We start from the raw sequence: 1,153,433 nt of genomic DNA on the forward strand, positions 1-1,153,433 counted from the left end.
CGGCAAAAAAACGCGGCAAAAAACGCACGCGTTTTTGCCGCGATTTGGTGTGTTTTTTGCTGCGTTTTGCTGCGTTTTTGCTCACTGCGACTTTATGCGGTTTTTATCAGTGAACAAAAAAAAAAGTCTGATGCCATTTCCTTCTTCAATATGTTCTTCATTCTCCACTAGTGTATGCAGGAGAGCAGACAGCTGCAGAACTACAAGGCTCAGCATGCTCCATCCAGGACTGTATGCTGGAGGGAGAGTCAGGGGGAGCAGACCTACAAGGCTCAGCATCCTCCATCCAATAGTGTATGCAGGAGAGCAGATAGCAGCTGTCGAACTACAAGGCTCAGCATCCTCCTTCCAGGACTGTATGCAGGATTTCTTTGCCCCCCCCAAACAAAAAAAATGACGTGGGCTTCGCCATATTTTTGTATGCTAGCCGGGTAGAGCAGGCAGGTACAGGCTGCCCCCAACCCCCAGCTGCCTATTTGTACCCGGCTGGGAACCAAAAATATAGAGAAGCCCTTTTTTTTTTAATTATTTCATGAATTTCATGAAATAATTATAAAAAAAAAATGATGTGAGCTTCGCCTAATTTTTGTGTCCAGCCGGGTACAACTAGGCAGCTGGGGATTGGAATCTACAGTGCAGGGTGCCCATGCTTTCTGGGCACCACCGTTGCAAATTGCAGTCCGCAGCCACCCCAGAAAATGGCGCTTTCATAGAAGTGCCATCTTCTGGCGCTGTATCCAACTCTTCCAGCGGCCCTGATGCCGGGTGGCTCACTGGGTAATAATGGGGTTAGGGCTAGCTGTATATTATCAGCTGGCCCTAAGCCCGAAATTCATGGTGTCACGCCAATATTAGACATGGCCACCATGAATTTCTAGTAAAGATAAAAAAACCACAACACACAGAAAAATATTTTTATTAGAAATAAAACACAACACAATTAGTGACTCCATCTTTATTGAAATAAAGAACCCCCCCTCCGCAGTAATCCTGGGTCAAGGGTCCCGCGCCGTCCAATCCGGATCCAATATCATCTGATCGGTTTGCTGGAAGGCAAAGCGATCAGATGATGTGTCAGGATCAAGTGCCTGAATCACATCACACATCAGCTGATTGTATAAAAGCCGTTTATACAATCAGCAGATGCATCGGTGCAAAAAAAAAAAAAATACTCACTTATGTGCTGATTACCGGCAGCTCCTAGAGCGAGTCTGATCCCGTCCGATCGCTGCAGGAGCTGCCGGTAATCAGGGATGAAGTCTCCTGACGCATCCACTGATAGGTTAAACCGGCCGGCCGCTGGCGTCACCCCGAGACTTACGATCAGCTGACGCGTCAGGTGACTGCATCAGGTGATCCATCGCCAGGTCCTGCATCCTGCAGGCATATGTACCCGGGGAGACTGCACACACCCGGAGCGGCGGTACAGGGAGGAGATGGGAGCGGGCATGGCACCGGGAGTCTGCAGACAGGTGAGTATGACTTTTTTTTTTCTACTGTTCACTTTTGATTTCGCAGCCGCTTCCACCTCCTGCCCGTACATGACGCCGCACGGCAGCATACATGCACAGGACTGGAGGTGGAAGCGGCGGTGACGGTACCGGGAGGATTCACGCTTCTGTTTTTACTGACAGAAGGAATCCTCTTCCTGTACATGTCACTTTACTACCCACCTCCTGCGTTTATAGCTGCGTTTTTGGTCTTAGAAACGCACCAAACGCACCTATTTGCGTTTCTCATTGCGTCTTTCAAAATCCCATTGCACTCAATGGATGAAAAGCGCAGTGAAAAACGCGGGAGTAATTGACATGCTGCGCTTTTGTGGCACCACAAAAACGCAGCAGAAAAAAACGCTGTGTGCAGATGAAAACTCAGATGAAAACTCATAGACTTTGCTGGGGAAGCAAAGTCATGCAGTTTTCTGAGCAAAAACGCACCCGAAAACTGCACAAAAACGCTGCGAAAAACTCACTGTGTGAACTTACCCTAAGTCAGGGGTCTCAAACACATGGCTTGCGGGCCGTATGCGGCCCTTCAGGCTGCTTATTGTGGCCTGCAGGCACGTGGCCCCCTTGACCATCGCAGCCGATGCAGGGGCCGCAGCCGTCGCTGCTTTATTTCAGATAAATATTTTATTGTCACTGCGCAGTCAAACCCTCGCTGCACTATTCCAATGGCGACCGCTGGCCAATTAGAGGTAAGCAGCTGATGCGTATGACATCACCTGCTTGTCTCTGATTGGTCGACGGCTGCCTTTGGAATAGTACAGAGAGAGCGTGACACTGTGCGGCGGTGGCAAAACGTTCATTTGAATTTCAGATAAACCGCTGTAGCGGCCGCAATCGTCAAGAGGGCTTGTGCCTGCAGGCCACAGGAAGCAGGGAAAAGGACACTGAGGGAATGGAGGACAGGTGAGAAGAAAGTTTTGGTATGTGTATGTGTGTGTGTGTGTGTGTGTGTGTGTGTAGAATAACACAATAGGGGACCAGGATGGGACATTGCTGCAAGAAGAGGATCAGTAAAGGGGACATTACTACAAGAAGAGGACTTGCATGGGCACATTACTACAGGATGGGGACAATGAAGGGACACATTAGTAAACAAAGGACAAGGAGCGGCATATTACTACATTATGGGGTCAAAGAGGGGACACACTAATACAGGATGGGCACATTACTACAGGATGGGGACAAATCTGGGGCACATTAGTAAAAGGGGTCTAGGAGGGGGCACATTACTACAAGATGGGCATATTACTACAGTATGGAGTCAAGGAGGGGACACATTACTACTGGATAGGGTCAAGGAGGGGGCATATTAGTTAAAGTGAACAAGGCTGGGGCACATTACTACAGGATGGAGCAAGGATGGGGCACATTTGTCAAAAGGGGACAAGGATGGGCACATTACTACAGGATAGGCACATTACTACAGGATGGGGACAAGGATGGGTACATTACTGCAGAATGGGGACCAGTTTGGGTACATTACTTCAAGAAGGGGAGCACGATGAGGGACATTACTAAAAGATGTGGGCCAAAATTATTTTTTATATATATATATATATATATATATATATATATATATATATATATATATACAGTACAGACCAAAAGTTTGGACACACTTTCTCATCTCTAGAGCAACTGCTAAGAGGAGACTTTGAGCAACAGGCCTTCATGGTAAAATAGCTGCTAGGAAATCACTGCTAAGGACAGGCAACAAGCAGAAAAGACTTGTTTGGGCTAAAGAACACAAGGAATGGACATTAGACCAATGGAAATCTGTGCTTTGGTCTGATGAGTTTAAATTTGAGATCTTTGGATCCAACCACCGTGTCGTAGAAAAGGTGAACGGATGGACTCTACATGGCTGGTTCCCACCGTGAAGCATGGAGGAGGAGGTGTGATGGTGTGGGGGTGCTTTGCTGCTGACACTGTTGGGGATTTATTCAAAATTGAAGGCATACAGAACCAGCATGGCTACCACAGCATCTTGCAGCGGCGTGCTATTCCATTCGATTTGCGTTTAGTTGGACCATCATTTATTTTTCAACAGGACAATGACCCCAAACACACCTCAAGGCTGTGTAAGGGCTATTTGACTAAGAAGGAGAGTGATGGGGTGCTACGCCAGATGACCTGGTCTCCACAGTCACCAGACCTGAACCCAATTGAGATGGTTTGGGGTGAACTGGACCGCAGAGTGAAGGCTAAAGGGCCAACAAGTGCTAAGCATCTCTGGGAACTCCTTCAAGACTGTTGGAAAACCATTTCCGGTGACTACCTCTTGAAGCTCATCAGTAGAATGCCAAGAGTCTGCAAAGCAGTAATCAAAGAAAAAGGTGGCTACTTTGAAGAACCTAGAATATAAGACGTATTTTCAGTTGTTTCACACATTTTTAAGTATTTCATTCCACATGTTTTAATTCATAGTTTTGATTCCTTTAATGTGAATCTACAATCTTCAGAGTCCTGAAAATAAAGAAAACTCTTTGAATGAGAAGGTGTGTCCAAACTTTTGGTCTGTACTGTATATGTATATACAGTGCCTACAAGTAGTATTCAACCCCCTGCAGATTTAGCAGGTTTGATAAGATGCAAATAAGTTAGAGCCTGCAAACTTCAAACAAGAGCAGGATTTATTAACATGCATAAATCTTACAAACCAACACGTTATGTTGCTCAGTTAAATTTTAATAAATTTTCAACATAAAAGTGTGGGTCAATTATTATTCAACCCCTAGGTTTAATATTTTGTGGAATAACCCTTGTTTGCAATTACAGCTAATAATCGTCTTTTATAAGACCTGATCAGGCCGGCACAGGTCTCTGGAGTTATCTTGGCCCACTCCTCCATGCAGATCTTCTCCAAGTTATCTAGGTTCTTTGGGTGTCTCATGTGGACTTTAATCTTGAGCTCCTTCCACAAGTTTTCAATTGGGTTAAGGTCAGGAGACTGACTAGGGCACTGCAACACCTTGATTTTTTCCCTCTTGAACCAGGCCTTGGTTTTCTTGGCTGTGTGCTTTGGGTCGTTGTCTTGTTGGAAGATGAAATGATGACCCATCTTAAGATCCTTGATGGAGGAGTGGAGGTTCTTGGCCAAAATCTCCAGGTAGGCCGTGCTATCCATCTTCCCATGGATGCGGACCAGATGGCCAGGCCCCTTGGCTGAGAAATAGCCCCACAGCATGATGCTGCCACCACCATGCTTGACTGTAGGGATGGTATTCTTGGGGTCGTATGCAGTGCCATCCAGTCTCCAAACGTCACGTGTGTGGTTGGCACCAAAGAGCTCGATCTTGGTCTCATCAGACCAGAGAACCTTGAACCAGTCTGTCTCAGAGTCCTCCAAGTGATCATGAGCAAACTGTAGACGAGCCTTGACATGACGCTTTGAAAGTAAAGGTACCTTACGGGCTCGTCTGGAACGGAGACCATTGCGGTGGAGTACGTTACTTATGGTATTGACTGAAACCAATGTCCCCACTGCCATGAGATCTTCCTGGAGCTCCTTCCTTGTTGTCCTTGGGTTAGCCTTGACTCTTTGGACAAGCCTGGCCTCGGCACGGGTGGAAACTTTCAAAGGCTGTCCAGGCCGTGGAAGGCTAACAGTAGTTCCATAAGCCTTCCACTTCCGGATGATGCTCCCAACAGTGGAGACAGGTAGGCCCAACTCCTTGGAAAGGGTTTTGTACCCCTTGCCAGCCTTGTGACCCTCCACGATCTTGTCTCTGATGGCCTTGGAATGCTCCTTTGTCTTTCCCATGTTGACCAAGTATGAGTGCTGTTCACAAGTTTGTGGAGGGTCTTAATTAGTCAGAAAAGGCTGGAAAAAGAGATAATTAATCCAAACATGTGAAGCTCATTGTTCTTTGTGCCTGAAATACTTCTTAATACTTTAGGGGAACCAAACAGAATTCTGGTGGTTTGAGGGGTTGAATAATAAATGACCCTCTGAATAAACTTTTCACAATTTAAAAAAAAAAAAAAAAAGAAATAACATTCTTTTTTGCTGCAGTGCATTTCACACTTCCAGGCTGATCTACAGTCCAAATGTCACAATGCCAAGTTAATTCCGAATGTGTAAACCTGCTAAATCTGCAGGGGGTTGAATACTACTTGTAGGCACTGTATGTATATATATATATAATAGTCTTGCTCTGTGGCCGCTCGCTGTGAGTGTCAGATGTAGCAGTGCTGTAAACGTTGTGGGAGCTCGTGTGGATTACATCGGACCTTGAGGGTTGTGTTGGGTTTAAAAAAGTGGTGAAAGAGAGTGATTGATTTTTTTGCCTTTTATTTCAAATAAAGGATTTCTTTCTCTTACAGTTTAGTGATGGGGGTGTTTCATTGATGCCTGCTGTCATTAACTCCTTATTACCCCGATTGCCACCGCACCAGGGCATTCGGGATGAGCCTGGTAATGTCCCAGGACTGTCATATCTAATAGATGCGACAATTCCAGGCGGCCGCTGGCTGATAATTTTAGACTGGGGGCTCCCAATAATGTGGGCCTCCACAGTCTGAGAACAACAGCCCTCAGCTGTGTGGCTTTATCTTAACTGGGAATCAAAATTGTGGGGGGACCGCATGCCGTTTTTTTTTAAATTATTTATATATTGCACTGCACAACATAGACCCGCCTACTGGCAGCTGTGATTGGTTGAAGTCTGGCAGCTTTCACGCAGCGTGGGGTGTGTCTGACTGCAACCAATCATAGACGTCGGTGGGCGGGGGAAGCAGGGAATATGAGATGAGCCTAATGAGCGGGTGAAGTGAATATGAGATGAGTCTAATGAGCGGTAGGCACTTTCAGAAGCAGGAAAGGCCACAGGAGCAGTGTGATAGCTGCGCCGCGCCAGTGATCAGTGAGTATAAAGGAGAGAGGGAGAGACCGAGACCGACAAAAAGAGAGAGAGACCAAGAGTCCGAGACCGACAGAGAGAGAGAGAGAGACCGAGAGACCTGCGTTTTTGTTGACAAGAACAGATCCAAAATGCAACAAAATGCAGTGCAAACGCACAGCTAACATTTTAGTTGCGTTTTGACACACCTCATTCATTTCAATGGGTGGAAAATGCAACCAAAACGCAATGAAAAAGTGACGCGTTGCTTTTTTTTACACAACGATTTTAACAAATATTTGTCAAACAAAACCCTGTCTAAAAAAAAAAGCAACGTGCACATGGAAATTTCTGATTTATCATAGACTTTGCTGGGGAAGCAAAACACCTGCATTTTATCACTGACACGGTGCAGTTTAAAACGCAACCAAAACGCAAGAAAAAACGCAACGTGCGCACATGGCCTTACAGTTTCAGCAAAGTGGATGGGATTTATAGAAACCTACTGCCCACTGTGCTTCTTTTTTACTCAGTATAAACTGATCCATGGTGCGTTTTTCTAATCCACATGATTTCTTTTGTGGGTACCCCATTTTTTGTGCACATTTTCCCCATAGACTTGCAGTAGATACTGAAAATCTGCAGTATCATTTTTTTCCTCCCCTTTTTCCAAGAGCCGTAACGTTTTTATTTTTCCATCAACATAGCTGTATGAAGGCTTGTTTTTGCGGGATGAGTTGTACTTTTGAATCAAATCATTAATATTATCTTATAGTGTACTATAAAACAGGAAAAAAAAATCCAAGTGCAGTGAAATTGCAAAACAGTGCAATTCCACAATTTGTTTTTTTTTTGTTTTGTTTTTTTTTTCTTTAAATACCACTATCACCATATGGTAAAACTGACCTGGCAATATTATTCTCCAGGTCAGTACAGGTGTGCAGATATAAAGATATATTCTTTTATTTAATTAGTGAATGCAATTTCTGAAGTTTGTAAAAACAACCAAATCATTGTGGTGCCTCATTCCAAGACCCATAACATTTTCCTTTTTTCAGGATCTGGGGCTATGTGATGACTTATTTTTTGCATCCTGAGCTGATGTTTTTATTGATACCACTTTTGGTTAGATGTGATGTTTCGCTCACCTCTTATTGCATTTTATTGCAATATTGCTGCGACCAAACAAACATAATTCTGGTGTTTTGATTTTTTTTCCGTTACGCCTTTTATTGATAGGATTAATTTATTTTATATTTTTATAGATATGACATTTCTGAACTCGGAGATAACAAATGTATGCATTTTTTTGCTGTTTTATTTTCAGTGGGGCAAAAGGAGGGTGAATTGAACTTTTTTTTTCATATTTTTTAAAACTTTTTTTCTCACTTTTTATTGTATTTACTATTCCTCTATATTGAAGCTGTGATTATCTGATCACTCATGCTATATGGAGGGGTGCTTCAGCACTAGTCTGTACAGCAGAAATGCTGACCTCCTTTTCACAATTATGACAGACACAGGGGTCATCAACTGACCCCCGAATGTCAAGACAACTCATCAGAGCTCCGCAATCATGTCACGGGGCTGCCGATGGGAGCAGGGAATGGCGCATTAAATGACAACGCGTGATTTAACTTGTTAGCAGAGGGCGGATCTCCAATCTACTTTCAGCTGTTAGAGGCACATGTCAGCTGATCAAATCAGCAGGGAAAGATGTGGGATCACAAAGGCAGGGACACGACATTGGACTTACTAGTACGTCCAAAGCCATGAAAGGGTTAGGCATGGCATACCAACAAAAAACAAAAACTGCAATGTCAAAAACGTAATACAAACAAATGTAAAAATAACGCACAGAAAGACGTAATGAAAAAACAATAATAACCTAATTTAATTAATAAGTGCAGGATTGAAGCAGAAATTCTGCAATATGAAAAACCCACGAAAAGCTCATGGTGGGAACGTAGTTTTTTTTTTTTTTTAATTAGATAAATTTTTAATTTTCACCAAGTATACAAAACATGTGTTATATTTTCAGGAATAACGAGCAGAACTATAAACATCCCCTCCCCCCTCAGCGTACATATTACCGATATCAATATCAAAGATCTTACATTTTAACCCTTCAATAGCATATATTAGAATGCATAGAACTAACTATCTCTGCCCATAGTCCAACATCTCCCAACTCTAATATTTATCCATATTGCAACCACGGATTCCACAATCTATCAAAAAGTGCAAGTTGTTTCCTTTTCCCATATATGCTTCTCTCAATTCGAACAATATGATTAACATATGCGACAAATTCCCCTCTAGTCGGTGGGTCTCCCTGCATCCAGTGTTTCGCAATTACTTTCCTTGCCGCATACAGCAGTCTGGCTATCACTATTTTAAAATTGTTGTCTACTCTAATTTCTTCCACGTAACCTAAAAGACATACCAGGGGTTGTCTGGGAAGTTTACATCTATAAGCTCCTTCTATTCTATTAAGAACAGTTATCCAAAAGGGTGCCAACCTGGGGCACAATCACATCATGTGGAAAATGCCGGCACCTTCTCCATTACATCTAGGACAGTCGGAGTTACTCCTCAATCCCATTTTACACATAATTAGCGGGGATCTATATGCCCTATGCACCACGCAGAAGTGGGATAATCTTCCTGGTTCACTCATTGATAATTTTGGTATGTATTCCAAAACACTATCCCATACCTCATGATATATCAGTGATCCCGTCTATCTCTGCCTCCCATTTAGTCCTACTGTTTACAGGGTGATCAAGCAAATATGTATGCAGTAGGTCCCTATATATAGTAGATATGATTCCTCTTGTGGGTCCACTACTACACACATATTTCAGTACTAGGTCTGCCTGTACCAGCAATGATTGCGTAACCCCCTGAGCCACCACTGCATGCGCTAACCGTTTGTACTGGTACCACCCAAGTGGGGATATCCCAAACTCATCCTGTATTTGTGTAAACGATTTCAGACGTCCCTGGCTAAGAATTTGCCCCATATACTATATACCTTTACGTGCCCATTCCTTAATTTTGCCTATCTTGTATATCTCAGAGCAGTTTTCATTGTCCCACAACGGAGAAGAGAATTCAGTTATTGCTGTAATCCCTCTTATTTGCTTGATATTCCTCCAGATTCTATTCATCAGGCTAAGTGTGGGTCTCGTTTTTCCCTATTCTCCCAAATGATCCGTCCTCCAGTTCGAACACTAATGGTTTCCGATGCAGAACATGCCCTAACAGTCTGGATGCTGGGTCCACCACCCCTGAATCTGCCCATCCTTTGAAATGTTGACTCTGAGCTGCCAGATAATATATTCCCGGATTTGGTAGTGCTAGCCCCCCTCTCATCCTTCGGTCTCTGTAGCGTCTCGAGTTTAAGTCTGGCTTGTTTGTTCTTCCATATTAGAGTACGGAACATGGAATCAATCTCCTTAAAGTGACTGAGGGATCCTAACAGGAGAATTGTGCAACACATAGAGTATCTTGGGCATAAGCACCATTTTAATAAGATTAATCCGTCCTATTACTGATAAATAAAGCTTATTCCAAGCAGTTATCTTAAGCTGGTGTCACACACAGCGACAACGACAACGACGTCGCTGCTACGTCACCATTTTCTGTGAAGTTGCAGCGACGTCCCGTCGCTGTCGCTGTGTGTGACATCCAGCAACGACCTGGCCCCTGCTGTGAGGTCGCCGGTCGTTGCTGAATGTCCAGCTTCATTTTTTGGTCGTCACTCTCCCGCTGTGACACACACATCGCTGTGTGTGACAGCGAGAGAGCGACGAAATGAAGCGAGCAGGAGCCGGCACTGGCAGCTGCGGTAAGCTGTAACCAGCGTAAACATCGGGTAACCAAGGGAAGACCTTTCCCTGGTTACCCGATGTTTACGCTGGTTACCAGCCTCCGCTCTTGCTGCCAGTGCCGGCTCCTGCACTGTGACATGTGGCTGCAGTATGCATCGGGTAATTAACCCGATGTATACTGTAGCAAGGAGAGCAAGGAGCCAGCGCTAAGCAGTGCGCGCGGCTCCCTGCTCTCTGAACTGTGACATGTAGCTGCAGCACACATCGGGTTAATTAACCCGATGTGTGCTGCAGGAGAGCAAGGAGCCAGCGCTAAGCGCGGCTCCCTGCTCTCTGAACTGTGACATGTAGCTGCAGCACACATCGGGTTAATTAACCCGATGTGTGCTGCAGGAGAGCAAGGAGCCAGCGCTAAGCGCGGCTCCCTGCTCTCTGAACATGTAGCACAGCGACGTTATGATCGCTGCTTCTGCTGTGTTTGACAGCTAAGCAGCGATCATAACAGCGACTTACAAGGTCGCTGTTACGTCACCGAAAATGGTGACGTAACAGCGACGTCGTTGTCGCTGTCGTTTAGTGTGAACCCAGCTTTACTTTGCAGTTGCTTCAGCAAAGGGACAAGATTAATAGTAATGTAATTCCCATTTGGCATGGATACCTGAATGCCCAGATATCTAAACTGGTCTACAACCCGCAGTCTGTTGACATCATCACCCAGGAGCGATCTATCCACTCCCGCGTCCACCTGAAACAAATTCGATTTGGTTCAATTGATAGTCAGTCCAGAGATCCCCCCCGTACCGCTTGATCACCTGCATGGCACAGCTCAACGATGCCCCTGGGTCTCCCAGAAACAATAGAATATCATCTGCATAGAGGGCTATCTTCTCTTCTAGATGGATATATACAAATCCCTTTATGTCTCTGTTCTGCCGTATAGCAGCCGCCAGTGGTTCCACTGCAAGAGCAAAAAGGAGAGGCGAGAGCGGACATCCTTGGCGAGTACCCCTTTGTAGATCCACCGTGTGTGACAACATTCCATTAATCCTCACTTTAGCTACTGGTCTAGTATATAACAGCTGTATCCAGGATATAAAATTAGGGCCAAATCCCATATGTCTTATCACTCTCCACAGGTATCCCCATGCCACACTGTCAAATGCTTTATGAGCATCTAATGAAGCTATTACTCTCTGTCCAGGATTGTCCACCGGCAGTTGCATGTCAAGGTATATTTTTTGCCGTGGATCTATTAGGCATAAAACCCGAATGATCCTGGTGGATTAGGGTAGATATCACTTCTGTTAATCGATTAGAGAGTACTTTGGCCAAAATTTTTACATCCGTCATTAACAGTGAGATGGGCCTGTATGATTCGGGGAGGTTTGGATCCTTATCCTCTTTAGGTATTACTGTTATTATTGCCTCCCTGATAGACTCTGGCAGTGTCCCCCTCTTCCTTGCCTCCTCCAAGACACTCAGCAAATTGGGTAAGAGTATTTCTTCCAAAGATTTGTATACCTCCACCGGTAGACCATCTACCCCCGGGGCTTTTTCATTTGCCATGCCATGCAAAGCTCTCTATCTCCTCAAGTGTGATAGGGCCCTCTAGACTGTGTTTCTCTGTCTCTGTAATTTTGGGTAATGTCATTATACCTAAGAAAGCCTCTAGGTCGCTCTGTCTCATCTCCTCTCTAGTGGAATATAATTCCTCATATAAGGATGCAAACGAATCCAGAATATCTACCCCCTCCGTAACCAAATCTACCGTTGTGGTGCGAATGCAATTCACAAAGGATGATTGTCTCTGGGCTGCCGTCACCACCGACAACAGATGTCCCACCTTTTCTCCCTCTGCATAAAAGTTCTCTTTTTGAAAAGCCTGCTTCCTAGCTAGTTTCTCCAATAGCACCTTATTAACTTCTTCCTGAGCTGCTTTTAGCTTCTGCCTATTCTCTGGTGTGGGCTGTGTTACCATCTCTGCTTCTGCTCCCTTCAAGACCTCTAATCAATCAATTTCCCCCTGTCTACTACGAGACTTACACCGGCAAAAGTCTCTAAATAAAAGGCCTCTTAGGTATGCCTTCATGGCGTCCCAAACTACCAATGGATCCGCACTACCTGTATTCAGGGCAAAATATTCCAGAATCTCACTGGCTATACCGTCCATGTCAATACTTTTTACCCAAACCGGATGTAGCTTCCATTCTCTTGTTAGCCTCTCCCCTACTCCCCGTTTTTTAATAGATACCAGTATTGGACTATGATCCGATATTACTCTAGCCAAATATTCAACATTTGAAATTCCAGAATCCATCATTTCATTTCCCAAGGCCAGGTCTATACAGGAAAGTGTACCATGGGTCGCTGAGTGACAGGAAAAACAGGTCACCCCTAAATTCCTTATCCTCCAAACGTCTACCAACCCCAATTCTTGAATAAAGATACCAAATGCTGTCGCTCCGTCCCTCCTCGCCTCCCGTGAGTTTGTGCTCCTGGGGAACGTAGTTTAAGGAGGTTTATTTAACCCCTTCTGCCTGTACCATGTGATAAGAAATATCAAGTAAAGTCATGTCACTAGCCATGGTATTCATGTTAATGACTGATCTGCAAAAGAATAGTTTGTGAAAAGGTAATTGCAAGGGCTAAAAGTCTGTAACCATCCCCTGGCATTGCATTAAAATGTCCCTCTGACTAAAGGCCACGTCACACTAAGCAACATCGCTAGCAACATCGCTTCTGAGGCACGACTTTTGTGACGTAGCAGCGATGTTGCTAGTGATGTCGCTGTGTGTGACACCCAGCAACAACCTGGCCCCTGCTGTGAGGTCGCTGGTTGTTGCTGAATGTCCTGGACCATTTTTTAGTTGTTGCTCTCCCGCTGTGAAGCACACATCGCTGTGTGTGACAGCGACAGAGCAACAACTAAATGTGCAGGCAGCAGGAGCCGGCTTCTGCGGACGCTGGTAACCACGGTAAACAGCGGGTAACCAAGAAGCCCTTACCTTGGTTACCCGATATTTACCTTCGTTACCAGCGTCCGCCGCTCTCACGCTGTCAGTGCCGGCTCCCTGCTCTCTGCACACGTAGCTGGAGTACACATCTGGTAATTAACCCGATGTGTACTGTGGCTAGGAGTGCAGGGAACAGGGAGCTGGCACTGACAGCGTGAGAGCGGCGGACGCTGGTAACGAAGGTAAATATCGGGTAACCAAGGTAAGGGCTTCTTGGTTACCCGATGTTTACCGTGGTTACTAGCGTCCGCAGAAGCCGGCTCCCTGCTGCCTGTACACGTAGCAGAGTACACATCGGGTAATTAACCCGATGTGTACTGTGGCTAGGTGTGCAGGGAGCCAGCGCTAAGCGGTGCGCGCTGGTAACCAAGGTAAATATCGGGTTGATTACCCGATATTTACCTTAGTTACCAAGTGCAGCATGCTTCCACGCGTCGCTGCTGGCTGGGGGCTGGTCACTGGTTGCTGGTGAGATCTGCCTGTGTGACAGCTCACCAGCAACCCATGTAGCGACGCTCCAGCGATCCCTGCCAGGTCAGGTTGCTGGTGGGATCGCTGGAGTGTCGCTTAGTGTGACATCTCTCAGCGACCTCCTAGCAACTTACCAGCGATCCCTATCAGGTTGTATCGTTGTTGGGATCGCTGGTAAGTTGTTTAGTGTGACTGGGCCTTAAAGGCCACTTTACACACAGAGATAAATCTTTGGCAGATCTGTGGTTGCAGTGAAATTATGGACATATTGTTCCATTTGTATAGAGCCACAAACCTGGCACTGATTGTCCACAATTTCACTGCAACCACAGATCTGTCGCAGATTTATCTCTGTGTGTAAAGTGGCCTTTACACTAAGGGTACCGTCACACTTTAGCGACGCACCAGCGATCTGACCTGGTCGTGGAAGCGATGCTGCGCTTGCAGGGAGCCGGAATCTGGAAGCTGCGGACACTGGTAACCACGGTAAACATCGGGTATGGTTACCCGATCTTTACCTTGGGTACCAGCGCACACCGCTTAGTGCTGGCTCCCTGCACTCGTAGCCACAGTACACATTGGGATATTAAGCAAACCTTTGCTTATTTACCCGATGTGTAATCCGGCTACGTGTGCAGGGAGCAGGGAGTCGGCACTGGCAGCGTGAGAGCGGCGGACGCTAGTATTTAAGGCAGTGGGGGAAAGCGCGTCCACGAGATTATGGGCGGGCACTTGCGATGCAATCACAGCGCCGCCCATAATCTCGTGCTTGTGACACACGTCACCAGCGATCCTGGCGTGGGCGGCACCTCGGTCACAGTGGGCGGCGTCCTGATGGATGAAATGGAGCGTGGGGGGACGGCAACGGTCAGCAGAGAGCCCGCCCCCATGGACGATTTACAACATTTACATAGCAAAAGGTACAAGTTTATAAAGTATTTAATTTCGTTTAAAAGAGGCCACAAACAGTACAGGAACCTTGCTAGAATGCAGCCCAGGAGCTGCAGAGGGGGAAACTTTTAGGTTTCAAGATAAATTTCTGATGACAGGTTCCCTTTAACAGCGGGAGAGCAACAATAAAAAAATGAACCAGCAGTGTGTGCATCGAGCAGCGATCTCACAGCAGGGGCCAGATCGCTGCTCCGTGTCACACACAGCGAGATCGCTAATGAGGTCACTGCTGTGTCACAAAAAACGTGACTCAGCAGCGATATCGCTAGCGATCTCGCTATGTGAGAAGTACCCCTAAGAGAAATACCAGGTAGGTAAGTGTAAAATGAAAAAGGTCACTCATGCACTTATAGACTGAAAGAAGGATCTGGTTAACATAACTAAAGGTTCATTTGCTTGGATGTCATCCACTTTGACCTCTTAGATAACGGTGGTGTATAGGTTTGTTTGCAATAAATTTTCTGTGAATGTTTTTGCATAGTGATGGAAAGAAAACAAATCTCAAATGTTAGTCCTTCATTGCAACATAGGTAATTTGAGCCACTTGTATGGCACAAGTCAGAAGCGGGTGTATTAGGCTGGGTACAATATCCGGCTTTTTGCTGGTTTGACGGATGCGGCGCACGCCAGTACAGTGTATATGTGACGCCCTACACTATCAGGTCATCACAGGGTATTGTGCAATCTGCCCTTCTGCACAGTATCCACCCTCCTTGGTTACGGGTCCCGGTCCTTTGGTGTTGCTAACAGCTTAGCCAATCAAAATCCTAGGAAAAGGGAGAAAGAGACAGTGGAGCAAGAGATGTGAAGTGGAGCAGAGGAAGGAGAAGGAGGCAGACGTGACTCTCTGAGAGGGAGAGGTCACCGACCTGAAGCAGGGCTCCTGTAGTTACTAGGTGGCAGACGTTGGTCTGGGCCTGGTAGGAGCTGGAACCCCAATCGCAGGGGATTGTGTCAAGGGGCACGGACTGCCGAGGAGTGCAGCCGACGGCCTTGAGCTATCACCGGGCAGGGGCCAGGGCAGGACGGGGTACGTGGACCCTAGGCCGGAAAGTAGCTTCACGGTAATTTACCCGACGGGGGTGAAGACTCCAAGATTCATCCCCAACCCGCTCCAAAATCGGGGTACTAGCGCACCGATGGGGTAGGACTTTCCCAATACAGTCCAAAGAAATCCTACACGTGAACCCTGGGAGCAAGCTCACTCCGTTAGCCATACGGGTGAGCGGGACCCGAAAAGTTTCACACTTGAGGGTCCAAATAGAGACAAAAGTGCCAAGGAAAGGGCCACAGGCTAACAGCAACACCAAGGGCATGGACCCAAGCGTGCTCCCTACAAGCTGCAGTGGTGCTCAGAACTCTGGTTTACAAGCTGTCGGTGTTGTTGATCCTGGACTGAGTGAGTACACTGAAAAACCCTTTTCCTACCCCCAACGGCACCCCAAGCACCAACAATCCAACGGGCCCCAGGACACATATCCCCTACCCACGGAGGGGTTAAACATCCTGCTGCTACACCATCATCACCGGGCTCCCAAACAGCAGCGGTGGTCTATCACATTACCACGCACCATGGGTGGCGTCACAAACTTCCTAACCCCCTTGTACATACTCCCCCCCCTTCTTTTAATTTGAGTGTCAGCGCGGACCCCCCTCCCGCCCCGGAACCGGAGACCCCTCGAGCCACCGCGGCTCCGGATCCGAGCAGCTCGGCCACTGGCACGGGGGCGGTACACCTCGAAAAACCTGGTGTCACGAACAGGATACGAGCAGGACCCACTTACCTGGGTAACGTGCACCTTGAAAGCCGAAGACCGCGAATCAAGATTCTGTTTCCCACCAATTCTGCCATTTTCCACCATTTTTTCGCGCCAAAACCCTGTCTTCTCTGAGAAAGCGCGAAGCCTAAGCCCCGCCCCTCGTCTTCCTCGTGAGGCCGGAACCGAACGTTCCCAGAGGGCTACGGTCAGTGAGAGAGTGCTGCGAAAAGACCGAGGGGGCGGGCCACGATGTGTAACTAGCGGAAGTGGAGCAGGGATGCCAGGATTCTGTGACAACGTTCCTGGAAGCTGCAGTGGTAAGATGGCGAAACGAGACTGGTCCCCGGAGCAGCTGTGCAGGAGAATACGGACGTAGTTCCTATTCATTCTGAACCACTGGAGGGAAGAGATGAGGAGCCTGGTGGTGGCGGTGCGAGCCCGTGATATCGAAATCCCACGTGAAGAGAGGGTAAGCGGTTACCCAGTCCTTATTGATTGCCCAAATCCGGCCGCAGTGGCTGAGGGTTCCGGACCGTCCCCGATCGCGGTGAGCGCTCCACCACCAACTACCCCGTCCTCGGCAGACGCCAAGCTGCCCCCACCAACCCCGGCAGCGGAACCTTCAATGTATTTGCCAGAAGCTCCAGCTGCAGAGATCCAGACCGAGACCCTCATTCCAGCCACGGCAGCGGTCACCCAGACACCAACCAGACCAGACCCGGCCGCATCACTGGGTCTGTCCTCAGAGGCGGAGCACCTGGACCCTGCAACCCCGGCTGCGGAGCAATCGGTTCTTCAGTTTGCACCTACAGAAGCGGAAGCAAGATCTTTGCCTGTTCCGTTACCACGCGGCATCCCGACGGCTGTTGGGGCCGCCAGAGTTCAAGTAAAGCCAGAGCCAGATAGGGAGCTGAGGCCGGATGCTGATGCTTCCTACTGGGAACGACAACAGTAACAGCTACAGTCAGAAATTGCAACCCGAGATCGGCAACGACGGGAGCTTGCCGCCCGTGATCGAGAAGAAAAGGAGCAGATAAGGAGCGCTGCTTCCCGAGTAAAAGGGCCATGGTGCCGTGGCCTTGTGGATCGGTTTCACCCCGAGCAAGGATGGGGGTTTATCCGTGAAGCAGATCTCACAGCGGGGGTGTATGTGTCTCGACGAGATTTGGCACAGCACCTTTCCGTGGGGCCAGCCAGAGCGTAATCTTCAGCCTGAGGAGATGGTTACCTATACCCGGCATTGCGGAAAGCGGGGCTGGTGTGCCCTGGAGGTAACCAAACATGTAATGTTTGAGGAAGGGTATGTGTCGGGCTCAGTAGCACGTAGTCGCAAAGAAGCATGGCTATGGGACCCGACAATCTATTACTAGTGTTAAAAAGTGTTACAGTACCAGTAGTAGCGATGCCATAGAATTGTGAGGTATCGGTGTTTTCGTTTGTTATTTTCCTTAGTTTGTTATTTTCCATATAGAAAATGTTAGTAAATGAGTGCCTAATCAACGAGTTTTAATGAAAAGAGTGAAAATTACCAGATTTGCAATCAAATTGTTGACAAGTGTACAACCAGGACAAGGACTCTGTTTAAGTTTTATATATAAGTAAATATGGACCACGGTCACAGGACTGGCGTGACCAACACGAACTTGCGTTTTGTATAATAGTTGCACCTCCTGTGCCAACCAGAGTCGTCTAAAAGACAACACCCGGGACCTTAATCCGGTCACGGACCCACCATAGGTTTCCAGGGGGAACAGGTTGTTTAGGTGGCGGGTTATTGGGATCCGGGAAGTTGGGATTGGACTGTCGCAGGAAGGGGCTGCAATGGAGTAGGTTGACCCTCCGTTACCATAGAAACCGGTAGCGTCCCACGGTTGGGCGATGAACTCTTAACAATTTTAGTAAAGTATAATTGAATTGCCTCCCCTGTGAGGGATGGAAACTGTTAATAAAAATGTGTTAACCTGTTATATTTTCCTTTCTACAGTTAAAAGCAAAACAAAAATAAACCTCTGGTGTCCTGTAGCTCGCGGACGAGCTACGTTTAACCAAGGGGGAATGTGACGCCCTGGCCTATCAGGTCCTCACAGGGCATTGTGCAATCTGCCCTTCTGCACAGTATCCACCCTCCTTGGTTACGGGTCCCGGTCCTTTGGTGTTGCTAACAGCTTAGCCAATCAAAATCCTAGGAACACTTTACACTGTACCCACCAAACACACCATTGGGGGGCCTGAATGGAATAGGGCCGCCCACTTGGGGGCTTGGTAAGGGAAAGTGAGAAAGTGACAGTGGAGCAAGAGAAGTGAAGTGGAGCAGAGGAAGGAGAAGGAGGCAGAGGTGACTCTCTGAGAGGGAGAGGTCACCGGCCTCGAGCAGGGCTCCTGTAGTTACTAGGTGGCAGACGTTGGTCTGGGCCTGGTAGGAGCTGGAACCCCAGTCGCAGGGGATTGTGTCAAGGGGCACGGACTGCCGAGGAGGGCAGCCGGCGGCCTTGAGCTATCACCGGGCAGGGGCCAGGTCACGACAGGGTACATGGACCCTGGGCCGGAAAGTAGCTTCACGCGTTCTGGTAATTTACCCGACGGGGGTGAAGACTTCAAGATTCATCCCCAACCCGCTCCAAAATCGGGGTACTAGCGCACCGATGGGATAGGACTTTCCCAATACAGGCCAAAGAAATCCTACGCGTGAACCCTGAGATAAAGCTCACTCCGTTAGCCATACGGGTCAGCGGGACCCGAAGAGTTTCACACTTGAGGGTCCAAATAGAGACACAGGTGCCAATGAAAGGGCCACAGGCTAATAGCAACACTAAGGGCACGGACACAGGCGTGCTCCCTACAAGCTGCAGTGGTGCTCAGAACTCTGGTTTACAAGCTGTCGGTGTTGTTATTCCTGGACTGAGTTGAGTACTCTGAAAAACCCTTTTCCTACCCCCAACGGCACCCCAAGCACCAACAATCCAACGGGCCCGAGGACACAAACCCCCCCTACCCACGGAGGGGTTAAACATCCTGCTGTTACACCATCGTCACCGGGCTTCCCAACAGCAGCGGTGGTCCCTCACATTACCACGCACCATGGGTGGCATCACGAACTTCCTAACCCCCTTGTACATACCCCCCCTTCTTTTAATTTGAGTGTCCGTGCAGACCCCCCCCGGATCCGGAGAACCCTCGAGCCACCGCGGCTCCGGATCTGAGCGGCTCGGCCGCTGGCACGGGGGCGGTACATATACAGTACACTGGCAGCGCAACAAGCGCCGGTCACATGCTGTCATGTGACCAGAGCATGTAACCCGGAAGTTGCGGCGCTGCCACTGTACTGTATCATACTGTACTGGCGTGCGCCGCATCCGTAAAAATGGCGAAAAGCCGGATATGTGTCCCCGGCCTTAGGGACTCATGGTGGGAGCTGGCTCCATATTCGACAGATAATGGCTGTGTGTTAGGCCGAAGTCACACTTGAGTGTCACTTGTTGCATTACCTGTGCCAGACTGCCGTGCTCTGGACAGGAGCGTGCAGCTGCATAGAAAAACATGCAGCTGCAAGCTCCTGTCCAGAGAGCGGACGGCCATATCGGGTGATGTGACTCGATTATCACGCGAGTTACAGGCAACTGTGACTCCAGCCTTGATTTGCTTCTAACAATACCTTCTCCCTCGATTGTTAACCTGTTCAATCCTACTGTCACATTCTGACAACAGGATTTAACATGCGCTGGAATGGTGGCCTGCCATATTAAGCTATCATTGGCACGCCCATGATGTGATTATGTGGCATTGATTGGTTGGTATGACAGCAGGGGGACTGCTGAAGACCTCTATGCTTGTCATAGCAGCGTGTCTGTGACCGGGCTTTAAAGAAGACTGATTTTCACTATATGCAGCAATGTTATGTCATTGCTGTATGTAGCACAAGCGATCAGACTATTTCAGCTTCAAGTCGCCTAAGGAGACTAATAAGAACAATAAAAATGAAAAAAAAAATCTTTAAAAACAAATAAATTAAAAGTTCAAATCACTCCCCTTTTGCCCCATTAAAAATAAAAAATACACGTGTGGTATCGCCCATTCAGAAAAGTCCAATCTATCAAAAAATAAAAATAATTAACCTGATCAGTAAACACTGTAAATAAAAAAATTCAAGAACTCAAAAATTACGGTTTTTGGTTTCTGCAATAACAGAAAAAATATTGTAACAAGCAATCAAAATGTCATATCTATCACAAAATGGTTACAAAAGCATATCTAATGGCACTCAATAATATAGGGATGCACTAGCATTGCACTACTGCTTACTGCTATAAGAATATTACAAAAAGGAGAAAAATACATAGCTAATGTAAAAAATGATTAAAAAGATACCGTATATGCCAGGGGTCTCAAACTCGGCTGGGTGTATGGGCCGCACACAGGAAAAAAATAATTTGAGGGGCCGCATTCCTTTCAGGACAAAGTGACATTGGTAGTGGTACCATTTTTTCTTTCTATACACCCTTGAATCACTGTTTTTGAACATTTTTCATTTGTCCATTATAACAAATGTGTAGTGTGTGTGTGTATGTATATATATATATATATATATATCTACATACATACACACTTTTTTTTTTACATTTTTTCCCCTTTTTGTAAGTAATACAGTTTTACAATAACCACCGCATAGTAATTTTGGCCAACATGTTGTAGTAATGTGCCCCATCTTGTTTCCCATTCTGTAAAAATGTGCGCATCCTTGTCCCCTTGTAGCAATGTGCCCCAGCCTCAGCTAACACACACACACACACACCCCACCCTGTGCAGCCTCAGCTAACACACCCCCCCCCACCCTGTGCAGCCTCAGCTCACACACACACACCCCCCCCCCACCCTGTGCAGCCTCAGCTCACACACACACACCCCCCACCCTGTGCAGCCTCAGATCACACACACACACCCCCACCCTGTGCAGCCTCAGCTCACACACCCCCCCCCACCCTGTGCAGCCTCAGCTCACACACACATCCCCCCCACCCTGTGCAGCCTCAGCTCACACACACACACACACACCCCACCCTGTGCAGCCTCAGCTCACACACACACACACACACCCCCCACCCTGTGCAGCCTCAGCTCACACACACACACACACCCCCCACCCTGTGCAGCCTCAGCTCACACACACACCCACCACCCTGTGCAGCCTCAGCTCACACACACACACCCCCCACCCTGTGCAGCCTCAGCTCACCCCCCCCCCCACCCTGTGCAGCCTCAGCTCACACCACCACCCCCACCCTGTGCAGCCTCAGCTCACACCCCCACCCCCACCCTGTGCAGCCTCAGCTCACACCACCACCCCCAACCTGTGCAGCCTCAGCTCACACCACCACCCCCACCCTGTGCAGCCTCAGCTCACACCACCACCCCCACCCTGTGCAGCCTCAGCTAACACCACCACCCCCACCCTGTGCAGCCTCAGCTAACACCACCACCCCCACCCTGTGCAGCCTCAGCTAACACCACCACCCCCACCCTGTGCAGCCTCAGCTAACACCACCACCCCCACCCTGTGCAGCCTCAGCTAACACACACACACACACACACCACACACACACCCTGTGCAGCCTCAGCACACACACACACACACACCCACCACACACACACCCTGTGCAGCCTCAGCTCACACACACACACACACACACACCACACACACACACGAAAACATTCTTCTCACCTGCTGTCAGCGGCATGCAGGCACGTGGACTCGGTGAAGCCTCAGCTACCACACACACACACACACACACACAGTGCAGCCTCAGCCAGCAACAGAACCACACACACACGGCATGCCACACACACACTGCAGCCTCAGCCAGCAACACAGAACCCCACACACACACGAAAACATTCTTCTCACCTGCTGTCAGCAGCACGCAGGCACGTTGACCCGGTAATGATCACAGCTGCTGTCATCGCTGAACTTTCGGCCGGCGCGTGCAAAGCAGTTCTCACTGCACAACAGCCACTGGCCAATCACAGGCAATCATCTGAGGTCATATGCAGCAGGTGCTTGCCTCTGATTGGCAGGCGGCTGTTATTGCGTTCTGCAGTGAGAACTTCACTGTGCGCGGCAAAGACAAAACTGTAGGCTGAAATAAATAACTGGCAGCTGCGGCCCCTGCACCGGTCGCCATCTTTACCAGGTCCACGGGCCTGCGGGCCGCAAGAAGCAACCTGAAGGGCCGCATGCGGCCCGCGGGCCGCGTGTTTGAGACCCCTGGTATATGCAATGCTTATGGCTTCACCCAACCACTAACCATGGGTGGAAAAAAAGATTTTGTGTTATCATTCATATTCTCTGAAAAAGAGGCCAAGAAAGCAAAAAATCTGCCGGGGTATGTAAACGTTTGAGCACAACTGTACATCTCGTCCCGAAAAAACAAGCCCTCATATGTCTATGCGGTCAGAAGAATAAAAAAGTTATGGCTCTGTGAAGAAGGGAAGGAAAAATGAAAATGCAAAGATGAAGATTGGCAACATTGCGAAGGTGATAAAATGCTTCCATTTACTCCTTAGCTTAATTTCACACAGATGTCATCTTTGAAGAGAATCTTTCCTGAAGGTACATGATGTAATATTTATGCTTTATATTTCTGGTAAGAACAGAAACCTTGTGTAAAAGAAAGCAGCAGCCATCTTTGCCACTGAGCACTACTCAGTATAACATTATCATCATTGCAGTTTGACTTTCAGGTTTCTTTGCCTTATTCCCGACACAGTGGAGTGAAGTCATATTGGTTGACAAAATCGTTGTGCAGTGTAATACAGTCCTACTAATACGTCATTGTGATGATCACTGAGGGTCCCAGAAAGGGTATCACAACAATCAGGAAAGTCATTGCTTATCCTAACAATGTAATCTTATATGCTGCTGGGTAGACCCCTTTAAGGTGCTGTTTACAGTGATGTCAAGGCTTCTGTTACTATATGAAAAAAAAAATATGCTTGTGTCACCACTTTCCGAGAGTCGTAACATTTTCAGTTTTCAGGACATGGAGTAAAGGTCCCGTCACACACAACGAGATTGCTAACGAGATCGTTGCTGAGTCAACATTTCTGTGACACAGCAACGATCTCGCCAGCGATCTCGTTATGTATGACACCTACCAGCGATCAAGCCCCTGCTGTGAGATCACTAGTCGTTGCCGAATGGTCCAGACCATTTTCTTCAAAGGTGATGTCTTGCTGGGCAGGACGCATCGCTGTGTTTGACACCTACCAACGACCTCCTAACACGGACCCAACGCCCGCCGAGATCGTTATACAGGTCGCTGATCGTTACTGCGTCGTTGGTAAGGTCTGACTGTGTGACATCTCAACAGCGACCCCCCAGCGACTTACCAGCGATCCTTATCAGGTCGTATCGTTTTCGGGATCGCTGGTAAGTCGTTGTGTGTGACTGGGCATTTATGTTCGGACTTGTTTTTGCACTGAGACAATGTTTTTATTAATAAAATTTGGAACAGATACAATTTTGATCTCCTTTTATTACATTTTTTATTTATTTTATCGCTACACCATTTAATTATTGTATTAATTTTTTTTATAATTTGATAGATCAGATTTTTATGAATGCAATGATACCAAATATGTTTATTTGGATAAAGGGTGGAGATTTGAACTTAAAAATCTTTACAATAGGAAAAAAAAGATATAAAAGTTAAAATCTCCCCCCTTTTAACCCATTAAAAATTAATTTAAAGAAATCAAAATATATTTGGTATCACTACATACATAACAATCTGATCTATCAAAATATAAAATAAATTAATACAATTTTTTTAATTGCATTTGTTAGTCCCCTTAGGGGATTTGAACTTGGGATTGTCCGTTCGCTTGTGCTAAATACAGGAATACCACAGTATTGCTGTATATAGCAAAAATCACTTTCTCCTATGAACACCAGGCACAGTAGAAATACCATCATGACAGGCACAGGGGTCTTCAGCAGAACCTTGGCTGTCGTGGTAACCCATTGGCGTCCCACGATAGTGTCAGATGATTGCTGATGGGCAATTAGAATGGCATGCCCAAATGTTGACGCACTGGAAATGTTGCTGTCACAGATTGACAGTGGCACTTAAGAGGATAACAGCCACGGTCACAGCTCTCCTCCATGCATGTTTCTTAAGCGGGCTTTACACAAGATGATATCGCACAATCTATGTCGTTGGGGTCACGGTTTTCATGACGCACATCCGGCATACCGCACGACGTGGTTTCGTGTGACACCTCCTAGCGACGCAGTATCGCTCACAAACCGTGAGTCGTGTACTCGTCGCTAGGTTTCATAAAATTGTTTAATTAAAATGGCGCCGGTTGTTCATTGTTTCCGTGGCATCACACGTTGCTCCGTGTGACACCACGAGAACGATGAACAGCAGTTTTACCTGCCTCCCGCAGCACCCGACGGCTTAATGGAAGGAAGGAGGTGGGCGGGATGTTTACATCCCGCTCATCTTCGCCCCTCCGCTTCTATTGGCCGCCTGCCGTGTGACGTCGCTGTGACACCGAACGTCCCGCCCACTCCAGGAAGTGGACGTATGTCGCCCACAACGAGGTCGTCCGGAAGGTAAGTACGTGTGACGGGGGTTAAACGAGTTTGTGCGCCATGGGCAACTAATTGCCCGTGACGCAAAAACGACGTGGGTGGGTACGATCGATTGTGCTATCGCACAATCTATCGTCTCGTGTAAAGCAGGTTTTAGAGACAGATAATTGCTCAATAACACTTCTGAGCCGGTATTAAAGTCAAAGAGCCGGCTTATGGCGTAGCTGTACATCATACAGTGACAAGCAAAAGGGTAACAATTTTTGAACTTTTGACTTTCGGACTCCATATCTCATCATCCTCTACAGCTTTGCGTGTGAGACTGTCACGTCCGGGTAACTGGGCGAGAGTAAAGTGGGTCCACGTGCAAGATACCGTTCACTAATCCGGTGGAGCAGACCCGAGTGGCTACCAAGGCTTCACCACAACCACAGGAGGTGGAAGCAGACAGATCGCCAATAGGTAGCCGCCAGGAGGCAGCCCCTGGGTATCCCGGTACCTCAGCAGCTGGCGCCACAGAATGATGACTAAGAACCAGAATGGATCAGGCAGAAGCTGGTGCGGACTGAAGCAGATTGGTACCGGTGGTCATAGGCAGGTGGAGGTGCTAGTGGATATTGAGAACACAGTATGGACACTGGCGGCTTCACAGTGACTACTAGGCAGAATGGAGACAGAGTCACAAAACTGTACAAAGTGAGGGTAAGAGCACAGGGACTTCACAAATAGCACGGGCAGACAAGCGACAGGAACACATTGAACAAGCACCTCTCATAGAGGGAGGATGCATTATATACACTTTGTCCTAAGGCTGGGACCGAGAGACTCTTCCTTGTTAGGTCATGCTAGTCCTTTAAGAAATGGCAAAGCAGTGCAGCCGTGCCCTAAGCTTACTCCTGAGAGCCCTATTGCTCAAGTGCGGGCCTCTGGAGCCAGAAGACAGGCAAGGCGGTGTGGAGGAAGAGAAGGCAGCATGGGTGTGTCAGGGAGCGTCTTTGCCCCTGACACACAGAGAGCGTAAGCAGCGATGGGGGAACAGAGGAGACCCAGGGACTGAGCGGATGCTGCAGAAGCATGGGAGTTGAGCAGGGAAGAGCGTCGGCACTCCTGGGTTGGGAGCACCGACAATATGACAGAGACTACCATCATTTTGTAGATAGTCATCTTGGCTATTCCATACATAAATTTTACTTGCAACTATTTAGCATATGATTAGGTATGCAGATTATTTTCCTATTAGTGCATTGTTACCGTTTTGCTCCTGGTGTTCAAATTTTATTTTTCTTCCTGTATACTACAAATTACAATCTGTTCTTACATTCTTTAATAGTTTAGTGTTTTATTAGGTTGATTCCTAAGGGGAAAGTTTCACTGGTTTGAATCAAGGAGAAGCTATGAAGAAGATTTCTCAGAAAAGAGAATCGGCATCATCCAGTGCATTGATGGTGGTCTCTCTGCCAAGAAAATTGCTAAACTGCATCATGTGAGTGCCATGACAACTGGAAGAATACAAAGTGAAGTCTGACAATCCATTGAAAAGCCTAGAGATGGACATCCAGGCAATATATCGGAGTCAACAAGTGGGTTCATCACAAGGTCTATTAGTTCTGGCACGACAAACACTGCAGTTTGCTGGCTCGTATGCTTCGTAAGTAACATTGAGATCACAGATGTCCATGTAAGCACCATGCGATAGGGATGGTAGGGGTTAACGTAGAGGCGTAGGAAAATAACTCAGTCCAGACAGGGGAGTGCAGTTTGGTCGCTTTACTTACAGCTGGGTTCGCACCCTGGAGATGTGCTGGATCCCAGGTGCGCCCAAGTCCTGTGTCCCCTGTGCCAGCTTACCTGGTGCCACTTGCCCACCGATGCACTCGTGTGTGTGTGTATGTGAGTCCTCCCTGCCGTGGACCACTTGGAGATCCTCCTGGTGTATGAGTCCTGCCGTAGGCAGCTTGGACTATTTAAGGGAATATGTCCCGGTCCTCCCTTTGCTGCTTATGCCTCAGACATTAATGGTGGCAGATGAGTCCTGGAAACCCACCCGCCTGGCAGAGTTAACAGATAGCTTGCAATCCTGATCTGTTCTGGAATCTGCACCCCGTGCGTGCAAAGTACTGGGAGCCCTGGATTTCTACTCCCACAGGATTCCACTGTCCTTGGAGCTTGACCTCTCACTCTTCAGCTACTTTCTCCTCTGAGTGGCTGCTGTTTATACTCAGGTCTTGGTGGGGTCTTTGCTACTTTCACTGTGTCTCAAGATTCCTTGGTCTGCCTTGACACCTTTACTGACAACTCTCTCCTTCTTACTCCTCTGTTTCACCTACTTTCACATCACTCTCTCCAACCAACTAACTAACTCCTCCCGCTGTCTACCCACACTCCCCAGGCCACCCGATCCTCTCCCAGGTCTGATCTCTCCCTCCACAGTTGGCTGCCTGTTAGCTCACAGTGCCCAGGCCTGTCACCTGGTTCTATGGGAGTCTTCCGCCCTGGTTTTGGAGTGTATGTGTCCTGGTGTGCTGGTGTGTGTACTGACTGGCACAGTTATGCAGGACCCGAGCTGTTACAGTGATGTTACCTTGTTTTCTGACACCTGGTTACCGCAGGGGCGTCACAGTAGCGTGAACCTTGTGAGGTTGGAGTCTCTGGTCCTGTCCCCAATTCTCCCTTTGCTACTGAGTCTTTGGATTCTTTAGGGTCAGCAAGGTCCTTGATGGTCCCCTTGCTGTGCAGATGTTAACAGTTCGGCTTGAAGCGCTTTCCTTTCCTAGGGTCCTGTACCCCGTCGGTGAGTAGTTCCGGTCGTACTCCACCATACTCCACCGGCAACCACTTCTCCTGGGTAGCAGGTTACCGTTAACCCGAGTCAGGATGTCACTTTGCTTCCACCTTCACACTCCTACGTTCACTTCAGTTCTCTCTACTGATTTCCTGTGTTCTCTCTGTCCACAGTCTGCCCCTTCCCCTGGTCAACTAGTGGACTGGATTGGCTCCACCTCTAGGCGGCCATCCATTGGTCCCACCCTAGCTGGGTACCATTGTAAGGGGGAATGTCGGGGAAAACTGGGATTACCTGGGTTTTTGGTGTTACCATCACTAGTGTTCTGGGTCCCTAAGGGGGTAGGCCCTGCATCCTTGTGGGGATGCAGAACCTTGTAGCACCCTGATGGTCTCAGGGGCGCTACACATGTATGATGTGTGTATCTATGTGTCGCTGGGGTCACGCAAGTGTATTAAAAATCGGTCCCATTTTCATCCAAAAAACAAGTACAATTTTTTTCTCACTTATCATTCATGTACTATCCGTGTGTTGTCCTTGTGCAGTCCATTTTTTTCTCAGCAACTATTATTGATTTAGTGTCATTTACAGAACCATTGACCGTGTTCCGTGCTACAGAATTCTAATGTATCAGTAAAAAAAACGGATGTCACTGGAATGGTCCATGTGGTGTCCGTTCTTTTTTCCCCCATTGACTTGTATTGACAAGTATCGCATGATTTTGTCATCCACTGCCAGCTTGCTGACACTTTTTTCTCATCTAGAATCTGGTAAACCTGACCATCTGCTCAAACTCTGACTAACATTGATCAGGGTGCAATGCAAGATTTTCTCGCATTGCACTCATCTGATTCAAACGCTCATGTGAGCGAGGGTTCAGTCAGTGGATATGACTGTGCATATATTTATGACTATATTTTTGTGAATTTGTCTTCAAATGTGTATATGTACATATAACTGTATGAGTACACGTTTGTGTCTGCCTGTGTATGGGGCCCACTGAGACTCTTTTACCTACGGCCCACGAAAACCTGGATCCGGACCTGTATCTATTCCATCAGTATAACAGCGACATTATGGTCATACCTTTATTTACCTGCTGACAAGATCTCTTTAAGTGTAAACACCACAGCTTCTGAGGAACCTGAAATGTGAGTCAATAGTGCTAAGCTACTGCTTGGTAATATTTACTCATGTGTCTTGTTATGCATGTACCTTACATTAAAGCTGGGTTTACACGCTGCAACATCGCAAAGGACATCGCTGTTACGTCACCGGTTTTGTGACGTAACAGCGACCTCCCTAAGTCTCTGGTGAGTCGCTGGTGAGCTGTCAAACAGGCAAACCTGGCCAACAACGCAACAGCGATCCGGACATGCAGAGCGACCTAGCTGGTTGTTGGGGACGTTGATAAGCAGCTTTTTGAAAGGGAAGTTGCTAACAAAGTCGCTGCAAAGTCTTCACACACTGAAACTTTGTAGCGATGCATGCTGCACAGCGGGAAACAAAGGACCTATTAATGGTCCTGAACGATTTGTAGCGATCAGCAACTTCACAGCAGGGGCCAGGTCGCTGATGTGATTCACACACTGCAACATCGCAAACAACATCGCTATTGCATCACAAAACCGGTAACGTTACAGCGATGTCGTTTGAGATGTTGCAGTGTGTAAACCCAGCTTTATTCTACAGTTCTACTATGTTTGAATTTACTGACCTTCCCACCATTCTAATGTAATTTTTCTAGTAGTGCTTTATTTCTTGTGATACTGCTTATTGTCCCATTGAATGGATGTGAGTTATATCTGCATAACAATTAAGAGCCTGTTTTACATACAGTGCCTACAAGTAGTATTCAACCCCGTGCAGATTTAGCAGGTTTGATAAGATGCAAATAAGTTAAGGTCCAGTCACACTAAGCAACTTACCAGCGATCCCAACAACGATAGGGATCGCTGGTAAGTTGCTAGGAGGTTGCTGGTGAGCTGTCACACTGCGACGCTCCAGCGATCCCACCAGCAACCTGACCTGGCAGGGATCGCTGGAGCGTGGCTACACGAGTTGCTGGTGAGCTCACCAGCAACCAGTGACCAGCCCCCAGTCTCCTAGTTACAGCACACATCAGGTTAATTAACCCGATGTGTGCTGCAGCTAAATGTGCACAGAGCAGGGAGCAGCGCACACTGCTTAGTGCTGGCTCCTTGCTCTCCTAGTTACAGCACACATCGGGTTAATTGCCTGATGTGTGCTGCAGCTATCTGTGCACACAGCAGGAGCCGGCAGCACAGGCAGTGAGAGCGGAGGAGTCTGGTATCAAAGGTAAATATCGGGTAACCAAGGACAGGGCTTCTTGGTTACCCGATGTTTACATTAGTTACCAGCCTCAGCAGAAGCCGGCTCCTGCTCACTGCACATTAGTTGTTGCTGTCTCGCTGTCACACACAGCGATCTGTGCTTCACAGCAGGACAGCAACAACTAAAAAATGGCCCAGGACATTCAGCAACAACCAACGACCTCACAGCAGGGGCCAGGTTGTTGCTGGATGTCACACACAGCAACATCGCTAGCAACGTCACAAAAGTTGTTCGTTACCAGCGATGTTGCTAGCGATGTTGCTTAGTGTGACGGGGCCTTTAGAGCCTGCAAACTTCAAACAAGAGCAGGATTTATTAACAGATGCATAAATCTTACAAACCAACAAGTTATGTTGCTCAGTTAAATTTTAATAAATTTTCAACATAAAAGTGTGGGTCAATTATTATTCAACCCCTAGGTTTAATATTTTGTGGAATAACCCTTGTTTGCAATTACAGCTAATAATCGTCTTTTATAAGACCTGATCAGGCCGGCACAGGTTTCTGGAGTTATCTTGGCCCACTCCTCCATGCAGATCTTCTCCAAGTTATCTAGGTTCTTTGGGTGTCTCATGTGGACTTTAATCTTGAGCTCCTTCCACAAGTTTTCAGTTGGGTTAAGGTCAGGAGACTGACTAGGCCACTGCAACACCTTGATTTTTTCCCTCTTGAACCAGGCCTTGATTTTCTTGGCTGTGTGCTTTGGGTCGTTGTCTTGTTGGAAGATGAAATGACGACCCATCTTAAGATCCTTGATGGACGAGCGGAGGTTCTTGGCCAAAATCTCCAGGTAGGCCGTGCTATCCATCTTCCCATGGATGCGGACCAGATGGCCAGGCCCCTTGGCTGAGAAACAGCCCCACAGCATGATGCTGCCACCACCATGCTTGACTGTAGGGATGGTATTCTTGGGGTCGTATGCAGTGCCATCCAGTCTCCAAACGTCACGTGTGTGGTTGGCACCAAAGATCTCGATCTTGGTCTCATCAGACCAGAGAACCTTGAACCAGTCTGTCTCAGAGTCCTCCAAGTGATCATGAGCAAACTGTAGACGAGCCTTGACATGACGCTTTGAAAGTAAAGGTACCTTACGGGCTCGTCTGGAACGGAGACCATTGCGGTGGAGTACGTTACTTATGGTATTGACTGAAACCAATGTCCCCACTGCCATGAGATCTTCCCGGAGCTCCTTCCTTGTTGTCCTTGGGTCAGCCTTGACTCTCGGGACAAGCCTGGCCTTGGCACGGGTGGAAACTTTCAAAGGCTGTCCAGGCCGTGGAAGGCTAACAGTAGTTCCATAAGCCTTCCACTTCCCGATGATGCTCCCAACAGTGGAGACAGGTAGACCCAACTCCTTGGAAAGGGTTTTTTACCCCTTGCCAGCCTTGTGACCCTCCACGATCTTGTCTCTGATGGCCTTGGAATGCTCCTTTGTCTTTCCCATGTTGACCAAGTACGAGTGCTGTTCACAAGTTTGGGGAGGGTCTTAATTAGTCAGAAAAGGCTGGAAAAAGAGATAATTAATCCAAATATGTGAATTATAAATGACCCTCTGAATAAACTTTTCACAATTTAAAAAAAAAAAAAAAAAAAAAGAAATAACATTCTTTTTTGCTGCAGTGCATTTCACACTTCCGGGCTGATCTACAGTCCAAATGTCACAATGCCAAGTTAATTCCGAATGTGTAAACCTGCTAAATCTGCAGGGGGTTGAATACTACTTGTAGGCACTGTATATGTCTCTCCTGAGCTTCATACCACCTGGTTTAAAGACTTCACTTTGTACTTTACATTTCGGTCGGAAGCTCATTCCCATAGTATATTAGTAGCCTTTATAGTGCACTGATGTTTTTGAACTACTTAACATTAGGGATGGGCGAACCCAAACTATAAAGTTCAGGGTTCATACCGAACACATGATGTTTGTGCACACGACCCCGAACACGAGCTTTCTGGGACGTTCGTGTTACAGTTCGGGTCAGGGGCTGTAAAAAAAAAGCATGTTATTAAAAAATTATGATTATACTTACAGGTCCCACAACACGTCCTGTAGACTTCCGTATCCGTCCAATCAGTGCTGTGCCGCGCAGTAACCAGCACGGTGTTACAGGACCTTTCGTGATGTCATACCCATGTGACCAGTCACGTGTGAATGTGGTATTACTTAATTGGCTACAGACTGGTCACGTGAGTATTACGTCATCAAAGGTGCTGGTGCGCCGTAATGCGATTGTTGCATTGTATCACGGCGCACAATTTCTCGACAGCAGGGGGTCAGCTGCGTTTATTTCCATGCAGCTGAGGCGCTGCTATTGGGAGAGTGGGGTGATGCAATGCGAGACACAAGTGCAATCATCCCCTCACTGTCAGCCTCTGCTTCATCGCTCTGTCTGTCTGCTTCTCACTATGTATAGACACTGTCTGTGCACAGTGATGAAGCAGAGATGACATTGCTGTCCCAGTGGATTATGGTGGAGTAAGGATCTTTTAATAATAGGATTGAGTTTCTAATTTTTTTTGTTTTATTTCTAATAAAAAAAAATTCTCTGTTGTGTTTTTTTTTTACTGTTTCCTAGAAATTCATGGTGGCGATGTCTAATTTGGCGTGACACCATGAATTTCAGGCTTAGTATCATCTGAAAATACAAAGCTGGTATTAACCCCTTTATTACCCAGCATACCACTGCCACTAGGGCCACTGGACGAGCCGGGGAAAGCGCCTTGAAATGGCGCTAAGAAACAATGCGCCATTTACAGGGGCGGCTGTGGGTTATCGAAAATCCCAGCCCTCAGCTACCTGACTTTACCTGACTGGCGATCAAAATACGGCGGGAGCCCACGTATTTCTTGCAGACGTCATAGTCATGTGACCAGTCTGTAGCCAATGAGATAATACAGCATTCACACATGACTGGTCACATGGCTATAACATCACGGAAGGTCCTATCGTCAGCGGTGATTACTTGGCAGCACAGCGATGATCGGACTCGGCAGCAAAACGGCAGGAGACAGAGTCTGCAGGACGCGTCGTGGGACCTCTAAGTATAATGACAATGTTTATTATTAACGATATTCTTTATTTTACAGCCCCCTCCCGCCCCATCCCAATACTGTAAAGCCCAAGTTCGGTGTTCAGACGCAAGTTTGCGTTATCTCAGAACCCGAACTAGAACTTTACAAAATGTTCGGGCGAGTTTCCCGAACACGAACATCGGGGGGTTCGTCCATCACTACTTAAGATGTATTTAGATCATGATATTGTAGCACACTTTTTTTAATCTTAACTCTGTATCTTCTAAAGCCGAGTTCACATGTCCGGTAACCATCCCTTAGAACTGATCCTGTAGAGATCCGTTGGCAAAAAAGTTCTGCAAACACAACTTTTTTGTCCGTTGTTAAATAACTGATGTCTGCCACATCTATTTTATTAACATTGGAGTCTATGGAAGACGGATCTGTTAACGGATTGTTATTTAGCCATGCATTTGTAGCGCCCAGAGAAGGGGGTACTTGGTCCCGGGCGGTAACAAATGGGAATGTCACTCTGGTTGTCGTTGCCCGGTCCCGTGTTCTGGACCCCTTTTGTTAATGGGGGGGTATTTACAGGGGAGATAAGAATTTTTCTCATGTGACGCCACCTGCGGGTTGCGGTTAATGATGGAGAACCGCCGCTGCTCAATGTGGGTACTCCCAGGGGCAGTGGTAGTGGCAGCTGCGATGGTAGGCCCTCCGCAGGTAGGGCTGTGCCTGGGAGATGTAGTGGGGAAATAATGGAGACCACACCAAGTTATCTTTAACAGTCTTTACTCATTGTGGACCCAGGGGTTACTGGTTCAGGTCCCAGGAGGACCAGTGCTAATGTAGTGACCTAGGTTGCTCTGTCCCCAGCACACTCTGTAGATTGAGTCCTCATAGCGTGGAGCGTTTGGGGACCCCGACTGTCCCTTATGGGGTAGAGTCTCCTCCGTACGGCGGGCAGCGCGGACCCTGCGGGGAGGTAAGTGTCCGAACCCCGATCCTAGTTTACTGCTGTTACCCCTCGGATTATTTGGTTCGGTGAAGTCAGTGAAGGTGTACTCATTGGGCAGAAAAAAGGAGGGGAGCCAGCACTGCTTATGAATGGCATGCAACAATGAAGAAATAAAAAGTGTAATATTCACAAATTCATTCCTACTGTAACAATTCAATGAGATTTTTTGCAAATGATTGATCAATCATTTGAGCCCCCCTGCCCCGTCACGGCAAATCTCTATAGGGGGGTCCCTAACGCTATATTATAAATTATTATGTACCATAAGGTCTCATATAATGAGCAGGACCATATGAAAACACCACTTACCCGAGACATGTCTGAACCGCTCCCATGCTGCCAGGACTGACAACCGCGAATAAAGGCAGCCCAGGTGCCAGTGTGTGTGGCAGAACCACACACACCAGCACAATGTCAGGACTGGCCCTCACAGTGCCAGACCAGCAAACATGGATGAGGGCGGAACAAGGTTCAGGCAGGTGGTGTTTAAATAATGATGCCTTGGAGCAGGAGGCGGTGGCTGTGTGTGAACAAGCACCAAACTGAATTTTGATGGCGACAGAAGGAATTTGCAAACCACACTGGGCGTGCACGGCATGGTGGCGGTCAACCACCTGACCAGTAAATGAAAAAAGGAGGGGAGCTAGCACTGCTTATGAATGGCATGCAACAATGAAGAAATAAAAAGTGTAATATTCACAAATTCATTCCTACTGTAACAATTCAATGAGATTTTTTGCAAATGATTGATCAATGATTTGAGCCCCCCTGCTCCGTCACGGCAAATTTCTATAGGGGGGTCCCTAACGCTATATTATAAATTATTATGTACCATAAGGTCTCATATAATGAGCAGGACCATATGAAAACACCACTTACCCGAGACATGTCTGAACCGCTCCCATGCTGCCAGGACTGACTTTACCCTGCTCATCCCAATTGCCCTGGCATGGCGGCAGTTGCTTTAATAAGGGGTTAATAACAGCTCACAGCTGCCACTAAGCCCTAGATTTGTAATGGGAGGCGTCTCTGAGACCTCTACATTACTAAACTGTAAGTGAAAAGAAATAAACTGGGACTGTGGGAAACTCCATCTGGGATCGCAAATAAACTGAGTGACATCATCCCTCATTGTTCGACGCTGTCTTTACCTGAAGCTTACAGCAAATGGTCATTTACTATGCCTGTGTGCAGTCACTTCAGATGTAACAGAGCTGTAATCGTTGCACGACCTTGTGTGGATTACGTTGGACCTGGGTGTTTTGGGTTTTTTTTGTATTTTATGTCAAATAAAGGATTTTTTCGGTGTTTGTGTTTACTTTTTTTCACTTACACATTAGTAATGGGGGGGCTCATATACGCCTCATATTACTAATCTAGGGCTTAGTGGCAGCTGTGAGCTGTGACTTATATTGATGTCAATTCAACTTGGGCCTCCTGATGAACCATGAATGGAGAAACAAGTTGAGGCGAATGAGGCAACTGTATAGCACTGTTACGGCTTCCTATGCACAGACATCTACTATGACAACAACAGATATTAACCAAACCTGGACTTCCATCATTCCTCTTGTCCCTGGTATGTAAGATAAAGAAAGAAAAAAAGAGAGAAGTCTTTTATAAAGCTGAGCATTGGCCTCTGGATTCTTACTATCGAACTCTAACAAGTTTTGGCCTCTATCAGTATTTGCAGTCAATTTATCAAAAAAATCCCCCCACCATTGTTAGGTAGGGTGGAGCAGGAGTATGGCTACATTAGGTTAATATTAGTTCCTGTGCTCTGATACCTTCTATGCACCATCGTCCTTGGTTTGTGCACTGATTCTGTTTATGCCTGTTTATACTATTGGGTTGTGACATGTTTTTAAGTGAGGACATACATACCAGGATGAAGATATATATTTCCCGGATGGGGACATATAGTTAAAACCAGACGTTTACGAACACTATCTAAAAAGACACATATGAATGTTTCTGATAGGTTTATAGGCAACCTCTGAGTTAATTAGAGACACACCTGTGGATGTACAGTATTTTAATACACACCTGAAACACACTGCTTCTTTATGTAGCCTCTTGGAAAAGTCAAAAGAAATCAGTCAAGATCTCAGGAAGAGAATTGCTGATTTGCACAAGTCTGGTTCATCCTTGGATACAATTTCCAGATACTTTAAGGTGCCTTGTTCATCTATACCAGGGGTGGGGAACTTCCGACCCGCGGGCCGCATGCGTCCCGTGATGACCTTTTCTATGGCCCCTGGAAGATTCCTGAGGTGGCAGTGCTCGGGCCGCTGCTGCGGTCTTGCCAGGAGCTGGCCAATTAAATCCCCACATGCGCTGCTTGCGGGTACCAATGGGCTCTCTTTCCGGCCAGTGTCAGAGTGCTCAGGAATCAGGACATACTTTGTGGATGGGTTTAGCGCTCTGTGCTCCTGTCCCACAGCAGCTTCACCACTTCAAGCGGTGTGTACCCATCCTCCAGTGCTATGTGCCTTGCGCCCACCCTTCGGTGGTGTGTACCCGCTCTACGGTGCTATGTGCTACCTCCAGTGCTGTGTGCTGCTCCCAGTGCTGTGTATCACTCGCAGTGCTGTGTACCACCCCTAGTGATGCCTGTGCCTCCCTAGTGATGCCTGTGCCCCTGCTAGTGATGTCTGTGCCCCATAGTAATGTTTGTACCCCCTAGTGATGCTTGTAGCTGCCCAGTGATGCCTGTGACCCCCTAGTGCTCTCTGTGCCCCCCAGTGATGTTTGTGCCCCCTAGTGATGTCTGTTCTCCCCCCTAGTGTTTGTGCCCCCATAGTGAAGTTTATGCCCCTATAGTGATGTCTGCGCTCCCCTAGTGATGTCTGTGCCCACCCCTAGTGATGTCTGTGCCCTCTAGTAATGTTTGTGCCCAATAGTGATGCTTGTAGCTGCCCAGTGATGCCTGTGCCCCCTAGTGCGGTCTGTGCCGCCCTACTGATGTCTGTGCACCATAGTGATGTATGTGCCCCCTAGTGATGTCTGTGCTCCCCAGTGCTGTCTGTGCCCCACAGCCATGTTTGTGCCTCTCAGTGATGTCTGTGCTCCAGCCCCTCCTGTCATGTAAATGCCCCCAGCATTTCCTGTGATGTGTATGCCCCCAGCCCCTCTAATGATTTATGTGTCTCCTGTGATTTATATACAGCAGTCCCTGCGTCTGGTATTTGATGTATATGATTTACCAATCTTATCATCACAAAGAGTTGACTGCACTCCAGACCGACACAAACTTGGAAAAGCAGTTGTGAGAAGCAACATGATTAGTATCAGCAAACATCACAGCCGCACCAAAGAGAAGCAGCTCCAACCACCGCAATAGGGGTTAATTAATTGTTTGACCAAATATAGCAGAGTCATTTTCACATTGATCATTTTGTGCAGCCCCCGAAGGTTGGTAGAAATTTTCAAATGACCCTTGGCAGAAAATAGGTTCCCCTCCCCTGATCTATACAAACAATTATACGCAAGTACAAACAAGATGGTAATATCCAGCCATCATACCAGTCAGGAAGGAGATGGGTTCTGTGTACCAGAGATGAATGTGCTTTGGTCAGACATGTACATATCAATCCAAGAACAAAAGCAAAAGACCTTGTGAAGATGCTGGCGAAAGCTGGTAAGATTGTGTCATTATTCACAGTGAAACGAGCACTGAACATGGGCTGAAAGGCCACTCTGTCAGAAAGAAGCCGACCACTGCGCAACCAGCTCTGTCCTCACCTATTGTACCATCACCCATTCCCTGTAGACTGTGAGCCCTCGCGGGCAGGGTCCTCTCTCCTCCTATACCAGTCTGTCTTGTACTGTTAATGATTGTTGTACGTATACCCTCTTTCACTTGTAAAGCGCCATGGAATAAATGGCGCTATAATAATAAATAATAATAATAATAATAATAATTACTCCAAAAGAAACATAAAAAAAGATTAATGTTTGGAAATGCACAGAGGAACGAACAATGATCTTCATTTTTGGAGACATAAGCTGTGGTCTGAAGAAACAAAAATTGAACTGTTTGGCCATAATGACCACATTTACATTTGGAGGAAAAAGGTAGAAATTTTTTAATCCTATGCATACCATCCCAACTGTTAAACACGGAGTGGCAGCATCATGTTGTGGTGTTGTTTTGCTGCAGGAGGGGCTGGTGCATTTCACAAAATAGATGGCATCATGAGGAAGGAAGATCATGTGGCAATACTTAACCCCTTCAGCCCCGAAGCACTTTCCGTTTTTGCGTTTTTGTTTTTTGCTCCCCTTCTTCTGAGAGCCGTAACTTTTTTATTTTTCCATCAATCTTGCCATGTAAGGGCTTGTTTTTTGCGGAACGAGTTGTACTTTTAAATGAAACCATAAGTTTTACCATATAGTGTACTGGAAAACGGCAAAAATACTCCAAGTGCGGAAAAATTGCAAAAAAAAGTGTGATCGTACAATCGTTTTTGGGATATTTTATTCACTGTGTTCACTATATGGTAAAACTGATGTATCTATGTGATGCCTCGGGTCAATGCAAGTTTGTAGACACCAAACATGTATAGGTTTACTTGTGTCTAAGGGGTTAAAAAAAATTCACAAGCTTGTCCAAAAAAATGGTGCACGTTTTGCGCCATTTTCCAAAACCCGTAGCGTTCTCAATTTTCGAGCTCAGTGACGGCTTATTTTTTGCGTCTTGACCTGACGTTTTTAACGGTACCATTTTTGCGCAGATGCTACGTTTTGATCGCCTGTTATTGCATTTTGCGCAAAATTTGCGGCGACCAAAAAACGTAATTTTGGCGTTTGGAAATTTTTTGCCGCTACGCCATTTACTGATCAGATTAATTGATTTTATATTTTGATAGATCGGGCATTTCTGAACGTGGCGATACCAAATATGTGTATATTTTTAATTTTTTTAACCCTTTAATTTTCAATGGGGTGAAAGGGGGGTGAATTGAACTTTTAGGTTTTTTTATTTTTTTTAATTTTTTAAAACTTTTTTTTTTACTTTTTTATTTTATTTTACTAGTCCCCCTCGGGCGCTATAGCGATCAGCAATCCGATCGCTCTGCACTATCTGCAGATCTCAGCTGCAGAGCTGAGAACTGCAGATTTGGTGCTTTACTTTCAATGCCGGCTGTATTCCGGCATTGAGAGGAAGTGAGTCATGTTAGCTACAGGCATCATCACATGACCCTGTGCTACTATGGCAACCACCGAAAGTCACGTGATCATGTCACGTGACTTTCGGTGGGGGTGGGGTAAGTGACTGTCATGGCGGCGCGCATATACATATCGCTGCCAGATTTTGGCAGCGATATGTAAGGGGTTAATGGCCGCAGGTGGAAGCGATTGCACCCGCGGCTAGCAGACACACATGTCAGCTGTTGAAAACAGCTGATATGTGCACGGATTGCCGCCGCCTGCTCGCGGCAGGGGGCAGGGCTTAACGGCACACGATCCATGAGGTACCCAGTACGTCATGGGTCGTTAAGGGGTTAAGCAACATCTGAAGGCATCAGCCTGGAACTTTAAGCTTGGGTGGAAATGGATCTTCCAAATGGACAATGACCCAAAGCATACTGCCAAGCTGGTTACAAAGTGGCTTAAGGATAACAAATAGCACAACTAGAAGAAAAAGGCATGAATCGCACATCCCAAATTCATACTTTGATCTAAAATCCGCTAGGCAAAAGTTAAATACTAGAACATGAGTTTCTTAGTTTAACATTCTGATCAGACTGTATGAAGCCCACTGCCACGTCACGGCGAACCTCTGAGTGGGTCCCTAATCTATGCCTAGAAAATGCGGCACCGCGCGCCAACCACTGCAGCAGCGACAATACACCAACAGGGCAGGCAACCTGGTGCGTTATAACACCCATACTGCAAGACAGAGTCCCCATGACTCCAGGCCGCATCGCCCCATTGAAACAAAAACCACCACCACGGTGGCTTAAGGATAACAAAGTCAATGTTTTAGAGTGGCCATCACATAACCCTGATCTCAATCTTTTTGAAAATTTATGGACATAGCTGAAAAGGCAGGTGCGAACAAGGCGACCTACAAACATGGGTCAGTTACATCAGTTCTGTCAGGAGGAATGGGCCCAAATTCCTATCAACAATTGTGAGAAGCTTGTGGAAGATATCAAAACGTTTGACCCAAGTCATACAATTTAAGGGCAATAGAAACAAATACTAATGAAATGTATGAACATTTTTGACTTTGCAGAAAGTAATGAAAATGTCTTAAAACATTCTTTCTCTCATTATTCTGGCATTTGGCAAATGTAAATAATTTTAGTAATCCTATTTGACCTAAAACGGGAAAGTTTTATTCTGATTTCATGTCAGATACTGTAGCTATAAAAACATGCAGATGTGTCTTCTTAGATAGTGCATGTAATCTTCTGGTTTCAACTGTATATACCAGAGTGGGGGACATATAAACCAGTATGGGGCATATGATGGGAGATATTTATACCAGGATGAGAACAAATATACCAGCATGGGGGACATATATGCCAGGATGGGGCCTAGGATGGGGGACATATATACCAGAATATGAAACTTCTATACCAGAATAGGGGATATATATATATATATATATATATATATATATATATATATATGTATACACCAGGATGGAAGACATATATACTGGGATGGTAGACCTATATACCAGGATGCTAAACATATATATATATATATATATATATATATATATATATACTAGGATGGTGCCTAGGATGGGAGACATATATATCGGGATGGGAGACACATATATTAGTATAGGGACAAATATACCAGGATGGGGGACATATATACTAGGATAGGCCCAGGATTGAAGACATAAATGCCAGGGTAGGAGACTTATATACCAGGAGAGAGAACATATATACCATGACTGGGAAGATAGATATCAGGATGTGGCCTAGGATGAGGGACATATATGCCAGGATAGGCAACTTGTATACCAGAATGGGGACATGTATAGCATGATGGGGGACATATTTACCAGTAAATGGCCCAGGATGAGGAACATATTTACCAGGAAATGGCCCAGGATGGGGGACATAGTACCCCATGGGGGAAGTTATTACAGAATGAAGGGGGAGGGCAACTACTATCTCTTTATATACAGTGCCTTGCAAAAGTATTTGTCCCCTTTGAATTTTTCAACCTTTTCCCACATTTCAGGCTTCAAACATAAAGATAAAAATTTTCAATGTTATGGTGAAGAATCAACAACAAGTGGGACACAATTGTGAAGGTGAACGAAATTTATTGCTTATTTTAAACTTTTATAAAAAATAATAAACTGAAAAGTAGGGCGTGCAATATTATTCGGTCCCTTTAAGTTAATACTTTGTAGCGCCACCTTTTTCTGCGATTACAACTGCAAGTCGCTTGGGGTATGTCTCTATCAGTTTTGCACATCGAGAGACTGAAATTCTTGCCCAATCTTCATTTGCAAACAGCTCGAGCTCAGTGACGTTGGATGGTGAATGTTTGTGAATAGCAGATTTCAGCTCTTTCCACAGATTCTCGATTGGATTCAGGTCTGGACTTTGACTTGGCCATTCTAACACCTGATACGTTTATTTGTGAACCATTCCATTATAGATTTTGCTTTATGTTTGGGATCATTGTCTTGTTGAAAGACAAATCTCCGTCCCAGTCTCAGGTCTTTTGCAAACTCCAACAGGTTTTCTTCAATAATGGTCCTGTAATTGGCTCCATCCATCTTCCCATCAATTTTAATCATCTTCCCTGTCTCTGCTGAAGAAAAGGAGGCCCAAACCATGATGCTGCCACCATCTTGTTTGACAGTGGGGATGGTGTGTTCAGGGTGATGAGCTGTGTTGCTTTTACGCCAAACATATCGTTTGGCATTGTGCCCAAAAAGTTCAATTTTGGTTTCATCTGACCAGAGCACATTCTTCCACATGTTTGGTGTGTCTTCCAGGTGGCTTCTGGCAAACTTTAAATGACACTTTTTATGGATATCTTTGAGAAATGGCTTTCTTCTTGCCACTCTTCCATAAAGTTCATATTTGTGCAGTATACGACTGATTGTTGTCCTATGAACAGACTCTCCCACCTCAGCTGTAGTTCTCTGTAGTTCATCCAGAGTGATCAGGGGCCTCTTGGCTGCATCTCTGATTAGTCTTCTCCTTGTTTTAGATTACATTTTTGAGGGACGGCCAGGTATTGGTAGATTTGCAGTGGTATGATACTCCTTCCATTTCAATATGATCGCTTGCACAGTGCTTCTTGGGATATTTAAAGTTGTGGAAATCTTTTTGTAACCAAATCTGACTTTAAACTTCTCCACAACAGTATCACGGACCTGCCTGTTGTGTTCCTTAGTCTTCATGATGCTCTCTGTGCTTTAAACAGAACACTGAGATTATCACAGAGCAGGTGCATTTATACGGAGACTTGATTACACACAGGTGCCTTATATTTATCATCATCATCAGTCATTTAGGACAACATTGGATCATTCAGAGATCCTCAATGAACTTCTGGAGTGAATTTGCTGCACTAAAAGTAAAGGGGATGAATAATATTGCACGCCGCAATTTTCAGTTTATTCTTTCTTACAAAAGTTTAAAATAAGCAATACATTTTGTTCAACTTCACAATTGTGTCCCACTTGTTGTTGATTCTTAACCATAACATTAACATTTTTATCTTTATGTTTGAAGCCTGAAATATGGGAAAACGTTGAAAAATTCAAGGGGGCCGAATACTTTCGCAAGGCACTGTAATTTAGAATGCTTCAATGGCCCATACATCTAACTAACAAATTTTGCACTAGGGTCCATCAGTCTCTAGTTACGCCACTGGGCATGCACAAACTGTAACAGCATAATATGCACTCCAATATGGTGCTCCTTATCTCCTCAGCTTTGCACTGTGCCTGAAAATCAGGTGTTGATTACATATATGATTTTTTAGTTTCACAGCTCAAAGTTATAAAGTTCTGTGAAGCACCTGTGGGCAGGGCCGGATTAAGGTTGGTGGGGGCCCCTGGGCAGAAAATCTGGTGGGGGCCCCATAACGTTAACATTTTTAGCTATAACAGTAGAGCACGAACCGTAGCATTTAGATATAAATCCAATGAACATTTATCTTCTCCTGTTCTGCCACATTCAGATTTACAGTACTACAATACAGATACAGTCCAGGATAACTCACATCCGTCAGTTATACACAGAAAGTAGAGTTAGGCTATGTGCGCACGTTGCGTTTGTCTCTGCAGAAATTTCTGCAGCAATTTGAACAGCACACGTGCGCTTCAAATCGCTACAGAAAGAGTCCGTAATGAAAAGCCAATTTCATGCGCTCTGAGTGCAGCCCCTCCCATAGACAGAGCAGGGGCTGCATCCAAAGCACATGAAAGAAGTGACACGTCACTTCTTAGAACGCAGCACCTCAGGCAGCAGCCGAATCGCTACACTCTAATACGCCACGGGCGCACGGCTCCTGCATAATGTTCATAGATTGTGCTGGGGACGCAGGACGCATGCAGTTACGCTGCGGTGCAGATCGCAGCGTAACTGCATGTAAATACGCAACGTGCGTACAGAACCTTACTCACATATTTTTTATTGATCCCAATGTTAAGGCAGCCAGGGCCAGCTCCAGGTTTTTGTGGCCTCCGGGTGAAAGAGTCTCAGTGGACCCCATCCACACACAGACACGCTCATACACATACAGGCATACGTATATATACATATTTGAAGACAAATTCAGAAAAATACATATAAACAGACAAATATATGCACAGTCATACACACTGACATACATGCAGACACAGACGCATTAGGGCTCGTGCGCACGTTGCGTAATTCCATGCATTTATGCTGCGTATAGCACTGCAGTGTAAATGCATGCGTCCTGCATCCCCTATACAAGCTATGTAGATTGTGCATGATACGTGCGCACGTTGCTTTTATGAACGCAGCGATTTGGGTGCTAAAATGTTGACCCAAATCTGTGAGTTCATAAAATGAGCATGTCAATTATTCCGCGCGCTATGGATGCAGCTCCCCCTCTGTCTATGGTGGGGGAAGCAGCCATAGCGCATGAAATCGGCATTTTTTGTAAAGAAAAACTGCATCCATTACGCAGTGTTTCTGCAGCGATTTGACGCGCACATGTGCTGTCAAATCGCTGCAGAATATTCAGTAGTTACGTGCGCATGAGCCCTTACAGGTATTAATATGGGGAAATCGCCAGCAGCCTCACTCACCTCTCCCGCTTGTTTCCGTCCAGCTCCTTTAGGACATGTGGCTGTGTTTCACGATGGCTGTCACTAACAGACATGACTGCACACTGACAGCACTGCTGTATATACATCACAGGAGGGGCTGGGGGCTACAATATATACATTACAGGAGGGGCAGGGGGCATAGACGTTACTGGAGTGGCAAACAGCTCTGGTGGTGTACTCATTACTGGGATGGGTGACATAGCGCTCTGGGGGACCCATATAGTTCTGGGGGGCTGCACAGACTGCTTCTTACACACACAGCTCTGACACACGCACACACACAGCTCTGACACACACACACACACACACACAGCTCTGACACACACACACACAGCTCTGACACACACACACACACACAGCTCTGACACACACACAGCTCTGACACACACACACAGCTCTGACACACACACACACACACAGCTCTGACACACACACACACAGCTCTGACACACAGACACACAGCTCTGACACACACACAGCTCTGACACACACACACAGCTCTGACACACATACATACACACAGCTCTGACACACACACACAGCTCTGACACATACACACACACACAGCTCTGACACACACACACACACAACTCTGACACACACACACACACACACACACAGCTCGGACACACACACACACAGCTCTGACACACACACAGCTCTGACACACACAGCTCTGACACACACACATCTCTGACACACATACACACACACAGCTCTGACACATACACAGCTCTGACACACACAGCTCTGACACACACACAGCTCTGACACACACACAGCTCTGACACACACAAAGCACCCACCCATCACCCCCTACACACACACACACACAATGCATCCCCCTTTACCGCCTACACACACAATGCACCCCCCTTTACCCCTACACACACACACACACAATGCACCCCCCATCACCCCCTACACACACACACAAACACACACAATGCATCCCCCATCACCCCCTACACACACACACACAATGCACCCCCCATCACTCCTACACACACAATGCACCCATCACTCCCTACAAACACACACACACACACACAATGCACCCCCCATCACCCCCTACACACACACACACACACTCAAATACAATGCACCCACCATTCCTCCCCACACACACACAAATACAATGCACCCCCCAATACTCCCCCCACACAAAACACACATACAATGCACCCACCCATCACCCCCTACACACACACAATGCATCTCCCCATCACCCCCCCCACACACACACACACACACAACACACACACTCAAATACAATGCACCCACCATTCCTCCCTACACACACACAAATACAATGCACCCCCCCATCACCCCCTACACACACACACACACACAATGCACCCCCCTTTCCCGCCTACACACACACACAATGCACCCACATCACCCCCTACACACATACAATACACCCCCCTTTACCCCTACACACACACACACACACAATGCACCCCCCATCACCCCTACACACACAATGCACCCCCCTTTACCTCTACACACACACACAATGCACCCCCCATCACCCCCTACACACACACACAATGCATCCCCCATCACCCCTACACACACACACACACACAATGCACCCCCCATCACCCGCTACACACACACACACACAATGCACCCACCATTCCTCCCTACACACACACACACATACAATGCACCCCCCATTACTCCCCCCACACAAAACACACATACAATGCACCCACCCATCACCCCCTACACACACACATACACACACACACACAATGCACCCACCCATCACCCCTTACACACACACACACAATGCATCTCCCCATCACCCCCTACACACACAATGCATCTCCCCATCACCCCCTACACACACAATGCATCTCCCCATCACCCCCTACACACAATGCATCCCCCCATCACCCCCCCCACACACACACACACACCATGCACCCACCCATCACCTCTACACACACACACACACAATGCACCCCCCATTACCCCTCCCCCCATATACAATACAATGCAACCCTCATCACCCCCTACACACACAAATCACACTGCCCCATCCCTACACACTCCTGCCTCCCCCCCTCCCTCGGAATACAGTACTCCCCCTCTGCCTGTCACAAAGCTGTGTTCCACTTCCTTAACAGATGTTCCCCGTTATGTGTCCTCAGCCCCTCCCCACTCATCATCATTAATTAAACCTGTCTCTTCGGCTCCTTCATGGAGCGCTTACCATCTGATGTCCCCTGTGTGCCGGCGCCCGCAGCACTGTGATGACGTCAGCAAGGTGCTGATCTCATCACATTGCTGCACGTCGGGGGCGGGGCCCAGTCCCGGCGCGCTGTTCAAATGTATTTACGTCTGAAAGACGCAAATACATTTGAATAGGAAGAAGGAGGAAGCTGCGAGCACTGGCTCCGGCTCCGCTGCGCTCCTCTGCATTGTGTGCATGACGGGCACACAGCACACAGCAGAGCCGGCACAGCACAGCGCTGCCTCCTGCTCCTGCTGCAGCTAGTGTGTCGGGCCTGCATGCACACACTGCGGAGGAGCGTGGCTGCACATACAGCGGCCCATTACACCGTGCCCCTGCTTCTAGGAAGGGGGGGGCAGGTGCCCCCCGCCCTCGCTGGGTACGCCCATGACGGCCGCAGCACATAGCAGGGAGCTCATTGGCACACCTCTGACCCCGGAAGTGCAATCGCTGGTACTTCCGGGGTCATTCAGCGTCCTGTGCCCGCAGTTTGTTTTTGCGTCTTAAAGACGCAGATACAAATAAATGCCGGTGCACCCCCCCCCCCTCCGAAAACACAGCTGATTTATTAGACTGTCTTTACGGAGGGGGAGAGGGTGTGAAGAAAAAAAAAATGCTGACAAGTATGGCCCTGGTGGTGGGGGCCCCCTTAGAAGCTCTTTTGTTGGGGGCCCCTGGGCTGGAGCCCCGCTTGTCCCGCCTATAATCCGGCCCTGCCTGTGGGTAGAGTTCAGAGAGTAATTAACTATTCGTACTCGCTATACTCATAACAAGTACTGTCTACTACTCGTGTATTCGTTCCGAATAGCATGTGCAATGCAAGTCAATGGGGAAAAACTTGCAAAGTAATGAGTAACCCGAATGCCGTACTATTTGTGCGAGTAGCGGATAGTGCAGAATTCACACTTGGGGGTGAAAGAGTTAAACCGTAAGATCATAATGACACCCTGAAGTGTTGCCAGAGGACATCCTTGCAAGCCATCCGTGACCAGTGATCACTTTTTTTGACCATCAAAGGCAAACGCCAGACCTATGAATTTATTGTGTGTATGAATCTACAATGAATTAATTATTCTATTTCTATTCAATTTAAGCACAAAAATTACCAGGATTGTAAACAAACAAACTAAAACATATTTGTGTTTTTATTACGTCTTTCAGGAAAAAAAAATATTCCATATATTTTCTTATTCATAGATGATCCATAGAATTGCGCAGTAATGTGCATAAAATTTTTATTAAATTAAATTAAAACTAGTAAATTTCAAGCTCTTAAGCATTTCATTTAAGGCAAATACAGTATACCAAGTTATTTGTGATCATTTACCAATAAAATCAAATAAGGGTACCTGTTTTGTCTAACGATGGAGAAAAAGTAACAGAAACCAGTTTGTTTTCCTTTTTTAAATAAAAACTTTTTTTATATATATATATATATATATTTTGCAATCATCTATTAATCAAAATGCAGACCTATGAGATATGGCAAATGTACAATGAAATAAAGGCACGTGAAACATTGATTAAAATAAAATGAAAAGAAAACTTGTATAGCTGTATACATTGTACAATACTTTTCAATGTACAGAATAGTTATTGGCTAAACGGATGCAGACATTCAAAATAAGTTATTTCTAATACGAGCTGAGATGTTGAGATACCCTACGTAATGTCACAAAATTAGTAGTAGTAAACAAGCTTTAAGAAGAGCAAAAATGTACTAAGGAGATAGAAACCCAAAATGGAATCTGAAATGGCAAACAGTAAGAAGTGTTTTGTGCTTCAGACATCTTTCAGAATTGATCATTCATTTTTGTTCATGTAGAAGAAATAGAAAAAACATAATAATTAATTTCCAAGGACATCACGTCCGGCCGGGGAGAGGAGGTTCTATCATCTACCATATAACATGAGCATGTATTTCAATATTTCCTAAGAATGGCTTTGTCAGAACCAAGCCAATGAGTAAAAGAATCAAATCAGCTTTAGTTCTTGTCTTTTTTCATTTCTGAAATAATTTCCCTCAAAGCAGTTTTCATAGACAAGGACACCATATACACAATATACAGTATGTAAGTATGTTCACATAACAAGCCTATCGTTTAACATCCAAGAATACTTTGAAAAGAAATGTGGAGGCAGAACTTTTTTTTTTTTTCATAGTAAACAGGTCAAGTCCTTCACGAAAGAGTTTTTACAGCAATTTGTATGGTTAAGACTGCAGTGACTTGTTTAATATATTAGAAATCTTCGTAGCAAAATAACAACCTGAATGTGATGTGCCAACTGTATGTCACAACACTATTTCACCAAAAATATACAGAAATCAACATTCTTGTTACATGTGCATTAAATTATTGAAATGAATGAATGTGTATGCGCCATGTTGTCACAACTAGCAGCGGGTAAGGTCCAATGTTACTCATTTCCTTGGTAAAATTGCTAGCAGCTGTAACATCTTTATCTTGTAAACATGACCTTATAGATCTAGTTTGGACAGATATTTTTCTACCTTGATACAAAGTGCTTTAGACCGTACAATTAGAGAACAGTACCAGAAAAATGTGGGGCTCCCAATACAATATGTCTACTTCAATCTGGTGTCATTGACTTTCAAGGTGAGTGGGCATTTACACCAACCACTGTATACTGTATTCTATAGTTTATAGGATTAAAGATATAGGAATATCTTTTTTACGCTCCTAGCCTTCACGTAAAACATGCATGTTCATGCAACCAGGAGAGATTGGCTCAGAGAACTTCCATTCGGGTTCTTTCTAATTCTTGCACTGCTAATTGTAAGAGCTTTCAAAACAGTTCATGCAATGATATGAATGACTAAGGAAACTGTAAACCCCACAAAATATTATTTGTGTTTGACATGTGGAGGGCTAAGGGTTTCTGTACCATCCCTATTTTTGCTAATGCTTTGAGATGATCTTGCTATTCCAGTCCTCATAGAGTCAGATAACAATGTGGTTTCCACCGTAGGATCAGAGGCAGCATCGTATGTTTCCGTCTCTGTCTCTAGCTCTTCATCTGCAATAAAAAGTTTGGACTCTCTCCACTGTGGGTACGTGTCCTGGCTGCCTCTTGAGACGCTCGAGTCACTGCATGATAGCTGTTCATTTAGTTCTTCTGTAGATTGAATTAGATTTTGTATAGAAATTGATTTGCCAAAATCCTTGTGAGTGAATGGACCTGAAGACAATACACCACTATTTGTATCAAGACTTTTCCGCCTTACAAAATTTTTAGTTAAACTGGGTTGTGCAGGCTGTATGCTTTCTTTTGAAGCTACAAGGCAAGCGGTGACGTCACACACATCCTCTTTTGTGGTCATGGGAATTATGTGAATTGGTTCTGGTTTACAGATGTGTTTCAGTGGAGATACAGCTGGTATCTGTAATGTTGTTGGTGCTGTTGGCTTCGAGGGCTGGCTTATTTGGTTTGATATACTGTTTGTTACCACAGTTACAGGTCCGTCATTTACATTTGCTGACACTTGTGTTGCTTGGCTATCCAATGTAGGACTAAATCCATAATAGGCAGGTGCATTAAATTCATTTGGTGTCAGCACAAACTGTAACCCCCGGGGGATGTTGGCACTAGCTGATCTGGTTATGAATCCACTGTTCTGTGCAGAGTTTGACAAATCTTTGCTGTCTATTGGACTTTGATAATCGGAAGTTTGTTCACATTCAAATAGGGGCATCTGAAATGATGCCAATGTCAGTGCTGAGGCAGATCCCTTCTTTAAGACCTGTTGGTAGATATCAAGTAGGCTGTCCAATTTTGACTCAATTGACTGTACCTAGGAAAGAAATAAAAATATAAACATATCACATCAACCAGTTTTCAGAATTCTGAATCTTGGGCAAAATCTACTTTTATCAAATGCCTATATGAAAAGTGGCTCTTTTCAAACTACATTTTTTACTTCTGTTTAATGCATATTCCAGTAAAAAAATCCTGAAATTTAAACAGAAGGATATACACTACCAAAAGATAAACAAATGTGGTTCCTCTACTCTGCTGCTGGTATTCCAAGGGAAATTAGACTAGGATACTTGGTGGACTGAATGTGGTTTTTCTTATAAAGCATTTAGAAGTTATCCGACTTCTTCCTCAGGATACAATTACAGTAGAAACATAATTAAATTGTCACAGAATTAAAGGGGTTATCCAATACTAGGACAACCCCCTTCTTTTTCATCAAGTTTTCCCCAGTAAAATAAGTTGCCACAGAAACTCTTAAGGCCGCTTTACACGCAACGACATCGTTGCGTATGAAACGCACAAACGACCGTTAACGATCAAAATTGACACGTCGTTCTAATTAGAAATATCATTTCTGTTGCAGGACGCAGGTTGTTCGTCGTTCTTGTGGCAGCATACATCGCTACGTGTGACACCGCAGGAATGAGGAACAACCTCCTAACTGCGTCCGCCTGCAATGAGGAAGGAAGGAGGTGGGTGGGATGTTCGTCCCGCTCATCTCCGCCCCTCCGCTTCTATTGGGCGGCCACTTAGTGACGTTGCTGTGTCTCCGAACGAACTGCCCCCTTAGAAAGGAGGCGGTTTGCCGGCCACAGCGACGTCGCTAGGCAGGTAAGTATGTGTGACGGGTGTTAGCGATGTTGTGCGCCACGGGCAGCGATTTGCCCATGACGCACAACCGACGGGGTGGGTATACTCGCTAGCGATATCGATAGTGATATCGCAGCGTGTAAAGTGCCCTTTATACTCACCTTCACTACCGACGCTGGTACAGCAGTATCGGCACTCGCTCTTCAGGACCTCATTGGTGATGGCTACCTCACGCGAGCCCTGCGCCCAATTACTGCTGGCTTTACTGTCACCACCTAATTGGGCATAGGGTTTGCGTGACATAACAATTTCACATGCAAGTGCCGACATTGCTGTAACAGCGTCGGCAGCAAAAGTGAGTATAAGAGATTTTATTTTAATAGTTGAATGAAAAGAGGTTTTCTGAGTAGAAAAATAAAACACGTGGTGTGTCAGCAATACATCCATGGTTCGTTTCAATAATGCTGATGACAGAAAAGGAGAAAAAATAAAAAAAATAAAGGAAAATAAAAACTAATAATAAACTAATCAGAAACCGAGTATACCTCAAAAAGGAAAACATAAGAAAATAAAAAAAAGATGACAAACAATGTTAAAGGCAAATGAGAAAACAAAAGTGTAATATATAGCTGGCGAAATAAATATTGAACATGTCGTTAATTTTCTCAGTAAATATATTTCTAACTTTGCTATTGATGTGAATTTATCCCCAGATGTCAGTAACAACGCATCCAATTCAAAGAAATCAAACCATAGATGTCTATAAATACTTCAGGAAGCACCCAGAAATGGATAGAAACAAAGCACTGGAGAGTTCCGAAGTGGCCAGCAATGAGTCCAGATCTAAATCCCATTGAAAATCCGTGGAGAAATTTTAAAACTGCTGTTGGGGGAAGGCACCCTTCAAATATGAGAACCTGGAGCAGTTTGCAAAAAGAGAGTGGTCCAAAATTCCAGCTGAGAGGTATATGAAGCTTGTTGATGTTTATTGGAAGCGATTGATTGCAGTTATTTATTCCAAAGTGTGTGGATACAAATATTAAGTTGAGGGTGCCAACAATTTTGTCCTATCTATTTTTGGAGTTTTGTGTAACATTATATCTAGAGATGGGCGGACTCACAGATAACCAGGATCGGCAGGATCCTGTTCTCTTTTTTTTAAATCCTGATCTGGTTCGGAATCTGGCCTCCATATAAGTCTATGGGGATCAGAATCCGGAGATTAAACATGGTGGTAGAAGTGATAGGGGAATGGGAACAAGCACGCTGTACTTACCAAGGCTCCGGCGAGGCTGTACGCTGCTCCCATGCCTCGCATTCACTTCCTTGGCCGCTAAGTACTGCTCATGCATATGCACTGCTTTATCCGCCGACCGGCGCCTGTGATTGGTTACAGTCAGATGCGTCCCCACCCTGGGTGTCAGCATGTCAGCTGACTGCATCCAATCACAGGTGCCAGGACAGCTGTTGGGCAGAGAAAGCAGTGTAACTGAAGAAGCCCATACACTCTAGCATCTACCGTGAGCCTAGAATGTACAGGCTTATTCCAGGTTTGTAAGGATGACTCACTTGGTGGGCGTCGCGATGTTTCCTCTCATGCAACATAATCATGCAAGTGGGGCCTGTGCCCCCCTTGCACCCACCTATCTAGGGGTCTTACCCCCACACCCTCGCTTTTATTATAAATAACTCCATGCCCACAAGGACTTAGAAAAATATTTTTTTTTTCTTGCTGGAAATGTCAGATGGCATGTGATGGGGGCGTGTTGAAATCACGTCATACCTGGAAGGTGCCCGTACACTCTAGCATCTACTGTCAGTATCATGGTATAAAAATAAATAGCTCATGGCTACAGGCTGCAGCCCCAGTCCTGCACTTATCTTGGCTATGTATCAAAAGGATAGGAACCGCATGCAACTTTTTTTTAATTTATTTTTTTAATTATTTAAATAAATAATAAAAAAATCCTACGTGTGGTCCCCCAATTTTGACATCCAGCCAAGATAAAGTTCAGCACCTGGGGGCTGGTATTCTCAGGCTGGGGAGACACAGCCTAAAAATATCATCTTCCAGCCGCCTGGAATTGTCGCATTTATTGGATGCGGTGGCAATTGGGGTAATGTGTCATTTTTCATTACTAAACATAACTTAATTTATGGACATTTGTGGTTTGATTTCTTTGCGTGTGTTTATTGGATGGGTTGTTACCGACATCTCGTTATAAATTCATATAAATAGCACCTTTAGAAATAAATTTACTTACAATTTAGTGGGTGAACCACCAGTTTTCTATGTGTGAAGTGTGGTGAGCCACAGTGAGAGAGTATATACTTGACTTCTAATTGTATTTTTTATTTTCTGCTGTTTTATTGTTCTTTTCCTTCTTTATTGAAATGGACAATTGATATATCGTTGTCATGCCACGTTATTTTTCTGGTTTTGGGGCCTTTATCTGAAAGTATCTGACATTTAATTCTGTGACAATGTAACTATGTTTCTACCGTGGTTGTATACAGTAGAAGACGTTAGACAAATTTCAAAAGCATTAATAATAAAGCATTCAGTTCAGTATCGCGGTATTATTTCGCCTTGGAATATCACTCAACAGCGCAGAGGAACAACATTTGTTTCCCTTTTTGGCTCCTTATGGTTTTTGGTTCTTGTAACCCATGGGTCTATAGAGCTAATTCGCTAAAGTTCCATTTAGTGTTGTGTATCACATAACCCGTCCAGATGAACATATCCCTGTAATGGCCAGTACCCATTTATCTCAGATTAGACCACTAGAGGACAGCCATCATCCTTAGAACAAATTTTTAACCTTCTAATGACAGCCGCCATATACAAGGAAGGTTTGCGCTGTCACTATATGGACAAGAATTGAGCCCATTATGTAAAGCGCGGATGTCGGCTGCTTTACATAACTGGTACCCATTTTGATTGCATCAGTTTAACCTCATAAATGCTTGTGTCTAGCATGACAGCGACATTTAAAGAAATCAAAGAAAGTGTCATTTTGGAGCACACCGTCCCCTACATTTACTACATTTACTACATGTAAATATAATAAACTGAAAAATATGTTGTTAGAGGTAATGGTATCTCCCTTAGGGCTCGTGCGCACGTACGTGCTGAAATTTCTGCAGAGATTTGACAGCACATGTGCACTTCAAATCGCTGCAGAAACACTGCATAATGGATGCAGTGTTTCAGCAGATTACATGCCGATTTCATGCGCTCTGGCTGCTGCCCCCACCATAGACAGTGGGAGCAGCATCCAAAGCACCCAAATTAATTGACATGCTGCATTTTTGAACGCACGGATTTGGGTCAAAATTTTAGCATCCAAATTGCTGCATTCAAAAAAGCAACGTGCACACGTAGATTGTGCTGGGGAAGCAGGACACATGCATTTACGCTGCAGTGCTAAACACAGCGTAAATGCATGATATTACGCAACGTGTGCACGACCCTTATTTTCCAGAAGCCTAACTCCCAATTCATTTCTGAGGCTTTATGGAAATGTTCAGGAACTTCCTCACTACCCAAAACCCCCTGTCTGCAGTAATAAAAAAAGTAGCAGAAGATATGGGAGGAGGGGGTCCTGACCACAGTTTCTTTTTCTCCTTTTGTGAAGTTGCATACTGTGAAACAGAAGGAAGAGAAGTGGAGAGACATCTGACTGATGGTGATTGCTGAGAGTAGCACTATCTGATGAGTAGGCAGCAGGGAGCAATACCAAAGTAAGCATAATCTGCACAGCAGCAGAGCCCGCAACTCCATACATGCAATATAATTAACTGCACTCATATTCTTCGATGATTGAGGCTCCTCCAAGTTAGTGAAAGTCACATATACCAATCTTTCTTTCTCCATCTCATCTGTTTTTCCACATATAGATTTGCATGTAGAATGTAATAATAATAATAAGAATAATAATAATAATCATGGGTGAATCGAACAGCCGCACCGCGGCCCCTGAAAGGTAAGAGTATTGTGAGTGTCCAGTCCAGCGGACAGAGTCTACTGACCTAGCTGATCGACTGGCGTCCCACAAATTGATCCGCCGATCTTGACTAGTCATCAAAATTTAGCTTTCTTTATTAAATGTTGCAAATAAAATTGTGTATTAAAAAATGTACTGCTGATGTGTCACTCATAAATGAGCTGTCTGGTCTCATGTGAACAGTAGAGATGAGCGAACCGGTCCCGGTTCGGCTCGAGGCCGGTTCGCCGAACGGAGGTCCCGTTCGAGTTCGGCTCGTCGAACGTTCGACGAACCGAACTCGAACTGCATAGGAAACAATGGCAGGCAATCACAAACACAGAAAAACACCTAGAAAACACCCTCAAAGGTGTCCAAAAGGTGACAAACAACTCAAACACATGGGAAAGTGACAAGGACATATACTCATGCGAAAACAAAACAGCTGGACAAGGAAAAAGAGGAGGACACACAAATATATCAGTATATGCAAGGAAACATCGATTCCATTATTGTGCAACTTGAGCCCTGCTCATTTTAGGCTTCCAATCTTGATAAATTGCCTGAGCTCGCCACGTACGCCTTGGGGATCTTGTCGTGTCCTGCAGCCAGCGTTCTCTCGGAACCTGTCTTCAGTGCTGCTGGGGGTCTGCTGGCAGATAAGCACATGTGTCTGTCCACTGACAATGTGGACATGGCTCTCAGAGGACTTTTCTTCCCCTGGGTCAGCCAGGGGACGGGAAAGGCACGCGTATTTTTGAGAGTGCTTCATGCAAAGCATCTTTTTCATCTTGAAAATTGGGTCAATTGATGCCAGTCAAGTGGGGTGTGTGTGGCCCAATTAGTGGCAACGAGAGAGACTGTGGTTGGAGTCCCCTCGCTGTGTTTCTAAAAGAACCAAGATGAACAAGTCATGGCTCTCAGAGGACTTTTCTTCCCCTGGGTCAGCCAGGGGACGGGAAAGGCACGCGTATTTTTGAGAGTGCTTCATGGAAAGCATCTTTTTATTTTTCAAAAGGGGGCTCAACCGATGCCAGTCAAGTGGGGTGTGTGTGGCACAGTTAGTGTAAACGAGGGAGACTGTGGTTGGAGTCCCCTCGCTGTGTTTCTAAAAGAACCAAGATGAACAAGTCATGGCTCTCAGAGGACTTTTCTTCCCCTGGGTCAGCCAGGGGACGGGAAAGGCACGCGTATTTTTGAGAGTGCTTCATGCAAAGCATCTTTTTATTTTTCAAAAGGGGGCTCAACCGATGCCAGTCAAGTGGGGTGTGTGTGGCACAGTTAGTGTAAACGAGGGAGACTGTGGCTGGAGTCCCCTCGCTGTGTTTCTAAAAGAACCAAGATGAACAAGTCATGGCTCTCAGAGGACTTTTCTTCCCCTGGGTCAGCCAGGGGACGGGAAAGGCACGCGGATTTTTGAGAGTGCTTCATGCAAAGCATCTTTTTCTTTTTCAAAAGGGGGCTCAACCGATGCCAGTCAAGTGGGGTGTGTGTGGCACAGTTAGTGTAAACGAGGGAGACTGTGGTTGGAGTCCCCTCGCTGTGTTTCTAAAAGAACCAAGATGAACAAGTCATGGCTCTCAGAGGACTTTTCTTCCCCTGGGTCAGCCAGGGGACGGGAAAGGCACGTGTATTTTTGAGAGTGCTTCATGCAAAGCATCTTTTTCTTTTTCAAAAGGGGGCTCAACCGATGCCAGTCAAGTGGGGTGTGTGTGGCACAGTTAGTGTAAACGAGGGAGACTGTGGTTGGAGTCCCCTCGCTGTGTTTCTAAAAGAACCAAGATGAACAAGTCATGGCTCTCAGAGGACTTTTCTTCCCCTGGGTCAGCCAGGGGACGGGAAAGGCACGCGCATTTTTGAGAGTGCTTCATGCAAAGCATCTTTTTATTTTTCAAAAGGGGGCTCAACCGATGCCAGTCAAGTGGGGTGTGTGTGGCACAGTTAGTGTAAACGAGGGAGACTGTGGTTGGAGTCCCCTCGCTGTGTTTCTAAAAGAACCAAGATGAACAAGTCATGGCTCTCAGAGGACTTTTCTTCCCCTGGGTCAGCCAGGGGACGGGAAAGGCACGCGTATTTTTGAGAGTGCTTCATGCAAAGCATCTTTTTCTTTTTCAAAAGGGGGCTCAACCGATGCCAGTCAAGTGGGGTGTGTGTGGCACAGTTAGTGTAAACGAGGGAGACTGTGGTTGGAGTCCCCTCGCTGTGTTTTACATGCTTTTAGAAGGGCATGACATGGCTTGGAGGTTGACTTTCAGCATCTGCAAACTGTTAGCTACCAAAATGCTGCCTTTCCAACACCTGTGGTTATAGACAATGAGGAACATACTGATGAAGATGAGACGCAGATACCCGATTGGGATGACAACTTAAATATTCGGTCAGGGCAAGAAGAGGCTCGGTCTGAGGGGGAGGGGAGTGCAAACACAACAATTGATGATGAAGTTCTAGATCCCACTCACTGTCAACCCACAGTCAGACACTCGAGGCGGTCAACAGAGGCGGTGGAGGAGGATGCAACCGACGACGAAGTTACCTTGCGCCTTCCTGGACACAGTCGGAGCACTGGTAGCACGTCTACAACTGCATCCTCAGCCACCACTCTGCCTCTGAGCATTATTCGGGGTGGATCAACAGGTCGCATGTCCTCTAAGCCTTGCCTAGCCTGGTCCTTTTTTGACATAAAAAAAGATCGCCCAAATTATGTGATCTGTAACATTTGGCATGGTTCTCTTAGTAGAGGTCAAAACCTCAGCAGTTTGACAACTTCTTCCATGAATCGTCACATGAATAAATATCATATGGCCTGGTGGGAAACTCACCGTGCTGCAATGCGGCCTAGCGGAGCCAACCATCCACCGCCTGCCCCTTCCAGTGCATCCGCGCGCTCGTCATCTTCTAGGACTGTGGGGACAGCTGTCACACCTGTTTTTCCACCCACAACTTCCACCACTGTAACCGCAACAGGCAGTTTGCTTGGTAGGTCGTCAGTTGGTTTGGAAGGGGAAACAAGTGATTGTGTACAGCTCTCTCAAACATCGATAGCACCAACGTTGGATGAAGGCAACATCATGTCTCCGCCTGCACTTTCCTCACAAACCTGCATTTTTCCAGGGACACCCTACTCAACACCGTCTACACACAGCAGCCAGATCTCTGTCCCTCAGATGTGGTCAAATAAAAGGCCACTTCCTGCGACCCATGACAAAGCTAAGAGGTTGACTATCCCTCTGTAAGCTGTTGGCTACCGAAATGCTGCCTTTCCGCCTAGTGGACACACAGGATTTTAGAGACCTTATGTCTGTCGCTGTGCCCCAGTACCAGATGGCTAGTCGCCACTACTTCTCTAAGAAAGGTGTGCCCACGCTACACCAGCATGTCGCACACAACATCACCGCTTCCTTGAGAAACTCTGTGTGTGAACGGGTGCATTTCACCACCGATACTTGGACCAGTAAGCATGGACAGGGACGATACATGTCGCTGACTGGCCACTGGGTAACTATGGTGATAGATGGTGAAGGGTCTGCTGCACAAGTCTTGCCGTCCCCACGACTTGTGTGTCAATCCTCTGTCTGTCCAAGTTCCGCCACTGCTTCTGCATCCTCCACCTCATCTGGGTCCTCCACCTCCGCCCCAAGCCTGCCTGGTCAGGCCACCAGCGTTCTCACTGCGCAGAAGGAATCACGCACCCCTCATTACTATGCTGGCAGCAGAGCGCAACGGCATCAGGCGGTCTTTAGCTTGACATGTCTTGGGAATAAGAGTCACACAGCTGAGGAGTTGTGGTCAGCTCTGCGGTCCGAGTTTAATAAATGGTTGTCTCCACTCAACCTGCAGCCTGGTAAGGCCGTGTGCGACAATGCTGCAAACCTGGGTGCGGCCCTTCGCCTGGGCAAGGTGACACACGTACCTTGTATGGCTCACGTGTTGAACCTTGTCGTGCAGCAATTTTTAACACACTATCCCGGCCTAGATGGCCTTCTGAACAGGGCACGAAAACTGTCTGCTCACTTCCGCCGTTCAAGCGCCGCAGCTGAGCGACTTGCATCGCTCCAGAAGTCTTTCGGCCTGCCGGTTCATCGCCTGAAATGCGATGTGGCGACACGCTGGAATTCAACTCTCCACATGTTACAGCGACTGTGGCAGCACCGCCGTGCCCTGGTGCAATACGTCATGACGTATAGCCTGGGCCAACGAGATGCAGAGGTGGGGCAGATCACCCTGATGGAGTGGTCTCAGATCAAGGACCTATGCACCCTTCTGCACAGTTTCGACATGGCGACGAATATGTTTAGCGCTGACAATGCCATTATCAGCATGACGATTCCAGTCATTTACATGCTGGAGCACACGCTAAACACTATTCGGAGTCAGGGGGTGGGACAACAGGAAGGGGAGGAACTACAGGAGGATTCATATGCGCAAGACACAACAACATCACCAAGGTCCAGACGTTCATCATCACCAAGGCGCCAGGCATGGGACCATGGGGGACAGGGATCAACAAGGGCGCATAGTAGCAGGCGAGATGTTGAGGAAGGTGCAGGAGGACATGAAGATATGGAGGACGAACTGTCCATGGACATGGAAGACTCAGCAGATGAGGGGGACCTTGGTCAAATTTCAGTTGAAAGAGGTTGGGGAGAGATGTCAGAGGAAGAAAGAACGGTTAGCACCTCTATGCCACAAACACAGCGTGGACTTGGTCCGCATGGCTGTGCAAGACACATGAGTGCCTTCTTGTTGCACTACCTCCAACATGACCCTCGTATTGTCAAAATTAGAAGTGATGATGACTACTGGCTTGCCACACTATTAGATCCCCGGTACAAGTCCAAATTTTGTGACATAATTCCAGCCATAGAAAGGGACGCACTTATGCAGGAGTATCAGCAAAAGCTGTTACTCGATCTTAGATCCGCTTTTCCACCAAACAACCGTGCAGGTGCAGGGAGTGAATCTCCCAGTTGTAACTTGACAAACATGGGACGGTCTCGTCATCTTCAACAGTCTACACGTACCAGTAGGACCGTATCTGGTGCTGGTAACAGCAATTTTATGGAATCTTTTCATAATTTTTTTAGACCCTCCTTTGCAAGGCCACCAGAGACAACAAGTCTGACACATAGTCAACGGCTGGAGAGGATGATACAGGAGTATCTACAAATGAACATCGATGCCATGACTTTGCAAATAGAGCCTTGCTCATTTTGGGCTTCAAATCTAGAAAAATGGACAGAGCTATCCAGTTACGCCTTGGAGATTTTGTCGTGTCCAGCTGCCAGCGTTGTCTCTGAACGTGTCTTCAGTGCTGCTGGGTGTGTGCTGACAGATAAGCGCACGCGTCTGTCCAGTGACAATGTGGACAGACTGACGTTCATCAAAATGAACAAGTCATGGATCCAGAAGGAATTTACAACCCCTGTGTCATCCTGGGGAGAGTAAATGCTTGTGGATTTGGAATGTGCTTGATGCAAATCTAGCTGTGAAGTGTACAACTAGGGCACAACTGCTGCCACTGAATGGGTGGGTGTGTGTGGGGCACAATTTTTGGAAAAAAGGGAGGCTCCGCTTGGAGTAACCCTTGCTTACATTGTTTTTAAAAGGAGCCAAGATGACCAAGTCATGGTTCAGCAAAGACTTTATCTACCTACCCCGGTGTCATGCTGGGGACGGTTAATTATGGCGTATTTTTGAATGTGCTTGATGCAAATCAAAACATCCTGTTTGCAACTAGGGCACAAGTGCTGCCACTGATGGGGTGTCTGTGTGCCCAATTTTTGGAAAAAAGGGAGACTCCGCTTGGAGTAACCCTTGCTTGCTGTGTTTTTTAAAAATGATACAAGATGAACAGATCTGAAGGCAAGATGAAGGCAACATCATGTCTCCGCCTGCACTTTCCTCACAAACCTGCATTTTTCCAGGGACACCCTACTCAACACTGTCTACAGACAGCAGCCAGATCTCTGTCCCTCAGATGTGGTCAAATAAAAGGCCACTTCCTGCGACCCATGACAAAGCTAAGTGGTTGACTCTATCCCTCTGTAAGCTGTTGGCTACCGAAATGCTGCCTTTCCGCCTAGTGGACACACAGGATTTTAGAGACCTTATGTCTGTCGCTGTGCCCCACTACCAGATGCCCAATCACCACTGCTTCTCCAAGAAAAGCATGCCCGCGCTACACCAGCATGTAGCACACAACATCACCACTTCCTTGAGAAAATCTGTGTGCGACAGGGTGCATTTCAACACAGATACTTGGACCAGTAAGCATAGACAGGGTCATTACATGTCACTGACTGGGCACTGGCAAACTATGGTGAGAGATGGAGAAGGGTCTGCTGTACAAGTCTTGCCGTCCCCACGAGTTGTTTCAATCCTTCTTCTGTATGTAGAAGTTAATACACTGCTTCTGCCTCTTCAACCTCGTGTGGGTCCTCCACCTTGGCGCAAACCCTGTGTGGTCAGGCAACCCTTCCTTGTAACTGCGCACAAGGACTACCACACACCTCCTTACTATGCTGGCAGCAGAGCTCAATGCCATCAGGCGGTCAAAGGTTTACTTTGAAATGTATGGGAAATGTGAGTCACACCGCTATTCCAGAGAATAGTAGTCAGGCAGGGTCAAAACATTAATTGAGGAACAGGAACAGAATGGGACGGCCAGGACTTAATCAGAAAACAAGCAGAGGTGAAATGCGGATCGGCCAACAAGGTACATAAACAGCAAGCAGGAAAAGTAGTCAGGTAACAAGCACACAAAATCATAAAACTGAACTGGGGGTAAAATTAACCAGAGGTTCATAGCTATGTCTGGCAGTGGTCTGCAGACAGGATGTGCATAAAAAAGGGTGTGGTGTCTTCCCAATGGTTGTAGCTGAATGATGGTATTTCATCTGTGAGATACCCACCAGCTACATTCAGCCAGAGATTCTGCATCTGTCAAGGTAATGCAGCCCAGTGGGTGAGCATAACCTGCGTCCACCTGCGCCGCTGGCATCGACTCCTCTCCCATCATCAGCACTATTCATGAAAGGAACACGTTGTCACCTGGCGACCGGAGTACAAATTGACGGAGCGGACTCCGTTGGTGACTTAACAGCCGTGTGCGGCAATGATGCAAACCTGGCTGCGGGCCATCCTCAGGGCAATGTGACACACGTGCCTTGTATGGCTCACGTGTTGAACCGAATTCTCCAGCAATTTTTAAAACACCATCACGGCCTACATGGCCTTGTGCAGCGGGCACGCTCGCTATGTGCTCACTTCCATCGTGCGCACACAGCAGCTCAACAACTTTCATCACTCCGGAAGTCTTAGGGTCTGGCAGTTAAACGCCGGAAATGCGATGTTCCGACACGCAGGAATTGGAATCTGCACATGTTGCAGCGTGTGTGGCAGCACCGCAGAGCCCTGCTGAAATACGGTATGACATATAGCCTGGGATAACTTGATCAAGAGGTGGTGCAGATCACGCTGCTGGAGTGGTGTCAGATCAAGGACCTATGCACCCTGCTACACAGTTTACAAATGTCGACGAAGATGTTTAGCACTGGCAATGTCATTCTCAGCGTGACAATTCTGGTCATCTACATGATGGAGCACACTGTAATTATTATTCGGAGTCAGGTGTTGGGACAAGAGGAAGGGGAGGAAGTACAGGAGGAGTCATATGCGGAAGGGATAACAAGATCTACGAGGTCCAGATGGTCAGCGGCACCTATGCGGCATTCATGGTGAGGGAGAGGGATTAACAAGGGCGCATAGTATCAGCAAAAAGTGTTGATGAAAGTGCAGGAGCCTATGAAGAAATGGAGGACGAACTGGCGATGGGCATGGAAGACTCAGCAGATGAGTGAGAGCTTGCTCACATTTCGGTTGTGCGAGGTTGTGGGGAGAGGGCAGAGGAAGGATGCACGATTCTCACCTCTCTGCCACCAACACACCAAGGACTTGGTCCTCCTGGATGCACAAGACACATGAGTGCCTTCTTGCTGCACTACCTACATGACCCTCGAATTGTATGAATTTGAAGTAATCCTGAATACTGGGTTGCCACACTGTTAGATCCCCGGTACAAGACAAAATTTGGTGAACTAATTCCTGCCATAGAAATGGACGCACTTATACAGGAGTATCTGCAGAATGTGGTACGCAATCTTAGATCTACTTTTCCACTAAACACCAGTGCTGCACAGAGTGAATCTCAACGCTTTGTCATGGATAGGAGGAAATGGTCTTTTACTTGTCCACATCGGAGGGACCGAGGGATGGCTGCTGTGCTGAGATGGCGTTGAGTACGGTGTCCCTGCACAGTTGCACTTTTGGTCATATCCCAAAATGAGTTGAAAAAGGACAGATGCTGTTGGAAAGGGGAACAGGTGTGTTGGAAAGGGGAAAAAAGATTTGGTCCGTGGATTTGGTGGTTAAGCAACTGTAACATTTGCTGAAGAAACACCGTCTGTTACAGTGGGACTGGCAGATTTGGATAAAGTGGTATATAATCTGTGACCGCTATATAACGAAAATTAATAAGAAAAGAAAGAGAAAGGTATATATCCCCATCAGCAGTCAGTGTCCACCGTCCTCCCAGTTGGAAAAGGAGAGGTTGGCAACTGGAAGGTTTGGTGGAGGATACAGAGCTGTATGGCTATGAAACTAATAGTAGCCTGAACCGAGTTAGACACCATTCGGATCTGGAGACTGTGAGCCCTGTTAGCGTCACAGGGTCCACATGCCCACCCAGCCCAGGAACTCCCTGTTAACAACACAGGGGCCATTGAGTACGCTGACCGTGTGCGTAGGGGCACACCTGTGGACAGCAGGCGCATCAGCAGCAGCAGGCCTGTTAATGCCACTGGGCTGCACAAGCAGGACTGGTAGGACAGGAGCTGGTCTTAACCGTTCTGCGTTACCAACTGTGGTGGTGGCCTGCATCGACACCCTATCCCTGCCTACCTCTGGCCTAAAGCCGCAATGGGTTCAACACATGGAGGTGTGCTCTTTCGGAGCATAATAGAAGACTGCGCACCTCCTTGTTGGATCCCGCCCCTTTTATAACCTGGCTCCGCCCCAAACCAGGGTGAACCACAATGCACCTCCTGGAGACAAAAGTAGAGTGACCCGTCATGAGTGGCATAACTAGCGTCCTATTTGGAACCGCAACTTCAATGATGACCTCATGGCTGCCATGACCCAAACACCTCACCAGTCATCGTCTGACCATCAATAATGCGGTGACAAGTCATAGGTGTGGGCCTCTGCAAGCCATTTGGGAGTACACCTGATGCCCTGTGGTCTATATGGGACCCCCACATCAGGGTCAGGGCCAAAGAGTTAATTACCGGACCTAGTCTCTGATGCAGGAAGTGCCTGAGCATGCTCAGTAGCATGAAATACAGTCTCTGAAAAAAGACTATCAGCTTTAGCATGGTGTCTAGGCACAAAACAGGACTTAGACCCGGCACGGAATGCAAGCACCTGTGCAAAGAGGCTTTTCACACTTAGTGTGGGAGCATGCGCTGTATCCCGAAAAGAAGACTTAGCGTCAGGAATAACACAGTCAGGCTGAGCATACTCACTAGGCGAAACACTGTAATTATGCTGCAGCTGGGGTACATCGGCACACGCATGCGCACTAGCTGCCTCTCCACACTTAGACGTGGAGGGGAAATTGATCTTGGAGATGCTGTCTATGAACAGAAGGAAAAGCTAAAGGAAGCCTGACTTTCTATCCCTCCGAATTATGAAATGCAGCAATGAATTCCATGAGTTTGCTATAACATTAGCGTAGCAAAATGTGCATGAGGGTGTCATGTAGAGGTGCTAGAAATAGCTTGTCACCAGTGGGGCACTAATGGAATACAACAGCCAGTTCTATGATGCCACTAAATGGCAGTATTTTGTGCTATCATTATAGCTTATTAAAAACAGAGCAGGAGGGTGTCATGCAGAGGTGCTGCACATAGATTTGCAGTAGTGTGAATAGACAAAAGTACAATAGCCACGTTTAGGATGCCACTAGGTACACTGAGTGTTTGCTAGTATAATGGCTTAGTTTAAAAAAGTTGGAGTGTGCAATGCAGGCAGACGTGCTGCAAATATCTTTACAATAGTGTGAATAGACAAAAGTACAATAGCCACGTTTAGGATGCCACTAGGTACACTGACTGTTTGCTAGTATAATGGCTTAGTTTAAAAAAGTTTGAGTGTGCAATGCAGGCAGACGTGCTGCAAATATCTTTACAATAGTGTGAATAGACAAAAGTACAATAGCCACGTTTAGGATGACACTAGGTACACTGAGTGTTTGCTAGTATAATGGCTTAGTTAAAAAGAGTTGTAGTGTGCAATGCAGGCAGACGTGCTCTGCAAATGTCTTTGCACTAGTGGGACTATAGCAAAGTCCAATAGCCACGTATAGGATGCCACTAGGTACACTGAGTGTTTGCTAGTATAATGGCTTAGTTATAATGAGTTGGAGTGTGCAATGCAGGCAGACGCGCTCTGCAAACGTCTTTGCACTAGTGGGACTATAGCAAAGTCCAATAGCCACGTATAGGATGCCACTAGGTACACTGAGTGTTTGCTAGTATAATGGCTTAGTTATAATGAGTTGGAGTGTGCAATGCAGGCAGACGCGCTCTGCAAACGTCTTTGCACTAGTGGGACTATAGCAAAGTCCAATAGCCACGTATAGGATGCCACTAGGTACACTGAGTGTTTGCTAGTATAATGGCTTAGTTATAATGAGTTGGAGTGTGCAATGCAGGCAGACGCGCTCTGCAAACGTCTTTGCACTAGTGGGACTATAGCAAAGTCCAATAGCCACGTATAGGATGCCACTAGGTACACTGAGTGTTTGCTAGTATAATGGCTTAGTTATAATGAGTTGGAGTGTGCAATGCAGGCAGACGCGCTCTGCAAACGTCTTTGCACTAGTGGGACTATAGCAAAGTCCAATAGCCACGTATAGGATGCCACTAGGTACACTGAGTGTTTGCTAGTATAATGGCTTAGTTATAATGAGTTGGAGTGTGCAATGCAGGCAGACGCGCTCTGCAAACGTCTTTGCACTAGTGGAACTATAGCAAAGTCCAATAGCCACATATAGGATGCCACTAGGTACACTGAGTGTTTGCTAGTATAATGGCTTAGTTATAATGAGTTGGAGTGTGCAATGCAGGCAGACGCGCTCTGCAAATGTCTTTGCACTAGTGGGACTATAGCAAAGTCCAATAGCCACAGATAGGATGCCACTAGGTACACTGAGTGTTTGCTAGTATAATGGCTTAGTTATAATGAGTTGGAGTGTGCAATGCAGGCAGACGCGCTCTGCAAATGTCTTTGCACTAGTGGGACTATAGCAAAGTCCAATAGCCACGTATAGGATGCCACTAGGTACACTGAGTGTTTGCTAGTATAATGGCTTAGTTATAATGAGTTGGAGTGTGCAATGCAGGCAGACGCGCTCTGCAAATGTCTTTGCACTAGTGGGACTATAGCAAAGTCCAATAGCCACGTATAGGATGCCACTAGGTACACTGAGTGTTTGCTAGTATAATGGCTTAGTTATAATGAGTTGGAGTGTGCAATGCAGGCAGACGCGCTCTGCAAATGTCTTTGCACTAGTGGGACTATAGCAAAGTCCAATAGCCACGTATAGGATGCCACTAGGTACACTGAGTGTTTGCTAGTATAATGGCTTAGTTATAATGAGTTGGAGTGTGCAGAGGACAGGAGGGTACAGTGCCAGGATTGTGGGGTCTGGGTAGAGGAATGGAAGCCTGCCTTTCTATTCCCTCCTAATAGGGAAATGCAGGGAGGAAATCCCTGACCTTGGCTACACAGACGCTGTCGCTGTTTTCAAGACCTGTCACCTTAACTCTGACCCTGCCGGTTTGAGCCCTTAAAAGGACTGCTAGAAAGTGCTCTCCCTAAGCTGTCTAACGCTGTGTATGCAGCGCATACAGCTGTATCGGCGATAGGACTCAGGAGGACGGAGCTGCGACAGTGATGTCTGACACCAAAGACGCAGAAGAGATAATGGCGTCCTGGAGGAAAATGTCCGGTTTTATAATGCAGGGACATGTGACATGGACATCCTATCACACATGACGTTGCTTCTCTGGCTAAAAGTCCACTTAGCTGTGTGTGTGTCTGGGATTGGCTGACATGCTGGCCCGCCCCACTACACGCGCGCGCTTAGGGAAGGAAGACAAGGAAAAAAAAATGGCGATCGCCATTATAGAAACAGCAGTGATCTGAAGGCGCTGTTCACGCACACTATACACTGAAATGTCATAATAGTGTGATTCACAGAGTGACTTACACTATTACAGCGGAAACCAAGCTAGGATTTAGCTGTTTTTTTGCTGCTAGAACCGTTCTCGAACGTTTCTAGAACTATCGAGCTTTTGCAAAAAGCTCGAGTTCTAGTTCGATCTAGAACAGGCCCCAAAATCACTCGAGCCTAGAACTGGAGAACCTCGAACCACGAACCGCGCTCAACTCTAGTGAACAGGATTGTCTATTTTAGCCAACCCTTTTTCTAATACCTCATCAAAGAAACTGTTTTTCATAAGACAGGGGGATTAGTCCTAAGGAAGGGTCATATGAGCCAAGGGAGAATACTGATGCTCCTCTTCTCTTAAAGGGAAGGTGTCGTAAAAAAAAAAATTCAATAACTGAAAAAATATAAAGTATTAATGTTTTAATGTTTTGTTTAAATATAATTATTTGTTTTTAATTGAGCAAAATATAAAAAAAATTAAAAAGTTTGATATTTTCCACAGTTAAACACTAGGGGGAGCAGCTGCTGAATCCTACAGAAATCCCACTGTAGAAATAGCCTAGATTACAGTTGCAGTAAAGTGGGCAGAATCTGCTCTCCTGTGTGTGATGTCACCTCCCCCTACTAATCTGAGTGTTTACAAAGGATAAGGGAAGATGAAATGTAGGGACACAGTGCAGAGCCATTTTGTTGGTGACCACAAATGTCTAAAGTGTCACCAAGAACAGCAGGAGTATCACACACGACAGGATTAGATACACAGCTCAGCAGACAGTATCACACAATATAGGATTAGATAGACGGCTCAGCAGACAGTATCACACATGATAAGATTAGATACACGGCTCTGCAGACAGTATCACATAGGATTAGATACACGGCTCAGCAGACAGTATCACACAGGATAGGATTAGATACACAGCCCTGCAGACAGTATCATACAGGCTAGGATTAGATACACAGCCCTGCAGACAGTATCACACAGGATAAAATTAGATACACAACCCTGCATACAGTATCACACAGGATAGGATTAGATACACGGCTCAGCAGACAGTATCACACAGAATAGGATTAGATACACAGCTCAGCAGACAGTATCACACAGGAGAGGATTAGATACACGGCTCAGCAGACAGTATCACACAGGAGAGGATTAGATACACGGCTCAGCAGACAGTATCACACAGAATAGGATTAGATACACAGTTCAGCAGACAGTATCACACAGGAGAGGATTAGATACATGGCTCAGCAGACAGTATCACACAGGAGAGGATTAGATATACAGCTCAGCAGACAGTATCACACAGGATAAGATTAGATACACGGCTCAGCAGACAGTATCACACAGGAGAGGATTAGATACACGGCTCAGCAGACAGTATCACACAGGATAGGATTAGATACACGGCTCAGCAGACAGTATCACACAGGAGAGGATTAGATACATTGCTCAGCAGACAGTATCACACAGGAGAGGATCAGATACACGGCTCAGCAGACAGTATCACACAGGATAGGATTAAATACACGGCTCAGCAGACAGTATCATACAGGATAGGATTAGATACATGGCTCAGCAGACAGTATCACACAGGAGAGGATTAGATACACGGCTCAGCAGACAGTATCACACAGGAGAGGATTAGATACACAGCTCAGCAGACAGTATCACACAGGATAGGATTAGATACACGGCTCAGCAGACAGAATCACACAGGATAGGATTAGATACACGGCTCAGCAGACAGTATCACACAGGAGAGGATTAGATACACGGCTCAGCAGACAGTATCACACAGGATAGGTTTAGATACACAGCCCTGCATACAGTATCACCGGTTCACGCACAGGCCGACAGGTGGCAGGAGAAAGGGGGGGAGCAGGGGGTGTTTTTGGAGACGGTAGCAGCGGCGGTACTCACATACAGAGGCACACAAACACACAAACAGCAGCGGCGGGGGGCAGAGCAGGGGCTGGGTAGAGCGGAAGGAATGTCATTGGAGACGGTAACGGCGGGGGAAGGGGCACGCGGCGGGAGGGGGGTGTCATTGGAGACAGAAACGGCGAGGGTAGGTTAGGTAGCCCGTACTCACACATCCCGGCGGTTGACAAAGGTAAAGTAGAGCAAACAGCATAGCTGTGAGCTCCACAATGAAGGCACCGATCTCCTCCCTCTGCTGTGATCTGGACAGCCCAGGGGGCGCGTCCAGGTCACAGCAGACGCCTACTGGAACGTTACTGAATGGGGTCGGATCGAACCACTGTTCTCTATGCACAGGGGCTGCCATAAAGGAGTTAGTTACTGTCGTTACACACACAGCAAATCAAGCATGGCAGCCCCCAGTGCCTTGAGTAAAATTAGAATTAAATAAAAACTAAATAAGCGGAGATTTTAATTTTGTATTAAAAATACTTGATTTCATAATCACTATTTTTAATACAAAAATAAAAAACAGCGACACCTTCCCTTTAAGAGATTCCTGGAAAATGGGAATTTTCCATCTCCGGTCCATGCTCGGTCTCCAAGGGTCTGCGCACGCTGCATAGGCCTCCTGGGAATGTCCGTAGATTGTGAACACGGATACGCTCCTTGTCTTAAAGGGCCAGTACGCCCTGGCCTGGAAGTGCTTCCCAGCTTGACTTCAGGCAGGGGCGTAACGATTGCGATCGCAACCGGGCCCGGGGACACAGGGGGCCCGCCGGCCCCAGCGCTTGTTTCAGCTGGATGTGTGTTCAAGGGCACACATCCAGCTAAAATACATTGCAGGACAGAGAGTCAGTTGGTCGTTGCACTATGATTTGCTGGCCGTCGATTAAGGCTATTAATATTCACTGCTCCCAACGACCATAAACCAGGATATGGGGAGCAGAGAATATGGCGGCAGCTGACCACGCTGTAAGTGGGCACACACTGACGTCATGTTCTGCGCCGCTTACATGCTGGTCAGTTGCGACATGCCATCATTGGAGGAGAACATCGGGGAAGCGGGGGGAACGTAAGTATAATCATTTATTTATTTTTTACTGTGTGCAGCACCCGGGGGTACATTATGGACCAGAATGTGGCCAGGATGGGGACATAAACCAGGCAGGCTATTATGGGGCATGTACATCAGGATGGGGCCATTATGGGGACATGTATAAGAGGATGGGGCCATTATGATGACATGTATACCATGCTGGGGCTATTTTGGGGACATGTATACCAGGATGGGGCTATTATGGGGACATGTAAACCAGGATGGGGCCATTATGGGGACATGTATGAGAGCATGGGGCCATTATGGAGATATGTATACCAGGATGGGGGCATTATGGGGATATGTATTCCAGTATGGGGCCAGTATTGGGCCATTATTGGGACATCTATACCAGGATGGGTCCATCAATACCAGGATAAAGACATATATACCAGGATGGGACCATTATGGAGACATACTGTATATACCAGGATGGGGACATAGACCAGCATAGGTCCTGGATGTGCATATACTGTATACCAGGATGGGGCCATATATACCAGGATATAGCCATGGTGTCATAACCCAGAATGGGGGACATATTTACCAGAAAGTGGCTCAGGATAGGGAACATTAGTACAGAATGAGGGTCAGTACTACATAATTAAGGGGGAGGGGGGCAACTCATATGTCTTTATAGGATTTAGATCTCTACAATGCCCCATACATCTGACCAACATGTATGGGGCCCAGGCTCAAAATTTGCATCGGGGCCCATTGGACTCTATTTACCCCACTGGCTCAGGTATGTAAAGCACCTTCTCATTAAAAGAGGTGCCTAAGCAACGAGTTCTACATGTTGCTAGTTCTCAGGTTCATGTGCTGTTGCTGCTGTTATTGTGCTGTGTGCTATTGCTGATTCGTATCTGTGTTTCAGTGCATTAAAAGTCCGCTGCTGCATCTGTAACCATCCACGCCAGCCACTTCCACTATATCCATTACCGTTACTACAAGTATCCACACCGTCTGCCTACTACGATATCTGCTGCCACAAGTATCCATGTCGGCCACTGCTACTGCATCCATCCATTTTGTCAGTATCCACAACACTGGCTGCTCCTGCTTCTACAATCAGCTACTGGATGTCATCATGAACTTCTCATTGGCCTACCATCCACAGTCCAACGGCCAAGTGGAGCGGATGAATCAGATCCTGATGAACTTACTGCAGCACTTCATCAACGAGCACCATAGCGACTAGGTCAAGTTCCTTCCTTGGGCAGAATTCTCGTATAACAATCACGTGAGTGAATCCCTCACCAAATCTCCATATAGCATAGTGTATGGACAGAAACTAAAAATCTTGTTTCCCAGTGGTGTTCACCTCCGGCAATCCTGCAGTTGATTCCTTTGTCAAGATGTTCTCCGACATCTGGATTGAAACCAAGTCCTCCCTGGAGCAGTCTTCCGTCCGTATGAAGTGGCATGCAGACAAGAAACACCTAGATCTTTCTTTGTTCCAGCGCATAGAGAAGGTATGGCTCTCTTCCAGATACGTCCGCCTCCAGGTGCCTACCTGTAAGTTGGGTCCTGACTTCATCGATACCTTTGAGGTGTGCGAGTGGATTAACGAGGTGTCCTACAAGTTGAAGCTCCCAGCCTCCCTACGTATCTCCAACTCGTTCCATGTGTCCCTCCTCAAACCTGTCATCCTGATCCATTACTACAGGGATACAGACACCTTGCCTCCTCCGGTCAGTGATGAAGACAGCTTTGAGGTAAAAGCCATCCTTGCTGTGAAAAGGTCCCAAGCTAATAACTACTTCTTAGTGGACTAGAAGGGCTTTGGTCCTGAGGAGAGGTCATGTGAGCCAAGAGAGAATATTAATGGCCCACTTCTCCTTAAGAGATTCCTGCAAAAGAGGGGGCATAAGTGGGGGGGCACTGTAACGCCTATACTGGCGTCCACGTGCTCTCCTATTTCCCTCTCCGGCAGGGACATCAGCACTCTCACCTTCCTGGCCGGCCAGCAGTGGCTGCACATCCCTGATCCATGATTCTGTCTCCCAGGGCTTGCGCACGATGCACAGACCTCCTGGGAATGCCCGTAGGGTGCACACGCACTAGGGCCAGTACCTGAAACGGAAGAGCCTCTCAGCTCAGCTGAGAGGCTTCTGGTATTTAAGGCACCTCCCCTTAAGAGGGTGCCTGGTCAACGAGTTCCTCACGTTCCTAGTTCTCAGGTCCATTGTGCTGCTGCTCTTATTGTGCTGTGTGCTTGTTGCTGATTTGTATCTGTGTTTCAACGCCTACTACGATATCAACATCGGCTGTTGCTTCTACATCCAGTGACTGTGTATCCATGGCACCAGCTGCCGAGGTACCGTTGATCCCCTGGGGATGCACTTTGTCGGCTACCTACCGATGTATGTGCCTATCGCCACCTCCATTGGCTTTAGTGAAGACTTAGTGGCTGATCCAGTTCTTTCTGCCAGGTCAGTGATCGGTACCTTAGGTCCAGTGGATCCACTAACCCCGTGCTTGCCCCGTGCTCGCCTAGCAAGCATAACAGGGATTTGATAGAGGATCCATCGCTTAGGACACTATTGTGAGGTGGATGTGCATGACAGATAGAATATCAAAACTGAAATTCCAGAAGCTGGGACAAATCCTTAATAAACGTCTATTTTATTCTATTTCATTTTTCTAATGTAAAAATCCAAAGCCCTTATCACTGGCCTATGCGTTTCAAATAGACATATCCTTAATCATGTCAGGGATATGGATTCTTAATGTACATGGAATAAACCTAGACATTTTATAAGGATTTCTCTCTGCTGCTGAATTTTTGTTTTTCATATGTATTTGGTGCATCTGAGATCAGGATACTCGTACTCAGTTCCTGGTCCACAGTGACTAAGCTATGAACTGACCACTTCTTTTGCTTACATGATAGATAGTTTTTAGATGAATAACACTTATTCTTCGAGTCACATGCTTGATTTGATCAAGAGTATTTTGGTTCTCAGTTGGGAGTAAGGGCAGCTTTGCACGTTGCAACATCGCACGTGCGATGTCGGTGGGGTCAAATCGAAAGTGACGCACATCTGGCGTCACTTTCAACATCGTGTGTAAATTCTAGATGATACGATTAACGAGCGCAAAAGCGTCATTATCGTATCATCGGTGCCGGCTCCGACTTTTCCATAATTATGCTGTCACGACAGGTACGATGCTGTTCCTCGTTCCTGTGGCAGCACACATCGCTGTGTGTTACGCCGCAGGAGTGAGGAACATCACCTTACCTGCTGTCGGCGGCTCTACGGAAGGAAAGAGGTGGGCGGCATGTTTACATCCTGCTCATCTCCACCCCTCCGCCGCTATTGGCTGCCTGCCGTGTGACGTCGCTATGACGCCGCACGACCCGCCCCCTTAGGAAGGAGGCGGGTCGCCGGCCAGAGCAACGGTCGCAGGGCAGGTGAGTGCATGTGAAGCTGGCATAGTGATAATTTTCGCCACGCCAGCTATCACAAGATATCGTACCTGCGACGGGGGCGGGGACTATTGCGTGCGACATCGCAGCATCGGCTTGCGATGTCACAACATGCAAAGCCCACCTAAGTCACAGCCACCAAATTCTGGTGACTTAGCTCTCATACGTGAACAATAGGATCAGCCATGTAAAAATCCAACATAGTGGAGCATTCGTTTGTCTAGATCATATTGCTCTCATATTAGGTGGCAAGAACCTAGTGACAGATTCCCTTTAAACGACTGCTGATTGATTTTCATGAAGCTGATCAGCAGTCAACTAATAGCCACAGTCAGCTAGTCTACATGGAACCTTAAGGCCGCTTTACACGCTGCGATATCATGACCGATATCGCTAGCGTTGGGTACCCGCCCCCATCGGGTGTGCGACACGGGCAAATCGCTGCCCGTGGCACACAACATCGCGCTGACCCGTCACACTACTTACCTGCCCTGCGACGTCGCTGTGACCGGCAATCTGCCTCCTTTCTAAGGGGGCGGTTCGTTCAGCGTCACAGCAACGTGACAGCAGCGTCACTGAACCGCCACCCAATAGAAGCAGAGGGGCGGAGATGAGCGGGACGAACATCCCGCCCACCCCCTTCCTTCCGCATTGCGGGCGGGATGCAGGTAAGGAGAGGTTCCTCATTCCTGCGGTGTCACACAGAGCAATGTGTGCTGCCGCAGGAACGACGAACTACATCGTTACTGCAGCAGCAACGATATTCGAGAATGGACCCCCATGTCACCGATGAGCGATTTTGCATGTTTTTGCGACGATGCAAAATTGCTCATAGGTGTCACATGCAACGGCATTGCTAAAGCGACCGGATGTGCGTCACAAATTCCGTGACCCCAACGAGATCGCTTGAGCGATGTCGCAGCGTGTAAAGCGGCCTTTAGTCTAAAGTCCAGGAGCTCTCTTTAGCCCCAGAAAATTGTCCAAATTAATACACTGTAACAAAACTTCAGCTTCAGATTTCATCTTCTGAATGTGAAATCTATGGTATTCAACCACAAGTATATTAGGAATATTGCATTAATTTTGATAATAAAATACTTTACCTGTTTTTCCACTTTTACTACGCGGCCCAACATACTGAGGTCATCTCCTGCCTCAATTTCATGTACAGTTTTTTCACGACTTTTTTTATCTGTTGCTATTTGACCTTTGCCAAGAATCTGATCAACCCTGCACATGAAAAATAAAGCATAAAGTAATTCATTGAACCACAATAGAAGAGACAACAAATTTAAAGAGGATGTCCACTACTTGGTCAACCCCTACTCATTCCCCTTGTTTGCCCCCATAAAAATAAATAAAAATATACTCACCGCCGTTCCAGCGGTGTCTGAAGTTGCGTTTCTGGAACCCATTTGACATTGTTATTACTAACGGGCCCTGTGACCAATCAGCGCTCGGCGTCTGTCTCCCCACCTTCAGACATGTGAGCAGTAGGTGAGCACTACGCTGACTTCCTGCTCAAATGTCCGAATGCAGGGTGAAGGAAGCCGGCAATGATTGTTCATGGGGCTCGCGTGTCATAACAATGACACAAAGGCCTCGGGAACGCGACTTCAGACATCGCTAATTTGCAAATATGCAAATTTGTATACTTGCTGTCATTGCTGATTGGTCCCAGCCATTTTTCTCAATGGATTCTATTGACAAGCAGATGATACTCTAGTCAATAATTGGTATATGATCTAAGCATGCAGATCACATACTTGAGAAAGCTCGTCGACCACGCCAAGTTGTCAGAAGAACTTGAAAGGCTATACAAAGTCAAGAGGGTGGAGCCATTTTATAGAGAAGAGAAGCTTTCTCATCCTCCACCTGACTTAAATGATGACTTGCAAGCCAAGTATGCTGTCATCATCCAAAGCCACTTCTACTAGTATGCACAGTGAGTTGTACTGGCCTTAGCTTTATCTAAACAGACAATACCAAAATACACGAGAAGTCTCGTGCCATAATTAGCATATGGAAAAAGCCATATACAGAATGTGAATGGAACAACAAAAGGAAGAAATCTGTACAAAGACTTTGTAGTTGAAAATAGATACAAATTTTATTAAATAGAGAATACAAAAGACAAAGGTTATATTGATTAAAATTTGTAGAGACAGGTGATGATAACCACCAAATGGTACCCACATACCAACCTGGCACATATTACATATTTGAAGCAGTCAGAGAGCCAAAAAAGGCCAAAATGGATGGTCAGAAAATGATCAATCAGCATAGATACAAACAAACTGCTGCAGAAACCCTGTGCTAAAATTGTAATATAATTCTCTCAAAAAAAGCAAGTATAACTAATGGCGCAGGGTATCAACCCCCACTGTGCTGACCAACTACGATGTGCCCACCGCGTCATGCAAGATAAATACATGTGTGACGTTTAGTCAGCCTATGGGAACCCTGAGCCTGAACACCAAGGCTATCAGATACAGCAGTGGAGGTACCACTCAGAGGGCAGAATCGTACGTGCAAAACACAGAGGCAGCCATGTGATCAATCAGTATAACTGCAAAAAATCACTGACTGCTAAAGATATCCTGTGCCCACATTGTAATATAATCCCAACAGAACAATATGCAAATACAAGTATGGCTAATGCCACATGGTATCAAAGCACAAAGCAATATCGTACCTGAACTATGGTATGAGGGTAAGGAACCCCGACCTATAGGTTTCGTAATCCTTCTTCCGGAAGAAGGATTACGAAACCTATAGGTCGGGGTTCCTTACCCTCATACCATACCTCAGGTACGATATTGCTTTGTGCTTTGATACCATGTGCCATTAGCCATACTTGTATTTGCATATTGTTCTGTTGGGATTATATTACAATGTGGGCACAGGATATCTTTAGCAGTCAGTGATTTTTTGCAGTTATACTGATTGATCACATGGCTGCCTCTGTGTTTTGCACGTACGATTCTGCCCTCTGAGTGGTACCTCCACTGCTGTATCTGATAGCCTTGGTGTTCAGGCTCAGGGTTCCCATAGGCTGACTAAACGTCACACACGTATTTATCTTGCATGACGCGGTGGGCACATCGTAGTTGGTCAGCACAGTGGGGGTTGATGCCCTGCGCCATTAGTTATACTTGCTTTTTTTGAGAGAATTATATTACAAGTTTAGCACAGGGTTTCTGCAGCAGTTTGTTTGTATCTATGCTGATTGATCATTTTCTGACCATCCATTTTGGCCTTTTTTGGCTCTCTGACTGCTTCAAATATGTAATATGTGCCAGGTTGGTATGTGGGTACCATTTGGTGGTTATCATCACCTGTCTCTACAAATTTTAATCAATATAACCTTTGTCTTTTGTATTCTCTATTTAATAAAATTTGTATCTATTTTCAACTACAAAGTCTTTGTACAGATTTCTTCCTTTTGTTGTTCCATTAGCTTTATCTAAGTAGTGGCCATGTATCAGGTACTGTTTCCATTATGATGGATATTAGCCAACTTGATTTCTCTGGAGAATTGCTCGACCTCCTCAGCTTTATACATGATTGGGAATACAGTTCTTTTTATGTGTGGTCATGAATTACTGAACAGCACATATTCTAATATGTACTTGATAAGTAAACAATATGCTATTTTTATACAGTCAAAACTCCTTTTATGTTGAATGAATGCATGCATGTAGCTGAGCCTGAAAAATCATACAAAAACATTCCCTAAATCATTATTTAGTATGCAAAAGAATAGACAAAACGACAGCTGTATTGATATGAAAAAGCTTTTAAATGTTCATGTTTTTCTGATGTTATACACATATAACGAAACTCTTAAAGAAAAAAGAAAAACATGCTAATCACTAACCGTGTTTGGAGGCTTTTTATCCTGCATAGCATGTCTAAATGTCCAGCAGAATATTGCTCAATCACATCTTTTACATCATAAGGACGCAAAGTTTCCTTAAACTTCCTCTTCGCTACGTGGAACTTCATGATTCTGTAAAAAATGTTAAGGTTAAAAAACTTCCCTTGTAAATCACAGATGATTGAGAATTAGTAAAATACTCACACTTAGGGAAAACAACATATTTGGGAATCGAAAAATTGCCCCTTTTTTCTAGAGTCTTAGTGCAAAACAACATATCCTATACAACAAAACAAAGACACTCTCCACTTTTTTTGAAAAAAATGTTTCCATTGTCTTTATTTTTTCACAAAAACTGATTTTTTGTATAAATAGCATACAATCATAGACAAGACAAGATGAAGTATTGTTATTATGAAAAAGCAGCTTCCACGAAAACCCGGGATCAGGAAATTCACACATCTTATCTTTAAAGAGAATTGTACATAAACCACAGGATCAATCATAATCTCAATCTATATATTGCATTACAAAAGAAGTGAAAAATTAATTTAATAATGTAAAAATAAAACCCTTAGCATATCAAACAAATGGAATATTCACATCCGTTAGGTTCACTTCAGAGCTCTAAAACACTGAAAAATGATGAGTTATTTACATGGTGCCTGTGAACTGCTCCTAAGGTGCCTGTGAACTGCTTCTAAGGTGCCTGCACTTGAATGGTGCCAGTGCTTTAATTGAAAATGCAATAGCTGTAACCTGAATAGGACACTAGATGGCATCAGTGCTCCCAAGCTCACATTTAAATCCTTAAAGATAATATGCATTATGGAACAAGCACTGGAAGCAATACACCTAATGCTATCAACATCACTTAATCCATAGTATAATTAATTAGTAGTGTTTAAAGTTACCAGGTCGTTATCAAACATAGATTAAAGCACAAATGTTATATTGCACATTGCTCTGCTCTAAATTAAATGACTTCATCTCTGAGGAAGCCATTGCGAAACACACATCAGGGGACGCAATCCTGGGACTGGTGAGAGTGACGCTTTAGAGTTTAATTTGCAGCAGGCCAATGTGCAATAGAACATTTGTGTTTTAATCTTGGGAGCACTGATGCCATCTAGTGTCCTATTCAGGTTACAGCAATTGCATTTTCAACAAATGTTTTGTTATATAGCATGTGTAACATATTTGGTAATCTGACATAAGTATTTTATACATCAAGCCAATGGCATATGTGCACAGGTGTTTTCATGCTGATTAAATCTGTACCTTGATTGTAGAATTGTAGAAATCCAGTATGGAAATTGTATGCATATGAGCTACATGTGCTTCACAGTGAGACATTGCCTACCTTCTTATTCCCTGCCCGTTGCCTACCTTTTGTGTCCAACTGATATGTCACTCTTGTTTCAATTACCTACCAATCCCAGACTTGACACTTTTTCACTGCTGCTTATTTCCACACCGCTTTATTCCTTATATAGGGATGATGAGTATGCAGATCAATACACTGGGTCTAACTATGTAGTGAGTATGTACTGTACAGGCACTGATGACGCTTGCACAAGATGTCAGCCAGGAGAGGCAACTCACAGAAAGAAGAGTGATTTGTTTTTCTGTAGTGGTGTGGGGTGGTAGCCATGGGTGAGGGATTAACTCCGGAAGTCTATGGGAGCCCAGTATGTTACATGAAATACCTGATCCTAGCTGGGTGTATGCACTTGGTCGTGTGGGCTGGGTACCCATGCAGGTGCATACTGCCGCTGACGCCTGCTGGACTAGACTGGAGGATGACTCAAGGAGACCAGCAGTTCATTTCAAACAACTCTTTACTGTATAGTTCATTCTCTTTCACAATTTTACTTTCCGGATAGTGAGCACATATCTTCCAGCATGTTACAGTTTTACTCAGCGCTATCAGACACACGTCACTTCCCTCTGGGTTGTGTCTGATCTAACCGGTCCAGTGAGTCAGAGTGCATTTACATATGATTTTAATAATGAATTTCTCAGAAATTGCAAAACAAATGTCTACAATCAAGGTGTGGATTTAATCAGCATGAAAGCGCCTGTACATATTTGCCATTAGTCTGCGGTATTAAATCCCTGTGACAGGTTCCCATAAAGGGTTATTCCCAAAATACAGTGACTAAAATAATTATTTGATCCTTTGCTGATTTTGTAAGTTTTCCCACTGACAAAGACATGAACAGATAGAATAGCCAAAATAAAATCCAGAAAATCACATGGTATAAATTACAGTGTACAGTGTGTCCACCCATATCCTGTCCACCGCCATTAACTTGAGAATGGTGGCAGCGATAGGCATAGAAGTGGTGTCTAGGTATAGTAAAGTAGCCATGCGCTATGCAATGAAACCACCTATAGCCCCACCTGGTGGAAATCAACGGAGTTAGCATTTTTATCTCGAAAACGGAACGAGATAGAGAAAAAAAGTGAATTACAAAGTTGTAGGGCATCATTAATTCAATACGAATCGACACCTTAGAACGTGTAAAACTCAAACGGCTGCGGACGTGAAGCGATACCTCATGGAGACCTTCCTACAAGTCACTGGGTATGGTGGCTGCGTGGAGTGGCCTCCACGCTCACCTGACCTGACCCCATTGGACTTTTCTGTGAGGTCACATCAAACAGCAGGTGTATGCGACCCCTCCACCAACATTGCAGGACCTATGATGACGTATTACAGATGCTTGTGCAAACGTGTCACCTACCATATTGCACAACGTGCAGCAAGATACAGTATGCTGTTCAGAGTCCAGATGTACATTGCTGCTGATGGTGGCCACTTTGCGCATCAAAGTTAAATGAGCGCCATATGCGTGACCAGCGTTCAATGTTTTGGAGGGGGTCATGGGTTTCATATAATTTTTCTCTATTTCGTTCTGTTTTCGAGATAAAAATGCTAACTCCGTTGTTTTCCACCAGGTGGTGCTATAGGTGGTTTAATTGCATACCGCATGGCTTCTTTACTATACCTAGACACCACTTCTATGCCTATAGCTGCCGCCGTTCTCAAGTTAATGGCGGTGGGCAGGATATGGGTGGACACTCTGTATAAATTTATTTGCATTTTGCAGAGAGCAATACTTATTTGATCCCTCTGGCAAACAAGACTTAATATTTGGTGGCAAAACCCTTGTTGGCCACACAAAATATTCACACTTTGGGTACAATTTGGCCATTTTCAATTAGGGATGTACTCACTTTTTGTTGCCAGCGGTTAAGACATTAATGGCTGTGTTGTGTTATTTAGAGGGCACACCAAATTTACACTGTTATACAAGCTTTACACTGACTACATTATATTGTATTAAAGTGTTATATCTTCAGTGTTGCTGATGAAAAAGCATCTGTGTTTATAAAGTTTGTGAATATAATTTTTCTAGTTAGGTAATAAAGATATCACTGCTAGAAATCGTTTGTCATTTTTGGGCACAAAAGTTCTTACATAGATTTAAACTACCACAAGAGGGCAGCAGGCACAAAACAATGTCCTAACATTTATATTGTGCCTCGGAAAGTAAATGCAGCATGATTGGCAGCTAAATACATTCTCAATATACTTTTATTGAGAATCTATGTTATCCTAAAAGCCAAAAACACAGACACAGATAAGTACGACTCTTTTTCTAAGATGAAAGATGCAGTAGATTGGTAGGGTAGAGGCAGGACAGAGCCTCGGTGATTTTAAACACTTGTGAAGGAATGAGGTGGAGTAGGTCAAAACATTTTCGAGAAAGACAAGCGGACTTTGACAATAAACCCCTCCTTGGTGAACAAGTGACTGCAGAGTAAACTTCAGAAACTGTTCCAGTGAGACTGAACTCTTTGGCGGTTTTGCTGCATCCTGCTAGTGCATTAGTTCCTTGGCCTGGGCAAGTTATAACTCTTGCCCTCTATTTGCTGTAAAGAATTGCTGGATTTTTGAAGGAGATTTTATCCCTCTTTTTGTTGCTTTTTTAAATTTAGATATCAGTGTAGGGACCCATAAACATGAGGTCCCGTGAAGTGGGTTGTGGGCAACCGTATTTTGGCCATAATACCAACCAATACCTCATATATATTTTATATATGTTTTTTGCATATAACATTTTATACAGGATGCAGCCAGGCCCCTTAATATTAGGCCTTGTATATTGGAGTTCCTGTCCTTGGATAGTACTGGCGCAGCCTACCTGGTCGAGTAGTATGGGCATGACTAATAGGCTGCTAACCAGTTACTGTGCACCTACATGTGTAAACGGCGCCCTATACAAGCCACTTGTGTGCAATTTTATCATCCAGCAATCGCCCCCTCCATGAATTGGAAGTGTGTGAGTGATTTGCTTCTTTTGCACCTGTTATGCCTCCACCTTATTGGGGGTTTTGCTGCATCCTGCTAGTGCATTAATTCCTTGGCCTGGGCAGGTTATAAATGCTGCCCTCTATTTGCTGTAAGTAATTGCCGAATTTTTGGAAGAGATTTTATCCCTCTTTTTGTTGCTTTTAAATTTAGATATCAGTGTAAGGACCCACAAACATGAGGTGCCGTGAAGTGGGTTGTGGGCTACCGTATTTTGCCATAATACCAACCAATACATCATATATATTTTATTTATGTTTTTTGCAAATAACATTTTATACAGGATACAGCCAGGCCTCTTAATGTTAGGCTTTGTATATTGGAGTTCCTGTCCCTGTATGGTGCCCTTGGATAGTACTGGCGCAGCCTACCTGGTCGAGTAGTATGGGCATAACTAATAGGCTGATAACCAGTTACTGTGCACCTACATATGTAAACGGCACCCTATACAAGCCACTTGTGTGCAATTTTATCATCCAGCAATTGCCCCCTGCATGAATTGGAAGTGTGTGAGTGATTTGCTTCTTTTGCACCTGTTATGCCTCCACCTTTTTAGGAGTTTTGCTGCATCCTGCTAGTGCATTAGTTCCTTGGCCTGGGCAGGTTATAAATGCTGCCCTCTATTTGCTGTAAGTAATTGAAGTATTACTTGCCAGCCATTTAAATGGATGGGCCAAGACATGGATGGGCCAGGAGATGCTCAATGAGCGAGAGAGGCTCAGGTTCATGTAGGAGAGCCCTCAGCAGGCAACCTTCGCCTCTGATATTCATGTGCTGAAACTGGACATATGCACAGTGGCTTGGCATCAGTGGCATAACTACAGTCTGATGGGCCTCAATGCAGAGTTTGAGCCTGGACCCCCCATCCTGGACCACTTCTTGGTATATATGTCCACTATCATGGCCCCATTGAGGTAGATATATCCTCATCATTACCCTATCATGGTATATCTCCCCATCATGGACCCATCCTGGTCTATGACCCCCATCATGCCTATATCCTGGTATATATGGACCCATCCTGATATATGTCCCCATCCTGGTGTATGACCGTGATCATGCATATAGCCTGGTATATATGGTCCTACCCTAGTATATCTCCCCATCATGGCACCATCTTGTATGACCCCGATCATGGATATAGCTTGGTATATATGGCCCCACACTGGTATATATGTCCCATCATTGCCCATCCTGGTATATATGGCCCCCCTATCATGGCCCCATCCTGGTATATAGCCCCTCATCCTGGTATATAGCCTCCATCTTGGTATATAGCCCTCCACTGTGATATATAGCCACCCTATTCTCATATATAGGCCCCTCATTCTGGTATATAGCCCCCTTCATGCTATATAACCCACTCATCCTGGTATATAGCCCCCATCATGCTATATAGCCCACTCATCCTGGTATGTAGCCCCCACTGCTCTGTACACAGTAAAAAAAAAATAAACAATTGTACTATGTTCACTTTCATAATGAGGCATATGGAATTTTGCATAGATAGGTAGGATGGATGTATAGATAAATAGATGTACAGACAGATAGGATGTATACACAGACAGACAGTTTACACAGGCAGACAGTATACACAGAGAGATAGTATACACGGACAGTATACACAGACAGACAGTATACACAGACAGATACACAGACAGATAGTATACACAGACAGATATTATACACAGACAGTCAGATAGTATACACAGACAGACAGTATAGACAGACAGTATACACAGACAGATAGTATACACAGGCAGACAAATAGTATGCACAGACAGATAGTATACACATACAGACAGCTACATATTGCACACTATACAGGACACACATAAGTTATATATAACACATACAGACAGCACATAACACGATTCACATTATGCTCACCTCCTTCTTGGCCTCCTGGAGTTCCTAGGGTCTTTAGAAGCATCTTCTCCAGCCGCAGCAGTGCAAGCATCCCTCCCCCCTCTCTCTGTGTGGTGAAGACGGGAGCAGACAGGACACAGAGGAGGGGAAGGCGCCCTGTGCTGGAACCTGTGCACCGCAGGAGCAGCAAATGACAGTGAACTGCTGCTCCCTGTGGCGCCCCATCTGCTGTCTGCCGGAAGGGGCCCTGTGTGACTGGTGGCCATGGTACTCACTTACCCTGCACTCCCCTGGCATCCTCCTGCGACACTGGGAACTGACCAGCGTGTAAGTGGCACAGCGCATGACGTCAGTGTGATGTGCGGCCACTTACAGCAGTGTCAGCTATCAGCATATTCTCTGCTCCCCATGCCCAGGATCGTGTGCGTAGGGAGCAATAATCATGGCCTTAATGGGCGCCTTACACATTGCAGTACAGAGACCCGACAGATCTCTGTGCTGCGATGTATTTCAGCTGGATGCACAGCCTCCAATACACATCTATCTGAATCAGGGTCTGGGGCTGGCAGGCCTACTGCACCCCCAGGCCCGATCGTAGTGGTGACCTCTGCGACTGTGGTAGTTACGCCCCTCCTTGGCATTAAGCATGAAGTGATGAAATGTTTTCACGCAGACTTTCAAAACCTGTGTACATCCTTTTGGTTGTAAGTTTGACTTGTGACTACCTGACGTGCTGAAAATTCCCTATAAAAACACAAGCATGACAGAATATAATTTCCGGGCTGTAGTCTGTTCATCCAGAAAGCCAGGCAACCCTTCTCTTGGGGCACAGTCTGAGCGTATACATTGTCTCATTCAAGGGCACCAGCTTGCCGGGAAAATTGAAAATGTACAGGTACATCTCAATAAAATGGAATATCATCAAAAAGTTAATTTCAGTAATTCAATACAAAAAGGGAAATGCATATATTATATAGCGTTATTACAAACAAAGTGATCTATTTCAAGTGTTTATATCTGTTAATATTCATGATTATGGCTTACAGACAATGAAAACACAAAAGTCATTATCTCAGAAATTAGTATAATTACCACAAAACACCTGCAAAGGCTTCCTAAGCATTTAAAATTGTCCCTTAATCTGGTTCAGTAGGTTACACAATCATGGGGTAGACTGATGACTTGACAGATGTCCAGAAGGCAGTCATTGACACACTCCACAAGGAGGGTAAGCCAGAAAAGGTCTTTGCCAAAGAAGCTGGCTGTTCACAGAGTGCTGTATCCAAGCATATTACTGGAGAGTTGAGTGGAAGGAAAAAGTGTGGTAGCAAAAGGTGCACAAACAACCAGGATAACCACAGCCTTGATAGGATTGTTAAGAAGGCCATTCAAAAAGTTGGGTGAGATTCACAAGGAGTGGACTACTGCTGGAGTCAGTGCTTCAAGGGCCACCACACACAGATGTATCCAGGACATGGGCAACAACTGTCGCATTCCTTGTGTCGAGCCACTCATGACCAATAGACAATGCCAGAAACATCTTACCTGGGCCAAGTAGAAAAAGAACTGGACTGTTGCTCAGTGGGTCCAAGGGGTTGTTTTCAGATATATATAATATTCTAATTTTCTGAGATAATGACTTTTGGGTTTTCATTGGCTGTAAGCCATAATCATCAACATTAACAGAAATAAGCACTTGAAATGGATCATTCTGTGTGTAATGACTCTATATAATATGTTTCCCGTTTTGTATTGAATTACTGAAATAAACTTTTTGATGATATTATAATTTATTGAGAAGCCCTGGTACATTCATATTTGCTAAGCTTTTGCGCACTGCGGATGGTTGAGGAAAACATCACCTACTGGACTCACTAGAGCTGAGAATTGACTATAGTAATGAATAAAGTATTTTCAATGTATGGTGCATTTATATCAGTAGACCTTCAGAGCATGAGCTTTTGAAGGAATGGTTATTCCCTATTATCCCCAGTGTAAACGTGGATGGCTATAGGCCTGAACTTGACCACCAGGAATGGGTTGTTGGTGGCTAGAGGCTGGAACACTTGACAGTGAGCCTAAAGGTGGCTTTACACACTGCAACATCGCAAACGACATCGCTGTAACGTCACCGGTTTTGTGACGTAATAGCGACCTCCCCAACGACATTGCAGTGTGTGAAACACATCAGCGACCTGGCCCCTGCTGTGAAGTTGCTGATCGCTACAAATCGTTCAGGACCATTCTTTGGTCCTTTGTTTCCCACTGTGCAGCAAAGTTTCAGTGTGTAAAGGGGACTTAAAACACTGGAAACGAGTGATGTGTCACAATATCTGTCAATCACTATTCTCTGTCAGTCGGTCTCTCCCTCTCTGTCTCTATTCTCTCTCTGTCGGTCCGTCACTATCTCTGTCCCTCTCTCACAGTCTGTCGGCCATTTTCCCCTCCTCTCTCATACTCACCGATCCCCGATCCCCGGCGCGGCGCTGCACGGTGTTCACACTGCTGCGGCGGCTTTTCCTCTGTTGAAAAAGCCGGCCGCTCATTAAACAATTTTGTATTCCCTACTTTCCCTGCCCACAGGCGCCTATGATTGGTTGCAGTGAGACACGCCCCCACGCTGAGTGACAGGTGTCTCACTGCACCCAATCACAGCAGCCGGTGGGCGTGTCTATACTGTGCAGTGAAATAAATAATTAAATAATTAAAAAAACCGGCGTGCGGTCCCCCCCAATTTTAATACCAGCCAGATAAAGCCATACGGCTGAAGGCTGGTATTCTCAGGATGGAGAGCTCCACGTTATGGGGAGCCGCCCAGCCTAACAATATCAGTCAGCAGCCGCCCAGAATTGCCGCATACATTATATGCGACAGTTCTATGACTGTACCCGGCTCTTCCCGATTTGCCCTGGTGCGTTGGCAAATCGGGGTAATAAGGAGTTATTGGCAGCCCATAGCTGCCAATAAGTCCTAGATTAATCATGTCAGGCGTCTCCCCGAGATTCCTTCCATGATTAATCTGTAAATTACAGTAAATAAACACACACACCCGAAAAAATCCTTTATTAGAAATAAAAAACACAAACACATTCCCTCATCACCAATTTAATCAGCCCCAAAAAGCCCTCCATGTCCGGCGTAATCCATGGACCTCCAGCGACGCTTCCAGCTCAGCTGCATGGAGGTGACCGGAGCTGCAGAACACACCGCCGCTCCTGTCACCTCCACGCAGCTAATGAAGACAGCGGCGCAATCAGCTGAGCTGTCACTGGATCCAGCGGTGGATGCAGCGGTGGCCGCGGGTAACCTCAGTGACAGCTCAGCTGATCGCGCTACTCACCGCCGCTCCGGTCAGCTCCACGCAGCAACTGAGGTGAGTAGCGCGATCAGCTGAGCTGTCACTGAGGTTACCCGCGGCCACCGCTGCATCCACCGCTGGATCCAGGTAACCTCAGTGACAGCTCAGCTGATCGCGCTATTGTCTTCATTAGCTGCATGGAGCTGACAGGAGCGGCGGTGTATTCTGCTGCTCCTGTCACCTGCATACAGCAGAGCTGGAAGCGACGCTGGAGGTCCGTGGATTACGCCGGACATGGAGGGCTTTTTGGGGCTGATTAAATTGGTGATGAGGGAATGTGTTTGTGTTTGTTATTTCTAATAAAGGATTTTTCAGTTGTGTGTGTTTATTTACTGTAATTTACAGACTAATCATGGAAGGTATCTCGGGGAGACGCCTGACATGATTAATCTAGGACTTATTGGCAGCTACGGGCTGCCAATAACTCCTTATTACCCCGATTTGCCAACGCACCAGGGCAAATCGGGAAGAACCGGGTACAGTCCCAGAACAGTCGCATATAATGTATGCGGCAATTCTGGGCGGCTGCTGACTGATATTGTTAGGCTGGGGGGCTCCCCATAACGTGGAGCTCCCCATCCTGAGAATACCAGCCTTCAGCCGTATGGTTTTATCTGGCTGGTATTAAAATTGGGGGGGACCGCACGCCGTTTTTTTTAATTATTTAATTATTTATTTCACTGCACAGTATAGACACGCCCACCGGCTGCTGTGATTGGGTGCAGTGAGACACCTGTCACTCAGCGTGGGGTCGTGTCTCACTGCAACCAATCATAGTCGCCTGTGGGCGGGGAAAGTAGGGAATACAAAATTGTTTAATGAGCGGCCGGCTTTTTCAAAATAGTAAAAGCCGCCGCAGCAGTGTGAATGCCGTGCAGTGCCGCGCCGGGGATCGGTGAGTATGAGAGAGGAGGGGAAAATGACCGACAGACTGTGAGAGAGGGACAGAGATAGTGACGGACCGACAGAGAGAGAATAGAGACCGAGAGGGAGAGACCGACTGACAGAGAATAGTGATTGACAGATATTGTGACACATCACTCGTTTCCAGTGTTTGACTACCTAGGTCGTTCTGCAGGTCCAGATCGCTGTTGCGTCGTTGGCCAGGTTTGCCTGTTTGACAGCTCACCAGAGACTCACCAGAGACTTTGTAGCGATCCCGGCCAGGTTGGAATCGCTGGTGGGATCGCTGAAAGTCTCAGTGTGTAAAGGGGCCTTAAAGGGAAGCTTTTCAGTGGGTTCTTAAAGTGCTTAGTGAGATTAAGAAATTCACAAGTATCAGAGTGGTGTTCTTTTCATGCTGCTAATTTTTGGATGAATAGTGCTGCTTCTTTGAACTACATTTGCTGTCGTCAGTTAGCCTAAACTTTCTGATAAAAATACAGATGTTTTGTTCCTTTGTTCATGGAATTACCAAATATTTTCTTTTAAATAGAAGATCAATAATGTTGTTACTCAATGAGTGATTAAAACTTAAGTTCTGCTAGTGAGAATTGCTATATGGCTTTATAATGAAAATGTTCATTTACGTCACACCCTGGTTTAAATAAGTAGTTTCCCACTAATTGGATTCCACTAATTTAGATTAATATTATAGCCTTAACCTGGAAAGAAACATATTTGCCAGATCCATTTTTTTAATGTGACTTAGGTGTTGTCTCACATATTTTTATTCTAATTTGGATACAATGCCATTTTAACCAAGTTTAATCCCAATAAATGTTATTCGTGGTACAAAAAGTTGCTTTAACTTTTTTCTTTGAAGAATACTCAGCTTAGAGAGATCACTACTTTTCGGTGACCTTGCAGAATAAAGTGCTGAACACAAAAGGAATAACAATATTTCTGGATATTATATAAGTTGTATTCTACAATTTTAGGAGTTTTCATCTCTGCATGATCTAGTAACTATAGGATACAGCTATTTCTCTTTGTGTGCTCTGTCTCTTGCTTCAGTGTAGTAGGTGTAGTGGGTGTATTGCCTGCCCCGTCATAAAAATTGGAAAGGACTTTCAGAGCCATAATACGGGTAAAACATACTCAGTGAGGTCATTCATTAATTGCCGTACATCTGGGGTAATATACAAAGCCACTTGTTCATGTCTTGTCAAATACGTGGGAAAAACAAAACGAGAGCTACGGCGCAGAGTTGGAGAACATCTGCGGGATATAGCTAATAAACGAGATACCCCCTTGTCCAAGCACATTAACCAGGTACATGGCGGCGACACAAAGGGCCTCACGTTTATGGGCATTGACTCTGTCACCCGCCCTTTTCGGGGGGGGGGACTGGGACAAGAGCCTCCTACAACGTGAGACATTTTGAATCTACACTCTAAGGACTCAGGCCCCTATGGGCTTAAATGAGATCCTTACTTTCAGTTGCTTTCTGTGAAAGGGATAAAATAAGGCCAGATAGGGTGAGCCACCGTAGAGCGGGGGCGCCATGAAGTGACGGATAGGGCGCCGACCTCCGCAGTCAGGTAGGTTCAGATGACAGTTTGGACTAGGGTCAGTTGTATCTATGATACTGTCCATTTGGAGGATTGGCCTTCTATTTTAATAAAATTAATAACCCAAAAAAAATCTAATATCCCTTGATATAAATTCTCTTTGTTTTCTATTTACTTGTCCTTGTTCGTCAGGAACCTAACAAAAATACCAAATTCTTTATTCTGTATCCATTGAATTTGGATCAGTTGTTTTTCGGACGGGTTACTCCGTCCTTTTATCATCACCTAAACTAAGTAGAGAAAATAGCTATACCCCAAAAAGAAATACCTCTTTTTCCTTCTTCATTATTATACATCTAAACTCTCTTTTTTTTTATAAAGATTATGCTAAGGAAGGGACTCCAGGTATATACATAACTAAAAAGTTATGGTCATGATTCTATATATTGGGAAAACCACACTATTTTACAATACCATCTTTTATAAAATGATATATAATCCACATATAATTCCCTCCTAAGGGAACAAGCCTGACCGCTGACTATATAAAGACCTCTGTGTTTTTACATATACAAGTGTCCCCTTTTGCCTGTGAAACGAAGGACTGTGGGCGTGGCCTGAACGGAGGTCACATGACCGCGACTTCCCCTAATACTATTGGTCTATATGTTCCTCACTAGGAACTGGGCTTGGGGGCGCGGCTTAAACAATGACCATGTGACCGCGTCATTGTGATCAGTACCCAGCATGCATTTGACCAGGAACTGACCTGAGCATGTGACCGGGACTTATGACGTGGTGGTCACATGGCAGGTAAGAATGACGCGGTGCCCTGACTCGGCGGTCATGTGACTGTTGTCACATGGCGCGCGATCTTTAAAATGAGGCTATATAGGGCCGGAAATGAGAATACCGGCGTTTCCAGCATTTTATGTGGACTCCACAAGAAGCGTGGTCCCCGGACCCGGTGTGTTATGAAGTTCACACCTAGGGCAATATAGGTCCCATGCTCCTCTAATAAGGTAACATATGCTTATGATTTGGGGATATATATAGCAATGATTTTTCTCTACTTGAGCACCACTTAGACTGGGTATTAGCTCACTATGTCTTTTCTATACTACAGCCTCCATATAATACTTTCCCCTGATGAATCAATAAGAGGAAACGCGTTGGGAAGAAAAAAAAGGAGGGCATTGAGCATATTCTAGCTATTACCTTTGGGCTGAATTCACATTGAGCATCATGTCCCATTTAAGGTAATATCTATTAATTTTTTTCTGCCAGAGAGGATGGGTGAAATGTGATACCCTATTTCTGCCAGAGGTAAAACAGCAATTTGAGGTAAAAAACAGATATTGAGTGTAATTGCACTACCCTTTGGATAAAAATATTTGATAATGAGATACCATAGGAGTAATTGATATCTGACTTATATTTTTTTTTTTTCCAGTGAGGTTTTGAATATCTCCTGGAATTGAGTACCCAACTTGTCTGTGTCCGTCTAAATTTGTGTGATATCTTGCACGGGTGAATACTAGACCATGAGTCGTTTTTAATAGACTTAATTAAAAGCTAAATTTTAACTTTATTGCCATCTGCTGTACATTGCTCTGTCTCTTGCCATTCTAGTGTCTCCCCCTCCACTCTTCATAGAGTTTTATAGGTAGCAGGAGTAATTTGATCTTTAAAAAAACTTCACCCCTTACCGACCTCAAAACACAGTTTTATTATACGTTGCATGAGCCAACTCCATATCGAGCAGATGCTGGCTGTATTAAATAGCCGGAATCTGCCTCCAACAGCAATGATTAGAACTAGTTCTGATTTTGCTGCTGTTTAACTTTATTAATGATCTTGTGGATGGGATAGATAGTAAAGAGTCAGTCTTTGCTGATGATACCAAGCTATGTAGTATATTAAAAACTGACCTTGATAGTACAATATTACAAAAAGATCTCGATAAGATGTCAGTATGGGCAGATACTTGGCAAATGAGATTTAATGTTGATAAATGTAAAGTAATAGACTTAATATGTAGTAGACCGATAGCTGCATATACATTAAATGGAAGTAAACTCGGGACTACAGAACAGAAGGACTTGGGTATTCTCATTACAAATAAGCTGAGCAGCAGCACTCAATGTCAGGCAGCAGCTGCTAAAGCAAACTAGATTTTAGGGTGTATAAAAAGAGAAATTAGATCCCATGATCCAAACGTATTGTTACCTGTCTATAAATCACTTGTAAGGCCACATCTGGAATATGGGATCCAGTTTTGGGCTCCACATTTTAAAAAGGACATTCAGAAGTTTGAGTCAGTTCAAAGGCGGCTAACTAGACTACTACAAGGAATAGAAGGCCTCCCATATGATGACAGGTTGAAAAAGTTAGATATGTTTAGCTTAGAAAAAAGACGTCTCAGAGGAGATCTCATTTATATGTATAAATACATGTGTGGTCAATATAAAGGACTGGCACATGACTTATTTCTTCCAAAGAGAATACTAAGGACCAGGGATCATTCCCCGCTAGTGGAAGAAAAGAGATTCCGGCAGCTAAATAGGACGGGTTCTTTACAGTTAGAGCAGCCAGACTGAAGAATGCCCTACCATAAGAGGTAGTAATGGCAGATATTATAACAGCTTTTAAAAAAGGGCTGGATGATTTCCTCAGTACACACATCATTGTTGGTTATAAATGACTTAATGACAAAATGTATAATTGATGGAGGAAGGTTGAACTAGATGGACCTACGTCTTTTTTCTACCTATGTAACTATTTAGATGTCACTCACTGACAGCAGCATTTAAATAAAGCAAACTAGCTCCCATCAGCTTCCCATGATTATGGGGTACCGTTGAGTTACCATGGTAGCCGTGGACCTGCTGATATCCATCATGGCTGCATCTTGGTACTCCACATGCTGGGCTTCATAGGAAACCAAAATTTACACTATTTCACTATTTGCTGTGGGATAGCAGTGTATGTGATAGGCAATCAAACATCTCAAGTCCCATAATAGAAGTAAAAAAAAAATTAATTTTTTTAAAGAAGTCTTTAAGGAACTATATATATATATATATATATATATATACACACACACACACCGTATTTTTCGCTTTATAAGACGCACCTGATTATAAGATGCACCCCCAAATTTGGTGAAGGAAAAGAGAATTTTTTTTTAATAAATGGGGTCCGTCTTATAATGCCAGTGTCCGTCTAACAAATCATATAGGGTATATGTCCCTCATAGCTCCCCCACCTAAAATTAGCCCCCTTAATCTGGATATGGCCCCCTTATATTGAATATAGCCCCCTTGTGCTGGCACATGTCCCCCAGTGATGCCACATGTCCCCTATGGCTGGCACACGTCCCCTATGGCTGGAACATGGCCCCCTGTGGCTGGCACATGGCCCCCTGTGGCTGTCAACTGGCCGCTATTGCTGCCCATGGCCCCCTGTAGCTGGTACTCTGCCTCTATTGCTGCCCATGGCGCCCTGTGGCTGGCACACGGCCTCTATTGCTGCCCATGGCCCCCTGTGGCTGGCACATGGCCCCTATTGCTGCCCATGGCCCCCTGTGGCTGGCACACGGCCTCTATTGCTGCCTATGGCCCCCTGTGGCTGGCACATGGCCGCTATTGCTGTCCATGGCACCCTGTGGCTGGCACATGGCCTCTATTGCTGCCCATGGCCCCCTATGGCTGGAAAACTGCCCCTATTGCTGGCACACGTCCCCTATTGCTGGCACATGTCCCCTATGGCTGGCATACGGCCCCCTGTGGCTGGCACACTGCCCCCTGTGGCTGGCAACCGGCCCCTATTGCTGCCCATGGCCCCCTGTGGCTGGTACTCGGCCCCTATTGCTGCCCATGGCCCCCTGTGGCTGGCACACGGCCTCTATTGCTGCCCATGGCCCCCTGTAGCTGGCACATGGCCCCTATTGCTGCCCATGGCCCCCTGTGGCTGGCACACGGCCCCTATTGCTACCCATAGCCCCCTGTGGCTGGCACATGGCCGCTATTGCTGTCCATGGCCCCCTGTGGCTGGCACACGGCCCCTATTGCTGCCCATGGCCCCCGGTGACTGACACATGGCCGCTATTGCTGTCCATGGCCCCCTGTGGCTGGCACATGGCACCTATTGCTGCACATGGCCCCCTGTGGCTGGCACACGGCCCCTATTGCTGCCCATGGTCCCCTGTGGCTGGCAGATGGCACCTAGTGCTGCCCATGGCCCCCTGTGGCTGCCATACGGCCCCTATTGCTGCCCATGGCCCCCTGTGGATGGCACACATCACCCTGTGTTTGATATGGCCCCCATGTTGCTGCTTATAGTAAAATAAACTCTTTTCTTACCTTTTCCAGTGCTGTCCTCCCTCGTGTCCCTGTCCCTGTCCCTCCCTGTCCAAAAGTTTGGACACACCTTCTCATTCAAAGGGTTTTCTTTATTTTCATGACTGAAAATTGTAGATTCACATTGAAGGCATCAAAACTATGAATTAACACATGTGGAAATAAATACTTAACAAAAAAGTGTGAAACAACTGAAAATATGTCTTATATTCTAGGTTCTTCAAGTTAGCCACCTTTTGCTTTGATTACGGCTTTGCACACTCTTGGCATTCTCTTGATGAGCTTCAAGAGGTAGTTACCGGAAATGGTCTTCAACAGTCTTGAAGGAGTTCCCAGAGATGCTTAGCACTTGTTGGCCCTTTTGTCTTCACTCTGCGGTCCAGCTCACCCCAAACCATCTCGATTGGGTTCAGGTCTGGTGACTGTGGAGGCCAGGTCATCTGGCGTAGCACCCCATCACTCTCTTTCTTAGTTAAATAGCCCTTACACAGCCTGGAGGTGTGTTCTGGGTCATTGTCCTGTTGAAAAATAAATGATGGTCCAACTAAACGCAAACCGGATGGAATAGCATGCCACTGCATGATGCTGTGGTAGCCATGCTGGTTCAGTATGCCTTCAATTTTGAATAAGTCCCCAACAGTGTCACCAGCAAAGCAGCCCCACACCATCGCACCTCCATGCTTCACGGTGGGAACCAGGCATGTAGAATCCATCCATTCACCTTTTCTGCGTCGTACAAAGACACGGTGGTTGGATCCAAAGATCTCAAATTTGGACTCATCAGACCAAAGCACAGATTTCCACTGGTCTAATGTCCATTCCTTGTGTTCTTTAGCCCAAACAAGTCTCTTCTGCTTGTTGCCTGTCCTTAGCAGTGGTTTCCTAGCAGCTATTTTCCATGAAGGCCTGCTGCACAAAGTCTCCTCTTAACAGTTGTTCTAGAGATGTGTCTGCTGCTAGAACTCTGTGTGGCAGTGACCTAGTCTCTAATCTGAGCTGCTGTTAACCTGCAATCTGTGAGGCTGGTGACTCGGATAAACTTATCCTCTGCAGCAGAGGTGACTCATTGGTCTTCCTTTCCTGGGGCGGTCCTCATGTGAGCCAGTTTCTTTGTAGCGTTTGATGGTTTTTGCCACTGTACTTGGGGACACTTTCAAAGTTTTCCCAATTTTTTCGGACTGACTGACCTTAATTTCTTAAAGTAATGATAGCCACTCGTTTTTCTTTACTTAGCTGCTTTTTTCTTGCCATAATACAAATTCTAACAGTCTATTCAGTAGGACTATCAGCTATGTATCCACCAGACTTCTGCACAACACAACTGATGGTCCCAACCTATTAAACCTGACAGGGCACACCTGTTAAGTGAAAACCATTTCCGGTGACTACCTCTTGAAGCTCATCAAGAGAATGCCAAGAGTGTGCAAAGCAGTAATCAAAGCAAAAGGTGGCTACTTTGAAGAATCTAAAATATAAGACATATTTCCAGTTGTTTCACATTTTTTTGCTACGTATTTCATTTCACATGTGTTAATTCATAGTTTTGATGCCTTCAAAGTGAATCTACAATTTTCAGAGTCATGAAAATAAAGAAAACTCTTTGAATGAGAAGGTGTGTCCAAACTTTTGGTCTGTACTGTGTATATGTATGTATGTATATATATATATATATATATATATATATATATATATATATATATATGTGTATATATAAACATACATATATGTATACATATACACACACATCTCTGGCAAAAATTAAGAGACCACTGCAAAATTGTCAGTTTTTCAGATTTTTCTCTTTATAGATATATTTTTGAGTAAAATGTAAATTGTTCTTTTGTTCTATAAACTACTGACAACATGTTTCTGAATTTCCAAGCAATAAATTTTGTATTTATTTTCTGAAAATGAGAAATGGTCAAAATAACAAAAAATTGTATTGCTTTCAGACCTCAAATAATGCGAAGAAAACAAATTCATAATCATTTAGAAACAACAATACTAATAATGTTTAACTCAAGAAGAGTTCAGAAATCAATATTTTGGCGAAATAACCATGATTTTTAATCACAGCTTTCATGCATCATGGCATGCTTTCCACGGTGACCAGAAAAATGCCCACAGGAAAATTGCCCACATGAATATTGCCCACAGGAAAATTGCCCATATGGAAAATTGCCCACATGGAAAATTGCCCACATGGAAATTTGCCCACACGGAAAATTGCCCACATAGAAAGTTGCCCACACTGAAAATTGCCCACACGGAAAATTGCCCACATGGAAAATTGCCCACACAGAAAATTGCCAATTGCAGCATCAGAAAGTTTCAGATCTATGATATTTGAGGTGCAAGGTGAGGATGTTCACATGATATGTGAAAAATGTCCACAGAAAATTGCCAACAGACATGAATGCCCACTAGGATTGGGGACCATGTAACTCAGGATGGGAACATATATACCAGGATGGAGACAATGTGGATCATACATACCAGGATGAGGACCTTATATACCAGCATTGGGTCATATACACCAGGATGAGGACATATTCACCAGGATGATGGGCATATATACCAGGACGGAGGACATTACTACATAATGAAGGGGGAGAGGAGGCAGTTAATAAGTTAATAAGTCTTGATAGAAGTTAGAACACTACAAGGGCCCGTACATGTGAGAACATGTGTGAGTGGGGGGGGGGGCAAGTCCAAATTTCACACTGGGGCCCATTGGACTCTAGTTACACCACTGCGAAAACGTATCATACATTCCCAGCACGAACACAAGGTGGTACAAGCGACAGAGTCTCACCTCTCTGCTGTGCCTTTGGGGCTTTCAGGACCAGCTATGGCTACTTTCACAATTGCATTGTTTGGCATCCGTCACAATGCGTTGTGTGACGCATGTGACGGATGCGTTGTAAATAGTGTGATAATAAAGGCAACAGATTCCTGTGAAATAACACGTTGCGTTAGTTTTCTTGAGCCGAGAGAGAGAGAGCCCCCATCATCACCGCACACACACAGGCACTACCGCCCCCATCATCACTGCACACACACAGGCACTACCGCCCCCATCATCACTGAACACATGCAGGCACTACCGCCCCCATCATCACCGCACACACCCCAGCACTACCGCCCCCATCATCATCACACACACGCAGGCACTACCGCCCCCATCATCACCGCCCACACACAGGCACTACCGTCCCTATCATCAAAGCACACACCGTCACTACAGCCCCCAACATCACCGCACACAGCGGCACTACCGCCCCTATCATCACCGCACACACCACAGCACTACCGCCCCATCATCACCGCACACACCCCAGCACTACCGCCCCCATCATCACCACACACACGCAGGCACTAACGCACCCATCATCACTGCACACACCCCGGTACTACCACCCCCATCATCACCGCCACACACCCCGGCACTACCGCACCCATCATCACCGCACACACGCAGGCACTAACGCATCCATCATCACTGCACACACCCCGGCACTACCACCCCCATCATCACCGCCGCACACCCCGGCACTACCGCACCCATCATCACCGCACACACCGGCACTACCGCCCCCATCATCACCGCACACACGCAGGTACTACCGCCCCCATCATTAATGCACACACCAGCACTACCTCAGTGACATCCCCACTGACAGCGCGATTCACTTCAGTTGTTGTGTGGAGCTGACAGAGAGTGGTAATGGTCTGTGGCTGCTCCTGTCAGCTTCATGTAGCAGAGCTGAAAGTGCCATGGGACCTCTGTGGATCATGTCAGATCTGGAGGGGTATTTGGGGATTTTAATAAAGTGGTGAAAAAGGGTGTATTTTTGTCTTTTATTTCAAATAAAGGATATTTTTGGGTGTATGTGTTTATTTACTTTCACTTACAGGTTAATCATGGGGGGTTTCTCATAGACGCCTGCCATAATTAACCTAGGACTTAGTGGCAGCTATGGGCTGCAATTAACTCCTAATTACCCCGATTGCCACCGCACCAGGGCAATTTGGGATGAGCCGGGTAGAGTCCCGGGACTGTCGCATCTAATGGATGCGGCAATTTCGAGCGGCTGCTGGCTGATATTTTTAGGCTGGGGGGCTCCCCATAACGTGGGGCTCCCCATCCTGAGAATACCAGCCTTCAGCCGTGTGGCTTTACCTTGGCTGGTATCAAAATTGGGGGGGACCGCACGCCATTTTTTTAAAATTATTTATTTATTTATTGTACTGCATGATATAGACACGCCCACCGGCGGCTGTGATTGGTTGCAGTGAGACAGCTGTGACTCAGCGTCGGGGCGCATCTGACTGCAACCAATGATAGGCACCGGTGGGCGGGGGAAGCAGGGAATACGAGATGGAATAATGAGTGGCCGACATTTTCAAAAGAGAAGCCACCATAGCATGGTGACAGCTGTGCAGCGCCGCGCCCATGATTGGTGAGTTTGAGAGAGGGGGTGAGAGGGAGAGACCGACCGACAGAGAGCGATAGAGAGACCAGGAGTGATTTTAAACAATTTAGATCATTCTGCTGGACATGCTGAGCATGTGTGACGCCCTGGATTAGCCAGGTAGTCACAGGTAGGCCCTTGCACAAACACCTTCCCCTAAAATGGTACCAGCAGCCAACCTTAAAACCCTGAGTCACCCCTCTCAGGACTTGACATTCACACCCGGGAGGTGGAGCCAGGCAGTTGGCCACGGCCACCGAGGAGTTCGGAGAGCCTGAGGCGGGAAAAACAGAGAGTTCAGTGACAGGAATGGAGGAGAGTGGTAGCAAAGTGTGCACGTCTGTCAGGGATCTGGGTTGGAGCCCGGATACCCTGTGGCCAGGGGGCAGATGGTTGTGGCCGCCTACAGGAGCAGGGATTACAGCCGGTGGAACCGTAAGGAACCGGGACCGGGTAGTGACCCGCCGGTACCGAACCGGGGAACCGATTGGAAACCCGAGCACCAGGAGGGGTACTCAGACCCAGTACGAGGCCCAGAAGCCACTGGACTGAGTTGAATTCACTGATTGGGGTCTGGACTTTAGGTCCTTTCCCACCCAAGACCCGACTGAAGACAACAGCCCAACCAGAGGGATAGAAAGCCACCGCCCAGACATCGAGATCCCACGGGCCAGCGTCTTCGGGCAAACGGGCTCTACTGGCACACACAAAGCTGGGGAGCAGACTACTGTTGCTCAGGCATAGGAGTCACCATTCTACTAAAAGTGAGGTGCAGGAGAAAGGCAGAAACCACCAACCTGAAAAAAGGGGAGAAGCGCGGCCGGCTGTGGGCATCGTCCACCATCTTGTTTGGTTTACCAGAGACTCCAGTGTGTCTGTAACAGTGAGTACAACAGTTCCCTCGGGCCACGCACCGCATCGCACCAACAAGCCAGCACACATCCCCCCTCCTCAGCACCCTCAGGCCCCCGGGACCATCACACCCTACCCACGGAGGGGTCAACACCAAGCTGCGCAACACCATCCCCGGGAGCTTAGTCAATGGCAGCGGTGGTGTCCATCCATTCACCACAACCCGTGGGTGGCGTCACGAACTTAACCCCCAAAAACAACCGCGGCCTCGGCCGTGGACCTCCCCACCGAACACCACCCCTCCCATAGCGTCAGCATCCCTTCAGAGTGACGTGACCCCCGGGTCCGGGAGGAGCTCGAGCCACCCACCGATGAGCCCGGATCCGAGCGTCTCGGCAGCCGGCCAAGCCCCGGGGCGGTACATATGCTCAGTAGAATGTGATGGAATCCATCAGCGGATTCCGCTGCTTAGTGCATAGCGGCGGAATCCGCCACCATAGACGATTATTAGACACTTTGGCGGATTCCAATGGAATCCGCCAAGGTAAGTTGTTTTAACGACACCAAAAACGCTACATGCTGCGTTCCCTCCTCCCGGTGCTCAGTCAAAATAACGACTCAGATTCGGCCAGCGGATGAAACGCAGACACTGCGTTGTTAATATAAGTCTATGGAGAATAGCGCAGTCCGTTAACGGACTGCGCTATTTTCCATAGTGGCGGATTACGATGAACGCAAGTGTGAAAGTACCCTATCTCTGCCAGCAGCACCCTGCTTTTGGTGGGCTCCCCTGAGATTATAATGTATTAGATGTGACCTGCAGTCACATGTAACTCAACAGATAATACAGTGATACTTTTGTGAGTACAGATAGTAGTGATTGCTCCTCTTGATCACACTGCTGCTGGTTCTGCATGTGCTGCTGTTTTGGGCTGGTGGAAGGAGTAAGGCAGAATCAGTGAGATTAGAGCAGACTGTATCTATCTATTGCTGATAATGACAGACTGCTACAAACCACAGATCTTCAGCATTTTTGCAGTTTTGCACTAAGTCAACTGTAAATCACAAGTTGATGACCTATTATGTGAACATCCTCACCTTGCACCTCAAATATCATAGATCTGAAACTTTGTGATGCTGCAATTGGCGATTTTCTGTGTGGGCAATTTTCCATGTGGGCAATTTTCCGTGTGGGCAATTTTCAGTGTGGGCAATTTTCAGTGTGGGCAATTTTCCGTGTGGGCAATTTTCCACGTGGGCAATTTTCCATGTAGGCAATTTTCCTGTGGGCATTTTTCCTGTGGGCAATTTTCCTGTGGGCATTTTTCCTGTGGGCAATTTTCCTGTGGGCATTTTTCAGGGAACCGCTTTCCACTAGTCTTTCACACTACTATTGGGTGACCTTATGCCACTCCTGGTGGAAAAATTTAAGCAGTTCTTCTTTGTTTGATGGCTTGTAACTATACATCTTCCTCTTGATTAAATTCCAAAGTTTTTCAATAAGGTTCAGGTCTGGAGATTGGGCTGGCCATGACAGGGTTTTTATGTGGTGGTCCTTCATCCGCACATTGATTGACCTAGCTGTGTGGCATGGCGCATTGTCAAGCTGGAAAAAACAGTCCTCAGAGTTGGGGAACATTACGTTAGCAGAAGGAAGCAACTGTTTTTCCAGGATAACCTTGAATGGGGCTTGATTCATAAATTCTTCACAAAGCTTAATCTGCCCTTTAACCAGCCTTGCTGAAGCAGCCCCAGATCATCACCAATCCTCCACCAAATTTTACAGTGGGTGCAAGACACTGTGGCTGATGGGATTGTCATGGATTACGCCATACCTGGGTGTTTGGGGTTAATAAATTGGAGAAGCAGGATTTTTTTGTGTTTTATTTCAAATAAAGGATATTCAGTGTTTGTGTTAATTTATTTTCACTTACAGGATTAGTAATGGTGGGGTCTTATAGATGCTTCCCATTACTAGTCTAGGCTTAGTGGTAGCTGTGAGCTGTCATTAACCCCTTATGTTTACTCTGACTGCCACCAGGGCAATCGGGATGAGCCTGGTAAAGTGCCGGAATTGTCATATCTAATGGATGCGACAATTCTGGGCAGCTACAGGCTGCTATTTTTAGGCTAGAGGGGGCTCAATAACGAAGTGCCTGAGAATACCAGCACCCAGCTGTCAGGTTTATCATGGCTTTTTATGAAAATTGGGGGGGAACTCACACGCCATTTTTTTAAAATTATTTATTTAAATTATTTTTAAAAAAGCCGCATAGGGTCCAAGATAAGCACACGGCTAGGTGCTGCAGCCTGTATCTGTATGCTTTATCTGCACTGGATATCACAATATATGGAGGATCCTACTCCAACTTATTTATTTTTACACCATTATAGGGATACAGACAGCGTGTGTGATTCCAACCAATCACAGAGGCTATCACACAGGGTGGTTATCAATCTTACTGCAACCAATCACAGACATCGGGACTTATGGTGGGTAGGGGCAGCAGTGAATATGTACAGTTAGGTCCAGAAATATTTGGACAGTGACACAAGTTTTGTTATTTTAGCTGTTTACAAAAACATGTTCAGAAATACAATTATATATATAATATGGGCTGAAAGTGCACACTCCCAGCTGCAATATGAGAGTTTTCACATCCAAATCGGAGAAAGGGTTTAGGAATCATAGCTCTGTAATGCATAGCCTCCTCTTTTTCAAGGGACCAAAAGTAATTGGACAAGGGACTCTAAGGGCTGCAATTAACTCTGAAGGCGTCTCCCTCGTTAACCTGTAATCAATGAAGTAGTTAAAAGGTCTGGGGTTGATTACAGGTGTGTGGTTTTGCATTTGGAAGCTGTTGCTGTGACCAGACAACATGCGGTCTAAGGAACTCTCAATTGAGGTGAAGCAGAACATCCTGAGGCTGAAAAAAAAGAAAAAATCCATCAGAGAGATAGGAGACATGCTTGGAGTAGCAAAATCAACAGTCGGGTACATTCTGAGAAAAAAGGAATTGACTGGTAAGCTTGGGAACTCAAAAAGGCCTGGGCGTCCACGGATGACAACAGTGGTGGATGATCGCCGCATACTTTCTTTGGTGAAGAAGAACCCGTTCACAACATCAACTGAAGTCCAGAACACTCTCAGTGAAGTAGGTGTATCTGTCTCTAAGTCAACAGTAAAGTGAAGACTCCATGAAAGTAAATACAAAGGGTTCACATCTAGATGCAAACCATTCATCAATTCCAAAAATAGACAGGCCAGAGTTAAATTTGCTGAAAAACACCTCATGAAGCCAGCTCAGTTCTGGAAAAGTATTCTATGGACAGATGAGACAAAGATCAACCTGTACCAGAATGATGGGAAGAAAAAAGTTTGGAGAAGAAAGGGAACGGCACATGATCCAAGGCACACCACATCCTCTGTAAAACATGGTGCAGGCAACGTGATGGCATGGGCATGCATGGCTTTCAATGGCACTGGGTCACTTGTGTTTATTGATGACATAACAGCAGACAAGAGTAGCCGGATGAATTCTGAAGTGTACCGGGATATACTTTCAGCCCAGATTCAGCCAAATGCTGCAAAGTTGATCGGACGTCGCTTCATAGTACAGATGGACAATGACCCCAAGCATACAGCCAAAGCTACCCAGGAGTTCATGAGTGCAAAAAAGTGGAACATTCTGCAATGGCCAAGTCAATCACCAGATCTTAACCCAATTGAGCATGCATTTCACTTGCTCAAATCCAGACTTAAGACGGAAAGACCCACAAACAAGCAAGACCTGAAGGCTGCGGCTGTAAAGGCCTGGTAAAGCGTTAAGAAGGAGGAAACCCAGCGTTTGGTGATGTCCATGGGTTCCAGACTTAAGGCAGTGATTGCCTCCAAAGGATTCGCAACAAAATATTGAAAATAAAAATATTTTGTTTGGGTTTGGTTTATTTGTCCAATTACTTTTGACCTCCTAAAATGTGGAGTGTTTGTAAAGAAATGTGTACAATTCCTACAATTTCTATCAGATATTTTTGTTCAAACCTTCAAATTAAACGTTACAATCTGCACTTGAATTCTGTTGTAGAGGTTTCATTTCAAATCCAATGTGGTGGCATGCAGAGCCCAACTCGCAAAAATTGTGTCACTGTCCAAATATTTCTGGACCTAACTGTATAAGGATTACTGAGTGAACCCAAAAGTAGTGTTACAGCCACGCAGTAGACACTGCAATTATAATGTTTCTGCTTCATTCCTTATTTTCTTTCATTTTCCTTTATTTTTTTTTTAATTATCCGGGTGGCCAAACCTTCCCTGAGAGGTCCATGTTCAGGATCCGTGCATGGATACTATATATCCGGTACAGACCCCAAATTTTAAAGTTCGGATTCGCCAATCACTACTTCTGAATTAATACCTGACTGATGACAAACCATTTTTGTCTAACCAGTGCTCGGAGTTTATCACAATTTCTGTACTTTTGTTTGTCCACCTGATTTTTGAGATTTAAACCACAACTTCTCAATGGGCCAGAGATTTGGGAGTTTTCAGACCATGGACCCAAAATTTCAATGTTTTATTCATCGAGACTCTTAGTTATCACTTTTGCCTTGTGACACGGTGCACCATCATGCTAAAACAAGCATTGTTCATCACTGAATTGTTGCCCGATAGTTGGAAGACGTTGCTCTTGGAGGACGTTTAGATACCATTCTTTGATCATTCAATGTTCTTAGGCAACATTGTGAGTGATCCCATTCCATGTATGAAAAGCAATACCATGAATGGCTTCAAGATGTTTTCCTGTTGACATTAGAGTTGACTGGATCTTTTAAAATTCAAATTCGCTGACTTAGCCGAAAATTGAACTTAGCTCAAATCTTAATACTAGAAAGCTTGTAATTGCTTATAAAATACACCTGGGGGAGAATAGAGAGAGAGCCTTGATGATCATAAGAGCTAACATTTTACAGCCGAGAGAGAGGACCCCACTGACTATATAAATTTCATCTCTATTGCAGAAAGAGTGAGGACCTTGCTGACCATAAAAGTTTACACTCTACAGAAGAAAAAGAGAATGGCCTCCTCACTATAAGAGCTTACAAATCATTAATGAGTCAAGGTCTAGGGAATTATTCTATATACATAAGGCAAATTATTTCCCAATACAAAATATTTTATTAGATATATAAATAACACATACAAGTGATTGTCACACTAAGGACTGGACATTTTAGATAGTGTGGGTACCAATTTGTCCCAGAATATTATTAAGGCATATCATACATCCTATACTCCTTGGCCCTGGATACCAGGGATAAGGTAAGAATGCGTGTATATAACAAATTGATACAATTTAGATAGAAATACTGTAACATAGATAAAGACAAAGCGACCTAATAAGCAAATACGTAGGACTTAACTTATGACTGTAAAAATATATCCAGACAGGTACAATTTCACAGGAGGTAAAAAACTGCATCAGTATCTTTGGAGAGATTACAGTCCATCAATTGATCCATATGTCGTATTTGTATAGATGTCGCATATCCAAGTGAATCCACTATGTGAAACAGTAACCATCTATAATGGATGAAGTATGTCTCTGCCTCGACATGTTTCCCCAAGTGAATGGTTCATCAGGAGGCCAAACAAAATGAGAACTCCTGGACGAAGCATGCGTGTTGCGAAACGTGCATGAGTGTGAAGGGATGCCGCACCGCTCTTGGCATTGGACCGGCTGTCTGTTGGTAATACTGTTTGTGATTTAAATGATTACCTTTTTACTTCTATTTTTTACACATATGGATATTTGGTACTTGTTATATACCATTTTACAACAGACAATGTTCTTCCTCTGCCACATATAGTCGATTCAGACTGGATGTAACTATACAATTAAGATTATAAACTGTTAAATTATTATTGTGGGTGCTGGTTTCCCATATCAATACCATCCGTCAGTTGGGGTGGTCCATTCGGGTTTTATGTGTTGTATACCAAATTTTAATTAATAAAGGATTATTGATTTTTTGGAATTTGGCTTGCTTGTTGTCAATTGGTGTTGCTATTATAATTGCATGTAGCCTTCCATACTAGTTGTGGTATTGGTGTTGAATTCTTCCAGATGTCTCAAAGAGTTTGAAGGGGGTTCCATAAAAAATAACTTTAGCACAGTCCTCTGCTATGTAATCCTTGTTTTTCTTGAAAAGTTATTTTCTTTGCTAAAACCCCCTTCAAACTATTTGGGAAATCTAAAAGATTTATTGTTCTCAGAAGAAAAGTTGAGCACTACTATGAGTTTTGTGTCATGCCAACAGTAAAGCATCCTGAGACCATTCATGTGTGGGGTTGCTTTTCATCCAAGGGAGTGGGCTCTCTCATAATTTTACCCAAGAACACTGCCATAAATAAAGAATTCCATCTAAAGATACTCCAAGAGCAACTTCTCTCGACAATAAAGCAGCATGATGGCGCACCATGTCGTCTCAATGCAAAACTGATAACTAAGTGGTTTGGTGAACAAAATATAAAAATTTGGTGTCCATGCCCAGAAAACTCCCCAGATTTCAATTTAATTAAGACCCTTTGGTCAATCAATCTTAAAAAAGTAGGTGGACAAACAAAATTACAGAAAATTGTGAGAATTTCCAAGCACTGTATAAACGTGAATAAGTTGTCCTCAATCAGGGTTTGACCCAGAACCTGATATTCAGCATGCCAGGGCGCATTGAAGAAGTCTTGAGAAATAAAGGTCAACACTGTAAATATTAATTCTTTGAATAAACTCTATGTATTTATCAAATAAAGTTTAATAACAGATGAAATAGTTATAATTGTACTTCTGTAACCATAGAGCGTTATGACTAAAAGTTCGAAAAACACTGAAAATTTGTCAGTCTGAATACTGTTGGCCACAACTATACCGTAAGATATGTTCTGATAACAGCTGAAAGCTAGGTGGCAACAAATAAACAAAAAAGTGTTACTGCCATATCCAATTATTGGGTGACTAGGAAACAGGAATGACATAGTATCATAACGTCATGTCATGTCAGCATTGTATCATGTCTATTAATCTGAGTTGCTCACCAACCCTAATCTGAGTTTACATTTCATTTATTATTGTTTTTTTATGAGCCAATATTTTGAAGTTACTTGGAAAGGCAGATACATTTCTAATAAGTAATAATACGGTAACTTTTAACTGTAAATCTTGTCTTCACTTTCTACTAACCTGATTGCTCGGATGACTGTTTTCAGAGCTGGGGTTAAATCTTCTACTGATACATCGCAGTGACACCCTTTGTCATCATGTACTTCCTCTGTTCCAAGGTTGATGTCAGCTAAAAAGATAAAATCAGATACATCTAAGATGATATTCGCAAGAATTCCAAATCTCCAGCCTTTTAAGGAAAAGGCTGAAATAGACATGTCTGCTATATGGTTCAGTTGTACATAGTGCCTTCCTACTTAAATGCTGGTCAGTAGTAAAGATTTATTTTTTGATTATTGCTAATCTGTAAATGTCAGGATTTTTCCTGACTGATACATCTTGTTTCTCGGTGAACCCAACACTAGATCAACTCACCAACATCTCACTTGTGCTTATTTTATTTTCCTCATGTTATAGGTGCCCATATCCCTATGATAGCTGTCAGCCTAACGCTCGTTCACTATATACATTAGCTTGACAAAACTTTCGTGCATTTTCAGTGGGGCAAGAGGAGAAAGTCATTGTCAGACACCTGGTAGCAGCTTATCTCGTGTAAGAATCTCATTTGTCCTGGAAGGGTTATATAGAATGGTGGACCAATCCCACCAAAATTGGCAGGTTCAGCCCACTTTAATCCAATATGTATGGAGGCCTAAGTAATTGATTCAGTGATATACCACTAGTACCGGCAGACCATGCAGTCACTATGGGGCTCGTGAGTTGGGAGGGACTCCATCTGGCATTGCATGTTCAACCGTATCGGCATCCTGCATGCTGATACAGTTGAAAGCAATAATTTGAGAGCGAGCTGTCAGCTCCCTCCTCTATTATTTTCCTGTTTGTCTTTGCACAGCAGGCGTGATGACGTCACTTCATTGCACCCTACAACCTGCCGTAACCCTCAGTCTGATATAGCGCCGCACAACCAGCTCTACCGTAACCTACTGTATCCTCACCTATCCCTTGTAGACTGTGACCCTCACGGGCAGGGACCTCTATCCTCCTGTACCAGTCTGTGACTTGTATTGTTTATGATTATTGTACTTGTCCCTATTATATATACCCCTTTCACATGTAAAGCGCCATGGAATTGATGGCGCTATAATAATAAATAATAATAATAATAATTGCACCCATTGTGCAGAGCTTCAGGACACACATCAGAGAAGACTGAAGCAGGTGGGGAATGAGGAGAGGGGTTTTTTTAATCAGTAAGTACAGTATATCAGAAAAGTGAGTACACCCCATCACATTTTTCTAAATATTTTATCTTTTTATAGGACAACACTGAAAATATGACACTTTAATACAATGTAAAGTAGTCAGTCTACAGCTTGTATAAGTGTAAATTTGTTGTGCCCTCTAAATAACAACACAGCTATAAATGTCAAGACCGCTGGCAACAAAAGTGAGTACACATCAGAGCTTACATCAGAGCTTACACTCTATAGGTGAGAGAGAAAAGAAGTTGCTGACCATAAGAGCTTACACTCTACAGGAGAGAGATTACCCCCAAGACCATAAGAACTTACACTGTACAAGAGAGGACCCTGCTGACCATAAGAACTTTCACTCTACATTAGAGAGGACGAGAGGACCTTGCTGACCATAAGAGCTTACACTTGATAGGAAAGGGAGAGTACTCCACTAACCATAAGCGCTTACACTCTACAAACGAGAGACTTACTCAGTGACTATGGAGATGGAAAAAAACTCCCCCATACCAACTATGCTCCACTGGGAACTTCAATTCTGTGATGGCCCAGGTATTGACCACCACTTCACAAGGTATCATAATGCAGGGCATTATGAGAAGGCCCATGTGGCAACGCAAAATTACATAAACCCACCATCTGATGCCCAACAGTGTGGGAAATGATGCTAGCAAAGTTTTTTTTGTTAACCATGAAAAGAGTGAAGATGCATTTATATCATAATCAATAATGTAATATCCACAGGGTATACCATAAATGCAAATTCCATGACCTTCAGCTATTGGGTGAATGGGGTTTCATGAACTTTTACTGATTTAGGCCTAAAACACACTTCCGCATAAAAAACGTCCGTGTGACGCGGTCCGTTTTTCGGGTCCGTGTTCCGTTTTTTTGGGACGTTTCTCCGGTACGTATGGCATCCGTGTGATGGCGTATGCGAGCCGTGTGTACGTGTAAAATGTCCGTGTTTGTGTGTAAAATGCATGTGTATGTGTACGTAGAATGTCCGTGTGGAATGTCCGTTTGTGTGTTGCACAATGTCATTGATACATGTCGGCTGACAGCAAACAGAGTTGCGCGATGAGAATGAACTCGGGTGAACTTCACCCGACTTCATTGTCATGCCGCGGCTCTGTCTGTGTGCCGTGTACTGATTAGCAGTCACCTGTGAAGGATTCACCAGTGACCGCTAATCCCCCGAGTGACTGAAGTAAGCAGCCCTCTCTCATACTTACCGCTCCCCGATCACCAGCGCAGCGAGGAACAGCTGTGCAGAGAATACGCGGCAACAATTACTTTGAATATGGCGGCCGCTCATTAAGCAATCTCGTATTCCCTGCTTTCCCCGCCCACCGGCGCCTATGATTGGTTGCAGTCAGACACGCCCCCCACGCTGAGTGACAGCTGTCTCACTGCACCCAATCACAGCAGCCGGTGGGCGTGTCTATACTGTGTAGTAAAATAAATAAATAATTAAAAAAAACGGCGTGCGGTCCCCCCCCAATTTTAATACCAGCCAGGGTAAAGTCACACGACTGAAGGCTGGTATTCTCAGGATGGGGAGCCCCACGTTATGGGGAGCCCCCAGCCTAACAATATCAGTCAGCAGCCGCCCAGAATTGCCGCATACATTATATGCGACAGTTCTGGGACTGTACCCGGCTCTTCCCGATTTGCCCTGGTGCATTGGCATTCGGGGTAATAAGGAGTTTTTGGCAGCCCATAGCTGCCAATAAGTCCTAGATTAATCATGTCAGGCATCTCCCCGAGATACCTTCCATGATTAATCTGTAAATTACAGTAAATAAACACACACACCCGAACAATCCTTTATTAGAAAAAAAAACACTAACAAATTGCCTTGTTCACCAATTTTATAAGCCCGAAAAAGCCCTCCATGTAATCCAGGATGGTCCAGCGTCACATCCAGCTGTGCTGCATGAAGGTGACCGGAGCTGCAGAAGACACCGCTGCTCCTGTCAGATCCACGCAGCAACTGAGGTGAGTAGCGCGATCAGCTGAGCGGTCACTGAGGTTACTCGCGGCCAACGCTGAATACAGCTGCTCGCGCTATTCCCTTCATTAGCTGCCTGGAGCAGACAGGAGCGGCGTTTTTTTAATTATTTATTTATTTTACTGCACAGTATAGACACGCCCACCGGCTGCTGTGATTGGGTGCAGTGAGACAGCTGTCACTCAGCGTGGGGGGCGTGTCTAACTGTAACCAATCATAGGCGCCGGTGGGCGGGGAAAGCAGGGAATACGAGATTGATTAATGAGCGGCCGGCATATTCAAAGTAATTGTTGGCGCGTATTCTCTGCACAGCTGTTCCTCGCCGCGATGGTGATCGGGGAGCGGTATGAGTCGGGGGAAGAAAAAAACGAGCGCCAATGTAAGTATGACTGAGAACAGCAGAAAAAAAGGTAAGTATACTGAATTTAATTTAAAAAAAAAATAAAAATAAGATCGCTAGTGTAAAAACGCACATGCACGAAACGTGCTGAACATGGACATACTCCGTGTGCAGTCCGTGCAGGCACGGACCCATAGACTTTAGCGGTTCCGTGCCTGCGTGCTGCCGGCCAAAAACGGACATGTCGTCCGTGCAGAAAAGCGCACACACGTACTTATCACACGGACACACGTTCCGTGTGATTTTACGTGTGTGTGCTATCTACCATTGAATTACATGGGTCTCCGTGTGTACGTGTCTCCGGTACGTGCAAATACGTACCGCACACGTACAAAAAAAACGGATGTGTGTTGCGGGTCTTACAGAGATGGCATTCCTTATAGACTGCAGTGAACAATTAGCATGGCAAATGTATTTCTGTAGCTTGTACAGAGAAACAAGGCCAACTGTGTACCAAGTCAATTTGTGATGAACACTAGTGATGCGCAGTCCAGCTCTTTTTGGTGATCAGGCTCACATGGCTCCATTCACCAAAAAGAGATGGATCATTCAGCTCCTAAATCGATCCCTATTAAATATATAAATAGGTGAACACATATTTAAGGTTGTGTTAATTTGGCTAAAACCCCACCCATCTACTGTCAAAACACCGCCCACTTGCAACTGGCCAATTAAATTGTTGAGTGGACAGGGTTTTGTTCAGGTGGGCGGGATTTCATCTGCTGAACACCCTAAGTTTATGCCCAGTGAGAGTCATTAAGAGAATATAATGGGTCTTCCTGGGGTGCTGGCTGCTATCAATCACAGCAGGGAGTCGTCTCTTTGTGTCGGATCGGTCACGACTGACACATCACTAATGAACACTACTTCCATGAATCAGGGTACAAGGATCAATCAGTAGATGACATGAATCCCCCTTAATCTGCAGCAGAAAAGGTGTGTAATATAAATAATAATGCAACCTGTACTGTAAATTATTGAGCAAATGAGAACTCATTTTCGACTTCTGTGATCTAAATAAATGTTTTTGACCTACAGCCTGGTGCTTAGTGGTATATTGCTGTGTTTTTATATAATTTACAGCAGGGCTTTATTATTCCATATATTATCAATATATGGGCAACTATTTTTTTTTTCATTTTCTGTTGCATGACATTTTAGAACTTTTTCTATATATTTCTACATTGCTGATTCCAAATCTGACATCCATTTTTTGGTGCATGCTCTAGTTTTTTCTGGCAATTTTAATTCCTTTTAGTTACAGTTTATGGCTTGCATTAGTTTTTAAATTAGAGTTAAACACCCTCTTATAGTGTTTTTAGATTGAATCATGGCTTCCTCCAGTAGGCGTAAATGTAAGGCGCAATATTTCATCATTTGACACATGCATATATTGCCTATTTTCAAGTTCCCCTTGGCAATCAAGACAAGAATTGGGCTCCTCATATTGTGTGTCATAATTGTGAGCAAATGCTTCGTGACTGGACAAAAGGAGAACGCAAAGGAATGCCTTTTGGTATTCTCATGGTTTGGCATGAACCTAAGGACCACAGCAGTGACTGTTATTTCTGTCTGATCCATACAAAGGGCATCATCAAGAAAAAGTGGCATATGAGCGCATATCCTAATATTCCATCAGCAATACGACCTATCCCATACTCTGAGACACTCCCGGTTCCAGTTTTCAATGATTTTATTTCTTGTAAGGATGAAGAAAGTGAAAATGGTGATCAAATGTATTTTTATAAGAAGCATGAGGAAATGAATGTAGAATCTGAAGGTTTTTTTCTGATGCTAAGCACTTATTAACCCCTCAGCAGTTGACCTAACCCAAATTGAATGATTTAGTAAGAGATTTGGGGTCAGCTAAAGTATCCCATTTCAGGAAGCGTGAACACATTTTTCTGGACTTTTTTCTGAAGACAAACACTGTCATGATATCAGTAGTCTTCTAAGTCAGCTAGGTGTTACCACTTACAGTCCAACAGAATGGCTGCTATTTCTTGACAGCTCTAAATGGAGTTTTAAATGTGTTCTCCTACATAACGGTAATGTTTATGCAGCGGTTCCAATTGGTCATTCAACTCATCTGCGAGAAGATTCTAATGACATAAAAATTGTCCTCAACTTACTGAAATATGAGGAGCATAATTGGATCATTTATGTAAATCTTAAAATGGTAAATCTCCTGCTAGGACAACAGAGAGGTTTCACGAAGTATCCTTGTTTTCTGTGTTTGTGGGACAGCCAAGCTCGGGAGAAACACTGGACACAGAAGGAATGGCCAAAACATGAAGCTCTGGAAGTAGGGATGCAAAATATTGTGAATGAACTTGTAGTTGGTCGAGACAGGATGATTTTCCCCCAGTTTAGATCAAACTTTGTTTAATGAAGCAGTTTGTTCGGGCTTTGAATAGTAAAAGTGAATGCTTTCAACATATTATTTCCGCTTTTCCTGCCTTGTTTTTCGAGAAGATAAAAACAAGTGTATTCGATGGACCTCAAATTTGAACCCACATATGTAACAAAGAAATTGCCAAGAAGATGAATAAGGAGAAGAAAGCAGCATGGCAGTCTTTGTGGCAGTTATAAAGAACTTCCTTGGCAATAAAAAAGCAGAAAACTATAAACTTCTGGTTCAAAGGAAGGTCTTGGCTTTCTGCAACATTGGATATAACATGAGCGTTAAGATTTACTTCCTGAATCTTGATAAGTTTCCCGAAAATCTTAGAGCTGTTAGTGATGAGCAGGGAGAATGCTTTCATCAAGATCTGAAGACGATGAATGGGCGTTATCAGGGGCGATGGGACACAAATATGATGGCAGACTACTGCTGGAACATCAAATGAGATTGTCCTCAACAAGTACACAAACACAAGAGCTACAAACGTAAAGTTTTGCCTGAATAGAATTTAAATAGGTTTTGCGCAAATGTTATGATTAAAATAAGTGTTTTAATATGTTCTATTTCGACATTGTAGACAAATTCTGATGCAATCATATCTTTTAGTGTATTAGTGTATTTACTGTATTACATTATTACATTTTCACAAAGATGATGCCCAAGAAGACATTCTACTTCATTATGGTAAACTAAATATTAAAATTTGTACAATAAGATGAAAACATGAAATCTTGAATTGCAAAAAAACTGTAGCTTACAGAGAAAAACATCTCAGATTTGAGATCAGCACACTCAAATTAAGTAAGATTAAGTGTTTTTGTGGATGCAACAAAACTTTTGTTCCCCAGTGAATCGATCCCTTGTGTTGTAGAAGTGTCGGGAAGATTATTGGTTTGCATCTTTAAAAATATCTAAAGAAACTGGCAACTATTGTTGTGGCTATTGTCTCAAAATTAATCCAGCTATCCAAGTGTTTTCTTAAAAAAAAAAAAGAATGAGAAGCATATATTCTATGTAACATACTTTACATTTCGCTCTTGTTTTGTGTATTAAAAACAATTCCGTAATGCGCTGCTTGCTTTGGAAAAGGGCCCTATGTATTGAAGTTACTGCGTTATGAGAAATTCTCTTTTGAGCTTGTTATGCGGTTTTCCAGCATGCAATGCAGATAATTTATGCTACAATATTAAACAGCTTTATCCACAAGTAGATCAAGTTTTATTGCACCATTTTCTAGAATATGCATGCTGAATCAGAAGCAATGGAAATATGGCAAGTTTAGCAATGTGCTTATAGCTGAAGTACATTTATGTATTTTCCTTTGCTCCAAAAAGCTAAAAGGTTTACTAAATTAGATCTATGTGTAGGAGTAAAGTATGTTAAATCCTTATTTAATATTTCACATAATTTCGGCACAGTTAAAGGTTTATTTTCATCTTCTATCTTGATCTTGAGCACACCTCTCCCCAGCCTCCCACATTACGGCTTGACGGTGGACCGTGTGCCCCTGATGATTGACAGTGTGGACCATAGCATGATTGACCTCCTAGTCTGAACTGCAAGCAATTCTGATTATAGAACTGGCCAGCAGTCCACCCAGCCTCAGAGCAATATAGTTTGCAAGTGCATGTTCCCTTTCCAACAAATCTGGCCACCTATGATAGACTGCACCAGTGGCCATTAACCTAGACAACCAGAAGTAAATTGTACAAAAAAAACCCTTTGTTCTTAAGAGCGGAGAGGATTTTATTTAAGAGCTAAATTGCAAAGTTACAAGCAATTTTACTCATTTAACCCCTTACCACCGAAGCATGTTTATACCTTCTTGACCAGGCCAAAGTTTTCAGTTCTGACTGGTGTCACTCTATGCTTTAACATACCCCAGTGATTCTTAGACTGTTTTTAGTGACAAATTATACTTCATGTCAGTGGTAAAATTAGGTTTATATAATTTGTGTTTCTTTATAAAAAAAAAATTGGAACAAATTTTATGAAAATTTGGAAAAATTCGCAATTTTGTAAATTTTAATTTTTGAGCCCTTAAAACAGATAGTTATACTAGTAAAAATAACACTTCCCACATGTCTACTTTATATCAGCACAACTTTTTAAACTTTTTTTGTTAGACATTTAGAAGGGTTAAACATTTAGCAGCAAATTTTCATTTTTAGAACAAAATTTGCAAAACCTATTTTTAGGGTCCATTTCACATTTGAAGTGACTTTTAGAGGCCTATATGTAAAAAAAAACAAGCAAAACAAAAGTGACACCATTTTACAAAACTGGCTCCTTCAAAGTGTTCAAAACTGCATTCAGGAAGTTTATTAATCCTTCAGGTGCTTCACAGGAGTTAAATCAAAGTGGAAACAAAAAATAAAAAAACAAATTCCCAAAAAAAGTTGCTTTAGCTCTAAATTTTTCATTTTCACAAGGGTGAAAGAAGAAAATGGACAATACAATTTGTTATGTAATTTTTCCTGAGTAGGATGACAACCCATGTATGTTCGGAAATGACTGTTTAGGCACACGGCTTGGTTTGGAATGAAAGGAGAACTGTTTGAAATTTAGTGAGCTATTTTGGCTGGAATAGATAGCAAACATATGGTCTAAAAGGCCATCGTAGCTGACAGACAAGGATATCATTTTTTGACCTCCTACTTTCATGGCACCCATCGGCAGCCCGCGATCCCATCACGGAGGTGCTGATACAGTGGGAGAGAGAGCTCCCTTGACCACCTAACAATCTAAATGATGTGATCACTACTGCGGGTTTTAGAGGGTTAAAGAGCAGTACATCAGCTCGCACCTAAGCCAAGCGCTCGTAGATCGTGCAGGTACCGCTCAGGTGCCTGGATTATCGCCTGGATGAACTGGTATGTTTAGTTGCAAAAACACACAGCAAAATAGGATGTATCAGTATGTCCAGTGTCAGAAAGGGGTTCAAATGATGACCCTTCCTTTAATATTATAACTAAACAAATCACATGCTTGTATTCATATTATAAAATTTCAATGTTGGTACTCTATTTGCTTTAAATTACCTCTTTATCATCTATTAATCAATGGTCTTAATTCAAACCAAGTACATAAAACTCTTTAAAAAGTCACATCATTTTTCCACAATTACACATTTTGTCATTTTCATACCAGTTTCATTCAACTTTGTTAAATTGGGCAGAGCTGGGGAAGGACAAGTTCAGGCTTGCCTTATGTCACAAATGACTAGATTTTGACTGGAGTAAGATTTATGGCAAGGTGTACACGACCTTTTAGACGCACCTGAGTCAATGAGTGGTGTCTACGCCTCTTAATCAATCTTGCGTATCTCTCGCAGACATGCCCCCTCATCAAGACTGGCATGCACAACACTGGTCTTGATAAATCGTGACCAATGTTTGTGCCAGCTATTTCACTAGGTTATATTGTGGATTAATCCATGGGGTTCATTCGATTGGTGCCATCCAGGAGATCTTGTGCCTTTTTTGAACAGTTTTAAGAATCTTTTTTGGCTTGACATGAACAGGCTCATTTTGTGGAGAGTATTTCCACTCGAAGGCAGCATGCTGATGCACAACCTATTCAGAGACTATTCCATGTTGCATGGTCCAGAAGTCGTTGAAGAAAGGGAAAAATTGATATAGAAACATCTGGAACAGGCCTGCTCAACATACAGCCTACAGGCCACATGCAGCCAGCAAGAGGATTTGCTGCAGCACTTGGACGTGTCCGGCAGATGCCGCTCCCTTCTTCCTATATTCAAATGTATTTGCATCTTTTAGACATGGATACGTTTGGACACTGTGGCACTAGGACTGGTGCAGAGAAGTGCAGAGAGTTCCTGTCATCCCTGGCCCCGACGTGCAGCAGCCTAATGAGGTCAGTATGTTGCTGATGTGATCATGCTGCTGTTGGTGCTGCAGAAGGATCTAAGACAGCTGGCTCCTGTAAGCGCTCCATAAGGAGCTGAAGATTAAATGTATAATATTCAGGAGGGGGGGGTAGGATGATTGTCGTTACTTCGAAGCCACAATATGGGGAGATGGGATTGTGAAAGGGGGCATAGTATAGCAAGGGGCAGTGGGAATTTATGCAGAGGGGATAGTGTGAGGTGAATATTATAAATATGGACAGTTTAGGGGGATATTTTGGAGATGGGCAGTATGGGAGTGTTGATAGTATGGAGAGGCTCAGTATGGGGGCATTAGGGAGTTATAGAGAGGGGGGACCATTATGGAGAGGGGAAGTGTTGGGGGTACATTATAGACAGGAGCTGTGTGTGGGGGACATTATGGAGAGGAGCAGTCTGGGGGGTTTATTTAGAAGGTCACTGGAGAGGAGGAGGAAGATATTATGGAGAAGTTCAATGTGGAGTTGAGATAGTATGGAGAGAGGGAGTTTTGGGGGAATATTATAGAGAAGGGCTTTGTGGAGGGACATTGTAGAGAGAGTTATATGTGGGGGATATTTTGCATAAGAAGCACAATGATTGACAGATATTTTTTCAGGGGCCGAGCATAGGAGATATTTTTTTTATTGTAGTACAGTTGGAATAAATCTGTGAATTTTCCCTTTTTATATGATGCATGCCAATTTCAGATCGTGCTGGCTCCCCTCTCTCTCTGTTTGGTCGTAGTTATGCTACAAATTCTGGTGGCCGGTCACCACCATGCCATGCACGCCTGATTTTGGTTTGCTTTGTATTCCTCCTGTTGGTAGCTGTTCAGATTCAGTTGCCTCACCCTTTCCACAGGCATTGCTAATTAAGCACCATCTTGGATCTGGTCCGCCTTTATCAATGGTTGCTGTTTGGCACTGGGAGGATCAGTTCTGATATAGTCCTGGTATGGTGCAGAGCTTGCTCCACATCCTGGGACCTGGGCTGGTCTCTATCCACAAGTGCCTTTTTTGCAACATAGAAGCGGTTATATACAGGTTACAGGTATGTGTGCTGTATTATGGTTCTGCTTTTAACTTTATCTAGGAGGCCGCATGGCACATGAAATACAGAATGTAGAGTAGGACCCCCCCTATTGAGATTTGCCGTGACGTTGGCAGGGGTGGCTCAAAAAATTGATCAATTATTTGCTAAAAATCTCATTTTTTTATTGTAGTACAGTTGGAATAAATCTGTGAATTTTCACTTTTTATATGATGCATGCCAATTTCAGATCGTGCTGGCTCCCCTCTCTCTCTGTTTGGTCGTAGTTATGCTACAAATTCTGGTGGCCGGTCACCACCATGCCATGCACGCCTGATTTTGGTTTGCTTTGTATTCCTCCTGTTGGTAGCTGTTCAGATTCAGTTGCCTCACCCTTTCCACAGGCATTGCTAATTAAGCACCATCTTGGATCTGGTCCGCCTTTATCAATGGTTGCTGTTTGGCACTGGGAGGAGCAGTTCTGATATAGTCCTGGTATGGTGCAGAGCTTGCTCCACATGCTGGGACCTGGGCTGGTCTCTATCCACAAGTGCCTTTTTTGCAACATAGAAGCGGTTATATACAGGTTACAGGTATGTGTGCTGTATTATGGTTCTGCTTTTAACTTTATCTAGGAGGCCGCATGGCACATGAAATACAGAATGTAGAGTAGGACCCCCCTATTGAGATTTGCCGTGACGTTGGCAGGGGTGGCTCAAAAAATTGATCAATTATTTGCTAAAAATCTCATTTTTTTATTGTAGTACAGTTGGAATAAATCTGTGAATTTTCACTTTTTATATGATGCATGCCAATTTCAGATCGTGCTGGCTCCCCTCTCTCTCTGTTTGGTCGTAGTTATGCTACAAATTCTGGTGGCCGGTCACCACCATGCCATGCACGCCTGATTTTGGTTTGCTTTGTATTCCTCCTGTTGGTAGCTGTTCAGATTCAGTTGCCTCACCCTTTCCACAGGCATTGCTAATTAAGCACCATCTTGGATCTGGTCCGCCTTTATCAATGGTTGCTGTTTGGCACTGGGAGGATCAGTTCTGATATAGTCCTGGTATGGTGCAGAGCTTGCTCCACATGCTGGGACCTGGGCTGGTCTCTATCCACAAGTGCCTTTTTTGCAACATAGAAGCGGTTATATACAGGTTACAGGTATGTGTGCTGTATTATGGTTCTGCTTTTAACTTTATCTAGGAGGCCGCATGGCACATGAAATACAGAATGTAGAGTAGGACCCCCCTATTGAGATTTGCCGTGACGTTGGCAGGGGTGGCTCAAAAAATTGATCAATTATTTGCTAAAAATCTCATTTTTTTATTGTAGTACAGTTGGAATAAATCTGTGAATTTTCACTTTTTATATGATGCATGCCAATTTCAGATCGTGCTGGCTCCCCTCTCTCATTTTTATGGGGCAGTAAAATGATACTTTTATTTTTAAGGGCACCATGTCAAAGTGCTGCAAAATTGGAGAAGAGGGAAGTCTGCAGAGATGAGCATGAAATTTCATTATGGCATCTTTACCAAGTGGAGGCAAAAGGGACAGAAATTACTTCAATCAGTGAAGATGTAAATTGGCTGTAAATCTTTTGTGATACTGACTACATCCCATCAATACTGTGGTTCCTGTATGGTCTGTAGTCTGATGATAAGCAGTAATAACAACTCCCAGGATCTACTTATCATTGTTAAGACCATACTGGGAACTATAAGGTCAAGCAATACATGTACAGGGCTGATATGACATTACATTTGATCTCTGCACTATGCTTGGTGCTGTAAACATGTACTGACGGTGGTTCTGGAGCTCTACTAATGTACTAATGGTGGTTCTGATGCTGCATTCATATCCTGATGGTGGTTTTGGTGCTGTAATCTGGTACTGGTACTAAGGGTAGTTTTAGCACCACACTAATGTACCAACAATGGTTCTAATGCTGCATTCATGTACTGAAGGTAGTTCTAATACTGCATTCATGCACTGACTGTGGTTCTAGTGCTGCATTATGGTACTGATAGTGGTTTTGGCACCAAACTAATGTACTGATGATGGTTCTAATTTTGCATTTATGTACTGATGTTCTACACATGTAACAATCCAAAAAGTGCTTCATGGCTATGTTAAAACTTAATCTCATATCTGATTATTTTCAAGAGGAAGATTTGGTGAGTTTCTGCTCTAGCATGTGTTCACACTGATTCTTTTGGAGCAGAATCTCTCTAAAACCTCTTAAAATACTTAACACTTGGTTCTGGTAATGTATTAATGTACTGATGGTGGTTATGATGATGTATTCATGTACATACCCCTTTAACTTTTTTGTGGCCCTTGGAATTGATTCTGTATGGCAATTTGGCCCTTGGACCAAAGAATGCTGTGCAACCCTGATCTAGAATTATTAATATTTACAGATAAAAACTATATATCAGTTTATATTTCAATTGGTCAAAGACAGGTAGTGTTATACTTGTTGGATATATCAATCCATCATTTATAGGGTTTGGTTTTTCTTGTTTCTATTGTCAAATCAACACTTGAGGAAGCTAAAAAAAATCTCAAAAAATTCTTGTTTTTAAAGTGCCTAGTTCTTAGCACTTGGGTACTTTCAATTGCAATTCTATGATAAAATGTAATTAACATTTGAACAGAACTTGTTGTAGGTCATTCTGAAAATACTTAGCCAGCTGCAAATTAACTTACATTCTCTAAGATTTCCTACCAGCTCCATTAATGGAATACATGCAGTTTATAACAGAATTTTGCCTATTTCTCGATTTGACAGAGATGAGAGACCAGATGCTAGCCATTTAGGGCCATTTTAGACCATGTTATTTTAGTATAAGATACAACAACCATCTTTACAAGTGTTATTGTTGCTAACATGGGTTTTATTGTGTTAGCTGTATAAAAGCAAGGTTTATTCATTTGGGTGCTACATATCTATATTTTGTCATTTGCCCTAGCAATGCCTGTAATAAAATCATAGCTGTACTCAGATGGCATTGTTCTGTATAATGGAGCTTCTTTCCTGTAATTCGGTCTCTTTTTTGTCTCATAGGAACCTTTTTTGTATATGAGTTTATTTAGTAAGTGTCTATTTAGTAATTAGTCGCGTAAGAGTAGAAAAAATACGGGAACTATATTTTATATGGCATGGACGATTTATGTATGCCTTTGGCATCAGTGTTTTACCAGCATTGCCTTATTCAGTAATGTTTTTAAGTGTTTCTTGACAACACTCTTTGCAAGCAGTGGGACAATCACACTAGTCTAATCTTGCGTGTATTGGTGTCGTTTTAACAGTATTTAGGATACCATCTGTTTAGTATTTGAAATAGCTGCCTTTAACTTCTAATTTCTTTGTGTTTCTTGGCAATATATCTAAATGTAATCTCATAGGTATACAATGTAGCTGAAATGTCTCATCAGGAACAAAAAATGACTCGTTGAAGTCATAGCTGCAATCTAATACAATAAAAAAAACAAAAAAACAAAAAAATAAAACAATCCACGCAATGGAAATGATAGCGGTGAATCAAATCAGAATGCAAATGACTCCAAATCTTTGTTCTTTTTACCTACTGTATATTTCAGTGACGGATCTAAGCATAAAACACTACAGTAGAAAGCATCTGGCAGTGCAGATGAGAAATGCCACAGAGCAACAAGACTGAACAGAAAAAGGAACACACTGAAAAGGAACAGCAGCGCAGTAATTTAAGAAGATTAAGCCAGAATTTATGTTAACCATATAGTAACTGTGTGCATACTTTATTTTTTATTAACACAGATACTTATACTGAGATTTGAAAAAATGTTTTAACAGTAATTCAAACCTCAGAGGAAATTCTTTTTCTGTAAAAATAAAGATACCATATACTAGATGTGCAGCTGCCTTGTAGTGTGACATTTCCATGGTTTACATGAATTAGTGATTTAGTATAACAGAAATAAATTTTAAAGTCAGATGATGGTGAGCAAGTGGTGTTACGTGGAGGTGTCCATGCGGTGGATCCATGATGGAACCACGGGAACCGACACAGCAGTCAAAGAGGTCATATGGAGCTCAGATATAAAAGAAAAAAAATAACAGTTTAACAAAGAGCTGAGCAAATAAACTGATAATGGCTAAGAACACAATGGCAGAACAAAAAGTAAGGGGGAAAAAGGAGTGCAGGGCATGCCAGACAAATGCTGGTAGTGGGTGACTCCATTATCAGGGGAAAAATAGGGCAATCTGTCACACAGAGATTGTCAATCAGTGTGTTGTCTTCCTGATGCTCAAGTTCAATATAAAAAAAACTGTGGACAAGAGCGCAAATAGGGTTTTACCCCAATGAGGAAGGAGTAATAAATAAAATCACACTCACCTATAGAAGTTGTGCCCGTTACAACTCCTATAAACGCATGTACAGTCAGATCAAAAGCTGCAGTAGAAGACGGGTTTTCAAAGCCGCGCTATTGACCAGATCGGACCAATGATAGAATTAATGTTTCTTTATTTTCATGCACAGGTCAACGCGTTTCAGGAGTACTCAGCTCCCTTCATCAGGACAACAGGCAAAAAACATCAAATCTCAATGATGTTTTTTGCCTGTTGTCCTGATAAAGGGAGCTGAGTACTCCTGAAACGCGATGACTTTTGCATGAAAATAAAGAAACATTAATTCTATCATCTGTCCGATCTGGTCAATAGTGCGGCTTTGAAAACCCGTCTTCTACTGTTCTCTGTTATGGTGCTCGAGTTCAGCACATCGTTCATCGGGTTGAAAGATTACTCAGAGGGGCTGGTGAGGACCCAGTGGTCATGGTGCACATCAGTACAAATAACAAAGATAGAGGTAGGCGGAAGGTCCTTAAGATGATTTCAGGGAATTAGGCTGTAAGCTGAAGGCAAGGACCTAGAAAGTGGTGTTTTGTGAAATACTGCCTGTACCACGTGCCATGTCAGAGAGGCAGTGGGAGATTAGGGAGATAAATAAATGGCTCAAGAATTGGTGTAGGAAGGATAGTTTGGGGTTTCTGGAGAACTTGGCTAACCTTTCTGTTGGCTACAGGCTCTACGCCAGAGATAGGCTGCACCTTAGAATTAGTTAAATATAGGGGTCCCCATACAGCAGTATAACTGTTTAAACTGGGCTTAATTTAGCCCAAGCTGGTCCGTAAGACCATGGCACAGACTCAAACAAACATTTTTAAGCAAGAGAACAAGAGTCATAAAAGTGCAGAAAATAAGTGTAATTTTATTATTAATATAATTTTCTGTATATAAGTGCAACCAGCAAAACAAGAGGAGAAAAACACAAAGGGGTGTCAATCACATGAACAGGACAGCCAAAACAAGTAATACAGAGAAATGACCGGTCACAGTAACATGGCAATTGTGGGTGACAAGGACAATACAGGCAATAAATATATTATAAAGTGCAAGTGCATGAGCAATAGATATTTAACACATAAGCCCGTCCAGGCATCCCTAATGGATCAACAAAACCAGGTCAGATCAATGAATGGAGCAATTACTGAAACAAACTAAAGTGGCCAGTGCATTTAAAGTGGCCAGTGCATAGTCCTGAGAATGTGAGAAAGGAGCTTCCCCATACCCCACCAACGTACGTTTCGCCTATTTGGGATGGAGTGCCCAAATTCGGCTTCCTCAGGGAGGGAGAAGGCAGAGCCATGCTCGTTGTATCCAGGGTTTTTTTATATGTTGCGCCCGCTATACTTCCGCATACGTCACCTGCTAGAGTGAAGCGCACACGCGCCGGCGGCGTCATGGTGAATGCGCTTAGAATTAGTATTGTTGGAAAAAATATGATATGGGGGCGATAACTGAGACATGGCTGTATGAGGCCTATGACTGGGCTGTTCTTTATAGGGATATAGTCTGTTCAGGAATTACTGTACAAATTAGCAAAGGGGAGGTTTGTCTGTATATGTAAAATCGTCCTGAAAACCCACACTACGCTATAATATATGTGAGGCTAATGAAAATGTAGAGTCCCTATGGGTGGATATAAGGGGAGGGAAAAAGAATAATAAAATACTGATAGGTGGTTGTTTAAGTCTCCAAATATAATGGAAAAGCAGAAAATAGCCTCATAAAGAAATAGAGGAGGCAGCAAATCCGAGAGAAGTCATTGTTATGTGGGACTTTAACTACCCTATAATAAATTGGGGAGAAGAAACTGCAAGTCCAGCTAAGGAAATAGGATTTTGACAACAATGAAGGACAATAACTGCTTCAGGATTCAACAAGAAGGGGCACTGCTAGACCTTATATTAACCAAAGCTGTAAGGGATGCAATAAATGACAAAAAGAAACCGTTTTAGAGAATTAAAGCAAGAGGGTAATGAGGATGCCTTAAATACTTATAGAAAATTAATTAAATTCTGTAAAAAGCAAATCACGGCAGCAAAGATTGAGGCAGAAAGACTTATGGCCAGAGAAAGTAAAAATAATCCCAAAAAAATCTTCAACTACACAAACAGTAAGAAACTAAAAAATGATAGTGTCGACCCCCTTAAAAAAAAAAGTCTGGGTGTAATTGTGGAAGAGGATGAAGGAAAGGCCAATCTGCTAAACTCCTTTTTCTCTACAGTATTTATACAAGAAAATCCCATGACAGATTAGATGATCAGGGAGACTATAAATTCCCCATTAAATGTCACCTGCTTAATAGAGATGAGCGCACCGGCCGCGGTTCGGCTCGAGTTCGGTTCGCCGAACGGGCGTCTCGTTCGAGTTCGGTTCGGCGAACGTTCGACGAACCGAACTCGAACCGCATAGGAAACAATGGCAGGCAATCACAAACACATAAAAACACCTAGAAAACACCCTCAAAGGTGTCCAAAAGGGGACAAACAACTCACAACACAACACAAACACATGGGAAAGTAACAAGGACATATACTCATGCGAAAACAAAAGAGCTGGACAAGGAAAAAGAGGAGGAGACACAGATATAGGCATGGCACGCCCTTCTAAAATCATGTAAAACACTGCAAGGTGACTCAAAGCGGAGTCTCTCTTTTTTCCAAAAATTGGGCCACACACACACTCCATCAGTGGCAGCACTTGTGCCCCAGTTGTACACTTCACAGCTAGATTTGCATCAAGCACATTCAAAATACACAAGCATTTACTCTCCCCAGGATGACACAGGGGTAGTAAATTCCTTGTGGATCCATGACTTGTTCATTTTGATGAACGTTAGTCTGTCCACATTGTCATTGGACAGACGCGTGCGCTTATCTGTCAGCACACACCCAGCAGCACTGAAGACACGTTCAGAGACAACGCTGGCAGCTGGACACAACAAAATCTCCAAGGCGTAAGTGGAGAGCTCTGGCCATTTTTCAAGATTTGAAGCACAAAATGAGCAAGGCTCCATTTGCAAAGTCATGGCATCGATGTTCATTTGGTGATACTCCTGTATCATCCTCTCCAGCCGTTGACTATGTGTCAGACTTGTTGTCTCTGGTGGCCTTGCAAAGGAGAGTCTAAAAAAATTATGAAAAGATTCAATAAAATTGCTGTTACCAGCACCAGATACAGTGCTACTGGTACGGGTAGACTGTTGAAGATGACGAGACCGTTCCATGTTTGTCAAGTTACAACTGGGAGATTCACTCCCTGCACCTGCACGGTTGTTTGGTGGAAAAGCCGAGCTAAGATCGAGTAACAGCTTCTGCTGATACTCCTGCATACGTGCGTCCTTTTCTATGGCTGGAATTATGTCACAAAATTTGGACTTGTATCGGGGATCTAATAGTGTGGCAAGCCATTAGTCATCATCACTTCTAATTTTGACAATACGAGGGTCATGTTGGAGGTAGTGCAGCAAGAAGGCACTCATGTGTCTTGCGCAGCCATGCGGACCAAGTCCACGCTGTGTTTGTGGCATAGAGGTGCTAACCATTCTTTCTTCCTCTGACATCTCCCCCCAACCTCTTTCAACTGAAATTTGACCAAGGTCTCCCTCATCCGCTGAGTCTTTCATGTCCATGGACAGTTCGTCCTCCATTTCTTCATGTTCTCCTGCACCTTCCTCAACATTTCGCCTGCTACCATGCGCCATTGTTGATCCCTGTCCCCCATGGTCCCATGCCTGCCGCGTTGGTGATGATGAACGTCTGGACCTTGGTGATGTTGTTGTGTCTTGCGCATATGAATCCTCCTGTAGTTCCTCCCCTTCCTGTTGTCCCACCCCCTGACTCTGAATAGTGTTTAGCGTGTGCTCCAGCATGTAAATGACTGGAATTGTCATCCTGATAATGGCATTGTCAGCGCTAAACATATTCGTCGCCATGTCGAAACTGTGCAGAAGGGTGCATAGGTCCTTGATCTGAGACCACTCCATCAGGGTGATCTGCCCCACCTCTGCATCTCGTTGGCCCAGGCTATACGTCATGACGTATTGCACCAGGGCTCGGCGGTGCTGCCACAGTCGCTGTAACATGTGGAGAGTCGAATTCCAGCGTGTCGCCACATCGCATTTCAGGCGATGAACCGGCAGGCCGAAAGACTTCTGGAGCGATGCAAGTCGCTCAGCTGCGGCAGTTGAACGGCGGAAGTGAGCAGACAGTTTTCGTGCCCTGGTCAGTAGGCCATCTAGGCCGGGATAGTGTGTTAAAAAGTGCTGGACAACAAGGTTCAACACAAGAGCCATACAAGGCACGTGTGTCACCTTGCCTAGGCGAAGGGCCGCACCCAGGTTTGCAGCATTGTCGCACACGGCCTTACCAGGCTGCAGGTTGAGTGGAGACAACCATTTATTAAACTCAGTCTCCAGAACTGCCCACAACTCAGCCGCTGTGTGATTCCTATTTCCAAGACATGTCAAGCTAAAGACCGCCTGATGCCGTTGCGCTCTGCTGCCAGCATAGTAATGAGGGGTGAGTGATTCCTTCTGCACAGTGAGAACGCTGGTGGCCTGACCAGGCAGGCTTGGGGCGGAGGTGGAGGACCCAGATGAGGTGGAGGAGGCAGAAGCAGTGGCGGAACTTGGACAGACAGAGGATTGACACACAAGTCGTGGGGACGGCAAGACTTGTGCAGCAGACCCTTCACCATCTATCACCATATTTACCCAGTGCCCAGTCAGCGACATGTAACGTCCCTGTCCATGCTTACTGGTCCAAGTATCGGTGGTGAAATGCACCCGTTCACACACAGAGTTTCTCAAGGAAGCGGTGATGTTGTGAGCGACATGCTGGTGTAGCGCGGGCACACCTTTCTTAGAGAAGTAGTGGCGACTGGGCATCTGGTACTGGGGCACAGCGACAGACATAAGGTCTCTAAAATCCTGTGTGTCCACTAGGCGGAAAGGCAGCATTTCGGTAGCCAAGAGCTTAGAGGGAGAAAGTCAACCTCTTAGCTTTGTCATGGGTCGCAGGAAATGGCCTTTTATTTGTCCACATCTGAGGGACAGAGATCTGGCTGCTGTGTGTAGACGGTGTTGAGTAGGGTGTCCCTGGAAAAATGCAGGTTTGTGAGGAAAGTGCAGGCATAGACATGATGTTGCCTTCATCCAACGTTGGTGCTATCGATGTCTGAGAGAGCTGTACACACGCACTTGTTTCCCCTTCCAAACCAACTGACGACCTACCAAGCAAACTTCCTGTTGCGGTTACAGTGGTGGAAGTTGTGCGTGGAAAACCAGGTGTGACAGCTGTCCCCACAGTCCTAGAAGATGAAGAGCGCGTGGATGCACTGGAAGGGGCAGGCGGTGGATGGTTCGCTCCGCTAGGCCGCATTGCAGCACGGTGAGCTTCCCACTGGGACATATGATATTTATTCATGGGACGATTCATGGAAGAAGTTGTCAAACTGCTGAGGTTTTGCCCTCTACTAACAGAATCACGACAAATTTTACAGATCACATAATTTGGGCGATCTTTTGCTATGTCAAAAAAGGACCAGGCTAGGCTTAGAGGGCATGCGACCTGCTGATCCACCCCGACTAGTGCTCAGAGGCACAGTGGTGGCTGAGGATGCAGTTGTAGACGTTCTACCAGTACTCTGACTCTGTCCAGGAAGGCGCAAGTTAACTTCGTCGTCAGTTGCATCCTCCTCCACCGTCTCTGTTGACCTCCTCGAGGGCCTGACTGTGGGTTGACAGTAGGTGGGATCTAGAACTTCTTCATCAATTGTTGTGTTTGCACTCCCCTCACCCTCAGACCGAGCCTCTTCTTGCCCTGACCGAATATTTAAGTTGTCATCCCAATCTGGTATCTGTGTTTCATCGTCATCATCAGTATGTTCCTCATTGTCTATAACAACAGGTGTTACAGTTTGTGAAAAAGGGTCAACATTATGCTCAGAAACTTGGTCCTCACGGCCTGAATCAGAGTCATAAAGGTTCTGGGCATCACTGCAGACCATTTCCTGGTCTGTACTCACTGTAGCTTGGGAGCAGATCTCTGATTCCCAGGCTATAATGTGACTGAACAGCTCTGCAGACTCAGCCATCTCAGTTCCACCATACTGTGCAGGGCGGATGGAGACTTCAGAGCTGGGAGAAAGCAAGTTTGATTGGGATGACAACTCAGAGGACTGGTGTTTTTTGGATGCGGTAGTTGAGGTGGCGGAGAGGGCACTTGTTGGACCACTTGAGATCCATTCAAGCATTTTCCTTTTTTGGCCATCATCTACCTTTTTTCCAGTTGTTCGTGTCCGTAAAAAAGGGAGCACATCGGATTGTCCACGGTAAGTAGTAGACATCTTACTTTTGCTGGAAGATGGTCTATCTTCAGCAGATGTTAATGGAGCTTTGCCACCTTCCCCACGGACAAACCCTTTTTTTCCTTTTCCAACACGCCTCTTCCCCTTTCCACCAGCATCTGTCATTTTGCCACTCATTTTGATTGCGACAAGATTGTGCACTTAAAATGTGGTAGTAAAAATTGAGAGGTGGTGTAGATTGCAGCGGTGGTCTATCTTTATTAACAGCAGAATAAACAACAATAACTATCCCTGACAATGCAACTACGGCCCTTAAACTGGCAGCATAGTTTGCTAGTATAATGGCTTAGTAACAATGAGTTTGAGTGTGCAATGCAGAGGTGCTGCACATAGATTTGCACCACTGGGACACTAATGGAAGTCCAACAGCCTCTTTTAGGATGCCACTAAGTTTACTCAGTGTTTGCTAGTATAATGGCTTAGTAACAATGAGTTTGAGTGTGCAATGCAGAGGTGATGCACATAGATTTGCACCAGTGGGACACTAATGGAAGTCCAACAGCCACTTTTAGGATGCCACTAAGTTTACTCAGTGTATGCTAGTATAATGGCTTAGTAACAATGAGTTTGAGTGTGCAATGCAGAGGTGATGCACATAGTTTTGCACCAGTGGGACACTAATGGAAGTCCAACAGCCACTTTTAGGATGCCACTACGTTTACTCAGTGTTTGCTAGTATAATGGCTTAGTAACAATGAGCTTGTGTGTGCAAAGGGCAGGAGGGTACAGTGGCAGGGTTGTGGGTCTGGGTAGAGGAAAGGAAGCCTGCCTTTCTATCCCTCCTAATGGGGAAATGCAGCGAGGAAATCCCTGACCTTAGCTACACAGACGCTGTCATCTTGTGTAGCTGTTAAAATCTGTTTTCACGGACCTGACTGTCACCTATGGCTCTGACCCTGCCGGTATTAGCCCTTAAAAGGACTAATAGAAACTTCTATCCCTATTCTGTATAGCGCTGTGTATAGAGCGTACACAGCAGTATCGGAGACAGGAGCTACGTCAGCGGTGACTGAGACCAAGACGCAAAAGGCAGTTAATGGCGTGCTGGAGGAAAATGTCCGTTTTTATAATGCAGGGACATGTGACATGGACATCCTATCACACATGCCGTTGCTTCTCTGGCTAAAAGTCCACTTAGCTGTGTGTGTGTCTGGGATTGGCTGACATGCTGGCCCGCCCCACTACACGCGCGCGCTTAGGGAAGGAAGACAAGGAAAAAAAAAAAATGGCGATCGCCATTATCCATACAGCAGTGATCTGAATGCGCTGTTCCCGCACACTATACACTGAAATGTCATAATAGTGTGAGTCACAGAGTGACTTACACTATTACAGCGGAAAGCCAACTAGTAATTAGCTTGTCTTTTTGCTGCTAGAACCGTTCTCGAACGTATCTAGAACTATCAAGCTTTAGCAAAAAGCTCGAGTTCTAGTTCGATCTAGAACAGCCCCCAAAATCACTCGAGCCGCGAACTGGAGAACCGCGAACCGCGCTCAACTCTACTGCTTAACCCAGCAGGAAGTACAGAGCAGCCTCAAAATCACAGACGTAAACTAATCCACAGGCGCAGATGGCATATACCCCAAAGTACTGCAGGAATTAAGTACGGTGATAGACAGACCATTATTTTTAATAATCACAGATTCCAATATAACAGTGTCTGCATCACAGGACTTGCGCATTGCAAATGTGATGCCAATATTCCAAAAGGGGACAAAATCTGAGCCTGGAAATTATAGGCTAAGTTTAACTTTAACTCTACTGTGGTTAAAATCCTTGAGGGTTACCTAAGAAACGCTATCCTGTTATATCTCAAGAAGAAAAACCTCATGACCCAGTATCAACATGGCTTTATGAGGGATTGGTCCTGTCAAACTAATCTGATCAGCTTCTCTGAGGAAGTAAGTTCCAGACTGGACCAGGGAAATGGAGTGGATGTTGTCTATATAGTTTTTTCAAAGGCGTTTGATATAGTGCCACACAAAAGGTTGGTACATAAAATGAGAATATTGGGAATAGGGGAAAATATGTATAACTGGATTGAGAACTGACTCATAGGATAGGAAACAAATAGTGGTTATTAATGGAATATACTTGGACTGGATCACAGTTAACAGTGGGCTACCACAGGGGTCAGTATTGGGCCCCTCTTTTTTAACATATTTATTAATGACCTTGTAGGGGGCATAGAGAGTACAATTTCAATATTTACAGATGACACTAAACTCTGCAATGTAATCAATACAGAGGAGGATAATTTAATATTACAGAATTATTTATGTAAGCTGGAGGCTTGGGATCAGAAATGCCAATTGAAGTTTAATATGGATAAATGTAAGGTCATGCACTTGGGCAGAGGAAATAGAATTTATAATGATTTACTTAATTGTAAAACACTGAGTAAAACTGCCACTTAAAAAGACTTGGGTGTATGGGTTGACGGCAAACTCATCTTTACTGACCAATGTTGGGCAGCTGCTGAAAAGTATAATAAAATAGTGGTATGCATTAAAAGATGCACAGATGCTCATGAGAAGAACATAGTTTTACCCCTATACAAGTCACTAGTGCAGCCACACTTAGGGGTACTTTGCACACTACGACATTGCAAGCCGATGCTGCGATGCCGAGCACGATAGTCCCCTCCCCCGTCGCAGTTGCGATATCATTGTGATAGCTGCCGTAACGAATATTATCGCTATGGCAGCTTCACATACACTCACCTGCCGTGCGACGTCGCTCTGGCCGGCGACCCGCCTCCTTATTAAGGGGGCGGTTTGTGCGGCGTCACTGCGACGTCACACGGCAGGCGGCCAATATGAGCGGAGGGACGGAGATGAGCGGGACGTAAACATCCCGCCCACCTCCTTCCCTCCGCATTGCAGCCGGGACGCAGGTAGGAGATGTTCCTCGCTCCTGAGACTTCACACACAGCGATGTGTGCTGCCGCAGGAGCGAGGAACAACATCGGACCGTCGCGTCAGCGTAATTATGGAATTCGCCGACGCTACACTGATGATACAATTACGACGCTTTTGCGCTCGTTAATCATATCATCTAGGATTTACACACTACGATGTCGAGAGCGACGCAGGAAGTGTGTCACTTTCGACATGACCCCACCGACATCGCACCTGCGATGTCGTAGTGTGCAAAGTACCCCTTAGAATACTGTGTACAATTTTGGTCTCTGGTGTATAAGAACGACACAGCTGAACTATAGCTTTTGCACCTAGCAGCAACCAAGGTTTTTAAAGAAATGGGGGGAATGCAATACCAAGACAAGTTATTAAACTTGGGGTTATTCAGTTTGGAAAAGTGAAGGCTTAGGGCTGATCTTATTACAATGTACAAATATGAGGGGACAGTACAGAGACCTTTCTAATGATCTTTTTACTCTTAGGCCTGTGAAGGAGACAAGGCAACACTATGTCTAGTCTAGAGAAAAGGTTTAATCATAATCACAGATGCAGATTCTTTACTATAAGAGCAGTGAGGCTATGGAACACACTGCCACATAATGTTGTAATGGCTGATTGATTATTAAAATTTAAGAGAGGCCTGGATGCCTTTCTTGAAAAATATTTTATTACTGATTATGTGCACTAGATACTGTGATTGGGCGTTGATCCAGGGAACTAGTCTGATTGCCATATGTAGAGAATTTTCTCCCCTAATTTGGAGCTTACTGTCTGCCCCATGGGGTTTTGGCCTTCCTCTGGATCAACATGTTAGGTTATGGGTTGAACTTAATGGACTTAAGTATACCTTCAATCTTGAAAACTATGAAACCTGAGACGAAACAGCTGGAAATCGCTGGAGAACGGGTAACAGGAATGCTCACAGAAGGAATCAGGTGACAGGCAGACAGGTGGCAAGATGACTGGAGACAGGCAGCAGAGTTACTGATAGGTGGACACAGGATGACTGGAGATCGCTGGTAGGCTGGTAGCAGAGATGACTGAAACTGCTGGCAGACAATCAACAGACAGACGTCTTATAGGAGTGACATGGAAGTTAGACAATCACTGAAAAGAAGGTCCAAAACCCAGGGCAGATTACAGACAGGACTCCAATGTTAACAGCAGCCATGATGCTAAGAAGCAAACAAAGTCCAGCTCAGTCCTTCAGACCTAAAAAGGCAAGTCTCCATAAGTCAATCAATACAGGGCCCAGGTGATTGTCCTCCAGGCCCTTAAATAGGCCTAAGCAGTTTATGCTATGGAAAGGCACCAGTCTAACTGCAAAGTCTGACATGGAACAGACCCAAAACAGGGACAGGACCGTAACAAATAACTGGCATACTTTCCTATCTACTGGTAACAATTCAAAACTATGGTTCTAGGTGTGATTGCTGCATCGGACATTTGTAAATTCCACCAAACTTCATTGAAAGTTAAAACTGGACCATAAACTTACCCTTAAATGTAGAGAAAAACAGCCCATAGACAGTTGGCTTACGTGTTTTGAAAGAGTAGAAACTTTAACCCTTATGCCTTGGTGAAAAATCTCACATCCAGCCAAGCAGTATTCTACTAGGCAAGAACTCCAAAATATCTGTTTGCATATAGTGGTGTTTTTCTCTTGGACCCTAAACTTGTCCTTAAATACAGAACATAAAAGCCCATTCAGAGTCAGCTTACTTCTTGTAAATAGAAAATTTACATATCTGTTTTTCCTGGGAGAAGTGCCTGATCTATAAGATTCCTTAATACAGTTTGGAGATCTATTTAAAGGGGTTGTCCTGTACTTTATATTAATGGACTATCCTTAGGAGAGCTCATCAATATCAGATTGACACACAAAATCACAGCTAATCAGCTGTTCCCGGATCTAGTGGCTGGATACAATCAGCTGGGGAGTTGCACACCTCTGTATCCTGTATATTAGCTTTGGTCAGGTACTGCCCATCCTCGCTTACTCAATTGAATAGGGATAGACCTGCAGTACCCCACTGCAGCCACTATGCAGTTGACAGATTTGTGTAGTTCCTATTTGCAACTGTTCATTTCCTGCCCCTGCTGACTTCGAGAAGGTTTGGCTGAATATCTTAATCACGGGTGTGTCAAACTTGACAGACAGTCCTGTGGTGTCCAGCTGTAGAAGGTCGCAGCATTTGGCTACACAAACTGCTCCCTGACATTCTCTTCTTCTTTGCTTGGGGTTTATCCCTTTTGCTTTAGGACCCTGCGGATTTCCTCACTTTTCAGTTTTCACTCATCACCACTTCCCTTGGTGTCCTTAAATAGTCTTATTCCCCCTTGGTTTTTGCTGGTGATAAAGTTAAAAACCTATACAGGCCTTGGATCGAGTCGGCTTGTATGCATATGAAGAAACATTATTATTCATTGCTGTATCTCTCCCTGAGGTGTCCTGGAAATACGTTTTTCATGTGCTTTCCCTTGTGTGTGCTCCGTGTGTCTTCTTTAGAGCTTAGTGGGGTTGACTAAGTAGTCATCCATCTGTTACCTACTAAAGGCCCAGTTCTAGGGTCAATCAGGGTCAGATATCCTGCTCGGCGCATAAGTGCGGAACATAACTATAGTGGTCAGTGGAGCTAGGTGCCAGCGAAGGTTTGATCAGGGGTCACCATTTCCCCCTTCTGTAGACACAGAATTTACCTTCCGTTCCCTGTTGCTATATGTGTGGTACGTCCGCATACCTAGCGTGACAGGTCAACATTAACTTATACAGCATGGATATAGCATAACTTCCTCCAATAGGTTATGAGAACTGTTATGCCTGTTAAAAGTATTCAGATAAAAAATATACATGCTCTAGAGAGGAAAGAAAAAAGTAATTTTAACTCTAGTGAGTGGAGTAGGCTATATGGCAAGTGACACCCGACTTCTGCACCACAAAGGTCAGAATAATTCTAGTATTGTATGAAGAATTATAATTGAATACATAATTTGAGATATCATTGAAAAGACTTTGATTAAATAAAGTTATATAGATATTAAAACAATATAAATTAATAATTAAAAATAATTATAAAATGTAATTAAAATGTATTTAATATAGGTTATATTGTCATGTTAAAAATGATATTTTTTTGACTATCAATGAAAAAATAAAAATTCAAATATTCCACTTTTCACGTTGGATATAAAAAATATTGGAGAGTTTGGCTAATAGTGCTTATTAAATAATTAATGGGGGAGCAATCCCCTCCCTTCACATCCCCATAGAAGTGATTCATGCTGGCTATACAAATGATGAAAAAAAAATAATGTATTTCCCATTATTTTTCTTTTCATTTAGCTGTCATAATAGCAATATTTGGGTTAAACATCCTTAGTTGTCAGAAACGGCAAAATTGAGCTATCACAGCTACTATTACGATCGATATTTACAAAGGAAAAGTAGCTCAGCACTATACAAAAAAAGAGGAATACCCCACAATAGCTTTAAACAAGGAATAAAAAGAGTAGAAATGGAGTAGGATGTCTAACTAATAACGGCATTATTACATCTCTGCCTGTCGGCTGCACAGTGCTCAAAATTACGGCAGTGTGACCTCCGAATCATTTTTAAGAAAAAAAAAAACAGATTTTTGTTCTCAAGCTTTTCGACAATCAGTATGAAATACGAATCCATTGTATGTAATTTTTCTTCTTTATTGCTTTTTCTTTCTTCCTCCTCTGAACATTATCAAAAAGAGGCCACGATTATATGTAGATTATAATACATGTTAAATATAGTTTATAGAACAAATCTCTGCACTTTGAAGAAAATGCAATGTATTGTATCTCTTTTTGATAAAGATATTTATCTTTTACAGTTTATTCAGTGATATCCAGTGAGATCTAAAGACAAAGACACTTCAAGCGATAAATAATAGTCAGGAAAATCAAGATACTACAGAGAGTTTGTCCAGAAAGAATGACAAGTTCTATTTCGGGAGTTTACTCTTTAACTCCTTCACCCCCGGGCAATTTTCCGTTTTTTGTTTTTTTTTGCTTCCCTTTTTCCAAGACCTGTAACTTTTTTATTTTTTTCGTCAATCTTGCCACATAAAGGCTTGTTAGTTGCGAGATGAGTCGCACTTTTAAATGAAACCATACATTTTACCATACAGTGTACTGAAAAACGGCAAAAATATTCCAAGTGTGGAAAAATTGCAAAAAAAGTGCAATTGCATGATGGTTTTTGGGATATTTTATTCACCATGTTCACTACATGGTAAAACTGATGTGTCTGTGTGATGCCTCAGGTCGGTATGAATTTGTAGACACCAAACATGTGTAGGTTTACTTTTATCTAAGGAGTTAAAAAAAATTCAGGCGTTTATCCCAAAAAAGTGGCGCACTTTTTGTGCCCTTTCCGCAACCCATAGTGTTCTTTTTTTTTGGGATCTGGGGATCAGTGATGGCTTATTTTTTGCGTCTTGAGCTGACATTTTTAACCATACCATATTTGTGCAGATGCTATGTTTTGATCGCCTATTATTGCATTTTGCTCCAAATTTGCGACGACCAAAAAAATGTAATTTTGGCATTTGGAATTTCTTTGCTGCTACGCTGTTTACCGATCAGGTTAATTGATTTGATATTTTGATAGGTTGGGTGTTTCTGAACCCTGCAATACCAAATGTGTGTATATTTTTATTTTTTTAACCTTTTCATTTTCAATGGGCCGAATTAGGTTTTTTTTATTTCTTTTTTCTTTTTTAAAATTTTTTTAACTTTTTTATTTTATTTTACTAGTTCGCCTAGGGGACTTTAAGGATCAGAAGTCTGATTGCTCATTGATTTCTCTTGATCAGAGCTGCACAGCTCAGACCAGGAGAAATGCTCATCTCTTGTAACAGCCACCGCTCAGCTGACTGTTGCAGGAAGTGAGTAAAAATAGCATAGGATTCATCACATGACCCTGTGCTACCATGGCAACCATCAGCTCCCCGTGATCACGTCATGGGGCTTCCGATGGCAGCGGTTAAGTGCGCATTACCCGCACCAGGTATTTAAATCGCGCTTTCACATTTTGACAGCGCAATTTAAGGAGTTAACAGGGGCGGGTGGATCGCAGATCCACCTGCATCTGCAACACACATATGTCAGCTGTTCAAGTCAGCTGACATGTGCGTGCATCACTGCAGGCTCACCGCAACAGCCGGCAGTGATCATCCCTTCATGATTTAGGAACGTATGGGCACGTCCTCGGTCATGAAGGGGTAATCATAACTGCAGCATTTTGTTTCAGTGCTGGAATGGTGCTTTGAATTTAAGCCCCCTGTCATATGCACATTGCAACCATCAGACAGGAGTCATACTGGATGAAGTGTATATTTGACCCAGAAAGTTAACCTCAGTGAGATATTGCTGTAGCAGCCTAGTTGCTCAGCTAACTCAGCTGAGGGAGTTGACCTAATCACAGCCACATAAAAGGCTGAAGAAATCATTCAGTAAGGGGGAGACAGCCTGAGGTGTAACATTCTGTGTTGTGAGCTGGATATGGGCTAAAATGTGACTGGAGATACAAGCCCTGGTAGCATGAGTCAGGGATAATCTATGTTAGTAAGCGCCCAAACAGGCAAGTGTTTATTGTTTTGTATTGCATGTTGCTTTGTAATTCTCTGGCTGCAAATATAAGCCTCGTATTTACTTTATATGCACTGGTTTTCCCCTATATTGCCCCCAGCGTGTTACCGCATCTTCCAGCAGCTTCACCTTTTACCGACACTGCTCTGATCCTGCGGCGCCATGTTGTGAGAGTAACTTCTGACCAGCCGGAAGTCAGAATTTATGTCACAAGGTCTCAATGCAACTCAATGAGAGCCAGAATTAAAACAGAATGAGGCTCTCATAGACTTGTATTGAGTTGTTACCTCCGGTGCGCTACTAGAAACACTGGAAGATGCTGACAAGTCACAAATCACTGTAGCCCACCGGAGACATGGTGATAGAAGGTGCAGCCGCCAGAAGGTAAGTAACAGGCAGGTTTCAGGGGACTTACAATTAAAGCACCACTTCAGTGATGCAATTAATAAAATGCTAGAGCGGTCCTTTAAGCAGTGGAGGGTACAGTACAAAACAAAGTATATGGGCCCTTTGCAGTCCAATAGTTCGGTCTATGACAAAAGTTGTTTGCTGCTTTGGAGGTAGGAGTGGCCCCATTTATCGCTTGGGCCCCTGTGTGGCTGCATAGGTGCAACAACGGTATTTCTGCCCCTGCTGTTTAAGTAGGTCTGATACCTAAATATACTGGCATATGCATGGTGCATATACTGTATATTACATGAACAATTCAGTACTTCCATTAACCAAAATTGCAAAGGAATATTCTGTTTGACAAATAAGAGCTACAAAAGAAAACAGGAAAACACATAGTAATGAGCATCCCCTCCCGACTATGAAAGTGATCGCTCATCTGCTTTATGCAGATAAAAGTGAGTGTCACGGGTGTGTCACGTGTGACAGACAGTTATGTGGTTTTTGGCTACAGAATGCAATGTTTGGCTGCTCAATGCTCCGTGACTTTCTATTGTTCTTGCTGTCAGTAGTGATTGTAATAGGTAGCTTTCCTGCTTGAATTTCATCTCTCTCCCTTTTGGACCCAGCAGGAGCTCGCCTTCCACCCAGCTGCTGATCATGAGTATTTTCATACTTCCTTCTTCCCTGGGCTGGGGCTAGTGATATTATTCAGTTCATGCTAGCTCTGCTTGCAAGCAGGTGGCTTGCTCTCATCTGTAGTATCGTTGCTGAAGCTTGCTGAACTCCTGCCTGTATCATCTGTGATAAGTACTGTAGTTTAGGCTTTTCCCCCTTTCCCACTGGGTGACAATCTTGTGTCTTCCTTTAGCATTTAGTGAGGTTAACAAAGAGCTCATCACACCCATTCCTATTTAGGGTCTAGCAGTAGGGATACCTAGGGTCAGGTGTTGGCTCGGCGCATAGGTACGCACCTATCTAGTGGGGTGTGGGACCCAAGTGACCAGCTGTAGGTTTGGTCAGGGGTCACCATCTCCCCCTTTCCTAGACACAGGGGTCTCCTTACTTTACCTTTTGCAGTCTGCTTGCTACTTCCTCGTACCTAACGTGACAGTGAGGTTCCCCAACCTGATTGTGCCTGGTGAAGCAAGATATGAATGGAGAGATTGCCATGAAAGCATGCTTGGCTTTTTATATGAGACCAAAAGAAATTGGTGTTGTAAGATGTGCACTTGTTTGCCCTCCCCTTAGGTCATTCCCTTCTATCATGGGCAGAATAAAGGGTTGACTGATCGCCATTCTGCAGATAAAAGTGGGTCCCAGAATTGGTATCCACACCTATGAGACATTATGGCATTATTGTAAAGTGTAGGTAATGAACATTTGTAAGTTGGGAAGAAGGGCTCATTTACTGAAGAATATTCGAGTACACAGTCTGATGCGGCTGCTGGTGCGTTGAATAAGGTATTAGTTTGCCCGTGAGTTCGGGTCTACTCATTATTTCACCAGCTGATTAGCAAACCTTTCTGTTTGGGTATCCAATGGCCTGCTTTTGGGATCTTGTGTTCTAAATGTCCCTCTCAGAGATTCACAGTGTTCTTTAAGGGTTTGATAGCGGCAATCAGATAATATACCGTATTTTTCAGATTATAAGACGCACTTTTCCTCTCAAAAATTTGGAAGGAAAATGAGAGGTGCGTCTTAAAATGTGAATGTAGCTTGCCAGTAGGAATAGAATGCGCGCTGTGCTGGCTGTGGTGGGGCCTGTGTGAAGCAGGGTGGTGCGGCGGGTGAGATGCTCTGTCGGTGGTGCGGGCTTCAAATAATGGTGCCCAATCTCATCTGCGCATGCTCCGCGTCCAGCTCATTGATCTCCCAGCGGAGGACTTAAGGAAAATGGCACCTGGAGGTGGCGTGTGCATAGATGAGATTTCGGCTTGTTGAGCTGCTGTTGAAAGCTTGGGAGGACTTGAAACATTCAGGTAGTGAAGCCTGAAATAAAGAAATGGAATTGCAAAGAAAGCACTGGGACTTTTTTTTGTACTACTTTGGATCTTTTTCCACATGCACAACGTTAATAGGGGTGGAGTGCTGATCATCTCTCACAATTTGTCAGTTTAAACAGGCTAATAAACTATGTGCACATAGCAATCTGGCCCGTATTGCATATTGTTGTTATATATAGCACCTTCTATTATTACATAGCATCTCTTGTTAAATATAGCACCGTCTCTTTTTACATAGCATCTCCTGTTATATATACCACCCTTTCTTATCACATATGTCACGCTCCCCGGGTCCTCTGCTCCGCTCCCCGGGTCCTCTGCTCCGCTCCCCGGGTCCTCTGCTCCGCTCCCCGGCTCACCTGCCACGCTCCCCGCTCCCCAGCCTCCAGTACCCACGCTTCCCAGGCCTCCTGGTCCCCGCTCCAGGCGCCCGTCGGCTTCCCAGTCCCTGGCCGGCTCTGCTGCGTCCTCCTCTCAGCTTCCTGCCCTGGCTTCTGGCACCCGGGCCGCGCGCATGCGCATTAGGGCGCGCGCGCGGTCACTGACCCTTTCTTAAAGGGCCAGTGTCCACTGACAAGAAATGATGCATACAGGTACAGGGTATAAAGGGGGTTAATGTCCAAGGGAGCGGGGCCTGTTCTTCGTGTTTTCCCAAGCTAGGAGTCAGGTCTCCTTGTGTTCTGTGAGATACTTACCTCTCTGTCTTCTAGAGCCGATCCTGCATCGCCATCCGGTCCTGCTGTATCTCGAACCCCGAACGCTGCCCATCTGCCATCCTGACAGTCCGTACCATCTCGGTTCCCTGCGGTGACCCGTCATCTCGCTCCAACGGTTCCGGACCCCGCCTGACATCATCACGGCTTCCGAACCTGAGCTCCGTCACCCGGACCACCATCAGTGACCTCGTGGTCCCAGGGACTTCTCCATTGTGTTCCAGTGCACGGACTGTCCTGCTACCTAAAGTGCTCCGGCTACCGGACTCCTTTCCCTCATCGGGGAGTTCGGCCCAGTGGATCCACCTCCCGGGTCTGCCCGTCCATCTAGCCCTAACAACATAGCATCACTTGTTGTTATACAGTGTGTCCACCCATATCCTGTCCACTGCCATTAACGTGAGAACGGCGGCAGCTATAGGCATAGAAGTGGTGTCTAGGTATAGTAAAGTATCCATGCGCTAAGCAATGAAACCACCTATAGCGCCACCTGGTGGAAAACAACGGAGTTAGCATTTTTATCTCGAAAACGGAACGAGATAGAGAAATAAAGTAAATTCAAACATTTTAGGCCATCATCAATTCAATACGAATCGACACCTTGCATACAGAAGTGCTATGATATGAAACCCATGAACCCCCAAAACATTGAGTGCTGGTTATGCATATGGCGCTCATTTAACTTTGATGCTCAAAGTGGCCACTGTCAGCTGCAATATACATCTGGACTCTGGACAGCATACTGTATCTTGCTGCACGTTGTGCAATATGGTAGGCGACACGTTTGCACAAGCATCTGTGATATGTTGTCTTAGGTCCTGCAATGTTGGTGGAGGGGTCGCATACACCTGCTGTTTGATGTGACCTCACAGAAAGAAGTCCAATGGGGTCAGCTCAGGTGAGCGTGGAGGCCACTCCACGCAGCCACCATACCCAATGACTTGTAGGAAGGTCTCCATGAGGTATCGCTTCACGTCCGCAGCCTTGTGAGTTTTACACTCTCTAATCATAGCATTTATGTATGCAAGGTGTCGATTCGTATTGATCTCTTATTACTCAGCATTCCCTGTTGTTATATATAGCACCTTCTCTTATTTCATAGAATCCTCTGTTATATATAACACCCTCCTTAATTACATTCCCTTTTGTTATTTATAGCTCGATACCTTATTATATAGCATCCTCTTGTTATATACTGTATAATACTGCTGTTTTTTTATTAGATTGTATCCTCTATTATGTCTATTATGAATAGCATTCTTTTATGAATAGACTGCTGTACATAAGGGAAAAATATTTGTGCTGTCTTTTATTTTTCAACTGGCCAACACGGTACCAAAACCTTTTTATTTTGCAAATATACATGTGCACCAGAGCAACTGTGTGTCAAGCCTGCTTTACACCTTTTAATTCTGCATACCATATCGTATGCGATGTGACACGCCCCCATCGTATGTGCGACACGTTCAATTTGTTGACCGTGTCACACAAACGAATAATTGCTGTCACATGTACTTACCCTTCCATACGACCTCGATGTGGGCGGCGAACATCCACTTCCTGGAGTGGGAGGGACGTTCGGCGTCACAGCGATGTCACGCGGCAGCCGGCCAATAGAAGCGGAGGGGCGGAGATGAGCGGGACGTAAACATCCCGCTCACCTCCTTCCTTCCGCATTGCCGGTGGGACGCAGGTATGATCTCTTCATCGTTCCCGGGGGGTCCCACACACTGCGATGTGTGTTGCCTCGACGTGTATGCGATGAATGGTTTTACGTTCAATCGCACGTAGCTGTCACATGCTACAACAACACTAACGATGCCGGATGTGTGTCACTTACGACGTGACCCCACTGACACATCGTTAGATTTGTTGTAGTGTGTAAAGCCCGCTTTAATCACATGACCTATTACATGATCTCAAAAGGGAATAATGTGACATCACGTGATACATCGGGTGCTGGAGCACCTACACGCTCTAAAACTGCACGGGGTCCTAGCTACTCTTAATTTGCTCCTCTTAGTTGCTCTTCTTGAATGTTTCTATTTAGAGCTCATATGTCTTGAGTAAGTATTGATAGATTTTGTGAATTTGTGAATAGAGTATAAAACTTCATGTATATATTCACATTATAGTTTTAGTAATGCAAACACTCTTACTATCGGTCACCGGTTTCGGCTGTGAGCTTTTCAATCTGAGGGAAGGCCTAAATCTTGTTCTGTCATTGAAGCTCCAGCTCTTTTGTACTTTTGTTGGACTTGTTTCTGAGGCCATATCAGTGCTCGGGGAACGTCGATCTCCAACAGATGTTTGTCTTCCTTTTATACTTTGACCTCTTGGGCTTGCCATACGAACTCTCTCCTTGAAGCTCAATTTCTGGCTGTAAATGGGAATTATAGTTATTAAAATTTTAGGTCAGATCCATCTAATACTTTCTGACGTAAACAATAGATAAGCTTTGCTTATAATTAAAAAAAAACAAACAACAAAAAAACAACTTATGATCATACACGCTTGATATATCTTGTAGCCACTTCATAAAACAAAGAAGAATGTAATTAGCAAAACTTTAGTCCAAACCGGAAGCTTAAACAGACACTTTATAATGAAAGAAACTTGAAAACAGATTCTGTTATGGCTCACAATGCAGAAAAAAGTAGATTGAATATCACAGGTAATATAAGTAAACATGCAAGTTAGTTCACAGCAAGCAAATTGTCCATTTACTGAAAACACGTCCTCATGCATGTGCACGTCTTAACTATGCAGACAGTGAAAATAATTTACATGTCACATTTCCTATCCGATGACTATACAACTGGGCTCATAACATTATTTAAAATATTTATATACTTCCCAAATACACAAGGCAGTACTATAAGGAAATTACTTATCAGATTTTGTTAAGGTGTACTTAACCATTAGAACCTAATATATAGTTACATTAGTTACATAGGTTGAAAAAAGACCTAGGTCCATCTAGTTCAACCCTTCTCCATCAATTCTACATTTTGTCACTAAATCATTTATAGCCAACAATGTTTTGTGTACTGAGGAAATCATCGAGCCCTTTTTTAAAAGCTGTTATAGTATCTGCCATTACTACCTCTTGTGGTAGGGCATTCCACAGTCTGACTGCTCTAACTGTAAAGAACCCTTTCCTATTTAGCTGCCGGAATCGCTTTTCTTCCACTCGCAGTGAATGCCCCCTGGTCCTTAGTATTGTCTTTGGAAGGAATAAGTCATGTGCCAGTCCTTTATATTGACCACACATGTATTTATACATATAAATGAGATCTCCTCTGAGACGTCTTTTTCCTAATAATTAGACAATTTTCTTGTGTCATATGAGATTCGCAAGGATTTTATATTGGTGGCCTTTACTTTGAATAGTCCATCCAAGAATAATTGGTGGGGATCCAACTATCAGGGCCCCAACAGACCAGCAAAGCAAAAATGCAGTCGGAAGTGTTAGAAAACCATGGCCTCTTATAAAGGATTTGTTTTCTACTTTATTACTTATACTCAATGAGTCCATAGTGCTGTAAGAAAACAAACTATTTATGTTCACTTCCCATACTGGTGCCGATCCTCCACACTTTGTATTAAGTCCTCCGATCGTTTGCTAGATTGAATATATGGTGAGGTACATCACATGACCACTGCAGCCAATCAGCGGATACAAATCACAATAACATGAATATAGACTTCACTGTCAAATACTACAAACATAGTGACTGGCATTCCAGACTTTGCTGTGCCGGGTACTGAAAGAAAAGTAATAGAAGCAGTTGCTGAGCTCCAGTAGGTGCTGCTGCTTCTTAGCTCTGCTGATCTCTGAGGCTTCCAAGAATGAGAACCTTTCCCCAATTCACCAATACTACAGATAGGCTATTCGTGTAAATATTTAGGAAAAAAACCTTTTAAGTCCACCCAGATAATGAATATTGCATGGAAGATAAGTATTAGTACATCTTTCAAATCACTTTTAAATGCAATGGTGCATCATTGCAGTGACTATCATATTAAGGGTATGTGCGCACGTTGCTTTTTACCTGCTTTTTACCTGCTTTTTTGCTGCTTTTTCTTCTGCGCTGTTTAATGCCAAAATGGATGTGTTCTTCTATTCAAGCAAAGTCTATGGGAATTTGGGTTTCTTGTTCACACTATGTTGTTCAAAATGCTGCCTTTTTGTGGCAGAACTTTGGTCAAAAACTCAGCTTTTCAAAGAAGCAACATGTCAATTGTTTTTGCCATTTGGGTTTTGCACTGCAAAGCTGAGTTTTTGACCAAAGTTCTGCCACAAAAAGGCAGCATTTTGAACAACATAGTGTGAACAAGAAACCCAAATTCCCATAGACTTTGCTTGAATAGAAGAACACATCCATTTTGGCATTAAACAGCGCAATAAGAAAAGCAAACCTGCCACCTGGCAGGGAGATGTAGCCTAAATCCTAAATATGATATGTTGTATAGCAAGGATTTAAAATATAACTTTTAATAAATATAATGATAAAATAAATCAACGTGCAAAGTGAAGTATAATAAAAGGAAGGATCTCACCCAGTTCTTCTCCTGAGGGATCCACACCACTGTATAATCCAAGGCGGGCGGACACCAGACCAATGACGTAAAGCAGGGGATAAACAGTACAGTTACATTACCCCTGTCGTGCCCCTGCAATAGCTTCCGCCCTTACAAGGGCAGCACCCAAGTCAGGATAACTACCCCAATAAATACACAAAACCCCTCCCAACGCGTTTCCCTCTCCGTGTGACCGGAGAGTTCCTCAGGGGAGAAAAAGAAGGTAAAGCCTGCAGTGGCAGGTCAATACATTACACTACTTGCTTTCAGTCAGTGTGTTCACACACCGCTTTAAGTGTATGTGCTAATGGCCAGTGGGAAACGCGTTGGGAGGGGTTTTGTGTATTTATTGGGGTAGTTATCCTGACTTGGGTGCTGCCCTTGTAAGGGCGGAAGCTATTGCAGGGGCACGACAGGGGTAATGTAACTGTACTGTTTATCCCCTGCTTTACGTCATTGGTCTGGTGTCCGCCCGCCTTGGATTATACAGTGGTGTGGATCCCTCAGGAGAAGAACTGGGTGAGATCCTTCCTTTTATTATACTTCACTTTGCACGTTGATTTATTTTATCATTATATTTATTAAAAGTTATATTTTAAATCCTTGCTATACAACACATTAAACAGCGCAGAAGAAAAAGCAGCAAAAAAGCAGGTAAAAAGCAGGTAAAAAGCAACGTGCGCACATACCCTAAAGGGAATCTGTCAGCAGGTTTTGCTATCTCATCTGAAAGCAGCATGATGTAGGCAAGGAGATTCTGAATCCAACCATGTATCACTTAGATTACTGTCTGCAGCCGTTCTGACACATTATGAATTTTTAGGTTTAGTCATGTAGCTAAGCCCAGGGAGCTGCCCCACCTCTCAGTAGAGATTGTACATTGACATTGAGGTGTCAATCAGAGAAGGAGAGGTGTTGTTCTTCTGTTCTTTTCTAGTCTTGTAATGATAAGGGTCCTGCTGCTTAAACAAACATTGCAAATAAACAAAAGACCTGACTGTGACAAAACAGGCATGCCTGAACTTTCTGTGTTAAGGGCACTTTACACACAGCAATATCGCTAACGAAATGTCGTTGGGGTCACGGAATTCGTTACGCACATCCGGCCTCATTAGCGACGTCGTTGCATGTGAAACACAGGAATGACCGTTAACGATCAAAAATACTCACCATATTGTTGATCGTTATTGAGGAACACTCACAGACCGCACGTCCAGCACCAGTGTGGAAACGGCCTCTGATGATTCCGGTCCTACCGGTGATATTGTACATAAACGGCCTGGTATCTCTTACTGGTTAACATCACTAATTTGCCGCTACTGATATATGATCAGAATATGGACCCCACAACAGTCCGGCTGTGATATGTGAGGCAGGGGAAGGTGATTCTTTTGTACAATTAACGCTAGGTCCAGGAACCTGCTATTAACCCCCTGGGGTGATATCTCCATTGACACAGCATGTGACACATGCACTCCCTACATCTACATAATAGTCCTTGGTTTACATTTTACTAACAGCAAGATCATACAAACTTCATAACAGTACATATCATAATTGACGCATTGTCCTCCGCTGTTTAATCCTTGGCTCACGCCTTGATGTGATTGCATACTGTCATACTAACAGTGATAAAGTCCAGTCTGACAAAGGCCTACAGCCGAAACGTCGACTTATTTGGACGAATCATTTTTCATAATTTACAGCACAATTTGATCAATAAAAAGAAATTTGCATATGAACAGTCGAATGATTTTCTTCTTTTGGGAGTAATAGTGTGCCGGGGTATTCTCTATATTTGTCTGTATTTTTTTCCCCTGAGCACCTATATATCGATGAGGCAGAGCTTCTCTCCAATTACTGCATACAATAAGGCAGCTACAATGGGGAACTGTGGGTTGTTTTTTTCCTTGGTTTCTCTTTGTCTCATGGCCAGTGTGAACATGGTCTCACAAGTTCCATGTATACCATCTCATACGCCGGCTCACTTTTTTGTTTTTATGTAGTTTTTTTTGTATTCAGTACAAACAGGGAGTGGCCCCCTTCTCAGCGAGCTGGACATTTCATTCTGTGAATCCCCCTGACTGTGTGTGTCCTGTTGGGACCCGGTCGCTCTCAGCCCTTAGCCACATTGAGGCCTATTTTAGACCCATGGTAAGGTTTTAATATTAGAGAGTGTAGGTACTATCCCAACTGGGTACACCTTGACGTTTGGTGGGATAGCTTTATGCTTTTTTTGATCAAAAACAGTGTTTACTAAGTACCCTATGTTTATATGCACTATGCTTTTATTTAGTTACAGCAGGGTATGTTTTCACAATTTTTTTTTTTTCCTTGGTTTCTCTATTCTCTATATTTCTCTGTATTTTTTTCCCCTGAGCACCTATATATCGGTGACGCAGAGCTTCTCTCCAATTACTGCATACAATAAGGCAGCTACAATGGGGAACTGTGGGTTGTTTTTTGTGGCGCCCCTTAGGCTTCAGACGCCACAGGGCACAGCACCTAATTTTAGGTGCTGTGCTCATCCTGAATTCCTGGGTGATCAATGTCAGTTCTACACATCATCACATCACATCACATCTCAACACACGCCATCTTGAACCGCAGCCTTTGTGTCGCCTACTTCTTTCCGCGCCCGGTCACTCCTGCACCTCATCAACATCCACCATAGACTTTCCCAACGGTTGCCCCGGGGTCCTGCTCTACCTGTGGGGAGCAAGAAACACCTCAGCTGCCACAACATCAGCCCCAGAGGTCCTATCCAGCAGCGGCGGCTACAAAGCCGCAATCCACAGGTGGCGTCACGAATTTTACTAAGCATTAACTACAACTCCCATCATCATCTCCCTCAATACCGCCATTTTAATTGACTCCGCCAGGGTCACGGAGTCGGGCCCCGCCACCGCTGACTACCCCGGACTAGTCCGGCCCGACACTGAGTCACCTAAAGCCCTGGGGCGGGTGAGTCATTTTGGCGTCACGAACAGGATGATCGTGCCCGGTACCACCGGGTACTGTGTGCCTCAGAACTGTGTTTAATAGACTGTTTTTTATTGTGTGGAAACTGAAGTCGCCATTAATTTACCACAGAAATTGAACTGCGTCATATGTGACAGAAATTAAACTACGTCATACAGTGAGCAGTTGAAAAAGAGCGCAAAAATAAGCCCCGCCCCCTCCGTGCTCTGCTGAGTGTTGAAAAATGGCGCGCGCTAAGAGACTGGACTTTTGAAAATTGAGACTGTGGCGGCCAGAAAAAGTAATCACCAAGATGTACTGGGTAGTGGGTGGAGGAATGCCACCCTTAGCGGGCTGGGTAACGACATGGCGCCAGCCAGCTATATTCACCCCAACTCTGCCCCCGGAAGGGAGGAGATTCATTCAGAACACCGAAGGGTCGACTGATGGTGAGCGCTCCACAGCAGAGATGATGAGCGGTAACCGGGACGACCTGAAAGGCGGCATGGCGGAGCGCAATCTCTCTGAAACACCGGGAGGTGCCCTGGAGTTAAGACCGGTCCCAGGCCTGAGCTTCCTGGCTGAAGAGGTGAAGCGGCTGGAGCAGCGGTTGTTAAAGCTCAAGACTGGAGCCGAGCAGCGAGCAGCTGAATAGGCGACCGAACGGGGCGTGCGCCAGTGAACCAGGCGGCGTCCAGCGTCACAGAAAGTGAGATACCTTCAGTTGCTGCCACGGAGTCCGGTAAGGAGGTAATCACAACCACCAGGCAGAGCCCAGACAACCTAGTGGGGCCCCTTCCCAGTCCTCCCGCTCGAGCACCCGCTGCAGCATGGCCCTGTTTCTCCTGGGATGCATTACCAGTCAGAGAAAGTGGGATGACCGTCCCCATGCAACCTATTCTGACAGCCACAGAGATCTTCTGCACATGACAGCTGACCCAATACCGGTCAGAAAGAGAATGGCGGAGGGCTCAGCAAAAAGAAAAAGAGGCAGAAAACTTGGCAGCAAAACAAAAGCTAGGTAAGACCAGAGGAGCTGCTCGTGGCCCGGTGAGACAGGGTCAAAGAGACATTTTCGTGTCCCGAAGAGATATTGAGGCCCATTTGCAGAGAGGTTACCAAGGACGGGACGTACACCTGGGTGATAGAGTGGAGTACACCCGGCAAATGGGTGCACGCGGATGGTTCGCTCTGCACGCCCATATTCACCAGGAAGATGTAACACCAGTAGTACATTCCCACAGCAGTCCCGCAGCAAGCTCCCAAAACCAGGGAACTCAGACATTGCTGACTACAGCATACCTGGTATCTGGAGCTGTGCCAGAACAGGATCGCAACCTGTAAGACACTGGGATCCCAATATGTATATAGCCCCTTTCTAGTCCCTATGTTCTTTGTGAAGACATCACCCTGACTTTCCCTTAGCCCCTTGTTCTTTTTGAAGACGTCACCCTAATTCTTTCTCCTGTATATGTTTGTATTTCAGTAAAGATGGACGACCGGTCCACTGAACTTTAGGTGGCCGGAATTTAGATATAAAAAGTTTTGAAGTATATTGCTACTAATTTGTTTGGTTTTTTTTAGAATGATAAAAAGTTGATGGACATGTGGGCCACAGGACTATGTGTGGCCAGGACGCCACCTTGTATATAGTTGCACCAGTTGTGCTCCCTACCAGAATTAAGATAGGAGCATGCTGCAATAAAAAAAATGTTCAAATGTTATGCAAGGTTCAAGAAAGTGCCTCCCATAAAGGGATGAAAGTTTTATTGTTTATAGCATATTTAAAATGCGGTATGAATGTTTTGTTTTATTTTGCAGCCCATGGACGTGCTGGGATTTACCATGGGGAAGTGTGACGCCCCTGAGGCTTCAGACGCCACAGGGCACAGCACCTGATTTTAGGTGCTGTGCTCATCCTGAATTCCTGGGTGATCAGTGTCGGTTCTACACATCATCACATCTCAACACACGCCAGCTGTTGGGGCACACCCCAGATGGGACAGGGTTTAAGGCAGGTAGTCCATCGATGCTACGAAACAGCAACCAGTATACCTGGTTATGGAGCCTTAAGTCCCATTCACTGTCCTGTAGGGATGGGGCCTGGCAGAGGGAGTGTGGGAGGAGTCAGTAGGTAAAGTGAGCGGAACTAGTTTTGAAAAGTGAACAGTTGACAGTTGACACCAGTCGAGTCCAGTGAGGGAGTCCAGTCAGTCGGTCTGAGGAGAAGTAGGGGGACAGCTGACAATCCCCATCCAATTCCAGTCAGAGCTCACTAGTGACTTTGGTAAAAAGAGGAGTGCGGTCGCTGGGGAGTGAAGTGTGATTACTCACACTTCACATTTCCCAACGGTTGCCCCGGGGTCCTCCTCTACCTGTGGGGAGCAAGAAACACCTCAGCTGCCACAACATCAGCCCCGGAGGTCCCATCCAGCAGTGGCGGTTACAAAGCCGCAATCCACAGGTGGCGTCACGAATTTTACTAAACATTAACTACAACTCCCATCATCATCTCTTCCAATACCGCCATTTTAATTGACTCCGCCAGGGTCTAGGAGTCGGGCCCCGTCACCGCTGACTACCTCGGCCTAGTCCGGCCCGACACTGAGTCACCTAACGCCTTGGGCGGGCGAGTCATCTGCATCGGAGAATCCCTTATTGTTACAAGGGTTGATAAGCTAATGACAAAGATTCCACTGATAGAAGCTACTGGAGTCAGTGGGGATACTTGGCAGTAGATGTTCAATTTCCATTTAGTTCTACCATGATGAATTTAAGGGTATATTCACACTGAGGTTTTAGAAGCAATCTAATGGAAAAATAGGAATGACTCAGGCATCACCAAATCCAAGTGGAGAGATGAGTGGTAGATTCACAAAAAGGGGACTTCTTTATTAGGTGATGAAAAAACATGTTTACAGACAGACCAGATCAACATGTATAAAAAAATAGAAAATTTCAGCTCAGCCACAGGAGATTTCTTTATCCGCATCCTGTATCAGTAGATGGTGCAAGGAGGTCGGCTCCGTGCTGAAAGAAGCAGAATTCCAGTAGCACAAAAAATAGCAGTTCCAGCATCACGTATCATAAATAAAAAAACACTTTATTTCTTCATATTAAAAGCCAACAAACATGTTGGTAGGACATCCAAAAAATTGTAAATTGCGCGTCTTATGCACTTCGAACCACTGGAGTGGTTCCTAATCATACATTTTTGGATGTCCTACCAAAAACATGTTTGTTGGCTTTTAATATGAAATTGTTTTTTTTATTTACGAGACTTGACCCTGGAACTACTATTTATTCTGCTACAGATCAACATGTTTATCTGACAAAGAGCGATGAAGTAGATGGAAGAAAAGTGTTCATCCACGCTGCCAGAAGAAGATCACTGAAAATCAATAGAGATTCAATGTCCAAGGAGTATAATGCAACGGCATACACCATTCAATATTCCAAGGTGCTTTATTTCATGGTGAAGTGCAGATAAAAATAGCGGGAAGAGAACTAGGTGCAGGCCCCTTAAAGACGGACGACGGACGTTTCGTACCTCTTAGTGCTTCGACGGGTCCCATTCACTAAGAGGTGCGAAACGGCCAAGAGCATTTATAACACGCCCCTATCATGTAACAGAATGGAGCCCATACAGTCTAGCATCTGCAAAGGCCATACAGGTAGATGGGGCAGGAATAGATTGCAAAATTTGACCCACATATTAGCTATTCGGCAGCTGCTGACAATCAAAAAGCTGCACATTTCTGTAATTTTACTCGCCTGTATTTCAGAAAGTATACATCAGATCTTAAAACTAAAGGTATGTAGAGAATCAGCATCCTAGTGCCAGTATAGCACTGGATTTAGTTTATATAGGAAAATCCTGATGATTGGTGCGCTGTAATATGACTATGATTAGAAACTAGGTCTGAGCGGATCCGGACTGTAAAAGTCTGGATCCGCGCGAGTTCAAAGATGGCCGGGTGATGGACCCAGGCCCGTAATTCCGCGTGCATGATCCGGATTCAGGAATTAAAGGTAAAATAAACAAAACAAGAAATAAGCGAGAGTTTCATACTTGCCCAGACTTGGTGTCATGGTGGCAAACTGCTTCCGGGTCGCGCATTCACTTCCTGTACTGTGCAATAGGCTCATCGCATACACACAGCTTTCCGTGTTTTCCCCGCCCACCGGCCGTCCTCTCATCTGTGATTGGTTGCAGGCAGGTGTGCACCCAGCCTGTGACAGCGTCTGCCTGCAGTCATCAGCTCAGTCAATGTCTACAGCCACAGCCTGTGGTCGTGCTATATGGCCGCTAGCTGTGGGATGTAGCAGAGCTGAAGCGGCATGGGACCTCGTGTGGATTTCGCTGGCCCTGAACGGTGTTTGGGTTTAATAAAATGGTGAAGGAGGGTGCGTTTTGTACTTTATTCTAAATAAAGGATTTTTTCTCTGTGTTTGTACTTATTTACTTTTATGTACAAGTTAATGATGGAGGTATCTCATAGACGCCTGTGCCATCACAAACCTAGAGTTTAGTAGCAGCTGTGCGCTGTTATTATCCCCTTATTATCCTGATTGCCACCGCTACAGGGTACCGGGAAAAGCTGGTAAAGCACCGGGATTGTCACATCTAATAGATGCAGCAATATTGCGCAGCTGCGAGCTGAGAATACCAACCCCCAGCTGGCTTCATCTTGGCTGGGGATCAAAATTAGGGGGACCGCACATCAGTTTTTTTATTTTTTTTTTAATTATTTATTTACATAAAGAAAAAAAAGCCGCATGCGGTTTCTCTTAGGCTGGAGTCACACTTGTGAGGGACTCACACGAGTCATCGCATCACCGGCACAGCCGCGCACACTCTGACAGGAGCGTGCATGTGTTTCTAGGTACGTGCACGCTCATGTTCAGAGAGAGGCAGGCCATGCCAGGTGATGTCATGCCAGACTTGTGCAAGACTTGTGCAAGACTGACATTGCATCACCGGCAAAGCCACACACTCTGACAGGAGTGTGCATATGTTTCTAGGTACATGCACGCTCATGTTCAGAGAGCGGCAGGCCATTCCGGATGATGTCATGCCAAATTCGCACGAGTCTGACATTGCATCACTGACACAGCTGCGCACACTTCTGACTGGAGCGTGAATGTGTTTCTAGGTACATGCATGCTCATGTTCAGAAAGCGGCAGGCCATGCCAGATGATGCCATGCCAGACTTGCATGAGTCTGACATTGCAAAACTGGCACAGTCGCACACTCTTACAGGAGCATACATGTGTTTCTAGGTACATGCACGCTCATGTTCAGAGAACGGCAGACCGTGCTGGGTGATGTTATGCCAGACTCACGCGAGTCTGACATCGCATCACTGGCACAGCTGCACACTTTGACAGGAGTGGGCTGCATGTGTTTGTCTACATGCACGCTCACCATGCTGACCCGCAGACACTTGCACTACTTTCTCCAGCCATACTGGCACCTGTGATTTGTTGCAGTCAGCTGACACGCTGACATTAAGGGCGAGGGCGCGTCTAACTGCAACCAATTACACGTGCCAGTGGGCGGGGAAAACCGTGAATACTGAATTGTCGGCTCCAGAAGAGAAAAGCGTGACCCGGAAGGAGTTTGCCGCCATGACACAGCCTGGGTGAGTATACCGTGCGCGCTCGTACACTCCTATCCCTTCCACCAACATTTTTAATCTACGGATTCTGGTCCCCAGTGATTTATATGGGCACTGGATTCCGGAGCGGATCATGTTTTTTTTCTATTGAACAGTGATCCGTGCAGCTTTATTAGAAACTAAATGGAACAATGCTTTCATGTATGATCTTGAAATAAATGAGCCTCCTAATAAAAAAAAACAACTAAAAAACTGATTTTAAAAAACAAGATACTTAAGCCATTTTAATTTTTTTTAGAGGAGAAACTTCTAAAAACATCCCATACAGTACTTTGCCTAAAGTATAATGGCTTTAAAATGAAAAATAAAAGTATCCCTATATTGCTTCATTCCTACAATATACAGTTAGGTCCAGAAATATTTGGACAGTGACACAATTTTCGCGAGTTGGGCTCTGCATGTCACCACATTGGATTTGAAATGAAACCTCTACAACGGAATTCAAGTGCAGATTGTAACGTTTAATTTGAAGGTTTGAACAAAAATATCTGATAGAAATTGTAGGAATTGTACACATTTCTTTACAAACACTCCACATTTTAGGAGGTCAAAAGTAATTGGACAAATAAACCAAACCCAAACAAAATATTTTTATTTTCAATATTTTGTTGCGAATCCTTTGGAGGCAATCACTGCCTTAAGTCTGGAACCCATGGACATCACCAAACGCTGGGTTTCCTCCTTCTTAATGCTTTGCCAGGCCTTTACAGCCGCAGCCTTCAGGTCTTGCTTGTTTGTGGGTCTTTCCGTCTTAAGTCTGGATTTGAGCAAGTGAAATGCATGCTCAATTGGGTTAAGATCTGGTGATTGACTTGGCCATTGCAGAATGTTCCACTTTTTTGCACTCATGAACTCCTGGGTAGCTTTGGCTGTATGCTTGGGGTCATTGTCCATCTGTACTATGAAGCGCCGTCCGATCAACTTTGCGGCATTTGGCTGAATCTGGGCTGAAAGTAAATCCCGGTACACTTCAGAATTCATCCGGCTACTCTTGTCTGCTGTTATGTCATCAATAAACACAAGTGACCCAGTGCCATTGAAAGCCATGCATGCCCATGCCATCACGTTGCCTCCACCATGTTTTACAGAGGATGTGGTGTGCCTTGGATCATGTGCCGTTCCCTTTCTTCTCCAAACTTTTTTCTTCCCATCATTCTGGTACAGGTTGATCTTTGTCTCATCTGTCCATAGAATACTTTTCCAGAACTGAGCTGGCTTCATGAGGTGTTTTTCAGCAAATTTAACTCTGGCCTGTCTATTTTTGGAATTGATCAATGGTTTGCATCTAGATGTGAGCCCTTTGTATTTACTTTCATGGAGTCTTCTCTTTACTGTTGACTGTTGACTTAGAGACAGATACACCTACTTCACTGAGAGTGTTCTGGACTTCAGTTGATGTTGTGAACGGGTTCTTCTTCACCAAAGAAAGTATGCGGCGATCATCCACCACTGTTGTCATCCGTGGACGCCCAGGCCTTTTTGAGTTCCCAAGCTCACCAGTCAATTCCTTTTTTCTCAGAATGTACCAGACTGTTGATTTTGCTACTCCAAGCATGTCTGCTATCTCTCTGATGGATTTTTTCTTTTTTTTTCAGCCTCAGGATGTTCTGCTTCACTTCAATTGAGTGTTCCTTAGACCGCATGTTGTCTGGTCACAGCAACAGCTTCCAAATGCAAAACCACACACCTGTAATCAACCCCAGACCTTTTAACTACTTCATTGATTACAGGTTAACGAGGGAGACGCCTTCAGAGTTAATTGCAGCCCTTAGAGTCCCTTGTCCAATTACTTTTGGTCCCTTGAAAAAGAGGAGGCTATGCCTTACAGAGCTATGATTCCTAAACCCTTTCTCCGATTTGGATGTGAAAACTCTCATATTGCAGCTGGGAGTGTGCACTTTCAGCCCATATTATATATATAATTGTATTTCTGAACATGTTTTTGTAAACAGCTAAAATAACAAAACTTGTGTCACTGTCCAAATATTTCTGGCCCTGACTGTAGCAGCATAGACTTTTTTTGGTCCATAATGACACCATCACTGTCTCTCATGCTACTGTATTATTTAGGGAGGCATATGATCTGGGCATTATTTCCTTTTCTATAAGAGCCAAGTGATGTTTTCATACCTTATTTTTGTTGTTTGTAAAAGAGCAAATTTAGGAATGAGTTGGAAATGTTACTTTGTATTGGGTTTTGGGAAATGAATGTGACTCCTGTTAAATACATTTGTTTTTACATCAGCTAGGATCCTAGTAAAATATAGTTTGTTATTATGGCAAAAATTTCAGACAAGTGACGACTCAATGATTCTTAGACTGGAGAAGAATGAATATAGAAATCTAATTCCTTTATGGAGTTTTAAGCTATTTGTGCCTGATCATTATCCCATACCATTATCATTAGAGCTATTTGCATGAAATATGGTGATTATGTTTAACTCCATAGTTAACTCCACAGTCTGCTTATTTTGCAGTTTTTCTCCTGCTGTACAGTATATTACCAAACCGCATATATGTGTAATATTTCTAATTTAGATTTCATTAAATACCTAGTCACAAATTGCAGGGTTTTTTATTATGGTTTTGCTGCAAGTCCCAGGTGTTTTGGTTATTTTTTTCTGCAATTGCATTATAAGAAACTAAGGGGTACTTCTCACATAGCGAGATCACTGCTGAGTCACGGTTTTTGTGATGCAGCAGTGATCTCATTAGTGATCTCGCTGTGTGTGACACTGAGCAGCGATCTGGCCCCTGCTGTGAGATCGCTGCCAGGGAGCCGGCATCTGGCAGCCTGCGGTAAGCTGTAACCAAGGTAAACATCGGGTAACCAAGGTGGTTACCCGATATTTACCTTAGTTACTAGCGTCCGCCGCTCTCACGCTGCCAGTGCCGACTCCCTGCTCACGTAGCCGGATTATACATCGGGTAAATAAGCAAAGGTTTGCTTATTAACCCGATGTGTACTGTGGCTACGAGTGCAGGGAGCCAGCGCTAAGCGGTGTGCGCTGGTAACCAAGGTAAATATCGGGTAACCATACCTGATGTTTACTGTGGTTCCCAGTGTCCGCAGCTTCCAAACGCCAGCTCCCTGCAAGCGCAGCATCGCTTCAACGTCACTGCTGGCTGGGGGCTGGTCACTGGTCGCTGGTGAGATCTGCCTGTTTGACAGCTCACCAGCGACCATGTAGCGACGCACCAGCGATCCTGACCAGGTCAGATCGTTGGTGGGATCGCTGGTGCGTCGCTAAAGTGTGACGGTACCCTAACATCCATTACTAGCAGGTCAGAGATGATTATCACAATAAGGATCTCCTATTAGTTTATAAAACTATTGTCACAGCAATCAAAAAAATTCAGCTTTAAAGGGAATCTGTCAGGTAATTTTCTAGTACAATACTGTTATCTTTAAATAGGGCATAATCAGCTCTAACAGGATCAGTAAGTTTTATTGATGTACCTTTGCCTGTTATCTTGTAAGCTCTGGGGAATTGAGTGACATAGTAACTAGTCAAGCATATGTATATACAAACTGCATATTCACTGCTCCCCCATCCCACCTCTTAGTGCTGGCATCAGTGATAGTAAATCGGAACTGAATTTGCACTGCTGCCACCACCCATCCTTCATCTCACCTATCAGCAGTGATAGTGAATGCACAGGGAGGTGGGTGGGGGGAGCAGTGCATATGCAAATTGTATATACATACACTTGAGTACCTGTCACAAGACACTGAATTCTCAAGAGCGTACAACAAGATAACAGTAGAAGTTAAAGCAATAAATGTTACTGATCCTAAAAGGTCTGCTTAAGCACTATTAAAAGATAACAGTGGTATTGTACTAAAAATAAAATATGCATTTGTTTTCAAAATAAACAGGACAAACACTCACATTCTGTAAGTCTGAGATTGACTGAAGCTGTAAGGTGATTAAAAGAGGTTTCTATGATGACTCTCTCTGTCAGGCCACTGTAGCCAATCACAGTTTTCAGCAGCCTTATTGACATCTGGATTGCAAACATTATCTCAGGAGTTAGCACAGACAACTGGCATGGCATTTTTTTTAGATCCAAGAGATAATGGAAGGTGAGTGTGCCTACATTAGCTATTTTGAAAACCTCAATCTAAAAAAAAAATTGATAGTTGTGCAATCCTTTTAAGTTCTTTGAAAATACATTTAATGTCCCCTAGTATCTGCAATCTAATATATTTCTTCATGATGTCCAAAAGAACATTTTACACATCTACCTTTAGCTTTCAATATTACAAGCTGACTTCACACATACACATTTTATGGTCAGCGTTGGGACCATCATTTCAGCACAGGCAGCTGGTCTTCTGACCCTAACAAACACCTTAAAAATGTGGTTGCGAGAAGCTGGCCTTAGTGATCCCTATTAGTTAATATAATAGTGATCTAGAAACTGAAAATTAGTCACTTCCCAATTTCATGAAAAGGATGTCTTAATGTTATAAGGAACCAGTGGGTAAGGTACTATCTTAAAGAGATTCTGTCAGCACAATTTTGTAAAGGAAAGACTTCGGTGTAACGGCTCTGTAATGATTTGCTGTTTTTCTTGACTCAGCATTTGAAGTTTTCTTGAAATTAGATTTTGGTGCATAAGGGCTGGACTGTACACTTGATCTTCTCCTCCCTGTCCTTGATTCCCCAGCCCCTGTCCTTGCCTCCGCTCTTTGAATACAGTAAAAGCTGGAGAAAAAGAGAAGCACAATATGGTCTTATCCTGGTAAACAGAGGAAGAAAACAGTAGGATAAGGCTCACCTACAAAAGGTACTGTCACACATAACGAGATCGCTAGCGAGATCGCAGCTGAGTCACAGTTTCTGTGACGCAGTAGCGATCCCATTAGCGATCTTGTTATGTGTGACACCTACCAGCGATCAGGCCCCTGCTGTGAGATCTCTAGTCATTGCAGAATGGTCCAGGCAATTTTCTTCAAAGGCGATGTCCTGCTGGGCAGGACACATCACTGTGTTTGACACTATGTGACAGGGTCACAGTGACAGGGTCACAGTGACTGCTGAGATCGTTATACAGGTCGCTACTGCGACCTGTATTGTTCCTGCATCGCTGGTAAGATGTGACTGTGTAACATCTCACCTGCGACCTTCCAGCGACTTACCTGCGATCTCTATCAGGTCGCATCGTTTTCGGGATCGCTGGTAAGTCGTTGTGTGTGACTGGGCCTTAAGTCACAACTACTGTATCACAGATAAGAAAAATGTCTGCTGCAAGCCCATGTAGACATAATAAAAAGTAAGTGGAAAGGAAGGGGTTAATACCACTCTTCTGCCGGAAAATCCAAAAGTTGATTTAAAAACCTGATGTTTATTCAGTCTACATGTTTCAGAGATCAAGGGGTACTTTGCACGCAGCGACCTCGCTAGCCAATTGTAGCGATGCCGAGCGTGATAGTCCCCGCCCCCGTCGCAGATGTGATATCTTGTGATAGCTGCCGTAACAAACATTATCGCTACGGCAGCTGCACACGCACTTACCTGCCCTGCGACATCGCTCTGGTCGGCGACCCGCCTCCTTCCTAAGGGGGCGGGTCGTGCGGCGACACAGCGACGTCACACGGCAGGCGGCCAATAGAAGCGGAGGGGCGGAGATGAGCGAGATGTAAACATCCCACCCACCGCCTTCCTTCCTCATTGCAGGCGGAACGCAGGTAAGGAGATGTTCCTCGCTCCTGCGGCTTCATACACAGCGATGTGTGCTGCTGCAGGAACGAGGAACAACATCGTACCTGTCGCTGCAGCGAAATTATGGAAATGACCGACACTACACAGATCATCGTTTTTCGACGCTTTTGCGATAGTTTATCGGTGCTTCTAGGCTTTACACGTTGCAACGTCGTTACCAGCGCCGGATGTGCGTCACTTTCTATTTGACCCCGACGAGATCGCAGTAGCGATGTTGCAACGTGCAAAGTACCCCCAAGTCTCATTCATCAGGGCAAGCAAATCACATTGTATACAAGTTACAAAATCAGATTAAAAAAAGGCGGTCAGGGGTGCGGCAGTGCGGCATTAGTCCCTTCCTTTCCACTTACTTGGTATCCACTCTTTGAATGACAGGTTACTGATGATATTTCAATCAGAGTACACAGGTCATTCACAGACCAGAGGCAGGTAAAGGAGTCGGGGAATCATAGACAGGGAGGAGTAGAATCAGTGTCCAGTTCAGCTCCTGTGCACCAAAATCTAATTAGAAGAAAACTTCAAATGCTGAGTAAAGAAGAACAATAAAGCAGATTTATTCACCAAAGGTATTAATTTAATCAGTATTACAGAATAATTACAGCCATGTGCTTACTTTACATTACAAAATTGTGCTGACATGTTTTCTTTCAGTAGACTATATCCAATTTGGAGGTTAAATTTAACAGGGCTGTTTGAAAGATATGGTCAAACCTTGTGCTTTTACGGGTTTTTTTTACCCGCTTTTTTGTTCCCGCACGTTTTTGTCATAAAAAACACAGTATTTTTCTATCAAAACAAAAAGAATGACGTTTCTGAAATCCTTCCTTGCCATTTCAAATCTTCAGCATGGTAATTCTTTCAGCATTTTTCATTCCTATTGATTGGGAAAAAGGTGCATAAAAAATTAATACAAAATAAACTCCAAAGTGCATATTTTCTGTATGCAGCATTTTCCTGCCAAGACACATGTTTTTGATGCAGAAATGTCTGCAGCCAATATTGTGGGCACATACCCTAAGGGGTATGAATGGCTAAGGGAATAACTGCTAAAGACGGGAATCGCTTAGCTGCATTGTTTCCGATACTCCTTGATTAATATTACCATCTCATTCATCAGTGGCTGAGAAGACAATACCTCTTAAACTGATGAAACAGGCAGAGAATTACAGTATAGTGACCTATAAACAATTTTTCTATTTCAACATTTTAGTAAAATGATACAAAGCTTTGTGTGCTAGTGTGTATAAGAGAGGCTTATGTGACAGATGAAAATACAGTATAAACTAATAACTTAAAATATAAAGCCTAGATGTATTAAGACTCTTCCATCTATGGGATTCAGTATTTACAATTTTATTTGCTTTATGGAGAAAACTGAATAGTCGAAAAGATGATGGATATTGGAAATGCTGATTGTATATACATAACAGACTTTAACAAGACTATGAATTTCTTTAGGTCGATCAAAGTAAACATATTTCCAAGGTATTAGAAATCCAATAAAATATAAAGCTTATTCAGGCAGAGTGTGAAAGCATAAGCGGATGCTACGGCCACACTGGGGCCTTGGAGATTTCTTCTCCGTTAGGGTATGTGCGCACGTTGCTTTTTACCTGCTTTTTACCTGCTTTTTTGCTGCTTTTTCTTCTGCGCTGTTTAATGCCAAAATGGATGTGTTCTTCTATTCAAGCAAAGTCTATGGGAATTTGGGTTTCTTGTTCACACTATGTTGTTCAAAATGCTGCCTTTTTGAGGCAGAACTTTGGTCAAAAACTCAGCTTTTCAAAGAAGCAACATGTCAATTGTTTTTGCCATTTGGGTTTTGCACTGCAAAGCTGAGTTTTTGTCCAAAGTTCTGCCACAAAAAGGCAGCAGTTTGAACAACATAGTGTGAACAAGAAACCCAAATTCCCATAGACTTTGCTTGAATAGAAGAACACATCCATTTTGGCATTAAACAGCGCAGAAGAAAAAGCAGCAAAAAAGCAGGTAAAAAGCAACGTGCGCACATACCCTTAGTCAGTAAGGTAGAATACTGCAAAATACCCACACATATTGAGAAGAGTGGAGTTAAAAACACCCAAAACTTCCATAGGTCAATCAGATACTTTTTAAGCTCAAACTTTAAATATCCATTATTAAACTGTGTAATATCAGCTTTGTTTTCAACTTTTGCTGGAGTGGAAGTGACTACTTCTCCATTATAATCTCACCTACATGATACCCGCTAAGTAGCAGATGCACAATTGTCTTCAAGCAGGCCTCTTCTGCAACCTACCATGAGAACACTGATGGCACTTTCTAACAGACAAATGTGAACAGGTGCAAACTGAACATGAAATATATTCTAATGCCGGCGTTACACGCGTCGATTTATCGTGCGTTCGCACCCACCCCCGTCGTTTGTGCATCACGGGCAATTAGTTGCCCGTGGCGCATAAAGTCGTGAACCCCCGTCACACGCACTTACCTCCCGGACGACCTCGCTGTGGGCGGTGAACATCCTCTTCCTGAAGGGGGACGGACGTTTGGCGTCACAGCGACGTCACACAGCGGCCGGCCAATTGAAGCGGAGGGGCGGAGATAAGCGGGACGTAACATCCTGCCCACCTCCTTCCTTCTGCATTGCTGGCAGGACGCAGGTAAACTGTGTGCATCGTTCCCGTGGTATCACACGGAGCGATGTGTGCTGCCACGGGAATGACGAACAACTGGCGCGCAGAAGGAGAACCGACTTTTTGAAAATGAACGACGTGTCAACGAGCAACGATAAGGTGAGTATTTTTGCTCGTTCACAGTCGTTCCTAGGTGTCACACGGTACGATATATCAAACAGTGCCGATATATCGTACCGTGTGATGCCGGCATAACAAATAAACAGCTGCACTCTAAGACCCCAAAGATATGCAAACACTGAATACAATAATTTGAATATGCATTACTGTTAAGGAAATAAATAAAAAAAATTGAGACAGTGCATAAAAAAGGTCAGTTTTATGTGAGCCCAGCAGCCAGCGTCAAGACGTATCTTGTTCTTCTTGGTCCCTACCTTAATGTCTTTACTCGGGCTGAAAAGCTTACAATTTCATAGGTGGGCAAGAACCTGCTAATTGAAAATTAAACATTACCTTAACCTGGTGGGAAGAGATGTAAGTCAGAAGGCATGACCCTATAATCTAAAATGAGAAAACTGACGGAACTTACTAAGAAGGTATAACCCTATAATCTAAACTGAGAACACTGATGGCACTTCCTAGATGGTCTTCAAGCAGGCCTCTGCTGCAGCCTACCAACATGCTCAGAATCTGGCCAGCTATTATCATAGAACTTGTATATTAAAGATGTTACTGATATTTTGCATTATTCTGTGTACAAATCCCATAGTGGGTCATGACAACCTATGATTGAGCCAGCAGAATGGGCAGCGTGAATCTTCTGATCTGTGAGTACCCTGTGGTTAAGATTTTAGGGTTGACATGGCCACCTCTTCTCTAGACCCATGCTGGATTTTCAGCTTTTGTCTTGTGCATCGCATATTTTACTTTCATATTAAACAATTCTTCCAATGTATAAACATATCTGGTTAAAAATAATAATTTTTACTGACTACATGCATTACACATGCACTTTTAGATAAATATATCACATGCAAAGTTTACATGAAAAATATTCTGCATGCTGCAATTATTATTAACAAAGGAGAACATTCAAATATATTTGATTTTAGTTCTGTGAATTTATTACACTGGTACCAAATGTAAGCTTATATCAAACAAGTTAAAATATCAAACTTTTATTTAAAAGGATTTTATTTCCAAGCTAATAGCTGATTGAGAAAACACATGCAAAATTTTTTCACACTTTTCAATCTCCCCCTGAAGTCATGTATTTAGAGTTATAGTAAGTCATCATTTTTATTAACTCTTATTTTAAAACTAGTCAAAAGGTAGGAATAGATGTGGTAATTAAGTCAAATTCTTGCCTACACAGGATTTCACAGAAGGTAATTTTGCAGGTACGTAAATACTTCTAAATTGAGAATACCAGTAAACTGTTCCATGCACAGTTTTCTTTTTAAAGAGTAACTAAACTTTCATGTTTTTAATAATTTTAGCCGGCATAGGAAATTATGAAATGTTTCAAATCACTTTATTATAGGATTGGTCTTCATTCCTGGAAAAAAGTTGTATATATATATAAGTTACTTCTCAATCCTTGCTTTACCCTAATCTTTTACATCAGCTGGGTTAATCAGAATATACTCAATTGGAATATAGATGATGGCAGTGAAATGGTCAGAACTAGAGTTGAGCGAACCCGATGTTTGGTGTTCGGGTTTCGAGCCAAACACCGAATTTTTAAAAAATAACGGAGTTCTGGTTTGGAGTTGGGATGCTTTACATATGCTGACCATTGGCGTGAGCATTGCTGTGCTCGGGTACATTCTGTGCTCAGCCCGGTGCGAGCCACTTGCAGTGTTTGAATGGTTTGCACTGGGGGTAAGAACAGCATGATCACATGTAGTGTGCAAAAACAAAAAAAAGAAAATGGAAAACCCTCACCTATCCACCCCGGGAGATGATCTGCTTATGGCTGACTGTATGTGGACGGAGACTGTCAATCAGTGACTTCCATTGGGGTTCGGGCCAAGTTCGAACCAGTGGTGGTACGGTTCAGTTGCCTTTTCCAAATCAAACTTCCACGGGTTCACTCATCTCTAGTCAGAACATTTCTTCTCTTCAGTATTCAATTATCATAACAATTTCCTGCAGTAGGTTTATCCCCAGAGATTAAAGGCCCCGTCACACTAAGCAACATCGCTAGCAACATCGCTGCTAACGAACAACTTTTGTGACGTAGCAGCGATGTTGCTAGTGATGTCGCTGTGTGTGACATCCAGCAACAACCTGGCCCCTGCTGTGAGGTCGTTGGTTGTTGCTGAATGTCCTGGGCCATTTTTTAGTTGTTGCTGTCACGCTGTGAAGCACAGATCGCTGTGTGTGACAGCGAGACAGCAACAACTAAATGTGCAGGCAGCAGTAGCCGGCTTCTGCGGAGGCTGGTAACCACGGTAAACATTGGGTAACCAAGAAGCCCTGTCCTTGGTTACCCGATATTTACCTTTGTTACCAGCCTCCGCCGCTCTCACTGTCAGTGCCGGCTCCTGCTCTGTGCACATGTAGCTGCAGGACACATCGGGTTAATTAACCCAATGTGTGCTGTAGCTAGGAGAGCAGGGAGCCAGCGCTAAGCGGTGTGCGCTGCTCCCTGCTCTGTGCAGCTGCACCCTGTACTCTATACCCTATATATGTACCCTGTGCAGCTGCACCCAGTGTGCGCTGCTCCCTGCTCTGTGCACATTTAGCTGTAGCACACATCGGGTAATTAACCCGATGTGTGCTGTAACTAGGAGAGCAGGGAGCCAGCGCTCAGTGTGCGCTGCTCCCTGCTCTCTGCACGTGTAGCTGCGTGCGCTGGTAACCAAGGTAAATATCGGGTTGGTTACCCGATATTTACCTTAGTTACCAAGCGCAGCATCTTCCACGCGGCGCTGGGGGCTGGTCACTGGTTGCTGGTGAGCTCACCAGCAACTCGTGTAGCCACGCTCCAGCGATCCCTGCCAGGTCAGGTTGCTGGTGGGATTGCTGGAGCGTCGCAGTGTGACATCTCACCAGCAACCTCCTAGCAACTTACCAGCGATCCCTATCGTTGTTGGGATCGCTGGTAAGTTGTTTAGTGTGACTGGACCTTAAGACACAGGAGTTGAGCTGACCCTTTCACTGTCATCAGCTGTTCTCAAATGAGTATGTTCTGATATCAGTGCAGGTAAAGGCAGGTAAATAGGACAAAAGCAAGGGTTTGGAAGCTACTAACATGAACATTTTTTATACAGGAAAGAAGACAAATTCCTTACTAAAGTGATTACCAAAGTTTCATACCTATCCATACTGGACACAATTCAGAAAAATAAAAAGTTTAGTTACTCTTAGATAAATGTAAACTTGTGCTACAGAAAAAAATCCTTGGTTATATGGAAACTTTTAAGGAACTGTAGTCTATTGTCAGTCTGACTACCTTAGCTTAATTTGACAACATTATATGGAGAGAATTCCATGTTAAAGCTTTAGCTTAACTCTTTTTTGGTTATTTGTATCATCTGAAGAAAAAATAATTGAAATGCTAATAAATGAAACCATTTGAAAATTATTCTGGCAATGTTAGGCAGCTATAGCAGCCAACCTTTACTGCAGGCAGAAATGTAGTTTATGGGCCGATAAAGGTCTCCATTTAAAGGGAACCTGATGCACGATGGCCACTGATTGGGCAGCATGTATCACACCCTGGTTGTATCATCTCAGCCAAGTAGGTTAAACTAAGAAACACTACAGCGTTTAGAAAGTAAAAACTTTAATAGCCGGCCCGGGACCGAGCAGAGTAGTTAGACAGCTTCTCCGCACCTGCTGCCCTGGATTGACATGTCTCTGCCAATACCCACATGTAGCCAGAGACCAGTCAGTCACTGTCAGCGGGTGGGGGGAAGCTGTCGTTAACTTGATTGTCCATCTACTTTGCCGTGTGGCACGGTTCCTGGCTGGCTATTTTAGTATGTTGTTCTTTGAAACGCCACACCGTTTCAGAATCAATCACATCGGGCTTAGTTCATATAGTCATTGCCTGAAACATGTCATGTTCCCTTAAGGTTGTATAACATATACGCATTGTATGTGGGACCGTTTTATGTTATCGGATGATTGATATTTTCAATTCCTCTTATAGTCTTTCTTTCGCATACTTGTAGTTGTAGATTTAGCATCACTTTAAGCATTATTTATTGTTTGTTTTTTTTAAATCTTACCATAAAGTTATCTGTGGAAGGAATAGAAAGCAGAAAACCAGCAAAGACAAGCAAATTGTAAATGTAGGCAATAAAAGTATACAGGACAAAGAGGGCAAATAAGAGGAAAACACTACTGAATAGCTTTAAAAACCATATTTGATCAGATAAGAAGGGCTGGATGTGCCACAGAGTGTATATATGAATAAGAAAAGTCTTGAAATAAATATGTTACATATGAATTATGAAGAAGATAATCCAGCTGGGTGCAAACGGATTTCTTTATTCATGCATGAGAGGATAGTGCACAACAAACGTTAACGCATTTCTGGCTTAACACCCTTAGTCATAGCTAATGGTTATGACTAAGGGCGTTGATCTAGAAATGCGTTAACGTTTGTTGTGCACTATCCTCTCATGCACGAATAAAGAAAACCGTTTTCACCCAGCTGGATTATCTTCTTCATTGTTTGCATTGCGGCCGGGGCAGGGCCGACATCCGAGTCTGGGCAGCGGTCAGGTCAGGTGGCGGTGAGCTGGATCCCCAAACATATGAATTATATCTAAGAGCTTAAATGGGTTCTCTTGATTTAAATCCATCTCTAATGAATTGACAGAACATCATCTTTTTGGCTCTGATTGATTTATAGCCACATACACCTTGTTGGTCTTCTCCCAACTGTTGGCAGCTCTACACACTATTGTAAACTTACCACTAAAGTCAAAATCATAAACTTGGTAACTATGAGGCAATTCTTTTATACAAGATCCACATTATATTTATATAGACCCTTTCATTGTTAGTATTCAGTGTGGTTCAATAGTACTTGTCATATCTTAGAGTGGCACTCGAACTTGTCATGATGGGGGACATGAGGTTCCATCAATCAAATTTCCCAAATTACAATATTTCTTCTCTTCTCATTAGTGTTATTACCATAATTGTTTATTTTTCATATACAAATTCATATATACACAAGATCTACTAATACACATACTCAGCACACGGCTGCTTAGCATATTGCAACAGGCCTATCCTGTGTTTTATCTTTCTGGACACCAGTCAGTTTAATTATACCATCTGTTCAGCATCCGTTTTAGCTACTAATAAGAGGTTTTGTGTTTCATTATGAGGAACACAAGGGTGATTCAGTTTAGACAAGGCCACATATTCGGTTATTCATTCGAATATCAAATTCTATTTTTAATGGTAAGTGGTAACAACATCCTGCCGGCGTACAATACGTCATTACAGGCAGCAAGCAGCAGTGAATCTTGCAAGCAGTTTGATAGTACCACAAAAAAATATAAAGTCACAGCAAGGATTAGGCAAAAACAGATTAGATTACAAAGCACAGGAAGAGGAAGTCACCCATCATGCACCTTCTCTCAGCTGGCATTCTCAGATATCATATGAGCAGACAGGATGCGGAATACCTAGGGTTCCGAGAGCTGTACATCCTGAAGAGCTTCTGCTTATTACTACAAAGCTTACTAGGAGTGAGGGGAAATAGAGCATCAGATTACTAAGCATGGCACTCAGGACATGTGTTAGGCCTCATTATGTAGTTATTACAGTTTATTAAAGATAAGCAGACAAGCAGAGACACCAATATTCACAAATAAAACCATCAGAAACAGCAAATAAATTAGGAGATTGTAATGTCCTGTGTTTTATGGTCAAATTGTGTAATTGGTTCTACATTTCTTTAGCATCAGCTGTTGAGCGAGTAAAGGGCTGAAGCAACACAATTAAGGCAATAATCACAAAGTGGGTAGATCTTTATGTGCACCTTTATACATACAGAGATGACAAAAGATGGTATTAGTGGGAGTTTAGGAGCTGAGACCTCCACCAACCATTAGAATGGTTCTCATCAGCCTCTCATGACTTCATTTGGGAAAGATATATAAAGACATTACAACTCAACCAAGGCTGATGGAAGCCAAATGACCAAGACACGACCTTATAGAGGTTGCACTCGAACCCCATCCAAAACTATCTGCTAAAACAGGGCTTATCAGAATTTTTCTACTGATGCCTCATCAGACAGATCAAAATAATACTTCAGACTACTAGACAGACCAAGGTAATGCCTGGGCCTACCTGACAGACCAAGGTAATGCCTGTGCCTACCAGATGGACCAAGGTAATGCCTGGGCCTAACAGACAGACCAAGGTAATACCGAGGCCTACCAGACAAACCATGGTAATGCCTGTGTCTTCCTGACAGACCAAGGTAATGCCTGGGCCTACCAGATAGGCCAAGAGAATGCCTGCACCTACTAAACAGACCAAGGTAATGCATTGGCTTACCAGACAGACCAAGGTAATACCTGGACTTACCAGACAAACTATGGTGTTGTCTGGGCCTGCCTGACAGACCAAAGTAATGCTTTGACCTACCTGACAGACCAAAGTAATGCCTGGTCCTACCAGACAGAGCACGGTAATGCCTGGGCCTACCATACAGACCAAAGTAAAGTCTCGGCTTACCTGATAGAGCAAGGTCATGCCTGAGCCTACCAGGCAGAACAAGGTAATGGCTGGGCCTACCAGACAGACCACGTTAATGCCTAAGCCCACAAGACAGACCAAGGTAATGCCTAAGCCTACCAGAAAGATCAAGGTAATGCCTGGACCTACCAAACATACCAAGTTAATGCCTAGGCTTAACGACAGACCAAGGTAATGCGTGGACCTCACCAACTATAATGGAAGTACAATTTATATTATAAATTATTCATCACTTTTCTTTATTTTGTCCTTTTAAAATGTAGAGGATGAATGAATTATCTTGATAAACTAGAGATTACTGCTGTCATGTGCAGCACTTTTATGATAAAACTGCCTCCCCAGCTGAAGCTCACCAACAAATAGCTGGCACCTCACTGGTGAGACCAGACTAGGAAATCATTGTTCTAAAATGTCATTTAGAGCATAAAACTATGGAAATGCACATTTAATTTTAAGTGGACTTCACATAATGTTGATCTGGTGTGGTCACAGCATGCATTTTTCTTTATAACATCAGGGATCTAAGTGGGTACGGTAAGTGCAATGGAAATGGAAAGATTTAAATGTAGTCTGAATTTTCTGATCTGATTTCAGGAAAAGGAAACTCTCCTATTGTGCATATAGCCATGCAGGAAAACTACTAAAAAATCAAGATAGCCATAAAAACATTTACACCTTTAAAATAGTTGAATAAACTGGAATCTTGGAAAATGTTGCATCTGTAGTGATCCATACTGTTACATACACCATACTGTTAGATGGGTATGAAAATTGTACTATCTTATGATAGGGAATTCCTAACACATTTTATGTATATTTATTTTCTTTATTGCATTGACATTGTATATTGTTAATAAAAATGTACTTATTCAACAAACTTTGAGTCTTATACCATGTTAAGTGAAAGAGTCATTCAGTTTATGTACTATTGCTCAAATACATCAACGACAAATCAAAACAGGCTTTAAAGGTTATATTCCTCTGAATAGTTATTTTAGGTTTTACATTTCAGTATTACTAGAGGTGAGCAAATCCATTTCTAGTGGTCATGTCAGTATTCTGTGGTCACCGGAGAGGAAACCTGTGAAACCTTTCCAACCTGCAGGCATCTTCGGCGTATCTTTAGGTTGTAGGTGTGGTGCAATTATACATGAGTGCATTACGCCACAACAGTGATGTTATGCTAAGCTTACAAATCTGGAGAGGTTCGCGGGCGGTATGTACAGTTCCCATCCAGTGCCACAGAATAGTGAAGTGGCCACTGGACCAGGGCATTTTGAATTGATTTGATGATCTCTATTTTTTGCAAATAGTTGTTATAAAAATGTTTGGCTTGTAGGACGTGTATATAATATACAGTATAACAATGCAGGCTAATAGATCCAATTCTGTCATCATTCCTTTGAACAGTCTCTTGGATGGCTCTTTCTGTAGGCTTCCTCCAACCCTTTCTGAAGCGAATGTAAACTCAAATCTATAACCGGTGGCTACCACCAGAATTTTCCAATGGAAAAAAGACAATATTATTGAGCATCCCTCATTGTACTGTGTCACATGTAGGTTATGCAAGCCAATCAGAAACAGAACAGAAGAAAATGTTTAATGAGAACCAATGGCAGATCTCATTTATTTGTAAAACTGCAGTAGTAAAAAGTGTTCAAATGCCCTTTAAAAAGAACCATTGTCTTATAAATATGACTACATTTACTGGTTTAATGGAATAAAAGCCAACTTTAATTACTAAACATTTCCCCCCAAGCTCTTTGCAGAGTATCCAGACAGAAAACTGTTTGCAATATTTTTTTTTTGGTTTGCTAATGCCGGCGTCACACGGGACGATCTATCGTGCAATCGCACGAGCGATCGTACCCGCCCCTATTGTTTGTGCGTCACGGGCAATTAGTTGCCCATGGCGCACAAAGTTGTTAACTCCCCTTCACATGTACTTACCTCCCGGGCGACGTCGCTGTGGGCGGCGAACATCCTCTTTCTGAAGGGGGAGGGACGTTCGGCGTCACAGCGACGGCAGCCGGCCAATAGAAGCGGAGGGGCAGAGATGAGCAGGACGTAAACATCCTGCCCACCTCTTTCCTTCCGCATTGCCGGCAAGACGCAGGTAAGCTGTGTTCGTCGTTCCTGAGGTGTCACACGGAGCGATGTGTGCTGCCACGGGAACGATGAACAACCGGAGCACAGAAGGAGGACCGACATTTTAAAAATGAACGACGTGTCAACGAGCAACGATAAGGTGATTATTTTTGCTCGTTCAGTCGTTCGGAGGTGTCACACGGTACGATATCTCTGACAATGCCGGATGTGCGTCACTAACGACGTGACCCCGACGACATACCACCCGATATATCGTACCGTGTGACGCCGGCATTAGTATCTTACAGTTGCAATATTTCATTTTTTTGTGCAGTTTGTCAACTCTTACCAGACTCCTAGGGACGAAAAACAAGCCTGTGTACCTGAAAAGGCAGGCTATCGTGGCCACTTCAGTACATGTAGTTAAATGTCTCGAAATATGAGTTAGTGCTCGGTTTGACTTGCGCATAGCTTCCGTTTTAGAGAGCATCGGAAACAATATGCTGATGACCCTCTGTTGCGAGTGTCAGCCGAGGGTCATAGGACTCTGATGCAATCTTGCAATCGGATCACATCTGCGGAGAAGAGGGAGGGAACACTTTCTCCCCATCTCCTCTGCTGAATGTCTCTGCGTACATCGCACTGCAATTGGATGACATGCGAGTGCAGTGCGATGTTTCACATGCACCCATAGACTTATATGGGTGCATGTGAGCCAAGACTCGCTGCCAAACACAGCATGCTGCAATTCATTTCTCATGCTGACATGGCATGAGAACTCAATCGCAGATGGACACTGCCCCATAGTTTTGCACTGATGCGAATGCAATCCGATGTTTTATCAGATTGCACTCGTCCATGCAAAACGCAAGTGGAACCAAGGCCTTACCATGTAAACTAACACATCAATCACTATATACTGACAAAAATTCAAAAAATCATGGATTTGGTTGTAATTGTGCTAGAGTTTGAAGTAATAAATAAAATAAAACAGGAAAGGTTTTCTAATGTGTAGTTTCCATGAAAAGATAGAGAATTTCTACTGTTTACACCTGTTTTTGATTAGTTACAAAAAAAAGTCTCTGGTGTGGCTGAAAGTAAAAAAAAATGATTTCTTGATTGTGGAATTCTTTTTGGAATTTTTGGCTAAAAGGACTAATAAAAATAGATGAAAGAAAAAAAGTAGAATATATTTTCTTTTATGTTCTTGATTTTTGTGTATTTCCCTCCCCAAACAGTTGTCATATACAGTAGGTGAACTGCAATAATGCGGACTTAGAAAAAGATGGTTAATTCTTTTTAAACATAATAGCGTTTCTGTAATTGCCCGGTTCGCTGTAACTGTTAAGTAGGAATTCACAGAAAACAGACAAATGATGGCCATAATCACAGAATAAGATGGGTAGTGCAGCCGATAAAATGTTACCTAAGAGTTGGCTGAGGAAAGGAGGTGGGAGTAAGAATAAAATGTGAATTATTAAGTTCAGACTGATTTGTTTTTTTAGTAAACTTTGTTTTTCCCGTTACATTACTTCGATTTTATGCAGACAAATTAAAAGACGTAACGAGGCTCTAGACAGAAGAACAATTATAAATATCTTCTGGTGTTTATTCAGTGATATTTACTAATGATCAAGAAAACATTAAATGAGTTAACAAACAATAACTACCGCCACCAGACATCATTAGAACTTAGAGGCCCACTAGTTTATGACAAAAATCAGATAGCAAGATAATGAGAAAACAACTTATGAGGCTGAAATACCACATTTTACTCTAATCAGCTAATCTTTTCTTTGATTTATTTTTTTCCTAACTTTTCAAAATTGTTAAAGTATGACTCCAGTGTTTTTTTTTCTTTGTTTCATCATTGTAATGGTGCTTTAAATCTAAGGGGCCCTTTGCACACTACGACATCGCAAGCCGATGCTGCGATGCCATGCGCAATAGTCCCCGCCCCCGTCGCAGCTGCAATATCATGGTGATAGCTGGCATAGCGAACATTATCGCTACGCCAGCTTCACATGCACTCACCTGCCCTGCGCCGTCGCTCTGGCCGGCGACCCACCTCCTTATTAAGGGGGCGGGTCGTGCGGCGTCATAGCGACGTCATAGCGACGTCACACGGCAGGCGGCCAATAGAAGCGGAGGGGCGGAGATGAGCGGGACGTAAACATCCCGCCCACCTCCTTCCTTCCGCATAGCCAGCGTGAGCCGCAGGACGCAGGTAGATGTTCCTCGCTCCTGCGGCTTCACACACAGCGATGTGTGCTGCCGCTGGAATGAGGAACAACATCGTAACATCGGTCATTTCCAAATCATGGAAATGCCCGACGCTACACCGATGATACGATTACAACGCTTTTGCACTCGTTAATTGTATCAAAAACGCTTTACACACTACGATATCGACAGCGAGGCCGGATGTGCGTCGCTTTCGATTTGACCCCACCGACATCGCACCTGTGATGTAGTAGTGTGCAAAGTGCCCCTAAGTCCCTTGCCCCCTGTATTATGCTCACACTCCAGCGTCTTCACCTGCTATCCACGCTGCTCCCATTGGTCTTCTCCAGTTTGTAACTTGTTGGCTGCTCCAGTGTTTTATGGAGCACACTCTTCAATTCAAGCCTATGAGAGCTTGTTCTGGCTCTCATAGACTTGCACTGAGTGCTTGTGATGTAACTTCTGACTTTCGGCCAGTCAGATGTTGAAGTCACAAGATTTCGCAGCAGGACCGAAACGACGCCAAAAGAAGGTGAAGACGCTGGATGGTGAGTATAAGACTGGGAGCAGGGGACTTAGGTTAAAAAACAACAAAAAAAAAACCCAAAAAAAACAAAAACGCTGCAGTGCTGCTTTAATACCTATTTTTTATTCAGTCATTACTCATTCCTTTTTGGGGATCCGCACACATGTCAGCTGATTTGTACAGCTGACAAGTATGCCTTGCAGGCACGAGTGGAATCGTTATCCACCCGTACCTGTTAACCTCTTAAATGACGCTGTCAAAATATAACCGCGTCATTTTAATGGCGATTGCGGTAGATCTGTACTCACTGCCCACCACCAGAAGTCACGTTACGTGATCACATGGATTCAATGGTTGTCATGGTAGCACAGGTTCATGTGATGAATCATGTAGCTCACATGGCTCAGGTCCTGTAACCAACAGCTGAGTACTGCAGGTTACAAGAGATGATCATTTCTCCTGATCTGAGCGGTGCTCCTCTGATTGGAAGAAAAGAATGAGCGCTCAGACTGCTTATTGTTATAGCACCCTAGGGGGAACTAGAAAAATGAAAAAAAGGTAAAAAAAAGTTTTGAAAAATAAAAAAACCTAAAAGTTCAAATCACTCCCCTTTTTCCCCATTGAAAATTAAAGGGTTAAAAAAATGTAAAAATATACACATATTTGGTATTGCCACGTTCAGAAATGCCCAATCTATCAAAATATAAAATTAATGAATCTGATCGGTACACAGCGAGTGGCAAAAAATTCCAAACACCAAAATTACATGTTTTGGTCTCCGGAAATTTTGCACAAAATGTAATAACAGGCGATCAAAACAACGCATCGGCGCAAAAATAATACCATACCAGCTCGAGATGCAAAAAATAAGTCATCACTGAGCTATATAACCTGAAAAATGAAAATGCTACAAGTTACAGAATATGGCGCACGTTTTTTGGAGAAATTTCTGATATTTTTTTAAATCCCTTAGCTCATGGGTGGGGAACCTCCGGCCAGCAGGCCGCATACGGCTTGCAATTACTTTTTCGGCAGCCCCCGGGCAGATTCCAAGGGACCGCAGTGGTGGGGCGGCAGCCGCATCTTGCTGGTTGCTGGCCCTTTAAAACCCCGGACAGTGCGGTCAATGCTGCAATTCCAATACTGAAGGACTATGTCCCCATGCTGACACTGGCTAGCGTGAGGATGTACCTACTTTTTATGCGGGGCAGACGTGAGGTGTGCTTTAATCCAAAAGAAGAGGAGCAACTGCCCCATCATCTCCCAGGTCCTACTGTGCCTGCAGCCCTCTCTGTCCCCGCCAGCAGCAGCACCCTCTGTCCCCACCAGCAGCAGCACCCTCTGTCCCCGCCAGAAGCAGTGCCCTTTGTCCCCGCTGGCAGCAGCGGTCTCTGTCTCCGCCAGCAGCAGTGGTCTCTGTCCCCGCCGGCAGCAGCGGTCACTGTGCCTCCAGTGTCCCCCAGGTCTGTCTGTCTGCCTCTAGCCTCCACTAGGTCTGTCTGTTCCTCCAGCCTCCCCCAAGTCTGTCTGTCTGCCTCCAGCCTCCGCTAGGTCTGTCTGTGCTCCCAGCCTCCCCTAGGTGTGTCTGTCTGCCTCTGGCCTCCCCCAGGTTTGTCTGTTTGCCTTCAGCCTCCCCAGATGTGTCTGTCTGCCTTCAGCCTCCCCCAGGTGTGTCTGTCTCCAGCCTCCGCCAGGTCTGTCTGCCTCCAGCCTCCGCCAGGTATGTCTGCCTTCAGCCTCCCCCAGGTGTGTCTGTCTGTCTCCAGCCTCCCCAGATATGTCTGTCTGCCTTCAGCCTCACCCAGGTGTGTCTGTCTCCAGCCTCCGCCAGGTCTGTCTGCCTCCAGCCTCCGCCAGGTCTGTCTGTCTCCAGCCTCCACCAGGTATGTCTGTCTCCAGCCTCCCCCAGGTGTGTCTGTCCGCCTCCAGCCTCCCCCAGGTGTGTCTGTCTGTCTGTTCCCCCAGCCTCTCCAGGGTCTGTCTGTGCCCCCAGCCTCCCCCAGGTCTGTCTGTCTGTGCCCCCAGCCTCCCCAGGGTCTGTCTGTGCCCCCCAGTCTCTCTCATCGCTCACTGTGCTCCCAGCGTCCCCCTGCCCTCAGCATCCCCCAGGGCTGTCAGTGCCCCAGTATCCCCCTGGCTGGCTGTTCCCCAGCTATGTTTGTCCCCCCAGCAATGTTTGTACCCCCCAGATATGTCTATGCACCCCAGTGATGTATATACCCCCAGTGATGTATATACCCCCAGTGATGTATATAGCCCCAGTGATGTATATACCCCGTGATGTATATAGCCCCAGTGATGTATATAGTCCCAGTGATGTCTGTGCCGACCAGTAATGTATATGCTCCGCTCCTTCACTAGTGATGTATATTCCTCCCAGCCCTCCCCTGCAATGTTTATGCCCCCCAGCTATGTCTGTGCTCCCCATCAATGATGTATATACCCCCAGTGATGTATGTACCCCCCAGTGATGTCTATGCAAAAAGCCACGTTTGTGCCCTGCAGCTTTGCTAGTGATGAATAGTCCTCCCAGCCCTCCCCAGTGATGTATTTGCCCTAAGCATCTCCTTTGATGTCTATGCCCCCATTCTCCCTAGTCATGTCTATGTCCCCCAGCCTCCCAGTGATCTATATTCCTCCCAACCCTCCCCTAAGATGTATATGCCCCCATCCCCTCCTGTGATGTATATACAGCAGTCACAGCCAACTCAAACCTGGAAAAGCAGTTGTGAGAAGAAACAAGATCAATATCACTTAGGCCCATTTCACACATCCAGCTTTTCGCTGGATTGCCGGAGGCGGCACACTCCAGTACAGTGTAATACAGTACAATGGCATCGCGGCAACCTACGGTCACATGCTTTCATGTGACCGGAGCATGTGACCAGAACTTGCCGCAATGCTATTGTACAGTATTAACACTGTACTGGAGTGAAATGCCGGATGCGTGAAATGGCCCTTAACATCATGGCCGCACCTAAGATAAACATCTCAAGCCGCCACAGTGAGTTAATTGTTTGACCAAATATAGCAGGGTAATTTTCAAGTTGATAGTTTTGTGCAGCCCCCAAATTGTGGTAGAAATTTCTAAATGGTGCCCGGCAGAAAAAAGGTTCCCCACCCTTGCCTTGGATAAAAGTAAACCTATACATGTTCTGTATCTACGAACTCGCATTGACCGGAGGCATCACACCAACACATCAGTTTTACCATATAGTGAACACAATGAATAAAATATCTCAAACAGAATCATGCAATTGCACTTATTTTTCAATTTTTCCGCATTTGGATTTTTTTTGCTGTTTTCCAGTACAGTATATGGTAAAACTCATGGTTTCATTTAAAAGTACAAATCGTTCTGCAAAAAACAAGACCCACATGACTATATTGACATAAAAATAAAAAAGTTACAGCACTCGGGAGAAGGGTGGCGAAAAAAAAAGGAAAGCGCAAAAATCGGCTGGTCATGAAGGGGTTAATTTATCTCCTATCTTCTTAGATTTTTAGGATACAGCCCGTACCAATTCACAAATTATACCTTAAGCTAGTTTCACACTTGCGTTGAACGGCATCCGTTGCATTGCGTTGTGTGACGGATGCAACAGATGTGTTGCATATAGTGGCACAACGGATGCAACGGATCGTACAAAACAACGGAATCTGTCTTTTTTTTTTCTTTACAGTTTTACCGGTGGCAGACTATTGTGAACGATCAGCTGATCACCCGGCTGCCGGGCAATCAGCTGATCGCTCTCAAAAGCCGGCTGTCGGGTGATCAGCTGATCGCTCACAGCAGCCGGTCGCCGGGTGATTAGCTGATCGCTCACATCAGCCGGTCGCCAGGTGATCAGCTGATCGCTCACAGCAGCCGGCCGCTGGGTGATCAGCTGATCGTTCGGCCACCGAGAATGTATGCGGGGGGGTGGAGTGCGTGGGGCGGAGCCGAGCAGGACCATGGCACTGAGGACGTCAGTGCCGCGGGGACTGCATGGCTGAGGACAGGTGAATGTGTGTGTGTGTGTGTGTGTGTGTGCGTGCGCATGTGTGTGTGCGTGTGCGTCTGTGTGTGTGTGTGTGTACATGCAGAGTGGAGTGTGGGAGTGGGTGGAGCCGAGCGAGGAAGCTCACTGCACACGTAGCCAGAGTAAATATCGGGTAACTAAGCAAAGCACTTTGCTTGGTTACCTGATATTTACCTTGGTTACCAGCGTACACCGCTTAGCGCTGGCTCCTAGCACACGTAACCAGGGTAAATATCAGGTTACTAAGCAAAGCGCTTTGCTTACTAACCCGATATGTACCCTGGTTACGTGTGCAGGGAGCCAGAGAGAGCATGTGCAACGAAATCCAGCTCATAAAACGTAACATGCTGCGTTACTTCCGCCCTGCGGAAGCAACGCAGCATCGGCCAGCGGAAGCAACGCAGGTACTTCACTTGCAATCCGTCGTCCATGCAAGTCTATGGGAAGCAGCGGAATCCGTTAACGGATTCCGCTGTTTTCCAAAACGGTGGATTGCAACTGAAAGACAACAATGCAAGTGTGAAACTAGCCTTAAACTAAGGAGGGAACAACAAATCTCTCAATTTCTATATATGCATTTTCTGACACATCTGCCTTTATATATTTATTTTTTTTTGTTTTAGTATTGGATCTTTCTTTGTCTATTTGAATAATCTTCTAATGTCTTCTAACGTTCATACTATGAACAATAGAGAATAAATAGAGTCGTCTTGACAGTTACAATGTTAGAAGCCTAAATTGAAATTTACTAGTCCTGCTAACGATGTGATACTGATAAATGCATACTTCAGCAAGATGGATAAGTGATTACAGTCAGAGAAAATGACTTGGAAGTAGAAATGAGGCAGGAGAAAATACCCAACTGACTTCAATTATTTTCAAAGAACAAAACTCCCCAAAAAATCAGATAAACTAAATGAGATGGAAAAACTTTAGCCCTTGCTAAAGAAAGTAAATTATCTGTTGCAAACAATGAAAAACACTGTGAACTCGTCATACTCAAATTCTAAATGAAGCTTAATCAAAAACTTATCTTTAGACTTTAAAAATATAATTTGTAGACCCTACTGTCTATAAGGAAGTGTCATAAACGTATTGTAGATGCTAGACGTAATGGCTAGAACACCAGACAAGTTGTGATCAAATATAAATCTAAAATGATAAAATTAGAAAATGCAGCAAATAAAAAACCAAACTCATCTGCAAGCTACAGAAAGGGATAGAAAACATCATTCTAACAAAAGAAATAAGGATATGGAACCTAGAAAAATGTAAAGATAATATGGTTTTTCAAGAGGATATGTGGTATCAAGAGAAGTACAGCATGGACTGCTTAATGAAAAGTGAGATTAAAAAGTCAATGATGGAAAACCCAACAGACCTCTACAGGGAAGACATAAATTATCAAAATAGTTTAATATTAGTTAATAAAAACCCTTCTGTGTTACAAGACATAGTCCGATCTAAGAGACTATTGTAGAACACCAAATCCTCAGGAATAGACAGCAAAGATAGAACCAAAGTGATGTCTATTAGGAGGATTACTTAGATGGTGTATACCAAATGTGATGATGGTACGTTATAAAAATAAGCAATTAAGAATAAAATATACTTAGTATTAAATCTTTTAAAATTATGCAGGAGCATAAATAACCAAACTAGTGCAAAAAAAATGCAATCAACTCAAAACTCCCTACTGGAGGTTGAAGCATAGACAAGCCAACCCATTATAGCCTGCTACTGCAGGTCTCATATTGCTCCCCTGAGGAATCCACGTTATTGTGGAAGAAACGCGTAAGGAGGGTTTATGTTATTTGGGGTAATCTATTCCTACACTTGGGGGCTGCCCTTGTTAGGGCGGTAGTTTTGCATGGCATGACAAGGTATAATTCTATATTATCTGTTCTGCAGCTTCCATCCAGAGGACTTGGATGGAAAATCTCAGCTACATACTGGATGAGATCAAACCTTTTTATCTATATGTATTTGTAATTTGTTTTGTGTTGATTGCACTTTTTTGCACTAGTTCGACCCTTCGAAGCAAGAGCATCTAAAATTCCATGAAAAATTCAATGCATTTCATCCTACCATAAACTTCACATTGGACAACTCAAAAACAGAAATCAACTTTTTGGATAGCACCACAAAAATTCAAAATGGCTCAATACAGACATCGGTGTATCGGAACATCGAAGGGTCTGGGAATACAAATTTATTACAATGTTTAATTCTGTCCACACAGGACTCAATCTGTCAGGGGGATTTATGACCCACCACAAAATCTGAGGAGTCTGCTTCAGAGACTGAGGGCACCAGACCTCTGATCCTACATGGATATTGGGACAATAAAACTTTCACACCACTAATCAAAGCTAATTAAGGATTCACTTTCTAAGCTTAGTATTTGTTTATTTAAATGCCCTTTTATTATGCCATCCCTCTGCACTGTTTGTGTATATATTTGTGTTTCTTCAGATATTTTGTCATACCATGCCCGATAAAGGGAATTGAGATGTCTCGAAAGCTTGCTTTGTAACATCCTATTTTATTTTATTTTAGTTAGCCATTAAAAGGTATCACACCTACATCTACAAAATTATATATTTTTTTCTCTTACTGAGAGCAATGAATCTTTTTTCAACTGGCTAAAACGGTACCAAAACTTTTTTTTTGGGGGACAAAAATGCTACATCTTTGTTGTAAAAAGAGATGCGCATGTGAACATACCCTAAGGAATACCTGTTCTTCCATTTGGTTTTACACTAGTAGAGATTGCCTTTATAAAGTCACTTGATCCCTTCTAATGAGTTAGTTGTATTGTATTCCAGAATGGTTTTCATTGTTGAAGATATGTACACCTATAATTTTTTTTTCCTGTTTTTTATAAAGTCCCGTCGGGACGTTATAAAAAACAGGAAAAAAAAAATTATAGGTGTACATATCTTCAACAATGAAAACCATTCTGAAATACAATACAACTGACTCATTAGAGGGGATCAAGTGACTTTATAATCCAAAACAAAAAAAATAAGACTTAAAAATTAAAATTTATTTTTATACAAATTCAAAATTATGTTCCAGTAAAAAAAAAAAAAAAAATTAATACGGAAAGAAAACATATAAAGAAATAGTTGTTGATGCATACTAGATTTTTGAAAACGACAAGTTCTGTAAAACAAGATGAAAGTCAAAAGTGAAGGTTTGTTTATGTTTGTGGGAAAAGAAATGTACTAAACATGGCATTTTTATTTTTATGAGAGACCAAACATTTTGAAAATGCATTAAAATTGTAACTTAGGAGCATGATTGAAATCTCCAGATTACAGGAGGAACTTTAAGAGATTTTTTTTATATGCCTGGGACATTATATAAAGAATACTGATGCTCATGAGGATTGAAATCAAGTGAAAAAGTGAAATTGAAATATCAAAAACAGGTCAGTCTTGCCCAAAAGGCTTGAAGTGGCTCTTCATGGGCGTGAAAGGTAATAAGTAATATATATATATATATATATATAAAAAGAAGTGTCTTTCGACTTTGAGGATCGTAAAAAAATTTGTAAACATTAACATAGCAAATTGTTTTTTTCTATCATTCTTAATTTAGTCCACAAAATTGTCATACTAGTATGTAAAATATTTACATAATCTCGATGTTACAGATAATCTAACCATATAGTAGCGACCAAACGTTTTTGCATTTTTTGCAGTTTTGCATTTTTTTTTTAAGTGTGATTACTTCTGTCTGCTTGTTGTGTTGCCATTTTCCTGCTGATGAATTGAAAGTGCATGAAGTCGTCATCATATAAAACTTTCATTTTAGCCAAATGTTTTTGAATATAGATATGGTCATTTAACTCATTCAGCCCCCAGCAATTTTCCATTTTTTGTTTTCTTTTTTTTCCTCCGCTTCTTCAAAGAGCCATAACTTTTTTATTTTTCCTTCAGTATAGCCATATGAAGGCTTGTTTTTTACTGGACATGTTGTACTTTTGAATGACATGATTAATTTTACCATGTACTGAAAGACGGGAAAAAAAATTCCAAGTGTGGTGTAATTGCAAAAAAAGTGCAATTGCACAATTGTTTTTTGGGGGGTTTATTTACCATGTTCATTATACGGTAAAACTGACCAGGCAATATCATTTCTCAGGTCAGTAACAAGGATGTGGATATCAAACATGTATAGTTTTAGTTTTATCTAAGTGGTGAAAAAAAATTTAGAAGTTTGTAAAAAAAAAAAAAAAAAAAAAAAAAAGGCACAGTGCTTTTGTCACCATTTTCCAAGACCTATAGCATTCTCATTTTTCAGGATTAGGGGTTCAGTGATGGCTTACTTTTTGAGTCTTGAGCTGGTGTTTTTAATCATAGAATTTTTTGGGTAGATGCAATGTTTTAGTGCAATGTTTCAGTGACCCAAATAAAACATAATTTTGTTGTTTTGGATATTTTTCTCACCAAGCACTTTACTGATCAGATTAATTGATTTTATATTTTGATAGATTGGGCATTCTGAATGCAGTGATACCAAATGCGTGTTTATTTTTTATTATAGTTTTATTTTCAATGGGGCCAAAGGGGGGGGGGGTGATTTGAACATTTATTGTTTTTTATTTTTTAGTATTGAAAACTTTTTTTTTTTACATAATTTATTGATTTAATTATTCCCTTTAGGGGATTTTATTCCTGCAGGATCTTATTGCTTGTGCTGATCAGAGTGATGCCGACATTCAAAGGAAGTGAGTCATAACAGCGACAGGGGTAATCATCTGACATGGGCCCACCAGAGCACATTGGATTGCACTGTTAGATTTAGTGTGATCTAAGGGGATAACAGGCACGGGTGGATCTCTGTTCCACCTGCGCCTGTTATCCTCACATGTCTACTGATCAGATCAGCAGACATTTGCAGGGATAAATGTGGACTCATCACGGTAGCCTGTGATAATGAGGAAGGTGACCTAGGACGTATATATACGTACGATGTAGTGAAGGGGTTAATTAAAGAAATCTGACTGCCAAAAGTTTTGCATTTACTATTTATTGATCACAACATAGAGAGTAATTAACTGTTTACAATGACATAACTTAGTATTTTGTAGCAAAACCTCTTGCTTAAATTACGGCACTACACCGATGGGTCACTAGGGTATTCAAAACATCTTGAGGGATGTTAAATAATTCCATTTGCAAACCTTGCCCCAACTTGTCACCCTAACTCATTCCAAAGGCGCTCTATAGGGTGTAATTCAGGTGATTGCCTTTTGCAATGGCCAAACCAAACATTTTTATTTGCTAACCAATTTTTTACTAAATTGGATATGTGCTTAGGATCATTGTCTTGCTGGAATTTCCTGCCCTGGCCTACTTTGGCTTTACCCTGTGGCAGCATTACATTCTCTCAAATATCCCTGTACATGGTAGGATTCATATTTCTTTCAATTTTTTGCAGAGGGCCAATGGCTGATGCAGAAAAGCAGCCTCAAACCATGACATTGCCACCATCATGTTTCACTGTAGGTCTTTGGTACCTTGCATCATTACGTTTTCCAATTTGGCGGTATGCATAGGGCTTGCCATCACTACCAAACAGATTGAACTTGGACTAACCCGATCACAACACCTTAGCCAATTTAAAGAGACAGATTGGTCTGTGTTCTAAGGCAAGCTCAAGTTGGCCTTCCGGTTATTTGGAGGGATGAAAGGCTTCTTGACTGGAACTTGTGCATTCAAGCCTAGTGCTCTTAGACCTTGCACCACAGATTGGCAACTCATTTTTACCCCATATTCGTCCTTCATTTCATGCAAAATCTGTACAGTAGTTTTATGGGCATCAGATACTGACTTTTTCTTAGTAATGTGATCAACTTTGGAGGAAGTATTCTGTGGTTGTCCACTTCTAGGTTTGTCAGCTATCTTCTTTTTCTCCTTATTATATGTGACACTTGACTCTGAGAACAATTGAATTGCATAGCTACCTCTTTTTGGCTTTTGTCTGCCTTCACTCTCAGAATAATAAGCTTCCTGACATCTGGTGATAAAATTGACTTTGATTTTGTTATATTTTATCCAAATAACACACAAGCACACAAAAAAATAAAAAGGGAAAACAAAATATGCAAAACAATTGGCCCAGCAAATGTGGAAAGCGAACACATAAAGGAATAAAATAATGTCAAACACAATTTTCATCCTTAGAGCTGACAACCAATTGCTTCCGGTTTACTAAAATCATCAGGCAAATGGCATCACAACAACCAGACAGAAGTAATCACACTTTTTAAAAAAATAAAAAACTTTTGGTCGCTACTGTATATTGAGCACCCGTACTCATCCAGAACTACTTTAGACTACACATTAACACATGTTGTTTTTGATTTGATCAAAGGCACTCATTATTGGGACCACTGTCTCTTCCTTGAGTGAGATTATCATGCTCAATATTTTCTTTCTTCAGCGCTCTATTGGGAGACCCAGACGATTGTTTTAGTTTTGACGATTGGGGTATAGCTACTGCCCTCTGGAGGCCACACAAAGCACTACATTAAAAGTGCAAGGCCCCTCCCCCTCTGGCTATACCCCCCCCGTGGTATCACGGGTTCTCCAGTTTTAGCTTTGTGTGCGAAGGAGGTCAGACATTCCATGCATAGCTCCACAGATTTTAGTCAGCAGTAGCTGCTGACTATTTCGGATGGAAGAAAAGAGGACACATATAGTGTCCCCAGCATGCTCCCTTCTCACCCCTGGATGGTGTTGTAAGGTTGAGGTACCTATTGCTGGTACAGGGCTGGAGCCTGACATGCTGTTTTTCCTTCCACATCCCCTTGTAGGGCTCTGTGGAAGTGGGATCCTGCCGGCCTCTCAGCTCTGATGCCGGGCTCCATCCACAGACCCATTAGAACCTGATGGATTCGGAGCAGGAGTACGATCAGGGACAGGGCCCTGCATCTTACAGGTACTCTGTGTCCCCGGCAGGCACAGACACACTCCGGGCTGGCTGGGTGTTATAGTGGAGTTGGTGTCCCTACAGATTACTGGGGGATTGTTTGTGTTTGGGAACGCAGCGCCGACCCCCTCTGGACCGGGCGGCGCTGCTGTGACTTGTGGTGCGCCGGGGATCCGCCGTCCGCGCTTTTACGGCGGCGGCGGTTATAACTTTAGTCCCCGGCTTTTTGGGCCTAGGACGCCGGCAGCTCCGTTTCGTTCCCGCCCCCACCCTGTCATTCAGGGTAGGGGAGAGACGCTGTTCGCAAGCAGCGACGAGGGCTGGAGCCTGATTTACATGCTCCAGCCCTCACACTATGCACAGAGGGAAGCAGGCTTCCCGCTCTTGGCCAGGAACGCCCAGGGCCCGCCCCCCTTCCTCTCTCGAGACGCCGGCAGCCATTACATGCATGCCTGGCTGGAGGAAGGACGCAAGGCTCTGGGAGACCTGGACTAGGGGCTATCTGGCGACCACACACCCGCTTTTTAAGCGGGCGGTAAGCGATTTTTCTGTGCTGGTCCCTCTAGTGCCTCACTGTGTATCGGTGTACTGTACAGTTATATAGATATTGTATTTCTTGCACTGTGAGGTGCGCTTCTGGCTGCATATCCCAGATCGCTCTGTGGAAGCAGCAACATGTCATCCTCAAAACGCAAGGCGGCCAAGGCAAAAAGGGCTGTGTATACTGCGTGTGCTGCATGTGGGGCTAATCTACCAGCAGGCTCTGATGACCCCCATTGTGTGCAATGCTCCGACCCGGTGCTGCTTCGCCAGCTGGAGTCAGGAGAGGTGGCGACCCAGGCTGAGACGCTTGTAAGTTCTGCCCCGGTGACAGGGACGGACTTTGCAGTTTTTGCAGATAATATGTCTGTATCTATGGCAAAAATCCTTGAGACCTTGCAATCTATGCATGGGGCTCAGTCTCTGGGCACGGTGAGGCCTCTGTCCTCAGGTCCCCCTTACTTGGAATGTATCCAGCCCACAGGGGGGTCCCCGGCTTCACAGGCCGAGGATTATGACTCAGATGATGGTCCCAGCCACCCTAAGCGAGCTCGCTGGGAAAGACCCTCGACGTCTTCACACTGCTCAGGGTCTCAGCGCAATCAGTCTCCCTGTGATGTGTCTGATGAGAGTGATCAGGAATCCACTCCTGGAACCCCTCTCAACCTGGATACCCCGGATGGGGATGCCATGGTAGACGACCTTATCTCAGCCATCAATAGGCTGTTGGATATTTCTCCCCCAGCCCCTTCAGCAGAAGAGGCGGCTGCGGAGCAGGAAAAGTTTCGTTTCCTTTATCCCAAGCGTAAACTGAGTGCTTTGTTAGATCACTCTGACTTCAGAGAATCAATCCAGAAGCACGACGCTCACCCAGAAAGGCGTTTCTCTAAACGATCTAAAGATACGCGTTTCCCTTTCCCCCCTGAGGTGGTCAAGCGCTGGACACAGTGTCCAAAGGTGGACCCCCCGATTTCCAAACTTGCAGCTAGATCCATAGTTGCAGTGGAGGATGGCGCTTCACTTAAAGATGCCAATGACAGACAGATGGACCTTTGGTTAAAATCTGTCTATGAAGCTATAGGCGCGTCGTTTGCTCCGGCATTCGCAGCCGTATGGGCACTCCAGGCTATTTCAGCTGGCTTAGCAAAAGTGGATGCTATCATGCATCCAGCAGTGCCGCAAGTGGCGCACCTTACCACGCAGATGTCGGCGTTTGCGTCTTACGCTATCAATGCGGTCCTAGAATCTACCAGTCGCACCTCAATGGCGTCCGCCAATTCGGTTGTTTTGCGCAGAGCCTTGTGGTTAAAGGACTGGAAAGCAGATGCTGGTTCCAAAAAATGTTTAACCAGTTTGCCTTTGTCTAGAGAGAGACTGTTTGGCGAGCCATTGGCTGACATCATTAAACAGTCCAAGGGTAAAGACTCCTCTTTACCACAACCCAGAACACCCAAACCTCAGCAGAAAAAGTGGCAGCAGAGGTTTCAGTCCTTTCGAGGTTCGGGCAAGACACCATTTACCTCGTCCAAAGGGACTCAGAGGACGCAAAGAAACTCAGATTCGTGGCGGACTCACACACGCCCCAAGAAAGCAAATGGAGGTACCGCTTCCAAAGCGGCTACCTCATGACTTCCAGCCCCCCCCCTCCGCATCGCCGGTCGGGGGCAGGCTCTCCCGCTTTTCCGGCATTTGGATGTCACAGGTCAAAGACCGGTGGGTGACGGACATTTTGTCTCGCGGGTACAGAATCGAGTTCAATTCTCGTCCTCCAGCTCGGTTCTTCAGAACCTCCCCACGGCCAGACCGAGCAGATGCTCTGCTGCAGGCGGTGGATTCCCTAAAAGCGGAAGGAGTGGTTATCCCAGTCCCTCCTCAGGAACAAGGGCAAGGGTTTTACTCCAATCTCTTTGTGGTTCCAAAAAAGGACGGCTCGTTCCGTCCTGTTCTGGACCTAAAACGGCTCAACAAACATGTGCACGCCAGGAGGTTCCGGATGGAAACCCTCCGCTCTGTCATTGCCTCAATGTCCAGAGGAGACTTCCTTGCCTCAATAGACATCAAGGATGCTTATCTCCACGTGCCAATTGCTACAGAACATCAACGTTTTCTACGTTTTGTGATAGGAGACGACCATTTTCAGTTCGTAGCTCTTCCATTTGGTCTGGCGACAGCCCCACGGGTCTTCACCAAGGTCATGGCGGCGGTGGTAGCAGTCTTGCACTCTCAGGGTCACTCGGTGATTCCTTACCTAGACGACTTATTGGTCAAAGCTCCCTCTCAGGAGGCATGCCAACTCAGTCTGAATGCTACGCTGGAGACTCTACAGTCTTTCGGATGGATCATCAACTTTCCAAAGTCGATCCTATCACCGACTCAGTCACTAACGTATCTTGGCATGGAGTTTCATACTCTAGCAGCGATAGTGAAGCTTCCGCTGGACAAGCAGCGGTCACTACAGACAGGGGTGCAATCTCTCCTGCAGGGCCAGTTGCATCCCTTGCGGCGCCTCATGCATTTCCTAGGGAAGATGGTGGCAGCCATGGAAGCAGTTCCCTTTGCGCAGTTTCATCTGCGCCCACTTCAATGGGACATTCTCCGCCAATGGGACGGGAAGTCAACGTCCCTGGACAGGAAAGTCTCGCTTTCCCAGACGGCCAAAGACTCTCTACAATGGTGGCTCCTTCCCACATCATTGTCTCAGGGAAGATCCTTCCTGCCCCCATCCTGGGCAGTAGTCACGACAGATGCGAGTCTGTCAGGGTGGGGAGCAGTATTTCTCCACCACAGGGCTCAGGGGACGTGGACTCCGCAGGAGTCCACCCTTCAGATCAATGTTCTGGAGATCAGAGCAGTGTATCTTGCTCTACTGGCCTTCCAACAGTGGCTGGAAGGAAAGCAGATCCGAATCCAATCGGACAACTCCACAGCGGTGGCATACATCAACCACCAAGGAGGGACGCGCAGTCGGCAAGCCTTCCAAGAAGTCCGGCGCATTCTAATGTGGGTGGAGGACAGAGCATCCACCATATCCGCGGTTCACATCCCAGGCGTAGAAAACTGGGAAGCAGACTTCCTCAGTCGCCAGGGCATGGACGCAGGGGAATGGTCCCTTCACCCGGACGTGTTTCAGGAAATCTGTCGCCGCTGGGGAGTGCCGGACGTCGACCTAATGGCATCCCGGCACAACAACAAGGTCCCGGCATTCATGGCGAGGTCGCGCGATCAAAGAGCTCTGGCGGCAGACGCCTTGGTTCAAGATTGGTCGCAGTTTCAGCTCCCATACGTGTTTCCGCCTCTGGCGCTCTTGCCCAGAGTGCTACGCAAGATCAGATCCGAGTGCAGCCGCGTCATACTCGTCGCTCCAGACTGGCCGAGGAGGTCGTGGTATCCGGATCTGTGGCATCTCACGATCGGTCGACCGTGGTCACTGCCAGACCGACCAGACTTACTGTCCCAAGGGCCGTTTTTCCATCAGAATTCTGCGGCCCTGAACCTGACTGTGTGGCCATTGAGTCCTGGATCCTAGCATCTGCTGGATTATCTCAGGGAGTCATTGCCACAATGAGACAAGCTAGAAAGTCGAATTCGGCTAAGATCTACCACAGAACGTGGAAGATTTTCTTGTCCTGGTGCTCTGCTCAGGGAGTGTCTCCCTGGCCATTTGCATTGCCCAAGTTTCTTTCCTTCCTGCAATCGGGGTTAGAAAAGGGCTTGTCGCTCAGTTCCCTTAAAGGGCAAGTTTCGGCACTATCCGTGTTTTTTCAGAAGCGTCTAGCACGTCTTCCTAAGGTGCGCACGTTCTTGCAGGGGGTCTGTCATATTGTGCCCCCGTACAAGCGACCGTTAGATCCATGGGATCTGAACAGGGTACTAGTTGCTCTCCAGAAGCCGCCCTTCGAGCCTCTGAAGGAAGTTTCCTTTTCTCGGCTGTCGCAGAAAGTGGCGTTTCTTGTTGCAATCACATCGCTTCGGCGAGTGTCTGAGCTGGCAGCTCTGTCATCTAAGGCTCCCTTCCTGGTGTTCCACCAGGACAAGGTTGTGCTGCGCCCCATTCCGGAGTTTCTCCCTAAGGTCGTATCCTCTTTTCATCTTAATCAGGATATTTCCTTGCCTTCTTTTTGCCCTCATCCGGTTCACCGGTATGAAAAGGCCTTACGTTTGCTAGATCTGGTGAGAGCACTCAGAATCTACATTTCCCGCACGGCGCCCATACGCCGTGCCGATGCACTTTTCGTCCTTGTCGCTGGTCCGCGCAAGGGGTTGCAGGCTTCTAAAGCCACCCTGGCTCGATGGATCAAAGAACCAATTCTAGAGGCCTACCGTTCTGCGGGGCTTCCGGTTCCTTCGGGGCTAAAAGCCCACTCCACCAGAGCCGTGGGTGCGTCCTGGGCATTACGTCACCAGGCTTCGGCTCAACAGGTGTGCCAGGCAGCTACCTGGTCCAGTCTGCACACTTTCACCAAGCATTATCAGGTGCATACCTATGCTTCGGCGGATGCCAGCTTAGGTAGAAGAGTCCTGCAGGCGGCAGTGACACCCCCGTAGGGGAGGGCTGTTTTGCAGCTCTAACATGAGGTATTTATTTACCCACCCAGGGACAGCTTTTGGACGTCCCAATCGTCTGGGTCTCCCAATAGAGCGCTGAAGAAGAAGGGAATTTTGTTACTTACCGTAAATTCCTTTTCTTCTAGCTCTTATTGGGAGACCCAGCACCCGCCCTGTTGTCCTTCGGGATGTTTTTTTGTTGTTTGCGGGTACACATGTTGTTCATGTTGAACGGTTTTTCAGTTCTCCGATGTTATTCGGAGTTAATTTGTTTAAACCAGTTATTGGCTTCCTCCTTCTTGCTTTGGCACTAAAACTGGAGAACCCGTGATACCACGGGGGGGGTATAGCCAGAGGGGGAGGGGCCTTGCACTTTTAATGTAGTGCTTTGTGTGGCCTCCAGAGGGCAGTAGCTATACCCCAATCGTCAAAACTAAAACAATCGTCTGGGTCTCCCAATAAGAGCTAGAAGAAAAGGAATTTACGGTAAGTAACAAAATTCCCTTCTTATGTATGTTTTGTTTTTTTGATTATTTTGTTATATGTCATAGGCTCCCTGGACATTACACTTTAAGCTGGTTGTACCAGCAGTCCAGTGAGCTTTGGGTTACTAGCTTGATTAAAAGCTTTTAATATAACTAGATTAAAAGTTACATTTTATGCCTCTTAAATTTGCTTTAATAATCTATTTCTAAGTGGTATCCCTCTTTGGAGGATTGCTGTAATCATTGATTTGATCAAAGGAAATAATTATAGATTTGTCTCTTTATTATCAACTTCGTTTTTTGGGTAAGAAAAATTAAAAATTACATCAATACAGCTGCAATTGGCTGTCTTGAGCAGTGTCATAAACTTAAAATGGTGGGGCAGTGTTGAACTCTTCCTGTGTACAGGCAAGGCCCCTTTACACACTGAGACTTTCAGCGATCCCACCAGCGATTCCAACCTGGCCGGGATCGCTACAAAGTCTCTGGTGAGTCTCTGGTGAGCTGTCAAACAGGCAAACCTGGCCAACGACGCAACAGCGATCCGGACCTGCAGAACGACCTAGCTAGTCAAACACTGGAAACGAGTGATGTGTCACAATATCTGCCAATCACTATTCTCTGTCAGTCGGTCTCTTCCTCTCGGTCTCTATTCTCTCTCTGTTGGTCCGTCACTATCTCTGTCCCTCTCTCACAGTCTGTGACACACAGTGACAGCTCAGGCGATCGCGCGGCTGTCTTCATTAGCTGCGTGGAGCTGACAGGAGCGGCGGTGTCTTCTGCTGCTCCTGTCACCTGCATGCAGGAGAGCTGGATGCGACGCTGGAGGTCCGTGGATTACGCCGGACAAGGAGGGCTTTTTGGGGCTTATTAAATTGGTGATGAGGGAATTTGTTTGTGTTTTTTATTTCTAATAAAGGATTTTTTCGTGTGTGTGTGTTTATTTACTGTAATTTACAGATTAATCATGGAAGGTTTCTCGGGGAGACGCCTGACATGATTAATCTAGGACTTATTGGCAGCTATGGGCTGCCAATAACTCCTTATTACCCCAAATTGCCAACGCACCAGGGCAAATCGGGAAGAGCCGGGTACAGTCCCAGAACTGTCGCATATAATGTATGCGGCAATTCTGGGCGGCTGCTGACTGATATTGCTAGGCTGGGGGGCTCCCCATAACGTGGAGCTCCCCATCCTGAGAATACCAGCCTTCAGCCGTATGGCTTTATCTGGCTGGTATTAAAATTGGGGGGGACCGCACGCCGTTTTTTTTTAATTATTTAATTATTTATTTCACTGCACAGTATAGACCCGCCCACCGGCTGCTGTGATTGGGTGCAGTGAGACACCTGTCACTCAGCGTGGGGGCGTGTCTCACTGCAACCAATCATAGGCGCCTGTGGGCGGGGAAAGTAGGGAATACGAAATTGTTTAATGAGCGGCCGGCTTTTTCAAAAGAGGAAAAGCCGCCGCAGCAGTGTGAATGCCGTGCAGCGCCGCGCCGAGGATCGGGGATCGGTGAGTATGAGAGAGGAGGGGAAAATGACCGACAGACTGTGAGAGAGGGACAGAGATAGTGACGGACCGACAGAGAGAGAATAGAGACCGAGAGGGAGAGACCGACTGACAGAGAATAGTGATTGACAGATATTGTGACACACCACTCGTTTCCAGTGCTTTAAGTCCCCTTTACACACTGAGACTTTGCTGCACAGCAGGAAACAAAGGACCAAAGAATGGTCCTGAACGATTTGTAGCGATCAGCAACTTCACAGCAGGGGCCAGGTCGCTGATGTGTTTCACACACTGCAATGTCGCTGGGGAGGTCGCTATTACGTCACAAAACCGGTGACATTACAGCGATGTCGTTTGAGATGTTGCAGTGTGTAAAGCCACCTTAAGTCCTAATGGCTATTATAGGGGAATGGGGGACACTAGATCCTTGTGATTAGTGGGGTCACAGTGTTTTTTCAGTTTTTAGATTTTTCTTTTTTTATTATTTTACAATTATTAGACAGTGAGGGGTATACTCCATTTACTCTGTGGTAAAACTCAAAACCTCCAAAGATGTTTAGGTTAGAGGGTTTTAGCCCTTTCAAGAAAGCTGGAATGCATTGCTCAACTCCAGGCAGATTTTTTTTTAAAAGTTTCCAACAACTGAAATATAAATTCCTTCACCCACACAAGTACTTTTCCCAATATCTTCAAATACACCAAGCTTGGTCTAAACCAGGGGTCTCAAACTTGGCTGGGTGTATGGGCCGCACATATAAAAAAAATAATTTGGGGGGCTGCATTGATTGCAAGACAAAGTAAAATTTTTAGTACCATATTTTTTTTCTCTACACCTTTGGATCATTGTTTTTGATAATTTTTTGCCTGTTTATTATAACAAATGTGCACTTTTTTGGTTTAAATGTATATATAAAAACATTTTTGATGGTAAAAAAAATGTCATGCTTTTTTTTACATTTTATCCCTTTCTTGTAATTAATATAGTTTTACAATTTAACACCCTATAGTAATTTTCCCCAACATCTTTTTGTAATGTCCCACATCCTGTTCCCCTTCTTGAAGTAATGTACCCATCCTTGTCCCCATCCTGTAGTAATGTGCCCATCCTTGTCCCCATCCTGTAGTAATGTGCCCATCCTGTGGTAATGTGCCCATCTTTGTCCTCATCTGTAGTAATGTACCCATCCTTGTCCCCTTTTTGAAATATACCCCTTCCTTGGCCCCATCCTATAGTAATGTGCCCCAGCCTTGTCACCTTTAACTAATCTGCCCCGTCCTTGTCCCCATCCTGTAGTAATATGCCCCATCCTTGTCCCTATCCTGTAGTAATGTGCCCATCCTGTAGTAATGTGGCCAATCCTTGTATCCATCCTGTAGAAATGTGCCCATCCTGTAGTAATGTGTATCATCTTTGTTCCCATCCTGGTAGTAATGTGTCCATCCTGTTGTAATGTGCCCATACTGTGGTAATGTGCCCATCCTTGTCCCCTTTTACAAATGTGTCCCATCCTTGTCTCCGTCCTGTCGTAATGTGCCCATCCTTCTCCCCTTTCACAAATGTGCCCCCTTCTTGACCCCATCCTGTAGTAATGTGCCCCAGCCTTGTCCCCTTTAACTAATGTGCCCCATCCTTGTCCCCATCCAGTAGTAATGTGCCATATCCTTGTCCCAATCCTGTAGTAAAGTGCCCATCTTGTAGTAATGTGCCTATCCTTGTCCCCTTTTACAAATGTGCCCCATCCTTGTCCCCATCTTGTTGTAATGTGCCCATCCTTGTCCCCTTTTAGATATGTGCCCCATCCTTGTCCCCATCCAGTAGTAATGTGCCCCAGCCTTGTCCCCTTTAGCTAATGTGCCCCATTATTGTCACCATCCTGTAGTAATGTGCCAATCATTTAGTAACGTGACCCAGCCTTGTCCTCTTTAACTTATGTCCCATCCTTGTGGATGCGGCCCACGTGTTTTTGACTTCTGGTCTAAGCAGACTAAGATGGCACAGCTCAAAATACACAGTCATTTACTATTTACCATGGATTCAAACCAGAGTTGCATAACAGGAGCTATTTCTAGATTTTATAGGTTATTGCTGGCACCATTCATCTCAAGCCATCCATAAAAAAATAAAATAAAGCTGAGAGAAGGACATTTGTGTAATTAATCCTGAACACTGGGACTTGATTTTCTCAGTCCCACAATTGTCCACCAGTGAATCTCAGGGGTCACAATTGTACTTATTACACCAGGTCTATAGAACCTCTAAATTTCTTTACAAAATAGAAGTGAGAGCAGATACTGTATGTCCAGGATGTGGAATTGGACCAGCTGATATCTTACACATGTTCTGGTCATGTAGTTCACTAAGGAACTTTTGGAAACAAACTATAAACTAAATAAATAATGTATTTAATATAGAAATTGCTATTATTATTATTTATTATTATAGCGCCATTTATTCCATGGCGCTTTACAAGTGAAAGAGGGTATATGTACAACAATCATTAACAGTACAAAACAGACTGGTATAGGAGGAGAGAGGACCCTGCCCGCGAGGGCTCACAGTCTACAGGGAATGGGTGATGGTACAATAGGTGAGGACAGAGCTGGTTGTGCAGTGGTGTACTGGACTGAGGGCTATTGTAGGTTGTAGGCTTGTTGGAAGAGGTGGGTCTTGAGGTTCCTCTTGAAGCCTTCCACGGTAGGGGAGAGTCTGATATACTGAGGTAGAGCGTTCCAGAGTATGGGGGAGGCACGGGAGAAATCTTGTACGCGATTGTGGGAAGAGGAGATAAGAGAGGAGTAGAGAAGGAGATCTTGTGAGGATCTGAGGTTGCGTGCAGGTAGGTACTGGGAGACTAGGTCACAGATGTAAGGAGGAGACAGAATGTGGATGGCTTTGTATGTCAAGGCTAATGTTTTGAATTGGAGTCATTGGGCGATGGGAAGCCAGTGGAGGGATTGGCAGAGTGGCAAGGCTGGGGAATAGCGAGGGGAGAGGTGGATTAAGCGGGCCGCAGAGTTTAGGATAGATTGGAGGGGTGCAAGAGTGTTGGAAGGGAGGCCAGAGAGCAGAAGGTTGCAGTAGTTGAGGCGGGAGATGATGAGGGCATGCACTAATGTTTTTGCTGATTCTTGGTTAAGGAAAGCACGGATCCGGGAGATATTTTTGAGTAGTAGTCTGCATGAGGTCAAGAGGGCTTGGATGTGCGGCTTCAAGGATAGAGCAGAGCCGAGGGTTACTCCAAGGCAATGAGCTTGTGAGACTGGGGAGAGTGAGCAACCATCAAGTTTGATGAAAAGGCTTGTTGGAGGAGATGAGTGAGGAGGAGGAAAGACAATGAACTCTGTTTTGTCCAGATTAAGCATTAGGAATCGCGTAGAGAAGGATGAAATAGCAGACAGACATTGTTGAATTTTGGTTAGTAGAGAGGTAATGTCAGGTCCAGAGAGGTAGATCTGTGTGTCATCGGCATAGAGATGATACTGAAAGCCGTGGGACTCTATGAGCTGTCCCAGGCCGAAGGTGTAGATGGAGAACAGCAGGGGTCCAAGAACTGAGCCTTGGGGGACACCGACAGATAGGGGGCGAGATGAGGAAGTGGTGTGAGAATGGAAGATGCTGAAAGTTCGGTCGGTTAGGTATGAGGATATCCAAGATAGGGCCACGTCTGTGATGCCCAGAGATGAGAGAATCTGTAATAGGAGGGAATGGTCTACTGTGTCGAAGGCAGGGGACAGGTCCAGGAGGAGGAGGCTAGAGTAGTGTCGCTTGGCTTTGGCGGTTAGTAGATCATTGGTGACTTTGGTTAGGGCAGTTTCAGTAGAGTGATATATATACAAAAAGAATGGAAGTCTTTCATTTTGTCAAGATAACCACATACCCCATAGTCAGAATCAATAAACAATCATAAGCACCAATGTGCAGATAAAAAGTATGTTTTTAATTGATCAGACAAGAATATATAATACGGGGCATGCATAGTACAATGGGTATACAGATAGGTTTTAAAGACAACGAGGGTGAATAGTTCCCCATATGCGGCTGCATGCAATAATGTGCTAAAAATAAATATCAATAGCTCTCTGGTGTGGTAAGTGCTGGGAAATAGGGTTGGTAAATACCCCCAGGTAAAAAACCCGGGAGGGGTTTACCACAGAATGAGTCAACGTACCACCTACAGGTGAATACAGAATAAGCACGGCACAAAACCAGAGACCACCAAGGAGCTTACCAACATAACATAGAAGAGCATGCAGGCACACATGGGGATAGTCCCAACACGTGTTTCTTGTGATGACTTCTTCAGGGGACTGTGGACAACAGGGAGAGGAGTGAGCTTAATATACCTGCCGTGATGATATGGAATTAGCAGCACATGTCGCAGTTCCATGGGGCAGGGAGGCGCAGCGTCAGTGTGGGCGGCTACTCCAGCATCGCCAGGGTTAGTGAAACTCCCTTAGTGACGTCCCAAGGGTTCTTATGTATTTTAGGCAATAAGTAGAACGTGGGCGTCACTGGCAACCTCGGAAGGAGACCATCATAGATCTTTTTAGTGATAGTGCCCGACGCGAGAGAATTTTCGAGTATGAGAGTCAACTGAGTTAAGAAGGCATTAGTCGGATTCGAGGGGAGCATCTGGTAAAAATCAGCGTTCCTCAGTTGCCTATACACCTCGCGCTCATACATGGTGGTAGGCCAAATTACCACGTTACCCCCCTTATCCGCTGGTTTTATCACTACCCCTTCCAGCTTCTTCAATTCAATTCTTCAATTCGTCAAGAGCCCGTTGATGTTTTACCGAAAGATTTTTAGATGGGTTACTCTTGGAAAGTGATTTCAGATCTCCCATGACTAAGTCATGGAAGATCTGGACCTGGTGTTGATCGCTTTTTTCTGAGTCTTTTTAATCCTTATAAAAATATTTTTATGCTTTTTTAATTTCACTCCTCTGTGTCCCTTTTTTCACAGTTCACTCCCCTCACTGCTCAAATACCCTTGCCGGACCTCTCTATACCATAGTTGAAGTCATTGTTCTACTATATAGAATAACGAATATGAATAAGAGAAAGGAAAATGGAACCAAAAAACTATCTGGGATCATCATCTTATTGAATTTACCTATCATTATTCAGCTTATGTTAATATTCTTTGGTAATTTGTACTATGATGCGATGTACCTGATTTAATATATGTATTTTAGCTACTGTTGTGGTTTTACATTTTTGTACATCTATTAACGATTCACTATTTATATTAACTGGCTATGATACTTTTAGTCTGCTTTTGTACTAGTATTATATGTATTATAGTCACTGTTACGGCTGTATAATGATTTACTATCTTTATCTACTATGTATGATGTTCCCCATTTGGATGTCCATTAGCGTTATCTGCCGTTACCTCTGCCAGGACTCAATATGGTATTGGCGATCGTACTTCCTGGTTGCGGGATTGCGCATGTGCAGTGGGTACGGCTCTCCTTCTGGCGTCCCCTGGGCTAACTGACGTCACTAAGGGAGTTTCCCTAACCCTGACGATGCTGGAGTAGCCGCCCACACTGACGCTGCGCCTCCCTGCCCCATGGAACTGCGACATGTGCTGCTAATTCTATATCATCACGGCAGGTATATTAGGCTCACTCCTCTCCCTGTTGTCCACAGTTCCCTGAAGAAGTCATCACACGAAACATGTGTTGGGACTTTCCCCATGTGTGCCTGCATGCTCTTCTACATTAAGTTGGTAAGCTCCTTGCTGGTCTCTGATTTTGTGCCGTGCTTATTCTGTATTCACCTGTAGGTGGTACGTTGACTCATTCTGTGGTATACCCCTCCCGGGATGTTTACCTGGGGGTATTTACGAACCCTATTTCCCAGCACTTACCACAACAGAGAGCTATTGATATTTATTTTTAGCACGTTATTGCATGCAGCCGCATATGGGGAACTATTCACTAGAGATGAGCGAACCGGTCCCGGTTCGGCTCGAGGTCGGTTCGCCGAACGGAGGTCCCGTTCGAGTTCGGCTCGTCGAACTTTCGACGAACCGAACTCGAACTGCATAGGAAACAATGGCAGGCAATCACAAACACAGAAAAAACACCTAGAAAACACCCTCAAAGGTGTCCAAAAGGTGACAAACAACTCACAACACAACACAAACACATGGGAAAGTGACAAGGACATATACTCATGCGAAAACAAAAGAGCTGGACAAGGAAAAAGAGGATGACACACAGATATAGGCATGGCACGCCCTTCTAAAATCATGTAAAACACCGCAAGGTGACTCCAAGCGGAGTCTCCCTTTTTTTACAAAAATTGGGCCCCACACACACCCACCCCTTCAGTGGCAGCAGTTGTGCCCCAGTTGTACAATTCACAGCTAGATTTGCATCAAGCACATTCAAAAATACGCCATAATTAACCGTCCCCAGGATGACACCGGGGTAGGTAGCAAAGTCTTTGCTGAACCATGACTTGTTCATCTTGGCTTCTTTTAAAAACAATGTAAGCAAGGGTTACTCCAAGCGAAGTCTCCCTTTTTTCCAACAATTGTGCCCCACACACACCCACCCATTCAGTGGCAGCACTTGTGCCCTAGTTGTACACTTCACAGCTAGATTTGCATCAAGCACATTCAAAAATACGCTATTCTTAACCGTCCCCAGGATGACACCGGGGTAGGTAGCAAAGTCTTTCCTGATCCCAGCTCTGTTCATCTTGGCTTCTTTTAAAAACACAGCAAGCAAGGGTTACTCCAAGCGGAGTCTCCTTTTTTAACAAAAATTGGGCCCCACACACACCCACCCCTTCAGTGGCAGCAGTTGTGCCCCAGTTGTACAATTCACAGCTAGATTTGCATCAAGCACATTCAAAAATACGCCATAATTAACCGTCCCCAGGATGACACCGGGGTAGGTAGCAAAGTCTTTGCTGAACCATGACTTGTTCATCTTGGCTTCTTTTAAAAACAATGTAAGCAAGGGTTACTCCAAGCGAAGTCTCCCTTTTTTCCAAAAATTGTGCCCCACACACACCCACCCATTCAGTGGCAGCACTTGTGCCCTAGTTGTACACTTCACAGCTAGATTTGCATCAAGCACATTCAAAAATACGCTATTCTTAACCGTCCCCAGGATGACACCGGGGTAGGTAGCAAAGTCTTTCCTGATCCCAGCTCTGTTCATCTTGGGTTCTTTTAAAAACACAGCAAGCAAGGGTTACTCCAAGCGGAGTCTCCCTTTTTTACAAAAATTGGGCCCCACACACACCCACCCCTTCAGTGGCAGCAGTTGTGCCCCAGTTGTACAATTCACAGCTAGATTTGCATCAAGCACATTCAAAAATACGCCATAATTAACCGTCCCCAGGATGACACCGGGGTAGGTAGCAAAGTCTTTGCTGAACCATGACTTGTTCATCTTGGCTTCTTTTAAAAACAATGTAAGCAAGGGTTACTCCAAGCGAAGTCTCCCTTTTTTCCAAAAATTGTGCCCCACACACACCCACCCATTCAGTGGCAGCACTTGTGCCCTAGTTGTACACTTCACAGCTAGATTTGCATCAAGCACATTCAAAAATACGCTATTCTTAACCGTCCCCAGGATGACACCGGGGTAGGTAGCAAAGTCTTTCCTGATCCCAGCTTTGTTCATCTTGGCTACTTTTAAAAACACAGCAAGCAAGGGTTACTCCAAGCGGAGTCTCCCTTTTTTACAAAAATTGGGCCCCACACACACCCACCCCTTCAGTGGCAGCAGTTGTGCCCCAGTTGTACAATTCACAGCTAGATTTGCATCAAGCACATTTAAAAATACGCCATTCTTATCCGTCCCCAGGATGACACCGGGGTAGGTAGCAAAGTCTTTGCTGAACCATGACTTGTTCATCTTGGCTTCTTTTAAAAACAATGTAAGCAAGGGTTACTCCAAGCGAAGTCTCCCTTTTTTCCAAAAATTGTGCCCCACACACACCCACCCATTCAGTGGCAGCACTTGTGCCCTAGTTGTACACTTCACAGCTAGATTTGCATCAAGCACATTCCAAATCCACAAGCATTTACTCTCCCCAGGATGACACAGGGGTTGTAAATTCCTTCTGGATCCATGACTTGTTCATTTTGATGAACGTCAGTCTGTCCACATTGTCACTGGACAGACGCGTGCGCTTATCTGTCAGCACACACCCAGCAGCACTGAAGACACGTTCAGAGACAACGCTGGCAGCTGGACACGACAAAATCTCCAAGGCGTAACTGGATAGCTCTGGCCATTTTTCTAGATTTGAAGCCCAAAATGAGCAAGGCTCCATTTGCAAAGTCATGGCATCGATGTTCATTTGTAGATACTCCTGTATCATCCTCTCCAGCCGTTGACTATGTGTCAGACTTGTTGTCTCTGGTGGCCTTGCAAAGGAGGGTCTAAAAAAATTATGAAAAGATTCCATAAAATTGCTGTTACCAGCACCAGATACGGTCCTACTGGTACGTGTAGACTGTTGAAGATGACGAGACCGTCCCATGTTTGTCAAGTTACAACTGGGAGATTCACTCCCTGCACCTGCACGGTTGTTTGGTGGAAAAGCGGATCTAAGATCGAGTAACAGCTTCTGCTGATACTCCTGCATACGTGCGTCCCTTTCTATGGCTGGAATTTTGTCACAAAATTTGGACTTGTACCGGGGATCTAATAGTGTGGCAAGCCAGTAGTCATCATCACTTCTAATTTTGACAATACGAGGGTCATGTTGGAGGTAGTGCAACAAGAAGGCACTCATGTGTCTTGCGCAGCCATGCGGACCAAGTCCACGCTGTGTTTGTGGCATAGAGGTGCTAACCATTCTTTCTTCCTCTGACATCTCCCCCCAACCTCTTTCAACTGAAATTTGACCAAGGTCTCCCTCATCTGCTGAGTCTTCCATGTCCATGGACAGTTCGTCCTCCATTTCTTCATGTCCTCCTGCACCTTCCTCAACATCTCACCTGCTACCATGCGCCCTTGTTGATCCCTGTCCCCCATGCTCCCATGCCTGGCGCCTTGGTGATGATGAACGTCTGGACCTTGGTGATGTTGTTGTGTCTTGCGCATATGAATCCTCCTGTAGTTCATCCCCTTCCTGTTGTCCCACCCCCTGACTCCGAATAGTGTTTAGCGTGTGCTCCAGCATGTAAATGACTGGAATCGTCATGCTGATAATGGCATTGTCAGCGCTAAACATATTCGTCGCCATGTCGAAACTGTGCAGAAGGGTGCATAGGTCCTTGATCTGAGACCACTCCATCAGGGTGATCTGCCCCACTTCTGCATCTCGTTGGCCCAGGCTATACGTCATGACGTATTGCACCAGGGCACGGCGGTGCTGCCACAGTCGCTATAACATGTGGAGAGTTGAATTCCAGCGTGTCGCCACATCGCATTTCAGGCGATGAACCGGCAGGCCGAAAGACTTCTGGAGCGATGCAAGTCGCTCAGCTGCGGCGCTTGAACGGCGGAAGTGAGCAGACAGTTTTCGTGCCCTGTTCAGAAGGCCATCTAGGCTGGGATAGTGTGTTAAAAATTGCTGCACGACAAGGTTCAACACGTGAGCCATACAAGGTACGTGTATCACCTTGCCCAGGCGAAGGGCCGCACCCAGGTTTGCAGCATTATCGCACACGGCCTTAGCAGGCTGCAGGTTGAGTGGAGACAACCATTTATTAAACTCGGACCGCAGAGCTGACCACAACTCCTCAGCTGTGTGACTCTTATTCCCAAGACATGTCAAGCTAAAGACCGCCTGATGCCGTTGCGCTCTGCTGCCAGCATAGTAATGAGGGGTGCGTGATTCCTTCTGCGCAGTGAGAACGCTGGTGGCCTGACCAGGCAGGCTTGGGGCGGAGGTGGAGGACCCAGATGAGGTGGAGGATGCAGAAGCAGTGGCGGAACTTGGACAGACAGAGGATTGACACACAAGTCGTGGGGACGGCAAGACTTGTGCAGCAGACCCTTCACCATCTATCACCATAGTTACCCAGTGCCCAGTGAGCGACATGTAACGTCCCTGTCCATGCTTACTGGTCCAAGTATCGGTGGTGAAATGCACCCGTTCACACACAGAGTTTCTCAAGGAAGCGGTGATGTTGTGTGCGACATGCTGGTGTAGCGCGGGCACACCTTTCTTAGAGAAGTAGTGGCGACTAGGCATCTGGTACTGGGGCACAGCGACAGACATAAGGTCTCTAAAATCCTGTGTGTCCACTAGGCGGAAAGGAAGCATTTCTGTAGCCAACAGCTTACAGAGGGATAGAGTCAACCTCTTAGCTTTGTCATGGGTCGCAGGAAGTGGCCTTTTATTTGACCACATCTGAGGGACAGAGATCTGGCTGCTGTGTGTAGACGGTGTTGAGTAGGGTGTCCCTGGAAAAATGCAGGTTTGTGAGGAAAGTGCAGGCGGAGACATGATGTTGCCTTCATCCAACATTGGTGCTATCGATGTCTGAGAGAGCTGTACACACTCACTTGTTTCCCCCTTCCAAACCAACTGACGACCTACCAAGCAAACTGCCTGTTGCGGTTACAGTGGTGGAAGTTGTGGGTGGAAAAACAGGTGTGACAGCTGTCCCCACAGTCCTAGAAGATGACGAGCGCGCGGATGCACTGGAAGGGGCAGGCGGTGGATGGTTCGCTCCGCTAGGCCGCATTGCAGCACGGTGAGCTTCCCACCGGGCCATATGATATTTATTCATGTGACGATTCATGGAAGAAGTTGTCAAACTGCTGAGGTTTTGACCTCTACTAAGAGAACCATGACAAATTTTACAGATCACATAATTTGGGCGATCTTTTTCTATGTCAAAAAAGGACCAGGCTAGGCAAGGCTTAGAGGCCATGCGACCTGTTGATCCACCCCGAATAATGCTCAGAGGCAGAGTGGTGGCTGAGGATGCAGTTGTAGACGTGCTACTAGTACTCCGACTCTGTCCAGGAAGGCGCAAGGTAACTTCGTCATCAGTTGCATCCTCCTCCACCACCTCTGTTGACCTCCTTGAGTGCCTGACTGTGGGTTGACAGTAGGTGGGATCTAGAACTTCATCATCAATTGTTGTGTTTGCACTCCCCTCCCCCTCAGACTGAGCCTCTTCTTGCCCTGACCGAATATTTAAGTTGTCATCCCAATCGGGTATCTGAGTCTCATCTTCATCAGTATGTTCCTCATTGTCTATAACCACAGGTGTTACAGTTTGTGACAAAGGGTCAACATTATGCTCAGAAACGTGGTCCTCACGGCCTGAATCAGAGTCACAAAGGTTCTGGGCATCACTGCAGACCATTTCCTGTTCTGTACTCACTGTAGCTTGGGAGCAGACCTCTGATTCCCAGGCTATAGTGTGACTGAACAGCTCTGCAGACTCAGCCATCTCAGTTCCACCATACTGTGCAGGGCTGATGGAGACTTCAGAGCTGGGAGAAAGCAAGTTTGATTGGGATGACAACTCAGAGGACTGGTGTTTTTTGGATGCGGTATCCATTCAAGCATTTTCCTTTTTTGGCCATCATCTACCTTTGTTCCTGTTGTTAGTGTCCATAAAAAAGGGAGCAGATCGGATTGTCCACGGTAAGTAGTAGACATCTTACTTTTGCTGGTAGATGGTCTATCTTCAGCAGATGATAATGGAGCTTTGCCACCTTCCCCACGGACAAAACCTTTTTTGCCTTTTCCACCACGCCTCTTCCCCTTTCCACCAGCATCTGTCATTTTGCCACTCATGTTGATTGCGACAAGATTGTGGACTGAAAATGTGGTAGTAAAAATTGAGAGGTGGTGTAGATTGCAGTGGTGGTCTAGCTTTATTAACAGCAGAATAATAAAGAATAAATATCCCTGACAATGCAACTACGGCCCTTAAACTGGCAGAAAAAATTGCTAGTATAATGGCTTAGTTATAATGAGTTGTAGTGTGCAATGCAGGCAGAGGTGCTGCAAATGTCTTTCCACTAGTGGGACTATTCAAAGTCCAATAGCCACGTTTAGGATGCCACTAGGTACACTGAGTGTTTGCTAGAATAATGGCTTAGTTATAATGAGTTGGAGTGTGCAATGCAGGCAGAGGTGCTGCAAATGTCTTTGCACTAGTGGGACTATAGCAAAGTCCAATAGCCAAGTTTAGGATGCCACTAGGTACACTGAGTGTTTGCTAGTATAATGGCTTAGTTATAATGAGTTGGAGTGTGCAATGCAGGCAGAGGTGCTGCAAATGTCTTTGCACTAGTGGGACTATAGCAAAGTCCAATAGCCACGTTTAGGATGCCACTAGGTACACTGAGTGTTTGCTAGTATAATGGCTTAGTTATAATGAGTTGGAGTGTGCAATGCAGGCAGAGGTGCTGCAAATGTCTTTGCACTAGTGGGACTATAGCAAAGTCCAATTGCCACGTTTAGGATGCCACTAGGTACACTGAGTGTTTGCTAGTATAATGGCTTAGTTATAATGAGTTGGAGTGTGCAATGCAGGCAGAGGTGCTGCAAATGTCTTTGCACTAGTGGGACTATAGCAAAATCCAATAGCCACGTTTAGGATGCCACTAGGTACACTGAGTGTTTGCTAGTATAATGGCTTAGTTATAATGAGTTGGAGTGTGCAATGCAGGCAGAGGTGCTGCAAATGTCTTTGCACTAGTGGGACTATAGCAAAGTCCAATTGCCACGTTTAGGATGCCACTAGGTACACTGAGTGTTTGCTAGTATAATGGCTTAGTTATAATGAGTTGTAGTGTGCAATGCAGGCAGAGGTGCTGCAAATGTCTTTGCACTAGTGGGACTATAGCAAAGTCCAATAGCCACGTTTAGGATGCCACTAGGTACACTGAGTGTTTGCTAGTATAATGGCTTAGTTATAATGAGTTGGAGTGTGCAATGCAGGCAGAGGTGCTGCAAATGTCTTTGCACTAGTGGGACTATAGCAAAATCCAATAGCCACGTTTAGGATGCCACTAGGTACACTGAGTGTTTGCTAGTATAATGGCTTAGTTATAATGAGTTGGAGTGTGCAATGCAGGCAGAGGTGCTGCAAATGTCTTTGCACTAGTGGGACTATAGCAAAGTCCAATAGCCACGTTTAGGATGCCACTAGGTACACTGAGTGTTTGCTAGTATAATGGCTTAGTTATAATGAGTTGGAGTGTGCAATGCAGGCAGAGGTGCTGCAAATGTCTTTGCACTAGTGGGACTATAGCAAAGTCCAATAGCCACCTTTAGGATGCCACTAGGTACACTGAGTGTTTGCTAGTATAATGGCTTAGTTATAATTAGTTGGAGTGTGCAATGCAGGCAGAGGTGCTGCAAATGTCTTTGCACTAGTGGGACTATAGCAAAGTCCAATAGCCACGTTTAGGATGCCACTAGGTACACTGAGTGTTTGCTAGTATAATGGCTTAGTTATAATGAGTTGGAGTGTGCAATGCAGGCAGAGGTGCTGCAAATGTCTTTGCACTAGTGGAACTATAGCAAAGTCTAATAGCCACGTTTAGGATGCCACTAGGTACACTGAGTGTTTGCTAGTATAATGGCTTAGTTATAATGAGTTGGAGTGTGCAATGCAGGCAGAGGTGCTGCAAATGTCTTTGCACTAGTGGGACTATAGCAAAGTCCAATAGCCACGTTTAGGATGCCACTAGGTACACTGAGTGTTTGCTAGTATAATGGCTTAGTTATAATGAGTTGGAGTGTGCAATGCAGGCAGAGGTGCTGCAAATGTCTTTGCACTAGTGGGACTATAGCAAAGTCCAATAGCCACGTTTAGGATGCCACTAGGTACACTGAGTGTTTGCTAGTATAATGGCTTAGTTATAATGAGTTGTAGTGTGCAATGCAGGCAGAGGTGCTGCAAATGTCTTTGCACTAGTGGGACTATAGCAAAGTCCAATAGCCACGTTTAGGATGCCACTAGGTACACTGAGTGTTTGCTAGTATAATGGCTTAGTTATAATGAGTTGGAGTGTGCAATGCAGGCAGAGGTGCTGAAAATGTCTTTGCACTAGTGGGACTATAGCAAAGTCCAATAGCCACGTTTAGGATGCCACTAGGTACACTGAGTGTTTGCTAGTATAATGGCTTAGTTATAATGAGTTGGAGTGTGCAATGCAGGCAGAGGTGCTGCAAATGTCTTTGCACTAGTGGGACTATAGCAAAGTCCAATAGCCACGTTTAGGATGCCACTAGGTACACTGAGTGTTTGCTAGTATAATGGCTTAGTTATAATGATTTGTAGTGTGCAATGCAGGCAGAGGTGCTGCAAATGTCTTTGCACTAGTGGGACTATAGCAAAGTCCAATAGCCACGTTTAGGATGCCACTAGGTACACTGAGTGTTTGCTAGTATAATGGCTTAGTTATAATGAGTTGGAGTGTGCAATGCAGGCAGAGGTGCTGCAAATGTCTTTGCACTAGTGGGACTATAGCAAAGTCCAATAGCCACGTTTAGGATGCCACTAGGTACACTGAGTGATTGCTAGTATAATGGCTTAGTTATAATGAGTTGGAGTGTGCAATGCAGGCAGAGGTGCTGCAAATGTCTTTGCACTAGTGGGACTATAGCAAAGTCCAATAGCCACGTTTAGGATGCCACTAGGTACACTGAGTGTTTGCTAGTATAATGGCTTAGTTATAATGAGTTGGAGTGTGCAATGCAGGCAGAGGTGCTGCAAATGTCTTTGCACTAGTGGGACTATAGCAAAATCCAATAGCCACGTTTAGGATGCCACTAGGTACACTGAGTGTTTGCTAGTATAATGGCTTAGTTATAATGAGTTGGAGTGTGCAATGCAGGCAGAGGTGCTGCAAATGTCTTTGCACTAGTGGGACTATAGCAAAGTCCAATAGCCACGTTTAGGATGCCACTAGGTACACTGAGTGTTTGCTAGTATAATGGCTTAGTTATAATGAGTTGGAGTGTGCAATGCAGGCAGAGGTGCTGCAAATGTCTTTGCACTAGTGGGACTATAGCAAAGTCCAATAGCGACGTTTAGGATGCCACTAGATACACTGAGTGTTTGCTAGTATAATGGCTTAGTTATAATGATTTGTAGTGTGCAATGCAGGCAGAGGTGCTGCAAATGTCTTTGCACTAGTGGGACTATAGCAAAGTCCAATAGCCACGTTTAGGATGCCACTAGGTACACTGAGTGTTTGCTAGTATAATGGCTTAGTTATAATGAGTTGTAGTGTGCAATGCAGGCAGAGGTGCTGCAAATGTCTTTGCACTAGTGGGACTATAGCAAAGTCCAATAGCCACGTTTAGGATGCCACTAGGTACACTGAGTGTTTGCTAGTATAATGGCTTAGTTATAATGAGTTGGAGTGTGCAATCCAGGCAGAGGTGCTGCAAATGTCTTTGCACTAGTGGAACTATAGCAAAGTCCAATAGCCACGTTTAGGATGCCACTAGGTACACTGAGTGTTTGCTAGTATAATGGCTTAGTTATAATGAGTTGGAGTGTGCAATGCAGGCAGAGGTGCTGCAAATGTCTTTGCACTAGTGGAACTATAGCAAAGTCCAATAGCCACGTTTAGGATGCCACTAGGTACACTGAGTGTTTGCTAGTATAATGGCTTAGTTATAATGAGTTGTAGTGTGCAATGCAGGCAGAGGTGCTGCAAATGTCTTTGCACTAGTGGGACTATAGCAAAGTCCAATAGCCACGTTTAGGATGCCACTAGGTACACTGAGTGTTTGCTAGTATAATGGCTTAGTTATAATGAGTTGGAGTGTGCAATGCAGGCAGAGGTGCTGCAAATGTCTTTTCACTAGTGGGACTATAGCAAAGTCCAATAGCCACGTTTAGGATGCCACTAGGTACACTGAGTGTTTGCTAGTATAATGGCTTAGTTATAATGAGTTGTAGTGTGCAATGCAGGCAGACGTGCTGCAAATGTCTTTGCACTAGTGGGACTATAGCAAAGTCCAATAGCCACGTTTAGGATGCCACTAGGTACACTGAGTGTTTGCTAGTATAATGGCTTAGTTATAATGAGTTGGAGTGTGCAATGCAGGCAGAGGTGCTGCAAATGTCTTTGCACTAGTGGGACTATAGCAAAGTCCAATAGCCACGTTTAGGATGCCACTAGGTACACTGAGTGTTTGCTAGTATAATGGCTTAGTTATAATGAGTTGGAGTGTGCAATGCAGGCAGAGGTGCTGCAAATGTCTTTGCACTAGTGGGACTATAGCAAAGTCCAATAGCCACGTTTAGGATGCCACTAGGTACACTGAGTGTTTGCTAGTATAATGGCTTAGTTATAATGAGTTGGAGTGTGCAATGCAGGCAGAGGTGCTGCAAATGTCTTTGCACTAGTGGGACTATAGCAAAGTCCAATAGCCACGTTTAGGATGCCACTAGGTACACTGAGTGTTTGCTAGTATAATGGCTTAGTTATAATGAGTTGGAGTGTGCAATGCAGGCAGAGGTGCTGCAAATGTCTTTGCACTAGTGGGACTATAGCAAAGTCCAATAGCCACGTTTAGGATGCCACTAGGTACACTGAGTGTTTGCTAGTATAATGGCTTAGTTATAATGAGTTGGAGTGTGCAATGCAGGCAGAGGTGCTGCAAATGTCTTTGCACTAGTGGGACTATAGCAAAGTCCAATAGCCACGTTTAGGATGCCACTAGGTACACTGAGTGTTTGCTAGTATAATGGCTTAGTTATAATGAGTTGGAGTGTGCAATGCAGGCAGAGGTGCTGCAAATGTCTTTGCACTAGTGGGACTATAGCAAAGTCCAATAGCCACCTTTAGGATGCCACTAGGTACACTGAGTGTTTGCTAGTACAATGGCTTAGTTATAATGAGTTGGAGTGTGCAATGCAGGCAGAGGTGCTGCAAATGTCTTTGCACTAGTGGGACTATAGCAAAGTCCAATAGCCACATTTAGGATGCCACTAGGTACACTGAGTGTTTGCTAGTATAATGGCTTAGTTATAATGAGTTGTAGTGTGCAATGCAGGCAGATGTGCTGCAAATGTCTTTGCACTAGTGGGACTATAGCAAAGTCCAATAGCCACGTTTAGGATGCCACTAGGTACACTGAGTTTTTGCTAGTATAATGGCTTAGTTATAATGAGTTGGAGTGTGCAATGCAGGCAGAGGTGCTGCAAATGTCTTTGCACTAGTGGGACTATAGCAAAGTCCAATAGCCACATTTAGGATGCCACTAGGTACACTGAGTGTTTGCTAGTATAATGGCTTAGTTATAATGAGTTGGAGTGAGCAATGCAGGCAGAGGTGCTGCAAATGTCTTTGCACTAGTGGGACTATAGCAAAGTCCAATAGCCACGTTTAGGATGCCACTAGGTACACTGAGTGTTTGCTAGTATAATGGCTTAGTTATAATGAGTTGCAGTGTGCAATGCAGGCAGAGGTGCTGCAAATGTCTTTGCACTAGTGGGACTATAGCAAAGTCCAATAGCCACGTTTAGGATGCCACTAGGTACACTGAGTGTTTGCTAGTATAATGGCTTAGTTATAATGAGTTGGAGTGTGCAATGCAGGCAGAGGTGCTGCAAATGTCTTTGCAGTAGTGGGACTATAGCAAAGTCCAATAGCCACGTTTAGGATTCCACTAGGTACACTGAGTGTTTGCTAGTATAATGGCTTAGTTATAATGAGTTGGAGTGTGCAATGCAGGCAGAGGTGCTGCAAATGTCTTTTCACTAGTGGGACTATAGCAAAGTCCAATAGCCACGTTTAGGATGCCACTAGGTACACTGAGTGTTTGCTAGTATAATGGCTTAGTTATAATGAGTTGGAGTGTGCAATGCAGGCAGAGGTGCTGCAAATGTCTTTGCACTAGTGGGACTATAGCAAAGTCCAATAGCCACGTTTAGGATGCCACTAGGTACACTGAGTGTTTGCTAGTATAATGGCTTAGTTATAATGAGTTGGAGTGTGCAATGCAGGCAGAGGTGCTGCAAATGTCTTTGCACTAGTGGGACTATAGCAAAGTCCAATAGCCACGTTTAGGATGCCACTAGGTACACTGAGTGTTTGCTAGTATAATGGCTTAGTTATAATGAGTTGTAGTGTGCAATGCAGGCAGAGGTGCTGCAAATGTCTTTGCACTAGTGGGACTATAGCAAAGTCCAATAGCCACGTTTAGGATGCCACTAGGTACACTGAGTGTTTGCTAGTATAATGGCTTAGTTATAATGAGTTGGAGTGTGCAATGCAGGCAGAGGTGCTGCAAATGTCTTTGCACTAGTGGGACTATAGCAAAATCCAATAGCCACGTTTAGGATGCCACTAGGTACACTGAGTGTTTGCTAGTATAATGGCTTAGTTATAATGAGTTGGAGTGTGCAATGCAGGCAGAGGTGCTGCAAATGTCTTTGCACTAGTGGGACTATAGCAAAGTCCAATAGCCACGTTTAGGATGCCACTAGGTACACTGAGTGTTTGCTAGTTGTGAGGTATCAACCGGCTGTATTACAAAGGGCCGGTATGTTTTGCAGAAGCGTGGGTGCTCTGCAATGTGAAGCTGGCTGGGACCTGTGGTTCTACAGGATTGCATTACATGCAGAGCCATGGAAGGGTGTGTGATGCTGATTACACACTCCTTACCACCTGTGGGTGTGGCTCCAGGGGTTAAAGCAATCCTGTCTCTGAACCTGGGGGAGTGTGAGAGCAGAGCCGAGAGTTCTGCATGGAGAGTGTCGAGGGCAGTCTAGGGAGAGACTGGCTCTAGACTTCCAGTGTGTGTGCTGGAGATGGAGAGAGCAGAAGCAGGGTGTTTTGCACTCCTCCGGAGACCTTCTTCTAAAGGAAGGGGCTTTTAGGTCCATGTGTAAAGCCATGTGGCTGGAGCCAGGGGGAACCTGGAAAGGACACTAGCCACCTTAAGAGGAAGGTAACTGGGATTGGACCTGGGGTCTGGATACTGACAAGGGTCAGTGACACATGGGTGGCAGTCCAAAAGTGTGTGGACTTTATATTATGTGTTGGTCTTTGAGGAGAAAGCCAACGAACGGCATCTTTATGTTATGTGACCTGATATGGTTTATGGACCTGTTAATAAACCAGATGGTCTGTTAAAGAGACCAATTACTCTGGCGTGCTTTAATCCCGCTACCTGATGTGTGGCCCACATACACTTGGGGCCCACATTGTCACATTATGGTGGAGAATGCGGGCAAATGGCCTGGTTGCTAGGGGCAACGCAGCCTGGTTGCTAAGGGCAATGCAGCCTGGTTGCTAAGGGCAACGGCCTAGGACATATTCCTGTGGATACGGACTGCTTGCGGTGGATCGGCGGGTCCACGAAAATTTTTTTGAAGCGGTTTGCGGTGGATCGGCGGGTCCACGAAAATTGTCTGCGCACTCAAGCAGCTGGCGGTGGATCGGCGGGTCCACGAACAGGGACAGCGCTCTCAAGCACCTGGCGGTGAATCAGCAGGTCGTTGGGGACCTGTGCTGCAGTGGCGAGAGTCAAGCGACTGGAGGTTCCAGGCCAGCCGGAATTGCGAGGCCCTGCTTGGTGAGCAGTGATACACCACAGGCTGGAGATCCTGGTTGTACGGGCGGTACAACCCGGAAAGGTTAGTGGTTCTCTAACCCCCCCCCCTGTCTTTGACCACCGGGTATTACCCATTGGAGCGCCCCTCCTGTTCCTCTTTTCGTTGCAGCATGGAGGAGCTCCTGAACCAGCTGCTGCAGAGCCAGCAGCACCAACAGCATGTGCCTGGAGGTCCAGTGACAGCAGTGGGGGCTAAAAGCCAAAAAGAGGGAATGGTCCCTGCAGACGTTGTGGAGGAGCTGTACCAGTTCCTGGTGCAGGGACAGCAGGAGCTGTCAGTGTGCAGCGATGTGGCAGCCATGGACCAGTTTGAGCGTTCCCTTTGGGGGCCGGTATGGACACTGGGTGCCCAGGGAGATAAGGGCGAACGGTGTGAACTGGGGGCTAAGGACGTTGCATGGAAACCCCAAAAGGGGGCGGAGTCCCAAAAAGGGGTGGTTGCCCAAAAGGGGGCGGAGTCCCAAAAAGGGGTGGTTGCCCAAAAGGGGGCGGAGTCCCAAAAAGGGGTGGTTGCCCAAAAGGGGGCGGAGTCCCAAAAAGGGGTGGTTGCCCAAAAGGGGGCGGAGTCCCAAAAAGGGGTGGTTGCCCAAAAGGGGGCGCTGTCCCAGAACGGGGTGGTTGCCCAAAAGGGGGCGGAGTCCCGGAACGGGGTAGTTACCCAACAGGGGGCGGAGCCTCAGAAAGCGATGGTGACCCACATGGGGGTGGAGCATTTACAAGCCAAACAGGTAGACTATAGCAAGGGGCAATGGGGTTCGCCTTACATATGTCCTACCTGCGGTATAGGCTATCCATCCAGTATGAGGCCACAGAAGTGCTCCGTGGACTTGAATGGGCTACGTGTGTCTGGTCTGCTAGACCCGGGGAGCCGGTTGACCTTAGTTAGACCCATGCCTGATCTCCATGTGATGGTGGGTAGGACGATAGAAGGAAGTTGTGTGCATGGGACCACTAAAGTATATCCTCTGGCCAGGGTGATGATTCAAACGGCCAAACGTTTGGGACGCCCTGATGTGGGTGTAGCGCCAGGTCTGTTATATCCAGTTATCATAGGACGGGACTTTGAGCTCTTTCAGGATTTATGGAAGACAGAGGCCGGGACCGATTGCAGAGGAATGAGTCGGCCCTCGCCTAAGAAAGCCTCTTTTCCGTATGAGGTTATACAGATTCCCTGTGGGATATTGGGGTGCAATGAGGAGATGGTACCTCCACATAAGGACTGTCAAGAGTTAGGGGTGACCATGACGTCTCCAAAAGGAAGTGACAGTGTGACCACTACAGTTATAGTAGCTCCAGAAAAGGGGGCAGATATCTGGTTAAGTGGGGACATGATAGTCCAGGATACCAGGGGGAGCGATGATGACTCCAGTAAAGACACTGACTCTAGTAAGGTGACAAACGAGTACAGTGTGGTACAGATGGGCGAGAAGGGCAAAACTTCCTCCCGACGCCGAAGACGTAATAAGCGCCGAGAGGGGGCACAGTGTAGGCCGTCTGAGGGTGCAGAGAAAGTGACATGCCTGATTAATAAAGACATGGTGCTAATAACACCTGCTACGGTGGAGTCAGACGGTGATATCCTACAAAAGACTGAGGAATCAGAGATTGAACTGACACATTGTGACGACAGAAATCAGCGCGCTGCAAGTGCAGAGAAGGAGCCAACCAAGGACGTAATGGTGGTGGTCCCTATGATTTCAAAGTGTGAAGTTGATAGTCTGTCAGGCGAGAATGGTATAGGAAATGGAATCCTAGAGAGTGTGGGGGAAGGAATAATCCCCAACAGTCGTGGTGAGCAGACTGGTGAACTACCAAGTGCTGGGGTGGATGACAGCGAATTTAGCCCCAAATCTCTAAAAGGAACAGAGTGCCATGTTGAAGGGTGTGACACCCAGGCTGAGGGTGACACTGCAGAGACCCCAGAGGAAGTGGAAGATAATGCAGTGAAGAACCAAGAAACAGCTGGCGCTGAAGTGAAGAGAGCCTCTGAGGAGGTGAAGCCTGGACCAGAGGTCTCATCCAGGACTGGGAGCCTGCCTGACCTGCTTGGTAAAACCATGATGGAGGATATAGAGAAGGTCGTGGGTAAGAAGAGTAAGAAACCCAAATGTTCTGAAGCTGAGGTGGAAGAAGCCTCAGAAATAGTGTGTCATAGACCAGAGAGGTCCGCAAGTGAAGACTCATTCAAGAGGATGAGCAAAGACCATCTGCAACAAGAGATACTTCTTAGGCAGGCTACTGAGAGTCGAGTAAGGGAGCTGGAGAAAGAAGTGGCTGAGCTCCGAAGTCGCTTGGCAGAGTACCAGTCCAAGTCCCAGGGAGACTTGGAGCAGATGGAGCAGCGAGTGTCACTCCTGACCAAACTTGTTGAAGCAGGGGAGGCCCAAAGAGAGCTAACTCTGGAAGCTAAACTTGACAAGCATGTGGCAGGGATGAATGAGACTTCTGTAGTCAAGTGCATGGTGGATATACCTGAGGACTTAAGAGAAGCGTGTGCCACCGGGTGCATGCATGACGAATTTAAGAGAGCTGTGGAAGCGTGTGAGGTCTACTGTACCCCAGGGGCTGAACAGTTAGTGATATTGTCTACCAGTAAAATTACTGGGCAGCGGGTGGCTATTCTAAAGGACATGCACTTCAGATGTGTTCGTATGAAGTGGCAGGCCCAACTGCAAAAGGAAGAAGCCACTAGACAGCTAGAGTATAAAAGGAAAGCGCAGAGTCTGGCGGAAGATATTGTCCAAGTACCCCGGGCTCTGGTGGGGAGAGTCATTGGAAAAACCGGACGAGTCATGCAAGACATGGTGAATAAGTCGGGATTGGTGAGATTAAGAATCCCTGCTGCTAATGAGAGCAAGATACCCAGGGAAGCTGGTATGGTTCCGTTTGTCTGTGTCGGGACTGTAGAGAGTCTTGGAACCATTCGAAGCCTTATTGAATATCGGGTACACCATGTACGTGACATGGAGCGGTTGTGGCAAGAAAACCTGAAAATTAAGGAGCAGCTTCGCCAACTGTGTGGGGGACAGCAGCCGTCTTCCACCCGTTGTTCAGGGGAAAGAAGTGGAAGATGGCGTGTCGGTCCAGTAGTTCAGACGCGCGATAAAAGGAATCGCCGACAGAGTGGTAACCTACGATGTATGGTAGATAGTGGCCGCTATGAGCTTAGAGTTCCCGACAGTAGCCTTGGGGGTACTCGAGAAAGCCTAGGTTCGGACAAGACTGTAGGTTTGACTGGGGACATGTCTCTCTACTACGGTGACCCTGGGAGGGGGTCAGGGAGAGAACGGTCTGGAAATGGGACGTCCTTTAACCCTAGGTTGACCAGACGGGGTTTGGTGACAGGGTCGGGCGATGCCTCAGGGACTACTGCTCTTGGACGGCCCTCTCGACTGGTGGGGCATGGCAGCGGGGATGCCCTGTCTCGCGGCCCCAGGTCATTGGCAAGTGTTCTCCCCTACGGGTTTGAACAGAGGGGGAGGGTATGTGAGGTATCAACCGGCTGTATTACAAAGGGCCGGTATGTTTTGCAGAAGCGTGGGTGCTCTGCAATGTGAAGCTGGCTGGGACCTGTGGTTCTACAGGATTGCATTACATGCAGAGCCATGGAAGGGTGTGTGATGCTGATTACACACTCCTTACCACCTGTGGGTGTGGCTCCAGGGGTTAAAGCAATCCTGTCTCTGAACCTGGGGGAGTGTGAGAGCAGAGCCGAGAGTTCTGCATGGAGAGTGTCGAGGGCAGTCTAGGGAGAGACTGGCTCTAGACTTCCAGTGTGTGTGCTGGAGATGGAGAGAGCAGAAGCAGGGTGTTTTGCACTCCTCCGGAGACCTTCTTCTGAAGGAAGGGGCTTTTAGGTCCATGTGTAAAGCCATGTGGCTGGAGCCAGGGGGAACCTGGAAAGGACACTAGCCACCTTAAGAGGAAGGTAACTGGGATTGGACCTGGGGTCTGGATACTGACAAGGGTCAGTGACACATGGGTGGCAGTCCAAAAGTGTGTGGACTTTATATTATGTGTTGGTCTTTGAGGAGAAAGCCAACGAACGGCATCTTTATGTTATGTGACCTGATATGGTTTATGGACCTGTTAATAAACCAGATGGTCTGTTAAAGAGACCAATTACTCTGGCGTGCTTTAATCCCGCTACCTGATGTGTGGCCCACATACACTTGGGGCCCACATTGTCACATAGTATAATGGCTTAGTTATAATGAGTTGGAGTGTGCAATGCAGGCAGAGGTGCTGCAAATGTCTTTGCACTAGTGGAACTATAGCAAAGTCTAATAGCCACGTTTAGGATGCCACTAGGTACACTGAGTGTTTGCTAGTATAATGGCTTAGTTATAATGAGTTGTAGTGTGCAATGCAGGCAGAGGTGCTGCAAATGTCTTTGCACTAGTGGGACTATAGCAAAGTCCAATAGCCACGTTTAGGATGCCACTAGGTACACTGAGTGTTTGTGTTACGGTTGCTGCGAGCACTGGAGACTATGTCCAGATTTCTTGCTACTGCACATGTGCGAGCGCTGGAGACTAAGTCCAGATTTCTTGCTACTGCACATGTGCGAGCGCCGGAGACTAAGTCCAATCTTGGAGCCATTGCACATGTGCGGGTGACATCATCGCTGACACGAGGTCACATGTCTCTGACACCTTCTATGCCGATTGGTCGCTGGTCATGTGCTTGTGACGTCTTGCTCGGTGATAGGCCAGCATGACGTCACTCCTGTCGTTCTGGCAGCGGATTGGCTCTGGTGTCCTCCATCTTGGATGAGGCACAGAGTCTATATAAGACCCTGACACACGCCGCATGGTGCTCAGTCCTCTTGGTTCATGCATATGAGTAGACGCTCTGTGCGCGTTCCTCTAGGCATTCCTCTGTCTATGCTAGGTGAGCGCTACCGGCAGGGTAGCGTTCTTATACCTTACAGCTTCGGCTGCTGTCCGTATCCTTACCTCTTAGGGGAGCGGACATAGGCAGGTGCCTGAGGCACATGGTCTGGCTGGGCCTTGTTATTCTACTCGTAGATGGACGTTGCCGCTAGGGTAACGTTCCTTATACTGCATCTGGCAGTTGTTCGTATCCTCGCACACTAGGGGAGCGAACAGAGGTAGGAGCTTTGTGCGGCTTACGCTGCTGTTCGTCTCTTTTGCACCACTAGAAGAGCGGACCTAGGTAGGTGCCATTTCGCACACATTGCCTTGTCTCTGTGATTATTAACAGAGATCATTCAACACACCCTCCAAGTAAGGGAGGAATTGCTTTACTTACTTATTATATCCTTCTGTGAGTTAACAGAGGTATTGCACTCTGCCATAGTCTGCAGCAAAGTCTTTGCACGGTGGACCCTGACTGTCTGATACTCCTTTCGGTTATTATCAGACATCCCCCCGTAACAGTTTGCTAGTATAATGGCTTAGTTATAATGAGTTGGAGTGTGCAATGCAGGCAGAGGTGCTGCAAATGTCTTTGCACTAGTGGGACTATAGCAAAGTCCAATAGCCACGTTTAGGATGCCACTAGGTACACTGAGTGTTTGCTAGTATAATGGCTTAGTTATAATGAGTTGGAGTGTGCAATGCAGGCAGAGGTGCTGCAAATGTCTTTGCACTAGTGGGACTATAGCAAAGTCCAATAGCCACGTTTAGGATGCCATTAGGTACACTGAGTGTTTGCTAGTATAATGGCTTAGTTATAATGAGTTGGAGTGTGCAGAGGACAGGAGGGTACAGTGCCAGGATTGTGGGGCTCTGGGTAGAGGAAAGGAAGCCTGCCTTTCTATTCTCTCCTAATAGGGAAATGCAGGGAGGAAATCCCTGACCTTTGCTACACAGACGCTGTCGCTGTTTTCAGGACCTGTCACCTATGGCTCTGACCCTACCGGTTTGAGCCCTTAAAAGGACTGATAGAAAGTGCTATCCCTATGCTGTCCAGCGCTGTGTATGGAGCGCATACAGCTGTATCGGCGACAGGACTCAGGACGGAGCTGCGACAGTGATGTCTGACACCAAAGGCGCAGAAGAGATAATGGCGTCCTGGAGGAAAATGTCCGGTTTTATAATGCAGGGACATGTGACATGGACATCCTATCACACATGCCGTTGCTTCTCTGGCTAAAAGTCCACTTAGCTGTGTGTGTGTCTGGGATTGGCTGACATTCTGGCCCGCCCCACTACACGCGCGCGCTTAGGGAAGGAAGACAAGGAAAAAAAAAAAAAAATGGCGATCGCCATTATAGAAACAGCAGTGATCTGAAGGCGCTGTTCCCGCACACTATACACTGAAATGTCATAATAGTGTGATTCACAGAGTGACTTACACTATTACAGCGGAAACCAAGCTAGGAATTAGCTGTTTTTTTGCTGCTAGAACCGTTCTCGAACGTTTCTAGAACTATCGAGCTTTTGCAAAAAGCTCGAGTTCTAGTTCGATCTAGAACAGGCCCCAAAATCACTCGAGCCTAGAACTGGAGAACCTCGAACCGCGAACCGCGCTCAACTCTACTATTCACCCTCGTTGTCTTTGAAACCTATCTGTATATCCATTGTACTATGCATGCCCCGTATTATATATTCTTGTCTGATCAATTAAAAATATACTTTTTATCTGCACATTGGTGCTTATGATTGTTTATTGATTCTGACTATGGGGTATGTGGTTATCTTGACAAAATGAAAGACTTCCATTCCTTTTGTATATACAGTGCCTACAAGTAGTATTCAACCCCCTGTAGATTTAGCAGGTTTACACATTCGGAATTAACTTGGCATTGTGACATTTGTACTGTAGATCAGCCTGGAAGTGTGAAATGCACTGCAGCAAAAAAGAATGTTATTTCTTTTTTTATTTTTTTTTTTAAATTGTGAAAAGTTTATTCAGAGGGTCATTTATTATTCAAGCCCTCAAACCACAAGAATTCTGTTTGGTTCCCCTAAAGTATTAAGAAGTATTTCAGGCACAAAGAACAATGAGCTTCACATGTTTGGATTAATTATCTCTTTTTCAGGTCTTTCCTGACTAATTAAGACCCTCCCCAAACTTGTGAACAGCACTCATACTTGGTCAACATGGGAAAGACAAAGGAGCATTCCAAGGCCATCAGAGACAAGATCGTGGAGGGTCACAAGGCTGGCAAGGGGTATAAAACCCTTTTCAAGGAGTTGGGCCTACCTGTCTCCACTGTTGGGAGCATCATCCGGAAGTGGAAGGCTTATGGAACTACTGTTAGCCTTCCACAACCTGGACAGCCTTTGAAAGTTTCCACCCGTGCCGAGGCCAGGCTTGTCCGAAGAGTCAAGGCTAACCCAAGGACAACAAGGAAGGAGCTCCGGGAACATCTCATGGCAGTGGGGACATTGGTTTCAGTCAATATCATAAGTAACGTACTCCACCGCAATGGTCTCCGTTCCAGACGAGCCCGTAAGGTACCTTTACTTTCAAAGCGTCATGTCAAGGCTCGTCTACAGTTTGCTCATGATCACTTGGAGGACTCTGAGACAGACTGGTTCAAGGTTCTCTGGTCTGATGAGACCAAGATCGAGATCTTTGGTGCCAACCACACACGTGATGTTTGGAGACTGGATGGCACTGCATACGATCCCAAGAATACCATCCCTACAGTCAAGCATGGTGGTGGCAGCATCATGCTGTGGGGCTGTTTCTCAGCCAAGGGGCCTGGCCATCTGGTCCGCATCCATGGGAAGATGGATAGCACGGCCTACCTGGAGATTTTGGCCAAGAACCTCCGCTCCTCCATCAAGGATCTTAAGATGGGTCGTCATTTCATCTTCCAACAAGACAACGACCCAAAGCACGCAGCCAAGAAAACCAAGGCCTGGTTCAAGAGGGAAAAAATCAAGGTGTTGCAGTGGCCTAGTCAGTCTCCTGACCTTAACCCAATTGAAAACTTGTGGAAGGAGTTCAAGATTAAAGTCCACATGAGACACCCAAAGAACCTAGATAACTTGGAGAAGATCTGCATGGAGGAGTGGGCCAAGATAACTCCAGAGACCTGTGCCGGCCTGATCAGGTCTTATAAAAGACGATTATTAGCTGTAATTGCAAACAAGGGTTATTCCACAAAATATTAAACCTAGGGGTTGAATAATAATTGACCCACACTTTTATGTTGAAAATTTATTAAAATTTAACTGAGCAACATAACTTGTTGGTTTGTAAGATTTATGCATCTGTTAATAAATCCTGCTCTTGTTTGAAGTTTGCAGGCTCTAACTTATTTGCATCTTATCAAACCTGCTAAATCTGCAGGGGGTTGAATACTACGTGTAGGCACTGTATATATGTCCCCTGAAGTTGTTGCCTTTCACTATTATTGAAATCCAGTTGTAGTGTTCTGTGTTTTTCAGTAGAGTGATGTGGTCGGAAGCCAGATTGTAGCCAGTCAAAGAGGGAGCAGGAGGAGAAGTATGAGGACAATTCAAGATGACCATACTGTTCCAGTAGTTTTGAGGCATAGGGGAGAAGGGACATGGGGTGATAGTTTGACACAGAGGATGGGTAAAGGGAGAGCTTTTTGAGGATGGGTGTAATGGAGGCATGTTTGAAGCATGAGGGGAATATACCACTTGTTAGTGATAGGTTGAAGAGATGGGTTAGGGCTGGGATGAGGACTGTGGTGATGTTGGGGATGAGGTGCGATGGGAGCGGGTCCAGTGCACAGGTGGTTAGATGTGATCTTGAGAGTAGAGTGGAAAGATTGTTTTCTGTCATGGTGGAGAAGCTGGATTTGGAGGAAGAGGGCTGAGTAGCTATGATGAGGGGCTGTGGTGATTGTTGGCCAAAGCTTGCTCTGATGTTGTCAATCTTCTGCTTGAAGAAAGAGGCAAAGTCTTCAGCTGAGATGAGAGGAGAGGGAGGTGGTGCTGGAGGACGGAGCAGAGAATTGAGAGTGTTGAATAGCTGTTTAGGGTTGTGAGAGAGAGAAGATATGAGGGATGAGAAGTAGGTTTGTTTTGCAGCAGTGAGTGTGGACTTGAAGGTGGTGAGGGAGTCTTTATATTCAATGAAGTGCTTAGTGGAATGAGACTTCTTCCATCTGCGCTCAGCAATTCTGGAAGCCCGTCTCAGTTCTTTAGTCTGACTCGTGTGCCAGGGTTGCCTGTTGATTTTGCGGGCTTTGGTGTGTGTGAGGGGGGCAGCTGATTCGACAGCTGCAGAGATTGTAGTGTTGTATAAAGTTGCAGCAGCATCTGCATTGTGTAAAAATGCAATATCTGTGAGAGGGAGAAGGGACTGAGAAAGTGCGTGTAAATCAAGGTGTTTGATATTTCTGCGAGGGTGTAAAAGTTTGTGGAGGGGGGGTTGTGTACTTGGAGAAGAGAGGGAGGAGAATGTGAGTAGGTTGTGGTCAGACAGGGGTAGAGGCGAGTTAGAGAGGTTAGATAGGGAACATAGGCGAGTGAAGATGAGGTCCAGCGTGTGGCCATCTTTGTGAGTAGCTGCAGAGGACCATTGGGTGAGACCGAAGGAGGAAGTGAGTGTTAGACGTTTGGAGACAGATGAGTGGGAAGTGTCAATGGGGATGTTGAAATCACCCATGATGATGGTGGGGATGTCGGTGGAAAGGAAGTGTAGTAGCCAGGTGGTGAAATTATCAAAAAAGGCAGTGGCTGGCCCTGGGGGGCGGTAAATGACAGCCAGTTGAAGGATGGAGGGGGAGTAGATACGTACGGAGTGCACCTCAAAAAAGGGAAGAGTAACAGAGGGTGGTAGTGGAACTGGTGTAAAGGAGCATTGGTCGGACAGGAGAAAACCAACTCCTCCACCATGCTTGTTACTGGGTCGGGGGGGGGGGTGAGAAAGTTGAAGACCGCCATAAGAAAGTGCAGCAGGAGAGGCTGTGTCAGAGGGGGTGAGCCAGGTTTCTGTGATGGCAAGAATGGAAAGTTTATTAGTGATGAAAAGATCATGAATGTAGGAAAGTTTGTTGCAGACAGAGCGAGCGTTCCATAGTGCTCCTGTTAGTGAGACTGGGGGTGCGGGTGTTGGGTGGATGGGTATGAGTTTAGAGAGGTTGCGGAAATTTTTGATAGGCTGTGGATGAGGGTTTGAAATGACAATAGGGATGTGGTGAGGAGGACCAGGATTGGGGGAGATATCTCCAGCAAGAGGAGAAGCAGTGAAAGTGTTAGTAGGTGGGAGCAGGAGAGGCCATGAGATGGTCGTGTGTGTCTGGAGACACTGGGTGAAATGTGGAGGAAAATATGTGAGGGGAAGGTGAGATGGGTGGGGAGGATGGGAGGAGAGATGAAACGTTCATTACTGGGTTTAGGGATCAGAGGGGGCAGTAGAAAGTGAAGTATTATAGGGGTGAAAGAGAAGAAAAATACAAACATTGTTTTCCATGATTATGACTATGTTTCCAGTTACCTTCCGGTCACTTCCGGCCCAATTCTGGCCTAATTCAATGCATCATACTTATATGGTGCATACTTGTCTTGGTACAGACGAAAAGTCTTGTGCAGACTTTTTAGTTGCCCCAATATATACATATACAAGTGCAATCAGCTGTGAAGGGGTGGGGTGCAGAAAGGACATCTTGATCATTCAATCAAAGAAGCCAGATGCAGCCTCACATAGGCAGAGTAAACAAAGGTCATAAAAGGAAGGTGGGGAACAGAGGGGGAAGAGGTCACAGGAGAAGTTGGAGCATGCCAGAGAGATATTGAAGCAAAGAGAGAACCGGTCAGATATTTTGGGAAAGTAGAGTGGATGGTTTAACATACCAGGTATTAGCACACACAGTTGAGCAAAGGGGAGATCAGTTCAGTTCATGGGAAAGTAGAGTGGATGGTTTAACATACCAGGTATTAGCACACACAGTTGAGCAAAGGGGAGATCAGTTCAGTTCATGGGAAAGTAGAGTGGATGGTTTAACATACCAGGTATTAGCACACACAGTAGAGCAAAGGGGAGATCAGTTCAGTTCATGGGAAAGTAGAGTGGATGGTTTAACATACCAGGTATTAGCACACACAGTAGAGCAAAGGGGAGATCAGTTCAGTTCATGGGAAAGTAGAGTGGATGGTTTAACATACCAGGTATTAGCACACACAGTAGAGCAAAGGGGAGATCAGTTCAGTTCATGGGAAAGTAGAGTGGATGGTTTAACATACTTGTATTGGTGCATACAAAAAGTCTATGCAACCCATGGTGTGTGTTCTGAGATATGTAACAGAAGATGTAAATGAAAGATTAGCTATTAAAAGGGCATTATATCAAATTAGAAAAATTATAGCGTCACACTGGTAGATAGTTACCCTCCTAGGCTAACAGAAGTTATTGAGAGAATGGATCTTCTGGGTTTTTTTTAGAGGGAGTCTACACAAAACTAAAGGCCATGAATAATGTGATAAGATATGGGGAAGATAGAGAGCCTATCATGGTGTATCTATTTTGTTACTATTGGGCTGGGGTCACATGAGCACTACTGCGAATGCATCGAATGACACTCAGCTCCCGCTCTGCTGGAGTGTAAGCCAAGTGTCATGAAACTGTGATGCGATCATGCAATTGCAGCACAGCCGTGGAGGAGAAGGGGGGGCTGCAGAGGAGAGGGATGGACTAATCTCCCTATTGCCTCCACTGTCAGCTGTTGCGTATATCGCACTGCACTCCTCTGTAATGCAAGTGCAATGTGATGTTTCTATCGCACCCATACACTTGTATGGGTGCGGGAGAAATCAAATCGATTGTTTTCGATTCGTTTTTTTTTTGTATGTGACACAAACACTGTATGTTACACATACACATATGTATACATTCAATGTGAATCTACAATTCTACAATTTTCAGTCCTGAAAATAAAGAAAGTTATTTGAATGAGAAGGTGTGTCCAAACTTTTGGTCTGTACTGTGTGTATATATATATATATATATATATATATATATATATATATATATACACACTGCATATACACAGTATATAAAAAATCTATAATTATTTTATTTTTTTTAAACAAAACATAGTACAACTTGATGATACAGAAAATTACATCAATTACATCAATGCTCAGAACTGTTACCACATAGTTATCAGCACATTAACAATACAAGGGAATAAAAATGGGAAGCCAGCATATTATTTTTTGCGCTGATGAGTATCACTGTACCCTACTATCTATTTGCAAGTTAGGGTCCATCTGCATACTACACCAGATATTTACCCAGGTAATGACCCTAAAGGTAATAAAGCAGGAGAGAAGCAAAGTCCTGCACCACCGCAGATTACCTGCAATATCGCTTGCGGTACCGCCTGTGCCTGTGCTCGGGTGGAGAGCCTGGAGGGTCCGACAATCCAAAAACGGGGTGCTGGTCATAAGGCAAAGTCCATTGATGAAGCGTGAGAGTAGAAAGAGACCGCACTCAATCCGCTGTGAAGGATTTCTTTATTCAAACACGTGCAGAGTGGAGGGCTGGAGACACACTGTGAGCTGGCTCCTCAAGAATGGACGACAGCTGTTTCGCCCAAATTGGGCTTCCACAGGTCCACATGTGGAGCCACGGCTACACCCCTTTTAAAGGAGTGCTCACAGATTGCCCCAGACCACATAAAAACAAATAGGAGATTTGTGTATGCATATAAAATACATGTATCCATTTCCATGCATGAATTTACAACAAATTTTAAACATGTAAAAGAACACACTTGAATAAAATGAAGCAATGGGTGACAGACAGGCAGAACTGTCATAGGAACACAGATAGATCCACACAATCGTTTAAACCTTGCGGGCCCTGTGCCCCATAATTAATAATTAACCTAGCCTCCTCTTGTAGCAACAATTTGTGCAGGTCGCCCCCCTTCAAAGGGAGGGAGACCTTTTTGAGGCCGGCAAAACGCAAAACGTCGGGGTCACCATCATGACAATCCTGGATATGGGAAATTAATCTGGGAGAACCTTTCCCTGATGTTATTGAACTATAATGTTCCCTGAATCGCACATATAAGCATCTTATAGTCTTGCCTATGTAGAACCTGCCACAAGGGCAGAGCACCACATAGACCACAAACTTAGTTTTACATGAGATGAATTGATGGACAGTGTGCAAGTGCGGGCCGACTTGTACGGAGCGACCTTTTAAATGCTGGCTGCAAAAACGACACTGACCGCACCGGTAATTCCCTGGTGGGCAGCATTTGTCTAGCCAAGTTGTCGAATTGGTAAGTCTGTTCCTCACAAGTTTGTCCCGCAAATTGCCGCATCGTCTGAACGATACCAAAGGGTTGGACATTGTCCTGTCAGATAAAGTCGGATCATTCTTCAAAATATGCCAATTTCTGCAAAGAGCAGTTCTAATGGCATGCTCCAGAGGTCCAAATTTAAAATTAAAGACAAACCTACCCAAATTGTCAACACATTTTCTGGTGCGGTTTTTACGGACAGACGTGGCGCCGTCTGATCTAGCTCTCTCACAGGCCGAATCAATCAGTTTTTTTGGGTAGCCTCTTTGATGTAATCTAATCTTCAACTCCTGAGATTGTTGAAAAAAAGATTCCTCTGAACTGTTTGCTCTACGTACTCTCAGGAATTGACTGTAGGGCAAACCCGTCTTAATGTGGAGGGGGTGGGCACTTTGATAATGAAGAAGGGAGTTTGATGCCGTCGGCTTTCTGAACAACCTTGTACAAATATCGCCCTCCTTGACAGAAACCTCAATATCTAAAAAATTGAGAGTATCGCCACCATATGAGGAAGTAAAGGACATATTCATGGTGTTACAGGTGTTAAGATAGGACACGAAATCAGCAAAAAGGACCTCAGTGCCAGCCCACACTATGAATATGTCGTCCACATACCTCAAAAAATGGCGAATATATGTGGACGACATATTCATAGTGTGGGCTGGCACTGAGGTCCTTTTTGCTGATTTCGTGTCCTATCTTAACACCTGTAACACCATGAATATGTCCTTTACTTCCTCATATGGTGGCGATACTCTCAATTTTTTAGATATTGAGGTTTCTGTCAAGGAGGGCGATATTTGTACAAGGTTGTTCAGAAAGCCGACGGCATCAAACTCCCTTCTTCATTATCAAAGTGCCCACCCCCTCCACATTAAGACGGGTTTGCCCTACAGTCAATTCCTGAGAGTACGTAGAGCAAACAGTTCAGAGGAATCTTTTTTTCAACAATCTCAGGAGTTGAAGATTAGATTACATCAAAGAGGCTACCCAAAAAAACTGATTGATTCGGCCTGTGAGAGAGCTAGATCAGACGGCGCCACGTCTGTCCGTAAAAACCGCACCAGAAAATGTGTTGACAATTTGGGTAGGTTTGTCTTTAATTTTAAATTTGGACCTCTGGAGCATGCCATTAGAACTGCTCTTTGCAGAAATTGGCATATTTTGAAGAATGATCCGGCTTTATCTGACAGGACAATGTCCAACCCTTTGGTATCGTTCAGACGATGCGGCAATTTGCGGGACAAACTTGTGAGGAACAGACTTACCAATTCGACAACTTGGCTAGACAAATGCTGCCCACCAGGGAATTACCGGTGCGGTCAGTGTCGTTTTTGCAGCCAGCATTTAAAAGGTCGCTCCGTACAAGTCGGCCCGCACTTGCACACTGTCCATCAATTCATCTCATGTAAAACTAAGTTTGTGGTCTATGTGGTGCTCTGCCCTTGTGGCAGGTTCTACATAGGCAAGACTATAAGATGCTTATATGTGCGATTCAGGGAACATTATAGTTCAATAACATCAGGGAAAGGTTCTCCCAGATTAATTTCCCATATCCAGGATTGTCATGATGGTGACCCCGACGTTTTGCGTTTTGCCGGCCTCAAAAAGGTCTCCCTCCCTTTGAAGGGGGGCGACCTGCACAAATTGTTGCTACAAGAGGAGGCTAGGTTAATTATTAATTATGGGGCACAGGGCCCGCAAGGTTTAAACGATCGTGTGGATCTATCTGTGTTCCTATGATAGTTCTGCCTGTCTGTCACCCTTTGCTTCATTTTATTCAGGTGTGTTCTTTTACATGTTTGATATCCATGTTCCTATGACAGTTCTGCCTGTCTGTCACCCATTGCTTCATTTTATTCAAGTGTGTTCTTTTACATGTTTAAAATTTGTTGTAAATTCATGCATGGAAATGGATACATGTATTTTATATGCATACACAAATCTCCTATTTGTTTTTATGTGGTCTGGGGCAATCTGTGAGCACTCCTTTAAAAGGGGTGTAGCCGTGGCTCCACATGTGGACCTGTGGAAGCCCAATTTGGGCGAAACAGCTGTCGTCCATTCTTGAGGAGCCAGCTCACAGTGTGTCTCCAGCCCTCCACTCTGCACGTGTTTGAATAAAGAAATCCTTCACAGCGGATTGAGTGCGGTCTCTTTCTACTCTCACACTTCATCAATGGACTTTGTCTTATGACCAGCACCCCGTTTTTGGATTGTCGGACCATCCAGGCTCTCCACCCGAGCACAGGCACAGGCGGTACCGCAAGCGATATTGCAGGTAATCTGCGGTGGTGCAGGACTTTGCTTCTCTCCTGCTTTATTACCTTTAGGGTCATTACCTGGGTAAATATCTGGTGTAGTATGCAGATGGACCCTAACTTGCAAATAGATAGTGGGGTACAGTGATACTCATCAGCGCAAAAAATAATATGCTGGCTTCCCATTTTTATTCCCTTGTATTGTTAATGTGCTGATAACTATGTGGTAACAGTTCTGAGCATTGATGTAATTGATGTAATTTTCTGTATCATCAAGTTGTACTATGTTTTGTTTAAAAAAAATAAAATAATTATAGATTTTTTATATACTGTATATATACTGTGTATATGCAGTGTGTGTGTATATATATATATATATATATATACACACACACAGTACAGACCAAAAGTTTGGACACACCTTCTCATTCAAATAACTTTCTTTATTTTCAGGACTGAAAATTGTAGAATTGTAGATTCACATTGAATGTATACATATGTGTATGTGTAACATACAGTGTTTGTGTCACATACTGTGTGTATGTAGCATCCATTTATAAATCACAGATGCATTGATAAGAGTTGGATTGTTTATGGCAAAACAAAGATCATTGTTCTCAGCAGCACATCACCTGTTGCAAACTGCAGATGTCTTGCTGATAACATGAAACTATATGGGGACAGATTGATCTACTAGTGATCGTTCTGTGATCACCAGTCTCCTTCCGCCTGTGTAAAGAGGCCAAGAAACAAGCAAAGGATTTGAATATTGTCTGTCGCGCTCATTTATCAGTCTGAACTCAGCGCATGTACAGTAATACAACCAAAATGATTGAGTGTCATGGTGCAATATGTGAGCATTTAAGGCCCCACTTTAAACTTTTGCCAAGGGCTCCACTTTGTCAAAATCCAGCCCTGCCTATGCTGAGCACTTACGTTGTGGAATCCGTGTAAATCCCCAAAAAATGTTATTCAGATAAAACCCCAGATGGAACCACTCTCTAAACTCAGACAGATGGAAACACTTTGGACTCCGTTTGGTGTCTATTCTGGTGGTATCCATCTTTTCAGGTGTGCACAGAACTGAGGTTGTCCACACTTGTGCACTAAAAAGATGCTCAAAATGATGGGAGTAAAATGACAAGACCAATTTATTTTTAGGATCAACATGGTTACAATACCAGACATATTGCTTTTTTCTGATTTTTTTACTTTTACACACTAAAAACTATATTTCACAAAAGATATTTTGTTTTTTGCTATATTCAGAAAGCTGTAACTTTTTAACTTTTTTGCCAAATGAGCCATATTGGAGCTTGTTTTTTGTGGGACCGTTTGTGGTTTTCATTTTAGCCTTTTTTTTATGACTTTTTGATCACTTTTTCCATTACATTTTTTTGTGTGTTAGTATGATGAAAAGAGACATTTTTGGCTTTTTTTTATCATTTGTTTTACGGTGTTGGATGTAAGCAATAAATAACATGACAGATTAATAGTTTGGGTCATTCTGGATGCGGAACTATCAATTATGTGTACTTTTTGTGTTAACTTTTGTTTTAACACAAAGGCTGTATTTTTAGTGGGGAACAGGTTTTTGTGATTAATGTGTGCTTTTTCTCTGTGTTTTTAAAAAACTTTTTTAAATATTTTATTTTCCTTTTTTTAGTTTTTCACTTAGTCCCACTGTGAGACATGAATATTTTTTAGTTTAATAACTGTTCTCATGTATTGCAACACTCTTGTACTGCAGTACATGAGACCTATTAGTGATTCACTGGCTGTGCCTATTGGACTCAACTCATAGCAGGCTCTAACAGGCCACCGTACCCTGGATTCATCAAATGACCATACGGTACTGTGACAACGATCAACACCTACGATTACGATTGTGGATGGATGATCCTGCCTAAGGGGGTCTTTTAACCAGGTTATACCTTCTTAGATACCGCTGTCGCAATTGACAGCAGTATTTAAGGGCTTTATCGGCCCCAATCGGTTACAAAACCGCTGGTGTCAGCTTTCATGTGTAGTTTTTCACCAACTGGATTTGTGACCATGGGAGGACACTATTTACTTATTTCCAATTACCATTTTAAAATGGTGATGAGGGAATAAAGCCTTTTAATGACCACCATTATTTATACAGACTATGGTAATTGATGTTTTTAAAACTATCTATATAAAATCATTCAGTGTGCACAGAATGCCATTGTTCTACACTGAGCAATACCTTTTTTAAATAGGATCATGCACTGTTGATTTTAAAGTTGGCTGAAAAATTATTTCACATGATGGATAAGAATTTTGTTTTTTTTCATTTGGTGATCAACAACCTTTTTACACTGCAAGATTGTCATACATTAAATTCTGGAAAAAAAATTGTAAAATATATTACATTTAAGTTTCAATTAATTTAAATTTAAAGTCATTTCCCCTGTTATGTAATTGTTATAGTTTGATAGTATGAAAATTAGCAAGTTTGCAATTGACTTGTTTTTTCTATCTGAAGTCATTCTCCTGCTATGAGAGCTTTTGTATTATATTGATTACAGCTAATTGCCAACGAGACTAACCACTAGTGTCTGGCTAAACATGTCTAATAGATTTACTCCGAGCTGGGGAGTTAACTCATGAGATCCCATACAAATTTCTTTAGCCTATAAATTTTTTTAGAGCAGTTTGACATTGCTGCTCACCAATTCCCCTTGGCTCACCTCCTTCCTGCCAGTCCTGCAAAATCAGAAATCTTAGGTCTACAGAAGGACAATACTACTCAGCCAGGAGTAGTGCCCCGGCAATAAGCAGGTGAGGAGGCTAGGGAGCGCTGCACTCCTGAAGACACATGTTGAGACTAAAGGCCACTTTACATGTTGCGATATCGTGACCGATATCGCTAGCATGCGTACCCGCCCCCATCGGTTGGGCGACACGGGCAAATCGCTGCCCGTGGCACACAACATCGCGTGGACCCGTCACACTACTTACCTGCCTAGCGACGTCGCTGTGACTGGCGAACCGCCTCCTTTCTAAGGGGATGGTTCATTCAGCGTCACAGCAACGTCACAGCAGCGTCACTGAACCGCCGCCCAATAGAAGCGGAGGGGCGGAGATGAGCGGGACGTAACCTTCTTCCTTCCTCATTGCGGGCGGGCGCAGGTAAGGAGAGGTTCGAGAGGTTCAGCAACGAGGAACTACATCGCTAGCTGCAGCAGCGATAATCGTGAAGAGGGGGGCATGTCACCCATGAGCGATTTTGAACGTTTTTGCGACGATTCAAAATCGCTCATAGGTGTCACACGCAACGACATCGCTAAAGCGGTCGGATGTGTGTCACAAATTCCGTGACCCCAACGAGATCGCTTGAGCGATGTCGCAGCGTGTAAAGCGGCCTTAATCCTTTCACTTATTCATTGAACAATGTATAAAATACAAATGCAGAAAATGTACCTGTATTAATATGTAGTATTGATACCCATTTGATTTTCATACACTAATTTATTAGTTAACCTTGCCTTCTACAATATATACTTATTAGACTTAATGCCTTTACAACAGACATCTCAGACAGTTTGACGAAGCTTAGTCACAAATTATAGGTCACAATAAACAGCTCCCTACAATCTGTTAATGCATTTATAGGGAATTGAACTTCTTGTAAACCAACATTTACATCGGCAGAATATCATAGGAAAAATATCAATAATTACTAACTATACTTTAACCCATTATTTACTTAGGAAATGCTGCATGTGACTGGACACATATATGAAGAGTTACAATGGCAACTATTATGACTTCCAACTTGTATAAAAGCCTTATCATATTTCTTGAAAACTTGTAGATAAACACTGCATAGACTGTTTCAGTTATTTAATGAGTTTTTGAGAATATCATGCAGGGGCTACAAGGCAACGTTAAGGGGTTGTCCAGTCTAAAATGATAAGTCTGAAGTCACTCTGTTTCTGAAGTGGGAAAGATTGTCACATGACCGCAAATGTGACTATGCATGACCCTGGCCAGAACCTGACAAGTGGAAGCAGCCTCACTCTATACAAGTGTATGGAACAAGGCTGCACAAAATAGACAGCCATACCTACTAGTGGGACTTGCCCACTCCATACACTTATATAGAGTGAGGCTGTGCCCACTAGTTGGGTTCTGGCCAGGAACATCCATAATACACAATTATGGTTATGTGCCGTCATTACTGGCTCAGAAACCGGTGAATCCTTGCAGCGTACATAGAGTGACTGCAGACTGATCATTTTAGACTGGAAAACCCCTTTAAGAGGGCACTGTTTTACACCAAACTGCATAAATCAAGAGTACAAAAGAATATCAGAAACTTTGTAATATATCATAATATATCTTTTAGACATAACTGCCTATTTCGGGCCATAACATCTCACCCTAATGTCTCTCAACTGATCATTCAGTCTCAAAAATAGCAATTTCTTCCTGGAGAGGCAAAAGGCACACAGAATCTCTTCTGAAGGCTATAGTAAGTGTTTCTCACCACAGTGGTGTATTCACAGCTACACTGCTCAGTATAGCTGTATAATGTCCTAAAGCTTCCGGGGGTTGGCTACGGAGAGAAAGAGGAGCTAGATCTCTTCTTCTGTATGTGTGCAGTGTATGGGTGCCATCACAGCAGCTAGTGTTTACCCAGGGAAGATAGACAATTAGAGAAATAGAGTCTGCAGAAGGGAAAATGAGGGTGAAGCCATATAGAAGTCATCTAAAGGTCAGAGATAGTGCTATTCCTCACGTTTCACATCTGAAAGCTTATTCAGGTCATATGACAGGCACACTTTAAAAGTCACACACAAGGCATATAAAAAATATGGATGTACTACAACTTTTACTAATGTTTACAGAGAAAAAAGGCTCATGTCACCATATAAAGAATTTGGTGATATCGACAGGTTCACTTTTTGCTTTAGGTTGATTCTATTGTGACGTGGAATTTCTGAATTATTGACATTTGATAGACAGGACCTTCATTTTTATTGTTACTATGCACATCCAATAAAATGTAATATAAGTCAATGAAGAATAAATTGTATACATACAAACCTTCCAGATGTCTCTCCTTGTTCTTTCCTTCATGTGTTAGTTAATGAAAAAGAATGAAAAAGAATGTAATTAAGCAAACTGTATTTCTATTAAGTTATATAAACAGTGCATAGGATCATAGAAAATGCAATTGTTATTGATTATGGGACACACAACATACAATTTGCTTTAGCTTAAACAGCACAAAGCTCGGAAGCAAACACGTCACGTTTCCCCACAGTCCTTCTCCATGCAGCATGCTCAGTACATATCACAGCACACTGGCAAAGCACTCAATGAGGCAAATGCATTGCTGACACATACTTTACAGAAAGCTGTAGACTTTAATAAGAATAATAGTATCTGCAGTGATGAAGTAGATTAAAGTCAATTAATAGTTGTCTCTCGTGGAACAATTTGGAAAATAAACGTATGTGGTTTATATTTTTGCATCTATTGAAAATATAGTCTTTTTTAAGCACATGTACGGTATATATATAATTGTGCTTGTCCAAAAATGGTAATGTACTTTCCCCAGACCTAATATTCCTAGGCTCCAAATTAATGTCTCAAAATATTCTATTAAAGAGTTTGTTCATGTTTAAATATTAATATTTAAGGAAAATCAGCATTGTTTAACTCCTGCCACTCTGGTGCTGCCTCCTCACTGCTCCCGCAGTGTTTATTGACATGACCTCAATAGTGATGCCCTGTCTACAGCATGTGACCGCTGCAGATAATCACTGGGCTCAACGGTTTTCTGCCATCTACATTAGGGCTTTCACACATTTGTGCAATTTGGTCTGATGTTGGACTGACCGCACGTCTCCCGACCCAAGAGTGACATCTTCATAGAAATATATGAAGCTGTCATGCTTGGGTCAGGAGAGCTGTGCGGCCAGTCCATGCATTGCGATCCAACATGGACCAAAGTTGTGAAAGAGCCCTAAGGGTTACTTTGCACACTGCGACATCGCTAGCCGATTGTAGCGATGCCGAGCGCAATAGTCCCCGTCCCCGTCGCACATGCGATCTCTTGTGATAGCTGCCGTAGCGAACATTATCGCTACGGCAGCTTCACACGCACTTACCTGCACCCTGGCCGGCGACCCGCCTCCTTCCTAAGGGGGCGGGTCGTGCGGCGTCACAGCAATGTCACACGGCAGGCGGCCAATAGAAGCGGAGGGGCGGAGATGAGCGGGACATAAACATCTCGCCCACCTCCTTCCTTCCTCATTGCAGGCGGGAAGCAGGTAAGGAGATGTTCCTCGCTTCTGCGGCTTCATACACAGCGATGTGTGCTGCCGCAGGAACAAGGAACAACATCGTACCTGTCGCTGCAGCGAAATTATGGAAATGACCGACACTACACCGATCATTAAATTTCGACGCTTTTGCGATCGTTAAATGTAGCAAAAAGGATTTACATACTCCGATCTCGACAATGATGCCGGATGTGCGTCACTTTCGATTTGACCCCAACGATATCGCAGCTGCAATGTCGTAGTGTGCAAAGTACCCCTTAATGTTGCTACTGAGTCTAGTGATTGGCTGCAGTGGTCACATGTTGCAGAGGGGACTTCACAACTGTTGCCATGTCGTCATAGATTGCGCAGCACTGGAGTTGCAGTCAGGAGATAAGACTAATTTTGTTATTTTTACACAAAGCCTGACTGTGCAGCATTAAATATAAATGTGGACAACCCTTCCCTTAGGACCAGTCACCACTCCTGACATGTCTGTTTTAAAAAACACATGAATTCTCCATGAAAATATGTTTTTTCCACAACTCTGCATTGTGCCATAACATTCTCAATAAATTGGCAACTAGATATTACCACACCCTCTTGTCAAATGAGGGTGTCTATACACAGACTCAAACTGTCAGTACTAATTGAGACAGTGTTGAAGTGTGCAGAGACCAAACCCCAACTGATAACACCCAGCTGTCAATTTATTCATATGTTTTTGTGAGGATAAACAGTGAGAATACCAAAAACATTTCATAAAATAGTCATATCAGGAGAGGGGATAGGTCATCTTTAAATAATAATAACATATTATTTCATAAAACAGTTGTACAAGTAAAGATAAGAAACATTGTAATATTTCTTACTAAACAAAAATGTCTTTCTTTCTCCCATCAGTCACTCCTTTTTCCTGCACTGATTATTCACTTAAAAAAATGCTCAAATCCATTTATAAATCTGTCTGCAAAGAGTGGTCAAACTATACTCCCTGCCTGTAAAGCTCTGCAAAGAAAGGAAGGGAGAAAAAGTTGGAGGAAACAAAAGCAGAAAGCCACAAAAATAGTGATGGGCGGACCGAAGATCAGCAGATTATAAAAACAAACCCCCACCCCTGATTCGGGCTTGGAATTGATACTGGATATCTGGTAGGTTGCCGGTCCCTATATAAGTCTATGGGGACCCGACTCAGGAGCTTAAATATGGTGTTAGAAGGAATAGAAGGATTAAAGCAAGCGCTTTATACTTACCTGTCTTGGGCGGCTGTAACTCTACTTCCAAACCACTCACTCTACTTTCAGGGTTGCTCATTATCTTCATGCGTATGCATTGCTTTCCTCACCCACCGGCAGTCCCATTGTCTCTGATTGGTTGCAGTCAGACAGAGCCCCAAGCCTGTGTGACAGGGTGTCTGACTTCAACCAATCAGATGGGCTGTGTGTGTACGTCTCTGTTGCTGTAAAATTAAATAAATAGATAGGCAAAGTGTCCCCCCATATTATGATACCCAGCACAGATTAAGCAGACGGCTACAGGCTGTAGTCCTCAGCCATGTGCTTATCTTGGCTGTGTATAAAATAAGAGGAACCGCATGCAGCCTTTTAAAAAAATTATTTAAAAAATTATTTTAAACAGCATGCAGTTCCCGCTCAATTTTTATACCCAGCCATGATAAAGCTGACAGCTGGGAGTTGGTATTCTCAGGATCAGGAGGCCCATGGTTATTGGGGCCCCCCAGCCTAAAAATAGCAGCTGCCTTGATTGTCACATCCATTAGATGCGACAATCCCTGAACTTTACCCGGCTCATACCAATTGCCCTGGTGCGGTGGCAATCGGGGTAATTACAGTTTATTAACAGCTTACAGCTGCCACAAAGCCCTTGATTAGTAATGTGATGCGTCAATGAGACTCCGTTCATTACTAATCTGTAAGTGAGAAGAAATAAACACAGACACTGAAAAAATCCTTTATTTGGAATAAAATAAAAAAAAAACATCTTTCACCTCTTTATTAACCCCCAAAATACCCGGGTAAGATGTAATCCACACAAAATCCCACGATGATTCTAGCTCTGCTACATTACTGAAGACACAGTAAGCGGCCACAGAATGTGACCATCCGCTGTAAGCTTTAGGCAAAGACTAAGCCACAGCAATGAGCGGTGATGTCACTCAGGTTATTTGCAGTCATAGTTGGAGGATCCCACAGTTGTCCATCTGTGATCACATGTAACCTGACCTCAGGTGACCTCATTGAACTGAGTGACCTTACCTCAGGTGAGGTCACTGAGGTCACCTGACTGCAAATAACCTGAGTCATGTCACTGCTCATCACTGCGGCTCATTCTCTGCCTGAAGCTCACAATGGGTGGTTTTATGACCAAGCACTGTCACGTCAGATGTAGCAGAGGTGGAATCATTGTGGGATGTCATATGAATTACATTTGATCTGGGTTTTTTGGAGGTTAATGAAGGGATGAAAGAGGGTGGTTTTTGGTATTTTATTTCAAATAAATTATATTTTTGTTTATTTCTTTTCACTTTTCACAGATTAGTACTGGTGGGGAGGTCTCAGACTTTCCCCATTACTAATCTAGGGCTTAGTGGCAGCTGTGAACTGTTATTAACCCCTTATTACCCAGACTGCCACTGCACCAGTGCAATTGGGATGAGCCAGGTAAAGTTCTGGGATTGTTGCATCTAATGGATGTGACAATCCTGGGCGGCTGCTATTTTTAGGCTGGGTTGGCCCCAATAACCACGGCCTCCCCAGCATGAGAATACCAGCTCCCAGCTCTCGGCTTGATCATGACTGGGTAGCAAAGTTGGGGAGGACTGCATGACGAGTTTAAAAAATTGTTTATTTAAATCATTTTTAAAAAAGCCACATGCGGTTCTTCTTATTTTGATACACAGCCAAGAAAGATAAGCACATGCCTGGAAGCTGCAGCTTGTAGCCACATGCTTTATCTGTGCTGGGTATCATAATACGGGGGGACACTTTGCCAATTTTTTTATTTATTTTTACATCAATCTAGACACACACAGTCTGTGATTAGTTGCCGTCAGATTCGCTGTCACATAGCCTAGGGGTGCGTCTTACTGCAACCGATCAGAGATGCTCGGACTGCCGGTGGTCAGGGGAGCAGGGCATATTCATGAAGATAATGAGCAGCCCCAGAAGTAGAGTGAGTGGCCTTGAAGCAGAGTTACAGCCACACAAAGTCTAGTAAGTATAAAGCGCTTGTTTTATTCTTATTTTCTTTGCTGCTTTTTTTTTTTTTTTATTACCCAGATGGCTGGATCCGGATGGTTACTCTGAGTTCCCTGAGAACTCCAGGCCTGGGGTCGGTCCTCGTGTTCTTTTGAGCCCGGGAGGATTCAGAGTTTTACAATCTGGGTCTGCCCATCATTACATAAGAGAAAAATGCTGTGGCTTCTAGTGCAGAGAGATAACTGCTAAAATAATAGCTCATATAACAACCAGAAATACTGCTTCCTTATATACACACACATAACAGCTTATTCTGAAAAGTCACCAAAAAATATTTACACTTAAACCTACATTAAATGACTATACTTCAGAGAACTGTATAACTCTCATTTAGATTAGGCTAATAAGTCAGTTAAATTATAGGTGCCCTATTACACATCTGTAACAGACCCATAATACTGATGTGTTTATGAGGCCTTAAAAAAGCACCTACTCAAAGCAGTTACAAATGGCTGTAATTAATATTGCTACAGAAATATATCATCTAGATACAATCTTTTGGTACGGTTTTTATTAAAACTACAGATGAAAAAAAATGCCAGGCTCACACTGTGATATATACAGTGCCTTGCGAAAGTATTGGGCTCCCTTGAATTTTTCAACCTTTTCCCACATTTCAGGCTTCAAACATAAAGATAAAAATTGTAATGTTATGGTGATGAATCAACAAGTGGGACACAATTGTGAGGCTGAATAAAATTTATTGCTTATTTTAAACTTTTTAAAAAAAATAGATAACTGAAAATTGGGGCGTGCAATATTATTCGTCCCCTTTAAGTTAATACTTTGTAGCGCCACCTTTTGCTGCGATTACAGCGGCAAGTCGCTTGGGGTATGTATCTATCAGTTTTGCACATCGACAGACTGAAATTCTTGCCCATTCTTCATTTGCAAACTGCTCGAGCTGAGTGAGGTTGGATGGTGAATGTTTGTGAACAGCAGTTTTCAGCTCTTTCCACAAGATCTCGATTGGATTCTGGTCTGGACTTTGACTTGACCATTCTAACACCTGGATACGTTTATTTGTGAACCATTCCATTGTAGATTTTGTTTTATGTTTGGGATCATTGTCTTGTTTGAAGACAAATCGCCGTCACAGTCTCAGGTCTTTTGCAGACTCCAACAGGTTTTCTTCAAGAATGGTCCTGTATTCGGCTCCATCCATCTTCCCATCAATTTTAACCACCTGTCCCTGCTGAAGAAAAGCAGACCCAAACCATGATGCTGCCACCACCATGTTTGACAGTGGTGATGGTGTGTTCAGGGTGATGAGCTGTGTTGCTTTTATGCCAATCATATCGTTTGGGATTGTTCCCAAATAGTTTGATTTTGCTTTCATCTGACTAGAGCACCTTCTTCCACATGTTTGGTGTGTCTCCCAGGTGCCTTGTGGCAAACTTTAAACAACACTTTTTATGGATGTCTTTGAGAAATGGCTTTCTTCTTGCCACTCTTCCATAAAGGCCAGATTTGTGCAGTGTACGACCCATGGACAGCTCTCCCACCTCAGCTGTAGATCTCTGCAGTTCATCAAGAGTGATCATGGGCCTCTTGGCTGCATCTCTGATCAGTCTTCTCCTTGTTTGAGATGAAAGTTTGGATGGACGGCCGGTTCTTGGTAGATCTGCAGTGGTATGATACACCTTCCATTTCAATATGATCGTTTGCACAGTGCTTCTTGAGATGTTTAAAGTTTTGGAAATCTTTTTGTAACCAAATCCGACTTTAAACTTCTCCACAACAGTATCACAGACCTGCCTGTTGTGTTCCTTGGTCTTCATGATGCTATCTGCATGTTAAACAGAACACTGAGACTATCACAGAGCAGGTACATTTATACGGAGACTTGATTACACACAGGTGGCTTATATTTATCATCATCAGTCATTTAGGACAACATTGGCTCATTCAGAGATCCTCAATGAACTTCTGGAGTGAGTTTGCTGCACTGAAAGTAAAGTGGACGAACAATATTGCACGCCCTAATTTTCAGTTATGTATTTTTTAAAAAGTTTAAATTAAGCAATACATTTCATTCAACTTCAGAATTGTGTCTCACTTCTTGATTCTTCACCATTAAAATTTTTATCTTTATGCTTGAAGCCTGAAATGTGTGAAAAGGTTGAAGAAAAATGCAAGGGGGCCGAATACCTTTGCAAGGCACTGTATATGTGTGTATATATATATATATATATATACACACACACACACACACACACAGTAAATACCAAAAGTTTTGGACACACGTTCTCATTAAAAGAGGTTTCTTTATTTTCATGACTCTGAAAATTGTAGATTCACATTGAAGGCATCAAAACTATGAATTAACGCATGTGGAATGAAATACTTAATTTCAGTTGTTTCACACTTTTTTGTTATGTCTTATATTCTAGGTTCTTCAAAGCAGCCACCTTTTGCTTTGATTACTGCTTTGCACACTCTTGGCATTCTCTTGATGAGCTTCAAGAGGTAGTCACCGGAAATGGTCTTCCAACAGTCTTGAAGGAGTTCCCAGAGATGCTTAGCACTTGTTGGCCCTTTTGCCTTTACTCTGCGGTCCAGCTCACCCTAAGCCATCTTGATTGGGTTCATGTCTGGTGACTATGGAGGCCCGGTCATCTGGCGTAGCACCCCATCACTCTCCTTCTTAGTCAAATAGCCCTTACAGAGCCTGGATGTGTGTTTGGGGTCATTGTTCTGTTAAAAAATGCAAGATGATGTGGTACCCATGCTGGTTCAGTATGCCTTCAATTTTGAATAAATCCCCAACAGTGTCAGCAGCAAAGCACCCCATACCATTACACCTTCTCCTGTATGTTTCACGGTGGGAACCAGGCATGTAGAGTCCATCCGTTCACCTTTTCTGTGTCACACAAAGACATGGTGGTTGGATCTAAAGATCTCAAATTTGGACTCATCAGATCAAAGCACAGATTTCCACTGGTATAATGTCCATTCCTTGTGTTCTTTAGTCCAAACATGTCTCTTCTGCTTGTTGCCTGTCATTAGCAGTGATTTCCTAGCACCTTTTTTACAATGAAGGCCTGTTGCACAAAGTCTCCTCTTAACAGTTGTTCTACAGATGTGTCTGCTGCTAGAACTCTGTGTGGCATTGACCTGGTCTCTAATCTGAGCTGCTGTTAACCTGCAAGGCTGTCACTGAGGCTGGTGACTCGGATAAACTTATCCTCTGCAGCAGAGGTGACTCTTGGTCTTACTTTCCTGGGGCAGCCCTCATGTGAGCCAGTTTCTGTGTAGCGTTTCATGGTTTTTTCCACTGTACTTGGGGACACTTTCAAACTTTTCTCAATTTTTCGGACTGACTGACCTTCATTTCTTAAAGTAATGATGGCCACTCGTTTTTCTTTACTTAGCTGCTTTTTTCTTGCCATAATACAAATTCTAACAGTCTATTCAGTAGGACTATCAGCTATGTGTCCACCAGACTTCTGCACAACACAACTGATGGTCCCAACCCCATTTATAAGGCAAGAAATCCCACTTATTAAACCTGACAGGGCACACCTGTGAAGTGAAAACCATTTCCGGTGACTACCTCTTGAAGCTCATCAAGAGAATGTCAAGAGTGCGCAAAGCAGTAATCAAAGCAAAAGGTGGCTACTTTGAAGAACCTAGAATATAAGACATATTTTCAGTTGTTTCACACTTTTTTGTTAAGTATTTCATAGTTTTGATGCCTTCAGTGTGAATCTACAATTTTCAGAGTTATGAAAATAAAGAAAACTTTTTGAATGAGAAGTTGTTACCAAATGTTTGGTAAGTACTGTATATATATATATATATATATATATATATATATATATATAAGTACGGCCACCACCAAGGCCTGTTTCACAGCATCTTAGAATGATATAACAATTCTCCAATCCCCTTTGCAGATCCCCAAGAATAACTTTTATTATACCCTCATACGGCATGGTCCGATCTGATGAGTGTCTCTGATGTTTATGTGTTGCCTCCTCTGTTCCTACAATGGCCATCCTCCAACTTTCTTCATGTGTATGACACCTCTTAGGTCATCCACATAGTGTCGCCCAATGGCGGTTTTGCACAAGTGCACGCCTCTCTGCCCTGATTAAATCAGAGCAAAGTACTGTAGTGTTCATGTTCAGGAAAAGCCAAAGAGCACTGATGACCCATTAGTAAAGCCATTGCATGCTCACTACAGTTTGGTTTGCAATTGGGGGACACTGTGTAGATAACATAGGACACAGCATCCACATGAAGCAAGCTGGAGAACGGCCATTGTAGGAAGAGAAAAGGGGCCAGAAGTGCCCCTCAGATTGTACTACTCTATATGGGGTATAATAAATGCTCTATTTTGGATCTGCAGAGGGGATTGGGGACATTTTTTTTTACTTCATTCTAGTATGCTATAAAAGAGGTCTTCATGGTGGTAGTTGTACTTTCAATGGAAAAATCTTGGTAAAAAGTTCCCTTTAAAGCCATTAAAAAAAAATAGCAATAATATCAAAATTAAAGAAGTGTGTTGAGAACTTTATATTTTCATATGGACCAGTGTCAGATATTATGACCAGTAATTTTATCTTTAAATGCTTGAAATCAAACACCTGAAGAATGCAAACTAAATCTTATGTGTTAAGTAAGAGGGGTTATCTGTTATTTTGTAAAAAACAGTTGGCAATGTAAAAAAACAAAAAAGGCAGTGGTCATATACTGGCTGCACGTAAACAAAACTTGGAGAACCAAGAAGGTTCAGCGCTGGATCTACAGGGCAAAGACTAGGTGAGCGCTGACTTCCTTTTCTGCTACATTGTCAGCTGGTTTTTTTTTTTTAAATATTTGTATGCAGGATAACCGCTTTCACATAAAAAGCAATCTTGATGCACATGTTGAGTATGAATCTTGGATTGCTCCTAACAACAGCAATTCTGTTAGATTTCGATAAAATGCCCAAAAGAAAATAAGGAACTATAACAAAATTTTTTGAAATCCTATACATATATATATTTCTCTCTCAAAAAAAACTCTTCCTCTTCTGAGAGCCTTAAAATTACCGAAATCTTGTGCTTCCCTGCCAGCTAAATGATGGAAGGACTGGTGGATAAAGTAAACTATTGTCATTACAAGACAAACCTCTATTTGAAACTCTGCATTTTAACCAAAATTGATTATTACCATAAAAATGTGTCACATCTCCAAAATTCCTACTGCAATATGTTATTACTCCGAAAGGTCCTAAAATCTAACTGAGACATCCACGCAAAGGCCAGCTCCACTGTAGCTCATTCATTTTAACAGCAATCCAGGATAGAGCCAACGTAAGGCAATATCTGCTTCAGATGGAGTCCCCTTGATGAGGTGTGACTGTACATGAGGTGGCCATGATCTATCATAGGAGGCAACAGTTGAATATTTCTTGTTTATTAAAATTGATTCTGTGCAACACTCTAAACTTTAAAACCTAAGATAGAAACAAAATAAGTACATACCCTTCTATAAATAATAAGTAATAGTACATAGAATAACATAGTGCATTTAGTACATACTGTTTTTGATTAAAAAGCACAAAGCCATCCCACTGCGATAAGGTGCACCCCAATCGGGATGGTTCCTAATCCTTGAATATTAAAACCTCATGTTGTGTAAAATAACATCAATTTAGATGGGGGCAGAGAGGGACCAGAGTCCAACTGCATAGACACCCTACTATGGGAAGCTACATAAAGAAATAGCCAGCTCATGGAGAGGGGGGACACACTCCTGTTTGTACATAGCACAAAAGAACAGGGCAAAACCAAAGACATGAGCCGGAGAATAAGTTGGTATACATGCCCTGCATTATGGTCATTCACAGACAAAACCTAAGATAGAAACAAATAAGCATATATTTTGCTGTAATAAAATAAGTGAAAAGTAATAGCACATATAAATAACATAAGGTACTTAGTACACATTGTTTTTGATAGAGAAAAGTGTAAAGCCATCCCACCGCAATAAGGTTTACCCCAATCGGGATGGCCCTTAATCCTCTAGTATTAAAATCTCACCTTGTGTCAAACAACATCAATAAAGAAGGGGTCAGAGAGGGACTGGGGACCAACTGCACTGACACCCTACCATGGAAGCTACATAAAGGAAAAATCCAGCTCTTGGAGAGAGTGGCCATGCTCCTGTTTGTATATAGCACAAAAAACAACTACCTTATGTTATTTATATGTACTATTAGTTTTTACTTATTTTTTTACAACACCGTATGCTTTTATTTTGCTTCTATCTTATGTTTTGTCTGTGAAAAGGCCACAGTGTGGACATACTTTTATGCAGGACATGTATTACAACTTATACTCTGGCTCATGTCTTTCGTTTTGTCTTGTTCTTTTTTACTATGTACACACAGGCATGTGGCCATCCTCCCTTTAACCTGGATATTGTCACGGGTGACAGTCATGTGGTTCCTAGCAATAGAAGGTCACAGCATTTGGCTGCACAAATACTCCCTGACTTTCTATTGTTTCTGTTGTTATTATTCATTGTGTTAGCTTTCCTGCTGGGTTTTCATTGCTTCCCCTTTAGGACCCAGGGGAGCTCTCCTTCTGTCCAACTGCTGATAATCAGTATTCCTCTTGTGCTTAAATACTCCCATCTTTCCTGGGCTTGTGCTGGTGCTATTGTTCAGTTCAGTCAAGCTCTGGTTGCAAGCAGGTGGCTTGTAGTCATCTGTGGTATCATTGCTGAACTTCAACCTGAGTCATGTGTGGATAAGAAGTTCATGTATTTTCCCCCGTGTGTCCTCCTTGTGTTTTCTCTAGTGTTTAGTGGGGTTGACGAAGAGCTCATCCCACCCTTATTTTGGGTCCAGCACTAGAGATTCCTAGGGTCTAGTATCTGGCTAAGCACATATGTGCGTACCCTGTGTAAGGTGGTGAGGGACCACAGAGACCAGTGGTAGGTTTGGTCAGGGGTCACCATCTTCCAATTCCCTAGACACAGGGCTTCCCTTCCCTTTCGTCATTCGCTTGGTACTTCCCCGTTCCTAACATGACAGATATTGCCTTCATGTAGCTTCCCATAGTGGGGTGACTGTGCAGTTGGGCCCCGGTCTCTATCCAATCTACATAGATATTGTTTGACAAAGGAGGAGGTTTTAATATTAGAGGATTACCGACTGTCCTGATTGAAGTAGACCTTGTTGTGGTGTTATGGCTTTATGCTTTTTTTTTTAATCAAAATCAGTGTGTAATAAGTACCCTATGTTATTTATACTGAATGAAAATATAAACACAACACTTTTTTTTGCTCCCAATTTTCATGAGCTGAACTCAAAGACCTATGACTTTTCCTATGTAAACAAAAGTCCTTTTTCTCTCGAGTATTGTTCACAAATTTGTCTAAATGTGTGTGAGCACTTCACCTTTGCCAAGATAAGCCATCCACCTCACAGGTGGGGCATATCAAGATTCTGATTAGACAGCATGATAATTGTAAAGGTGTGCCTTAGGCTGGCCACAATAAAAGGCCAGTCTAAAATGTGCAGTTTTACAGTGTTGGAGGAGTTCGGGGGAGCAGAAAACCAGTGAGCATCTGGTGTCAGCACAATTTGCCTTACGCAGTGCAACACATCTCCTTCACATAGAGTTGATCAGGCTGTTGATTGTGGCCTGTGAAATGTTGGTCCATTCCTCTTCAATAGCTGCGAAGTTGCTGGATATTGGCAGGAACTTGAACACGCTGTTGTATAAGCCGATACAAAGCATTCCAAACATGCTCAATGAGCAACATCTCCACTGAGTATGCTGTCCATGCAAGAAGTCGGATGTTTTAGGCCACTAGGAATTATGTATAGATCCTTGCAACTTGGGGCTGTGCATTGTCATGCTGCAACTTGAGGTGATGGTCGTGGATGAATGTCACAACAATGGGCATCAGGATCTCCTCATGGTATCGCTGTGCATTCAAAATGGCATTGATAAAATGCAGCTATGTTCATTGTCTATAACATATGCCTGCCTGTACCATAACCCCACCGCCACCATGGGCCACTCAATTCACATCATTGACATCAGCAAACCACTCGCCCACACGATGCCATTCACTCAGTCTGGCAGATGCCCTATAAAGTGAAACGCGGATTCAACTGTGAAGAGAACACCTCTCCAGCATGCCAGATGCCCACTAAAGCCGGTTAGACAACAAATTGCAGTCAGGTGGAGACTCCGATGAGGATGATGAGCAGCAGATGAGTTTCCCTGAGATTGTTTATGATGGTTTGTGCAGAAATTCTTTGGTTATACAGACTGATTGTTGCAACAGCTGTCTGGGTGGATGGTCTCTGACAATCTTGGAGGTGAAGATGCTGGAGGTAGAGGTCCTGGACCTGTGTGGTTACACGTGGTCTGCGGTTGTGAGGCCGGGTGGATGTCTTGCCAAATTCTTTGAAACGCCTTTGGAGACCGCTTTTTGGTAAAGAAATGAACATTCAATTCATGGACAATAGCTCTGCAAGACATTCTTGCAGTCCGCATCTCACACGTTTTGAGAGAGCATTGGCATCTGTGGCATTGTGCTGTGTGATAAAACTGCACATTCTAGAGTGGCCTTTTATTGTGTCAAATCAAAGGCACACCTGTGTAATAATCATGCTGTCTAATCAGCATCTTGATATGACACACCTGTGAGATGGATGGATTATCTCTGCAAAGGAAAAGTGCTCACTAACATCTGTGTACTGTCCACATTTTACTGTTTAATGGATAGCTGAGAATTTTGTTTCTTCATAAGACTTTGTAAAGCTAACACATAAGCCAAAATGGGATGAGAAGAGTGGAAAATAACCCTTTTTAGGTATAATAAAACCCATGGAACCCTTTTTAGGTATGATAAAACCCATGGAAACCTTTTTAGGTATGATAAAACCCATGGAACCCTTTTTAGGTATGATAAAACCCATGGAACCCTTTTTAGGTATGATAAAACCCATGGAAACCTTTTTAGGTATGATAAAAAAAACCAGAAATGTGAAACCACCTTCATGGAGAAGAGGTTACTATATTTCTAGTGGTCTATGGTTGTGGTTAATTAACCTGGCAGTCTAGTGTGGTGGTCTTTGCGTTCACAATATACATGTGGCTTATAAAAAAAAGATCTTTCTGCTCAGGTTAGAGTCCTATTTTGATTTTTCATGGGACTCTATTACCCTATATCCATTATATCAAAAGCACATCCAATCTTTAAGAATAATTCTACATGGATGGGATTTGTTTTTAGACAGGTCAACAAATTCTTCCGAGAACTATGTGGGATGTGTAGCATCTATGCAAATTCTGCCAAATAGTTAATTAAATCTGTATGAATTACAAACATAGAAGACTTGGATCTGTGTCTGGCAGAAAAAGCTGTGACAAAAATAGGCTGCTGTCTTTCCTGTTATTGAAGAAAGGTCAGCGTGTACTAATTTAGAAAACTGATATTCAGAGTGATGAAGCATAGAACGCAGAAATGACAAATGCATTGTTGGACAGATTTTTCTTTACGATTACATATAATTATGATCATATTATTAGTGCTACTAATTACATTACTACATATTGTTCTCACTATTAATAGCCATGAATAATTGATTGAATTTCTGGAGCTTTGGATTTGTAATGTTGCCCATCGCTAAAAGTGTCTCCAATCCTACAAACACAGGGAAATGAGTAGAAAAGGAAACCCCTTGCTCCTCCGCAAAATTGTGAAACAAAACTTAGGGATGTTCAGTGTTAGCTATTCCTTATTTCTGCCTACTCTCTACATTTCTGGCCACCATGGCAGATTCCCTAATTGAACAGTTAGAATCCTACCATTCTTTCATCTCTTACTACAAAAGAAGGGCCATTGTTCATATTTTTTCAAATATATTTTTCTTTTTATTATATTCTTTGTCCCAATTGCTAATTATTTCATGCTGGTTTCTTTAACCCTTAAGGCCCATGACAGATGTTCATCATGGAGGATGTCAGGGACTTTTGAGCCGGCCCAGAGGCAGAGCCCACTCCACAGAGGGCAGATGCCGACTATATTATATATATTATGTAGCTGGCATCTGCCTTTAAGAGCAACGATTGGCTGTTAACCTCAATTGTTGACAGCGGCAGCTAAAGGGAGTCTGCCAGCCCAGAATGACTGTTCAAACCAAGTAGAACTGCTCAGAACACCATGGCATAGCGAAAAATGTACGTTCACTTTCCCATCTGTTTGTTTTCCTTCTATCTCCATATTCCCCTCTTTGATTAACAGCTCTGACCTCATAGAGCCAAAAAAGGGTGGAGATAGTAGAAACGCAAGCAGGTCAAAATCGGCGCTTAGTTTGGTCACGTCATAATGCACCAAGCACCTGTACTTGGTTTGAACAGTCATTCTGACAGAGTTCCTTTAAGTGCCACACACATTAGTTCAGCTTCCCTGCCACACAAGCACAGCAAGCCAATGGATTGCTATGACAGCCAGGGGCCGGCTGAACGTCCTGTGCCTGTCATGTGATCTCCTCTGACGTAAAGCCTATGGTTGGGCATCATAGAAGAAAGTGATATTTTTCCACAAAACAATTGCAATAAGAAGCGATTATAACATCTTATCTACCCCAACATATAGTGCCTTAACCAAGTATTCATACCCCATGAACTTTCCGCAATTTTTTACCCACATACCTAAAATGTATTTTATTGGGATTTTATGTGATATACCAACACTAAGTAGCAAGTGTTTATGAAGTGTAAAGGAAATGATGCATAGTTTTTTTTAACTAATTTAATCTGAAAATTGTGATGTGCATTTGTATTTCATCAAACAGGCTAGAATTCCACTAAAATATAGACTGTCCACTATATTTACATTGATGGCCTATTCTTAGGATAGGTCATAAATGTCTAATCGGCCAAAGTCTGACACCCGGCACCCCTGCTGATCAGCTGTTTTCGGTGCTGGCAGCTGGGAGTGCTCAGTTTCGGAGGTGTCCCATATTCTGGTAGTGGTACTGCACATCTGCCACCTATTGATTTGAATGGGAGGCAGATGTGCAGTTCCGCAGCCTATATCAGTTAATGGGGCAGCTCCAGAAACTGAGCATTTTCGGCCGCCTGCTGCTGGCACCGACAACAGTTGATTGACTGGAGTGCAAAGTGTTGTTGGACCCAGCCGATCAGACATTGATTACCTATCCTAAAAATAACCCATCTATGTAAAAGTATTGGACATCCTCTTTAATAAGTTGTATTGATCTTACTGATTACCTGCTACTTCATTATTTTCCCTGTTCCCTACCCCTTCTTTGCCTTGTGGTTCCTCTCAACAACTAGTACATGACCCAACAGCCACTCACATAGATCACCAGTGATTGTTTTGAGAGTGACTAAGTAGCAGAGACTGGCAGGGAACCCAGGAACTGTTGGAGTGGGAGATTGGTTTATTCATTCTGGAACCGTTTTAAAAAATATTGACATGGGGTTTTCTGGTTTCCAAAAATCCCTGTCCCCAGATGCTGTTAGTTTCAAAAACAAACTATGCTTTACTAACCCTTTCAAGGTCCAGTGCTGTCTGTTACTTTAAGGCCATGTGCGCACGTTGCATTTGCGATGTAACCTGCACTGTCATTGACAAAATGCATGCCTTTTGCTTACCCAGTAAAGTCTATGAGAAGTAAAAAAATTCCACGCACGTTCCTTTTTATTTAACAGTGTTTTGTTTGACAAATATTTGTCAAAATCGGTGCCTAAAAAAAAAGCAGCATGTCACTTCTTCATTGCGTTTTGGTTGCATTTTCCATTCATTGAAATTAATGAGTTGTGTCAAAACGCAACCAAAATGTTTCGCTGTGCATTTGCACTGTCTTTTGATTGCGTTTTGGATGCATTTTTGTCAATAAAAACGCAGGACACCAACTTTTCTCTATTTTCTGTCTCTCTCACTCGCGCTCGCTCCCTGTCTCTCTCCGCTTCATACTCATCGCTTAACGGCGCGACTGTCACATTGCTCCGACGGCCTCTCCTGCTTCTGAAAGTGTCGGCTGCTCATTAGGCTCATCTCATATTCACTTCACCTGCTCATTAGGCTCATCTCATATTCACTGCTTTCCCCGCCCACCGACGCAGTCAGACATGCCCCCACGCTGAGTGACAGCTGTCAGACTGCAACCAATCGCAGCCACAGGTGGGCGGGTCAATATCGTACAGTACGATAAATAAATAATTAAAAAAAAACGGCATGCTGCCCCCCCAAATTTTGATACCCAGCCAAGATAAAGCCTCACAGCTTGGGGCTGGTATTCTTAGACTGGGGAGACCCACGTTATTGGGAGGCCCCCAGCCTAAAAATATCAGCCAGCAGCTGGCCGAAATTGCAGCATCCATTTGATGCGACAGTCCTGGGACTTTACCTGCCTCTTCCCGATTGCCCTGGTGTGGTGGCAATTGGGGTAATGAGTTAGTGGCTGCTGTGGGCTGCCATTAAGTTCTAGCTTAGTGATGGCAGGTGTCTATGAGACACACCCCATCACTAATCTGTAAGTAAAAGTAAATAAACACAAACACCGAAAAATCCTTTATTTGAAATAAAATACAAAAAAGCCACCCTCTTTCACCACTTGACTAACCCCCCAAACACCCCTCCAGGTCCGACGTAATCCACACAAGGTCCCAAGATGCTTCCAGCACTGTTACATCTGACACTCAGAGCGAGCGCCATAGAACAGGACTGCTCGCTGTGAGCTCTACACAGCAACTGAAGTGAGTTGCGCTATCAGCGGTGACATCACTCAGGTTAGCCACTGCCACAGCTGGAGTCCTCCACCTGTGACAGCAAATCACCAGAGTGACTGAAGTGAGTCAGCTGTGCCGTCATTAAGGTGATTTCCGGTCACAGCTGGAGTCCTTCACCTGTGACAGCAAATCAGGCTGTGACACAGAGACAGTGAGAATGAACTCGGGTGAACCTTTGATGTCACAGCTGCGGGCCCCGCACTACTACCTGTGTCGTGGCACTGACGTCAGAGATTCACCCAAGTTCATTCTCATCGCACGGCTCTGTCTCTGTCTGTTATCAGTGGGCAGTCATGCTCTACAGTACTGCAGTGACAGGACAGGGATGTAGCAGAGCTGAATCGGTGTGGGACCTCGTGTGGATTACTTCGGACCTGCAGGGGTGTTTAGGGGGTTAATAAAGTGTTTTTTGTATTTTATTCCAAATAAAGGATTTTAGGGGTGTATGTGTTTTATTTACTTTCACTTACAGATTAGTGATGGGGGCGGGGTCTCATAGATGACTGCCATCACTAATCTAGGACTTAGTGGCTGCTGTGGGCTGCCATTAACTCCTTATTACCCAGATTGTCATTGCACCAGGGCAAAGGCAAGAGCTGGGTCCACCACCAGAATTGGCGCATCTTAGGGATATGTCACTTCTGGGATGGCTGTGGGCTGCTATTGTTAGGCTGGAAAGGGCAAAATAATGATGGGCCTTCCAACCCTAATAATAGTAGCCCCCAGCTTTCTGCTGCACTTTAGTTGGTTTTATAAAAATGGAGGGACCCCACTTAATTTTTTTTTCTATCTCTTTCTTTTATCTATCTATCTATCGCTCTATCTATCAATTATCCTATCCAATCATATTTTATTTCTCCTTTAAAAAACGCACAGACAAAAACGCATCGAAAAAGCATAAAAAACGCATGCGCTTTTACCGCTTTTTTTGTCAAACACAGTTGTCAAGTCTGCCAGAGGGTGCATTTTTTTGTCAAATTAAGAACGCAGCATGCAGACATACCCTAACGGTGTGTGTTATTGTCTGCAACGTTGATGTCACCTTGTCAGTGCTGAAGCCAATAACTGAGCTCAGCAGCTGTGCCCAAGTAGACGGTACAAGCTGCTCAGAGCTGCTAAGAACACTGATTGGCTGGAGAGCTGGCTAGATAAAGTCTGATGAAGACAATAAGAGACACTAAGATGAGTAAAAATGTAACAGTTTTTATAAAAAAACAAAAAAAACCTGCACCCGGGGACAGAGGTTTTCTAAAATTAGAAAACCCTTCTAAGTTATCTGACATTTACAAAATGCTTCTGATAGCACTTTAACAGAAAAAGTAATTCAGCAACTAACAAAATGGGATTTTAATTTGGAGCCTGGAGATTTTAGTCTGGTTCCTTAGCATACATTAAAATTTAGGACTGTCATGAAAAAAAAAGTCAAGAGACAAACTAACATAAATACTAGTGTTCTAGAAGTTAAACAGACATCACGAACAACACCAGCTGCCATATTTGTACCTACTTTGTAGGGCTGCAGGTATGCAAGGCCTTCAAATGAGGCTTCCAGGTAGCAATGGAAACCGATTTCTCATCAGCCGCATAACTACGCCATACACACTACGTGCAGGATATATAATAAAAAAAAAAAGGAAAACAAGGCAGAAGGGAGCGGGGGATAAAACAAAATTGAAAAGCAGATTAGTAAACCAGTACAAGTCATGGCTTTATTCATCATTCATAGCATTGATACATGCCTGAGAGGTGGAAGAATACTTTCATAATATCGCCAGGTGGCTGTCAGGTATGTTCGACTGGAATCAGTAGAATAAAACCGCCACGTAGCCTGGTATGAGGAAAAAATAAGAAGCACAAGGGAACCAACAAAACATGAAATAAAGGAAGAACCAAGTCCGGTAAGGAGTATTAATACTTCACTCACAGCAACTGCACTACCTGCTTGTTATCTAAATGGTGTATAGGGAGGTGATACCTAGATACGTGGAAGAAAGTCACTATTGAATCCTAAAAAGGATCTTATTTTTAAAATCCAAGGATCCATTTTATCAGTACCATTTACTATGTACTGTTTAATCAGTAATATAGTGTATGATGATAAAGATAAGTGATAACGTGCACAGATTAAGCCAATCTTTATCTAATGCCAAGCAGGGTACTGTGATGCCTAATTTGTCCAGTATTTGCTTTATAAAATGTGGTTCCATTACGTTACTGATAAATAGTGAATAAGTTCCAATAGAAAAAATTATTTATATGTATGTATATATATATATATATATATATATATATATATATACACACACATACTGTGTATATATATGTATATATATATATATATATATATATATATATATATATATATATATATATACACACACATATTTTCTATATACAAATATATATATATATATCTATATATATACTGCTCAAAGACATAAAGGGAACAAAGGGAACCCCAAAATACAAAATCCTTGTTTAAGTTTATATTTTTGAGCGGTATATATTTACATATTAATGGAAAATTAATGGACCAAAGTAATTGCCCAAATGCTTTTGTGAGGCACATTTGCAGAAGCCCATGTAGCTTGAGAGCCGATGGGTGATGTGATCACATAAGGTCAAAATTAGTAACTACATAATAAACCCATTATCAGTATTACCCTGCACAGAGGAATAACTATCGAGGACAATTTATGAAAAATGAAAAGAAAACCACAAACAAATATTAATAAAGCAAAAAGAGCTGGAATGACAAAAAATGCAATAGGGTCTTATCAGAGTGACGAACAGGGAGACAATGAGGAACGATGCTCACCTGGTCAGGTTGTGAAGGCGCAACCCCTTGTTGATCATATATGAGCAAGGCTTCTGTAAAACCACATTATAAAATGTAGCCAACAAAAAATGGAAGTGAGTGAGTTAAATTCTGCACTATGAAAGATCTAATGATGAAACAGGAGTCAGGCCGTGCTGAAATGTGATTTCATTTGTCAACAAGTTTTGAAGAAAATCTTCATTATGACAAATCATAATGATGCATTTGTTTTACATGTGCGGGTATAAAGCAAATAAGGTAAAAATATAACTATTATTATTATTGAATTATTCATGTTTTTTTTTTCATTTATGATTATTTTATGATGTTTTTAGCCCACATTTTTTATGTTTGTATGTGATTATGCGTCAATCTGATCATATGACCATAGTGGCGCATTGATGGGTGCACTTTTTGAATATTGTATGTACTTATACCCTCAAGTGTAAACCAAACGCATTATTATGGTTTTTCCTGATGAAATATCAAAAAATTTTTAATATACCAGAAAAATGAAATGTAAGTACCTACTCACAATTCCAATTCAAATTGTTAGTTTCAATAGGGCATTGATCACAGAATATATCCAATGCAAAGCCCTTGCCCCATGGGAAAGGATAAAGATTCAGAAAATGAAGACACCACGAACCATAGGAAAAGAGGAACTACCACTTCCCTAGGAGTCAAACTATTTATCTCTAGCCCTACCTATCATGTGGGGGTTGGCGCCATAAAAAAGGAGACGGTGTGTGGGCGCCCCCACTCGGCCGACGTCTGACCCTCCTAACTAGCAAAACCCTACATCACCACTAAATAAAGGGTGCAAATGAAAGCTCCTCATTCAGACCATTAGGGGAGAGGGTCTTTAAGACCCTTTAAAGACCCTCTCCCCTAATGGTCTGAATGAGGAGCTTTCATTTGCACCCTTTATTTAGTGGTGATGTAGGGTTTTGCTAGTTAGGAGGGTCAGACGTCGGCCGAGTGGGGGCGCCCACACACCGTCTCCTTTTTTATGGCGCCAACCCCCACATGATAGGTAGGGCTAGAGATAAATAGTTTGACTCCTAGGGAAGTGGTAGTTCCTCTTTTCGTATGGTTCGTGGTGTCTTCATTTTCTGAATCTTTATCCTTTCCCATGGGGCGAGGGCTTTGCATTGGATATATTCTGTGATCAATGCCCTATTGAAACTAACAATTTGAATTGGAATTGTGAGTAGGTACTTATATTTCATTTTTCTGGTATATTAATTTTTTTTTATATTTCTGATGTCTTCTGCTTAAATTGGCTGCTATGAGTTTTTCCTGATGAAGTCTATTCTCTTTGAAACACGTTGACAAAACTTCAACACAGCTTGAATCTTGTTTTTAATCATTGGATCTTCAGCAGTGCAGAATTTAAACCGCTCATTTTCATTTTTGTTTGCTAAACAAATATTAATGACACCTACTGGTGAAGATAGTGCCAGTCAACAAGAGTACACACTCTATGTGTAGGCATCATTAACATTTATACTTATTTATCATTATTCATGAATTGTTCACTATTAATATTTCTCATAATGGGTTTATTTATGACAGCCTAATGATGGTTCCACACATCCGTGATTCATGGTCAGTACTTTTGCTCACAATATATATATAAAATATATATATATATAATGAGGTTGTCAAATTTTGGTGTGGAGACTCACGGTCTGTCTGTACATCATGATCTAGTGATTGAGTGAGTCACTGTTATTAATTCCCAACAATGGGCAGCATGGTGGCTCAGTGGTTAGCTTGGTAGCCTAGTAGTGGAGGGGTCAAATCCTGCCAAGTACAACATCTGCATGGAACTTGTATTTTCTCCAGGTATTTGCATTGGTTCCAGGTAGTCCAGTCTCTCCTGCACTCCAAGGACATACTGATAAGGAATTTAGATTGTGAGCCCCAATGTGAACAGTGATAATGGCTATAAAGAGCGGTGGGATTTATTGTGCTATATAAGAGAGTAAAATTAATAACCTACATTGGACAAGTATTGTGCATGCTCATTTCTCGATAATCAGCCTATCTAAATAGGCTGTCACTCATCATACAAAAGGGCAAAATACTCCTTTGTCGGGTACAATTATTTTAAAGAGTGCGTAATTATCATCACTCTCAGCAGACCGGCATCCTCCTGTCAAGAACAATGATTTTCTTTCTGCACAGATTGATCTAACTTTTACATCTGCATATATGTCAATAATTTAAATTATAATTTAACAAACTTTGGCCATTCTTTCTGGGGGGTTTTATGTGTCGGCAAAAAGCATAGGAACATGGTAAAAAATCTTATCCACTTTGCTCATACTATAATATATTATGGAATTTCCTCTTTAATAATCTAGATTGAAAAATCTTCATAACCCCATTGTGATTAAACCTTTAGCCCTCCCTCATACATCTGTGTTTCCAGTACTTGTTGTCGTTTCAGGTTTTTTTTCACGAGTACATCACGTACCCATTATAATCCATGGTGCTTTTCACATGTCCGTGATTTTAAATGGACTGTGTGTCCATGTAAACTCCTAAAGACATGTCTGGGTTTTTTTCTGGCAGCACGGGTGACAAGGGCTAATATAAATCTATAGCTGCGTGTAAAACACATACCGCATAAACGTGTCATCAGTGTGCTTTATATACACTCCCTGACAGAAATTCTGTCGCTTATCCATGTTATGTAAACAAAAGCTTATAACCTGACTTTAAATTCATCCATTGGCTTTATAAATTACTCTTTTGTAAGCTGAAAACCTCCCAGATTTGTTTTAGGTTATAAAAATAAAGTTGCTGCAAAGCTGAAATATTGATCATTTAATGAACACAGAAAAGTCAGATTTTGGCAAGACAAAACTTTTGTCGCCTTGTCATATAATGCACCCAATCCTAGTTTACATCCTCACCTGTGCTTACTAAATGGTCGGTTAATTAGTTGGTGTGTATAAAAAGAAACCCAGCACCCCAGACTTTCACTTGAACTGCAACTTAACCTCTGACAACAAGCCAAAAATCCACCCTTGACCAAAGCCTTGATTATCAAGAGGCTGAAGACCAGATCCACTGCAGAGGTGGCTGGCACCTTTTAATGTGCCTCAGCGTCAAGTACAAAGAATTAAAAAAAGATTTGAAGAGACTGGAAATGTTTTTGACAAACCCAGGTCCGGCATACCCCGCAAGCCAACTGCTCAGGAGGAACGTTTGTTGGTTAGAAAATCCAAAGCCAGCCCCTCTTCCACTGCAGCAGAGCTCCAACAGGCCTGGTCACCTCAAGTCCCTGTGTTAACTAAAACAGTTTGTAGGATTCTGTCTCGAAATGGCCTCCGTGGTCGAATCAGTGCTCAGAAGCCAGCACTAAATAAAAGGCAATTAAAAAAAAGTGTGGCTTTTGCCAAGTTCCACAGCCTGCTAAATAGATGGACGCTGGAAAAGTGTCACAAAGTGGATTTCTCTGATGAATCTTCAGTTGAATTACACCACTGCCACCGCATTTACTGCAGGAGACCTACTTGAGCCCGTATGGATCCAAAATATACCCAAAAAACTGTTAAGTTTGGTGGTGGAAAGATGATGGTCTGGTGTTACATATAGTATGGGAGTGTGCGAAACATTTGCAAGATGGAAGGCAATATCAATAGCCTAAAATATCAAGAAGTATTAGCTACCTCTTACATTCCCAATCATAAAAGGGGTCAAGTTCTGCAGCAGGATGGTGCTCCATCTCATACATCCAGCTCTACAACAAAGTTCCTCCTGGCAAAGACGATCAAGATGCTCAAGACTGGCCAGCTCAGTCACCAGACATGAACATCATTGAGCATGTTTGGGGTAGGATGAAAGAGGAAGCTTGGAAGACAAAACCAAAGAATCTAGATGACCTCTGGGAGGTATGTACGATTGCATTCTTTGCTATTCCTGATGACTTCATCAATAAATTGTATGAATCATTGTTGACTTGCATGGATGCAGTCCTCCAAGCTCATGGAAATCACACAAAATATGAAATATGGCTCTAATAGCACCACAACATAATTTACCGATGTTATGCAACATATCTTTGTATTAGAAGTTAATTATTTGTTTGGATTTCACATTACTTTTTGTGGGCGACAAAACTTTTGTCTTGCCAAAATCTGACCTTTCTGTTTTCATTAAATGATCAATATTTCAGCTTTGCAGCAACTTTATTTTCATAACCTAAACCAAATTTGGGAGGGTTTCAGCTTTCAAAAAAGTGATTTATAAAACCAATGGATGAATTTAAAGTCAAGTTAAGCTTTTATTTACATAACATGGATAAGCGACAGAATTTCTGTCAGGTAGTGTATTTAACATTGAAAAGTACAAGAGAAGCTTTGTCATTTAGTTATTTATTTAGCCATTTGTGAAAAACACAGATGGCACACAGATGACATGGGAAAAATTGACACATTGATGACACACTGATCCAAAACACTGATACCATTTTCTCATGTACCTGTTTAAACATGAACGTGTGAAGAATGCTTTAAAGTGGTTCTCCAGTGAAAGCAAGTTACTGCCTATACGTATTTGTAATTTATTTTTTGATCATTATCTCCCGCCTAGACTATTGCAACCTCCTGCTCTGTAGCTCCCATCTAATAGTCTCACACCCCTACAATCTATTTAAACTATGCTGCACGACTAATCCACCTACCCCCCGCTACTCCCCAATCTCTCCTCTCTGACAATCCCTTCACTGGCTTGCCATTGCTCAATGACTCCAGTTCAAAACCCTAAACATGATGTACAAAGCCACACACAACCTGTCTCCTCCATACATCTGTGACCTGGTCTCTTGGGACTTACCTGAACGTAACCTTTGATCCTCACAAGATCTCCTTCTCTACTTCCCTCACATCTCCTCTTCCCACAATCGCATACAAGATTTTTCCCGTGCCTCCCCCATACCCTGGAATGCTCTGCCACAGCATATCAGACTCTCGCCTACCTTGACAAGCTTCAAAAGGAACCTGAAGACCCACCTCTTCCAACAAGCCTACAAGCTGCAGTAACTCTCAGTCCGCTATGGTGCCGCACGACCATCTCTGTCCTCACCTACTTTATTCTCACCTATCCCCTGTAGACTGAGGCCAGGGGCCTTTCTCCTCCTGTACCAGTCTGTGCCTTGTATTGTTTATGTTTACTGTACTTGTCTCCATTATGTATACCCCTTTTCACATGTAAAGTGCCATGGAATAAATAGAGCTATAATAATAAATAATAATAATAATCCATGGGGGATCCAATCACTGGGACCTGTGCAGATTGGCAGAACAGAGAATTTTTATACTTGGCAGGTACTTTTATCCTCGTTAGAAAGGAACAGCAGTACACATGTTTGACTACCAATCCATTCATTCTCTATAGTACTGCCGACAAAAGTGTAGAGCAGTGATTGGAAGCCCCATAGCCCATTCTGATAGGGGTAAAAACTCCTTGATTAGCCAATTGGTGCAATTCCAGTAGAAAGATCAATAACAATTGTGCGATTCACATGATCAATAACAATCATTTAGATAAATAACTTGTTTTCAGTAGAGAACCCCTCAAAACTTCAATCTGATAAATTCAAGATGCTACTGTCCGCACCATAAATATTTACTGACATTTACTATGTAAAATGTGAAAGAATTTTGATGGACATTCTACGCACCTCATTTTTAATGTTTCAGACAGTTTTAAGTCAATTTGACAAAGGGTGTGGATTTCTGAGGGTTGTAGCTTAGAATAAAGGTACCGTCACACTAAGCGACGCTCCAGCGATCCCACCAGCAACCTGACCTGGCAGGGATCGCTGGAACGTTGCTACACGGGTTGCTGGTGAGCTGTCAAACAGGCAGATCACACCAGCAACCAGTGACCAGCCCCCAGCCAGCAGCGACGCGTGGAAGCGATGCTGCGCTTGGTAACTAAGGTAAATATTGGGTAACCAACCCGATATTTACCTTGGTTACCAGCGCACACCGCTTAGCGCTGGCTCCCTGCACTCCTAGCCAGAGTACACATCGGGTTAATTACCCGATGTGTAGTCTGGCTATGTGTGCAGGGAGCAGGGAGCCGGCACTGACAGCGTGAGAGCGGCGGACGCTGGTAACGAAGGTAAATATCGGGTAACCAAGGAAAGGGCTTCTTGGTTACCCGATATTTACATTGGTTACCAGCATCTGCAGAAGCCGGCTCCCTGCTCACTGCACATTCAGTTGTTGCTCTCTCGCTGTCACACACAGCGATGTGTGCTTCACAGCGGGAGAGCAACAACTAAAAAATTGTCCAGGACATTCAGCAACAACTAGCGACCTCACAGCAGGGGCCAGGTTGTTGCTGGATGTCATCGCTGTTGCGTCACAAAAGTCGTGCCTCAGCAGCGATGTTGCTAGTGATGTTGCTTAGTGAGACGTGGCCTTAAGATGCACAACTAGTTATGTACAAAAAATAAACAAACTGGTCTTAAGTAAACCAATCAAACAGTGGTATAAACACCATAGTGTCTAAAGATGCACCAAAGTTATCATTCAACATGAGAGTCTATATTAATTTTTGTGCCATTAGTCTAATTCTAAGCTTTTTAAATTTAAGAAAATATTGAAGAAAATGTGTCCCAATATGTGCTGTAAGCTTTATGTTGCACAAAATACCTACTGAGCCATACAGAATAGTATCAGATGCCAGGAGCTGATAACCTCTGATATTAGATTTAATAGGAATTATTTTTAAAAAGGGAATCTGTTTGCAGGTTTTTAGTTCATCATCTGATGTAGGCAAGAAGATTCTGAATCCAATGATGTATAACTTAGATTACTGGATGTAATGGTTCAAACACAGAGTTTTTAGATTTTGCAATGCAGCAGAGCTGAGAATCTGCCCCCGCCCATACCAGGCTCTCTATGTACAATATCTATATAGAGTTAGGGGCTAATAAGAGGGTGAGGGGGTGTGATCAGACCAGAGTAGTTTGGGCAATGATAATTCCAGGTGATAAAACCTTCACGATAAGTCAAACAACAGCACAGCAGGTTAATAAGTGACACATCATTGAACTCTGAGTGTTAGCCTCCTGCTGTCTCCAGATTACATAGCAAAGAACTGCTGACATTTTCCCTTTAATCTGGTAATTATAGGCTAAATCAATATTTCCTTAAATTTGACAGAATTCATAATGCTTATAAATAGTGCTTATAACTTGTCTAATTTTAATCCTCTTTCAGAAAACATTTTCCTTTAAAGTAGAAAAACAATCTGCGCTTTACTTACCAAGCCCAGGTCCAGGGCGGAGTCTTTGCTGCTCCCAATGTCTGTTGTCTGTGGTGCTGATGTCACGCTGACGGCCATACAGACAAAACCTGAGCACATCCACTCTGCCGATGTACATGGTATGAGCCACTCAGTGTCGCTGAGGTCAATGATTAGCTGCAGCGCCGTCAATGTTACATCAACTCAACAAACAACAGACACTGAACCTGAGCAGGGTAAGTAAAGCACAGTCTGTTTTTTTACTACTAATAGAGCTCACAGAAAAAACTTTCCCAAAATAGAACACCTTTAAAGAGAACCTGACATCTGATCCATGCTATTCTGACAAGCGGGTCCTTGGTGGTTTCCCTCTGGTCCAGAACAAGGTCCTAACAATGTGTTAATCATTCACACACTGGCACATAACGAGATCACATGTCCAAATTAATTAACCCACATGTATGAATGGGATCGAATCCTATTTATATGTTCATAGCACATGATTAAGAATAGTTCTCATCTGAAACGCTTTGGTTTTTTATGGATTTTTGTACAGGACACTTGATGTCTGAATTTTAACCCTTTTTTATTAAATTATTTTTTCTGCACATCGCAGTGATGGATTTTTTTTTGTTTGCTATAATGAAGTAATGCAATTTGTCAATATACTGTGTGCTTCAAATCAAAGCTTTCAAGATCTCTGCTTGTCAGTAAATGGAAACCTTTTTCTAGATTTCCAGAAACTGTGGAAGCAAGCAAATTAAACTGCAGGCTGATATATTTTCCTGGCAGAATTGTTCTTTAGTATTTGATGAAAAACTGGAAACAATAAAGGAATTTCTGTAACTAAGCTGCTTATCAAGCTAATGTATGGCGAGGTGCAGAAGAATAAGATTTGCCCAAGACCAGTTTCGATTTCATGGAAATGTTTAAGATGAATTAACAATACCCGAATAAATATTGTACAAAAAGTAACAGGTTCTCATTGGAATCTTTTAGCTATACAGTAGATATTCAAAACATTACCAGGCTATCATTAGACGTTTTTGTTTGCTTTTATTTTTTTAATGCTTTTGTTGATTTGTTTACTTTGAACATTATTTTTCCTTTTTAAATACTACATCTACAGACTTGTTACTGGAAACTATATGGCAGGGGTTGGGAACCTTTTTGGCTGAGAGAGCCATGAACACCACATATTTTAAATGTAATTCCATGAGAGCCATACTCACCAGGGGGAGCGGTGGTGGTGGAACAGCCGAGAAGGTCCTAGGAGGCAGGGTAGGCGATGCTGCGGGCACAGAGGAGGGGTGTCGCAGCTCAAGAGGATCAGTGTATGGACAGTCACGGATACTGTCATGACAATGGGCGCCATTGATCATCTAACGGGCTGCTTTGAATCTCACGCAGTTGATGAGATTGACTTCAAGAAAATGGTTGCGGTGCGTGCACAGATTAACACAATGGACTTCAAGAAAATAGCTGAAGAGTCCTATCTGTGCATGCGCTACTTCCGGGGCATTTTCTTGAAGTCTATCTCGTCAACTGTCAGAGATTCAAAGCAGCCTACAGTCCACCGGCTACTGCGGACTCGCTGCCGCAACACCCCACGAGTCCACAGTATCGTCAACAATAGGCCATATGCAGTTTGTAAGACACACTCCCATTTTCCCTCCAGTTTGGGGGGGGAAAAAGTACATCTTTCAAACCGGAAAATATGTTTTTTTTTTATTAAGTATTTGTCTGCAAGACAGATGCAGCCATTAAAGGAGCCACATCTGACTCACATGCCATAGGTTCCCGACTCCTGCTACATGGTGGGATACAAATGGTCTGGATGGCTGGAAAAATAATTACATGTTTTATAGTTTTATATCAGGATAATGTTATTTTGCTTTAATTATGTTATTATTTAAATATTGATGTTAATCCACTCCATTAATAAGACAAGTCCATAGATTTGCATCTTAAAGTATTTGCTATCATTAGTAACTATGTTTGTTTTCTAAAAATGTTGTTAATGTACCATGCAAACCATTTATTATCCAGATTACAGTTCAATACCATTTGAGCTATTAAGAAAGAAATCATTTAGTAGTCTACAATAATATTGGAAGTAAACATTTATAATTAGACAAAAAAAAAGTTTAGTTTTTTTTACACTTCACCAATCGTTCTTTGTCATTTCTGTTTGCTTTGGGCTATATAAATTTGTGCTTCTAGCTCCAGTGGTTGTAATTTTATATCCAGTGATTTTAGGGTATGTGATCTGGGTACATGGGAAAGAACCAAGCTTCTCTTATCTGGCAATGTATTTAGACACAGAGCCAGGGGAACAAACTAAATCTTTTATGCAGGGGATTGGCTTTATCTAAACAGCCTATAATCCTATGCCCTGACGGGGGTGTTGTTTATTTAACTAGATCATAGCTCTTGAATCTGGTAGACTAGTGGTGTCAATCAAACTAAATAAATGCATTTAATGGATACTACAAATTGCAGCGAAAATGAGCATTTACAGGGTACATATTATTACGTTATCATGTATGCCACTGATAACATACTGGTTATATCCAACTTATTAATTCATTGATTTTAAGTTGCAGGTATCTATGTTTATGCAACAACTACAGAGCATGAAAAATCTAGAAATGTATCCTTGGACGTAACTAAAATAAAGAATATGGTTATTAATTTCTATTCTATAATTTTTTTAATTCTTCATTGGTGTCTGGGAAAGCTTTGATTAAATACCATATGGAATAATGCAACTCTGAACTAATTGGTCTCCCTCTCAAAACTACCATGAAGGTGGCAGCTAGGACGATATTACTGCCTAACCACTACACTAATACCGCCACCATGTGTCAGTCTTTACACTGGTTGCCCATCTGTTACAGAATCCAATATGGATCACTCTTGCATGCAAAGCTCTTCTCAGCTCTGCACCACCCTACATCTCCTCCCTCATCTCTGTCTATCACCCTAACTATCCTCTTCGTTCCACTAATGACCTAAGACTAACATCCCCTATAATCTAAACCACCCACTCCCGTGTCCAGTACTTCTCTTGTGCTGCATCAATTTTGTGGAATGAGCTACCCTAGACAATCTGATTAATTCCTAGTATCCACAGTTTCCAGTGTGCACTAAAACACATTTCTTCAGATTGGCTTATCACTTCACCTCACTCATCTAACTATCTATTCTCTTTTTAACACACACTGTAGCTTTCTGTACCTGTACTTGTACAGATACTGGCTACTGCCAACTGGTTGATAACTATGACTATTGATAACTGGTTTTTGCAGCGTTATTTGAATGCCCATATTTATTATACTGACTGCTGGACTTTACATGACAAGCACTTTATTTTTACCCTTTACCTTTTGTGTTACCCCTATTTCCTCAAAGATTGGAAGCTAGCGAGTAGGGCCCTCACTCCTCTTGTTATACATTGAACTATGTGTTACTCTGTGACGTCTTATTTTGTCTGTACAAGTACCCTCTGAAGTGTAAAGTGCTGAAGAATATGTTGGCGCTAAAAAATAAAAGTCATTATAATTAATATGGTCAATGTAAAATTATATGTTGACTAGATTTTAGCAATAATATGGGCATTTGATAAAATGGTCATACTGAATGTAGTATGTGAACAAAGGGGATGAATGAGTATTTCATGGCCAATTTAGTTATCTCACAAACTCATCAAATATTTCCTGTAAATCGCCAGCTTAAGATTTAAAAATGGTAAATATTCAATTGATCTTGTGATAATGGTTGTTTAATAAGCTGGTGAGTGTGTTTCATTTACGCCAAATATATAATTGTGTCTAGTCACAGCTATTATAGGGAATCTGTCAGCAGATTTTTCCTATGTAAGCTGAAGCCAGCATGCTTTAGGGGTTAACACATAGAATTCAGTGATGCCTGTCTTGTCAATGTCCAAGCTGTTGTTTATGTGCTATGTTTGTTTAAGCAGCAGGACTTCTCATTGCTGGGACTGCAATATCACATGCACAACAGTCTGACATGCCCCCTCCTCTGATTGACCCCTCACTGTGAATGTACAATCTCTACAGCGAGTCTGGTGTCGATGGGGACAGCTCTTTCAGCACTTCTACGTGACTAAATTAAAAAATTCCGATTGTGTCAGAATGACTTCACTCAGTAATGTAAGTGACACATCGTTGGATTCATAATCTCCTTCCTTACATCATGCTGCTCTCAGATGAGGCAGCAAAAACCTGCTCGCAGATTCCCTTTAAGCATCAGGTAGCACAAGCTCATAGAAGGTGACCTCTAACGTCCAAAACAGAACTGATCCTGAATGTTTCTGCTTTCAATTCCCTCTCATATGTGCCAAACTAACCGGGGAACTGTGTCAAAATGGGCAGAGCTGGGATGGAGCCTGGGTGAGGTGGCGTGACAACACCCACGAAATTTATCAATAGCTGCACCGTTTTTTATGCCAGAAATGTTATTTCGGTAGCATTTCTGTCGAGATCCACAGTGATCCACTCCACCAAGGTGTATCGAATTCATTAAGATGCGTAGACCTCTTAATGAATTTGATAAATCCAACTTCAAAAACACTCCTTCATTAAGATTGGCATGTACAATGCAGGTCTTAAATTGGTGGTCTGAAACTAACATTGATTTTAATAATAAATGTCTATTTATTGTAATAATCTAATCACTTTTCTAATAGACTTCAGTTAAAAAATTCCTACCATTCCATCAGTAATCTATTTAACTGTTTTGTTTTATGTTTTTGTTTAATTTTTACTGTTTTCATTTTGATGGCATTTCTTTTGAGAATCCTTAGTGCATAATGGGATACTCAAATGGGACATCATCAGGGTGAATCTGCTGCTGTTCCCACCCTAACATGAAGCATGAGAGAAATGTTTGTTTCAGGGATTGGGATTGTCCCTGCTCTCCTGAGCATGTGTCGGTTGTCAATTCTGATGTACTATCAGTACAATATCATTCGTCACTGTGCGATATTCCTTTTCAATGCACAGTGACAGTGCACTCCTCACCGGCTCTAATGAAAAGTGGCAGGCCGACAAGAAAGTGCACTGTCATTGCACATTGTAAGGAGACAATACAATGACAGAGACCAGCCCCACTCCCCCAAATAAGTTTCAGGGGCCAGGACTGGTCTCTGCTCATCACATTCTAAACATATTTACAAGGATGACTTTGTTTTTAAAAAAAAAATGACTATTTTTCATTCAGAATAAATCACTTTATCATTATTACTCGAAAGTACAATTGTCAAAATATACTATTTTCAAAATATGTAACATAATATAAATTGATGCTATTGCCTGATATATTTTCTTAAATCTTGCTTTTAGTAAAGGTGCTTTTGATCTTTAATTGGGTTTTCAACTTATTAAACTCTAATTGATGAGCCATGTAGTCGTGATGTCATAGCTGCAACCAGTAAATCGAGACTGGAGCATCAGTGGAGAGCTGGTTCTCGACTGAGTGAAAGTTGGGTAGAATTTTATTTATTATTTTAATAAAGGGATGGCCATAAAAGACCAAAAAGTTATAAGAGGTCATAACCATTGAAATGTTTACTTTGTGCAATTCCTGCCTAACATTTCATCATAACTACTGTGCTATATATGATGAAAACTGGTCATATACTTCTAATCTCCCTGACAATTACTGTTTATAGGATACCAGTGTGTGCTCTGAACCAATACTGTGACCAGTTACAGGAATTGTGATGGGTGACAAGCCTTCCCTTTTCTGTGCATTACAGATCCGTGTAATTCAGTTATTTCTTGTCAGACTCATATTTGACTTTTCTTGAAGTCCATATTTTAGATGGGTTCTGTATGATGACAAAAGAGCAATGCCATTTTCTCCTTTGTCCTCTATACCGTGTGTCCACCCATATCCTGTCCACCGCCATTAACTTGAGAAACGGCGACAGCTATAGGCATAGAAGTGGTGTCTAGGTTTAGTAAAGTAGGCATGCGCTATGCAATGAAACCACCTATAGGCCACTTGGTGGAAACCAACGGAGTTAGCATTTTTATCTCGAAAATGGAATAAGATAGAGAAAAAAGTGAATTACAAAGTTGTAGGGCATCATCAATTCAATACAAATCGACATCTTGCATACAGAAATGCTATGATTAGAACGTGTAAAACTCCCAAGGCTGCGGACGTGAATTGATATCTCATGGAGACCTTCCTACAAGTCATTGGGTATGGTGGCTGTGTGGAGTGGCCTCCATGCTCACCTGACCTGACCCCATTGGACTTTCTTCTGTGAGGTCACATCAAACAGCAGGTGTATGCGACCCTTCCACCAATATTGCAGAACTTACAACGTCGTATCACAGATGCTTATGCAAACATGTCACCTACCATTTTACACAACGTGCAGCAAATACAGTATGCTGCCCAGAGTCCAGATGTGCATTGCAGCTGATGGTGGCCACTTTGAGCATCAAAGTTAAATGAGCGCCATATGTGTGACCAGCATTCAATGTTTTGGGGGTTCATGAGTTTCATATCATAGCATTTCTGTATGCAAGGTGTCTACTAATAACTCCGTTGTTTTCCACCAGGTGGCGCTATAGGTGGTTTCATTGTGTAGTGCATGGCTACTGTGTTTTTCCAAAAATAAGCCCTCCCCCAAAATAAGCTCTAGCAGGGATTTTCAGCATTTTTGGAGCAAGGCTTAAATCTAAACCCTCCCTCGAAAATAAGCCCTAGTCGTGGTTCAGTAATGAAGTGTCCATGCAGCTAAAAAAGATAAAGATACTGCAGGACACTTCATTATAGACAGCGGCACCCTGCAATCACTCACCCGATGTTGAGCGGCAGGACCTGCCGTGATCGCACCACTGCACACATCAGCTCTCACCCACACACATCAGCTCTCACCCGCACACATCAGCTCTCACTCGCACACATCAGCTCTCACTCGCAAACATCAGCTCTCACTCGCAAACATCAGCTCTCACTCGCACACATCAGCTCTCATTCGCACACATCAGCTCTCATTCGCACACATCAGCTCTCATTCGCACACATCAGCTCTCATTCGCACACATCAGCTCTCACTCGCATACATCAGCTCTCACTCGCACACATCAGCTCACACCCGCACACATCAGCTCTCACACACAAACATCCGATCTCACACAAACACAATCAGATCACACATACAAACATCCGATCTCACACACACAAACATCGGATCACACACACATTGCATCACACACTTACTGACCACATCCAGCGACACCGATTTCTTCGGGCCGGCAGAATACTGAGAGGCTGTGCAGTGCAGCGCAAGGACCTGCGGCCAGACACGTGACTTCCTCCTATCATTCCTTTTGGCCAGAAGTATTCGGTAAGGCTGGATTGTGTGTCAGCGTGTGTGTGTGTGTATCAGCATGTGTCAGCGTCAGTCAACAGCAGGGGAGGACGGCGTGCAGCAACCACCAGAGATCACAGGAAGGACCTGGGAGCCACGCAGACGTCCGGGTCTGGTAAGTATGAGTCTCCTGGTAAGGGGGGGGGGGGAATCTGCTTTTTTGGGGGGGTAAACTTACCCCCAACCATGCTTCTCCAAAATTAAGACCTCCTCCAAAAATAAGCCCTAGTGCTTTTTTTGGGGGGTAAAAAAAGTATAAGACAGTGTCTTATTTTTGGAAAAACACGGTACTTTAATATATCTAAACACCACTTCTATGCCCATAGCTGCTGCCGTTCTCAAGTTAATGGCGGTGGACAGGATGTGGGTGGACACACTGTATACATAAACGATTTAACTGAAGCAATCTATAATATGGAGCAGAGTGAATATTAAAGGGTTTTCTGTATACTCCACGTAACCTCTGCTGGATGTGACATCTAAAAACCAGAACAAGATCCTACCTCCCATTAAAACTATTAATTTATTGGATATATCTAAAACCCAAGAAAAAAATATACTCAATAATTCAGGGAATTTACTTGACCAACATATACTCTATGTAATCAAAGATATAGATTGGGGACATAAGAGTTAAAAAGGTTGTCTACTACTTGGACATTGGTGGCTTATCCTTAGGATAGGCAATCAATATCTGATTGGTTGGGGTATCACTCCCGACACCTCCGCCAATCAGCTGTTCTTGGTGACAGCGGCTGAAACTGCTCAGTTATGGAGCTACACAGCACAGATCTGTCAGTGGCTGTAGCTGGGAACCGGGCATCCACCCTCTATTCAAATAAATAAGGGGCAAACATGCAGCTCCATTCTGTCGATGGAACTGCACATTAACCAGACATTGCTCACCTATCCTAAGGGGTACTTTATACGCTGCGACATCGCTAGCATCGGCTAGCGATATCCAGCGCGATAGTACCCGCCCCCGTCGCACATGCGATATGTGTTGATTGCTGCCATAGCGAACATTATCGCTACGGCAGCGTCACGCGCACATACCTGCTTGGCGACGTCGCTGTGACTGCCAAACAATCCCTCCTTCAAGGGGGAGGTGCATTCGGCGTCACAGCGACGTCACCGCGACGTTACTAATCGGCCGGCCAATAGAAGCGGAAGGGTGGAGATGAGCGGGACATAACATCCCGCCCACCTTCTCCCTTCCGCATTGCCGTCGGGATGCAGGTAAGGAGATGTTTGTCGCTCCTGCGGGTTAACACACAGCGATGTGTGGACCTGCAGGAACGACAAACAACATCGTACCTGCGGTCGATCTGACATTATGGAAATGAACGACGTTACACAGATCAGCGATATTGTACGCTTCTGTGCTCGTTCATCATCGCACCTAGGATTTACACGTTGCGATGTCGCTACCGGCGCCGGATGTGCGTCACTAACGACGTGACCCCGACGATATAGTGGTAGCGATGTCGCAACGTGTAAAGGATACACCATCAATGTTAAATTAGTGGACAATCTCTTTAAATTGTATAGTATAAATTAGGGTAGGTGAGGGAATGACAGTATGAATATTGTGGACAATACCACAGCACTTTACCCTATAAATCACTAATACAAAACCCTACCTAGCTGTGAAGGTCAACACACTATATACCGTAGTAGATGATAATGGTGCCCCCGCTCAACAGAGTCTGTGGCCTACCTGCCATAAATGATACTATACAATTTACCTCTTGTGTCCCTAATCTATATCTTTGATTGCATAGAGTATATGTTGGTCAAGTAAATTGTCAGAATTATTGAGAATATTTTTGACTTGGGTTTTAACTATATTCACAACTTCATTGCTTTGGTTTTTGATAATTGACCCTCTAAGAGCATATCTAATGTTGCCTTTAGTTCTCTGAACATGGCACTTACTAATATATATTGGATCTTCTCCTTTGTGAAAAAAAATTCTTACAATAAAGTGGACAAAACAGCAATTTACACATTGAGTTTTTGATGCAGAGAAAAAAAAATCAAAGACAAGAGTGCATTTGGAAGAAATAAAAATATATAAAGGAATATTCACACATACCGGAGCAGATTTGTCAAAATTTGCCAATAATTCTGTGACTAAAAATCAGCTTTCTGTGCATGGTGTTTCCAGTATATCTACAGTGTGTGCATGGAAGTTCAGAAGTTGGATAGGACTAGCGCTATATTGTCTGAAACATATATGTCAGGGTGACTGTACCCTAAACTTTTATTATCCTAATACTGTAATGCTGAATACAAAAGAGAGGAGATGCTGACGCCTCCTGGAAATGAAAGAGGTTTTTCCACTGAATACATTTATCACCTCTCTACAGAATAGGTGATAAATTGGAAGGTCACTGGGTGTCCAGTGTGACTACTGCTTCATTAACTTCTATGGGACTGATGGAATGGTTATATCTATCAGTTCTATAGAAGTGAATGGAGCAGTAATAAAACAAATGCACTACTGCTCACATGACACAGATTAATGTGGGACTCCCATTTTCAGGATTGACGACCAGACCCCAAGATCATACCTTTATGGAAAGGGGATTTAGTGGGAAACTCTCTTAAGATTTGTTTGGTGCATATTTATAAACAAGAATAAAACATCATCTTGTGCACATTCAATGAACAATAAAGATCATTTCACTTAGAATTATTTAAAGTTTAAAATTATTTAAACAAAATTAAGAGAAAAATACTTTTAAGATACTAATGCATCACGAAGATTTTAGCGCTGCACATAAATAATAGCATCTTAGTGACAGCAAGAAAAGGAGGCAAAAAGTAAAAAATACATATTTACACATTTTTAAAGAGGACCCGTCACCAAGTTAAAAGTCGGCGGTTTTTGCTTTTGTATTATTTCTGCTGCTCCTCTAAGTAACTTTTATTTAGTCTGCCATATGGTTCTATAGATATGTGCTCTTTTTATTTAGTGCTAGTTTGTATGGTCTTTACAAAGAAGCATTGCTCGCAGGGTAGTAATACAAAGCAGCATAAAGACTCCAAGGAACCCTGTGAGCCCCACCATTTTGTAAAGACAATATATATTCGCACTAAATAAAATTTAATGTTATGGGGAAGAATCAACAACAAGTGGGACACAATTGTGAAGTCGAATACTTTCGCAAGGCACTGTATCTCTGGATTCATATTGCAAACAAAAAAAAATAATAAACAAAATCGGAGATACTTGGGAAAGGAGTGGAAATAAAACAAGTTCAAAACTGCCCACTTTTGACTCTGGTCACATGTCCTCTTTAAGGAGGGAGGGGGAGACAAGGGGGCTGAGCTTTTCCTGCTTTCGATATTTTAGTAGTTAATACAAACAGTAAGTGGATAGGTAAATAGAAGTTAGAGTAGTATGAATGAGTTCTTGCTCACAAGAGCATATACCATGGCCGAATGTTATTCGAGGTGTTATCGGATAGTACTTGGACCAATGTTATATTTATAAGCAGTGCAGTTCTGTGATTCTTTTTTCATGCTGATTCGGCATCAGAAAAGAATTGCAACATGTTGCGAGTGCTTCCATAAATCAGATCACGCACACCCATACAAGTCTATGGGTGCTTGTGAAACATCCGAGTGCAGTCCAATATATGCCGACACAGACAATGGAGAAGATGGAAAGAATAATCTCTCCATGTTCTTTGCGCCTGTTCCCCGATTCTTGCATGTAAGAAAATCAGATCACAGTAAGATGACACTCAGTTGGCATTCATAGCAGAGTTTGAGCTGTCATTTCCAAATTGCATCAGATTCTCTCGCTTGAGAACATCAATGGAGGCTGTACGCCAGTGTGACCCTGGCCTTAGAGTTATTGTGGCCACCCCAGCATTAGAGATGTTTTTACCATTTATGGAGTGTGCTATTTTATCCAAGGCAAGTCCCTAAGAACAAGATGTAATGGTAAATTGTTGAGCTTGATGTGTTATAGCCAACTGTGGCAAACCCACCTTATTGGTGAATATTTTTGACCATTCATATTGTGCAATTTACTGTAAGATGTGAATTGACATCTTCTAATAAGTGTCAGTCCACTGGCAAATGTTTCCAGACCAATGAAAATGTATTTATTAAAAATAGTTTGTTATACATGTAACACCAATATTTTAGTAATCTTTTGTTGTAATTTTTATTGTGCAATTATACTTTAGACATTTTTATATCACTATGAATCTTTACAATATGCAAAGACAATGAGGCATATCTATGAAGTTAAATGTCCTAGCATTCTGGTGGAATTTGCGCCCAAAATGTTTTTATTGATGAGCACCATATCTATGATGTGTTTTCGACATTTTGAACAACTTATGTAACTAGGGAGCAAGCCACTGCTGAAAGGATGTGGCTTATCAGGACAGCGGAGTGACTTAACACACGACACCATGAGCAACTATTGTAAAGCAACTAATAAGTGATGTAAACTTAGACTAGACAGTCTTAAAATTGGGCAGATTTATCAAACATCACTTTGATAACATTTGGCAAATTTTATGACTGTCTAATTTACACTGACTAAGAAATAGACAGTTATGATTGATATGCCCCAATGTATATAAATGCAGTACTGTATATACATGTTCTAGTATTGATTAAGACATATCTGAAATCTCACCTGAATTAAACTAGCTGCAGGATTTCTCCTTTTTTCAAAGTGCTTCTGTCGATGTTGTTCCTGAACTTTTAAGGCAAATCCTGAACCAAGAATTCCCTGAAAGGTACAGAATTTTTAGCATTTATAAGAATCTTCACAGTAGAAGTGGCTTCTTCTATGCTTGTCAGAGGATTACTAATGTTTTTTTCTGTGACAAGTAGAAAAGAAAGCAATTTTCAATATCTGACATACAAAATAGCTGCAATCATTTGGTCACCCATATCATTGGGGAACTTGGTTTTGGGACTGAGCACGTGTGACCATCAACACTAAAGATATTAGGCATATTTTCTGAGAAGAAAGACCACCATTGAGCCACAAAATGCATGTAAAAACTGTAGAGTGTCACGGGGCGGTAGTCGTGGTCAAAGGATTGACTCCAAATGCCTCGGCACGCTACATGAAACACTCAGTCCAGGCTGGGTGTGTGGATTTGTGCTTTGTCAGCCATGTGTTCATGTAGGTCGCATGCTGCCACTGTTCTTCGCTGGCCAGCTCAGGAGAACATCAGTCCAACTTATACAACATTTCCTTACTTAATGGTTCCGAGAGTTCTTCAGTTACAACTTCACACAGGAAATAGCAGGCACATAACTTCCAATACATTCTAATTTTACAGCACATCATCAGACATATATTCAGCTCCCACTGGGTTTATTTCAATGTTGCTGGCCCTGTAAATACCAGCACAACCCAGCCTAACACAACATTACAATTTGTGACAGTCATCCTTTCTTCTAGCGGGTCCAATTCTAGTTTCTTAATGTTCCACTCGTGACCAGAGTAAATCCTTATGCTCCCACACGCTCGGGGACAATCCACTCGGGTAGTTGATTACGTTCACATCAGTGAAGATAATCCGGTGCCTTGACAGTAAAGGGGCATGGCCGTTAGTCTATACTCTGACCCTCAAACAAACAGCCCTAGACTGGAGGAGCCGGTCTCTAGCCCTTTCGTTGTTCTCGTTTGATGCTTAAACCAAAAATCGAGGATCACGTTATCTCCATTTTGGTGTCTCTTCTACCTCCTGCGGTAAGTCACTTAATGCATATGGCCTCTACAGCCTGTAGACTTACTAAACAGTAGGTCTTAACTCCACTTCTCCTCAGTGATGAACTGTCTCCTTTCCCTATATACTAACTACTCCCATGGTGGCTTAGTCCCAACACTTAACTTTTACTGACCGTATAGTTTGACAACTTCATAAACAAGTACTATGCAACAGATTACCACATACAATACTCACTATACCTTACATTACATATCACATTGTCAACATTACATATCACAAGTTACACATTACAAGTCACATGACCAAACATTCTCAAAAGATGCAGGACACTTTTCACATTACACGACACAACAATAAAATGATGCAATTGGTATTTTCTTGAGCAGGGATGCGACAGCTATAGTCCATGAAGACTATAGTGATCATGGAGCTTTTTCCAATTCCAATGAAATTGTGCTTTGCTCCATATAACAGAGAAATTTAATATAATGGAGCAATCACATAAACCCTTAGAAAATTGACAGGCACAGTATTCTTTTATCCCTTTTATCTGCTTCAGCAATGTCTCCCTCTGTCGCCAAGTGCAGTCATATTATGTCACAGCCAATATCACTGGCTGGTATGTCAGGGACTTGTAGTGTTGCTCAGCCAGACAGGATGAATTTGTATGTTGTCCAGCAGCTCAGCAGTTATAATCAGCTGCCTGCTGTGTCCAATGGGGCAGAACCGCATCCTACTTAAACTCCCTAACAAATTTGTGCTTGGTTTACTCCCTGAAGTGCTGTGCTATTGTTGTATTTATCCCGTTTTTTACCTAGCTTGTAATCATGTCTTTGTCTGTCTCCATGATCCAATGGATCTGACCTTAGCTTGTCTAACTTTGATTTTGACTGTTCTCATGTTATCTGACCCAGGCTATTCCTCAGACTATGTTATTGCCTTCTGATTCTGCCCCTTATGTTACTGACCCAACTACTTTGACTATCCTTGCTTCAGGCTTGCTTTTCTGACTTGCAAATACTTTATGGATGCAACCCAAGGGTCCCGGTTGTAAGTCTGGATCCTTGCGTGAAGGCGAAGATTCCTTTAGCATCTGCTAAGCAAAGTGGCTAGTGCCAAGTGTGTTTGAGGTTGCCTTTCTGAGCTGACAACATAAGACAGGCTTTACAAGCATTGCGTTGTACCTCAAAGTCTTTTAATGTGCTAATGATTTGTACTATCAAAACAAGAAAGATTTCCACAATGTTTGCTGTTGCCTTCAATCAAACAATAATTTTAATAAGTGACTGACAGAAATTGGAAATTAAATTTTAGAGGCCAAAATAAAAATAAATATGTAGTTCTGTATCTTTTTTAAGAACTTAAATATTATCACACACTTACTCCCTTCTAGAAGCTTCAAGAAATCTGCTGCCATGTAAAATTACCTTCTTCCTGCTTAATTGACTGACTTTTCCCAGTTTAACTCTGGTACTATGTTCTAACTTCCATTTTCAATTAAATTGGTCTCAAATAAGCAAAATAAACTATAATGTTGTATCTTGTGGCCTCATTAAATAAAAACATTTCAAACAATCATTGATTAAAAAATATATTCAATATTGGAGGTCTCTGTTGGACAAAGGCTAACATGAGTGAGAAATCACCAGCCATCTGAAAGACATATATTTACTTCATTGATTAGTACACAAGGGTTATTTTTTTTTTTTAGAAACAAACAAACATTCATTGTATTTTATGAAAAGAGTATAAGAATAACAAAGAAAATATTGTTTTATAAACTGTAAAAGGATAAATATTATAGTGTATGATAGCTGTAGTGGTCTTATGTATTCCATATGTGCCATAATAAATGGCCAAGGAGCTACTAATTTAAAGGGTTATCTAATTAATGTCTTTTGAGGAATTTCTAATATAAATACATACAACTTCCTTTGTATTTAGCATAGTGTAATCATCTTCAGGTATCAGTAGTCGTCCTTGGTCCTTGCAGTTCCGCTACTGCCTTGACTGATTGGCTCATTTCAACTGTTAAAACAGTATTTATCTCTCCTTATGTTACGACCGCAACCAGAAATAGGTCTGGCTTTGCAATTGAAATGAACCAATTAGCCAGCCCCCATCACACGCACAGAAGTCTTAAGGCCCAGTCATACTAAACAACTTACCAGCGATCCCAACAACGATACAACCTGATAGGGATCGCTGGTAAGTTGCTAGGAGGTCGCTGGTGAGATGTCACACTAAGCGATGCTCCAGCGCTCCCACCAGCAACCTGACCTGGCAGGGATCGCTGGAGCGTTGCTGGTGAGCTGTCACACAGGCAGATCTCACCAACAACCAGTGACCAGCCCCCAGCGCCGCGTGGAAGCGATGCTGCGCTTGGTAACTAAGGTAAATATCGGGTAACCAACCCGATATTTACCTTGGTTACCAGCGCACACCGCTTAGCGCTGACTCCCTGCACACCTAGCCACAGTACATATCGGGTTAATTACCCGATGTGTACTCTGCTACGTGTGCAGGCAGCAGGAGCCGGCTTCTGTGGACGCTGGTAACCACAGTAAACATTGGGTAACCAAGAAGCCCTTACCTTGGTTACCCGATATTTACCTTCGTTACCAGCGTCCGCTCTCACACTGCCAGTGCCGGCTCCTTGTTCCCTGCACTCCTAGCCACAGTACACATCGGGTTAATTACCCGATGTGTACTGTGGCTACGTGTGCACAGAGCAGGGAGCCAGCACTGGCAGTGTGAGAGCGGACGCTGGTAACGAAGGTAAATATCGGGTAACCAAGGTAAGGGCTTCTTGGTTAACCGATGTTTACCGTGGTTACCAGCGTCCGCAGAAGCCGGCTCCTGCTGCCTGCACATTTAGTTGTTGCTCTGTCGCTGTCACACACTGCGATGTGTGCTTCACAGCAGGAGAGCAACAACTAAAAAATGGCCCAGGACATTCAGCAACAACCAACGACCTCACAGCAGGGGCCAGGTTCTTGCTGGATGTCACACACAGCAACATCGCTAGCAACATCGCTGCTACGTCACAAAAGTTGTTCATTAGCAGCGATGTTGCTAGCGATGTTGTTTAGTGTGACGGGGCCTTTATAAATAATTTTATTGACTTGGACAACCTCTGTAAAGTGATTAATTTAGTAGAACAACCCTTTCCAAGCCCTTGCATTACTTTAAACATATCGACATCTTAAACTGCCCCATTTCGAGCCAGACCAGATTAAACACCAGCTCGTTCAATGTGTAGTGGCCATTAGTGAGAACTGAAGGTTAGCTTCTACAGGATATACAGTTGAAACCAGAAGTTTCCATCCACTATCTAAAAAGACAAATCTGCATATTTTTCTCACTATCTGACATGAACTCAGAATAAATCTTTCCTGTTTTAGGTTTTAGGGTTTTAGGAACCAAAATAATTTATATTTGCCAAATGCCAGAATAATGATGGAGAGAGAATGTTTAATGCATTTTTATTTCTTTCTGCAAAGTCAAAAGTTTACATACAATAATAGTACTATGCCTTTAAACAATATAGGACAGCCAATATGATGATGTTATGTCTTTGGAAGCTTTTGATAGGTTTATTGGCAACATCTGAGTTAATTAGACACACATCTGTGGATGTATTGTCATGCACACCTGAAACACACTGCTTCTTTGTGTAGCATCATGGGAAAGTCAAAAGAAATCAGCCAAGATCTCAGGAAGAGAATTGTGGACTTGCACAAGTCTTGTTCATCCTTGGGTGCAATTTCCAGATACCTGAAGGTGCCTTGTTCATCTGTACAAACAATTATACACAAGTACAAACAAGATGGGAATGTCCACCCATACTGCTCAGGAAGAAAATGAGTTCTTTGTACCAGAGATGAATGTGCTTTAGTCAGACATGTGCATAACAGCCCAAGAGCAAAAGACCTTATGAAGATTCTGGCAATAGCTGGTAAGATTGTATCATTATCCAGAGTGAAACTAGTACTGTATCAACATGGGCTGAAAGGCCAATCTGCTGGGAGAAGCTATTACTTCAAAAGAAACATAAAAAAGCCAATGTTTGCAAACGCACAAAGGAAAAAAGATCTTAATTTTTGGAGACATGTCCTGTGGTCTGACTAAATTAAAATTTGAACTGTTTGGACATAATTACCATCATTTATATTTGGAGGAAAAAGGGAGAAGCTTTGAAGCCTAAGAATACCATCCCAAACATGGGGGTGGCAGCATCATGTTGTGAGATTGTTTTACTGCAGGAGGGACTGGTGCACTTCATAAAATAGATGGCATCATTAGGGAAGAAGACTATGTGGCAATACTGAAGCAACATCTCATGACATCAGCCAGGAACATAAAGCTTAGAGGTAAATGGATCTTACAAATGGACAATGACCAGAAGCATACTGCCAAAGGGGTTACAAACTGGCTTAAGGATAACAAAGTCAATGTTTTGGTGCGGCCATCACAAAACCCTGATCGCAAACCTATTGAAAATTCATGGGCAAAGCTGAAAAGGCAGGCTCAAGCAAGGTGACCTACAAACATGGCTCAGTTACATCAGTTCTGTCAGGATGAATGGGCCCAAATTCCTACCAACTATTGTGAGAAGCTTGTGGAAGGGTATCCAAAACATTTGACCCAAGTCATACAGTTTAAGAGCAATGGTACAGATACTAATGAAATGTATGTAAACTTTAGACTTTACAGAAAGTAATAAAAATGCCTTAAAACATTCCTCTATAATTATTCTGGCATTTGGCAAATATAAATAATTTTGGTTCCTAATTGACATAAAATGGGAAAGGTTTATTCTGATTTCATGTCAGAGAGTGAGAAAAACATTCATATGTGTCTTTTTAGATAGTGTATGTAAACTTCTGGTTTCAACTGTATTATCAATAAGATGCATTGACAAACCTATTCAGTAGCCCCTGATGCTTCCAAAGATTGCCTTCCAAGACTGCATGCAGGGCTTGCTCATTTCTAATGCAGGCTAAGAGCAAACAAAATCTTTATACCAGATATGATTATCTGAACTGCATATCATTTTTTATCTAAGTTCTGTGCGTAATACTCACAGCAGGTAGTGCAAAGAAGGAAATACCAAGAAGAGCAAAGCCAGCTGAAAGAAGCCTTCCAAGCCATGTATGAGGAGTTTTGTCACCATAGCCGATGGTTGTCAGTGTTATCTGTAATACACACACACGTAATGCATTAAGAAAATATGAAGCACACAATGATTATATAGCACCAGATGTGCTGAAAGTCATTTACAAAGCTGTGATCAGCAGATGTAGCTGTAATGTCGATTTTTGGGTCTTTTTACATCCATAGTGTGATCTAATTTATTTTGAATGTGGATTTTGCATTGCAATAATGTGCATACAGTTGTGAGGTGATCAAATAAAGAAAAATGAAATATTCCAAATGCAACAAAAATTCTGACATAATTGGTGCAAAATAAAATCAGTTTCTTGACTTGTACCATATTCATGGGTTTTAAACAGTTTCTGAGCCTTGTCGATATTGCCTTGCTGATATAGTGGAGGTGACCATAAATGGGTCAACATTTTGGCCCACATTTCTGGCAGATATAAAAGGTGGGTTTACACGCTACGATATCGCTAAAGCGATCTGGTTGGGGTCACGGAATTTGTGACGCACATCTGGCCGCTTTAGCGATGTCGTTGTGTGTGACACCTATGAGCGATTTTGAATCATCGCAAAAACGTTCAAAATCGCTCATCGGTGACATGCTCCCCTATTCCTAATTATCGTTGCTGCTGCAGTAATGATGTTGTTTGTTGTTCCTGCGGCAGGACACATCGCTATGTGTGACGCCGCTGGAACGACAAACATCTCCTTACCTGCGTCCACGGGAAAAGGAGGAAGGAAGGAGGTGGGCAGCATGTTCCGGCTGCTCATCTCCTCCCCTACTATTCTATTGGGCAGCGGTTCAGTGACGCTGCTGTGACGTCGCTGTGACGCTGAACGAACCGCCCCCTTAGAAAGGAGGCGGTTCACCGGTCACAGCGACGTCGCTGCACAGGTATGTGTGTGTGACGCTGCTGTAGCGATAATGTTCGCTACGGCAGCGATCACCACATATCGTGCCACCGATGGGGGCGGGTGCTATCGCACGCAACATCGCTAGCAGATGCTAGCGATGTTGCAGCGTGTAAAGCACCCCTTAGTCAACAAATAGGTGGTGTAAACTTAGAACAGACAATCTAAAGATTCAACAAAAATATCAGACAAGATGAATGAATAATAAACCTAGAACATTGGACTATATTGGTAAATATGCCTAATATACTTCAAGAAAGAAAAAGAATATACCCACAGAGGGATCACCAAAAAACAATTGTAAAAATAGAAAATCTTTATTACAAATAGGAAGACATATGGAACTCCATACTGGGAGTGAACACACAATGAACAATTAAAAACATTTAAAACATACACAGATCCCCTAAGCCAAAGCACATATGGGATAAATACTAGATAGATAAATATTGTACCACACCCTTAACAACCAACAATCTTATGGCTTGCTATATCATATACATAATGATGTTAGTCATGAAAAAATGATATACCTTATATCAGCAACACAATAATCAAGGTTGACAGCACTTATAGGCACAAAAAAAAACAAAAAAAAACTTCATAGACATGTGAAGGAATTGTATAGCATCTATAATACAAAGGCAATTCCTATGGATCTTTCAGACCATAGGGACATATAGACAGGAACCCTGAATAAGGCTTGGCTGTATTCGATAAGATGTGTAAGCGAGGTTCAGCATACCACTCCTGCACCGAAAATGATAGTAATATACTTATTTTTAGAAAAAATTGGGACATAACTGAATGTTTCCTAGATACATTCTAAATAAAATGGATAACATTATTTCATATAACACAATACTGGTGCAATAAGAACAAACTTTCTACCCACATGTTTTTTATCCTTTTTTTGTTTTATTGAGTTTGTACATCAGAAGCCCGCAGTAACTGGGTGGAGGCAACCTAGGATGTACATACAGCTCTCGCAAAAATTAAGAGACCACTTCCAAATTTTCAGTTTTTCTGATTTTTCTCTTTATAGGTATATTTTTGAGTAAAATGTAAATTGTTCTTTCTTTCTATAAACTACTGGCAACATGTCTCTGAATTTCCAAGCAATACATTTTGTATTTATTTTCTGATAATGAGAAATAGTCAAAATCACAAAGAAATGCATTGCTTTCAGACCTCAAATAATGCAAAGAAAACAAGTTCATAATCATTTAGTAGCAACAATACTAATGTTTAACTCGGGAAGAGTTCAGAAATCATTATTTTGTGGAATAATCATAATCACAACTTTCATGCGTCTTGGTACGCTTTCCACCCGTCTTTCACACTGCTTTTGGGTGACCTTATACCACTCCTGGCGCAAAAATGTAAGCAGCTCTTTGTTTGATGGCTTGTGACTATCCAATTTCCACTTGACTACATTCCAGAGGTTTTCAATGAAGTTCAGGTCTGGAGATTGGGCTGACCATGACAGGGTTTTGATGTGGTGGTCCTTCATCTACATATTGATTGACCTAGCTGTGTGGCATGGCGCATTGTCCTGCTGGAAAAAAACAGTCCTCAGAGTTGGGGAACATTGCCTGAGCAGAAGGAAGCAATTGTTGTTCCAGGCTAACCTTGTATGCGGCTTGATTCATACGTCCTTCGCAAACATGTTTGTTGAATTTTCTTTGCCTAATTTTCAGCTTTACCCAACACCTGGTCGTCTAATGGTTAGACAGAGACCTGGAGAGGCGTACAAGCCACAGTGTTTTGCACAGACTGTGAAATTCGGTGAAGGATTGATGATCTGGGGATGCTTCAGCATGGCTGGAATTGGGCAGGTTAATCTTTGCAAAGGACATATGAATCAAGCTGCATACAAGGTTATCCTGGAAAAACAGTTGCTTCCTTCTGCTCAGGCAATATTCCCCAACTCTGAGGACTGTTTTTCCAGCAGGACAATGTTCCATGCCACACAGTTTTTTTTCAGAAAATAAATACAAATTTTTTTGCTTGGAAATTCGGAGACATGTTGTCAGTAGTTTATAGAATAAAAGAACAATTTACATTTTATTCAAAAATATAACTATAAAGATAAAAATCAGCAAAATTGAAAATTTAGAAGTGGTCTCTAAATTTTTGCCAGAGCTGTACACGTCCTAAGTCGTGAAGGGGTTAAAATTGTCTAACAATCCTGTGACTTTCCTACCTGTACGACTTTTTATTCATAATATAAACAAAATATATAAGGCCATAACAAATATTAAGGCTAAGGATTCATATACAGTTAGGTCCAGAAATATTTGGACAGTGACACAAGTTTTGTTATTTTAGCTGTTTACAAAAACATGTTCAGAAATACAATTATATATATAATATGGTCTGAAAGGGCACACTCCCAGCTGCAATATGAGAGTTTTCACATCCAAATCGGAGAAAGGGTTTAGGAATCATAGCTCTGTAATGCATAGCCTCCTCTTTTTCAAGGGACCAAAAGTAATTGGACAAGGGACTCTAAGGGCTGCAATTAACTCTTAAGGCGTCTCCCTCGTTAACCTGTAATCAATGAAGTAGTTAAAAGGTCTGGGGTTGATTACAGGTGTGTGGTTTTGCATTTGGAAGCTGTTGCTGTGACCAGACAACATGCGGTCTAAGGAACTCTCAATTGAGGTGAAGCAGAACATCTTGAGGCTGAAAAAAAAGAAAAAATCCATCAGAGAGATAGCAGACATGCTTGGAGTAACAAAATCAACAGTCGGGTACATTCTGAGAAAAAAGGAATTGACTGGTGAGCTTGGGAACTCAAAAAGGCCTGGGCGTCCACGGATGACAACAGTGGTGGATGATCACCGCATACTTTCTTTGGTGAAGAAGAACCCGTTCACAACATCAACTGAAGTCCAGAACACTCTCAGTGAAGTAGGTGTATCTGTCTCTAAGTCAACAGTAAAGAGAAGACTCCATGAAAGTAAATACAAAGGGTTCACATCTAGATGCAAACCATTCATCAATTCCAAAAATAGACAGGCCAGAGTTAAATTTGCTGAAAAACACCTCATGAAGCCAGCTCAGTTCTGGAAAAGTATTCTATGGACAGATGAGACCAAGATCAACCTGTACCAGAATGATGGGAAGAAAAAAGTTTGGAGAAGAAAGGGAACGGCACATGATCCAAGGCACACCACATCCTCTGTAAAACATGGTGGAGGCAACGTGATGGCATGGGCATGCATGGCTTTCAATGGCACTGGGTCACTTGTGTTTATTGATGACATAACAGCAGACAAGAGTAGCCAGATGAATTCTGAAGTGTACCGGGATATACTTTCAGCCCAGATTCAGCCAAATGCCGCAAAGTTGATCGGACGGCGCTTCATAGTACAGATGGACAATGACCCCAAGCATACAGCCAAAGCTACCCAGGAGTTCATGAGTGCAAAAAAGTGGAACATTCTGCAATGGCCAAGTCAATCACCAGATCTTAACCCAATTGAGCATGCATTTCACTTGCTCAAATCCAGACTTAAGACGGAAAGACCCACAAACAAGCAAGACCTGAAGGCTGCGGCTGTAAAGGCCTGGCAAAGCATTAAGAAGGAGGAAACCCAGCGTTTGGTGATGTCCATGGGTTCCAGACTTAAGGCAGTGATTGCCTCCAAAGGATTCGCAACAAAATATTGAAAATAAAAAAAATTTTTTTGGGTTTGGTTTATTTGTCCAATTACTTTTGACCTCCTAAAATGTGGAGTGTTTGTAAAGAAATGTGTACAATTCCTACAATTTCTATCAGATATTCTTGTTCAAACCTTCAAATTAAACGTTACAATCTGCACTTGAATTCTGTTGTAGAGGTTTCATTTCAAATCCAATGTGGTGGCATGCAGAGCCCAACTCGCGAAAATTGTGTCACTGTCCAAATATTTCTGGACCTAACTGTAGTTATGATATTGATAATGTACAAACAAACTTCCAAGTAGATTATAGAACTGGAGGACATGAAGTGTCAGTACCAGAGAAAAAGGAAATTAAATTGCAAGAAATCTGAAAATGTTTATTAATACATAGAAAATATACATCAAAAATACGCATCTCCTAGAAATAGCTGCTGCTACAGTGAAACATGCATTGGGGCATCCCCCCTCCTTCTCTTCTACTTGTAGGTAATACTGACCTCATCTTATGCTGCTTAGTAAGGTTTATGATACCTGTGTATATATACTGAATACTTTTACTTGATTACTTGCATCTTGGTCAGTTCATTACCTTTACAGTGGTCTTAATCACTCCGCCCCCTCTTGAGTTAATGGAATAGACCAAAATCATTTGTATACAGTAATTTCTGACCATATTTTCATGTCCTGGGTCTATCCTTTAGAGGTAGCATTGAGTAGGTATGTTGACACTTTTTTTATACAGTTATGGTGGAGAGGTGGATGTATATTCTCATAACATAACCAACACCATGGTCATATGCTGTACCCCCAAAATCTTGACCGTCTTCTTGCTATAATATGTTTACATCATTTATACTGTATATTTTTTATGTATATTTTCTATGTATTAATACAATTTTCAGATTTTTTGCGATTTTATTTCCTTTTTTTTCTGGTACTGACACTTCATGTCCCCCAGTTCTATAATATATTATAGACTTTTTTTTCATGTTGTTGCGATTTCAATGTTGAGGCGTGTATGTAGTAGTATTTGCCACTGCAGATTTTCCCGTCAGAACATACCTTTATGAAACTAAGTTAGGCCATGTTCCCAAATGTGGAAACAATGCCTTTTTCCTATATGTTTTCCACAGGGGTTCGCTTCAGAATTGGATTGGTATCCTACTGTTTATTGCATGTTTGTTTCATTTTATATAATTTTCCTTTTTTGATGTTCTTGTTAGTGCACAAAAACTGCAATTATCACTTAAAAATTGCAAGTGTGATTTTACATGCTGTTTTTTTCCAAGCTCCAAATAAAGGTCTATGGTGAAAATATGCAAGAAAAAATGCGCAGTTCTGAGGCATCTTTATATGCACAGAAGGTATGTGTTTTCATACACTCACTTTAATTATGAAATGCCGTGGATTTTCTGCACAAAAATGCAAGGAAAAAAAATATTTCCTAAAGAAATATGCCTGAGAACCATGAGACAAAATGGCATGGTTTTCCAGAAAGCTACCATGGGGTGATATGGTTTTGGTAGCGCTACTTGTACAAGTGAAGCAGATGGATTTAATGTCCCTCACCTGTACAAAATCTATCTGCCCTACACCATGCTGCTGTGTACGGCTAAAAAGCCAATTAACTATGCTAATATATACAAGCACGTCAATTCCAATTAGCAGTAGCACGTCTTCGAACCTTCCATGGCTTATTTTGGCAAAATAATCAGCATGACTGTAAAGCCCATTAAGAAAAACATGTTTACATTTAGCAGCAATTCCTATTAGTAAGTAGGAAAGAACTACAATGGGGTTGGGTCGAAGGCTGAACACAGCTGTACTTGCCAGAAATTGATCTTCAATAATGAGCGTTCACTCAGCTGTCTTAAGATATACTAAGGTGTACAATTGTGAAGACGGCAATTTGATCTGATTGCTTCATATGGTAAGCCACTTGGTACTTGTTTATTCCTTTCACAGTATTTTTTTGGGGCTGTCTGGTATTTTCTAAGAATAGCTACTTGATTACAAACATTTTTTTGTGCATTCGCTCTGACAGTAAGATAATAGACACTGCCATTCAGATAGTTCAGCCATTTTTAAGTTGCACTGTACTTAGGTTAGTTTAACTAATAATTATTTAGTGTCACACTCAGCACTTGGCCTTTTGCGGTTACACATGACCTGGTGAAGTTTTCAAACTGACTGCTAATGGCGGCATAAGCAATTTTACCTCTAGCAACAATCTATTTGAAATCTGTACCAATTTGCGGTAAAATACACGTCAGCGCAGTCAGGATCGGACCGGGGCACTGGGGGATACCCCGGTAGGCCCTGGGTCTTCATTGGGCCCCTGTGTCTTATTTAGTGTGTTGCAGGTGCACAGGGCCACGGAGTCATCTGTTTCTCAGGACCAGTGTTATGTGCGGGCAGACTGGGAAGCTGATCCAGGGCCCCCATGCTCTCCACAAGGCCCCCCAGTCTTTCAATCAAACTGCAGCGATAGTACAAGTTCAGTAGTATTGCAGCAGTTTCCGGGGTTGAAGAATGACCTTTGGTGACATCACAGTCATGTGACTTGCCAAAGGTCTTGCACTGCGCGATCCAGGCCTGTACATATGTGGTGCACAGGTCCTGGAGACAGCGCCTCCATTCAAATGTAGTGCACGTCACTCAGACGTGTGTACATTTAAACAGTGCGGCCGGTGAAGGGACTGAGGCAGAGGAGAGCTCCTCTCAGCCCTGCACCGACATGCAGCGCCCATCATCATACTGCCGCCGGGGCCGCGGATGCAGATATGAATAGGATGCGCAGGGCTGCAGAGAAGAGGTAAGCGCTCCATTAGGAGCCGAAGATGACATAAAATAATTTGAGATCAGGGGGCCATGGTCAGGGAGGAGCGGTATTACTTTACAAGTGACATTATGGGCGGTGGGGGACTTTATGTGGTAATAAGGAACAAATAGGGACATAGTGGGGCAGTGGAGGACTTAATAGGGCACATTATGGAAAATTGGGACATTATGGGGCATTATGAAGTATATTTGGACATTATAGGTTAGTGGAGGATATTATAGAGTAAATTGGTACATTGTGGGCCAATGAGGGACATTGTGGAGCAAACTGGGACAGTAAGAGAAAATGGGGGATATTATGAAACAAACTGGTACATTATGGCGCAGTGGGGGACATTATAGAATAAATAGAGCCATTATGGGATAACAAGGGCCATTATGGGGAAATGGGGGACAATATGAGGCAATGAGGGACATTATGGAGCAAATTGATTAGGGTCATTATGAGGCAATTAGGAAGGGGATTGTGAAAGGCAGCATAGTATAATGAGGAAATAAGGAGTGACTTTATGGGGGAGATATTATAGAAAGGGCAAGTTTTGAGGGGGCATTATGGAAAGGGGCACTTTATGGGGCTATTTTAGAGAGAAGCAGCATGTGGGGGGATATTTTGCGCAGGAAGCAATTAACAGCCCCTTCTGATTCCTCTTGTTTCCCCAGACATTATTAAATAAAGGGGGGCAGGAGGGGAGACATTTTTAAATAAATGGGGCCAGGATGAGGGACTTTATAAAACAAATGGGGCCAGAATGAGGGACATACATTATTGGTTTATGGTGGCATGTGGGCACATAATTACTGTATGGTCAAATTAGGAGGCATTATTACTGATTAAATATAGGTTAATTTTGAGGAACTGTCTTAAATAGGGGAAACAAAAGTCTGACGTAGTGTAGAAATTGGGGAAAAAGTGTGGAATGTGCTCTTTGTGATCAACTATAGGTGACTGTGTGTTATTTTCTGCAGAGGCGCATTATGGCAGGAGGAAGTGATAGTGGTCAGTGCTGGATGAAGAGGAAAAGCAATGAATAACTTCAGCTAGGGACATCACTGGTAAGTCAGTGTATTACATGTACACTCGCTATGCACAGAGCTCCTGTGTATAATGTCACTGGTGATAATATTAGTGTTATTGGTATTGTGTTTTTTGTTCATAATTATTATTGTAGTATTGTTCGTCACTGTGTGGTAGTAATATGTTGTCTGGTCACGGTTTGGTGGTATTTGTCTCTTGTATGTGGTATTATTTGGTCATTATGTGGTCTGGTCATGGTGTTGCGGTATTTCTCACTTGTATGTGGTAATATTTGGTTACCATGTGGTATAATTATGGTGTGGCGGTATTTCTCCCTTGTATGTGATTGTATTCTATCACTATGGAGTGGAAATATGTGATCTGGTCACTGTGTGGTGGTATTTCTCCCTTGTATGTGGTTGAATTCGGTCCCCTTGTAGTGGTAATATGTGGTCTGGTCATGGTGTGGCGGTATTTCTCCCTTGTATGTGGTTGTATTGGGTCACTATGTGGTGGTAATATGTTGTCTGGTCACGGTGTGGTGGTATCTCTCCCTTGTATATGGTATTATTGGTCTTGGTATAGTGGACTGTGTTATGCTGAGCGAGCGAGGTGCTGAATTGAAGTAAAGTGCTGAATTTAAGATAAGTGCATAGTTTCAACACAATTACATAGTGGTGATAACTGTAATTGTTGAATTTCATTAGGGAATTGTGTGTCTGTTTGTGATTCTGTGAAAAGGGAAAAAAAAAAAAAAAAAAAAAAAGGTTAGTCTTGTGATTTAATTAGTAGGATTAGTCACACCTGTTTCTAGAAGCTTCCAGCAGCTTCTGATACTCATTGTACATCTATATAAACCAGCCAGTACTAGCGAGGGGGCTGAGCGAGCGAGGTGCTGAATTGAAGTAAAGTGCTGAATTTAAGATAAGTGCATAGTTTCAACACAATTACATAGTGGTGATAACTGTAATTGTTGAATTTCATTAGGGAATTGTGTGTCTGTTTGTGATTCTGTGAAAAGGGAAAAAAAAAAAAAAAAGGTTAGTCTTGTGATTTAATTAGTAGGATTAGTCACACCTGTTTCTAGAAGCTTCCAGCAGCTTCTGATACTCATTGTACATCTATATAAACCAGCCAGTACTAGCGAGGGGGCTGAGCGAGCGAGGTGCTGAATTGAAGTAAAGTGCTGAATTTAAGATAAGTGCATAGTTTCAACACAATTACATAGTGGTGATAACTGTAATTGTTGAATTTCATTAGGGAATTGTGTGTCTGTTTGTGATTCTGTGAAAAGGGAAAAAAAAAAAAAAAAAAAAAAAAGGTTAGTCTTGTGATTTAATTAGTAGGATTAGTCACACCTGTTTCTAGAAGCTTCCAGCAGCTTCTGATACTCATTGTACATCTATATAAACCAGCCAGTACTAGCGAGGGGGCTGAGCGAGCGAGGTGCTGAATTGAAGTAAAGTGCTGAATTTAAGATAAGTGCATAGTTTCAACACAATTACATAGTGGTGATAACTGTGATTGTTGAATTTCATTAGGGAATTGTGTGTCTGTTTGTGATTCTGTGAAAAGGGAAAAAAAAAAAAAAAGGTTAGTCTTGTGATTTAATTAGTAGGATTAGTCACACCTGTTTCTAGAAGCTTCCAGCAGCTTCTGATACTCATTGTACATCTATATAAACCAGCCAGTACTAGCGAGGGGGCTGAGCGAGCGAGGTGCTGAATTGAAGTAAAGTGCTGATAAGATAAGTGCATAGTTTCAACACAATTACATAGTGGTGATAACTGTAATTGTTGAATTTCATTAGGGAATTGTGTGTCTGTTTGTGATTCTGTGAAAAGGGGAAAAAAAAAAAAAAAAAAGGTTAGTCTTGTGATTTAATTAGTAGGATTAGTCACACCTGTTTCTAGAAGCTTCCAGCAGCTTCTGATACTCATTGTACATCTATATAAACCAGCCAGTACTAGCGAGGGGGCTGAGCGAGCGAGGTGCTGAATTGAAGTAAAGTGCTGAATTTAAGATAAGTGCATAGTTTCAACACAATTACATAGTGGTGATAACTGTAATTGTTGAATTTCATTAGGGAATTGTGTGTCTGTTTGTGATTCTGTGAAAAGGGAAAAAAAAAAAAAAAAGGTTAGTCTTGTGATTTAATTAGTAGGATTAGTCACACCTGTTTCTAGAAGCTTCCAGCAGCTTCTGATACTCATTGTACATCTATATAAACCAGCCAGTACTAGCGAGGGGGCTGAGCGAGCGAGGTGCTGAATTGAAGTAAAGTGCTGAATTTAAGATAAGTGCATAGTTTCAACACAATTACATAGTGGTGATAACTGTAATTGTTGAATTTCATTAGGGAATTGTGTGTCTGTTTGTGATTCTGTGAAAAGGGAAAAAAAAAAAAAAAAAAGGTTAGTCTTGTGATTTAATTAGTAGGATTAGTCACACCTGTTTCTAGAAGCTTCCAGCAGCTTCTGATACTCATTGTACATCTATATAAACCAGCCAGTACTAGCGAGGGGGCTGAGCGAGCGAGGTGCTGAATTGAAGTAAAGTGCTGATAAGATAAGTGCATAGTTTCAACACAATTACATAGTTTGACACAAGAACATAGTTTGAATTTATCCTTATACGTTTCCCATTGGGTTTCTTTCGTTTTTTTTCTCTGTTTTTCTACTTTACTGTTGATCCCCATTTGATAGGTGCTCCATGGACAATGCTACCAGGTGTGTATCTTGTCAGATGTATGCATGCCTTGAGCAGCCGTTCGAGGGTGAATATGTCTGCACTTGATGCAAGCATGTTGCGTATTTGGAAGCCAAGGTAACTGATCTAAATAAGCAGCTTGCAACACTAAGGGGCATTGCAAACCTGGAGAGGAGTTTAGAGCTCACTGAGCTTTCTCTGGCTGGGGCCAGTGATATGGAGGAGGGTGGAAGTGGGGAAGATCAGGACCCAGAGGTAGGTAGCTGGGTAACAGTTAGAAGAAGAGGTAGGGGGAAAAGTGTCAGGGAGCCTAGTCCTGACCTGGCACAACCTAGTAAATATGCCTGTTTGGCTGATATTAGGAATGAAGGGCCTGGACTAGGGTCACTACAGCAGGACGTTGCTCCTAGCAACCAGGAAAACAACTGCTGTAGGAAGGAGGGAAATAGGAGTGCAGCAAAGCCCAGACAGATGTTGGTGGTAGGGGACTCTATAATTAGGCGGACAGACAGGGTCATCTGTCGCCGAGACCGTGAATGCCGAACAGTGTGTTGTCTGCCGGGTGCTCGGGTTCGGCATATTGTGGATCGGATAGACAGATTGCTGGGTGGGGCTGGGTAAAACCCAGCGGTCATGGTGCACATTGGTACTAATGACAAAGTTAGAGGCAGGTGGAAGGTCCTTAAAAATGATTACAGGGAACTAGGAGAGAAGCTGAAGTCCAGGACCTCCAAGGTGGTGTTTTCAGAAATACTACCGGTGCCACGAGCGTCACTAGAAAGACAGCGGGAGCTTAGGGAGATAAATATGTGGCTTAGAAATTGGTGCAGGAAGGAAGGGTTCGGGTTCATGGAGAACTGGGCCGACTTCTCAGTCGGCTACAGGCTCTACGGTAGGGACGGGCTGCACCTCAATGGGGAAGGTGCAGCTGTGCTGGGGGAGAAAATGGTCAGACGGATGGAGGAGCTTTTAAACTAGGATCGGGGGGGAGGGAGGGTAGTGGAGCAAATAAGGGGATAGATAGAGCAGATAGAGACAGGGAGACGGTAGGGGTCAATGAAGGATTAGGGGGGGATGGGACATACAAGGAACGTAGGGAGGCTAGGAGTAATAAAGGTGTTAATAGGATTAAATGTCTACTGGCAAATGCAAGAAGTCTTGCAAACAAAATGAATGAATTGGAGACTCTTATGTCAACCATGGATTATGATGTGGTGGGCATTACGGAAACCTGGCTGGATGAAAGCCATGACTGGGTGACAAACATACAGGGTTATAGTACATTTAGGAAGGACAGGAAAGGCCAAAAAGGTGGTGGGGTGTGTATATTTATCAAATCTAACCTAAAACCTGTGTTGTATGATGACATTGAGGGGAACAGCAACAATGTAGAGTCAGTATGGGTAAATGTACATGGGGAGGGGAATAATGGAAAAATGCTAATTGGAGTTTGCTATAAGCCTCCTAACATACCTGAACAAATAGAGGGTGAAATGCTGGAACAAATTGAAAAGGCAGCTAATAATAATAATCAGGTTTTTATTATGGGGGATTTCAACTATCCAGACATACAGTGGGACATAGAATCTTCTGGTTCTGCTAAAAGCTGTAAGTTCTTATCTACCATTCAGGACCATTTCCTCTCTCAGATGGTAGATGAACCGACCAGGGGAGATAATTTGCTAGATCTGGTCCTGTCAAATAGACCGGATACAATTTCAAATCTACAGGTCCGGGAGCACTTGGGCACCAGCGATCATAATATGGTAAGCTTCGACATAATATTCAATAGAACATTTCAAAGGGGGAATGCTAAAACCTGGAATTTTAGGAAAGCTGATTTCAACAAATTAAGGGAAGAGCTTAAATGTGTAGATTGGGACAGAGTCATGGTAACTGGGGATACCGAACATAAATGGGGTAAGTTTAAGGATATACTACTAGAGTCCTGTAAAAAACGTATACCCTCTGGTAATAAAATGTCCAGGAATAAAAAGAAACCACTATGGATAAATAAGACTGTACAAAGTATAATAAAACAAAAACAAAGGGCGTTTAACATCTTAAAGGCTGAGAATACAGAAATAGCATTGCAGGAGTATAAAGATATCAATAGGCAATGCAAAAAAGAAATCAAACAAGCAAAACTAGCTACTGAAACAAAAATCGCCAATGACATTAAAATAAATCCCAAAATCTTTTATAAATACATTAATGCCAAAAGGAAAACAAAGGATAGTATCGGACCCTTAAAATATAATAACAAGTTAGTTATAGAGGACAAACAAAAGACTGAGATATTAAATAGGCATTTCTCATCTGTATTCACCAAGGAACTGACTGTACCAGGGATCATTCAACAAGTGAAAAATCAAAGTCCTTCACCCGATATAATTAATTTAACACAAGATGAAGTACGCCTACGTCTGAGTAAATTAAACATTGAAAAATCCCCAGGGCCAGATGGCATTCATCCACGAATATTGAGGGAATTGAGCTCCGTAATCGACAGACCGCTGTATCTCATCTTTTTAGACTCACTTGTAACAGGGTTGGTGCCTCAGGATTGGAGGATTGCTGATGTGGTACCGATATTTAAGAAAGGTAAGAGGGTAGATCCAGGCAACTACCGTCCAGTAAGCCTGACATCAGTAGTATGCAAAGTTTTTGAGGGCATTTTAAGGGATGACATGCAAAAATATATTGCAGAAAATAATATGATAACTGACAAACAGCATGGATTCATGAAAGATAAGTCGTGTCTAACCAACCTGTTGGGGTTCTATGAGGGGGTAAGTGCAAACCTGGATATTGGTAATGCAGCTGATGTGATTTATTTGGACTTTGCAAAGGCATTTGATACTGTACCACATAATAGCCTTATACTAAAGCTCCAGAAGCAAGGACTAGGGGACACAATATGCAACTGGGTAAGGAATTGGCTAAAAGATAGGAAACAAAGAGTAGTCATAAATGCTACATTCTCTAAATGGGCTATAGTCAGCAGTGGGGTGCCGCAGGGATCTGTGCTAGGACCAATTCTTTTTACTCTCTTTATTAATGACCTTGTGGATGGGATTGATAGTACAGTGTCAGTCTTTGCCGATGACACCAAACTATGTAGGATATTAAAAACTGACCTGGATAGTACAATATTACAAAAAGATCTGGATAAGATGTCAGAATGGGCAGATACTTGGCAAATGAGATTTAATGTTGATAAATGTAAAGTAATGCACCTAGGACGGAGTAATCCTATAGCTGGGTATACATTAAATGGAAGTAAACTCGGGACTACAGAACAGGAGAAGGACTTGGGTATTCTCATTACAAATAAGCTGAGCAGCAGCACTCAATGTCAAGCAGCAGCTGCTAAAGCAAACAAGATTTTAGGGTGTATAAAAAGAGAGATTAGATCCCGTGATCCCAACGTATTGTTACCCCTCTATAAATCACTTGTAAGGCCACATCTGGAATACGGGATCCAGTTTTGGGCTCCACATTTTAAAAAGGACATTCAGAAGTTAGAGTCAGTTCAAAGGCGGGCAACTAGACTATTACAAGGAATGGAAGGCCTCCCATATGATGGCAGATTGAAAAAGTTAGATATGTTTAGCTTAGAAAAAAGACGTCTCAGAGGAGATCTCATTTATATGTATAAATACATGTGTGGTCAATATAAAGGACTGGCACATAACTTATTTCTTCCGAAAACAATACTAAGGACCAGGGGGCACTCACTGCGAGTGGAAGAAAAGCGATTCCGACACCTAAATAGGAAAGGGTTCTTTACAGTTAGAGCGGTCAGACTGTGGAATGCCCTACCACAAGAGGTAGTAATGGCAGATACTATAACAGCTTTTAAAAAAGGGCTGGATGATTTCCTCAGTACACAAAACATTGTTGGTTATAAATGACTTAGTGACTAAATGTAGAACTGGTGGAGGAAGGTTGAACTGGATGGACCTAGGTCTTTTTTCAACCTAAGTAACTATGTAACTATGTAACTATGTATGAAGGTTACTTTTTCTCTCTATCTATAAGGGGGAGATTATTTCTAGTAGAGATTAAATACTTGAATGTTTAACCTCTCCCTGTCTTGTGATTATTACACTGTAGCAAATATGCACTTACAGAGGTTCTCTGTTGAAAACAAGTAATCACCTTTTCTAAGGTCACGTGCACACGCTGAGTATTTGAGCAGTATTTGTAGCCAAAACCAGGAGTGGTAAAATCAGAGGAAAAGTATAATAGAAACATGGGCACCGCTTCTGCATTTTTCACCCACTCCTGATTTTGGCTACAAATACTGATATAATATAATTACCAAATACTGAAAGTGTGAACGTGGCCTAAGGATAAGTGATAACTTATTAATCAGTGGAGGTCTGATTGCTGGGACTTGCACTGATCGGCAAAATGTGCAACTTTTATCCGCATTGGAGCTCATGTCTGACGCGACCAGTGACCATTTATTTCCTCAGTGGCTGCTGAGCAATGTACTTGACTTTTTCTGACTGCTCCACAGAGGATGAATGAAGCTGCGGTCACACTTCCCACCTGTCACATTTTATAATTGGGATAAAAGTACCCTGTCAGGGATAAAAGTTCCACATTCTTCCATTTGGTGCGGTTTTCACTGGTCTGATTCCACTGATCAATAAGTTATCACCTACCGAACCTGTGGATCTGTGATAACGTGTTTTCACCAAAGAACCCTTTACTGCAAACTACTGTAATTGTACATCAGTTATGGTGTGCACAGCAGATGTGCAGGAGCCGCCTGTGTTTTACAGTCAATGCTACACTATAATGGGGTCGTGGATAGTGGCTAATTCGGTATTTGCATATCGCTGTAGGGTGGGCCCCTAGAGTCAATTCCCCCTGTGGGCCCCAGACACCCCAGTCCGACCCTGAGCGCAGTTTACAGCCACATCATGGCTTTGCTGGCACCATCAGGGGTGAATCCAGCCTTAGGCGATGACTACTTTGAGACTTTTTGTAAAAAGCTTTAGAACTGTATCAATGACTGTAGAAGCAATGCCTTGGCAGCAGTTGTCATTTACCAAACTGTCTTTGTAATTAAAGGTAAACTCCAGAGAGATTAGAAAGTATTCTCATGGAAATTCCTTCATAAATCTATAAAACTGACATGCATTTACTGTTTCCAATCATCATACTATCTGCTAACTAGTGTGCAAATTGCCTCTTCAGAGAGGATGAGGCCTACAACTCTAGTACTACAATCTATTGGAAATAGCAATCCTAAAAGTCAATATTGACCCTTTAACAAGCCTTGTCATATGACTTAAGGCCCCGTCACACTAAGCAACATCGCTGCTAACGAACAACTTTTGTGACGTAGCAGCGATGTTGCTAGTGATGTCGCTGTGTGTGACATCCAGCAACAACCTGGCCCCTGCTGTGAGGTCGTTGGTTGTTGCTGAATGTCCTGGGCCATTTTTTAGTTGTTGCTGTCCCGCTGTGAAGCACAGATCGCTGTGTGTGACAGCGAGACAGCAACAACTAAATGTGCAGGCAGCAGGAGCCAGCTTCTGTGGAGGCTGGTAACCACAGTAAACATCGGGTAACCAAGAAGCCCTGTCCTTGGTTACCCGATATTTACCTTTGTTACCAGCCTCCGCCGCTCTCACTGTCAGTGCCGGCCCCTGCTCTGTGCACATGTAGCTGCAGGACACATCGGGTTAATTAACCTGATGTGTGCTGTAGCTAGGAGAGCAGGGAGCCAGCGCTAAGCATTGTGCGCTGCTCCCTGCTCTGTGCACATTTAGCTGCAGTACACATCGGGTAATTAACCAGATGTGTGCTGTAACTAGGAGAGCAAGGAGCCAGCGCTAAGCGCTGCTCCCTGCTCTGTGCAGCTGCACCCTGTACTCTATACCCTATATATGTAACCTGTGCAGCTGCACCCGGTGTGCGCTGCTCCCTGCTCTGTGCACATTTAGCTGCAGTACACATCGGGTAATTAACCAGATGTGTGCTGTAACTAGGAGAGCAGGGAGCCAGCGCTCAGTGTGCGATGCTCCCTGCTCTCTGCACGTGTAGCTGCGTGCGCTGGTAACCAAGATAAATATCGGGTTGGTTACCCGATATTTACCTAAGTTACCAAGCGCAGAATCTTCCACGCGGCGCTGGGGGCTGGTCACTGGTTGCTGGTGAGCTCACCAGCAACTCGTGTAGCGACGCTCCAGCGATCCCTGCCAGGTCAGGTTGCTGGTGGGATCGCTGGAGTGTCGCAGTGTGACATCTCACCAGCAACCTCTTAGCAACTTACCAGCGATCCCTATCGTTGTTGGGATCGCTGGTAAGTTGTTTAGTGTGACTGGACCTTTAGGATATAAGCCAAACCAGAATCTCAATGTGCAGACAATAGGACTAAAGCTGGGTTCACACATAGCGACAACGACATCGTTGTTACGTCACCATTTTTTGTGACGTAACAGCGACCTTGTAAGTCGCTGTTATGATCGCTGCTTAACTGTCAAACACAGCGACGCAGCAGCGATCATAACGTCGCTACATGTGCAGAGAGCAGGGAGCCGCGCACACTGCTTAGCGCTGTCTCCTTGCTCTCCTAGCTACAGTACACATCAGGTTAATTAACCCGATATGTACTGCAGCTACATGTCACAGTGAAGAGAGCAGAAAATGGTGACGTAGCAGCGACATCGTTGTCGTGTGTGACACCACCTTTAGGATAAAAGCCAACCCAAAATATCAATTTGCAGACAAGGTGTTTCGGTATTTTACTCTTACACAGAGGCATGATAGGCATGTCAGTCTCCACAAGAAGAAACTTTATTAATTAATGTGATGCAGGTTTTTCAGCTGACTTCTCCTCCCTTTGGGGACATAACATCACAGATCAGGGTGCATTGCCTTCTCCTGGCAATAACAGCTCCTTCCATTCATTCTGAGATCAGTGGGCATGACCAACCCATTGACAAGCAACATATCCTGTATATTCCGGCTTTGCTTTGTGGGACCAAACCTTCCTTCACCCTCTCACTGCTTGCTACTGTACATCTTTTTCACTCCAACGATAACTTTATCAGTCCAGATTCACAAGTGTCACTGTAGCGTGAGGAAAGCATCCCAATCTCTGATGAAGCTTGGGCAGTAGAGAGGGTTTGGGAGTCTGAAAGATGCTGCAGTAAAAACTATGATCTGTACTCAAGTTGGAGAGATTTGAGTAAGATTTCTGAAGCAAGGAATGCCACATCTTGTCATGAATTAGACAATCCGTGGCCTCACACGTCCACCACACCCCCATCTTGCCTTAGCTCCACACATTTTGCTAGAACTGGGAAAAACTGGCGTGAAAAATCCATGGCGTAATTAAGGACTGTAGGGGTCTTCTGAGTTATTCCCTGTTATGCCTGTTAACAGCTGTCTTGGACATACAATTAATAATACATTGATAAAAAAGTTTAAAGCGCACTAATCACCAGGATTTTCCTCTATAAACTAAAGCCAGTGCTATAGTGGTACTATCAGGCTGATTCTCTACATACCTTTAGGTGTCATATTGGATTTATAGTTTTTGAAATATAGGCAAGTAAATTACAAAAATGTACAGCTTTTTGATTGGCAGCAGCTGCCGAATAGCTAATTTGTTTGTGGGGTTTTGCTATCTATTCTCGCCCCCGTCAGTCTTCCTGGCCTCTGTAGATGTTAGACTGTATGGGCTGCATTTCTAACACGCCCCTATCACATGACCGAAATTACTCATACCTCGAAGGAGCCCATACAGTCTAGCATTTACATAGACTAGGCAGCAGAATAATACAGTAATCATAATAGTTACAGCTTGAAATACATTTTTTGTTTTCCTCTAAAATAAATACATACATAAATGAATAATAATAATAATAATAACAACATTATATATGGAGAAAATTATTCAAATGGATATACAGCTATGGAAAATGGTAAAGTAAAATGAGCTGTTTCCTAACAGAGGACCTAGCTCTACTCTCTGTTATTCCTCCATTTTTCCTCCTAGAAATTTATGATAATGTTAACAACTGGATGATGCCATTACCTTTGTCGAAGACGCCTGAACAATTAGTTGTCAATTTATTTACTCCTTTCTAGGAGGAATAACAGCAGAACAGGACACCCTGGTATTGGAGCATGCAATTATTTACTAATGTGTCAGGATAGGTCTCCACAGAGGCGCCACAGATCAAGCTGTCAATCAAAGTCCGGGGGTGTGCTTACACCCGCCACTCCCAGTATAGTGAGCAGTGACTGAAGCCGCTCCAGCCCCTTGTGACTGAAAGCTGGCGCTCCCAGGAGGTAACAAATTAATTTTCTCCTGATAGCCACACTTTCAGAAAGGCACTTGGACACCTTTTTAATGCTATTTACCTTCAGATTAACCCTGCATATTCAGGTCAATAGTATATTCCAAGGTGACAGGTTCCCTTTATAAAGGTTTGTAATGTAATTTAACTTTATTAAAAATAATGATATTTAGAAAAATATTCATATATTCTGTTTTGTCAACTTACAGGTACACATCCTCTCATAATGTACATGTTTTATTGAGCTGTTGCGGGTTACATAAAGAGATGAAGATAAATCTTATTATAGGGGCCATTTCAATTACAGTAATGTGCTTTTTGTGCCATTACCGCAAGCAGATATGACAGGAATATCATATAAATAATCACTTCCATTTATTCTATTTATTTTCACTTGCGATTCATTCAATAGCTCAAAAAATGATGACCTGTTCATTCCTGAAGAATAATTGACTGGTCACCTCCATTCCATATAAAAATCAATGCTGCATTGTTTTCATTGCGACATTTTTAACCTTCCTTCAAGCACAATATCTCCATCAATTCAAGATTGATTTTACTTACCGTACCCCACCATAAAGCATCTGCATATGTTTGAAATTGTGTGTTAGCTTCTTTCTCCACTAGATACACAAGGAACGATGAAAAGATGAGCACTAGAAATCCTATATACCAAGCTGTGATGAGTTCCTGCGTGATAAATAACATTTTTTAGAATAGGATGAAAGTTAAAAAACAAGTCATCATAATTTTCAATAGATTGTCAACTTGTAGAGATAATCCAATGTGTGTGGCTTTTGTACACCTTTATGTAGTTCTCTGAACCTTTACATTTATGATAAATGGCTTCTGAATTTGATCTAATGAACTTTAAAGGGAACCTGTCACCAGGTTTTTCCCTTATAACCTGTGGCCACCACCATTGAGCTCTTACATACAGCATTCTAGAATACAATATATAGAAGCCCAGGCAAATCTGTAGAATGTAAAAAAGAACTTTATTATACTCCCCAATGGGTGTTGTTGCTCTCGGTCTGGCGCCTCCTCTATCTTATTTAGTTACCGCCCTTCTTCCTAGCCCCGTGTGGATGACGTGTCCTACGTCATCCACACAGAGACCGCCATTGCACTCCTGTGCATGCACACTTTGCTCTGCCTTGCTGATGGCAGAGCAAAGAACTGTAATGAGCAGGCACGAGGAAAGGCCTGAGAATGAGAACTACAACACTTTGATCTGCCCTCAGCCGGGAAGATTAAAGTACGCATGCACAGGAGTGCAATGGTGGCCTCTGTGTGGATGATGTAGGGTGCGTCACCCATATGAGGTTGGGAGGGAGGATGGCAACTGCACAAGATGAAGGAGGCGCTGGACTGAGAGCAGCAATACCCATTGAACCAGACCGTCCCTTAGGAGATTATTACAGTGGCATGCAAAAGTTTGAGCAACTCTGGTCAAGTTTACTGATATAAGCAAGTTGAAGATGAAATTATCTGTAAAAGCCATAAAGTTAAATATAACACATATCCTCTGCATTTTAGAAAAAAAAAAAAAATATATATATTTTACATTTTTAAATTCACAACAAAAAATAAAGTTGGCCAATGCAAAATATTGGGAACCCTGCATGGTTAGTATCCTGCAGCAGCACCTTTGGCAAGTATCAAAGCTTGTAAATGTTTTTTGTAGCCAGCCAAGAGTCTTTCAATTCTTGTTTGAGGGATTTTCATGTTTTCTTCCTTGGAAAAGTCTTCTTGTTCTGTAAGATTCCTGGGTCCTCTTGCATGCACTGCTCTTTTGCGGTCTAGCCACAGATTTTCAATGATGTTCAGATCAGGGGACTGTGAGGGCCATTGTAAAACCTTCAGCTTGTACCTTTTGGCATAGGCTAATGTGGATTTTGAATTGTGTTTAGGATCCTTATCCATTTGTAGAAGTCATCCTCTTTTCAACTTCAGCTTTTTTACAGATGGTGTTATGTTTGCTTGAAGAATTTGTTAAACTTTAATTGAATGCATTCTTCCCTATACCCGTGAAATGTTCCCAGTGCCATTGGATAGAACACAACCCAAAGCATGATTAATCCACTCCCCTGCTTAATGGTTGGCGAGATGTTCTTGTCATGACATTCTGTCTCCTTTTTTTCCCAAACATTTGGTTTGATCATTGTGGCCAAGGAGTTCTATTTTAACCTCATCAGTTAACACGGCTTGTTTCCAAAATACATCAGTCTTGTTTAGATGTTATTTTGCATACTTCTGATGCTAACTTTTGTGGTTAGGACGCAGGAGAGGTTTTCTTCAGATGACTCTTCCATGAAGGCCATTTTTCTGTAGGTGTCTCTGAACAGTAGAACAATGTACTACAACTCCAGAGTCGGGTAAATCTTCCTGAAGGACTTTTGCAGTGAAGTGAAGGTTCTGATTTGCCACTCTACCAATCCTACGAGCAGCTCCCACAGAAATTTTGCTTGGTTTTCCAGACCTTATCCTGACCTCCACTGTTTCTGTAAGTGCCATTTCTGAATTACTTTTCAAACTGAGGAATGGGCAACTTGAAAACACTTTGCTATTTTTTTCTAGCTTTCTTCTGCTTTGTGGGCCTTCACCATTTTGATTTTCAGAGTGCTAGGCAGCTGCTTTGAAAAATCCATGGCTGTTGTTTTATTTGCACAAGGTTAGAGGAAGCTGGGTTTTTATAAAGCTGTGAAATTTGCATCACCTGCTCTTTCCTAACTATGATAATGAACAAGCCACAAACCTAACAGGCTAATTAAGGTCTGAAATGATAGTCAAAGTTATCTGAGCACACAAATCTCCAAAGGTGTTCAAACTTTTGCATTGGCCCATTTTCATTTTTGTAGTTTTTAAAATGTTAAAGATGAAAATATTCTTTTTTGTTCTTACCTAAAATATAAAAGAAATGTATCATCTTTAACTTTATGCCTTTTAGAGATCATTTCATTTGCAACTTAATTAACTGTTCACAAAAACAGTAATTTTGACCAGTGGTGCTCAAACTTCTGCATAGCACTGTATAAAGGTCTTTTTAAGGTATACAGAGTGGCCTGGGCTCCTATATACTGTATTCTAGAATGCTGTACACTGTGTGCAGAATTATTGGGCAAATTGTATTTTAGAGGATTTTTTTCATTATTGATCAACAACTATGTTCTAAATCAGCCCAAAAGACTCATATACTGTATATCAAATCTTAATATTTTTGGAAGTTGGATTTTTTTTTTTTTTTTTAGATTTGGCTATCTTAGGAGGATATCTGTTTGTGCAGGTAACTATTACTGTGCATAATTATTAGGCAACTTATTAAAAACCAAATATATTCCCATCTCACTTGTTTATTTTCACCAGATAAACCAATATAACTGCACAAAATTTAGAAATAAACATTTCTGACATGCAAAAACAAAACCCCAAAAAATTAGTGACCAATATATCCACCTTTCTTTCTGATGACACTCAACAGCCTACCATGCATAGATTCTGTCAGTTGCTTGATCTGTTTATGATCAACATTGCGTGCAGCAGCCACCACAGCCTCCCAGACACTGTTCCGAGAGGTGTACTGTTTTCTCTCCCTGTAGATCTTACATTTTATGAAAGACCATAGGTTCTCTATGGGGTTCATATCAGGTGCACAAGGGGGGCATGTCTTTATTTTTTCATCTTTTAGACCTTTACTGGCCATCCACGCTGTGGAGTAGTTGGATGCATGTGATGGGACATTGTCCTGCATGAAAATCATGTTTTGAAGAAGTTGTCTTCCAGAAACTGGCAGTAGGTCTGGGAGTTAAGCTTCACTCCATTCTCAACCCGAAAAGGTCCTACAAGTTCATCTTTGATGATACCAGCTCATACCAGTACCTCACTTCCACCTAGCTGGCGTCTGAGTCATAGTGGAGCTCTCTTCCCTTTACTGATCCAGCCTCTGGCCCATCCATCTGGCCCATCAAGAATCACTCTCATTTCATCAGTCTGTAAAACCTTTGAAAAATCAATCTTAAGATATTTCTTGGCCCAGTCTTAACATTGTATGTTATGTTTCTTGTTCAAAGGTGGTCGTTTTTCCGCCTTCCTTACCTTGGCCCTGTCCATGAGTATGGCACACCTTGTGCTTTTTGATACTCCAGTAACGTTGCAGCTCTGAAATATGGCCAAACTGGTTGCAAATGGCATCTTGGCAGCTTCATGCTTGATTTTCCTCAATTCATGGGCAGTTATTTTGCACCTTTTTTGCCCAACACGCTTCTTGCAACCTTGTTGGCTATTTGCCATGAAACGCTTGATTGTTCGGTGATCATGCTTCAAAAGTTTGGCAATTTCAAGACTGCTACATCCCTCTGCAAGACATTTCACAATTTTGGACTTTTCAGTGCCCGTCAAATCTCTCTTCTGACCCATTTTGCCAAAGGAAAGGAAGTTGTTAATTAAGCACACCTTATATAGGGTGTTGATGTCATTACACCACAACCCTCCTCATTACAGAGATGCACATCACCTGATTTACTTAATTAGTAGTTGGCTCTCAAGCCTCTACAGCTTGGAGTAGGACAACATGTATAAAAATTATCATGTGATCAAAATACTCATTTGCCTAATAATTCTGCACACAGTGTATATAAGGGCTCACTGGTGGTGGCCGTAGCTCATAAGGAAAAAAACCTGGTGACAGGCTCCCTTTAAAATTCCAAAATTCCCAGATTCAAAGTTCACATAAATGCAAAGATTATTAATTATAACAACAGCAATAATGTGATCTCTATGTATTGCATGCAGAAATTTTTCATAAAAGATTCAAGAACTAATTTTGTTCATTACTTTGGATTAATCTTTAGGGACAGGTTTGTGATGCAGAAATGGAAGCTGAGCGAATTAAACGATTTTTGTATTTCTATTCCTATTTATGTTAAAACTGACTCAGTGATTCAGACGACAGCAGTGGGCCTTGTCTCAGCCCTCCGCAGTGACTGCGGTCAGCCATACATGTCCCCTCCATCAGCTACTGCTGGGAAGATGTATTATTCAATTAAATAATTCGGATGGATAAGGTCGAATTTATGTAATTTGTTATTCTTGTACAAAAAAACCCAGACCAGTTTTAATGAATGTGCTGGATGCAGTTTTCATCCATTTTTGGTCTGTGTCATCTGTTTTCTTGTATGAATAAATTAACTGATTGAGGTTTCCCAAGCTTCGTCTAGCATCAGTTGAAAATGGATAGCACTCGGATACAACATGTTTTTTCAGAGACCAACTAAAACATGTGTTAAATCTGCAGAAGTTAAACCCACAGATAGAATACATACTTAAGTTGTTGTCCAGTCTTGAGCTAGAAGCCTGCAGTCACTCTGTGGACAGAGGATACAGTGACCGCAAGTGGAGTTGAATGAGTACCTAACTATTCGTACTCGCTATACTCGTAATGAATACTGTCTAATACTTGGGTATTTGTTCTAAAAAGCATGTGCAATGCAAGTCAATGGGGAAAAACTTGCAATGTAACGATAACCTGAATTCGACACTATTCGCTACTTGCACAAATAGTACGGCATTCAGGTTACTCGTTACTTTGTGAGTTTTCCCCATTGACTTGAATTGCACACGCTATTTGTAATGAATACGCGAGTATTAGACAGTACTCGTTATGAGTATAGTGAGTACGAATAGTTAGGTACTCGCTCAACTCTAACCGCAAGCATGCAACATGCACAATGTCTGCCACATTCCCACTAGACTGTCTGGCCTCACTCAATACACTTACATACTTGCAGTCACACGACCACCCGCTCCCAATGCCTGCACTGAAGAACCCTCATGGCGCACAATGTCCGCGATGTGAGGATTCACAAGTCTGCAGTCACAGAGTGACACATAGAGTGACTGAAGACTTGTAGCTTAAGACCAAACAACCCCATAAAAGCTCATATGTGAGTCATGTTTGCTATAGTAGGAGCTACTATTTGCCATGGTTCTCTGCTCTTTCAAACCATCTATGACGGCTATATTTCTTGATAGGACAAGGAGTTGAAAAATGTGTTGTTTAAATGCAATCATCCCTTTAATTTACCAGAAATGTATGTTCAGTAGATTATGTACAAACATCAATTCCCTTTTTATTTCTACATTTATGTGAAATTAAGTAGTTTCCTGAGTATATGGTAGTGAATTACCTTGCTATGTGCATAAACAACAGAACCTAGTAGCTTCCAAGTTCCTCCTCTCCGATCCATCCGCACCATACGTAGGATCTGTAGAAATCGAAGACTTCGAAGTGCTGATGTAGCAAAAATATTTCCCTGAGATCCAGCAGACACAACTGCCACAGAAGCAATAAGAACTATGATATCTAGAAAATAATCCATTCAACACAATACTGGTTAGTTCGCTTATATACATCTATGGGATTCTAAAGTATAAATACTGGCAGCAACCTCAAAAATATGGGTCTGGTGTGACTGGGCTTTGAAATTTGTGCCCTCTGGGATCCACTCATTAAAAGCTACTCCGAGTCCTTACTGATCTTACAGAAGTCACCACAATCATTTCACTTCTTGCTCATAATTGGCACTTAAGGGCCACGCTTATTGGGCACAATTGCATGTTATTAATGATGCCCTTATCTAAAGGAAACTTTTCTTTAACTCTCTCTACAACTCTGTATTCTGAAGCGTCTATCCTTAAAGTGAACCAACCATCAGGATTTTCATATAGAAAGTAAAGCCAGTGCTATAATGGCTGTAGGATTCATATCTGGAAGGAGCCCATACAGTCTAACATCTACCAAGGCCAGAGAGGCAGACAGGGGAGGGAATAGATAGCAAAACCCGACCCACATATTAGATATTCTGTTGCACCTGTCAATCAAATAGCAGTACATTTTTGAAACTTTACTTGCACATATTTCTGAAATAAAACATCCAATCTCAGAACAAAAGTTATGCTTACATTCAGCATCGTATACCAGTATAGCACTGGCTTTACTTTACATATGAAAATCCTGCTGGTTGGTTCCCTTTAAGGAGAACCTGTCACCAGGTTTTCCCAATATGAACTAAAACAACCACCTTTAACTCGTATATCGCCACAGTCTATTAATCCATCTCCCTGTTAATATAACAAAAAAATACCTTTTATAAGTCTGCACCTCCTCTAGAGCAAGGACCTATGTCCTTCTGCCTAGACTGATGTGGATGATGTGCATTTCATCATCCACTGAGGCCTACCAATCTTGGGCCACTTCACTGAGCCCTACATAGGGCAGAAGAAAGTTCTGTAACGCGCATGCACCATCTCTGACTTCACTTCTGGTTAATAGGCACTGATGCATGCACAAGAGTCACTAATCCCTGTAGATGATGAAGGATGTGTCATCCACATCAATTAAAGCATGAGCATGGTGATTCTGCTGATAGATGAGGCCCAGACAACCGATGCCCATTGAGTGGCACTGTGCTAATTAGTATATGGCACAGAGGTATTTTTTTGCAATATGCAAGGGCAGTTGTGAGCTTATATACATGTAGATGGACTGCAGTAGACAATTTAAGGTGGTGGCTTTAATTTATATTGGGGAAACTTGGTGACAGGGTCCCTTCAAAGTTAATCTGTCAACCATGCCCATCAATCTTTAAGACTATGTGAGTGACATTCCTACAACCCCTTTATATCCTCACAGATTCCCCTGAATACATATGAAAAAATGTTTTATACATGCTCTGTGCTGTATATATAAGTGAAGGAACTCTCGTACCTGCGCAATGGATTCAAAGACCTGAGCAGGCACACCTCACTAGTAGCATACAAATGTTGCCAACGCCTCTATAATTTTGATGTTTTTGATATTTTGTTTCTTTCTCCCAATCTTTTAAAAGCCAACATTTTTTTATTTCTATTGACCATTCACTTTACCACATAATAATCTAAAAAATGGAAAAAAAAATCCAAGTGGAATGAAATGGTAATAAAAACTGCAATTCCGACATTGTTTTTTGTTTTTATGTTGCTCATTGTGCAGAAAAAATGACCTGGCAATACCATTCTACAGGTCAGTATGATGATACAGGATACAAAACATGAGGATTATAACTTTTAGTAGTTAAAAACAATCAGAACTTTCTAAAAAAAAAAAATATCCTTGTGTTGCCAGATTCTTTTATCGTTTCATAGATGGATCTGTATTTTGGCTTGTTTTTTAGCATACTGAGCTCCAGATTTTAGGCTGGGGTCACACAGGCATATGTTTTCTTATGCGAGAGACTTGGCTCAATTATGCTAATGACACTCGGTTCAAACTCCGATCTGAGTTTTAGCCAAGTGTCATTCACAGTGCTCCGATTCTCTCACATGCGAGAATTGTAGCACAATTGCAGAGAAGATGGAGAACTTAATTTTTCCATCTTCTCCCTTGGCCCTTGTATTGGCATATATCGGAGTGCACTTGGATGACAGTGCAGTCTGATGATTTCCTTGCACCCATGGACTTGTATGGGTGCGTGTCATCATATTATTAGATGCACTTGCAGCATGCTTTAATTTCATTCTCATGCTAAATTAAATTGCACTCAGCAGTGTTACACTCTCGTGTGAGCTCATTAACTCATTAATATCATTTTGCTTTATATTCCAAGTTTTGATAACTTTTTATTACATTTTTTGGAGGAATTGCTGTGACTGAAACAAAGCAGTTAGGACTTTCCTTTTACATTTGCAGTTTAAATTATTTTATATTTTAATTGAAATGTTATGTACATGATGATACAGTAGCTTGAAAAAGTATTTATATCCTGTGAACTCTTCACATTTTTTAAATTAGACCCACAAACTTAAAGGAAACTTGTCACATGAAAAAACCTGCATATAAATGGTGTTTTTTTTCACATGACAAGTTTTTTTAAATGTATTTTATTGGAATTTTATTGGAATTTTATGTGATATAACACAAGATACGGTAGCAAGTATTTGTGAAGTATAAAAGAAAAGATATAGTTTTCTAAATATTTAAAAAATATATAAATTTGAAAATTGTGATGTACATTTGTATTCAGTCCTCTGTAGTCTGATATCCCAAACAAAAAGCTGAGTCACCAATTGCCTATAGAAGTCAACTAATTAGTAAATTGATCCAACTGTGTGTAATTTATTCGCTTTAGAACTACAGCTGTTGTGTGAAGGCCTTAAGCCCCCGTCACATTTAGCGACTTACCAGCGATCCCGAAAACGATGTGACCTGATAAGGATCGCTGGTAAGTCGCTGGGAGGTCGCTGGTGAGATGTCACACAGTCAGACCTTACCAACGACTCAGTAATGATACAGGTTGCAGTAGCGACCTGTATGAAGATCTCTGCTGTCATTGGGACCCTGTCACACAGTGTCAAACACAGCGATGCGTCCTGCCCAGCAGGAAATCGCCTTTGAAGAAAATAAACCAGAACAGTGTGTAACGATCAGCGATTTCACAGCAGGGGCCAGGTCCCTGCTTAGTGTCACACATAACGAGATTGCTGGTGAGACCCCTATTACGTCACAAAACCTGTGACTCATCAGCGATCTCGCTAGCGATCTCGTTATATGAGAAGTACCCCTTAGAGGTTTTAGAACATTAGGGATTAAATATCAAATCGCATCATAAAAACTAAGGAACCCAGCAGGCAGGTCAGGGATAAAGTTGTTAAGTAAAGCAAAGTTAGGTTATAAAAAAAATGCCAACATCTCATGAAACACTGTTCAATTCATCATCCAAAAATATGAGTATGGCACAACTGCAAATCTACAAAGATATGGCTGTCCACCTAAATTGACATCCCAAATAAGGTGAGCACTAATTAGAGAAGCAGCCAAGAGGCTCATGGTCACTCTAGAGGAGTTGCAGAGATCCACAGGTCCAGTAACAGAATATATCCACAGGTCAACTATTAGTCGTATACGCCACAAATCTGGCCTTTATCTAAAAAAAAATTAGAAGAAAGCTATTTTTTGAAAAAACATTAGGAATCAAACAGCGTAATAAAAACCAAGGAACCCACCAGACAATGTTAATTTCTTAAAAAATAGCTCAAGTTCTGAACACCTCACGGAGCACTGTTCAATCCATGATCTAAAAATAGATGGAGGAGTGACACAATTAGAAAAATTCCAAGACATGGTTGTCCACCTAAACTAACATCCCAAGCAAGGAAAGCACTAATTAGAGAAGCAGCCAAGAGGCCCATGGTCACTCTAGGGACGCTGCAGAGATCCACAGGTCAAGTGAGAAAATCTGTGCACAGGACAACTATTCGTTGTATACTCCACAATTCTGGCTTTTACGGAAGAATACAAGAAGAAAGCCATTTTTCAAAGCAAGCCATAAGAAATTCCATTTGCAGTTTGCAAAAAGCCATTTAGGGGACATAGCTAGCATGTGGAAGAAGGTGCTCTGGTCAGATGAGACCAAAGTAGAACTTTTTGTACTAAATGCAAAATGTTATTTGTGGTGGAAAACTAACCCTGCACATTTCTATGAAAACACCATCTCCACTGTCAAACATGGTGGCAGCAGTATCATGCTGTGGAGATGCTTTTTTTGAGCAGGAACTGGGAAGCTGATTAGAGTTGATAGGAAGATGGATGGAGCTAAATACAGGGCAATTTTGATGGGAAACTTGTTAGAAGCTGCAAAAGACCTAAGACTTGGGTGTAGGTTCACCTTCAAGCAAGACAACAACATATTGCCAGAGTTATAATTAAACAGTTTAAATCAAACTATACTCATGTGTTTGAATGGCTGTGTCAAAGTTCATACCTAAGTCCTATTAAGAATCTGTGCCAAGACTTGGAAATTGCTTCTCACAGATACACTGCATCCAATCTCACCATGCTAGAGCTATTTTGCAAAGCAGTATAAGCAAAAATTTCAGCTTCTAGATGTGCAAATCTGGTAGAGACATTGTCACGCTAGGTACAGGAAAGTACCAAGAGAATGGCGAAAGCGAAGGTAAGGTAAGCACTGTGTCTAGATAAGGGGGAGATGGTGACCCCTGATGAAACCTACGACTGGCTCCTGGCTTCCATCACCACCCTAGATAGGTCCCGCATCTATGCGCCGAAAAAGATACATGACCGGGCTGAGCCAAAAATAGTTCCTAGGTAGGGAACGGATGGGATGAGCGCCTAGTCAACCCCATTAACCCCTTCACGACCGCGGGCAGTAAAATTACGTCCTATTTTTAACGTGACTTAACGACCAGGGACGTAATTTTACTGCCTAAACTTCATTTGATTGCTGTGGCCATAGCAACGGCTTTCAAATGATGTCCCCTGCTGTTTCTTACAGCAGGGGACCTTTGCCTGACCCCATGGGGGGTGGCGGCGATCGATGTGATTGGCTGTTCAAATCTGAACCGCCAACCACATCGTTCGCACTAATTTTGGCAAAAATAATGCCCGAATTAGTGCGATACTGTGAGATCCTGCTATGATCTATTGTAGCAGCTACAGCAGATCATAGATGGATCTCAAACATGTCGCCCCCAGCCCCTGCAGCACTGATTGGAGCGATCGTGCTATGACGCGCAATCGCTCCAATCAGTGTGCAGTGGGGCGGTGTGATCTGCAGGTGGCCGCCCTCCCCAGGCCTGTGCTGGTCTGGGGACCCTCCCCCAACATGTCTGCAGCATGCACTGGCTGGTACTTTTGGTACCACGCCACCGCTGCTGCCGCCGCAGACGCCGCATCTGATGTCACCGCTCCTGCTCCAATGGTAAGTATTCCGCTCCCTGCGCGCTCCCGTGAAGGCCCCTGCGTGCTCCCGTGAAGGCCCCTGCGCGCTCCCGTGAAGGCACCCCCGATCTGCCCCCCTACGCCCGATCTGCCCCCCGGCATCCCGATCTGCTCCCCACGCGATTTGCCTGCCTCCTCTGTCATCTCTATTCTGCTTCCAAAGTTCCTTCCTTCTGGCTTTGCTTCTCCGCCCCCTCTGCTCTCCCTCTCTGCCCCCCCCCCTCTCCCCATCCCCCTCTGCAAATCCACCCCCCCCTCCCGACGTCCTCTTACCTGCCATCACGGGTCGTCCGAGGTCTTAACTGGCCCGATCACATCAGCCTCCATCGCTGGATCCTTCCTGCTGATCTGTCCATTGTCCTGCCTGCTGCTCGTGTAAAGCTGTCCATCTCACTGCCTTCTTGTTACTCTGGTCAGTGATCCTCTTGGTACTGTGAGTATAACTTTTTTTTTTTTTTCTTGTATCATGTCCATTTTTACACCTCATCTGTCCATGCGTCCCGCCGAGCGCTGATCAGGGTTGCAGATAACGGATCTGCATCCATGGTCAGTTTTCAGCTGGACTTTTTTTTCCCATATCCCCGACGCTTCTTGTATCTCATCTGTCCATGCGTCCCGCCGAGCGCTGATCAGGGATGCACATAACGTATCTGCATCCGTGGTCAATTTTTGGCATGACTTTTTTCCGTATTCGCGGCGCTTTTTGTATCGCAGCCGTCTGTGCGTCCCGCCGAGCGCTGATCAGGGATGCACTAACGGATCGGCATCCCTGCTCAATTTTTGGCTTGACTTTTTTCCGTATTCGCGATGCTTTTTGTATCGCATCCGTCCGTGCGTCCCGCCGAGCGCTGATCAGGGATGCACATAACGGATCGGCATTCCTGCTCAATTTTTGGCGTGACTTTTTTCCGTATACCCAACGCTTTTTGTATCTCATCTGACCATGCATCCTGCAGCGGCCGATCAGTGCACCGCGTCTGTGCGTTTGAAAAGTTAAATGGCGTTCCTTCTCTTCTGAGCCCCACCATGTGCCTAAACAATTACTTACGTACTCAGGAAAAATTGCACAATACGTTTTATGGTGCATTTTTTCCTGCTACCGTTGTAAAAAAAAAAAAAAGCTACCTGGTTGATACAAAAATTTTGTGGTTAAAAAAAAAAAAATAATTTTCCCGGTTCAACGTTATCAACTTCTGTGGAGCCCCTGGGGGTACAAGGGGCTCACCAAATATCTAGATAAATTCCTTGAGGGGTCTAGTTCCAAAATGGGGTAATTTGTGGGGGAGTTCCACTGTTTAGGCACCATAGGGGGTCTCCAAATGTGACATGGCGTCCGCTAATGATTCCAACCAATTTTGCTGTCAAATGGCGTTCCTTCTCTTCTGAGCCCCGCCATGCGCCCAAACAATTACTTTCCACCACATATGAGGTATCGTCGTACTCAGGAAAAAATGCACTATAAATTTTATGGTGAATTTTTTGCCGATACCCTTGCGAAAAAAAGCTACCTAGTTGAAGCAACAGTTTTGTGATAAAAAAATTTTTTTTTCCTTTTCACGGCTCAACGTTATAAACTTCTGTGAAGCCCCCAGGTGTTCAAAGTGCTCACAAAACATCTAGAAAAATTATTTGAGGGCTCTAGTTTCCAAAATGGGGTCACTTGTGGGGGAGCTCCATTGTTTAGGCACCTAAGGGGGTCTTCAAACACGACATGGCGTCTGCTAATGAGTGCAGCTAATTTTGCACTCAAAAATTCAAATGGCGCCCCTTGCCTTCCGAGCCTTGCCGTGTGTCCAAACATTTGATTTCCACCACATATGAGGTATCTGCGTACTCGGGAGAAAATGCACATTTTATGGTGCATTTTTTCCTGATACCCTCGTGAAAAAAAAGCTACCTAGTTGAAGCAACAGTTTTGTTGTAAAAAAAAATTATTTTCTTTTCACAGCTCAACGTTATAAACTTCTGTGAAGCCCCCAGGTGTTCAAAGTGCTCACCAAACATCTAGAAAAATTATTTGAGGGCTCTAGTTTCCAAAATGGGGTCACTTGTGGGGGAGCTCCATTGTTTAGGCACCTCAGGGGGTCTTCAAACCCAACATGGCGTCCTCTAATGAGTGCAGCTAATTTTGCGTTCAAAAATTCAAATGGCGCGCCTTCCCTTCCGAGCTCCGCTGTGCGCCCAAACAATTGATTTTTACCACATATGAGGTATCAGCGTACTCAGGAGAAAATGCACAATACATTGTAGGGTGCACTTTCTCTTTTCTCCCTTGTGAAAATGAAAATTTTATGGCTAAAGTAACATTTTTGTGTTAAAAAGTAAAATTTTCATTTTTTCCTTCCACATTGCTTTGGTTCCTGTGAAGCACCTAAAGGGTTAATAAACTTCTTGGATGTGGTTTTGAGCAGAGTGAGGGGTGCAGTTTTTAGAATGGGGTCACTTTTGGGTATTTTCTGTCACCTCGGCCTCTCAAAGTCACTTCAAATGTGATGTCCCTAAAAAAAATTATTTTCTAAATTTTGTTGGAAAAATGAGAAATTTCTGATGACCTTTGACCCCTTCTAACTTCCTAACGAAAAAAAATTTTGTTTCGAAGATTGCGCTGATGTAAAGTAGACAAGTGGGAAAGTTTATTTAGTAACTATTATGTGTGACATATCTCTCAGATTTATGGGCATAAATTTTCAAAGTTTGAAAATTGCGCAATTTTCAAAATTTTCACAAAATTTCCTAAATTTTCACAAATAAACGCAAAAATTATCGGTTTAAATTTACCACTGACATGAAGTACAATATGTTTCGAAAAAACAATCTCAGAATCGCCAGGATCCGTTGAAGCGTTCCAGAGTTATAACCTGTCAAAGTGACACTGGTCAGAATTGCAAAAAATGGCCCGGTCATTAGGGTGTTTTAGTGGCCGGGGTGAAGCTCTAAAAAACATGCAGGGAAATACACACGGGGAAAGTAAACAAATAACATCTCCAGATGACTCAATGAGAGGAACTGTAACAACAACAAAGTTTCTCCAGATGAATACAAGCTGACTGGTTGCACTGAAGACATCTTAAGGATATTAGACCTATCACCAGCACAAAGTAAAGGGGGAATGAGGGAATTGAAACACACAAAGGGAAGTGCTAAAGATTAACAGCTGAAAAGGTGAGGAAATCCGCAAGGCCCTAAACAGAAAGAGATACACCCCAAGCAGGGAAAAAGGGAAAGTCAGAGAGCAATGTTTGTAGCCAAATGCTGCCACCTTCTACAACCGGAAACTACAGGATTGTCTGTCATGCATGACACACCCATGACAGACATATCCCAAAAGACCTGTAAAATTAATTGCAGCAAAATGTGGTCTTACAAAGTATGGACTGAATAGAAATGCACGCCACAATTTTCAGATTTATATTTTTAAAATACTTAGAAAACCATGTATCACAAATACTTACAATGTTGTGTTGGTATATCACATAAAATACATTTAAGTCTGTGGATGTAACATGAATAATGTGGAAATGTTTACGAGATAGGAATAATGTTTCAAGGCACTGTCTATTTTCTATATTTTCATTTGTTTTAAGTGTAAATGAGTGGGTTGTTTTAAACTTTTAAATATAATTCTTATTTTTTTTAATAATTTTACTCGGTATGGCTGGTCTTCACAAGAGGACTAAGATGGCAGTCATAGAGGCCTACAGCAGGACCATGGCTGCCATGGGAACCCATCAACTCCCTGAAAATGCATCAAAGAGGGGCAATGACAGCCAGTGCATGAGCGCAATGTCATTCAATCCATTTAAATACTGTTATCAGTGATTGACAGTGGCATCTAAATGGTTAATGGCAGCAATCTTAGCTAGCTCCAATAACTTCTGTCACTGGCAGTGGATGGCTGTATAATGCATCCAATATTTACTAGGGAATGGTCTCTGCTCTTGAGCTCACTCCATACACCCTGCAGAAGACTTCTCATGTATGTGTCCAAGAATTTAATATGGAAATCCTCTTGACAGCAATGTCTGATGAACAATGCTGAACATGTGGGAAAAGAGCCTTACTGATGAACATTACAGATTTCTAAGAACAGATGCTTCAAAATTGTTATTACATGGGGAATACAAGTTTTTGCTAAACCAGACATGTCAGGGTTTAGGAAAGACTTTTATCAAGTATTAATCTAAAAAAACCCAATAGGGCAAAATGCATTTATTGCAATTATGTACCAGATATTTCACATCGTGACATAGGATCCCATTGTCTATCATTGTATTAATTTCCAATCAAGCTTCGCTGAACACAGCATCACAATCCTCATTGATATTTAGCTAAGCTTCCCTGCAGCTCTCTTTTAATAGGCTCTCGTCAGGATGCAACAGGCATAGATTCTCTATATTGCTTTAGGCAGCTCTGGTAGTAACAGCGATGATTTAGCAATATCAGAAACCTTACAGCAAGCGAGAGAAAGAATGTATTGCTTTGCTGTGACATAACACATAAATAATAAATGGGTGTTTCTTTTTGTTATTCTTGTCTTTATCTGTCACTAGCATGAATACCTATGGCACACTTACATCTGTCATACATACTGTTGCCATTAAAAGGAATCTGTCAGTAAATAAACCATCCTAAGCCAACTATGTGAGGATGTAGGTCATGGAAAGTTGAATAAAATGATACCTGGATATCTGCAATCCCATGTCTTATTCCAGAGAAATCAGAGTTTTTCTTAAAAATGTAAATTAACTGTTCAAGATTATGGGCCAGACATGGATCTGAATGAGAATCTGCCTCCAGAGCTTATTTTACATGAAAGGGGGCATTACCAGTGAGACATGTAATGACTAACAGTCTTTCCTCCTGATCTACATGTCTACAGTCGTAACACTCCCTTTCATATAAAAATAGCTCCATGTAGATCTATGTCCAACCCAAATCTAAATAATTCATTTACATATTTAAAAAGTGCATTTCTTTGGAATAAGATATATAGATTGTCATGGAGTAGAGATGAGCAGACTCGAATTTTAAAGTTCGGTGTTCTTACTGAACACAGACTTTACCAAAAAAATCAGTTTTTGAGTTTGGGAGCGTTACTTATGTAAACCACTAGAGTGAGAATTGCTGTGCTCGGGTACACTCGGTGCTCTGCCCAGTGCAAGCCACTTGCAGCATTTGAATGGCTTGAACTGGGGTAAAATCGCCATAATCGAATGTAGTGTCTACAAAAAAAATAAGAAAAAAGAAAAAACCCCGCCCTTCGTCACCCGGAAATGCTGTTTTTATGACCACCTGCATGTGGCTGGAGACCCAAACTGCCCAATCAGTGACTTCCAATGTGGTTCAGGTCAAGTCCCGGTCCAGAACTGAACTTTATCTAAAGTCCAACTAAATCTGTAGGACCAAAACTTCTACGGTTCCACTCATCTCTACTTCAGAGGGTTGATCCTACAGATAGATTTCCTTCAAGCAGTCCTTGTCCACAATTTGTCCCATGCTTACCTATTACACAAAATGGTTTTCGGGCATATCTTAACCTTCCCTGCCATCCTCGATAGCGACAGCAACAACCAGCAGACCATATTCGAATGATATACTCCAACCCGAACACGACAATCATTACAAATTCCTGAAAATAGAAGGTAGAACATTTTAAAATGCAATTAAATACTGTAAGTATTAGTAAGTAATAGGTATTATTTTGAGCTATTTTTTTTAATTGAAGCTTTTTATTTTTAGCAAAATCATAAAAAAAGACAATGTCAGTATGTAATTCCCAAAACCCATAAAAGCTAGGAATTTGTACAGAAATGGTTATATTAATGTATTATATATGCATTATATTTACCTTATTTTTACTGACTAGCAGAGTTTATTGGAGAGGACACATGTTTATAACAATTTCACTATATTTACTAATTTATTCACATAGACTGCCCATGCTTTTATGATCCATGCTTTTATTTAGACAAAAAAGGCTGACAGCACTTTCAAAATGCAGTCTGAACAGGTGCAAAACTCAATATGACATATACTGTAATAAGAAAAAAAGACAGTTGCCTCTGAAATGATAAAGCATGCAAGCAATGGATGTAAGAAAAACAATGAGTAAGGAAAGTATTCAGACCCCTTTAAATTTTTCACTCTTTGTTTCATTGCAGTCATTTGGTAAATTCCAAAAAGTGTTTTTTTTTCTCATTGATGTACACTCTGAAGCCCATCTTGACAGAAAAAAAACAGAAATGTAGATATTTTTGCAAATTTATTAAACAAAAAAACTGAAATATCACAGTCCTAAGACCCTTTGCTCAGACACTCATATTTAAATCACATGCTGTCCATTTCCTTGTGATCCTCCTTGAGATGGTTCTATTACTTCATTGGAGTCCAGGTATGCTTAATTAAACTGATAGGACTTGATTTGGAAAGGCTCACACCTGTCTATATAAAACCTCACAGCTCACAGTGCATGTCAGATCAAATGAGAATCATAAAGTCAAAGGAATTGCCCAGGGAGCTCAGGTACAGAATTGTGGCAAAGGCACAGATCTGGACAAGGTTACAAAAGAATTTCTTGAGTACTCATGGTTCCTAGGAGTACAGTGGCTTCCATAATCCTTAAATGGAAGAAGTTTGGGACCACCAGAACTCTTCCTAGACCTGGCTGTCCAGCCAAACTGAGCAATCATGGGAAAAGAACCTTGGTGAGAGACAGAAAGGAACCCCAAGATCACTGTGGTTGAGCTCCAGAGATGCAGTAGGGAGATGGGAGAAAGCCTTACAGTCAACTATTACTGCAGCCCTCCACGAGTCAGGCCTTTAAGGCAGAAAGGCCCGACGGAAGCCTCTCCTCAGTGCAAGACATATGAAAGCCCGCATAGAGTTTGCAAAAAAACACATTTAGGCTATGTGCACACGTTGCATACTTCATTGCAGAAATTTCTGCAGTGATCTGAAGAGCACACGTGCGCTTCAAATCACTGCCGAAAATGTCCGTAGTGAAAAAAAAAAAGTCGATTCCATGTGCTCTGCCTGCAGCTCCTGCCATAGACAGAGCAGGGGCTGCCGACAAAGTGCACGGAAGAAGTGACATGTCACTTCTTAGAACGCGCGCTTCGGGCAGTAGCCGCAGCGCTGCGCTCTAAGACGCCACGTGCACACGGCCCCTGCACAATCTCCATAGATTATGCAGGGGACACAGGACGCATGCAGTTACGCTGCGCTACAAAACGCAGCGTAACTGCATGTAATTACGCAACGTGCGCACATAGCCAAAGGACTCCCAGACAATGAGAAATAAGAGTTTCTGGTCTGATGACACAAAGATAGAACTTTTTGGTGACAATTCTAAGCGGTATGTGTTGAGAAAAACAGGCACTGCTCATCACCTGCTCAATACAATCCCAACAGTGAAACATGGTGGCAGCATCATGCTATAGGGGTGTTTTTAAGCTGCAGGGAAAGGACGACTGATTGCATTTGAAAGAAAGATGAATGCAGCCAAGTACAGAGATATCCTTCTGGAAGAAAACCTCTTCCAGAGTGCTCTGGACCTCAGACTTAGCCAAAGATTCACCTTCCAGCAAGACAATGACACACAGCTAAAATAACAAAGCAGTGGCTTCAGAACAACTCTGTGACCATTCTTGACTGGCCCAGCCAGAGTCCTCACCTAAAACCAAATGAGCATCTCTGGAGAGACCTGAAAATGGCTGTCCACCAACGTTCTCCATCCAACCTGACAGAACTGGAGAGGATCTGCAAGGAAGAATGGCAGAGGATCCCCAAATCCAGGAGTGAAAAACTTGTGGCATCATTCCCAAGAAGACTCATGGCTGTACCAGCTCAAAAGAGTGCTTCTACTCAATACTGAGCAAAGGGTCTGAATACTTATGACCATGTGATATTTTTCAGTGTTTCTTGTTTAATAGATTTGCAAATTTCTGGGTTTTTTTCTGTCAAGATGGGGTGCAGAGTTTACATTAATGGGAAAAAAATGAACTTTTTTGAATTTACCAAATGGCTGCAATGAAACTAAGAGTGAAAAATGTACAGGGGTCTGAATACTTTCCGTACCCATTGTAGATATGCATTACTGCTTAAGGAAATGTAGGAAAAATTAAGATTTTTAGTCTTAAAAATGGCCATTTAATATCTGCCTAGTAGCCACGTCAAGGCATATCTCATTATTGGGAACCTAAACTAAACTGAGCCTCTTTTTGAGTTATAAACCTCAATGTGGATGGGTAGATAGGAACCTGCTACTGAAGAATAAAATCACCTGTGGCCATTTTTGTATGCTAAATACCTCAATTTTTCCTACATTTCCTTAAGCAATAATGCATGTCTATATTTTTGCATTCATTGTTTGCATGTTTTAGCATTTTAGAGTGCAACTGTCCTTTCATTATTATTATATGCCATGCTTTTATTGGTTATAAATTGTACAATAAACAGCACAATAAAAAAGATGACGTTACAAACAGTGCCCATGGACATTACTTGAGTCGAGATACTTTTATCAGTGGCAGCCTCTTAGTGGTATTTTTATCTAATGGCAGTACCAGAATTCTCCCCCTAGAGCAGATATTGGGGAAATGAAGGAGGCATCATGTAGGATTTTAACATGTTCAATCCAGATGAAAATAAGCAATCGTCTGGATTATTCCTCTCTTCTTATTAGAACAAGTGAATGCACAGTAAAGCCAAGCGTGCATGTGTGGGAGAACTGTGTGACGAATAACAGCTATTATAAGTGATTATGAGTGTATCATCAAACACAAGTACTAGTTTCCTCTACATTCTGACAGCTAACGGTCATGTCAAAAAAGCCTCAGCATATATATTTCTATATTTATAACCGAACATAAGAATAATGATCCAAGTCCATACTAAACAGGTTTGCATCAAAGATAGGCAAAAATAACCAAAACAATGAAGAAAAGAGACACTAAAAATGTAAAGCATCTTTTATTTGAATACTCTCAAAAAACACAAAATTTAGATTATTACTCATTCTACAACAACACCTTAGAGCAAATGCACATCTATTTGGGTAGATTACATAGAATATATAATTCTTAGCTTTTTGGTTTATTAAAGGGCTTTACAAAATGATTTTCAGAATAGAAAGAGCCATAGAAGTAGTAAAGGGGGTTATAATGAATGGTTACAAGGAAGCCAATCAGCTGTGTGGGAGGTTGTGGTGCGCCTGTGACATATCCCTTTCTGTGTTTCACTGATCCACACTGATTAGCTCTAGAAATGTTTACACACATTCATTTTTCCTATATGAAAAATTTACACTAAATACACAATGAAATTTTAATATGTTTTAAGTTTGGAAATTTTGGTGCAGTTATGGCTGTAGGCTTCCCTCCTTACATGAAATAAATGAATTGTATAGTGAAAATCTCAAAAAGGGAAGATATGAAACAGCAGATTACGCATTTCAAGGCTAAAATACCTCGTAGTCACAATTTGATTAAGAGGCATTTTAGACTCGAAACACGTACACTGCTGCTTTGTGTCTTCCTTTTTATAATTTATTTTTAGCTTGAAGAAATAAAAGTTGATGCTTAAGAAGTGCTGTATCTCTTTTTGTGGAGTATCCAGTTGGACCTTTTCATCCAGGGCACTCTTACAGATGGGCGAGCTGGACTCTCTCTCATTCTCTTCTTTTGAAAATCCACATTTCCAAGACAGAAAGAGCATGCTGTAGTTTTGAAAATATGTAGCATGACTACACTTAGCTGCACATTTTTGTAAGATGTAAGTGACTGCGGTCTGTTTAAAGCTCATTCTCTAATTTTGTACTGCAATTTATTTTGTAAATTTTGAGTGTAAATGCAACAATTAAAATTCTACAGCAAATGAGGTATATTCTGTAAGTAGTGTTATATGCAGAATAATGGATGTGTAAGTAATGTTATTAGCAGAACAGTGTTTCGTTTAAGTATTATTATGCGTAGAATAGTGGCTAGTGTAAATGTTATGTGCAGATGTGCCGAACAGTGATTGTGTATTCTGTGCAGAATAGCGGATTGTGTATTCTGTGCAGAATTCTGTGCAGAACAGTGGATTGTGTATTCTGTGCAGAACAGTGGATTGTGTATTCTGTGCAGAACAGTGGATTGTGTATTCTGTGCAGAACAGTGGATTGTGTATTCTGTGCAGAACAGTGGATTGTGTATTCTATGCAGAACAGTGGATTATATATTCTATGCAGAACAGTGGATTGTGTATTCTGTGCAGAACAGTGGATTGTGTATTCTATGCAGAACAGGGATTGTGTCAAGTGTTATGTACAGAATAGAGGATTGTGTAAGTGTGGCGCCCCTGACCTGGTCAGGCACCACTGAGTACTGCACCCATGCTGGGGCAGTGCTTCCAGGTAATCCTAAAGGCTGGAATAGGGTGTGTACGCACAGACACATAGCAACCAAGTCTCCCACACCTTGAGAGGGGATCCTTGGGTAGACTCAAGAGGGGGCTTGCCTCCACATCTCATCAAGGGGTGTAGTGGAGGGGTTGGGAGCTAAGATGCAGAGGCAGAAAGAAAAGGAGTGGAGCGAGCCAGTCTAGTAGTGGTGAGCGGCGGTTACTAGGAGACGCAAACGCGCGCTCACACTAGTCAGACCCTGCACGTGGAGTAGCCGTTAGTGTGGGAGAACGGTTACCAGTCAGTCATTCAGAAAGACAGAGAGAGTCAGTCGAGTACGGGGTCTCCTGGTGACTAGGCACGTACAGGATACAGGTTCCCAGAGCAGGCTCAAGTTTAACTACCTGCTAAACCTGCCAGGTGAGGGTACTAAAAGTACCTCACCAACCACACAGAGTCCGTGCCTCAGCAGCAACGCAGTGATCCATAAGGAAATATAGCCAGAAGCCATTTCACCTGGTCCACGCTGCCGGCAAACGATCCATAAAGGGGAGAAAAGGCAGTAGCAACTTCCCTGGATAGACCCCACGGTACTTCAGGTCAGGGGTTATCTGAAAAAAGAAGTGCTCGGACGGCGAGTTAATGGTTACCCTCAGACTGGCTCAAAATTATACCTGGTTCTACCTGGTTTATTGCAGCATCGCCCGGGTCAGCTCACAACAACAGCACAATGAGTAAAAATAAGTTAAAGACTGTTGGACTCTGCCTGAGTTATTCTGGGACCTGTTGTTCTACACACCTGAGCCCCTGGGGTCAGCCTCACTCACGGGACGCCACACCATCCGACTGCAGACTCCATCAGCCCCAGACGCTCATTAAACCTGCAGTGGCGGTCACCCATATTCCTGACCGCAAACCGTGAGTGGCGTCACGATAATAAAACTTAACTTACCTGTAGCCAAATACACAGAAGAAGGTCCTGTGGCGTCCCTGAAGCTGGAGCGGCATCCCTTGGGGCGACACATAAGTATTATGTACAGAATAGTGGATTGTGTGTTATGTACAGAATAGTGGATTGTGTATGTGTTATGTACAGAATAGTGGATTGTGTAAGTGTTATGTACAGAATAGTGGATTGTGTAAGTGTTATGTACAGAACAGTGGATTGTGTGTTATGTACAGAATAGTGGATTGTGTAAGTGTTATGTACAGAACAGTGGATTGTGTGTTATGTACAGAATAGTGGATTGTGTAAGTGTTATGTACAGAACAGTGGATTGTGTGTTATGTACAGAATAGTGGATTGTGTAAGTGTTATGTACAGAACAGTGGATTGTGTGTTATGTACAGAATATTGGATTGTGTAAGTGTTATGCACAGAATAGTGGATTGTGTAAGTGTTATGTGCAGAACAGTGGGTTGGGTATTGTGTGCAGAACAGTGGATTGTGTGTTGTGTACAAAGAGTGGATTGTATAAGTATTGTTATATGCACAACAGAGACGTTGGTTGAATTTACAATATACCAACAGTCTAATCCACATCAATCTAATATTGATGGTCTTTACTGGGAACACTTATTGTGATGTTGCACACAGTTCACACACAGCATTATTAGGGGGTTACGCACCCGCTTTGCTAGTCTCCAAGGTAGCACACAGGAGCACGGTTGTATAAAAAAAAACATCCAGGTTGCTTTATTCACACCTCATAAAGCATGCCACAGGTACAGGAAACAAACAGCAGTTCAGTGCAGGAAAGCAACATTTACATTTCCCAATACGGCACTTCAGGGTCAGACCAGTATCAAGGCTTCTCACAAGAGGTTCCCACTGACCCCCAGTCAGCTGTAGCTAAGCCCCTCTCACTCTCTTGAGTCATTTCCTTCAGAGAGGCTTCAAAACCTCTGTTGGCAGATGAGCAGCCTCTCCACACTGGCTGCTTCTCAGACATACACACACTCTCTCTTGTGCCAAATATTAGACTTCATTTTAGAAGTCAGCAGTGACACCTCCAACACACCCATGTGGATGTATGTGGATGGCCAGACCCGCCCATCTCTCCGGCCATCCATGATACTGGGCCGTATAAACACCATACTAAGAACCTGTGGCACCACAGGTACCAGCATGGAGTTCCAGAATCACACAACTTCCGTGGTACATACCAACCATTCACAATCAGGCCGGTCACCTTGTCACATTTTTTAATACTTGATAACCCTTTTAAGTGCTTAACAGTTTTTAAATGGTATTGATGAATCTCTAATATGTTACCACTGTCTCCATATATCAGATTGTTTACCCCTTTTCCTCTTCTCCAAAATGGTTACCGCAGTGGTTTATGGAGTATTGTGGAGCATCTGAACCACACTTCTACCTTTTCTCTGCTGTAGGGTGGACCATCACAGATTAGATAGATTACCATCACAAGTAGTTACATGACTACCCTATAAGTAAATTTCTGACTACAACTAATGACACCGATATGTGGCCCAAAATCTTGTGATCTGTTGGACCTTATAAGCACAGGCCCAAAGTAGTTTGTACTGTAAAACTTGCATTTTGACCACCTCATAAAAACTCTGTGCACAAATACTCTTAAGGGTACTTTACACGCTGCGATATCAGTACCGATATCGCTAGCTAGCGTACCCGCCCCGTCGGTTGTGCGTCACGGGCAAATCGCTGCTCGTGGTGCACAACATCGCTAACACCCGTCACACGGACTTACCTTCCCTGCGACGTCGCTGTTGCCGGCGAACCACCTCCTTTCTAAGGGGGCGGTTCGTGCGGCGTCACAGCGACGTCACACGGCAACCGTCCAATAGCAGAGGAGGGGCGGAGATGAGCGGCTGGAACATGCCACCCACCTCCTTCCTTCCTCATTGCCGGTGGACGGAGGTAAGGAGATGTTCGTCGCTCCTGCGGTGTCAGACGTAGCGATTTGTGATGCCGCAGGAACGAGGAACAACATCGCTACTGACCAGACGATTTTTCATAAATAAACGACCTCTCTCAGGCTTTTGCCTCTTTTGCGATTGTTTAAGGTCGCTCCAGCCTGTCATCCGCTGCGATGTCGGTAACGACGCCGGATGTGCGTCACAAACACCGTGACCCTGATGATATATCGTTAGCGATGTCGCAGCGTGTAAATGGCCCTTTAGTGTCACTTTTTTACATAAATAATACCCGCGAAAAATATAGAATACCAATAAAAAGGTTGCCATTAGTGGTACATTTTTTTTATGAAATCTCCAGTAAAGTGTATTTTAAGAGCTGACAATACTGAGCAGAAGGAGAATATATAACCAAAGCTCATCTTAATTAGTCCATTAAAGTGATTATAGTTAATATGCAGGATAATGATAATAATTACCAAATGATGAAAAAGGAAAACATGGCCAATGAATGGGACTTAATCCTGTCTATTTTTCTGAAGAAGTTCAGTTAAAGACAAATTGTCCTTGCAAAAAAAAAAAAATCATTCTTGCAGTTGTAAGAACACAACTGGTTATTTGTTATCCACTTGTCTTACTAATCAGAGCTACAATGTTGCTATATTGTATAATAAAGTTTTCGAATTACTGACAAACTTTGACATAAGTTCATTATCAATGCGTGAAAGATCCACACAAATTCATAGCACTTTACATTTCAAGCTTAGCATCAGCAATTACCTTACGCATCTTATAGGCCAACAGCATGAAAGGTATTCAGGGCATACACAGTGGGTACGGAAAGTATTCAGACGCCTTTAAATTTTTCACTCTTTGTTTCATTGCAGCCATTTGGTAAATTAAAAAAAGTTCATGTTTTTCCTCATTAATGTACACTCTGCACCTCATCTTGACAGAAAAACAAATAGAAATGTAGAAATTTTTGCAAATTTATTAAACAAGTAAAACTGAAATATCACATGGTCATAAATATTCAGACCCTTTGCTCAGCATTGAGTAGAAGCACCCTTTTGAGCTAGTACACCCATAAGTCTTCATGGCAATAATACAACTAGTTTATCACATCTGGATTTGGGAATCCTCTGCCATTCTTCCTTGCAGATCCTCTCCAGTTCCGTCAGGTTGGATAGTGAACGTTGGTGGACAGCCATTTTCAGGTCTCCCCAGAGATGCTCAATTGGGTTCTGGCTGGGTCAGTCAAAAATGGTCACAAAATTGTTCTGAAGCCACTCCTTTGTTATTTTAACTGTGTACGTAGGGTCATTGTCTTTTTGGAAGGTGAACATTCATCCAAGTCTGAGGTCCAGAGCACTCTGGAAGAGGTTTTCTTCCAGGATATCTCTGTACTTGGCTGCATTCATCTTTCCTTCAATTGCAACAAGTCGTCCTGTCCCTGCAGCTGAAAAACACCCCATAGCATGATGATGCCACCAAGTTTCCCTGTTGGGATTGTATTGGGCAGGTGAGGAGCAGTGCCTGGTTTTCTCCACACATACCACTTAGTATTATCACCAAAAAGTTCTATCTTCATCTCATCAGACCAGAGACTCTTATTTCTCATAGTCTGGGAGTCCTTCATTTGTTGTTTTTTTTACAAACTTTATGCGGGCTTTCATATATCTTGTACTGAGGAGAGGCTTCCGTCGGGCCACTCTGCCATAAAGGCCCGACTGGTGGAGGACTGCAGTGATAGTTGACTTTGCATAACTTTCTCCCATCTCCCTAATGCATCTCTGGAGCTCAGCCACAGTGATCTTCGGGTTCTTCTTTACCTCTCTCACTAATGCTCTTCTCCCACGATTGCTCAGTTTGGCTGGACAGCTAAGTCTAGGAACAGTTCTGGTGGTTCCAATATTATTCCATTTAAGGATTATGGAGTCCACTGTGCTCTTAGGAACTTTGAGCACTGTAGAAATTCTTTTGTAACCTTGGCCAGATCGATGCCTTGCCACAATTCTGTCTCTGAGTTCCTTGAGCAGTTCCTTTGACCTCATGATTCTCATTTGGTCTGACATGTACTGTGAGGTCTTATATAGACAGGTGTGTGCCTTTCCAAATCAAGTCCTATCAGTTTAATTAAACACAGCTGGACTCCAATGAAGGAGTAGAACCATCTCAAGGAGGATAACAAGGAAATGGACATCATGTGACTTAAATATGAGTGTCTGAGCAAAGTGTCTGAATAATTATGACAGTGTGATATTTCAGTTCTTCTTGTTTAATAAATTTGCAAAAATTTCTACATTTCTGTTGTTTTCTGTCAAGATGGGGTGCAGAGTGTACATTAATGAGAAAAAAATTGCAGAATATTCCACTTCTTTGCCTTAATTTCCTGGGTTGTATACACAGTATGTTTTAAGTCATTCTCCATTTGTACTGTGATATGTCTCCAATCAACCTTCCTGCATTTGGTTGAATCTGAGCAGAAGGTATAGGCCTGTACAGTTCAGAATTCTTCCACCTGCTTCTGTCTTCAGTCACATCATCAATAAACACTAGTGACCCAGTGCCATTGGAAGATGAATGCCTGGCCATCACACTGCCTCCACCACCGCTCTGACAAAATATTAGTGGCAAGGGCAGCCCAGCACCTCCAAGGTGTAGAGCAGGGGTCGGGAACCTATGGCTCGCGAGCCAGATATGGCTCTTTTGATGGCCGTATCTGGCTCGCAGACAGGGCTCCTACCTGTCTATGGGAAGGATGCATGCACTGCGCTCCATCAGGCCGCGGTGCACGGTGATATTGGTAGTTCTTTGATGGCCTGATAAGCATTGGCGGCAGTGGTGAGCGGCAGGGAGCATGGACTACATTTCCCATAACTCCCTGCATAGCCGCGCCGTCTGCAAGCACGCACCTGCGTCCAGGGCCGGCGTCAGCACCCGGCAAACCCGGGCAAATGCCGGGGCCCTGGAGAGCCGGGGGGGCCCACTCGGCCTCGTCAGTTCTCCTGTCCCTTGGCCGGGGCCCACTCGCCTTTATAGTTCTGCTGCCCCCGGCCGAGTTCCGGGGACCGCAGTCCTCGGCAGCAATCTGCGGCGCCGTCACTTTAAGGCGCGCAGACATCCTGTTTTGAATTTCATCTGTGGACGGAGCTACCGCCTTCTCAGTCCCACAGATGAAGGAGGCGAGCTTCTGTTCGGCGCTGTGTGGGCCCCCTCTCCACCGTGACCTAATCGGGTAAATGCCCTCCCCGCCTCCCCATTATGGGCCTCGGTGAGCTGCTTCTAACCCCCCAGATGTATGCCCTGCCAATCCCCCCCCCCCGCCGATTCCGCGGGTGCTGGCCCCACCGATTCCGCGGGTGCTGGCCCCGCCGATGCCGCGGGTGCTGGCCCCGCCGATGCCGCGGGTGCTGGCCCCGCCGATGCCGCGGGTGCTGTACCCGCCGAGCCGCGGGTGCAGGCCCCACAGAGCAGCAGAGTTGTGTGTATTTGTCTGTATGTAGCAGAGTTGTATGTGTTTGTCTGTATGTAGCAGAGTTGTATGTGTTTGTCTGTATGTAGCAGAGTTGTATGTGTTTGTCTGTATGTAGCAGAGTTGTATGTGTTTGTCTGTATGTAGCAGAGTTGTGTGTGTTTGTATGTAGCACAGTTGTGTGTGTTTGTATGTAGCACAGTTGTGTGTGTTTGTATGTAGCAGAGTTGTGTGTGTTTGTCTGTATGTAGCAGAGTTGTGTGTGTGTGTTTGTCTGTATGTAGCAGAGTTGTGTGTGTTTGTCTGTATGTAGCAGAGTTGTGTGTGTTTGTCTGTTTGTAGCAGAGTTGTGTGTGTTTGTCTGTTTGTAGCAGAGTTGTGTGTGTTTGTCTGTTTGTAGCAGAGTTGTGTGTGTGTCTGTTTGTAGCAGAGTTGTGTGTGTTTGTCTGTATGTAGCAGAGTTGTGTGTGTTTGTATGTAGCATAGTTGTGTGTGTTTGTCTGTTTGTAGCAGAGTTGTGTGTGTTTGTCTGTTTGTAGCAGAGTTGTGTGTGTTTGTCTGTTTGTAGCAGAGTTGTGTGTGTTTGTCTGTATGTAGCAGAGTTGTGTGTATTTCTCTGTATGTAGCAGAGTTGTGTGTGTTTGTCTGTATGTAGCAGAGTTGTGTGTGTTTGTCTGTATGTAGCAGAGTTGTGTGTGTTTGTCTGTTTGTAGCAGAGTTGTGTGTGTTTGTCTGTTTGTAGCAGAGTTGTGTGTGTCTGTTTGTAGCAGAGTTGTGTGTGTTTGTCTGTATGTAGCAGAGTTGTGTGTGTTTGTCTGTATGTAGCAGAGTTGTGTGTGTGTGTTTGTCTGTATGTAGCAGAGTTGTGTGTGTTTGTCTGTTTGTAGCAGAGTTGTGTGTGTTTGTCTGTTTGTAGCAGAGTTGTGTGTGTGTGTTTGTCTGTATGTAGCAGAGTTGTGTGTGTTTGTCTGTTTGTAGCAGAGTTGTGTGTGTTTGTCTGTTTGTAGCAGAGTTGTGTGTGTTTGTCTGTTTGTAGCAGAGTTGTGTGTGTCTGTTTGTAGCAGAGTGTAGTACCATTGTTTCAGTCCAGTTGTGGCTTTATACAGCAGGGAGGAGCATTCCTTGCTGTACTAAGTGAACATTGGAGCGATTGATCTGTCAATGGCCCTTTAAACATATTGTATGGCTCTCGCGGAATTATATTTCAAAATATGTGGCGTTTACGGCTCTCTTAGCCAAAAAGGTTCCTGACCCCTGGTGTAGAGGAACAGCTCATGGCACGTGTCCAGCTTGGATACCCAATAGTTGTACGGCACAGAGGAATCATGGAGGGCACTGGTACGGTCGGCTATGTACTCCATCATATTCCAAAACACTTCCCGCCTTGTCAGACAACCCCGTGCATTAGGTCCGGATGGTGGTCTCCTAAAAAGAGCCATTCCTTGGCTGGGTCCTTCCCGGAGGGATATCTGGCTGGTTTCTGTGTCGAGACTCCTAACAGAGGCTCCACGGACTTTTTTGATTTGCATATTTCCCAGGGGGCAATGTACCTAGGATTTCACTGTATTGAGCACCCTCGTTGGCTGCTGGCAGTGTTTTCTCTGGCTGGTCTCCCCGAGATCAGTGATTGTTTCGTATTGTTGGTCTACTAGGCATTGCTCCCACCTGGCCAGAATCCTACTCCACACTGATGAGGGGCAATACCCCGAAACAGCTGTCTGTGGATGGATGCCTGGCCTTGGTATTTCTCTTGTCATATCTTTAAACTTGTCAAAAAGTTGGATATTGACTAAAAGGGCCACTTCATATGGTGGTTATGGTGGTCTGCTAAAAAGAGCCATTCCTTGGCTGGGTCCTTCCCGGAGGGATATCTGGCTGGTTTCTGTGTCGAGACTCCTAACAGAGGCTCCACGGACTTTTTTGATTTACATGGCCGCTAACAGCAGACACAGACAGCCATGTAGCAGAGCTGAATGGCAGATGACAGCAGACACAGAAAGAGCCGCACGATCAGAATGAACTCGGGTTAACTTCACCCGACTTCATTGTCATGCTGCGGCTCTGTCTGTGTCACGTCCTGATTTGCGGTCACCAGTGAAGGACTCACCGGTGACCGCTAAACTCCTGAGTAACTGAATTGAGCATCCCTCTCTCATATACTCACCGATCCCCGATCTCCGGCGCGGCGCTGCATGGCATTCACACTGTTCCGGCGGCTTTTACTATTTTGAAAAAGCCGGCCGCTCATTAAACAATCTCGTATTCCCTGCTTTCTCTGCCCACCGGCGCCTATGATTGGTTGCAGTGAGACGCCCCCATGCTGAATGACAGGTGTCTCACTGCACCCAATCACAGCAGCCGGTGGGCGTGTCTATACTGTGCAGTGAAATAAATAATTAAAAAAAACGGCGTGCGGTCCCCCCCAATTTTAAAACCAGCCAGATAAAGCCATACGGCTGAAGGCTGGTATTCTCAGGATGGGGAGCTCCACGTTATGGGGAGTCCCCCAGCCTACCAATATCAGTCAGCAGCCGCCCAGAATTGCCGCATACATTAGATGCGACAGTTCTGGGACTGTACCCGGCTCTTCCCGATTTGCCCTGGTGCTTTGGCAATCGGGGTAATAAGGAGTTATTGGCAGCCTATAGCTGCCAATAGCTCCTAGATTAATCATGTCAGGCGTCTCCCTGAGATACCTTCCATGATTAATCTGTAAGTGACAGTAAATAAACACACACACACGAAAAAATCCTTTATTAGAAATAAAAAACACAAACATATACCCTCGTTCACCACTTTAATAAGCCTGAAAAAGCCCTCCATGTCCGGCGTAATCCAGGATGATCCAGCGTCGCTTCCAGCTCTGCTGTATGGAGGTGACCGGAGCTGCAGAAGACACAGCCGCTCCTGTCAGCTCCATGCAGCAACTGAAGACAGCCGCGCGATCAGCTGAGCTGTCACTGAGGTTATCCGCGGCCACCGCTGTATCCAGTGACAGCGGGTAACCTCAGTGACAGCTCAGCTGATCGCGCTACTCACCTCATTTGCTGCGTGGAGCTGACAGGAGCGGCTGTGCCTTCTGCAGCTCTAGTCACCTCCATGCAGCAGAGCTGGAAGCGACGCTGGACCATCCTGGATTACGCCGGACATGGAGGGCTTTTTCAGGCTTATTAAAGTGGTGAACGAGGGTATATGTTTGTGTTTTTTATTTCTAATAAATGATTTTTTCGGGTGTGTGTGTTTATTTACTGTCACTAACAGATTAATCATGGAAGGTATCTCGGGGAGACGCCTGACATGATTAATCTAGGAGTTATTGGCAGCTATGGGCTGCCAATAACTCCTTATTACCCCGATTGCCAAAGCACCAGGGCAAATCGGGAAGAGCCGGGTACAGTCCCAGAACTGTCGCATCTAATGTATGCAGCAATTCTGGGCGGCTGCTGACTGATATTGTTAGGCTGGGGGACTCCCCATAATGTGGAGCTTCCCATCCTGAGAATACCAGCCTTCAGCCGTATGGCTTTATTATTATTATTATTTATTATTATAGCGCCATTCCATGGCGCTTTACAAGAGGGTATACGTACAACAATCATTTGCTTTATCTGGCTGGTTTTAAAATTGGGGGGACCGCTCGCCGTTTTTTTTAATTAATTATTTAATTATTTATTTCACTGCACAGTATAGACACGCCCACCGGCTGCTGTGATTGGGTGCAGTATGACACCTGTCACTCAGCGTGGGGGCGTGTCTCACTGCAACCAATCATAGGAGCCGGTGGGCGGGGAAAACAGGGAATACGAGATTGTTTAATGAGCGGCCGGCTTTTTCAAAATAGTAAAAGCCGCCGGAGCAGTGTGAATGCCGTGCAGCGCCGCGCCGGTGATCGGGGATCGGTGAGTATGAGAGAGGGGGTAAGAGGGATAGACTGACATGGACAGAGAGAGAGGGACAGAGATAGTGACCGACTGACAGAGATTACTGAATGACAGACATTGTGAGGCGCTTCAGAACGCAGCTTTTCAGCTGCGCTCTGAAGCGGACCTTTTTTTAAGCTGCGGTGCAGAGCGCACACCTGCGCACATACCCTCAGACATCAAAATCATATGAGGGATGTCACACGTTTCAATTGACTAGGTTCGTACAACAAAACGTCCAATGTATGAGGAATAAACGACGTGTATGTGATCACCGTATTTGCGTTCAATCTTGATCGCACGTAGGTGTCACACGCAAATACGTCACGAACGATGCCGGATGTGCGTCACTTACAACTTGACCCAACGACGGATTGTGAGATATATTGAAGCGTGTAAAGCGGGCTTAAGATCTGCAAAACAGTGATTGCAAAATTGCATACTATCTAGTGTATAGTAGCTACATATATGGGCATACAATTCCCTTGAGGTTTTCTATTTAACTGCAAATAAACACAGAATTGTGGAACAATGACCTTGTATATTTGATGTCTAGAAAGGGAAATAAAACCTATTCAAAATTTCTAAGAATTTTAGACACAAACAGAAGCTCCAAACTGCAATGTGGAATACAGTATTTAATTAGTTTACAAGAAAATTTACTGTAAGACTTTTAATTAAAGGAAAATAAACAGTCGTGATAATTGCTCCCTTGTTGCACTGTTTGACACATCAGTAATGACAATTTCATCTACTCAATTTTAGACATTCCAGGGAAGACTTTATATTGTCACCCTTAATCTTCTTTTTAAGTGAAGAATAAAAGGGACTGGTTGAGCTTTAGATTAGCTGGTTAACTACTGTTAGACACAGTATACATTATTTCATATATTTATTCATTTACTAAAATACAGTGCCTTGGAAAAGTATTAACACCTCATGAACTTTTCCACATTTTTTCATGTTACTCCCCCAAACTTATTATCTATATTATCTTTAGTAGCTACATATATGGGAATAAAATCCCTTAAATTGATTTTATTCCCATATATGTAGCTACTATAGATAATATGCAAATTAAAATATAGAGCATATCTGTATACTTGAATATTTTGCAATCCTTGTTTTGCAGATCTTAGAATTTAAAATGTTGGATAATTTTACCATTATCCATCTATACACACATAAATAAGGAAGGCATTGTAAGCAATATACACTCCTATGCCTCTGGAACTCCAAATTAATAATATTTGTTTTACAAGTGCTTGGGAAATCAATACAGCACACACGCTTGGTGTACTGAAAGTTTCTGCTTTATTAGTACATGTGACCAGTTTATATAACGTCATAGAGAAAGGAAAAATTGGCTCCAACTTATGAACCAATAGGAACTAAAGGGGCGTGAATAGAAATGTGATACATCCCTGCCTATTAGTGCTAGCTGAGCCCTCTGACATCATTAGCTATAAGACAAGATACAAACTATAAGAACAAAATAGAATCTATTCTCTCACAGCATTCGATAAAAAAGGTGTACCCAATGCGTCAAGGGGTTGTCCATTTATTGTACCAAATGTGTTACAGAGTTACATACTGTACTTAAATAGATTGTAAACGACACAGGTCTATTATGTTCAACCTTTCTGGATCATTTATATATTGTTTACTGCTAGATTATTTATAACTCTAAATACGAGTTGTTAATAGATGAGTTTCCAGCCATTTAATTGCTGGGTGTTCCAGTGCCATGACACTCGGTGATCAGCTCTATGTCAGAGACCCTTTAAAAAATACTATTATTCAGTTTCGACATTACTTTAAAGACTGTCTTGTTACCAGAGGTTTAGTAATGTAAAATGAGGTCTCCACGAGATCTTGATGATTAAGGGTGTTCACCTTTGACATAGCTGACTATTGATAAGACTGTACCAGACCTCATTTGGAAGCTCCTTCACAATCTCAGCACTAAGGGTTACTCATTAGACATCATGAAGGATAATACAATGGGAAACGAAAGCTTTAAGCATTTTTTTTTAATTATTAGACTTATGTAAATTGGTTCGCTCTGATTAAAAGTATGAGACACACAAGAGATTTGGTGCCACTGATGTAACAGAAGGTTGATCTTTGAAGTGATGTTTCATATTAGGTTCCCAGTAGTTGCAGAGGTTACCTAATATATTACTTATTTGTGATTTTCCTCTTTGCTTATTGTAATGATTTTAATTAATTATACAACATCACGAAGAGTAGATGACCTTTATGTCTTCCTCTAAGACAAATTACTCTTTCTATTAAGGATATATCAAACACTGGAAATAATGATGGCAATATTATATTTAATAATTATGAGAAAGCAGTGCTAGGTAAGGCTTCAAACCAGACAGAACCTTTGATCTCACATGAGCAAAACTACCCTAGAAAATCATTACCTTCTCCCCCAAACCACAGATCTGTTTAAAAGATCAACAGTAGTCGAATGGGCAACACAGATTAGAATATTCAGTAGAATACAGCTTTAACAATACAAATGGTATTTATTATAAATATATTACTTTAATTTGGCCTCTACAGGACAATAGTCTTCCACAAGCTAGTAAATAACATATACAGGGATTTATTAAAATAGTATGTCGTTGCTCACAGTGAATGGCACATAGGGCAAGTCATCCAGTGAGGAATTTTACTTCTAAAAATGGAAAAATATCATTGCTATCATCAAGATGTCTCCTTTCTTTAGTTGGCCAAACAGATTAACGAGAATGTGCCATCATAAAAATGCTTGTTCTTTAAATTTCTCATTTATCTTAACTATATGTTCTCAATTCATGTCTTTTCTTACCAAAAGTTTATATTTATATATATATATATATATATATATTATATATAGTATGCTGTATTCACTTATATGCTATACTGTGTATATATATGTATACTAGAAGGTGGCCCGATTCTACGCATCGGGTATTCTAGAATTTACGTATTGTGTAGTTCATGTATGATTTTTGTTATATATATAGATGTTGTTGTGTGTAGTTACCAAGTGTTTGTGTAGGGCGCTGTACATGTTCTGAGTGTCGCGGGGGGTGAGAGCGGTGTTGTATGTGTGTTGCGTGTGTTGCGTTGTTTGTGGAGCGCTGTGTGTCTGTAGCGTTGTGTGTGTGTGTGTGTGTTGTGCGGTTTGTGTGGGTGTGGTGTGTTTTGGGGGGAGGTATGTTTTGAGCAATGTGTGTGTTGTGCAGTATGTGCGTATATTTGTGTGTGCAGCGTTGTCTGTGTGTGTGGGTGTCTGTGTAGGGCGTTGTTTGTGATTCCTAGTGTGTGTGTGTTGTGCAGTGCGCGTGTGTGTGTGTGTTGGGGGGAGGTGTGCACCTCCCATCGTGCTCCATCCCCCATGCTGCGCACCCCCCATCGTGCTGCATCCCCTATGCTGCGCACTCCCAAACGTGCTCCATCCGCCATGCTGCGCACTCCCAAACGTGGTCCATCCGCCATGCTGCGCACTCCCAAACGTGCTCCATCCGCCATACTGCGCACTCCCCATCGTGCTGCATCCCCCATGCTGCGCACTCCCAAACGTGCTCCATCCGCCATGCTGCGCACTCCCCATCGTGCTGTATCCGCCATGCTGCACACTCCCAAACGTGCTCCATCCGCCATGCTGCGCACTCCCAAACGTGCTCCATCCGCCATGCTGCGCACCCCCTATCATGCTCCATCCGCCATGCTGCGCACTCCCAAACGTGCTCCACCCGCCATGCTGCGCACTCCCAAACGTGCTCCATCCGCCATGCTGCGCACTCCCAAACGTGCTCCATCCGCCATGCTGCGCACTCCCAAACGTGGTCCATCCGCCATGCTGCGCACTCCCAAACGTGCTCCATCCGCCATGCTGCGCACTCCCAAACGTGCTCCATCCGCCATACTGCGCACTCCCCATCGTGCACCATCCGGCATGCTGCGCACTCCCAAACGTGCTCCATCCGCCATGCTGCGCACTCCCAAACGTGCTCCATCCGCCATGCTGCGCACTCCCAAACGTGCTCCATCCGCCATGCTGCGCACTCCCAAACGTGCTCCATCCGCCATGCTGCGCGCTCCCAAACGTGGTCCATCCGCCATGCTGCGCACTCCCAAACGTGCTCCATCCGCCATGCTGCGCACTCCGAAACGTGCTCCATCCGCCATACTGCGCACTCCCAAACGTGCTCCATCCGCCATACTGCGCACTCCCCATCGTGCACCATCCGGCATGCTGCGCACTCCCAAACATGCTCCATCCGTCATGCTGCGCACTTCCAAACGTGCTCCATCCGTCATGCTGCGCACTCCCAAACGTGCTCCATCCGCCATGCTGCGCACTCCGAAACGTGCTCCATCCGCCATGCTGCGCACCCCCCATCATGCTCCATCCGCTTAGGAGTGCGCAGCATGCCGGATGGTGCACGATGGGGAGTGCGCAGCATGGCGGATGGAGCACGTTTGGGAGTGCGCAGCATGGCGGATGGACCACGTTTTGGAGTGCGCAGCATGGCGGATGGACCACGTTTGGGAGTGCGCAGCATGGCGGATGGACCACGTTTGGGAGTGCGCAGCATGGGGGATGCAGCACGATGGGGAGTGCGCAGTATGGCGGATGGAGCACGTTTGCTCAGCCTCTCTCCTTCCAGCCTCCCTCAGCATCAGCCCCCCCCTCCCAGCCTTCCCCAAGATCAGCCTCTCTGCTCCCAGCCTCCTCCAGCACGCCGTGCTCCTCTGCCGACACTCACCCACACCCGATCGCATCCACTCACCCACACAACCGATCGCATCCACTCACCCACACAACCGATCGCATCCACTCACACACACAACCGATCGCATCCACTCACACACACACCCGATCGCATCCACTCACACACACACCCGATCGCATCCACTCACACACACCCGATGCATACACTCACACACACAGACACTGACGATATTGCACATACGCGCTGATACTCACAACATCCGGGGATATCACATGCTTCTGGCCATGTGATCCTCCGTCAGGTCCTGGAAGCTCACAGCACAATATCGCCGCCGAGAAGCAAGCGATATCCCAGGATGTTGTGAGTATGTGGATGCGATGTGATGTGTGTATGTGAGTGAGTGTGATCTGATTTGTGTGTGTGTGTGTGTGTGTGTGTGCTGTTATGTTATGTATGTTCTGCAGCTGCAGGACCTTGATGTGTGGATGCGATGTGATGTGTGTGTGAGTGTGAGCCGGTGTACACTGGTAACTATGATACACATCGGGTAACTAAGGGACCTTAGTTACCCGATGTGTATAATGGTTACCAGCTTTCACGGCCTCCGTTAAGATCCCAGCATCGCAAGGTTATGTGTGGCGCTGCCGGGATCCTGACGGAGCTGGTGTAGAAGCAAGCGATATCCCAGCATGTTGTGATGTGTGAGGTGTGTGTGAGAGTGAGTGTGATCTGATGTGTGTGTGTGTGTGTACTCACCTGGGAGTTGCGGCTCCGTGTCAGTTGGGCCACAGCCAGCGTGCATTGCGTGAGGGGGGCGGGGCCTGCAGAGAGCCGGGGCGAGAGGCCAATCCGTGTGGGGGGGCGGGGCCATGGCGAGCCCAGCGGCCAATCAGCTTTGTGTCACCGTAAGGACACAATTTCGGAGCATGACAGACAGACAGACAGACAGATAGACAGACAGACAGACAGACAGACAGAATAAGGCAATTATATATATAGATATGTATTTAAAGATATATACTGTATAGCACAAGTAGATACACTTCACATTTTTTTAAAATACTATATTGTCTTTTCATGGGACAGGATTGAGGAGATGACACTTTAGTACAATGTAAAGTAGTCGGTATACAGCTTGTTAAACAGAGTAAATTTGGTGTGCAGTCTAAATAACTCAACGCCCAGTTATTAATGTCTAAACCTGACAATGAAATTGAGTGCACCTCTAAGTGAAAATGGCCAAAATGTGACCAAAGTGTGAATATTTTGTGTGGCCATCATTATTTTCAAGCACTGCCTTAACTCTCTTGGGCATGGAGTTCACTAGAGCTTCATGAGAGCCACTGAAATCCTCCTCCACTTCTACATGACAACATCACGGAGCTGGTGGATGTTAGAATGTTAGAGACCTTGCGCTCCTCCATCTTCCTTTTGAGGATGACCCAAAAATGCTCAGTATGGTTTAGGTCTAGCAAGGCAGTGGTCATCTTGGAAGTGTGTTTGGGGTTGTTATCATGTTCTGATACTACACAGCAGCCCAGTTTCCGAGGGGAGGGGGATTATGCTCTGCTTCAGTATGTTACAGTACATATTGTCATATATTGTTCCCTTAATGAACTGTTTCTCCTCACAGCTGGCAGCACTTACGCAGCCATAAACCATGACACTCCCACCACCACGCTTGACTTTAGGAAAGACACAGTTGTCTTTGTACTCTTCACCTGGTTGTCGCCACACACACACTTGCCCAAGGTCTCTAACATCCACCAGCTCAATGATGTCGTCATGAAGGAGTGGAGGACGATTCCAGTGGCTCCTGCGAAGCTCTATTGAACTCCATGCCCAAGAGAGTTGAGGCAGTGCTTGAAAATAATGGTGGGAGCACAAAATATCGACACCTTAGGCACAATTTGGCCATTTTCAATTAGGCGTGTACTATCTTTTTTTTTTTAGTGGTTTTGACATTAATGGTGTTACAGGGTTGATGGCATAGGAAAGAAGGAGTGAATAATCCTAATAATCCTAAGCGCAAACCGGGGTCCACCGTGCTATGGACGGAAGACAGCTGCTAAGAGCCCAGAGGGCAGGACGGACAACAGCAGATTAAAGTAAACTGGAGTATTAAGGAGTGCACTAAGTTTTGTGTTAATAGCATACAGACTATACAAACAGTAAGAGAAAAGTAACGCAAAATTCAAGCAACCTGCCTATATGCGGTTCACTGTACGCTTAACCAACATACACACCAGTACTAAAGACACAATTCAAGCGACCTGTCTATATGCGGTGCACAACACGCTTAACCAGCATACACACCGGTACTTAGAGACGCAATTCAAGCTATCTACCTATATATGGTGCACAGTATGCTTAACCAGCGTACACACTGGTACTAGAGACGCAATTCAAGCGACCTGCCTGACACCCTCACGCCATAAGGCTGTAAAAGACTGAGCACCATCCGGCATTGGCGGTGTCCAAATATAACCTAAGCACCACCCAGACCAGACTAAACTCACGCCAAATCAGTGTGGGTGTCAGCCACAATCCATGCATGGATGCCGCGTCATCAGAGCAGCTGACGTCCAACGGCCAATCATAAGATGCCATGTCACACGCATGCACAGTGGCCCGTTCTCTGCATTTAGACTCTGGCAGTGCAGATTCTACCCGCGCATGCGCAGTGGCCAATTTTACGCACTTATAAGCTTGGAGAAAGCATATTGCTAATGGATCTGCCTTTTCTTGTAGCAATCTTTCCATGATTGGTTGATTGTATTTTAAATGTTTTCCTATGTTAATATTCGACACTCAGTGAACAAGGGCTCAGCGCCTGAAACGCATTTGAGTGACTTCGACCCGACATGGATTTTAATTATTTTTTCGAATAAATTGGATTTTTATTTTATGCTGGAGGTATCTGTTTTTTTCCTTCTATTATTGGACCGACAGCCTGGACCGTGGTTTAATCTCCAGCCCATGTGTGCAACGGGTTCTATGGCTTACCTAACCACAGTGAGCCTCAATCTCTTTTTGAAGTTATATAATCAGGTACTTAAAAACTGTGTTCAAAGTACTTTATTTCAAAGAAGCAGAAAGATCCAACTACTAAAGATGTTTCTGTGTAATAATGGATCTTCAAAAATACATACAGCTGCACTCTAAAATGCTACATTGAATAAGGAAGCTCTAGTATTGCATTACTGTTATAGGAATATTTGAAAAAAAAAATAAAAAAATAGATACTTAGCTTATGTATTAGCCAGTGCATGTGAGCCTGGTAACCAAAGGCAAAGGCATCTTTTATATATCGGGACCCTAAATGCCTTTATCTGGGTTGTCTGTGCAGAAAGGATCCAGCTATAAAGGAGGATGGACACAGTCTGGTTATAGGGTGGGGTGCTCAGTCAAAAAGAAATGCACTACGAATATATGAAAGAGGCTGACCCGCACATCCAACAAGGGTGAACAGGTGCCAACTGGAAACACAATATAACTACAAGTTAGAGTCCCGGTATATTGAGATCACCTTGTTGTTCTTTATTGGGCTCACATACATTGGTCAATACATAAGCTAAGTGTCTCTTTTTTCAAATATTCCTATAGCAGTAATGCAATACTAGCCCCTTCAGCCCCCGGGCATTTTGCATTTTTCCGGGGGGTTTTTCCCTCTCTTTCTTCCAAGAGCTGAAACTTTTTTTATTTTTCCGTCAATCTTGCCATATAAGAGCTTGTTTTTTTGCAGGACGAGTTGTAGTTTTAAATGGAATCATCAGTTTTACCATATAGTGTACTGGAAAATGGCAAAAAAATTCCAAGTGAGGAAAAATTGCAAAAAAAGTGTGATCGCACAATAGTTTTTGGGATATTTTATTCACCGTGTTCACTATATGGTAAAACTGATGTGTCAGTGTGATGCCTCAGGTCGGTGCGAGTTTGTAGACACAAAAAATGTATAGGTTTACTTGTATCTAAGGGGGTAAAAAAAAATATAGAAGTTTGTCCAATAAAAGTGGCACACGTTTTGCGCCATTTTCCAAAACCTGTAGCGTTTTCATTTTTTGCGATCTATGGCTCAGTGATGACTTATTGTTTGTGTCTCGAGCTGACGTTTCTAATGGTACCATTATAGTACAGATGCTACGTTTTGATCGCCTGTTATTGCGTTTTGCGCAAAACTTGCGGCGACCAAAAAATGTAATTTTGGTGTTTGGAATTTTTTTGCCACTACGCCATTTACTGATCAGATTAATTGATTTTATATTTTGATAGATTGGGCATTTCTGAATGTGGCGATAACAAATATGTGTATATTTTTTATTTTTCTAACCCTTTAATTTTTAATGTGGTGAAAGGGGAATGAATTGAACTTTTAGGTTTTTTAATTTTTGTTTTAATTTCTTAAAACTTTTTTTAACTTTTTTTTTCATTTTACTAGTCCTCCTAATGGGCTATAGCAATCAGCAATCCAATCGCTCTGCCATATCTCAAGATCACAGCTACAGAGCTAAGATCTGCAGATATGCTGCTTTACTTTCAATGCTGGCTGTATTCCGGCATTGAGAGTAAATGACTCATGTTAGCTACAGGCATCATCACATGACCCTGTGCTACCATGGCACCCACCGAAAGTCACGTGATCATGTCACGTGACTTCCGATGGGGGCGGGGTAAGTCAAAATAATGGTGGCGCGCATATACAGTACATCTCACTGCCAGATTTTGGCAGCGAGATGCAAGGGGTTAATATTTGTGGGTGGAAGCGATTCCACCCGCGACTGACAGGCACACATGTCAGCTGTTGAAAACAGCTGACGTGTGCGCGGATCGCCGCCGTCTGACCACGGCAGGGGGCGGGGATTAACTGCCTTCATTAACTGGATGTTAATGCTTCTTGGAAATAAAGTACTTTGAACACAGTTCTGAAGTGCATAGTTACATAGACTATTGCTACTGCTTGGATCTTACCAATGCACCTTTAAAGGGCTAGAAGTGTCAGGCACTATCTACGTTACCTACGCTAGTCAGGACACAGTTGGTGTGTAACCCATAATAAGATGGTTATTCGGGCTGGGTGACGTAGTGCGCCAGCCAATCAAAGCCATGCCAATACTCGAACAGGTTGTGATAGCTGTGGAACTGCCCTCAGCCAAAAAAAAAAAAGCTTGTTTTTCTCATCCCTACTAATCATAAGTAGGCAGTGTAATGCAGGTGATAAAAGAACATATCCTCATCTGTGTGCAACTAGTGTGTGGAGATACAGCAGAGTTATGTATTAATGTAACCCCTGTCATATGTCATCTCACAGGGCAATCAGCTCTAAGCCTCCCCCATATTGACTGCCATGAGAAAAGATTTGGAATGCTTGCACTGATACATAATTCAGCTTTGCTGTATCGCTACTTTTTAGCTGCAGAGATCAGTGAGAAGAGGGCGTGTTCTTTTTTCGCATCTGTTGCTGCTTGCTTATGATTGGTGATCTTGATTCAGGAGAAGAAGTACATGCCTTCAGAGCTTCAGAGATGAACCAGTTGAACTTTACATAAATTATTACCTTAGCTATGCAACTTATAACTTTGCAACCGAGAGGAGAAATTAATAAATATAAACTACAATTTATTCAACCATCATATAGTCAGTTTAACATGTTCATATTGGTGAAAGGACCTCTTTCATTTTCATGGTTGCTTTTTAAAGTACACCATATATAAATTACTATTATTCTGGAATTTGCATTAAGAGTATAAATATAGTAGTACAAATGAAAAACATCAATGTATATTGAGCAATAACTATATACTGAGCTGTGTTTCAACATTGAATGCTCTAAGTTTAGTTAAATTTTGTACAGGGCTATAATTATGATATAGTCTGCCATAAGCCTAAGCAATTACTTACTTTTTGACAAATAATATTGACATAATGATCTATACATACATTTCATTATATATGACCACCCCTGAGACACTGTCATTCAAGCATCATAAAAGTGGCATATTACATATTGATCAAAAATCATAACTAGATACGAAAAACATTGATCTACGATATCCTTTTACAGAGGCTTTTGCTGTGTCAAAAAAGCACATTGTTGGTCTGTGGCATTTTAATTACCACCTACTTATTTCTCTAAAGTAATTAACAGCATCCTGCTTAGCTGTAATATTATTGATGTCAGCGATTCAAGGGAAACAGTAAGCAGAAAATTATTGACAATCCTTAAATCTTAGCTGATGCTCATTATAGTCAAGCTGACAATATAGGTCCCATGTTATGTACTGTTAGGGAGGGCATTAAATATTGTAGAAATGACTAATCTCCAAATAACCTTTATAGTAAATCTATGTGGTAAAGACATAACCTAACTACATAAATACGTAAGCTAAATACGTAAAGACGTTAATGCTAAGTTGACTTTAAAAGCACTTTTAGACTCGGACCATGCTGGAAAATAATGCTGCACACAAAATATAATATATAAAACCTGCTGCATAATATGTTAACTTACAACAGCTGATCAGTGGGGATGCCGTATGTTGGACTCCCTTCTAATCTTATATTGTTGACGTCTGCTAAGGATAAGCTATCAATATCTCTATATAGATATTTATAGATATCACTTTTACATGAAGAGCATTTTCTTTAAAGGGAACCTGTCAGCAGATTTGGTGACTATAAGCTGCGGCCACCACCACTGGGCTCTTACACAAGGCATTCTAATATCCTGTATATAAGAGCTCAGGCCGCTGTGTTGAATGTAAAAATCACTTTATAATACTTACCTAAATGGTCGGTATGATGCAGACTGGTCGGATGGGCGTCTCAGTTCTCCGGGTGCTATGTATCCTCTTTCGGTTATCTTAATCCTCCTTCTTCTGATGCGTCCTACATCATGCACACGCATCAGCACTGAGGTCCTTCGCAGGCGCACTATAATACTTTGATCTACCCTGTTTAGGGCAGATCAAAGTGCGCCTGCACAGGACCTCAATGCCGGCATGTGTGCATGACATCACATCAGGATTTTACCCATTCACCCCTATACAAAGATTTTGCCTTTGCTGTAGGGCCACTCTTGGTTACACTAACAGTAGCTGTTGAACAGTGGAGTAATTTGATGGAGAAATTTATCAGGTAATAATTTGTCAGTTCACAATCAATCAGTCAGAAACTAGGAAAAGAAATCTCAGCTAAAAATGTAGTAAAAAAGAAGCCAAAACTAGTCAAAAAGCAATAACAACAAGCAGAGAAGTCATGCAGTTCAAGAGTCATATAAAAAAGGGCATCTAGGGGAATTGTCAGGAATAGTATTGGGCGAACCCAAACTGTAAAGTTCAGGGTCTGTACCGAACACATAGTGTTCGTGCACACGGTGCCGAACACGGGTTTTCCTAGAAAACTCATGTTACAGTTCGGGTCCAGTTCGGGTCCAAGGGCTGAAAAAAAAGCACATTATTAAAAAATATTATGATTATACTTACAGGTCCCATGACGCATCCTGCAGACCCATTCAGTCGCTGTCTCCTGGCTGCTTTCTGCTTCCTGGTCCGATCATTAACTTATGGTGGTATTCACTGCACTGCTCGTCACTCGGCAGTTTTCGGCTTTTTTCGGCCGTGTTCGCGGGGACGTCAGGGTTCACCCGAGTCCATGAGTTTGATTGAACTTTGACTGTCACTGTGAGTCTTGCATCAGTATCACCCGGCACGACGCACACTCTCCTTACAGGAGCGGGTCGTCTGCATGTATTTGCATGTAGCTAAGGCACTCCTGTCAGGAGAGTGTGCGCCGTGCTGGGTTAACACAGGAGAGAGATGACCACATTGACCATAAGAACTTACACTCTACAGGAGAGGGAGAAAGATCATTAACGCTTACACTATACAGGAGAGAGAGAGAGGACCCCACTGACCATATTAGCTTATACTCTACGGGAAAGAGAACACTGCTGATTATAAGAGCTTACACTAGAGTGAGAGAAGATATTAGCTTGCTCTTTAATGTGTCAGCAGTTTTGGAAATGGTGCCAGCAAGTTTTTGTTTCTGCTAACCCTGACTTGCTCCTCATAGTGTTTGAAATTTACATGAAACCTTGAATTTTACGACATTTGTCTCAAGCTGCATCCTCTGAGGACAGATTTGCTCATGTCTCATCAGGAACAAAGCTAAATCAGAACCACAAATTCAATCCAAAGAGCAACACACCAGGTATTAATTTATACAATAACCGGAATGCTTGGGGATTTAAATAGTTTGCCATGAGCGAACCTGCCCTCTGATTAGTCTGTTATCTGGCCCTATGATTAGTCTGTCAAAAAAATTCTGCTCTCTGGTTATATTAAAACCTCTGTCTTATCAGTCCTTTCTGATTGGTCACCGCAGTCACTACTTTGCAGGTTTGAATGTGTTATATCAGTTTATATGTGACTGCAGAGGAAGAAACAATAGCTCCCCACTTGGGATTTGCATGAAAAAAAGCATTAATTTTTTTTTCGTGGTCTGTCAATCACCTCTTGCAGAGTTGGGAAAAGCCGGCAGAGGGTGGGACCACAATTGTCTTATCTTCGGCTGTGGTCTCTGGTTAAATCTATAAAGTGTATTTTCTCTGAAATACCGAAGCGTTACAGTGAAAAATATACAGCCAGGCTCTGATTCACGCTGCCCGCGGATGGGGCAGCATGAGTCGGTTTATAGGTTCCCTGTGCGCACTAGAAAATGGAATTTTCTTAAGAAAATGCCGCACCCTCTGAAAGATTACCGCACCTGCGGTAAAAAAACTGCAGCAAACCGCACCCGAAAACCACATGCGGTTTTACCGCGGTTTGTCACAGTTTTACCGCGGTTTTGCCGCTAATTTTCCGCAGGTTGTTCCCTGCGATTTTTGACCTTTATTTATGTGGAAAAGAAGTGACATGCAATTCTTTTTGCTGCAGAAAACATGCAGCAAAACCTATAGGGGAAATAAATCGCAGTATGCGCGCAGAAATTTTTTTTTACCATAGATTTTGCTGGGGAAGGACTGCAGCAAAATTATAAACATTTTCTGCAGCAAAACATGCAGCAAAACCGCAGGAAAACCGCGGCAAAAACCGCAGTGTGCGCACAGGGCCTTAAAAAAGCAAAGAACGTTCCTTAAAGATCCTCCACAAACTGATAAAGTGTGCAATAACAACAGCTAATATTGAATTTAACATGGGCTTGAACCTCATTCCTACTAACTCATGCAACATCAATTTCTTAAAGGACCCAAGAGTGGCTTGTGGTAAGTGTTGAGTCACATCGATTATACCAAGATGACACTTGGACAAATAATAGAGTATATTTTATGTTGTATAATAGGGTGAATCGTAATAATACATTTGGCACTAACTGAATTTATTGTTCAAGAAAGTTTCACAAATGTGAACTCTCAGCCCAGCTGACACATGGTGGCGCAAGTTTACTATATTAAGAAAAATTCGGTCCCTTAAGGATACATGCAAAAAAAAAGAAAAAAGAAATAACCTTTGCTTTTTATGACTTTGCATTGACCATAGTTGTATTATGACATTAATTTGCTACCTTGATATCCTTCAAGTTGACATTTTGTGACATTTCTTTTGAATATTAAGTGTTTATAAGGTTGTTTTTGTAATTAAGCTGCATTCATAAACTATAAAAGATCAGCTATTTTGAGGACAGATAAGCATATCTCCTGAAAATGTCCATACCTTTGCATGAAAATGCAGCGTAAAGGCTGCAATAGTTACTCAGAAAATATTTCAAGCTACTGAAAAGTGCTGTATCGCTCTATACCAGGCTACTGAATTTAGTAAATTATAGAAGCACGGTCTGATAGAGCGCTAAGGAGGCCACAGTATTAGATTAATTTTTTTTAGAATTTATTGTTTTCTATCAGCCTGGTGGCTGATAGAAAACAATAAATTCTAAAAAAAATTAATCTAATACTGTGGCCTCCTTAGCGCTCTATCAGACCGTGCTTCTATACTTTACTGCTGATCTTCCCCTCTGTGAACAAGAGCTGCTTGATACGGAGGTCAGATTACCAGAGACGCCCAGTGATCTGTCACGTGACCAGCTCTTCAGGAATGTGCTTCCCTGGATGGACATCGTGGGCTACCAGGTTAGAAGAGCTCTGACACCACACTCCCGCCTTATACCGTGGTTGTGCGAGGGCTGCACAACCACATCAGGTGATCAGATTATTTTTCTCCTCCTCACCGCTATCTCCCAGAACCTTCACATGTGCTCCCTTGTTTAATTTTTATCCAGGCTACTGAATTTGGCTTACAAATTAAACAGGTGTCACAGTCCTTTTTCTCAGTTGTAGAGATTAGTGACAGGTTCTGGGTCAGAGTCTCACTTTACCTTCTGAGACTCTGCTGATTAAATGGATTCCCTTTCTTTTGGGGAGGAGAGGGTTAATGTCAGTTTACCTTTCAGCAGCTCCTGACTCCTGGTCAGGTGTTTCCGGTTGGGACCACGTCGAGGTCCTATAAATAACCTCTACGTCTCTCAGGGGGTGTTAGTTATTTTTATCATTTGGTAGCTTGGCCAGGAGGAGAAAGGAGCTGGATTAACCTTCTGAGACTTGCGTTGTGGGCTGCAGCATTGGAGCTTGCTGCAGCAGTTCTAGGTGTGCTGGTTGTACAGTATGGATGTTACCCAGTGGTCTGTTTTCTTTCCCCTTGTATGTTGTTTCCCCTTGTGCATGTTTAGTGACTCCTTTGTGTGTGGGTGCCATGTGTACGAGTTGTAGTCGTTGTTACTCCTCTTTTGTCTTTATTTTTTCAACGGGGTTGTAGACGTCTGTTCTTGCCCCTTCCCCCTGGGTGGTGGGTTGTGGAGGGGGTCTTATCATCAGGGATAAGGACAGGATGTAGGGCCTAGTTTGGAGGCCCAGACCTCCCTACCTTCAAGGGTACCTCCAAGTCTTAGGGTGAGAGCAGTGTTCCCCTGGTCACCTGTGACAACAAGATCTTGTGTTTTAAAATGAGGAATGAATACATTGCAATCAATACAAAATATATCTACCGTATTTTCCGTTTTATAAGATGCACCGGATTATAAGACGCACCCCAAATTTAGAGATAAAAAAGGTAATAAAAAAAGGGGTCCATCTTATACTCCGGTGTTGTCTTACCGGAGGGTGGCAGCAACGGTGGTGGAACGGGGTAACAGGAGGCAGATGCTCTGCTGGCACTGGTGGCGGGTCAGTGCTGGCAGCGGCGGAGGCGGCAGGTAAGTGCTTGCAGTGACGGCGGGTCAGTGCTGGTAGCGGAAGCTGCGGTGGTTGTGTGGTGGGGCAGGCCGGTGCGGTGAGTGTCCCGGATGCTCTGTTGGCAGGCCGGGCTTCAAAGAAATGGCTCCTGAAGCAGTGCGGGTGCGCAGATGGAGCTCTCATCCAATAGCTCCATCTGTGCACGTGCTGACTCCGGGAGCCATCATTTGAAGCCCAGACCGTGGACAGACCATTTGAGACACCTGCCGCACAGCCACCGCAGTCTGCACAGCCAGCCGACCACCCACATAGAGTGGCAGCCAGCAGGCCACTCAACCACCCACACAGAGTGGCAGCTGGCCGCCGACACAGAAAGACAGCCGACCACTGGCAGAGAGGCAGCCACTTGCATGCACAGACAGGCACCTGGCCGCCCGCACAGACAGGCATCCGGCTGCAAAGACAGCCCCCCCACCAATTCTCCACCTCCCGGTAAGCTATATTTTTATTTTAAGACACACCCCTCATTTTCCTCCCAAATTTTTGAGAGGAAAAGTGCGTCTTATAATCTGAAAAATATGGTATATTGCAAATAGTTACACAGGGACTCCCCAATTTACAAACATCTGACTTATTTACCAATGTCGGATGTTCAAGATAAAAACAAAACAAAAAACTAACATATTCACATCACTGACCATCGGGTTCTGCTGTTTCCACTGTTGCTTGACACATTTCCGGCCTCTTGCTTATAAGCCATGCTCCTGGCCAAATCCAAGCTGGAGCTCTCTACACATCATAAGATTATGTCATTATTGAAATCTTATGATGTGCAGTAAGCTCTGGCATAGATGCGGCCAGAAGTACTGGCCTATAACAAAAAGGCAGGAGATGTAGCACGCACCCAGTGATGTAAAGGAAAGGACAGGACAGCAAGGTGAATATTGGATGAAAACAATAAAAAAAATACTTACCGCTCTGGCCCTCTTCTACCACTTGTCATGCCGGATGAGGAGGCATGCTAGAGCAAAAATTATGGAGCCAAATCTTTGATGAATTGCACCCTAAATTTTCAAAACATCTCTATTTATTCAGTATGGAGTATAACCACCACAAGTAGAAATACATGCACTAAAGGGTGCTTTACATGCTGCGACATCGCTAGCGGTGTCGCGAGCGTTAGCACCTGCCCCTGTCGTTGGTGCGATATGTGGTGATTGCTACCGTAGTGAACATTATCGCTACAGCAGTGTCACACAATCATAAGAGCTTACACTTTACAGAAGAGAGGACCTCTCTGAACATAAGAGCTTACACTCTACAGAAGAGGAAGAGAAAGAGAGGACCCTATTGACCATAAGATCTTACACTCTACAGGAGAGAGAAGGAGAGGACCTTGCTGACCATGAGAGCTTACACTGTACAAATTGGAAAGAAACTTACCTAGTGACTGCAGAAATGGAAAATGACTCCATATGTCATAGGTGCAGGGCATTATGAGGAAGCCAACATGACCACGCAAAAAGATATTAGCCTGCTCATTGATGCTTCATAATTAGTGATGAGCGAGCATGCTTGTCACTACTCGGTACTCGCACGAGTATCGCTGTACTCGGGCTGCTCGGCGGGGACCGAGTAATCTCGCGATACTCGTGCTGTACTCGTGGTCTTCATTTCTGCATGTTGGCGCTCTTTTGAGAGCCAGCCCTCATGCAGGGATTGGCTGGCAGACCACTGCAATGCCACAGCCCTGTTAGTTGTGGAATTGCAGTGATTGGCCGGCCTGCACAGCGTGACCGAGCCTTTATATCGGCCGGCGCGCTGTGCTGTGCTCACAGCTATCCAGACTGTCAGTGCAGGGAGAGTGTCGCTGATTCAGGGAAAGCTTTGCGGCCCTTTATAGCTTTTTCAGTTGCAGGGCTGCAAACAGTGTGACCAAAAGTCCTTCTCAGGACTATTCTAGTTCTATACAGGCAGGCAGGGTATAGCCAGGTCGGAGTACAGTAGCAGAGTCCTTCTCAGGACTATTGTTGCTATATACAGGCAGGGTATAGCCAGGTCTGAATACAGGCTAGTGACCAAAAGAGTCCTTGTCAGGACTATTGTACCAGTATACAGGCAGGCAGGCAGGCAGGGTAGTGGTGACCGTATACCAGCCTTCATCATATCTGGGGCTGGTGTACACAGTGTAAAACAGTCCAGATAGTGTCTGACTTGTCTGTAATTGTCGCTCCCCAAAAAAACCTGTTAGGTTCTTATTGCGTCCGTGCTTGGTTTTTAAAAACGCACGTGTGTGCCTGTTGGTGGCAGCGTACAGGTGCACTTGTGTGCAATTTCCACAAACTTTGATATAACGCACAAGTAGTGAATATACACGTCAGCAGTGCACAGCATTGCAAAATGCGCAAGGGCATTGGCAAGGAACAAGGAAGTGGACGTGATGGTGGTGCAGGCAGAGGCCGAGGTCGTGGGCAAGCTCTAATTTCGCCACAACAAAGGGCCACATCTAGTCGCTCGCACGTCCTGTCCCAAATTCTTGGGGACCGCAGCAGTACACCGCTCTTGAACCAAGACCAGTGTCAACAGGTTGTTAGTTGGATAGCGGATAATGCTTCCAGTCAGATTGGCACCACCACAAACACTCTGTCTTCCACACAGTCAAGTGTCAGTAGCCGTGATACTGCACCGCACATTTCTGAACCTGATCCTCCTTCCTACCACCAGGCTGAGTACACGTCCTCCTCGGACATTAATGATCCCACACTTGGACACTCGGAAGAGCTGTTCACGTTTCCATTCACACATTCTGGCCTCTCGCCAGCTCATATTGAAGTGGGTCATGAGGAGATCGTCTGTACAGATAGCCAAATATTTGAGCAGCCACGTTCTCACGAAGTTGGCAACGTGTCCCAACAAGTGGTGGACGATGATGAGACACAATTGTCAGGAAGTCAGGAGGAGGAGCAGGGTGCGGAAGAGGAAGACGACGTGGTGGATGATCCAGTAACTGACCCAACCTGGCAGGAGGATATGCAGAGCGAGGACAGCAGTGCACAGGGGGAGGGAGGCGTAGCATCACAACAGGCAGTAAGAAGCAGGGTGGTGGCCCCAGGCAGAAGTCAGGCAACCGTTCCCCGGAACAACACGACGACACAAGGTGCCTGTACAAATGTTAGGTCTTCCCGAGTCTGGCAGTTTTTTAAGTTGGATCCAGATGATTCAAAAAAGGCCATTTGCAACACCTGCCGTGCCAGCATCAGCAGGGGTACCAAAACTAGCAGCCTGACCACCACCAGCATGATCAGGCACATGTCAGCCAAGCACCCGACTTTGTGGGAAGTACAACAGAGTCGAGGAGCAGTGCTTGCTGATGTCACTGCTACGTCTTCGCTGGTTGTGCATGCGAGCCAATCCTCTGTCCATGCTGCCTGCGAACAAGCCTCCTCCACTCCTGCACCTGCAGTTGCCTACGCAGAAAGAACACCATCATCAAGCACGTCCTTGTCCCAGCGCAGCGTTCAGTTATCCATTCAGCAAACCTTTGAACGCAGGCGCAAATACACTGCCAACACCCCACATGCCACAGTTCTAAATGCTAACATTTCGCGACTGCTTGCGCTGGAAATGTTGCCTTTTAGGCTGGTGGAGACAGAAGCATTCCGTGACCTGATGGCGGCAGCTGTCCCACGTTACTCGGTCCCCAGCCGCCACTATTTCTCCCGGTGTGCCGTCCCCGCGTTGCATAACCACGTGTCACAAAACATCACACGTGCCCTGAACAACGCTGTTTCACCCAAGGTCCACCTAACCACAGACACGTGGACAAGTGCTTGTGGGCAAGGCCGCTACATCTCGTTGACGGCACACTGGGTTAATATTGTGGAAGCTGGGACCCAGTCTGAGCGAGGGACGGAACACGTCCTTCCCACACCAAGGTTTGCAGGCCCTACCTCAGTCAGTGTTTCACCCACACTCTACAGCTCCGGAATGTCATGCTCTTCAGCCTCCTCCTCCTCCTGCGCATCCTCATCCACTGTGCCCTCCACACCAGTCACAAGCTGGAAGCACTGCAGCACAGCCTCGGCGAAGCGGCAACAGGCTGTGCTGAAGCTAATCTGCATAGGTGACAAACCCCACAATGCAGAAGAGCTGTGGACAGCTCTGAAACAGCAGGCAGATCACTGGCTCACACCTCTGAACCTAAAGCCAGGAAAGGTCGTGTGTGACAATGGCCGGAACCTGGTGGCGGCTTTGAGGCGAGGCCAGCTGACACATGTTCCATGCGTGGCCCATGTGCTCAACCTCGTGGTTCAGCGGTTTATAAAGTCATACCCAGAGCTGTCTGATCTGCTGGTAAAAGTTCGCCGCCTGTCTGCACATTTTCGAAAGTCACCTACTGCTTCAGCCGGCCTTGCCGGCTTTCAGCGCCGTTTGCATCTTCCGGCTCACAGACTGGTGTGTGATGTCCCCACGCGTTGGAATTCAACTCTGCACATGTTGGTCAGGATATGTGAGCAGAAGAGGGCAGTTGTTGAGTACCTGCATCACCTAAGCCGTCGGGAAATGGGTCAAACTCCACACATAACACCTGAGGAGTGGAGATGGATGTCAGACCTATGTACCATCCTCCAAAACTTTGAGGACTCCACCAAGATGGTGAGTGGTGATGACGCCATTATTAGCGTCACCATACCGCTACTCTGCCTTCTAAAACGGTCTCTGCTGAAAAACAAACATGATGCATTGCAGGCGGAGCGCGATGAGTTGCAGCAAGAAACAGTAGTGGGTGTGGGTGATAACACACAGCCCAGCCTCGTCTCATCACAACGTGCAGTGGAGGACTATGACGAGGAGGAGGATGAAGACATGGAGCAACTCTCCGGCCAAATTGAGGATATGACATGCACACCAGTCATATCCTCGGTTCAGCGTGGCTGGCCAGAGGACAGGGTAGATGAGGAGGAGGAGGAGGAGGAGGAGGAGGAGGACAGCATGTTCAGTCATCGTGTTGGTCAGGATACTGAAGTACTGGCTGTTAAGAGTCTGGCGCACATGGCTGACTTTATGGTAAGCTGCCTGTCTCGTGACCCTCGCGTTAAGAACATCTTGGCCGACAATCATTACTGGTTGGTAACACTGTTAGACCCACGCTACAAGGAGAACTTTTTGTCTCTTATTCCCGTGGAGGAGAGGTCAACCAAAATGCAGGAGTTCCGGAAGGCCATACTCACGGAAGTAGGCAAAGCATTCCCCTCACAAAACGCTAGCGGCATAGGTCAGGAATCAGTGGACAACCGAGGCGTACAGCCGAGAGAGGCACAAGTCCAATCCGCCAGAGGTAGGGGAACAGTCTTTAAGATGTGGGACAGTTTTCTCAGCCCCTCACGTACCACAGCCCCTGAGGTGCGGGGTAGTGCCACAAGAAATCCTAAGTTTGCCCAGATGCTGAAGGAGTACCTTGCAGATCGAACAACTGTACTCCGACATTCCTTTGTGCCTTACAATTATTGGGTATCCAAGCTGGACACGTGGCATGAATTGGCTCTCTACGCCTTGGAAGTCCTGGCCTGCCCTGCTGCTAGCGTTTTGTCAGAGCGTGTTTTTAGTGCCGCAGGTGGAATCATTACAGATAAACGCACCCGCCTGTCAACTGAAAATGCTGACAGGCTGACTCTGATCAAGATGAACAAGGGTTGGATTGGGCCAGACTTCACCACACCACCAGCAAATGAGAGCGGAATTTAAAGTTTGCCATGTACCTCCACTCACCCATGGGTACACACTTCTGGACTTTGGATAATTGCTGGACTGCTCCTCCTTCTCCTCATGCGCCACCATGATGATGACCGTTACAAATTGCAATACTTAGGCCTTTGTTTCAGGTATACCCCCAGTGGTAAATTTTTTCGCCCATTCTTTGCAGAATGGACATTACAACGACAGGAGACCCGCTCCTTTGCAATGGGAACAATGTTTTGAGGCCCTCATGCACGTCTCTACCCAGGGACAACATGGAGCCTCCCAATTTTTGGCTGCCCTGCCTAAGGGCTATACTATAATACACCCACTTCCTTAAAATGGACACTTAATGTTTTGAGGCCCTCATGCACGTCTCTACCCAGGGACAACATGGAGCCTCCCAATTTTTGGCTGCCCTGCCTAAGGGCTATACTATAATACACCCACTTCCTTAAAATGGACACTTAATGTTTTGAGGCCCTCATGCACGTCTCTACCCAGGGACAACGTGGAGCCTCCCAATTTTTGGCTGCCCTGCCTAAGGGCTATACTATAATACACCCACTTCCTTAAAATGGACACTTAATGTTTTGAGGCCCTCATGCACGTCTCTACCCAGGGACAACATGGAGCCTCCCAATTTTTGGCTGCCCTGCCTAAGGGCTATACTATAATACACCCACTTCCTTAAAATGGACACTTAATGTTTTGAGGCCCTCATGCACGTCTCTACCCAGGGACAACATGGAGCCTCCCAATTTTTGGCTGCCCTGCCTAAGGGCTATACTATAATACACCCACTTCCTTAAAATGGACACTTAATGTTTTGAGGCCCTCATGCACGTCTCTACCCAGGGACAACGTGGAGCCTCCCAATTTTTGGCTGCCCTGCCTAAGGGCTATACTATAATACACCCACTTCCTTAAAATGGACACTTAATGTTTTGAGGCCCTCATGCACGTCTCTACCCAGGGACAACGTAGAGCCTCCCAATTTTTGGCTGCCCTGCCTAAGGGCTATACTGAAATAGACCCACTTCCTTACAATGGGCACTTCAGGTTTACAGGCCCTCATGCACGTCTCTATCCAGGGACAATGTGGAGCCTCCCAATTTTTGGCTGCCCTGGCAAAGGGCTATACTGAAATAGACCCACTTCCTTACAATGGGCACTTCAGGTTTACAGGCCCTCATGCACGTCTCTACCCAGGGACAACGTGGAGCCTCCCAATTTTTGGCTGCCCTGCCTAAGGGCTATACTGAAATAGACCCACTTCCTTACAATGGGCACTTCAGGTTTACAGGCCCTCATGCACGTCTCTATCCAGGGACAATGTGGAGCCTCCCAATTTTTGGCTGCCCTGGCAAAGGGCTATACTGAAATAGACCCACTTCCTTACAATGGGCACTTCAGGTTTACAGGCCCTCATGCACGTCTCTACCCAGGGACAACGTGGAGCCTCCCAATTTTTGGCTGCCCTGCCTAAGGGCTATACTGAAATAGACCCACTTCCTTACAATGGGCACTTCAGGTTTACAGGCCCTCATGCACGTCTCTATCCAGGGACAATGTGGAGCCTCCCAATTTTTGGCTGCCCTGGCAAAGGGCTATACTGAAATAGACCCACTTCCTTACAATGGGCACTTCAGGTTTACAGGCCATCATGCACGTCTCTATCCAGGGACAATGTGGAGCCTCCCAATTTTTGGCTGCCCTGCCTAAGGGCTATACTGAAATAGACCCACTTCCTTACAATGGGCACTTCAGGTTTACAGGCCCTCATGCACGTCTCTATCCAGGGACAATGTGGAGCCTCCCAATTTTTGGCTGCCCTGGCAAAGGGCTATACTGAAATAGACCCACTTCCTTACAATGGGCACTTCAGGTTTACAGGCCCTCATGCACGTCTCTAACCAGGGACAATGTGGAGCCTCCCAATTTTTGGCTGCCCTGGCAAAGGGCTATACTGAAATAGACCCACTTCCTTACAATGGGCACTTCAGGTTTACAGGCCATCATGCACGTCTCTATCCAGGGACAATGTGGAGCCTCCCAATTTTTGGCTGCCCTGGCAAAGGGCTATACTGAAATAGACCCACTTCCTTACAATGGGCACTTCAGGTTTACAGGCCATCATGCACGTCTCTATCCAGGGACAATGTGGAGCCTCCCAATTTTTGGCTGCCCTGGCAAAGGGCTATACTGAAATAGACCCACTTCCTTACAATGGGCACTTCAGGTTTACAGGCCATCATGCACGTCTCTATCCAGGGACAATGTGGAGCCTCCCAATTTTTGGCTGCCCTGGCAAAGGGCTATACTGAAATAGACCCACTTCCTTACAATGGGCACTTCAGGTTTACAGGCCATCATGCACGTCTCTATCCAGGGACAATGTGGAGCCTCCCAATTTTTGGCTGCCCTGGCAAAGGGCTATACTGAAATAGACCCACTTCCTTACAATGGGCACTTCAGGTTTACAGGCCATCATGCACGTCTGTATGCAGGGGCATTGGTGAACCTCACAATTTTGGACTGCCCTGGCAAAGGAAAATACTACAAAGACTCACTTCCTCAAAATGGGCACATTAGACTCAAGAGGCCTTCATGTACGTCTCTTCTCAGGGACATCGGAGTGCCACACAATGTTTTCACGTAAAATCTTTCATGTATTAATCTCAAAAAGTAACATACACCAGCTCTATCTCACTATTGGGTATGTGCCCTTAACATTTCCGCCATGAAACTTCATTTTGGGGTCATTTTGGAAGGTTTTCTGGTGAGTCCGTAAAAATGGCGTAAAACGCGGACAAAATTTTTCACAGCTGTGACTTTTCAGTGATAAATGCTTCAAGGGGTCTTCCCCATGCTGTTGCCATGTCATTTGAGCACTCTTCTGAGACTTTTGTGCCATTTTTAGGGTTTCTCCATGCTGCCGGGGGGTCATTTCACAAAAATACTCGGGTCTCCCATAGGATAACATTGGGCTCGTTGCTCGGCCCGAGTACACGAGTATCTTGGGAGGCTCGGCCCGAGCTTCGAGCACCCGAGCTTTTTAGTACTCGCTCATCACTATTCATAATCACCAATTTGTTAGAGAAGAAAACCATTGATGCTTCAGCAGTATGGGAAATGGTGGCGGGCAAGTTTTTTATTTTTGCAAAGCACAATTTGAATCTAAAAAGTGTTTGAATATGTGTGACATCCCGAATTTCAAAAAATGCAACTCTAAAGGGTACTTTACACGCTGCGATATTGTTACCGATATCGCTAGCGAGCATATCCACCCCAGTCGGTTGTGCAACACGGGCAAATCACTGCCCCGTGGCGCACAACATCGCTTACACCCGTCACACGGACTTACCTTCCCTGCGACATCGCTATGACCGGCGAACCACCTCCTTTCTAAGGGGGCGGTTCGTGCGGCGTCATAGCGACGTCACACGGCAGCCATCCAATAGCAGAGGAGGGGCAGAGATGAGCGGCCAGAACATGCCGCCCACCTCCTTCCTTCCTCATTGCCGGTGGACGCAGGTAAGGAGATGATCGTCGCTCCTGCGGTGTCATACATAGCGATGTGACTTGTGTGGTGCCCCTGAGGCTTCAGTCGCCACAGGGTACTGCATCTCACTTAAGGTGCAGTACTCATCCCGGGTAAGGAAGAGGTTAATTGCTGGTGTTTCTCACATTCACAAACCACACACAGCACAGTTAGGTGCTTTCCCACTGGGATTGGCCTAGGGTAGACAGGGGGTGGCCATCACGAGGCATGGGACTTTCCCAGTCACTAGGACATCCACCTGGGGGGCACACTTGTGGAAAAGGAAGGAGCATCTTCACACTTGAGCAGTTACCCCCGGGCACAGCTTGGGGTGAGGAGCACAGTCAGGACCTCGGTCCAGGCATTTTTCTTCCTCACACTTCTGGAGTACTGCAAGACCTGTGGCTTGGAACAGGTAGCTCAGCCCACTACCCTACACAGCTAGAGGGGATTCCAGGGTCTGTGGAGAGTTCAGGAAACACCCGCAACATGTTCCACATTCCATCCTCGAGATTCGAGGGACCTCGACTAGAAAGGACACACAGTGGGAACACCGGCAGTGACCTCCGAATTATCCGGGATCGGCTGGGGCCAATCATGGCAGAGACCTGCACTCCAAGGGTGACAACCGGACTGTAAGTAAAAGACCTCGAACCGCAACCACTGTGTCAGTCCATAATTGCCGGTGCCGTACCCTCGCGCTGCGATACCAACGGCCACTACCACCTCCATCATCCTCCCTGGAACCTAGATCTATCTGTGGGGAGCTGAACCATCCCGGCTGCAATACCATCCACCCCAGCGGCGGCTAATACCTGGCTGCATACCACAGGTGGCGTCACGAGACAACTGCTACTCCCAATATCCTCAACCCCTTCATCCTCATCATCCCACCAGCCATCATCCATTCCCCTTTTTGTGGACACCTCGGGGTCACGAAATTGGGCATGGCAGGGTCAACAGTGACATCCCCTGGTTCTCACCGGTCTGGTGACGAGCATTCCCAAGACCCCGCGGGGTGCTCCACTTGCATTGCACATGCTATTCGGAATGAATACGCGAGTATTAGACAGTACTTGAAACGAGTATAGTGAGTATGAATAGTTAGGTACTCACTCAACTCTAATCCTAATATAATCTGGTGAGGAGGCAAGAATTCCACACTTCATTGAATACTTGAATGATAATCAATACTTAAATTTACTTATAGCTGGCAAAAAGAATCCATTCATTTTCTAGATTTCATTTTAATATCTAACAAACAGAAACGGATAGATACTTTTAAACAAATCTCAGGAAACACCATCCTTAAAGCCAATTCATGCCACTCTAGTATTCCTTTTGATAAACTGATTCCTGCCCACAAAAATTGTACAAATGATGAAGATTATCATCTGGAAAAAAATATCTATTTGTAATAGACTGAAAAAAACGACAGTTTCCTAAGTGGACTTTCACAAATGCAAAGAATAAAATCCAAAACATAAAAAGGAGAAATTTATTAAAGTATAACAAAAATCCTGTTTCCCATACAAATAAACCTAATTTCATTACCACTTTCAGCAATGAACTCCCTGACATTAAAGGAAGACTAAAAACCTTCCTGATCTTTTTCAAAATGAAACATACTAACATGCGTAATGGCAACATTTGTTTCTGTTGAAAGAAAATCTAAGGCTATGTGCGCACAGTGCATTTTTCGCGGCGTTTTTGCGCGTTTTTCGGGTGCGTTTTTGGCCTCAAAACTGCAGGACTTTGCTTTCCCAGCAAAGTCTATGAGTTTTCATTTTTGCTGTCCGCACACATCTGTTTTTTTACCTGCGTTTTTGAGTTAAAAAAAAAAATGGACATGTCAGTTCTTTCCTGCGTTTTTCTGCGTTTTCCGCCCATGCAATGCATTGGAAAAACGCAGCAAAACGCAGAGATCAAAAACGCAGCAAAATGCAGCCAAAAGCGCACCAAATCGCGGCAAAAACGCATGCAGGTGCGTTTTTCAGCGTTTTTAGCGGCCAAAAACGCATAAAAACGCAGCGTCAAAAAGACGCAGTGTGCGCACATAGCCTAAGTGTTAAAAAAGAATCTAACAAACTTTTGATTTGGCCATTCCAAACATTTCTTCTATCTCTGCCAGATGTATTGTTTTTTTTCAGCCCAATGATGGTCTGTTTCTCCTTTGACCGTATGTCGTGGATTCACAGCAACAGCTTCCAAAGGCATGCCATACGTGGAATAGAGCTAAAAATCTGCGCTTTAAAGGGAACCTGTCACCAGATTTGGAGACTATAGGCTGCGGCCACCACCACTGAGCTCTTATATAAAGCATTCCAGAATAATGTATATAAGAGCCCAGGCGGCACTGTATAAAGTAAATAACACTTTTCTAGTACTCACCAAGGGGGGCGGTCTGGTCCGATGGGTGTCGCTGCTCTCCGGTCCGGCGCCTCCTCCCTGCTGTAATCTTCATCCTCTTTCTTCCCAGCCCAGTGGGGAAGACGTATCTACATCATCCACACAGAGGCTGACATTGAGGTCCTTCGCAGGCGCACTTTGATCAATCCTGCTGAGGGCAGAGCAAAGTACTGTAATGCGCAGGTGTGAGGAAAGGTTAAAGATTGCCGACATATGCACACTACAATACTCTGATCTGCCATGAGCAGATGCCGGATAGTGTGCATGACATAGGAAGCGTTATGCACATGGGCCTCAGAACAAGGAGGACGGTGATCGCTGCAGCGAGGAGGTGCCAGACAGGAGAGCAGCAACACCCCCCCTTGGTGAGTATTAGAAAAGTGTTTTTTATGTTATACAATGCGGTCTGGCTTTTATATACAGTATTCTGGAATGTTGTATATAAGAGCCCGGTGGTGGTGGCCACAGCTTATAGTCGCCAGATCTGGTGACAGGTTCCGTTTACGCTCATATTGATTACATAATTCAATCTTGAATATGTTTTGGTAAACAGCTAAAATTCTCAAACTTGTGTCACTGTCCAAATATTTCTGTACTGAACCGTATGTGTTGGATGTCTATGGACAAGTACGGAGATATTACATGCCATGGTACCATGTTTAGGCCATACAGATTGCTCACAATAGTATGAGCAATATGTGGCATGGCCTTGTACTTGTACGGCAGGTGATATACTTGTCATAGATATGCACATAATATATCAAATGCATAAAATGCAAATTAGACAATTACACTGGTATACGGTGATTTTGGTGCCAATGTTGTCTGAACGGTTTTATATTAAGTTTATGGTGCTGATTGAAAATATGACTTTGGTTATGCAGATTGGCTCTAGTTTCTGAGATATTTAATAAATAAATAATTATCTAATGCAACATGATTGAAAAGCATTCAGAATTGCAAGAATATTATTGTTTTTGTTACAACTAGTAAGTAAACAAGTAAACAGTCTAAAATCATACAAAAAAGAAATTAAAAATATCTAGCAGTGACAGGAATAATATTTGATTCATTCATAAAATACTAATTAGTTATTAATTGTTAATATTGTCAATTATGAAAAAAATGCTGTTTATGAAATTCATTTTTATGTGTGTGATCAGGACAATCATGTTGGAGACAACACTGGTCTGCCATCATGTGTATATCCCAAGTGTCTTGATCTCTTTCCTCCATCACCCTCCTATCATGGTGCAACCTCTCGTTTTAGGGGTACTTTACACGCTGCGACATCGCTACCGATATATCGTCGGGGTCACGTCGTTAGTGATGCACATCCGGCGCCGGTAGCGACATCGCAGCGTGTAACACTACTGAGCGACGATCAACGATCGCAAAATCGTTCCAAAACGGTGATCGTTGACACGTCGTTCATTTCCTTAATATTGCTGCTGCCACTGGTACGATGTTGTTTGTTGTTCCTGCGGCAGCACACATCGCTATGTGTGACACTGCAGGAGCGACGAACATCTCCTTACCTGCATCCACCGGCAATGCGGAAGGAAGGAGGTGGGTGGGATGTTACGTCCCGCTCATCTCCGCCCGTCCGTTTCTATTGGCCAGCTGCTTAGTGACGTCGCGATGACGCCGAGTGCACCTCCCCCTTGAGGGAGGGATTGTTCGGCAGTCACAGCGACGTCGCTGACAAAGTATGTGCATGTGACGCTGCCGTAGCGATAATGTTCGCTACGGCAGTGATCACCACATATCGTTACAACGACTGGGGCGGGTGCTATTGCACGCGACATCACTAGCAATTGCTAGCAATGTCGCAGCGTGTAAAGTACCCCTTACTCCTTGATGAAGTCTTTAAGGTTATCTGGAAATCTGTATTAATGGCTATGGAGGTAGTTTATCTTTATGCTCATATTAACTCACAAATTTCTGAAGTTAGTGAGCATATCTTGCACCAATTGTTCATAATTGGCTTCTCTGTGATTACCCAAGTAGTTCTTCACAACAGAGACAAAACTCTTACAGGCCGAATCCTCTGTGTCATTCATGTACAGTATGTGGTAAAATTAGAATCGTTCATGAGTTTATGAATATGAGGACCATCAAAGATTCCAACTTTTAGTGTTTCCATGCTCAGTCCAAGGAATGATCTATAAATATACTTGAAGCAATTACAGTGGAACCTTGGTTTACGAGCATATTCCATTCTGGCAGTATGCTTGTAAACCAAGTTACTCATCTAGCAAAGCAAAATTTCCCATAGGAAATAATACAAGCTCAGACAATTCGCTCCACAACTTGTTCAATGTCCCCTATTGTGCCATTCCACACATGCACAAACATGCACAAACACACACAAACACGTATACACACACACATATTATGCTCACCTTACCTTCCGTTCCATCGCCGGCCTCCTTGTTCTTGTAGTTCGCCGGTTCAGGATGTGTATCGGGTAACCATCGCGACCAATGCTGGACTTTCCGCTCCCAGCGCGCTGACGTCAATGGCAGGACCCGCTTTCGTCTGATTGGCCAGCGCACTGCCTTTGTTCATCGTACCCGGGGTAGCACACATCGCAGTGTGTGACACCCCGGGAACGATGAACAGATTTTACCTGTGTCCTGCGGCTCCCGGCCCACAATGCGGAAGGAAGGAGGTGGGCGGGATGTTTACATCCCGCTCAGCTCCGCCCCCCCGCTTCTATTGGCCGGCTGCCGCGTGACGTCGATGTGACGCCGAACGTCCCTCCCACTCTAGGAAGCGAACGTTTGCCGCCCACATCGAGGTCGTATGGACGGGTAAGTATGTGTGACAGGGGGGTTACTCGTATGTGCGGCACGTTCAACAAATTGAACGTGCCACACATACGATGGGGACGTTGCAAATCGCATACGATTTCGTATGCGAAATTGCAACGTGTAAAGCAGGCTTTAGCTTAATATGAAGCAGTGCGAGAATGATTTTGTTTTTGTCTACCATCAACTTGCTGATGATATTTTCAGCACCAATAATGATTTCTTCCCATAACACTTTTGTCCAATGATCTTGCTTTGCTCCGCATCCCAGAGGCATATGAAGCATGGGTATTTTGTGTATCCAGATTACTGTTCAAGAAAGTTCACCATCTTCAGATGAACACAAAATTGACCACTGCTGTTTATCATAGATTTTCTGTAATACGAGTTTTACATTTTCATATTTTTCTTTAAGTTTTGTTGAGTGAGCAATGAGAAGAGATGCATATTAGTTACCATTGTGCAAGGGAACACATTTCAAGCTTCTAATAGTATCCGTTAGTCCCATTTGAAGTACAATTCCTGGGATATCATTGCAGCATTCAATTGTCCGATAGGCTATTATTTTAACTTCCACCTTGATAAGTCTTGATTTATTAAGTCTGGACTCAGGAGTTCAGATGCTTGCTTGGACAGATTTAAGTCTCGAATCAGGTCATTGAGTTCTTTTTGGCTTAATGGTTGAGACCTCAAAGAGCTTCCCTCAAATTCACTTACATTGCTACTACCTGCCATACACTCCAATCCCTGCCTCTTTTCAAAGTCTGACAGTGGATGGTCTGATAGTCTGGTACACACAAGTATGGGAATGTCATTGCCATCTACAATAGGTCATCTATCTTGTTGATTCTATATTAGGATAATCCCACCGAGCTTTCTAGTAACGATTAAACCCTTTAATCTTTACAACACAAAAATTACAATCATCAAGGTTGTTTTTCGGTTCTCTTCATACTATTGGCGCACCAAAGTTTAAAATTTTTCTTTCACTATTTGTTCAATGTAGTAGGTGCTCCACACGTGCTGTAAACCATATGTGGAGCCCAAGACTTATCCTGTTATTTGACATGTTATAACTTGTGATGGACGTACCTAGACTGTAAAAGTCCAGATCCTCGAGGGTTTAAAAGAACCCAAGCACCAACCATGGTCCTCCACCTGTGATTGCAAGTAACATGACCTCAGGTGACCTCATTGAACTGAGTGACCTCATGTTAGGTTACCTGCGATCACAGGTGGAGGACCATGTGAACCTCCAGCTGTGACAGCAAATAACCTGAATTACTCATCCCACAGCTCATTCTCTGCCTAAAGCTCACAGTGGGCAGTTATGTTCTATGGCCAGGCACTTTCACTTCAAATTTAGCAGAGCTGGAATTGTCGTGGGACCTCATGTGGATTGCGTCGGACCTGGGTGTTTTTGAGGCTAATAAAAGGGAGAAAGATGGTGGGGTTTTTTTTAGCATTTTATTTCACATAAAAGATTTTTTCAGTGTTTGTATTTATTTCTTTTCACTCACAAATTTGTAATTTGGGTGTCTCATAAATGCCCCACATTACTAATCTAGGGCTTGGAGGCAGCTGTGAGCTGCCATTAACCCCTTATTACCCCAATTGCTACCGCACCACGGCAATCGGAAAGAACCGGGTAAAGTTCTGGGATTGTTGCATCTAATGGATGTGGCAAACTTGGGCGGCTGTAGGCTGCTATTTTTAGGCTGGGAGGCAATAATCATGGACTCCCCAGCCTGTGAATACCAGCCCCCAGCTGTTGGGCTTTATGTTGGTTTGGTATCAAAATTGGGGGAGACCGCACATAATTGTTTAAAACTATTTATTTAATTTTTTTTTTATTTATTTATTTTTTAAAAAGCCGGATGCGGTTCTTCTTATTTTGATACACACCCAAGATAAGTCCACGGCTGGGGGCTGAAGCCTGTAGCTATATGCTTTATCTGTTCTGGGTATCATAAAATGGGGGGACTCTAGGTCAATTTATTTATTTTTACACCAATCTACAGTGACCCAAAGACAGCCTGTGATTGCAAGCAGTCAGACATGCTGTCACACAGGCTGGGTATGCATCTGATTGCAACCAATCACAGACACCAGGACTGCCGGTGGGCGGGGGAAGCAGTGAATATGTATGAAGGTATACAATGAGCAGTTTTAACTATGCTGGAGACCGGTAAGTATAGCGTGCCTGCTTTATTCTTATTTTCTTTATTTTTCAATTTTTTATTACCCAAGTTGCCAGACTTGAATCATTACCCGGAATTCCATGAGAACTGCGAGCCCAGCGCATGGGTACTTTTAAACCCACGCAGATCTGGACTATTACAGTCCAGGTCCACCCATCACTAATTGAGATACATGGAAGCATTATAGCATTATTAGCACATAAATTGTTATGTCAGATTTAAAACATTTAGTGTGATTAGGAAGGCGAAACAGGTTTTGGCGGAAAAGGTTAATTTGTTTCTGCATGTATTTTGTGAAAACTGCCCAAAAAGGCAGGAATCGCACAAGATTAGACTAAAAAATCTAGGATATTTGTACAAAAATTATCATTTTATACAAATGCTGACAGCAGAGCAATAAAGTGAACATTTTTCAAAGTAGTACTCTACTGTGATTCCATACAGTGCGACTATAGACTAAAGCCCAATTTATGTTAGTTACTTTCTTTTACGCTGTTTACTTATTTTGATTGGGCACCATGCATTCCACAAGCTTTTTTTTTTTTTTTTTGCGACTAAACAGAAAACCCTAATATATGCTACAATAACTTAATTTTAGGCTCTGTAATTTTTTTTAATTAGGCTTCATGTATTCAAACAGCTTTCTCTATCTAAAAGGATAAAGATCCTTGATGTCATTTCACTAATTATAATGTTTGATAATTTTGTACTGTTTCATAAAAACCATATCAACTATAGCTAAATAAGCCAAGTTTGTGATCTAAAGCCCGCTACACACGCTTCAATATATCTCACAATCCGTCGTTGGGGTCAAGTTGTAAGTGACGCACATCCGGCATCGTTTGTGAGGTATCTGCGTGTGACAGCTACATGCGATCAGGATTGAACGCAAAACCGTTGATCGCAAACACATCGTATCATTCTCTAGAATTGAGCGTTTTGTTGTACGAACCTAGTCAATTGTAACGTGTGACATCCCTCATACGATTGTGATGTCTGATGCTATGTGCGCAGGTGTGCGCTCTGCACCGCAGCTTAAAAAAGGTCTGCTTCAGAGCGCAGCTGAAAAGCTGCGTTCTGAAGCGCCTCACAATGTCTGTCATGCACTAATCTCTGTCAGTCCGTCACTATCTCTGTCCCTCACTCTCTGTCCATGTCAGTCTATCCCCCTCTCTCATATACTCACCGATCCCCGATCCCCGGCGCTGCACAGCATTCACACTGCTCCGGCGGCTTTTACTGTTTTGAAAAAGCCGGCCGCCCATTAAACAATTTCGTATTCCCTGCTTTCCCCGCCCACCAGCGCCTATGATTGGTTACAGTGAGACACGCCCCCACTCTGAGTGACAGGTGTCACACTGCACCCAATCACAGCAGCCGGTGGGCGTGTCTATAGTGTGTAGTGAAATAAATAATTAAATAATTTAAAAAAACGGCGTGCGGTTCCCCCCATTTTTAAAACCAGCCAGATAAAGCCATACGGCTGAAGGCTGGTATTCTCAGGATGGGGAGCTCCACGTTATGGGGAGCCCCCCACCCTAACAATATCAGCCAACAGCCGCCCAGAATTGCCGCATACATTAGATGCGACAGTTCTGGGACTGTACCCGGCTCTTCCCGATTTACCCTGGTGCGTTGGCAAATCGGGGTAATAAGGAGTTATTGGCAGCCCATAGCTGCCACTAAATCCTAGATTAATCATGTCAGGCGTCTATGAGACACCCTCCATGATTAATCTGTAAGTTACAGTAAATAAACACACACCCGAAAAAATCCTTTATTAGAAATAAAAACACACACATATACCCTGGTTCACCACTTTAATCAGCCCCAAAAAGCCCTCCTTGTCCGGCGTAATCCAGGATGATCCAGCGTCGCTTCCACCGCAGCTGCATGGAGGTGACCGGAGCCGCAGCAGACACAGCCGCTCCGGTCACCTCCATGCAGCAAATGAAGACAGCCGTGCGATCAGCTGCTGTCACTGAGGTTACCCGCGGCCACCGGTGTATGCAGCGGTGGCCGCGGGTAACCTCAGTGACAGCAGCTGATCGCGCGGCTGTGTTCATTTGCTGTGTGGAGGTGACCGGAGCGGCTGTGTGTGCTGCAGCTCCGGTCACCTCCATGCAGCAGCGCTGGATGCGACGCTGGATCATCCTGGATTACGCCGGACAAGGAGGGCTTTTTGGGGCTGATTAAAGTGGTGAACCAGGGTATATGTGTGTGTTTTTATTTCTAATAAAGGATTTTTTCGGGTGTGTGTTTATTTACTGTAACTTACAGATTAATCATGGAGGGTGTCTCATAGACGCCTGACATGATTAATCTAGGATTTATTGGCAGCTATGGGCTGCCAATAACTCCTTATTACCCCGATTTGCCAATGCACCAGGGTAAATCGGGAAGAGCCGGGTACAGTCCCAGAACTGTCGCATCTAATGTATGCGGCAATTCTGGGCGGCTGTTGGCTGATATTGTTAGGGTGGGGGGCTCCCCATAACGTGGAGCTCCCCATCCTGAGAATACCAGCCTTCAGCCGTATGGCTTTATCTGGCTGGTTTTAAAAATGGGGGGAACCGCACGCCGTTTTTTTTAATTATTTAATTATTTATTTCACTACACAGTATAGACACGCCCACCGGCTGCTGTGATTGGGTGCAGTGTGACACCTGTCACTCAGAGTGGGGGCGTGTCTCACTGTAACCAATCATAGGCGCTGGTGGGCGGGGAAAGCAGGGAATACGAAATTGTTTAATGGGCGGCCGGCTTTTTCAAAACAGTAAAAGCCGCCGGAGCAGTGTGAATGCCGTGCAGCGCCGGGGATCGGGGATTGGTGAGTATATGAGAGAGGGCTGCTAACTTCAGTTACTCAGGAGATTAGCGGTCACCGGTGAGTCTTCACTGGTGACCGCTAATCAGGACGCGACACAGACAGAGCCGCAGCATCACAATGAAGTCGGGTGAAGTTCACCCGAGTTCATTCTGACAGTGCGGCTCTGTCTGTGTCTGCTGTCATCTGCCATTCAGCTCTGCTACATGGCTGTCTGTGTCTGCTGTCAGTGGCCATGTAGCAGAGCTGAATGGCAGATGACATAGTAAAAACGCATCCCTACACATTACACACGCTTGGCAAGTCAATAAATAAAAAAAAAAAAAGGTGCTCAATGCATACGTCACAGAACACATGATCTAAAGGATCGCACACAAAATTGACCAATTTAACATAGACTACTAACGCTCGTGTGACAGCAAATCAACGACCAACGTGAAATCTCATAGATCCCGTATGCAACCTGGGCGTGTCACATCCCAAATGCGATTGTACAACTAATTGCAACGTGTAAAGTGGGCTTAAGAGAGAAAATGATCTTCTAGAAATAACTGTAATGCCACATTATGTACATTATAATAAATCTCTAAAGAATTTTTCAAACCCATTAGGGTAACTTGCTCTTCCAGCCAGTAATGCTGTTTACATAATGTGTTTTGATATGGATGATTAATTAAGATCAATTTGCATCTGGCTTGTGGTACAAGACTAGGCATGATGCATGGTAAAATCTATCTCAAGGGTTCTTCATGTATTTAGGCGGGTTTGAGATGGTTGAATTTAATGGGACTAGTGATGAGCGAGTACGCTTGTCACTACTCGGTACTCGCACGAGTATCACTGTACTCGGGCTACTCGGCGGGTACCGAGTAATTTCGCGATACTCGTGCTGTACTCGTGGTCTTCATCCCCTGCATGTTGGCGCTCTTTTGAGAGCCAGCCCTCATGCAAGGATTGTCTGGCAGACCACTGCAATGCCACAGCCCTGTTGGTTGTGGAATTGCAGTGATTAGCCGGCCCGCACAGCGTGACCGAGCCTTTATACCGGCGGGCGTGCTGTGCTCTGCACACAGCCATCTCGTATTCCCTGCTTTCCTCGCCCACAGGCGCCTATGATTGGTTGCAGTGAGACACACCCCCACGCTGAGTGACAGGTGTCTCACTGCACCCAATCACAGCAGCCGGTGGGAGTGTGTATACTGTGCAGTGAACTAAATAAATAATTAAAGAAACCGGCGTGCGGTCCCCCCAATTTTAATACCAGCCAGATAAAGCCATACGGCTGAAGGCTGGTATTCTCAGGATGGGGAGCCCCACGTTATGGGGAGCCCCCCAGCCTAACAATATCAGTCAGCAGCCGCCCAGAATTGCCGCATACATTAGATGCGGCAGTTCTGGGACTGTACCCGGCTCTTCCCGATTTGCCCTGATGCGTTGGCAAATCGGGGTAATAAGGAGTTAATGGCAGCCCATAGCTGCCAATAAGTCCTAGATTAATCATGTCAGGCGTCTCCCCGAGAAACCTTCCATGATTAATCTGTAAATTACAGTAAATAAACACACACACACCTGAAAAAATCATTTATTAGAAATAAAAAACACAAACCAATTCCCTCGTAACCAATTTAATAAGCCCCAAAAAGCCCTCCATGTCCGGCGTAATCCACGGACCTCCAGCGTCGCTTCCAGCTCTGCTGCATGCAGGTGACAGGAGCTGCAGAATACACAGCCGCTCCTGTCAGCTTCACACAGCAACTGAGGTGAGTAGCGCGATCAGCTGCTGTCAGTCAGGTAACTCACGGCCACCGCTGGATTCAGCGGTGGCCGTGGATAAGCTTAGTGACAGCTCAGCTGATCGCGTGGCTGTCTTCATTAGCTGCGTGGAGGTGACAGGAGCGGCGGTGTCTGCTGCAGCTCCTGTCACGTCCATGCAGCAGAGCTGGAAGCGACGCTTGAGGTCCGTGGATTACGCCGGACATGGAGGGCTTTTTAGGGCTTATTAAATTGGTTACGAGGGAATTGGTTTGTGTTTTTTATTTCTAATAAATGATTTTTTCATGTGTGTGTGTGTGTGTGTGTGTGTGTGTGTGTGTGTTTATTTACTGTAATTTACAGATTAATCATGGAAGGTATCTCGGGGAGACGACTGACATGATTAATCTAGGACTTATTGGCAGCTATGGGCTGCCAATAACTCCTTATTACCCCAGTTTGTCAATGCACCAGGGCAAATCGGGAAGAGCCGGGTACAGTCCCAGAACTGTCGCATCTAATGTATGCGGCAATTCTGGGCGGCTGCTGACTGATATTGTTAGGCTGGGGGGCTCCCCATAACGTGGAGCTCCCCATCCTGAGAATACCAGCCTTCAGCCGAATGGCTTTATCTGGCTGGTATTAAAATTGGGGGGACCGCACGCCGTTTTTTTTAATTATTTATTTCACTGCACAGTATACACACGCCCACTGGCTGCTGTGATTGAGTGCAATGAGACACCTGTCACTCAGCGTGGGGGCGTGTCTCACTGCAACCAATCATAGGCGCCGAAAAGCAGGAAACCAGGGAATACGAGATTGTTTAATGAGCGGCCGGCTTTTTCAAAAGAGGAAAAGCCACCGGAGTTTAGTGAACAGCTGTGCAGTGCCGCGGCAGTGATCGGGGAACGGTAAGTATGAGAGAGGGGGGAGACTGACCGACAGACTGTGAGAGGGGGACAGACAAGACAGAGAGAGACCGACAGACAGACAGAGAGACCGACCGACGGACTGAGGGAGATAGAATGAAAAAAAAAAAATGACCGACATCGCTAGTAAAAAGCACAAAACGTGCGTTTTGGACATCGGAGTGCCACTCAATGTTTTCACGTAAAATCTTTCATGTAATCTCAAAAAGTAACATACACCAGCTCTATCTCACTATTGGGTATGTGCCCTTAACATTTCTGCCATGAAAATTCATTTTTTGTGTCATTTTGGAAGGTTTTCTGGTGAGTCCGTAAAAATGGCGTAAAACTCGGACAAAATTGTTCACAGCTGTGACTTTTGAGTGATAAATGCTTCAAGGGGTCTTCCCCATGCTGTTGCCATATCATTTGAGCACTCTTCTAAGACTTTTGTGACATTTTTAGGGTTTCTACATGCTGCCGGGGGTCATTTCATAAAAATACTCAGGTCTCCCATAGGATAACATTGGGCTCGGTGCTCGGGCCGAGTACACGAGTATCTTGGGATGCTCGGCCCGAGCCTCGAGCACCCGAGCTTTTTGGTACTCGCTCATCACTAAATGGGGCGTATATGGACCTCAATGCAAGGTCTAACTGCATGCCTATGAGATTGAAAATTCTTGTCAGAACACTTTGGATTAGTCCGTTCATTGTGGTTAGTAAACAGACATGTGTAAGGGGGTGTAGGGCTCAGCCCACCCTAGACCTGCAGACTGGCTGCGACCTGCAGTGTTAAATGCATTGTATTGCTATGTAAATTGTTATGGTGAATGGCCACAAGATGGCCATGTCGTGCTCAGCCACTTCCCTGGTGATGATAGGCAGGGAAAGGGAGCGGGGTGGAACATGGATGAACAAAAAATGGAGACGGGGATTAAAGTGCAGGAGAGTCTCCCAGAGAAAGAGTGAAGTGCTGCATCTGTAGAAGGTGCGAGGTCAAGTCCCCAGTAGGAGTAATTAGGACCTGCAGGGTCAGATCCGGCACCAGACATGTGGGGCCCTGGTGAAAGATGGGCTGATCGAACCACGTCCCAAGAGGTTGAAGTCTGGACGGCCTGGATGGTGACTGCCCTCAGGCACATACCCAACGAACTCCCTCTCCATGCTGAAGGTCAGTGGGCTCCTCAGGAGTAGGAGTAGGTCCTGACAAACTGGGACAGAAGATAGCCGTCCCCAGGGACTTCCTGTCACGGCTTATAGCTAATCCTTGTGGGTGGGAGTCAGACCCCTGGAGGACTTGATGACTCTGCCCGATAGTATGAAGATGAGAGAGGGGATGAGGGGCTCAGAAGCTCAAGTATCAGGGATGTGGCTGGCTGACAAATTTAATGGAAAGAAGTTTCGGCTACAAAGAATACAGATTCTGTGTGGTGTTTGGGAGCACTGGGGCCTGCTGCGGACGGCAGCTGGGAAGGGGCCCTGAGAGAAGGAGGGAGAGCACTGGCTTACAGCTTGTACAAGTGTAACCCGCACCATAAGTCCCAGCAATCCCTCCCTTTCATCAGATCAGCGGCAGTGATACAGAATACCAACCCAGGGCTGCGCTGCAGCCTGAAGTTAATGCCTGCCGTGACTACTGGTTCATCTCATCGCTCATCTCACACATGCTCAATGGCTTGTGCTGTGTGAAGCTACTGTTTTCTGTCAAGATATTTTTCTGCATCATTTTCTCATCATCGCGTTGTTCATTAGGCTAAAACGTAATGCATTTGTATGCTTAAAGACTGCTCATTGCAATGTTATATCTAGAATGGGCCTCAAGGGATCAAAAAAGGCAACCCTATTTAGAGCCATTTATTTGGCCTCAGTTTGGGCCTTTGGGATTATTTCCTATGCAGGCCCTAATGATTACCAGTCCAATACTACATGATAAATATAATTAAAGAGGAACTATCCTGAGTGTGCGTATTATTAGATTATTAGAGTAAGAAAGGGGTTAATGTCTCCAGGACTGCCAAATCTCACAGGGTCTAATAGCTATTATGAGAACTGTTCAGAACACATACTTGTTGAGAGGTATTATTAAACCGGATGGATACAGGAAGCGTCCTTTACTTATTATGCATCTATCTATTCTGTTAGTTTATGGGTGATGGAAAAAAGCAGAGTGACTGGAGAGTTGAGTGGTAAGGTCAGTATAAGTATTTTTTTTTTTTTCTTACATCTATTTATTGAATTCAGAACTATGATGTTGTTCCATTGATACTCTGGCTACCATTTTTCTAAACCATAAATGACAATCAAAAGGTTAAAATTCCATTAGCTCATCATAATACTCACCTTTCTCACACATCGCCTTCTCCTCATCATCTGTCTGGATCTCACCTCATGTTCTGATCATCGCTTCTTGCTCTAAAATCCCCGGACCCCTCACAGCAGGCTGTTACTAGGAGGGCTCCGCACATACACGCATAAGATCATGACACACGTTGAGACATCATGACTTTCCATTTGCTTGTGCAGAACCCTCCTGGGCCTCATCAGAGCCAAAATTCCCAGTCTAATGTGAGGGGTCGTGAGCAGCAAAGGTTAGAAGTTGCAACGAGGACTTCATGGGTAATGGGAAGAAATGGAGGGGCTGGAGAGGAGAGGTAAGTAAAATTATTATTTTTTTATTGCTTACAACTTACATATATTATGCTCTTGTGTCTTCAGAGACCCCAGACTATAAGAAGGGACATTACATTTGAGGTAACCTTGGTCAAGGAATGTTAAAGGTAGGGTGTCCCTTTTTTATTTTTGTATTCATAATAGTGATTATGAAATCAAGTATTTTTAATACAAAATTAAATTCACTGTTTATTTAGTTTTTTATTTAATTCTAGTTTTACTGAAGCACTGGGGCCTGCCATCTTGGATTTGCTGTGTGTAATGACAGTTACTCACCTCAAATACGACAGCACCCTGGGCATTGGGTCTGATAGACGAGCTCCGACCCCCAGACTTAACACGGAGCTCTCTGCTATGAACTGGACATGGCCCTTGGGTTGTCCAGATCACAGCAGAGGGAGATCATCGCCATCTTTGTGGAGTTCACAGCGTATGCTGTGTGCTGCACTTTCCCCCTGTCACCCGTTCGGGATGTGTGAGTGCCGGTGTCAGGCCACTGCCGCTACCCTCTCCCCCCGAGAGCAGAGCATTGCAGGTTGGTGTGCATGTGGCAGAGCATTGCTGGTACGGGGCGTGCAGAACGCTATGAGGGGAGCACTATGCAGCTGTCCTTGGTGACACTTTAGACATTAGGATCACTTTGCGGTCACCAACAAAATGGCTCTGCACTGTGATCCTAAATCTTCCCTTATCTTTTTGGAAACACCCAGATTGGGAAGGGAGGTGTGACATCACACACAGGAGAGCAAATTCGTCCCACTTTTATTGCAGTTGTAATGTGAGCTAGTTTTACAGTAGTTCTACAGTAGGATTTCAGCAGCTGCTCCCCCTAGTGTTTAAGAGTGGAAAATATCAAACTTTTTACATTTTTTTTATATTTTCCTCAATTAAAAACAAATAATAATATTTAAACAAAACATTAATACTTTACATTTTTTCAGTTATTGAAATTTTTTTTTTGGACGACACCTTCCCTTTAAATATTTGGACAGCCATATTGTCACAATGTGACTTGTAGGATAACAAGGGATAGGGGCCTAATGCTGTCCCTCACACTATGGGACCCTATGCTATCCCTAATCTCAGGCATACTCCTAATAGTGAAGGCGCTTGAGTCCCATTCTTGGTCCTGTTTCTGAGAAGACCTAGTTTGATTTTTCCCCTCCTGCCAGAGAAGAACAGGACAGTGTGATATTAAATACAGTACAAATGAAGACAGACAAGGGAAAATCAAAACACACACACGATAGGAGATGCAAGAGGAAAACAAGCAGGATGGAAACTACAAAATACAACTGGTGCAAAATCCAAACTGCACAAAGCAACAAGAACTACAAGCACCAGAAAGTCTGGGACACCATAGAACACAAGACAAGCTATTGCTGGCATTGAAGGATGAACACAGCCAGTATATACATGCAACCTATAGTTAGCCTCAAATATTGAAATACAGCGTGTCCCTGGGAATGGAAGATCCTATAACAAACAATATCAGGTCCACAAAGCAGATGTACGTATAATAATGCTAAGTTTATTAAATATTACAAAACCAAACATAAAGAAGTGTAACAATACATAATTTTAGATAAAGGCTACACAGATAAGGAATTAGAGGGAAAGTCGCACTACTAAGGGTGACTACACAAGACCAGTGCAGTCCGCCACCACATATATTAAAGCTGATGTAAATAGATGTATGCCTATATCCGGCTTATAAATTTCGTGCGGGCTGTAATTAGCACTGAGAGTGCTGATGGTGTAGAGTTACTAACAGTGTATTGGAAAGCTACCAACACTTGTGCATCCATATATACTAGAATTATACACCCATTCAGCAGTCTCTGACACAATCTTCTATTATGCCCATATTATAATTCAGAACGTTTCTGATAAATTACCTGCAGCCATGTGTCTAACGGTCAGCACCTGCTCGTGTAGCCACTCCCACCTCGACGCGCGTTTCACCACTTCCGGTTTCGTCAGGAGGCAGTTTGCATACACTAGCTAAAAAAAACACATATGCATGTTTTTCTCATTATCTGAAATGAAGTCAGAATAAACCTTTCCTGTTTTAGGTCAATTAGGAACCAAAATTTACATTTGCCAAATGCCGGAATAATTAGAGAGAGACAGAGAGCGAGAGAGATAATGTTTTAAGGCATTTTTATTACTTTCTGTAAAATCAAAAGTTTACATACACTAGGAGTACTATGCCTTTAAACAATGTGAAACAGCCCATATGATGATGTCATGTCTTTGTAAGCTTCTGATAGGTTTATTGACAACATCTGAGTTAATTAGAGATACATCTGTGGATGTATTTTAATGCACACCTGAAACACACTGTTTCTTTGTGTAGCATCATGGGAAAGTCAAACGAAATCAGCCATGATCTCAGGAAGAAAATTGTAGATTTGCAGAAGTCTGGTTCATCCTTGGGTGCAATTTTCCCATAACTGAAGGTGCCTCGTTCATCTGTACAAACAATTATACACAAGTACAAATAAGATGGAAATGTCCAGCCATCATACCGCTCAGGAAGTAGACGGATTCTGTGTACCAGAGATATGAACATGCTATGGTCAGACATGTGCATATTAACCCAAGAACAAAAGCAAAAGACTTTATGAAGATGTTGGCGGAAGCTGGTAAGATTGTGTCATTCGCCACAGTGAAACGAGTACTGTATCGAGAAGGGTAGAAAGACTACTCTGCCAGGAAGAAGCCATTGCTCAACATAAGAAAGCCAGAATAATGTTTGCAAATGCACACAGTAACAAAGACCTTCATTTTTGGAGACATGTGCTATGGTCTGATGAAACTAATATGTATCTGTTTGGACAAGTGACCATCGTTCCGTTTGGATAAAAAAGGAAGAAGCTTTGAAACCTAAGAACATGATCCCTGCTGTGAAACACGGAATTGGCAGCATCATATTGTAGGGTTATTTTTAAGCAGGAGGGACTGGTGCACTTCACAAAATAGATGGCATCATGAAAAAAGATTATGTGGCAATACTGAAGAAACATCTCAAGATATAAGCCAGGAACTTAAAGCTTGGGCGGAAATGGGTCTTCCAAATGGACAATGATCAGAAACATACTGCCAAACTGGTTACAAAGTGGCTTAAGGATAACAAAGTCAATATTTTGGAGTGGCCATCACAGATCCCTGATCTCAAATCTATTGAAAATTTATGGACCAAGCTGAAAAGGCAGCGAGCAAGGTGACCTACAACTATGGCTCAATTACATGAGTTCTGTCAGGAGGAATGGGCCCAAATTCCTACCAACTATTGTGAGACGCTTGTGGAAGGAGATACAAAAAATTTGAATCAAGTCATATAGTTTAAGGGCAATGGTACCAAATACTAATGAAATATATGTACATTTTTGACTTTGCAGAAAGTAATAAAAATGCCTTAAAACATTTTCTCTCTCGCTCTCTCTTTCATTTTTCTGGCATTTGGCAAATATCAATAATTTTGGTTTCTAATTGACCTAAAACGGGAAAGATTTCTTCTGATTTCATGTCAGATAGTGAGAAAGACATGCAGATGTGTCTTTTTAGTGTATGAAAACTTCTGGTTTCAATTTTATATGCGGTGATGGGATGTGATAAGGTCACTCACAACAGGGGATCAAAGAGATCAAACAAGCAGACCAGCAGAGATTAACCCTTGCTAGCCTGACTATGAATCAGCACACAGCGGGTCGACACCCGAGTCTGCCTGCATTGCTCCAGACACCAGAGACTCTCTCAGGTGGAGTGTCAGAATCCGCAATCTGAAGAGAAGCTGATGCCGCCATGGCAGTTGGTAAACTTAGATAAAATCTCCGTGTGACACATGTATAGTCTCCGGCAGGTGCTGTGTTATTATCTTGCAAACCCTTGGCCTAACATGATATCTGACATATTTGTAGACATAAAAAGATTTAAGGAACTGCTTTAATGACACGGCATTTAGAAGATTGGTGACTGACCTGCCAAGTAGAAGCTGACAGATTGCACCTTTTCAGCTGATACGTTCTTAGACACTCTTTCCTTGACAGATGACACTATATGTTGCACATAAGGAACTGATGTAAACTTGGTTCTTTTATAACCGCATTGGTAAGATTCCTTCTCTTGCTTTTCTACCTCTGATTCAAAGCCAGAACAGAAGTGCAGATACTAAGACTGTTGTTATAGAAAGTGCCCATGCTACAGAGTTTAGGATCAGATTTTGAGAATAAGACAATGTGTGGATGATGCAGTTTTGTTTCTTCAGCAAAAAAATGCACCCTCTGGCCAAACAACGCATAAAAAAAGCATGCATTTAGGTGCGTTTTCAGTGCATTTTTGGTCCAATGATTAGTACATTTTTGCTCATGCATGTTTTCACTATATTTTCACTATATTCAATGCAAAAACACAGGTTAGAAATGCAGAAAGGCTATGGCTATGTGTGCATGCTGCATCTTTGTGTCTATGATTGCCTGCAGATAGATGTGCTCCCAGCATGTGTGACAGCGTGTCTGACTGCAACCAATAACAGACCCTGTCTGCGCATCACTATCGTGGTGTAAAACTAAATAAATAAGTAATAAAATACCCAACACAGATAAAGTATTTGGCTACAGGCTGCAGCCCCCATTTGTGCGCTTATCGTGGCTGTGTAGCAAAAAAAGAGGAATCGAATGCAGCTTTTTTTTTAAAAAAATTATGTAAATTAATAATTACATAAAAGACCGGTATGTAGTCCCCCCCCCAATTTTGATACCTAGCCATGGTAAAGCCTGAATCTGGGGGGGGGGCTGGTATTCTCAGGCTGAGGAGACCCATGTTTATTGGGCCTCACCCAGCCTAAAAATAGCAGCATTCAGCTGCCCAGGATTGCCAGATCCATTAGATGTGACAATCCCAGAATATTACCAGGCTCTTCCTGATTGCCCTGGTACATTGGCAATGGGGGTAATAAGGTGTTAATGGCAGCTTCCAGCTGACACTAAGCCTTAGGTTAGTAATAGGAGGTGTTTATGAGACCCTCCATTACTAATCTGTAAGTGAAAAGAAATAAATACAAACACCAAAAAAATCCTTTACTTGCAATAAAAGACAAAATATCACCATGTTTTACCCCTTTATTAACCCCAAAAATACCCCTGAAAGACCGACATAATCCACATGAGGTCCCACAACAATCCTGGCTCTGCTACATGTAAAGTGACAGCGAGCAGCCATAGAACATGACCGTATGCTGTAACTTTAGGCAGAGAATGTCTGAACCCCAGCGATGAGCGGTGAAGTTAGTCTGGTTAGTTGCAGTCACAGGTGGAGGTTCCCATGGGCCTCCACCTGTGACCACAGGTAACTTGACCAGGTGACTTCATTAAACTCAGTAACCTCACCTCAGGCCACCAGAGGTCAAGTTAGATATAGCAAAGCCAGGATCATTGTGGGTCCTTGTGTGTATTACCTCGGACCTTCAGGGGTATTTTGGGGGTTCATAAAGAGATGAAAGAGGGTGCTCTTTTTTCTTTTACTGCAAATATGGGATCTTTTTGTTTGTGTTTATTTCTTTTCACTTACAGATTAGTAATGGGGGAGAGTCTCATCGATGCCCTCCATTACTAATCTAGAGCTTAGTGGCAGCTGTGAGCTGGCATTAAACCCTTATTACCCCAATTGACACCAAACCAGGTTAATCAGGAAGATCAGAGTAAAGTTCAGGGATTGTTGCATCTAATGGATGCGGCAATCCTGGGCTGCTGCAGGCTACTTTTTGTTAGGGTAGGGGGAAATAATTATGGGTCTCCCCGGACTGAGAATACCAGTTCCCAGCTATCGGGCTTTATTTTGGCAGGGTATCAAAATTGGTGGGGACTGAACGCTTTTTTTTTAAAAATTATGTAGTTACATTTAAAAAAAAAAAAAAGATGCATGCAGTTCCTTATTTTTATTTACAACAAAGATAAGTGCATGCTTGAGGCTACAACCATATGCTTTATCTATGCTGGGTATCATAAATATGGGGATACCCTGCCACAATTTAAAAAAATATATATATTTATTTTTATACTACCATAGGCCCGCAGACAGGGTCTGTGATTGTAAGCAGTCAGACACGCTGCCACTCAGGGTGGGGGGCGCTGTCTGACTGCAACCAATCACAGACACCGGTGGGCGGGGAAACCAGTGAATATGCATGAGGCTAATGAACGGCCGCGGATGTAGAATGAGACTCCCTGGAAGCAGTATAGCTGCTGCCGGAGACCCAGTAGGTATAACGCGCTTGCTCCAATCCCCCTATCCCTCCTACCACCATTTTAAGCACCAGATTCTGCCCCCCATAGACCTATATGAGGATCGACATCAGGCCACATACCCGGGATAAATTCCAAGCCGGAACCGTTTTTTTCTTTTAACCCAGTTAAGACCCGCCATCCTGGGTATCTGTGAGTCCTCCCATCACTGCTAAAAACGCTGGTCAAAAATGCACGGAGAGTTGACATGCTGCAGTTTTATGGTCACCACAAAACTGCAGCCATAAAAAAATCAATGTGTGCACAGCAAAACTGAAATATCAGACTTTACTGGGGAAGGAAATGCAAGCATTTTGTGTCATAAACTGCACCCAAGAACGTGGCAAAAATGTGGCAAAAAACACAGCCTCACCAGGTTTTTGCTATGTAATGTAAACTGATGACCACAGAAGAAAGGAGCTGAAAAACAGATATTAGCGCTGTATCACTTGTTAGTCTGTGTGCTGTTGCTTACTTCCAATAACGGTTTTATGACTTTATTGGCAGGTGATTATCACTGACAGGACTACAGAGCACGTGACGAATTCAGCTCCAGCAAACTCTAAACTCCAATAAACTACAGCTATTTACAGGTCCCGGGTAATGAGAACAACTCTGATCAGAGCTGCTTGCTCAATGCTGCGCTCAACGAGACTCGGCGGCTCTGATTGTAGTCCTCACCTAGCGCCTGTTATCAGCTGCAGTTTATTACTATTCAAAGTCCCTGAAGCTGCATTTGTGGATTTATTTTTTTTAAATAAATTGGTGAACGAGGGACAGTCTCTTGTTTTTGTTCTCGCTTTTTAGGTCTTTCAGATTCCCATTTGTGGACTACGTCGGATTCGGTGGACTATTTTGGATCTTCATGGCTTTTTTTTAAATAAATTTGTGAAAGATAGTGTGGGGGAGTCTTTATTCAAATAAGCTACTTTCGTGTGTTTTTTTCTTTTCACTTACCTGGTTAGTAATAGGGGTGTCTGATACACTCCTCTCCATTACTAACCTCTGTGTTTCATGCCAGGTGTCAATTCGCAGGTGACATCAACCCCAAAAAATATTTCTCCGATTGCCACCACACAAGGGTAATCAGGAGAGCTGAGGTACAGTACCAGAACTGGCACATCTAATGTGAAGAGGCAGTTCTGGGGCTGCTGCAGGCTTTCTGGACATTTTTTAAACTATTTAATTATTTATTAGGTGAAACAAGGCTAAAAACACCGTTTATTGTAACATGAAAGGAACTAAAGAGTGCATGTGTTCCAAACCTTGCTCTAATCTAAGCTTTCACTCCTACATCAACTCACAATCAACTGCTTCTAAGGCTAGCGCCACACATCCGTGCCTCCGGTACGTGTTTGGCATTTTTTACACGTACCGGCGGCACGGAGAAATGTACAGCAATGCTACCCTATGGTAGCAGGCACACACACGTAAAACCACACGGAACGTGTGTCCGTGTGCGTTTGTACGTGTGTGCGATTTTCAAAGCGCTGACATGTCAGTGTTTTCTCCGGCAGCACGGGTGTCACACGGCCCGCACCCGTACCACACGGGTGTAGTGTGGATGCGGTCCCGTGTGACACGCGCCGGAGAAAACACACATGTCAGTGAAAAAAAAACAAAACATTAACTCACCTTCTCCAGCCCTCCTGTCTCTGCCGCTGCTGCCTCTTGCTGCCGACCGCCGCTCATTATTCTCATTGAATATTCACTTCACTGGCAGCAGCAGCAGCAGCGGGGAGACGGGAGGGTTGGAGACCGAGGATCAGCACCACGGACAGCAGCGCGGACATCAGGAAGGACCAGGTGAGTATAATAATTACCGATTCTGCGTGTGCTATCGCGGATAGCACACGTAGAACACACGTGTCACGCACGTACCAGAGACACGTACTTACCTGCACGCAACACGCAGGGAAAATACGTGTCTCTCGGCACGTGCGTGAATTTCACGTGAGTGTGGCAGAAGCCTCAAGGACAGTGTGCTGAGCATCGCACATATAAGACTATATAAGACCTGATGACGTGATATGACCGGCCAATCACAGTAATGCCAGTAGACAACATGGTTACCGCTATACCGTATTTGGCAGGCAATCGCCACAAGTTTATTGGCTGTCTAACAGTCACGAAACATGAGGGGCGGGGACTCAAGCATGGCACTTGAACACCCGTGATACTCAAATAATTAACAAGCGTACCCGAGCACCCTGATGCTTGATCATGTATGGAACAGTGGCGAGCACGCTCACTCATGACTAGTAGCGAGACTAGGCGTAAAGTCTTTACAAAGCACTTTAACATTGTATATATACAAATCAATATAGCCATATAAAAATAATATACACAGTACTTTTTTGTTTGTATATATATATATATATATATATTATCCGGAAAAGGCAAGAAGGGTTGCACTCCACAAGGATCTGGATACAAAGTTCTTTTTTAATCCATTTTCAGGTAGGGATACAGGTGGTGGGGGAGGTGAAGACACACAATGCCGGACGACGGCGGGCCGTTTCGCAACAATTTGCTTCCACGGGTCCAGTGAAGTCTGAGACGTAATACCCGCCCTCTTATACCAGATGGTACGGGTACTACGTCATCAGGTGATTAAAACATGTTAAATGAAAAGTCAAATAGTTGCAATTTCGAGAAGCACAGAATGGGTGGTACAATACGGAGTTATGACTAAACATGCTACACAAATATGTACCACATAAATACATTAATATAACATTATAATGTGGGATAATAGAAACAACTTCTTTTAGATAAAGCCTTTTAAAAGAGATGTATTACAGAGTTCTAACTTATAGAAAGACTGATAAATCATTCTTATCATTTAAGCCTAGCGGGCCTAATGCATTCAGGTCTAAGATTAACCTGGAGTCCCTTTGGAGCAGCGAACGGTGAGTGTCGCCTCCGGTAGTGCTGGGGTTAACTTTGATCTCCCCCACAAATTTGAGAAGCCGGGGGTTGCCTCCATGGCAATCTTGCATGTGTTTTATCAGGCGGGGTGAACCTACCCCCAATGTTATTGATTTAAAATGTTCCCTAAATCTGACGTAGAGTGGCCGGATCGTTTTACCTATATAGAAACGTTGACAAGGGCAAAATATGATGTATACCAAATAATTTGATTTGCATGAAATAAAGTCATTAATTTTAATGATCTCGCTGCCAACCTTTATGGTATCGCCTGTACAGCGATACTCACAAAAGGGGCAGCTACCACACTTAAAATTGCCTTTAATCTTTTTATGTTCGAGCCACGTTTTTTCTCTCCAAGTGGCATATTGGTTATTGACTAATATATAACTCACATGTTGACTTCTCCTATATGATATAAGAGGACCCTCTCTGGCTATGTCTTGAAGATCTTTATCGCTCTTTATCAAATGCCAGTGTTTTCTGATGCTCGATTTAATGGCATCAAACATTGCGTTAAATTTAAAGTTGAAGACACATCTATCAGTTGCCGTACCTTTGTTTTTTTGTGTGTTTTTATCATAGTTGGTAGACCTGGTTAAAGTTTTCTCGTAAGCTACATTAATAACTGATGAAGGATAGCCTCGCTCTGATAAACGAGTTTTTAGATCAGAGGCCTGTTCTACAAATTTTGAAAAATCATTTTTTACCTTCTTAAGGCGCAAAAAATGGCAATAGGGAATCGATCTCCTAGTGTGGGACAGATGTGTGCTGTTATAGTGTAGCAGATTATTCACTGCAGTAGGTTTTCTGTGGATCTCTCTAAGGATATTACCATCCCTCACCGACAGTCTGACGTCCAGAAAGTCAAGTTCCTGGCTGCCAAAACTGTGGGTGAAAAGCATGTTGTATGAGTTTGTATTATTAAGATACATCACAAAGTTAGTAAACTCCTGTTCAGATCCGTCCCACACTAGGAAGACGTCATCCACATACTTGGCGTATTTTTTTATATGCTTCAGAATTGGATTGTTAATACTGTAGATTAGGTCCTCTTCCAGAGCTGCCAGGAAGAGGTTCGCAAAAATACATGCTGCGGGGGTACCCATCGCGGTACCCCCGCATTGTAAAAACCACTGGTCATCGAATTTAAAGGCATTGTGGCACAACACAAATTCAAAAGCTTCGGCAACAAAATTTACCAACACGGGGTCTTGATTAAAGTTAGTGAGGACTCTTTTGATAGTCTGTACACCCAGATCCTGGGGGATCCGGGTGTACACACCCTCAATGTCCAATTTAGGTACGCACCCGGATCGTGTTCTCTGACAGGGACCGAGCTTGCAGCCTATAGTGGATCAGCAGTGCACCGGTACTCCTTGCTTCATTATATATATAAAGATCAAATATTGATTATTTAATGAACACAGAAAGGTCAGATTTTGGCAAGACAAAAGTTTTGTCGCCCACAAAAAGTAATGTGAAATTCAAACAAATAATTAACTTCTAATACAAAGGTATGTTGCATAACATTGGTGAATGAAGTTGTGGTGCTATTAGAGTCATATTTAATATTTTGTGTGACTTCCAAGAGCTTGAAGGACTGCATCCATGCGGTTCAACAATGATTCATACAATTTATTGATTAACTCATCAGGAGTAGCAAAGAATACAGTCTTACATGCATCTCAGAGTTCATCTAGATTCTTTGGTTTTGTCTTCAAAGCTTCCTCTTTCCTCCTACCCCCAAACATGCTCAATGATGTTCATGTCTGGTGACTGGGCTGGCCAGTCCTTGAGCACCTTGATCTTCTTTGCCAGGAGGAACTTTGTTGTAGAGATGGATGTATGAGATACTTCTTCTTCTTCTTAATACTTCTTGATATTTTAGGCTATTGATATTGCCTTCCACCTTGCAAATTTTTCGCACACCCCAATACTAAATGTAATCCAAGACCATGATCTTTCCACCACAAAACTTAACAGTTTTCAGGGTGTATTTTGGATCCATACAGGCTCCAGTAGATCTCCTGCAGTATTTGCGGCAGCTGTGGTGTAATTCAACTGAAGATTCATCAGAGAAATCCACCTTCTGCCACTTTTCCAGAGTCCATCTGTTTAGCAGGCTGTGGGACTTGACAAATGCTGCACGTTTTTTTAATTGCCTTTTGTTTAGTGCTGGCTTCTGGGCACTGAGTCGACCATGGAGGCCATTTTGAGACTGAATCCTACAAACTGTTCTAGTTGACACAGGGACTTGAGGTGACCAGGCCTGTTGGAGCTCTGCTGCAGTGGAAGAGGGGCTGACTTTGGATTTTCTAACTAACAAATGTTGTTGTCTTGCAGGGTCTGCCTGACCTGAGCTTGTCTTAAAACATCTCCAGTATCTTAAAATCTTTTTTTAATTCTTTGTACATGACGCTGAGACACATTAAAAGTGCCAGACACCTCTGCAGTGGATCTGGTCTTCAGCCTCTTGATAATCAAGGCTTTGGTCACAGGGTGAATTTTTGGCATGTTGTCAGAGGTCAAGTTGCAGTTCAAGTGAAGGTTTGGGGTGCTGGGTTTCTTTTTATACACACCGACTAATTAACCGATCATTTAGTGAGCACAGGGCAGGATGTAAACTAGGATTGGGTGCATTACATGACAAGGCGACAAAACTTTTGTCTTGCCAAAATCTGACCTTTCTATGTTCATTAAATGATCAATATTTCAGCTTTGCAGCAACTTTATTTTCAGAATCAAAACCAAATTTGGGAGGGTTTCAGCTTTCAAAGGAGTAATTTATAAAGCCAATGGATGAATTTATAGTCAGGCTATAAGCTTTTATTTACATAACATGGATAAGCGATATGTATATACAGTTAGGTCCAGAAATATTTGGACAGTGACACAATTTTCGCGAGTTGGGCTCTGCATGCCACCACATTGGATTTGAAATGAAACCTCTACAACAGAATTCAAGTGCAGATTGTAACGTTTAATTTGAAGGTTTGAACAAAAATATCTGATAGAAATTGTAGGAATTGTACACATTTCTTTACAAACACTCCACATTTTAGGAGGTCAAAAGTAATTGGACAAATAAACCAAACCCAAACAAAATATTTTTATTTTCAATATTTTGTTGCGAATCCTTTGGAGGCAATCACTGCCTTAAGTCTGGAACCCATGGACATCACCAAATGCTGGGTTTCCTCCTTCTTAATGCTTTGCCAGGACTTTACAGCCGCAGCCTTCAGGTCTTGCTTGTTTGTGGGTCTTTCCGTCTTAAGTCTGGATTTGAGCAAGTGAAATGCATGCTCAATTGGGTTAAGATCTGGTGATTGACGTGGCCATTGCAGAATGTTCCACTTTTTTGCACTCATGAACTCCTGGGTAGCTTTGGCTGTATGCTTGGGGTCATTGTCCATCTGTACTATGAAGCGCCGTCCGATCAACTTTGCGGCATTTGGCTGAATCTGGGCTGAAAGTATATCCCGGTACACTTCAGAATTCATCTGGCTATTCTTGTCTGCTGTTATGTCATCAATAAACACAAGTGACCCAGTGCCATTGAAAGCCATGCATGCCCATGCCATCACGTTGCCTCCACCATGTTTTACAGAGGATGTGGTGTGCCTTGGATCATGTGCCATTCCCTTTCTTCTCCAAACTTTTTTCTTCCCATCATTCTGGTACAGGTTGATCTTTGTCTCATCTGTCCATAGAATACTTTTCCAGAACTGAGCTGGCTTCATGAGGTGTTTTTCAGCAAATTTAACTCTGGCCTGTCTATTTTTGGAATTGATGAATGGTTTGCATCTAGATGTGAACCCTTTGTATTTACTTTCATGGAGTCTTCTCTTTACAGTTGAATAAGGCTGCTTTCACACTACGTCTTTTTAACATGCGTCCTGAACGTTTTTTTGCTGCAAAAGCGGATCCTGCTTTTACAGCAAAAAACGCATGCAAACGCATGTGTTACTTTGCAGGATCCTGTCACTGGCTGTTTAGGGACGGGCATTGGAGTCATGTAATCGGGAGTGAGGGGAACTAAATGTGCCAGACTGGGAGCCGGCATCTGACAGCTGCGAGGCTCGTAACCAAGGTAAACATCGGGTATACTTGCTTGGATACCCGATATTTACTTTGGTTACAAGCGTCTGCAGCTGCTAGGAGCCGGGCTCCCTGCACACGTTACCAATGTAAACATCGGGTAACTAAGATAAGTGGTTACCCGATGTTTACCTTGGTTACGAGTGTCCGCAGCTCTCAGGTGGGGGAGAGGGAGGGGGAGAGACAGAGAGAGGGAGGAGAGAGACAGAGAGGTAGGAGAGAGATAGACTGATCACGGACGCTGGTTTCTGGGCATGCTCAGTAGAGCAAGCAGGATCCTGCCTATCAGCATGCCAGCGTACACATGCGTTTGCGTGCTGTTTAGTCAGGATCCAGCAATTTGCAGAAGTTGGACGTAGCTCAAAAACGCTACAAGTAGCGTTTTTGAAAGACGTTAAAAATCTGAAAGTCGCTGGATCCTCACTATAACGCACGCAAACGCAGGTGAACGCATGTTAACGCGAGTCCATTGCAAATGCATTGAAATGAAAACGCATTTGCACTGGATCCGTTTCTGCGTTAAAAAAACGTTCAGGACGCATGTTAAGAAGACGTAGTGTGAAAGCAGCCTTAGAGATAGATACACCTACTTTACTGAGAGTGTTCTGGACTTCAGTTGATGTTGTGAACGGGTTCTTCTTCACCAAAGAAAGTATGCCGCGATCATCCACCACTGTTGTCATCCGTGGACGCCCAGGCCTTTTTGAGTTCCCAAGCTCACCAGTCAATTCCTTTTTTCTCAGAATGTACCCGACTGTTGATTTTGCTACTCCAAGCATGTCTGCTATCTCTCTGATGGATTTTTTTCTTTTTTTTCAGCCTCAGGATGTTCTGCTTCACCTCAATTGAGAGTTCCTTAGACCGCATGTTGTCCGGTCACAGCAACAGCTTCCAAATGCAAAACCACACACCTGTAATCAACCCCAGACCTTTTAACTACTTCATTGATTACAGGTTAACGAGGGAGACGCCTTCAGAGTTAATTGCAGCCCTTAGAGTCCCTTGTCCAATTCCTTTTGGTCCCTTGAAAAAGAAGAGGCTATGCATTACAGAGCTATGATTCCTAAACCCTTTCTCCGATTTGGATGTGAAAACTCTCATATTGCAGCTGGGAGTGTGCACTTTCAGTCCATATTATATATATAATTGTATTTCTGAACATGTTTTTGTAAACAGCTAAAATAACAAAACTTGTGTCACTGTCCAAATATTTCTGGACCTAACTGTATGTATATATATATATATATATATATATATATATATATATATATATATAAAATTACCCAAGCCAACATGACAGGTCCTCTTTAAATCTTTACAGTATATGACATGATTATGTGCAAAAAAAGATAATTTTTTTTTATTTATTCCACCTGCTAGAAAATTAAATAAGGAGTAAACAGACCATATTTATTATTCCACGCAGTCTTCTGGAAAGTGTGTAAATAAGTAGTGTGAATATAAACATTTTCTGCAAGCTGAAGTATTGAGGAATGCCATTCTCCCCTTTCCTGACATATATCAGATTTAATCATTGTTTTCCAGCTCTGAGTCGGCACTCTTCCTGCTGGAATGTCTGACTACAGCAAACTCATATTTATGCAACATTTCTCAGCGAGGTGTTTAGAGGTGAATGCTTATCACTAGGAACTGTCTTGGAAGCTGTTCAGAAGTTGTCAGAAATTGGAACAAGCCAATACACATGCCAATTCTTGACATCTGATTATGTAATTTCCGTTATGTTACGGTGTTCTGTCAGTTTAGTAGCTGTCTTTCTGACTTCAGAAAACAGATTTATTAATGAAGAGTGATAATTTATACACTGAATTATTGTCTACTCAGTAGCAAATACCGGGTTCTCTGCCCCGGGGACTAGTTTTATTTATAATACTTAATATATTCTGCCCGGCCTAGCTGCGCGAACAATTTGCATTCAGAAAAATGCAAAACCAGAGGGTGCACAATGATAAAAGCGAGAAATAAAATCTAGAATGTAAACAGTATTAAATGGGTTGTCCACCTTTGGGGACAGTTTTTTCTTTTCACTTAAATTCAAGCAATTGGAGCTAGAAATTATTTTAGCAATTCAATTCTGCTAAAAAAAATTGCATTGTTTTCCTTTAACTTTTCCCTTACATTGTCTATTGCTAGTTACAGAATCAGTTAATAAGTTTGACAGGGTCTCCTCACATACTTGTTAATACAATCTCCCTTACAGACTGGACAGCTATCCATTGCATATAATGGCAGCTCGTGGAGGAGCATGTGACCAACCTAGCCCATCAGCATTAAAAAAGCATAGAAAAATTCCTCATATAAATAAGCTGCTTTTTTGACTGGATGACACAAAATCATGTCTACAACAAATGTGTTAAAGGGAATCTATCAACAGGTTTTTGCTCCTTCGAGGCTATTACTTTATGTTCTCTTTTTTTTATCCCATTCATGAGTAGCTTGCACCTCAACAAGTTATGAATCCTTAAAGTCTCTATACATAGTATGGCTTTATGGACTTTATTAAGCCTATAAGAGCAGCACTATGTAGGCAAAGAGATTCTGAAACTAACCATGTTTAACTTGGATTACTGGGTGCAGCTGTTTTGATATTATCAAAGAATTCAGTGTAGCAGAGCTGTGAGCTGTCCCACCAGCACCAGGCTCTCAATAGAGATTTATGCATTGACTGTGAGATTTCAATCATAACAGGGGGAGTGCTAGACAACCTGGCATGAGCCAGCCACATCTAATAAGGATCCCACTGCTAAAACAAACAGAAAATAAATAAAAGATTGGACAGTGACATCACAGGCATGCCTAAACTTTTTGCCTTAACCATTACAGCATGCTGGCTTAAGCTTATATAGCAAAAACTGCTGATATTCCCTTTAAAGAGGCTATCCACTACTTTAACATTTAGTGCTTATCCTGAGGATAGGTCATCAATATCTGATCGGCTGGGATCCAACACCCCCCACCCTCGCCGATTAGCTGCTATCGGTGCCAGTGGCAATAGCAGGCAGCCGGCGACCAAAGAAAAAAGGAGGTGTGCACAAATTTGGGATCACCAAGAATATCAAAAAGTGTACAATAATTTTATTATAAATAAACACAGCAAAAAAACACACACATAAAAACATCTAAAAACACACATACCAAAAGGTACACTGGAAACAGGTGACTGCATACCATAGGGTAGTCAGCTCTATCCCCTCCTAAAACACAGGCTATATATGGACAATAAGATGCAAGTGTCTATACCCCTGCACACCCCATTTTCCTTGAGGAAGCCACCAGTGTGCGTGGCAATACGCGTGAGGGGGGGTTCTCGTCCTTTCCCTCCTCTCACATGGCTGTCTAAGTAATTTTTTGTGGGTCCAGTCTCAGGTCTGTTTATACTACAATCTGCATGGGATGGTATATTCTGTTCTTTTTTTATCGTGATATATTTTTGCATTTATGTTAGCCTGGTACTTACATGTTTGCCCATATATAGCCCGTGTTTTAGGAGGGGATAGGGGTGACTACCCTGTATGTAGTCACCTGTTTCCAGTGCACCTTTTGGTGTGTGTGTTTGGATGTTTTTATGTGTGTTTTTTGCTGTGTTTATTTATTGTTAATAAAATTATTATACACTTTTTGATATTCTTGGTGATCCCAAATTTGTGCATGCCTCCTCTTTTCTTTGGTTGCCTGTTCAGATTTTGGTGTATAATTTGGATGGATCCCAGATTCTGCTGTGGTGCTCTCCCATCCTTGTTTCGATAGCATGCAGCTGGAAATGCTCAGTTCCGGTGCTGCCCCGTCAACTGATCTGATAGCGACCGAAGCCAAATACTGCACATCCACCTCAGTTAATAAATTGCGTGTAGCAAAATATTTACAAAATGACTAATTAAAAATAATTCTTTGTAAAGCAACTAACAAACTTCCCACATACATCCCAGCTCCTCGGCAGCTTATTTCACCATGGGAATATGAAACCAGATGTGTTGAAAATTTATTTAGGGAACTGAACATATTTGGGAATTTAGATGTAAGACTAACAAGTCTTTCACAGAATTATAAGAAAACGCAGGGCTCAGGGCATTTACATCCATATTTTTCTTTGCAGAACCATCAGAAGAATAGGGGTCTACTACTGACAGCCGTCTAGGGTGGCAGCAGAATAAAAATACCTGTGTCGGTGAACACACCCACAAGGGAACAGCATGGCATTTAGCTGAGTGACTGATTTTCTCTACATGTAATTCCCTAGAACAGTGGAGTTTTAATGTGAAGTTGTTACCAAAACATTGAGTCTGTGTGTATGTGACTGTGTTAGATTGCCTTATATTCATATCAACAGTGAGAGTAGCTGAATGTAAATCAGATTACAGATCAAAATCTGTTTCGTTCCCCCTCTCTTTACTCTGATGACTGCCAAGAAACACAAACTGCGGAGAAATGTTGTAGACTCCCCAGATATCCATCAAGTGAAGAGAGAAAAACAGTAACAAACCTCTTGAATTTGGCCGCTGCCAGGGAACTATATTGTTAGAGGCCAAAGTAACTATTACAACACAAAGCTATGAACACAGGATTCCAGCATCCAAACTCTCAGTGCTCCAGCTGCTCTTACACTACAACTCCCAGCATTACCCAGCATTCACAGCAGGGATGTACCGATCGCGGTCACAGGGGTCTGTGACTGGAGACTTGTGAATCCTCCCATTGTACTCACTGTGTGCTGTGAGGATTCGCAGGTGTCAAAGCCGGGATCGGAGGTTAAGTGAGCACGAGTATGTGACATGTATACTCCCACCAAGAATCCAACTAGATCAGAGTGGCCTTACTCAATACACTACCATTGAGCAAGAGCGCACTCATCTAGTCAGATACTGGCCAGGAGTATGCAGTATCTCATACTTGTCACATACCCTCCATTCCCAACTCTAACACCGGCGTATCCTCACAGCACACAGTGAGTACAATGTGAGGATTCACAAGTCTGCAGTCACGTAGAGTGACTACAGACTCGTCATTTTAGATCAGACAACCTCGTAAAAGATTTTGTCCAAGTTTGGCAAAAAAACCCTGCAGTAACTCTATGTTACTGCAGACTTGTGAATCCTCACATTGTGTACAGCATGCACTGTCAGGATTCTCAGATGCCGATGCCATGAGTGAGTGGTCATGTGACAAGTATGCAATATGCATATTTCCGACCACATTCTGACAGGACGTACAAGGTCTGATGATGTCTCATTGCTGTCTTGTGATGGTGGCCAGGCCTCCGCATCTTCATGGTTTGCTGCCAGACATCCAACTTTCTTACATCTTTGTGTATACAGTGTGTTTAAAAATACAGACATATACAGTATATAACATAAATATATAACAAATATAGTGTACATGTTTGCATTTGTGTGAATAAGTGACTGTGTACAATGCGACATTTTAGTGATAAAATTCAGACATTAAAAAGCGTAAATAATACTAAAAACAAAGAAAAACACTTAAAAATGGCAAAACACGTGTACCATTAAGAAAACAACTACCATTTTTAGATGCAAAATGAATAAATCTATAATGTTATTTTTAGCACAAATATGTACAGAAAAAAGGTAAATGGGGCAATATACAAGGATGGGAACATAAACGAGTATGAGGGACAAAGATACAAGCATGGGATGGGAAATCTGGATGCTGAGGGAACAAGTCTCTTTCCCTCGGGACCCAGCTTATGCATGCGTTGCTATACATTTGTTCCTGAGCCCCACTTTCCCATGCTCTACTAAACATCTTTCCCCCAACACCCAGCTTTCCCATGTTCTATAACACATCCTTCCCTCAGCATGCAGCTTTCCCATGCTCTGCAATACATCTTTCCTTCAGTACCCAGCTTTCCCATGCTCTGATATCAAGGGCAAGTTGGGTGCTGAGGTAAAGATGTACAGCAGAGAATCGGAAAGCTGAATGCTGAGTTAAAGATGCATAGCAGAACATCGGAAAACTGGGTGCTGAGGGAAAGATGTATAGCAAAACATGGCAAAGCCGGGTGCTAAAGGAAAGAGGGATATCAAAGCATGGGAAAACTGGGTGCTGAGGAAAATATGTAAAGAAGACCATGGGAAGGCAGGATGCTGAGGGAAAGATTCAAAAGTCAGCATAATTATCCTGTACTCTGAGCTGGGGGGAAGGTGAGAGGAGACGTGGGGGGGGGGGGGCAGATCAAAATTTTACACCTGGGCTTATTGAACTCTAGTTACGCCACTGAATCCAAAGTATGCCAATCCTTTCAGTGTTTTTTTCTGCGTTTGTCATCCGCATTTCAGATGTATAGGGGAAAAAACCGCAAGTAAACACATGCTAATAGGTTCCATCTTTCTCTGCCTGTGTCTTGCTCCTATTAGATTTAGATGGAAAACAAGCAGGTGAGAAGGTGCACCGACCATGCCAAGGGTGCACTAAAAATTGGTTAAAAGAACTGAAGTCTGTCATGATGTATGTGCTTTTCTCCATCCCATATTTTTGTATAAGATGCCATGTGATGTATTTTACCTTCTCACTGTATTTGCTGTAATACTATGTCAGGATGTGATGTAACTTTCCTTTGGTTGTACTTACTGAAAACTTTGAAATGTCTTGGGATGTAAGTAACCATACCTTTCCCCCATCTCCTGTGTCTCTGGGCCCATAATGCAATTAACTCTTGTCCACACAGCCAGGGGAACTTCCCATTGTTTCGTAAGCAGTGGATAATGCCAACTACACAAACCTGTAGACATCTCGGAGCCAACCTTCTAGAATCTTCTAGAGGGCCCAACCATTGCATTGACCCCTACCCTTGAGGGGCGGGCCCACGAGCTCAGACAATACACTCCTGTTTCTAAGTGCAGTTGGGAGCTGAGCTTTGAAGAGGAAGGAAGCAAGATCTGATTCTGCAGACAGATCTCGCCATCCAGTGGATTGTGTGGGATTTCTGGGACTCTGAAAAGGACTATTATGTCGTGATCTGGCACTTTGGATTATCGGGAGGTGCCCCCGAATCTGTTTTATTTGGACTTGTCGTGTGCTGTTCCTGTATTCCTGTTAGTAAACCTGTTGGATCATCCTCGGCCTGTTGTCTCTCCTTGCTCTGCTGTGCACCCCGTCACAAACTGGTTGGCAGCGGTGGGATCAGAGCAGAAGGAATGGAGGACAATGGCCCATCTACAGCTGGAACCAGAACCTCAGAGTACAAGAACTGGACTGCGGTGAACCTACAAACAAAGGCCCGCGAACTGGGAGTCAGCTACAAGGGACTCTCCAAGGAGCAGCTGATTGAGGCGTTGGAAGGAGTTTGCTCGCAAAATGACGCTAAGGAAGGATCCTCCCAGCAAACAGAAGAAAGACAGCAGCCGGAGGTAAGTACCCAAAAAAGTCAGTGGGTTGTGTGGTACGAGGAGGAGATGGCCTTGCTGGGAGAGGAGACCACCATAGAATATAAGATGGAGGTCATGTGTGGAGCTAAAGAGAAGGAGCGCAGGATGGAGGAGATGGCATTGCTGGATAAGCAGCTCACTGTGGAAGCCGCTAGAGGTTCCAGACAGACTGTAACCCCAGCACCCACCATGAGGGAACTTCCCAGAGTGTCCTGCAAAGACTTCAAGCAGTTTAATGAGGCTGCTGGTGACATTGAGGGCTTCTTCCAGGACTTTGAGCATCAGTTTCGATTAATGGAAGTCCCAGAAAGGGAGCGCGTCCGGCATCTGGTTGGGCTCTTAGAGGGTGGAGCTGCCGCAGCCTATAGAGCTATGGACCCTCGGTGGAACTGTGAGTATGCGGATATTAAACAGACTATTCTAGAACATTATGCTGTAACGCCAGACACTTTCAGGACTCAGTTCCGTACTTTAGCATGTGATGAGGAAGTGTCTTTCAGGCCTAAAACACACTTACGCAAATAAAACGTGCGTGTGACACGGTCCGTTTTTCGGGTCCGTGTTCCGTTTTTTTGGGGCATTTTTCCGGTACGTATGGCATCCATGTGATGGCGTATGCAAGCCGTGTGTACGTGTAAAATGTCCGTGTTTGTGTGTAAAATGCCCGTGTATGTGTACGTGGAATGTCCGTGTGGAATGTCCGTTTGTGTGTTGCACAATGTCGTTGATACATGTCGGCTGACAGCAGACAGAGTTGCGCGATGAGAATGAACTCGGGTGAACGTCACCCGACTTCATTGTCATGCCGCGGCTCTGTCTGTGTGCCGCGTACTGATTAGCGGTCACCTGTGAAGGATTCACCAGTGACCGCTAATCCCCCGAGTGACTGAAGTTAGCAGCCCTCTCTCATACTTACCGCTCCCCGATCACCAGCGCGGCGAGGAACAGCTGTGCAGAGAATACGCGGCAACAATGACTTTAAATATGCCGGCCGCTCATTAATCAATCTCGTATTCCATGCTTTCCCCACCCACAAACGCCTGTGATTGGTTGCAGTCAGACACGCCCCCCACACTGAGTGACAGCTGTCTTACTGCACCCAATCACAGCAGCCGGTGGGCGTGTCTATACTGTGCAGTAAAATAAATAAATAATTAAAAAAAACGGCGTGCGGTCCCCCCATTTTAATACCAGCCAGATAAAGCCATATGGCTGAAGGCTGGTATTCTCAGGATGGGGAGCCCCACGTTATGGGGAGCCCCCCAGCCTAACAATATCAGTCAGCAGCCACCCAGAATTGCCGCATACATTATATGCGACAGTTCTGGGACTGTACCCAGCTCTTCCCGATTTGCCCTGGTGCGTTGGCAAATCGGGGTAATAAGGAGTTATTGGCAGCCCATAGCTGCCAATAAGTCTTAGATTAATCATGTCAGGCGTCTCCCCGAGATACCTTCCATGATTAATCTGTAAGTGACAGTAAATAAACACACACACACCCGAAAAAATCCTTTATTAGAAATAAAAAACACAAACATATACCCTTGTTCACCACTTTAAAAAGCCCGAAAAAGCCCTCCATGTCCGGCGTAATCCAGGATGCTCCAGCGTCGCATCCAGCTCTGCTGCATGGAGGTGACCGGAGCTGCAGAAGACACCACCGCTCCTGTCACCTCCACGCAGCTAATGAAGGCAATAGCACGATCAGCTGTATTCAGCGTTGGCCGCGAGTAACCTCAGTGACAGCTCAGCTGATCGCGCTATTGCCTTCATTAGCTGCGTGGCACTGGGCACATGCAATTCCAATGTCCAGGTGTTCGGAGGCAGAACAGCTACAGACCGCCTTTGCCTGTTCATTATCTACAGACACCTTCACCAGGAAAAGAGCTGGATTCTGTGCCTGATGACTTGCCAAGTGACTCTGATATCCTGGCTCCCCTACCCGGAGTCTATGGGGTGCGAGCTCCAGCCACCTGTTCTTCTGATCTTCCGCACAAACATCTACAGGAGGTCATGCTGGATGGCCAAAAAGTTGTTGGCTTCCGTGACACTGGGGCTTTCCTCACCATAGCCGATCCCCGAGTAATTCAACCAGAAGCAATTCAAAAGGGACCAGGAATTGTCATTGAACTGGCAGGATGTACCCAGAGATATATTCCAAGAGCGAGTGTGACCCTGGATTATGGCTTTGGGGCCAAACAATGTGTGGTCGGTGTGATGAGCGGCCTCCCTGCAGACGTTCTTCTAGGAAATGATGTGGGGAATCTTCATTGCCACTTTGTCGGTGCGGTAACCAGAAGTCAAGCCAAGAGAGCAGCCCATGTGGACGTGTACAACCCATCCATGGAAATGAGGCCACCAGAACTGCCATTACAGCCGGTGAATGATTCTTCTTGTGGGGATAATATGAATGTTACTTGGGATAAAGTTCAGTTTAGACAAGAACTAGAGACTGACCCCACCCTTGCTAGTTTTAGAGCTCGAGCTCAAATAGGGCAGCTAGGGGAGAACGGAGAAAGAATTATCAGAGAAAATGGACTTCTGTATCGGGTTGCCAATGCCGACTCCCTAGATAAGCCCTGGACTTATAGCAAACAGCTGATTGTTCCTCAGAAGTACAGAATTTCCCTATTACACCTGGCTCATGACATTCCTACTGCTGGCCATCAAGGCAAAACCCGCACTGAGAGACGATTGACTCAAACTTTTTATTGGCCGGGGATTTCCCAAGCAGTGGCGCATTTCTGCCGAACTTGTGACATATGTCAGCGTAGAGGACGACCCGGAGATCACCCAAAGGCACCCCTGCAACCGCTCCCTATAATAGAAGAACCCTTTCAAAGAGTAGCTGTTGATATCATTGGACCTCTGGCTAAACCAAGTAAATCTGGAAAGCAGTACATTCTCACTGTTGTGGACTATACCACCCGATATCCAGAAGCCATGGCTTTGTCAAGTATTTCTGCAGCCAAGGTGGCTGATGCCTTGGTTATTATTTTTACCAGAGTAGGATTCCCCAGTGAGATCTTGTCGAACCAAGGCTCCCAGTTCATGTCAGAGTTGGTCCAGTGTCTGTGGCGCACCTGTGGAGTACGAGCGATCCGAACGACCCCGTATCATCCCCAAACAAATTGACTTTGTGAACTATTCAATGGCACTCTGAAGAATATGCTGAGGGCCTTCACGGACCGAGATTCAGACTGGGAGAAGTACCTACCCCATCTCTTGTTTGCCTATCGGGAAGATCCCCAGGAGTCCACTGGGTTCTCCCCCTTTGAACTACTCTATGGAAGAAAGGTCCGAGGACCCTTAACCCTGCTCAAGGAATACTGGGAGGGGCAAGTTGAAGATACAGGAGCCCCTGTTGTCCCTTATGTCCTAAAGCTGCGAGAAACCCTGGCCCAACTTGCTAGTTTTGCCCAGAGTCATTTGCGTATGGCTCAAACCAGACAGAAGACATGGTATGACCGTAAAGCACGCTATCGGGAGTTTGTAGAAGGACAACAAGTCTTAATGATTGTTCCCCATTGGCAGAATAAACTGCAGACCACATGGGAGGGTCCCTTCCGGGATCTCAGAAAACTGAATGATACCAATTACCTTCTTGCTTTAGATGATCAGGGGCTAAGGCAAAAGACTGTCCATGTGAATATGATTAAGGAGTACCATGACCGGAACATTCCAATGATAGCAAGCTGTCGGTTGGCTTCAGAAGATGGTCAAGAGGATGAGGACTCTCTACCTGATCTTGTGGAAGCAGCGAGAGCCCCATCCACTGTGGAACAGGTTCCCCTGGGAGATCACCTGGATTCCTTACAGAAAATCCAGATGCTGGAAGTGCTTCAACAGAGATGGGCTGCTTTCTCATCCCAACCAGGTCGAACCACCATCACCCAACATCCTGTGGACACTCAGGGCATCCGTCCCATACAACAGGCTCCTTACCGGGTACCTGAATCAGTTCTAAACACCATGCAGCATAAACTGGAGGAGATGTTACAGCTTGGGTTAATCCAGGCCTCCCATAGCCCTTGGGCCTCCCCTGTGGTGTTAGTACCCAAGAAGCATGGGAGTACTCGATTTTGTGTGGACTATCAGCGACTAAACGACCATACCGTCAGCGATCCTTACCCAATGCCTCGTATTGACGAACTTCTAGACCGACTGGCTGGGTCCCGATATGTCACTACCTTGGATCTCAGTAAGGGATACTGGCAGATCCCTCTAACGGAGGAAGGGAGAGAACGGTCCGCTTTTATAACCCCCTTTGGTCTGTATGAATTTCTAAGCATGCCTTTTGGAATGAAAAATGCCCCGGCCACCTTCCAGAGGATGGTGGACTAGATCCTCCAGGGATGTGGTGACTTTGCTTGTGCCTACTTGGATGATATCGCCGTCTTCAGCCACACATGGGAGGAACATCTGCATCAAGTAGCCGTTATTCTGGACCTGATTCTTGCAGCCGGCCTAACCATTCGACCCAATATATGCCAATTGGGGATGGGTGAAGTCCAGTACCTAGGGCATAGAGTGGGAGGAGGGAAGCTCCGTCCTGAGCCTGCCAAAATCCAGGCTATTAGAGACTGGCCTGTACCCCAAACTAAGAAACAAGTTATGGCTTTTCTGGGTACTGCCAGTTATTACTGAAAATGTGTTTCTCATTTCAGCACTGTGGCCAAGCCTCTTACCGACCTGACCAAGAAAACAATGCCCCGGCTGGTGATCTGGACTCCAGCCTGTGATGAGGCTTTTAACCGGCTGAAGGACGCTCTGATCTGCGATCCTGTCCTGGCTGCTCCAGACTACAAGAGGAGATTCATTGTGCAAACGGACGCCTCTGCTTATGGACTGGGAGCTGTCCTCAGCCAGGTGAATGCAGCTGGGGACGAACACCCTATCGCCTATCTCAGCCGGAAACTGCTGGACCGAGAAGTGGCCTATGCAACCGTTGAAAAAGAATGTCTGGCTGTAGTGTGGGCCCTTAGGAAACTAAGGCCGTATCTGTATGGGCGAGAATTCACTGTGGTTACTGATCACAATCCCCTCACCTGGCTGAACAGAGTCTCTGGGGACAATGGATGCTTATTACGATGGAGCCTGGCTCTGCAGCCCTATAACTTTACCATACAGTATAGAAGAGGCAGCCAACACCAAAATGCAGATGGACTGTCCAGGCAAGAGGAGCCTTGAGTCCTGTCAGCCATGCCTGCGTGTACTTAACCAGCGACCTGTAGAGGTCCCTAGTACGTACACAAGTTGGGATGGAAAGGGATTGTCATGATGTATGTGCTTTTCTCCATCCCATATTTTTTGTATAAGATGCCATGTGATGTATTTTACCTTCTCACTGTATTTGCGGTAATACTATGTCAGGATGTGATGTAACTTTCCTTTGGTTGTACTTACTGAACACTTTGAAATGTCTTGGGATGTAAGTAACCATACCTTCCCCCCATCTCCTGTGTCTCTGGGCCCATAATGCAATTATCTCTTGTCCACACAGCCAGGGGAACTTCCCATTGTTTCGTAAGCAGTGGATAACGCCAACTACACAAACCTGTAGACATCTCGGAGCCAACCTTCTAGAATCTTCTAGTGGGCCCAACCATTGCATAGACCCCTACCCTTGAGGGGTGGGCCCACGAGCTCAGAGAATACACTCCTGTTTCTAAGTGCAGTTGGGAGCTGAGCTTTGAAGAGGAAGGGAGCGAGATCTGATTCTGCGGACAGATCTCGCCATCCAGTGGATTGTGTGGGATTTCTGGGACTCTGAAAAGGACTATTACATCGTGATCTGGCACTTTGGATTATCGGGAGGTGCCCCCGAATCTGTTTTATTTGGACTTGTAGTGTGCTGTTCCTGTATTCCTGTTAGTAAACCTGTTGGATCATCCTCGGCTTGTTGTCTCTCCTTGCTCTGCTGTACACCCCGTCACAAAGTCCTCAGTGGTTGATACCTTTTAATGGCTAACTGAAAAGATCTACTGGCTAACAAAGATATACAGTTAGGTCCAGAAATATTTGGACAGTGACACAATTTTCACGAGTTGGGCTCTGCATGCCACCACATTGGATTTGAAATGAAACCTCTACAACAGAATTCAAGTGCAGATTGTAACGTTTAATTTGAAGGTTTGAACAAAAATATCTGATAGAAATTGTAGGAATTGTACACATTTCTTTACAAACACTCCACATTTTAGGAGGTCAAAAGTAATTGGACAAATAAACCAAACCCAAACAAAATATTTTTATTTTCAATATTTTGTTGCGAATCCTTTGGAGGCAATCACTGCCTTAAGTCTGGAACCCATGGACATCACCAAACGCTGGGTTTCCTCCTTCTTAATGCTTTGCCAGGCCTTTACAGCCACAGCCTTCAGGTCTTGCTTGTTTGTGGGTCTTTCCGTCTTAAGTCTGGATTTGAGCAAGTGAAATGCATGCTCAATTGGGTTAAGATCTGGTGATTGACTTGGCCATTGCAGAATGTTCCACTTTTTTGCACTCATGAACTCCTGGGTAGCTTTGGCTGTATGCTTGGGGTCATTGTCCATCTGTACTATGAAGCGCCGTCCGATCAACTTTGCGGCATTTGGCTGAATCTGGGCTGAAAGTATATCCCTGTACACTTCAGAATTCATCTGGCTACTCTTGTCTGCTGTTATGTCATCAATAAACACAAGTGACCCAGTGCCATTGAAAGCCATGCATGCCCATGCCATCACGTTGCTTCCACCATGTTTTACAGAGGATGTGGTGTGCCTTGGATCATGTGCCGTTCCCTTTCTTCTCCAAACTTTTTTCTTCCCATCATTCTGGTACAGGTTGATTTTTGTCTCATCTGTCCATAGAATACTTTTCCAGAACTGAGCTGGCTTCATGAGGTGTTTTTCAGCAAATTTAACTCTGGCCTGTCTATTTTTGGAATTGATGAATGGTTTGCATCTAGATATGAACCCTTTGTATTTACTTTCATGGAGTCTTCTCTTTACTGTTGACTTAGAGACAGATACACCTACTTCACTGAGAGTGTTCTGGACTTCAGTTGATGTTGTGAACGGGTTCTTCTTCACCAAAGAAAGTATGCGGCGATCATCCACCACTGTTGTCATCCGTGGACGCCCAGGCCTTTTTGAGTTCCCAAGCTCACCAGTCAATTCCTTTTTTCTCAGAATGTACCCGACTGTTGATTTTGCTACTCCAAGCATGTCTGCTATCTCTCTGATGGATTTTTTCTTTTTTTTCAGCCTTAGGATGTTCTGCTTCACCTCAATTGAGAGTTCCTTAGACCGCATGTTGTCTGGTTACAGCAACAGCTTCCAAATGCAAAACCACACACCTGTAATCAACCCCAGACCTTTTAACTACTTCATTGCTTACAGGTTAACGAGGGAGACGCCTTCAAAGTTAATTGCAGCCCTTAGAGTCCCTTGTCCAATTACTTTTGGTCCCTTGAAAAAGAGGAGGCTATGCATTACAGAGCTATGATTCCTAAACCCTTTCTCCGATTTGGATGTGAAAACTCTCATATTGCAGCTGGGAGTGTGCACTTTCAGCCCATATTATATATATAATTGTATTTCTGAACATGTTTTTGTAAACAGCTAAAATAACAAAACTTGTGTCACTGTCCAAATATTTCTGGCCCTGACTGTATTTTACCTGTATCAAAAGGGTGCACTAAGCACTTCATTAGCATATTTGAATAAAGAACAGTTTATGGAAAATCCAGCAATGTATTTGGACACTAGTATCATTTCTAATACGACTATGTGCAATACAAGGTGTCGGGCTTTTTTTTTTGAACAGTCATTTTGTGCTAACAGACTCCCTTTACTCAAAAACACAAACATACAGTTTTGCACAATGGCTATTGAATACATGTAATGAAAAGTTCAAGGAGATGATAACTGTAGACACAATTTTAATAAACTAATAAATTAATAAAAAGGAAACAAACTGGCCACTTACAAATGAAGATACCGCTATACAAACAATAGAAACACCATAAACTGGCCACTTATAAATGAACATACCACTATACAAACAATAGAAACACTACAAACTGGTCACTTATAAATGAACTTACCACTATACAAACAATAGAAACACTACAAACTGGCAACTTATAAATGAACTTACCATTATACAAAGAAAAGAAAAACTACAAACTGGCCACTTACAAATGAACATACCACTATACAAAGAAAAGAAACACTACAAATTGGCAACTTATAAATGAACTTACCACTATACAAATAATAGAAACACTACAAACTGGCAACTTATAAATGAACTTACTACTATACAAACAATAGAAACACTACAAACTGGCAACATATAAATGAACTTACCACTATACAAATAATAGAAACACTACAAACTGGCAATTTGTAAATGAACTTACCACTATACAGAGAAAAGAAACTCTACAAACTGGCCACTTACACATGAATTTACCACTATATAAACAATAGAAACACTACAAACTGGCAACTTATAAATGAACATACCACTTTACAAACAATAGAAACACTACAAACTGGCCACTTATAAATGAACATACCACTATACCAACAATAGAAACACTACAAACCGGCCACTTACCAATGAACATACCACTATACAAACAATAGAGACACCACAAACTGGCCACTTATAAATGAACATACCGATATACAAAGAAAAGAAATACTACAAACTGGCCACTTATAAATGAACATACCACTATACAAACAATAGAAACACTACCAAACTTGCAACTTATAAATGAACTTACCACTATACAAACAATAGAAACACTACAAACTGGCAACTTATAAATGAACTTACCACTATACAAACAATAGAAACACTACAAATTGGCAACTTATAAATGAACTTACCACTATACAAACAATAGAAACATTACAAACTGGCAACTTATAAATGAACTTACCACTATATAAACAATAGAATCACTACAAACTGGCAACAAACGATAGAAACACTACAAACTGGCAACTTATAAATGAACTTACCACTATACAAACAATAGAAACACTACAAACTGGCCACTTATAAATGAACATACCACTATACAAACAATAGAAACACTACAAACCGGCCACTTACCAATGAACATACCACTATACAAACAATAGAGACACCACAAACTGGCCACTTATAAATGAACATACCATTATACAAAGAAAAGAAAAACTACAAACTGGCCACTTACAAATGAACATACCATTATACAAAGAAAAGAAACACTACAAACTGGCAACTTATAAATGAACTTACCACTATACAAACAATAGAAACACTACAAACTGGCAACTTATAAATAAACTTACCACTATACAAACAATAGAAACACTACAAACTGGCAACTTATAAATGAACTTACCACTATACAAACAATAGAAACACTACAAACTGGCTACTTATAAATGAACTTACCATTATACAAAGAAAAGAAAAACTACAAACTGGCCACTTACAAATGAACATACCACTATACAAAGAAAAGAAACACTACAAACTGGCAACTTATAAATGAACTTACCACTATACAAACAATAGAAACACTACAAACTGGCAACATATAAATGAACTTACCACTATACAAACAATGGAAACTACAAACTGGCAATTTGTAAATGAACTTACCACTATACAGAGAAAAGAAACTCTACAAACTGGTCACTTACAAATGAATTTACCACTATGTAAACAATAGAAACACTACAAACTGGCAACTTATAAATGAACATACCACTATACAAACAAAAGAAACACTACAAACTGGCCACTTACAAATGAACATACCACTATACAAACAATAGAAACACTACAAACTGGACACTTATAAATGAACATAGTACTATTTAAAGAAAAGAAACACAAGATTCTTTTGTAGAACTACCAAATGTTACTAGTTTCACGAAACTACAATGTCTAACACTTCAGCTCAGACTAGAAAAGCTAAAAAAAATAAAAACTGATGTTACAAGTGGATGTATCAGAAGTGTGATTAGATGTATACAGATAAACCTTTTATTCACTAGCTTTTGTAAAAGCTCTAAAAGGGAACAGCTTTTCAGATGAATTATTAGAACACACTCTTGTTTTTAGTCGTGACCTCGTCCAGTCATCGGTGCTGACCATTAAAGACCAGCGTCTGCCGGCAAAAAATCTAATTAGGTAATACATTTAGAATAACACTTGTCTATCTGTGGGCTGGATGAAAGCACAGCTCATTACATTTCATAGAAAGCAGTGTACAGTTGAACCCTTTTATAATGAATCCTTAATTGCTGTGACCAGTTTATGTTTGTGCGTCGATACTGAGTTATTAAACTGGTGGAAACATTTACAGCTACTCTATGTTTTTCTATAGGTTTTTTGCTAAGATATAACCAATAAGTAAAATCAGAAGCCATATATATATATATATATATATATATATATATATATACACTAATGCTTCTAAATAGATATACCCACAGAGAAAAACATGTAACCCAGGTCTTTGTGGAACAGTTCCCAGCTAATGTGATTTGCATTTCCACACACATTTATTAACCGTAGTCTAATGACCTGCTTACATTGGGCTATTTCAGAATACATTTTCCTTAATGAATGTGGAGTGAACCCAGGAGACAATAAAACATTATTAAAGTAGTATTTTCACAATTTATATTCGTGAATCAGATTTTATCTTTTTCTTTTCCATATGGAATATTTAAAAATAAGGATTATCTTTTATATCCACAATTCCTGAGAGGCTTGTACAATTTTTAAGTATATATTAAAGGCTTCTTCAATTATAAAGAACTATATATTAAAGCATAATATAGCCTGTTAAATTATTTCTAAGTAACATCGATGTGAGTTTAGGTTAATATAGTTACAGACTGAAATGGGAAATGTCCAACCTTTCTGTTACAGTCAATGTGTACCATTTTCTTGATGAATTAAATCACAGTCACTATTTATAAAACTATATATAAAAACTATGTCCACAGCGTGCAACATAATCAAGAAGTTTACAACCCATGGTACTGTAGTTAATCTTCCTAGATGTGGATAGTACACAAAAATTGACGAAAGATTGCAATGCAGGATAGTCTGGATGGTGGATAAGCAGCCCCAATCAAGTTGCAAAGAAATTCAAGCAGACCTTCAGGGTGTATCATTGTGAGCTATCAATCGACATTTGAATGAAATCACATGCTATGTTAGGAGACCCAGGAGGACCCCACTACTGACAGACAGAAAAAAGCTACACTGCAGTTTGCCAAATTGTGAGCACACCGGCGGGGACCACGCCATTCAAAGTCCTAATTGGCAGCCCGTTACATGATCACAGGATGCCAATGGGTTGTCAAGACAGCCACGGGATAGCTGATGACAGCCCCTTTCACTGTCGAGATATAGTGAGCGCCGGTGTTCAGAGCAGATCGGCATTTCTGCTGTTCCGAGTTGTGATGAAGCACCACTCTATACAGCAAAAGTGATCAGACTGTATCTACTTTATGTTTTCTAAGGGGACTAGAAAAAACAATAAAAAGTGTTAAAAAAAGTTTTAAAAATATGAAGAAATAAAAAAAAAACAAACCCACAATTTGAAATCACACCCCTTTTGCTCCATTGAAAATAAAACAAAAAAAACAAACAAAAAAAGAAACATATTTCGTATCACCACTTTCAGACATGCCTGATCTGTCAATATATAGAATAAATTAATCTGATCAGTAGAGATGAGCAATGTTCGAGGTTCGCCAATTTCATGTTCGAGTGATTTTGTGGGTGCTCGAGATCGAACTCGAACTCGAGCTTTTTGCTAAAAGCTCGACAGTTCGAGTTACGTTCGAAAACGGCTCGATCACCAAAAGCAGGGCTTTTTACAGCTACAGTGCTCAGGGAGCTGGCAGCCTGCGTAAGCTGGTAACCAAGATAAATATCGGGTATCCAAGCAAAGCGCTTTGCTTGGTAACCCGATATTTACCTTGGTTAAGTGTGCAGGGAGCCGACACTTCCCCGCTGGGTTCCGCCCCCTCCTGCATGCGGCATGTACACACACACTCACACTCACCTGTCCCCAGCCATGAAGTATGAAGTCCCCGGCACTGACGTCCTCAGCGCCACATGGCCCCGCTAGGCTCCACCCACTTCGCACTCTGCCGCCTGCACACATGGCCCCGCTAGGCTCCACCCACTTCGCACTCCGCCACCCGCACACATGGCCCCACTAGGCTCCACCCACTTCGCACTCCGCCGCCCGCACACATGGCCCCCCTAGGCTCCACCCACCTCGCACTCCGCACACATGGCCCCGCTTGGCTCCACCCACCTCGCACTCTGCACACATTACCCCGCTTAGCTCCACCCACCTCGCACTCCACACACATTACCCCGCTAGGCTCCATCCACCTCACACTCTGCACATATTACCCCGCTAGGCTCCACCCACCTCACACTCCGCACACATGGCCCCGCTCGGCTTACCTGCGGTGATGAAGTCTTGCCCTCCCGACCTCAGCGCTGTCACTGTCCTCCATGGCCACCGTTTCACATTTCCTCTCTCTGCCGACCCAAGACTGTGACTAGTGGAGGCTGTGAAGGTGGCGGTCATTGAAGTCAGTGACAGCTCTGCTATCAGCAGTGCAGGAGATCGTCACCGCAGGTAAAGTACCTCGCTCCTGACAGCAGCACTTGTCATGCCCTGCAGAGACCTGGGCTGACCTATTGATGTTAGCTCAGGTCACTGCTCTCCCATCCAATATGGAACATTCTGTTCTTCATTGACTGGGACAGTGACTATGGTATGGATCGTCATGGAAAACCTTTGGATTACAGCAGACTTGGATTTGTTTGTCTTTCTAATAAATTGGTGAAAGAGGGAATGTGTTGGGGAGTGTTTTTTCAAATAAAAATGTTTTTGTCGTCTATTTTTTTTTTATTACTGACTGGGTTAGTGATGTCGGGTATCTGATAGACGCCTGACCTCACGAACCCCAGGGCTTGATGCCAGGTGACATTACACATCTGGTATTAACCCCATATATTACCCCGTTTGCCACTGCACCAGGGCAACGGGATGAGCTGGGGCGAAGCACCAAAATTGGCGCATCTAATGGATGCGCCACTTCTGGGGTGGCTGCGGCCTGCTATTTTTAGATTGGGGAGAGTCCAATAACCATGGACCTCCCTAGTCTGAGAATATCAGACCCCAGTTGTCCGCTTTACCTTGGCTGGTGATCCAATTTTGGGGGGACCCCCACGTGTGTTGTTTTTTTAATTATTTATTTAATTTAAAATAACAGCATGGAGTGCCCTCAGTTTTGGATTACTAGCCAAAGGGAAGCTGCCAGCTGTGGTTTGCAGGCTGCAGCCATCTGCTTTACCCTTGCTGGCTATCAAAAATAGGGGGAACCCCACATCATTTTTTTTTTAAATTTATTTATTTTTTTTGGTAAATACAACTCTAAGCACCTCTTAGTGCCACATGAAAGGCACCAAAGGGTGCAAAATTACAAAATGCAGGAGAGTGGGACATTATGTGTCTTTCTGCCATTATAATGACAGAAAAGACTGATATCAAGTGTACAAGCACAAGAAAATCACCAGAGCGCTCTACGCTGTGAAAAGCAGTAGAAAATGGCACTGGAGTGAACATGTGACCGCCTCATGTAGGTTGAAGCTATGGATCCTGGGTAAATTTATGTATTTTCCCTCCTTCAGTTTTTTTGTAGTACGCAAAAAAAAAGCGGAAGGCACACGGATGACAAACGGATGACATATGGACCGTATACAGAACGGAAACGGATGCCACACAGATGCACCCGTGAAAAAAACAGACCGTTTTTTGCGGACCGCAAAAACGGATCGGTCGTGTGAATGAAGCCTTATTCTGATCTGCCGTTTATAAACAGCAGGCAGAAATAAGTGAATAGTGCCCCCCAGCATCAGAAAATCTCTGGGGTTTCAGGGGGTAGCTGAGACCCTGGAGATCATGATTCAGGCCGGTTTTTCCGGTCCCCGCGCACGTGATCACCGGTATACACCGTATACCGATGATCACGTTTCAGTAAATGACAGTGCCGGTAAAAAAATATTTATCTCCCATCTGGCATGAACAAACATGTCAGATGGGAGATAAAATCTCCTCCCCGGTCCCCTCTGGTCCCCCGGTGTCGCCAAAGTGCCCCCCCCCCGACCCCTTCCCGGAAATGCAAGATGGCCACGCGCACAGCAGCACGCCGGCCACATTCCCCCTACTCCTCTGATTTCTGTCGCATGTGCCATGACACATGCGACAGAAAACTCCTTCCCAGGCCCTGCCAGGTCACCCCCTATAACCCCACCGGTGTTCCCCGGTGTCCCACGGTGTCTGTGCAGTGTTGATCCCCCGCAGCCCCCTCCTTCACGATAGATGCTTCCGCATGCACAGAGCAGCTGTCAGCTCAGCTTCCTGTGTTTAGACACAGTGAGTGGTGGTAACCATGCATCTGTAAGCTATTGCAATGCCCTGCTCATGAGGTAAGGAACATAGTTGATCAGGAGAGCTATACTACATTTCCAAATGGAGGTATTTGATTTTATGGTTGCCCTGCTGAATGACTACCAAACATGAGAGTCCGTTATACGCCACAAGAAAACATGTCTAAATAGGGAGCTCTGTTGTTTAGTATTCATTCAGCTGGATAACTGGACTTGAAGGGGTATTCCATCGCCAAGATCCTATCCCCAATATATAGTAGGTGGAATAGCAATAATATCAGCAAATACCAATATTTGGAAATGTAGAATAGTTCTCCTGATTAGGCATGCCCTTACCTCATGAGCAGGGCATTGCAGCTTTGCTGGCAACACTTACGACATGGACTCTGCTGCTGTGGACCCGGGGAGAGTGTGCGCAGATTCATTGCACCCACACTCCTCACATGGAGGGTCTGCACTCCTAGAAAATGGGGGATACGTTCCCTGAGCGTGTCTCCCCATATTCTAGATGGTCCAGAGTCATCGTGGGACCCCCTTATTTTTTTTCCTTACAATAAATTGGTGAAAGAGGGAATGTTTTGGGGAGTGTTTTTTCAAATACATTTTTTTTGGCTATTTGTTTTGTTAGTACTGACAGTTTGTGATGTCGGGTATGTGATAGACGCCATGACATCACAAACTGCTGGGCTTGATGTCAGGTGACCTTACAGCTAGTATCAACCCTATTTATTACCCCGTTTGCCACTGCACAAGGGCGCGGGATGAGCTAGGGTGAAGCGCCAGGATTGGCGCATCTAGTGGATGCGCCACTTTTGGGGCGCCTGTGGCCTGCTATTTTTAAGCTGTGAAGGGCCAATAACTATGGACCTTCCCACCCTGAGAATACTAGACCACAGCTGTCCGCTTTACCTTGGCCGGTGATCCAATTTGGGGGGGACCCTAATTTGTTTTGTAATTATTAATATTTATAAAATAATTATAAAAAAAGAGCCTGGGGTGACCTCCACATTGGATCCCCAACCACGGTAAAGCTGCCAGCTGTGGTTTTCAGGCTACAGCCGTCTGCTTTACCCTAGCTGGCTATCAAAAATGGGAGGACCCAACGTCATTTTTTTTTTTGTTAACTATTTTTTTTAAATAAAAAAAATTAATGGGGTTCCCTGTATTTTGATTGCCAGCCAAGGTAACGCCAGGCAGATGGGACTGGCAACCCGTAGCTGGCTGCTTTATCTGCACTGAGAATCAAAAATAATGCAGAGCGCTACATCTTTTTTTAAAGATTTATTTTTACAGCACTGTGATGTCCAGCAATCAAAATACAGGGCAGCCCTTTTTTTTAGTTATTTAAATAAATAATTAAAAAAAATATATATGGGCTCCCGCTGCATTTTTTGTATTGCTAGCTAAGGGTAATCCAAGCAGCTACTGGCTGCCAACCCCCACTGCTTGGTGTTACCTTCACTGGCAAGGGAAAATCCAGGGTAGCATTTTTTATTTTTTTTGCCAAAAAACTACAAAAAAAATGAAGTGTGCTTCGCCATATTTTTGTATGCTAGCCAGGTACAGCAGGCAGGTACGGCTGCCCACAACCCCCATCTGCCTATTTGCACCCGGCTGGGAACTAAAAATATAGGGAAGCCCTTTTTTTAATTATTTCATGAATTTCATGAAATGATTAAAAAAAAAAAAAAACACGTGGACTTCACCCCATTTTTGTGTCCAGCCGGGTACAACTAGGAAGCTGGGGATTGGAATCCGCAGTACAGGTTAGCCCGAGGTTTCTGGGCCCCTCTGCTGCGAATTGCAGTCTGCGGCCGCTCCAGAAAATGGCGCTCTTATAGAAGCGCCATCATCTGGCGCTGTATCCAACTCTTCCAGCAGCCCTGACGCCGGGTGACTTGCTGGGTAATAATGAGTTAACACTAGCTTTGCTTTAATAGCTAGTATTAAGCCAGAGATTCTTAATGTCAGGCAAATTTGACCCGGCCATTAAGAATCTCCAATAAAGGGTAAAAAAAACCCCCACCACACGAAGAAAAAATACTTTAATAGAAATAAATACACAGACACACTTAGAGACTTCATGTTTATTACTCCCTTCTATCCCTCCACGATCCATGGTCTTCTGTCTTCATTCTCCTTCAACACATGCAGCTCTGCTCCATCAGCAGCACTGCATGGGAGAAAGACGCTGCTCCCCGTGCAGGCTTTTCATTCCGTGAGTGATCAGTGCTGCTGGCTGTTAGCAGTACCGTCATCGCTGACAGACGGGTTGCCATAGCAACGGTGCTCCAATCACGTGATTCCCGGTGCCGCTGCGGCTGTTAGCGGTGACATCACCGCTAACAGGTGCGTTGCTATGGCAACGGTGATCTCTGTTATTTACCGGCTGTGTCAGCTGGTCAATAATGGAACGGGGAAGCAGAACGGGGAGTCGACCGTGTGCCAGAGCATGTTGCCGGTACATGGTGATACACAAACGTGCACCATGTACCGGAGAGTGTAATGACAGGACCTAGCATGACGTCAAAGCCATGTGACCAGTCTGTAGCCAATTAGATAATAGACACGTGACTGGTCACATGGCTATTTTGACGTCACGATAGGTCCTGCATCACTGCTGGTTACCGGGAGGACTCAGCGATTACCGATGGAAAAGCGGCGGGAGACAGAGTGCAGGACGCATCGTGGGCACCGGTAAGTGTTATGGCAATGTTTATTAACTGTATGTGTACATTTATAATGTGTTTTTATGTGTTTGTGATTGCCTCCCATTGTTTTCAATGGGGATCAAGAGGTTCGTCGAACGGCTTGTCGAACGGGGCACCGTTCGACGAACCGAACTCGAACTCTAGGGGGGTGGCTCATCTCTACTGATCAGTAAAGGACGTAAAAAGAAAAAAAAAAAGAAAAATTCCAGAATTATGGTTTTGTTCCCGCAACATTGGAACAAAATGCAATAAGAGGCGATCAAAACATCGTATGTACCCAAAAATGGTATAACTAAAAACATCAGCTTAGGCCTCAAAGTTTAAGCCATCAAACAGCTCCAGATCCCAAAAATGAGAATGTTACAAGTCTTGAAAAATGGCAATAAAAGTGCATTTGTTTTTTTTACAACTTTCTGATTTTTTTACCCACTACTTAAATAAACAAAAAAATTATACATGTTTGGCATCAACGAGCTCGAACTGATCTGGGAAATCATACTATAAGGTCAACTTTACCATGTAGTGAACATGGTAAATAAAAAAAGAAAGAACAAAAAACAATCGTGGAATTTCAATTTTTTTTGCAATTTTACCGCACTTGGAATTTTTTTTCCCACTTTCCAGACCAACATGTGGCAGAATATATGGCTTCATTCAAAGTACATATTGTCCCGTAAAAAAGAAGCCCTCATATGGCTATACTGATAGAAAAATAAAAGAGTTATAGCTCTTGGAAGAAAAGAAGTAAAAACAGAAAATCGCCGGGTAGTGAAGAGGTTAAAATACATTCTATTCTCTAATAATATTGCTATTATTCTGCAGTTAGTTTAAGATTAGCTTCTGGAGTATGGATAGTGTATTAGAGGCATTTAAGCAGGGTTCATTGCATTACAGTCCTTGGTGCTGCAACATACAACCAACAGTCCTTTTCAGCGCCAATTTAAAGACATTATATTCTTAAATAATACCGCTCTTTGTCTGCAATTAGTGTAGGCTTAGCTTCTGGAGTAGGAATAGTGTACTAGCCATTTAGGCAGGGCTCATTGCGTAAGGCTGTCTGCGCATGATTAATATTTTGTTGCAGAATTTTCTGCTTCATTTCTGCATATCTTGGGAGCAAAAATGCTTTCTTTTGGCCCTGTGTTTTTGATGCCTTTTTGGTGTGTTTTTTTGCGTGCATTTTTTCCAATGCATTTTTCATTCATTCTAGGGTGTAAAACACTGCAAAAACACTGAAAGAATTGACATGCTACAGATGTATTTCTGATTTAATCTGCAAGGGAAAAAAGTAACATGTACAAAAAACTTCAGGATTTTCATTGATTTTGCTAGCATAAAGATTTGCATGCAGTTTTGTGAAAACAATGCACTTAAAACGCACCAAAAATGTGATAACAAAGCATTGTGTACACATAGCCATACAGTCCTTGGTGCTGCCACTTACAACCAACAGGTCTTTTCAGGGCAAATTTAAATACATTCTATTCTCTAATAATACCACTATTTGCCTGTGATTAGTGTAGGGTTAGGTTGTGAAGTAGGGATAGAGTCCTGTCACGCACAACCAACATTCCTTTTCAGGGCTAACTTAAATACATTCTATTCTCTAATAATACCACTTTTAGTCTGCAATTAGTGTAGGGTTAGCTTCTGGAGTAGGAATAGTGTATTAAAGGCATTTAGGTAGGGTTCATTGCATTACAGTTCTTAGTGCTGCCATATACAAACAAAGTCCTTTACAGGTCTAATTTAAATGCATTCTATTCTATGATACTGTTCTTAGCTCATATATAATTTAAAATTCGTAAGGGAAGGGGAAGTAGACTTCCTGCTGACGGTGGTGCACACAGAAGCCGTGGTCCTGATGCACGGGGTACTCTGACAAGGAGGGAAAAAGTTTATGAAAATGGTGAAGGATTAGCTAGCCAACCATACCACCATCCTCCGTGATTCCTCTGTGCCATACAGCTATTGTTGATTAAAGCTGGACACGATGCATGAAATGTCCCTCTATGCCTTGGAGGTGCTGGCCTGCCCTGCCCCTAGCATTTTGTTTGAGCAAGTTTTTAGCACTCCAGTAGGCATAACCTATAGGCACATCCACCTGTCAACTGAAAATGCTGACTGGCTTACTTCTATGAAAATGAACAAAGGGTGGATTAGCCTAGACTTCTCAACTCCGTTGGATGACAACAGCCAAACCTAAAAACCTAAAGGCAATTGTAATGTTCCTTTCATTGCGGTGTATTTCCAACGCTTACCACTCGTGATGCGATACTCTCACAATTTTTCAAAGGTTTGTATGACACTACAATACATACATTTTTAGATGACTACCTCAAGTAACCTCTTAAACACACTTTTACACACACACACACACACACACACACACACACACATATATACACTATGTATATTTATATATTATATATATATATATATATATATATATATATATATATATATATATATTGTGAGACTGTGACCGGGGTTATCTATGACGGCCGGTATGTCTCGCCCCGGTTGTGCTCACTCCATGATAGGAAGTGAATCCACTATAGGGTTAATGCTGTTTCCCTACAGGCTGAGGGAAGGGTTAAATAGAATCAGGAACAAGGGCAGGTGTGCCGGGTGTGAGGGAGTGAACACAACTCCCTGAGTTTTCTGCTGGAGAGGCACATGTATTGTGTTATGGACTTTTGTTTTGGACATTAAACCGTGTGCTGTGAACCTTAATGCCTGGATCCCGTGTCTTCTGCTGCGCAGCCGACCTCGCTACCTCACATATGGTGGAGAATCGGCGGGCATGACAGCCGGTGAGGTGTAGCATCCATTCCTGGTGACCCAGTAGCACATGTCCTGGATTCGAGCGGCTATACTACAGCCCAAACCCGGCGACGCCATGGAGGACATACTAAAGCATTTGGCTCAGGCTAATGCACAGCAGCAACAGGCTAATGCACAGCAGCAACAGGCTAATGCACAGCAGCAACAGACCAATGCACACCTGCTCCAATCCTTGCAAATGCAGGAAAAAAAATTCCAAGAACAGATGGATCAGGCCAATGCACGTCAGCAGCAATCCTTGCAAGTACAGGACAAAAGGCACCAAGAACAGATGGAGCAGGACAATGCACGTCAGCAGCAAGCCTTGCAATTGCAGGAAAAAAGGCACCAAGAACAGATGGTTCTCCTGGCCAAGTCGATCCGTGCCAGACCGGCAGCAACAACCCCGGGACCGGATGACGACGGCAGCGTCCGGAAAGCGGTGAGACAAGCGTTGCAAAAGATGACCCCGGGTGATGATGTGGAAGCGTTCCTGGCGGTGTTTGAGCGGGTGGCCGAGCGGGAAAAGCTGCCGACCCCGCAGTGGGCTGAGGTATTGTCGCCCTATCTCACGGGGGAACCCCAAAAAGCGTACCTGGACCTCTGTACCGAGGACGCCATTGACTATGTGACCCTGAAAGCCGAAATACTGGCTCGGTTGGGGGTGAATACCTATGTACGGGCTCAGCGGGTAAATCAGTGGTTCTTTGAGGAAGCCAAACCCGTACGCTCCCAGGCCTATGACTTGTTGCATCTTGTAAAAAAGTGGTTGCAGCCTGACACTCTGAGCCCGGCGCAAATGGTGGAAAGGGTAGTAGTGGATCGTTTTGTGCGCACTTTACCCGTCACCGTTCAACGGTGGGTCGGACAGGGTGACCCGAGTACCCTGGACCAATTGGTGTCCCTGGTAGAGCGGCATGTGGCTACGCAGGACTTGATACGGGACACTGAGACTTTGCGTACCGCCCGTCGGTCCGGCCCCTCCAAGCCTAGGGCCAAGGACGCACCGCTGACAACGGTGCAGGAGTCCCCTACCGTCCCATCTGAGGCCGCGGCCACCATTCCTGAGGTCCGGAAGGTTCTGTACCCTAAACGACAACCCGTCAAGGGGGTTTCCGTCCCCATTAGATGTTGGCGGTGCCAGCGGGTGGGACATATGGAAGCCCAGTGTCCACTCACCACGGAGCCCATGGATTGTGGGGTTACCCGGCGGGGTTCAATGTATGCTCAGGTGGTGTGTACCGCTGACCGGGTCTCCCCAGAGACGGAGCCCCACTTGTGCCAAATAGAGGTGAATGGATGTCCGGTTACAGGATTGTTGGATTCCGGAAGTTTAGTGACCCTTGTGCGATCCACCTTGAGGGCTAAAGTAAAGACCACAGGACGCACCGTGGGGGTGGTTTGCATACATGGGGACCGCCGCGACTATCCCACGGGGATTGTCACCATCACAGCACCTTGCGGGCAGGTGCAACATGAGGTGGGACTTCTTAACACTCTTCCTTATGACGTGATCCTAGGAAGGGATCTGCCCTATTTTTGGACTTTGTGGAGGGGACCCCCTAAGTCCCCTCAGATATTGGTTGGTCCGGGACCTGAGCCCTACAATCCTGAATCTGGGACACCTGCCGTAGGGGTCACCATGATAGGGACAGAGTGTGAACCCGGTAGGTCACCCCTAGAGGTATTGGCAGGAGAGGCTGAGACGGTCGAGCCCATCCCGGAGTTGGAGGCGTCCCCGGATACGTTTGGGACAGCCCAACTCCAGGACCCTACGTTGATACATGCCCGGAGTCGGGTGACAGTAGTTGACGGGGTGGCACAGCTGCCCGGTGCCCAGGTAAGGTACCCCCATTTCGCTCTTAAGCAGGATTTACTCTACCGGGTAGATGAAATACGGGGCGTGGGGGTAGAACAGTTGGTGGTGCCCCAGCCGCATCGCCGGCGGGTCCTCGACTTGGCTCATAAACACCTGATGAGTGGCCACCTAGGGGTCAAGAAAACGCAGGAGCGAATATTGCAAAGGTTCTATTGGCCCGGGGTCTTCGGGGAGGTAACACGGTTCTGCGAAACCTGCCCGGAGTGTCAGCTTACCGCACCCCTGACCCATTTTCGCAGTCCGTTGGTACCGTTACCCATTATAGAAGTCCCGTTTGAACGGATAGGGATGGATCTGGTGGGACCCCTCGTAAAGTCCGCTCGAGGGCACCAACACATCCTAGTGATCGTTGACTATGCCACCCGGTATCCCGAGGCGATACCTCTCAGACATACTGCAGCAAAGCTTATAGCTCGGGAGTTGTTTGCTGTGTTCTGCCGGGTGGGGTTGCCCAAGGAGATCCTTACGGATCAGGGGACCCCATTCATGTCTAAAGTGACCAAAGAGCTATGTCGGCTACTCCAGATCAAGCAGTTGCGTACGTCTGTGTATCATCCTCAAACGGACGGTTTAGTCGAGCGTTTCAATAAAACCCTGAAAACCATGCTTAGAAGGGTGATCTCAAAAGACGGGAAAGACTGGGATATGATGCTTCCCTATTTGATGTTTGCCATACGAGAGGTGCCACAGGCATCCACGGGGTTTTCGCCTTTTGAATTGTTATACGGGCGACATCCCCGGGGATTGTTGGACCTGGCAAAAGAAACATGGGAACAACAGCCCACCCCCCATAAAAGTGTGATCGAACACATTTTAGGTATGCAGAACCGCATAAGCGCGGTCATGCCAATTGTGAAGGAACATTTACCGGAGGCTCGACGACAAGCCATATCAGAGGAAGTAAAGACAATGTTACGCCTGGGGGTCATCGAAAAATCCCAGAGTGAATGGGCTAGTCCGATTGTCCTAATACCAAAACCCGATGGCTCCTTAAGGTTCTGCAATGACTTTAGGAGATTGAACGAAATATCCAAGTTCGATCTCTACCCCATGCCCCGGGTGGATGAGCTGATTGATAGGCTGAGACAGGCGCGATATTTTACCACGCTCGACCTGACCAAGGGGTACTGGCAGGTGCCACTAACAGAGTCCGCCAAGGAGAAAACCGCTTTTGTTACGCCGGAGGGTCTCTTCCACTATGTTGTCTTGCCTTTTGGGTTACATGGCGCTCCGGCCACGTTCCAGAGGTTGATGGACTTAGTGCTGGAACCCCACCAGGCGTATGCATCGGCGTACCTTGATGACATCATTATTTACAGCTCCGATTGGCAGACCCACTTGGAACAGGTACAAGCGGTGGTGGACGCGCTTCGAACAGCCGGATTGACAGCCAATCCCAAGAAATGTGCATTGGGACTCACGAAAGCCCGCTACTTGGGCTACGTGATAGGCCAATGAGTGATTAAGCCCCAAATTAACAAGGTTGAGGCGATCCAGAAGTGGCCTAGACCCCTGACCACGAAGCAGGTTAGGGCCTTCCTGGGTATCGTGGGGTACTGCAGGAGGTTTGTAAAGGATTTTGCGGGACTATCAGCCCCCTTGACGGACCTTCTCAAAGGCAAGAAGTCCGTCATGGTGCGCTGGACTCCGCAGGCCGAGGACTCCTTCCAGGCCCTGAAGGAGGTCCTGTGCGGACAGCCCGTTCTGGTCAACCCTGATTTCCGGAAGGAGTTCATTGTACAGACTGACGCCTCGGAGGTCGGCCTGGGGGCAGTGCTGTCTCAGGTGGTACAGGGGGAGGAACACCCCGTCACCTTCTTGAGTAGGAAGCTCACCCCTCCCGAGCGGAATTATAGTGTAGTGGAGAAGGAGTGCCTGGCGATCAAGTGGGCCTTGGAGTCCCTACGCTATTACCTGCTGGGACGGCGGTTTCGCTTGGTGACGGATCACTCTCCACTGGTCTGGATGAGGTCTGCCAAGGAACGGAATGCCCGGGTTACCCGGTGGTTCCTTTCTCTGCAGAACTTCCGGTTTACGGTTGAACACCGGGCCGGTAGGTTGCAGGGCAACGCCGATGCCTTGTCCCGCGGCCCGTGTTTGATGGCTGGAGTTCAACCCCGCACGCTTGAACTGAGGGGGGGGGTATGTGAGACTGTGACCGGGGTTATCTATGACGGCCGGTATGTCTCGCCCCGGTTGTGCTCACTCCATGATAGGAAGTGAATCCACTATAGGGTTAATGCTGTTTCCCTACAGGCTGAGGGAAGGGTTAAATAGAATCAGGAACAAGGGCAGGTGTGCCGGGTGTGAGGGAGTGAACACAACTCCCTGAGTTTTCTGCTGGAGAGGCACATGTATTGTGTTATGGACTTTTGTTTTGGACATTAAACCGTGTGCTGTGAACCTTAATGCCTGGATCCCGTGTCTTCTGCTGAGCAGCCGACCTCGCTACCTCACAATATATATAATGTAAACCCCCAGGGGTGTTTTTCTGTGCTTGCATTTTGGGCATCAGACTTAACCTGAGTAGGAATTCCACTAATTCCAAGTGTTCAAAAAAAGTTTTTTGAGACCCTCCTCTACGTCTCTTCGCGTGTGTATCAGAATATCTCTTTTTGGTTTTTGGCAGATGTTTACACCACTAGGTGTCTTCAAGGGGCTATTGCAGTCCCTCAATCTAATTTTTGGCAGTCTTTGTACTGAGTGCATAGGCTTTCTGAGTGCAGAAATCCAACTGCCTAATATGAGGCCCTCCTTTATGGCTAATACAGGGTGTATCAGAGTCCCTCTTCTTTCCAATATTTGCCAGTCCTTGCATTGTTGCATAGACTTTGTGAGTTTCAGAATCCCTTCTTCATAAATTAAAAAGGATGTGCCTGACCATGTCGCACACATCACATGCCCAGATAAGGTAGTAAAATGTTAAAATTACATTTACCGTTGAATGTTTTTTTTCATCATTGAAAGCAATGAGACAGTACAAAAAAGTAAAAAAAACGCTGTGTGAATGTAACAATGAGTAGAGGAGGCATTTTAAAAAAATAAATAAATAAATATAATAAAAATGTTCCCCTTTTTCAAATATACCTTATATTCAAGTCATTATGCAAGAAACAATGTTTTCTAACATTTTTTCCTCTAAAATCCATTTCATTCTCACTTTTGTATATTTTATTGCCAGTACGTAAAAGTGGCCTAACACTTTGAGAACATTGTTTCCAGCAGTGACGTGAGGACTCAAAGATTCATCCAAGCATCTTCCCCAATGCTGTTCCCATTCCATTTGAATGCCGTTTCCATCCATTTTAGCAATTTGCATACCCCCCAAACATCCTGGGACAGTCTATGCTCAATTTTCCCATTGACTTCCATAATACTCGTTACTCAAGACAAGCATTCTCTTTTGCTCGATTCGAGTAACGAGCACCCCAGTATTTTAGTGCTCACTCATCAATAGTGGTAGGTTCTAAATTCATAATAAATGGAAAATATATGAGTATTTTAACTCCAGCTTCACTCATAAAAAAAGTCTGGAAATGGTATTAGTTGATTATACAGTGACAAACAAATCTCACCACCCACTACAGCTTCGAGCATGAGACTACCATTATTTTATACATAATCATCTTGGCTACCTCGTACATAAATTGACTTGCAACTATTTAGCATATGATTACTTTTGCAGATTCTTATCATGTTACATTGTTACTGTTTTGCTCCTGGCGTTTGAATAAATAAAAAAGTCTTTCTGTATACTACAGATTACAACATGTTCTCACATTCATTAATAGTTCATTATGTTAATAGGTTGATTCCTAAGTGAAAGGTCACTGGTTTGAATTGAAAAGCAACCATGAAGAAGATTTCCCAAGAAAAGAGAAATAGAATAATCCGGCTCATTGACAGCGGTCTCTCAGCCAAGAAAATTGCCAAATTGCTTCATGTGAGTGCCAGAACAGATGAAAGAATATGAAATGAAGTCCATCCATCCAAAGCCAAGAGATGTAAATGAAGGCAAAATATTGGAGTCAACAAATCGGCTCATCACAAGGTCTATCAATACTGGCACGACAAATACGGCAGTGAAGGAGACTCGTATGTGATGCATATTATACAAGTCTGGAATGGTGACTCAAAAGAAGGTGAAGAAGCCTTGATTTCAATATTAACATAAAAAGCGTCGGCTCTAGTTTGCAAAGAAGTGAGCAGTAGAAGATTGAAATGGGTAATTTGGAGTGAAAGTCAATAGACAAGGCACTGATGGGGCAAATGGGTCTGGAAGAAACCAGGAAATAAAGGGCTAATGGATTGAGAAATTGAAGAAACTGTGAAGATCAGTGGAGCAAGCCTGATGATACAGGGCTGTTTCACAGCCAAAGGCATTCGATACTTGACCAGGATCAATGGTCTCAATACTCAGCTACATTTAGTATCATACAAGACGAGTTACTTTGTACACTTGAGTACTATGGTATAAAAAGGATGAATGAGTTTCATCGGGACAACTACCCAAATTATATGTCGAGATTAGAAAATAAATGATTCAATGATAATGAAGTTGAGGTGCTGGATTACTCCCACAGTCCCTAGACCTTAACCCAATTTAACACTTGTGGGTAGAGTTGAAAAAAAAGCTGTACACTACACTGGGAACATGTAGAAAAGACCTGGGACCAGATTTCAGGAGAGACATGCTTGAATCTGATCCAGAGCATGCCAAGAAGCTAACGGGTAGTACTGAAACCCAAAGGTACATTTACAAAATACTAACAAAATAATAAAAAAATTAATTTAGATTTTTAGTAGTAAAACAGTAACAATGCAGTGACATAACAAGAATCTGCATAACTAATCATATGCTAAATAGTTGCAAGTCAAATATATCTGTGAGATAGCCAAGATGATTGTCTATAATATGAAGGTAGTCCAATGCTCAAAGCTGTGGTGGATGGTGAGATATGGAGTTGAAAGTCAAAAGTTCAAAACATTATTACCGTTTTGCTTGTCAGTGTAACTTTCTACAAATCCTCCTTGGATAAAGTATTTCTTGATATTTTTTTCTGCAATCAACATTTAACCTACAACAAACATTGTGATTATAACAAGGGGATCTGTCAACAGATTGATGCTGTTTAATCTAAGAGCAGCATGATTCCAGTGATGTGTCATTTACTGGACTGTTTGATATAGTTTCAATAAAATCAATGTTTTATCTGGAGAAGATTATCACAAGAGGACGATTTGTCTCATGCCATGTAGCCCTCCTGCTCTGTATAACTCCGTCCCCACCACTGATTGGCAACTTTCTGCTTATATACAGTGTAGACAAAAAGCTGAGAATCATTGTTATGCGTGGGGTTATACAAAGCTCAGCATTCAGAGAACTGCTGAATCTGCAGACCAGTAAATTAAACATCACTGAAATCAGGGTCTCGATCTCTATATTATGCTACTCTCAGAGTACATAGCATAAACTTGGTGACAGATTCCCTTTAGGCCTCTTTCACACATACATGCCTCCAATACGTGTTTGGTCAGTTTCCGCACGTACCGGAGACACGTACACACGTAGACCTAAGAATTCCAATGGATTTGGATACACGTATGTATTTACGCACGGAACGTGTGTCCGTTACGTACATACATGTGTCCGTGTGTTTCTCACGGCAACATGTCCGTCTTCTCTCTGGCATCACGGGTGTCACACGGAATGCAAACTGGTCACACATAACACAAACGGACCACACGGATGTGTTCCGTGTGACATGCACCCGAAGAAAAGACATGTGTCTGCGAGAAAAAAAAAACAAAACTTTACTCACCTTTTCCAGCCCTGCAGTCTCTGCCGCTGCTGTCACTTGCTGCCGACCGCCGCTCATTATGCGTATTGAATATTCACTTCACTGCGGCCGGAAGCAGCAGCAGCGGGGAGTCAGCAGGACCGGAGACCGAAGTTCAGCACCACGGACAGCAAAGCCAGGGACAGGTGAGTAGAAAGTTCCCGTTCTCCGTTTGTTATCACGGATAACACATGTAGGCAATAAACACGGCTCACGGAGGGCAAAACGCTCCTCTGACACGTCCGTGAAAAACGTGTGTGGTTTTTCACGAACGTGTGAAAGAGGCCTAAAGAAAATCCAATGTTTTAAGACATTCGATTTAGTCATTTTGGTGATAAAAACAATATATTATAAAATATCTGTTCCAGTCTCACTAAATTCTCAATCATTTAGATTTCTTTCTAATATTTTTTTAAGTATATGAGGAAGAAAGTGAAATAATACTTTTGGGTAGCACTGTTGTAGGTAGCAGTCTGTCTGCCATGGATGTGAACAGCAATGAATATAAGTTTAAGATAAAAAAGATAAAAGTGGCTAACAAGTGTTTTAGTCCTAAAAACCAGAATTGAATGTGCTTGAAAGAAAGAGTAGATGTTCTCCCGTAAACTTCTAATACCCAAGAGGCTCCTTTTAAAAAATAGAACTTTTAGGTCAAATCAATATAAAATACAAATAATCTTGTTTGACAACAAAAAGAAAGTTTGCAGAGTGTTATATTTTACGGAACATAACAAAGACGGAGTTAGCATGATCTCTGGTGAAAAGAACTCGAACAGTGTATATATTTATCTCTGCATTACGTGTCTCGGGATATCAAATGTTCACTGAAGTGTTGATATGACAGGAAGAAAGAACAAGAACCGAAGCATGTCAAAGAGAGGAAAAGGTTAATTGATCCCACAAGACTCTATTTAGCCTACTGTAAGAAGAGCTGAAATTCCGAGGAAAGTCGGTGCACCTGTGTAGTAAGAGTGCCGAACGGAGACGCCATAAACCAGTCTCCTAGTGATTTCACAAATCCCCTCAGCATATGAGTGAAAACTGAAAGTGTAAGTACTCGTCTTACAAGGGGTGAAGTGTCATTCAGCAACTAAAAGAACATAACTTGCCAGGGTGATCCCTTCCCCCAAGTTTTAAATACCTGTTCAATTCTTGATGCCACTTGGCAGTCACTCAACACGAAGAGAATGCAACATTATCAGGGTATTAGTGAACTATATAAACATAGCGCTCGCCCTTATCTCAGGGTATATTTATCTGCTCTTTCTCAAAACAAATTGTTTAATAGCATTTAGGAAACTACTATACACAGTTTGTAAAGATTATATTTGATAACTAATGTTTTCTTACTGTAATGTTAGTATTAGAATGGCAGCTGTTTACAGTAGACGGTATTTTCTCAATGCCATGCTGACACAGATGATCACAATATACATTATGACAGCTATCTGAGAGCTCGTGGATTAGTGTTGCTTGTCAAGTGAGTCATTACAATGATACTACAGTAGAATAGTTATACAAGTTTAATGTAATGATGAAGTGAAGTCTTGGGAACAAGCCTTATATCTACATCATAATGTGGAAGGGGCTCTCCCTATTAGGAATCTCCCCCTCTATAAGTCAAACAAAGAACACTGCCACAAACAGTCAGAGGGCCCAAAAAGTCTGTCCAAAAAATGGGCAGTCCTTTGATTTTACTGTCTTTCTTTTGAAGGGGCATTAATCAGCTATTGTTTACTATGCCTTGTGAAAAAAACTAATCAATAGAAGACCTGTCAGTGGAATTCAGACGCATACAATCATTTCTTTTTCATACAACCCTTGCGGTTATTCACAACTCTAACAACCCAGTCTGAAATACTGTATTCCTCAGAATACAATGAAAATAGCACATGTTCATCTACTGCAGCAGCGCTTGGTCTTCTATGGCTCATGTATCATTCATAGCACATCTCCTGCAGCAGCGCTGGGTCTCCTATGGCTCATGTAACATTCCTAGCACATCTCCTGCAGCAGTGCTGGGTCTCCTATGGCTCATGTATCATTCATATCACATCTCCTGCAGCAGCGCTGGGTCTCCTATGGCTCATGTAACATTCATAGCACATCTCCTGCAGCATTGCTGGGTCTCCTATGGCTCATGTATCATTTATAGCACATCTCCTGCAGCAGCACTGGCTCTCCTATGGCTCATGTAACATTCATAGCACATCTCCTGCAGCAGCGATGGGTCTCCTATGGCTCATGTAACATTCATAGCACATCTCCTGCAGCAGTGCTGGGTCCCCTATGGCTCATGTATCATTCATATCACATCTCCTGCAGCAGCGCTGGGTCTCCTATGGCTCATGTAAAATTCATAGCACATCTCCTGCAGCAGTGCTGGGTCTCCTATGGCTCATGTATCATTCATAGCACATCTCCTGCAGCAGTGCTGGGTCTTCTATGGCTCATGTAACATTCCTAGCACATCTACTGCAGCAGTGCCATTCCAGTGATGTAGGTGCTGTGTATCCTATGGCTCATGCAACATCGATATGCCATCAAAGCATAGCACATATTTATCTACTGTAGCAGTGCCATTCCAGTGATGTCAGAGCTGGGTATCCTATGGCTCATGCAACATTGATATGACACCAGAGCATAGCACATATTCATCTACTGCGGCAGCACCATTCCATCGATGTCGACGCTGTGTATCCTATGGCTCTTGTGACATTCATATGCCACCTAAGCATAGCATATATTCATCTACTGTAGCAGTACAATTCCAGCAGTGTCGGTGCTGGGTCACTTATGACTATTGTTACATTGATATGCCACCAGAGAATACCATAAATTCATCTACTGCAGCAGCTTCATTCTAGTGATGTTGGCATTATGTGTCCTATGTCAGCGCTAAGTCTCCTATGGTTCATGTGACATTGATATAGCACCAGAGCGTAGCACATATTGATCTACTGTGGCAGTGCCATTCCAACTATGTCGGCGCTGGGTCTCCTATGGCTCTTGTGACATTGATATGCCACCAGAGCATAGCACATATTCATCTACTGTGGCAGTGCCATTGCAGCTATGTTGGTGCTGGGTCTCCTATGGCTCATGTGACATTGATATGGCACCAGAGCATAGCACATATTCATCTATTGTAGCAGTGTCATTCCAGCTATGTCGGCACTTGGTCTCCTATGGCTCATGTGACGCTGATATGCCACCAGAGCAGTGCTGCCTGTTAGCAGCTGCTAATGGGCAACAGTTCTCACTCTTATTTTTAAGATTCATCCAAAATAAGAGTGAGAATTGCTGCCCTTTTGAGGTCACTGATTAACTGCAGCACTCAAGTGGCTTAATAATGTCAGTAGAGAATGCTGGTGGACCCAGTACCGATATCACTGGAATAGCACTGGGGCGGAAAGGGAATGTTTTTTTTTTGTAAAGTGTTTAAGAAGGGCTTGTTCGATTAGTGGACAACCTCTTTAACACAAAGTTTGTTTTCAACCAAAATCAAATTCATGACTTTTTTCTCCTTGTGTATAATTTTATAAGCATTTCTTACAAATGCATCAAATTTCCCATGAGTTGAATAAAGTGATTTTACCCAAAATATAGTAAATACTTCTGTGCATTCATGCTATGTAGACAGTGTACATTTGGGTTATGCACTGGAAAAACATAGGTGTAATTAGACCAGCAAGTTTACATTATTATACGTTTTTGGTTGTATAGACTAAGATATCCAACAAAGCTAAGCTACAAAGAGGCAACCAGTAAAAAAAAAAAAACGTACAGGATTCTGTAAAATACTTTGATACATTGCAAACTTTTTGCACAAGTCATAAGTAGGCAAAAATGTTGCGACTTTTGCCAATTTTATGCCAAATTGGGTGTTGAGGTGGCAGGACGGAGCTTGGTAAAACCCATCTGGCAAATTCACGCCAACATCATTAGGTGGTGTAAATTAAAATAGAAATGTACTTCAGTCCCTGACTGAAGAAACACCTTGGTAGAGGTGCACGCCTGGTAAAAGATGTGCCTAATTTTTAAAATGGAATGCACCTTTTAATTATTTAAGTGTATGATATTCCCTTCATTAAAGGGGTCTTCTCAAGTTAAAAAAAGTTATTCGAAAAGGTAGGGGATAACTTTCCGAGTGCTGGGGGTCCAACTGCTGTGCCCCCCTTTGATCCCAAAAGCTGAAACTCTGAAGAGCCCAGGCTGAATGGAACAGGGGTCGATCATATGCAATACTACTTCATTCATTCTTAATGTGAGTGTCAGAGATGCACGAGTGCAATGCCCAGATCTTTGGTGCTTCTATGAGAATGAATTGATAGGCAGTGTTCATGACCGACCTTCCGCTCCATTCACCCGGTTGAGTGCACGCAAAATTATCCCCTAAAACACCAGTCTTAATGAATCATGTCTATAGTATGTGTGTGGTATACTGAAATAAAAAATAAGGTTGCAGGATGTTCGATATTGTGTCCTCTGGTAGTGTAGACCAATCCACATTTCCTAACGAGAGGGTATCTTGGAGAACACAGTTTTATTAGAAATTTAGAACATCTCTTAATAAATTTAAATCAATTTCTATACTACCTGAAAACTAATATTTTAGAATATTTGGGAATATTTGATGTAAACATTGACTTCACAATTTGTCACCATGTATAAAATTGTGCCACCTACCAGGACAAAGAGGCAATATGATGCTTGCTCTTGATGTTCAGGGATGGTGGAAAACACTGACAAAATTAAGCAGCTGAAGACAAGAAGAAAGCTGAAAAAAAGAGAAAGAAATATGTTTCAGTTTTCTGGTAATTCTTTTCAATTAAATATTTTAAGCGTAAGTTATTGCACATTAGCTCACATTGTACTCATTAAACAACATATATGCACAGGGGTGTAACAACAATTCATTAGGTTCAACCGCAGTAGCTACAGAATAAGCCCTCCATTTTATTTTTTTTTTTTTGTAGACTGAGTTAATAATGCAGCATAGCTAGTTTTACCTGGGAAACAAACAGGTAGTGGATATTAGAATTAATTACAGATACAGTTATATAACCGCAAGTATGCAATTTGCATACTTCTGGCCACATTCCAATTAGATATTTGCAGTTTTGCTCAATACAAGTAAATTGAGCAAGTCTGCACATGTCTAGTCGGAATGCGGTTGGAAGTACGAAAATTTCATACTTGCGGTTGCATAACTATCCGGTCTTGCTGCCGGCATCAGAGAATAATAGAGTGACTAAAAACTCTCGTCATCACAAATCTAGATAGCCCCTTTAATAAATGAATGTCTACCAATAGCTGAGCAGATCTGTGAAGACTTTGCACCGCAATCTGTTTATCAGTAAAAAGTCAAGTGGCCAAGTGTGGAGACACGAGGTTCAAGGGTGCTTTCATCCGCTGGCCTGGTTGTTGTAAACAGACTTCGTGGCCCAGGGCTCATCCCTCTAAACATCCGTACTCCATCTCTGTGGGAAGAACATTGCTCAGACAATAAGGGGTGAGGTTACCACACTCTGGTAAGATATTAGTGGGTTTCCAACAGACAACAGTATATAGTACATTCCCAGTAAGGACATGAGATTGTTCAAGTGACAAAGTCTCACTCTTCAATGATTCATCAAGTATTAGAACCTCTACAACCTAGGGGCATCCAGGGCCACTACCCCTGGCAGCAGCACTCCGCTTTTGGCAGGTACCCACTGAGAGGAGATAGAGGCAATTGTTTGATAGTTCAATTGTCCTCCAGATGTCACAGATTAGTACACCATAGGAGGCTGATGCAATTGGCAGGCATTAAAAAAGTTAGAATGCAAAAAGAGCACCGAACAGTCCAATATGAAACAATGGCCCATGTCTCTTGACTCACCACTTAAGGCCCCGTCACACTAAGCAACATCGCTAGCGACATCGCTGCTAACGAACAACTTTTGTGACGTAGCAGCGATGTTGCTAGTGATGTCGCTGTGTGTGACATCCAGCAACAACCTGGCCCCTGCTGTGAGGTCGTTGGTTGTTGCTGAATGTCCTGGGCCATTTTTTAGTTGTTGCTCTCCTGCTGTGAAGCACAGATCGCTGTGTGTGACAGCGAGACAGCAACAACTAAATGTGCAGGCAGCAGGAGCCGGCTTCTGCGGAGGCTGGTAACCACAGTAAACATCGGGTAACCAGGAAGCCCTGTCCTTGGTTACCCGATATTTACCTTTGTTACCAGCCTCCGCCGCTCTCACTGTCAGTGCCGGCTCCTGCTCTGTGCACATGTAGCTGCAGGACACATCGGGTTAATTAACCCGATATGTGCTGTAGCTAGGAGAGCAAGGAGCCAGCGCTAAGCAGTGTGCGCTGCTCCCTGCTCTGTGCACATTTAGCTGCAGCACACATCGGGTAATTAACCCGATGTGTGCTGTAACTAGGAGAGCAGGGAGCCAGCGCACAGTGTGCGCTGCTCCCTGCTCTCTGCACGTGTAGCTGCGTGCGCTGGTAACCAAGGTAAATATCGGGTTGGTTACCCGATATTTACCTTAGTTACCAAGCGCATCTTCCACGCGGCACTGCTGGCTGGGGGCTGGTCACTGGTTGCTGGTGAGCTCACCAGCAACTTGTGTAGCGACGCTCCAGCGATCCCTGCCAGGTCAGGTTGCTGGTGGGATCGCTGGAGCGTCGCAGTGTGACATCTCACCAGCAACCTCCTAGCAACTTACCAGCGATCCCTATCGTTGTTGGGATCGCTGGTAAGTTGTTTAGTGTGACTGGACCTTTACAGTACAAAGGAACAACACATCTGGCAGAATTAAGAATAGTTCACCCCCACACAAGTGGCCAGATTTTTCTTATTGACACTGAGTCATCACACCAGGTTTTACATGAAAACACCCACAAAATTGCTGCAAATAATAGAAATCTGAAAAAAAGTAATTCTTTGATAGGTTTCATTATAGCTACAATATATAGCCCCTTTATTAGAGTGAAAAACTGCTAAGAACACTTCATAATCTAGAGGACTTGGTTATTCCATGTGTTACATTTCCCCTACAATGGTAGCTGCAGGAGAAATCTAAGGCCTACTGTGTTGCTGCTTCTCCTAGTGATGCTCTATAATCTTAAATCTGTTGGCTTCAATTTAAAGAGGATCAAAAGTAGCCAATTCTTGTTTTTAGTATATTTATATTTTCATGGTCTTTTACCAAGGGTGCATGGCACACAAGATTTTCCCAGCATGCTTTTAGATCAACTGGGCAAAGTTTGGCCCGTGGGCCACATTCGTCCCTCTGATTGTTCCAGTTTGACCCACGGACATAGATAGCTGAAGGGCTGAAAACAGTGGACCACGGACCGAACCATGCAGTTCGCCGCTGTTTGTCCACCTCCTCTTGCTTCCCAGTGTCACCGCTATTGGGACCCACAGGGTGTAGACACCGATGAACACATTGGTGGAGGAGGAGCTATTGGTTCCATCTCCCACTAATCAGCATGAGGCACAGCAGACACGATAACGTCACATAATCATGTGTCATCGGAGGTGGGAACAAAGCAGCAAGGGAACGGGAGTGAGGTGAGTATATGGTGTTTTTTTCAAGTATATGTAATGCTTGCATGTATGTAGGAGGCTGTCTGGGGGCTCATAATGTAAATTGAAGGCTTTGAGAGGGCTTATAAATGTATATAAGAGGCTATGTGGGGACTCAGAAATGTATATAGGAAGATATGTAGAGGCTCATGCTGTATTTAGCAGGCTGTGTGGGGCCCTGCTCTATTAGGAGGTTATGTGGGGCCATGCTGCATTTAGGAGACTATGGGGGGCTCATAATGTATATAGTAGGCTATGTTTGGGCTCAGACAGTATATATAAAGCTATTTGAGGCTCATCATGAATATAAGAGGCAATATAGGGCTCATACTGTTCATAGGAGGCTATATGGGGCCATACTCTATATAGAATGGTATGTGTGGGCTCATATTGTAAGGGTAAGGCTATTTCTGGGCTCATAATGTATTTAGGACATTGTTGGGGCTCATAATGTATATAGAGGGGCTATATGGGGGCTCATACTGTATATAGCGGGGTTATGAAAGGACTCACACTGTATATAGAAAGTATATGTTGGGGCTCACACTGTATATAGAAGGGCTATATGGGGGCTCACATTGTATATAGAAGAGCTATGTGGGGGCTCACATTGTGTATAGAGGGGCTATGTGGGGGCTCATACTGTATACTGGGGATGTCAGCATACCTAATTCTGCTCAATATTAAGTGATATTATTAATATTAATATAAAATAATTTTAATATGTTAATATTAATATTGAGCAAAATTAATTTCAGCCTACTGGTTCGGTCCTCCACATCAGTCACAGTCTCTCATGTGGGTCCTCGGGAAAATTAATTGCCCAACCCTGCTTTAGATCATGCTCTGCATTATACCCCGTGAGCATCGCACCTTTGGTAAATTCTAGTGATGAGCGAACTCGTGGATGTTCGGGTTCACTGATTGATTCATCAGCTGAACTGGACCCTGAATTTGACCTGAACCCCATATAAGTTTAAGGGACCCAAACTTATGTGTTATAAAATGATGTTAGTAAGGGCTAGTCGGGCTGCAAAAGAAAGAAAATAAGGAATAAAGAAAGACAGTTATACTTTCCAACCTTCCCCATGATTGTAACACTACTTTGGGTCCAATCATTAGCTCTCATACATATTCACGGCTTTCCCCACATGCTGTGAGTCTCGGCCTCTGTGATTGGTCGCAGTCAGACCACACCACTACCCTTTGTGACAGCGTCAGTGATTGGTTGGAATCACACACGCAATCTGTGTCCCTGTAGTGGTGTAAAAATAAATAATGTTGGGTCCCCATATATTGATATCCAGCGCAGATAAACCTTAGGTTGCAGCCCCCAGCCATGTGCATTATCTTGGCAGTGTATCAAAATACGATGGATCTCATGGGCTTTTTTTTTTTAAATATTTAAATAAATAACTTTAAAAAAATGACATGCCCCATGCCCCAATTTTGATACTCGGCCAAAATAAAGATAACAGCTGGGGGCTGGTATTCTCAGGATGGGAAGGCCTATGGTTATTGGGCCCCACCTAGCCTAAAAATAGCAGCTCACAGTCGCCCAGAATTATTGCATTGATTAGATGCAACAATTCCAGCACTTTACTTGGCTCATCCCAATTGGACATTGGACAAGGGTGTTTTGGGGTTAATAAATTGTAGGAAAAGGGTGGGGTTTTTTTAATAAAGGATTTTTATCTGTGTTTTTTGTTTATTTCTTTTTATTTACAGGATTAGTAATGGAGAGGTGTCATAGACCCCTACTAATCCAGACTTTAATGGCAGCTTTGATTTTTTGACAAATGACAGCTGTCATTAACCCCTTATAGTACCCCAATTGTGACCACACCATGGATGAGCCAGGTAAAGTATTGAAATTATGGCATATAATAGATGCAATATTTCTGGGTGGCTGTGGGCTTCTATTTTAGGCTGGGGTACCCAATAACCATAGGTCTCTCCAGCCTGAGAATAACAGCCCCCAGATGTCAGCTTTATTTTGGATTAGTATAAAAATTGGAGGAGGGGGATTGCATGTTGCTTTTTAAAATTATTTATTTAAGCTGTATGGGGTCCCTCATATTTTGATTCCCAGCCAAGATAACGTGCACAGCTGAGGGCTGCAGCCTGTAGCCAGCAGGTTTATCTGCACAGGGTATCAATATACGGTGGACCCTGCATCATTTATTTTTGATTATTTTTACACTCCATTAGGGGACCCAGACAGCAGATTTTGTGAGGGCAACCAATCAGAAAAGCTGGCACACCGGCAGTTTGATTGCAACCAATCACAGTAGCTGGGGGAAGCAGTGAATATGTACAATATGTAATGAGCGGACCTAGAAGCAGTGTTACAGCCAAGAGCATGGAGACTGGTGAATAATTCCCTTCCCTCATAAAACCATCAAACACCTTCCCCCCCGCTTATCATGCAGCACCACTATCTTAGGCAAAGTCATAATAAGGTAGAAGAAAAGCATTAGTGTAAACCGAACAGTTACCGACCAAAGGTCGAATTTTGCCGTTTTTGAAAAAAGTGTTCGGGAATCTGAATCCGAATGGGCAAGGCTCGTGCAGAATTTGAGATTTGCGAAAAAGTTAGCTCATATCTAGTAAAGATCTAAAAATTAGCATTTAATAAAAAGGCCCATATTCTTGAACTGTATAGTAGATTTATATAGAACATACAAGAAAGTGGAATATTAAGAGGAGCAGCAGCAATAAAATAAGAGAATAAACTGGCCATTTTTGACCTGCTGACAAGTCTTGTTTAGAAAGGGGTTGTATTTTTGACAAACTGTAACTAAATTATTTTTACAGAATGAATGTAGAAACATCTGACAATGGAGGCGTAGGACGGATATCCATTTTTACACTCAGCATTACATATTTTTCAAATCTCTCACTTTCCGAAAGTAACAATCTGATAAAGTACAGTGATATAAACATTCAAATGGATTCAGACCACTTAAAACATTTTAATGTAATACATTAGTGTCTGTAGTTCTTTGCTTTATGACTCAGTGTTCATTGTTTGTGCTGTTCATTGTCAATGTAATGCATCTCTTATGCTATATAATGTTAGAAAGACTAAGCACAAGATGAAATTAAAAGCAATGGTCAAATGAAAAAAGTAGGAGGACACAAGTTTTAAAAAACACAGACATGATATTTAAAAAAACACAGAGGAAAACTCTACAGAGTCGCTCGACATGTGCACTGGCAAGATTAATTCTGATAACGCTATCTCGAATTTGCCTGTGAATCGATAAACTGGGTTGGCTTTCATTCCTCAAATGCATCAACAAAATTTATGAGCCCAATACCCTGTGGCCAGTTTACTTGCTGACCTTTTTGGGCTACTTTTGAGTGGTACTAACAGTTGAATACTGGAAACACCCCTTAAAACCTTCTATGTACAAGGTGCTCTGACCCGTCATCTAGGCCAGTGTTTTTCCTCTTCAGTCCTCTAGTCCCATAGATCATACTTTCAGGATTCTTAGTATTGCACAGGTGATAAGTTATTTCTTGCGCCATACTAAGGAGATCCTGAAAACATGATTGGTTGGTGGTTCTTGATGACTGGACTTGAGGAACACTGGTTTAGGCATCCCTATATAACCCATGTAAAGGTTTTTGAAATTCTTTTGCTTGCTCATTTTTTCTGTTTCTAACACATGTATAAACTGTCAGGTTCATCAATTGTCAGGTTCCTTTTAAAGGGATGCTGTCAAGATGATTTTGCTATGTAATCTGAGGCCAGCATGCTGTAAGAGTTAACATTAAGTTTACATCCAGCAGTCTCTTATCTCACAGTCTGCTTTTTGTTACCTGCAATGTTAGCTTAAGGGGTGCTTCACACATAGCGAGCTCGCTGCCGAGATCGCTGCTGAGTCACGTTTTTTGTGACGCAGCAGTGACCTCATTAGCGATCTCGCTGTGTGTGACACTGAGCAGTGATCTGGCCCCTGCTGCGAGATCGCTGCTCATTACACACAGACCTGGTTCGTTTTCTTCAAAGGCGCTCTCCCACTGTGACACACAGATCGCTGTGTGTGACAGCGAGAGAGCGACGAAATGAAGCGAGCAGGGAGCAGGAGCCGGCGTCTGGCAGCTGCGGTAAGCTGTAACCAAGATAAACATCGGGTAACCAAGGTGGTTACCCGATATTTACCTTAGTTACCAGCCTCCGCAGCTCTCACGCTGCCTGTGCTGCCGGCTCCGGCTCTCTGCACATATTAGCTGCATTACACATTGGGTTAATTAACCCGATGTGTACTGTAGCTAGGAGAGCAAAGCTAAGCAGTGTGCGCTGGTAACTAATGTAAACATCGGGTAACCATACCCGATGTTTACCTTAGTTACCAGTGTCCGCAGCTTCCAGACGCCGGCTCCGTGCAAGCGCAGTGTCGCTTGCACGTCGCTGCTGGCTTGGGGCTGGTCACTGGTCGCTGGTGAGATCTGCCTGTTTGACAGCTCACCAGCGACCATGTAGCGATGCAGCAGCGATCCTGACCAGGTCAGATCGCTGGTCGGATCGCTGCTGCATCGCTAAAGTGTGAAGGTACCCTAAGCCTCTTATCTTTATCAATTGTGGGTCTGAGCAGGTGTGAGCTGTAGTTTGACTCTACCCCCTCTGTGATTAGCAGCTTCTGTCTATGTAAATGTATACTGAAAGCCGGGTGTGGGCGGGGGCAGCTCCCAAAGCTCTGTTACGTACAAATAAAAAAAATAAAATCTTTCACTGTGTCAGAACAGCTACAGCCACTAATCTAAGTGATACAGCGTTAGTTTCAGAATACCTTTGCCTACATCATGCTGCTCTGATGAGGTACCAAAAGCTGACAGATTCACTTTAAAGGGAACCGATCATGTCCTTTATTTACATTAAACTGCTCCCAATGCCTTTTTAGTGATTAAATCTGGCGCCTGCCTTCAGTTCAGTCATGGTCAGTCAGACTCCCTCTTCAAATTACTCACATACCCCGCATTGTGAATGATTGCCATAATTGCCATAACGTCGACCAGTCATGGCAATCTCACATATCTTCACATGCTTGCGCACGGCACCTCAGCTCTCGGGCATGCGCACTGAATTTGGGTGTATGTCCCCAGATTAATTTTGTATGTGCAGATGCTACAGGAGCAGAGTGGCAGGAGCACAGGGACGGTGGTGACATAGGGACGTGCTTAGCATGCGCATTCCCAAGGAGACGTGAGAATGCCCGGAGCATGCGAACAAAAGAAATGAATCTGAGGGCATTCATCCAGATTCAGTACGCATGCCCGGGCAACTGAGGTGCAGTGCGCAAGAGCGTGATGTCGGCCAGTCACGGCAATCAATCACAATGCGGGGGAAGTGCATAATTTGAAGTATTTTTTGTGATAAATACAGAGAACGTTTGCTTAAAAAAAACACATTGAATCCCTAACAAGATATTGGGGACAGTTTAATTCCAAAAAAGGATTTGATAGGCTTTCTTTAAGAAATGACTGTTCACCTCTTAACAGATGTCACTATCAACAGATGTTGTTCACTTCATATATTAGTGCTTTTAACATTATGGTTGATTATTGTATTCTAGAAAAACTTTATACATATCTACTTGTTAATGAGAATATAAAATATTAAACTAGACACCTAAAAAGACATTTGTTTAAGAAGAAATTGTAATATTAATAAGAAGAGTAAGAAGATCTATAAAGAAATAATTATTAACCTGGCATAACCTTGTGTGAACAATAAATGAGTGGTTGGATGATTTTAGAAAGCTCATAATTAATTTGAAATTGAGCATTTTGTTACAATAGGTTTTTATTCTTCAGTTCTGTATTTCAAACAGATGATGCTCTTTGTACTGCGATAAAGCCAAGCATAAAAGTATCATTTATTGTTTGTCCTACAGGTTATTGCTCTACATATGCTGTGGTCCATAAGTGGGTTTCAATGAGCTGTACATACACTACGGCACACTACACTAAGCAATACACAAAAATATTGAGCTGTGGGCTATAATAATTTAACTTTTTAGAGTTGGGATTTTGAAAATCACTCGGCAAAAGAAAAATTAGTCTTGAAATCCCAATTCCACATACAAACTTAATGCTGGACACATTTTCTCAGCCAAGTTTATATTATACCCTATAATCACCATTGCAAGAACAGCCAGAGTGCTCTAAATTTGTTATCCCAGACAGAGTGACATTATAACAGAGCTAACCATAGTTCTTCCATAATACAACTAAACACAATATCCCAAGAAGAGAAATACACACTGTGCCTCCATGGCAAACATAATGGGCCGGCATATCAGAAACGGACAGCAGTAGTTAAAAACAAACATATGATTTAGTTTGCCCTAAAAACAAAGTGTATAATTTATCCATAGGATAGTGATAAATCTGTACTTTCTGAGGTCAAATTGCTATGAAATCCATAGATCACAGGTATAAGATACCAAAGTCCCTTGTCTAAAATGAAGGCGTAGGACCATGTGCAACCACTGGTCTAATCAGTAATCACTGCCTAAAGGAGTTGTTGTTGCACATGTTCATCACTGCTCTATTTACATTGAGGAATCTGGACTCCCTTTTTTCGGATACATGGGCATCTCAGCAGCTGAAACACCAATGATCAGACATTTTTCATGTATCCTATAGGTAGGTGATATCTGTTGTTTATGGGACAACCTGCTTTAATTTTGCTATGGGCTAAGTCTAATCACAAACACATGCTTACTGTATTCATAAATAACAAATATACAATACAAATTTGTTTTCAGATTTTGCGGATTTTAAATTTGGATTTATTTTACAAGGGTCTGTCAGTAGTCGCCTGGCAGCTGTAACAAATGGCTACCATGGCCAGTCTTAGCGCAAGCCTCTCTGTTTACCAGATCCAAGTGGATGTCTTGACCTTCACCCTTTACCTCTGTTTTACAGGCATTTGGACTTATACAGTGGCACCTGTGACACTACATAGCTATCTGCTGGCCATTGGTGCAGGCTGGCAGAAAGAATGGTCCAGCAACCAGGTCAAAATCAGGAGGCACATGTAGGGACAAAAAAAATAACACAGGATTAAAATAATTAAATAACTCAAGGTTAAAAATGGGAATATCCACTGGTAATGCAAGGCACACAGAAGTTCATTTAAAATAGTAAAATTATAACTGACAGTGGATAAATGAAGGATTTCAGGAGCCTAAATAGCTTGAAGCCCTGCCCAAGCCACACAGGATGGTGTAAACAGAGGCAGAGGTTGACTCTCCAGCTACCAACCTTGACGGAACTACAAATTTCAAAAGACATCAAACTCGAGTTGTCGAGTGTTGACCCCATATTGCCCACAAAAAAGAAAGGACTGTGGTGCCGCTAGGCGACAGAGAAAAGAAGGGTAGATACAAAGGTGTCACAATGGCCAGTAATTGAATCTTTGCCATTCACTATCTTTTTTATGAATTCTCTTTTGATTAACAAGAAGCTATAATTGTTCAATAAAGAAGTAAACATCATATAAGACATTACACTTAGAAAACAATAACTATCATATGAATCAGAGCATTGCATATCATAAGGTCTGCAGTTGTAATATATCTGTATTAATATGTCTGGGTGTACAATGTCTAATTGGTAGTGGTTCGAATGTCCAGGTTATTCTGAACTGTTGGAGTTAAAAATATCTATGATGTACAGTTGTCCACATCTAGAGAATGGGACTTTAGTAGCAGAATAAAAGGGGATGCTATTTCGGGAGCATATACTACTCACAAAAAGTTAGGGATATGTGGCTTTTGGGTGAAATTTCAGGGTGATCCTAAAGCGCACACTAAGTTCTTCTGAGAAGGTTAATGTGACCTTTTCTAAACTTTTGAATACGCATGTCCAACTGTTCAGTGATTCAGTACTTGTGGCACAACTTGTTTTCTAACAAGGAGCTTAATGGCAAAATTCACAACAGGTATTTGATCCATGAATCCCCCAATACATTTTGAGGTTCAATTACAATTGGAATTTAAACAGTCATCCTCATCATGCTGTTCATATTTTGACATCATGAGACCAAGACAACAGCTAACAATTGATCAACATTACTTCACCATTATGAGGCTTCAAGCAGGATGTTCTCAGATGACACTGGTCACTAAGCTTAGAGTGTCATAGACTGTCATCAGCAGGTTACAACATAGATACAAAGAGACCGGAAGAGTCACAGAAGACTTTGGACGTCCTTGGGCCACATCCCACAAAGATGACCACTTCATTGTGAACAATGCCCTTCAGAAGCAGATGATGAATGCCACACAACTCCAGGCACATTTAAGGTAGGTGAGAGGCACACAAGTGTAACCTCCGACCTTTCTAAATTATTTACATCAGCATGGTCTGCGTTCTAGATAAGGGGACTTGACCACACCACCAGGCACAGGCATCATTGTTTTGCATGAACAAGGGAGCATCTACGCTGGAAAAGTGACCAGTGGGCCTCAGTGCTGTTCACAGATGAATGTCTATTCACGCTGAGCAGAAATGGTGGCTGCCAATGATGTTGGTGAAGTTAAGTAATGCGCTATACATTAGTCACTGTCATCACCATATGAACCTTTGATGGTGGTGTTAGTGTGGGAATGTGCATCTAGTCAATACAGAACTGCCCTACACTTTGTGAATGGTACAGTAACAAGCCCCTACTACTTGAATAACCTCATTAATCCACTCTTTGTGCCTCTACATGAACAACACTGTCCTAATTTAATCTTCATGGATGACAATGCTCCAGCTCATCTAGGTTACATCATTAGGGAACCGCTGCTGGAGACTGGGGTACCTCAAATGGAGTGGCCTGCACTTTCTTCAAACCTGAATCCTATAGAAAACCAATGGGATCAGCTGAGTAACCATGTAGAGATTCATAAATCTGTACCCCTGAATCTTAATGACCTCAGGGTCAATAAAGCTTTAATTCCCATTTGTGGAATGCATGGAGAACTATGTTTACAAACAATGATTCCTGGAAGTATTCCTGAGCCCATGCAGTGATTTGCTTCACTGAATCTTGCCTATATTAAATGAAGTATCGCCAGAGGGCCCATAAGTAATGAGCATCTAATATTGACCACTGACCTTATCCCTTGTACACATGCATTCCTCCACATTTTTTTTTTTAATTATTCCACAATCTTTAGACACAGTTGTTCAGATTGGTGAACCTCTAACCATTTTTGCTTCTGTGAGACTCTGCCTCTCTAAAATGCTCTTTTTAGAATAAGTCATGTGACTTAAGGGTGCTTTACACGCTGCGACATCGCTAACGATATATCGTCGGGGTCACGTCGTTAGTGACGCACATCTGGCGCCGTTAGTGACATCGCAATGTGTGACACCTAGGAGCAATGATCAACGAGCACAAAAACGTGAAAAATCGTTGCTCCTTTTCAAAATATCATTGCTGCTGCAGGTATGATGTTGTTCGTCGTTCCTGCGGCAGCACACATCGCTATGTGTGACACCGCAGGAACGACGAACATCTCCTTACCTGCGTCCACCGGCAATGAGAAAGGAAGGAGGTGGGTGGCATGTTCCGGCCGCTCATCTCCGCCCCTCCTCTGCTATTGGATGGCTGCCGTGTGACGTCGCTGGGACGCCGCACGAACCCCCTTCTTAGAAAGGAAGCGGATCGCCAGCCAGAGCGACATCGCAGGGAAGGTATGTCCGTGTGACGGGTGTTAACGATGTTGTGCACCATGGGCGGCGATTTGCCCGTGACGCACAACCGACGGGGGCGGGTACGCTCGCTAGCGATATCGGTACCGATATCGCAGTGTGTAAAGTACGCTTTACTTTAAAATTGACCCTCCAGTTGTTTTTCATTAGCATCACTTACTGTACTATTCCAGACCTTTGTTACTCTTGTCCCAAATTTTTTGAGATGTGCTGACATTTTAAACATCATCCCAACTTTTTGGAATTGGCGTTGTGTGTATATATAGATATATAACTGTGAGGGCCAGGGAGGACTGGTAGGCCCAGGAGGTGGATCCACTGGACCGAGCACCCCACCTGGAGGGCAGGGTACATGGTAGATGGAGCACTAGCGTGGCAGGAAAGGGAAGAACCAGGTCACCAGGGTCATGGAGTCCCATAGGACAGTACAGGAACAGGTGCAGGTATCAGGAAGCAAAGACAGGACCAGGTCACTAGGGTCACAGCGTACTTTAAGGCAGTAATACAGGAACAAAAGGACCTGAGCACCTAACTCACAAGACAAAGCAAAGAAACACAAGCAATGATCGGGCCCCGCCCACATGGAAAGGCCAGTCTTATATACCCAGCACAGCCTCAGGTCATTTCCTGTTGCAGCAGTGCTGGGCCTCTAAGACCAGGTGAGTGGGCGCGGCCCGGTCCTATACAGAGGCATCAGTCAGAGTCAGACTCCTGAGACCTGGAACAGGACTCAGGGGAGCAAGAGCGGGAGCGGCAGGCGTGACCGGTGGACGCATGAACTGGACCAGTGAGCAAGGAGCGGTGGTGCGATGGCGAGACTGTATCAGTGAGCACGGAGCGGTGCAATGCAGGTGCGACCGGATCAGTGGGTACGGAGCAGTGCCTGGGTGGTGAAACCGGCTCAGTAGGTAAGGAGCGCTGCTGGGACACCGGGAGCGTGACAGTACCCCCTTCCCCCTTGAAGCCCCCCTCTCTGCAGCTGGGACATGAAGACGCACCGAAGATAGGCAGCAACATACTTCCGGGACAACCAGGACCGGGCCTCAGGACCACAATCCACCCAATCGACCAGGAAGGACTGCTTACCCCGGACTGTTTACATGGCCACTATATCCCATATCGGGGAACCCATGTCAGCGGCAAGGGAGGCAACAGAAAGGGAAGGACAGTTAGAAGCAGGACTGGAATTTTGGACGACCGGATCAAGGGTCTCGAACCGGGTACAGGACAGTGTCTCATCCTCAGTATCCGGTGGACTCAAAGTCTCAACCCCAGAAGGCGGTGGAATCAAAGTCTCAGATGCCTGGGGCGGTGGAACATCGCTGGATAGCGTCGTCTCTTCTTCAGGATCCTGCAGCTTGACTGAGTCAAGTGCCAGGGGCTGAGGAACAGGCTGCAAGCAGGTTTCGTGGCACAAGGGACTCCAGCGGGTAATCGCGCCAGAGCACCAACTAATAACAGGGTCATGGAGTTTCAGCCAGGGCAGGCCCAACAGGAGCTCAGGAGCCATCCTCGAGATCACATAGAAGGCGATGAGCTCTGTATGCGAAGTGCCAACCTGGAGATTCACGGGCTCGGTGGTATACCGGACAGGCTCGTATAGCGGTTTGCCGTCTACGGAGGCAAACCAGAGGGGCTTCTTCAGCAGAGTGACAGGGACCTGGTATTTGTCTACCGTGGCCTGGTGGATAAAGTTGCCTGCTGCCCCGGAATCGATATGGGCCTCTGCCGAAAACTGGGTCCCCTCTGTCGTCACCTGAACCGTCTGTTTAACTGGGATGGAAGGGATTCCGGTGGCAAGGGTGGCGGTTCCCACCATCCCTTGGACCTGGGGTCTACCAGGTTTCTCAGGGCATGTTCGAAGCACGTGTGACTCGTCTCCACAATAGAAGCACAGGTCCTGGGCGAGCCGTTCTGCACGGCGTTGCTTGGCTTGGGTCAGACGGTCCACTTGCATGGGTTCTGGTGACGATTCGCGGAAAGGCAGGGACGAGGGTGCGGTAGGTTTTTGCGGGGGCAAGACGCGTGGTCGCTTCTCCCGGACTACCTCCTGGGCACGCTCCAGAAAACAGAGGTCAATGCGGGTTGCCAGGGAAATCAAAGCGTCCAAGGTGCGTGGAACGTCACGGCCGGCGAGTTCGTCTTTAATATGACCAGAGAGGCCCTCCCAAAAGGCCGCCGTTAAGGCCTTATTGTTCCAGCCCAGCTCCGAAGCGAGCGTGCGGTACTGTATGGCATACTGGCCGACTGTTTGGGTCCCTTGGCGTAGCCGGAGGAGCATAGAGGTCACTGCGGTAGTTCGTCCGGGTTCGTCGAAGGTGCCCCGGAAGGCTCGTAGGAACTCCTGGATATCAGTGGTCATCAGGTCCTCGTTCTCCCACAGGGGGTTAAGCCAGGCCAGGGCTTCACCTTCCAGGTGTAACATCAGAAACGCCACCTTGGCCTGGTCTGAGGCGAACAAGTGCGGGAGCAACTGGAAGTGCAAGGAGCACTGGTTCAGGAAGCCGCGGCAGGACTTGGGATCCCCTGCGTAGCGAGACGGAGCAGCAAGGCGAAGTTGTGAGGCCGTGGAGACAACTGGTTCGGACCTGGAGACTGGTTGCTGCATGGACTGAGATGAGGCGGCGGTCTGCAGCGCATATAACCGGTGGTCCATGGACGCCAGGAACTTCAGCATCCGGTTCAGGGTTTCGCGCTGTTACAGCTCAGCCAGCTCTGATGTTTGCGCTCCAGAGGGATCCATGTGGGCGGGGGCCTGATCATACTGTGAGGGCCAGGGAGGACTGGTAGGCCCAGGAGGTGGATCCACTGGACCAAGCACCCCACCTGGAGGGCAGGGTACACGGTAGCTGGAGCACTAGCGTGGCAGGAAAGGGAAGAACCAGGTCACCAGGGTCATGGAGTCCCATAGGACAGTACAGGAACAGGTGCAGGTATCAGGAAGCAAAGACAGGACCAGGTCACTAGGGTCACAGCGTACTTTAAGGCAGTAATACAGGAACAAAAGGACCTGAGCACCTAGCTCACAAGTCAAAGCAAAGAAACACAAGCAATGATCAGGCCCCGCCCACATGGAAAGGCCAGTCCTATATACCCAGCACAGCCTCAGGTCATTTCCTGTTGCAGCAGTGCTGGGCCTATAAGACCAGGTGAGTGGGCGCGGCCCGGTCCTATACAGAGGCATCAGTCAGAGTCAGACTCCTGAGACCTGGAACAGGACTCAGGGGAGCAAGAGCGGGAGCGGCAGGCGTGACCGGTGGACGCATGGACTGGACCAGTGAGCAAGGAGCGGTGGTGCAATGGCAGACTGGATCAGTAAGCACGGAGCGGTGCAATGCAGGTGCGAACGGATCAGTGGGTACGGAGCGATGCCTGGATGGTGAAACCAGCTCAGTAGGTAAGGAGCGTTGCTGGGAAACCGGGAGCGTGACAATAACCTATATATGTATACACACTTTGCATAAGAATTTGAAATTCCGCTCTACTATTTCTATAATGGGGGAGTGAAGGACTGATGATTAACTCTGTTATTAACATATGTTGTAGTCTTGTAAGTTGTCACAATCTACGTACGCTTGATTTACTGTGTCATATACACATTATATAATATGTTCCCATTATAAAAGACATTTTCCATTGGGCTCAAAAGTATAAACATTGCCAAAATAAAACATCAGCTATAATGGCAAATCTCAATTACGGTATATGCTTCTTTTCCCCCCTTTGCCCATATTACAAAATCATCTGAACAACATTTGTCACAAAGCAGATAGCAGTTTCCAGACAGGGTGGAAAATAATTGTTTAACAGTTTTGATAATACAAGCCATACAGCTTAAGTTTTCCACCATTTATAGTTTTAGCTAGAGCTGTTTATGTAGGAAAATGAGATATGGCAAAGGTTATTACCATTCGTTAGAAATGTTTGACAAGTGCTGTATGGAAGACAAGATTTCTTCCATAGATGAAGTCTAGTAAATTTCGATTACAGGTCTTCATGTGAAATGACATGTTATTTCGCTTTCACCAGTCTAATAGCATAAATATAGAGTTTTGGCTTGCAAGGCACAACTAAAAAATATAGAAGCACATAAAAAACATAATAAAGACATATTTAAAGAGAACCTGTCAATTGCCTTATATGTGCTTTTTTTAATGACGTCATTCTCCGGAACTTGGAGTTTTAATTTTTTTGACCTGTGTCTCTCTGTTTCTGAGAAATAGCCCCCTAATCCTTTTATTCCACCTTATATATGAATCTAGTTCACATGGGGTGTGATCTGCAAAAAGATGTCCACAGAAGGTCGTTGAGAAGCATGATTCTTTGGTTAGCAAGGCTAAGTTCACATACAGGGTGCTAAAAGAATAAGGGGGGTCATATCTCAGAAATGGAGGGGTGCAGGAACAAAATAATGAAAGATTCAGGAGCATTTAGACCAGGTAAAAAGAATATTTATAGCAATGACATTCCCATTTTAATTAAGAAAGATTAGCATTCGTCTATGTGTAAGTGGAAACTGAGGCCAATGATTGAATGCAGCAGTCACGTGCCCCAATGCCATCCCTACAGCCAAGTAAACAGATACTGATGGGGCACAATAGTGGTGGAGTTGGAGTGGTGGTGAGTAAACATGGCATTTTTCAGATACAAATACCACCCCCCTCCCGTCAATTTTTGGCTGAACCTGGCATAACCCCTTGAACTATAGGCATTTTGTCATGATTGTTTCTGGTGGCTCTGCTTTCATGCAGAGCCAATATGTTTTGTGTGTGTTGTATTTTCTGCTTCTAGGTCTGGTCGCAGGAGGCTATTCAGTAGTGCCTCGTTCTGGGTGACTGCTTTGCCTTATCTAAAGCCTTTTCACCCAGAACGCCGCCAGTTATAGTTCTTGCCTGGCAGTATACATTTCTGGTTCCCGTGAGTGGTTCTGATCTTGTCCTACTACCTCAGTTCCATTCCCAGTTCCCTCACCTCCCCTGCTCTGACTGAACTCTCTACTTCCTTGACCTTCGGATTTCTGTGACTCCAGCTCCCCGCGCTCCCTGGTCCCTGACGTGTTCTCTTGGCTTCTGACTCTGGCTCGTACCTCGACCTTGTCTCTGTTCCCCTTTGGTTATTGATGCTCCTTCCTGGCTACTGACCCCTGGCTTTCACGTGACCTCGGCTTCTCTCGCTCCCTCTGTATTCACGTTACCTCCTGGCTTCTGACTCGGTTTGATCGACTAGTCTGCAGATCTCTCCCACTAGGGTACTTGCAGCCTCTAGCAGTCGTGCACCTCATTACACCTAGATGCTTGACATCCTTCTTGCACACTTGTGATTTAGTGTTACCCATTTGTTATATATAGGATCAAAAACGCAAATCTAAGAAATCAAAAACTTGATAACAGATGTAATTAGGTGGGGAGTTCTGAATGTATTTTGTCATGGGGAATCCCTAACACCAGAGGAACAACACACGTCCCCATGGATGCTTGAGTTTCCTGTGGATTCAAAAGATGGATAAGGTGAAGACCGATCTACGGGCAACAAATCATGAATTATGGATTCAATGTACATTTGTTACTCTAAATTAGTTAATAATACTGGTTTGAAACTCTGTAAATGTTTCCAGCTACTGAGCTATTCTATTTTTTTCTGTTCTCCACCACAAATAAACTGTAATTGAAACAGATCGGTGTTTATACTCCAGAGATGACGCTTTGCATCTCTTTATAGAGATGGCAACCAAATTGAAATTTCTCTTTATTGCTAGGTTGACAGCACAACCGTACTATTTTAATGTAGGCAGGAGGAAGAAAACAAAGAAAATACAAGATGTGGGATGAGAATCAGACATATGTTGTGTCTGTATCGTGACAATGCATTATTCAAATCTAAGCAGCAGAGTAATGATTGACTGGGAAATAAACTATGATCTGTGTATCACTAGTATACATACGATACTGCTAAAGTAACAAGTACATTATTGGCTGCTTACCTGATAAAAAATATATAGGGCCCTAATTTATCAATGTGATTACTCCAGAGGAAAGACCGATAATACTGCTCCTGAAGTCTACGAGCTTGAAGAAAGGACTGTTGTTCTGACTTAAAGGGGTATTTCCTTCTCCATATATATATATATATGGATATATATCTTATCCCAATATGTAGTAGGTATAATAATAATAATAATAATATTAACAAATACCTCTAATTAGAAATGTAGTATAGTTCTCCCGATTCCCTTTGTTGCTTATCTCATGTGTAGGGCATTGCAGGACCTTAGGTATCCATGATTATGACCACTAGCAATTAACTGTCACTATACGCATGGTCATAGCCATGTATACCTAAGGTCCTGCAATGCCCTGCACATGAGGTAGGTGACATAGCTAATCAGGAGAACTATGCTACATTTCTAATTCAAGGTATTTGCTAACATTATTATTATACCAACTACATATTAGGATTGAATCTTGGTGATGGGAATACCCCTTTAATATAGCCAAAAAAGCCTCAGCACAAAAACAGGTGATGAAGAACAAAGATCCTGCCATAATTGTATCAAGGCCTTCATTCTTCATCGTCTATTTCGTATTTTTTCCTACTCTAGAAATCTGGGGAAAATTGCTTCCTAAAGTCACCAAAAAAGTTATGCTGAGGCACAAAACTGTAGCCGTTACTTACATTTTCATGAGTCTCACCTATTCCCAGCAAAATAGACAGAGCTGGGGAGGGACGAGGGTGTGATTCCACGGCTCATCTAATTTATGACAGGCTGTGGCATGCCTTACACCAGAAATTTTTCTCCAGTCCTCGACTGGAGTAAGATTTATTTTGAGGCTTCTTAATGAATCAGCAGCATTTGACTTCCACAATGATACATGGTGGTGGTGGTGTCCTTAAGTTAGGCTGCATGAGTGCTCCTGGTGTCAGAGAGCTACATTTCATTGATGGTATCATGAACTCACATATGTGATGCTTTATATTGAAAGAGAAGATGTCACCATCACTAAAAGATTGTACTTGAAGAATGGAAAAAGATAGATGTTACAATATGTTGCCAACTTGTTCATTCCATGTTTAGAAGATTTGGTATGGTCCTTAAAAATCATGGACGTTATACAAATGATTAGATGTAGTTGCTTTTGATGTGTTGTGCACTCATATTTGCATCAGCTAATTTGCATGAAAATGAAGATTTTTCAGTGAACGTTATCTTATTAACCTTTCTTTCATGTTATGGGTTAAGAAAATGTTCTCTGAGACTTCCTTTTGTCAAAATTTGTACATCGTTCTTGTATTCAGCGAAATATCGATTAAAATCTCACTTTTCAAAGGTGATGTACTCATTTATGCTGAGCACTGAATGTTCGTATTTTAAATAGTAATGTTCAATAAAGTTGGGATGTCAGGAGTTTGCTTCCAAGCAATATCCATATGCCTATGAGCTGCAATTCTAACTTGGTATCTGAGAGGTAGTGCCAGTGAGAATGTCATAGGGAAGCAGGAGGGGAGGAGAATGGCAGCTATCAGGCCTATAATTCCAGCTTGGATATCTCAGCTAGCACAAAGTAGTACACATGTTTTACTCAACCTTAATATGTAGTAATAAAAGGGCTTTCATGTTACAAATATGCTACTGTGAGTCACATTTAACTATACCTACATATATACACATATCAAGTTTACGATATGTAAAAACATTACATATCATTAGAGATGATTGAATCATGTTGCTGCGAATCGTCTTCAAATTGAATTTTTCAAATTCCAACAAGTGGCATTTTGATTTACGCAGATCATGAAAAATATATATTTGTCAGGTTCTATTTCACATATTGCTGAAGGTTGAGTGGGCCCCCAAGACGTCAGGCGAGGCTTCCCTATAATGCTTTGCAGCTAGCACATCATATAAGCAGGCTTTACACGCTACGATATCGTTAATGATTTATCGTCGGGGCCACGTTGTTTCTGACGCACATTCGGCGTCATTAACGATATCGCAGTGTGTGACACTTATGTGCAACCTAAAACGATAGCAAAAGCGGCCAAAATTGTTTGCCGCGGAGAGGTCGTCCTAAAACAAAAAAACGTTCTCTTCGAATTAACGATGTTGTTCCTTGTTCCTGCGGCAGCACACATCGCTGTGTGTGACACCGCAGGAGCGAGGAACATCTCCTTAACTGCCTTCACCGGCAATGAGGAAGGAAGGAGGTGGGCGGGATGTTACGTCCCGCTCATCTCCGACCCTCCGCTTCTATTGGACGGCTGCCGTGTGACGTCGCTGTGACGCCACACGACCCGCCCCCTTAGAAAGGAGGCATTTCGCCGTCCAGAGCAACATCGCAGGACAGGTAAGACCGTGTGACGGGGGTAAGCGAGGTTGTGCGCGACAGGCATCGATTTGCCTGTGTTGCACAACCAACGGGGGTGGGTACGATTGCTTGCGATCTCGCTAACGAGATCGCAGCGTGTAAATCCCGCTTTAGTCTAGTGCAGTCAATCAGGGGACTATCACAGGCACTATACATGTGGGCAGGGGAAGCATTACACATAGGGATAGAAAAAGGCCTCAGAATGTGATGTACTACTGCAATGCTGAAGAACATAGAAAATAGGAGTGATAGTCGGAGTCTGAGAGTAATAATACTGTATTTGAACTGATATAGGGAGGTGCTGGACCTGCATATTATATGTAACTGTCAATTCAGTGACCGGTGATATACTGGTCATGTTGGTGGCAAGTTGTACATGTGGGCAACTAATTTGTAGGAGTTCTTTTGCATACTGTCACCAGATAATTCTTTGGCACTCTGCAAACTCTTTAGAATATAACTACACCATGGATGTCCTGGATTACACAGACTTGGAATTACTGTTTTGTTTTGGCACATAAAGCATAAAATCACCTGCTCATTTGGAAAAAGCAAGCCTGTCAACAATCATAGCAAACCTCAAGTTATCCTGCTACCCCTTCTCTTAATGCTTGTCTTTGTCAGCGAAAGCTGCTTCCTCATTTAGTGCCTGGTTGGTGGTCATCATTGTTGTCCACCACTACTGCTTGTTAAACTCCAAGTACTCTTTCCCTTGCTAGTGAAGTTGGCAACCTTTTGAGAATTAATGGTGTGCGTTCACTCTCGCTGGAAGATATTTAGCCACCATTACTTGCAGAAAGAGTTCAGTCTATGCTCTTAACTGCAGGACAATGTGGGCTGCTCTTTTGACTTGTCTTTTACCTCGAAAATGCATTGCATCAGAAACACATGGTGCAACAACTATGAGCAGGGGCAATACATGAGCTTCTTGGCACACTGGGTGAATGTTTTCAGTTGTAGCGAGTTAGTATCACAACCATGACAGTTGGTGAAGCCTCTGCGACTTGGAGCTAAGTCTCTTCCAGTGCTAGGCAGCAGTTATCCATCTCCTTCACTGGTTCCGCATTGTACTTAGACTTGAAACCATACCCAACAGCAAATAGACTCCGCTATAATTTCATACACTATTCTCCTTTTTGTTCATGCAAGGTAAAGCAATGAAAAATGGTTTTACAGCTTGAAAGAATTGGAGACAAAAGCCATAGAGTTGACAAGTTGCTGGTGAGCATTGATGAGTCAAATCTCATGCTGGTTGACTCCCCATCTACTGTAGCTGGGAATTGCCATGACATTTTCGCTGCCTCAAGATTGGGCAAAGTAACGCACGTTCCCCATGTGACACATAGCCATCTTACAAATTTTGCAGCGGGTCCTGTAAGATATGCCGCTTCCCATGAATGCATTGTTTTCATGCAGCTGTGGGTTTCATTGTATAAATTATTCATTATTTCATAAGAATAATATATTCTGTTACATAGCTTTCTGCTAGTTTGCAGTTTGTGCACTGAATACTGAATTGTACACAGTGCCACATAGCATATATGATTGCTGAATTTAATATCTAAATTTTTTTTCTGCTATTAGAGCACACATTTCCAATTTGAGAAAATGAAAGTTCCTCTCAATTTTGTAGGTCAGAGAGTCAGTCGACTTCAGCTAAATATATCCAGTGTAATAAAATGCAATGTTGGGATGCCAGCAATTATGTGTGAAACCACAAATGGATCATTCACAGTTTGCCATGATTCAGAAACACACTATTAGACTTTCCTTCTGCGCAGCAATGTTTGCAAGGAAGTCTATTACGCTGTCTGTATTGCCTTTACTACTAGAATATTATTTGCTTTCTCTGGGCCTAGACTAGACATTTAGTTATAAGGCATTTCGCAATGTCCGTGAGATTGTTGTCTTTAGTCCACATGAGATTTGCTGTATTACAAGATAAAAAGAACAGTTGCTAATGCAAAACAGTAGAGAAAAACAACAAAAAAGCCTGAATAAACACAACTTATAGCTACAATGTTTACAAGGACGAATGAACAGTTCATTAACAAAATATGTTATTCCAGTTATCTTACTTTGCTGAAATTGGAAAAGCAAATATATCTTACCAGAAATAGGAAAAGAAACGTAAAAAATTATTTCAGAGTCGGCTGTCAATCAGTGCGAGGGGCACGGGGGGCCCTGATGACTGACACCCAAACAATGCCGGGAGGAATAAACTTAATCTACTAAAAGCAGTGGGGTACGAAGTGCTGGCGCCAGGCATGTTCAGAACACTATTAACCTTCAAACTAACCCAATATTTGCACGTTAACAGCAGTTTTTCCATGTGACAGTTTCCCTTTTACCCCTTAATGATGGGGCCAATTTTGACCTCAATGACCAGGCCAAATTTTACAATTCTGACCAGTGTCACTTTAACAGGTTATAACTCTTGAACACTTCAACAGATCCCGGTGATTCTGAGACTGTTTTCTTGAGACATATTGTACTTTACGTAGTAGTAAATTTAGGATGATATTTTTTGCATTTATTTGTGAAAAAATTTGGAATTTCACAATTTTCAAATTTAGAATTTTTACATTCTTAAACCAGAGAGTTATGCCAGACAAAATAGTTACTAAATAACATTTCCCACATGTCTACTTTGCATCAGCGCAATATTTGAACCATAATTTTTAATTTTTTTACTTACGAAATTAGATGGGTTCAAAGTTTATCAGCAATATCTAATTTTTACAACAAAATTTACAAAACCACATCAAATTTGAAGTGACTTTGAGAGGCCTAGGTGACAGAAAATATCCAAATGTGACAATTCTAAAAACTGCGTCCTCAAAGTACTCAACCCTTCAGGTAAAATTACATTTTACCTAAAACTGTTCCATTAGCCCCAATTTATTAACTTTTACAAGAAAGAGTCCCACAAAATTGACCCTAAAATTTCTTACCCAGTTTCTTCTGAGCGCACTGATACCCCACATGTGGTTGGAACCACATTTTGCATTTGCAGGGCTCCTAAGGTACCTAAACAGCAGAACCTCCCCCCCAAGTGACCACATTTTGGAAACTACACATCTCAAGGATTTTATCCAGTGGTATAGTGAACAAAATTTGATAACATTGTGCCATCATATTGCAAATTTTCATTTTTTTCACAAATATATTGCTGTATCACCGAATTTCGCACTTTAACAAGACAAAACAAAACACCAAAAAGTGGACCCCACAAGTTGTTATTCACGTTCTTATGAGTGCGGCAATACCTCACAATGTAGTAAAAAAGTTAATTTTAAATAAACTAAATAAATAGGAGGGATCGGAAAGGAAGAAGCAATTTTGGAATTTTGGAAAGTAAATGTGGCTGAAATAGATTGCAGGCACCATGTAACATTTGCAGGGCCCCTGAGGAAACAAAATATCAGGAACCTCCCACAAATGACCTTCTTTTGGAAACTGGACCCATCAAGAAATGTATTTATGGATGTGTTAAGCATTTTGAACTCCTGGGTGCTTCACAGATATTTTCAAAATGTGGATATCAAAATGTTGATTATGTTTTTTTCCACTAAATGTTATTTTAGCCCAAGATTTGTAATTTTGACAATAGATAATAGGAGAAAACTGACCCCATAATTTGTTACACAGTTTTTTTCGAACACAGAGATAAAAACACATGGTCAAAAATTAATGTTTGGGCACATGGCAGGGTTCAAAAAGCAAACATCGCTATTTAATTTTTGGAATGGAAAATTGGACATGTTGCATTTGTAGAGCCTCTGAGGTGCTAAAAATGTAGAAACACCCACATATGACCCCATTTGGCAAACTAAACTTTATATTGAATTAATCTATTGGTGTGGGGAGTATTTTAACCCACTAATTACACAGAATTTATTGGATTGGATGTGAAAACAAAAATTGTAGTGTTTTTCTTGATAAAATTTTATTTTAGTCTAAAAAAGTTTAATTCACACAAAGGGTAACAGGAGAAAATTGACAGTCCAATTTATGAAATTTTTATCGAACATGGCAGTACCCCATATGAAGTTGTGCACTAACATTTGAGTACACAGTGGGGATCAGATGGGAAGGAGCAAAACTTGGTATTTAGAACGCTGATTCTGTTTGAATAGATTGTGGCCTCCATTAGCCGAGCCCTGAGGTGCGAGATCATCAGAAACCCCACAAGTGACCCCATATTGGGATCGTCACTGTGTAAAAAATTCATATAGGGGTGTAGTGAGTATTTTGAGCCCACAGGTGCCTTAGAGAATTTGATAATATTCGGAATGTGTAAATATAACATTTTAGTGGTAAAAATGTAATTTTTTTTAATTAGCTGCAAATTTGTCAGTTACACATGGGTTAAATGGTAAAATGGACCCCACAATTTATTGCACAATTTCTCCCAAATGCAGTGAGGCCCTATATGTCATCAGAAACTACTGTCTGGCCATACGGCACTACTGAGCAGGAAGGAGCGCTATTCGGCTCTTAGAGCACAGATTTTGCTAAAATGGTTTGCGGTTAACATTTACAGAGCTCCTAAGGTGCCAGAACAGCAGAAACACCCAAAAGTTTCCCCATTGTTGAAGCTGCACCTCTCAAATAATTTATCTGTGGCTGCAGTGACTATTTTGTAGGATCCACGCCACTCTCTTTTCCTGGAGAATTATAAATATGCCAGTTTAGTGCCCATACATTTTGCCCCCAAATATTGTAGAGCCCCTTACATTTTGCCTGCATATATTGTAGCAACTCCACACATTTGTGCTTCTAGAAACATGCACCCTGTAAATTGTAAACTGCGCTCTTTCAGCTACAATAGAGGAGCCTTATCTCTTTTCCAGAGACCTTGTTCTACCAGTAATGTAGGAACCTCCGATATTTCCAGTGACAGATCACAGACCTTAGTGGGGCCTGGTTTTGTGAGGGATAAATTAGGGGTTTTATTGGCAACATTTTGGGATACAGAACATTTTTTGATCGCTTTCAGCATAAGGCTGAGATCACATTCTTGTGTTCTGCGCTGAACACTTACATCAGGATTTGTGCGTGAATCCCCCAAAAATGCGATTTAGACTAATCCCCCGGTGAAACCACTCCCCTAATGAGGCAGATGGAGATACCTTAGACTGTTTGGCATCTACGTCACAAGTATCCATCTATTTAGGCATGCTCAGAGGTGTGATCGTCCACATTTATGCACTAAAAAGATGCCTAAAATGATGTGAAATTGCCGGGCTGGAACAGAGACCTGACAGAATTCAAAATGGCTCCATTTGCATCATTAGAGTGAGTGGTTCCAAAGGGGGTTTTGTCTGAATCGCCTGTTTTTTAGAATGTACATGGAAGCCTCGACGTAACACCCATTGGAGTGCGTAGGATAAATATCTGCTGAGTGTTATTCTGATTTTGTGAGTCAGAATGAACAGACAGCAATGCAGGAATAGTTCTTGTTTTTATTTTTGGTGGGTTCACCGTGCGGTATTAGTGATCGGATTTATTCTTCACATCTGTGTGATTACAGCGATACCAGATTGATATAGGTTTTTATTTTCTGCTGCTATCACACAGTTAAAATGCTTTTTTTTATAATAATAAACAGTTTTCCCTTCTCAATTTTCTGAGACCTGTAACTTTTTTATATTTTTTGGCGAAGAGGACTGTATGGGGCTTATTTTTTGTGCAACAAGTTGGCAATTTTTGGGGGACCATTTTGGGGTTCATAACATGCACAACAGATTTTTCAGATGAAAATGAACAAAAATCAGCAACACATATTTTTAATAATTTTTTTCATACGATTCACTGTGTGGTAAAAGTGATGAGACCGATTTATTCTTTGGGTCAGTACGGTTAGAGCTATACCACATTTTTATCACTTTTTTATGCTTTGCTACTATTACACATTAAAATCTATATTTTACAAAAATTAATTTGTTTTTGCCTTGCCATATTCTGAGAGCTATAACTTTTTTTTTTTTTCTGAATGAGCTATATAAGGGCTTGTTTTTTGTGGGATGGTTTGTAGTTTTCATTTCTATCTAGTTTTTTTTTTACATATGACTATCTGATTGCGTTTTATTATTTTTTTGTATGTGTCAGTATCATGTAGAAATGCCATTATTGCCATGTCTTTTATTTTATTCTTTTACAATATTTGCTGTATAGAACAAGTAACGTGACATTTTTATAGATCGGTTTGGTATGAACCCGGCAATACCAATTATGTGTACATTTTCTTCTTTATTTTTGTCTGAACACAAATGCTGCATTTCTAGTGGTAAAACGGGGTTTCGTGATTTCTGTGCGAATTTTTGGTATTTTGTTTCCTTTTATACATTTCATTTAACTTTTTTTATTTTTTGATTCAGTCTCACTGTGGGACATTATTTTATTTCTCACTTTGATCACTGATCTCATGTAGTGCTGTACTCTTGTACAGCAGTAAATGAGACCAGTGTCATTGACTCACTGACAGCCTGTAAGACCCAACTTATAGCCTAATCTTACAGGCCACCATACCGTGGGGTCATCAACTGACCCCCATGGTACCATGGCAACAATCGGCTCCTGTAATTATCATCGCGGGGGCCGATCCTGCCATAGGGGGGATTTTAACCTCGCTGTCGCTGTCTCGCTGTCGCGATTGACAGCGGTATTTATGGTGTTAATTGGCCCTGATTGGTTCCAAAACCGGTTGGGCCCAATGCCCGTGGGTGTCACCTGTCATGTCCAGCTGACACCCGTGGGATTTCCACTCTCGGGGCCGTATTATTCACTTATTTCTCTGCGTCATTAAAAAACAGCGCAGAGGAATAAGGCCCCTCAACGACCGCCATTAAAAAGCATATTGGCAGTCGTTAAGGGGTTAAAGAGAAAATGTGCTTATGATTTAATGCTTTATTTTCATAAACATTATTTGTGGGTTGATCTTTTTAAGTATCAACTGACCACAGTGAATCAGCACTCGAAATAACCAAGAAATAAATGCAGGAACTTTAGAAGCAAATAATCTGCAGCATAAAATCCAAGATTACATATAAATCTATAATTACTAAGTACCACATTGTAAATTGTTTAAGCCGAGAACAGTTTTGATTAAAAAAAAAAATCTTCACATCACTCTCCATTCAGCCGCTAAACGATAGGAACAAAAAGACAAATTGTGGAACAAGAGACGGTTAACATAATCTAAACAAGTATTTACGGCACCACGCGTGCCTTCATACTGGCCAATTTTCCATGATGCTCCTGACTTAGAAGCCTTTGATCCATCGTGCCAAAAGCCTTTTCATATCTGCAATAAGAAAACCGAAAAGGAGATCTTTCCATAAGTTAAAGACAAATCCCTAGTTAACAGGATCCAGATAAAAAGGTAATAGTGGAGGACGAGATTAATAACGTACACCAGCACATGGCAGCAGGCTTCCATCAGCTGTAATTCTTAAGTCTGCCCCTTATTTTCACGCTACATGAAGTTGCATTAAGCAGATGTCGACCAATATTTTACTGTTCAAGTGCAGCCAAACATTCACAAGCATCTTTCAGTAATAATTCTTTTTTTAGAGGCAGATACTGCGCTGCATTTCATAAAAGCCAATTTGTGTAACAGTCGCCTACTCAGATTTGAACAGGTCGATCATGAGAACTATTCCTGTAAAATAACTGTGACAATTATAGAGCAATTATTTTGAAAGAATGGAAATACATGTTTTCCTGCAATCTGTACGTGTAGGAGTGAGACTTAAAGAAACAATGAAGTGACATGAGAAGAGAAGAATCATTCCACCACATTTTGCATGGGAAAATAAAATGAACTGTACAGGTATTTTGACATTCACCCCTCCCCCCACCCTAAACAAAAAAAGTATACAATACTGTGGAAAAGTTTTAGACAGGTGTCAAAAAATGCTGCAAAGAAAGAGTGGTTTAAAGAATAGACGAGTCAATAGTTTATTTTTTATCAATGCGCAAAATGCAAAGTGAATGAATAATAGAGATATCAAAATCTAATCAATATTTGGTGTGACCACCCTTTGCCTTCAATACAACATCAGAGCATCATTTCTTCTACATACACTTGCCCACGCTTACTTATGTTAAAAATCAAAAGATGTCCGGCAGTGCTATCAGCTCAGAACTTGCAGCTATCAGTGGGACCCAGCTACACCCACCTATTCTTCATAGAACATGGACGAGAAGTGAGCTTCAAGGAATAATTGTCCCAAAAACCACCCATTCAAAACGGATATAAGATCATTGCACAAAAACATATGCAATGCAGAAAAATGGCAGCAGGTGTTCTTGTAACACCCATGGGGCAGGGGGTGAAATACTCGTCGCCGGGCTGGTGATGTCGGGTCTGGGATGTCACGGGTGGCCCTGCCCGGCTTCATGGCCCCGAGGTGTACACCAAAAGGGGGAATGGAGGATGGGATGAGGATGTTGGGAGTTGCAGAAGGTGGGAGTATTAGTTGTCTCATGACACCACCTACGGTATGCGGCCAGGAAGTAGCCGTCACTGCGGTCGCTGTCCTCTGGGGCGGATGGTGTCGCAGCTAGGATAGTTCAGCTTCCCGCAGGTGAAGCTAGGCCCCAAGGAGGATGATGGAGGTAGCAGTGGCACTTGGAGCCGAAGCACGGGTCGCCGGCAATAAAGGGGCTGACACAGTAGTTGCGGTTCCAGGTCTTTTACTCATAGTTTGTGGGCTGCCGGGAGGCACCGGTCTTCGCTGCGATGGACTCCAGCCGATCCCGGGTAAGTCAAAGGTCAGAACAGGTGCAGTAGTCTATGGGCCCTTCCTTCTTGCACTTTTTAGTATGGATCCCTTTGACCTGAAGTACCTTGGGACCCCTGTTTAGTGTTAAAGTTCCTGTCCCATGTGCAGGTGGTGCGGATCCGCTGTTGGGCCTGACTGTAATAATGACTCCGGACCCTATGTGCCACTGTGCTCCGGGATCTTGTGGTGGCCAGAGGGATGTGGAATCCCCCTGTCTGGAAGATTCTGGGGGTCCAATGTAGAGTATGTTCCACCCTAGGGCTCTGCAACCTGCACTTCACCAGTTCCAAGGGAGCAATGAAGCTCTCCCCTTGGCAACCGTGTTTCTCCTTTGTCCCACAGGAGCTACCGGTCAGCCAGCTTCTCCACTGTCATCTCCTGCTCCTTCCAGTCTGCCTGGTCCTAACTGTGGAAGCTCTGAAGCACTCTCCACAGTGACCGTGTTGTTCTGAGTCTTAGACTATTCTAAAGTAAAAAATGTGTTCTCTCACTTCCCCTGTGCTGCCCCCAGCTTTCTGATTACTCACTGGTGGCTGGGAAAAACCCATTGTTATGGTGACCTTCTTTAGCCTCGTTCCAGTGCAAAAGCACATGAGCTGTGTGTGTTGTGTAAGTGAAAACCAGTGATTAACCTTTTCCTTACCTGGGATGAGTATTGCACCTTAAGTCAGATGCAATACCCTGTGGCGACTGAAGCCTCAGGGGCGTCACATTCTGGAGTCAAACTTTAACATTTTGGCACTAATATAAGGCAGTTTGTTCAACAAAGGGCTTAGGATCTGTACAATAACTGTTAAATAGTCATTGGGACATTTGCTTTTGTTCATGAACTGTTTGGTATTAAAATTGGGCTTGGCTGTAGTATGAAGCACTCCCTATGCACAAGGGGAATAATGAATGTCTGTAGGCAACAGTGAAGCATGGGAAAGCTCCTTGCAAGTTAGGGGCTACACTTCACCTAATGGTGTTAGGTATTTTGTCAGACTGCCAATCAGTGACTTGATCCGGGGCTTGGGTCAAGCTTGAGCCATTGGAGCTAGGATCCTTTGCTTCCAGCGAACCGAACCTCCAAAGGTTCGCTCATCTCTATTGCTAATGGCAGAAACCATGAGATTTAACCGTTTCCTTCCTAGTATACTGATTTCTCCACTATGAGCTCCCAGCAGCCAATTCATATGTTGCAAGCACACGATTCTATTGTACTCTGTTGCCACCATGGTAAGACCCTATTGACTGTATTATTGCATGTGGTACTCATACTCAATACTGAATAAGATGTTTGAGACGTTGTAAAACAAAATATTTCCATTTTTTCAGCACTTGCATATCATTAACATGTCTTTTGAGCCTGTGATTTCCAAAAAGATAATTGCACAACTTTTATTTCTTGTTGCTGAGTTTTAGTGATGAGCGAGTACTAAAAAGCTCGGGTGCTCGAGGCTCGGGCCGAGCATCCCAAGATACTCGTGTACTCGGCCCGAGCACCGAGCCCAATGTTATCCTATGGGAGACCCGAGTATTTTTATGAAATGACCCCCGGCAGCATGTAGAAACCCTAAAAATGTCACAAAAGTCTCAGAAGAGTGCTCAAATGACATGGCAACAGCATGGGGAAGACCCCTTGAAGCATTTATCACTCAAAAGTCACAGCTGTGAACAATTTTGTCCGAGTTTTACGCCATTTTTACGGACTCACCAGAAAACCTTCCAAAATGACACCAAAATGAATTTTCATGGCGGAAATGTTAAGGGCACATACCCAATAGTGAGATAGAGCTGGTGTATGTTACTTTTTGAGATTAATACATGAAAGATTTTACGTAAAACATTGTGTGGCACTCCGATGTCCAAAATGCACGTTTTGTGCTTTTTACTAGTGATGTCGGTAATTTTTTTTTTTCATTCTATCTCCCGTCGGTCGGTCTCGCTCTGTCGGTCTCTCTCTGTCTTGTCTGTCCCCCTCTCACAGTCTGTCGGTCATTCTCCCCCCTCTCTCTTACTTACCGTTCCCTGATCACTGCCGCGGCGCTGCACAGCTGTTCACTAAACTCCGGCGGCTTTTCCTCTTTTGAAAAAGCCGGCCGCTCATTAAACAATCTCGTATTCCCTGCTTTCCTGCTTTTCGGCGCCTATGATTGGTTGCAGTGAGACACGCCCCCACGCTGAGTGACAGGTGTCTCACTGCACCCAAACACAGCAGCCGGTGTGTGTGTGTATACTGTGCAGTGAAATAAATAATTAAATAATTAAAAAAAACGGCGTGCGGTCCCCCAAATTTTAATACCAGCCAGCTAAAGCCATACGGCTGAAGGCTGGTATTCTCAGGATGGGGAGCTCCACGTTATGGGGAGCCCCCCAGCCTAACAATATCAGTCAGCAGCCGCCCAGAATTGCCGCATACATTATATGCAACAGTTCTGGGACTGTACGCGGCTCTACCCGATTTACCCTAGTGCGTTGGCAAATCGGGGTAATAAGGAGTTAATGGCAGCCCATAGCTGCCACTAAATCCTAGATTAATCATGTCAGGCGTCTCCCCGAGATTCCTTCCATGATTAATCTGTAAATTACAGTTAAAAAACACACACACACGAAAAATCCTTTATTAGAAACAAAAAACACTAACAAAGTCCCTCATCACCAATTTATTAACTCCGACAAACCCTCCATGTCCGGCGTAATCCACGGACCTCCAGCGTCGCATCCAGCTGTGCTGCATGAAGGTGACAGGAGCTGCAGAATACACCGCCGCTCCTTTCAGCTTCACACAGCAACTGAGGTGAGTATAGCGATAAGCTGAGCTGTCACTGAGGTTACCTGGATCCAGCGGTGGATGCAGCGGTGGCCGCGGGTAACCTCAGTGACAGCTCAGCTGATCGCGCTACTCACCGCCGCTCTGGTCAGCTCCATGCAGCAACTGAGGTGAGTATAGCGATCAGCTGAGCTGTCACTGAGGTTAATCGCGGCACCGCTGGATCCAGCGGTGGCCGTGAGTTACCTGACTGACAGCAGCTGATCGCGCTACTCACCTCAGTTGCTGTGTGAAGCTGACAGAAGCGGCAGTGTATTCTGCAGCTCCTGTCACCTGAATGTAGCAGAGCTGGACGCGACGCTGGAGGACTGTGGAGTACGCCGGACATGGAGGGTTTGTCGGGGTTAATAAATTGGTGATGAGGGACTTTGTTATTGTTTTTTATTTCTAATAAAGGATTTTTTTGGGTGTGTGTGTTTTTTAACTGTAATTTACAGATTAATCATGGAAGGAATCTCGGGGAGACGCCTGACATGATTAATCTAGGATTTAGTGGCAGCTATGGGCTGCCATTAACTCCTTATTACCCCGATTTGCCAACGCACTAGGGTAAATCGGGAAGAGCCGGGTACAGTCCCAGAACTGTCGCATCTAATGTATGCGGCAATTCTGGGCGGCTGCTGACTGATATTGTTAGGGTGGGGGGCTCCCCATAATGTGGGGCTCCGCATCCTGAGAATACCAGCCTTCAGCTGTATGGCTTTATCTGGCTGGTATTAAAATTGGGGGGACCGCACGCCGTTTTTTTTAATTATTTATTTATTTTACTGCACAGTATAGACACGCCCACCGGCTGCTGTGATTGGGTGCAGTGAGACACCTGTCACTCAGCGTGGGGGCGTGTCTCACTGCAACCAATCATAGGCGCCTGTGGGCGTGGAAAGCAGGGAATATGAGATGGCTGTGTGCAGAGCACAGCGCGCCCGCCGGTATAAAGGCTCGGTCATGCTGTGCAGGCCGGCCAATCACTGCAATTCCACAACTAACAGGGCTGTGGCATTGCAGTGGTCTGCCAGCCAATCCCTGCATGAGGGCTGGCTCTCAAAAGAGCGCCAACATGCAAAGATGAAGACCACGAGTACAGCACGAGTATCGCAAAATTACTCGGTACCCGCCGAGTAGCCCGAGTACAGTGATATTCGTGCGAGTACCGAGTAGTAACAAGCATACTCGCTCATCACTACTGAGTTTATGTGTGTATATCTGTATATGTAAATATGTGTGTATGTTTATATAAATGCATACATTTAGAATAAAAATAAGATTTTTATCAATATTGCAATGAACAGAAGAACAAATTTCAACATTTTGACAAGACTGAGTATTATAGAACAGTGAAACATGGTGGTTGAAGTGTCTGTATGTTGGGCTGCAGGAGTGCTGTGAGAGAGAGAGAGAAAAAAACCAAAACCCGGATCGTGCAGCCGGATTCCCGGATCCAGGCCGGACCCGGATCAGACGCTGAAACTGCGCGGATCCGGATTTTTACAGTTCGGATCCGCTCAACACTAATCATGAATCCAAAGATGTACTGCTCAGTATATCTGCAAATCTGAGCCCAATCTAACACTTATGGGGCATTCTGAAAAGACAAGTTGATCACTCTCAATCCAGTACCAGGCTCTAAAGAGGTTGTTTCTAGGACAATGGAAAAAAATAGATGTTGCAATATGACGCTAGCTTGTTCATTCCATACCTAGAAGACTTTGCGCTATCCTTAAAGATCATGGATATTATACAAAATACTGGATATAGTTTTTTCATGTGGGTGTATTCATTTTTGCACAAACTAATTTGAATAAAACTTACTGAAGATTTTGCAATTAAAGTATAAACTGTTCTATAAAACTAAAGGCCCAGTTATATGCAACGACATCGCTAACGAAATGTCACTGGGGTCACGGAATTCGTGACGCATATTCGGCCTTGTTAGCAACATCGTTGAGTGTGACACTTACGAGCAACCACTAATGATCCCAAATACTCACCAAATCGTTGATTGTTGTCACGTCGTTCATTTTCAAAATATCGTTGCTCGTTTGGGACGCAGGTTGTTCGTCGTTCCTGAGGCAGCACACATCGCTACGTGTGACACCCCGGGAACGACGAACAACAGCATTCCTGCGTCCTCCAGCAACGAGGTGGCTGTGACGCACCCACGACGGGGGCGGGAGCTATCGCTAGTGACATCGCTAGCGATGTCGCTGCGTGTAAAGCAGCCTTTAGTCTTTTAAAACTTTTGGAAGCTGTTCTTGTAGTCAGAGAGATATTGATTAACATCTTACTTTTCAAAGGGGGTCTATTCATTTATGATGACCACTCGATAAAGTTTTATATCTAATATAAAAAGCTGAATGTGTGTATGTATGTATGTAAATGTGTGTGTGTGTGTGTGTATGTCCGGGATTGGCATCTGCACCGTCGCAGCTACAGCCACAAAATTTTGCACACTCACACGTCTGGACTCCGAGAGTGTCATAGGCTATGTTGTGAGGCGAAATTTTAACTCCACGCGTTCCAATTTACCAATCAATTTTGCCCCTATCTACATAATGGGGAAAATGTGAAAAGTGTATCTGCACCGTTGCATTTACAATCACGAAATTTTGCACAGACACCTCATGTGACCCAGGGAACGTCGTAGACTAAGTTTTGACAGGAAAATTTAACCCCGCGCTTTACAGTTACTCTCCAAAAAACATGCCTCCATTAAAGTAAATGGAGTCTGGAACTACAGGTTATTAGTAGGAACAAAAGACATTCATAGTATAAGAAGCTGATATGTGAGGTAATAAGATGTTGGTGGGGAGATAGATAGAGAGAGACAGACAGAGACAGACAGACAGAGAGACAGACAGAGACAGACAGACAGGGAAAGAGACAGATAAAGACAAACAGTGAAAGAGACAGACAGAGACAGACCTGGAAAGAGACAGACCTGGAAAGAGACTGACCTGGAAAGAGACTGACCTGGAAAGAGACAGATGGGGAAAGAGACAGATGGGGAAAGAGACAGACAGACAGGGAAAGAGACAGACAGGAAAGACACAGACAAAGAGACGGGGAGACAGACGGGGAAAGAGACAGACCTGGGAGAGAGACAGACCTAGAAAGTGACAGATGGGGAAAGAAACAGAGAGATAGAGACAGACAAAAAAAGAGACAGACAGAGACAGGCAGACTGGGAAAGAGACAGAGGGGGAAAGAGACCGACGGGGAAAGACACAGATGGGGAAAGAGACAGACCTGGAAAGAGACAGACCTGGAAAGAGACAGACCTGGAAAGAGACAGATCTGGAAAGAGACAGACCTGGAAAGAGACAGAGGGAGCATATTACTTGGCCAATTTAGTTAAATCTGTGTGTGTAATATCTGTGGTGTTGAAATATATGTTGTGAAATGCTTCTATTAGCCTAGTTTTTGCCTTTTAATAATTACATTTCTATCTATTTGTTTTGTGGTTTTTGTGTGCAGAATACATTTTTGTTAATACATTCTTTTTTGTTAACAACAGTTATTAACCCGGGTGAAAAACAGCGTAGTACAGCTAGTTCTAACTATATTTTAAGCTCACATAAATCAGGCTATGGGAATGAGATGAGTAAATATGAATGATTTGCTAATTCTCCACTGCACAAAATAACAGGGGGAGCAATTAATTCTTATTTTCATAATTTTTCACATCGTGCATTGTGGTGAATTACAAGAAGAATCACTTAGTTAGGTCCAGAAATATTTGGACAGTGAACAAAACTTCGTGATTTGGACTCTGCATGCCACTAATTGTTATTTAAAATGAAACTGAGATACAATTGAAGTGTAGACTTTCAGGATTGATTAAAGGGGTTGAACATAAATATCCTGAGAAATGTTTACAAATTGCAGCCATTTTTCTACAACACCTCCTCATTTCAGGGGCTCAAAAGTAATTGGACAAATTTACTTTACCATAAATAAAATTTTAATTTTTAATACTTTGTATAGAATCCTTTTCAGGCAATGACTGCCTGAAGTCTGGAAGCCATGGACGTCACCAAACGCTGGGAATGCTCCTTTAAATTTGCAAGTCTCCTTTAGATGCCCAAGTATAAAGATCACTTATAGATATTTGAAAGATAACCTGTCATCATGATTTAACATGTTGAAGTAAAGTTATGGCCATTATGTGGCTGTTATAGGCTGTAATAGATACCTGTAATGCGGAAAGCCACAGCTTGGTTTTTTTAATTAATTCTAGAAATTTTGAACCAATATTCTTTTTGTACATCGAGGCAGTACTGGAGGGTAGGACTGGGGGAAAGGGTCTTCGGCTCTGCCATGGGGCCTTCGCATTTGTACAAGCCTCTCTTTTTAAAATTTTGCACTCAAATATCTCCCATGGATCTTCAGCAAAATGGCACTGCGGGCGGTGCATGCACACACTGTTATCCAACGGTCTTCAGCAAAATGGCACTGCGGGCGGTGCATGCACACACTGTGATCCAACGGTTTTCAGCAAGATGGCACTGCGGGCGGTGCATGCACATACTCTGATCCAACGTTCTTCAGCAAAATGGCACTGCGGGTGGTGCATGCACACACTGTGATCCAACAATCTTCAGCAAAATGGCACAGTGGGTGTTGCATGAACAGATTCAGACCTCGGCTCAATGACTAGCAGAAATCTCAACATGAGCATGCACCACCACTGGCACTATTTTGCTAAAGACCGTTGGATGTCAGTGTGTGCATGCCCCACCCACGGTGCCATATTAATGAAGACTCCCAGGAGATTAATATTTGTAAGCGCTGTCCTTGCTAGGGGTGGTGCTAGCACAAAATTTAAAAAGCGGCACTAATGCGGAGAAGACATCGCAGAGCCAAAGCCCCTGCCCACAGTCTGACTTCTGCCCTACAGTTCCACCCTGATGCACGAAAACGATATTGCACCTAAACGTCTATAATGAATTGAACAAGAACCACGCTGTGGATTTCTGCACTACAGGTATCCATTAAATCAGTATAACTGCCTCACTATGGCCATACAAGTTAAATAGTGATAACAGGTTCTCGATAAAGTAAATCTTAGTCAGATCCTTCCATTTCCCAGGAACCATGGGCACTCCAAATCTATTCCATCAGACAAGCTCTATGAAGGCTATTTCATGACATCTGAATAAGAGCACAGTGCATTAATTCATTCAAGTCAATAACTCAGTTGGGGTTCTGTCAGGATTGCCATCAGAATACAGTTTTTTAGGCGATTTTAACAGAAACCCCGATATAGTGCTCACTGGTGAGCACAGTGTAAATGTAGCCTAAAGGCTACTTTACACACTGCGATATCGGTCCCGATATCGCTAGTGTGGGTACCCGCCCCCATCTGTTGCGCGACACGGGCATATCGCTGCCCGTGCCGCCTAACATCGCCCAGAGCCGTCACACATACTTACCTGTCCGGCGACGTCGCTGTGACGGGCGAACCGCCTCCTTTCTAAGGGGGCGGTCCGTGCGGCGTCACAGCGACGTCACTGAAACGTCACTGAACCGCCGCCCAATAGCAGCGGAGGGGCGGAGATGAGCGGGACGTAACATCCCGCCCACCTCCTTCCTTCCTCATAGCGGCCGGGAGGCAGGTAGGGAGAGCTTCGTCGCTCCTGCGGCGTCACACGCAGCGATGTGTGCTGCCACAGGAACGAGGAACAACCTCGTTACTGCTGCAGTAATGATAATTGAGAATGGACCCCTGTGTCGCCGATTAGCGATTTTGCACGGTTTTGCAACGATGCAAAATCGCTTATCGGTGTCACACGCAACGGCATCGCTAATGCGGCCGGATGTGCGTCACAAAATCCGTGACCCCAACGACTCCGCATTAGCGATGTCGCAGCGTGTAAAGCCCGCTTAACACGACATGTACATGCAAAATTGCCCACTGATGAGGAACAAGTTCTGCAATATAGATCATCGGGGATGTGACAGTAAGGTTACAATGCTCATGTTACTGTATACTCATATATCTACACTATGTTAGATGCAATGGAAAGTCTACATCACTATCTTATGATGAATAGGAGCACGGCATAAAAATTGAGTGAGAAAATGCCAAACAACGAAATTGAAAAAATTGTTATCTTATGCTTTGGTGGGAGTTATGAAAGAAGACTTGCTGCTTTAATACTTCATACAGTATTTTACAACAAGGAAATATGCAAATATATTGCAGAATCGTGAAGAATGAGCCCAATGAATCCTGCCGACAGCCCAGGTCAGGCGAAGAACAAAGAGTAATTTTCTCAGAAGCAAAACTGAAATGAGCAGAGTTCGTAGGAGACATTTGTTTTCACAAGTAACATTCTGACACATGGAAGACTAGAATAGGGAACGTAAAGCCTACCAATAATAGACTGAAGACTTCCTAGAAATGTTCTGTTTTTAACTACTATTTCATTTATGAAAAACAAGACCGTATATTACACCAAATATTCAGTCCTGGTTTCCAGAGATATAACAGCTCCCACATCATGTCACTAGATTTCTAAAACTCCTGAAAAGTGATCTATTTATGCACTGATGCAATGGCTTTTATATAACTTCATCCCTAAAAAAGTCATACGTCTGGGTATTTTCTGCCACTTTTTGAAAACAGAAGGAAGAAACAGTGAAGGCCTAAAGAATCCAAAACGTTTAATCCTTTAGAAAGACAAAAAAGAAATATAGTGAAAACCGTCTGAGATGACCACCCAAAAAAGCATTGAACAGTCAGAAAACCTTCAGGAGGCCTGTGCAATGGTTGCATTGGTACAAGAGGATTGGCAAGGGATCAGTATATGAGCAACCTTTTTATGCATTTAACCACAATTCTGGGCTCATTTATGAGAAAAAAAAAGAGTTGTGGACAGTCCGCTACTAAACATGTGATGAGATTATATCACTGATACAATTTCTTTGACAACTGATACTATAGACCAGTGTTTTTCAACTCCAGTCCTCAAGACCCACCAGCAGATCATGTTTTCAGGTTTTCATTAATGTTGCACAGGTGATGGGATTATTCCTTGTCTAATATTGAGGAAAACCTGAAAACATGATCTGTTGATGGGTCTTGAGGAATGGAGTTGAGAAACACTGCTATAGACAGATAACTGAAAATGACAGTCATTTGTGTGTTTTATTGTACTAACACAGCTTACTAGAAATGAGAGCATCTGACAAAATTTAAATTCAGCATATTCGCTCAAGTTCAGCTGGGAAATTTGATTTGCACCAACCTTATTCAATGCAAACTGAATGATCCCTGTTTGCTGTTATAACAAAACCATTTATTATGGTCTGACGTCTACCATCCTGAACCCAAAGCATAATAAAGGGATAAGCCTGGAAGGACTCTTTTTCAAGGGACCAAAAGTAATTGGACAATTATCTGAAAAGTTCTTTAAACGGCTGGATGGGTTATTCTGACATTAATTCAGCATCAATTAAGCAGGTGAACGGTCTGGGGCTGATTCCAGGTGTGGCATTTGCATTTGGAAGCTGTTGCTGTGAACTCACAACATGCAGTCAAAGGAGCTCTCAATGGAAGAGGAAAAGACCATCATTAGGCTGAAAAAAAGAAGAAATGCATCAGATCGATATCAGTAAAGTTAGGAGTGGCCAAATCAACAGTTTGATACATTCTGGGAAAAAAAAAAAAGAGCACGCTGGTGAGCTTTGGGACACAAAAAGGCATGGACGTCTATGGAAGATAACAGTGATGGATGATAGCAGAATCCTTTCTATGGTGAAGAGAAGCCACTTCACAACATCCAACCAAGTGAAGGACACTCTCCAGCAAGTAGGTGTTTCAGTAGCTATGTCTACCAGAAAGAGAAGACTTCATGAGAGCAAATACAGAGGGATCACCACAAGGTGCAAACCATTGATCAGCCTTAAAAAGAAAAAAGCAAGATTAGACTTTGCCAAAAAGAATCTAAAGAAGCCGGTACTATTTTGGGAACACATTCTTTGAACAAATGAAACTAAAAACTAGAATGATGGGAAGAAGAAAATATGGAGTAGGGTTGATAAGGCTCATGATCCAAAGCACAGAACATCCCCTGTAAAACATGGTGAAGGGAGTGTGATGGCACGTGTATGCTTGACTTCCAATGTCACTGGATAATTAGTGTTTATTGATGAGGTGACAAAAAACATAAGAAACTGGATTATTTCTGAAGTGTACAGAGCGATACTTTGTACTCAGGATTCAACCAAATGCTGAAGGTTGATTGGACGGCTATTCACAGTACATATGGACAATGATCCAAAACATACTGCAAAACCAACCCAGATTATTTTTTAAGGCAAAGAAGTGGAATATTCTGCAGTAGCTGAAGTGTATCACCAGATCTCAACCCCACTGAGCAGACATTTCACATACTATAGACAAAACATAAGACAGAAAGACCCACGCACAAGGAACAACTGAAGTCAGATGCAGTAAAGGCCTGGAAAAGCATCACAAAGAAGGAAACCCAGCATTTGGTGTCTTTCTGTGGCTTTAAGTCTTCAGTCATTGCCTGTAAAAGATTCTCTACAAAGTATTAAAAATTAACATTTTATTTATAGTAAAGGAAATTTGTCCAATTACTTCTGAGCCATAGAAAATGAGGAGGCTTTGTAGAAAAATGGTTGTAATTTCTAAACATTTCACAGGATATTTTTGTTCAATTCTTTTACTTAAAAATGAAAGTCTACACTTCAATTGTGTCTCAGTTGTTTCATTTTAAATAACAAATAACAGCATGTAGAGCCCAAAACACAAAGATTTGGTCACTGACTAAATATTTCTGGACCTAACTGTATATCCTATATATACTGTATAAACCTTTTATCAATGCCGTAATATGTCATGCTAACTGATCGGCATCCTAAAATGATAAACAAGTCATCAAAAATGAATGTCTTGTTGTAATATATCGTGATAACAAACGGTTTAAAATAGATTTGCCCAGTTCAAGATCATGTTCAGTTCCTCCTGTCATTATTTTTCAACCTTTATGCCAAGTGCCTGGCACGCAGTGAATACTATGAGTGCCTTTGTTTTAATTTTCTGTTTACTTCAGCAATAATTTGATTCCAACTCGGCAGCAAAAAAACATGTCACAAATAATTTTGCATGACTGCATCACAAACTGGTGGTAAGTATAAAAAAGTCAGCAAAGGTTAATTAGAAAATATCTCTAGAAGATAACAAGCTGAGTGAAGGTACACTGAAACAGAACTTTGAATTATGCGTCTTCATTTTTTAGGATAAGGATAAGATTAGACGGAAAAAATATTCTGTTAAAAAGTCCTTCACACTGTAGTGTAATTTGTACTGTGACGAATGATTAGGGATATGTGATATAATAAATGTGCTGGGTTTATAGGTATTGCTACTTGCTTTAAAGGCCCTCATACAATGTCGATGAAAAACGCCGATACAATGAGTTTGGCCAACAATCTAATGTGTATGAGGGCACCAGCAAACTAAGGGTTGGGGAAGATATCAATAAAGGGTACTTTACACGCTGCGATATCGGTATCGATATCGCTAGCGAGTGTACCCGCCCCTGTTGGTTGTGCGACATGGGCAAATTGCTGCCCTTGGCGCACAACATCGCTTACACCCGTCACACGGACTTACCTTCCCTGCGACGTCGCTCTGGCCAGCGAACCGCCTCCTTTCTAAGGGGGCGGTTCGTGCGGTGTCACAGCGACGTCACACGGCAGCCGTCCAATAGAAGCGGAGGGGCAGAGATGAGCAGGCGGAAGATCCGGCGCACCTCCTTCCTTCCTTTTTTTCTGGTGGACGCAGGTAAAGGAGATGTTCGTCGTTCCTGCGGTGTCACACGTAGCGATGTGTGGTGCCGCAGGAATGAGGAACAACATTGTACTTGCAGGAGCAACGATATTAAGGAAAGGAGCGACGTGTCAACGATCAACGATTATTGATATTTTTGTGATCGTTGATCGTTGCTCCTTGGTGTCACACGCTGCGATGTCGCTAATGGCGCCGGATGTGCGTCACTAACGACGTGACCCCGACGATATTTCGTTAGCGATGTCGCAGCTTGTAAAGCACCCTTAAGGCATGTCTAATTTCGAACTGCTGATTGCATTGCTCTCCTGGAAATAAGCTGCTGGTCGACATGTCAACCTGCTGCGTTCTCAAGAGAAAACAGGTGTACTTGGCCAAGAGAATGCTCCTGTGTATGAGAGAAGCAGTTGAAATGACTTTCAGCCAAATGATCAGCCAAAGCATCTTTGGCTAAAAACAATCTAACATGTATGAGGGCATTAAATATAATCCATATTATATCACCAGGGTCTTAGAAAATATCTGTCTTAATGGTATATGGAAATATGGTGGTATGGCTATTCAGCAGTCTGTCTTCTATGTAAGCCTACATTCACACAGTATTTTTAAGTAGATTTTAAGCAGATAAGCTTAACAATCCCTATCAAGGAAGATTGAAAGAGTATTAGAAGAATTTTTTTATTTCAATATTGAAGAAGATCAATTTTAATATCCATGTAAAAAAAAAACCAATCAGTGTGAATATACTCTTAGCTTGGTATAATTACTGGAATTGGATTCAGTTGTTGTTAAACCATGCAGAGTCTGAGATGCCTGAAATTCATGAGTTAACCTTGTTATACTGTGATTTTCTTTACAAACATACACATTATCATCAAAGAGCTTTCAGAACATCTGCATTGTGCTTGAAACAAGAGTTTCCCTATTGTCCCTCACCATCTGCTACAGAACTCAAGAGCAAGACCAGGTGAGCCTATTGTGTCAATGTTATGGAAGGAGGGAATCCTCCATGAAACAATCAGCAGATGAGATGTATTAGACTGATTTATAAAGAATGGCTACTCTTTAAACGTTATGCAAATTAACAATTTTGAGAAGATCACATATGAGAAACTATTAAGAAAGCAGGAAATAGTATCAGCTGATATGGTAAAGAATATTTCAGTATTTAAAGGGAACCTCTCATTTCAGTCTGATATGTGAGCAGCATGGTACAGAGAAGGAGAAGCTGAAAGCAGAATATGATAAAGGTTTGTTGGAAAAGATTCAGTAAAACTTGAATTTTATTCATTGCAATCCCTGTTGTCTGTATGTATGAGTCCAGTGGGCGGTCCTATTCTGTGATTGACAGATATCCCTGCATGCATAATCTTAAAGGGAAAACTGTCAGTTATTAAGTAGAACCGCCCACTGGACTCACATGCCTATAAACACTAGGAATATCAATGCACAGAATGAAAGATCAGATCAGATGCCATGACAGGTTCCCTTTCATAACTTATTTTAAGTAAATTCATAATTACTCTACAAACTCTCCAGAATATCAATACTTTATACACAATATTTGTAAAAGCTGTATTATTTAGACCAGGGCAATCGGGAAGAGTCGGGTAAAGTGTGATAGTTGCATCTCCACAGCCGGAGAATACCGACCCCCAGCTCTCTGGCTTTATCATGGCTGGGTATCAAAATTGGGGGCACTGCCAAATCAGAGACGCCGGTGGCCGAAGAAAGCAGTGAATATGTATGAGGATAATCATTGTCCAAGGAAATACAGCCACGGGAGCAATTACAGCCTTGGGAAAAGTTACAGCCATGGGGAGACTCAGTAAGTATGTCCTGCTTTATTTTCTTCAGGCCCCCAACACCATTGTACAACACATAAGTTTGGCCTCCTATTAAATTCAACAGCCCGTAAACAGTCGGTATGTACGACGAACAGGTTCGCCAATCTGTTCGGCAAACACCGAAACACTCGGTAAAGATCGGTGAACTGAACTTTGAAAAATACATGCTTCAATATAATTTAATAAATAAAGAAGCATGAAAAAAAACTACAAAAAAGGAGAAAAAAGGAAGAAAACAAAAAGAAGAAAAAACTAAAAACTAAAAAATTATTTGTCTGGAATTATGTGTCTCCTTGGTGTTTCTAGACAAATATTTTTTTAGTTTCCCCTTTTTTCTTTCTTTTGTTTTGTTCTTTTTTTTTTTTCATTTTTTTGTAGGTTTTTTTTAGGTTTTCTTCATCCTTCTTTGTTTCTTTGTTCATTAAATTATATTGAAAAATGTATTTTTATTTGTATCAGACAATGTACATCCTAAGCGCCTCCTTTAACCCTTTGAACTCTGACTCAGTCATGTTCCTTTGGCGCTCTTTTTCAATTACCCACAGCGATTTATAGACTGCACTACTATTGTTGTCTGTTATACTGGTGGATTTCCGGATGAAGAAGTGGGGTTACACTTCGAAAATAGTTGAATTAGACCACCTTGCATTATCCCTTGTCTGGATGTCTGTCGTATCTCCAGCAGCGCAGTAATAGTTCCACATTTACAGTGTTCCAAACATGATTAGCATACACAATAGCAGATTGCATATGATTTTTTTTTACCAGTAGGTAGAAAGCCAGTGAACACTACATACACAGTATGGGAATTTCCTTATGTTTAATATTTAAGCATTCTTCCTTGGTCTTCTCCATCACATGAACTTTTCATGCTTTAGAAATATACAAAAAAATGAGCAACCACGTATTAGTAAGAACATGATGACATGGCTTCTTATAGACACGTTATGACAGCTCTCAACAGACTGGTCACATCAGCTCAGTGTCATTGTAACTGGTGTCCATACTGACACCTCATTTTTATCCTCCATGGCAAAATGTAGCATATAGACCGAAAACAGGAACTTCAATCAATAAACAGTACTGCTACTTCCACCTAAACTTTATTTCATCATTATACTGAAACAGAAAATCTTTAAGTATTCAATTAACCCCTGAAGGACCCAAGAGTATTTTTTTTTTGCGCTTATGATTTTTCCACCCTTTTTCTAAAAAGTCATAACTTTTTTTATTTTTCTTTAACAATATGAGAGCTTGAGTTTTGCAGGACAAGCTCTAGTTTTGAATGACACCATTCATCTTAGCATACAATGTACTGTAAAACTGCAACTGGTGAAGGGCTTGTTCATGACATTTTATTGATACTTTTTCAGGTACACATGATATATGGATTGCTTTTCGTTGCATTGTTTTAGCAAGTGCAGCTTCTTACAAATGGCAATTCTGAAGTTCAATTTTTTTTCATTTGCCAGTTAGCATACTGTTTAAATGATGTTATATTTTGATAAATTGGACTTTGTATCTGAAGCTGCAAGTGTTAGATCACTTACACTATATGCGGAAATACCCCAGTATTGCAATATATAATGATATCATGCTTTTCTTATGAAGCTCAGCCTAGGACTACGATGGTAACCCAGTGGTTCTCTAAGAAATGCTACTGTCAGAGATGGATAGTGGCATTTAAAAGGTTAAACTGCAGCAAGAGGACCAAATAATGCTTTCTGCAGTTACAAGCAGATGTCAGCTATGTAACTTTATACTATCTTTAGCAATCTATGCTGAAAATGGGTGGCGCCCCTGCGGCTTCAGGCGCCAGAAGGTTCATCTCAGAGATGGAGGAGTTTGTTGCCGGTAACAACCACAAACACACTCATCCAACACATAAACATGGGAGTTCTTCCACTGGGACTAGGCTAGGGTAGGTGCTGGGGTGGCCATCACGAGGTATGGGACTTCTTTCCCACTAGTTCAGGAACCTGGGAGGTGGGGCACCAACAGGGGAGTTAGGAGCCATCAATCACACAACAGTCAGTCAGCTCTGGGCGCAGCAAGCACCAGGACACACTCAACAAGCAAAGACACGGACAGTTCGGGGCCCATGGTCTGGAGCGGGAAGCTCTTGGGACAGAAGGGGGATCCCAGGGTTCGCGGGGAGTGCTGAAGGCACCCATGACCCGTTCCACGGCCCAGGAGCTGGGGTGGAGGGAAACCGATGAAAGGTGACGTACAGAAGGAAACACCGGCCTCGACGTCCGAAGTATTCGGGATCGGCTGAAGCCCATCACAGCGTAGCCCGGAACTCCAACAGCGGTGTGCTTCAAGTGAGTAAAAGAACTTTAACTGCACCATCTGTGTTGTCCCATCACTGCCGGCGCTTCCATCATCGCGCCCCTGCGCCATAGGCGACGACTACCACCTACATCCTCCCTAGGGCATAGCTCTGCCTGTGGAGAGCTGAACTATCTGAGCTGCGTTCTCATCCGCCCCAGCAGAGAAGTGCCAAAGCGGCGGCTGATATTGGCCGCACACCACAGGTGGCGTCACGAACAACTACTCCCATCATCCCCATCCCCGTATTTATTGACACCCGGGATCACAGAATCGGGCAAGGCCAGCGCGGCGTCCCAGGAGAAGAACCGCGACTCAGTAATGAGTAACCTCCTGACCCCATGGGCACGTCAAATTTACATCTTTGGTCGTTAAGCGTTAAACGATTAGTAAATTCTGTTCTGCATACAAGATCCTAATATATTTGTGTAAAGACAGAGTAGTTACAAAGAGGAACACCAAGCATGTATGTGTATGTAAACCATAATAAGAGAAATGAAATGCGTTAGTTCACTACTGGTGCAGACTGATTATATACTGCTGCTGGTTTCCTTGCAGATTAAAACTGATTGCAAGGGTTCTACAGTTTGTCTGATATGCCTTTAATGTATGGGACCCTTATACTAAAACAGATTGTTCAAAGAAGACAATAATTTACATACAGATGTTAAAAAACATGAACAATTAAATTTCTATTCTAAAATAAAACCTTTTATACAGGAGAGGGGGTGAATAATCTACATATTTTAAAGATATAATACAGACAATACGGGTATAAATAATTGACCATTAGATATACCACGTTTATTTCTGCTATTACGATTTGTTGCACATACTGCAGAAATTGGTATTTAGATAATAGCAATTGCTATACAGATTACCCTGAGAAAATAATTTAAAAAAAACAGTATTAAAGCACCACTCCAGCGTTTATCTTCAGCTAGAGTAGTGATTCTGACTGCAACGTCTGACTGCCAGAAGTTAGAGGTAACAGTCACAAATGCCCAATGTAAATCTATGAGAGCCAGAAAGAGGCTCTCATAGACTTGCATTGGAAAGTGAACTCTGATTCTCTCCATAGGTCTCAAACTACTGGAGACTTACAGGACAGGTGGCTGTAGAAAGTGAAGACAGCAGCGGGCAAGTGTAAAATTAGGTTCAGGCTACTTAGATTAGAAACAGCACTCCAATGCTGCAATAAAAAAAAATGATTGAGTGGTGCCTTAATTATAATACTAATTTAGAATATTACATTTTTGGCAATGTAACAAAAAATCAAAATGTCTTTTTCTTAAAACTTTAGGGGTATTATAAAGATCTAATAAATTGTAAATGGTATAATTAATAAGGAAAAAAAATGTTTGTTTGTTTTTACTGCAGTATAGCGATAATGGCTTTTATCATGAAAATCTAAATGGTGCTTTACTTCTCTATTACCTACAGTTAAACACCAGCATTTTATTATAATGCAGAATGAAGTGTTCAGCAGGTTGTATACAGGTGTTCTCTTTTCATCTGGTCCAGTTGCATTAAGGGTTTTTCATGATCAGATGAAAAGGAATAGATAGCTATTAGTCATTGTTTTGAAAGAGAATCATGAATCATGTTATGCCTTTCCCATTAGAAACCTTTGTTAGACCTTTATGTAGTATGGCATTTCTCCAGTTTCCTGTAAACTTATATAGCTGCTGCAAAAACACTGGGACAATTGACTTTAATTGGCACTTTAATCGCTATTCTCCAATGAGATGAAATAGGCAGGAGACCTAAAATCGACTTGTTTGCTCTTTTATGCTGTTCCTCTAGAGAACAGTTGCTACCTCCTGCCTGGGTTGCGAAAACTGATGTACATACACTTTTCAGAATGTAACTTTGATTACTTGCTTAGTGCTAAATATGATGCCAATGCTGCTTGCTTTATTTTACTCAAGAACCTTTACATTTTGGAATTATTTAAAGGGAATCTGTCAGCAGGTTTTGGCTACATAGTCTGATAACAGCACGATGGAGGGGTTAAAACACTGAATTCAGCTGTCACAGTTTCGCCTCCCTGTCCACATGGCTAGGGGGTGGAACCTTCTCCCGGGCCTCACTTTTGGAGCTTGGATGCTTTAAAAACTGACATCTCCAGTGAACCAGCGCCTATTAGCTTAGCGCTGCTTTGCCTGTGATTGCTGGTCCTGTAAGTGTTATCCTGATCCGCCTGCTCATGTGCCTCCATGCCCTGTCTGTGTTCCGTCCCCTAGTCGTACCTTCATTCCTCTGTCCCCTCTCCTATCTCCCCACTCGGTTGCTTCCTCTGGTACTGACCTTGACCTGACCTTGACCCCACTTCTGCTCTTCCCTCCGGTGCTCCTTCTGCCCGTACTGTGCTTGACCCGGCCTGCCTGACCATTCCTCGCATGCCCCGCTGCTCGGCTCCCCCCAGCTGGGCTGTGAGGCAGTGTATAAACACACACTGTGTATCCACTTCCTAGTTCTTGTTGCTCCGTGTAGTGTCTTTTGCTGCAGGCATAACATTACATAGTGTTTCATAACTGCTGCTGAAAAGAGTCTTAAAGTGCCCATAATGGTCTGATGAACAATTTTTCATCTGTTGGCTGAACGATTATTCAACAGTAGAAGATGAAGCATCTCAGACTTCATCGGCCATGTTGGTTTTCTACTGCTTGTGGAATTCGTCATCAGATGAAAAAAATGTAACATTGGTTAATGATTAAAAGAAATGTTCAATTGTTTCACTGAAATAGCCGGCGATCATTCCTTCTGGCCGAAATCAGCCCCGTCGTCCAAACTTTATCTTATGGGTATGAGGACTTTCAGGTATGGTAATACTTGGCTAATGAAGGTTGAGGACGGAAGAAGGAGGCAAACCTTATTTTTTTTATATATATATATATATATATATATATATATATATATATATATATATATATATATACACATACACACACACACACACACACATATAACTAAGGGGTACTTTGCACACTACCACATCGCAGCTGCGATGTCGGTGGGGTCAAATTAAAAGTGACGCACTTCCGGCATCGCATGCGACATCATAGTGTGTAAAGGCTCGATGATACGATTAACGAGCGCAAAAGCGTCGTAATCGTGTCAACGCTGCAGCGTCGGCGTAATCCATAATTACGCTGACGCGACAGTCCGATGTTGTTCCTCGCTCCTGCGGCAGCACACATCGCTGTGTGTGAAGCCGCAGGAGCGAGGAACATCTCCTACCGGCGTCACTGCGGCTTCCGTAGAATATGTGGAAGGAAGGAGATGGGCGGGATGTTTACATCCCACTCATCTCCGCCCCTCTGCTCCGATTGGCCGCCTGGCGTGTGAGGTCGCTATGACGCCGCACGACCCGCCCCCTTAACAAGGAGGCGGGTCGCCGGCCAGAGCGACGGTCGCAGGACAGGTGAGTCCATGTGAAGCTGCCGTAGCGATAATGTTCGCTACGGCAGCTATCACAAGGATATCACTGCTGCGACGGGGGCGGGTACTATCGCGCTCGGCATCGCAGCATCGGCCTGCGATGTCGCAGCGTGCAAAGTACCCCTAAGGGTATAAAAATAGCCGCAAAATTCGATCATATGATTCAAGGTTGGAACTCAGTCCAATCTATGCACATTTTCTGCACATGTTCCAGGGAGCATCCACAAAACATTATTTTATTGATAAGTTTTTGACTTTGTTTTTTATTTTTGCACACTCTATATACAGATTCCTTTTATTTCTATATTTGTGTAACTTATAAGCACTTTACATACTTTTGCAGAAAACTGCATGAGTTCTATCATTGAATAATCTGCGGTGGCAAAATTTGTCAATTGTTGGTTAATCTAAATTACAACAAATCTTAAACAGGTCTTATAAGTTCTGAGAAAAATGCAAGACGTTACATTACAATAACTTTGGAATGCCTTTATGTATACCAGTGGTTTTAATACTAGTTATTGATACTATTTTGGGGTAGATGCGATGCTTTGATCACTTTTTTCATTTTTTGTGCAATTGCAGCAAACAAAAACCTACAATTATGACATTTCAATTTTTAATATCCATTATATTGCCACATAGAATTACAGCCAACATAAAATAAAATAATCTACAAAATGATCGACACTCCATCCACCCTACCTTGTGTGGTACTTGTGGAATAAAATTCCAAAATGAAAGAAAATCCTGACACTCAATAGCTTTTATGTTTGTTTGGTCCTTTATTCACATTCCTGATATTCCTGGACGTTTAGGCTCGTCCCAAGCTTTTATCAATATTCTGACTTCATAAAAGCTCAGGATTTTCTTTGATTTTTATTTAACATGAAATAAGAGACTCTCTTTGTTAACATGCTCCACTGTCCCAATCTTCCACCTACACAGTGGTATTTCCCATCTCAGGAGCAGGAAGCCTCACATAGCTGTTAAATTATTGAGACAGTGAATAGTCCTAATTTTAGGTGACTTCAATTTCTATTACTTAAAGAGAACCTGTCAGCAGGATTTGGCTTTATGAAGTAAATACATGTCCATAATGGTGTTGTGATGCTGATCAAATGGATAAATAAAAAGAAATAATAAAGTAAAAGACCTTCCCCCTCCACCTACCTTCTCTGTTTCTTCTACAGTTCACTGGATACCCAGTGACCGACCTACTTTTTTTAAATTCCTCGATTGCGGTGACAGGTCCTCTATATATTGTCATGTTCTTATTCTTGCTTCATCAACTACTGAGAAGTATTTCCTTAATATTCCGTATAAATAATTAATTACAGTAATATAAGTTGGATCCAATACACATGCTAAAGAAATCATAGCGTTATGATTGGGTAGTAAACTCAAGCAGGATAAATTGGTAATACACTGAAAATACTTCAATTGACTCGGACAAATTTTGTACAGTCAGGAGATCCAGGCCCCGCAGTCCCTAGTGGTTTCCTGTAAGGACTAGAAAAGCCATAACCCCAGACTAAACAGTGACAACTTGGGCCTACACTGCCTGAACAACCATCGACTGCTTCATGTACCTCCTAAGGAACCGGTGAGTAGAGCAGTGTTCAATACGCCTACAGAAAGAAAAAAGTGCTGAGGTCGAAAAGATTCCCAAAGTGAGTAGTAACAAACCATGAACTAAAGAAAGGGTAAGGTAAATACTGCTGGAGTGTATGCTGCCTACTACCTACTAAGAAACAGATAATATGTGTAGGGTTGAAACAACAGGAAGAAAAACCCCTCTCTTGACTTTTACTGATTGGCATCAAACAATAGCTGTATGGCTGGACATTGAAATGAAAACATCACCAGCAGGAAATACCACCAGGAGAAAGGTATATATATAGCGGCACCCAAGAGGTGACTGGACAGACAAATAAGTAAATGAAAACAGACCAATGCAAGGATAGCAGATGATAAATACCCAAAGAAAAGGTGTATTCACTGTGGAACAGTGGCAAGACAAACCGACCACAAAGCATAGCCACAAGAGTTCGAACCATGATGCATACTTTAGAATCTATGGATTCAGGTGAGGTTCAAGCCTAAGACAGAAATGTGAAAGGCAATGGAATGACTCACAATTTTTCCCGTCAGAGATAAAGACCACAGACCAGACCCTTAAATTCAGATCCCAGACCAGGCCACAAAATACAACTACAGACCACATCCTTTGATTAAATCCCTCCCGAAAAATACCCTAACATTTCCAGCACATTTATTTTAGGTTCACCTTTGGTTTCTCCCTGTCAATATCCCCTTTTCTATTAAGGTACGATTTCTAAAACGATAGTAAGAAATCGATATTGATTCAGTTGTATCAATACGTACCCTGGTGTACATGTTGAATGCCATATTTAATGTATTATGCCAATAATCAATTTTTCTGCCTTATGCATGAAATGTGAAAATTCAAAGCTTGGCTTTCAAGCTGAAAGAAAAAGAATGCTGTTATTTACTACTTGCATAGGAATTGCTTTGGAATTGGCACTATACTGAGGCCATTTTTCAGCATATTAAAAATTGGACCGATGTTTCAAAATAGAAATGATGCCTAACTAAATACCGAGCAATGTAACAGATGGCACCACTACTTCAAATAAAGTTTTACATCAAACTCTTTCTCACTGAAGGGTCCTTGATTTCTGACTTATGTGCATAAGCACATCTTGTACAAAATAATGGCTATTTGGAAAAAAAAGTAGGTTTACAAATAAAATAGGTTTATCATTCCTGAAATGCCAGGCAGAAAAATAATGCAAACAAACTGAATGTAGACTGTGCTGATACTGCTCATTTATGGAGGGGCGGAATTGGCTCCAGAAATTATATTTAATTATCTTCATAGAAAAGATGGTATGCATTTATTCTTTATCATTTATATACATGCAATAGCTGTAATAGCACCAAGACTAAAAATAATTCATTTTTTTTATGAAAATGTTACTTTTTTTGCGCTAATGTGGTTTGGCTTACCATAAAACCCAGATATTTTTGTTGAATTTCCGTCACAGGTAATCTGCAGTAAAATGTCACAGCTATTTTCCTCACTATAAGAAATCAGCTTTTAAAGGATGTGTGCTAACACCTATGAAAATTACTAAGTTTTCTAGCATCTTTACATTGCATTTTGATAATGTCTTGTTTCACAGGTGGTTTTTATGTAGTCATTTAGATATATCTAAGCCCAAGCTGAAAATGCCATGAAAAACTCCATACTTGTGCATAGTAAATAAAACAAAAATGAAAAAAACAGGCAAAAACCTAAAAAAATAAATAAAATAAATTATATTATTGATGCATATATTTGGCTACAAGGTTTAAGGAAAACTTAAGAGTATATTCTGAATCACAGACATAACAATATATACTTTAATTCTCACTGTACAACCCCTTGCCGACATCCGTGGTACATGAACAATGTTATTTGAGTGCATGTGTCTGAACGAGCTCAGTTGGTGACCCCGCACAATACACAGCATTTCCTTGTTGTGTCACAGCAGCAGCATGTATGTGAAGCCCCGCAAGTATTGTGTCGGTGCATTACCTTCAGGGACTCCACGTAGCTGGATCTGGTCACAGGTAGGAGATCTTCTTGTCGTGACGCCACTCTCAGTATTGCGGCCAGTAGGGACCGCCACTGCAGGTTGAGGGTCGCCTGGGGTTGATGGTATGTGCAGTTAGTTGGAATAGCCTCCTGAGAGTGAGGCAAGCCCCAGGGCCCGATGTAGATGCGTAGTACTACAAGTCGCAGAATGACTCACACAGGCAGAACTGTCTTTCAAGGGCTTTACTCACATTTGATGGCAGGGTGAGTAGCCCGGGCGTAGCTGAGATGAACCAGGTGGGAACCAGGTGTCCTTCAGGCTGACTTTATGAGGGTGACTACCAACTCGCCTTCCTTAGCCCTTGGTGGTTTGGGGTGACCCCGACTTTGAGTCCCTATGGGGGTCACCCAGGGAAGATGCTGCAGCCTCTCTCCCCTTCGTTCGCCGTGTGCTTGTCGCCTGGGCCAGATCACTCCAGCTTCTTGCCTCCTGTGAGCTATGGGCCCTAACTGTGGCTACGTGGCTGCGGCTTTTGTGGTGTTGTGGCGTGGGCTTTGAGAGCCCCACACCGGCAGGTTTAGCAAAAGAAAGCTGGATCTATCTCCGCTTCGGGATCTGCCGCCCGTTTGGGCCTGGTACTCTCTAGCAGTCTCCTTACTTCCCACTCCGTGCTCTTCTCTCTAGCTGAAGATGGATTTCGGGTAGCACTCCTAGTTGACCGTTCTCCCCCGTCAGTAGCCACTGCGCGGGCGCTGTTAGACAGCAACAGCCCCACAGGTCTGCTCCTCACTGAGCCCTCTGGAGTTCTGCTCTAACTGACTCAGTGCCCCTCCTCTCCTGTTCTTGCCTACGCCACCTAGCAACCAGATTCTCTTACCACACCCCTTGAGAGGAGATGGAGGCTTTTGGCCCCCTCCACTATTCCAGTGAAGGTCAAGGCTTTTCCCCCTCCTGGGATCCCCAGGGGTCCTCTCATGGGTACATGTGTGAGACCTGATCACTATGCGCCTGTGTTCCACACCCCAGTCAGCCTTCCGGATTACCTGTGTTGTACTGTCCCCAGCATGGGTGCAGTACTCAGTGGTGCCTGACCAGGTCAGGGGCGCCACATTCCCCCTTAGTTATCACCAGCACGTCCTCGGGCTGCAAGACAACATTTTAAAATGCATAAAACATTAAAACATGTAAAACATTTTTAAAAGCACCAGGTACCATACATCACCACCCTCCACCCACAAGTCCGTTAACCCACCCAAAACCCTCTCACGTTGGCCGCGGCTTCAGCTACTTCTGGCAGGATGTAGAGGCGGCTTACATGGGCTGGTGGTTTCAGGGTATACCTGGCCTGGTGGATCCGCGCCTTCAGCCTCTTCTGGCAGGATGCAGAGGCGGCCTCCACAGTTGGTGCTGACCAGGTACCCTCTTTGTGGTGGAGAGCCAGGCCCCATAAACAGGCATGCTCTCTGGTCGCAGGTGAGCCAAGGCCCTATATACGGACGGGCTCCTCCTGGTTGCAGACGAGCCAAGCCCCTAAATAAGCTGACTCTGGTGGCGGTGGTGCCCTCTGGTGTAACTATTTACACTGCGAGAGTTTGTGGCTATAGCCAGTTCATAGCCTTAAGGTTTATTTCTCACAATAGTTTTTGTGGGCACATTTCTTGAACTTGAGAACGTTGCAAAACAAACTTTTTCAAAACTTTAACTGGTAACTTCTTTCTTTACTTTACTTTACTCCTCCATACCAGGGCTTTGGCCTGTTGGGCTGCGGCACCTGCTGCTTTCTTGCTCTTTGTCGTCGTCTGAGGTAGTTTCATCTGTAGGTTCCTTGTCTTTTCTTTCTTGATCTTCATCTGTGTCTTTATCTCTGTCTTTTCTTTCTTCTTTGGGACATGGTGCTACATCTAAGGCATACAATCCTCTTTCGCCTTCATGCATAGTGAATTGCACTGTATTTCCCATCTTTAAGTTTCTGCCAGGGTGTCCTCTAGGCAGATGAGCGTTCACATCTCTTCTGTTGACAAATATCCCTTCCTTCACACCAGGTGCTACAATGAATCCATATCCACTTTTCAAATTGAAATCCTCCACTACTCCTCTGCAAAGGGGTCCTCTGACCTGTGCTTTGGCTCTTCTCAGGAACCGTTTTTCTTGTAGGTCTCTGGCCGTGACTTCTCTCTGCTCTGGAGACTGTGGTGCAGGGGACAGCGTTGTTCTGTTGCGACGCCTTGTCTTGCGGGCTAGGTTCTGCTGGGCTGTTACCTCAATGCCTGCAGGGCCCCAGGTGAGGTTTCTGGGCTGATCTTCATCAGCAGACGGTGTCAAGTCCTCCTCATCCCAACGGGAATAGGGTAACATCTCCGGCTCTGAGTATTGCTCCACTGCCGGTGGCTCCAGAGTCAGCTCTTCAGCTTCCTGGCCTCCTCTCCCCCTTAGTTCTTCTTGGCACTCCTTTGGTGGCAGTGCTGGGGATGGGCTTTCTTCAGCAGGCCCAGGCGGGGGACTCTTTGGCGTGGTTGCTGCAGGGGTTGCCGGAACCCTCTTGGGGGTGTGCGGAGGGAGCAGATACCGATCCACCATCTCTTGTGGGAACTGGGCCTCTAGGTCAGCCTTCAGCTTCCAGTATTCGGGGTCCTCTCCTATCAGGGACTTCCTAGCAGGGACCTCTTTGGACTGGGGAGCGGTGTCTGCTCTGGCCTTGCAGGCCGGGGTAAATGGTGATGCAATCTCTTTGCGGGCCGCGCCCTGTATGGCGGCGGCCTGGTCTTGGCGGGCCGCGCCCTGTTTGGCGGCGGCCTGGTCTTGGCGGGCCGCGCCCTGTATGGCGGCGGCCTGGATCGGCGTCGCAGCTGTGATGGGATCTGTGCAGGCTGGGCTGGGCGTCGCTGCAGGGACCGGGTCTTGGTGGGCCGAGCAGGGCATCGCTGCGGCGGCCGGGGCTTGGCGGGCCGCGCCTGGCGTGGCTGCGGCCTGGTTCAGCACCTCACTTGCGGCGCGGACGAGCGTTGCTGCGGCGGTGGGGTCTCGGCGGGCCGGGCCTAGCAGGGCGGCGGCCTGGGTCAGCGTTACGCCTGCGGCGCGGATGAGGGTCGCGGTGGCAGCCGGTTCTTTGCGGGCCGGACTGGGCGTTGCTGCAGGGACCGGGTCTTGGTGGGCCGAGCAGGGCATCGCTGCGGCCGCTGGGACTTGGAAGGCCGCACCTGGCGTGGCTGCGGCCTGCTTCAGCGTCGCCGCACCGGACGCCTCTTCGGGGACCGCGGGCGTGGCAGCAGGGGTCGGGGCACTGGCGCTGGCCGGGGCATCACTCGACTCACCCACCGGTGGCAGCATCGGGGTCTGCGTCATCGCCGTCCTGTCTGGCACTCGGCGCGCGGCTCTCCTTTCATAGGCCCGAACCGCCGCGGTCATCTCCAGCATTTCCATTCGTTCTTCCCGGATCTGCTCCACAACCCGGGTCTCCAGTCGGTCGCAGAACTGGGCCAGCTCCCGATACCACCAGGCAGCGGAGCCCGGTTCTGGATTTCTGCGGTCAGACGCCATTTCTTCTGCGCCCTCTTCTGCACGACTCTCCAGCTGTGGACTCGCCGTTGCCTCCGATAGCAAGCTGTTCAGTTTCTGCTCTGCCTCTTTCAGCAGCTCCTCTCCCAGCAGCAGGCTTGTGGCTTCCTTTCTGTCCCGACGTCTCTGGACGCTTCCGCTCTCATAGCTGGCAAGCTCAGAACTCTGCAGGGGATCTCTGGGTAGCCACACCTCTTCGTGGGCGGTAACTTCTCCCAGCGCGGGCTGCTGTTGTTTTTCAGCGCGCTTTTCATGGTGGCAATATGGCGGCGCTTCCAATTTTTCAAGCGGACCGCCCAGGCACATGGTCACCTGTCTGAACAGGTCTAGTCCTTATCCTGTTCGTGACGCCAGATGTGAAGCCCCGCAAGTATTGTGTCGGTGCATTACCTTCAGGGACTCCACGTAGCTGGATCTGGTCACAGGTAGGAGATCTTCTTGTCGTGACGCCACTCTCAGTATTGCGGCCAGTAGGGACCGCCACTGCAGGTTGAGGGTCGCCTGGGGCTGATGGTATGTGCAGTTAGTTGGAATAGCCTCCTGAGAGTGAGGCAAGCCCCAGGGCCCGATGTAGATGCGTAGTACTACAAGTCGCAGAATGACTCACACAGGCAGAACTGTCTTTCAAGGGCTTTACTCACATTTGATGGCAGGGTGAGTAGCCCGGGCGTAGCTGAGATGAACCAGGTGGGAACCAGGTGTCCTTCAGGCTGACTTTATGAGGGTGACTACCAACTCGCCTTCCTTAGCCCTTGGTGGTTTGGGGTGACCCCGACTTTGAGTCCCTATGGGGGTCACCCAGGGAAGATGCTGCAGCCTCTCTCCCCTTCGTTCGCCGTGTGCTTGTCGCCTGGGCCAGATCACTCCAGCTTCTTGCCTCCTGTGAGCTATGGGCCCTAACTGTGGCTACGTGGCTGCGGCTTTTGTGGTGTTGTGGCGTGGGCTTTGAGAGCCCCACACCGGCAGGTTTAGCAAAAGAAAGCTGGATCTATCTCCGCTTCGGGATCTGCCGCCCGTTTGGGCCTGGTACTCTCTAGCAGTCTCCTTACTTCCCACTCCGTGCTCTTCTCTCTAGCTGAAGATGGATTTCGGGTAGCACTCCTAGTTGACCGTTCTCCCCCGTCAGTAGCCACTGCGCGGGCGCTGTTAGACAGCAACAGCCCCACAGGTCTGCTCCTCACTGAGCCCTCTGGAGTTCTGCTCTAACTGACTCAGTGCCCCTCCTCTCCTGTTCTTGCCTACGCCACCTAGCAACCAGATTCTCTTACCACACCCCTTGAGAGGAGATGGAGGCTTTTGGCCCCCTCCACTATTTCAGTGAAGGTCAAGGCTTTTCCCCCTCCTGGGATCCCCAGGGGTCCTCTCATGGGTACATGTGTGAGACCTGATCACTATGCGCCTGTGTTCCACACCCCAGTCAGCCTTCTGGATTACCTGTGTTGTACTGTCCCCAGCATGGGTGCAGTACTCAGTGGTGCCTGACCAGGTCAGGGGCGCCACATTTACAGTGGGGAAGAAAAGAATTTAGTCAGCCACCAATTGTGCAAATTCTCCCACTTAACAATATGAGATTTGCCTGTAATTGCCATCATAGGTAGACCACAACTATGAGAGACAAAATGAGAAAACAAATCCAGAAATTCACCTTGTCTGATTTAGCAAGATTTTATTTGCAAATTGTGGTGGTAAATAAGTATTTGGTCAATAGCTAAAGTTCATCTCAATATTTTGTTATATATCCTTTGTTGGCAATGACAGAGGTCAAACATTTTCTGTAAGTCTTCACAAGGTTGGCACACACTGTTGGTGGTATGTTGGCCCATTCCTCCATGGAGATCTCCTCTAGAGTAATGATGTTCAGGGCCTGCCGCTGGGCAATACGGACTTTCAACTCCCTCCAAAGGTTTTCCATGGGGTTGAGATCTGGAGACTGACTAAGCCACTCCAGGATCTTCATATGCTTCTTATGAAGCCACTCCTTTGTTGCCCTAGTGATGTGCTTGGATCATTATCATGCTGAAAAACAAAGTCACGTTTCATCTTCAATGCTTTTGCTGACGGAAGGAGGTTTGCACTCAAAATCTCATGATACATGGCCCCATTCATTCTTTCATGTACACGGATCAGTCGTCCTGGTCCCTTTGCAGAGAAACAGCCCTAAAGCATGATGTTGCCACCCCCATGCTTCACAGTAGGTATGCTGTTCTTTGGATGCAACTCAGCATTCTGTCTCCTTCAAACACAACGAGTTGTGTTTCTACTATTCAGTTCTACTTTGGTTTCATCAGACTATATGAAATTCTCCCAATACTCTTCTGGATAATCAAAATACTCTCTAGCAAACTTCAGAAATGCCTGGACATGTACTGGCTTAAGCAGAGGAACACGTCTGGCACTGCAGGATCTGTGTCACTGGCGGCGTAGTGTGTTAGTGATGGTAGCTTTTTTATGATGGTCCCAGCTCTATGCAGGTCCTTCACTAGGTCCCCCCGTGTGGTTCAGGGATTTGTGCTCACCGTTCTTGTGATCATTTGACTCTATGGGGTGAGATCTTGCGTGGATCCCCAGATCCAGGGAAATTATCAGTGGTCTTGTATGTCTTCCATTTTTTTAGAATTGCTCCCACAGTTGATTTCATCACACCAAGCTGCTTACCTATTGCAGATTCAGTCTTCCCAGCCTGGTACAGGGCTACAATTTTGTTTCTGGCGTCCTTCGACAGCTCTTTGGTCTTCACCATAATGGAGTTTGGAGTTTGACTGTTTGACGTTGTGGACAAGTGTCTTTTATACTGATAACAAGTTCATACAGATGCCATTACTACAGGTAATGAGTAGAGGACAGAGGAGTCTCTTAAAGAAGTTACAGGTCTGTGAGAGCCAGAAATCTTGCATGTTTTTAGATGACTAAATACTTATTTTGCACCATAATTTGCAAAGAAAATCTTGCCAAATCGGACAAGGAGATTTTCTGGATTTGTTTTCTCATTTTGTCTCTCATAGTTGTGGTCTACCTATGATGTCAATTACAGGCCTCTCTCATCATTTTAAGTTGGAGAACTTGCACAATTGGTGGCTGACTAAATACTTTTTTCACCACGTCAACTGTAATAGGAATGATTGAAGCTGAGCTCTGATCATTCCTGTTAACCCATTGAATACTGCTGTCAGTCACTGATATCTGCATTTATGGAGCAAAGTAATAAAAGAACCCCATTCTATACACTCATTGTCCCCTCCACAATATGATTTATGGGGTTCAGTTTTGTTGCCATGGCAAATGCCGACCTGCCATAACAGTGCTCGTGTGATAACCATAATGTTTGCTTTGGTTTTTGCACTTCTCAACCCCAAAAAAAGCAATAAAAAGTGACTGAAATGTATTAATAAAAATGTTAACTTGCCCCCCACTGAAAAAAAAACCAAAAAAGATATTTTTTGTCGAAATTTAGGTTATTTTTTGCATTGTATTGTAAAATAAATTAGATTATTCAAAACTACATCTTGTCCCCCCAAAACAAGCTCATACATCTCGTTATGGTTCCAGTAAGTAGGAGAACAAAATACATATAGACAGAAACAAAGATTGGCTTAAGCGGGAGGGCATTATTAGTATTGGTGTCCAACATAAAAATAAATATTTCCTGAAGGTGCATCCATTTGATTTTTTTATCTTTTTGGCATAAAAACAAAATTGATGTAACTAATAGCAACATGAATAAAAAGTAATAGCAAAAACAACAGATAAATAAGCAAAACATCAGCTTTTGATTGTTTCCCTCAAATGCTTTTATTACAAAGATATAGGGGATTGGTATGATATCACCTTTTCCTCTTATCCTATTTTTGCCCCCAGCCTAGTGTTTTACATGTCAAACAAGGTCATGTTGAAAACACATAAAATGAGCTGTGTGTTGCCTGGAGACAAAGTAGAGGAATAAAATCACCGGATTTCTCCAACCTCAGTCACTCTGACGGCAAACCACAACATAAAAAGAAAGCCGAAGAGCAGTTATTTTGCGCCCTTTATAGTGACAGTGTCCAATAATGTCACTGGCAATAACAAAAAGTGATAGAAATCTGGACTAATAAATAGAAGGGTGGTTAAATTCTGTAAGAAAACAATATATTTTACGTTTTCCTATTCGTCCACTCGACAAATCTAATTTTGCAAAAATAATTTGTGTTTTCTGTCCTAGCAGCGGAGGGACTAAACTGTAAATGTAATCCAGAAGCCTGCTCTTTGTGATAATTTCCTCACTACTTACATGTCAGGGAAAGATCTTTAAAAACAGAAGTGTTATTACTAGGGATGATCGAATATCACAAATATTCGGCAATATTCGGCTTTGCGAATATTTGAGGAATAGGTCACCGCTATGCGCATATTCGATACGCAATGTAAAGCCTGCTTTACATGTTACGATTTTGCATACGATATCGTATGCGATCGTAATCGCCCCCATCGTATGTGCGGCACATTCAATTTGTTGAATGTGCCGCACAAACGATGAACCCCCGTCACACGTACTTACCCATCCATACGACCTCGCTGTGGGCGGCGAACATCCACTTCCTGGAGTGGGAGGGACGTTCGGCGTCACAGTGACATCACGTGGCAGCCGGCCAATAGAAGCGGAGGGGTGGAGATGAGCGGGACGTAAACATCCCGCCCACCTCCTTCCTTCCGCATTGTCGGCGGGAGCCGCGGACGGAGGTAAGCTGTCGTTCAATGTTCCCGGGGTGTCACACACTGCGATGTGTGCTGCCTCGGGAACATTGCACAACCGCACGTTCAATTTTTGAGGAATGAACGACGTGCATGCGATGAACGGATTGTCGTTCAATCGCAATTGCACGGAGGTTTTACATGCTACAATCATACTTACGATGCCGGATGTGGGTCACTTACGACGTTACCCTGCCGACACATCGTAAGATTTATTGTAGCGTGTAAAGCGCCATTAAGTCTATGGGTTTCCCATAGACTTACATTGCACATCGAATATTTGCAAATAGTCGAATAGCAGTGACCTATTTGTCGAATGTGGGCGTAGCTGAATATTTGAGGTATTCGATCATCCCTAGTTATTACATTTCATTAAGGCCTCTTTCACATGTACGTGCCACCGATACGTGTCTGGCAGTTTTCTCACGTACCGGAGACACGTACACACGTGGACCTATGTATTCCTAATGTTTAGGACACACGTAAGTATTTTCAAACGGAACGTGTGTCTGTTCCATACTTACGTGTGTCCGTGTGTTTCTCACTCTGACATGTCCATTTTTTTCTGGCATCACGGGTGTCACATGGAACGCAAACGTGTCACACATAACACACACGTGACACGCACTGGAGAAAAGAAATGTGTCTGCGAGAAAAAAAAAATCATTACTCACCTTCTCTAGCCCTCCTGTCTCTGCCGATGCTGTCACTTGCTGCTGACCGCCGCTCATTATGCTAATTGAATATTCACTTCACTGCGGATGGAAGCAGCAGCAGCGGGGAGTCGGTAGGTTCGGAGACCGAAGATCAGCACCAAGGACAGCGACACCAGGGACAGGTGAGTAGCAAGTTCCCATTCTCTGTGTGTTATCACGGATGACACACGGAGAACACACGTAGGCCATGCACACAGCACACCGAGGGCAATAAGCACCTCTGACACATCCGTGAAAAACGTGCGTGTTTTTCAGGGACGTGTGAAAGAGGCCTAAAGGGAATCTGTCACAAGGTTTCTTGCCACCTAATCTGAGAACAACATAATGTAGAGACAGAGATCCTGATTCCAGTGTGGTATCACTTATTGGGCTGCTTGCCATAGTTTTGATCAAATCAATGTTTTATCAGAAGGAGATTATCACTGGAAGACTAGTAAATCTGCTGCCATGTAGTCCTCCATATTCTTGAGCTTTGCATAACCCCGCTGTCATGTAGATTAGTCTAAATTCATTATGTAAATTTTAAATGAGGCTGGTAAATTTGAAGCAAAGTATCAGTACAATGAAGATGAACACAATACATACCATATTTCAACCTATATGGGCTCTGCTAAGCAGAAAATTTGTCATAGACATTATTTCCAAGACGCGCTATGCAGATTGTCTCCAATCAATAAAATGTCACCAATGCTAAGGAGTAGAAACATACTGATATACCACTGAGACGTGGTAGACTTGTCAGACTATCGGCTGTGAGGAAAGAAGTCCAATTCTGCTACCAGTACCTCACTCATCATTAATGAACTCTACAGTCCTGACAGCTACACTTTAGGAATAAAGTTGTCCTGTAAAAATTGAAACTAAAATCTTCAAGATCTGAGATGCAGAATGAAGCGCCTACAATGTGTTTTTAGTGAATTGTTGAAGTTGCATATTTTCATTGCGGCAGGTAAAAAACATACATTTGTTTTTATTGCATTTTTGCTGCAGAAACACATAAAAAAAACACATGTAATGCACACATAAGCTTGGTCAATAAGGTTTTTTCAAAGTAAAATACCAGGAAGTATAAAAAAAAACAGCTTTATTTAAAATATGACACACCAAGAGGAGACAAAAAAACGCATAGTCAAAAATGCGTGTGAAAAAAATACATGAAAAAACCCTGCAAGTAGCCTAATTTACATAGTAATAAATGCTCCAGAAATTCTGCAATATAAAAACTCACCAAAGGCTCATTGTGTGAATGGAGCCTTAAAGCCATCAGTAAAGCCCAGCCGAGGATTTCAGTGTATTTGGGACTGCAATCTCACAATTGAACTTTTAATTTTATTTAATCTACAGAACAAACCCAGAAGTAAACGGCTTTTTCAAGGCATTGATTTGACTCAGCATATTACAATGGAGGGACAATTAATACCCTGTAAGTTTTATTACAAAGTCTAATACTGCTTTAGGAAGGCATGGCTGCAATAATCAAAATCTTACAAAGCAAAAGAAAGATGTAGAGATCCTGTTAGTAAATGAAATCCACACCACAAAGGCTTATATATCGCACAGCAGTTCATGTATTGGAAATCTGTCTAGGCATGTGATGGGATACATTATCTATAGTGGCATATGTGTTAGTGCGCTGGTTTACAAATCCATGATTTAGACATTATTTTGGCATTTGTTGTGTGCACTAAAGAGCACATGTAGTAAATAACGTAAAAGAAGGTCTTACTTAAAACTACAACACCTGACTGCCCACTTCTTGTACAGACAAGACATCCCAATTGCGTAGTCCCTAAGGGCCCCTCCACAGACTGAAACAACCCTAACTGGATGACTCGGACATTTGCTTCCTAGGTAGAGGTGAGCGAACCTGAGGTTTGAAGTTCGAGTTCGGAAACAGACTGCCAAAACACAAAGTTTGGGTTCGAAGTTTGATTGAGTTATGAGTGCAAACCACTCAAGCGAGCAGCACTGTGCTTGGGTAGGAGTCATACTCAGCCCTGTGCGAGCCGCTTGTAGGGTTTCAATGGCGTGTACTTGGGGTAAAATCAGGTGATCAGATGTAGTGTGCACACAAATAAAAAATTGAAAAACCCCACCCTCCCCCAAAAGTGTTCTTCTTATAGCTGGCAGCATGTGGGTGGAGAGCTGAGCTACCCAATTTCAGGCTTTCATTGAGGTTCAGATCAACTCAGAGTCACAAGCCGAACCTTATCTAAGGTTCGACTGTGCCCTGTGGACCGAACTTCGAAAGGTTCCCTCATCTCTATTCCTAAGTGGCCATCAAGGGTTCCATGCACCTCTTTAACACTAGAAGTCCCAGAGAGGGGTCATTTAACATTTCTACCTTTGGAATCCAGAGATGGGTCGAATGACCTGAAGGATTTTAGCTAACATCCTATAATCACCGTCTTTTGTTCTGTAATTAAGGCCATTACTGTCGCACTACAGGAGGTTGTTGTTTTCCATTGAATTTAGCCATTTAGTTTCTAGTTACTTCTATTCAGTTTATTGTATGTCATTTGACCCTCTTTCGGGACTTCAGGGGAGAGCTCAAAATTTCTGGGACTTCTAGTGTTAAGAATCCTGGGAAAGGGGCAGAGTAAAATAAGGTAAACCAAAAGTAATAATCTGCCAGGAGAAACACAAGACAAACAGGCTGTAGTTCCAAGCAAGGTCCGCTTCAGAAATATCACCAGCTGATAGGGTAGACTGAATTACATTATAGAAAACACTAGTTGGTAAAAAGGCAATGAACACACAGTGTCCACACAGAGACAAAGTTTTCAGAACCAGGACAGCAACTGACCCTGACTGTGGCTCCGTGGAGAAGGAAACATCACAGCACAGGAGGCTGCCGGATCAAATCAGAGCCATGAGATCATCATGGCATTAGAATCTAACATCATTAGAACCACTATTTACCTGCAGATTTATAGGGTTAATCTGTAGGTGAAAACCCTGTGTAGTCAGCCGAATTCACACATACGCTGCAGGCAGGCTGTCACAAAGTGCTGGGGTGTGATTACGGCTGAGCTTCCAGTATACTGAACGGTGACACACTCACACCCTTGCACTGCCAGGGTGACTTGATGAGAGACTATACTGTGATTAAAATTTAATTTTCACCTTGTTTCAACGCTATTTACCTGGAGATTGACTCTATATCTGCCAGTGCACGTTCAGTATGTTTATGTCAGTAGAGATTAATCTCCAAGTGTTTACATTTCTTTTGTAAAAATGTTTATTGAAAAAACGCAGGTAACACTGGGTTCATGCATACAGCCGGATATTTGGGTAATCAGTTTGTAGAACTGTATAATTTAGTTGGGTGGCATAGATTACACCAATGTTGAGTGACTAAATCATGTTCTTGTACCCCACAGACATATAAGTAATATGCGCCACACATATAGTTATATGACTGCATGCGCTCCATTACTTAATAATGAAATTAGATGTTTAATTGTATTTCCACTGACACTTGGAGCGCATTCCCTTATGTTAGCCAGATGTTTCAAGCACAGTGATTATCTGCTTTATATCAGCGACATGAAAGCGAACAATAAACATGCCTTGTTTTCAGCATTCAGCTCACTGCTCTATTATATAAGATAAGAAGCCTCTCAGGAAACCACAAGTGATATCATCATGGGAAAAACTGGAAGTTCACGATTTAGCTCACAAATAAACGTGGGATGAAGATTGCTGAGTTTCCCCAGTGATTTACGGCACTCTCGAAAATATAGTTCTTATTGTAGGTATTTTACGTCTTGTTTCATGTCACCGTAAATTCATTTTCTGTGAGTATAAAGCATGTGGTTCAGCACATTTGGAATGGGTGGGAATGTGTTATCTATATACTTTATCAGTGAGTAAAGACATGTGTGCAAAGACAAAGATCTCATGTAGAGTAGTGAACAGACGACTGCCCAGCTCTGCACTGAACCCCTGGGTATTATTCTATTTATGCCGTAAATGCACACCTCCATAACACAGCACCTCATGGAGCATGTCAGTCATTTTTCGGATGGATTTATACTAGTGTTGAGCGAGTAGTTGACTATTAGGGATTATTGAATATCACAAATATTCGGCAATATTCGGCTTCACAAATATTCGATGAATAGGTTGCCACTATGCGAATATTCGATGCGCAATAAAAAGTCTATGGGAAGCCCGAATAGTAGCTATTCAGCAACTATTCGGGTTTCCCATAGACTTTTATTGCGCATTGAATAATAGCGGCGACCTATTCGTCGAATATGGGCGTAGCCGAATATTTGAGGTATTCGATCATCCCTATTAACTATTCGTACTCGCTATGCTGTTAGAGAGTACTGTCCGCTACTCGCATATTTGTTACGATTAGCGGGCACAATGTAAGTCAATGGGAAATACTCGCTAAGTAGCAAGTAACCTGAAAGCCGTACTTTTCGTGCGAGTAGCAAATAGTACGGCTTTCAGGTTATTCGTATTTCCCATTGACTTACATTGCGCCCACTACTCGTTACGAATATTCAAGTAGTGGACAGTACTCACTAACAGCATAGCGAGTACGAATAGTTAACTACTCGCTCAACACTGATTCATACTTAGTGTATTTTTAGAAATTGATAAATATTCATACCGCAGGGCCCTATAGAAGTCTATGGGTGCCTTATTATAGGTAGAAAAAAACTATACTTTTGCAGATCCATAATATAACCACTTTGTATAAGATTATGTACTCTGAAATACATTTTTATGTTGTTTTTCAGCATCCATTTCTATATATGTAGAGAGCAAGTGTTATTAATTGCATTTTTTTAAATTAAGAACTGTAAGGCTATGAGCACATGCTGCAGATTTGGTGCAGAAATTTTTTTGCATCAGATCTGTACGGTGTGGCAAAAAATGCAGTTTTGATGCAGTTTGACGAGGTTTTGATGAGGTTTTTTGGGCCATCAAGAAAGTCAATGAATTAAAGTCAAAGGAAGAAAAACCGCTGATCTGACTAGTAATTGAGATGCTGCAGATTTTTTTCTACATAAAAATCTGCACCAAAACTGCAGAAAACAAATGCACCGTGTGCACAGCAAATCTAAAATTCCATAGACTTTGCACTGGATGAACACAGTGCATTTTTATCATTTTTTTAAGCATTTTTAAGTTTAGTTTTGTCACAAAATTGTAAGCAAATCCGTATGCCTGCAAAGTCAATGAGAATCCTGAAGTGTAGGGCACATGTTGAGATTTTTTTTCCTTCCAGATTTTTGCATAAAATAATCTGCAACATGTCAATTCATTCAGTATTTTTGCCTGCATTATTCACCATTGAAAGCAATAATAGCCACATGCAAAAGGAGGTAAAAAAACGAGAGTTTCTGCTCTGCGTTTTTCCTGTTAAGAGATGCAGAAATTTCTGCAACCAATTACTCAATGTGCGCACAAACTCTTTAACTGTAAATATTTTTGAAGCAATTTTAGAAAATCCTAAAATATGCCCCTTGGCCACATTGTAGCTGCAATGTGAAAGTACAACCTAAAAATTACACAATGGTTTGCCCTCATGGACATAAGGTTACAAGCATAAAAGCTTGGGCAGAAAATGTTAATGGAATAAGTCTTTCTTCATAAAGTTATCCTTTCATGCTAAATGGAGCTTGGAGGTGTAAAAATAGAGGACAAAAAGTTGCTACATCAGGTTAGTACATCACAAGGCCACCAAAATTGATGAGAAGTGCGATTAGATGCCCATATGTTCATGCTGAGTTAGAATGAGCAAAACTCCATCCAAAAGCTTGTAGGCGCTAATTAACAGATGCTGTTAGAGATGGACCAATACTGCCGATATTCAAATGCATAAGACACAAAGGTGCCAACCTCCAAAGATTAGATTGTGGTAATAAAATATAATCATAATGAAGAGATTAGTATAATATGAGGCTGTAAATAAATCATGTCCACCTTGGCATTGACAGTTGATATGAAATTATTGGTAAAACACTCTATTTTGAGGACCTAGGTCTCCTTATGAAATAGACTGAAGCATTTTGTTTATCATGAATGGTGGCATCCTCTTCCATAGCCAGCACAGAGGCTTGCAGCATACTTCAGCATGCCTGCTATGGGTGACCCATGACATCACTACTATGAGCCTCCTGTCATTGGCACGCCGATGTCAGCTACTGGCATGTATTGCAGTACACTGACCCGGCGGCTCTCTGCTCTGCAATACATTCCAGCTGAATCTGCATCTTCGGACGCACATCCAGTTGAAATAGTCCGTGGCTTCAGCAGGCCTCTCTCCCACACAGGTTCAGTCTTTAAAGATGCGCAAACCTTTGGAGGCTCGGTTCACCGGCAGCAAACAAGCCTAGTTCCACAGGTTTGAGCTTCACCCGAACTCCGGATCAAGTCACTGATTGGCAGTTTGAGTCTCTGCCCACATACAGCCAGTCATAAGCAGGTCTGTTGTGAATGTCATCCGAGGGGGTGATGGTTTGGAGCTACCTCTCGTGGTCAGAACTGGGGGTGAAGCTGACTTTGACTCAACAGGTGTGGGAGTTAAGTGGGAGTTTGGGAAGTCAAATTGCAAATCAGTCTGGGCTATATAGAAGAGCAGTGTCTGCTGGCTGGGGCCGGTGACAGATGTTTATCCTCAGTCTCTGAATTGGCTTGGAGTTTGTCCTTCCATTTATCCTGTGCCTGTACCATTCCAGATAAGTTGCAAGTTCTTTGCTTTATTGCCTGATCCACACCTAAGGGTGGTTGTGTTTCCTTTCATTTTGCTTAAAGTCTGTTTTCTTGCAGGAGAGGAATTGTCTTTCTGTTTTGATGAGCATGGTGGTTCCCCCTCTGCAAGCCCCACTGCAAGAAAAGGGAGATTCTCCCTGATCTACTTGATTATTTTCACTTTTGTATTTATTGTGTTTTTTTGGTAGTTTGTTTCTCCCATTATTTACAAGAGTACCTGATATAGTGGGGGGAGAGACTGTGTGGTTTTTGTGTATTAGGAGATTGGTATTTTTCCGCAGGGTTTTGCACTGACCGCAATCAGTTTTCTTTCCATTCCTGTTGTATCTAGGAAGTCGGGCCTCGCCTCTGCTAATCTATATTTCCTATCTGTGTATTGTGTTTTCTTACATCACCGTTGGCTCTATATGTTGGGGACTTGCTATTCCTTTGGGGACTGCTCTGAGGTAAGATAGATTTCCTCATTTCTATTTGTGAGGTGTAGTAAGTTTCTCCGACTGTGACGAGGCATCTAGGTGTGTTTAGGAACGCTCCACGGCTACTTCTAGTGTGATCTGACAGATAGGGGATTGTGGTCAGCTCAGATTCCAACTACTCTTGTGGTTTTTTTTCGTGTTTTTCTGCTGATGGGATTTTTCTAATCGTCCACAGTTACGAGATCATAACAGATCACTTCCTTGGGAGGGTAGGCAAGCTTTTTCAAACTTTTATTTTTGTTGCACACTACATGTGATCACTCTGTTACCCCCAGTCTGCACCGTTCAAACACTGCAAGCGGCTCACACAGGGCTGAGCACCAAGCATACCTGAGCACAGCACTGCTCGCACGAGTTTTGTTCACACATAAAGTATTCGAACCTCAAAGCCAAACCTTGATTTTTAAATTTGGTGTTCTGTTTGAAAATCGAACCTCAGGTTCGCTCATCTCTTCCAGTCATGGTCACAGCCTCTGCAACCAAAGTCATTACACTCCTGTCTTTTGCACATCCCATAAAACCCATAAAAATGTTCTTTGGTAAATCATGGTGTCTGGCTCATACTTTATTGCTAATATAAACGTCATTGGCCTCTACTTCTTTATATTAAATTTGTATTTTTTTGTCAGTTTGTTATGTCATTATTAAATCTAGGTGGAAGCCACACAGACACTGGAAATATCTCAAGAGGATTTTGGAGTTTCTCAATGCCTCTATGTTTATTTGTGAAGTTTGTAGGAAAGAAAATATTAACAAAAGGGAATTTCAGTTATGAAGTTAAATGACAGCTTTACATAGCCGTAGGGATCTGAGGATTCTCAACATGAATGACAAATAGATTGTGTTTAATAATTGATTTTCTTTTCTCAGATTTTACTAAATATATCAACCCATTTCTCACAAAGGATTGCAATTTGAGCCAGCATTGATGTACAATGCATAGTATATTGTAAAGAAAAAAATGATACAAAAATACAGTAGATCTATTTTGAAATATAATAAGTTATTTCACAAATGCATCTCAATAAGCCTCAAATCAGTGAAATGCAAATCAGAGACTAATTTTCTTCACCTCCAACCACCGGTCTTCATTTTTACTACATACAGAATATTATTATTTACGAGGCATGTAATAAAATGTTCTTGTGCATTACGCAAGTCACAGAAAAGAGGGAGGTACAGCTACCTCTAAATGTTTAATCTGCAAAAGAAGGACATTGCTGTATCTAAAAGTTAAATCTTGACGTGGCAGAAACACCCTATAAAGGGTAAATCTGACCCTTTCACTATATATGCAGCCAGCAGAATAAGCAATAAACATAAATAATGTCACAGGTTTTACATCTGTTGCCTCTTCCCCTAATCCTGCAATTCTATCTAACAAAGGATTCCATCTTAAGGTAGCGTCACACATAACGAGATCGCTAGCGAGATCGCAGCTGAGTCACGGTTTCCGTGACGCAGTAGCGATCCTGTTAGCGATCTTGTTATGTGTGACACCTACCAGCGATCAGGCCCCTGCTGTGAGATCTCTAGTCGTTGCAGAATGGTCCAGGCCATTTTCTTCACAGGCGATGTCCTGCTGGGCAGGACACATCGCTGTGTTTGACACTGTCTGACAGGGTCACAGTGACTGCTGAGATCGTTATACAGGTCGCTACTGCGACCTGTATTGTTCCTGCATCGCTGGTAAGATCTGACTGTGTGACATCTCACCTGCGCCCTCCCAGCGACTTACCTGCGATCCCTATCAGGTCACATCGTTTTCGGAATCGCTGGTAAGTTGTTGTGTGTGACTGGGCCTTTACAGTGCTTCTCATATAACAACCACTCACAAGAAGTAAGATAGCAAAACAGATTTCCCCATTGTTTATATGCTGACCACTCTTGTCCCCCTACGCCCACAGTAGTAGAGTATATCCTAACTTAGAGGCAATTGCTAAATTAACAATTGTTTTACTTTTGCTAATTTCATGTATTTGAAAAAGTTTTGAGTATTATATTTTATTTTCCTTTGACTCCATGATTGGGGGGGCAGGGATTGGGGTGAAACAAAAGGTCCTCTTTAAGGGTTTATATTAGTTACAAAACATAATTGACAGTGGCTACATTATATACTTGCAAAATTTTGACTGTTTACCTCTTGCATGCTTCTTTAACCCCTTTACGGCATTGAACGTATAGATACCTCGTAGGTTGCCTCCCTCCCTTTAATGAGGGTTTGCATGGCGAGCCCGCATTATTCCCCGCACATGTCTACTGATCTGATCAGCAGATATGAACTGCTAACAGATGCAAATTTGGTGCTGAAATGTCCGCACCAGATTTCTGCACCAAATTTGCATGTCCTAGCAGAAAACCGCACCGAAACGGCGTCAAAACAGTTTTTGTGCATTTTATGCCAAGAGATGCAGATTTGGTGCTGAAATTTATATACTATACTCCATCACAGACCATCTCCTGGCAAAAATACTGAGGTGAGGTCACTGAGTTTAATCAGGTCACCTGAGATCAATTTACTCACGGTCAAAGCTTGGGTAATGTGGGAACCTCCAGCTGTGACCGCAAATAAACAAAGTAACATCACCACTCATTGCTGTGGCTAAGTCAGTCTCTGCCTGTAGTCATAGCATGCGGACATATTCTGTGCCTGGTTGCTGTGACTTCAGTATGTATGTAGCAGAGCCGGAATAGTCGTGGGACCTTGTGTGGATTACGTTGGAACTGAATGTTTGTGGTTAAAGGTGTCAAAGACAGTGTTTTTTTTCTATTTTATTTAAAATAAAGGATTTTTTCAGAGTTTATGCTTATTTCTTTTCAATTACAGATTAGTAATGGGGGCCTCATAGCTGTGAACTGTCAATTACCTCTTATTATCCCTATTGCCACCGCACCAGGAAAATTGGTATAAGCCGGGTAAAGTGCTCGGATTGTTGCATCTAATGGATGCGACAATTTTGGGTGGCTGCAGGCTGCTATTTTTAGGTGGGGGGCCCAATAATCATGGGCCTCCCCAGCGCTGAGAACACCAGCCCCCAGGTGTCAGCTTTATCATGACTGGGTATGAAAATTGGGGGGACCGCATGCAGGCGTTTAAATTATTTATTTAAATAATTAAAAAGAAAACCAGCCACATGGCGTCCCTCTTATTTTGATGCACAGCCAAGATAAGCACACGGCTGGGAGCTGCAGCCTGTAGCCATATGCTTTATCTCTGCTGAGTATCATAATATGGGGGGACCATATAACAATTTTTTTAATTTATTTTTACAACACGATAGGGATACATACAGCATCTGTGATTGCGAGCAGTCAAAAATGTTTTTACACAGGGTGGGGGCACAGTCTAACTGCCACCAATCACAGATTTTGAGACTGCCAGTGGGTGGGGAAAGCAGTGCATATGCATGAGGGTTATGATTGCCCCCGGAAGTAGTGTTACCACCGCGCAGGAGACCAGTAAGCATAACGCACCTGCTTTATTCTTATTATTATTTTCTTTCTTTTGTCTTTCTTTTTTTAATTACCTGGGTAGTCGGATTCAGATAATTATCCGGAATTCCCAGTAAACTCTGGACCTGAGATCGGCACACTGACCCTAAATAACCTTTGTGGATGCGGACTTTTACAGTCTGCGTCCGCCCATCACTAGTCACTAATCATCTGCCCTTCAACATTAATTCACCAATATAAGAAGTAGTTGAAAAGTTTTACAGTGCCATCTTTAACAAGATGTGCAGCACCATACATACAGTGAAAAAAACAACTATAATGGAGTAAAAAAAATAATACATTTTTTGACTTTAGTGTACAGAGCAAATTTAATTGGTTTTTCATAATTTTACTTTACTAGAAGGAGACAATGATATTTGACAGTGGAATTTCAGAGGCAAGGCAATATCATACTGGGTTTGACTTATTCTTGCTTCCTTCTAGACATGCTAGAATATCAAACTCTTGGAGCAGTAAGATGAATATTGGCAAACAAGGAATACAGAATATGCCAGCTGGATAACCTTTCTGAAACTCAATAGGTCAAGTAGAGATTTTTACTCATGGATCAGATATGCAAAATTAAACATCAAAAGCATTCTTACAAGGTAGAAAAACTTCAGGAGTAATTTCCCTTCACTTCGAGATGGAGAAATTAAAACATCTCTCTTATATTATAGTCAGCATGTAATCAGATTTTGTAACATAAACACAAGATAAATAAGAGCAAGAAACGGATTGTGGAAGAAGACAGCATTATAAGAAGCTTTAAAAGGGTTTATCTAAGACATGGTGTTGATGTTAGTGTTGATGATGCTATCATCTGTACTGCCACTTCCTTTGGTAAAATGATAAGCAGCAATCTCGATATTCAGACTCCACAGCTGACTGACTAAACGCTGATCTGCCAAAATTCAGATTAGGATAAGGAGATAAGGGGGCTTTACACGCAACGACATCGCTAACGAGATGTCGTTGGGGTCATGGAATTCGTGACGCACATCCGACCTGGTTAGCGACGTCATTGCGTGTGACACGTACGAGCGACCGCCAACGATCAAAAATACTCACCTTATCGTTGATCGTTGACATGTCGTTCAAATCCCAAATGTCGTTGCTGGTGCTGAATGCAGGTTGTTCGTCGTTGCTGAGGCAGCAAACATCGCTATGTGTGACACCGCAGGAATGACGAACAACACCGTACCTGCGTCCTCTAGTAATGAGGTGGGCGTGACTTTCATTCGGCTGCTCTCCGCCCCTCCGCTTCTATTGGACGCCTGCCATGTGACGTCGCTGTGACGCCGCAAAAACCGCCCCCTTAGAAAAGAGGCTGTTCGCCGCCAACAGCGACTTCATTAGGCAGGTAAGTTCGTGTGACGGGTACTAGCGATATTGTGCGCCATGGGCAGTGATTTGCCCATCACGCACAAACGACGGGGGCGGGTGTTTTCACGAGCAACATCAATAGCGATGTCACTGCGTGTAAAGAAGCCTATAGACGTTATGGTAGACCGTGCTGCTGTGAAAGAGGAGTAGGTCCATGTGTGGTAATACTTCAAGTAGCTTTTATTTACGAGCTTTTACGGAAAAATGAAGGGGTAATAGAACTCTGTGGTTGAGAATGTAAATTCTAAACAATGCATTAAACCACACAGCTAATGGAAGGATTATAATTTATGGTCTTATTTTTATAACAAATGTGATTGAGGATGTATGAATTAATAAATAAAAAATATATAGGGATATGTAAATCAAAATAGATGAGGAATTGGTATTAGAACATGATGACTGGTGGCACTCAGTCTAAAGATTCCAGCAGCAGAAGAACAGCAGAAGAATTATGCCTTGAAGAACTGCATGGAAGTGAGGCCACAGATAATTGTCTATTACCATCTGTGTGGTCCAGTTACTAGGATATAGTGGAAATTAGTACAGCTGTATTATAATTATTGGCTTATAGAGTGAGCAAAGTGTAATTCATTGTATGGGGCAGACTTCTACTATAGAAAAGTGACTGTAATATTCCACTGTTGGAGGAAATATAAACATAATTTACAGCAGTATGTATATGAATGTAAGTTCTATAAATCTATCCATGATATAGAAAAATGGGATTATGTTGGTATTCACGGTTCTCCCAATGAACTGTAGCTTCCCACAGCTGGCAGCACTCATGCATCCTCAAACCAGGACTCTCCCACCAAAATGCTTTACTGTAGGCAAGACAAACTTGTCTTTGTACTGCTCGTCTGGTTACCATCTGAACCAAATAAGTTTCTCTTGGTCTCATCAAACCACAGGAGATGGTTCCAGTAATCCATGTCCTTAGTCTGCTTGTCTTCAGAAAACTGTTTGTTTGCATTCTTGTGCATCAGCTTTAGAAGAGGCTTCCTTCTGGAACAACAACCATGCAGACCAATTTGATGAAGTCTGTGGTATGTGGTCTGAGCACTGACAGGCTGACTCCCCCCAACCCCTTTAACTACTGCAGAAATGCTGGCAGCACTCTTTTTTGAAAAGATAACCTCTTGATCTTGATATGATGCTGAGTATGTACACTCAACATCTTTGGTTGATGATGGTGAGGCCTGTTCTGAGTGGAACCTGTCGTCTTAAACCGCTGTATGGTCTTGGCTATCATGCTACAGCTCAGTTTCAGGGTTTTGGCAATCATTTTATAGCCTAGTCCATCATTATGTATAGCATCAATTCTTTTTTTCAGATCGTTAGACAATTATTTGCCTTGATGTGCCATGTTGAACTTCCAGTGATCACTATGAGGGCTCTTTCAGATGTCTGTGCAACACGGTCCATGCACAGACTAGAATGGAAGGACTGGCTGGGGGGTTCTTATATCAAACGAAACAACTTCATAGAAATTTATGAAGCTGTCACGCTTTGGAAGGGAGAGCTGTGGTCTGGCCATGCATTCTGGTCTGTGCATGGACCGTGTTGCACGGATGTCTTAGGCTAGTTTCACACTTGCGTTGAACGGCATCCGTTGTATTGCGTTGTGTGATGCATGCCACGGATGTGTTGCATGTAGTGGCACAACAGATGCAATGGATCGTACAAAACAACGTAATCTGCTTTTTTTTTATTCTGTACAGTTTTACCGGTGGCAGACTATTGTGAACGATCAGCTGATCACCCAGCTGCCGGGTGATCAGCTGATCGCACTCAAAAGCCGGCTCCCGGGTGATCAACTGCTGGCTCACAGCAGCCGGTCGCCGGGTGATCAACTGATCGCTCACAGCAGCCAGTCCCCGGGTGATCAGCTGATCATTCAGCCGCCGAGAATGTGTGCTGGAGGTGGGGGGCGGAGTGCAGGGTGGGTAAAGCCGAGCGGGGCCATGGCGCTGAGGACGTCAGGGCTGCGGGGACTGCATGGCTGGGGACATGTCAGTGTGTATGTGTGTGTGTGTGTGCGTGTGTACATGCGGAGTCTGGGAGGGGGCAGAGCCGAGCGGTGAAGTGTTGGGCTCCCTGCACACGTACCTAGGGAAAATATCGGGTAACTAAGCAAAGCACTTTGCTTGGTTACCCGATATTTACCTTGGTTACCAGCGTACACCGCTTAGCGCTGGCTCCTTGCACACGTAGCCAGGGTAAATATCGGGTAACTAGGCAAAGCGCTTTGCTTGGTAACCCGATGTGTACCCTGGTTACGTGTGCAGGGAGCCAGAGAGAGCATGCGCAGCGAAATCCTAAGGATTCCGCTGCTCAAAAAACGTTACATGCTGCATTCCTTCCGCCCGGCGGAAACAACACAGCGTCGGCCAGCGGAAGCAATGCAGGTCCATCACTCGCAATCCATCGTCCATATAAGTCTATGGGAAGCAGCGGAATCCGTTAACGGATTCTGCTGTTTTCCAAAACGGCGGATTGCAACTGAAGAAAAACAACTCAAGTGTGAAACTAGCCTTAAAGAGCTTAGAGAGAGTGTGTGAGCAATAGCACCAAGTCTAAAAGACCTGCTCTCCATTCACACTTGAGACCTTGTAACACCAATGAGTCACATGACCCAAGAAGGGCACAATTAGACCATTTTCACTTAGTGTGTTTCCCTCTATGTGTTGCGTTATTTAGAGGGCACACCAAATTTACACTGTTGACTGCTTTACATTGTATCAAAATGACATATCTTCAGTGTTGTCCCATGAACAGATATAATAAAATATTTACAAAAATGTGAGGGGTGTACTCACTTTTGTGATATACTGTATGTACTTCTATATTATCTAAATGAAGTTCACGATTCACAAGACTTCATCTTGTGTTTTTTAGATAAAACTTTCCTGTTTTTACAATTGGAGATTTATGCAAATATTTATTTGCCTCCAGATTTTTTAAATAATATTTTTCTGCATTTAAAATTCTCACCTTGACTGATGAGATCTATATAATAGGACTGCACTATTTTTTATTTCTAGCTCTAATGATACTGAAAATATTTATTGGACTTTATGCTTTCATCCTTGATTTTCTTTTTTGCAATTACTGTGATATCCAGTAGTAAGGCTAGTGTTGACTTTTGTCTTCTCAGAAAGAGATGTCGCATTCTGTCTGGTTAGCAGCACTTAACCAGATCTACCCTTCACACTATATTTCATTTTATTTAATCCTCCTAGGAACAACAATGCCTGACAGTACACTGCAGAATTCCCAATTTCTCATTTGTTTCTATTTCTACAGATCTTTATCTCAGGTGAAGATATATCGCTGGTAAACTAATAGCCATGAAAAAGAGAATAACATTCCTACCAGAAATGCTAATTGTTGCCATACATTTACTCATGAAAAGGAATATTCAGAATTCAATTGACCTATTTATTTTAGGGCTGCAAAATATTTGAACCTTTTTTCTAACCTTATTAATATGAAATATGAATGTACACCAATAAAATAATATCTTGAATTTTTTAACCTTAAAAATCATACCCAAATAGCTTGAAATAATTTGAACAATAAAATATATGCTAGAGGGTAACGCTTGCCACCAGAGATGGCACTGCGGAGAGCAAAAGTGGACCCACTGGACCACAGGGGAACCCCAGGCTTACCCTTTCATGGGGTAAAGACAGGGACTGGGACTGTGGCAGCTGACTTCCAGGGCAGGGACGGAGACTAAAGCAGACAGCACAGGCACAATGGACAGGCAGAGTCTCTAGTACCAACAGGGCAGGATAGAAAGACAGAGTCTCTAGCACCAACAGAGCAGATGGACAGGCAGAGTCAGGACAGGCACAAAGTACCAACAAGGCAGGATGGACTGGTAGCCAGGTACAGGCAGAATGGACTGGCAGACTCACTAGCAAGGCTGGGACCACCATAATGGCTGAGGTAGATGACACGGCCAGGATGGACACAGTCACTAGTACTAACAGAGTAGGACGGACTAGTAGCAGGTGCTAACAGAACAGGATAGTCTGGTAGCAGGGACAGGCAGGACATCACTGGTACCCGGTGCCAGCAGGCAGGATGGGTTGGTAGCCAAGTATGGACAGTACAAGACTGGAACGAGGTGCTAAAAGGGCAGGACAGGCTGGTAGCCAGGTACGGGCAGGACAGGACTGGAACCAGGTGCCAACAGGGCAGGATGGGCTGGTAGCCAGGTACAGGCAGGACATGGCTGGAAGCAGGTGCCAACAAGTAGTATGGGTTGGGACCAGATACAGGCAGGATGGGACAGGACAGGCAGGTACAAGTGGGACAGGATGGGCAGGTGACCTGACAACCAACTAGACAGAACACACTAACTAAACTTAGGGTGCTGAACAGGCACCTCCCCTAGTGGGAGCATGCCTTAAATAGTGATAGGCTGACAGGCACTTTCTAGGAGTGGCACGCTGGCCCTTTAAGAGAAGCCTTATACTAAAGCATCAGAAGAAATAGGGGACACTATATGCAAATGGACAAAACTGTTTACCGAATGGCGAGGGGCATTACTGGATTTGTGTCTGAGGACACACATTTAGCAAAAGTGTAAAGAGACCCTTAGGACCATTTTTTTAATATCTTTATTAATGACTTTGTTAATAGTGTTTAAAGAAGATTTGTTTGCCGATTACTTAAAACTTAGCTTAATTGTATAATTTTAGAGAAAAACATACTAAAGTTTATCGAATAGACAATAAACATGGCTGATACATTTTCTGGTTACAACTAGATCATGCAGCAATACTCAATGTCAAGCAGCAGCTTCTAAAGCAATTAAGATAGGCATATAAAAAGAGAGGTGACCTGAGCGTTAAGTGAATTTGACTGGAACTGAATTTTACAAAAATCCATAATTGCAATTCAGCTAAATAATAGGGAACCAACAAAAATGTAAAATAAATAAATTAATAAGCAATAGTAAAAAGCTCACCTTTCTGGCCACCTCAGCTGCTAGAATGGGCATCTTAAGGTTGTGGTGTTCTTCGTGATGTCACAACATGTGTCACAACCTTAGGATGCACACTTTAGGTCCAGATTTCTGTCTGTAAACAGACCCAGGACATACCTGTTTATGTGGCCTATCATGAAGATGCCCGGAGTTTTGGTGTGTGATGGTGGTGAGAGGGACATGTAACGAAAAGTGAGCGGTGGAGGTGAGCAGTGGTATTGGTTATTTTGCTTTTTCATTTTCTAAATCTTTCATTTACTATGCCCTGGGGTCTCTCCAGATCCCAGAGCATAAATAAGACCTTTTTCACACATCAGTTTTTTGCCATCAGGCACAATCCGGTTTGTGCCTGATGTGATGGAACCATCGCAGATGTGGCAAAACTGATGCGACGGATCTGGTAAAAAAACGGATCTATCTCATTTTTTCCCTTCAGGCCAAAGGTTATTTTCTATGGAAGAGAGACAGAGAGAGAGAGAGAACTTTTTTTGTAACCAGAAGTGAATTTACACAACGTCTGGGCATGCACAGAACCAAAAACCGGATCCGTCGCCTGATTCCGTCATTTGACCGATGACCATGGATTCGGCGCCCATAGGCTTCCATTGTAAAAAAAGACGGATGGCGCCGGATCTGTTGCCTTCCGTTTTTTCTCCGGACCCAAAAACTATTCCTTTGGACGTTGCTTGCGGCACGCCGGAGGACATGCAGCACAATCCGGCGCTAATACAAGTCTATGAAGAAAAAATGGATTCGGCGGCATCAGACGCCAGATCCGTTTTATACGCAATTCACCAGATTGTGCCGGATGGCAAAAACTGATGTGTGAAAGAGGCCTAAGGCGGGCTTTGCACATTACGACATCACAAGCCGATGCTGCGATGTCGAGTGCGATAGTCCCCGCCCCCAGCAGCGATATCTTGTGATAGCTGGCGTAGCGAACATTATCACTACGCCAGCTTCACATGCACTCACTTGCCCTGCGACCGTCGCTCTGGCCGGCGACCCGCCTCCTTCCTAAGGGGGCGGGTCGTGCGGCGTCATAGCGATGTCACACGGCAGGTGGCCAATAGCGGCGGAGGGGCGGAGATGAGCAGGATGTAAACATCCCACCCACCTCCTTCCTTCCACATAGCCGGCGTGAGCCGCAGGACGCAGGTAGGAGATGTTCCTCCACAGTGATGTGTGCTGCTGCAGGAACGAGGAACTGCATCGTACCTGTCGCGGCACCGGCATTATGGAAATGTCAGAGAATACACCGATGATACGATAATGACGCTTTTGCGCTCGTTCATCGTATCATCTAGTATTTACACACTACGATGTCGAAAGTGACACCGGATGTACGTCACTTTCGATTTGACCCCACCGACATCGCACGTGCGATGTTGCAACGTGCAAAGCCGCCCTAAGAGACACTCAATTCACTGAAAATAAATGAGCTGCACATCAAATTTCCAGATAAACTCCAAGAATTTGGCAAATTCTAATCCCATCAGATCTGTCATCTGTAATCCTAATGTAATTTTACTCCCCCAAAAATCTCTAGTAAAATGATTTCTTGAATAATGGATCCAGTTTTCAGCTCCACATACTAAAATGAGTAATGGAGAGCAGAAAATGTTGAAAGGTGTTCAACTTGATTATTAAATGGTATAGACGGTCTCTCTTAAAATGAGGTTAGAAAAGTTGGGTTATTCAGTAGAGATGAGCGAACCGGTCCCGGTTCGGCTCGAGGTCGGTTCGCCGAACGGAGGTCCCGTTCGAGTTCGGCTCGTCGAACGTTCGACGAACCGAACTCGAACTGCATAGGAAACAATGGCAGGCAATCACAAACACATAAAAACACCTAGAAAACACCCTCAAAGGTGTCCAAAAGGTGACAAACAACTCACAACACAACACAAACACATGGGAAAGTGACAAGGACATATACTCATGCGAAAACAAAAGAGCAGGACAAGGAAAAAGAGGAGGAGACACAGATATAGGCATGGCACGCCCTTCTAAAATCATGTAAAACACCGCAAGATGACTCCAAGCGGAGTTCTCCCTTTTTTCCAAAAATTGGGCCACACACACACCCACCCCTTCAGTGGCAGCACTTGTACCCCAGTTGTACACTTCACAGCTAAATTTGCATCAAGCACAATCAAAAATACGCCATACTTAACCATTCCCAGGATGACCCCGGGTTAGGTAGCAAAGTCTTTGCTGAACCATGACTTGTTCATCTTGGCTCCTTTTAAAAAACACAGCAAGCAAGGGTTACTCCAAGCGGAGTCTCCCTTTTTTTCAAAAAATTGGGCCCCACACACACCCACCCATTCAGTGGCAGCACTTGTGCCCCAGTTGTACACTTCACAGCTAGATTTGCATCAAGCACATTCAAAAATGCGCCATACTTAACCGTCCCCAGGAGGACACCGGGGTAGGTAGCTAAGTCTTTCCTGATCCCAGCTCTGTTCATCTTGGCTTCTTTTAAAAACACATCAAGAGAGGGTTACTCCAAGCGGAGCCTCCCTTTTTTCCAAAAATTGTGCCCCACACACACCCACCCATTCAGTGGCAGCACTTGTGCCCTAGTTGTACACTTCACAGCTAGATTTGCATCAAGCACATTCCAAAATACGCCATTCTTATCCGTCCCCAGGATGACACCGGGGTAGGTAGCAAAGTCTTTCCTGATCCCAGCTCTGTTCATCTTGGCTACTTTTAAAAACACATCAAGCAAGGGTTACTCCAAGCGGAGTCTCCCTTTTTTCCAAACATTGTGCCCCACACACACCCACCCATTCAGTGGCAGCACTTGTGCCCTAGTTGTACACTTCACAGCTAGATTTGCATCAAGCACATTCCAAAATACGCCATTCTTATCCGTCCCCAGGATGACACCGGGGTAGGTAGCAAAGTCTTTCCTGATCCCAGCTCTGTTCATCTTGGATCATTTTTAAAAAACACAGCAAGCAAGGGTTACTCCAAGCGGAGTCTCACTTTTTTCCAAAAATTGGGCACACAGACACCCCATCAGTGGCAGCACTTGTGCCCTAGTTGCAAACAGGATGTTTTGATTTGCATCAAGCACATTCAAAAATACGCCATAATTAACCGTCCCCAGCATGACACCGGGGTAGGTAGATAAAGTCTTTGCTGAACCATGACTTGTTCATCTTGGCTCCTTTTAAAAACAATGTAAGCAAGGGTTACTCCAAGCGGAGTCTCCCTTTTTTCAAAAAATTGGGCCACACAGACACCCCATCAGTGGCAGCACTTGTGCCCTAGTTGCAAACAGGATGTTTTGATTTGCATCAAGCACATTCAAAAATACGCCATAATTAACCGTCCCCAGCATGACACCGGGGTAGGTAGATAAAGTCTTTGCTGAACCATGACTTGTTCATCTTGGCTCCTTTTAAAAACAATGTAAGCAAGGGTTACTCCAAGCGGAGCCTCCCTTTTTTCCAAAAATTGTGCCCCACACACACCCACCCATTCAGTGGCAGCACTTGTGCCCCAGTTGTACACTTCACAGCTAGATTTGCATCAAGCACATTCAAAAATGCGCCATACTTAACCGTCCCCAGGAGGACACCGGGGTAGGTAGCTAAGTCTTTCCTGATCCCAGCTCTGTTCATCTTGGCTACTTTTAAAAACACATCAAGCAAGGGTTACTCCAAGCGGAGCCTCCCTTTTTTCCAAAAATTGTGCCCCACACACACCCACCCATTCAGTGGCAGCACTTGTGCCCTAGTTGTACACTTCACAGCTAGATTTCCATCAAGCACATTCCAAAATACGCCATTCTTATCCGTCCCCAGGATGACACCGGGGTAGGTAGCAAAGTCTTTCCTGATCCCAGCTCTGTTCATCTTGGCTTCTTTTAAAAACACATCAAGAGAGGGTTACTCCAAGCGGAGCCTCCCTTTTTTTCCAAAAATTGTGCCCCACACACACCCACCCATTCAGTGGCAGCACTTGTGCCCCAGTTGTACACTTCACAGCTAGATTTGCATCAAGCACATTCCAAAATACGCCATTCTTATCCGTCCCCAGGATGACACCGGGGTAGGTAGCAAAGTCTTTCCTGATCCCAGCTCTGTTCATCTTGGATCATTTTTAAAAAACACAGCAAGCAAGGGTTACTCCAAGCGGAGTCTCCCTTTTTTCCAAAAATTGGGCACACAGACACCCCATCAGTGGCAGCACTTGTGCCCTAGTTGCAAACAGGATGTTTTGATTTGCATCAAGCACATTCAAAAATACGCCATAATTAACCGTCCCCAGCATGACACCGGGGTAGGTAGATAAAGTCTTTGCTGAACCATGACTTGTTCATCTTGGCTCCTTTTAAAAACAATGTAAGCAAGGGTTACTCCAAGCGGAGTCTCCCTTTTTTCAAAAAATTGGGCCACACAGACACCCCATCAGTGGCAGCACTTGTGCCCTAGTTGCAAACAGGATGTTTTGATTTGCATCAAGCACATTCAAAAATACGCCATAATTAACCGTCCCCAGCATGACACCGGGGTAGGTAGATAAAGTCTTTGCTGAACCATGACTTGTTCATCTTGGCTCCTTTTAAAAACAATGTAAGCAAGGGTTACTCCAAGCGGAGCCTCCCTTTTTTCCAAAAATTGTGCCCCACACACACCCACCCATTCAGTGGCAGCACTTGTGCCCTAGTTGTACACTTCACAGCTAGATTTGCATCAAGCACATTCCAAAATACGCCATTCTTATCCGTCCCCAGGATGACACCGGGGTAGGTAGCAAAGTCTTTCCTGATCCCAGCTCTGTTCATCTTGGCTTCTTTTAAAAACACATCAAGCAAGGGTTACTCCAAGCGGAGTCTCCCTTTTTTCCAAACATTGTGCCGTACACACACCCACCCATTCAGTGGCAGCACTTGTGCCCTAGTTGTACACTTCACAGCTAGATTTGCATCAAGCACATTCCAAAATACGCCATTCTTATCCGTCCCCAGGATGACACCGGGGTAGGTAGCAAAGTCTTTCCTGATCCCAGCTCTGTTCATCTTGGATCATTTTTAAAAAACACAGCAAGCAAGGGTTACTCCAAGCGGAGTCTCCCTTTTTTCCAAAAATTGGGCACACAGACACCCCATCAGTGGCAGCACTTGTGCCCTAGTTGCAAACAGGATGTTTTGATTTGCATCAAGCACATTCAAAAATACGCCATAATTAACCGTCCCCAGCATGACACCGGGGTAGGTAGATAAAGTCTTTGCTGAACCATGACTTGTTTATCTTGGCTCCTTTTAAAAACAATGTAAGCAAGGGTTACTCCAAGCGGAGCCTCCCTTTTTTCCAAAAATTGTGCCCCACACACACCCACCCATTCAGTGGCAGCACTTGTGCCCTAGTTGTACACTTCACAGCTAGATTTGCATCAAGCACATTCCAAAATACGCCATTCTTATCCGTCCCCAGGATGACACCGGAGTAGGTAGCAAAGTCTTTCCTGATCCCAGCTCTGTTCATCTTGGCTTCTTTTAAAAACACATCAAGCAAGGGTTACTCCAAGCGGAGCCTCCCTTTTTTCCAAAAATTGTGCCCCACACACACCCACCCATTCAGTGGCAGCACTTGTGACCTAGTTGTACACTTCACAGCTAGATTTGCATCAAGCACATTCCAAATCCACAAGCATTTACTCTCCCCAGGATGACACAGGGGTTGTAAATTCCTTCTGGATCCATGACTTGTTCATTTTGATGAACGTCAGTCTGTCCACATTGTCACTGGACAGACGCGTACGCTTATCTGTCAGCACACACCCAGCAGCACTGAAGACACGTTCAGAGACAACGCTGGCAGCTGGACACGACAAAATCTCCAAGGCTTAACTGGATAGCTCTGGCCATTTTTCTAGATTTGAAGCCCAAAATGAGCAAGGCTCCATTTGCAAAGTCATGGCATCGATGTTCATTTGTAGATACTCCTGTATCATCCTCTCCAGCCGTTGACTATGTGTCAGACTTGTTGTCTCTGGTGGCCTTGCAAAGGAGGGTCTAAAAAAATTATGAAAAGATTCCATAAAATTGCTGTTACCAGCACCAGATACGGTCCTACTGGTACGTGTCGACTGTTGAAGATGACGAGACCGTCCCATGTTTGTCAAGTTACAACTGGGAGATTCACTCCCTGCACCTGCATGGTTGTTTGGTGGAAAAGCGGATCTAAGATCGAGTAACAGCTTCTGCTGATACTCCTGCATACGTGCGTCCCTTTCTATGGCTGGAATTATGTCACAAAATTTGGACTTGTACCGGGGATCTAGTAGTGTGGCAAGCCAGTAGTCATCATCACTTCTAATTTTGACAATACGAGGGTCATGTTGGAGGTAGTGCAACAAGAAGGCACTCATGTGTCTTGCGCAGCCATGCGGACCAAGTCCACGCTGTGTTTGTGGCATAGAGGTGCTAACCGTTCTTTCTTCCTCTGACATCTCCCCCCAACCTCTTTCAACTGAAATTTGACCAAGGTCTCCCTCATCAGCTGAGTCTTCCATGTCCATGGACAGTTCGTCCTCCATATCTTCATGTCCTCCTGCACCTTCCTCAACATCTCGCCTGCTACCATGCGCCCTTGTTGATCCCTGTCCCCCATGGTCCCATGCCTGGCGCCTTGGTGATGATGAACGCATATGAATCCTCCTGTAGTTCATCCCCTTCCTGTTGTCCCACCCCCTGACTCCGAATAGTGTTTAGCGTGTGCTCCAGCATGTAAATGACTGGAATCGTCATGCTGATAATGGCATTGTCAGCGCTAAACATATTCGTCGCCATGTCGAAACTGTGCAGAAGGGTGCATAGGTCCTTGATCTGAGACCACTCCATCAGGGTGATCTGCCCCACCTCTGCATCTCGTTGGCCCAGGCTATACGTCATGACGTATTGCACCAGGGCACGGCGGTGCTGCCACAGTCGCTGTAACATGTGGAGAGTTGAATTCCAGCGTGTCGCCACATCGCATTTCAGGCGATGAACCGGCAGGCCGAAAGACTTCTGGAGCGATGCAAGTCGCTCAGCTGCGGCGCTTGAACGGCGGAAGTGAGCAGCCCTGTTCAGAAGGCCATCTAGGCCGGGATAGTGTGTTAAAAATTGCTGCACGACAAGGTTCAACACGTGAGCCATACAAGGTACGTGTGTCACCTTGCCCAGGCGAAGGGCCGCACCCAGGTTTGCAGCATTGTCGCACACGGCCTTACCAGGCTGCAGGTTGAGTGGAGACAACCATTTATTAAACTCGGACCGCAGAGCTGACCACAACTCCTCAGCTGTGTGACTCTTATTCCCAAGACATGTCAAGCTAAAGACCGCCTGATGCCGTTGCGCTCTGCTGCCAGCATAGTAATGAGGGGTGCGTGATTCCTTCTGCGCAGTGAGAACGCTGGTGGCCTGACCAGGCAGGCTTGGGGCGGAGGTGGAGGACCCAGATGAGGTGGAGGATGCAGAAGCAGTGGCGGAACTTGGACAGACAGAGGATTGACACACAAGTCGTGGGGACGGCAAGACTTGTGCAGCAGACCCTTCACCATCTATCACCATAGTTACCCAGTGCCCAGTGAGCGACATGTAACGTCCCTGTCCATGCTTACTGGTCCAAGTATCGGTGGTGAAATGCACCCGTTCACACACAGAGTTTCTCAATGAAGCAGTGATGTTGTGTGCGACATGCTGGTGTAGCGCGGGCACACCTTTCTTAGAGAAGTAGTGGCGACTAGGCATCTGGTACTGGGGTACAGCGACAGACATAAGGTCTCTAAAATCCTGTGTGTCCACTAGGCGGAAAGGCAGCATTTCGGTAGCCAACAGCTTACAGAGGGATAGAGTCAACCTCTTAGCTTTGTCATGGGTCGCAGGAAGTGGCCTTTTATTTGACCACATCTGAGGGACAGAGATCTGGCTGCTGTGTGTAGACGGTGTTGAGTAGGGTGTCCCTTGAAAAATGCAGGTTTGTGAGGAAAGTGCAGGCGGAGACATGATGTTGCCTTCATCCAAGGTTGGTGCTATCGATGTCTGAGAGAGCTGTACACACTCACTTGTTTCCCCTTCCAAACCAACTGACGACCTACCAAGCAAACTGCCTGTTGCGGTTACAGTGGTGGAAGTTGTGGGTCGAAAAACAGGTGTGACAGCTGTCCCCACAGTCCTAGAAGATGACGAGCGCGCGGATGCACTGGAAGGGGCAGGCGGTGGATGGTTCGCTCCGCTAGGCCGCATTGCAGCACGGTGAGCTTCCCACCGGGCCATATGATATTTATTCATGTGACGATTCATGGAAGAAGTTGTCAAACTGCTGAGGTTTTGACCTCTACTAAGAGAACCATGACAAATTTTACAGATCACATAATTTGGGCGATCTTTTTCTATGTCAAAAAAGGACCAGGCTAGGCAAGGCTTAGAGGCCATGCGACCTGTTGATCCACCCCGAATAATGCTCAGAGGCAGAGTGGTGGCTGAGGATGCAGTTGTAGACGTGCTACCAGTACTCCGACTCTGTCCAGGAAGGCGCAAGGTAACTTCGTCATCAGTTGCATCCTCCTCCACCACCTCTGTTGACCTCCTCGAGTGCCTGACTGTGGGTTGACAGTAGGTGGGATCTAGAACTTCATCATCAATTGTTGTGTTTGCACTCCCCTCCCTCTCAGACCGAGCCTCTTCTTGCCCTGACCGAATATTTAAGTTGTCATCCCAATCGGGTATCTGCGTCTCATCTTCATCAGTATGTTCCTCATTGTCTATAACCACAGGTGTTACAGTTTGTGACAAAGGGTCAACATTATGCTCAGAAACTTGTTCCTCACGGCCTGAATCAGAGTCACAAAGGTTCTGGGCATCACTGCAGACCATTTCCTGTTCTGTACTCACTGTAGCTTGGGAGCAGACCTCTGATTCCCAGGCTATAGTGTGACTGAACAGCTCTGCAGACTCAGCCATCTCAGTTCCACCATACTGTGCAGGGCTGATGGAGACTTCAGAGCTGGGAGAAAGCAAGTTTGATTGGGATGACAACTCAGAGGACTGGTGTTTTTTGGATGCGGTACTTGAAGTGGCTGAGAGGGCACTTGTTGGACCACTTGAGATCCATTCAAGCATTTTCCTTTTTTGGCCATCATCTACCTTTGTTCCTGTTGTTCGTGTCCGTAAAAAAGGGAGCACATCGGATTGTCCACGGTAAGTAGTAGACATCTTACTTTTGCTGGTAGATGGTCTATCTTCAGCAGATGATAATGGAGCTTTGCCACCTTCCCCACGGACAAAACCTTTTTTGCCTTTTCCACCACGCCTCTTCCCCTTTCCACCAGCATCTGTCATTTTGCCACTCATGTTGATTGCGACAAGATTGTGCACTGAAAATGTGGTAGTAAAAATTGAGAGGTGGTGTAGATTGCAGTGGTGGTCTAGCTTTATTAACAGCAGAATAATAAAGAATAAATATCCCTGACAATGCAACTACGGCCCTTAAACTGGCAGCAAAAATTGCTAGTATAATGGCTTAGTTATAATGAGTTGGAGTGTGCAATGCAGGCAGAGGTGCTGCAAATGTCTTTGCACTAGTGGGACTATAGCAAAGTCCAATTGCCACGTTTAGGATGCCACTAGGTACATTGAGTGTTTGCTAGTATAATGGCTTAGTTATAATGAGTTGGAGTGTGCAATGCAGGCAGAGGTGCTGCAAATGTCTTTGCACTAGTGGGACTATAGCAAAGTCCAATTGCCACGTTTAGGATGCCACTAGGTACACTGAGTGTTTGCTAGTATAATGGCTTAGTTATAATGAGTTGGAGTGTGCAATGCAGGCAGAGGTGCTGCAAATGTCTTTGCACTAGTGGGACTAGACAAATGTCCAATAGCCACGTTTAGGATGCCACTAGGTACACTGAGTGTTTGCTAGTATAATGGCTTAGTTATAATGAGTTGGAGTGTGCAATGCAGGCAGAGGTGCTGCAAATGTCTTTGCACTAGTGTGACTAGACAAATGTCCAATAGCCACGTTTAGGATGCCACTAGGTACACTGAGTGTTTGCTAGTATAATGGCTTAGTTATAATGAGTTGGAGTGTGCAATGCAGGCAGAGGTGCTGCAAATGTCTTTGCACTAGTGTGACTAGACAAATGTCCAATAGCTACGTTTAAGATGCCACTAGGTACACTGAGTGTTTGCTAGTATAATGGCTTAGTTATAATGAGTTGGAGTGTGCAATGCAGGCAGAGGTGCTGCAAATGTCTTTGCACTAGTGGGACTATAGCAAAGTCCAATTGCCACGTTTAGGATGCCACTAGGTACACTGAGTGTTTGCTAGTATAATGGCTTAGTTATAATGAGTTGGAGTGTGCAATGCAGGCAGAGGTGCTGCAAATGTCTTTGCACTAGTGTGACTAGACAAATGTCCAATAGCCATGTTTAGGATGCCACTAGGTACACTGAGTGTTTGCTAGTATAATGGCTTAGTTATAATGAGTTGGAGTGTGCAATGCAGGCAGAGGTGCTGCAAATGTCTTTGCACTAGTGGGACTATAGAAAAGTCCAATTGCCACGTTTAGGATGCCACTAGGTACACTGACTGTTTGCTAGTACAATGGCTTAGTTATAATGAGTTGGAGTGTGCAATGCAGGCAGAGGTGCTGCAAATTTCTTTGCACTAGTGTGACTAGACAAATGTCCAATAGCCACGTTTAGGATGCCACTAGGTACACTAAGTGTTTGCTAGTATAATGGCTTAGTTATAATGAGTTGGAGTGTGCAATGCAGGCAGAGGTGCTGCAAATGTCTTTGCACTAGTGGGACTATAGCAAAGTCCAATAGCCACGTTTAGGATGCCACTAGGTACACTGAGTGTTTGCTAGTATAATGGCTTAGTTATCATGAGTTGGAGTGTGCAATGCAGGCAGAGGTGCTGCAAATGTCTTTGCACTAGTGTGACTAGACAAATGTCCAATAGCCACGTTTAGGATGCCACTAGGTACACTGAGTGTTTGCTAGTATAATGGCTTAGTTATAATGAGTTGGAGTGTGAAGAGGACAGGAGGGTACAGTGCCATGATTGTGGGGCTCTGGGTAGAGGAAAGGATGCCTGCCTTTCTATTCCCTCCTAATAGGGAAATGCAGGGAGGAAATCCCTGACCTTTGCTACACAGACGCTGTCGCTGTTTTCAGGACCTGTCACCTATGGCTCTGACCCTGCCGGTTTGAGCCCTTAAAAGGACTGATAGAAAGTGCTCTCCCTAAGCTGTCCAGCGCTGTGTATGGAGCGCATACAGCTGTATCAGCGATAGGACAAAGGACGGAGCTGCGACAGTGATGTCTGACACCAAAGACGCAGAAGAGATAATGGCGTCCTGGAGGAAAATGTCCGGTTTTATAATGCAGGGACATGTGACATGGACATCCTATCACATATGCCGTTGCTTCTCTGGCTAAAAGTCCACTTAGCTGTGTGTGTGTCTCGGATTGGCTGACATGCTGGCCCGCCCCACAAGACGCGCGCGCTTAGGGAAGGAAGACAAGGAAAAAAAAAAAAAAAATGGCGATCGCCATTATACAAACAGCAGTGATCTGAAGGCGCTGTTCACGCACACTATACACTGAAATGTCATAATAGTGTGAGTCACAGAGTGACTTACACTATTACAGCGGAAAGCCAGCTAGGAATTAGCTGTTTTTTTGCTGCTAGAACCGTTCTCGAACGTTTCTAGAACTATCGAGCTTTTGCAAAAAGCTCGAGTTCTAGTTCGATCTAGAACAGGCCCCAAAATCACTCGAGCCTAGAACTGGAGAACCTCGAACCGCGAACCGCGCTCAACTCTATTATTCAGTTTATCATCCACGGCAGGCCACAAAAGATGCGGATTAATGTATACTGCTAATCTGCTGCTGAGCTTAGGGCAGAGGAATTTAAAGCACCACTCCAGTGTTTTTGTTTTTTTCAGCACTGGAGTGTTTTAAATCTAAGCCCCTTGCCCCTGGTATTATATTTACCCTCCAGCATTTTCATACTTTTCAGCACCGTTGCGGTCCCGTGGTGCCATCTTGAGATTGAAACTTCTGACTATATGGAAGTCAGAAGTTACGACACAAGTGCTCACTACAACTCTATGAGAGCAAGAACAATGCCAGAATGAGGCTTTCATAGACTTGTATTAATTTGTGACGGAGGTGAGCTGCATGAAACACTGGAGCTGCCGACAGGTCACAAATCGCTGAGATTCACTGGAGTGGAGGTGTGAAGATGAACCTGCATCAGGTTGAGTATAAACAGGGGGCAGGAGATTTACATTTAAAGGACCACTCCAGCAGTGCCATAAAAACCCCCCACTAGAGTGGTGGTTTAAGGCACTTGAATTTAGATGGCTGCTATTCTTCCTAAAACAGTATAGAAATAATTCCACTGAAAACACATAATCTGCTTGTAGGTCACTGTAGCCCAGTATAAGTCGCGTCTGCCACTTGTAGATGAAACCAGTGTGGCTGTCCAAAGTAAATGTAGCAACCAAATGTTGTAGTTTTGGTTCCAGGGTCTTTCACTTTGCATAATGATGGCACACTGCTGAATCTGAGAGGCAGACCACCTTGGCTATAATGTGCCATCACTGTGCAAAGTTAAAGACCCAAGTACTGAAATGAAAAATTCAAAATGCTAATACTGTGTTTTTTTGGTCTCCTCAATGCCTCAAAAAAATTAATTAAAAGGCTATCAAAATGTCATATCTATCCCACAATGGTATGAATAAAAACATCAAAAATCAAGGCCATACAAAGCTCCATCAACCATAAACTGAAAACGTGAACTTGTCTAACTCAGCTGCTGAAGCTCCATGACTTCCTACAGTGGTGATGTGCCATGTTGATGTGATACTACCACTATAGCCAAAACACCAATACCCTGACTCCGGTGGTGAGCCGGCACTGGACCCTGACGAGTGAGTACTTGATGTTTATTATTTTAGAGAATTTGTGGTTTATTTTCCTGAACATGAAAAACCCCTTTAAGGCATTGTCTACCAGATGGATAAAGTCCATGGCAAATGTTTGTGCTAAAAAGCTGTAATTCTTTATGAGATGGACATCCAGAAGGATCATGCCTGGTCATAAGTGGTCCATAAAAAAACTTTAAAAACTGATGTCACATTGTGACCAGAGTGGTGTCACTGGTATCAGTGATTTTATGGCTGCTTAGTCCTCCTTGACATGTTGTTCAGCATTCCACTAACTAAACTGATGGATTGTAGTGCCCAAAAATGTGACCTTGAAATATTGAGAATATTGTTCTAAAGCTTCTCTGAGAAAAATTGCCTAACTTTCATTGGATTACTAAACCCAACATAACAGCTTCACTATGACATTTCGAGCATTCATGTATTGCATTCAGTAAAAACCAGTGTATTTTGTGTTATCCACAAAACATCATAAATTGACCATAGTGTCTAGAATCAAACACTCAGTCCCAGCAGTTCTCGGCTGCCCATCTCACGGTGCGGGTAATATGAACTCTACATCTTTTTGCTTTGTTTTCCATTTTGTGAACATGTAGAACAAAGGTCACGGTAAGGTTCAGAACATAAAAAATGCAAGAAAATATACAATTTAATTCCTACAACAAGGTCAACTAAGACTGAACGGGGAAGGAATGAGAAAGGAATATTCCCAATGCTGTCAACCTCGTGCAACGCTGCTCACTTTAATAGAGTTTTCGGTGTGGAAATATTGTCATTTTTCATTTCCCTGAAAACAGACAGCTGTCATAACTCTCTAAAAGCAATACAAAATAATGATGACACCTCTAAGTGCTCATGTATTAGTAATAACGCATGCCATAGGAAATGCTGAACCAACCGGAGATGTTTTGCCACCTAAATCTGTATCTGAATCTGATAATTACATTGAGTTCTGAAAATATTTTCATTCCTTGTATTTTTTTTTTCATAAAATCTTTTGGGGAACAAAACACAACATGAATAATTTTAACCCTATAATCATCCATACTGTACATTCAAGGAGAACCTGTTACATTGATTCAATTAAACAGTATGTTCTGGAGCAGGAACTTCTGGGAACATTGATATGTAGGTTTGTAGGAAAAGATTTAGCATAAATTGAATTTCATTCATCTCTATTCCTGCTCAGACTGGGATTAATAGTCCAGCGTGCAGTCCCAGTCTATTACTGACAGCCAACTGTGGATCTGTCAATCACTAACTAGAACCTCCCACTGGACTTATCAGCAGACAGTAATCAATGTAAATGAATAAACTACAAGTTTGGATAGTTTCAGAAGAGTGCAACATAGGCCCATGTCCACCAACAAATTCCACACCAGATTTTAATACCAAGATTAAAAGCATCATAGGGATCTTTAGCTATTGAAGCACATATTATTAGTCAATGTCTTAATGGAGTTCTCCACTACTAGGAGAACCCATGGTGACTCCACGTTTCCCCCAGATAAAATAATAAAGCCTATACTCACCTCCTGTACCAGCACCATTCCAGATGTGGCACAGCTCACTTGAGGTTGTGATGTGACGTGAGCCCGGCGTCCAATCAGCGCTGGTTTCTATTCCTCCACCTTTGGACCAAACAAGTTAATCAAAGGAAGTGAGGGCTGCAGCTGCACTCACTTCCTGTTAATTGCTTGTTTGATCCAAAGGTGCTGATTGGACGCAGGGTTCGCGTGACATCACAACCCCACATGAGCCCCGAGGACTAGAACCGTGGCACCGCTGGAATTGTGAATGTACGGGAGGTGAGTATAGGCTTTATTATTTTACCTGAGGGGAACGTGGAATAAAAAGGGGTTTGCCCCACTAGAGGACGACTCCTTTAAGGGAACCTGTCACCAGGTTATTGATACTCCATCTGAGAGCAGCAGGATGCAGGGGCCGATACTCTCATTGCTGTCATTTTGATAAAATCAGTTTTATGTGCTGCACATCTAACAGTTCTCTGGATGCTTTGTATAACCCACCACTGATTGGCAGCTTTTTGTGTACATTGTGCATAGGCAGAAAGCTGCTAATCAGTGATGGGAGTGGGTTATACAGAGTTCATGAATATGGAGTTCTACCTGGTAGAAGGTTTACCAGTCCTTTAGTGATAATCTCCTGTTGATAAAACAATGATTTTATGAAAATGACAGCAAGCAGCCCAGTAAGTGGCACATCAATGGAATCAAGATCTCTTTCTCTACATTATGCTGCTCTCATATTAGGTAGCAAAAACCTGGTGATAGATTCCCTCTAAGTTATTCTACTCCAGTATCCTCTATTAATTTACAGTTATCACGGGGAAAATTCAAGAAACCAAATCACATTCTAAAAAACTCTACTCATATTTATTTTTCCCCTACATTCAGTTTTTGCTGAAGAATGCAGCAAAATAATACTGAACGTACCATTTTAATATTTCCATATACCATAGAGTGGTACACTATTTTTTATAATAAAGCATATGGTATTTATACACTCTTAAATGTAGGAGTCTGACAAGACGAAATGTGTTTGCTTTAGTTTTAGTGATGCTAATGGCATCGTAATAAAAATAACAGCCCACACTTACTCTATTATATATTGTGTTCTTACAATTTTATATAGGATTCTTGCTTATTCCCTTTTCTTCTTGGTGAACAAGGCTTTTAATGATTGTTAATAATTATGTTCCTAATTTGATGTAATGAGTTATATGCGCAGCTTTGTATGGCTGAAGATTATTGCGCTGTAATTGCTTTTTATAGAAATCATTTGGATGATTTCCAATTCCCTTGGTAGACTTCTGTGGAAAAAGTGACCCAAGCAGATTATTACATAAATTAATCATTTCCCCCCAACCTAATATATTTGTACGGTTTATTTTAATTAATTGGCCATTTTAAAACCACAGTACAATCTCTACCATTGTGTCAATTGCCAACCAATCATTATGGTACATCACATTAGTAATACCTTTTTGGCTTTCTTTTTAATCAATTTTCATTGGACTGTTGTGTCAGGTTGTCTCCTCGTTGACTGATCATTCATTCTCAATTCATGAGTAAAATCCGTAAAATTTGTATTCCATGTCGAGAGATTTTTATCTTACTGACATAGGATATGACAGCTGGTGCTTTTAAAATTCTATGGAGAGAAGGGAAGAACTAGAAGCGAACAGATAATCTGCTGCAAAGTCACCTGAAATAACAGTTCCAGTTCTCCATAGAACTTCATGAGCGCCAACTGTCGTCCGCTAACTCAGTAATGTGAAATTCTGTATTCACTGAAGACTTTACCCGTGAGTTGAGAATTTTGAGACTGAATGATCAATTCAGGAAAAGAAAAAGGCAGATTTCATTAATAAGATATATAACTAAGTTTCTTACATTCACTTGTTTTACTAATTTATGGGAAAAATAACTGGGTTGTTAAATTTAGAACGGGCCACTTCAGCACCAATGATGAGGAACGTCCTGGACGACCGAGAGAGGTTGTTGTTCTGGAGATTGTCGAGGCTCTACAGAACCTCATACTGGAGAATCAACAAATTTCAGCTAAAGCAATAGCAGACGTCATGGGGATTTCCCGGGAACGTGTTAGCGTCATTATCCATGAACATGTGGACATGAGGAAGCTATCTGCAAATTGGGTCCCCAATTGTTTGACAACAGATCAGAGAAGCATGCGAGTGAAAACATCCCGGTCCATTTGTCAGCATTTCAGGACTGATAACAACTTCTTGGATCGACTGGTCACTATGGATGAAACCTAGATTTATTTGTGTGACCCTGAAAACAAGGAACAGTCAAAAGAGTGGAGGCACAGTGGTTCTCCTCATCCAAAGTTGTTTCAGGTGCAAAAATCAGCCACTAAGGTGATGGTGTCTGTGTTCTGGGATAAGGAGCGCATGCTGCTAGTGGACTACCTTTAAAAGGGTTCCACCATCAATGCAAGGTATTACTCTGAACGTTTGGACCAATTGAAGGCAGCTCTGAAGGCTAAAAGGTGTGTCAAGCTGTCCAAAGGAATCTTGTTCCTGCAAGACAATGTCTCTGCTCACACTGCACAAGTGACCACGGCAAAACTGACAGAGCTGGGCTTCCAGCTGGTTGACCACCCACCTTATTCACCAGATCTATCTTCCTTCAACTATCATCTGTATCCAACCCTGAAGAAACACCTCAAGGATACAAAATTTCACACCATTTCTGACGCCATGGCTGCTAGGGATGACTGGTTTGAGGCACAAACAAAATCCTTTTTTTTGCTAGGCTTACAGAATTTGGAATACCGATGTAAGAAGTGTGTTGGCATCAGTGGAGAGTATGTGGCATAAATGTAAAGTTTCATCATCCTATCTCGTTTCTTTCTGGGTAAAGCCAAAGGCTTATCAGTAGCCCCTCGTATTGGGTTCCTTCCCCGGCAGCAGCGCAGGATTAACCACATCTTTATTTCTGTCTTCCCCTGGATTTTGCACCTTAGCCCTTGTGGAGCATGGTCTATGTAGCAGCTCTACATGTGATTTATACTAGTTGTGGGTCACACAACCCAACCAGGTGAGCAGTTTGCCTCTTTTTTTATCCTTCTGGTACTTTTGGATCTATTGCGCTTTTTGTCTGCAGATTTTCGCTGGTAGTGAAGTAGTAATAGTATAGTTAGAGTTTATTGGATTTAGGGCCAATCTAGTGCACTTTGTCATCTGTTTATTTTGCCAGTTTGACTCATTTCGGAACCCTCAGGAATTTTTGCTGGTATTTTTTGTTTATTCATAGATAGATAGGACGCAGAGTTGGAGACTTAAGGCTTTGTTCCCATTATCTATTGTAATCGAAGATAGTAAAATGTGTTTTAGGCTATGTGCACACGTTGCGTTTTTTTCAGCGCGGAAAAAAACGCACCCTCTGGCAGAGGGGAGAATTGTAAACAATGCTTTTTGAGAAACAACGTATCGAAAACGCATGCGTTTTTCATGCGTTTTTCATGCTTTTTTTAGGAGCGTTTTTTAAGACTTGTCAGTGTTAATAAAGTTGGTTGAACACAGACCTTTGGAAAAAAAAACCTGTGATGTCATTTCCTTCTCCACATTCTGTTTGGATAAATGGGAGGGCTTGGAATTGAAGGAGCACCATTTGAATTTTGGAAAAGTTGAAATAAACTTCGTGCACCATGTCACATTAGCAGGGCCCCTTGGGTACCTATACGTCAGAAAACCCCCACAAGTGACCCTATTTTGGAATCTGCACCCCTCAAGGATTTTATTCAGGAGTATATTAAGCATTTTGAATCCACAGCTACTTCCCCCAGAATGTTGCTGTAGCAACAATATTCTCACTTTTAGGCCCGTTTCACACGTCAGTGAAAAACACTGACGTTTTTCACTGGCGTGTAAAACACGCACATGTCCCTCCGTGTGCCGAGAATCACGGCACACGTGGGTTGTCTAAGTGCAATCCGGGCTCCGTTCTCCGTGGCCCGTGATTGCACTCAGTAATCATCTCACCTGCGCCCGCTCTCCATGGTGCTGATCGCTCCCGCGGTGCAGCATCCGGCTGGTGCTGACCCCCGCAGCAGCTACTTCCGGGTCGGCTGTGTCGCGCATCATGAATATACGCGACAATAATGAGCCGGCTCAGAAGCAGCAGGGAGAACGGGCTGCAGAGGACATCGCTGGACGCCGGGTGAGTAAAAATGTTTATTTCAAAAGCACGTTTTTTTCTGGCACGTGTTTCACGGACCACACCACTGCTTGGTCCGTGGAACATCAGTGATGCCAGAAAAAAATGGACATGTCTCCGTGCGGCAATCACGCACACGCGGGTATGCCGCACGGAGACACGTGCAGTGTAAAATCACTGACGTGTGAGCAGACCCATTCATTATAATGGGTCTGCGTATGTCAGTGATTCTGGTATGTTTAAAAAAAAGCACAAACGTCCCAGAATCACTGACGTGTGAAACAGACCTAAGGCTATGTGGCCATGATCCAGCGACATGGCGTCTAGTACACAGTGTCAGCCTTCCTGCAGCTGCCCATGCCCACGCCCACGATTTGGGTTCAGGCTGCTGTGGAGCTCTATGCTACCTGCAGAGAACACTCTCGTCTCCGCAGCATAAATTGACATGCTGAGGCTCGGGAAGCCACGCCACTGGACAGTTTATGCTGCAGAGAAAAGAAGCACAGTGGGCATGGGATCTCCAAAAATCCTTCCACTGTGCTTCTCCTGCACAACGCAGCGTTATGGATGCAGGGAAAACACTCAGCGCCCATAACGCTGCAAACCCTGATTGTGAGCACACAGCCTAAAAAGCGTCAATGGATGAAGGGATGTCAAATATATATAACGTCCCACCCCCGCCTGCATATTCTAAGCTGGCACCTTTAGTACCTTTCATGTGGCACTAAAGGGTGCCTAGCTTAGTATTTATCCAAAAAAAAATTGAAAAAAATGGCGTGGGGTCCCCCCTATTTTTGATAGCCAGTCAGGGTAAAGCAGACAGCTGTAGCCTGCAAACCACAGCTGGCAGCTTCATCTTGGCTGGTGATCAATTTGGAGGGCTCCCCAGGCTTTTTTTTTATTTATAAATAAAGAGTTAAAAAAAAAATAATAAATTAGATCACCAGCCAAGGTGAAGCTGACAGCTGGGGTCTGGTATTCTCAGGGTGGGAAGAGCCATGGTTATTGGACTCTTCCCAGCCTAAAAATAGCAGGCCGCAGCCGCCCCAGAAGTGGCGCATCCATTAGATGCGCCAATCCTGGCGCTTCGCCCCAACTCATCCCGCGCCCTGGTGCGTTGGCAAACGGGGTAATAAATGGGGTTGATACCAGATGTGTAATGTCACCTGGCATCAAGCCCAGCAATTAGTGATGTCACGGCGTCTATCAGATACCAGACATAACTAATTGACAGTAAACAAAAGCAAAAAAAAATGACAAAAATTTTTTTATTAGAAAAAACACTCCCCAAATCATTCCCTTGTTCTCCAATTTAATCAAAAAATTTGAAAAAATGGGTCCGCAGAAATCCATTTGGACGTCCTACGTCGGCTCTGGACCTTCTAGAATATGGGGGCACGTTCAGGGAACGTATCCCCCATTTTCTAGGAGGGCAGACCCTCCATTTGAGGAGAGTGGGTGCCAAAAATCTGCACCCACTCTCCCCGGGTCACAGCTGCAGAGTGCCGAGCAGCCAGCACAGCTCACACTGAACACAGTGCTGGCTGTCAGCTGCTCTGCACATGTGACCGGCCGGCGTCTGCTGTGAAGGAGGAGGGGGCCGCGGGGGATCAGCGCTGCGACCGGACAGGTAAGGGGGAATACCGGGGGAATAGGGGGTGACCTGGCAGGGGGGGGCATTTTTCTGTCGCATGTCTCAAGGCACATGTGACAGAAATCATAGGAGCAGGGCGGCCGGTGCGCTACTGTGCGCGCGGCCATGTTGGATTTTCGGGAGGGGGGTCGGGGGTCGGGGCGGGCACTTTGGCGATACCGGGGGCTTTCAAGGACTTTGCCAGGAAGTGAGGTCAACAGGAAACCTCTTGACCTAACTTCCAGGTAAATGCCTGCGTTCTGTGTGCCGACAAAGGCCGCGGACCGCAACAAAAAAGCAGCTCACTGTGGTGTAGCTGCGTTCTGACTCCACATCATTGATTCAATGGGGGAGATAACGCAGCTACACCGCACAAAAGAAGTGACATGCTGCTTTTCTTTCCGCACCGATTTTTGGCATCCAAAACGCTGCGTTTAGAAACGCAGCGTGTGCACTGGTTTTTCGGCTTTCTCATACACTTTGATGGGAAAGCTGAACGCATGCAATTTGCCACTGAAACGCTGCGGTTCTAAACGCAGCGTTTCCGCGGTAAAAAACGCAACGTGTGCACACAGCCTTAAAATGCCAGTTAGGAACACTCCAGGATTTCAATTACTCCTGCCTTATCTATTGATATATCAGTGTTATTCAGAGTTCACACATATTGAATGTTCTAAAGAATAGGGTGGTGTTTTGCTGTATTTTTGGGGGGAGCACCAAAACCAGAGTGGTGAGAGGAAGAATACTGCGGGCAATACTGCAATGTGTTTGTTGCAGTTTTACATGTTTGTTTTTGCCAGTGTATTTACTTGTGGTTTTTACCTCTTCATTTCACTGTGTGAATAGCACTGCCAAAATGCCGAAAGAATATACATTCTTCGTCTTGGCTAAAAATGCAGCAAGATTTGACAAACCTGTACATTAGATTTCAGAAATCTCATTGATTATACTGGTACTGTAAAACACTGCATATTTCTCGCACTAAATATGTTAGATAAAAAAAACACAGTAAAACCGCAATTGTAAGTAAATCCCAACACTGAAAAACATTAGCTGGGATCTGAAGGTTCCTTCCAGGGTTTTAAATTATATAATGTGGATTATCCATCCAGAAAAGGAAAAAAAAAGGTGGCACTTTCTGAGCCCAGTAAGTTGAAAATTAATGTGGGAAAGAAGAAAAATCTCACTTGTCTGGGTTGTGCTAATAGTGCTTAACTCAATATACGTATATTTTGAGAGTAGGAGAAGGTGCTGTTGGGATATCCTCCAGAAGAACACAATACAAGGTATGACATCCTGACAATAGGTGTTCCCAAATAATCAAGATCCAAACATTCACCAGGAATAAACAAAGATGATTAAAACTTATTAAAAAAACAATGTGTTTCGGCTGGAACCAGCCTTCCTCAGGTGTCTTTCCACCTGCTGGTTTTGCCTCCATCTCTCCTACCCTCCTCTCCTTTGATTGACAGTTCTAGCTTCATAAAGCCACAGAAGGATGGAGGTAGATGAGGCGGTGAACTGACTAGAAAGTCAATTTTTTGCTTCTTTTTTGTCCAACACTGAACTATGAAGAAGTTAGTAAATTCTCTTTGTAGAAAGCCATCACTCTAGTTCACTTTGAAAACTATAATATTTGGATAATTTTGCATTAGAACATGTCAAAGAATATAGAAATGTGTTTTACATTTTGTACATCAATGAATAGAGATAAAGCTATAAAGAGTTCTAATTGTACAGAGTCCTGAATTATCTGCTATCTCTTAAGGATCAGACTTATTTGCATGTCTAAAGGACTAATAGTGAACTTGTGATTGGCTGGAATATGCAGGATTAATTAAATGAATTTCATTTGTTTCGCCAGAACAAAATGTCTGAATCTGTGAATATATATTAAAGCGGCCGCAATTTGAAATTCTATTGAAATATCTGTTATTCCAAGATAAGGAGACGATCAAAATCTGATACTGTTAGGTATCATAATGTGCACTCTAACACTGCAACGTAGCATTCTAATGTTTTCATTTACTAAGCAATTGTATAGACAGCTTGTAAAAGAATTTGACAATATGGATAGCTACAATTGTATAGATTTGACCTTGAACATCATTACAAAACAGAGTAGTAACTTATATATAACCTTGTTTATAACCTTCCTTAATTTGAAGGCACATTTTACAAAAGATGAAAGAAGAAGAATGTTAACCTCTTCCCTACCACCAGATGATTTAATTTAGTTTACATAAAATGTGTTGATACAGAATACTAATGCGTCTGCAGCTCCACATATAAATATACAGCTGCAGAAGAACTATTAGTGGCCTCTAGGCAGACCATTATTATTTCCATATAACTTCGTTCTCTCTTTGAGAATTATCAGACATGAGAATTATATAGGATAAATGGTGACAGCTTTATTAAAATATAGCTTTCATCAAACATTGTCACCTCAAAACAGCTAGGGTAGAGGCATGAACTTCATCATCAATTAAGTCCCTAAAAATGGTATATGGTATAGCCTTTGTCTACGGTATCTACATAGTTATAACCTGGGTGTTCTTACATCAAATCCCCTGCCCTCCTTTAAAAAGGAACTTGCAATTTATAAGAAGTACAGAATTGCGTTTGTTGCCTGTTAGAGATGGATCAGTGATGTGAAACTTCAAATGCTGCTCTATTGATGCATGTAACAGAAGATAATCCTCTGCCTTATGCATCAATAAAGTGACATTTTCAGTTTTCCATCTCTGGTCTCCTAGTAGCAGGCAACAAACAGGTCAACTAATCTTAACTCCTATAGTACACAGAGTTCCATACTGCAGTATATGCTCTCAGTCCCTCTATATACAGCCCCATCCTGGAGTACATTACTACTGTTCATAGAGGGTCATCCTTAGTGAGATGATATGAAGTGGGTTAAATTGGAACAAATGTATAAATATTTGTTCACATTATTATAACACAACATTGTTATTTTGGGAATAACCCTTCAAGTTGTAAATTGAAATACAACATGGTCAATAAAGAGAAGGATATCAAATGGGGTTAGAATAAATAAAAACTGTAACAGTGTCTTTATATGTTATCCACAAATATGGATATAACTTTTCAGAAATGTTAAAAGTAAGTTATATACAGTAATGATCATGGATTATACATTTTTTGTTCTTCTGCCACTAGTCTTGAAAAAGAACATCATAAAATTACCCCGTTTTCCTAGCTTGGAATAACTACTTACAAATTATGTTCAAATGATAGTACAAATTAGTGTTCCACTGGAATTCTAATATGAATAGAAAATGTACAAACTAAAGTAACCTTTTTATTTTTCTTGTTTACATATTTTATGCTCATATTGCAGTCAAAACTATGAAATATATAAAGCATTCTGATATGTGTGAGTCAGAAGATCAGTCAATGGTTATACATTTTTCTCCTATTTAGGCCGGTGTCACACTTGCGATTGCTTCGTGTGTTTCTCGCGCGAGTTTCGTGGTGCATCTCCCGTCACGGACTCACACTCTGCTCACAGGAGCGGGTCGGTTGCATGCATCTCTATGCAGCCGACCCACTCCTGTGAGGAGAGTATGAGTCCGTGATGGGTGATGCACTGCGAAACTCGCGCGAGATACACACGCGGCAAACGCAAGTGTGACACCGGCCTTACAAACATGTCTGGATTTAAGATAATTTGCTGCAAAAGCCTCCCTACTGTTCAGTCTTAAAAACACAAAGAACTTTAACAACTGTCCTGAACTTAGCACTGTCCTTTAACCCAAATTTTTCAGATTTGAAGCACGCACCGCAGGTCAGTTTCCACTGAGTAAAAAAAGAATCAAAGTGCGCAAGAGACTCCTATAAAAAAATATGCAGCATCAAAAACTCATGATGGGCATACAGCCTTATGCGGGCTTTACACGCTACGATATCGTTAATGAATTATCGTCGGGGTCACGGTGTTTGTGACGCACATCCGGCGTCATTAACGATATTGCAGTGTGTGACACTTATGAGCGACCTTAAATGATCCCAAAAGCGGTCAAAATCATTTGTCGCGGAGAGGTCGCCCTGAAACAAAAAATCATTTTCTGCTTATTAGCGATGTTGTTCCTCTTTCCTGCGGCACCACACATCGCTGTGTTTGACACTGCAGGAACAACGCACATCTCCTTACCTGCCTCCACCAGCAATGCGGAAGGAAGGAGGTGGGCGGGATGTTATGTCCCGCTCATCTCCACCCCTCTGCTTCTATTGGACGCCTGCCGTGTGATGTCGCTGTGATGCCGCACGAACCTCCCCCATAGAAAGGAGGCGGTTCGCCAGCCAGAGCGATGTCGCAGGGCAGGTAAGTCCATGTGACGAGATTAAGCGAGGTTGTGCGGCACGGGCAGCGATTTGCCCGTGTCGCACAACCGACGGGGGCGGGTACGATCGCTTTAGTGTCACTGCTTGGTTCGGGTAAACGGACTCTAAGATCCATGTTTTCTGCAAGCTTTCTACAATGCTATTTGTTTTATGAAATCCTGCAGACTGAACGGGCTGCTTTGTCTACAGTTTCCTTTTATCATTTAGATGATACATTCTTTTTTGTTGGATTAAATTGAGATGTGGTTACTTTAAACATCATTGGTTTTCCATTGCTCTCTCGAGAGTAATCCAAATGTTTTCTAAATCATTAAACATTTCCCTAAAGTATAGTGTTTGACTGAAATTGTTAGTACATTGCTATTTCATTAATTTGCTGTTGGCGCTTGGTGTGGTGCCACATTAAACTGTGCCACTGGTGTTTCTCTCCAATAACTCCCGTGGCTAATGAACTCTGAAACAATTACCATGTGGGAGCTTTTTGTGTTACCTAATAATAGAATTTGTTTGAATTTCACTAAACTTCGATTTAGCCCTAAGCAGTAATCAAAATCCATTTGTTTGGTATGAGTATAAAAAAATAGAAAAGTAAAAAGAACATAACAAAAACTTGTAAGACTTTAATGTACTATTGGGTAGAACTTTTCCCGTATTTTGGCTAATATAGCGCTGAAGAGTGAAGATCCCGAACAACCGAGACTGATTACATAACAAAGGCTGCACATTAATCAAAAGTGTTAAGAGTTTTCTGCTAATTACCTTTGCTTCACAGTTGGGTGAATGGTGATTATGATCAGTGTTTACACGTGTAGATCAAATATCTGATGTTTGGGAGAAAGTCCCTGAATGTGAAGAACATGACAGTCCGAAAAATGAATGGCAATGGTTTACTATTGTTAGATTTTATTTTAATATTCCAGCTCTCATTCATTTTTTTAATATAATTTTAAAGCACCTTTATTTTCTAAGCACTGCTTTTGTCATTGAGAATATGCCACTTCCAATAGGGTTAAATTTACCATATTTTTCCAATGGGTACTGTACTTTCAACAACTTAAGCTCGTAGGATAATGTGAAACAATCTGAATGCACCACTCCAGTGTTTTTTTTTATTTCACCGCTGTAGTGGCACTTTAAATCTAAGGGGCTCTTTGCACACTACGACATCACAGGTGCGATGTCAGTGGGGTCAAATCGAAAGTGACACACTTCTGGCGTCGCTCTCGACATCGTAGTGTGTAAAACGTTTTAACTATGATTACCGAGCGCAAAAGTGTTGGTATCGTATGATCGGTGTAGTGTCGGTCATTTTCATTATTTTGGCTGCAGCGACGGTACGATGTTGTTCCTCGTTCCTGCGGCAGCACACATTGCTGTGTATGAACTATCGCGGTCGGCATCGCAGCATCGGCTTGCGATGTTGTAGTGTGCAAAGGGCCCCTTAGTCCCCTGCCCCCGGTCTTAGACTTAGCTGCTACTGTCTTCTTCTTTTTCCGGCAAGGCAAAACAATCACTGATCTCAGGGAGACCAGCCTGAGAAAACACTGCCGGCAGCCAGTGAAGGCACTCAACACAGTGAAATCCTAGGTGCATTGACCCCTGGGAAGTGTGGAAATCAAAAGTGGTCCGTGGAGCCTCTGTTAGGAGTCTCAACACGGAAATTAGCCAGTTATCCCTCTGGGAAGGACCTAGCCAAGGGGTGTCATATCTTTAAACTCATCAAGAGCTGGATAATGACTAAAAGGGCCACTTAATATGGTGGTTATGGTGGTCTCCTAAAAAGAGCCACTCCGTGGCTAGGTCCTTCCCGGAGGGATATCTGGCTAATTTCCGTGTCGAGAGTCCTAACAGAGGCTCCACGTTCCTTTTTTTCTAGCATTGCTGGGGTTGGTCTCTGGTGATTTGTGACCTGCCGGCAGCTGCAATGTTTCATGTAGCTCGCTGGCGGTCATATCGCAATGCAAGTCTAAGAGAGCCTTGTTTGTGACCTCATTATGGCTCTCATAGACTTGTATTGACCGTTTTTGACATAACTTCTGACTTCGGACAGTCAGAAGTTACAGAAACAAGATTATGTCACCAGAGCAACACCGAAGAGGATGAAAACCCTGGATGGTAAGTATGAGGCAGGGTACTAAGATTTAAAGCTTCACTCCAGTGCTAAACAAAAAAAATAAAAAATGCTGGAGTGATTATGTTGTCTTAGCTCAAAAAAGTTATTCAAATATTCCTGGCCACTTTGTGTCAGCCTTCCATCTAACTTACTATCCATTATCTGTTATTAAGTGTAATCTAAATCTATTAGCAGCAATGCAGAGATGGATTATAGGTAGTGACGGCGGATCTTTATCTCTTTATTATTGCTTTCCCATCTAACAACCTGCATACAGACATAAGAAAGAGGAAGCCTTTCCGTTAGCAGCACCAAAGCCATTGGACAATGGCAGAAGCAATGCATATTAAGTGACATAATGTAAATCCCTACACCTATAGTGCAGACAAAATGTTGATGAAGAGGAAGCACCAGCTCAAAAAGTGTTGATATATACATTTGCTGTTCCAGGCACTTTAATTGACTGGTCATACAGGTAGCATTGTCTGTCTGCCTCTCTCCATTGGCCCTTCAACGTTCATAGCTGCTCTTTATTTTGCACATGCATACAACCTGTACTTCTTGGGCTTCAACAGCCCCAGACATAGAAATTGAATATTATTGACTTAAAAGGGTTGTCTGAGACTTTGATTGCAGATTCTTAGGAAAACCCATAAATTGCTAATCGATGGTGGTACGACACCTGGTACCCCATCGATCAGCTGTTTCAATTGCCGCCAGTATTGCAGGGCTGCAAAACACAGCTCTATCAACTGTCTGATGACTTCAGCAGGGTTCTGTATATCTGCGCATTCAAATCAGAAGGGGGCAGATCTGCAGTACACGGCTGTGGCCACTATTCCATTGAGGGGGATGTGAAGCAACGCAACTGAGCAGTTCTGAACAACAGCTGATCGGTGGGGGGTGCCGGGTGTTGCACCCCTACTGATCAGACATTTATGACCTATCCTAAGGACAGGCCATCAATGTTAAAGTCCCGGACAACCCCTTTAAACTCCTTTTTCAGAGAAATTAGATCCTATAGAGAATCTTAATTACTAAGCAATATATTTTCTTTTGCAGGAAGTATACCGGACCTTTCATACTGTTACTTCAAGCATGAACTAATATTAACAAGCCTTTTAAAGCGAAGGTGACAGCATAGCCAAGTCTCAAGTGTAGACAGTGTGGAATTCAAGGTTAGGTCAAGGTGTATGGAATACTTGCAATCAACAATATCACTAACATGTGCGGAGCTCATAGTATAAATTATTAATGGGTGTTTTCCTCAGGACTCAGGAGTTTTCACATTTTGAAGACTCAAGCATTTTGCTTCACTTTCCGTGTATAGGTTTGTCACTTAATGATATACTTCCGCAGTGGAGTATATTTGCTCTTTTACAGTATGTATTTTTTTTACATGACCCCCTGTATTAACTGAAAGAATATAGGGAAGGACATTGTGTAAAGTGAAGTTTTCTCTACTTTTTTATGCTCACCACAATATGGCCATAAGAGTTGGTAATAAACAATTGAGGGACAGTAGAATTATTATATATATATATATATACACATATATATATTTATATATATGCTTCCTTTCTTTCTTTCTCCTTTGGATTTATCTTGGTCTTCACCGCAAGTCTGCACCATGATCCCCTCCATGGCTCAGTAGGGCTCAAGTAGCTGAACGTGTAGTAACACGCGGAGTAGGTGGTGCAACGGGACTCTTACCTCTTTCATATATATATATATATATATATATATATATACACACACACAATGAAGAATGGCAGCCAGCTCAAAATATTGAGATGCTAAAAGTAATGAGTCGTTGTATTTATTCATAGCCGGTAGCCAAAGGTCCGTATTCCCACACCGTGTCAGGGTACCTTTAGGCAAATACCATTAGGGGATAACAACCATGTGTGTTGGAGATAGTAGGGTCAAGCCGTCAGTATGCAAAGTAGTGCAGGGGATTAAGGACAGTGGTCCCACTACCAACATATGATATATATGTAATTTTGGATATACCAATCCCATAGACACTAACAGCAAGATATAACTTTAACCCCTTTATCAGATATCCAGCACACAGATAAAGTAATAATAAGGAAGGGTCTCACCCATTTAAATGGTCTTCCAATGCTTAAAACAGCAATTTCTTATTGGAGGGGTCACAGCAGGGCTTGAAATCCGGGCTTGATGTAGCTTACCCTAAACCCCCTTGACTCCCGTCCTTACAAGGATGGTCCACATCTGAACCTATGTCCTTGTACACAAATGCCCCACATGCCTCCCGACGCGTTTCGCCACAAGTAGTGACTCCTCAGGGGACCAAGCATGGATGAAGATGTAGAGGGCCAAAAGATGGTGTGGCACCTGCAGGGTCCATACACCAAATGCTGCAAACCGTTAGCCCCATAAGTGATGACCTATAAACATATGGTCAGGGCCCACACAGCCAATCCAAACAACTTCCAGTCAGGTGTACTTCATAATCACAAGTGGCCAAGGTAAACACTCACCGCCCCTTTAGGATCATTCCCACTGGGTTACACGTGTACTGGCATTCCTCTGTCATGCAGACTCCATAATCCCGATGCGTGCATCGCATTTCCGGGTTTTGTACGCGAGAGCGAGGCTTGAACCGCATCACGTGGTGCAAACAGCACCACGTGATTAAACACGTCATCCGCCGTGTCATCGCTTACTTCAGAACGACGTTGCAGGGAAGGGGAACGCCCCCAGGGCCTCCTGATAAATTATGTATGTGAGAACGCGGCCGCACCACGTGGTGCCAACAGCACCACGTGATCAGACACGTGATCCGCCGCGTCATCACTTCTTTCAGAGAAGTACTAATAGATAAGGACATGCCCCCAGGGCATCCAAAGGGGTTATAATGGGAAATTAATACTGCCCGTTACGTGATTTATTGGGCTGTGCCGCCCCAGCAAAGTTCAATTAAGTACAATTTGGTAATCGCCGTATAAGCCCCTCTATATCTGATAAAGGGGTTAAAGTTATATCTTGCTGTTAGCAGGGCCGGATTATAGGCGGGGCAGACGGGGCTCCAGCCCAGGGGCCCCCACCAAAAGAGCTTTTAAGGGGGCCCCCACCATACTTGGCACCTGTCAGCATTTTTTTTTTCTTCACACCCTCTCCCCCTCCGTAAGACAGTCTAATAAATCAGCTGTGTTTTCGGGGGGGGGGGGGGGCGCGGGGTGTTGAAGCACCGCTATTTATTTGTATCTGCGTCTTTAAGACGCAAAAACAAACTGCGGGCACAGGACGCTGATTGACACCGGAAGTACCAGCGGCCGTTTGTACTTCCGGGGTCAGGTGTGCTAATGCTATGTGCTGCGGCCGTACCCAGCGAGGGGCGGGCAGCTTCCCCCCCCTCCCCTCCCCCTCCCTAGAAGCAGGGGCACGGTGTAGTGCGCCGCTGTATCTGCTGTCCCCGCTGCGCTCCTCTACACTGTGTGCATGCCAGGCACACTAGCAGGAGGCAGCGCGCTGTGCTCTGTCGGCTCTGCTGTGTGCTGTGCTCGGCATGCACCCAGTGTAGAGGAGCGCAGCAGAGCCGATGACCGCAGCTTCCTCTTTCCGTTCCTATTCAAATGTATTTGCATCTTTCAGACGTAAATACATTTGAACAGCGCGCCGGGACCCGGCCCCGCCCCCGACGTGCAGCAACGTGATGAGATCAGCACCTTGCTGACGTCATCACAGTGCTGCAGGCGCCACACAGGGGACAAGAGGAAGCGAGCGCTCCATGATGGAGCTGAAGAGACAGGTGTAATTAATGGGGATGAGTGAGGAGGGGCTGAGGACACAACGGGGAACATTTGTGAAGGAACACAGCTCTGTGACAGGCAGAGGAGGAGCACTGTATTCCGAGGGAGGGAGGAGTGTGTAGTGATGGGGCAGTGTAATTTGTGTGTGTAGGGGGTGATGAGGGTTGTATTGTGTGTGGGGGGAGGGGTAATGGAGGGTGCATTGTATCGTGTGTGTGGGGAAGGGTAATGAGGGGTGCATTGTATTGTGTGTGGGGGAGGGTTAATGGGGGGGTGCATTGTATGTGGGGGAAGGGGTAATGGGGGGGTGCATTGTATTCTCTCTGTGTGTGTGTGTGTGTGTGTGTGTGTGTGTGAGTGAGTGAGAGGTGATGTGGGGTGCATTGTGTGTGTGTGTGAGTGAGAGGTGATGTGGGGTGCATTGTGTGTGTGTGTGTGTGTGTGTGTGTGTGTGTGAGGTGATGTGGGGTGCATTGTGTGTGTGTGTGTGTGTGTGTGTGTGAGGTGATGTGGGGTGCATTTTGTGTGTGTGTGTGTGTGAGGTGATGTGGGGTACATTATGTGTGTGTGTGTGTGTGTGAGATGATGTGGGGTGCATTGTGTGTGTGTGTGAGGTGATGTGGGGTGCATTGTGTGTGTGTGTGTGAGGTGATGTGGGGTGCATTGTGTGTGTGTGTGTGAGGTGATGTGGGGTGCATTGTGTGTGTGTGTGTGTGTGTGAGGTGATGTGGGGTGCATTGTGTGTGTGGGGTGCAGTGTGTGTGTGTGTGTGTGTGTGTGTGTGTAGGAGGTGATGTGGGGTGCAGTGTGTGTGTGGGGGGGGGGCTGCATTGTAGTGTGTGGTGATGTGGGGTGCATTGTGTGTGTGTAGGAGGTGATGTGGGGTGCATTGTGTGTGTGTGTGTGTGTGTGTGTAGAGGGTGCATTGTAGTGTGTGTGTGTGTGTGTGTGTGTCAGAGCTGTGTGTGTAAGAAGCAGTACTGTGTGTGTGTATATATGAATTAGAGCAGTCTGTGCGGCCCCCCCTAGAACTATATGGGTCCCCCAGAGCGCTATGTCACCCATCGCAGTAATGAGTACACCACCAGAGCTGTTTGCCACTCCAGTAACGTCTATGCCCCCTGCCCCTCCTGTGATGTATATACAGCAGTGCTGTCAGTGTGCAGTCATGTCTGTTAGTGACAGCCATCGTGAAACACAGCCACACGTCCTGAAGGAGCTGGACGGAAACAAGCGGGAGAGGTGAGTGAGGCTGCTGGCGGCTTCCCCATATTAATACCTGTAAAGGCTCATGCACACGTAACTGCTGAATATTCTGCAGCGATTTGACAGCACATGTGCGCGTCAAATCGCTGCAGAAACACTGCATAATGGATGCAGTTTTTCTGTACAGAAAATCCGATTTCATGCGCTATGGCTGCTTCCCCCGCCATAGACAGAGTGGGAGCTGCATCCATAGCACACGGAATAGTTGACATGCTCATTTTATGAACGCACAGATTTGGGTCAACATTTTAGCACCCAAATCACTGCGTTCATAAAAGCTACGTGCGCACGTATCATGCACAATCTACATAGCTTGTATAGGGGACGCAGAACGCATGCATTTACACTGCAGTGCTATACGCAGCGTAAATGCATGTAATTACGCAACGTGCGCACGACCCCTAATGCGTCTGTGTCTGCATGTATGTCAGTGTATATGATTGTGCATATATTTGTCTGTTTATATGTATTTTTCTGAATTTGTCTTCAAATATGTATATGTATGCCTGTATGTGTGTGTGCGTGTCTGTGTGTGGATGGGGCCCACTGAGACTCTTTCACCCGGAGGCCACAAAAAACCTGGAGCCGGCCCTGGCTGCCTTAACATTGGGATCAGTAAAAAATGTGAGTAAAGCTTTACACGCTACAATATATCTAACGATGTGTCACGTCGTAAGTGACGCACATCTGGTATCGTTAGTGATATTGTAGTGTGTGACAGCTACGTGCGACCCTGATTGTGCGTTAAAAACGTTGATCGCTGACACGTCGTTCATTTTCTAAAAATTGAACGTCTGGTTGTTCATCGTTCTTGAGGCAGCACACATCACTCCGTGTGACACCCCGGGAACGATGAACACAGCTTACCTGCGTACTGCCGGCAATGCGGAAGGAAGGAGGTGGGCGGGATGTTTACGCCCCGCTCATCTCCGCCCCTCCGCTTCTATTGGCCGGCCGCTGTGTGACGTTGCTGTGACGCCGAATGTCCCTCCCACTCCAGGAAGTGGATGTTCGCTGCCCACAGCGAGGTCGTTTGGAAGGTACGTGTGATGGGGGTAATCGTTTGTGCGACGCGGGCAACAAATTGCCTGTTCCGCACATATGATGGGGGCGTGTGTGATCGCATACGAGATCGAAATGTGTAAAGCAGCCTTATCTCTACTTTCCGTGTATAAGTGACGGCTGTGAGTGATCCTGGACTGTGTCTGTATTGTAGTACTGTAAATCTGAATGTGGCAGAACAGGATAAATGCTCATTGGATTTCTATCTAAATGCTACAGTTCGCGCTCTACTGTTATGGCTAAAAATGTTAACGTTATGGGGCCCCCACCAGATTTTCTGCCCAGGCCCCCACCAACCTTAATCCGGCCCTGGCTGTTAGTGTCTATGGGATTGGTATATCCAAAATTACATATATATCATATGTTGGTTGTGGGACCACTGTCCTTAGGCGGGCTTTGCACACTACGACATCGCAGGCCGATGCTGCGATGCCGAGTGCGATAGTGCCCGCCCACGTCGCAGCAGCGATATGTGGTGATAGCTGGCGTAGCGAAAGTTATCGCTACGCCAGCTTCACAGACACACTCACCTGCCGTGCGACGTCCCTGTGGCCGGCGACCCGCCTCCTTGTTAAGGGGCGGGTCGTGCGTCGTCACTGCGACGTCACACGGCAGGCGGCCAATCAGAGCGGAGGGGCGGAGATGAGCAGGATGTAAACATCCTGCCCACCTCCTTCCTTCCGCATATCCTACGGAAGCCGCAGTGAGGCCGGTAGGAGACGTTCCTCGCTCCTGCGACTTCACACACAGCGATGTGTGCGGCCGCAGGAGCGAGGAACAACATCGGACCATTGCGTCAGCGTAATTATGATACGATTACGACGCTTTTGCGCTCGTTAATCACATCATCCAGCCTTTACACACTGCGATGTCGCATGCGATGCCGGAAGTGCGTCATTTCAATTTGACCCCACCGACATCGCACCTGCGATGTCGCAGTGTGCAAAGTGCCCCTGAATCCCCTGCACTACTTTGCATACTGACGGCTTGACCCTACTATCTCCAACACACATGGTTGTTATCCCCTAATGGTATTTGCCTAAAGGGTACCTTAACACGGTGTGGGAATACGGACCTTTGGCTACCCGCAGGGTGATCCTATGTGTATTTTTTAATATATTGCACAATTTTAATGAATAATATTAAAAGCTAAGTTTTATAATTAATTCCTCACTGGTGCTTTTCACTTATCTAATCTGTGAGCATTGTCCCTGTAGAAATACCAACTGGTGGTTCTTTTGCTATTTATATTTATTCATAGCCCATGACGTTTTCACTCCGGAGTGACCCTTTTTCATGTAAACAAGTTAATGCTAAAAACATCCTTAAAGTAGCAATTCTGATTAATTAGTCATTATAATTAATTATACAAATATCAACAAACTTGTGTACATTCACATATCATAGCTATAAAATGGCAGTATGCAGTAAATCATGGTAAACATATATATGTATATATATATGTATATATGTATATATATATATATACACAGTATATATATATATATATATATATATATATATATATATACAGTGCCTACAAGTAGTATTCAACCCCCTGCAGATTTAGCAGGTTTGATAAGATGCAAATAAGTTAGAGCCTGCAAACTTCAAACAAGAGCAGGATTTATTAACAGATGCATAAATCTTACAAACCAACAAGTTATGTTGCTCAGTTAAATTTTAATACATTTTCAACATAAAAGTGTGGGTCAATTATTATTCAACCCCTAGGTTTAATATTTTGTGGAATAACCCTTGTTTGCAATTACAGCTAATAATCGTCTTTTATAAGACCTGATCAGGCCGGCACAGGTCTCTGGAGTTATCTTGGCCCACTCCTCCATGCAGATCTTCTCCAAGTTATCTAGGTTCTTTGGGTGTCTCATGTGGACTTTAATCTTGAGCTCCTTCCACCAGTTTTCAATTTGGTTAAGGTCAGGAGACTGACTAGGCCACTGCAACACCTTGATTTTTTCCCTCTTGAACAAGGCCTTGGTTTTCTTGGCTGTGTGCTTTGGGTCGTTGTCTTGTTGGAAGATGAAATGACGACCTATCTTAAGATCCTTGATGGAGGAGCGGAGGTTCTTGGCCAAAATCTCCAGGTAGGCCGTGCTATCCATCTTCCCATGGATGCGGACCAGATGGCCAGGCCCCTTGGCTGAGAAACAGCCCCACAGCATGATGCTGCCACCACCATGCTTGACTGTAGGGATGGTATTCTTGGGGTCGTATGCAGTGCCATCCAGTCTCCAAACGTCACGTGTGTGGTTGGCACCAAAGATCTCGATCTTGGTCTCATCAGACCAGAGAACCTTGAACCAGTCTGTCTCAGAGTCCTCCAAGTGATCATGAGCAAACTGTAGATGAGCCTTGACATGACGCTTTGAAAGTAAAGGTACCTTGCGGGCTCGTCTGGAACGGAGACCATTGCGGTGGAGTACGTTACTTATGGTATTGACTGAAACCAATGTCCCCACTGCCATGAGATCTTCCCGGAGCTCCTTCCTTGTTGTCCTTGGGTTAGCCTTGACTCTTCGGACAAGCCTGGCCTCGGCACGGGTGGAAACTTTCAAAGGCTGTCCAGGCCGTGGAAGGCTAACAGTAGTTCCATAAGCCTTCCACTTCCGGATGATGCTCCCAACAGTGGAGACAGGTAGGCCCAACTCCTTGGAAAGGGTTTTGTACCCCTTGCCAGCCTTGTGACCCTCCACGATCTTGTCTCTGATGGCCTTGGAATGCTCCTTTGTCTTTCCCATGTTGACCAAGTATGAGTGCGGTTCACAAGTTTGGGGAGGGTCTTAATTAGTCAGAAAAGGCTGGAAAAAGAGATAATTAATCCAAACATGTGAAGCTCATTGTTCTTTGTGCCTGAAATACTTCTTAATACTTTAGGGGAACCAAACAGAATTCTGGTGGTTTGAGGGGTTGAATAATAAATGACCCTCTGAATAAACTTTCCACAATTTAAAAAAAAAAAAAAGAAATAACATTCTGTTTTGCTGCAGTGCATTTCACACTTCCAGGCTGATCTACAGTCCAAATGTCACAATGCCAAGTTAATTCCGAATGTGTAAACCTGCTTAATCTGCAGGGGGTTGAATACTACTTGTAGGCACTGTATATATATATATATATATATATATATATATATATATATATATATTTTTTTTTTTTTTTATTGTAGGAAAGCAGATGGTAAAGGTAAAGTTCTGGAGAGGTGGTGTATGTGTTGCCGAGGTGGCTAGCCTTGTTGACCACTTTGGTGATGTACGTCTTGGAAATAAGGGTCCCAGCAATAATAGGTTGCTGAGAAATTTTTAATGGGACCAGATTTTGGGTCCGGGTGTTAGAGCTGGGTTTACACACTGAAACTTTCTAGCGATCCCACCAGCGATCCCAACCTGGCCGGGATCGCTACAAAGTCTCTGGTGAGCTGTCTAACAGGCAAACCTGGCCAACGACGCAACAGCGATCCGGACCTGCAGAACGACCTAGCTGGTTGTTGGGGACGTGTCAAAGCAGCTATTTGAAAGGGAAGTCGCTGTAAAGTCCCCTTTACACACTGAAACTTTCTAGCGATCATGCTGCACAGCGGGAAACAAAGGACCTAGGAATGGTCCTGAACGATTTGCAGCGATCACAACTTCACAGCAGGGGCCAGGTCGCTGATGTGTTTCACACACTGCAATGTCGCTGGGGAGGTCGCTATTACGTCACAAAACTGGTGACGTTACAGCGATGTCGTTTGCGATGTTGCAGTGTGTAAAGCCACCTTAGGAGCTATCAGAACAGCTTGGTTGGAAGTCTGGGCTTTGTAGGTCCAATTCAAGGCAGCTGATCTGTCTCATGGCTGTCTGCCTGTGGGAGGAAGAAAGGAACTTGTTGTGTTAGTCAGTCTCTACTAGTGGGAGAGTGGATTTTATTCTAAATTGGTAAGCTTGTATCAGCTATGTGAACTGTTTTGTTTATTTTCTTACACTTTGGAGTCTGTGATGATTTATGAACTAAATAAATTGCTCATTGTTTGGACACAAGAACTGTATCACTGTGTGTACTCTACCGGCTACCAAAGAGCATAAACCCTTACAATAAATATGTATATTAAATGTCTAAGACTTTGCATAATACGGGCCATCATACATAATTAATCAATTGAAAAACAGGTACTGATCAATAATCTATAATGGCTCATCTATTAGCATATGTATGTTGACAAATGACCAATGCATCTTGTCTTTATAATATACTAATATAATATCCAGAAAATAATATACTGACTTTCTTAGAATGTTTACAGCATGTGGACATAATCTTTCTTCCTGCAAGTGATGTGACAGAGATTTGTTTCAGGCAAAATTCATTTTCAGACTCAGTTTGTAAGAAAACACTGGATATTTATTAAATTTCTACACTGTGTGCAGAATTATTAGGCGAATTATATTTTTGAGGATTTTTTTATTATTGATCAACAACTATGTTCTCAATCAACTCAAAAGACTCATAAATATCAAAGCTTAATATTTTTGGAAGTTGAGTGGGTTTATTTTTAGATTTGGCTATCTTAGGAGGATATCTGTCTGTGCAGGTAAATATTACTGTACAAAATTATTGGGCAACTTAATAAAAACCAAATATATTCCCATCTCACTTGTTGATTTTCACCAGGTAAACCAATATAACTGCACAAAATTTAGAAATAAACATTTCTGACATGCAAAAGCAAAACCCCCAAAAATTAGTGACCAATTTAGCCACCTTTCTTTATGATTTTTTCATCTTTTAGACCTTTACTGGCCAGCCATGCTGTGGAGTAGTTGGATGCATGTGATGGAGCATTGTCCTGCATGAAAATCATGTTTTTCTTGAACGATACTGACTTCTTCCTGTACCACTGCTTGAAGAAGTTGTCTTCCAGAAACTGGCAGTAGGTCTGGGAGTTGAGCTTCACACCATCCTCAATGCGAAAAGGTCCCACATGTTAATCTTTGATTATACCAGCCCATACCAGTACCCCACCTCCACCTTGCTGGTGTCTGAGTCGGAGTGGAGCTCTCTGCCCTTTACTGATCCAGCCTCTGGCCCATCCATCTTGCCCATCAACTCATTTCATCAGTCCATAAAGCCTTTGAATAATCAGTCTTAAGATATTTTTTGGCACATTCTTGATGTTTTATCTTATGTTTCTTGTTCAAAGGTGGTCGTTTTTCACCCTTCCTTACCTTGGCCATGTCCCTGAGTATGGCACACCTTGTGCTTTTTGATACTCCAGTAACGTTGTAGCTCTGAAATATGGCAAAACTGGTGGCAAATGGAATCTTGGCAGCTTCAAGCTTGATTTTCCTCAATTCATGGGCAGTTATTCTGCGCCTTTTTTGCCCAACACGCTTCTTGTGACCCAGTTGGCTATTTGCCATGAAACGCTTGATTATTGGTGATCACGCTTCAAACGTTTGGTAATTTCAAGGCTGCTGCATCCCTCTGCAAGACATCTCACAATTTTGGACTTTTCAGAGCCTGTCAAATCTCTCTTCTGACCCATTCTGCCAAAGGAAAGGAAGTTGCCTAATAATTAAGCACACCTTATATAGGGTGTTGATGTCATTACACCACACCCCTCCTCAATACAGAGATGCACATCACCTGATTTACTTAATTGGTAGTTGCCTCACAAGCCTATACAGCTTGGAGTAGGACAACATGTATAAAAATGATCTTGTGATCAAAATACTCATTTGCCTAATAATTTTGCACACAGAATACATAGAAGACAACCATTTGATTACTAAACGGGTTTACATTCCAGTTATGTAGTCTTTGAAAAATTAAATAAGGAATTAAATCGGTAAACAATAATACTGGAGCCTCTGCCCCTATCCTCCTGGCCAAGACTACCAGCAATATGATGAAACTTGTGCTTCTAGATTGTGTTTAAGGGACTTCTATTACCTCGTCATCACATTAGTCAGAATTATTGAGCTCTGTAGACTTCATTTCAACAAAATATCTCTTTTAAAATAAATATAATTGGGAAAAATAATTTTCTCTGCTTATTTCACCCACAATTTGTAGATAATGCATAATACGTGATTTTTCTTTAAGTCCTACAACAATTACAAAATTATAGCCAATCTCAATTAAATTAAAGACTTTGACAGCAAATTAGAACATTCCAGAAGATTGCGTGGAAGGTAGTAGAGGCACAATGGTAGACTGAGTAGATAAGGTTATTCTTTATTAATTATAATACTAAATTGATCCTTGTCCCTGTGTTTAATAAATCAATGCAATATGTATTCATGTGTTAATCCCTTTACCTCCTCTTCTTGATAACATACAGACTGCATAAGACAAGATGGCTTGAAGAAAGCAGTTCACAAATGTAGAATCACATTCTATAGAGTTTTGTTTATAGACAGTAATCTTGGAAATGAATAGGACCTCAGAGAAGCTGTAAACAAAAGAAAATTACAATGTACTGTATATAAAATAGAATATTTTATATATATACATATATATATATATATATATATATATATACTTTATATACTGTATGTATAGGTATATATATATATATATTTATTTTTTTTTATTATTATTATTTTTTTCAAAAACATTTTTGCAAGTTGCTTTATTTAGGTGAAGTGGATGGAGTGCATTGTTCATATGTGTATGAGGTGAAGTCTGCATATGGTGGGGATATGCAGCAAGACAATCTTAATAGGTGTGAATTGGCTTTCACAATTGGCTTAAATCAAATATTGATGCGGTGACAATTTCTGAATGAGTAATTAATGCACATAAAAGCTTATTAGGAGCACTTCCACAAAGATTGAGTTAAATGTTTCAACAACACTATTGCGATAGCAGGATCTATTTAGATTATCTTGACTCCATTTGAGTGTGTGTACTGTATTTCTTCTCTATGTGTAATGTAGAGACTGTTCATTCAGATCAGAATGACATTCATCTCTTTCTTTAAATCATAGCTAAGAGAGGCTCAGCAATATGAAATTTAAGAAGTGTATGTCACACCCAGAATCTTAGGCGTGCTTTACATGCTGCGACATCGCTAGCAATTGCTAGCGATGTCCAGCGCGATAGCACCCACCCCCGTTGTGCATGCGATATGTGGTGATTGCTGCCGTAGCGAACATTATCGCTACGGCAGCTTCACACGCACAAACCTGGTCGGCGACGTCTCTGTGACTGCCGAACTATCCCTCCTTCAAGGGGGAGGTGCATTCGGCGTCACAGCGACATCACTGCAACGTCACTAATCGGCCGGCCAATAGAAGCGGAGGGGCGGAGATGAGCGAGACATAACATCCCGCCCAACTTCTCCCTTCCGCATTGCCGTCGGGACGCAGGTAAGGAGATGTTTGTCGCTCCTGCGGGTTTACACACAGCGATGTGTGGAGCTGCAGGAACGACAAACAACATCGTACCTGTGGTCGACCCGACATTATGAAAATGTACGACGCTACACAGATCACCGATTTTCTACGCTTTTGCGATCGTTTATCGGCGCACCTAGAATTTACACGTTGCAATGTCGTTACCGGCGCCGGATGTGCATCACTAACGACGTGACTCCGACGATATTTCGGAATGGAAGTCACAACGTGTAAAGCCCCCCTTACAGTTGGGTGTAAAACATACCAACATTCAGCCATTAGTATATAGATATATGTTAATTCCAGCACTATGTGAGAGATAAGCTGAGCCAATTGAGATGCTACAATGTAAGTCCAAGAAATACCTATAGAACTGAGTGATAATGATCTAATAAAGAGAGACAAAGAGAGATCTGCTGTGATACATGACAGTCAGTGTAGTTCTTGGCTCAGTATGTACATAGTCTTTGCAATTTAATCTGGAGCAGGCAGTCGTAGACTCTGTGGCGACGACACTATCAACTACCGACATCAAATTATAGATATCCAACATTTTGCATCTGCTGTTCAGTGATATAATATTACATTTATTTTACAATGTCAATTTATTTTCTAATTTACTTTCTATAGAAAATAACAGTAAATTATATTTGAGACCTTGGAACAGTTTGCCCTGAAAATATAATTTAAATTATCCAACTTTATTAAATGTAAAATAATATTGCAACTATTAGGATCATATTAGGAAAGAATACATTTTGTACTAAAACATCAAGTTTTGGTATAGTTATTGAGTGAAGTAATTGTACTTTATCCTCTTGCTGGGCATCTGTTTAGGTAAAATAAGAGTAATTGCAATAAATACATTTATTCACTACTGTGCAGTCTTAATTGAGGAGTACAGATCTTGGCCTCTTGGAAATTAATTACAAATTTGCTTGAATGAGCAGCAATCATTAGAAATATGTGTATGTAACTAGTTGCAGAAATGTTTCTACAAATTATATGTATGTGTATTGGGCCACCACAAGGCTGCTTGAGCAGATTACAAGGCACAGTGCTTAGTAGGTTGTTTGGAATCTTAATAATGATTAACTTGAGAAGATAGTCAACAGTAGATTATTGCTTTTATTTCCTGCTAATTAGATAAATCTAAATATTATATAATTCTAAATATAAAAATTAAAATTAAATCTGGCATGAGGTTGGAAATCATAAGCAACATGAGAATTAGAATGGGTTAAATAGATTTTACACTTTCACCAAATTTTTGCCCATAAGCTCTGTATAGGTGTGTGCCCACGATCAGCGTTTTCAGCGTTTTAGATGTAGCATGCTTTCGCTGCATCTAAAACACTGCAATATTCAGTACAAGCACAGTGGATGGGATTCATAGAAATCCCACTGTGCGTGTAAGGCCGCAGTGAAGACTGATCTGGGGTGCGGCTTTCCGAGCCACAAGCATGTCAATTCTTTGCTGCGGAGTCGCAACCGTTCTGCATAGGGAGAGAAGAAGAGAGAGACCACAACTGTCCAAGCCCGGATTGTGGACACGGCAGCTGCGGTCTCCGGCGTTCTCCTGTTGAAGAGACTCGCGACCCCGCAGGTCAGGACCCACTTCGTCCAGGACGCATTGGGTCTTAATCTATTATCTATCTATTATTATTATTATTTATTATTATAGCGCCATTTATTTCATGGCGCTTTACAAGTGAAAGAGGGTATACGTACAACAATCATTAACAGTACAAAACAGACTGGTATAGGAGGAGAGAGGTGAGGACTCACAGTCTACAGAGAATAGGTGATGGTACAATAGGTGAGGACAGAGCTGGTTACGCAGTGGTCTAATGGTCTATCTATCCTTCTATCTATCTAGCTATCATCTATCTATCTATCTCTCTCTATCTATTTATCTATCTATATCAGAAGGAAATTACCTTTTTTTTTTTATTTTTATTTTCAATGTGCTTTATTGCATTGAATGCATTAAAACACATGTACCAACCAGTGGAAAAAACGCACCAAAACCGCACCAAAAACGCATGCGGATTTCAGTGCGTTTTTTTTTCTGCGGGTGCGGAAATCTTTCAGAACCTGCGGAATTTTCTTAAGAAAATTCCATTTTCTAGTGCGCACAAGGCCTAAGTGTGCGCACTGGGAAATTTGCTTTTCTTTAGAAAAATCTGCACCCTTTGGCATGATTCCGCACCAGCGTCAAAAACGTGCCCAGCACCCGCATGCTTTTTTTCCGCGGGTTGGTCTATTACCTATGGCAAAAACGCAGGTGCCTGCGGAAAAGAAGTGACATGCTGCTGCTTTTTGCTGCAGAAATTCTGCAGCAAAACCTATAGGAAGAAAAATGCAGTGAGCGCACAGCATTTTGGTGTTCCCATAGATTTTGCTGGGGAAGGACTGCAGAAAGGTTATGAACAAAAACTGCACTTTTTTTGCAGCAAAAAACCGCAGTGTGCGCACTGGGCCTTAAGGTTGTCATGGGGTCACTATGACTGGTGGCATTGTCCTATGGTTACAGTTCAGTACGTAGGAGCACCATGCAGCAGGTATCTGTATACAGTGTCAAGACAGGAGCACCGTTCAGCAAGTATCTGTATACAGTGTCAGGGCAGGAGCACCGTGCAGCAGGTATCTGTATACAGTGTCAGGGCAGGAGCACCGTGCAGCAGGTATCTGTATACAGTGTCAGGGCAGGAGCACCGTGCATCAGGTATCTGTATACATTGTCAGGGCAGGAGCACCGTGCATCAGGTATCTGTATACAGTGTCAGGACAGGAGCACTGTGCAGCAAGCATCAGTATACAGTGGCAGGGCAGAGTGGCGGGCTGAAGTAAATTGAGCAGTGTAGCAAGTCAGAGTGTCAGGGCAGTGTCACAGACCTGCACATCCCTGAACTCTCCCTCCCCCACCATCAGGTGCAGACACAGGTCAGAGTCACACTATTCCTGACTTTCGGGACCCTGAAGCCCTTTGCACTGCACAGGGAGGGAGAGGGATTCTATCACAGATATGAAGTAAGAAACAGGACAGAAGTTCTCCAGTGTTCACATGAAACAATCACCTCCCAGAGAAGTGATGAGTGTCCTGGCCTACCCTCCCCCACCCCACAGAAGTGATGAGTGTCCTGAAATCCCCTCCCCCACCCCACAGAAGTAATGAGTGTCCTGCCCTCCACTCCCCCACCCCACAGAAGTGATGAGTGTCATGCCCTCACCTCCCCTACCCCACAGAAGTGATGAGTGTCCTGCCCTCCCCTCCCCCTCAGTGCTATCCTTAGTCTCCTGCCCTCCACTCACCAGCAGCACAGCCAGCAGTGTGTACAGAGCTGCCATCCTCACACTCTTGTGTCTGGCAACAGCATGTCACTGGTCTGCAGATGGTGAGTGTACATGCAGAGCTTCCTCCTCAGCGCTGCTTTCATGCTCCTGTTAGATTCCTGTGTGAGAGCAATCTGCATTGCGATTGGAGGAGCCTTCCACAGCAGCCCCCTGCTGACCGCTGATTCACCTATCAGCACTTTGCTTTCATTTTCTCTTGTTCTCACTGCAGCCTGAGCTCTGTGCCCTCGCGTCACCCCGCCCCCTCCAGCAAATGCCGATTTACTACCCTGCTCTACTCCTGCAGAGTTAAGAGTAGCTGAAGCTACAGGTGGGCCCCTCTGAGCACGGGCCCCGGGGCAACCGCCCCCTCTGTCCCCCTGCTAGCTATGCTACTGTGTAGGTGCACAGTATGTAGATAGCATCTGCTTTTAATGAATCAACAGGGCCAAAGTCTCGTCATAATATAGATGTTGGTTGACCAGGTGTCTGAAGGCCCCGTCACACATAGAGATAAATCTTTGGCAGATCTGTGGATGCAGTGAAATCATGGACATATTGTTCCATTTGTACACAGCCACAAACCTGGCACTGATTGTCCACAATTTCACTGCAACCACAGATCTACCACAGATCTGCCACAGATTTATCTCTGTGTGTGACAGGGCCTTTATTGTTAGCTGTAATTTAAAACTTAGAGGGTTGTATAGCGGGTATATTTATAGTTTAAAACTTTAAGGGCATCTTTCAGTGAATAAACCTACTACTGCTACGTTAAATGCAGGGTGAAGTTTGAAATACTAATTCTTTAGGAAAGCTATTGTGAATCCATCTGTCATCTATCTTACTGTTTATTCTAAGAGACTAATCATTGAGGCAGGAGCATCGAAACTGACCTTGCATGGCCCAGCATTTTTTTTTCTGTCTAATATACAGATACAATTTCCAGGTGCATGAGCTACTTAGTACAAGGAATGGTTTGAAGGCACGTCACTCTTCCTACTCTCTCCCAACAGTCTCCAACCCGGCTGGAGGGCAAAAATATGCTAGTAATACAGTAATGGCTGATCTATTCATACACCAATGTTCAAAAGAAAGCTAAAATTAGAAGCCTTTCATTAGAAAGTAACAGTAAAGTGCAAAATCTGCTCAGGTGAAATATTTGAAATATGTTTAGAATAACAAACCAAGCATGCCTAAGGAAAAACAATACATTGGCTCCTGAAAAAAACTTGTTCTTTCCTAATATACAATGCTGAAAATGTATTACAACTACCAAATATTATACAGATTTCCTTAAGGGTTTCTGTGTTCGTCAAAAGCCTTATAAGAAGTTCATTTGCAATCATCATTCATCAGGAGCGGATCAAAATCTGCGTAAGCCCTTAAACCAAACATGGGTAACGGAGAAATAGTGAAGTTGTCATAATGCGACTCATATAGCTCCATAAAGCACTTAAAGAAGACCACTGTGTATGTTGTTAATATAATGCCTAAATAATAACATATCTGGCACTATGATGTAAGTCTTAGAAAGCTCAGTAAGGAGAACAACAAGAGTAGGCTATTGTTATGAGAACTAAAGTGCACATGTTGTAAATAGCATAAAATAAGGTCTTACTAAAAACTACTACGGCTGTCCCACCTGGTTCTTGTACAGACTAAAGGTCCCAGCTGCAAAGTCCCTATAAGCCAATGCGCAGACTTAAACAACCCTAACTGGATAACTAAAATGACCACTAGGACCTCTGCTTCCTAAGCGGCCATTGAGGGCTCTACATACCTTCTTAAGAATCTGGGGGAAGGTGCAGAGTAAAAACAAAGGTAAACCAAAAGTAGTAATCTGCCAGAAGAAACACAAAACAAACAGGCTGTAGTTCCAAGCAGGGTCCACTTCAGAAATATCACCAAGGGGTCATCATACAGTATATAAGGGGATGTGAGTGTCATCACACAGTGTATAAGGGGATGTGAGTGTCATCATACAGTGTATAAGGGGATGTGATGGCTATAATACAGTGTATAAGGGGATGTAGTGGTCATTATACAGTATAGGGGTCATAATACAGTATAAGGGGCTGAGGGGGTCGTAATACAGTGTACAAGGAGCTGTGGGGACACTCAGTGAATTGTTTTAAATGGGGCCAGTGTAAAGGCCCCGTTACACGCAATGACGTATCTAATGATATATCGCCGGGGTCACGGATTCCGTGACGCACATCCGGCATCGTTAGTGACGTTGTTGCGTGTGACACCAATGAACGGCCATTAACGATCAAAAATACTCACCTTATCGTTGATCGTTGACACGTCATTCATTTTAAAAAAATCGTTGATTGTTGAGGACGCAGGTTGTTCGTCGTTCCTGAGGCAGCACACATCGCTACATGTAACACCCCGGGAACGACGAACTACATCTTACCTCTGGCCGCCGGCAATGATGAAGGAAGGAGGTGGGCGGGATGTTACGGCCGCTCATCTCCGTCCCTTCGCTTCTATTGGGTGGCTGCTTAGTGATTCCACTGTGACGCCGCACGAACCACCCACTTAGAAAGGAGGCAGTTCGCCGGCAACATCGACATCGCTAGGCAGATAAGTCCGTGTGATGGCTCCTAATGAGTTTGTGCGCCACGGGCAGCGATTTGGCCGTGATGCACAAACGACGGGGGCGGGTGCTTTCACCAGCAATATCGCTAGCGATATCGCTGCGTGTAAAGCCCCCTTTAGTTTTGATTGGGGTTCCTTGGGGACATTATTTTGTTTTGGGGGCATTGTTACTTTTAAAGAACACTTGCTTGAATGACATTAATACTTTTTATGGGACAATATTATTTGTAAAGGCCTCCTATGTGGCACACAGTCTGTGTAGCATTTTTTGGGAGAGGGGTAATCATTATAATGACACAATATTTGAATTATTATGGTCACTGTTCACACCACAAGAGCAGGGAAGATGAGGAGTTTTTGTCGATTGGGAATAGATTGGGACATAAATGTGCTATAAATGTGAGAATTCAAATGTCTTTGTTGTAGACTGTTCTGATGAGTTGTGGCTGGAAGAAGCTGTCATGTCGGTCTGTGCCAACACTGATATTCCGTAAGACTGGTATCTATGACTGTATTGTCACTGTATAGTGGTGATACCAAACTTTTTAATATATATTTTTTTTTTTAACAGCAGGGGTGTTTCTAATGGGATATGTGGGGTATTTGCCCTGGATGCAGCCACCAGGCGGTGCAGTCAGTCTGCCTAATGAGGCAGTTCAAGGTGTCTCCTAGACAGCAGCATTTTGCCACCTCCTGAGAATAGGATTTGATGATTCTCCACACTGACCGTTACACTGACAGCTGGCGCAAAGAACATGTAAAATGTCAACTCCATTATACTTGCATCTTTAAGACATGAGTACAAATGAACAAATGAACGTCTGACTATTGGCATTTCAGAGGTCAGGGTGACATCAGGTTATCCGATCATGTTGCTGGCATCACAACTGCGCTGCACAGGAGTAAGTGCTCCTCCTGCTCCGACGATGAAGTAAGCTTTCCGACTGGAGCCGAAGATACAGAATCTTGTTTGGGGACAGTTAGAAGGGGATATGTAAGGGGACAATATAGAGGGGGAGTGTACAGGGTCAATATGGGTGGAGAAAGTTTTAGTGGCTGGAGTATAGAGACTGGGTAATATGGGGGTGAGTGGGCAGCAAGAAAGTGGCAGTATACAAAGGTAGGGGTGTGAGGAGATCGCACAGTAAAGAGACTCAGCAGTATATGTAGGAAAAAGTGTGGGGGAACAGTGTGAAAAGGGATCCCAGTATGGAAATGAGGGAAGCGTGGGGTGGGGACACTTAGACCTTTGATAAAGAATGCACCCCCATTTGTTGCTTTTACTCACACTATGTACAGTTTTTATTGCTGTTTTTCTAATAAAGTATCCTGGAATTTTTTCTTTTGCCCACACTGAAAGCCTGGAACACACAATGAGCGGCGGCTGTAAGCAGCCTATGGCACTGTTTGACAGCTGTCAATTTACAGCCATTCCATTGGTCATCATGTGACTAGTCATATGTGATTTTCATATTTACGGTCAAGTGTTGACTAACTTCTTTTCATGCTTTTCTCACTTAAGCAGGAACTGTAATTTTCCACTGAACATTGAGAGAATTATGAAGAGCCGCTTGTTGGTGTGACTCTAATTGCGCAAATGGCATATGAACAGTCATGTTGTTGGTGGCGCCTGAGCATTGACACAGTGTGATTAGAGAAAACACTGCTGCACTTATACAGCCAAAGTATATACTCCGGTTACAACAGACCCCAATGTAAGCAATGGCGAAAAAATCTTTAAGACTATAAATTCAGAATCACAAAAAAACAGGTGATCTGTAAGAGAATCAAAGTGGGCATCCATAAACACCATAAATAATAAGCGCAGCTGTTTTTACTTTACCACCATATATGATGCTAGAGGCTGTTAGGATATTCGGCTCCCAAAAGTTGCTGAGGCACAATCCAGGATAAATCCACCATGATGAGGGCAAAGAACATGGAAGATTACCAATATTTTTGAGGTTCAGTAGCGAGCGGAGCCAAAAACATAGGAGTGCATGCGCCAACTGGTGAGTTTTCTGCTCAGGCACGAGATTTTGCCCAGTGATGAGAATGGCATAACCTGCGTCATCCATGTAGCAGGGCAAAATTTCATGTCTGCTCAAATAACTAGCCAGTTTGTACCTATGTTTTTAGCTCTGCGTGCAATAGGACTTACTGAAGTGCGTCTGCGTGAGCTGTCAATGTCTCTGCACAGGCGCGAGATTTTGCCTGATTACTTGGATAGCGCCTAAGGCATCATCCACGTTAATCACCAAAAAAGGATGGCGATGAGCGCTGAAAGGACACCCATCGGACCAGACCCAAGGATTTACATACATGGTGAGTGTTTTTATAAAAGGTATTAGTGGGGTGTACATGGGGAGTCAAGGGAGAACATGCACCTTTATAGAATGCAGCACAGATGCTGCTTATTGTTCTAGTTTTGGTTTAGAACTCAAAAATCTGGGGACAGGTTCCCTTTAACATTTTTAATGTTCAAGGATTGTTACTCAAAATGAAGATTTATTATGAAGATGTAGTTTTACTTTAGATTTGCCTAGATGCATTTTAATCTGGAATCATTTATATATTCAGCAGATCTTTCTCATCATTGTTTTACAAGGAGCTCTCTCAAAGAAAAATGTTCCATAGGAAAAAAAAAGAAAAAAGACTTCACGAGGTATATCATTTCACAAAACTGGCAGCTCATCTATTGCTCTCCTGGATGAGAACCACTGTTGTGTCACATTTAATATTTCAGATCACTTGATCTCGCGCTATAATTCACTTTGGTATAAGTCTGCAGTGGTGAGAGGGGGATTTGCCTTATCCTTCTCAAATGTGAAATGTTCCATCGGCTAATCCCATAACCTCAAAGTCACTTTTAGTTATATCAAAATTGGTGCACTGTATATAATGTGTTTTTCACACATCTGATGAAGTAAACATCTCACATAACTTAGAATCAGAAACAAATTATTTTCCTTTTACTTTATTTTTTTAAAAAAAATAAAATAACTACAGATAAATATAAAATAACGTCTTACAAAAGCGATCCTTTCTAAGGCTAATCCCTGAGAAATCTCACGCCCAGATTCAAACCATAGTCAGCAATGTTTTGTAGTGCTCAGAAACATTAGGAGGCAAAGTTGACTGATGTAAGAAAATGTGCTATTTGTGGCTGACAACAAGGCGTGCATCATACAGTTTACGTATCTGACAGTGACAGCCATATAGAAACTGCCGGTGACAGGTGAACTCTGATGCTGCCGCAAGTGACGTATATGTAGGATGCAGAATACACAGCGAAAATTAGGCTAGGGTGACATGAGCATACTTTCTCCATTCAAGAAAAGTGGTCAGAATATGCTGATCAGGCTATGATCATCAGAGGTGTCACTAGCGTCAAAGATCTGGGGCTCGGGAACCGAACTTCTTAGTTAGAGCCCCGAATCTCCTACAACCACCCCATTGAACAGTCTCGTGCTCTATGTCTGTCAATCTCTGAAAGGGAACCTATCAGGTGCAATATGCACCCAGAACCAGGAGCAGTTCTGGGTGCATATTGGTAATCCCTGACTAACTGTCCCTTTATCTTTGTGCAGGTTGGGAATAGATGGGGACGGGGCTGGAAATGTGCAGAGTCAGATGTTTTTGTTATAATCTCTGCAGATAAGTCCTGTTTGGAAGAGGTTGTCTTGTGAGACCAGAATAAAAAGACCAAAAATGTGACTTACTCCATCAGAAAGGTCAGTTGTAAGTCACTATACTGTATATATCTATTCTGTAATCTCAGAAATATGGATGACAGTACTGGTGTCTACCACTATATGGTTTCCAAATGGTGGTAGTATCAGATTTTTAATAGTGTCATCTGATTTGGGGAGGAAAATCTTGCATGCTGCGATTTTTTTTTCTGTTGGACCACTTGGTCAGAGGAAAAAACGGACCTTTGCACTGTCTCATTGGGTAATATTGATCCAAGTGCAATCTGATGTTTTGAAGGATCACAGTCAATCCAAAAATGTGGGCATTTTTACAAACCCTTATGCCGGCGTCACACGGGATGATCTATCGTGCGATTGCACGAGCGATCGTACCCGCCCCAGTCGTTTGTGCGTCACGGGCAATTAGTTGCCCTTGGCGCACAAAGTCGCGAACCCCCATCACACGTACTTACGTCCCGGATGACCTCGCTGTGGGCGGCGAACATCCTCTTCCTGAAGGGGGAGGGACGTTCGGCGTCGCAGCGACGTCACACTGCGGCCGGCCAATAGAAGCGGAGGGGCGTAGATGAGCGGGACGTAACATCCCGCCCACCCCCTTCCTTCCGCATTGCCGGCGGGATGCAGGTAAGCTATGTTCGTTGTTCCCGGGGTGTCACATGGAGCGACGTGTGCTGCACTGGGAACGATGAACAACCGGAGCACAGAAGGAGGACCGACTTTTTGAAAATGAACGACGTGTCAACGAGCAACGATAAGGTGAGTATTTTTGCTCGTTCACAGTCGTTCCGAGGTGTCACACGGTACGATATGTCTAACGATGCCGGATGTGCGTGACTAACGACGTGACCCCGACGACATATCGCGCGATATATCGTACCGTGTGACGCCGGCATTAGGCTACTTTTAACTACTTGTTTGACAGTAGCAAATTTAACTATGCATAAGAGAAAATCTTTGTGCACTAGGGATGAGAGAGCACTACCATGCTTGGGTGATATGTACTCGTAACGAGAAGTCAGATGCTTGGATGGGCTTGACTCGTGTACCAAGTATAATAGAAGTCAATGGGAAACTAGAGCATTTTTCCAGAATATCTGATAAAGTATGGGTTTGACAAATGGCAAGAGAACGTTACCTGCCTGAATGCACTGTGCAAACTATAATGTGCCGTAGAAGAGGGATAAGAGGTTTGTCTTTCAGGGGTTGGCCTAAGCCCCTTCATTTCATGTATTGAAGGGAAATCTTAATACTTCAGTATACCAAGACATTTTGAACAATTTTATGCTTCCAAGATTGTAGGAATAAATTTTGGGAGATACCTTTTCTGTTCCAGCATGACTGCACCACAGTGTACAAAGCAAGGTCAGAAAGCACCAAGGCATGAATGGGTGAGTTTGATGTGTCAACACTTGACCCATATTGTCCTTTAATTCATCCTCATCAAACACCTTTGGGATGTGTAGCGCCCCTGAATACATCAGGGTGCTACAGGGAACTGCATCCTGTTCCCGCAGGATGCAGGACCTTCCCCCCATGGTTCCAAGTTCCCAGAAACCGGTGTCACCTGCATCAGCACCACAAATTCCAATCAACACCTCGCATCATGACCTGTCAGACACACCAGTGGGTTGGTCTAGCTGGAAAAGGGCGACCCACCTAGGGGTCAGGCAGACTGGTGGGAGGGATAAAAGGAGTGGAGTGAGAGCCCTCAAGGAGAGAGGAGCTGGGGATTGGTAGCTCCCAGGGAGCTAGAACGACCATGGTTGGGTCGCAGACAGTAGTTCGGGACCAGAGGAGTCGGGGACCGGTGGCAGTGACATTGGAAAAGGGTGCAATGGACATAGTTTAGAAGGACTGTCGGCACAAGAAAGCCCAAAAGAACTGACCGGTAACGAGCATGACGGGGTACAGGACCCTAGGTCAGGAGCCAATTCAACGTCCTGACAATTAACCTGTAGAGGAAGGGGACCTTCAGGGACCTTCCCAGAGAGCTCAGAGACTGAGTGCATTTGCACACCATGGAGAACAGGATTTTCCAGAGAAAGCAATCCATTAAAGTCCCAAGTGCCAGCCCTTGGGAGCACATCTTCACTTAAAAACTGAAGAGCGGCACCTCATAGTTTCAGGCTAGAAGGACCCACATGGACACAAAATTGTGCACGGAGGCAGGCTCCAGATTACTATGTGACACCGGTGGGACCAGGTACTTGGACGGGCTTCCCGCAGCGGCACACAGAGAACTTGGTTTACTTGCAGCGTTTGTGTCTCCTTTATAATCCTCATCCAGCACCATGACTACCCACAGTGAGTACTCTGGTCCCCTGCAGCCTGCTCTCCCAAATAATCATCAACACATCTGAGCCCGGCTGAGCCATCCCTACCTGGGGAGGGACTAACATCAGGCTGCTTAACTTCATCTGCCCCGGTACTCCTTACAGCAGCGGCGGTACTCCCATTACCGCAACCCACAGGTGGCGTCATGAACGTATCCCCTGTAAATACCCCCTTTCACGGATCAAAGTGTCTGCCAAGCTGGGTCAGGGCCCCTTGAGTCACCATGATCCCAGATCTGAGCAGCCCGACAAACACCGGGGCAGTACAGATTCACTAGGTCAGAGATTGCAAACAAGACCTCTCCTGCAACATCAATATCTGAATGAACTGGCAAAAATTTCCAGACACATTCCAAAATCTTGTAGAAAACCTTACCAGAAGAGTGGAAGAGGCTATAACTTTAAAGGAAGAAGTCATAAAATCTTCCGGTGTAGGTGTCCGAATAATTTTATTCATATAGGATATACAGTAAGAAATGGACATCGCTAATATTGAATCTGAACGTAGCCATCTATGTTCTCTTAGAACAGATTTGTAACTCACAAATACAGGAACATAGCAGTAATCCCAAACAGCCATTAAGGAGAAAAACTATGGTAGCTATACCTTTACTACACCACAGGGAACAACTTTCAGATTCTAATGGCTGGGTAGTCTCATAGCTACTTCTAAAATACATTAAATAAAATAATTCTAATAAATATAAAGCAAACAAGAAAACCTTACTGGTACTTTCCTATAGATCACAACCCTTTTAATACATCCTACTGTGAACGCTGAGAACACCGCAGTACAGACAAATGTAGAAAATCAATGAATGGCTATTTTAATAATTACATTTTCTAAACGAATGTAATCTCTCTAATCCGCAGCACAAATGCAAGTACACTACCTGGTGGTCTACTGCAAGTTACTTCAATTAGGGTTATTTTTGGACAGGTTTTGCTAATAGTTTCCTCCCAAATCTATTTTAAGCACAATAGCATTAGTGTTGTCAGGCCAGACAGTCATTTTATAGCAATTGGAAAAGCTGGGGGAATGCTGGCCCCGCCGCTCTGTGCTCATGCCATGATTCCCCTGCAGAATAGTGACACTGTCGCAGGATCTCATCTTCGTCACTGGTAAGACTGATGGAAGCTTTTTGATGCAGAATATGAACTAGCTGACCGGTAACAATTTAAGCTTCCACCTAGGTCGTCATGGAAAGTATTCTTATATATAGAGTATCAAAATAATGTCATATGATCAAAGAAGAAAATAGAATTCTTGAAGTGTCTGAGAAAACAGATCTTTCCTTAGGTGCTATAGATGTGAAATTAAATGAATTTTGCCATCTCTATAAAGAGAAGTGCGACCTAATAGTGGCATATTCAATACACAGACTGAAGCCATGCGGCAGCTCAGATCATTACTGGTGCAGGAGTTTATTAACTATGATTCATGAAAGGCACATCTGAAGTGAATTTATAATTTTTCTTTTAAATATTGTCTCTTGAACAGTGGTCCCCAACCATTTCTACAGTGAGGGCCACATTCAGCTCTGAGAAACGGTTGTAAACAACATTCAGAGACCCATCCCCCACATAATCACACCCAGAAGCTGGTAGATAGATAGCCAAAGCTTCCCCACAAACAGTGTCTTTTCCCTACCCTGAATATGAGCTTCCAGATCTGCTCTTCTGTGTGGAGCTACTGAGAAAAGTCACCATCTGGAAGCTGCTCCTCATAGCTGTGTGCTTGACCCGGTGCCAATGAACCAAGCTGGCAGACAGCCACAAACCACATATCATGGGCCTCAAAGCCACATGTAGCTCTCGAGCCAAAGTTTGCGGACCCCAGAGCTCTATTTCTACCCAATAACTTAACATAAATTAAAGCAAAATAGTACTTATAGGTTTGCAACCTATTATTACGAACAGGGCTCCCACTAGGAATTTCAAGGCCCCATAATGGCAACATTTTCAGGCCCCCTGCAGGCTCCTACCAGGCTCCACCCAGCTCCACTTCCACCCCTCAAACCTTTCCCAGTCTCACCGCTACATCCCCTACACCATCCCTCTACATAATACACCCTCTACACCGCCCATTTCCATAATATCTCTGCCACACTGTCCCTATGTATAATATCCCTCCTCACACTGCTTCTCTGTATAATATCTCTCTCATACACTGCCCCTCTGTATAGTACCTCTCCCACACACACTGTCCTTATGTATACACTGACCCTCTGTATAAAATCCTCTCACATACGCTGCCCCTCTGTCTACAATCCTCTCCACACAAGCTGCTCCTCTTTATAATATCCTCCCACACACATTGCCCCTCTGTATATCACCACACTCACTCACACACACACACACACACACACACACACACACACACACGCACACACACACTACCCTTCTGTATACTATCCCCCCACACACTGCTCTTTTGTATTATATCCCCCATACACACTGCCCCTCTGTATAATATTCCCCCCCCACACACTGCTCCTCATAACACTTTGTTAAGAAAGTTGTAGTGGGCACCACAGTGTAAAAAATATAAATATAGGGAGGGGTGCTAACAAAAAGTATGCAAAAAAATGAATTGTAACATGAGAGGAAAAAAAACTGCACAGTAAAAATGTGCACACACTCTGCTATTTATATATAAACATGGCTTTTATTGATACAAAGCATATAAGGCTGACAAAAACAAAGGTTAAAAACATGATTGACAAGAGAAAAAGAATGGATGAAATAAGGGGACGAATTCTATAATATCAGGTGGACTTTACATGTTACACATCTGAGCCCGATCACATGAATCAATCAGCTGTAATTTATTGCAGCATCAACTGCATCCTGGAAATGTATCCTTCTGTGACCTCCTGATGAATCTGTGAGGCAGGAGAAATGTGTTGAAGCCAAGATATGATATCAGACTTCTAAAGGGAAGAAATTTGTTCTTGAACATCTAAAACTATCATTTGTTGTACATAAATTGGAATCTTAAATACAGTATCATTTGTTTAAGAGTACAAAGTATATTAACATTTTTGGTGGACATTGGTGGAGTCTCAGTCTCTTTGTAAAGCGCTCATTAGCACAGTAATAGCATTACATTGGGGTCGGGGACCTTTCCAAAGTGGGGGCCAGGTGATTTCCATTGGTACCCTATGAGATGTTCTTCATGTTTTTTGTCATTTTAATCGATTGGTGGTGGTTTGGTATCCCCATTGTGAGATAGGGACAGTTTCAGGGACTCCATGGGAGAGTCGATGGTGAGCGGGGGCGCCAATTGCGCTATATAGGATGTCAACCTCTGGAGTTCTGTCACCTACCTCCTACCGCCAGCCTGTTCCCACTGTCTGGTACTATTTTAAGGGGAGTGTTTTGTGAGTTTATATCCTATGACAGAGCATATTGAATAAAATTGTGATTTTAGGAAATTTTGTTTCTGTTAATTAACTTGGAATTCCTATACTAATCTAATACAGTAGCAAGTGTTAGTGACCTTTTTCCTCTTCTCCAAGAGGCCAATTCATGTTTTAATTTTTCCCTCCGAGACTCATAACTTTTTTCCTTTTTTATTCTTCTGTCCACATAGACATATGAGGCTTGTTTTTTGCGGGACGAGATGCACTTTTGAATGAAATGACACATTTAACAGCACAGTGCACTGTAAAACAGGGAAAAAAATTAAAACGTGGAGAAATTGTGAAAAAAAAGAATTCTGACTTGTTTATTTTGGGAATTGTTTTTACGGTGTACATTTTGTGGTAAGTATGCAATAAGGTTCTCCTCACAAATACAATTACAGTGATACCAGACATGTCCAGATTTTTTTTTTATTTTAGAGGGGAACAAAAATCTGGAAAAAGTCTGCAAAAACAAAAAATTTGGGGGGTTATGTCACCAGTTTCCAAGACCCATCACATTTTCATTTTTCGGTCAATGGAGCTGTGTGATGGCTTATTTTTTGCAGGGTGGGACAAAGTTTTTATTGATATTTTTTGGGAATAAATATGACATTTTCATTGCTTGTTATTACATATTTTTTTGTGGTATTTCAGCAACCTCTAATTTTGTCATTCTTACATTTTTTTGTTTACAGTGGTTACCGATCTGGTTCATTATTTTTGTAGGTGAATATTATATTCTGTATTATTTTTCAGATATATTTTTCACAGTTTTTAATAGTTCTCTTAGGGGACTATAACCTGCATTCGTCTGATCTCTTGTGTTATATAAAGCAATCCCATAGCAATGCTGCAGATAATAAAAATCACAGCCTCCTTTGAAGCCCGGCCACGAGTAGGGTTTCAAAGAAGCACTGCTATAACAAACATGGAGGTCTTCAGCAGACCTCCTGCTGTCATAGCAACCATTTGATGTCCCGCGATCATGTTACGAGTGTGCCGATAAGAGTCGAAAATGGATGTCCCACATGACGCTACATGTTACATCCTGCTATTAGAGGTTGACAGCTGGTTTTAATATGTTAATATAATTGAAGGCGGAACTCTGTACCACCCGCAATTGTTAGAGGCTAGTCCTGGCTGTAATACACAGCCATTGCCTGCCTGGTATGGGGCTAGCTCACCCTGTGTGTCTGCTCGATACACCCGCTTCTGACATCCACCGTACATGTATGACGGAAGTTGTGAAGGGGTTTATCAAAATGTAGCAGATTTTCCAATCGTCCAAAAAAAAAATAATCAATATACACATATATAATCAGCATTAGAGGGTCGAGCCCCTACCTTGATTTTTATAACAATAGATACAGTGCCTTGCGAAAGTATTCGGCCCCCTTGAATTTTTAAACCTTTTCTTACATTTCAGGCTTCAAACATAACGATAAAAATTTTAATATTCTTGTAAAGAATCAACAACAAGTGGGACACAATTGTGATGTTGAACGAAATTTATTGCTTATTTTAAACTTTTGTAAAAAGGAAAAAAGTGAAAATTGGGGCGTGCAATATTATTCGGCCCCTTTACTTTCAGTGCAGCAAACTCACTCCAGAAGTTCATTGAGGACCTTTGAATGATCCAATGTTGTCCTAAATGACTGATGATGATAAATACGTATAAGCCACCTGTGTGTAATCAAGTCCCCGTGTAAATGCACCTGCTCTGTGATAGTCTCAGTGTTCTGTTCAAAGTACAGAGAGCATCATGAAGACCAAGGAACACAACAGGCAGGTCCATGATATTGTTGTGGAGAAGTTTAAAGCCAGATTTGGTTACAAAAAGATTTCCAAAACTTTAAACATCCCAAGGAGCACTGTGCAAAGCAATCATATTGAAATGGAATGAGTATCATACCACTGCAAATCTGCAAAGACCCGGCCGTCCCTCAAAAAAATGTCATCTCAAACAAGAAGACTGATCAGAGATGCAGTCAAGAGGCCCATGATCACGCTGGATGAACTGCAGAGATCTACAGCTGAGATGGGAGAGTCTGTCCATAGGACAACAATCAGTTGTACACTGCACAAACCTGGCCTTTATGGAAGAGTGGCAAGAAGAAAGCCATTTCTCAAAGATATCTATATAAAGTATAATTTAAAGTTTGCTACAAGCCACCTGGGAGACACACCAAACATGTGGAAGAAGGTGCTCTGGTCAAACGAAACCAAAATCGAACTTTTTGGGCACAATGCCAAACGATATGTTTGGCGTAAAAGCAACACAGCTCATCACCCTGAACACACCCTCCCCACTGTCAAACATGGTGGCAGCATCATGGTTTAGGCCTGCTTTTCTTCAGGAGGGACAAGGAAGATGGTTAAAATTAATGGGAAGATGGATGGAGCCAAATACAGGACCATTCTTGAAGAAAACCTGTTGGAGTCTGCAAAAGACATGAGATTGGGATGGAGATTTGTCTTTCAACAAGACAATGATCCCAAACATAAAGCAAAATCTATAATGGAATGGTTCACAAATAAACATATCCAGGTGTTAGAATGGCCAAGTCAAAGTACAGACCTGAATCCAATCGAGAATCTGTGGAAAGAGCTGAAAACTGCTGTTCACAAACGCGCTCCATCCAACCTCACTCAGCTCGAGCTATTTGTAAAGGAAGAATGGGCAACAATTTCAGTCTCTCAATGTGCAAAACTGTTAGACACATACCCCAAGCGACTTGCAGCTGTAATTGCAGCAAAAGGTGGCTCTGCAAAGTATTAACTTAATAGGGCCGAATAATATTGCACGCCCCAATTTTCAGTTTATTATTTGTTATAAAAGTTTAAAATAAGCAATAAATTTCGTTCAACTTCACAATTGTCCCCCACTTGTTGTTGATTCTTCACCATAAAATTTAAATTTATCTTTATGTTTGAAGCCTGAAATGTGGGAAAAGGTTGAAAAATTCAAAGGGGCTGAATACTTTCGCAAGGCACTGTATATTTGTTATATCCATTAGCCGGTCACTTTTTAAGCCCCACAGCATGAAGGTAATGTAAAACTGTCCTACCTCTGTCCAACAGAGCCAGCAAAAGTAAAATACTATGCTTCCATCACCCTCATAGACCTCATCATTACCATTGCATCCAATTATAATGGGAGAAATAATTATTTGTAATTAGCCTTCCACGTCTACAGCACACCATATGTGACATATAATGTGTCTTTTCTGAAAACCTTTGACCACCATATCAAGGTTTATTCTTTCCTAAAGTCCTCAATATGCATCTTCGTCCTAGACACTAAATAATCTGATCATGAACTGCTGCAATAATTTAATTCTCTTCCTGTAGATTTTCTCGATGTCTTCAGATTATGATGGATTAAAGCAATCCTCTCAATGCAAAACATTTTTTCATTTACCAACATAAAAACACATTAGGGTAATGCTTCGGCAATATGATTTCATGAAAATGTACACAAATCAATAAAGAAGAGCTAAAACTAATCTCCGCTCTAATCATTAATATTGAAATTAAATATGAGAACTCATTTCTTTGACTAATTTAGCCTGTTTAAAGAACCTAATGGATATAATGCTAATATAACATATAGAGATATTGGGAAAAGGTACACAGTGCTTATTTAGAAAATCGTAAATCTTTTTTTTAGAAAGACACATTCCAATATATTGTTGTAATTATTACTAGGTAAAAGTTGGACTTTGCAATATATTAGATTAGTAAAATAAACTGTGGAATTAAAATCAATACTTGGTATAAAGATATCGAGAGACTTTTCACTAAAGTTTAGAAACTAGAGGATGGGAAAAGCTAATTTGCAGTATCTGTATTACCGGTATGACTAGGCTTTGGTGAGAAACCAACTGTACCCGATGTATCACAACAGTTTCAGGAAATCCAAGTTTTCCAATGTTGTTTAAAACGTTAACTCTGGACACTGATTTGTTCCTTTGGGCAACAAGAATACTTCATCTCTCAGTTTGGAGATCTGAGACCAGCACTATATGGGAAGTATTTGATTTAATTTACATGTAAATACTTTTATACCTAAAAATGGCAGAAGTATTCTATAACTATATATAGTGATACCTCTGTTTTCATTAACAATACGTCCAAATATGATCGGTGAAATCCGAAAGCAATGAAAACCGAGACAATTGTTTCCATAGGAATCAATGTCAATCCAATTAATTAGTTTTAGACACACAACACAGATCAGGAAATGTGTGGATCACCCTTTGTTGTTGCAAAATTAGCACCATAGTCACGTGGGCATGCTGACAAAAAACAATGAAAACCGAGTCAAATTTTCAGTGAAAAAAATCAATGAAAACCGAACCAACGATAACCAACATCATCAAAAACCGAGGTACCATTGTACTTTATTATTATTATTCACTTACACAATCTCCCCTCCATACCTGCTGGTGTATTGCCATGCAAAGTGCTGTAGTGCACAGCTTGTCCATAAAGTGAGAGAATTAGAGACAAGGCACTCTCAAATGGGGATACAAACAAAGAATTTATTCCATAAGTCTTAAAGCAACATGTGACGTTTCGGCCAGGTGGCCTTCATCACACAGCTTGTTATTAAGACTGTCAGGGTAGTGGTAAAGGCAGTGGTATCCACCACTATGCTGCATGATGCAGCAAACGTTTCGACACACCTTCTCATCTCTAGAACAACTGTTAAGAGGAGACTTTGTGCAGCAGGCCGTCATGGTAAAATAGCTGCTAGGAAACCACTGCTAAGGACAAGCAACAAGCAGAAGAGACTTGTTTGGGCTAAAGAACACAAGGAATGGACATTTGACCAGTGGAAATCTGTGCTTTGGTCTGATGAGTCCAAACTTGATATCTTTGGATCCAACCACCGTGTCTTTGTAAAAAAAGGTGAACGGATGGACTCTACATGGCTGGTTCCCACCGTGAAGCATGAAGGAGGAGGTGTGATGGTGTGGGGGTGCTTTGCTGGTGACACTATTGGGGATTTATTCAAAGTTGAAGGCATACAGAACCAGCATGGCTGCCACAGCATCTTGCAGCGGTGTGCTATTCCATCCGGTTTGCATTTAGTTGGACCATCATTTATTTTTCAACAGGACAATGACCCCAAACACATATCCATTCTGTGTAAGGGCTATTTGACTAAGAAGGAGAGTGATGGGGTGCTACGTCAGATAACCAGACCTGAACCCAATCAAGATGGTTTGGGGTGAGCTAAACCGCAGAATGAAGGCCAAAGGGCTAACAAGTGCTAAGCATCTCTGAGAACTCCTTCAAGACTGTTGGAAAACCATTTCTGGAGACTACCTCTTGAAGCTCAACAAGAGAATGCCAAGCGTGTGCAAAGAAGTAATGAAAGCAAAAGGTGGCTACTTTGAAGAACCTAGAATATAAGACATATTTAATTCCACATGTTTTAATTCATAGTTTTGATGCCTTCAATGTGAATCTATAATTTTCAGAGTCCTGAAATTATAGAAAACTCTTTGAATGAGAAGGTGTGTCCAAACTTTTGGTCTGTACTGTATGTTGACAGTCACCCACCGAACGAGCAAAACACTCAATTAAGAAACTCCTTAAATTAAGAAACAAACATTACTCACCTCCAGTACTGCCATTCCAGTATTCCCTGTTGGTCTCTGTTTAACTCTTTGCAGGTCATCACATATTATTTGCACACATAACTGCTGCAGCCAATGACTGGTTTCGGTAGTGGACAGAAACCAGTAGAGTGGCAAAGTTGGTTCAGCAGAGCATAAAACTTTGAGGATTGTTTCTTTTGGCTATATCCTGGACAACCTCTTTAACTTTAAAGGGAAGGTGTCGTCAAAATTTTTTTTTTTCAATTACTGAAAAAATATAACGTATTAATGTTTTAATGTTATGTGTACATATTATAATTTGTTTTTAATTGAAAAAATTAAAAGTTTGATATTTTCCACTGTTAAACACTAGGGGGAGCAGCTGCTGAAATCCTACAGAAATCCTACTGTAGAAATAGCCTGGATTACAGCTGTAGTAAAAGTGGGCAGAATCTGCTCTCCTGTGTGTGATGTCACAGCCCCCTCCCAATCTGGGTGTTTCCAAGGGATAAGTGGAAACATTCCCCATCATTTGTGCTCGTCAGTGAATAGAAACATTCCCCATTCCCCAACATCTCTGCTTGCTGTGAGTGAGTGGAAACCACACATATATAGGGATATATAGCTTGCAGGCCGTTGCTCCTCCCGTATCATGCGTCAGGAGCGACGCTCTGCAGGCTATTCCTGTGTACGTGTCAAGAGGAGCAACACTCTGCCGACTGACACAAGCAGGGAGATATACAGTATACCGCGTTGCCCCACTGAGTTGCTAGGAGGAGAGGCCAGGGGTGAGCACACACAAGTGGGGGAGCGGCGATGGCGCCAGCGGTGAGGGGGGGGTTGGTGGTGGCGGGGGCGAAGTGGTGGGGACTGGGGAACAGCGACGGCGACGGAGGGGGTAACGTACCGGTAGCTTCGGACTGACTATGGAGCTCCCACCAGCAGCCTGGAGGTTGCAGGACTGAACTACAAGCTCCAAGTGATTGATTCCTCGGCGATTGCGGTGCAGTTCATGTCAGCTAAAGACAGGCCAGGCTGATCTCCGGAGTTCAGGTGAGAGCACCGGAGATCAGCCCAGCCTGTCTGCAGCTGACATGAACTGCACTGCAATCGCGGGGGAATCAATCACTCGGCGCTTGTGGTACAGTCTAGGCTGCACTCTGGAGCTCAGGTGAGAGGTGCAATGCAGGTAACCGCAGCCAGGACTGGCATTACTAGAGATTCCTCCGCTAGCCAGTCTGACGCTGCGTACCAGTACTCACCCATCCTGGCGAGTGACAGGGGGGAAGCTCCAGACAGCACTGATCTCCTCCCTCTGTAGTAATCTGGACAGCCCATGGGGCGCGTCCAGGTCACAGCAGACGCCTACTCTAGTCTATGGGGTCGGATCCCGACCACTGTTCTCTATGCACAGAGGGCTGCCATAAAGTACGTGACTAGCTGTCGTTACACACAGCAAATCCAATATGGCAGCCACCAGTGCTTCAGTAAAACTATAATTAAATAAAAACTAAATAAACAGTGAGCTTATTTTTGTATTAAAATACTTGATTTCATAATCACTATTAGTAATACAAAAATAAAAAACCGCGAGACCTTCCCTTTAAAACTTCAATACATTTGACACCTATGACCTCAACTCTTTGAACACTGGGGTGAGTGAATTCTGTCACCTATTGGCCTAGAATTGGTAGCAATGAGTTATGTGTCTGGGGTGTGAGGACTTTGCTAGGATGAGATTTATGCATGATTTCCAACTTGAATGGGAAAAGGTCAACCACACAGATATACACCCCTTCACAGCATGTGATGTTGGTCTACATAATATCTTCCACTGTAAAAAGTATTAAATGGGTTGTTCCATTTAGATTAAGTTTACACTTTGGCTGCAGTTTGTTTAATTGAAAGGCAACAGCCCCTTGAATATGGTGTGTTTTCTAAAATAAACTTTGTATTGTTTTTTATCAGGCAATATAAACTTTCAGAACAATGGTAAGAACCATCCGAGCAGCAACAAGTCAGCAATGCCATTAACAATTACATTTCTTACATACCGTAATAGCACCAGCTGCTTGAGGACAGCTTCCTAACTGTGTGAGACAATCAGATATCCACTACTGTTCTAATCTATTTATTATTGAAGGCTCCAAGTATTTAATTTTTTTCCATTCAAGTAAGCAAGGTAATTACAGTAATCTAAATGCCAATACTTGCTATACAAATCCGTGTTGGTAGTTAATAACGTAAGATACATACATGGGAATATCCGTCACCTCACTAATAACATCTCAGGATAGAGGAATACACATAGTAAAAATATGTTCAACATTTTAGTAATGGTAGAAAACCTTTATCTTTTGATTATAGTTGGAACAAAAAACAGGAGATATGAACTATCTGTATCACTTCTAATTACCAATGTACTGCTCACAGCAGCCTGAAATTACCAATGAACTGGTAACAGAAGCCTGTATTTACTAGAAATAGTAGAAAATCGATATGATACGAAGCTAGATTGAATTTTATGAAATTCACAAGTCCTGGCAAATCCAGACAATTCAAGATTCGATTTGCACAAATCACAAAAAAAGAATCCCTGCTGCCTTTGTACATATTGTAGTAGATTGCATCAGTCACATAAGGCTGATATGACATAAAATGCAACTGCGTGGGCTTCCCCACAATGCCTTGCAACTACCACATCAATCATATGGTGTAGCCAATCAGACTGGACTATCATAGCCTATACAAAAGCTTAAGCATTAAAGGCAGCAGGAATTTAATGATGATTTAAGATAGTGAGATGATGTCAGATCTCATAGCTCAGCAATAACGATAGGAAGAGAAAGCCCTAAAATTCTAGTCAAATACTCGAGTCAGTAATGTATTGTACAACTTCAGTAGAGAGGAAGAGAAGTGCAGTAATCTGTGAATTATATAAATTCAATGTATCATCAAAGCGAGAGAGATACGTATATACAGTGTGTCCACCCATATCCTGTCCACCGCCATTAACATGAGAACGGCGGCAGCTATAGGCATACATAGAAGTGATGTCTAGGTATAGTAAAGTAGCCATGTGCTACGCAATGAAACCACCTATAGCGCCACCTGGTGGAAAACAGCGGAAAGAGATAGAGAAAAAAAGTGAATTACAAAGTTGTATGGCATCATCAATTCAATACGAATCAACACCTTGCATACAGAAATGCTATGATTAGAATGTGTAAAACTCACAAGGCTGCGGATGTGAAGCGATACCTCATGGAGACCTTCCTACAAGTCATTGGGTATGGTGGCTGTGTGGAGTGGCCTCCACGCTCAACTGACCTGACCCCATTGGACTTCTTTCTGTGAGGTCACATCAAACAGCAGGTGTATGCAACCCCTCCACCAACATTGCAGGACCTATGATGACGTATCACAAATGCTTGTGCAAACGTGTCACCTACCATATTGCACAACGTGCAGCAAGATACAGTATGCTGTCCAGAGTCCAGATGGGCATTGCAGCTGACGGTGGCCACTTTGAGCATCAAAGTTAAATGAGCGCCATATATGGGGCCAGCATTCAATGTTTTGGGGGGTCATGGATTTCATATCATAGCATTTCTGTATGCAAGGTGTCGATTCATATTGAATTGATGATGCCCTACAACTTTGTAATTCACTTTTTTTCTCTATCTTGTTCTGTTTTCGAAATAAAAATGCTAACTCCATTGTTTTCCACCAGGTGGCACTATAGGTGGTTTCATTGCGTAGTGCATGGCTACTAGACACCACTTCTATGCCTATAGCTGCCGCCGTTCTCAAGTTAATGGCGGTGGACAGGATATGGGTGGACACACTGTATGTATTATAATCATACACTTTTTTCTTCATTCTTAATGCACTAGAAAGCAGCAGGAAGCCAGCACACTATTTTTTACAGAAAGGTCTGAAATCAGTGTCATACATGATGTACTTGCTTGTCACAAGAGACTGTACTTAGTTTCTGCATTTACTGTACAATTCTTTTTATGAAGGGGGATGGGAAATACCGTAATTGTGTTTTAAAAATAGAAAAGAGAATTCCCCAAAATTCAGACATTTAACTGTGACTGACTGCCTCACAAAGTGTCCGTGTCACAAAGAATTTTTATTCTACACATCTGTTTGGTTAGTCTAATTTTACATTGATAGAAGCCACACCAATTCAGTGCACTGTTGAAAGTGCTGGATTTTTGGGAATCAAGAAAAAAGTTTAAAAAATAAAGACATTCAACCATGCATTTCTGATTTTGAACACTTGTTTTACTAGTCCAATGTGACAACCATACATGCCACACCTATACTGAAGCCTGCTGTCAAATGTTACTATATATGTGTGTATCCACTAAACGTTTCTTGTTGAAGTGGTAAGGCAATAAAATTGGTAGCATGAAAGAAAAAAAAACAAGATTCAGTGTGTCGTTAAGGTTGGTGTCACACTTGCGATTGCTTCGCGAGTCTCGCGGTGCATCAGCTAGCACGGACTCACACTCTCCTCACAGGAGCGGGTCGGTTGCAGGCATCTCTCCTGTGAGGAGAGTGTGAGCCCGTGCCAGGTGATGCACAGCGAGACTTCCTCGAGATACACGGGAGGCAATCGCAAGTGTGACACCGGCCTAAGCGGCTTTGCATTATTATCTTGTGAGTGACACTCCTTGGTAAAGACAATAAAAAGTTGTACCAAATAAAAAGTCACATATCTCTGGAGCCATAATACGAATATGAAAAAAGCAGAATACTCAGGGAAGTAGCTGGAATAAAACAAGAAAGACAAATGGCAAATTTTGGCCTGGTGACAGGTCCGCTTTAAAACTTCTTTCCTTATAAAAAGCGTGATTGCATCCTAGCACAATGTAGACAGAACTACTTATACAAAAGCAATTTTCATCTCCAAAGCCCCAAAATCTCCTTTAGAGAGCAGTATATATTTCAATATCCAAACGAAAAGCGCCATCAGGTACAAAAACTCACAGTCATTCATATCATTGTAAATACACATAAAAATATATATTTTCAGCATTTAGAAAAATGTCTCCATACCGATCTGTTGTCCGTCACTTAGCTCTAAAAGGAAATGCTGCAACCTAGTTTTCTAAAATAAGACTAAATCCTTCAGGGTGAAGGTATATATTTGGTGTGTTTCGTTACAGAAATACACACTGTCTAGTAGTGAATTGTTACGGTCTTACTATCTGACTGCACATCGCCTGAGGTTTTACGGTTCACGGTGTATGGCAAATTGTGGACATTTGCCCTTCTTATAATTGGCATTGGAACTCCACCTGTCACATTGTATTACAGTGTCAGTACATTCAGCATATTTCCATAAACCTGCCAATTAGTATGGTATCACAGCCAACATGGAGCCTTTCGCTGAAAGCTTCTATGCTCTTCCAAAATGCAACTCAGCATTTTAAATACGAGACATATCATCTTTTGCTTTAGTGTCGCTCATAGAAATGTTAAGGTACAATACACTCTATTAGCACTAATACTATAAAATATTTACTAAATACATCTCTAATCTATCCGTAGCTGTTCATTGTAAATGCCTATATGATGCTAAAATCAGACAATTGCTAATAGATGTTATGGAGCATCCAGTGATTCATGTCCTTGCTGCAATAATTAATCAATACCATTGTATTGTGTTCCATGCTTTCACTAGAATATCTCACAAAGGTATCTCAGTATAAATTCACTGTAGGAGAAAATGCCCCAACAAGCGCAAAGAGCCATGTAAATAGTAGTAAAAAGTGAAATATCTCCACATCAGTCTGGAATTCCAGACGCCACAAAACTAATGAGCTCATTGTTTTACCGCTATATGTTTATATGTAAGGGATCTTTATAGAATTTCCAGCTATAACCACAAAGATCACATTCATTTCTCCTGCAGCCATATTAATACTGTATAAAACCATGTAAAGCACAGAGCACAGATGACTGTATAATAGGAGTCAAATGAGGAGAAAGTAGAATTATCACTTGTGATCAGGAAATAAAACATTCCGTACGTTGCGCATAAGTAGCTTTTCTTTGTGAGCCTGAGACCTGTGCAGTACGTTCCCTTGACACCATGACAAGATTTTCGGTTAGATTTTGTTTCTCCATATTCACCTTTGGCCATTGCATTTGCAATGTCCGTAATGTTATTTGTATGAAATGTTAAAAGCAATTAGAAATAAAGCTCTGGGAAAATGTTTGTCTATTAACTGTTAAGGCCAGTCAGTTATTAAAACAGTTTGTAAATGATCTAACACCAGTGAAAGGGAATCTGTTTTTGTTATGTATGCAAGTGCTAACATAGAGAATTTAGGGCTGTCTGTCTTGTGAAAGTCCAATCTGTTGTTTATTTGTTATGTTTGTTTAAGCAGCAGGAATCATCATTGCTCGGACTACAATGTCAAGCGCACAGCAGTCCGACATGCCCCCTTCTCTGATTGGCACCTCACTGTCAATAAACATTGTATTTAGAGAGTCTGGTATTGTCATGGTCGTCACCCTGTTTTTGGAGACTAGTGACAGCTTTAGGACTGGAGCCTCTCGTCTCGATCTGCCTGTCTACATTTAAATATTGTTCCATTTCTCTTGATAGTGAAACAGTTGATGTCATTTTTGCTGCTAGCAGCTCTTCCAGCAGTGGAGGTCAGCTGCAGCTGCTCTGTAGCCACACCCATTTGTGTTTAAGTAGTTATGTTTCCCAGCAATCTTTGCTGATTATACAAATCCAATTGTATTCTGGCTCCTTTGGTGGAAGGACCTGTGAAAGAGTGTTTCAGAAACCTGACTTTTTCCTTTTTGATGTTGTCTCCCTTGTTTGTCTAACCTTTCTTGTGTCATCTTAGTGCAGTGATGGGGCTAGCGTCTCCCACCTGCCAACGCACTTGCCAGGGCAACTACTGTTTTTTGTTGTATTGTTTTGTTGTATTTTTGTTGTGCGTCAGACATCTGTTAATCTGAACGTGCCTCTCACGTGTAAAAGCGTGACAGGTGTGGGCGGAAGCAGCTCTCTCCACTCTGCAGGATGCTAAATCTAAAAAATCTGATTGTGTCAGAAGGCTACATCCAGCAAACTAAGTGATACATCATTGGATTCAGGACCTTTTTGTCTACATCATGCTGCTCTCAGATGACGTAGCAAAAACTGCTGACATATTCCCTTTAATATAAATCAAGGGTCAATTCACCAACATTGTGCTGCATGTACCAACCTCGAAACTGGGTTCTAGCAAAACATATAAAAAAAGTAATCTATGATTACTATGGAACTCTGATCTTTCTTTTTGCAGATCTAAAAAAATAAGCATGTTGAATATAGAACACACACCTTATCAATTTAGTCAAAGCCACTGAGTAATATTTGGTAGCCGGTTCTTACTTAATAGAATAATTAGAGGCTACATTCCGAGTAAATTGTATTTCTATTGGGTGGTGCCAATGCCAATGCTAAATCTCCACAGGGCTCCAACTATAATGAGTCTTTAATAGTATTGGTCTTCTCATATTGACCCAAGGAACCTTTTGTATCCCTCAGTTCCCAGTGTGACTTAAACCTCTGTACCCACTATAGTTACAACCAAGTTTTATCAACAATGCAAAATACTCAAGAAGCAAATGCAGCTCAGTTTTCAGCGTAGTCAAAGTTCACACGAGTGTATGAAAACTTATTTGAGCTTCATCCAGAAAAAATGGGCAATTTTTTTCTCAATTGTCATCCATATGTAATCTGTGTTGTATCTGTTTTTAAATATCAGCAGTTATTAAAGCTTACAGGATTAAATATAGATTCTTATGTTAAAGAATTGCAACGTGTCCATAAAAATAAGATGCTGTATGACTGATCACTGAAATCTGATTTCTTTGCGCACTGACAAACTTGACTAGTGCATGCTGCAAATTTTTCACACGCAGATTAAGACAGCACTCAGAATAAAAATACAGTTGGGTCAACTTGGCCTAATGGTGATAGAAATCTATTTCTGATAGTGTCAAGAGCTCACAATGTTCCCTCCTGACTATTTTATTCCAATACTTTACACTCCAGCTCTGCTTGTTACATTCAACCACTTCCATCTTTCACAAGCTCAATGTAGAGGAAAAAATAAAATAACTTTCTATTAAATTTATAGCTTATTATTGCAAACAATGAGCAACTTGCCTGTCATTGAAAAAAAGGATCATAAAAAACTTTTAGGCTTTGACAAGTATTGTCGTTAATGTCACTCAGCCCTGCCAAAATTGGTGGCGGGATAGGAGCAGAACGAGGTGTAGTGCCACATCTTACACAGTCTAATTCCTGAGGAGTTGTGGTATACCTTGACTGGAGTGATATTTGTGGTGAGATACACGCCACTTCAAATGCACCAAGAAGTGTATGTGTCTAAATGAATCGGGATCATCAGATTCCAACAGGGTCCACCATCATTTTTTACATTTTTCGTATTAGTCTTGAAGGATCGGGGCCATAATCTTTATTGAACAAATGATGTACAAAAATTGATCTCTGTCTTCTTTTATTTAAAGGAAACCAAACATCAGGATTTTCATGTAGAAGGTGCAGCCAGTGCAGTACTGGCAATATCAGGCACATTGTGTACATACCATTTGTGGGCAGCTCGAATGTGTAGGCTGTGAAATCCAAGTTTATAAAGTTTGAAAATTCATCATCTTTTTGATTGATGTGTGCACCTCTGCTGCTAATGTCCGGGCAGGTTATGCACGTGTATCCCCATACCCCCCCAACCCCCGCCGCCTGTTCCTCCCTCCCTCTGGTTGTATGTAAGTTTCTACTCTTCTGTTACACGGCGTCGGAGTTAGCGCCTGCGCATAGCGCTCATCTGCGACACCGTGTTTCTGAAGCCCACAGTATTATTGTGCATGAGAGGGCGGTGCATGTGCCCTCGCTTCTTCAGATCTGTTGTCACCGTGGGAGTGCGCGTGGTCACAACAGGACTGGAGAACAGCTGATCTTACCAATTAGCTGCAGCAGACGATATCGTAGCAGACGTCTGCTGCAGCTAATCGGGGTAAGATCAGCTGTTCTCCAGTCCTGTTGTGACACGCGCTTCTGCAGTCACAACAGATCTGATGAAGCGGGTGCGCATGCGCCGCCTTCTCATGCACAATAATACTGTGGGCTTCAGAAACATGGAGCCGGAGATGAGCGCTATGAGCTCAATCAAAAAGATGATGAATTTTCAAACTTTATAAACTTGGATTTCACAGCCTACACATCCGAGCTGCCCACTAATGGTATGTACACAATGTGCCTGATAGTTCCAGTACTGCACTGGCTGCACCTTATACACGAAAATCCTGATGTTTGGTTACCTTTAAAGTTTCCTTATTGGATATGTAAAAAATGTGCAATGAAAAAAGTATACCTCTAGGATCTTTATCAATTAAGAGAACAGGGGTTCACTGATTCAAGACTTAGGGTCCCGTTACAAATAGCAACGTTCCAGCGATCCAGACAATGATACGACCTGGTCAGTTAGCTGTCAAACAGGCAGATCTAATTAATGACAAAGCAACGATACGGCAATCCGTATAACTACCTCGGCGGTTATTGAGACCCTGTCACAGAGCAGCTATTCTAAGGACTCAGACCTCGATAGAACGCTGAGTTCTGAGTCACCAATGAGGTCGCTTGTCATTGTTATGGTGTCAAACACAGCAATGCATGCTGCCCAGCGGGACACTAACGATCAAAAAATGAACCAGGACGTACAGGTATGTTCAGCGATATCACAGTGGGGGGCCGGTTGCTGCTATGTGTCACACGTAGCGAAATTGCTAGCGAGGTCGCTGTTGCGTCAAAAAACCTGTGACATTTCAGCGATCTTGCTAACGACATCGCTATGTGTGACGGGGGCTTTAGCTGTTTAGCTAGGGTTGAATGAAAGGGCTAATTATCTCCTTTCAATCCTTACCAGTTTGGAGTAGATACCAACTTCCTCACCTGACAGATCAAGGTTCAGATGACCTCAAATCTTCTGATAGGTGAAGGAAGGGATTTATGAGTTAGGGCTATTTCTCAATACTGAATTACACACAACTATATATAGCTATATTTAATCCAATTTTGGTCTCTACTAAACTAAGTCAGTCAATTTAATGATAATAAATAGCAGGGAATGAGTTCTTCAGACTATTTAGCTGAAGTTATTTAAAGTTGTTAGCATTCGATGACAGGATATTTATTGTCGAAATGTTCAGTGATCTCATTAGGACATGAAAATGCATGTTGACGGATGTCCTCCATGTCTACAATGTCTTCGGCTAAGCATTTGTCTCCCCTTCCTAGTATTTAATGCAATGAAGACGCTACAGATTACTCTACTAATGGTCCATTTATAGTGTACTTCTAAGATATTTAGGATATGGTAAATAATGATTTCCTGAGTGTACGTATTTTGTGTCACTGTACTGTGAATTTATCTCATCAGCTATTATCATTTTTTTGTCAGAGGTAAAAATATATTGTATAGGAATGTAATCGAGCACAAAGAAGACAGAAGAATGTATCGGCCTTTGTACAACGTTCCCTTTCAGAAGTCTAAATAAACCATTAGTGCAGATCCCTCAATGTACACTATTAAACAGAAATAATTCAAGCAGAGCCTTTGTTCATGAACATTTTAAGCTAGATTTAAGACGAATTTCATACTGGGAAAAGCTGTGCACTTAGGAGTTTTATTTTATTAAATCCTTATAGCAATGGGAACGTTTTTGCTGTCGGAATTTTATCCATTTTTTCCTCCTAAAAACATTATCTACTGATTTGTGTTCCTGTCAAAGGGAGATTTATCTTTCTTTCATTCACAATATACTCAAATGAAGAAATGGGATAATTATTCAACGAAAGGATAAAAAGATACATTTTATTAACACTATACTGTATATCCAAAATGTAGTTTGTTCAATGTGCTGCGCTGGGATAACAAAAAATTCCATCTTAAATGCATTTTGTAGAGATACAAAGGCCAGGACCTATAAATGATCACTATTATGCTGTGTTTACACAGACCAATTAGATGCACTACATACATGCCGATCGGCACTTGTTTGCCGGCCTGTGTAAGGAGCAATGATGGCAACAAAGCAATGGCTGATATGATTTTTCCGCGACCATATGGTATCATATTGTTGGCAGTACAAATAGTCTTGCATGAATGGGATGATTTTTACACTAGCATTTTGCTCCTGTGTTGGGTGAACGCTGGCATATTTATGCGGGATGATAATCTGGAATGAGTGTTCATAAAAAAGCTTGTTCACCAATTATAGACTAGTCTAAATACACCATTAGGCTTCATTCAGACATCCGAGTTTACACACATACGTGAAAAAATTGCACCAATTTCATCAATGTTTGCATCAGATTATGGCACATGTGTCCATTTTACCTATCAGTGTTTTCCATGGATGACTAAAGAATACATGAATTACAAAGCTTCTCCTATTATTTGCAATGTTAAATACAGACAGTACGTAGATGGCACATGGATGCACCTTACTGGTGACATTACCCTTCATCATGCTACAATAAGGGAGCAAACAAGCGTATACTGTATTATCAGTATAAGGTCAACTGATTTTTTGGAAGAACTCATTTAGTACATTTAATTGGTATTCATGCTAGGTAACAAAATGTCTGTTGGATAGATGCAATATTGTATAGTGAAGAGTAGTTAAGTTGTGTGTTTAGGCTCTGTCCACCTCTGTCTGATGTTGGAACCTTTGTTGCAGACTTTGCTAGTCACTAGCTTCACAATTAAACCCTATGGACCTCATTATAAGTGTGTGAGTCTCATCAGGCATCATGAGAACATGTATTTCACGACACGTCATCCTGGTCTTATTTGTAAAGAGTAGAAATGAGCGAACTCAAACTGTAAAGTTTGGGGTTCGTACCAACCAAACATGGACTTGTAAAAAAACTTAGTGTCCAAGTTCGGGTGCTTTATGCATGCAAACCACTAGATCAAGCATTGTGAACCACTTGCCGTCTCTGATTGGCTCTCACTGGGGGTAAAAACAACATTTTTGGATGTAGTGTGTCCCTCCCAAAAAAATCCCGCTCTCCCCCGGAAATGCTCTGTTTATGGCCAACTGTATATGGGCGGAGAGCCGAACTGCCCTATCATTGACTTTCAATGGGGTTCAGGCTGTGGGATCAAGTTCAGAATCAAGTCCAGGTGCCGAACTGAACTTTATCTAAAAGCCAAGTAAACTCGCAGAACACGAACTTCCGCTGCTCCGCTCATCTCTAGTAAAGAGTAGTCACAACATAGATGTAAACTAAAGCAAGAGCCCCTTTACATTTCTATAAAATCCTATAACCATTGTATTCAGTGTCATGCAATAGATGGACCTCAATGCTGCATATAGTATTTAGGTCTGATCTCAGCTTGAAAGGAAATGAGGAAAATAGACCATTACTTCTAGTAATCAATGATCTCTAAAGGCAGATCTACTCATATTAATGGCTGCAACTAAAGCCAATGTATCTTCCCCGAGGAATACTTTCTAGCAGACAAGTATCTCCACATTTACTGTATAGACACAATGCAGTAAATTGGAAATGCAGTTATCCCCTCTCACAAGAGGGTTTCCGCTGCCTAAACACTACAGGAACAACACTCTTCCTATATGTAAGATGCTCATTATTACCCCTCAAGTCACAAGAATTTTGTATTCTCTATCTCTGACAATGCTGTGACCTTCTATTAGTATTTCTGGAGAGACACCATCTAATTTACAGATATGGCAAATTATCTTTTAAAGAATTTTCAAATGTGTGGTTCATGAAGTGATGGTAATGTACAGGATTAAACCGAAGAAGCCGTGGCTAAGGAACAATTTAACATTGGGGGGTCAGATCATTGTGAAATGTACTTATTTGTGTTCTTCTAAATAAAATGAGCTCCACATATAAGTGGTTTTCTGACCTTCAGTCTTATCTTTCTTCTTTTCTCACCTAAATATTTTACTATGATTACAATGATTCATGGAGCAAACATAATCCTAAAACACAGGCAGTACATCACATATCAAAATATGTATCAATTTCTTTTGGTATTAAATAAAATGCATTACTTTTTAGACATGGAGACTGGCAGTGACCTATGCAGCCTCATTCTGAGACCGTTTTCAGAACGCAGCCCCATAGAAATGGATGGACATCATAAGACTTTAATCTTTGGATTAGTTTGGAACTTACAGAATTTCTTTTTAATTAATAAATTGATTAACGAGGGAGTGTGGGGAGTCTTTATTCAAATAAACTATTTTTATCCTCTGTGGGATGTTTTTTAACTATGCTTGCTGGGTTAGCAATTTGGGTGTTTGATAGACGCATATCCATTATAAACCCCTGGGCTTGATGCCAGATTTCAATTTACAGCTGACATCAACCCCCAAAGTATATTAGCTCAATTACTACTGCACCAGGGTAATTGAGAAGATCCAGAATTGGACTGCATGCACCACTTATGGGACGACTGCGGGCTGTTTTTTTCAGGCTTGGAGGGATCGAATAACCATGGGCTTTCCCACCCTGATAATAGCAACCCCTAGCTGTCTGCTGTACCTTGTCTGGTTATCAAAAATAGGGGTTGACCCCACTCTGTTTTTAAAAATGCCTTTTTTTTTATAAAATTTTAAAAAACGGTGTGGGGTCCCCTCTATTTTTAATGACCAGCCAAGGTAAAGCAGACAGCGGAGGGTAAGGGTAAGTGCGTTTGAAGCTGCCGTAGCGATAATGTTTGCTACGGCAGTTATCACAAGATATCAGGGGCGGGTACTATCGTGCTCGGCATCGCTAGCCGATGCTAGCGATGTCGCAACGTGCAAAGTACCCCTTAGCCCCAAATGCTAGATGGTTGGTGTGAACCCCAAAGTTTACCGTTCGGTTCACTCATCCCAAAACATTAAGTGTTATTTTCTTACCTCATTAAAGGAATTAACTGAGATAAATAGAAATAGACTATATTTTTGGACATAAATCCCATTTTTTCTAACTTCTTTCACAGCATTTAAACTTACAAAAGGACGAAAAATGCTCAAAATTTCTACTTTATACTATAACAAAATCTGTCCCCAAAACTAATTTGAAGAACCCCTCCAAGATGGGCAATGTTATTGGCATTTCCACATACAAATGCAGCATTTTCTATCTTGACATACCATAAAGCAGCAAGATATCTTGATTTTGAAAACTGTAACGAAACATCTAATATCACGTGCTCATTAATGTCAAGTTAGAGATATTTTCCTGCATCATGGTGTAGATAAGCTGTTGTGTGATATATTTAGAATTTCTACATCTGTAGGTTATGTCATGGCGTTATTTGTTACCATAATATGTTTGAAACAGTTAAGGAATTTCTATAAAGCATCTATTTCCTTTCTAACCTTTGCATGTATCCCTAACACACAACCTCACAGGAACCACAACCACTACCGTAAAGGAGATATTTAAGCAGGTTTTTGCTATGTAAGCTGAAGCCAACATGCTGCAAGAGTTAACACAATGTTCAGGGAAGCCTGTTTTTTCACAGTCTTATCCATTGTTTATTTGCTATGTTTGTTTAAGTAGCAGGACCTTTATCATTACAGGACTAGAAACTCAGGTGCACAGCAGGTCGACACAGCCCCTGCAGTGATTGACACCTCATTGTTAATGTATACTCTCTATAGAAACCCTGGTGTGGTGTCCTTATACTGATTGCACTCTGCTGTAGCAGAGCTGTATCAGTCACCTGATTATGTTGGCTGCATTCCCAGTGGGAGGACCTTTTCCTTCCATGCCTCATTCCCAGGAGCTCACCACGTTATCAGGACATCCCCTCCATCATTACACGGCCAGTTATAGATCTGCTCTGCAGTGTGCTCGGCTGGTTCCTGTAAGTGCTCTAGATTCTGTCCATTACCTCCCCCGACCCTTCCTGACCTCCCTGACCTCCGTTCTGCCCGACCTCCCTGTCTCCCAGCTCCTCCGTTTTGACTTACCTTCTGTGTCCCTCTCCTGCTCTTTGTCCCGTCCCTTTGCCCCCTCCTTCGGCTTGCTCTCCCGGCTACCAACTTCTGGCTTGTCCCGGACCCTGACTCCGCCTCCACCCTGTACTGCGCTCCCTCTCTCAGCTCTGACCCGGTTAGTACGACTCCTCTTTACAACCATTCAGTTGCCTAGGACGCCGTGTGCGTGGGCTACCTCTAGTGGTTGTTTTAGTTACAGACAACTCTGGTTTTACAGTGTGGTGGATCTCATTACACACACTGTGTGCTGACTCCCCCTAGTAGTGACATCACCTGTGGGAGGGACAGCTCATTGGGCTTAGCTACATGACTAAACCTAAAAATTCAGATTGCGTCAGAATGTCTGTTCTCAGTAATCTAAGTAATACATCATTGGATTCAGAATCTCCTTGCCTACATCATGATGCTCTCAGATGAGGCAGCAAAAACCTGTTGGCAGATTCCTTTAAGCCTCAGGGTTCCAGCTTACTCCCCGATGCATGTGTCTAAGATGGCATTGTGAATAGAGATAGATGAATTCAGTGACTGCCAATGCTTTTTTTATGCTTTTTGGATAATTGTGAATAGCTGATTGTTGTAAGAGTTTAGCACTATTGTTATTAAGTCCCAGAAGACTATGGAAAAGTGGTTACTTTTTGTTCTTGTATAAATAGCACCAGCCATATACTCTCAGTAACTGATTGCATTATATGTTATGCAACCATTGAAAAACAGTGCAATAGAAATGCACAGATTAAGCATTAAAGCTTAATCAGGAAAAATCACAAACTTTATAGATCCATAAATATAAAAACTTCACAAGGGGGCAGGATGAAAAAGGACCCATCAGATCCACTGACGTGTTTCGAACTACAATTTCTTAGTTGTAGTTAAATTGATCTGAACTTGGATGACATTTTTATACATCTTATAAAAATGCAGTGGGGAATGAAGCTGGAACCCTTTGGATTAAGGTTATACTTGTTTTCCTGTGAGATGCTGTTTTACGGGAGGCAAAAGGTAATGGGCACTTTCCAGACATTGAGTAGTCTCGGCATCTGGGTTCAGATCACTGGGGGCCTTGTCACTCTGTCATATTATGAAGTTTTTACATTTATATATCAAAAAAGATTGTGATTTACCGGATTAAAGGCCCATTTACACACAACGATATCGCTAACGAGATATCGTCGGGATCATGGTGTTAGTGATGCACATCCGGCTTCGTTAGCGATGTCGTTGTGTGTGACACATTTTTGCGATCAGTAACGATCACAAAAAGGTGTCAAATCGTTCGTCGTTTACACGTCATTCATTTTTAAAAAATCGTTCCTCATTTGGAACGCAGGTTGTTTGTCGTTCCTGCGGCAGCACACATCGCTATGTGTGACACCGCAGGAACAAGGAACAACATCGTACCTGCGGCCGCTGGCAATGAGGAATGAAGGAGGTGGGCGGGCTGTTCCGGCCAGTCATCTCCGCCCCTCCGCTTCTATTGGGCGGCCGCTTAGTTATGCCGCTGTGACGCCAAACGAACCTCCCCCTTAAAGGAGAGATTGTTCGGCGACCACAGCGACATCGGTGAACAGGTAATTGTGTGTGACGCTGCCGTAGAGATGTTGTTCGCTATGGCAGCGATCACCCCGTGACGCACCACCGACGTGGGCGGGTGCTTTCGTTCGCGACATCGATAGCAATGTCGCAGCGTGTAAAGCCCGCTTAAGTTGCGAATCCTTGGATTTCAGTAGGACTTCACCTCAGCGTACTAGGTATTCTGTGCTTCAGTTACTTGCAGGCGGAGTTTGGGCTACTGCATCGAGCTGATGATCGTCTACAAACTGAGTCCCATTGTGATATACCGTATATACTGGCGTATAAGACGACTTTTTACCCCCTTAAAATAATGGCTACAGTGGGGGGTCGTCTTATACGCCGGATATACGGGGGGGGGGGTGTATGTACACTGCAGCGTCCAGGGGAGGTGGGGGCAGCAGCTCTGGAGCACAGGGGAACGCTGCGGGCTGCAGCGTTTGATCTCCTGCACCCGCTCATATAATATGCACAGCCGCTGTCCATCTCCAATGGTGCTGAAATCGCACGCAGTGAGGGGCTGGGGCAGCGGTGCATATTATATGAGCCTGCGTCCCAGTGTGATCGCACATGTCCCCCATGTGTTAGATTTGGCACCCAGGCTGCTGCTCATTCTAAAATAAAAAAGCTTTACTTACCCCTGCAGCGTTTCTCCCCGTGTCCCTGCTTCCACTGTGATCAGGCAGAGATCTCAGCCTGCTGTGCCGATCACATGACCGCACTGACAACCAGGAAGTGGAGGAAGAGAAGCACGGAGGGACACAGGAGATAAGGAAAGAGGGTTTTATTTTACTTTGGGCAGCAGCCTAGGGGCCATATCTGACAAAGGGGGACTTGTGCGATCTATATAGGGGCCATGGGCAGCACTATGGGGGCGATATCTAACACAGGGGGACTTGTGCGATCTATATAGGGGCCATGGGCAGCACTATGGGGGCGATATCTAACACAGGGGGACTTGTGCGATCTATATAGGGGCCATGGGCAGCACTATGGGGGCGATATCTGACACAGGGGGACTTGTGCGATCTATATAGGGGCCATGGGCAGCACTATGGGGGCGATATCTAACACAGGGGGACTTGTGCCCATTATGGGCCCCGGTGAGCTGCTTCTAACCCCCCAGATGTATGCCCTGCCAATCCCCCCCCGCCGATGCCGCGGGTGCTGTACCCGCCGAGCCGCGGGTGCAGGCCCCACAGAGCAGCAGAGTTGTGTGTATTTGTCTGTATGTAGCAGAGTTGTATGTGTTTGTCTGTATGTAGCAGAGTTGTACGTGTTTGTCTGTATGTAGCAGAGTTGTATGTGTTTGTCTGTATGTAGCAGAGTTGTATGTGTTTGTCTGTATGTAGCAGAGTTGTGTGTGTTTGTCTGTATGTAGCAGAGTTGTATGTGTTTGTCTGTATGTAGCAGAGTTGTATGTGTTTGTCTGTATGTAGCAGAGTTGTATGTGTTTGTCTGTATGTAGCAGAGTTGTGTGTGTTTGTCTGTATGTAGCAGAGTTGTGTGTGTTTGTCTGTATGTAGCAGAGTTGTGTGTGTTTGTCTGTATGTAGCAGAGTTGTGTGTGTTTGTATGTAGCAGAGTTGTATGTGTTTGTCTGTATGTAGCAGAGTTGTATGTGTTTGTCTGTATGTAGCAGAGTTGTATGTGTTTGTCTGTATGTAGCAGAGTTGTGTGTGTTTGTCTGCATGTAGCAGAGTTGTGTGTGTTTGTCTGTATGTAGCAGAGTTGTGTGTGTTTGTCTGTTTGTAGCAGAGTTGTGTGTGTTTGTCTGTTTGTAGCAGAGTTGTGTGTGTTTGTCTGTTTGTAGCAGAGTTGTGTGTGTTTGTCTGTTTGTAGCAGAGTTGTGTGTGTCTGTTTGTAGCAGAGTGTAGTACCATTGTTTCAGTCCAGTTGTGGCTTTATACAGCAGGGAGGAGCATTCCTTGCTGTACTAAGTGAACATTGGAGCGATTGATCTGTCAATGGCCCTTTAAAAACATATTGTACGGCTCTCGCGGAATTAAAATTAACATGTTGCAATCAAAGCAGACTTTTTTTCATTTGGGAGCGGGGTAGTCTTATACAGTGAGTATATCCCAAATTCTATATTTTTAGGGCAGAAGTTGGGGGTCGTCTTATACGCCCAGTCGTCTTATACGCCGGCATATACGGTAGTGTATTAAAAATATAAATGAAACAAATTGGCTTAATCGAAATCTTCCTATGATTTATACATGGAGATTCTATGCGTACTTATATTTCTTGATGGTTAGTCTTATCCTGCAGTTGCTAGTCACGTCTTTTTTTCACTCACTCTCTCCCATGCTCCCTCTCGAATTAAAAGGAACAAACACATAATATGGAGACATTCAGACTAGTCTAGATTTTTGTCAAGACCAACTGCAAAAATGAAAGGTAAATTTTCTTTCAAATCCCAGCAGGGTTTGATTTTACAAAGGGCATAATGAAAAGTATGTACTCGCCCTGCACATTCATCATAAATTTGATACTACTAATCTACATGCTCGGAGGGGTAGGAATGATCTCAATATGGTCCTTATTGAGAATGTCTTCTTGGGCTTGAGTATCACTAGTTCCTTTATTTTGAGTGTTTTAGATGTCTTGTTGGAATACTTATGAAGGTTCTGGGGTATCAGTGGCAATCAACTCTAATATTCCAGTGGTCAAAAAAGGCCAATTTTTTATTTCATTATATTCTTGCTGCTTCCCTGAGTATTTATTTGTTTAATATTTTTTGGTGAAATCCGCCATGTAGTTCCACAGATATAGTTCTGTTTTTTTGTGCTAATTTTTATGGTCTTTACCAAGGGGGCAGTATTTACTGGATAATTATGAAGAGCAACTAATGACAGAGAATGTGAGCCACACTTTCTTGGTAAAGACCATCAAAATTTTCACTAAATGAAAAGGACCAAATCGTTGAACTGTATGATGTATTATGAGGAAAGTGACGGGAATAAAATAAGAGCAAAAATTGGCCACTTCTGACCTGATGACAGGTATTCTTTAAGCTCAGATAATACATAGGAGAACAATAGCACTTAAGTGCTACAAAGTGCTAGTGCTACAAAGCAACATTGCTAATCACTTTGTCTTTTGAGACAACTAGGAGTGAGCTGATGAAAGGTCCTACAAAATCTATTACAAAAGTTAATTTTGTGAGGACAAGCATGGCATAGCTATAGCCTAAACCCACATTGTAAAAAGGTATATCTGCCCATTAGCAGGATCATTAAGGCTTGTAATCTTTATCTGTTATATATTCCACAGTAACAGTTGAGAATATGGTTGTGTCTATCATACAAATTGTAAAAACTGAGAACCTTTTCAGGATTTTAGAAAATATGGTAAAGTTATCTAACAACCAGATATAGTTTGTGATTTGTTAAACACAATCATGATTTTATAAAGCAAAATAGGGAAATTTACAGTGATAATTGATTTTCCCAGACAATTTGATTTATGTATAATTATTTAATCTTTATGTATAATTATTAAATAATTCAAATCTCTCTTTGCTGTTAATTCTATGATTCTTAAATATTTAGCAATAATGTAAAAAGGCCACATTTTTCTACTACACTACAAATTTGTAACACGAGTCTTCTAAATAAAACTTCTGAGACATCCCAAATGTTTTATATTTAGCTTATATATTTAATTGGTGTTTTTGCTTCAAAGAACTTTGTGAGGATGAAAGGACATAGTGTCATCGACTTTTTAGACATTGAAATCTAAACACAGTAAACCAACGTATATACCCTACTTGTCGTAAACAAAACATAAAACAGCATCCTAATGGAGTTTATGTTTTTATTGATTTCTATCCAGACTTTACTATCACATTTACAGTTTTATTATCTTCCTATTAAATTGTCTCCTTTGTTTACTCAAAATGTAATATAAAAAATAGTGAAAGTAAGTGATGAACTCTCTCTGTACAACAGTACAACAGAATATCCTGACACTATATAAGTAACGAGAAATTGATAAAACTTTTATAAAAGGATCAAATGTTGGGCAAGGGAAGCCTTTATGAAATTATTCCGAGGACCCAAATTTCTGTACAGAATATGTGCACTTCTGACTTTGCATGTCTGACTGTTAACTGCATCGTAAAACTATGATAAATAAACATCAGAAACATCATCAATATGTGATAATAGTCTATTTATGAATCAACCCATTAGATTTAAACCCTAGAGATGAGCATCTATGCACTGAAGATCGAGTTGAGTGAAAATTCCTAAAATTCATGGTTTCATGCGAAATGAAACTCTTTGAGACTCAAGTCATGGTTTGCAAACAGAAAAAAAATTGCCTGGCACAATCACTCATACTGGCGTGAAACATCAGAGACTGAGATACTGCCTTTTTATGTTTCTCCATACGCTTTCCCAGATGTCTTGAAGCTATGACATTTTAGGGACTATCATACCTTGCACAGTGGTGGTCAGTACTCGGGCCATCACAGATCAGTGGTTCCCAGTAGAGCATAGTTGGAATTGTAGATATGTTTCCCATCTCTCTCTTGTAGATTGTAAGCTCTTATGGTCAATTGGGTTGCTCTCTCTCTTTCTCTCCCACTTCTGTAAAGTGTAAGCTCTTATCGTCAGCAGGGACCTCTCTCCTACAAAGTGTAAGTTCTTGTGGCTAGCAGGTTTTTATCTCCTCTCCCTATGTGTACTTTCCGAGCAATTACAGGCTTTTCAGTTTAGAGATTTACGCAAATTTATTTGTAGCAAATGGGTTTTGGGGAGAAAAATGTCATCAATTTCAAATTTCAAAAGATCAGCTCATCTCTACCCAGTGGGAAAAAAGTGATTCAAGTACCAAATTTAGGTCCCATTACTGCCTGGGTTCATTGGGGAAACCTCTGCTTTCTAGATGGGACAGTCTGTCCCTGTAGGCATTTACAATATGAAAGAGCACGATAAACCTAAATCCGGCATGTTGTTTATTTTCTGTCCCTAAAAAAGTTCTGCTCCATTGTTTTATTGAAAAGAAATGGGAGCTATAGCACTTTGAGAAAAAATGCATAGTATGCTCTGGTAAGTCTTCTGCAAACTAAATCATTATTAAGAAGAGGCTGGCAAGCCTGCTGTTCGAATAGAATAATTATGATCATCATTTTACAGCCATATTCTTCATCTTTTTAAAGACTAAACCTCCAATAATTAACAAATACCCTAAAGTATAGGTAGCTATCTACAGAAAGAGACAATTACACAGGTCTGCAAGGGTATAATTGTTTGAAAAGAGGTGATTCCTATATACTTTTGATTGCTTAACTCATTAAAAATATTGACAAAAATTCCATCATGTACAGTTTTTTCAGTGACATTATGGACTTTGTTAGAAAAGTGTATTAAGCGTACTTTGGTGTAAAACTAGGTGATGAGGATAAGTTGTGGGCTCCACATGTAATGTATTCTGTTTGTGTAGAAAACCTATGACAGTGGTCTAAAGGAAAGAAAGAGCTTTTGTTTTTACATGGCGGGAGCCACAAAATCATAGTGATGACTACTACTTTTGTATGTGTAATGTAGAAGGATTCAACCTTAAAAATAAGAAGGAAATTATATACCCAGACCTCCCGTCAGTGATGCGCCCTGTGTCTCACAGTCCAGGAATACCTGTTTCTTCACCTCCAGATGGGAGAAACAAAATTAAAATTTAGTTAGCCATTAAAAGGTATCACAACTACAAAATTTTAATTTTGTTTCTCTCACTGAGAGCAATCAATCATTTTTCAACTGGCTAACACGGTACCAAAACCTTTTTCTTTCACCTCCAGAGAAACTTGAAGATACATCTCATTCAGACCAGGATTTTGATGAAGACTTTCACGCTAATCCCAATCAGCCACGGCTTTTTTCACAGCTTGAGTTAAATGATTTAGTTAGGGACTAGGACCTTCCTAAATATTCTGCAGAACTTTTAGACTTTAAGAGGGCTTTACACGCTACGATTTCGCTACAGCGATCTCGTTGGGGTCACGGATTTTGTGACGCACATCTGGCCGCTGTAGCGATGTCGTAGCGTGTGACTCCTAGGAGCGATTTTGGATCGTTGCAAAAACGTCAAAAATCGCTCCTCGTTGACATGGGGGTCCGCTGCCAGTTATCGCTGCTGTCGCAGGGGCGAAGTTGTTTCTCGTTCCTGCGGCAGTGCACATCGCTACATGTGACGCCGCAGGAACGAGGAACATCTCCTTACCTGCCTCCAGCCACAATGCGGAAGGAAGGAGGTGGGCGGGATGTTACGTCCCGCTCATCTCCGCCCCTCCGCTTTCATTGGGCGGCCACTTAGTGACGTCGCTGTGACGCCGAACGGACCGCCCCCTTAGAAAGGAGGCGGTACGCCGGTCACAGCGACATCACTATGCAGGTAAGTATGTGTGATGGGGGTGCCAGATTTTGTGCGCGACGGGCAGCGATATGCCCGTTTCGCACAAACAATGGGAGTGGCTCGCATGCTAGCGATATCGGGCCGGATATCGCAGCATGTAAAGCCACCCTTAGACCTAAAGGAAAAGAACCTGCTAGCTCCTTTTACATGTTTGTCATGATACAGAAGTAGAAAAAAGGACATTTTTCCATACTTTTCTCAAAACAGTGCTCTAGCGCATTACAGTGATGTTCCTGGGCTGATGGAAATATTTAACATTGAGTACACTGTGAGAGAGTGGAGAATCTTTATTAATTTATTCAAAAAAGTCTGAAAGCTGTACTACTGCACAATGGCAACAAGTATTCTTCAGTGCCTGTAGGGCATTCTGTGCACTTGAAGGAAAGCTATGAGAATTTAGACTTTATTCTCAAGAATGTAAATATTTTTTAACAACCTCTCCACCATGATGATGATGACATATAGTTAGCAATTCAATTAGAGACAGGTGCGTGATATATAAGGACCCCAGACAAATCACACCAAACATGCACACCAAAAGAAACAGCGATCAGACATCTTGTAGATATATAAAGATTTAAAAATCTTTATATATCTACAAGATGTCTGATCGCTGTTTCTTTTGGTGTGTTTATTCTCAAGAAACCTAAAGACAAGGATCAAGGATGGTCAATATGTAGTGATCTAAAAGTTCTCATTTTGCTCTTTGGGCAGCAAGGAGGATACACGAAGTACCCATGCTTTTTGTGTGAATGGGACAGCTGGGATAGGACTCATCACTGGAGCCAAAAAAGTTGTCCAACGAGAACATCTTTTCAACCTGGTCTCAAGAACATAGTGGTGAAACATTTAGTTTATCCCACTAAAATTCTTCTGGTCCCATTCCATATTGAGCTTGGACTCATGAATCAGTTTGTTGTGAAAGCTCTACCAAAAGGATAAACATAAGTTCCTGAGTTCCAAGTTTCAGGGACTAAAAAATTGAAGGAAGGCATTTTTGTTGGTCCTAATATTCAGAATCTCATGAGGACAGCGTGTTCGAAACAAAAATGAAAGCTGTTGAGAAAAGGACTTGGGACTCTTTCAGGAAGTTGTGAAGAAATTTCTAGGTAACAACGAAGAACAAAAATTTCACTTCATCGTGGAGAACATGCTGAAACATTTCAAAGCCTTGGGTTGTGTGGCGAATATAAAGTTACATTTTTCACGTTCCCATTAGGAATACTATCCTGAAAACCTTGGTGCTGTTAGAGGAAAAAAAATTAATCAGGATATCAAGGAAGTGAAATGATGATACCAAGGTAGATGGAACATAGATGGAACATGAACATGATGGGGACTACTGCTGGATGCTTCCCAGAGAAGATCTGCAGCCTTCTATCAGAGAAAAGGTATCAAGGGATGCTTTTAAGAGAAAAGGAAAAGGTGCCAAAATTAATTTCCAATAAAGTTGTCGAATGAATGTTCAAGAAATATTTATATATAATATGGTGTATATTTTTGGTTGGAATAAAACATTTTCTTGTTCATCTCATTTGTACGTAATTTCACTTGTATTTTGTGCAAAATCCATACGTGATGGTTAAAAATAGAAGTGTTTTTTAACTCAGGGCATAAAAAAACACAAGAATTAGTCAAACATTTTTATAAACCCAAATTTTGGTAACGTGATTGCTCAGTGCTTAGCACTTTTAACTTAACAGCGCTGGGGTCCTGGGTTCAACACATGAAGAACAACATCAGCAATTTATTTGTGGGTTTCCTCCATGTACTCTGGTTTCCTCCCACACTCCATAGACATACTAGTAAGAAATTTAGCTTATGATCCCCAATGGAGACAGACTCATATAGCGCTATCATAATCTGCAGTGCTTTATACAGTGAGTAGAAAAAAAAAAGAAAAGAATTTCCCATCCATTTTCACTAATGAATGACCAATTTGACCAGCATTTATTATGTATTTGCAGACTCGCCTCATTTCTCTATAGACAACCTGTAGGTAAGATTTACAATAAAGTAATAATCTCACACTTGCTAAATGACTTTTATCAAAGCATAAAAATTTCATCTAGCAGAGTTAACAGAGCGGTTCCAGCTATATATCTACATGTGATTTATGTTGAGGCAGTTAACATTTGGCCAAGTTGCACCTGCTGCTGGAAGCCAATTATAAAGTACATTAATCAAAAGTAGAGTAACACTCTAATATGGACAATGCTTCAACATTAAGATCACTGAATAAAAGCTTGCTCACTCAATATGTAATCCTCACAGTATTTAAAGGTGCTTTTACTTCTTATGTAACATAATCAAAGCTGCCAATGGTCACATCAGTGTGTCAGTGAAAGAAAACATGCCACTGCTATCACTTCTGGTCTATATATTATACGCACCACTTCATGTACCATCACTTTGCCCAAGATCAGTTTGCCTACCCTCTTTATTAAAAGTTAGAAGAAAATTGAATACTGTCAACCAAAGCATGAAAAGGTGATAATTTTAATATGTCATTACAGTTATAAGCCATTGCAATACTTTATATTCTGGTCCAGAGTTACAGTATGTATTGTAGCCCAGAGCTGTATTCACAATTCTGCTGATTGTCACCAAGTTTAAATGACAAATGTTACAAAACTGCATAGTTGATGGTGCAAAGACAACATATCACATAATGCAATTCACGTAAAGGGAATGTATCAGCAGAAAATCTTTAAATCAAGTTTTTGTGTTAAATGTATGTTTTTGTTGGGAAAGGGGGTTGGGGGGGCGGCAAGGTTATTTTTTTACCTGTCAAAATCTAATAAGAATGAATAAAAAAAACTTCCAATTTTCATATTGGCCACTGGAGGATTTTTAGACTTTAATTTTCTTTTGTTTCAGGAAACAACACTTGTAGATAGAAACAATGGTCAGATCCATATCTTTTGCATTGAAGTGTCAAAAAAAACCTGTGCAAGAGTCAGTGTGAAGATTGGAAGAGCAAGTTGACTGTGACATTGCCTATTGTGATTGGTAGATCTTCTATTAATAGGTATTGTCTGTCATTGCAACCCTGCCTCTGATAATATGGAGACATGCTGTAAAGGAAGCATGAGTCCTGTGAATAAAAAAAACCCAGTGGCCAGTGTAATTATTTTTTTTTTTAAAGAAAGATTGTAATATGTAGGAAAAAAAATAATCCAAAATAATAAAAAAAATACAACACAAAAACCCGATTTAAATTAATTTTCTAATTACATACTCCCATTAAGCAAGCTTTATAGAGACATTGAACAAGCACTGAATGAGAAAAATACATCTGACGATAATAAATAGTATGTATTCATATGTATATTATGTTCTTTATAACTCTTATTGTAGATGCTATGAGTATAAGAAGGACAAGTACTGTATTTTTCAGATTATAAGACGCTCTTTTCCTCCCAAAAATTTGGGAGGAAAATGAGGTGTGCTTCTTGTAAATCGAATGTACCTTACCGGGAGTGGTGGAGAGGGGTCAAAGGAGGTAGGTTAGATTCTGCTGGCTGCGGGCACTGTGCTGTGGGCTTAATGTGGGCGGCGGGCTGTACTGCAGGTTTACTGCGGGCAATGAGCGGTGCTACGGGCTGTAATGAAAATGTCGGTGCGGGCTTCAAATAATGGCACCCAGAATTAGCTTGTGGGCAGATGGAGCTCTTGGCTCAAGATCTCATCTGCTCACACGCCGCCTCTGACCCATTGATTCTCTGCAGTGAACTTAAGGAAAATGACGCCCGGAGTGCACAGATGAGATCTCAGCTTGTCATTAAGCCGAGAGCTCCATCTACGCATGCGCAGACTCCAGGGGCCATTACTTTGAAGCCCGCACCACCGACAGCTTCTGAATGCTCCTCCTGCCTCACAGTGCTTGCAGCGAGCATCTTGGACACCCACCCCACCGCCCGCAGCATCGCCCTTCTCCAGCACCGCCCCTGCCTCCTGTGACCCCGCTCCAACACCACTGCTACTCTCTCTCAGGTAAAACAGCACCAAATTATATGATGGACCCCATATATTTCCTCCACCCTTTTGTTTTCTCAAAATTTGGGGTGCATCTTATAATCCGGTGCGTCTTATCAAATTAAAAGTACAGTAGATGCTCTACAGAAGCTAGATGTCAGAATAGCATCTAAAGTTTCTTGTATTTTTCCAGAAACAGTGAAAATAAAAAAAAATAAAAAAAGACTTTTCAATAAAGGCCCCGTCACACACAGAGATAAATCTTTGGTGGATCTGTGGTTGCAGTGAAATCATGGACATATTGTTCCATTTGTACACTGCCACAAACCTAGCACTGATTGTCCACAATTTCACTGCAACCACAGATCTGCCGCAGATTTATCTCTGTGTGTGACATGGCCTTAATCCTAAATTTCCTGATTGTGTGGTCAAACTTATGAAGAGGAGTCTACAAGTACTGACGATCCGTCACTGCAGGCTCCTGAGAAGTAAATCGGGTACTGTATAGATTTTACATCAAGGGTTAACCTCTGCCTTAAAAGCAATAGCACCCTGAATTAGAAACTGTACATATTAGGAATATAGCATTAAGATTTAATGGCACAGAACAGAATTTGCAATTTTAATGTGCAATTAAAAATGACTGACAGGACATTTAGCTCACAAAGTGTGTTTTTTTCTATTTGTGTTATTCCTAACCATGATAATTATCTTAATTACGTATCATTTCATTTTCTTAAAACCCATAAAATGTTGGTGTATTATCAATTTGCCATAAATCACTCCAAAGAGAAATCTCTTTAATAGGTTAACTCAATGAAAATCAAGAAAAGTAAATCCAAATGACAAACATGAATTTTAATTCTAAATATCTAAAGACATTAAAATTTGAAGTTAACATATTTTGGTATATAAACGTTATTTTTCATTTTTACTTTCCCCTCTCCCTGTGGACATTCATTTCCGATGTGAGTATATTCTTAGCTTGTATTAATGTATGTTTTTCCTCGGAGGTATTTATTTACATCTTCTCTTATACTGATAATTGGAGAGATTTCATATTTTCACTACATGTTATTTGATTAGTCAAACTTATAATTAACCCATATATTAATCATGCGGAGAATTCACTTAAAACACTCAAATTGATTACCAAGGAATTGCAACAACAAAAAAAAGATATTTGTTCTAACACAATTAGATACAGGCATCATTCATTAGGAGTTAGCAGCTAATCAAATGAAAAGTCATTTGATGTGATGCAGTCATCTGCTTTCTGGCGGTTTCTGCTTAGTAAACTGAAAATTATAAACAAGACCCAATGAATTGAAAATATGCTATTCGGTTTTACTGCAAAAGTACATTGTGTTTATTTAAATTCAGCCCAAATCTCTCTCTTGAACAAATAAGAGGTCATTGGGGTGAATATTAAAAAAATAAAATGAAATGTTCTCAATTTATCTTGTTAAAAGTATATAATGAGATATTTCTAAGGACATTGTATCTCGCACGGATACACGAGACGCACAGTGTCTGAATAATGGCCTATAAATGACGCACAACACCAGGTCCAGGCGGGTCAGTTAGCACTATGAGTACATAACACATGACAGGCTCACCATTTAACCACCTGAATTCAAAAGGTCCACACACATCCTGCAAAAATGGATAAAATGTGCCATACCTCAAATAGTGAGATATTAGTTTATATTTTGGCCCAAAATATGTAAGCTCGCAATCCGTTCGTCAAGGATTCTCACACTTGCGAGTCCCTACACTGAATTAGTTAGAAAAACCACAAAGAACTATATTGTGGTTTTTCTAACTAATTCAGTGTAGGGACTTTTGCAGGATGTGTGTGGACCTTTTGAATTCAGGTGGTTAAATGGTGAGCCTGTCATGTGTTATGTACTCATAGTGCTAACTGACCCGCCTGGACCTGGTGTTGTGCGTCATTTATAGGCCATTATTCAGACACTGTGCATCTCGTGTATCCGTGCGAGATGCACCTATATAGTGCTGTTTTGCCCGCCTGACCTGGGTTTCTGGCGTCATTTATAGGTCACAGTTCAGACACTGTGCATTTCACTCATTATATGATGGGCTCCCAGTGCAAGCCTTATTAGTGTGCATGTCTTATGCTAAGCAGCCGCCCCTCCCCCCTAGTGTGGAGGTTGAGTGGCTGTGACATCAGCATCTTGCACCTCGGCTGCAGCCATCTTTATGAGGAAGGCTCACCACATTCTGTGTGTGCACATATCATTTGTCTTGGCTCCTTTTTGGTGTTTTTTTTTTTTTATATATAGTTCTTTGTGGTTTTTCTAACTAATTCAGTGTAGGGACTCGCAAGTGTGAGAATCCTTGACGAACGGATTGCGAGCTTACATATTTTGGGCCAAAATATAAACTAATATCTCACTATTTGAGGTATGGCACATTTTATCCATTTTTGCAGGATGTGTGTGGACCTTTTGAATTCAGGTGGTTAAATGGTGAGCCTGTCATGTGTTATGTACTCATAGTGCTAACTGACCCGCCTGGACCTGGTGTTGTGCGTCATTTATAGGCCATTATTCAGACACTGTGCGTCTCGTGTATCCGTGCGAGATGCACCTATATAGTGCTGTTTTGCCCGCCTGACCTGGGTTTCTGGCGTCATTTATAGGTCACAGTTCAGACACTGTGCATTTCACTCATTATATGATGGGCTCCCAGTGCAAGCCTTATTAGTGTGCATGTCTTATGCTAAGCAGCCGCCCCTCCCCCCTAGTGTGGAGGTTGAGTGGCTGTGACATCAGCATCTTGCACCTCGGCTGCAGCCATCTTTATGAGGAAGGCTCACCACATTCTGTGTGTGCACATATCATTTGTCTTGGCTCCTTTTTGGTGTTTTTTTTTTTTTTATATAGTTCTTTGTGGTTTTTCTAACTAATTCAGTGTAGGGACTCGCAAGTGTGAGAATCCTTGACGAACGGATTGCGAGCTTACATATTTTGGGCCAAAATATAAACTAATATCTCACTATTTGAGGTATGGCACATTTTATCCATTTTTGCAGGATGTGTGTGGACCTTTTGAATTCAGGTGGTTAAATGGTGAGCCTGTCATGTGTTATGTACTCATAGTGCTAACTGACCCGCCTGGACCTGGTGTTGTGCGTCATTTATAGGCCATTATTCAGACACTGTGCGTCTCGTGTATCCGTGCGAGATGCACCTATATAGTGCTGTTTTGCCCGCCTGACCTGGGTTTCTGGCGTCATTTATAGGTCACAGTTCAGACACTGTGCATTTCACTCATTATATGATGGGCTCCCAGTGCAAGCCTTATTAGTGTGCATGTCTTATGCTAAGCAGCCGCCCCTCCCCCCTAGTGTGGAGGTTGAGTGGCTGTGACATCAGCATCTTGCACCTCGGCTGCAGCCATCTTTATGAGGAAGGCTCACCACATTCTGTGTGTGCACATATCATTTGTCTTGGCTCCTTTTTGGTGTTTTTTTTTTTTTATATAGTTCTTTGTGGTTTTTCTAACTAATTCAGTGTAGGGACTCGCAAGTGTGAGAATCCTTGACGAACGGATTGCGAGCTTACATATTTTGGGCCAAAATATAAACTAATATCTCACTATTTGAGGTATGGCACATTTTATCCATTTTTGCAGGATGTGTGTGGACCTTTTGAATTCAGGTGGTTAAATGGTGAGCCTGTCATGTGTTATGTACTCATAGTGCTAACTGACCCGCCTGGACCTGGTGTTGTGCGTCATTTATAGGCCATTATTCAGACACTGTGCGTCTCGTGTATCCGTGCGAGATGCACCTATATAGTGCTGTTTTGCCCGCCTGACCTGGGTTTCTGGCGTCATTTATAGGTCACAGTTCAGACACTGTGCATTTCACTCATTATATGATGGGCTCCCAGTGCAAGCCTTATTAGTGTGCATGTCTTATGCTAAGCAGCCGCCCCTCCCCCCTAGTGTGGAGGTTGAGTGGCTGTGACATCAGCATCTTGCACCTCGGCTGCAGCCATCTTTATGAGGAAGGCTCACCACATTCTGTGTGTGCACATATCATTTGTCTTGGCTCCTTTTTGGTGTTTTTTTTTTTTTTAAGGACATTGTATAACAAAAATATTTAGAAAAATGATACAAAACGTCATCTCTTATAATAGTAATAATTAATAGAGCTTAGAATGAAATCCTATCTCATTTGTGGATTCAAAGCCATCTCATTTGGTTCATAATTGCATGCACTTTGTTAACCCTAATTTTACTTGGTGTTTCTAGAAATTAAAGGGGTTGTCCATTACTAGTACAACCCGTTCTGATTCTACTTGTTTCCCCCAGTTAAAATAAAAGACCCTGTAGGAGACAGGGGGGTTTTAGGAACTCACCACGCCGTGGACTTGATATGAAAGCCAAGAGATCTCTGGAGCCAAAGGGTGCTGGTCCAGCATAGCAGACAATAACAGGAAAAAAGGAGGAGGAATGCAGCACAGCCAATAGGTAAGTGTAAAATCTAAGATTATTTTAATTCAATTATTCAATTTAAAAGTAATCATATCCACAGTGTGTACCTCCCGTTCTGGCGCCTTTCCAGCCCTGTCAGTGGCTGCAGTTTGGGGCTCTCGTGACATTGTGATGTCAAGCATGCTCCACATCCAATCACTTCCGGCTCTCTTGCTACGCCTTTTGACCAAATGATATCCAAGGTAGAAGAAATTGTGTTTTATGTCGCCCTAACATCCGTGATTTCAGAGCGGCATAAAACCCGATTTCTTCTAAACCCGTGATTTCAGCGCGACATAATACCCGATTTTTTTCTACCTTGGATATCTAGGTCTACTCCTTGGGGCTGCAGCTGATCACCACCATTACATATGTATTAAGGAGTTGTGACTGTTTTACAACAAACAAAGGTTAGTGTGCCTTTTCTGATAACTATTAATTTCCCTATCGGGTAAGACCCTATTGCACTTCTTTGTTCCACAGTTATTTTTTCTATGGACCAAATGAGCAATCCACAGGAAGTGAGTGGCAGCCGCATTGTCACTTTCTGTTGATTAGGTTATTTGATCCAAAGGCGGGGAAAGAGAAGCTGGCAGTGATTGGATACGAGGCTCATGTGATGTCACAATTTCGCATGAACCCTGAACCATGGTTACCTACAGCGCTGGATTGGCACCAGAACGGGAGTACAAGGTTTTTTAATTTAACTGGGGGAAACAAGTGGAATCAGAAGGGGTTGACCTAGTAGTGGACAACCCCTTTAAGAAATAATCTCCTAAGTTGGTATACTGCATAATTCTTAAAGGTGTTGGCAACTACTGTTTATTGATGTTCTAGTGTTAGTATAGGCAACTAATATTGGATCAGTTGGGTGTGACAACCAGCAACTGATAATCAGCTATCACTGGCAGTGTTCAGAGGTTCTTGGATTATACAAGAGCACAGCAGCTTGGTCATTTCTATTCAATTGAATATGATGTGGATATGCAGTACCGAATCATGTCCACTAAAGTTTTGACACCCCTACTGTGTTCTGGCAGCATCTGAAAACTTATGGCTGCTGCCGGTGCCAGGAGGGGATAATGGGTGTCACACCCTTACCTATAAGATATTTATATCCTATCTTAAGGATAGGTTATCAATAAAAAAAAAGTTGTGGCCAACCTCTCTTATTTAGATATCAGTTATATATTCTTGTGACCCTAACTAAAAGTGATAACCCTAAACCAAATATTTAAAGCTAAATGTAACAACCAGTTTAGCATGGCATATATGTTTGGTCAAAGGATACCTGACTGAGATTTTATTGGCAGTTATCATTGATGTGTTGACCAGACATACATCATCCTAATCCACTGAGGTTTATAAGAGATTTTTATGGAAAAAAAAATTGTGTATTTGTGTTGCTCAACAAATTTTAAGTATGTTGATTATTTATAAAATTGGAAACTATGCACTCACCTTTTAAAGATAAATTAGATTTTCAGCTACTGAACCCACAGATGAGATATAAATGAATACGAATAGGGAGAAATTTCATTCTAGATGTTCTATTTTTAAATCCACTCACACAAATTGAAGATGATTTGACAGAAACTCATCTATTCCATGTTAAATATATTTAAAGTTATCCAGCTAATAGTCAGATTATCCAATAATGAAAAGTGATACCCCTAAACCCAATACTTAAAGCAAAATGTACTAACCAGTTTGGTATAACAAATATGTCATATCTGACTGGTGAGATCTTAGTGCAAGTTGCAGATGATTTACAGGCACTCATCTCTTCCTTGTTAAATATGTTTAAAGTTGCAAAGCTAATAATCGGATTATCCAATTAGAAATTTAAACAAAAGTCTTATTTTCTAATCAAGTAAACAATTTTGGGGGCAATATTCTTAAAGAACGACTTGAGCATTTTTTTTTCAGAGCTGGAGTGGCGCTTTCAATGTAAGTCCCCTCCCCTTTGTCATATACTCCCCTTCTGGCGGCTTCACCTTTTACTCACACCACTTCGGTTCATCTTGTGACTGTAACTTCTAACTGCCCGAAAGTCACAAGCTCCCAATACAACTTTATGAGAACCAGAAAGAGGCCCTCTTAGAGATATATTAAGTTGTGAGCATCGGCGCACTTCATGAAACACTGGAGCTACTGCAGATCACAAATCACTGGCGACCAACCAGAGAGGCGGCAATAGAAGATGAAGCCTCTGGAAGGTGAGTATAAGACAGAGGTTAGTGAATTTAGATTTAAAGCACCACTCCAGTGGTACAATAAAAAAAAATACTGGAGTGGTGCTTTAAGGAATACATAAAATTATAAAATACTTTATTTAAATCAATTATGTGATGGAAAACTAAATTATGTCAAGGTATTTAGAAAGTGCACATATCTAATATGAAAGACAGAAGAGGATTCCTTAAAATAAGATGGCTTTCCGATATAAAAAAATCAATCATACAGTATAGATTACATTAAATGCTACCTAATTAATCAGTTTTGGTGGTTGCCCTTTAGCAAAATTCTTGCACTTCCCACTCAGATCTTTTGGTACCTGTCTAATTACAGGCATAAATGTCAATAACATTATTGGAGGAGACTGAATTCAGCGGTTCTATATCTGACTCATCCGGATAGTAATAATAATGATAAAACTATTAATAATGGCTGTTCTCGGTTGCTAAGTTTTACAAGGAAATTATCTTCTACCAGTTTAAACTATTTAGCAATTTCTAAATATAACTCAACCAAAAAACAGCTGTATGATGTAGCTAGAATATTCAGTACATAGCATTTAGCCTCCTACTATATTAGTAGAGAACAGTCAGGATAATTTCAACCATGTAGATATAAAAAGAGAAGAAAGCAGATCAAACACTCTTTTTCTTACAAGAACAACACATACATTGCTTATTACTCAATGTTCAAAAAAGACACCATTATTTCATGATGGAAGATGATAAAAGGAAAAGGGGGATTAAAGAAAACCAACCATTGTGTACAGACAAGATATTTTTTACTAAGATTGTAGTTCTCAGTTCCATTAGAACATAACCTAGTTTATGGGGAAATCTTGGTCATATTTGTGAATTATTAGATGTCTGTGGGATTCTGATCTGTATTTGAAAGAGAAACAGAATGTGTATACATATTTTTTTGAGTTGGGTACGAATGCATTAAGCATGAGTTGGTGAGGACTTATTTGGTCATCAACTTTCTAGAACTCCTGGCTTCTCACATTGTAGTAAGGAACATGTATTATGCTAAAAAATAAGGTTGATGCTATGTGGGCTACAAAAAAAAATCTGGCACTGTGATTACTACTACAAGGCTGGTACTATGTGAAAACATTAGGAACAATAAACAGAATACTAATAATAAATAAGCAATAAACAGAATACTAATACAATATTCAATACAGATATAATTGAATATTGTATTAGTATTTTGTTACTTATAATTGATCTGCTGTTCTCTTAGAGAGTGATGTCATTTCCTGCCTTTTTCTTCCCACCCCTGGTCTTTTTAAGTGAGACACAGTTGGTTCTTTGAAATGAACTGTGAATAAAGAAGCAATTCCGAGACGCGTCTTTTTGTCCTTTTAATGAATTTTTAACATGGATTAATAAAGAAGATTTATTTTTATTTTGGATGTCGTCCTGGACCTGTTTATTGATCATGGCCAAGATTTATCCTCCGTGCACTGTCCTAATGAACTTCCATCTACACACTGTGATCTGGAATTGAGAAGTTTTTCTCTTTGTTTCCCTGTGTGAACACATGTCTTAGTCATGGTGTTCACCAGATTAAATCAAATTATTGCCCCAACTTAAATTATTTAGAGCAGTAATAAGGGAAAAGTGTAAGGAACTAAGCAACTCTGACAAGAGTCAAATTGTGATCGCAAGATATCTGGGTCAGAGCAATTAAAAATGGAATGTCTTGTTGGGTGTTCAAGGAAGAACAATTGGTTAATGTATGACAGTGTCATGGTCTCCTAAGGATCAGGAATAGTTTGAGGAACATATGAGATTTTCATAACTAGTTTTCATAATTAGTTTTAATAACTTCCAAATGCCCCAATCCTATTTGCAGGATGTGCTGGAAAAGTCTGATGGAGGTGCCACCACAATTCTTACTGGACTTAAAGGATCTGCTGGTAACCAGATAACACCAGACAACCGCAGACATCTTGTAGAGTTCCTGTCTTGATGGGTTAAAAGTAAATGAGATAGTCACATGTTTTGGTGACACAAGGGTTATCAAGACCATGTACAGTAAGGTAGATGGTTTAAATTTTATGACTGATTGGTATTTATTGCACCACTAGTACCTTGGACAGAATCATAACTAAAAACACAATGGGGCTAGTGAAAAGGAAAACAAAACTTCATTTTTTCATGTCAATACTTTTTATCACTTAGTGTTGCATCTCAGTAAGGTGAGTTTGGGTTTTGTGCGGCATCACTGATTTATACTAATACCTATCAAATACTTAAAGTATTAGCTGCGGGGGGCATAGATTAAACGTTCACTCACTGCCAATTTGCTTGGGTCAAGGGACAAATTCTAAAAATGTGAAAATCTCAGAGCATTAAAGAGTGATCATGGCTTTATTTTCTAACAAAAGAAAAAACTATCCGCACAAGATGTCAAAGCCACAGTCCTGTGCATTGAGTGACGTTTTGTGCAGACAAACCAGTAAGATTAATTCTGTGTCTCAAAATATCTGCATCTTTACCAAGACTTCATTCCTATTTAAGATGCTGAATTACATAATATTTAGCACATGCTTTGTTCTCAGTCTGGTTTCAGGCTTAAAACAAGAACATCTAGTTCCCGTTCTTCAAGGATGTAGCATTGTGATATAACCCTCACCTTTTAGTTCAATGCAACTGAGCAAAAAAGCAGCATGCACTTTTCTACCTACTTCACATACTGTACCATCAAAAAAGATACAGGCTGTCTCTCAACAATTTTATCACATCTGCCTGTATCAGTGTCTTCTAGTATTACCATGAGAGAGCAAGAAATGTACTTTTACTGGTGCTGAAATAAACATGAAAGACAGCTGAAGTTATCGAGAAACTAATAACTAAAGTGGCTGGCTTTCTAAGCATGGCACTAAATAGGGGTCTTATTTCAAAGACAGCTGCTTCCAGAAATCCTAGCTTTTTTCTTTCTACCATCTAAGCAGAGTAAACCAGTCATTCCCCGTTTATAGCTGTTAAAGCCTTGCCAAGTAGCATGGGGCCCCGAGTGAATTGATAGTTTCAATGCAGCCACAAATTCTCCATTTCTCATCCGAACTGAGGTCTGAACATTTCCGTGTAACATTAACTTTAGAGCAGAATATTGGTGAAATTGTTTTGCTGGAACAAGTTGTCCTCCAGAACTTATACTGTAGGCACTTGCTTCTTTTATTTTATTTCTACTTTTGCAAGCATTTGAGAAATCTTATGGAAAAACAGCCCCACAAATGTGATTTCAAAAAGCAATGGGACATAGACAGAATAGGGCCCCTAGTTAAGCACAATATATGGGTCCTTTGTAACATAATAGATCATCATTAGAAATGAGTGAACCCAAATAGTAAAGTTCTAGGTTACAACCGAATACAGACTTTACAAAAAAAACATCAGTGTTCGAGTTCAGGTGCTTAACATATGCTAACACTCACACAAGTATGAATGTGCTTGGATGTGCTAGGTGCTAAGTCTAGTGCGAGACACTTGCAGTATTTGAATGGCTCTCACTGGGGGATGTAGTGTGTACAAAAAAAACATGCCCTCCTTTCCCTGGAAGTGTTCTGTTTATGGCAGGCTGTATGGGGGCTGAGAGCCAAAGTGCTCAATCAGTGACTTCTAATGAGATTCAAGAACAGAACTTTATCTAAAATCCGGCTGAACCCTCCGAATCCGGACTTCAACAGGTCTTCTCATAATAATACACAATTCCACCACTTTGCGGGTAGAAGTCTGTCCCCTTATCTCTTGGGTTCATGCATAGCTGCACAGGTTGCACCAATGGTATGTCCATCTCTGGGTAGTTGCAATGATTGGTCAATATGTAGATGTCAAAGTAATACAGGTGAATACTTGCAGTATTCAAATATTTTATGTTAATAGCGAACCTGTCAAGCATGTCAAGTACATTCCTCTCTGAAATGCCAGAGCATTTACTATGTTCTTGGAAGATCTGGTTGGATCCCACAGTTGTCTCTTTCCAGTACCCCTCTAAGTGATTGACAGGTGTCTCTTCCTTTCATGCACATAGGGAGAGACCTGTCAATCACCTCTAGCAGGGCTGGAAAAAGCAGGCCAGGGGTGGCACCAGACTAGTCTGGTCTCTGGCTATGGTTCACAGTTGGATCTTCAAAGTATACTTTCCCTGAAATGCCAGAGCATTTACAATATACTTTGAAGATCTGGTTGGGTCCCTCAGTCGTCACTTTCCAGCACCCCGCTAGGTGATTGAAAGGTCACACCTCACGTACATAAAACAGAGAGAGATCTGTCAACTACTACTAGCAGTGCTGAAAAAAGCCGGCCAGGAGCGGCACCAGACTAGTCTGGTCTCTGGTTACAGTTTGTGGCTGTATCTTCAAAGTATACTTTCTCTGAAATGCCAGAGCATTTCAGAAAAGAACATACCTGGCTGTAATCGTGCGGCCAGGCTGCAAATCACTCTGCTCAAGGTTTGGGCAGCATGAATTGCCTAATAGGTCCTCTTTAAAGAAAACCACTATGAGAAAGAGCAACTGCTTCATCCTGTATGGATTAAAAAATACACATTATGCAAATTAAGATGACTTTTGACTTATACTAATTAGATAATTGTTGTGGCTGTAACTCCCAATGACATTTTTTTCCTATTTGAGAAGTAATTTGCATATATATTCCCAAGGAGGGTTGCATGTATTCCGATGACAGTCTGTACATGGAGAATCGGTACTTCCTAGACCCACGTCTGACAGTATAATGCCATGGTGTCTGCCACATGTTGCCCTTCAGCCGATCACGCTGAGAGCACCTTCATTTGCATTCAGTGCGTCATTTGAATCTTCTACAATTGCACTCACTAATGTAATTTAGAAAAAGCAACTAATAGAAGCCCATTTTCTAAAGATGACACATTCCTTTTAATTACTGTAATGAATGTAGATCAATCACTTTGACATTTACAGTCTTTTCATTTTGTAGTACATCCACTGAGTTTCCAATAAAAACAGGAAAAGTCCTAGAGAGCGAAAAATTTTTACATGTGGCGTAGAACAATTAAAAATCACTATTAGGCAGATTGTGTATTTGATAAATAATAATATAAAACTTAATTTCTGTATTATAGCACTAACATTCATTAACAGCCCTGAGAAGCAAAAAATATCCAATCATAAAAATATCTCCACAAATAAGTTACCGAGTACAGCAAAAGTTATAAAATGGACTGAACAAATTATATAGTCAGCTTGTCATTTAACCTGGATATTGAAAATGAGCAGATTGATCTGTCCAGGATAAAGTTAGAGTAGCATTTCTTGAAATTCGGGATGTCACAAATATTCAAACACTTTTTAGATTCTAATTGAGCTTTGCAAAAATAAAAAACTTGCCCGCCACCATTTCCCATACTGCTGAATCATCAATGGTTTTCTTATCTAACAAATTGGTGATTATGAAGCATCAATGAGCAGGCTAATATCTTTTTGCGTGGTCATGTTGGCTTCCTCATAATGCTCTGCACCTATGACATGGAGTCGTTTTCCATTTCTGGAGTCACTGGGTAAGTTTCTTTCCAATTTGTACAGTGTAAGCTCTTATGGTCAGCAAGGTCCTCTCTTTCTCTCTCCTGTAGAGTGTAAGATCTTATGGTCAATAGGGTCCTCTCTTTCTCTTCCTCTTCTGTAGAGTGTAAGCTCTTATGTTCAGAGAGGTTCTCTCTTCTGTAGTGTAAGCTCTTATGATCAACAGGATCTTCTCTCACTATCCTGTAAAGTGTTAGCTCTAATGATTAACATGGTCCTCTCTCTTTCTCTATACTGTACAATATAAACTCATATGAGTAGTAGGGTCCTCTCTCACTCTATCATGTAGAGTATAAGCTCTTGTGATTAGCACGATCTTCTCTCGCTCCAGTAGAATGTAAGCTCTTATCGTCAGTGGGATGTTTTCTCTCTTCTATAGAGTGTAAGCTTTTATAATCCAGCGGAGTCCTCTCTCACCTGTAGAGTGTAAGTTCTTATGGTCAGCAGGGTCCTCTCTCTTTCTTGTTGAGTGTAAGCTTTTATGGTCAGCAGGGTCCTCTCTCTCTCTCTCCTGTAGAGTGTAAGATCTTATGGTCAGTGGGTTGTTCTCTTTCTCTGTCTCCCCGTAGAGTATAAGCACTTATGGTCAGCGGAATCCTCTCTTTCTTCTGTAGAGTTTAAGCTCCTATGATTAGCAGGGTCCTCTCGCTCTCACAATGAGTGTAAACTCTTATTGGTCATCAAAGTTTTCTCTCTCTTACCTCTCGTGTGAATATTCCATGTAAATACATGTTTTCAAGTATTTAGATTTGTGTAAATATATTAACCGCAAATCAAATTCAGGGGACAATTTGGCAAGGCCAATGAATTGGAATATCAAAAAAGACACTCTCCGCTATTGAATAATCCAAATCTCTACAAAAGAGATCCCTGAAAGATGTAACAAAAGAAGTCCAGTATCAGTAGAGAATCCACAACTCCAGGTTTAGCTTATCTCACGCCCATACGCGGATCCTAGTCAGCTAAACCTTTGGGTTTTGGATGGTATGTCATACTCATAGCATAGCAAGTTGTAAGGATGGATTAATAGCCTAAATGTATCAATAGAGCTTACCGGGATCTGTATATGGCTATTTTACCTTGAATATAATAAAGCTGCAGTCTTGAATTCCATTTTGCTGCTGGACTTTTTAGCTATACAGCCAGTATCTAAATCAAATAAAAGTGCACTATGATATAAGGAGTAGGTAAGAAGATGTATTAAGAAAAAGGTCAGTATGCAACTTTGTAGGTTGTGGAAGGGCTTCAGTTGAGACTGCACTATGGTTATGTGATAAAATCATCTCTCAATAAGGGTTTTCAAAGCATGCCTAAAATTGTGAAGTATGGATGTCGCCTGATGGGGCACAGAAAAACACTCCAGATTATAGATCCAGCAAATAACATCTGAAGGTTGAGAACAATAGCAAAAGGTCATTGGCCAACAGCACAGGAAGGTTGATGGACCAAGATGAAAGACAATATATATTATGGAGAACTGTTGGACTATAAGGAACAGGTAATCAGGGAACTAAACGATTAGTAGATGAGCTGGACAAAATTATCAATTTTAACCTACTTAGACAACACCCTTGCCTTTTATAAGACTATAGCTACTATCATGTGAGACACATAAAACATTTACAGCGAGAATCAAATTCTTAAACATGTCAATATTCTGATTACTCTATTATTTGCTAAAGAAAAAAATCTACACTGAAAAATTGCTTTTAAAAACATATCTGTGTTGGCATTTGAATGGTCAGCAAACAGAAAAATGGCCAATAATAGGTAAGGGTATAATGGAGATGGTTAACAAGTGAAGGTCAATAAAAATAACAACCACTAAACTGAGCCATCTATACTTTCACCAAGAAAAAACTTAAAGAGCAATTCACTTCTCACAAGCTACGTCTGTAGTGTAATTTAGACTACATTTTACAAAAGCGCTAAGTCTATAAAAGTGCAAGAAACCACTTAAAGGAGCAATATAACCAAAGAAAGTGGAAGTGTTTCTTTGAAAAGAACTACTAATATAACTCATAGGTGATAATGTTTCTGGAGGTTCTCAAAAGAGACATTAGATACAGTAATAAGTATGGAAGCAGACATTTTATGATCTTCCTGTCAGTCATCCAATTTAATACTACAATACTTAGAAGTGTAAAATCCATCATGAGGCCTTGGAAAAGTGTGTGTATGTGAAACAGACGTAGGATATCTTACAATACTACTCCTTCTGTGGACTTCCTATTTATGAACAATAAATGAACTTGACTTGGCATATGGTGAGTTCCGTAGATTATATTCTTCTATATACTGGACTGATCTCTTATTGCATTTCCTTTGGGCACCACTTTAAAAGCCAAACCCGGCTAAGTTTTAAATTCTTAGGACTAAAATTGGATGATCGTCTGGATTTGTCTTAGGCCGGCATCACACGGGATGATATATCGTGCGATCGCATGAGCGATAGCACCCGCCCCCGTTGTTTGTGCGTCACGGGCAATTTGTTGCTCGTGGTGCACAATGTTGTTTACCCCGTCACACGTACTTACCCCCCGAACGACCTCGCTGTGGGCGGCGAACATCCTCTTCCTGAAGGGGGAGGGACGTTCGGCGTCACAGCGACGTCACACAGCAGCCGCCCAATAGAAACGGAGGGGTGTAGATGAGCGGGACATGATATCCCGCCCACCACCTTCCTTCTGCATTGCCGGCGGGGCAAAGGTAAGCTGTGTTCGTCGTTCCCGGGGTGTCACATGGAGCGATGTGTGCTGCCACAGGAACGACGATCAACCGGCGTGCAGAAGGAGGAACGACTTTATGAAAATGAATGACGTGTCAACGACCAACGATAAGGTGAGTATTTTTGCTTGTTCACAGTCGTTCGTAGCTGTCACATGCTACGATATCTCTAACGATGCCAGATGTGTGTCACGGAATCTGTGACCCCGACAACATATTGCCCGATATATCGTACCGTGTGACGCCGGCCTTACTCCGTGATGATCGGGGTGTTGGATTTGTCTTTTCATGCAAACCGGTTCACTACCATTACTGTTACTCATTTTCAAATCTTAAGTTTATGTATTTTACTTATCTATATAGTGTCATCATTATTCTGCAGAATTTTACAATCATTATCATAATTGTCCCCATTGGGCTCACAATCTAAATTCACTATCAGCATGTCTTTTAGGTATGGGGAAAAAAATCAAAGCACCAAGAGTAAACCCATGCAAATATGTGGATTATAAACAATATCCTTGTAGAGGTTGTTCTTGGTGGGATTTGAACTAAGGACCCCAGCTCTGCAAAGTTACCAAGTGGCTCAACAGATAATCATTTATTTAAGGATATTCTCAGAACTATGGTTGTAATGGATGTTCTGTTAAAGGATGATAGTTTCTGGTATGTCATTAAAACTGAGGTGAAGCTACTTTTAATTAACTGATTATGGCTATGTTCACATGGCGAATATTGGAGTCCATTTTTGGATGACAAAAAACTAAATAAAATGAACCAGTACAGAATTTATTCATTTTAATGTGGACAGAAATGTTCTCAAATATCATTTACCTTAATCTAACTGTTAAAATTTTGTCTGGTTAAAGAAAAACTGTAGCAACTGGATGTTTTTTTTGTTTTTTTTCAGATGGATCATAAAGACTGTTCATCTGTCATGTCAGTTGCTTACATATTCTTTTTTGTAAGGTCTAAGCATGCACAGAACAGAGACATGAAGAAAAAGAATGTAAAATGCAAACCTAAAGTATATGGTCCATTTGTAAAGAATCCATTTTTTTCTTAATTCTGGATCCATTACAAATCCCATAACATGTGAATAAAGCCTTATATGTTTCTTTAAAATCTTCCAATTTTTATGGCTATTGATCCATAAAAAAGTAACTAGTTGTTGGAGAACATTGTACAGAATATGGCTGAATGAAGCACAGTAGTAAGTTCAAGAAAGTGGAAGACACTTTGCCGTAATAATTTTAGGACGTCTGCATTCATTTTGTTGTTGATCATATTTCCCCCCAATAGTCCATTTACTGTTTGGGCACTTGACATTCTTGAATGTATTTGCACACTCTAAACAGATTGCTAACAGTGCCAATACTTGACATTTTTGGATTGTTTAGTAAGTTTTCTTTGATGTAGCTGTTTGGTAGTCAATACACTACATTTCTCAATAATCTCATGAAAGCTATGTGCTGGTATTGACTGTTGAAAGTGCCATCTAACATATAAAACTGAGTGTATGTATGTATGTATGTATGTGTGTGTGTGTGTGTGTGTATGTATGTATGTATGTATGTGTGTGTGTGTGTGTGTGTATGTCCGCTAAAAGAATCTGCACCGTCGCATTTACAATCACAACATTTTGCACAGACACTGCATTTGAATCAGGGAATGTCACAGACTATATTTTGAGGGGAAAATTTGACCCCGCACTTTACAGTTATTCGCAAAAAAACCCTACTTGCTTAATGTTTGGATGTGTGAGGTAATATATTGGCTATTTTAATAGTTAGCTTGGATTTTTATCAGGTGGCCTATAGCAACCAATCACAGCTCTGCTTCTAGTTTGCTTCAAGTCATTAATAGGAGCTCTGATTGGTTACTATAGGCAACAATGGACATTTTTAGTATTAGATAGCTTATGTGTCAGTTAATATGATTTCAGTGGTGTGAGGGGGAGTGGGGAGACAGAGAGAGGGAGCGTAAGAGAGAGAGGGAAACTGGGTGAGAGCGGGAGAGCAGGCGAGAGAGGGAGAGTGGGAGAAATGGCCTTAGTTACTATCCCGGGCAATGGCGAGTACTATAGCTATAGACTATAAAGTGGACCTATGGATATTTGGAACTATTGTATTGTATATCAAAAAAATACAAGAAAAACAAAAGTCTGCTACTAGAAACCAGTCCGTGATATATATTTTATATATATATTTTTGTAAACCACATACAAATCATTGTAAGTGGCTGTAAGTCAGCATCTATCTGAAATGTCCATCTATTTTTTCTCCAGTAACTGCTTTTCAGTTTTGCACCTTTACACCTAAGTGCCAGCAAAGTATATTAAATTTATAGGAATGTCATACCTACTGAGTTTTTTTTTTATGAAATAAGGACAATCCGAAGGTAAAAGATACATATGCGTTTTTATTGAATTTCAACAATGAAAACACACTAAAAATGCATATAATCCGCACCTAATCAATAACGTTTTCTAATGTATCTAAGTATCCGAAATAAAAACTTTTTTTTTAAACATGACCTACAAAACAGAACAAAAGCTGCAGAAGGAAAAATGCAATAAAAATTGCATGAAAAAAATGCGTTAAAAAACAAAACAAAAAAAGCAAGAAACCCGATTCCGGTAATAGGTGGACACATGCTGCAAAATATTTATAACTTCCAGAACTCACTACAAATCTCATGGTGGGAGCATAGCCAAAAGCACAGCTTTGTGTTTGCAGGACAGCTACATTGTATGAACTTGACTTGATGTAGTCGGAAAATCACCTTTTGTCTAAAGCTAATCACATGCAGTGGGGGGAAAAAATATTTAGTCAGCCACCAATTGTGCAAGTTCTCCCACTTAAAAAGATAAGAGAGGCCTGTAATTGACATCATAGGTAGACCACAACTATAAGGGACAAAATGAGAAAAGAAATCCAGAAATTCACCTTGTCTGATTTGGCAAGATGTTTCTTGCAAATTATGGTGGAAAATAAGTATTTTGTCACCTAAAAACATGCAAGATTTCTGGCACTCACAGACCTGTAACTTCTTATTTAAGAGGCTCCTCTATCCTCCACTCATTACCTGTAGTAATGGCACCTGTTTGAACTTGTTATTAGTATAAAAGACACCTGTCCACAACCTCAAGCAGTCACACTCCAAACTCCACTATAGCAAAGACCAAAGAGCTGTCGAAGGACACCAGAAACAAAATTGTAGCACTGCACCAGGCTGAGAAGACTGAATCTGCAATAGGCAAGCAAGCTCCCTCGATCCGGGGCTACACGCAAGATCTCACCCCGTGGGGTCAAAATGATCACAGGAACGGTGAGCAAAAATCTCAAAACCACATGGTGGGACCTAGCGAATTACCTGCTTAGAGCTGTGACCACCGTAACAAAAGCTACCATCAGTAACACATTATGCTGCCAGGGACTCAGATCCTGCAGTGCCAGACACATTCCCCTGCATAAGCCAGTACATATCCGGGCCAGTCTAAAATTTGCTAGAGAGCATTTGGATTATAAAGAAGAATATTGGGAGAATGTCATATGGTCTGATAACTGATTGGTGAAAAAACAACTCGTCGTGTTGGTAGGAGACAGAATGCTGAGTTGCATCCAAAGAACACCATACTTACTGTGAAGCATGGGGGTGGCAACATCATGCTTTGGGGCTGTTTGTCTGCAAAGGGACCAGGACAACTGATCCGTGTACATGAAAGAATGAATAGAGCTATGTATTGTGAGATTTTGAGTGCAAACCTCCTTCTTTCAGCAAGGGCACTGAAGATGAATCATGGCTGGGTCTTTCAGCATGATAATGATCCCAAACACACCACCAGGGCAATGAAGGAGTGGCTTCGTAAGAAGCATATGAAGGTCCTGGAGTGGCCTTGCCAGTCTCCAGATCTCAACCCCATAGAAAACCTTTGGAGGGAGTTGAAAGTCCATGTTGCCCAGCGACAGGCCCAAAACATCACTACTCTAACAGAGATCTGCATGGAGGAATGCTCCAACATACTACCAACAGTGTGTGCCAACCTTGTGAAGTCTTACAGAAAACGTTTGACCTCTGTTATTGCCAACAAAGGATATATAACAAAATATTGAGATGAACTTTTGTTATTGAACAAATACTTATTTGCCACCATAATTTGCAAAAAAAACTCTTGCCAAATCAGAAAAGATGATTTTCTGGATTTGTTTTCTCATTTTGTCTCTCATAGTTGTGGTTTACCTATGATGTCAATTACAGGCCTCTCTCATCTTTTTAAGTGGGAGAACTTGCACAATTGGTGGCTGACTAAATACTTTTTTCCCCACTGTACATGAGACAAATGGGGGCAAATATTAGCGCAACTGACAGCAATATCTCTTAACTATTGTGAGACATGCGCAATGGCCTCTGTCTGAAGTCTCTAATTTTCCGGAGATATGGAGGGATAGTCCAGAGTAGAGATGAGCGAACTGGTCCCGGTTCGGCTCGAGGCCGGTTCGCCGAACGGGGTCCCGTTCGAGTTCGGTTCGTTGAACGTTCGACGAACCGAACTCGAACGTATAGGCTAGAATGGGAGGCAATCACAAACACATAAAAATGCATGATAAATGTACACAAACAGTTAATAAACATTGCCATAACACTTACCGGTCCTCGCGATCCCTTCTGCACTCTGTCTCCTGCCGCTCCAGGGCTGTTGGAAGAGTTGGATACAGCGCCAGATGATGGCGCTTCTATGAGAGCGCCATTTTCTGGGACGGCTGCGGACTGAAATCCACAGCAGAGGCGCCCACAAACCTCGGGCTAACCTGTGCTGCGGATTCCAATCCCCAGCTGCCTAGTTGTACCCGGCTGGACACAAAAATGGGGCGAAGCCCACGTCATTTGTTTTTTAATTATTTCATGAAATAAGTGAAATAATTAAAAAAAAACGGGCTTCCCTATATTTTTGGTTCCCAGCCGGGTACAAATAGGCAACTGGGGGTTGGAGGCAGCCCGTGGCTGCCTGCTGTACCTGGCTAGCATACAAAAATATGGCGAAGCCCACGTCATTTTTTTGGTGGGCAAAAAAATTCTGCATACAGTCCTGGATGGAGTATGCTGAGCCCTGTAGTTCTGCAGCTGCTGTCTGCTCTTCTCCATACAGACAGACAGCAGCTGCAGAACTACAAGGCTCAGCATACTCCATCCAGGACTGTATGCAGAAGTTTTTTGCCCCCTGAAAAAATTATGTGGGCTTCGCCATATTTTTGTATGCTAGCCAGGTACAGCAGGCAGGTACGGCTGCCCCCAACCCCCAGTTGCCTATTTGTACCCGGCTGGGAACCAAAAATAAAGGGAAGCCCTTTTTTTATTATTTCATGAATTTCATGAAATAATTAGAAAACAAATGACGTAGGCTTTGCCCCATTTTTGTGTCCAGCCAGGTACAACTAGACAGCTGGGGATTGGAATCCGCACCACAGGTTGGCCTGAGCTTTCTGGGCCCCACTGCTGCGAATTGCAGTCTGCAGCCGCCTCAGAAAATGGCATTTTCATAGAAGCGCCATCTTCTGGCGCTGTATCCAACTCTTCCAGCACCTGCCTGCTATACCTGGCTAGCATACAAAAATATGGCGAAGCTCACGTCCTTTTTTTGTAGTTTTTTGGCAAAAAAAATAAAAAATGCTTCCCTGGATTTTCCATTGCCAGTGAAGGTAACACCAAGCAGTGGGGGTTAGCAGCCAGTAGCTGCTTGGATTACCCTTAGCTAGCAATACAAAAAATGCAGCGGGAGCCCATATATATTTTTTTTAATTATTTATTTAAATAACTAAAAATAAAATCGGCTTCCCTGTATTTTGATTGCTGGACATCACAGTGCTGTAAAAATAAATCTTTAAAAAAATGACGTAGCGCTCCGCGGTATTTTTGATTCTCAGCGCAGATAAAGCAGACAGCTATGGGTTGCCACCCCCATCTGCCTGCCGTTACCTTGGTTGGCAATCAAAATACAGGGAAGCCCATTAATTTTTTCTATTTAAAAAATAGTTAAAAAAAAAAATTACGTTGGGTCCCCCCATTTTTGATAGCCAGCTAGGGTAAAGCAGACGGCTGTAGCCTGAAAACCACAGCTGGCAGCTTTACCGTGGTTGGGGATCCAATGTGGAGGTCCCCTCAGGCTCTTTTTTATAATTATTTTATAAATATTAATAATTACACAATAAAAGTAGGGTCCCCCCCAAATTGGATCACCAGCCAAGGTAAAGCGGACAGCTGTGGTCTGGTATTCTCAGGGTGGGAAGGTCCATAGTTATTGGGCCTTCACAGCCTAAAAATAGCAGGCCGCAGGCACCCCAGACGTGGCGCATCCACTAGATGCGCCAATCCTGGCGCTTCACCCCAGCTCATCCCGTGCCCTGGTGCAGTGGCAAACGGGGTAATAAATCGGGTTGATACTAGCTGTAAAGTCACCTGAGATCACGCCCAGCAGTTTGTGATGTCATGGCGTCTATTAGATACCCAACATCATAAACTGTCAGTACTAACAAAAACAAAAAATCGACAAAAGAAATTTATTTGAAAAAACAGTCCCAAAAACATTTCCTCTTTCACCAATTTATTGTAAGAAAAAAAATAAAGGGGTCCCACGACGACTCTGGACCATCTAGAATATGGGGGGGAGACACTCGGGGAACGTATCCCCCATTTTCTAGGAGTGCGGACCCTTCATGTGAGGAGTGTGGGTGCAATGAATCTGCACTCACTCTCCCCGGGTCCACAGCAGCAGAGTCCATGTCGTAATGGTTGCTACCAAAGCTGCAATGCCCTGCTCATGAGGTAAGGGCATGCCTAATCAGGAGAACTACTGTAGAGGAAGCTCTGCTCACTGGTATATAGGTGCTCAGAGGTAATAATAGATAAAATTAGTGAGTAACCTCGGCACTCTATATCTCCCAGACTAAGTCAGTAAGTCACAATGGATAGTAATGCAAAATCACTCTTTATTGGTCCGTATTAAGAAATTTTTTTTTTCATAAGCATATATGTTTTTGTCCAAAACAAGTTACAAATGACGTTTCGACCTGAGCCTTCGTCAGATTGGACTTATCTGCATGTAATCATGAAAAATGACAATAATCAGTATCACATAAGAGTGAGAGAACAATAACATAAACTCGAACAATGTAGAGGTACAATTGGGATGCAGCAAAAAAATTGCAACACAGCAAGAAATGAAACACATGATACAAATGTCATAATACAGTACAAGGACAATATAGTAATGACAAATATGGGGTCAGAATAGGCTTAGACAGCTCTGGTACGAAAGAGATGTCAATCATAAAGTAACATGTGCAGTAGGTGTAGAGCTACAGTATGCATGGCAGAGCTAATGGGTAGACCGACCATAGAAAAAGAACGGAGAAAAAGTGGAGAAAAAATGGAGAAAAAGTGGAGAAAAAGTGGAGAAAAAGTGGAGAAAAAGTGGAGAAAAAATGGAGAAAAAGTGGAGAATAAGTGGAGAAAAAGTGGAGAAAAAGTGGAGAAAAAAATGGAGAAAAAGTGGAGAAAAAGTGGAGAAAAAAATGGAGAAAAAGTGGAGAAAAAGTGGAGAAAAAAATGGAGAAAAAGTGGAGAAAAAGTGGAGAAAAAGTGGAGAAAAAGTGGAGAAAAAGTGGAGAATAAGTGGAGAAAAAGTGGAGAAAAAGTGGAGAAAAAAATGGAGAAAAAGTGGAGAAAAAGTGGAGAAAAAGTGGAGAAAAAGTGGAGAAAAAGTGGAGAAAAAGTGGAGAAAAAAATGGAGAAAAAGTGGAGAAAAGGTGGAGAAAAAGTGGAGAAAAAGTGGAGAAAAGTGGAGAAAAAGTGGAGAAAAAGTGGAGCACCCTTTGGTGCCTTTCATGTGGCACTAAGGGGTGCTTAGCTTTGTATTTAGCCAAAAAAATGAAAAAAAAAATGACGTAGGGTTCCCCCTAGTTTTGTAGCCAGCTAGGGTAAAGCAGACGGCTGCAGCCTGCAGACCACAGCTGGCAACCTCACCTTGGCTGGTAATCCAAAACTGAGGGCACCCCACGCTGTTATTTTAAATTAAATAAATAATTAAAAAAAAAAAACACGTAGGGGTCCCCCAAAATTGGATTACCAGCCAAGGTAAAGCAGACAGCTGGGGCCTGATATTCTCAGACTAGGGAGGTCCATGGTTATTGGACTCTCCCCAGCCTAAAAATAGCAGGCCGCAGCCGCCCCAGAAGTGGCGCATCCATTAGATGCGCCAATCCTGGTGCTTCGCCCCAGCTCATCCCGCGCCCTGGTGCGGTGGCAAACGGGGTAATATATGGGGTTAATACCAGATGTGTAATGTCACCTGGCATCAAGCCCTGGGGTTGGTGAGGTCAGGCGTCTATCAGATACCCGACATCACCAACCCAGTCAGTAATAAAAAAAAAATAGACGACAACCACATTTTTATTTGAAAAAACACTCCCCAAAACATTTCCTCTTTAACCAATTTATTAGAATGAAAAACAAATCCAGGTCTGGTGTAATCCAAGGGGTTGCCATGACGATCCACACTGTCCCAGTCAATGAAGAGCAGGATGTTCCCTATTGACTGGGAGAGCAATGCAGTGACCTGAGCTAACATCAATGGGTCAGCCCAGGTCACTGCAGGGCATGACAAGTGCTGCTGTCAGCGAGGTACATTACCTGCGCTGATCTCCAGCACACTGACAGCCCCTGTCACTGAGTTCAATGACCGGCGCCTTCACATCAAGTATCGCGAGAGGTCCGTGACGTCTCGGGTCGGAAGCGAGAGGTGATGTGACAAGCGGCGGCCATGGAGGACAGTGACAGTGCTGAGGTTGGGATAGCGGGACTTCATCACCGCAGGTAAGCCGAGCGGGGGGGGGGATGTGTGGATGTGTGTGTGTGTGTGTGTGTGTGTGTGTGTGTGTGTGTGTGTATGTATGTGTACGTGTATGTGTGTATATGTGTACATGCCGCGGGCAGGAGGGGGCGGAGTGAGCTGAGCGGGGAAGTGTGGGCTTCCTGCACGTAACTAAGATAAACATCGGGTTACTAACCAGAGCGCTTTGCTTGGATACCCGATGTTTATCTTGGTTACCAGCTTGTGGCAGGCTGCCAGCGATGGCTCCTGCACACTGTAGCTGTAAAAAGCCCTGCTTTTTGCTGCTAGAACCGTTCTCGAACGTATCTAGAACTATCGAGCTTTTGCAAAAAGCTCGAGTTCTAGTTCGATCTCGAACAGCCCCAAAAATCACTCGAGCTTAGAACTGGAGAACCTCGAACCACGAACCGCGCTCAACTCTAGTCCAGAGGTCTCTCAATGTAGTCAAACAATCTTGCTAAGATGAGTCAGGTTGCACAACCATTACCTTGTGTATTTTACCAGCTTAATAGGTAACTATGAATACTATTCCTGCACAGAAACTGTGCCCCAAGTATTTTAGGGACAATTTTGGGGTCAGTAGGAAAACTGCAAACTACAAAAGATTAAAGGTAATCGATCACCAGGTTTATCTACTAGGAGAGTAGAATGATGTAGGGACAGAAACTATGATTCCATTAATGTATCACTTACTGGACTTCTTGCTGCAGTTTTGATCTGCTGCAGATCTACCAGTTCTGAGAATTCTGTGCGTTATATAACCCTGCCCACACTATCGACTGACATCATTCTATGTACACAGTTCATAGACAGAAAGATGCCAATAAGTAGAGGGGTGGGGTTGTACAGATATCATGAATATGGAGAAGTACGTGGCAGCAGATTTATTAGTCCTCAAGCGATAATCTCCTGCTGATTTTATCAAAACTACAGAAAGCAGCCTAGTAAGTGACATATCAGTGGAATCAGGGTCTCAGATGAGGGAGAAAAAAACCTGGTGAGAGATTCCTTTTAGGCCTGAAACACACATCCGTGAAAACCACATCCGTGTAAAACGGGCCATTTTTCGGGTCCGTTTTCCGTTTTTTAGGTCCGTTTTTATGGTATGTGTGGCCTGTGTGTGTATCCCGTATGCTAGCCGTATGTGCGTGTGGAATGTCCGTGTGTGCGTGAGTGAAATAACTGACATGTGTGTGTGTTGTCCGTGTGAAATGTACGTGTGTGATGCAAAATGTCGTTACTACATGTCGGAAGACAGAGTAGCGGGTAGAGTTGAGCGCGGTTCGTGGTTCGTGGTTCTCCAGTTCGCGGCTCGAGTGATTTTTGGGCTGTTCGAGATCGAACTAGAACTCGAGCTTTTTGCTAAAAGCTCGATAGTTCTAGATACGTTCGAGAACGGTTCTAGCAGCAAAAAGCAGGGCTTTTTACAGCTACAGTGAGCAGGAGCCATCGCTGGCAGCCTGCCACAAGCTGGTAACCAAGATAAACATCGGGTATCCAAGCAAAGCGCTTTGGTTAGTAACCCGATGTTTATCTTAGTTACGTGCAGGAAGCCCACACTTTCCCGCTCAGCTCGCTCCACCCCCTCCTGCCCGCGGCATGTACACATACATACACATACACAAACACACACACACACACATCCACCCCCCCCCCCGCCCGCCCGCCCGCCCGCTCGCTCGCTCGCTCGCTCGGCTTACCTGCGGTGATGAAGTCCCGCCATCCCGACCTCAGCGCTGTCACTGTCCTCCATGGCCGCCGCTTGTCACATCACCTATCGCTTCCGACCCGAGACTGACACTGGCGGTGACGTCACGGACCTCTCGCGATACTTGATGTGAAGGCGCCGGTCATTGACCTCAGTGACAGGGGCTGTCAGTGTGCTGGAGATCAGCGCAGGTAATGTACCTCGCTGACAGCAGCACTTGTCATCCCCTGCAGTGACCTGGGCTGACCCATTGATGTTAGCTCAGGTCACTGCACTGCTCTCCCAGCCAATGGGGAACATCCTGCTCTTCATTGACTGGGACAGTGTGCATCGTCATGGCAACCCCTTGGATTTCACCAGACCTGGATTTGTTTTTCAATCTAATAAATTGGTTAAAGAGGGAATGTTTTGGGGAGTGTTTTTTCAAATAAAAATGTGTTTGTCGTGTATTTTTTTTTTATTACTGACTGGGTTGGTGATGTCGGGTATCTGATAGACGCCTGACCTCACCAACCCCAGGGCTTGATGCCAGGTGACATTACACATCTGGTATTAACCCCAAATATTACCCCGTTTGCCACCGCACCAGGGCGCGGGATGAGCTGGGGCGAAGCACCAGGATTGGCGCATCTAATGGATGCGCCACTTCTGGGGCGGCTGCGGCCTGCTATTTTTAGGCTGGGGAGATTCCAATAACCATGGACCTCCCTAGTCTGAGAATATCAGGCCCCAGCTGTCTGCTTTACCTTGGCTGGTGATCCAATTTTGGGGGACCCCTACGTGTTTTTTTTTTTTAATTATTTATTTAATTTAAAATAACAGCGTGGGGTGCCCTCAGTTTTGGATTACCAGCCAAGGTGAGGTTGCCAGCTGTGGTCTGCAGGCTGCAGCCGTCTGCTTTACCCTAGCTGGCTACAAAACTAGGGGGAACCCTATGTCATTTTTTTTTCATTTTTTTGGCTAAATACAAAGCTAAGCACCCCTTAGTGCCACATGAAAGGTACCAAAGGGTGTTCCACTTTTTCTCCATTTTTTTCTCCACTTTCTCTCCACTTTTTCTCCACTTTTTCTCCATTTTTTTCTCCACTTATTCTCCACTTTTTCTCCTCTTATTCTCCACTTTTTCTCCACTTTTTCTCCACTTTTTCTCCTCTTATTCTCCACTTTTTCTCCACTTTTTCTCCACTTTTTCTCCATTTTTTTCTCCACTTTCTCCACTTTTTCTCCACTTTTTTCTCCACTTTTTCTCCTCTTATGCTCCACTTTTTCTCCTCTTAATCTCCACTTTTTCTCCACTTTTTCTCCACTTTTTCTCCACTTTTTTCTCCACTTTTTCTCCTCTTATGCTCCACTTTTTCTCCACTTTTTCTCCACTTTTTCTCCACTTTTTCTCCACTTTTTCTCCTCTTAATCTCCACTTTTTCTCCTCTTATGCTCCACTTTTTCTCCACTTTTTCTCCACTTTTTCTCCACGTTTTCTCCACTTTTTTCTCCACTTTTTCTCCTCTTATGCTCCACTTTTTCTCCACTTTTTCTCCACTTTTTCTCCACTTTTTCTCCACGTTTTCTCCACGTTTTCTCCACTTTTTTCTCCACTTTTTCTCCTCTTATGCTCCACTTTTTCTCCACTTTTTCTCCACTTTTTCTCCTCTTAATCTCCACTTTTTCTCCACTTTTTCTCCACTTTTTCTCCACTTTTTTCTCCACTTTTTCTCCACTTTTTCTCCTCTTATGCTCCACTTTTTCTCCACTTTTTCTCCACTTTTTCTCCACTTTTTCTCCTCTTATGCTCCACTTTTTCTCCACTTTTTCTCCACTTTTTCTCCTCTTATGCTCCACTTTTTCTCCACTTTTTTCTCCACTTTTTCTCCTCTTATGCTCCACTTTTTCTCCACTTTTTTCTCCACTTTTTCTCCACTTTTTCTCCTCTTATGCTCCACTTTTTCTCCACTTTTTCTCCACTTTTTCTCCATTTTTTTCTCCTCTTATTCTCCACTTTTTCTCCTCTTATTCTCCACTTTTTCTCCACTTTTTCTCCACTTTTTCTCCTCTTATTCTCCACTTTTTCTCCACTTTTTCTCCACTTTTTCTCCATTTTTTTCTCCACTTTCTCCACTTTTTCTCCACTTTTTTCTCCACTTTTTCTCCTCTTATGCTCCACTTTTTCTCCTCTTAATCTCCACTTTTTCTCCACTTTTTCTCCACTTTTTCTCCACTTTTTCTCCACTTTTTTCTCCACTTTTTCTCCTCTTATGCTCCACTTTTTCTCCACTTTTTCTCCTCTTAATCTCCACTTTTTCTCCTCTTATGCTCCACTTTTTCTCCACTTTTTCTCCACTTTTTCTCCACGTTTTCTCCACTTTTTTCTCCACTTTTTCTCCTCTTATGCTCCACTTTTTCTCCACTTTTTCTCCACTTTTTCTCCACTTTTTCTCCACTTTTTCTCCACGTTTTCTCCACGTTTTCTCCACTTTTTTCTCCACTTTTTCTCCTCTTATGCTCCACTTTTTCTCCACTTTTTCTCCACTTTTTCTCCTCTTAATCTCCACTTTTTCTCCACTTTTTCTCCACTTTTTCTCCACTTTTACTCCACTTTTTCTCCACTTTTTTCTCCACTTTTTCTCCACTTTTTCTCCTCTTATGCTCCACTTTTTCTCCACTTTTTCTCCACTTTTTCTCCACGTTTTCTCCACGTTTTCTCCACTTTTTTCTCCACTTTTTCTCCTCTTATGCTCCACTTTTTCTCCACTTTTTCTCCACTTTTTCTCCTCTTAATCTCCACTTTTTCTCCACTTTTTCTCCACTTTTTCTCCACTTTTTCTCCACTTTTTTCTCCACTTTTTCTCCACTTTTTCTCCTCTTATGCTCCACTTTTTCTCCACTTTTTCTCCACTTTTTCTCCACTTTTTCTCCTCTTATGCTCCACTTTTTCTCCACTTTTTCTCCACTTTTTCTCCTCTTATGCTCCACTTTTTCTCCACTTTTTCTCCACTTTTTTCTCCACTTTTTCTCCTCTTATGCTCCACTTTTTCTCCACTTTTTCTCCACTTTTTCTCCACTTTTTCTCCTCTTATGCTCCACTTTTTCTCCACTTTTTCTCCATTTTTTTCTCCACTTATTCTCCACTTTTTCTCCTCTTATTCTCCACTTTTTCTCCACTTTTTCTCCACTTTTTCTCCTCTTATTCTCCACTTTTTCTCCATTTTTTTCTCCACTTTCTCCACTTTTTCTCCACTTTTTTCTCCACTTTTTCTCCTCTTATGCTCCACTTTTTCTCCTCTTAATCTCCACTTTTTCTCCACTTTTTCTCCACTTTTTCTCCACTTTTTTCTCCACTTTTTCTCCTCTTATGCTCCACTTTTTCTCCACTTTTTCTCCACTTTTTCTCCACTTTTTCTCCACTTTTTCTCCTCTTATGCTCCACTTTTTCTCCACTTTTTCTCCACTTTTTCTCCACTTTTTCTCCACTTTTTCTCCTCTTATGCTCATCTTTTTCTCCACTTTTTCTCTTCTTAATCTCCACTTTTTCTCCTCTTATGCTCCACTTTTTCTCCACTTTTTCTCCACTTTTTCTCCACTTTTTCTCCTCTTATGCTCCACTTTTTCTCCACTTTTTCTCCACTTTTTCTCCTCTTATGCTCCACTTTTTCTCCACTTTTTCTCCACTTTTTTCTCCACTTTTTCTCCTCTTATGCTCCACTTTTTCTCCACTTTTTCTCCACTTTTTCTCCACTTATGCTCCACTTTTTCTCCACTTTTTCTCCACTTTTTTCTCCACTTTTTCTCCTCTTAATCTCCACTTTTTCTCCACTTTTTCTCCACTTTTTCTCCACTTTTTCTCCACTTTTTCTCCACTTTTTTCTCCACTTTTTCTCCACTTTTTCTCCTCTTATGTTCCACTTATTCTCCACTTTTTCTCCACTTTTTCTCTACTTTTTCTATGGTCGGTCTACCCATTAGCTCTGCCATGCATAGTGTAGCTCTACACCTACTGCACATGTTACTTTATGATTGACATCTCTTTCGTACCAGAGCTGTCTAAGTCTACTCTGACCCCATATTTGTCAATTACTATATTGTCCTTGTACTGTATTATGACATTTGTATCATGTGTTTCATTTCTTGCTGTGTTGCAATTTTTTTGCTGCATCCCAATTGTACCTCTACATTGTTCGAGTTTATGTTATTGTTCTCTCACTCTTATGTGATACTGATTATTGTCATTTTTCATGATTACATGCAGATAAGTCCAATCTGACGAAGGCTCAGGCCGAAACGTCATTTGTAACTTGTTTTGGACAAAAACATATATGCTTATGAAAAAAAAATTTTCTTAATACGGACCAATAAAGAGTGATTTTGCATTACTATCCGTTGTGACTTACTGACTTAGTCTGGGAGATATAGAGTGCCGAGGTTACTCACTAATTTTATCTATTATTACCTCTGAGCACCTATATACCAGTGAGCAGAGCTTCCTCTACAGTAGTTCTCCTGATTAGGCATGCCCTTACCTCATGAGCAGGGCATTGCAGCTTTGGTAGCAACCATTACGACATGGACTCTGCTGCTGTGGACCCGGGGAGAGTGAGTGCAGATTCATTGCACCCACACTCCTCACATGAAGGGTCCGCACTCCTAGAAAATGGGGGATACGTTCCCTGAGTGTCTCCCCCCCATATTCTAGACGGTCCAGAGTCGTCGTGGGACCCCTTTATTTTTTTTCTTACAATAAATTGGTGAAAGAGGAAATGTTTTGGGGACTGTTTTTTCAAATAAATTTCTTTTGTCGATTTTTTGTTTTTGTTAGTACTGACAGTTTATGATGTTGGGTATCTAATAGACGCCATGACATCACAAACTGCTGGGCTTGATCTCAGGTGACTTTACAGCTAGTATCAACCCGATTTATTACCCCGTTTGCCACTGCACCAGGGCACGGGATGAGCTGGGGTGAAGCGCCAGGATTGGCGCATCTAGTGGATGCGCCACGTCTGGGGTGCCTGCGGCCTGCTATTTTTAGGCTGTGAAGGCCCAATAACTATGGACCTTCCCACCCTGAGAATACCAGACCACAGCTGTCCGCTTTACCTTGGCTGGTGATCCAATTTGGGGGGTCCCCTACTTTTATTGTGTAATTATTAATATTTATAAAATAATTATAAAAAAGAGCCTGAGGGGACCTCCACATTGGATCCCCAACCACGGTAAAGCTGCCAGCTGTGGTTTTCAGGCTACAGCCGTCTGCTTTACCCTAGCTGGCTATCAAAAATGGGGGGACCCAACGTAATTTTTTTTTTTAACTATTTTTTAAATAGAAAAAATTAATGGGCTTCCCTGTATTTTGATTGCCAACCAAGGTAACGGCAGGCAGATGGGGGTGGCAACCCATAGCTGTCTGCTTTATCTGCGCTGAGAATCAAAAATACCGCGGAGCGCTACGTCATTTTTTTAAAGATTTATTTTTACAGCACTGTGATGTCCAGCAATCAAAATACAGGGAAGCCCATTTTATTTTTAGTTATTTAAATAAATAATTAAAAAAAATATATGTTAGCTCCCACTGCATTTTTTGTATTGCTAGCTAAGGGTAATCCAAGCAGCTACTGGCTGCTAACCCCCACTGCTTGGTGTTACCTTCACTGGCAATGGAAAATCCAGGGAAGCATTTTTTTTTTTTTTGCCAAAAAGCTACAAAAAAAGGACGTGAGCTTCGCCATATTTTTGTATGCTAGCCAGGTATAGCAGGCAGGTGCTGGAAGAGTTGGATACAGCGCCAGAAGATGGCGCTTCTATGAAAATGCCATTTTCTGAGGTGGCTGCAGACTGCAATTCGCAGCAGTGGGGCCCAGAAAGCTCAGGCCAACCGGTGGTGCGGATTCCAATCCCAGCTGCCTAGTTGTACCTGGCTGGACACAAAAATGGGGCAAAGCCTACGTCATTTGTTTTCTAATTATTTCATGAAATTCATGAAATAATAAAAAAAGGGCTTCCCTTTATTTTTGGTTCCCAGCCGGGTACAAATAGGCAACTGGGGGTTGGGGGCAGCCGTACCTGCCTGCTGTACCTGGCTAGCATACAAAAATATGGCGAAGCCACATAATTTTTTCAGGGGGCAAAAAACTTCTGCATACAGTCCTGGATGGAGTATGCTGAGCCTTGTAGTTCTGCAGCTGCTGTCTGTCTGTATGGAGAAGAGCAGACAGCAGCTGCAGAACTACAAGGCTCAGCATACTCCATCCAGGACTGCATGCAGAAGTTTTTTGCCCACCAAAAAAATGACGTGGGCTTCGCCATATTTTTGTATGCTAGCCAGGTACAGCTGGCAGCCACGGGCTGCCTCCAACCCCCAGTTGCCTATTTGTACCCGGCTGGGAACCAAAAATATAGGGAAGCCCGTTTTTTTTAATTATTTCACTTATTTCATGAAATAATTAAAAAACAAATGACGTGGGCTTCGCCCTATTTTTGTGTCCAGCCGGGTACAACTAGGCAGCTGGGGATTGGAATCCGCAGCACAGGTTAGCCCGAGGTTTGTGGGCGCCTCTGCTGCGGATTTCAGTCCGCAGCCGTCCCAGAAAATGGCGCTCTCATAGAAGCGCCATCATCTGGCGCTGTATCCAACTCTTCCAACAGCCCTGGAGCCGGGTGGCTTGTTGGGTAATCATGAGTTAATACTGGCTTTGTTTTACCAGCCAGTATTAAGCCAGAGATTCTTAATGTCAGGCACGTTTGACCCGGCCATTAAGAATCTCCAATAAAGGGTTAAAAAAAGACACCACACAGAGAAAAAATACTTTAATAGAAATAAATACACAGACACATTAGAGACTCCATCTTTATTACCCCTGTCAGCCCTCCACGATCCTGCTCTTCTGTCTTCTTTCTTTCTAGTGTAGTAGTAGTGACGATTGTAGTGAGGGGCATCACTTGGGGCTGGGGAACCTCCATCTTAACTACAATGCTCACTACAATCGGGAAGCAGCGTGCAGCCTTCACTCCGTGAGTGATCACTGCTGGCTGCTAGCGGTAACAGCGGTAACGCTGACAGACGCGTTACCATAGCAACGGTGCTCCCGGAGCCGCGGTTAGCGGTGACGTCACCGCTAACTGCGTTGCTATGGCAACGGTGATCTCCGTTAATGACCGGCTGTGTCAGCCGGTCCCTAACGGAACGGGGAGTCGACCGTGTGCTAGAGCATGTCGCCGGTACACGGCGATACACATATGTGCACCGTGTACCGGAGAGATGCACTCGCAGGTCCTACATGACGTGTCATAGTCATGTGACCAGTCTGTAGCCAATGAGATAATAGCCACGTGACTGGTCACATGGCTATTTTGACGTCACGATAGGTCCTGCTTCTCTGCTGGCAGTGCAGGTCACCGGGAGGATTCAGCGATCATCGGATGGAATAGCGGCAGGAGACAGAGTGCAGAAGGGATCGCGAGGACCGGTAAGTGTTATGGCAATGTTTATTAACTGTTTGTGTACATTTATAATGCATTTTTATGTGTTTGTGATTGCCTCCCATTATAGCCTATTGGTTCTAGTTCGGTTCGTCGAACGTTCGACGAACTGAACTCGAACGGGACCCCCGTTCGGCGAACCGGCCTCGAGCCGAACCGGGACCGGTTCGCTCATCTCTAGTAGCGGGATGAGAATGAACTCGGGTGAACTTCACCCGACTTCATTGTCATGCCGCGGCTCTGTCTTTGTGCCGTGTACTGATTAGCGGTCACCTGTGAAGGATTCACCGGTGACCGCTAATCACCCGAGTGACAGAAGTTTTCCCCCCCTCTCTCAAACTCACCGATCCCCGATCACCAGTGCTGCACGGCATTCACACTGCTGCGGCGGCTTTTACTATTTTGAAAAAGCCGGCCGCCCATTAATCAATCTCGTATTCCATGCTTTACCCGCCTACCGGCGCCTGTGATTGGTTGCAGTCACACATGCCCACCACGCTGAGTGACAGCTGTCTCACTGCACCCAATCACAGCAGCCGGTGGGCGTGTCTATACTGTGCAGTGAAATAAATAAATAAATAATTAAAAAAAAACGGCGTGCGGTCCCTCCCCATTTTAATACCAGCCAGATAAAGCCATACGGCTGAAGGCTGGTATTCTCAGGATGGGGAGCTCCACGTTATGGGGAGCCCCCCCAGCCTAACAATATCAGTCAGCAGCCGCCCAGAATTGCCGCATACATTAGATGCGACAGTTCTGGGGCTGTACCCGGCTCTTCCCGATTTACCCTGGTGTGTTGGCAAATCGGGGTAATAAGGAGTTATTGGCAGCCCATAGCTGCCAATAAGTCCTAGATTAATCATGTCAGGCGTCTCCTCGAGATACCTTCCATGATTAATCTGTAAATTACAGTAAATAAACACACACACACCTGAAAAAATCATTTATTAGAAATAAAAAACACAAACAAATTCCCTCATTACCAATTTATTAACCCCGACAAAGCCCTCCGTGTCCGGCGTAATCCACGGACCTCCAGCGTCGCTTCCAGCTCTGCTGCATGCAGGTGACAGGAGCAGCAGAATACACCGCCGCTCCGGTCAGCTCCACGCAGCTAATGAGGTGAGTAGCGCGATCAGCTGCTGTCAGTCAGGTAACTCGCGGCCACCGCTGGATCACATGAAAAAAGCACAAAACGTACAGGGAGCAAACAGAGATGCGTCCGTGTCACTCGGACGTGCGCACAGACCCATTGACTTTCATTGGGTCCGTGCTGCGTGTTGCGTGCAGAAAACGGACATGCTGCCGTGCAAAACGCACACAGGTACGGATCATGGACAAGGACAAACGGACATGCATCAAAAACGCACGTGGAGGTTTTATCATACAATAACATTGGTGCACGTTTGGCCGTGTCTCCAGTATACACGGAAACGGACCAAACACGCACGTGTTTCACGGATGTGTGTTTCAGGCCTTAAGCAGTGGAGGTGTTAAATTACTTGATTTTATTCACATTGCCATCAAGAAAATATTTCTTTAGGTTTTCAGGGTTCATCAGAGCAGTATATAGTTCACAATTTACAAAACGTTATGCAAAAAAATAGAATAAAAATAAAATAAATCAAATATAAATATACAATACATGTGGAGCAAATCTGGTCCTCATTATCCCTGTAAACAAGTATATACCAACACAACTTTTTCTCACAAAGGAAAAGATCTAATCTTAGAACAAATAAACTAGAGCAGATTTATATTACCATTAGTTCCCATGACATATGCAATTAGGGGACCTCAACAAAATACGTATGTGTTAATTACTAAATATAGCCAAATTTGGTTTTATACAGTTTCTTTTGTTCCGGCTGAGATGTGCTCACAATTAATATAGTAGTTAAAAGCAATGTCCATTTGTTTGCAGCTCGTTTATTCACTTTGTGTGCATAATGTGCGCTCCAAATACACATGGAACAGAAAATGTATTTAAAAACACATAATGAATCCGGTTCCAGTTCTATACTTATTTTGTTCTCATCATTTCTGTAGCATTTATATTACTGTTGTGTCTGATCTGACATTGATTGGCAACTTATATTGGAGGAGTCAAAGGGCCCGATTCATTCGATTTTGTACATTCATATCGTTAATAAATTTGTTGCATCCTTCAACTGCTGAGCACTATTGGCTGGAGCACATATATAGGTGGCGTATCTAAGGGGGGGGGGGGGCGACATTGAGCAGCCTGATATGGCAGTCCAAGGAGTCTCCCCGGCAGCTGCATTTTTCCCACCCCACATAGTTGGGAGTTGGCCGTTCTCTGAGCTGACTGTCAAGCTGACAGCTGGTTCACACAGAGTGCAGCTCGCTGGTTCCCAGGTGCAATTGCCAGCACTTCCGTGTCAGCAGCATGATCAAGTCAGCTGATCTCACTGCTGACGTCACTACTTGGTGCCGCATAGGTGGCAGAAGTATGGTGTGGTAAGTTTTCCAGCGGAGCTGAAGACACCAAAGAATTATTGTAATTAGGGAAAAAGACAGTGTGAGAGAGGTCCCATTATGGAATGAAGAGGGCAGTGTGGAGGGCATGTACCATAAGAGAGACAGTGGGTGGGTCATATTTTGTACAGGGAATAACATGAGGATCAATTATTTATTCAGGTGCAGATATTTTAAATTATGAACATTATAATGACACTGCTATGTTTAATAACACCATGTGCTGCAGAACACTGGAGAATATGGAAGTCTGCAGAGATGAGCCATAGATGTGACAAGTCATCATGGCATCTGGACAAGATGAAGTAAAGAAAGAGAACACTCAGATCAGAGACAGCATCAACTATAATGTACTTGGATGTAAAGGTTTATTTGTGATACTGATCAATTCTCATCAGTGCTGGGGTTTCTGTTAGCTAAGTAATCATATGATGACTGATGATAACAACTCCCAGTATCTCCTTTCTATTGTTAAGGATGTATTCTGTGTTTCTGTACTTATCGGGTTCTAGCAATGTATTTTTGTATTGTTGGTGGTTCTGGTGATATGTTTCTGTACTGATGGTTGTTCTAGCGATGTATTTCTGTAATGATGGGGTTATGATTATGTATTCTTGAGCTGTTATTGGTTCTGATCCTGTACACATGTAACAAAATGTAATTTCTAAGATTGCGTGATACATGGCTATGTTAATAGTGTTGTGCCATCTCATAAGTTAAGGGTTACTACATTTTTTATTTATGTTTGGAGATTTAAAGGGGTTGTCCAAGTTTGTGATGAGTCTGCACTCTGTTTGACTGCAGACTTCTAAATTCTCACAGGGAGCACACTACAAACTGTCAGGATTATCCAGTGCCTGTGGTGACAGTGGGCGGTCACAAAACCACAAGTAAGCAATTTACTTTAATGTAGTCACATGCTGACTAGACAGTCGTGGCCTTGCTCAATGAAAATGAATTCATCAAGGTCGGACATGTCTAGTCAGAATGTGCCCAGAAATATGCAAATCGCAATGTCTTACCATTCTTGCCACTGGCAAGGGAGAATCCTAAAAGTGTGCTGTGCATGTTCTATGAGAATACAGAAGCCTGTAGTCACCTACAGTGACTGAAGACTTTCATCTCAAACTTGGACAAGCCCTTTAATTATAAAACTAAACACTGTAGCATGCCCAATCCTAACAGCATGTAATATACTCACTGTCAGTATTCGGCTCTGCTTGCTGGTTCCAGCAGTCATCACAAGGCCACTCCACTCATATGGGATTTTATATACTTGCGGTCATGTGAAAACTAGCTTTTCATACTGCTCTGTTTTTCCCTGAACATTGAGAAAATTAGGAAGAGCATTTTGTTGTCACGACTGTAAGTGTGAAAATCGCATAGGAATGATTGGTCACATGACAACTACTTACACTGCTTGAGGGGGCGGCAAACTGAATTATTGCCTGGGTTCTGGAAATCATAGCTACACCACTGCATTTGTCAGAATTTAAGTCCCATTTCTGGTGTAAATTATAATGAATTTGTTGGGCGTAGCCATGCCCCTTCCTGCCTCAGCAACTTCGACCTTTCAAAAAGTTTTCTGAGACTGGGAGAACATAGGACCGGGCACTTAAAAATGCATGCACTTTCCCCAGTAATCTGGCATGACATAATCTGCCATTTACCAGAAAGAGCACAAAAAAGAAACAGAAACTTTCAAAAGGAGTGGTGAATAGAATAAAGAAAAACTTTTTTGAAGAAGCATTAAAATCATCAAATGAACTGCAGCATAGTTAAAAAACTTTCTGTGCTTTTTCTGATGATTGCCATGCCAGAGGATTCAGCACCATATCTTAATCTGGTATTTAGAAGCAATTGACCAAAATTGCTTTTTACCTTAATGGTCATTTAGAAATCCATGATTATAGTACGAGTTATATCCGTAAATATTACAGATAGAATTCGTACCCATTATAGTCTATGAGCATGTTCACATTTTCTTGGGTTTTTTTTGTGTAGAATGAGTCCACAAAAATCCCTAAAACAAAAGACATATCATTTTTGATCCTAGTCATGGATCAAACTTGACAATGCAAGTTGAAAAAAATCCTTGAAAAAAACTACTTGGATGCCAGGGCATATCACTAAGGAGGGGTAGGTTGGCATCTGCCCCGGACATAATTTGTAAGTGGGTACTATTAAGCTGCTTTTGCAATGAGTTATGCGGTGGTCTGAGGTGTCCCTAAGGGGGTTACATTTTACTGCCACACAGGAGTAGGATTCAACCAATATTTGAGCCGACTGTTAAACTGATCACTGGCTTTGAAAACACATAAAGGACCAGTCTCCTACTGTCAATTGTATTTGTGTATTGAATGAAATTGAATCTCTTACTGCTGACACTTCCGAAGTCAAGAGGTAGCATGATGAGGTAACCTGATCATGCTGCTGATGTCAGTGCTTTGCTGCAGAAGAGCAGAAGATGGCAAAAAAAGTAAGATCTATTGTGGAACTAAAGAACCAAGGGAGTTGTATTGAGGGGAATAGCATGAAGGGACAGTATGGGGGAAAGTGTGAGAAGGGAGCACAGTATATTATTATTATTATTATTATTATTATTATTATTAATAATAATATTTACTTATAGAGCACCATTGATTCCATGGTGCTGAACATAGGGAGTTACATACAAAATACATGTACAAGTTACCATAGACAGACTGGTACAGAAGGAAGAGGACCCTGCCCTTGCGGGCTTACATTCTATAGGATATTGGGGAGGAGACAGTAGGTGGGGCAGTGATGAGGCAGCAGCTCCGGTGGTAGAGAGGTGGCGGTGGTAAGGCAGTGGGGTCATGGGAGATTAAAAACATTTCTGAACAGATGAGTTTTCAAGTTTGTGCATTGCGAGGGAACAATAGGGGGGAAAACTATGAAAAGGGAGCAGCATGAGGTAATAGTGTGATGGGACAGTATGGAAATGAGAGTGTGCAAAAAGGGAGAAAGTGTGAGGAGGGGACCCAATATAGAGACTATAGAAGACCCAGTATGAAAATAGGGCAACATGGAGGGAACACTGAAGAGAGCACAGTGTGGTGGTTAAAGGTAATCTGAGAAGTCTTGTGGTTGTAGTTCATAAGAGCAAACAGTGTGGCAGTTATAACTAATTATTGAGGACAATGTGGCAGTTATAACTAATTAGGACAGTGTGGCAGTTATAGTTCAGAAGGGTGAACATGGTGGTGGTTAAAATTCATAAAGGTGACTATGTGGTGGTTATAGTTAATAAGAAGTGATGGTGTAGAGGCAATATTTTATTGGAGAGGACAGTGTGGAGGAAATGCATATTAAAAGAATAGGGATGAGAAGAACTTCACTCAGAGATTACGGCACCTATAAGGTACCTGAGTGTAAATATTTATTTGTGATATGGACCATGTCTCATCAATACTGTGGTTCCTGTACCTGTAGGATCCTCAGTGTGATAATGGCTGTTAAAAACAACTGCTTGTATATCTGTGGCGCCCCTGACCTGGTCAGGCACCACTGAGTACTGCACCCATGCTGGGGACAGTACAAAACAGGTAATCCAGAAGGCTGACCGAGGTGTGACTACACAGGCGCATAGTGATCAGGTCTCACACATTTACTTTTGAGAGGACCCCTGGGGATCCCAGGAGGGGGCGAAGCCTCCATCTCCACTCGAGGGGTGTGGTAGAGAGCCTGGTTGCTAGGTGACGTAGGCAAGAACAGGAGAGGAGGGAAGAGTGAGCCGAAGACAGTTGAGTGGTGAAGTTCAGGGAGGGCAGAAGCAGACCCTGTAGCTCTACACAATTCTGACAACGTACGCGCAGTGACTACCGACGGGGGAGAACGGTCACCTGGTAGTGCTGCCCGAAATCCACACACGGCTAAAGAGAGAGCAACGGAGTGGAAAGTAAGGAGACTGTCAGGGAGATACCAGGCCCAAACGGGTAACAGGTCCCAGTGCAGGGATAGATCCACTTGTCCTTTGCCAAACCTGCATGAGGGGGCACTTTACACCCCCAAGACAACACCACAGAGTCCGCAGCCACGTAGCCAAAGTGAGGGGCCCATAGCTCACAGGAGGCAAGCAGCCGGAGTGACCTGGTCCAGGCTACAAGCAAACGGGCCAAAAAGAAGGGGAGAGAGGCACCAGCAACTTCCCTGGGCGACCCCAGCAGGGCTTCAAGCAGGGGTTACCCCAAAACACAACGGGCTAAGGAAGGCGAGTTGGTAGCCACCCTCATAAGTCAGCCTGAAGGACACCTGGTTCCAGCCTGGTTCATCCCAGCTACGCCCGGGTTACTCACCCTGCCACCATCAGTGAGTAAAATCCCTGAAAGACATCCTGCTTGTGCGTGTGAGTCATTCTGCGACTTGTAGTTCCACACACCTACACGGGACCCTGGGGCATGCCTCACTCTCAGGAGGCTATTACAACTGACTGCACCTACTATCAGCCCCAGGCACCCCTAATCTGCAGTGGCGGTCTCCATTGACCGCAATTCTGAGAGTGGCGTCACGACAATCAAAATAGAGGATTTCCTACCTGTGACGAGATCAAGCCGCGTGGAGTCCCTGAAGGTAATGCACCGCTGCACCGACACCGAGCCTCGGGGTCCCACACATCTGGCGTCACGAACAGGATAAGGACTAGACCTGTTCAGACAGGTGACCATGTGCCTGGGCGGTCCGCTTGGAAAATTGGAAGCGCCGCCATATTGCCACCATGAAAAGCGCGCTGAAAAACAACAGCAGCCCGCGCTGGGAGAAGTTACCGCCCACGAAGAGGTGTGGCTACCCAGAGATCCCCTGAAGGGTCCTGGCCTCGCAAGTGATGAGAGCGGAGGCGTTCAGAGACGTCGGGAAAGAAAGGGAGCCAGAAGCCTGCTACTAGAAGAAGGAGACGCAGAGGAAATGGCGTCTGAACGCAGAGACCCAGAACCAGGCTCCGCTGCCTGGTGGTATCGGGAACTTGCCCAGTTTTGCGACCAACTGGAGGCCAGGGTCGTATGGCAGATCAGCGAGGGACGTACGGAGCTTCTGGAGATGGCTGCAGCGGTTCAGGCCTATGAGAGGGGAACCGCACGACGAGTGCCAGACCGAGCGGCGACGACTCAGACCCCGATGATGTTACCGATGGGTGAGTCCTGTGTTGCCCCTGTCAGCGCGAGTGCCCCGACCCCTGCTGCCATGCCCGCGGTCCCTGGAGAGATGCCCGGCACGGCGACGCTGAATCAGGCCGCAGCCACGCCAGGTGCGGCCCGCCGAGCCCAGGCCGCCGCAACGATGCCCAGCCCGGCCCGCAAAGATCCGGCTGCCACCGCGACCCTCCTCCACGCCGCAGGTGCGGCCCGCCAAGGACCGGCTGCAGCTGCGACGCCAATCCAGGCCGCCGCAGCGATGCCCTGCTCGGCCCGCCAAGACCAGGTCGCTGCCACGCCAGGCTCGGCCCGCCAAGACAAGACTGTACAATTATTTACCCCGGCCTGCAAGGCCAGAGCAGACACTGCTCCCCAGCCCAAGGAAGTCCCTGCTAGGAAGTCCCTGCTGGGGGAGGACCCCGAATACTGGAAGCTGAAGGCTGATCTAGAGGCCCACTTCCCAAAGGAGATGGTGGACCGGTATCTGCTCCCTCCGCATACTCACAGGAAGACTCCTGCAACATTCATGCCAAAGGGTCCCCCGCCCTGGCCTGCTGATGAAAATCCATCCCTAGCGCTGCCACAAGAGGAGTGCCCAGAAGAACTAAGGGGGAGGGGAGGCCAGGAAGCTGAGAAGCTGACCCCAGAGCCATCAGCAGTGGATGCAGCACCAGTCCAAGAGCCAGAGATGCTGCCGTACTCCCGCTGGGATGAAGAGGGACCGACATCCTCCGCTGAGGAAGATTTGTCCAGATACCTCACCTGGGAGCCTGCAAGCGGTAAGGTGGCAGCCAGGCAGGACCCAGCCCGCAGGACACGGCGCCGCAGCAGGACAAGGGATCCACCTGCACAGCAGTCTCCCGAGAAGAAGGACGAGGTCACGGCCAGAGACTTAGAGGAAAAGCGGTCCTTGAGAAGAGCCAAATCGCAGGTCAGAGGCCCACTTTGTCGAGGAGTTGTAGAAGACTTCAGTCTAAGGTCTGGATATGGCTTTATAGTGGCACCTGGTGTAAAAGAGGGCATATTTGTGAACAGAAGGGATGTTAGAGCACATTTACCTAGAGGACATCCAGGAAGAAACCTACAGATAGGAGACTCAGTAGAATTTACAAAGCACCAAGGAGAACGCGGATGGTATGCACTAGATGTCACACCCTGCCCCAGAAATCCCTACAGTAACCCTGCTGTCTCAACACTACAAGATAAAGAAAGAGAAAAAGAAACAGACACAGAAGAAGAGGAAAGAAAATACAAAGAACTCATTGATGAAACCACTACAGATGATGACGACAGGTGCCACAGCCCTACAGGCCCAAGCCCTGGTGAGGAGGAAGAAGGAGCAAAGTCCATGTAAAGTAAAGTAAGAAGTACAGCAAGTTAAAGTACAGTTTTGCAACGTTTACAAGTTCAAGCATGTGCCCACATGAACTTATGTGAGAAACCCTTTTGCACTTTAACCCATGAACCTTAAGGCTATGAACTGGCTATAGCCACAAACTCTCGCAGTGTTTATAGTTACCCCAGAGGTACAACCACTACCAGGGAGCACGCCTGTTTATGGGGCCTGGCTCTCCACCACAAAGAGGGTACCTGGTCAGCACCAACTGTGGAGGCCGCCTCTACATCCTGCCGGAAGTGGCTGAAGGCGCGGCTCCACCAGGCCAGGTATACCCTGAAACCACCAGACCATGAAAGCCGCCTCTACATCCTGCCAGAAGTGGCTGAAGGCGCGGCCAACGGGAGAGGCAGATGGGAAGAAAGGTCTGGGGAAGCTGATGGCTCAGACCTGGTTACCAAAAGAAACCGGTGACCTGCCGCCTGAGAGGGTTTAGGGTGGGTTAACGGACTTGTGGGTGGAGGGTGGTGATGTATGGTACCTGTTGGTTTTAAAACGTTTTACCATGTTTTACTGTTTTACGCATTTTAAAATGTTGTCTTGCAGCCCGAGGACGTGCTGGTGATAACTAAGGGGGAATGTGGCGCCCCTGACCTGGTCAGGCACCACTGAGTACTGCACCCATGCTGGGGACAGTACAAAACAGGTAATCCAGAAGGCTGACCGAGGTGTGACTACACAGGCGCATAGTGATCAGGTCTCACACATTTACTTTTGAGAGGACCCCTGGGGATCCCAGGAGGGGGCGAAGCCTCCATCTCCACTCGAGAGGTGTGGTAGAGAGCCTGGTTTCTAGGTGACATAGGCAAGAACAGGAGAGGAGGGAAGAGTGAGCCGAAGACAGTTGAGTGGTGAAGTTCAGGGAGGGCAGAAGCAGACCCTGTAGCTCTACACAATTCTGACAACGTACGCGCAGTGACTACCGACGGGGGAGAACGGTCACCTGGTAGTGCTGCCCGAAATCCACACACGGCTAAAGAGAGAGCAACGGAGTGGAAAGTAAAGAGACTGTCAGGGAGATACCAGGCCCAAACGGGTAACAGGTCCCAGTGCAGGGATAGATCCACTTGTCCTTTGCCAAACCTGCATGAGGGGGCACTTTACACCCCCAAGACAACACCACAGAGTCCGCAGCCACGTAGCCAAAGTGAGGGGCCCATAGCTCACAGGAGGCAAGCAGCCGGAGTGACCTGGTCCAGGCTACAAGCAAACGGGCCAAAAAGAAGGGGAGAGAGGCACCAGCAACTTCCCTGGGCGACCCCAGCAGGGCTTCAAGCAGGGGTTACCCCAAAACACAACGGGCTAAGGAAGGCGAGTTGGTAGCCACCCTCATAAGTCAGCCTGAAGGACACCTGGTTCCAGCCTGGTTCATCCCAGCTACGCCCGGGTTACTCACCCTGCCACCATCAGTGAGTAAAATCCCTGAAAGACATCCTGCTTGTGCGTGTGAGTCATTCTGCGACTTGTAGTTCCACACACCTACACGGGACCCTGGGGCATGCCTCACTCTCAGGAGGCTATTACAACTGACTGCACCTACTATCAGCCCCAGGCACCCCTAATCTGCAGTGGCGGTCTCCATTGACCGCAATTCTGAGAGTGGCGTCACGACAATCAAAATAGAGGATTTCCTACCTGTGACGAGATCCAGCCGCGTGGAGTCCCTGAAGGTAATGCACCGCTGCACCGACACCGAGCCTCGGGGTCCCACATATCCTTACCATTGCTACAGACATAATGGGAGTTGTAGATTCCTACTATACAAATGTATGTAGGGCTTTCATGATGTTGCCTTTAATTGCTGTATTAAGTATTGGAGATGAATGCATGCATGTACTGATGATGGTTCTGGTGATGTAGTTATATTCTGATGGTGGTTCTGGAGCTGTACTCATATACACATAGTGATTCTGGTACTGTATTCGTGTACTGATGGTTGTTCTGCTGCTGAATTCATATGTTTTCAAGCAAAGAAATATCAATTTGGTTATTAATAAATGAGTGGCATGATCTAAAAGGACACAGATGTCACAATGGAGCTCTTAAAGGGAATGTGTGTGCTGTTTATTAATTATTATTATTATTTATTTATAGAGCAACATTGATTCCATAGTGCTGCACATGAGAAGGGGGTTACATAAGGTGGTGATGAAGTTTCAAGGGGTCATTGCAAGCTATAAGCTTTCTTGGAGAAATGGATTTGAAGTTCTGGCTGAAGGTTCTGAATGCGGCAGAAAATTGGATTTGTTGGGGCACAGAATACCAAAGGAGGGGGAATACTCATGAAAAGTCTTTAAGACAATTGGGTGAGGAAAGAATGATTGATGAGGAGAAAAGGAACTCCTGGGAGTACTTATGTATTGGAAGATATCAGGAGATTAGTTAGAAAAAGACAGATTATGGATGGCTTTGTAGGTCTGTGTTAGTAGTTTGAACTGGATATGTTGGGAAAGGCAGAAGTGAAGGAGGAGAGAGGAGGATTAGTTGGGCAGAAGAGTTAAAGATGGACAAGAGAAATGTAAGAGTGTTAGCAAGGAGTCCACAGAGGTGGATGTTACACTAGTCGGCGATAATGAGGGCATGCACTAGCATTTTTGTATATACAGGGTCGAGTAAGGACAGATTCTGGAAATATTTTTGAATTGGAGGTGGCAGAAAGTGGCAAGATCTTGGATGTGTGGTTTGATGGACATGGCAGAGTCACGGGTTACTCTGAGGCAGCGGATTTCTGGTATAGGGGAAAGCATGATGTCATTTTTTTGATCGATAGATTGGGTAAGTGAGTTAGGTGAGACGGAGATAAGATGATCAGTTCAGTTTTATCTACATTGAGCTTTAGGAAGCATGATGGGAAGAAAGAGGATATGGCTGATAGACACTCCGAGATTCTGGACAGCAGAAAGGTGATGTCTGTGCCAGAGAGGGGGTTCTGAGTGTCATCATCAAATAGATGGTATTGGAAGCCAAGGGACTTTATGAGTTGCTCCAGGCCAAAGGTATCTATGAAGAAGAGTAGAGGTTCCAAGACAGAACCGTGAGTGACACCAAAAGAGAGAGGATGGGATGATGAGCTAGTATGGGAATGGGAGATGCTAAATGTGCACATGAAAAGATATGAGGACATCCTGGAGAGAGCAAGTTGTTTGATGCCAAGGTAAGAGACGATTTGCAGGAGAAGGGAGTGGTCAACTGTGTTGAAGGCAGAGAACAGCTCTAGAAGGAAGATTATAGAGAATTGGCCTTTTGCTTTGGTGGTAAGTATGCCGTTAGTAATTTTGGTCAGGGTAGTTTCAGTTGAATAGTGTGGACAGAAGCCAGATTGTAGGTTGTCGAAGAGTGAGTTAAATGAGAAGTGGGAGCAAAGTTCATCATGGACATGCTATTAGAAGAATTTGAATGCAAACGGGAGCAGTAATATTGGGCGATAACTGGATGTAGAGATCAGGTTGCGGGATGCTATGTAATGTATGTGCATACTCATCACTCCAGGAGCAACTAGTATATTATTATTATCACACTTGACCCTGCCTGTCAGCAGCTTCTGTGTTTATCACTATCACACTGGTATTTGTAATGCTACAGACAGGCAAAGAAAAGTCTAATAAAGCAGCAGTGTGTCTCTGGAGCAGCATGCACTCACTTCACAGTCTTGAAGATCGTATCTTCCCTGAGCAGCAAGGCCACGCTGCTCAGAATAGATACGTCATTTCCGCACTGTAGTGACAAAGCGCCGCTAGGTTTGTTGGAAATTGGTGGTGAGATTTTAGATTAGCAAAAATTTGAATATTATTCCCGTATTATTTAAAGCCTCTTCCTCACTGATTTTTTTAATAACATATTTAGAGTTTAGTTTACTTTTTTACCAGTATTATATTGAAATAAAAGAGGAAGGGGTATTTTTTGGCAATGGGTCCTCATTAAGTTTTGCTTCTGCAGGAGGATCCTCTGGATCTGAGTGCAGATGTAAGCTTGGAGAGCAGCCTGTTTGGGCTACTACTTAGAGGAACATCCGCTATGCAAAATATTAGGGAAAAAAAATATTGTGCACACTTTTACACTATATTTGTATACAGTATTTTTGTTTTTAGTACAAGTTAGACCCCTTTCACACATCAGTTTTTTACCGTCTGTCACAATCCGATGCATTTTGAAAAAAACGGATCCAGCAACTGATGCTACTGGATCCGTTTCTTTCTCATCTACTTGTATTAGCGACGGATTGCGACGGATGGCCTCACGTTTCATCCATCGTTCGACGGATCTGTTGAAAATTGTTTGTCCGGCGGACGGAGACAACAGACAAAGTAACGTTTTTTTGTCTATGTTGAAAATTTGGACAGCGACAGATTCGTCGCCATCCGTCGTTTGGTAGAATGGCAGCCTATGGGAGCATGACCCGTCAAAATCTGTCAAATGATGGGATCCGGCGACGTATTCCGTTTCTTTTAACTAAGCATGCTCCAATTTATTTTATTTGGTATCAAATAGCCAGCCAGTCGGATCCATCGAAAAATGGATCCGTCACATCCATTTTTCCACAATCAGTGATGGATCCGTCGAGCCAACGGATTGTGACTGACGGCAAAACACTGGTGTGTGAAAGGGGCCTTAGTTTAACGGCAATCAAGGTGATTTTTGCCAGGTTTTTTGTGACTAAGGTCAGGAAAGTTTATGCACATATTGAAAACAACATAAGTAACTGTATAATTAGTTCTTTCAGCACATTATTATTAGAATGTTCTGCAAACACGTTTTCAATAATAGCTTTCCATGGTGGTAATGTGAAAAATGTTCCTCACTTTCCATAATATCCATGAAATGGAACTGACAATACAGACTTTGTAGTAAGGAGATGTTCTGCTTTAACAGCAGAATCAGCTGTTCTTTGCCCGTTGCAACATCACATCCAGGCTGAGGAAATACCGCACATTCTTCCACACAAAATAGATTTAGTCACACTTTCCATCCAAGCCGCTTAATGAAAGACCCAATGATTTACTAGCTTTGGTGCTGATGTACTTTTAGATGCAACTGCTTGGCTCTAGTTAGCACAATATTTAAAGCTAAACTCTTCTTATTATAAGCCATGACAGCATAGAGATGGCTTTTGAAAATACCGTACTTTGCGCAGTGTAAATCACAGGCTTATCAGAAAGAAATTAACCACATAAAATCAGGTGGTTAAAAAAAATCTAAGATATTGTATTTATTTACATGACATAATTATCCCGCACAATCCAAGTGATAAATATGTTTTCATAATTATGTAATTTAAAAATTACCAAATTGGAATCATAATTAAATTTAACCAGGCATATCTAGGTTTTATTGCAGCTAACCATGGTTAATACGATAACTCCTATATATTACTTCTTAATATCAACCCCTTCACAACAAGGCCAATTTCCGTTTTTTGCTTTCGTTTTTTCCACCTTTTTTCCCAGAGCAATAGCTTTTTTAAGTATGAGGGCTTGTTTTTGCAGGACGAGGTGTACTTTAGAATGACACCAATAATTTTACCCCATAGCTTACTAAAAAACGAAAAAAAAAAAAAAAATTCTAGTGTGGTTAAATTGTGAAAAAATTCAATTCTGATATTGTTTTTTAGGAATTGTTTTTATGACGTATAATTTGTGGTAAAGATGACCTCGCATTCTGATTCTCCTTATCAGTTCCATTGTTGTGATACCAAACATGTCTAGTTTTTTTTTATATTTTAATTGTGAAAAAAAATAAGAGGTTTGTAAAAAAAATATATTTGGGGGATGGCGGTTTCAACAAACCCACGGCTGTCATAGCAGATAATGGCGCCCCGCAATCACGTCAAGGGCTCGATGATGGGTGCATAGAATGCAGGTGCATGTTAAATGTTATAGGAATCGATGGGCGTAATGGGACATTACTTCATTGGGTTACGTTGTAATTTCCTGTATTTCTTTTTAATTAATAAATTGGTAAATGAGGGAGTATTGGGGAGTGTTTATTTACCAATTGAATTGTCAGAATATCGAGAATTTCCTTTAGTCAATGTGATTGTGTATCCAAATAAACTTTTTTTTTCTTTGAGTGTGTAATTTTTAACTCTGGGTGGGATACTCTCTGTTTTTGATAACCAGCGAAGTTAAGGCCCTGTGCGCACACTGCATTTTTACCGACGTTTTTTTGCGTTTTTGCTGCAGAAATTTCTTGAGAAAATGGTTGTAACCTTTCTGCACACATTCCCCAGCAAAACCTATGGAAGAAAAAAATAGCTGTGCGTACACTGCGTTTTTATCTCAAGAAAATTCTTTCTGTAGATTTTCTTAAGAAAAAGAATTAGTATGTCACTTCTTTTCTGCAGCTAACTGTATTATTTCACTCCCTTGACTGTAATGTAATCATGAAATACTGCAGGGAATAACGCAGGTAGCAAATTATGTGCGTTTCATTGCGTTTTCCTGCGTTATTCCCACGTTATTTTGCGTTTTTCGGGACCTAATGTGCATCACCACCCTGCGTTTTGCAAGGAAGTGATGTCATTATGACAGGAAGAGGAAGTTGAGCAGAGAGTAAACACACACATATCACACTCACACACAGACACAGACATATAGAATACACACACATCACACACAGACACAGACACATAGAATGCACATAGAAATCAAACGTACATAATAAAAATAAAAAGCAAAAAAAAAAACGTGGCCTTTGCCGTATTTTTACCGCCCAGCCAAGGAAAACACACAGCGGCAGCTCAATATTCTCAGGCAGGGGAGGGCGGGGGCCATGGTTAATTCCCCCCCCCGCAGCCAAGAATATCAACCCGCCGCTGCTCCCAGTCTGTTACCAGCTCTTCCCGATTGCTGTGATGCGGTGGCAATTGGGGTAATAACGAGATAATAGCAGCGCATCGCTGGCACGAAGTCCTAGCTTAACCATGGTTGCATCTATGAGACAGCTTCCATGATTAACCTATAAGTAAAGTGAATAAACACACACGCTGAAAAATCCTTTATTTTAAATAAAATAACAAAAAAAAACCTCTTCCACCACTTTATTAACCCCCCCAAACACAAAGCTCCGGCGTAATCCACAGAGGTCCCACGACGCTTGCATAGTGATGCAGCCATGTCTGACACATAGTACTCAATGCAGCCTTGTTCAGTGAGCGATTCTGCAGGGGTAACTATAGGTCATTTCTCACGGTCGGTAATGTGAACATATTAACGCTCGCGAGAACTGCACAGGGACTCTATCTATTGAGTGATCTGTCCTCTATCTATTGATTATCTATCGATTATCTTTCTATCCATCTATCTATCTATTTATCTATTGATTATCTATCCATCAATCTATCTATTCATCTATCCACCTTTCTATCTATCTATCTATCTATCTATCTATCCATGATCTATCTATTCATCTATCCATCTTTCTATCTCTCTATCTATCCATTGTGTATCAATCTATCTATCCATCTATCCATCTTTCTATCAATCTATCCATTATCTATCTATTTATTTATCTGTCTATCTATCTATCTATCTATCCATTATCTATCTATTCATCTATCCATCTTTCTATCAATCTATCCATTATCTATTTATTTATCTGTCTATCTATCTATCCATTATCTAGCTATTCATCTATCCATCTTTCTAGCTATCTATCCATTATCTATCTATTTATCTATCTGTCTATCCAACTATCTATCTATCTATTTATCTATCCATTATCTATCTATATATCATCTATCTATCCCTCTATCTATCTATCTGTCCATCTGTCTATCTATCCATTATCTATCCCTCTTTCTATTTATCTATCTGTCCATTATCTATCTCTCTATTTATCTATCTGTCTATCCATCTATCTATATATCATCAATCTATCCCTCTATCTATCTATCTATCTATATGTCTATCCATCTGTCTATCTATCGATTATCTATTATCTATATTAACTGCTGTTAAAGCATTAAAAAACGCAGGGAACAACCTGCAAAAAAACGCACCAAAAATGCCCAAAAAATGCACCAAAACGTGGTAAAAATGCATGTGTTTTTCGGTGCGTTATTGGTGCGTTTTTTTTAACGCAGGTGTGGTAATCCTTCACTCTCAAGAAATTTCTTAAGAAATTTATTGAGAATAATTATTTTTCTAGTGCGCATATAGCCTTAAGCTGACAGTTGTCTGCTTTACCTGCACTGGTTATCAAAAATAGGGTCATTTTTTTAATTATTTATTCCCTATCAACATTTGTTTGCAGGGCAATAGCTCTCATTTTCCTTCCTTTGACAGCCCCTAGCCCTTACTACAACCATTTTAGGGCCATTTCACAGGACAGAAGTTCGGGTCTCCATTCACTTATATGGGGTTAAGTTCAAGTCAAGTCTGGGTTTTGAACCAAACTTTTAACTAAAGTCCAGCCAAAACCAGCAAACATGAACTTCCACAGTTACACTCATCCCTAGTAACTATTGTATAATTAATAGTACAATTTACTTATTTACTTTCAGAATAAATTATTACTCTTTTCAAAATGTCTGCTTGCAGAAATATAATTGGAACACTATTTTCTAAGTGGTACATATTGAATGTAATTTAAGTGCACTGGGCCTTATATACCTCAACAAGACATGCTGATAATGAGTTTTCTCATTATTAAGTTTCCAGAATGCATCACTATCCTGACTCCAGATTCCTGCTTATCAGGGGTGCATTGCACTCTCAAGCTACTGTTGTGACGTTGGTCCAAACTGTCTGCTCTCTTGTACAACTACTAGAGGCAACTTTGCCTCTGCAACAAGAAAAAAGTGAACGGCACTGAAGCCACCAAGATCCAATTATCTGACCAACTTCAGATCAGCACATGCAAGTTTTATAGAAAATAGCTTAAAAATACTGTGCTCCTTTCCTAGGAGACCGGCTAATGCTGATAGACTGCAGAGGTGGCCTGTAATCTAGGCAACAAGCAGTACACGACAGAAGTAAAAAATCTCTGAATTATTGAAAATAGAGAAAATTTTTGCATTTAACAAATTAAAAAACTTGAGAACAACCCTTTAAATAGTGCAAGTACATTTGTACATTTTGCATTTCAATGTCCCATTAACGCAAACCTTGTAACAAAAATATGCTGGGTGATTAAATATTAACCGCACTTTCACCAAATTTTCCTTAAATCGATTTTGCAGGATAATATAAGAAGCTTTGTAATACATCTTATAGGAGAAATTTGTTTCCTTCCCCCTTTCAGCTACTTTTTCCCTCCTCCTGCCTCCGGTGTTCAAAATTCACTGTGAAAAATCAGCTCAAAATCTATTTTGCTCAGACACAACAGACTGCAGGCACACTGTTTTGTCATGTGATACAGCTCATTATGCCTTATAGACAGGGCAAGGAGGAGAGAAAAACAGAGTGAGGAGAGAGGCAAAGGGAGGCACAGAAAGATTATGTTGAGCTTTCTAACAAGTCTTTTATCTCACTAGATTGCTGGATTCATATTTACACTGATCAGGACAGTTCCTCAATTCTGCTGTTACTTCTCTCCATGTGCTATAAAAGGAAGCACAGGAATACCTCTGTGTGCTGTGCTGTGTAAAGCAGAGGTCATCACCGCTAGTCTCCTCCCCACCTCATATTAGATTGTATATTAAGACAAAGCTTCCAGAGGGAAACACTGGTGAAAATGTAGAATACAAGTCATTTAATAGCCAGATGTAGTGTTATTCCTCGTGTACACACATGACAGGTTATTTTGAAAAAATCATTTAAAAGTACGGTTACCCTTTAAGCTATTTTGTTGTATTATTATTATTATTATTATTATTATTACAAAACACATTCCAGGAGATAAATTGCCTTGAGCCAACTATAAAAGATCAAAGCAAGTTTAATATAACAAATATGAAAAGAAATCATATCATTTTATGTTTCAAAATGAAGTGTGTGGTAACAGTCAGTGAAATATAACTGTATAACTTCAACAAATCCATTATGGGAAAACATTTATTGGGTAAATGTATTACTGGATGGAACAAGTTACAGATTCCACATTATATTTAGCAATGTCATTAAGTGGGTTGTCCACGACTAGAAAACCGTTTTTGAATGCTCAAATGAGTTGAAAAAAGAAATCATATGCTTACCTGCCAGACTAGGGCTACTTCTCTAAATGTCTGCTATGAAGGAACTCTGAAGGCTGCAACTCATCAGTGGCTACTGATAGGCTACGACTTCATGTGATTAAAACAATGTCACAAAATTACCAGGAGACACAGCGCTCAGAGTGCAGGAGCACAACCGGTCCAGGAGATAAGTATGCTTTTTTTTTTTTAAAAAAAAAAAATTACTCAGCATATTTAGGGCATTCAAATGGGGATGTCCAGTAGTGGACAACAATGCTATATTTTATGTAAGTTTGTTATATACCGTGTTTTTCCAAAAATAAGACATTGTCTTATATTTTTTTTGCCCCCCAAAAAAGCACTAGGGCTTATTTTTGGAGGAGGTCTTATTCTTGGAGAAACATGGTTGGGGATAAGTTTACCCCCCAAAAAAGCAGACCCACTCCACTTCCCAGGAGACTCATACTCACCAGACCAGGACGTTTGCGTGGTTTCCAGGTCCTCCTGTGATCTCCGGTCGGTGCTGCACGCTGTCCTACCCTGCTGCTAGCTGACACCCTGACACACACAGAAGATCCCAGACACACACAGCAGATCACACACACAGCAGATCACACACACACACACACAGCCGATCACAGATATACACAGCAGATCACACACAGCAGATCGCAGGCACACACAGCCGATCACAGATACACACAGCCGATCACAGATACACACAGCCGATCACAGGCACACACACACAGCAGATCGCAGATATACACAGCAGATCACACACAGCATATCGCAGGCACACACAGCCGATCACAGATACACACATCCGATCGCAGGCACACACAGCCGATCACAGATACACACATCCGATCGCAGGCACACACAACCGATCACAGATACACACATCCTATCACAGGCACACACAGCCGATCAGATACACACATCCTATCACAGGCACACACAGCCGATCACAGATACACACATCCGAACGCAGACACACACAGCCGATCGCAGAAAAACACAGCCGATCGCAGACACACACACAACCGATTGCAGACACACACAGCAGATCACACACACACACACACACACATATCACATCATATCCAGCACTTACGGCAGCAGGGAATGAGAGCAAGTCATGTGTCCGGCCGCAGGTCCTGTTCATCGTGCTGCACCGCACTGCCTCTCAGGATTCTCCCAGCAAGAAGAGATCGGTGTCCCTGGATGAGGTGAGTGTGTATGCGATCCGATGTGTGTGCGATCCGATGTTTGTGTGTGTGATTTGATGTTTGCGTGTGATCCGATGTTTGTGTGTGCGATCTGATTAAGTGTGCGATCTGACTGTGTGTGCAATCCGATGTTTGTGTGTGAGAACTGGTGTGTGTGTGTGAGATCTGATTTGCTGTGTGTGTGTGTGTTTGTGTGTGAGAGAGCTGATGTGTGCGGGTGTGCGATCACTGCAGGTCCTGCTGCTCGGCGTCTGGTGAGTTTGATTGCCGGGTGCCGCTGTCAATAATGAAGTGTCCTGCAGTATCTGTAACTTTTTTAGCTGCACGGACACTTCATTATTGATCCGGGACTAGGGCTTATTTTCGGGGGAGGGCTTATATTTAAGCCTTTCTCCGAAAATGCTGAAAATCTCTGCTAGGGCTTATTTTTGGGGGAGGTCTTATTTTTGGAAAAACACGGTATATATTCGTAAAATGTTTTATCATTTACAATTACACACATTGATAGTCTACTGTAAAGTAATATTTTTCTAGAGTAGGAAACACAATGCAGTTGGGAAATAGTAGATCCATTTATTGCCTATAGCAAAATGGCCATGGTTCGGGCCCAGTATTGATTCTGCATATCTGGTTTGACACCAGTCCCCATATGTCTATCAAGTGCTTAAAAATGGTGGTAGAAGGATTGGGGGATTCATACTTAGTGAACTACACGCAGCTGTAACACTACTTCCGGGGACACTCATTATCTTCATGCATATGCACTGCTTCCCCCGCCCACTGGCTGTCCTCACGTCTCTGATTGTTGCAGTCAGACAGCGCCCCCAGCCTGTGTGACAGAGTCTGACTACAATCAGCCGCCAAGGTTTGTTGCATCCATTATATGTGACAATCCCAGAACTTTACCCACCTCATCCTAGTTGCCCTTAAATAACCCATTTAGGAATTTGAGATGACCTTTTAGTCTTGGTGCATTAATCCTTTTGCTGCGAGAGTTTATTTTTAAAGTATACAAATAAAACCTAAATTGTACAATAAAAAAAATATTAAACACCATGAAAAATTATTTTAACGGAAATCTAGCAATAGGATCAACCCTCCTAAGCCATCTATATGGGTGTGCAGGTGATAGGAAGCTGAATACAATGATACCTTAATATATGTGATCCAATATCTTATTCCAGAGAAATACATATTTTTCTTTATGTAAATGAGCTGTTTCAGACTATGGGTTGGACCTTGATCTACATAATTATGTCTCCTGAGATTGCTTTTAATAAAAGGGGGTGTTACCAATGTGACATGTAATGACTGCTCTTTGTGTTCCTGATCTCTCCGCACAGCTGTCTTTGATTATAACTTACACATTCTGCAGGCATCCCCTCAGTGCTTCAGCCTCCATCTAACAGGCAGCCAGTGTTTCATTATTGTTCCAATACAGCAGAGCTGTGAAAGCTGCAGCTGATGACGTGTTTGTTAGACTACAAAGTTCTATTGTTCTGTGTTAGTTACATATCTCACACTGGTACAGACTTTTATTAAAAATAATATTTGGAGACAGATTCTCAGAAAGATCAGTGTCTAGCCCATAGCCAGGGACAGCATATTTACATGTAAGAAAAACATGGAATTCTGTAGAATAAGACATCAGATCAAAGAAATCAAGGTATCAGCTTCATATGACCTTCATGCCCATCTACATGGATTAGGAGGGTTGATACTACTGACAGATTTCTTTTAACCTCCCACACCATTTTCAGAAAGTAGACCCCTGGCACATTGTCACAATGCCTGAATAGGGTTTGTGCATACATCCCCGGCTGCTGATCTCCTCACAGCTGTATCACAGCTACCCACTCTAACCTTCTTGTGCTTCGCCTACGTGAAAAAGACTTGGGAGAGCTGAAACGTTATTTCATTTTGGTCACCTTGTGGAAATAGTGTATCACAACTAAAAGTTTGATTTGCATCAAAGAGTGTGCGGAGAATACGATTTATTTAAATGCTGCTGTCACTAGCCCTCAGTAACAGGATCGTAAGGTGCTTCTAAGTTACCATGGCAGTAAGGGGCATGCTGAAGACCCCATTACTGCCATTTAGGTACTCCTCATGACCTCAGTTACAGGCTGAGTTTTTAAGGAGACTACAATGTATTCTATATACTGTGGTATTGCAGTATAAAATATAAACAATTGCAAGTTAAAGTCCTCTTGGGAGGCTAAAAAAAAATACAAAAAATAAAATACATACAGTATTTTAAAAAAAACCAAACAAACATAAAAATTACCCTTCTTTTTTTCAGTCTTAAAATAAATTTAAAATTATTCATGCAGCAATATTTTTATTTTTATAAACCGTGCTCAGCATAAATGAGTACACCTCCTTTAAAAGGTAAGATTTTAGTCAATATTTCACTCAACACAGGAACAATTTCCAAAATTGTATTTTTTTAATTATGTTATTAATATAACTTTCATTATAAAAGCTTCAGTTTTTTTTTAAATTAGTTGATGAAAAAATGAATGCACCTCACTCACATCAATAACTATATTGAGTATTTTGTATGACCGCCATGATTTTTAAGGACAGCACCAAATCTTCTAGGCATGGAGTGAACAAATTGTTGGCATTACAACATTTATCATCTATCTTTTTTTAATTCTTTAAGAACAACCTCTTTTAGAGCCTGGATGCTGGATGTAGAGTGATGCTCAACTTGTTTCTTCGCAATTCCCTTAAAAGTTCGATTTGGTTCAGAGTAGGAGTCACACTTGGCCACTGAGTTACTTTCACCCTATTCTTCATCAGGAATTCTACAGTTGCCTTGGGGAGGGAAAATGGCCAATTGGGCACAATTTGGCTATTTTCACTTAGGGTCTACTCCCTTTTCAGGGTACTGCAACTGATATATGAGGATACTGTGTTTGCTAAGTAAATATTACTATTGTAGAAGACAATAACAGTGTGAGACATTTGTAGACTAGTATGTAGACTCAGGAATGAAATGCGCTGAACAGTTATTTTCTGAAACTGTCCTGTTGTCCAGCAAAGTGATGTCAAAACAAGTTAACTTAATGTATTATATATTTCATTTAAACATTTCAGCCTTCAGAAAAGGGAGCAATTTTCTAATTAACTTCAAAAATATGTTGGCTCTTACGTCTGTCACAAATAAACAGGAAGGAAAACATTTCCTCCTGCTGCTGGCAAATGAGAAGAGAAAAATGTACAATGGAATAAACCAAATCAATTATTTATTGTAATGACTTCTGTGTGGCAGTATAACATGAGTAATCAAAACATGGTCCGCTAAGCAAATCTACAACATTTAAAGGGAATGTCCACCTGTGCTTTTTTTGGCCTGTATGCATACAAATCTGATTTTACAGTTATTGGAAACATATTGCTTTAATGTATTTAAGATTCCTATGCAATGAAAAATTGGAATCGCCTAATATGTAATGTGCAAGTGTAAAAAATTCTTAAAGGGTTGCACTAGATTAGACAAGTGTTTATTTTTTTTCTGAAAAACAGCACCAGTCTTGTCCACTGCGCGATATTTCAACTTAGTGCTACACTAGAATGGGATTGAGGTGCAAGACAATCAATCAATAGACAAGACTACTGCTAAGGGTGCATTCACATGACCGTCCCTTTCTTTCTGGTCCGTTCCATGTTTTTGTGGACTAAATTACAAGACTATGTTCCATGTGTCAACCATGTCCGTGTGTCCGATCCTTTTTTTTTTGGAACCCGTCCTATTCTAAATTGAGGACTGTGGACCAATAGAAGTCAATGAGTTCGCAAAAAAAACGGAAGCCACACGGAAGCACTTGCAGTATACAAAATGTTCCACTCCCCTGCCCAGCCCGGGTCACTGCAGGGGCTCACACAGCAGCGTGTGAGCAGCCGCGGTGATGACGAGCGCCGACATAATGAGGTTAGCTCAGTTCATTTCCAGCAGTGATGAATTCTGCTGAACTCGTGTTGTCAGCAGTTCCATGACCACGGCATTCTCACATCAAGTATCGCGGGCGGCTCGTTATGTCAGCGCTCGTCACTGATTTCCATGAATGCAGCGTTCTCATGCGAAGTATTGCGAGAGACCTCTTGTCACAGCCACGAGCCGCCGACCGTACTTGATGTAAGAACGCAGCGGTCATGAAACTGAGTGATGTACGTTGATGACATGAGTTCAGCGGAGTTCATCACCACAGGTAATGAACTGAGCTAACCTCATGACGTGAGCACTTGTCTGGCCCGCGGCTGCTCACACACTGCTGTGTGAGCAACCGCTGTGACCTGGGCTGACTTCCTGAAGTTATCTCAGGTCACTGCACTGCTCACCCAGCCAATGGAAAACATTCTGTTCTTCATTGACTGGGACAGTGGGTATGGGATCGTTGTGGGGCCCTCTTATTGGATTACTCCAGACCTGGATTAGGGATTTTGCATGGAAATAAATTGGTGAATGAGGGTGCCTGTTGTCTTTATTTCGTTAATGTAAGTCTAATAAAAAACCTGACCCTTCATTTTAATCTCCCTTTTTACATGGCATTCCAAAAAAATCAGACAAAGGAAATAATTTTTTATTTTTCACTTTTGCCCTGTATTTGGTTGTTTAATAAATATCCAATACAGCCACAATGTTATAATGAGTTTAAGTCTTTATGAAATGCTGTTTCCTTGGACCCTTCTTTTTAAAATACGACATGAAAGCATGCTTTTTTGTATAAAAGAAAATCACCACAAGATTAAGTGCTATTTAATCTGCAGACAAAAAAAATTTAGACAAAAGAGAAAAATGTTTTGGATGCTGTCTCAGAAAGGGTCAGAGGTTTTTTCACTGTGCCAAGGCGGATGATGACCTTTGGGTGCACTTTATGTGATAACAGGCTAGATTTATTATTATGTCTACTTAGATTAAAAGCATAACATTTTAAGATCCATTAAAAAGCACAAACAGGGGTGACTTTTAAACATTTCAATATGAAATAGTGGTAAGCTTCAAGAGTAGCTTATTTGCAAAGTATTCTGGTTGTCATTACAAACTGTACTTAAGACTTAAAGAAGCTCTCCTATGAAGTTTTTTTTTATACTAAATCACCTCTTTGCAGACTCTCCAGGTCACACTAATCTCTGTGTGACCCGGGAGTGGCTTTTACAATGTAAGTCTACGGAGCTTCAAAATGAGGTTCATTAGACTTACATTGTAAAAGACTTACATTGTTAATTCTCACCCAATTCCTGTTAATAACTGTGTTTTCCAGATTATAAGATGCACTTTTTTCCCCCCAAAACTGGGGGTAAAATATGAGTGCACCTTACAATTTGGATATGACTTGCCAGGGTTGCGGTGGTGGAACGGGGTCAGAGGAGGCAGGTAAGCGATACTGAGGGCTTGAAGGAGCAGTGGAGTGGCTGAGAAGGGTCACAGGATGGGTGTGTCTGCGGTGGGTGCATTGATCTGACTGCGGGCTTCATTGAATCGCCTGCAGTTGATGCAATGGACTTCAAGAAAATGGCTGCGGAGGCGGAGCGTGCATAGATTGACATGATGGACTTCAAGAGAATGGCCATCGAGTCCTATCTGCGCATGTGCCGCCTTCACAGCCAATTTCTTCAAATCCATTGATCTGCAGCCCGCTAGATTTTGTTTCATAATCTGATGCGTCTTATAAAACAAAAAATATTGTAATTTCTGATCGCTATTAGTAATAATTTAGATACACCATAGAAGCTGGAATATATTAAGCACTTTTGTTAAACATATTTTCTAATCTAAAACATCCATTTTCTTATTTTAATTTTTGGGACTATTTTGAATAGATTAATAAAATCCAAATTATGATCTACAGATTAAACATAGTGATGAATAGCAGTACCTTTTACCATCAAATGTGTTTACTGCTCTCAAATGTTAGACCTATGTTTTTTAACCAGTATCTGAAACATTTTACACTTTTAATAGACGTTAAATTGTGATTGGATTTCAGTTTAATACTAAATATTTGTTTATCATAAAGCAAGTTGAGTTCTTTCTAACTGAAAGAAAGTCTGGTCAAATAATCTGAGATCCTAATGTAGGAAAACTTTTCTGCATTTTCCCAAAAAAGTGATTTCATACTATTATTAAAAATTGTTTGTTTGTTTTTTACTTAATTTTATTAAAGATTCTCCAATAAAAAAAAGAAACATGAAAGATGTATAAAAATTAAAATTGCTAGCTGGTCTAATAAACCATTGTTTTTTAAAAAAAAATGGATAAACCCTTTAGAGAAGCACAAAGAAAACCTAGTTAAACCAAAATACCCACATTAGACCAATCTGCGAAGAATAATGTCACCATGTTGACAAATATATATTTGGAACATAGAGGCCCTGCGCAGGCGCACTATAATACTTTGATCTGCCCTGCTCAGGGCAGATCAAAGTGCGCCCGCCCAGGACCTCAATGCCGGCCTGTGTGCATAACGTAGGACACATCATACCCCCAGGCTTCAGAAAAAAAGGAGGACAAAGATGGCCGAAAGAGGAGGTGCTGGTACTGGAGAACGAAGTCACCCATCTGACCAGTCTGCACAGCACCACCCATTTAGGTGAGTATTATAAACTGAATTTTACATTCTACACAGCGGTCTGGACTCTTATATACAGCATGTTAGAATGCTGTATATAAGAGCCCACTGGTGGTGGCTGCAGCTAATAGTCACCAAATCTGGTGACACGTTCCCTTTAAGATCACTTGAGCACAACTAAGACTGTGTTTGCATTAAGAAGCTCAAAAGCATTTCAATACAATCCTAGGAGACCTCAGAGTGTCTTACATATATTTTTCAGCTTTGTGGTTTGCAGCAAATGTATAAATTTTGGGGGGATAATTCGGTGAAGCGTTTAAATTTCATTTGATGCACCAAATTATTGTTACCACAAAACCTTTATTCAGTCAGATAAAGCTTGTTAAATGAAACGTAAGAGCCTTTCAGCACTAGGAAAGTATAAAGCCTTAGGCGCACGCTACGTTTTTTGTCATGTTTTTGTGTGTTTTTTTGGGAGCAGTTTTGGTCCCAAAACTGCATGTATTTCCTTCTCCAGCAAAGTCTGTGAGATTTCATTTTTGCTGTCCGCACAGTGCAGCTTTTTTTGGCTGCGTCTTTGTGGTGACCAGAAAGATGCAGCACGTCAATTCTTTCTGCATTTTTGCCAGCGTTTTTGAGCACTTCCAGTTAAGGGTAAGTTCACACAGTGCGTTTTTCGCGGCGTTTTTTGGGTGCGTTTTTGCTCAGAAAACTGCATGACTTTGCTTCTCCAGGAAAGTCTATGAGTTTTCATTTTTGCTGTCTGCACACAGCGTATTTTTTTAGCTGCATTTTGTGGTGCCCACAAAAACGCAGCATGTCAATTATTTTTGCGTTTTTCACTGCATTTTCCACCCATTGAGTTCAATGAGATGTTCAAAAACGCAATGAAAACAGCAAATTCCAAATATAGCTGCGTTTTAGTGCGTTTTTATTACTAAAAATGCAGCTATAAACACAAGGGGTGGGTAGTAAAGTGACATGTACAGGAAGAGGATTCCTTCTGTCAGTAAACACAGAAGCGTGAATCCTCCCAGTTCCGCCACCGCTGCTTCCATTTCCCGCCCGGTGCCATGTTTGCTCCCGGGCGGGAAGTGGAAGCGGCTGCTAAATCAAAAGTGAACAGTAGAAAAATGTCATACTCACCTGTCTGCAGACTCCCGGTGCCATGTCCGCTCCCAGCTCCTCTCCCGGTCCCGCCACCCCCGCTCCGGCTGTGTGCTGGCTCCCAGGCACGTCCGATAGCTGCATGACTTGGCCGTGAGGACCTGGCGGTGATTACCTGATGCGGTCACCTGGCGCATCAGCTGATCGTAAGTCTCGCGGTGACGCCGGATTTTACCGCTGAGTGACTGATTCCCCGGCGCTTGCAGTCAGTTCATAACAGCTGCAGACAGGCTGGGGTGATCTCCGGAGTTCAGGTGAGAGCACCGGAGATTATCCCGGGATGTCTGCAGCTGTCATGGACTTAATCGCAAGTGCCGGGGAATCAGTCACTCGGCGCTCACTATACAGTCTCGGCTGCACGCCGGAGCTCAGGTGAGAGCTCCGGAGTGCAGTGCAGGTACCTGAATCCAGGCCTGACATTACTGGAGCTTCCTCCGGTAGCCAGTCCGACGCTGCACAGAAGTGTTTTTTTTTTTTTTTGCACTGATGCATCAGCTGATTGTATAAAAGCCGTTTATACAATCAGCTGCTGTGTCATGTGAATCAGGCCTTGAACCTGACACATCATCTGATCGCTTTGCCTTCCAGCAAACCGATCAGATGGTATTGGATCCGTATTGGACAGCGTGGGACCCTTGACCCAGGATTACTGCGGAGGGGGGTTCTTTAATTCAATAAAGATGGAGTCACTAATTGTGTTGTGTTTTATTTCTAATAAAAATATTTTTCTGTGTGTTGGTTTTTTTTTTTATCTTTACTAGAAATTCATGGTGGCCATGTCTAATATTGGCGTGACACCATGAATTTCGGGCTTAGGGCCAGCTGATAATACACAGCTAGCACTAACCCCATTATTACCTAGCGAGCCACCCGGCATCAGGGCAGCTGGAAGAGTTGGATACAGCACCAGAAGATGGCGCTTCTATGAAAGCGCCATTTTCTGGGGTGGCTGCGGACTGCAATTCGCAGCAGGGGTGCCCAGAAAGCTTGGGCACCCTGCATTACGGATTCCAATCCCCAGCTGCCTAGTTGTACCTGGCTGGACACAAAAATTAGGCGAAGCCCACGTCATTTTTTTTTTAATTATTTCATGAAATTCATGAAATAATTAAAAAAAAGGGCTTCCCTATATTTTTGGTTCCCAGCCGGGTACAAATAGGCAAGATGCGGTGATTAAGAATGCAAATTTCTTTTTATTGATCAGGTTCTTAATGTCTTTAAGCGTATATGTATTTGGTCCAAAAAACACTTGACGTTTCGGCCTCCGGCCTTCGTCACACTGGACTATTATCATGCAATATCAAATGTACGTAGACACTCGGCTAAGAGGCTGATAACTACAAAAATGGATGGAGTCTCATATGTACAGTGTGCAGGATTCTTTACACAGAACACTCGTCCAGCGGCGGTTTGGTCCCGGCCGCATGCCCCTCCGGTTATACCGGTTTCATCCCTCCTCTTGTGCCTGACATCATAGAATAGTCTTTCTGCTTTATCATATGCTGGTTTGCTCACCAGCTGTTTCAGCTCACATATCCCACTACCTTCCAGCAGTTCCTTCTATATGTGGAACTAGGACCCAATTACAAGCGCCATCTTATGGTTATTCCTTTGTGTTAATGTGACCCAGTGTACGCTGGCCCTAATTGGCACCATACTCATAGGTCTGGTTTCCATGGCGCATTTGACTATATAGAGCCCTTGAGCCTGCACTAGTGCCCCTGACGCATTATACCGTATTACCTTATGATATGCAAGTTATTACAGTGAAGTACATATGAGACTCCATCCATTTTTGTAGTTATCAGCCTCTTAGCCGAGTGTCTACGTACATTTGATATTGCATGATAATAGTCCAGTGTGACGAAGGCCGGAGGCCGAAACGTCAAGTGTTTTTTGGACCAAATACATATACGCTTAAAGACATTAAGAACCTGATCAATAAAAAGAAATTTGCATACTTAATCACCGCATCTTGCTTTTTCTTGGGAGTTGTAGTGTGCCGGGGTTATCTTCTCTATATGTATATTTTTTACCCTTGAGCACCTACTCATCAGTGACGCAGAGCTTCTCTCCCATTATGGGTACAAATAGGCAGCTGGGGGTTGGGGGCAGCCCATACCTGCCTGCTGTACCCGGCTAGCATACAAAAATATGGCGAAGCCCACGTCATTTTTTTTGTTTGGGGGGGGCAAAGAAATCCTGCATACAGTCCTGGAAGGAGGATGCTGAGCCTTGTAGTTCAACAACTGCTGTCTGCTCTCCTGCATCCACTAGTGGATGGAGTATGCTGAGCCTTGTAGGTCTGCTCCCCCTGACTCTCCCTCCAGCATACAGTCCTGGATGGAGCATGCTGAGCCTTGTAGTTCTGCAGCTGTCTGCTCTCCTGCATACACTAGTGGAGAATGAATAACATATGTAAGAAGGAAATGACATCAGACCTATTTTATTTTTTTCTTCAACAATCTTTAATGGCAATGTTCACTGATAACAAAAAATGCAGAAAAACGCAGTGTGCAAAAACGCAGCAAAACGCAGCCAAAAACGCACCAAAACGCGGTAAAACGCATGCGTTTTTTCATGCGGTTTTTAAAGACACTGCGTTTCTATGCGTTTTTAGCGCTAAAAAACGCACAAAAACGCAGCGGCAAAAAAACGCAGTGTGTGTACATAGCCTAATAGATTTGACTTTAAAAACACACTGGGTAAAAATGCGGTAAGAAACCTTAGTAAAATGCGGCAAAAAATGCATGCTGAGGGTGTGTTTTTTGGGGCCAAAAATGTGCTTCTTTGTTGTCACTACAAAGATGCAGCGTGCGCACATAGCCTTAATCTCAAGCTAGAACAAATGATTAGCTCTAAATGAGTTTTACACATCGCTAAATTTTGCTGCATAGCCAAAACCCTAGTGGCAAAATTTGCATGAGGTTATGCAGTTGGGGCTGCTTTTAAAGGTCTTTTTGCATTTTACCTGTAAAAATTATGATTTTGCTATTTTTTTTAACCACACAGCAAACTATTAATGTCAAGGCAGTTAGTTTCTGCTCCAGATTGTCTCTCTATTGTAACTGGGGAAAGTAAGCTGGAACCATATGCAAACATTTATGAGATCACAGAGACTTACAGAGGACAAAAATAGAAAACTACAGAAAAGCATTTCTAGGAAATGCGCATTTAGAAATGAAAAGCTCCCTGACTAATCTGAATGGACAGGTAGTCAGGATCATCCTATACATAGTGTACACACTGTATATATATTTCCCTATTTCTCAGCTCCATAGGTGCACAGTAAGAAGTGAAGACTAATGTGTGATTTTCTTTGGATCTGAAGACTATCCATGTTCACATGGAAGACGTAGATTTCACCTCATAGCTCCTAGGCATACAGACAATCTTATCACTTAATGTGTAAGGCTGTTCCATCCAGCCTCAGCGGCAGCATAGTTGACACGTTGCAGGTTAGGAAGAGACTCTACTTCACAGGGTTTCCATAGCAACTACTGTTTTCTACCGGGACAAGATTTTTATATGAGCTGACAAGGGTGGACATTACACATACAAGATGATGTTGCTAAATTTAAATTGCCTACAGGACTTTCAATCCTTGCAAGATACCAAAACCTTAATCCACCTTTAAAATAAGGGATATACATTTTTAACTTGAAACTAAGTATTCATGAATTGATTTTCTTTTAGTTGTAATACCCTGCATTTGTAAGGCCAGATTGACATATCTGAGTATGGACCATGATACATGGATTGGCCGAGGGTCTTCTGACCATGGATTTGACAGCCTCATACATGCTTAGGAGACTGTCAAGTTTGGGTAAGAAGACCTGTGCCAGGTCTATGCATAATGCTATGAGAATAGACCATGAAAAATGATAGGTAAAAGAAGCCTAAAAGGTTCAACTGACATTGCTATATCCTCTATAGATCAGAATGAGACAACAGGGCAGGTGACACTAGGAGTAAGAAACCAAACTGAAACAGTTCAACTTTCTCTAAATAGATCATCTCTGATAGGAAGTACAGGATAATAAAACTAAACAATGTAAAGGAAAGGTTCCTCACACTTCAGAAGTCAGCCATAGTCAGTTCAGCGCAACACATTTATATTTCAGATAAGGTAGGGCATAGGCAGACTTCCCACCCTGCCAATCCACCAGATTTATTTTTCTCCAAACACTTCTTTTCTGCTCTCCTATGAAGAGGCAGGGTCTTATGCACCAGATGAACACCATTGGAACTGAGTCTATGCGTGCATCATAAGCATATCCACAACTAGATCCTCACTGTCCACCAACAGCTCCACATGCCAAAGATCCACAAACTCAACTTCACAAGTGTGGCACTTCCACTCTACAACTGCAGGTCGCACAATGGTCTCTCTCTCACTCTTGTACAGTGACCCGTCACTCAGTTCTGTATGTACTCACGACTGTAGGCAACCTGTTTTCTGAAACCTCTTCTTTGCTACTGTTTCTTGTATTTGATCTCTTCACTCTCATAGATCGCACATCTTCAATGGAGGCAATCACATCTTCAGTGACATAACTGGAAAAGGGTCACTTTTGACTTTTAGAATTGCTACCACCAAATACATGGCACTAGAGTTCGTCTACTTCCTCACTTGAAGAGACAATTTGCTTCTAGGTTTGAACATTTCTACATGGGAGCTGTTAAGGACAGGTATATTTTGAACAACCTATGTACTCCAAGAAAATCGTACTACAAAAAGATTTATAGATTATATTACATTCATCTGGGAAAGCACTGAAAAGTCCCTTTAACAGCTGATTGAAGATCTTAGTTCCAATGAGTAGCTACTTCATTTAGCGGAAAAAAATTGTGTGCGTAGAATAACTTGATGTATCTAAGAGCTTGAAACACAACAGAGTAAGTTGACATTAATTGCCTCCTCAATTGTAGAATTTATCGCTATAAAAAAAATGGAGGATTTGTTCCATTTGGACAATTTAGAAGGGTGCACAGAAATTGTACCATATCCTCAAAAATAAAAAAGTTTCAAGACAAAAACTACCAGAGAGCACACAGGAAAAATGTGCCCAACTAATGGGAAAAATATCAGTCTTATGAATATGCTAACAACTGTATCACTATATACAACCAACTCTTCTCATAGCAAAAATAAAGTCATTCCAAAACAATGCTGGCATATTTTATCACTATGTACAACTCATATTGCATCACTATGTACAATTGTATCACTATGTACAACTATTTTCATTGCAAAAATAAAGGCATTCTCAACAAATACTGACAGATTTTAAAATTAAGAACAAAAACTCCGAAAAATCTTGGCCTACGCAGAATTCCGAGAAATATCATGAGAAATCCTAATATAAGCTGCCTAACTAAAGTGCTCGCCAGCTTAAATGTGACCATACCAAATGTAAATATACTACTGTAATAGAAATTATGTTGTTCTGAAGTGCTTTATCTGGTGAAATATCTGAAATTAACTTACAGTTTCACAGAACATCAAAATATGGGATTTACCTGTTAGAATGAAGATGCCAACTATAATATGTAGCCTATACTGTAGAAACTGCCTGAAAACATAGGTTAAACACTAGAAATGGTTTTTTTTTTATACACCGTGTCTCTCACCATGCTACTGTAGCTTACAATTGGTATTTCAAACATTTTAAAGGATTATTCCCCCATCAATTGTTTTACAAACCACTGTTAATGCATACTGATTGTTACTGTGTAGGCCATGCACAATAAAGTTTCTTTCTTGTACCTTTGTGTATTTTTTTTTCATTTGTCATGAAGTTTCACGTAGCTGACTGGACAGTCCTATTTTTACACTGTGAAAACTACATCCCCCCCATCCTGTGGTCTCCTAACCAGCTGCACATCTTAGTTATCATAAAGCTAATCTCTAATTGTAGAAATTACTCTATGCTTCTGTTCACTCTGCTCCTGTATAATAACCTGCCTGATCAATTTTATCTTCTGCCAGCAGGATAGTTGCCTGTGTGATTTTTTTCTCAAAGCTCAACTCTCCTGCACTTCATTACAAAGGAGCTTGTACTTACAAGGGAGTGCAGAGTAGAGCTATGTTTGCTGCCTTCTCTTGACAAATCACTTATGTGAAACTGCCAATGCTACTTTGCTAATGCATATGGTAAAGGATAATCTTTTGTATTATGCATCGACATCAGCATTTGCAGTTTCACAAAACTGATTGTCAGCAGCAGGTAACAAACATATCTCAACTTTGCACTGGCTAATTACAAGCTCGATTGTGTCAGAGTGCTGGAGTTAAGGTCTGAGAGATACCAGTTAACAATTATATAAAACTACATAGGCAGCTATACTTATTTAGCTGGCAGAAGATAAAATTGTCTAGGCAGAGTTGTGTACAGGAGCATACAGTGTACACGAGAACAGAGTATATTCTAAATTAGGAATAAACTATGCCCGTGCTGAAGGTAGAGCAGATCTATGCTGGTAAGAAGCCAACTGAGAGAGACTGTATTGCACAAGATTGACCAGGAGCATTAGAACTACAGCAGAATAGGATCAATGGCAACTGGTTGGCTAAATAGAACCTGTAAAGGCATCCTTTGGGGTTGGGTAATCTGCATAGCAGATACAAGAGGAGTTATATTGGTGAAATTAATAAATATATGGGAGACTATTATATAAACACAATGTGATTTGGGGTATAATCCTTTAAAGTCAATCTAGAGCAGATCAGTACATCTTGTGCCAATAGATTTGACTGCCCAAAATAAGGCAAATGTATTCCATATTTAAACTGAACATCACCTCCCCTAGTGCTCTGAGAATGTCTGCTAATGTAAAGTATAATTATTGGTTTTACTCTCTTAATCTTCTGTTCTATTGTTGAATATATCCAAATTGTATCTTGATCTGCTAATCTTTTTCCCACTCACTATGTTTGTTCTGTTACACTCATAAGTCAGTCTTATTTTTTTCTACATTGTATGCAATGCATCATGTACATTTCATTCTAGTAAATTCTGTTTGTCTTGACACCTATGTATACAAATAATTAAATTTTATAGCACTGATGGACTCCTATCACTAGCTAGCCATTCTCAGTCACTATAAGGCTATGTGCACACGGTGCGTTTTTCTCGGCGTTTTTGCGCGTTTTTCGGGTGCGTTTTTGGCCTCAAAACTGCATGACTTTGCTTCCCCAGCAAAGTCTATGAGTTTTCATTTTTGCTGTCCCCACACAGCGTTTTTTTTCAGCTGCGTTTTTGTGGTGACCACAAAAACGCAGCATGTCAATTATTCCCGCGTTTTTCACTGCGCTTTTCATCCATTGAGTTCAATGGGATGTTGAAAGACGCAATGAGAAACGCAAATAGCTGCGTTTTGGTGCGTTTTGGTGCGTTTCTAAGACCAAAAACGCAGCTATAAACGCAGGAGGTGGGTAGTAAAGTGACGTGTACAGGAAGAGGATTCCTTCTGTCAGTATATACAGAAGCGTGAATCCTCCCGGTACCGCCACCGCCGCTTCCACCTCCCGTCCTGTGCATGTATGCTGCCGTGCGGCGCCATGTTCGGGCGGGAGGTGGAAGCGGCTGCGAAAACAAAAGTTAACAGTAGAAAAAAAAAAAAAAAGTTATACTCACCTGTCTGCAGCCTCCCGGTGCCATGCCCGCTCCCAGATCCTCTCACGGTATCGCCGCTCCGGGTGTGTGCAGTCTCCCCGGGTACGTATGCCTGCAGGATGCAGGACCTGGCGATGGATCACCTGATGCAGTCACCTGACGCATCAGGTGATCGTAAGTATCGCGGTGACGCGGGCGCCCGGCCGGTATCAGCGGATGCGTCAGGAGACTTCATTCCTGATTACCGGCAGCTGCTGCAGCGATCGGACAGGATCAGACTCCCGCCGCATCGCTGCAGGAGCTGCCGGTAATCAGCACATAAGTGAGTATTATTTTTTTTTTTTTTGCACCGATGCATCAGCTGATTGTATAAACGGCTTTTATACAATCAGCTGATGTGTGATGGGATTCAGCCCCTAGAATCTGACACATCATCTGATCGCTTTGCCTTCCAGCAAACCGATCAGATGATATTGGATCCGGATTGGACGGCGCGGGACCCTAACCCAGGATTACTGCGGAGGGGGGTTTATTTCAATAAAGATGGAGTCACTAATTGTGTTGTGTTTTATTTCTAATAAAAATATTTTTCTGTGTTGTGTTTTTTTTTTATCTTTACTAGAAATTCATGGTGGCCATGTCTAATATTGGCGTGACACCATGAATTTCGGGCTTAGGGCCAGCTGATAATATACAGCTAGCCCTAACCCCATTATTACCCGGCGAGCCACCCGTCACCAGGGCAGCCGGAAGAGTTGGATACAGCGCCAGAAGATGGCGCTTCTATGAAAGCGCCATTTTCTGGGGTGGCTGCGGGACTGCAATTCACAGCGGGGGTGCCCAGAAAGCATGGGCACCCTGCACTGTGGATTCCAATCCCCAGCTGCCTAGTTGTACCCGGCTGGACTCAAAAATTGGGCGAAGCCCACGTCATTTTTTTTTTAAATTATTTCATGAAATTCATGAAATAATTTTAAAAAAAAGGGCTTCCCTATATTTTTGGTTCCCAGCCGGGTACAAATAGGCAGCTGGGGGTTGGGGGCAGCCCGTACCTGCCTGCTGTACCCGGCTAGCATACAAAAATATGGCGAAGCCCACGTCATTTTTTTTTTTTGGGGGGGCAAAGAAATCCTGCATACAGTCCTGGAAGGAGGATGCTGAGCCTTGTAGTTCGACAGCTGCTGTCTGCTCTCCTGCATACACTATTGGATGGAGGATGCTGAGCCTTGTAGTTCGACAGCTGCTGTCTGCTCTCCTGCATACACTATTGGATCGAGGATGCTGAGCCTTGTAGTTCTGCAGCTGTCTGCTCTTCTGCATACACTAGTGGAGAATGAAGAACACATTGAAGAAGGAAATGACATCAGACCTTTTTTTTTTTTGTTCACTGATAAAAAGCGCATAAGGACGCAGTGAGCAAAAACGCAGCAAAACGCAGCAAAAAAACGCACCAAATCGCGGCAAAACGCGTGCGTTTTTTGCCGCGTTTTTTCGACGCAGGTGCGTTTTTGTGCGTTTTTAGCGGCCAAAAACGCACAAAAACGCAGCGTCAAATAAACGCAGCGTGTGCACATAGCCTAAGGCTAGGTTCACACACTGCGTTTTTTTGACGCTGCGTTTTTGTGCGCTTTTTGCTGCAAAAAACGCACAAAAACGTACCCGCGGCAAAAAAACGCGTCAAAAAACGCACGCGTTTTGCCGCGATTTGGTGCGTTTTTTGCTGCGTTTTGCTGCGTTTTTGCTCACTGCGTCTTTATGCGTTTTTTATCAGTGAACAAAAAAAAAAGGTCTGATGTCATTTCCTTCTTCAATATGTTCTTCATTCTCCACTAGTGTATGCAGGAGAGCAGACAGCTGCAGAACTAAAAGGCTCAGCATACTCCATCTAATAGTGTATGCAGGAGAGCAGACAGCAGCTGCAGAACTACAAGGCTCAGCATGCTCCATCCAGGACTGTATGTTGGAGGGAGAGTGAGGGGGAGCAGAACTACAAGGCTCAGCATCCTCCATCCAATACTGTATGCAGGAGAGCAGACAGCAGCTGCAGAACTACAAGGCTCAGCATCCTCCTTCCAGGACTGTATGCAGGATTTCTTTGCCCCCAAACAAAAAAAATTACGTGGGCTTCGCCATATTTTTGTATGCTAGCCGGGTACAGCAGGCAGGTACGGGCTGCCCCCAACCCCCAGCTGCCTATTTGTACCCGGCTGGGAACCAAAAATATAGAGAAGCCCTTTTTTTTTAATTATTTCATGAATTTCATGAAATAATTAAAAAAAAAAATGACGTGAGCTTCGCCTAATTTGTGTGTCCAGCCGGGTACAACTAGGCAGCTGGGGATTGGAATCCACAGTGCAGGGTGCCCATGCTTTCTGGGCACCCCCGCTGCGAATTGCAGTCCGCAGCCACCCCAGAAAATGGCGCTTTCATAGAAGCGCCATCTTCTGGCGCTGTATCCAACTCTTCCAGCTGCCCTAATGCCGGGTGGCTCACTGGGTAATAATGGGGTTAGGGCTAGCTGTATATTATCAGATGGCCCTAAGCCTGAAATTCATGGTGTCACGCCAATATTAGACATGGCCACCATGAATTTCTAGTAAAGATAAAAAAAGCACAACACACTGAAAAATATTTTTATTAGAAATAAAACACAACACAATTAGTGACTCCATCTTTATTGAAATAAAGAACCCCCCTCCGCAGTAATCCTGGGTCAAGGGTCCCGCGCCGTCCGATCCGGGTCCAATATCATCTGATCGGTTTGCTGGAAGGCAAAGCGATCAGATGATGTGTCAGGTTCAACGCCCTGAATCACATCACACATCAGCTGATTGTATAAAAGCCGATTATACAATCAGCAGATGCATCGGTGCAAAAGAAAAAAAAAAGAAAGAAAAATACTCACTTATGTGCTGATTACCGGCAGCTCCTGCAGCGCAGCCTGATCCCGTCCGATCGCTGCAGCAGCTTCCGGTAATCAGGGATGAAGTCTCCTGACGCATCCGCTGATAACCGGCCGGGCGCCGGCGTCAGCCCGAGACTTACGATCAGCTGACGCGTCAGGTGACTGCATCAGGTGATCAGCGCCAGGTCCTGCATCCTGCAGGCATTTGCACCCAGGGAGACTGCACACACCCGGAGCGGCTGGACCGGGAGGAGATGGGAGCGGGCATGGCACCGGGAGTCTGCAGACAGGTGAGTATAACTTTTTTTTTTTTTTTTACTGTTCACTTTTGATTTTGTAGCCGCTTCCACCTCCCGCCCAGACATGGCGCCGCACGGCAGCATACATGCACAGTGTAGGGAAGAACTCCGGCACTCTTAATAACCCCAATAAGAGACTTAAGCAGTAATAATGTTCAAATTGATTTTTTATTCAGAGAAAAAAAGTCCATAAATTAAACGTTTTCGACCTAATTCAGTCTTCTTCAGAAAGGACTTATCGATGGAGATGCAGGGTAAAGTTATGAACTTCCTTCGTGAGATCCTCCTGTATGGATCCACCGTTTCAAAATCGAACTTAGATGAGGTTGGATTGGACAATACTGAACAAAAGAGGAAAGCCCTCACGATTATGTTACAAAGTGGACATATGTGTGTGGGGAACCGCTCCGTGGACTTCACTGTCATACATGCACAGGACTGGAGGTGGAAGCGGCGGTGACGGTACCGGGAGGATTCACGCTTCTGTATTTACTGACAGAAGGAATCCTCTTCCTGTACATGTCACTTTACTACCCACCTCCTGCGTTTATAGCTGCGTTTTTGGTCTTAGAAACGCACTAAAACGCACCAAAACGCACCTATTTGCGTTTCTCATTGCGTCTTTCAACATCCCATTGCACTCAATGGATGAAAAGCGCAGTGAAAAACGCGGGAATAATTGACATGCTGCGTTTTTGTGGCACCACAAAAACGCAGCTGAAAAAAAACCGCTGTGTGCAGACAGCAAAAATGAAAACCCATAGACTTTGCTGGGGAAGCAAAGTCATGGAGTTTTCTGAGCAAAAACGCACCCAAAAACTGCGCAAAAACGCCGCGAAAAACGCACTGTGTGAACTTACCCTAAGATAGTGTTCTGCTTCCTCTGGCTATGCTCTCCCTGCCACAAAAGCACGGCTTCTTTGCTACATTAAACTTGTTCTACCTTACTTGCATTACTCTATATCAGTCAAAATCTGCATTAAGCAAATTCAGGTGCAGTTCTTCTGACCAATGACCAGCTGGCTTCAAGTCCCTGGAGTGGTTGGTAATAAGTTGGGTAACAGCCAATAATTATCGTTTAGAATAAATTTGGCACATAATGAAAAATAAGACTATTGTCTATCCTGGTGTATTAATCTGCCTGACTAAAGGGAGCTTTACACGCAACGATATTGCTAACAAGATGTCGTTGGGGTCACGGAATTCGTAACGCACATCCGGCCTTGTTAGCGACGTCATTGCGTGTGAAACGCAGGAACGACTGTTAACAATCAAAATTACTTACCTAATCGTTGATCATTGACACGTCATTCCTTTCCTGAATATCGTTGCTGTTGCAGGATGCAGGTTGTTTGTCGTTCCTGCGGCAGCACACATCGCTATATGTGACACCGCAGGAACGAGGAACAACATGGTACCTGCAGCCGCTGGCAATGAGGAAGGAAGTAGGTGGGCGGGATATTCTGGCCGCTCATCTGCGCCCCTCTGCTTCTATTGGGCGGCCGCTGAGTGACGCTGCTGTGACCCCGCATGAACCGCCCCCTTAGAAAGGAGGCGGTTTGCCGGCCACAGCGACGTCGCTAGGCAGGTAAGTACGTGTGACAGGTCCTAGCTATGTTGTGCACCACGGGCAGTGATTTGCCCATGACGCACAACCGATGGGGGCAGGTGCTTTCACCAGCGACATCGCTAGCGATGTCGCTGTGTGTAAAGTGGCCTTAATATCAGAAAGTCCGATACATTTTAAGGTATGCTCTTAATCCATACTTTGTATGAAGGTCTACATATATTAGAATCAGGTACTGGGGACTGCTGAAATGCCTGTACAGTTCATCAAGAATATGTAAAATGGTAAGCGTCAATGTAATAATCAATAAAACATTTCAAATGGGAAATGCAAAAACCTGGAACTTTAGGAAAGCTGATTTCAACAAATTTATGGAAGAGCTTAACTGGGAAGATTCAGAAAATGTCACGGTAACTGGGGATACCAAACATAAATGGGGAATGTTTAAGGATTCTATGAGTGAACTTCAGTCCCAGCATCTGTTATGCGATATATATGATTTACCAATTTTATTATCACAAAGAGTTGTCTGCACTCCAGACAGAGACAAACCTGGAAAAGTAGTTGTGAAAAGCAATGTTACATGATCAATATCACCAAAAATTAACCACCGCACCAAAGAGAAGCAGCTCCGGCCACCACAGTAGGGGGTGAGTTAATTAATTTCTTGATCAAATATAGCCGGTTAATTTTTACATTGATAATTTTATGCTGCCCCCGAAGGTTGGTAGAAATTTACAAAACTCCCCCGGCAGTAAAAAGGTTGCCCACCCCTGCCCTAGCACAATAAGTAATAATGGCAGATACTATAACAGTTTTTAAAAAAGAGCTTGATGATTTCCGCAGTACACACAACATTGTTGGTTATAGAACATTTAGTGACAAAAAATGTATAATTGGTGGAGAAAGGTTGAACTTGATGGAACAAAGTCTTTTTTTAACATACAATATATAACTATTAGGGATGAATACCTCAAATATTTGGCTTCGCGAATATCCGATGGATAGGTCGCCGCCATGCGAATAATCAATGTGTAATGTAAGTCTATGGGAAGCTTGAATAGTTCTGAATAGTTGTTATTCGGGTTTCCCATAGACTTACATTGCGCATCGAATATTCGCGAATAGTCGAATAGCGGCGATCTATTCGGCAAATATTCGCGAAGCCGAATATTTAAGGTATTCGATCATCCCTAATAACTATGTATTCAAAACTTAATTAATCACACTGCATGTACTAAAAGCAATGCTATAGATTAGACTGATGATATTGGTAGGGTCAGCCGATAATCTAATGTACATAGGGGCCTCCTGTCTCTCTCCAAATATATTTTCTTGGGGAATGGAAGGATCTGGCATGTCAATTTTTCGACTGCTTATCTATTTGTTCTCCTGGAAGTAAGCAACTGCCAGAAGAGTTTGCCAGTGGGTTTTAGCTAGAGAGACACAAGAGAAAATGGTCAATCGAACAATCAGCCAAATATAACAAATCAGATCTCACTCAAAGTCAATACGAAGGTAAAAGGTGTAATATATATATATATATATAGCCATTTGGTTTGTCTTTTCCCATAGTGAAATCTGCAGTTCAGCTAAATATTTTTTCATTAAAACTTACTCCACATTCTTACGGGAGGAAAAAAGAGCTGAGAAAAAGTACCATCCTCAAGGAGTGCAAAAAAATAAATTACGGTGCCTTAAAGTGGACCTTTGGGAGTACAAATATGAGTAAATAAAAGCCTTTAGTAAACATAAAGATGTCAAGACTTTTCTGTTCTTAACATGGAGAAATTATGTATTATTGTAGTTGAGAAATAATGAATTGCTTTCCTGGAATCCTCCCACTCTACACAATTTCTCCAACTATTAATCATTAGCGTGACTACAGAAAGGAGCTGAAGAAGGCAAAAGAGATGCTGGCTTCCTAATTGCCTTTACAATATATAGCGGACCATATTAACAACTCCAACTGTATCTTACTGTTATCAGCAGATGTGGAGAGGAAGCTGTAAATCATATTCTGTTGCAGATGCTTTTGATACTTGAAATATCACATAGTTATTAGTTACAAAGTAAATGAACCAGTGTGATGAACTGGAATGAATTATGATGAAACAGGAGTTTATTGTTAAATAACAAGTTAATCATTAAATGAAGCCTTTCTGCGGACATTGAGGATAGATGGCTGAATGTTAAATTATAGCTGACTAAGCACAGAATTCAGGATGCCAGAAGTGCATTGGCAAATAGGTCAATTTGAACCTACAGTAACTGGCTGCAAACCTGTATAAATCTAATGTTTAAGCAAAAACGGCCTAGTCATCCAAAATTGAATTGGCACCATACACTATTCTAAAGTATGCCACTGCAATAAGCTAATGCCATATACTGGAATACCTATAGTCATGATTGAATGTTTGCAAACCCTTTCAGAATTTTCCATATCTCTGCATAAGTGTGACCTAAAATGACATCAGATTTTCACCCAAGTCCGAAAAGTAGTCGCCAGGTATAAACTACGGCCACAACCAGTAAGCCCTTATATACAGAATTCTAGACTCTGTATTACCTAAAAAACACACTTTGATATCATCATGAAGAAGATTCTTCTGTTTCAATCTAGATGCAAGGTAATTAATCTTATGTTTGTTCTTTGTAGAAAAGCCCTTCAGTTTGACAAAACAAAAGTAGCAGTCATCTCTATGATTTTTGGGTTCTCCCAAATCATGGGAACAGCAAATGGCATAGCCACTTTCTTCATATTAAACCAGTCATGAAGACCATTTGAACAACTTGAGGATATCACATGAGTGTCTCAGCTTTATTTTGATCACCAAGTGGACACTTAAGGTAGATCTGGTACACCTTTTTAATTTCATGAGGTATTGAACATACTTGGCCTATCTGTATAAAAAAAAACCACACACATAGCAGAATCTGTCCGGATGTTTGATACACTGTCGGGGAATTTTTCTCCTTTAAATCAGATCAAACAGTAGAGTAAGTTCAGTTAAACGGTGGTGACAAAGTAAAAAAAAAAATGTGATGAGCCGACCGACTATATGCAGATATTTCCCCAGAGATGACAGATGCCTTCCCTTCTATCTCCCTGTGGTAGAGCTCAGATTCCTGTAGAGGCCTGTCTCCTGTCAGAGTCTCATATACCAGTCCTTGCTGCCATCACCATCCTTTTCTGACTGACTCAAATATTACCGCCTCATAACAGTTAGCTTCTCCCCATAACATGTGACATTTTCTGAGAAGCAGTCATTGGTTGACTGCACTGTCAATACTCCTTCCCATAAAGCTCAATACAACCTTTACTGATGTTGTCCCTGTAAGAAAATTAACAATTAAGTAAGACAAGCAAAGAAATGGGAATACCATAGGAAAAACCATACATTGAAAATGCAGAAATAACGTAATAACAAACATGCATCTATCTCAGAAACGTATGTGATAGAGCAAAACTAAGCATATTTTTGGAATCAGCACATCAAACCCCATAAAACAGGCATATCACCTCTGCTGATGATTTTTTTGTGTTGACCAGTGTTATTGTTATATTTTCAATAGGGCAAAAAAGGGTGATTTGAGCTTTTAGGATCCTTTTTATTTTTTCACATTTTTAGAGACTTTTTTTTACATTTTTTTTTTATTGACTTTACTAGTCCCCTTGGGGGACTTAAAACCTATCTGGCCAATTTTGCTGATCAGAGCTCTGCTTCAGCATCACTCTGAACAGCTGAAATTCTGCTCTCCTGTGAGTGCCAGCGCTCTGCTGGCATTCACAGAATGTGAATCATGACAGCGACAGGAGATAACAGGAGATATCAGCTGACCCCTGGCTGTCATAACAAACTATTGGTGCCCCATTACTGCATCACGGTTCCACCAATGGCGGCGGAAAATAACGCAATCCTTGCTGGAGTACGTTAGATCCTGCTGTCAGAGTTTGACAGCGCGCTCTATTAACAGGCATGGTGGATCTCCGATCCACCGGTGCCTGTTAGCTGTACATGTCTGCTGATCAGATCAGCAGACATGTGCGGGAAATAATGCGGGTTTGCCGCATGAGCCTGCATTAAAGGGACAGATACGAACTAGGGTGTCTAGATACATCCTAGGTCGTAAAGGTGATAAAAGCAGCCTAATTATGATGTTTTCTTAAATAATCAAATAAACAAATTAATTAAAAAAGAACACATATTTTTGGTATGTAAGCAATTGCTGCATTAAAACCACCAGAATCACAAAATATTACATTATGGGTACATGAGAACTATATTCATGAAAACAGCTAACCTATCAACATGACATGTTTTTTACTGCGCTTCACCAACAACAAATTACTCTAGATAAAGAGGCTTTCAGATTTGTAGTCAGTGAACAATTGTGTTACCTGTCAGCGGAAAGCTGGATATTTATGTTCAATATCAAAAAAGACAAAGGACAATGACTGCAAGCACATGTCTTAAATACGCTTAAATATCACTAATTAAAATGGCTCACAAAGCCTCAAACTTATGTGGAATTTGACAAGTAGGTGTTGATAATCCGGAAAAAGGAGCAGGTAAAGAATAATTGTCATGATTGGCAGTGCTTGGTATCATTCAGATAGAAAATTCAAAAATAATACTTTATGCAGTCTTGGTACGGCCAGCACGGGTTGCCAATGCTTCATTAAATGGCTATCCCCAAGATACTACATTTTTCCCTATTCCTTGTATAGAGGATAGCTTACTGATTACCTGTCCCTTCGAAAAATGCTGCTTAACTGTAGAAATGGAGTTAATCTACAGGTAAAAAGTGTTATAATGCACCCTAGGCCTCGCTCACATAAGCATATAAATCAGGCAAATGCAATCGAAAAAAATCGCATTGCACTCAGATGAATGTTAGTCAATGAGGCAGAGTAGATCTGTAATTTTTTACTCATGTCAATTCGGTATGAGATAACAGATGCTGCATACTGCGAGTGCCTTTTCAAATTGTTGGATCATGTCCACCTATAGAAGTCTATGACTGTGTGTGAAACATCAGACAGCACTTGGACGTCATCAGTGTGCAGTCCGATATACGCAGAGATGGAGAAATTAATCTCTTCATCTTTGCCGCACCTGTCATCCGATTTTTGCATTAGAGAGAATCAGAGCACAATATAATAACACTCGAACATACTCGCAGCAGAGTTTTAGCCAAGTGCTATTAGCATATAGCATCCGATTCTCTCGCATTGGATGCTATATGCCAGTGTGACCCCCTACCTTATTGAGATTATGACAACTGCGAAAAAATGAACTTATTTCCTCTTGGTAGTGTGTCGCCCTGGGCAAGCCAGGGGACACAGGACACAACACCACACACACCCCACATTCCCTGCAGATACACCAGCTAACCCACAAATCCTTGTTGCCTTCCTCCAGAGGCTGATGATTCACACCAGGGGGTGGGCCAGGCAGTTGGCTCCGCCCACCGAGGAGTTCACAACTCTGGAGGCGGGAAGAAACCAGGCAGTTGAGTCCAGTGAGGGACATGAGAGAGTAAACAACGAGTTTAGCCCAGGCAGGGCTTGAGAGAGGAGTTAAGTGGAGGAGCAAACAAGTGAAAGTAAAGAGAGAGAGTTTGGAGGAGGAAGAAGAAGAGTAGGAGGTGGACGGAGTGTAGCTCAGGAAGGAGCTAGATGGAAGTGAAACATCAGTGGAAGTGACAGAAAGCCTGAAGTTGGTCTGTGGCTGTGTGCCCAGACGGAGTCAGCAAGGTCAGCAGACGGTGGTGAAGGTCTGCAGTGGGACTGTCTGAAGGTTGCTGGAAGGACCACGTTGGCTGTGTGCCCGGGAGTCTGGAGCAGTATACACAGGGCAGTCAGCACCAGGGCAGGGGCCTTTCGGATCCCGGCAAGGCTTGGAGTCGCCGAAAGTTGCCAAATCCGTTAGTGAAGGGGACGTAGATCCCCCAACAAGCAAGTCCTGATTGACGGCAAAGGTCCAACCACAAAGGGGAAACACCGCCACCGACAAGGCACCAGTTCCCCAGGGCCGGCGCCTGCAGGCAAAGTGTGGAGCTCCTCCGGCTCAGATTGTAGTCGGGGAGCGGGTACCGGTGGGGATCCATCGCTACCAAACAGACATTTCAAAGGTGCAGGGAAGAGACCGTCACCGCTAACTGCAGGGAACCGCAGCACCGTGGACCGCCCGAGGGACCCGTCCAACCAGCCGTTTGTTTACCGAGAACTGTGTCGTGTTTACTGGCTGAGTGAGTACCACAGTGCCGCAAGGCACAGCGCTGCCCCCGCGTCCCTGCACCCACCAGGCCCTGCATCTCCCAAACCATCACCGGGCCCCGGGATCACCAACCCCCACCCACGGAGGGGCGACACAACACCTGGCTGCTCCGCATCACCATCCCCGGGAGCCCTTGTAGAGCAGCGGTGGTGAAATCACCACAACCGTGGGTGGCGTCACGGACAATAAACAATTCCCACACCCAACAAACCCCTTTCACTCACGGGCGAGGAGTGCCGCTCGAGAAGCCCCCGGGATCCGGCCCACAGCTCGAGCCACCACTGAGCAGCAGCCGCCGGACCCGAGCAGAAGGGGTGAGCGTAGTGTGCTGACACCCTCCTCCCCGCCCGCGACAGTAGCTGCCGGTTTTCAGTCATAAGGGTGTTACAGGAGCGTTTAGAGTCACTACTCACAGCACCGCTCTCTATACTTTAAAAGGAGGCTGTAACCACACCCCAGCACTTTGACAGCTCATTCTATAATGCATCTATGCACAGCAAGCTGTCGATCAAAGTGACAAGGTGTATTAACAGCCGCTGCTTCCAGTATAGTGAGTGTTTGCCTGTAATCACCCTCTGCCCATCCCCTATGACTGAAAGCCAGCAACTCCTGGGAGAAAATAAGTTCATTTTCTCACAGTAGCTGCAATTTCAATAAGATGGCTAGGCAGCATTACATATCTTCATATTATGTCCCAGCACATCTGCAGCTAAATATGATTTTCCAAGGTGGCAGGTTCCCTTTAAGCTAAGATTAGTGGCACATGACTGACTACAACGTAGGGATAAACTGCAGAAATGCTATTTTAACATGAGATAATATAATATAACAATCAGTATTGTGAGTTGTAAATGAAGCTTAGGGGCAAATTTGCAATGTGAAGAAATCTTCATAATAAACAATAAACCGTGTAATCACATACAATACTGCGATTATAAAGGATGCAAATAAGGTAAAATATTTGCTTTTATTTGGCTAGGGACGATATTAACCATTTCAAGGGTTATAAAAGAAATCTAATCAACAATAGCTCTAAAAGAATTTCCAGGGAAGCAAATTTTGTGTTCTTTCAGGCTCATGGAAGAGAATTATCAATATTCACATGTCTGGACTAGCTGAACACTTCAAGGGCACATAATCAGCAGGCTCTTAATTGAAATTCATAGACCTTCATTAACATTTATAACAATTGATGTACACAAGGTTTTGTGTTTGAATACATAAATTTGTATAATTATAACTTCGGTGTACGGTGATCAAGTGATTTTTCCCCTTAATTTCATCTCATCTCAAAAACTATCCCTTATTTTGTGTTTGAAAATGTAAATGTGTAATGATCACTACTTAGAAATTGCAGGTGAGCAAATCGAGGTCAATTGAATTTGCCTTAAAATCTACCAAAAAATTCAGATTCTCACAAATCCAAATTTTTGGTGATCTACTTTGTGCAAATTAATTAAAACAACAGCCAGTCAGTCAACAGTTTGCTGATTTTGCAGATAGCGTAGAGTGGGTGTAAAAATAATTCCTTGCCACTGCCACAGCCCCCTGTCCAGTCTCCTCCATGTGGCCTGAGGCATGATCAGACTTTAGGGAATGCATATCGGGATGTGACATCAGAGGCCTACGCAGGGCCGAAAGCCTCAGCTCAGAGTGAAGATGAAGGAAGGACGAGGATGTCATGTGAGCTAGAACAGTAAAGAAGATACTGAAATGGTGCCGAGGACCAGATCGGGTGATAAGTGTTCGGGGAGGTTATTTTATTTTTTTTCACCCTATGCTTATTATGGTCTGGTGTCTATTATGCTCACACCAAATAATCAAATTTCCGGTCCGTTAGTAATACATCCAATACACTACCATAAATAATATATTTTCCACATAGCCCACTAGGAATATAAGTTTTAAACTGGTTCTATTTTGTTTCAGTTGAAATATAATTATGAAATGTTTTTTAGCATAATTTGGTGATGAACAAATAACATTTTTCTTCCTCACTAAATTCAATAACTACCTTTTAGGCTCTTCCTTAATTTACGTACTGTCCATATACTAAAAAATTAATAAAGAGTAACTAATCTTTTTTTTAAGTTTTATTATCTGTGATATAGGTCCTATAAAGGCGCCACAGATCATTGTGATTATGGGTCCTGCGACCCCAACCAATTACCCAAAATACTGTGCAGAAGTACATCAAGCACTACTGCAAAGGGGCACTTTAAATGTAAGCCCCTGGTCACCAGTCATCACCTTCCGTTGGCTTCATTGTATCTTGGTGCCACTCTGGTCCTACGTCACCATCTTGTGGCCGCAACTGGCCGGAAGGCAGAAGTTACATCACATAGTTTCAATGCAACTCTATGGGAGCCAGAACAAGGCTCTCATAGACTTGTATTGACCTCTGGCATGATCCATAAAATACTGGAGCTGCCAGGATGTCACAAATTGCCAGAGACTGACTAGAGCTCTGCTGGAAAAAGAAGAAGATAGTCGGGGACTTATATTAAATCACCATTCCAATGGTGCAATAAAAAAATTCCAGCTGGGGTGGTACTTTAAGTCAACAGGCAGAAACTTCAAGCTCCCATAGGGGTGTACAGGCTAATCAGAAAGTCTATGCTAATCTTTACATCTTTTTTGTTTTGCCATATGTTGGAGCCTCTTAAACAGTGCTTAAAAGTTTCATTATACTTTACACAAAAATCGACGTACTTTGCAGTATGTCAGTTTGACATGTTACAAGCAGTGACTTCTTGAAGACTCACAAACGTCCACATCAAAACGCTTTGATTGCACGAGCAGAAAGTGTTACTTTGTTACATGATTGTTAATGACAATGGAGGCCGCTATCTAGACTAAGCTTCAGCCACAACGATTTACAGTACAAAATACTGTATAAGAATGCACTGCGACACGAAGAGAGGTGAAAGTAAGACATATTGAGGCGGATCCTGTCAGCTGCCTCCAGCCTTATATTACAGGTGTGACTAACAATGCCATTTTCTTATAGTAAATTCCCTATAATGAGGAATAAATACACAAGCTCTGAACTTCAAATGTCAATTGATACTTATGCATGTCCCTTTCACTGTAGACTGAAAAGGCAATAAAATTATGTAATGTAGAGTAATTATAGTCCATGTATAAATCTCAGGGACATTAAGACATTGGAACTTGTATTGTAAAGCGGGCTTTACATGCTACGATATATCAAACGATATGTCGTCGGGGTCACGTCGTAAGTGATGCACATCCGGCCTCGTTTGACATATCGTAGTGTGTAACACAAATGAGCGACTGTGCACGAGCAAAAATACTCACCTTATCGTTGCTCGTTGACACGTCGCTCCTTTTTGAAAAAATTGAACGTCCTTCTGTGCTGTTCATCGTTCCCGAGGCAGCACACGTTGCTCCGTGTGACACTCCGGGAATGATGAACTGCAGCTTACCTGCATCCCGCCGGCAATGCAGAAGGAAGGAGGTGGGCGGGATGTTTACGTCCCGCTCATCTTCGCCCCTCCGCTTCTATTGGCTGGCCGCTGTGTGACGTCGCTGTGACGCCGAACGTCCCTCTACCTTCAGGAAGAGGATGTTCACCGCCCACAGCGAGGTCGTTCGGGAGGTAAGTACGTGTGACAGGGGTTACAGAGTTTGTGCGACACGGGCAACAAATTGCCCGTATCACACAAACGATGGGGGCGGGTGCGATCGCACATGCGAACGCACGATACAGTGAAGCGTGTAAAGCAGCCTTAAGTTATGAGAATCCTAAATGTTGAAGTTAGACATAGTGATACATATTTCTATCAAGGAATTTTATCCTTTTTGATGCTAGTGGACACACTTAGAGACATCATCTTTTTTTAATAAAAGCCATAATGAGTTGTTGATTTTTTTTTTTTTTAGGTCTAAAAGCAACCCTAACTCTCTAAAGCTGTGTGCATACTACATCTTTAAGACACCAAGTTTTCCCAGGCAAAACTGTTTCAGGTAACATCCAACTACTGATGACACCAAACTATGTAGGATATTAAAAATGCACCTTGACAGTTCAATATTACAAAATGATCTGGATAAGATGCCAGAATGGGCAGATACTTGGCAAATGAGATTGCTAAATGTAAAGTAATGCACCTAGGATGGAGTAATCCTATTGCTGCATATTCATTAAATGGAACTAAACTGGAACTACAGAACAGAAGAAGGACTTGAGGATCTTGGTTACGAGTAAGCTGAGCAGCAGCACTCAATGTCAGGCAGCAGCTGCAAAAGCAAACAAGAATTTAGGTTGTATAAAAAGAGAGATTAGATCACGTGATCCCAATGTATTGTTACCCCTCTATAAGTCCGTTGTAAGGTCACATCTGGAATATGGGATTCAGTTTTGGGTTCCACATTTTAAAAAGGAGATTTAGAAGTTAGAGTCAGTTCAAAGGCAGCTAACAAGATTATTGAAAGGAATGGACTGTATGTATGTATAAATACATGTGTGGTCGATATAAAGGACTGCCACATGACTTATTCCTTCCAAAGACAATACTAACGACCAGGGTGCACTCACCCTGGTCCTTACAAAATGATCTGGATAAGATGCCAGAATGGGCAGATACTTGGCAAATGAGATTGCTAAATGTAAAGTAATGCACCTAGGATGGAGTAATCCTATTGCTGCATATTCATTAAATGGAACTAAACTGGAACTACAGAACAGAAGAAGGACTTGAGGATCTTGGTTACGAGTAAGCTGAGCAGCAGCACTCAATGTCAGGCAGCAGCTGCAAAAGCAAACAAGAATTTAGGTTGTATAAAAAGAGAGATTAGATCACGTGATCCCAATGTATTGTTACCCCTCTATAAGTCCGTTGTAAGGTCACATCTGGAATATGGGATTCAGTTTTGGGTTCCACATTTTAAAAAGGAGATTTAGAAGTTAGAGTCAGTTCAAAGGCAGCTAACAAGATTATTGAAAGGAATGGACTGTATGTATGTATAAATACATGTGTGGTCGATATAAAGGACTGCCACATGACTTATTCCTTCCAAAGACAATACTAAGGACCAGGGTGCACTCACTGCGAGAGGAAGAAAAGCGATTCCGGCAGCTAAAAGGAAAGGAAAGGGTTCTTTACAGTTAGAGCAGTCAGACTGTGGAATACCCTACCGCAAGAGGTGGTAATGGCAGATACTATAACAGCTTTTAAAAAAGGGCTGGGTGATTTCTTCAGTACATACAATATTGTTGGTTATAAATGACTTAGCGACAAAATGTATAATTGGTGGAGGAAGGTTGAACTAGATGGACCTAGGTATTTTTTCAACCTATGTAACTATATAACTATGAAAAGACTTTGCTGTTAGTCTTGTCCTCCTTTCCCGCCACTTGGATTTTTATTTTCTAGGAATTAAACCTTAACTAGCTAGCAGTTTCCTAGCAGAAGTGGCCTACAGAGTGAATATGTTACTTCTTTTACCTGCATCATGGTTTCAGGACTATGAAGTGGTTAAAAGAAGTAACAAGAAACTGAATTTGGGCACATCAATGTCATTTTTACAGAGGTTTCGCAGCACGTTTTCAGGGGAGTTCTAGGCGGAATCTGCTTGAAAAAGACGTTGTGTGCACATACCTTAACTTGTTAATTACAGTGTTTCTCTAAAGTTGTTATATGGAGGAACATATCTACAATTGGGAAAAGGCTTTGTAAAGGACACACACATTTATGAGCGCTCTTCCAGGAAGACTTCACTTAAGGTATGTGACAAGCAGATTTCTACTAGTTATTCAATGACAAATTAGGATTAGCATGTTTATCAATGAAACACAGGGAAGCAGTGAGTTGAAAGAATCCACTAATGCTCCATATCCACTCTTAGTAATCCAGTCTGGTTGCAAAGGCTTATCTGGCTGAGAACAATCTCATTACAGCTCACTGAATAGAACCCACTATTAGTACTTCTGGCACCTTAATCCTATTACATTTACTTGTTCATACAATAATTTGATTATCTAATCATTTTACATCATTGTTGTTACTGTATTTAGCATCAATAATGCATGCCCAGATTTTATAATACTGGTTAGGGTTATATTTAGTGGAGATCAGAAGTCTTATTATGTTGCTATGGCTAGTGTCATTTCAATGGAATGATATTACTGACAAGCACAATCTAAATGGAAAAGCAGAATGCAAGTTCAGATGTGAAACCTTAAATTAGATATCTATCTTTGGGGGACTTTTTATTACGTACATGCATGGATTTGGGTCTAAGAATCATTTTTGAAATTCAGTTATATTAGCAATTTTGCACAATTTTGCTTTTATAGGCTCCTTGTTTATGTCCACACTTAACATTAATTTGTACAGTAGATAAATCAGCTAGAAGAATCTCAAAAAGGCAGATAAAGAGTTAGAAACTCTCCGATTAGAATGAGTTCACCAGCGGATTCTCAGTTAATAATGGATACTACAACACAGGGGCAGCAGGAGATAAAGGATGATATATTTTTAAGGAAACCCAAATACAAAAATGATTTTCTACAAAACTACATGTACTTAACCTGTTACCGACATTGGATGTACTGGGTACATCATGGCTTATGTCAGTGTAATCACCACCGGCTGCTGCGGTGAGCCAGCAGTGAGTCCTGCACATGTCTGCTGATTTGTGCAGCAGACATGTGCGGCTATCATGCGCAGGTGGACCTGCGCCTGTTAACACCTTAGTTCCCGCTGTCAAAATGTGACAGCGCAATGTAAAGTGCCGCAGCAGGGAACGTGCACTTACCCACCGCCATTGGAGGCCCCATAACGTGATCATGGGGAGCCGATGGTTGCCATGGTACCACAGGGTCATGTGATGACTCTGTCGCTATGATGACTCACTTCCTGTTACAGCTGGCAGAGCACTGGCTGTAACAGAAGAGCATTTCTGCTGAACTGAGCTGTGCAGCTATGATCAGCAGAAATGAACAAGCGATCAGACTGCTGATCCTTATAGTCCCCTAGAGCAGAGGTTCCCAATTCCAGTCCTCAAGGCACACCAACAGTGCATGTTTTCAGGATTTCTTTAGAATTGCATGGGTGTTGGATTCAGCACCTTTGCAGGTGATTAAATTATCACCTGTGCAATACTAAGGAAATCCTGAAAACATGCACTGTTGTTGTGCCTTGAGGACTGGAGTTGGGAACCTCTGCCCTAGAGGGACTAGTAAAAATAAATAAAAAAAATAAAAAAAAGTGTTAAAAACTTAACTAAAAAAAACCTAAAAGTTCAAATCACCCTCTATTCGCCCCATTGAAAAATAAAGGGTTAAAAAAAATAACCCAAATATTTTTGTAAGTATTTTGTCACTGTTTTAAGTTTTCTTGTAAGGCAGTAAGTGAACATTTCCTGAAAAATGCCTGTGTGTTTATTTTAAAAACTGCTCTAACTAATAACGATACAACCTATCAGATCACTCTTTGCAATAATCAGTGTATACAAAAATATATTGATTATGTCTATTCTGCATGATCCTCTGCCATAAGGAAGCTCAGTGACATCATCAATACCATGGCTCTCCCTGGCTTTTGCATTGGGCTGGGGCTATTTTGGCTGCAATACAGGTCACACAGCCAAATATTGCTATATACCACTGCTATATCACAGCGTTGTGAAAGCGAATTGGGTCGCATTGAAAAACACCAAAACAAGCAAGTTGAAAAAAATCAGAACCAGTTGGATTTTGTACAACTTTCTTGTCCCAGACATGGTAATTTGCAGGTCGTAATTATATACCAATAACTTGCACTATGCTGCAATATAGCAGGGGCAAATATTGGGCAGTCAGGGAGCGAACAGGCTACCATGGGAGGTGGTGAGCTCTACAACAATGGAAATCTTCAAGCGGAAAATGGATAAACATATTGCTGGGATGATTTAGGAAAGCCTGCACTCGTAGGGGATTGGACCCGATGGCCATTGAGGTCCCTTCCAACTTTACCATTCTATGATTCTATATTGCTCTTTGGCTGTACGACCTGCATCGTGGCCAAAGTCACCTTGTAGCCTTGTCACCTTGTGGAACACAATATTCATTATGAGGGCTGCTGTACATTATGGGATCTTGTAGGAAGAATACTGGCTACTTCATCTTCCTATCGGAGTACAGGTCCAAACTGTCAATGTGACCGCACCATTGACACATGCATTGACGTTACATATCATTATATATCTTTTAGATATTTTGAGTTAGAAGATGGGGTCCCAGAGTGCGGCGTTTAGTCTTGAAATGCCATTGAAATTCATTTTAAACAGCAGAGGGCAATGTAATTGCAGAATTTTGTTTTTATAACTCGTGTGGATAAATTAAGATTTTTTTTTTCTGGTCTGCGTATTTTTTTGTTAAAATGGAATTTAGGATGTTCTTTCTACTTGAATGCTTTGTATGTCTAGTAGTTTAGTCACAGCCGCAATGATTTTCATTACACAGTCATATTTATCTTGTTGGCTTGCTGTTACCATTCTGACACTTCCAAAAGTGCAATATTTTTTGACTCTCGTTGATAAATACAATTTTATATCCCCAAAAAAGTTAACACAAGAGTGACTTCACAGTCAACTGCAGTGTGCCAATATTTACAATTGTGTCAAAGCTGAAGAACAAACTGTAAGAAAAGAAAAAAATAACCATAAAGTTATAATAAATAATGGTTACTCTTAGGATTTTTTTTCCTTGCAAATAGTAAGAAAAAAACAAACAATCTGATACAATTAGATACATCACAATTTGCACAAGTAGCCCGAAATCATCTCATGTGGTGTTCTATCTATATGAATAACATATACCAATTGGCAGCATCAAGTAAAGACTGTTTGTGCCTAACAGTTATGATAGGATTTAGAAATGCATTAGAAAAACATTTGCTTATATCCTTTACAACCAGGTTTCCAATGACTTCTATCACATTTTGTTGCCAGAGAGGCCATGATAGATTGGAATTACAGAGAAGTATTGCGTTGTGACAGGGTAAAGTGGGTTGCAACTTTGGGCACCTTTGCAAATAACATGTCACGATGTCACGACTGGTCATGGGAGGACTCCCGGTGAGTGGCACAACACAGCTGGAACAACAGGGTAATGTCCCGCCGGGGAAGAGGAAGACTCCTGCCAGCTGACGCAACATACAGGGTACACCAGGAACACAATACAATGATTAGACCTGGCTCTAGGGAGAAGGGAGCAGGGTCACCACCTAACACTCGCCTGCGGCTGAACCCTGCACTACCTAAAGTCCCTAGATGGGTCCTTCCCTCCGTGTGCCAATAATGTGCGTAAGCCCTCACTGACCTTAAACTCACTCTGGCTACTGAGCACCAGAGGGACGCTAGTCTCGCTTCTACAATAAGACAATATGAGATAGGTAAAACAAAGCGCTGGAGAAAGACACAACAAACAGCTTGAGTAAGAAACCTTGCAGCTGCAATAGAAATGACATCACAGCTATACAGCAACGAGCTCCTACAACATGGTCAGAATAGGAATGAGCTATAGCCATCATAGGGAGGAGTGAGGAGTGGATATTTATAGCAGAAGGGAGCGGCTGCAGCTGAGGTTACAACTCTCTCTTACATCACTGCAGCATAGAAATGCACCTTGACCACTTCAGTACCAGATGTAGTTAAATACACTCTAACTCTGGGTAAATGACGAGTGGGCACTAAAGTGGATCAGTGATCCACAATGTGCTGTGGCCTTCTGATCGCTAGCCTCCTCCAGATCCTATCAGGCCATGCCACACTGAAATAAGAACGTAACATAGAATCAGGACCAGCAGCTGGCAGCTGAACCATCTTGCATATTAAACTTCCGGGACCAACAATGAGGGTTTGCAGTCCATCTTGGATTCTACTCCGACACCTCCTTACTAATAAGTATAACCTCTTTAATGGCTTTTTAGCAATGCCTATCCTGAGCTTCATTAAATTAATGCTAAAACTGTCACCAGACTTACCCAGTATGAGTATTAGGCAAAATATATAGAGTTGCTCCTTCTCAGCCTCTGAAAAGCCCGTTGACAATCTGAATGAACAGTTATGAAATGCACGCTTATATAAATATTCCACCTGCTTTCATCATGCTGTTCTCACTATTTTAACCAAGGTTTGGATTGGTTGTTAATGGTTGTAAAGGTCAATTTAACTTTTCTCTGTGATCGCGCTCCTGAGAATAGGAACATGTTTCTTGCATTAAATCTGTGAGAGGTTTTTAAATCACAGTCTTCCCATCAATGCTTCCATGGTGGAAAGCCTTTGCAGCGTTCTTTCCTGTCAATGTGTTTTTCTGTCTCCTGCCTGTTGCTATTCTCTACACTCGGCTTAATCAGGAAGGATTATCTGTCCTTTGAATTGAGAATGCCAACCTTCAACAATAAAACTATTTTATAGGAGAGGTTTTCCACTCGTAGAATCCATAAAGTGATCCTGCCCCCTGGTGCCCATTAAGGCTTTTCTTTTTCCTTTATTAGCAAATTTTATTCTGAACTGAAAAATACTGTAACATTTACCTAGGAGTTTGTGCCTATAATTGCCATTACAGTTTAAACCAAAATTGTGACCTCGAAAGGGAATTAATGCAATTTACAATAATATAGATCATGTACACTAATCATGCACATAAGAAATATGGTTCGGTTTCAGTAGACCGGTGGAGAGCTTGAAATACAAAGTGACCAGCAAGAAGGGCGCCAAGAAAAAAATATAATGGGAAAATTATGTTCCTTAAAACAGTTTTGACCAAACTGTAACCACCTGCCAGCTAACTAACCCAAGCAGTAGCCAAGCTGCTCATTCTTTAGGATTATGCAAATGAACATCTTGAGTACACTACATGGAACGTCTTTCAGTTCAATGTCAGTCAATGGGTTACAAATCTCCAGGAAAAAGAGGAGCACTTAGGATACATCAGAGACCAACAAATGTGGTCTATACATATAAAATAAAGCTCTATATATAGAATACGACACGGTATCAAATGTCAAACATATGTGGCACAATAGATGACTTATAGACTCAACTCGAACATGAAACACATTGATTGCAGATTGAGCATAGAAATACTAATAAGTCCACCAGTTCACTTGTGAGGAGCATACTAATGTTACATGATACCTAATCAGCCAAGTAGAATGGTAAAAAGATAGAAATAAATATTTCAGTGTACCCATTGAAAGGCCTTATGGACTTCTACGTGGTACAAAGTGAACAGCCCAGTGGCTGTGGTTGGCACTGTTGACTTGCACAGTGACGATTGGCCTTACCCTTAAAGAACTATTTAAAAAATGTTCCCCAAGCCATAGGATGGGTGATAACTTGAGGATTTCTATGGGTCTGATCAGTGGAATACACAATCATCCCTAGGTTAGGGCTCTGGAACCCCTTAAACTGGTCTCCGCAGCCCCATCTTGAGAAACAGAGGTGCATGCTAGACATCTGTTCCATTCATTGCCTAAGGAACTGCTGGCAATATCCAAGCACTGTACTCAGTACTCCAAAAGAATGTGAATGGAGCAGAGGCCAAGTATACGTACCTCTGCTCCATTCAGGATGGTGATATGCCACCTAGTTATTCAGGTTGCAGAACACCTATCTGAGGGTCAACAAAATATCCCTTATTATATATATATAATGAATTGTCAAAGATCGACACTCACTTTCCTCTTGATTTTTTTTTTTCAATTTAGTTTCTTCAAGTCATCATATACAATAGTGACGTGTTTCAATCTAATACATACTGTATATCTTTCTCAAACTGTGTACAAGACGAAAGTTAGCCCCGATCTTTGACAATTCATTATATGTGGCAACCATCCTCTGATTCGAGCACCATGAGGAAGGGGGTAGAGCCCGCCTGAATATATTTCTGGATCTATTATATATAATTTTTATTTATTTTATGTTATTTTTTTTCCGGAATAAGCTTTTAAAGTGATGTGTGCAGATGTGAACTCAGCAAGTCCATGTTCACTTGTCGTTAAAATAAGCATACAGAATATTGCAAAAAAAGAGTATATCTGATTGAATAATGAAAAATAATAGCCTTAGTAATTGCTCCTGAGTAATGTTCAGCATTTTAATGATTCATCACAAAGCACCAGGGAATCATTATACTTTTCCCTTTAACCCCTTTGCGACACGGCATCTTTTCATTTTTGCGTTTTAGTTTTTTCCTCCCTTTCTTCTCAAAGTCATAACTGATTTTTTTTTCGATTTGGTTGATGGATCTGAATGATGGCTCATTTTTTTTCAGGGGTAAGGCAATGTTTTTAATGATACCACTTTCGGATAGATATGAAATTTTTTTGCGGTATTGCAGAGACTCCAAAAAAACGTAATTTTGGCCTTCTTGATTCTTTTTTGTTTACAGTGTTTACCAACCGGGTTAATTTTTATATTTTGAGAGATCGGACTTTTCTGAACGCGGCGATATCACATACATTTTTTAACATCTTTTATCTTTAATGGGGCAAAAGAGGCGTGATTTTAACTTTTATTTGTTTTATATTTTAAAGCATTTTTTTTAAAACTTCTTTTTTACTGTTTCAAATAGTCCCTTTAGGACTTGTGCTATATACATCAATGCTAAAGCATTGCTGTATATAGCAGAAATCAGTCTCCTTCAAAGCCTGGCCACAGGCAGGGTTTCAAAGAACCTCTGCAATAACAAACACGGATGTCTTCAGGAGACGATCACATCACAGGTGCGCTGATGGAAGCTGAAAATGACGTCAGGCACGTTAAATTCTGCTGTCAGAGTTTGACAACTGGATTTCACAGGGTAACAGTCATGAGCGATACTTCGCTCCGCCCGCTATTGTTAGCGGCAGTTCCTGACTGTAATACACAGCCATTTCCTGCCGAGTATGTAGAGTGGATGTTATAAAGGGGTTAAAATGTACATATCAATAGTACAGAGCAATATAACCTTCCATATATCAATACTTGAACATTTGTGATTTCATTGCAAGTTTCAAAGTAGATAAAGAGAATCAAATTAAACAAAGAGGTCAAAAATATTTGACTTTGTGTCAATTTTTAAGTAAGGAACATGATCCAATATCACATCTGTGAGTGGCAAAATGATGTAAAACTTTAGGATTAGTATATAATTTGAACATTATGGCATTTTCAATCAGGTATAAGTTTGTGCCCTGTTTTATTTAAAGAACTATTCTGGTGACCTGAGAAGACCTGAGAAGAAGAGATGTTTGTCAGGCTGCAAAAGTTTACAAAATGATCTCTGTACTCCAACAATCCACAGTCAGTTAGATTCTGTAGAAATGGAGAAAATCTAATACCATTATTACACTTCGCAGCAGTAGTCGACTAACAAAAATCACACCAAGGTTACTGTGAATAATGGATCTTTAAGTCCCAAAGGAACTCAAGGAAACCTCTAAGCAACTAAAGGACACTAACGTAGATGCCATCATCATCAGAAAAAAAACTGAGCAAAAATTATATGCATGACAGGATTGCAAAGAGAAAGCCACTGCTTCTAAAAAAGAGCATTGCTGCCCATTTGTAGTTTGATAAATATCACCTGGAAAAGCCAGAAAGCTATTGGAACAACGATTTGTGGACAGATGAGACCTAAATAGAGCTTTTTAAATGCATTAAATTTGGAGAGTGAAAAACACTGCATTACAGCAAAAAAACCTCATACCATCTTTGGTTGTAGTGTCATGGTTTGGGCTTGTTTTGCTGCATCTGAGACAAGACAACTTGCTATCATTGATAGAATGAACCCTGAATTATACAAGTAAATTCTAAAGAAAAATATCAGGACATCTGTACATGAACTGACTCTCATGAGAATGTGGGATATGTGGCAAGACAATGACTCTTAGGGCTCATGCGCACGTAACTGCTGAATATTCTGCAGTGATTTGACAGCACATGTGCGCTTCAAATCGCTGCAGAAACACTGCATAATGGATGCAGTTTTTTTGTACAAAAAAAGCCCGATTTGATGCGCTATGGCTGCTGCCTCCACCATAGACAAAATGGGAGCTGCATCCATAGCACACGGAGTAATTGACATGCTGCTTTTATGAACGCATGGATTTGGGTCAAAATTTTAGCACCCAAATCGCTGCGTTTATAGAAGCATCGTGCGCATGTATCATGCACAATCTTCATAGATTGTGCAGGGGATGCAGGACGCATGCATTTACGCTGCAGTGCAATACGCAGCGTAAATGCATGCAATTACGCAAAGTGCGCATGAGCTCTTAGTCCTGCAAAAATGCTGTGAAAAGAGCTGAATCAAGCAGCTCTTAAAAGGAAACCCACCAACATAACAGAATGTTTTGTAAAGGCCCAGTCACACTAAACAACTTACTAGTGATCCCAACAACGATACAACCTGATAGGGATCGCTGGTAAGTTGCTAGGAGGTCGCTGGTGAGATGTCACACTAAGCGACGCTCTAGCGATCCCACGAGCAACGTGACCTGGCAGGGAATCGCTGGAGCGTCGCTACACGGGTTGCTGGTGAGCTGTCATACAGGCAGATCTCACCAGCAACCAGTGACCAGCCCCCAGCCAGCAGCGGCGCGTGGAAGATGCTGCGCTTGGTAACTAAGGTAAATATCGGGTAACCAACTCGATATTTACCTTGGTTACCAGCACACACCACTTAGCGCTGGCTCCCTGCACACCTAGCCACAGTACACATCGGGTTAATTACCCGATGTGTACTCTGCTACGTCAGCAGGCAGCAGGGAGCCGGCTTCTGCGGATGCTGGTAACCACGGTAAACATCAGGTAACCAAGAAGCCCTTACCTTGGTTAACCGATATTTACCTTCGTTACCAGCGTCTGCCACTCTCACACTGCCAGTGCCGGCTCCCTGTTCCCTTCACTCCTAGCCAAAGTACACATCGGGTTAATTAGCCGATGTGTACTCCGGCTACGTGTGCAGAGAGCAGGGAGCCGGGACTGACAGCGTGAGAGCGGTGGATGCTGGTAACGAAGGTAAATATCGGGTAACCAAGGTAAGGGCTTCTTGGTTACCCGATGTTTACCGTGGTTACCAGCATCCGCAGAAGCCGGCTCCCAGCTGCCTGCACATTCAGTTGTTGCTCTCTCGCTGTCACACACAGTGATGTGTGCTTCACAGCGGGAGAGCAACAACTAAAAAATGGTCCAGGACATTCAGCAACAACCAACTACCTCACAGCAGGGGCCAGGTTGTTGCTGGATGTCACACACAGCGACATCACTAGCAACATCGCTGCTGCATCACAAAAGTCGTTCCTTAGCAGCGATGTTGCTAGCGATGTTGCTAAGGGTACCTTCACACTTTAGCAATGCAGCAGCGATCCGACCAGCAATCTGACCTGGTCAGGATCGCTGCTGCATCGCTACATGGTCGCTGGTGAGCTGTCAAACAGGCAGATCTCACCAGCGACCAGTGACCAGCCCCCAGCCAGCAGCGACGTGCAAGCGACGCTGCGCTTGCACGGAGCCGGCGTCTGGAAGCTGCGGACACTGGTAACTAAGGTAAACATTGGGTATGGTTACCCGATGTTTACATTAGTTACCAGCGCACACCGCTTAGCTGTGTGTGCAGGGAGCAGGGAGCCGCGCACACTGAGCGCTGGCTCCTTGCTCTCCTAGCTACAGTACACATCGGGTTAATTACCTGATGTGTACAGCAGCTACATGTGCAGAGAGCTGGAGCCGGCAGCACAGGCGGCGTGAGAGCTGCGGAGGCTGGTAACTAAGGTAAATATCGGGTAACCACCTTGGTTACCCGATGTTAATCTTGGTTACAGCTTACCGCAGCTGCCAGACGCCGGCTCCTGCTCCCTGCTCGCTTCATTTGTCGCTCTCTCGCTGTCACACACAGCGATCTGTGTGTCACAGTGGGAGAGCGCCTTTGAAGAAAACGAACCAGGGCTGTGTGTAACGAGCAGCGATCTCGCAGCAGGGGCCAGATTGCTGCTCAGTGTTACACACAGCGAGATCGCTAATGAGGTCACTGCTGCGTCACAAAAAGCGTGACTCAGCAGCGATCTCGGCAGCGAGCTCGCTGTGTGTGAAGCACCCCTTAGTGTGACGTGGCCTTAAGGAGGAATGGACTAAATTCCTTCAAGCCAATTGGAAGGACTAATCAACAAATACCGGGAGTGTTAAGATAAAGTTGTTGCTGCACATTGGTTACACTGAAAGCAAAGGTTTATATACTTTTGCCACTCAAAGACGTTATATTGGAACATTTTCCTCATTTTAGAAATCAGAAAAGTCTAATATCTTTAACATCTGTTTGATTCGGTTCTCTTTATCTACTTCTAGGACTGAAAATCTGATGTAGTTTTAGGTGTGTGGCACAGGGCATAATGGTCAAACATGTCCACCTTGGTCTCATTTGTCTAAATGACATTGTTACAGAAGACATGCTTTGTTAAGATGTAATTTTGCAAACTTTAGCTGTGCTGACATATGCTTAATGCAGGCAACCTTTCTAAACAAGCCATATTTGTTCTGTCTTTTTCTAATTGTACAGACATGACTGTGTACATCCAACATGCTGACATCCCTTTAGAGTCTGAGCTAGAGCTCTTGGGTTTTTTGCAATTTCACTGAGATTGCAAGGAATCAAAAATTGCTTCTCTAAGATTATTGCTAATGTCTTTCCTTGGTACTTTATTAACACATTCCTGAATCTGAATGCTCAAGACCAACAAACTTACAAAACATCTGCTTTTACAAAGGTGGCCACACTTGATGATGATGAACAATAAAATGGAATGTCCAATAGATATATTACCCTTTATAAATATCTATTTTTAAGCCCTAACAACTTTTATATTATGCTTTATTTTAATTTTCCCTACTGTAATCTTTTTACAGCTAAACCCTAAAGCTGTTTTTTTTTTTTTCTTCCGGTGATGTTTCATTTAAGAGAAGATTCAAGCAATACATTCCAGGAGGATGGCCCTGCACCACCCCCTCTCCCTCAAAACAGCACGTCATCAGATGGTGACATTGCACTTACCACAACTTCTTTCACCACTGCCCCATGTTTACTTCTTAAATCCATTGTTGTGATGGTGATGGAGGAAGGGTGAAGTGATTGAAGCTTCTTTCAAAATGACCACACTTCTTCCGTCCCCATTGCCCCATAACTTCAGTCCCCAATGCAAAGGATCTGTTCTCCATATACTCCAATATTAAAAAAACGGATCTAACAGAAATCAGTTATTTAACAAATGACAAAAAGGTTGTGTTTGCAGAACTTGTTTCCCAAGGGATCTCTACAGGATCCATTCTAACGGATGATTGCAGGACATGTGAACTCAGCCTAATTGTTCATCATCAAGTGACCACCTTTGTAAAAGCAAAAGTTTTGTCAATTTGTTGGTCTTGAACATTACAATTCAGGAGTGTGTTAATACAATGCCAAGTAGGAAAGACATTCGAAATGATCTTAGAGACGCAATTTTTGATGCCCAGGACAACTCCCTTAATCACGCGCAATTAATTAGCAGGACCTGGCTGCTACTTTCTGGTACTCTTAATTCCTATTGAAGCAGTAATGGTGTGTACTTAACTCTTCACACACCACTTCTGCACTTTGGACTAGCATTTGTTAAATGATGTAATATGTATAATAATATGTAAAACCATGGAATTCTAATAGTCTGGGTTGCCAACCGTCTAGAAACTCAAGGATAGTTTGTAAAAATAAGTCATTTTTTTGCCCTGTCCATAATCTGTGATTATTTTTTTGTTAAGCTTCTAAGTTATAAAGATTTTCACTGTAATTATCATTTTACAGTTTACAGTGAATATAGCTGAAGTCTTCATATCAGAATTATGAGCTGTTGACATGTATCTCTTATGATAATAAAGATTTATTATAGTTTTACAATGTGTCCGTAAAAATATTGCCTCTCCGTGACTTTTAAAAAGCTGTCAAGAAAAGACAAAAATTCAAGTTGTACTCCATCTTCTTCATGACTGTATATTTATATGTATATATACTGTATATATATAATAATAATAATAATAATCTTTATTTCTATAGCGCCAACATATTCCACAGCGCTTTACAATTCAGGAGGATCATATACAAACAAGTAACAGTTATAGAAAATACAATTATTAGAGGAAAAAAAGACCTACACGTGAGAGCTTACAATCTACAATATATATATATATATATATATATATATATATATATATATATATATATATATACAGTGCCTACAAGTAGTATTCAACCCCCTGAGATTTAGCAGGTTTACACATTCGGAATTAACTTGGCATTGTGACATTTGGACTGTAGATCAGCCTGGAAGTGTGAAATGCACTGCAGCAAAAAAGAATGTTATTTCTTTTTTTCTTTTTTTTTTTAAATTGTGAAATTGTGTCATTTATTATTCAACCCCTCAAACCACAAGAATTCTGTTTGGTTCCCCAAAAGTATTAAGAAGTATTTAAGGCACAAAGAACAATGAGCTTCACATGTTTGGATTAATTATCTCTTTTTCCAGCCTTTTCTGACTAATTAAGACCCTCCCCAAACTTGTGAACAGCACTCATACTTGGTCAACATGGGAAAGACAAAGGAGCATTCCAAGGCCATCAGAGACAAGATCGTGGAGGGTCACAAGGCTGGCAAGGGGTACAAAACCCTTTCCAAGGAGTTGGGCCTACCTGTCTCCACTGTTGGGAGCATCATCCGGAAGTGGAAGGCTTATGGAACTACTGTTAGCCTTCCACGGCCTGGACAGCCTTTGAAAGTTTCCACCCGTGCCGAGGCCAGGCTTGTCCGAAGAGTCAAGGCTAACCCAAGGACAACAAGGAAGGAGCTCCGGGAAGATCTCATGGCATTGGTTTCAGTCAATACCATAAGTAACGTACTCCACCGCAATGGTCTCCGTTCCAGATGAGCCCGTAAGGTACCTTTACTTTCAAAGCGTCATGTCAAGGCTCATCTACAGTTTGCTCATGATCACTTGGAGGACTCTGAGACAGACTGGTTCAAGGTTCTCTGGTCTGATGAGACCAAGATCGAGATCTTTGGTGCCAACCACACACGTGACGTTTGGAGACTGGATGGCACTGCATAAGACCCCAAGAATACCATCCCTACAGTCAAGCATGGTGGTGGCAGCATCATACTGTGGGGCTGTTTCTCAGCCAAGGGGCCTGGCCATCTGGTCCGCATCCATGGGAAGATGGATAGCATGGCCTACCTGGAGATTTTGGCCAAGAACCTCCGCTCCTCCATCAAGGATCTTAAGATGGGTCGTCATTTCATCTTCCAACAAGACAATGACCCAAAGCACACAGCCTAGAAAACCAAGGCCTGGTTCAAGAGGGAAAAAAATCAAGGTGTTGCAGTGGCCTAGTCAGTCTCCTGATCTTAACCCAATTGAAAACTTGTGGAAGGAGCTCAAGATTAAAGTCCACATGAGACACCCAAAGAACCTAGATAACTTGGAGAAGATCTGCATGGAGGAGTGGGCCAAGATAACTCCAGAGACCTGTGCCGGCCTGATCAGGTCTTATAAAAGACGATTATTAGCTGTAATTGCAAACAAGGGTTATTCCACAAAATATTAAACCTAGGGGTTGAATACTAATTGACCCACACTTTTATGTTGAAAATTTATTATAATTTAACTGAGCAACATAACTTGTTGGTTTGTAAGATTTATGCATCTGTTAATAAATCCTGCTCTTGTTTGAAGTTTGCAGGCTCTAACTTATTTGCATCTTATCAAACCTGCTAAATCTGCAGGGGGTTGAAGACTACTTGTAGGCACTGTATATATATATATATATATATATATATATATATATATATATATATATATATATATACACACACACTGTATGTATATATATATATATAGCTGTGTTAACAGTAAAACAAATGGTCTATATTATCGCCTTTGCTTTAATAACAGTTTTATTCCTATTTCTCTATTAAAGATAATATTACTAATATGCATAATGATTATGGCCTATACTTTATCAATCCTCAAACTAATTTTTCCTTTTTTTCTTGATTTTCTAAATAAATTTTCCAGTCATTTAACAGATTTGACAACCAAGTGAAGCCAAAAGCAAAACTGTCAAAAGTTCCCTTACGTGTGTGTCGTGATGTGTTTTGCATGTTCTCTCATAGAAATGGGAAGCGTTTAGTTACGCAAGACTGAAAAATGAACAACATTACCGTATATATCTGAAGTATAGAATAAAAAAAAAAATCTCAGATGTAAGGCTAAATCTAACTTTACTTGTGGCAAATATATGTTTTAAAATCAAATATAATTTAACTCTATAATGACCTGTAATGTATATTTTAGTCACAGGTCGATATGGAATGTATGAAGTCAGCTCAAGAGCTGAACCTGCTTCATGCCAGGAACCTGGTATGAACCTCATACCATACCTGTGTTACATACCTGGCAACTGCTTGTAACTAAAGATGAGCGGACCCATGGTAGTTCAAGTCCTGCAGGTTCAGCCGGACTTAAGATAAAGTTATGTTCTGAACCTGAACTTCATTGGAAGTCACTGATTGGGCAGTTCGGCTCTCTACCCACATACAGGAAGTCATAAACAGAGCACTTCCAGGAAAGGGAAAGGGAAAGTAGAAGATAGAACAGTGGAGGAGAAGCACAATAGCGTCTTAGCAGATAACACAATTGGTTAATAATAGTGAAGAACTCACCTAGAGAAGTTGTGCAAGTCACAACTCCTATATCAGCATCATATAAAGGCAAACAGCCTAAGCCCCGAGCAGAGTAGAGTAAATTGAGAAGCTGGAACCGGGTAAAATCATCATTATCGATGTAGTGTGTTAATAAAAAAAAGAAGAAAATCACACTTTCCCTTTCCTAGAGTAAATTTAGAAGAAGGAACCGGGTATCTTGCCGCGTTATCACTACACCAGGATGTAATATATTATTCCATGTCTTTATTATTTATGCACAGGCCAACGCGTTTCGGAGGTCGCAGCCTCCTTCCTCAGGACAACAGGCAAGAACACAAATAAAATTATTTGTGTTCTTGCCTGTTGTCTTGAAGAAGACACATAGTCTTTTACTAGGCAATGCTCCCACTAGCCAGATTCCTACTCCACACTGATGAGGGGCAAATACCCCGAAACGGCTGTCTGTGGAGGGATACCATGTTTGGCATAGGTGGTTTCTTTGACTGGAGACTGCCCTTCCCGTGGTTGTTCCTTCCCGGTGAAAGACCTGGCTAGTTTCCTGCCAGCGTTGAGAAACATGTGATGGTGTCTCCGCAGACCTTCTTGCTTTGAATATTTCCCAGGGGGCATTGCTCTAGAATCACTGCGTTGAGAAACACGTGATGGTGTCTCCGCAGTGGTGGATGTTGATCTCCCTAAGGTCAACCATCCTTGCTCACATAGTCTTTTACTAGGCAATGCTCCCACTAGCCAGATTCCTACTCCACACTGATGAGGGGCAAATACCCCGAAACGGCTGTCTGTGGATGGATACCATGTTTGGCATAGGTGGTTTCTTTGACTGGAGACTGCCCTTCTCGTGGTTGTTCCTTCCCGGTGAAAGACCTGGCTAGTTCCCTGCCAGCGTTGAGAAACATGTGATGGTGTCTCCACAGGCCTTCTTGCTTTGAATATTTCCCAGGGGGCATTGCTCTAGAATCACTGCGTTGAGAAACACGTGATGGTGTCTCCGCAGTGGTGGATGTTGATCTCCCTAAGGTCAACCATCCTTGCTCACATAGTCTTTTACTAGGCAATGCTCCAACTAGCCAGATTCCTACTCCACACTGATGAGGGGCAAATACCCCGAAACGGCTGTCTGTGGATGGATACCATGTTTGGTATAGGTGGTTTCTTTGACTGGAGACTGCCCTTCCCGTGGTTGTTCCTTCCCGGTGAAAGACCTGGCTAGTTTCCTGCCAGCGTTGAGAAACATGTGATGGTGTTTCCGCAGGCCTTCTTGCTTTGAATATTTCCCAGGGGGCATTGCTCTAGAATCACTGCGTTGAGAAACACGTGATGGTGTCTCCGCAGTGGTGGATGTTGATGTCCCTAAGGTCAACCATCCTTGCTCACATAGTCTTGAAGAAGAAGGCTGCAACCTCCGAAAGGCGTTGACCTGTGCATAAATTATAAAGACTTGAAATAATATTACATCTCGGTGTGGTGATAGCGCGGCAAGATACCCGGTTCCTTCTTCTGAATTTACTCTAGGAAAGGGAAAGTGGGATTTTCTTCTTTTTTTTTAACACACTACATCGATAATGATGATTTTACCCCCACTGCAAGTGGCCCATGTAACCAAGCACAGCGATGCTAGCTTGAATGGTTTGCATACATAAAGACCCCAAACTCGAAACTGGAACACTGATTTGTTTTGTAAAGTCTGTGTTCAGTACGAACACCAAACTATAAAGTTGGGATCCGCTCAGGTCTACTTTTAACTGCTTGCTCTGATTCTCACAGCTTAACCATGTCAATTTCCGATAGTGGCAGTGCTGGTGCACACACAAAACAGCTCCAATTAATCCCAATGTGATCATTCGAAACCAACGGTTACCATGGATTCTTGAGGCCTACTGAAGGCCCCATTAACCACCATCTTGGTCTTCCTGTGAAGCTCAACCTATAGAAAACAGCAATTTCTCTTTACTCTGACAGTTCCAAGTCAACTAAAGGGACTAAAAAACAAAGTGATCTATGAGATAAGAAAATTTTTTTTAGAATGATCACCTTCTCAATAGTTTAATTGGCAAATTTTGCTTATTCCCATACAAGTAATGTCTGTCAGTGTACTCACATCAGCTAAAGTGTCCTAAAGCCATCAGCCTGTCTGCGCATTGACCACTTTACGTAAATGTTCCGCTGGTCATAAATTGGCAATAAAAGGATCACGGTGACCTTAAGTTTATATTTGTGTCCCTGTTTGGAATATTGTACTATACATCATGTAGTAGCTCCAAATTGCTATAAAGAACAGTCTGCAGCATCTTCCGTGACCTTATATAACTATGCTGTTTATTCATGCCACCATATTCAATATGCATGCTGTTTTCAGACGGTAGATGAAAGGTATTTGCAGCATTTACTGACTCAGCAGACTCGCGGGCTGTTAGGTCTACCTGCTGCTTGTTAACCTAAGGTGACATAACCATTCTTGAAATTTATCTTATTACTTCCAAACAGCATTGTAGGTGTAAGCTTACAGTGAAAATACCACGTAAGCATTTCTACTTTTCGCTTTGCTTTAATACATTTCTCTAAAGCACTTGTATTTTCAGACACATACCTTCTTTTATATAATTAACACTGACAGAAATCCAAAAAAGTGATACGTAAAGCACTTTAAAATTATTGAGCTGACAGAAATGTAATGATAAAGCAATGGCACAGTCAATAAATCTAGTAAAGAATCAATAGTAACTAGTGAGTCATTGTAGCCGCACAATGTCTCACAAAACAGCTAGAAGATACAAAAATGGTTAGATTTTTGCAACAATGAGGCATTAACACTGTCAAGTTAAATTGCAACAAAAAAGAAGGAAGAGTCATGGAGCTAGGGACATCACAGGATGGATTGACATGGTGAAAAATGGAAACAACATTTCCAAAACCTCTTGATATCCTCAGTATTGAGTATAAGCACCACACTCAGACATCCACGGATTTACACGCCTTGCCATATTATCAATGCGCTTATCAATGATTGTCTGACAAATGTTCTGCTACGCTGTCTGCTCTCGGGCATTCGAGAGGTTTTGAAAATTGTTTCCACCTTTTCATCATTTGTAGATCATTAACATATGTATCAATCCTATAATTTACATAAGTCCACAACGTTTCTTTCTTAGTGTTGTAGTTTTAATGTTATAGATTTTATTATGTAAAAATGAAAGAAAGGGATTCTTTACTGTAACAGCAATACGACAATGTAACTCACAGTCTGAAATACAAAAAGGGCTTTGAAGGTGCCTGGATGTTGTTCATGAGTGTAATAGTGTTACATGCTATGGGTACTGGATTATTGTTGATCTATAAAATGTTCTGATTGCGGTATTTGGTGTTCAGAAGGATATTTTTCCCTTCTATGAGAAAATGATCTTTGACCTCATTACATTATTATTATTATTATTGCGCCATTTATTCCATGGCACTTTACAAGTGAAAAAGGGTATACGTACAACAATCATTAACAATATAAAACAGACTGGTATAGGAGGAGAGAGGACCCTGCCCGCGAGGGCTCACAGTCTACAGGGAATGGTTGATGGTACAATAGGTAAGGACAGAGCTGGTTGGGCAGTGGTGTACTGGACTGAGGATTATTGTGGGTTGTAGGCTTGTCGGAAGAGATGAGTCTTTAGGTTCCTCTTGAAGCTTTCCATGTTAGGAGAGTGTCTGATATGCTGAGGTAGAGCGTTCCAGAGTATGGGAGAGGCACAGGAGAAATCTTTTATGCAATTGTGGAAAGAGGAGATAAGAGAGGAGTAGAGAAGGAGATTTTGTGAGGATCTGAGGTTGAGTGCAGGTAGGTAACGGAAGACTAGGTTTCTGCCTTTGTCCCGATCAATTTTGCAGAATATAGTATTTGCAGTGGATGATTCTGCAGTAAAATGCATTTTTGGTAGGAAAAATGAAGCATACAATATACATATTTTTGATGCATTATCCCTTGCCTTTTAGTTGAGTTTATACTTAGTGTTATTACATTCTACTGACTAAATGAAATTGTTGCAAAAACGGTGAAATAATTGACATTCTGCTGAATTTAAATAACACATTGATGGTTAAAATTCACAAGGGAAAAAAAAGAAGCAATCACGTTCATTTTGCTGATACAAGTGCATCTCAATAAATTAGATTATCATCAAAAAGTTAATTTATTTTGCTAATTTAATACAAAAAGGAACACCCGTATATTATATAGAGTCATTACAGACAGTGATCTATGTCAAGTGTTTATTTCTGCTAATGTTGATGATTATGGCTTACAGCCAATAAAAACCCAAAAGTCATTATCTCAGAAAATTAGAATATTATATAAGACCAACTGAAGAAATGATTTTAAACTCAGTAATGTTGGCCTACTGAAAAGTATGTACAGTAAGTGCACTCAATACTTGGTCGGGGCTCCTTTTTCATGAATTACTGCATCAATGCGGCGTGGCATGGAAGCGATCAGTCTGTGGCACTGCTGAGGTGTTATGGAAGCCCAGGTTGCTTTGATAGCTGCCTTCAGCTCATCTGCATTGTTCGGTCTGTTGTCTCTCATCTTCATCTTGAAAATACTCAATAGATTCTTTATGGGGTTTAGGTCAGGCGAGTTTGCTGACCAATCAAGCACAGTGATACAGTTGTTATTAAAACAGGTATTAGTACTTTTGGCAGTGTAGACAGGTGCGAAGTCCTGCTGGAAAATTAAATTTCCATCTGCAATAAGCTTGTCGACAGAGGGAAGCATGAAGTGCTCTAAAATTTCCTGGGAGACAGCTGCAATGACTTTGGTCTTGATAAAACACAGTGGAGCTACAGCAGTAGATGACATGACTCCCCAAACCATCACTGATTGTGGAAACTTCACACTAGACCTGAAGCAGTTTGGATTGTGGCCTCTCCACTCTTCCTCCAGACTGTGGGACCTTAATTTCCAAATGAAATGCAAAATTTACTTTCATCTGTAAACAACACCTTGGACCACTGAGCAACAATCCAGATCTTTTCCTTCTTGGCCCAGGTAAGACGTTTCTGGCATTGTCTATTGGTCATGAGGGGCTTGACACAAGGAATGTGACAGTTGTAACCCATGTCCTGGATACATCTGTGTGTGGAAGCTCTTGAAGCACTGACTCCAGCAGCAGTCCTCTCCTTGTGAATCTCCCTAAAATTTTTGAATGGCCTTTTCTTGACAATCCTATCAAGACGGCGGTTAGCTAGGTTGCTTGTGCACCTTTTTCTACCACACTTTTTCCTTCCACTCAACTCTCCATTAATATGCTTGGACACAGCAATCTGTGAATAGCCAGCTTCTTTAGCAATGACTTTTTGTGGCTTACCCTCCTTGTATAGTGTGTCAATGATTGCCTTCTGGCCATCTGTCAAGTCAGCAGTCTTCCCCATGATTGTGTAGCCTACTGAACCAGATTAAGGGACCATTTTAAACTCTTAGGAAGCCTTTACAGGTGTTTTGTGGTAATTATTCTAATTTTCTGAGATAATGACTTTTGGGTTTTCATTGGCTGTAAGCCATAATCATCAACATTAACAGAAATAAACACTTGAAATAGATCACTCTGTTTGGATTCACCTTCTTGGTCCCAATTCTCCAAAGTGACAATGGCACTATTATATTCCGCTAATCTATGACATACTCACACATAAAGTATGACATACCCTCAGGTGACAGCTATTTTGCAGGAGCAGAAAGCATGTGTACCAATGACAGCTGAATGCCATTATACCTTTTGTCATTGTGCCTTAGAAACTAATGTTCTAAAACATGTTATCCATAGGGTCACCAAGGAAACTAAATAAAAACTAGACTCACTTGGAGAGTAGAATTAAATGTTACAACTTTTCCTATGGTTACTAAAGCTTATTTCACAAATCATTTGTTTTTTGATGCCTTAGCTCACATCTATATATCCAGCTCTATGTGATAGTGTTTCAGTGCAGAATAGAGTTCGTGCGAATTGCTTCTATCAGCCATGACAGTGATCTGTGGCCCCTGGGTTGGTGCAGGAGTACGACCTCTTACCTGGCAGTATCATCTTTTAAGTAAACAATGATAATGTCATGCCAAGCCATACTGAAGAAGAATCGAAGAGTACCACTCCAAGGATTGGCATCAAGCCAAAAGGAGGAGAAAAAAAAGGTGGCAAAAAGGGGGATCACCATATAAATTACATATTTTTATCAGATAATATGACAAGTAAGGAACTGACAAACAATTAAAATCACTTCAAAAAGGCTAAAACACATGCAGAATACACTCATAATAAAGTGCAAATAAACATATCCCAAGTGCACTAGCAAGAGATGATAACACAGGGCCAACATGTTGGTGCAATCTCACAATCATAAGGAAATCCTACAAAACCATGAAAAATAATGCAAAACACAATAATGATGGATCCCAATGGAGCAAAAAATTAAAAAATAGCTGCTGGCACCACCAAAAAGATAAGTTCCCAGTGGAGAGAAGTATGAGAAGTATGAGAATATATAAAGTTTGGGGTAGACAAGACTCAATGAATAAGAAACAAAAACTGATACAAGAAATAAATAGTGATACAGGAAATAAAAAGTTATAACAGCAGCAAGACCGATACTTAAGCGGGCTTTACACGCTACGCTATCGCTAGCAATTGCTAGCGATATCGTACACAAAAGCACCGGCCCCTGTCATGCATGCGATTTCGTGTGATCGCTGCCGCAGCGAACATTATCGCTACGGCAGCGTCACACGCACTTACCTGGTCGGTGGCGTCGCTGTGACTGCCGAACAAGGTGGAGGGACATTCGGCATCACAGCGACGTCACCGCGACTTCACTAAGCGACCGGCCAATCAAAGCGGAGGGGCGGAGATGAGCAGGACGTAACATCTCGCCCACCTGCTTCCTTCCGCATTGCGGCCGGCGGCAGGTAAGGAGACGTTCCTCGCTCCTGCGGTGTCATACATAGCGTGTGTGCTGCCGCAGGAGCGACGAACCACATCGATAATCAACCATTACCGATTTTTGGTTTTGGTACGACCTCTCCATGGTGAACGATTTTTACCATTTTTGAGGCCGCTTAAGGTCGCTGGTAAGTGTCACACACTGCGATATCATTAATGACGCCGGATGTGCGTCACTAACAACGTGACCCCGACGATAAAACATTAACGATATCATAGCGTGTAAAGCCCCCTTTAGTCTAAAAGATGCATGATGACTGCTGTGTGTGTGGATAACATGGATGCTAAGCAATCTATTCAACAGAAGATCGTGGATGCTGGCAGGTAAGACACGGTACTCCTGCTCTCATCCGGCAGCCAAAAACCACTGTTGTGACCGATGTAATGGAGCGTCCACATAGATTCAGTTCTTGTAAATGATAGTGTTAATAAGAGTAAATATTAATACATTAAGGATAGAAATCTGTCTTCAGATAGTCTTCATCTCTGCTATGTCCTAGGCTAGGACCTTACAAAGATTGATTGAGATTTATCAGGCCCCTTATATACACTGGATATTAGACAGATGATTATGCGTAAGGTGAATAGTGTACACATTAGCAGAGAACAGAAGAATTGTATATATAAACTGTGGGGCTAAGGGCCTAATGTAGTCTGGAATCTATCTGACGTTGCATGATCTAGCTCCATCAAATACTCCAAACACATCGTATTGCTAAATCCCAGAACTACGTGCCACAGCGCTTCATAAACTTATTTAGAAACTACTGTCTGTCGTCTGTTTTATTTTTAACGCTTGATATTTTAATGGAATTTTGCATTCCAGGTGTTTGTTCATATTCATGAGAAGGGTTCAGGAATCAGTCCATTTTTTTGCCTATTGAACTGATATAGGAATGAACCAACATTCTGGGATGCTACCTCAAAGCATCGCTACTATAAACTGTTTCATGACAAAGCTTCAAACAAAAGTTCTGTTTTTAGATCTGTGAGTTAGAATAAACATCATGGTGTTCACACAATATACATTATTCAGAAGTCTGATAACATTTTACCAAACAAAACAAAGATTTAGCAATTACCCTTTCATGCTACAATAGGCACAAAATGGGGTCCTGAGCATGAAAAGTACAGAACACACAGTTACTTTTCTTGTAACATGAATAATTATCATTTAGAAACATATTCTCTAGAAAATGAAATTTTAATATTTTGTATATCATTACTGCCTTATAAGTATACTTAAAAAAACGACATTTCTAATACCATAATAATACTATTTTAAGTTCCTTTCATTTGGAGATATTCCTCATAAAATAAGTATATTATGGGTATTGTTATTTAATGGAGTAACACACTGAAAAGCTACAGTAGATACAGATGATAAATACTAAATTGCTTAGGGCCCAGTTGCTACTCTCTGTGCCGAGCTAGTGTGTTTCCCAGAAAATAAGGCAGGGTCTTATATTGTTTTTTGGTCAGAGAAATGTGCTAGGGCTTATTTTCTGGGGGTGTCTTATATTTTTCCATGAACATGTAAAAAAGTTAAAGGGAACCTGTCAGGTGCAATATGCACCCAGAACCACGAGCAGTTCTGGGTCATATTGCTAATCCCTGTCTAACCGTCCCTGTATACACTAGCATAGATAAAGAGATCGTTAGAAAAGTATTTCTAAAGAACTTTTATCTTTTGCTAATGAGCAAGGGGACTAGTCCCCTGGGCCTTAGTTCCTCTGGCTAGTCACCTCCATTAGCATGTTAGCATACCCATGTGGGCCCCTGTGGGTGTGCTATCACGCTAATGAATGCGCAGCATCAGAGGATGATCTCACTCACCTCTCTGCCGCCATCGCGTCAGACTCCTGTACTTCAGCTCAGTGCGCATGATCCAGGAGTTCTGGTTATGTGCACTACATGAGTTTGAAGCCAGGACGTGTACACCTGGCTTCATAGTGCTCATGATCAAAACTCAGGGGTCATGCACACTGAGCCGAAATCCAGTGTCAAGGGGTGATGGCGGCGGAGAGGTGAGTGAGATCATCCTGAGACGCTGCACATTCATTAGCATGTTAGCACACCCACAGGGACGTACTAACATGCTAATGGAGACGAATAGCCAGGGGAACTAACGCCCAGGGGACTAGTCCCCTCGCTCATTAGCATATGATAAAAGAGTTTAGAAATACTTTTACTTTACTTTTACTTTTTACTTTAGAAATACTGTACTTTATCTCTATGCTAGTGGATACAGGGACGGTGCGGCAGGGATTAGCAATATGCACCCATGACTGCTCGTGGTTCTGAGTGCATATTGGAGCTGACAGGTTCCCTTTAAACAGCTCTATGGTACTCACAAATGAGGTATAACCATGAATAAATGATAAAGTACTCTTATTATTTTTAATCTTTTGTGATGTTTAATACAAGTAATAAATATATCCTTTTATAATATATTCATGGCTATACATCATGTCATGAATAGTACTGAGCGGACCCGGACTGTAAAAGTCCGGATCCGCGCGGTTTCAGCACTATATCTGTGCCGCACCTGGGCATGGGATTCCGGGTGCACGATCCGAATTTGGCAATTAATAAAAATGAAGATCAGAAATAAATTAGCGTTTCATGCTTACCGAGACTCTGTGTCATGGTGGCACATTGCTTCCGGGTCGCACTTTCACTTCCTGTACTGTCCATCGCATACACACAGCTTTCCGTGTTTTCCCTGCCCACCGGCCGTCCTCTCATCTGTGATTGGTTCCTGGCTGATGCGCCCCCAGCCTGTGACATCTCTGCCGTGCAGTCATCGCTTATCGCGGCTCAGTAATAGGCTTCACTCAGAGCAGGCAGCCGTGCTCTATGCTTGCTCTGAGCCGTGCTGCTTGCTCTGAGACGTAGCAGAGCTGGATGTGTCTTTGCTGGATCTCGTGTGGATTACGCCGGAGCTGGAGGGCTGTGTTGGGGTAATAAAGTGGTGAAGGAGGAGGCTGCGTTTGTACTTTATTTCAAATAAAGGATTTCTCTGTGTCTTGTTTATTTACTGTAATTTACAGGTTTGTGATGCGAGTATCTCATAGACGCCCGTGCGATCACAAACCTAGGGTTTAGTAGCAGCTGTGCGCTGTTATTAACCCCTGCTATTACCTTGATTGGCACCGTACCAGGGCAATCAAGATGAGCTGATATCACACCGGAATTGTCACATCTAATAGATGTGGGAATACCGGGCGGCTGTGGGATGAGAATATATCAGCCCCCAGCCGGCGTTATTATGGCTGGGGATGAAAATTGGGGGGGGACGCACGTCGTTTTTTTTTTTAATTATTTATTTAAATTAAAAAAACAAAACGCATGCGGTTTATCTTAGGCAGCAGTGACACTTGCGAGGGACTATCACAAGTCTGACATCGCTGCACAGCCGTACACACATCTGACAGGAGCATGCATGTGTTTCTAGGTACATGCACGCTCATGTTCAGACAGTGGCATGCTGTGCCTTGTGATGTCATTACAGAACCGCACGAGTCTGACATTGCATCACCCACACACACTTCTGACAGGAGCGTGCATGTGTTTCTAGGTACATGCACGCTCATGTTCAGACAGTGGCAGGCTGTGACGGGTGATGTCATGTCAGACCCGCACGAGTCTGACATATCATCACCCGCACACTTCTGAGGGCTCTTGCACACTTGCGTACCGCTTCCGATGCAACAGCATCGGAAGCGATATGCAAATGACCCTCTGCTGCGGTTGTCAGCCAAGGGTCATGCGACTGTGATGCGATCTTGCAATCGCATCACAGGAGTGGAGAAGAGGGGGAGCACTTTCTCCCCATCTCCTCCGCTGTCTGTCTCCGCGTGCACCTGTGCGATTTTACACTGGTGCGATCCCATCGCATGACACACAGCTCACGCTGGCAGTACAGCAGAGCCGAGTGTCATGCGAGTGTCCCTGCTAGAGGTAAGTGAGAGCGGATCTCTGCTGCAGGGGGCTGGCCGGCACTGAGGAGGGGGGGGCTGGAGCTACGGAGGAGAGAATGTCACAGCCCAGCCTGTCACAGGCTAAGCTCAGTCAGTGTCTACACTCAGAGCTGGCAGTCGTGCTTTACGGCTGCTAGCTGTGACATGTAGCAGAGCCGGATGTGTCTCCGTGGGACGTGTGGATTACGCCGGAGCTGCAGAGTGTTGGGGTAATAAAATGGTGAATGAGGGCGTGTTTGTACTTTATTCTAAATAAAGGATTTTTCTCTGTGCGTGTTCATTTACATTCACTTACAGGTTTGGGATGCGGGTATCTCACAGATGCTCGTGCGATCACAAACCTATAACCCCGACTGGCACCGCATCACGCCTCCGGGAAGAGCCGGTAATGTACCGAGATTGCCCCACTTAATAGATGTGGCAATACCGGGTGGCTGCGGGGTGAAATACTAGCCCCCAGCCGGCATTACCATGGCTGGGGATGAAAATTAGGGGGGACCGCACGACGGGTTTTTTATTTATTTATTTAAATAAAAAAAAAAAGTCGGAGTCACACTTGCGACGGATACACTGCTTTCACCGCCCACCGGCCATCCTGCCACCTGTGATTGATTACAGTCAGCTAACATGCTGCCACTCAGGGTGGGGGCGTGTCTAACTGCAACCAATGACACGCATTGGTGGGCGGGGAAAACAATGAATATTGAATTGTTGGCTCCGGAAGAGAAAAACGAGAACCGGAAGAAGTGTGCCGCCATGTCAGTGAGTACACCGCACATGCTCCTACCCCCCATCCCCTCCACAAACGTTTTTAATCTCCGGATTCCGGTCCCCATTGACTTATATGGGCACCGGATTCCGGAGTGGATCAGACTTATTTTTAAGTCTGTCAGTGATCCGCCGGCCCCGGTTTTTTGGGTGTTCGATCAGCTCTAGTTATGAATACTCCACACAGGGTTATTACAGTAATTTATATGTTCATACCTTTCCCTATTTATTTGTTGTATGTGTTACCATCTACTGGCTAATTGATATACAGTATTAATATTTTAATTTTTAAAATTATTCTCTATCTACTGTTTATCCCCCAAATTAACCAAACACCCCCCAAAAGAATCAGACTAACCAGAATCTAAACAATAAAATTCGCAAATGAATGGGCTCTCACATATAAATCTGTATTTCTATCAGCTCTCTCTGCATTCCATAGTGGTTGGCTCCAACTGCTGTCCAGAAACAGTATCACTTGTGCAGAGTTAGTAAGAGAGGAGTGATACTGGGATCCAATCTGTGTGTGAGAGCGGAGTGATACTAGTACCCGATGTCTGTGTGAGAGCAGAGTGATACTGGGACCCAATCTGTGTGTGAGAGCGGAGTGATACTGGGACTCAATGTGTCAATGTGTGTGTAAGAGCGGAGTGATACTGGGACTCAATGTGTCAATGTGTGTTGTAAGGATGCAATGTGGTAGATGGCCGGTATGTGTCACAGAGGGGGAAATCCTCTGTGATCTGAACCTGGAATGTTTCTCTGGGACTTGTAGTTCCATGAGGATTGTTGTACACATTCAGGGCTGGGTTCATGGGATGGTCAGAAGTGATGGGCGGGACTGACCATCCACATACCTCCCATACGTAGGTGTGTCTCATGGGATTTAATGGAACTGTCGTTTGTCACATGATCTCTGTGTGCTGGTGGGAGCCATCTTGGTTGGAGCACATGTGCAGGAGATCCTGTGCATACAGAGCTAGTGAGGGCTCTGAAATGTCAGGGAGCTGCAGAATCCACTGAGGCTGTGAGGAATTGGAACGTGTACAAGGGCCGGGATGTTGAGCCCAGTGTGAGAGTCTCCCTGGACTGGATGGAGGCAGACTGACAGCCTGCAAACCTACTGGCAGGTAACACCTCACAAAGGTGGACTTTACTGGCTGATGCCAGAGAATGAACTGTATGAACAATCAGCAGTTTAAACAGACAGTGAGACGTTGTCCTGCGGGAAAGTGGCTGTGGCCCATTACACTGCGTGGTTTATGAGGATGTGAATAAATCACCGAGATTCTTTAAGTGACAAAGTGCTTGTGTGTGTCTTGATCCCGCTGCCAGACGTGTGCCCCAAGACGTTCAGGGCCCAGGCCGTCACATTATGGTGGAGAATGCGGGCATATGGCCTGGTTGGTAGGGGCAACACAGCCTGGTTGCTAGGGGCAACACAGCCTGGTTGCTAGGGGCAACGGCCTAGGACATATTCTTGTGGATACGGACTGCTTGCTGTGGATCGGCGGGTCCACGGAAAAAAAAAAAAAATTTTGAAGCGGTTTGCGGTGGATCGGCGGGTCTACGAAAACTGACGGCGCACTCCAGCAGCTTGCGGTGGATCGGCGGGTCCACGAAGTTCCGGGAAAGCTGAGCGACCATGAGTGGAGCCGCAAGCCTGGACGTTATGGAGGAGCTGTACCAGTTCCTTGTGTGTGGACAGCAGGAGCTGTCAGTGCGCAGAGATGTGGCAGCAGTGGACCAGTTTGTGAGTTCCCTTCTGGGGCCAGTACGGGCACAGGGTACCCAGGGAGATAAAGGGGAACGGTGTGAACTGGGATCTAAGGACACTGCAAGGAAGCCACAGAAAGCCCATAAGGGGGTGGTTGCCCATAAAGGGGTGGTTGCCCATAAGGGGGTGGTTGCCCATAAGGGGGTGGAGTCCCATAAAGGGGTGGTTGCCCATAAGGGGGTGGAGTCCCATAAAGGGGTGGTTGCCCATAAGGGGGTGGAGTCCCATAAAGGGGTGGTTGCCCATAAGGGGATGGAGTCCCATAAAGGGGTGGATGCCCAAAAGGGGGATGAGTCCCAGAAAGCGGTGGTCCCCCAAAATGGTGCAGAGAATCCCAAATCCAAGGGTGAAGTGGCGCAGATGGACTGTAGCCAGGGACAACAGTGTTCATGCCACAAGTGTCCGGTTTGCGGTATAGACCACCCATCCGACGAGAAGCCACGTCTGTGTTCCGTGGAAGTGGATGGGGAATCTGTAACAGGGGTCGTAGACTCAAGGAGCTTGGTGACCCTGGTGAGGGCCACTTCTGATGTCAATTTGATTCCTGGAAGGAAGATCCACGTCGGCTGCACCCACAATAATGAGACAGAATACCCGGTATCCAGCGTGGTCATTAAGACAGCCAGGGACAGTGGTTCTCATGATGTTGGTGTAGTCTCAGATTTACTGCACCCAATTATTATAGGTTGGGACTCTAAATTATTTGTGCACTTGTGGAAGCAGGGGGACGTATCCGGTTGCTTGTGTAAGAGCCAGAACAGCCCAAAGGAAACCCTACCACATTGGGAGGTGAAACGGGGTCCTGGTTGTGGAGTTATGTGTGGTAAGGAGGAGATAGTACCTTCTAAAATTGACTGTCCTAAGTTAGGGGTGACCAAAGAAAATGATGGACGGACCCAACTTAGTGACATAAGGACTAAGGGAATAACCAATAGTGTGACCGTTAAAAACGGGGTAGCTCCAGAAAGGGAGGCAGATATCTGGTTAAGTGGGGACATGATAGTCCAGGATGCCAGGGGGAGTGACGATGACTCCAGAATGGACACTGACTCTTATAAAAGGACAAGAGAGTGCAGTGAGGTACAGACAATTGAGAAGGGTAAAACCTCCTCCAGACGCCGGAGACGTAATAAGCGCCAAAAGCTCGTGCAAGGTATACCGTCTGAGGGTGCAGAGAAAGTGAAGTACCTGGTCGAGGAAAACACCTTGCCAGTAGCAACTGCTAAGGTAGAGTTAGACAGCGATGTCCTACACAAGAAAGAGGTATCAGAAACTGAACTGACACATTGTAACGACAGACATCAGCAGGGTGAAATGTCAAAAAATGAGCCAACCAAAGCAGTAATGGTGGTGTCTCCTATAGATTCCAAGCATGAAGCAGAAGGTCTGTCGGACGAGAGCACTGTAGGAGGTGAAATCCTAGAGGGTAATACAGGACAAGGAATCCTGGAGAAAGTTGGTGAAGTACAAATCCATAGAGGTCATGGTGAGCAGACCGGTAAATTACCCAGTGTTGGGGTGATGAAGGGTGAAAACGGGGCCAAAGGTCTAAGAGGAACAGAGTACCACGCTGAAGGGTGTGACACCCTTGCAGAAAAAAAGAGGACTGAAGGTGACACTGCAGAGACCCGCAAGGAAGTTGAAGGTAACGCAGTGAAGACCCAAGAGACAGCTGGTGCTGCAAAAGTGAAAAGAGTCTCTGATGAGGTAAAGTCTGGACCAGAGGTCTTATCAGGAACTGATAGCCTGAATGACCTGCCTGGTAAGACCAAGATGGAAGACAGAGATGGTCTTGGTTAAGAACAATAGCAAACCCAAAGGCTCTGAGGCTGGAGCTGAACCGGAAGAGTGTGTAACTCAAGAGGTGGAGCCGTGCATGAGAGAAAAAGATAGATGCAAGAGACCAAAGGAAGAATGGTCTAATTTCCTTGAAGGTCAAGAAACCTGTCCATTCTTTAAGTGCATGGTAGATGTGCCCAAAGACCTAAGAAAAGCCTGTGCCCATAAGTCGATGCATGAGACGTTTAAGAAGGCTGTAGGGGCCTGTGAAGTGTTCTTTGCCCCAGAGACTTGTCAGTTGGTGGTGTGCTCTGCCAGTAATGTCACAAAGAAGCGAGTGGCTATCCTGAGTGACATGCACCTGCAGTGTCTTCGCACAAAATGGCTCATCTCGACACAGATGGAAGAAGACACCGGGCGCTTGGAGTGTATGAAGCAGCTCACTGCAGAATTTCAGGAAGTTGTCGTGGTGAAGAAATCATTAATTGGGCTCGCATTAAGAGCGCTGAAAAGTAACATTCAGCAAGCCAGGAAGGTTCCAGGTATTACAGCGATTGAATTAGAAGAGCACAGTGGAACATTCCAAATCTATGGGAAAACTGAAGAAGCAGTGAAAACAGCTCGGAAGTTGTTGGACTTTGTGGAAGAGGTCACACAAGTGCCCAGAGAACTTGTCAAGAAACTGATTGGCAGAAATGGAAGAGTCATGCAGGAGATGGTTGATACATCCGGTGTGACGAGAGTAAGACTTAAGGTTTATCATAAAGCCAGGTTACCCTGTGAAGTTGGTATGGTTCCATGTGTCATGGCGGGAACAAAGGAGTGTGTTGAAAACGTACGAGTTCTCCTAGAATACCGCCTGGGATACCTGGAAGAACTAAAGCAAATGGATCTTGAAAGACAGAAGATTGCAGAGACACTTTGTCAAGTGAGTTTGAGGTCACGACCGCTTTCGGGCCAGGGCCCAAAGAAGAAGTGTGGTCCACCTGATGAACGTGTTGCCTTCACTGGCAAGGGAAGTAGGTCCTGTAGGGAAAGGAGCCTAGGTCATAGAAGACCTACGTATAAATCAGGCTATGGCACAGACTCTGAAGGGTCCAAGCCCTCTAAAACAAAATCTAAAAGAAAAGATGGAGGGAGTGACTGGTCCATAGCCAAAAGTGGTGGTGGGAAAAGGCGGAGATGGAAAGGTGACCTAAGACGTCATGAGAGAAGAGGCCATAGTAGATTGGCAAACAGAGAGTGTGCAGGGTCTAGTTGTGGGAGATCTCCTGTCGGCTCGGTTGTGAGGTACCTGGACAAGAGCCCCTCTAGTGGACTGGTTAGCGCAGAGTCAGGCCGCATGGTAGTTTTGACTGATGGGGTGTCTCACTACCACACTGACCGTTGGAGACAGTTATGGAACGATATGTTGGACCGGCGGACGTGTCTGAGAAGAGGGTTCACTGAGGAGGGTTTGTTGACAGTGGCAGATGGTCGGTCAGGAGCAGAAACTCAAAGTTTTCGTAGAGGGCCCATTCGACTGGTAGGGTATGGTTTCCCTAATGCCCTGTCTCAGGGTCACTGTAGGTTGTCGAGTGTTCCACCCTACAAGTTGGAACAGAGGGGGGGGATATGTAAGGATGCAATGTGGTAGATGGCCGGTATGTGTCACAGAGGGGGAAATCCTCTGTGATCTGAACCTGGAATGTTTCTCTGGGACTTGTAGTTCCATGAGGATTGTTGTACACATTCAGGGCTGGGTTCATGGGATGGTCAGAAGTGATGGGCGGGACTGACCATCCACATACCTCCCATACATAGGTGTGTCTCATGGGATTTAATGGAACTGTCGTTTGTCACATGATCTCTGTGTGCTGGTGGGAGCCATCTTGGTTGGAGCACATGTGCAGGAGATCCTGTGCATACAGAGCTAGTGAGGGCTCTGAAATGTCAGGGAGCTGCAGAATCCACTGAGGCTGTGAGGAATTGGAACGTGTACAAGGGCCGGGATGTTGAGCCCAGTGTGAGAGTCTCCCTGGACTGGATGGAGGCAGACTGACAGCCTGCAAACCTACTGGCAGGTAACACCTCACAAAGGTGGACTTTACTGGCTGATGCCAGAGAATGAACTGTATGAACAATCAGCAGTTTAAACAGACAGTGAGACGTTGTCCTGCGGGAAAGTGGCTGTGGCCCATTACACTGCGTGGTTTATGAGGATGTGAATAAATCACCGAGATTCTTTAAGTGACAAAGTGCTTGTGTGTGTCTTGATCCCGCTGCCAGACGTGTGCCCCAAGACGTTCAGGGCCCAGGCCGTCACAGTGTGTAAAGGTACCATCACACATAACGAGATCGCTAGCAAGATCGCGGCTGAGTCACGGTTTCTGTGACGCAGTAGTGATCCCGTTAGCGATCTCGTTATGTGTGACAACTACCAGCGATCAGGCCCCTGCTGTGAGAGCTCTAGTCATTGCAGAATGGTCCAGGCCATTTTCTTCAAAGGTGATGTCCTGCTGGGCAGGACGCATCGCTGTGTTTGACACTGTGAGACAGGGTCACAGTGACTGCTGAGATTGTTATACAGGTTGCTACTGCGACCTGTATTGTTCTGCATCGTTGGTAAGGTCTGACTGTGTGACATCTCACCAGCGACCTCTCAGCAACTTACCAGCGATCCCTATCAGGTCGCATCGTTTTCGGGATCGCTGGTAAGTCGTTGTGTGTGACTGGGCCTTAAGAGCGGAGTGATGCTGGGACTCAATGTGTGTGTAAGAGCGGAATGATACTGGGACTCAATGGGTGTGTGGGAGCACAGTGATACTGGGACCTGATCTGTGTGTGAGAGCAGAGTGACACTTGGACCCATCTGTGGGTGCGAGCTGCAGTGCAATGCTGCTGGAACAGCGAGGGACCTAACAGCAAGGCAGATCTCTGTGTGAGAGTCCATTCACTGATGGCACATGCCAGCTGTAATTGTTTAGGGTCTGGTGAGTGTGATTTGCTTTTCTTTTTTTGGGTGGGGGTCTGCTTTCTTTTGGGGGTGTCTGCTTTCTTTAATGAAGGGTCCTAATGTAATTCTTTAAACTTTTTTAGCTGCCTGGGCTCTTCCTTATTGAATTGCAACTAGGGATTATTTTTGGAATAGGGCTTATATTTTAAGCATACTCCACGAAGGCTTAAAATTCCTGCTAGAATGTATTTTTGGGGTAAGTCTTATTTTCAACATGCTCATAGCCATGAACAAGATCACCTCCTCCTGAACTTGTTCATGCATATGAGCATATTTTATGGATTTCCAGGAAAGAATATTTTTGATTTTATAACGTGAATACCCTATCTTCTTTTCTATGTTTTTTGCTTATGAAATGCTGCCGGGCTGCAGGTGGGATCTACAAAGCACAGAGGAATTACTAATAGTCCGATGCTAAGTGGTGAGTTCACAAACGTTTTCTATATTTTTCCTGTAAATTAATATAGGTGAGTACTAGATCAGTAGTAGCCCAATGACATTCTCTTTACTCAGCTATCTCTACCATTTATATAGGTAATGAATGAAGCAGAAGCTCAACTGTTGCTTCAATAAAATGAGGGACATAAGTCTATAGTTCTAAATATCAGTGAGGGTCTGAAGGCTACGACCTGTAAAGAGGTGATAATATCTTAATGGAATATCTCTTAAAGTGAATCTGTCACCAGGTTTTCCTTACCTCATCTGAGAGCAGCATAATGTAGGCAAAAGGACCCTAATTCCAACAATGTATCACTTAGGTTACTTGGTGCAGCAGTTGTAACCTAATCAGAATTTTTAGATGTAACATGTAGCAGAGCTCAAAATGCTAACTCTGCCCACGCCACAGCTTTCTGTGTACATTGTCTGTTGATAGTAAGCTGCTAATCAGTGCTGAGGGTGTGGTTGACCTGGTTTCCCGCAGGACCTAGCCCGAGCAGTGATAATCACCTGTTGTTAAAACACTCATCAAATCAGTGCTGTCCTCAGATTGCATAGCAAAACCCCGCTGACTGTTTTAATTTATTCTCTGTTACCAATCAAAACTTAAAAAAATGACAGATATTAATTTGAGAAAAATTTGAGCGACTTTTGGCTGGGCTTCTGATATACTAATTTCCAACTTTCATTTCGTAAACATGTTCATTCAAAAAGAATGTAACATTTTAATCATTAGTATCTAAGAAGCTATTTTAAGAAGACAGCCAATACTACAAAACCTTATTTTGTCTCATTTTTACTGAAAATAAATATATTTTATTTACTATAAAATATTCATGTATTAACAACTGGGTTTGTACTACTTTGTAACTTTAATAGATAGATATGAAAAAAATAACAGATTGCTCTCTATATGTGTTCCTACCACAATATATTCTCTCTGTGATATCATTTGTTCCATGTAGGAATCCAGGGTAACACAGTTTATACGTCTCAATCACAGATGCTCACTCTTAACCCATGAGAGCCACAGCATCTGGCTGTCAAGGAGGTTTTTTGCAAAAGCATACAGGTCAAGAAAACACTAGAGGATGCTGCCGTCAGGGAGGGTGAGGGAATGTACAGTATGTATGTGAAGTGCACACATCCAACTGTAATACTCATCAAAAGACTGGAAGGAACCGGGGTCTGCCGGGGTTTGTATGACATTGCGAAGAACCTTGCAGTCTCATGTTTCATGAAAAAGGGACCAAGCGTTGATGTTTCTAAATCTATTGCCCCTCCTGGCAATTTGACTCCTCTTTATCAGACTATAAAGCAATAAAGAGCCAAAAAATGACGTGGAGCAAACCATAAAACTGTCCATGTATGCCTCACATGTCACAGATGCCACAGGGTTGCCATCTTTGTTGAAGGTTCTTCCAATGGCTGCCTCAGTTGGCTACTGACAGATGCTTGCATTAATTTGCTTATAGCCTCCTCACATTCACACAAGCAGAATTTCAACACAATCCAGGATATAAAGTGCTCGCGCAACCATGTAACCACATATGATGAAAAATATAAAAATATATGATTAAATCTAATCAAGAGTAACATATTGGCAGACAGAAGGATTAGACAATCACACAAGCTGGTGGCTATTTTTGGCGAAATGTACTAAAGCAAAATTAAATAATTCATTTAAGGCGAAATCAATCAAAGTAGATTTTCATTATTTATTTTATTATTTTTTTTACAAATTAATATTACTCCTTAAAGGATCAAAGCCAACACATTTCTTACAGAAATTTATACTACTAAAAGCCAGGTTCATACATTTGAATGGGGTTGTCTCGGACTTCTACAAAGCCAGATCACACAAATGGGACAGTAGTAGGGATTTCTGCCGCACATCTTCTGCCAGTGGATGTGCGCACAACATGTTGATGACATGACCTGGTAGGCATGGCTTAGCCTATTAGCCTGCTATAATTTGCTTTATTTGTACCATTTAGTGCATTAGATAAATATGCGAGTACAATTGTTTTCACTGGGCTTTCTGGATATGACAAAGGATGAGTAACTGTTTGTATATGTGGGAGACTGGAGACAATGAGGATTTGTGAACCTGTAATTGTCACCCCCACACTTTCTGTAAACAGTCTAAAGTTATCCCGTGCACAACTGCCCTTTGTAGCCACTTTCGATAAAGGATATTTTGGACACTTATTGTAAGTGAAAGAAGAGGTTGTCAGAACAAATAAATAAAGGTATACGTGTTATCTCATTAATTTAATTAGCTAGGTCCTGGACGTTCACTGAAGCATATTTTATTAATAAGGCTACGTTCCCACAATCCGTTGAGTTTTTGACACTGGAGAATGTCTGTACCTTCTCCGCACTGTAGTTTACTTGTGCTTTTTTAAATTGCATTTTTGTGTGTGTTTTTATTGCATTTTTGACTCCGTATGTTTTGTCAGTTTGGTGTGTCATCCTTTAACCCCCTTATCCCCCCCACAATTTTCCTTTTTCGTTTTTTTCCTCACCTTTTTCCATGAGCCATAATTTTTTTATCTTTCCATCAATATTGCCATACGAGGGCTTTATTTTTGTGGGACGAGTTGTACTTTTGAAAGAAACCATTAGTTTTACCATTTAGTGTATTTGAAAACGGGAAAAAAAATTACAATTGCAGCAAATTGCAAAAAAGTGAAATTGCACAATTTATTTATTTTTTTTAATGTTAATTTTTATTTACCATGTTCATTATATGGTAAAAGTGACCCGTCATTATGATTCCACAGGTCATTATGAGTTCATATATATATATACCAAGCATGTATAGTTTTACTTTTTTTTTAAACATAAATTTTTATTGCAGTTTTCAGAATTATTACAATATGTCTAACATTTGAACAAGAATAAATTCACCTTACCAATTTACCCACCCTTGTCTTAACCCACCCTCTTTTATTCCCACTTTATCCCCCCAACATTTTTAATACACTGAACACCAGGTATAAGTCGCAAAAGAACACACAGCTCCTCTATATTCTGATTCCCGTTTGAAGCCCTATTTCTCTGAAACCCCTTTTCTCGCCCTACTGTCGATAGTTTTACTTTTATCTAAGTGGTGACATTTTTTTTTCGGGATCTGGGACTCAGTAGTGGCTTTCTTTGCATCTTGAGATGGCATTTTTATTTATACCATGTTTGCGCAGATATGATGTTTTGATCACCTGTTATTGCATTTTACTGCAACGTTGTGGAGAGCAAAAAACTGTAATTTAGTGTTTGGAATTTTTTTCTCGCTAAACCTTTTACCAATCAGATTAATTGATTTTATATTTTGATAGATTGGGCATTTCTGAAAGCAGCAATACCAAATGTGTATTTTTTTATAATTGTTTTATTCTCTATGGGGCAAAAGGGGGGTGATTTGAACGTTTAGGTTTTTTGATTTTTTTTTAAACTTTTTTTTACTGATTTTACTAGTCCCCCAGGGGACTTTATTCCTGTACTATTTGATCACTTGTGCTGCTCAGAGTGATACTTCAGCATCGCTCTGATCTGCAGAAATGCTGATCTCCTATGAGTTCTGGCTTTCACAAGAAGTGCATCATGGCAGCGAAACGGGTCATGATCTGACCCCACGCTGTCATTGCAACACACTGGCGCTCCGTGATCGTGTCACGGGGTCGCCGATGGCAGCGGGGAATGACATGATCCCTGCCGGAGCACATTAGATCGCTCTGTCAGTCTTTGACAGCACAAGCTAAAGGGTTAACAGGCACAGGTCGATCTCCGTGATGGGACACGTGACTCAATTTGCACAGACAAATCTGACAATGTATACTGGTAAAATGAGGAATATAGGTGAAAAACTGGTAAAAGATCATTCTTCAGCATATCAAGACTGTAGGATTAGATAATGTTCTATGATGCATGAGCATGGTTTAAAAGAATTCACCTTTTACTTCTACATTATAAAATACAAAAAGGCAAAATAAAGTGCAACTAATTAACTTTCCCAGAAAAGCACATGCGATAATGCAAAAGAAACATGTTCCTTATTCATGATAAGAAACCCAGCAGCAATCTCTGATTATACGAGCATGGCACAATGCCAGGATGTAGCAGGTGGCGCAGGTCAGAATCCTGGCTGACAAAAACATTCCTCAGCTGTGCTAAATACATGTATATTAATGGAAATTCAATGCATATTCCTAACAATGAAACATTTGGAACAATTAAGCTCTCAATGAAAAATTATTCTATCACTTGTAGTTAATTTTAACTACTTCTTGTATCATCTCTACTATGAAAGGTAAATTAGGAAAAGCTTCCTACAGATATTCTGACACCTATCCAAATCTGCCTAAGGCTATGTGCGCACAGTGCGTTTTTCGCGGCGTTTTTGCGCGTTTTTCGGGTGCGTTTTTGGCCTCAAAACTGCATGACTTTGCTTCCCCAGCAAAGTCTATGAGTTTTCATTTTTGCTGTCCGCATATAACTTTTTTTTAAGCTGCGTTTTTGAGCTTGAAAAAAAAAATGGACATGTCAATTCTTTCCTGCGTTTTTCTGCGTGTTCCCCCCATGCAATGCATTGGAAAAACGCAGCAAAACGCAGAGATCAAAAACGCAGCCAAAAACGCACCAAATCGCGGTAAAAACGCATGCGTTTTTTGACGCGTTTTTCGACACTAAAAACGCACAAAAACGCACAAAAACGCAGCGTCAAAAAAACGCAGCGTATGCACATAGCCTTAATGTACCAAAAATTACCAAATAAGACAAAGTTCAAACACAGCTCTAGATCATTGTATATACTACATCATCTGATAGTTTATAGCACTGCTACATGCTGGAAACCTGAACATGGGCTCTAAAACCAACTTCCAAGAACATTTAAAGGGGTTGTCTACTTAAAAGTTGTTTCCTATCCACAGGATAGATAATAACTTGCTGATTGGTGGGAATCCGCACTGATTGGCAGAATCGGGAATGTTTATCCCAGACAATTAACTTTTATCCCCATTACAGAAAGGCTCAGCAGGTCAAATACCCAATTGACGTTCCGTTTATTCCCTATGGGGCTGCAGCAGCATACAGATTGAATGGAGTGCAGGTCGATTGGGCTTTCATACTGCAACTAGTTTCTAATGGGGGTAAAAATACTCCATTCTGTTGATCGGTGCAGGTTCCATCCTGACGTCTGACCTCCAACTCATAAACAAATTGTCACCTATGTGGTAGATAGCTGATTGCTTGTTTTCACTGGACAAAACCTTTACTAAATAACCATAGTTTGGCCATATTGTTTTTAAAGACTTAACATGTCTGAGATACAGATATAGCTTTTCCTAACATGACACAAATACCATGATACAGCTAGATATCTTTATGTAGAAATGTATATTCTACACCAACTTTACATGTACTATGGCTTGTGCTGTGTTAAGAGTCCAGTTACAGTTTCCTAAATCAACATACTTTTTAGTGACTTAAAGAGGTTATCCACTACTTTTACATTGATGGCCTATCCTTAGGATAGGACATCCATATCTGATCGGCCGGGGTCCGACACCCCGCACCCTCGCCGATTAGCCATTCTCGGTTTCGGTGGCAGTAGCAGGTGGATAGAAATGTTCAGTTCTGGAGGTGCCCCATTAACTGATAGTGGCTGAGGTCTACTACTGCACATCAATCTCCTATTCAAACCAATAAGAGGAGGACGTGTAATACCCGGCAACGGCTGCTATCAGAAGACATAGCAGCTCCGGAACTGACCATTTCTGTCTGTCTGCTGCCGCCAGTACAGAGAATAGCTGATCGGTGGGGGTGCAGGGTGTTGGACCCCGGCAAATCAGACATTGATGACCTATCCTAAGGATAGGCCATCAGTGTATAAGTAGTGGACAACCCCTTTAACATGTTATGTGACAGGCTAAGAATGCTACCTCTGCATTGCATGTTTATTTATTCTGATGTTTTAGAATTTACAAAGTTTACCCACATTTCTGTGGTTAAAAGTCTCTTATTTTAGGGCATGTTCACACAATGCAAACATGCTGCTTTTTTACCATAATTTTCAGAAACTGAACAAAAAAATATTGTTTCTGCTGCAATTTTTACACATTGTAGTTAGAACACAACAATGTTTCTGCAATTTTTGAAAATTAAAGCAGAAAAAAAAACCAAATACATGGAGTGAACAATTAACACTGTACATATTAAGCATCCATTGGATATTTTCTAAAATGAACATTAGTACTTTAGATGACCAGCTATTGCAAAGCTATGCCATGACCTAAAGTGTTGGCATCCTTCAAATTGTTCCAGGAAATGTAGTATTTCCCCATAAAATTATTGCAATTACACATTTGGTTGCACAACCTTTGGAATAAATAACTGCAATCAATGGCTTCCTATGACCATCAGCAAGCTCCTTAAACCTCTCACCTGGAATGTTGGACCACTCTTCTTTTGCAAACTGCTGCAGGTCTCTCATATTTGATGGGCGTCTTCTCCCAATAGTAATTTTAACATTTTTCCATAGATGTTCAATGGGATTTAGATCAGGACTCATTGCTGGCCACTTCAGAACTCTACAGCACTTTGTTTCCATTCATATATGGGGACTTCTTGAAGTATGTTTGGGGTCATTGTCCTGCTGGAAACTCATGACCTAGGTAAAAAACCCAGCTTTCTGACACTAGGCACTACATTGCAATTCAACATCCTTTGGTAATCTTCAGATTTCATGATGCCTAGAACACAGTCAAGGCACCCAGAAACCGCCAGAAACAGCAGAATAACTACAAAATGTTTTTGAACCTCCACCATATTTGAGGACAGATACTGTGTTCTTTTCTTTGTAGGCCTCATTCCTTTTTCGGTAAACTGTAGATTGATGTGCTCTACCAAAAAGCTTTATCTTAATCTCATCTGTTCACAAAATGCTTTCCCAGAGAATTTTACTTTCACACATTTTGGCATACTGCAGTCTAGCTTTTTTATGCCTCTGCATTAGTAATGAGGTTCTCCTGGGTCTCCTGCCATAGCATTTTATTTCATTCAAATGTCAATAGTATGCACTTACACTGATGCACCCTGAGCCTGCAGGACAATTTCAATTGCTTTGGAACTTTATTGGGGCTGCTTATCCACCATCAGGATTGACCTGCATTGCAACATTTCATCAATTTTTATCTGCTGTCCACAACCAGTAAGATTAGCTACAGTGCTATGGGTTCTAAACTTCTTGATTATGATGCGCACCATAGACAAAGGAACATCAAAAGTTCTGGAGATGGACTTGTAACCTTGGAATTGTTGATATTTTTCAACAATTTTGGTCCTCAGACACTTCTCTTCTCGTTCTCCATACTTAGTGTATCACACACAGAATGCAAATAATGAGTCCACTTCTCTTTTTATCTGGTTTCAGGCATGATTTTCATATTGCCCACACCTGTTACTATCCACAGATGAGTTTGAATAAGCATCAAATGCTTGAAACAAAGTTGTTTACTAACCATTTTGGAAAGGTGACAACAATTTTTTCCGGCCCATTTTTGGGATTTTGTGTGAAATTATGTCTAGCTTGCCTTTTGTTTTGGGGGGTTCTTTAGTTTCAATACACACAAAGGAAATAAACATGTGTATAACAAAATGTGTAATTGCAATAATTTTCTGGGAGAGATACTTTATTTTCAAAAGTGATACAAATTTCAAGGGTGTCGACACTTTATGCTATGACGGTATATAAATATAGATGAGTTTTTCATTTGTCACAATTGTGATGTTATAATGTTTTATCCATAGTTTCAGGGTAGCACTTTTCATAGCATGTCTTTCCAATTTTGACTAATGAAATGACAGCTGCAGTCTGCAGCAGTGCACCAATGACAGCTCTAACAGAAGTACACAGATGACAGCTGCAGTGAATCAATGGCATCTGCAGTCTATGGTAGTACACTGAAGACCATACAGTGCCTAGTAGCAAACTGATGATGGCTGCAGTTCAGTTACAGTACTAATCAGCACACTGATGACAGCTGCAGTCCACAGTAGTTTACTAATGACAGCTGCAGTCCACAGTATTTTACTAAAGACAGCTGCAGTCCACAGTAGTTTACCGATGACACCTGCAATCCACAGTAGTTTACTAATGACAGCTGCAGTTTACAGTAGTTTACTGATGACAGCTGCAGTTTATAGTAGTTTACTGATGACAGCTGCAGTTTACAGTAGTTTACTGATGACAGCTGCAGTTTACAGTAGTTTACTGATGACAGCTGCAGTTTATAGTAGTTTACTAATGACAGCTGCAGTTTACAGTAGTTTACTGATGACAGCTGCAGTTCACTGTAGTTTACTGATGACAGCTGCAGTTTACAGTAGTTTACTGATGACAGCTGCAAATTACAGTAGTTTAATGATGACAGCTGCAGTTCACTGTAGTTTACTGATGACAGCTGCAGTTTACAGTAGTTTACTGATGACAGCTGCAGATTACAGTAGTTTAATGATGACAGCTGCAGTTCACTGTAGTTTACTGATGACAGCTGCAGATTACAGTAGTTTAATGATGACAGCTGCAGTTCATTGTAGTTTACTGATGACAGCTGCAGTTCACTGTAGTTTACTGATGACAGCTGCAGTTTACAGTAGTTTACTGATGACAGCTGCACTCCACAGTAGTTTACTGATGACAGCTGCAGTTTACAGTAGTTTACCGATGACAGCTGCAGTCCACAGTAGTTTACTGATGACAGCTGCAGTTTACAGTAGTTTACTGATGACAACTACAGTCCACAGTAATTTACCAATGACAGCTGCAGTCCACAGTAAGTTCCTGATAACAGCTGCAGTTTACAGTAGTTTACGGATGATAGCTGCAGTCCACAGTAGTTAACTGATGACAGCTGCAGTTCAAGTAGTTTACTGATGATAGCTGCAGTTTACAATAGTACACTAATGACAGCTGCAGTCCACAGTAGTGTACTGATGACCATAACAGAACATAGTAGCATACTGATGACAGCTGCAGTGCACAGATATAGATTTGAGTTTTGGTAACTGAACAACCACTTAAAGTGGTGGTGAGCAAAGGCATACCTAAAGTCCAATGGGCCCCAGCGCAAAATGTGGACCAGTGCCTTCTCCACCAGAATGTTGGTCAGATCCACTCCACCAGCATGTTGTTCAAATGCATGGGCCCCTATAGCATTCTAGATCCTATTAAAATATATATGTTCTGTAACCCCAAAAGTATTACTCTGCCACCGCACCAAGGCAATCGGAACAAACCGGTTAAAGCTCCAGAATTGCTGCACCTAATTGATGTGCTATTTCTGAGGCGGCTATGGGCTACTATTTTTAGGATGGGAAAGGCCAAATAACCATGGGCCTTCCCACCATGATAATACCAGCCCCCAGCTGTCTGCTTTACCTTGTCTGGTTTGAAAAATAGGGGTGACTACTGTCATTTTAAAATTATTTAAATAAATTAAAAAAAACCTTATGGGATTCCCTCCCTTTTTGATACCCGACCACAGTAAAGCAGACCGCTGTGGGTTGCAGCCCGCAGTTTTCTGTTTTACCTGCGCTAGTTATGAAAAACAGGCTGGAGCCCAAGTCAGTTTTTACTTTTTTTTCCATATTTATTGTTCATAACAGTAGATAGGCAACGTATGCATGTAATAAAGCTTGTTGATTGGCTGTGCTGTTTTTAAATAAACTTCATTAACGTATGAACATTACCCGAACACCTAACTCGGACTCAAATATTGTTTTTAAAAGTCTGTGTTAAGGTCAGAGCCCCGAATACACAGTGTCCGGCATGAAACTCAAACGTTACCATTCGGGTTCGCTCATCCCTAATTATGACATTAACCTTCGTCAGGCTGCATAATTTTACAACGTTAACAGCGACCCCTTATCTCGGAAGGGGGTGGAGATATTTTATTGAAATTTGGCCAATATATTCTGGACCAAAACTGCAGAGATGTCACGAAATTTCAGCCCTCTATGGCTTTTGGAAAAAAAAAATGTATTGCAATTTTAAAACGGAATAGTTACAATTGTACCCATTCAGCCGGACGAAGGTTAAATAGAAAGAGATTTAGAATTAAGAGAGATTTCAGTTTTGCATCATCCCTTTAACTCCAATCGAAATGTTAGTATTTACATGCTGCTCTAGTAGTCAAGGCACAAACTGCTTTCCATCACTGTTATGCAGATGGCACGTACTGTGCAGATTTAGATGTGCTCTATTATTTTTATTAGGGAGGAAGGGGAACCATTTAAAGTAGCATTACAGGAGCTAGAAGTAAAATGTAGATGAGAGACTATACAGAATATTAGTAGGAAAAAGTCAAGAGAGCGGAAAGACAGCTACTGACGTCATTAGCAGGGAGACCAGTGGCTTGAAATGTGGGTAGGCAAACAGTGCAACAGCGTGACGTGTGTAAGTAAGCAGAACAGCTTATTATTCAGGGACCAGATGAATGCCTGCTGGAATCTTGAGTGGGGAAAACGGCTAAGGAATAAACCTGATAAGGAAAAGAAACATGTGACACTTGTCAAGTTACAAAAGCTTTAAATTATCCTGCTGCTTTGGGACTGCTTTGAAATCAATGTGCTAACATTATGTTTCAGGTACCTTAGGTGAAGACAGAATACAAGAACAGCAGCAGGCAGTAACATTATGTAAAGAGCACAAAATGATCTACGTCCCATAAGTGAAATGAGAAGAACAGAAGAGAATGGAATCATAGAAAAAAGAATAACACGATTGTTTATTTATATAGAAATATATTATATGCTCGGTATATACTTTTATTACAGCAAAGCAACAAATCATTTTAAGGAGGAAAAATCATTGAATCAACCCAGCAATGAAACTAAGCTACTAGGTGCTCACAGAAAAAATATTAAAGGGCCTTCCGGGCTTCCCGAAATTCATGAGTTATCCTTAGATTAGGCAATCAGTAATAAGTCAGGGGTCTGACACTCCCCCGTTAGGCGATGGCTGGACGTAAACAGTGAAAGTAGCTGTTCCGGAGAACTGCTTCAATAGAAGCTGAATTGCAGATCTTGGCAGTTATCTTTAACCCTTTCATGACCATATAATAAACGTTTACATCATATGGGCACACAGAGTACATGCAGCAGACTCAGGAACCAGGCTCACACCATACATAGCACATGATGGCTGTGTTACACAGCTGGCATCTGTGTGTAAGAGGAGCAACCAGAATGAGCTCCAGCCGCTGCTTTAAATGCCGCTCTTAAGCTATGACCTTCAGCAAGCGTCCGGTTGCCATGGTAACTCATCATGGGTTGCCAATGGATATATATATATAACACCAGAGGAGTCTATCACAATAGTATCAAACACCTATGACCAAAATAGGTGTTTGATACCCTTGTGATAGGTAATAGTTGCCAACGGGTAGCCATTGCAGCACGGGGTCTGCTGAAGGCCTCTATTGCTGTCATGTTGATCTTCCTATAAATCTGAACCACAATATAACTGCATAATGCAATACTGCTGAATATAGTATAAGCGATCATATAATCAAGGGTTCAACTACCCAAAGGGGAGTAAAAGTTAAATAAAAGAAAAAAAAATTAAAAAATATACATTTTAAACCACATCCCCCCCTTTTTGCCAGTTAAAAAAATAAATAAAAAATAAACATTTTTTATGGCCATTTCCATTATTGGCTCCTTCCACTATTACCGTATTTTATCATATTCAATTAAACATTCATTATATATTAAACACCAAAAGGAAAAAAAAATGAATTGCAGTTTTGAGGTTTCCTTACTTCCCCTATCAAATGCAATTAAACATCAAAACATTGTATGTACCTCAAAATAAAAACTTATGCTTAACGTGCAAATAAAACCAAACAACTTGTATACCAAAATTTTAAAAAAATAAATAAATAAAAAATGGCTCAATTTAGTAAAAGCATTCACAGGATCATAGGTTCAACTCACTTCATGGGACTAAATAGTACATGAAAAAATGTTGAAGAAAATATTTAAAAATAAAGTTTAAATTGCCTTTCAAAAAACAAACAATGAAAGAAAAAAGAAGCATATAATTTTGTATGGTCATTTCCATTATTATTTCATTATTAAGTTGAATATTAAAAGCCAAAAAGTAAAAAAAGATGAAAACACCAGAATTGTAGCTTTTTGTGGTTGCCAAGCAACCCTTAATAAATGCAATAAAACATTATCTAAACAATGTATCATACAAAATGATACTAGTAAAAAGGTCAGCTCGACACACAAAACAACAATCCCTCGCATGCCAAATTTCTTTACAAGGTTCTCAATTTTATTTACCACTAAAATAGAAACCCTTCCATGTTTAGTGTCCAGGTTTCCATACACAGATGAAGAATCATAATGATAAGACATTTTGGCCACACAACAAACACCATAAAAGCAAACCTCAAAGGAAAATGGTAGAATTGTTTTCCTTTTTTTTAGTACATTATGATGTTAAGTGAAAGGTGTCTTTCAAAAGTAAAACTTTTCCTGTAAAAATAAGCTCTTATACTAATATGTTGATAGAAAAATAAAAAGTTACGACTCTAAGAAGGTGAAGAAAGAAACAAAAAATAAAAATGGCCTGGTCATGGAGGGGTTAAGCAGTGTGTGGAGCTGAGGGGTTCTGCTTCATACACTACTTATATCTGCAGTCACTGGTGCTAATAACAGGTGATCGGTGGGTGTACCAGGTGTCAGACCCCATCAATATGATATTAAATGGAACCTGTCAGGTTCTATATGCCCTCCATCTCAGCCGCATTCATGGCTGTATGCCCAAATTCTGTCCCTAACCAGCTCTGTATAACACTATTCACTAATATGAATGTTTAAAAAAAGCTACTTATAAGCCTCGCTGTCCTTATGCTAATTAGGCCTGTGACTAGTCGCAGAGGTGTTAGTTCTCCTGACTAGTCAGCCCTTTTCCATGTTATCATGTTTCTATGGGCATGATAACATGATTCCTCTAAGCTGGCCTCAGCTTTTTAAAACATTGATATTAGTGAATAGCGTTATACAGGGCTGGTAAGGCAAGGAATTTGGGCAGACAGCCCTGAAAGCTACTGGGTTAGAGGGCATACAGGGCCTGTCAGGTTCCAATTAATAACCTAACTTAGAGCTAGGTCATCAAAAATGTAAGGTCTGGAAAACCCTTTAATCCCTTCACCCCTGGGCGATTTTCCGTTTTTATTTTTCGTTTTTTCCTCCCCTTCTTCCAAGAGCCGTAACTTTTTTTATTTTTTATGTCAAGCTTGCCATATGAGGGCTTATTTTTTGCAGGACAAGTTGTACTTTAGAATTAAACCGTTAGATTTACCATATAGTGTACTGGAAAAAAGGAAAAAAAATCAAAGTGCGGTGAAATTGCAAAAAAACTATTGTTTGGGGGGATATTTTATTACCGTATTCACTATATGGTAAAACTGACATGTCAGCATGATGCCTCATATCAATATGAGTTCGTAGATACCAAACATACTTGTACTTTTATCTAAAGGGTAAAAAAAAAATCAGAAGTTTGTCCAAAAAAAGAATTGCGCTTTTTGCGTCATTTTCTGAGACCTGTAGTGTTCTCATGTTTTGGGATCTTGGGCTCAGTGATGGGGTTTTTTTTTTTTGCGTCTTGAGCTGCCGCGTTTTTCATTATTTCATTTTTGTGCAGATGCTACATTTTGATCACCTGTTATTGTATTTTAAAAATATTTCACGTCGACCAAAACACGTAATTTTGCAGTTTGGAATTTTTTTCTTGCCATGCCATGTACCGATCAGGTTAATTGATTTTATACTTTGATGGATCGGGCATTTTTGAACGCGATGATACCTAATATTTGTATATTTTCAAGTTTTGTAACTTTTATTTTCAATGTGGCGAATGGGGGGGTGATTTCAACTTTTAGGGTTTTTTTATACATGAATGTGAAAACGGCATAATGTGGCATAAATAGGGGACATTACTACAGGATAGGACATTGCTAAAAGAAGGGGGCAAGGATGGGCACATTACTACAGAGGACAAGGATGGGCACATTACTACAGAGGACAAGGATGGGCACATTACTATAGGTTTGGGATTAGATGGGCACATTACTACAGAGTACAATGATGGGCACATTACTACAGGATGGGGACAAGATGGGCACATTCTCATGACTGTTGGGGAGAGGGGGAGAGGAGATAATGACTGCTGGGGGGGAGGTGGAGAGGAAATAATGATTATCTCCTCTCCCCCTCCCCCAGCAGTCATTATCTTCTCTCCCCCTCCCTTCCAGCAGGCATTTTCTGATAACTTTTTTTATTAGAGCTACAAATATCACAAAATAATGGATTTTTCGAGGAGTGACATAGCACCCGAGTTATGCTCGCTTGTTTTTACAAATTTTGACACACCAAGCTCAAAAGATTAGCCATCACTGATCGAGGAGGTGCAGAAGCTGGTGTGGTTATACGTGGTCTCCGGTTGTAAAGCCAGTTGGATGTACTGCCAAATTCTCTGATATGCCTTTGGAGATGGCATATGGAAGAAAAACGAACATTAAATTCAGGGACAACAGCTCTGGTGGACATTCCTGCAGTCAGCATGCCAACTGCATGCTCCATTAAAACTTACAACATCTGTGGCATTGTGCTGTGTGATAAAAGTAAACATTTTAGAGTGGCCTTTTATTGTGGCCAGTCTAAGGCACACCTGTGCAATAATCATGCTGTCTAATCAGCATCTTGATATGCCACACCTGTGAGGTGGATGGATTATCTTGGCAAAGGAAAAGTGCTCACTAAAAGCTGCTTTACACGCAGCGACATTGCTAGCGATGTCACTCGTGAGAGCACCCGCCTCCGTCGTTTGTGCATCACGGGCAAATCGCTGCCCGTGGCGCACATTATCGCTAGGACGCGTAACACGTACTTACCTTCCTAGCAACGTCGCTGTGGGCGGCGAACAACCTCTTTTTTAAATGGGAAGTTCGTGCGCCTTCACAGCGACGTCACACAGCGGCCCGCCAATAGAAACAGCAGGGCAGAGACCAGCCGCATTAATGACACCCCCACCTCGTTGCCGGAAAACGCAGGAACGCTGCTGTTCGTCGTTCCCTGGGTGTCACACGTATCGATGTGTGCTGCCTCAGGAACGACGAATAACCTGCGTCCAGCACCATCAACGATTTTTTGAAAATGAACGACGTGTCAAAGATCAACGATTAGGTGAGTATTTTTGATCGTTAACACTCGCTCATAAGTGTCACACGCAACAATGTCGCGAACGACGCCAGATGTGCGTCACGAATTCCGTGACCCTGACGACATATCGTTAGAGATATCGCTGCGTGTAAAGCACCCTTTAGGCCTGTTTCACATGTCAGTGATTCTGGTATGTATTTGACAGTCCTTATACGTACCAGAATCACGGACATATGCAGATCCATTATAATCAATGGGTCTGCGTACACATCAGTTATTTTTCAGTGACCGTGTCTCCATGCGGCGTACATGCGTGTCCGTGATTGCCGCACGGAGACATGTCTGTTTTTTTCTGGCATCACTGATGTCCCACGGACCACACTATGGTGTGATCTATGAAACACACACCAGAAAAACACAGACATTGAAAATAAAGAACATTTTTAATTCACCTTCTCCAGCGACGCTCTGTGCAGCCTCTGCTGCCTCTGCTTCAGAGTCAGCTGCTTATTCTCATACATATTCATGTATGCAGGAGCAGCCGACCCGGAAGTAGTTGCAGCAGCGGCTGGAAACACAGCAGAGCCAGAGACTTCAGCACCACGGACAGCAGGAGCGGGGACAGGTGAGTATACGTCCATGTGCAATCACGGATAACGTATCATGGATTGCACATGGACAACCCACGTGTACCATGAATCATGGAACACGGAGGGACATAGGCGTTTTTTACACGTCAGTGAAAAACGTCTGTGTTTTTCACTGACGTGTGAAACAGGCCTAACACAGATTTCGAAAAATTTGATCTTTGAGTTCAGCTCATGAAAAATGGGACCAAAAACAATAGTGTTGTGTTTATATTTTCGTTCAGTATAGATTAGAACCAGCCATTCCACTGTCCTTAAATGATCCACATTTTCATAGTACATTCTCAGAATAAATGGCCTTGCTATTCTTTTTAACATTTTATTATTTGACATATTTCCATTTCTTTCCTGCTGTGCCTTACCATATACAATCTTCAAAATAATTGACATCATTAAAGAAATGAATATTTTGTTTTTCTGAAAGAAGTTATAGAAACACCTTGATACAAACTGTCCTTGATCTTTTCTGAATGTTTTTATTTGCGACACATTATGTATCTTTATCTAAAAAAACATCTTCAGTCCAAAACCAGATTTGCTCAGTGTGTTCCGACATTCACAATATGAAACATCTCAGGACTTGGATCAACTTAAAAGGCATTTTCATTCATCCAGTTTTAGATTCATCCTCTGTAAAGCTATTGATTGGACGCCAAACATTGAATTTAGAGGAATGTACAGTATCCGCAGCCTACAGTGCAATGTTGCAGGCACGGGATCTTGCATTTGTAAGTTTTGTTAAATTGCCTAGTTTTTTTTATCATATATGTTGAGAAAAAATAGTAGAAGGAGCTTTTAGATAACAGGGGAAAAACATTATTAAAGGCAGACAACACACCATCAGTCTATGTATTGACACGTTCACAGCCCTAAAAACCTATGAAAGATCTCAATCTAAATATAAAAAATATTACATGTAAAAATAAATGGTTTGGCACCTAGCTGGATAAATGTGGCAAAACAATCATTCTCAGAACTCTGCAATCGCCTTTTCTGGCCTATACGTGCCTAGTATATCACAGAACACGTCTACTAAATCTATAACATCTGCAAAGATTAAATAAGGTATGTATTGGAACTTCGTTGTTGAATGTGTAATTAACAAAAACATATCAGTTTTCCTTTACCAGTAACACCCTCTACTCCAGTTAGAAGGAAATCTCAATTATTGCTCACTAAATATGGAGGTGGCTGTGTTTGGTACTTCGATAGAGTTGCATTCACATGAATGACTCCTGTACCAAGCATGGCCACAACCAAGAAAAAAAACACTATTAGGACTCTGTCACATGTACGTTAAAATCACGCACGTGCCGCGAGACATGTATTTTCCCTGCGTGTTGCGTTTGGTAAGTATGTGTCTCCGGTACGTGCGGCCCACGTGTGTTCTCCGTGTGCTATCCGCGATAACACACGGAAAACCAGTAATTTGAATACTCACGTGGTCCTTGCTGCTGTCCAGGGTACTGATCTTCGGCTCTAGCCCCGCCCACTCCCCGCTGATGCTGCTTCCGGTGGATGGGCGGAGATCAGCAGCCGTTACATCACGCCCACCTCCTGAACAGGCTCATAATGAGTGGCAGTCGGCAGCAACTGTTTGCAGTGGAAGTGTGGCACCCTGGACAAGCCAGGGGCCACAGATAACAACACCTACACACCCCACACTCCCGGTCAGGCACACCGAAGTCAGACACAAACCCTTGTTGCCTTCCTCCAGGGGCTGATGTCCACACCAGGGGGGTGGGCCAGGCGGTTGGCCCCGCCCACCGAGGAGTTCACAGTCCTGGAGGCGGGAAAAGTAGGGCATATTAGTTTGGGAAGTGGAAGTGGAAGGAGTGAAGTGGCAGTTAAGCAGCCTGAAGTTGGTCCGGGTGTGTGGCCCGGACAGATCAGCAAGGTTGGCAGACGGTGGTGACCGTCTGCAGGAGTGGCCTATTGGAGCTAACCGTAAGGACCATGGACGGGCGGTGGCCCGGCGGTACCGGACCGGTACGCAAAGAGAAGCCAGCACCACCCGGCAGGGGCTTACGGACCCCGGCAAGGCTAGGAGTCGCCGTGAATTTGCCAAATCCGTTAGCAAAGGGAACCTCCTGGGTTTCCCAGCAGCCAAGTCCCGTCAGAAGGCAACCGTCCAACCGAGAGAGGGATACACAGTCACCGCTAAGGCTAAAGTTCCCAGGGCCAGAGCCTGCGGGCAAAAGGGGCTCCTTCAGCACCCATCCAAGCTGGGGAGCGGGTTACCGGTGGGAACCCATTGGAACCGTTACACTACATAGGTGCAGGAAAAGGCAGTCACCATCAACCTGCTGGGAGGAGAAACACCGCAGCCGTCTGTGGGACCCATCCATCCAGCCGTGTGTTTTACCGAGAACTGTGTCCTCATCATTGGCTGAGTGAGTACCACCGTGCCGTGCGGCACCGTGCTGCCCCCGCGACCCTGCCCCTCACCAGGCCCCGTAACCCGCCTGCCATACATCCCTACCTCCCTCACCGGGCCCCGGGACAACCAACCCCCCTACCCACGGAGGGAAGAACCAACATCCCTCTCCCGGGATCCCCGTCCAGAGCAGTGGTGGTGTCACCAATCTCACCACAACCGTGGGTGGCGTCACGGACAATATCCCTAAACCCAAACCACCCCCTTTCACTCACGGGCGAGGAACGCCGCTCGAGTCTCCGGGATCCGGCCCACCGCCCGAGCCACCACCGAGCAGCAGCAGCCGGACCCGAGCAGTGGGTGAGCGCAGCGTCCCCTCCTACGCCCGCGACAGAAGATTCTGCAGAGGTGAGTATGTGTTTTTTTTTATTTTAAAATAATGACACGTGATTCTCCGGCGCGTGTCACACGGGACGGCATCCACACTACATCCATGTGGTACGGGTGCGGCCCATGTGACACCCGTGATGCCAGAGAAAAACGGACATGTCGGCGTGAGGAACACACGGACACATGGAAATACGGAACGGACACACGTTCCGTTCCAAAATACTTACGTATGTCCAAACCATTAGGAATCCATAGGTCCACGTGTGCATGTGCCTCCGGTACGTGAGAAAACTGCCAAACACGTACCGGAGGCACATACATGTGACAGAGGCCTTACACAGTTAGTTAACCAATACGATGTACAGAAAAGGTATTTTCATTTAAAGAGGACCAACCACCAGGATTTTCCTATATAAACTAAAGCCAGTGCTATGCTGGCACTATCATGCTTATTCTAAATATACCTTTAGTAGTGAGATCAGATATATAGTTTCTCAAATATAGGCAAGTAAAGTTTGGGAAATGCACTGATATTTGATGAGAGGTGCAATGGAATATCTAATAGGTGGGTAGGAATTTGCTAGTTATTCCAGCCCCTGTCTGCCTGCTCATCCTTCCTTCCCCTGTCCTTCCTCCCCCTGGCTCTGTTATTACAAGGCGAGGAAGGAGGGAGGATTAGAGCAGGATTAGAGGAGTGCATAATACCATATGGAGGACTATGTGGGGCCCATTATACCATGTGGAGGACTATGGGGGAGGCATTATACTATATGAAAAGCAATGTGGGGCCCATTATACTATTTAGAAGGCCATGTCGAGGCTATTATTATATTTGAAATGCTATGTGGAAGCCTAAATACTAATAGGAGGGCTATGTGGGAGCCTTTAGAATATTTGAAGGGCTATAAGGGAACCTTAATATTTTATGGAGGGCTATTTGTGGGCCATTATACAGTATGCAAGAAATTATACAATGTGAAGGATTATGTTTATTTTAAATATGCACTTGTGTGTATATTATATTTTCTTTTTTTTAAAATTTTTAAGCTTTTCTGTGTTTTCTTACCACTGAACTTGACATATGTGAAACTCAATTAACCACTACATTCCCATGCTCCCTATTGATCAGCATGGTTAATAGATGTTAATTAGGGCAGCACATGTAGGTATACGCCCTTTTAGTATATCCTGAGTCCTACTATGTCTTTGTTCAGATGGGTTTGTGACCTGGTAGAAGGTGCATTTAGTGATGAAACATGTAGTCCGTGGGTGGCTAATGGTATGAAGACATTTTTGCTTGTATGTCTACAATAATTTTAACTGATGAAAATAAAAATTCACGTTTTAGCCTACCGATGAGGTAGCTGGAGAACCTTGTTTTCTTTTGGATTTTAGCTGGAGCATACTTCCCTCCTTCTCTGCTTACTTCTGGATTGGACATTTAATATTCCGTGGAATACTTATCCGGTGAGATGACTTTATCATGTTTTTGTACATGTATATATATATATATATATATATATATATATATTTTGATTAAATGATGGAGTTTGTCAATGGCCCTAATGCAGAGGGAGCTGCTTCCAATTCTTCCTGTATTTTGCAATTCCAGTAAGTGGGACTGATTTCTTCGGCATTCTCCGCAAGTCCTTGGCTGTCAGTTCTCTCCATGCACGTACTGCAATCAAATACTGGATGTACATTACCATCAAATGGAACCATTTCATCTTACAGTTAATTTACACCTGGCAAACAGGAATTACTTACATTTTCTCTAATCATGTCTACTAGATAGATGTCAAAAATTCCATACCGATTTATGATTAAAAAAAAAAACGAGCATAAAAAAACACTTTCCAAATGAACTTCATCGAATATAGATGAAAATGCCTGTTTGTAATGATAAACGCAATAAAAGACTGTTTTCAGCCGACAGTCCTCGTGCATCATGTTCAGTCTGCCAGCTATTACTGCCAATTAGCTAAAATGAAAATGCACAGATTTTCTTAAATAACAGCTTATAAATCTGGCATGTTATACGAGAGGTTATCATCTTCAAAAGGATACAATATTAAACGTGCTGTCAATCACACTGTTGCTTCAATAACCCTAAGATTGGATCAGACACACTCCAGATGTTAATACCATAATTAGAGTCAACTTTGATATAAATGTATCGTCTGTATGATAGATCACTAGAGATGACAATAAACAGTCAATGCCGCTGATATAATTCAGTTGGACCGGTTACAGCCAATCAGATTCTTTAGCAACTTACAAATTGACTTGCGGCAGTGGTGTAGGCATGGACATTTCCAGTTAAAGGGAACCTGACAGCTGAAGTATGCAGCCGAGATAGGACATGGGCTGTATGATCTCAGCCCGGTATGTTTTACTCTGAATCATGCAGTGGCGTTTCAGAGAACACTTACTTTAATAGCAGCCGGGGGCCGAGCTGCTCTAGAGACTTGTTGCAGAGGCGGGTCTACGGTACCTTCTCCCCGCCCACGGCCCTGGATTGACAGGTCTCTGCCTATGTGCATGTAGAGGTAGAAACCTGTGTATCCAGGACAGTAGACAGGGCGAAACCGCTCAGGATACCTGTCCGATTAGTTGTCAGCGTGGCTCGGTCCTCGGTGCCTTTTGAAGTATGTTTTTCTCTGAAACAAAGAGTCAAACATACCCGGCCAAGATCACAGTCAGTGTCGATAAATGCTGCTTGTGGGCAGTATGTATCAATTGCCAGGATCACTTTAAGAATAATGCTGAATATTAATTTACTGCCTTACTATATGTGGCACTTCATGTGTCTATATACTATGTAACAATTAAAGCAAACCTTTTACCTAAACCGTACAGTAACGCATGATCTTTCTGGCGTCATGCCCAATAAGAAGATAAACGTTTGTCCATACCAATTTAAATCTCTGTAATTTGCCATCTGCTCTTTTTCAGTGGGCTGTTCCTTTTTTTCACCATTCTGCCAGCACTAAAGGTTTTGGAACCCCCTTTCCGGCACTTTCCAGCAGTGCTTAGCATAGTCCATGCCTATCCTGATCTGGAAGCCCATTGCCTGTACACAGTTTGGCAGACTGAAGAACAGAAGCAGAGATACAAAGACCTGCTTTCATTTTCTGTAATTCATTTTGACATCTCTGCTATTAGAGATGGATTACATTTGACAACAGGCAGCAGACAGCAAGGAGCTGTCATTTTGGAGTGATTCCTTTGGGGGTAATACAATATACATATTAAATTATTTGCAAATTACCTACTTAGTACAATATCCATCAAGTGAGTTCAAGTTACCTGATCTATTTGATGATATAGAACCACTATCATGTGCTACAGATGAAGCAGCGTTCACTTTGTCATCAAGTAACTAACGTAACTGGACTTACAATTGCTTAACAAAAGCTTATTCTACACACTAGCGACAAAATGGACTTATGAAAGAAGTCTCATTAATAGAAATTATGATAAATAAATAACAAAAATGGAAATGAAATAGAAATTATGAAATAAATGTAAGAAGATACATACTAATATACCGCATATATATATATATGTATATATATATATATATATATATATATGTAGGTATATATATATATATATATATACACATATATAAATATATACAGTATATATATAAGTTAAAATATACTCTTTATATGATTACATTACAAACGCAACAAAGTTAGAAAAAAACGAGGAGTGGAATAAGAGTGAAAGAAAAGTATTACGAAAAAAATATGTATCATTTCGATGCATTCCTGGTTTTGCCTTAAGAATAAAGATCTAAAACAATGATCACGTCTGCATTGTGTGAATGTGGTCTTTGACCAGAAGGAAGCAAAATATCTACTATTTTAATTGAAACTGATACCATGTAAAATAAAACGCAATTTCTTTAGACCACAATTTTTTTACACTCTTAATTTTAAATAGAATCTGTTACCCCAAAACATATAAATATGGAGGACCTAAGTCCCTATAGTAACCACTGGCCTACAAAATGTTACTTTTTTGTGTTAAAGGGAGCAATATGCTCCCAGAATCACGAGCAGTTCTGAATGTATATTTCTAATCCCTGCCTAACTGTCCCTGTATACAGTAGCATAGATAAAGGGATCCTTAGACAAAGTACTTATAAAGATCTTTTACCGTATGCTAATGAGCGCAGGGACTAGTCACAAGGGCGTTAGTTCCCCTGACTAGTCCACTCTCTTAGCACGTTAGCGGGCCCACAGGGGAGTGCTAATATCCTATTCAATGCCCAGTCATTGGCGGAGATGCACATAGCTGTGTCTGCTGTCACTGCCTCCGACACTGAGATTAGGGTCAGTGCGCATGATCAGAAGTCCCGACACTGCCGTCTAATATTATTTACTATGCAATTGTGCCAAAAGAAAATGGTCACAATTGTGGTTATAACTGTGACAAATGCAGAAAATAAGTAAATTATCGCAATTTACTAGTATACTTTAAAAGATATCAAACATTAAATTTCAAAAGATATCAAACATTAATTTAAAAGGATCTGTCATTAGGTTTTTACTATGGAATCTAAGAGCAGCCTGATATAGGAGCAGATGGCCTGATTCCAGTGATAAGTCGCTTACTAGTCTGCTTGGTACAGTTTTGATAAATTCCCTATTTGCTGTAGATATATCAGTGGTCTGAATACTGAGCTGTGTATAACCCCACACACACACCCCTGACTGGCAGCTTCCAGTGCACACTGTACATTGTCAGCAAGCTGCCAATCAGTCGTGGGGGTATGGTCACTCAAATTATCTAGGCTGCATGGCATGTGATTCCTATTGATAATCTCCTGCTGTTAAAATACTGATTATATTGAAACTACACTAATCTCTTTAGCAAGTGATACATCGCAACAATGTGGTTCTCTGCTCATACATCATGCTGCTCTGAAATTAAATAGCAAAAACCTGCAGACAGATTCAGAGACTATGCTGAAACAGTATGAAGTCTAAACATTGCACAAAAAAGAAGATAGAGGAATCATTTTAAGATATCAAAATGAACCAAATATTGGGGCAAACCAGAATAATGATAGGTTGGCATTTATAAATATGATTTTTTTTTATCATGATACAACAATTGTTTTGTTTAAATAGAATATCAAATATTCGTATACAAATCAGAAGTTTCCGTAGGCGATGGAAAGTTTTAAAGTAGAGTTCAAAATCAATTTTAATCAGACTTATTGCTTTTTTCGCATTTGAGACTTCAGTTTCCAGTGAAAGTTTATAGGTAATTATATATTAAACATGGATTTATATTCTTCACTGTATCATTAAGCCAATTACTTTAATGCTACCCTAGAAATGTGTCTAGCAGTTATTGTTCTCAAGTTGTATAATTGATTTTAACAGATGGGATTTGGAATTTTGCTAATTACTTTTAATGCATTTTATTTTGGAAACAACATGCCAGTTCTGTTTGGTGAAATAAAACATTATTTCAGTTACTTTTAGACTTGGTTTATAAATGAAACATAATCTCAAACTGTAAAGGTTAGATTAGTATATTTCATGCAGGGAACCACCTTCAGAGCTCAGGTATGATAAAATAAACTGTACAAAATATGAATATAACTAAACTAAGCTATATATATGTTGTACAGAAGTCTTTGCAAATGATTATTATGCATGATAGTTCTCCTTCTAACCATTTTCCGAATGCCATTTCACCTTTCTTTTCCCGGTTTCCCCAATAAAGATCTCTCCTTCCACCTTCCTTCCCCGGCTTACCTCCCCTCAAACAAAAAACGCAAATGTTTGAACTGTTTACAAAGAAATTGTCTAATGTTTCTACTTTGTTCCACTAAACTAATGTAATATATAAATGTTCTAATATGTAATAATAAAAATATTGAAACCAAAATATGAATATTTGTCTGTTCAACATAGGCAACTACAAGAAAGCATATCTGTTCAAGAAAACCTCCATAGACACTAGATTATCATCAACCAAATGCGAAAATTGTCTAATGTGAGCTGGAGGGAAAGTTGTTGGTCGAACAATCAGCCTAAACATTTATTGCATATTGGGGGCTTAAAGAGAACCAACCAGCAGGATTTTCATATCTAAAATAAAGCCAGTGCTATACTTGTGCTAGGATTCTGAATCCAGGCATACCTTCAGTTCTGAGATTGGATGTTTTATTACAGTAATATTTCCAAGTTACATATATGCACTATTATATGACTGACAGGTGTAATAAGGGCAAATATGGGGGTCGGGTCTTGCTATCTATTCCCGACCCTGCCTGCCTGCCTGGCCTTTCTCCCCCTGCCTCAGTCCTAGAAGTGGAGAACACCTGCCCCCAAAATCAGTTCCCCGCACATGACTGCAGACCGCACCCAGAAGATGAGCCACACACTTCACAGGAGACCGGTGAGTTGATTTTACGGAGGTCTACACTTCTGTTGTGAACGTGCGCGCTCTCACAGTCACAACCCTCACATCGCGCATCCATCATTCCAATGAAGGAAGAGCCACTGGCTTTACTTTAGACATGAAAATCCTGCAGTTTGGCTCTCTTTAAAGGGCTTTTCCCATGAACAAAGTACATGTGTCACGCACATGACTAGTAGGGTTTACCCAGTACTTGTTAAACCCCCAGAAGATGTTACAGCACAAAAGGGACACAGGAGTCACTATACAATGGTACGACAAAGGTCCCTGCCGCTAGGAAGATGGGTGAGGGACACTTCCAGAACTCACCTCAATCTGTCTCCTGAGCTTCCTAGTGTCCCTATACAGGTTATTTCAACCTGTAGGCGAGCAGGATACCTTGGACCCTCAGGTGGCCCTAAACTCACCTGCCTAGTGAGTAGGCCGACAAGTTCACTAGACTCGCCACTACAATACAGAAACACAAGGAAAGGAATACAAACAGGGGAAATAGCCATGCAAGGAAAAACACTCCAGGAGGCTTCAGTGCAGCAAACACCATTGGAGCACGCAAGACAAACATCTTCCAGAGCAGGCTCCTTCCAAAGTGGACCACATAGAAATGATAATTCAGTTTCTTTCACAGTATCACAGGCACCATGTGATAAGGTCATATGCCTTAAATAGGGAAGGGGAGTGATCCCAAAGAGCCACACCTGAAATTGACAGCTACAGCCCACAGCCAGGCAGGAAAGGGTACTTAACCCTTACACCACCACAAGGAGAGAGATGTTATTAAATAACAGTAGTGAACCTGCCAGCGGCAAGGCGCTGTGACTTTCTGACATCAGATTCACCTGGGGTCCCCCCTGAGTGAGATACATTCACGACAACATGTTAGCCAATAGATCTTGGAATAACAGTGAGTCACAGAATTGGATGTGTTAAAAAAAAAGTTCCTATGCTGAGATAATCTTATTTCTGCTATGTACTGTGTAATGACTGTGTAATGCAGGAACATGATCCGATCATACAACAGCTCATGGGCCAGGGAAGAGGTAAAAAAGTATAAAGAGATTACAGAATGGGATTGCAGCTTATTCTTTCTGATGTAAAACATTTCACTACCTGTTTTTAAACTTGTTTTACCTCACAGAAAGAAACAGCTGGGATCCAATACTGTGATTTCAGTATTCTCTCTTTTGCGTTCTCCTCTGCCCAGGAGCTGTGTATGTTCACACCATGTTTCTGAACAGTCTGACATGGCCATTACACAGTACATTGAGGTGGCACATTTATAAGAATATCTCAGCACAGGATTGTTAACAAATAGTGGAACTTATTAGGATTCCAAGTTCTATTGATTAAAATGTATTTTCTTCATGGGAAAATCCCTTTACAGTATGTACATAAAGTGTCTTTTAGATGACGGGTGACCATCATAGTTTTTGAAGTGAAAGATGCTTCAGTAAAATGCCGGTGGTGATTTCACTGAAGCATCTTTTCTTATGTCCTTCCTATCTGTGGTGGCATGGATATCGCCATTTTTTTCCATATATAACAGTGATTACAAAACCACCAAAAGCATGGACTGGTCATATCCTTTGCGGCGCCGCAAATCCTTCATATGACAAAGCACAGAAAACAGCGGTGGCCTCTGCATCGGCTGCGACCACCAAGGGGTCTATTGTGCTTGCGGTCCGCTAGAAGCAGGTAAGAGGACAACGCAGGAACAGAGGACAGGTGAGAATGTTTTTTTGTGGGACCCTCACTCGAGTATAAGCTGGGAGGGGGCACTTTCAGCATAAAAAAAATGGGCTGAAAAACTCGGCTTAAACTCAAGTATATACAGTATATCATTTTTAACTGAAAAAGTAGTAAACTTTGTAATGGAACATAAAAATCCAAAACATTTGAATAGGTGGTTTTTTTCTAGTTTCAATACAAGTAATTTATACTAAAATTCTTCTTGTTTTATGCATTTCTAATTAGCATTTTGCTAATAATTAGCATGCAGTCAGACAAAATAATGTTATAGCACATTACAGGAAAATTGTATGTTTGGACATATTTGTGCTCAGCTTGAAATGAGGAACAGGATTTCAGAATGACAAATGCAATATGCCATTAAATAAAGAAACTACATTTCACTCAAAATGGAAGAAAATGTGTTGATTTTAACTTTGAGATAAAAACTTTCAAAATCTCTAAAGCCTCCGAGTATGCAATCAATAAGCTAGAACATTGTTTAGTAGTTAAAATTTCTGTTTTCTATATGTTGTGAAATAATTTGGTGCTATAATACATTGTTTAAATTTTACCCTCTATAATATATTACGGTGTGTATTTTCTTAGTATGATATTAACTATTTAACTGTCATTTGTTTGAGCCGTTAACCAGTTATTTATCTGTACGTTATTTAATACTGATTCATTGTCGCTCTTAAATTGATAGGTTATCATTTGAAGTCTGGACTGTAAAGCAGCTGTTCCCCCAATAAAACTACTGTAAGCAATTAGTGATAGAAATGATCTAATTTTTATCAATTCAAATTTGCTAGGTTTGTTGAATTTTTCTATAAAATTTGATTTTCGATCAGATTGATACATCAAAAACACAACACTGAAAAGCCTCAAATTGTCCTGAAAAGATCAACGTAAGGCCGGTTTCAGACATCCGTGTTTAATCAGGTACAAGCCACATGTATCGGTATGGTCATATGTGTGTCACATGCGTGATATCTGTGTTTGCATACGTGTGACATCAGTGTGACACGCACAGGTGAAAACACGGGTCTTTGAAATAAAAAGATTTTCTATATTTACCTGTATCCAGCGCTGTTTTCTTCGGCTGTGCTGCCTCCTGTTTCTGACCGCCGCACATTATATTCATTGATTATTCACTGCATTGAGGACCTGGAAGCCGGAGCATCGCGGGGATAGCGCAAGGTACAACATCGCCGAGGACAGCATCACCGGGGATAGCGCTGGGTACAGCACCGCTGAGGACAAAATCGCCGGGGATAGCGCTGGGTACAGCATCGCCAAGGACAGCATTGCAGGGACAGGTGAGTATTCAGCAAACAGTGTGTGTGCAGTGATGTCCAGGAAGTCATCGAATTTCCCAATTAACTCTGATGACATCCTGATGACACTCCGGTGACACCCGCGCTACAGAGGGCGTCACCACGGTGACTGCACGAGTTCATCAGAGCTCATTGGGAACTCTGATGACCTCCTGGACGTCACTGCACACACTGCTTGCTAAATACTCACCTGTCCCCATGATGCTGTCCTCGGCAGTGCTGTACCCAGCGCTGTCTCCGTGATGCTCCGACTTCCAGCTCCTCAGTGCGGTGAATAATCAATGAATATAATAAGCAGGAGGCAGCAGAGAAGAAAAGAGCACTGGATACAGGTGAATATAGAAAATCTTTGTATTTCAGAGACACGTGTTTTCTCTAGTACGTGTCACACTGATGTCACACGAATCACATCAAAGTGCGATCCGTGTGACAACTGTGCTGCCGAAGAAAAAACGGACATGTCTCTGTGTGCATGTGGGGCCATGAGGGGTCACACGGTCCGTGTGAAAACACGACAGCGTGAGTAACAGCATAGAATAACATGGGTACATGTGGCTTCTGTGTTAAAAACAAATGTCACACGTACCTGAAACACAGATGTTTGAAACAGGCCTAATGCTCTGAGGTTTCCTCGGACTTTATCCAATCCTTTCCAAGCTGTTTAACACAAAGACAGCCTTAGTAATGTCAAAGTGACATCACCATAGAAATGTATGGTATCCTGGTATTAACCAAAAGAAAAAAGAAAAAGTCCAACTCACCCACAAACCAATGGTAGATGTGGAGAAAATCTTAAAGAGACAAAAATCCAGCTTGAAGGTGTATGGATAAAATCCATCCAAAAGTAAGATACAGACATCAATGTCAATAGAAAGATTAAAAAAGAACTACGCGTTTCAAATGATAAGCATTCTTAATCATGAAAATATAATTTTTTGTAATTGGTGATCAGACTTTTCTATGCAGAATTCTGACTTAAAATGATAATCTTTTCATCCCCAATTATTCAACATTTGCCAAAAAGGACCCAATAGGAATCTTAGGTAGGTACTGTACGTACATGTACAAAAACCAAAATGTGACAGTAGGCCTCAATGTATATGTGGTGTGCAAGGATGTCAAATTGGATTAGCAAAACAGGCGTACAAAAACAGACATGTGCAGCTAAATGTTAACATTTTTTTAAACAAAATTCAACCTCCTTCCCAAAAATGATGCCATATGAAATGCTGGTAGCTACACATCCAAGAAGCCAGCGCCTGGGCATCATTCATCGGTATGGTACCGTATGTACAAATATCAAATTTGACTAGTAAAATGTGAAAAAAAATTACTTGCATCATGTACACTTTGCAAGGCATACATTTGTGAGCTCTAATGTCCTCTCACTATCCTAAATTTCCCTAAGGCCTCTTTCACACGTCCGTGAAAATCACGCACGGACGTGTCAAAGGTGCGTATTGCCCTCTGTGTGCCGTGTTTATGGCACACGTGTGTTCTTCATGTGCTATACGTGATAACACACGGAGAACAGGAACTTTCTACTCACTTGTCCCTGGCTTCGCTGTCCGTGGTGCTGATCTTCGGTCTCTGGCCCTGCTGACTCCCCGCTGCTGCTGCTTCCAGCCGCAGTGGAGTGAATATGCAATGAGCATAATGAGCGGCGGTCGGAAGCAAGTGTCAGCATCTGCAGAGACAGCAGTGCTGGGGAAGGAAAGTAGACAAATTAATTTTATTTCATAGGCACGTGTGTTTTCTCCGGTGCGTGTCACACGGATCACATCCATGCGGTCCATGTGCAGTCCGTGTGACACCCTTTATGCCGGAGAAATATGGACATGTATGCTCCACACGGACACATGGTCCATGGCAAAACACGCACATGAGCGCAAACCCAATGATTTTAATGGGTCTACGTGTGCCCGTGTCTCTGGCACGTGAGGAAATGGACCAAACACGAACCGGAGACACGGACGTGTGAAGGAGGCCTAAAATTGCTGCTGCCTTCCCTGCTTAGGCTTTTATACAGGTTTTTATAGAACCTTCTGATTGACTACTTTATATGCTGGAACGTAATAGCTGCAAAAGGCATTATGCAAAAGCCAACGCAGACATGACTGAGATAAATTCAGTTTTCTGTGTTTGATGCAATCTTCTGAAATGTGTATAAAAGTGGCGGGCATTTTCTAACGCTTCATGCAAAATGAATACTAAATTCTTCAAATGAAATTCAACTCGAATTCAATTTGCATCGAATTGATTCTCTTATCTCCAGCTACAAGCAACAATCCTCAGGGTCACACTAGTTACTATAGGAGAATAAATATGGGTGGAAAACCGTGGACAAGGGATATTTCATGGTTTAATGATACCAATAAACCTTTTCTAGGATTTTGCTTTGCTCAAAAAAAACAAGCTTATTTTACAGTAAAATACTGTATTAACTGTGTTTTTGTAGGTTCATGGAAATCTGTTCGCTCCATACAAACTATTCATTACCATTTATATTGTATTTAGAATTGGCTCAGTGATATTTCAGAGAGCTTTCTTTATGCCATATTAATTTGTTAGAACATTCAAAGGCAAGTGAATAAGTAAGCCTATTAACATTTCTATATGTAAAAGGCACGGTGCACCCCCATAGTAACACTCACTTTAACAAATGTGTTTCAAAATAGAGGAATATTATTAAATGTAATGTATTGTAAGTGGCATATATTTAAGGTGAAATATGTAATCAATGTGACAAATGCAACTATATTATAGGGCTCTGTTACTTGGAAGTTTTATAGATGAGACAAAAGGCATCTGACTTTTTGATTCACAATAGAGGAAATACACAAAGTAATAGTTATTCAGAGAGATTCTTATGATAATTGTTAACTATGACAGGTGTAATTCAATCATTCTAAAAAAAAACGGTTCAATTACTACCTCAAAGCATTACAAAACATGAAACAGAATGGTTCTTTTTTGTTTATACTAGGTATTATGATGAATGAAGATAAATGAGATACTTCCCACACAGTTATCAGATAAATAGGAAAGGGTTCTTTACAGTAAGAGCTGTCAGACTGCGGAATGTCTTACCACAAGGGGTAGTACTTTATCAGAATTTAATAAAGGGTTAGATACTTCTCACCACATATGGCATTGTGGGTTATGAACAATCGAACAATAAAAAATGTATAAATTTGGTGAGAAAGGTTGAACTTGATGGACCTTTGTCTTATTTGAACCTATGTAAAAGCTGCCATCATGTGATAAAACTATTATGACAATATTTTGTCCATTAAACATTTGTTCATTAAGTCTTTTTACCCCTTCACAATTAAAAAAACTGTCTATATGTATTACTACCAATTAACTGCCCTCTTCATAGACAAGAACCTCTTTCTTTGCAAGAGCATTGTTCTCCTTGGCACATGCAGATGAAATTAGAAGATTCAATCTAAAAAGACACATCTGCATGTTTTTCTCAGTCTCTGACATGAAATCAGAATAACCCTTTCTCGTTTTAGGTCAATTAGGAACCAAAATTATTTACATTTGCCAAATGCCAGAATAATGAGAGAGAGAGTGTTTTAAGGCATTTTTATTACTTTCTGCAAAGTCAAAAGTTTACATCCATTTCATTAGTATTTTGTACCATTTCCCTTACACTGTATGACTTGGGGCAAACATTTTGGATATCCTTCCACAAGCTTCTCACAGTACTGTTTTTTACTGAAGACAGTAAAATAAGAGATTGGACACATTCACAGTTTTATTCTTAGGCCTAAGACACTCGGCGTGGAATGTGATTAAACATTGCATTCCACTCGGACCAATATTAGCCTATGTGCCAGCACCCATGAGCGATTATTTTCTCAGCCCTAATCGGACCGAGAAAATAGTGGCTGCGGGTGCAATGTGATCCTCTTTCTCTCGTACCCATTCAAGTCTATGGGGCGAGAGAAACATCGCACTGCACTCGCATTACACTGGTGTACCACGCGTGCAGAGCGAGAATGGCAATAGCCAGCAACAGAGGTGAGAGGGAGATAAATCCCTCCCTCCCCTCCTTAGCGCTGGCCCTCCCCTCCTCAGCGCCGGCCCTCCCCTCTTTAGCGCTGGCCCGCCCCTCCTCAGCACTGCCTCCGCCCCCACAGCTGTGGTCCGATCGCATGATCGGACCTCAGTTGCAATGACACTTTCATGACACTCGGCTCCTGCTGTGCTGCCAGCGTGAGCCGAGTGTCATGCAAGGATTGCACTAGTCCCCGTGTGGCACTGGCTTCATATAGCAGTGAACTGTAACCATTAACTGTTGTGAAATTTTGTTCATCCCTAATAGTTGCAAAGCAACAGGTTGAATATTGGTACTATATCAGATCACGCATTACATGTTTATGTAATATTAATAAGACTAACTACTATATAAAGTATAATAAATTCCATTTTACTTACAATCCAAATTTTAGAAAAATAGTGATGCTGTATAAAACATATAGAAAACAAGAATGCAATGATTTGGAAACCTCTTAGAGCCAGGACTAACTACAATAGGTGCAGCAGTTGCAATTGCAACCGGGGCCCTAAAGTCTAGGGGCACCAAAAGTGTCTTAGGCCTAAATAAGAAGACGAATGCTATTAAAGTATTGTATGAAACACAAAAACAGACAAGGTGCGCACCTGTGTAGCATCCTAGTCTGGACTGAAACAGGGGTAAGCAAATAATCCGCTTACCTGAGCAGGTTGTCATGCAGGCACAACACTGCAAACAGCATACACACACAACAGTGACCTCCAAATAATGAATGGGCTCACTCACTCCTGGATGTGTGCTGTCTGCCGTCTGTCTCAAATCCCATGTGTAGACCCAGAGAGGAACAAGCAGGAGGATGCAACGCTAGCAGACAAATCCACCTTAGACCACACAAGCAGAGCCCAGAGCAAAGTAAGCAGGAGGATACATGGTTACCCCCCCTGGAGCTGTTGGTTAGTGATTCCACGTCCCTCCGGCTGTTCCTAGCCTCAGTGGAGGATTTCTGATTGATCGCTGCTGCCCCAGTCGCCCACCCCCAGAGGGGAAATAACATGCAGAGAAATAGATATAAAAACGCCAATATCAGGCGCTGCAGATCAATGAGAGAAGCCACTGTAACATCTTACTTATTAATACAACGCGTTTCCAGGACGGTCCGTCCCGGAAATGCGTTGTGTTCATAACAAGTAAGATATTGAAGTGGCTTCCCTCATTGATCTTCAATGCCTGATATTGGCGTTTTTATATTTATTTCTCTGCATATTAAAGTTTTGCAATAATTGGGGACCCTGCTGGAGCTTTTCAATTGGGGCCGATGAGTTTCAAGTTGTGCCACTGTTTATAGCCATATTTTGCTCACAACAGAACACATATCAGGAGGTGACTGTCAGACATTTATCAATTTTATTTGAAGAAATTAACTAAATAAGAAACTGATGACAGGAACACATCTCAAAAACGTTAACACAGCATTAACAAAAGACTGGAAACATAAATAATACTAATAAAAAAACAACCAGAGGGTCAATTTTTATGTAAGTCACATGACTGTGTCTAAAAACAGAATCTTAGAGAGGCAGAGTCTTTAGGAATGAAAGATTGTCAGAGATTCACAAATCTGTGAACAACTTCATCTGAAAATTGTGGAACAATTTCAGAAAAATATTAATCAAATTCTAATTTAAAATACTTTGAATATCAAATCATATACAGTACATGATATCATGACAAGTTCTCAGATTCTGGAGAAATCTATTTGCCTAAAGGCCGCTTTACACACTGCGATATCTGTCCTGATATCGCTAGTGTGGGTACCCGCCCCCAACTGATGTGCGACATGGGCAAATCGCTGCCCGTGCCGCACAACATCGCCCAGAGCCGTCACACATACTTACCTGCCTAGCGACGTCGCTGTGACCGGTGAACCGCCTCCTTTCTAAGGGGGCGGTTCGTTCAGCGTCACAGCGACGTCACAGCTGCGTCACTGAACCGCTGCCCAATAGAAGCGGAGAAGTGGACATGAGCGGGACGAACATCCCGCCCACCTCCTTCCTTCCGCATTGTGGCCGGGAGGCAGGTAAGGAGAGCTTCCTCGTTCCTGCGGTGTCACACGGAGCGATGTGTGCTGCCGCAGGAACGAGGAATAACTTCGTTACTGCTGCAGTAACGATTTTTGAGAATGGACCCCCATGTCACCGATGAGCGTTTTTGCACGTTTTTGCAACGATGCAAAATCGCTCATAGGTGTCACATGCAACGGCATCGCTAATGCGGTCGGATGTGCGTCACCAATTCCGTGACCCCAACGAGTTTGCATTAGCGATGTCGCAGCGTGTAAAGCCCCCTTAAGTGACAAGACCAACGGTCAGTATTGCATGCTTGTGATCTATAGGCCCTCAGGAGACACTGTATTAAATATATACCTTGCATATTTCATCAAGACAATTCTAAACCACATCCTGCATCCCTCACAAGAAGAATGGATTCAAAGAAGAAGAGTTTGGGTGAAGAATAGGGATGATCGAATACCACAAATATTCGGCTTCGGAAATATTCGCCGAATAGGTCGCCGCTATTCGAAAATATTCGATGCACAATGTAAGTCTATGGGATAACCCAAATAACAACTATTCGGGCTTTTCATAGACTTACATTGCGCATCGAATATTTGCATAGCGCCGACCTATTCATCGGATATTCACGAAGCCGAATATTTGTGGTATTCGATTATCCCTAGTGAAAAACTCACAGTCCTGACCATTCAACAATAGAAAACATTTGGCGTTTTAGAAAACAAACATCTGGGAAAGTAGACCCAAGACTGTTGAGCTGTTAGGATCTTTCATTAGAGAAGAGTAGGACAATATTCCTCAGCTAAAAATAGTTCTCTCACGTCTCAAGACATTTACAGACTTTTGTAAAAAGAAGAGGGATTATGCACAATAATAGACATGGCCCTGTGCCAGCTTTTTTGAGATGCGTTGCAGCCATCAATTACTAAGTGAGTTCGTTTTTTTTCAAATGAAATGGTAAAATGTCTAACTTTCACCTTCTGATATTCGTTCTATGTTCTGATGTGAGTACAATATGTCTGTAAGAGATTTCTAAATCGTTCTTGTCATTTTACACAGCCTCTCAACATTTTTTGAAGTGGAGTTGTGTACTAAATACTCCTTTAACTGATTTGTTGGATACAGAATGAAGATCCTACTCTAGATTCAAGTCTCTTAAACTGTTAAGTCAGCAACCAACTGTTAAACTTGGACATCAATAAAAAAACAAAGCCATAAGCTATGAATAGTCTCCAAATTGTTGCCTACATGATCGTCAGGAAAGTACAGGCAAATAAGTCTTGATTCACTAAAGCATGAATCAGCCAAAGTTAGTCAAGCTTTCAGAACTCACTGCAAATCTGACATGTTCACAGCTTCGCAAATGGCTCATATATAGAGCAGCTGAGCCAAAATTAGTGCACACTTGCTCTTTAATTTCTGCATATAGTAACCTTAATTACATGCTCCCTGGAGCTACAAACCCAAATTCACAAGGTTTATTAGATTCACATCATCTCACAACTCTAAAATAAACTCTTTCAGCTTTTAATCAAGATATTAGTATAGTTCGCACAGACTGGCATTTCAGTGAGCTTGCCAATGTATGCCAACGTGTCTTCCGTTTTTGTATTCCCTGAGATTGTTTACAGTAAACAAGAAATACTTCATTTGGACAGCCAAATCTTAGACAAATTAAAATGTTTCTAAAATGTATGATATCCTGTGTCATGATTTAGTGGTAAGATGTACTTTTTAACCAGTTAATAAACCATTTTACCTTCGTGACAAGGTACTGTTTCAGGTTTTTCATACATGCTTTTTAAAGCATTGTAATTTTTTCTCATTCGAATATTCAAATCATTTTTACATCCTTTCTCCATGATAAATAGGGCTTAATTTTTTATTCTTTACACTTTTTTTTTACTGAAATATGTAATGTAGTTAGGAAATAAAGGAAATGTATTGTTCCCTTTTTTCTCATTTCATGACTACAAATTGGATTGGCAACAACTTTTTTTCAATCTTTTAGTTTATGTATTTTTTATTTATTTCATATATTATGCTTCCATAAGATCAAGATCTTTGGGGCATTTCAACATTTAAATACTTTTCTTAAAATCATATTTACTGTTTAACTGAGACTGGTAAATTAACCCCAGTCACAGTTGAAATTCAGCTGTGGGGCTACATATCAAAACTGACTGGGTCTCTAAGCACCCATCAGCTCCAGATCTGGAGAAGGAAGCAATGTCAGTCCCTCCTATATACTATGTACACAGTGCTTGTTCGGCTATATGTAGATAACCTGGCCTCCACAGTCACCAGACCTGAACCCAATCGAGATGGTTTGGGGGTGAGCTGGACCGCAGAGTGAAGGCAAAAGGGCCAACAAGTGCTAAGCATCTCTGGGAACACCTTCAAGACTGTTGGAAGACCATTTCCAGTGACTATGGTACCTCTTGAAGCTCATCAAGAGAATGCCAAGAGTGTGAAAGCAGTAATCAAAGCAAAAGGTGGCTACTTTGAAGAACCTAGAATATAAGACATATTTTCAATTATTTCACACTTTTTTGTTAAGTTGTTAAGTATTTCATTCAACATGTGTTAATTCATAGTTTTGAAGCCTTCAATGTGAATCTACAATTTTTAGAGTCATGAAAATACAGAAAACTCTTTGAATGAGAAGGTGTGTCCAAACTTTTGGTCTGTACTGTATATACTAATTTGGAAAGCAGAGTCTTCTCCATGGGAAGTGTCTGATGATAGCAGCTTCCCACTTCAGAAGCTGCACTATATTTCTACTAGGCTAGAACGTAACTGCTGAGTCGAAAGCTCATCACCTTAACGTTTATAGTCTATAAGCACCCTAGAAGTTGTGAAGAGTCCAGGTCATCCTAACATGTTTCACTATAGCATTTTTAGAAGGTTTAAACTCTTAAAGAGGACCTGTCATCAAGTCAATAATGGACAGTTTTTGCTCTTATTTTTTTCCTGCTGATTCCCTGAGTAATCCTGCATTTATTTTTATTTTGAAATCCACCATAAGGCTCTGGAGAAATGTGCCTTTTATTTAGTGCTAATTTTTATGGCCTTTGCCAAGTGGAAGTCTTAAGCGGGCTTTACACGCTGCGATCTCGCTAGCGAGATCGCAAGCTATCGTACCTGCCCCAGTCGGTTGTGCGACACAGGCAAATCGCTGCCCGTGCCGCACAACCTCGCTTAACCCCGTCACACGGTCTTACTTGCCCTGCAACATCGCTCTGGCTGGCGAACCACCTCCTTTCTAAGGGGGGCGGTTTGTGCGGCGTCACAGCGACATCACGCGGCAGGCGTCCAATAGAAGCGGAGGGGCAGAGATGAGTGGGACATACTGTAACATCCCGCCCACCTCCTTCCTTCCTCATTGCCGGTGGAGGCAGGTAAGGAGAATTTCATCGCTCCTGCGGTGTCACACACAGCGATGTGTGGTGCCGCAGGAACGACGCACAACATCGCTAATAAGCAGAAAATGATTTTTTTTGTTTCAGGACGACCTCTCCGCGGCAAACGATATTGACCGCTTTTGCGATCGTTTAAGGTTGTTTAAGGTCGCTCGTAAGTGTCACGCACTGCGATATCGTTAATGATGCCGGATGTGCGTCACAAACACCGTGACCCCGACGATAATTCATTAACGATATCGTAGCGTGTAAAGCCCACTTTAGGGTTTCACTGCATTATTACTATGTGAGCCATATCCCCTTGGTATATGACCATAAAAAATAGCAAAAAAGGCATTTAATCTTTGGTGCCATATAGTTTAAAAAAACCTAAACTGAATACTCAGGAGAACAGCAGGAATAAAAGATGCGTAAAACTGTCCCTTTTTGACTTGGTGATAGGTTCTCTTTATAGCTACATTTTTAAAAACTGGACTCAAAGTAGAGAATAATAAAATAATTACAAATCTTTTACTACTTTTGTAAATTCCCAACTGGTCCAGCACCATTCCTTAGGCAGTTCTGCTGGTCTGTGTTAACTTTTAAGAGAATATGAGCTGATTTGCAGTTCTCAGCAAAAGACCTTTACACGTTACACATTATTGGCGGTTCAGCTTAATCCAAAATTGACATCCAACTGCAGTGTATATATCTATATATATAAAACAGCATATCAGTGGGGGTGCGTGGTGTCGGAACTCCCCCCAGTCTAATATTAATGAGGATACGTCATCAATATAATATGCCTGGACAACCCTTTAGCTGGTTTTTTTTTAAGTCATTTATAAATGATTTTGCAGATTACAAAAAAACTGAGCCATTTTGACGTACTTCATTTCTTTTAAGAACTTTGCAGTTAATGTCCTATGTCTAATCCTGTTTTCTCCATCGCTTATACCAACCAACCAGCTGTTACAATCGTTCCTGACATTTTCCCTACAGCCTGAACTTCTGTCTCTTGGTGGTGCTGAATTTGTACTGGGTGATTCAAGTAAGGTCTAATAAAGCACTAGGATTACGGGGAAATGTATTACCATCAAGCCAGGGAGTATTTGCATTTATACTGACCATCAGTCATATTAGCTGTTTCCTATGAGGCTTAGGACTTTAAACACCCAGTATTCTGCTGCTATATGCCATTTAAAAGTGTATTTTGACCCTGGTTGTTGCTTAGTGCATCCCTGCTTGCTTGATTCTACTGTTGCTTCTGGTAACTAATTTTGGACTGTTATTACTTCTCATCTGCCGTATCATTGTGATTCTAACCCTGTTCTCATGGTATTTATCTGGGATTCAAGCTGGCCATGTCTCTGACTTCAGATTCTGTTCTGCCAGTTTGCCACACCAGCCAGCAGCCACTCTATGGAAATAGCCCAGGGGGTTCTACATAAGTTCAAATCCATGTGTAGGGGTTCAAGGGTGAAGCCAAAGGTTCCTCTAGGATCTGCTAAATGTAACTATTTGTAGAAAACATTGCATTAGTTTGCGTAGATATATAGTTTCAGGCTGATTGACATCCATGGGATATATTTATTTCTTGTTATATTAAATAGTTACATAGGTTCAACCTTCCTCCACTAATTATAGATTTCAACACTAAATAATTTATAAGCAACAATGTTGTGTGTACTGAGGAAATCATCCAGCCCTTTTGTAAAAGCTGTTATAGTGTCAGCCATTACTACCTCTTATGGTAGGTAGAGTTGAGCGAGTACCTAACTATTCATACTCGCTATACTCATAACGAGCACTGTCTAATACTCGCGTATTTGTTCCAAATAGCGTGTGCAATGCAAGTCAATGGGGAAAACTCGCAATGTAGCGAGTAACCTGAATGCCATACTATTCGTCATAGTAGTGTATAGTGCGCAATTCGGTTTATTCATTGACTTGCATTACACATGCTATTTGGAATGAATACGCGAGTATTAGACAGTGCTCGTTATGAGTAAAGCGAGTATGAATAGTTAAGTACTAGCTCAACTCTAGTGGTAGGGCATCCCACAATCTGAATACTCTAACTGTATATTACATTTTGTACTATGCTGGTCTTTCCTGATCTTATCAGATACTATATAAAACCCTTAAAGGGAACCTGTCAGTTGATTCATGTTGCCAAAATCATGAAGCATGAATCAAAGCCTAGCTGCATGACTGCATTTCAAAGAAAACATAATTTGAAGAGTCGGCTGGGGATTATATGGAAAGATGTGCCCGTCCTGCTTCTCCCCGCACCAATCTAAATTATTAACAGGTCTCTTATGTGTGTGCATAGGAAGAGACTTATTAGTCACGTGGAGCATTGTGGAGATCTTTAAACTATGTGATTGACATCAAGACTGGTGCTATTCACGTCTGTCTTGATGAGGTGGCATGCTGGAGTCAGATGCTACTGATTCATGAAGATGTGCAAGTTTCTTCATCAATCAGCAGTGTCTAATGAGTGATATGAATGTCTAATGAGTGATGAGAACCTCCGTGCCCTAATCCAGAAATCTCACTCCGTCAGATGCGGAGATGTGCGGCATACAGCACGAAACAACTTGTCATGAAATAGACGAGCTGTGGTGTTCTGCACTCGCTTTGCCCCTGTCCTGCCTCAGCTATGCTCATTTTGTCGATGCTTGAAGAAACAAGTTTGACCAGGGCCCTATGTTTTCTTCGAAATAACAGAGTGTTTCAGAAACAAAACATACCGGGCTGCGATCGAGCTGCCAGGCTCTGAGTCATGCTGTCCATGGTTCGGGCAGCATGAATTGACAGGCAGTTTTCTTTTAAGCAGTCATCACTTTACTTTTTTTCTGGCTTGCATCTGAAAATATCACAATGAAAAGGTAAAATGATTTAATAAATTGAAAGGAGGATGAAGAAATCATGTCTCCTCATTGTGGCAGTCTTTCAGCCTAATAATGTGAGTGCCTTTATTTTTAGTGCATGTATTTAGCGAAGATGAGACTGAAACTTCAATTTTGTCAAATAAAAACATTAATTAGCTAAATGCGAGTCTGTCTATGTTAATCAAGTATATTATTTATCATAAAGAATGCATATCCACAGAGCCATCAATCATTCTCATTTCTATAGTGGTATTTAGCCAAAGGGGAAGAGCGCTGACATGAGCTGATTTATACCTCACAGCTTGTTAGCTGTCCTCCATCCTAACCAGAGTCATCCACTGAATCCAGGTCACATAACCTAATTGTTACTAATAGAGTTAGCAAGGTCTCATTTCCATTGCATAATACAATATTATTTTACAAAGAATAAGTAAAACACAGATGAATCACGGCAACAAAGCTTGGAGCAATAGATATAATTATAGCATTGTCATATTTTGGGAACATATGATGCAATATTTCTGGCACAAAAAAATGACATATCACAGTTACATACAATGGTTACACAAACAAGCATCTTGTGGAAAATCTACCAGGGTTTCTAGGCTTTGTGCCTTGCACCACATGGAACAATTGAGTGTGGCTGTGAGGTGAAGAAGGTGTGCTTAGAATGGTGGAAGGGTCAGCTCATCAGTAAGGTCGAAGATTCGTGACATACAGATGTAGCTTTCCCAAATATGACATATACTATGATTAACAAGGCATGGTAAAAGAAACTGGAATCTGTAGCTTTAGGGAAACAAAACTAACTAGATTGTGAGGCCCCCTTCACACGACCATTTAAAAAAAAAATGCACGTGTGACACGTTCCGTGTTGACAGTCCATGTGGCTGCCGTGTTTATGTATGTGTCATTCATGTGCCATGCGTGTGCTATCAATGTACCATCCATGTGTATGTGTGTGCCATCTGTGTGGCATCTGTGTACGTGTGTGCAATTCGTGTGATATCCATGTGACATGTACCAGAAAAAAAATGCATGACACTGAAATGAATGTTTTTTTATGTGTTAAAGATGTGCAAAGATAGATAGATGATAGGTGATAGATAATAGAGATGAGTGAACCTGAACACCAACTTAACAAATCAGAGTTCAGGTTCGGGGATTGTATGCTTTACGTGCGAACTTCACATGCGTGAGCAGCTCGGGTACGCTTGATGCTCAGCCCTGTGCGAGTCGCTTACAGTGTTTGAACAGCGCACACTGGGGGTACCAATAGTGTGATCACATGTGTGTAACAAAAAAATTGAAAAAGCACGCCCACTTGCTTCTGGAAGTGATCTACTTATGGCTAGCTGTATGAGGGTGGAGACTTAAACTCCCAATCAGTGTTTACGAACCTCTTTGGCCCAATTTTGGACCAGTGAAGGTTCATTTGCTGCCAGTAAACCAAACTTTCAAAGGATCGCTCATCTCTAATAAATCCACACAGAGACATGTCCGTTTTTTAGCATCAGTATGGATGATAAAGGCTAACAGAAGTCTATGTGTCAGCGAAAAACACTTAAAGCCATCAGTCACAGTACCTTCACAACCTTATTGTTGCAAAACTTAACTGATGGCTTTGGTAAAGAAAATTTCTAAACTACTGAAGGTTCCAGTGAGAACTGTTGGGTCCATAATCCAGACGTGGAAAGAACATCATTTCACCATTAACCAGACACAACTAAGAGGTCCCCGCAAGATTTCAAACATAGGAATAAAAATAACTATCACAAGAGTTGTGCAAGAGCCAAGAACCATCTGTGAAGAGCTAGAGAAAGACCTGTAATCAGCAAGTACAATTGCTTCAAAGAAAACAATAAGTAATGCACTCAACCTCCACGGCCTGTAAGAATGGTCACCATGCAAGACTCCATTGCTGAACAAAAGGTATGTTCAAGCGCATTTAAAGACCGCTCAACAACATTTAGACAAGCACATGAAATAGTGGGAAAATGTTGTCTGCCCAGATGAAAGCAAATTTAAACTCTTTGAATGTCATAATATAGATCATATTTGGATGCCAAAAGGCACTGCACATCACCCCAAAACACCATACCAACAGTGAATTTTGGAGGTGGGAACATCATGGTGTGGGGCAGTTTTTCAGTATACGGCACTAGCAACCTTCATATAAATGAAGGAAGGATGTACGGACATATGTATACAGACATTCTTGATAAAAATCTGCTGCCATCTACGATGATGATGATGATCATGATGATGATGATGATGATCATGATGATGATGATACAATGGTGGAAATTCAGCAAGACAGTGATCCCGAACACAATGCCAAGTAATTTCTCAATTGGTTTCAGAGAAAGAAAATAAAGTTGCTAGAATGGCCCAGCCAAAATAACGAAGCTAGAATGGGCCAGACAATCACCTGAAATGAATCAATAGAAAATTTCTGGAAGAAACTGAAGCTCAGCATTCATAGAAGGAGCCCATGGAACCTTCAGGATTTGAATAGTGTGTGTGTAGAAGAATGGACCAAAATCACACCTGAGCAACGCGTATGACTAGTTTCTCCATACAGAATGTGCCATGAAACGGTTATCACCAACAAAGTGTTTTGTATGAAGTATTAAATACATTTTGGTAAGTGTATTCAATGCTTTTTCCCTGTGTCATTTCTCATTATTACACATAATTTACACATCTATGGTTGATTTCTTTGCCTGTGTGGATTGGATGTGTTGTTACTATCTGGTGATAATTTCATGTAAATAGCACATTTAGAAATATAGTTACTTAGAAAATAGGAGCCGTGTTCAATACTTATTTCACCCGTTGTATGTAATGAGATGATTATATAAAATGAAAAATTCTTTAGCAACAGGACATGGACAAAATTAAATTTACTATTGTCTGACAAACAGTTTAGCATTTCTAAATGTAAAGTTTAGTGATTCCATAATAAAATCTGATATCCAATAATATACCATCATTTCATATGGTGCTTACCTCTACAGGGCACCATCTTTAGTCATCCTTTAGGCACAAAGCAGATTCTGCCTATAAAAACAAATCGCTGTTTCCACGGCCAAAACAATTTCACTGATTTATTTTGGATTACATTAAAAGTGTCCACTGATGTAAACAGTAAAAGTGGTTGTCACGATCAAGATATTAAACTTAATCTATGCAGTAAAATGAAAGAAAAACATCTTAAATATTCACAATGAGCTTTTCTTAGCAATATAACTTGCTTCTGCAGTATTGATGTAGTTGTGCATGGTTATAGCTACAGAATCAAAGAGCTATATTTAAGATTTATGTTTAAGACAGGATGGGTAACTTCGGAAATAGACTTTTAGACTGCCAATATAATTAAAAAAAAATCTAATATATAAAGCTGAGTGTATGTCTATGTCTGCTAAAGGAATATGCACTGTCGCATTTACAATCACGAAATTTTGCACAAACACCGCTTTTGACTCAGGGAACGTCATAGACTATGTTTTTATTTTTCCATCAACATAGCTGTATGATGGGGTTTTTTTTGAGGGGTGAAATGTAGTTTTGAATGGTACCATAAAATGTATTGGAAAAGACTACTAAAATTCCTAGTGAGATGAAATGGTGAGAAAAAAATTCAGTGCTGCCATTGTATTTTGAGTTTTGTTTTTTTTTGGTGTCCATTGTGTAATAAAAAATGACCTGGAAAATTTATTATTTTTCAGGTCTGTATTAGAGATGAGTGAGCGTACCCGTGGAAGTTTGGCGAATTCAGCTGGAGATTAGATAAAGTTCAGTTCACGACCCTAACTTGACTTGAAATTGATCCTGGAGCCCGAACCCCTTTGGAAATCACTGATTCGCCAATTTGGCTCTCCAACCACATACAGCCAGCCATAAACAGAGCATTTCGTTGGGAAGGAGGGCAGAGTTTTATTTTTTTTTGTACACACTACATTCGATAATGCTGTTGTTACCCCCGGTGAGAGCCATTTAAACACTGCAAATGGCTCACAGTGGACTGAGCACCGAGTGTACCTGGGCACAGCGATGCTCGCTCGAGTTGTTTGCATACGTAAAGCACGCAAACTTAGATACTGTTGTTTATTTGGTACAAACCCTAAACTTTACAGTCTGAGTTTGCTCATCTCTAGCTTGTGTGATTACCACAACACCAAATTTACATAGTTTCTTTTATATCTATATATCTATCTATCTACCTATCTATCTATATATCTATCTACCTATCTATCTATCTACCTATCTATCTATCTATCTATCTACCTATCTATCTATCTATCTATCTATCTATCTACCTACCTATCTATCTATCTATCTATCTATCTATCTATCTATCTATCGTATCTATCGTATCTATCTATCTATCTATCTATCTATCTATCTATATATATATATATATATATATATATATGTGTGTAGGTGTGAAAAACATTTCAGAGGTACGAAGAAGAAAAAAAAGATCTGGTATGAGATCTGTAATGTTTTTATTTTAATATGGATGGAGCAATGTGAGGGATTTTATTTGTGTTGCAAGGTTATGTTTTTAGTTACATCATTTTGGGGTACATAAGACATTTTAATCCATTTTTATTGCATTTTTAAGGAAGGTATGCCGACTTAAAAAAACAAACAAACAAAAAAAACAAAACAAAACAATCAATTCTGGCATTTCAAGTTTTTGTCTCATTACAACATTTAACGTAAGGATTAATAAAGTTTATATTTTGATAGAGTGGACTTTTACAAAAAGGGCAATACCATATATGTTTAGATTTTTTTTTATTTTTAATAGGGGTAATTACAATGTTTACATTTTTATCTATTATATTCTTAAAAACTTTTTTTTTCGCTCCCCTAGGAAACCTAAACCTGTGATCAATCACTTATACTATATACTGCCATAGGACAGCATTGTAATATATAATGTGAATTACAGTTTCCTGTGAAGCTCAGTCCATGGCTCAGCTTCACAGGAGTAGGGATAGTAGTGATTGGGGCCTTCAGCAGGTGATTACGTCACATGAGACTGATGGAAGCTGGTTTATTAGTATCTTACTGGGTTAATAGCAGTGATCGGTGCTTAGCTCTGGTCACTGCTTCTAAGAAACATAAGCCAGCTGTGTAACATAGCAAGGTATCTTCCAGCGCAGAACATACAGTTAAGGACATATGCATGAAGGAGATAAAATGGGATAGTAAAACCAGATCCAGGCAAAAGAAGAAGAAAACCAGCTTACTCTGAAACGCACTACATGCCGTAGACTTCTTTTTTCACTTCACAGTAGTCCATTATCCATTTTGAATTTACAAGTTGTAGATGTAAAAGTATTATATATAGGTGCTGAAAACTGGACATGAATCACATTTGAAGCTACTAAAAGGACAAATCCAGTAAAAAAAAAAAATCATATGGGAAAATTATCAGTGAAATCATATGATCGAAATCTACCTTTGATTTCCAGAATGAACAGCACTTTGGACTATCCCTACTATGGTCTCTTGACAACAGGCAGGACACAAAATGCCCTTAACTAGGGGAAACTAGGTATTAAGTGTTGCACCTCTCTGTAGAACCAGCATGACAACAATAAAGTACTGGTGAGTGCCCATTTAAACCAGTGGGTTGCTGCTGAATGACAGAACAGGACAGGCACTCTCTTCTATGTCTAGGAGATAAAAATAAGGACTACACTCCGCTGACTTAAGGTGGTGTCACACACAGCGACGACGACAACGACGTCGCTGCTACGTCACCATTTTCTGTGACGTTGCAGCGACGTCCCGTCGCTGTCGCTGTGTGTGACATCCAGCAACGAGCTGGCCCCTGCTGTGAGGTCGTTGCTCATTGCTGAATGCCCAGCTTCATTTTTTCGTCGTCGCTCTCCCGCTGTGAAGCACACATCGCTGTGTGTGACAGCGAGAGAGCGACAAAATGAAGCGAGCATGGAGCAGGAGCCGGCGTCTGGCAGCTGCGGTAAGCTGTAACCAGCGTAAACATCGGGTAACCAAGGGAAGACCTTTCCCTGGTTACCCGATATTTACCTTCGTTACCAGCCTCCGCCGCTCTTGCTGCTAGTGCCGGCTCCTGCTCTGTGCACATGTAGCTGCAGTACGCATCGGGTAATTAACCCTATGTGTACTGTAGCTAGGAGAGCAAGGAGCCAGCGCTAAGCAGTGTGTGCGGCTCCCTGCTCTCTGCACTGTGACATGTAGCTGCAGTACACATCGGGTTAATTAACCCGATGTGTACTGTAGCTAGGAGAGCAAGGAGCCAGCGCTAAGCAGTGTGCGCGGCTCCCTGCTCTCTGCACATGTAGCGACATTATGATCGCTGCTGCGTCGCTGTGTTTGACAGCTAAGCAGCGATCATAACAGCGACTTACAAGGTCGCTGTTACGTCACAGAAAATGGTGACGTAACAGCGATGTCGTTGTCGCTGTCGCTATGTGTGAACCCAGCTTAAGAAATCCATAATTACACAGATGAAAATAGGTTTTGGAGACTGTAGAAGACATAGCACCTGCTAAGAGATTAATGATCAGAACAGAGAATTATCTAATCTAAAGATTGGAGAAGATCTAAAGAAGACTTTTTGAAAAAAAAAGAAGAGCAGTGAGACTATGGAGGTCTTTGCCAAGGAAGTTTTCATGGTAAATTAATTGAAAGAGTTTAAAAGAGACATGACTGTATTTGCCGAGCAAAATAATTGTGTAAGCTATGGTTACTAGATTACTAGAGATTAGTTGTTAATTAAGGGATTTTTGGAGTCTTATTGGGCGTTAAGAAGACATTTTTCCCGTAAGATGAGAAAAATTAGCTTCTCACTCACTAGTCTTCTCATTACATACTGTAGATGAACAGACAGGGTGGACTATAGGAACTCTAAGGAAAGTGCCTTTCAAGCCTAGACTTGTTCTTTATAATGATGTTGCTGATTGTTAGGGTGCATTCAGATATCCGTATAAAACGGTCCGAGATCAGACCGCAATGCCCAAACTGACCAGCGGATTTCCCAACCCGATCATAACAACTTCATATACCCTGATTCCCCGAAAATAATGCCTACCACAAAAGTAACCCCTGCCATGATTTTAATGGATTTTTACAGTAGGCTTATAATATATAAGCCCTACAAAAAGAAGCCCTAGTTACAGTTAGGTCTGGCGTTAGGGGGAGTCAAACTGTGCAATTTCTCAGGGTTCCCACTCTGTTAGGGAGCACAGTGTATGTATGCCGAGGTTAAGATTGTTTAAGGACCTTTGGTGATAGAAAAATACATATATAGCATGATAAGATAGGGATAGACAGATAGATAGATAGAAAGATAGGCAGATAGCTATATATATATATATATATATATATATATATATATATATATATATATATATATATGGATAGATAGATATATAGATAGATAGAGGTATATATAGATAGATTGATAGATAGATAGATAGATAGACCGACCGGCGTGTTACACACAGGCTTTGGAGTTGTTTTGATGTTCCAGAATGCGATATCACTATATTTGAATATATGTTGATTTTTATGTTCAAGAATAAATGTGGATTGTTGTTTATAGAAAAAAAAAATAAGACATCCCCTGAAAATAAGACCTAACCCATCTTACGGATTAAAAATAATATAAGACCCTGTCTTATTTTCTGAGAAAAATGGTATTTTACTGCAACTGTCACACCTGAATTGAGAGTCCCATTGGCCAGCTGGGCACTGCGGTGTGATCTCGGACTGATTATACTATCATATGAATGCACCCTTAGCATAAAAAATCACAGATCATTGACAAAGATGTTTAAATGCTTCACAGTCATTTAGTGCTAAAATTCAATGCCAGACAAAAATTTCACCAACGTGATCACTTCATAAGTACCAGGAGCGCTCCTTTCCCTGAACTGTTCCTTTAAAGACATTCTCCACCTAAATTTATTGTTAGATAAATCTTTTTGATACTAGAGCCTGAAATGGGCAACTGCATGCTGTGAGCGCTGGCAAAGCATTTATTCTGTTTTCCTCTCAGTATAACACCAATCAACTATATATAAAAGTGAGCACTATGTACATAAAAGACAGCCAGTGCAAGAAAAAAAGAATAGCATATAAAAGCGATCTTTCCAAAAAAGGATTTTCTGTACGTGATATATACTTGATATATTACAGAATTTAGACAAGCATTTAAAGCATAAACAGTAACAGTACTATCTATATATATAATTGCCTTATTCTGTCTGTCTGTCACCAAAATGACGTCATTACAGTGACAACCGTCAAATTGGCCGCTGAGCTCGGCCTGGCCCTGCCCCGCTGCACGGATTGGCCGCTCGGCCCCGCCCCCCGCACACATTGGTCGCTTGGCCAGGCCCCGCCCCCTCACGTTTTGGACGCTCTGCCTGACCCCGCCCCCGCACGCATTCCCCGAACCCACACGGAGCCCCGACTCCCTGGTGAGTGCTCCCACTCCCGGGAGCCCACACCGGCAACCCAGCCGAGACATACCCTCGCGTTGCTGGGGTTGCCGGCGTATGCTGGTAACCATGGTACACATCGGGTAACCATGGAAACCACTTTGCTTAATTACCCGATTGTGTACCATGGTTACAAGCGTATGCTGGCTCCCTGCCCATTCAGATCGTTGATCTCCCGCTGTCAAACACGCCGATGCATGCTGCACAGCAGGAGACCAACAAACAAAAAGTGAACCAGCACTGTCGCTTTGAAAAGTTACCTGATGTGTACCATGCTTTCTAGCTTACCCTGGCTCCCGACACACGTGTCCCGGAGTTGGCTACGCTGGTAACCATGATACACATCGGGTAACTATGGAAACTGCTTTGCATAGTTGCCCGCTTGGCCACACCCCCACACACTTTGCCCACTCGGCCACGCCCCCACACACTCTGCCCTCTTGGCCACGCCCCCACACACTCTGCCCGCTCGGCTACGGCCCCACACACTCTGCTTGCTCGGCCACGCCTCCCACACACTCTGCCCATTCGGCCACACCCCCCACAGACTCTGCCCGCTCGGACATGCCCCCCACACATTTTGCGTGCTCCGCCACGGCCCCCACACACTCTGCCTGCTTGGCCACGCCCCACACACACTCTGCCCGCTCGGCCACGCCCCCCACACACTCTGACTGCACGGCCATGCCCCCCACACACTTTGCCTGCTCGGCCACGCCCCCCACACACTCTGCCCGCTCAGCCACGCCCCCACACACACATTGGGCACCTATACACCTCCCCCCAGGACTACTCCACCTAATAGGCACCCACTTTGCCTGCTCGGCCACGCCCCCACACACTCTGCCCGCTCGGCAACGCCCCTCACACACTCTGCCCGCTCGGCCACGCCCCCCACACACAGTGGGCACCTATACACCTCCCCCCAGGACTACTCCACCTAATAGACACCCACTCTGCCCGCTCGGCCATGCCCCCCACACACTATGCACGTTCGGCCACGCCCCCCACACACATTGGGCACCTATACACCTCCACCCAGGACTACTCCACCTAATAGACACCTTCCCCCAGGACTACTCCTCCTATTGTACTCCTCTTCCCCAGGACTACTCCTCCTATGAGACTCCTCTCCCCCAGGACGACTACTCCTATTATCCTCCTCTCCCCCCAGGACTACTCCTACTATTAGACTCCCCCCCAGGACTACTCCTCCTATTACACTCCTCTCCCCCAGGACTACTCCTACTATTAGACTCCTATCCCCCCAGGACTTCTCCTCCAATTAGACTCCTATCCCCCCAGGACTACTCCTCCTATTATACTCCTCTCCCCCCAGGACTACACCTCCTATTATACTCCTCTCCCCCCAGGACTACTCCTTCTATCCTTCTATTATCCTCTTCTCCCTCCAGGACTACTGCTCCTATTATTCTCCTCTTCCCCCAGGACTACTCCTCCTATTATTCTCCTCTCCCCCAGGACTATTCCTCCTATTATACTTCTCTCCCCCCAGTTCTACTCCTCCTATTATACTCCTCACCTACAGGACTACTCCTCCTATTATACTCCTCTCCTCCCAGGACTACTCCTTCTATTATACTCCTCACCTCCAGGACTTCTCCTCCTATTATACTCCTCACCTCCAGGACTACTCCTCCTATTATCCTCCTCTCTCCCCAGGACTACTCCTCCTATTATACTCCTCTCTCCCCAGGACTACTCCTCTTATTATCCTCCTCTCTCCCCCATGATTACTCCTCCTATTATCCTACTCTCTCCCCAGGACTACTCCTTTTATTATACTCCTCTCCCCCCAGGACTACTCCTCCTATTATACTCCTCTCCCCCCAGGACTACTCCTCCTATTATACTCCTCTCTCCCCAGGACTACTCCTCCTATTATCCTGCTCTCCCCCTATTATACTCCTCTCCCCCCAGGAGTACTTTTCCAATACACACACTGCACAAAATATACCTCCCCCCAAAACACACACACACACCCACACATACCGCGCAACACACACAGCACCAAACACACACAACGCTGCAGACACACAGCGCTCTACAAGCAACGCAACACACACAACGCAACACACAAACAACACCGCTCTCACACACCCCCACACCCAGACAACACCCAGAACATTTACAGCGCCCTACACAAACACTTGGCAACTACACACAACATCTATATATATAACAAACATCATACATTAACTACACAATAAATTCTAGAATACCCGATGCGTTAGAATCGGGCCACCTTCTAGTACCTCTATAAAACTATGAAAAATAGAAATGCTCAAGTGTCCAAAAAGTTTGATCACTGTATTTTTTTGGATTATAAAATGCACTTTTCCTCCCAAAAATGTGGGAGAAAAATGAGGAGTGCGTATTATAAGCCAAATGTAGCTTACCAGGGGGTGGTGGAGAATGGTGACAGGCGGCAGGAGCGATGCTGCGGGCTGTGCTACGGGTAGTGCTAGTGCTCACTGCGGGCGGTGAGGCAGGGACCATCCTGAAAATGTCGGCAATATGTGCTTCAAATAAAGGAACCCAGAGTCAGAATGTGTGCATATGGCGCTCTCAACTCAAGATCTCATCTATGCACTCGCCGCCTCTGGCCCATTGTTCTCCCAGCAGCACACTTAAGGAAAATGGCGCTCAGAGGCGGCGTGTGCACAGATGAGATCTCGGCTCGTCATTGAGCCAATTGCTCAATCTGCGTACACTCTGACTACTGGTGCCATTTCTTTGAAGCCCGCACCGACAGTTTCTGGATGTTTCTGCCTCACAGCGCTCACAGCGAGCATCTCCAGGACACCTACTAATACCGCCCACAGCATCGCCCTACTCCACCACTGCTGCCGCCCCCAGGTCAGACACTACCAGATTATAAGACGGACATCATTTTTTTTTTCCTCATTTTTTTTTCTCTAAATTTGAGGTACATCTTATAATCTGATGCATCTTATAAAACAAAAAAACCAGTATATCATTTTTTACTGAAATTTTTTTAGCATCCAGCTGGCAAACATAAGTAATTTTCATGATCTACATCATGGTTATATGTAACAGTAAGACAACCCTTTATGGTAAAGGTTTCCTTTTTTTTTTACCATTTTGTTAGAAAAAAAAAGTAGAAAATATTATTTATACTAGTGGTTACATATTGGAAGACTTCATGCTGCTTTAGTCAATACTGAATCTTGGAGGCAACATATATTAGTATCCTGATGTGAACTTTGAAAAGTTCTAAATTCAATACTTGCATCTATACTTTAAAGCTTAATTATGATCTATGTTCAGGGTCCTTGCACTGGACATACCCAATTATTGTAGAAATATATGTAACAGAGCAAAATTGGGATCATATAACAATGGATCCCAATATATTATGTAACGTTGGCAAGTTTAAAAAATACCTTGTCTGTAAAGTTAGCAATTACCACATTGGATACAGTATATATAATACTACATAAAATCCAAAGGGTGTAAGACTACGTGAAGACACTAATAAAATAGACACAATGGCTCGAATTTATTAAAACTGGTGTTGTACAACTGAGTTTTAATGAAGATCTCACTGGAGTATGATGCGCCAAATTCATTAAGAGGCGCATGCCACTTAATGAAATTTCACTTAAAGGGAACCAATCACCAGGATTTTGCTATATTATTTTTATTATTATTATTAATTATTATGGCGCTATTTATTCCATGGCGCTTTACAAGTGAAAGAGGGTATACGTACAACAATCATTAACAGTACAAAACAGACTGGTATAGGAGGAGAGAGGACCCTGCCCGCGAGGGCTCACAGTCTACAGGGAATGGGTGATGGTACAATAGGTGAGGACACAGCTGGTTGCGCAGTGGTGTACTGGACTGAGGGTTATTGTAGGTTGTAGGCTTGTTGGAAGAGATGGGTCTTGAGGTTCCTCTTGAAGCTTTCCACTGTAGGGGAGAGTCTGATATGCTGAGGTAGAGCGTTCCACAGTATGGGGGAGGCACGGGAGAAATCTTGTACGCGATAGTGGGAAGAGGAGATAAGAGAGGAGTAGAGAAGGAGATCTTGTGAGGATCTGAGGTTGCGTGCTGGTAGGTACCGGGAGACTAGGTCACAGATGTAAGGAGGAGAAAGGTTGTGGATGGCTTTGTGTGTCATGGTTAATGTTTTGAACTGGAGTCGTTGGGCGATGGGAAGCCAGTGAAGGGATTGGCAGAGTGGCGAGGCTGGGGAATAGCAAAGGGAGAGGTGGATTAAGCGGGCCACAGAGTTTAGGGTAGATTGTAGGGGTGCAAGAGTGTTGGAAAGGAGGCCAGAGAGCAGGATGTTGCAGTAGTCGAGGCGGGAGATGATGAGGATATGCACTAATGTTTTTGCTGATTCTTGGTTAAGGAAAGCACGGATCCAGGAGATATTTTTGAGTTGTAGTCTGCATGAGGTGAAGAGGGCTTGGATGTGTGGCTTGAAGGATAGAGCACAGTCGAGGGTTACTCCAAGGCAATGAGCTTGTGAGACTGGGGAGAATGAGCAACCATCAAGTTTGATGGAAAGGCTTGTTGGAGGAGATGAGTGAGGAGGAGGAAAGACAATGAACTCTGTTTTGTCCATGTTAAGCTTTAGGAATCGCACAGAGAAGGATGAAATAGCAGACAGACATTGTGGGATTCTGGTTAATAGAGAGGTAATGTCAGGTCCAGAGAGGTAGATCTGTGTGTCATCGCCATATAGATGATACTGAAAGCGGTGGGACTCTATGAGCTGTCCCAGGCCGAGGGTGTAGATGTAGAACAGCAGGGGTCCAAGAACAGAGCCTTGGGGGACACCGACAGATAGGGGGCGAGATGAGGAAGTGGTGTGAGAATGGGAGACACTGAAAGTTCGGTCGGTTAGGTATGAGGAGATCCAAGATAGCGCCAAGTCTGTGATGCCCAGAGATGAGAGAATCTGTAGTACCAGGGAATGGTCTACTGTGTTGAAGGCAGAGGACAGGTCCAGGAGGAGGAGAATAGAGTAGTGTCGCTTGGCTTTGGCAGTTAGTAGATCATTGGTGACTTTGGTTAGGGCAGTTTCAGTAGAGTCGGAAGCCAGATTGTAGCTGATCAAAGAGGGAGCAGGAGGAGAGGTATGAGGACAATTCAAGATGGACATGCTGTTCAAGTAGTTTTGAAGCATAGGGGAGAAGGGATATGGGGCGATAGTTTGACACAGAGGATGGGTCAAGGGAGGGCTTTTTGAGGATGGGTGTAATCAAGGCATGTTTAAAGCATGAGGGGAATACACCACTGGTTAGTGATAGGTTGAAGAGATGGGTTAGGGCTGGGATGAGGACTGTGGTGATGTTGGGGATGAGGTGCGATGGGAGCACAGGTGGTTAGATGTGATCTTGAGAGTAGAGTGGAAAGATTGTTTTCTATCATGGTGGAGAAGCTGGATTTGGAGGAAGAGGGCTGAGTAGCTATGCTGAGGGGCCATGGTGATTGTGGGCCAAAGCTTGCTCTGATGTTGTCAATGTTCTGCTTGAAGAAAGAGGCAAAGTCTTCAGCTGAGATGAGAGGAGAGGGAGGTGGTGCTGGAGGATGGAGGAGAGAATTGAAAGTGTTGAATAGCTGTTTAGGGTTGTGAGAGAGAGAGGATATGAGGGATGAGAAGTAGGTTTGTTTTGCAGCAGTGAGTGTGGACGTGAAGGTTGTGAGGGACTCTTTATATGCAATGAAGTGCTCAGTGGAATGAGACTTCTTCCATCTGCGCTCAGCAATTCCGGAAGCCTGTCTCAGTTGTTTAGTCTGACTGGTGTGCCAGGGTTGCCTGTTGATTGTGCGGGTTTTGGTGTGTTTGAGGGGGGTAGCTGATTCGAGAGCTGCAGAGATTGTAGTGTTGTATAAAGTTGCAGCAGCATCTGCATCATGTACAAATGCAATGTCTGTGAGAGGAAGAAGGGACTGAGAAAGTGCGTGTAAATCAAGGTGTTTGATATTTCTGCAAGGGTGTGAAAGTTTGTAGAGGGGGGGTTGCGTACTTGGAGATGAGAGGGAAGAGAATGTGAGTAGGTTGTGGTCAGACAGGGCGAGAGGTGAGTTAGAGAGGTTAGATAGGGAACAGAGGCGAGTGAAGATGAGGTCCAGCGTGTGGCCATCTTTGTGAGTAGCTGCAGAAGACCATTGGGTGAGGCCGAAGGAGGAAGAGAGTGTTAGAAGTTTGGAGACAGATGAGTGGGAAGTGTCAATGGGGATGTTGAAATCATCCATGATGATGGTGGGGATGTCGGTGGAAAGGACGTGTAGTAGCCAGGTGGTGAAATGGTCAAAAAAGGCAGTGGCTGGTCCTGGAGGGTGGTAAATGACAGCCAGTTGAAGGTTGGAAGGGGCGTAGATGCATACGGAGTGCACCTCAAAAGAGGGAAGTGTAACAGAGGGTGGTAGTGGAATTGGTGTAAAGGAGCATTGGTCGGACAGGAGCAAACCAACTCCTCCACCATGCTTGTTACTGGGGCGGGAGGTGTGAGAGAGTTGGAGACCGCCATAAGAAAGTGCAGCAGGAGAGGCTGTGTCAGAGGGGGTGAGCCAGGCGAGGAAGGAAAGTTTATTAGTGATGAAACGATCATGAATGTAATGAAGTTTGTTGCAGACGGAGCGAGCGTTCCATAAAGCTCCTGTTAGTGGGTCTGGGGGAGCGGGGGCTGGGTGGATGGGTATGAGGTTTGAGATCTTGCAGAAATTTGTTATAGGTTGTGGATGAGAGTTTGAAGTGACAATAGGGATGTGGTGAGGAGGACCAGGATTAGGAGAGATATCTCCAGCAGTGAGGAGAAGCAGTGAGAGTGTTAGTAGGTGGGAGCAGGAGAGGCCATGAGATGGTCGTGTGTGTCTGGAGACACTGGGTGAAATGTGGAGGAAAATATCTGAGGGGAAGGTGAGATGGGTGTGGAGTATGGTGGGAGAGATGAAAAGTTCATTACTGGGTTTAGGGATCAGAGGGGAAAATGGAAAGTGAAGTATTATAGGGGTGAAAGTGAAGATAAATACAAACATTGTTTACAGTGACTATGTGGCTAATTACCTTCCGGTCACTTACGGCCCAATTCTAGCCTAATTCAATGCGTCATACTTATATGGTGCACACTTGTCTTGGTGCAGACGAAAAGTCTATGTTCCAATTTTTACATATACAAGTGCAATCAGCTGTGAAGGGGTGGGGTGCAACAAGAACCTCTTGATCACTCAATCAAAAAAGCCAGATGCAGCATCACATAGGCAGAGTAAACAAAGGTCATAAAAGGAAGGGGGGGGCAGGGGGAGAGAGGTCACAGTGAGATGCTGGAGTATGTCAGGGAGATATTGAAGCAAAGAGAACAGGTCAGACATATTGGGAAAGCAGGGTGGATGAAGTAAATGCAGTGCCATGCTGGCACTAGGATGCTTAATACAAGATTCCTTTTGTTAAAAGATTGGATGCTTGATTACAGATATTTCAGCAGTCAAAGTTGTAGAAATGCACTGCACTTTGATTGACATATGCATCGGGCCGGACCTTTATGAGTCGGGTCCTCAGTGTATATTCCGCCTCCTGCGTCCTCTATGTCTTTTTCCCTCTTCTTTATTTAAGTATCGCGCCTCGCCGCATTTACTGCTGATGGTGGTGTGTGCGCATCGCCACAGCAATCATGTCTTCATTAAAATGGCGCTGGAGTCTGCGCATGCGTGTACTGCGATTTCCGACCCCATTTTATTGACGACACTGAGGAGAAGACTAGGAACGACATTGGCGCATGCAAATTATTTTGTGTTTTACATCTGCACACCCAACCCTGCCACTCATAGTCTTCTCTGCAGTGTCTTAAAAAAATGGTGCCGGAGATTGTAGTATACACATGCATGGACTCCAGCGCCATTTTAATAAAGACATCATTACTGTGGCAATGCGTACATGCAGCCAACACAGCAATGGCGGCATGACTCGGTATTTAAATAAAAAAAGGGGGGCATGCAATACAAAACACAGGAGGAGGAATATACACCGAGGACCCGACCCACAAAGCTCGCATCACTGCACACGGCAATCAAAGTGCAGTGCATTTCTCAAACTTTAATTACAGATATTTCAGCAATCAAGCATCGGGTCTTACAACAAAAGGAATGCCTGGGTTCAGCATTGTCACGCTCCCCGGGTCCCGGCGCCGTCTGTCACTCACCTCCCTGGTCCCCGGTTCTTCTGCCCGCGGCTGCCCCCCTCACTCTCCCTCCTCTGCGTCCTCCGTGCCTCCTGCCCGCCGGCCCCGGCGTCTCCCTGCGACACAGGACGCTCTGTCTGGTTCCCCTGCATCTCCTGCACCACTTCCTGCTTTGGTCTCTGGCACAGGAGCCTTGCGCATGTGCATTAGGGCGCGCGCGCGGTCACTCGCCTCTTCTTAAAGGGCCAGCGTTCCGGAAACAGGATATGCTCAATTACAGGTACAGGGTATATTAGGACTTCCTTTCCATGTGGGCGGTGCCTGATCAACGTGTTCCCAGAGCTAGGTGTTCAGGTCCCCTTGTGCCTTGCTTTCGTTGACCCTGTCTCTTCCGCAGAGCCCGCCTGCCACCCTAACCCGGTCCTGACGTCTGATTCCCCAGGAAGTCCCCCGGTGACTGTCTACTGAGGATTCCGCCATCTACCATCGTCACTGATTCCCGACTTCACCTGGGAAACATCAGTCTGCACGTCTCGTTGGACCCGGACCCCGTCTGCTATTCCTTCCCGGTACCTGTATCCGGTTCCTCTCATCTGTCCTGCCCATGGTGCCCATTGGACTCAGTGACATTCCTGTTCGGATCCTTGAAAGACTCTTATCCCGTAACCCTAGTGTTCCGGCTACTGTGCATCTAGGCCCTCTGGTGGGGTGATTGGACAGTCCCTGTATAGGGGTTAGCTCCGGGTTGCCTCACTGGGGGAGTCCGGTGCACGGTCCCGTAAATCCACCCCAGGACATAACAAGCATCCTAGTGCTGCCTTTACTTCAAATAGCAAAATCTTGGTATTTGATTCCCTTTAAAGAAATGCTAGCACTTTTGCTTAATTTGACAGGTTTGTCAACACCTAATCCTGCCCTGACACCTCCCAAGCCCTGCTTATTTTGGTGAAGCTGCTTTAAAGGGAACCTGTCACATGGAAAAATGCAATTAACCTGCAGATATGGGGTTAATCTGCAGGGTAATAGAGTTTGATTCCTGCCAGGCACCTGCACATTAAATCCAGCTGCTGGGAGGAAATTAACTTTAATCCATCTAGCAACGTTCTGGTACCAGTCATGGGGGCAGTGCTGGTGCAGGTTCAGTCCCCACTCTATGTATGGAGAGGGGAGGCTGTATCCACCCCCACAGTTAATGGACACTGCATTAGACCCTGCTGTCAGTCAGTGCTCGGGTGCAGATACAGCTGCCGCTCTCTATACACAGAGTGGTGACTGGACCTGCATCGGTGCCATCCTGATGACTGCCGAGAGGATTAACATTTATTTCACCCAGAAGCGGGATTTAATATATAGGCCCTGGGCAGGTTCAGAACACTATTAACCTGCAGATTAACCCCATATCTGCAGGTTAATAGAATTTTTCCATGTGACAAGTTTCCTTTAATCTATGACACCTCATTTCTATATGTCTTATTAGGGTACATGAGTGGGTATGCCAGGGACACCCCACAAGAAAGAAGAATGAGTCATGCTCTGAGCCAGTTTGGGACTATCCACTGTATTTTGAAAATAAAATATTAACTTTATTTTATATATCAGTGTGATTATAATTATACCACATATAAATGTGTTATTATTTTAGTAAAATATATAGTTTGAAAAATAAATATTTGTTTGTGTTTCCATCTTCAGAAAGCCATAGGTTTTACAATTTTCCATCAACAGAGCTATTTGAGGGCTTATTTTTACATTTCAAGCTGTAGTTTATACTGGTACAATTTTATTGTACAGGCAACTAACTCTTATCTTTTATTGCATTCTGGCAAAAAGAACAAAGAATCACTACTAAATTGTATTAACTTATTAAAAAAAAAAGATCACCGCTGGGTATAATTGACATCTTATATTTATTATATTGGTTGATACGATCACTACAATACCAACATAGGTTGTCATATTCTCTAACTTTTTAATTTCTTTGTTTCCTGAGCTGTATGAAGACCTATTTTTTTACATAACTATGTATTCAATGTGATATATACAGTATATATATACCGTATTTTTCGGACAATAAGACGCACTTTTTTCCCCCCAAATGATGGGGGAAAGTGGGGGGTGCGTCTTATGGTCTGAATGTAGGACTGCGGGGAATGAGGGTGCTGCGGTGGAGCGGGTCATCGGGGACATGAGCAGGCTGCAGTAGCTCCTGCCGTGACCACGTGGACCCGCTCATTTAATATGCACGCTGTAACATTGCGCCCTGCAACGTGGGGGTTCCACTCGCTTGCAGCGGTGTGAGGTAGCTTCAGCAACACACGTACACAGTCTCTTCATAGAAATTCCGGCAGTTTATTTAAAAACACTCAGCATAAACTGCCGTCAAACATAAACAATAAGTCCATAATGGAAGTTTAAGCAACTTCCCCACTCTCTGGCTCCTGCTAGCGTACAACTCTAGCCAAGGTTCCTTCCAGCACCCAGGGCCCTCTGCAGACCCCTGTCTGTCTCTCCTCCTGGAGAGATTCGGCCCTACAGCCCTGGCCTGGCTTGGCTGCACTCACCTCAGACTCAAATATCAGAGCCTTGTGTTCAGCCTCCACACAGGCTGATACACCCAGAGCTCCCGGCTCTGCTCTCACTTGTTTCCAGTACACACACTGGAAGTCTGGAGCCAGTCTCTATCTAGACTGCCCTAGACACACTCTCAGAGCTCCCTGCTCTCACTTGTTTCCAGTCCATACACTGGACGTCTGCAGCTAGTCTCTATCTAGACTGCCCTAGGCACACACTCCACCTAGGTTAAGAGACAGGATTGCTTTAACCCCTGGAGCCACACCCACAGGTGGTAAGGAGTGTGTAATCAGCATCACACACCCTTCCATGGCTCTGCATGTAATACAATCCTGTGGAACCACAGGTCCCAGCCAATTTCACATTGCAAAGCACCAATGCTTCTGCAAAACATACCGGCCCTTTGTAATACAGCCGGTTGATACGTCACAACGCCCATCATCCCGCCCATCATCTCTCAGCGCTGACGGACAGGATGATGGGCGAGGGATCAACAGCCAGCCCACATGATCACCCCTGGCAACTACAGCCTGTATTCACTGCCCCCCCGTGCATCATCATCAGTTCGGGGTGCAGTGAATCAGTACACTCACCTGTCACCGTCCCCCTGCAGTACCGCGATCTCCTCCTGGCTGCCGGCAGGTGCTGAGTGGAGCCGTCCCCATTCCCCTGCAGCACCGCGATGCCCTCTTGTCTGTGCCGGCGGCCGCTGAGTGGAGACTAGTGGTGTGCACAGAGATGACGTCATCGATGTGCGCACGTGTCTACATGCAGCCGCCGGCAGCCAGGAGGACATCGCGGTGCTGCAGGGGAATGGGGACGGCTCCACTCAGCGGCCGCCAGCAGCCAGGAGGAGATCGCGGTACTGCAGGGGAACGGGGACGGCTCCACTCAGCGGCGCTGCTGCTGACACAGACGGAGGAGGAGCGATGCTGCAGGGAGTGAGGTGAGGTAAGGTGAGTATGAACGTTTATTTTTTTTATGTGCCACAGGATGCGGGCCGTATACCAGCATGGGGGTGTATAGCAGGATGGGGTGTATAGCAGGATGGGGGTATATTATGAGCAGAATGGGGGTATATTATGAGCAGAATGGGGGTATATTATGAGCAGGATGGGGTATATTATGAGCAGGATGGGGATATATTATGAGCAGAATGGAGGTATATTATGAGCAGAATGGGGGTATATTATGATCAGAATGGGGGTATACTATGAGCAGAATGGGGGTATACTATGAGCAGGATGGGGGTATATGAGCAGGATGGGAGTATATGAGCAGGATGGGGGTATATGAGCAGGATGGGGGTATATACTGTATATACAAGGCAGGAGGATCATTACCAGGATGGGGTATCTTAGTAGAGAATTTGGGGACATTACCCCCATAACAGTGTCAGCAGCAGATCCTCGCCCCATAACAGTGTGTCATGACTCCATTTTTTGCTTAAAATTTTATTTTTCTCTTTTCCTGCTCTAAAACCAGGGTGCGTCTTATGGTCAGGTGCGTCTTATAGTCCGAAAAATACGGTATACATATATGAAAAGTTTTTCTTGAAGGGAACAATTTGCTTAGAGATCACTTTTATTCGTAATCCTTTAATAAGCTATACATGTTATATCTAGTGCACTGGAATTGTTTTTTTAAATCACAAAGTACTGTGTTGTGATTTCCTAAAATCCTGCTATATTTTACCAACATTATTAAATATGATCCTAAATCCGTGAACTTGGCAACACATAAAGCTTATAAAAAGGAAGATCAGCAAGAAGAGAGGAGTTCAGTCGTTAGTGGATTAATAAAATATACTGATGGTTCTTATATTGTGTTATGCAATATGGTCTGGACAGTGAGTGTTAAAATGCTGTGTCCTAATACAGATTATAGAGGATTGTACAAGGCATTTTGTGGATAAAAGCAGCATCATTACAGGACACAAAATACAATGTGTAGCTTCAACATTCCGTTTTATATATCAATGTTAGCAGACCGGAACAAGAAACATGCAGACTTAATTGATTGCACAAGTATCCATATATAAAAATCACAGTAAGGCTATGTGCCCACGGGAAATTAAACCTGCGGATTTATCTGCGGAAAATCCGTGGACTTTCTGGATTTTCCAGATAAATCCGCAGGTTTCAGCATGTACTCCCCATGTTATCCTATGGGACATGGGGAGTGCTGTGTCCATGCTGTGGATACGTGCGGCTGTGGAAGTCCCACAGCCTCACGTAATTGCATGTTAATTATTTCTACGTAAATACCTGCGGAAATCCCAGCCCTCCACTATGGAGATAGGGCCGGGACTACCGCAGGTAAGTCGCATGAATGCCCACAGGTTTACCGCAGCTATTTCGTTGTAAGTTGATTCTGGCGAGCAGCTGCGGGAAACCTGCGGATGTACCTGCGGATATATCCGCAGGTACAAACTCCGGTGGGCACATAGCCTAAGGGCTCGCTTACACCACTGAATTAACAGGACAATATTTTAGCAGAGAGCACTCAGTCCAGTGTAATTCAGTGCTAATCAGATTTTTTTCTCATGCCGATTTCATATGAGAAAAAAAATTGCAGCAAGATGCGATTTGACAGGTCAATCAGACGAGACTCACCCATTCAAGTCTATGGGTATCGGAGTGCATGCGGATGACATCAGAGTGCAGTCCAATTTTTGCACACTCACAATGGAGAAGATGAAGAAATCTTGTTTTCCACCATCCCCTCATAGTCTGCTCCACTTCTTTTATCCTAGTCCTAGAAAATCGTATCACACTAAGCTGATCACGATTGGATCAGAGTGTCATTAGCATAATCGGAAAGAGCATCTACAGTCGTGTGATCCTAGCCTAAAGCAGATCGAGCCAGATTTATGATTTCTTTTAAGTCACTTTTCTTTTTTTCGCCTGAAGTTTTTTGCACCAAATTCATTTATATGGCACAAGTGGGTCATATATCTTGCGCAAAATCATAGATGTTGTTTTTCTTATTCTGTTTTGCAACTTTGGAGTGCAAAATGTCACATGCCCTGCTAAAATCTCGCAAAAACTGGCCCAAAATTTAAGACATACATAAAATTACTATGGAGTGGAAGAACTGGATTACTTTTGTGACTTTTTGAAAAGTTGTAAATGATGAATCAGGTGAAAACATCTGTAAATCGTAAAAAAGGTAGAAAAGATGAATACATAAAAAAGTGATTTTAAAAAAGGCACAAATAAAAAGATAAATATGGTACAAACAATAAGAAAAACACTAAAATCTTAATGAGAAGCAAGTGTAAATGCAATATTATATAATTAATACATAGGTACCAGTTAGATATAAATGTGCATTCAGTATTTGATTGGATGGTGAGATGGGTACTTTTCCATCAAAGGTGAGCAATACTAACAAATCAAGTAACATAATAAATATACACATTTTAGGCAATATATGACTCACTTCCAGTGTTTCTCTTTTACAGTATATAAAAGTGAAAAAGCTCAGATGTGGCCACTACTTATGAAGAACATCCAGAGACCATTTGTCACTCAGTGACTACTGGAATTCCACCAGGAATAAGGGATCCCCTAGTGAGCATCTCAACAAACCATCTACACCAGGACCACGATACAATGGTGGACCCTGGTGTTAGGGAGAGGGGAGCAGGGTTACCTCTTACACTCACCTGAGGCTGATCCCTGCATTCCCAAATGTCCTTATATGGGTTATTTCATGTGCCTAGGCCCTCGCTTGCCCTGAACTCACTCTGCCTAGTGAGAAGGCTGGTGAGAGCACTAGTCTCACAACTGTAGTAATCCAACAGAAAGGTATGAAGACAGACAAGTAGAAATAGACAATGGAGGATTGAAGCTAAAGATTATATAAAGGACATGAAATACATAAAACAGAAATACACTCTATACATTGTTAATGTGGTAAATGACTATTCAAGTTGCAAACGTCTGGTTTTGAATGCAATATCTACTTAGGTGTATAGAGGCCCATTTCCAACAACCACCACTCCAGTGTTCTCATAGTACATTGTGTTTGCTAACTGTGTTAGAAGGCTAATGGATGTTTAGAAATCCCATGAAAACCCTTGTGCAAGTATGTTAGTACAGCTGAAAACAGTTTTGCTGATTAGAGAAGCTAAAAAACTAACCTTCCTTTGAGCTTGTTGAGAATCTGGAGCATTACATTTGTTGTTACCATTCAACTCTCAAAATGGCCAGAAAAAGAGAACTTTCATGTGAAACTCAACAGTCTATTCTTGTTCTTTGAAATTAAGGATATTTCATGCGAGAAATTGCCAAGAAACTGAAGATCTCCTACAACGGTGTGTACTACTCCCTTCAGAGGAGAGTACAAACAGGCTCTAACTAGAGTAGAAAGAGAAGTGGGAGACCCCGCAGCACAACTGAGCAACAAGACAAGTACATTACAGTCTTTAGTTTGAGAAACCGACACCTCACAAGTCTTCAACTGGCAGCTTCGTTAAATAGTACCCGCAAAATGCCAGTGTCAACGTCTACAGTGAAGAGGCAACTCTGGCTTTCACGGCAGAGTGGCAAAGAAAAAGCTGATCTGAGACCGGCTAATAAAAGGAAAAGATTAATATGGGCAAAAGAATACAGACATTGGACAGAGGGAGATTGGAAAAAAGTGTTATGGACAGACGAATTGAAGTTTGAGGTGTTTGGATCACACAGAAGAACATTTCTGAGATGCAGAACTACTGAAAAGATGCTGGAAGAGTGACTGATGCCATCTATCAAGCATGGTGGAAGTAATGTGATGGTCTGGGGTTGCTTTGGTACTGGTAAAGTGGGAGATTTGCACAATGTAAAAGGAATTTTGAATAAGGAAGGCTGTCACTCCATTTTGCAACGCCATGCCATACCCTGTGGACAGCGCTTGATTGGAGCCAATTTCATCCTACAACAGGACGACCCAAAGCACACCTCCAAATTATGCATGAACTATTTAGGGAAGAAGCAGGCAGCTGTTATTCTATCTGTAATGGAGTGGCCAGCCCAGTCACCAGATCTCAACAAGTGCCCATCAAGCCAATCCAACTTGTGGGAGGGGGAAGCATGGGGTGAAATATCTCCTGATTACCTCCGCAAATTAACAGCTAGAATGCCAAAGGTCTGCAAAGCTTGAATTGCTGCAAACGGAGCCTTCTGTGACGAAAGCAAAGTCTGAAGGAGAAAATTATTATTTCAAGTAAATATCATTATTTCTAACCTCGTCAATGTCTGGACTATATTTTCTATTTATTATGCAACTCATTTGATAAATAAAAGTATGATTTTTCATGGAAAAGACAAAATTTTCTGGGTGACCCCAAACTTTTGAACTGTGTGTGTTCTATACATATATATATATGTATTGTACAAACTAAGGATTTATCCCCAGTTTGAGAGAAAACCACGGTATTTTGTTTACAGCAAGTTTGTATAACTGTATACTGGGCTCAGTGCAGTCAAATCTACAGTGGTCGGACATTTTTTTTCTGAAAAGAATAACATTGACATAGCCTACTGTTGTCTTCCTGTATATCTCGATCTATATCCTGTGGTACACGTATTTATTTTATTACCATAAGCTTGATTTGATGTAGTAAGTAATAGCTGACATCTGCTCTATTTCAGTTCATTTACTTTTGTGATTTCCTCCAGAATTTTGTTGGCATGCATTAAATTAATTTAGCTAATTACATAATATAATATGCATTGCAAACTCTACAGCAGAACTGATTATTGGCATTTTGCATATAATAAAATGGCATGAACTGCTTTGTGATTTCCTTATTGGTTTCCCTTGTCTTTTATACATAAGCTTTATGGTTTTATTATATTTTAATTATTGTATAAGTACTGCAGTTTAGTTGAGTTTCTATTCAATTAAATGTCTTTAATTGGAATACTGCTGCTATCATTTACTTAAAGGAACACTAAACCTAGAAATAAAGATTTAAATTATGTGAGAAATATAGTTTCTCTCACTTTTTTTAGCCATCAGCATTTTCAGTTTTTTCTTTTGTCTTGTTGACTTCTGCTAACTACATAAAGGATAACCTCCTGGTGATCAATTTAGTTTATCGTGAGTGTTCGACTGATACCTTCCCCATAGTTGTTGTCAGGAAGGACACGTATCATGCCACGCTTATCCCCAGATACAAAGGCAGAAATTGTTAATCCTGTCACTGATATTTGTCCTGTGGTAGGGGGCTGTGATCCCTGAAATGCGTAGACTTGTATCTTCTTTGTTAATAAAAGACATGGATTAACAATTTCTGCCTTTGGATCTGGTGATAAGCGTGGCATGATACCCATCTTTCCTGACAACTACTAATTCTAATTCTTCTGGGCTGCAACTATTTTCACCCTGTGATCACGCTATTATAGGAGTTGCGACTATCACAACCCCTATTGGTGAGTGTTTTTACATTCATTCCTATTGGTGTTACCAGTTAACACCCTATTGCGCTTTTTTTCTCCACAGTCTCCCTTTGATCTTGACCTTCCCCATAGTCGAGAGATAGGTCTTGGCAAACTTTTTTCTAACAGACAGAGCACAGGATGGAGGCTTCTGCTACAGCCGGTTGTCATACAGCCAGACAAAGAATGGGTGCAGATTCTGTACCTGGCTGTGCGCCTAGGAAGTAAAGGGAAGATTTCTTTATATATTTCTCAATTTTATTTATTATATAAAACAAATAAAGCATGAAACAGTGTTGATTAATGGAGGAATTGCTGAGATATTATGTTTTAGTGCATTGTCTATGTTTAGTGTTCCTTTTAAAAGAACTTGTCAGCACAATTTTGTAATGTAAAGAAATGGCCGTAATGGTGCTGTAATACAAATTAAATGGATACCATTGTTGAATCTGCTTTATATTTTTTCATTAATCACCATTTGCAGTTTTCTGAAAATTATATTTTGGTGAACAGGGGCGGGAGTATACACTGGGTCTTCTCCTCCCTGTCTATGATTCCAGAGCCTCTGGTCTGAGATTCCCTGGCCCCTCTATTTGCTGCCTCTGTTTGAAGAGATTTCAAATTAAGGAAGCAGGTCACTGAAAAAGCCTTGACCTGTCATTCAAAGACCAGAGGCAGGACCCCAAAGCATGGATTATATAGGTTTATAGATGTAAAAATAGTTCCATCGTACCTGTCATAAAAGTTGCACATTCTTTGGTCCATTTTGATCAAGGTAATGTGTTTTTCAAGAATCACAACAGGAGCCTCTTAAAATTCTTATTAACTATATGATAGATCTACAAAATAATAATGTGGCTACAGTTGATCGAATTGATTTGAGGCAAATCGAGGTCCTCTAGTATTTTAGTAAAAGTTATTTGTAATTTGTTTTGGCTGAATTCCGAAAAATAGCAGCCATTTGGCCACCATTTTGCTGAAATATAGAGAGCCAAGGAAGGGTTAAAAAAAATCCCTCTATTTGTGTGTATGTATATATGTGTGTGTGTGTGTATACACTGTATGTATATATATATATATATATATATATATATATATATATATATATATATATACATATATATATATACACATATATATATATGTATATTGAACACAATATTAATCTTCAGAGATGCATATTTTACAAATAACAAATATTGCTGCATCCCTTAAAGGCTTATCATATAGATTGAATACGATATTAATCCTCAGAGAGGCATGTTTTGCTCGTAAGAAATATTATTTGCATCCTTTACTTGCAAAAGCAAATCACATTAAATAATTCCTGGTATAATATTGCTTCTGGGAGCAGTGATTAAAATATGCAGAACAGTAATATTTTCAGCAACTTATGATTATGATTACAGTCGATGCTGTGGTATATTCATAGAGAAAGAAACAATTATAGCAACATAATCACTATGCGTAAAGATAGGAATTACGTTTTACTCTATATAAATAGATTACTTTTCAGAAGTACACAGGTCAATGTGCGCAGAGGTATAGCTGAAGGGGTATAGATAGCAGTTATACTCAGGACCTCATGCTTGATTGAGCAGTGAGGCAATGAGTAGTGATGAGCGAGCGTGCTCACCACTGTTCGATTCTTGATCAAGCATTGGGGTGCTCGCTCAGGTACCCTCGTTACTCGATCGAGTATTGCGCATGCTCAAATACCATGCTCGAGTCACCTCCCCACATGTTTCACAGATCTTAGACAGCCACTAAACATGCTGGGATGCTCGCCACTGTTCGATTCTTGATCAAGCACTGGTGTGCTTGGGTACGCTCATTACTAGATCAAGTATTGCGCATGCTCAAATGCTATGTTAGAGTCCGCGCCCCACATGTTTCACAGTTGTTAGATAGCCACTAAACATGCGGGGATGCTCGTCACACTCTTCTCTGAAAGTTTAAAGAGACATGATCTAGAAGGTAGAGCTTAGATTAGAAGTTAACCAAAGCATAAATAAAGTAATTTCTTGCGACATATTATACACTTGTACCCTTTAGTACCTTTCATGTGGCAGTAAAGGGTGTTTAACCTAATAAATAATTAAAAAAAAAATGTGGGTTCCCCCTTTTATTTGTCAACCACCCAAGATAAAGCAGACAGACACAGCAGACTGCGAAAGTCCATGGTTATTAGGCCCTTCCCAGGCTAAAAATAGCAGCCCGCAGCCACCGCGCATCCATTTAATGCCCCAATTCTGGTACTTTACCTGGCTCTTTCCAATTGCCCTTTTGCAGTGGCAATTGGGGTAATATTTTTAGGAGTTGATGTTAGGTGTGTAATGTCAGCTGCATAAAGACCAGGGGTTAGTAAGAGTCTTTCAGGCAGTTTCCATGACAGAATCTGCTAGACAAAGATTTCATGTGCACATACCCTTATGGAGTTTTTAATTTCCTGAAGCTCTTTTGAAGAGTTTTCTAAGCATTTTTATAGGGCTTTATTCCTGAAGTGGATTCCATCAGGAGATGCTTAGAAAAAGTTTCATGCATTTTTATCCACTTTTTAACACAATTTGTAAAGCCCTGGGGTTCATGGTTTGCTTTTTTGACAGTTAAGTCATCAATCTAAGTTGTTGTTGTTGCTTTTTAATGGAAAAAGTTTCACGTTTTGCAAAAATGTTGTAAAAAATGAATCAATATGTCTGGTCTATTGGACTCTAGAGCACAATAAATATGGGTGAAAAAAAATACTCACCTTGACACCTATCTGTCCTGTCACCGCGACTGACCTTAGCTGTTCTGTGCATCCTCTTCTTATGTAATCTTCAAAAGACTGATGATAAGTAAAGATTGTGAAAGAAGTCTTGAAAAACAGGCGCAGACCTCTGGACCGTGGGCTTCAGAAGCAGGACTGATAAGCAGTGAGGTTAGTATTATTTGTCACCATTCACTGAAATTCAGTAAAATGGTGACTACATGGCCCACATTTTGGTAAATTTATAAAACATGTATCTCAAAATGTTTACATTCTGGAGAATCACTCATCTCAGTTTTTGATAGATAATTACTATTTAATAAGAGTGAACTGATGGATTTCCGCTTTCCTGTAGATGTTTGTTTCTAATGCCACAATTACTAGTCATCATGACTTTAGACGCCATAGATATATGCAGATTTTAATGACTTTTTGCATACTACCATACTTCATTACAAAAAAACAAACTGTCCCTTACACCTTTTATTTCACCTGGGTTTAGCGCTGAGTCTTCATTGCAGACTTTGTTTGGTAGCAGTGGTTGCATCACATTGAGATTGCTGCAGCCAATCATTCAGCTCAGCAGCTCTAAGCTTAGCGTTTGGCTGTAGAAATGTCAATATGATGGGATCACTGTAGCCAATAAATGGAGGCAGATATGGAGAGCTGGAGATGTAATGATTCAGTGCCGAATCCAGTTTGTTTTTTACAACAAAGTGTGCATGTAAGAAAAGGTTTTCTGAAAGGGCCCCATTATGGTCATTTGCATGGCACAATTAGAGATGAGTGTGTTAAGGGGGAAATAATTTAGGGTGACACAATTCAAATTATGCATCCACGTCTTAAACCCTTCTGCATTCCAAATCATGAGTCATTTGTCAGAAGCATGCATGCTATTTGTCCACTCAGATCAGAGATGAACAGGGATCTGGGTAGGAAATATGACTAGTTTAATTACGGAAGTTCATACACATTTAAAGAAATTAGTTGGCTAGGAGTCAAGAATTCGTAACACTTTTCCTATTGGGTAAACAGCAAAAAGAGCTTATTCTGAGATATATACAGTACCGACCAAAAGTTCGGACACACCTTCTCATTCAAACAGTTTTCTTTATTTTCATGACTCTGAAAATTGTAGATTCGCATTGAAGGCATCAAAACTATGAATTAACACATGTGGAATGAAATACTGAACAAAAAATTGTGAAACAACTGAAAATATGTCTTATATTCTAGGTTCTTCAAAGTAGCCACCTTTTGCTTTGATTACTGCTTTGCACACTCTTGGCATTCTCTTGAAGAGCTTCAAGAGGTAGTCACCGGAAATGGTCTTCACTTCACAAGTGTGCCCTGTCAGGTTTAATAAGTGGGAATTCTTGCCTTATAAATGGGGTTGGGACCATCAGTTGTGTTGTGCAGAAGTCTGGTGGATACACAGCTGATAGTCCTACTGAATAGACTGTTAGAATTTGTATCATGGCAAGAAAAAAGCAGCTAAGTAAAGAAAAACGAGTGGCCATCATTAATTTAAGAAATGAAGCTCAGTCAGTCCGAAAAATTGGGAAAACTTTGAAAGTGTCCCCGAGTGCAGTGGTAAAAACCATCAAAAGCTACAAAGAAACTGTCTGACATGAGGACCGCCCCAGGAAAGGAAGACCAAGAGTCACCTCTGCTGCAGAGGATAAATTTATCTGAGTCACCAGCCTCAGAAATCGCAGGTTAACAGCAGCTCAGATTAGAGACCAGGTCAATGCCACACAGAGTTCTAGCAGCAGACACATCTGTAGAACAACTGTTAAGAGGAGATTTTGAGCAGCAGGCCTTCATGGTAAAATATCTGCTAGGAAACCACTGCTAAGGACAGGCAACAAGCAGAAATGACTTGTTTAGGCTAAAGAACACAAGGAATGGACATTAGACCAGTGGAAATCTGTGCTTTGGTCTGATGATTCCAAATTGAGATCTTTGGATCCAACCACCGTGTCTTTGTGTGACGCAGAAAAGGTGAATGGATGGACTCTACATGCCTGGTTCCCACCGTGAAGCATGGAGGAGGAAGTGTGATGGTGTTGGGGTGCTTTGCTGGTGACACTGTTGGGGATTTATTCAAAATTGAAGGCATACTGAACCAGCATGGCTACCACAGCACCTTGCAGCGGCATGCTATTCCATCTGGTTTGCGTTTAGTTGGACCATCATTTATTTTTTAACAGGACAATGACCCCAAACACACCTCCGGGTTGTGTAAGGGCTATTTGACTAAGAAGGAGAGTGATGAGGTGCTATGCCAGATGACCTGGCCTCCACAATCACCAGACCTGAACCCAATTGAGATGGTTTGGTGTGAGCTGGACCGCAGAGTGAAGGCAAAAGGGCCAACAATGCTAAGTATCTCTGGGAACTTCTTCAAGACTGTTGGAAGACCATTTCCGGTGACTACCTCTTGAAGCTCGTCAAGAGAATGCCAAGAGTGTGCAAAGCAGTAATCAAAGCAAAAGGTGGCTACTTTGAAGAACCTACAATGTAAGACATATTATCAGTTGTTTCACACTTTTTTGTTAAGTATTTCATTCCACATGTGTTACTTCATAGTTTTGATGCATTTAATGTGAATCTACAATTTTCAGAGTCATGAAAATAAAGAAAACTGTTTGAATGAGAAGGTGTGTCCAAACCTTTGGTCTGTACTGTATATGTGTTCATCATTTTATATTAAGCTAAGTTAGCATGAATCACTTATGACCAGAAAGTCCCATATCTGAGTACAGTTCGAACGCCAATTTGAGTCCTGTTTTGGGATATTTTCATATAATACTGAATACTGATCATAACAGTCCATAACCATGTCCATACCATTCCCCCCTTTGGAGATAGGCATAAAATCTTTCCCTAGTTCCTTAGAACTTCCCTGGAAGTCCGAGTTCTGTGGGTTTAGTTGGACTTTAGATAAAGTTTGGGTTGGGAGGCAGACTTGACCTGAACCCCAATGGAAGTCACTGATTGGGCAGTTTAGCTTTCCACCCAAATGCAGCCAGCCATAGACAGAGCACTTCCGGGGGATGGTGGGCAGGGTTTTTTTTTGTTTTTTTTTTATTTGTACACACTACATCCATTCACCCTGATGTTACCCCCAGCCAGAGCCATTCGAAGAATGCTAGCAGCTCGCACTGGGCCGAGCACCAAGAGTACCCGAGCACAGCGATACTCACGTGAGTGGTGTTCTTACGTAAAGCACCCAAAACGTGGACCTGAACTCTGATTTTTTTTTTGGCATATACGTGTTCAGTACAAATACCGAACCTTACTGTTTGGGTTGATCATCTCTAGTCACAAGTGTAATCCATTTTTTAAGGGACCCATTCACTTGAATGGACATGTTTGATATGTAAATCATATCTAAGACAGAGTGACAGTGACAAACAATGACACAATCCTGCATATATCTACCATTTTTTAATGTTTACCTAAAATAATAAATTCAGCCAGTAAAGCTAATAACTTTTAGTATTTTGCGATGGGATCTTTTATCATGCATAATTCATACTTATGCAGATATGCTCACTATATTACCTATTGATTAATCATTGGGGCTTCCTCTTTATGCAGCCTTTACCTCAGCTCCGGATGATACATTTCTACTGTGCGATTCAGCATTGATTAAAGAGAAATAACAAAGGTGCCATTGTCTTGTCCGATAACAGATCAATTCTTAATCCTTTATACTTGGAAAGACAAACTAATATAAAGCAACAGTAGACATTATATGGCTCCTTTTTGTTCCATCATTATGTGTGTCTGTGACAGAAGCAGCTTGTTGGGCCCCTGTGCCACCGGTAATATTAATGGAGTGTTGGCCTCTGACCCTCACTCACAAATTCTGTTTTTTTGTTTTTTTTTAACAGGAGATTGTAAAATTCTGGTCACGTGAATAGGAAGCATTTCTGATGCAGATGCAGCATTAAACCCTTTTGGACAATTATTTCCGGGGTTTTTTTTTATCATCACATGCTATGAGACATAGTGTTTTTATTTATTTGTCAAAATAGCTATAGAAGAGCATGTTTTTTCAAGTAGGGTTGTTTTTGTCAGTGGCAGTATTTTAGAGTTCACATATTTTCTACGTTATCTAAGATTTATTAGCTCTTTTTGGAAGTGTTAAAAACAGCAACAGAACTGATATATACACCATGTTCCAAATTATTAGGCAAATTGGATTTAAGTGTCGTAGCAATTCATTTTTTCTTTTTTTCAATGAAACTTATTGATGGTATTGTGTCTCAGGGTTCTGTGGATCACTGAACTCAATCTCAGATACCTGTGATAAGTAGATTGCCAGGTGAGCCCAATAAAAGGAAAACTGGATGTTCCACAATATTAAGCACGCCACAGTTTTCGAGTAACATGGGAAAGAAAAAGGATCTCTCTGCTGCCGAAAAGCATCAAATAGTGCAATGCCTTGGACAAGGAATGAAAACATTAAATATTTCACGAAAACTTAAGCGTCATCATCGCACTGTGAAGAGATTTGTGGCTGATTCTGAGCACATACGTGTTCGTGCTGATAAAGGCAGAATGAGGAAGGTTTCTGCCAGGCAAGACCATCAGATTAAGAGAGCAGATGCTAAAAAGCCATTACAAGCCAGCAAACAGATATTTGAAGAGGCTGGTGCCTCTGAAGTTCCTTGAACCTCAAGGTGTAGGATCCTTCAAAGGCTTTCTGTGGTGCATAAACCTACCATTCGGCCACCCTTAACCAGTGCTCACAAGCAGAAACGATTGCAGTGGGCCCAGACATACATGAAGACTAATCTTCAAACAGTCTTGTTTACTGATAAGTGTCGAGCAAACCTGGATGGTCCAGATGGATGGAATAGTGGATGGTAGGTGGATGACCACCATGTTCCAACAAGGCTGCGACGTCAGCAAGGAGGAGGTGGAGTCATGTTTTGGGCCGGAATCATGGGGAGACATCTGGTAGGCCCCTTTAAGGTTCCTGAAGGTGTGAAAATGACCTCTGCAAAGTACAGTGGAACCTTGCTTAACGAGAACAATCCGTTTTGGGACTGTGCTTGTTAACCAAGTTACTCGTTCAGCAGAGCAAGATTTCCCATAGGAAATCATTGCAATGCAGACAATTCGTTCCACAACTAGTTAAATGTCCCATCCTGGTCCCCTATTCTGTCATTCCACACATGCACAAACGCACACAAACACATACAAACACACACAAACTCCACAAACACACAAGCACGCACGCAAACGCACATATTATTTGCTCACCTTACCTTCCGTTCCATCGCCGGTCTCCTGGGACTTGCTGTTCTCCGGTGCGGGCCGTGTATCGGGTTACCATAACAACGAGGGAGGAACTTCCTGCCAGAGCGCTGATGTCAAAGGCAGAGCCGCTTGCCTCTGATTGGCCAGCGCGCTGCCTTTGAGTAGCGGTGACAGGAACCAGGAAGTTCCTGCTTCGTCGCTATGGTTACCGATGCACAGCTTGGAGTGGAGCGGCAAACTACAGGACCCAGAAGGCCGGCGATGAAATGGAAGGTACACACATTATATGCTCACCTTACCTTCCGTTCCACCGCCGGCCTCATGGTACTTGTAGTTCGCCGTCAGCACGTCGCGATGTACCTGGGAACTACAAGAACCATGAGATCGGCGGTGGAACGGAAGGTAAGGTGAGCATAATACTGTATGTATGTGTGTGCGTGCATGTGTGTTTGTGTGTGTTTTTGCGTGTTTGTGCGTGCTTGTGTGTGTTTGTGTGTGTTTGTGTGGACTGCAAGTGCGGGTCAGAGCGCGGTGGATGGACGAAACCGGAAGTGTCTGAGGTGAGGATTTTGCTCGCACAGCAAAGCTTTTTCGTAAACCGGGTTACAAATTTACAGAAAGCTTTGCTTGTTAAGCGAAATTCTCGTTAAGTGGGTTACTCGTTAAGCGAGGTACCACTGTATAGAGAGTTTCTGACTGACAACTTTCTTCCATGGTACAAAAGCTGAAACGTGCCTTCAGCAGTAAAGTCATCTTCATGCATGACAATGTCAGTTCAGTTCTTTAACCCCTTCACGACCGGCCGATTTTTCGCTTTCCGTTTTTTTTTCGCCATTCTTTTTCTAAGAGACGTAACTTTTTTATTTTTCAGTCGATATGGTCATTTGAGGGCTCATTTTTTGCGGAACGAGCTGTACTTTTCAATGAAACCATAGGTTTTACCATATAGTGTACTGGAAAATGGCAAAAAATTTCCAAATGCAGAAAAATTGCATAAAAAGTGCGATAGCACTATTGTTTTTGAGATATTTTATTCACTGTGTATGGTAAAACTGATGTGTGAGTGTGATGCCTCAGGTCAGTGCGAGTTCGTAGACACCAAACATGTAAAGGTTTACTTTTATGTAAGGGGTTAAAAAAAAATCGGAAGTTTGTCTGAAAAAAGTGGCGCACATTTTACGCCATATTCCGTGACCCCTAGTGTTCTCATTTTTCGGGATCTATCGCTCAGTGACAGCTTATTTTTTGAGACTCGAGCTGACGTTTTTAACGGTACCATTTTTGCGCAGATGCTACGTTTTGATCGCCTGTTATTGCATTTTGCGCAAAAGTTGTGGCGACAAAAAAACGTCATTTTGGCATTTGTAATTTTTTTGCCGCAACACCGTTTACTGATCAGATTAATTAATGTTATATTTTGATAGATCGGGCGTTTCTGAACGCGGCGATACCAAATGTGTGTATATTTTTTTAACCCTTTAATTTTCAATGGGGCGAAAGGGGGGTGATTTGAACTTTTATGTTTTTTTGGTTTTTTTTACATTTTTTAAAACTTTTTTTTTTACTTTTTTTTTTTATTTTACCTAGTCCCTCTAAGGGGCTATTGCGATCAGCAATCCGATCACTCTGCACTATCTGCTGATCACAGCTACACAGCTGTAAACAGCAGATACGTGCACTTTCTGCTTCCCTGGCCTCCGTGGAAAGCGAAAGTGAAAGTAGTTCATGTCTAGCACAGGAGTCATCACATGACCCTGTGCTACCATGACAACCATCGGAAGTCACATGATCATGTCACGTGACTTCCGGTATCGGGCGGTAAGTAAAACTTTACCGCGATCGCGTTTATAATGGCGCTGTCACATATTGACAGCGCCATTACAGGGGTTAAACGGCACGAGCAGATAACGATTCTGCTCGTGCCTAGCAGGCACACATCTCAGCTGTGAAAATCAGCTGAGATGTGCACCGATCGCAGCATGCTGCTGCCAGGAGACCACGGGCAGTAACGTTATGACCGCTAGGACGTAATTTTACGGCCCGCGGTCGTTAAGGGGTTAAAACATATCAAATGTTTAGAAATTCTACTGTGCCTAAAAATTTGGAACAGTGCATTTTGAATTTTTTTTTTTAATTTTGAAGATTATACTGTTATCATTAGGAGGTTTCTACAATAAAAATGAATGTATACTCTAACGGGTGATGACTTTTATTAGAGTGACTGTCATTTGCACCGACCATTTTGGAAAATCAGAGAAAAATATCATTTGCATAATAATTTGGGACATGGTGTATAAATATATTTTTTTTAAAGGATTTTAATATTTGGGGTATTCAGAGAAAGAGGTGAGGGATCCGGCACTCAATAAAAGTTTTTCTTTATTGGAACTCCAATATAAAACTCAGTGCTCATGGGCTGATTATGCGTTTTGGACATGCATCCTTACTTATAGGCATAGTGAAATAAAATGAATACAACATATAAATACGAGGTGTTTCCAAAATGACAAATCCAAATTAAGCCCCATTAGTTAAATGTCTTAAGCTGGTGTCACACATAACGACGACGACAACGACGTCGCTGCTACGTCACCATTTTCTGTGACGTTGCAGCGACGTCCCGTCGCTGTCGCTGTGTGTGACATCCAGCAACGACCTGGCCCCTGCTGTGAGGTCGCCGGTCGTTGCTGAATGTCCAGCTTAATTTTTTGGTCGTCACTCTCCCACTGTGACACACACATCGCTGTGTGTGACAGCGAGAGAGCGACGAAATGAAGCGAGCAGGGAGCAGGAGCCGGCGTCTGGCAGCTGCGGAAAGCTGTAACCAAGATAAACATCGGGTAACCAAGGGAAGACCTTTCCCTGGTTACCCGATATTTACCTTCGTTACCGGCCTCCGCTCTTGCTGCCAGACGCCGGCTCCTGCACTGTGACATGTGGCTGCAGTACACATCAGGTAATTAACCCGATGTATACTGTAGCAAGGAGAGCAAGGAGCCAGCGCTAAGCAGTGTGCGCGGCTCCCTGCTCTCTGCACTGTGACATGTAGCTGCAGCACACATCGGGTTAATTAACCCGATGTGTACTGTACCTAGGAGAGCAAGGAGCCAGCGCTAAGCGCGGCTCCCTGCTCTCTGCACATGTAGCACAGCGACGTTATGATCGCTGCTTCTGCTATGTTTGACAGCTAAGCAGCGATCATAACAGCGACTTACAAGGACGCTGTTACGTCACCGAAAATGGTGACGTAACAGCGACGTCGTTGTCGCTGTCGCTTAGTGTGACACCAGCTTTACACATGAAACAAATCAAACCTTATGGGACTGCAATACGTAAGGGACATGGCAGGGTGGAATTACGTTGCATAGCTAAACATAATGTATATAAAAAGTAATAAAACATTTGTTGGCAGAGTCAGCAGATTTCATACAACAGACTCATTTCACAATCTGCTACTGGAGGAACTCAATGACCAAAACCACCATGTGGCCCTAGTCTAGAGATCTTATCTCACTCATGGAAACTGCTAAAATTCTTTTTTTACAGAAATTTCCTGACCACAAATTCGAGGTCCTCATAGATTGTTGAAATTAAAGAGCTTTATCTTGCCTTGTTCATTACATTGGACTTTTTATTAACTTGTATATTACGAGTGTCCAAAACATGTTTCAAGCCAAAATGGAGCCAACGATAAAATTAATAAAAAGGTGAAATAAAATAACTGTTGCATGTGGCAATCTGTTAGTAGTTATAGGGAGTTCTATTTCAAAATTAGGTAAGCAAGGGTGATATCTACCGTATCTATCTATCTATCTTTTTATATATATATATATATATATATATATATATATAAATCATAGTAAGAAACGTTTAAAATTACAAAATTTACTACACAAAATTCTTAAAAACAATACCCCAACAGTAAACACATGTACAAAGCTATGTGTACGGAGGAGGGAAAGATGGAGACCCTAGAAAGTCACTCCCTCCTGTGCCCTACCTGACAGCGGAGGTCGGGTTATATTGAGTACATGGACTGCAGTAGCACCATGGCAATGGTACGGGAGAGGGCACAGTACCACTGTACTTTGTATGTGGCCAGTTCTGATTTACTATAGCATATCATTAAGATTGCGCAATGATCTTGAGAAGCAAGACAGATATACTTTACTATGTTTATACCCAACTTTAAAAATGTATAATATATAAAATATAAATAAATTTGATATGATTTTGGATGGAGGCTAATACAGATTGTGTATTTCAAGTAAAGCATCGCAATACACTTGTGCTGAAGATCCAGCATATCTAATAAACTGACAACTGTCTTCTAAATGCTGGATTATGGTTGTTTTTCTACTAAGGGATAATTTAAGGATTATTTAAGGATTATTTAATAACAGGGACCTGCATATCCTTTTATTAATTCATGCATATACATATTTAATACAAATTGTGTGGTGTTCATTTTTATGCATTGGCATTTTGCAAAATGCATCATGAATACTGTACAAGGACTATGCTTCACAGGGTATTACATCAACTAGAATTTGAAAGCAAGGCAAACTTTTTCACAGCTACAGAACTTTATGGAAAGAGTGATTGTGTCAAAGTTCAAAACTTTCTGGGCATATTTTATATAACTACCAAGTACTAGAATACTAGAATAAATATTCAACAAAACAAATTAGCATTATGGTGCTTAAAAATGTATCATGATACACCATAGAATGAAAACATGTGCAGCCAAAATACTTTGCTAGGTTTAGTCAATTTTTGTGTCTGTGTGTGTGTGTATGTGTGTGTGTATGTGTGTGTGTGTGTGTGTGTGTGTGTGTGTGTGTGTGTGTGTATGTGTGTGTGTGTGTGTGTGTGTGTGTGTGTGTGTGTGTGTGTGTATATATATATATGTATATATTGCTCTGTCTGTCTCTCACTCTGTCTCTCTCCCAGTCTGCCTCTCTCCCTGTCTGTCTCTCTCCCTGTCTGTCTCTCTCCCTGTCTGTCTCTCTCCCTATCTGTCTCTCTCCCTGTCTGTTTCTGACTCTCTTTCTGTCTCTCTTTCTATCCATCTGTCTCTGTTTGTCTAACTCTGTCTGTCTGTCTCTGTCTCTCTCTCTGTCTGTCTGTGTCTGTCTTTTTCTGTCTCTGTCTCTCCCACAACATCATATTACTGCACACATAAGCTTCTGAAAAAGGTTCCTATGCTGAGATCTTACATAGGTGCCCCTGCTATGTGCTGTGAGTGTAATGGCCATGTCTGACCATGCAGGAAGATGATCGACCCATACCTCATCTCCTGGTAAGGGGAGGAAACAAAAGAGTATACAGACAGGACAGCATGGGATCACAGCTGATTCTTTCTGTGAAGTAAAACATTTATTTATTTGTTTTTAAACAGGCATAAAAATGTTTTAACTTAAAAAAAGCAGCTTTAATCCCATGCTGTGCTATTTGTATACTCTTTTGCGGCAGCTATAGGAATAGAAGTGGTGTCTAGGTATAGTAAAGTAGCCATGCGCTACGCAATGAAAACACCTATAGCGCCACCTGGTGGAAAACAACGGAGTTAGCATTTTTATCTCGAAAATGGAACGAGATAGAGAGAATAAAGTGAATTAAAACATTTTAGGGCATCATCAATTCAATACGAATCGACACCTTGCATACAGAAATGCTATGATATGAAACCCATGACCCCCCAAAACATTGAATGCTGGTCACACATATGGCGCTCATTTAACTTTGATGTTCAAAGTGGCACCGTCAGCCGCAATGCACATCTGGACTCTGGACAGCATACTGTATCTTGCTGCACATTGTGCAATATGGTAGGTGACACGTTTGCACAAGCATCTGTGATACGTCGTCGAAGGTCCTGCAATGTTGGTGGAGGGGTCGCATACACCTGCTGTTTGATGTGACCTCACAGAAGTCCAATGGGGTCAGGTCAGGTGAGCGTGGAGGCCACTCCATGCAGCCACCATACCCAATGACTTGTAGGAAGGTCTCCATGAGGTATCGCTTCACGTCCGCAGCCTTGTGAGTTTTACACGTTCTAATTATAGCATTTCTGTATGCAAGGTGTCGATTCGTATTGAATTGATGATGCCCTACAACTTTGTAATTCACTTTTTTTCACTATCTCGTTCCGTTTTCAAGATAAAAATGCTAACTCCGTTGTTTTCCACCAGGTGGCGCTATAGGTGGTTTCATTGCGTAGCGCATGGCTACTTTACTATACCTAGACACCACTTCTATGCCTATAGCTGCCGCCGTTCTCAAGTTAATGGCAGTGGACAGGATATGTGTGGACACACTGTAAATACCCACATCAAACATCAGATAGGTTGAACATAGCCTGTAAATTACAACAACAAGGTAATGTTGGATTTGCTCAAAAATTAGCATCCAAAATAGTAATACAAATAAAGTACTAGATTTCAGATTATCCTTTAGATTATATGCTGCTAAATTAATGTTTTCTGCTGCTGAAACAACCTCATCAATTCATGAAAAGACCAAGCTGCTTCTAGTCATATTTCTCCCATGACAAAGATTTAATTGGATAGAAAGTTTACTAATGTTTTATACATTTTATTTTTAAAAAAGGCTATGAAGCAGTGGACCTATGGATCACATTCTCAAACATAAAAACAATTTAACCTGAAAGGGCTATTTGTATTACTACTCAATCAAATTACTTCTAGAAAGTTTACAATAACAACTTTATTTGCTTAATATAAAACTCTAGAAATCTTGAGGAATTATTTTGACCTTGGATAGGCACTCTCTAATAGACTTCACTTTTATAATGTACATACTTTAGATTGAATCACATTTTAAAGAGCATATACAATTTAAAAAAATCAACATAAAAAAAGAAACTTTGAAATACGTTATTAAAGAAAAATGCCTCTGTCTTCTCTTATTAGTCACTGCTCACTTATTGCCTTCACTAATCGTTTAATCTCAAAAACTGCTCAAATCTGTTTACAGTTCTGTCTGCAGTGAAATATCAAATTGCACAGGTTGCCCAGTGGAAAGAAGGAGGTAGAAAGATCTGAGGGAGACGGGAACATAGAGAGAAAGAAGAGGAAAGCACAGCACAAAGAACCAGGGGCACACCTGTTATAGTATAAATATCAAAAAACATTAAACAATATTTTGTCGTGTGTACTGAATAAAGGTGTTTTTTTGATATTTATACTATAACAGGTGTTCCCCTGGTTCTTTGTGCAATGCTTTCCTCTTCTTTGTCCCTTGGTTCTCCATTCACTGCACCAGGGTGCATCCAATTATCCATTTTGGTATAGTGGTGCGCTCCAACTCTTTCTCTTTGTCCCCCTGGGAACAAAGAGAGAGACAATGAGAAATTATTGATGCTTCCAGAGACTAGAGCCAACAGTGGACTAACTCTAAAAACTGTGGGAAGCAAGTTCTGTCACAGCAAGAAATAGTGTTATTCCTCATCTACACATGTGCCAGCTTTTTCTGAAAAGTTTCAGAAAATACAGCTACACTTTAACGAGATTCCATGAACTAATGAGGAATTTGTCATCTCCTTCACAAATTTAGTAGTCATGGACGTCGTAACACAAATGGATCATAGTGTACAGAATGTGATAACTATATTGTCTGATTGCTTTAGAACCGTGTTACTCTGTTTGCAATTTACATGGAAAACATTTATGCGCATACTGTGAAAGAAAAGTGTGAATAACTTGTCATGCTTTTCCATTAGCAGAGCTAGTCAGCAAGCATAAGATAGCGAAGCAAAAAGAATCCCAGGATACTGGTCCAGCATCCACATTACTTCCCTATAACAGCCATTCTAGGGTAGTATGAACTTCTTCTGTTAGCACTGCAATGCCAGCCTCCTGGGTGAGTATGAAAATAACATCATATCAAGTAACGTCCAGTGACTAGGCCTCATACATCATCATGATATCACAGGGATCTAGTAATTGTAAGAAGTGCCATGAAGGCAAGCAATTAAGAGTCGGACAAGGAAGTCTGGATCAGGTTTCTGCAAATCATTTTGCTCAATTTTACAAAGTAACAAAAAAAATGTACACTTTTTAATAATAGGCTTTTTAAAATCCTATTAAGTTTCCCAAAAATGACTAATAGATGTGGATCCCACCTCTGGGAACAGCATTTATCCAGTCTAATAGTTGTGTTGGTTGGGAGTGTTTAAATGGAATCTGTCAGGTGATTTTGTAGTACAACACTAATATCTTTAAAAAAGGCTTAGGCTATGTGCGCACGCTGCGTTTTTTTGACGCTGCGTTTTTGTGCGTTTTTGGCCGCTAAAAACGCAGAAAAACGCACCTGCATCGAAAAACCGCATCAAAAAACGCATGCGTTTTTACCGCGATTTGGTGCGTTTTTGGCTGCGTTTTGCTGCGTTTTTGATCTCTGCGTTTTGCTGCGTTTTTCCAATGCAGTACATGGGCGAAAAACGCAGAAAAACGCAGGAAAGAATTGACATGTCCATTTTTTTTTTTCAAGCTCAAAAACGCAGCTTAAAAAAACAGTTGTGTGCGGACAGCAAAAATGAAAACTCATAGACTTTGCTGGGGAAGCAAAGTCCTGCAGTTTTGAGGCCAAAAACGCACCCGAAAAACGCGCAAAAACGCCGCACATAGCCTTAAGGAGACCTTTCAGGATCAGTAAGTTTTATTAATATAGCAAACGCTGTAGAATTCAGTGTCTCCTGCACCCTAGTCAAGTGTATTTAAATACAATATGCACATTCAATGCTCTCACCTCCCAGTGCATTCACTATCACTGCTGAGTGGTGAGAAAGAGTATGGCTGGTAGCAGCAGTGCAAATTCAGTTCAGATTTACTATCACTGGTGCCAGCACTGAGAGGTGGGAGGGGGAGCAGTGAATATGCAGTTGCATTTACATAGACTTGACTAGTTACTACACCACCTTGAGGTTACAACAAGATAACAGTAGTAATATATACAAGGCACTCCTGAATTCAGTAAAATATGATGATTTTTTATTATTTGATACTCAGTATAGTCAAGTCAGACGTTGCGGCCCAAACATGGCCTTTATCAGTAACTAGCACCTGAGATGAATAGAGATAGATTATAGTTTCACTCTTTTCACTGGCAGTATTTGGAATGCTAGCAGATATGTGACTGTGATCTGCAGCCTGTTATTTCTGCCATGGGCAGTTGTAGTGATGCTATTAAGAGAATTTCTGTGTCGGTCATTAGCAGTATCCAACAAGATAACAGGATAATGTAGAACAATAAAAGTTACTGATCCGGAAAGGTCTCCTTAGGGGTACTTCACACACAGCGAGATTGCCGAGATCGCTGCTGAGTCACGTTTTTTGTGACGCAGCAGTGACCTCATTAGCGATCTCGCTGTGTGTGACACTGAGCAGCGATCTGGCCCCTGCTGTGAGATCGCTGCTCGTTACACACAGCCCTGGTTCATTTTTTTACTGTTGCTCTCCCGCTGATAAGCACACATCGCTGTGTGTGACAGCGAGAGAGCAACAATCCTGAATGTGCAGGGAGCAGGAGCCGGCGTCTGACAGCCTGCGGTAAGCTGTAACCAAGGTAAACATTGAGTAACCAAGGTGGTTACCCGATATTTACCTTCGTTACCAGCCTCCGCAGCTCTCATGCTGCCAGTGCCGGCTTCTGCTCCCTGCACACGCTAAGCTAAGCGGTGTGCGCTGGTAACTAAGGTAAACATCGGGTAACCATACCCGATGTTTACCTTAGTTACCAGTGTCCGCAACTTCCAGACGCCGGCTCCGTGCAAGCGCAGCGTCGCTTGCACGTCGCTGCTGGCTGGGGGCTGGTCACTGGTCGCTGGTGAGATCTGCCTGTTTGACAGCTCACCAGAGACCATGTAGCGGCACAGCAGCGATCCTGACCAGGTCAGATCGCTGGTGGGATCACTGCTGCGTCGCTAAAGTGTGACGGTACCCTTAAGCTCTATTTAAAGATAACTTTAGTATTGTACTAGAAATTCACCTGACAGATTCTCTTTAAATCTCTTACTTCACTTCTATAAAAGTACTAAAAGTAATTGAAGAGGCATGATCGACCGCATTTGGAAAGGCCACGTCTTGATTCAGTAGCCATAAGACAGAGACCTGGGAACCTTTGTCAAGATGCTGGTCTCAGAGGTGGGAACCATATCAATCAAACATATGGCATATGGCATTTATTGTGGATATGCAATAAATCTCTAAGAGTGAAATAATCCATTAACTCAGTTATTGCATAGTGTTCAGAAATTTTATATAAAGCTATAATATAAAACTAATCAACAAATAATTTCAGACATAAATGAAATAATTATCAAAGATGCATTTTCAATTTGAGTGTTTTAGTCTTTAAAGGAGTAACTGTCGTATTATTTTAATTTTTTCATGAATTAATAGTAAATGTGAAAATAACAAAAACTTTATAAGATATTATTAGTTTCATAGTTATAGTAAAGCGGTTATAAAGAACAGCCATTAGCTTGTCCATAGGTGAACAAAAGCTAAATCATCGAAAATGCTAAATAATCCTGCTTCCTCAGAGTGTTTGATATTCCACATTCACCCAGCTTCATTTTCTGCTCTTTAGGTCTTTATTTAGCTCACAAAGTAGGCATTATACTAAATAGGTAGCGCGTTCATCTACTGACATCAGTACTGTTGCCCTTAGCAACCACCAATTGAAGAGAAACCTTTTTTTTAATCCACTAATACAGACTACGACTGAAGGGTCAGGCACATAACACTTGTGAGAAGTGTTCTTCAGCTTGTGAAGCTCTTATAATACAATATTTTTTCTAATTCTCGAGCCAAATAAAGCAAGTAAAGAAGCCTTTTAAAAAAATGACATGGCAACAGCTCACCCTTCTGACTGTGTAAGCTTATATCTAGGACAAGGAATAAAAGATCATTTCACCTGTCACCATCGTGCAGGGCATCTCTCCAGGGGAAGCCGCAAACAAAGTGGATTGTTTCTGCTTCAAAGTGGAATAATAACTAACCTACACGCACAAGGATAAAACTGCAGCTATAGCAGATGATGAGCTTCTGTGTAACTTGGGGAAATGCGGAGATATTATACCTTCATTACTTTCCTGAGCGTGGCGGCAAATTAATGTAATAGCAAATAGCTTATTAAAGGGTTATTTCTCCTATGTATAGAATATGAGATAATTTGTTAATCATTGGTGCTCTGACTGCTGAAACACCCAGTAATCCTGGGAACAGGGTTTTAGGTTACCAATGTGGTGCTCTGCAGAGCCCCATCCGGAATGGATCGGAGGTGCACCTACTCACCCTTACTAACAGTCAATGAGACTGCTGAAAATAGCGCTCAGCTTTCTCTGGCAGTCCCATAGACCACAAATAGAATGCAGGTCAAATATTACTATACTATAGCTAGTTCTTTGTTCTGAGGTCCTATATAAACTGGTCATATGATGCAGAAAGCAGAAATCTTCAGTACAAAGTTAGCTTGTGTGCTCTTTATGATTTACCGAGCGCTTGTAAAACAAATAGCAAATATCAAAGGAGTGTATTTTGCTCACATACTCCAGTAAGACTAGTATAGCCAAGCATGCCCTACACCAGTCTTGATGTATTTCCTTAAGTAAATAACTATGATGAACTAAAACTTCATATTACAGCACCTAAACCTTAAGCAGCCTATACATTCATCAGTGAAACTTGAAGCTGCTGGGCACCACCCCATGTCACTTGCGAGTGACTAGTGCGAGTTTCGCATCGGCATCTCCCGACACGGTCGCACACTCTTCGGACAGGAGTGTCTCCGCTGCATAACAATATATGCAGCCAACCTACTCCTTTCAGGAGAGTGTGCTGCCGTGCCGGGTGATGCCGATATGAGTCACTCACAAGTGTGACTCCGGCCTTAGTGTCTTCTTATGAGCCCCTTTAAGCTACATCAGGTGCAAATGATAGATGCCTGGACAATCTTTATAAATAAGCCAATGCATAATATAGTAAATCCATAATAGATTTATTTGCAACTATCCAATGAGCTATGGCTTAGCCAATCATGTATGTTAATTTCAGCTGATAGTCTTAAACCCTGGCAGGCTGCTCAGTCCATATATGACCGTGATCCGGTATGTGAATGTAAGGTTTCATTCAGAAGAAGAAAAAAGAATGAGAATATGATGTATTGATGTGTATGATTATCCAAAAGAAAGAATGGTGCTTATAATATACAGATGTGTATGCGTTATCCAAGGGTCCTAGATACTAAAGAGCGTAGCCCAAGTGTAATTTAAAACACTAGCGAATTGTTCATTGGTCATAAAATTATCAATTTGGGAATTAAATTCCGGGTGCGGTATCTTTTTTTTCCAATTGCTGTTTGTATGGCAGATAACAAGAAGAAAGTGAGGAATTTGTACTGAGGTTGAGTGAGTGTGGATGATATGTGGTGTTACAGAGCTTCCCATGGGACTCTAGCCAGAGGGAGCAGATAACATAGTACTAGCCAATTTATATAAATGTGAGAAGTATACAAGGCACTCCCAAGATGATTTGAAGAAATATTTATTCATGTGCGTAACAAAAATGTTTTCGGTCCTATGTGGACCTTCCTCAGTAGCACATATGTGAGGGAAAATGCAGTGTGGGCTGTCAGACGCGGAGTCCACTGCTGTATGGGGGCCACCCATACAGTGGGATATCCAGGGACCATTTGCGCTATTGACCAGGAATCATGTACCAGCACATGCGGATGTTTAAGCAGAGTCCATTGCGTTACAGTTTATAGAACAGGTAGAAATCACATTCCATGCATGGACTACCGTATGTGCCCACCAAGTCTGCCTCCTATTTACTAACATAGAACTCTTTCTGCCCACTTCCACCCTTCCTCTCGCCTTTTTTTTTCTATCATTCCCATTGTTAGTGCTTTCTGTCTTGTTTTCTTTGTATGCTTTATTACCTGTTAACATATAGAAATTATATCTGACTTTATTCTTGGTAATATTGTTAAAACATAAAATACAATAAACATATTTAAAAAAAGAAAAATAAATTACAAAGCTCCTATTCATTGCCATATACATCTCGGACAGCACACTGACTGCACACAAATGGCATAACTTGTGCTTTTGGGGATTTTTGATTGATCCATAGACTTATATTGTGATTTCACCTGGGATCAAAAATTGACATGTCTCCTTAAGGGACACGGTCTGCAGAAAACACGGACTTGTGAACAACTCTATAAATTATAATTGATACATTTTCTATCTGTAAAAAAACACGTCTAGAATACATGAAAAATGGTTCTCTGGATGAGGCCTAAATATAAGCGATCAGGCCTGGATTGACAGAGTATAAATACCATATCACAGCAATACAATAATGACACAGTGGTTTTCTGGTAGAACAGGCATGAGAAGGGGAAGTATTTTCATATTGTCACTATTAGGCCAAGGTCACACGACCATAGATTCTGTCAGAATTGGGATGATTATGCAAATGACACTCTGATCTGAGTGTTAGCATAGTGTGATCTTAGAGGAGCAAATCGGAGCACATTGTCAGGAGAAGATGGAGAAGAAAATTTCTCCATCTTCTCCTTTCTGTGAGTCCATGAAATTCAGACTACACTTGGCATGAAAACAAAACAATGATCGGCCCTGCACCATTACATATGATTGGTCAGAGTGTTATGTCATAATACATCGGATAGCACTTGTCCATTCACTTGTGTGAGCAAGTCCTTAAACTTAAGACCTTGGTCTCAAATTTCAAACCAAAGCTATCATAGCGGCAGGAATGGAGATACCATTGGCGTAACATGTACAGTGGCCCAAAAGGTTATGGGATCATGGTCAGCTTAAAGGCCTGTGGTCGTGAGGTTTGTCTCTGGTTACTAAGAGGCCTTCATGATTAGCAAATGTTTTATTATCATCCTAGTCCATAACTAAAGAGCAGTATATAAACAATGTTGAGATAATAGAAGGAACATATATAGGACTGCTGTTTTTGCTATGGGGAAATAGCCCATGCGGCTTTACAAATGTACGTAAATTCATCATAGTACAACCCCTTTGGGAAAAGCTATTAAACTATTTTGATATTTGCGTCACAAACTAAAGTACCCATGCTTGGTCTCCGGCCAAACAATAAATGCAAATGGAGAATGGACAAATCACTTCTAAACAAAAAAAAAGTCCACTTTTCTCTTTCTGCTGACAGCGGTGTTCCCATTAGGCAACCCCAGTAATCAAAAAGCTTTACATCTTTGTCAATGATCAAAATAAATGGCTATGTACCTTGAAATAACTTATTATTCACATAAATGTCAAATGTGTAGGCAGTCTGTGCTCACTCCACAAAATGAATAAAATGTAGACCAGTATGAGTAGGCACAAGTACTCACAAGTGGAAATATTAATGGCAATGTATTACTTATTGTTTATATCAGCTTTTTTTGTTAAGATTTTGAATATTTTCATATTACAATTTGTATTTTAAAAAAAAATATGCAATTTTTACACTGGCCACAAGAATTGATTAAACTCCTGTCCCTGTTTCATTTCGGATGCCTTGTTGTCATCAGAGGCAAGATAACAGTGACAGGTAAGACCTTTATACACAGCTGACATGGTCATTAGATGCTTCAATACAAAAGATAGGGCCTAAGTCAGTTAATATTGCAGCTAATGTACTTGTGCATTTCCTAAAAAAAATAGGCAGTAGGCTTCTATAATGGTCCCAGCCGCCAGTATTTTAAATTGAAAGATTTAATTTATTTATATAGATCATGATATAATAAATTAAAAAAATACTAAAAATGTTTTTAAATACAGCATAGTTAGCATAAAAACCTTAAATAGAATAATCCTGGCACTCCAAACACAAAAGAAGACTGGGTTGAAAAAAATATATATAAAATTGTAAAGGTGGCCCAAAACCACTAAAAAAAACAGAAAACGGCCAAAAGGAAAATAGTGCAGTGTTTCAGCTCAATTTAGCCTTTGTCACGGTCCATCTAAAGTTGGGTCATACTTTTGCACATGTGTATCTCAGAAAAAGAAAGGGGACCTTGTGGCCAGAGGTTGCTTATGAGACGCCATCATCCTGCTCTTCTTGCTTCTTGTGTTCCATTTATCACTGGGACTTCTTTTACATTGATGGCCTATCTTTATTATAGGTCCTCAATGTCTGATCGGCATGAGTCTGACACCCAGTACCCCTGACAATCAGCTATTGCCGGTGCTGGCAGCAGCTTGACATGCTCAGTTCCGGAACTGCCCCGTCTTCTGATAGTGGTCGAGGCTGGGCACTGCACATCCGCCTCCTATTGATTTGAATGGGAAGTGGATGTGCAGTTCCCAGCCATGGCCACTATTGGTTGACCAGGCAGCTCCAGAAGTGAGCAGTTCCAGCTGCCTACTGCCGCCGGTGGCACCATGAACAGCTACTCGGTGGGGTGCCTAGTGTCAGAACTCGGCCAATCAGACATTGATGACCTATCCTAAGGATAGGCCATCAACGTAAAAGTACTAGATGACAATAGCCTCAAAGAATTACAATATGTGTTTGTGTGCTGTATTTAGATATGTTTTATCTTGTTTTATTTTATGTTTCATTGCATATGATTCTTTATATAATAATGTGCAGTACACATTTATTCTCTTCCATGTGATATTCAGTTGCTTCATATTTAATCTGTAAATCTAAGTGTTCTCCTAACATCAAGTGACAACATGGCATAAAGTAAGTGCTATCTGTAATCTTCTTGGTAATGAAGACCCCAATTATTCAGGCATAATATGTAAGCTATTCTTGATGCATAAACATAATCAATATTTAAAGAACTTTTTAAAAAATTAAGGCAGCTTACATAACACTGCAGTTTTCATCTACATCTACATCACAGCTACGTCTTAGGGGCACTTTGCACACTGCGACATCGCAGGTGCGATGTCGGTGGGGGTCAAATTGAAAATGACGCACTTCCGGCATCGCATGCGACATCGCAGTGTGTAAAGGCTGGATGATACGATTAACGAGCGCAAAAGCGTCGTAATCGTATCATCGGTATAGCGTCGGCGTAATTCATAATTACGCTGACGCAATGGTCCGATGTTGTTCCTCGCTCCTGCGGCAGCACACATCGCTGTGTGTGAAGTCGCAGGAGCGAGGAACGTCTCCTACCGGCCTCACTGCGGCTTCCGTAGGATATGCGGAAGGAAGGAGGTGGGCAGGATGTTTACATCCTGCTCATCTCCGCCCCTCCGCTCTGATTGGCCGCCTGCCGTGTGACGTCGCAGTGACGCCGCACGACCCGCCCCCTTAACAAGGAGGCGGGTCGCCGGCCACAGGGACGTCGCACGGCAGGTGAGTGTGTGTGTGAAGCTGGCGTAGCGATAACTTTCGCTACGCCAGCTATCACCACATATCGCTGCTGCGACGGGGGCGGGCACTATCGCACTCGGCATCGCAGCATCGGCCTGCGATGTCGTAGTGTGCAAAGCCCGCCTTAGACTCTAAGCAGCCACAATATCTATTCTGAGGTGTTAACATCTGGGAGTCACTCCCTAGTTTATTCATTCTGCAGTTGCCATTTATTCAAGAAACTATCTGGCAACATTACAGGCTTCATATTCAATTTCTCACAAATGCAATGTTTCCAAAATGAAGCCAAAACAATCCAGAATTTCTTATTTGCTTTGGTACAGCATAAGTCCTCTTTCACCCTCCTTGTCTCGGGTACATGTTTTGTCCTTTTCCTCACGTACCAGAGACACGGGCACACGTAGACCCATTAAAATCAATGGGTCTGCGCTCACATGCGTGTTCTGCCATGGACCATGTGTCCGTGTGGAGCATACGTGTGCTCCACACGTCAACATGTCCGTTTCTCCGGCATCACGGGTGTCACACGGAATGCAAACGGACCACACGGAGGTGTTCCATGTGACACGCGCCGGAGAAAACACAGGTGTTTGAGAAAATAAAAACTTTACTCACCTTCTCCAGCCCTGCAGTCTCTGCCGCTGCTGTCACTTGCTTCCAACCGCCGCTCATTATGCTCATTGAATATTCACTTCACTGCGGCCGGAAGCTGCAGCAGCGGGGAGTCGGCAGGACCGGAGACCGAAGATCAGCATCACGGACAGCAAAGCCAGGGACAGGTGAGTAGAAAATTCCTGTTCTCCGTGTGTTATCACGGATAACACACGGAGAACACACATAGGCCATAAACACGGCTCACAGAGGGCAAAACGCTCCTCTGACACGTCCGTGAAAAACGTGCGTGGTTTTTCATGAACGTGTGAAAGAGGCCTAAGGGATAGCATTCCAAGAAAGTTGCCAGTGCATTACTCAATATGGGGTCAGTCGTGGCAGCATATGTAAATTAATAGAAGATGGCCACAGCTCTAAAAGTATGTGAATACTAAGTGACTGATTCAAGACTGGCATTGTGCTCACAATGGGGTAAGATGCACAAAATTATTTAGCACACTACTTTATGAATTCGGCACATCTCCTCCGTGGCATGCATCTCACAAGAAATGCTACTCAAGGAACTGGAGTAGTATTGTTTGGTGTTAGCAATACCGGAACTTTTGCAGAGTTTGACAGGAGAGCTTAGGCAAGTCTTAAGGCTGCTTTAAATATTTCAATTAATCATACGATCGCATTTGCGATTGCACCCGCCCCCATTGTTTGTGCGGCACAGGCAATTTGTTGTCCGTGTCGCACAATGTTGTAACCCCCGCCATACGTACTTACCTTCCATACGACCTCGCTGTGGGCGGCGAACAACCACTTCCTGAAGGGGGAGGGACGTTCGGCGTCACAGCGACGTCACACAGTGGCCGGCCAATAGAAGCGGAGGGGCGGAGATGAGCGGGACGTAAACATCCCGCCCACCTCCTTCCTTCAGCATTGCCGGCGGCCGCAGGTAAGCGGTGTTGATCGTTCCCGGGGTGTCACACACAGCAATGTGTGATGTCTCAGGAACATTGAACAACCGGACATTCAATTTTTAGAAACGTTTTTGTGTACAATCGGAATTGCACGTAGGTGTCACACGCAACAACAACACGAACGATGCCGGATGTACGTCACTTACGACGTGACCCCGCCGACACATCGTTAGATATGTTGTAGCGTGTAAATCCCGCTTTAGCCCTGTCCTGCCAAGGCTCTTTTCAAGTTTTGCCCGATTTTGCAGAGCTGCTTCATACTGGCATGAAAATGCCAAAAGTTGCAACTTTGTGTTGCACAATTTTTTTTCTCTGGTAAAAACACTTTGATGAATCACCCCCTGAATCTTTGTACTCAGCTTTTGGAGCAATAACTATCCAAATCATCCTCAAAACTGGAGTTTCAACTCCAAAAACTGAGTAGAAAGATTCAGAGAGCATATACCCAAAAGTATCTGTAATCTGCCTGAAAAAGCACCACAGAACGACCTCAAAAACTCAATGTAGCACCCTGCAAAGTAAAAACAGCATTGCTCTGCACATGTTCCACCATTTGCCATTACCGCATTGTGGTTCACAAATTTTAAAGAGGTTAAAAGAAGTACTATGTTCATCATGGGCAGAACGGTGGCTCAGTAGTTAGAACTGCAGCCTTGCAGCGCTGGGGTCCTGGGTTCAAATCCCACCAAGGACACCATCTGCAAGGAGTTTGTATGTTTTCCCTGTGTTTGCGCGGGTTTCCTCCCACACTCCGAAAACATACTCATAGGAAACCTAGATTGTGAGCCCCAATTGGGACAGTGTTGCCAATGTATGTAAAGCACTGTGGAATTAACAGCACTACATAAATGAATAAATACTATTACATATTATTATTCTTCGAGTGATTTGGTTGGGAAGCCAATAACGTTATATGATTAATAGGATAGAGCAAAGATGACGCCGGTGGAGCTGCCTGAAAGCAACTGAAGAGACTCCGGTAAAGACACTTTGGGAAAACAACCCTCCAAGTGTTTTTCTGAAGCACTTTTGTCTTTTGTCTTGGAAAACTTGGCTGTTCTGCCAGTGTCTTAAGATGCCATGGGAACATACCCAAAGAGAGAATAGTGCTGATACGTGGGAAGGGAGGTACATATATCCCATCATCGTCTCTGGGATTCTAGTAAAAATCAGTGTCATAAGTGGCTGAAATCACAACAACCTGATACAAACAGAAAAAACACTAAATAAACATATCACATTGTATCCATAACAGAGAACAGGAATAATTCTTTATGTGAATTTGATCTGTTTTTATCCTAAGGCACCATGGGTCTTGAGGTTTCACAGGCTTCTATCACATTCTCTCAAATGCAAAGTTTCCAAAAAAGAAGCCAAAAATAACCTAGAATCTCTTGATTCCAGATAGAAATATGACCATTTCCCTAGCAATAAATTATACAACTGTGATCAACAAATAAGCCAGGAATGTATTCTATCAGTAGACGTTTCATGAGAACCTAAGTAAAAAAAAATATCACTTTCGATATTTGTCAACTACAATTAGTTTAGCTGCAACTGAATAGCACGTCTTAAAATAGAACATGAACTTCCCCTTCAGCAAAGGAAGACTGAACTTAAGCTCCCTCTCGTCTCTCCACCTGAAATGATCATTTCTCTACCTGTAAATGAACGCTACACTTTTAATCCATCATTAGGAGAAAAAAATAATGGCCTGTAAATCCTGTTTGTACAGTACTTATAAAGCAGACCCATTTCCTCTAAACATCACCTATTGAAGGACGGAGAGAATCCGTCTTAAAAAGCTAATGAGGCATAAAGCCAGCTGTTTCATCTCATTCATCTGCTTTACTGAATTTCTCTTAGCAAAATGTTTGCTATAAAGGTTTCCTGCTTGGTCAAGAAAAACCAGACCTTTCTACCTTGCTCCTGCTACAGCCATTGTTAAAAATAACTTGGCAATGCATAAACAAAAATTTTTTTCTTAACAGAAAAACAATATTACTGTATATAAATAAATGTATATACTGTGTGTGTGTATATGTATATATATAATATATATATATATATATATATATACAGTTAGGTCCAGAAATATTTGGACAGTGACACAATTTTCGCGAGTTGGGCTCTGCATGCCACCACATTGAATTTGAAATGAAACCTCTACAACAGAATTCAAGTGCAGATTGTAACGTTTAATTTGAAGGTTTGAACAAAAATATATGATATAAATTGTAGGAATTGTACACATTTCTTTACAAACACTCCACATTTTAGGAGGTCAAAAGTAATTGGACAAATAAACCAAACCCCCAAAAAAATTTTTTATTTTCAATATTTTGTTGCGAATCCTTTGGAGGCAATCACTGCCTTAAGTCTGGAACCCATGGACATCACCAAACGCTGGGTTTCCTCCTTCTTAATGCTTTGCCAGGCCTTTACAGCCGCAGCCTTCAGGTCTTGCTTGTTTGTGGGTCTTTCCGTTTTAAGTCTGGATTTGAGCAAGTGAAATGCATGCTCAATTGGGTTAAGATCTGGTGATTGACTTGGCCATTGCAGAATGTTCCACTTTTTTGCACTCATGAACTCCTGGGTAGCTTTGGCTGTATGCTTGGGGTCATTGTCCATCTGTACTATGAAGCGCCGTCCGATCAACTTTGCGGCATTTGGCTGAATCTGGGATGAAAGTATATCCCGGTACACGTCAGAATTCATCCGGCTACTCTTGTCTGCTGTTATGTCATCAATAAACACAAGTGACCCAGTGCCATTGAAAGCCATGCATGCCCATGCCATCACGTTGCCTCCACCATGTTTTACAGAGGATGTGGTGTGCCTTGGATCATGTGCCGTTCCCTTTCTTCTCCAAACTTTTTTCTTCCCATCATTCTGGTACAGGTTGATCTTTGTCTCATCTGTCCATAGAATACTTTTCCAGAACTGAGCTGGCTTCATGAGGTGTTTTTCAGCAAATTTAACTCTGGCCTGTCTATTTTTGGAATTGATGAATGGTTTGCATCTAGATGTGAACCCTTTGTATTTACTTTCATGGAGTCTTCTCTTTACTGTTGACTTAGAGACAGATACACCTACTTCACTGAGAGTGTTCTGGACTTCAGTTGATGTTGTGAACGGGTTCTTCTTCACCAAAGAAAGTATGCGGCGATCATCCACCACTGTTGTCATCCGTGGACGCCCAGGCCTTTTTGAGTTCCCAAGCTCACCAGTCAATTCCTTTTTTCTCAGAATGTACCCGACTGTTGATTTTGCTACTCCAAGCATGTCTGCTATCTCTCTGATGGATTTTTTCTTTTTTTTCAGCCTCAGGATGTTCTGCTTCACCTCAATTGAGAGTTCCTTAGACCGCATGTTGTCTGGTCACAGCAACAGCTTCCAAATGCAAAACCACACACCTGTAATCAACCCCAGACCTTTTAACTACTTCATTGATTACAGGTTAACGAGGGAGACGCCTTCAGAGTTAATTGCAGCCCTTAGAGTCCCTTGTCCAATTACTTTTGGTCCCTTTAAAAAGAAGAGGCTATGCATTACAGAGCTATGATTCCTAAACCCTTTCTCCGATTTGGATGTGAAAACTCTCATATTGCAGCTGGGAGTGTGCACTTTCAGCCCATATTATATATATAATTGTATTTCTGAACATGTTTTTGTAAACAGCTAAAATAACAAAACTTGTGTCACTGTCCAAATATTTCTGGACCTAACTGTATATATATATATATATATATATATATATATATATATATATGCATGTTATATATTTCATACCAGTAGAATAGAAGACTAGATGAACAGTTTGGAAATTTGATGAAAAAATATTTAGCAACCCCCTCTCAGAATAAAGACCCACTGGGAACCAAAACCCATGGCGTCACCTGTTATCTATGGGTACTGCTACAAGATTTTGGTGGCGGTCACTGCTGGAAAAGTGTGCTGTTACATGGTAATGAAGAGTCCGGAGATAAGTTCAATCTAATTGGTTCCCCAGCCCTGACTGAGCCTACTCATGTACTCACCTGCCGCTATCTTCATCTTCTATCACTGCTTCTGTTGGTCTCCGGCAATTTGTTACCTGCCGGATCATTCCAGTGTTTGCTTGAGCAAACCACTGGTCATTAGAGTTGAGCGAGTACCTAACCATTTGTACTCACTATACTCATAACGAGCACTGTCTAATACTTGTGTATTTGTTCCGAATAGCGTGTGCAATGCAAGTCAATGGGAAAAACTCGCAAAGTAATGAGTAACGTGAATGCCTTACTATTCGTATGAGTAGCGAATAGTGCAGAATTCGGGTTACTCGTTAGTTTGCCAGTATTAACCATGGACTTGCATTGCACATGCTATTCGGAACGAACATGCCAGTATTAGACAGTATTCATTATGTATATAAGAAGTACAAATGGTTAGGTACTCGCTCAACTCTACTGGTCACTCTTCAACGTAAGTCTATGAGAGCCTCGTTCTGGCTCTCATAAACTTGTATTGAGCACTTGTGTCATAACTTCTGACTTCTGGCCAGGTAAAAGTTGTGGTCACAAAATGGCGCTATGAAAGCAACGTGGGTAAAATGTGAAGATGCTGGAGGGCAAGTATAATACCGAGGACAGTGACCTTGGATTAAAAGCAGTACTCCAGCGCTGAAAAAAAAATACTCTGGAGTGCTGCTTTAATATTGGGGAGACCCCCAAATAGGGCACATGGACAGGTTTTTCTAATAGGAAAGTTCAGTTTATGTACACAGGTTATGTTTTATTTTTACAAAATTTTGACGGTAGAGGCAAAAATTGACACCTACATATGTACCAGTTTCTGCCACATAGATACCAATGGGATCTATCAAAATACTGTTTATTCCTTTATACAGTAGGTTTCAAAACAGTAAAGCACATAGATGCTTGAAAAAATGATTTCTTATCAAGATGGCTTTTTACAGATGATGTACTACCATATTTCCCCAAAAATAAGACATGATCTTAGCTTATTTTTGGCTTCAAAAGATTCTCTATTGCTTATTGTCAAGGCGTGCCTTATATTTTTTTGCTTTCTTTGATGAAAAGTCCTGCTGTATTATTTAAAGGGAGTCTGTCAAATTTTTGCGTACCATACTAATGCCTAATATCCTGAAATAGGCCTTGGCAGCCCTTTCAGGATATGTATCTTTCATTGCTGTACATTGCCCCATTGTGTTGCAGTAAACCCTGTAACATTTATAGCCATGTGTCAGGTGTTAATGCAAAATGAATATTCACCCCTTCCCCCACTCATAATCTCACTCACCCCTCTGCGCCGGTGTCAGTGATTCAGTCAGACTGCCTTATTACTCGCCAGAGGATTGCATTGCAATCCTCGGAATGGCCATCTACTTCTTTTGACCTGAACTTGACAGCATTTCTTTCTATGCAGATGTCACTCTCAGGTCAGTACAGCTGACGCCCAGTCTGAGGATTGAATGAAATCCTGGGGTGAGTAATACGGTGATCTAACTGCACCCAATCACTGACGTCAGCGCAGATGGATGGGCTGGATTATGGGCGTGGGAAAAGGGTGAATATTCATTTTGCATTAATAGCCAGTGTCCGACTATACATTTTCTGGGGCTCACATCAACATAACGGGGCACATAGAGCAATAAAAGTTATATATCTTGAAAAAGTTGCCCGTGCCCTATTTCACGATTCTATGAGTATGGTATGCAAAAATAAACCACAACTATGGCTTATTTTGGAGTATATGGAGCATATTGCAAAAAGCCCCGAAAAATCCTGCTAGGACTTATTTTCGTGGTAGATCTTATTTTCAGGAAACATGGTAAATTTCCTGGAAACAATTTAATGCCTATGTTTTAATTTGGGGCCATAGTCAATCTGCACTGGACTAATGCGCTCTAATGTTGCTCTCCTTCAGGTTTTCAGTCTATATACCAGGCACAGACTGCTGAGGTTAGAATCACTCCAATGGGTGATTGACATCTTCTAGTCCCCTACTATAACAAAAGCAACAATTTTTACTAAGAACCTCTCTTAGAAAAATACTTCAAAGGCTTCAGTATATTGACTTTAAAGAGGGATATTTTGTGCCATAAAGGGAAATTATCTAGTTAAGAGACTATAGTAAATATTTCTTAGAAATTAAATGCAGTTTATTTTAATAAATTCAGAAAGTTAAAAGTCACATAGCACTTAGTGTTACATAAAACATTAACTGTTGCAATTACTGTACACAGGGATTGTACAATGTTAATGAATGGAAATGAGTTAACTCTCATACTGATATACCAGTATGAGATATACCAACAACGATAGGGATCGCTGGTAAGTTGCTAGGAGGTTGCTGGTGAGATGTCACACTGCGACGCTCCAGCGATCCCACCAGCAACCTGACCTGGCAGGGATCGCTGGAGCATCGCTACACGAGTTGCTGGTGAGCTCACCAGCAACCAGTGACCAGCCCCCAGCGCCACGTGGAAGATGCTGCGCTTGGTAACTAAGGTAAATATCGGGTAACCAACCCGATATTTACCTTGGTTACCAGCGCACGCAGCTACACGTGCAGAGAGCAGGGAGCAGCGCACACTGAGCGCTGGCTCCCTGCTCTCCTAGTTACAGCACACATCGGGTTAATTACCCGATGTGTGCTGCAGCTAAATGTGCACAGAGCAGGGAGCAGCGCACAATGCTTAGCGCTGGCTCCTTGCTCTCCTAGCTACAGCACACATCGGGTTAATTAACCCGATGTGTGCTGCAGCTTCATGTGCACAGAGCAGGGAGCAGCGCACAATGCTTAGCGCTGGCTCCCTGCTCTCCTAGCTACAGCACACATCGGGTTAATTAACCCGATGTGTCCTGCAGCTACATGTGCACAGAGCAGGAGCCGGCACTGACAGTGAGAGCGGCGGAGGCTGGTAACAAAGGTAAATATCGGGTAACCAAGGACAGGGCTTCTTGGTTACCCGATGTTTACTGTGGTTACCAGCCTCCGCAGAAGTCGGCTCCTGCTGCCTGCACATTTAGTTGTTGCTGTCTCGCTGTCACACACAGCGATCTGTGCTTCACAGCGGGACAGCAACAACTAAAAAATGGCCCAGGACATTCAGCAACAACCAACGACCTCACAGCAGGGGCCAGGTTGTTGCTGAATGTCACACACAGCAACATCGCTAGCAACGTCACAAAAGTTGTTCGTTAGCAGCGATGTTGCTAGCGATGTTGCTTAATGTGACGGGGCCTTTAGGTCTTCAAGTGTAGGTACACAAAGCTTCCTTGTCGGTGGTCCTCAAAGGCTTCACTAAGCAGATGTTAAGAGTTGCATGTATAATACTATGTTGTCAATGATGTGCACAGATAAGGATAATGCACATTGGCAAATTTCCAAATAGAATTATATTATATTGACATCAGTATTTCTCAAAGATATGCTTCTCGAATCAAAGGACTCATTCAGATGTCCGTGATTTTTAGCATAACTAAAAATACAGACTCTTGTTCATCAGTGTTCAGTCAGTTTTTACCATCAGTGTTTCATCGTCCATATTTGACTTATGATGAAAAAAAAAAGAAAAGAAATGTGAAATCTTCTCCTATCCACTACAAAGTTAATCACAGGCGGCACACTGATGGCATCAAAGTACAGTACGAGTGCTTGGATTTTTATGGACCCATAGACTTCTTTGGGTAATTTTGATCCATGATTCGAATAAAAAAGGAAAATGCCTCCATGATTTCAAAACACAGACAAGTGAATAGCCTCATAGACTTACTGGGTATGTGTTCGGTCAGTGAAAATTTTAGACAGAACATGTACGTGAATCACCACAGACCTCTGAAAGCCCGGCATGAGATCTCATTTGCGTCACACTACAACTGTCTTGTCAGGATAACTAAGCAACAGAAAAGTGGGGTCTGGCATCAGGTCAGGAGCGCTACTCCCATGCTCCAGCCACAGACCACTATTGTGGATTAGGGAATGGGATGTAAATATGTTCACACCAACTCTAGTGGACAACCCTTAACAAGAATGTTCCCACTCAGAAATCACAAAAGACTTGTTCTTTTATAGTATAGTTAAAATGACTGACATGTTTTTGAAAAATAAAAAAATGTACTGAAGTAATTTTTTTCCTCAATGATTAAAATAATTACTGACAGGTCATGACTTTCTTGATAAAATAAGCTGTCAACCAAACTCCCATATCAAAGAGTTGTCTGTGGTGAAACAACTTTAGTGCCAGCAAGTCCATATCATTCTCAATCATCCTCCTGTTCGAAGGTGAACATACTCTTTAGATCCTTAGGCCACGTCACACTAAGTAACATCGCTAGCAACATCGCTGCTAAGGAACGACTTTTGTGACATAGCAGCGATGTTGCTAGCGATGTTGCTGTGTGTGACATCCAGCAATAACCTGGCCCCTGTTGTGAGGTCGTTGGTTGTTGCTGAATGTCCTGGGCCATTTTTTAGTTGTTGCTCTCCCTCTGTGAAGCACACATCTCTGTGTGTGACAGCGAGAGAGCAACAACTAAATGTGCAGGCAGCAGGAGCCGGCTTCTGCGGACGCTGGTAACCACAGTAAACATTGGGTAACCAAGAAGCCCTTAACTTGGTTACCCGATATTTACCTTAGTTACCAGCATCCACTGCTCTCAGCTGTCAGTGCTGGCTCCCTGCTCTCTGCACACATAGCCAGACTACACATCAGGTAATTAACCTGATGTGTACTGTGGCTAGGAGTGCAGGGAACAGGGAGCCGGCACTGGCAGTGTGAGAGCGGCGGACGCTGGTAACGAAGGTAAATATCGGGTAACCAAGGGAAGGGCTTCTTGGTTACCCGATGTTTACCGTGGTTACCAGCGTCCGCAGAAGCCGGCTCCTGCTGCCTGCACACGTAGCAGAGTACACATCGGGTAATTAACCCGATGTGTACTCTGGCTAGGAGTGCAGGGAGCCAGCGCTAATCGGTGTGCGCTGGTAACCAAGGTAAATATCGGGTTTGTGACCCGATATTTACCTTAATTACCAAGCGCAGCATCGCTTCCACGCGGCGCTGGGGGCTGGTCACTGGTTGCTGGTGAGATCTGCCTGTTTGACAGCTCACCAGCAACCCGTGTAGCGATGCTCCAGCGATCCCTGCCAGGTCAGGTTGCTGGTGGGATCGCTGGAGTGTCGCTTAGTGTGACATCTCACCAACGACCTCCTAGCAACTCACCAGCGACCTCCTAGCAACTTACCAGTGATCCCTATCAGGTTGTATCGTTGTTGGGATCACTGGTAAGTTGTTTAGTGTGACTGGGCCTTTACCTATGCTGTCTTTATACTGATCTAATGTATACAACATGATGGACACTATCAATAAGATATAGCATTCAGGTGTTTTACCTATAGGGACACATATAATAAGAGAGGACACTGTACATTGAAATCTTCGGCCCTATGCATTGTGTGAGGCACTGGCTGATAAGAATGTTCTGGATTGTGGTTCAAACAAATGTGGTCTGTAAAGCCATTCTTCTTTGTGGATCATCCTCTGATTAAGGTTTTATCTGTAATTGCTTTTTTATAGCAGACAATCTGCTAGATCTGGTAAATACCACTCGCTTAAGGCCCCGTCACACTAAGCAACATCGCTAGCAACATCGCTGGTAACGAACAACTTTTGTGACGTTGCTAGCGATGTTGCTGTGTGTGACATCCAGCAACAACCTGGCCCCTGCTGTGAGGTCGTTGGTTGTTGCTGAATGTCCTGGGCCATTTTTTAGTTGTTGCTGTCCTGCTGTGAAGCACAGATCGCTGTGTGTGACAGCGAGACAGCAACAACTAATGTGCAGTGAGCAGGGAGCCAGCTTCTGCTGAGGCTGGTAACTAATGTAAACATCGGGTAACCAAGAAGCCCTGTCCTTGGTTACCCGATATTTACCTTTGATACCAGTCTCCTGCTCTCACTGCCTGTGCTGCCGGCTCCTGCTCTGTGCACATTTAGCTGCAGCACACATCAGGTAATTAACCCGATGTGTGCTGTAACTAGGAGAGCAAGGAGCCAGCGCTAAGCATTGTGCGCTGCTCCCTGCTCTGTGCACATTTAGCTGCAGCACACATCAGGCAATTAACCCGATGTGTGCTGTAACTAGGAGAGCAAGGAGCCAGCACTAAGCAGTGTGCGCTGCTCCCTGCTCTGTGCACATTTAGCTGCAGCACACATCGGGTTAATTAACCTGATGTGTGCTGTAACTAGGAGACTGGGGGCTGGTCACTGGTTGCTGGTGAGCTCACCAGCAACTCGTGTAGCCACGCTCCAGCGATCCCTGCCAGGTCAGGTTGCTGGTGGGATCGCTGGAGCGTCGCAGTGTGACAGCTCACCAGCAACCTCCTAGCAACTTACCAGCGATCCCTATCGTTGTTGGGATCGCTGGTAAGTTGCTTAGTGTGACTGGACCTTTAGTTTCTTTCAATAGACTTGAATTGATAGTACCTGTAAATCTCATGACCCGCTGCATAATGATATCTATCATTGCCAGAACATAAACAATACCAAAGTCAGATTTTTAATCAGCTATTACTTGTGAGGGTTAATGATCAAAACAGCAAGAAAACAGTGCATTATTTAAGCATGGTCTTTACGCCACAAACGTGCATATACCCGTGATATCAACTATATAATGGTGTGCATCTATCAGAAGAGAACGAAAATAGCGCGTGCAGGAATGTGCTTCCCTTTTAATAATTATTTTGTTGACAGAAGTTATTGGAGTAAACAAATGATAGTATTGCTAATACAAAGTGCCTGAAGAACACAGCAAGCTGCTTTATATACTGTGGTTCCCAAGAGGAGTGCATGCCAGCAGGTATACAACTGGTAGGAGGGAATACATTATGTGCAGAACACAACAGAATAACTAGCGGTATATAAATAATGTATAGTAAAAAAGAGAAGTAGAAAAGCAACACAAATCCCACTCACAATTCTGTTAGAACATACAATTCACAAGCATGTTACTTGTCCTCTATATTTACAGCCAATCTACAGCTATTATACCATGCAGACTATAATCTGGAAAAGCATAAAAACAGGCAGACTTGTGCAGAAAAACAAAGGGCACTGTCCATAAATGGACAGCCTGGTGCATATGAAGACTGGGAACTGCCCATAAACAGACAGATTGGTGCAAATGAAGACCAGGCCTTGTCCATAAACGAGCAGACTTGTGCAGAAGAAGACTGGGCACTGCCCATAAATGAGCAGACTGGTGCAGAAGACCAAGCAATGCCCTTAAAAGGGCAGATTGGTGCAGAAGGCCACTGCCCATAAACAGGAAAACTGGTGCAAAAGACAACTGGACCCTGTCCATTAATAGACAAACTGGTGTAGAAGAAGACAGGGTACTGTCCATAAACGAGCAGACTTGTGCAGAAGAAGCCTGGGCACTAAAGTAGAAATAGACCGGGCACTGCCCATAAACGGGCAGACGAGTGCATAAAAAGACCGGGCCCTGCCCATAAATGGGCAGGCAGGTGCAAAAGAAAACTAGGCCCTGCCCATAAACAGGCAGACAGGTGCAGAAGAAGACTGGGCACTACCCACAGGGGCTATCAATCTATGAGGCAAAGAAGAAAGGGCACGCTCACATGAGCGTATGAATTGGATAAGTGCAATGTGAGAAAATCTCGCATTGTACTCTGACCAATGTTGGACCAGATTGTCAGTTTTTTTCTCATCCATATTCTAGACGAGAAAAAAAGTTGCAGCATGCTGCGAGTAGATGCCGAAATCATGCAAGACTCGCCAATACAATTCAATGGGTGTTAGAAAAAAATGGACGCCACACGGACCATCCTACAGATGTCCATTTTTTGGATACAAAACTATTCTGTAGTACAGAACACTGTAAATGGTCCTGTACATGACTGTAAATGTATAATGGTTGCTGAGAAAAACACGGATTACACACGAACAACACACGGATGTAAAGAGAGAAAAAATGGTCTTACTTTGCTGAATGAGAACTGGACCATTTTTCCATACGCTCGTGTGACTCCAGCCAAAGAGAAAGAATGCATGTGCAGATAAAACAAGACTTTTCCTCTATTATCTCTCCTAGATTTGTAAAAATATATTTACATCTGTTTATTTTGCCATTACCCTTGTGGATAAAGTGAGTTCTTAGGCTGCGCTTTTATTGCATGCATTTTTTTTTTGTGTGTAGTTTTGTCAGAAAGCTGCAACCAAATCCTAATGCCAGCAAAGTCAATGAGAATCCTGAAGAGTAGTGTACACATTGAGTATTTTCTCCTTGCAGATTTGGTGCAGAAAATAATCTGCAGCATGTCAATTCTTTCAGCGTTTTTGGAGCGTTTGTTCACTTATTAAATTCATTTGAAAAACATGGAAAAATGCTTAAAAATGTGGCAAAAACTCAGCAAAAATACACGTTTTTGAGCTGTGTTGCCTGCCAAGAGGTGCAGAAATGGTGCAAAAAATTCTGCAACCAAATACTCAACGTGTGTACATAGCCTTAAGGGTGCTTTAAACGCTGCGACATCGCTAACTATATATCGTCGGGGTCATGGTGTTTGTGATGCACATCCGGTGTCGTTAGCGACATCGCAGCGTGTGACAGCTAGAAGCGACGATCAACGATCGCAAAAACGGCAAAAATCATTAATCGTTAACACATCGCTCCAAATCATAATGTCGTTGGTATTTCATTCCACAGGTTGTTCGTCATTCCTGCGACACCGCACATTGCTGTGTGTGACACCGCAGGAACATCATCCTACCTGTGTCCATCGGAAAGGAGGAAGGAAGGAGGTGGGCGGCATGATCCAGCTGCTCATCTCCTCCCCTCCTCTTCTATTGGGCGGCCGTTTTGTGATGCGGCTGTGATGCCGAATGCACCCCCCCTTGAAGGGATTGTTCGGCAGCAACAGCGACGTCGCTTAACAGGTATGTGCGTGTGACGCTGCCGTTGCGATATTGTTCACTATGGCAGCGATCACCACATGTCGCACGAACGACGGGGGTGGGTGCTATCGCTCGCGACATCGCTAGCAATCGCTAGCGATGTTGCAGCGTGTAAAGCACCCTTTAGACACTCAGGCCCTAATCACCATTGAAAATCAGTGACTTGTGGAACTGTATTACCCACTTTTCAAATTTTTGGGGTTTTCCATGAAAAATACTAAACATAGGCTCAGATTCCGATTCATCATTTGTATTTTTTTAAGTCACTATCCATTTTTGTCTTGTGTTAATTGTTGTTTTTGCGGCAAATTCTACAATGTCTTGAACTGTTTTTGTAGCTCAAAAAGTTACTTATTTCACAAAATGGTGCAAAAATACCAAAATACTGACTCTACTAAAAAATACACTAAGTGGGGGAGGGGCTGAAGTTGTGCCCAATTTTGTAACAATTGATGACTTGGGCGAAAATATTTGGAATTGCTAAACTCCACCTACAAAGCTGAAAACAAACAATACACGAGCACATGAAGAACAGGCTTCAAAAAGGCACAACTATAATAATTAATTGGGTACAAACAAGAAATATGAGCAAAACACACCAAATAAGACAAAAACAGGCACAATGGAAATGATGAATTGGGGCCACAGAGATTTAATATAAGATGCTCCAAAACTGATTTCACAGAAAAGTATTTACTAATACATCTCAGACGAGCTTATACATTAACTGTAACTTTCTAATAAGTTATACCAATAAGAAATATAACTATACATATACAGTAGTTATTACTACAGGACAGCAAAGAAAAACAAATAGAATAAAATATTACAGAAATTTAACATAGACGTTCAACATGACTTCTAAAACTAATTAAAATCTGATGTCATTCTGGTCAACTTCATCCTACCATTGTTATAAATGTACTAAATCAAAATGTTAAGATGATTAACAGGTTGCAAGGTTCACAGGAAACACTGAAATGTGATTATAAACAGATGCTTCGAAAACATCAACAGCTAACATTATTTCACTTCTGTTAAAGGGAATCTCTCAGCAGGTTTTTGCTATGTAAGCTGAAGCCAGCATGCTGTAAGGGTTAAAACGAAGTTCAGGCATGCCTGTCTTGTTACAGTCTGATCTTTTGTTTGCCTGCTATGTTTGTTTTAGCTGCAGGATCCTTATCATTGCTCAGAGAAAACTCTTGTGCAGGGCAGTCCAACAAGCCCCTATTCTGATTGACACCTCAGTCAATATACCATCTCAAATGAGAGCCTGATGTGGGTGGGGGCAGCTCTCGGGGCTCAGCGACATGACTAAACCTAAAAATTCAGATTGTGGCAGAAGGACTGCACCCAGTAATCTAAGTGGTACACTGTTGGATTCAGAATCTACTTGATTACATGATGCTGCTCTCAGATGAGGTAGCAAAACCCTGCTGATAGATTCTTTTTAATGCTGTGTAATCTCGTCAATAAAGTATTACTCCTCAATAAACAAGTATCCCCTATCCATTGGATAGTAGCAGCCCCATGGACAAAGGAAGGATGGAAAGACGGACATGTGCACTTCAATGCCATACAGGACAAGTCTGCCATGCCCAATTCTTAGGATCATTAGGGATCCCAGGGATTAGAACAGCAGTGATCAGCAAGATATTCTCTCCATATACCAAGTATAAGAAATAAATAGAACTTTTTTTTTGGGGGGGGGAAGTAAGGGAATAACTCTAATAACATAAACAATAACTTCCATTGAATCTCCATTCTAAAACTACCTAAATGGGTCATTTGACTGTTATGACAGCCATCCTAACAAGCGTGCAGGTTTTTGTGTGAGTACGCTTTGTATAAATGCAAGGAGATAGATCATGAAACATCTGGGTTGGTGCTGTCTCGTTCCTGATGGTCAGATAAAGTCCACGACTCTCATACTAACGCCAATGTGGTACAGTGAAGTTTGTTTACAAGTCACACAATCATAAAACATACGAGTCACTTCACTAAAAATATTTTCAGAACTTTAAATCTAACATTTCATATGCAAGTATGGAACATCCATGTATATAAGAAATCCAGTACTGGACACCAGAGAATGACATTCACTTTTCTTGTCTATGATATATATCTCTGAATATATCACTTTGCGAGTATTGTCAGTAGGTAACAAGGAATGGGCCGAAGCAGAGAGCCACTTGCTAAGAATAACTCTCACTCAGATATATCTGGCCTGTATTACATGGTTTCTTATTCAGATGACTAAGGGGTACTTTGCACACTATGACATCGCAGGTGCAATGTCGGTGGGGTCATGTCGAAAGTGATGCACTTCCTGCGTCGCTCTCGACATCGTAGTGTGTAAAGCCTAGATGATACAAATAACGAGCGCAAAAGCGTCGTAATCGTATCATCGGTGTAGCGTCGGCGAAAACCATAATTACCTTGCTGCGACGGTCCGATGTTGTTCCTCGTTCCTGCGGCAGCACACATCGCTGTGTGTGAAGTTGCAGGAGCGAGGAACATCTCCTACCTGCTTCAACGCGGCTCCTGTCGGCTATGCGGAAGGAAGGAGGTGGGCGGGATGTTTACGTCCCGCTCATCTCCGCCCCTCCGCTTCTATTGGCCGCCTGCCGTGTGACGTCGCTATGACGCCTCACGGCCCGCCCCCTTAATAAGGAGGCGGGTCGCCAGCCAGAGCGACGTCGCAGGGCAAGGTGAGTGCATGTGAAGCTGGCGTAGCGATAATTTTCGCTACGGCAGCTTTCACCACATATCGCTGCTGCGACAGGGGTGGGGACTATCACACTCAGCATCACAGCATCGGCTTGCGATGTCGTAGTTTGCAAAGTACCCCTAAGGGTACCATCTCATTAAACGACGTACCAGCGATTCTGACCACGATATGACCTGGTCAGGATTGCTGGTGTGTCGCAACATGGTCACTGGTGAGCTGTCAATCAGGTAGATCTCACCAGCGACCAGTGACCAGCCACCAGAGACTCGTGGAAACGATGCTGCGCTTGGTAACCAAGGTAAATATTGGGTAACTAAGCAAAATGCTTTGCTTGGTTACCTGATATTTACACTGGTTACGTACAGCGCTTAGCGCTGGCTCCCTGCACTTGTAGCCAGGGTACACATCGGGTTACTAAGCAAAGCGCTTCGCTTAGTTACCCGATGTGTACTCTGGCTATGTGTGCAGGGAGCCAGTACTGGCAGCCTGAGAGCGGTGTACGCTAGTAACAAAGGTAAATATTGGGTAACCAAGCAAAGCGCTTCGCTTAGTTACCCGATGTGTACCTTTGTTACAGCGTCCGCAGCTGTCAGAAGCCGGCTCCTTGCTCCCTGCACATTCAGATCGTTGCTCTCTCGCTCTCAAACACAGCAATGTGTGCTTCACAGCGGGAGAGCAACGAGCAAAAAAAGAACCAGCACTGTGTGTAACGATCAGTGATTTTACAACAGGAGCCGCATCGCTGCTTAGTGTCACACACAGCAAGATCGCTGATGAGGTCATTGGTGCGTCACAAAACCTGTGACTCAGCAGCGATCTTGCTAGCGATCTCGCTATGTGAGAAGTACCCCTTAGACTATGTTCACATGCAGCAAAAAAGGTTTTGCTATGTTTTTTTTCTGAGCCAAAACCTGCTCTCTAGGCAGTAAAACATTGCATTCAAAACTCCCATTTTTCAGTATTTATGCAACATTTTTTGCAGCTTTTTTATGTGCAGATTACATGTGTCCTTTGTCTATAGTAGATGTTTAATCAAGGTAATTTTATCAAAGGGGCATAAAAAATGCAGCAAAAATGACACAAAGAAAAACACTTGCATTTCTGCAACATGTTTTTGCACTTTCTCACAAGTTTTGACAGGTAAAAAAAATCACATTAAAAAATGTACAGTATATGTAGCAGAGCTGAGATTGAGATTTAAAACGAAACCTGTCATGTAAAAATATGCTATTAACCTGAAGATATAGGTATAATCTGCAGGTTAGTTGCATTCTAAATAGACCAGGCCACATCACTGAAAGCCCGTCTAACGGGAGGAAATTATCTTTATTCCTCCCCGCAGCCTCCGGCTTTCAGTCAAAGAGGCGCAGCTGGCGTAACTTCAGCCACTGCTCAGTACATATTAAGTGTTGGCACTAACCCCCCTCACCGGCACTTACAGCCGCCTCTCACTATGTACTGAGCAGTTACTGAAGCCATGCCTCAATGACTGAAGGCCGAAGGCTGCCGGATGGAATAAAGTTAATTTCCTTCCAGTGGCCAGGCTTTCAGTGTGGTGGCCGGGCAGCTTTAGAACACTATTATCCTGCATAATATCCCCACGTCTTCAGGTTATTAGTTAATAGCTATGCTACATTTGCACTATTTTATGTCAATAATTTAGCAACCCTTTGATAATAAAATTTTGTTACCATTAACAGATGGAAATAGTATTGTAAATACTCAATATTTACCAGATACAAACTGATTTATTGAGCGGAATTAGCATTCAGTCAATGCAGATATATTTAAATTTAGGGTTGGGGGGGTTGCATTTTGGATTTCCAGGTGTTGTTTTGACAATTCTAGAAATTAAACTAATCAAACTTTTATGCCATCAATTCACGTTTCTAAAAGTTATAAATAGAAAACCATAAATTACAATGGAATTATATTGCCCTTTTCAAAATGTGCCGTGTCTTTCACATTGTAAACACTTTGCCACAGAAAGTTCACTACCTCGGGGAATTCAAGGAGCAGAATGATAGGTCTGTGTTCCTATTTATGCAGCTACAAATTGATATTTCCAGTTTTTAAATTCTATCTATCTATTATCTATCTATCTATCTTTATATCCCTCTATCTATCATCTACAGTATCTATCGCTACCTATCTATCCCTCTATCTATCCCGCTATCTATCTATCCCTCTATCTATCTATCTATCTATCTATCTATCCATCTATCTATCTATCTATCCCGCTATCTATCTATCCCGCTATCTATCTATCCCTCTATCTATCTATCTATCTATCTATCCCGCTATCTATCTATCTATCCCGCTATCTATCTATCTCTCTATCTATCCCTCTATCTATCCCTCTATCGTTATCTATCGCTATCTATCTATCGGTCTATTTATTACCGAAACTCCTATTTTCTGGTGTATTAATTCTTAATAATGTAATAATGATCACTATTCTATCAAATGCTGTTGTTTACATGATCCACACACCTCCTGATGTTTTTCAGCTTGCCATAATACACAATTTTGCAGTATTACATAGATCTGGTCCAATGTCTATCTGACTTTATTTCATACAAGCATTTGCAGCAGCTGAGTCCGCTGGAAATCCATGCGCCGTTTCATCTTCAACCAAAATAACCTTTTTGATAGCCCTGGGCTTGGAGAGAGTGTACTGTTAAACAATATTCCGTAGTTTACTTTTTATTCCAAAAATCATGCAATCTTCTATCATACATGTATTTACAATTCTGAGCTCAGACCTTTCTACTGATCGCGTCATTGATGCCATGTTTAGTCCTATTGAGTAAGATGTAAGATGACTAATCACCACTGAGGCGACACGTTTACTGCCAGGAATGTGTCTCAGAATATGATACATGGGAATATTATGTATTACCCTATTTTCTTAGTATCTATATGCCAAATAAATAATACATAGATATAAATAAAAATAGGACAAACTATTTAGTGTTAATTGCAGAAATCATTTTATTATGGGTTTTATTTGGTTATTTTTAACACAGACCACAGACCCCCGGGTGAAAACTGATAGAAAAAACAAATGGAAAGAAATGGGTTAAAGGTGTTACTGATAATAACCAAAAAAAGATTCCAGGAGATGGATGATTTTTCTGTGAAGTTTAATGTTAATGCATTTTGAATCTTTCTGACTTTTTCATCAGGACAAACCACAATGACTTATTTTACGCTATACCTCTAACATCAGCAAGTGGACCGCAGATCCGCCTACCACTGTTAACAAGTTAAAGCATCAGTCTCTGATAGCCGGATTTCACACATGTCGGCAGGGGAAAACGCCATTTCTCGCTCCCATCGGCAGCCCTATGACGTTATTGGGGGGAACCGATGGGCTGTCATGACAGTAGAGGGTCAGTGGATGACCCCTGTGTCTGTCATGACAATCCTGTGAATGGCGGCTACGTGCTGATGTTCATAGGAGTTCATTTTTTCTGCTGTACATTGGTAGTGCTAATGCACTACTCTGTACAGCACAAGCAATCAAAAAATAAAAAAGCACGAGCATTCAAATCACCCCCTTTTTGCCCCATCAAAAATAAAAGCATTTTAAAAATAAAAATACACATAGAGCTCTAGCAAAAATTAAGAGACCACTTCCAAATGTTCAGCTTTTCTGATTTTTCTCTTAATATAAATGTAAATTGTTCTTTTATTCTATAAACTACTGACGAGATGTCTCTGAATTTCCAAGCAAAAAAAATTGTATTTATTTTCTGAAAATGAGAAATGATCAAAATAACAAAAAAATGCATTGCTTTCAGACCTCAAATAATGCAAAGAAAACAAGTTCATAATCATTTAGAAACAACAATACTAATGTTTTACCTCAGGAAGAGTTCAGAAATCAATATTTTGTGGCATAACCATGGTTTTTAATCACAGCTTTCATGCATCTTGGCTGCTTTCCACCAGTCTTTCACACTGCTTTTAGGTGACTTTATGCCACTCCTGGCGAAAATATGTAAGCAGTTATTCTGTGTTTGATGGCTTGTGACTCTCCATCTTCCTCTTGATTACATTCCAGAGGTTTTCAATGGGGTTCAGGTCCGAAGATTGGGCTGGCCATGACAGGGTTTTGATATGGTGGACCTTCATCCACACATTGATTGACCTAGCTGTGTGGCATGGTGCATACTTTCAAACAAAGAAGAACTGCTTACATTTTTGCGCCAGGAGTGGCATAAGGTCACCCAAAAGCAGTGTGAAAGACTGGTGGAAAGCATGCCAAGACGCATGAAAGCTGTGATTAAAAATCATGGTTATTCCACAAAATATTGATTCCTGAACTCTTCCTGAGTTAAAACATTAGTATTGTTGTTTCTAAATGATTACAAACTTGTTTTCTTTGCATTATTTGAGGTCTGAAAGCAATGTATTTTTTTGTTATTTTGACTATTTCTCCTTTTCAGAAAATAAATACAAAATTTTTTACTTGGAAATTCGGAGACATGTTGTGAGTGGTTTATAGAATAAAAGAACAATTTACAATTTTACTGATCGATAAAAGGCGTAATGAGAAAAAAAATTAAAGTTACGTTTTTTTGGTCTTCGCAACATTGCAACAAGATGCAATGAAAGGCGACCAAAGCATTGTATCAATGCCAAAATAGTATTAGTAAAAACAACAGCTCAGGGTGCAAAATATAAGCTCTCACACAGCTCCAGATTCCAAAAAACGAGAACGTTATGGGTCTTGAAAAATGGCGACAAAAGCACGAGTCTTTTTTTTTACATATTTGTGAATTGTTTTTCACAACTTAAATAAAAAAACCTCTACATGCTTGGTATCTACGTACACGTACTAACCTGGGGAATCATACTGCCAGGGCAAAACTATTTTAGAATTGAACTTTTTTTTGCATTTTCCAGTACAATATGTGGCAGAATGAATGATGCGATTCAAAAGTACAACTCGCACAAAATAGGCTTTCATACGGCTATATTACTGGAAAGATAAAAACATTACGGCTCTTGGAAGAGTGGGAGGAAAAAACGAAAACTAAAAACGGAAACTCCACCGCTGGTGAAGAGGTTAAAAATATGATATACCCTAAAAACGTAAGTAAAGAGCAATTATATAAATATAAAACTTGTTCGCCAAGATAATATATATTACCATATCACAAAATGTTAACTTACATGAATTCTAGAAGAGGACATGATGTATTTACATCCACCTGTACGGAATGAGATCCTGGAGCAAAACTGCTTTGGAAATTAGGGGACCTTGGCAGTTCCTTTCTATGCTCAGCATTGACTGAGGAGCTTAGGAACTGCCCTATAGCAATAAATTTGATATTAGATTAAAAGTTTATTCATACAATTTCCCTCCATAGATAGTGTAATTTTTCATTGCTGCTGTCAGCTGCATCAGTCGCAATATGGACATTCTCAGAATTATATTGGTGACTGACACCTGGTACCCGACATTCACTTTAGTTCAGCATTGTTGTAAAATTCCATTTTGTCATCTATTTATTATCAGTATTCTGAAACCTTTTTCTTTGGACATGCTAAGAAAATAGATGACAAATTGTGTTTTGAAAAACAGTGTGTGCTGGATAGCTTCCCTCCATATGATTAGGAGAATGCGAAGCCTACACTCATTCTGTTACATGGAGGGCAATTAGGACATTGAATACTTTCCAGTCTATATCTAAGTAAGCAAATCTACTTACTGTTGATCTGAAAAAAGGGAAAGTATGTAAATAATCCCAAATCATTTAATGTCATCGATAATCTGTCCAGTTAGGAAGTGAATGTGAAACTTAACCTACTTCGGTACAAATGAAAGTGAAAACAGGTGAGCTGGAGAGGTAACAGCAAGACAACCCCAACAAAGGGAACAGTTTTATAGGTGGTGGCAACAATGACTCCTGTGACTACAATGGCTCCTCATCTTTCTTGACTGATTTTTCTGTAGTTTTGCATTTTGCTGTTGTCTTTGTCACTCCTGGGTAGCATGAAGTGGTACCTGCAGCCCATTAAGGTTGCACACCTAGCCCAGCGACTCCAGGATGGCACATCCATACATCCATTACAAGGAGGGCTCAAGAGCATGATGCAGATATTAAGACATTGTACACAATAAGAGAACAATCAGACAGCGCCATAGAAAGGCATCCACAGATCAGCATCCTTAGATCAGCAGGACAGGTATCTGCTCCTTTCTGCATGGAGAAACAGGAGTAACACTACCAATGAATTATAAGATGTCCATTAGTGGGCTTCTGGTGTGCACAAGTTAAACTTTAAGAACCAGATTCCTTGATAGCAACATGAGAGCTCGAATTCCTGTAATGGGACTTCTACTTACAGACCAGCACTGTGCAGCTTGACTGTACTGTCAATCACCAAAGAACACCAGAATTGGAAGGTTTGTCATTGGTGCTAAATTCAAATGAGACTAGATTCAGACTGAGCCCATTTTGGAAGTATGAAAGAGTCTGGTCACAAAAACAGTGAAGGTTATTCTACCTGTAACATTGGCCAACATGACCAGTTTGACATTTGGTCAGTGGTGGTCTGTGGAATTATCTGTTTGGAAGGCTGTACAGACCTCCATATGAAGCTTTTAGGTACCTGGATACCTGGATCCAATGCTTATAGACAGACCTTATCCGGGAGCAGGGATGTAGGATAATGCCTGGTCTCACGTAGCCAGAGTGTGTCGGCAGTTCCTGGATGATCAAAACATTGACAGCATTGACAGGTCCTCATTGCTCCAGACATGAATCCAATTAAGAATATCTGTGACATTATGTATAGGTGCTCCCATCACTTATTATTAGCATCACAAACTATCCAAGCGCTCACTGATGCGAAATCCAGGTCTATGAGAAGATACTGCAGGACACAATCCACCAAGAGCATACTCAAACCTTATTAAGCTCATGGGGACCATACACACTACTCAAATTATGAGCAGCAACGTGCCTCTTAATACATTTGGCACAGTGTACCCCACTTCAAGAATGGCATGCATCTGAAATGCCAGTCTTAGTCAATTCCCCTATGTGACTATATGTCACGGCCGGGCGGTCGGGCAGACCCAGGAGGTGGATCCACTGGACCGAACTCGAAGATGGTGGTAGGGAGTCCGGCAGCTGAAGCACTGATGGGCAGCAGAACAGTCCGTGCAAGTGAAGGCAGCGGAGGAGTCCCTGGGACCACGGAGTCACAGATGGTAGTCCTGGTGACGTAGCTCAGGTTCGGAAGCCGAGATGATATCAGGCGGGGTCCGGAACCTCAGGAGCGAGATGACGGGTCACCGCAGGGATCCGAGATGGTATGGACTGTCAGATGGCAGACGGACAGTGTGCGGGGTTCAGGATACGGCTGACTGGATGGCGAGGCAGGTACGGCTCTACAAAGAGAGATAGGTGAGTACAGGCACATAAACACCAGGAGACCTGACTCCTAGCTCAGGGAACACGAAGATCAGGCCCCGCCCCCTTGGACAATAACCCCCTTTATACCCAGTACCTGTTCAACCTCATTTCCTGTTAATGGGCGCTGGCCCTTTAAGAAAGGGTCAGTGACCGCGCGCGCGCCCTAACGCGCATGCGCGCCGCCCGGGTGCCAGAAGCCAGGGAAGGAGGCTGAGAGGAGGACGCAGGAGAGCCGGCCAGGTCCTGGGAAGCCGTCGGGCGCCGGGATCGGGGACCAGGGGGCCTGGGACGGACGGAATCCGGGGGCTGAGGAGCGGGCAGCGTGGCAGGTGAGCCGGGGAGCGGGGGTGAGGACCCGGGGAGCGTGACAGTACCCCCCCCCCACGCCCCCCACCCTGCAACCGGGACATGAAGGCACGGATAAGAGGAGTGCCCACGTTCTCCCTGGGCTCCCAAGACCTATCCTCAGGACCATACCCTTCCCAGTCCACCAGGAAGAACTGCCGACCTCGAACAGTCTTCATGGCCACGATATCCCTTACCGCATAGATGTCGTCATCGGCAATAGGTGGAGGGGCCGGACTGGCAGCATCGGAGAAGGGACCAAGGATAACCGGCTTGAGCAGGGAGACGTGGAATGAGTTGGGTATCCTCATCGTGGCCGGGAGCTGTAGCTTGTAGGAAACCTCATTGATCTTGCTGAGGACTTTAAACGGCCCAATGTAGCGAGGACCCAGCTTGTATGATGGTATCTTCAGGCGGACGTACTGGGAAGCAAGCCAGACGAGGTCTCCAGGAGAGAAACACGGAGGGTCCAGACGTCTCTTGTCGGCGTGTCTTTTCATCCGCAGGGAAGCACGCCCAAGGGACGATTTGACAGAGTCCCAAATGTTTGCAAAGTCACGGGCTACTGTATCTGCAGCAGGGACATCCGAAGAGGGGGATACAGGCAATGGGATGGAAGGCTGAAGCCCGTAAACAACATGGAAGGGAGAGCTGGAGGACGACTCACTGAAGTGGTGGTTGTGGGAGAATTCAGCCCAAGGTAGAAGGGCGGACCAGTCGTCATGATGGGCATTGACGTAGTGACGTAAGAAAGAGGTCAAGATTTGATTGACCCTCTCTACCTGGCCATTAGACTGAGGATGATATGCAGATGAAAAGTCCAGAGTCACTCCCAGATGGTTACAGAGAGCCCTCCAGAAGCGGGAAGTGAACTGAGTTCCTCTGTCTGATACGATGTGTAATGGAAAGCCATGCAAGCGGAAGATGTGTTGTATATAGGCGTCCGCGAGTTCCTGAGCAGAGGGCAGTCCAGCCATAGGGACGAAATGGGCCATTTTAGAGAACCGATCCACCACGACCCATATGACTGTGTGTCCGGATGACAATGGCAAGTCCGTAATAAAGTCCATAGCTATGTGTTGCCACGGAACTGAGGGTATCGGTAGAGGCAGAAGACGGCCATAGGGCAGGTGTTTGGGCGTCTTGTTCCTGGCACAAGAGGAACAGGCAGAGACAAAGGCGGCGACGTCAGTGCGAAGGGATGGCCACCAGTAATGGCGTACAATCGCACCCCATGTTCTCTTCTGGCCTGCATGGCCGGCTGTTTTTGAGGCATGACCCCAGTGTAACACTTTTAGCCTGTCGGTCTCCGAGACATAGGTCTTCCCGGGTGGTATTTGGGCCAGAGTGACGGGAGCCACCGGAACAATCTTGCTAGGAGGGATGATAGGTTGGGTAGTCTCTTCCTCCTGCTCCATGGGCATGAGGGACCTAGACAAGGCATCGGCGCGTACATTCTTGTCCGCGGGTCGGAAGTGGAGCTGGAAGTCAAACCTGGCAAAGAATAAGGACCACCTGGCTTGCCGTGGGTTCAGTCGCTGAGCGGACCGCAGGTATTCCAGGTTCTTGTGGTCCGTGTAGATGGTCACGGGGTACACTGCTCCTTCCAGGAGGTAACGCCACTCCTCCAGAGCTAGTTTGACCGCCAATAATTCTCGGTCACCGATGGTGTAATTCCGTTCAGGTGCTGAGAAGCTCTTAGAAAAGAAACCGCAAGTCACCATCTTCCCGGAGGAGGATTTTTGCATGAGCACTGCTCCGGCTCCTGAGGAGGAGGCATCCACCTCCAAGGTGAACTGGCGGTTTAACTCCGGTCGGTGGAGTACAGGAGAGGAGGCGAAAGCTCGCTTCAAAGAGCAAAACGCGGCGTCGGCCGCAGGTGACCAGTCCTTTGGTTTAGCCTCCTTTTTGGTCAAAGCGGAGAGAGGAGCAGTCTCAGGGCGGAGAAGTGCGGGATAAACTGGCGGTAGTAGTTGGCGAATCCCAGGAACCGTTGGATTGCCTTCAGTCCAGAAGGAGGAGGCCAGTTGAGTATGGAGGAGACCTTCTTTGGATCCATCTGCAACCCAGTACCCGAGATGATGTATCCCAGGAAAGGAAGAGAAGACTGCTCAAAGACGCACTTCTCATATTTGGCGTAGAGACGATTCTCTCTCAGTCTTTGTAGAACCAGCTTTACGTTCTCTCTGTGGGTCTGGAGGTCCGGAGAGAAGACAAGGATGTCATCCAGATAAACTACTACACAGAGGTAGAGGAGGTCCCGGAAAATGTCGTTCACCAGTTCTTGGAATACGGCAGGAGCGTTACACAGACCGAAGGGCATCACGCAGTATTCGTAGTGCCCGTCGCGAGTATTAAATGCGGTCTTCCATTCGTCCCCAGAGCGGATACGAACTAGGTTGTAGGCACCCCGAAGATCCAGTTTGGTGAACACACGGGCTCCTCTGAGCCGGTCGAACAATTCGGGGATGAGCGGTAGGGGGTACTTGTTTTTTATGGTGATCTGATTCAAGCCCCGGTAGTCAATGCATGGGCGAAGGTCACCCTCTTTCTTCTTAACGAAGAAGAAGCCTGCTCCCGCAGGAGAGGAGGATCTCCGGATGAATCCCTTTGCCAGGCTTTCCGTGATGTATGCGGACATGGCCCTGGTTTCAGCTGGAGACAACGGATATATCCGTCCTCGAGGTGGTGTTGTTCCTGGGAGCAGGTCGATGGCGCAATCGTAGGGACGGTGTGGCGGAAGTACCTCAGACTCCTTCTTGTCAAAAACGTCCGCGAAGGACCAATAGGCCGAGGGCAGTTCCGGTAGGTTCTCTGGAGCCGGGGGACGTCGGATTGGTTGTAGGGACTTTAGACATCTCTCATGACAGGCAGAGCCCCAACGAGTGATTTCGCCAGTACCCCAGCTGACTGATGGTTCGTGTGTCCGCAACCAAGGAAGTCCCAGCAGGATTTGATGGGACATGTGTGGAAGGACGTAGAGAGCGATGTTCTCGGTGTGCAGAGCACCTATACGCAATTCCACCGGCTTGGTGATCCAGGAGATGGTATCAGAGAGGGGTCTCCCATCCACCGAGGCAATCACTAGGGGCTTATCGAGTGGAGTAACAGGCAGCTGGTACTTGTCCACCGTGGCCTGCTGGATAAAATTGCCTGCTGCTCCGGAGTCGAGGTATGCCTCAGCCGTGAAGCGCGTCTCTCCTGTTGACACTTGTACCGTCCACATAACTGGGTCTGAGAGAGTCCCAGCACCTAGGGTGGCCTCTCCTACCAACCCTAGGCTTTGGAGTTTCCCGGCCTTTCCGGACAGGAGCGTAAGAGATGAGTGCCCTCTCCGCAGTAAAAGCAGAGGCCTTTGGCGAGCCGCTCTGCTCTACGTTGGTCAGACTGTCGTACTCGGTCAACCTGCATGGGCTCGTGGACAGGAATCCCAGCTGTTGATGAGTGAGGCACAGAGGACTTCTGTGGAGGAGGGGAGTGCCGTACTGCACGTCTCTCACGATACAGCTCTTTGGAGCGTTCCTGGAAACGAATGTCCACTCGAGTGGCTAGGGCAATCAGGGCATCTAGGGTGGAGGGCACGTCACGGCCCGCCAACTCATCCTTGATGAGACTCGAGAGTCCTTCCCAGAAGGCGGCTGTCAGGGCCTCATTATTCCACCCGAGTTCAGAAGCCAAAGTACGGAAACGGATGGCATATTGGCCCACCGTCAGTGTTCCTTGACGTAGGCGGAGGAGGGATGAAGCAGACGCAGAGGCGCGTCCCGGCTCGTCGAAGGTGCTGCGAAAGGCCTGCAGGAAGTCTTGAAGGTTCTTGGTCATGGGGTCCTCCTTCTCCCACAAGGGGTTCATCCACGCCAGCGCCTCGCCCTCCAGATGAGACATTATAAAGGCGACCTTGGCTTGGTCAGAGGCGAACAGATGTGGCAGCTGCGTGAAATGCAGGGAACACTGGTTTATGAAGCCCCTGCAGGTCTTGGGATCTCCAGCATAACGAGGTGGTGACGCCAAACGGAGACGGGAAGCATCTGAAGAGGCTGCCACTGGTGCGGGAGCCATGGCTTGCCTAGCTGGGGACCTGGGTGCCGCAGGCGTCATTGATGCTTGTAACGTGTACAGGCGGGTGTCCACATAGGTCATAAATTGCAACATGCGGGTCTGGACTTCATGCTGACGTTGGAGTTCCTCTTGCAAGGCCGCTAGTGCTGCATCGGGATCCATGGCCTGATCTTACTGTCACGGCCGGGCGGTCGGGCAGACCCAGGAGGTGGATCCACTGGACCGAACTCGAAGATGGTGGTAGGGAGTCCGGCAGCTGAAGCACTGATGGGCAGCAGAACAGTCCGTGCAAGTGAAGGCAGCGGAGGAGTCCCTGGGACCACGGAGTCACAGATGGTAGTCCTGGTGACGTAGCTCAGGTTCGGAAGCCGAGATGATATCAGGCGGGGTCCGGAACCTCAGGAGCGAGATGACGGGTCACCGCAGGGATCCGAGATGGTACGGACTGTCAGATGGCAGACGGACAGTGTGCGGGGTTCAGGATACGGCTGACTGGATGGCGAGGCAGGTACGGCTCTACAAAGAGAGATAGGTGAGTACAGGCACATAAACACCAGGAGACCTGACTCCTAGCTCAGGGAACACGAAGATCAGGCCCCGCCCCCTTGGACAATAACCCCCTTTATACCCAGTACCTGTTCAACCTCATTTCCTGTTAATGGGCGCTGGCCCTTTAAGAAAGGGTCAGTGACCGCGCGCGCGCCCTAACGCGCATGCGCGCCGCCCGGGTGCCAGAAGCCAGGGAAGGAGGCTGAGAGGAGGACGCAGGAGAGCCGGCCAGGTCCTGGGAAGCCGTCGGGCGCCGGGATCGGGGACCAGGGGGCCTGGGACGGACGGAATCCGGGGGCTGAGGAGCGGGCAGCGTGGCAGGTGAGCCGGGGAGCGGGGGTGAGGACCCGGGGAGCGTGACACTATACAACCATTATCACATGACCATAAACTAAAATGTACCCACCTGAATAAACAAGATGCTACTCCACTAGGTTAGCCTCACTAAGGACAGTAGTCAGGACATTTGCCAAAGCGGTCACCATGAGTAATTTGACTCCCTGCCACTTAGTCACCAGTGAGAATACAATTTACCACTAGAGGACAGAAAAATGGTCACTGAATTGGGACACAAGAAATTACACCAAGTAACCAACAACGAAATATAAATAATGTTTTGTCATGTTTTATCTAAGCTTTTCAGTGTTGTTCATAAGAATCTAAGATTATGATTTCCAACATCAATTTTATAGCATCACACTCACAATCCGATACAGGATATTTCCTTAATCACAATGAACACTAAAGATTTTTTAAAATCATTATTTAAAATGGAAACCATATTGTTGAAGCAACAATAAGCTCCACTTCGTGCAGTGTTTGTAGTCACCAATATTTGATTAATTAGATGTTGTTATGACTAAGAGTTAATGCTCTGACACAACTTGACAAATGTTTAGATGTCTGATGACTTGCTAAAGAATGGCAGATGCTGTGACAGTGTATTTTCACTCTATTGATTTGTTGTCTTGTGACTAAGCAAAGCCTTTACAAGTCTTCACTGATCTAACATCCTAACATCACAGTCTTTGTATAAATCTCATTTTCTAGTTTTTTTTCATCTATATAGCATTCACAGGCTGTCAACTTTATGTCACATAACAATCCTCTTGCAATCAAATGAAGCATCACTCTCAAATTAGTTCTGATACAGTGTTCTTGAATGTACAGTGGTCAGACATAACTGATTTAGGGCCTTCACCACTTTTAGTACATATAGTATGCACATTCATATAATGAATTTGTAGCAGAATTTCTACAATGGCAATCCTACAGCAAATTAACAGCGGTGATATCAAGGAAAAAATTGTGCAGATGTTGCTGCATTTACTAGTATGCAAATGGTTCCTCCACCTTTACCACTGACCTCTTCCTTTGTATAGGAAAGGATGACATCAGTTGTGAATATCCAGAGCATAATTTCACAGATTGTTCATGAGTCATGACAAATCTGCAGCGCTAGTCAATTCATTTAGTGGTTAATATTGCAGTTGAGCGAGTACTTAACTATTCGTACTCGCTATTCTCATAACGAATACTGTCTAATACTCACGTATTCATTCCAAAAAGCGTGTGCAATGGAAGTCAATGGGAAAAACTCGCAATGTAGAGAGTAACCCGAATTCTGCACTATTCACTACTCGCACGAAAAGTATGGCATTCAGGTTACCCATTACATTGCGAGTTTTTCCCCATTGACTTGCACTGCACATGCTATTGGAATGAATACGTAAGTATTAGACAATATTTGTTATGAGTATACTGTAGTGAGTACAAATAGGTACTCGCTCAACTCTAGTTAATACATATGTATCAGGGGACATTATCATTAAGCTTTCACCAAAATGTGGGTGCCAGCTTTTTCTATAACATTAATGTACCACTCCAGCATTTTGTTTTCTATCACCACTGGAGTTGTGCTTTTAACCGAAGGCCACTGTCTTATACTCACTCTCTGGCATTTTGGCTTTCTTCCCCTGTGACGCCATCCTGAGAGCACAACTTCTGACTGTCCATAAGTCATAAGTTACTTCACAAGTGATCAATACGAGTCTATGAGAGCCAGAATGAGGTTCTCATAGACTTGTATTGAGGTGTGACCTCTGGCTCCATGAAACACTGGAGCAGCCGGCAGGTCACTGACAAGCTAATCGGCACTAGAGGGTGAAGGTGCCAGAAGGGGAGTATAAGATCAAGGTGAGGAACCATAAATAAGAACTCCCACTCCAGTGGTAAAAGAAAAAAAATCTGGAGAGTTGCTTTAAGAAGTGTATTACTGTGCATTATACCTTGATATTAGCATGTTTTACCATTCAATTGGTGGTCTAATATTTATTTCTATGTAGGTACATAGTGGGCCCCAAGAATGATTTTCTCTGGTGGGTCCATGGTACTCCAATCTAACGCTGGCTGCACCCCTGAGCACCAGGGACACTGAATTCTAACTGGGGAACCTATTGGCATCTGTTCTTTGTTTGACTTCTCAGCCTCATGGTTCCTCAACTTCATTCTTAGGTTAGCTGCATTCGTAGACATTTGCCAGAAAACTGTGCTAGTGTTTAAGGAACGAAATTCGACTAAGTACACTGCAGAATATGAGTATCCTATCAGTACAGCATTTTTTTATATGTTGGTGCTATGTAACTGGTAATGGATAGTGAAGTAAATAATAAAGGAAAGAAATGAAATGACAATATTGTGATAATACATTACATTACATTTTGTTGATCTAACAATTACTATAATGCCTAAGTTCTCATTAAATCACTTATATATTGTTGCTTTCAGAATTTACATTGCTAGTAGTGCTAATTATTTCCTATCTAGCACTGATAAGCGTTAATGAGCTTGAAAAAGCTGAGTATAGCCGTACATACTATACATGATCATATAGGACTTTTGCTTTGATATGTGTAGGATAGAATAGCCATAGACGTCAAAGAAGCTGCTATGAGGCCCAGAGGTTGAGGAGGTGGACATTTATATAGGGAATAACATATTGGTGACTTGAGTTATTGGTACTCTATGAGTTCTCCAATATATAGGATCTTGAGCTTCGCTACATTTGACAGAAAGTCATGGGGTTTATTTCCCCCTTCACAATCTCTATAAGTTTTTTGGTAATTACCCACAACTTGTGTGTTGACAATGCAGTTCCTTTTGAAAGTTGAGCACTGCACCATTTCTCATTTCTAAATAGTAATAGGACAAACCGAGGGATGAGCCATATCCCCATTATCATGTCATCCATAAATGTCTTATTAGAATTTAAATTGTAACCATTAGTGATGAGCAAGCATTACCATGCTTGGGTGCTCGGTACTCGTTAAGAACAGTTGGCGGCTCAGACAGGGGCAATTCTAGCACACGAGAATAACGGAAGTCAATCGGGGACACAAGCATTTTTCCGGGAAATCTTCCATTGAATTCCATCATACAAGGGTGCTTGAGTCCCACCCATCCAAGTGTCCAATTGCTCTTAACGAGTACCAAAGACCTGAGCATGGTAGTGCTCACTCATCACTAGTAGCCATACTTTCAACTAATGTTTCAGAATAAGCTGTCCTATGTGTGTAAATTAGGAATAAGACTATATTTGGCTATTATACAACTTATATACTAGTTTTCCCTAGCACATGCTCTGTCCTTTACCATCCACTGGTAGCTGAGGCAGTAGACTAGCTGCACTGACCCCTGCCATACATATTTCAGCACATAGAGTTGGATTCCTGCTGATGATTCATTTCAAAGCAACAGCAACATAGAGGATATTATACAGCAGTGCCAAGCTGTCTGGATGTGTTCACCCCGATATTTTCCTATGCTTGTTTCCTCTTGCTGCTCCTCACTCCTTCCCCCTCCTCTCTCATTAGAGTATAATGGGCTGTGTTATATGACAACACAGTGAGCCTGAAGCCGGTCTTGTGTGAAAAAGATAAATTTAAACAGTTTTTTTCAGAGTGGATGTCAAGCTCAGAATGTCGTGGGGGTGGGGGAGAGGTGGCTGATAAATGGGGATGGAAGCTGAATTCTCTGATAAGATATATTACAACATTTCTGATATTTGCCTCTACTATTCATTTATACAAAGTTTGTTGAAATTACTGTTCCATTTTAAGCTAAATGTCGTCACTGGATTAACACGGCACAATTTCAGTTCACATTAGCATTTGGAATTTATACTGAAAAACGTGAAAATAAAAGGATTTATTTTTTTTATACAGATTCAAAAAGCAATGATGATAACTATAATACAGTTGATCCTCTCGAAAAATAAAGGCCTCGGCAGAATTTCACAATATAAATTCATGTCTCTGTAGCTTTACTTTGAATAGCAGTGTATTAGGAAATAATTTATTTCCATGAAAATTGGTTCATTTAAAGCTTCATTTCACTCACTATTCTCAAATGCTTACAGGTGAATATAATGGCCTTAATCCTGCTCTGCTAGCAGCTGATTAGAGCTTTATTTTATTGAATCAATACTTATATAGGGACCGACTATGAAAGCTTGGGTCTGTATTTATAGATTATCACATCATTACAATAGTGCACAATCATACGTATTTATGTCATAATGGTGTTACTGTTATACATTCATGCTCTGCTTTCATTATGTTGCATTAGAGAATATGTGTATTTATTTGCTGCACATTACAATAATATCACAAAAATGTGTGTCTTTTTTTAAAAAAAAAAGTTACAATAGTGTGTCTCAATATGAGATCTAATATATAAACCTGAGTGTTTGTATGTGTTTATGTGCATGCTTGCTAAAGGAATCCGCAGAGACAGGCAGCGGTGGAGAGGGAGAAAGTGCTCCCTCCCCTTCTCCGCAGCTGTGATCTGATCACAAGATCGGATCACAGTCGCATGACCCTTGGTTAACACTGGCATCACAAGGTCATTAACACATCACTTCCAATGCTCTCGCATCAGGAGCTATGCGCAAGTGGAACCAAGCCCTTAGCCTGGATATTTATCAGGTGGCCTATAGCAACCAATCACAGCTCTGCTTCTATTTTCCTACAGGTTATTAATAGGAGCTCTGATTGGTTGCTATAGGCAACGAAGGGCATTCTTAGTACAAGGCAGCTTATGTGTCAGTTAATATGATTTTGGTGGTGAGACGTAAGTGGGAGAGACAGAGAGAGGGAGACAGACAGAGAGGGAGAAAGGGACAGTGGGAGAGAGGCAGAGAGAGAGACAGATAGAGTCTTAGTTACTATCCTGCACAATGCCAGGTACTACAGCTAGTAATCTTATAAAGATGTCACAATAGTGTGTGTTTACTTATAGGAGTCATATTGTGACATTGTTATGATAGACAAAGGGAGTACATACACTGTCTAATTATCATGAAAGTACATTCCTAGGTGTGCTTGTGCATTAATAATCAGTTAGTGTATACAGGCTGCAAAGCAACCGCTGAACGAGCAAAACGCTCATTTGTCTGGTTAAAATATTTTTAAGCTAGCTTAAAAATCACAGTTCTCAGCAGCACATCGTCCTGTGAACTCCATAGCTTTGGTGGTATAGACAGCATGAGCCACTGAGCTCAGTGACTGGCTGCAACAGTCATATGCACTGTAGAGGCAACATCACCATTGCAGCCAACACACAGAGACAGGAGCATCAGCAGGGAACCAGCGCTGGATCTGGAGAGGGTGAGAACCATCTGAGTTTGTTGTTTTACAAATATAAACTCATTAGGGCACTACTTGAGTGAAAGCGGAAAACCCCTTTAATTAACAATAGCTAGAGCACTCAATATGCTAATTCTTAGGTCTTTACCAAAGAGACCCCCAGAGATTCCTGTGATCTATGCTCCCTTTGTAAACAGCCTAATAACAAGCACTGAAAAAAACATAACTCTGAAACCGTTTGTAAATTGTCTTAATTAAAATGGCCTATCGTTACTTGTATATAGCGCCTATTAGGCCTATGGATTTTCATGGTAACAGACACTAAACAAACCTTGCCTAGCCTGACCTTGTCAAATTGGCTTTTGATTGGTCCCCTAATAATTACTAACATAAATTTACCATGTAAGCAAGAAGTAGTACTGTGATATATCTAATATGTCTCTGTAGCTTTGCCCTAGTTATTGCCTGTCTCAAAAAAGGGCCTACTGAGAGACTGTAAAGATGCGGAGTAACAAATGGGGTCTCCATATTCTATAAATTCCCCCAAAGAAGAAGAAAGGTTCATGGCACTGTCTTTAAAAGAACCTAATGTAGTTCCTAAATCTAGTTGCCCACTTAATTGAGTACATAAAGAAATGAGATATCTCAGGATATACTCTGGCTAATGTCATCTGAAAAAAAAATAATAATGCATAAAAAGTCAATAATTTTCTGGAAAGCCTCTAAAAAAAGAACATAAATCACGTCTAATAAGTCATGCTTTTAAATGCCTACTTGCTGTCTGATTAACACACAGTCTACTTTGTTAATTGAAATGAGAGTTTTTATTCATCTACAAAGCAATCACAAGGCAACTAAATTAAATGCCTTTCCTCCACTCCGGGTGCAATTTATCAATATTTAGTAATGTGCTGGTAAATCTACGTACGCTATCTATTCAAGCCGCCATAACAAGACAACTGTGCTGAAGGCGATATAAAATGTTCCTTCCAAGCTTGTGTAGCTGCTGCAGTTTAATTAGCGTGTATAATAAAGTTGTTTTTCTACCAATGTTTTCAAATGCCAAATATTATGAGCTTATAATTCTCACATTTTTTAAGCTTCCAACTTGGACATTTCTAATTTTTCACCTGCGGAAATAAACGGCAATCAACATTTATTAAAAGCAGTAGATATGCATATAAACAACAAAAAAGATTCATTGGTATTTAAAAAAAAAAAAAGAATAATAGGATTGTATGCGTTTCCCTATCTGTATGCTATCTAAAAAGAAGAGATTGTAGGTTAGCATTTGGTCAAAATTTCAAGAACTCTCATTAAGGGTGCGCTCACACAAGCGTTGAAATCGAACGAGTGCAATGCGAAAATCTCAAATTGCACTCTGACCAATATTAGTCAATTAGGGCGAGCAGTTGGTCAGCTTTTCTCGCATCCAGATTCTGTAAAAAAGTAGCAGCATGCTGCGATTTTCTGCTACAGCCATATCACTCGCACCCATTCAAGTGAATGGGTGCGAGAGATACATCGAACTGCACTCGGATGTTACCCCAGTGCAGTGCGATATACGCATACGCTGACAATGGAGGAGATGGGGGGATTAACCCCTCCCTCTCCTCTGCAATGCCCGTTCTCAGCTTCACAGCTGAGTGTGGCTGTTCCATTGGTATTCCGCACCTGTGTTACCTATACCTCTATCATGGTGGACCGGCTGCATCCTGCGAGGGCTATTGCCATTTTGACCTGAGTTGGCTGGTGGCTTTTTTTCTGGTGAGTTTTTTTGATTTTTCTCCTTGAATTTATGTCCTTTTCGGTGAAATATTTTTGAATACAGTGTAGGGACTCGTAAGCTTGAGGACCCTTGACGTTTGAGTTACGAGCTTATGTATTTTGGCCAAAATATGGACCAATACCTCACATTTATTATCGTATTCCATCATTGCACAATTTTCGCAGGATGCAGAGAGGCCCTCCAGGGTGTCAGTCCTGTGTGTTCAGTGCACTTTAATAGTGCTGGGTAGCCCGCCTGATCTAATAGAAGGGCGTGATCAATAGGCTGTGAACCGGACACTGTGCATTGCACATATCTGTGCGACTGGTGCCTTATGTATAACCCTATTAGTGTGCGTGTTCAATACCAGCAGCCACCCCCTCCATAATTTGGTAGGTTGAGTGTGGCTGTTCCATCGGTATCCCGCACCTGTGTTACCTATACCTCTATCATAGTGGGCCGGCTGCATCCTGCGAGTGCTATTGCCATTTTGACCTGAGTTGGCTGGTGGCTTTTTTCTGGTGAGTTTTTTTTATTTTTCTCCTTGAATTTATGTTCTTTTCGATGAAATATATCACTATACTAATGGCCAATCAGATGCAAGGAGGTGACATCATACAGCGACATCACCTCCTTGCATCTGATTGGCCGTGTCATCCATTGGTGTAGTGCAGACAGCTGCTCTGCGTGGCACTGCAAATGATTCAACTGTAGTGTGCCTGCAGGCACCGGCTCCTGGCATAGAGCTGTGATAGTCACGGGGTCTGCGGGCCGCAAAAAGCAGCCTTAGGGGCCGCATGCGGCCCGCGGGCCGCGTGTTTGAGACCTCTGGTTTAGGTACTGCCTGGCCAGAGGTAAGAAAAAGTGGTGAGTACTGATTTTTTTGTTATTTTAACATATCTGATAGTTTTTTTTAGTTTATTTCCTCAGACTGGATAAACCTTTTAATGGCTGACATCACAACATGTATGACTAAATGAAATGGTAATATATGAGATAATGTGTCCCATTTCTTCTGCAGTTTTTGCTTGGTTAAAGAATAATACAAGATGCTAGAAAAGTATTTATATGCTAGGAAGGGAAAGCTTCATTAAAGTGCGATTGCTGCCATTACACCAAGATTACACATTATGTGCCATTGACTTGAAAGGTAGTTAAAAGGGCAATTGCAGCATTTACAATTTAATGAATTTCACGCACAGATGTTAAAGGAATGTTTAATTATTTGAGCAATTCTTTTTGCATTGTCATTTTGCCATACTCCGCAAAGTATAGGCCTTATACTACGGACATATCCATGAACAATTTTAATATAGATTTGTAGGTCTCTTTTATACATTGATTTTTTTGTAAAATCTTTTACTAAGTGAGTGGGCACAAAACCTATATTGTGTTAAGATACCTTTTCCTCCCTTGGTACCAGAAAAGCATGGATATATTTAACTATGTCATAGTTAAGCATGCTACTGGACAAATAATGTTGCTAAAGGAAACATCTTTACATCTTGTTGCTTAACTTGTAGCCCCAGGTGTACAATATTACTCCAGAACTGATACTATGAAAATCTATTGTGGCCTCTGGCTGAAAGAAGATAATTGTCCTGCATACTAACTTTCTATAGATTTTTATCCCTTTATGTTTTAGGGGTTATTTTCTCCTCCATAGTAGCTCCAAATACATTCCTGAAGGCAGCATAGTTTCATTAGAAATTATGCTTCTAAATTAGGTGTGGGCAATTCATTTTCCCAAGGGACGACATGTGAGGTTGACTATTGTGGCGAGCCAATTCAACATGCTAAACTTAATTCTGAATATTATTATTATTATTATTATTATTATAGATCACTCAATATTGCGCAGAATTAGGTATGCTGACTTAGTTGCTCCTGCTTATAGGTGCTATGACAGAGCTTATTGTAACATGTATTTTTACCAGTAACAGCTAATCAATATAATTTATTGCCTTTATAAAACAAAAACAATATATCATACTGCTCCTGTTATTCAGTTTTAAAAGGAATCTGTCAACAGGTTTTTGCTATGTAAGATGAGGACAGCATTCTGTAAGAGTTAAAAAACAAAAAGCAACCATGCTTCTCTTATCAGTGTGTGTGTATATAATTATTTATGTAAACTAAAGCATTTATTATCCTGTAATTACCATTACAGGACTAGAAACTGATGTGCAGAGCAGTCCAACACGCCCCCTGCTGTGATTGACACCTCACAGTCAATGTACTTTCTCTATTGAGAGCCTGATTTGGGCAGGGGAGCTCTTCTGTGTTCCTGAAACTAAATTGTTAGAATACAGTTATGAAACAATCAGTGACAAACAGTTGGATTCAGATTGTCCTGGCCTACATTATGTCTGCATTTACATAGAGTGACTGAAGACTTTCATACCAAACCTGGGCAATTCCTTTAACCTTTAATTTAAATTTCCCTTATTTTGTGAACATTTAGAATACATCTAGAGTAAGGATAATACATTTTACAATCAACCATGAAATATAAAATATGTTTACTTAATCCTGATGAACTGTATCTTCCAAGCATGGAAAATACTTGCAGGCTCATAAAGCTGTCAGAAGGCAATGCTATCAAGCAGTTAGATTGTTTAGGTTTTCACAAGCCTTAAAGCATAGAGGTCTGGATGCTACAACGCAACGCAGTAATAAAAAATTACTTATGGCCAGGATATCGCTTCCATGCAGGCACACATTTAGACTTTATTTGGTCATACCCAGTGATGAAAATCAAGGTTTGTCTAAGGAGACAATAATTATTAATTATTATTAGGAAAGCTAATGGGTCTCTAACAAATTAAAGTCATTATTTAAAAAATATGCCATCACATTAGTATGTCTTGATATTTCACAATAAACTCTATTGTAGAGATTATTAATGAACTACCACCAATATTTTATCTGGGTGTTGTAAAGCACCTTAAAAACTTGCCAAAGTTCTGAGCAACTCGCCAGTCCCCGACTGATTTAAGGTTTCTGGTGAGGCGCATGGAGATGCACGCCACTTATAAAATGTGCAGAATTCATTAAGTGGATTGCACCTGTTAATTAATTTGTCCCATCTTATTCCTGCACACCTCTCATTAAGACTGGCAGATGAAAATTCTGTCTTAAATAATCAGAGCCATCGGACCTGGTTTATCAAACAGCTTTAGCCAGAATTATTTCATAAAACTGTTTGAGATGTTGCAAGTGGTTGCACAAAACGATTGCTACTTTTATTAATTTTACTCTGGTCTTGGCGGAGTCTGTCAACTTAGCAGGGAAGGGACATGGCCAAGTGCAGCCAAGAAATTCATCATAATTTATGCCACAAAGGTAATGTGATGCAGTCACTACTTATGGGCAGAATGGATGGAAGAGTAGTCAGGAACGCCAGGGTCTGGTAACGGAAGGACACGTATGAGCACAAGGAGTAAACGGAGGCGTAGAGAGGTCAGAAATCTAGGAGAGCACGTAATATGTTCAGGGAGAAAACAGAGACTTGGCCAAGTAACAGTCTGAGTGGAACAGGGAACGGGCAAAGAAAAGTCAAATAATCTGGGGTCAGAACACAAAGATCAGAACACTAACAGAGGCAACAGCACAACAGCATAATAGCAGAACCAGAAAATACAACTGGCAAAGTTCTGGGTGAGCATGCTCAGAAAAAAGCCTGAGCAGTTACCGGTAAGGAGGACCACCTGAGTAATCAGCACCAACATAGAATCCTGCGCTGTCAAACAAGCTGCTAGCTCAGTAACTCAGGAAGGCGCAGCAGAGCATCTCCAAAGGCAAGATGGTCTGCAAAGAGGAAAAGTAACTGTCAGGAAAGTATTTCAGGAAAAGGCAGCAGAGCATCTTCTAGTCTGCAAGATGCTCTGCAAAGAGAAATCATGACAGGTTTCTTATGGTGGTACACTGCAGCAGGAAAATGCCTCTAACTGAATCAGAAAAACTGAGGATAAAAATGCAATAGGGTCTTACCCAGAAAGCACACAAAGGGTAATATGAGCTATGTGCTCACCTTGTAAGGTTGTGTGACACACAACCAGTGGCAATAGCATGATACAGCTGCTGCAGAATCCACATGCACAAAGGCAAACAAATTGATCAGGAACTAGAATAAACTGTGTAACAAACCTGTGTGGCTGAACATAGATGAAGGTCCAAAACACTGAGATATTAAAGTATAGGTGGTCTATTTCAACGCGTTTCGAAGTACATCCTCACTTCTTCATCAGTGAGGATACACTTCGAAACAGGTTGAAATAAACCCCTTATACTTTACTATCTCAGTGTTTTGGACCTTCATCTACGTCAAGAGGCGGACATTTATTCCACAGTTTTATCCTGGTTACTAACTCAATAAGAGACACGCGCGCATCTCACTCCAGCTGACCAACATCAAAACTAGCATGAAAAACAACGGTTTTGATGAATTGGTGTCCTAGACCACAGCAATAAATTACATCAAAGTTACTACAAGTCCAAAAGCCTCAAGGGGCCCATTGAAATATAGACATTTTCCTATTTTTTAACTTTTCATTTAAAAAGCAGCTGTACTGTTATAATTTATTTCACAGTCAAAAAAGTAAGGCATCCATTCCAGACTATAAAGGGGTCCTATAAATTCTAGTTACACTCCCAACTACCTAAAGACATGACTTTTCTTGTTTATATGTAGTAAGAAAAAACAGGCTATTTTGTTGGCCCTTGCAGAAAAAGAAATCTGCGGCCCTTAGCAAATCTTTTATTTTACTGCAGCATATTTCATGGTAACAGCACAGGACAGATGTGAAAGAGCTGGCCTTCACATCGATTGTACATCTATCTTGGCGCATGGCTATGAAATATGATGCAATAAAAATCAAAAAGAGAATTTAGTGACTGCCGTGGATTTAGTTTTTGTGACTTTTGTTTGGACTTACTGGAAAAAGATACGTAATGCACACCCGTATGTGCCCATGGGATTGAATACTCTTTTGAGTGTCTCTAATGATTATGTGGCATAGACTTCTGCCATCTAGGAAGCGTTTTGCGGAATTGTCTAGTGAGTGTAATTAAATCTTTTAATTCATAGTTATTGGTGCCTCATAGAGATGTAATGAAATTAAAGTAGTACATGTTGGTGATGACTTGTCTTTAGAATATTTGTCACTGTTACTTATGAGGTTTGTAAACTCTTAATAGTAGACCTATCCATGAAGGCCGCATTAGAGCTAATCAAAGCTAAAAAGTCAACAACATTCTTAAAGGGAATCTGTCAACAAGTTTTTGCTTTGTAATATTAGGACAGCATGCTGTAGGAGTTAAAAAACAAAAATCAACTATGCCTCTCTTATCAGTCTGTGTGCTGTTGTTTACTTAAACTAAAAGCTTTATCACCTAGTCATTATCATTGCTGGACTACAGTGTCTCCTGCACAGCAGTCCGGCATGTCCCCTCCTCTGATTGTCACCTCATTGTCAATGTACAATCTCTATACAGAGCCTAGTGTGGGCGGAACAGCTCTCTCAGTAATGCTGGTTTGCTAAATCTAAAAACTTTGACTCTGTCAGAACAGCTGCACCCAGTAGACCAGAGGTTCCCAACTCCAGTCCTCAAGGCACACCAACAGTGCATGTTTTCAGGATTTCTTTAGCATTGCATGGGTGTTGGATTCAGCACCTTTGCAGGTGATTAAATTATCACCTGTGCAATACTAAGGAAATCCTGAAAACATGCACTGTTGGTGTGCCTTGAGGACTGGAGTTGGGAACCTCTGCAGTAGACTATGTGATACATTGCTGAATTCAGAGTCTCTTTGTCTACATTAGGCCCCCTTCACATGTCAGTGATTCTGGTATATATGTTGCTATTTTTATAGGTACCAGAGTAACGGACATACATAGACACATTCAAATCAATGGGACTGCCTACACATCATTGATGTCTCACTGATGTGTCTCCGTGCGGCGCATGCATGTCTGTGTGCTCTGCACTGAGACATGTCCTTTTTTTTCTGGCATCATTGATGTCCTAAGGACCACACAATGGTGTGATCCATGAAACACGTACCAGAAAAACACGTACATTTAAAATAAAAAGCTTTTTAAACTCACCTGTCTCCAGCAACGCTGTCTTCAGCTGCTGCTCTCTCCTGCTTCCAGGCCGGATAATTATGCTTATATATATATACACTGCACCGCCGACCTGGAAGTAACAGCAGTGGCCGGACACAGCATCGCGGGAGATTCAGCAGCACGGACAGTAGAAGTGTGGACAGGTGAGTATAAGTGCCTGATCTCTGTGTATTATCACAGAGAGCACACGAAGATTACACATGTGCCAAAATCATGGCACACGGATGGACATATGCACTTTTATCACGTCAGTGAACACCATGTGTGATTTTTGCTGACGTGTGAAAGAGGCCTTATGTTGCTTTCAGATGAGGTAGCAAAAATCTGCTGCCAGATTCCTTTTAAGTCATCTTGTGAATAGACTATTTTATTATTATTTTTCTGACATTTTTACATTCTACTGAATAATGGATAACAACTGGCTAAATGAGGTTTACCACATAGCAAAAGTAGACAAGTATTAAATGACAGAAGAAGCTGGTTTTTCCATATCAAACTGCCCTGCTCTTACTGCCCCACCATTACAACCAGTGATTGACTGCATTGGCTGGAACAGGAAGAATAGACCAAAGGGGAACCAAGGAAGCTCAGGAATGGCGAGAGAGATGATGGGTATAGTAAGTATTTGTTGTATGGTAAGTACCGTATATACTGGCGTATAAGACGACTTTTTACCCCCTTAAAATAATGGCTACAGTGGGGGGTCGTCTTATACGCCGGATATACGGGGGGGGGGTGTGTGTATATATATATATGTACACTGCAGCGTCCAGGGGAGGTGGGGGCAGCAGCTCTGGAGCACAGGGGAACGCTGCGGGCTGCAGCCTTTGATCTCCTGCACCCGCTCATATAATATGCACAGCCGCTGTCCATCTCCAATGGTGCTGAAATCGCACGCAGTGATGGGCTGGGGCAGCGGTGCATATTATATAAGCCTGCGTCCCAGTGTGATCGCATATGCCCACCCCTGTGTTAGATTTGGCCCCCAGGCTGCTGCTCATTCTAAAATAAAAAAGCTTTACTTACCCCTGCAGCGTTTCTCCCCGTGTCCCTGCTTCCACTGTGATCAGGCAGGCAGAGAGCTCAGCCTGCTGTGCCGATCACATGTCCGGCACCAAGAACCAGGAAGTGGAAGAACAGAAGCACGGAGCCAGACAGGAGGGAGCTCAGCGCTGGAGGAGATAAGGAAAGAGGGTTTTATTTTACTTTGGGCAGCAGCCTAGGGGCCATATCTGACACAGGGGGACTTGTGCGATCTATAGGGGCCATGGGCAGCACTATGGGGGCGATATCTGACATAGGGGGACTTGTGCGATCTATATAGGGGCCATGGGCAGCACTATGGGGGCGATATCTGACACAGGGGGACTTGTGCGATCTATATAGGGGCCATGGGCAGCACTATGGGGGCGATATCTAACACAGGGGGACTTGTGCGATCTATAGGGACCATGGGCAGCACTATGGGGGAGATATCTAACACAGGGGGACTTGTGCGATCTATAGGGACCATGGGCAGCACTATGGGGGCGATATATAACACAGGGGGACTTGTGCGATCTATATAGGGGCCATGGGCAGCACTATGGGGGCGATATCTAACACAGGGGGACTTGTGCGATCTATAGGGACCATGGGCAGCACTATGGGGGCGATATATAACACAGGGGGACTTGTGCGATCTATATAGGAGCCATGGGCAGCACTATGGGGGCGATATCTAACACAGGGGGACTTGTGCGATCTATAGGGGCCATGGGCAGCACTATGGGGGCGATATCTAACACAGGGGGACTTGTGCGATCTATAGGGGCCATGGGCAGCAGCATGGGGGCGTTATCTAACACGGGAACGTGTGCAATCCATAGGGGACCATAGGCAGCACAGGGGAACGTGTGCCATCACAAGGGGGCTATATTCAATATAAGGGGGCCATATCCAGATTAAGGGGGCTAATTTTAGGATGGGGGGCTATGAGGGACATATACCCTATATGATTTGTTAGAGGGACACTGGCATTATAAGATGGACCCCATTTAACATTAAAAAAAAAAAATTCTCTTTTCCTTCACCAAATTTGGGGGTGCGTCTTATAATCAGGTGCATCTTATAAAGCGAAAAATACGGTATATATCATACAGCAGGGGTTGGGAACCTATGGCTCGCGAGCCAGATATGGCTCTTTTGATGGCCGTATCTGGCTCGCAGACAGGGCTCCTACCTGTCTATGGGTAAATGCCGGGGCCCTGGAGAGCCGGGGGGGCCCACTCGGCCTCGTCAGTTCTCCTGTCCCTTAGCCGGGGCCCACTCGCCTTTATAGTTCTGCTGCCCCCGGCCGAGTTCCGAGGACCGCAGTCCTCGGCAGCAATCTGCGGCGCCGTCACTTTAAGGCGCGCAGACATCCTGTTTTGAATTTCATCTGTGGGCGGAGCTACCGCCTTCTCAGTCCCACAGATGAAGGAGGCGAGCTTCTGTCCGGCGCTGTGTGGGCCCCCTCTCCACCGTGACCTAATCGGGTAAATGCCCTCCCCGCCTCCCCATTATGGGCCCCGGTGAGCTGCTTCTAACCCCCCAGATGTATGCCCTGCCAATCCCCCCCCCGCCGATGCCGCGGGTGCTGTACCCGCCGAGCCGCGGGTGCAGGCCCCACAGAGCAGCAGAGTTGTGTGTATTTGTCTGTATGTAGCAGAGTTGTATGTGTTTGTCTGTATGTAGCAGAGTTGTATGTGTTTGTCTGTATGTAGCAGAGTTGTATGTGTTTGTCTGTATGTAGCAGAGTTGTGTGTGTTTGTCTGTATGTAGCAGAGTTGTATGTGTTTGTCTGTATGTAGCAGAGTTGTATGTGTTTGTCTGTATGTAGCAGAGTTGTATGTGTTTGTCTGTATGTAGCAGAGTTGTATGTGTTTGTCTGTATGTAGCAGAGTTGTATGTGTTTGTCTGTATGTAGCAGAGTTGTGTGTGTGTGTTTGTCTGTATGTAGCAGAGTTGTGTGTGTTTGTCTGTATGTAGCAGAGTTGTGTGTTTGTCTGTTTGTAGCAGAGTTGTGTGTGTTTGTCTGTTTGTAGCAGAGTTGTGTGTGTCTGTTTGTAGCAGAGTGTAGTACCATTGTTTCAGTCCAGTTGTGGCTTTATACAGCAGGGATGAGCATTCCTTGCTGTACTAAGTGAACATTGGAGCGATTGATCTGTCAATGGCCCTTTAAAAACATATTGTACGGCTCTCGCGGAATTAAAATTAACATGTTGCAATCAAAGCAGACTTTTTTTCATTTGGGAGCGGGGTAGTCTTATACAGTGAGTATATCCCAAATTCTATATTTTTAGGGCAGAAGTTGGGGGTCGTCTTATACGCCCAGTCGTCTTATACGCCGGCATATACGGTATGTCTTTTTTTAGGTTATAGCCTTTTAAACTATTTTCAAAATAAGTTTGCCTGGCTGATTAACCCCTATACATACATACAGTTAGGTCCAGAAATATTTGGACAGTGACACAATTTTCGTGAGTTCGGCTCTGCATGCCACCACATTGAATTTGAAATGAAACCTCTACAACAGAATTCAAGTGCAGATTGTAACGTTTAATTTGAAGGTTTGAACAAAAATATCTGATAGAAATTGTAGGAATTGTACACATTTCTTTACAAACACTCCACATTTTAGGAGGTCAAAAGTAATTGGACAAATAAACCAAACCCAAACAAAATATTTTTATTTTCAATATTTTGTTGCGAATCCTTTGGAGGCAATCACTGCCTTAAGTCTGGAACCCATGGACATCACCAAACGCTGGTTTTCCTCCTTCTTAATGCTTTGCCAGGCCTTTACAGCCGCAGCCTTCAGGTCTTGCTTGTTTGTGGGTATTTCCGTCTTAAGTCTGGATTTGAGCAAGTGAAATGCATGCTCAATGGGGTTAAGATCTGGTGATTGACTTGGCCATTGCAGAATGTTCCACTTTTTTGCACTCATGAACTCCTGGGTAGCTTTGGCTGTATGCTTGGGGTCATTGTCCATCTGTACTATGAAGCGCCGTCCGATCAACTTTGCGGCATTTGGCTGAATCTGGGCTGAAAGTATATCCCGGTACACTTCAGAATTCATCCGGCTACTCTTGTCTGCTGTTATGTCATCAATAAACACAAGTGACCCAGTGCCATTGAAAGCCATGCATGCCCATGCCATCACGTTGCCTCCACCATGTTTTACAGAGGATGTGGTGTGCCTTGGATCATGTGCCGTTCCCTTTCTTCTCCAAACTTTTTTCTTCCCATCATTCTGGTACAGGTTGATCTTTGTCTCATCTGTCCATAGAATACTTTTCCAGAACTGAGCTGGCTTCATGAGGTGTTTTTCAGCAAATTTAACTCTGGCCTGTCTATTTTTGGAATTGAAGAATGGTTTGCATCTAGATGTGAACCCTTTGAATTTACTTTCATGGAGTCTTCTCTTTACTGTTGACTTAGAGACAGATACACCTACTTCATTGAGAGTGTTCTGGACTTCAGTTGATGTTGTGAACGGGTTCTTCTTCACCAAAAAAAGTATGCGGCGATCATCCACCACTGTTGTCATCCGTGGACACCCAGGCCTTTTTGAGTTCCCAAGCTCACCAGTCAATTCTTTTTTTCTCAGAATGTACCCGACTGTTGATTTTGCTACTCCAAGCATGTCTGCTATCTCTCTGATGGATTTTTTTCTTTTTTTTCAGCCTCAGGATTTTTTTTCAGCCTCAGCCTCAGCCTTCACCTCAATTGAGAGTTCCTTAGACCGCATGTTGTCTGGTCACAGCAACAGCTTCCAAATGCAAAACCACACACCTGTAATCAACCCCAGACCTTTTAACTACTTCATTGATTACAGGTTAATGAGTGAGACGCCTTCAGAGTTAATTGCAGCCCTTAGAGTCCCTTGTCCAATTACTTTTGGTCCCTTGAAAAAGAGGAGGCTATGCATTACAGAGCTATGATTCCTAAACCCTTTCTCCGATTTGTATGTGAAAACTCTCATATTGCAGCTGGGAGTGTGCACTTTCAGCCCATATTATATATATAATTGTATTTCTGAACATGTTTTTGTAAACAGCTAAAATAACAAAACTTGTGTCACTGTCCAAATATTTCTGGCCCTGACTGTATCTAAACTATAAAAGAAGGATTTTTGTGTACTCACCGTAAAATCTCTTTCTCTGAGTCTTCATTGGGGGACACAGGACCATGGGTTATGCTGCTGTCACTAGGAGGCTGACACTAAGTAAACAGAAAAAGTTAGCTCCTCCCCAGCAGTATAACCCCTGAGCCGGAGGCGGGCTCAATCAGTTTAGTGCACAAGCAGTAGGAGGAGAACCAAACAATCCTGAATAAAACAAGGTAAGAAACTATGACGATCATTTGTGTGACCAGTGACCTGGGAAAACAGGCACTGGGGCAACAGGCATGTCCTATATAACAAAAAACACAAGCAGGGTGGGTGCTGTGTCCCCCAATGAAGACTCAGAGAAAGAGATTTTACGGTGAGTACACAAAAATCCTTCTTTCTCTATCGTTTCATTGGGGGACACAGGACCATGGGACGTCCAAAAGCAGTCCCTGGGTGGGAAGAAAAACCATCACCGGAGTGGGCTTGACCCAGACCTACAAGCGCCTAATGTTGCAACAGGTGTGCCAATGCCACCCGCAAACCCTACGCCAAGACTGGCCTCTGCCAAGCTCGGGTGTGAACCTGGTAGAAAATAGTCAAGGTATGCCAGCTAGAGCGGGTGGCGGACCAGGGGACCTGGTCGATCTACGACTGGAGTCCAATCGTTCGAGGGTGCTCCCTTGCCCGGTAGACCGCGGCGGAAGTCCGTCCTTCATGCGATAGTCTACACATATGGAGGAAAGGATCCATGTGAAATTCTGGCCCTTGGCGCCGGCACACGCTTCTTGGGCAAGGGTGAAAGAATGTATTGACGATCGGCGTAACCGAAAGATGGTGTCCTGCAGACACGAAAAACTGAGGGATCGCACTAGCCCTGGAACGAACTATGCCCCTTTGTGGCTGAGAGAGGAGCCTAGAGCCGAAAGACCGAAACCCAAAGTCCTCTGCTGGAAGGAACAGCGAGGTGTCTTGGACAGAAACGAAAGGTTCTGGCTGGAGCCCCCCCTTGTCCTGTTGGCGGAGCCGGAAAATGGGGAAAAAACGACGAGAGGGCTGACCGCCCTGATGCCGTCTGTAACAACCCGATGGCCATGAGGAGCCCACCTATCAAAACAGGTGGTAGCAGGGAAAAAAGGGGAACCTTGAGCGAACCCATCACTGGATTCAGGTCCCACATTTCTAGTGAACGATGAAATAAAATCTTCAAGGAAACTTGATTCTCGGCCCTCTTCAATATCTGCCATCATCTTGCCCACCGTCCTGACGAGCCAGCATCCGGGATCCCCTGATGAGGCTATGTAACTTGGGACTTCTGAGCCCTGGTAGAATAGAGGGGCCCCGACACGGAAGAATTTTGCGGTCTGGAAGGGGCCACGGGGCATTTGCGAGGAGATGAGTAAAATATGTGAAACTATGCTCGCCTGGGTCACTCCCGATCTATCGCTTGCCTTGGTCCATCTTGAGAACCCTTGAGATCATAGGAAGCCGCGGGCAGATGCACGAGAGCCTCAACAGGCTACACGACCGGACTAGGGCGTCGACATCTAGTCCGGAGCAGGTGCATACTCTAAGCACCCTTGACAGAGACTTGGATCGGAAGGCAAAAAATGGTCCACGACCAGAGGTCTTCCTTCGCCAGCGATCTGGCTGGTGATTTCCGCGTTGGAGCCCTTTACCTACGGGAGGTCCATCCTACCGCGGACATCGGCCGTCCAAACGTCCCCGCTAGGGATGTGCTGCCGAGATTAGCGAGTGAAGGGACCCGTCCCAGAGCAAGATCTTCTTGGCCTCTTCCCTTGCCATGACACTCACTGCATCTTCCTGGTGGATGATGTAATCACCGCTGTGGCATGGTCCGACTGGAACCTGGCTGGGTCACCGCGACCTAGAGAAGAAATTGTAACTGGGCTAACCAGCTGCCTCTGAAGTCCGGAATGTTGAAGGAGAGACGACGCTCTAGGAGTGTCCCTCGGGACCCTGCCGAGGAATGGTGGGATAGCATACCCTAGCACGGGAGGCTGGTGACGGTTGATAATAAGCTCCAGGGGAGGAAAGGAAGCTTTCCAGGGATGGTTGCGAAGACTGGTCCGCTAGGAGGGGATTGACGGGTCACCCGCGAAGACGGAACCTTCCTGTCTCCGTTCCTCAGCGTGCTCCATTGGAGAGTCCGGGATGAAATCTGGTATGTGCACCGGCGCTACCACCGCCACAGGCTGTGAAGGAGCCAAAAAACCGAAGGGAAGAAACGGGCACGGGAGGCAAAAAGCACGTGGGGCTCTGTGTCAGGAGTGAAAAAAAAAAACAAAAAAAAAAAAAAAAACTACTCCTGCGTGAGAAGTAGCCACCCTTGAACGGCTCGAATACTGTGCCTGAGGGATGATGGACCGGACCGGGCCCGGTCTGGGAGGACTCCATCCGGTAGCTCAGCTACCATAGTAGCAAGGAAGGGGTAGCTTCCTAGAGGGTGAAGATGGTCTGAGCCTCAAGGCGATGGTTCTTGAATGGAGACTCTGGGCCTCCCGGCCGTTTCTGGGCGGAGAAAGCCTAGCAGCTCTGCAGAGTAGAATACGTAGGGACAGTGATCCCTGTAAGCGTTTTTAGAAAGGCTGGAAAGGACCGCAGCCATGCCAGGCGGAGATGGCTGTTGTAGGGATAAAGGCTTTCAGACGGGTTTGCGTGAGGGAACGAAACCTGGTGCATCAGGGCCGATGCCGGGAAGGGGATATACCCTTCTCTTACGTAGCCTAGGGGGGAGAGTAGCCTACCCTGACGTAGCCTAGGGATAAACTAGACTCGACCTATCTCCGAAAGGGCGTTCCCGAAAGTCGGAAAAAAAGTCAGGGACTTCCTAGATGTCGAATCTGCGGTCCTGATCCCGAGTCAGAGGTCTCGATGGTGGGAACACTGATGCTAGAGGTTCAGGCCGGGTAGTGGGCAGACATCAGCTTTGTGAAAAGAGGGTACTTACTCAAGAGGAGACCCAGCCCTGGGTCGGCATAGGTGAGACGTGGACCGCTGCGTATGGTGTCCGGGAAATCCCTGCGGAGCGGCACGATAGTGACGAAAAGCCCGGAGGAACCCAGGCGGGTCGCATAAAGGGTAGCGTGCCGCTTCCTTTCTGAGCCCCCTTCGAGAAGGGGCAAGACAAATAAACGGACTTACCACTGGGAAAAATCACGTCCGGGGATTATCCATGATCACGTAGTCACCGTGCCAACTGGCTGTCCACTGAAAACAACCGTAGTGGCCCCCACCTTGCTTCCTGCAAAGAGGCATGCCCCCTTTCTCCAGAGCCCTTTGGGGGGATGAAATGACAATAACACGACTTACCACTGGTAAACGCCGTGTCTGGTTGCCGTCTGTGATCATTAGCGACTCCAGTATAGTGTGCCCCTTCTCTTCCGAAATCGCCTTGGAGAAGGGAAAAAAGACAATGACAAGACTTACTGCTGGTCAACTCCGTGTCCGGTAGCTGTCTGTGAGCCCGTGGTAACTCAGCGAGCTCTGGATGCCGTCTGATCACATCAGGGACTGCTTCAAATGTCTTAAGGGAGACCTGCGTGCACGGAGAGAAGAGGGCTGTCCGCAGCCTTACGGCTTGACTCACCATTTTTAGCAGGCTATTCGTCATGCGCCAAGACATCTAGGTCCTGCTCGGAATCCAGCAGAGGTGGAAGCCTGGGCCATCACCCGAGATGTCGGAAGACTGCCAGAGGAAGGTCAGTCTGGACCTGGGGGATACGTGGAAACTGGGGAGCCACAAGGACGAGACCTGGTCCACTTCCAGCATAGAAGAAAAAAGACCCTGGTACGGGACTCCCCTCCACGAGGGGATTGCGCCAGTCCTATGGATGGTATGACCGAGCATCGGCCGTAGACGCGGCGCATGCGCACGAACCCGAGGGACGTAGCGAGGGGAGTTGTGGCCTGAGACAGGGCGTTACAAGCCGGCAGGGGTCAAAGCAATCTGACATCTTCTTGAAACTAACTCACAAAAGGGGGGACCGAGTCTTGGGCTTACCAGCCCAAAATCACTAAAAAGTCGAGCTGGAAAAACGCCATGTACTAAAAACGTGAAAGAAAAAACAAGTGCCCGCATAAGCAATGTAGGAGTCAATGTATGCAAGATCATGCACGTATCTATAATAAAAATCGATCCAATATAAAAAATATACACTACCAAAAAAGTGTGTTCTGTTTTTCCCATAATCTTTTTTTTTTTTTTTTTTTTTTTAAATAAAATGAACACTGAGGGAGCGGGAAAAAAATATCCCACACCCCCCTGATGATGCCTGGGGCAGCGCAGGAGGCGGGCCTGGGACGCCGAGGACCAGGCCGAAGCCGGGGGCTAAATTTTTACGCTGCCTCGCGGCCGAGGCAGCGCCGGCGTCCCCGGCCGCGAGGCGGCGGCGTCGCGGCCTAGGACGCCGAGAACCCGGCCGAAGCCGGGGGCTAAATTATGACGCCGCCTCGCGGCCGAGGCAGCGCCGGCGGCCCCGGCCGCGAGGCGGCGGCGTCGCGGCCTAGGACGCCGAGGACCAGGCCGAAGCCGGGGACTAAATTTTGACGCTGCCTCGCGGCCGAGGCAGCGCCGGCGGCCCCGGCCGCGAGGTGGCGGCGTCGCGGCCTAGGACGCCGAGGACCAGGCCGAAGCCGGGGACTAAATTTTTGACGCCGCCTCGCGGCCGAGGCAGCGCCGGCGGCCCCGGCCGCGAGGCGGCGGCGTCGCGGCCTAGGACGCCGAGGACCAGGCCGAAGCCGGGGGCTAAATTGTGACGCCGCCTCGCGGCCGAGGCAGCGCCGGCGGCCCCGGCCGCGAGGCGGCGGCGTCGCGGCCTAGGACGCCGAGGACCAGGCCGAAGCCGGGGGCTAAATTTTGACGCTGCCTCGCGGCCGAGGCAGCGCCGGCGGCCCCGGCCGCGAGGCGGCGGCGTCGCGGCCTAGGACGCCGAGGACCCAGCCGAAGCCGGGGGCTAAATTATGACGCTGCCGCGCGCGGTGCCGGCGGATCCGGCCGCGAGGCGGCGGCGTCGTGGCCTAGAACGCCGGGGGCCCGGCCGACGCCGGGGGCTAAAGTATGACGCTGCCGCGCGGGCAGAGGCAGCGCCGGCGGATCCGGCAGCAAAGCGGCGGCGGCGCGGCCTGGGAGCGGGGGTGCCCGGCGACTAGGCCCAGACCGGGGCCTAACATTTGTACAGCCGCCCGAGGGGGAGAAGGTAGGAGATGGTGTCCTACCTGATCCTCGGCGCGCTCCAGAGTGCAGGTTGAGACTCTGCACATGCTCCTGTGTGCTCCGCTCGCAGAAGGGATGGCTACGGGCACCAGGGAAACGGCTGAAGAAGGCAGGGAGGTGGACCTGGTGGGGGATAGAAACCCCTAAAAACGTAGCAGCGCTGCGGGCCCCTCCAGATTGAGACGCGCTGTGGTCCAGTCCCTATTTGCCTAGCCCCTTGCGCCCTTTGGGGTGATACCGCAGAGCGGATAGGGGTGCCCAGGAAGATTCTGCCCCGCACGAACACACCAGGGATTGGTACCGCGGGAATGGACGGGGGCGAGGGCCCGAAGACTCAAACCTCTGCGACCCTAGGGAGTGGTACCCACCGGGCTGCGAGAGCTGAGGAAGATAAGTACGATACCTGCAGAAACAGAAAAGTACCACAGATGAGAGCGACGAGCGTCGCCGAGAAAAAATGAAAAAAATACGCAAAAAATCAAGTGGCTGAAGGGGGCCCAGTCGGCCCACATCAGCCTCCTACGACACTAAGCAAAAAACTGATTGAGCCCGCCTCCGGCTCAGGGGTTATACTGCTGGGGAGGAGCTAACTTTTTCTGTTTACTTAGTGTCAGCCTCCTAGTGACAGCAGCATAACCCATGGTCCTGTGTCCCCCAATGAAACGATAGAGAAACTATGTTATCGCTTTGTAGAAGTTTGCTATTTAAAAATAAATAAATAAAAATCCCAAATGCATTATTTAATTATAAATCAAAGTAAACTATTCTCTAAGGTAATCTGCTTTTACGGTATTTTAAGGCTTGAGAAATACAATATGTAAAAATAAACAGCATCCACTCTTCACACAATTTCTGCAAGGTCTAACAGTATAACTGTTGTGCAGACGTATTCCTGGTATTTGCTCATTTTTATCTTTAATTTGCAATATTTCAAGAGACTGGACATATGCCTGCCATTTTGCCATATTATCACATATTTATCACTGCAGTTGAAGGATATTTACAAGTATACACATTTTTTTTTTCTATAAAGTTAGGGAAAAAAATCTATATTAATAATGTAGTAAAGTTAATTCAGTAGCAATACTTGAATTAATACCCCATAGGATGAAGATATGTATTATTCCTAAAATAAAACTTTAAATATTAGAAGTAGTATGATGCAGCATTGTACTAGTTGCCTTTGGATACAAAACCTGTATTTGGATTATTCGTGGATGAAAAATTGGCTGTGCCAGGCCTGGATATAAGTGCAAATCATGCACAGTCTGCAAATGTTAAAGCAGTACACGAGGAGATTAAAAAATGTTGTTTGGTACCTACCCTCATACACTATGAAGCTGAGCTGGTCACTGCTATTCTAGTATCTTTAGATCAATTGTAAATCAATAAAATAGTAGCTGCAGGTAGGAAGAGCATGGAGCCGGCGGGCACGTACCTGTTCTAAGGCTGGATTGAAGCACGTATTAGGGGTCTGGCAGGTAGCAAGAACGTGCAGCCGGCAGCCACGCTCCCACCACGCACCCTGTTCTAAGACTGGAGAGAAGCAAATATCAGGGGGTTGGCCGGTTGGAAGAGCATGGACCCGGCGGCCACGTACTTGTTCTAAGACTGGTTAGAAGCATGTATCAGGGGGCTGGCAGATAGAAAGAGCATGGAGCCGGCAGCCGCATCCCCACCACGCACCCTGTTCTAAGACTGAATAGAAGCAAGTATCATGGGGCTGGCAGGTAGGAAACACATGGAGTCGGCGGTCACACACCTATACTAAGACTGGATAGAAGCAAGTATTAGGGGGCTGGCAGGTAGGAAGAGCATGAAGCCAACTGCCACGCACCTGTTCTAAGACTGGATAGAAGCAAGTATCGGGGGGTTGGCAGATAGGAAGAGCATGGAGCTGATGGCCACACCCCCATTATGCCCCCTGTTCTAAGACTGGAGAGTATGGAGTGGGCAGCCAGGCCCCCGCCACAACCTCCTGTTCTAAGGCTGGATAGAAGCAAGTAGCAGGGGATTGGAAGGTAGCGAGAGCATGGAGCTGACAGCAACACCCTACACGACCCCTGTTCTAAAGGTCCAGTCACACTAAACAACTTACTAGCGATCCCAACAACGATAGGGATCGCTGGTAAGTTGCTAGGAGGTTGCTGGTGAGATGTCACACTGCGACGCTCCAGCGATCCTACCAGCAACCTGACCTGGCAGGGATCGCTGGAGCGTCGCTACACAAGTTGCTGGTGAGCTCACCAGCAACCAGTGACCAGCCCCCAGCCAGCAGCGCCGCCTGGAAGACGCTGCGCTTGGTAACTAAGGTAAATATCGGGTAACCAAGCGCTGGCTCCCTGCTCTCCTAGGTACAGCACACATCGGGTTAATTACCCGATGTGTGCTGCAGCTAAATGTGCAGAGAGCAGGGAGCAGCGCACAATGCTTAGCGCTGGCTCCTTGCTCTCCTAGTTACAGCACACATCGGGTTAATTACCCGATGTGTACTGCAGCTAAATGTGCACAGAGCAGGGAGCAGCGCACACCGCTTAGCGCTGGCTCCTTGCTCTCCTAGCTACAGCACACATCGGGTTAATTAACCCGATGTGTCCTGCAGCTACATGTGCACAGAGCAGGAGCCGGCACTGACAGTGAGAGCGGCGGAGGCTGGTAACAAAGGTAAATATCGGGTAACCAAGGACAGGGCTTCTTGGTTACCCGATGTTTACCGTGGTTACCAGCCTCAGCAGAAGCCGGCTCCTGCTGCCTGCACATTTAGTTGTTGCTGTCTCGCTGTCACACACAGCGATCTGTGCTTCACAGCGGGAGAGCAACAACTAAAAAATGGCCCAGGACATTCAGCAACAACCAACGACCTCACAGCAGGGGCCAGGTTGTTCCTGGATGTCACACACAGCGACATCACTAGCAACATCGCTGCTACGTCACAAAAGTTGTTCGTTAGCAGCGATGTTGCTAGCGATGTTGCTTAGTGTGACGGGGCCTTAAGACTAAATAGGAGCAAGTATAGGAGGGTTGGCAGGTAGTAAGAGCATGGAGCCAATGGCCACACCCCCGCCATGCGCCCTGTTCTCTGCTGCAGCACAGGCTTTACACTGGTCTGTGACATAGTGTTCCATACGGGAAGTAACCCTTTAACATTTTTTGTAAATTTCTGCCATGTATTAAAATGTCAAAATGTAGGAAATGACAGAACTTTGTAGTGTCAGGTAATAAATGTTGTGTAATATTGTTTTAAAAGAGGTTTTCCAATGTTTCATTATTGCTGTTTAACCTCTTTTTGCTACATTTTAGTTTACACTTGTAGTCCAATTATGGAGTCAGAATATAGAGTGTTATTTGATTCTGTTACACACCACAATTAATGAATTGATTAACTAAGACGGCAATGTGTGAAAGGTTCAGGAAGGGCAGTAGTGATATTACAGTTTGCAAAAATGAAGAATCATAGTTTTTTGAATGGCTATATAAAATGGAACACATATACCTGTATCGTTATAGTCACTGGACATCTGCTTTTAGAATATAAAATATATACTTTTTTTTAACTATTTCCAGGCAGCAACCCAAGTCTTTATCCCAATGAACTAAGAAAAAAGTTATAATACAAGCATATTCAATTTTACTTTACCAAATTAGCCAAAAGTAAATACAGGCAGAGAAGCTCTTTAGATTATTTCACTGTACTGCAACTGCCTAGTTCATATTGAATTCTGTTTTCCTATTTTGGACAATCTGGTCGCAAACAACCTTGGTATTAGGCCAGAGTCATACTTGCGAGAGACTCACACGAGTCTCTCATCGCAACACCCGGCACGGCCTGCCGCCCTCCGGGCAGGAGCGTCTCAGCTACATAGAAATACATGCAGCCGACCTGCTCCTGTCAGTATAGTGTGCGACCATGCCGGGTGGTGCGATGCGAGACTCACGTGAGTCTCTTTAAAGTGTGACTCTGGCCTTAGGAAAAGAAAAGCATCAATATCATCAAATTTTCTGAAACCAAAGCCAAAGATGGGGATTAGCTTTCTAACTAAAGAAATGCAAGATTACAAGACTAAAGTGGAGTAAAATTGTATCTTAACAGGCAACACCCTATTAGCAAACAACCAATATTTGACAAGTTTTCCCATATCTAATATCAAACGTATAACTGTTGTACAAATATCAAATACTAATTAGGACCTGATCCTGCCACCACAATTACCGCATTCTCAGAGGAGTGCTTATACAGGACTAATCTTATCTGTTCACATTAATACTACACACAGATCTTTTATTTCATGTGTGCCATTGTAATAATCCGATCCATAGGAAGCAGAAGGTACTTTGGCTTTGAAGGTAAGTTTCTCTTTGATCTTTGTTTAAATAGATTATGTTTGGTTCTAAAATTGTACATTCATTTCCTGATGAACAATTTGTCTGGAGAACTAGAGTTTCATACATGCCAAGTGTAAAAAAATACAGAACATATTGGAATGAACATGGAAAACATTGTATAAACACTACTGAGGGGGCAAGAGTGATATCCAGACACTAGTACTGCTAGATTGCCACAGCTTTTACTGGACAAGACGGAAATGGTAAAAGAAGTTGTTAGAAATGCATGAAAGTATTAAAAAAAATGCATATCCGCTCCCAGACATATTTGTTTTAGTATATATGAAATTTAATGGAAAACTTGAAATTTCCGTTGCATTTTCTGGAAGGGAACATTGTTAGAACTGGTTGGGCAGTGACAGACATTGTCAGGACACACCCCTATAGTAAGGGGAATGGTAATGGCCAATTGTTAATACACTTCCAAGAGAAATAAAAGAGAAGGAGCACAATACAGAGGTCTACAAAAAAAAAATAGGCTCTAATTGTTATTTCAAAGAAAAGTTCAATCTTCTGCTAAAGTAGACATTTTAGAAGAATCAACAGGCCTAAAATTACTGGACCAATATTATAGAGCAACATCACTTGCCATCATTTCCAAACATACTAATGTTTTTTACTTGACTTGTACTGGACTTCTTATTGTACACGCTATAGATACACTACTATTCTTATCCATTATATATTTTATATATTGAGTGAGGAAAATAAGTATTTGATACCTGATGATTTTGCACATTTTCCCACCTACAAAGAATGGAGAGATCTGTAATTTTTATCGTAGGTACACTGCAACTGTGACAGACAGAATTTCCCCAAAACAAAATCCAGAAAATCCCATTGTATGATTTTTACATAATTAATTTCCATTTTATTGCATAAAATAAGTATTTGATACAATAGAAAAACATAACAATATTTGGTACAGAAACCTTTGTTTGCAATTACAGAGGTCAGATGTTTCCTGTAGTTCTTGACCAAGATTGCACACACTGCAGCAGGGATTTTGGTGCACTCTTCCATACAAATCTTCTCCAGATCTTTCAGGTTTCAGGGCTGTCACTGGGCAATATTGAGTTTCAGCTCTCTCCAAAGATTTTCTATTAGGTTCAGATTTGCAAACTGGCTAAGCCACTCCAGGACCTTGAAATGCCTCTTACGGAGCCTCTCCTCCATTGCCCTGGCTGTGTGTTTTGAGTCATTGTCATGCTGGAAGACCCAGCTATGCCCCATCTTCAATCCTCTTACTGAGGAAGGGAGGTTGGCCAAAATCTCGCAATACATGACCCCATACATCCTCCCTTCAATACAGTGTGGTCGTCCTGTCGCCTTTTCAGAAAAGCACTTCCAAAGTGTGATGTTTCCAACCCCATTCTTCACATTTGGGATGGTTCTTGAGGTTGTACTAATCCGTCTTCTTCCTCCAAACACTGCGAGTGGACTTGATACCAAAAAGTTCTATTTTGTTCCCTAAACTTACCACATGCCTTCTCTGGATCATCCAGATGGTCATTGGTGAACTTCAAACGGGCCTGGACATGTGCTGTTGTGAGCAGGGGGACCTTACATGACCTGCAGGATTTTAATCCATGACAGCGTAGTGTGTTACTAATGGTCATGTTTGAGACTGTGATCCCAGCTCTATTCAGGTCATTGGCCAAGTCCTCCTGTATAGTCCTGGGTTGATTCCTGACCTTTCTCAGAATCATCCTTACCCTATGAGGCGAGATCTTGCATGGAACCCCAGACTGAGTAAGATTGACAGTCATCTTGGTCATCTTGTATTTCTTCGATTTTCTAATAATTGTGTCAATAATTGTTGCCTTCTCACCAAACTGTTTGCCTATTGTCCTGTAACTTATCCTAGCTTGTGAAGGACTAAAATTTTACCCCGTGGCCATGGTGGAGAGGTTGGAGTGTGATTAATTGAGTGTGTGGACAGGTGTCTTTTTTACAGGTAATGAGTTCAAAGAGGTGCAATTAATACAAGTAATGAGTGCAAAGTAGGAGGACTTCTTAAAGAAAACATAACAGGTCTGTGAGATATTGAATTCTTGCTGCTTGGTAGGTGATCAAATACTCAACTCATGCAATAAAATGCAAATTAATTATTTAAAAATCATATAATGTGATTTTTAGGATTTTTTGGGTGGGATTCTGCTATCACAGTAGAAGTGTACCTACTAAAAGTTACAGACCTCTTCATTCTTTGCAGGTTGTAAAAGTTTCAAAATCAGCAGTGTATCAAACACTTATTTTCCTCACTGTACGGAAATATGCATACACTACTTACAAAAAGTTAGGGGTATTTGGCTTTTGGGTGAAATTTCAGCATGATTCTAAAATGCACTGTAATCTTTTCAGGTGAACTTAATTTGATCTTCTCTAAACTCTTGACTACCCAAGCTCAACTGTTCAATGTTTTAGTACTTTTTTTGTACAACTTGATGTTCTCTAACAAGGAGAATAATGGCAAAATTCACAGCAGGTGTTTGATACGTGAATCACCCAATACATTTTGGGGTTCTATTAGAATTGGTATTTAAACAGCCTCATCATGCTGTTTACATTTTGAGATCATGAGACCAAGACGACACCTAAGAATTGATCAACAGTATCTCGCCATTGTGAAGCTTCAAGCATGATGTTCTTAAGGTGGCTTTACACACTGCAACATCGCAAACGACATCGCTGTAACGTCACCGGTTTTGTGACGTAATAGCGACCTCCCCAGCGACATTGCAGTGTGTGAAAGACATCAGCTTCAAGCATGATGTTCTTAAGGTGGCTTTACACACTGCAACGTCACCGGTTTTGTGACGTAATAGCGACCTCCCCAGCGACATTGCAGTGTGTGAAACACATCAAGCTTCAAGCACGATGTTCTTAAGGTGGCTTTACACACTGCAACATCGCAAACAACATCGCTGTAACGTCACCGGTTTTGTGACGTAATAGCGACCTCCCCAGCGACATTGCAGTGTGTGAAACACATCAGCGACTTGACCCCTGCTGTGAAGTTGCTGATCGCTACAAATCGTTCAGGACCATTCTTTTGTCCTTTGTTTCCCGCTGTGCAGCATGATCGCTAGAAAGTTTCAGTGTGTAAAGGGGACTTTACAGTGACTTTGTTAGCGACTTCCCTTTCAAAAAGCTGCTTTACAACGTCCCCAATGACTATCTAGGTCGTTCTGCAGGTCCGGATCGCTGTTGCGTCGTTGGCCAGGTTTGCCTGTTTGACAGCTCCCCAGCGACTCACCAGAGACTTTGTAGCGATCCCGGCCAGGTTGGGATCGCTGGTGGGATTGCTGAAGATCTCAGTGTGTAAAGGGGCCTTTAGACAGAAATGGCATTGAGCTTAGAGTGTCACAGTATCATCAATAGGTAGTAACAGAGATACAGAGCAAGTGGAAGAGTCACAGAAAGCATAAAAGTGGATATCCTTTGGCCACATCCCACACTGATGACTGCTTCATTGTGAACAATGCCTTTCACAACTGGATGATGAATGCCACACAACTCCAGACATATTTAAGGGAGGTGAGAGGCACCCCAGTGTCATATCAGACTGATCCAAACCGTTTACATTAGCGTGGTCTGTGTACTAGATGACCTGCAAGGGTACCTGACCACAGTAACAGGAACAAGCATCATTTAGGCTGGACGAGGGATCGGTGTGCCTCAGTGCTGTTCACTGATTAAAGTTGATTTACACTGAGCAGAAATGACGGCCTTCAATAATGTTTGAGACATCAAGGAGAGCGCTATGCATCAGCCACTGTTGTCACCAGATGAGCCTTTGGTAGTGGTGGTGTTACACTTTGGGCAGAAGGGCTGCCCTTCAAGAAGAGTGGTACACCATGCCTCAGTAGACAATAACTCCACTTGTGAACAGCATCAAACATCAAGCTGTAATTGATGCTCAAGGCCACATAACAAGTTATTGAGACATTGACATTTTGGGGGGTATACCTCAATAAACAATAAATTGTTTGAAATGAGGAAATCGCCATTTCATGGTTCTACTTAAATGCCCTAATTTCATTGTAAAATATCCCTATATAATTATACATAGAATGAAAGCAGGACTCCAATGGAAATAACTAAAACTACAAAGGGTACTTTATTCACACAGAAGAGTGCTTCTATTCTATATTTTTTTACATTTGTAGGCTTTTGGCTGGTTGCTTGCAGATGTATTTATTTTTATTTTTTTTATCTAAGCTGCTTTTTGGACAACTCGTTCTATGAGCACAACCACCCACCTCCACTATAAGTCACAATGGTCTAGATGGGTATGAAGTCACACATTTATATAAAATATTTTACTTTTAAGACCTGGTTGTTGGATTGGGACAGATCTTTTAAATAATTAAAATAATTATAAAGTCTTTATTTAAAAAGATATTTTATCTTACAGCAGTTAATGCAATAAAGTATAAAAAGGTAAACGTTTCCATAGACAATAATTGTACTTCCACAAGGACACGTTAAATAAATGAATATAATTTAATATTTTTAGAGGAAAGACATGAAAATAAAGAATGAATCATACAAAACTGCTAAATGAATGCGTAGTTGTACTAAGTAGAAGTACAGAGGTTGCTGTACCACCAATGATGTAGCCTGAAGTGACCCACAAGCCTGACACACTGGCATATGTCTACTATAATTTGTATGCTGTATATTAGTAGGACCATGGATCAGACTTGCACAATAGTCAAGTCCTGTGATACTCTAGTGCACTGTCCCAATATAGCCCATACCTTAATGTACTTTCATATACATAAACCATCAGGGGTCAAGTTATATAAGGAGCTATAATATTTCATGGTTGAGGAAAGCAGCAGATATCAATTGCTTTGACATAAGGAATAGGTCAGCTTTCCAGAGAAGTCATCTGATCACAGACATCATGGCTCATGCAAGGTATGTGGAACTGATATCTATTGCCACAGAGAGGTCATAAAAAAGTATAAAATAAACAATATAAAATAATTATATTGCAAATATCTGAAGACAAATATACATCTAAGGGGCACTGGAGGTAAGGAATCAGGGGCAGATATAATTGATTCAACCTGTGCAGCCACACAATGGCCCAAGAGGTGGAGGGACCATTTCAACCCCTAAAGCAGGTGGAACTGTGCATTATGATGAGCTATTGGACTGCAAAAGGCCCATATATTCTTCTTGCACAGGGGCCCTGCTCTGGCTGTGTCCACCGGTGGAGGTTCAGATATAGATACCCTCATTGTTTTTAAAAACAAGACATCAGGAAAACATTGGCGGTAAGTGTCTTCACTGATATTTTCTGCACCGAGTTTGCAGCGTCTTTGCCACCACCCTTTTTTCTTTCCTTTTTTAATTACAAATGTAAGATAGCAGATTGCAAGTGGAAGTTGCCTGAAGAATGGTCAAGTCAATTGTTTTAGTCAATTCACGTCTTTCTAAGCCTAGAAAAAACGTAAGGGAAAGTGAAAAATAAAAATCAAACATTTTAACATTGCTGTGCATATATTCTTTCTTTTTGACGTCTTATTTAGTATCTGTGCACATAACCTAAGGCCCTGTGTGCACTTGCCGGTTTTTGCCGCGGATTCCCTGCGGTTTTGCTGCATGTTTCGCTGCATGTTATGTTCATAACATCTCTGCAGTGATTCACCAGCAAAACCTATGGGAAAAAAAAATGCTGTGCGCACTATGCAGATTTTGACAGCTGCATGTTTTGCTGCAGGATTCCCGTCACTTCTTTTCATGTCACTTCTTTTCCGCATGTCGCTGCGGCATTTCACTCCATTGACTGCCATGTAATCGTGAAATCCCGCAGGGAATAACGCAGGCAGCAAATTCTGTGTGGTTCATTGCGTTTTCCTGCATTATTCCCTCCGGTATTTCGCTGTTTACCTGCGATAATGTTCATTGCTGCCCTGCGGTTTGCAGGGAAGTGATGTCATTATGACAGGAAGAGGAAGCGGAGCAGAGAGTAAACACACACATATCACAGACATAGAACACACACATATCACACTCACACACAGACATATAGAATACACATAGAAAGCAAACGGACATATAGAAAAAAAAACATGTGGGCTCCGCTGTATTTTTACCATCCAGCCGAGGTAAGCACACAGCGGCGCTCCGGTATTCTCAGCCTGGGGAGGGTGAGGGCCAGGGTTAATGTCCCCCTACCTCCCGCAGCTGAGAATATCAGCCCGCAGCTGCCCCGGGACTGTCACATCCATTATGCGGCAGTCCCGGAGTGTCCCTGACTCTTCCTGTTGCCGTGATGCGGTGGCAATCAGGGTAATATAAGGAGTTAATGGTGGCGGATCGCCGCCACTAAGTCCAGGCATGATCATGGCAGCGTCTATGAAACAGCTGACATGATCAACCTGTAAGTAAAGTGAATAAACACACACACCGAAAAATCCTTTATTTTAAATAAAACACAAAAAATCCCCTGGTTCACCCCTTTATTAACCCCTCCCGAAACACACAGCTCCGGCGTAATCCACGTCCTCCGATGCTTGCATCCAGCCGCGACTGACACACAGTGCTGAATGCAGCCTCGCAACGAGCCTGCAGAGGTAACCACAGGGCATTTCCCACGGCCGGTAATGTGAACACACATTACCGCTCGGGAGAAATGCAGCGTGTGCTCACAGGGACTCTATCTATCTATCTATCTATCTATTCCTGTATCTATTCTTCTATCTGTCTTCTATTCTTCTATCTGTCTATGTATATAGTTATCTGTCTGCTATCTATCTCAGAAGGAAATTACTTTTTTTTTTTCAATGTGCTTTATTGCATTGAATGCATTAAAGCACATGTACCAACCGGCATGCGGCATAACCGCGGCAATACCGCGAACAATACCGAGGTAAAACCACAGCAAACCGCATGCGGTTTTCGGGTGCGGTTTGCCACGTTTTTTTACCGCGGGTGTGGTAATCTTTCAGAGCCTGCGGAATTTTCTTAAGAAAATCCCGTTTTCCAGTGCGCACAGGGCCTAAAACATCTTTGCAATACTAAGATCCTTCTAAATTCACTTGTTTTAATGATTCCTTCTTTGGGCTTAAAGTAGCCCATAAGTGAGGATTTAAAAAGACGACCAAACTAATTGCTAAATATATACTATACAGCAAGATGCTGCTCAAAGTGTAGCGCCACATGCTGCAGGGCATCATGGCTACATATGTTAAGGCTCGTTCACATCTGCTTTTGTCTATGTACCAGAATTTATGAAGAAAAATAATAAAATAATACTAATTTAGAAACAGGAGCACGCGTGATTAGATAGACAGTTCCACGGGCAACTGCAGGTGTTTCCTTGGAGATCTGTGCTCAGAGATAGCCATGACAATAAAGGAAAAAATCCAAAATCAGTTAATTTTCTGCTGTCGTTGATCAAGCATCCAATTTACTCACTATAGAAGATGTTTAGGCACCAATTCCAATTGCTATAATGAACTACTAGACAGGGAAGTGATATTTATTTCCATGTAGTGTTCCGTATCAAGTCTATTACGTAAAATCTAGCAGGCACATTTAATCCCGTAACAAAGACCTTACAAGATATTATTTGGCACGGAACATGAAGTCAATGCGGCATGAGAATCATGGAAAAAAGGACTTACTAATCCCTTTATATTTAGCCTAGGGAAAAAAAAGACAGTCACAATAGCCTAATTCCTTTATTTTTGTGTGAAAAAGTGGCTTATATGACACTGTCTTCACTGACAGGTTTGTATTCCATTATACAATATTTGCATGATGACTTTGGTGGCAGAAATATTAAAGGTAATCCGTAATTTTTTGATGTTTTTGAGTTAATATTGGCGTAAAGATTGTATACATGATGGCTTATTCTGTAAACAGCATTATTTATAGCTTTAATCTTCCAGACTATGGGGCGTTCACTGACCGGAAGATATGCTTGCCTCCGGTCTTCATTCTTCAAAATTTCTCCTCACCTTTTTTCTTGTGATGTCAGGTGCAAGGCCGGAAGTCCTGCGCCTGCGCATTCTGCCGGTCCTCTCTCCCCTGCACTGCTCTACCCTTCACTGGCTTCAACTATGCACATAAAAAGTGAAGACAACGCCCACAGAAGGGCATAGTAGCGCAGGGGAGAGATGACAAGCAGAATGCAAAGGCACGGGATTTCCGACTGCGCACGTGATGTCACAAGGACACTGAGGAAGAGAAGGGGAGGAGAAATCTTGTATAATGAAGACTGCAGGCATTCTTATCTTCCAGGCAGCGCACGGCCCATAGCCTGGAAGATCAAAGCTATAAAAGATGATTTTTACTGAATAAGCCATCATCCGGGAGGCATACAGGTATGACTAATTTCAGCTGTATACAACCTGCATGCCCATATTAATAATTCAAAAACCTCAAAAGGTTAACAGATACCCTTTAAGTAATTTTCACTTTTATTAAATATTTCAACGGAACACTCCAGTTATTACAAAACGTTACAACCTATACAATACCATCTCATTTATACAGTAGAATTTGCTGTCTTTGAAAACTGATATAGCTAACAAAAATAACTGTAAAATCATAGTTTTCATTGGATTACAAAAAAGCCTGCCCAAAATGCTAAAATAATAAACCTCTTGATATATTTACTTTTAGGATTCTTCACAGTTCTCCCACTATTGCTACCATTTGGGTTACCGTTTCTAAACACAATATCTGATGACCAGCCGATTACGGGCCCCTGAAGTGACAAGTCAATCATAGTGACACTTACGTTATGTCCATAAGGCTGACTACTCTTTAGCAAGGCCTAAGTATCTAATTATTTTTAGATGGAGAAACTGTTTCCTGCCCCATAGGGCTCCAATGATTAAAGACACTGTAGAGTATGTAGACTGTTGGATATCACAACCATGATGCTAAAGTGCTATTAGTCCACTGTACCTCCCTGACAGACAACAGATCAATAGCGCACTAGCATCAGGGTTGTGAAGTCATGTCTTTGCCTCATTTAATATATTTTACATGAGCAATACAGTATAGTCATAAGTGATTTCATATGATCAGTCATTTCCATGGGTCATTGAGTCTAGTTAAACAAGATATCTGTTGGACTGTACCTACCTACAACCCAATTTATAATAATGGCTATGTACTGTGGTCTAGTGCCTACCATACTGGGGTCAGGTTGTGATCTGCAAATGGGTGAGTGGACCCAAGATGCCTGAAAACTTAGGAGTCTGGCCTTAGGTCAATATGGCTTTGGCTATGTGTTTTGTCACCGTCATAGCCCAGTGCAGTGTGAATGGAGATGGGCTAGTAAAAGAATGGTGAAACATTTTAAAGGTGAATTCCTTAAGATTTTTTCTTATTTCAGCATTTTGGGCAAAGTTTTTTTATACTCAAAAATCCTTTTATGTAATCTATACATTTTTTGTGTTTTTTGGTCTACAACTGTTGGCTGATTTTTTGTTATGGTAGAGTAAAATGTTGAGGTGCTTTTATATGTTGCCTTTTTTATGTATAAGGTCATTCATTTTGCAGTGAATAAAGTGTTTTTGAGAAACAACTTCCACTAAACATGCATTTTATTTATTAAACCACATTGGGCATCATATGATATGGCATGTCGTTCCAGGAACGTCGTTTTTTGAGGAATACTGAAATGAGTGTTTCTAAGAAACCACTACATTAAAAGAATTTTCACCAGATTTTGTTATGCTATGCTTTGTTATGCATGACCCTACTAAACTGTATTGCCTCTATATTCACCATTAATGTGCATGAAACCTGTGCTTGTGTGATTAAAGCTTGTCACAAACCAGAGATAATACTAAAACGTTAAGGCAGCCCAAGTGCCACCACTGCATGTGAAAAGAGTGTAGCACATAAATAGTCTCAGTTGTCAACTCAAACAATTCAAAGTATCTCCATGGTTTAAACCATTCTTCCCTGACTTAATACATTATTATGTGTCTGGATGTGCTTTTTTTTCTGTATAAGCATGGAGTAAAGTAAAATAGAAGCACTTACGAAAATAATGTAAAATGTATTTTTTCTCCTTTCATGTGGCAGAATTATGTAAACAATGCGCATCAATCACCGGGAAAGTCATGTAGACTTCACCTTGGTATCTTGAGAAATTATGGATCACAAGCATTACCTTTTCTGCTTCATTAACATCACAGAGGCGAGCTCGTAAAGATCTTTTAACAATATGACAAGTCTCTTTCAGATGTAAGGTGGTCTGTCAAAGAATCTGAAGTAAATTGTCTAATTAGCATAAAATGATTCCGTTCTTAACGGTCCTCTTTGGGACATAGCGGCATGTCATTTCAGTGCCTATTCCCTATTATTCTTACTGTAAAGCCCATAAGGCAATAAATAGAATTCACATGAATTTCACATAAAAATATACAGTTTTATCAAAGTAGCTTAGTAACTGAAGTACGGTAAATCTAAAGGTAGTTTACACATAGCATTCACAATAACTACTGGTTTTCATATCTGTAGATACTACAGATGATCGAATCTTTTGAAATATGAATTCACCAGATTTGGCACATTTTTCCATAACATGTATTTTGCTGTGAATAAATGCATCCTAAATAGCAAGCAGTCCATTTTTTCTTAAAATATTTGCATACCACTCTGATGTCTCCTAGGATCCAACCCCTTTCAATGTTTGAAGGCAAACACAGCTTCACTATAGTAATGGATGGTGACCCGGTAGTAACCAGCAGCCCATTTAATAACAGGTCACTGACTGATTTTTCATGTTTTTTTTATACAATCCAAAAATTATTCCTGTTAGTCATTTGTCATCGCGGCAGACCATTTCAAAATGGCATTATCGCTGTAGGGCTGGATTCACAGCAAAATACCAGAAATCATCTGGGTTTCCTCCAAAACTCAGATGATCTTTTTTTCAATTGTCATCCATACGCAATACGTTTTTATACACCAGTCATTATTAAAAATTGGCAAGGCCAAATACAGTTTGCTATGTTAAAGAATTGCAATGTGTAAGTAAAAATCGAATGCTATATGGTGGCTCCAAATGGAATCAGATTTTGGAGTCTCACTCAACACATGGAAGAAACTAGTGCATTCTGCAATTTCTTAGCACGCGCAGATTCAGTGAACGAAATCCTGCACTCTACCATTGAATAACGTTAGTCTGTCTGCTGATTGTTTTTTTCACAGACAGCACTTAGTGGAAACATAGTCATGTGAACTTGGCCAAACCACAGGCAGCATGAACACAACCTGGCTACTTGACTGCATCCAGTTTCATTACTCTATGAAATGTTCTGGTGTTTCAAAGAAACTATACTTTAAAGACTTCTTCCCATTGTAACTGCAGGTGATTGACTGGTCTCTCCGTATGTACATGCAAATGATAGACCGGTCCATCACCTGCAGTGGTGCTGGGAAGAGCTGGTTGGAGCATTTCAGAGAATAGTATACCTGGCAGCAATTCCTGGTTCCATTTAAGAATGAAGAATAAAACTGTGTAATTCAAATTCAGCAGGACAGATTCCAGCTACACCATATCACTGAACAATTACACTGGTGCTGCAGCTTACCCCGCTTCTATCTGTCTGTCCCTCTATAAATCTCTATATAATTCATAGACTACTACTTTCATCTTCACTTCTTCAGATGTACAAACATTACTGTTTGGAGTTTTGGTACAATAGTTTAGGACTTTATCTTCCCATCTCTATGGCTCATCTGTGAGCTCTATTCTCGTTATTCTATATCACCCTGCATTCCATGCATAGGCTTTTATACAGGCTATTGTGATCCATTCTGATTGGCTGCGCTATACCATGTGATGTGATATCTGCAAGGCATTATGAGGTAATATCTGCAATGTTTAAACCTGCAGAGAGCATTTTTGGGGGAAATTCGCATGAATTGAATAACATATTGTTTGAATTTACCAGGACATGTGGTAGAGTACACTATAGTATAACTCATACTGTAGGATCAAACCTCTTATTAGATCATTATAGTTATAAAACAATTATTTCTCTAATTAGAATATACACACATACAGATCAGATCAACTGTCTATAAATATTGGATAGTCAATAAAAAAGGATTTTTTTTCCATGTAAAAGGTAGAGAAGTTTGTGCATCTACACACTGCATCTACACCTCAATGTGAGACATCCGTTTGCTGTCTTTTTTTTCATTGGACAACACACAGATCTATAGAATAGAATGGGTAAGTACACTTTTACATATCTATATACAAGATCTGTGAGACTCAGAGATGGTCCTATTGTAATTTGTGTTTTCAGAACAGAACCAGCCTTTTAAGTTTATGAGGATATTAAACTTAAAGGTAAACTGTCTGAACTGTGATTTATCCTTTGACTCTTAGGGGCACTTTGCACACTACGACATTGCAAGCCGATGCTGCAATGCAGCTGCGATATCATGGTGATAGCTGCCGTAGTGAACGTTATCGCTACGGCAGCTTCACATGCACTCACCTGCACTGCGACGTCACTCTGGCCGGCGACCTGCCTCCTTATTAAGGGGGCGGGTCGTGCGGCATCATAGCGACGTCACACGGCAGGCGGCCAATAGAAGCGGAGGGGCAGAGATGAGCGGGACGTAAACATCCCGCCCACCTCCTTCCTTCCGCATAGCTGGCGTGAGCCGCAGGACGCAGGTAGGAGATGTTCCTCGCTCCTGCGGCTTCACATACACCAATGTCTGCTGCCGCAGGAACGAGGAACAACATCGTAACATCAATATTTCCCAATTCATGGAAATGACCGACGCTGCACCAATGATACGATTACGACGCTTTTGCGCTCGTTAATCGTACCATAAAGCATTTACACACTACGATATCGCATGCGACGCCGGATGTGCGTCACTTCCAATTTGACCCCACCGACATCGCACCTGCGATGTCGTAGTGTGCAAATTGCCCCTTAGTGTTAAGATCAGACGAGCATAAGATATATTGTTTCATTCAGAAAACACAGATGTTTTTTGTCCGATTTTCATCCATATTGTCAACTGTGTGCCATCTGTGTGATGTCTATGTGCAATCTGTGCCGCCCCAGCAGCAGTCGAACTTCGGGTTGCTGTGGCTCAAGGGTCTCCGGACCCGGGGGCTTGTGGCCACTTCAAATGTAAGGGGATATTTACAGGGGATGAATGTTCGTGACGCCACCTGCGGTTTGCGGTAAAGTGGAGCACCGCCGTTGCCAATGGAAGTACCGGGGCAGATGGTGTGGGGCACCCAGGTGTCAGTCCCTCCGCAGGTAGGGAAGGCCCCGGATAATGGGGATTTGGAAAACAGGTAGCTCGGCCTTGGGAAGCAGGGTGCAGAGGTTAGATTACTCACTGTGGCAGTCGTGGTGTTGGATCAGGTGGATTAAGCAGACACTCACACAGATGATAAACCAAAGTCTTTAGGCACCGCAGTCCCCATGGGGGGAGCCCGCCCAGGTCCTGCTCCCACCAGTGTCAGTTGGTAAGTCCAGAACCCTGCCTCCATGCACAAATTGTTTTACATTTGTGGCCCCTTGGCTTGAAGCTTTCAGGGCCCGGCTACCCGTGTGTATGGCAGCTGTGCTCTTGGTGGCTGGCACTTGGGATTTCAGTGGGTTTTGTATTTTGGAGAACACTATCCCGCGCGTTGTGCTGATGCCTCCAATCTCTGAGATCTTGGGGAAAGTTCATAAAGAGACTATCTTCCACAGGTTAATTATCAGGTTGCTTGAAGCTACTCCCTGATCTAGGGTCCAGCACTCCGCCGTGCTCGGTATCGGTAGGGTGGCTGGGCTTTCTGGTGCCAACAGTCCTCCTAGACTGCGTCTGTTACACTCCTGTCCAGTGTTCCTAATACCGGTCCCCGACTCCTGTGGACCCAACCTGTCGCCTCCCTGGGAGCTCCAACTCCCAACGCTCCTCTCTCTCTGAGGGCTACAACTCAACTCATTGTCTCCCCTCCCACCAGTCTGCCTGACCCCTAGGTGGGCGGCCATGCTCCAACTTTACCAACCCACTGGTGTGTCTGTCCAACCCTGGTGTGAGGTGTGGTTGGGATTTGTAGTGCGGATGTCAGTGACACTGTTGATGGGAACCTGGAACCACGGGGAGGTATGCCCTGCACCCTGGAGTACAGGATGCAGTTCCATGTAGCACCCTGATATAGTCAGGGGTGCTACACAATCCGATTTCATACATCTACATTCAAAAATGCACATAATCAAATACAGTGCCATATGTTAAAGGGAATCTGTCAGTAGAATCAACGCTCCTATGCTGTCTATGTAGGCACGTAGATTATAGGAAGCTGAATAATATGATGCCTTGATATTTGCGATCCGATGACATATTCTAGAGAAATCCATGATTTCTTAATATGTAAATTTGCATGTAGGTCTTTGGGCTGGACACAGATCTGCCTGAGAATCTGCCTCCAGAGCTTATTTACATGAAAGGGGACAATACCAGTGTGAGACATGTAATGCCTGACAGTCTGCTCTCGTGATCTACTTGTCTCATCTCACACTGATAACACCCTCTTTCATTTAAAATAAGCTCTGGAGGCAGATTTTCAGGGAGATCAATGTCCAGCCTATAGATCCTAATAGCTTGTTTTATATTAAAAAAAACCCCAAAAATGCGCATTTCCTCTGGAATAAAACATCAGATTGCAGATATTATTGTATTATTCAACTTTCTATGGCCTGCATTCCCATATAGATGTATAGATGGCTTAGAAGGGTTGATCCTAAAGATCGTTTATCCTAATAATGGAAATGTATCCAATTTAATTGGATGCACACCGATAGACTTGAATAGATGAGTCTCATTTGAGATACAGAAGAGACTAGTGCATGCTGTGATTATTTTTCATCCAGATCTTCAGTTGGTGTAAAAACACTGTAATCTGAACAGCCCTATTGTATTACATTGATCAGTGTGCTGTCCGATTTTTGCACAGCGCATGGCAAGTCTGTATTATACACTCGTTTGAATGAGCCTTATTACAGATCCCTATATATCTTAATGTCTAAGGCCGCTTTACACGCAACAACATCGCTAAAGAGATGTCGTTGGGATCACGGAATTCGTGACGCACATCCATTCTCATTAGCGACGTCGTTGCATGTGACAAGTATGAGCGACCGCTAACGATCAAAAATACTCACCTTATCATTGATCGTTGACACGCTGTCCATTTCCCAAATATCATTCCTGTTGCAGGATGCAGGTTGTTCGTCATTCCTGCGACAGCACACATCGCTACGTGTGACACTGCAGGATCGAGGAACATCACCTTACCTGCGGCCGCCCGCAATGAGGAAGGAATGAGGTGGGCGGGATGTTCGTCCCGCTCATCTCAGCCCCCTCCGCTTCTATTGGGTGACGTCTGCTTAGTGACGTCGCTGTGACGCCGAATAAACTTCCCCCTTACAAAGAGGCAGTTCGCTTGTTACAGCGACGTCACTAGGCAGGTAAGTAGTGTGACGGGCCCGTGTGATGTTGTGCGCCACGGGCAGTGATTTGCCCGTGACGCACAACCGACGGGGGTGGGAACGCTCGCTAGCGATCTCGCTAGCGAGATAGCAGCGAGTAAAGTGGCCTTTAGTCTGATCTACAAATGGAAGAGAATAGGACAGGCTTCTATGAGTGAAACAAGGTGACAACATGTTATTTCTACAGTGTTTAACAACCTAGTAAATATGAATGTAATTTGCTAATTACAAATACAGCTCTGGCAAAAATGATGAAACCACTGCAAAATTGTCAGTTTTTCTGAGTTTTCTCTTTATTGCTATATTTTTGAGTGAAATGTAAATTGTTCTTTTATTCTATAAACTACTGACAACATGTCTCCGAATTTCCAAGCAAAAAATGTTGTATTATTTTCTGAAGATCAGAAATGGTCAAAATAACAAAACAGTGCATTGCTTTCAGACCTCAAATAATGCAAAGATTTTCATAATCATTTATAAACAACAATACTAATGTTTTATCTCAGGAAGAGTTCGTAAATCAATATTTTGTGGAATAACCATGATTTTTAATCACAGCTTTAATGCATCTTGGCTGCTTTCCACCAGTCTTTCCCACTGCTTTTGAGTTACCTTATGCCACTACTGGTCAGTAGAATGAGGCGTACTCTGGTTGGAATTCAACTGACACTGGAATCGACATGTAGAGAAGCTGATTTTTCTACAACTGTGCAGTGGTCTCTTAATTTTTGCCAGAGCTGTATTTAGCATTTCTTTTTTAATGATGTCCTTTGCTTTTTTCTTTTTATTACCCTGTGTAATAATGGAGGAAGGAGAACCATGGGTAAATTGTGCATCTTCCGCTCCCTCCTTTTTTTATTTTTTTGCCTCCTCTTGTATTCCTTGTTTCCTTTTTTATTACAGGTTTTCTTTTTCCTTTTATTGGGTGGATAAGAGAACAATGTAACATTTTTGATCAATTACTCTTTAATATGTTGTAATATTATTGTGATGCTAGTCACTACTTACAGGTAGTACACATGGTAGAGCAGTCAGGAAAACCAGGGTCTGGTTACAGGAGGACACATATGGACACAGGTAGTACACAGATGCGTAGTCAGGTCACAATCCAAGGGTCAGAATTCCGGGCAGGCACATAATGGATTCAGGGAGAAAATTAAGACATGGTCAGGTAACGGTCCAAGGTCAAAAGCCACGAGGTTACAACAGGAACAGGGAACAGGCAGAGAGGAGTCAAACAACAGTTCGGGGTCAGGAAACAAAGATCCACAGGCACACAGGCAGGAACACAGGCTAATAATAGCACAACAACAGAACCAGGAAATACGACTGGCAAGGTTCTGGGAGAGCATGCTCACTAAAGAAGTAGAGCAAATACCCAGAAGATGGAACACCTGAGCAATCAGCACCTCCCAGAACCAGCATGGAATCCTGCACTGTCAATCAAAATGCCAGTCCAGGAAAACACAGCAAAGCATCTCCTAGTGTGTTAGATGCTCTGCACAGAGGAATTGTGACAATTATTTTTTTGAAAATGTCTAAAACAGAAATGAGGGGATATGTATTAGAACACGCTATGACTAAGTATGTACATAGATTACTGTTAATTGCCGTGCTGCACCATTACTTGCCAGGGGTTTCGTACCAAGAACAAGTGAAGCACAGCAACTTGAGATAATCTGCATGCAGTTACCACGCTTTACCTGCAGTGTATAAAAGCTCTTCTACAATATCAGGAACATGAGGAATTACAATTGGCTCTTCTATTATATATCCTGTAGCTTCAGGAGTGTATTAACCTTTAACTAATGATGGATCTGAAATTCCAGGTGCTGCTTTTGTAATATAGTTTCATTTTACTAGTACAGTTTACAGAATGATTTTGTCCTGGTTCATCTATTCTATATCTGTTTATATAAAAAAAACTACATTTAGGGATGATCTGTCCTTTTGTAAATGTATCCAAAATGTGCAATTATCTTTTGAAAACGTCTCGAATGATGAGTAGTCATACAAAAGTATCCAGTGTGAGCGACTTAACCTGGAACATATTTCTGACAGCACATAAAGGGAGCTGTGACAAAGAAAATCTAATGAAACAAGATGTTCCAGTAAATTACATATTACATACAGACCACCTAAAATATATAAATCTCCTACACGACCCAGCCAATCAGTCAGCATGGCGGCAGATTACATCCCATGAGGAATTATGGGCTGTTTATATCTACTTGGGTGCGTCTCCATATTTTTTTACTTTTATTTTACAAACCTTTATGGTAAATGATGCTTATACAAAAAGCCAAACATTTTCGATATTATTCATTAGTTGGCTATATCTATATATTCTACGGTAAGTAAAGACAATATAAAAACAGGTCATCTACGGCCTGTGACACAGATGCATTGCTCCCAACAATAGCAATATTAAATATACCTTTGATCCAAAACAGAGATTCTGTACTATAAAATCTTCTTTGTTATCTAAGCATTAAAATATAATAAAAAAACACGACAACATATCATGGATATGATCCATATAGATGAAGGAGAGGCACGTTCTTGGTTTATGCATTTTACATCACAATGGTCCTTAGTCATAACCTGAAGATTAGGGTGGATTAACAGGGCAGCAGATTTGAGGATGGTTTGGAGTAGTACAAGACTGTTGGATGAGAAGCCACAGCAAGGGATATTGAAGAACTCCAGACCTGAGATGGTAAGAGGGGGGTACTAACATTTTTGTAAACTCTATAGTATGGAAAAATCAGATTCAATATTTTTTTTTTGGGGTGGAGTTGACGAAGGGCTTGCATATGGAGTTTGAAGGAACAAACACAAAGGGTAATTCCAAATCAGCTGACTTGTAAGACTGACAAAAGACCAAGGAATATAACAGTACTCTCTAAGAGCTAAAATATATGCAATCATTAAATATGTAAAATTTAAACTTCATTTCAACTATATAGACTATACTAAAAATAATTAAGATAGCTAAAGAACAAATTGTCCAATTCTTCTGTGCCCACCAGCCACAACAAGGTGTACCTTTCTCTAGAGGGACCCTAACTATTTCTACCAGACATGCCTCTCCCAGGCCAAAAGCCTATACATACTGTACGGTTTCTCTGTGCTTCACATTTGGAGGTAGTGACTGTGGAGACACGGGGCTCAGTGGGTGCTCTCGTCCACCAAAACCCGCCGCCTTTAGAAAGACAGCGTGGCTCAGGGCTCATCCCAACTGAACGCCGGCCTCCTTAACTGTGGGCGTAACACTACTCAGACAACACAGGGTGAGGGAACCACAATAATTAGACTTTATTGGATCCCCAAACAATTAACGGCACATAACACATAACCAGCAAAACACACAAATGTAACAGGCAACAGAGTCTCACCCTTCCGCTGGCTCACCAGGGATTTAGAATGTCCATGCCTCACAGGTTCCAAGCTGTCTGAGGTCTGCAAAGTCTGTAACAGGTGACTGAACTATCCCAACCTGAGTGTCCTCCTTAGCTAGTCCTGGTTTGATGTTAAAATCCTGGCAGCCGGAGTTGAAATCCCTAGGCTGTGGATATGGTCTCCAACCGGGACCGGAGTCCCTAGATTGAAGCCATAAGATATCCTGATCCTCTAGTCAGCTCCAAAGAGCTTAGACTGGATCCATCAACCTTCATCAACAACCTTCAACAACCCTGGTGGCTTAAAGAAGTCCCTTTTATAGCCATAACTTTCCCTTAGGATACACTGCGTCCTCATCGATTGGTTGGACAAGATTGCTTCTCCCATTGGATGAATTTCAAGCTGCATGGATAATGTTCATTTAAATGATGTGCATAGAAAGACTCAGTATATCTACATGGAGTCGGCAAGTCACCGACTAGACAATGGCTACTAAGGTAATTACATTATCAATACACAACTACAATACAATGATTACTGGAAAAGTCTGGAGAGCAATAGCTAAGCAAACATGACTTAGCACACATAAGAACAATAGTCTGGCTGAATGTTAAGAAACTTTAACCCATGAGAGTCCATGTCGTCACATTCCTCCCCCTTCTTAATATTAGCCAGACATGATAGGCTTCCGATAATCCTTCTCCTCTTGACGGCATTGTCCTTTTTAATGGTGAGGTCAGCAACAGAGGCTTGAATCTATACACCTCCCCCTGATTACCTCCCCCAAGTTGAGCAGCCATATTGTGGACAAGCACTAAGGTGGGGTCCATGAGTTGGGCCTGCACAAATCTCCCACTATCAATCCTCCCCCAGTCAATAGCCACAGTGTGGTTAGGCTTACTCACGGTTCTTGGCTCAGAAGTGGATAATGGAGACTGGGAATGCAAACCATCCCTGGAAAAGATGTTAGAAAGATCCACATCAGGGTCCTGCTTGGCTTGGAGGTGGGTGATGACTGCTTCAAACTGACTGGATAGTCCTTGTCCTAGGTCATTCTCCAAAATGACTGGTGTGAGCAGGTAATTCACAAGCCCCACTTTCACTTCCCTTTGAGTGGTATCCGAAACAACAGGCTTGGTGGGGCCATCTATGAACCCCACTTCAACTTCCTCCTGGATAGTCCCCGAAACAACAGGTGTGGGGAGGCTGTCCATAAACTCCATATGGACCTCTTCCTGGTCAGACCCCAAAGTAACTGGTGTGGGGACGGTGTCCATAAGCTCCACATCAGCCTTGCTCTGATTAGTCTCCACAATGACAGGTGTGGGGAGGCTGTTCACAAGTCTCACATCAACCTCTCCCTGGTCCTTTCCCAAAATAACTGGTGTGGGGACGGCGTCCATAAGCTCCACATCAGCCTTGCTCTGGTCAGTCTCCACAATGTCAGGTATGGGGAGGCTGTTCATAAGCTCCACATCAGCCTTGCTCTGGTCAGTCTCCACAATGACAGGTATGGGGAGGCTCTTCACAATCCCCACATCGATCACTTCCTGGTTGGTCCCCAAAATACCAGGTGTGGGGAGGTTGTCCACAAGCTCCACCTCGACCTCTCCCTGGTCGGTCCTTAGGTCCAACTGCACACATGCCAGAGGGACATCTGAGCGCTGGCCCTCAGCCAGGGAGATGGATAATTGGGAATCTGGTACAGGGTCTTCTGGAGAAACAATAACTGGGCTTACCAGAGTGATGGAAGATCCAATGTCTCGAAGTCCCTGAGCCTGTATATCACCGACCTTGACCGTCTGGATGTGGGGATGGAGGTTGGCTGGTGTACGGTGTCCGGCCTGCCGTAGGGTCTGGACTGGATAAACCACTTCCTCAGCTATTGGTGTTTCTTGGGAGTAGCATTCCTCAGGTCTCGTTGGTTCATCTCGGCATATGTTGACTGGTTGGAGTGTCAGACGGGCTCCAAGCATGCGGCCTCGGTTTTGGAGACAATCTTTATCTATATGTCCATTGCGCCCACATGTATAACAGCGCCATAGATTGGGCGAGTCACAGGCCCTGTTTGTAGTCCTTTGTTTTGGCGCAGCTTCTGCTGGGTAGCGGGACCATCCTTCTCGAGCGGCTGGTGTTAGCAGTACTGCAGCTGGAATCCCATAAACATATTCCAGAACATAAGCCCTCTCTTCTCTTGAGGATCTAGGCCCCAATGAATCCAACAACGCTGTGGCTTGGGCCATTTTGGACAAAGTTGATTCCCGATTGTCACTAGATCCATGATGTGGCACATAGTTTAAATCCTCTGGGTCAATATTGGCGGGATCCTCATCGTCCTCTGCATCATTCTGGGCATCCCAACGGACTAATTTCTGGATCAAGTCTGACCGAGTCTCAGCGTTCCAGTAGATAATCTTTCGCCTCTGGCACAGATCCTGTAGCATCCATTTACTGCAGCGGTCGTAACTCCTCTCTTGTCCTTGTCCCATGGCTGAGCTGGTGGGGTTGGACATGGCAGCGTCCGAAACCTGAATGCCTCCCCTATGGCCTGCTGGGTATGCTTATGTGCCTCCCTGGTTGTTGAGCCCTGGACAGTGTCCACGAACACCAGTCTGCTGCAGCTCCCCTGGGTAAACCAGGATGAGTAGTATCCCACTGCTGCCACCAATTGTGGAGACACGGGGCTCAGTGGGTGCTCTCATCCACCAAAACCCGCCGCCTTTAGAAAGACAGCGTGGCTCAGGGCTCATCCCAACTGAACGCCGGCCTCCTTAACCGTGGGCGTAACACTACTCAGACAACACAGGGTGAGGGAACCACAATAATTAGACTTTATTGGATCCCTAAACAATTAACGGCACATAACACATAACCAGCAAAACACACAAATGTAACAGGCAACAGAGTCTCACCCTTCCGCTGGCTCACCAGGGATTTAGAATGTCCATGCCTCACAGGTTCCAAGCTGTCTGAGCTCTGCAAAGTCTGTAACAGGTGACTGAACTGTCCCAACCTGAGTGTCCTCCTTAGGTAGTCCTGGTTTGATGTTAAAATCCTGGCAGCCGGAGTCGAAATCCCTAGGCTGTGGATATGGTCTCCAACCGGGACCGGAGTCCCTAGATTGAAGCCATAAGATATCCTGATCCTCTAGTCAGCTCCAAAGAGCTTAGACTGGATCCATCAACCTTCATCAACAACCTTCAACAACCCTGGTGGCTTAAAGAAGTCCCTTTTATAGCCATAACTTTCCCTTAGGATACACTGCGTCCTCATCGATTGGTTGGACAAGATTGCTTCTCCCATTGGATGAATTTCAAGCTGCATGGATAATGTTCATTTAAATGATGTGCATAGAAAGACTCAGTATATCTACATGGAGTCGGTAAGTCACCGACTAGACAATGGCTACTAAGGTAATTACATTATCAATACACAACTACAATACAATGATTACTGGAAAAGTCTGGAGAGCAATAGCTAAGCAAACATGACTTAGCACACATAAGAACAATAGTCTGCCTGAATGTTAAGAAACTTTAACCCATGAGAGTCCATGTCGTCACAGTGACTGCTTCACTAGTTGGCTGAGCACTCTTCCCTTCAGATTAAAGAGAATCTGTCAGCACGTTTTTCCTATAAAATCTAGACAGCATGCTGTAGAGGTTAAAACAAGGTCTGTGCTGTTATGTACCTGCAATATTTTTTTTTAGCACCAGGAGGTTTTTATTATTGGACTATAGGAACAGATGAGCCTTAATTAGACATGCCGCCTGCTGTGAATGTCAGCTGACTGTCTACAGACATTTTACACTGAGAACCTGGTGTGGGTGGGAGTAGGTTTCTCAGTTATACTGCATTGCTAAATCTAAAAACTCTGATTGTGTCAGAACCACAGCACCCAGTAAAATAAGTGATAGATCATTGGATTCAGGGTCCCTTTGCCTACATCATGCTGCTCTCTCAGATGAGGTAGTAAAAACCTGCCAATATTTTCCCTTTAAGACTGCTTTTAATAAGCATTGGATCATAAGTTGCTCTTTATTTTTGACAGTTTTGGACTGTGAGAGTCATGCTTCACAGAAAAGGTTAGTGTCCCATTAGAGAAAGGTTGCCCCATGGCTGATGGGCATACACAAATTGGCAATTTGTCCACTGATGAACAATTTAATTTGTATATAACACTTTATATAATTTGTATGTAAAACTCTAATTTGTACAGTCATGGCCAAAAGTTTTGAGAATGCTACAAATATTAATTTTTACAAAGTCTACTGCTTAAGTTTTTCTAATGGCAATTTGCATATACTCCAGAATGTCATAAAGAGTGATCAGCTTAACAGCAATTACTTGCAAAGTCAATATTGACTAAGAAAATGAACTTTAACCCCCAAAACACATTTCAACATCATTGCATTCCTGCCTTAAAAGGAGCAGCTAACATTGTTTTAGTGATTGTTCCATTAACACAGGTGTGGGTGTTGATGAGGACAGGGCTGGCAATCAATCAGTCATGATTAAGTAAGAATGACACCACTAGACACTTTAAAAGGAGGCTGGTGCTTGGTATCATTGTTTCTCTTCAGTTAACCATGGTTATCTCTAAAGAAACACGTGCAGCCATCATTGCTCTGCACAAAAATGGCCTAACAGGGAAGAGTATCGCAGCTACAAAGATTGCACCTCAGTCAACAATCTATCGCATCATCAAGAACTTCAAGGAGAGAGTTTCCATTGTTGCCAAAAAGGCTCCAGGGCGCCCAAGAAGGACCAGCAAACGCCAGGACCGTATCTTAAAACTGTTTCAGCTGCGGGATCGGACTACCAGCAGTGCCGAGCTAGCTCAGCAATGGCAGAAGGCTGGTGTGAGTGCTTCTGCACGCACTGTGAGGCGGAGACTCTTTGCGCAAGGCCTGGTTTCAAGGAGGGCAGCAAAGAAGCCACTTCTCTCCAGAAAAAACATCAGGGACCGACTGATATTCTGCAAAAGGTACAGGGAGTGGACTGCAGAGGACTGGGGTAAGGTCATTTTCTCAGATGAAACCCCTTTTCGATTGTTTGGGACATCTGGAAAACAGCTTATTAGGAGAAGAAGAGGTGAGCGCTACCACCAGTCTTGTCTCATGACAACCGTTAAGCATCCTGAAACGATTCATGTGTGGGGTTGCTTCTCAGCCAAGGGAATTGGCTCACTCACAGTCTTGCCTAAAAACACAGCCATGAATAAAGAATGGTACCAGAATGTCCTCCAAGAGCAACTTCTCCCAACTGTCCAAGAGCAGTTTGGTGCCCAACAATGCCTTTTCCAGCATGATGGAGCACATTGCCATAATGCAAAGGTGATCACTAAATGGCTCATGGAACAAAACAGAGATTTTGGGTCCATGGCCTGGAAACTCCCCAGATCTTAATCCCATTTAGAACTGGTGGGCAATCATCAAGAGACGGGTGGACAAACAAAAACCAACAAATTCTGGCAAAATGCAAGCATTGCTTATGAAAGAATGGACAGCTATCAGTCAGGATTTGATACAGAAGTTGATTGAGAGCATGCCAGGGAGAATTGCAGAGGTCCTGAAGAAGAAGGGTCAACACTGCAAATATTGACTTCCTGAATTAACTCATTCTAACTGTCAATATAACCTTTTGGTACTCATAATATGATTGCAATTATATTTCTGCATGTGATGTAAACATCAGACAAACACAATTAAAAACCAGAGGGCAACAGATCATGTGAAAATATAATATTGGTGTCATTCTCAAAACTTTTGGCCATGACTGTATATAATACAGTAACAGTGCTTTGTACTTGTTAATACTTGGTTCATTTTGTTAGGAGATGCTAGTAGGCTTTTGTTTTTTTGTGAAAGTGTGAAGTCATTTGCTACAATTAAATGTTCTGTAGGAGAAATTTAGTGAGATAGGGGGAAAAAATGAATTCAGGTTTCTCCATGTTATGTTTTAGAAAGCTTTAGAGTGTAGAATAGCTGTCAGATAGAAATTCTGTGTAGCAAGAAGGACAACACCTGAGCCAGAGAAGGACATTTCCCGTTCATAAGTGTGAAAGTGATATTGGGAGACATAGGACTCTATAAGATGTCCCAGACCTAAGAATTGAGGTCCCACAACAGAACATGGAAATATGCCAACAGAGAAAGAGAGACAATAAGGCAGTGTGTGGGACACTAAATATTCGGTTAATGAGGTGTGAGGAGATTCAGAAGCAGTCTGGTCTGTGTTGCCCCTAAATGAAAAAGTTCACAGCGAGTGGTCATCTCTCCTGAAGTCACAGGACAAGTTTAAGAGAAGAAGCATGAGTAATTTTGTCAGGGTTTTTGCAGTTAGCAAATCATTAGTCACTATGGTTATAGTGGTTTCAGTAGATTGCTAGAAGAAGAAATAAGTTTGTAGTTGGTCAAAAAGTTATTCAAGGAGTTTAGCGGTAAAAAATAGTAATGAGATGGGGCACTAATTAAAGAAAGGTGCAAGACGTTAGTGATGAAGTAAAGAAAGGGCTGTAATAAACATGAAAAGAAGGTTGAAAATGAGGTTGGATGGAATTGGGTCTACTGCAAAGGTGGTGAGATATCATTTGGAGAGAAGGGTAGAAGGTTTTTCATCATTAAAAGGTGGAGAAGCAGGTCGTGGGTGATGAGCACTGAGCTGCTGTGTAGAGCGCCACTATGCAACCTTGACAACGTGACTCCATTTTATTATAAGATTGGTATGCCAAGACAAATTGTAGATTAGGTCTCAACTGAGTTGACTCTCAAACAAACACTAGAATTTGAATAAAGTGATTATTGTGCTATGTAAAACAGAGGTTGCATCTGGGTGATAAATTGATGGTTTAGTAAAGAGTGTTAGAAGCAATTAAAGGGGTATTCACATCCCCAAGATCCTATCCCAATATGTATTAAGTGTAATAATAATAATAATATTAGCAAATACTTCCAATTATAAATGTAGTATAGTTCTCCTGATATAGCCATGTCTCTTACCTCATGTGCAGGGCATTATAGCTTCGGTTATATCCACTCATATAGTGATAGTTTTTCGTGGTTGTAACCATGGATACAGTAAAATGTAATGCCCTGCACATGACGGAAGAGACATGGCTAAAACAGGAGAACTGTACTACATTTCTAATTGGAGGTATTTGTTAATATTATTAGTATTATTATTATTATTATTATTATACCTACTAAATATTTGGATAGGATCTTGAAGATGGGAAAAGCCCTTTAAGAGAGTGTTGAAATATAAAAATATGTAAGTTTCCTGTAAGGATGTGCCAACTTCTAGGCTGTAGTATCAATTGAATAGAAAAGTAACAGCAACATAGGTAAATTAAGGTCAAATAGCAAAAGAGATGAGTTTTAGAGGTTAAATAGGGTACCTAATTGGTTGTAAATAATGTTTTATTGTGTTCATCCTTGGCCATGGTGGACTCCTTTGGAGTCTGGAAAAGGAAGTGACAGATGTTTTGAGGCACAATGACGACGTGTCGATAAGTTGAAGTCATTCACTATATAATGCTGAATGCGTCCTTCTGTCCGAAGCCGGAATCAAGCTGTTTGATTTGCCAAAGCTGGGATTGAATCATTTGATTGAGCAAAGCCGGGATTGAACCGCTTGCTAGGACAAAGCTGGGATCGAACTGCTTGAGTGTCCAAATGGCCTTTTATTTTTTTAAACAAAAAAAAAAGATTAGCAATTGCAGAAGTAACTGGGGCCTCATTTATGAAAATTGCCTCACATTAAGATCATTCTGGTTGCCTATAGCAACCAGAGTGCAGCTTTCAGCATTACAGCTGCTGAGGTAAAGTAAAAGCTGAGTTCTAATTAGTTACTATGGACAACTAGACCTTTATCAAGCGTAACCAATAATCTATAATAATATAATGCTGAACACGTATATCTATCCTAAGTCAGAATGGCCGATGCGTGTGAAGTGCTAAGTTCACATTGTAGTTGAATTCTTCAATAAAATGGCGCCAGAGTCAGCATGTACACATGCCGCAAATGCCGGCGCCATTTTATTGAAGATACTATCTTTGCGACCACCAATTTGTTTCAGTTGATATTTGCAGAGGCAGTGTCTGCACGAAAATGATGACGAAGATCGCGGTACATGCAAGTGCTGACTCAGGTGCCATTTTATTGAATGATTCAACTACAATGTGAACATAGCGCTACGCATGCAATGGTCATAGGGATAATGGCAGCAACCATGGCACGAAATGTAAATAAAGGGGAGGAAAGAAGCCAGGGGAGGAATAGATAAAGAAGGCCAGACCCACAAAGTCCTGCACCAACAAGACAACTTAAAAAGAGACCACAGAGTTTACACCAAAAATGTGGTTAACAGAAAAGTTTTTGCACAATAAACACCTCTTGTTTGCAGTTAATGATTCAATAAAATAAAAAATGTACCAATAAAAATGCTCGACACCTGGATGTAGAACGGGTTCAATAGTTAGTTTATAATATTGGTGCATATGTCTGTTGAGTTTGTATAGAAGCCAGGTAGGGAAATGGTCAAGCAAATGGGTTTGGGATGAAGTGTAAAGGTTATATATTTTTGTAAAATAGGTAATATTTACTATTGAATTAGTTATAAAACCCAGGAGGACAATGCTCCCTATTTTATGTAATATAGAAACATATATGATGTAATTTATTGGCTCAGAAGACTATTCAATGAAGATAATTGTCTATGCAGCTTGTCAATACAAAAAAAAATCTTCCTTTTAATATTTTAATAAATGATATGATTATTTCTTGGCCCAGAGATATAGGCTAGCATTTTCTAAAGAAGACAAACAAAATTTCCCATAACTACATCCCAGTTAAATATTCTGAAGAATAGACAACACAGATTTGCAGAAAAGTATTTGCATCTACGGGAAGTAATACCAGACTGGACTGATCTAATTTACAAGAGAACACACAAATATGCAAAGTGCCTGAAAAGACTATGACATTGCCAAACCGATTTACTATGATTTACATATTGTAAGTGAAGGCTTTAAAGGCGATCATCAAAACAGAAACATTGATAAAGTCTTCAAAAGTACAATTAATGGGAGAAATTCTATTCAGTTTGATGGTTAGCATGCTGTTCCATTACACTTATTGCAGTGCTCTCTGTGATGATGGACTTAACGGGATGTGTACATAATCACTCAAAGAGATAATACAACAAAGGCGAGTAAAGCCAAACTCAGCAAACTGTGCTTAAAATAAAAAAAGCTTTCCACAAAATAGCATTCCAGTTGGGATAATACAGTATCTGGAAAGAAAATGTATTACTTGGCCTTATTGTATGCTCCAGTACTCAGAGGTGTAACATCGAACTCCTTTGCCCCAATTCAAAATGTATAAGATCCCCAAATGGCACATTTTATTTAATGTTTTGCTCTCCTTCAAGCATGGCAGCCCATAATTTTTGAATCAATATGGTTTGTTTTATTATCCGGTGGTGTCTTACCACTGCAGGCGCTGCTCTGTCCTGGTTCTGCTGTGTCCTAGTGCTGCTTTGTGCTGACGGTTCTCTGTGCTGGCTCTGCTCTGTCCTGGTTCTGCTCTGTGCGGCTCTGCTCTGTATTGACACTGCTCTGTGCGTCTCTGCTCTGTATTGACACTGCTCTGTGCGGCTCTACTCTGTGCTGCGGGTGGTGAGGCACGGGCCATTCTAAAGATGTCGGCTTTGAGGGTTTCAAAGAAATGGCGCTCGAAGGCAGAGCGTGCGTAGATGAGATCTTGAGCCAAGAGCCCCATCTGTGCACGGGCAAACTCTGGGCACCATTATTTGAAGTCCTCACCTCCGATATCTTCAGAATGGCCTGTACCTCACTGACCGCTGCAGAGTGCAGCACCGATGGCCGCCGTACATAGCAGTGCTGCCAGCCACCGTACAGAGCAGCGCCGCCCGCCAGACAGAGAAGCACAGAGCAGCACAGCATTGCCTCTGCCTTCTGTCACCATTCTCCACCACCCTCGGTAAGCTACATTCAGATTTTAAGACGCACCCCTCATTTTCCTCCTAAATTATTGGGAGGAAAAGTGCGTCTTAAGGCCCTGTCACACACAGAGATAAATCTGCGGCAGATCTGTGGTTGCAGTGAAATTGTGGACAATCAGTGCCAGGTTTGTGGCTGTGTACAAATGGAACAATATGTCCATGATTTCACTGCAACCACAGATCTGCCAAAGATTTATCTCTGTGCGTGACAGGGCCTTTATAATCCTTAAAATAAGGTTAGTAAAAAGTGAAAATACAGATATTTGGTATCGCTAAATTCAGAATTGTTCAGTCTATCAAAATATAAGAGAGATTAATCCTATCTGTACACGTTGTAACGAGAAACAAATCAAAACTTCAGAATTACAGTTAGGTCCAGAAATATTTGGACAGTGACACAATTTTCGCGAGTTGGGCTCTGCATGCCACCACATTGGATTTGAAATGAAACCTCTACAACAGAATTCAAGTGCAGATTGTAACGTTTAATTTGAAGGTTTGAACAAAAATATCTGATAGAAATTGTAGGAATTGTACACATTTCTTTACAAACACTCCACATTTTAGGAGGTCAAAAGTAATTGGACAAATAAACCAAACCCAAACAAAATATTTTTATTTTCAATATTTTGTTGCGAATCCTTTGGAGGCAATCACTGCCTTAAGTCTGGGACCCATGGACATCACCAAACGCTGGGTTTCCTCCTTCTTAATGCTTTGCCAGGCCTTTACAGCCGCAGCCTTCAGGTCTTGCTTGTTTGTGGGTCTTTCCGTCTTAAGTCTGGATTTGAGCAAGTGAAATGCATGCTCAATTGGGTTAAGATCTGGTGATTGACTTGGCCATTGCAGAATGTTCCACTTTTTTGCACTCATGAACTCCTGGGTAGCTTTGGCTGTATGCTTGGGGTCATTGTCCATCTGTACTATGAAGCGCCGTCCGATCAACTTAGCGGCATTTGGCTGAATCTGGGCTGAAAGTATATCCCGGTACACTTCAGAATTCATCCGGCTACTCTTGTCTGCTATTATGTCATCAATAAATATAAGTGACACAGTGCCATTGAAAGCCATGCATGCCCATGCCATCACGTTGCCTCCACCATGTTTTACAGAGGATGTGGTGTGCCTTGGATCATGTGCCGTTCCCTTTCTTCTCCAAACTTTTTTCTTCCTATCATTCTGGTACAGGTTGATCTTTGTCTCATCTGTCCATAGAATACTTTTCCAGAACTGAGCTGGCTTCATGAGGTGTTTTTCAGCAAATTTAACTCTGGCCTGTCTAGTTTTGGAATTGATGAATAGTTTGCATCTAGATGTGAACCCTTTGTATTTACTTTCATGGAGTCTTCTCTTTACTGTTGACTTAGAGACAGATACACCTACTTCACTGAGAGTGTTCTGGACTTCAGTTGATGTTGTGAACGGGTTCTTCTTCACCAAAGAAAGTATGCGGCGATCATCCACCACTGTTGTCATCCATGGACGCCCAGGCCTTTTTGAGTTCCCAAGCTCACCAGTCAATTCCTTTTTTCTCAGAATGTACCCGACTGTTGATTTTGCTACTCCAAGCATGTCTGCTATCTCTCTGACGGATTTTTTCTTTTTTTTCAGCCTCAGGATGTTCTGCTTCACCTCAATTGAGAGTTCCTTAGACCGCATGTTGTCTGGTCACAGCAACAGCTTCCAAATGCAAAACCACACACCTGTAATCAACCCCAGACCTTTTAACTACTTCATTGATTACAGGTTAACGAGGGAGACGCCTTCAGAGTTAATTGCAGCCCTTAGAGTCACTTGTCCAATTACTTTTGGTCCCTTGAAAAAGAGGAGGCTATGCATTACAGAGCTATGATTCCTAAACCCTTTCTCCGATTTGGATGTGAAAACTCTCATATTGCAGCTGGGAGTGTGCACTTTCAGCCCATATTATATATATAATTGTATTTCTGAACATGTTTTTGTAAACAGCTAAAATAACAAAACTTGTGTCACTGTCCAAATATTTCTGGACCTAACTGTATATTTTTTGGTTGCTGAAACATCACAATAAAATGCAATAAGTGGTGATCAAAACATTGCATGTAGCCAAATGTGGTATAATTAAAAACACCAGCTCAGGTCGCAAAAAATAAAACGTTATGGATCATGGAAAATGGTAACACAAGAGAATTTTTTTTATTTACAAATTTCTGAATTTTTTTCATCACATAAAGAAAAAAAACCCTCCATACATGTTTGGTATTTACGTACTTGTACTGACCTGGAGAATCCAATTTTAAGCCAGTTTTACCATATGGTGAACATGGTCAAAAACACAAAAAAAAAATTGTAGAATTGCACTTATTTTGCAATTTCAACTCACTTGGAATTTCTTTTTTCCTGTTTTCCAGTATACTATATGGTAAAATTAATGGAGTCAGTCTTAAGTACAACTCATCCCGCAAAATATAAGCTATATGGCTATATTGCCAGAAAAATAAAAATATTATGGTTTTTGGAAGAAGCGGAGGAAAAAAACAAAAAGAAAAAAAAATAGAAAATTGCCTGGGGATTAAGAGGTCAAGAGTCATCTTAAATATAAACAAGAGCAAGGAATCCTGGAAGTGATAATATGGCCCACCACAGAGCCCAGATCTCACCTTCATCAAGTCTGTCTGGAACACACAGAGGGATTTGTGCAAGATTACATCCACAGAAGATTTGTGGTTAGTTCTCCAAGATGCTTGGACAAACATCCTACAAAAATTGTCTGCAAATGTACCTAGAATTGATGCTCTGATGATGTTTTGAAGAAAAAGATTGACCACATAAAATATTGATTAGATTTAGATTTCTCTTTTATTCACTTTGCATTTTGTTATAAAAATAAATTATTAACACTATGTTTTTACACATTGTTACTTTGCACAATTTTTTTCCCACACCTGCCTAAAACTTTTGCACAGTATTATATATAAGTAAAAAACAATAAAATCGTGTTAGAAATAATAGCAGATAATACAACAGAGACTGGGTACATTATTAACCAATAAGATGATCCAATTTAATAGGAAATGAGATGCATGTAAGGGATCCTAAGCAGGCGAGATTATAGGCAAACCTTTTTTTTCCATAGGGAAACACCAAAGTCATATAACAAATGCAAATTTAATTCAGTTTTTAACGAAGCTTGTTAAACTTCCAGTTTCTGTAACATATACAGTATCTCACTAATGATAATGTTGATGAATCCGCAAGAAGAAAATACTGAGTAGTAATTGTAAGCAAGGCAAACCAGTAAAGAGGAAACCATTGATATCATACAGCAACATCGATGCATATGTTAAATTAAAAGTGCAATTTTTTTGTACTAAATGGGCGTATTAGAAGATAAGAGTGGAAGGACTAAACGGCACATCCAATCCGGGTAATAGGATAAAAGAAAATCTTTATTACATTATAAAATCATCAGAAAAAACTAACATTTTTCTGACCATTTTATCATGTAATAAATGAGGAAGATATTATTTTATCCTTTTATCCGGATTTAGATGTGCCATTTAGTCTTTCCATTCTTGTCTTCATGTTCTGGATTTGCTCTTCCAGGGAGTATGCACCTATCCAGGATTCACATTATCAAGCACATGGAGTGGTGAACGCCCATTTTGTATAATTGTATTATGGGCATATAAGGTTGGACATATAACAAATACAGCATTTCACATCATCACATTATCATCACTATGTGATTGTATGATACTGATTGAAACATAACAGGTATGCCAAGATAATAACCTAAAAAAGCAATTTACTGTATGCACAAAATAACCAGCATTGAATTAAAGAGGTTTTCTATTATGATTTTGAGGACCTCTCCTTAGAATACGTTATCCATAAAAGATAGGTATATGTCCAAAGCCTTGCATTGAAGAGAATAGTAGCTGATCTGCAGTTCTTACCAGAAGCCTGGAAACAGTGTATGTGTGGCGCCCCTGAAGCTTCAGTCGCCACAGGGTACTGCACCTCACCATTGGTCCAGTATTCATCCTGGGTAAGTAGGAGGTCCTTGCCGGTAAACCACCACAATCCACCATAATAAACAGTTAGATGCCCTCTCACTGGGACTGGGCTAGGGTAGAGACATTGGAGGGTGGCCATCACTAATGTAGTGGACCCTCTTCTCACCAGTTCAGGGACCTGGGGGATGAGCTTGACACAGGGGAGCAAGGCGACACACACAGACGTCCAGTCAGTTACAGTCTAGCAGAGACACGGAACAAGTGAGACATAGGAGAACATGGTCGCTGAGGGGAGAGCTGCGCCATAGCTCCCTCAGGACCGAGCGCACACTACAGGGTGTGGAGCCCTAGGCTGGTGGGCACTTCACGTCCCGCCAGCAGAATCTGGATAGAGGATTTTAAGTTTTCTGGCCCACCCAAAGAGCCCAGGGCACAGCAGCATATAGAGCCAGGAGTCGTGACCAAAAGGACGGCACCAACTACAGACTCGCGCTGCCTGCTATATGGGACAGGAACGGGGTTCATTCAAGGACTCGGGTCCCCGCGTGGCTTCAGGCTGCAGGGAGTCACACCACACAGCGCAAGGATGAAGGACTCACAGAAAGTAACACCGGTTCTGACCTTCAAACTATCCGGGATCGGCTGGGGCCCATCACAGCGGTGACATCTCAGTGAGTAAAGAACTTAAACTGCAACCGCTGTGTCATCCGTTCCTTCCCGCGCCATGCGTTCCTGCATTAGAGTGGATTACTGCTCCCAATCTCACTGTGGGCCCGAGCTCTACCTGTGGAGAGCTGTACTAATCTAGCTGCACTACCATCGGCCCTCAGAGGCAACCCCTTGCAGCGTTGGCTCCCATATCATAGCCTCAAACCACAGGTGGCGTCACGAAGAACTACTATCCCCATCATCACCATCCCCTCATTTATTGACACCGTCAGGGTCACTGAACCGGGCCTAGCTGCTGTGACATCCCAAACCCCATACACTGGCCCGATGACGAGTAACCCCCCAGACCCCATGGGCACGTCATATGGAGCTGTGGTATTCAGCTAAGCTTTGGATATTGGTTATCCCTGGAGATGGTAACAGCTGATCGGTGGAAGTGCCAGCTGTTGGATCTCCACACATCTTATATTAGTGACCTGTCATAAAGATAGGTCATCAGTATAAAAGTAGTGGAAAACTGCTTTAAAGAGGACCCGTCATCAGGATCATGTTTGTAAAAATAAAGTTTTGGTCATTATGGCACTGTTATACTGATTCAATATGTACCTTCAGTGTACAAATCTGCAACCTGGTTGTTTAATTTATATGAGAAGTTTGGGTTTTCTAAGCTCTTCATGCATTGTGGCAGGACATTGGGGTGGGATATTGGGTAGAGTCTTCGGCTATGCTCCGGCTCCTCTGCTGCCTCTGGTGTCCATATCTTCTTATTGTTTTCAATTTCACGTCAACACCTGTGCACTCTGACCTCACCCTGGGTCTCCGTAAAATGGCATCGGTGGTGGCGCCATGCACAGATTGAGAACTTAGCTCCAATCCGTTGCAAACTCATAAGAAGATGCGGATACCAGAGGCAGCCGAGGCACTGAGGCAGAGCTGAAGAACCTATCCACCATCCCGCCCCACAGTCAACAGTAAAGCAAAAAGAGCCTCAAAAACCCAAATTTCTAATGTAAATTAAACAAACCTTTATTTTAACAAGCATGATCCTGAAGACAGGTTCTCTGTAATCAAGCAGTTAGTTTTGTACATGGGTTAGTGAATAAGCTTGTGCTGAAGTGTATTAAATTCTGCGTTATCTGCTGTTTTCAGTTTCTACTTGTACTGATACTTTTGCATTTGTCTAGGTACATCTTAGTGATGCCCACTCTTGTTTTTTCTTCCTTTTTAAAAATGTTTGAAATCTGCATTTGGGAAATTACAAGGACTGAAAACAGAAATCTATATTTAATACACCACATGCCTCGCACACCTCATTTGTTTGTACTGTATTATATCTTTGTATGGTGTCATTTATTGAGATTTTGCATGTACTGATCATGCTGTGCATTAAAACGTGAGAGAGTGGGTGTTTTGTGGTACACACCAAGGAAGTTTGACACATATTGGAACATGTTTCCACAATGCTTACATAGACCAAGAAACAAAAGCGTAACTATCACCAATTCTCTACAGCAACATGCAAAAAACCTATAATCCTGAGACCTTCTATGTATAATGCATTGTCTGAATTGCCTCATGAAAGTGTATAATACCAGCCAGTGCTGGAATACAACAATTGTCTAAATTTTCTGATATGTTAAGCAACCATCTATTTCTACTAGATTTATCAAAGTTCTAATATTCTTATCACAATAGTTACAAATATGTTCGGAATCATGTCCCCTTAAAGGGAATGAAAAAATGATTGATTATTTATATAAAGATTTTGTGTTGAAGAGTAAATAATCTTTCTTCTTTTTTTATAATTTTGGGCAAAATTTAAAGTCCTGAAAGTCACAAACCTTGGGTACAAGCGGCAGCAGGAGATTGTTCTCAGAAGCACAACACTCAGAAGAGGATACAGGTGCTGAGCCTGTCACTGCCATCATCTGTACTTCAAATGACTATGTTCTGATATCAAAGCAGATGAAGACACGCAAATGAACTGGAGAAAAGAAGAGGTTTGGAAACCACTTAAATACAACCTTTTTTTTACAGGAATGAAGATGTATCCCAATGATATGCAAAGTCTCATAACTTTACGAAATTATAAAAAAAGTTTACTTTATAACTACTTCCAGACTGCTGATAGACTTTAAACATCTGGGTGGTCCTTGTTCTACTCTGCAGTGACGTTCTGAAATGAGCAACTGCACACACACATTAAGCTGCAGGGAGCTTGCTGTGAAACACAGACAAGCGCCTTATAGATTATTGCAACAAAATTCCACATCAACATGACTAAATTATCTTAGCCATGTGAAAATGAAAATATTAAAGGACATTGAGAGTAGCATACAACTCTATGAAATGATATTAAATAGGAGGAATAAAAGTATAGCACCACAAAAAGAGGATGAATCAATTTAGTGAAAAAATATAAAAGCGTTTGTTAAAAATACAGTCAACACTAAATTGTTGATCCATGAAAATGACCACATTCGGTAATAATTGGAATAAGACAATGCTGTACATCAATTTATACCCATGGAGTGCTGGGAAAGACAAACCATTGAAAATCAGGGGATGTATAACACCAAAAATGTTAGTAGTGAGTGCTTCACAAGGCCTATATAATCTGATTACTGGTCAGGCGAAGGTCTAACAATAGCACAGATAAATATGTAGCCAAAACTGTAGGGTATATCAGGACTATTACCACAATAATATTGTTAAATATACATAAATTATAAATATATTGTGCTTATCTATGTAAACTGACCAGGAATCAGAAAATCAAATGAAAGTCAGGCATTGTTGAGGCATACTCACATTATGCAAGGTGGCAATACCGACAGGTCAGAAAGAGACCAAGAGAGGACCTAACATACGTTTTGCATACACAGATTAAAAAGTATGTCACTTCATCAGAGATCATGACCTCAAAGAATAGGCAGGGATGGTTAGTCCCCATCTCCACCTTCTTCTCTCTTTTCTTGATCGCTGTATCTACAGTACTAAACAAACACTGTATAGAGCATACAGGGCAGAATAAAGTGTGCATTCACATGAGCGCAATGGAGGCCTGTGTGGATGACGCAGGATGTGTTATGCCCAACGGGCTGGGGAGAAGGATGGCAATTGCACAAGATGGAGGAGGCGCTGGACCGAGAGCAGCAACACTCATCGTACCAGACCGCCCCCTAGGGGAGTATAATAAAAGCTGTTTTTTATGTTCTACAGAGCAGTCTGGGCTCTTACATACAGTATTCTTGAAGGCTGTATATAAGGGCTCACTGATTATGGTCGTAGCTCGTAAGGGAAAAACCTGGTAATAGGTTCCCTTTAACAGAATCTCTTGATGAACCATTGAATGTGTAGTGATGAAATGTGTTTGGATGAAATACTCTTCAGGGGACAGAAGGACTATCTGTTAATGTTTATAGCTGTAGCTATTGATAGGTTAATGAGACATTATTAATTATTAGCAGAAAAAGGAGAAATACACAGCTCATCAGAGAAAATTGAGGGTGGTGGTGCACGGACAACCTGCTCCAGCTAGTAGGTGGAAAATCAGAAGGTGAAAAAATCCAGCACCAGCAAATAAAATGAAAAAATTTATTGAAGCGTAATTAAAAAGCCCAAAACAAAAATTGTTAGGGCGGGTACAGAGCAAAGAAACGAGTTTCAAGCGAAAAAAAGGCTCTTAATCATGACATCATTTTTGTCATAATTAAGAGCCTTTTTTCGCTGGAAACGGAAAGCAAGTATGAGTCTAAAAACCCCCCACAATGGCCAGAGCAAAAATTACAAGATTATTAAGTGATATTTTTATTTATAAATATCATTGTATAAGAAAAAAATCTGATTGAAACAATAGGAGATTTGATTCTGACATACACATATCTTTTATATGATTCCTATTCATTGTTCCCCATTATTGGAACTGGGAATGTTTATTCAGCAACAATGAAAAGTAAAGTTCATTGTTCATAAATAATATTCATAATTAGCACATCTATTCATTAATTTACAGAAATGATTGAATGGTTAATATTGGCAAGTCCTAAGGCCCCGTCACACTAAGCAACATCGCTAGCAACATCGCTGGTAACGAACAACTTTTGTGACGTTGCTAGCGATGTTGCTGTGTGTGACATCCAGCAACAACCTGGCCCCTGCTGTGAGGTCGTTGGTTGTTGCTGAATGTCCTGGGCCATTTTTTAGTTGTTGCTGTCCCGCTGTGAAGCACAGATCGCTGTATGTGACAGCGAGACAGCAACAACTAATGTGCAGTGAGCAGGGAGCCAGCTTCTGCTGAGGCTGGTAACCAATGTAAACATCGGGTAACCAAGAAGCCCTGTCCTTGGTTACCCGATATTTACCTTTGATACCAGCCTCCTCCGCTCTCACTGTCAGTGCCGGCTCCTGCTCTGTGCACATGTAGCTGCAGCACACATCAGGTAATTAACCCGATGTGTGCTGTAACTAGGAGAGCAAGGAGCCAGCACTAAGCAGTGTGCGCTGCTCCCTGCTCTGTGCACATTTAGCTGCAGCACACATCGGGTTAATTAACCTGATGTGTGCTGTAACTAGGAGACTGGGGGCTGGTCACTGGTTGCTGGTGAGCTCACCAGCAACTCGTGTAGCCACGCTCCAGCGATCCCTGCCAGGTCAGGTTGCTGGTGGGATCGCTGGAGCGTCGCAGTGTGACAGCTCACCAGCAACCTCCTAGCAACTTACCAGCGATCCCTATCGTTGTTGGGATCGCTGGTAAGTTGCTTAGTGTGACTGGACCTCTAGGCTTCACAAAACTTAGATATTTATATTCCCACCCATTACAAAAAGAATGCACAACTTTCACTATGTTAGTCAATATGAAGCCAAGAAATGGTTGCATTATTTACACAGGCCGGATAAAAGGCTGGGATCCAGAATCACTGCAGGAGGTAGGTATTTGCTAAAAATAAAATATGGAAAAAACAATAATTATGCGAGGAGCAGTGTACTGGTTTACTGCGCTATGATTCATGCAAGAAACAAAGTTACGGTTTTGCAAACTATATTAGCCAAGTAATTCATTGTGTTTGAAAGCAGCCAAGCTTAAGATGTAGAAAAGATACATGGGGTAAATGAAGAGATCGCCTCTCTTACTGTAAAGACATAATTTACAATATTATAGTAGGAAGCTTTTAATAGTTTCTGGAATCTCAAGTAAAACACCATAACCTAAAAAGAGATACTGTGGAAAATTGAACAAATGACTGTATGTGCCAATAGCATTATCATTGAAGCAGTTACTATGCATTAATAAGTGAAAAGTAGATAAGGCTCGAAACTAAAGCCTCTCATTCACTGTAAATCATCAGCAAACGGTCATTCAGCCAACAGCCGTCTCTCCGAGTCCCCCATGCACAAAAATACTTGGCTTGGTTGAGTGCTCATGTGTTCTCTGAGAGCTGCTGATGCTTAGATCCACGTGAACAAAAGGATCACCCAATATGAAATCGGACATACAAAATTCTTCTCTCACCCAAAATCAGCGGAGAGCTAAGATGCCCTCTACACATTGGTTGATCCTGTTAATATCAGTGGGTTCTGTCCACTTTAGTCTAATGAGTATGGGGACCTTAATTGACTGTGATTCAAAGAGTTATTCCAATGAAGATGTAACACCTCAGTTTTAGGACTTCATCCAGTGACCTTTCCTGCTTGGTCGGTTTCCTTGCTTGCTGAACCACAGCCTAGTTGGGGCCTGTCCACATGCTGATGGTTCTTTTTATCTTTGCTCTTATTTCTTTGGTTACGGTTAGTCAGGTGTTCTCAACCGCTAATTTTGTCTTCGTCCTTTCACATACAAGGTGGTGCTATTTATACTCTCCTTTCACCAGCATTCTTTGCTGGCTATATTTCTTTGTGGATTTCTGCTAAGGAGTTCCAGTCCTGCAGATAAGGGATTTTGCCTGTTAGGTAGAGACCAGTGTTGGTCTTGCTCTGTATATTTCTCATTTACTATTTACCTACACTTTTCACGTTTTCTGATAGGATTGTAGGTTGCATTTATTATTTCTCCTTTTTCCACTTGTACACATGCTTTATGTTTTCTCACTTTGAGTTTCCCTCTATCCCCGCATACTAAATTTTATTATTTAAGTGTAGCGGCCTTCCTTCTGGTTTCTCGAGGAACGAGAAATAACTCAATGGCCTTTTAGGGAGACAGGTCCCAGTTGTAGTTTCTAGTTATGTGGCTAGAGAAATTCTACTCTGTAGAGGAACAAGTAGGGTCTGGATGTGGCTGCAGTAGTGTAGGCTTTATTTCTCCACTTACCCATGTGTTAGTTTTGTACATGAATAACAGAATATATCACTGATCCACAGAACTTGAGTATCGGTTGGTGCAACTAATGAGTGGATAGACCAGTAGTGTGACTATTCCACCACTGCTTCTTACACATGGGGCTCTGTAGAGATCCATTCATGGAACCACACCAATCAGCAAATGATCACATACTCTTATTGGGTAATATTCTGATTTCAGAATATGAAAAAACCCTTCAATTGAAATCTCCCACCCGCATACAAATCCATCCTACACATTTAAAAGATATTGTGGTTTTGATAAATATAGATCATTCACTACAAAATGAAACTTTATACAATCGTACAATTTACATTATAATCAATTTTTCCAAATTTTGAAGATCTCTGCTCACATTCAATGGAAATCATAACTTTGGACTCCGAAATGAGTCTGAGTGGCGGCAACATAAATCGTGTTTATGTATAAATCATAAATAAATGTGTTATAAAATTGTCCAATATTTCATTATACAATAAATAACCTTTATTTTCTGAAACCATAATATCCCTTTAATTTATATTGCTTTTTAATAGATGAGTAATGTGATTTATTAGAAAGTATATCAGAAGCAGAACAAGTTGCTTCTGGTAAAAGCACCTTGTCCTCCCTTCTCTCTACACTCCACACATTGCTCTTCAAAAGGTTACAAGTCCCTCTTTTGAAGTGAAGTCTCTTTCTGAGTCAATTCTGCTTTCAACTAATGAAAAGCAACCAGGGCTCTGCAGTATCAAGAGATCTCCAGGCAACTGTAGTTCGTACACGGGCTGTGGGTATTAGTAATACTGGAGTCACTGTGAGCTCTGGAGCATGATATATAGCTATTAGGAACAGGCTTAGATGAGAAGACAGTATTGTATATACGAGCAAAGCAATTATTACTGTGTGTAATTGGCATGTCATATGTAGAGCTTGTTCGCAGAGATGAACGCACCCGTGGAACTTCAGGACTGCCAGATTTGGCCATACTTTAAATAAAAGTTTGGTTCAGGACCTTGACTTGACCCCGGACCCTGAACCCCATATAAGTCAATGAAGACCCGAACCTCTGTTTTATAGTTTTGTAAAATGCTGTAAAATGGTTGTAGTAAGGGCTGAGAGGCTGCAAAGGGAAGCAAAGTGCCTTGCAAAATGCCTTGCAAACAATTGTGGCTAAGGAATAATTAAAATATTAATTAAAACAAAAAAAAAAGATTTGGGGTTTCGCCTATTTTTGATAACCAGCGCAGATAAAGCAGAAAACTGTAACAATTCTCAGCTGACATCAGCCCCAAAGATATTACCATGATTTACAATTTCCCTGATGCAGTGGCAGGGCCAGATAAAGTGCCGTAATTGGTGCACCTAAATGATGCACCACTTCTGGGGTGGCTGAGTGCTGCAATCAATATGAGCCAGGTAAAGTTCTGGGATTGTCGCATCTAATGGATGCGACAATCCTGGGCAGCTACAGGCTGTTATATTTAGGCTGGTGGGGCCAATAACCATGGGTCCTCCCTAACCTGATAATTTCAGCCCCCAGCTGTCTGCTTTACCTTGACTGGTTATCAAAACCAGTCAGGACCCCACATTGTTTTTTAAAATGATTTCTTTAAATAATTTTAAAAAACAGCTTGGGATCCACTCTATTTTTGATAACCAAACAAGTTAAAGCTGACAGCTGAAAGTTGCAGCCTGCAGTTTTTTGTTTTACCTGTACTGGTTATCAAAAATAGGCGAGAACCCACATCATTTTTTTTCATCTTAATTGTTTACAACATCAGATCGGCAACTTCTGCATGCAAGAAAGATTGCTGCTTGACTGCGCTGCAGTCTTTCTACAAACTTTACTAAAATATGGACAGCACCTAAACACGGAACTCGGACACCGACTTTTTCTAAAAGTCTGTGTTGGAGTCCAAGACCCAGACACCCGTGTCCGGTATGAACCCTGTACTTTACTGTTCGGGTTCGCTCATCCCTACTTGTTAACACTAGGATATTACTATTCTGTACAGGTGTCTATGAGTGTGTCAGTGTTTATTCCTTAGGTTTAGCACTCCAAAAATTACATTAAAGCACCACTCCAGGGTTTTTCAGCGCTGGAGTGGTGTTTTAAATTTAAGTCCCCTGCCCCCTGTCCTATACTTACCCACCTGTGATTTCATGCTTTTTCAGCTCAGATCCAGTCTTGTGGTGCCATCTTGTGCCCGTAGCTGCTGACTGGCTGGAAGTCAGAAGTTACGTCACAAGCGCTCAATGCAAGTCTGTTAGAGCAAAAACGAGGTTCTCATAGACTTGTATTGAGTTATGACCTCCGGCATGCTACATGAAATACTGGAGTGATCTGGCAGGTCACAAATCACCAGACACTGACAGGAGAGATGCTGTGAACAGATGAAGACTGTGGCAGGTAAGTATAATAAGGGGGGCAGGGAAGTGGTGCTTTAAACTACTCCCAGGGAGTTTATCAAATATAGTACAGTACATATTAAAAATGTAGAATTAGGAGAGAGTGTATACCCCTTAAGGCTTTTTAAGGCACTTTTTTGGTGACTTTTTTTTTTGCAGCAAATTCATCAAAATGGCTCAAAATTGTCTTTTTTTCTGTTCATAACTGGTGTTGCACTTCATAGTGGAAAAAGTCACATGTTTCAGAAAATGTTGCAAGAAAATAACTGGCTTACATAATATCACTTTATGGGGAGGGACAGGAAATTGTACCAAATTTTGTGACTTTTTAAAAAATTGCGAACTGCATGAATCTATGTAAAACAACTGGAAAAGCCACACTGACATAAAAATCTGAGTATAACTAAACAACAAAAGACTACCTGAAACTTGTTTTGCTGAATAATCGTACTGATGTCTTTTTCCTTGCTTCTGAAAACAACATTTACCAAGATGTAAACATATTAAAAAAAATAATGAATGTATGACGCATACAAGTCATATGCCATCTGCCAGTCATTTGTCAGCCATTTGGTACCCAAAGTAAAAAAAACTATGTATGATAAAGTGTACTATTTACATAGTAAAAACTGAAATGACAAAGAAGAGGGGGGGGGCGAAAATGGTGTTTTATCCGGTGGTACCAGAAAGGATTTAAATAAGCGCACTAACCTCGTGCAGTTGTGTTATAGACACAACCACTAAAACCACGTGATAAAGATGGCTGCTGCAGAACCCAGGAGGATAGCCTTGGAGAAAATGGAAAAGGGTTAATCCGCGCTGCCAGAATAGGATCACTGATCGATGGGGATTAAAACATCTGATTTAATTGTTCTACACTTTTAGAACACCTTCTCCAGGAACAAAATCAATAATGTACATTACCAAATGTACATTATTGATTTTGTTCCTGAAGAAGGGGTTAAACAGCTCCGAAACGCAGAGAACAATCAAATCAGATGTTTTAATCCCCATCGATCTTCAATGTTCTTCTTATGGCAGCGCGGATTAACCATTTTCCATCTCCTCCAAAGTATACTTTTTTGTTCGGCAGGGTACAAGAATATTTTAAATTGTTATCGTGACAATTTTTATAAGTTAACAACATTCGGTAAAATTGAACTGTTTAAAGAATTGTATGAAAATTAAATGCACTCTTATGTACTGAAAATTGCCACTGATGACAGTTTGCGGTGAGCAGGGTTTCATGATTCCGCTGTGTTCCCAGATTTTCTCAATTTTCTAATACTGAGAGGAGCTGAACGAATGTGAGCGTGACTATACAAATCGCATAAATACGGTCACAGTCTGCAGTCCATGTACAATCACTGCCACACTAAAGCGGGCTTTACACGCTACAATTTATCTAACGATGTGTTGGCGGCGTCACGTCATAAGTGACGCACCATCCGGCATCGTTAGTTACATTGCAGCGTGTGAAACCTCCGTGCGATTGTGATTGAACGTTAAAACGTTGATCGCATGCACGTCGTTCAATTACTAAAAAATGAACGTCGGGTTGTTCAATGTTCCCGAGGCAGCACACATCGCAGTGTGTGACACCCCGGGAACGATGAACGCAGCTTACCTGCGTCCCGCGGCTCCCGCCGGCAATGCGGAAGGAAGGAGGTGGGCGGGATGTTTACGTCCCGCTCATCTCCGCCCCGCCGCTTCTATTGGCCGGCTGCCGCGTGACGTCGCGGTGACACCGAACGTCCCTCCCACTCCAGGAAGGGGATGTTCGCTGCCCACATCAAGGTCGTATGGGAGGTAAGTACGTGTGATGGGAAATAATCGTTTGTGCGACACGGTCAACAAATTGAATATGCCGCACATACGATGGGGGTGGGCCACATCGCATACGATATTGTATGCGAAATTGTAAGGTATAAAGCAGCCAACACTGGCAAGTATTACAGACAACTTCTGTGAAGACTAGTTAGTATTAATAAATGAGCAGCGGGCTATTAGATTATATTGACTAGTCAAGCACAGGAGTTACTATCGGGTCAGCTAGTCTATGTGGCGCCCCTGAGGCTTCCGTCGCCACAGGTCATTGCACCCCATCTGCGGTGTGATGCCCCATTCTGGGAGAGGAAGAGAGTGAACTCCGGTCTCCTGGTAAATTCACACTACACCCATTGTTAGGGACACACAGGACCAGGGAAAGTGGCAGGCAACCCTCCCATGCTGCATGCTGAGAGGGGCTGTAAGACCCATCCCTGCTCCCATAGGGTGGTAGCCTAGCAACTGGGGAGGTGGGAGGAGCCATCTGAGAGTAGATAGAGAAGGGAAGGTCAAGTTTAGTTAGTTCGCTCAGGGAGTGGGAGAGTGAGGAGTGAGCATGTAGGACGAGAAGAGAAGAAGGAGTCGCAGGGCCACGGGTAGTCCTGTAAGGTGCCACGAGCAGTCCTTGTTGGGTACCGCTGCCGAGGGCCCAGAGGCGCTACGGGTAGCTGCAGGCTGCGGTGGCCCGTTCCACAGTGACATCGGTGGAGTGATTAGCTGCGACAGGGGACGGTCCCTAGAAACTGAAGGAGTGGAAAGACAGTCTCCAGACAGTAAAAACCGAGGCCCAGGGAATTGCAAGCTCCCAGGGCCAGAACCCAGAGCAGATCTCCAGAAAAGGGGTAATCAGCCGACAGGTGACCCCCCAGCCTGGAGGCTGTAATGGAGGCCAAGCCAAGTCCATCTACCTAAGGCAAGGCTAGTGAAGTCAGCAGAAAAAGGGACACTAAAGAGAGGGAACCGGATTTCACGCTCGGAATCACCCAGAAGGCGGAGGTCCCTGACAGTGGTCCCAGCAGTCTGAGGGTCCTTGCAAGTGTGACAGAAACAGTGAGTAAAAGAACTGGAACTGCACCTTGGACTCGTCTCTGTTATTCCACCTACATAGACACTTACAAGCACCAACTGTGCCCCGGGCATTGCTCCACCTGTGGGGAGCAGTACCAACACTGCTGCCATAACATCATCCCGGTGGCCTCACACAGCAGCGGCGGCTTAATAGCCGCATACCACAGGTGGCGTCACGAACACACTTTAACAACCAAGCCACACATTCAACTGACACCCACCAGGGCCACGGAGCCGGGCCCAGCCACCACTGACTACCACCGGACTAGTCCGGCCCGGCACCGGGTGTCCCATAGCCCTGGGTGGGCGAGTCAATTTTGGCGCTGTGAACAGGATTTCGTGCCCGGTCACACCGGGTACTGTGCGCCTGAAGAACTGTGTACTTTGCCGAGAAACCGCCGCCATTAGCGCTGCTGAAAGCGGGAAGAAGGGGGGCGTGCAAGAAGAAAGGGCGCGAAGAGAAGCCCCGCCCCCTCGTCCAAGAAAAGCGCGCGAAGCGGTGTCCGCCATAGAAAGCGAAAGAAAAAGAAGTGGTGACCAAATAAGCTGGCCGGCTGGCAGAAACAGCTTAACGACCGATCAACAGATAAAGAAAAAGAAAATGTACCTGATACTAAGTGGAGCGGTACCGGCCGTGATGGGCTGGGCGCCAGTCTGGCGCCAGTTGCTAGTACAGCCTCCGGCCCCGCCTCCAAGAAGGAAAAGGGAACAGCCGAGTGGCGTGGTCGAGCACTCGAGCAGTGTTCCAGGCAGCATTTCCCAGGCCGGAAGCATGGCGGAGGAGCTGCAGCGAGGTGCACCAGGGACCGGAGGAGAGGACCTCGAGCTGGACCTGCTGAGAGAGGAAGTGCGAGCCCTGACCCGGAGGCTGAGCAGCGTGGGGGTGGAAGCGGACCGGTGGAGAGAGACACCGCTGATACCGGAAGGCCTGGGCCGGTGGATGGATGCCGCGGAGCAGCAAAAGGGTGAGCCAACTGAAACCCCGACCCGTCCGGACCCATGGCCCCGCCACGCACCCCTGACCAGTCACTTCACCGACCCTCTGGCCTCCCCCGCCGGACCCGCGGAAGCCCGGTGGGGCACCGGAGGCCTGCCTGAGACCCCCGCAGACGGAGCTTGGGGGGGGGCGGACCCAGAACAACCAGCAGGCCCTCTGCCGAGTCCCCCTGTGAACCTCCTGGGAATGGCATCCCCGGGAGTGAACTGGGACGCTGTGCCCATAGAAACCAAGGGACTGCAGCGGCCGCTGCGCCCCAAGGCAACTCCCCTGGCCAATGAGCTGACGTGCCAAAGGCTGGTGGTCGAGTACCGTCAGGAGCGGGAACTCCGGGAAGAGAAAAAGAGGGCCCGGGAAGTCGCCAATCTGGCCTCCAAGGAAGAGGTCAGGAAGGCCCTGAAGGGAGCCTAGTGCCCAGTGAAACGGGGCACTGTCGTAGATTTCCGGCAGAAAGGTGGTTGGGGCTTCATCCGGGAGCCTGGCCTGGGCAAGGACGTGTTTGTAGCACGAAGAGACATTGAGGAGCACCTGCCCAGAGGCCACCCAGGCCGCGACGCCAAGCTGGGTGATGAAGTGGAGTATACCCGGCTGATGGGGGATCGTGGGTGGTATGCACTGCATGTGCGCATTGTGCAGGAGGAAGCGGCCCCAGGAGAGCCGGAGTGGCGCCGCACAGCACAAGAGCGCAGCATCTCCCCAAGCAGCAGCGCCAGCCCTCGACCGACCCAGACCACAGAACATTGCAGCGGGCCCACAACAGTTACCCAGGAGACACAGACCAAGATCTCCATGGCGCGTGTGATGCAGGGCACCCGGCCAAAGCAGGGCCCCAGAGACCACAGCAATAGCCCCCTGCAGACAAGCAGCCCCCTGCAGCAGCGCCGGGCAACGCTTACAGGCAGCCCCACTCCAATCCAGGCTGCGGGACGGCGCAGAAGGTCAGGGACCAGTGCTCAAGGGACCCAGACGATGATCTCATCAGCGTACCTGCTGCCGGGAGCCATGCCGGAGTGGGATCCTGACATCTATCCTAGAGAGTAAGGAAGATGAAGAGCTGCCAAACTGTACATAGCCCCTCATTCTTTTTGAAGAAGTCCCTCGTGTTTTGCCCCTAATTCTTTTCGAAGATGACACCCTTTCCTGCTGTGCTGCCCCTGATTCTTTGTGAAGACGTCACCCCCCCCATGTTATGTGCTACCGGGCCACTGAACTGGAATGTGGGCCCCGGTGAATGTTTAGGTGTCCTGACATACCAGGCCACTGGACTTAGTGGCTGGTGTGTGGTGTATGTGTTTTATGTCCTACCAGGCCATTGGACTTAATGGCTGGTATGTTGTTGATCTGTCTGATGCAACCAGGCCATTGGACTTAATGGCTGGTCGAAGATATTACTTTGTTTGTTTGAAACGAACTGACGGGCTACTGGACTTGTAGTAGCCAAAAATGTAATTAGTTGCACCCGTTGTGCCCCCTACCAGAATTATGGGGGATTTGCCTGAACCGTGCAATGGACTGGAAGTGCACACTTAGGGTTTTCTTTATAAGAAGTTTGCAACGTTTATGATATGTGCCTCCCATAAAGGGAAGAAATGTTTTACTGTTTTATGTTTTTGCAGTGTTCCATATGTTTTTGTTGTTTTTCAGCCCGAGGACGTGCTGGGATTTGCTGTGGGGGAGTGTGGCGCCCCTGAGGCTTCCGTCGCCACAGGTCATTGCACCCCATCTGCGGTGTGATGCCCCATTCTGGGAGAGGAAGAGAGTGAACTCCGGTCTCCTGGTAAATTCACACTACACCCATTGTTAGGGACACACAGGACCAGGGAAAGTGGCAGGCAACCCTCCCATGCTGAATGCTGAGAGGGGCTGTAAGACCCATCCCTGCTCCCATAGGGTGGTAGCCTAGCAACTGGGGAGGTGGGAGGAGCCATCTGAGAGTAGATAGAGAAGGGAAGGTCAAGTTTAGTTAGTTCGCTCAGGGAGTGGGAGAGTGAGGAGTGAGCATGTAGGACGAGAAGAGAAGAAGGAGTCGCAGGGCCACGGGTAGTCCTGTAAGGTGCCACGAGCAGTCCTTGTTGGGTACCGCTGCCGAGGGCCCAGAGGCGCTACGGGTAGCTGCAGGCTGCGGTGGCCCGTTCCACAGTGACATCGGTGGAGTGATTAGCTGCGACAGGGGACGGTCCCTAGAAACTGAAGGAGTGGAAAGACAGTCTCCAGACAGTAAAAACCGAGGCCCAGGGAATTGCAAGCTCCCAGGGCCAGAACCCAGAGCAGATCTCCAGAAAAGGGGTAATCAGCCGACAGGTGACCCCCCAGCCTGGAGGCTGTAATGGAGGCCAAGCCAAGTCCATCTACCTAAGGCAAGGCTAGTGAAGTCAGCAGAAAAAGGGACACTAAAGAGAGGGAACCGGATTTCACGCTCGGAATCACCCAGAAGGCGGAGGTCCCTGACAGTGGTCCCAGCAGTCTGAGGGTCCTTGCAAGTGTGACAGAAACAGTGAGTAAAAGAACTGGAACTGCACCTTGGACTCGTCTCTGTTATTCCACCTACATAGACACTTACAAGCACCAACTGTGCCCCGGGCATTGCTCCACCTGTGGGGAGCAGTACCAACACTGCTGCCATAACATCATCCCGGTGGCCTCACACAGCAGCGGCGGCTTAATAGCCGCATACCACAGGTGGCGTCACGAACACACTTTAACAACCAAGCCACACATTCAACTGACACCCACCAGGGCCACGGAGCCGGGCCCAGCCACCACTGACTACCACCGGACTAGTCCGGCCCGGCACCGGGTGTCCCATAGCCCTGGGTGGGCGAGTCATCTACATTTAGGAGAGCACCTATTACGTGTCACTTGTAATTGAGTAGCCTGTATTCTAGGATATTCAGTAGCAATATACATTGTAGACAAGTTACTGTATAGTGTATGTAAAATGTCAGCTTGTAAAATACAGTATTTCATAAGTCCCAGACTTTAATCTTGCTGTATTTTCCGTGAGTGAAGCGTACTTAGGTGGAAATGACTGCACCGCATGTCCCTCAGTGCTGCGCTCATTACATCAAACATTCACTTTTCTACCTGCTGCTACTTGGAGTGGAAATAAGGTTGTCCAATACAGCTCAAAAGTGGTTGATACTTGGTGAGAAGATCAGATGGAAAAAAAACACAAAACTCAAGTTTGGGAGTTGCATGGCAACTATCCAACTGTAATTCAAAGGAGGACTAATGTAAGGATGAAGGGATTTATGTAAATTTTCATTTACAAAAGACAGCGTGGGACCTTTCATCTGCATGTGTTATTCCATTAAATGCAGAAAAAGTGGTAATTTCAAGCCTACACACTATGCAGGAAATTAGCTTCCCTATTGAACTATGCCCTATTTTGAGAACACATCTGTATTACAGGTCTTTCACCAACTTAAAATACAGTCAGTTCTAACTCATATGCATTAACAATAAAGTGCCTTTGGAAAACATTTTAATTTAAAGGCAAACTACAATAAAAAAAAGGCATTTCAAATTATAATTGTAAAATAGCGCCCTTAAAGGGGTCTTTTCAAGTTTTGAAGTTATCCCCAACCCATTGGATGGATTGCTTAGGGTCTGACAACAGGTAGCCTTACCGATCCTATGAACTGCTGCTTTGAAAAGCCCTGAGTGGTTGTCAATCATGCGCACTGCCGCTCCATTCATTCTTACATGAGCGCTGACGTCCAGGCAAGCAAGTGCTGGACTATCTCTGGCGGTCTCATTAAGAATGACTGGAGTAATACTACACATGACTCTCTACCGCTCAATTCACACAGGGCACTTCAGATCCCTAATTATCGGGAATCAATGAAGGCCCTAGCGGTCTGATTCCAATACTCAGGAAATTATTCAGGGATTGTTAAGAGAATAGTGTTAGAGGCCACTAGTGACTGATAAATGGAATTCGCTGCCTGCAACTTTGGTTCTTCAAATCATCTATGGAGATAACTTTTGGTGGTCTCTGTTAAAGGGAATTTGTCACCAGGTTTTTGCTCCCCCATCTGAGAGCAGCATAATGTAGACACAGAGACCCTGATTTCAGTGATGTGTCACTTACTGAGCTGTTTGCTATCATTTTGATAAAATCAATGTTTTCTCTGTTGCAGGTCTAGCAGTTATACAGAGCTCATGAATATGCTGGACTACCTGGCATCAGGCCAAGTAGTCCTCTAATGATAATCTAGTGCTGATTAAACAGCGATTTTATCAAAACTGCACTAAACAGCCCAAGTAAGTGAAATACCGCTACAATCAGGATCTCTGCCCCTACGTTATGCTGCTCTCAGATTAGGGGACAAAAACTTGGTGACAGATTGCCTTTAATTCTAAAGCTGGCAATACATATTAGATGTATATGGTGACAGGGACTGGCCAATCTTCCAATATGTATTGGGGACTTCCAACTCTTTTTCATGGTGTAGATTTTGGGAGAGATGAGGACTGTCTGAACCTTATGTTCTCAAAGAAATAAACCCTCATCAGAGGAGTCTGCCATCAGTTTACTCCCCTTCCTATTGAGAATAGATTCACGATCGGCTCAGTTACAGAGAAAGTTGTCGCCAAACAAGCCAAAAGCTGACTATAAACTAATAGTAGAGATTTAAAAAAAGGACATCCACTACTTTTCAACTGATGGCCTATTCATAGGATAGATAATCAATGTCTGATTGTCCGGGGTCCAACACTCTGCACCCCCACTGATCAGCTGTTCTAGGTAATGGTGGTGGCAGAAGGCAGCCAAAAATGCTTAATTCCAGAGCTGCCCTGTCCTCCGATAGTGACCCCGGCCACGTACTGCACAATCACCACCTATTGACTTGAATGGGCGATTGTGCAGTTTTCAGCCATGGCCCGTTATCAATTGTCAGGGCAGCTCCGGAATTGAGCATTTCCAGCTGCTGCTGTCACTGCTAGCACTGAGAATAGCTGACAGGTGGGGGTGGGTGGTGTAGGACCCCCGCCGATCAGACATTGATGACCTTTCCTAAGGATAGGCCATTAATGTAAAAGTAGTGGACAACCTCTTTAAAGAGACTGTCTGTCAGTGTAGTTGGTCTGGACTACAATGTACCCACAGATCAATTTCTGCCTTTCCTTGTAACCCTGTTGAGCTTTTACTGTTAGGGTGAGGAAGCTGTTTGCAGACTGTAGTTGTGTGTACCATTTGCCATTAACAGCTTTTCAGGTATTGCCAATGACTGCAGCCAATAATGTCAAAAAGAAATTCAATCCAACAGATCAACTTTTCCACAGATATTTGCCTTTTGTTGTTGCCTGTCACGCTATTTAGTGCTACAAAAAAGCACTGATAGTCAGCAGAAAATGGTCTAAATCTGCTGATATGGCTATCTAAAATCTCTAGTGCATGACCAGCTTTAGTTAATACTGTAAATGTTACACATAATTATGACCACAATTACGTACCACAACCATCCAGGGCACAAACTGGGGTCACAGCTAAGGAATTAATATACAAAAAATAATGCATTCTGAATTATACTGAATTTTTATAAAGCAAAAAAAGATATATTCACTGCAAAATATCTTCCCACAATATATTTAAAAATCATTGTTGAAAAAAATATAAAGTAAAAAAAGAAATAACCATGGATTTTAAGATAATTTGGTTCTTTATCAAAAACCTTTATCAAGTTAGTCTTGGGCCATTATACTTTAAATGTATTATAACAATAATGATAACAATTAGAGATGGGTAAATTAAGTCGCAGGACTTTAGTGCATCGGGCGCGTCTGAAGTCTGTGGCTTCCGGTGGGAGACTAGTGAACTGTCTACTACCTGTCAGTATCCTCAGTGCTTCTCCTTATTAGTAGACCCAGGGCAACATCATGGTCATCACAGCTCAACTATAGTTTACAAATTGGAAAAGGTGTCATGGAGGTAGCACGGCTTTGGAGTCGGTAAGCCAAACCTGCGACTCCGACTCCTCAATTTCCCTTGCACCGACTCCGACTCCACGACTCCGACTCCCACATATATTGCTTATATAAGTGAAAAATGTATTGTAATACAATGTGAACATCAGACATTTAATCATTTTTATGATACAATAATCCAGATATTTAGATAGAACATAAAATATATTTATTGGAATAAAACTTTAGAACCCAAGTCCTCTTGCGCCTGGCAGTCCTGTAGGCCACTCATCCTATCTACTACCTCAGTCAGAGCTTCCTTTCCTTTAGTAAGCTGTTGATCATCAAGCAGTATACGATGACTTGGGTCCACATAAACAGCTGCCAGAAGAATTTTTTATTTTCCAACAGATGTGTCTCTCTCAGTTTCATTGAAGCAGAAATGCCGTCTGCTATTACACCTCCTCTTTGGGACAAGCAAAATAGCAAGTTCTTCCACTTCCTCATGAAAATGCCAGGAGATAAATCCTCAGCTTGTAATTTTTTAGTCACGGTAAATAGTTGATTAAGCAATTCCTTCAATTCAGCCACCTGTGTTCATTGACCTTCATTTAGGGTTACTTGAGGATTCGCCATATATATAAGGCTATGTGGGCACGCTGCAGATTTACCACGGATCTGCCGCGGATTTGCTGCAGAAAATATGTCTAACATTTCTGCAGTCATTCCCCAGCAAAACCTATGGGTATAAAATAATGCTGTGCACACACTGCGTTTTTTTTATACCTGCGGATTTACCTGCGGAATTTTCGCTGCAGAATTAATGTGCATGTCACTTCTTTTTCGCAGGTACCTGCGGTTTTTGCCATAGAAAATGGTAAAAATCCGCAGGGACCAACCTGCGGAAAAACCGTGGCAAATCCGCACCAAACCACGGCAAAACCGCATGCGGATTTTGTTGCGATTTTGATGCGGATAAGAGGGTCTCAATCTTCCTTGAGAAAAAATCAATTTCTAGTGCGCACATGGCCTTAGAAATGGTTTTAGTTCAAGCAATCGCTCAATCATTAAGTGCTGCCCCATCGAGTGGCTTGATCGACAATTGCACCTTTCCCAGCACATCTCTTCAAGATGGAATCAATTTTAGGGGTTCTGGCAGCAATAACCAATTTCTTCACTTTTCCAATCAGATTTCCAGCATGTCACTCTTGCAGACTATCTCTTATTTCCAGCTGCAGCGTGTGCACAACACAACGCATGTGATGAATATGAAAGTGTTTTGAAGCAGCTTCAACAAGATCATCTAATTCTAAAGTATCATTTTGCTGTTCTTCTATTGTAATATCTGTTTGTTCCTCAGTTACATGAACAGCACTGTGGCCTTCCATCTCAAACATACTGAATCCTAAATTTTATCTAGCTGTTGTTCATTACTCTCATTCATCAGTTTAATTCTACTTATCATGTTTGAAGCATTGTCCGTTACAATAGCAAGAACCTATTCATTTTTGAGTTTGTAATCTTGCAGAACTTTTTCCACTTGGAGAAACTGGAGGCCTCAAAAACGGATCCTCACAAAGAATGAGCATGTCAGTTTGTGTGGCGTTTTTCTAATCTACTTTTGCTATTGAAAACATTATCTATGAGCTCAAAAACCTTTCAGGTGATGCGTTTTTTTAAAAAGCTGATCTGCTTTTGCAGCTAAGAAATGTATCCTCAAAAAACGCAGCAAAAATGCTGTGTGTGAATGCAGCCTTAGATCAGGAATAGAACAACCATTTATAGGAAATTTCAGAACTTTCCCAAATTCATATGAAAAAATATTCAACACATTCTGCATTGAACTACTGTACCCAATTTATTATATATTTTAGGAGTCAGAGTCGGTCCATTTTATACTGACTCCGACTCCACCAAAATGAACACAGACTCTGACTCCGACTCCACAACGCTGACTCCACCGCCGTGGACAGCAGGCAGCAAGTGGTTCACAAGACTCCTGTCTAGGAACCACAGAATACGGATATGGCCACTCTACTAGGATTCTGCTAATGGATTCTTTCATCTCTAGTAAAAATCATTACATCGCTAATTTTACAACATTCAGAATGTAAGGTTTCATTTAAACATACTACTTTATTGTTATAGGAAGCTATATGACTTTACACTGTGTCACAATTGTTACTTGCATGGATAGTATGTACTGACATACTCACTGAGGATACCATCCTGTGCCTGATCAGCTTGCTGAGCTTGGTCATGCAACTGTCCCAACTTTGCTGCATCCACCTGTTGCTGGTGATTCTCCTCCTGGCTATAGAGTGGTGCAGCCAGACTATGCAGGAATTTGTATTTCCTGTGTCCTGCAGAGTGTTTATTTCTAAGCCTATCCCCGTCCAGAACTCGGTATATCAGCCAGCTCCTTCCTAAACACAGGTGGCTGATCTTACATGGGTCTTTGTCTATTCTCTTCAGGGCTCTATTTGCTCTCTTGGTTTTGTCTCTCCTCTTTTTGCCATAGCTTGCCTCTTGTTTATCCTAACCTCTCCTGCTTTGCCTTCTATTTGTTCTCTCCTATCCTGTCCTAGCCTAGGTTTCCAGTAAATGTGCCATTTGTCCCATCCATGGATTGTCTGACCATGGTCTTTTCCTTGTATGTCTCCTGCATTATCCTCCTTTTAGCTGCTGCAGGTTTGGGGACAGCCCTGGAGTAACATCTCGCAACTACCTGCGGCTCAAGCTTATTTTCACCATCAAAGGCCCTAGCAAATACCAGGTAGCCACTTAATTACGCCCCTCAAGGTTAAACTAGGTGTTGTGAGGAGAATCCCTCACAGCACCTAGACTCTGGCTGCTACCGGGATTTAACATCTCCTATCATGGATCTTGCTTTAAGCTGTCCCCTGATGAACCCTGTGAAGTAAACAGGGGGAAACGCGTTGGGACGACGTCTGATCACGAGGACCTGACTGCTGGACCTCTATACCAGATAAGTTATTATATTATGGATGGCAATCAGGAGTCTTGTTTTTAATGTGTCTGTTTTCACTTTTGGTGCACATATTTGTGTAGCGTAGGGCATATCAGGGAATTCTTAGGGTCTCCCGTCGGTGAATGGGGGTGCCACAACCCTAGGGCGTCACACCCTTCATTGATAGATAGGGATACAGTAGGGGCGCACTAGGACCAGCTTTTCCTCTGTCCCCAAAAAAACCCCTGGTATTTACCTGCTTCCTGCCCTTTCACTATTAGAGTGAGTGTTCTTTAATGGCAAATTCTATACCTTTTAAATGTTGAGTTAAAGGTTATTTTTTATTGCATTAAAGTTCCAAGAAGTACTGGACCTGGTCATCAATCAAGTATATTAGTAATAGTTAGTTTTACCGACATGGAGAAATTATGAGAACTCTGCCCACAAAAACACACTGTGTTCTCCACTTGGCTCGGCTTTCCAATTAGCTCCTCCAGTAGGTAATTAATACTACAACATTTATCGAGTTAAGATATAGGGCTAATTCATAAAAGCTTTTACGCCAGAATTCTATTGTAAAAACCTTTGAAAAATCACAAAATTTTGGCGCAACGCAAGGAAGCATTAACATTTTGTGACTTTTTGCATTCTGATACCATTTTCATCCAGATTCGACAAAGTAGCTTATCCTGGGGTGGGTTTCCTCATCAAAACCAGTGTGAACAATACTAGTTTTAGTGAATTGAGGCCATAGACGTTTACCCTAAGTAAGTGTAATGGTAAACTAGTTCGTACTCAAGTTCTAACTTGTATTTTAGTTGTACTAGAATGAAGTGTTCCTGCTTTATTGCCTATAGGCTAGGGAAAACAATAGGATATATTATACTTGCCATCCACATTTCAGGCAAAAGCATTAAGAAAGTAAGCTGGTTTTCTCAGCTCTTTTAACATTTCTAATTGCCAAATATGCTATTTGCAATTTAAAATTGGCACTCTTTCCATATAGACAATTAGTTAAACGCAGTTGGCGCTACCCTTGTTTATCATGCATCACATTTTCTATTCTCACCCCCTTCTTGTTTATCTCCCTCTCTAATACTGTGTGTGGGTTTGTTCAAAACATATATCTCATAATAATATTAATAGTAATAAATCATAGTAAAATTATGTTATATCTCATAATAATATTAATAGTAATAAACCACAGTAAAATTATATTAGTATGCTTTGTATTAAGGACTTATGTGGTCAACACACCTTAAAGGGACTCTGTCAGCAGGTTTCTGCAATGTAACCTGAAGACAGCATGCTGCAATAGTTAAAACAGACAGTTCAGCCCTGAGTCTGTTATCTCAGTCTTTTTTTGTTTACCTGCAATGTTAGCTTACTGATGAGAGAGTTCTGGCACACTGACAATCCCAAATAAAGGAAAGAGACTGTAATTATGCTGCGTTCATTTTTTTTATTGGCAAAATTCAGAAGTGCTGTACATAGAATCGTCCACAACAAAAATCGACGTTTCGGCCTACTGGCCTTCGTCAGACTAGACTTATCTAATATTGGCAGTTTAGAGCAAAACTTCAAATGAAGGGAACTGTAATGCAAGGTAGGCCAAATGGAGGACCCAGCAGATTAAATTCACTTCACTTGTAGAATTGTTCGATATATGAAATGAAAGAGCATCACATATGTAAAGGATAATATTAAGTCTCACCAATAGACTCTAGGATTCTAAAGGAACGTGGACTCTGCCAGTATGTATACTATTGTTGATGGTAGATGGACAAGATAAGGAAGAACCTTATGTGCAAGGGGTGAAATCCGGGTCCCACTATATGGCTTCTATAATGGAATAGGGAAACGTGAAGTGCGCCTATATGCCTCCTGCAGTGTGTATAGCCATATAGCAGGACTCGTATTTTACCCCTTGCACATAAGGTTCTTCCTTGTCTTGTCAAATCCACCATTAACATTAGTATACGAGTCCACGTTCCTTTATAATCCTAAAGTCAATTGGTGGGACTTTATAGAAATGAAGGTCAGTCAGTCTGAAAAGTTGGGAAAACTTTGAAAGTGTCCCCAAGTGCAGTGGCAAAAACTATCAAACACTACAAAGAAACTGGCTCACATAAGGATCGCACTAGGAAAGGAAGACCAAGTGTCACCTCTGCTGCGGAGGATAAGTTTATCCGAGTTACCAGCCTCAGAAATCGCAGGTTAACAGCAGCTCAGATTAGAGACCAGGTCAATGCCACACAGAGTTCTAGCAGCAGACACATCTCTAGAACAACTGTTCAGAGGAGACTTTGTGCAGCAGGCCTTCATAGTAAAATAGCTGCTAGGAAACCACTGCTAAGGACAGGCAACAAGCAGAAGAGACTTGTTTGGGCTAAAGAACACAAGGAATAGACATTAGACCAGTGGAAATCTGTGCTTTGGTCTGATGAGTCCAAATTTGAGATCTTTGGATCCAACCACCGTGTCTTTGTGCGACACAGATAAGGTGAACGGATGGACTCTACATGCCTGGTTCCCATCGTGAAGCATGGATGAGGAGGTGTGATGGTGTGGGGGTGCTTTGCTGGTGACACTGTTGGGGATTTATTCAAAACTGAAGGTATACTGAACAAGCATGGCTACCACAGCATCTTGCAGCAGCATGCTATTCCATCCGGTTTGCGTTTAGGTGGACTATCATTTATTTTTCAACAGGACAATGAGCCCAAACACACCACCAGGCTGTGTAAGGGCTATCTTACTAAGAAGGAGAGTGATGGGGTGCTACGCCAGATGACCTGGCCTCCACAGTCACCAGACCTGAACCCAATCGAGATGGTTTGGGGTGAGCTGGACCGCAGAGTGAAGGCAAAAAGGCCAACAAATGCTAAGCATCTCTGGGAACTCCTTCAAGACTGTTGGAAGACCATTTCCGGTTACTACCTCTTGAAGCTCATCAAGAGAATGCCAAGAGTGTGCAAAGCAGTAATCAAAGCAAAAGGTGGCTACTTTGAAGAACCTAGAATATAAGACATATTTTCAGTAGTTTCTCACTTTTTTGTTAAGTATTTCATTCCACATGTTTTAAATCATAGTTTTGATGCCTTCAATGTGAATCTACAATTTTCAGAGTCATGAAAATAAAGAAAACTCTTTGAATGAGGTGTGTCCAAACTTTTGGTATGTACTGTATATATCATACCTTGTGATACAATGTATATGTATTTTTCCTTTTCTTTGCATTTTATCTGCTAAGGCCCCCTTACATAATGACATAATGATTAGTCAAATATGCCCATGTGAAAGAAGCCTTATAATTTACCTATGTTAGGGTATAGGAACATGAAAAAAGCGTTTCTTTTACAATAATTTATGTCTCCTTAAGGGTTTATTCACACACACACAACAGGGTTTTTACAGAAATTTCTGTTCCATGCATGTGATCATTCTGGAGGAAAGTACATGGATATCTGCAATCCCTAAACACAAATAATGAGATAATCACTAGAGATGAGCGGCTCTTTTGAAATTCAAATTTGCCAATTTGCAGAATATTCCCATGAAATTTGATTTGGGGAGAATAAATTTGAATGAATCGCACCACTGGAAAGCTTGTAATTGTATGAAAAATACATGTGGAGAGAGGACAGAAAGAGAACCTCACTGACCAGAATCGCTTACCGTCTACAGGAGAAAGAGAGAAGACCCCACTGACCATAAGAGCTTACACTCTACAGGAGAGGGAGAGAACTCCACTGACCTTAAGAGCTTATACTCTACAGAACTGAGAGAGACAGTGGACCTCACTGATCACAAGAGCTTACACTCTACAGGATAAAGAGAGAGAGAGAGAGAGAGAGAGAGAGAGAGAGGACCCTACTGACCATAAGAGCTTATACACAACAGGAGAGAGAGAAAAGGAGAGGACATCCCTGACCATAAGAGCTTACACTCTACAGAACTGAGGAAGAGAAAAAGTGGGCCTCACTAACTAGAAGAGTTAACTCTTTATAGGATAAAGAGAGAACGTTGCTGATCATAAGGCCCTGTGCGCACACTGCGTTTTTAACCGCGTTGTTTTGCGTTTTTGCTGCAGAAATTTCTTGAGAAAATGCTTAACCTTTCTGCAGAAATTCCCCAGCAAAACTTATGGAAAAAAAAATAGCTGTGCGCACACTGCGTTTTTTTCTCAAGAAAATTTTCTGCAGAATTTCTTGAGAAAAAGAATGTGCATGTCACTTCTTTTCTGCAGGTACCTGTGTTTTTTGCCATAGATAATGCGGCAAAAACACACCAAAAACGCATCAAAAACGTATCAAAAATGCATCAAAAATTCATACGGTATTGGTGCGTATTTTAAACGCAAGTGCGCAAATATTTCACTCTCAAGAAATTTCTTGCAAAATGTCTTGCGAAAAATCCTTTTTCTACAAGAGAGAGACTTTCCCAGTGACTCAGGAGGAGGAAGACGACTCAGCTGTACAAACTCTGCTGTGTTGGGAACCGCTAATCTGTGATGGCCCAGGTATTGACTACCACTGTACAAGGTATGATAAGTTGTCACAGCTGTAAGGCATTATAAGAGCGTCCACAAGGCAACCAAAATTAACATTCATAAGCTTTCTGATATTTCAGCAGTGTGGAACATGGAGCTATGCAAGGTTGTTTTATACGAACCGTGAATCAAAACTTAAGTTTTTCTAATTCGAAACTGAAAATTTCAGAAAATTCGACTCAGACTTGATTCTAATCGATTCACTCATCTCTGATAGTGACTGATGTTTTTGTGATAAATCTGCTTACGTGATTATACCCTACTAAGGGTTCCATGTTCATCACAATAAAATGATTGATTGCTCTCAGTGAGAGAAACAAAATTAAAATTTTGTAGTTGTGATACTTTCATCACAATAAAGAAACTGACTGCAATGTTTTGCTGAATATGTATTGCATTATATAATAATAATAATAATAATAATAATAGTGCATTATGTAGCAGCACAAAAAAGAAGAATATTTTAGACAGCGCCAGAAGTAACAGACATCATTTCTGAGTCTCAATGTTTACATGAAAACATTAACAAGAAACAATTTCACAATACAACTATATAACCTTCCTAGTGTATTCCTCAGTATTGCTGTATTCATTACACAAGATGTACTTGTCACCAAAACACAACTAATCCTGTTATTACATTACTTTATTAAATAAGATTACAAATGACTGTCCACAGAGGTACATTAAGCACTGAGTAGCCTTCCAGGAATTAAAAGGATCATCCCATTAAATACAGCAGGGTTACATCGTGTGAGCACACCATGTATGTAGACACTTTTGATTTCTTTTTCCACTGAGATCAGTTATAGAGAGTGTCATGTAGAGCTGTTGAAGGGACTTCATCCCCCTCTTCTTCACCAGCCACAGGTCGTCATGGCGATTATCTGATTGGCCTGGAAGCTTAAGGTATTTATGACTTTGGGTGATGGTAGAACTAAAGCCAAAAGCTGCAGAGAAAGACAATTCTTTGTAATATTGGCGGGAAAACTCCCAAAGCAGGTTTTGAAGTGCGACTTTAATGCTAGAAAGATGAAAAACACATTGCCAGAATCCCTGCGTCGTGCGGAACCCAGCGCACCGTCTCACCTGACGAGGAGATCGACGGAATCACGACAAATTAGTATTGGCCAGTAAAATTGTGCTAGAGGCGTTGTGTTTGGTATCAATGTAACTGTAAAATCGAGATATTAAATATGACGCTAATATCTTTCACCTGTGTGACCCAGGGGCAAAGATATGAAAAACCCTAGAATTATGGAACTTTGTGACCATCTCAAGCCCAGCCCACAAGTGACTGTAAAATGATGTCACAGGCAAGGGGGGCTAGCAAGAGCATAAGAGACAGTTCCTGTCTTGGGGGCTCAGTCAGCACGAGGAGGGCATCATGAAGGGTGATGCTGGCCGATTCTAACATCTCTTGGAGTTCCCTCCTACTCCCTAAGCAGACGTCACTTCTATGGCACAAGCTTAGTAAGTTTCACGTTTATACCTTTTATTTTATGTAACTGTTATGCCGTAATGTGTATTGTTCCCTTTTGTAAATTCCTGTATATTCTTTAAACACTGCCTATTTTCGGATTAAATATATAAAAATTTAAGAGTTTCTTTCCTTATGCTTTATATACGAATCCAAAACCCCGAAGGGCCTTATGCTATCTGAAACGGGTTCCCAGCTACCTGTAGAAAGTCTGGGTGGTGGCAGCGTAATTGTTATTGCATAGAATTATTGGAGTGCTATCATTAAGGGTACCGAGGTATATAAATATTCCATTAGCAGGAATCAGAGATATACATTTACCCTTGCTGTGAGACCTCCAATATTTGGCATTATCAGCTCAGCAGCCTCATCTTATGCATTGTCCTGCAGTACCAAAAGTGGCCTGCAGACAAGGGGGGCGCTAGAGAGTAGTCGTGTGTAACAAATCAGTGAACAGCTGCGGATTTCTGAGGGACTTCCCCGGCTGTTCGTGACAGAGAGATAGGAATAAACACAGAGTAGACAAAAAGGAACAGATTTATTAAACTATTTGCATCACATTTTGGTGAAAAAAAGTCTCTGTAGAAAATAGGCAAGCTTTAACAGAAAGAGGCATGGTCAACTACTGCCCCAAAGATTTACTATGATTTACGGTGTGGGTTTTGGTTCATGGAAAGCGTCAAGATGAATCAAGTCTTTTAAGGCCCTGTGCGCACTAGTGCGTTTTACCCGCGGATTTACCCGCAGATTTGGCACGGAAATTTCTTGAGAAATGTCTGCAATCTTTGTGCAGACATTTCCCAGAAAATCCTATGTGAAAAAAAAATAGCTGTGCGCACACTGCGGATTTTTCTCAAGAAATTTCCTTGAGAAGAATTTCTTGAGAAAATTTCTTGAGAAAATGAGCATGTCCATTATTTTCCGCAGGTACGTGCGGTATACCCCCGGAATTTCACTCCATTCACTGTAATGTAATCGCGAAATTCCGGGGGTATACCGCAGGTAGCAAATGATGTGCGGTATACCCCCGGTATAGCCGCAATTTACCTGCAGTAATGCTCATCGCTGCCTGCGGTTTTGCAGGAAGTGATGTCATTATGCCAGGAAGAGGAAGCGGAGCAGAGTAAACACACACATCACACTCCCTGGACGCCACACAGAAGCGCTTCCGTGTGACGTTCGGTGGGTGCCCGTGCAGTCTGTGTCCCGCTCCAGCCTCGCGGCTGCCTGCACTGCAGCGTGTCAGTGTCTGCCCGCAGTATCGGCAGCTTGTCACGCTGCAGCGCAGGCAGACACTGACACAGGCAGACACTGACACTGCACTGCAGGGTGTCAGTGTCTGCCCGCAGTGTCAGCAGCCTGTCACGCAGCAGCGCAGGCAGACACTGACACCCTGCAGTGCTGGCAGCCGCGGGGATGACGATCGCTGCTGTCAGGAGATGAGATCATTACCTGCTGTGACGATCTCCTGCCTCCTGACGTTACCGTGGTCACTGCTGTCTATGCCCGTCTCGCGAGTGGCCCGAGACTGTCACTAGCGGTGACGTCACGGGCTCTCGCGATACTTCTGACAATGCGGCGGGCATAGAAGTCAGTGACAGCGCTGACGTCAGCAGTACAGGAGATGATCACAGCAGGTAATGATCTCATCTATCCTCCTGGCAGCAGCGCTTGGCATCCCATGCAGTGACCTGGGCTATTGATGTTAGCTCAGGTCACTGCATTGCTTTCCCAGCCAATGGGGAACATTCTGTTCTTCATTGACTGGGACAGCGACTATGGTATGGATCACCGTGGGACCCCCCCCCCTTATTGGATTACGCCGGATGTGTTCTTTTCAATAACTTGGTGAGAGAGGGAATGTTTTGGGGAGTGTTTTTTCAAATAAAAGTTTTTTTGTTATCTATTTTTTATTGCTTACTGACTGGGTTGGTGATGTCGGGTATCTGATAGATGCCTGACCTCACCAACCCCAGGGCTTGATGCCAGGTGACATTACACATCTGGCATCAACCCCATATATTACCTCGTTTGCCAACGCACCAGGGCAACGGGATGAGTTGGGGCGAAGCGCCAGGATTGGCACGTCTAATGGATGCGCCACTTCTGGGGCGGCTGCGGCCTGCTATTTTTAGGCTGGGGAGTGTCCAATAACAGTGGACCTCTCTAGTCTGAGAATACCAGACCACAGCTGTCCGCTTTACCTCGGCTGGTGATGCAATTTGGGGGGGACCCCACGTTTTTTGTTTTAAATTATTTATTTAATGTAAAATAACAGCGTGGGGTGCCCTCTGTTTTGGATTACCAGCCAAGGTGAAGCTGCCAGCTGTGGTTTGCAGGCTGCAGCCGCCTGCTTTACCCTAGCTGGCTACAAAAGATAGGGGGACCTCACGTCGTTTTTTTTTTATAATTATTTATTTATTTATTTTATGGCTAAATACAAGGCTAAGCACCCTTTAGTGCTACATGAAAGTCACTAAAGGGTGCCAGCTTAGAAAATGCAGGGAGGTGGGACATTATATAGGTCTTTCTCATCTATCTATCTATCTATTCATCTATCCATCTTTCCCTCTATCCATTATCTGTCTATCGATTATCTATATTATTTATTGCAAAACCACAGGGACCAACCTGCGGTAAATCCGCGGTAAATCCGCGGCAAATTCGCGGCAAATCCGCATGCGTTTTTCCCGCGGATTTTTCCGCAGGTGCGGAAATCTTCAACTCCCAGAAGTTTCTCAAGAAATTTTCTTGAGAAAAATCACTTTTCTAGTGCGCACATAGCCTAAGAGGCGTGCACATCTTACTTCAGTCCTGCTTGCTTATGATCATAACCAGTCTATGAAACACCAGTCTAGAAGGATTACAAGTGCAGAAGCTAGAAAATAAAACCTGATTTTTAGGTTTCATTCACTATTTACCAAGTCTACAATTGAATTAATATCCCTATAAACCTGGGAATTGACTATAAATGGATTTCCAAATGTGGTACCCCATTAGGGAAAACATTTTATTAAAGCGCAATAATTACCAGGAATTTCCTATATAACCTAAAGCTAGTGCTATACTGGCACTATCATGCTGATTCTATACATACCTTTACTTGTCAGCTAAGATGAATAGGTTTTGAAACACAAGCAAGTAAAGTTTGTAAAATCAGCAGCTTGTTGAGTGACAGCAGCTGCAGCAGCTGATAGCTGGGATAGGTATTTATAGGTGTCCCCCTACCCCCGTTACTTGTGCTAATACTGTTATACAATTGTTTTACTTTGTGACTAAAAGGACCTGTGCTGATGTCATACCCATGTGACCAGAAAGGGGAGGGGTCTCAGCCAACATAGCTTATACCAGGAAGCAAGATTTTTCTCTTGGCTAAGGACCCACCCCTTCTGCTCACTACCCTAGGGGTGTCATACCCTGATAGGTAGGGACACAATTGGGGCATATTAGTGTAAGTGTCCCTCCACACAAAAAAAAACAAAAAACAAACTTTGGTATTTACCATTTTTTGCCCTTTACTATTTAGAGAAGAGTGTTCTATTTGGTAAATTTGGATATACCTTTTTAATAGATTTAATTAAAGGTTAATTTTTATGGGAATTTGTCTTATATTCCTAGGCCAATCATGATAGCCTCATAGAGATATATGAAGCTGTCATGCTCTGGTCGAGAGAGCTGCAGCCAGTCAATGCATTATGGTCTGTGCACAGACTGGTCAAGGGTCTCCTGTGCCGAGCATGACAGCCTCATAGAAGTATATGAAGCCATCACGCTCTGGTTGGGAGTATGTGTAGGCTGCAGTGGTGATATCATGTAATGTTGACAGCGTTGCAGACAATTTTGCTGATGTAAACTGTACGAGCTGCTGAGCTCAATCATTGGCTGCACTGCTACTGGCATGAAGTCGCGACACTGCTGCCAAACACCAGTATTGAAGACAAAGCATTGGATCCAGAAGGGGAAAGGAAAGCCATGAGGGCACGTTGAGTATTTGGTGACTTTTTTACCTCAGTATTTGTGGCCCAAACCAGGAGTGGTACAGAGGAAAAGTACAAGAGAAATCTGTGCACCAATCTGCATTATTTACCCACTCCTGATTTTGGCTTACAATACTGAGGTAAAAACTCACCAAATTCTCAACAAAGTGGATGTGGTCATTCTTTTTAATTAACTTATCTGGCAGGCAAAGTTGTCCTGAATGCGAACAACAACTTACAAAGGGAGAATTTTTTTTCTCATGACTTTCAGGTCAATGTCACATGGTCGTAATAAGGGTCCATTTTTGTCCTATGATGCTGTGCTGCCAGTTTAGGTGGTCAGTCATGACGTCAGCGCTGGACTATAAATTGGATCAAGGTCTCCTTCAGACAGCCATAACGCGGGCATATAATGACCACAGATCCCGTCATGATTGGAAGTTTACCCTCTCAAAATAACATCTAAATCCCTAGGATAATGTTATTTTTTTGGCATAAAACCTGCAGATGATCTGTGACTTGTCAAATAAAAATGGATGCTAAACTGAACTCAAATTATAGCCATCTGACAAAGGCTTAAAGGTAGAATTACATAAACATGTTTGTGACTATCCCACTTATAATAACGGTTGTAGAAATTCAGGTACATTTTTAGCAAAATTTCCCCATTCAGATAAATGGAAGTGATTTTCAGTTTCAGAAATTTGGGCATTAAATCTGCCTTGTGTGAACATACACATACTGCAGTATTTCATCATCTTAATACAAAATATATACGTTATAACACAAGCTGCGGTCTTATAAACTTGACTATTTACAAGACTGTGAGTGTTTCTCTCGATGGAATAACTAAATATTCATATATGATTTGCTAAAAAAGAAACGAATACATGAAATGTGATGTGCCTAAAAAAAGAAGCAATTCCAATAAAAACAAAATTACCACTGCAAAGTGGCAAAAAACATTAATTCTATCCACAGACGACATAACTTGACACGCAAACTCTGTGGGAAAACAGTAGCAAACCCTGCAAATCACTGGAAACATTGGAGTCTTCAGGGCAGAGCACACATTTGTTTTCAATCAGTGGCTCATTATGTCCTCAGTTTGATGATCCAGCCTTTTCTACCAACATCAGTCCCACAACTCTCAAACCTTCATTTCGTTTACACAGGTTTAACCAAGCATTTTCTTGGGAAATCTCCACCGTATGATGAGAACAAACACGTTAACATTACATTTACAGCTCAGCCGTAGATTCTTGGCTGCGAGAGCGAAAGCCTGTGGCAGCCAGGCAGTGACATTAACCACGGGTCATCATGCATGCTAACACCCGGACTACACAAATTCTGCCGTGAGCAAGCTTCACTAAAAATGAATGGAGAACGTTCAGTAACTTGCAGCATTAGCTAGGCTTGTAGGCTGAATCTGCAATTTAAGCTGTGTTCCCACAATGAGAATTTGGTGAGTTTCGATGGTGCAGAATTTCTGCACCTATAAGGCCATGTGCACACGTCGAGTATTTTTTGAGGTTTTTTACCTCAGTATTTGTAAGCCAAAACAATGAGTGGGTAAAAATATAGAAGTGGTGCCCATGTCTCTATTAGACCACGTCCACATGTTGAGTATTTGCTGAGTTTTTTACCTCAGTATTTGTAAGCCAAAACGATGAGTGGGTAAAAATACAGAAGTGGTGCCTGTTTCTCTATTAGACCACATCCACATGTTGAGTATTTGCTGAGTTTTTTACCTCAGTATTTGTAAGCCAAAACGATGAGTGGGTAAAAAACACAGAAGTGGTGCCCGTGTTTCTAATAGACCACGTGCATACCTTGAGTATTTTGCTGTGGTTTTTTTACCTCAGTATTGGTAAGCCAAAATCAGGGGTGGGTAATAAATACAGAGGTGGTGCCTGTGTTTCTATTAGGCCACGTGCACATGATTATTATTTGATGAGTTTTTTTTCTCAGTATTTATAGCCAAAATCAGGAATGGAACAATCAGAGGAAAAGTATAATAGAAACACTGGCACCACTTCTGTATTTATCACCCACTCCTGGTTTTGACTTACAAATACTGAGGTAAAAAAATCTCATCAAATACTCAACATGTGCTCATGGCCTAGTAGACACACAGGCACCACTTCAGAATTTTTTTTACCCACTCCGAGCTTTGGCTTCGGCTATTTGCGCACGTGTGTGCATTCTGCACCACAACGTTTAAGTCACTGCATGTGCGTTTCAGAACGCAGCTGAAAAGCTGCGCTCTGAAAGTTTGCAGAATTCATACAGAATTCGTGCGTTCTGGATGCTGCCTCTCCCATAGACAGAGTGGAGAAAGCATCCAGAACGCACAAAAGAAGTGACATGTTGCTTTTTAGAACGTAGCGTTTTGGCAGCATGCAAAACACCGCTTTCTAAAATGCAACGTGCGGATGGAATTTGCACAATCTTCATAGATTGTGCTGGGGGCGCAGGACGCATGCTTTTACACTGCAGTGCAAAACGCAGCGTAAAAGCATGATAACACGCAACGTGCGCACATACCTTTACAAACACTGGTAAAAAACTCACCAAATACTCAACATGTCCACCACTTCTGAATTTTTTACCCACTCCTGGATTTGGCTTCAAATCGTCAGGTAAAAATCTCACCGTATACTCTACCTGTGCACAAGGCTTTATGTAAGTTTAGTAACTTGCGTTTTTTCATTGCATTTGACCACTTTATTTTTTTCAACATGCATTTTTATCTCTGCAATTCTTGTCTTTTTGTTATGTCATGGTTTAAAGTTATTTTCTTTTAGGCCAGAGTCCCACTTGCAAGTGACTCGCATGAATCTCACATCGCATCACCCGGCACAGCCTGCCGCTATCCGGACACGAGCGTGCAGCTGCATAGAAATTCATGCAGCTGACCCGCTCCTGTCAGGAGAGTGTGCGCCGTGCCGGGTGATGCGATGCGAGACTCGCAAGTGTGACTCCGGCCTTAGATACTTTCTGGTATTTGGCTTTGAAAAAACCTTACAGATGCAGTCATGTGTGGATTACATGTGTATTTGGTGCAACTCCACAACAGGAATGCACTGTAAATGCGTATGTGCTTATTTCTCTGTAGACTTCCTGCATATAATGCAATTCTCTGGGGAAAGTCTACATATGAAACTCAGCATACCCCCAGGAGAGACAAGAAGTGGATTGGAAAATTGCACCGCAGGTCAGTTTACGCTGCATACAGAGAGAAGCAACGTGGGCAGGAGATTTCTATAAATCCCCTCAACTTTGCTGGAACAATAAATATTGCGTTTTTGGTGCAGTGAAAGTACGAGGCATCAACACCTTAAGGCTGCTTTACATGGTACGACAGATTGTGCGATTTCACAATCGATCGTACCCGCCCTCGTCCTTTTTGCGTCACGGGCAAATCGCTTCCCGTGTCGCACAAAGTCAGTAACCCCCGTCACACATACTTACCTCTCGTGCAACCTCGCTGTGGGCGGCGAACGTCCACTTCCTGGAGTGGGAAGGACGTCCGGCGTCACAGCGACGTCACACGGCCGCCGGCCAATGGAAGCGGAGGGGCGGAGATGGGACGTAAACATACCGCCCACCTCCTTCCTTCACATAGCCGGCGGCGGCCGCGTGACGCAGGTGAGCTGCTGTTCATCGTTCCCCGGGTGTCACACGGAGCGACGTGTGCTACCCCGGAAATGATGAACAACTAAATTAAACGATATTATGGAACCTAGCAAGCAGTACACGACTCACGATTTGTGAGCGATACTGCGTCGCTAGGAGGTGTCACACAGGCCGGCATCGCCAGCGATGCCGGATGTGCGTCACATAAACCTTGACCCCGACGATCTATCGCACGATAGATTGTCTGGTGTAAAGCAGCCTTTATTGTAAGGAGTTTGTCAGCAGATTTTGCTACTACATTTGAGAGCAGTATGATATAGCGGCAGAGACCCTGACTCAGATATTTAACATTTATTGGTCTAATCTCTAATGCTGAGCTCAATATTACTCCACGCACATCACTGATTGACTGTTTTCTGTGTACACAGTGCATAAGCAGAAAGCTCCAAATCTGGATTGATGTCAGGGGTTGTACATATATCATGAATATGTGGGACTACATGACAGCAGGGTAATTTCCTGTTGATAATAGTGATTAGATCAAAAGACGTAGTCTAGTAAGTGACACATCATCGGAATCAGGATCTCCACCCCTAGGTTATGCTACTCTTATATTTGGTAGCAATAATCTGTTAACAGATTCCCTTTAACACTTTTCATACTTTGTATTTTGGTATCGCTTATCATGGCTTGGCATCAATGTCGGGTTTTTTTTTTCAAGTAGTCCTTCTAGGAAATGTAACAAAGAAAGTATGTAAATGTCCCTAGATCTGCTTTATTGAAAGCCCTACGACTGGGGCTATATGGTGACATGTTTTTTTTTACTTAATTCTGGAGTAAAAGTGCTTTATATATCCTCCAAATTTTGCACGACTTGAAGTTGACAGCCAGCTCTGCACTGGTGCTCTGCTGAGACTGCTATCAACTAAGGGGTACTTTGCACGCTGCGACATTGCTACTGCGATCTCGTCAGGGTCAAATCGAAAGTGACGCACATCCGGCGCCGGTAATGACGTTGCAACATGTAAAGCCTAGATGCGCCGATAAACAATTGCAAAAGCGTCGTAAATCGGTGATCTGTGTAGTGTCGGTCATTTTCATAATGTCGCACCAATATGAGATACGATGTTGTTCCTCGTTACTGCGTCAGCACACATCGCTGTGTGTGACACCGCAGGAGCGAAGAACATCTCCTTACCTGCCTGCACCGACTATGCAGAAGGAAGGAGGTGGGCAGGATGTTTACTTCCCGCTCATCTCCGCCCCTCCGCTTCTATTGGCCGCCTGCCGTGTGACGTCGCTGTGACGCCGCACGACCCGCCCCCTTAGGAAGGAGGCGGGTCGCCGGCCAGAGCAACGTCGCAGGGCAGGTTAGTGCATGTGAAGCTGCCGTATCGATAATGTTCGCTTTGGCAGCTATCACAAGATATCGCATGTGCGATGGAGGCGGGTACTGTCGCGCTCGGCATCGCAAGCATCGGCTAGCAATGTCGCAGCGTGCAAAGTACCCCTAAAGCTGCGCCACTATGACTGAAAGCCATACATGGCAAAGAAAATCAGAGCTATGTGCGCTATTGATCAGCTTTCCGGTTGAAAGCTGTTTTTGATGTGTATTTTGGAGAAACGTTTTCTCCAAAATCCATATACAAATACTCAGTGGGAATATACCCTTCGAAGGTCCATATTTACATACTCAGCCGTGCTACAACCTGACTGCTGCGACCTTGCTGGATCTGTGAATCCACCACTGACATGTGAGTGCATCTGATAATTCCAGAGGCAGCAACAATGAGGAACACACTGCAAATAAATAACATGTTCCCAAAAAGTAATTAGACATCATTATTTCTTGTAAACAAGAATTTCATCCCAACATAGAAAAACTATAGTGTTTTGTAAGGGTACTTTCACACTTGCGTTGTTTTTTTTTGGCGCAATCCGCTGTCTTGGGAAACAGCGGAATCCGTTAACGGATTCCGTTGTTTCCCATAGACTTGCATTGATGACGGATTGTACCAAAAGTACCTGCGTTGCTTCCGTTGGCCGATGCTCCGTTGCTTCCGCCGAGCGGAAGCAACGCAGAATGTAACGTTAAATGCTGGCGTCAAAATGACGCCAACCAACGGATTCCGTTGGTTCCGTTAAAATTTATAATGGTTCCCTATGGTAGCGGATTCCGTTGCTAAGTGCTTAACAACGGAATCCGCTGCTGGATTCCGCTAATCTCTACTGAGCATGCCCAGAATGAAAAAAAATGAAAAAAGAAATAAAACAGAGCCGACGGATTCCGTTAGATGGACGCCTAACGGACGCCAAACGGATGTAACGGTCCGTTATTTCACAGGAATCAGCTAACGGATTCCTGTGAAATAACGGACCCGTTGCATTCGTTGACACAAAAATAACGGATGCGTCAAAACGACGCAGCAACGGACCCAGCGGATTCAACCCAACGCAAGTGTGAAACTAGCCTAAACAGTATTTACAACGTACAGCACTATTCTATCAGAGCCTGCGATGAGCGATTTCACCAGCCTCCTGTGTGACAGTGAGCACATGATTTGCTCGTTCTCTCTCATATTCTGTGTATCCACAATCAAATTCTGCTTGGTCTTTTTCTTAATAAATGTGTAGAAATTCCCTAACAGAATGTGATTATGCACAGTACCTCCGTCTAGAACATGACAGAAAATCCTGTCTCCAACTTACAGAAGGCTGCAATTAGTTACATACTGATCCTTCCCACTGATACAGCTAGACTATGCTTGCAAATTCATTTTGGATACTTGGCGTCGAGCTGATAATATACATAAAGTAGGAATTTGCATATGCAGTGACAGTAAATAAAGACTGTGGATGATAATGGAGCCAAACAATCAGATATCCTCAAGCTAAATGATTTGATTATGATAAAGCTTGTAATCATTAGGCCATATGCACACTGATATATTTAGCATTTTCCTGTATTGACCGGTCCATACAGTTGTGCTCAAAAGTTTACATACCCTGGCAGATTTTTTTCTCTTAGCCTTTTTTTCAGACAATATGAATGACAACACAAAATCTTTTTTTCCACTCATGGTTAGTGATTGGGTGAAGCCATTTATAGTCAAACTGCTGTATTTTCTCTTTATAAATCATAATGACAACCAAAAATATCCAAATGACCGTCATCAAAAGTTCACATACCCTGGTGATTTTGGCCTGAAAACATGCACAGGAATGGACACAAATGGGTTTACATGGTTCATAAAGGTAATATCCTCACCTGTGACCTGTTTGCTTGTAATCAGTGTGTGTGCATAAAAGCTGAGTGAGCTTCTGGGATCCAGACACACTCTTGCATCTTTCATTTAGCCACTGACATTTCTGTATTGTAAGTCATGGGGAAAGCAAAAGAATTGTCAATGGATCTACGGGAAAAGATAGTTGAACTGTATAAAACAGGAAAGGGATACAAAAAGATATTCAAGGAATTGATAACGCCAGTCAGCAGTGTTCAAACTGTGATTAACAAATGTAAAATCAGGGGCTCTGTAAAAACCAAACCATGATCAGGTAGACCAACAAAAATTTTGGCCAAACCTGCCAGACAAATTCGGGATTCAAAGAAAAACCCACAAAAAACATCAGCTGAAATACAAGACTCACTGAAAACTAGCGGTGTAGCTGTTTCAAGATGCACAATAAGGAGGCACTTGAAGAAAATTGAGCTGCATGGTCCAGTTGCCAGAAGAAAGCTATTACTGCACAAATGCCACAAAGTATCTAGCCTACAATATGCCAAATAGCACAGAGAGAATCCTCCAAACTTCTGGAACAAGGTAATTTGGAGTGAGGAGACCAAAATCGAACTTATTGGCCACAACCATAAATGTTACATTTAGAGAGGATCAACAAGGCCTATGATGAAAAGAACACCATTCCTACTGTAAATCACGCAGGTGGATCGCTGATGATGTGGGGATGTGTGTGCTACAAAGGCACAGGAAACTTGGTCAAAATTGAAGGAAAAAAGAATGCAGCACGTTATCAGCGAACACTAGAGGCAAATTTGCACTCATCAGCCCGCAAGCTGCACATGAGACATACTTGGACGTTCCAACATGACAATGATTCAAAACACAAGGCCAAGTCGACCTGTCATTGGCTACAGCAGAACAAAGTGAAGGTTCTGGAGTGGTCATCTCATTCTCCTGACCTTAATATCATTGAGCCACTCTGGGGAGGACTCAAGCCCGCAGTTCATGCAAGAAAGCCCAGGAATTTACAGGTACTGGAGGCTTTTTGTCAAGAAGAATATGCAGCTTTACCATCTGAGAAAATAAAGAGCCTCATTCACAACTACCACAAAAGACTTCAATCTGTCATTGATGTTAGAGGGGGCAATACACGGTATTAAGAACTGGAGTATGTGAACTTTTGATCAGGCTCATTTGGATGTTTTTGGTTGACATTATGATTTCAAAACAGAAAACACAGTAGTTTGACAATAACTGCCTTCACCCAACCACTAACCATGAGTGGGAAAAAAGATTTTGTGTTAGCATTAATATTCTCTGAAAAAAGGCCAAGAAAGCAAAAAATCTGGCGGGGTATGTAAACTTTTGAGCGCAACTGTATGTCATTATCGGTCATTAGTCAATGACCATGACTATGGAGAATTACCAAGAGAATGGGTTACTGGGAGATACCATGGCAGACATATTGGTTATCATCCAGAATACTCAGTAATAGAAGTAGAAAGAATAAGACTTTACATGTAAAGCAGGGCCAGACACAGACCTAAGAGGGCCCCTATGCAAGAACATATATAGTGGCCCTTAGCAGTCAAGCTCATTATAATACACAATTTCCTTAAAGAATTTTTTGCATGTAGGAAAATTCAATTAAACACAAAATTCGTTGAGAAAACTTTTTTCCATATGTCCTATAGAGGAGGGTAGAAAGACATCCACAATCTGGCAGATCTGAACCACCAATATGTGATCTGATCAGCCTTCTATTTAAATGGTTGGCAATGCACAGGATATATTCAGCCAGGAGTGTTTATACCCAGTTATAACTACTAATGGCAGGCAGTGATCAACTAATCACTGATAGAAGTTCTATTTTTAAAATAATTGCCTTAAATAATGATTTCACTTTGTGTGCTTACAGATGTGCTACTGATGGAAAAGTAAAATTATGGGAGTTTAGTAAAGCACCAATCCTGCACTTTGCTTTCTTTTTCAGTGCTGGATTGGCACTTTAAATGTAATAGCCCTACCCTCTGTCATATACTCACCTTCTGGCTGCTTCATGGTTTTTCGGTGCCACTCTGGTCCCTCAGTGCTATCTAATGCCTGTAACTTCTGACTAGCCGAAAAATAAAAGTTCCATCACAAAGTTTCAATGTAACTCTATAAGAGCCAAAACAAAGCTCTCAAAGACTTTCATTGAGTTGTCATCTTCGGCACGCTCCATGGAGCCCTGGAGCTGCCATCGAGTCACATGAAACACTCGAGTCACATGAAACACTGGAGCTGCCGGCGGATCACGTGAAACACTGGAGCTGCCGGCGGATCACATGAAACACTGGAGCTGTCGGCAGATCACGTGAAACACTGGAGCAGCCAGCAGATCACATGAAACGCTGGAGCAGCCAGCAGATCATATGAAACGCTGGAGCAGTCAGCAGATCACATGAAACACTGGAGCAGCCAGCAGATCACATGAAACACTGGAGCAGCCAGCAGATCACATGAAACACTGGAGCAGCCAGCAGATCACATGAAACGCTGGAGCAGCCAGCAGATCACATAAAACACTGGAGCAGCCAGCAGATTACATGAAATGCTGGAGCAGCCAGCAGATCACATGAAACGCTGGAGCAGCCAGCAGATCACATGAAACGCTGGAGCAGCCAGCAGATCACATGAAACGCTGGAGCAGCCAGCAGATCACATGAAACGCTGGAGCAGCCAGCAGATCACATGAAACGCTGGAGCAGCCAGCAGATCACATGAAACGCTGGAGCAGCCAGCAGATCACATGAAGAAGTGGAGCAGCCAGTAGGTCACAATTCACAGGGAACAGACCCCAGCGAAGCTGGAAACAGCAGCAGGTGAGTATGTGACAGGGGCCATAGGACTTCTATTAAAGCACCACTCCAGCAGTGTAATAAAAAAATGCTGGAGTGATGCTTTAAAATACATATAACAAAAACATTAATTGTCCTCCTATGACATTGGCTTAGGGTATATACATGTTCTTGAGATACCAAATTATTTTTTTAGCTTCCTGAAGGCAGCAAGTGATGTAAGTAACAGGAACTTTATATACTTGAAATGATTCAGTACACTACTTATTCTGCTCTTCAAAGACACCAGAAAGCCCATCGAAGCATTCTTGTCCTTTGTCTTATTGTTCAGTGGGGATCTAAGGCTGGTTTCACACTACGTCTTTTTAACATCCGTTGAAAACGTTATTTTAACGGAAGTACGGATCCTGTGCAAATCCGTTTTCACTTCAATGCATTTTCAATGGACTCGCGTCCACCTGCGTTCGCATGCGTTTGCGTCCGTTAGACGCAGGATCCGTCCTTTTGCGTTATTTTAACATGTTTCAAAAACGCAACATGTAGCGTTTTTTTGCTTTGTCAAAATAACGCATCTCACAGGATCCTTCACATTGCGCCGCGAGCTGCAATGCATTTCAATGAGTGCTGGATCCTGCCTAGCAGAATGCGTTCAGTTGCGTTGTAACAGGATCCTGCTTTTGTACTGAGCATGCCCAGAAAGTACTGAGCATGCCCAGAACCAGTCTCCAGTGATCTGTCTATCTCTCTACTCCCTCCCTCACCCCCTCTCTCTCTATCTATGTCTTTCCCCCTTCCTCTCTCTCCCACCTGAGAGCTGCGGACACTCGTAACCAAGGTAAATATCGCGTAACCACTTCTCTTAGTTACCCGATGTTTACGTTGGTTACGTGTGCAGGCAGCCCTGCTCCTAGCAGCTGCAGACACTCGTAACCAAGATAAATATCGGGTATCCAAGGCCGATGTTTACCTTGGTTACCAGCGTCTGCAGCTGTCAGAAGCCTCCTCCCAGTCTAGCTCCCCTCACTCCCGATCACATGACTCCAATGCCCGCCCCTAAACATCCAGTGCAGGATCCTGCAAAATAACAGATGCGTTTGCATACGTTATTTGCTGTAAAAGCAGGATCCGTACTTCCGCTAAAAAAACGTTTTCAGCGGATGTTAAAAAGACGTAGTGTGAAACTAGCCTAAGCGACCGATCGCTCACTAATCAAAACTTCTGACATGTCAGCATTTTTTTTAAATGATAGGTACCCTACAGGCTTTTATTATAAGCAGCTTCCTACATGATGCGATTTCTAGTGTTCACATGGTGACTGAATGTTAATTATAAGCCTGGCCTTGTTTCCCCCATGTACTGTATGAATCAGTATGGTGTAAGCATTTGTGAAGCGATGTGTGCTCATGCATAACAACAATTTATCCAGGATATGAATACTGCATATGTTTCAGTGTATTTCTGAACTTGTTACATTATATATTTAGAAAGACCGCCTTTTGGCAGACAGTTCACTACACAAACAGTTTTTAGAAGCAGATTCCCAAGGATTGTATTCACATATCACGTAAGATTGTTATCAACAAGGAATAACTAAAAATTAAATCTGCAAACCACCAGGAAATCGTTATAACCATAGGATCACAACATAAAAATTATTTGTGCCATTATTTGTTCAGGAAAGTTAAAGAAGGTTGTACTAAAGCAATTATAACACGAGGCAAAATGATGATTGAGGTTGACACATAGAAGAGCAAAGGCATAAATCATTTACATAGCAGGTGTTTCCATTGTACGAATTCCACATCCAATGCAAAGGAATGCAATTTGCTTTATTCATTACCTACAATACACTAATAAAATTAAGAATAAAACTCAAACATAAGGGTGAAAGGTTATCATCATTCCAAGACTACTCCTAAGCTGATGACACTCAGATTTATCTCTGGTTCAGATGTCACCTCTCTACAGTATGGATTGCCAGTGTCCAAGGGGCACTTCTCACATAGCGAGATCGCTGCTGAGTCACGGTTTTTGTGACGCACCAGTGACCTCATTAGCGATCTCGCTGTGTGTGACACTGAGCAGCGATCTGGCCCCTGCTGTGAAATCGCTGCTCGTTACACACAGTGCTGGTTCATTTTTTGGACGTTGCTCTCCCGCTGTGAAGCACACATCGCTGTCTTTGACAGTGAGAGAGCAAAGATCTGAATGTGCAGGGAGCAGGGAGCCGGCTTCTGGCAGCCTGCGGTAAGCTGTAATCAAGGTAAATATCGGGTAACCAAGCGAGGCCCTTTGCTTGGTTACCCGATATTTACCTTTGTTACTAGCGTACGCCGCTCTCAGGCTGTCAGTGCCGGCTCCCTGCACACATAGCCGGAGTACACATCGGGTAAATAAGCAAAGCGGTTTGCTTATTAACCCGATGTGTACTCTGCCTAGGAGTGCAGGGAGCCAGCGCTAAGCGGTGTGCACTGGTAACAAAGGTAAATATCGGGTAACCAAGCAAAGGTCTTTGCTGGGTTACCCGATATTTACCTTAGTTACCAAGCGCAGCATCGCTTTCACGCATCGCTGCTGGCTGAGGGCTGGTCACTGGTCACTGGTGAGATCTGCCTGATTGACAGCTCACCAGCGACCATGTTCCTCAAGTTATCTTTCTTCCTAAATTTTCTGCCCCTTTCCTCATACAATCCCTTCACTGAAGATTTAAATGTTAACTACTTCCAATGCCATCCACAACCTGTCCCCTCCACACCTCCAAACTAATCTTATTTTATCTTCCCACATATAAGTTGTGGTCCTCAGAAGGCTTCCTTCTTTGCTTCCTTTTATCTGTTCCTCACAAAACCACCCCCAATATTTCTCTTGTGCTTCCCTTGTACTTTGGAGTTTGCTACCCCAACCATTCAAATCCTGTTCCACCTTTGAAACCCTCATACGCAACCTGAAAGCCCACATTTTCATGAAAGCCTACAATCTGCAATAAGGTTACAGTATGTTCACACTGAGGTTTTATATGTGAATTTTAAAGTGTATTCACCTAAAAAATGTTTTAAATACACTGAGGTGTGGAATTCAAGCAGATTTGCATCAAACGTCACACCAATAGATGGTGTGAACATAACCTTCCCCTGCTGCCACCACACTCGTATATCATCAATGTCTACCTTAATCTACTGTCTCCATCCTCGTCTCATGCAATATGACATTGAGAATTAATATGTGAGCCTGGAATAAGAAAATTAGACTCATTAGGGAGAGGGGCTGAGACTTTTGTCTAAATCACAGTAAAATATGTTAGAAACAAATGGATCCAAATGTCCAGCTGGAACAATCATAGCAAACCTTCGTGTTTCGGTATTATGCCTTAATCAGGTGATCAGACCATGAGTAAGGCATTGAGCTAATACCATTTTTAATGTGATTATATCTACATATTGCAAGGTTTTTTAATTCAATAAATAAAATTATTTTGTTTTAGCCTATGGATACCTGCATCTATTTTTTCCTAATGTATTAAGTGTTGCTCTGACACATCCTCGGAGGAAATCTGTTACTGCTATATCCACAAGTGGTAATACGACTCTCCTATTTGAAGTACTGTATTTGTAGCATATATGTTAGCCTTATAGAACTAATAGCAAATAAATACATGAACAAATAAGAAATTGACCTGTAAAATACAGTCAGAGACCTATACATTGAATAGTTTAGAAAACTCGATCTATTATAGGTATGAGACAAAAATACCATGATATATATTGTATCCGTATCGTGCATGTTCAGCAGCATTGTAGTAGAAACAAAATTGTAACACAATCAATACTACAGATTAAAGACTGATGGTGTGTGAGGTTTAGTGTAACATGAGTGCAATGATAATGGAAGCTTTGGTTCTAGACACTATAAAAGTAGAGTGTGAGTCACACAGACAAAGCCCACCAGCAACAGTTAGTGGTTTCCTCCTTCTCTCAGCCCGAAGCAGAAATCTAATTATGCCCTGGATAATAACACGCCCATTACTATTTCAGAAACTTATCTCACTTGTCTCAAACAAGTGACAGTGCTTCCTCTGCAAATGCACATGTCTGCAGTAATCTCCATTCATCTGTGGTCCTCAGTGAGCTACCTTCAAGCTCCTGGATCTGACCTGCTAAGATTGGTGCTGTCTTTCATAAAGGGAGGTTCAGTTCTGGGGTTTTTGGAAACCAGTAAAATGTTAGGTTCTTTTAGGCTACTTTCACACATCAGTTTTTTTCCAACAGGCACAATCCGGAAAAAAACAGATAAAACGGATCCGGCGCCGGATCCGTTTTATCCCCATTGATTTGTATTAGCGCCGGATTGTGCCTGATGGCCTTGCGTTGCATCCGGCTTTTGCCGGATCCGTCGTAATTGGCTAATGCGGCTGGATGGAAAGTCTCTTGTAAGGTTTTTTGTCTCTGACAAAAAACCGCATCGTGCCGGATCCATCGCGATACGGCGTGATTTACAATGGAAGCCTATGGACGCTGTATTTATAAACTGAGCATGCTCCAATGTATTGTAAAAAACGGATCCAGCAAAAAAACGGACGAAACGGATGCAATAACGGATGCGCCAGATTAGTTTTTTAACGGATCAGGTATACCGGATCCGTCAAAAAAAAAAAAAGGATCCGGCACATCCATTTTTGCATATTCTGCATCGGATCCGTTGCATCAGGCACACGCCAGATTGTGCCTGATGCCAAAAAACTAATGTGTGAAAGTAACCTTAAATGTGTATCCAAGATAGATATATAGAGAAGGGTGGGCAAGTCATTATTGAAACTGGACCCCAAGAGGTAGATGGCCCATTACTATCTCCAAAGCAGGTGGAATTATGCATTATGATGGAGTTATTGAACTGCAAAGGGTCCATATATTGATCTTGCACAGAGTCGTTTTTTATTTGTGTCCACCACTGGATGGATAGATGGTTGCAAAAAAGGGACGTGAAAGTGCCCTACTATCAGATATTGAGCATCTGGCCACCTATAGTGGGAACTGACTGGAAGAAGCAATAATGGAGAACCTTTTATTATGAAGGCCATAGTAACAGACACTGGAGTTATTTAATAATGCAGATGAAATTATTTGAGATGGACAAAACAGCAGATATCACTTGAAACGATTTCCAGACTCATCAACAGCCAGAGATCGGAGACAGATGTTAATAAAGCAAATGCTATTTCCTATTGCGGCCAGTGGCGTTGCAGTGCTTTATAAATATTTCAAGCACATGACTATTAAACTACACAAATCACTGCATAATGAATAGGCCAACAGAGCCATGGTTTGTTGGAAAATATGAAATCTTCCCTGAATTGTCAGAAAAATAACACCATGTATGGCCATGCTAACAGACTTCACTTGCAGATACTCATCTTCTATCGAATGTGTACAGTTCTTACACAAACTTGTACATGACTTGTTGAGCTCATTGTACTTGGCTGATACGGTACACAGATATATTTTACTTGTTCCAGCAGCCTGAGAATACTTTATAATACCCTGAAACTGACATGACTGGTCCTACGCGGCACACCCCCATATACTAAGTATTATCAGGGTCTTCTTCGTGAGACTAACTACATTGTAGGCCATTGAACTATGATTTCACATGTGAGGTTATAACAGTTCACAGTAGTTTATAAAACCCTACCATATACTAGGACCTTGGGACTAAATATGCTATAAGGTTTACAATACAACGTACATCATGCACAAAGTGTATAATAATGGACAGAATATTATGCAATTCTGCATATTCCAGCAGTGCCTCTACATGTGATGTTACAAGGGTCTTTACCATCAGACATATACTGCATATTACATATTACATCAATGTAATCATACAGGTTGTATCAATATAATTCATTATACCACCAATATAATTATTTGCATAAAGGACACAAAACCATCCTTCAAAACGTGACTCTGCATTTTGGCAGCATGTATTTTATAATCATTGAATCATAAGTATACATAGAACTAGCTCACAGTCATATGTATTGCCCTATAAGATGCCAGGGCTGAGCATACATATTAAAGCCCATGTGCCTGTGCAGGTTGTCAGAGCTCTATCATGCATCATATACTATAGGGCTTCTTTATATGTTCACATACTTTATGTAGTAATTAAAGTGCAAAGCACAGCTCTCACTAGCTTATAATGCCCTACTAGATGCCATGACTGTGCCTACACGTGAAAGCTCATGTGCCTGTGCAGGTTGTCAGGGCTCTATCATGCATCATATACTATAGGGCTTCTTTATATGTTCACATACTTTATGTAGTAATTAAAGTGCAAAGCACAGCTCTCACTAGCTTATAATGCCCTACTAGATGCCATGACTGTGCCTACACGTGAAAGCTCATGTGCCTGTGCAAGTTGTCAGGGCTCTATCATACATCATACACTAATGGGCTTCTTTACAGGTTCACATATATCTTGTAGTAATTAAAGTGCAAAGCACAGCTCTCACTAGCTTATAATGCCCTACTAGATGCCATGGCTGTGCCTATACATGAAAGCCCATGTGCCTGTGCAGGTTGTCAGAGCTCTATCATGCATCATATACTATAGGGCTTCTTTACAGGTGCACATACTTTATGTAGTAATTAAAGTGCAAAGCACAGCTCTCACTAGCTTATAATGCCCTACTACATGCCATGGCTGTGCCTACACGTGAAAGCCCATGTGCCTGTGCAGGTTGTCAGGGCTCTATCATACATCATACACTAATGGGCGTCTTTACAGGTGCACATACTTCATGTAGTAAAGTGCAAAGCACAGCTCTCACTGGTATATAGTACCCTACTAGATGCCAGGGCTGTGCCTACACGTGAAAGCCCATGTGCCTGTGCAGGTTGTCAGGGCTCTATCATACACTAATGGGCGTCTTTACAGGTTCACATACTTCATATAGTAAAGTGTAAAGCACAGCTCTCACTGGTATATAGTACCCTACTAGATGCCAGGGCTGTGCCTACACGTGAAAGCCCATGTGCCTGTGCAAGTTGTCAGGGTTCTGAGCTGGATTACATGCTGTTGGTTTCCTTGCTTTATGTACATACATTATGCAGTAATTATAATGCACAGCACTGTGCTCACTGGCATGCAATACCCTATAAGATGCCAGGGCTGTGCCTACAGATTGGCCCATGTGGCTGCCGTGCAGTCAGGACTCCCTACATCTTCTATAGAGGTGTTGTACTCACACGAAGACGTGGTAGACGAATGCCCAGCCCCGGGGTCTCTCCAGCACGTTGTACAGATAGTTCTGCAGCCTCCGGTACTTGACGTTTCTCCGGCAGCTCTGGCTGCTGTTGTAGGACAGCGGCTTCCCCAGCAAACTCATGCGAGCACCCTGCTTCCCCCGGCGGCTCTCCTGCAGGCCCCCTCCCGGCGCCCCACCGCTGCCTCTGCCAGTGTCACTTGTGCCCAGGAGCAGCAGCCCGTCACCTCTGTTGGAGTTCAGCAGCACCCTGCTGCCCCGACCCGACTCCACATCCTTCATGCCGTAGTAGCGGTCCCTGCCCCTGCCTCTCCCTCCAGAGCTGCTCTTCATCCAGAGCCCAGAGCCTCCCTCATCGCCTCCACTATGGTTGCGGGGCATGGCATCACCGGGGTGGGCACAGAGGGCACGGCGAGGTGTTCTGGGTGCATGCACAGAGCTGAGGACGAGGTGGCAGCGCTTCCTGGCTTCAGGCTGAGACGATGTCAGAATAGATCACAACTTGACATGAGACATGTATACAGAAAGGCTCTGTGTGCAGGATGCCAGGGGCTTTCTGAGGGTCTGCCACTTGAGATGTCAGGGGCAGAGCTCCTGGAGACAGGACTTCTCATCCACTCCACTGTATTTCCACTCTTCAGGGCGATCACTCTGCTCTGTCACATCAAGACTCATATTCTCCTCCAGAGTAGAGCACCTCCCTGTGTGGAGGGACCATGCCCAGCAGATCGGGTGTATAGCAGGGTACACACCGAGATGTGCTCTAGTCTCAGCCCCTGCCAACCTGTGTGACTGTGTCAGAAGGTGCCACCTCCAACCACAGCCCCTGCCATCATCTGCTCGAATCTCCTTGTGCTGAACACACGGGCATGTGATGGTCACAGCTCACCAGCTGCAGAGTGCCCATGTAACCCAGATCCCACAAGATGATCTCAGCTGATGCCACTCCTGGAGCTCAGCACTGTGGAATTCCCTTGCTGCTCTGTACAGGAGGGGCCAGTGATCAGACAGCTCTGTATATCCAGCAGGCAGCTGAACCTCCAGACAGAAGTGCTCACACAGCCCTGGCACTACCTCCATCCATGAGTACAGGAGCTGGGGGGAGTACAAAGCCCACCACTATGACTTGTAGACAGCTAGACCTTCACATGTTAGAATACCAGGAGCTATGAGAAGAAGGGACCCCACAACTTCCAGGGGGCTGCACTTTCCACCACCCTCCAAAACTTTTCCAGGGGAATCCAATAACTCTGAAGACAGTGCCAGTCACTTGTCCCTATGCAGCCTGCAGCTACAAGGCTTCTCCTGGTGGTGCTGCTGACATGCAGGCTGATGTGGGAGTGGAGGAGGGGGTGTGGGGAAATGAACAGAAGCTGTTAACACTGTGCTGTGGGGGAGAAGCAGCTGGCCACATTCCTCCTTTCTCAGGCAGCAGCAGCTCTTTCCTTTCCCCTTCCTTCACATGCTATACATGTTCCTCACTGTGCGCCTACATGTCTGTGCTGGGTCCAGAGGCACAGGTGCAACCACCAGTGTGAGCTGGGGGTGGAGATCTTTGTGGGCTGAGCAGCTTTTCTATTATGTAAGCCCATCCAAAACTAGTAAGCAGCACTGAGAACAGCTGCAACACCTATGAGTTGTGTTTCATATACTTCCATTAATGATCATCTTTTTATTGAATACTTCAGAAATCTTTGTTTCTGTTGCTGTTTCATCTGATGGATAAATATACTTTCCCATGGCCTTTATCTAGAGCAGGGGTCTCAAACTCAGCTGGGTGTATGGGCCGCATATAGAAAAAAAAATGAGGGGGGCCGCATTATTTGCAGGACAAAGTGAACATTTTTAATGAATCCATGTTTTTTTTTCTATACATCTTGGATCACTTTTGTAAACATTTTTCGCTTGTTTATTATAACAAACGTGCACTTTTTTTGTTAAGTTTATATACAGAAAAGCATTTTTAATGTAAAGAAAAAAAGTCATGCTTTAGGATTTTATTTTTTTTACATTTTATCACCTTCTTGTAATTGTTTTACAATTAGCAGCATCATATAGTAATCTTAGCCAAAATCTTGTAGTAATGTGCCCATCTGTGTGCCCTGTAGTAAGGTGCTCATCCTTGTGGTATTGTGCCCAGTAGTATAGTGCCCATCCTTGTGCCCTGTAGTATTGTGCCCAGTAATATTGTTCCAATCCTTGTAGTATTGTGCTCATCCTTGTAGTATTGTGCTCTGTAGTATTCTGCCAATTCCCGTAGTATTGTGGCCATCCCTGTAGTATTCAGCCCATCCCTGTAGTATTCAGCCCATCCCTGTAGTATTCTGGCCATCCCTGTAGTATACTGGCCATCCCTGTAGTATTTTGCCCATCCCTGTAGTATTCTGCCCATCCCTGTAGTATTCTGCCCATCCCTGTAGTATTGTGGCCATCCCTGTAGTATTGTGGCCATCCCTGTAGTATTGTGGCCATCCCTGTAGTATTCTGCCCACCCTTGTAGTATTGTGGCCATCCCTGTAATATTCTGCCCATCCTTGTAGTATTGTGGCCATCCCTGTAGTATTGTGGCCATCCCTGTAGTATTGTGGCCATCCCTGTAGTATTGTGGCCATCCCTGTAGTATTCTGCCCATCCCTGTAGTATTCTGCCCATCCCTGTAGTATTCTGCCCACCCTTGTAGTATTCTGCCCATCCCTGTAGTATTCTGCCCATCCCTGTAGTATTCTGCCCATCCCTGTAGTATTCTGCCCACCCTTGTAGTATTGTGGCCATCCCTGTAGTATTCTGCCCACCCTTGTAGTATTGTGGCCATCCCTGTAGTATTCTGCCCACCCTTGTAGTATTGTGGCCATCCCTGTAGTATTCTGCCCACCCTTGTAGTATTGTGGCCATCCCTGTAGTATTCTGCCCACCCTTGTAGTATTGTGGCCATCCCTGTAGTATTCTGCCCACCCTTGTAGTATTGTGGCCATCCCTGTAGTATTCTGCCCATCCTTTAGTAATACGCAAACAAAAAAAAAAATCTCCTCACCTTTCCTCCGTTCCCTGTGTGCCCACGATCAGTACTTGCAGAGTTTTGGATGCAGCATGCTTCAGCTGCGTCCAAAACCCTGCTATGTATGGTAAAAGCACAGTGGGCATGGGATTTCTAAAAACCCCATGCCCACTGTGCGTGTACGGCCCGCAGTGAAAACGGAACTGCGGTGTGGCTTCCAGAGGCCGCAGCATGTGAATTTATGCTGCGGCGTCTGAAGCGTCCTCCCTAGGCAGAGCACAGCGAGGAAACCGCAGCGGCCCGAACCCCTGATCGCAGGCACGGGCAGCTGCGGTCTCCTAAGGAGTAGACTTGCGGCCCCGCCGATCAGGACGCGCTGTGTCCAGCACGCAGCGGGTCCTGATCTTGAGCACGTACCTTACCTGCTTGTCGCGGCCCGTGATGATCGCGGCTCTGTGCTGAGGGTCGGCGCCGGCAGGAACTTCACTGCATTTGAATCCATTTGCGGTGCAGCGCAGAGGAGCTGTGTCTGGACCAATGGCTGCTGCCTGCCAATCAGATGCAAGGAAGTGACGTCGCTGTATGACGTCACCTCCTTGCATCTGATTGGCAGACAGCAGCAGCAACTGGGATAGAACTGACAGATCCTTGCGCGGCACCGCAGATGGATTCAAATGCAGTAAAGTTCCTGCCGGCGCCGACCCTCAGCATAGAGCCGCGATTTGTCACGGGGTCTGCGGGCCGCAACAAACAGCCTCAGGGGCCGCATGCGGCCCGCGGGCCGCGTGTTTGAGACCCCTGATCTAGAGTAAACATAAAGTATAAAAAAGAAGAAAGAAGGTTCCCCAGCAAAGTCTATGAGATTTCTATTTTGCTGTCCGCAGTGTCTTTTTTTGAAGACGCAGCCAAGATGCAGCATGTCAATTCTTTTTGCGTTTCGGAGGACTGGCAGCTCAATCCCTTGCTGACTCGGGGTCGGCGGGTGATTGATCCCTTGCATCTGGCTAGATGCCGGTCCCATATAAAGTCTATGGGGACCAGAATCAGGCGCAAAGGCATTGGAGCAAGCGCTTTAAGCCTGCTTTACACGTTTCAATTTCGCATACGATATCGTATGTGATTTGCAACGCCCCCATCGTATGTGTGGCACGTTCAATTTGTTGAACGTGCCGCACAAACGATTAACCCCCGTCACAAATACTTACCTTCCATACGACCTCGATGTGGGCAGCGAACGTCCACTTCCTGGAGTGGGAGGGACGTTCGGCGTCACATCGACGTCACGTGGCAGCCGGCCAATAGAAGCGGAGGGGCGGAGCTGAGCGGGACGTAAACATCCCGCCCACCTCCTTCCTTCCGCATTACCGGCCGGGAGCCGCAGGACGTAGGTAAGATCTGTTCATCGTTCCCGGGGTGTCACACACTGCGATGTGTGCTACCCCGGGTACGATGAACAATCTGACGTACAATTCATGAGGAATGTACAACGTCTGTGCGATGAACGTGTTACCATTCAATCGCAATTGCACGTAGCAGTTACACACTGCAATGTAACTTACGATGCCGGATGTGCGTCACTTACGACGTGACCCCGCCGACACATTGTAAGATACATTGCAGCGTGTAAAGCGGGCTTAATACCTACCGATTCACCGGGGCGGATGTCACACTGCTCCCATGGCTGCTCATTCACTTCCCGGGCTGCTCATTACCTTCATTGAATATGCACTGCTTCCCCCGCCCACCAGTGTCTGTGATTGGTTGCAGTCAGACGAGCCCTCATGCTGAGTGACAGCGTGTCTGATGCTTACAATCACAGACGCCGATGGGCGGCTTTATATCGTACAGTAAAATAAATAAAATTGGCGTAAAATCCCCCCATATTATGATACCCAGCACAGATAAAGCCCAAAAGCTGGTACCTGGAATTCTCAAGCTGGGGATACCCATGATTATTAGGCGCATCCCAGCCTAAAAATATCAGCTTGCAGCCGCCCAGAATTGCCGCATTAGATGCGACAGTCCCAGCACTTTACCTGGCTCTTCCCAATTGCCCTGGTGCAGTAGCTATTGGGGTAATAAGGAGTTAATAGCAGCCCATAGCTGCCAGTAAGCCCTAGATTAGTAATGGGAGGCATCTATGAGACCTCCCATCACTAATCTGTATGTGAAAAGAAATAAACACAAACACCAAAATAATCCTTTATTTGAAATAAAAGACAAAAAAACACCCTCTTTCACCACTTTATTAACCCCAAAAATACCCCTGCAGGTCCGACGTAATCCACACAAGGTCCCACAACGCTTCCAGCACTGCTACATCTGAAGCTCACAGCGAGCACTATAGAACATGACTGCGCACTGTGAGCTTCAGGCACCGACTGAAGTGAAGCTTCTGTAGATGCTAGACTGCATAAATGTGTTTAAAAAAGGCTCATTAATAGCCGATACGCTTAATTTACGCCTGTATTTTGCTTATATGGAATAAATCCTTTAAAGTTCAGAAGATTTGGAGTGCTGTCCTTTACGCACGTTTTTATAAAATGGTGTTAGTAAGGGCTAGAGGGGCTGCAAAAGAATGAAAATAAAGAAAAAAGCAGGACAGTTACACTTATCGACCTTCCCCGCGGCTGTAACACTGCTTCCGGTCCCGATCACTAGCTCTCATGCATATTCACTGATTCCCCACCCATTGTCAGTTCTGTGATTGGTTGCAGTCACACCATGCCCCCACCCTCTGTGATTAGTTGTAATCACACTCGCTGTCTGCCTCCCTATAGTGGTATAACAATAAATAAATAAAGTGACGTAAAGTCCCCTATATATTAATACCCAGCGCAGATTAATCAGATGGCTACAGGCTGCAGCCCCCAGCCATGTTAGTTATCTTGACTGTGTATCAATATACCAGGGACCCCATGCAACTTTTTTAAATTATTTAAATAAATAATTTTAAAAAATGACGTGCGGTCCCCACCAATTTTGATACCGAGCCAATATAATGCCAACAGCTGGGGTTAGTGGTTAATGGGCTCCCCAGGCTAAAATTAGCAGCCCACTGCCACCCTGGAATTGTTGCATCCTTTAGATTACCAATGTAAACCATATCACAACATCCCATGGCGATCCTGGCTCTGCTACATGCTTGAGGTCGCAGCATGCAGGCCACCTTAGATAACATGAGTGCCCGCTGCGGCTTCAGGCAGACATTGATTGAGCTGCAGCTGTGAGCGATGATGTCATTGAGTTTACCTTTGGTTGCAGTCAGACGAGCCCTCATGCTGAGTTACAGCGTGTCTGATGCTTACAATCACAGACGCCGATGGGCAGGTTTATATGGTACAGTAAAATAAATAAAATTGGTGTAGAATCCCCCCATGTTATGATACCCAGCACAGATAAAGCCCCAAAGCTGGTACCTGGAATTCTCAAGCTGGGGATACCCATGGTTATTAGGCGCATCCCAGCCTAAAAATATCAGCTTGCAGCCGCCCAGAATTGCCGCATTAGATGCGACAGTCCCAGTTCTTTACCTGGCTCTTCCCAATTGCCCTGGTGCAGTAGCTATTGGGGTAATAAGGAGTTAATAGCAGCTCATAGCTGCCAGTAAGCCCTAGATTAGTAATGGGAGGCATCTATGAGACCTCCCATCACTAATCTGTATGTGAAAAGAAATAAACACAAACACCAAAATAATCCTTTATTTAAAATAAAAGACAAAAAAACACCCTCTTTCACCACTTTATTAACCCCAAAAATACCCCTGCAGGTCCGACGTAATCCACACAAGGTCCAACAACGCTTCCAGCACTGCTACATCTGAAGCTCACAGCGAGCACCATAGAACATGACTGCGCACTGTGAGCTTCAGGCACCGACTGAAGTGAAGCTTCTGTAGATGCTAGACTGCATAAATGTGTTTGAAAAAGGCTCATTAATAGCCGAAACGCTTAATTTACGCCTGTATTTTGCTTATATGGAATAAATCCTTTAAAGTTCAGAAGATTTGGAGTGCTGTCCTTTACGCACGTTTTTATAAAATGATGTTAGTAAGGGCTAGAGGGGCTGCAAAAGAATGAAAATAAGGAAAAAAGCAGGACAGTTATACTTATCGACATTCCCCGCGGCTGTAACACTGCTTCCGGTCCCGATCACTAGCTCTCATGCATATTCACTGATTCCCCACCCACTGTCAGTTCTGTGATTGGTTGCAGTCACACCATGCCCCCACCCTAAATAAAATGACGTAAAGTCCCCTATATATTAATACCCAGCGCAGATTAATCAGATGGCTACAGGCTGCAGCCCCCAGCCATGTTAGTTATCTTGACTGTGTATCAATATACTAGGGACCCCATGCAACTTTTTTAAATTATTTAAATAAATAATTTTAAAAAATGACGTGCGGTCCCCACCAATTTTGATACCGAGCCAATGTAATGCCAACAGCTGGGGTTATTGGTTAATTGGCTCCCCAGGCTAAAATTAGCAGCCCACTGCCACCCTGGAATTGTTGCATCCTTTAGATTACCAATGTAAACCATATCACAACATCCCATGGCGATCCTGGCTCTGCTACATGCTTAAGGTCGCAGCATGTGGGCCACCTTAGATAACATGAGTGCCCGCTGTGGCTTCAGGCAGACACTGATTGAGCTGCAGCTGTGAGCGATGATGTCATTGAGTTTACCTTTGGTCACAGCTGGAGGTTCCCATGGTACTCCTCTTGTGACTACAGGTGAATTCACCTCAGGTGAACTCATTGAACTCAGTGACCTCACCTCAGCCGCAGCGGGTGGTTATGTTTTCTAATGTACCTGTGTGCTGCGACTTCAGTATGTAGCAGAGAAGGGATCATCTTAGGACATTTTTATGTGGATTATATTAGACCTGGTTGGTTTAGGGGTTAATAAATTGGAGAAATAGATTTATTGCTGTTTTTTTTAAACAAAGGATTTCTTTCTGTGTTTTGTGTTAATTTCTTTTGACTTACAGGGTTAGTAATGGGGATTCTCATAGACCCCTCCCCAATATTAATCCAGGGTTTAGTGGCAGCTGTAGTTTTTGACAAATCACTGCTGTCATTAACCCCTTATATTACTGTATTGGGGCAATCGGGATGAACAGGTAAAGTGCCGGAATTGTCGCATCTAATGGATGCGACAATTCTGGGGCAGCTGCGGGTTGCTATTTTTAGCCTTGGGGCCAATAACCATGGGTCTCCCTAGGCTGAGAATATCAGCCCCCAGCTGTCAGTTTTATCTTGGCTGAGTATCAAAATTGAAAGTTTTTATAAACTGTTTAAATAATTTTTAAAAGCCCCATGAGGTTCCTCATATTTTGATACACAGCCAAGATAACGCACATGGCTAGGGACTGCAGCCTGTAGTCATCTGATTTATCTGCGCTGTGTATCAATATATCCGCTGTGTATCAATATATACATTTTTTACATTTATTTATTTTTATATTGCTATAGGGACGCAGACGGCATGTGTGATTTCAACCATCACAGACGTTGTCACAGTGGGTGGTGGTGCGGTCTGACTGCAACCAATCACAGACACCTGGACTAAGAGTGGGCAGTGGAAGCAATGAATTTGTCGGTAAGTATAACTGCTTTATCACTTTATTCTTTCTTTTCTCTTTTTTTTTTAATTTCTACCATTATCTGGTGGCCGAACCCAAACAGTAACATGGACGTCCCTGAAAAATCTGTATTCGGGGTCAATGTACGGACCCCAAACTTTACAGTTCAGGTTCATTTACCCCTAGCCATAGCTCATGAAGGGGTTAATGCTTCTACCATAAATAAAAACATAGTAACCCTTAACTTGTCAGAAGGCACAACACTTTATTAACATAGCCATGCATCACGTAAACTTAGAAGGTATGGATTGGTATGTGTCAGTAGAACCCCCATCAATCCAGAAACACAGCATTACAACCCTCATCAGTACAGAAATAGACTGAAAAGCATAAGGGTAACCATGTTTCGAACTTTTAACTTTCAGGCTGCATGTCTCACCATCCACTAGAGCAGAGGTCTCAAACACGCGGCCCATGGGCCACATGCGGCCCCTCAGGCTCCTCCATGTGGCTCCCAGGCCCGTGCCCCTGTTGACTATCGCGGCCGGTGCAGGGGCTGCAGCCACTGTCTGTGCTTTATGTCAGATTCATGTTTTGCCAGCGCTGCGCTCTCAGGGTCCAGCGCTCTGTGCACAACTATTTCTTCAATGGAAACTGCCTGACCTTAGCTGCTTACCTCTAATTGGCAGATGGCTACGGCTGCATTAGAAACGTTGTGCATAAAGAGCTTGACTCTGCGAGCACAGCGCCGGCAAAACAATCATCTGACATAAATCACTGACAGGGGCTGCACCTGCCCCGATAGTCAACGGGGGCACGGGCCTCCAGACAGCAAGAAGCAGAGATGAGGCAGCCGCGGGAACGCGGGACAGGTGAGAAGAATGGTGTGGGGGTTTTTTGTTTGTTTTTTTGTGTGTGTAAGAAGGACGGCACATTAACCCCTTAGCGTCCTATGACTTAAGTACCCTTGACATACCCAGTACATCATAGCGAAATCGCGGCCCCGGAGCCCCGGTGGCTGCAATCGCATTACAAATACCTTAGATTCGGGGAGGAGGGGACCTCTGCCTGACCTCAGGAGGGGTGGTGTCTCCTCCCCGGACCTACGGAGGCTGTGATTGGCTGACGAACGCCGCTCAGCCAATCACAGCTACTGTAATGTTTCGGCCATTGAAAATGGCTGAAACATTGAAATCCAGCTATGATCAGTGCAGCTATAGCACTGATCATTGGCTGGAGCTGGGTGACCTCTGTTTCACCCGCCCCCAGCTCTGATTGGAGATACCGGCCTTGTGACCAATCTCTCCAATCACTGTGGATCTGGGGCCGGAGACCACTCCCGTCAGCTTCACTCCGGCATCTGTGGAAGCTGAGGGGAGCGATCGGTAACTTATAGCGCCACTGCCATCTTTCAGCTGCCACATTACTATAGGATGGGGACAAGGTGGGCTTATTACTAAAGGATGGGGACATTATTAAAGGATGGGGAGATTACAAGGATGGGCACAATACTATTGGATGGGGACATTACTATAGAATGGGGACAAGGCTGGGGACATTAATATCGGATGGGGACAAGGTGGGCACATTACTATAGGATGGGAACATTACTATAGGATGGGGACAAGGTGGGCACATTACTATAGGATGGGGACTAGGATGGGCACAGTACTACACGATAGGGACATTACTACAAGGGGACAAGGATGGGAAATATTACTATAGGATAGGGATAAGGCTAGGGACATTACTATAGGATAGGGACATTACTATAGGATGGGGACAAGGTGGGCACATTACTATAGGATGGGGACAAGGTGGGCACATTACTATAGGATGGGGGCTAGGATGGGCACAGTACTAAAGAATAGGGACATTACTACAAGGGGACAAGGATGGGAAACATTACTATAGGATAGGGATAAGGCTGGGGACATTACTATAGGATAGGGACATTACTAAAGGATGGGGACAAGGATAGGCACATCACTATTGGATGGGGATATTACTACAGGATGGGGACAAGGCTGTGGACATTACTATAGGATAGGGACAAGGTGGGCAAATTACTATAGGATGGGGACAAGGTTGACACATTACTATAGGATTGAGAAATTACTATAGGATGGGGACAAGGTTGGCACATTACTGTAGGATGGGGACATTACTTTAGGATGGGCACATTACTATAGAATGGGACAACTATAGGATAGGGACAGTACTACAGGATAGGGAGATTGCTACAAGGGGACAAGGATGGGGAACATTACTGTAGGATAGTGACAAGGATGGACACATTACTACATGATGAGCACATTACTATAGGTTGGGGACATTACTGTAGGATGGGGACAAGGATGAACACATTACTACAGGATGGGCACATTACGATAGGATGGGGACAAGGATGGGGCACATTACTATAGGATGGGGACAAGGATGAGACACATTACTACAAGATGGGGACAAGGATGGGGAACATTACTATAGGATGGGAACAAGGATGAGGCACATTACTACAAGATTGGGACAAGTATGGGGAACATTACTATAGGATGGGGACAAGGATGAGCACATTACTGTAGGATGGGGACTAGAATGGGGCACAATACTACAAGTAGAGTTGAGCGCGGTTCGTGGTTCGAGGTTCTCCAGTTCTAGGCTCGAGTGATTTTGGGGCCTGTTCTAGATCGAACTAGAACTCGAGCTTTTTGCAAAAGCTCGATAGTTCTAGAAACGTTCGAGAACGGTTCTAGCAGCAAAAAAACAGCTAATTCCTAGCTTGGTTTCCGCTGTAATAGTGTAAGTCACTCTGTGAATCACACTATTATGACATTTCAGTGTATAGTGTGCGTGAACAGCGCCTTCAGATCACTGCTGTTTCTATAATGGCGATCGCCATTTTTTTTTTTTCCTTGTCTTCCTTCCCTAAGCGCGCGCGTGTAGTGGAGCGGGCCAGCATGTCAGCCAATCCCAGACACACAAACAGCTAAGTGGACTCTTAGCCAGAGAAGCAACGGCATGTGTGATAGGATGTCCATGTCACATGTCCCTGCATTATAAAACCGGACATTTTCCTCCAGGACGCCATTATCTCTTCTGCGTCTTTGGTTTCAGACATCACTGTCGCAGCTCCGTCCTCCTGAGTCCTATCGCCGATACAGCTGTATGCGCTCCATACACAGCGCTGGACAGCTTAGGGATAGCACTTTCTAGCAGTCCTTTTAAGGGCTCAAACCGTTAGCGTCAGAACAATAGGTGATAGGTTCTGAAAACAGCGACAGCGTCTGTGTAGCCAAGGTCAGGGATTTCCTCCCTGCATTTCCCTATTAGGAGGGAATAGAAAGGCAGGCTTCCATTCCTCTACCCAGAGCCCCACAATCCTGCCACTGTACCCTCCTGTCCTCTGCACACTCCAACTCATTATAACTAAGCCATTATACTAGCAAACACTCAGTGTACCTAGTGGCATCCTAAACGTGGCTATTGGACTTTGCTATAGTCCCACTAGTGCAAAGACATTTGCAGAGCACGTCTGCCTGCATTGCACACTCCAACTCATTATAACTAAGCCATTATACTAGCAAACACTCAGTGTACCTAGTGGCATCCTAAACGTGGCTATTGGACTTTGCTATAGTCACACTAGTGCAAAGACATTTGCAGAGCACGTCTGCCTGCATTGCACACTCCAACTCATTATAACTAAGCCATTATACTAGCAAACACTCAGTGTACCTAGTGGCATCCTAAACGTGGCTATTGGACTTTGCTATAGTCACACTAGTGCAAAGACATTTGCAGAGCACCTCTGCCTGCATTGCACACTCCAACTCATTATAACTAAGCCATTATACTAGCAAACACTCAGTGTACCTAGTGGCATCCTAAACGTGGCTATTGGACTTTGCTATAGTCACACTAGTGCAAAGACATTTGCAGAGCACGTCTGCCTGCATTGCACACTCCAACTCATTATAACTAAGCCATTATACTAGCAAACACTCAGTGTACCTAGTGGCATCCTAAACGTGGCTATTGGACTTTGCTATAGTCACACTAGTGCAAAGACATTTGCAGAGCACCTCTGCCTGCATTGCACACTCCAACTCATTATAACTAAGCCATTATACTAGCAAACACTCAGTGTACCTAGTGGCATCCTAAACGTGGCTATTGGACTTTGCTATAGTCACACTAGTGCAAAGACATTTGCAGAGCACCTCTGCCTGCATTGCACACTCCAACTCATTATAACTAAGCCATTATACTAGCAAACACTCAGTGTACCTAGTGGCATCCTAAACGTGGCTATTGGACTTTGCTATAGTCACACTAGTGCAAAGACATTTGCAGAGCACGTCTGCCTGCATTGCACACTCCAACTCATTATAACTAAGCCATTATACTAGCAAACACTCAGTGTACCTAGTGGCATCCTAAACGTGGCTATTGGACTGTTGTCTAGTCACACTAGTGCAAAGACATTTGCAGAGCACCTCTGCCTGCATTGCACACTCCAACTCATTATAACTAAGCCATTATACTAGCAAACACTCAGTGTACCTAGTGGCATCCTAAACGTGGCTATTGGACTTCTGTATAGTCCCACTAGTGCAAAGATATTTGCAGCACGTCTGCCTGCATTGCACACTCCAACTCATTATAACTAAGCCATTATACTAGCAATTTTTGCTGCCAGTTTAAGGGCCGTAGTTGCATTGTCAGGGATATTTATTCTTTATTATTCTGCTGTTAATAAAGCTAGACCACCACTGCAATCTACACCACCTCTCAATTTTTACTACCACATTTTCAGTCCACAATCTTGTTGCAATCAACATGAGTGGCAAAATGACAGATGCTGGTGGAAAGGGGAAGAGGCGTGGTGGAAAAGGCAAAAAAGGTTTTGTCCGTGGGGAAGGTGGCAAAGCTCCATTATCATCTGCTGAAGATAGACCATCTACCAGCAAAAGTAAGATGTCTACTACTTACCGTGGACAATCCGATGTGCTCCCTTTTTTACGGACACGAACAACAGGAACAAAGGTAGATGATGGGCAAAAAAGGAAAATGCTTGAATGGATCTCAAGTGGTCCAACAAGTGCCCTCTCAGCCACTTCAAGTACCGCATCCAAAAAACACCAGTCCTCTGAGTTGTCATCCCAATCAAACTTGATTTCTCCCAGCTCTGAAGTCTCCATCAGCCCTGCACAGTATGGTGGAACTGAGATGGCTGAGTCTGCAGAGCTGTTCAGTCACACTATAGCCTGGGAATCAGAGATCTGCTCCCAAGCTACAGTGAGTACAGAACAGGAAATGGTCTGCAGTGATGCCCAGAACCTTTGTGACTCTGATTCAGGCCGTGAGGACCAAGTTTCGGAGCATAATGTTGACCCTTTGTCACAAACTGTAACACCTGTGGTTATAGACAATGAGGAACATACTGATGAAGATGAGACTCAGATACCCGATTGGGATGACAACCTAAATATTCGGTCAGGGCAAGAAGAGGCTCGGTCAGAGGGGGAGGGGAGTGCAAACACAACAATTGATGATGAAGTTCTAGATCCCACCTACTGTCAACCCACAGTCAGGCACTCGAGGAGGTCAACAGAAGTGGTGGAGGAGGATGCAACTGATGACGAAGTTACCTTGCGCCTTCCTGGACAGAGTCGGAGTACTGGTAGCACGTCTACAACTGCATCCTCAGCCACCACTCTGCCTCTGAGCATTATTCGGGGTGGATCATCAGGTCGCATGGCCTCTAAGCCTTGCCTAGCCTGGTCCTTTTTTGACATAGAAAAAGATCGCCCAAATTATGTGATCTGTAAAATTTGTCATGGTTCTCTTAGTAGAGGTCAAAACCTCAGCAGTTTGACAACTTCTTCCATGAATCGTCACATGAATAAATATCATATGGCCCGGTGGGAAGCTCACCGTGCTGCAATGCGGCCTAGCGGAGCGAACCATCCACCGCCTGCCCCTTCCAGTCCATCCGCGCGCTCGTCATCTTCTAGGACTGTGGGGACAGCTGTCACACCTGTTTTTCCACCCACAACTTCCACCACTGTAACCGCAACAGGCAGTTTGCTTGGTAGGTCGTCAGTTGTTTTGGAAGGGGAAACAAGTGAGTGTGTACAGCTGTCTCAGACATCGATAGCACCAACTTTGGATGAAGGCAACATCATGTCTCCGCCTGCACTTTCCTCACAAACCTGCATTTTTCCAGGGACACCCTACTCAACACCGTCTACACACAGCAGCCAGATCTCTGTCCCTCAGATGTGGACAAATAAAAGGCCATTTCCTGCGACCCATGACAAAGCTAAGAGGTTGACTCTATCCCTCTGTAAGCTGTTGGCTACAGAAATGCTGCCTTTCCGCCTAGTGGACACACAGGATTTTAGAGACCTTATGTCTGTCGCTGTGCCCCAGTACCAGATGCCTAGTCGCCACTACTTCTCTAAGAAAGGTGTGCCCGCGCTACACCAGCATGTCGCACACAACATCACCGCTTCCTTGAGAAACTCTGTGTGTGAACGGGTGCATTTCACCACCAATACTTGGACCAGTAAGCATGGACAGGGACGTTACATGTCGCTGACTGGGCACTGGGTAACTATGGTGATAGATGGTGATGGGTCTGCTGCACAAGTCTTGCTGTCCCCACGACTTGTGTGTCAATCCTCTGTCTGTCCAAGTTCCGCCACTGCTTCTGCATCCTCCACCTCATCTGGGTCCTCCACCTCCGCCCCAAGCCTGCCTGGTCAGGCCACCAGCGTTCTCACTGCGCAGAAGGAATCACGCACCCCTCATTACTATGCTGGCAGCAGAACGCAATGGCATCAGGCGGTCTTTAGCTTGACATGTCTTGGGAATAAGAGTCACACAGCTGAGGAGTTGTGGTCAGCTCTGCGGTCCGAGTTTAATAAATGGTTGTCTCCACTCAACCTGCAGCCTGGTAAGGCCGTGTGCGACAATGCTGCAAACCTGGGTGCGGCCCTTCGCCTGGGCAAGGTGACACACGTACCTTGTATGGCTCACGTGTTGAACCTTGTCATGCAGCAATTTTTAACACAGTATCCCGGCCTAGATGGCCTTCTGAACAGGGCACGAAAACTGTCTGCTCACTTCCGCCGTTCAAGCGCCGCAGCTGAGCGACTTGCATCGCTCCAGAAGTCTTTCGGCCTGCCGGTTCATCGCCTGAAATGCGATGTGGCGACACGCTGGAATTCAACTCTCCACATGTTACAGCGACTGTGGCAGCACCGCCGTGCCCTGGTGCAATACGTCATGACGTATAGCCTGGGCCAACGAGATGCAGAGGTGGGGCAGATCACCCTGATGGAGTGGTCTCAGATCAAGGACCTATGCACCCTTCTGCACAGTTTCGACATGGCGACGAATATGTTTAGCGCTGACAATGACATTATCAGCATGACGATTCCAGTCATTTACATGCTGGAACACACGCTAAACACTATTCGGAGTCAGGGGGTGGGACAACAGGAAGGGGATGAACTACAGGAGGATTCCTATGCGCAAGACACAACAACATCACCAAGGTCCAGACGTTCATCATCACCAAGGCGCCAGGCATGGGAGCATGGGGGACAGGGATCAACAAGGGCGCATGGTAGCAGGTGAGATGTTGAGGAAGGTGCAGGAGGACATGAAGAAATGGAGGACGAACTGTCCATGGACATGGAAGACTCAGCAGATGAGGGAGACCTTGGTCAAATTTCAGTTGAAAGAGGTTGGGGGGAGATGTCAGAGGAAGAAAGAACGGTTAGCACCTCTATGCCACAAACACAGCGTGGACTTGGTCCGCATGGCTGCGCAAGACACATGAGTGCCTTCTTGTTGCACTACCTCCAACATGACCCTCGTATTGTCAAAATTAAAAGTGATGATGACTACTGGCTTGCCACACTATTAGATCCCCGGTACAAGTCCAAATTTTGTGACATAATTCCAGCCATAGAAAGGGACGCACGTATGCAGGAGTATCAGCAGAAGCTGTTACTCGATCTTAGATCCGCTTTTCCACCAAACAACCGTGCAGGTGCAGGGAGTGAATCTCCCAGTTGTAACTTGACAAACATGGGACGGTCTCGTCATCTTCAACAGTCTACACGTACCAGTAGGACCGTATCTGGTGCTGGTAACAGCAATTTTATGCAATCTTTTCATAATTTTTTTACACCCTCCTTTGCAAGGCCACCAGAGACAACAAGTCTGACACATAGTCAACGGCTGGAGAGGATGGTACAGGAGTATCTCCAAATGAACATCGATGCCATGACTGTGCAACTGGAGCCTTGCTCCTTTTGGGCTTCAAACCTAGAAAAATGGCCAGAGCTCTCAACTTACGCCTTGGAGATTTTGTCGTGTCCAGCTGCCAGCGTTGTCTCTGAACGTGTCTTCAGTGCTGCTGGGTGTGTGCTGACAGATAAGCGCACGCGTCTGTCCAGTGACAATGTGGACAGACTGACGTTCATCAAAATGAACAAGTCATGGATCCAGAAGGAATTTACAACCCCTGTGTCATCCTGGGGAGAGTAAATGCTTGTGGATTTGGAATGTGCTTGATGCAAATCTAGCTGTGAAGTGTACAACTAGGGCACAAGTGCTGCCACTGAATGGGTGGGTGTGTGTGGGGCACAATTTTTGGAAAAAAAGGGAGACTCCGCTTGGAGTAACCCTTGCTTACATTGTTTTTAAAAGAAGCCAAGATGAACAGAGCTGGGATCAGGAAAGACTTTGCTACCTACCCTGGTGTCATACTGGGGACGGTTAATTATGGCGTATTTTGGAATGTGCTTGATGCAAATCTAGCTGTGAAGTGTACAACTAGGGCACAAGTGCTGCCACTGAATGGGTGGGTGTGTGTGGGGCACAATTTTTGGAAAAAAAGGGAGACTCCGCTTGGAGTAACCCTTGCTTACATTGTTTTTAAAAGAAGCCAAGATGAACAAGTCATGGTTCAGCAAAGACTTTATCTACCTACCCCGGTGTCATGCTGGGGACGGTTAATTATGGCGTATTTTTGAATGTGCTTGATGCAAATCAAAACATCCTGTTTGCAACTAGGGCCCAAGTGCTGCCACTGATGGGGTGGGTGTCTGTGTGGCCCAATTTTTGGAAAAAAGGGAGACTCCGCTTGGAGTAACCCTTGCTTACATTGTTTTTAAAAGAAGCCAAGATGAACAGAGCTGGGATCAGGAAAGACTTTGCTACCTACCCTGGTGTCATCCTGGGGACGGTTAATTATGGCGTATTTTGGAATGTGCTTGATGCAAATCTAGCTGTGAAGTGTACAACTAGGGCACAAGTGCTGCCACTGAATGGGTGGGTGTGTGTGGGGCACAATTTTTGGAAAAAAAGGGAGACTCCGCTTGGAGTAACCCTTGCTTACATTGTTTTTAAAAGAAGCCAAGATGAACAAGTCATGGTTCAGCAAAGACTTTATCTACCTACCCCGGTGTCATGCTGGGGACGGTTAATTATGGCGTATTTTTGAATGTGCTTGATGCAAATCAAAACATCCTGTTTGCAACTAGGGCCCAAGTGCTGCCACTGATGGGGTGGGTGTCTGTGTGGCCCAATTTTTGGAAAAAAGGGAGACTCCGCTTGGAGTAACCCTTGCTTACATTGTTTTTAAAAGAAGCCAAGATGAACAGAGCTGGGATCAGGAAAGACTTTGCTACCTACCCTGGTGTCATCCTGGGGACGGTTAATTATGGCGTATTTTTGAATGTGCTTGATGCAAATCTAGCTGTGAATTGTACAACTGGGGCACAACTGCTGCCACTGAATGGGTGGGTGTGTGTGGGGCCCAATTTTTGGAAAAAAAGGGAGACTACGCTTGGAGTCACCTTGCGGTGTTTTACATGATTTTAGAAGGGCGTGCCATGCCTATATCTGTGTGTCCTCCTCTTTTTCCTTGTCCAGCTGTTTTGTTTTCGCATGAGTATATGTCCTTGTCACTTTCCCATGTGTTTGTGTTGTTTGTCACCTTTTGGACACCTTTGAGGGTGTTTTCTAGGTGTTTTTATGTGTTTGTGATTGCCTGCCATTGTTTCCTATGCAGTTCGAGTTCGGTTCGTCGAACGTTTGACGAGCCGAACTCGAACGGGAGCTCCGTTCGGCGAACCGACCTCGAGCCGAACCGGGACCGGTTCGCTCATCTCTAACTACAAGGGGACAAGGATGGGCACATTACAACAATATGGGGAACATTACTAAAAGATGTTAGCCAAAATTTCTATATAGTGCTAATTGTAACACTATTAGTTACAAGAAAGGGATAAAATGTAAAAAAACAAAAAACAAACTTCAAAATAAGGCATGACAATTCTTTTTTACCATCAATTTTTTTTTTTTATATATTTAAACAAAGAATGTGTACATTTCTTATAATAAGCAAGTGAAAATTGTTCAAAATCAGTAATCCAAAGGTGTGTAAAAAAAATATATAGTACCAATAAAAATGTCACTTTGTCCTGCAAAGAATGCGGCCCCCCAAATTATTTTTTCCTCTGTGCGGCCCATACACCCAGCCGAGTTTGAGACCCCTGCACTAGAGCTTCAAATATGAGATTGCATTTCTTTTATAGACAATCATCTTGGCTATTTCATACATGTATTTGATTTGCCACTATTTAGCTTATAATTAGTTATGCAGATTTTTGTCATGTTATTGCATTGTTACTGTTTTCCTCCTAAAATTCTCAAATTTAATTTTCTAGTATTTTGTAAATTCAACTTTGGCTTTCAACCCTGCCTCAATCAGATTCAATGACCTGATGAAAGCAACTTTGATTGCTGAAACGCGTTGTATTAATAGGAGCTCAACAATAAAAATAAAAATACAACATTTAAATACCAGCGAATGGTCCTTAAGCGCTATAATAGACCGAAAAAAATCATTCCTATATGCCTTTTCCCTACCTGGGATTTCGGTAATAGCTGCATAGGACCTGGCAAATTATCAGCTGCAGGACGGAGGATCGCAAAGGAAACCTGAGTTCCAAGGTGACGGTGGATACCAGTGTTATGGACAGTATTATGAATTATTATAAGTATATAAGAGTTACATGGAGATATCCATAAAGAACAGGATTTAAGATGGTGTTTGAACTGTACCCCACATATCTCTTGGCATAAGACTCAGACAGACAGTCTGGGCTATTCTTGTGACCAGTGAATCATGCTGACATTGCTTAATATAAATGAGGAACCAAGCACATTACAGTAAATTGTATATCACAGAATAAGCTGTTCTACTTTATCCAATAGGAAACGTGTTACGTATTCTTGGCACCTAGCCAATAAGATTATATATATCCGTACAACTTCCGTATTAAAGTCAGTCTTACTTACTAGTCATATCCGAGTACGTCTCTCTGGTGTGTGTGAAAGATAGTGGTTATGCATGCTACCACGAGTGACTCATAATTTGGACTGCAGACAGTTTAAGAGGGATGCATGATTAGATTGCATCAACCTAAATTACAGCCTTATCACCAGGAGCCCAAAAGCGATACCAAAGTCTGGATTCAACAAGCACGGACACAGCAATCAGAACGGAGGATCAAACCCCGTACTGTCACGCTTTCACTGGGGTTGTGCGGGGGCACACAACCTGAAAAGGTGAGCAAGTTTTAATTATACTTACTTGAAAATATATCCACGGAGGCTTCTCATATTGTGCCTGTATCTATTTTTCTATTTATCAATCAGATTCAAGTATGTCTCAACCAAAATGTTATCCCAGATCTCTTCTACAGGGTCCCAATGTTGGTGTATACTGGTTGACTCACTTGGATACAGTATGTAAACAGGTTTTTCTTCAACTCTACTCACAAGTCTTCGATTGGGTTGAGGTCTGGGGACTGTGGGGGCCAATCCTGCAACTCTACTTTGTTGTCATTGAATAATTTCTTCTGGTCAAGTATCCAACATCTTTGGCTATGAAACAACGCCATAACATCAGGCTTTCTCCATCAAACGTAACAGTTTCTTCAATTTCTCTATCTGTTAGCCCCTTTTTCCCTTGTTTCTTACAGACCATTTTGCACCAATCAGAGGTTATTCTACAGACTTTCATTTTATCTCTTCAAATCAATTGTTTTCAATTCTCTGCTGTCCGTTTTTCATACTTTTTTTCATACTTTTTTGTAAACTTGAGCAGACGCTTTTTATGACCATATTGAAGTTGAGGCTTCTTGACCTTTTTTCATGCCCCGATTCCAGACTTGTGAAATGTGCATCGCACAGTGCTTGCATGATCTCACTATTACAAAGCATACAAGCCACCTTCGCTGCAGTGTTTGTCACACCAGAACTGATAGACCTTGTAATGAGCCAACTTTTTGACTGCAATATTTTGCCTGAACACCTCCACCTCTTGAATTTTGAATGGATAGACAGCATTTCATTTTTTTCATTTATCATAGCACTCTTATGATGCAGTTTAGCAATTTCCTTGGCCGAGAGACCACTATTGATGAAATGGATGATGCTGTTTCTCTTTTCTTGGGAAATTTTCTTCATGGCTGCTCCTCAAGTCGAACCAGTGATGATTTGCTTGGGAATCAACCTAATAATACACTGAGCTATTAGGGAATGTAAGAACAGGCTGTAATTTGTAATTGTAATTTGTAGTGCGCAGGAAGAAAAAGATTTTTCAAACAACCAGAGCAAAACAGTAACAATGTAATGACATGATAAGAATCTGCAAAATTAATCATATGCTAAATATTTGCAAATCAAATTTATGCATGAGATAGCTATGATGATTGTTTATAAATTGACTATAGCCTCATGTTCGAAGCTGTAGGGGATGGTGAGATATGGAGCCTAAAACTCAAAGTTCAAAACGTTGTTACCCTTTAGTTCTTCAGTGTACATCACCAGGACCACCATCGATACATGGTATGTCAATTGTAATGTCAGGTCAGACCCATGTACTTTTGTATCGGATGAATCTACAACTGCTACTATGTCCTTAACAATGATAAGGAGATATTGAGAGATGTTGTTTAGGGATGGGCGAACCCCCCCGATGTTCGGTGTTTGGGAGACTCGCCCGTACGTTTTGTAAAGTTCGCGTTCGGGTTGTGATATAATGCGAACTTGCCTCCGAACCCCAAACTTGGACTTTACAGTTATGGAATGGGGCAATGGGCTGTAAAATAAAGAATATAGTTAATAATAAACATTGTCATTATACTTACAGGTCCCGAGACACGTCCTGCAGCCTCTGTCTCCTGCCGTTTCTCCTTCCAAGTACAATCATCGCTGTGTCGCCCGGTAACCAAAGGACTTTCTGTGACGTCATAGCATGTGACCAGTCACGTGTGAATTTTGTATTATCTCATTGGCTACAGACTGGTCACATGGCTATGACGTCATCCTAGGTCCTGTCAGTGCATCTCACGCGGAACGCAGTGCTCGCCCAAGTATCTCAGTACTTGGTATACTCAGCGAGTGTCGTGTACCGGCGAGATGCTCAGGCACATGCTCGGCTCCCCGTCCCTGCATGTCGGCGCTCTTTACAGAGTCAGCCCACATGCAGGGATTGGCTGACACAGCCGAAGAATCGCGGCGCCGAGAATCAGGTGATCGGAGATTACCATTGCTATAGTAACCCGCCCGTCAAGGTTACTATGGCAACGGTGACATCACTGCTTAGCAACTCGCAGCTTCTGCTCACTAATTGAGTGATTACACAACACAGGGGAGCAGAAGCGTTCTTCCTCCCCTGTGCTGCCTGATATAGCACAGCTGCATGGGTTGAAGAAGAAAGAAGACAGAAGACCAGGATCATAGAGGGGTGAGAGGGAGTAATAAACATGGAGTCCTTGAGTGTGTCTGTGTATTTATTTCTAATAAAGTGTGTGTATTTATTTCTAATAAAGTATTTTTTCTCTGTATGCTGTCTTTTTTTAACCCTTTATTGGAGATTCAAAATGGCCGGGTCATAATCTATGGCTTAATACCAGCTGGTAAAACAAAGCTGGTATTAACCCCTTATTATCCAGTGTGCCACCCGCCACCAGGGCCGCTGAGGAGCTGGATGCAGCGCCAGAAGATGGCACTTCTGTGAACGCACCATTTTCTGGGGGCGGCTACGGACTGCAATTCGCAGCGGGGGGTCAGAAAGTAAGTGCCAACCTGTGCTGCGGAGTCGAATCCACAGCTGCCTAGTTGTACCTGGCAGGACACAAAATGGGGCGAAGCCCCTGTCGTTTATCTTTTAATTATTTCATGCTATTCATGAAATAGTTAAAAAAAAGGCTTTCCTATATTTTTGGTTCCCAGCCGGGTACAACTAGGCAGCTGGGTGTTGTGTGCAGCCCGTACCTGCCTGCTGTACCTGGCTAGCATACAAACATATGACGAAGCCCACGTCATTTTTTTATTAGTTTTTTGGCAAAAAAAATTTAAAAAAAAGAGCTTCCCTGGATTTTCCATTGCCAGTGAAGGTAACACCAAGCAGTGGGGGTTAGCAGCCAGTAGCTGCTTCGATTACCCTTAGCTAGCAATAGAAAATGCACCGGGAGCCGATGCATATTTTTTTTAATTATTTATTTAAAGAACTAAAAAAAAAATGGACTTCCCTGTATTTTGATTGCCTGACATCACAGTACTGTAAAAATAAATACATCATTAAAAAAAATGACGTAGCGCTCCGCTGTATTTTTGATTCTCAGCGCAGATAAAGCAGACGGCTACGGGCTGCCACCCCCATCTGCCTGGCGTTACCATGGCTGGCAATCAAAATACAGGGAAACCCATTAATTTTTTTTATTTAAAAAAATAATACAAAAAAAAATGCGTGGGCTCCCGCCGTATTTTGATCGCCTGTCAGGTAAAACCAGTCAGCTGGGGGCTTGGATTCCCGATAGCCCGCAGCTGCCATTGGAAATGGCGCATTGTTTCTTAGAGCCATTTCCAGGTGCTTTACCTGACTCGTTCAGCGGCCGTGATGGCGGTGGCTCACTAGGTAATAAAGGTGTTAATAACAGCTTTGTATTCTCAGATGGTACTAAGCCCGACATTCATGGTGTCACACCAAATTAGACATGGCCATCATGAATTTCTAGGAAGCAGTAAAAAAAAAACACAACACAGAGAATTTAGTTTTATTAGAAATAAAACAAAAAAAATTTAGAGACTCTATCTTTATTATAAAAAAATACTTAGTCCGACGTAATCCACAGGGACAGCCATGTCAGCTTCATCACTGTACACAGACACTCTATACACAGTGAGAAGCACAGAGAGCCATGTCAGGTCTGCTACATAGCTCTGGACAGAGTGATGAAGCAGAGGCTGACAGTGAGGGGATGAGTGCACTTACGTCTCGTATTGCATCACCCCACTCTCCCGACATTAGCGCCTCAGCTGTGGAAATACATGCAGCTGACCCGCTGTCGACGAGAGATTGTGCGCCGTGATGCGATGACTCTCACATCATGGCGCACCAGGACCTTTGATGACGTCATACTCACGTGATCAGTCTGTAGCCAATACAACATTTACACGTGACTGGTCACATGGGTATGACGTCAAGGTCACGGCAGTTCCTTTTAGCCAGAGGTGCTTACGGGGGGGGAACAGCAATGATCGTACGGATGCGGAAGCAGAAGCGCTGGGAGGCAGAGTCTGCAAGACGTCGCGGGACCTGTATGATCATAATGGTTTTTTAATAACGTGCTTTTTTTTAACAGCCCCTGGACCCGAACTGTAACACGAACTGTAACATGAACATCCCAGAAAGCTTGTGTTTGGGGTCGTGTGCACGAACACCATATGATCGGTACGGACCCCGAACTTTACAGTTCAGGATCGCCCATCCCTAATGTTGTTATAAGTCATCATCAGACTGCCGACCATACAGGTACCACAGAGCATTAGTCAGCATCACAAATAAACATTTACATCCAAGTACCTTATAGATATTGTTGTCTCTGATCGAAATTGTTCACTTTCTTTTTTTTATCTTGTCTTGATGCCGTGATGAGTTTTTAATATCCATAGGTCGGGTCTGCAGGCATGCTGCATTTTCTCCAGTCTTCTGCAGCACATCCAAACACAATACCCTTCAAAATAGCAGCATGATTATAATTCTCATGAATAAAAATATCTGCCCTACACTGTGCATCTGAATAAATAATTGTGCCTCGCTGTGTTCCCTGCAAAAAATATGACTCACACATTGTCCCACTTATGGTACATGCCCTCCACACTGCCCTCTCTTTGCCATACTGGGCCCTCTCTTCACACTATCCTCTACACTGTGTCTAGTCTATACTACCCAGCCTCTAAACTGTGCTTCCCTTCCTTGGCATACTGTCCCTCCTGATTGCGCCCTTACACTGTCCACCCATGCTATTCCCTCATTATTACACAATACTCCCCACACACTGCTCAGTCTTTACTTTCTGCCCGCTTACACTTTTCTATCCCCTTTCTGTCTATTCACACATAGTGTTTCTCCTTAAGGGTACTTTACACGCTGCGACATCGCTAGGATTGCTAGCAATGTCGAGCGCGATAGCACCTGCCCTCGTCGTACGTGCGACATTTGTTGATCGCTGCTGTAGCGAACATTATCGCTACGGCAGCGTCACACGCACATACCTTGTCAGCGATGTCGCTGTGACCGCCGAACAATCCCTCCTTCAAGGGGGAGGTGCGTTCGGCATCACAGCGACGTCACCGCGACGTCACTTAGCAGCCGTCCAATAGAAGCGGAGGGGCGGAGATGAGCGGGACGTAAAATCCCACCCAGCTCCTTCCTTCCGCATTGCCGGTGGACGCAGGTAAGGAGATGTTTGTCATTCCTGCGGTGTCACACATAGCGATGTGTGCTGCCACAGGAACGACAAACAACATCGTACCTGCAGCAGCAACGATATTAAGGAAAGGAGCGACGTGTCAACGATCACCGTTTTTGGACAATTTTGCGATCGTTGATCGTCGCTCCTTGGTGTCACACGCTGCGATGTCGCTATCGGCGCCAGATGTTCGTCACTAATGACGTGACCCTGACGATATATCGGTAGCGATGTCGCAGCGTGTAAAGCACCCTTTACATCTCCCTGCTAACCATTCTGACTCTTCACAGATTTACCCCATTGCTCTCCATACTGTCTCATTCGTGACGCACATCCGGCCTCGTTAGCGACGTCGTTGCGTGGGAAACACAGGAACGACCGTTAGCGATCAAAATTACTTACCTAATCGTTGATCGTTGACACGTCGTTCTAATCCCAAATATCGTTGCTGTTGCAGGACGCAGGTTGTTCGTCGTTTCTGCAGTAGCACACATCGCTACGTGTGACACCGCAGGAACAACGAACAACACCGTACCTGCGTCCAGCCAGCATCGAGGTGGGCGTGTCTTTCCTTCGGCTGCTCTCCGCCCCTCCGCTTCTATTGGTTGCCTGCCTTGTGACATCGCTGTGACGCCGCACGAACCGCCCCCTTAGAAAGGAGGTGGTTCGCCTACCACAGCGATGTCGCAGGGAAGGTAAGTCCGTGTGACGGAGCCTGGCGATATTGTGCACCACGGGCAGCGATTTGCCCGTGACGCACAACCGATGGGGGCAGGTGCTTTTACCAGCGACATTGCTAGCAATGTCGCGTGTGTAAAGCCCGCTTTAGTCTTGTGAACTTAGCCTTACAGTGACAAAATGGATATGTAAGTCAATTCCTATGTAGGACGCCTCCCTGCTATCTTTTTATTTTTTTTCCAATCCTTCGGTTTGGATGCATTTTAGCTTGTCTCCATTAGGAAAGAGCAGTAATTATAAATTGCACAGTGGTTTTTCTGCCTCCAGAAATATTTAGTTTAATAACATTCTGTAATTGACTTATTTTGTACTTATTTTAAAGTTATACTGAGTGCAGTAAACAAAATCTAAATTGAGCAGTAATTTTAATTTTGGCATAACTTTGCACCATTGATGGGGAGGCCAAAGCATTACCATGGTCTATCTGGGAAGCGGCCAAAGAAAAAAGTTGAGAAACCATGTTTTAAAGCACATATGTCAAACTCTGCCTTGCGGGTGAGTATATTTGGCCAATGAATGCAGGTGGGTCCCCTGCCCGACATCACACGTTCAATTACCAAATTTTGTGGACTATAAATGCACTTTCCCCAAAAAACATTTTGGAGGAAAGTCCGGTGTGTGTCTTATAGTCCGGATGCAGTGTATTGTAGGGGATGGCGGTGGTGGAAGGAGGTCACAGGAGGCAGGAGCAGGAATCCAACCCCTTGGGCAGACGTGTGCCTGCTATTTAAGGTAATGAATATTTCACTCTCACGCTCATATTTCTGCCCACCTCTCAGCACTGAAGCTTGCTCCAAGATGTGGGCAGGATTATGGGTGTGGAGAATAGTGAATATTCATTTTGTATTAAGAAGAGGTAAGATCAGGGTGCCAGTGGTGGCAGGTCTGTAAGTGTCGATGTAGTCTTTCTTGCCTCTTCACAGATTCTCTTAGTACTCTGGTCCTCTGTGCGTCACCTTTGGTTTCTCCCTGGCTCTACTTTAATCACCGCAGTCACACTAGTCAGAAGGAAATGGGCGGTCTACCAGCCAGATCATAAGCAGTAGTGATGTAATGAAGAGGGCGGGGTCAGGGGAACTGCGCGCTGTGGTGTTCTGTGCTGCCCCAGCCCTGCCTCTTCTTTATGTCACTGCAGCTCATGATCTGTACGCGAGATAGCCCACTTCCTCTCACCTATCGTCACTGCAGTGATTAAAGCAGAGCCAGGGAGAAATCAAATGTGACGCACAAAGAATCGGAGTACTAAGAGAAGCTGTGAAGAGCCAAGCATTAAGTTTTAATAAAGAAAAAGAGTAAGTTAAAGCACTCTACCATTCCTGTGGTGAACTATAACTCCCATCATGCCATAGGATATGCAGATCATGCTGGGAGTTATAGTTCTCCTCAAAGGCAAAAGGATAATGGTTAACCACTTGAGATGAATGGTACCTATGGGCTTTTAAAGGGAACCTGTCTCCTGATACAGGCTGCCTCATCTACAGGCAACGTGTATCAGGTACTTGCTGTATGACTTCAGTCATGTATGTTTTTCCCTGAAATTCTGCGTTTCAGAAAAAAACATACCATACTTTAAGGCCCTGTGCACACACTGCAGTTTTTTAATGTTTTTTTATGTTTTTTTTTTCTTTGCAGATTTCAATATGCAAGGGAAAATGTATTCCAGCAAAGACTGTGACTCCTGAAGTGCTCTGCACACGTTGCAGATTTTGTCTGTGCAAATTTTGGTGCAGAAAAAATCTGCATCAAAGAATGTCAATTGTTTCTGCGTTTTTTCCAGTGTTTTTCCTATCTCAATGCATAAAAAAACCCCGCATTAAAAAATGCACATTTTTTTCTGCAGCATTTTTCCTCTCAAGATATGCAGTTTTGGGTGCAGACAATCTACACCAAAATCTGCAACGTGAGCATATACCTTAAAATATCAAGTTGGCTAACAATCAAGGATATAGGAGGAAATCCAATGGAAATTAACAAAAACAAAAATTCCTAAAAGATGTCAATTTTATTTAATATGTTTAAAAACTCAATAAGTAGATGTGAGGAAAGCACTCCAAAAAACAGGCGAAAAGGACCAAAAAAAAGTGAGATAAGCAAGGATCTCAGTAAACCTGAAAGGCCACACCGTTGTCCTACGGTCTCACCCTACCTTGCCGTGGAGGTTGGCACCCTAATAAACTGCAATTGGCGCCCCCGCTCACCGATGACTCACCCTTAAAGACTCTGATGAGTCCCTAAACTGGATCCTATTGGAAATTATCTACAAAACCAAGTCTGGTCAAAAAAGTTTAAAAAACCAGGCTCAAAGGAGATAACAACAGTGGTGTCCACTATTAATATGCCATGCTAGATCCTAATAGATACTGTATACAACAACAAATCAAAATGCCAGGGCTACTAGTGTGCACCACTGCGACCCACAAAAATAAATTAAAGAGCCCACAATATAAGTTATAAAACAAAACAAAGATCAGAAAAAATGAAGAGAAAAAACAAAAAACACTTCCCTTGTAGATGTCACCATCCACAAGTCGGCCTTGCATTTTGATTTGTTGTTATATCCGGTATCTATCAGGATCTAGCATGGCATATTAATAGTGGACACCACTGTTGTTATCTCCTTTGAGTCAGGTTATTAAACCTTATTTGATCAAACTTGGTTTTGTGGATAATTTCTGATAGGATCCAGTTTAGGGACTCATCGGGGTCTTTAAGGGTGAGTCATCGGAAAGCAGGGGCGCCAATTGCGCTTTATTAGGGTGCCAGCCTCCGTGGCAAGATAGGGTGAGACTGTACGGACAACGGTGGAGCCCTTCAGGTTTACCAAGATCCTTGCTTATCTTACTTTTTTTGGTTCTTTTCACCTTTTTTTGGAGTGCTTTCCTCACATCTACTTATTGAGTTTTTAAATATATTAAATGTCAAAAGGAAAACTGGAGAAAAAAAACAGTTTTTTTGCCGCGCTTGAAGACCACAGACATAGATGTCAAAACCGATGATTCTTTTTATTTCATTCCTACGCGTTTCGGAGACCCCAGCTGTCTCCTTCTTCAGGGAAAAGAACTTTACAGAAGCCAAGGAAGAGTCCTTTTATGAAGCAATGAAAAGGGAAGAGAAGACAAAGGGAGGAAATCCTTGCCTATGACGTCAGCTCACCATGTGCTGCAGAGCGATGACTCATAGCCACATGGAATAGAGCCGCATCATAGTCACATTGAAAAATCACATATATTATATATAAATCTAAATGATCATCCATCATAAACAGCATCATAAACAAAAGAATGTCAAGAAATGCCAAAAGGAGCTATGAAGATAATGGAAATGATGGAAATATTCATATAAATCTATGCATATATATATACACATAAAAATGCAAGGAAACTAAGACATATATTAGTGTAAACCCAAAGGGAACCGTAAAAGTTGTAAAAATTGCTAGCTGTCTCACAGCCATTACTATAACTGAAAAGACAGTGTCTTGATAGTGACTAATAGTCGGTTGCAATCAAGATCATTAGCACACGGGCGTAAAAAAACGTATGCACTGTATATGGTGACAGCATGTATATATGCAGACTAAAGTTATTAGTGTCTCCATTTGTTAATCTTATTATTCTTATTATTATTTTTGATCAAAGGATTTTAATAAAAAAATGCATTTACAAAAAAAGGTGATGAAGTGTACATTTCGGACACTACTGAACGAATCTTAAAGATCAAAAAAAAGAAAAACCAAAAAATAGTATTGTGCGCATGCGTGAAAATAGAGAAGATTCTCTTACCATGGGAGGTGAAGTGAGTTCAAGCCTTTTATAGGCATTACCGCGCATTTCAAATTTTATACCCCCCCCCCCTTGTTACCCTCCCACTGCCTTGTTTTGTGGTGCAAAGATGTATTCTTTGCCTGATCATCCTCTTTTTCGTTACTTGGAATGTTCTTCTTGTTTAGAGTTTAAATGCACCCTTTTCTACTTTTTTTCTACTTTCGGCACGGTCGGGCAGGGTCCCGTTCCATTTATTCCCGATCATTATATTATACACCTTATTTATGGCACGATTACGTGCAATTCCACTTTTTCCCTTCAGTTTGCTGTGGTACTATGTGCGCGCACGAGCGCTACAGGTGGTTCCCACGCTTCTGAACTTATTTGACCTCACTGTGAGGATCCTGCTACTTTCCATGTGCAGCGCGCCTGCGCCTTGCTTTTTTTCCCACGGCTTGAACTCACTTCACCTCCCATGGTAAGAGAATCTTCTCTATTTATGCCCGTGTGCTAATGATCTTGATTGCAACCGACTATTAGTCACTATCAAGACACTGTATTTTCAGTTATAGTAATGGCTGTGAGACAGCTAGCAATTTTTACAACTTTTACGGTTCCTTTTGGGTTTACACTAATATATGTCTTAGTTTCCTTGCATTTTTATGTGTATATATATATGCATAGATTTATATGGATATGAATATTTCCATCATTTCCATTATCTTCATAGCTATTTTTGGCATTTCTTGACAGTCTTTTGTTTATGATGCTGTTTATGATGGATTATCATTTAGATTTATATGTAATATATGTGATTTTTCAATGTGACTATGATGCGGCTCTATTCCATGTGGCTATGAGTCATCGCTCTGCAGCAAATGGTGAGCTGACGTCATAGGCATGGATTTCCTCCCTTTGTCTTCCCTCCCCTTTTCATTGCTTCATAAAAGGACTCTTCCTTGGCTTCTGTAAAGTTCTTTTCCCTGAAGAAGGAGACAGTTGGGGTCTCCGAAACGCGTAGGAATGAAATAAAAAGAATCATCGGTTTTGACATCTATGTCTGTGGTCTTCAAGCGCGGCAAAAAACCTGGTTTTTTCTCCAGTTTTCCTTTTGACGTTCCACTTGTGTAACAGGGCTGCTGCTGGACCGCTCAGGCGCTCACTCTTTGCTGTTAAAGGAGTTGTGACTGGCACAACCCGATCAGGTGAGTGCACCACTTCTATATGTTTTTGCCCAATATATCGGGTAAGACCCTATTGCGCCTTTTCTCTCCTATTTAGTTAAATATATTGAATAAAATTTGTAACTTTTAGGACTTTTTGTTAATTCACATACCTTAAAAGCCATCAGGACCAGAGCCACACTGGAGACTAGATGGACAGGTGTTTCCCCAATATCGTCTCTCCATCCGTTCCCACTGAGTGACAATTTTCTTTCTGCATGCATGTACAGAAAGAGACTTGTCAGTCATTGGCAGCAGGCGAGGAAAAGCCAAAGTATAATATGTCTTTCTCTGGAACGCCACAACATTTCAGAGTAAAACATATCTGGCTTAGGTATTTCACCACAATTTTTGCTTCAAAGTTTTTTCCCTTTTTTCCACCTCTAAAACCTAAGTGTGTCTTATGGTCCAGTGCATCTTATAGTCAAAAAAATACAGTATATCAGCATCCTAGATGCCAATGCAGTTGAAAGCAATGATGAAGGAGGAAGTGTTAGCTGATGTTCCTTCTCCCATCATGTGATGACATCCGCTGTACCGATATGTGCATGAGGATCTGAAGACACCATGAAGAGACCGGAGCAACAGGGGAATGGAGAGAGGTGAGTATTTTTTTTGTTTTATTAATGTGTGGCCATTATTCTGTATGGAGCACTAAGTGTGGCCATTATACTGTGTGGAGCACTATATATGGCCATTGTTCTGTTTGGTGGACTGTGTGAGCATTATACTATATGGAGGACTTTTTAGGGTCAGTATTAGAGATGAGCGATGTTCGAATCGAACCTTTCGCCAATTTCAAATTCGAGTGATTTTGGGTGGTGTTCGAGTCGTTTGATGAACTCGAACGATTTGCTTTAAGTTCGGCAGTTCGAGTTGCTGTTCGATAACGGTTCGATCACCAAGCCACGCTTTTCACAGTAAGGCTATGTGTGCACGTTGCGTATCTGCATGCGTCCTGCGTTCCCAGCACAATCCCTCTCTCTTTCCTACTCACCGATCACGGGCGCGGCACTGCACGGCTGTCACAAAGCTACGGCAGCTTTTCCTCTTTTGAAAATGGCTGCCGCTCATTATTCAATCTGGTATTCCCTGCTTTCCCCGCCCACCGGCGCCCATGATTGGTTGCAGTCAGACACGCCCCCACGATGAGTGACAGCTGTCTCACTGCAACCAATCACAGCCGCCAGCGGGCGGGTCTATATCGTGAAGTAAAATAAATAAATAAATAATAAAAAAAAAACCCCTGCGGTTCCCCCCAATTTTAATACCAGCGAAGATAAAGCCACATGGCTGGAGGCTGGTATTGTCAGGATGGAGAGCGCCACGTTATGGGGAGCCCACCACCCTAACAATATCAGCCAGCAGCTGCCCGGAATTGCCGCATCCATTAGATGCGACAGTCCCGGGACTCTACCCGGCTCATCCCGTATTGCCCTGGTGCAGTGGCAATCGGGGTAATAAGGTTAGGTAAATCATGACAGGCGTCTCCCCGAGATACCTTCCATGATTAACGTGTAAGTGAAAGTAAATAAACACAAACAACGAAAAATTCTTTATTTGGAATAAAAGACAAAAAAAAAACCTCATTTACCTCTTTATTAATCCCCAAACAACAATCCAGGTCCGAAGTAATCCACACGACGCTTTCAGCTCTGCTACATGAAGCTGACAGGGAGTGCCGTAGAACACAAGCGCTCTGTGTCAGCTCCACGCAGCAACTGAAGTAAACCGCGCTGTCACCGGAGACTTCACTCAGGTAGTGTCTGCGTGTGATATCTCTCTCGCTCTCTCTTTTTCTCTCTCTTTTTCTCCCTCTTTTTCTCTCTCTCTTTTTCTCTCTCTCTTTTTCTCTCTCTCTCTTTTTCTCTCTTTTTGTCTCCTCTTTGTAGCTGAATAATCAACTTCTTAAATCCCTACTGCAATTCAGAGGTCAAGATTATCAAATCTTCCTATTCTTTTTTTTACTGGCAGTGGCTCAATGGGTAGAGCTGCTTCTCTAAGGAGAATTAGTTCACGAATTTGAGTACCGGCCGCCCTGGTAAAGAATTTAATTTATTTATAAATTATATTATTATTTATTTATAATTATAATTTAATTTAATTATGCACTGAGGGGAGGAGCCGGACATCAGCTGTGAGCCGCTGGACACACCTCTAAAATCAGAGCAGTTAACGCAATGAGGCTGCTTTTTCTCTTTCTCTCTTTCTCCCTCTTTTTCTCTCTTTTTCTCTCTCTTTCTCTCTCTCTTTCTCTCTCTCTCCGTCTCTCTCTCTCTCTTCCTCTCTCTCTCTCTCCCTTTCTCTCTCTTTCTCTCTCTTTTTCTCTATCTTTTCTCTATCTTTTTCTCTCTCTTTTTCTCTCTCTTTTTCTCTCTATCCTTTTCTCTCTCTTTTTCTCTCTCTCTTTTTCTCTCTCTCTTTTTCTCTCTCTCTCTTTTTCTCTCTCTCTTTTTCTCTCTCTTTTTCTCTCTCTTTTTTTCTTTCCTCTTTGTAGCTGAATAATCCACTTCTGGATTCTCTACTGCAATTCAGAGGTCAAGATTACCAAATCTTCCTATTCTTTTCATTACAGGCAGTGGCTCAATGGGTAGTCCTGCCGCCTAAGGAGAATTAGTTCACAAGTTTGAGTCCTGGTCATCCTAGTAAAGAATTTAATTTATTAATAATTTTAAATTATAATTATTATTTATTTATAATTCAATTTAATCATGCACTAAGGGGAGGAGTCGGACATCAGCTGTGAGCTGCGGGACACCTCTAAAATCGGAGCAATTAACGCAATGAGACTGCTTTCTCTCTCTTTTTCTCTCTTTTTCTCTCTCTCTTTTTCTCTCTCTCTCTTTTTCTCTCTCTCTTTGTAGCTGAATAATCCAATTCTTGATTCCCTACTGCAATTCAGAGGTCAAGATTATCAAATCTTCCTATTCTTTTCATTACTGGCAGTGGCTCAATGGGTAGAGCTGCCGCCTAAGGAGAATTAGTTCACGAATTTGAGTACCGGCCATCCTGTTAAAAATTTCATTTATTTATAAATTATATTATTATTTATTTATAATTATAATTTAATTTAAAGCAAGAAGGCCTGCGGAGACACCATCACATGTTTCTCAACGCTGGCAGGAAACTAGCCAGGTCTTTCACCGGGAAGGAACAACCACGGGAAGGGCAGTCTCCAGTCAAGGAGACCACCTATGCCAAACATGGTATCCATCCACAGACAGCCGTTTCGGGGTATTTGCCCCTCATCAGTGTGGAGTAGGAATCTGGCTAGTGGGACATTGCCTAGTAAAAGACTATGTGAGCAAGGATGGTTGACCTTAGGGAGATCAACATCCACCACTGCGGAGACACGATCACGTGTTTCTCAACGCAGTGATTCTAGAGCAATGCCCCCTGGGAAATATTCAAAGCAAGAAGGCCTGCGGAGACACCATCACATGTTTCTCAACGCTAGCAGGAAACTAGCCAGGTCTTTCACCGGGAAGGAACAACCACGGGAAGGGCAGTCTCCAGTCAAGGAGACCACCTATGCCAAACATGGTATCCATCCACAGACAGCCGTTTCGGGGTATTTGCCCCTCATCAGTGTGGAGTAGGAATCTGGCTAGTGTGACATTGCCTAGTAAAAGACTATGTGAGCAAGGATGGTTGACCTTAGGGAGATCAACATCCACCACTGCGGAGACACCATCACGTGTTTCTCAACGCAGTGATTCTAGAGCAATGCCCCCTGGGAAATAATAATAATTTAATTTAATTATGCACTGAGGGGAGGAGCCGGGCATCAGCTGTGAGCCGCAGGACACACCTCTAAAATCGGAGCAGTTAACGCAATGAGGCTGATTTCTCTCTCTTTTTCTCTCTTTTTCTCTCTCTCTCTTTCTCTTTCTTTTTCTCTCTTTTGCTCTTTTTTTCTCTCTCTTTCACTCTCTTTCTATCTTTTTCTCTCTTTCTCTCTCTTTCTCTCTCTCTTTCTCTCTCTCTCCCTCTCTCTCTCTCCCTCTCTCTCTCTCTCTTTCTCTCTATCTTTTCTCTATCTTTTTCTCTCTCTCTTTTTCTCTCTCTTTTTCTCTCTCTCTTTTTCACTCTCTTTTTCTCTCTCTCTCTCTTTTTCTTTCCTCTTTGTAGCTGAATAATCCACTTCTGGATTCTCTACTGCAATTCAGAGGTCAAAATTACCAAATCTTCCTATTCTTTTCATTACAGGCAGTGGCTCAATGGATAGACCTGCCGCCTAAGGAGAATTAGTTCGCGAGTTCGAGTCCTGGCCATCCTGGTGTAGAATTTAAGTTATTTATAATTATTATTTATTTATAATTATAATTCAATTTAATTATGCACTAAGAGGAGGAGCCGGACATCAGCTGTGAGCCGCGGGACACACCTCTAAAATCGGAGTAGTTAACACAATGAGGCTGCTTTCTCTCTCTTTTTCTTTCTTTTTCTCTCTTTTTCTCGCTCTCCCTTTCTCTCGCTTTTTCTATCTTTTGCTCTCATTTTCTCTCTCTTTCTATCTTTCTCTCTCTTTCTCTCTCTCTTTCTATCTCTTTCTCTCTCTCTTTCGCTCTCCCTCTCTATCTTCCTCTCTCTCTCCCTCTCTCTCCCTCTCTCTTTCTCTTTCTCTCTATCTTTTCTCTATCTTATTCTCTCTCTCTCTCTATTTTTCTCTCTATCTTTTTCTCTCTCTTTTTCTCTCTCTCTTTTTCTCTCTCTCTCTTTTCTCTCTCTTTTTTCTCTCTCTCTTTTTCTCTCTCTCTTTTTCTCTCTCTTTTTCTCTCTCTCTCTTTTCCTCTCTTTTTCTCTCTCTTTTTCTCTCTCTCTCTTTTTCTCTCCTCTTTGTAGCTGAATAATCCACTTCTGGATTCTCTACTGCAATTCAGAGGTCAAGATTACCAAATTTTCCTATTCTTTTCATTACAGGCAGTGGCTCAATGGGGAGACCTGCCGCCTAAGGAGAATTAGTCCACGAGTTCGAGTCCTGGCTGCCCTGGTAAAGAATTTAATTTATTTATAATTTTAAACTATAATTATTATTTATTTATAATTATAATTTGATTTAATTATGCACTAAGGGGAGGAGCCGGACATCAGCTGTGAGCTGCGGGACACACCTCTAAAATCGGAGCAGTTAACGCAATGAGGCTGCTTTCTCTCTTCTTTTCTCTCTTTTTCTCTCTTTTTCTCTCTCTCTCTCTCTCTATCTTTTGCTCTCTTTTTCTCTCTTTTTCTCTCTCTCTCTTTCTTTCTCTCTCTCACTTTCTCTCTCTTTTCTCTTTCTTCTCTCTCTCTTTTATCTCTCTTTTTTCTCTCTTTTCTCACTCTCAGACCTGGCGATGATCAGCCTTTTAGTTCTGCAGCTGCTGTCTGCTGTCTGTCTGTATGGAGGAGAGCAGACAACATCTGCAGAACTACAAGGCTCAGCATGCTTCATCCAGGACTGTATGCTAGAGGGAGAGACAGGGGGAGCAGAACTACAAGGCTCAGCATGCTCCATTCACTAGTGTATACAAGAGAGCAGACAGCAGCTGCAGAACTACAAGGCTCAGCATGCTCCATTCACTAGTGATGCAGAAGAGCACACAGCAGCTGCAGAACTACAAGGCTCAGCATACTCCATCCAGGACTGTATGCAGGAGTTCTTTTCCCACCAAAAAATGACGTCGGCTTCGCCATATTTTTGTATGCTAGCCAGGTACAGCAGGCAGGTACGGCTGCCCCCAACCCCCAGCTGCCTATTTGTACCCGGCTGGGAACTAAAAATATAGGGAAGCCCTTTTTTTTAATTATTTCATGAATTTCATGAAATAATTAAAAAAAAAAACAAACGACATGGGATTCGCTCCATTTTTGTGTCCACCCAGGTACAACTAGGCAGCTGGGGATTGGAATCCATAGCACAGGTTGGGTGGAGCGTTCTGGGCCCCTCTGCTGCAAATTGCAGTCCACAGCCTCCCCAGAAAATGTCGCTTTTTTAGGAGCGCCATCTTCTGGCAGTGTATCCAACTCTTCCAGCTGCCCTGGTGATGGGTGGCTCGCTGGGTAATAATGGGTTAATACTAGCTTTGGTTTACTAGCTAGTATTAAGCCAGAGATTCTTAGTGTCAGGCAAGTTTCACCCGGCCATTAAGAATCTCTAATAAAGGGTTAAAAAAAAAGACACCACAGAGAGAAAAAATCCTTTAATAGAAATAAATACACAGACACACTTAGAGACTCCATGTTTATTACTCCCTGTCAGCCCTCCACGATCCATGGTCTTCTGTCTTCTTTCTCCTTCAACCCATGCAGCTCAGTTATATCAGACAGTACTGCATGGGAGGAAGACGCTGCTGCTCCCGTGCAGTCTAATCACTCAGTGAGTGAGCAGAGGCTGCGGGTTGTAAGTGATGACGTCACCGCTTCCACCATTGAAATAGTAATCTGACAGGTGGGTTACTATAGCTGATTCCCGGTGCCACTATTCACCGGCTGTGGCATCCAGTCCTTGCATGTGGGCTGACTCTGTAAAGAGCGCAAACATGCAGGAACAGGGAGCCAAGCATGTGCCCAAGCATCTCGCCGGTACACGGAGATGCTCAAACGAGCACCGCGTACCGGAGAGATGCACTGACAGGACCTAGCACGATGTTTAGCCATGTGACCAGTTTGTAGCCAATGAGATAATAGGGCGCAGCGATGATCGGAAGACAATGTGGTGGGAGACAGAGTGCAGGACGCGTTGCGGGGACCTGTAAGTATAATGGCAATATTTATTAACTGTATGTGTACATGTATAATGTGCTTGTATGTGTTTGTGTTTGCCTGCCATTGTTTTCAATGGGGTTCGAAGGTGTTCGTCGAATGTTCGCCAAACACACCCGCCGTTCAACGAACCGAACCGAACTCGAACACTAGGGGGTGGCTCAACAATAGTCAGTATACTGTATAGAGCATTATGTGTGGCCATTGTACTATATGCAGCACTATGTGTGGCCATTATTCTGCATGAAGGACTATGTGTGGACATTATACTGTATTGAACACTATGTGTGGCCATTATACTATATGGAGGACTTTTTAGGGCCAGTATACTATATAGAGCACTATGTGTGGCCATTATACTACACTCCCTGACAGAAGTTCTGTCGCTTATCAATGTTATGTAAATAAAAGCTTAACCTGACTTTAAATTCATCCATTGGTTTTTATAAATTACTCTTTTGAAAGCTGAAACCCTCTCAAATTTGGTTTATGTTATGAAAATAAAGTTGCTGCAAAGCTGAAATAATGATCATTTACTGAACACAGAAAGGTCAGATTTTGGCAAGACAAACGTTTTGTCACCTTGTCATATAATGCACCAATCCTAGTTTACATCCTCACCTGTGCTCACGAAATGATCGGTTAATTGGGTTAAGTGGGTATGTACAAAAAGAAACCCAGCACCCCAGACCTTCATTTGAACTGCAACTTGACCTCTGATAACATGCCAAAAATCCACCCTGCAACCAAAGCCTTGATTATCAAGAGACTGAAGACCAGATCCACTGCAGAGGTGGCTGGCACTTTTAATGTGTCTCAGCACAGGAGCGTTCAGCTGATGGAGGAGTCAGGAGTAATGATGAGTGAGCAGTGCAATGCTCAATACTCGGCACTTGAAATGATGAGTGAACACTACAATGTTCAAGTGCTCGTTACTCGAGTCCAACTGGGCAGACACTCAGACAGGCTCTATTCGAGTATAATGGAAGTCATTGATTGGGCAGTTTGGCCAACCATTAGCCATCCAGAAGCAGAGCCCTGCGGGGGGTGGGAGAGCAGATTTGTTTTTGGATGCGCTACATTTAAAAACGATGTTTTTACTTTGAATGATAGACATTTAAAGACTGCAAGTTGCTCTCACAAGGGTGCCTGCTCACATCATTCAGGGAGGCGAGCCTGTGTTCGATGGTTCATGAACAACACATCCGAGCACCCACAATACTTGGCCAAGCACCGCCAGTATCCAAGCACCTCGATGCTCGATCAAGTACTGAGCAGTGCCAAGCACACTCGCCCATTATTAGTTGGGATGAAGATCAAAACAATGCTCTTCACAATAGTTTAGATACAAAAAGTATGTCTCTCAATTTATTAAGTACAGGGTAATTCCATAATACTAGGACATATGCAACATTAATTATTGATAGAGTCCAACAATAGAGATAGGGCAGCACTCACCAACGTCCAGTAAAAAAGACTTTATTTATTCATGGTGCAGGTAAAAAGGCAGGAGCAGAGTTGACAGCAGGGCCCCCTCATGGACGACAGCCGTTTCGCGTGTACTCACGCTTCCTCGGGTCCAACTGATGGACCCGAGGAAGCGTGAGTACACGCGAAACGGCTGTCATCCATGAGGGCCCTGACGACAGCCGTTTCGCGTGTACTCACGCTTCCTCGGGTCCTTCAGTTGGACCAGAAGAAGCGTGAGTACACGCGAAACGGCTGTCAACTCTGCTCCTGCCTTTTTACCTGCACCATGAATAAATAAAGTCTTTTTTACTGGACGTTGGTGAGTGCTGCCCTATCTCTATTGTTGGACTCTATCCAGGAACTTTTTTTGCTTGGGGGATAAGCACCACCTGCCCAGTGTATGTGGAGGATTACCGCCTGCCGTCTACACAAGCAACACGGCTGATGCCCAGGGGTGGATAGCTGCGGCAATTTCTGTTGATTGATTAATTATTGATGTTTTGACCTGTCCCAGGTTTTACTCATATGGTCGCTTGGTTCTGTCTTGAGAAGGAGTCTGCAAGGAACCATATGAGTAAAATCTGGGACAGGTCGAAACATAAATAATGAAAGGGGTGGTTCACTATTTAGTTTTCAATGCCACATTGATTTAACGTTGAGAAACAAGCCTTCTCTCAAATACCTGGTGTTGGCAGTAGTGCCTGTGAGCAGCGCTATTGCAGTCTGCTCATCCCCATCGTGTGACCCTTCCCGGGCTCCATGACCTCTGATGTCCGGTCACTTGGAAGTTGACGTGACACCACCAAGGCCGGCCCCAGTCACTGTCAGTGACTGGACTGTGGTTGGCATTTCATTGCTCATCACAGCCTAGCATCACAGCCCAGCATCTTCCTGCTCTCTTCTTCACTGCAGAGCACCACAAGCAGGAACAATGCTGGGCTGTGATGCTGAGCTGTGAAACTCCACCCACAGCCCAGTTACTCACGGAGACTGGGGCCAACCTTGGTGATGTCAGGTCAACTGGAAGTTGACGTGACATCACCGGACATCAGAGATCACGAAGCTTGGGGATCACGTGATGAGGGTGAGCGGACTGCAATAGCGCCACTCACAGGCACTATTGCCAACACAAGGTATTTAAGAGAAGCCTTGTTACTCAATTTTATATTGATGTGGCTTGGAAGACTAAGTAGTGAACCACCCCTTTAATGTTACATATGTCCTAATATTATAGAATTACCCTGCACTAAATAAATTGAGAGGCACTCTTTTTGCATCTAAACTATTGTGAAGTGCAGTTGTTTTGTTCTTCATAATGAATCTTGGGTTTTAACTCAGTACAACCTGCACCACCAGAAACTATGATGAGTGCATACCAACATTTTTGTAAATAATTAGTCAGGAGACATAGTGGTCAGCCAAACGATTGACTAACCCATTATGCAACGGACACCTTTCGATTGATTATGGGTCTTTAGTAGAGTTGAGCGCGGTTCGCGGTTCGTGGTTCTCCAGTTCTAGGCTCGAGTGATTTTTGGGCTGTTCGAGATCGAACTAGAACTCGAGCTTTTTGCTAAAAGCTCGATAGTTCTAGATACGTTCGAGAACGGTTCTAGCAGCAAAAAGCAGGGCTTTTTACAGCTACAGTGAGCAGGAGCCATCGCTGGCAGCCTGCCACAAGCTGGTAACCAAGATAAACATCGGGTATCCAAGCAAAGCGCTTTGGTTAGTAACCCGATGTTTATCTTAGTTACGTGCAGGAAGCCCACACTTTCCCGCTCAGCTCGCTCCGCCCCCTCCTGCCCGCGGCATGTACACATACATACACACACACACACATCCCCCCCCCCCCCGCTCGGCTTACCTGCGGTGATGAAGTCCCGCCATCCCGACCTCAGCGCTGTCACTTTCCTCCATGGCCGCCGCTTGTCACATCACCTCTCGCTTCCGACCCGAGACTGACTAGCGGTGACGTCACGGGCCTCTCGCGATGTTTGGCTGTGAAGGAGCCGGTCACTGAACTCAGTGACAGGGGCTGTCAGTGTGCTGGAGATCAGCGCAGGTAATGTACCTCGCTGACAGCAGCACTTGTCACCCCCCTGCAGTGACCTGGGCTGACCCATTGATGTTAGCTCAGGTCACTGCATTGCTCTCCCAGCCAATGGGGAACATCCTGCTCTTCATTGACTGGGACAGTGTGGATCGTCATGGCAACCCCTTGGATTACAGCAGACCTGGATTTGTTTTTCAATCTAATAAATTGGTTAAAGAGGGAATGTTTTGGGGAGTGTTTTTTCAAATAAAAATGTGTTTGTCGTCTATTTTTTTTTATTACTGACTGGGTTGGTGATGTCGGGTATCTGATAGACGCCTGACCTCACCAACCCCAGGGCTTGATGCCAGGTGACATTACACATCTGGTATTAACCCCATATATTACCCCGTTTGCCACCGCACCAGGGCGCGGGATGAGCTGGGGCGAAGCACCAGGATTGGCGCATCTAATGGATGCGCCACTTCTGGGGCAGCTGCGGCCTGCTATTTTTAGGCTGGGGAGATTCCAATAACCATGGACCTCCCTAGTCTGAGAATATCAGGCCCCAGCTGTCTGCTTTACCTTGGCTGGTGATCCAATTTTGGGGGACCCCTACGTGTTTTTTTTTTTAATTATTTATTTAATTTAAAATAACAGCGTGGGGTGCCCTCAGTTTTGGATTACCAGCCAAGGTGAGGTTGCCAGCTGTGGTCTGCAGGCTGCAGCCGTCTGCTTTACCCTAGCTGGCTACAAAACTAGGGGGAACCCTACGTCATTTTTTTTTCATTTTTTTGGCTAAATACAAAGGTAAGCACCCCTTAGTGCCACATGAAAGGTACCAAAGGGTGTTCCACTTTTTCTCCATTTTTTTCTCCACTTTTTCTCCACTTTTTCTCCACTTTTTCTCCTCTTATTCTCCTCTTATTCTCCACTTTTTCTCCACTTTTTCTCCACTTTTTCTCCATTTTTTTCTCCACTTTTTCTCCACTTTTTCTCCTCTTATGCTCCACTTTTTCTCCACTTTTTCTCCTCTTAATCTCCACTTTTTCTCCACTTTTTCTCCACTTTTTCTCCACTTTTTTCTCCACTTTTTCTCCACTTTTTTCTCCACTTTTTCTCCTCTTATGCTCCACTTTTTCTCCACTTTTTCTCCACTTTTTCTCCTCTTATGCTCCACTTTTTCTCCACTTTTTCTCCTCTTAATCTCCACTTTTTCTCCTCTTATGCTCCACTTTTTCTCCACTTTTTCTCCTCTTAATCTCCACTTTTTCTCCTCTTATGCTCCACTTTTTCTCCACTTTTTCTCCACTTTTTCTCCTCTTATGCTCCACTTTTTCTCCACTTTTTCTCCTCTTATGCTCCACTTTTTCTCCACTTTTTCTCCTCTTAATCTCCACTTTTTCTCCTCTTATGCTCCACTTTTTCTCCACTTTTTCTCCTCTTAATCTCCACTTTTTCTCCTCTTATGCTCCACTTTTTCTCCACTTTTTCTCCACTTTTTCTCCTCTTATGCTCCACTTTTTCTCCACTTTTTTCTCCACTTTTTCTCCTCTTATGCTCCACTTTTTCTCCACTTTTTCTCCACTTTTTCTCCACTTTTTCTCCTCTTATGCTCCACTTTTTCTCCACTTTTTCTCCTCTTATGCTCCACTTTTTCTCCACTTTTTCTCCACTTTTTCTCCACTTTTTCTCCTCTTATGCTCCACTTTTTCTCCACTTTTTTCTCCACTTTTTTCTCCACTTTTTCTCCTCTTATGCTCCACTTTTTCTCCACTTTTTCTCCACTTTTTCTCCACTTTTTCTCCACTTTTTCTCCTCTTATGCTCCACTTTTTCTCCACTTTTTCTCCACTTTTTCTCCACTTTTTCTCCTCTTATGCTCCACTTTTTCTCCACTTTTTCTCCTCTTATGCTCCACTTTTTCTCCACTTTTTCTCCACTTTTTCTCCTCTTAATCTCCACTTTTTCTCCTTTTATGCTCCACTTTTTCTCTACTTTTTCTCCTCTTAATCTCCACTTTTTCTCCTCTTATGCTCCACTTTTTCTCCACTTTTTCTCCACTTTTTCTCCTCTTATGCTCCACTTTTTCTCCACTTTTTTCTCCACTTTTTCTCCTCTTATGCTCCACTTTTTCTCCACTTTTTCTCCACTTTTTCTCCACTTTTTCTCCTCTTATGCTCCACTTTTTCTCCTCTTATGCTCCACTTTTTCTCCTCTTATGCTCCACTTTTTCTCCACTTTTTTCTCCACTTTTTCTCCTCTTATGCTCCACTTTTTCTCCACTTTTTCTCCACTTTTTCTCCACTTTTTTCTCCACTTTTTTCTCCTCTTATGCTCCACTTTTTCTCCACTTTTTTCTCCACTTTTTCTCCTCCTATGCTCCACTTTTTCTCCACTTTTTCTCCACTTTTTCTCCTCTTATGCTCCACTTTTTCTCCACTTTTTCTCCACTTTTTCTCCACTTTTTCTCCACTTTTTCTCCTCTTAATCTCCACTTTTTCTCCTCTTATGCTCCACTTTTTCTCCACTTTTTCTCCTCTTAATCTCCACTTTTTCTCCTCTTATGCTCCACTTTTTCTCCACTTTTTCTCCACTTTTTCTCCTCTTATGCTCCACTTTTTCTCCACTTTTTTCTCCACTTTTTCTCCTCTTATGCTCCACTTTTTCTCCACTTTATCTCCACTTTTTCTCCACTTTTTCTTCACTTTTTCTCCTCTTATGCTCCACTTTTTCTCCACTTTTTCTCCTCTTATGCTCCACTTTTTCTCCACTTTTTTCTCCACTTTTTTCTCCACTTTTTCTCCTCTTATGCTCCACTTTTTCTCCACTTTTTCTCCACTTTTTCTCCACTTTTTTCTCCACTTTTTCTCCTCTTATGCTCCACTTTTTCTCCACTTTTTCTCCACTTTTTCTCCACTTTTTCTCCTCTTATGCTCCACTTTTTCTCCACTTTTTCTCCTCTTATGCTCCACTTTTTCTCCACTTTTTCTCCACTTTTTCTCCTCTTATGCTCCACTTTTTCTCCACTTTTTCTCCTCTTATGCTCCACTTTTTCTCCACTTTTTCTCCACTTTTTCTCCTCTTAATCTCCACTTTTTCTCCTCTTATGCTCCACTTTTTCTCCACTTTTTCTCCTCTTAATCTCCACTTTTTCTCCTCTTATGCTCCACTTTTTCTCCACTTTTTCTCCACTTTTTCTCCTCTTATGCTCCACTTTTTCTCCACTTTTTTCTCCACTTTTTCTCCTCTTATGCTCCACTTTTTCTCCACTTTTTCTCCACTTTTTCTCCACTTTTTCTCCACTTTTTCTCCTCTTATGCTCCACTTTTTCTCCACTTTTTCTCCTCTTATGCTCCACTTTTTCTCCTCTTATGCTCCACTTTTTCTCCACTTTTTTCTCCACTTTTTCTCCTCTTATGCTCCACTTTTTCTCCACTTTTTCTCCACTTTTTCTCCACTTTTTTCTCCACTTTTTTCTCCTCTTATGCTCCACTTTTTCTCCACTTTTTTCTCCACTTTTTCTCCTCTTATGCTCCACTTTTTCTCCACTTTTTCTCCACTTTTTCTCCTCTTATGCTCCACTTTTTCTCCACTTTTTCTCCACTTTTTCTCCTCTTATGCTCCACTTTTTCTCCACTTTTTCTCCTCTTATGCTCCACTTTTTCTCCATTTTTTCTCCACTTTTTCTCCTCTTATGCTCCACTTTTTCTCCTCTTATGCTCCACTTTTTCTCCACTTTTTCTCCACTTTTTCTCCTCTTAATCTCCACTTTTTCTCCTCTTGCTGGTAACCAAGATAAACATCGGGTATCCAAGCAAAGCGCTTTGGTTAGTAACCCGATGTTTATCTTAGTTATGTGCAGGAAGCCCACACTTTCCCGCTCAGCTCGCTCCGCCCCCTCCTGCCCGCGGCATGTACACATACATACACACACACACACATCCCCCCCGCTCGGCTTACCTGCGGTGATGAAGTCCCGCCATCCCGACCTCAGCGCTGTCACTTTCCTCCATGGCCGCCGCTTGTCACATCACCTCTCACTTCCGACCCGAGACTGACTAGCGGTGACGTCACGGGCCTCTCGCGATGTTTGGCTGTGAAGGAGCCGGTCACTGAACTCAGTGACAGGGGCTGTCAGTGTGCTGGAGATCAGCGCAGGTAATGTACCTCGCTGACAGCAGCACTTGTCACCCCCCTGCAGTGACCTGGGCTGACCCATTGATGTTAGCTCAGGTCACTGCATTGCTCTCCCAGCCAATGGGGAACATCCTGCTCTTCATTGACTGGGACAGTGTGGATCGTCATGGCAACCCCTTGGATTACAGCAGACCTGGATTTGTTTTTCAATCTAATAAATTGGTTAAAGAGGGAATGTTTTGGGGAGTGTTTTTTCAAATAAAAATGTGTTTGTCGTCTATTTTTTTTTATTACTGACTGGGTTGGTGATGTCGGGTATCTGATAGACGCCTGACCTCACCAACCCCAGGGCTTGATGCCAGGTGACATTACACATCTGGTATTAACCCCATATATTACCCCGTTTGCCACCGCACCAGGGCGCGGGATGAGCTGGGGCGAAGCACCAGGATTGGCGCATCTAATGGATGCGCCACTTCTGGGGCGGCTGCGGCCTGCTATTTTTAGGCTGGGGAGATTCCAATAACCATGGACCTCCCTAGTCTGAGAATATCAGGCCCCAGCTGTCTGCTTTACCTTGGTTGGTGATCCAATTTTGGGGGACCCCTACGTGTTTTTTTTTTTAATTATTTATTTAATTTAAAATAACAGCGTGGGGTGCCCTCAGTTTTGGATTACGAGCCAAGGTGAGGTTGCCAGCTGTGGTCTGCAGGCTGCAGCCGTCTGCTTTACCCGAGCTGGCTACAAAACTAGGGGGAACCCTACGTCATTTTTTTTTTCATTTTTTTGGCTAAATACAAAGCTAAGCACCCCTTAGTGCCACATGAAAGGTACCAAAGGGTGTTCCACTTTTTCTCCATTTTTTTCTCCACTTTTTCTCCACTTTTTCTCCACTTTTTCTCCTCTTATTCTCCTCTTATTCTCCACTTTTTCTCCACTTTTTCTCCACTTTTTCTCCATTTTTTTCTCCACTTTTTCTCCACTTTTTCTCCACTTTTTCTCCTCTTATGCTCCACTTTTTCTCCACTTTTTCTCCTCTTAATCTCCACTTTTTCTCCACTTTTTCTCCTCTTAATCTCCACTTTTTCTCCTCTTATGCTCCACTTTTTCTCCACTTTTTCTCCACTTTTTCTCCTCTTATGCTCCACTTTTTCTCCTCTTATGCTCCACTTTTTCTCCACTTTTTCTCCACTTTTTCTCCTCTTAATCTCCACTTTTTCTCCTCTTATGCTCCACTTTTTCTCCACTTTTTCTCCTCTTAATCTCCACTTTTTCTCCTCTTATGCTCCACTTTTTCTCCACTTTTTCTCCACTTTTTCTCCTCTTATGCTCCACTTTTTCTCCACTTTTTTCTCCACTTTTTCTCCTCTTATGCTCCACTTTTTCTCCACTTTTTCTCCACTTTTTCTCCACTTTTTCTCCTCCTATGCTCCACTTTTTCTCCACTTTTTCTCCTCTTATGCTCCACTTTTTCTCCACTTTTTCTCCACTTTTTCTCCACTTTTTCTCCACTTTTTCTCCTCTTATGCTCCACTTTTTCTCCACTTTTTCTCCACTTTTTCTCCACTTTTTTCTCCACTTTTTCTCCTCTTATGCTCCACTTTTTCTCCACTTTTTCTCCACTTTTTCTCCACTTTTTCTCCTCTTATGCTCCACTTTTTCTCCACTTTTTCTCCACTTTTTCTCCTCTTATGCTCCACTTTTTCTCCACTTTTTCTCCTCTTATGCTCCACTTTTTCTCCACTTTTTCTCCACTTTTTCTCCTCTTAATCTCCACTTTTTCTCCTCTTATGCTCCACTTTTTCTCCACTTTTTCTCCTCTTAATCTCCACTTTTTCTCCACTTTTTCTCCACTTTTTCTCCACTTTTTTCTCCACTTTTTCTCCACTTTTTTCTCCACTTTTTCTCCTCTTATGCTCCACTTTTTCTCCACTTTTTCTCCACTTTTTCTCCTCTTATGCTCCACTTTTTCTCCACTTTTTCTCCACTTTTTCTCCTCTTAATCTCCACTTTTTCTCCTCTTATGCTCCACTTTTTCTCCACTTTTTCTCCTCTTATGCTCCACTTTTTCTCCACTTTTTTCTCCACTTTTTCTCCTCTTATGCTCCACTTTTTCTCCACTTTTTCTCCACTTTTTCTCCACTTTTTCTCCACTTTTTCTCCTCTTATGCTCCACTTTTTCTCCACTTTTTCTCCTCTTATGCTCCACTTTTTCTCCACTTTTTCTCCACTTTTTCTCCACTTTTTCTCCTCTTATGCTCCACTTTTTCTCCACTTTTTCTCCACTTTTTCTCCACTTTTTTCTCCACTTTTTCTCCTCTTATGCTCCACTTTTTCTCCACTTTTTCTCCACTTTTTCTCCACTTTTTCTCCTCTTATGCTCCACTTTTTCTCCACTTTTTCTCCTCTTATGCTCCACTTTTTCTCCACTTTTTCTCCACTTTTTCTCCTCTTATGCTCCACTTTTTCTCCACTTTTTCTCCTCTTATGCTCCACTTTTTCTCCACTTTTTCTCCACTTTTTCTCCTCTTAATCTCCACTTTTTCTCCTCTTATGCTCCACTTTTTCTCCACTTTTTCTCCTCTTAATCTCCACTTTTTCTCCACTTTTTCTCCACTTTTTCTCCACTTTTTTCTCCACTTTTTCTCCACTTTTTTCTCCACTTTTTCTCCTCTTATGCTCCACTTTTTCTCCACTTTTTCTCCACTTTTTCTCCTCTTATGCTCCACTTTTTCTCCACTTTTTCTCCACTTTTTCTCCTCTTAATCTCCACTTTTTCTCCTCTTATGCTCCACTTTTTCTCCACTTTTTCTCCTCTTATGCTCCACTTTTTCTCCACTTTTTTCTCCACTTTTTCTCCTCTTATGCTCCACTTTTTCTCCACTTTTTCTCCACTTTTTCTCCACTTTTTCTCCACTTTTTCTCCTCTTATGCTCCACTTTTTCTCCACTTTTTCTCCTCTTATGCTCCACTTTTTCTCCACTTTTTCTCCACTTTTTCTCCACTTTTTCTCCTCTTATGCTCCACTTTTTCTCCACTTTTTCTCCACTTTTTCTCCACTTTTTTCTCCACTTTTTCTCCTCTTATGCTCCACTTTTTCTCCACTTTTTCTCCACTTTTTCTCCACTTTTTCTCCTCTTATGCTCCACTTTTTCTCCACTTTTTCTCCTCTTATGCTCCACTTTTTCTCCACTTTTTCTCCACTTTTTCTCCTCTTATGCTCCACTTTTTCTCCACTTTTTCTCCTCTTATGCTCCACTTTTTCTCTACTTTTTCTCCACTTTTTCTCCTCTTAATCTCCACTTTTTCTCCTCTTATGCTCCACTTTTTCTCCACTTTTTCTCCTCTTAATCTCCACTTTTTCTCCACTTTTTCTCCACTTTTTCTCCACTTTTTTCTCCACTTTTTCTCCACTTTTTTCTCCACTTTTTCTCCTCTTATGCTCCACTTTTTCTCCACTTTTTCTCCACTTTTTCTCCTCTTATGCTCCACTTTTTCTCCACTTTTTCTCCACTTTTTCTCCTCTTAATCTCCACTTTTTCTCCTCTTATGCTCCACTTTTTCTCCACTTTTTCTCCTCTTATGCTCCACTTTTTCTCCACTTTTTTCTCCACTTTTTCTCCTCTTATGCTCCACTTTTTCTCCACTTTTTCTCCACTTTTTCTCCACTTTTTCTCCTCTTATGCTCCACTTTTTCTCCACTTTTTCTCCTCTTATGCTCCACTTTTTCTCCACTTTTTCTCCACTTTTTCTCCTCTTATGCTCCACTTTTTCTCCACTTTTTCTCCACTTTTTCTCCACTTTTTTCTCCACTTTTTCTCCTCTTATGCTCCACTTTTTCTCCACTTTTTCTCCACTTTTTCTCCACTTTTTCTCCTCTTATGCTCCACTTTTTCTCCACTTTTTCTCCTCTTATGCTCCACTTTTTCTCCACTTTTTCTCCACTTTTTCTCCTCTTATGCTCCACTTTTTCTCCACTTTTTCTCCTCTTATGCTCCACTTTTTCTCTACTTTTTCTCCACTTTTTCTCCTCTTAATCTCCACTTTTTCTCCTCTTATGCTCCACTTTTTCTCCACTTTTTCTCCTCTTAATCTCCACTTTTTCTCCACTTTTTCTCCACTTTTTCTCCACTTTTTTCTCCACTTTTTCTCCACTTTTTTCTCCACTTTTTCTCCTCTTATGCTCCACTTTTTCTCCACTTTTTCTCCACTTTTTCTCCTCTTATGCTCCACTTTTTCTCCACTTTTTCTCCTCTTATGCTCCACTTTTTCTCCACTTTTTCTCCACTTTTTCTCCTCTTATGCTCCACTTTTTCTCCACTTTTTCTCCTCTTATGCTCCACTTTTTCTCTACTTTTTCTCCACTTTTTCTCCTCTTAATCTCCACTTTTTCTCCTCTTATGCTCCACTTTTTCTCCACTTTTTCTCCTCTTAATCTCCACTTTTTCTCCACTTTTTCTCCACTTTTTCTCCACTTTTTTCTCCACTTTTTCTCCACTTTTTTCTCCACTTTTTCTCCTCTTATGCTCCACTTTTTCTCCACTTTTTCTCCACTTTTTCTCCTCTTATGCTCCACTTTTTCTCCACTTTTTCTCCTCTTAATCTCCACTTTTTCTCCACTTTTTCTCCACTTTTTCTCCACTTTTTTCTCCACTTTTTCTCCACTTTTTTCTCCACTTTTTCTCCTCTTATGCTCCACTTTTTCTCCACTTTTTCTCCACTTTTTCTCCACTTTTTCTCCTCTTATGCTCCACTTTTTCTCCACTTTTTCTCCACTTTTTCTCCTCTTAATCTCCACTTTTTCTCCTCTTATGCTCCACTTTTTCTCCACTTTTTCTCCTCTTAATCTCCACTTTTTCTCCACTTTTTCTCCACTTTTTCTCCACTTTTTTCTCCACTTTTTCTCCACTTTTTTCTCCACTTTTTCTCCTCTTATGCTCCACTTTTTCTCCACTTTTTCTCCACTTTTTCTCCACTTTTTCTCCTCTTATGCTCCACTTTTTCTCCACTTTTTCTCCACTTTTTCTCCTCTTAATCTCCACTTTTTCTCCTCTTATGCTCCACTTTTTCTCCACTTTTTCTCCTCTTAATCTCCACTTTTTCTCCTCTTATGCTCCACTTTTTCTCCACTTTTTCTCCACTTTTTCTCCTCTTATGCTCCACTTTTTCTCCTCTTATGCTCCACTTTTTCTCCACTTTTTCTCCTCTTAATCTCCACTTTTTCTCCTCTTATGCTCCACTTTTTCTCCACTTTTTCTCCTCTTAATCTCCACTTTTTCTCCTCTTATGCTCCACTTTTTCTCCACTTTTTCTCCACTTTTTCTCCTCTTATGCTCCACTTTTTCTCCACTTTTTTCTCCACTTTTTCTCCTCTTATGCTCCACTTTTTCTCCACTTTTTCTCCACTTTTTCTCCACTTTTTCTCCACTTTTTCTCCTCTTATGCTCCACTTTTTCTCCACTTTTTCTCCTCTTATGCTCCACTTTTTCTCCACTTTTTCTCCACTTTTTCTCCACTTTTTCTCCACTTTTTCTCCTCTTATGCTCCACTTTTTCTCCACTTTTTTCTCCACTTTTTTCTCCACTTTTTCTCCTCTTATGCTCCACTTTTTCTCCACTTTTTCTCCACTTTTTCTCCACTTTTTTCTCCACTTTTTCTCCTCTTATGCTCCACTTTTTCTCCACTTTTTCTCCACTTTTTCTCCACTTTTTCTCCTCTTATGCTCCACTTTTTCTCCACTTTTTCTCCTCTTATGCTCCACTTTTTCTCCACTTTTTCTCCACTTTTTCTCCTCTTATGCTCCACTTTTTCTCCACTTTTTCTCCTCTTATGCTCCACTTTTTCTCCACTTTTTCTCCACTTTTTCTCCTCTTAATCTCCACTTTTTCTCCTCTTATGCTCCACTTTTTCTCCACTTTTTCTCCTCTTAATCTCCACTTTTTCTCCTCTTATGCTCCACTTTTTCTCCACTTTTTCTCCACTTTTTCTCCTCTTATGCTCCACTTTTTCTCCACTTTTTTCTCCACTTTTTCTCCTCTTATGCTCCACTTTTTCTCCACTTTTTCTCCACTTTTTCTCCACTTTTTCTCCACTTTTTCTCCTCTTATGCTCCACTTTTTCTCCACTTTTTCTCCTCTTATGCTCCACTTTTTATCCTCTTATGCTCCACTTTTTCTCCACTTTTTTCTCCACTTTTTCTCCTCTTATGCTCCACTTTTTCTCCACTTTTTCTCCACTTTTTCTCCACTTTTTTCTCCACTTTTTTCTCCTCTTATGCTCCACTTTTTCTCCACTTTTTTCTCCACTTTTTCTCCTCTTATGCTCCACTTTTTCTCCACTTTTTCTCCTCTTATGCTCCACTTTTTCTCCACTTTTTCTCCACTTTTTCTCCTCTTATGCTCCACTTTTTCTCCACTTTTTCTCCTCTTATGCTCCACTTTTTCTCCATTTTTTCTCCACTTTTTCTCCTCTTATGCTCCACTTTTTCTCCACTTTTTCTCCTCTTATGCTCCACTTTTTCTCCACTTTTTCTCCACTTTTTCTCCTCTTAATCTCCACTTTTTCTCCTCTTATGCTCCACTTTTTCTCCACTTTTTCTCCTCTTAATCTCCACTTTTTCTCCTCTTATGCTCCACTTTTTCTCCACTTTTTCTCCACTTTTTCTCCTCTTATGCTCCACTTTTTCTCCACTTTTTTCTCCACTTTTTCTCCTCTTATGCTCCACTTTTTCTCCACTTTTTCTCCACTTTTTCTCCACTTTTTCTCCACTTTTTCTCCTCTTATGCTCCACTTTTTCTCCTCTTATGCTCCACTTTTTCTCCTCTTATGCTCCACTTTTTCTCCACTTTTTTCTCCACTTTTTCTCCTCTTATGCTCCACTTTTTCTCCACTTTTTCTCCACTTTTTCTCCACTTTTTTCTCCACTTTTTTCTCCTCTTATGCTCCACTTTTTCTCCACTTTTTCTCCTCTTAATCTCCACTTTTTCTCCTCTTATGCTCCACTTTTTCTCCACTTTTTCTCCACTTTTTCTCCTCTTATGCTCCACTTTTTCTCCACTTTTTTCTCCACTTTTTCTCCTCTTATGCTCCACTTTTTCTCCACTTTTTCTCCACTTTTTCTCCACTTTTTCTCCACTTTTTCTCCTCTTATGCTCCACTTTTTCTCCACTTTTTCTCCTCTTATGCTCCACTTTTTCTCCACTTTTTCTCCACTTTTTCTCCACTTTTTCTCCACTTTTTCTCCTCTTATGCTCCACTTTTTCTCCACTTTTTTCTCCACTTTTTTCTTTACTTTTTCTCCTCTTATGCTCCACTTTTTCTCCACTTTTTCTCCACTTTTTCTCCACTTTTTTCTCCACTTTTTCTCCTCTTATGCTCCACTTTTTCTCCACTTTTTCTCCACTTTTTCTCCACTTTTTCTCCTCTTATGCTCCACTTTTTCTCCACTTTTTCTCCTCTTATGCTCCACTTTTTCTCCACTTTTTCTCCACTTTTTCTCCTCTTATTTTCCACTTTTTCTCCACTTTTTCTCCTCTTATGCTCCACTTTTTCTCCACTTTTTCTCCACTTTTTCTCCTCTTAATCTCCACTTTTTCTCCTCTTATGCTCCACTTTTTCTCCACTTTTTCTCCTCTTAATCTCCACTTTTTCTCCTCTTATGCTCCACTTTTTCTCCACTTTTTCTCCACTTTTTCTCCTCTTATGCTCCACTTTTTCTCCACTTTTTTCTCCACTTTTTCTCCTCTTATGCTCCACTTTTTCTCCACTTTTTCTCCACTTTTTCTCCACTTTTTCTCCTCTTATGCTCCACTTTTTCTCCACTTTTTCTCCTCTTATGCTCCACTTTTTCTCCTCTTATGCTCCACTTTTTCTCCACTTTTTTCTCCACTTTTTCTCCTCTTATGCTCCACTTTTTCTCCACTTTTTCTCCACTTTTTCTCCACTTTTTTCTCCACTTTTTTCTCCTCTTATGCTCCACTTTTTCTCCACTTTTTCTCCACTTTTTCTCCTCTTATGCTCCACTTTTTCTCCACTTTTTCTCCACTTTTTCTCCTCTTATGCTCCACTTTTTCTCCACTTTTTCTCCACTTTTTCTCCTCTTATGCTCCACTTTTTTTCCACTTTTTCTCCTCTTATGCTCCACTTTTTCTCCATTTTTTCTCCACTTTTTCTCCTCTTATGCTCCACTTTTTCTCCACTTTTTCTCCTCTTATGCTCCACTTTTTCTCCACTTTTTCTCCACTTTTTCTCCTCTTAATCTCCACTTTTTCTCCTCTTATGCTCCACTTTTTCTCCACTTTTTCTCCTCTTAATCTCCACTTTTTCTCCTCTTATGCTCCACTTTTTCTCCACTTTTTCTCCACTTTTTCTCCTCTTATGCTCCACTTTTTCTCCACTTTTTTCTCCACTTTTTCTCCTCTTATGCTCCACTTTTTCTCCACTTTTTCTCCACTTTTTCTCCACTTTTTCTCCACTTTTTCTCCTCTTATGCTCCACTTTTTCTCCTCTTATGCTCCACTTTTTCTCCTCTTATGCTCCACTTTTTCTCCACTTTTTTCTCCACTTTTTCTCCTCTTATGCTCCACTTTTTCTCCACTTTTTCTCCACTTTTTCTCCACTTTTTTCTCCACTTTTTTCTCCTCTTATGCTCCACTTTTTCTCCACTTTTTTCTCCACTTTTTCTCCTCTTATGCTCCACTTTTTCTCCACTTTTTCTCCACTTTTTCTCCTCTTATGCTCCACTTTTTCTCCACTTTTTCTCCTCTTATGCTCCACTTTTTCTCCACTTTTTCTCCTCTTAATCTCCACTTTTTCTCCTCTTATGCTCCACTTTTTCTCCACTTTTTCTCCACTTTTTCTCCACTTTTTTCTCCACTTTTTCTCCTCTTATGCTCCACTTTTTCTCCACTTTTTCTCCACTTTTTTCTCCACTTTTTCTCCTCTTATGCTCCACTTTTTCTCCACTTTTTCTCCACTTTTTCTCCACTTTTTCTCCTCTTATGCTCCACTTTTTCTCCACTTTTTCTCCTCTTATGCTCCACTTTTTCTCCACTTTTTCTCCACTTTTTCTCCTCTTATGCTCCACTTTTTCTCCACTTTTTCTCCTCTTATGCTCCACTTTTTCTCCACTTTTTCTCCACTTTTTCTCCTCTTAATCTCCACTTTTTCTCCTCTTATGCTCCACTTTTTCTCCACTTTTTCTCCTCTTAATCTCCACTTTTTCTCCTCTTATGCTCCACTTTTTCTCCACTTTTTCTCCTCTTATGCTCCACTTTTTCTCCACTTTTTTCTCCCCTTTATTTTTTTTCTTACAATAAATTGGTGAAAGAGGAAATGTTTTGGGGACTGTTTTTTCAAATAAATTCCTTTTGTCGATTTTTTGTTTTTGTTAGTACTGACAGTTTATGATGTTGGGTATCTAATAGACGCCATGACATCACAAACTGCTGGGCTTGATCTCAGGTGACTTTACAGCTAGTATCAACCCGATTTATTACCCCGTTTGCCTCTGCACCAGGGCACGGGATGAGCTGGGGTGAAGCGCCAGGATTGGCGCATCTAGTGGATGCGCCACGTCTGGGGTGCCTGCGGCCTGCTATTTTTAGGCTGTGAAGGCCCAATAACTATGAACCTTCCCACCCTGAGAATACCAGACCACAGCTGTCCGCTTTACCTTGGCTGGTGATCCAATTTGGGGGGGACCCTACTTTTATTGTGTAATTATTAATATTTATAAAATAATTATAAAAAAGAGCCTGAGGGGACCTCCACATTGGATCCCCAACCACAGTAAAGCTGCCAGCTGTGGTTTTCAGGCTACAGCCGTCTGCTTTACCCTAGCTGGCTATCAAAAATGGGGGGACCCAACGTAATTTTTTTTTTTAACTATTTTTTAAATAGAAAAAATTAATGGGCTTCCCTGTATTTTGATTGACAACCAAGGTAACGGCAGGCAGATGGGGGTGGCAACCCATAGCTGTCTGCTTTATCTGCGCTGAGAATCAAAAATACCGCGGAGCGCTACGTCATTTTTTTAAAGATTTATTTTTACAGCACTGTGATGTCCAGCAATCAAAATACAGGGAAGCCCATTTTATTTTTAGTTATTTAAATAAATAATTAAAAAATATATATATGGGCTCCCGCTGCATTTTTTGTATTGCTAGCTAAGGGTAATCCAAGCAGCTACTGGCTGCTAACCCCCACTGCTTGGTGTTACCTTCACTGGCAATGGAAAATCCAGGGAAGCATTTTTTATTTTTTTTGCCAAAAAACTACAAAAAAAGGACGTGAGCTTCGCCATATTTTAGTATGCTAGCCAGGTATAGCAGGCAGGTGCTGGAAGAGTTGGATACAGCTCCAGAAGATGGCGCTTCTATGAAAATGCCATTTTCTGAGGTGGCTGCAGACTGCAATTCGCAGCAGTGGGGCCCAGAAAGCTCAGGCCAACCGGTGGTGCGGATTCCAATCCCCAGCTGCCTAGTTGTACCTGGCTTTACACAAAAATGGGGCAAATCCTACGTCATTTGTTTTCTAATTATTTCATGAAATTCATGAAATAATAAAAAAAGGGCTTCCCTTTATTTTTGGTTCCCAGCCGGGTACAAATAGGCAACTGGGGGTTGGGGGCAGCCGTACCTGCCTGCTGTACCTGGCTAGCATACAAAAATATGGCGAAGCCCACATAATTTTTTCAGGGGGCAAAAAACTTCTGCATACAGTCCTGGATGGAGTATGCTGAGCCTTGTAGTTCTGCAGCTGCTGTCTGTCTGTATGGAGAAGAGCAGACAGAAGCTGCAGAACTACAAGGCTCAGCATACTCCATCCAGGACTGTATGCAGAAGTTTTTTGCCCACCAAAAAAATGACGTGGGCTTCGCCATGTTTTTGTATGCTAGCCAGGTACAGCTGGCAGCCACGGGCTGCCTCCAACCCCCAGTTGCCTATTTGTACCCGGCTGGGAACCAAAAATATAGGGAAGCCCGTTTTTTTTAATTATTTCACTTATTTCATGAAATAATTAAAAAACAAATGACGTGGGCTATTTTTGTGTCCAGCCGGGTACAACTAGGCAGCTGGGGATTGGAATCCGCAGCACAGGTTAGCCCGAGGTTTGTGGGCGCCTCTGCTGCGGATTTCAGTCCGCAGCCGTCCCAGAAAATGGCGCTCTCATAGAAGCGCCATCATCTGGCGCTGTATCCAACTCTTCCAACAGCCCTGGAGCCGGGTGGCTTGTTGTGTAATCATGAGTTAATACTGGCTTTGTTTTACCAGCCAGTATTAAGCCAGAGATTCTTAATGTCAGGCACGTTTGACCCGGCCATTAAGAATCTCCAATAAAGGGTTAAAAAAAAGACACCACACAAAGAAAAAATACTTTAATAGAAATAAATACACAGACACATTAGAGACTCCATCTTTATTACCCCTGTCAGCCCTCCACGATCCTGCTCTTCTGTCTTCTTTCTTTCTAGTGTAGTAGTAGTGACGATTGTAGTGAGGAAGGATGAGGTGCATCACTTGGGGCTGGGGAACCTCCATCCTCACTACAATCATCACTACAATCGGGAAGCAGCATGCAGCCTTCACTCCGTGAGTGATCACTGCTGGCTGTCAGCGATAACAGCGGTAACGCTGACAGACGCGTTACCATAGCAACGGTGCTCTCGGAGCCGCGGTTAGCGGTGACGTCACCGCTAACTGCGTTGCTATGGCAACGGTGATCTCCGTTAATGACCGGCTGTGTCAGCCGGTCCCTAACGGAACGGGGAGTCGACCGTGTGCTAGAGCATGTCGCCGGTACACGGCGATACACATATGTGCACCGTGTACCGGAGAGATGCACTCGCAGGTCCTACATGACGTGTCATAGTCATGTGACCAGTCTGTAGCCAATGAGATAATAGCCACGTGACTGGTCACATGGCTATTTTGACGTCACGATAGGTCCTGCTTCTCTGCTGGCAGTGCAGATCACCGGGAGGATTCAGCGATCATCGGATGGAATAGCGGCAGGAGACAGAGTGCAGAAGGGATCGCGAGGACCGGTAAGTGTTATGGCAATGTTTATTAACTGTTTGTGTACATTTATAATGCATTTTTATGTGTTTGTGATTGCCTCCCATTATAGCCTATACGTTCGAGTTCGGTTCGACGAGCCGAACTCGAACGAGACCTCCGTTCGGCGAACCACCTCGAGCCGAACCGCGACCGGTTCGCTCATCTCTAGTCTTTAAACCCATCCAGTTTGGTTGACTAAAAGGTGGAGAGAAATGATTTCACTTTTTGTAAATGTGAATGAGTCATCACATCTAAATAAAACCTTGCAGCACCAAAACATAGGTAGTCATTTAGATTTGCTGATAATGTAGAGACTACTGACAAGATAGCTGACAGTGCACAGTTTACTTAGTATGAGATTTAATGGGGCAGAATAAGTACAAGCATAGATACCAGTGAAGCATTCTCACAGATATTTGCTTATAATTAAAACAGTAGATCAGCAGGCAGAGTGTGTGCAGATTGAATGACCCTTACAGAGACTGGATCCAATCACTACTAGGACAGACCTCGGCAGACAGAGCACTACATCTCTACCTTTAAAGCGCATTTTCTGTACAGTCAAATGCTCGGCTCTCCCAGAGATCAATTAGACATTTTTAGAATTGACTGCTATTTATAGGAAAAGCTGCCTTTGTTCTGAAAGCAATTTAAATTAACCTTATTTAATAGGATAAAGACATTATACACTGGGAAGGGACAAAGTATTCTGGTGCAAAGCTTACAAAAACAACTTTTACCCCTGAATATGGTCCCATTAAACATTCAGAAATTTTCAAAGTGTGTTATAACTGTTAACCTGGTGTTTTTCAATGGCTTCAAAAGTATTCCATATAAACCAGTAACACCTGACATTATTTTATGGCAGAAATGTAGCATGCTATCTATAGATCATGGTGAACTTTTAGATTTTCCAAATTCCTAGTGTCTCAGCCGCCTAAATTTCAGAAATTTCCTGATCTAGTAGTGTACTATTAGTATCGTTTCTTATGACTAATGCCTCTGGATCTTCTCAGAAGTCCAAACCTTAGCCTGAATTACTTGGAACACTCCATTCAATAGAGGCTTCAAATAACATCTTGAGCACATAGCACAAATTCTATTTTGAAACATGAGCCGCGATTCATCAAGATCAGCAATTCATCAAGACTGTTGTAATGGAATCAGACATTCTTGACTCATCAAGAGTTGCATGCCTCCTCATGGACCTGAACCGTCAGACGAGTGGCGTACATACTTGTGCGCCACACCAGAAATATCGGGGGACTGGAGTAACATTTCTTATGTAGGGAATGCCACAGCTCCTCATGAATTAAACAAGTTGTGGTATCATGCCCATGTTCCACCATAGCTCTGCAGATTTTGGTGGAGCTGAAAGAAATATTCGTGAAACTGCCAAAAGTTACCATATTTTCGTTACAAAATTTTGCAGTGTTTGAAGGCAATTTATATCAAAATTCTGGGGAAATTGTTTTGATGAGTTGCGATCATGATTTTTAATTCTAGGCTTTCTGAATAAATGTTACCAAACAATGTACTGAAGTTTAGATGCATGCTTTGAGAACTTTTAGACCATTGTTTTGGAAATATTTGGTGACCTCGTTATTTTCATCATTATTCTTTTTTTTTTTTTTTATTATTTTAAAATAGTTGTGGATTTCCTCCTTTGCTATTAAAGTTAATTGAGGTACTGTATCAGCGCTAAAGAAAAACTAAAATTGTGGTTTGAACCATATCTAATAGATAGTTTGTCAAAAAGCACAATATATTTTTTCTCTATCACACCAGCTATGATTACTACCAAAACTATTCTTTTGAAAAGTTTAGCTTAAGGGTCTATGCACAGTGGCGACAAATACTACAAATCCTTTCCAATCCTCTATTAGATATTTTAGCCACAGGAAGAAGATTGACTTTTCCTCCGTATGTGGGTATGACATGTCAAAGAAGTAGACCTTTTACAGCAAGTAGAATGTTTTCTTTAGGATCAAATTTTCCATCTTTTTCCCAGACCTCTCCGAATCCCAGGCAAGACATCTGCAGAATACATATTACAAGTTTACAATAAGAGTAAGGGAAGCATAAAGGAAAATCTGTTTAAATAAGTAGTACAATAACATGTACGTTTTGGATATGGTGGGAATCACTTCAACTGCTTATATTCATTGCAAAGATTGTGGATTTGGAGTAAAGAATGTATTTGGTGAAAGATAAATACTAAACTCATAAAAGTTGGAACCAGCACTTAGCTACTATCATGTATATTGTAGCTTGATTAAATCACACAGGCTTTTTTTAAGGGGTATTTGAGGCTTGGAGCAATCACAAAGATATATTGCTCTGAGGATTTCCCTTTTTATAGAAATGTGTAATCCTATTGTATCACATTGGGATATTACAGTTTTATTGCTCTCTTTTGTAGGAATCATTCTTTGGATGAGATACTATTACATCATATATTGTAAAACAGAAAATACTTCTACTAAGGTTTATAGAGTAAGAAATAGAATGTCATGCTTCTTCAAATGAGTCAAAGGGAATCTTTCAGTAGGATCAACCTTTCTAAGCTATCTATATGGGCATTCAGTTCATAGAAAGTTTGTTATGCCTGTGACTCGCATGGTTGGTAAGCGCCGCCCTATTCACTGCTTGCATCACTCTGCACCTCCAAGTGTCAGATAGTCTCATGAGCTGCCCCTTGAAACACATCTAGCACTGCTACATCCTCCTGTTGCTGGAGACTCTCCACCTGGCTGTAGCGAGGTGTGGGCAGACTCTGCAGGAGACCAATTATCAGTTTACTGTGAGTGTTGCTGCTATGGCCTATCCCCTGCCAGTAGTGAGTTTATCATGCAGCTCCTCCATTCACATTCTGGCTGATCTTACATCTCGATCAGTTCCCCTCTTTTGCTCTGCTCTGTTCTATCTCTCCTGCTATCGACCCAGCTGGTCTACCCATATATTCTGTCCTCTCCGCTCCTGACCCCAACTTGTATACTGAACCTGTGCTGTCTTTCCTGACTGCCTGACTACATCTCTGCCTGTGCCTCCGTGCCTCGCACGCCAGCCCTGACCCGTTGGTCAGCTGCTGCAGACCTGGGGACTATCCTGAGAGTGGTAGATGGTGACTACCTGAAGCCCAGCCTATCCCCACCAACATAGGCTCTAGTGAATACCAAATAGTTGCTTAGTTACGCCTCTTCAGGGTAAACCTGGTACGTTGTGCAGTGGCTTCACACCCACAACACAAAGTTAAATCAAATGATACCATTATAGCTATGATTCAATGCCTTATGACAAGGAAATCCATGTTTTTCTTCATAAGTAAATGAGCTTGTAAAATCTATGGGCTGGACAAAGATCTCCCTGAGAATCTGCCTAGGAAGGCTTATTTAAAAAAAGAGGGTCATTACCAATGTAAGACATGTAGATCATGAGAGATGACTGTCAGTCATTATATGTTTGACACTGGGAATGGCCCATTTCATGTAAAATAAATCCTTGAGGCAGTTTCTCATGGAGATCTATGTCCGGATCAAAGATCTTAACAGCTTATTTCCATATTGAGAAAAATGTTGATTCTCTGGAATAAGACAGCAGATGTTAGATATCAAGGTGTTATTTTATTCAACATTCTATGACCTACATGCCCACATAGATGGCTTAGGAGGGTTAATCCTATCGACAAATGTACTTTACACAGTATTAGACAATAAATCAAGGTGTTATGATGGAAAGAGCAAAACGTTTACAGATTTAGTAAAAAAATGTTTTATCTTTATAAGGCTTAGTTCTTAAGGGCCAGTTACACGCTGCGACATCGCTAACGATATATCGTCGGGGTCACGGTGTTTGTGACGCACATCCGGCGCTGTTAGCGTCATCGTAGCGTGTGACAGGCAGGAGCGACCTTAAACAATCGCAAAAGAGACAAAAATCGTTCGTATATGAGAGGTCATTCATTTACCAAAAATCGTTGTCTTGTACGTAGCGAGGTTGTTCCTTTTTCCATCGATATGTGTGATGCCGCAGAAGCGACGATCAGCTCCTTACCTCCATCCACCGGCAATGAGGAACGAAAGAGGTGGGCGGTATGTTCCAGCCGCTCATCTCTGCCCCTCCTCTGCTATTGGACGGCCGTTTTGTGACGTCACCGTGACGCCGAATGCACCTCCCCCTTGAAGGAGGGATTCTTTGGCAGGCACGGCGATGTCGCAGAACAGGTATGTGCGTGTGACGCTGCTGTAGCGATAATGTTCGCTACGGTAGCGATCACCACATATCACACCAACGACGGGGGTGGGTGCTAACGCTCGTGACATCGCTAGCAATCGCTAGCGATGTCACAGCGTGTAAAGCACCCTTTACTTTGGTAAAAAAAAATTCACCATAAGCCTCATTAAAGCTCTCAGCACATGCACCAAGCATATTGTTAGGTGTCCATGCATTCAGTATATGCAAAAAAAAGAGTAATGCGGGCGTCACACGATACGATCTATCGTGTGATTGCACGAGCGATCGTACCCGCCCCCGTCGTTTGTGCATCACGGGCAATTAGTTGCCCGTGGCGCACAAAGTCGTTAAACACCCGTCACATGCACTTAACTGCTGAGCGACGTCGCTGTGGACGGCGAACATCCACTTCCTGAAGTGGGAGGGATGTTCGGCGTCACAGCGACTTCACACAGCGGGCGGCCAATAGAAGCGGAAGGGCGGAGATGAGCGGGACGTAAACATCGCGCCCACCTCCTTCCTTCAGCATTGCCGGCGGGACCCACGTAAGCTGCAGTTCATCGTTCCCGGGGTGTCAGGCGGAGCAACGTGTGCTGCCCCGGGAACGATGAACAACAGGACGTTCTATTTTTAGAAAATGAGCGACGTGTCAGCGATGAACGAGAATATGAGTATGTCTACTCGTTCGTAACTGTCACACGCTATGATATCACTAACGATGCCAGGATGTGCGTCACTTACGACGTGACCCCGCTGACATCTTGTTAGATATATCGTCTCGTGTGACGCCCGCATAAGAGTTTCCTTTTGCTGTGAAATGGGCCATTATATTTTTTACTACATGTATACTGAAAAGGCTAGTCTGGTGAGTTCTGCTATACAAATATGTAAATAGCCTCATTTGGGATAACATTTCCATATATAAATTCCTAGAGGAGCGTTGCATGGCCTATAAGTCTTCTTACACTGGTTTTGCACCTCTTTACCTCTTAGATTACTGTATAAAAGAAGACAGTAATGACAAATTAAATGTGACGCCCTGGCAAAACCAGGTAGTCACAAATAGCTCACATCCTCCTTGTTACCATCACAACCCACACCTAGGCAACACACAGCCATAAAAACCCTGGTCACCCCCTCTTGATAACTAGGACACACCAGTGGGCGGGATTAGGCGGATGAGAACACCCACCTAGTGGTCTTGAGGTGTCACAGGGGGGAACACAGTAGATCAAGTTCAGTGTTGAGTTGAGTTGAAGTGTGGAGAGCTGACTGTAGTGTAGCCAGGGGTCGTAGCCCCTGGACTACTTGGCTAGGTTGCAGACGTTGAGCAGAGCCACAGGCAACGGAGATCCAGTCGCGGGAGACCTAAAGTGGATCGGGGCAGGGTTGTAGCCCGCCAGTACCGACAGCAGGAATCTGGTAAGGAGGCCGTGCACAGTCGGGGTGCCTGGACCCAAGGGCGAGGAAGGTTGCAAGCCCCTCTCCAATTAACCAGGCGGGGATAAGGTTCCAGACGTTGTCCAAATATACTGCCCAGATAGAGCGAAATGGAAGCCCAACACGGGGGATAGGGTGTCCGCCAAGAACCCACTAAAATCCCAAGGGTCAGCTTTCGCGGGCCACAACTCCCAACACAAAGAGAAACAGGAGTGGACTTCTCTGTTCCAAACGAAGTTGTTCAAAAGAGAAGGAAACACGAAGTGCAGGAGGAAGGGTTATCTGCTCATCAACCTGGGTGCGGGACCCGAATGCACCCTCCAGAGGCGGCCGGCCACTGACAACTTGGTTTACTACTGGACTTGTGTGAAGTTATTGAACTGTGAGTACACCACTGTCCCCCGGTCCAGTCCGGCGCGCCACCTCCAGCAGCCATCACTCCCGTGTTCCATCCCAGGGCCCCGGGACTACACCTACCCTACCCGTGGAGGGGGTCCCAACTTGCTGCCCCGCTCCATCAGCCCCGGGTGCCCCCCTCAACAGGCAGCGGCGGTGCCAACATCCTTCACTGCAACCCACGGGTGGCATCACAGACAACCTCCCTTGTAAATATCCCCTTTCCGATGGTTGTAAGGATGGGCGGCCGTGCGAGCCCGGGTCCGGTCACCACTCGAGCCGCAGCAGCAAACCCGGATCCGAGCAGGCCCCCGAGAGAAGCGGCAGTGGCCCCCGCCCGCAACAGAAGCACGTGGTATAGCTTTTTTGTTTTTATTTATTCTACAATTGAATAGTTGAAAATGTGTCCACCACTCTTTTAAAAATATTAAGGACTATTGCTACCTGAACTTACTGTTACATGCTGAACTGTTCTGGACATGTGTGATGTAGATGATTTGTCATATGTGCGCCGATGCTTACATTTGGAGAAATGCCATAACTGTGAAAACTAATAGGGTGCCAGTAGCGGTGCTGAGATAATGGATGGTGATATGGCATGTCATGGTTGTGTGAGATAGGTATTAGCAAGCGTCGTTATTGTAGCCATACAGTGTTGGTGTCCTGGTCTCATATTCCACCAAGGACAATATCTGCAAGGAGTGTGTATGTTCGCTCCTTGTTTACATGGGTTTCCTTCCACACTCCAAAGACATATTGATAGGAAGCTTTAGATTGTGAGCCAATTGGGAGAATGATGATGTCTATAAAGCACTGCTAGCACTGCATAATAAGCTCGTGTGTGAGTGAGGGACCAATATACAGCCTTGGAAGTGGACAGAGAGCATAAAAAGTAAAAGTTTCCAACAAATCACTGAAGCCCTGCATAAAGGCTAAGAAAAAGTTTGAGCTGCAAAAGTGGTCCCCTGAGGAAGTCACACGAAACACGTGTTGGGACTTGTCCCCATGTGTGTCCACATGCAAGGTGTTTTATCCTGGTAAGCTCCCTCATTTTAAGTGTAGCGCTGTGGTGATACTCATGCTTTACTGTCTTGCAGCATGCAGCCCTCTGACTCTGTTCAGTGTATGTAGTAAGGTGCTTTGCTGCAAACGGCTTTCTTACTTGTATATGTGATTTTCTCACTCAGCACTTTATCAGGGAGCAAGTGTATACATTGTCTTGACATGTGGCCCCACATGGGGTGTTTTTCACTTTTTTGTGTCATTTTCCTGGTCACGATATACTTCTCTGTACTTTTATACCCCATGTACTCTATGTTCAAATAAATTTCTATGCTCATTATAGAGCTTTTTGCTGTTTATCTTTGTGATCATGGGATGTATGGATATACAGTCAGGGCCAGAAATATTTGGACAGTGACACAAGTTTTGTTATTTTAGCTGTTTACAAAAACATGTTCAGAAATACAATTATATATATAATATGGGCTGAAAGTGCACACTCCCAGCTGCAATATGAGAGTTTTCACATCCAAATCGGAGAAAGGGTTTAGGAATCATAGCTCTGTAATGCATAGCCTCCTCTTTTTCAAGGGATCAAAAGTAATTGGACAAGGGACTCTAAGGGCTGCAATTAACTCTGAAGGCGTCTCCCTCGTTAACCTGTAATCAATGAAGTAGTTAAAAGGTCTGGGGTTGATTACAGGTGTGTGGTTTTGCATTTGGAAGCTGTTGCTGTGACCAGACAACATGCGGTCTAAGGAACTCTCAATTGAGGTGAAGCAGAACATCCTGAGGCTGAAAAAAAAGAAAAAATCCATCAGAGAGATAGCAGACATGCTTGGAGTAGCAAAATCAACAGTCGGGTACATTCTGAGAAAAAAGGAATTGACTGGTGAGCTTGGGAACTCAAAAAGGCCTGGGCGTCCACGGATGACAACAGTGGTGGATGATTGCCGCATACTTTCTTTGGTGAAGAAGAACCCGTTCACAACATCAACTGAAGTCCAGAACACTCTCAGTGAAGTAGGTGTATCTGTCTACAGTTAACAGTAAAGAGAAGACTCCATGAAAGTAAATACAAAGGGTTCACATCTAGATGCAAACCATTAATCAATTCCAAAAATAGACAGGCCAGAGTTAAATTTGCTGAAAAACACCTCATGAAGCCAGCTCAGTTCTGGAAAAGTATTCTATGGACAGATGAGACAAAGATCAACCTGTACCAGAATGATGGGAAGAAAAAAGTTTGGAGAAGAAAGGGAACGGCACATGATCCAAGGCACACCACATCCTCTGTAAAACATGGTGGAGGCAACGTGATGGCATGGGCATGCATGGCTTTCAATGGCACTGGGTCACTTGTGTTTATTGATGACATAACAGCAGACAAGAGTAGCCGGATGAATTCTGAAGTGTACCGGGATATACTTTCAGCCCAGATTCAGCCAAATGCCGCAAAGTTGATCGGACGGCGCTTCATAGTACAGATGGACAATGACCCCAAGCATACAGCCAAAGCTACCCAGGAGTTCATGAGTGCAAAAAAGTGGAACATTCTGCAATGGCCAAGTCAATCACCAGATCTTAACCCAATTGAGCATGCATTTCACTTGCTCAAATCCAGACTTAAGACGGAAAGACCCACAAACAAGCAAGACCTGAAGGCTGCGGCTGTAAAGGCCTGGCAAAGCATTAAGAAGGAGGAAACCCAGCGTTTGGTGATGTCCATGGGTTCCAGACTTAAGGCAGTGATTGCCTCCAAAGGATTCGCAACAAAATATTGAAAATAAAAATGTTTTGTTTAGGTTTGGTTTATTTGTCCAATTACTTTTGACCTCCTAAAATGTGGAGTGTTTGTAAAGAAATGTGTACAATTCCTACAATTTCTATCAGATATTTGTGTTCAAACCTTCAAATTAAACGTTACAATCACTTGAATTCTGTTGTAGAGGTTTCATTTCAAATCCAATGTGGTGGCATGCAGAGCCCAACTCGCGAAAATTGTGTCACTGTCCAAATATTTCTGGACCTAACTGTGTTTAGGCAAATTTAAAGACTTCTGTCTTGTCTTATATATTTAACTAGTTAGCAAGTAGAGCACATCAGGGCATCACTGCACTTACTGGTGTTTGGGACCCAGAGAGCAGAAGCAAAGTGGGGGGCCCAGCCGGCTCACAGAGAACTGACCTCTCCCCTCCTACTCTGCACTGATCTATGTGATCGGGGCAGAGCAGGAGAGGAAGTATTCTGGACCAGAACAGAGGCTGCAGGAGCTGAGCAGCTGAAGGACCTTCTGCACTAGAAATTTCATGACCTTTTACATCATGTGATCAATCATGTGCCTGTTCAAATGACCGGAAAAGTTAATTGGAACGTCCTGTAGCTGTTCAACAGCTGCTGCCTCAGTACAGGTCCCAGTGGCTTCTCTCCTGCTCTGTACTGATCAGAAACTGCAAGATGTGGTTAATGTATGATGTGTGTAAGTAAATGTGCCTTTTGCAGGGTTGTATGTGTCTATATGTGCATATAGTGTGCTTGTAACAGAGCTTTGTGTCTAAATGTGCATGTAGTGTGCATGTAGCACAGCTGTGTTTGTCTATATGTGCATGTAGTGTGCATGTAGAAGAGCTGTGTGTCTATATGTGCATGTAGTGTGCATGTAGCAGAGCTGTGTTTGTCTATATATGCATGTGTGCCGCCCTCGTGCCAGCAGCCGCCGCTGCTCGGATCCGGACCTCCTAAGGGGGTCGCTCGAGGGTCTCCGGACCCGGGGGTCTCGCGGACATGCCGAATAAATGGGGGAACGTAGATGTACGGGCTAGGCCATCTTACGTTTGTGACGCCACCCACGGTGTGTGGTGAGTTGGGACACCACCGCTGCTATTATGGGGCACCCGGGGGAGATGTAGTGGCAGCTAGATGTTAACCCCTCCGTGGGTAGGGATGGTTGCCCCAGGACCCAGTGTCTGGTGCAGAGTATAGCGACGGCAAGGGGATGCTTGATTACTCACAGTCAATAAATCACACGAGTCTTTGGTAAACCAAGGTGCTGGTGCCCGGCGCCGCGGCCAGTTGCATTCGGATCCCCCACCCGGGCTGGTGGTCTCTATCCTTTTCCTCTGCACTGACTTTGTGTAAGGTGGACTTCCTAGTCTGGAACTCAGGAGTCCGCTCCCGGCTGGATGTGGCCTAAGGAGCCGTGCCCGCAGACGCTGGCCCATGGGATCTATGGGCCCTGGCGGTGACCTCTTATCCCTATCGGTGGGCTGTTGTCTTCTATGAGGGACTTTGGGTGGGACAGGACCTCTAGTCCTGGCCTCAATCGGTTAATTAACCAGGCCACTGGTTTCCGGTCCTGGCTTCAGGGTCCAAGTACCCCCCTTTGTGCTCCGGTTTCCAGGTCGGTTCCCCATGTCGGTACCGGTGGGCTACAACCCTATCCCAGTCCACCTCGGTTCTGCAGAGGCGTTTTCCCGTCTCCTGCTGATGGAGACCACCGTCTGCAACCTAGCCAGAGGCACCAGGGCTCCTACCCTGGTACCGTTCAACTTGAACCTCCTCTGCTGGAGCTACACCTAGCTCCAGCCCACACTCCTCTCAACTTGAACTACAATCTGAACTAGCCCAGAACTAGACTTAGACTCCTTGTTTTCCCTCCCGGCCTGTCTAGACCCCTGGGTGGGCATGTCCAACCGCCTGGCTCTGCCCACTAGTGTGTCTATTTTTCCCTAAGGGGGGGGTGACTAGGGTTTCAGGTCGGCTGTGTGTTTCCTAAGTGAGGGAAGGTGTTATGCAGGGGCCTATCTGTGACTACCTGGTTTTGCCAGGGTGTCACACATGTAGTGCATGTAGCAGAGCTGTTTGTGTCTATATGTGCATGTAGTGTGTATGTCTATATTTTCATGTAAGACAAAACAATCACTGATCTCGGGGAGACCAGCCAGAGAAAACACTGCCGGCAGCCAACAAAGGCGCTCAAACACAGTGAAATCCTAGGTGCATTGCCCCCTGGGAATTATGCAAATCAATAAAGGTCTGTGGTGCGTCTGTTAGGAGTCTCGACACAGAAAATAGCTAGATATCCCTCCAGGAAGGACCTAGCCGAGGAGTGGCTCTTTTTAAGGAGAGCACCATAACCACCATATTAAGTGGCCCTTTTAGTCAATATCCAACTCTTTGACAAGTTTAAAGCTATGACAAGGGACATACCAAGGCCAGGTATCCATCCACAGACAGCTGTTTCGGGGTATTGCCCCCCATCAGTGTGGAGTAGGATTCTGGCTAGGTGGGAGCAATGTCTAGTAGAACAGCAAGACAAAACAATCACTGATCTCGGGGAGCCCAGCCAGAGAAAACACTGCCGGCAGCCAGCAAAGGCGCTCAACACAGTGAAATCCTAAGTGCATTGCCCCCTGGGAAGTATGTAAATCAAAAAATATACTGTATATATATATATATATATATATATATATATATATATATACACTTACAGTCAGTAGCTTGTATCCATTATATTATGTATGTAATTATAACAATATTAATCTTTAACTTTATAGTGCCAATATATCCTTCAGCGCTTTACAATTCAGAGGTGCATATACAAACAATCTTAAGTAACATTTATAGACGATACAATAATTAAATAAAAAATAAAGACAACCTTGCTTGTAACAGCTTACAATCTACAATGGGGTGTGACAAAAGGTTCAAGTGCATATTTACAATGACAGTCCAGCTATCTTGAAGAAATGGGTGATAGATAAAGGTTGCATATCTATACAGTCAGATGCCTGTATCTTCTATACTAATATATCTATATATATATATATATATATATAAAATATATATATATATATATATATATATATATATATATATATACATGCACAGTACAGACCAAAAGTTTGGACACACCTTCTCATCTCTAGAACAACTGTTAAGAGGAGACTTAGTTCAGCAGTCCTTCATATTAAATTAGCTCCTAGGAAACCACTGCGAAGGACAGGCAACAAGCAGAAGAGACTTGTTTGGGCTAAAGAACACAAGCAATGGACATTAGACCAGTGGAAATCTGTGCTTTGGTCTGATGAGTCCAAATTTGAGATCTTTTCTTTGGATCCAACCACCGTGTCTTTGTAGAAAAGCTGAACGGATGGACTCTACATGGCTGGTTCCCACCGTGAAGCATGGAGGAGTAGGTGTGATGGTGTGGGAGTGCTTTGCTGCTGACACTGTTGGGGATTTATTCAAAATTGAAGGCATACAGAACCAGCATGGCTACCACAGCATCTTGCAGCAGCGTGCAATTCCATCCAGTTTGCGTTTAGTTGGACCATCATTTAATTTTCAACAGGACAATGACCCCAAACACACCTCCAGGCTGTGTAAGGGCTATTTGACTAAGAATGAGAGTGATGAGATGCTACGCCAGATGACCTGGCTTCCACAGTCACCAGACCTGAACCCAATCGAGATGGTTTGGGGTGAGCTGGACTGCAGAGTGAAGGCAAAAGGGCCAACAAGTGCTAAGCATCTCTGGGAACTCCTTCAAGACTGTTGGGAAACCATTTCCGTTGACTACCTCTTGAAGCTCATCAAGAGAATGCCAAGAGTGTGCAAAGCAGTAATCAAAGCAAAAGGTGGCTACTTTGAAGATACTGAAATATAAGACATATTTTCAGTTGTTTCACACTTTTTTAAGTATTTCATTCTACATGTTTTAATTCATTTCAATTCAATTCAATTTTGATGCCTTCAATGTGAATCTACAATTTTCAGAGTCCTGAAAATAAAGAAAACTCTTTGAATGAGAAGGTGTGTCCAAACTTTTGGTCTTTACTGTATATATATATTGTGAGACTGTGACCGGGGTTATCTATGACGGCCGGTATGTCTCGCCCCGGTTGTGCTCACTCCATGATAGAAAGTAAATCCACTATAGGGTTAATGCTGTTTCCCTACAGGCTGAAGGAAGGGTTAAATAGATTCAGGAACAAGGGCAGGTGTGCCGGGTGTGAGGGAGTGAACAGAACTCCCTGAGTTTTCTGCTGGAGAGGCACATGTATTGTGTTATGGACTTTTGTTTGGACATTAAAACCGTGTGCTGTGAACCTTAATGCCTGGATCCCGTGTCTTCTGCTGCGCAGCCGACCGTGCTACCTCACATATGGTGGAGAATCGGCGGGCATGACAGCCGGTGAGGTGTAGCATCCATCCCTGGTGACCCAGCTGCGCATGTCCTGGATTCGAGCGGCTATACTACAGCCCAAACCCGGCGACGCCATGGAGGACATACTAAAGCATTTGGCTCAGGCTAATGCACAGCAGCAACAGGCTAATGCACAGCAGCAACAGGCTAATGCACAGCAGCAACAGACCAATGCACACCTGCTCCAATCCTTGCAAGTGCAGGAAAAAAAATTCCAAGAACAGATGGATCAGGCCAATGCACGTCAGCAGCAATCCTTGCAAATGCAGGACAAAAGGCACCAAGAACAGATGGAACAAGCCAATGCACGTCAGCAGCAAGCCTTGCAATTGCAGGAAAAAAGGCACCAAGAACAGATGGTTCTCCTGGCCAAGTCGATCCGTGCCGGACCGGCAGCAACAACCCAGGGACTGGGTGACGACGGCAGCGTCCGGAAAGCGGTGAGACAAGCGTTGCAAAAGATGACCCCGGGTGATGATGTGGAAGCGTTCCTGGCGGTGTTTGAGCGGGTGGCCGAGCGGGAAAAGCTGCCGACCCCGCAGTGGGCTGAGGTATTGTCACCCTATCTGACGGGGGAACCCCAAAAAGCGTACCTGGACCTCTGTACCGAGGACGCCATTGACTATGTGACCCTGAAAGCCGAAATACTGGCTCGGTTGGGGGTGAATACCTATGTACGGGCTCAGCGGGTAAATCAGTGGTTCTTTGAGGAAGCCAAACCCGTACGCTCCCAGGCCTATGACTTGTTACATCTTGTAAAAAAGTGGTTGCAGCCTGACACTCTGAGCCCGGCGCAAATGGTGGAAAGGGTAGTAGTGGATCGTTTTGTGCGCACTTTACCCGTCACCGTTCAACGGTGGGTCGGACAGGGTGACCCGAGTACCCTGGACCAATTAGTGTCCCTGGTAGAGCGGCATGTGGCTACGCAGGACTTGATACGGGACACTGAGACTTTGCGTACCGCTCGTCGGTCCGGCCCCTCCAAGCCTAGGGCCAAGGACCCACCGCTGACAACAGTGCAGGAGTCCCCTACCGTCCCGTCTGAGGCCGCGGCCGCCATTCCTGAGGTCCGGAAGGTTCTGTACCCTAAACGACAACCCGTCAAGGGGGTTTCCGTCCCCATTAGATGTTGGCGGTGCCAGCGGGTGGGACATATGGAAGCCCAGTGTCCACTCACCACGGAGCCCATGGATTGTGGGGTTACCCGGCGGGGTTCAATGTATGCTCAGGTGGTGTGTACCGCTGACCTGGTCTCCCAAGAGACGGAGCCCCACTTGTGCCAAATACAGGTGAATGGATGTCCGGTTACAGGATTGTTGGATTCCGGAAGCTTAGTGACCCTTGTGCGATCCACCTTGAGGGCTAAAGTAAAGGCCACAGGACGCACCGTGGGGGTGGTTTGCATACATGGGGACCGCCGCGACTATCCCACGGGGATTGTCACCATCACAGCACCTTGCGGTCAGGTGCAACATGAGGTGGGACTTCTTAACACTCTTCCTTATGACGTGATCCTAGGAAGGGATCTGCCCTATTTTTGGACTTTATGGAGGGGAACCCCTAAGTCCCCTCAGATATTGGTTGGCCCGGGACCTGAGCCCTACAATCCTGAATCCGGGACATCTGCCGTAGGGGTCACCATGATAGGGACAGAGTGTGAACCCGGTAGGTCGCCCCTAGAGGTATTGGCAGGAGAGGCTGAGACGGTCGAGCCCATCCCGGAGTTGGAGGCGTCCCCGGATACGTTTGGGACAGCGCAACTCCAGGACCCTACGTTGATACATGCCCGGAGTCGGGTGACAGTAGTTGACGGGGTGGCACAGCTGCCCGGTGCCCAGGTAAGGTACCCCCATTTCGCTCTTAAACAGGATTTACTCTACCGGGTAGATGAAATACGGGGCGTGGGGGTAGAACAGTTGGTGGTGCCCCAGCCGCATCGCCGGCGGGTCCTCGACTTGGCTCATAAACACCTGATGAGTGGCCACCTAGGGGTCAAGAAAACGCAGGAGCGAATATTGCAAAGGTTCTATTGGCCCGGGGTCTTTGGGGAGGTAAAACGGTTCTGCGAAACCTGACCGGAGTGTCAGCTTACCGCACCCCTGACCCATTTTCGCAGTCCGTTGGTACCGTTACCCATTATAGAAGTCGCTTTTGAACGGATAGGGATGGATCTGGTGGGGCCCCTCGTAAAGTCCGCTCGAGGGCACCAACACATCCTAGTGATCGTTGACTATGCCACCCGGTATCCCGAGGCGATACCTCTCAGACATACTGCAGCAAAGCTTATAGCTCGGGAGTTGTTTGCTGTGTTCTGCCGGGTGGGGTTGCCCAAGGAGATCCTTACGGATCAGGGGACCCCATTCATGTCTAAAGTGACCAAAGAGCTATGCCGGCTACTCCAGATCAAGCAGTTGCGTACGTCTGTGTATCATCCTCAAACGGACGGTTTAGTCGAGCGTTTCAATAAAACCCTGAAAACCATGCTAAGAAGGGTGATCTCAAAAGACGGGAAAGACTGGGATATGATGCTTCCCTATTTGATGTTTGCCATACGAGAGGTGCCACAGGCATCCACGGGGTTTTCGCCTTTTGAATTGTTATACGGGCGACATCCCCGGGGATTGTTGGACCTGGCAAAAGAAACATGGGAACAAGAGCCCACCCCCCATAAAAGTGTGATCGAACACATTTTAGGTATGCAAAACCGCATAAGCGCGGTCATGCCAATTGTGAAGGAGCATTTACAGGAGGCTCAGGCCGCGCAAAGCGGCCGCTACAATAGACAAGCCACCGTGCGGACCTTTAAACCCGGGGATCGGGTGTTGGTATTAATCCCCACGGCGGAGAGTAAATTCCTGGCTCAGTGGCAAGGCCCCTACGAGATAAAGGAAAGAGTAGGGGTGGTTAACTATAAAGTATTGCAGCCCGGTAGGCGGAAACCTGAACAAATATACCATGTCAACCTATTAAAACCTTGGCAGGAACGGGAAAGCCTGATGGCTGTTTTTTCCCCACCTCCCTCCTCTTCGGGTCGTTCACATCCGGCTCCAGCGACCTCCGGAGAGGACGAACCGGAAGTAAGGATTGGAGAAGCCCTCACCAAGCAACAGAGGCGAGAGGCCAGACGGTTGGTTCAACAGAACCCCGATGTCTTCTCCGAGCTGCCTGGTAGGACCAGTCTGATACGACACGATATTGTCACCGAGCCCCACCTGAAGGTACGCCTGAAGTCATACCGGGTACCGGAGGCTCGACGACAAGCCATATCGGAGGAAGTAAAGACAATGTTACGCCTGGGGTCATCGAAAAATCCCGGAGTGAATGGGCTAGTCCGATTGTCCTAATACCAAAACCCGATGGTTCCTTAAGGTTCTGCAATGACTTTAGGAGATTGAACGAAATATCCAAGTTCGATCTCTACCCCATGCCCCGGGTGGATGAGCTGATTGATAGGCTGGGACAGGCGCGATATTTTACCACGCTCGACCTGACCAAGGGGTACTGGCAGGTGCCACTAACGGAGTCTGCCAAAGAGAAAACCGCTTTTGTTACGCCGGAGGGTCTCTTCCACTATGTTGTCTTGCCTTTTGGGTTACATGGCGCTCCGGCCACGTTCCAGAGGTTGATGGACTTAGTGCTGGAACCCCACCAGGCGTATGCATCAGCGTACCTGGATGACATCATTATTTACAGCTCCGATTGGCAGACCCACTTGGAACAGGTACAAGCGGTGGTGGACGCGCTTCGAACAGCCGGATTAACAGCCAATCCCAAGAAATGTGCATTGGGACTCACGGAAGCCCGCTACTTGGGCTACGTGATAGGCCAAGGAGTGATTAAGCCCCAAATTAACAAGGTTGAGGCGATCCAGAAGTGGCCTAGACCCCTGACCACGAAGCAGGTTAGGGCCTTCCTGGGTATCGTGGGGTACTACAGGAGGTTTGTAAAGGATTTTGCGGGACTATCAGCCTCCTTGACGGACCTTCTCAAAGGCAAGAAGTCCGTCATGGTGCGCTGGACTCCGCAGGCCGAGGACTCCTTCCGGGCCCTGAAGGAGGTCCTGTGCGGACAGCCCGTTCTGGTCAACCCTGATTTCCGGAAGGAGTTCATTGTCCAGACTGACGCCTCGGAGGTCGGCCTGGGGGCAGTGCTGTCTCCGGTGGTTCAGGGGGAGGAACACCCCGTCACCTTCTTGAGTAGGAAGCTCACCCCTCCCGAGCGGAATTATAGCGTAGTGGAGAAGGAGTGCCTGGCGATCAAGTGGGCCTTGGAGTCCCTACGCTATTACCTGCTGGGACGGCAGTTTCGCTTGGTGGCGGATCACTCTCCACTGGTCTGGATGAGGTCCTCCAAGGAACGGAATGCCCGGGTTACCCGGTGGTTCCTTTCTCTGCAGAACTTCCGGTTTACGGTTGAACACCGGGCCGGTAGGTTGCAGGGCAACGCCGATGCCTTGTCCCGCGGCCCGTGTTTGATGGCTGGAGTTCAACCCCGCACGCTTGAACTGAGGGGGGGGGTATGTGAGACTGTGACCGGGGTTATCTATGACGGCCGGTATGTCTCGCCCCGGTTGTGCTCACTCCATGATAGAAAGTAAATCCACTATAGGGTTAATGCTGTTTCCCTACAGGCTGAAGGAAGGGTTAAATAGATTCAGGAACAAGGGCAGGTGTGCCGGGTGTGAGGGAGTGAACAGAACTCCCTGAGTTTTCTGCTGGAGAGGCACATGTATTGTGTTATGGACTTTTGTTTGGACATTAAAACCGTGTGCTGTGAACCTTAATGCCTGGATCCCGTGTCTTCTGCTGCGCAGCCGACCGTGCTACCTGACAATATATATATATATATATATATATATATATATATATACACACACATACACATACACACCCACACACATACACACACACACACACACACGTACAGACATATGGCTGACTACTCTGTCCGGGGTTTGTCATTTTGACAGCCCAAAAAATGGTGCATGCAGATTTTTCAGGCTGTCAAAATGACGACTGTGATGCATGGCGGAGCCGAACAGTGGTTGATGTGTGATTGGTAAGGACGTTTTGTAATAGTGGAAATGTTCCATGAGTGACGGTGCAGTTGTGGAAGGTTTGAAGGGTAAAGGTGGAGCTGGGATGGAGCCTGGGTAGCATCTCAAAGGGGCCTAAAAATGTTGTCAGTATGGGGCCCTAAAATTTCTGGTGGCAGTCCTGAGAGCATTAGCTAGTAAGGTGCACTAGGGTTTTAGAGAACGATGGAGGAGCATCCAAAGAGCTAAAACATGAGCTGCCTTGTGATACACCTTGTCTCCCCTGCATGAGAGTTCTGCCATTTTATGAGAGGAAAAGAATTGCCACCAGAGTGCAAGTCATAGAGGTTTATCCAGTGAGCAGAAAAGTGCATTGACAGACATAATGAAGACTAGCTGCTATAAGGAGGATTTGCTGCAGCAGAGGAACACAGCGGTCTGAGTGCAGATGGACAGTATTAAAAGGATATATCAGTAAAAATGCTGTCTGTGTGAGGGGCCGCTATACAATAAAAGAAAGAACAGCGTGATGTTGGCAACCCTGCATCTTGGTGGCCTTCACAATCACATTAACATAATGCATGTAATTATGTTTAGGAGTAATTGTTGATATCGCTGTGTGTTTAGTAATGAACATTTTTCTGCTTTTACAGAAAGATAACTGCTAAACCCTGCTCCTCCGTAAAGTCATATTGGCTATATATCAGGCTCGGTACAGAATGGTAATGGGGATGTCTGGTGGGCTGAATAACTTAAGATAGTTTCAATAAAGAAGGTACAAGCCAGGGGACTTACTAGAGTCTTAGCAGGCAATTTGTGATAAATGAATATTTATCATCTACAGTATATTGTAACAAAGAAGGGAGATGGAGGTGCCAGCTATGGGTATTCCCAAAAGATAATAATGCCTACAACCATTTTATTTTTCACTATAAACCAGATAGATAGTCACTGACATCATCATATTTGTACAGTCTACAAATCATGCAGAAACATTCTGAAATTTCTCAAATTATGAATAAATTACATCTTCTGTTGTTTTGGGAAGACTTCCTTTTATTTTTTTAAACAAATAATAGTTTTTTTTTTTCATGTTTGGCTACTTTTTCTGGTTTACACAATCCTACTAATCCTGAACAAATTCAGGCATATTGAGGTCTGGCAATGATGCACCTAAAGTTGCAGGTCACTGTTTAATGTAAAGGTTGAGAAAAGCATCCAATGTATACAGTACATTAAATGGAATCTATGATGAGTGCCTAATAGTGGCATCTACCACCCATAGGCTCTTTATAGCATCTGTTTAATGAATATGTCACATGATGTTAGGTGGATGCCATAATAGTGTTTCGGTGATGGATGGTGCTGTTGAAAATCTCATGATGTATCCATTAAATGGATGCCGATGACAGATGCCTTACAGTCATATACATACATATATACATACACTATGCGTCAGCATACTGCAATTAGTAAATACATTAATTCCACTATTGCTACACACGTAAAAAAAAAGATGGGTGGGTAACACATTTTGTATAAAAATATATAAGCTATCTGTCAGCAACAAGGTGTCCTCAATTGGATGTACCATAAACTCAAATGACTCACCTCTGTATGTGCCCAACAAGGACCCAAGACGAACTGGAGAAAGATATATGAATGATTCAGCTTAGCAGAATGGCTTACACTAACATCCTTCACACATAGATTATTATGATATTTGTTTAATGGATACCTACTTTACAGGATAATGTTTAGAATCATGTGCAATCCCATACTGTAATGTCTCTGTATACTATTTTGTGTCCTCCCCAGCCCAGGAGATGTGATATATCAGACCATGTCCCTGTACGGTCAGACACAGCTATTACACAGTAGATAGCAGGATATATGAGATTATCTCAGCACAGGAACATTTTTTTAAACAGATTATTCCAAGATCTATTGATTAAAATTAACTTTGTGGGACAACCCCTTTCAGTATACAGTATACTTACATAATAACTATGTTGTTTTTTTAAGGTAAATTATTTTCAAAAAACAGTCAGGAAAATGCTTTACCTCACAGAAAGAATCAGCTATGATCCCACTCTGTAATATCTGTATACTCTTTTGCATCTTCCCCTGCTAGAGAGATGTGGTATGATCAGACCATGTCCCTGTACGGTCAGAAACAGCCATAAGGCTATGTGCGCACTAGAAATGTGAAGTTTCTCAAGAAAATTTCTTGAGAAACTTCTGCCAGTGAAAGATTTCCGGACCTGCGGAAAAATCCGCATGCGGTTTTGCCGCGGATTTGCCGCGGATTTGCCGCGGATTTACCGCGGATTCACCGCAGGTTTGTCCCTGCAATAAATAATAAAGATAATCGATAGACAGATAATGGATAGAGGGAAAGATGGATAGATGAATAGATAGATAGAGGGATAAATAGATAGATGAATAGATGAATAGATAGATAGATAGATAGAGGGATAGATAGATAGATAGATGAATAGATAGATAGAGGGATAGATGGATAGATAGATAGAGGGATAGATGGATAGATAGATAAAGGGATAGATAGATAGATGAGAAAAACCTATATAATGTTCCACCTCCCTGCATTTTCTAAGCTGGCACCCTTTAGTGACATTCATGTGGCACTAAAGGGTGCTTAGCCTTGTATTTAGCCATAAAATAAATAAATAATTAAAAAAAAACGACGTGAGGTCCCCCCATTTTTTGTAGCCAGCTAGGGTAAAGCAGACGGCTGCAGCCTGCAGACCACCGCTGGCAGCTTCACCTTGGCTGATAATCCAAAACAGTGGGCACCCCACGCTGTTATTTTAAATTATATAAATAATTTAAAACAAAAAACGTGCAGTCCCCCCCATATTGGATCACCAGCCAAGGTAAAGCGGACAGCTGGGGTCTGATATTCTCAGACTAGGGAGGTCCACTGTTATTGGACACTCCCCAGCCTAAAAATAGCAGGCCGCAGCCGCCCCAGAAGTGGCGCATCCATTAGATGCGCCAATCCTGGCGCTTTGCCCCAGCTCATCCCGCGCCCTGGTGCGTTGGCAAACGGGGTAATATATGGGGTTGATGCCAGATGTGTAATGTCACCTGGCATCAAGCCCTGGGGTTGGTGAGGTCAGGCGTCTATCAGATACCCGACATCACCAACTCAGTCAGTAATAATTAAAAAATAGACAACAAAAAAAGTTTTATTTGAAAAAACACTCCCCAAAACATTCCCTCTTTAACCAATTTATTGAAAAGAGCACAATCAATTCCACGTCCGGCGTAATCCAATAAGGGGGGGGGGGCACGGCGATCCATACCATAGTCGCTGTCCCAGTCAATGAAGAACAGAATGTTCCCCATTGGCTGGGAGAGCAATGCAGTGACCTGAGCTAACATCAATAGGTCAGCTCAGGTCACTGCAGGGGATGACGAGCGCTGCCATCAGGAGCATAGATGAGATCATTACCTTCTGTGATCATCTCCTGTACTGCTGACGTCAGCACTGTCACTGACTTCTATGCCCGCCGCGTTGTCAGACGTATCGTGAGAGCCCGTGACGTCACTGCTAGTGACAGTCTCGGGCCGCTCGCGAGACGGGCATAGACAGCAGTGACAGCGCTGACGTCAGGAGGCAGGAGATCGTCACAGCAGGTAATGATCTCACCTCCTGACAGCAGCGATCGTCATCCCCGCGGCTCCCAGCACTGCAGGATGTCAGTGTCTGCCTGCGCTGCCGCGTGACAGGCTGCTGACACTGCGGGCAGACACTGACACCCTGCAGTGCAGGCAGCCGCGAGGCCGGAGCAGGACACAGACTGCACGGGACAGACCTGGAGGTCGCACGGAAGCGCTTCTGTGCGGCATCCAGGGAGTGTGATGTCTGTGTTTACTCTGCTCCGCTTCCTCTTCCTGGCATAATGACATCGCTTCCTGCAAAACCGCAGGCAGCGATGTGCATTCCCGCAGGTAATTCGCGGCTATTCCGGTGGTATACCGCACATCATTGCTACCTGCGGAATACCCCCGGAATACCGCAGGTACCTGCGGAAATTAATGGACATGCACATTTTCTCAAGAAAGTTTCTCGAGAAAATTTTCTCAAGAAATTTTCTTGAGAAAAATCTGCACAGTGCGCACAACTATTTTTTTTTCTCATTGAATTTCATGGGAAATGTCTGCACAAAGATTGCAGACATTTCTCAAGAAATTTCAGGGGCAAATCCGCGGGTTAATCCGCGGGAAAAACGCACTAGTGCGCACATAGCCTTACATAGTACACAGTACTGGCACATTAATAAGTTTATCTCAGCATCGGAAACTTTTTTTTTTTTTTAAAACACAACCAATTGTGAAAATTATTATTATACCAAGCTTTATTGACTAAAATGGACTTTAAAATGAACTTTGTTCTTTGGAAACCTCTTTAACTTTTTGCTCTATACTGATACCAGCCTAATGGAGGAAATCTATTCACATATTTAGCATGTAGAATGGGAGCTATTCTAATTTACAAACCAAATAGGGTATAAACGTGGAAAGGCTATACTCACATTGTGCTAATAGCCTTCATTTAAACATAAGTTTGGACTATCCTTTTATGAAGCTATCATAGTGGTAATCCTTAAACTAGAGAAACCAACTCAAGAATGTAGATCTTATCGCCCTATAGCTCTTTTAAATACGGATTATGGAGTAAATAGAATAAATCCCTTTCGGCGCTTACGGAGGATGAAGGGGATATCAGAGCAAGTTTGTTAATACTTCAAGAGCAAAGATTTATTGTTAGATTCGATTAAAAAACGGACAAATACGGACAACGCGTTTCAGCTAACAAAAGCCTTCATCTAGTATAGTCTACATTGCTGATATTTAGAAAATCTAATTTATAGACTTATCTATCTGTGTAGAAAAAACAAAAAGCCAGCACAAAATGTGCACTACAGCACTAAAAATTCTAAACTGTACTTATAAAATTTTTTTGAGATTTTTGGCAAAAAATTGCAATTTCTTGAGCCTCCCCGCCACGCCACGGCAAATCTCATTTGGGGCAGTCCTACACTAAAATATTTTTTTAAAAATGTGCCATACGGCCTCACATATGAATAGTAGAACTGCTCTTAGCAGCACTCACCTGGTCTATTTCAATCCCGTACCCATGACTGAGTCATGGCTGTGGGCGGGACAGGTCCAAGCAAATGCTGCATGAAGTAAATAGCCTGTGGACAAGGCCTGATGACAATGTGAACAGTCACCAACTGCCAAAATCTAGACAGGTGGAATACATCCCAAATTGGGGTGCATAGCAAGGTGGGGGTCAGCCACCGACCAATTCAATGAAGAAAAAACAAAAAGCCAGCACAAAATGTGCACTTCAGCACTAAAAATTCCAAACTGTACTTATTATAAGAAAAAGTTGAGTTATCTATCTGTGTCTATCATGTAGGTGTGTATTAGAAACATGGGTGTGCGCTTTTAATTAGATTATCACAGCACCTCAAGAGGTAAATGGTGTTTTTTATGATAAAATCCTTATATGGATCGTGTGTACCTGATGAAGGCTTTTGTTAGCTGAAACGTGTTGTCCGTATTTGTCAATTTTTTTAATCGAATCTAACAATAAATCTTTGCTCTTGAAGTATTTACAAACTTGCACTGATATCCCATTCATCCTTCGGAAGTGCCGAAAGGGATTTATTCTATTTACTCCATTACCCACTTGGGAGCACCTTTATAGGACTCACATTGTTTCCCCAAGGATTCGTGCTGCATACTGGAGGATTAATAAAAAAGTTGATCCACTACACGGATCACATAAGCGAAAACAGAAGAAATGTACACGGTGATTGTAAAATTCATTCAATCATTGCAATTTGTGTTCACTTTCATCTACACTTAGATTTTGTGCCCCGTTGTCTTCCTCTTTTTTCTTTTTATTTATTTTCTGAAATACGGATTATAAAATACTTATTAAAATTATAGGAAACAGATTGAAAACAGTACATTTTATGTATAAATCACGACAATCAAACCATCTTGATGCCAGGGAGGTCAACCTCATGTAATAGAAGAGTCCTGGTCTTGAGCCAAATCGGCCATAAATATAAAGAACCATAGGAGATTGCATCTTTGGATGTGGCAAAAGCCTTTAACTCCATGGAATAGGAATTTTTTGCATCATGTGCTTCTGAAGTTTGGGTTTATCGATAAATTCTGTAGTTTGATTAAACTGCTTTATAGGAAACCACAAACCAAACTTTTGTGAATTGCATCTTAGCAGAATATTTTGATTTGGGAAGGACAACCAGACAGGGATGGCTTTATCTATAATACCTTTTGCTTCGTCAATAGAGCCCATTGATGTTAAACATAGACAGGACACTCTGGTAGAGAGAATCACAATAAATTCTAGATCGAATAATGTTGGATTACATGCTGATGATTCGGTTCTCTTTTTGTCTAATGAAAAGTGATCCCTTTCCCTGATCAATCACTTTATAGAATTTTAGGAGCTTAACATAAATTGAGACAAATTATCAGTTATACCTCTACTAGACAATAGACCTGACTCTGTGGCTTGTGGGCTGCAATTAGTTAATATATTTAAATATCTTGGGATTATCATTAATCAGGACCCAATTGTGGATTTCAAAAATAATGTATACCCCCTTTCTAATCTGCTTAAAAAGACGTTTTAACGTTAGTAACATCTCTCCTCCCACTAGCTGAAAGTTAATCTTCTTAAAATTAACGGGAACCTGTCACCCGATTTGATGACTATAAGCTGCGGCCACCACCAGTGGGCTCTTATATACAGCATTCTAACATGCTTTATATAAGAGCCCAGACCGCTGTGTAGAATGCAAAAATCAGTTTGTAATACTCACCTAAACGTGCAGTGCAGAATGGTCGGATGGGTCTCCATTCTCCGGGTACGGCGCCTCCTCTTTCGGCCATCTTTGTCCTCCTTCTTCTGAAGCCTGGGTGCATGACGCGTCCTACGTCCTGCACACAGGCCGACATTAAGGTACTGCACAGGCTTCAGAAGAAGGAAGAAAAAGTTTAGGTGAGTAATACAAAGTGATTTTTACGTTCTACACAGTGACCTGGGTTCTTATATACAGGATGCAAGAATGCTGTATATAAGAGCCCACTGATGGTGGCTGCAGCTTATAGGCTCCAAATCTGATGACAGGTTCCCTTTAAAGTTTTGCCATATTTATTAAAATCACTAAAATATTTTTAAAGAAACTACATGCCATAATGGTGGCATTTACATGGGGTTCTTTGAGACTTTAGCTTAGTATTGGAACTCTCCAAAGACCCAAGAATCAAGGGGGTCATGCAGTATCTGACCTACTCCTATATTATCTAGCTACCCAATTATGTTACTTAAAGGGTTGGATAGGAAAAGAAAGACTGCCTAAAGCGGAGGCTCATCTCATACAAATTTCTGAAAGGAAATTCTGTGTGGGCAGTTTTAGAAGGGCCCTATAAACCACACCAAGGATTCTTGTGATACAGGAGAAGGATAACTTCGAATTCCCCCCTCAAAAACCAACAAGATCCAGTGTTGTGAAAACAATCTATATATATAATTGCCTTATTCTGTCTGGCTGTCTGTCTTGCTCCAAAATGACGTCATTACAGTGACAACCGTCGCATTGGCCATTCGGCTCGGCCCGGCCACGCCCCCCGCACGCATTGGCCGCTTGGCTCGGCCCGGTCACGCGCACGCGCGCATTGGCCACTCGGCTTGGCCCGTCCACACCCCCCACACACTGTGCCCACTCAGCCACACCCCCCGCACACTGTGCCCACTTGGTCACGCCCCCCGCACACTGTACACTCTCGGCACGACCCCCGCACACTGTGCCCGCTCGGCCACGACCCCCGCACACTGTGCCCGCTCGGCCACGACCCCCGCACACTGTGCCCGCTCGGCCACTCCCCCCCACACACTGTGCCCGCTCGGCCATGCCCCTCGCACAATGATGCCTGCTCGGCCACGGCCCCGCACACTGTGCCCGCTCGGCAACGCCCCCCGCACACTGCCCGCTCGGCCACACAGCACCACACACACACAACGCTGCAGACACACAGCGCACCACAAACAACACAACACACAAACAACACCGCTCTCACACACCCCCACACCCAGACAACACCCAGAACATTTACAGCGCCCTACACAAACACTGGCAACTACACACAACAACCTCTATATATATATAACAAAAATCATACATTACACAATAAATGATAGAATACCTGATTAGTTAGAATCGGGCCACCTTCTAGAATAACATAACAACATTAGACCATATTTTCGAAAAGGACATTTTGTTATTTAATCAAATCCATATAAAGTATGGTACTCTGCATACAGCTTTCTATAAATATCTTCAATTGAGACATGCAATAACGCACCAGTTTCCTCATTCCAGAATGCGTATATCAAAATCTAAATATCCCCTGATAGTGGTGTTGGACACCCAGAGTCCTATGGGCATGATATCTGCACTTTTCGGAATTCTCTTAAACTTTGAACTCACATCTACTCAACTCTATGTTTTAGGACAAATGGCGTCAATCGATTCCTTCACTAAAAGAGGAACAATGGATTGATGCTTTAGGGGTGTGCCGCCCCCATGCCAGCAACTGGCGCTGCTCGGATACGGACCTGCTGGGGTAGTGGCTCGAGGGTCTCCGGACCCGGGGGTCTCGCGGACACGCCGAATAAATGGAGGGGGCGTAGATGTACGGTCTAGGCCTTATTAAGTTCTTGATACCACCCACGGTGTGTGGTGAGTTGGGACACCACCACTGCTGTGATGGGGCACCCGGGGGGATGTAATGACAGCTGGATGTTAACCCCTCCGTGAGTAGAGATGGTTGTCCCGGGACCCAGTGGCTCTGGTGCAGGGTATAGCAACCACAGGGAGTGCTTGTTTACTCACAGTTAATAAACCACACAAGTCTCTGGTAAACCAAGGTGCTGGTGGCCGGTGCCGCGGCCGGTTGTATTCGGGTCCCCCACTCGGCTGGTGGTCTCTATCCTTTTCCTCTGCACTGTTTTGTATAAGGTGGACTTTCCTAGTCTGAAACTCAGGAGTCCGCTCCCGGCTGGATGTGGCCTGAGCAGCCGTGCCCGCAGACGCTGGCCCGTGGGATCTATGGGCCCTGGCGGTGACTTCTTATCCCTATCGGTGGGCTGTTGTCTTCTATGAGGGACTTTGGGTGGGACAGAACCTCTAGTCTTGGCCTCAATCGGTGAATTAGCCAGTCTGCTTGTTTCCGGTTCTGGCTTCCGGGTCTGAGTACCCCGCTTTGTGCTCCGGTTACCGGGTCAGTTCCCCATGTCGGTACCGGCGGGCTACAACCCTGTCCCCGTCCACCTCAGTTCTGCCGAGCTATCTTCCCGTCTCCTGCTGACAGAGCCCACCGTCTGCCTCCTAGCCAAGGCACCAGGGCTCCTACCCTGGTACCGTTCAACTTGAACTTCACCTGCTGGAGCTACACTTAGCTCCAGCCCACACTCCTCTCCAAACTGATCTCCAAACTCATCTAACTACTGTTTTCCCACCTCGGGCTGTCTAGACCCCTGGGTGGGCGTGTCCAACCACCTGGTCACGCCCACTGGTGTGTCTGTCTTTCCCTAAGGGGGGTGACTAGAGTTTCTAGGTTTGCAGTGTGTTGCCTAGTGAGGGAAGGTGTTATGTGGGGGCCTAATTGTGACTCCCTGGTTTTGCCAGGGCGTCACAGAAGCTCATACTACAGTATCCCCAGCTGCAAATAAAACTTAATACAATTATATATCCTTCATCAGTCTTACTTAATGCCACATAAATTACATTGGTTTGGCAGATTGTCATCGAATGGGTGGCACGGGTGTGGGGCCTGGGCATGGATTTCTGGAATCTTATATGGAATTATACGTTGATAAGACGCTATTGGAGTGAAGTGATTTCCACATTATCACAGATGTAACATGATCACTATGTAACATGATTTTTCTTCCGAGGGAATAAATGTAATTTATTAATTGGTTTTATCATGGAAAACATAGAAAAAAAACAACTCATTAGCCTGTAAAAACTTTGATGTTTGCGGTCAGGACAGCGAAAAGTTTAAATAGGAATACAGTCTTTAAAGAAAATTATAGATGTCTGGGTTTTAATTCATAATAAAAACAAAATACAATATATTTCAAACCATTAGTATATTTTAATCAAAAAGCTACAAATTGATGAAAAGGAACCTAGAAATGTTTACTTTTGCAAGATTACTTTCATGCATTAATCCCCAAATGTAATCCCCCATCATTTTTCATTGTAATCTTCCTGGTAGCAATGTTCAAAACGTAGGATATCTTGATGAAAGTGCTCTCCTTGCTCCTCTGTATAGGCTCTCATGTTCTGTTTGAATCTATCAAGGTGATATCAAGGACATGTATTTTGAGACATCTTGCAGCCCATTTTGCTATAGCTTTTCACCAGAGTCTCAAACAATGCAACGTAATTTTCAACTTTATGATTTCCAAGGACGCCTGTAACTATGTTAACAAAACTGATAAACTCTTGACACTCCATAACTTTCTTGATTTGAGAGCCAACAAAAACACCAGCTTTAAATTTTGCTTGTGAAAGCTTTGGGAAGAGATCTTTTAGATACTTGAATGCCACTGATTCCTTGTCCAAAGCTGTGACAAATTGCTTCATGAGGCCTAGTTTGATGTGCAAAGCTGGCATTAATATCTTTCTAGGGCTGAAAGAGGCTCTCATTTAATGTTATTATTCCTCTCAGAAAACTCATTATATTCAGGCCAATATTGTCTATGGTAGTGTGCTTTAGTATCCCTGCTATCCCAAAGGCAAAGAAAGCAGGGAAACTTAGTATACCCTCCTTGAAGACCCATCAAGAATGCAACCAGTTTGAAATCTCCAATTACTTCGAAACCACAATCTTCATATTTAAATGCACTTAACAATCTCTTCAAATTTTCATAGTCTTCTTTAGGCTTTGCTGATTGGACAAGGGGAAGGGAAGAATACTTGTTACCATTATGGATTAATACTGGTTTAAGACTCCTTCATGATCTGTCAATGAACAAGTGCCACTCACTAGAATCAAAAGGAATTCAAATATTTTGAAACAGACCAGTTATATTGTAACGTGCCAGGGAGAGGCAATCATGGGCAAGGGTCATGGCGGACCTCAACCCACCATGGCACAGTACAGACATGGGGTTAAGAGTGATGTGGCTGGTAATTGGTGTGGAGGTGGTACCTGCTGACTCCTGCGCTTCTATAGCTTCAGCCAGCTTCTCCGACTCCCATACACTTCCATGGGCCTCGTGTACTCAGTAAGCAGGCAACTACCAGGTAACACTATGAATGATTTTACTGAACAGATGCTTTACATTTGCTTTCCATTTTCTTAGGACAGAGATGTCATCATTATCATCCTTCATACACATTTGCTTCTGTAACCGAATCTGCTCTACAGGGACAGCCGTAATGGGGCGACTTATCCTCCTGCTTCTGACCCACGCCCCCAGTATGGTGGTGTATTGTTCAGCTCGGTTCACAGACGGATGGACCCACTTGCCGTCCCACCGCAACTGGCAGATGCCAGCCTAAGGTAGGGGCGTCCCAACTCATTTTATGTCTCCATAACACACTTAACTGAATAGGATAACTGAAGTGAGCACTAATATATATAAATTATGAGTGCAAGCCAAAATATACATACTATAGGAGGATAAGGCTGCACATCAAACTTAGATAATAGTATAATGCCTCAAGCATTATAATAATGAATTCATTATTCACATGTTCCAGTTAGCAAGTAGCATTTTTCATTTTATTTTCCAATATTTTTCCATATGCTTGAGGCATTATACTATTATCTAAGTTTGATGTGCAGCCTTATCCTTATATAGTATGTATTTTTTTGGCTTGCACTCAGAATATATATATTAGTGCTCACTTCAGTTATCCTATTCAGTTATATAATTTAATGCAAGTCACTTACCAACCTTATTGAAAGTGCCAGAACACCACTTTACAACTATAATAACCAAACAAACTTGTGGTATAATTCTTTAAATAAAATAAATTTTTATTATTAATGCATTTAAAATTGCCTCAGCAAGGAGTCCTCAAGGGGTTAACAGAATTGCATGCACTTCATTTACAGCAGTTGCGATCAATTAGCATTTTAGGGCACATACAATGTTAGGATCACAAGAGGTTGGAGTTCATTCATATAAGGTTAGGGTATAGTACATCAGAGTAAATATCAATTCACATTACAAGTTCCCATTACCACTTATTAACGATAGTGTGCTCAACCTCACTGAGACCTATAATGAACACCCAGCTGTATGTTAATAGTGTAAGAAAGCCCTATATGCATAGCCACAAACCATGAATGGTTTATTATTAGCATATCATTAATCAACTATAAGATCACAACCATAGTACAATACTGACCAATTGCCGCAAGTCCGGATACCCCACCAGTCCCTACGCGCGTTTCACCTCTTCTTCAGGGGACGTATGGTGGACTGTGTGTAGGTCAGGTATATATAGTATGTGCAATTAGTTTTAGATTGGGAGAGGATGGACTTCCTGTAGAACCATGTGGGTAGTGTCCGACATTCCTATAGGGGAGGTCGGGTGTTAATCAGTTTTAGATTGGGAGGGCATGGACTTCCCGTAGAGCCACATGGGTAGTATCGGACATTCCCATAGGGGAGATCGAGTGTCAATCACTGCGAAGTGGAATCCTAATCAGCTGTGATCCACACTTCCACATAGTCCGATTTACTAAGCCCCATGAATGTAGCAAACAAATCACATAATGCCGCTTGGCAAATAAAGCGTCTTAACAGGACAGCAAGAGACTCTTTAAGCTAAACGCTTCAGACGCCAGTACAAGAGGCCAGGTCAGCCCATTACAACCGCGTCATAGGACGTGACGTTTGTTGCCAAGGTAACCTCTAGCGTCTAACTGACAGACATATGTATCGGACATGGTCTCATCTAACCAATGTTGCCAAGGTGAAGTCAGCCGGGAAACAAATATCTGTCAGTATAGCGGCCGGACTTCCGACCAAACGGTTACAATCAGCGCGTATAAGACAACCAATGGCTGCACTCTCTAGTGACAGAAAGCAAAAACACGTGATACGGCTTTGGGCCAATGAAACGTCCTAACAGGGCAGCGAGAGCCTCTTTAAACTAACCGCTTCAGCCACCAGTGAAGGAGGCCAGATCAGCCCAATACAGCCACATCACAGGACAACTTCCTGACCAATAAGCAAGGCCAAATTCACCCATCCTATCTACGTCTACAGTTATACACGCCATGGCCTGTGACGTAGATAGGATGGGTGAATTTGGCCTTGCTTATTGGTCAGGAAGTTGTTTGTGTCTGAGCGTCCTATGATGCTCTGATAAAAACTCCTTATTGGATTGAAAGCACCACGTGGGTTGCTTCCTGTCACTAAAGAGCACAGCTATTGGCTGTCATTTGCGTGCTGAGTGTAATTGCTTGGTTTTGAAGTTTGGCTGTTATACTGACAGATGTCTGCTACCCGGTTGATTGTACCTTGGTAATATAGGGCTATATGTGTCTTTAGATGAAGCCACATCCGGGACATACGTTCTCCAGTTGGACACTAAAGGTTGCCTTGACAACACACGTCACGTCCTATGACGTGGCTGTAATGGGCTGATCTGGCCTCCTTCACTGGTGGCTGAAGCGGTTAGTTTAAAGAGGCTCTCGCTGCCCTGTTAGGACGTTTCATTGGCCCAAAGCCGTATCACGTGTTTTCGCTTTCTGTCACTAGAGAGTGCAGCCATTGGTTGTCTTATACGCGCTGATTGTAACCGTTTGGTCGGAAGTCCGGCCGCTATACTGACAGATATTTGTTTCCCGGCTGACTTCACCTTGGCAACATTGGTTAGATGAGACCATGTCCGATACATATGTCTGTCAGTTAGACGCTAGAGGTTACCTTGGCAACAAACGTCACGTCCTATGACGCGGTTGTAATGGGCTGACCTGGCCTCTTGTACTGGTGTCTGAAGCGTTTAGCTTAAAGAGTTTCTTGCTGTCCTGTTAAGACGCTTTATTTGCCAAGCGGCATTATGTGATTTGTTTGCTACATTCATGGGGCTTAGTAAATCGGACTATGTGGAAGTGTGGATCACAGCTGATTAGGATTCCACTTCGCAGTGATTGACACTCGATCTCCCCTATGGGAATGTCCGATACTACCCATGTGGCTCTACGGGAAGTCCATCCCCTCCCAATCTAAAACTGATTGACACCCGACCTCCCCTATAGGAATGTCGGACACTACCCACATGGTTCTACAGGAAGTCCATCCTCTCCCAATCTAAAACTAATTGCACATACTATATATACCTGACCTACACACAGTCCACCATACGTCCCCTGAAGAAGAGGTGAAACGCGCGTAGGGACTGGTGGGGTATCCGGACTTGCGGCAATTGGTCAGTATTGTGCTATGGTTGTGATCTTATAGTTGATTAATGATATGCTAATAATAAACCATTCATGGTTTGTGGCTATGCATATAGGGCTTTCTTACACTATTAACATACAGCTGGGTGTTCATTATAGGTCTCAGTGAGGTTGAGCACACTATCGTTAATAAGTGGTAATGGGAACTTGTAATGTGAATTGATATTTACGCTGATGTACTATACCCTAAACCTATATGAATGACCTCCAACCTCTTGTGATCCTAACATTGTATGTGCCCTAAAATGCTAATTGATCGCAACTGCTGTAAATGAAGTGCATGCAATTCTGTTAACCCCTTGAGGACTCCTTGCTGAGGCAATTTTAAATGCATTAATAATAAAAATTAATTTTATTTAAAGAATTATACCACAAGTTCGTTTGGCTATTCAGTTATATGTAGTTTTTTTTCTGAATGTGAACACAGCTCCGCCCCTTTTGGCCATGTTTTTTCCATCTCCTATATAAGAAAGTCCTTGCTTACCCCTCTCCACCCACAGCAGTTTTTAATTGCAATGAGATGACACACAGTTAGGGTCACAGAGCTAGGGACCCCAATATAGAGATATACCTTGACGAGGTTTTGGGGCTCAGTTACATTGATCAATGCGATTGCTAAATATCTCTTTTTTCCTAATATTCATGTCAGTTATGCAATTCATTATTCACATGTTCCAGTTAGCAAGTAGCATTTTTCATTGTATTTTCCAATATTTTTCCATATGCTTGAGGCATTATACTATTATCTAAGTTTGATGTGCAGCCTTATTCTTATATAGTATGTATTTTTTTGGCTTGCACTCAGAATATATATACTAGTGCTCACTTCAGTTATCCTATTCAGTTATATAATTTAATGCAAGTCACTTACCAACCTTATTGAAAGTGCCAGAACACCACTTTACAACTATAATAACCAAACGAACTTGTGGTATAATTCTTTAAATAAAATTAATTTTTATTATTAATGCATTTAAAATTGCCTCAGCAAGGAGTCCTCAAGGGGTTAACAGAATTGCATGCACTTCACTTACAGCAGTTGCGATCAATTAGCATTTTAGGGCACATACAATGTTAGGATCACAAGAGGTTGGAGGTCATTCATATAGGGTTAGGGTATAGTACATCAGAGTAAATATCAATTCACATTACAAGTTCCCATTACCACTTATTAACGATAGTGTGCTCAACCTCACTGAGACCTACAATGAACACCCAGCTGTATGTTAATAGTGTAAGAAAGCCCTATATGCATAGCCACAAACCATGAATGGTTTATTATTAGCATATCATTAATCAACTATAAGATCACAACCATAGCACAATACTGACCAATTGCCGCAAATCCGGATACCCCACCAGTCCCTACGCGCGTTTCACCTCTTCTTCACTGAGGTTACCCGCGGCCACCACTGGATCCAGCGGTGGCCGCGAGTTACCTGACTGACAGCAGCTGATCGCGCTACTCATCTCATTAGCTGCGTGGAGGTGACCGGAGCGGCGGTGTCTTCTGCTGCTCCTGTCAGCTCCATGCAGCAAAGCTGGAAGCGACGCTGGAGGTCCGTGGATTACGCCGGACATGGAGGGTTTGTCGGGGTTAATAAATTGGTAATGAGGGAATTTGTTTGTGTTTTTTATTTCTAATAAAGGATTTTTTCAGGCGTGTGTGTTTTTTTACTGTAACTTACAGATTAATCATGGAAGGTGTCTCATAGACGCCTGACATGATTAATCTAGGACTTATTGGCAGCTATGGGCTGCCAATAACTTCTTATTACCCCGATTAACCAATGTTGCCAAGGTGAAGTCAGCCGGGAAACAAATATCTGTCAGTATAGCAGCCGGACTTCCGACCAAACGGTTACAATCAGCGCGTATAAGACAACCAATGGCTGCACTCTCTAGTGACAGAAAGCGAAAACACGTGATACGGCTTTGGGCCAATGAAACGTCCTTTAAACTAACCGCTTCAGCCACCAGTGAAGGAGGCCAGATCAGCCCATTACTGCCACGTCATAGGACGTGACGTGTGTTGTCAAGGCAACCTTTAGCGTCCAACTGGAGAACGTATGTCCCGGATGTGGCTTCATCTAAAGACACATATAGCCCTATATTACCAAGGTACAATCAACCGGGTAGCAGACATCTGTCAGTATAACAGCCAAACTTCAAAACCAAGCAATTACACTCAGCACGCAAATGACAGCCAATAGCTGTGCTCTTTAGTGACAGGAAGCAACCCACGTGGTGCTTTCAATCCAATAAGGAGTTTTTATCAGAGCATCATAGGACGTTCAGACACAAACAACTTCCTGACCAATAAGCAAGGCCAAATTCACCCATCCTATCTACGTCACGGGCCATGGCGTGTATAACTGTAGACGTAGATAGGATGGGGGAATTTGGCCTTGCTTATTGGTCAGGAAGTTGTCCTGTGACGTGGCTGTAATGGGCTGATCTGGCCTCCTTCACTGGTGGCTGAAGCGGTTAGTTTAAAGAGGCTCTCGCTGCCCTGTTAGGACGTTTCATTGGCCCAAAGCCGTATCACGTGTTTTTGCTTTCTGTCACTAGAGAGTGCAGCCATTGGTTGTCTTATACGCGCTGATTGTAACCGTTTGGTCGGAAGTCCGGCCGCTATACTGACAGATATTTGTTTCCCGGCTGACTTCACCTTGGCAACATTGGTTAGATGAGACCATGTCCGATACATATGTTTGTCAGTTAGACGCTAGAGGTTACCTTGGCAACAAACGTCACGTCCTATGACGCGGTTGTAATGGGCTGACCTGGCCTCTTGTACTGGCGTCTGAAGCGTTTAGCTTAAAGAGTCTCTTGCTGTCCTGTTAAGACGCTTTATTTGCCAAGCGGCATTATGTGATTTGTTTGCTACATTCATGGGGCTTAGTAAATCGGACTATGTGGAAGTGTGGATCACAGCTGATTAGGATTCCACTTCGCAGTGATTGACACTCGATCTCCCCTATGGGAATGTCCGATACTACCCATGTGGCTCTACGGGAAGTCCATCCCCTCCCAATCTAAAACTGATTGACACCCGACCTCCCCTATAGGAATGTCGGACACTACCCACATGGTTCTACAGGAAGTCCATCCTCTCCCAATCTAAAACTAATTGCACATACTATATATACCTGACCTACACACAGTCCACCATACGTCCCCTGAAGAAGAGGTGAAACGCGCGTAGGGACTGGTGGGGTATCCAAACTTGCGGCAATTGGTCAGTATTGTACTATGGTTGTGATCTTATAGTTGATTAATGATATGCTAATAATAAACCATTCATGGTTTGTGGCTATGCATATAGGGCTTTCTTACACTATTAACATACAGCTGGGTGTTCATTATAGGTCTCAGTGAGGTTGAGCACACTATCGTTAATAAGTGGTAATGGGAACTTGTAATGTGAATTGATATTTACTCTGATGTACTATACCCTAACCCTATATGAATGACCTCCAACCTCTTGTGATCCTAACATTGTATGTGCCCTAAAATGCTAATTGATCGCAACTGCTGTAAATGAAGTGCATGCAATTCTGTTAACCCCTTGAGGACTCCTTGCTGAGGCAATTTTAAATGCATTAATAATAAAAATTAATTTTATTTAAAGAATTATACCACAAGTTCGTTTGGCTATTCAGTTATATGTAGTTTTTTTTCTGAATGTGAACACAGCTCCGCCCCTTTTGGCCATGTTTTTTCCATCTCCTATATAAGAAAGTCTTTGCTTACCCCTCTCCACATACAGCAGTTTTTAATTGCAATGAGATAACACACAGTTAGGGTCACAGAGCTAGGGACCCCAATATAGAGATATACCTTGACGAGGTTTTGGGGCTCAGTTACATTGATCAATGCGATTGCTAAATATCTCCTTTTTCCTAATATTCATGGCAGGTATGCAATTCATTATTCACATGTTCCAGTTAGCAAGTAGCATTTTTCATTGTATTTTCCAATATTTTTCCATATGCTTGAGGCATTATACTATTATCTAAGTTTGATGTGCAGCCTTATCCTTATATAGTATGTATTTTTTTGGCTTGCACTCAGAATATATACATTAGTGCTCACTTCAGTTATCCTATTCAGTTATATGTAGTTTTTTTTCTGAATGTAAACACAGCTCCGCCCCTTTTGGCCATGTTTTTTCCATCTCCTATATAAGAAAGTCCTTGCTTACCCCTCTCCACCCACAGCAGTTTTTAATTGCAATGAGATGACACACAGTTAGGGTCACAGAGCTAGGGACCCCAATATAGAGATATACCTTGACGAGGTCTTGGGGCTCAGTTACATTGATCAATGAGATTGCTAAATATCTCCTTTTTCCTAATATTCATGGCAGGTATGCAATTCATTATTCACATGTTCCAGTTAGCAAGTAGCATTTTTCATTGTATTTTCCAATATTTTTCCATATGCTTGAGGCATTATACTATTATCCATAACACACTTGACTTACACTCCACTGCAGACGAGCCCTCTAGAACCATCTTTCCTTCTTTCTTCTTCTTTTCTGTCCCTTCTCTTCTGTTCTGTTTCACTCCACTTTGCTCTTCTGACCCTACAGGTCCTTGTCTCTTGTTCTTCCCACTACTGTAGCATATACGTATCTCACTGAAACAGGAAGCTGTCTTTTCCTATATCTCTTCCTGTGCTGGTGAGTTACCCTCTCACTTAACCACCTGCTGCCCTGTCACTCCCTATATCCATTCCTTCTCACCAAGGGAACCGGGAACCTATGACACCTGGTGACAGCTGGCCACATTACAGGAGAGCATACACATGAAATACATTCACAATGCATGACATTAGCACCAGAATACCATATAATAGTCACAAACATTTACATTGTAGTTTTGTAGTTTCCCTAGTCACCACTTTGGTCTGGGGATACTAGGGCACTGGACACCCTATTACAATATCAAGACAATACCAGAATTCATCTTCACAGAATAAAAAGCTGGAAAAAGTGTGATGTCGCTTCCTCTGTCCTGACACTTGCAATGTTTCATCTAATAAGTTCCATTCCTTTAGTCTCGATATTTAGAACTCAGCATTAGACTTTGTAAGACCAAAGGTCCCTGATCAAATCATTATGGTCATTTTGGTTGGGATAGTATTGTTTTCTTTCATTGGTTTCATCTGTATCACTTTAATTCTAATCTTGAAAAATCTTTCACAATCTCTTAGCTACTACTTTCATCACTGGATTCATCTTTTTGTGGAGAAGTAGGAGCTGAAAGTTCAGGTCCATGTGGCAGAGCAACAATGGATGATGGTATGTTTAGTTAAATGACTGCAGGTGCATTCTTGCCAGCATGTCGTTAAGAAAGTCCACCATGTAGAAGTAACAGTTCATGGAACGATCAGTGGGTTCTCGCCATATTTTTGGAACATCAAACTACATAGCTCTCTTTTCCCCACTGTACCATCCTTCCAGAATTTTCTTACACATCTCACAAGTGAAATGTGGAGCCCAGGATTTGTCCTGGTCTCCAACAGGCATCCCAAAGTATGCCCTGTACACTTGACACACCTTAACTGATGTCATTGGTGTGTCATGGTTGACCGATAGTCCTGTGGTGTCCAGCTGTAAGAGGTCACTGCGTTTGGCTGTACAAACTGCTCCCTGGCATTCTATTCTTCATGCTGTGGTGTAAATAGAATCCTATGTATCTTCTCTGCTTGGTGTTAAACCTTTTCCTTTTAGGAACCTGAGGATATTCTCCCCTGTCAGCTGTTAATCCTCCTCACTACCCCTTGTGTCTTTAAATACTTGCATTTCCTCTTGGTGTTTGCTGGTTATAGAGTTAATTTTCTATACGATGTTGAGTGCAAGCAGTCTGCTTGAAATCATCTGTAGAAACATTGTTGTATGTTGCTGTATCTCTCCCTGAGTCATTTTGGAGATACGTTGTTTGTTTGCTTCTCCTGTTTTGTGCTCCCTGTGTTTTCTTTAGAATTTAGTGGGGTTGACTAAGCACTCATCCCATCTGTTCCTTACCTAAGGCCCAGTTCAGGGTCAGCAAGGGTCAGGTGTCCTCCTTGGCGCCTAGGTGCAGAACCTATCTAGGTTGCTCAGAGCAGCCATTGGCTAGTGGAAGACTTCATCAGGGGTCACCATCTCCCCCTTCTCTAGACACAGGATTTCCCTCTTCCCTTCCCTTCCCTTCTGTATCGCCGTTTCCTTGGTTTTTCCCCACACCTAGCATGTCAACTGATGATGAAATAGAGAACTTTTTTCCTCTTGTTTTAATAAATCTTTTACAGATTTAATAAAAGGCATATGCTGGATGCTTGCACCCTCTTGAAACCATATCTGAGTTGAATCATCAGTGAGAAAACTAAACTGAATGATAATAAATTTACAGTCAGTATATGTATTTGTTGCGGACGGGGGCCGGGCCGCTGCAGGGGCTGCTCGGATCCGGGTTCGTTGCTGCGGCTCGAGTGGTAGCCAGACCCGGGCGTGCACAGCTGTCCATCCTCACAACCGTAGGAAGGGGGTATTTACAGGGGATGGTTTTGTCAGTGACCCCACCCGTGGGTTGCGGTGAGAGTGGGTAGCACCACTGCTGCCTGGTGATGGCATACCCGAGCCTGATGGAGCGGGGCAGCAGGATGGAATCCCCTCCACGAGTAGGGGAGGTGTAGTCACGGGGCCCAAGTGTACGGGAGCAATGGCTGCTGAAGGTGACGTGCAGGGTTAGACCGGGGGTAAATGGTGTACTCACAGTTATAAAGAATTGCACACAAAGTCCAGTGGTAAACCAAATTGCCAGTGACCGGTCGCCTCCGGTGGGTGTATTCGGGTTCCACACCCGGGTGTAGCAAACAGGGTCCCTTCCTCCTGCGCTCAGTGTTTGTGTCTTCACTGGGACAACTCCGGTTGGAACGCGAAATCTGACCCTTAGGATCTCTGTGGGTTCTGACGGACTCCCTATCCCTCGCGTTGGCCTTCCGTTTTGCTCTCTGGGCTTCTGTAGAACAAGGCCTGAAACCTCGTCCCCGGCTGGTCAATTGACAAGGGGCTTGCAACCTTCCTCGCCCTAGGGTCCAAGTACCCCGACTGTGCATGGCCTCCGGAACGGATTCCCGCTGTCGGCACTGGCGGGATACAACCCTGCCCCGGTCCACTTTAGGTCTCCCGCGACCAGATCTCCATCGCCTGTGGTCCTGCTTGCAGTCTGCCACCTAGTCCGGAAGTCCAGGGGCCCCAAGCCCTGACTCCACTGCACTCCACACTCCTCTACTGTCAACTGTCAGACTTCAACTCTCCACTTCAACTACTTGGACTGTTCTGTTGTGTTCCTGCCCCTGACACCTCAGGACCCCTAGGTGGGTGCTCCCATCTGCCTGGTCCCGCCCACTGGTGTGTCCCTATTGTCATGAGGGGGTGACAAGGCTTTACTGTCTGGTGTTGTGCACCTGGGTGTGGGTTTTGTGTTGGTATGCCAAGTAGGATGGAGTTTTGTACCTGAGAGATCTGTACAACCTCAGTGACTACCTGGTTTTGCCAGGGCCTCACACATTCATAGCTTTGAACGATGGAAAGTTTGGAATGAAACAGACAGTAATGAGCAGTTTACATAAACTTGGCTATAGTGGGTATACTTTTTGACTATGGAAGTTTTATAAAATCATTGTGACAGCGTCAAAAGAAATGTTTCGGGGGCACATCAACTTTTTCCAAAATGCGTAATACACAATTATACAGGAAATAACACTTTTAATCCAGAAATAGAAATGTATTTATTTTTGTTACATAGTGATTATAGTCCACATGATTGTGTTCCAGAACTGTGTGTCTTAGGCCCGTTTCACACATCAGTGAAAAACACAGATGTTCTTCACTGACGTGTAAAACACGCACATGTCCCTCCGTGTTCCGTGATTCACGGCACACGGTGGTTGTCCGTGTGCAATCTGAGATACGTGATATGTTATCCATGATTGCACATGGACGTATGCTCACCTGTCCCGTTCCTGCTCTCCATGGTGCTGAAGTCTCCAGCTCTGCAGCATCCACCCACCGCTCTCTGCAGCTACTTCTGGGTCGGCTCTGGCTGCATTCATGAATATTCATGAGGCGGCACAGAGCGTGAGTTGGAAAGGTGAGTTGGAAATGTTTATTATTTTAAATGTTTGTGTTTTTTTGGTACGAGTTTCCCGGATCACACCGCTGCATGGTCTGTGGGACATCAGTGATGCCAGAAAAAAACAGACATGTCTCCGTGCGGTAATCACGTACACGTGTGTATGCCGCACGGAGACACGGTCAGTGAAAAATCACTGATGTGTGCGCAGACCCATTCATTATAATGGGCCTGCGTATGTCGGTGATTTTGGTACGTGAAAAAATAGCACAAACGTACCAGAATCACTGACTTCTGAAACAGGCCTAGAAGGCAGTATAACTGAGATGGATGGGGGGGAAGGCCTCCCACTATTACTCAATGGAAAAAATTGGTTAATGACATAATACCATATGAACATCTACTATATGGGAATAGGGTGTGTCTGTTCCATATAATATGGGGGAAATGGTGTGATTCACCTTTAACAGACCTAACGCCTGACGCATTGCTGTCCTCACGTTTGCGCTATATATCCTTCCTAATGTGCTCCAGGGGTGTTGGCTTTTGAGATGTAATTACTGATGTTTCATGGATCAACAGTAAACCCTTATCATCAATTAATGTATCGTATTTTTTGGATTATAAGACGCACTTTTTCTGCCAAATGTGCAAGATCTCCGACGACCTGTGCGGGGTCTCCGGTAGCTGGACTGGCGCTGCGGGGCGGGCGTTGAGGACTTCATATAATACTGCCCGGAGTCGGAGCGTGCGCAGATGTAGCTCTCGACTCAAGCTCTCATCTGTGCATACTCTGCCTCTGGTCCATTGATCTCCCAGCAGCGGACTTAAGGAAAATGGCGCCCCGAGATGGGGCTTACGCAGATGAGATCTCGGCTTGCCATTGAACTGAGAGCTAAATCTGTGCTGACTACAGGCGCCCTTTCCTTTAAGCCCTCACCGCCCACCGCCACCTCAGCCTGAACCCCAGGACGGCTGCCCCAGCACCAGCACATCTGCCCCAGCCTCCGCCGCAGCCCCAGCACAGCCTACAGTTTCTGGGACACCCACCGCCCATACCTCCCGTGACTCTGCTCCACCACTGCTGCTGCCCCCTCCGGTAAGACACAATTTTTTCACCTTCTTTTGCTCTGAATTTGGGATATGTCTTATAAACCGAAAAATACGGTATATCTTGATCTCTGTGACATTTACATAGCTCTGATGACCAAATGAGTGCAATGATTTATACATTTATTTATTCTACTGTAATGCAGTTAACTTCTGGATAAGTGTATGATACCATACTTGTAATATTGTTTTGACATCGATACTTGCAGACGTTTGTAACAAAATTCAAATTTATGCCTATTTATTACATATTTGTACTGTCTGTTATGAAAAAAATTTCAATAAAACGACTTGTTTTTTTTGTTGTTTTTTTGTTTTTTTTTAAAAAAGTCCTGAAAAATCTCCCAACATTTATATTAAACAGTTTCCATGAAGGATGCCTAACAGTGATATGACCAGGGCGGACATGCAACCTGTGGGGCCCAAGGGATCAGGGGCCTATTTCTACCTCCAAAGCAAGTGGAATTGTGCACTTTGAGGAGTTATTTAATTAAAAAAGGTCCATGTACTATACTTGCACAGGGAACGTTTTCTAGATTTCTGCCAGTGGGCATGACAGATGTATCAGCTGAGCAGATACTATAGTGGCTTATCATTTTAGCATCCGCTTAATGGATGTATCCATTAGACAGTTGTCACAATGGTCTATGGATGGAAGATGCTGTTGTAAGGCATCTGTTACAGTTATCTGTCATCCATAGACTACTATGCCATCAGTTTCATGAAAAGATATTGAAAAGCTCATGATGTATGTATTTAATGGATGCCTGTAAAACATGGCAAGCAGTGGCATCCCTCACTCATAGACTATTATAGTAATTGTTTAACAAATAGTTTTTATAGGATCCCCAATATAAAAGGGTTAGTCAATTGTACAATTCCATGCTTAATTTTTTATAGAATACTGATATATTCTGGCCATATCCAAAATGACACTTTTTGACTTCTATCAGGGGATTTACATAAACGTGTAATTGTTATACACACTTAACATAAAGCAAAAAAGTAATCTGAATGGGACTGCTAAATCACCCAAAAACTCAAGTGGATTCATAAAAGATTCTTCTAATCACAAACTGATGAGTTCTGTATTGAGCTATCAATTAAATGTAACTTAAAAAAAATGTAGAATTTCTATTGAATTCACCTACTTCATAAATTGAAAAAAATTTGAGATTCGCATTGCATGGATCGGCTAAAATTGCTGGCGCTATTTTAAAAATTGCAGAAGATTGCATCAGGTAGAGAAGTATCACATGACCTCAGGCGGGCTTCCAGATAGTACCTTGTAGCTACTACGTTACAAGGTATACAGTCATATGAACAAGTTTGGGCACCTCTATTAATGTTAACCTTTTTTCTTTATAGCAATTTGGGTTTTTGCAACAGCTATTTCAGTTTCATATATCTAATAACTGATGGACTCAGTAATATTTCTGACTTGAAATGAGGTTTATTGTACTAACAGAAAATGTGCAATCCGCATTTAAACAAAATTTGAACGGTGCAAAACTATGGGCACTCTTATCAATTGCTTGATTTGAACACTCCTAACTACTTTTTACTGACTTACTAAAGCACTAAAATGGTTTCGTAACCTCATTGAGCTTTGAACTTCATAGGCAGGTGTATCCAATCTTGAGAAAAGGTATTTAAGGTGGCCACTTGCAAGTTGTTCTCCTATTTGAATCTCCTATGAAGAGTGGCATCATGGGCTCCTCAAAACAACTCTCAAATGATCTGAAAACAAAGATTATTCAACATAGTTGTTCAGGGGAAGGATACAAAAAGTTGTCTCAGAGATTTAAACTGTCAGTTTTCACTGTGAGGAGCATAGTAAGGAAATGGAAGAACACAGGTACAGTTCTTGTTAAGCCCACAAGTGGCAGGCCAAGAAAAATATCAGAAAGGCAGAGAAGAAGAATGGTGAAAACAGTCAAGGACAATCCACAGACCACCTCCAAAGACCTGCAGCATCATCTTGCTGCAGATGGTGTCAATGTGCATCGGTCAACAATACAGCACACGTTGCACAAAGAGAAGTTGTATGGGAGAGTGATGCGAAAGAAGCCGTTTCTGCAAGCACGCCACAAACAGAGTCACCTGAGGTATGCAAAAGCACATTTGGACAAGCCAGTTACAGTTTGGAAGAAGGTCCTGTGGACTGATGAAACAAAGATTGAGTTGTTTGGTCATACAAAAAGGCGTTATGCATGTAGGCAAAAAACCACAGCATTGCAAGAAAAGCACTTGTTACCCACAGTAAAATTTGGTGGAGGTTCCATCATGCTTTGGGGCTGTGTGGCCAATGTCGGCAGCGGGAATCTTGTTAAAGTTGAGGGTCGCATGTATTCAACTCAGTATCAGCAGATTCTTGACAATAATGTGCAAGAATCAGTGACAAAGTTGAAGTTACGCAGGGGATGGATATTTCAGCAAGACAATGATCCAAAACACCGCTCCAAATCTACTCAGGCATTCATGCAGATGAACAATTACAATCTTCTGGAATGGCCATCCCAGTCCCCAGACCTGAATATCATTGAAAATCTGTGGGATGATTTGAAGCGTGCTGTCCATGCTCAGCAACCATCAAACTTAACTGAACTGGAATTGTTTTGTAAACAGGAATGGTCAAATATACCTTCATCCAGGATCCAGGAACTCATTAAAAGCTACAGGAAGTGACTAGAGGCTGTTATTTTTTGCAAAAGGAGGATCTACAAAAGATTAATGTCACTTTTATGTTGAGGTGCCCATACTTTTGCACCGGTCAAATTTTGTTTAAATGCGGATTGCACATTTTCTGTTACTACAAAAAACCTCATTTCAATCCAGAAATATTACTCAGTCCATCAGTTATTAGATATATGAAACTGAAATAGCTGTTGCAAAAACCCAAATTGTTATAAAGAAAAAAGGTTAACATTAATAGGGGTGCCCAAACTTTTTCATATGACTGTAGCACAGCCAATCAGGAGGGACTTTCATAGCCTGTATAGAAGCAGAAGTAGGAACTGTAGCAGTCATTTTGTGATGAATCTGGATAATGAGACGATGTAACAACTCACACCTCAGAAGCAGAGATAGAGGAAGCCATAAAACACTGAAGAAACTGTACAGATAGTGTGTGATAGCACAGCAGTGAAGAGGATTAGTGTTTGAGGATAAGACAATATTTATCAGATGGAGATTCTTACAAATTTTGCCAACTGTCATGGCGGTGTCAGGATCTGTTCAGACTACTGATTCTGACACTCCACCCAATAACTTCTCTGGTATCTGTGATCAGCGCAGGCAAACTCTGGCATTGACCTGCAGAGTGGTAGTTCATTGGCAGTCTAGCAAGAGTTAATCTCTGCTAGTCTGCTTGTTAGTCACTCTTGAACATATGTTGTAGGGGAGACAATTACATCTGGAGGTGTACAGCCCCCGTGTCAGCAGCTGGAAGTGCTCGGATCCAGATCCACGGTGGCTCGAGGGATCTCCGGACCCGGGGGTCATGCGGCCACTCATAATAAAAGGGGGGTAGTATTTACATGGGACTGTATGGTTAAAGTTCATGATGCCACCCACGGTGTGTGGTAAGGTGGAGTACCACCGCTGCCGTTGGGAGTACCCGATGGTGCTGGGATGGCAGCCAGGTGTTTAACCCCTCTGTGGGTAGGGGAAGGCCCCGGGGCTTGGTGATGGTAGTGAAGGGATACCGTTGGGGAGGTAAGGGTCACTGCGTACTCACTTAGTCCAATAACGCTGACACCGACAACTTGTAAACCAAAGTTCTGAGCACCACTGCAGCAGGGAGGAAGCACGCCTGGATCCCGTGCCCGATGGTGTTGCTTGTTACCCGTGACCTTTTTATTGGCACCATTCTACTGATTGGTTCCTGTAGTGCAGAACTAGTGGGGTCCCACTCACCCGTATGGCTAACGGAGTGAGCTTGCTCTCAGAGTTCACAATTGGGATTTTCTGGACTGTATATTGGGAAAGTGCTATCCCCCTCATTGCGCTAGTACCCCGATTTTGGAGCGAGTGGAGAACGAATCTTGAAGGCTTCGTCCTCCTTGGGTAAATTACCAGGATGCTTGAAGCTACTTCCTGGCCTAGGGACCACGTATCCCGTCGTGCCCTAGCCCCTGCCCGGAGATAGCACAAGGCCGCCGGCTGCCCTCCTCGGCAGTTCTGTGGCCTTTGTCATGGTCCCCTGCGATCGGGGTTCCAGCTCCTACCAGGCCCAGACCAACGTCTGCCACCTAGTATTCTCAAGGAGCCCTGCTCCCAACCTCCTCCAACGCTACACCCCTCTCCCTGCTTCTGACACTCCTGACCATCCCTTACCAACCCCCCAAGTGGGCGGCCCTATTCCCTTCAGGCTACCCATTGGTGTGTGGTGGGTGTGGTGCAGAGTGTTTCTAGGATTTTGATTAGCTTGTTCTTAGCAACACCAAAGGCCAGGGACCCGTAACCAAGGAAGATGTGGATACCGTGCAGAAGGGCAGATTGCACAATACCCTGTGACGACCTGATAGGCCAGGGCGTCACACTTCCCTCCTATATTTGCTGGTTAGATTTTTCCTTCTATGCAAGCTATAGCTGGTATGCTGAGATGTTGTGATCCATACTATCTGGTGATTGTGGTAATTGTTGCTGAGTGTGGTTGTGCAGTTAACCTTTGTAGCACTTTGTTGCTATATTTCTGCTCTTGCTTTTGTCCTGGGTTTCTCATTGTCTATTCCTGTGTGTATGAAGTGTGTCAGAGTTTTGTTTTTTTCCTTAAATGTCTTTATCTGTGTTTCCATTTAACCTCTGCCCCTTTCTTCACTGGTGGGAGGGGGGAAACAGATTAGTTCTGGTCAGGAGTAGGGTTGAGCGAACGCGAACTGTAAAGTTCAGTGTGGGGAAGGCTAATGGTTATTGGGCCTCCACAGCCTAAAAAGAGCAGCCTGAAGCCACCCAGAATTGCACATTCATTAGATATGACAATCCTGGCACTTTACCCGGCTCATGCTGATCGCCCTTGTGTGATGGCAATCAATGTAAGATAAGGGATTAACGACAGCTAACAGATGCCACTAAGCCCCAGATTAGTAATGGGTTTGGTCTATAAATCCCCCCTTTACTAACCCTGTAAGTGAAAAGAAATAAACACAAACACCCAAAAAATCCTGTGTTTGAAAGAACATGCAAAGAAACATCCAGGTTCAATATAATCTACACAAGGTCCCATGATGATCCCGGCTCTGCTACACTCTGAAATCGCAGTGCGTGGGCACAGAACGATCGTCCGCTGCAGCTGCAGGCACAGATTGACTGAGCTGCAGCTGTGAGCATCACTGAGTTTATGTGCATTCACAGCTGGAGGTTCCCACAGTACCTCACCTGTGACCACAGGTAAACTCACCTCAGGTGAACTGACTGAATTCAGTGACCTCACCTCAGGTTAACTGAGTTTAATCAGACCTGCATCTCCTAGGAGAAAACTGTTTTTCTGGCCAAGGGATGTAGATTTGGTGCTGAAATGTATACACCAAATTCCTGCACCAAATCTTTATCTTCTTGCAAAAAAATTCATCAAAATGCGATGCGGTATTGATGCAATTTTTTGCCAAGAGATGCAGATTTGGAGCAGGAATTTAGTGATAAATTCAAGCACCAAATCTGCATTATTTCGCAAAAAAAATGCATTAAAATGGTTTTGACGCTGCTTCAGTGTTTTTTTTTGCCAAGAGATGCAAATTTGGTGTTGAAGTGTCTGCACTAAATTTCTGCACCAAATTTGCATCTACTAGCAGAAAACCACACTGAAATGACATTGAAAATGCTTTTGTGCGTTTTTTTGCCAAGAGATTTGTTGCTGAAATTTATACACCAAATTCCTGCACCACATGTACATCTTCTGGCAAAAACATGCATCTAAGTGCGATGCAGTGTTGATGCAGTTTTGATATTTTTTTTTTTTTTGCCAAGAGATGCAGATTTGGTGCATGAATGTGGTGTATAAATTTCAGCACCGAATCTGCATCTCCTGGCAAAAAAATGCTCTTTTTTTCCTGGTGGTGACCCACAATCCGACAGTTTGGCAGCGGCTTCAAAAGTGAAAGTGCTCCCGGATTGCCGGACTGTGGGACACAGCCGTGACCTGCAATCCAACAGTCTGGCAGCGGCTTGAAAGTGAAAGGGCTGCCAGATGGTCGTACTGGCAGCACTTTCACTTTCTCTTTAACACCTCTGCCGGACTGTCGGATTGTTGATCACAGCTGTGTGTTGCAGTCCGACAGTCCAGCAGTCAGACCACTGGAGGTCGGAGTAAGGTAATACTTTGCCGGAAATATGTCAGCTTTAAAATGGATCCTGTTTAAATATTAATCCCTGGAATAAACTTTTGATTTTATTGCCATACGGATTGTGCTGGAAATGACCTTTCTACTCTACATTGGAATCGCTGTGTTCACCAGCTGGCTCCAGTACCTGATGGAGACATACCTGCATCCCTCTAATTTAATAGAGTTTAATGGTGAGCCTAATTTGTTTGCTTTCTTCATACCATGAGAACCTGGCTGTAAGCTCCATGACATCACTGCTCACAGCTGGACTCCCTCTACTGCTGTCAGTTATATCCCAGAGTCTGAACAGAGCAGACATGTTTCCTCTCTCTCCAAGCTCGAGATGTAGCTATGTCGGGATAATCATGGGACTTTGTATGGATTGCGTAGGCTCTTCAATATGTTTTGGGTGTTAATAAAGGGGTGAAAGATAGTGTGTGTATTTTATTTAAAATAAACCATTCTTTTGGTGTTTATGTTTTATTTCTTTTCACTTACAGGAGTAGTAATGAGGGGGTCTGATAGACATCTCTCATTACTAAACCAGGGCTTGATGGTAGCTGACAAATCACAACTGTTATTAAGCTCTTATATTAACCTGATTGCCACCACACCAGGGCAATTGGGATGAGTCGGGTGAAGCCCTGAATTGTCGCATCTAATGGATGCGACAATTCTGGGCAGGTGCTGGCTGGTATTCTTAGCTTTGAGGGCCAATATCCATGGTACCTCCCATCCTGATAATACCAGCCCCCACCAGTCTGCTTTACCGTGGCTGGATATAAAAAATGGGAGGACCCTATATCTTTGTTTTTCCCCTCTATTTTGATATTCAGCCATGGTAAAGCTTACAGGTGGGGCCTGCAGCCTGCAATTGTAGTTTTGCTGGGTATCAAAATATGGTGGGAGCCTATGTCATTTTTTTTTAATTATTTATTTATTTTTACACTACTATACAGCAAACGGACTGCAAGCAATCACAGATGCCAACACAGGGTGTAGGGCATGTATAACAGTTTGGAACCAATCACAGACACTGGCACAGAGGGTGGATGGGGGAAGGAGTGAATATTTTTGAACTGTAACTAGCAGGCCCAGAAGAGTCTGACTGCAGCGTGATCATGCGGGAAACACATTATGTATAACTATGCTGCTCTTACTGCTATTTATTTTTCATCACAGTCCCCTATCGCTTACTACTGCCATTTTACAGCCATTTTACAGCCCCAAACGGTTTAAACCCATTGATTTGTATGGTGTTTGTTGTTCGTGGTTAAGTTCTTTGTCACGTTCCCTCGCCAATCTTGATTTATTTTTTCCTGTGCTGGTTCGAGGAACCCGAATATCCACCATGGGTTTGCTCATCACTAGTCAGGAGCATAGTCAGGCACGGGACTCAGGAATCTCTACCATCAGGATTAACAGCATAGGAGCCCCTGTCCTTTGCTATCTCAGAGTCTGATTGTGACAATAGTATCATACATATTTATCAAGGCAGTTGGAAGTTTTGGAGCACTCTAGAGTTATTATAAATCAATTTGTGACAATTTGAATTTCCTGTAAAATTAGTTGAATCTGTATAATTAGGACGTCAAAAGATTCACCCCTCTTTTCTATAAGTATTATTTTGTATCCAACGCACACTTTTGGTCTGAAGGATGAGTCAGTAGATTTATTTCTTTTTGCAGACAATGATGAGAACCTGAACATCCAGCTATCATGGCCTCTCTGTTAAAAACTGGCCTATACACAATGAATGTGCATCTGACTTCACTGCAATGTGCATGCAACACATGGAGAATCAATTGCATTCTAAAATGTGAATGGAAGCTAAAACCACTTGCCTCTTTTTAACATTCTCTTTATTTTCTTATCTCTATCACCTGTTATAAAAAAAGTTTCACTAAACAAATGGAAGACTATTAGGCTATGTGCCCACGGGAACAGTGCCCTGCGGTTATATCCGCAGGACATTCCGCAGGTGCTCCCAGAAATCCGCAGCATAACTTCTGTCTGTTTCCATGCTGCGGATGTACAGCGGATTGTCCTGCGGATATGGTGTGGGCATTCTGCATTGAGGATACAGTACCATGGCTTCGGCACTGCATCCTCAATGCAGAACAAGTGCTGCAGTGATCGGGGCATTTATATTACTTACCTCCATCACGCAGCACCTCGCTTTCCGGCAGCCGGGTCACTCTGTCAGCGTCTGGTGCACTGTGCTGGAAAAGGTGGGCGGGCCTGCACTAGCTCCGGCTGTCACATGACCGGAGCTCGTGCAGGCCCTGCCCACCTCTTCCTTCCTGTACCTGGATCGACCGCGCTCCTGTGCACCGGATGGATAAAGTGACATTGTTGTCTTCTATCAAGGCAGGTAAGTATATGGGACCCTGCGGAGAAGTCCGCAGGAATAATTCCCATGCTGCTGATTTTTCCGCAGGGAAATCCACATTATTTCCGCCGCGGAAAAAAATGCAGCGTGGGCACAGCAGTTCCCAAATGCCATAGAAATGGCTGGGGAGTAGTTGTGCTGTAGATTGTTGAAAAATCCACAGAATTTATGCGAAAAATCCGCAGCAAATTCCGCGCATTTTCCGCAGTGTGGGCACATAGCCTAAGGGCGGCTTTGCACGTTGCGACATGCCAAGCCAATGCTGCGATGTCGCACGCGATAGTCCCCGCCCCTGTCGCAGGTACGATATCGTGTGATAGCTGGCGTAGCGAAAATTATCGCTACGCCAGCTTCACATTCACTCACCTGCCCTGCGACCGTCGCTCTGGCCAGCGACCCGCCTCCTTCCTAAGGGGGCGGGTCGTGCGGCGTCATAGCGACGTCACACGGCAGGCGGCCAATAGCGGCGGAGGGGCAGAGATGAGCAGGATGTAAACATCCCGCCCACCTCCTTCCTTCCGCATATCCTACGGAAGCCACGGTGACGCCGGTAGGAGATGTTCCTTGCTCCTGCGACTTCACACACAGCGATGTGTGCTGCCGCAGGAGCGAGGAACAACATCGGACCGTCGCGTCAGCGTAATTATGGATTACGCCGACGCTGCACCGATGATACGATTATGACGATTTTGCGCTTGTAAATCGTATCATCTAGGCTTTACACACTAGGATGTCGCATGCGATGCCGGATGTGCGTCACTTTCAATTTGACCCCACCGACATCGCACCTGCGATGTCGTAGTGTGCAAAGCCCGCCTAAGACTATCATTCCCTTATATACATAAAAATGAAACTGTAAATAAAATGAATATGCCTTATTGACTGACAGTTATGTGACAACTCAGGTAAGGCCACATTCAGTATTTAGTCAGTACAGTATTTGTTAGCCAAAACCAGGAGGGAGTAAAAAATACAGAAATGGTGCCCGTGTTTGTATCAAACGTTTCCTCTGATTGTTCCTTTTCTGGTTTTGGCATATAAATACTAATGTAATTGCACCAAATACACAACATATGATCTTATAGGAAGGGATTAATTGAGCTAACAAGATGGACCACTCACTCTGAATATCAAGACTTGCCTTTCTATCATGTATACTCTCGAATATACTTGATATGTTCAAAGTATGAAACATCAAAAGTTCTGGTTGTTTCTAAGATCCAAGCATAGCTTTTTCAAATAGAAGCTTTACGTATTGTACAGGAGCTCGTATTGATTACTGAAATCTTCAGAGACAAAAAAAGAGACAGAGAAAGAGAGAGCTATTACTTTCATATTGCTATATTTTTGCTATTTTAACATAATTAAAATACAATAATTGGTATACAAAGATAGCATGTAATCTAAAAGTGTGCGCTTCACGCAAATGCCCAAAGCATTTTTTTTCCGCTGCCTTTGGTACATGCATAATTTGAGCTTTTCCCATGTAAATACATAAGCCATATTTGAATAATGAAATCAGCTTGAATGCTGTCAGGCAGGTTGTGCACATGGGCCGAGACAACCCGTTTACAGCCAGATTTCTGGGTTTGTGTCTATAGTATGCACTGTCTGATTAGTCACATGAAAACGTGTACAGCGCATGGCAGTGTATAAAATACAAATAGTAATATTGCGTATACTTGTGTATGGTAGTGTGAAGCCCCACAGGTGTAGTGTCGGTGCATTACCTTCAGGGACTCCACTCGGCTGGATCTGTCACAGGTAGGAGATCTTCTTCTTGTCGTGACGCCACTCTCAGTATTGCGGTCAGTGGGGGGGACCGCCACTGCAGGTTGAGGGACGCCTGGGGCTGATGGTGAGTGCAGTTAGTTGGAATAGCCCCCTGAGAGTGAGGCAAGCCCCAGGGCCCTGTGTAGATGTGTATAACTACAAGGCGCAGAATGACTCAACACAGGCAGGATGTCTTTCAGGGTTTTTACTCACAGTTGATGGCAGGGTGAGTGACCCGGGCGTAGCTGGGATGAACCAAGTGGGAACCAGGTGTCCTTCAGGCTGACTTGTGAGGGTGACTACTAACTCGCCTTCCTTAGCCCTTGGTGGTTTGGGGTAACCCCGACTTTGAGTCCCTATGGGGGTCACCCAGGGAAGATGCTGCAGCCTCTCTCCCCTTCGGTTGCCGTTTGCTTGTCGCCTGGACCAGGCCACTCCAGCTGCTTGCCTCCTGTGACCTATGGGCCCTAACTGTGGCTACGTGGCTGCGGCTTTTGTAGTGTTGTGGCGTGGGCTTTGAGAGCCCCACACCGGCAGGTTTAGCAAAAGAAAGCTGGATCTATCTCCGCTTCGGGATCTGCCGCCCGTTTGGGCCTGGTACTCTCTAGCAGTCTCCTTACTTCCCACTCCGTGCTCTCTCTTTAGCGGAAGATGGATTTCGGGTAGCCCTCCTAGTTGACCGTTCTCCCCCGTCAGTAGCCACTGCGCGGGCGCTGTCAGACTGCACAGCCCCAGGGATCTGCTCCTCACTCGAGCTCCCTGGACTCTACACTGCTCTGGCTCACTGCCCCTCCTCTCCTGTTCTTGCCTACGCCACCTAGCAACCAGACTCTCTTACCACACCCCTTGAGAGGAGATGGAGGCTTTTGGCCCCCTCCACTATTCCAGTGAAGGTGAAGGCTTTTCCCCCTCCTGGGATCCCCAGGGGTCCTCTCATGGGTACATGTGTGAGACCTGATCACTATGCGCCTGTGTACCACACCCCGGTCAGCCTTCTGGATTACCTGTGTTGTACTGTTCCCAGCATGGGTGCAGTACTCAGTGGTGCCTGACCAGGTCAGGGGCGCCACATTCCCCCTTAGTTATCACCAGCACGTCCTCGGGCTGCAAGACAACATTTTAAAATGCATAAAACGTTAAAACATGGTAAAACATTTAAAAGCACCAGGTACCATACATCACCACCCTCCACCCACAAGTCCGTTAACCCACCCAAACCCTTTCACGTTGGCCGCGACTTCAGCCACTTCTGGCAGGATGTAGAGGCGGCTTTCATGGGCTGGTGGTTTCAGGGTATACCTGGCCTGGTGGATCCGCGCCTTCAGCCTCTTCTGGCAGGATGCAGAGGCGGCCTCCACAGTTGGTGCTGACCAGGTACCCTCTTTGTGGTGGAGAGCCAGGCCCCATAAACAGGCATGCTCTCTGGTCGCAGGCGAGCCAAGGCCCTATATACGGACGGGCTCCTCCTGGTTGCAGACGAGCCAAGCCCCTAAACAGGCTGACTCTGGTGGTGGTGGTGCCCTCTGGTGTAACTATTTACACTGCGAGAGTTTGTGGCTATAGCCAGTTCATAGCCTTAAGGTTTATGGTTTTCTCACACAAGTTTATGTGGGCACATACTTGAACTTTTAAAACGTTGCAAAACAAACTTTCCAACTGGTCAAAACTTGCTGTACTTTACTTGAACTTAGGCAGATTCCTCTTCACCAGGGCTTGGGCCTGTAGGGCTGCGGCACCTGTTGCTTTCTTGACCTTTTTCCTCATCTGTAGTTGTCTCTTCATTAGGTCTTTGGTCTTTTCTTTCTTTATGGCTGTCTTTCCTTTCTTCTTTGGGACATGGCACTACATCTAGCGCATACCACCCTCTTTCTCCTTGGTGCATGGTGAACTGTACGGAGTCTCCCATCTTTAAGTTTCTGCCAGGGTGTCCTCTGGGCAGATTAGCTCTGACGTCTCTCCTATTGACAAAAATGCCTTCTTTGATACCAGGTGCTACGATGAACCCGTATCCTGACTTCAGGCTAAAGTCTTCCACAATTCCTCTACAAAGGGGTCCTCTGACCTGTGCTTTGGCTCTTCTCAGGAACCGTTTTTCTTCTAGGTCTCTGGCCGTTATGTCATCTCTTTGCTCTGGGGATGGCGGAGCAGGTGACAACTGGTTTCGGCTACGGCGCCGTGTCTTGCGGGCTTGATTCTGCTGGGTGGCTGCTTCACTGCTGGCAGGCTCCCAGGTGAGGTTGCTGGATAAATCTTCCTCTTCATCCCAGCGAGAATATGGCAACATCTCCGGCTCTGGGCATGGATCCACTGCTGATGGCTCCTGAGTCAGCTCCTCAGCTTCCTGGCCTCCCCTCCCCCTTAGTTCTTCTTGGCACTCCTTTGGTGGCGGTGCTGGGGATGAACTTCCTTCAACAGGCCCAGGCGGGGGACTCTTTGGCGTGGTTGCTGCAGGGGTTGCCGGAATCCTCTTGGGGGTGTGCGGAGGGAGCATGTACTGGTCCACCAACCATTGTGGAAACTTGACCTCCATGTCAGCCTTCAGCTGCCAGTATGCGGGGTCCTCCCCCAGCGTGGGCTTTCCAGCAGGGACCTCTTTGGACTGGGGAGCGGTGTCTGCTCTGGCCTTGCAGGCCGGGGTAAGTGGTGATGCAATCTCTTGGCGGGCCGCGCCCTGTATGGCGGCGGCCTGGTCTTGGCGGGCCGCGCCCTGTATGGCGGCGGCCTGGTTTTGGCGGGCCGCGCCCTGTATGGCGGCGGCCTGGTCTTGGCGGGCCGCGCCCTGTATGGCGGCGGCCTGGTCTTGGCGGGCCGCGCCCTGTATGGCGGCGGCCTGGATCGGCGTCGCAGCTGCGATGGGATCTGTGCAGGCTGGGCTGGGCGTCGCTGCAGGGACCGGGTCTTGGTGGGCCGAGCAGGGCATCGCTGCGGCGGCCGGGGCTTGGCGGGCCGAGCAGGGCATCGCTGTGGCGGCCGGGGCTTGACGGGCCGAGCAGGGCATCGCTGCGGCGGCCTGGGCTTGGCGGGCCGCACCTGGCGTGGCTGCGGCCTGGCTCAGCGTCGCCGCGCCGGGCGCCTCTTCAGGGACCGCGGGCGTGGCAGCAGGGGTCGGGGCATCCGGGCCGGCAGGGGTAATACTGGACTCACCCATCGGTGGCAGCATCGGGGTCTGAGTCGTCGCCGTCCGGTCTGGCACTCGTCGTGCGGTTCCCCTCTCATAGGCCTGAACCGCGGCAGCCATCTCCAGAAGTTCCATGCGTTCTTCTCTGATCTGCTCCACGACCCGGGTCTCCAGTCGGTCGCAGAACTGGGCCAGCTCCCGATACCACCAGGCAGCGGAGCCCGGTTCTGGGTTTCTGCGGTCAGACGCCATTTCTTCTGCGCCCTCTCCTGCACGATTTCCCAGCAGTGGACTCGCCGTTGCCTCTAGTAGCAAGCTGTTCAGTTTCCGCTCTGCCTCTTTCAGCAGCTCCTCTCCCAGCAGCAGGCTTCTGGCTCCCTTTCTGTCCCGACGTCTCTGGACGCTTCCGCTCTCTTCACAAGCGAGGTCAGAACTCTGCAGGGGATCTCTGGGTAGCCACACCTCTTCGTGGGCGGTAACTTCTCCCAGCGCGGGCTGCTGTTGTTTTTCAGCGCGCTTTTCATGGTGGCAATATGGTGGCGCTTCCAATTTTTCAAGCGGACCGCCCAGGCACATGGTCACCTGTCTGGACAGGTCTAGTCCTTATCCTGTTCGTGACGCCAGATGTGAAGCCCCACAGGTGTAGTGTCGGTGCATTACCTTCAGGGACTCCACTCGGCTGGATCTGTCACAGGTAGGAGATCTTCTTCTTGTCGTGACGCCACTCTCAGTATTGCGGTCAGTGGGGGGGACCGCCACTGCAGGTTGAGGGACGCCTGGGGCTGATGGTGAGTGCAGTTAGTTGGAATAGCCCCCTGAGAGTGAGGCAAGCCCCAGGGCCCTGTGTAGATGTGTAGAACTACAAGGCGCAGAATGACTCAACACAGGCAGGATGTCTTTCAGGGTTTTTACTCACAGTTGATGGCAGGGTGAGTGACCCGGGCGTAGCTGGGATGAACCAAGTGGGAACCAGGTGTCCTTCAGGCTGACTTGTGAGGGTGACTACTAACTCGCCTTCCTTAGCCCTTGGTGGTTTGGGGTAACCCCGACTTTGAGTCCCTATGGGGGTCACCCAGGGAAGATGCTGCAGCCTCTCTCCCCTTCGGTTGCCGTTTGCTTGTCGCCTGGACCAGGCCACTCCAGCTGCTTGCCTCCTGTGACCTATGGGCCCTAACTGTGGCTACGTGGCTGCGGCTTTTGTAGTGTTGTGGCGTGGGCTTTGAGAGCCCCACACCGGCAGGTTTAGCAAAAGAAAGCTGGATCTATCTCCGCTTCGGGATCTGCCGCCCGTTTGGGCCTGGTACTCTCTAGCAGTCTCCTTACTTCCCACTCCGTGCTCTCTCTTTAGCGGAAGATGGATTTCGGGTAGCCCTCCTAGTTGACCGTTCTCCCCCGTCAGTAGCCACTGCGCGGGCGCTGTCAGACTGCACAGCCCCAGGGATCTGCTCCTCACTCGAGCTCCCTGGACTCTACACTGCTCTGGCTCACTGCCCCTCCTCTCCTGTTCTTGCCTACGCCACCTAGCAACCAGACTCTCTTACCACACCCCTTGAGAGGAGATGGAGGCTTTTGGCCCCCTCCACTATTCCAGTGAAGGTGAAGGCTTTTCCCCCTCCTGGGATCCCCAGGGGTCCTCTCATGGGTACATGTGTGAGACCTGATCACTATGCGCCTGTGTACCACACCCCGGTCAGCCTTCTGGATTACCTGTGTTGTACTGTTCCCAGCATGGGTGCAGTACTCAGTGGTGCCTGACCAGGTCAGGGGCGCCACAGTAGCTGGTAACACTATATTGTATATGTGTCGTGGGCGGAGGAGGGGACGCCGCGCTCTCCTACTGTTCGGGTCCGGCTGCCGCGGCTGCTGCGGCCTGCTGCTGCTCGGTGGCTCGAGCGATGGGCCGGATCCCGGGGACTCTAGCGGCGCTCCTCGCCCGTGAGTGAAAGGGGGTTTGGGTGTGGGGATTGTTTATTGTCCGTGACGCCACCCACGGTTGTGGTGATTTGTAGACACCACTGCTGCTCTGTATGGGGATCCCGGGAGTGATGGTATGGGACAGCTGGATGTTAGTCCTCCCCTCCGTGGGTAGGGGGTTGGTTTTCCCGGGGCCCAGTGATGAGGTGGGTGATGCAGGGCTTGGTGGGATGCAGGGACGCGGGGGCAGCTCTGTGCCTTGCGGCACTGTGGTACTCACTCAGCCTGAGACGATGACACAGTTCTCGGTAAAACACACGACTGGAAAGACGGTTCCCACGGACGGCTGCACTTGCTTTCCCCAGTAGTTGACGGTGACGGTCCCTTTTTCCTGCACCTAAGATGATGATGGTTGCGATGGGTTCCCACCGGTAACCCGCTCCCCGGCTTGGATATGGGCCGGAGGAGCCCTACTTTGCCCGCAGGCGCTGGCCCTGAGAAACTGGTGCCCTGGCGGTGGCGGTGTCTGTCTGCTATGGTTGGACTGTTGCCTTCAATCGGGACTTGGTTGTTGGGAGACCCAGAGGTCCCCTTCACTAACGGATTTGGCAAATTCACGGCGACTCCTAGCCTTGCCGGGATCCGAAAGGCCCCTGCCACTGGTGCTGACTGCTCTTCGTATACCGCTCCGGTACCGCAGGGCCACCACCCGTCCGCGGTCCTTCCAGCAACTTCCAAGCAGTCACCCCTGCAGACAGTCACCGCCGTCTGCTGACCTTGCTGTCTCAGTCCGGGGCACACACCCGGACTAACTTCAGACTTGCTTAACTGTTCCTTTTCTGTCACCACTCTTACTGTCCTCCTTTGCCACTTCCTTCTACTTCACTGTTTTCTCCTTCACTTCCCTAACTACTCTGTTCCAACTCCAAACTCTATCTGCCTGGTTTTCCCGCCTCCAGAGCTGTGAACTCCTCGGTGGGCGGAGCCAACTGCCTGGCCCACCCAATGGTGTGGACACCAGCTCCTGGAGGAAGGCAACAAGGATTTTTGGTTAGCCTAGGTGTTCCTAACTGGGGTGTAGGGTGTGGTGGTGTTATGACCTGTGACCCCTGGCTTGCCCAGGGCGTCACATTTGCAGAACAATTTTTGGTGATCAGCCATTTGTGTACAGATGAACAGACCAGTTTCTATTTCTATATTTTCTGTTTCAGTCAATGAAGAAGTGAAGTAACTAGCTAATCCTTAGTATCTTTACAGCTGTGCAGTCTGCTCTTCAGGGGCCACCTGTCATGGACAGGAGGCTGTAAATATAATTCTCTCTTCCAGTTATATAATGTTACACTAAACAAAAATATAAATGCAATACTTTGTTTTTGCTCCCATTTTTCTTGAGCTGAACTTAAAGATCCAGGACTTTTTCTATGTACAAAAAAGCCTTTTTCTCTCAGATATTGTTCACAGATTTGTCTAAGGACCAGTCACACACAACGACTTACCAGCGATTCCGAAAACGATGCGACCTGATAGGGATCGCTGGTAAGTCGCTGGGAGGTCGCAGGTGAGATGTCACACAGTCAGATCTTACAAACGATGCAGGAACGATACAGGTCGCAGTAGTGACCTGTATAACGATCTCAGTAGTCACTGTGACCCTGTCACACAGTGTCAAACACAGAGATGTGTCCTGCCCAGCAGGACATCGCCTTTGAAGAAAATGGCCTGGACCATTCTGCAAGGACTAGAGATCTCACAGCAGGGGCCTGATCGCTGGTAGATGTCACTCATACCAGAAACCGTGACTCAGCAGTGATCTCGCTAGCGATCTCGTTATGTGTGACGGTATCTTGTCTGTTAGTGAGCATTTCTCCTTTGCAGAGATAATCCATCCACCTCACAGGCGTGGCATATCAAGATGCTGATTAGACAGCATGATTATTACACAGCTGTGCCTTAGGTTGGCCACAGTCAAAGGCTACTCTAAAATGTGCAGTTTTATCACACAGCACAATGCCACAAATGTCGCATGTTTTGAGGGAGTGTGTAGTTGGTATGCTGACTGCAGGAATGTCCTTCAGAGTTGTTGTCTGTGAATTTAATGGTTATTTCTCTACCATAAGTTGTCTCGAAAGGTGTTTCAGAGAATTTGGTAGTACATCCAACCAGCATTGCAATTGCAGACCACGTGTAACCACACCAGCCCGGGACCTCAACATGCAGCATTCTTCAATTCCAAGATGGTCCAAGATCAGCCACCAGGACAGCTGCTGCAACAATCAGTTTGCATAAGCAAAGGATTTCTGCACAAACTGTCAGAAACCTTCATAGGGAAGTTCATCTGCATGCTCATCATCCTCATCGGAGTCTCCACCTGACTGTAGTTCATCGTCATACCCGACTTGAGTGGGCAAAGGCTCAACTTTGATGGCGTCTGGCATGTTGAGAGGTGTTCTTTCCACGGATGAATCACAGTTTTGACTGTACAGGGCAGAGGGCAGACTGCATGTATGGCATTGTGTGGGTGAGCAGTTTGCTGATGTCAACATTGTGAATCGATTGCCCCATGGTGGCAATGAGGTTATAGCATGGGCAGGCATATGTTATGGAAAATGAACAGAGGTGCTTTTTATTGATTTTATTTGAATGCACAGAGATACAGAGAAGAGATCCTGACACGTATTATTGTGCAATTCATCCACAACCATCACCTTACATTGCAGCATGATTATGCATGGCCCATTGTTGTAAAGATCTGTACACAATTCCTGGAAGCTGAAAACATCCCAGTTCTTGCATGGCCAAAATACTTAATGGACAAATCACCCATTGAGCATGTTTGGGTTCTTTTCCAACAGCATGTTCAAGTTCCGCCAATGACCAGTAATTTTGCACTGGCGTTGAAGTGGACCAGTATTCCACAGGTCACATTCAACAACCTGATCCACGCTATGCAAATGAATTGTGTTGCATTGCGTGAGGCAAATGGTAGTCACACCAGATACTGACTGGTTATCTTCCCCCCCCAGTCCACCACCAATACTGTAAATCTGCCTTTTTAGAGTAACCTTTTATTGTGGCCAGCCCAAAGCACACCTGTGCATTAATCATGCTGTCTATGAGCATCTTGATATGCCACACCTGTGAGGTGGATGGAATACAGTCATATGAAAAAGTTTGGGCACCCCTATTAATGTTAACCTTTTTTCTTTATAACAATTTGGGTTTTTGCAACAGCTATTTCTGTTTGATATATCTAATAACTGATGGACTGAGTAATATTTCTGGATTGAAATGAGGTTTATTGTACTAACAGAAAATGTGCAATCCACATTTAAACAAAATTTGACTGGTGCAAAAGTATGGGCACCCTTATCAATTTCTTGATTTGAACACTCCTAACTACTTTTTACTGACTTACTAAACCACTAAATTGGTTTTGTAACCTCATTGAGCTTTGAACTTTATAGGCAGGTGTATCCAATCATGAGAAAAGGTATTTAAGGTGGTCACTTGCAAGTTGCTCTCCTATTTGAATCTCCTATGAAGAGTGCCATCATGGGCTCCTCAAAACAACTCTCAAATGATCTGAAAACAAAGATTATTCAACATAGTTGTTCAGGGGAAGGATACAAAAAGTTGTCTCAGAGATTTAAACTGTCAGTTTCCACTGTGAGGAACACAGTAAGGAAATGGAAGAACACAGGTACAGTTCTTGTTAAGCCCAGAAGTCGCAGGCCAAGAAAAATATCAGAAAGGCAGAGAAGAAGAATGGTGAGAACAGTCAAGGACAATCCACAGACCACCTCCAAAGACCTGCAGCATCATCTTGCTGCAGATGGTGTCAATGTGCATCGGTCAACAATACAGTGCACGTTACACAAGGAGAAGCTGTATGGGAGACTGATGCGAAAGAAGCCGTTTCTGCAAGCACGCCACAAACAGAGTCGCCTGAGGTATGCAAAAGCACATTTGGACAAGCTAGTTACATTTTGGAAGAAGGTCCTGTGGACTGATAAAACAAAGATTGAGTTGTTTGGTCATAAAAAAAGGCGTTATGCATGGAGGCAAAAAAACACGGCATTCCAAGAAAAGCACTTGCTACCCACAGTAAAATTTGGTGGAGGTTCCATCATGCTTTGGGGCTGTGTGGCCAATTCCTGCTCCAGGAATTTTGTTAAAGTTGAGGGTCGCAACCATCACCTGTGAGGTGGATGGAATACAGTCATATGAAAAAGTTTGGGCACCCCTATTAATGTTAACCTTTTTTCTTTATAACAATTTGGGTTTTTGCAACAGCTATTTCAGTTTCATATATCTAATAACTGATGGACTGAGTAATATTTCTGGATTGAAATGAGGTTTATTGTACTAACAGAAAATGTGCAATCCACATTTAAACAAAATTTGACCAGTGCAAAAGTATGGGAACCTCAACATAAAAGTGACATTAATATTTTGTAGATCCTCCTTTTGCAAAAATCACAGCCTCTAGTCGCTTCCTGTAGCTTGTAATGAGTTCCTTGATCCTGGATGAAGGTATATTTGACCATTCCTGTTTACAAAACAATTCCAGTTCAGTTAAGTTTGATGGTCGCCGAGCATGGACAGCATGCTTCAAATCATCCCACACATGTTCAATGATATTCAGGTCTGGGGACTGGAATGGCCATTTCAGAACATTGTAATTGTTCCTCTGCATGAATGCCTGAGTAGATTTGGAGCGGTGTTTTGGATCATTGTCTTGCTGAAATATCCATCCCCTGCGTAACTTCAACTTCGTCACTGATTCTTGCACATTATTGTCAAGAATCTGCTGATACTGAGTTGAATCCATGCGACCCTCAACTTTAACAAAATTCCTGGAGCAGGAATTGGCCACACAGCCCCAAAGCATGATGGAACCTCCACCAAATTTTACTGTGGGTAGCAAGTGCTTTTCTTGGAATGCCGTGTTTTTTTGCCTCCATGCATAACGCCTTTTTTTATGACCAAACAACTCAATCTTTGTTTCATCAGTCCACAGGACCTTCTTCCAAAATGTAACTAGCTTGTCCAAATGTGCTTTTGCATACCTCAGGCGACTCTGTTTGTGGCGTGCTTGCAGAAACGGCTTCTTTCGCATCAGTCTCCCATACAGCTTCTCCTTGTGCAACGTGCACTGTATTGTTGACCGATGCACATTGACACCATTTGCAGCAAGATGATGCTGCAGGTCTTTGGAGGTGGTCTGTGGATTGTCCTTGACTGTTCTCACTTGAATGGGTGCGAGGGATATGGCTCTTGCAGAAAAATCACAGCATGCTGCCGCTTTTCTCGCATCCAGAATCTGGATGCAAGACAAGCTGACTAACTGCTCTCTCTCTCATTGACTAACATAGGTCCGAGTGCAATGCGAGAATTTCTCGCATTGCACTCGCCCGATTTTCATGCTTGTGTGAGCGTACCCTAACCCTGAATAAAATCCTTGAGGGATCTAGTTTCTAAAATGGGGTCATTTGTGGGGGTTTCCGCTGTATAGGTACCCTAGGAGCATGTTCAAAGACGCCTATAACCTTCAATGACCTCACTGCTTCACCGCCACCGGAGCTGCCGCCCCACCACCGTGTGGAGCTGCCACCCCACCACCGTGCGGAGCTACCGCCCCACCACCGTGCGGAGCTGCCACCCAACCTACACCCCACCTACTGCCTCCTCCCCAAAATCCTATAGAATGTAAGCCTACTCAGTTATATATGCCCAATCCGAATGGCCTGATTGCCAACCCTCCTCAGCTGTCCGTTTCCCATTCAGCAAGTCAACTGCACTACGAGCACTGACCACAAGAGGGAGCCCCAAACTGGAATCTAATTCAAATGTACTGTATTCACAACACCTAACCTTCCAAGCCCTGCTGTGTACCCAATCAGTTGATTTCCACCACATATAAGGTATTGGCGTACTCAGGAGAAATTGATCAATACATTTTATGGTGCATTTTTTCCTATTACCGTTGTGAAAAAATTTATTTCCATGGCTCAAATTTATAAAATTTTGCGAAGCACCCAGGGGTTCAAGGTGCTCACCAAGCATCTAGATAAATTGCTTGAGGTGTCTAGTTTTTAAAATGGGGTCACTTGTGGGGGGTTTCTGCTGTTTAGGTACCTTAGGGGGCCTATAAATGCAACATAGTAACTGCAATCGTTTTCAGCCAAATTTGCTCTCCAAAATTCAAATATTGCTCCTTCTGTTCTGAGCCTTCCCATTTGAGCAAACAGAGGTTTCTGACATGTGGGGTAACACCGCACTCATAAGAACATGGATAACAAACTGTGGGGTCCACGTTTTGGTGTTACATCTTGAAAAAGTAAGAAATTTGGTGCAAAAGCAACTTTTTTTGTGAAAAAAATGAAAATTTTCAATATGACGGCTTAATATTATCAAATTCTATGAAGTACCTCTGGGTTAAAAATGCACACTATACCCCTGGATAAAATCCTTGAGGGGTCTAGTTTCCAAAATGGGGCCAATTGTGGGAGGTTTCTGCTGTTTAGGTACCTTAGAGGCCTGGAAAATGCAACATGGTACTCGCGATCTATTTCAGCTAAATTTGTGAAACAAAATTCAAATATTACTCCTTCTATTCTGGGTCCTCCCAGTTGTCCATAATAAAGACTCCTATTTGTCAAAACAGAGGTTTCTGACCACATGTGGGGTATCAGTGTGCTCAGAAGAAATTGGATAACAAATTTTAAGTTGCATTTTGTTGTGCTATTTCTTCTAAAAGTACATACATTGGGGCTAGAGAAATGTGCAGTCCCTGTGCCAGCAGCCGGTGCTGCTCGGGTCCGAGCCTTCTGGGGTGGTGGCTTGAAGGTCTCCGGACCCGGGGTCTCGCGGTCACGCCGAATAAATGGGGGGACGTAGATGTACGGGCTAGGCCTTAGTAAGTTCGTGACGCCACCCACGGTGTGTGGTGAAGTGGGACACCACCGCTGCTGTTGTAGGGCACCCGGGGGAGATGTTGTGCAGCCAGTTGTTAACCCCTCCGTGGGTAGGGATGGTCCCCGGGACCTGGTGTCTCTGTGCAGGGGATAGCGACCGCAGGGAGTGTTGGTGTACTCACAGTTAATAAACCACACAAGTCTCTGGTAAACCAAGGTGATGGTGGCCGGTGCCGTGGCCAGTTGCATTCAGATACCCCACCCGGCTGGTGGTCTCTAACCTTTTTCTCTGCACTGTTTGTGTAAGGTGGACTTTCCTAGTGTGAAACTCAGGAGTCCGCTCCTGGCTGGATGTGGCCTAAGGAGCCGTGCGCTGGCCCATGGGATCTATGGGCCCTGGTGGTGACCTCTTATCCCTATCGGTGGGCTGTTGTCATTTTTGAGGGACTTTGGGTGGGACAGGACCTCTAGTCCTTGCCTCAATCGATAAATTAACCAGTCCGCTTGGTTCCAAGTTCTGGCTTCAGGGTTTGAGTACCCCCTTTGTGCTACGGTTTCCGGGTCGCTTTCCCGTGTCGGTACCGGCGGGCTACAACCCGGTCCTGATCCACCTCAGTTCTGCCTAGCCGTCTTCCTGTCTCCTGCTGACGGAGACCACCGTCTGCCTCCTAGCCAAAGGCACCAGGGCTGCTACCCTGGTACCGTTCAACTTGAACCTTGCCTGCTGGAGATACACTTAGCTCCAGCCCACACTCCTCTCCACTTGAACTACAAAACTTCACTACTCGCTTTCCCACCCTGGGCTGTCTGGACCCTAAGTGGGCGTGTCCCAACCGCCTGGTCACGCCCACTGGTGTGTCTATCTTTCCCTAAGGGGGGGTGACTAGGGTTTCTGGTTGGCTGTGTGTTTCCTAGTGAGGGAACGGTGTAATGCGGGGGCCTGTTTGTGACTACCTGGTTTTGCCAGGGCGTCACAGAAACATTTTTAGGTAAAATGATAATTTTTGTTTGCCTTTTCATTCCACATTGCTTTAGTTCCTGTGAAGCACCTGAAGGGATAATAAACTTCTTGGAGGCGGTTTTAAATACTTTGAGGGGTGCATTTTTTAGAATGTTGTCACTTTTGGGTATTTTCTGTCACCTCTGCCTCTCAAAATCACTTCAAATGTGATGTTGTCCCTAAAAAATGGTTTTGTAAATTTTGTTGAAAAAATTGGAAATTGCTGATGGACTTTTAACCCTTCTAACTTCCTAACCCCCAAAAAATGTTTTTCAAACATTGCGCTGATGTAAAGTAGACATGTGGGAAATGAAAATTATTAACTATTTTGTGTGACATAACTCTGGTTTAAGGGCATAAAAATTAAAAGTTTGAAAACTGCAAAATTTTCGTCAAATTTCTGATTTATTTTTTTTACAAATGAAAGCAAAAAATATCATTCTAAATTTATAATTATCCTGAACATGTACATATGTCATGAAAAAAAGTATCAGAATCACTGGGATCTGTTGAAGCGTTCCAGAGTTATAACCCATAAAAGTGACAGTGGTCAGAATTGCAAAAAATGGCTTGACTATTCAGTACAAAATTGGCTTTGTCCTTAAGGGGTTAAGACTCTGCTCCCGAGTAGTCTGTGTAATTTTTTTAAATCTACTATGTTTCCAAAGAGTAATTTTTATTAAGTGTGCCCAATATGCAACTTTTTTATGATTTTGGGGGCATTACTGGCAGGGAATTAAACAAAGCAACCTATAGATACGCCCAGAGAATCCTGAGTGCAATGTCCCCTTATTTAAAGGGAACCTGTCACCAGATTTGGCGACTATAAGCTGCGGTCACCACCAGTGGGCTCAAATATACAGTATTCTAGAATACTGCGCACCTTGATTTGCCCTGAGCGGTGTAGATCAAAGTATTGTAGTGCGGCTGCACGGGACCTCAATACCTAGTGTGCATGACATAGGACGCGTCATGTACCCAGGCTTCAGAAGAAGGATGATAAAGATGGCCAAAAGAGGAGGCGCCGGTACCGGAGAACAGAGACGCCCATCCAACCAGTCTGCACCGCACCGCCCTTTAGATGTGTATTATAAAGTGATTTTTACATTCTACACAGCGGCCTGGGCTCTTATATAGAGCATGTCAGAATGTTGTATATAAGAGCCCACTGGTGGTTGCCGCAGATTATAGTCGCCAAATCTGGTGACAGGTTCCCTTTAAGTCCACAATGATAAGTATATTAGGTGCATCAAATAAAATATTAGAGGAAAACCTTGCCATTTTTTAGCTAAATACAGGTCCTTTTAATTTCCAAGTAGTAGCACACGCTATAATTACTGGAGACAGTGACAGATTTATAAAGTCATTCCTAAATTGCAAGAAGGCTAGGATGGGAAAACACTTTGTGTGGGGAATATCTTAAATGATATTCTGTGCTTTAAAGATAGAAAAAGAATAAAATATTAATTTACAACTTAATTTTGGCAGTTGGAAAGCTGCATGGTTTTCACAAATAATTCTTGCTTAGCTTGTTTATACTTGCTCAGCTGTTTCTGTAACTTCCTTAGAACAGAATAGAAAGCGCGACACAACCAATTTTCTATCCTTTTTTCACCTCACTATGGCAGCAAGTAGCTACCTGCAGACCCTGGTTTTCAAAAAGGGTGCAGGTCCCATAGTTGGCGGCACCCACATTAAGCTGACAATTATGACATATGTTATTAGTACAGAGAAAAAATATTGTAGTGTATAACAGTTATTTTGTATGGGATTTTTTGTTATACAATTATAACATATATGCCAACAATGCCTGATATGGTAATACAATTTTAATGTTATTGCTCAGGATTCAGGAGACATATTATATGAACAACAACTGTTTTTTTGTCTGCTTCTGTACCAAAATCCACTGCTGCAAATCTGCTGACAGCAGCACAGTGGCTCAGTGGTTAGCGCTATTGCTTAGCAGCGCTAGGGTCCTGGCTTCAGATCACGCTAAGGACAACAAATGCAAGGAGTTGTTAGGTCCTGGTGGTGGATCCTCTGGGCCGTGCACCGGACTCCCCCAGTGAGGCAACCCGGAGCTAACTCCTGTACAGGGACTGTCCTGATCACCCCACCAGAGGGCCTAGATGCACGGTAGCTGGAGCACGAGTGGTACAGGAACAGCGTCCTTCAGGGAACTGGTATAAAGATGTCTCTGGGGTCACAGAGTTCCTGGAGGCAGTGCATGTGACGGGAACCAGGTTCAGGTGCCGTGTAGGAACGTCAGGCGGGATCCGAGTCCTGCTGGCGTGAGAGCTGATGTCACCAGGTGAAGTCGGGGATTGGAGACGGGTACAGGCTAAGGAAGGATGATAGGATTCACAGACGACAGTCACCTGAGGACTTCCTGGGCAAACTGGAGTCAGGACCAGGTTAAGGTAGCAGGACTGGCTCTGCGGAAGAGATAGAATAAATAACAGGACAAAAACACAAGGGGACCTGAGCACCTAGCTAATGTAACACGTTGATCAGGCGCCTCCCACATGGAAAGGGCAGTCTTATATACCTAGTCCCAGTAACATGTCATATCCTGCTTCAGGAGTGCTGGGCCTATAAGACTAGGTGAGTGGGCGCGGCCTCGCCCTATACACATGCATGAGCCTAAGGGTATGTGCGCACGTTGCTTTTTACCTGCTTTTTACCTGCTTTTTTGCTGCCTTTTCTTCTGCGCTGTTTAATGCCAAAATGGATGTGTTCTTCTATTCAAGCAAAGTCTATGGGAATTTGGGTTTCTTGTTCACACTATGTTGTTCAAAATGCTGCCTTTTTGTGGCAGAACTTTGGTCAAAAACTCAGCTTTTCAAAGAAGCAACATGTCAATTGTTTTTGCCATTTGGGTTTTGCACTGCAAAGCTGAGTTTTTGACCAAAGTTCTGCCACAAAAAGGCAGCATTTTGAACAACAATAGTGTGAACAAGAAACCCAAATTCCCATAGACTTTGCTTGAATAGAAGAACACACCCATTTTGGCATTAAACAGCGCAGAAGAAAAAGCAGCAAAAAAGCAGGTAAAAAGCAGGTAAAAAGCAACGTGCGCACATACCCTAAGAATCTTAATCAGACACAAGAGATCGAGGACAGGACTCAGGGGAGCACCAGCGGGAGCGGAAGCCGTGACCGGTGGGCACGTGGACTGGATCAGTGGGCAAGGGGCGGTACCGTGCAGGTGCGACCGGATCAGTGGATAAGGGACGGTGGCGTGACACCGGGAGCGTGACAGGAGTTTGTATATTCTGCCCCTGCTTGTGTTGTTTTCCTCCCAAAACATACTGATATAACATTTAGATTGTGAGTAGAAATGAGTGAACCCAAAGTTCATACCACACACAGACTGTACTTAAAAAATAGTTTGGTTTGGAGTTCAGGTGTTTTATGCATGCAAACCAATCACACGAGTATCGCTGTTCTCAGGTACACTCAGTGCTCAGTCCAGTTCGAGCCCTTTGCAGTGTTTGGCTCGTACTGGGGGTAACCTAACACACCCCCGCAGAAACCTTGCACACATCAACATACACACCCTTTCTGACTCTATCCTACCGCTGTCCTCCATATCTTCACTCCACGACACAAACAGTGCCACCATTTTCTACAACGCCACTCTCACATCAGCTATTGATTCAGTCGCTCCTCTTGTGAACGGCAGAGCAAGACGAATCAATAGACAACCCTGGCACAACAGCCTCACTAAAAAACTACGGCAAGTGTCTAGGGCTGCAGAGCGGCGCTGGAAGAAAACGCATTCCCAGGAAGACTTCACCACATTCAAAAATACAATTCACACATTTCGCTTGGCCCTTACCTCCGCTAAACAGGAATACTTCAGAAACCTCATATCCTCTTTAACACACAACCCCAAACAGCTATTTAATACTTTTACCTCCCTCCTTCGCCCACCACTGCCCCCTCCAACCTCCCACATTTCCGCAGAAGAATTTGCCACATATTTCAAAGAAAAGATCGACCAAACCAGACAAGTCTTTTCTGCTGAACCACCACAACCCCTTCATATAACAGACCACTGCTCCTCCCCCATAAACGTCCTCCCCACCATCACCGAAGGAGAGCTTTCACATCTTCTCTCAAAAGCACACCTCACCACATGCGCACTTGACCCCATCCCATCCCACCTCCTCCCCAACCTCACCACTATCCTTATTCCAGCCTTAACCCAACTCTTCAACCTATCTTTAACAACTGGTACCTTCCCTTCTGCCTTTAAGCATGCAACAGTCACACCTATCCTAAAGAAACCTTCCCTCGATCCAACCTCTACTACAAGCTATCGACCCATATCACTACTCCCACTTGCCTCAAAACTCCTGGAACAGCACGTCCATGCTGAACTTTCCTCCCACCTCTCCTCTAACTCTCTCTTTGACAACCTACAGTCCGGCTTCCGTCCACATCATTCCACTGAAACTGCCCTGACTAAAATCACAAATGACTTACTTACTGCCAAAGCTAACAACCACTTCTCTGTACTCCTACTTCTAGACCTATCCTCAGCCTTTGAAACTGTTGACCACTCCCTGCTACTACAGATCCTCTCTTCCCTTGGCGTCAGAGACCTCGCCCTCTCTTGGATCTCTTCATACCTCTCCAACCGCACTTTTAGTGTCTCCCATTCCCACACAACCTCTTCATCCCGTTCTCTCTCTGTTGGTGTCCCCCAAGGCTCTGTCCTGGGACCCTTACTTTTTTCTATCTATACATTTGGCCTGGGACAACTCATAAATTCCCATGGCTTTCAGTACCACCTATATGCCGATGACACTCAGATCTACCTCTCTGGTCCAGATGTCACATCTCTGCTGTCCAGAATATCTTCCTTCTTTTCCTCTCGCTTCCTAAAGCTTAATGTGGCCAAAACTGAACTGATCATCTTTCCTCCATCTCCCCTGCACTCTCCACCTGACCTATCCATTACAATTAATAACATCACGCTCTCCCCAGCACCCAAAGTTCGGTGCCTCGGAGTGACCTTTGACTCTGCCCTGTCCTTCATACCACACATCCAATCCCTCACCACCTCCTGCCGTTTTCAACCCAAAATATTTCCAGAATCCGCCCTTTCCTCAATCCCCAATCTACAAAAATGCTAGTGCACGCCCTCATAATCTCCCGCATCGACTACTGCAACATCCTCCTCTGTGGTCTCCCTGCTAACACACTCGCCCCTCTCCAGTCCATCCTTAATTCTGCTGCCCGCATGATCCACCTCTCTCCTCAATACCACCCGCTTCTCCTCTCTGCAAGTCCCTCCATTGGCTCCCAATCTTCTATCGTATCCAATTCAAACTACTAACCCTGACCTACAAAGCTATCCATAATCTGTCTCCTCCATATATCTCTGAACTAATCTCTCGCTACACTCCAAAACGTAACCTCCGGTCCTCCCAAGATCTCCTTCTCTCCTCCTCTCTCATTCGCTCCTCATGCAACCGACTCCAAGACTTCTCCCGAGCATCCCCAGTCTCCTGGAACTCACTGCCTCAACACGTCAGACTATCTACTACACTTGCAAACTTCAAACGGACCCTGAAAACTCATCTGTTCAGAAATGCCTATAATCTACAATGACCTCACTGCCCCACCACCGTGCGGAGCTGCCGCCCCACCACCGTGCGGAGCTGCCGCCCCACCACCGTGCGGAGCTGCCCCCCACCACCGTGCGGAGCTGCCGCCCCACCACCGTGCGGAGCTGCCGCCCCACCACCGTGCGGAGCTGCCGCCCCCACCACCGTGCGGAGCTGCCGCCCCACCACCGTGCGGAGCTTCCGCCCCACCACCGTGCGGAGCTGCCGCCCAACCTACACCCCACCTACTGTCTCCTCCCCAAAATCCTTTAGGATGTAAGCCCGCAAGGGCAGGGCCCTCTTCCCTCTGTGATAGTCTGTCTATTGTAACGTGTATATGTATTCTGTATGTAACCCCCTCATGTACAGCACCATGGAATCAATGGTGCTCTATAAATAAACAATAATAATAATAATAATAATAACAACAGCGTAATCAGCTGTAGTGTGCACAAAAAAAAATAACGGAAAACCCCGCACAGCCTTCACCGAAAGTGATCTGTCTATGGCTGGCTAGATGTGAGCAGAGACCCAAACTGCCCAATTAGTGACTTCAATTTAGATTTAGGTCAACTCCAGGTCCCAAACCAAACTTTGTCAAAAGTCCGACTAAACACGCCGAACCGAACCTCCATGGGTCCACTCACCTCTAATTGTGAGCTCCAATGGGGACAGTATTAATAGTGTCTGTACAGTGCTGTGTAATTAATAGTGCTAAATAGGCAAGTAAAAGAAACAAACTTTCCATTCATAAAAATGACCAAAATGTATCTATAGTGCATGTCTTGATTTGTTCTGCATGTACAGAAAAAAAGCATTGCCTCATTTTCCACTTATAAATCATGGTGACATGCACGTTTTTTTCCAGTCGTTTTAACATCACATTTTTGGGTATTTTTGTTGTTGATATTTTTGTAGAGGAAATCAATATACTGTCAAAAAACAAGTCTGCTTATAAAATTGCTTCAACAATGTCTTGTCCTTTGGAAGTATTTTTAAGATGTTGATTCGCATCCCGAAAAATCCACATAAAAACTCCCTGTGAAGACTCCCTAAATAATTCCCGAGTCTATTGCTATATACCTGTGAAAACGTTGTGGTGGCAATCAGGGTAATGAGGGAGTTAATGGCAGCCTACAGCAGCCACTAAGTCCTACATTAGTGATGGCAGGCATCTATGAGACACCTCCACCACTAATCTGTAACTGAAAGTAAATAAACACAAACAGCGAAAAAATAAAAAATCCTTTATTTGCAATTATTATCATCAAAAACACCCCTGCAGGTCCGACGTAATCCACACGAGGTCCCCCGACACTTCCACTACTGCTACATCTGAAGCTCACAGCGAGTGCCATAGAACATGTCTGCCCACTGTGAGCTCCACGCAGCGACTGAAGTGAGCCACTCGAATAGCAAAGATGGCACTCAGGTTACCCACAGCCACAGCTTGAGTCCTTTACCTGTAACCGCAAATCACCTGAGTGACGTCACCACTGATCGTGCTGCTCACTTCAGTTGCTGCGTGGAGCTCACAGCAGGCAGTCATGTTCTGGATTGGATTTGTTTTCTCATTTTGTCTCTCATAGTTGTGGTCTACCTATGATGTCAATTACAGCCCTCTCATCTTTTTAAGTGGGAGAACTTGCACAGTTGTGGATGACTAAATACTTTTGTTCCCCCACTGTTTGGAGGACTTTGGGGTGAATTATAATGCATGAAGGACTATGGGAGGTGCATTATAATGATTGGAGGGCTATGGGGTTGCATTCTAATATATGAAGGGTAATGTGGGATCCATTATACTATATGGAAGGCTATGTGAGGGCCATCTTAGTATTTGGAGAGCTATATACAAGGGGGACAAAGATAAAAGCATGAGATGGGAAAGATTTGTGCTGAGGGAAATAGGCTCTTTCCCTCAGCACCCAGCTTTCCCATGCTCTGCTATACATGCTCTGATATCATGGGAATGCCGGGTGCTGAGGGAAAGATGTATATCAGAGAATGGGAAAGCTGTGTGCAGAGGGAAAAATGTATGAGCAAGGGGAAGGTGCATGCTGAGGACAAGATGGATATCAGAACACAGAAAAGCTGTGTGCTAATAGAAATAGGGATTTCAGATCATGGGAAACATGGGTGTTGAGGGAAAGAGCCAAGTGTCAGCGTAATTATCCCATACCCTGAGTGTCGACATCATTATCCTGTATCCATGGTGTTGGTGTATGATTGGGGGGCCCAGGTCCAATCTTTACATTGGGGCCCATCAAACTCTAGTTACGCCACTGCCTGCAAGACTGTATGGTCAATCAAACTGGAACTGCTGTTTTGCAGGTTAAACAGTTGTTTCCTTGCAAGATTAAAGTAAACTGTACAGAGAAAAAGAGCACAGGATAACAGCGTTGTTGTGGTTATTAGCCAGTGTTACTGCTTCATGTGAACGCCGCCTTAATCCACTCAAGGCAGTAATTTAATTGTAATGTTTTGTGAGATCACAATATAACTATTAGAGTTGTAGTTATGTTGATAGCTTCGAATTTTACCAATTGCTTTCATTTTTTAGGGCACATGAGTGAATAATTTGGATGAATGGTATCCAATGTTTTATCGATAGCACGCTGCTCAATGTTATACTATAGGGCAATGCCGATCAGTAGGGATGCAATCATTCTGTCATGCGAAGTTAAAGTTTGATTAGAGTGTCAATTGCTTAATCAAGTCGGCCGGAGAAAAAAGTTGCTGCATGTTGTAATCAACAACGTACAGTGTATCAGACAACATGAACCCATATAAGTATATAAGTTCACTTTGCTCTGTATTTTATTATGTGATGCTTATGTCTTGGGAAATCCGTTTGTTTTATCTGCTTGTTTTGGTGGTTGTGCACGTCCTCCGGTGTGCTGACAGCGGGCGGTGGTTTGTGACGGTGCCTGCGTGGTGCGCATGCGTGGGAGCCATGTTGACGCATCCTATGGTCCTGCGCATGCGCCGTAAACTGCGGTGTCTTCGTCCCTCGCCGCCGCCTGACCTCGGCTGCTGGCACACGCGCATTTAACAACTGCAATCAAGAATGATTGTTTCCCCTCCTGGGGTCTCAATAAAAGCTGGCTTCTTACCGCATACACCATACTTCCTTTCAAAAAAGCATTCTGCGAAACAGCTGTTAGAAGGTTACTTTACCACCAGTCTGTTATCATACCACCAGGTATTGTAAAAGCTCCCCTTTTGGTTTTATAATGTGCCCCTTGCTCCCATACACATTGTCCCTACTTTTGGCATGGAGTACCATTCATCGGTATTACAGCTTTACCTTTAGCCTTGTATTGATTAGTGAAGTATGTTAAGCAGGGCTGCACTAGTGCAATAGACCCATCTGCACCCTTCATGTAGATATTCTGTGGTGCACTCCTGTGGTGCACATCGCTCTTTATATACCTAAACCTAGGTGCACATGCATTTCTTATGATATGTGCCCCCACCAGTCCTCCACAGCTGAGCTTTTCATTCCGACATCAATTTTTTGGTGCAATATACATGCCGGTGTGTAATCAACATTTTTTCAATTTACAATTGCATAAATTTTACCTCGGCTGGTTCTGTGCGTTAAGTTTTGGTTACATAATTCCTCTTTCCTCATTCTTTGTTTTGTTTTTTTTCCCCCATACTATTTGTGACCCATTCCTTACATGGGTATGTTTTTTGTACTATTTCACTTGATATTTAATTAACAAAATAAAAAATATTTTGTATCAAACTGGTGCTTTATCTCCCTTCCTCCTTTTTATTGACATGTATTCTGAAGTTGGCACTTTTCCCGAGGGATATTACTTAGTGATTCCCTCGGTGTAACAATCATGGCTATTTTTTTGTTGTATTTAATGAACCCATATAAGTCTATGGGTGCGTGCAAAACATCGGACTGCACTGATGTCATCCGAGTGCACACACACACACAGACATTGGAGCAGATATAAAAATTAATTTCTCCATCTTCTCCGCACCTGTGATCAGATTCTTGCATTTGAGAAAGCCTGATCACAATATAATGACACTTGATCATGCACGCAGCAGAGATTGTGCCGAGTGTTATTAGCACATAGCACCTGATTTTCTTGGACAGGAGAAAAACGCCAGTGTGAGTAACCCCTTATTGGCTGCCTTGTGCCTAATTTGCTGGAGCACATCTCTGATCAGTTGTTTTTATCTATGGAATGTAATGTAATTGATGTGAATACTTTCTGGATGTTTAGGTCATGTCCTTTTTAATGTGTAAGAGCATAAAATCAATCCAAATGACTGATAAGGTATTTGGAAATGACACAAAATCAGTCAACCCTTGGTTTTGTACTTTACACTATCTGGTTAATATCTCATTTTTCAGCAGTTTCTGCATCTTCATTTAGAATGTGCTGACTAAGACAAGGAAGGATTTCGTAGAAAATTTATTCCACACGCTAAGCATATTATTTTACTGTGTACAACACAGAGTGATCCAAAACGAGACTGTACATGCTTTGTCTATGATTGAAATGCAGATGAACTCTGATCTGTGCTGAACTTCCAGATCTGTGAAATATGCACTGAGCAGATCAGGCCTGTGCAATAAGGAAAGACATTACCGTGCTCCCCCTAGTGGTCTATCATAGGTATTCGTCATTCATCATTTACAGTACTACTTGTTTTTAATGTTTTGCATTGCAGTAATTTGTTTTATATAAAAAAAATAAGTGAAAATAGTGAAGTAAATAATTCTTATATTGCTTATAAGTTTGAGATATTCATTAACCCTTCTCTATACTTTCTTATTCTCAATTCTTAGAAAACCAAAGCAAATAATCAAAAAGAGGAATTAAGTATAAAACCAAAGAAAAAATCCCCTAAAAAGTACTTTATTTAATTCAAATTAAAACGGGATAATCTAGAACCATCAATATAGTCCTACCAGACCGTGGTCAAGTGAATGGGGTGCAAAACACAAAAAATAAGGTACAGGAGAAGGGGTAGTGGTGAAAGTCCCCCAATGAACCCCAAGAAGTCCAGGGGGGAAACGCCTTGGGACTAGGTTTTTGCGGATACTGGCAGATAAGTCCCTGCTCTAAATTTTTATATTATTATATTATCCGTCTATACTTTATACATCTGGTGTTTGTGCTTTACGAGTATTAGTCTAATTTGTAGACTCAGGCACTTTGACCTTGAGTCTTTAACAACTGAGGAGGTCTTAATTGTTGCCTCATTTTTTTTACCTCAGACAGATTTTTGGCACGATTGACTTCCACAATTATTTATAGTGATGGGGGTTAATCTTTGGCAAATATACTTTTAGGGTAAGGTAGGGAAGAGTTGACGAGGAGCAAGGGGCACCCAACACATCATGGTGCAACTCCGCTGGTAGGTAGGTGACTGAGGGCTAATTGTCAGATATATCTCCCCTTATAACCATCTTAATTCTTGAAAGTATCGGTGACTACTGTCACCCCTTTCACCATTACCCCTTCTCCTGTTCCATAAATATTCTCAACTCTTAGTAGTCACAGTAATGTATGCAACAGTGTACAGTTTGGCCTCCATGGCCATTTTTTTGAAGTCCACAGCGTCAACGGTCGGCGATTCAAAGCAGCCCGCAGTCCGACGGCAGATTAATGGCACCTGCCGCGACACCCCATGAGTCTGCAGTATCACCGACCCTCCACTGCCACACACTAACGCTCTTGAGCCCCAACATCCCCTCCTCCGAGCCCGCTGGCAGATCAATGGCATCTGCCGCCGCGACACATCAGGAACCTGCAGTATCGCCGGAAAATATGGTAACTGCATTTTATAGGGAATCTACAGTATCGGGTATAAAAAAATAACTGATAAGTAAGTGATATCTTAGGTGACGCTATTTCTAGTTCTGTAATCCTTTTTTTCTGAAGTCACACATAGTCCCCTATAATACATTCAAAATTGGTTTAATTTGCTGCTGTCAATTAAAGTGTGGGACATCACTGTCCATTCACTCATACCAGAGTAACACATTTTCTGCGTCATCCACCACGTCTATACAGTTTGTGTATAGTGTGTATTGTGTCAGGAGATAGAGGGGACAATCTGGTTGTGAACTCATACTGTACCTGCACTGCGCTTTGTGTAACTGTGCATTCACGGGATTTGTAAAGTCAGATATGGTGATTCCATCTACAGGTTGGGCAGAAAGGCATGAGGATGAGTGTGGATCTGAGTGGCTCATTCCTATATGGAGTTCCCAGAGGCACACACTACATAATGATGTCATGAATGTGTCCCACTCTGGGGAGGCCTCTGGCGTGAGCAATGCCGCAGAAGAAATGCTACCGCAGGCCTCCTGTATCCGTTGTTTCAGATGCCCCACATCCTGGATCTGCGGTATTGCTCTCGGTGTGTCAAGTGGGAGAAAAGAATCGCGTTGACAATTCAACACAATGGGCAGCACGTTCAGCAAATCCTTTAGTGGATTACTGTCATTGTTCCATGTCACAAACCTGTCAATAACTTGATAATGAATAAAGCAACGTTAAAAATGAGCATGCCATTGTATTTCTTGTGCAATTCTCTATGTGTTTGATGTGTCACATGACCCCCTTCCTATTGAAAAAATTAAAGTTGAATTCAAAATGGCGGCTTTGCAGATGGCCACCATGGGCGTCACCCAGCCTCAAATGTTTGGCAACTCCCATGTACTAATATGCCACAAACGGTATGGTGATATCAGCAACCACTTCTATTTTATCAGTGTGTATCCGTACTTATGGCCCACCCTGTAGTTCTGATATAGCCATGTCTCTTACCTCATGTGCAGGACATTTCAGCTTAGGTATCCATGGTTATGTCCACTCATAGAATGACAGCTATTTAGTTAGTTAGTTGCTTATGGTCATAACCATTGACACCTAATCTGCAATGCCCTGCACATGAGGTAACAGACAAGGCTATATCAGGAGAACTATACTACATTTCTAATTGAAGGTATTTAGTAATATTATTATTATTACATCTACTACATATTGAGATAGGATCTTGGAGATGGAATACCCTTTTATTACTGATATGAAGCCAACATATCTCAGTTGTTATGCTCAAAAATTGAGTTTTTATGCACAGAAAAAAATCTGACGTATTCCACACTACCATTTTGTTTCTCTGAAAAGGTGTTTAGCCGCACTTGAGTTGATAACCCCTTTTTTTAATGTATCTGATATATGTTCAGGTATCTTGATTTTTTTTTTCTCGCTGTACATTCAATATACCTCTTATTCCAGCCTATAAACATGATGGCGTCAATTATATGCATAGTATCACAATTAATAAGTCCATTTGACATATAGTGCCTAAATGAACTTCTTTAGTCAACATTCTGACACACTTTGTATTTATTGCCCCTGGACTCAATAAACCCCTTTGAACAAGCCAACTTTACTTCCATCTTGAATTGTGTTCTGCATAGGAACTGGCTGTTTTATTCATTTTCCTCTCCTGTGACTTACTGCCATGAATACCATCAACAATTACATAAAATACCTAATGTAAATTGCCAACGTTTCTTAGCTGATCTGGTCACTTTAAGATGTGGTTAAAGGTGGTGATTAGTGATGAGCGAACCCGTGGACATTTGGGTTCGTCAAATCTGCAAAAAAAAAAAAAAATGGTTTTGGCAAGGAAACTTGACCCGGAACAACGAACCCCATACCAGTCAATGGGGAAGAGACGTTCGAGGCTGTAAAATGGCACTAGTAAGTGCTAGGGGGCTGCAAATGGAAATTAAATGGTAGTAAGAGTAGGACAGTTATATATATCGTGTTTGCCAGTGTTTCCTGAAAGATCAAGCTGCAGTCACTCTCTTCCAGGCACATTAATTAAGGTTCATCAATATTCACTACTTCCCCCGCCCACCCTCTGTGCCAGTGTCTGTGATTGGTTGCAGACTGCTATATATGCCCCCATCCTGTGTGAGCGTCTGTGATTGCTTGCACAACTACGTTCGGGTATCCTCCTGCAGAAAACGTATATATGCCCGAAAATGCTACAAAACGTTGACTCCGTCTGCTCCATTATAATCAATGGCCCCGTCGGCGTATGCGTCCGAAACACGTTTTTGCAGTGGGGGGAAGGGGAGTTCGGATGGGTGCCCCGATGGGACCAGTGAACGTAAGTGAATACGCAATGTGAAAGGGACCTTAGACTAGTAAGTATATCCTGCTTTAACCATTTTGCTTCCTTTATTTTTACAGTGATTTCCCTGGCCAATCACAGCTATGCTAATACTTGGCATGGCTACGATAGCTCTGAAAGTGCCCACAGCCTAAAAGATTGATGATTGGCTGCTGTGCAAACTTTCAACAAGCTTTATTCAGGTGACAAACGCGAACAGAATCGGATGTACAGTCAAAAGTCTGTGTTCGGCTTCTCTCATCCCTAGTGGTGATTGGAGCACTCTCTAAATAGAAAATATTTTGGGAACATATTTATTTTCCCATAAAAGAAAAATTCTTGATGAGCATAGTGTACCACCCCTGCAGCGGTCGAACTGCTTGGATCCGGGATTGCTGTGGCTCGAGGGTCTCCGGACCCGGGGGCTTGCGGCAACTCAAATGTAAAGGGGGCTATTTACAGGGGATATTAGTTTGTGACGCCCCCGTGGTGTGCGGTAAGGGGAGTACCGCCGTTACCGATGGGAGTACCTGGGGGAGATGGAGTAGGGCAGCCAGATGACGTTTCCCTCCACGGGTAGAGGAGACCCCGGGACTCTGGATGATGGTGTGCAGGGGAGCGCAGGGCTAGGCAGTAGCAGAAGATGACCATGTACTAACTCAGACAGCATCGATGATGAAAAGCAGACTCTGACAACAAGGTAAACCAACACTCTGGGTGCCGTTGCCCTCTTGGGGGAGCCCGTCCGGGTATCCGTCCCCTACAGTACTGCCTGATGGTCCGGAGCCTGCCTCCGTGCACAAATTTGAAGTGTTGGCATAAAGCTGTCTGGGCCCCGCTCCCTACTGTTTGTAGTGGAGCTGTGCTCTCAAGGGCTCATGCTTGGGATTTCTGTGGGCTGTGTGGGTTGGAAAGCCCTATCCCTCTTGTTGTGCTAGTGCCCCTGATCTCTGAGCTTCTTGGGGACAGTCCATAAAGTCAATATCCTCCACAGGTTAATTGCCGGGTTGCTTGAAGCTACTCCCCGACCTAGGGTCCAGTACCCCACCGTGCTTTCGGTTCCAGACCAGTTATTAGACTCACATGCCTCTTGTCCTCCAAGACCAGGTCCAGGCACCTAGCCTCAATACCCTGCGAGTTCTCCGACTTCTCTGGCCCAGACCAACATCTGCGACCCAACCTCTAACTCCCCGAGAGCTCCAACTCCCAGCTCCTCACTCTCTGGGAGCTACTACTCTTCTGCCTGTCAGCTCTGCTCTGCTCTCCACTTCCTCCCTCACTGACTTCCCCCCTCCCACCAATCTGCCTGACCCCTACGTGGACGGCCCTACTCCGGCTCAGCAGCCCACTGGTGTGTCTGGCAGGTTGTGGTGTGAGGTGTGGTTGGGATTTTGGATGCTGATGGAAGCAGTACTATAGGTTGGGAACCCAGAACCATGGGGGGTTGAGTCCGCCACTAAGAATAAAGAGCGTGCAGTACCCTGTGACGACCTGACTGGTCCAGGGGCGTCACAATAGCATTTCATAGACGTAATACTCCAGTATAAAACACATATGCAGTATATGTGATGAAAATACATCCATTTTATGCAGGTTGATATTCTGTTAGTTGGCACAAGCAGACTGAAAATGGCAAATGCAATTCTCTACAATATTAATGTTGGTAAAAGGAGGTTATTCACTTTTTTAATGTATGCAAATAGTGGAATATACGTAGCTAACACAAAGGAGACACAACTGCTAATTTATAGGAAACAGCTTAGTGTTCACTGTGTATGTTCTCAGTTTAGGGATATTATCCAGGCTGCCTTCTGGTTCTTACTCTGCTTCATCTGCCTTTAACTGTGCCTATTTTATTATATTGAGAAAGACAGTGGCGTCTTTCAAGAACTCCTACACAACAGACCTGCTTCCGATGTTTCCTTGCAAAATGAAATAACAGAAGATGTAGTGATGGCCACATTTGTTTTTTTAGCATATTGAACAGAATGTATTTTACACAGTGTACCTTTGTGCTAAATCGATGGTATACGCAGCAAACAGGTAAAGCGCTGAAAAGTAGGTACTTGCCTCTGATGTTGCTGCTCTCAATGATATAGATCCCAGAAGGATTTATGACTGTAACTTTTAGTTACCAAGTTTGTCATTTAGGCTGGTGTCACAAGAGCATATTAAAAATCAGTCCAATTCTCATCCTGGAAAGTTAAATAGTAACATAGGTTGAAAAAAAGACCTAGATCCATCTAATTCAACCTTCCTCCACCAATTATACATTTTTTCAGTAAGTCATTTATAACCAATAATGTTGTGTGTACTGAGGAAATCATCCAGCCCTTTTTAAAAGCTGTTATAGTATGTGCCATTACTACCTCTTGCGGTAGGGCACTCCACAGTCTGACTGCTCTAACTGTAAAGAACCCTTTCCTATTTAGGTGTCGGAATCACTTTTCTTCCACTTGCAGTGTATGCCCCCTGGTCCTTAGTATTGCCTTTGGAAGAAATAAGTCATGTGCCAGTCCTTTATATTGACCACACATGTATTTATACATATAAATGAGATCTCCTCTGAGACGTCTTTTTTCTAAGCTAAACATATCTAACTTTTTCAACCTCTCATCATATTGGCGGCCTCCATTCCTTGTAGTAGTCTAGTTACCCACCTTTGAACTGACTCTGGCTTCTAACTGTCCTTTTTAAAATGTGGAGCCCAAAACTGGATCCCATATTCTAGATGTGGCCTTACAATGGATTTATAGAGGGGTAACAATACGTTGGGATTACGGCCTTCTTCGGTTGCCAGCCATATCAACGCTGTGAGTGAAGAAACCAGTTACACTGCAATCCCTTGTGTGGCCTGCCTTCTTTCTGCGCCTAACTCCATTACCTAGCCACTGGGGCTCAGCCCTACTTGCAGAGGGCCTAACATCCAGGCTGCCATTAACATCAGCCCCAGTGGTGAGATACTGTGCAGCGGCGGCTCCATCTACCTAGCCGCAACCCGCAAATGGCATCACGATAAAACCTTTATTACTATTCCCCTATATATAACCCCCTTTAAGCGACTCCCAGGGTCACGGAACTGGGCAACGGCCACCCAGTGAACTGCCCCCGTAAATATAGGCCTGGGACCGAGTACCCCATAGCCCTGGGGCGAGTCACTGTCTGTCAGTTGAACGAGTGATTTCAGCACAGTAATACATGTGTAATGTGAGTGCAATCTGAGTATGCGATTTTCTTTTCACTAGCATGTATCCATATGATATATGTGTGAAAATCCGTATGCAGTACAATTTTCACCATGAGTTTGCAATCAAAAGCCCAAACAGATTAAGGGCTTTAGTGGTTGGAAGCCTATAAAAGCACTCTACAAGGCCCCATTGCCATAGTAGCACAGCCATATTGTTTGAATATCCCTTTCAGTATTACCAGAGAGCCTTGTTATTATTGTTTGATTTGTAAAAAACATGTCTTTCCACCTTGCATTGAACCAAACTGAGTGAGTCCTTCTCCACTGGGATTTGTCTCATCGGTCTGGGTAGCATTACCCAGTTGTGGATCCAAGGAAGTGGCGACGATTCTGGTTGCATCCATTCCTCACATGACGACCCACAAAAGGACATTTCCAGCATTTGCATGGAGAGCCCTGCAGGAATCCAGAAAAGTTATCTGTATACAGTCGGATGAGCCTGCAGACTTATGATTGTCTTTTCGAGGAAGTCAGACCACGAGTAAGCTTTCAAAATACAGTACTAACATGCGGTGATGTATCTCGATTGAGGAGCTGCTTTTGCTTACCCTGATGTATTTTTTTTTTCTGATTTTTGGGTTAGAAAGGCTGGGTAAACGGTGAGGACACACAGAATAATGCATCCGTAGCTTAAAAGTAAATGTCATGATTGTTTTATCTTTATATGTTGTGGTAATATTTTTTTGGAGCACACCATAATAGTAGGGCATCTCATGTTTTTATCTTTGCAAAAATGTGGCATATATCTCTTGAGGGCATTTGTCTTTAAATAACCGCTTTCACAAAAGTTGTAAGGTCTGAAATGTGTATATGTGCATATAATGTGTAGTGAGACTATCGTAATACACTCAGATGACCTTATAAGTAGTTACACACATATTTTTGACAACAAAAAGTCTTACTAATGCTTATTTAAAAAAAAAAAAAAAAAAAAACCCCTGCCCTTAAGCGGGCTTTACATGCTGCAACATCATTAGCGATCTTGCGAGCAATAGCACCCACCCACGTCGGTGGCGCGTCATGGGGTGAATGCTGCCGTAACGAACAATATCACTACAGCAGCATCACACGCAATTACCTGTTCACCAACGTCACTGTGGCCGCCAAAGAATCTCTCCTTTAAGGGGGAGGTTCGTTCGGCGTTACAGCGGCGTCACTAAGTGGCCCCCAATAGAAGTGTACCGTGGGCTCGGCTGCGACCGCTGAGCCGCTCGGATCCGTGCTCGTACTGCGGGTGGTGGCTTGAGCCTCTCATGGACTCGGGGGTCACGTCGCTCTGCAAGGAAGTTGGCGCTACACGCAGGGACTTGACGGGGAGTTCCACGGCCGGAGCCGCGGTGGTTTGGTTTGGGATGTAAGTTCGTGACGCCACCCACAGGTTGTGGTGAATAGATGGACAACACCGCTGCCGTTAACTAGGCCTCCCGGGGATGGTGTTGCGCAGCTTGGTGTTGACCCCTCCGTGGGTAGGGGAGTGATGGTCCCGGGGGCCCGGGGGAGGTGCTGAGGCGGGGGAGCGGGTAATGCGTGCTGGACGCTGGTGTGGTGCGGCGCGGCCCGAAGGCACTGGTGTACTCACTCTGACACAACACACTGGAGTCTCTGGTAAACCAAACGGAGTGATGAACGGGGCCCGCAGCCGGCTGCAGCTTCTCCCAGAATAGGTTGGTGGTTTCCGCCGTTCTCCTGCACCTCTGTGTGTAAATGTTTGACTCCTATGCCTAGACACCGGTAGTCCGCTCCCCGACTTGCATACGCCGTAGGAGCCCATTTGCCCGCAGACGCTGGCCCTTTGGGTCTCTATGCCTTGACAGTGGCTTTACCCTGTATGGCTGGGCTGTTGTCTTCTATCGGGACTTGTGTGGGATAGGTCCTTAAGTCTAGTCCACAATCAGTTGATTTGACTTGGCCCTGTCGGTTCGGGGCTTTGTCTGGGTCTGAGTACCCCTCCTGGTGCTCCGGTTTCCAATCAGTTCCCTGGTTCGGTACTGGCGGGCCACCGCCCGACCCCGGTCCATACGGTTCCACCGGCTGTAATCCCAGCTCCTGCAGGTGGCCACCACCGTCTGCCTCCTTGCCAATGGTGACTGGGCTCCGACCCAGGCACCGGGTAGTCTCTTGGCAGGCCTGGACACAGGACTGCCCGTTAACTTGACTGCTCTACACCTCCTCTAGACTACTCTCTCTGCTTGTACTTGACTCTCCTCTGTGTTTTCCCGCCTCCAGGCCTGTGAACTCCTCGGTGGGCGGAGCCAACTGCCTGGCTCTGCCCCTCTGGTGTAGACATCAAACCTGGAGGGTGGTGACAAAGTTTTTAGTTTGACTGATGTCACCTAATCGGGAGGGGGTGTGGTGTTGTGTGTGACTACCTGCGACGACCTGACTAGTCCAGGGCATCACATTCCCCCTTGGTTTAATGCAGACCGTCCGCGGGCTGCCCGTCCATCACCAGTTTATTTTTGCTTTCTGTAAAATAGAAAAACGGAAACATGGTACAAGCATACTAACATTTGTACAAACTTTCAACATTTTTAGCTTTTTGGATCTTACCTTACGGGAGGCACATACTTGAACGTTACGAACGTCAAGCACTTTTATTAACACGGAAACCGGGTCCTCCAGTCACCCACCCAATCAACCTAGCCTTGATGCTGCCCCTAAGAAGTAGGCAGCACCCCTTTTCCCCAGTCCAGGAACGGGCCCAGGTGTGTTTAATGGGATGGGTGCAGGTTTCACAGTCCTTTCAGAGGCCCCACGTCCAGGGGACCCCTGACTCAGAGGATGGCCACCGGTTGTAGTGGTGGCGGGCCTCAGCCAACAGCTTCCCGCAGGCCCATCCTCCAGTCTGCCTCTCCGGAGGCGGTGAAACCGGACGTCCGGTTGAGGAAGGGGTTATTTACATGCCCAATAGTTTTTGGGTGGCCTGCCAGTTCTCAACCTTGTCTTTTGTAAAAACAGGGGCAACAAAGTCCCAATGGGGACGGGCAGTAAGGGTCCCAACGGGGACTGTGTCCTGTGGCAGTCGGGTTCCGCTGCCTTTAACTCTTGTTAATCAGGTAAAAGCCTCGGGTGATTAGTGCTCATTCATTCAGCTATTTACACAATCAACATATTGCACCCCTAAATGGCAGTTTCCCTGTACCTAAGCGGGTGCCTACCTAGGTTAGGGCGTGTGGACCTCCTGGGCCCAGTGTTGTCAGTGGGAGGCAGTGGGACAGAGGGGACAACTGGTCCCTCTTCCCGTGTGTCAGGTATGGCAGGTAGAGACCTACGGGGGCGTAGTATAGGTGCATCCCTGGGCACTTGTTTGGGTGGCTCGCTGGCGGGCGTCTCCATCTCTCTCTCTTCCACGGGTTGTGGGAACATTATCATGGGAACAATTACCGCGCCATTCTGCATAGGCCAGTCCGCTGGGAAGTCGCCCATTACGGTATGAATCACCTCTTTATTCTTTTCCCCGCTCGGCATGGGAGCCGGGGTCACATCCACCAGCCTTAGGGGATCGGGGCATCTCTTCAGGTGGTCCATGGAAACGGTAATCGTGGTCTTCCCCTGGTCGCGACTGATCAGATAGGTCTTCTCGTTTTCCCATCCAGCGGGCTGTATGATATATGGGGTCCTTTCCCACTGGTCGTCGCGCTTATGCGTCCTCCTCTTACGCTTCAGTACCACATCCCCGGGTTCAAAGGGGGCAGCCAGAGCCCGCTTGTTGAAGTGCTGCTCTTGCTTTTCTCGGCTCTGGCGCAGATTCCTTTCCACATACTCCTGGATCTGTCGGTACTGCATCTGTCGCTTGGCATCCCAGTTGTTAGTGGAGGAAAGGGCTTCAGGGGCCTCTATGTCCATTTCTAGGTCCACGGGCAGCCGCCCCAGTCGGGTTCTCATCAGATATGCAGGCGTGCACTTGGTGGAGCTGCAGGGGATGTTATTGTACATGTCCACCTGGTCAGGCAACTTCTCTGGCCACAGGTTCCTCTCCTCTAACGGTAGTGTCTTGAGGAGGTTCAGGACCAGGTGATTCATTTTCTCACACATCCCGTTAGTCTGGGCATGCTATGGTGTAGTCCGGATCTTCTTACACCCGTACAAGAGACAGAACTCTTGGAACACCTCCGCTTCAAAGGCCGAGCCCTGGTCCGTGAGCACCCTTTCCGGGTAGCCGTGCGGTCGGCAGAAGTAGGCCTGGAAGGCTCTGGCTTCAGTACGGCCCGTCAAATCTTTAACAGGGACAACCACCATGAACCTGGAGAAGTGGTCTTCAATGGTCAGGGCATAGGTATACCCGCTTTGGCTGGGCGTGAGCTTGACGTGGTCCAGGGCAACCAACTCCAATGGCTGGTGAGTGACAATCGGCTGTAGAGGGGCCTTCTGGTTGGCTTCGTCCCGTCTTCTCAGTGTGCAGGGACCACATTCTCGACACCAGGCCTCCACAGACTCCCGCATCCCACTCCAATAGAACCGCTCTCTCAGCAACATCTGCAGCTTTTTCCAACCGAAGTACCCAGTGCCATCATGGTAGGCCTGCAGGACCCTGGGCACATTGGCTTGGGGGACCACCACCTGGCTGACCTTCTCATGGGTCTTTGGATTAATTATTTCCCTATACAGCTTCCCCTGATGTAAGTACAGCCGGTTTCTCTCGTTCCACAGCCGTTGAGCTTCTGAGGGGGCTGCGGGATCCATCCTAGAGGAGCCCTGCGCGATCATGGCTTTGACCAGCCGGACCGCAGATTCTCGGTCCTGAACTTCCTTCCACTCCTGGCCGGGCAGCGGGTCAAGGTTCACCTGCTGTTGGTTAACGCAGGGCTTCTCATCTCGTGGCCGATGGAATGCGGGTAGCTCAATTTCATCAGGGTCGTCGTCCTCCACCCCTTCATCAGGTAGGTGCGGCATCCAAAACAGCGTATCCGCATTGGTGTTCTTGCGACCGGCCCTGTACTTGATAGTGAAATCGTAATTGGACAGTCGAGTCATCCACCGCTGCTCCAGGGCGCCCAGCTTGGCCGTATCTAGGTGTGTCAACGGATTGTTGTCCGTGTAGGCAGTAAACTTTGCCGCTGCGAGGTAGTGCTTGAACCTTTCGGTTATTGCCCACACGAGGGCTAAGAACTCAAGCTTGAAGGAGCTGTAATTTTCGGGGTTCCTTTCCGTCGACCGGAGTTTTCTGCTAGCATAGGCAATCGCCTTTTCCTTCCCATCCTGTACCTGGGACAGGACCGCACCCAGGCCCACATTAGTGGCGTCAGTGTAGAGGACAAACGGGAGGCCATAGTCCGGGTAGGCAAGGATATCTTCGCCTGTCAGGGCTGACTTCAACTGGTGGAAGGACTCCTCATGTTTCTCGCTCCAGACAAACGGGGGGCCAGGGGCTCTCCCATTCTTGGTCTGTCCCATGAGGAGGTGTTGCATGGGCGCGGCCATCTTCGTGTACTCCTTGATGAAACGGCGGTAGTAGCCCACCAGGCCGAGGAACTGCCTCACTTCCCTCACCGTGGTCGGTCGCGGCCAGCTCTGGATGTCAGCAACCTTTCCGGATCCGGGGTTACGCCTTCTGTGCTCACCACATGTCCGAGGTATTGCACTTTGGGTTTCAGCAGATGGCACTTAGAGGGCTTCAGCTTCATCCCGTACTTGGAGAGGGCTGCGAACACTTCTGCCAGGTGCTCCAGGTGGGCCTCATACATCTTGGAATACACGATCACATCATCCAGATACAATAGAACAGTCTCGAAGTTGAGATGCCCCAAACAGCACTCCATGAGCCGTTGGAAGGTCCCCGGGGCATTGCACAGCCCGAACGGCATACTGTTGAACTCGCAGAGTCCCATGGGGGTAGCAAATGCGGTCTTCTCGCGGTCTTCCGGTGCAACCGCCACCTGCCAGTATCCACTGGTAAGGTCAAGGGTAGAGAAATAATTAGCAGTTTTTAGTGCAGCCAGCAACATTTCAATGCGGGGGGAGAGGGTAGGCATCTTTATGCGTTATCTGATTGATCTTCCGGTAATCCACACACATTCTCATGGTACCGTCTTTCTTCTTTACCAGCACCAATGGAGCTGCCTAGGGACTACAACTATCCTGGATGACCCCTGCCTCTTTCATGTTCCTTAACATGTCTTTGGCGCACTGATAATGTGCTGGTGGTATTGGCCTTTACCTTTCCTTGATGGGTGCATGTGTGCCTGTGGGGATATGATGTTGAACCCCTTTAATCCTCCCGAAATCTAGCGGGTGCTTGCTGAAAACCTGCCCATACTCCCGTACTACCCTGTATACCCCGTCTTTGTGGTGTACTGGGGTAGATTCAGTGCCGACATGTAACTCCCGGCACCACTACTCTAGGGGCGTAGATGGGGTGTCACTGCTCATGTTGGGTGTGGGGGTAGTGGGGGTGGTCTCATGGATGGCATGGGGGTCGATGGTAAACAGCTTAGCTATGGTGGCGTAGCGGGAGAGCCTAACCTCTTCCTCCCCGCAATTCAGCACTCTCACAGGCGCTCTCCCCTTCTTGACATCAATCACCCCTCTGGCTACCATTACTGTGGGCCAGTGCTCCGAAGGCGAAGGTTCCACCAACGCCAGGTAATCCCGTTCCTGGGGGCCTACTGCTGCCCTACACCAAATCATCATCTCGCTCCTTGGCGGGACCACAAAAGGGGCTGCGTCCATCACTCGCACTCCACCAATCTCTCCACCCGTCAGGTTCACTTGCTGCCGGTGCAGGAGGGCCCGGATCTCACGCTGCAGGGCCCTCTGCCGACCTCCTCCTGCAGTGGCAAAAAGTTGCTGCAGCAAGCTCAACACCTCTCCCATACAGTGCTCAATCACATTGGTCCCTAGGACCACTTTTGGGTTACGGTCACTGGACTCATTCAGCACCACAATCATCCCTTGGCATTTCAGCTGGGTCCGTCCCACGGTCAAGGTCACCTCCCTGAGTCCCACTTGGGTCAAAGGTAGCCCATTGGCCATAATAACGGTCATGCTGTCATCGGGAGGGGCAAGTTCACTATCGGCCCAATATCGCTGGTACAATGAATAAGGCATAGTGGTTACCTGCGATCCAGTGTCCAGCAGGGCCATGGTCGGGACGCCGTCCACTGCCAGGGAGATGTTGGGGTGGCCTCCTACAAACCGGTCTCTCCAATCAGCCGGGCCATGGGGGTCTACTCCTGAGGATTGGCCCTTGGCCTCAGGGGTTGCTCGTTTAATGGGCATCATCTAGAGTAATGGCCAGGCTTGTTGTACCTGTAGCACACAGGTGGCCCATACCGCGGGTCATTGTTCTTCCTCCGCTGCATCCAAGGGACGTCCTCCGGGCTGTCGGCGAGCTGGATCTTCTCCTGGGATTTGACTCTCATCGGGAGCTGGAGTGCAGCGAGGATCCGGGTGAGATCTTCATTCATGCGTCGGACCTGCGAGGCCAGCGCTTCTATCATCCCAATGGGTGCGACAGGGGCCGGTAGAGCCAAGGGAGGGGGTGCTACTGACACGGGAGCGGTTCCAACCGGCCAAGGGGCCATGTCAGGAGCGCCAACAATTGGTGCTTGCAGGGCCTTGATGGCTCGCTCCTTTAGTACTGTAAAGTCTAGGTCGGCGTACTCCAGAGTCTATAACCGCAGCTGTTTGCGATCTTCAGTAGACCCCAGTCCCTGCAAGAACTGCTCCACTAGCATCTTGTTGCTGTCGGCCTCACTGATGGTGTCCACCCGCCTCAGCGTCCGGAGGGCTGTCTGCAGGCGCAAGGCATAGTCTCTTATACTGTCCGCTGGTCGTTGCCAACATTGGTAAAACTGCATCCGCAACTCGGCCTCGGTGCGGGTTTCAAAGGCGGTCTGGAGTTTCTCGAAGATAGTGGTCACCGAGGCCCAGTCCATGTCTGCCCAGGTCTCTGTCTCCTGCTTGGCCGCGCCGGTCAGCTGCCCTAGCACTACCGTCACACGCTGTCTACCCGTCATGGCATACAGGTCGAGGATAGTGTTTATCTTTTTCCGGAACACCTGCAAGGTATCAGGCTTCCCATCGTACTGGGGCAAGGAGATCGGCATTCACTGAGCGACCGCCGGACCCGCGGCCTCGCCCGCTCTTGCGACCGGAGCGGGGGCCGCCACGTTCCCGTCTTCAGGTGCCGCCACTCCTGCGGCTGACGCCCCTTCGCTGTCTCCGATAGGTACGGACATCTTCCCGTCCCCCCTTGGTCTTTTCTGGGCACTTCATTTGCTTTTTGCAGCGCTCTGCTCTCGGGGGGCGTGGTTTCACTTTCGCGCCCTTTCTGCTCAGGGAAGACGGCTCGGGCGGGAACTTTTTGCGCCCAAGATGGCGGATTCTCCAATTTTCCAGCGGGACGCCGCTGGCGACAATCTCAAGGCACACATCCACAGGTAAGTGGACTGCTTCAATCCTGTTCGCAGATGCCAGAAGAGTCGATGTGTACCGCCCCACGGGCTCGGCTGCGACCGCCGAGCCGCTCGGATCCATGCTTGTACTGCGGGTGGTGGCTCGAGCCTCTCACGGACCCGGGGGTCACGTCGCTCTGCAAGGGAGTTGGCGCTACACACAGGGACTTGACGGGGAGTTCCACGGCCGGAGCAGTGGTGGTTTGGTTTGGGATGTAAGTTCGTGACGCCACCCACGGGTTGTGGTGAATAGATGGACACCACCGCTGCCGTTAACTAGGCCTCCCGGGGATGGTGTTGCGCAGCTTGGTGTTGACCCCCCCGTGGGTAGGGGAGTGATGGTCCCGGGGGCCCGGGGGAGGTGCTGAGGCGGGGGAGCGGGTAATGCGTGCTGGACGCTGGTGTGGTGTGGCGCGGCCCGAAGGCACTGGTGTACTCACTCTGACACAACACACTGGAGTCTCTGGTAAACCAAACGGAGTGATGAACAGGGCCCGCAGCCGGCTGCAGCTTCTCCCAGAATAGGTTGGTGGTTTCCGCCTTTCTCCTGCACCTCTGTGTGTAAATGTTTGACTCCTGTGCCTAGACACCGGTAGTCCGCTCCCCGCCTTGCATACGCCATAGGAGCCCGTTTGCCCACAGACGCTGGCCCTTTGGGTCTCTATGCCTTGGCGGTGGCTTTACCCTGTATGGTTGGGCTGTTGTCTTCTAACGGGACTTGTGTGGGATAGGTCCTTAAGTCCAGTCCGCAATCAGTTGATTTGACTCAGCCCTGTCAGTTTGGGGCTTTGTCTGGGACGACCTGACTAGTCCAGGGCGTCACAGAAGCGGAGGGGCGGAGATGAGCTGCCGGAACATCCCGCCCACCTCCTTCCATCCTCATTGCCGGCGGCCACAGGTACGATGTTGTTCCTCATTCCTGCGGTGTCACACATAGCGATGTGTGCTGCCACAGGAACGACAAACAACCTGCATTGCAAACGAGGAATGATTTTTTAAAAATGAACGACATGTACACGACAAACGATTTGACACCTTTTTGCGATCGTTACTGATCGCAAAAAGGTGTCACACACAACGACATCGCTAACGAGGCTGGATGTGCATCACCAACACCGTGACCCTGACGATATCTCGTTAGCGATATCGTTGTGTGTAAATGGCCCTTTACTCTATCCAACTCATCTCTGCTAAGTAGCATCAAAGGAAGCATTGTGATGTTCCATGAAAGGTAATGTTACTTTACATGTCTATTTGGGTCCCAATGTGGAAGTCCCAAAGGCAAAAAAACATAATTATATACCGTATTTTTCAGATTGTAAGACGCACTATGTCTCCCCCCAAATTTGGGGGAAAATAGGGGTGCATCTTATAATCCAGACATAGCTCACTAGCGGCATGGCAAAGTGAGGTTGCAGCTTAAAGAAGTCATTGGTGGCGGCATGGCATACTGCAGGCCCGAGGAGGGGGTGTTGTGGCAGTGTGATATGGGCTCCATTGATCTCTGGTCAGTGGACGAGATGGGCTTCAGGACAATGGTTGCAGATGCAGCGCATGAGCAAATTGAGATCTCAGAGAGAGGCTTAGTTATCATGGTGACAAAGCTCCCTTCTCTTAAATGTTTTGAATTGTTCCATTTAGTTCAAAAATAATTGCAGCCAGAGTCTTCCGCCCCAGCACGGATGAAGAAGCAAGTTGTCATGGACCGATTCATTCATTCCCTTCCAAGGCTGATGCAGTTCTGCGTTGCCCAGGGAGATCCCCAAAATGCTGATAACCTAATGGGCTTGGTGGAAAGGAACCAAACGATTGAAAGGTCAGTGGGGAAGCAAATTGTTATAGCATCTCCATACTGGGGTTCCCAAAGGGAGGCCATCAAGAAGGGTACTAAAGCTACATATGGGGGGTGGCGAAGGTCCCAAGGGGTTCTTGTGGTATTGCTGAAGGCCTCAGCTAATGACATTATTTGTTATAGTTGTCAAGACTCAGGACACATAGCCACCCATGCTCATGACCACCAAGCCAATGGACTGCAACATTACTGTTGATACTATGCTTATCCTGCCTGCAGTGTGGACACTCAACCCGGCGAGGGGCCACAGGCATGTCCCATGATAATTAATGGAGTACGAATGATGGGACTGTTGGACTCGGGTAGTTTGGTGACTTTGGTGAGGACCACATACCCTCACTGGATGATTCCAAGGGAAATGGTGGGCATCCGTTGTACCCATGGGGATGTGAAAAACTACCATGTCGTCAGAGTGACTATAGAAACATAGAAACTGTGGCACTCAATCGTATCACGTCAGTATGGTCAAGAACCTTTTACATCCTGTAATAATAGGGCAGAACTTTGCCTTATTCTGGGACTTGTGGGAAAAAGGGGGATTTCCTGGTTACTCAGGTAAGAGCCTGATTACAATTAAGGAAACCTCACCGAAGTCAGAATCGGATGAATTTCCCTTTTATGTTCTTGCTGGTGATAAGTAGGAGATCATGTCCTCTGAGACCAACATCCTAAAGCTGGAGGTGTCTGAGAGAAACTTTGGGACTGACCAACTTAGGGACGTAACTCTAAAAGGTGCTTTTGATACTGTTACAATACTGAAAAGGGTTGCTCAAGAACTAGTAGCCGACACACGATACTCCTATTTTGCCATGAATGGGCAATTATGTCACAAAGCAAAGGGGTGAAGTGGGTGAGCATCTGTTAGAGTGCCAGGGCCCTACATGTGTAAGGTGTCTTGGGGGACATCTAGGGGTAGACAAGACTCATGAATGAATCCTTCAGAGGTTCTACTGGCCCAGCTGTCACCAAGAGATTTTCAAATTACTGTAGGTACTGTCACATGCCAGTTAACCTCCTTTGTCACTCATTTCGGTAGGCTCCTAGTACTGTTACCCATCATAGAGGTTCTATTTGATCCCATTTCTATGGGTTTAGTGGGACCGCTGGTCAAGGCTGCTAGAGGTCATCAATATACCCTGTGGGTTCTGGACTATGTGACACAGTACACAAAAACTCTTACACACTGAGAGAAAAGCCATGGGGTTGGTCCTTATCTTCTCTCAAACTAGACTAGCGAACAAGATTCTGACCGTCAAAGGGACTCATTTCATGTCAAAGGTCATGAGGGAATTGTGTAAAGCTCGGAAGATCACCCAACTGAGGACTTCAGTGTACAGCCCACAGACAGATGGCCTCGTAGAGAGAGTTATCAAGATCTTGATAACCTTGCTCAAGAAGGCCGTGGAGAAACATGGCCGATACTGGGACTGTCCACTGTCGTATCTGCTATTTTTTATCAGAGAAGTTCCCTGAGCTTTTACTGGGTTTTCGCCCTTGGAACTCTTGCATTAATGACATCTTGGTGGACTTCTGGACACAGCAAATGTAAACCTGGGAAACAGAGGTTACACCCCACAGGAGCATCTTCGACCATGTGGCCCAGATGCAAGAGAGGATTGCAGAGCTGATCTTATTGTGAAAGAGAGTCTCCTCAATGTTCAAAAGGTCCAGACAATAATTTACAATCGCTTAGCAAGGGTGAGACCATTCAGCCCTGGGGATCGAGTGTTAGGGTTACATTGCACACTATGACATCGCAAGCCGATGCTTGCGATGCCGAGCGAGATAGTCCCCGCCCCCGTCGCAGCAGTGATATCTTGTGATTGCTGCCGTAGCGAACATTATCACTACGGCAGCTTCACATGCACTCACCTGCCCTGCGACGTCGCTCTGGCCGGCGAACCGCCTCCTTACTAAGGGGGTGGGTCATGCGGCATCACAGCGACGTCCCACGGCAGGCGGCCAATAGAAGCGAAGGGGCGGAGATGAGCGGGACATAAACATCCCGCCCACCTCCGTTCTTCCGCATAGCCGGTGTGAGCCGCGGTGACGCAGGTAAGCTGATGTTCCTCACTCCTGCACAGCGATGTGTGCTGCTGCAGGGGAATGAGGAACAACATCGTACCGTCGCTGCAGCAAAATTATAGAAATGTCGGATACCACACCGATGATACGATTAACGAGCGCAAAAGCGTCGTAATCGTATCATAAAGTATTTACACACTACGATATCGACAGCGACGCCAAATGTGCGTCACTTTCGATTTGACCCCACCGACATGGCACCTGCGATATCGTAGTGTGCAAAGTACCCCTTAGTGTTGATCCCCACTGTGGAGAGTAAGTTTATGGCTGAGTGGCAGATGCCATACTAAGTGGTTTAAAAACTTGGTGAGGTGAACTAAAAGCTCCACCAACCCGGAAGAAGTAAACCCTACCAGGTGTACCATGTCAACCTGATCAACCCATGGCCAGAATTGTTCCATAGTAACAGAGACTTTTTCTCAGAATTACCGGGATGTATTCAGGTCATAGAAAACTTATGGAGCCTCATGTACAAGTGAATGTAAAGCCATAATGGATCCTCGAAGGAGGTGATTTTGAAGGAGTTAATGCAGATGCTGGATCTAGGGATCATCGAAGAGTCTAAAGGGTGCTTTACATGCTGCGACATCGCGATTGCTAGCGATGTCGCGAGCGATAGCACCCGCCCCCGTCGTTGGTGCGATATGCGGTGATCGCTGCCGTAGCGAACATTATCGCTATGGCAGCGTCACACGGACTTACCTTCCCTGTGACGTCGCTGTTGCCGGCAAACCGCCTCCTTTCTAAGGGGGCAGTTTGTGCGGCGTCACGGCGACGTCACACGGCAGCCATCCAATAGAAGCGGAGGGGCGGAGATGAGCGGGACGTAACATCCCGCCCACCTCCTTCCCTGGTGGACGCAGGTAAGGAGATGTTTGTCGTTCGTGCGATGTCACATGTACCGCCCCGGGGCTCGGCCGGCTGCCAAGCCGCTCGGGTCCGTGTTCGTCGGTGGGTGTCTCGAGCTCCCCTCGGACCCAGGGGTCACATCGCTCTGAAAGGGACTTGGCGCTACGTGTAGGGATATCGGTGGGCAAGGTTCACGGCCGAGGCCGTGGAGTTTAAAGGTGTAAGTTCGTGACGACACTCACGGGTTGTGGTGAATGTGGACACCACCGCTGCCATTAACTAGGCTCCCGGGGATGGTGTTATGCAGCCTGGTGTTGACCCCTCCGTGGGCAGGGGGTGATGGTCCCGGGGCCCGGTGGTTGTGAGGTGCGGGCAAGATGGTGTGGTGTGGTGTGCGGCCCAAGGGCACTGTTGTACTCACTATGACAGATACACCGGAGTCTCTGGTAAACCAAAAAAGATGGTGGTCGGTGCCCGCCGCCGGCTGCGCTTTGCCCCATTCTCAGGTTGGTGGTTCCCGCCTTTCTCCTGCACCTCTTTGTAGAATTTGACTACCTATGCTTCAGCAACGGTAGTCCGCTCCCCGGCTTGATGTGTGTCGGGGAACCCGTTTACCCGCAGGCGCTGGCCCGTGGGATCTCTCTGCCTGTGTGGTGGCTTTCTATCCCCCTCGGTGGGCTGTTGCCGTCTTTCGGGTCTTGGGATGGGAAAGGACCTAAGATCCAGAGCTCAATCAATGAATTCGACGTGGTCCAGTGGCTTCTGGACCTCGTTCTGGGTCTGAGTACCCCTCCTGGTGCTCCGGTTTGCAGTTGGCTCCCCGCTTCGGTTCCGGCGGGCCACTACCCTGTCCCGGTCTCTTACAGTTCCACCAGCCGTCTTCCCAGATCCTGCAGGCGGCAACCACCATCCGCCTCCTGGTCTCGGGGTGTCTGGGCTCCGACCCAGACCCTTTGCAGATGTTTTACTACTTTTCACTCCTCCACTCTCCAACTGCTCCACTCTCCTTCACTCCTGTCACTATTCATTTTTCTGTGTTTCCTGCCTCAGGCCCACTGGACTCCTCGTTGGGCATGGCCAACCACCTGGCTCCACCCCATGGTGTGATCATTGAGCCCTGAGGGAGGGACTCAGGGTTTTGTAGGTTGGCTGCTGTCACCTTATTAGGGGCTGGTGTTTGTGCAGGGCGTCTACCTGTTACTACCTGGCTAGTCCACGGCATCACATTCCCCCTTGGTTTAATGCAGACCGTCCGCGGGCTGCCCGACCACCACCGGTTTATTTTTGTTTACTGAAAGATAGAAAACAGGTAAACATGTACAATTATACTAAACTTTTTACATTAAAGCACATTGGTTAATCATCCCTTGCGGGAGGCACATCTTTAAACGTTGCACATAAAAAACATTTTTATTTAACGGGAACGGGACCAGGTCCTTCAGTCACCCACCCAAACAAACCTAGCCTTGATGCTGACTCTAGGAAACAGGCAGCACCCCTTTTCCCCAGTCCAGGAACAGGAACGAGCCCAGGTGTTGCTCAAACGGGCCGGGTACAAAGTTCCGTACCTGGCAGTCTCTCAGAGGCCCCACGTCCAGGGGACCCCTGACCCGGAGGGTTGTCACTGGTTACATTGGTGACGGGACCTCGGCCTCCTCTTCCGCAGGTCCTTCCTCCAGTCTGCCTCTCCGGAGGCTGTGGGATCTGAAGGGTGGTAGGGAATTATTTACAAACGGGACTTTGCTGCCGACGAAGCCTCTTCCAGCCACTTTCCCTCAGTCCACCACAGGGCAGCACGGGTCTCCAATGCCACCATGACTCACGGGCGACACTGTCCACAAAGACCCCGTTCTCCAGGCAGGAGGTATACTGCAGGAGCGAATCCTTTAAAACTTGCAACTTTAAAACTTTAAAATGTTGGATCTGAAGGGGTTAACTTGCGGCGGTTCTCACCATTGCAGGGGACCGCACTGCGCCATCGTCGGACGTGTTATCGGACTCCCTTTCCAGGTGCAGTATTTCCCTGGGCTGTAAATTTCCAGCGGGAACGGCGGCGGAGGCAGCGTACACGGTACCTCTTCCTCCATGAGTTGTGCTACCCCGGGCTCGCTGGTCACGGTATTGGCGGGCTCCAGCTCCCAGCTGATGAGGGACGACATAGGGGTCTGCGTGGCTTTGTCCCGGCGCGGCACGGCTGCGGCAGCCCTCTGCTCACGGGCCCACACCACGGCAACCATCCTTCGGACCTCTGCCTTCTAATCAAGCACCTGCTGCAAACTTTGCGCCCTCACCTTCACGCAGAATCGACCCAGCTCCTGCTCCAACCAGGCAGCGTTTCCTGCAGGGAGCTTGCCTGGGCCGCGGTCCTCATCGTTAAAGGCTACTCCACCTCTGCCGCTTCTGGGTCCCGCCACTCCGGTGACGGGCACCGCTCCGCTCGCCTCCCAGAACGCCGACATCCTTGCCTTCTCCCGCGGTCATCAGCAGCTGCCCATTCACCCGCTCTCCCTTGGTCTTTTCGGGGCACTCCGCTCTTTTTTTGTACAGCTTCACTTCTTCAGCTGCACAGACTTCTGCACCGCTCTGTTCCCAGGAGGCTGGGCTTCAACTCTCGCTCTCTTTTCGCGGGGAAGACGAGCCTGGCGGGAAACTTCACGCCAAGGGATAGTGACAAGATGGCGATATTCCGAAATTTTTCAACTTGTCACCGCTGACTTCTGCTTCAAGGCGCACTTCCACCGGTAAGTGGATGAGTTCAATCCTGTTCGTGATGCCAGAAGAGTCGATGTGTACCTCCCCGGGGCTCGGCCGGCTGCTGAGCCGCTCGGGTCCATGCTCGTCGGGGGGTGGCTCGAGCTCCTCCCGGACCCGGGGGTCACGTCGCTCTGAAAGGGAGTTGGCGCTACGTGTAGAGATATCGGTGGGCAAGGTTCACGGCCGAGGCCGTGGAGGTTAAAGGTGTAAGTTCGTGACGCCACCCACGGGTTGTGGTGAATGTGGACACCACCGCTGCCATTAACTAGGCTCCCGGGGACGGCGTTATGAAGCCTGGTGTTGACCCCTCCGTGGGCAGGAGATGATGGTCCTGGGGCCCGGTGGTTGTGAGGTGCGGGCAAGATGGTGTGGTGCGGTGCGCGGCCCATGGGCACTGTTGTACTCACTATGACAGATACACCGGAGTCTCTGGTAAACCAAAAAGGATGGTGGTCAGTGCCCGCAGCCAGCTGCGCTTTGCCCCTTTCTCAGGTTGGTGGTTCCCGCCTTTCTCCTGCACCTCTTTGTAGAATTTGACTGCCTATGCTTCAGCAACGGTAGTCCGCTCCCCGGCTTGATATGTGTCAGGAACCCGTTTGCCCGCAGGCGCTGGCCCGTGGGATCTCTCTGCCTGTGCAGTGGCTTTCTATCCCCCTCGGTGGGCTGTTGCCATCTTTCAGGTCTTGGGACGGGAAAGGACCTAAGGTCCAGACCTCAATCAATGAATTCGACGTGGTCCAGTGGCTTCTGGACCTTGTTCTGGGTCTGAGTACCCCTCCTGGTGCTCCGGTTTCCAGTTGGCTCCCCAGTTCGGTTCTGGCGGGTCACTACCCTGTCCCGGTCCCTTACGGTTGCACCAGCCGTCTTCCCGGCTCCTGCAGGCGGCAACCACCGTCTGCCTCCTGGTCTCGGGGTGTCTGGGCTCCGACTCAGACCCCTTGCAGATGTTTTACTACTTTTCACTCCTCCACTCTCCAACTGCTCCACTCTCCTTCACTCCTGTCACTACTCATCTGTCTGTGTTTCCTGCCTCAGGCCCACTGGACTCCTCGGTGGGCGTGGCCAACCACCTGGCTCCACTCCCTGGTATGACCATTGAGCCCTGAGGGAGGGGACTCAGGGTTTTGTAGGTTGGCTGCTGTCACCTTAAAAATGCTCGAAATCCTCATTGACATACATTATTCTTGGTATATGACTTTGAGCCCATTCAATCTTCAAAATGTTCATTAACAGCAAAAGAGCATGGTAGTGCTCATTCATCACTTATTGTGATCTTTAGCCCAGATTGGGGAAGACATCTGAAGAAGATCCAGACAGTACTTGATGTGCTGAGGAAGGTTTGGTTTTCCATAAACCCAAAGAAGTGTGCCATGGGGAAGGACTAAGCCAAATACGTGGGGTAGGGGCAAAATCAAGCCTTAGGTAAATTAAGTGGCAAGTTAGGGTGTTTCTAGGAATTGTAGGATACTACTCTCGGTTTATCCTAAACTTGGCCATGATCACTGCACCCTTGACTGACCTTCTTAAGGGTACAAAGTTGTCTATGGCCAAATGGACTTCAGAAGCAGAGACGGCGTTCCAGGAATTGAAGCTAGCCCTGTGTAAACAGCTGGTCTTGGTGACACCTGACTTCAAAAAGGAATTTGTGTTCCAGACAGATGCTTCAGAGGTTGGGTTAGGAGCCATGTTGTTTCAGAAAGTAAATGGCAAAGAACATTTAATACTGTACCTGAGTAGGAAACTCTCCTCCTGCGAAAATAACTACTTCATTTTGGAGAAGGAGTGCTTAGCCATTAGATGGGTGATAGATACTTTAAAATACTACCTGTGGGCCAAAAAGTCGGGGTTAGTGTCAGATGATGCACCCCTGAGATTGTTGAGGGAAAGGAATAGGAATAATGCCCATGTGACCAAGTGTTTTTTACGCTCCAAGACTTTAGCTTCCAGAGTATAGGTCCATAAAATTACATAATAAAGCTGGTGCTCTTTCGGAACTTCACTACTTAATGACAGAAGGCGCCAAGTCCCCCGGCTTTTTGGCAGAGGGAGGGTGAGTATCATGGTCACTGGTAAAATCCTGGAGGGGAAACATGCTTCCGTGAGGTTAATACCATCAGTGATGTAAACCCGGAAGCATGCTCCAGCATGTTAAATATTGCGAGCGTTAATGGGCCATGGTTTTGTGAACAGTCAAAGAGATGGGAGGGATAGCTGCTCACATATCTTCACCTTGTAGTGTGCTCTAGGAGGTAAACTGGAGACCTGTGGTCTGTATATATGGAAGTGTGCAGACCTCCACCGGAGTAGTCAAGCTAAAACAGACGTATATCTACCTGAGTGGGCGGACTCCACAGCAGCATATAGTTTGCTGAGCTCTGTTTGTTCCCTTATGCTGTAAAAACGCAGTTTTTAAGTTTTAAGCGGTTTAAACAAAAAACACTCCTATGAATTCCTTGACCCATAACTAATTTTGTGTGTGTATATACCATATATATATATATATATATATATATATATATATATATATATATATATATATATATATATATATTGCTTGTTTCTATCCACTGGACTTTCCTATGCTGCACTTCATCTGGAGTTCCTCCTTGGCAAATACACAGTGTTATTGTCAGCTCAACTTGTCTGGAGAGGAGATCTGGGACCAGCTACATGCAGTACATCTGTGATGCCTGTGCCAACTCAAAAAGATTGGCTATTGATAACTCATGGTTTTAACAACAATCTACCTCAGAGCTCTGGATGGGAAATACATCCGCTTTCACAACCACTTTCAGCTGTGGAACTTGGGGTCCCAATATTACAATTACAAATGGTACTTTCTGAAGTGCGGTTGGCATTGGGTGACATGGCATACAGATTTGTAATTGTCAATATTGGGGCCTATAAAAAAACCTGGAGATTCCAGAATCTTCAATTCTTCCAAAATAGGGTGGTGGCTTCAAAATAATGACTTATATGTCCCATTCCCATGGGTTCCACCTGGTTCCTGGGTCGAACCAGTACCTTAAGTAATGATTGAGGGTTAGGTCTTTCAGTAATGTCTTATCCTATTATGTTATGAGGCCCTTTTTACAGGGAGAATTGAACCATGGTCGTCACATTTTTAACTGTAACCTATCACAAGCAAGCCGAGTGGTTGAGTGGGCATTTGGCATTCTGTGTGCCAAATAGGAGGTCATGATGTTTGCCCTCCATTGACCAAGCAGAATGTAAATAGCATCATAGAGGGATGTGTGATCCTCTATAACTTTACACACAGACACGAATGTCCTGAAAATGTTGGACAAGTTGGAGAAGGAGGACCCAATCCTGTACAAGCACCACCTTTTGCCACTACACAGCGTCAGCCTTCTAGCTTTAAAGTTTGTGACATGCAGAATGGAGTAGTTGATTAGTCAACAAATTGGTACATGGGAGAGGGTCATTGAGATCTGGGCGTCCTGGATTATGCTTAGGGAGACCCCGGAATTCCTTGCATGGCTCCAGGAAATGGGTTGATTGACCCAAGTTGCCGCGGACCACACTCTAGACACAACTTACTACCTCTTAGCTGTGGCTGAATCCAGATGGGAATCTTCTGTTCCTACCCTCACTACCCCCTCCCCCACCCTTCTGCATTTCCCACTCCCTCTTCCCCTGCCTTGTCTGTCAATTCTTGTTTTATTGCGCTATAGCGATATTGGTCCACACTGAACTTGATTGCCTTCGCCGGGTATCAGCCTTTTCTCCAGTAGACATGAACCAGGTTAAGGTTTCCCTCGGGGAGACAATAAGTTATTTGGTCATATTGTGAGTTGGCTGTGTTTATGGTAATGATTAATGTAATAATTAATGTAATATACTTCCAGATCTTACGTTGAAAACTCAATAAAAACTTGATTTGTGACATGTTAACAAACTATTTTGTAACAACAAAGGAATCTATTCCCTGGCAAGATGCCACTGTTGCTATACACTTATCTCCCCTCTAGGATTTTACCAGTTACCATCTTACTCTATCATTATAAATATTGCTTATTTAACCCTAAACCAAATGTGTTTAATAATATTTGTGCGGTATTATGATAGACACCGTACTGGTGTACTGGAAATGAAATTCAGGTGAAAAAAAATTCCACAAAGATTTTATTAATGCTTGTGTAATATACAGGTCAATGAAAGTTAGTGTCCCATAAGGACTAATAAAAGATAAAGAAACATGAAAAAAAAGTGGAAAAGAACGTGATCAAAAAGTTACATGTAAATAAAAAGGGGTATAGCTAAAAACGTCAAATTGTCTCGCAAAAATCAAGCCTCAGAGAAAAAATTAAAAAGCTATAGCTCTCAGAATACAGCAATGCAAAAACTATTTTTTTTCAACATAATTGTTTTTTATGATGTATAAGTAGCAAAAGATAAAAAAAATATAAATGTGGTATAGCTATAATCATACTGCTATAATCATATTGACTGAAGAATAAAGGTGTCATCCCTTTTACGACACAGTGAATGGCATAAAAAAAATTCCTGAATTTCTGTTTCTTCTTGCTTTTGTCTCACAAAAAGCTGAATAGAAAGTGATCAAAAAATATTGTGGCCCAAAATGATACCAATAAAAACTCTAACTAATACCGCAAAAATCAAGCCCTCAAATGACTGTCGGCAGAAAAATAAAAAAGCTATATCCTTCAAAATTCGGTGATGGAAAAAGCCTTTATTTTGTAAAAAAGCACTTTTTTGTGTGCAATATTAGCCAAACCTAAAAAACCCCCCCTAATATAAAAATAAAATATAGCTAATTCTTCAACGGCTGTTGATTGGTTCAATCTCAAATTTATCCTGCGCTTACACCAAGGATTACGTGTAATTCAGAAAAACATGATTCAGACAAAATTCCTAACAGAAAATATGCTGTAGTGAGGCAGAGGGAGTCACTTTAAACTCCTAACTTGCCTGTGGTCCGGTGGTGTCTCCATCTTTTTACATGTCTTATTAGGCATGCACAAAATTGTGGTCATTAACTGTTTTGTGCACCTTTAAAAAGATGGACACTGCTGAACATAAGCCAAACAGAGCCTGAAGTAACTCTGCTGCTTCATTTTAGTGAATGGATATGTTGGGTGTTTCACCTGAATCACGTATTTCGTAGACGTAGATGGGAACCTCGATGTAAGTGTTCACTGAACAGCACAGAATAAATGCAAACTGATCCAAAATGTTCTGAACCCAAATTGCCACTAAATAACATTTTACTCAACCCACAAAAACACCTGGTGATGTACCTGAGTCCCCACTCAGGTTCATCACCTGTTAAATGAAATATATGGGACTTCCACGTTGTTGGTAGCATAAAGGCTCTGGAAAAGCGCTATGCCCCCCCAAAAGAAATCCAGGAAATTCTGCACCCCAAATCCAAATTTGCACCACAATGTGCCTTAACCACAGTTAACATGTTAACATGATGTTTGGCATTGCTGTAGTGAGGAAGCCCGCTTAATTTGCATGATGTGTGTCTCCAAAAGCACGTGCTGGACACAATGTAGTAGCACTACAATGTTCTGAGAATTACAAGGGCTTATTTGCAATTTTTAATTCTACAACATTCACTGCGTTTGACTTTATGGATGTTTTCCAGAGATAAAATCATCACAACACCTAAAGATGAATTCCCAGTGGGGTGTGAGTTCCAAAATGTGGTCACTGAAGGGGTTTGTGCTTTTCTGTCACTTCGGCGCTCTGCAAATGGAGCCCACAAATTATTCTAGGAAAATCTGTGTTCCAAAAGTCAAATGGTGCTCCTTCCCTACAGAGTCCTGCAGTGCGGCCAAACACTAATGCACAGTCACATGTGGTTATTGTTACATTCAGGAGTAATTGTATAACATATCTTGGGACTTATTTTTAACCTATTCCTTTTGTGAAAATTGAAAACTGGTGTTAAAACAACATTTTAGTGGTGAAAATGTAATTATTATATCTTCACCACCTAAAAGTATACTTTTGTGACGCACCTGTAGAGTCTATGTGCTCATTGCACCCCTAGATGAATTCATTGAGGGGTGCTGTTTGTAAAATGTGGTCACTTGTGGGGGGTTTCTGCTGTTCTGGAACTTCAGGGGCTCTGACAATATGACATGGAACCCACAAACCATAACAATTAAATCTGCACTCCAATATGGCACTTCTTCCCTTCTTCACTTTGTACTGTTCCTCAAAAGTACCTTTTGACACATATGGGGTATGGGTAAACGGAAGAGAAATTGGACAACAAAATGTATGGTCCATTATGTCTTGTTAGTCTATTAAAAATGAAAAATGTGGGATTAAAGCAACATTTTTATGGTAAAAATACATTTTTTAATATTTTCTCAGCTCAATCGTATAAAATTCTGTGAAGCACATGACGTTTCAAGGTGTTCACCAAAGATCTAGATACATTATTTGAGGGGTCTACTTTCCATAATGGGGTAACATATGGGGGTTTCTACTGTTTAGGAATTTAACGGGCTCTGCAAAAGTGACATGGTGCCCGCTATTTATTCCAGACAATTTTGCGCTAAATTTTGCGCTCCTTCCCTCCCAAGCCTTGCCGTGCACATAAACAGTAGATTTTCACCACACATGGGGTATTGTTATACTCAGGAGAAATTGCACAACAAACTGTATGGTGCATTTTCTCCTGTTACCCTTTTGAAAAGGCAAATTATGGGGCTAAAGTAACATTTTTGTTGGAAAAGGTAAAATTTTAATTTTTTTTCCTTCCACATTGCTTTAGTTCCTGTGAAGCACCTAAAGGGTTATGGTTTATAGCAGATTGAGAGTGTAGTTTTTAGAATGGTGTCTCTTTTGGGTATTTTATGTCACCTAGGTCTCTCAAAGTCACTTAAAATGTGATGTGGTCCCTAAAACAATGGTTTTATACATTTTGTTGGAAAAATGTGAAATTGCTGATAAACCTTTAACCGTTCTAACTTCCTAACAAAAAAAGATGATGTTCCAAAACTTGTGCTGACATACAGTAGGCATGTGGGAAATGTTGTTTATTAGCTATTTTATGTGAGATAAAAAAAGCATAAAGTCTGAAGTTTGAAAATGGTAAAGTTTTCAATATTTTCACTAAATTTCCCCAATATTTTCACAAATAAATGCAAAAAAACATCAGAAATTTACTATCATCAAGAAGTACAATATGTCACGAAGAAAGTAATTTCGAAAACACTGGGCTATGTTGAAGCATTCCAGAGTTATTACCGCATGAAGTGAGACTGGTTAATATTGAAAAAATTAGCCTGTTCTTGAAGGTGGTGAACACAGACTGGAAGGTGAGGGCGTTTAATGCATATGCTCATTTATTCCAGTGGGGAGGGGAAACAATATGACTCTCCTGTTAAAAAAACCTACGAATAATGCAGCCACAAATATGATAAAAAAAAATGATGAATTATGGGAGGTGGATGTAAATGGGGTACAGGGTAAGTATTATTGTTATTGTGGCGCCCTGGACTAGCCAGGTCGTCACAGGAAACAAACACACACACCCACCCCCACTAGACAGTACTTTAGCCAAACACAAAATCCTTGTTGCCTCCCTCCAGGGTCTGATGTCCACACCAGGTGGGGCGGAGCCAAGCGGTTGGCCCCACCCACCGAGGAGTTCACAGGCCTAGAGGCGGGAAAAGTGACAGTTGAGTCCAGGAGGTTGAAGTGAGAGGAGTGAAGTGGAGAGTGTCTGGGTTTGTGGCCCAGGCACTGACAACAAGGTTGGCAGACGGTGGTGGCCGTCTGCAGAAGTGGTGAATCAACGCGGAACCGTAGAACCGGGGTCGGGCGGTGGCCCGTCGGTACCGACCGGGGAGCGAAGTGAAGCCAGCACACACAGGCAGGGCCATCGGACCTCGACTAGGCTTGGAGTCGCCGTCAACAGTCAAATCCGAGTGTGACAGGAACCGCAGGGGTTTCCTAACAGCCAAAGACTCGTTAGAAGGCAACCGTCTGCACCGTGAGGGTATACAGCTACCGCCTAAGGCTAGAGACCCAAGGGCCAGCGCCTGCAGGCAAACGGGCTCCTCCGGCATCCATACACCGGGGAGCGGACTACCGTTGGGGACCCATCGTAGTCAAAAGAGTACACAAAGGTGCAGGGAAAGACAGCCGCCATCACCTGTCTGGGGAGAGACACTGCAGCCGGCTGCGGGACCCGTCCATCCAGCCGTTTGGTTTACCGAGGACTTTGTGCATCTCTTGCTGAGTGAGTACACCCGTGCCATCCGGCACCGCGCCACGCTGTCCCTGCAACCCTGCACCTCACCTACCCTGCCTCCCCGACACACCACCGGGCCCCAGGACCACCGACCCCTACCCATGGAGGGGGAAAACAACATCCCAGCTGCTCCCTACCATGGCTCCCGGGATCCCCGTCACCAGCAGCGGTGGTGCCCATCTTCACCACAACCCATGGGTGGCGTCACGGACTAAATCCCCAAACAAACCAACCACCCTACTAGTTAAGTCCTCCAGACTGTAAGTGCCTGGGCCACAAACCCAGACACCCAAGTTCTTGCTCCTCTCACTTCAAACTCCTTCACTGTTCTGTCACTTTTCCCGCCTCCAGGCATGTGAACTCCTCGGTGGGTGGAGCCAACTGCTTAGCTCCGCCCCACCTGGTGTGGACATCAGACACTGGAGGGAGGCAACAAGGATTTTTGTTTGGCTGGTGTCCCTGTCTAATGGGGGTGGGAGTTTTTGTATGTTATCTGTGACGACCTGGCTAGGCCAGGGCGCCACACAGGCACCAAGGACAATTTGGAGGGCACATATGACATCACTTCAAAGGGAATGTCCCTCAAATAGCGAGACAGGCTACATGAGAAAGCCTCCTTTCCATTATCGTTAAGCATGGAGATAGAAATGCCAATGTAGCGCCCCTGAATACATCAGGGTGCTACAGGGAACTGCATCCTGTTTCCTCAGGATGCAGGACCTAGAACCCATGGTTCCAAGTTCCCAGAAACCGGTGTCACCTCCATCAGCACCACAAATCCCAATCAACACCTCACATCATGACCTGTCAGACACCAGTGGGTAAGACTAGGTGGAACAGGGCCACCCACCTAGGGGTCAGGCAGACTGGTGGGAGGGAGGAAAAGCAGAGTAGTGAGAGCCCTCAAAGTGTGAGGAGCTGGAGTGTTACCTCCCAGGGAGCTAGACCGAGGTTGGGACGGTGGTCCGGGATCAGAGGAGTCGGGGACCGGTAGCAGTGACATTGGATAAGGGTGCGACGGACATAGACTTGGAAGACTGTCGGCACCAGAAAACCCAAAAGAATTGACCGTTATCGAGCATGATAGAATATAGGATCCTAGGTCATGAGCCGATTCAACGTCCTGACAATTGACCTGCAGAGGAAGGGGACCTTCAGGGACCTTCCCAGGGAGCTCAGAGACTGAGGGCATCAGCACACCACAGGGGACAGGGTTTTCTACAGAAATCAACCCATTAAAGTCCCAAGTGCCAGCCCTTGGAAGCAAGTCTTCACTTAAAAACTGAAGAACGGGACCTCATAATTTCAGGCTAGAGGGACCCACACAGACACAAAACTGTGCACGGAGGCAGACTCCGGATTACTATGTGATACCGGTGGGACCAGGTACTTGGATGGGCTTCCCGCAGCGGCACACAGAGAATTTGGTTTACTTGCAGCATGTGTGTCTCCTTTTTAATCCTCATCCAGCACCACGACTACCCACAGTGAGTACCTTGGTCCCCTGCACCCTGCTCTCCCAAATAACCACCAACACCCCTGTGTCCGGGGCCTTCCCTACCTGTGGAGGGAGTAACATCAGGCTGCTTAACTCAATCTGCCCCGGTACTCTTTACAGCAGCGGCGGTACTCCCATTACCACAACCCACAGGTGGCATCACGAACTTATCCCCTGTAAATATCCCCTTTTTACGGATCAAAGTGTCCGCCAAGCTGGGTCCGGACCCCTTGAGCCACAATCCCGGATCCAAGCAGCACGACTAATACCGGGACGGCACACCAGAACACCTGTATCTGCCTCGCACTATGTACTGTTGGTGGGGAGATCCCTCCTGTGTCTGGCTATTTGGGGAATTGGTTCAGCTTGAGGGGAGGTATCCAATGGCAACATTGGTTGCTGCTCTGTCCGCCCTCCTCATCATAAGGGGTTCTGGTGCTGCTTCTGTGGCGCCCTGGCCTAGCCAGGTCGTCACAGATAACACACAAACACCCCCACCCCCCTTAGACAGGGACACCAGCCAAACAAAAACCCTTGTTGCCTCCCTCCAGTGTCTGATGTCCACACCAGGTGGGGCGGAGCTAAGCGGTTGGCTCCACCCACCGAGGAGTTCACAGGCCTGGAGGCGGGAAAAGTGTCAGTTAGAAGTTGGAGTTTGAAGTGAGAGGAGTGAGCACTTGGGTGTCTGGGTTGGTGGCCCAGGCACTGAAAGCAAGGTTGGCAGACGGTGGTGGCCGTCTGCAGGAGTGATGGAGCAACGCGGAACCGTAGGACCGGGGATGGACGATGGCCCGCCAGTACCGACCGGGGAGCGAAGTGAAGCCAGCACACAAAGGCAGAGCCATCGGACCCCGACCAGGCTTGGAGCCGCCGACAATAGTCAGATCCGAATGTGACTGGAACCCCAGGGGTTTCACAACAGCAAAAGTCCCGATTGAAGGCAACCGCCCACACCGTGAGGGTATACAGCTACCGCCTAAGGCTAGAGACCCAAGAGCCAGCGTCTGCGGGCAAACGGGCTCCTCCGGTACCCATACACCGGGGAGCGGATTACCGTTGGGAATCCCTAGTAGTCAGAAAGAGAACATTAAGGTGCAGGGAAAGACAGCCGCCATCACCTGTCCGGGGAGAAGCACCGCAGCCGGCTGCGGGACCCGTCCATCCAGCCGTTTGGTTTACCGAGGACTTTGTACCTTTCTTGCTGAGTGAGTACACCCGTGCCATCCAGCACCGCGCCGCGCTGTCCCTGCAACCCTGCACCTCACCAACCCTGCCTCCCCGTCACAATATCACCGGGCCCTGGGACCACCGACCCCTACCCACGGAGGGGGAAAACAACATCCCAGCTGCTCCCTACCATCGCTCCCGGGATCCCCGTCATCAGCAGCGGTGGTGCCGATCTTCACCACGACCCGTGGGGGGCGTCACGGACTGAATCCCCCAAACTGAGTCCCCGGATCCGGCCCACCGCTCGAGCCACCGAGCAGCTGCAGCAGCGACGGTGTCCTCCCCGCCCGCGACACTTCTGTTGTTGCTGAGGCTGAATATGATGTTGCTTCTGCTGGTGCATGTGATGGTCCTATCTCCTCTTCACACTCCTCTGCAGGGTCTAACATTGCATCTGAATTTTCTGCCGTCTTCCTCTCTCATATGTTGGATTCTATCCTGCATTTACAATCATTATATTTATAATTGGGGACGTTTTAGAAACCACATACATTTCTTCAGATTGGTGCACCATGCACTTACGAACACAAATCCATAATGGGTGCCAGGAAATTAAGGTGTTCAAAATAAATATATGGCCTTTTTGGAGGCTGTGGATCCACTCTGTGTGCTGCTGGCGCTCACGCCTATATTGATCTCGGCAGCTATCCCAGTTTCTGGTTATATCACTCAATGAGAAAAGAACGATTAAGAAAAATCATTAGGAAACATGTTGTTGCTAATAGTTGGGATGTGATCGTGTTATTTTTTCATAAAAATTAGGTATTATGTTGACGCAAAGCAGAACAAAAACCAACTGTATCCTGGATAAATATGTTTGCCCTGTGGAAAGATATATGTTTATTGTGGCAAAAAATGAAAAAAATGTTGTGTCTCTTTGCCTATATTACACTTGCAACATCATTTGATATGTGTTTCCACGCACAGAATAGACAATGTGGGGGTTTTTTTTCCAGTTTTTTTTCATGGCTAATGATAAACTGTGGCACAAGCATCATATGATAGTGAGGGCACCTTGGTTGTGGCATGAATAATATGAAGTTTCAGTGTGCAGGTGCTTTACTTTAGCCAAAAAGTGCCCTGTGTGTTTTCTGCATGATGTAAGCCTGTGTGGGGTTTTATGGTTTAAAACTTAACTGTCACGATAGTAAGAATCGGGACTCCTAAGCTGACCCTAAGGTTTGGGGAACCTGTAACTGTCCCTCATCCCAGAGATATGCCGGATGATGGTGAGGTCTGGATGCTCAGTGTAACCCTATTTCCTGAGAAGCCCTGATCTTATTCCCCTTCAACCGCACCCAGGGAGGGGGATGGAGCTGGAGTGACAAATCCCCACACAAAAAGACAGACAGGGAGGAACTAAAACACTTACAGCAGTCAATCATGGATATAAAGACAATATATCCACAGGGGGGAAATAAAGAAAAGGAAAGAAATACACAGCGACATGGGTATTTCCACAGCACAACACGATACCATACAACAGTGCTCCAGCAGCTGAATCACCATACACCATACTTTCGTTATATTCGGCATGGATGTGCTAGGTCTTTTGTAAGGCCGACTTCTCACTTGCGAGTTTCTCGCAGTAGTGCAATGCGAGAAAATCTCGCATTGCACTCGGACACATGTTATTCAATGAATCAGCTCTCATCTGCGATTTTTTTTCTCAGTCCAAATCAGACTGAGAAAAAAATTGCAGCAGGCTGCTATTTGTAGAGTTTCTCGCGCGAGTCTCTCCAATGCAACTCTATGGGAGCGTGAAAAAAACGCATGTCACACGGACCGGCACTCACACCATCCTAGTGACATTATTTTTTCTAATTACATTAATCGCATGTTTCTCAAAACACTGGAAATGAGTGCGGTCTCACAATGTCGGTCAATCATAGAGATTGACCGCCATTGTGAGACCTCACTCATTTCCAGTGTTTTGAGAAACATGCTATTAATGTCAGTCGGTCTCTTCCTCTCGGTCTCTATTCTCTCTCTGTCAGTCTATCCCTCTCTCTGTCCATGTCGGTCAGTCTCCCCCCCACTCTGATACTCACCGATCCCCAATCACCGGTGCGGCGCTGCACGGCGTTCATACTGCTCCGGCGGCTTCTCCTCTTTTGAAAAAGCCGGCCGCTCATTATTCAATCTCGTATTCCCTGCTTTCCCCACCCATCGGCGCCTATGATTGGATGCAGTCAGACATGCCCCCACGATGAGTGACAGCTGTCTCACTGCAACCAATCACAGCTGCCGGTGGGCGGGTCTATATAATGCAGTAAAAAAAATAAATAAATAATTAAAAAAAAACGGCGTGCGGTCCTCACAATTTTAATACCAGCCAGGGTAAAGCCACACGGCTGAAGGCTGGTATTCTCAGAATGGGTAGCCCCACGTTATGGGGAGCCCCCCAGCCTAACAATAACAGCCAGCAGCCGTCCAGAATTGCCGCATCCATTAGATGCGACAGTTCTGGGACTGTACCCGGCTCTTCCCGTTTTGCCCTAGTGCGTTGGTAAACGGGGTAATAAGGAGTTAATGGCAGCCCATAGCTGCCACTAAGTCCTAGATTAATCATTGCAAGCGTCTGAGAGACACCCCCCAATGATTAACCGGTAATTTAAAGTTAATAAACACACACAGTGAAAAAATCCTTTATTTGCAATAATAAACACGAACAAATAGCCTCGTTCACCACTTTATTAAGCCCCAAAAACCCCTCCAGCTCCGGCGTAATCCACGGAGGTCCCACGTCACTTCCAGCTCTGCTACATGAAGGTGACAGGACACCGCCGCTCCTGACAGCTCCACGCAGCAACTGAGGTGATCTGCGCGATCAGCAATGACGTCACTCAGGTTACTCGCGGCCACCGCTGGATCCTCCAACTGTGACAGCAAGTCTCCAGAGTGACAGCGATGAAGTCACAGGTGAGTTGCGGTCTCTGGTGGAGGATCCAGCTAGCCGCGGATAACCTGAGTGATGGCAGCGCTAATCGTGCTGCTCACTTCAGTCACTCAGGGGATTAGCAGTCACCGGTGAGTCCTTCACGGGTGACTGCTAATCAGGACACAACACACAGACAGCCGCAGGATGACAATGAAGTCGGGTGAAGTACATCCGACTTCATTCTGATCGTGCGGCTCTATCTGTGTCTGCTGTCAGCGACTATTCAGCTCTGCTGAATGGCAGATAACATAGAAAAAAGGGATCCCATACGCATCAAACATGCATTACACACGCTCTGCTAGTCATTAAATAATTTTAAAAAAGCATCGCACTTGCATTGCACAGTGACCTAACGTGAACTAAAATCGCCCGAGTTTTTTTCAGGCAAGTCGGACCGATTTTACACGCATAAATGTGTTTCCAGCCTAACCTGTGAATCCATCAGCAACTCACAAGCTATCAGGAATTAATTCCTGCCAGACCGATCATCAGGAGGCACAAAACTGATCGAAGTCCGGCTCTGACTTAGCAACTCAGAAGCACCAGGTGGCGTGTCAGACTCTGCAGTGTGAACAGATTACTAATTATCCTCTGTCTGTGCTACATATGGTTTCAGCATCTAGGCATTAGGATATATGACCGTGGATTTATGTCCATTGTTTGTTGAGAGATTGTGGCTAAGCTTGTGGTTATCCTGAGGGTATGTGCGCACGTTGCTTTTTACCTGCTTTTTTGCTGCTTTTTCTTCTGCGCTGTTTAATGCCAAAATGGATGTGTTCTTCTATTCAAGCAAAGTCTATGGGAATTTGGGTTTCTTGTTCACACTATGTTGTTCAAAATGCTGCCTTTTTGTGGCAGAACTTTGGTCAAAAACTCAGCTTTTGGCCAGAATCACACTTGCCAGTGCCTCGCGTGTTTCTCATGGTAGAACCCGGCATGGCCGCACACTATGCATACAGGAGCGTCTGAGCTGCATAGAGATACATGCAACCGACCTGCTCCTGTCTTGGGAGTGTGCGGCCAAGCCGGGTTCTACCATGAGAGACTCGCGCGAGAAACACGCGAGGCACTAGCAAGTGTGATTCTGGCCTTTCAAAGAAGCAACATGTCAATTGTTTTTGCCATTTGGGTTTTGCACTGCAAAGCTGAGTTTTTGACCAAAGTTCTGCCACAAAAAGGCAGCATTTTGAACAACAATAGTGTGAACAAGAAACCCAAATTCCCATAGACTTTGCTTGAATAGAAGAACACATCCATTTTGGCATTAAACAGCGCAGAAGAAAAAGCAGCAAAAAAGCAAGTAAAAAGCAGGTAAAAAGCAACGTGCGCACATAAGTCCCACTATTATGTGAATTGGGTGGATACTGTGTTATGATACAGGGCTGTTGGCTTGTCATGTTTCACTTTTGAACTGCTTTTAATTCTTTGTGTGTGTTTTCCTTTTGTCAATAAAAATTGTATTTTTGTTATCATTATATATTCGTGTGTGTATTCTTTATGCAGTCTTCTCTTGTTGCTTTTCCTGCAGATGTGAGCTCAGGAGGCATCACAAACAGTCTGTTCTACATAGGCGGGGTGCTGAATGTTCCAGAGTTCCGGCCTCTCCAGAACCAGGACAATTACTATCTCCACGTTGATGTATAGTGTCATTTTCCTGAACTCCGTGAAGGCATGTGCAAACCCTTTTTATAGGTTGCCAGAACAATATTTTTGGTAAACTTCCTTATTATTATAGCTGATGCAATTTCTTTTATTTTGTGACATGTATGTATATAAATTGCACACTACACAGATGGTCCTGTGTAACGCCCTTTTTTTTATTACACCTCTAGACTTGCATTGGCCAGCCTCGTCCAATTTATACGTGCAATCGCATCATTCTACAATGTTCTCCTCATTCCGAATACAGTTCATAAAAAAAACAAAGATCTGCTGTGCCTCACTGAATAACATTGGCCCAATTTTTTTTATCGGATTGCACTCATTCGATTTATATGCTCATCTGAGTGAGCCCCTACTTAGATTCAAGGATTCGGCATTTAGAAGTAGCTGTAGTGCCTGGGTGGAATTAAAGTTGCCTGCTAGCATGGAAAGAAAAAAGCTAGATGTCTGAAGAAGCTGGGAAGTTGAATTCTGCTGAAGAAAAAACAAACTAAAAGCAAAAGAATGATGTTCTTTTTGTGGCTCCTAAAAGAGTGCGCCTCCTCATAGTGTGTGTGTGTGTGTGTGTGTGTGTGTGTGTGTAAAGAAGATTATGTGAACTGTACCTGAGAAAAGGTCTTATATTGTTTACTTGTTGCTGAAAAAAAAACATTTTTCTGTTAGGCTTCATATTTTGCTGAACAAGCAAGTTATATATTAATGTCAAAATCGGTTGAAAGTTCAGAATCTACGTAATTGTTTACCTTTTTTTTCTAACCCTCCACACAGGGTATTCTACATTCTAATATATTTTAAAATGTGAAAATTCTGTTTTAGACATGAAGAGACCTTAAAGAAGCATTCCAGAAAAAAATATTTGATCATCCGTCTCTTTGTATTTTTATGACATTGTCAATATTCATCAAGACTTTTACAGAGAGCTGACTTTTGGTCCACTGAAGACATTGCATAATTCAAAGAGTCAGAGAGCGAGTAACAAGATACAAACTACGGAAAGTAATCAGGGTGACCATTCAATAGTAAGCAATAAATACGAAAATTAACTGATAATACTGTTCAATACAGGTTTTATAATGGAAGATACCACACATCCTGTGTGACGCTTCTCATTGACTGCAGTATACTGATGAAAATGTCTAGCTGGGAGCCAGGAGATGGCCAGGTGGGCTCGGTTGTACTTTACTAGACTGAACTTGTGTGTGTGTTCTGCCCCAGCCAGGGGGTGTGATACTTACTTGGGTCTTCTGGGGAGTGTCCACCACCCCACTGTCTGTTACCATCGTAGACGTAACATGACAACAAATCACACTAAGGGATTTTGTGCAACACAACAACTATCACTTTATTTGACTTTCAATCTTCTGGGCAGACATGGCCATACAATCCTGTTCTACTGCTGCTGTTCTTTTGGGTACTTTTCCTGTCTAGCCCTCTCCCTGGGTATTAGCCTTCCAGCAGCCGAGTTTAAACTTCTGCTTTTAGGTGTTTCTTGGCTTCACAGCTTCCTGTGTCCAATACTGCCTCGGTTATACTGTGCCCATCACGAGATGAGCCGTACCTTTCTGCCGAACGAACTCTCTTCCTGGCCTGTCAGACTATCCAACCCTCCCATCCTGGCTCTCAGTTCCTCGGCAACCAGGAAGTATCTATTAGGCTATGTGCCCACGTTGTGTTTTGTCCCTGCAGAAATTTCTGCAGAAATTTGAACAGCACACGTGCGCTTCAAATCGCTGCAGAAACAGTCCTAACTTAAAAAAAAAAAGCCGATTTCATGCGCTCTTTTTGCAGTCCCTCACCATAGACAGAGTGGGGGCTGCATGCAGAGCACACGAAAGAAGTGACATGTCACTTCTTCGAACGCAGCACTTCGGCAGTAGCCAAAGCGCTGCGTTCTAATATGCCACGTGGGCATGGATTAGGCACAATCTTCATAGATTGTGCTGGGGACACAGGACACATGCAGTTACGCTGCGGTGCAGAATGTCGGTTGTTTGCTGTTCCTGCAGCAACACACATCGCTGTGTGTAAACCCGCAGGAACGACAAGCATCTCCTTACCTGCATTCACCGGCAGTGCGGAAGGAAGAAGGTAGGCGGGATGTTATGTCCCGCTCATCTCCGCCCCTCCGCTTTTATTGGCTGGCCGCTTAGTGACGTCGCGGTGACGCCGAATGCACCTCCCCCTTGAAGGAGGGATTGTTCGGCGGTCACCGTGACGTCGCCGACAAGGTATGTGCGTGTGAGGGGGGCGGTCCGTGCGGCGTCACAGCGACGTCACTGAAACGTCACTGAACCGCCGCCCAATCGCAGCGGAGGGGCGGAGATGAGCGGGACGTAACATCCCGCCCACCTCCTTCCTTCCGCATAGCGGCCGGGAGGCAGGTAAGGGGAGCTTCCTCGTTCCTGCGGCGTCACACGCAGCGATGTGTGCTGCCGCAGGAACGAGGAACAACTTCGTTACTGCTGCAGTAACGATTTTTAAGAATGGACCCCCGTGTCGCCGATTAGCGATTTTGCACGTTTTTGCAACGATGCAAAATCGCTTATCAGTGTCACACGCAACGGCATCGCTAATGCGGCCGGATGTGCGTCACAAATTCCGTGACCCCAACGGCTCCGCATTAGCGATGTCGCAGCGTGTAAAGCCCGCTTTAGTCTCTTTCGTTGTCCTTCAATCGACTCTTAAATTTCCCGTCCTTTTGAAGTTTTATAATTTGGAGAATAATGTATATTTCCCCCTTGCTTTTCTCAGTGGTGGTCCCTGGTAACAGCTGATACAAATATTTTTAATGGATCATCGTTACTATCGAGCGCCTTTGCAAACTTTTTCATGACTCCAGGCCAGACGTTAACATTTTTAGCCATAACAGTAGAGCGCGAACTGTAGCATTTAGATATAAATCCAATGAACATTTATCTTATCCTGTTCTGCCACATTCAGATCTACAGTACTACAATACAGACATAGTCCAGGATCACTCACAGCCGTCACTTATACACACACAGTACAATACAGACACAATCCAGGAGAACTCACAGCAGTCACATATACACAGAAAGTAGAGTTACTCACATATTTTTTATTGATCCCAATGTTAAGGCAGCCAGGGCCGGCTCCAGGTTTTTGTGGCCTCTCGGTAAAAGAGTCTCAGTGGACACCATCCACACACAGAAACACACATACACATACAGGCATACGTACATATACATATTTGAAGACAAATTCAGAAAAATACATATAAGCAGACAAATATATGCACAGTCATATACACTGACATACATGCAGACACAGACGCATTAGGGCTCATGCGCACGTTGCGCAATTTCATGCGTTTACGCTGCGCATAGCACTGCAGAGTAAATGCATGTGTCCTACGTCCCCTGCACAATCTATGAAGATTGTGCATGATACGTGTGCATGTTGCTTTTATGAACGCAGCGATTTGGGTGCTAAAATGTTGACCCAAATCTGTGCGTTCATAAAATGAGCATGTCAATTATTTTGTGCGCTATGGATGCAGCTCCATAAACTCTGTCTATGGTGGGGGCAGCAGCCAGAGCGCATGAAATCGGCTTTTTTTGTACAGAAAAACTGCATCCATTATGCAGTGTTTCTGCAGCGATTTGAAGCGCACATGTGCTGTCAAATCACTGCAGAGTATTCAGCAGTTACGTGCTCATGAGCCCTTACAGGTATTAACATGGGGAAGTCACCAGCAGCCTCACTCACCTCTCCCGCTTGTTTCCATCCAGCTCCTTCAGGACATGTGGCTATGTTTCACGATGGCTGTCATTAACAAACATGACTGCACAGCTGTATATACATCACAGGAGGGGCTGGGCGCTACAATATATACATTACAGGAGGGGCGGGGGGCATGGACGATACTGGAGTGGCAAACAGCTCTGGTGGTGTACTCATTACTGGGATGGGTGACATAGCGCTCTGGGGGACCCATATAGTTCTTGGTGGGGGGCCGCACAGACTTCTCAAATTCATATATACACACACAGTACTGCTTCTTACACACACAGCTCTGACACACACACACACACACACAGCTCTGACACACACAAACACACAATACAATGCACCCCCCCATCACCCCTACACACACACACACACACAATGCACCCCCCCATCACCCCTACACACACACACACACACACACACACAATGTACCCCCATCAACCCCTACACACACACACACAAATACAATGCACCCCCCATTACTCCATACACAAAAACACAATATAATGCACCCCCCATTACTCCATACACACACACACACACACACACACAATGCCCCCCATCATCCCCTACACCCACAATGCACCCCCCATCACCCCCTACACACACACACACACACAAGTACAATGCACCCCCCATTACTCCCCACACACACACACACACACACTGCACCCCCCCTATAACCCCCTACACACACACACACACACACAATGCAACCCCCATCACCCCCTACACACACGCGATAACCACAGACGAGGTAGACAGAATCATTAATTCACTTTAAGCTATGAAAATCTCCAGGATATGATGTTTTCACATAGAAATTTTATAAAATGCTTAGAATCTGAATAATACCTCGCTTCCACACACTGTCCACATCCATATTTCCTTCTGGTTCAGTACTTGATAGAGTTAAAGAAACACGTTTATCTTTGATTCTCATTCCAACCCATCTCATTATTAAATATGGATTCTAAATTGCATTCTAAGATTATAGGTAATAGGCTTTAGTCAAATATTCTTGACATATTACATTCTTCTTCAATTGTTTGTACATGGTAAATCCCTTTCATTTAACATTTGTATGGCAATTATTAATATTAAAGTCATTTAAAATATATCATAAGAAGCACAATGAAGCTAGCCTTGATACAGATAAGACATTCAACAGTGTTGTAATGTTTAATAGAAAAATTTCAAATTTCAGCTTTTTTGGTACAGTATGCTTTTTTTTAAGATTTTGTCACCACAATCTATCATAATTTTGTCTTACAATTGAACTTATGGACAGAAATCTGATTTTTTTTTTAAATTTATAGAGGAGCCAGCTAGGGATACCCTTTACTTTCTTAACAGGTTTAGCATAATAATAATAATGATTAAAATCTTCACTGTAGGGGACTTGTTATTGATTATTGATATCTTCAGAGAAGTGATACCCACTATCGTGTCTTCTATTAATTCATGTAGTCAAACTTTATAATAAAGTGTATCAGGATTGCACAAAGTGTACCACCATGCTGTTTTTCGGTACCACATTTTGTGCTCATTAATTCCTTTGTACATCTTAACAGCTGTCAAAACTTCACAGTCAAAATTTTCTGCATGAGTTAACCTTAGGGGGCAGGGGTGTACCACCCTTAACGGCATGCCACACAGCCCCTATTGGGCCTGTAAGAAAGGGGGTCCGGCACTATTTGGTACCTGGCTCTCCTCCCACCCATCAGCACCATTTCAGCATCATCTGCATCCTTAGGACAAGGAAACAGTTGAATAGAATGATGGATCAGGGAGCCAAAGCACTGTTATCCAACATTCAGCCAGTGCTCTCAAGAAATAGAAGAAATACATATGGATGGCACTCATCATAGCATGTTTAAAACTGCTTGTCTTCAATGTGTTCACATGAAAGCATGACTGTCAGGGGATGGGGTGCAGCTTGCAAACAGCCAACAGCTGTTTTGCACCAAGTGCACTTTCACAGGTCCTGTATGCCAGTACAGTCATGGCCAAAAGTTTTGAGAACGCTACAAATATTAATTTTTAAATGTCTACTGCTTACGGTTTTTTAATGGCAATTTGCATATACTCCAGAATGTCATAAAGAGTGATCAGCTTAACAGCAATTACTTGCAAAGTCAATATTGGCTAAGAAAATGAACTTTAACCCCCAAAACACATTTCAACATCATTGCATTCCTGCCTTAAAAGGAGCAGCTAACATTGTTTTAGTGATTGTTCCATTAACACAGGTGTGGGTGTTGATGAGGACAAGGCTGGCGATCAATCAGTCATGATTAAGAAAGAATAACACCACTGGACACTTTAAAAGGAGGCTGGTGCTTGGTATCATTGTTTCTCTTCAGTTAACCATGGTTATCTCTAAAGAAACACGTGCAACCATCATTGCTCTGCACAAAAATGGCCTAACAGGGAAGAGTATCGCGGCTACAAAGATTGCACCTCAGTCAACAATCTATCGCATCATCAAGAACTTCAAGGAGAGAGCTTCCATTGTTGCCAAAAAGGCTCCTGGGATCCCAAGAAGGACCAGCAAATGCCAGGACCGTATCTTAAAACCGTTTCAGCTGCGGGATCGGACTACCAGCAGTGCCGAGCTAGCTCAACAATGGCAGCAGGCTGGTGTGAGTGCTTCTGCACGCACTGTAAGGCGGAGACTCTTTGAGCAAGGCTTGGTTTTAAGGAGGGCAGCAAAGAAGCCACTTCTCTCCAGAAAAAACATCAGGGACCAACTGATATTCTGCAAAAGGTACAGGGAGTGGACTGCTGAGGACTGGGGTAAAGTCATTTTATCAGATGAATCCCCTTTTCGATTGTTTGGGACATCTGGAAAACAGCTTATTAGGTGAAGAAGAGGTGAGCGCTACCACCAGTCTTGTCTCATGCCAACTGTTAAGCATCCTGAAACGATTCATGTGTGGGGTTGCTTCTCAGCCAAGGGAATCGGCTCACTCACAGTCTTGCCTAAAAACACAGTCATGAATAAAGAATAGTACCAGAATGTCCATCAAGAGCAACTTCTCCCAACTGTCCAAGAGCAGTTTAGCGCCCAACAATGCCTTTTCCAGCATGATGGAGCACCTTGCCATAAAGCAAAGGTGATCACTAAATGGCTCATGGAACAAAACATAGAGATTTTGGGTCCATGGCCTGGAAACTCCCCAGATCTTAATCCCATTGAGAACTTGTGGGCAATCATCAAGAGACGGGTGGACAAACAAAAACCAACAAATTCTGGCAAAATGCAAGCATTGCTTATGCAAGAATGGACAGCTATCAGTCAGGATTTGGTCCAGAAGTTGATTGAGAGCATGCCAGGGAGAATTGCAGAGGTCTTGAAGAAGAAGGGTCAACACTGCAAATATTGACTTGCTACATTAACTCATTCTGTCAATATAACCTTTTGGTACTCATAATATGATTGCAATTATATTTCTGTATGTGATGTAAACATCAGACAAACACAATTAAAAACCAGAGGGCAACAGATCATGTGAAAAAATAATTTTGGTGTCATTCTCAAAACTTTTGTCCATGACTGTACAGGACCCGTGGAAGTGCACTTGGTGCGAACAGCTGTCATCTGTTTGTACCTCACATCCCATCCTCCGCTAACCATGTTTTTACAGGAACACATTGAAGCCAAGCAATTTTAAAGATGCTATGGAGATTGCCATCCATATGTATTTCTTTTATTTTCTGAGAGCGTTGACATACTGGTCTAATAAGTTTTTGCACCACTTGCATAGCAGCTGTTCACTATACCCCACCCCACTATACCCCACCACCGTGCGGAGCTGCTGGCCTACCTACACCCCACCTACTGTCTCCTCCCCAAATTCCTTTAGAATGTAAGCCGCAAGGGCAGGGCCCTCTTCCCTCTGTACTAGTCTGTCTATTGTAACTTGTAGATGTACTCTGTATGTAACCCCCTCTCAGGAACAGCACCATGGAATCAATGGTGCTCTATAAATAAATAAAAATAATAATAATAATACCCCTCCTTACCTCGCTTGTGGCCGATTGTGGTCTGACTCAATGGTGCAGGGTACTTTTTTTGCTTTGGATTTAACATTCAGCCAGTGCTTGTGATACTGAGACTCCATGCATTGCAGGCGTGATGACGTCACTACATCATGCCTATAGTACGAAGCACCAGTACTCATACTGCACAGAATGGAACAGCACACCAAGGGATCAGGGCGAGGTTAGTGTGTATTTACTTTTTAAAAGTTGGTGGCTGTGTAGACTCATACTGAACGGAGGGTGAGCTGTGGGGACATCATAAGGAGTGGAGGCTGTGAGGGACATTATACTGATATGTGGGTGGTCTGTGAGGGACATCATGCTGAGTAATGTCCTATCTTGATGGGAACGCCCACATTGAGCCCTGGGACATTAGACTCTTGTATCATTGTGGACTTAACATATCTATGAAATCACTCCTGATGAACGCAGCTGAGGGGGAAATGTGTAGAGTGTTTAGTGAGCAGTACTGTCATACTGTATGTAAAAGAGTATTTAAACTGATGTAATGATGAGCATGTAACGTTCACCGCTGGAGATGGTACTGCGATGAGCAAGAGTGAACCCACTGGACCACAGGGGAACCCCGGGCTTACCCTTTCATGAGATAAAGACCGGGACTGTAGCAGCTGACCCCCTAGGGCAGTGACAGACACAGAAGCAGACAGCACATACAGGACTGCCAGGCAGAGTCTTTAGCACTAACATGTCAGGATGGCTAAGCAGAGTCTATAGTACCAACAGGGAGGCAGGACAGGCTACAGGTATCAACCAGACAGGAATGGACTGGTTGGCAGGTACAGGCAGAACAGACTGGCAGAGTCACTAGCAAGGCTGGGACCACCAGAGTGGCAGATGGCATAGCCAGGACAGACACAGTCACTACTACCAACAGGATAGGACAGACAGGTAACAGTTACCAACAGGACAGGCTGGTAGTATGTACAGGCTTGACAGGACTGAAACTTGGTGCCAACAGAGCAGGATGGGCTGTTAGCCACGTACGGGCAGGACAGGACTGGAACCAGGTGCCAACAGGGCAGGACAGGCTGGTAGGTAGGTACGGACAGGACTAGTGTGTCGCAAAGGGAAGGGGGTACTCAATCCCGGGCGGATGTAAATGGGGATGTCACTCTGGTGGCCGTTGCCCGATCCCGTGCCCTGGGGCTTCTTTTGTAAAAGAGGTATTGACAGGGGAGATAAGAGTTAATGTTCATGACGCCACCTGCGGGTTGCGCTTAATGATGGAGAACCGCCGCTGCTGAATGTGGGTACTCCCAGAGCTGGTGGTAGTTGCAGCAATGGTGTTAGGCCCTCTGCAGGTGTGGCCGTGCCTTTGAGATGTGACAGGGTAATAACGGAGACCACACCTGGTTGTCTTGAACAGTCTCTACTCACTCAGGCCCTTGGATTACTGGTTCAGGTCCCTTGGAGTATCAGTGCCAATGTAGTGACCCAGGTTGCTCTGTCCCTGGCACTCTCTGTTGGTTGGGTCCCCATAGCGTGGAGCATTTGGGGCCCGACTGTCCCCTTTGGGGGTACAGTCTCCTTCTCTGTATGGCAGGTAGTGCAGATCCTGTGGGGAGGTAAGTGTCCGGACCCCAATCCTAGTTTACTGCTGATGCCCCCGGATTATTTGGTTCGGTGAAGTCCATGAAGGTGTCCTCACCGGGCAGGTATTTATCAAGCCGTGTAAAACTGGGGCCTGATCTAGGGCCCTGTGCTCTGTGCATGCTTCATTTCCAGCGGTACTTGTCCATATCCGCCCTGGCGACCTCTCTCCCGTGCCCCGGGGTCACCACTGCACGGACCCAGCTCCGGCACGTCCGCACACCTCTCTGTGTGCCTTACTTCTCTAGACTGACTGCTGACCCCTCCCACCAGGCTGGCTAATCCCGGAACTCGTTCCTTCCATGGTGACCATCCCCTTACATGGTTAACCCTCTATACCTGTTGTGGAGTGGAGGACTAGGATTTTGGTTGTGCTTTGGTGGTATCGGCACTGGTACTCCAGGTCCCAGGGGGTAGGTCCTGCATCCCCAAGAGGTTGCAGTTCCTTGTAGTGCCCTGAGTGGCTCAGGGGCGCTACACTAGAACCAGGTGCCAACAGGGAAGTACAGGCTGGTAGCCAGGTATGGGCAGAACAGGGCTGGAACCAGGTGCCAACAGGGTAGGATGGGCTGGTAGCCAGGTACGGGCAGGACAGGACTGGATCCAGGTACCAACAGGGCAGGATGGGCTGGTAGCCAGCTATGGACAGGACAGGACTGGAACCAGGTGCCAACAGGCAGTACAGACTGGGACCAGGTACAGACAGGATGGGACAGAACAGGCAGGTACAAGCGTGACAGGACAGGCAGGTAACCTGACAACTAGCTAGATAGAACACAGCTAACTAAACTGAGGGTGTTGAACAGGCACCTCCCCTAGTGGAAGTGTGCATGAAATACCCAGTGCCTCTTAGCGATAGGCTGAGAGGCACTTCCTAGCAGTCGCGTGCTGGCCCTTTAAAAGAAGGGCAGTGGTGCCCTACAAGCACTTTTGGACGCAACCCAAGTTGAGGAGAGCAGGGATGCCAGGCAGCGCGTAAGGAGCTGGCCGCGGCAGTGAGAGCGCGTCCCTGCAGGAGGGGAGAGCAAGGAGTGCAGGGACGTAGTGTTACAGAGCACTACTATATGTTAAATAGTGTGAATACTGATCAGGTCTGTCAAATGGTAATGAGCAAATTTTTGATAAGAACCATCATATGCTTAATCATTTTATATAATCAGCATCGCCATATTCTAAAGGATGGTTGGTTACATACTAGTTTTGAATACTAGGCATAGCATTTCCATACATGTGTGAATGTTTCTCACTTTATTTTATGGCGTATGATCATTTATATACCACCATGGAGTCAATATGAGACAATTATTGGAATATTTTTTTGACCTCCTCATACATATATCATTATCTTTAGCATTTATGTGGGGGAATGTGTTGTCCCTGAGCTATATATCCTATTGTTTCTAAGTTGGTTTATCTACAATTAGGACTGATTTGAGGCACTATATATTGTTTAAGGGGACTATAACTGGTCCCACATGTTTAGTGAGTGTAGGGTGCAATACTCCTATTAGGTACTGTTGTCTATTTGTACATTTTAATAATTGGTTTGAATATGATATAGTTGCGTGTTTTGCACAATATTTGCGGTTTTTGTACATGTAGAAGGGAGTGTTATACACTTTTCTAGAATTATCTCCCTTTTTAACATAAGAGGGACTTAAGGCCACTTCACACGCTGCGATCTTGCTAGCGAGATCGCTAGTGTGTGTACCCGCCCGCATCGTATGTGCGTCACGGGCAAATCGCTGCCCGTGGCGCACAAAATCGCGCGGACCCGTCACACTACTTACCTGCCTAGCGACGTCGCTGTGACCGGTGAACCGCCTCCTTTCTAAGGGGGCGGTTCATTCGGCGTCACAGCGACGTCACTAAGCGGCCTCCCAATAGAAGCGGAGGGGCAGAGATGAGCGGGACGTAACATCCCGCCCACCTCCTTCCTTCCTCATTGCCGGCGGCCGCAGGTAAGGTGAGGTTCCTCGTTCTTGCGGTGTCACACATAACGATGTGTGCTGCCGCAGGAACGACGAACAACATCGTACCTGCAGCAGCAACGATAATTGGGAATAGGGTGGCATGTCACCGATTAGCGATTTTGCACGTTTTTGTGACGATTCAAAATCGCTCATAGGTGTCACACGCAACAACATCGCTAACGCGGACGGATGTGCGTCACAAATTCCGTGACCCCAACGACATCGCTTTAGCGATGTGGTAGCGTGTAAAGCGGCCTTAACAGTATCCCCAGGGATAGCCGTCATGGAACGGGGGCACCAATCTGAACCCTAGGGTGTGTTAACTCTGTTGATAGGTAGGGACTCTTTTAGGGTGAGCACAGATTATTACAGGGTGCCCTCCCTCCTTACAAGGGAATGGAAATATGGAGAAATTACATTCTATAAGGTCAATCTGTTAGAAGTAGAAATAATAATCAAGAAAATATATTTTAAGAAATTGCTGCTAAGTAATTCTCTATATTTTAGTGCTAGATGTTCCTCTGCCCTTGTCAAATCAAGGGGGATTATATTATTAATACAGTAGTTTTCTTTTCAAAGAAGTGGAACAATTTGTCTGTATGGGCCAATGACCAATGAATTTTTCTGCTGTTTTTTTTCCTTATCATTTTCCAAGAGCCAACTTTTTTATTTTTCTCTTAAAGGGAACTTGTCAGATCCAATATGCACCCAGAACCACGAGCAGTTCTGGGTGCATATTGCTAATCCTGCTTACCTGTACTAAAATGCTAATGTGGGCGACTAGCAAGGGAAGCAGTGCCCAGGGGCTAATGCCCTCGCTCATTAGCATACGGTAAAAGATCTATAGAAATACTTTTTTTAAAGATCTCTTTATCTATGCTAGTGTATACAGGGATGGTTAGGCAGGGATTAGCAACATGCACCCAGAACTGCTCTTGGTGTGGACATCGACCTGGCTAGTCCAGGGCGCCACAAATCAACTGCAGTGAAACTACAAAAATAAATGTAATTCCGCCATTGTTTTTGGGGTTTTGTTTTAATCACATTCGTTTTGCATACTGATTCTTCAGGTGAGTACATTAACAGTGATACTACACTTATTATGTTTTTTTGTTACTTATTTTCCTCCCCGTCTATTTTGAGGCCTGCTGGTATACAGCGAGGTGTGTTAAAAGAGTAAGCGACCAGCCTGAATGGGTACAACTTGTCGCTGTTGGATGGGTTTTACACTCTTTTGATCAAAATGGTGTCAACTATGTATCTATTTTTTTACATGTATTTTTACAATTATTTATTTATTTACTGCAGGGTATTTATGGTTTTTATTTTAGGTTTTATATGATAATGGCCATAGTTTGATTGTGCACCTACACGTTGCACTTATTCTAACATATTTGCTAGCTCAAGATTTTAGTTTTATATTCTTTATCGTTACAAAAATGTATCTCATTGGTTGTTAATGAGTTAAAATATTGATTTTAAAATTAGGATAAGAAAAAATTCTAGCTACTCCTCGAGACATGATCATAGTCACATGAGCCTATGCCCTTGATGACCTTAAAAACTGTCAGCCATGTGTAAGTAATAAGACATCATACTTCCAGCACAATCTGTTGCCTTGTTACCATTCCAGATGTGACGCTATCAATGATCATAAAGCATTGTCTACTTATGTTTCTACTAAAATGCAGAACATGTTCTTTTAAGAAACTCAACCTTGGCTATACTGGAGCTTTATTTTTTATCTTTAAGTCAACAAGCTAATATGGACTCATTCTCTACCTTACAATGAGTGCAGCAAGCTGCTTAGTCAGCAAAAATGTCATATTCTTTACCATTTGCAGACAATGCAATATTTTTCTGAAATTCCTTGGCATCTTCTATTGCAATAACAAAAGTATAAGATCATTCAGACGTAGCCAAGAGAGAAAAGGCAGATAGTAGATTGAAAGTAACAATGTATTTCTGAACAAGCACTGAATATTCATTGTTAGACGTCAATGAAGAACTGCCTTCCCATTTTAAAGGCTTTAAGTCTCCAATTTCTTTCAATATACTTACTATATACATAAGTCACTGCAAATTGTATTACCATTAGCATAACATAATGAGGAGCTGAAGAGGTGGGAAATGCGTCAAACTGCAAGATGTTAACACACCGTTCAAACCAGAAGTTTACATACACTATCTTAAAAGACACATGTGCAGGTTGTTCTCACTATCTGACATAAAATCAGAATAAACCTTTCCTGTTTTAGGACAATTAGGAACCAAAATTATTTATATTTGCCAAATGCCAGAATAATGAGAGAGAGAGAGAGAGAGAGAGAGAGTTTTAAGGCATTATTATTACTTTCTGCAATGTCAAAAGTTTACATACACTAATAGTATTATGCCTTTAAACAATATAGGACAGCCCATATGGTGATGTCATGTCTTTGGATGCTTCTGATAGGTTTATTGGCAACATTTGAGTTAATTAGAGATACATCTGTGGATGTATTTTAATGCACACCTGAAACACGTGTAGCATCATGGGAAAGTCAAAATGAATCAGACAAGATCTCAGAAAGAGAATTGTGGAAATGTACAAGTCTGGTTCTCCTTGGTTGCAATTTCCAGATACCTGAAGATGCCTTATTCATCTGTACAAACAAATATATGCAAGTGCAAACACGATGGGAATGTCCAGCCATCATACCACTCAGGAAGGAGACAGGTTCTGTGTACCAGAGATGAATGTGCTTTGGTCAGACATGGGCATATCAACCCAACAGCAAAAGACTGTTTGAAGATGCTGGTGGAAGTTGCTAAGATTGTGTCATTATCCACAGTGAAACGAGTACTGTATGAATGTGAGAGTCTGAAATGTGATTATGTCAGCAGTGCAGTAGGACCCTGTGAGTTCTGTCTGCCTGCACTGATCAGCAGGGTTTTGGGGCAGAGACCCCGTAGCTGCAGGAGTTACCTCAGAGAGAGAGTGCGGATCCCGGGCTGGCTGAGGGAGTCAGTTGTGTGACTGCAGGCTAAAAGAGCCTGTAAAGAAAAGAGCCTGTAAAGAGAAAGAGATCAGAGAGACTTTTGGAGACTTATTTTTTTTCTTTTCTTTTCACAAAAGAACCAGGAGCTGTGCTGAAGGAATTGGACCGCGTTGTGTGAGAGAAAGGAGCTCTAATTTCCTGAGGGGAGGGCTGTTCTCTGGACCGAGGAAGCCGGTGTTCTGTCTGAGGATTACTACAGAGCTGTGGGCCTGAGACCGTGTTCTGTGTGGAGTAATTGGCTAATATCGACTAAGTCCAGGGTCCCTGCGTGGCAGGACTGGAGTGAAGACATCCTTACAGCAAGAAGAACATTTTTGGGTTTCCTCTTTCTTCCTTCTTTGCAATCATATACAGCGGACCCGGACTGCAGGCCTGTGTGAGACTTCCGTGGAGGTTAATAGTACCATAGCTTAAGATACCAGGTATCCCTTTGTTTTGTGTAAAACAAACGGTAAAATTTGAGGCTTTGTTATTAGTGGTGATAAGTCATACTCAGTGCGCCATCATAAGTTTTCTCAGAGTGCCCCCATTGGATTTACACCTCTTGCCTTTATAATTAATTGTTTTCTTCTTTGTTCAACCTGGTGAGTAGGTAAATTTATTCCCAGTTCATGTGGTAATATACATAACCCGGGAACTCTGAGATCAGCGCATTAATTCTGGTTAAAAGCTGAGTGTGTTAATTCCACTTTTGTGGTGCTTTGAGGGGTTCTTGAGTCAATCATAATTTATTCTGGGTCATACTCTAATTCTCAAACCAGTAAAGGAACCCTTGTTTATTTCTGCCTCTGTCTCGGTTTGTGACCCACTGGATTCTCTTAGGACCTACGGTCATTACATGAACATGAGCAGAAAGGCCACGCTGCCAGGAAGAAGCCATTACTCCAAAAGAAACATAAAAAAGCCAGATTAATGTTTGTAAATGCACACAGGAACAAAGACCTTCATGTTTGGATACATGTCCTGTGGTCTGACAAAGCTAAAATTAAACTGTTTGGCCATGATGACCATCGTTATGTTTGGAGGAAAAAGGGAGAAGCTTTGAAGCTTAAGAACACCATCCCAATTGTGAAACATGGGGGTAGCAGCATCATGTTGTGGAATTGTTTTCCTGCAGGGGGAACTGGTGCACTTCACAAGATTAATGGCATCATCATGAGGAAAGAAGATTATGTGGCAATACTGAAGGAACATCTCAAGACATCAGCCAGGAACTTAAAGAAATGGGTCTTCCAAATGGACAATGACCCAAAGCATACTGCCAAACTGGTTACAAAGTGACTTAAGGATAACAAAGTCAATGTTTTGCAGTGGCCATCACAAAACCCTGATCTCAATCCTATTGAAAATTTATAGAGAAAGCTGAGAAGCCAGGTGCAAGCAAGGCGACCTACAAACATGACTCAGTTAAATCATTTCTGTCAGGATGAATGGGTCCAAATTCCCATCAACTATTGTGAGCTGTGGAAAGATATCCAAAAGGTTTGACCCAAGTCATACAGTTGAATGGCAATGGTACAGATACTAATGAATTGTATGTAAACTTTTGACTTTGCAGAAACTAATACAAATGCCTTAAAACATTCTCTCTCTCTCTCTCTCTCTGTCATTATTCTGGCATTTGGCAAATATCAATAATTATGTAATCCTAATTGACATAAAACAGGAAAGGTTTATTCTGATTTCATGTCAGAAAATAAGAAAAACGTGCAGATGTGTCTTTTTAGATAGTGTATGAAAACTTCTGTTTCAACTGTATGTATGTGTATAAAAAAAACACGGTTCATTTTACCATATACTGTACACTAATGATTTGAAAAATTGGGAAAAAAAACCTCCAAGTGGGTTTGAAATGAAGAAAAACTGAAATGTCACCATTGATTTTTTTTTTTATTTTAACAACATTATACCTGGTCATTTAGTTATACAAGGCACTATTTTTATAGTGATATTAAATTTATATTTTTTTTTTTTTTTTTGCTTGTGTCACTACTTTAACATTTTTTAAAAAAAAACTAGTCTTATTTGTTGTTCAATAGAGTTGTATCAGGGCTTGTTTGTGGCGGGATAATCTGCACTGTTTTTATTGATAATGTTTGGAACCCATATGACCTTTTAACCATGAGTAGCATAAATCAGAGGCAGGCTTCCTAATGGCTCTAATATCTATGTTTTGCTCTGAAATTTTGTATAATTTTAAATCAAACATTATTTCAGCTGTTGTCAGGAATGAAGAGACCAGTCACTGGGGCGGGTGTCTGATGGGTTTCACCTACCTGCTGCATGTGATTGACAAGTCCTTTACTATACAGTCTAACTGATCTGGACATGGAGAACACAGCGGCCAGGTTCCCCAGTGACTATTCTCTGTTGCCAACTCCTGCTTAAACTATGTCTTCTCTGGAATATCAAAGTGCTTCAGAGTAAAACATAGATATCATCAATTAGGGAGCTTTTCCCTAATTTATGCTGCCTGTTCTTCTAGTAACATTAATCATTGGACTTATTCTCTTTAACTCAATAGCAAAACAAAATAATATATTTAAATATAAGCTTTGTTCACAGTAACATCAAGATTTCTATCATAACAAAGTCAAGACAGCTAAGAAGGATCAGTTTTCAAACAAGTACTATTGAATCCCAACAAAATCACTGTATTAATTTGAACCCCTTCACCACCGAGCCTGTTTTCACCTTTAGAGGCTACTTTATTCAATTCTGATCAGTGTTACTTGATGAGTAATTAACTCTGGAACGCTTCAACGGATCCCGGTGATTATGAGATTTTTTTTGTGACATATTGTTGTTTTTCCACTTGTTTACTTTACATCAGCGCAACTTTTGAAACATAATTGTTTTGTTAGGAAGTTAGAAGGATTAAAATATCACCAATTTCTCCTTTTTCAAATAAAAAGGAACAGAACCCTTTTCTTAGGGACCACATCATATTTGAAATAACTTTGAAAGGTCTTTGTGACAAAAAAAATAAAAGTGACCCCATTCTAAAACCTGCACACTCAAACTGCTCAAAACCACATCCAAGAAGTTTATTAACTCTTCAGGTGCTTCACAGGAACTAAAGCAATGTGGAAGGAATGAATGAAAATTCTACTTTTTCTCACAAAAATATTACTTTAGCCCCAAATTTTGCATTTTCACAGCAGGAGAAAAATGCACCATGCAATGTGTTGTGCAATTTCTCTAGAGCACTTTGATATCACATAAGTGGTAGAAAACTACTGTCTGGGCACACAGGAGGGCTTGAAAGGGAAGGATTATCATTCAACATTTTCAATACAAAATTGGATGGAATTGTTAGCAAACGCCATGACGCGTTTGCAGAACCCCTGATGTGCCTAAACAGTGGAAATCCCCAACATGTGACTCTATTTTGGAATGTAGACCCCTAAAGGAATTTGTGTAGATGTATAATGACCACCTTGAACCCCCTCATGCTTCAAAGATTTGTATAACGTTGAGCTGTGAAAATGAAAAATATACATTTTTCACACAAACATGTTGCTTTTGCCCCAGATTGTTAATTTTCACAAGCTTAACATGAAAAAAGCACCATAAAATCTGTTGTGCAATTTCTCTTGAGTACACCGATACTCCATATGTGCTGAAAAAATACTGTTTTGGTGCAGGGCATGGCTCGAAAGGGAAGAAGCACCATTTGACTTTTGGAGCGTAAAATTGACTGGAATTATTAGCCAACGCCATGGTGCATTTGATGAGCCCATGATGGGCTTAAATAATAGAAACCACCCACATACAGCCCCATTTTGGAAACTAGACCCCTCAAGGAATTTAAAAAGGAAAAAGAAAATATTTATTTTTCCCACAAATTTGTTGCTTTTCCCAAATGTTTTCCTTTTCACAAGAGTAACAGGAGAAAATGCACTGTAGAATGTGATGAGTAATTTGCACTGAGTACACTGATACCCCATATGTGGTTGAAAATTTTTGTTTGGGCACACAGCAGGGTTGGAAAAGGAAGGAGCACCATATTGGAGTTCAGATTTAGTTGGAATCATTTGGGGTTGCCATGTCACATCCCCTGACATGCCAAGAAAGCAGATCCCCTACAAGTGACCCCATTTTACAAACAGTACACCTTAATGCACTCATCTAGAAGTGCAGTGAGAATATTAACATCATACGTGTGTTACTGAATTTTATACCATTGTGCGGTAAAGAAAAAATAATATTTATTTCACTAAAATGTTGTTTTAACCACAAGTTTTTAATTCATATAAGAGCTAAAAAAAAATGGACCATACAGTTTCTTGTATCATTTTTTTTTAGTGCACCAGTACCCTTCATGTAATTGGGAACTATATTTGAGGTAGAGTGCAAAGCTGAAAAGGAAGGAACGCCATATTGTATTTTAGAATTTGCTGGAAAGGTTTGTGTCACAATGGCAGAGCCCCTGATGTGCCATTACAGCAGAAATCCTCCCACAAGTGACCCCAATTTACAAACTGGACCCCTCAGTGTATTAATCAAGGGGTGGCGTAAGCATATTGACACCACAGGTGTGTGACAAAATTTTATACTTTTGATCAGTGAAGAAAAGAGGTTCATCGAACGGCTCGCCGAACCGAACTCGAACGCGGCCTCCGTTCGACGAACCGAACCGAACTCGAGCCTCTAGAGGCTCGCTCATCTCTAGCCGGGACTGCCAGGGAATATGCATGAGGGTAATGAGCCGCCCCGGAAGTAGTTTTACAACCGAATAGGAGACTCGCTAAGTATAATGGTCCTGTTCTAACTGATCTAGCCCTTTCTGTCACCATTTTGAAGCACAATATTTGGGTCTCCATAGACTTATATAGGGATCAACCCATCTCTATTGGGGAGTTCTCGTTTTCTTCCTGTAAGGAATACTGTTGCACACTGTGCTGTTGTTGTAGTTATAAAAGAACAAATATGCAAAAAGAAAGCCTGGAGAGAACCAACTATGAACAGAATGGAGGAAACGGCTGATCATAATATATACCTTTTTAGTTTTTCGCAAGAATGTTCTGAATATGTAAGGTAAAAAAAAAAAATTAGCCAAATAATAAGAAGGTTCCCTATAGAATTCTAAACTGTTTTAATCCCAACTTTATTAACAAAACACTAAATAATCATGATATAGAGAAAATGTTAACTTTCTGCTGAAAAAAAACACTCAATAAATTTCTTTAAAAGTGCTAGAAAAGTAAATCAAAATTTTTCTTGGCAAAAGACACAGAACAATTGACTATAACCTATCATAATAAAGATACAGTTGTTTAAAAAGATTACAGCAAAATTGCTAAAATGTATCTAGTCACAAAAGGTCGTAATGCCCTGCAAATTATACTGAGTTACAGGGTGAGAGAATTCGTGTTCAAAGAAGTATCTGCGCTATTCACCAGCTAAACCGAAATTGTCACAAATGAAGGAAAAAGGGTCATTTTATCCACAGCATTATTTGGATTAAAAATTCAGGATCTCTCTGTCCTTTGATTATGTCTTTCTTATACATAGTCTAGAAACTGTGGCCTGTAGTTTTACTCTGGTTTTCAACTTCAATCAAAGTAAGGGAAAAAAACAGGATTTTTTCAGTTAAAATGATCTCATTGGGTAAATTGTGCTGTGAACCCATTTAGTTACACCTTCAATTCGACATTAGAGAAGTGAATAATTTCTGATTTGCTATTATGTTTGGGAATATAAGAACAAATCACTCAGGAAAATTTAGTCAAAAATCAATTTGTTTCAATCAATGTCTATAAATACTGCAATCATATATACAGTGCGAGCCACACATTTCATCTTTACATCCTGCTGACTTGCTGACAAACAGATTGCAGATTGAATTTGCAGCACTTCATAAAATGCTTGTGCAGTAATAAAACATTGATCCCCAATGCAGGGGTCAGCCTTAAATGATAAATTAGACAGGTAAATATAATGCTAAAAATGTATAATTAGGTTGCTAGTTGGCTGTGACAAGATTTGCTGCATGTGTACTTGATTTTGTTTTCCAATTCATTAAAGCTATAGTCAGTGTATCCTGTACTTTGGTATGCAGTGAAAAGGTCATCTATATAACCAACCTGTGCTAGGTCATGCCATTATGCATGTAAAATCTTTTATGATTGACACCTTCTAAAGCTGGGTTTACACACTGCAACATCGCAAAGGACATCGCTGTAACGTCACCGGTTTGGTGACGCAATAGCGACCTCCCTAAGTCTCTGTTGAGTCGCTGGTGAGCTGTCAAACAGGCAAACCTGGCAAACAACGCAACAGCGATCCGGACCTGCAGAGCGACCTAGCTGGTTGTTGGGGATGTTGATAAGCAGCTTTTTGAAAGGGAAGTTGCTAACAAAGTCTCTGCAAAGTCTTTCACACACTGAAACTTCATGCTGCACAGCGGGAAACAAAGGACCTAGGAATGGTCCTGAACGATTTGTAACGATTACAACTTCACAGCAGGGCCTGGGTCTCTGATAGGTTTCACACACTGCAACATCGCAAACAACATCGCTATTGCGTCACAAAACCGGTGACGTTACAGCGATGTCGTTTGAGATGTTGCAGTGTGTAAACCCAGCTTTACATAGCACTATGATTATACAGACGTTATCTGTCATGCTATTTACCCTTACAGAATATTGAGTTCCTGCAGGCTTAACTAACAGTTATTATAACAATACACAGTAATGGCATCTGGGTGAAAGCCGGTAGTCTTCTGAAAACATGCTTTTGAAGTGGTGACATTATAAAATGATCATTCATATTAATTGTATCTTTATAATTATTTTACTTTTTTTGACGAATTAATAATATATATTACTTACAGAACTGAAGACAGCCACCAGTTAACCAGGGCAAATGCAGAACACACTCTGTCCACGCTTCAACTTACAAAATCTATCATACCTATATGGCAGATGTGCACACTGTATGTATGGAACAGGATCAGCAGCTGAGCCCGTGCACACAACATGAGTGCTGGCTGTGTTATACAGCTGTAATGCCAGTCTAGCTGCATATGTTCAGAGCTGGTGCCAATCATACTGGACATATGAATCAAGGCACATACAAGGTTATCCTGGAAAAACAGTTGCTTCCTTCCGCTCAGGTAATGTTCCCCAACTCTGAGGACTGTTTTTTTCCAGCAGGACAATGCACCATGCCACACAGCTAGGTCAATCAATGTGTGGATGAAGGAAAACCACATCAAAACCCTGTCATGGCCAGCCCAATCTCCAGACCTGGACCCCATTGAAAACCTCTGGAATGTAATCAAGAGGAAGATGGATAGTCACAAGCCATTAAACAAAGAAGAAATGCTTAAATTTTTGCACCCGGAGTAGCATAAGATCACCCAAAAGCAGTGTGAAAGACTAGTGGAAAGCATGCCAAGACGCATGAAAGCTGTAATTGAAAATCACAGATATTCCACAAAATACTGATTTCTAAACTCTTCCTGAGTTAAACCATTAGAATTGTTGTTTCTTAATTATTATGAACTTGTTTTCTTTGCATTATTTGAGGTCTGAAAGAAATGCATTGTTTTGTTATTTTGACCATTTCTCATTTTCAGAAAATAAATACAAACTTTATTGCTTGGAAATTCGGAGAAATGTTGTCAGTAGTTTATAGAATAAAAAAACAATTTACTTTTCACTCAAAAATATACCAATAAATAGAAAAATCGGAAAAATTGAAAATATTGCAGTGGTCTCTTAATTTTTGCTAGAGCTGTGTATATATAAATATATTACAAAAAAAAGGAATGGAATAGTATGACTCCAATTGATCAACATACATACCTGTACAATTGAATAGATGACAGCCTTCCATTGGAGCAATGTGTCAGAAGCTTAAGCCGAAAATTGATGTTAGACCTTTTTTCTTTACAGTTTTAATAGCCTTTTAGATTGAATGAACTTTGATATAAGGGTGCAATAAATACCGGATAGTAGTGAATTGCAGCAATACTTATTCCTTTATCCATTAATGGTGCATATAATCTTGATACTCAATGAAAATGTTTGTGAAGAGACTTATTTATTGCATAGCTTTTCACAAACAGAGAAGACATATCTCTGGAGCTCCATGTACACAGAGAACAGAAGGCAGTTTATAGTGTTAGACGCCTTTTAATTCTCTAACACAATTACTGCTGTGGGATTATTTAAGGCTGCAATCAGATTCCTTTTTCTACACTAGCCTTAGAGTTTCTGTCTTCATTTCTCACTGTATGTGATGATCTCGGAGGACAATTTCATGATGATGACGCATTTCTGGCTACAACCATAATGTCGAATCTCATCCTTAATACAGTAAAACATATTGTTATTCTGAGAAAAGTTGTCTTTCTTTTAATAATGGCAAACAAGCCTGTTTTAACACATTTCCTAAAGCGACAAAAAATGTACGTCACAGCAGCGCACTACTGTAGTAACTAAACCGCAATGTACATTTTTGTGGAGATCCTTCAAATGCTGTCAGTGTGCTCATAAAATCAGCCACAGCCAGCAGGAGTCAGGCGGTATTATATATCCCTAGCCCTGCTTCTGCTGTAATCAGCCATAGCTATAGTCACAACAGTTTAACTCTTTAGATGTTGCGTTCAGTAGCGATTAAAGAATCTAACATGTTTGCCGAAAGGAAGAGGCCTTTTTCTTCAAGTATATTTTTGATAAGTATCATGGAAAAACAAAATGACAACAAAAAAATATTTTTTTGTAATTTTTTAATTTTAAAGTGTTTGAAGATTCTATTCATTATACTAAATAAGCAAATACAAATGTGACATTGACAAAATACACTACTTGTCTAACTTAAAAATCCCATTTTGCTTCCGATAGTTATAGGAATAAATTGATTAAAACACCTTTACCTATAATTGGATCTATAGTCACTAGCTGCAAAAAGATTCTAGAAATAAATCACAGAGTTTGTCCAAGATTAGAAAAACAAACCAAATAACCCAAGTATAGCCATGAAATGTTCATCTCTAAGGCAAAACAACTTTCAAATAGTCCTAATAGCACCACAATGATGGAGTAATCGTGCGCCTTGTGTATTGGTAGTACAGATGGTATTTTAATTATTGAATAATAATTATAACACCCCCTTGCCCTTTTAAGCTATGAAATACTTCTGTCACCTTGTGTGAAATTATAAAATATGCCATGGTGGAGTTAGAGGTAAGTCCTAAAAGTGGCAATGAAGAGACTTGATTAAAATTTACGACATAAGGTATTTTGCTGGAGCTGGACGAAACTATTAACTTTCTATGCTGCCATCGGCAACCCCGTGACGTGATTACATGGAGCCAATGGTTGCCATGGTAGCTCGGGGTCATGTGATGACCCTTGACGCGACCATGATGAACTTCCTGTAAGAGCCGACAGAGCAGCGGCTCTTAAACGAACAGTACATTTTTACTGATCAAAGCTCTGTAGCTCTGCTCAATAGAAACGCAGAAGCAATCAGACAGTGGATCCATAAAGTCTCCGAGGGGGACTAGTAAAAAAAATAAAAAGTGTAAAGAAAGTTTTAAAAAATATAAAAAATAAAAAAACCCTAAAAGTTCAAATCCCCCCCGATTCACCTCATTGAAAATCAAACAAAAAAAAGACACATACAGTTAGGTCCAGAAATATTTGGACAGTGACACAATTTTCGCGAGTTGGGCTCTGCATGCCACCACATTGGATTTGAAATGAAACCTCTACAACAGAATTCAAGTGCAGATTGTAACGTTTAATTTGAAGGTTTGAACAAAAATATCTGATAGAAATTGTAGGAATTGTACACATTTCTTTACAAACACTCCACATTTTAGGAGGTCAAAAGTAATTGGACAAATAAACCAAACCCAAACAAAAAATTTTTATTTTCAATATTTTGTTGCGAATCCTTTGGAGGCAATCACTGCCTTAAGTCTGGAACCCATGGACATCACCAAACGCTGGGTTTCCTCCTTCTTAATGCTTTGCCAGGCCTTTACAGCCGCAGCCTTCAGGTCTTGCTTGTTTGTGGGTCTTTCCGTCTTAAGTCTGGATTTGAGCAAGTGAAATGCATGCTCAATTGGGTTAAGATCTGGTGATTGACTTGGCCATTGCAGAATGTTCCACTTTTTTGCACTCATGAACTCCTGGGTAGCTTTGGCTGTATGCTTGGGGTCATTGTCCATCTGTAGTATGAAGCGCCGTCCGATCAACTTTGCGGCATTTGGCTGAATCTGGGCTGAAAGTATATCCCAGTACACTTCAGAATTCATCCGGCTACTCTTGTCTGCTGTTATGTCATCAATAAACACAAGTGACCCAGTGCCATTGAAAGCCATGCATGCCCATGCCATCACGTTGCCTCCACCATGTTTTACAGATGATGTGGTGTGCCTTGGATCATGTGCCGTTCCCTTTCTTCTCCAAACTTTTTTCTTCCCATCATTCTGGTACAGGTTGATCTTGGTCTCATCTGTCCATAGAATACTTTTCCAGAACTGAGCTGGCTTCATGAGGTGTTTTTCAGCAAATTTAACTCTGGCCTGTCTATTTTTGGAATTGATGAATGGTTTGCATCTAGATGTGAACCCTTTGTATTTACTTTCATGGAGTCTTCTCTTTACTGTTGACTTAGAGACAGATACACCTACTTCACTGAGAGTGTTCTGGACTTCAGTTGATGTTGTGAACGGGTTCTTCTTCACCAAAGAAAGTATGCGGCGATCATCCACCACTGTTGTCATCCATGGACGCCCAGGCCTTTTTGAGTTCCCAAGCTCACCAGTCAATTCCTTTTTTCTCAGAATGTACCCGACTGTTGATTTTGCTACTCCAAGCATGTCTGCTATCTCGCTGATGGATTTTATCTTTTTTTCAGCCTCAGGATGTTCTGCTTCACCTCAATTGAGAGTTCCATAGACCGCATGTTGTCTGGTCACAGCAACAGCTTCCAAATGCAAAACCACACACCTGTAATCAACCCCAGACCTTTTAACTACTTCATTGATTACAGGTTAACAAGGGAGACGCCTTCAGAGTTAATTGCAGCCCTTAGAGTCCCTTGTCCAATTACTTTTGGTCCCTTGAAAAAGAGGAGGCTATGCATTACAGAGCTATGATTCCTAAACCCTTTCTCCGATTTGGATTTGAAAACTCTCATATTGCAGCTGAGAGTGTGCACTTTCAGCCCATATTATATATATAATTGTATTTCTGAACATGTTTTTGTAAACAGCTAAAATAACAAAACTTGTGTCACTGTCCAAATATTTCTGGACCTAACTGTATTTGGTATTGCCACACTCAGTAATGCCCAATCTATCAAAATATAAAATCAATTAACCTGATTGGTAAAAAAGTGTAGCATGAAAAAAATTCCAAATGCCAAAATTACATTTTTTTTGGTTGCTACAATATTGCATTAAATGCAATAACAGGCGACTTAAGCCATTACTGAGCCCCAGATCCCGAAAAATGAGAATGCTACGGGTAGCGCAAAATGGTGCCAAAATTGCAACTTTGTTTGGACAAACTTCAGAATTTTTTTTCACCACTTAGATAAAAGTCAAACTATACATGTCTGGTATTCATGAACGCATAATACCATGAGGCATCATACTGACATATCTGTTTTACCATATAGGGAACATGGGGAATAAAATACCCCCAAAACAATTGTGCAATTGCACTTTTTGTTTAAATTTCACGGCACTTGGATTTTTTTTTATTTCCAGTACACTACATGCTAAAACTAATGGTTTCATTCAAAACTGTAACTCATTCCAGAAAAAAATAAGGCCTCACATGGCAAGATCGAGGGAAAAATAAAAAAAAGTTACGGCTCTTGGAAGAAGGGAAGCAAAAATCAGAAATGAAAAACAGAAAATCGCCCAGGGTGAAGGGGATAAGGCATTTTTATTACTTTCTGCAAATTTAAAAGTTTACATACAATAAGAGTACTATACCTTCAAACAATATGAGGCTGCCCATATGATGATGTCATGTCTTTAGAAGCTTGTGATAGGTTTATGGGCAACATCTGCGTTAATAGATGTATTTTAATGCACACCTGAAACACACTGCTTTTTTGTGTAGCATCATGGAAAGTCAAAAGAAATCAGCCAAGCTCTTAGTAAGAGAATTGGGAACATGCACAAGTCTGGTTCATCCTTGGGTGCAATTTCCAGACACCTGAAGGTGCTTCGTTCATCTGTACTACACAAGTACAAACAAGATGGGAATGTCCAGCCATCATACCGCTCAGGAAGGAGACGGGTTCTGTGTACCAGAGATGAATGTGCTTAGGTCAGATGTGTGCATATCAACCCAAGCACAAAAGCAAAAGACCTTGTGAAGATACTGGAGGAAGCTCGTAAGATTGTGTCTTTATCCACAGTGAAATGAGTACGATAGCAACATGGGCTGAAAGGTCACTCTGCCAGGAAGAAGACATTATGCAAAAAAAACCATAAAAAAGTCAGATTAATGTTTGCAAATGCACACAGGAACAAAGACTTTTAATTTTACAGACATGTCCATGGCCATAATAACCATCCTTACATTTGGAGGAAAAAGGGAGAAGCTTTGAAGCCTAAGAACACCATCCCAACTGTGAAACATGGAGGTGGAAGTATGGCGCCCCTGACCTGGTCAGGCACCACTGAGTACTGCACCCCCGCCTGGGTGAGTACAAACAGGGAATCCCAAAGGCTGACTAGGGTGTGTACGCACAGACACGTAGTATCCAGGACACACACACAGCTCAGAGGGGACCCCTGGGCAGACCCAGAAGGGAGCGTAGCCCTCGCGCCCCAGCTAGTAGTGGGTAGTGGGACTGGAAGCTAGAGAGTGTGCAGTGGCAGTCAGAGGAGTAGGAGTGGAGCAGCCGAGTCTGAAGTGCAGACGCAAGTGAGCGGATGCTAGTCAGACCCTGCACCTGTAGTGGCTGCTGGCGGGGGAGTTCAGTCACCAGAAGTTGGATGGAAAGACGCTGGGGAAATCAGCTAGCCTGGAGGACACTGAGGGAACCAGCTGGTCGTGCTAGGCACGCAGGGGAAACAGGTTCCCGAAGTAGGCTCAAGTTTATCTGCCTACTAAACCTTCCAGTGGGGTGGACAACAAGTCCCACTCCAACATCACAGAGCCCGAGCATCAGCAGCAACGAGGGAGCCCATAAGGAGGATTGAGCCTGGAGCCATCTTAACCTTGGTCTACGCTGTCAGAAAACGGGTCAGAAAGGGGAGGAAGGCAGCCGCGACTTCCCTGGACAAATCCCACGGTACTCTAAGTCAGGGATTGTCCGAAACAAGAAGTGCTAGGAAGGCAAGTCAGCAGTCACCCCTACGTCGGCCTGAAGGATACCTGGTTCATCATAGCATCACCCGGGTTGCCTCACTCTACCACCAGAAAGTGAGTAAAAACCTTGAAAGACATTTCTGGACTGTGTGTGAGTTCTTCTGCGACCTGTGGTACTACACACTTACACCTGAGCCCCTGGGGCCAGCCTCACTCTCGGGAGGCCATAACACCAGACTGCATTTACCATCAGCCCCATACGCTCTCTAAATTGAAGTGGCGGTCACCCACTGACCGCAAAACCGAGAGTGGCGTCACGAGTCTTATTGAAGTTAACCTGACATACCTGTTGCCGGAAGATTTCCAGCCTGTGAAGACCCTGAGGCGACCTGCAGGTGAGGGGCTTCACATCTGGCGTCATGAACAGGATAAGGACTAGACCTGTTCAAACAGGTGACCGTGTGCCCTGGCGGTCCGATTGAAAAATTTGAAGCGCCGCCATATTGCCACCGAAGGAAGCGCGCCAAAAAACAACAGCCCGCTCAAGAAGAAGTGACCGCCCACGAAGAGGTGTGGCGATCGGAGAACCCCTGGAGCGCTCTGGCGGAGTGCACGGAGAAGATGAAGGCAGATCTGATCCTGGACTGCTGGGATGTTCGAGTTCTCTGGGAGGAGAGAGAGAGAAAAAGAAACTTAGGCTGCAGCGTGACCAGAACCTGGTGAGCAGGGACGGAGAGAGGATGTCGTCTGCATGCGTCGAGCCAGAACCAGGCACTGCCGCCTGGTGGGACTGGGAGCTCACCCAGTTCTGTGCCCGGGTGCAAGCACGGATCATCCAGCAAGTGATAGAGTGGCGCACGGAGCTACGGGAGACAGCTGAGGCAGTTAAGGCCTACGAGAAGTGGACCATGCGACAAGTGCCATGCCGAGAAGTGACCACCCAGACCCCCTTGCTGATGCCTTTGGGTGAGTTCCACGCTGCCCCTGCCCGATCGGGTGTGCTGACCCCGCCGGCGCTGCTACTGGAGGCGATCCCTGCTGCGGTTCCTGCTGTGACCCCTGCTGCGACGTCCCGTGCAGCCACGCCGCGTCCGGCCAAACCAGAGCAGGCCGCGACAATGCCCCGTCCGGCCAGACCAGACCAGGCCAGGCCGCAACAACGCCCCGTCTGCCCAGACCAGACCAGGCCGCAGCAACGCCGAGCCCGGCCAGACCAGACCAGGCCACAGCAATGCCCCGTCCGGCCAGACCAGACCAGGCCACAACACCGTCTACCCCTGCCTGCAGAGCAGAAGCAGCCACAGTGCCCTAGCCACCGACTGAAGAGCCGGGTCCTGCGTCCCGCTGGGAGAAGACCCAGTATTCCTGCGTCTCAAGGAGGAGTTGAGCGCACGCTTCCCCACGCACCTGGTGGACACGTACCTGGTCCCCAGGCTGCCATCCGGACCCGGAGTGGTCCCAGCACTCTTCATGCCAGAGAGCGGTCCACCACTCTGGTCCTCTGATGAAAGCCCATCCCCAGAGCTGCTGCCGGAACAATCGGAGTAGTGCACAGCACCACTAAGGGTGAGGAGGGGAGGCATGGAGGCTGAAGTAACGATCCCCAAACAGATGCAGGAGGACGCAGCACCCTTTGCGTTTAAGGGAGGCCCTGAGGTCGTGCTGTTGCCCCCCCGACGATGGGAAGAGGAAGAACCAAACACCTCTATGCCCAGCCTGTGTGTGACCTGGGAGCCCGCAGACAGAGAGGTAATGGTGATGAGAACACCAGCCCGCAGAGGACAGCGCAGCGTGAGGGCAAGGCACCCCCCTGTGCAGACTTCCTCAGAAAAAGAAAGAGTGGAGGCCAGGGATTTACAAGAAAAGAAGTCCCTGCGGCAGACCGGGTTTCAGACCCGAGGTCCTCTCCACTGTGGGGTGGTATAAGAATTCAATCTACATACCGGCTATGGCTTCATCGTGGAGGCTGGTGTCAAAGAGGGCATCTTTGTGTCCAGAAGGAATGTCTGGTCCTACCAGCCCAGAGGACACCCTGGTCGAGACCTACGTATGGGAGACTTCGTTGAATTCACCAGGCACAAGGGTGAAAGGGGCTTGGTTGCCCTAAACATGGTACCACGCCCAAAGAGCTCAAGCTACAGCCCTGCAACTTCCACCCACTCCCTAAGGTCATCACCACCAGAGAATGCTCCACAGCAAGCTCAACCAGCACAACTAGCCCAGCAAACCCAAATTGCTCCAGAACCAACTTCCAGGTTTCAGTGCATCAAAGTGCCAAACCCTGGTTTTGAAAAGCGCAGTTCTCTTTGATCCCAGTGAAGAAAAGTAAAGTTTACAGAGTTACCAGTTCAGCAACGTTCAACGTTCTATGAAGATGTGCCCACAAAAACTGTTGTGAGACTGTTTGAAGAATTTACCTGTTTTAAGCACCTGGTTTTGTGCAATTTTACCCAACAGACCATAAGGCTATGAACTGGCTATAGCCACAAACTCTTGCAGTGTATATAGTTACCCCAGCGGTACCAACATCAGAGCACGCCTGTTTATGGGGCCTGGCTCTGCACCACCAGGAAGCATGCCTGTGATGGCACTTGCTGTCCAAAAGCTAAGAGTATGCCTGTTTATGGGGCCTGGCTCGCCTACGACAAGGGAGCACGCCTGGCTCTCCCCCACGTGGAAGCGGGTACGCAAATTTATGGGGCCTACCTTAAACCACCATCCCAAGGAGAGGAAGATTGGAGGAAAGATTTGGGGAAACAGATGGCCCAGACCTGGTTGCAAAAGGACCGGTGACCTGCCTCCTGAAAGGGTTTTGGGTGGGTAATGGACTTGTAGTTGGTAGGTGGTGAAAAATGGTACCTGGTACAATGTTTTATAATGTTTTTATGATGTTTTTATGTGAATGCTCCCCTGTGTGGGAAAGTTGTATTAAAAGTTTTAAAATGTTCTTGTCTTTGCAGCCCGAGGGCGTGCTGATCATAACTAAGGGGGAATGTGGCGCCCCTGACCTGGTGAGGCACCACTGAGTACTGCACCCACGCCTGGGTGAGTACTAACAGGGAATCCCAAAGGCTGACTAGGGTGTGTATGCACAGACACGTAGTACCCAAGACACACACACAGCTCAGAGGGGACCCCTGGGCAGACCCGGGAGGGGGCATAGTTAGTGGTGGGTAGTGGGACTGGAGGCTAGAGAGTGTGAAGTGGCAGTCAGAGGAGTAGGAGTGGAGCAAACGAGTCTGAAGTGCAGACGCAAGTGAGCGGATGCTAGTCAGACCCTGCACCTGTAGTGGCTGCTGGCGGGGGAGTTCAGTCCCCAGAAGTTGGACGGAAAGACGCTGGGGAAATCAGCTAGTCTGGAGGACACTGAGAGAACCAGCTGGTCATGTACGGAGACTTCTGGAGGGCAGGGGAAACAGGTTCCTGAAGTAGGCTCAAGTTTATCTGCCTACTAAACCTGCCGGTGGGGTGGACAACAAGTCCCACACCAACCATCATAGAACCCGAGCATCAGCAGCAACGAGGGAGCCCATAAGGAGGATTGAGCCTGGAGCCATCTTAACCTTGGTCCACGCTGCCAGCAAACGTGTCAGAAAGGGGAGGAAGGCAGCCGCGACTTCCCTGGATGAATCCCACGGTACTCTAAGTCAGGGATTGTCCAAAACAAAAAGTATTAGGAAGGCGAGTCAGCAGTCACCCCTACGTCGGCCTGAAGGATACCTGGTTCCACCTGGTTCATCATAGCATCGCTCGGGTTGCCTCACTCTACCACGAGAAAGTGAGTAAAAACCCTGAAAGACATTTCTGGACTGTGTGTGAGTTCTTCTGCGACCTGTGGTACTACACACTTACACCTGAGCCCCTGGGGCCAGCCTCAGTCTCGAGAGGCCATAACACCAGACTGCATTTACCATCAGACCCAGACGCTCTCTAAATTGCAGTGGTGGTCACCCACTGACAGCAAAACCGAGAGTGGCGTCATGAGTCCTATTGAAGTTAACCTGACATACCGGTTGCCGGAAGAGTTCCAGCCCGTGAAGACCCTGAGGCGACCTGCAGGTGAGGGGCTTCACAGAAGCATCATGTAAGGGTTGTTTTGCTGCAGGAAAAACTGGTGCACTTCACAAAATAGATTACATCATGAAGAAAGAAGATTATGTGGCAATAAAGCAACATCTCAAGACATCAACGAGGAACTTAAAGCTTGGGCAGAAATGGGTCTTTCAAATGGACAATGACCCAAAGCATACTGCCAAACTGGTTAAAAAGTGGCTTAGGGATAACAAAGTCAATGTTTAGGAGTGGCCATCACAAAACCTGGCTCTCAATCCTATTGAAAATTTATGAGCAAATCTGAAAAGGCAGGTGTGAGCAAGATGACCAACAAACATGGCTCAGTTATTCCAAAGACAATACTAAGGACCAAGGGACATATACTGCAAGTGGAAGAAAAGCAATTCCGGCAGCTAAATAGGAAAAGGTTCTTTACAGTTAGAGCAGTCAGACTGTGGAATGCCCTACCACAAGAGCTAGAATGGCAGATACTATAACAGCTTTTAAAAAAAGGCTGGATGATTTCCTCAGTACACACAACATTGTTGGTTATAAATGATTTAATGACAAAATCTATAATTGGTGGAGGAAGGTTGAACTAGGTCTTTTTTCAACCTATATAACTATGTAACTACGTAACACTAGTTCTGTCAGGAGGAATGGGCCCAAATTCCTACCAAGGATATACTAGGATATCAAAAATGTTTGTCCAAAGTCACACAGTTTAAGGCCTGTTTCACACGTCAGTGATTCTGGTACGTTTGTGCTTTTTTTTCTACGCACCAGAATCACTGACATACGCAGACCCATTATAATGAATGGGTCTGCTCACACATCAGTGATGTTTCACTGACCATGTCTCCGTGCAGCGCTCACGCGTGTCCGTGATTGCTGCACGGAGACATGTCCATTTTTTTCTGGCATCACTGATGTCCCACGGACCACGCAGTGGTGTTGTCCGTGAAACACGTGCCAGAAAAAAACGTGCTTTTAAAAAATACAACATTTTTACTCACCCGGCTTCAGCCGCGCTCTCTGCAGCCCGTACAGCTTGCTGCTTCTGAGCCGGCTCATTACTGTCGCGCATATTCATGATGCATGACACAGCCAACCCGGAAGCAGCTGCTGCGGGGGTCAGCGCCGGCCGGATGCTGCACCGCGGGAGCGATCAGCACCATGGAGAGCGGGAGCGCGCACAGGTGAGTTGATTTCTAAGTGCAATCATGGGCCACGGAGAACAGAGCCCGGATTGCACTTTGACAACCCACGTGTGCCGTAATTCACGGCACACGGAGGGACATGTGCGTGTTTTACACGCCAGTGAAAAACGTCAGTGTTTTTCACTGTGTGAAACGGGCCTAAGGGCAATGGTACAGGTAGTCCACTACGTACGGGTGTCCGTCTGCAGAAAACGTATATGTGCAAAAATGGATCAAAACAGAGCACACGCTAACGCAGTGCGCTCCATTACAGTGAATGGCCCTGCCGGGCGCATGCGTCCGGAACACGCTTTGCAGAGTGGGGGAGGGGCGTTTCGGACGGATCCGCCGACAGGACCTGTTGACGTAGGGAAAAATGCAATGTGAAAGAAGCCTAAGTGACCTAAAACGGGAAAGGTTTATTCTGATTTCATGTCAGATGGTGAGAAAAACACGCAGATGTGTCTTTTTAGATGGTGTATCTAACCTTCTGGCTTCAACTGTATTTATATTTTTTGCACACCATTTTTTTTTCTTGCTCACCCGTCATTTAATTGCACACATATGTTTATTTTGCCATTTCTTATGTTTTTAATACTATGCAATAAAAGCTATATGCATTTTTATCGAACATGTGATTAATAAAATCTTGCCTAGAACAGGATTAGGACTATCAAAATGGACAAGTCTTCTCTGATTTTCATCTATATCCTTGGTATGAAGGGAACCTGAGAGAATATATATTCTAGCCAGAAATCTCCAATGTACAGCAGGAATATCCACAGCCAAGGGAATCAACTTTATCTAAATAGGTTCTTAGCTCCCACAGTGCAGGTGCTGGAGGGGGCAAGGTGCTTCTGAAACTAGGGAATAACATGTGTCTGAAAACATCAGGCCCAGTTCTTCGATGAGTGTTGTATTGGATACCTGATGAGGGAAAAAAACAGATATGGTCTTTACAAGCAAAAAATGAACAAATACACAGACTATCACACAAGAGAAGATAGTAAGTATCCAATTTAAATATTACAAACAACCAGAAGCCAGGGTTGGTCAGGTTAAAAGGCATTGATTTTGGTTTACTTAAAGCACCACTATAGCATTTTTTTTTATTGCACCACTTCAGTGGTTCTTTAACCCGTTTACCATGCAGCCTGTTATCACCTTCACGACCTGGCCAATTTTTGCAATTCTGACTTGTGTCCTTTTACGACGTTATAACTTTTGAACACTTCAACAGATCCTGGTGATTCCAAGACTGTTTTTCATGACATATTGGACATCATGTTAGAGGTAAATGTAGTAGGATTATTTTTTTTTTGCATTTTTTCTGTGAAAAGAAATCGGAAATTTGGTGAAAATTTTTAAAATTTTGCAATTTTAAAACTTTAAATTTTTAATCCCTTAAACCAGAGAGTTATGTAACACAAAATAGTTAATAAATAACATCTCTCAGATGTCTACTTTTACATCAGCGCAATTAAAAAAAAAATTATTAAGAAGTTAGAAGGGTTGAAAGTTTATCAAAAGGGATGATCGAATACCTCAAATATTCGGCTTTGCGAATATTTGCCGAATAGGTCGCCGTTATTCGACTATTCATGAATATTCAATGAGCAATGTAAGTCTCTGGGAAACCCGAATAACAACTATTCGGAACTATTCAGGCTTCCCATAGACTTACATTGCGCATCAAATATTCGCATAGTGGCGAGCTATTTGTCGAATATTCGCAAAGCCGAATATTTGAGGTATTCGATCATCCCTATTTATCAACAATTTCTCATTTTTCCAACAAGATTTACAAGACCATTATTTTTAGGTATCACATCACATTTGAAATGATTTTGAGAGGCCTATATGACAGAAAATACCCAAAAGTGACAACAATCTAAAATTTAAACTAAACACCCATAAAACTACTCAAAACCACATTCAAGAAGTTTATTAACCCTTCAGGTGCTTCAGAAGAACTAAAGCAATGTAGAAGGAAAAAATGAAAAGTTTACTTTTTCCAACAAAAATGTTAATTTAGCCTCAAAAATTGCATTTTTTTTCCAAAAAATGCTTTTTTGTCCTCAGTTTTTTTCTTTTTCACAAGGATAAAATGGACCCTAAGATTTGCTGGGCAATTTCTTATGAGTATGCTGCTACCCCATATGTGTTGAGAAAATAATGCTTGGGCGCCCGGCAGGGCTCAAAGGGAACAAATGATGTTTTGGAGTGCAGATTTTGATGGAATGCTCTGCGGGTGTCATGTTGCATTTGGAGAGCCCCTGATGTGGCTAAACAGTAGAAACCACCCATAGGTGACCCCATTTTAGAAACTATACCCCCCAAGAACTTTATCTAAATTTGTGGTTAGCACTTTGAACTTCCAAATGCTTCACAGAATTTTGTAACTTGAGCCGTGAATGTGAAATTTTTTTTTTTTTTCCACAAAAATGTTCTTTTAGCCTCATTTTTTTCATTTTCACAAATTCAACAGGATAAAATGGACCCCAAAATTTGTTGGGCAATTTCTCCTGAGTATGCTGATACCCCATAATTGGTGGGAAAAGCGCTCAGAAGGGAAAGAATGACGTCTTGAAGTGGGGACCTGGTATGTGATTTTTTTTTTTTCTGGTTGCATATTTTAGTTGAGTAGAGTACATCAGGTTGGCATGTATGCATTTAGTTCATGGATGTGTGGTAGAGTTTGAAACAGTCTTTTATACACAGTGCAGTTTTTGCAGTGCGGGGCAGGTGTTGCATTGGAAAATTGTGTCCTTCGTTATCTCTGCACTTTCTTTGCATCCTCCCTTTCTTTGCTTGTTTAGGTACCTCACGTGGGAAATGTTGCCCTGGTACAACATGAGCACCTTCAGTTCCAGGTACTGGGTCCTGCTCCTTCTTGACTTACAAACATCGAGGCTTTGATCACTACCTTCTGGAACTGATGCAAGACATCGGTCTGGCCTGCACAGCATGACAAGCACTAAAGCATTGTACAGTGCCATCTGTAACATGTGCACGGTCAGCTTCTTGTACCATACCTTAGCTTTTATCAAGGCATTGTAGGCCTGGAGAACTTAATCAGAGAAATCAACTTCCCCATGCTTTTGTTGTACCCAAGGGCACAGTCCAGCTTGCAGACCTTAGCCATGGACTCGATTGAACTTTGACTGTCCCTGTCAGTGTCAGCCTGCTTTTCACCCTGTAGAGACAGTTGTCTGTACAGAGTAATGAAGCAGAGCTGACATTGCTCTCCCTGTGGACTACGTCGGACTAAGGGGATTTTTTTTTATAATAAAGATGGAGTCTCTAAATTTTTTTTTGTCTTATTTCTAATAAAAAAAATGTTTCTATGTCTTGTGGATTTTTTTACTGTTTACTAGAAATTCATGGTGGCCATGTCTAATTTCTAATTTGGCATGACACCATGAATTTCGGGCTTAGTACCAGCTGAGAATACAAAGCTGGTATTAACCTCTTTATTACCCATATTGCAACCGCCATCAGGGCTTCTGGATGAACCGGGTGAAGTGCCTAGAAATGGCGCTAAAAAACAATGCGCCATTTCCAGGGGCGGCTGTGTGCTGCGGTTTTTAGCATGGGGGGCCCAGAACGCTTGGGCCTTCCAAATTGAGAATCCCAGCCCCCAGCTGCCTTGTTTTACCAGACTGGCGATCAAAATAAAGCGGGAGCCCATGCATTTTTTTTTAATTTTTTTTTAACTAATTAAAAAAAAAAAGAATGGACTTCCCTGTATTTTGATTGCCAACCAAGGTAAAACCAGGCAGCTGTAAATGGCAGCCCGTAGCCATCCTCTTTATCTGCGCTGGGAATAAAAAATGAAGTGGAGTGCCACATCATTTTTAAAACTAGCCCCTTTCTGATTACTGCTTTGCACGCTCTTGACATTCTCTTGATTAGCTTCAAGAGGGAGTCACCTGGAGGTGTGTTTGGGGTCATTGTCCTGTTGAAAAATAAATGATGGTCCAACTAAACACAAACCGGATGGAATAGCATGCCGCTGCAAGATGCTGTGGTAGCCATGCTGGTTCAGTATGCCTTCAATTTTGAATAAATCCCCAACAGTGTTACCAGAAAAGCACCCCCACACCATCACACCTCCTCCTCCATGCTTCACGGTGGAAACCAGGCATGTAGAGTCCTTCCGTTTACCTTTTCTGCATCGCACAAAGACACAGTGGTTAGATCAGATCCAAAGATCTCAAATTGGACTCATCAGACCAAAGCACAGATTTCCACTGGTCTAATGTCCATTCCTTGTGTTCTTTAGCCTAAACAAGTTTTTTCTGCTTATTGCCTGTCCTTAGCAGTGGTTTCCTAGCAGCTCTTTTACCATGAAGGCCTGCTGCACAAAGTCTCCTCTTAACAGTTGTTCTAGAGATGTGTCTGCTGCTAGAACTCTGTGTGGCATTGACCTCGTCTCTAGTCTGAGCTGCTGTTAACCTGTGATTTCTGAGGCTGGTGACTCGGATAAAAATCCTCCGCAGCAGAGGTGACTTTTTGTCTTCCTTTCCTGGGGCGGTTCTCATGTGAACCAGTTTCTTTCAAAAATCTCTGAGTGATAGATGGAAAGTATAGTAATAATAAATTACGGCCACTCCACAATAACATCAATAAAAGGAAGGAGAGGAGGAGTACTAAATGGCCAACCATATATTCAACAAATATCAAGACCATTGTCAATGCAGTATAAAATCTAAAGTTTATTAGACATATTTTCAGACAATGGTAAAATCATGATAATAGAAAAAGACATAGTAAATAGGAGGTCAGTCCCAGAAAATCATTCCCAAAAAACAGGAGGACATCAGCCCAATAAGGTAAAGGTATATACATAAATGGGTAAGCAGCACCCTAAAAATGTGGCAGAGGTACTCCTCTTACCACAGATCCAAAAAAGTGTCTATTGAGCAAAGCTGCTTACCCATTAGAAGGTGCAAGTGCTAGGTCAGTGCCAGGGCAGGAGTCCAATACCAGTGGGAGAAGCCCCAACGCGTTTCGCCTGCGTTGCTTCTTCGGGGGGCAATGCATACACCCTCTGCGGCCAAATGCCCCCAAATATCCCTGCATCTTACCGAAGATTGCCGCCACCTGTGCCGCATGTGTCGCGTCAGCGCTCCCCCTCCGCCCATCACTTCCGGGTCTCCCCGGCGGAAGTGACGCCGCATCAGCGTCACCTCCCATCGTACCGAGCTCCTCAGCGTGGGCGGAAGTGGGGAGCGGCGAGACACATGCGCCGCGGCCATCTTGTGTGTGGGCAAGAGAAAGGGCGTCCCCGAACTCACTATGCCGCACAGAGCCGAACATCACATAGTATCGCCGCAGGTCCGTTCCATACTGATTCACCAAAGGTACCATCAGAATGCCATCACCAGAGCAACCCAGTGTAATTACACAGAGTGTTACCCGGTTTGAGGCTGTATGTGTAGGACCAGCGGGGATACCCTTAGATAGCAGGAACATTAGGGTATTCGGACAAAAAGGACACATCATTTAACATTTACATCACAATACATATATACAACATGTTCTTGGGAGCTTCATGTCTGTGTCACAAAGAGTCCATCATATAGGCCGCAAAAAGACATATAAGCACTAAGAAAAGGATATATAGAAAAATAGAGGGAAAATATTAAAATCAATTAAAACAAAGACAAAACATACATAAATACATATGAATTGCCCCTAGAGAGACAGACAGTCCATTACAATAATATCATAAAAGATTATAAAAATGAAGAGAAGCCGAGCTTCTCGTTGAGACCTTTGGGTGCCATGGTCCCAAGGCGAACAATCCAGGCACATTCTCTCTGTGCCAAGATCTTGCCATAATCACCACCCCTCGCCCCAAGGTGGACCACATCTATGCCCCTCACCCTGAATTGGGTTGGGTCACATCCGTGTTCCACCTTGTGATGACGGGGCAGCGTGGTAAGGCAAGGGTCCTCTAGGTCCAACTCAGATGCCGCAGAAATACTCCTAACGTGTTCACGTGTTCGTAGGCGCAATTCACGTGTGGTAAGTCCTATATAGACTAAATTGCACCCACAAGTGGCATAGTAAACTACATTGCTTGTGCGACAAGTGATGTGATGGCGGATCTCGTATTCACGGCCGCCATCAGCAGAGTAAAATGTGGTCGCTCTTGTCATATTGCGACAAGCAATGCAGTTGCCACAAGGAAAAAAGCCACGTCGTGGCTCACCAGCACCATAGAGACGAGGCACCTTGGCCACATAATGGCTATTAACCAATGAGTCACGTAAATTAGAGGCCCTTCTGGCTGTCATAAGTGGATTTGGTGGTAAACTTTCCCCAAAGGAAGGTTCAGTCTTGAGCACATCCCAATGGCGATTTAGAATTGTTCGCATATCCTGCCATTTATCATTATAGGTGGATATGAACCTAGCAACAGGAGCTGTCTCCACTTTCTTTTTTGAGACCAATAGATCACTCCGTGGTGTACCACGGGCCCGTCGATACCCTCTGCGCACACTCCTCCCACTATATCCCCTAGAAGTAAATCTCTCCCGGAGATCTTTAGCTTGTTCTTCAAATAGATTGTCATTAGAGCATACTCGTTTAGCTCTTAGATATTGCCCAATTGGTATCGCAGAGATTGTGGAGGGAGTGTGCGCAGATGAGGCATGGAGAAGGCTGTTTACGGAAGTCTCCTTACGGTGTATAGTGGTCTGGATTGAGCGGTCTGGATGCACAGATATACGAATATCCAAAAAATCAATGGCAACAGCATGACACTTAGATGTTAATTTGATGCCGTAGCCATTAGAATTCAAAACAGAAATAAATTGAAAAAATTCCAAATCAGTGCCCTTCCAAAAAATCAAAATATCATCAATAAAACGGAGCCAGCACTGCGCTTGAGACGCGGCGGGCACGCCCTCGCCGAAAACCTCCCTCTCCCAGTAACCTAGGAAAAGGTTTGCGTACGAAGGCGCGCACGCCGCGCCCATCGCAGTGCCGCGCTCCTGTAAAAAGAATCTATCCTTAAAAAGAAAATAATTGTGCGTTAAAATAAAAGAAAGTAATTCCAAGATTAATTCAATCATCGGTGCATCCAGACCGCTCGTCTCCAGAAAAAACCTAGCTGCTTGAAGTCCAAAGGTATGACCGATGGATGAGTACAAAGACTCAACATCTACAGTGGCCAGGATAACGCCAGGGTCCACAAAGATCCCATCAATCTGCCTCAGGACGTCAGTAGAGTCCCTGACATAGGAGGGCAAAGTCTGAACCAGTGGATGCAGGTAAAACTCAATGAACCTACATACCGGCTCAGACAGCCCCCCAATGCCAGACACTATCGGACGCCCCGGGGGAACAAGGGGATCTTTGTGGACTTTGGGGAGTAGGTAAAACGTCGGAATTTTAGGATCCTTAATTAACAACCCCTCCATGACCTTTTTAGGTATCAAACCCAACTGAAAGGCCCGGTCCACTATCTCAAAGAGAGTAGCCATATATCGATCAGTTGGATTAGATGTCAGGGTGGAATAAGATGATCT

The 1,153,433-nt window shown here is 43.6% G+C and overlaps 1 protein-coding gene across 4 annotated transcripts; it reads right to left on the minus strand.

The window, feature by feature from the left end:
- Nucleotides 1-47,860: 47,860 nt before the first annotated feature.
- Nucleotides 47,861-942,423, minus strand: KCNQ5 (potassium voltage-gated channel subfamily Q member 5). Of its 4 annotated transcripts, none has more exons than XM_075340207.1 (15): nucleotides 941,182-942,423; nucleotides 423,054-423,144; nucleotides 313,911-314,037; nucleotides 302,821-302,996; nucleotides 297,200-297,325; nucleotides 277,082-277,192; nucleotides 270,944-271,039; nucleotides 250,278-250,372; nucleotides 231,494-231,520; nucleotides 167,441-167,497; nucleotides 142,372-142,592; nucleotides 106,872-106,980; nucleotides 77,888-78,019; nucleotides 75,111-75,237; nucleotides 47,861-50,494 (listed from the first exon to the last, which is right to left on the minus strand). In XM_075340207.1, the coding sequence occupies exons 1-15, from the start codon at nucleotides 941,577-941,579 to the stop codon at nucleotides 49,547-49,549; spliced, it is 2,841 nt and encodes a 946-aa protein (XP_075196322.1). In that variant the 5' UTR covers nucleotides 941,580-942,423; the 3' UTR covers nucleotides 47,861-49,546. The 4 variants fall into 4 exon arrangements, with proteins under 4 accessions (XP_075196322.1, XP_075196323.1, XP_075196325.1 ...); XM_075340208.1 differs by lacking the exon at nucleotides 250,278-250,372 and adding an exon at nucleotides 250,510-250,598; XM_075340210.1 differs by lacking the exons at nucleotides 167,441-167,497; nucleotides 250,278-250,372 and adding an exon at nucleotides 250,510-250,598 and having other exon boundaries at nucleotides 941,182-942,422.
- Nucleotides 942,424-1,153,433: the final 211,010 nt, after the last annotated feature.

This window comes from Anomaloglossus baeobatrachus, chromosome 3, assembly GCF_048569485.1.
Source record: "Anomaloglossus baeobatrachus isolate aAnoBae1 chromosome 3, aAnoBae1.hap1, whole genome shotgun sequence".
NCBI lineage: Eukaryota > Metazoa > Chordata > Amphibia > Anura > Aromobatidae > Anomaloglossus > Anomaloglossus baeobatrachus.

Bases quoted from the DNA above. Each gene is read 5' to 3' on its own strand.
- KCNQ5 (XM_075340207.1), bottom strand. From the start codon at position 941,579: ATGCCCCGCAACCATAGTGGAGGCGATGAGGGAGGCTCTGGGCTCTGG. The intron at 302,997-313,910 runs GTAAGCATGGGA...ATTATTTTCTAG, and splicing joins AAAACCATTTTGTGTAATAG to ATATCATAGTTCTTATTGCT. The intron at 297,326-302,820 runs GTAATTCACTAC...TTTATCACGCAG, and splicing joins TTGTTTATGCACATAGCAAG to GAACTCATCACAGCTTGGTA.